The 1,034,047-nt window shown below is 33.1% G+C and overlaps 17 protein-coding genes and 6 long non-coding RNA genes across 33 annotated transcripts; 15 read left to right on the top strand and 8 right to left on the bottom strand.

Moving 5' to 3' along the window:
• Window positions 1–31,788: 31,788 nt before the first annotated feature.
• LOC135144770 (phospholipase A1-like) lies at window positions 31,789–33,346 on the bottom strand. Its single transcript, XM_064076845.1, has 4 exons — window positions 33,262–33,346; window positions 32,538–32,918; window positions 32,107–32,481; window positions 31,789–32,057 (listed from the first exon to the last, which is right to left on the bottom strand). Exons 1-4 carry the CDS (start codon window positions 33,314–33,316, stop codon window positions 31,849–31,851), a joined length of 1,020 nt encoding a protein of 339 aa, XP_063932915.1. The 5' UTR covers window positions 33,317–33,346; the 3' UTR covers window positions 31,789–31,848.
• Window positions 33,347–78,546: 45,200 nt separating this feature from the next.
• On the top strand, window positions 78,547–292,655 carry LOC135144783 (uncharacterized). Of its 3 annotated transcripts, none has more exons than XR_010283230.1 (7): window positions 78,547–78,616; window positions 98,329–98,358; window positions 153,095–153,159; window positions 193,550–193,591; window positions 232,552–232,587; window positions 248,078–248,225; window positions 292,542–292,655. It is a non-coding gene; the product is annotated as an uncharacterized LOC135144783 (long non-coding RNA). The 3 variants fall into 3 exon arrangements; XR_010283229.1 differs by lacking the exon at window positions 292,542–292,655 and adding an exon at window positions 248,709–249,843; XR_010283231.1 differs by lacking the exons at window positions 153,095–153,159; window positions 292,542–292,655 and adding an exon at window positions 248,709–249,843.
• A 46,223-nt stretch (window positions 292,656–338,878) lies between these two features.
• Window positions 338,879–339,604, top strand: LOC135144768 (ras-like GTP-binding protein rhoA). Its single transcript, XM_064076842.1, has one exon. It carries the CDS (start codon window positions 338,917–338,919, stop codon window positions 339,493–339,495), a length of 579 nt encoding a protein of 192 aa, XP_063932912.1. The 5' UTR covers window positions 338,879–338,916; the 3' UTR covers window positions 339,496–339,604.
• A 22,848-nt stretch (window positions 339,605–362,452) lies between these two features.
• Window positions 362,453–365,072, top strand: LOC135144616 (uncharacterized). Of its 3 annotated transcripts, none has more exons than XM_064076646.1 (3): window positions 362,453–362,550; window positions 363,785–364,587; window positions 364,639–365,072. In XM_064076646.1, the coding sequence occupies exons 2-3, from the start codon at window positions 363,787–363,789 to the stop codon at window positions 365,032–365,034; spliced, it is 1,197 nt and encodes a 398-aa protein (XP_063932716.1). In that variant the 5' UTR covers window positions 362,453–362,550; window positions 363,785–363,786; the 3' UTR covers window positions 365,035–365,072. The 3 variants fall into 3 exon arrangements, with proteins under 3 accessions (XP_063932716.1, XP_063932717.1, XP_063932715.1); XM_064076647.1 differs by having other exon boundaries at window positions 362,455–362,546; XM_064076645.1 differs by lacking the exon at window positions 362,453–362,550 and having other exon boundaries at window positions 363,645–364,587.
• A 7,693-nt stretch (window positions 365,073–372,765) lies between these two features.
• Window positions 372,766–373,656, bottom strand: LOC135144577 (uncharacterized). Its single transcript, XM_064076602.1, has one exon. The coding sequence runs from the start codon at window positions 373,654–373,656 to the stop codon at window positions 372,766–372,768; it is 891 nt and encodes a 296-aa protein (XP_063932672.1).
• A 3,371-nt stretch (window positions 373,657–377,027) lies between these two features.
• LOC135144615 (membralin) lies at window positions 377,028–535,156 on the bottom strand. Its single transcript, XM_064076643.1, has 10 exons — window positions 535,039–535,156; window positions 534,214–534,793; window positions 533,693–533,977; window positions 533,306–533,549; window positions 533,161–533,251; window positions 498,427–498,484; window positions 491,564–491,647; window positions 458,647–458,779; window positions 395,107–395,206; window positions 377,028–377,579 (listed from the first exon to the last, which is right to left on the bottom strand). Exons 2-10 carry the CDS (start codon window positions 534,758–534,760, stop codon window positions 377,166–377,168), a joined length of 1,956 nt encoding a protein of 651 aa, XP_063932713.1. The 5' UTR covers window positions 534,761–534,793; window positions 535,039–535,156; the 3' UTR covers window positions 377,028–377,165.
• On the top strand, window positions 410,543–412,659 carry LOC135144666 (uncharacterized). 2 transcript variants are annotated; one of them, XR_010283210.1, is made up of 6 exons: window positions 410,543–410,792; window positions 410,851–411,015; window positions 411,076–411,513; window positions 411,561–411,833; window positions 411,892–412,129; window positions 412,202–412,659. It is a non-coding gene; the product is annotated as an uncharacterized LOC135144666 (long non-coding RNA). The 2 variants fall into 2 exon arrangements; XR_010283209.1 differs by having other exon boundaries at window positions 411,076–411,833.
• Window positions 535,157–535,210: 54 nt separating the features above from the next.
• Window positions 535,211–536,601, bottom strand: LOC135144617 (serotonin-gated chloride channel mod-1-like). Of its 2 annotated transcripts, none has more exons than XM_064076648.1 (4): window positions 536,343–536,601; window positions 535,997–536,285; window positions 535,814–535,945; window positions 535,211–535,748 (listed from the first exon to the last, which is right to left on the bottom strand). In XM_064076648.1, exons 1-4 carry the CDS (start codon window positions 536,511–536,513, stop codon window positions 535,288–535,290), a joined length of 1,053 nt encoding a protein of 350 aa, XP_063932718.1. In that variant the 5' UTR covers window positions 536,514–536,601; the 3' UTR covers window positions 535,211–535,287. The 2 variants fall into 2 exon arrangements, 1 of the variants encoding a protein (XP_063932718.1); XR_010283202.1 differs by having other exon boundaries at window positions 535,284–535,748; window positions 535,814–535,941.
• Window positions 536,602–536,705: 104 nt separating this feature from the next.
• On the bottom strand, window positions 536,706–541,341 carry LOC135144834 (peroxisomal membrane protein 11B). The gene is made up of 3 exons (XM_064076939.1): window positions 541,188–541,341; window positions 541,030–541,139; window positions 536,706–540,974 (listed from the first exon to the last, which is right to left on the bottom strand). The coding sequence occupies exons 1-3, from the start codon at window positions 541,241–541,243 to the stop codon at window positions 540,442–540,444; spliced, it is 699 nt and encodes a 232-aa protein (XP_063933009.1). The 5' UTR covers window positions 541,244–541,341; the 3' UTR covers window positions 536,706–540,441.
• A 23-nt stretch (window positions 541,342–541,364) lies between these two features.
• Window positions 541,365–574,695, top strand: LOC135144833 (DNA-binding protein RFXANK-like). Its single transcript, XM_064076938.1, has 3 exons — window positions 541,365–542,000; window positions 574,374–574,521; window positions 574,581–574,695. Exons 1-3 carry the CDS (start codon window positions 541,455–541,457, stop codon window positions 574,631–574,633), a joined length of 747 nt encoding a protein of 248 aa, XP_063933008.1. The 5' UTR covers window positions 541,365–541,454; the 3' UTR covers window positions 574,634–574,695.
• LOC135144835 (uncharacterized) lies at window positions 568,231–570,382 on the top strand. 2 transcript variants are annotated; one of them, XR_010283241.1, is made up of 4 exons: window positions 568,231–569,074; window positions 569,125–569,263; window positions 569,315–569,751; window positions 569,802–570,382. It is a non-coding gene; the product is annotated as an uncharacterized LOC135144835 (long non-coding RNA). The 2 variants fall into 2 exon arrangements; XR_010283240.1 differs by having other exon boundaries at window positions 569,125–569,751.
• An 11,063-nt stretch (window positions 574,696–585,758) lies between the features above and the next one.
• On the top strand, window positions 585,759–592,417 carry LOC135144764 (transmembrane reductase CYB561D2-like). The gene is made up of 3 exons (XM_064076837.1): window positions 585,759–586,007; window positions 591,471–591,669; window positions 591,723–592,417. The coding sequence occupies exons 1-3, from the start codon at window positions 585,831–585,833 to the stop codon at window positions 592,025–592,027; spliced, it is 681 nt and encodes a 226-aa protein (XP_063932907.1). The 5' UTR covers window positions 585,759–585,830; the 3' UTR covers window positions 592,028–592,417.
• Window positions 592,418–594,446: 2,029 nt separating this feature from the next.
• LOC135144767 (transmembrane reductase CYB561D2-like) lies at window positions 594,447–595,543 on the top strand. The gene is made up of 3 exons (XM_064076841.1): window positions 594,447–594,656; window positions 594,711–594,903; window positions 594,958–595,543. Exons 1-3 carry the CDS (start codon window positions 594,462–594,464, stop codon window positions 595,260–595,262), a joined length of 693 nt encoding a protein of 230 aa, XP_063932911.1. The 5' UTR covers window positions 594,447–594,461; the 3' UTR covers window positions 595,263–595,543.
• Window positions 595,544–598,819: 3,276 nt separating this feature from the next.
• Window positions 598,820–600,045, top strand: LOC135144832 (transmembrane reductase CYB561D2-like). The gene is made up of 3 exons (XM_064076937.1): window positions 598,820–599,272; window positions 599,326–599,521; window positions 599,588–600,045. Exons 1-3 carry the CDS (start codon window positions 599,108–599,110, stop codon window positions 599,890–599,892), a joined length of 666 nt encoding a protein of 221 aa, XP_063933007.1. The 5' UTR covers window positions 598,820–599,107; the 3' UTR covers window positions 599,893–600,045.
• Window positions 600,046–600,079: 34 nt separating this feature from the next.
• LOC135144831 (transmembrane reductase CYB561D2-like) lies at window positions 600,080–638,024 on the top strand. Of its 4 annotated transcripts, XM_064076935.1 has the most exons (5): window positions 600,171–600,328; window positions 600,386–600,454; window positions 600,519–600,574; window positions 637,362–637,560; window positions 637,609–638,024. In XM_064076935.1, exons 3-5 carry the CDS (start codon window positions 600,554–600,556, stop codon window positions 637,914–637,916), a joined length of 528 nt encoding a protein of 175 aa, XP_063933005.1. In that variant the 5' UTR covers window positions 600,171–600,328; window positions 600,386–600,454; window positions 600,519–600,553; the 3' UTR covers window positions 637,917–638,024. The 4 variants fall into 4 exon arrangements, with proteins under 4 accessions (XP_063933006.1, XP_063933005.1, XP_063933004.1 ...); XM_064076936.1 differs by lacking the exons at window positions 637,362–637,560; window positions 637,609–638,024 and adding exons at window positions 623,485–623,625; window positions 623,680–623,748 and having other exon boundaries at window positions 600,080–600,454; XM_064076934.1 differs by having other exon boundaries at window positions 600,171–600,454.
• On the top strand, window positions 612,536–613,829 carry LOC135144812 (uncharacterized). Its single transcript, XM_064076897.1, has 2 exons — window positions 612,536–613,237; window positions 613,289–613,829. Exons 1-2 carry the CDS (start codon window positions 612,729–612,731, stop codon window positions 613,800–613,802), a joined length of 1,023 nt encoding a protein of 340 aa, XP_063932967.1. The 5' UTR covers window positions 612,536–612,728; the 3' UTR covers window positions 613,803–613,829.
• LOC135144830 (transmembrane reductase CYB561D2-like) lies at window positions 633,521–635,948 on the top strand. The gene is made up of 3 exons (XM_064076932.1): window positions 633,521–633,819; window positions 635,230–635,428; window positions 635,478–635,948. Exons 1-3 carry the CDS (start codon window positions 633,661–633,663, stop codon window positions 635,783–635,785), a joined length of 666 nt encoding a protein of 221 aa, XP_063933002.1. The 5' UTR covers window positions 633,521–633,660; the 3' UTR covers window positions 635,786–635,948.
• A 3,202-nt stretch (window positions 638,025–641,226) lies between the features above and the next one.
• Window positions 641,227–645,142, top strand: LOC135144829 (transmembrane reductase CYB561D2-like). Its single transcript, XM_064076930.1, has 3 exons — window positions 641,227–641,465; window positions 643,398–643,596; window positions 643,650–645,142. The coding sequence occupies exons 1-3, from the start codon at window positions 641,265–641,267 to the stop codon at window positions 643,949–643,951; spliced, it is 702 nt and encodes a 233-aa protein (XP_063933000.1). The 5' UTR covers window positions 641,227–641,264; the 3' UTR covers window positions 643,952–645,142.
• On the bottom strand, window positions 645,126–1,032,921 carry LOC135144828 (thrombospondin type-1 domain-containing protein 4-like). The gene is made up of 12 exons (XM_064076929.1): window positions 1,032,704–1,032,921; window positions 917,080–917,170; window positions 874,468–874,622; window positions 835,650–835,731; window positions 835,325–835,424; window positions 826,728–826,891; window positions 662,228–662,429; window positions 655,844–656,010; window positions 652,659–652,917; window positions 652,136–652,527; window positions 650,266–650,947; window positions 645,126–645,890 (listed from the first exon to the last, which is right to left on the bottom strand). The coding sequence occupies exons 1-12, from the start codon at window positions 1,032,727–1,032,729 to the stop codon at window positions 645,766–645,768; spliced, it is 2,445 nt and encodes an 814-aa protein (XP_063932999.1). The 5' UTR covers window positions 1,032,730–1,032,921; the 3' UTR covers window positions 645,126–645,765.
• On the top strand, window positions 744,133–744,799 carry LOC135144683 (uncharacterized). Its single transcript, XR_010283213.1, has 3 exons — window positions 744,133–744,320; window positions 744,378–744,501; window positions 744,550–744,799. It is a non-coding gene; the product is annotated as an uncharacterized LOC135144683 (long non-coding RNA).
• On the bottom strand, window positions 744,775–745,365 carry LOC135144684 (uncharacterized). Its single transcript, XR_010283214.1, has 2 exons — window positions 744,988–745,365; window positions 744,775–744,937 (listed from the first exon to the last, which is right to left on the bottom strand). It is a non-coding gene; the product is annotated as an uncharacterized LOC135144684 (long non-coding RNA).
• LOC135144547 (gustatory and odorant receptor 22-like) lies at window positions 917,425–940,012 on the top strand. Its single transcript, XM_064076570.1, has 8 exons — window positions 917,425–917,681; window positions 926,997–927,234; window positions 933,896–934,600; window positions 936,975–937,106; window positions 937,179–937,223; window positions 937,267–937,277; window positions 937,321–937,330; window positions 939,929–940,012. Exons 1-8 carry the CDS (start codon window positions 917,425–917,427, stop codon window positions 940,010–940,012), a joined length of 1,482 nt encoding a protein of 493 aa, XP_063932640.1.
• Window positions 1,012,976–1,020,609, bottom strand: LOC135144782 (uncharacterized). The gene is made up of 3 exons (XR_010283228.1): window positions 1,020,579–1,020,609; window positions 1,020,417–1,020,509; window positions 1,012,976–1,013,022 (listed from the first exon to the last, which is right to left on the bottom strand). It is a non-coding gene; the product is annotated as an uncharacterized LOC135144782 (long non-coding RNA).
• Window positions 1,032,922–1,034,047: the final 1,126 nt, after the last annotated feature.

Below are 1,034,047 nucleotides of genomic sequence, written 5' to 3'. Positions count from 1 at the left end.
CCAACATCCGTAGCCATATGGAATCTTACCCGGTCAAAATATCGCACTACACAAACAAAGAAATGCGATATCTGGATTCCAAATTATTGGTAAAGACCATGTAGATGTTTAAAGAAAAATTTCCAAATGACCGCATTTCATATAAATTCTTTTGGTCATATGTTAAGGAAAACTATGATTTAAGATTCGGTAGACCAGCCAAAGACACTTGCAGCACCTGTGAAGAACTCAATGCCAAAATAAAAAGCGAAACCTTAAATGATAATGCTAAGAGAGTGGCGGTGGCTGAACTTTTGGTACATAAACGCCGTAGTAAGAAATTTTATACAACCTTAGATTCTGTGAAAAAAATGTGCGAGCAAAATGACGATACTCTGGGTATTTGCATCGACTACATGGCTAATGTTTCGTTACCACAAATACCTGTCCAAGATATCTATTATTATCGCCAGCTAACAGTATGCACATTCGGAATCCATAATCTCAAATCGAAAGCAATGACGTGTTATGTTTACCACGAAGGAGAAGCCGGCAAGCTAGCAAATGATGTATGTTCTTTTCTTAAACATTATTTTGAACAAGATGCTGAACGTAAAATTAAAAAACTTTACATTTTTGGCGACAACTGTTGTGGTCAAAATAAAGACACCATGATTCGCTTTGTGATGAGCCTAATAGAACTGAAAATATTTGAAAAGGTTGAAATATTTTTCCCAATAAGAGGGCATTCCTTCATGCCTTGTGATCGAGACTTTGGTCTTATTAAAAGGCAGCTAAACCGAGCTGAAAGATTCTACACAGTACCTGAATACATTCAAATAATCTCTGCAGCATCAAAGAATCCTCAGAAATTTTCAATCGTTGAGGTTTCTAGAGATATGATTTATGATTTTAAAAGCTGGTGGTCAAGATTTTACAAAAAGACATGCCTAAGTAATGAGTCTTACGGGAAGCGTGTACCACGCAGTCAGAAAAAGTCATTTGCGATTGCTTCTTTTCATCAGATAACTCTATTTCCTCACCTAGCGAAGTTGTTTGTCGAGAGCTGATAAACGGTTTACTCACAGACACTTTTAGATTGAGAAATACAGAAAAGAATTTGGCTTTTCCTACAACACAAGCGTATCCCGAAAAACTAGCCATCAGCCAGAAGAAAATGACGGATATAACAAACACTTTACGATTTATCCCAGACGCTTATAACGCATTTTGGCAGGAGATTGCTACTTGGCCAACTGTAGAACAGGAGCGCGATAATGATTAAGTTTTTTAGTCAGATATACATATAACATGTTTGTGTAAAATTATAACTGAAATAAAGCTGTTTTTTGTGTTTTTTTTTTACCTTTTTTTTCATTTTACTGCAAAAACGGGATATGTCCAAGTGTCAAATTTGACAGCCAAATTGACCCAAAAAAGAAAACATGCATTTAACCAACACTCGTTGATAACTGAGAACATAGAGAACCGACAATTGAAAACGGGGATCGGAAACAAGTAATTGTAAAAATCTGAGACGTTTTATTCATTTCCTCAACATTTTGAAAAATGTGATATATCCCCTTTCTGCAGTTAGCAATTCAAATATAATGAGTGTAAAATTATAGGAATAAGTGTATTCAGCACTAAAATATACATAATTTGTGTCAGCAATATCGCAGTAGCGTTTCCCTGATTTCGACTCATTGTGGTGCTTATGCTGATTCCACATTGTATGTTCTGATTATGCATGCAGGTGTTAACAGGTAATATAAAATTACAAATCAGTACCACCATTATGTAGGAATTAATCTACACATTTCATTCATTACAATACAGTGTGAAAATTAATTCTTAGATACGATCTATTTAATGATGAGTTCGTACAGGGAGTGAGAGTGAGAAATATCTGAATCACATAAAAATGTGTTTTGATAATATGTATAATCATCTGAGAAAATATGGCTTAGTTATCTGGATAATTGAGAATCGTGTGTAAATTTAATTCAGTTCTCTGTGTAGAAATGAATGGAGTAACTGCTATGGTAACGTGTTTCTGTAAAGAAAAATTACAGGAATAGTTATTTATGTATTAAGGGCATAATCAGGGAGATTGTGGCACGAGGGAATGTTTAAAGCCCGACGAAGGAGGGCTTTTAATTTCCTGAGTGCCACAATCGACAATTATGCACGTGGTACATACAACGTTTTATTGTATTTTAGTTTCTAAACTATTTTTAACGAAATATTGAGTATTTTCGGCAAGACTGTGTGAATTGTGTCGATGCGAACTTTAATACATATTATTTTGATGTTGTTATGGATACCACCTTGATTATTTGATAATTCCTTTTTCAAAATGCAAATTAAAGAAGCGGAAAAAGTTTACTCAAAAGAAAGTTTAGAAGAATTTGAAGTCGGCCAGGTAATGATTTAATAAAATATTATTTTTCCAACTTAAAAAAAAATGTTGAATATCGAAGCTTGTTTGAATAATTAATTAATCAATGTAAATGAACAATCAATTGTTACCGCCCGCATTTGGGTGCTTATAAACAAGATTACGATTCTAAAATAGAATAAAAATATGAACAGAATTTCTATTGGAAAAATAACAGTACAGTCATATTTTTCAGAAAGGTGACTGATGACTAAATGTGGATTAATTTTCAGATTTTGATGTGAATGTAGCCAGTTATATGAAAAAAGATTATTATCATTACGACACTGATTTTCTTGTCTAAAAGTGCTCATAAAATGCCCTAAAATGTTTGTTAGTTCAGTCAACAATTCTTTTTCTACAATCGCTATATAAAGTGGACATTTTGATTGTCATTGTAATTTCGAAATGGCAAGTTTTTAGACACGAGTGCGTAAAAGTGACATACGATTGCGTAAAAGTATGTTAGTTCTCACTTTTACGCACTGTTATTGTAAGTAAACGATTTACAAAAACGTTTTCCTACAACTGTGCGATTTTCTGACTGTTACCTAATCAAAATTACCTTTTTCTACAATCGTGTAAAAAATGACTCATATGTCAATGGTTTAAAGTGCAAAAAGTGGCACTTTCTTGCACTAGTGCAAGAAAATTTTTATTGCACTGTAATGTCAATCTAATCAACGTCACATTTGATATATTTTCTTTCACCGAAAGGGAAATACGTATAATGTATATGTATAATTCGGACTAGAGGGTAGAAGACTTTACCTTCGTTGACCGTATAATTACAGTGTATTATTAAAATTAATAGTATTTGTTGGCGAAAATAAGGAGGAAGCCTTGGAATATCCATTGCAAATAACGGTAATGCATCTGAGGAATTCATGGGTTCGTTTTCAGAGATTTTTGCCTTTTTGGGAACCACTTTTTTGTCACCTAGAAGTTTCCCTGCAATTACATTTTTGTTTTCTAAAGAATTCTCAACGTATCCTTCGCAACTGAAGAAGAACGTCAACCCCCATGTCTTAAGTCGATACATCTTCAACCTCTTTTGTGCTCAAAAATGTAAGTTCCTCTCTTCTATAAGCGCCGGATATGCAAACAATTAATGCAACCTTATAAATGTTGATAAAATAAACAATTTGTTAAAATTGGAAATAATCGTTTTACCTTTAGAATTAAGGATATTTCGGAAAAATATGCCAGAATCCCTTTTTCTAAAATCAGTGCACTTTTTCCTGATCACACCATTTGTTAAACTTATTGTAGGTTGCTTCGTATGGGTACTTGTTTCGACTTTTCAGGAATGTTAGGGCGACTTCAGCTGTTTGTTCAACGTCGGACGGGATTTCGGAATCACTCATACTGATGTTTTTATAATTATAGACACAATTTTATAATGTTTCCTTACTTCTTTGATCGAATAATACATTAAACTGCATTAACACTAATACATGCACAATATTTTTTGTTGATAAACAATTTCTTACTAGACAACCAACAGGTTACTAGTGGCTTACTTGAAGTTGTATCAATTAAAATCTAAATATTGTCAAGTCAAGTCAATTTTAAATTAATTGTCAGAAGTGTCACTTGAATGTTTGTTTTTGAATTTGCTGCGATTGTAGAAAAAATCAGGTTTGCTACAAGTGCGAAATGGGTCTTACGCACATGACAAACTCGCCCTACGGGCTCACAAAAAAATGACCGTTCTGTTTCGAAAGAATTTTCAAAAAGAAATTGAACTGGTTTAGAAAGAACGAGCTAAAATACTAACATTAAAACAAATTAACAAATTCCTCCAACCCTGTAGACATTTTATCATTAAGCTTAGTTTTGGATTAACTTAACGGGGATAAAATTAACAGTTATACGAAGCATATGCGTTTCTACCAGTGGCGGCTCGTGACTGTCTGATGTGGTGAGGCGATGATAGAAGTTTGACAATAATAATATTAATAATAATATTAATAATCAAATTAATTATGATAGAAGTCCTGCCCGAATAGCGGTCATTTCCGGGTCAGTGGTAGGTCCTAATAATAATAATAATAATAATAATAATACCCATAACACATTTAATCAACAATGTTTTTATAAATCAAAATTTTGTTTAAACTAGCACTTTCTTGGAGGGATTCGGGAATAGTTGTTGTGTTCCTTTCCAAAGGTTTTAGACCCATGAAATTTTTAATGTGTACTTTGGAACTTTCATGTAACTTTGCACTTCGGATGAAATTATTTAAATCGTTATATCCGTCGTACGAATATTACGGCAGAACCATTTATATGTTTCGCACCAAGTTGATTTAAAAGACTTGGAGTCCTAAAGTTTCTGTCTCTTATCAATGGAAGTTAAATGAATTAACGGTTTTGACTGCTCGATATTTAGCAAAATTTGCCAACGTTCTAGCTCGGTTCGTCGTGAAAACGGCGTTTCAAAAAGGAACATGATGATATGGTACTCGGGATTCATTTTTCACTCACCTGTACCTATGAAAGAGACAAAAACACGAAACATCAACACGTGGGTTTTTACTCACGTTCATGCTAATTACACAAGCACCCCGCAACCCTTCCGTTCTGTAAAATAAATGGGAAAATGGTTTAATGAGTACGCCGAAAATGGTCGAGAAGCACCGAAGATATCGCCTCAGTTCCGAGCGAACGCATGTATAGGAGTATAGGAGCTGAGCCAGGCTGAGCCAGGCTGAGCCATGGAAATCCGTGTCTGTGATTGGGCTTCGTTGGTTCAAGTGAACCGACGTTCTGACCGCTTCAGTTAAAGAACTAGGGACATAAATCGTACGGTATTCAACCGAAAATGTCAGCAGAAACGTAAAAAATAAAAAATCATCTACAGATTTGCCATTTCAACATATTTTTGTAACTAAAAATGCATTGAAAGCTCTTTTTTAATTACAAATTAAGTCAATCTGTTCTTAAGATATGTGCTGTGAGGCGCCGCCTCACTTGCCTCATCTGACGAGCCGCCACTGGTTTCTACAAATCATTTCTTTATTTGGTTTAACCGTATCGTTAAAAAAACTTAAATATCAGTAGTTAATTTTACATCTTTTTATAAAATAAAAACTACTCTACAAAACTAATAGAGGACCATGGTTCTCAATGGAACGCAGTTCGGTTAAGACTTGTCTCATCTTCGTTTGGACGATGTTCTGGTCCACCTAATAAATTAAACAACTAAACAATTAAAGACTTCCGGAATTTTCGAAACATATTGATAGGAAGACCAATTATTACTGTTCATTTTGGTCTTCCTATCCGTTGCAAAATTCCTTTCCACACAGTAAGGACCAACATTTTTTCATTTACCGAGCTTCGTTGTCTTCTTTCGGTGCATAATTGATATTATTCAGGACCAATTATTTCGTCCTGGATTATTATTGGGCCAAAATATTATATCGTCATTCTGATGATGATAAAATTAATAAAATTCTCCATATGACTACAAATTGCACCTCTGGAAAAATCACGCATTTCTCTCGCTTAATGTAAACTAATGTACTATTACTACTATTGTTTGCTGATTTCATGGTACATATCTAGATTAATCAAATAGAAGTTTCAGGCAAAACTTTTTTCAAAACTTATGTCCCATACATCATAGCATTATTTAACGTGAAGTAGACTGTTTCATCATGTGTAATAGACCAATGCCACAACATTATAATAAGGTAGTAGTAAAAATTCAGTCTGAATCAACTACCACATGAACTAATTTTGACAGTCTTGTGGATGCTTTTCTTTGAACATCAAAATATACTCAAAATGATTTACCAAGAAGTAAAGAAGAAAAAGAGAGAAGAAAATGGAGTGTATTTATATAGATACACCTGAAAAGGAAGCATCTCAATTTGGGTGTGATTCCAAGAAGAAGGGAGTGAAATGAAATACTATAAATTGAAGACAGAAAAAATTTGTTTCTAGCAAATTGTAAGATTAAGTGACAAAAGATTAATAAGTACTAAATAATTATTCTTTTGTTTGTCAATAGTGTGTTTTGGTGCTTGCGTACGAAAATTTTGTTTTTGTGCAACGAAGCGAACACCATGAACATGATTTATTCTGTTGAACAAGACATTGTTACGTCTTATTTTCGCAATGGAAGGAATATTCGTAAATGGAGAGTGGATGTATTCTGTAATCGCTTGTAAGCAAGGATATCTGGCCAAATCCCGTGATGTGATAATAATCCAATAAACATCGTTAGTGGCTCAGATTAGATATGTAGTCAACAGATTTGTCCGAATTGGTAGAGTCTACAAAGGGAAATCTCCTTGAAGACCTTCAGTATTTGAGGAACTTATTCATGATTTCAGACGATTTGAGCAAGGAGTTCCTGTTACAATATGAAATTGAACAAAAGGTCCAAAGTATTAAGCAAAGGATGTTACAGAAGATTTTCGAAATTAAAAAAGGAGTGAACAAAAGCCTTGAACAAAATGGTGAACATTTTCAACATTTACTGTGACATTTAACCGCAATAAATTTGTTTCGTTTTATTGTAATGAATTAGTTTTATTTTTTAAATCAGGTATTAGGTATAGAATCAATTAGGCAATCAGTTATACAGATGCGTGTGGTATTTGTCGTGAGTCCTTGGGCATTTAATAAAGTTCTTATAAAGTGAGAGGTGGCACGTTTCGATAACCTACTACCGCCCTATAATCGTTTATGGAAACCCTATATAAAAGCTAATCGCTCTGCCTTTTTGCAAGTCGAAGAAAAATTGCAATTTCCAAACGATAATTTTTGCTATTAGCCAAAATTAATACACTATAATTTATGCTTTAGTATCAAAACTTTCAGAATTGACGTTGAAAACTCCACGTAATGTCTATTTTGATGTCATTTTGCTCACGGTCCTCACTGTTAGAGTTCTGCACATACCTAATTCATATCCTATTCTTAGGTATTGTCACTCTGTACAACCTTGCTGTAGTTCGCTATATCCAGTTTTAGGTAAAGTTTTATTGAGCTGATGTTCTTCTGACCAGTAATTTTAATTGATTAAAGGGTGGTAATTTTAACTTTTTTGGTACCAACCTCTATTGCTTCGGCAGCATGTCTTCTTCATTTATATATATCACATCGATTAACGGGAACATTTTGGTAGCAAGAGGATCAATTCGAATTTTTCCAATGCGAATTTATTGTTAAAAATAATCTCTCAGATATAATCTTGAGTGTTCTTTTTGAGAGCACTAAAGTTACAAGGCGAACTGAATACATTTATAGGATCAGAGACGTTCGGCAGTTTTTCTGAACACTGGACTGTAGTCAGTCCTACTAATCGGATTTACAGCATTAGTCGTTAGTTGGTATGACGCAATAAAGAAGATTTTTTTGGTGATCATCTTGGATTTTTTCAGAGTACAATTTCTTGATTTTGAATAACCCCTCTTCCACCAATTATTAATAATACTTTTTTTCCCACTTATGTAATGATGCACATATGGCAAATTTGAAGGCAAAAACATGTAATGTCGAAATATACCTACATTACGGCCGGAGTTTTAAGATTTCGATATAAATTTAGAAATGAAAAACGTTACATTTGTCCCAGGCCTACACTACACATAATTAGAGATCACTTAAAAAACAGAACTTATGAAATTTACATCTTTTCATTTAACTGAAATCGTTTAGCACTCATGAGACAAATTATGAACTCACGAAAATTCCGTTTTTTCGTATTATATAAGACGCCTTTTTAGCAAGCATTTAATACAAAATCCGACACCTCGACTCACTCGCACCAATCCTCGGCCGTTGACTGCGGCGGAATTATAAATATCGCAGAATAATTCATAAAAGGGACAACAGGCAAACCAAAGTGTGCCCACTCGGGTAACATTAGCGGTGGCACGGCCGCTCCCAGGTAATTTCATAATGGCCGGTTTCACGTGACAAGTGCAAACAGACGCTAATCGCCCGTAATTTAGTAATTATTGATCACCGTTTTTAATACCTTGTGCCAACATACGAGCCGCTGCTGCCGTTTCATACTCGCTCTGTCGGCACTGCTGACTGTATTAACTCGCAATTTAACTATAGGCAGTAATGCCCATTTGCGTTCATTATTTTACCCTGAAATTTACAAGCGGTTATTAATTAACTGTTACAATAATGGTATGGATCGTTATGAAACAGGAATATTGTTCCATATTGAAGTTCTTCAAATGCCGAAACAAAGTGTAGTGCTTTAAAAAAAAAAACATTTTTCATTTCACATGTCCGAGCTTTAACTGAAATGATGGAAACATCTAAGGTCACAAAACGTAGAATAAAAAAAAGCAAAGAATTAACCCCAAAGACTAGTCAACTCAAGGAAAAGCAGTAAACTGCAGTTCTGATCTCCTTCGGTCCTGCAGCACAGCACATTTCAGTGGTTGTCTAGCATTCGAGAATTTACTTTAAGCTTAAGGGTAGCAGAATAAAATTGGAATAAATATGTATATTGATAAATTTATTGAGACATCTCATGTTCAGTAATAAATGAAGTGAAAATAAAATATTTATTGCAATTATGTATCTACTTTTTTTCAATAAAAAGGCATTTAGAGATATCGTTTTAGAATTTTGTCTCAAGAATCGGATAGCATCATCTACTCACACACTACCAGAACCTGGAGAGAGTGTCATTCCTGCAGAAGCGATTCTGCACAATAAATACAATTAAATAAATAAATAGTCATTATTTAAAAATCTATTGTATGTTCTAGCGGCTGAAATGTATTTTTTGTACAACCATTGCTTTTTCGATCATTTACCGTATAGGTTTCCATAGCAGTAAGTTCAGTTTACGGGTTGCTACGACTGACAACTATAAGAGGCGAACGGTAAGTAAATTACTTACTGTTCAGCTGAACGGTAAGTAATCATGCATTCAAGATTTTTTTTATTTTAAATTCCGTGCGAGTTCGACTTCGACATTTTCGCTTTCAGAATCACTCATGATTGATATTTTAAGCAAATAAATCACTCACTAATAGTCGCGGAAAGAAAATTAAGTCGAAATCAAGCCAAATCAAATCTAAATCGACAGCGGTCAAAATGGAAACTGATTTTTAAAATTGTTGTTTATGTTAATTGAAACCATAGTAACAAATTTTAAATTAAAAAACGACATTGTTGATGTTTGATATAAATTCTTTCAATTTATGAATTTGATAAAAAGACGCAAATCTTTTGATGGTCGTACAAAAAATAGTATAAGCATCACGAACGTTAAGGGGGTTTACTGGTCTCAGACAAATTGGAGACGTCGCTTCGCTCCGTCTCCAAACTTTTGCCTTCGACCAGTAAACACACCTTACCGTTCTTAATACTTAATATACTATTATGGGTGTTTTCTGCCACTCGTTAATAAGTGATTTTATATGTTATATTTTTTTATGTACATACATATACACAAAATTAAATTCACAATGAAATGGATAAGGCAAATGTTTACCCTCATATTGGAAACAGTGTTTCTGAAAAAAATCGTAGTTACTCCCTGTAGATAATAAATACTAGTGAATAATAAAAAAAAATAAATAAAAAAACTTAATGCTGTTTTATAAACTGCTGTTTGTCAAGAAAAATTAAATTGACCCTCTAGTAGAGTAAACTACGAGCCGCCACTGTATATAACATAATTTTCTGCAGGTAAAAGTTTCTACAGGACTTTATGTAACAATGTTTCATATTTCTTAAGAACGTATTGTTTCTGCGATAATAATAGGAATTATTTTTGAAAATTTTTACAAATAGGTTTTCTTAAGTATGATGCATTTAATAATACTTTCAGGTTCTGCATTAAATAATGCATTTGTATTTTGGTTTTATAAATAAAAAGTAGATCCACTTGGTTGCTGTAAAATCGGCTCTTTTTTGGGAAAGGAAATAATTTGGGTGAATTATCAGGTTCTGACCGCTGTAGCTCCGATACAGTCGTTCACAAACTACGACAGTGTTACTTTTTGTGAATTTTCTCATAATTTTTGCTTACTTATTACACCACCTAATGTCTAAGAAATGTTGAAAAAGTGTTCAGTTAGAAATCAGTTTTTTTGTAAAATTTGTGAGATTTGAGATATTTTGGAACTTGTTCTACGCCTTTTGAATTGCCAGATCGACATATATATATCTACCAGTAATGGGAGCGTCTTCCCTCAGGAAAAAAACTCATGTTGGTCCAGTTTTCGTGTTCTGGCGGCTGTAGGTTTGTCGAAGTCAAAGTCCTTTAGAAAGTACGACAATGTTATTGTTAGCAAATTTTCTTAGAATTTCTAAGACTTGCATGCATGGGTACCTTGAGTGTCAGGTAGGTGAATTTAGGGACTGGGCCTGGAAGATCTAAATTTCAAGCTAACATATTTTAAACTCATAGAACTCAAAATGTGTGACAGTTGCAAATAGTCACTATTTTCTTATTATACTCTTTGCTGAACTTTTGAAAAAAGCCATGATTTGAATGAAATATAGGTTTTAAATAAATGTCTATAACGTTTATATCTTAAAAAGAGAATAAACCGTAAGTAAAACACCAGGTACAACCTCACTTTCAGATGAAGTCTTTCTCGATTCTTCTGCTACAAGACTGAGTGTTCAACTGAAAAATCGCTTAGACAAGGCGTTGCAATTTCATTTGACAAAAACGCCATGTTCTTATAACATCCATTTAGCAGAAACATAACGTATTATAGGTTATATGTTATAAGAACAGACATACTGTTTGTGTCAAATGATAATCCAACGTCTACTCGGAGTGATTTTTCAAGTGAACACCCGTTACTTCTGTAATCGAGTCTTGCAGCATGATCCAAACTGAAATTTAGCTGTTAGTGTTTGTTATTTCTTGAGAATTATATTCTGCCGGTGATTATCCATTGTGTGGTGACCAAATTTGATTTAAAATTTCGCGGTGAAAAAAAAAACCCCACGAAATCGCATTTGAATAATTTGAATTTGAAAAAAAAATCATTAAGAAAATCGTTAAATATAGGCAACCATTTGCAAGTTTAGTTCTTTTCTGGTAGTTGTTCTGGGAAGTATCTAGTGAGAGGGTTGGTAGAAGTTGGCTTGCTTGGTAGAGGGTAGAGATGCGTCACTTTGTTCTGTGGTGTCACTGGGTTTTGTTGGTGATGAGTAGACAGCGGATTTCTATCGGGCTACGTCACGATTATAGGTGGGGACGTGCTGGATCGCCGGGACTCAGTAGCGGGTGAAGGATAATCACTAAATTTAATTGTCACTTATTCCATAAATACAATTAACGATTTAGGTATCAAACGGCTAAGTAAATGAGAGCGGGAATTAACAGCAGCGTTATTCTAGTCTCAAATAAACGAAGTGCAGCCCGTAATTGCAATGAATTCCCATCCCGTACGAGCCGTACCGAGTTTGGCCTTGCCTAGCCCGACAGAAATCCGCTCTCTAGTGATGAGTGAGAGCATGCGGTAAGGTACCTAGATTAAGTTTACTTGGTTTGGTAGTTAAAAAAAAGGGGAAGTCTTTGTTTAACAAAATTAATCGAATAGACGGCGACGCCACAGTTTCCCCAACAAGGGTAGTTAATTAACCCTTAACTTGGCAAAACCAGAAGAGGCCACAAAAAATTATCTTTCTACATTTTTGTACATATATGGAAGTCACAAAGTAAAAAAATCGTTCAGAATAATTTTCAACACAGTCGTTCTTTGTTTACAACTATGTATCTCAGAAGATACACCGTCCGGTTTTATCTGTGTAGATCTGCCATCTACACAGATCAAAATCTGTTGCCAGATTTTAGGAACACAGCATAAATTCATCGAAAAGCTGGCAGTGTGAACTGGGGGATACAACCAAGATTTTAAGCAATATTGGCAATGTATCTCCTAAGATACAACCAGATTTTTATGTTGGTCTGAAATAAATGTACTAAAATTGTATCAAAATCTCAGTAAATATAGATAATTATTAATCAAACTCGGTCCAGAACACCAGGTTCAGACAACTCATGATTTTTTTACAAATGTAATTATATTCATTATTTTACACAATTAAAACAGTATAAAATATAATATAATAAATTAATCCTTTTACATAATTATTGCGTACTATTGTGAAAAATAAAAACAACAACGTTAAGAATAAAATAAATCTTGCCGCTAGATTCGTTTGTGAACATTTGCTCAAAGAGAACGGTCGCATAATTTACAACACATTTTCCCGCGGAATTCAACTAACCAGATGGTCCGATTGTTAGTATAGGGACAGGGTCTTGTAAATTCTATTCTGACCATGGTAAAAAACTTTAAAATGAAAGATGTAAAGAGCGAAAACGAATATTTGAGTTTGCACTTGTATTTTAACGTACAAATTACGACTCATCAGTGGCTTGACGTATTCATACCTACATATATTAATTGAAACATTGGCAAATTTTTTGTTAGCATGTACATTAAATTAAACAGTGTAAATATCAAGAATATTATAAATTTAAATAGGCAACAGTCAAAAAATAAACTTTTTCTGTTAAGAAAACTATCTACTGAAAATTAAAATATTAATTTACAGTTCATTCAAAATTCATACCACTATTATAGAAAACATAATTTAAAAAATATATTCAAGTAACTCTATATATACATGACTTTTTTTCTTAGAAATTTGTTTTAAACTTTCTGTTTATTATTTTTATTATTTTTTTTAACATAAGTAGCCTAAATTTATGTTTAAGAATAAATTGCAAAAGGCAAATGAGTTTGCTAAATAATGCAACCTTACAAAAATCTATGTGGGAGGTAAAATTAAATAACTTCAGTTGCTCTTAAGTAGAAATAATTATTGTAGTTTTGCTGTATGATTCATTACTTATTCAATTAATGTTTTAGTAAATTAATTAAAAAATGCTTGCACATGAGAATTTTGTTTGTATTACTAATGCTTTTGCATGAATATTTTGATAAATAATACAACCTATGTAACATTAGTGCACATTACAACACCAAACATATAAGAAAATTCTAAATGTGCAAGGGTATGGGAAAATCTAAACAAAGTTCACAAAAACATGTAGTTATAAAGAAGAATATAAATTTTTTCGACGGATTCGTTTATGAATAACATTTGCTCAAAGAAAACGGACCCATAATTTACAATACTCTTTCCCGCGTAAATCGTTCGACTACCTACCCAGATGGACGTTTAGATTGTTTGTATAGGGGTTTGTGAATCCCGTTCTGACCATGGTAATAAAAAATTAAAGTGAAAGATGTAAACAGCGAAGGACACTTGAGTGTTGCAAGTGCATGTGCGAATTACGATGGGCACTCTGTGGCTTGGCCTGATCGAACGGAAATGAACGAAATCATACTGTATTTATTCACTGAAATCTGATTAATTTTCCGCTGCCATTTGCATTAAATTAAGTAGTGCAAAATAAAAGGAAATTCAAATGACAATAGAAAAAACTTTGTATTAAAGCAATTATCTAATGAAAATCAAAATACTAATTAACAGTTCATCCAAAATTTGTTCACTATTGGTACTAAAAATATAATTTACAAAATTACAAGTGTGGGTGTGTGTACAGTATCTAATTTATTCAAACAAATTTGCTTTGGATTTTCTGTTTTTTTTTTTATTTTTTTAACACAATATGTCTAAATTTGTCTTATGAATTTAAAATTAGAGCCAAAATTTCAAATTTGTTCAATATTTTCATTCAACACAACTTTCTGAAATGTCTATAAATAAACTGCAAAATTTATAACAATTTGGTAAATTATATTCCAACTATCTACAAATTCAATGTGGAACGGTAAATTAATTTCATTTGCTCTTAAGTGGAAATAATCAGAGTGCAAGGACAGAGCTGGATACATCATAAACATTGTCGTAATTAGATTATTTTGTATAGGTTATTTTGTAAATGTTTCATCCAACAACAGAATAGAACCAAAATTTATGGTACGGTTTCCCGCTCAAATGTCAGGAACTAAAGATACCTGACCAGATGTTGGGATTCTGAGAATTGCTTGGGTTACAACATGTCCAGGGCTTTTAGTTAACGCAAAAACTAACAGTATTATCCTCGAAGTTTTTAAACTTAAAACTCAAGGAAGTAAGCAGACATTAATAAACAAGGTTTTGTGATCGACACGTTGATTACTTGCCTTCATTTTATTAATAAGCAGACTTGTGTACATGTACATATTATAAAATTGTTGTTATATAAATATAATTTTGATCTAGTCCTCTCAAATGAACGTTACATTAACTGATAAATGTATATACACGTTGCTTGTAAGCCTGACTATAATCAATAAATTATGTTATTCACGTTTGAATAACTAGAAATTTAATTTTATCTATATATGGATATAAATTGGCAATGTATCCTAGGAGATACAACAATAATTTATTTACATCTTGGCGGTGTATCTCTACGGATACACCTATCGATGCTTGGAAACGAGGCACTGTGTACCACAGGATACAATCAAGATTTTGCCTAAACTTGGCAGTGTATCCCGTGAGATACACACAGTTTAAATCTTAATTAAATGCTATGTATAAAGTATTTTCAACAATGAGTTAACTATATGTTATTTATGATGGTTTTAGAAGGTTCCAAAACAAAAAACAAGGTTTGTTGGCCCAAAATACCAGTATAATTAACAATTTTGTAAGAGCATGTACTGAAATTTTCGGAAAGTTGAATAAGAACCATGCGCGCTGCAACAAAAATGTTGTTAATTTGCTTTAAACATTAAATAAAATTCATAAAAAAATACATGTTTTAAATGAAACATACAGCAAAACATTGGTATGATTTTGAAAACGAAATGGTACAAATTACGAGCAAAAAAAATTTTCGATTTTATGTATCTCACAAGATACATTGCCAAGTTAAGGGTTTTAATGCTGTTTTTCGAAGCGGAAATATGCGAATTTTCGACCGACACCAACACGTGATGTAAATTTGTTTCATTGTTTGTGGATTCACAGTTCATGTTATAATTTTAATCGTTAACTAGTTCTAACACAATTTAACAGTCATTTCTTTTCATTTTTCATTGTTCAGATAAAGCACTTGCTAGGAGATTTCATGAAATTTATTTAGTCAGGACTCATCCTTTGTTTATCAAATATATAGATGATATATTTTGTTAATCTGAATTTTCTTTTATTAGTTAATTTATGCTTGAATGTTTATTTTAATTTTTTGTTATATATTAGACTGTCCAGTCATTAGGGCCACCCTGTTGGACAATAAAGATATTATATTATATTATAAAAAAGTTATAAATAAGGGTTCTGGATGCTTGTACTTAAGTGTTATATTATAACACAGTTAAATTAACCTAACGTTGTCTCACTCTGGGAAAAGAACCATGGAAAGTGCGGTAGAATTCATAATATTGTGAACTGGGGTACGGGGGGTTTAAATTTTTCCCCTTAAGCAGTTATCGGCATCATCATCATCATCACATCATGTAAATCCTTTGTTTGAATCATTGATGAAGTGTGGCATAATTTTAACCCCATGTAATTTTGTTAGCTTTGCAATTTTTCACCTCATGCAATTTTTTTCTATTTCGCAATTTTAGCTTCAATAATTTTCTTTGTTGTATAATTTAAATTGAACGTAAATTTTCATGCTCTGCAGTTCAACACGTAATATTTTTGTCTGCACAAGTTTTACTTCACACCAGATCTTTTTTTCATTTTTCTAAATCTTTGCTAGTTTTTTGAGCACGTAAACTTTTTGTTGATTAATGCTTCCATCATATAAATTGTCTGCTGTCCAATCTTAATTTCAGATAAGAATTCTTTGCTGTTTAAAATTTCATCAGAGTCTACGGCTAATTTACATGTTGTTTATTGTTCTTTTCGAAACTTTAACACTTGTTCGGTTGTAGTTGAAAGTGAGCATTTAAATGGACTTGAGGTAAATAACACAAAAACACGTGGCAGAAGTGGAGGGCGCGGTTCCTAGTCGAGCTGGGGGATGTATCGTGTGATCTGCAGAGAAGACGCAAATCTTAAATAGAAGTCAGGGGAGCGGTCGGGATGACGTGACGCTCACGGCTTGGCCGAATAGCCAGGATTTCCAACCACGAGTTTGCGACCGTAACAGCCTGTTTCCGCGGGGCACGTTTCTTCGTGATAGAGGGGTGCTGGGCGGCATGTGCTTGCCGATAGGGTAGAATCACCGTAGTGGTGGAAGAACAGCTACAACTAGGAGCCCCAAACTCCGCTCGTGCTACAACTCCGCCTATGGGTAATTTTGCTGTACTCTATAATGAAGTTTTATTAAAATTTTGTTCTCTTGTTGACTGCCATAACTTTAATTTGCCCCCACATTTCCGTAATGACTTGTATATTTGCATTCAATTACTTTAATTCAGATTTTTCTTTGTTTTTATTAAATTTGTAAGATTTTAATACACTGACCGGCATGAAAAATGGGCCAGCTAATATTTTTGTGAGTACAGTGCTGCGACGTTTCTACCACGCTTATTTTTGATGTTGTTTCTTGATCAGCATATTAATTGAGCGTACTTGCACCCCACACTTTAGATGAGCGTCAGAATATGCTTTCAAAGGAATGAGAGAATATCCAAGAAGAATAAATAAACAATTTATTTCATGGGATGCCCTGGAGAACGGCAGCAGTCTAACAGGTTCGTGGGACAAATACCCGTTATTGACGTCCTTAAACAGTCTGTCCAATCATCATTGATTTTGCTTTTTTGGAAACTTTAATTTTTGTTTTCAGCTTTGTTTCATTATTGAATTTTTAAATTTTCTATTAAAATAGTATATGTTTTAGTTCTTTTTGGATAAAAATATTACAATAAACTTTGCATAACGACATCAAAGTATTGCAACCGAAATCGTAGTTTATTTTGCACAATACGGATGGCCCGATTTTCGTGACGGTGAGTGTATTTGCATTGATTCAGAACATTTAATTTGACTTCATTCGAAGCTGGGCAAGTTTTTTTTTGTAGCTGAACACTAAGAGGTGTCTCAGTTTCAGTGAAGGAATAAATGATTTTGTGTCCTCCATATATTTTGTGTTTTATTTGGCGGTACTTTTCCAACCTTGTGGTCCACCACTTGCATTTGAACGCATTTCGCCACAAAAAACAAACACAATGTAGGGTTCCATTTGATCACAGCCAAGGCCAAATTTTTGAATTTTTCGGGGACTTTCATTTTTTTTTCAAATGTCAATTTAAGGCAGGATGCTTGGGTTATCAGAATTAATAAGAATGTCTTGTGTTAAGTTTAGAACAAGAATTTCCCTATTTTTTTACCTGAGGATGTGAGCTGTTGTGTTACTGTAATAATCAGTCTTTGTATCATCAATATGTGTTAGAGACGGAAGTAATAGCACCTTTAGTTTTTATTACTTTCCGAGCGTAAGCTAAAAAAATATTGTAATAAGGTCCATCTGGTGACTGGCTACCATCTTGTTTTCTAGACGTTTCATAGAGTATCTAGAGTATAAAAATATAATTATGTCTCCTGTTTCTGTGGGTCTGTCGCTTGTCATCTATCTGTGTCGACTTGTATTAAACAGATAATCGCCGAAACTACCGAACTGATTATAACATTTTGTATTTATTTTAGGAATATCGTCTAAATGTAAAACATTAACCAAAATTTGGTTAATCATCCGCACTAACAATTTCGTGACGTCCCCTATTTTTTTCAGTAAACACCATTTAAATTTTATAAAATAAAAAGTTTCTATTAATTTTTTACCCTAACCAAGTAGATTCTGCAAAAAAAAATACAAATTACGACATTACACTTTATTTCAGTAAGAGCACTCACGTGTCGAGAACTCGGTGGCTGTGAAAATATTAAACTACAAGTCGCTACTTTGACTGATTTATGTTTTATTTTTTACATTTGGAAATACAACAATGTTACTGTCGCCTATATTTAATAATAACAAAATAAGGATTAAGATAATACCAGCTTCTTATGCAAAATAATTTTCACGACGTTTTACTCTTTTGTAGTCTACTTCGTAATTTTAGTCGCCTATTCTGTTTTGATCTATAAATATAAAACTCAAAGTTAAACATGCACTGATAATATATTTTTTCCCTTGATTATTTGGTTTAAGTATATTTAATACTGTGGGTACATATGCATACTGCGTCCATGCCAGTGGAGGAGCGGGGTGTTGTTTACGCCAGTGCATAGAATGCTTTTTTATACGTGCTTTAACAGTTCACACACATCTTTATTTTAAGTTATAGTGGTCGTCATAAAAAAATATTCGGAAAACGGATAGAGTTATTGAAATTCTGCAAATGCCATTGTTTTTAGCTTGAAGGGGTAAGCTTAATTTACTACATTACAGATATAACTTAGCGGAACGAGCTTGCGTTAGTTTGGAGTTGAACGTATAACGGAAACCGCAACGGAAACATCAGTGAACGAAGCTCGCGACTGCTATTTAATATAATAAATGCCAGGGTAGTAGTGATGATCATTACACAATACGGTAATTTCAACACACAACACAGTCATTCTTACACCAGTTTTCTCTAATAAAGCAGATCCTATAACCTGTATAGTACTTTATATAGTCGACAAGCTGTAGCTACTCACACTGGCATCATACGCATTTCCTCTTTATGTTAAAGATAAAATCATTTTTTACCATAAAAAACGAAACTCTAATTTAAATACGGCGTGCGTCAATTAAATTTCCATAATCAAGCCCTTTGACAACTTTGCAGTAAATTGAGCATAAACTATGATGTGATTCTCCTTTAGAGTCATAACAATATCTTCCAGACCATTGCACGCCTAGTATTGCTTAATAGCGTCACAAATTTAACAATTAATTTGCAAATTTGTATTTAAATTAGAGCTGACTCAACCCTGGCAGCAAGTGCGACAACGTTTAATGAACTGTGCCGAATACAAAGTTACAAAGGATGACGATGAATGTAATAAGTTTCTGGATTCATAGAAATTAAAATGATGAGACCCTCGTCGTTCTGATTTTCGATGCCGTTTGAATCACTGACCCACATAATCGGCATTGAGTGCCGGAATAAATTTAACTCGATGTGGAATTTTTTAACGTTGTTGTTAGGAACTTTTAATGAATTTTGAAGTGTAACGGAATATTTTATTTTGGCGTGAGGACGGATGAGTAGGGGTTTGGAGTATTATTGTAAGTTACATGCGGTATGAATATACACCTAATTATTTATTTTCATTACGATCAAATACAATGCCCTAAAATTTTAGCGTTTATGATGAGCTCAACGTACCAAAAAATTCAAAATTGAAAAAATCATCGCAATATATTCCACAATGTATCATCTTATTAATTCACATATCATATATATTGAATTGAGTATATTAAAGTCTTCTTGGAGAGATATAATTATAATCAGAAAAATTAAGACAAGGAAATGGCACACCAAATTAAACATTTATAAATCTCCTGAGTCTTGAGGTTTTCATTAATGTTTTATATATCTAGTATGTCTTGGACCTTTAGAATCAGCTCGTACTTCATGCACATTTTGCGCAATGCTTAACCTAAAATTCTAATACGTCAAATACCACAATAAAAGCAGCCCGCAGCAACAAAAGTCAAATTTCAAATTGGACTTCAAAATCTGTCAGTAGTACCAGCTTAGAAACAAAACGCATGGCCAACTAGACATTAAACATTAATGAAAATCTTGCATTAGTTTCTTTTTTCAAAAAGGACGAGATATTTTTCGTCCTTATGTGTCAGAATAATTTCTTTTCTTTACTTTGAGGTCACTGAGTTGAAATTACTGGAAGTAATTAAATAAAAAAATGTCTAAGGTTATTTACAAAACTTCACTCGCTTCTGAAGTACAGACGAACATATATACAGCTTTTTAAAAGAACGTTGTTCAGTGTTTGTTCGGTTAGACGCTTTGTACAGTTTCTTTTGATCGTTACAAAGTTTTTTTGAAAGTTAGCTAGTGTCCTTTATCCACTGAACCAAAAAAATTATTGAATTTAACTAACTAACTAAGTAATAACTAAAGTCATAGGTTTATTACTGATATTAACTGTAAACTACTGATCTAAAGTAGATACCATTATTTAAATTAATGAAATATCAACCTCACCAATAATTATGTGGAATTTTGTTCTTCGTACTGTCCGCAAAAACACGATCAATACAAATCATTCGCGACTAACGGTCAAATCAACCATCTTTAATACGTTTTACATCACTCTGACATGCTTTGAATTATTCAGTACGATTTAATCAAAGTGCATGCGCTAATACGATGAGCGTATTTTGTGTATATTTTAAATTAAAATTTCATAACACATAGAGCCTTTGTGAGTCGTAAACATCAAAATATTCACTAATTAAAACGTCATATTCCTGATTTGATAAAATATGGCCGCGGGTGACATCGATTTTTCAATTTTATCAAGGTAATAAGTATCTATATGAACCAGCTTGTTTAACATTTTTGTCAGAATATAAATAAATGTAGTAATTTTTGCATTTTAATTCTGACTCACTATAGTTAGCTCTAATTATGTAAACGGCTGCGACAAAAATGACGGATTTTACAGAAAAATGTTGAAAAACTATTTGTTTTGACGATTCACAATCACTCACTAAATTCAAAGATTCCTCAGGTTTTGCGAAACCCGATTTTAAATAAATAATTTCAAATTTTAAATCGATCCCCTCTTTCGTTAAGTTGATGACGTGATTGTGAGAAATTATTGAATCAATTCTAAGTTTATATGAATCGATTTTATGTAATTCAGCAATTAACAAGAAACTACCTATTCCAAATCAAATACTATTCTAAGCAGATTTTTACTAACTACTCACTGGCATAGAAGACTTATCTTGTATTATGGCCACAATTTGAAAGAATATTATGATTTTGTTGAAACAACTAGTACAACTGCAGATAAATCTGAATTGATTAAATTTAAAGAATAATGATGAACTGTGCCTTACTTTTAGCATTCAAAATGTACCATTGTTTGTGTATAAACGAGAGTTTCCTTAGTGACCTAAAGAAGCGGAAATTGTTTGATTTTACGCAGCTAAAAATACCGCGATTTCAAGATTTATAAAGAGACTGTTTCAACAAGACTTCTTTTCAATAGATGTGTAGCTACATTAAAAAGTATTTCCGCGAATCTAAAGTAAATCGAGGCAAGTTGTTCGAGCGAGCGCATTTTCGTGATTTCCGTATCATTCCAGATGTTAGATTGCACCTTTGAGGCTACTTCTGTTTTACCCGCAAGCGGCTCGTCTACAGCTGCGAGCAACTTGGGCAAACTTTAAAGAATCGCAGTCACTTGATCTGATGCATCCGCAAGTTGGAATCCGCTGCAACTACTTTTTAGTTAGAGGAAAGTTTTTAATCAACAAAAATAAGCTCGTCGATATGAGTAAAAAACGTACGAACCGTTGTATAAAGCATCAGGTAGGTGTTGCATTCCCCAATCGATATCACTCTGGGGAAATCACTAAACAGGACCAACCCCTTGCCGCCCTTCACCACTGTCAACGATACTCCGGCTCTTTTACGAATCTTTCCAGACTTAGCCGCCGTCTTTTAATTATCCCCTCGCATTCACTTTATATCTATTAAATCTACATCACAAACATGGCGCGCAATATGTAAAGTACACAAATTAGATTTTTCATGAAGGCATAGCCCGAGCGCGGCTATTTCCTAACTATATTAAGTCTTACTAGAGCTTAAAAGTTTGCATTATACAACTACGGCCAAATTACCGAGTTATTTACAGTGATACCTGTGTTTATGGCTAGAGGTAAACTTTAAAAGTAAGACTTCTTCCTTCTGGTATTAAATGCATAGTTAGCAAAATTTTCATTATTTCCCGTGAAACTTGTGCCCTTAAAATCTAGCAGTCTACATAGGACGAAATGCGTAAAGATTTTTTCTACCAAAATTAAGTGCTACAATAGTGTTGGTTTCACCTTTAACAAAATTTTTGTCCAATTCAGCAACAAATTTGTGTAAAGACGTAGATTTTAAAACGAACGGAAAGACTGTATTTTTCCATATCAGCCTTTGTGCACATAGATTTATGTATAGCATTTTTAATCCTGCTTCTTTTTTCCCTCCCAAAAATGGCACACTAATATATCACCGTTTTATAATAACAAAAGTAATAATAGCGACAATAATAATAAGTTTACTATTATACTCTGGTTACTAGTCGATTGTCTTTTTGTCGGGAACTTAGGTCGCAGAGAACCACCAAATGTGAATATATTCATTGCCATCTGTCACATCTGTCGTTTGGATTTCCATGCTTCATTCATATGTTTGTACTTCCCAGTTTGCATTACTTCGTTATAAGTTCATTTTTTTTTGGCATATCATGTCCATGTAAACGCAGACATACGTTTTAGTGATTGTTTGTTTGTTGTTATGCGTTAATAACAAGAGTGTAACTTAACTCTCAAATGCGAAATATAGGTCTCTAATCGTTATTAATTAGCAAAAGCATTGTAAAAATCCTTGCGTATTTTTTTCTATAACACCGTGTAGGCAGAATGACAGGAGGGAGCATGCCTCATGGAACTGCCGCCGAAAGAGGTCCACGTAAGAGCCATTTATGACCCTTTCGTTGTTATGTCTTATTATCGCAATATGATATTCGTAAACGGAGAGTGAGTGTATTCTGTACTCGCTTGTAAGGAAGAATATCTAGCCAAATACCCTGATTTGCAAATTCAAGAAACGTCGTTAGCGGCTCACATTAGAGATGCAATAACAGATTTGTTCGAACTGGCAATGTCAACAAAGTCAAATCTCTTTGAAAGCCTTCAGTATTTGAGGAAGTTGTTGATGATATAAGACCACTCGAGCAGAATCCGCAAACGTCTTTGACAAGATTGTCTCAGCGGTCAGGAGTTCCTTTTGCAACATGAAATTGAACAATGGGTCCAAAGCATTGACGAAAGGATGTTACAGAACATTTTTGGCATTAAAAAGAATAAATTTGTTTCTTTATATTGTAATAAATTAGTTTATTTTTTAATAAGATATTAGATATAGAAGCACTTAGGCAAGCAGTTATACAGATGCGTGTGGTATTTGGCGTGAGTCTTTGGGCATTTAGTGAAATCTGCATAAAGTGATAGGAGGCACGCTTCGATGACTTACTTCGAGCCTATAGTCATTTATAGAAGCCCTGCAGATTTATTTATTTTTAGATTGTTAAAAGAAATTTTCATTTTCCTTCAGAAGATGGCGAACAAACAAGACGCTCCAACTAAAGCTCCGTGTTTAAAATGTAAATATCTAATAGACAGTGGTTTAACATGTATAAATTGTGGCTCTATGTGTCATCCCAGCTGTTCCCAATATCGACGACATCTCGAGGTACTTAGTGCAACAACAATGAAGTGCTGCAAAAAAAGTGAGTGTAACACTCCAAATCTCTTAATCTCGGATAATTTGGATCTATCTAAATATGGATCACTAACAGAAATCATCAGAGATGTGGTTACTGCAGCAGTAGCTCCGCTTGTTGATGAAATTTCTCATTTACGAGAGGAAATTCTTGGTTTGAAACGATCAATCAGTAATAATCAGCGAGATAAGGCAAGTGATAGTATAAAACCTACAACTACAAAAAGCACCAAGCAACCGGAAGAGAAAGTCCATGATAAGAATAAATATAATATAAAATCACAAAAAATATCCTGGACTAATGAACCCAACTTGACCTCTCTGGAAAAAGACCAACTAAATCTAATGAATACAATCATAGATCTTTCCAGAAAAGGGACCACAGGAATAAATAAGGATGTAAACACTACTACCCCTACTACACCAAATAATGATACCGATTTTGTCGAAATTACGCTATAAACGCAAAAAGAAAAGTCGCCCTCTTGTTATTGGAAATAATAATACCAGTACTACCTCGACGTTGAAAGCTACAGAAAAGAAAATCCTTTTGTTTGCCACCCGTTTTGACCCTGACACTACCGATGAGGACATAAAGAAGCACATTGGGACAGTTTGCAACTCGAAAGTGGAAAAGCTCTCCCTCAAAAACAAAGATAGAATAGCATCTTTCAGAATTACGATCCCGCTTCAGGACAAAGACAAAATATTGGAAGAAAATTTTTGGCCTAATGGAATAGTACTAAATCGCTATTATTTTCCAAGAGATCAGACAAACGATCTTTCCCAATACAAAAGAGAAAAGACAAATATGACAACTTTTTTAGGACAACGGCAGAAAGTCCAAAACTGAAACGCAACCACATCCCACCCACCACAGGTAATTACAAAATCAGAATCTTGTTCTTTAATGTCCAGTCTTTAAGAAACAAAATTGGTGAAATAGAAGCATTCCTTGAGGAGCATAAACTTTCCCCTTCCATCCTATGTCTCACTGAGCACTTTTTGACGAGTGTCGAGTGTGACACTGTGACAATTGATGAGTATGTAATAAAAACTTGCTTCTCAAGAGATAATGACGGATATGGGGGATCGATTATATTCGCCCAACAACAATTTGAAGCGGATGGTTTACCCAAATTAACAGCGCTCTCCTTCAGCGAAATTTGTGAAATATCTGCTATTCTAATACCTTCCATGAATTTAACAGTTGTCTCATTATATCGACCCCCATCTAGTGCTTTTGACGAATTCATAGCTATTGTAAACAGACTGCTTACCTGTTTGGATGTTACAAAAAATATTATCATAGGTGGCGATTTCAATATCGTATTTAATGCTAACAACACAAGGAAAAATAATCTGTTAGATTTATTTCTAGGATATGGTTTAAAGCCGTTAGCTAATTTTAATACTAGGGGGAATAATCGTCTAGACTCTAGACAATGTGTTCACAAATATACAAACTCATTCTGTTCATGTTCAACCCATAAACTTAGGCCTCTCGGACCATTTGGGAATATGGTTTGAAACAATTATTCCAGTCAATCAATTCAATGAGAATTCTTTAATCATTAGACCAATCACTGAAATTGGGAAATTTTGTTTGTATAAACATCTTGAAGGGGTTGGTTGGACTCCTATCACCTGTAACTGCGCATATGACATAAACAAAGCTTTTGAAGATTTTCTCAATGTTTTGCAGCACTATGTTTGTATCTCGTTCCCAGAAAAAGTAATTAAACCATCTTATTGTAAACGCATTCATTGGTATTCTTACCATCTAAAAACTATGAAAAATAATTTATCCAAGTTGAATGATCTTTATCATCTAACAAAACGCCTTGATATCAAAAAAGCTAGAAACTCATATCGCAAAATGTATCGAGAAGCAACTCTGTTAATGTGCAATAATAACTGTGATAATAGTTTAATGTATTTTCAGTTTAGCGAAGTGTCTTGCGCTGAAGTTCGTGATGTTGTAAAAAAATTAAGAAATAGTAAAACCAAAGATATCTATGGTCTTAACGTTGGAATAGTCAAAACCGTTCTGGATGTCATAATATTTCCCTTTACGAAATTAATTAATTCAAGTATTAAAACATTTACTTTCCCCGACTGCTTGAAAATTGCAAATGTCCTACCAATTTTTAAAAAGGGGGAACCCAATGAGATCAGAATTACCGACCGATACCGCTATTGCCCATTTTATGGAAAGTTCTGGAGAGAATTTTGATGGGTCAATTATGTAATTATTTTGTGGAAAAGAATGTGTTATGTGACAATCAATTCGGTTTCAGGCCCAGATTAAACACCTCGAAAGCCATTAGTGATATTGTTGATGAAATCACAAATTCCTTTGACAAAGGTATTTTCACTACAATTTCTTTTCTAGATCTTACCAAGGCCTTCGATTGTGTTTCCCATTCCATTCTGATTCGCAAACTTTATTTCTATAATTTACATCCCACTAGTTGTCGTTTATTGTCATCCTATCTCTGTAATAGAATCCAAAAAGTCACGGTTGATGGAACATCTTCTAATTATCTCCCTGTGGAATATGGCGTACCTCAGGGATTTATGTTAGGTCCTCTTTTATTCTTAGTCTACATCAATGACCTACCATCCAATATAGAAGACTCAAAAGTTATTCGATACGCTGATGACACCACCATACTCAACAGCAGTAGCAGTCTAAATGACTGCATTGATAAAAGTTTGGAAGCACAATCTAAGGCAAAATTATGGTTTGATACCAACAGTTTAGGTATGAATGTCGACAAATCGGTGTACATGTTCCTCAGTCTTAAAACCAGCGTAACATTAAATTTAGGTCAAGCCAATAATGCAATTTTTCTTGGCATTACCATCGATGACCGGCTTCTCTGGAATGCCCATGGAGATACATTAGCTAAGAAACTAAATAAGAACACATACCTTTTGAGACAGCTAAGTAATAATGTATCACAAAAAACATTAATAGTTGCCTATTTTGCATTTTTTCACTCTTCAATTGAGTATGGTAACTTAGTTTGGGGACATTCTACTTGTCGACACAGGATATTTGCTCTTCAAAGGCGTGCTGTTCGGATTATAGCTGGACTTCAGTACCGTGATGATTGCAGATCTGCATTTGTTGAACTTAAAATTTTAACTGTGCCTTCAATTTTCATCCTACATTGTTTATTACATCTCAAAGACAATATTGGCAATTATTCTAAGTTCACTGACATTCATTTGTACAACATCCGAAACAAAGAAAATTTAGTTGCCAATTCAAATCGTTTGAAGAATTTCGTAGTAAGCCTATTAATATATTTAAAAAAAAACTCAAAACTTTTCTTGTTATGAATTGTTTTTATAGTTTTGAGGATTATCTTCGGTGTAGAAATTTTAATTGTTTATTGATTTAATTTAATGCGTTTGACTTGTGTAAAACTGTATTTGTAGTTTTGAACACCAATAAAGTATTGATTGATTGATTGATTGATTGATTGATTGATTGATTGATTGATTGTATAACAATTTTGGATAATAAATTAGATGCGTTTAAATATACATTACATACATCTTAATGATAAAACCGAGTGATTCAGATGAATTCCAGTCCAAAAGTCCTTTAAAACAGTAAAATTTTGTCTTTAAATACATTGCAACCTATTTTTTTAATTCCCGAGTGTAAGCTAAGGAAGTATAGTAATCAAGTCCGTCGGAAGAATTGTCACTTTTATGTTTTCTCGACGTTTCATGACCCCTACAGAACGAAAAAAGTAGTTTCCCGTTTCCGTCTGTCTGTCTGTCTGTCTAAAAGTAAAAAATCATCTTGAATAAAAAAATTACTAGTGTCAATAGATAATCTTCAATATGGCAAACATTGTTCATTTTTTAAATACTCCTGAACGCCCAGTTTTTTTGGGTTTTTTTTTATCGCATTGCTCGAACATTTTACGCATTGTCGACCCAAAAGTCAGGTTACAGTTGGTGTGTACTTAATTATATTCTCAAAACAACAAAGAAGCAAACAAAATGGAACGTTTCTTTAGTCCAAAAAATGGAACAACATACACCACATTATTATTTCACATATTTTTCTTATTTTGCTCTTGAATATAACTGGTAGTCTAAAACTTGGAACCGAAATTCAACTTAGGAAAAATTTTTAAAATAAACTTTACTTAACTTTACAGAAATTGTTCAAGATGTCCTTCATCAAGTTCTAAGCCAAGTGGAACTCTTCTTTTCAAAAAAATTAATAATGTTCAGTGTTGTGACTTCAACAGTCTTTTTGGAACACTGTAAGTTCCCATATAACTATGCAGTAGTTCAGTAAGTGCGAATCAATTAGTGCAAAATTTGCTCCTTTGAGTGTCTGATTAGACACAGTATTGGATAAATTACGTAGAAATTTGTTAATGTTCTTAGAAATTTGCAGTTAAAGGAGCATGTTGTTGCTACGACAATTTACTGTTAACACAGACTTTATAACCAGTACTATCATATAGAATTTTTAAACTAAAATTTATTGTTACGTATTATTATTGTGCACTGTGCAGTCTATTAGCCAGTAGGTAATTTTCTACTTAGTTCTAATATTTTTCAAATAAATTACAGCTGCCCCTGAAGTACTAAGGGTAGTATAATGCACACAGAACGATGTCAGTTTGTTTGCATAATGCGGTAAGTCATTAGGATAAACGAAAACAGCAAGGGTTTTAGACTAGATACTTGCGGTACACCATGTATTACTTGGCATGCATGTGAAACTGATTCCTCTAAGTTTACTTTTTGAGAACTGTTAGTTAAATATGACTGATGAGCTTAACGCTCCTTGAATCAAACTGATATCGTGTCATGGCTCACGGTGTCAAATTCCTTACTTAAATCAAGAAAAATTGCTAAATAATATTCCTAATTTCAAAAAACATTTGTTACATATTTAATTAAGCATATTAATGCACCACAAGTGGAAGATTTTTTCCTCAAGATAAACTGGTTAAATAACCAGTTTATCACATACACTAGTAAATACTAGTGTATGTGATTATCTGCGATTGCAAGAGTTTCTAGTTATCTTGGATAACACGGTTAACAAACAAAAACAGGATGATAGTTGTTTTTATGTATTATACGAGTAATTATTATATTTTTGTGCTTCTAGGTACGTTAGGTGTTTATATTTTAATATGGCTTTTAACCTACCGAATTTTTTATTTTCTTTTACTATTCTCGGTTTAAGTTTAATATTCTTTATGGCATTTTTCCTCTATTATTGTCCCTAAATATATAAATCTATTTTCTTCTCCATATTCGTATTCTTTTCCATTATCGTCACTTTCTTCTTTCTGCGCTTCAAACTATTTTTTGTTTCGTTATTTTTGGTTGATTCTTAGCTCAAAACTGTTTATCTCTTTTATGATTTTCCTTTTGGCTCTCTGTAACTATATGATCGGCAAAAGTCATTCCTCGATGCTCATTGCCAAAAATTGTTTCCTTGCTTTTTAATTCATAGTTGCTTATTATTTTTTAGAGCAATTTTAAAAAATGCAGCGGTTAGTGTTAACTACAAATTTTTCTGACTTCATTCTTTCCAAGCTATTGCATTTTTTTTCCAAGGTCATACATATCAAGGGAACCAACAATTTGGTACTGCCATTTTACTCATTGCTAGGATGTGTAGCTTGATTTTGTACCACCTAGTTTGTATTGCCTTTATTACTAAGGTTTAGTTCTGTCGTTGATCTGCTTTTCCTAAATCCGGCTTCGAATTCTCCTATTACCTCTTCATAATAATCACTTTTGTCACAATCTTAGCAATATCTTATAGCATGTATAATGCAACCTAATGCTTCGATGATGTTTCTATTGTCATTTTATATTCACCAATTGCTTTTCTTTCTTTTTGGTTTTTCCCTCTTATCCATATTTAATAACTTTTTGAACTATATTTTCCATTCCTCCACCACTTTGCGAGGTTCACTGTTTTTAATTTGATATACTTCATCTATAGGTTTTACTCATTGGTAGTGGCATTATTTCTTTGTTTTGAAATCTTTCTTTTATCTCGTGTCCGGAATTTATGTTTTAGCATATTTCGTAACTGTTTATAATTTACTGTTTATATTATTTCACGAGTTCTGCTTAGTAACTTTATTTTTACTTTTTCTTTGTTTCTGCGAGAGCAATCTTCTTTTCATTAAACCATTCTCTAATTTTTAGCTAATCCATTTTACTTGTTTTTTCTATTGCTGTATGCATTTTATTTATTAATTGTTGGGTCGACGTCATAAAATTTTTAGAGTTAAGTACTTACAAAAAGTCTGCATTCAATTTACTTCTATCCTTCCAAGTGTAAGAAAAAAGACATGTCCTTGTCCAGATTTCATCTGACATTTCACTTTTTACAAAATTTTAAGCTAATATCGTCAATTTTATGAGAAGGCTAAATATATAGATTTGGTAAGCCTCTACCAATCATTTGCAAAAATTTAAAAATTGCCCTTGTGTAACCAGCTCCTTGTGTTTTGTCATTTATATAAAAAATATGAGAATTTTAAAGCTTAATAATTTTACAATGAAATTAACGAATAAATTCTTGAAAATATTTGTTTGAGTGTGTACCAAAAGCAAAAGAAGCAGGAGAACTCATGCATTCAGAAATAATAAAAAAATAACAACGTTTAAACAACATTTATCTACGTTTTTTGAATAAAAAGCGGATACGCGTGTGAGAGTAGCAGTCTCATTATTTCCTAGTCTCTCTTCATAATCAAATATTTTAAAAGTCGAGTAATTAAACTGTAACGCAATAACGCATTCAGTTTTAAACGGATCTGCATTTGATATTTATTAAGTCCGCTCTCCTGTACTGTAACTCTGCCTTCCTATTTTCGCTCCTACTAACTTTCGAACTGACGGAAAAACCCACATGCAAAGAGCTCTCGCATTGTCAATTAGTCTCATTGTTAGAAAATAAAAAAGGTTTCGTTAAAGCACAATGGAAATCTTTTTGAGCATAAAAACGTCTCGTAAAGAGGTTAATACAATAAAGCTTTATCTAAAACTTGGTTATTTTCAGACAACAGCGTCCTAAATGTCATTATTTCCGAGACAGAAGCTTGCGGAAGGGACAGATAGCCACCTGGGTTCTCCCACTGTCTTTTATCAAATGGGGCTCTGTTATCAGCGATCGGACAGATGTCGCTATCGACGCTTATCAATGATTCGCAGCCTACATACTACCACGTATACCTATTTTTGAGAGCGTGCAATTAATGTTGACGGGTTCTTGTGTAAACATGTCGCTGAACACGTTGCTGAAAGCATATGAAATAATGAAGCGAACATGTTTTTATTGCTACCAGTCAATGTCGTTTTTAGCAGACGGACGAATATTTTTTTACTTAATTGATTTAGTATCGAGTATTATTGGTTCTATCAAGCATCGGGACGGTTTCGGTAGACTTATTATTGATGTAGTTGAGAAAAGGTCTGGTTCTAATTGAGAAAGACACTTGATGAAGAAGGAGCAATCAATATTGTTAGGGAACGCTAACGGGTTTTATGACCCGGAGAACAACAATTGGTAGTTTAATGTTGTGTCTAGTTCGAGTAGATTTTATGTTTTATTTCCAGGCAGAGAGAAACAAAGATTTTTAGAATATTTTATTTAAATGTAGCGTTTCAATGCGTTCATCACATTTTTGCATTTTTTTATGTTTAAGCGAAATTTTTATATTTCTCATTTGAATCGATGTAAAAACAATTATTGTAGGTTTGATTATTAAGATCTGACACTATAAAATTAAGAGATTCAAAAACGGCTGAAATTTAGCTGAGCACATTTTATATATTTTCGTATTTTTCAGTTGTTATAGTAAATAATGTAATAATAATAAAAACCATATTTATATAAAGAAATCTCTTTGAATCGGATAACTACCAACAACTATACTTTATTAAGAAGCAATTTTATTTACTATATGGAGACTCGCTATTTGTTGTCAAATAAAAGTCTCCAGTTTTCGTGGTCTCCAAGTTACCCAACGTTTCACTATTTGTGCACAAAAGATCTTTATTTAACAATTTCAAGTGAACTTTGCATTGACTTGCTTGGAAACTGTCAGGCGCTGATAGAGCTTCAATGAAATACCCCCAACTTCTCCAATGAGCACAGAAAACTGAAATATAACAATATAGATATTTTTACAAAAAAAAAAAAATGCATACTGCTTGGACTGAGATCATTTGGACCAGCTACAGTATGAACAGGACATCCAGGTTGGAGGCTTCCTCCATTCGGAAAAAAGTCTATCGTACCACAACTTTCCTTAAATCCAAAAATACCGCCATTGGTATGAATTACAACTACCACAGCAGCATCTGTTGCATTTAGTCTTTCGCTTGCTTCTCTTAGTTTGAATGCGGGACCAGCTGGATCTAGAGTAATTATTCTGGGTAGCTTTGTGTGTGTTATTTCTTGAACTTTTTTTCCAACAAAACCTGAAACTTGTCCTCCCAAGGAGTGACCAACTACCAGGAAATTATCAAGGGGAATTGAATAATTGTTGTGTAGGTTTGCAATAAACTGGCCAATAACACCACCTAAATTGTAATAATAGTAATTGCACAATTTTTATCAGTTTTTTTAATTTGCTCACCAACAGGTTTAGTATCAAATGCCGCTACCAGATACTCCTGTGAAGCATATGGGGACCAGTCTACTTCTATAATGTAGTATCGATCGTTCTTTTCAAAGAATGCGTTTTTTAAAGGCTCATACCACGGAGTTTCTCTAGTTTCTAGCCATCCATGTATTATAAAAACGATAGTAACATCATTTTTGTCTAATTCGGTGGGATTTGAAGTATCGATTAATGTGTAATTTTCAGCTTTCTTGGTAGCCCATAAGTAAAATTTTACATTTTCTGGAAGTATCTCATTTTTCCGTATTAGGGAGTCTAGTAAAGGCTTGCCTGATAAAACAGTGACTAGGTCTTGTTTCATAGTATCGGGAAGTACCGAAAGATCCAAACCGGCATCTAAAAACCATAAATAAGTTTTTTGTGGACTACATAACTAAAAATTTCATTTGGTGGGTTAAAAGTTAATTTACGTATTTATGGAAGAATAAAACACATCAGTGATGATTTACTGATTTTTGTATTGGTGTGTTTTATATTTTAAAGATCCGCTAAAAGCAAAGCACGTTAAGTTTTACTTTCAAATCTCTGATAAGGTTGTTTTGAATGTTTAAAATGTGATCATTAGATAACGATACATTATAAAATTTTTCAAATTCAAGTATTCTGTGTGTGTTTTTATTTCCAAAAATTTTGATACATCCCTAGAAACAAAACATTTATTACGATAACTACTACTCACCTCCCAGCGTTATAAAACAAGTGAAAACTATTAATTTCAACATTTTTTGCAGCATTTCTATACAAAAAATACCTGACCGTCGAAATAACAGAATATAACTATTATGCTCTTTCCTATGTAGCGAACACTTTTTATAGTTTTTGAACTTCAGCTGTGTGAATAAGTTCATAAGTTGCCCAGGTCGTATAAATAAAATTTGGATGTCTGACCGTTGCAAATACATATTCAAAAAGGAAAAGTTTCGTAGAGTGTTCTTACGTTATTAAATTTAGTAACATTCTTACGTATGTATAAATTTATAAAAAAAATGTTATGAAAAACAATAAACATTAAATTTTTCTATTGATTTTTACGTGCTTTCAAATGCTTGTGATCTACGATAGTTAATATTCAAAATATGAAAATTGTTGACTAGCATTGCCAAGTGTAGGTATTTAATTTTTTTTAAACTATAACTGAATTCAATTTAGATTTTAAAGTATTTTTTCTGTTCGATCATTTTAGTCAACTTTTTATAGAATTCGTTCCATAATTCCGTTGACATGTCAGTTATTCTCCCTGTTTGCTCCACGTATCAATCTATATGATTTGTACAACGGGAAAATGTCGTTTTAATTTCCATATATCTGTCTATCTAGCACAAATTTTATTAGGTACTTAAATACGTAATTTTCGAAACTGGTAGATCAATTGCTATGGAACTTTCGGTGCACTTCAACACTGTTTGTGACAAGAGTGATAATGAAATCTGGTGAGTCATTACAGACACAATTTTCACATATCTGGCCCTATAAAGATAAATATTCGAATGGTAAACAACCATTGAAATATGCTGTACTAATGAGACCTACGGAGGTCGAAATTGCAGTCTACAAATTTTCATTGCGTTGCGTTGTCAAAATGTTTAGAGGTAGAAAACGTATAAAAAGTGTATCAAGAACGGATGACACCCCTGTGATGGCAGGTATAATCCACTGTCTGGCGGGACTTTTGTCCGGGAAATAGCTATTTTCACCCACTGGGTGGTGCAAGTAATTTAAAAATTGCACAATTTTTGAGTTACACAATGACACTACCGACACATTTCTCTTATATCTCACTAAGCCTCGGTTTTACAGAAAGAAGATCAGTTAAATATTTGATTGCGATTAAATTTTTAACACAGCGTTAAAGTACCACGTGATCATTTTACGCCAATCAGACGTCGCTAAACGCCTCGTTAAATGCGTGATTAACTTAATTTCAGTTAAAATAATGTATAACCTGGCTCTAAAATTTTTAAACCTCGTGGATCGTTTTGTTTTTGTTGAAGTTAATTTTGTTTAGCATTAATGCATTATTACAAAATTAAAATCCTTCATTTATTTAAGTAAATAACGGTTCCTTGTTTTAGTTTTTAGTGCATCCAAAACGGGCCTTTAGGACCTTGTTTTAAATTAATGATTTCAAAATTTATTTATTATTCAATAAGCACAATGTCAAGGTAACATAGGTTTGTATTATGGATGTATTTATTATTTCGTGTATAAATTATTCCAAAATTAATAATACAAAGGCGTGAGTAACGATATTAAATAACAATGGCAATAAAATTCAGCCTAGAAACAAGTGAACAGTAAAGAAGAATTATTTAAAATCATTGTCGATAATAATTTATTTATTATAATTCGTTGCATCCATCTACTTAATATTTAAACATAACACAGAATCTACCTACGTTTCAAATTTGAAATTATACTGATGATTTTTAAAACAAAAAACGTCAAAATTTTAAATTATTTAATAAATAAATGAAGAGTGGTGTTGCTCCTTAGATATTATCATCACTTAAAGGCAGTAATACCAGGCTTGATAATATGAAATGAATGATACGATAAATGTGGCAAAATGTATGTACCAGTGGCGGCTTATGAAGTATTCTTCAGAGGAGGCTCAAATTTGAAAAGCACTACTTTTTATATCTTTCATTATCTGAATAATTTTTTTTTGTCATGTCCACGAAAAGAACACTCCTGCGTTGATAGATAAACTATTGCATCGATTAGTCTTTTCAAAATTGCCCTATTTTTACCTACTTTCTCGTTATAGTTCTCAATATCCCTCTTATGAGCGGAATCTAAAGTAGTAGAAGAAAATATGTATTCCTGTGATTTTTCATGTCTTTCTATTGCTCATGACAAATTTTGTAAATTATTATAGCCTGTTTTATCCCAAACGGAAAATTTATCACTTGTGAATAATACACAATTCCAACAGTATAATTTGTTTCTTAAAAAACCGAAGCCGTTAACCATTTAGTTTTATTATAATTATTTTCATGAAATGGTCTGTTTCGCTTTTTACCTGTCATTACCATTAATGGGAGTGGTGGTGTTGGTCTCCCCTTTTGTTTTATAGCGATCTTATTATCACAATCAAAGCTACTAAATTCATTTTTACTTCCCGAGCGTAAGCAAAGGAAGTATTGTAATCGAGTCCGTCGGCCGACTCTCTACTTTTACGTTTTCTCGATCTTTCATGACCCCTAGAAGACGAAGAAATAGGTCTCCCATTTCCGTCTGTCTGTCCGTCTGTCTGTCCGTCTGTCCGTCCGTCTGTCCGTCTGTCCGTCTGTCCGTCTGTCCGTCTGCCGTCCCGGTTTTTTATTAGACAGATAATCTCCGAAAGTACTCGACCGATTGTTGTGAAATTTTGTACTTACATTAAGAATATCATGTGGATGGTAAAACGCTAACCAAAATTTGTCTAATCATCCCCACCACTAATGCGATGACGTCACTTCAAAATTGTACATAGTAAATGGGTTTTCAATTGTATAAAATAACATAGTCCTATACATGTAGTTTACAACTCCGAATCGACTTTTCACCCGAAACGTCCAGATTTTTGGAAAAAAAATCAAAATTATAAAACAACATTTTGAAATTTAATTTTTAATCTGCTAACCAGAATGCTTTGAAATGTTGCAGATGTTTTAAGGCTATAAAGAGCATCATAAATCTTTAGTCAAAAAATATTTGCTTATCCCCTCCAAAAACTTGATGACGTCAGCTCAAAAGTTTGTGGAATAAATCATATCTAAAATGTACAAAATATGATGAGTCTGTACTTGTGATCTATCACTCCATTCATATTTTTTGGATTTGCATATACAGGGTGACTCAAAAAAATTAATGAATGCGTAAATTTATTTTATTGATTTACTCAGGAACTACAAAACCGAATTCTTTGAAATCCACTGCGAAAAAAAAACATAATAGGCATGCAGTCGTCACGTTTCCGACAGCGAGGGAAGTACTGTCTAAACTCTTTAGACCAATTTTTTAATAGATAATCTACGTATCTGCACATGAGACTGAATTATTTTCGTTGCTCATTCTCATTAAGTATAAGTAATATTAATATGCTGATAATACCAGCTGTTTTTAACGATCAGAAATAAAACGCAAATAAATGATACAAAAAACACATTAGGCTTTACGTAGGTACTAAAGCCTAAACACCACTAACCACTGAATAGGGAGCACGCGAAACCACCTCAATGTTTTTCCAATTTACACCCGATCGCTCCAATTAATAAGAAAGAGATAAAATTATCCGTGCGACTTGATCTGAAAAGAGATGAACTAGCCGGAGGCTAGCGACCTGAAGCGGCACCCTGATCAACGTTTTAGCCAATGCAGTACCGAATGACGATGCGTCAAGATGCATTCTCGGCGGAGGCTGGCCTTTATCGCTGAAGCCAAACGAGGAGTGGTGTGAATTATGATTGTAAGGGCGCAAATATAATTTTTTTCGACATTTTAACCTGATATCTGATGAAAGTAAATTAAATCAAACAAAATATTCTGAAAAGTAACAAATGTCTACAAAAATACAAATTCTTTCATCGAAAAAATTAGAGGAAGCTCAGCCCCAAAAAACAGAGGAGGCTCAGCCTCCCCTGCCTCCTCTGAGGAGCCGTCACTGGTATGTACATTTCAAAAAAAAACTATACAAAAACTAACAAAAGTGTTACGATAGTACTTAAATTAATTATTAAGTATATTAAACATCAAAAACGAGATCTTTTATTATGTTCAACAGAGTCCTAGTCCTACGTCCTGTCCTTTGTATGTCCTTTGTTTACTTCCCGCTTATCTATTTAAATTCGAACGCATTTTAATAATTTTAGTTTGTATTGTGCTTATGTGCATTATAGTTCTTGTTTTTAATAATTTTCATTCACATACAGAAAATGTACTTTTATAAGTCCACACAAATTTGTATTAAAAGATATTCATTATTAATGCATAATAACTTAAGTTAATGGCACCAGTCAGTTAAAAGGGAAGTTATCAATAGGGCCCGGATTTTAGGTCACAAAAAATGAGGAATTTCAAAGCAACTAAAACAATGTTTTTTTTGTCTTTATATTTGTACAAAGGTTAGTTATCAATTTAGTAATCTTACGCTAGCTCATAAAAATGGCAACATATAAAATCATCAAAATTATAGAAATATTTTTTCACCAAAAAAGACTTAATCTCAGACTTACAACAGTGTACGGGACGAACACGGAAGGCATAAGGTAACACATTAAAAAATTTGACTGCATAGTAACTGATGCCCGATCGGATTCTGTTTAGTCCATTAAAGTATGGAGCAATATATTTGTATTTCTCCTGTTATGTGTATAAATCTCACGATGTTTAATATGATCATCAGTATGGTATTTTATATACATCAAACAAACAAAAATTTATAGCGAAGGGACTGTCATAACACCAACTTTCCTAAAAGCAGGCTTAGAGTCACCTCCACACTTATTGAAACTAGACTCAGAGGTAGTGCCATTTATTGAAACAAACTATTTGTCTTCTGTTGCTTACGTATGACGATAACAGCGCACAACTGGTGGGATGCAGGATTATAACATATAATTTCCGGAGAAGTGTGATGTGCGAGACATAGTCCGAAGCTTTGATAAGGTCAAGAAATGTCGCTAAAGCATAAAGACCCTTTTCATAACAGCCAGCAATATCATTGACAAGATCAAGAATAGTCATAGTTGTATTTTTACCATTTCTGAAACCAAACTGTTTACCGCACAGAATGTCATTAGATTCTAAATAGTGAGATAGTTGATGACTCAAAATCTTCTCAAACACTTTAGCGAAAACAGGGGATAACGATATCGAACTGTATTGATTCAAGCCTGCAATGTTACCCCGTTGAAATAAAGGTATGACAACCACTTTCTTCAACTCCTCATTGCATGACTTAATACAGTAGTTGTTGTTTGGTTAACGGAGAAATGATTTTAATATATAAGATCTACACTTTGAGCAAATTCATCCGTCCTTTTACTGTTGCTTAAGTTATCGACGACTCTCTTTTCTCTTCTCTTTTTATTTTGGCCCTGGATAACATTAACTCTGTGGGAACACAGTTGGAAGGTGGAAGATCAGACACTATATTTTGTGCAATATTACAAAAATACTTATTAAATTCATTGGCACTAATATTACAACATTGTAAGAAAGCAACGCCACGGATTTGCACAAAATGGTTCGTTAAAATCCATCTGTATCTTGTTAATGTTTTGCCTAGGTTTTGGGTAATTAGATAGAGAAAAATTTACATATTAATTTAGTTAATATTAGGGCTACGTATTTTAGGCCAAGCACTTGTCCAATTGGACGAAAAAATATCAGTATCTGTAAGTCCTTTTGTATTAGGTTAAATTAAAAAAAACTAGATCTTAGCTTAAGAGTTATCACAGGGTATTCGAAAAACATCTGTAACGTTTTTAGAATATGTACTATACATTTAATGATATTACCATGCGATCGAAAATTAAACGAATTAGAGTTGTCAAGCTCTGGGTATTTAATTTAACTTTTTTGATACTATAATAATTGTCATCATAACATTTAACTAACCACTTTTTGTTACTCTATGTTGATATAACATGAATACATGAAACTTTGCTACATCTGCTTAATGTTTGAGTCATTGATAGGTGATAGATCGGTTAGCCCACCGGTAGTACTAAAGTAGAGTCCGCCAGTAGTAAAAATTGACTTTCTGTTTATTGCAGATCACTAATGAATGAATTAATTATACTATAGTAATAACAATTTACAGTTCAGACTTCCTCCCCCATTGCCTGTCTGTAACGAATAAATTTCTGTGATGATTTTTTTGGGCAAGCAACCGTGTAGTCCTTGTTCACTATTTGACGGACTCAACTTTAACTATATAATTGGTCCCAAATGAACTGAAATTTGCTATATTTTTGGTTACACGAAATAAATTTACATATAATTAATACTGTAATAGAGTCCATCGGCGAATGTTTATTTTCATGTTTTCTCAAAGTTTCAGGATCCCTAGAGGGTGAAAAAATAGGTCTCTCGTTTTCATCTGCCTGTCTGTCTGCTATCGGCCTGTTCATTCAGGCATAAAGTTTGCCGTTTTTTTCCTTCTGTTGTCGGTGGTTGTCTGTTGGCAATTTGATTAGATATGTAGATAATATCCAAAACGACATATTTTATTTAATATTGTGAAATTTTGTACATATTTTAGAAATATCGTCTATATGGTAAAACTCTAACCCAAATTTAAATGCATGGTAAATGCTATTTAAATTTTATAAAACAATATACTTGTATACTTGATAGACATCAAATCAACAACGGCTCATTCCATTTTTCCGAAACTTTGGGAGTAAAGTACTGACTGTTATCATTAATATTACACTGTAGTTATCCAAACTGATATTATGTGTCCTTGCCAAAAGTTGACGAAGTCATTACAAATTTTTTTATTAAATCACTTGAAACATACGTATAACATGAGTCTCTATTTGTAGTTTAATAGCCTATACATAACTTTATTTAACTTATAAGGTTTATCACATAAATGAAATAAAATTCCTAAAATGAGATTTTATAATAAAATAATTTATCTTAGGAAATGGATTTGGGCCTATTTAACCAGATAATACATAATATTTACAAGTTCCGCAATAAAATTCTGAAATGAATATATGTATATAGTTTGAAAATTTTCGTTGACAATGTTCGCTCATAGTCACGGTTGTTTGGCCACTGTTGAAAAATATTTTTGAGTTCGATTTTATCAACAAATTGTGTCATGTAATCTGTTCTAAATTTCGTAGGTATTATATTGGAATAAAAAATTTATTGTGAGAGAACTCCTCTGCTCCTTGAAGACCAGTTAATTAAATATATATAGTATAAGTTATAAAAAAGTATATTTGTAAATTTTATTTTTTAAAACGAGCATGATAATTACACCGAATATTAATTGCGGTGTTTTCAAAACATTTTAAAAAATTTGATAAACCATTTATGATTTAAGCAGTAAAATGACTTGATTAGTTCATTAAATTTTTAAATACGCTCACTAAAAAATAAAAATATATAGGGTTTTTATTAATGTTTGATATAATTCATTTTTATTTTAAAAACTCACCACCTGTTGAATCAAGTTGGTATAAAAAAAAACCTATGTAGTGTTATTCCATACTTCATTGGCACGCCTGTTTTTTGAAAGTTTCAATAAGAGCCCATCATTCAAAAATTTCTTAATTTTTGAAAGAACAAAAAATGCATCGCAAAACGCGAAATCTTTTAAGTGCTAAATTGAAAATGGCACTCATTAATTGCTACCACTTAATTTTGACATTGGAGCCAGCCATAACTGGAAGAAAAATGCATGAACACTTAAAGACAGTCTTTTCGGTACTAAAATATGCTCAGTACGTAATATTTATCAATATTTTAAATTAGGTTTCTGAGTCCACGGTAAGAACTATTTTGAAGTGCCATACAACGGGCAAACCAATTGTCTCATCGAAAAGTTCAGGGGGGAGAAAAAAAATTGCAGCATTCGAGGATCACTTTTTTAGGGAAGAGTTGGGACGGCAAATTCAAAAATACAAAGAAACAGGGCAATATTTTAATTTGGATACGCTTCTTTCATTTGCACAAAAGAATTTAGAATACACAGGATCGCGAAGTACCCTATATAAAATAATTAAAGCAATGGGTTTCAAATATAAGTATGAAAATCATCGAAAAATTTTAATAGAAAGACCTGATATAATTGCTAAAAGAATCAAATTTCTAAAATGTTACCTGAAATCAGAGCTGTTCAAAGTACTCAGAAAAAGTACTTGAAGTACCAAGTACAAAGTACTACTTGAAATAGTGTTCAAGTAAAGTACCAAGTACTTACTTTCAGCAAGAGTATTTCAAGTATCAAGTACTTTTCAGATGTACTTGAAGTACAAGCCAAGTACATTACTTCAAGTACTTACAAATACTTGAAGTACTGAAAATGCTTCAAGTACTTTCTAATTATTTGAAATACTGTAGAACTAGATAACTTTTCCTGTTTTTTTTTTTAAAAAAGCTTAATATATTTTAGAACTGAATTTTTTAATATTTAGAATTTAAGTATACAATAATACATATTTCGCCACATAAAAAATTGCATAAGCATCAACTTAAATGCAGAATGGTAGCTCACTTATTAATAATACTATGTTATTTGTAAACAATATTCTTTTGAAATACTTTTACATCTTTCTGTTGACACAATGCCTTCGACAAAATTAACGTCTATTTCTAATTTAAAATTTAAAATAAAACTCATGACGGTGTTGTCTATGTATGCTTACTATTAATTTATAACAATAACATCGACGCTGTATGGTATTTTCTCAGGCTTCTGTTGCCCTTTTTTAATATTTTGAATTTTGGTTCACCACCAAAACGTTATGATTTTTTAATAAAGTTGTGTTAAAAATATATGAATTTTATGAACCGGTTCCGTGTTTAAGTTTGTGGGTAGTTTACAGCACCCTTAATCATTACCCATTGTGAAAGTGCACAGGGCCGGATTTGTGAAACTGAAATTTTTCAGAAAAAAATTTTAAGAGGAGTGCGATACATGTACACGCTCGTGACATAAAAATGTTTAAGTCACAATGTTTCATTTTCAAAAAAAACGTATGAATTTTTTAAATCAAAAATAAAATGCCTAAAACGAGAGTCCATTTTCAGCGAAAACTATAACTCTTGAAAAATATCAAGGTGATCAAAGTAATTAGTCGTTTTTTACTTTTGCGGTTACCAAAAATGCTGAGAATTTTCTTGGAATGAATGCCCCATATTCCTGAATATATCTGTCTACCACTTACGTATTTACTATTCTAAAAATTATTAAATTAACCTAAATACTACAGTGACTAAATAGTAGACACTAATCACTACAATGTTTGTCTAACTAAGTATGTAACTTTACACTGACAAATCACAAATAATAGGTTCGTAATACTGTTCCGTCCATTTATACAAAATTTTGTTCCTCTAATGCCACAATACTTTTAGAATTTTCCTTTACATTTTCGATTGGCTTATTTTTTATTTTTACCTGAAAACCCAAAGAAGATGGCATTAGTAGCTGATAACTACAATGATTTCAGGGAATGCCTAACAACGGCTTTTGCGAAAATTCAGGTAAATATGTACTAAATTTATTATTGTTAAATTATTTCGTAGGGGTGTAGTTATCTAGGCAATTATACTAACTAATCGCGAATTTCATTAACTTTGTATTTTTTTATAATGTGAATATGTATTTTATTCCATTTACGGAAGCGGCCACTGACCCTTTTGGGTATCTTTACCTGATATTGTAAATACAAATGTAAATTCAGTACTTCTGTAACCGTCCTATATTTAAACATCGAAACCGAACGCTGTGTATTATTTCGCACACAACAAAACAAAGGTACTTCGAGCAATATCAAAGTACAATTCGGTACTCATCAAAACCATACAATCATGGTCGTATCGACTGGATTACAAAAAACATTGGTACTACGAGCCGAGTTTCACAAAACATATTTCATTTTGGACAATATTGGGTAATAAGCGATGCAATGTAATACGTAAAGTTGTTGTACGGTAATAAATAAAATACGCACAGGAAATATAAATGACACTAATTAGTGTGACTTTTAAAATCATTGTTTCTCTGCATTACGTCTTTTTAAATTGTTGGTGTTCAAATAATTCATACAATTTAACAGATTATTTGAAACTGTAATGTGAGAAAATATAAGTAGTAATAATTCAAACTAAGTTTATATGGCTGAACCATGTATAAACAAAAAAAGAAAATTTGGTAAAAAACGAGTGTCTAACATGATAAAGAAAATTAAACTGCAAAATATTTAACATAAAATTGTGTTTAAATTCTATGAGGAAGAGGTGAATATGAAAGTCTGTACCTGCCATCGGCTATTGCTATTATAATAAAAGGGATAATCCCCTGCCGATTTCTCCGCCCTGACCAGGCTTCTTACTGACGAATACACGGCGGGGTTAAGAAACTAATGAAAGAATAAATATCTTTTTGAACGAGTAGGTACTGAATCATTTCTCAAATATTTTCAAATCCGACCTTGCACTTTAGCAGGTACGTCAACAAACCCGATTCCCTTTGGGGTACCGAGAAGGTACTGAAAAACTACCCGCAAAGTTAAGTTCCAGACCAAAATACAAAAAAGACAAAATTCATATATTCACAACTTTACATCGCTGAAAATTTTACACAGATCTCCGACCCTTCTGCTGTCGTCATCCACTCTCAAAAGACATATTTATGACATTAATTTTATTACCTACCTATCTATCGGCATTATGCAAGTACCTATGAAATGTACGTCATATTGTGGATAAGATATCCACAATCACAGATCAAAATATACCCTCACAGGAAACAAACACGATTTTACTATAAAAATACATCTAATCAAATAATTGAATTAATAACTTCAAGTATTTAACAGACCCTATTTTGAGATGTGAAAACTTCGTAAAATAGAGACTAAAGTATTTGAAATTTCCACTTTCTTACTTCAAGTAATTCAAGAGTATTTAAAATACTGAGTGAAGTACTTGCAGTAAAGTACTTGGCAAAATCAAGTACTAAACTCAAGTACATTTTAGAAATACTCCAAGTACCAAGTACCAAGTACCTAAATATAAAAGTACTTCAAGTAAAGTACTTGAAGTACTTAAAGTACTTGAAGTATTACTTCAAGTACTTTTACTTGAAGTACTGAACAGCTCTGCCTGAAATATAAAGCAGATTATCCAGACGTTAAATTCATTTTCCTCGATGAAACTTGGATTTACAAGCATGGTTCCCAGTTAAAAACATGGGTACATGACAATATGCACACAAAAAACTATAAAGCCACAAAATTTGAAGGACAGCGTTTTACGGTTTTGCATGCTGGATCCTCAGAGGGTTTTATAAATGGGTGTAGCTTCCTCTTACACTCTACGAATAATGATAGAGATTATCATAAAACCATGGATTCCAGTATGTTCAAAGAATGGGTTTTAAACCAATTTATACCTAATGTAATTTGTTTACCAAATTTTTCAAAAAGTTCTAAAATAGTCGTGATTATGGATAATGCCAGCTATCACTCCGTAAAATTAGATAAACCACCAAGTCTTCAAACAAAACTGTCATGCAGGAATATTTAACAAAATGTAACATTGCATTTGATTCAAAATTTACAAAAAAAAGATTTATGGGATTTAATTCAACCCACAATTTCACCTGATACTCCTGTAAAATATGAAATTGATAACATTTTGAAACAGCATGATATTGATGTGCTTCGACTTCCACCTTACCATTGTCAATACAATGCTATTGAACTGGCATGGGCACACTGCAAACGTTATTATAATCAAAACATTCACGAATATACTGAAGACAAAAATCGAGTAACGGACTTGTGGTTGGAGGCTTTAAATAATTTTGATTCACAAATGTGGAAAAATAGTATTCGGCATTGTGAAGAATTAATTCTAGCAGACTGGCACAAAGAAATGGGCAATTTTCCTCTAGATAGTATTCCACCAGTCATAATTTCTTTAGCAGACTCTGATACAGACGAAACAGATGATGATGAGAGGGTAACTGACGATGATTTCGCTGAAATAGAAGGTGATGGCGATGCTATGTCTGTGGAATTTCCTCAAGCAACGACAAGTTTACAGGGCACTACTAGTAACCTGTTATTGTTTCTTATAGCTGTTATAATCTTAACTTTTATTGTACTTTGAGTAAAAATATGACTTTTCAAAAATAACCTTAAAATTTTTGATGTCAAAAAATTCCCTAAATCAAATCAGTGCAATGTTGCCGATAATACTTTCCGCGGAAATTGCGACGTTAGCGAGTTTTTAATTAAAAAACAGATAATATCTAGTAGGTCACGGACTTTTTAATCGGTTGGTACTTCCTGCGCATCACTGCATACTGGTTAACCTAAAATTGTAAATGAACTTGACACTCTGTGAGTAGTACTAACTTACAAACAAAATGCATAGCCTACTAGATATCAAACACCAATGAAAATCATGTATTATGAAAGCGCTAATAACACTGCATTTCGAAATACATTTTTTTAAATTTTTAATGAACTTTGTGAAGGCGTCATTAGTTTTCGAGACCGGATAAATAAATGAATTGTCTTATGATCGTTGTTCTGTTCTCAGTACGTAAATATATGTTAATATTTTTCCAAAATTTCAAGAAAGTTCGCTACATTACATAGAGTGTAAGACAACCTGTACAAATTGCTTTTTATTTATTACAAGTGAGGCCGCTTCTAGAATGTCTAGATCCCTTTATTATTAAACACTGTTCGGTACCTGATTTACGAAGCTTTAACGATGAATTTGAGCTAGACAAAGTTAGGGAAGGCTTTTGTTAAATAAATTCTTTGCAAACTGAGTATACGCTTACAGAGCACTAAATCAAGTCTATGAAAGTCCGACCAATACCTTGATACTTGTATTCCCGTAATCCTTGCCACTTTCGTTTTGATGTGGCGTTTTTTGCCCGCATTACGTTAAATTTGGCTTAGGCGGTGCACGTTAGGTGCGTTTAAATATTCTTTTGGAAAGATGAGCCGAACCCTTCTGCCATTTCACGTCGAAACAAGGCCTCTCGCTTCCTTGCAATTAACTCCATGTTTTAAACTGATTGTAATTTCATACGTTCCATCTTGCACGTTAAATGGAAACTGAGAGGGCTGACGGATTAGGGTTAGCCTGCTGATATTTATAAATGATATTGCCAGAGTGTAAAATCCAGCGTTGTGCAAAATCTGCAGCAGACTTAATCAATTCATGGGCGACGTTTGCCTCTGTTTTCGAATAATTATTGAATAACCGCCCGTCTTGTTTTAATTTGAGCAGGCCGTGTTCAGTTAGAATGTTTTTGACATCGTTGTCAATACATTAATGTGCAACCAGGCGTGGCCATCGTCTTGACAAGAACTGATTATGTATCGAAGAACTTGAGTCATTTACATACTTCGAACGGAGGCTTTATTTATGCATACGCCGACGTCACCTAATCGGAGTCTGGTCAATTTTCTTTTTACAAGAGACGGTTTAAAATTAAAACTTTACGCATTTTAATTAATTTTCGTATTACTTTAAAATATAAAGTAGGCGAGCACTTCTTTCAACCCTTCGGGTTTTTTCTACTTCAGATTTCAAAAGAATGTTTTAAATAAAAAGCCATACGAAACATCTGTCGGGTGTGAAGGAAAGGCTTGGCAATTTATGGATTCGGGAACATTTGAATCAAAGAGTTAAACAATTTTCTCTAATTCAAAAGCAAATTTGAATCAATAATGAGCAAGCAAGAAAAAATTCCACTCAAGGTAGTACGACATTTTTAAATTGTACAAAGTTAATCCCAAAAGGCTTATAAGTAAGTACATTTGTAGATACAGATCTGAGATTAAAAACAGTTCTTTTTACAGTTAATTCGTAATTTATTGTAAACCTTTGCGGAATTTTGGGAAATTCTAAATAATATTAAGCTGTCTTTGCAAATTTTGAATAGTTAACAGCGAATTTTAATCTATTAACCACTCGTGTCTTTAGAAAAGTAGTTTATCCATTGTTTTCTTCTTCCTATGTGAATATAATGATATTCAACACTGATTTGTGTAGAAAATCGCGAAAATATAGTCCAAGTGGCTCAATTATATCCCTGGAAACTTTTATTGTTGTGGAAGAAAAAAAAATTACAAGCTTTTCCTATAAAAGCGTTTTAGATTAACTCATGAAACTGTCAGTTACAAAAAACAATACGAGTTTGCCCGTTTATGTCGTTCGACAAATTGCTTGTTAAATTGCAGATTGTTTTGTTTTATAGTCATATTTAACAACTAAATATATTCCTAAAATTATCGATTCAAAACGGGATTCGAACCTACAGGGAATAAGAAACAATATTATATCGTTTTAAGTTTCTATTGTTGAAACTGATGAATTTATTTTTGTTGTGGTTTCTGGCCTAGATTTCAAATATTATGCATATAACTTAAATTCTGTGAAAGTAAACTAGGTGCTTTAAATAAAATACTTTTACAGAAATTTTATTATAAAAAAAATATAATTTAGTTATAAAATCATAGTACAAAAATATTATTGATAAGGACTAATGTTGTTTTTTGATTAAGATTGCTAGACATAATGAGATAAGCATGGAAGTAAATCAAAATGGTATGTAAATGTTCAAAATTAACTATCGATATTAAGGGTAAATAATAATATTAAATAAATAAATAAATATTTATTCTCATATTTTAGTGTAAATGTAGTTTTCAATCAGATGAGATGTGACTTCCAGAATAAAAAAATTGTTGTAATTCATTTTCTGAATACTAGGTACCCTAACAGATTTTAAAAATGTCCAACACTGAACTTTAGAAATGTGCACAGTTTTACTACAATTTTTATTTTTTGACATTTTGAACAGAAAACGGGAATGTTCAAGTTTAACCTTTGCTTTGAGGTCGTTTTTAAATACATATGTCGAATACATTTTTCCAAAGATCTAAACCTAAACTTCAAACATGAGTTGCAATGGCACCATATATTACATGTCTGTAATGAAATTATATGTTTCAGTAATAATTCAGTATATAATTATTGTGTGCAGAGTTTGTTATTACAAGTAATTGCCGAGGGTCAAATTATGTTGCTTGGCTGAGATTCAGAGAAGGGTTAATTATTGTATGAAAAAATAATAAAAATTATGTAGATCAAGTATTGTTTTCAGTCATGAGGAAGTCAGAGAGTTCATTTTTTCTACCAATAAATTTGTCTGAGAAAACCTTCATTTCATATTTGTACTCTTGTTCAGACTGCAAGCGTAAGAACATTGTTGAGTCTTCTACTATGTTATATTTAAGTTTATGTTTAGAAGATAAACCTAAAATAAACTAACCTTCTAACATACATGGTTATTGAAACTATTCCTTGGTATGAACTAAGAAATTTACTTAATTTTCAACGTTTTTCTTACTAATGTATTTTATGTAATCATGTATCCTATTTAATTCTCAAATGAGATAGCATAACTCACTTTCTTGCAGTATTTACATCCGGCGCTTATAACACTTCTGCAGTATTAAAATACGTTGTTATATTATATTATTATTATTATTATTATTATTATTATTATTTTATGTATGAAAATCTTAAGACTCGAGATCAGGACGGACTAAAATAACTTACACTTGATGGCAGCGAATTTATTTTTGCGGATATATCTAAAGATATTAAATCTGAGCATCCCTGTTTTGATAAAAACATCCCCTGCAATAACAAGAATCAAAATCCTGAAATCAGATAAATCCAAATGACGACATCCTACCTCATCTCTGGAACCGATTAGACTTTGCGATGTTTCAACTTTGATATTGGTTACAAATCGTATTTTCTTGAAGCAGCAGTGGGCGTCTGCTCTGAAAAATTTTTAAATGATTTTCCGAAAGTAATTAAAGTTGCGAGTGGGTAACTTAATGAAAATGAGCCGGCGATATTCTTAAAGCGCGGGGTGCAAAAGACAAGGCGTTAAAGATGTGGTTTGTTTGACGAATACGTAATCAAACCACCTGCCATCGCCCAACTGGGAAAGTACCTGTCATGGTCGAGATTGAGTCTTAGTACAAGTACAAAGCCGTTCTTCTCTATCATGCAAATTTTAAACAACACTCACTTTATGAATATCTAATAGCAACTTTGCTGTAGTTAAAACGAGCAACTGACGTCCCGTCTTTTGTAACATTTTTTTGCTTAAATCAACAACAAATGGAGTTTATTTTTGGGAAAAATAAATAGACACGCAGCTGTGTTATTATTTTAATTGAATAAATTTAAATATTTATAACGAGGAAAAACAACAACAATAAAACTACCTACATTTCATGAAAAGATAATATTTTATGGTTATGATGGGTAAAATATAGTCAATAATGGATCGACGGGGACGACATGATAGCATAGATAAGATAATTTAATGTTTAATTCACCGTTGTTTTGGTTTTCTACACCTAGTTTTCAGAAACTGTCTGTTAATAAGCAAATGAGATATACTTACTTATTTACTGGCATAAAATAATCATGGCATGTTTAGTAACAATAACACGTCCAAATCACTGAATATGACGGAGGATATTTATAACTATCAGCATAATGTTGTTATTTTGCAAGGATACCTACTACGTTTTTCAAATTATAAGGATACCCAATATCCAAATTTATGCATTTATGAATCTTATTTGTATACTTCCGAAATATTGTAAGATCTTGGTGAAATCTAATTCGTTTTCTTCGTATTTCACAGCCTATAGAACACAGAAAGGCAAGCTTTTCGTTTCCGTTTATGCTTGTAAGGCTGATTTTATAGCATTGTCTGATAAACGTATCTATCCCAAAGTATTTTATTATTGTTACCACATTATTACCTAGTTTTTAGAAAAGACAAATTATAAGATGTCAAGAGATTTAGTTCTCCTTAATCACGTTGAATGAATTTGTTCCAACAAAGTAATCATTATAGCGGTGGCGTTAATATTCTTTCTTTATATAAAATACGAGGTTTCTAAAAATGTTTATAGGGAGGAAGTAGCTCATGAAAACGTGCCGCCTCTCAGTTTTAGACTATACTAAACACCCAAGGACGCACGCCAAATAACATATATAACTGGTTGCCTAACTGCTTCATATCTTATTAAAAAATAAAACTAATTCATTACAAATAAAAGAAAAAAAAAATATTGCGGTTAGACATCCCAGCAAATGTTGAAAATGTTCACCATTTTGTTCAAGGCACATGTTCATTCTCTTTTTAATTAAAAAAAAAAAATGTTCCGCAATCCTTGCGTCAATACTCATTGTTCAATTTCATGTTGCAACACGAACTCCTGACTGCTGAGGAAACCTTGTCAAAGATATTTGCGGATTCTGCACAAGTCGTCTCAAATTATCAACAACTTCCTCAGATACTGAAGGTTTTCCGGGTGATTTCCTTTGTTGACAATGCCAGTTCGAACAAATCTGTCGATTACCTCTAACGATATTTCTTAAAGTATTAAATCACGGTATTTGGTCAGATATTCTTGCGTACAAGCGGGTACAGGTACACCCACTCTTCGTTTGCGAATGTCCCGTTGCGATAACAATGTGTTGCTCAACAGAATAAATGATTTTCGCGGTCTTAGTTTCCTGGTACAAAAACAAAATTTTCGTTTACGCAAAAACGTTTGCTTAGATCAGCGAGAATTACTGTAATTCACACTTGAAAAACGTTAAAACAACAAAAACGATGACTTTAAATTACAGGTTATAAATGACATTAATGACAAAATTATTACATAATTTTGCTAGCCTTCTTACTTTTTTTCAATTTAGTACTATCCGTAATATTACCAATCGTATTCTTGTTCTTATTTTTTTAAACTTAACTCTTGTTGTTGATAAGATTATCAGTCTCTATTATCTGTAGCAGATGGTTATCAGTGTTATCACTCTATCGGTGTTATCACTCAGTGTTGGAACTACGGTACCATCAGTATCAAGTAAACCTGTTTGTAATTTTCAAATTATTTCAAATTCAAATCAGTTCGATTTCAGAAAAGACAGTTTCGTTAAATTATACATATCACTCATTTTTATCTGCCGTCTGGTTAGTTCTTCACGGCATAAAAAGTATCAATTATAGATGTTCTGCAGTTGATAATTTATTGTATAAATAACTGAAATCCTCTGCATCAATTTTTAAGTTTAATAATAGAAATCGCAGGTTTCCACCTCGGTTAACCAGAATCTTATTAATGGCGTTGGTAAAAAAAACGACTTTCATAAAAACTATTAAGGCTTTAATTGTCAATATTATCTTGATAAATTTAAAACATTTCCAGTCAGTACGTCAAGTACTAACAATTAATTGTTGTTTGCACAGCCTATATGTGTAGTAAATTTAAAATGAAATCTCTTCTTATCCAAATAATAATGTTGATCGTACATCCATAATAATAAGACAAGCAACTCGAGAATTCCAAATCTCAAGTTTCATCAAAATTCCGAAATAGCCACATCAGTTGACATCTCAATGCTTTTAGAACACTTTTCAATAGCGCGTTACTGCTTCAGATCCTAATTGGAGATTAAGTTTCACTAGTCGTGAATTACCTGACTTTGGTGTTACGATCTCATATATTCTGCAGGTTTTAAAAACTTTAAGGTGTGGCTTCTGGCTTCTCACTTCTTAATAAAGTACCTAGATTTTCATTAAAAGACTGTGCAAATATTCTTGTCTACCAGTTCAATTTTGTATTACTATCATCAGTTTTTCAGTTTTATGGAAAAAACATCTATTACTCCACTTTTTAAAAAATGTGGCCCATCTCACTTTGAGAATTACAGACCCATATCTATAATAATAAGTAATTTTGCAAAAGCTTGTGTATACTTATTATACAAAAGAATTTGTTGCTACATAAAAAGCTTTATAACATTTTTTCAGCCCGGTATTATTCTTTATTAGAAAGAAACCTCGCTACTTTCAGCCAATTCGGGTATTAGACAATTGATCATAAATATCAAGTAGACGTAATCTACACTGACATTTGCAAGGCCTTTTTTGATCACATAGATCACTAGATTTTGTTAAATAAACTCCAGTGTTTTGGATTTACGCAAGAATTACTAACACATAATAAAATCATACCTTCCAGGCAGAAAATTATTGTTAAACATCGTTTCATATCCAATTCTTTTTCATCCGGGTCCGATGTACCGCAAGGTTCGAATTTAGGATCATTACTGTTTATCATTTTTATCCTGCTGCAAGCTTCTCTTTACTAATGACTCGAAGCCTTTTTTGGAAAAAATCACTTGTTTGATCATTATTGGATGAATGTTTATAAAATTTAACAATTTTGGTAAATATTTTTTTGTGTACAGATGAACATCTATAGTTTTACCTCACCTTCACGTCCTACATCTGATGCAGACACTCCAACTTCGAGAAAAGAACATCAAACGAAAACTTTCTCTTCAATTGTTTTTACTTCCCGAGCGTAAGCAAAGGAAGTATTGTAATCGAGTCCGTCGGCCGACTCTCTACTTTTACGTTTTCTCGATCTTTCATGACCCCTAGAAGACGAAGAAATAGGTCTCCCATTTCCGTCTGTCTGTCCGTCTGTCCGTCCGTCTGTCCGTCCGTCTGTCCGTCCGTCTGTCCGTCTGCCCCCGGATTTTTATTAGACAGATAATCTCCGAAAGTACTCGACCGATTGTTGTGAAATTTTGTACTTATATTAAGAATATCATGTAGATGGTAAAACGCTAACCAAAATTTGTCTAATCATCCCCACCACTAATGCGATGACGTCACTTCAAAATTGTACATAGTAAATGGGTTTTCAATTGTATAAAATAACATAGTCCTACACATGTAGTTTACAACTCTGAATCGACTTTTCACCCGAAACGTCCAGATTTTTGGAAAAAAAATCAAAATTATAAAACAACATTTTGAAATTTAATTTTCAATCTGCTAACCAGAATGCTTTGAAATGTTGCAGATGTTTTAAGGCTATAAAGAGCATCATAAATCTTTAGTCAAAAAATATTTGCTTATCCCCTCCAAAAACTTGATGACGTCAGCTCAAAAGTTTGTGGAATAAATCATATCTAAAATGTACAAAATATGATGAGCCTGTACTTGTGATCTTGTTACGAATTGAAAATTCGCAGTAGCTATTTCGGTTTTTATTGGCATTCTCGGATCGGATTACATTTTGTTTACTCGTTTTTTTTTCGTTTCGTCATTTCGTGCATGGGTGGTTGGGTTGGGCACGGTGGCAATGAAGGACAACTTTGGTGGAGGGTTCGTCCCGAGCTTTTGACTCCCCCAGTCGCAAGACTGTCGCGATGATTCTGAGCTTGGAGGGGCTCAGATGAGTGTTTCAGCCTCGCTGTTGTAGATCGGTCTTCTGGATCGTTTCAGCTTGGTTCTTGCTATAAGGAACTGGATGGATCGCGCCATCCCAGAGCTTCACTCTGAAATTCGATTTTCGTTCTGTTTGTTATTTTTGTTCGCGAATTTCATTTGCTTACCTAGGTGGGAACAAACGCCGTGGAGCGTCCCCTAGAGTCTTCGTCATTTCTGGAATCTTGATAGCCTTGTTTGTTTTTCTTTTGTTAATAACCATCGCATCCACTCATTAGTTACATCGATTAGGGATTTTCGTCGGAATTCGACGTTTCGTAAGTTTGCCACTAGAGGGCCAAACTTCCGTAAACTCTCGCTTCGTTACCTTGCCACGTCATCGCAGGTGGAAGGGAATCCATTTTGCTTTGGTACTCCGTGTTGAATGGTGTTGGGGGTTAGTGCTTTCCTCTTTTGCAGTTCGTTTTAGCAACCTTTTCTTTGGCGTTACGTTTGGAATCGCATTCGTCGGATCTGTTGGGTCCCCTAAAAGGTGCTATCGCTTGGAGCGCATTTGTGAGCTGTAAAAGATATAGTGCATTCGAGCACTACGCCTTTGTCGGATTTTGGGTTAAGGGCACTAGACCATCCCGCTAAAATCGGAGAAGCTGCAGTCGATCCGCAGGTAAATCTTTTGATTAGCTTTTCCCTGGCATCCCTTCGAACAGTGGTTATGGTTATTTTCATGTTAACGATAATATTTTACTACTTACCAAGTGCATGTGACATGTGGAACCCTTGGGGTTGACTGAGTTCGAACATCTTCTCAGACTTTGCTCTCCTTGCAGCTTTTTTTGTTTTGTCGCTGATCTTGTTATTCCCGTGATTGAGAATTGGAGCCAGTTTTGAGTGGGAGAACGAATTCTATGAATTCCAACTGTCGTGGGCAGTTGTGAGCCCTCCCAGAACAGCTGGAGAGTTACCATCGGTTGGACAGGCCGTCACCAAAAACCTCGACTCGACATCGACTGGAAATTCGCTGCGACGCCGCTGTGTTTCGACATCTCGTCGTGGATATCGAAGGAGGCAGGTGCCCATGGTACTTCCATTCCATCTCATTAAGTTTAAGTATTAGTCGCCTTACCTTTTCTTTATTGTATCGCAAAACGTTTCGAAGTCTGGCGTAACTAGCACTCGCACATAACCTAGTAATAACAACCGGTAAGACTGTGACGCTCCGCTCTACGTAATACCTTCGTACGTTCGTTAGGACTACCGAGCGTGTGGCCTACTTCGTTTATCTCATAGCCCTCGAAATAATTAATCAAATCGTTATTCGTTACGACTCCAACTAATTTGTTCGCTTCGTAAACATCGTTCGTATCGCTCGTATTTATCGATAATTAGTTCGTCGCCTTTCGTAATTAAACTATCGTTCGTATTGCTCGTATTTATCGTAAACAGTTAGTCGCATTAAATCATTATCATTAATATCTTACTCATTTTCTTTTGCTTAATTATTTAGTTATTTCTCACTCTTACTTGTTTTCTTTTTTAATTAGTGACCTTAGGTTTTATTGTTATCAAATATTTTAAGTAACAGCTTGCAATTACAATAGTTAAATATTTTTCCGGTTTTTTGTTGTTGTAATTGTGTCTTAATAAAAACTGGTGGCGCCCTGGCGACGTCGCTACACAAAACAGTGTGCTCTCTCTTCTTTGCGAACCTCTAGCGACCTGACCCTTTGCACCCGCAGGAACTCACCCCTTCTCCACTAGCAGGCCGGCAACGAGCTGTGAGTTTGGCTCGTAACAATCTATCACTCCATTCATATTTTTTGGATTTGCATATACAGGGTGACTCAAAAAAATTAATGAATGCGTAAATATATTTTATTGATTTAATCAGGAACTACAAAACCGAATGCTCTGAAATCTTGCAGATGTTTTAAGGTCATAAAAAGCATAATAAATGTTTAGTCAAAATATATTTGCTTATCCCCTCCAAAAACTTGATGACGTCAGCTCGAAAGTTTGCCGAATAAATCATATCTAAAATGTACAAAATATGATGAGCCTGTACTTGTCATTTATCACTCCATTCATATTTTTTGGATTTGCATATACAGAGTGACTCAAAAAAATTAATGAATGCGTAAATATATTTTATTGATTTAATCAGGAACTACAAAACGGAATGCTCTGACATCTTGCAGATGTTTTAAGGTTATAAAGAGCATAACAAATGTTTAGTCAAAATATATCTGCTTATCCCCTCCAAAAACTTGATGACGTCAGCTCGAAAATTTGCCGAATAAATCATATCTAAAATGTACAAAATATGATCAGTCTGTACTTGTGATCTATCACTCCATTCATATTTTTTGGATTTGCATATACAGGGTGATTCAAGAAAATAAATGAAAGCGTAAATTTATTTTACTGATTTACTCAGGAACTACAAAACCGAATGCTTCGAAATCTTGAAGATATTTTAAAATTATCATAAGCATGGTAAATTTTTGATCAAAACGTATTTGGTCGTCCCCCCTAAAAAATTTATGACGTCACCACAAAATTTTGCTGAATAAATCCTATCTAAAATGTACAAAATATGGTGAGTCTCTTCTTGTGATTTATCATTCCATTCAAATTTTTTCGATTTGCATATACAGGGTGACTCAAAAAAATTAATGAATGCGTAAATTTATTTTATTGATTTAATCAGGAACTACAAAACCGAATGCTTTGAAATCTTGCAGATGTTTTAAGGTTATAAAGAGCATAATAAATTTTTAGTCAAAATATATTTGGTTATCTTCTACAAAAAACTGATGACGTCAGCTCAAAAGTTTGCCGAATAAATCGTATCTAAAATGTACAAAATATGATGAGTCTGTACTTGTGATTTATCATTCCATTCATATTTTTGGATTTGCATATGCAGGGTGACTCAAAAAAATTAATGAAGGCGTGAATTTATTTTATCGATTTAATCAGGAATTACAAAACCGAATGCTTTGAAATCTTGGGAATATTTTAAAGTTATTATAAGCATGGTAAACTTTTGTTCAAAATGTATTTGTTCATCCCTCCTAAAAAAATTGATGACGTCACCCTTAAATTTTGCAGAATAAATCCTATCTAAAATGCAAAAAATATGATGAGTTTGTACTTGTGATTTATCATTCCATTCATATTTTTTAGATTTTCTTAAGAGGTGGTTCAAAGAAATTAATGAAGTCAATTTATTTTATTGATTAAATTAAAGGCAACACTTATTATTAGTATTACCCCCAACCAACCCAATTTGGTAGACACAAAATTTGTTAAAGGAAAAACTCGGTTGAAACATAAGGGTAGCACGCTTATTTACATCGACTTTAACCTTACAGACCTGCATTTGTTTTATGCGTTCACTTGGTTCCGCGAATGTGAATTAGACATGTTTATAATCAACCAATTGTGAATTTCACCGTCAAGAATTAAAATAAAACCCAGTGTTTTATATAATAAGCGGAAGTCGAAGCAATAAAACCGATGGTCGTTTTGTTTACAGTTTCTCTGTTTGACTCTCACGTATGCTGTTACGCCTGTCATCTTAAATTAAGAATGTTTATACATACACGATTTTCAGTTGCCTCTGATACGTATACGTGAGTAAATTGTTTCGTTATTTTATTGATTATTCTAGAGAGCGGAAAATATGCAGCAAAATTTTGGGAAATATGATCATATGATATGCATCAAATTTATGCAAATATGCAGTAACTTTCCTAATATATGCACAGATATGCAGTTGCATATGCTCCAAAAATTAAAAAAAAAACAGTAATAACCGAATTAAATTTATTTACAAATTACAAAAACAGGTTTCCCGAGCATACGTTTTATTACAAAAAATACATAAATCACATTGTAAAGTGTATAATTAATTCTCACTAACACATAAATCACATTTTTAAAGATAATATTGTTATAGTAAAAAATAAATATAAAAATTGGTCTAAAGAGTTTAGACAGTACTTCCCTCGCTGTCGGAAACTTGACGACTGCATGCCTATTGTGTTTTTTTTCTCATTACATTTTTGTAGTGGGAATTTAAAAAAAAATGCGATGACGTCATCAACATTTTTGCAAGGACACGTATATCAGTTGGGATAGATGTAGTGTAATACTAAGAATAAAATTATTATATTCTCAAATTTTCGGGAAAATGAATTGGGTCGTTTGAATATTGATTTGTAATAATCAATAATATAACGAAACAATTTACTCACGTATACCTACGTATCAGAGGCAACTGAAAATCGTGTATGTATAAACATTCTTAATTTAAGATGACAGGCGTAACAGCATACGCGAGAGCCAAACAGAGAAACTGTAAACAAAACGACCGTCGGTTTTATTGCTTCGACTTCCGCTTATTATATAAAACATTGGGTTTTATTTTAATTCTTGACGGTGAAATTCACAATTGGTTGATTATAAACATGTCTATTTCACATTCGCGGAATCAAGTGAACGCATAAAACAAATGCAGGTCTGTAATGTTAAAGTCGATGTAAATAAGCGTGCTACCCTTATGTTTCAACCGAGTTTTTCCTTTAACAAATTTTGTGTCTACCAAATTGGGTTGGTTGGGGTGTAATACTAATAATAAGTGTTGCCTTTAATTTAATCAATAAAATAAATTGACTTCATTAATTTTTTTGAACCACCTCTTAAGAAAATCTAAAAAATATGAATGGAATGATAAATCACAAGTACAAACTCATCATATTTTTTGCATTTTAGATAGGATTTATTCAGCAAAATTTAAGGGTGACGTCATCAATTTTTTTAGGAGGGATGAACAAATACATTTTGAACAAAAGTTTACCATGCTTATAATAACTTTAAAGATTTCAAAGCATTCGGTTTTGTAATTCCTGATTAAATCGATAAAATAAATTCACGCCTTCATTAATTTTTTTGAGTCACCCTGCATATGCAAATCCAAAAATATGAATGGAATGATAAATCACAAGTACAGACTCATCATATTTTGTACATTGTAGATACGATTTATTCGGAAAACTTTTGAGCTGACCTCATCAGTTTTTTGTAGAATATAACCAAATATATTTTGACTAAAAATTTATTATGCTCTTTATAACCTTAAAACATCTGCAAGATTTCAAAGCATTTGGTTTTGTAGTTCCTGATTAAATCAATAAAATAAATTTACGCATTCATTAATATTTTTGAGTCACCCTGTATATGCAAATCGAAAAAATTTGAATGGAATGATAAATCACAAGAAGAGACTCACCATATTTTGTACATTTTAGATAGGATTTTTTCAGCAAAATTTTGTGGTGACATCATAAATTTTTTAGGGGGGACGACCAAATACGTTTTGATCAAAAATTTACCATGCTTATGATAATTTTAAAATGTCTTCAAGATTTCGAAGCATTCGGTTTTGTAGTTCCTGAGTAAATCAGTAAAATAAATTTACGCTTTCATTTATTTTCTTGAATCACCCTGTATATGCAAATCCAAAAAATATGAATGGAGTGATAGATCACAAGTACAGACTCATCATATTTTGTACATTTTAGATATGATTTATTCCACAAACTTTTGAGCTGACGTCATCAGGTTTTTGGAGGGGATAAGGAAATATTTTTTGACTAAAGATTTATGATGCTCTTTATAGCCTTAAAACATCTGCAACATTTCAAAGCATTCTGGTTAGCAGATTAAAAATTAAATTTCAAAATGTTGTTTTATAATTTTGATTTTTTTTCCAAAAATCTGGACGTTTCGGGTGAAAAGTCGATTCAGAGTTGTAAACTACATGTGTAGGACTATGTTATTTTATACAATTGAAAACCCATTTACTATGTACAATTTTGAAGTGACGTCATCGCATTAGTGGTGGGGATGATTAGACAAATTTTGGTTAGCGTTTTACCATCTACATGATATTCTTAATATAAGTACAAAATTTCGCAACAATCGGTCGAGTACTTTCGGAGATTATCTGTCTAATAAAAATCCGGGACGGCAGACGGACAGACGGACAGACGGGCGGACAGACGGACGGACAGACGGACAGACGGACAGACGGACAGACGGACAGACAGACGGAAATGGGAGACCTATTTCTTCGTCTTCTAGGGGTCATGAAAGATCGAGAAAACGTAAAAGTAGAGAGTCGGCCGACGGACTCGATTACAATACTTCCTTTGCTTACGCTCGGGAAGTAATAAAAACAGAACAAATTGAAAAATAGTGGTAATTACTATTTTGGTAACTGTCTATTTTTAAATATTTTTCGAAATATTCTAACAAAAAGTTTTTCCGGTGATTCTAAAATATGCTTTTGTAAGTAGAAAAAGTGCGTACTACGTTCACAGATGTATAAAAATCCTTACCGGTTTAAAGCAGGCGCGACAAAACAGAGTTCCTTCTTGAAGAATAAGTTCAAGAAAAGCTTTAATCCATAAATTAATTAGAGTTATCGTCGACATATTGACACACTGTCAATGCAAACTCACGATGAAAAATAATAGGGTAACGTTCCTTCGATCACCATAAAACATACCATTAATACGCTTAAGTAACGAACAAAAATATTGGGAATCAACGATATTTCCAAAAGTAATTAAAGCCCGAATTTACGTGGAAGAATGGCTTAACACCCGGTGGTTTCTCCAAACTACCATAAAACCCAAACCTTTACTAGTGATTTGAAGCTCAGGACAAAATTTGAAATATGATTCATAAAATTTCGTTTTTCTAGATAAATGCCGATAGAATGACAATTTTTTTTTTAAATTAGCACAAAAATTGATTAAAATGCAAAATATGCACCCGTTACGTGAAATATGCAGCAGGAGGCAAATATATGCAACTATGCAATTTTTTTATAGCTGTACTCATTTTTAATTAGTATGATTCGTTCACATATTAAATATCAAGACTTATATGCAGAAAATAACGGATATGCAAATTTCATAAAATCCGCTCTCTAAATATTACAAATCAATATTCAAAACGACCCAATTCGTTTTCCCGAAAATTTGAGAATATAATAATTTTATTCTTAGTATTACACTACATCTATCCCAACTGATATACGTGTCCTTGCAAAAATGTTGATGACGTCATCGCATTTTTTTTTAAATTCCCACTACAAAAATGTAATGAGAAAAAAAACACAATAGGCATGCAGTCGTCAAGTTTCCGACAGCGAGGGAAGTACTGTCTAAACTCTTTAGACCAATTTTGTTTTTTTAATTTCAGTCCATTTGAGCAATTTTCTACGTTATCCATGTAGAAACCGTCATTTCTGAACCAGATATGTAATAGTTATTTATCTTATTAGTGGGATACAGCCATTATTACGGCACACGAGTTGCTGTAATATGGTCTAGCCCACGTATGAAATACAAAACTTTATCTACAACTGCCCAAAAATGAAAAAGAAAAAAAGCCAATTACCCCTGCATTTTTAATTTCTCTTCCTACAGTCCCATAGGAAATATTCAATCTCGATGTGTCTTTGGCAGTTATATTAATGCCAATCAAGGTAATTGCCACAATATTTTGCTGAAAATTACTTTCATCACGTTTTATTGTTACACGATTTATCTAACCGTTCCTGTGGAGCTCTGGACCACCTGGACAAGTTTAGATTTAGACACTGCCGGGAACAAATATACTTGGTGCTACTTTCGGCAATTTTCCATATTTCAGGGGGCGTAACATTTTCTTCCGCTTCATACATTGTTAATAATAATTTATTATTCCGAAAATTTAACCTCAAATGTGACATTTGTTGTACCAAGCACGGCAAAATTCCACAAAATTTTCAAAATTCCAATTTTTATTTTAAAATGTAGAAAGGGTAGAATGTGGAAAGCAGAAATAATATAAAATACACGTTTCATAACACATTTTATACCACTGACAGGCAGTCTGACGGGTCCTAATATGTACGGCTCATCATGGCCGAACGGCGTTCCATAAAGGCAAGTCTGGAGCCGGTTACCGGAAGTCTCGATTGCGGTGTCCAGGAAAATCTCGAAGCGGCGTTCACGATTCATCTAGAGGATTTATTCAGTCAGAAAGTAGAGTACAGTGAGCGAATTCATTCAAGTTGCGCCGGAATTATTTTGTACATAATCGTTGTGTAGTCAGTCGTGAAAATTTGAGTTATTAAGAAATCAATTTTAGTTTTATCCACGCCGATTTTATTCACCGATCAACGTAACAATACGTTTTGATCGAGATTTTTCTAGTTTTACTTATTACAAAAAGACAGACCAGAGACTTAACGCTAACTAACTTACACAAAGAGAGTTTGAATTTCTGTAAAGAAAAAAGACAAAACGTATCGTTTATTATGTAGTAACGACGAATAAATCGGGTAAAATGGTTGACTCGTGAATTGAGGTATTTTTGGAGATTTGCAATTAAAATTTTATGGTCACGCTCTTTGTAATTCTTATCAATTTACTGAACAATTCGATAGTGATGTAACAACAATCAACTGTGTTTTATAGAAGCGATTATCAATAAAAAATTACAACGTGGTGCTGAAAATATTTGTTAACGTAAAATTTATAAATTTAATTTTGAACAATGTTTACTGATAACCATTATTTTATAAGAAAATTATTCTAACTATGTGGATTTCTCTTGAAGAAAAATGTAAAATACCCTTGAAAATATCTGGTTGGCACAAGTCAAAGTTTCATGTAGACAATAAGTGTTTCATTGCTGTAAAAAAGAGAAAATTTGATAATCATTTAAATGTCTCCTCCGCAGTTTCCAGTTTTTTGTTCAAAAAAGCAAAGACAAAAATAACAGGAAATAGAATAGTGCATCATCCATTAAAGCATATTTAAAACAAAAGAGTACAACCTGTGATTCCAAGATAACAAACAAAATAAATGGTTTTCAAGACAGGTGGAAATACTATATTATACGCCAAGGTAGTGAAGACAATCATTATAAAGCGAACGCAGATTACACCCTGGCGTATATACTATTTTTTTCACTAGCAGTGCACTACAAAAGACAAATTTGAAAATTTTCAATTTATTAAAAGCAACATAACATCACTGACCTTACCTAACGAAGTTTTGATGTTTTCCAATATTATTTTTCAAAGTTTGAAAAGTTGGTTTGTATAAATGAGGTTTGTAATTTCAAATTGTCAATTAATTGATATTATTTTTTTTTAGGAAATATATCAGATAATGAACTATGTACCCCTCTCGAGATGTTGTTATGGCAGTTAGCACTTTTACATTTCTCGTGAAAATAATTTTAAAAATCTGGTGATAATCGCCAATTTTCGTTTGTTAAGCATTACATAACCTGAATCTCTATTATACGTTTTGGTCAATAATAACTTCGCTTCCATTATTAACCTTTGTCAAAATTAATTATCACTACTGATTTTTGTAGAGAAAAACGAATTCATTACTCACAGACAAGCATGATAATACGAGTATAATGGTGTAATTGCGAAACTTTGGTAAACTTTTATTATGCAGGACTTCTGTATGTTTTCAGTTAACCAAAAATTATTCACTCCTTGGTAGGTTCACCAACGCGTACACATTTTTCTTTCAATAAGTTCATCTAACAACAAAAAATGTGTGAGGAATGAATTTTTCTTAAAATGGGGTTCGACATACAAGACTTCTAGAATTCAATTATTTTGTAAGAAGCAGGTGTTACACGTGAAGAAAATTGTTTAGGAAAGCAAATCTCTAGAGTTATGTTTAAGTCAACACAATGGTGTCATGTTTACTCGACATGGCTTTAGAAGTCTGAACTAAACAAAAAATCTTAGTGTGTGTTCATGAGCAATTTACATTTAAAAACAGCCACCACCGTCATACACCATCTAGAAATTTATTATCGTAATCGCTTGGATGTTTGTTGAAAATTAGATTCTCGTCATGTTTACACAAAGCCAAAAAGTTTTTGCATAGAAACTGTAATTAAATTACGTAGGCATATCTGCAAAAACACACCATCATGTATTCACAAAAAATGACAGTACAAAAGGTACGTACTTTCTGTTAGGATTTCTCGCAAGTGGGGCATCGCACAGGCTTGGATCGGCATCAACTAAAATGTCAAGAAGGATTTAGACCTACAAAATTTTCTTTCGTACAACGACTTAGTTTTAAGTTGTTTCGTGTTACGTTTATTTTAACAATATCTGCATTCTATTTAACTTGCGACCTCAACTTATCAAATCTGTCTTTGCCGACTCGGTCCCCTCTTAATTAAACACTCTAAGCTCTTAATTATTTTAACAAAAACACAACGTCAAATGATACCGTATATTAAGAGAGATTTAAGGTTTGTCATTTTATTCGAAACACGCCAACTTTCGTCGTTGGTTTTTTGCGTGCCTCTTAAGTGTACAGAGCTTTTAGTTTAATAATCCCTCATTTTAAAATTACAGGAGATTGCAGCTCCGTCTTCATCAAGAGTATGATCCGGAAATGTGATGAAGCGATATATTATTAGTCAGTGGAATATGCTCGCGACCCTAATCCTCGGTCCGCTTCAAGGGTATTATAGCAGAATTAATAATGAATTATTTGTTGGTGGTGTAGAGATGTTGACAAGCTCCTTGAGCCCACACTTCGGCTTCTCCAGGAATTCGCATTGTCTAATCCCGAAATTATGATACCGGTGCAGCAGATACCCACGCTACGGTAAATTAATTTGGGTTCTTAGATAAGAAAAAAGTCGGTGCATAATATCCCGAGCTGAGTAAAACTTCGCGGAGAAAGATCAGCAACAAATTAAATAAAAGCGTAGTTTTTGTTGTAAATTAATTCCGGTTGATTAAAATGCAGTGGATGACCTAGATTTTGTTTAACAAAATATTTTGCATGCTAGTATCTATTTGAGATAAAAACAGTGCCTAATAAAATATAAAAATATGGTAACGGTAATCGTTGCCACTCTCAATTTAAAAATTTTAACTGCCAATTTAACATTTGTCGGTAAATTTAACATTCTTAACGGGTAATTTTTGTGTGGTTAAACTTTTCTTATTATCAATTAAAATGACGTCATCATTTTTTAAGGAGGCATAAACGAAAACATTTTCATTAACGATTTACCATAGTTATGATAATCTTAAAACGCTTGCAAATTTTCGGAGTTTTATTTCAAAGTTAAATTATTGTAAAATGTTGTTACACAATTTTAATTTTTTCCCCAAAAATCTGAATGTCTGCGGTAAAAACTCGACAAGAATTCATAAATCACACTTTCAGGATTATCTAGTTCTATAAAATTTGAAGAAAATTTGTTCGGTAAAATTGTAAAATGATGTCCTCATCACTTTTTGAGATTACGGTACTTTTAAAATGTCTGCAAGATTTCAAAGCATTCGGTTTTGCAATTTCAATGTTTAATTGCAAAATGTCATAGATTTGGAATTTTTTCTAAAAATTTGGATGTCTAGGGTAAAAACTCAACACAGATTCATAAACCACATGTGCAGGAGTATCCTATTTTGTAAAATTTAAGCAATATTTGCAAATGTAATTTTTGGAGATGACGTCATCCGATTGTTGGTGGGATAACTATCCAAATTTTGGTTAGCGTTTTACCATTTACACCATGTTTTTAATATAAATACAAAATTTGACAACAATTAGTTTCGGAAATTCTTTGTCTAATAAAAATGCAAACAGGTGGCAGACAGACAGACAGACAAACAGACCCCGCAAATGAGATTGAAAACACTCCCTATATATTTAGTAAGTAGGGAGTACACACTAATTTTTAAAAATTGCATTACAGTTAAGAGTTAACATTAATAATAATATCTGTACAAAAAATTGTCTTTTTAAAAGTATTAAATGCAAAATATTTCTTCTCAACCTCAGTTGAAAATAATGAGAACTAGAAAAAAAATATGAATTGATTTGAAAAAGTATTAAATTTATTAAATTATTATTGATCCAATTTCGCAGATTTTATGTTTTCTAAAAATATCTTTTTTAGATTCGCCTGAAGCCTGAACTAAATCGGAGAGTCCATTAATAGAGAAAAATCCACCATGTTTAAAAAGAGGACCTTAAAACTGATGAGCAGCTGCACACCTGACGATAGAAAAAAATGCCAGAACTGTCAGAAGGTACGTTGATTACTCCAAGAATTTGATTTTTCTTTCGATTATTTGATAAGATGTGATAAACTCATGCTGCGTATAGTTGTGTTATTACATCATTCTATGTAAAATTGGTAGTGTGTTTTCTACGATGCAGAGAACTTAAACTTAAAAAGTCAACTACATTTCATGTATAACACTGTAAGGAGTCAAAATAAAAAGAAATGCCTATGTGATTGAAACTATAAATACAATTAATATTTATCTAATACCACGTTCATGTAGTGATATTGTTGTAAGATAGATAATTAGATATGCACAAGAAGCACTGCAGAACTGACTCTGTTAATAACAAAGTAAAAATGAATTTAAAAAAAAATATATGATTTGCAGAATGACGCACGTTAAAAAATAATAATGATAAATTTTAATCACTAGCATATAATGTATAAGATAATATTAGTGCATGATTTTTTCAATTTTTGAATTAATTTAGAGTAATCAACAAATCACAATATGGAAACAATTTTTTATTTCATGTTTATTAATGGAATAATTTTTTAAACAAATGGATTTTTTATAATGTTGCTTTAGATCTATTTCTTTTATTTGAAAAGAAACAATCGACTTACAATAATCAGAGCAAATAAATTTTATTAAACGCTAATAATGTGTTAATTAATTCCAGATCTTAGACGGATTAACAGTGTTCATGAATTCGAAGTGAACAAGAGTTTAGAACTTATACAAGAGATATCGGACGCCACAGTACCCATTTATGAACCAAAAAAAATCGACACCTCAAATTATAAAAACAACATTTCCAATTTCTTTGCTGTGAAAAACATCAACGTCGAACAAAACAAAATGCCTAGTTCGTCAAAATAGCCGTTGCCAATTCCTTCAACTTCATTTATTAGGGATATTTTAGAGGAAGATGAAAGAAAATTTTTAAACTGCGCTTACTTGAATGTTTTTTTTTTAAGTTATTGACTTTATAAAAAAGGAAAACAAAGTTACGGTAGAATGCCAACTGTGTCTTCCTAAAAAAACTAATATTAAAGGAGCAGTTGGGATATCTACAAATTTTCTAAATCATATTAAAAATGCACATAATGACAAACTTCAGAGTTACAATCAGCAAAGAGTTCGAGATTCAGGAAAGCAAAAGGGAACGAGCTTCAACAGATTCAGCAGGACCTTGGAATAAAATATTTAAAGACAGTCCAGAATAACAGATAGTTTTTGTCGTGGCGGAGGTTCGAAACAAGATTATTTTGACAAAAAACTTCTTTATTTTATAGCAGATACGATGTCGGCCATTTCTATAATCGAAAAGCCATCATTTATTGCGCTTTTTGAAGAAACAAATTTAAAAGTAATGAGCCGGACAACTGCTACAAGAAAAATAAACGATTTGTGCGAAAAAGTACTTTTATCTGTGAAAATAGAATTAAATAAATAAATAAACGAAGAAGTTTTTTTGGGATGACTTGTCATTGGATCGACAAAAATTTTATGATACACTCGGCCGCACTTTCATGTAAAAGATTTTTTGGGAGCCATACTTTCGACAAAATATCCGAAATTCTTGAAGATATTCATTCAAAATTTAAAATTAACAATAGAAAAATTGTTGCAACAATTACGGACAATGGCACTGATTTTGTTAAAGCATTTCAAGAATATGGAGAAAGCAATGGATCGAGTTTGAACGATGAAGAGTCAGAACCACAATTAGACGAAGAAAATGATTTATCATTTACTAGTATTACCAGTGCTCCGGAGGAAAGATTGCATGGGACGTATTAATTTACCAAAGCACATTCGCCGAGCCAGTCACATACTTAGTCTTATAGCTACATCGGATGTAAAAAATGTGATACAGAAAAATACGGCATTAAGGTCAAAACATTCAAACTGTACGACCTTGTGGAAAAAGGTAGGACGTCCCACATCAGCGGAAATCATAAAAGAAGTACTCGGGCACACACTAAGTTATCCTGGTGTTACACGTTGGAATTCTTTGTACGACTCTTTTTGTCAAATAATTGATGAAAAAGAGAAGATACCAATGCTTTTTGAAGCTTTAGGGATTCGAGAGCAATGCTTGAAAAACATTTTTGAATAGCAAAATTGCTAGCAAATATCGTTTCGGGAGTTCACAAATTTGGTGTTGTTGATGATTTTGTACAAAAAATTTTTTTGTAATAATCTCAATAAAGTAAAAACTAGCTGCATAGATCACACCCTTGCAGGACAATGTAAAATATATTTAAAGTAGATAATCATTTGGAAAAATGTCTTTTCAGCACTAAAAACAAGCTAAGTTCAAGTGTTTATGATAATATATAGAAAAAATACCAGGTAGAAATTAATTTTATCTGAATAAGTTTGTCTTCTTAAAACAGACGACTATAGAATTATGAATTAAGCCGCAATCGAACAAATTGGTCTGAATATTATAATTATTAATATATCATGATTAAATAAAGACATGCGTATTCTTTCATTTTCGTACATTTGTAGTTAGCACAGAAAAAAAGAAACGGACAAGTTTGGCATCGAACGACTGCCGGTCTGCATGCTGATATCTTAGCCGCAACCCCACGAACGGTTACATCCTCAGTTAGTGGTAAAATGTTATTACAGTGTGTTAATTTTTTTGTGAAAATTCGTACACCACAAGCATAGGTATATATTGTTGTGTAACATTTAAATCATTTTAAAACAGAATTATTTGAGATGACGTCATCAAATTGTTGGTGGCGATAATTATATGACATTTTGGTCAGCATTTAACCATCCACTAGAAAATTTGACAAAAATTGGTCAAGTAGTTTCGGAGATTACGAGACTAATAAAAATCTAGCTAGATGCTAAACAGCCAGACAAACAAACGGAAACGGGAAATCACTTTTTCGTACTTTAGGGGTCATGAAATGTCGAAAAACATGTAAATAGTAAATCGCCCGATGGACGTTTACTGTACTTCCTTAGCTTACAATTGGGAAGTAAAACATTCATTGATATCCCAAAAATAATAAATAATGAACATATTTCATTTTAGCGGTTGCTATTAAATATATATTTTTTTTTCAAAATCTTTGAACACCGTAACAAATAACAAGTGTGAGAAACGATGTTTTCACCCCCATCAAGAAACTGATGACGTCATTTGGAAAAACTGATCTAAGGTTATTTAGACAGAACGAAAATTGTAAAATTAGATGTTAGTTAATTTTAGTTATTTTAGGACACCCCTGCCCCATGAAGAGATTGAACCGGCTACCTCCACGTCATTAGTTCGATATGATTTTCATTACTAGAGAGCGGATTTATAAGCACAAAAAAATTAAGAATAAGCGCTTAAATAAGCACAACATTTTCAATAAAAAAGTTTTATTTTAAGCAAAAAAGCATTAAAAACATAATCATATTACAAATCAAAGAACACTTCTTAGAACTTTGGATAAACTATTATTACAATAATCCTAGACTTTATATTTTACACACGTATTTCAGTTTTCTTTAAAACAATTTATGATTGTAATATGTTCCGAGTTGTCCACTGTAAAATTTTTTCGCCGATCATTTAAAATGTGTTTAAAATTGGAGAATGTGCGTTCAACATCCACACTCGTTGTTGGCGCAAATTTGAATTTTGCAACTAATGTTGAATCTAACTCCAAATTTTCCACCTTCTGGCCTTGTAAAACACGAACAACGTCGGAAAGAACACCGAAACCTGCATTTTTATTTAACACTTTGTCAAGTTTTTGAGATACTCTAGTACCAATATCACCCCTTACTGCGTTTGCTTATTGCTTAAATTCTTTCACTAAGTTTATGGCATCTACCAATAACATGTTGGGTTTTTCTAACTTTTCTATTACCTCACATACGAATTGATAATTGCATCTTAGAAAAGCTAGATCTTGTCGCAAATCTTTGTTTTCCAAAATATTTATGCAATCTTTAATCGATTGAGAAGAATCTTCGCTAAACTCCGTAACTACTTCCTCATATTCTTTGATATATTTGTCATAATAAAATGTGACCTGTAACCATGTTCCCCACCTCGTTATAATCGGCTCTGGGGGCAATGGTATGTTTGGAAATTTTTTACAAGCTCTGCAGAATATTTTGTTGTTTTCTAATTTTAATTCTGGAAAATCCCTTATCCACTCATCCGGTGTCGATTTTACTTTCGGCATTCTTTTAAAATATTAGTAATATTACCAAAAAGAAGTCAACATGTAACAAGGGAGAACCACGTATAACACTGTACTACGACAGATGCGATAGACTGATGGTTGTGAAATAAACGGTTCATTTACTTAAAAGTTTCCATTAGAAAAATTTTAAGGTAGGTAGTTGGGTACAATAATCCTTTTTTCTAGAAAATCTTTAACGGTCTTGCCGCAAAATGCCGAAAAAGAACATCTGGTTAAAAGCTTTAATTCATTATCAACGGAAGTAAGGATTTAAAGTCATAAAATCTATGGAGTATTTTTCCAGTCCTATAAAAAAATTTTATTACCCAAACGACCGGAACCTATTCACAGAAAGGGTCTTGAGTAAGTGTACTTCAATGGTCAAGTCCAGGTAAAATGCATATGCTACGATACGCTTAACTAACAAGTATTTGTCATCCCGACAAGGCCGGCATTTGAACAAAATATGCATTAAAACTCATATTCGTCGAAAAAAGCATTAAACAAGCATATAAGTTTTAATATGCATAAAATTGAAAAAAAAGCAAATAAGCATAAAAAAAAATGTGTCAAATGACTCAAAATTGTATCATAGTTACAGATATAAAAAAGTTTTGAAGTGCTTACATTTTTCACAAAAAGCATTAAACCTAGAAATCCGCTCTCTATTCATTACGGTGTTTCACGGTAATGCTGGATTTATACCTTACAGAGGTACAAATTGTTATTACATATATATAACTTGAATTTTTTGTTGGAAAATTTAGATTCCTGGAATAAAAATTTTAAAGCGGATTCATAGACCCAGGGCAAAATACTGGTATATGAAAAAAATGAAAAATGTATTAATATTTTTGAAACTAAATTTTTGACATTTTAAAAATCAACAATATTAGACTAATGAGTGTAACTCAAAGATAACGTTTATAAGCAGCTTTCTTACTTGAATTTTGGTCTATAATGTTTAGAAATAAACTTACATATAATGAATTTTTCTTTCTAACTTTTAATTAGACACGAGTGGTAAGACAGTGTTTATATAACAAAAAAACTCCACGTTCCACCTGTTTCATATTATGGCTAACCATGTTATCCGCATTTTTCTCTAATTTTAATTCGAGTTAAATTACAATTTTGATGTTAGATAATATAGCACGAAATTAATTTCGTGAAGTTCTCCACTCTGATATCGCACATTACAACTCCGCCTGTGAGTTTGATTAAATCGAAGCAAGACGCCGATGGGGTTGCTGTTTGCCGTTGTAGTTTCAGTAGTTTTGGTTTTAAAATTCGGTTCAATAATGAGACACGACCGGGATAATGAACTGTTGTTTGTTAGAACTTCCACCAGTTTCGGGTTTGCACAATTCTCTACCCGCCTCGCAAGGTGCTCGCTTCGGGGACCTGTTAAACAATATCGAGAGCCCAATTAAGCATAATAATGCCCATGGTATTAGTAGCGATTAACTCACCTTTGGTACGGTTTCTTGGCCGAGGACGGCTCGAGCCCCCCCGACTTGCCCCGGAACCAATCGAAAACTACGTTTCCGCGGCAACCAGCCGCAAATAGGGCACTCAGACCCAGGGTTGCCAGATCTACCGACTTTTCGGTAATGTACAGATTTTTGGATACATTTATACATTTACAGTACTAAAAATGTTGTTTTAATTACTTATTTTAAATTTGTAAACTTTATAAAATAAATTTGTCTTTGGGCTAACCTTTTTTTTAATTAATGCTAAAATATTTAATAGAACTATCCACATTTTACATGAACAAATTATAAAAAATATACACCAATTTAATACTATTGCATTAAAAACCAAAGGATATTGTTCTCGTGTGCTTAATACATTCTATTATTATTATATGATGTAGTCGTATATAAATTTTCAACAATATTAAATTTGAGTGTAATTAAAACTTCTAACAGCTCTCAGAGAAGTGGAAAAAATATCTATTTGCCTGAAGACTTGATAATAACAAGATATTAAAACTTCGGTTACATTAAATGAAAGTTAAGATAATTTTGTAGGACAGTAATTGTTGACAAGTGTGAACAAAATAAAATATTTTACAAGTGGCTAAAAACTGCTGAAAGTGCAAAAATTCAGGAGAATCGACTGAGGAATACCAACTGGTGGATAAACACCGTCTTCATGATAACAAATACTTAAGAAATCCACACGTAACATGTTCTAAGTTAGTAAACGTCTATGTAATGAGGGCACCAGATTCTGCTTGCATAATAGAGTCTACTTTTATTTAAGTGATTTAAAAAGACGAATGATGGTTTGAGAATCAGGGGAATTTATACAGAACCTAGTGTCTTCGAACATACGTAATATAAGAATTAAATGACAATTTACTATCAAAAATCAGACTAAGATTAGAAATTGTTTTGGTCTATCTGAAACAAGGATATCTAATAATAATTAATAAAAATCTAATTATGTATGTTATATATTTAGAGAGGTTTACACTCAACTCACCCATGAGAAATAGCGAAATAGAGAATCGATATTCCAAATCGTGTCCAAAGCAATGTATAAACTACTTTCTGTAACAAATGTAACAGACAAAAGGAATTAAAATAACATTTTCTAGTTTATTGATTGTTTTCGAAAAGTCATGATATATAACATGTGTTTGCAATGTCCATTCAGTTTAACATAAACTTATAAGTAACAAAAAAAATAGTCGAAGGTTATTGCGACAGAACTTCCCTCACCGATGAAGGACAGTTTAACAAATCCAGTTTTTTCGAAAAATTATACGATTTGATTTTGCTAATTTTATTTTTTATGATAACGTTTATATGTTAAAACATATATGTATGTAATGTCAAAGTAAAAATAAAGAAGGAGCTACGTATTTGTTTCAACTGAGTTTTTCCATCACAAAATTGTGTGATCACCTCATCAAGATTTTTGCAAGGACACGTAGATCAAGTTGCACCGAATGCATTGTATTGTAATACTAATAATAACAGTAATGTATTTCCAAATTTGCGGGAAAATGAAGCCAGTTGTTTTAGCTTTAAGAGAGAGGATTTATTTGGAAAAATTATTGATGTCAGAAGTGATACATTTTGTCCCTAGGGAGTTTTATTTTTCAGGCAAGGGAAAAAATTAGCAACCACCAACTCAATTTTTATTAACGTTAATATTAACAGTAACATGTTTGCATGTATTAAATTGAATATTTGAAGGAATTTCACTAAGTGACATTGCTGATGCACTCGATGATGCATGTTTCCATCAGAAGAAACTATTCCTTGTAAAACCTTATTTGCAATACATATTTGTTTGGTTCTCGATTGAACTTTCCAAATAACTTTCCGCCACTGTCGTACTTTTCCAACCCCCATTGCGTTTAATTGTCGTGATGTCTGCGCCGGCGGTTGCAAGAAGGGTTGCCGAAGATCTCCGCATGCAGTGGCCTGTGTAAGACGTTGGATCCAGCAGGTTTAAATAGGTGGCTATTATGCTTGGAATTTTTTGCATTGTATTTTTTCTAACCGGTTGCGTTGTACATTTTCCATTCTTGTAATATGTAAAAAAACGACGATGACTTGTATGTGAAGGGCGAGGCGCAACGTATTTTCTGTACAAATCGAGAATATTTATGTTTTCTTTAGTTTTAGAAACAACAAATGTTCTCGAAATTTTTGTTTTGGTACTGGGAATTGTTATCACTAGTGTCGATCCCACGTCTTCAATTGGGGGTGTTTCTAAATTTACCAATTCGTCTCCTCGGCATGCATCAGCTACACAAAAATCAATCAACAAAATTTTACCTTCATTAGTAAACATTCATTGTCATCTGCTTCTGACAAAAACGTTTCAATCTGATTGTTCGTAAAAACTTCAGACTTCTTCGCCACATATCCGTTCGATATTTTGCTCAACAAGGCCCGTAGTATTCAATGTGTACTTGAATGCAGGATCTTATCATCGAATATTGGGCCCACAACGTTGATGATTTGTATTCTTTGGATTTTTCATCAAAATACGCGAGCAGTACGTTTTCTGAGTAGGTTTTCGCTTTCTTTTCTCTGCATCTTTCTCTGAAGCGGTTGTACGATTTATCGTACAAATCACGCGATTTCTGAGCCAACAAGTTCAATGTTGCCGTGTTTGCAGCGTCCACTATGGATTGAGGTTCCTCCGCTGACTCTTCCATATCAGATCACAACAACACTTGCTTGAACCGAAACTTGAACTAATTTCGTGAAACAATCACTTTTTTGATAGTAAACAAATTTTGGTTGTCAAGGTATGCATTGACAATTTCACAAGCTGCCCAATTTTATGACTGTTAAGCTCCTATTCCGTACAATTTTTAGCTTAATAAAATCTATCGTTTTAGTCTTTGGTCGTGGAAAAAATAGTATATATACCACGGAAACGAAATGCATTTCGCTCTCAGTGCTTTGTCGCCCTCTGGCGTCAAATTTGCACTTAATAATAATGATAATAATTTGTTTTCGTAATTTTGCACTTAAATTGCTTATACTTACACGTCATTAAAATGTATACGTAAAGTGTTATATTAATTACAATTTTACACAGAATTTTTATAACAAAGATCTTAGTCCGACATCACAATTTTACATGTTAAAAATTCTTCATAATTGTAGAAAGCCTTTTTAATTAAAAAAGAGAGATAATTAGGTCCAATTTGACACTTTTTTAAACGATGATAGGGTGTGATTAGTTGTGATTTGTTTCGTATATCATGACTGTGAAAACTGTTATTGGAATCGTATTTACTTATATTTTCTTTTAAAGTAGTAGTAGGTAACTCAATATATGTATAAACACAAGGACATCTTAAGATGCCTAATGAAGTGAACGATTCTTTACACTCATCTTGATAACGAAGACCTGATAATAATCTTACCGCTTTTCGTTGTAATGAAAATATTCTGCCAAATTCCGCCGCTGATTCCCACAAAACGATGCCATAAGAAATTAGAGAGTGGCAGATCCAAAAGTAAGCAGCCTTCAGTGTCAAGCCCGACACAGTCCCACTCAAATTCCGCATAAATAAATATTTTTTGCAAGATTACCTGCCAAATAGTCTACAATCTGCATGTCTGTCTCATTCAAGGGATTTGTCAATATAAACACCCAAAAATTTTACACTGGACTTTAAAGTGCGATTTCAGAATTTTTTAGGGTAAAAATCAGATCGTTTGTTTTCGATTCATTTAAAACCAAGTCGTTTTTAGAGAAAAAATTGGTAAGTTTATTTTTTGTTTCTGCTATGCTAGTTAATAACTCGTTAAGTGTTGGACTTCTTTGAGAGACTGTTGTGTCATCAGCATAAAGAGTATACTTGGAAAGAGTATCTTGCGCTGGTAGATCGTTTATATATATATATAAATAATAACGGTCCTAATATTGATCCTTGCGGTACTCCAGTGTTAATTTTTCTTTTTGTTGATAACACCTTGTTCACCCTGGTAGACTGATAGCTGTTTGATAAATACGAATCAATGAGCTCAATGCTGCTCGGTGCAAAACTGTACAATTTTAATTTATCGATCAGTAAACTATGCGACATGCAGTCGAATGCCTTACTTAAATCGCAAAACATATATTCGTTTTTGTGGAAAGGAAAGTTGTTAATATTTCAGTTATTAAGTTTAGAATTGCACCAGTTGTATTGCGATTTTTGCGGAATCCATGCTGGCTGCTACTGAAAAGATTATTTTTTTCAAAGTGAATTTCAATTTGAAAAGCCATACATCTTTCAAAAATTTTTGATATTACTGGTAGAAGTGATATGGGTCTATAATTCGATATTTTCCCAAACTGTCCCCCTTTATGAATGGGAATCACCAAACCCTCTTTCAGTTTATTAGGAAATTTGCATTCTTCAAAGCATGAATTAATAAGTGTTGTTAAGGGAACAGTAATTAGATGCTTGATAGTTTTTTTTTTAGTAACTCGAATATCATAAATGTCCGTGCTAGTGGTATTTTTTAAAGAAGTTAGATGGTCTCGTACTTCATTAAAGCCGACTTTAGTGAATCTGAATTAAGGTACAGAAATTGAATTAGTTATGTTTATGAAGTAATCATTGGCTTCTTCAGCTGAAAATGCTACTGATTGAGAGGATTTTTTATTTTTATTTTTACGACCGGAGTTTATGATATTCCACATAGATTTAGCTTTATTATTTGATTTTTCAATGAGTTTATCGTTGATTAGTTTTTTAGCAGTCACTATTTATTCCTTATAAAGCCTTCGATATACTTCTGGCGAAAGCGAGCATTTCTTTCCCTTGATTTATAATATACTATTTTTTTGAATGGGACATTTGGGTGAAAATCTTCACTTCCTTCTAGAGAAAGTTTTGTACCCGGACAAAAAAATGTTTCTGAAATTCCTCTAGCGTTCAATTTTGTTCAAGTCATGGACCGTAATGGTGAAGGTTTTCTATATTTAAAAAGTGTATTTCCTAGACTAAGTGACCCAAAATTAAAGACGGGAATATTCTAATATAAGAAAACTCATGAGAAACTGAAATTTGATATCTAAATTAAATGTACTAAAAAAAAAGCATGGTTGTCATTTGTGTCGGCAAATATGTTAGCAGATTACTGTTGGACGTCAGTAAGAGATTATTCAACGTATTTGACAAAAGAAAAATAAAACGGGCAAAAACAGAATAATAAGTTACATACAATTTTAATAAATGTTTCTCGATTGGTAAATTCAACGTTTCATTTTTGTTTTTATTGTCGTATATAGATTCTACCGTTAAAATGTACTAGAAAAACACAATTTGAAAACATGACAAAGAAAATAGTTTTGATTCGAGGCCAAACAACAATTTTTTGAGGATGAAGGAAAATCTCAACATAAACATGCGTATTTTCGGTGCTCCATATTTTCACTCAAAGGAAATTCGGCTTCGTCGGTAAAAAAGATTTTCTCTAACAGCCGGTCAGTATGTAGAGTCACTTACAATCGTCAACCCCAGCTTCATGTAATTCTTGCACATATATGTTATTCGGTATGTTACTGCTAAATTTTTTCGCAATAGTGCTTGGCAAGTTCCATACAATAATTTCACTTGCTTCGCTAATTGTGTTCTGGTGTATTTTCCATTATCTGTCTACCATTTTCAATATTTTCTGGAATTCTCTTATCGTTTGACTTGCTACTTCCTTCCTCTCTTTGTCGAGACGAGGTTTTTCGGAATTTTGTCACACATCGTTGTAATGCGTTACAAAAATGGGTATAGTTGACGATGTTGTTGGCAAATTCTTCCCGAAATTCATATCAAGTCGCTTGAATCAAGTTTTCTCACAGATAGTTTACCCTCTGTCAACTTTCAGACTACGATTCAGTCATAAACCTTCTGTGTTTCAATCGAAATTTAATTTTTACGCCAGTACGAGAATACACGAATAAAAATTTGAAATGAATTGTTTTTAATGTAAAGAATATTTCTCCAGGAAGCAACAACAGGCAAGAAAACAAGAAAAGTAAGGTTCGAAGAGACGTTTCGTGTCACAGTCGTTAAAGTGATATCGGAATTGATTAATAAATTGAAGTAAAATTTAAATCAATGTTAGAAGGATTACAGTTTTTGCCTCTTTGGATGTGTGTTTCAAACACGTATTACGTTTAGAAAATTATCGACAATTAAAATTGATTTTGTTTAAAAAAAATGGATTAAAATTATTTTGACAGAATTGGTCGTGGGGATGATAAGATAAATTTTAGTTGACGTTTTACGGTTCATACGCTATTCCCAACATACGAGTACAAATTAAAATTGACTGACCAGAATCGATCCAGTTGCTTCAGAGATTATCTGTCTAATAAAAACAGACTGAAACGCGAGACCTACTTTTTTATACTTTAGGGGTCATGAAATGTAGAGAAAACAGGAAAGTAACCATTCGTAGGATGGACCCTATTACAATACTTTCTTAGCCTACTCTCGGGATGTAAAAATATACTTTTGAACTAGTATGTCCCAGGGCGAATTACTCGGTTGGTACGGTAGATATAGTAAGTCCCAAGAGGTGCCCACCTTGGACGAACCACTTTTTGCGTCTACCTTTTTTGGGAGGTCTGTAACTATTACAATGAAAATATGTCCTTCGTACTTATCTTTGAGACGGTTTTCAATCTGTTGGCGTGTTTATGGATTATGAAATGTTTTCATGGTTTCTTTTTTGTGTCTGTTACCTATTTAAATTAAAGGCTCTTCTAGCATAATCTACCGAATTGTTACGAATTCTACCGAAATGTGGCGAGTTAATTTATCGAAATGCAACACCGTTCGGACCATCGTGGTATGTACCTTCAGGCCGGTGATGGGAATCGGCCGCCGCCGCATGCCGACCGGGGGTGGGTGCCGCCCCCGCCCGCAATGGTCCGGATTAATGGCAGAGGTTGGAGCGAGCTCGAGAAGCACACCTGCATGTCTGAATTTTCCGAGTTTGTAGATTTGGGGGTGAAAAGTGGGGGCGGCGCCGGCGCCGTGGCGGCGATTGGGGTGTGGCGGGCGCCGGCTCTCTCTACCATCTCAGTTGGCCGTGCGTCTGCCGAAGCCTGAACAACGGACTGCCATCGGACACCCTCAGCTCGTGTCGATCCGGAGAATCCGGTAAGTCCAGTGCTGCTGTATACCAGTGATAGTGAGTTGCCCCGCTCCCGAAAATTCATTTTCCCGAGTGCTCCGGCTAAATTGCCGTAATTTGGGCCAGCTTGCAAACTTCCGACGAACCCATTTGGTAATTGCTTCGAGGAGGATCGCCGCGGAAAGTCGCAAGTCGGGACTCGGAGTTCTTTTCCGGGAGCTGATCACGTGGAGTGTTCCGGAGGCACCGGTTAATTAGCGCCGGCCCGTTTTCAGCGCGCTAATTAAATTTTGATCATTGAATTATCGCGTGACTTAATTTTTCCGATATGGCACGCTCCATGTCTAATTTAATGAAGGGTTGTCGTACCCGGTGTTCCGACAAAACAAACATTTTGCCGCTTTATCGAGTTATTAACTTTTCCGAATGCGTCGGTGGATCGTGTTTGTAATATAGTCATGAAGATAGCGTCAGCCCGGCAGATGCTTTGGCACGGGTCCTTGTTTGCCGATTGTGATAACGGCGATAGCCAGAACACACACGACACCGTTCACCTGCCACTAAATTACATTTTTCCCTCTGCGATATTGACTTTTTATCGCGGCTTCGATATGACGCGAGCTGAAAAACACCGTCCCGATTTGTCGTCGCACTTGCTTTTCGAAATTTAATTAAAATGTATCTTCAATACGGGCGCGCACGAATACATAATTAAACACCCTGTTTTCAACGGCATGCTGGTACGTAATAAACTCCGGTGTTAAATTCCGATCGAAATTTTTTATTACAATTCAATAATGTGCTAGTTGTTTATTTTTAATTAAGCGAAATCAGAACGAACGGGTGATTGTTTGGCGGGGCGCTCAATTAGAGCTCGCCGGCTAAACGCCTCCAATTTGCAGACACCGGAAGTAATTTCTCCCCGAAAAAACGAGCTGAATTCTCGAAAGCCGCGATGCAAAATAAACATCGGACGCATTAAATTCGGCCGATTTGGAATCCGCGATCAGATTTCCGGCAATTCACTTACGTATTTGGCAACGCTGTTTGCTCCCTTTTTCCGGAGGGGCGCGGCGGAATTAATTCATTTTTGCATTAGCCGCACCGGATGGGTTTTTTCCAGGTTTGAGACGAACACCGTGTAGAATTTTATTCGGGGATCTCCCTTGCGGGATTACTCTTCATAATTGAAAAGTTTGTTATAAATTCATGTATCTGGTGCACGAATGGCGTGCTAATGTACTAATGGATTTAAACAGTTAAAATGTTTGCCTTTGTTGGGGAATATTTTGCCGTTCGCGAAACCTCCGGTTCGACCGATCGCAGAGTTTACCGAATTGTCAATTACATGTTTACGAAGCAAGTCTTGTGTGTAATGGAAATTGCTGTAATTCGAATTTTATAATGTTAATTAAAGTGCAGCCTACCAATCACGTAATGTAAGAGTTTACATTTATTTCCGAAACGGCTCATCGTGAATTAACTCGCGCCGGTACTGGGTAATCGCCACAAAAACCTCGTTTAAATTGCATTAGTTTTAGGCTATTTTTAGAGCACTGGCGTTTAAGCTTTACCTTGCACGAAGCTTTAGTGTCACTTTTTTGTGTGGAAGAGCATTTTTACTGAACGCGTTCAATTTTAAGACTTCAGTTATTAACAAGATCTACATCAGCACTAAAAAAAGATGCAATCGCCTCGCTTATTTTGTAAATAAGGTTACTATTTTAACTTAGTGCGTTTATCGAGCTGTGATGTTTTTACACTATTTACCTATTATACATATTTCAGTCGTGAACAAACTAAATGTAATATTTTATTGTTGGTTGCCATTGTAACTTGCTGTTGAATAAGAACTATGAAACAACAGATTAATATAATTTTAACAATACACCGTCTAAAGGTTCACTTTATTCTTGCTATTACTACTAATTTACTAATTTTATAAGGTGAATAGGGAAAGTTATTATTATTATTATTAAAGAAACAGTATATAGAGAGGAGATAACCATGGACTCACGTGACAATTTTAAGTGAATGCAATTTTAGATTAGATTGCAAACGTTTGTAATATGATGTCGATGTTAAGATAATCTTTTCATCTACGCAATTTTACAGGGAACCAATACACGATATTTATACGAACAGATTATACGCAACATTTTTCTTGTTGGTAGTGTACAAAAAAGCGTATGCTAGAACGAAGATAAATATATTTTGTAAAAATTCCAAGTAAACGCAATCATGAATTCCTTTCGGGACAGTAAACATTCTTGTGGGTTTTTGTTGTTGAAACACTTGTTTTATAAAATAAGCTAAATCTTTAAAATACTAAATTACCAATAGTTAAAACATCCTAAAACAACAACCACTATCCAAAACAAACTAATCGAGTAATCACATCCCACGTTTGTACCCTCATTCATTCAAAAATTTCTGTTGTCAGCTTCGTTTCAACATTTATCTGTTTGTGTGAACAATTTTGAATTAAAATTGTTGTTAATTGATAACTGTATTTTTAACACAGAATATGTGCTTCCTAGGTCAGAGGATTTGTTTTGTTCCCAATTTGCTTCGAAAATAACTTCGTATAATTTTTTGGACTTCTAACATGCACCAAGGCCATAACTGCTTGCTACAACAGGTGACCACTGCTTACTTCAGTATCGCGGTTCAAATACAAAAAAATTATTATCGTATTTTTTTCTTAATGGTAAACTAGCAATACTTATAAAATTTTACCTGTTATACAGTCGAATTTAGAAATTTGAATTTCGTCTCTGAAGTGAAGTAAAAGTCTCTGACATTAGTATCGTGTCAAAGAAGCTTTAAATAAAAAAAAACTTAGTTTAACCTTAAAATACATCTTAAGTTATGATTCTGCAGACGTAGAGAGCATGCAATATTTATGCTGTTTTTGATTCCTGAAGCTTTTCATGCGTTTGATTCGATATTACAAAAACATATAACAAAACAAGTGAAATCTCGAGAATTGTAAACGATTTCCATGATTGTGTGAAAGGAGAAAGAGTAGAGAAGCAAATTTAAAACACTTATGAGATGGTATAAAAAGTTCAGAAAAGTTCGAAGTTCACTTCAGATTATAGAAACTGGTTAATGCTGAACACAGATTTTACAGAAAACGAGTAGTAAATATGTTATATGTGTCCAAATTTAAACAAAAACTCAGTAGTGATTACAATGTGAACACAAGTCAAATACCGATTAATACGGATAAAATTCAGAAAAAAAGTATATACATAAAACATGTTGTATACAAACTGGTGTTATCTGTTAAACAAACAGAGCGTAAAAATAGTAAATTGATTTTGAATGTACTATTTCATTTTTCACGTTTTTTACGCCGATTTCGAATCATTGGCTTTTTAATTTTTCGTACATTCCGTGTTACTTTTTTTATTATCAAAAATACTAACCACCACAATCAATATACTTTTTGGTTTGAATTTATAATCTTTCATACGTTGCATATTATTGACAATGTATAAACGTTACCCAAATTTAAACTTGTTTGAGAACACTTAAAATGTATTAAAATAAAATGTAAAATGTTCGTTGTATATTCCTGAAAATTTCGAAGTGACGTTTAGTCTGTTTGCTCGTTTCGATATATTGATGCGCTAGGATCCTGGCTGTGGTTCAGGTGCTGTTAACGGTTTTGCAACTCTAACCCGTCTTGTTTCATAATTTTCAGTTCAATGAATGTTGAAGCGTGACCTGTAAGAAATTCCAATTTCTTTATTTTTTTTTTTCGCAGTATAGAGCTTTTATACATTCTTTGCTTAAATTACGGTTTTCATTATTAAGGTCACTTTTCAAAATGGACATTCGAGAGATTAATCTGTCTTGTATTCTCTGTTTTCGTGTGGCTGGTATTGATTTCACTGTACAGATTTTAGTTTTTTTTTTCTGAGACTTTTTAATTCAGCACAATTTTTGAAAATAATGTATTTGTATTATTTGGCAATTCCATCAAGTTACTATTGAAACATCTCTGCAGTTCATGAAGGCCCAGGCCATGGCTATTTTCGTATCTAATTATAATTATAAAATATACAGTAATAATTTTTAACACTACGTTTTTGACTTCCCGAGTGTAAACTACGGAACTATTGTAATCGAGTCCATCGGACGACGGTCGACTTTTATGCTTTATCGACGTTTCGTGGCCCCTAGAGTACGAAAACATAGGTCTGTCATTTCCGTCTGTTTGTCTGTCTGCCTGCCGTCTGCCGTCTGTTCTCGTTTGTATAGAATTTTATTAGACAGATAATCTTCTAAGCTACCAACCTATTTTTGTAAATTTTGTATGTATGTTAAGAATGTGGTTGGTGTATATGGTATAACGCTTACCAAACTTTGTTCAATTATCTTCAGCAACAATAATATGACGTCATCCCCAAAATTTACTTTAGTAAATGTTATTTATATTTTATAATACAACATATTATTCCACTTGTAGTTTATGAATCCGTGTTGAGGTATTACTCTAGGCATTCAGATTTTTGTAAAAAATCAAAATTGTATAACATTTAACAATCGTTAATCAAAATTTACGATCCCCCTAGTAACTGATGACGTCATCTCAAAATATTGCCAAATAAACTTATCTAAAATTATGCAATTTATGATGAGACTGTAGTTGTGATTTATCATTCCGTTAATATTTTTTAGAATTGCTTAGATAGCGTGACTTAAAAAAATTAATGAATGAGCCAAATTATTTTTTGATTAAGTTCTTCTTGCTACAATTCTTCTATTTACTTATTTGTTGTTTCTATTGTTGTTTCTTCTTTATTCCTCCGTATATAATTTTTAATATTTTCTTCTCCCATAATCCTAACAATTTATTTCCTGATCAGATGCCTGTAATGGATAAGTGGCGTCATCTGCAATTTTTCTTTATATTTCGATCTTATCTGTGTAAGTTATTAGATGACTCAAAAAGGTTAATGGATGAGTCAATTTATTTTATTGATCAAATCAGAAATTGCTTTACTGAATGCTTTGAAATCTTGCAGACGTTTTAAAGTTATCATAAGAATGTGTAAATTTATCTGTTTATCCCCCCAAAACATTGATGACGTCATCTCAAAATTTTGCCAAATAAATCCTACTGAAAATGTTGGTATATACGTGTGATTTATCACTGCATTCATATTTTTGATAACTGCTTATAGAGGTGTTTCAAAAAAATTCATGAATGAGTCAACTTATTTTATTGAATAAATCAGGAACGACTCACTCCATTTTCCAGAAAATTTGGGAATGCAGTACCGTTATTATTAGTATTACACTGCATCTATCCAGGTCGATATATGTGTCGTTGCAAAAAATGTTCATAACGTCATCAGTGCACCACAAAATTTTGTGAAGTAAAAACTCATGGGAAAGATACGCGTAGCATGTTTCTTTACATTTACTTAACATATTTTTATTTTAACTTATAGAGTTACTATAACAAAAATAAAATTCCCAAAATCAAATTTTTAATTTTTCTAAAAACTGGATATGTTTTATTGTACTTCAGGGACGAGGGAAGTTCTGTCGAAACAACATTCGAGATATAGAACTGATGTAAATTGGGACATCTACTATATTAAAATTGTATTTTAGTTGTAAATAAGAATTTTTTTTAAGAATAGTTTACGAGAAGTGCGCGTCTTCCGGCATCAAGCTGAGATATCCAAATAAGGGACAATAACAAATTTAACACATTGAACATACACATATAATACAATACTAAACTACACTTATATAAAACCATTTGTTTTAAGGAAAAATTTATCATTAATCTACGTAAGAGCGGGTAACTCTTAACAGAAAAGAGTGCTTTCTTATATGAAAAAAGTTTAGTTGGTAGTCCTTGTAAGTTTTTTAAAATCTTTCACAGAGAGAAGAAAGAAAGAGTGTCTTTTATTTTAAAAGAAACTGATCTCACTTCATTTTGTTTGTTCGAACGTCGGAACTTTTGTGTATATCTTTGATGTGTACATATAAATCCACATATTTGTTTTCTTATTTTTTATTTCAGCCCTTCGTCCAACATATAAATTCTCTTTAATTATGCTTTAATGAATTCACTTGCCGCTGCTTCTATTCATTTCTAGCTGCAAACATTCCATGTAAAATTCCAGTATTATTTCTCGTCTTCTCCTCAAAAACGAACTCGCAATAAATCTCGTTCACGTTTGATAGACCGATTTTTATTTTTATGTGAACGATGGCGTATACGGTTGATTGTTGGCGCAGTGATCATTATTTGCATGAGCTAAACAAGTTTCCGGATGATCTAACATTTGTCGAGGGAAAGTTTTCCAAATATCGGCAAACAACAAAATGCACTAGCTGTGTGCCCTCGATAACGGTGCTCATATTAAATTATTCGTTTCATTGAGCAGAGGCGCACTCCTCTGATATGATCACAGAAAGCATATTTGCCATAGCGGCAATAAGACAAGACGTTCTGTATATGTTTGCAGTTATGCCAGCCACTTATCCTGTAAAACTGTCGGAACCGTTTCCGAACATCCCGGGATATCTCGTTTGTCTAAGGACTTTTTTGTGTCCTGTTTAGAGAGGTTAGGGTGGATAAAGTGTGTCGTTTTTCTAACGCAAACGCTATTCCGCAGTCGCATTTAGCCGCTATAGGAAAGCTTTTACCGAATTAACAGTTGGCAGAGTTTCCCTCTTTGGCGCCCCACCTGCTTTTCTAGGTTGTTTTATTCGTTTGATTAAACAGTGGCCGTCTGCGGTGCCGAAAACACGAAAAATCCTGCTTAATTGTTGCATACAAATTTCGGGAGATATTGCCCGCATGAGTTACTTCGGCGTTGGTACGTACTTTAATTAAGTTTAAATTTTATGCGCGGTACCTCGGCGGAACGTTTGAAGTTTTGCAATGAACTGGTGCGTGGAAAGCTCTGTATGTGCTTGTTGTGTGTCTGTGTGAACTTTTGAAAACTCGTTCTAAATAAAAATGGATTCTGTCGCTGCAAAACGTGCTCCTGTTCTTTTGTGGACTAAATGTAAAACAAATAACTGCGTTCGGTGCAATGTTTAACGAAGGTATTGTGTTTTGTAGTTTTTAAGAAGTAGTAGTTTAACAATTTATTTCATGTAAACAAAATTGCAGAGGATCAATATTCAATTTTCTACTACTTATTTAAAGTGAAAATTATTAATCTCCCCAATTTTAAACAAATTATTGAAACAATTCTGTCATCAAGTAGAACAAGGTTACAAACGAAATTATTTTTAAATATATAGGTTGTCTAATTTGAAGATTACATCCACATGTCTAAACATAACAGCTTATATGTTCTTACAGACTTGGATTTCTTACTAAAAAGTAAAGAAACGATTTTGGACGCAAATGTGTTTTTGGTTAATTAATAGTTTTCAATACAAAAAATTGTCATATTTAAAAAATCTCATCTTCGTCATATTTTAAGCTTGAAGTTTGAACTTTTTCATCGAATTTGTTTAATTACCTTGATTTGAAAAGTATACACAAATTTAAGTCTTTTTACGTATATATTCAGCGTAATCAAATTAGCAAATTGTCAGTTTTCACAAATCCTTTAAATGGGACATCTTCTAATTAACCTTTCTTCTAATACCAATTTTTTAAGGTCAATCCAAATATATTTTGGAATTATTGTTAAGATAAACCCCCCTAAGCCTTTTGTCAAAAGAAACAGGTCTTAAAAGTTAGTTCTGAATTATGGTAAATTACAAGGTGTCTTATTTAAAATACATGAGAAAACCAGAAATTTGCAAATTTAATCGTATACCTAAATAAAAACAAGTCTTATCATCAGTTGCAAAAACTTACCATATTGCAAATCTCCATCTTTAAAGTGGTGATACTGTAAGAGGATGTACAAAAATCGAAATACAGTTAACTTGTAGCTCCAAATGAGTTTTATCAGATTGTCTTGAAGAATTTTTTTGTAGTATCATAGTTTAGAGTGAATGAAAAATATCCCTCTATCTGACCTGACCTGACCTATATACATACATAAACATATATATGTTCTGGGTGATTCAGTTAAACTTTAATCAAGTAGGTCCTAACCGAACGAGGCGTGATAACTGATAACTTGTGTCACCTACTTGATTAGAGTTCATCTAAATGACCCGGTGCATATACTATACATATACAAAATCTAAATGGAAAAATGCATTATGCACCTTCAATTCTTAAATTCTTATGCGCAGGAGAGTGTGAGCACCCAACTAAATAACCCCTCTGTTTAGCTGGTGCAATTAAGAGAGCATAACCTTTATGGCTTCACTTCCTATGGTAGAGAGTTATTTTATAAATTCTTCTGCCGATTTTGTCCCTTTATTATCTGTCTCCTTTTTAATTTATCTTATTTTCAGCCTGCTCCATTGGTACTTAGTTGACCCGTCTCCTCCACCATTATTTTATATCGTTCAATATTTCTGTCATTTTGTTCTCATTGTTTTTCTCGTCATTTTCGACGCTCCAGATTTTAGCATTATGTTTAATGTAGTATATTTCTTCCTCAATTTAAGATTGTTTTTACTTCTCGAGCGTAAGCAAAGAAAGTATTGTAATCGAGTCCGTCGGGCGACTCTCTACTTTTACGTTTCCTCGACCTTTCATGACCCCTAGAGGACGAAGAAATAGGTCTCCCGATTCCGTCTGTTTGTCCGTCTGTCCGTCTGTCTGTTATTAGACAGATAATCTTCGAAAGTACTGGACCGATTATTGTGAAATTTTGTACTTATATTAGGAATTTCATGTAGATGGTAAAACGCTAACAAAAATTTGTCTAATCATCCCCACCACTAATGCGATGGCGTCACTTCAAAATTGTACGTAGTAAATGGGTTTTAAATTGTATAAAATAACATAGTCCTACACATGTAGTTTATGACTCCGAATTGAGTATTTACCCGAAACGTCCAGATTTTTGGGAAAAAATCAAAATTATGAAACATCATTTTGCAATTTAATTTTGAATCTGCAAAACCAAATGCTTTGAAATCTTGCGGATGCGTTATAGTTATGATAGGCATGATAAATTTTTAATCAAAGTATATTTACTTATCCCCTCCAAAAAATTGATGACGTCAGCTCAAAAGTTTGCCGAATAAATCCTATCTTAAATGTGCAAAATATGATGAGTCTAAAGTTGTGATATATATTTTTTGGATTTGCATATACAGAATGACTCAAAAAAATTGATGAATACGTGAATTTATTTTATTGATTTAATCAAGAACTACAAAATCGAATGCTTTGAAATCTTGCAGACGTATTTGTCTTAAATTACAAGTACTATACAGAGTGTTACTTTTATCTGTTCACGCCTGACAATTTTTGCATAGGCAATATATTATACACCACAGAGACGACTTCGTCCAAATTAATTTTTTTTTAATAAGCAATCATATCAATAAAAAAAAATGACAAAGATGTTCATGCCGAATAATGACAAAATTGAAACAATTAAAAGTCAATTTATTTTAAAATACCCTGCTACAAAAATGTAATACGAAAAAAAAAAACACAATAGGCATGCAGTCGTCACGTTTCCGACAGCGAGGGAAGTACTGTCTAAACTCTTTAGACCAATTTTTTCCTGTCACTTTTCCATCTCAGGCATTCAAATAAGGTATTTTTTAGGCGGCGGTTACAAATCTAGTCGTTTTACGTCTCCAATCACGTCCATAAAGTCCCACTTTTTTGTGCTCAGGTGTCGATAGATTAACTTTTACGTCCTTGGTCTTGTGGTTTTGACTAACATTTTTTTAACTGAAAAAACCAAAAGCGCCGTTAGGTATTTGAACTCCACCTTTACTAAGTATCGTTATGAAACATAACGGTTCCAATTTTTTTCTTAGTAAGGAGCAAAATAACGCTCTGGTTTTTATCAAATATACAGGACTTTTCTTCCAACAACGAAAAATATTTTATAATCTCAAAACTATTTACATAACCCATAATTTTTTGTGTGGTTGCCTAAAAAACGTTGTGTGTACATCGGGCAAAGAGAACTTTCTCGGCTACGCCTCGGCCTCAAACTTCAAATTGGCTGAGAAAGTTGTTTACGGCCTTGACAAATAACTATTTCGTGGTGTCAGTACTTTCACAGTATTGTAACAGGATCCATCCGGCAAAGAGCTGCTTTCATATTACCTCGCTATTTTATGATCCATAGAATATAAAAACATAGATACCTCGTTTCCGTCCGTCTGTGGTCTGTCGGCGATTTTATTAGACAAATAATGTCCAAACTACTGGATTGATTGTTGTGAAATTTTACATGTATTTTACGAATATCATATAAAACTAACCAAAATTTTTCTCGTTATTTGCGTCATTAATATGACGGTATCGTCTCAAAATTTTGCATAGCAAATATTATTCAAATTTTATAAAATAACATACTTCTATCCTTGGGGTTCGTGAATACGCCTGAAGCTCGTAATTTTTTTATTATTTAATTTTTTTTAAGAGTGGCAAAATAGTTTACTGGTCTATCTAAATACTACTATGTATTTATATAAACGTCTATCTTTTCTCCATTTTCTACATCATTGTCTCTCTCTACAAAGTTTTAGAACCTAATGATTAATGATACTGATTTGTATCGAAATTTGTATAATAATAAAAAAATGTTTTATTTTCAGTGTCTTCTTTTAAACGCGCTTTATAGAGTTTACCTATCCGATTTAAAAGACATTTAGTTTGATTTTCGAGAATTCTCTTTTTTAACTGTTGGTTTAACATCCCCAACATATAAACGGGTTGCTCTTTTTTATTACTAATTCTATAACTTCTGCAGGATCTTCAACCTCTCTATGTGCTTGCCAGCTAACAATGATATTACCTAATCCAAGTTGTTTTTTTTTTTTTGGATTGATTTGGTATGCATTCTTAGTAGTCATATTTTCTCCGCCTGTCTACTGTTTCTTGTTTTAATACTATTCATTTAACTTGATCTGACCTCACTTGACTTGAGCTTATCCTGGATGACAGTTACAAAATTAGTAAAGACAATAAAACATATAATTTTAGAACTTCTTTCGGATTTATCAACATTAACAAAGGGTGCATCCGTGTACTTATTTTTCATAACAAATTTTAATAAAACGTGTTAATCTTATTCTGAAAATCAATAAACTAAAACGAAATATTTTCTTTTCTTATGGGTTCAGATTTAAATAGTCAGCAAACAAAAACAGTATCAATACTGAAACGTTTGCGTAATACGGAGACACTTGGGCAAATTAATTATTTAAATACAGTGCAAAGAAAATATTTCTCAGGGTTAAACAAATTAAAGTGATTTCTATTCATAAGTGGGGCAGCAAACACGATGTTATGAACTGCAGACCAATTTTCGTATAACCCGTTTTTTTTTAGACAACTTGTTACATTGAGCTATTTTAGATACCAAGAATTTCGGTGCGCATTGTCAAAAAACTGTAATAATCTGAACAAAAAACAAAATGATTCGACAGAGTGATATTCTCAGGAATACAACTGTATTCCTTATATTCTTTCCTACGATTTCTTTGTGGAAGTTCTAAGGGGATTTTTGTAAATGTGTTGTTGTTGTTGTTGTTGTCTGCAGGTTTGTGCAGGATTTAGATTACCTTTTGTCTTTTCAGGATCCGTCTGTAAATTCCTTTTGAATGTTTACTTTCGTGTTTGTGTTATCACCATCAAATAAGATTTTTATCCGTATCAAGATTAAGATGTAAGATGGATTTGATGTCTCTTGCTAATAAAATATTCTTTTACTTGATCGTACAAAAGCGCACAAAAATGATATATAAAGTGTTTTTATCCACTTACGGGACTGAAATTCTATATCAAAGCTAAATACTTTAAAATGTACTGAAATAAATTCTACAATTACTTTGGATGTTATTATGTACTTCTGCAAATAACCTGAATATTCGAATTATTATTCGAGCATTCACATCTTTAATCATGGTAAAACATAATCCCAATATTCAGCCGCTTCCTTATTCTTTAACATCTTCTTCGTCGCTCTCTAATTTATGTTAAGTACCAGTTCTCCGTCACAATAGTAATCATTACTTGTTACTTTATTTTAAATTCCCTTTTATTCGAGTTTTGTGTTTCCCGGTTCGACTAATTGATGTATGGCCGCTAATTTACTAATTGTGTCAGATTGAAAGTCCTGCAGTTTCTCTATAATTATGTTCAAACATTTGCTCTGACGTTTGATGATTTTATACACGCTTCGCTTATGGAAGCATTAATGTGTCTGTTATGAAATTAAAAATAATTTGCTACACTGTGATGTTTACCCACATAACTATGTTTGTTTATCCACAGTTTGGTATTATGTAGTTAATAAATTAAGCATATTTTCAACGTAAATAATTAAATGCTTATTAACTAAAATTTTAACAAATATTCGGGACATTTAAAGGTATTCCTTTCATATGTTTGATTGTTATTCAGTGAAATTACAAAATGTTATTTAAAACATGTTTTGTCTGTTAAATATTCTGTTCTGCTGTAACAACGTATAAATATTATTAGTACAATTAAACTAGAAATTTGATAATAGGTTAATGCAAGATACAACGTTTTATTTTAATTTTATTTAGTTTGTTGTGTTCTGGTGTCTGCTGCGTTCAGATGTTTTTTAATTACTGAGCTGAAAATTGTACAGCATTAATTATCTATAAAATCAGTATTATCTACTCCCTGCTGGACAAAAAGGCGGTTAATTTTTTTCTCTTTAATTAAATTGTAAATAAAAATTCTTAAGAATATTTGTTCGACTATAATTCAGGACGAGATAGTTTTATCTAAATAACCTTACACCAATCTTTTCAAATGTTTCTGAATTCAAGGTGACTAACAAGGATTCAAAATTGATTAAATATGACCATCTTTTAACATAACAATGAAACTATGTTGAAATCTTTTAATCAACAAACCATTGTGTCCGATATTATTTGTGTTCTTTTTTAGTAGGGAATTTAAATTTTCAAAAATGTGGAGGTTAAAAATGCATCTGTGGTACATAAGTTTCAAAGGAAACCCTCTGTGTATTTATTTCATTAATTCACGGAAAAATGCGTAAGCAGTATTTAGCTTCTTAATTCCCAGCATTAGGATTAGGCAACAACAGGACACGAATATCTAATAGTGGATTTTACACACCATGTCATTTAATCGAATTCGCCAGTTCCGTCAAACCCCGACTTACAACCATCCCCTATCTGGCTATTAAGCGCTTATAACCCCAGCAGTAGCAAAATGCATAAAATAATTAACACCTGTTAACCCAACGCGCGATTTAAATAACAGTTAATCAATTTGTATAATGCAATAATACAGCGGCCCAGCCCATTAAAAACCGTCCATTATAAAATCCGTTGGGACTTGCCGCTCTGGTCTGCTGTAATGTGGGTCATTAGATGCAAGCTTATTACCCACGCCCGTATTGTTATGAGCTTTTCCCCTCTTTCAATTTTCCATCGTACAAAATGTGTGTCGTCTCTTTCTTTTGCATATCGATTCGGTTTAAAAACGCCATTACGGCACGGTTCGTGTTCATTAGTTTGTCTAAAGGATTCGTATTATTGAAAGCGATAACTCTCCATCAGCACAACTTATCTCGCCCTGTATCGAGAAATTGGATTGTTAATTTGTGTAGTAAATCCGGCTGATTAGTAAATATGTAAATTATAACCCGGCGCATCCGCCATAATGTGCGTTCAATAAACAGAGATGATGGACGTTAATCGCAGGTAAAAACTGTTTTAATTTTACGCTCCATGGAAGATAATATCGCTACGACCCAATTTCGGTTGAAAATACACTCCCTAAATTAAAAATTGAACGCAATCGTTGCGCAATTGAATGGTAATTAGTGCGAATGGTAGCCATAAAACCCGCGTGTTGAGTAAATTTACAATTGTTTCGTATATATCATGTCGCAGTTGAATTATTTTGTTACATAATTTTCAAAAATGTGAAGTGTAAAGATAAAGTCACATGTGAAGAGTTCTAACACGCAATTCTAGGAATTGCGTGCCTTATTCTTATAATAAGTATTATTACCATATACAAACTTTTTGTTCAAGTGTGGGGTATGTAATACGCTAATTGTTCTCTGATACGACGTGGGATCGGAAAATGAACAACACATTTGAAATTAATTGAAAGTTAATGATTAAGTAATGATTAATGTAATGTTGTATGCAGTTTAAAAAAAAAAAAATCTATTGACTTTACTTAATTACATAATAAAATGATGTAACATGTAAATTACATAAAAACGTTTATAAAAATTGGTCACGAAGAACTGCATGGTTGTGTTTTGGATTACTCTCACTTAATGCTCCTTTTTAGTTACTGCCAAGAAACCTCGTCTTTGCGTTTCAAGTTTATACTCAAAATTTAGTTGAATTGTTTGTTTGTTAACCTCTATTTACCACTCGTGCTTGCCATTTTGTTTCTCAGTTCCCTTTCCTGACAAAGCCGGACGCTTTTTAGTTTTAGATAATTAATGATCATTGTTATTTGTTCTTATATACCAATATTCTTCAACTGGAGTGTCTTTTTTGTGATTTTTGGACCATCTAATCAAATAACAGATAAATAAAGTAAAAATAAGATATGTGTAAATATTCGTATACTAAAATCGTACTTTAGTATATACCAACCGATTCACCAATGTTTACATTTTTCCTAAGGTTTATAGTACTCTTCAAAATCAAGTAATGACTTCTGTGTTGATAACTTAAAATTCCTCGATAATTCTGACAAACATGTTAGTATTACACTTTCGGAAAAGAAATTAAAATTTTCTTCCTACTTCGCAGTCCCATAAATTTCTGGTGTGTGTTCTCATAGATATTCAATGATTTTTGGGGCAGTAGGAAAATACTTGCTTGATTTGCTGCCGCAGTAATTTCTGGAGGAGTACTCGGCAAATCAATATCCATTGGATCTATACTATTGATGTAAAGTTTACAATTATTATTTAGAATACAATCTATAAGTACAATATTTACATTGTGCAAACGTCTTCTCATCTGAACATTTCTTTATCTAACTAGGTAGTACTGCACCGGTACTACTTCCATGCACAAATTTTTAAACTGATCACGTCGTCTCAATAACCGCGATCTCGCTTCCTATTTTAGACTCTAGTTATTCAAATTTGTGTGTGAAATTAGTACGGGTGCAGTACTACCTAGTTAGATAAAGAAATGTTCATATGAGAAGACTAGCACAATTAAGGGCAAACATCACAAAATCGTTTGATCTGTTTAATTAATGAGGATGGTCTTAACGTTGATATTCCACTTATTTTCTCAGTAAAATGTATGCTATTTTTTTACATGATAACTTCAAGAAAGAAGAAAACGAAAACACACACGGACAAGCAAAATTTTATAATTTTTTTCTGCAAGTTCCAATCGATAATGCTGTGCAAGACAATCCAGGAATTCTAAACGCCACATACATTTCGATCGATAGGATTTAGAACACGTGTGGACTATTTTAAGACATCTATTTTTCTTGTTAATATTTTATCATTCGTACGTCAGAATACTATTAATTAGTTCCTTTGCTTGATTCGTTTCATAAGTATTGAGTTTTGTATAATTACCGTGGAGAAATATTTTGTTAAACCTGTCCATACGACCACGTTATTTTCGCATCACTTACGGAATTGCATTTTAGTCTGTAAATTTTATGTTTTTTAATTCAGTAACGAAACAGGATAAAGCGGTTTAATTAACATTGGAAGATCGGTAAATATTTTTCATTATAACTTATTTTGCCTAGATTATCAAACTTAGTCTAAAACTTCTAAGTTTCAGTCTATAATTATAGATCAGTACTCTTTTTTTTGTGTGCAAGAGAAAATTCAAGGACATTCAATCATTTTGACTTATAGTGTTTTCCGAGGTTATAAAACTAATAAAATTCGCAAAATCAATTCTTATAATTTTTCAAAAAAGCTGCATTTATTCTACTGTATTTCAGGAGCGAGGAAATTCTGTCGAATAAACTTTCGACCAATTTTTTTGGACAGAGCTTTCAAACACTTTCAATTATACTCTCCAAATTAAATAAAAAGCCAATGTTCATTAAAAAGTAGGATTATTCTCGCTTTTTTATCGTTTTACCCTCTAAAAATGTTATCAGTTTCACGCATTACTTCATCACTAATTTGCTTATGGAACAACATTTTTTGTGGGTTTCGTGGAAAGGAATCATGCAAAATACACTTCACAAGGTAAACACGTTGTGAACATGATAATCTCCTAAATAATACTTCGTTAACGTCGAAAGTGTATTTCCATTTATGTTTAAAAATAATTCCCTATGGCTGTTGATGTTGGTGTTGTTGTTAATAATAATGGAAATGTTGGAACACGTCGTGTTGGAAGTTTAAATATTTCTGTGAGTAAAATATTCTGCTGAATAAAGCAGAAACGTATGGACCAAACTTTGTGTATATGTATATTAGTAAAGTAATGTAATGTGTTTTTTCACACAAAACATCAATAGTGGGAGGGGTAGTGAAAATTTTGTATATCCGTACACTGCCGAACAATTAAAATAAAATTTCAGCAACGAAATCTGACGAATAAAGGTATTAATAGATTAAACTTATTTTTACTGGAGTTGCATCCTCAAAACAATATTCGATCTTTCAATTATCCTGTCAATGTTATCGTGATAAAGAGTTTTTTAAATAATAAATTAATATTCTTCAGCCAAATATAATATAGACTATTTGAATAAATGCTTTGTAGTAGGGTCGCGAGATGAAAATGATTTGGAAATAATAATACAGTAATTAGCGCATATATAAGTTTCCCGAATTTAAGCAATAATTATACGAGTTTCCACGATGTTATTTTCAGTTAGATTAGAAAAGTAAAGATGGACTCCTCCAATTATCTGACTATTTTTTAGTTATTTTTTTATTAATTCTTCCTGTGATCTCAATTTCCGTACCTACGTTGTTTTATTCTTTCTTTGATAGATTTGTTTTTCACATCTAACTTCTCCCAGCTCACATATATTGTAAAAACAAGTAAAAAATATTTACAGGAATGTTTGAAAAATATGTAGAAACACGAGTAAATAAACTATAACATGCGATCGTCAAAACAGATAACCTACATTCAATTCACAGCAAAACAAGTCAGTCAACGTTAAATTATTATTGTTGAATTTGCTTAACGTCTTCTTTATAATTTTTGACTTTGCAATAGATTTGAGAATTTTTATTTTTCAAAAAACATGATGTAATCTAAATTTTTTGATACGTAAAGTTTAAATTCTTTTTGTACAGTATTTCGAAAAACGTATAATATTGTTTTGGCATAATTATGCATTATTACTTGTTAATTTAAAAAAAAAAGTTTCTGCTATAAACACCCATTAGAACATTGCCTAATGAAGATATAAATGTATAACTATATATATTACAAACAAGTAACATTCATTTTAAGTGTTCAAATATATGTGTATTGTTGTCAATGTGTGTGATGTGACTAATTTTGAAATATACAAGCCGGGCGTCAATAAGCGCTCGCTCCTCGATATCTCATAATTTTAGAGTCAACTACTAAAATTATAGGTTCTTGAGTTGTATAACCTAAATTTATAATTACAAGATGTTTTCTCTATTTTTTTATGGAATAGTCTACAAAATTTTTGCATAGCTTGCTTGGTCTCTTCTTAGGCGTTACAAGCGTTTTAATTTTTAAAACGTTATATTTAATAATCATATACAGTTTTCAACATTCATTTCAAATTTGACGTAAAAATGGTCACATTAAAAATTTTCGACTCCGCCATATTTAAATATGTAATCTGAAACTTTTCTCAAAACTATTAACTGATATTGCTTTCACAAACCTATTTATACAGGATGATTAAATTTAAAAATTGTTAGTTATCTAATATATTTAAACGAGATACCCTGCATTTTATCGAAATTCGGAGCTTATTTCTAAATAAGCTCTCTTTTGGGAAAAAAGTATTTATGTGCAAAAATAAATTTGTCTAAGTAATTTCGAAACCCCACTTTTATTCCCTTTGGTAAGACATGTACTTAAAGAATCGCATTACCTCTTTTAAAATAGGTTACTCGATGAAAAAGTGTCTTAAGAATTCTTAAAATGAATATTAATAAAAATTAGCTCGGCGCCTCCACCATTTTAATGCAAAACAAGATGAAATTAGTTATAAATACTTCCTGAAACACGAATTTGTATTGATTTTTCTGTATCTCTTTATATAACAGAAAAAAAAATGTGAAAAAGTTGCTGAAGTCGTTGTGTAAAAGATTCTTTTTTCGATTCCAACGTGTTTTTGTTTTATTGTTTCAGAATTTTTCATTTTTGATAGTATTTTTTATCATTTCTAGTAACGAAATACAAGTATTCTAACATATGATAAATAAGGCACAAACAATTTTCTTTTTGTGTTTCCTTATTTAATTGAAAAAAGGCACTTTACATAAACGTAACAGTTTGAGAAAATGAAAAGAAAAGTATACAGAAGATTTCGATATTTCTAGCTATCGTAGTAGACTAAATGGCATTTAATTTGTTGTGTTCAAATAAGTTATGTTCGTTATATAATTTATTGCGAATGTCAATTTGAATTACTGAAGGTAGAATTTTACTTATTCGTAGCATTTATATGCCTCAAGAGTTCATACTCATAGCTCTGTTATGCTTCAAATATTTCTAGGGGTAACATACTTCGACTACTAATCTTTCCAACATCGGCCGAATCAGTGCCTTAAGGCAGGTAATTATGAAATGAAGTAGTTACAAACTAAAAGCAAATAAGAATCCATACTTCGGCCACGTAATATGGCGTAATAATGGGCAAAGGGCGCGTGTATAGCAATACTTGTTACGCAACTTCGCTTAAGGGTACTTGTCAACGAAGCGGCTGAAGGACCTCTCTCGTTTCCCAACTTCAGCACTACGAAAGAGCGTAATATCGTCAAGTTTATATTGTCGTAGTTTGCGGTACCGGCTACCTTAATATTGATGTTTTATGTTATTACGAGACAATTTACGTAACCGCTTGTCCTTTTTCCCAAAAATCGCTCCTCTTGAGAGTTTTCCTCGGATCGATGGCAGTAAACGGTTGTATATACAACTAAGTCCCAAGAAATCGAATGCGGGTCTCGCGTATTATGCTAGAATTCTCCGATGGAAACTAAGAAGATAAGGAATGCAGCGAAATAAAGATACATGGCATTAAATTAAAGACATCATTTGACATGAGAGTTCATTCTCTGGGGACTGTCTTAGGAACGAAACAATTTATAAGAAATAAGAAAACAATTGAGTGAAGGTAGGGTTTAGTCTCCGAGGATAGGATGACGTCATTGTCCGAAATGGTCCCATAGCTTCTCAAAGTATTCCATTTAGCTGCTGGTTTCAGGTCACGTACTGCTAAATCCTAATTGACTCGAGTAAATAACCTACATTGAACTATGAACCGATAGCGAGTTTAAAAAATAATCTTAAAGAAGTTAGGATTTAAAAAAGCTGTATTAGAACTGTCAAATAAAAGTCAGTGTAATTGGAGCATTAGTACACCACCTAATTATTTGCTGATTACTTTTAGTTTAAATGTGTAGATAAGATAATTTTCAAATGTATGCATTATGTCTAAAATTACTGTCTGTTACAGATCTGAAATGAACACTGGACTTTACTATTGGTAAGTTTTTCTTTGTTACTGTAAATTTGTGCTAAAAAATGTATGTTTCCAGTGTATTTACATGAATACAAGTCTGTAGCAAATCAAATTGTGAAAATATGAAATTATTAAAGTATAAAAATTTAATTTGGTTTTTTTGTGTTTGGAGGGTTACAAATTTGGTTTGCTATTTTATTATTTGTATGAAAACAACACCATTGTTAGATATATTTTAATTTAGAAATACTCAATTTACAATCAACTTATTTTGTGTAAACATCATTAGCATTAATATAAGCTATAAGTTACTGATAAGAATTGTCCACAGACAAATCTTTTTACAATTAACATTAAGATGATAGTAATGACAATGTGATTAAGTCATTACACTGGGTTTAAAGTAAGAGTAGTAAGTACTGATTTTATAGATAATATGCAACATAGATTAAATTAAATCGTTAAAATCTAAGGTAAACTTTATTCTAATGTCAACCATACTTAAATTTTTTAAATCATAGAATTTCTGTCAAATAAAAAAAAAATAATATACCGTATCGGGGAATTTAATTTGTATAATTATAACACATCTTTGCTATAAAAAATTTTAAGTTGTTAATAGAAATATTTTTTTTTTGTAGATAAATTCAAGAATTTCACAAAAATGTTTCAATACTTATTTTCCTATTTCTTCATTTTTTAATGTGATGCTTTCTCATATTTTCAAAAATTAAAAGAAAATGAGCAGTGCATTTGTAGAATTAAGAATTTCAATTTTCGAGGAATTCACTATAATTTGCGGAAATTAACAATATGTCCCCGGAATGGATTTACAAAAGGATTTTTTTTACTTGTTATTTTACAGAAGAAGTTATATGATAAAATAGTTTAGTGTGACTTAAAGTAGTTCACCGATAAAAACTTTTTAACAATGCAGATTTTTTTAAATAAATCCATTTTATTCAAATAATTCAGTTTTACAAAACTTAACTTTTGTTGTTTATTTAAAGACATGTTTATACTTCTGAACAATTAGTTATACAAATGTGTCCGAAATTATCGATGGATGTATAGCAAACATATCGAAACACATTTTTATCGCATTTTCAGGAAAATAACTGACGTTAAATTTGGGATATAATCAAAATAATGCTCTAATTATCACAATAATTAATATTAAAAATTTTAGTTCATCTTTGTTCTTCGTGGCAATGTGTCATTACTTACTATTTTCTTTTTAATAGATAGAAATATATGAATCTCTTACTTTTTTCAAAAACTGATAAAATGAGATTTGGTTTACCTAATGCAATGAAATATGTGGTTGTCGTCTTAAAAAATGAAAAGCTTTCAGACAATAGTTGCGTCAGCGTTGCAAAATGTATTCTAATCTAAAACGATTGTTCTAATCTACATCGAAAAAATTTTGTATTATTTTCTTGGTGCACATAGACATCCCTTTATCATGTATCCTTAAGGGTGTTCGCAACATTTCGGACAGGCTATGTTTAGCAAATCAACAATTTTTATTTCTATGATTTTTTTTTAAACAATAGTTTTTCCTTGCCCCTTGGGGATGAAGTAACTGTAAATTAAGGTGATAATAATTTACCAAAAAATACCGTTGGACGATAAAATTTTCATATTGCCATTTGCTTGGAATTTAAACACATATGGCTGTTGCTGTAGCTTTTTTCACGGTTTTATGTTTTCAATATAATTATTATAATTTACTTATTTATTTATTCATCACTAATTTATTTTAAGATTTGGCGATTTTTGCTCCACAATGTTACATTTCTAAGTTTTGAAAACTGTTACCCCATTAATATTTCCCATTTAAAACTTCATGTTATGTCTGTAAAAGCTATCGATAAAGCACTTCTCTAGCCTTTTTTTAATAAATCTTAAATTTTTGGGCCTATAAGTATTGTAACTTTTTCAAAAGTTTCCAAAATTTTGGTGATTTTTTTAATTAAATGATATAATTCTGTATAATTTCACTTCGCAGAATTAAAAAAAAAGGTTATTTTAGATAATTACTACAGGATTCTCACCCAAACTTAGTGCTGATGTGCAGTTACCTGGGGGTAGTTGCATATGTGAGGATTTGTTTTAAATAATATTTTAGAAAATTTTTGTACAAAATTCGTAAAAAATAAAGATTTAGTAAACATTTTATCGACAGTATTCGTATTGCCGTTCATTATATGTATAATTTCTCAAGTAAATTATAAATGTTTCACTTCAAATTTAAATTTTATTAGATATCCATTTATAAAGTAGATTGAAACTTGAAGTAAACAGTTAAACGACATAAAAAATCATTGTTTTGCTTCACGGGTTTTGACATATCGAAAAAATTTGCACATTAGCATTTTCACGATAATTTAAAATCAAAATTATCAGTGGCAGAGGTTTTTTCATGAACGGTTTTCAACATATTCGCTTATCCGCCAAGAAAATGATCACATCTAAAAATTCTCAATTCCGCTACATTTAAATTTCTTAAATTTTGCTAAAAACTTTGAAGTTAAAAAGAATGATGGTGTTGTAATTTATTTATATAGGACGACCTAATTTGTAAATTGTAGTTATCTAATATTTTTTAAAACAAGACTCCTAGGTTATCTTTAACAAGTAAGCTTTGTTTCGGCACAAAAAGTTTTAGGTGAAACAAAATAAAGTGGCCTAAGTCGTTTCGAAAGGCCATTTTTCTTGCTTTATTCGTATAGTAAAATATGTAAAGAAATGTAATATGTCTCCTGGAATAAATGTTTAAAAATATTCGTTTATCCCGGCGCATCCACCATTTTTATACAAAAAGCATTAAGTAAATTACGTTGTTTTGTACCTAATTAATTCTATTATATCTCTTTAAATAATAGAAAAAAATCACCTAGGTGGAAACAAAAAGTTTCTTAAATCGTCTCGAAAAGTCACTTTTCTCAATTCCAGATTGTTTTCGTTTTATCCCAACATTTTTTTTTCTAGTGGTTTTTTTATGTTTTACTTGAGTTATAGGAACAAAATACACTATCCTGACATGATAGAAATGTCTTTTTTCGTCTTACGATGTGATTGACTTCGATTTAGTGTTCCTGTTCAGAACTTTCTTGATTTATAAAAATGACTACATTGTTTTTTATGTTGTTATGACGACGATCTGAGTTGCTTCCAGTGACAGATATCTCTCAACAGTTAAACTTAAATGACATAAGGTTTTTTTCAATTTAACTAAGTCTCATTTAAACGTTAATATTTAAAACATAGTGTAAAGCAACTGTTAAAGGGTGTGCAATATTTGTGTAAACAATTAACCAATTGTGATATAAATGTAAATGTAAAGAATTAGCTTTTTCCATTTGTGTAGAAAGCAAATACAGATTTTGAGAACACAATCTGCTTTTCTCTTTCGGAATAAATTTCATACTTATCGTGAATAAATACTTACATGATGTGCTCCATAGAGGCTTTTTAAATGACAACGACTTCAAAAATTTCGGTCTTAGTTTATCAAAGAATATCATTTTACTTTTAAACAATTATCTAATAGCGTTAAAGAGACTATCCGATTTCATGAGTGGAGAAAATTTTTCCAACACCGACATGATCAGCAGAGAATTTTTACCGAAAAACAAGTGGTATCGTTATTTTACTACCACCGAATCCTGTGACTTTATAATTGAGAATATTCCAAGCTCATTATAGTATGTCTATACATGTACGCTTGTTACTTCCCATTTTAATTATGAATGTTTGTAGAGACTTGCATTTGCACAAATGTTACACCCACACACGCATGTGGTTAGTTTTCAGTAGGTATAAAACAAACTGCAATGTATACATACACTATCACTGCGTTTAACATAAAACTTCCCCACTCAGTTTTAATTGTAGAAAAACAAAAAACCCACTGCGCTGGTACAACTTCTGTTCTCTTTGATTTTCCTGTTTACGGCGTGTTTGTGGTAATGAACAACTAATACAGTTAACGAGTTAGCTATAAATTGTCGTCGAACAATAAGCGAGATAAGTTTTGCAAGTTTCTAATGAATTAATAGCGTTTCAGCGCCAAAATTTCGCGGCGCTTATTACGGAGGTGTTGGTGGCCAAATGTCGGACAGAGCAAGTGCTGTGTAATGCAATATTTATGGTCCGAGTGCGGCAGCTTTATGACGCTAAATGGATATAAATGTATATTTAATAGGTTTACCGTAAAATAAGAGTAAACTGCTTCGATCGCGCCCGTTATGAGGTGTGCCGTCTATAAATATGTCCTATAATAGGCGACGCCGTCGTTTCGTTATTATTATGTCGAAATTTTTTACCGGGTTATTAATCGGGGAATGTTCGACGAACGATTTCTTTTCAGTCGCTTCGCCGCGCATGAGGAAAAACGAAAAGTTTGTTTGGAGGTGGATACGTAACGTACAAAAAGGATTTTGCTTTCTAAATAATTTTGTCAGTATTTCTACAGTTAGAAACTTGTTCATCGTAAAAGGAAGCGATGTTTTAAAAATAGATCTCCGCTTAAAAGCCGAAGTTGAATTCATTTCCGAAATTTCAATAACTTTCTATAGTTTGAAAGTTATTAAAAATGCGCCCACACATCATCCGCTGTGAGTAATTTGTTTGTCTACATTTTTTTTATAGGCATTTGAAGTGGAAAATGTGGAATAAAATTTCAGAACACATTTCTGTTAACCACATTCAGGAGATTTTTTTCTTCGTAATTGACTTCTTTCACAGGAAAATATATTAATGTGGATGTTGATTTTTAAAGTTATTCAGGTTTTCTATAGACTTTGGCGGTCTTTATTGTTGGAGATAGTCCTGCTAATTTTTTGAATAACTTTTCCGCTCATAATTGTTCTACCTATATTATGATTAGATGTAGTTACACAGGTTAACATAAAAGATTGTGGTCAACTTGAATGTGGAAACAAACTATTTTTTCTTGTTGCTACTCTGTAATGTTCCACCTTATTTAGGGTTGAGTTCCGAATTCAAACAGGCTCATGGGTCGTATATAAACTAAAAGGGGACACCTTGATTAACTTTTTTATTTATTAGCCAAAAGTAATTACATTAAATTTGCCAATAACGCATGATAGTCAACGTTTTTTAAAAAACGCAACGGAAAAAAGTTTATTGCAGAAATACCATTTCACTTCTTTTTTATTTTAAAAAATTTGCATTTCTTTTTTTAATTTCAAAAAAATATAAAAATTAACTTTATTAGCTTATCGAGTTAATATTGGTAAATTAATGCAATTTAAAAAAAAAAATAATTATCTGATGAACGTTGTAACTTTACCTAAAATTTGATAAAATATTTGAATGGATTGTTCAGAAAAGCATAATAAATGAAATAAATTCATGAGTGTCAAAAAGAGATGCTTCACTACTTGCCTAAAAACATGTTTAGGTTTCGAAAACAAAGCTCAGAAAATGCTTTGTTTTACAAAAGCGAACAAGAAGTATTAAAATTAATAAATATTGAACTTTGCAGAGTATTTTTTTCTCAGTTTTATAGTAAAATTAAGTTAGATTAACTAAAAAAAAAAATGGTGACGATTTTTTGTAATTATTGTGTTTTCTATCAATCATTTCATGTTAATGAAGCGAGGCATACATAGAATCATTCGTCTTTATTTATAAATAGTTTCATAAATAAAAAAATGATTTTCAATAAAATAAATTCAATCACTCTGTATAAGCAAATCGAAAGAATATTAATGAAATGATAAACCACAAGTTTAAACTCACCATATTCTGTACATTTTAAGGTGAAGTCATAGATATTTTGGGGGAATAAGCAAATATTTTGTGATTAAAAATTGACCATATTATCTATGATAATTTTAAAACATGCGCAAGATTGCAAAGCATTCAGTTTTGCAGATTCAAGATTTGATTGTTATATAATTTTGATATTTTTTCCAAAAACCTGGACGTTTCGGGTAAAAATTCAACACGAATTTATAAACCACACGTCTAGGACTGTTTTATTTGAGACAATTCAAAACACATTTACTATACACAATTTTGAGGTAAGGTCATTACAGACATATAAAAGTTGATATGGTCGGGTAGTTTTGGAAATTATCTGTCTATCAAAAGTTCACACTGACGGCGGACAAACGAACAGACAGACGGACGGAAACGAGAGATTCATTTAGGGATCATGACCCATTGAGGAAATGTGAAAACAGCCAGTCGTCTTAGCTAACACTACATTAAAAAGATGAAAAAAAGAGGCCATTCGTTCGATGGACTCGATTACTATACTTCCTTAGCTTACGCTCGGAAAGTAATAAATGTCATATAGTGCATAGATTTGTATATCGTCTATACCCACTGATCACCAATGTGATATTTTCCCTACAATTGAAATGACTTTTTCGAATGAGTAGTAAACTAAGCATTTAAATTATACGTGTATTTTACTTAAAGTACATTTATGTCAGATCACCTCAGGATTAATACAGAGTTTCTCTAAACGATTATAGGGTCGTAGTAGGTCATGTAAACGTGCCGCCTCTCAGATTTGAACTGCACTAAACGCCCAAGGACACCTGACAAAGACCACACGTATCTGTATAACTGGTTGCTTTATATCCTAAATTCAAAAATAAAACTAACTGAATCCTACATGGCGGCATGAATCAACTTTGTCAGCTATAATGGCTACATATCATACAACTATGTTTCAACGTTAGGTGTACGTAAGGTTCCAGTTTGGGACTTCTTTTTTCAGCTGGTTTATTGACGACTTACTGAGATTATTTAATGTTCTACACCTGGATTTGCAGATAACATTCAATTCGACCACCGAAATAGTTGTAGTACAAAAATCGTCGTGAAGTTTAATTAATGTAGGTAAAGATATACTTCCTAAAAATAGCCAATCTCTTCAATAGCTATCTCTTGGGTATCGACTGTTCATGCAAGTTTATTTGTTTGATACGTTTTAAACATACGTGTGGTCAAAGCATCTATAAGTAGTTTAGTTAAAAAAAAATCTATTGAAGACCATTTTTACTTGACTATTAAAAAATAGCCGACAGTTGTATTATATATAAAATTATATAAAATTTTTAAAATATCTGCTAAAGCTTTCAATTTTTTTGATGATAACGAATGTTCCTTTAAATAAACACCCAATATTTTCCTAAGTATTTTGGTTTTCTTTTCACATTACACATAATGTGAAGATTTAGATTTGCAAAACAGGATTCTACTGACAAATGAAAGGAATACAGAAAAAATTATTATGAAAATAAATAACCACAGAATGCAAAATGCAAGCAAAATTTTCTAAAAAAAAAAAATTACCTACTTCAGAATTCATGGTGATCCACTTTTTTATTCACATTTCAATTTTAAGTTTTCCAACAAGAAATTAGTATGTGCACAATAAATAAGATACTTTTCTGTATTACAAGTGGTCTATATTTACAGATAACTCAAAAAACGTTAAACCTTCAACTCACAATTTTCTAGAAAATTTAAAAATATTAAATTTAAATGGCTTTAATTTGTTAATATATATGTTTTTAAGTAAATATTAAATAAATAACTTGTTTCATTTCTTTGATTTGTAAATTAACTAAAACGTTGGTCTAAATGAGTCTAAATTTTGTTTTCTAAAATGCTACGTATTTTATTTGGAAAAAGTTTTTTTAAGTTATTTATTTTGTATTGTATTGTTTGTTTATTGCAGGAAGCATTTTTTGCTTGGATATTAAATTTGGAAAGTATAATCTAAATTACCAATATGTGTATATTGAGTTTATTATAAATAATTGATAATTTACTTTTGATTCTCATTACTTTGACAGATTTTAGATATAATGTAGCCGTGGTTTCGAGAACATTCGTTTTCATACCTTTTGCTAGAGAACCGAACGTTGTTTCACAATTTACAGTGATTTTTATCGTGTTTTATGCAAAAAGGAACTGAAATAGTATTTTTTCTGCATATGAGAATTTTGTGTTAACTAATGTTAGCAGTCATATCAAAGGTTTAAAAAAACGTTTCAGATAGATTTATCGGTAAGTAACCATATCTTTAAACTGAAATCTTTTTGAACTTACTAAGTACGGGGTTTATATAAATGATCATAGGGTAAAAATAGGTCATGGAAGCGTGCCGCCTTTCACTTTATATGAACTTTACTAAATGTCCAAGGACTCATGGCAAATACCACACTTAAATTATTAAATCGCGGTATTTCGCCAGATATTCTGTTTAGCACAAAAACAAAACTTTCGTACGAGAACACAAAGAAATTTGAAAACGACTGTTTTGTTTTGAGTTTCGATCAAGGAGAGTTATTGTAATTCACCTGAAAAACGTTAGAACAATAAAAACTATGACTTTAAGTCACAGTTTACATATAACATTAATGACAAGTGAGAAATGTCATAATGAGGTATAATTTCAGCAAAACGGGATGTTTGAAATCCATGGCCAGCTACGCCCTTGGAATCATTTATAAAAGCCTATACATTCTGTGACATTTTCTTAAGTGACGAAACCTAATTTTAATCGTGATGTTAGCTTATGTAATCGTTGGTAATATTTTTGACTGCACTATGTTGTTTTTACATTTGGTAACTTGAATGTAAAGTACCTATAATAATCAAATAGGTCTTCCAACAGAGACATTTGAAAATATGGATGGAAAAATTATACTCGTAGCCCGTGATTTATTGTTTATGGGAACTAATCATTAATACTTGGATCAGATGAATTATATATTTTAAAAGCAGTGAAAAGACATAATGTCATAAACTTAAATATCAGTGGTTTTCAAATACTTTTTACTTGATCTTACACGAAAAATATGATGACTACTATAAAACAGAATTCCTGCAAAATAGTCGGAACCACACATTGCTATGTACGGTGTAAATTATACATAGCTATCAGTTTAGCACATTTTCAAGTAAATAACACGTTTACTTTTGCAGATTCGTTCTGAATTAGTTTTAATCGTTCTTGAATAATAACAACTTACATACATACATTTATTATTTAAAGCTCTAATCTAGCATGCAAGATGTGGGAAAAACATGTTTGATATAGACAGTAGTAAAAATAATAATACCCGTATTAAGAAAGAATTGTAAGGAAAATAATAAAAATAAACTCCAAAGAGTTCAATTCATTTAAAATTCTCACTAAAATTGAGATCACAGTGTTGCTATTATTAAATGTAATTATGTTGTATCATGTGATTCAAAAAATGTTTTGATCAATGGTGATAGTACACAGGGTACACAGCTAATGAAAAAAAAAATACGTTACGAGTATTAATCGACAACCTAAATATATGTGATGACGAAAACATTTAACTTGTATGAATTTCTGCAGGAATCTCAGTCTCTCACGTATGTAATGGTAAGATTTTACATTAGTGAGGTTTCGGTTGAAATATGGTGACACTATTTAGTTTAGTTAGTTAGTTTAGTTTAGTTTAGAAATAGTTTAGTGCAAATATTGAAAATTTGTGTAATTTTATTCGAGTGAATGGGTCTTAATATTCTTTATATAAAAACTGTTTATTTTCTATATTATGTTTTGAATTGGTCTTTAAAAATTTGTAATCAACTAATCAAATGTTAGACCTACTGCAGTACATGTGTAACCTCATTACTTTGGTTATATTAGAATTGCTTCTAAAATGTAGCCTGTAGAAAATCGTTTGACCCGTCAAATTGCATTTTCCAATGTTTTATTCAAATACTCCCATACACTATGATACTTTTTGTATTAATGTGCACGAATCTGTTAATCTTAACGACCTAAGAGACATAAGGCTTCCCATCACATTTGGTTATCCCGCTTCAAAAAACATCATTTCAAGTCGACTTTCGCAGATTCCTTCCACTCTTTGCCTCCATCCTTCTGTGCATCTAATTTACATGTGTATTCTCAAGCAATAAGCCGCAGCAACTCCCTTCAACCACCTTTTCTAAATTTGAGATGAATTTGGCGTAATGAGTGAGATTCATTGACTGATGCGACGAACGTTCGTGAAATTCAGAATGATAGTTAATTAAAATTGCTAATTTAGAATACATCAAGCACAAATTATTATATTTCACACCCGAGGCCCGAGTTTTACTAATTGCTAATTAGTTTCACGGACTAATTTAATTAATTCCAGTGGAAATAATGTAAACAGAGAGTTGCAGCGGCACTATTATACCTTTAAAAATAAGGTCTCGCCCCTTGGGCCGATGCGATTTCCAAGTATTTAATTAAACAAGGTTCAACGTATCTTTCATTAGGCGATAAACCAAATAAAATTATTTTTTATTGTGGACGATAATTGAAGTGATGGTGACCTAAAGCCGTGGGGACGGCGAGAATTTTTCGTAACCCTCTCGTGATTTATGGATACATCGCAATCGAAGGTGAAGGATGGCAACCACTCAGTTGCGAGGGTTAAAAACAAATATTTAGCTTCGCGTGCTCCCAAGGTCTGTGTTCTCGGAGAATCGAATTTATGTACACCAGTGCTAACTCGAATTTAATATATTATTAACTTATGCTGAAAGTGAAGGTCTGGAGAGATAACTGTTGATTATTGTGTGTACAAGTCACGTGACCTAGAAGTTTACCATTAAATTGCTTCGAACTTGGTGTGTACGGATGGAATTGCATTTGTTGATGGAATTGGTAATTGAAATTCTAGGACTAGGCGTTACTGACTGTCAGTAGAATTTGCGCCATCAGAAAAATTGTATCTTGTGTAAGTAGTTCCGACAATTATTCAATTTCTAACTTTTTTAATAAAACACTGTTATTAAAAAAAATTGTTTAAAGAAAAATGTTAACTGAAGTATTTAATAAATATTGTAGTTATAAGTGGTTAAAGGTTAGTAATATTTGTGTTATTAGCTTCAAATTCATGTGTTTTTCCGTACCTACTTTAAGTGTCTACCTGTCCTTATAATTTTAATGGAAACATACTTTTGTTTACTTCCGTTTTTGAGCCGTATATTCTACAATGAGAGCTGTACATAAAGGTAAATGGAATTACAAAGCTGGCCTTGAACTGCCATCAAAACTGAGTTCTTTATAAATGTTATATGGTCGAAGTAGGTCATGAAAACGTGCCGCTTCTCAGATTTGAACTGTACTAAATGCACGTATGACATTAAAAAATAAAACTCCTTCATTACAATAAAAAGAAACAAATTTATTGGGGTTAAACATCACAATAAATCCTGAAAATGTTCACCGTTTTGTTCAAGGCAGAAGTTCAATCTCTTTTTAATTTAAAAAATGTTCTGTGATCCTTTCACAATACCCACTGCTCAATTTCATGTTGCAACAGGAACTCTTGATTGCTGAGGAAATTTTGTTAAAGATGTTTGCGGATTCTGCTGCTCAAGTCGTCTTGAATCATCAACAACTTCCTGAGATACTGAAGGTCTTCCAGGAGATATCCCTTTTTCGACACTGCCAGTTCGACCAAATTTGTTGATTACATCTCTGATGTGAGCCTCTAATGATGCTTCTTGAATTATCAATTCACGGTATTTGGCCATATATTCGTGTTTAAAAGCGGTTGTAGAATACACACACTCCCATTTAATAAATGTCTCATTGCGATAATAAGACGTAACAATGAAAGTGTTTTGTTCAACGGAATAAATCACTTTCACAGTCTTCGCTTCCTAGCACAAAAATAAAAATTTTCGTAAGCAGGCCCCACGAGTTTTGAAAACGACAATTTTTTTGTTTTGAGCTTGGATGAACGAGAATTACTGTAATTATCACTTGAAAAACTTTAAAACAATAAAAACGATGACTCTAAATGACAGGTTACAAGTGACATTAATCTGTCATAATGAGTCATAATTTCAGCGAGGTGGGATTTTTGAAATCTATGGCCGACTACGCCCTTAGAATCATATATAAAGAACCCTGTATATGGGCTGGTGTATACTCTCGATTTTCATAGGTGATTGCCATTGGAGGCATTACAATTGACATTAGGGAAGACAGTTTTCAATCATTAATGAAAAAAATATATTATGGATGAATTTAGAGAGATAGATTTATGAATTATGAAAATTTTGGATATGACAAACCATTTTACTTAGGCAGTAGCGTAGCAGAAAAAAAAATAAAGCAGAAATCAGGATCCTATGTTGTATTACAACTTTGTAATTGCCATACACATGTTTCCGGGAGCAATTATCGTTTTTTTTTAGTTATAATTGTTAGAAAGCAAGCGCACCGCAACTGAGTAATCATTTATCAAAATAGCAACAAGATCTTGATAATTTCAGATAGCAATAGTATTTATGAATTATAGTAGGTACTTTTTATGTGGTAAATATGTTGTCATACATTTACAGGTGTTTAATTCACTGTAACATTGACAGTATACCACAAAAAATATTAATAGGACTTTTCGTTGGTGTAACTTTTAGTTAAAGTAGACAATGTCCTCTCTAGCTGAAATCAGGGTTAAGATTAAAATTCATAAGCTGAAAATATTATTTTTGACATATAAGTTATTGCTCGGAACGTTCGTTTTTGTTGTTGTTAGCAGTGTTTTTGCTTGTAAGTGACAAATTATCAACCTGTAGTTTAGTATGTTTGGAAATAAATATTTTGGATTTCTGTGGAATACTGCGTTTATTTTCGTAATCAGCATGTCTGCCATTATGGGCTACTGTTACGATGCGTATGTTGTTAATATTACGAACCATGGAACTAAGCAAATATTAATATGTTTTGGTGCGCCCGGCCAGAAACAATGATTTTCCGAGTCACTAGCCAGACTGGACTATGCAAAATAACACATTCTAAGATCTCTGTTCAAAGGAATGGCAGCACTGATTGTCATTCTGGCTTTTTACGGGTCTGAACAAAATAAATTTATTTTCAGTAAATCTAAACACACTTTTAATAAAATGTGGTTCAACATCTATCTTGTAGTAACGATAAAAATGTAAATATAAAATATCGAAGTAGTAATTCAGTCACAAGTTAACGCTCGGTCGAGCAAATTCTCTAGTATATGCAAAAGTTTAGCCTCTAGCTTAGTTATGCAAATATACATTTATTTTTATTTTTTCTTTATTTCAGTAAACGAATACTACTATCATTCCCTTGTAATCAGATATAGTGTGAGTGCAGTTTTCTATTCTTGTTTAATAAGTAAGTAATATTACCCATTCGGGTGATAATCATCATTATTATAGTTGAATAATAAACCACTTTCCGGCGACCAGTCTGTAATGTGTTGATTACTCACGTGTTTGCCTTTTAATATAACACTAAGTTTAAATCTATAAGATGTTGATTAGTGATTATAGGAAAACATTAGATGTTGAATCGTTCTCCGTGTTTTTATGTTAAAGATTCATAATCAGTGGCGCTGTTCAAATTTTATATAATTTAATGGTTCAGAGCGTATTTCTATTCAGTGCTCAGCAGGTTCGACAATAATGAAAATAGTTTTGACATAATTAGCATCGATTACATTCTGTTTTGTAGAGTTTAATTAAACATTAAACTATCCGTTGCAAGTCCTGTCTGACTGAAAACATGTTTGAAGTATTTTTTTTATCTTACTTAATTACTTAGTTGTAAATGCTTCTGCATAATCATTACAAAACGATGGATGTGCAAGTCGCACCATAGAAAACAAAATTAAAGAACACAAAACCACTATCTGTACAAGACGTAAACTTGTTGAAATCAAATATACAAATTAGGGTTTATGTTACGACATCACAGACTTGGTCCTAGTTCAAATTTGGCTGAAGAAGAAAACAGCGTTATATTTTTACTTGGCCTCCAACAATTTATTTGTTTTTAAATAAAATATTTTGTATCGAGTGTAAACAATAGCGTAAATAGGGTTTAAAACGATCTAAACCGACTACTGCTAAACAACAAAAATGTACATTCAACCATTTTTCTATTGACAGGCATTGTTTAAAAATCATGCTCACATTAAATTTGAATCTACTCAAATTGACAAAATAACAAGTTTTACAGGAGATACATATAACGTCTTAAATGGTGAGACTGCAAGAGCTATTCAGAAATTGTCATAATGAAGCAGGTCAAACGCTTTTATGACCTTGGATTCTGATTAGTCTTCTCATCGAAACACTCTTTCTTTATTTAACTAGGTAGAAGTTTAAAGAAATATTATTATTACAGGGGTTATACAATTGACAGTTTGGCTCGACCTTTGGTAGTAAATAGGAGATGAGATCGTTGTTCACAGGATGTAATCATTTTAGTTAGTTTAATTGCAACAGTTTGATTAATTTTTTTCCAACTTACATCTTAAACGCTATTAGTAATCTTTTGCTCTACTTTGTTTTTCATACTTACCAAATAGGAACAACGTAAAATATAAAAGGAAATAAAAAAATGGGCATAGTAAATAGTTCATTTTTATATATAAAAAAAATACAAAAGAATATGTTCAAGTCGTTCTTAATTATTTTGGGTCGGTTTTTGGAGCTACCTGTACCTGAGTTATTACAGAAGCTAGAACAGACTTGATTTTTTTTAACATGCGTTTGAATCGTACAGTTACAATGTTCTTAATGACCTTAAATTAAAGGAATTGTTGAAATTACCACAGCGAAGCTTTTTGAATGAACTACTTTTTAAATATACACGTATTAAAGCAGATCCTGTTAAAATTCGTTTATGACATGAATTCACAGTTTGTCGTCCTAACCAGCCCATTTTGAATTATTCAGCAAATCTTACACGTAATAAAACAATGTACACCATCAATAAGTGCGAAATTGCGAACAAAACTTTTCCTAAAATGAAAATCTAAATAATGGTGTGTCTATTTATATTAAATGTTTACATTTATGTAGTTTCTAAGATAATGTTTAACGACATTATTTTTTTCAGAAATACGAGCTAAGACGATTTTTTCAAACAAGTTTCTTCTGTATTTATTTTACTCTACAACCCGACAGCTGTTTGTAGAACAAAAAATATATCACAAATAATAATAAATGAAAAATAAATACATGATCCCGAAAAACGAACAGGACAATTTTTTCTAAAACTTATTAATAATTGTTAAAAATCGTTTGGTAGTTCTCTGTGGCAGATGATAAAAAAATTTTAGTTGATATTTTGTAATTCCTAAATGAGTATATTGTAACACACGCACTTAATATTATATTAATTCAGAGATATTCTGTGTTTATCTAGTTTTTCATATTCCAAACACTAGGAAACGTCGCCAAACGGATCCAACCTCAGTACTTCTGTAGCTTACGCCTGGGAAGTAAAAAGTCGTAATTAAGAAATAATAAGACGAAAAAATAAGCTTCTTACCGAAACATCTTAATCCACACAGCGTAAGTTTAAATCACAGAAAAAAAAGTTCAGAAATAAACCTGAAATCGTTAGACACTGGCAAAGTTTTCCTGAACTGTGTTCGTAAGTCTACACAGTATTAAGACAAACAAACTTAATACGTTACTCTTATAAAGATTTTAAAATCTTATAAACTTTTTATTCACATGTGGTACCGTTTTACTTTTTTAAAGTGTTTTGTAAGTGAAACTACTTTAGACTAACCCAACCGAACGAAATCCACAGAAATCTAGTTTAGTAGCCTTTCTCTGCACTAGCTACCACTATGTTCACCTGTTAATTTAAAAGGGTTGTTCTATTCTCCGAGACATTGTCTGTTGGTCGTTTCTTTGCTCACGTAAAATTATTATTGCGGCGTTGTTGAGATCGTTTGGATAGTCGTTGTTTGGGAGTTGGGTAATCGCGCACAATTCCAGCGATATTACCCCTTATAAAACCTGCTCGGATTTGTCTGCTACGACAGGAGTTCAATGCAGCGCCAATATGTGCAGAAAACACTTAAAATGCAAATGTCTCTATCCGGTTGTTCGCCTCTGCAATAGTGTCGCGCCAATATTGTAGATTTATTGGCTTTATTAGAGAGCGGATGGCAATTTTAACTAGAAAACTTGTTATAGGCCCGATCACAAAAATTGCAAATCTAATAAGCATTTATAACGAATCACTACGTTCCCTATTATGGCCACATCGATGTAGCTGAGTTGGCGGGAAATTTTGAATTTGAGAACAAAATTTCTAGTTTTATGAAGTTTATTTGCCAGATTTTTCAAATTATGTTTAAATCTGGAATGTAAATTCATAACCCCACACTAAGATATTCATTCAATGTATGGTTACCAAAATGAAACTGAAAACATGCTTATTTCCTTGAAAAAATTTCAAACTGTAATAAAACAAATAAAGTAAGTCAATCAGTAAAAATATGTCGCTGTAGTCATTATTTTCAAATGAATGTGTTGTTGAATTACTCGCGCTGCTCTGCTGTTTGTGTCTATTCGTGTTCATTCTAACCGAATGTGTCCCACATTTTGTGAACACGCTGTATAATATCTAATAACATTCCTATGGAGCTGCGAGGAATTATTCGCTTAAGAGTTGATGAAGTGTATGGAATTGCATTTATATTGCAATAATCCTACTGGATTAGTAGACAGTATGAGTTAATGAAATTTGTTAGAATTAATTGGAATTATTTTGGAGTTATTGCAGTTGGATCATAGCGCAGGCACGTGATCAGCTTTTCGTTCTTAAAAATTAACTGAAACACAAACACATATTTTAGAAACATTGTTCAAATATTAAATATCTGTTTTCTTAAAAACGATTCATCTCCAGGTTCCTACATTTTAGATAAATGTATAACCGGTATTTGTTACAACAATATAATTTTGCAGGCTTTTTCAATAAAAAAATGTTGCTGCCTGTTATTCCTATAGGTGCTACTTACTCGTATAACTGAAATGTACCTTCCGTAGACACGAGTTTTTGACATAACACTCGACAAATATAATCAATAATAATTCAGGAGATATCCCATAACAGTAATTTTAGCAACCATCTAGTTCATTCATACATTGCATTGTTGATTTTCAATTGAGGCAAATACATATTGTGTTATTACTGGATTTAAACGATTAATTTGGTAATCTTGATTAGCGGATGAAACTGAGCGATTAATGTAAACAGCTTTATTTAGTTAAATTCGGAGCACAGAAACAAAGGTATTGTTACTATTGGGTTACAAAGACCCAATTTCCAATAAATAATTACTGACCGTTGCAATATTTCCCGCTTTTTGATGTAATTTAATAATCAGTACTAAAAAGAGAAATTTCATGGACCAACGCTTTTGTTGAGTAGGTTGCAATGAACTGCAGATATTCATAAAATACAAAAACCATTACAGTTAAATCCAATTTGCGGTTTTCATAAAAACATAATTTATAAGTACTAGAATGTGAATGTTTTCGGTGCTTGGGGCAAATCTCCGCTGAAATTTTTAAGCACTCCATGATGCGGTTCAACTTGTATGCAAAATTATCAAAAGTTTAAGCCCATGTTAATGTTAGTCTAATTAGTTTATTAACTACTATTACGGAACAAACCCGAGAACTATATTAGGGCCCTACATTAACATTTTAAAGCTGCAAAAAGACGTCCTTTTGCTTTTTTGTTTCCTAGTATGAGGATGCTTTTATTTTAAGAAATATGAAACAACGGAAAATTTAATTAATATTGTTTTAACTCGCATTTAATGTGGTTTTAATTGCCAGTTTTTGCATTATGCCTATGACGGTGATAAATAATCGTGCCTAATTGATAAATTATTGCCAGCTCAGTTTCACATTAATTTGGCAAAACGATATTACCAAATGCTTATTCATCAAAAGAAATAATAATTGTTTGAAGCAAAATAATAAAGCAAGGTATCACTTATGCTCTTTTGCTGCATTGGTTCGTCTGATAACAAATATTTCACAGCGTGTTTGTTATCAGTGTTATCGCTAAAGGGTTTTTAACGTAGTAAACAAAAGTATTATGTTGTGTAACATATCGGTAACTAAATTTATTATTTTCCTATACCTTAACCACGCCATTTACAGGCGAACTAACACGTAACACAAGGACATAGTTGTAAATACTTTACAAAGTTTCTTACTATCATCTTTAAAAACTGCACACTGACACCACCACAAACTCGTTATTATCCCCAAGATACTGAAAGTTTCGGCAAACTGTTGACGTGTTTCGGCAGCTACGCTGTCATTTCTCGGACTAAACTCACACATTTTCGGTATCGTGGGGATAATCACGAGTTCGTGTTCTTTGTATGAGCTAAGATCTTGTTTATTCCAACGATTTCTAACATTTTGTGCCTGTCATGTTGTAGCATTAGTACGGAAATCTGTCTGTTTGTTGTTTACCGTTTGTCTGTTGACGGATTTAAGAGACAGATAATCTTCAGTACTACTGAACTAAAGTGACATTTTGAAATTTTAGATCAAGGTTATCGTTAGGTTGACAAAAAGCTGACCAACTTTTAATTTATTCTTTAGAGTAGCTTTTACCTCTATGTTTTTCTCATAGGCAAAAGCTTTTCCAGAATTTTCATTACTATAAACAGCGTAACAACGTGATTTACCTGTATTAATAACAATTAATACAGGTAATTTAAGAATTTAAGAATGTAGAATAATGCTAGAACTTGGACTTGTGTGTGTCATTTATGAATGTTTGTATAGCTTCAGTTTTTGAGAGCGATATTCAAGTTTATTCGATTGTATTACACGAAACGCCGAAAGTAAAATTCGCACAATTTCATAAATTATGAAAGTATTTATGCACCCCAACATTAAGAGCGACTCAAGCAAAACGTAACTCTAACAAAAGTTAAATGGACGAATCTAAATATTTCTGTAAAATCTCCTTAAGTTATTCGAATAAAACTTTTAACATGAGACACAATGGCGCAAACTTTACCCGTCGATATGATAATGGAGTAACTAGTCGTGCATTTTCCTACCCACCCGTAACAGATGTCTTTAATGCCACTTACCAAATTCTTTTCCAAACACGTTACGTTCGATATTATGGGTATTATTACAGTTACCTGCTCGTTTTCGTTCATACGCTTCGGAGGGATTTGTCGCAGGAAATTGGAAGCATTTCCTGAGAAAAAAACAACTGGATCCGAGCTCCATACGTCCATGTTCCATCCCGTAAAACTCTTGAATCTTTGAGCATCTTAAGGACGTCGCAGGCTGTTAGCCTCGTTTTCATGTACTTCTACAAATTGAAAAAATCGCATTTGTTCAAAAGCCGACCCAATTAATATTTCATTCCGGTTTCATTTCTCGTTAATTTGTTTTTAGGGAAGCCGGTGTTAGTCGGGGAGCAGATATGAAGTTTTCCTCTGAATATTTCAGAGCAGAACGTCTCAACAAAACACATTTGTGATGTATGCGACGAAGATGCGCCTCACACCTGTCAAAGATAGGTGATGAAATTTCGTCTGGGGAATTTGGCACGTTCGGGAGGTGCCGGCGACGACTAGCTTGGTTAATAATTTATGTCGACTTGAATGGAAAGAAAGAAAAAGTCAAAAGTGCATGGACACGTTTCGATTAACGGCTGATAATTTTTCGCAGATAGAGTTTTACATTAACAGTTTGTAAAATTATCTTCTTGTAACTTTGAGAAATATTCTGTTATGTTTTCAAAATACCTATGCATTATTTTGCTATTAACGCTGTTAACCAATTAGTGTCAAGTTTTATCTATATATTTATCTTTTATTGAAAATCTAAAATCGGTAATCTTATTGAGTTGTAACAAAATTGCTACTTTGACACAGAGAGAATTGTCAGATATCCTAAATCTGTCCTGTAAATTTTTTTGTTTCGCATTTTCTTTAGACTTGAGGTTGAGTTTCAATAGTTGGTTACCCCAAAGATTGCAAGACTTTCAATTCAGATTTTGTAGAGTTGAAAAGCCTTTTCAAAATTTTAATTTTTTGCTCGCCGAGTCTTCGAGATATCATTCAGCAAATGAGGATTTCGTATAACTTTTAGGGTATGCTAATTTCAAAAAGTTTGCAATTTTTCTTGGAACACATCCATTATTATGATTATGAATGTCTAAATTGCCGAGTGTCTTCACCGTCCCATAATCTAAGAAACATGGTCGGGTTTGTCCTCCAAAGGGTAGTAATGTTGTATATTTTATAAACAAGTCATACCTTTGAAGAAAGTATTGTGTGATAAAAATGATTGTAAACAAGTCATCCATGACTTTTAATATTCGTGTTGTTGACACATATCAAATAAAACGACAAATGTCAGTAGAACGTCAACGATATTTATCATCTTCGATGACAACGTTTCTGAATAATTTATCTGCTGTATAATGTAATGATACCATTACAAACTGTCTTGTATCCTTAATATTATCCAGAAATAAGTAGTTTAACATGCTTACAAGCACCAAAAATCTCAAAAAAACCCTTTCTAACAACACGTCGGCATCTGGAGCATCAAAAAAATCTTGTGATTAATTCTTCTGCCAAAACTGCAGAAACTTTCTTTTGGCTTGTAGAATTCAAATTTTCTCCTGAATAAAAAGTAATTTTTTTCCGAAAACTATAAATAAAAATCTGAAATCATGACAGTAGTGAAATTTTTACACATACTTACCTAGAAACATCAACATTTTCGTTTCGTCTCAAATACGTTTTCAACAGAAATTTCCACAAACTATTTGGACAATCCCGAGAAATACCAGAAAAAATATCTTTAATGACACCTTCTACATTCTTGCTTTTCAACCAAGAAGAAAAATTTGGATATTCTTTTTCATACTTAGGGATGTTTTTTTCGCAGCTCCTAGTATAGGAACTCTCACCAAAACAGAACTTCCATCTCCCATCACGAAAACTCGAAAACCCTTTTTTGTTTGTAAACCATAATTATTGTTTCTAATGTAACATGGACGTTAATATAACGTCAATTTATTTGTTTTATGAATTTCCATCCAAAGTGTTATATAAATCCAAAATTGAGCCCTGTTCCAAGGAACTATGAAAACTATTGAACAATATTCGGCTGACTTTGCTTATAACAGACTCTGATAATTTACTGGCTGAGGCTTATGAGCGAAAATATCTTTATCTGTAAGAAGCTGATATTGGCCTTATGTCATTAATAACTACCGGGAGATCCAAAATAAACAGCACCAAATACAGCCATGGATTTTTGAAGATTTGTCTTTGACAGAATGTTTGTCTTATCAGATTACCGTCAATTTGAAAGTTTGAATTGAAAATGGAATGATTAAAGAAAAATTTTCAAAAATGTGTGGAATTTTTTTTAGTGCTTTATCGGTATAATGTACAGCAAATCGAACCTCATAATTAATTTATCTTCCGGTCCAGAAAATTTGCACTTTATTAGGTTTTTCGATTTTTCTTATACTTAATTTTTAAACCAAACAGGTATGTTCAGTCAAAGTTGTTTTAAACAAAACGTAAATTTAAATTTAGTAAGTTCCGGAAATCTGAAACTTCCTTGTCGGCATGTGGCTTAGTCCCGGAACTTGTGGAGTACTTCGAAGAAACTTAATGTCTTAACCGAGTGTTACATCTTTATCAAAAATTCAAGATGTTAGTACTATAAAAGGAAACATAACCTAATGTTAGATATATGCATTTTCTATAGATTCGTCTTTAGTTGTTTACGTCAACAATAGTCATTAAAATTATTTTTTCATTTGCTAAAGTGAGAAGCAGTGCTCTTGATGTCCCTATGTAAAGGTAAATGTAATTATCTGTTGTTATGAAGTTAGCATGTTGATCTCGCTGAAAATTGCTTCAATGTTAATAAATTACTATTTATAGCAGCAAAGTCACGTTTTCACAAATTTTTGTCAGAAAATATGTTAATTGGATAATAGAATAAGTTTTTGTTATGTATTATCATTATCACCAATGAAAATTAATTTTATAACTTGCTAGTTGAATTTTCAAACTACTTCAAACTACTGCTTTAAAAAAAATGTTTCTTAGTATAATTTATATTTATCACTTCGACAATTTCTTTCTTTCCCGACTACAAATTCCACGCATTCTAGTTTAACATGTTAAGGATTTATTGTAAAACTTATCACCATGAAATCTGTGTGTAATAAACATACAAACATGTAAAGAAAATAAAATACTTTAGTGAGCTAAAATAATGTTGTTAATTTTTCACCTTTCTTTAGTAAAACGAAGCTTTACCCGAACGTTAATCAGTCAAATGGAATAAAAAAACTATCGCTGTTATGATACAATCGGGTCTAGAAAATCTTGGACGTCACTTGTCTGTCATTTTGAAAATTTTTGTGTAATATGTACTTTATTGTCCTTTGACATTTGAAGTATAAAAGATTTCTCACATCGCATCCCGCGTCAGCAAGGTTGCAGTGGCAAGAATGGCAGACAAAAACCAAGGTCATAATTCTTAAAGGTGTTTTACACTTTATGAAAACAAGGTCATAATTCTTAAAGGTGTTTTACACTTTATGATAATGCAATGACATTGACGTCGTAGATTTTCTGACCCCGACTGTATATACAGACTGTCCCGTAAAAAGTGGGACATATTCTCTGTCATACTAGACATACTAACAGTGAGGTTAAGGTTGTTTAATTATTAAATTTTCGGATTATTATAATAGCTTCTTCAAAAAGCAATTGTTAGCTGTATGTTTGTGAGTATGCAACAATGAGTCAAATCTATCAACGTGGATTGCTAAGCAACTAATGTACATTATTGGCATTGTCAAAATTGTATGAAATAATAGTAATAGTAATAGTGTTTATTGCCTAACAGAAGTTACATTCCATTTAAAGGACACTTTTACATACATGCTTATTAGGGTGATTCAAAAAAAAAAATAATTTTTTTTTTCGTGCAAAGAGGTTCAAAAGTTTCTTTTCAACGTAAAAAAATACCAGTTAAAATTTGAGCTCTTAATATTAATATTAAGACCGTCCGCATCGCGTTTTTCTATTTCCCATAAGAATAACATGGGAAAATTTTTGTTTGCACCTTCTGATTTTTATTGCTAGCCCGTCGTGTGTCGTGAAAAAAATTCAATCACATATTTTTATAGAGAATTGAACGCTCTACAAAAAGTGTCTCCTATGATTGTGCGAGAAACCTGATAGTTGAAGAGTTATTTTAGGCTAAAGTTAAATTTATCCAAATTTTGACGTTTTTGATGCATTACAATAAATTTGATGGTCTTATTGGAATAAATCACCACAAAAATTTATACACATTTTAAATTTAGTTTTTTAAACAGTAATTGTTTATAATTTTATGCTATAATAAGGCCAGTAAAACTCTTTCCGAACATTTTCAGCATCAGTGGGTTAAAAAATCATAGTCAGGTTTCTCGCAAAATCATAGGAGACACTTTTTGTAGAGCGTTCAATTCTCTATAAAAATATGTGATTGAATTTTTTTCACGACACACGACGGGCTAGCAATAAAAATCAGAAGGTGCAAACAAAAATTTTCCCATATGTTATTCTTATGAGAAATAGAAAAACGCGATGCGGACGGTCTTAATATTAATATTAAGAGCTCAACTTTTAACTGGTATTTTTTTACGTTGAAAAGAAACTTTTGAACCTCTTTGACACAAAAAAAAAATTATTTTTTTTTTGTAATCACCCTAATGCTTATACAAAATGAAAAATAAATATAAATAATTAAATAATAAATAAATTAAATATATGTGTGTATATTGTATACCTATTAAAAACCAAATCTGAATCTGAATCACCTCTTAACTTAAAATTTAAAGAACAAAACTATATCTCTTAATGATCATAACTTATATATTTACTACTATTTGACGCAGTTGAGTTATAGAACTACAAAATATATCCCATGATTGGATTAATTCCAGTTTATTTAAATAATGTAGGTGTAGGACAAGGAAGTGGCGTATCTGGAATTTATTCTTGGCATATAAAAATTTAATTTGGATAATAATTCAGAAAAATCAATGGAGGCGTTAGTTAATTTGAAGAAAAAGATTTGAAGTAACATCATTCTTGTAGAATTTAATGTATCAAAATTAAACCTTCGCAGTAATAAATTTTGCGGTATGGCTCACTCCGGTCAGATTCCGGTGTCTTTGTAATCGAGGTGTTTTAAAAATTTACGTTACACATATTCTAGTGTATTAATTTGTTTATTATATTATGGGTATCATGCTGTACAACATTACTCTATATTTGAACGTACTAACGGACCATAAAAAGTACTAAGGGACTGCACATTACAGAAATCTTTAGAATTTCTTAGTATGAAATGCAACATTTTTGTACACTTTGTAGTTAAGAAATCAATATGCGGATTAAATATAACAAGCGCGTCATACAGTACTCCTAAATCTCTGATAGTCTACATCTTGTTATATTCCTGCCATTGATTGCATACTCAAAACATATATTATTTTTACAATTACTATACGTCACAACCTTGCATTTATCAGTGTTTAACGCCAAATGATTAATTCCACACCAATTAAAAAATTATTAGTGTTATCTTGCAAAAGTATGCAGTCAAGAGAATTGGAGATTTTGCGAAACAATTTTACATCGTCCGCAAATATAAGTATGTGCAAATGTTCAATTACTCTGACGACGTCATTAATATATAATATGAATAAAAGTGGCCCTAATGCGGAGCTTTGAGGAATACCTGACGTTGTAACGTAGAAAATCGAGGTATAGCCTTGGTGAAGAAAGAAGAATATGAAATTAGTGCGAAAAGTCAAATAAGAAATGAAAAGGTTTAATGTACAATTTGACAAGACAAACATAGACAATTTATTGAGGTTAATTTAATGGTCTACCTTATCAAATGCTTTGCTAAGGTCGGTGTTTCAGCGATATGCTGCGATATGCAAACTAAATTCGCGTTTGTAGATCTACCTACTGAAAATCCATGTTGCAAGGCAGACAAGTTACATCTGACTTGAAAATAGAGTTGATGATAGATAATATATTCCAAGGCTTTTGAGAAGTTGCATAATAAAGAAATCGGACGATAATTGCTAATGTTGGAGCTGTCTCCGGATTTGAACATTGGTATAATTTTTGAAGTTTTCCACATTTATGTAGATTTATAATATGACAGAGGAGTTTTTCTAGAACACCAGAACAATCCTTTACCAAAAAACTAAGAACTTGATCTACACCTGCGGTTTTGTTGTTCTTGAGCTTTTTTATGACTTCCAAAACATCACTTTCTGTTACATCATTAACTAGATAAATGCCACTGGATGTTGTTCGGTCGTCAGGAGAATGAAGAGATTGACTTGCTGAACGTTACTGAAAGTGCTTTTAAAAAAATCAGCAAAAGCATTTGGGCAATTCCACCGTTACTTAGACTAAAATCGTACGGGATTCTGCAAAGTTTTTTTATTTTAAACTGTCCTCATAAGTGCTTTTACACTTTCATTTTTTAACCTAATCGTAGAGATTTGTTTTCTCCTTTTTCTTTATAATTTGATTTTACTAAAGTTCGCTTTAATTTAGACAAAATTTAATTAAGAGTTTGCGTTACTTACGCGAAATCTTTGAACCTGCCTTCTCTCGAATTGATACATTTTTTCCATTTTCTATGGAATTGTGAATTATCATACAAAAACAGTTATATTGATACAAAATTTAATTTTCGGGTTTTCAAAAACCGAGAAGAAGTTTAATTTTGATAATGTCTGAAAACACAAAAAAATTGCGTTGCTTACACGATGTCATCGTTTCTTACGCGAACTTGTGAAGATTAGCTGCCACGGAAGTAAGAAAAATTGCAAATTCGTGTTTTAAACAAAGGAAAAAGTTGGTCGAAGGTTGTTTAGATAGTTGCCTCGCCCATGAAGTACATACAATGAAACATTTCCAGCATTTTCGAAAATTATAAAATTAGATTTTGCAAATTTTTTTTTTTTATGAGAACCTCTATAAGTTGAAATAAACAAATGTATGTAATGTCAAAGTAAAAGGATTAAATGCTAAAAGAAAAAATATTCAAACTTACCGAATTTACAATTTATTTACTTGATGACATTACCATCATTTGAAATTTCCAATTGTTTGTTTTCATTTTGGATTTTCTCGCTTTTCTCCTTGTTATTTTCATGGTATCTTAACTTTTTTATAGCTCAATGTCTTTTTTCTTTGTGCAGGTTCTGTTTGCCCTATATTCCTGCTGTTATTTTCGGTTGGTTGATTTTAAGTATTCTGCGTCTCTTTAATTTTTGTCGGTTTTTTCTTACTCTTTCAGTAGATGTTAAAGACATTTTGATTAAGACAGCCAAATCAAATTATTGGTAGATTGACGGTTGTCAAGACTAATTATTTAATTTCAAAGCTAAGCCACCGAAAGAAAATTCTCCCGTTTCTCGTAAGTAACTATGCGATTTTTAATAATAATCACAAGGCAATTTCAATAAAAGTACAATGAAAATAGAGAGCGAAAATGAGAAAAAGAGATACTGTAACCTGATTTGCAATTATTTTTAATATTTCCGAATAACATGAAAATTAGTCACTTATCGTTACTTACACCAATTATCACATATATCAGAAGAAAGAAGTGTAATATTTTTTTAAAGATGATGTAGGGATAATCATTGATTGTAAATTATTGTCAATAAAGGTGCATTCTTTACGACGGTGCTTTATATTGTAAGTAAATCAAGATATTTACTTTGTATCTAGCAATGTTAACGAAGATATAATATCTATCATTTATTTGAACTATTTTATTATTCCTTAATAACAAGAAATTTTTACTGCGGGTGTTATGGTATTGTAAAAGCAAATATATGCCAGTAAAATTTAAAGTTTTTAGAAGTACTGATTGTGACATTTAGATTAATTTAACAATTTTCAAAAAAAATGTGCTGAGCTATCGTAGAAAGTGTCATGAAGATAAACTTTACCAGGTAAAGTTGGATGGCCTTTCTTACCCCTAATATACGTGCAAACATATTTCGGATCATTTTTGACTGGATCTTGAACCGTTTTGAGATATAATATATAATAAAATAAATACTATCATTGAAAGAACAGAACGTAATAGTAAGTATACAACAGTATTGTCAGGTCCTGTGATCATTGAAGGTGTTATAATTAAAACATGTGTCTCCTATTCTACGATTTATTACCTAAACTAACAACAAAACTATTTTATTGGCTTGGTACTTACTTAGTCATTGTGTTCACGTTCGGCAGTCTTGAAGGGACACACTGTCACAGTCTCGATCTTCGTCCCGCCAACAACAGCTTCCAGTCTTTAACTCTAATTCCAACTAACTGTCCTCGATTTGCCACTCTCTAAGTTCCTTCTGCTGGCCCAAGCGTTTCGCAGTTTCTTTACGAAATACCTGGCATCAGCCAAACTTACTTTTTGAGGGCAAATCGGTTTCGCAACTTGTTGCTAACTGTGATAGTATTAAGAAACTTAAGTTTTAATTAAAGTAAATGCTGAAACTCTCCTCTACCACAGTCGATGCATGGCAGTGCTCGCTGAATCAAATTGTTTCTTCCTTTGGTGAAAATGTCTGGAATCTGTCTAACCTTTATTCAGTATTTTTGGTTGTATTGACGGATTACAAGATTTCCTTTCGTTTCTATGGAGATACTTTTTTAACAATGGATCATGTTAGTTATTTAAAAGATTTCAATTAAATAGGTGAAGATACAAGTATCACCTTTCAACGTTCAAACTACTAGATTAAAAGAAAAAATTAAACCAAATTTTAGTGTAATTCGCATCGATGGCCCAACACATGAGCGATATTCCACTCACTTTTTACGGAGGACCCTGTATATATTTTCGAATTTTTAAGACGTTGTAGATTCTTTCCCCACAACTCGTAAAATTTCAATAAACTGTCGACGCGTTTCAACAGCCATGCTGTGATCTTACGGATTGAGTGAGTAATGAGTAGCATAGCTGTTGAAAGTAATGTAACTCGATATGGCGTTTAGTGAATATTTTACCCAGTTTTTCCTACGTACTCTTCTAGTTTTTTGACAGCTGTTATTTTTTATCGCCTCGTCATTAGGCTGTATTTTTTGTTGATATTTTCAACAATAGTATTAAGCGTATGTTAAACAAATTACAAATTACTCGTATCAAAACTATGAATTTCATTTTATTCTCCAAAATTTTACATTACATTACTAATTTGTTTAATTGTAACAGTTAAGCCGGTGAAGCTAAGAGGGATACACGGAAGTTGTTACATTATCATGTTAGACCGTCGGCAATCACCACAATTTCAAGTTTTCATATTTGCTGTCCCATTTTGTTTTGCTTAACTTTGCTTTTGGTAATCGAATTCTAAAAATCAAAAATCAATTCTTCTAAGAACTTTAGTTCAAATATTGTTGAAAAGTGGCATTTTCGTAGGAAGTTCTCTTCTGTTGTTGAGTACTCTTTCAATGGTTAAAAATGGCAACCAGAACCTCAAAATTATCAATAATTCAGTATCACGTGATCAAAATTCATTGTTATTATTGGATCAAAAATATCAAAATGCAATTCTCCATATAATTTCAATGTTCTAAAATGTTGTGTGGCTTAGTTTAGAGAAACCGGAAGTTTAAGAAAATGAAAATTTAGTGGTAGATTGAAATTCAAAAGAACTCCAGAAAATCTTGAGAGTGTAAGAATAGTAATGGAAAAGGCGTCTTCAAGCCCTGTAAGACATCAGGTGCAGTAGTAAATGGAGTTATCTTATGGGATTGGTATCTACTGACATATCAACGGTTTTTGAATAGCCTCAATGACGAATTGTTAGAGAAAAACTTACGTCCGTGAGTTTAAATTAGATAATATGGGACATCGACAGAACATCTACAATTTTATAAAGAAATTGAGAGTTTGGGCAAATATTAGTCAACTTGAAATAATAGCGCGATTTATTAGGTAATCAGTTCCTCTATCCTTATATTTAACGTTACAGTTTGTTCAAGTTCACAGCTAGACGAAACCAAGAAGACATTGTTGCACTTTTAGAAATCAAATACATAATAATGAATATTTTTAACAAACACTAGCTAAACACAATTACTTTGTTACAAGGTTTTTTTGTAACTCTTTTCATCAATCGAAACAGCAAACTTTTGGCCTGAAAACTTCAGTTTACCAACGTAAATGAACTAAGGCTAAAGATTACTGCAAATGAAACCAACGCAAATCTTTATATGGTACAAAATTGTATTCATATATGTAGTTAGACAGCGATGTCAAATGTGCTTGGAGCAAAATGAACCACATTTTCAACATTTATTGTAGCATATTAATAAAGTAAATTTTCATAAATTTCAGTGTTTATTTTGTTGTTCTGAGGCATGTTAAAGACAATATTTACACAAATAAACCTTTCAGAATCGATATTTTCAACTTGACACCAATTTGGAATCGATCAATATCCAGCATTCACGACCGAATTTCGCTTGTGAACGTCCTAGAATAAAAAGGCGCATCTTGAGACCTACGTCCCTATCTACTATGTTTACGTCTACATTTTCGTAATCTCCAGAAAACGTAAACGTCCAAAGTTTTCAAATTTGTCAGAATTTAAGCTTGAAAAGTGTTTTTCTAACAGTGTGTTATTTATGTCTCTAAAAAAAACGATTGCAACTAAAATGTGATAAAAGACTCTTTTAAGGATAGTGCCCGGTTTATTAAAAATTTGTGATTAATTTGGTAAATTTCATTTACTTTTCTCAACACAAAGACTTTAGATCTAATTTAGTCATCGCAGTGTCAGCAAGCGTTGTCGATTCCTGATGCCTGGGTTCTACAGCTCTGTTCAGTTTGAATAACATTTTTGGTTATAAGTCATAACTTCAATAGCTGTATTTATGATGGAAAAATTGACAGTGAATTTATTATATTTTACGGGTATATTGCTCTGTAGTAATGGATTTTAGCAAAGTGATGTGATTTTATTGTGTTCATATTTAACTTTTTCTGTTTGAAAATAAGAAACTTTTTATATCAAAAAGTAAAGATTTTTTAAGTTAAATTGAGCCCCTGGACTGGTTTAAAAATGTGTTTTAGATAATGGACTTTACTTAAAAATAAAAAACTGATAATTTAGAGCAATTCATATCATAACCGTTTAACCTTTGAAGTATTATTAATAACATTCTGCCCGCAGATAAATGAAAGTACATGTTTTAGAAAAACTTCTGTGTTTTGATAAATTTTTTGGACAGTTTTAAAAGCAATAATCTCGGAGGCTTCGGTGTAGTTTTAGAAGCAAATATACGGAATGAAAGATTTTAAAAATTTACTACGTAATATTTGAGCAAAAGCTGTTCCAAATAATAAAATGAACGTATCATACGGAAAAAGCAAAAGGATCAAAGAGTAAAGTTAGTTGGTATTTAAGAAATAAATTAAAGAAATTTGAATACAAGAGAATGAGTTCTGGCTGACTTAAGAATTACAGAAGTAAAAAAAAATATGTGTCCAAAATTCTTTAGACAACATTTTCTTATTTCTGATGCAGAAATATTGCATCTACAAAGTTTTATTTAGTAATTTATAGGAAGAACAAAAGTTAGATAGACATTTTCTGAAAATAAAAAAAAGATACCGGATACTGAACTGGCGAGCTTTCACACTCCAGGCGGACGTTCTGTTATTGCTCGAATGTTCGTACTTAATAGGATTAAGGTTAGGTATTAGTTAGATTTTTCGTACTAATTTTTTCGGACATGAAGCACATTATTATTTAACTTAATTAATTTGTGAAACCTTTCGACTGTTTTTGACTATAATTGAATCAAAATCTGAAGATGTCCGTCCTAAGTAGGCGCTTCTCAATGGACAATAAAGTAAAATGGGAGTAAATGTTTCCATGTTGTCCTTAATAAAACTGTAAAAATTTGATTGGTGTTTATAATAATCTTTAAATTATTGTCAGTGTGCTACCAAATTTTTAAAGATCATCGATATGTAGATAAATTGTAATTGTAATTTATTTTTACGATGACCTGTATTCATAATATTATAAAAAAAGAAGTACATTATCATACTGGAGCAAACAAAAAGAATGTTACTGAAATACTTAAGCTGAATATTGCCACCTTAAGTTTTAACATTTTTTGGTAAATTACGTTTTAGGATCATAAAACTAAAATTTCGTCAATAAGTTAATTAGTAAGTATTTCCTCTTTAAATAAAATAAAATTGATGAACATATTAACAGTGATGATTTTTGGACATTTTTATAAATTCATGTATATGATAATTTTTGAAACATAATGTTTCAAATTTACTGTATGCTCATTTGTTATATAAAATACAGTTAAAAGTTTTTTATTTAGTTAAAAACAACTTTTATCTTTTATAGATGAAAATAATAATATGAATAATAATAAAGAAATTTTCATTTGTCCCCTTTATCTTGAGTAGTTTAATATTTTTTTATTTAATTTTACGTCTTCGTTATTTTTTTATATTTTATATTTTTGTTTAAAATAGTTCCACTTATTATTGTTTTTATTATTCCTACTATTACCATGATTGTTCCAAATATTTGCACTGTACATTTTAGTTAAGTACTAAACTTTATAAAATATGCAGCCCTCGTTTGTTATGTTAGATTAAAAACACGAATGTATCGTGATAGGACATGAGAATAGCGACGTTATGGTACAGTAGCACAGTTGTATTGCCTTTACATACTTAGTATAAAATAATGACTTCAAGTTTCTGAGAATTTTTAGAATTAAATATTTCAGTGGCCCAAATAGGTCTATCGTTTCATTAATATATTTCAGCAGTAAAAGATTGTTACGTACGTAAAAGTTGTCCGTTATAGAGACAACTTACAGGAATACATTTGCCAGTTACTTACAATTTAGCTGATTTTTTAGTTCTGACAGTATTAGGAAAGTAGCAAAATATAGCTTAGGGATTTTATATAAATTTCAAGCGAGCTTTGCTTAGCACAAGTCTGATCCGACGTCATCAAATCCTTTGTGGGAACGAACAAATAAATTTTACTTAGCGGTTTATAAACGTTTTTTTAGAATTTTAGTCTTGGAAATTATCTGCTTTTCGCCAATAAACTGACCACCAGTGACAAACAAACGAGAACCGGAGACTAATAGTTTCGTATTTTATGCTATGCTGTGGTATAACTCTTCAAAAACACGAAATTAGTCAACATTTGCCTAGCCTAGATTATGCTCAAAAAGCAAATATCACAAAAGGACAAGTCATACAGAAACAGTAGATTTGTTCAAGTTAATTTTGTCACGTACAGTTAATTGTTCTGCTTCAAATATATAGTACTTAGTTTAAATTCGTGTTCAAATGAGGCGAAAAGGTTATGAAGTGGAAACAAAAAACTAAACTCCCAGTATATAAACGAGCTACATATATGCATACTTATATTTTCTTGTTAATAGATATACCATACTTTACTTAATTTATGTTCAGTGGTTAACTAAGTTAAAAACTGTAGTAATAAAAGTTCTAGATAAAAAAAAAAAACTCTCTTAGGTAAACTTTCTACTTAAAACGAACAACACGCCACCCACTCAAATCTCTTTTGCCTCTTCCAATAAAAATATTAAAATATTCACCACCAACAACCCACCTCGATCAATTCTTCAGCGATGCATTGAACTGGCGTGCATTTCTGAGATTAGATCGAAAATTGGTCGAGATTTCGACAGGTCGTTAGAAAGGTGAAGTACCGAAGATAAATGACTGTCATGTATCCTTCTCCGCTTTCGCCGGTCGGTTTTATGTATGACCCTTGTTGGGGGCGGCGTGTTGTGTGTTGCCAGTATCAAGGCAACAATCTCACCGATACAAGACCAACAACAGGGCCGGCCCACAAAGCGGCTTGAATGTGCAGATGTTGGTGGTAATTAAGTGTGATAAGGGCTGCGCTGAACAGGTGTCTGCTGAAGTATTAATAGTGGGACATGGATGATACCGGGCTGAACAGCGCCGGTGGCCCAACTCGGTGTTTGCCGTGGTACTTGGCCTTTTCCATCCCTCTTCGTCATGGCCGGATGTCCGTGTTGACACAGTAGTTATTAATTCGCGCCGTGAGCTAGCACTAACTCGATACTCTGGCAATGTTTTACCGGAGTTAAGTGTGGCCCTAATCAAGTTTATTCTGCTGCTGGCATGCTGGTGGACAGCGGTTCCCAACATTTCTATTTTTCGTTTTTCAAGGGTCGCTTGAAAAAAAACTTGATTGTTCTCTTGCGTTTTGTTGTCTGTTTGACAAATATACATATTATAAAATCTATTTGTGTATTTTATTTGCTTGGTTGGTTTAGCCGCAGGTGATCGTATTGACAGCTACAGATACTTCAATGGAAAATATATATATGGCGATTTTTTTTACTGGAAGGCCACGACTTGTGATTTTTACATCACTGTGTGTTTAATGAACTCATATCGTTGGTTACATTTATATAACTTTTTTTGTGAAACTAACACTATTATAGACAAGTGAAAACGGAGCTGATACTCTAAAGATTTGAAAGTAAAGCTGTGACATAACACTCAATGTGAACTCCAATATTTATTCACCCTTGCATTTTCAGGGAAGAATAAATCTACAATAACATTCTGCAGTTAGGGGGAGAGATAAAATTGCGCACCGAAGGCCCACTGATTTCCTAGTCATGGATTAGAATGAATGACAATATCGAATGAATAATATAGTTACACTGAGCTCAGTTTAAAACGATGCGAACGGGTGGTGATTAAAATTTTACTACATTACACGATACGAGTCCACTGAATATCACTCAGTTCGGTAGGATTCTTCATCAGTTTCGTTTAATTTGGTCACAAGTCTTCTCTAAAAATCCAACTAATAATAATAATCATCAACACAGGAAACATAGATACACAGTGTTAATTTTTGAAAGCTGTCAACTTTAAAATTAATTATAGAAAATAGAAGTACGCAATAAAAAGTAATTAACTGACACATTTTGCAACAATCAATGGTTGTAAAATATTTCTAATGTTTTTTCTATTTCTTGAAACTGCCGTTCTAATATCAATATCTTTTTTCGTGTCGGATTCCCGTGGGTTAAATCTATGCTTTAAATCTTTTTTTTTGAACATTAATACAATCTTCTAATACAGTGTATTATCATTGTATTTAATTTTTAAAATTTTGTTTTTATACTGGGAAAGCTCTTAACTTCAATTAACTTAAGCGTTCACAACGTAATACAGGTCTATACAATTTTCCCTGTGTAACTAATAATTCTTAATGAGTTTTGATATTTTAGGTACTTAGCTAATTTTATGTTGCCTAGACATTTTATAGCTACTAGAATATGAAAAATATATCTCCCATTTTGGCTTATTTGACAGATAGACGCCTGTTGGAAATTTTATAAGTTAAAATAAATAATCCCCGAAAGTAGGGGACAGATTGACAGAAATTTTAGAAAGACCTTGTGGGGGGTAAAATCTGATCATCCTCATTATAAATCTGATGACGTCTTCGCAAAATTTTCCAAAGTTCTGTCTTTTCCCTTGACCGTCTAGATTGTAAGAACAAAATAAAAGCTATACAATAACAGTTTAAAATTTAGCGTAGAAACTACAAAACCAACTGTTCTGAAATTTTGCAAGTTATTTAACTATTTTCGCAAAAGGGAAATAGGGAAAATCTCTTGCAAACACTTAATGACGCCACCTGAAAATTTTGCTAGGTAACTTCCGTCTAAAATGTGCAAGTTATTGTGCGCCGATATCTACAGTTGTAGTTTATAAGTGCATTTATAATTTTCAGAATTACTTTTTTACTTAATTTGAATTTCTTTACTTTTCGAAATCCATTATTTTGATAAGTGTCTAATTTAATTTTTGGTCTGTCGGTCGTCTGTCTCTTGGCGATTTTACCAACTAATTAACAGATGGATTCGAAACTATATTCGACTGATTAACGATTATTATGAAGTCTTAGATGTAAATTAGAATGTTGTGTCGATGGTAAAATGCTACCCGAAATTTGCCTATTCAGCTAAAAATTTGATGACGTCAAAAATTTTGCTAAATAAAGCTCGATTGAAATTTTGAAAAGAAATTTTACAATTTGTTTCAAAGTTTACATGAAGAACCTTTCGAATAGAACTGAAATTTGTTTATTGATTTTCTCAAGAAAGCTGATGTTGTCTCAAAAATGTATTAAATGTATTAAATGAATGTTGAATTAACTAAATACTAGAAACAATTACTAGAAGCTCATTACGTTCTCTACAGGCTACTACTCACAATAAGCTGAGTAAGTTTATGACAACAAGAAAATAATATTTTTTTGATTGTGTTTATTAGCACAAGTATGCTTTGTCGCTTTTTATATTTTATAAATGAGTTTTCCTTATTTTTTAAAAAAGAAAACTTACAGTAAATAAATGACAAACTTCTTAAATTAGAAAACATTAAATTTCTATTAAATCATAAATTATTTGTAGCTATTATTTGTTTGTACTACGAATATGTTTGTTTGCTTTCCTAACATACTGTCAAACTGTTTGGAAGCACTGCATATGCTCTCTCTCTAAACTTTAATCACACAACCTTGCTCCATTTGCATTATTTTATGATGTTTTAAATTAAACCATCCGCACTAGACTTTCACATGATTTATGCTTGAATTTCATTATTTTTGAACGTTTTTAATTATGCATAATCGAGTTATGTACTGTGGGTTTTTGAAATTCAAATTTTTGTTATTATGCAAAAGTCACCGTAATAAGTAAACAAATATAATGCATACGCGTTAAATGCAACCAGGTTCTGTGAAAGCGGTAAATTTTGTGCTGGTAAATTATTATTAAATATTAGTCCCGGCGCATCCACCAATTTTACACAACAGCATCAGAATCAGTGCGTGGATAAAACCAATTCGCGGTATTTATTAAAACTATAATTTGCTCTAATCATGAATTATTAGCTCTATCATCATTGCACAACTAAGTAATACATTGACAATTTTACCAACGTCTTAAAATAGCAAAAACAAAACAACAATTTGACTGTTGTCTTTGTGAAAGATTGTAGGAAAGAAGGTAGAGGAAAATTTAGATCAGTAAGATGGAACAAACGTCAAAAACATTGTAAATAGAATCGAATAAAATAAACTGACAGAATGTTGAGTTTATTTGTACTAAATGTTATATGATTTTGGACTTCTGTCAGCGTTCGTGTACAAACTCCAACGTATGATTTTTTTTAATTATACATTAATGGTGTTATTTTCAGTGAGAACAGAAACGAAGGACAAGTAAAATGTAAAAATAAAGAGTAATATATGCAACTTTTAACCTGAGGAGCTGCAAAATGCAGGATTAATGAAGTAATCCCAAAAGGAAATGCATCTGAATAGTAAATGTAATGTTAGCATAGTGCTTCAGGTTGTATTATGTATTATCCCCATTACATTTTATAGCGTGATGATGAAGATCCTCCAGATTATATCCTAATGAACATTTAGCTAGTCTTAAAATATTAAAGATAGTTCCACATGCAGATTTTATCCGTTGCATACATACCTAGTTTTTTGTAATGTGGAGTCGTAGTGAAGTTCCATTAAACTGTCTCTTCTTATTAGTCAGAAAGACAATTTTTTTTGTTAGTTGTAGAAAAATAACCTGGCATATTTTTAAGTTTATACTTTATTTAAAGAGAAGTTATTAGCATTTACTTATACGATTTCTGTGAAAAATTAGTTTATTTTAAAAAACATAACTTTACTGTTACCAGTTTTCAACCGTAATCAGCAAACGTTTTCTCATAATGGCAATGTTTTCATGAAATTGTTCGCCTTTCTTATGAGACATCACTAAGATTTGGAGCCAAGAAGTGCTAATGGGAATCAAAGATCTTACTCCAAGGTAGAATTTCTATTCATAAGCTTCTAAGAATTTTACGGACACTTCCTTTATAGTTTTCACATTTTTCATTTTCTAAAAAGTTTTATATAACTACTTTACAAGCATTTCAAGCGGTTTATTCAGTCTTTACGGCTTCTTTGAATTCTATATCTACATTATTTGAGATATTGGTAGTAGAAGAAAGCAGTTAGAATGTTTAGTCACGTTTAGATTATGTCGGAGAAATTATTGTTTTGCTTAGGAATATGTTGTAGTTTTAATGGGCGTCGTTCAACAATATGGCGATGATTTTTTAGTTGGTTGTCTACTTATCAAATTAAATTTCGAGTAAAGTTGTTTGTTTTTTGACTCATGAATAATGGGTTGCATAGAGTAAAGGGGCGAAAACTGCGAAGGACGATTAACACGCACATTTGTAAAGTTATTAATTTAACTAAAGAAATGAAAATTATTTACATAACACAACTTTTATTGATGCATCATTTTTTTCTTTCTATAATAATCAGTTTGTTTCCACACGATTTTTTCTTGTAAATAGTATGTCCAAAATCAACTCAATGGGAAAACAGTTCTAATAATTCTAATTTCTACATGGTGTTGATAGCCTAGTGCACAATTAGCATAGCATTAAATTATTGACCTTGTTACACAAAGAAAAATTCTCTGCCATTTATACGAAAATTGTGACGATTTTCTAACAGCCAATATATGAAAATGGTGAATCGTAAATAACTATTTCCGTCCTCTTAATTTCAATATTAATATTTCAGCCTGAGCTTTTGTTAAATTCAAATTTCGAATTAGGTCATTTAGTTCTAAATGAGTCACTAACTAATGTGTGGCTTGTTCCCATAGTAAAAATTCCTTATTAGATTTGTTTGACAGATAGTTAGTTCTACATGTGTACAGTAGAAGTAACAAGAGCCAAACTACGATAAGCAGTTTCCTTCTTATTTTTTCAAAAATCAAAAGATTTTGGTTCGATAAACGACCTATCTTTAGGTTCATGTGCTAATGCCAAATCACAGTAGTTGTAAACAGCAATGTATTGGTTTTATCCATTTCACTTGGTTCGTTGAGTAACCTCATATCGTGCACAGTAAGCTTTTTCTGTAGCAGATATAATTTTTGGACAACAGTTAATTATCCGCAACAACACAAAAACTGTTTGAACTATTAATACACTTATCAGACGTCAATATAAATATTATTATAGAAAATTATTTCATTTTTTTTAAGTTTTTTAAATATGATTTGTTTAAAAGCAAGAAGGAAAACTGGACCAGCCAGACTATTTTTTTTTCATGAGGTACTTGAAATGAAGAGGATACTTTCAGACATTTCCTTGACAATATCAGGTGCTTTCAAATGTTGCTAGCTCTCTCCCTGTTAGAAATAGAAAATATGTCGGATCTAGTTTAGACTTTTTCAAGCAAATTGGGCACTACACGAATTCTTTTAATAGTTAACATTAATGTAGTAAAATAGTAATTGTCAAACACAGGTAACACACTAATATTTATATATTACGAGAAAATTGTTACACTGAGAATTTCTCAAAATTTCGACAAGGCGAAAAATGTTTTGGGCTACCTATAAGAAAACACAAATAATAATTCTCGGTCATTTAAAATAGAATCTGGATCTGGCATTGTTTAAGTATTGTGTTTCTTCGTCGTTTTTTTCTTATTTACTCTGTTTGTATTCACTCCTTATTCAAATTTGGATAATGATTTTGAATTCAGTAAATCTCGTCTCCAACATCTTCAACAGCTGCACCATCAGAATTAACAGTTGAAGAGGTAATAGCCTCGTATATGGATAATGAAAATATATGAAAGTACTCCCTCTGCCCTTAAATACAATTAAACAAATCCAGCAAATTTATTTATTTTATAGAACCCCTATAATTAAACAAAGTACCTATATATGATACAGTTACAGTATAAAAGAAAATCGATAAGCATGGAATATGGACCCACATGGGCTGAGCACAAGTTCAACAATCTGTCACTTTACCAACTACGCTACGAGTATTTGATCCATGAGCTAGATATTGGATACACGAAACACGTGGAAAATCATACAAAAAAAGTTTTTTGTAAAATAATTGTTATAAAAATCAAGACGGATTCATAAAGCACGCGTACAGGAGTATATTATTTTATAAAATTTAGATAACCTTTCCTACACAAAATGATGAGAGGACGTTATCAAAGTATTAGTGGGCATAACTATGCAAATTTTAAATGGCCAAAACAGAGGTTAGGAAGATACAAGCATGGAATTCAGCTGATGAACACATGGTCTGTCTTACTATTTTTATATATAATGTATAGATCGACACATCAGCATAATCTCTCGCTAAGTAAAGTCTAATAATCAGTAGACAATAAAAGCCAAACAGTTATTTTTAATTCCCCAATTAATACTAAAATTCTTCACACACTTGGATAACGCTCAGTTTCTATATTTAGCAAAGTGAAAACTTTATGATTTTTAAATTTATAACAACTCAGCTTCTTCACGCATTCTTTAACTGCTCAATCATAAATTGGTTTCATCTCATCCCACTTAGAAACCACGTTAGTAAGTCGTTATTTTACTACTACCGGCTTTTGCAAGATCTCGCAGCATTCACTGTTGTAAATTCAAAGATAAATTGTAAAATATTGTTATAAACTTTAGATTTTTTCCCCATTATCTGGATGGCAAGGGTAAAAACTCAACACAGATTCATAAATCACACCTAGAGAAGCATGATGCTATTTTAAAAACATTTATTGGGCAGAATTATAAGATGACGTCATCATTTTTTTGAGAGGCTATAGCATAAATTTTGATTAACGATTGGTCATGCTTCCTATATCCTTAAAACATTTGCAAGATTTTAGACTTCAGAACATTCGGTTTTGCAATTTCAAAATTAAATTAAAAAAAAAAGATTTTTTTCCCAGAAATCTCGATGTCTAGGTTAAAAACTCAACACGGATTCTTAAATCACACTTGCAGGAATAAGTAATTCTATAAAAGTTAAGGAATATTTATTTATTTGGCAAAATCGTAAAATGACGTCATAAATTTTTAGGGAGGCACAAACGAAAAAATTTTGATTACCGATTTACTACGCTTACAAATTCTGATGTCTAGGGTAGAATCTTAACACAAATTTATTCGGTAAAATTGTAAAGTGACGTCATACCTACAGTTTTTTTTTCCAAAAATTAATTTCTGGGGTAAAAACTCAACACGAATTCATAAACCACATCTCTCAGAGTATCTTATTTTGTAAAATTTAAGTAACTAAAATTTTGGTGACGACGTCATCCTATTGTTGGTGGGGATGATTATCCAAATTTTGGTTAAATACACTCCTAATAACAAAATCAGTCCAGTAGTTTTGGAGATTATCTGTCTAATAAAAATCCGGACAGACGACAAGCAGGCAGGCAGATGAAAAGGGGGAGACCTATTTTTTCGAACTCTAGTGATCATGAAACGTCGAGAAAACATAACAGTAGCCAGTAGTCCAATGGACTCGATTACAATACTGCTTAGCTCACGCTTGGTTGTAGTGTCAACAACAATGGATTTTTCTTAGTAGGAACACATGCATCATAATTTAATAATTGAAGAGAAAACAACAACGCGACGAAAATAGAATCATTTCGAAAAACTATTCCAAACAATTATGAGTAAAAAAAAAGAGTGCGTCGACCCAGGGACGTACGGTCGGAGTTTTAACTCTGCGTTGTGAATTTATTATATAAATTAAAGACGTATACGCGGCGATGTCATTAATTTTCTCTTAAAAAATATTAAAAACCAAAAATATGTTGCATTTGTATTTTTTGACAAAATGATGATTAATGATGATGATTGTGTTAATTACAGTAAATATACATGTATTGTCAATTATTATAAAATATATTATAATAATATTGTATAAAAAAAATTAAGTACAATGTGCAATTTACCAACTAAAGTAGCAACTAAATATTTACAAATGCTAGACCAGTATTTATAACTTATTCGATTTAAAATACAAATTCGGTATCTTCATCCTTATCATTTAATACAGTTATTAGTGGCCTATGGTGACTAAAATGAGTGATATAGATATCAGTTCTTAAATGAGTAATAAAGCGTGTGAAAACGGCATCAATTGTTGTACCTAATTTAGTTGTTGGAACAGTCCAAAGAACACACTTTAGTAAATAGTTCCATCACGCCCACGTTACTCTAGCGCTCCCACTACACTCGGGCAAACCTCGGTCGAGTCGATAGTTATTACCGCTGCGAACAGGAGGCGCCGCCCGTCAACGCCTACGCACACTAATCGCCTCGCCACAATACGCCTGGATTCAAGAATAATTCGTCTAGCAACTTCTGCACTCAAACTGAGTTCCGAGAGTTATCTGTGCATCACTTCTGCATTCTGAGGGTCGTTATGGTCTATATATTCTTTGAATTCTGGCAGTGTCCTAAGAGACGGAATCAGCACCTGAGGCGTTTCATGTACATATTGTCTAATAGTTTATTTCTCTCTCTTTTTCTATAGTGCGGTGTTACATGCCGATGTCCAGACTCAGTTCAGACCGGTTTCGGTGACCTCGACACCGACACCGACACCGAGTTCGAGCTCGAACTCGACATCCTATTCCAGCGCGCGTCGTAAACCTACGTGTTCTATAATACGAAAAGAAAGGAGTTATTACTCCATAATAGATAACAAAAAATATCTAATCTTTACTTTACTTACATACCTAATTGTAAGTTTAAAGCTATGTCAGAATTAGGTTTGTACAAGCCAGTTTCCATATGTCCCTCCATTTATTTCTATTTTTCGCTAACTCCCTGAGTTGCTCCCATTTTACTGCTCTTTCTCCTGACTAAATTGTTTTCACCTTTATGGGGACTTGTTTTTACAAAGAAAACTTATTTCAATACCGGTGAATACTTTGCACCCTTTTGACCATAAAGATGGTCTTTCGCTAATCTCATATTTTATATTTCCATTCCTGTCATTCGCCCAATGAACCCTATTACAATACTTCCTTAGCTTACGTTCGGGAAGTAATAAACACTTAAAATAATACACTTTGTGAAAAAGATATGGCATGTAAAAAATTCTACGAAAATCGTTTTTAAATTTCTCGAACATGTTAGTGAAAATAGGTTAGCTTCTGAGTTGTTTAAGTCACTTTTCAGACGGTGGATAAATTATAGGTAGGCAGGTTAAGCCATAGAGAGGGGCGAGATTAGAGAATAAAAGCATCAGAGGAATCTGTATGCTGTTATCCTAGGATCGTGATGGGCGTTTTATTTTTTCAGCAATTTAATTAATGTTTATTATTAATTTATTATATATATCACTTGGTCTTAGTACCTCTAGAAAAGGAAGTTTTGCTTGAATGCGGGTTATTTCCGGCTCAGTGAGTTATGAGAAATTTTCGTATCATTAAGAATAAAATATTCTAAACCATGTTGAGGACTTGGAGAACAATTACTTAATAATGCGAGGTCTCTGTGCAATGTCGAGGACTGAGTGACCAAAATTAAGATGCTGTACAGTTTTTTGTCATTTTCACAATTCCACAATTAGATTTCTGTTAGACACAGAATTTTGATCATCAAAGAACTATTCCTTGTGCACTCGGTTAAACAAATACCGTCGATATCCTGTATCTGCCTTCACCTCGGACACCCCGCAGTCATTATTAGCAGGTCACGTCGCCTGCTTCACTCGCAATAACTCTTCTTTCCTAGCACTTAAAAATAAAGTGAAATGAAGCTCGAAGTTTATCTTAAACTCCGTAACACGGCATCCGCTTTCCGGCGACAATATCCGCCAAATCCGAACAAAGCAAGGTGTCGTCGTCTCGTGTGTAATTTATCGTCTCTGAAAAGCCGTCTGCAATTAAAATAACATGTTTCCAATTTCTGTCGATATAATGCCAGTTCCACGAAACCATCAGTCTGGTATTCCGTATGACGCTATAATTCACGGCTAAACTGCAGTGTATCGCACCCCAAGTGTCACATAAGATATTGACGCGCTCGGGAGCCGCTACACTCGCCCAAACCGTCCCTTGTTCCTTCTTCATTTCCGATTGTATCCTCAACACTCGGCTGGGGCACTTTGATACCGACATTCCTACGGAAAGGCATTCAATATGGCGGCCGATTGATCGGAACACTCCTATCATTGTTTATGAACGTTTTGACACCCCAATAAAAGGTAGTTCTATTTTATTTTATGGAGAGTTCATTGTTTTCGAGTATTGAATTTTAGGTGTCAGCCATTTTCAGCAGTAAACGCGTGGAGATTTTGTAACGGATAAATTACACGCCGTATGGAACTGGTTATGTAGCACGGTTAATGTTTCATTCGGGATTTATGGTTTATCGATGTATGGGATTTCGGGGCGAGCGCAAGGTAATAACGTGATTATTGCCGAACTTAATTTTACAAATTTTTAGCGGAGCTGGGGTCCATAAAAATTTAATGAAAATGTGTCCGCGGCATAATTGCGTTTAGTTTTTGTCGGATTTCACTGTAAAATTGAATTCGCCTTAATTGTCGAGGGATGATCAAAATACGGTGCATCACATAGAGATTGAAATGCGCATGAAACCTAAAAAATGCAAAATATTTTCTTTGCTGCTTAAATAATGATTTTATTTTTATAGATACAGTGTTATACAAGTTTAAAATTTCAGCTATAAATCTATACATTCAGTGTGTTCCAATGGCGGAAGATTATATATTTATCGTGGTGCTTACACATTTAATTTTTTTATGAAAAAATCTCTCTCGTGTTATTGTTATTAAACAGAACGTTCTTCGCTTCTGAAATATCTACAATCAAAGAAATCCAAGTTTTTAGAAAATATTGTGGATAATACCATTCACACTGTAAGAAAAACAAGGTCTTCAAGAGGTTCGAACCTCTGACCCTCGCATTATCAACACTACGCCCTAAATTTTATTCGGTACCTACTAACCGTTCCTCTTGTATAAAATATTATATAAGTATATTACAATTTTTTTGTGAAAATTTGTGGCCTAGGAAAAAAACTCAGAGGGATTCACAAACTACAAGCACAGGAGTATGTTATTTCATAAAATATACTTAAGTAGAATCTTTTATACAAAATTTTAAATCGGTCTAGAAAAAACGACACAGCCGGCAAGCAGACAGACCCAAACGTAAGGCCTATTTGTTCATTCTCTAGGGATCATGAATCTTCGAAAAAAACATGAAAGTAGCCATTCACTGGTGGATCTTATTGCAACATTTCTTTAGCTTACGCTCCGAAACAAAACTTGAACTAAAGTTATTTAGACCAACTTACCTGATCCACCTAAATACTATCAAACAAATCAAAGTCTCATTTTTTTTAACAACCCTTCTAACTTAAAATAAAGATAGTGCGGTTTGTTAAACTATAAGCAAAGAAGCTTCCTATATGTATGTTTTTTGTGATTTTGTGATGACTTTTTGGCAATGAAGTATTTAGATAGGTACATTGTAATGATAATAACAACAGTGGTGCATTTCCAAGATTTCAGGAAAATAAAGTAAAAATATATTATCTAATCAATGAAACAAATTGCTTTATTATTTTTAGTTTCCGGGTGTAAGCGAGGTAATCGAGTCCATCGGACGAATGGCTACTTTTATGTTTCCTTGACGTTTCATGACGCCTACAGTACGAAAATAGCAATCTCTCGTTTTCGTCTGTCTTCTATTTGTTCGATGTCTGTAACCATTTTTATCAGACATGTAATCTCCGAAATTGTATGAATATTAGAAATACCATGTAGATGGTTGAATACTAACCATAATTTGCCAAATCATCCCTACTAACAATTTGATGACGTCATTTCAATGAATGGTATTTTAAAATAATTTGAATGTTACACAAAAATATACTTATATACCTGTAGTGTACGCTTCCAGTTTCAGTTTTTTCGTTAAACATTCAAATTTTTGCAAAACATTTGCAAGTTATAATAACGTTTTATTCCCAACACGGTTTGTACGTCTCCGTGACGCAGTGGGTGTATCGGAGAGAACTGTGGGTTCGATTCCAAACTTCGCCCTTTCCTTTTTTTGCATTGCCATAACGCTGTAACTACTTTTCTTTTGTGCTGTGACTAGAATGATCCATGTTGATCATCACAAATTTTTTATTGGTCAAATTAAGAACGAGTCACCCCATTTTCTCGAAAATCTGAAGAATACGCACGTCGTTGTATAATAATGGTAAAATAAGAATTATAATATTCATATCTTTTGTTCGATTGTGGTTTAATTAATAATTTTAGTCCTGTTTTGATAAGATAAACTCATTCAAATGGAACTAATTTCTGTGACATTCTTTCGATGTATAAAGATAAATCAACACTTGAGTTTCAGATTGCTATTCTTTAGTGCTGAAGGACAAGGAGTGTTATTTATGTCTCTCGTTTTTACTTTACAGCGGTTATCACAAAACGAAAATCGTAAAATCAAACTTTATAATTTTTTTAAAGAAATGGGTTTGTCGGATTATACTTATAGACTTCGACTAATTTTTTATTGATCTAATTAAGAACCTCATTTTCTATAAAATGTGAGAATACCCATGTTTATATTTAATTATCATCGAATAAGAATAATAATAATCATATTCAAAACATTTTGTTCCATTGTGGCTTAATTAATAATTTTAGTCTTCTGTTTCGAGGAGACAACTGACTCAAATTAAACAAATTTCGACGTGACATTCTTTCGAAGTATTAATACATATAAACAATCGAAGTTAAACTTGTACACTGATAATAATACACTTTTTTCCGTTGGTTATTTGCTTTGAATACATTTCATATTGTCTGTATATCTGCGGACGACATCTCCTTGGAATTTGAACCCCCACGGCGCAGGTTTTTAATATACATATATAAAGGTTATCAGAAAACACAAATTTGCTATAATTTTGCAAAGAAGCGGAATTTGTTGGATTTTACTACAAGAGCGAGGGAAGTTCCGTCGAAGTAATCTTGGATCAATTTTTTTCGGTTATCCTGCATAAGTAATTGCAAAACATATGAGTGGAATGATAAACTACAACTGTAGGTTCATAACGTTAGGCTATATCTTGGCAGCAAAATTACTAGATGACGTAGCAACGTGTTTTTAGAGGGGTTAAACAGATACATTTTAATTAGTGCTTTTTCATATTTAAAACCTTAAAACGTTTGCAAAATTTCAGAGCAATCGGTTTCGTAGTTTCTAAATTAAATCGTAAAATGCTGTTATATCATTTTGATTTTTTGCCAAGAGTCTGAATGTCTACTTTTAAAAGTCAGGCGGATGAAAATGAAAAAATAATATGAAATCGTCCCTAGCTTAAGCGCGGGAACTGGAAGGGAAGCTCCAGCTTTTTCAACGATGAAGATTTGCAATTTTACATCAAACTTTTTAGTCACATTAATATACATATTATCTGATTGTGATTCCACTTTAGTTTAGTTCTGTCTAAACGTGGTTGCCGAAACGCATCGAGAATTATTGTGTTTTCGGTGTTGTGAAGCAGTAAAGAGATGTTATAGTGATGCAAGGTTTAAACTTATTACGAGTAATTCGGGATAATGAAATTTCCAAATTGTTAGTTTTTTTATATTTGTCAAACAGAATACCCTGCAAATTACAAATTTCTTGGGTGATGTTGTCAAGATCACTTCATGATGTTTCTAAGTAAGCATTTTTTTGCAGATTTGTTGAAGTTTACCTGAACAATAAATAATTCTTAGCATAAACAATACACTTGGTATGAGGAGAAAATTTTGATAAATATAAGAAAACTAACGCAAATTTATTCATTACAGTTAAAATGTTTTTAAAATTGTGCTTCGTATTTCAAACAAGCAACTGAAAAGTTTTGAGCATGCGAACTGAGAATTTTTAAATGTGAGCATTTGGCAACATAAAATGCAAATATCTTGAAAGGATTTATGGAATCAGAGAACGTTTCTATTTGTTATCATTTTTCTTTTGTGATATGCAACTTTTTTTTGGAAAAACTGTAAGGTTGAAAAAAATGTACACGAAGTGCAGTCTTAACTGAGTTCTGTACAGCTCTTGACATTTTTTAAGTTACTTGTAAAGTTTGTTTTTCAAAAATTCTAAGACAGTATACTACACATATACTTTTCAAAATTTTGGCAACAAGACATCTCATAAGCAGATTTTTTGTCGCAATATTTTGTATTTTGGATTGTAGCAAATTTCGATTTTTTGCACACAATGTTACTTATGGAAACCAAAAAGTTCCTTTTGACTAGGTACAAAATACGTAAAAAAAGCACATTAGTAGCACAGTTATTACGGCAACGTGTTCTGGTTTCTGCGTGAAAATACATTTCCTACTAATGTTGCAATGAACAGCGAACAACCAATGTTGTCATGAAAAAGTTACTTTTCTGACAGTTGCACAAAAAGGCATTTTAACGTTACCACATTTAACTGTCGCAGACATGGCTCATGCGATTATCTAAATTTTATTTATTTTAACTTTCTGGTTATTCTAAAGAGAAAATACAACGTGTCTGGTTGTCATGGAGCAAATTCGATTAAAACTTTAAGCTAGAAATTTGACAAAAGCGGCAGAAGTTGAATACTGTTATTTGAGACGGCTTACGGATCAGGAGCAAATTACAAATTTCTTGGATGATGTTGTCAAGTTATGACTTCATGATGTTTTTAAACTGTAATCCTACGAGATATATAGTACAGTGTATGTAGAATTATTGGATTATATGAAATATAATACATTTTAGAAACAAATTTTTGGTTGTTTATTTTTCATTATCGAAGTTTCGACGTCATGGATTTTCTTTAAGTGGCAGTCTTACTTGTCCATGGTTTTTACAAAAGTTCACCTAATCTTCGTTCCATTTATCAACGCATTCAAAAATTCTTAAAATTCTTATTAAAAAGAGTTTTCCTTAAATCTGTGTATATGTTTATGGTAAAATAATTCTGATCATGGGACGTGATCTCCAATGTTGCAATTTTAAAAACTTATTTTTTTATTATGTTTAAATGACTTCTCCTCGATTCGGTTTTTGAAGGTTCTAACTGAATTTTAGATTTTTCGTGTCACAATTTCACTGGCTCGAAAGTGAGCACAGAGTGCTCTGCAGTATTAAGTGCGATACCACAGATAAACGATCATCTTCAAACACAATAGTAAAGTTTTATGGTAAAGTACAATCTACAACTTTTCTGGATATTATTGGTTTGTGTCCGCTCACGGCGAAAAGTAACCCAGAATGTCCGAGGCAGAGTCTAATGAAAACTTTAGAACCATTGTTAAAAAAAAATTATTGAATTCGTGTCTAAATCAGGTATGTATTTTCGTTTTGGAAGTGCGGTAGAAAAAATTCTTTGGGTCTCGTGTAAAACCCGTCACGCATAACCTGTATTACCATTTCTCTGCAATTTCTAAATAACGAGACACTTCAACTTCAAATCCTGGATGGTTGCCACTGTTGAATGTGTCTTGGTTCTGATGGTAGAGGCATGCAGTTCTCCAACATCACCCCTTTTACGTCTCAAAAAGGGTCAGCGTAACCTGCCTCATCGAGTGTTGTGTGGGAAATATTTTTAATTTTAGTGAATAGTGTCACTTGGTCTCCAGTTTCGGGTTAATTATACTTCACTCAGCTCATATTCAGTCACAGTCATTGCTAGGAAGACATTCCTTTCTGTTTTATATCGTCGTAAAAATTTTTCACAACTGTCGATACTCTGAAGTGAAGTTACAATTTTTAAATTGCCATTGTGTCAGCATTTTTAGTTGTTGATAAATATATCACTGGCACACACTTTTAGATCTCAAAAATATTATTTCTGTTAAATTACTGGGTAACTAAGGCAGTGTCTTCGCAAAAATGTTGATGACGTCATCGCAATTTTTTTTTAAAATGCTCCGCTACAAAAATATAATGAGAAAAAAAAACATAATAGGCATGCCTTCGTCACGTTTCCGACAGCGAGGGAAGTACTGTCTAAAGTCTTTAGACCAATTTTTTATTGATTACATCAATAAATGGTTCACCCTATTTTTTTTGAAAATTTGAGAATATTGTAATGTTGCGCCACTGTATATTTAAAGATAATGCCATGGGAATTATTTTATTTGTGTATTCGTATATACTACACCATGAAATTCAACAACAAGACAACGATTTTCATTTACAGTTCGTTGGGTCAATTGCAATAATCTTATAGCAAATCTGCTTAAAGTGGACAGAGTCAAATGTAGCCCTACAGCAAACAACGTGGTCTCCCCGAAGATCAACGAATTGCGTTTGGCTGTCACAACTAAGAATGTGTTCATCCATGAAAAATTTGTACGACGGAGTTAATTAATTAACTTTGTGGCGTCATTTGACTTTATTTTGAAAAAGCATTTAGAGAAAATTGCTAATTTTAAGGAGACTTCAAAAATAATTCGGAATGAGTTACCTGATTTCCTTGTCAAGAAAAATTTAATCGCAAAAATGGCAATATCAGATTTTATATCTGTTCAAGTTGACGAAAAACTGACAGTGCCACAGAAACTGAAATGGTAATTAGTTTTTATCTTATAGGGGTTATCATAAAAAAATAAAACTCGCAAAATTAAATTTGCCTGTACTTTATAGGCCAGGGAAGTTCTATAGAAATAACTTCCAACCAATTTTTTCGGGGGGATTGCCACTCTTATATTTTTTCGACGTTTCATGACCCTTAGAGTGCGACAAAGTAGTCTCCCAACTGTCTGTCTGTCTGTCTGTCTGTCTGTCTGTCTGTCATTTGCATCGACTTTTATTAGACACGTAATCTCCGAAACTGCTGGACCGATTGTTGTCAAATATTGTGTGAATATTAGGAATGTCATGTAGAGAACGCTAATCAAAATTTTTCTAATCATCCCCGCCACCATGTGATGACATCCCTTCAACATTTCTTATCGTAAATAGGATTATTTTTTTTTTAAATAACATACTTCTGTGCTTATTGTTTATGAATCCGTCTTCAGATTTTCCCCGAGGCATCCAAATTTTCGCAAAAAGATCGAAATTCTACAGTAACCTTTGGTGCTAGTATATGTGGAGTTCGTACAAGATTATTACTTGGCATACAACGTAGTGTACCCTCTCGAATGCGAATTTAGCTCTCGTTCGAATCCGGCGCAAAGTTTTTTTTTTCGCAATTGCCGATAAAAAAGAAGGTGCTGAAATAATGTTGATCAGAACATTTTCAAATGGGAAAACTCATTAATGCAGGGTTACTTTATCAATGCATTCGTATTTTTGGATCAATTGTTAATCTGTTTCGTATCCTGGGTTGACGATGGGACAATTTACACCAGATATAAACAAGTGTGTTTTCTTAACATAATGCGTTGGAAACAGTGGCAGATTAATGGATGAATAAAGTATGATACATTAATACGTAAATTCAGAAAAATAAGTTCTACAAAGATTTCTAAAAAAATATATAGAGTGCCATTAAAGAAAAAGAGGATGTCAATAGTTATTTACATTATGAGTGCGGTAGGTAACATTTTGCAGGTTGAGGTCCTAATTTGCCACCCGATGCGAAGCGGAGGGTGGCATGGGACCGAAACCTGCAAAATGCCTAACGCACGAAAATTGTATTCAATTTTTTCGCCGACATTGATTTTATTTTAAAAAATATTTGTTTTTAAAAATATTTTTCGAAATGGAAATGAATGGTGACAGTTTCTATACTTGACGTTTACTGAAGGAATCTATAATACCGACAGCCACGAGATGGCGCCATGTAATTTTTTTTTAAATAACTCATTTTTTCTAATTCAAAAGTTTTGATCGAACAAAACATGATGTAAAGTAGTATTCTAGTATGTTTTCTTTTAGTATTTATACTGAACTTTTTTTATTAGAGCTTCTAGAGGCTAATGCATATTGAATTACTTTGGCACCCAAAGGCGGTAAAGCAACGGTAAATTGATATTCGGTGTGTAAAGTCATTGTTACGCGGCATGTCAAAGGTGTGTGAATGTTTTGTTTACATGCCAGGAGGCGAAAAAACACATTTATGGGAGGTCATTTAGCATCTTACACTCATAAAGGTGTTACTTAGTTATATTTAGTTTCAAACGTCATATAACTGACACTTATATGACGCTCTTACCGGGGTTTAAGGGTCATTTCTATGACACCGTGTTTGAGCGGCGTATAAGTACTACTTATACTCCGCCGGCGTATAAATAAAACATTTATACTCCGCCGGAGTATAAATATGTGAAAATCATAGTGGTTGTCAACCATAGTAACCATGGTAGGTGAAATCGAGGCAATTCCTTAATGAAGCAAGAAGATAGGAAATAATCATTTCAAAAGAAGATTAATCGTTTGAAAATAAAATATTGTATTTCATTCGGAGTTTAAGTGACTTTATGTGACTCGTATGGACTTAATTCGCCTCGCTATCGCTAGGCGTTTAATCGTCCATACTCCGTCACATAAAGTATCACTTAAACTCCTAATAAAATAAATATCTATTGTTTTAATGCATAGAGGTTATCACAAATAAAAGTTCGCAAAATAATTTTTTTATTTGTTCAATTTTTTTTAATTAATAAGAGAGAGAGGCGCCAGTGCTTCTTGACACATCCCATATTATTTAACATAAAATTCATAGAATTTTGTTTAATTAAATAAAGTGAGATTCAGAAATTTTAATCCAACATATTGCTAAAACCCAGTGGTTTTAAGTTTATGTATTCAACACTCTCGTCAAAGCACAACGAAATTACTATTTCCCAAATGTGCACCGAAATAATCGTAGCGCTTTATTATTATAGGACGATGTACACGCAAACATTCATTTTCAGTTTAAAATTAATTAATGATTTCTAAAAGCTTAGAAATATAGTTACGTACTGTTACGTAAATTGTTAAAATGTCAGAGTTTACTTGTTTATGTCCACGTACTGGCCATTCTGAAATGTTTGCAATGAATAACCGTAGATACGTTAGATTACTTTTCATGGCATCTTTTATTCAACAGTCATTATTGTTAGAACGGACAGAATTTTACTTTTTATTTTATACACGTAACTACTTTTATTAACATTTACGTTGAGAAAAGAGACAATATTGGTTAAAACGATAATAGTAATTTATCATTAAAATATAGAAGTAATAGTGTGTTTCACACATTATAAATTATTATGGATGTAAAGATCCGTGCTATTAACGTTCTTCTGCTTGAGGAAACGCATTTTTGGGAAAACATCTAATATTCCAAAGATTTCGACTTTGTAAAAAAGTGCTTTCCACTTGATTAATGCAGGGCGTTAATAAATAATTTACATCTAGTGGGCTATCAAATCCATTTATTAATGTGCCGCTTCATTCGACTTAATGCTAAAATAAAGTTTTCAAACTTTGAGTCAAATTTAGACGTTTATTTCTTTAAATCACAAAAGATACGGAAAAATTCTACAAGAAAATAAATTTATTATTGAAGCATATTCTTGCTCGAGTCGAGGGATTGACAGAGAATCGCAATTTTCAACTTCTGGTCCAAAGAACTATATTTTTCGGAAGCGGCAATTTTTTTTGTCAAGACGTCGGGGCTCCCTAAATGTAAATAATTAACGCCGTGCATGTGTTTCTAACATTTTTTTTTAATTACCAGTTGTTTATAAAGGACAGCTGAATGTAAAATTATATATAGATCTTTAATTAGAACGGTGATAGGTCAGTTCCGGTAATTCATGGTCGAATATTGACGTTGCTTCAACCTATGATTGGCCTTGTTCAAGTTATACGCTGTAGCAACCCTTGTCATGACCACATAACAGCCATTAAACTGCGTCCGTGATATTGCGAAAGCTCAAAGCTCTCTGTGTTGTAACATTCAAACTGTTTTTTATAAAAGTCATGTCCAACAGCGGTCTGTCAAATATTCTTGCTCCGTGTGAAATTAATTTGTGACGTGTCCATGCTAGTTAGAAGTTTAGTTTCGAGTGTTACCTGTAACTGCAAAGAGGTGTGGAACGAAACTTAAATAACCGAGATGACTTGAAAAAGTAAACAGCTTGAGCTAGGAGAAGACCTACCACTACAATTTTGTTAAGTCTTAAAGTGTAAAATAAAATGTTGTTTGTCTAGACTTTTAGAAAAATTGAAAAACACAAATACTTTTTCTAACTATTTCCTTTATCTTTCAACACCTCAACCTTAATAACGTCTCAGTGATATTAACGTTACCCAAAATTTGTGTCGTGCCAATGCATGCGTTGGACTACAGTAATGTACTAATTTTAAAAGTTTTTAACTTTGTTCGGGTTCTTCGTCTTGAATGGATTCACAACAATCTTTAAACTTTGGGTCGGCCTGAACCTTTCCATCTAAATAAACTGAAATCAAGAGAACCGGTCGTATTCATTTCAGACATTATAATCGGACTTTTGTCCAAAAAAATATTAGCGATTACGGATGGTATACAGGGTGGTGACTTGTTTTTGATACACACAACCGTCCATAGCAAATTTAGTAACAAAAGCAAGGTCAAGAAAAGGTATGGGTCATTTTGAAAACCTTTTTGAATTCTCTATAACTTTTTCGTTTACGACTTTGCTATAAAATTGGGAGAAAATTTTGCCGTTAAATTTGCATGCAAATGTTCTGTGTATCAATAATTAACCACCCGGTATAACGTGCGGCAGCTGACTAGCTCATGCTTTCTTTCAACGGGTTAAATAACAGGAGTATTTCCTTTCCAAGAAACAGAATAATCATTATATATTTCATTTCAAGTAAAATATTTAGTTTACTATCACACTAAGATAAACAAATGGATTATCAGGTGGAATTTGATGCTAAGTTGAATTTGTATACTACCGAAACATCAATACACTTCTTCTAAAAGAAATGACATTTTTTATAATATTTCACATTGGTTAATATCCAGAATTTTAAGACTCTACCTTGAAAAGCAGTAATTTGCAAAGTTATATCTAGCATACTCATAGTCATAAACGGCGATCCGCAGCTGAAAATCACTACGTCTCCAATTTGGAGAAGGCATGATCCTTGTCGAATAAAATAAGATATGTAGATTTAAAAAAAATTGACAAATTTGGGAATAATCAATTCCTTTAACAGTACGTTAAGGGGCGGAGAAAAGGCCAAGTTTATTGTGAACACAATTACCAATATGACACATTGTAAGCAATGGCGAAAATTTGGCAACATCTGTCCTTGAAGCCGTTACATGAAATAGTGTAGGGTGACGAGATGTTACACTCCTTGGGCCTACATTAAAATGTAGTTGCTCTAAAATTAGGGGGCAATCAATGCAATTGTGTAAAAGTTTAAATAGGAAGACAGCATAGAATTTTTTACAAGTGTCCATAAAACTAGTAGACGATATAGAGGTGTCACTACTCAACCAAAAACAAAGTAAATAGTTAATTGTGATTTTTTTTCAGCCATATAATTTAACGTCGATATATGTATCGTTCGGATTAATAATACTTGTGACGCAGTTATTGGGTTTGTCTTCAGTTTTTCTTGATAAAAATAGTTGTACAAAATGAAAGCTTCCTACAACTTATACAAGATATTGTCAATGGAGTTGTATCACTTATTATTTTCTTTAGATAAAGCTTTATATTATAAAACACTCAGAAAATCACTTCTGCAAAACATCTACTTTAATAAATATGATACGGTAAAATGATCTGAATTGAAATCTTTTCCAGTTATAAACGTGTATTCGCATATTTAAAGTTCAAAGCAAAAATTCCTTTTTGCCACTCTCCATCTCTGAAATCTTTTCCACTTTCAGATTCATGGTTCGAAAAATATGTCATATCATATTTATATCGACATAGGCAGCCCTTTCGAGAAAACGTAAGTTTTTAGAACAATAATAAGTATTTGTGTTTTTAGCAGTGGCGGCTCGTGATCCTTTGAAATGGGGAGACGCAATCTGATTGATGAGTTAAATATGAAGACATGAAACAGGCTATTATTACAAATTAATAGATGAAATTGTGTGACGGAAATAATACAAAAATACATTCAATAAATTTAAAAAATATTTGTTCACATACTGAGACGACATACAAAACAAAATAATTTATTATTTTTTTCATAACCGCACATCCAGGAATATTTATCATGCGTATTACTTCTATTAAAATATCTATGAAAGTCTCTGGCTTTACCATGCACAAATTTTTTTATTAATAAATTGGGGGTGGCTCTCCTCAAATTTTTCAATAAAATTTTACCGTCGGGACACAGAGGACGATTTAACGCAATTGAGTTATTGCTGGTGGGCACTGTCGGAATGGGACCCGATTCCAGCGCAATACCGCGACTAGACGCACAGTTTCCACGGCAGTGGTGTAAACAAAACGTCTAAGTCAGTCATGATTTGGTCTCCGTCTCCGCTTTTATCAGCACTTCATGAGCCATAACATATCATATATCCAAGGCACAACATCTTTAGATGTAAGTGGATGTAAGTTTTGATACGAGTACATTTTATACAAGTGGAGCGAGATAAAAAAATTAGTTTTGATAATTATGAGACTAATTTCCGGATAATTTTTTAGATATTGAAAATTACTATTTTGCTATGTCTAGTGTGTTTGTAGACGTTGTAATTTTGGGGGGGGGACACGTGCCCTTGTGCCTCCTGGCACCACCCGCCCCTGGTTTTTAGGTGATCAACTTCTATCCTGTGCATGAATATTTATTTGACTGAAATTTTGATCAGTATCTTTGACATTGAAAAGTCTGGAGGGACAGTTGCGTAAAAATCTTAAGGAAAGGCAGCAGTGGGCTGATAGTTATTCAAAGAACAGGCCGTCTTACACCGGGATCAAGTGAAGGATGAAAAATATTTGATGGAGGCAAATTCTTGTCCCAAAATTTCTCTTATTACTTTTGAAGCAAATGTTCAAGTCGTGAAACAAATGTCGTAATTTGGCCACGTGGAGTGTGTTTGCTTGTCTAATTTCCAGATCATTTACATCAGAGCAAAAGCTGTGGAAAGTTACGTACTTTTCAAAAAAATGTAAATGCTCTAAAATTGATCCGAAATTTCTTTCAAGAGTTCACACAGGAAATGAAATTTCGCTCTGTCACTGGGGTGTACTTATTATACAAGAATCCCCGCAGTAAATTGTAAAGGTTTTTACCAAAAACATCATTTTTTTTTTAGTTCTAAAAGCAAAATTGACAAATCGTTGGAGGCAATTTTTTCTAAATACAGTTGTGAGGTTTATTATTTAGAAATATATTTCAGACAAAAAACAGAAAATTGCAGTGGATGAATACTTTGAAGACCTGCCAAAAGTTTTTTTTTCTATCGTAATGTAGCAATTTAGACAAAGTAAGAAGTATATTAAAACAAAATTGAAAAAACTTTTTCCTTTTTGTTATATTATAATTTTAATCTCATAACATAAACAAAATTACTTACTAATTTTTTTTTTTGTATTATACTTAGAGAGCAGTAGAAAAGGCGATCAAAGACAGCTGTGGATTCTTGTAAGTTTGACTTTGGCTGTTGCATTTTTAACTTAAACTTTCCAATTCACGGTAAACTGACAAAATGAAAATGAAAAGACGAGAAAGTGAAAAAGCTATGTTTTACATCACCCTTGATTGAAAGAGAGGACCCTCGGATAACACGTCTCATAGGGGTCCTAATACGTACACACGTTAAAAAATAATTTCTAATCATTCTTCAATATTATCATTTCAATGAGTTTTTATTTATTTCAATTCAATTCTGAAAGTAACTCAAGTTGAATCAAGTTTGGTGCATCACCGCAATACGCTTCCTTGAATTTTAATATGCTAATCGATGTATAATCAAATAAATGCGTTTGTTTAGTTCTTGTGAAGTTTAGTTTAAAAACAAGTACCCACTGCACTAGCACCATAGTTATTGGAATAAACTCCAACGAAACGTTTTATTACATATATATAATTCAAATTCAATTAGTATTTACATCCAATTATCAGGTTTATCTAAATTGTGGTCCTGGATGTCAATTTTAAATGCAAATTAAGCAGGACTTAAAAATGACAGAATCAATCAGTTAAGGCACTGAATGGTAAAACAGTCAACGAGCGTGATGACTATGATGAGTAGAACATGACCGGTGAACGTAATCAAAAATATATCTTGATATCTACCTGAGCAGTTGAGCACTGAGAAGATTCTCAGGTGAGGCCCCTTTTGGTCATAGCGCACAGTAAATTAACAAAGACTGTGAAAAATTTTGTTACGTTACCAAAGCTAGTTAGGGAACAGAATTGTGATGTAAGAATAGGGAGGTGTCCATTTCACTTTCCCCTTGATGGTGTTTTCTGGGAAAGCTATAGCACACTTTTTTCGAATTTGAACTTTTAAGTTGTCGATGGCACAGATTGTTTGAAGATGATGTTTTCAACGCCGGGAACAGGAAATTATCCAAGGGCGTCAACTCTGGTGATAGGGGTGGGTAGATGTGGTCAGTGTAGTAACTGATCAAACGATCATTATAAAATTCTTTAAAAAATATAACGTCGTTTGTGCTGAATAAGCTGTTGCGCCGTCATGTTGAAAAAAAAAACATTCTGTAGTTTTTCACGATTGAGCTGGCCCTTCTTAATAGTTTTTGATTCACTTACAAACGACAGTGTATACTTGTAAAAGACAGATGTTTGGTGAAAACCGAGAAAACTGAGTGAACTAACGAAAAGACACGTGCAAACGGCAAAGAAGAAGTTCGGCAACTCACAATACACCTTTCAAGTTCAAGTTATGGGTCACGTTTTACAGCTGACCTAAGCGTCATGAGTAACTACAGCAGAAAATTTAAAACTCACGTGGTATAACAATTTAAACATAACCTTAATACAAAAATATAACTTTAACATAATTTCCTGTAAAAAACGTGGGAAGGAAAGCATGCATTTTTAAAACATAAATGTGTTCCTATTTTGTTCAAGTTCAATAATTCTGATTCAAATTGCTGCAAAGAACTGAAAGAAATTCTACGCTTATATGCACGTTTTAGTGACAATTCCAATATTAAGCCAATTTACGTTAAAACAGAGTATTTTTAATGAACCTGTGGATAGTGGCAGTAGACCCATTCCAAGATATCCACTGTTACAATTGTTATTTATTGCCAATGACTCTTAAGGTAGGTTTAGAGAAACTGTTTCTTAAAGAATACGAACTTTTACTTATAATATCGTAATCTGATTAATTCGGCAGAAACACGGTGAATTAATTTCACAATAAACGGTTTACAATCTTATGAGATATTTAAATTTTTAAATATGTATTAAATAGTTGATAGCCACATACCTATGCATATGAATATTCAAAGGGAGTACATGTACAGGATGAGTACTAAAATAATGGGACCCTGACCAAATTTCAGAGCAACACCAAAAGTCATATCGCATATGTAATTCTTTTTATATTTTATTTTTCTAAAATGTACAAACATAGTTACCTAGTAGTTAATTTTGACTTTCGCAATAATTATATTAGTCAATTTTGAGCTCCGATAAGTTTTTAGCCTTCGCAATAAGATGAGGGTTAAATACACGAACGATGAGAAGGTTGATATGATCTTGATTTTTGGACAATGCGGAAAAAAACCGTTGCAGCACCAAATCTCCAGGAAAAATATATCCCGATAGGCGACATCCATCCGACCAAATCTTTAGATGTTTAGAAACTGGCCGAAAGAAACAAGAAATAGAGGACTTATCGCTAGTGATATTGAAAATGAAATTCGTGTAATCGAAGCCGTAGACAATCACCCGCATGTGAGCCAAAGTTTTGTAGCACGATATGTAGGAATATCTCAATCTTCCGTTTCAAAAATTTTGAGAGCGAATAAGTTCCACCTTTACCATGTGACATTAGTACAAGATTTCAAAGAAGAAGACTTTTCCAGAAGAATACAATTTTACAATGTTATGCGACATCAACTAAAGTTGGAGAACAATTTTTTATTCAAAGTTTTGTTCAACGATGAAGCACGTTTTTTTTTTTATTTGATTACGTTCCTCTACAGGCCGGTGTCCCAATTACAGGGGAACGGGGGACATACACAACACCCAGAGCCGGGCGGGAATCGAACCCACGACTCAAGGTGTAGCGGGCAAGCACGAAGCTACCTAACCCACCCGGGTCCTCAATAACAGGGTTGTTAATCGGCACAACTGTCACTGTTACTCCCAACAGCTCATTTTCAAAATGTTTATTCCATAAATGTGTGGGCTGATATTATTACAGATTGCGTAATTGGCCCATACTTCTTCGAAAGCAACTTTACAGGACACAGGTATCGACAATTTTTGGAAAATGATTTTCCGGGGTTATTAGAAAATGTTCCTCTCAACCTCCGACAACAGCTGTGGTTTCAGTAGGACAGGGCACCATCTCATTGTCACAGAGTCGTTAGGGACTATCTTGATGAGACGTTTGCAAATAAGTGGATTGGCAGAGGCAGTGTGAATGCATGCCCCCCTCGTAGTCCCGACTTAACACCTTTAGATTTCTTCCTCTGGGGGATTGTAGAAGAACAAGTTCTGTGGAGGAAAACTGGCTGAATTTCCGGAACCTTTTGCACAGTTTACAAGTGGAAAGTTCGGTTACTAAAACTTACATAACTAATCCCTCGAAACTATGGTTGAACAATGAAATATTTTCTTTAATAAGAAGTAAAAAGTCATTGTGGCAAAAATTTAAAAGGTCTCAGTTAGTTGTTGACTATGAGTTACATCGGCAGGCGTCCAATACCTTATCTAAAAAGATAAAACTTGCTAGAGAAAGCTATGAACAACGTATTATAGAAAGTAACAATCCAAAATCATTGTTCAAATATATACGAGCTACTTTAAACACTGAATCTAAAGAACTGAGACTAAATCGCCCCGATAATAGTAAGACTACTACCGATTATGAAACGGCCAATCTATTGGCTCATACTTTTTCTCAATTTTACAGCAATATTCAACATTCTTCTTCTTCAGTTGTTTACGGAAAGCAAACAGATGGTATAATTGATGATATTCCGTTTGAGCGTGAAACGATTTGCGAAAAGTTAAAATCCATTAAATCACATTCTTGTCCGGGTCCTGATAAAATTTTGCCTGCTCTTCTTAGGAATTGTAGTCACTTAATATCATTTCCCTGTTACATTATAAAGAAACAATCATTTCGATTATCGGAGTTTCCAAAAGACTGGAAAATCGCGTATATTACCCCTATTCACAAAAATGGAAATAGGGTTAATGCTGAAAATTATAGACCTATAAGTTTAACATCGTCAGTAGTTAAAATTATGGAATCCATTATTGTAGAATATCTAGACAACTTCCTTAATAAATTTGCAATCATTCCTAGGGAACAATTTGGCTTTAGGAAGGGTAGGTCTGTGGAGTCAAATTTACTCGCATGTCTTAATGACTGGTCCTTAGCTGCAGACAATCTAAAAAGTATCGACGTCATCTACTTAGATTTTGCTTGAAGTGTTCGACAAGGTACCTCTAAATCTGCTTCTGTTAAAGCTGAAAGCTTGTGGAGTTAGTGGACTCCTATTGGCTTGGATACAATCTTTCCTCACTAACAGAAAATTTTGTGTTACAGTTTCCAAACAGCTTAGTGACATTTATAATGTTATAAGTGGAGCACCACAGGGTTCGGTCCTAGGGCCCAAATTGTTTCTTGTGTACATTGCTGACATTCCACATGACATGGTTTCTTCTTGTGCAATGTATGCTGATGATATAAAGTTATATAATGATGTTGCAAATTCGCATAACTTGCAAAACGATCTAAATAAAATTTTTAACTGGAGTGAGAATTGGGGAGTGCCACTTAATACAAAAAAATGTGTAGTGCTGCATATTGGAAAAAATAATCCAGAAAAAAGTTATGTACTTAATGGTGTCAGCTTATCCAAGGTTTTGGAGCACAATGATTTAGGTGTATTAATTGACAAAAATTATCATGGACGAATCACATTTTAAGGCAAGTAAAGAAAGCCAGTTCGCGAATGTACATTTTACATCGATCCTTCACTACAACAAACATTAGTATCAGGGCACAATTATTTAAAATGTACATTAGACCAATTCTTGAATTTGCAAGTGTGGTTGGTCTCCGAGCAGATTACAAGATTTAGAAAGTGGTGTTTTTGTAGACGAAGACCTGAATATAGCAGAAGAATAAAAAGTATGAACCTCATTTCCTTGGACAAATTTTATATGTGGCAATAATTTGATGCGAATATTTCTAGAGAGTAATATAGCTCATTAGAGCTCTACTCAACTATGACCAATAATAATAATAATAATAATAATAATAAAGTTTGCCAAAGTTCGATTCGTAATTGTGAAGATTTAAAAACCAGAATTAGAAATGCATGTGCTGCAATAACTCCTGAAACACTTGCCCGCGTCCGGTTGTCATGCTTAAATCGCATCGAAATGTGTGTTGCGTAGGAAGGAAGGCATTTTGAACAGTACTTACGCTAGTTAAATTTATTTAATTGTTCAAGTTATTTATTACATTTCTTTGAGTTAATATGTTGGTGTTTTTTTAATATTTTCTTTGTGAAATTTTGATCGACGTCTCTCAGAAACAGTGACAACTAATAAGGAGAGTACCTACGTTGATCCTAAAAACGTATGTGTTTATTTTTGAATCTAGCAACAACTGATAGATGTATGTTGTGTTGCACTGAAAATTGGTTAGGGTCCCGTTATTATAATACTCACGCGGTATAAAAAAAGAAAATAAATGTATCATTTTAGTCAGCCACTAACAGCGAGAACAGCTCCCGGCTGTGCTTTACGAGATAATAATAAATGATAAATCGTCTAATTTCTCTGACTACAGTTTGAAGAGAATCAGTATTAGATTAAACCTACATTCAACAGCATCTACATTCGCACTACGAAATCAACCACATTCATGCTTGAATGCCACTTTTTCACATAAGGAGGCCATAAAAGTATGTACTTATGTGTTTTTCAGTAAATGATTCTTAAAATTATTTATACTGCGCATTTTAAAACACAAAATTGCCACCTCGTTCAAATTCGATATTTGAAATTATGAATGTTTTGCAAAGTTATGCACAGAAAATTTGACCTTCATTTATAAGTTGTATTTATGAAAAGTAAAAACTAATCAAATACATTACCAGAAAAAAAAGTAAGTGCATATTTGCCTTAGATAGACAAAAGTGTATAATCAATAATCATCGTATACACATTGACTAGTGTTCAACTAAAGGATGTTAGTTAGTACATGCGACTGTAAATAAGGTAACATAGTGAAAAAAGCGAGCTAAACGACAGCTATGCAATATCGACCTATCTACTATTCTCTTAATAATTCATACCGCTCTGTTTACGCGAGTTAGCAAATACGAAATCCTGCTTAAGTCAAATGTGAAATTACATACAGGATCGGCGTCTGTGTAAAATTCCAGCACACATAGCTCGACTTTACCGTCTTGGTCGCTGCATCAATAATAAATTAGTTGACGGAGTCTGTTTGAAGTGGCGTCAACATCATACAATCAGTGGAACCTTGAGGAGAGATGCCTTATAAACTTTAATATAAATCTCTCCAATTTCGGCGCTGTCGGTTACAAATTCGGTGTGAAGTGAGAACGCGGGGAGAACGACCAATTTGAACGGTGATAAAATTCATCGCGCCGAAACGAGTCCGTGTGCAACGAACGTGTCGAAAGTTATCCTGAAATATGTATGCTTCATGTTTAATGCAACACCACCCGCCATTCCTGATAATGACTGCATTCTTCCTACCTAACAGACAGGGCCAAATTACTCCCCGAACGCATCATTACACGTATTTTCCTACCTTGATAATTAGGATGACGGTGCTCCTCTTGCACCGAAACTAACAAGATTCGAGCGACGTTCGACTTAAATAACTACAATTAAGCGTTAGTGTGGGGCTTTTCTATTTGGAGAAGTGCTTCCGGCAAATAGATGGCGGAAATTAATACTGAAGCAGTTAAATAAGAGAGACAAAAAGTGTTCTTTTACAGTGTGTGACCTAACCTTTTGAATTTGGACTGGTAATAAAGGTGAAAATGTAATGGTACTGTGTGTTGGGGAAGTAAACATAAAAGCAACAGAAATTATTTTCTCTTTATTTTAACTTATTCCTCATTAAATATATAAAGAAGCAAGAAAATAGATACGAGTGGCCTTCTGTATAATGTATTTATGTTATGACTTAAATAGAAACCAAAGAAATCTCTGCATGCACATGTTGTCGAGGTTCAGATCTGCAAATATAGTTTGTTTATTGTCTTAAATGTCTTCAAGAATTTTCTGTAGATGTGAAGCTATAGGTAGATGACGGAATGTCTTCAGTCTATCTTTGCTTTAAACAGACCACTCGACAGAAGTTTAAGAAAGCATACGTCGCAGCTACAGATCCACCAGATGCTACTGTAAATCAAGAAAGTGTGTAAAGATTCCTGAACATACCACTGCAAATTCAGACTTCGACCTGTCCGTATTTTCTCAGTTTCAGGAAATTCTTAAACACACGATGATCCTCCAGATTCAGCTGACATCTCCTTATATCTCTACGTATTTGTGTACTTTATATGAGTTAGTTATTCGAGTCCTTCAGTTTCAGCTGACGGGATCTTGTGATTAAGCCGAGTTCAACTTAAGAACATTACATTGTCAGATCGCAATAATTGTTTACTGTGACATTTTTAAGAAGTGGGCGTATATATTTTAGTACCCACCAGCTAGGTTAATTTCGTAGGTCATCTCCACTTATCAGAGGAAATATGCTCATATGTGAATTAATTTATCATTTCTGATTTGCTAGGCCCTTTGACTACATTTATCATTTACTGCCCCAAAATCCGTTCTGACCAACTGAGATAGGATGTGTCTTAAGAGGAAGTGAAGAATAATACCTGGCTGAAGGTCTTTTTTAATACGATCGTACCTTATGCATAGTGCTTACAGATGTAATTTCAGTTAACAAAGTATTAAATCGTGGTCATATCGTAGTTCATTTCATCATTCATTTTGAAGGTTGACAAAACAATATATTATAAGTGGTGTTGTATCTAAAAATAAACAGTCTATATTATAAGTACAAAATTTTTACATGGCGTGGATTTGTTTCTAGTGGATCACAACACACGTTCTCATTCAGTGTCACACTTCTATTATAATACATCGTCTAAAGTGACCGATATTAGCTAAGCAAAGTTAATTTCATGTTTTTTCGACATTTTGTTTCTTCTAGTATATGAAAAGTAAATCGTTTCCATCTGTGTGTTATTTCTTTATCGGGTCTGTTGTCTATCTGGCATCGTAAAGCTAATTTTCCTTTGCTTTATCAGGAACTTTGTAATGTGGATTGGTCTTTTTTAAGTAATTTGAAGGACACTGATACCATAGTAGAACATTTTTACAGTTATTTATATAAAATATTAAGCAAACATGTGCCAACATATAGAGCTATTTCCAAAAAAACTATATTCCCACCATGGTTTGATAGTAACATAATCAGTAATATTAAATCCAAATCGTATTATCATAAGAAATATAAAAAATATAAAAATTCATTTTATTACGCAAAGTTCAAATTTTACCGTAAACTGCTAAAAAACCAAATAGCTGCTTCACTTAAAAAAAATCTCCCGGATATAGAAACTGATCTTAGGAACGACCCCAAAAAATTATGGTCATCTGTACAATCCAAAAAAGTCTGACCAGAATTCCTGGTCGAATGATCTATAACGATAATTCCCTTAATACTCCTTCTGATATTGTTGATGCATTTGCCTCTTATTTTCAGTCTTCTTATACTCAATCTTTTGACAATAACTCCAATATAGATGATACTTACAATTTAAACACACCAACGTTCTATATTAAAGAAATTACTGAGCATGATATACTTACTACCATAAATTATCTCAATAATTCATTTACAGCCGGTCCAGATGAATTACCTAGTTTCTTCGTACGTGACTGCAAATATGTATTTATTCAGCCTTTATTAGCAATATTTAATACCGCCCTCATCGAAATGGAAGTTGTCTAAAGTTATACCTGTTTTTAAATCTGGAGACAAAGCTGATGTGTCCAAATATCGTCCGATCTGTATCTTATGTAATTTCTCCAAAGTTCTTGAAATTACTTTATACTCTTACATATATCCTCATGTGAGAAACTTTATTTCACCACAACAACATGGTTTTATTGATAAACGCTCAACTGTCACAAACCTGACATGTATATCTCATTTTATTGCTGAGGAGATTGATAACCAATCACAAGTGGATGTAATATATACAAACTTTTCAAAAGCTTTTGACCGCATTGATCACAAAATTTTAACATCTAAGATTGAAGCATTTGGTATTACAGGTTTGGTTTTACATCTTTTAAAATCATATATTTCTCATAGGTCTCAGTATGTCTTCTACAATGGTTTCTCTTCTTTTACATATCAAATACATTCTGGTGTGCCGCAAGGAGCCAATCTGGGGCCGTTATTGTTCATAATGTTTATCAATGATTTACCAACTATATCAAAATGCCCCCTTCTACTGTATGCTGATGATGCCAAGTTGTATAACGTTATTAATGATTTCAAAGATGCACAATTACTGCAAGATGATTTAAACCGACTTAATTTGTAGTGTTCTTCCAATAAACTATATTTGAACGTGAATAAATGTAAAGTAGTATCGTTTGCACGTAAGACCTCTCCTACAATTTATGATTATAAGTTTGGTAATGACCCACTAATTAGAGAAAGCGTCATCAAAGATTTAGGTATCTGTTTTGATTGTAAGTTAACGTTTGTGTATCATATTAATCATATAATAGCGAAAGCATTTTCAATATTAGGCTTTATAATAAGACAAAGTAAGTCGTTTAATAATATTTCAACAATTAAGGTTTTGTTTAATTCTTATGTTGTTGCATGTTTACAATATGGATGTATTATTTGGCATCCAATTTATTTCATTCATATAAGTGCTATTGAAGCAGTTCAGAGAAGATTTCTCAAATTTTGTTGGTTCAAAAAACATGGTATCTATCCGCAGCGTGGAATTGATAATTCCATTTTGTTAGCTGAATTTGAAATGCTATCTTTGGATAGTAGAAGACAAATCGCCATTATAACGTTCTTTCATAAAATCATTCAGTTTAAAATTGATTGTACTGAGTTACTAGCAAAGATTTCATTTCATGTTCCACGGCTATATTGCAGAGGAGCATTGTCTTTATACTTTCCTGCAGCTCATACAAATATATTACTGAGATCTCCAATTAATTTAATCTGTATGTTATGTAATAATAAGTTTAAGCATTTGGATGTCTTTTACCTTAATGAAATAAATTTTAGGAAATTAGCGAGGAACATGTTAAATTAATGACACTACTTTAGTTTATTTTTTGTTACATTATTGTTTACTTACTTAGGATTTGATTTATGTTTTTTTTGTGTGTTAATTAATATTTAAATCGTCGATCTTATTTTTTGTTTATTTATAATTATTAATATTGCTCTGTAAGAGGTCTTAGGAACTGTAGGGCAATAAAGGTTATTATTATTATTATTTATAGTTGAACATATTAGAGAAGAGATTTTCGAAACAACTGGAGTAACTATTATGAAATTGTAGACGTAACCTACAGGTGATAAAACGATAACCAAAATTTATTCTTCCCCTTCAAAAACGCAATGACGTCATCTCAAAGTGAATCCTAGTATAGTCGTGGAAATACTCCTACTCAAAAACATTTAGAATTTGACATTTTTTAGTAACTTAATCTAAATTTCAAATTCGCAATTATTGAAAGGTACAGGTACTAAAAAAGGAAAGTCAATAAGAGAATTTTTTTGTAAATTGAATTTTTAAGTTGAGAGACTTATTAATTAGTAGCGTACGTCCTCTGTTTCCAATTGTTATATTTCATACAACAACTTTATTTTGAATGAATACAGTGGATCATCAAAAACTATTATATTCTGTTAGTGAGGTGTAAGTGTGGCGAAAGATCGTACTTTCGCGCTCTTTGGGGAACCAACCAGCGGACGAAAACAGCTACTTCCCGGACAAAAGCCTCGCCGGACGCTGAATTACACCTGTCTGCACTGGCTCTCATTGGAATATGCTGTACTGATGACATCCAACAAGAGCGAAACTGCAGTCTACATCTTTCCAACGGGTTGTCTAGCCTTCGGTGTGATAAATATTTTGCTATTATATTCTGCCATTATGTTAAACCCATCAACTAAAAAAATGGTAAATTTTGACTTTTCTTTTTTATAAACTGGACCATTTAATTACTTAGTTAATTGAATTTCATTAAAAAACGTATAAACGAAAGTTTTAATAAGAAAAAGTTTCAAGTTATAACATATCGACATCTAAATCTTCAAGGCTAGTGTATCATTCCTCACTTCCACTCTCACTATCATTCGAATTATTAACATTATTATTAATAATTTCATTCTGTTCTGAAATATCTCAATTTTTTTTATTGTCCCAAGCACAATTTATTATTTTATCAGTACGTTTAACGTAATTGTTTCAATGCACAGCCGGAACTTGATCAATCACATTTTACCAAGTTGCACAAACATCATTAGGGGAAGAGCTGGTTCTTGGAATGAACTTATCATAATTTCTTTTAACTTCCGACTATGCCATTTCAATCGCGTTGAAATGACAGTGGTAAGGTGGCAGCCTCAACACCCAATGAGGTTGTTTGTTAGCTAATATTCTCCTGATTTAGTCTTTCATGGCCTTCGGTGGATAATCAATTCCATTTTTATTTAAATATGCTATCATTTTTGTCTTTGTCCAACTTTTTGGAGGAATTTCTTCCTACAAATAAAGTAAAGTTTTATTGCAATATATGAATACCTATGAAGACTAAATTAACACGTCAAGTCGACTATGATAACTTACGTTATCTATCACAATAAGAAAAGGTTCCCGCAAACTTGGTATCAACTGTTTTCTGAACCATTTTTCAAAATTTTCCTGGTTCATGTTATCTTGATATCCTCCAGATTTGCTATTACCTTTAAACATTAAAGAGGGTCCTTCAATAAAACGGTTTTTATTTCCAGCGTTAACCACAATGTATCTGCACAGTTCTCCAGTTTTTGCAGTAGCAGTGTTTACTGAACCATATTGCCATGTCTTTTTGCATATGCTACCGATACTAAATACCCACGTTTCATCAAGAAAAAGAGGTTCATATAAATTGTTTTCTTTGTGTTAGTGGTATTCACCTAAAAATTTTGTTCTTTTTTAATTTACCTACTGAAGGCCGTTGCATCAAAAATAATTTGTTACTATTTTTCTTAAGTTTGAAACCAATTTTCCTTATACAGTTGGTTAACGATCTAGGACCAACGTTAAAATCGAGAATCCCTTCCATGCTCGATCGTGCAGGAACTTAATAGTAATGTATTCTTTAGAAACAACCATTCTATACTTAGATAATCTCCCAGATTGACATTAAATCCACAGCATTTACTTTTGTCTTTATGTGATTTATATAGAAGACATATTTTTCTTGTATTCCAAGTCACTTAAATATAAACAGGCGCGACATTACAGTATTCGATCGCCTTTGAACCCAAGCCTGTATTTGCAAAGCGGACGCTCAAATATCTACTCCATGAAAACCGCTGATAAAACCTGGCATTATGTATCTAAAGTACAGGGACAATTAAACAATAAAAATTACAGTAATAATTCATAAAATCAAGGCGGATTCATAAATCACAATTATTATAGGGTATTTTATAAAATTTAGATATCCTTATATATCTATAGGTGTTAGCCATTGATCCTTTATATAGTAAAGGACTTTTGTTTAAACCAACCATCATCATTTTATTTTAGTTATAATGATGCATGAAGTTGATACAATCTGTTCTAAACAAACCATTTAGTTCAGTATACCTTCTTTACATCCGTGATGATTGTTTGTGACAACTTCATTAGCTTCATTTATTCCTTTTGCTATATTTAGTATTTTAATGCATTTTCATTAGATTTAAGAATATTTTAGAATAATTTATTCATCTTCATTTTCAATTTCAATGACCTGTAAATAATATACGAGTATTTATTTATTGAAAAAAATTCAAGCCTCTTTGTGAAAAATCCTTACGTGATGGAGAAAATTGGGTATTCATATTTGGATTCAACACTCAAAAATACACAAGAATCAGTTATCAAGTTGAAAACAATTTTTCAAAAGTTAAAAAATGCAGGCCTATGTAATTCACAACTATTTTTGTTTTAATAAAATGAGAATCAAATTTTATGCTTTATCCAAAAATCTTGCTTTGTTTAAAAAATGCACCCAAGTACACAGGCAAGGGAAGTTTTATTTTTTTCTAAGTATGTATCTTACGAATTCAGAATTTTGTAAAACTAGGTACTCACTTTCTATTATTATTCTTAAGGTAAGTGATTGAAAGTTAAGAGCGCTTTGTTTCACATTTTGTAGACAAACTCAGAAATAATCTAGCTTCAGTAAAACTTAACGAGTTATGAAACTACTTGACCAAAAAAACTCTTATGTTACATTGATTCGTTAAAAAAAGTACATATATGTATTTTAGACCGTTACATTAGTTGTTTGTCTGGTCGGAATGACCGTCGAATGCTCGTAACCGTAAGACGCTTACAATTCGATCATAAGCCCGGAACGCGAAAGATATTGCAAGCGATGAAACGAAAGTCGAGTGGAAACGTACAAACTCACCTGCTGAATAGGAAATTGTTTACGGTCCCGATTTATTTCATTCTTTACCCGCTAAATGAAGTCGCCTTTTTGCTTTAAATTCATCGTACGTCTTTCGTAATTGAAATAAAAATACGAGAGCTTTAATATTAAGAAGAGCAGAAAGATTGCACAGAAAACGAAAAACGAAATAAGACACGTCTAAATTCTGGAGCTTAATTTTTCCTCTTTTCTATAGCTGTTGAAAAATTCATTAATTTCTATTTTTGCTCGCTATTAATCTTTGAAACTTTCATTTCTGATTTGATTTTATGCGGGTCGAGGGACGATGTCTTAAATCCCTCTTCGTCATGTCTGGGCACGATTCTCTAATGAGGACCCTCCCGTTACACTAAAGTCCGCATGATGCCCGAATTCACGCGCGGAATTAACTTCAGATGCCCTTAAAAAACTGTCTTCATTATTCATTCATTCAATATATGCGAGTGCTCGCAGAGATTGTTAAATTACGCTACAACAGTAAAAAATACATTTTTTTTTAATTTTCTGTACCGTGCAGTCGGATGTTTTGTTGAGTAAAAATCTTTTTAATGTCTTTGTATACAGCAGGATTTTGTTCAGTAAATAAGACAAATGCGCAGAGTTTTATATTACATGAGTGAATAATATGGTAAATGTTGAATGCATCATACATTTGTATTTATCTTGTTAATAATTTGACATTTGCCACTTCTCGGTCTACTTTATTTTCAAGCAGTGTCTAGTGTACCTTTTCATTGCTGTAATAAATTATTCAGGAGATAAATGTAGCAAAAGAAAACTAAATATTGAAATAAGTTGCAATAAAAAGAAAACCCGGAAGATAGTTTTACGCGAAATTTCACTGATCTCCTTTATTCACTTTTTACAGGCTTTTTTCGATAGAATGTGTTGTACTTTGTGTTGGTATATATTTCTTACAACCAAACTGTGGGAATACTTAGATTTATATTTTAAGTTTTTAAAGTTAGTTAGTTAATTTATAGTAATGAAGATGAACATATATAATCTGTTAAGAGAAATACTTCTTTCGTGTTTGACAAATCTAGCACCAACTTAAAGTTCTACTTTGAACACTAGTATGAAAAAACTCATTTGTCACACATGTACGAAAAAATTTGTACTTGATGAAATTGTCCTTCCAATAGCAATGTTATTTATACTTTCTTCAAATACATTATTTTCATTATTTTCATCTTCGAGTGAGTCTCTGATAGTCACTTTTCTCACAAGATTTTTACCGCTCGTCTCAGGTAAATAAACAAATTCAAAATAACATCGGCTATTTTAGAAAACCAAATTTATTTGTCGAATGGACAGCTAAAACTTCTAGATTAATCAAGCTTTGTTTATAACATGTTTTATTTTATGTTTTTTCAATTTATGTTCTAGTGTGATTCACAGTGGTTGTTAGTTTACCCTTGTTAATATAATGATATCAGTAGAACTAATTATTTTGCATTTAAAAGTGTTGAATGTGAGAAAACTCGATTCTAAGTATGAAAACAACAAAAATTGTCAACATTTATTAATAAGTATCTTAACTGTTAATAATTTAGGTCTTCTTTCCGTTCAGGCACAGTGCGGCACTCAAGGGATTTTCTATTACCTTAAATGTTTTTTCTGAGTGAATGGGTTTGAATCTTGCCGTATAATTTCGAACTCAGGACGAATGAATTGAAAGTGAAACATGAAATAATAAAGCCATTTTTTTTTCACTTGAAACACATCATTCATTTATTTCATGTTTAATAATAATAGATTGACTAGAAGTTTTGCATATGAAGTACTCACGAGAGAAAAACAAAGTTAAATTTATTAATATATAATAATACAACTTTTATCTGCAACTATTTTGCAGTTTATACAGTTGATATTTTGCATCTATTTTTCAGTAGTTGTAGATAAAGCACAATATTATCGGGTGACTACAACACTCGCCTTTGACTCGTATTACAAACTTCATCTTCGTGTAATATAACTTCCAATATAACCTCATTAAATAAGATAATGCTAAGTTCTAATTATGTCTCTTTTGAGTTTTCTTAAGCACCGTTTCAAAATACAGTAACGTTAAAAGAGAAGTTGGTTATTAGCAAAATATATTTATTTATAATAATTAATTATATCGGTATCAGTTTGATTTCAGAAAATTTCCAAATAATTGTAGCGTAAAAATCAGTGACATTGTTGTAAAAACGCATCACTTCTGTATACAGACAAAGTTTTATTTTCAAATAATAATTAATTCATTTCGTTGTAAAATTAAGTTAATACGCTATCACAACAAAAGGTAAAACAGTGAGAAATAATTCTTAAAATTTCTTGCTTTATCATTTTTTACTAAACGTTAAAAGATACGAACCAACACATTAATGAAAATCACCAACAAATTGTGCTTTTGTTGTAACTATTAAGCTATATTCACAATGAGATAATTTGTACAAATAATTTCAACACAAAATTAAAGCGCTGCGGGAACCAGTTTCTATCATTCACAATGTGTCCAGTTTGTAGCTAAAATTAGCGCGGTAAGTGTGGAGTGTGAGGTTAGGTAATAATAATAATTTGTGAAAATACTGTTAAAAATATTGAAAAGAAAGCAAGAACTTATTCATTGTGTCACAGACAACATGTATTTTCACGTAATACAACACAAAATAATGTTATGAGCGTTGTCCGTCAACATTGTCAACTAAACATAAATACTGCGCAGACTCATATTTTTATATCAATTTGACGTATAATTTGCAATTTGGCCGCAAAAGTTTGGAGTTTACAAACTTTCGCGTTACGTACTAATTGTACGTATTAATTTTTCTAATGTGAATGTTATCATTCAAAAGCTTGTAGCGAACTTCTACTTATACGTACTAATTTTACGGATTACATACAAATTATCTCATCACTTGCTAATTCCAAAATCGGCAGCAAATTTGTTCAGAATCTTCGAAAGTATGATATAATATATAATATAAATAAAGGCAGTAAATTATGATGTTCTTCAACACTCGATCACAAATAGGTAAATGTTTTACAAATAAATAGTTTTAAAGTGAAAGTAAATATATTTCAATATATATTTATAAAATTAGGATGTTTTTATTGTATACTTACACGAAACTATAACAGTCTGAAACATTGACATCTGAAAATGTTCAAAAATGGTGGCGTTTAATAAGTAAAATTCGTTGATCATCAGTTTAAGAAGACTAAATTTTTTAAAAGAATATCTATCAACTTTTTAAAAACATTTAATCAGGTGACGGTAACCATTTAGAACTATACGTAACTTCTGTTTGTAGTTTTTACTTCCCGAGTGCATGCTAAGGAAGTTTTACAAAAGATTCTTCTGGTGAATGGCTACTTTTATACTGTTTGTTTGATGTTTCACGACTGTCGTCTGTGTCGATATCTTTTAGGCAGATAATCTCCGAAACTATGACATCGTTTGTTATCAAATTTTAGACGTATGTTAACGCTAGCCAAACTTTTTCTAGTTATCTCCACCAATAACTTCATGATGTCACCTTAAAATTTTGCTTAGTAAATGTTACTTAAATTTTATGAAATAACGTATTTCTACAGTCTTGTGCCTTATAATGCCTTCTAATAAGAATAAGACTGCTTGGCAAATCATTGGCAAAACAAAACCAAAAGAGAAACACATTGAACTTAACATAAATTCAGAACTAATTAAAGACGAAATAACATGTGCAAATTATCTGAATAAATACTTTAACGAAATCGCAAGTACTTATTATAACACCAAAATTAGTAATGGTAAGCCTAATAAAACTACTATTAATATAAATTCATTTTATTTTGAAAATGTATCAGAAACTGAATTATTGAAATAATTCATTAGCTAAAAAACATTCGAATGGGCCCGATGAAATTAATACCATATTACTAAAAGAGTGTGCCACTAATATAGTTAAACCTTTAACAACAATAATAAACAACTCATTAAATAAAGGTGTTTTTCCAGAACAGCTCAAAGTGTCTAACATATATCCACTCTTTAAACAAGGAGATCGTAGAGAAGCTGCCAATTGTAGACCAATTTCTATCTTAAATTGTTTTTCTAAAATTATAGAAAAAATAGTGGCCAAAAAAATAATTGTTTTTTTCGAAAAGTATAATCTTAAAAACGAAAAACAACATGGGTTCACTAAAGGTAGATCAACAACATCAGCAATTACAGAGTTCGTCACCAAATTGTTTAACTGTCTTGGTAATAACAAAAATACAATTGGCTTATTTTTAGATCAAAGCAAGGCATTTGATCTTGTAAATCACGAAATACTACTGCATAAACTGTGGGCATTAGGAATAAGAGGTAACATATGGGACTGGTTTAAGAGTTATTTAAAAAATCGACAGCATTATGTTGAGATAGGCGGTAAAATATCTAAACGATTGATAGCCGACAAGGGAGTTCCACAGGGCTCTGTTTTGGGACCTCTGGTATATATCATTTACACTAACGATTTTAATTTCAAAGACATCATAATGTTTGCTGACGATACTTCAGCTATTATATCTGCGGAAAAGGATCATTCAATCTCTCTCCACACTAGTAAAACAATAACAGACCTAAGTCAGTATTTTGATAATAATAACCTATATATTAATAACAAAAAACCGAAATTTAGGAAATTTGAAAAAACGATTAAAGACAGAGAATTTAGTTACCTATTGAAAACTCCTTTGGGATCTATAGAACAAGTAGATTCTCATTTATTTCTAGGTGTTACTATAGATCGAAATCTTGCGTGGACATCTCATATTAATAATATCTGCCAAAAATTGAATACCTCATGTTTTGCCTTAAAACAGTTAAAACAATATGTAAGTACGGAATTACTAAAAATGTATTACTTTGCCCATATTCATGCAATACTAAACTACGGGATAACTGTTTGGGGCTCATCATCAGACTTACCTCGAGTTTTTAGATTACAAAAACGGGCTTTAAGAACTATTGTAGGCATAAATAGTAGAACCAGCTGCAAACAATACTTTGTCGAACTTAAAATTATGACTGTACCATGTTTGTTCATTCTCCATCTTGCAATATATGTGAAAAACAATTTGAATAATTTTAATACTTTAAACGGACACCACAAGTATTACACCAGAAATGAAAACGTCCTGAAAATACTCAAACATAAAACATCATTTTTCGAAAAGAGTCCTGCTTATTTGGGTATTAAATGTTTCAATAAGATTCCAAATGATGTAAAAAAATTAAACGTAAAAATTTTAAAAAATGACATTGAAAGGCTGGCTAACAAATAAAGCTTACTATTCGCTTGATGAATTTCTCCAAGATAGTGTTTTAACATAAATGTGTTTTTTATAGTATTTGAGTACACAAATATATGTAAATATATGTGAAAAGAGATATGTATATGTTTTGATTTGACGTATTCTATACAACTTGTAGTTGTCGTATGAATAAAACTATATATTATTATATTATTATGAATCCGGCTTTTTTTACCCTAAGCGTCCAGATTTTTGAAAAAAAAATCACAATTGCCTTTACACTTTACAATTTAAGATTTGAGACAATGTACTTATTTAATTGATCAAATCAAGCACTCCCTCCTCCATTGTCTCGAAAACATGACATACAATACTGTTGTCATTAGTACTACAATGCATCTATTCAAATTAATACGCGTGTCCTTGTTAAAATATTGATATGTTCATTGGTAATTTAAAATCGGCATTGGTAAAACTCAAGAATTTATTTCTCAATAACTCAAATTTACACGACTGGTCACATAGCGATTATGTACAGAATAATTCCGACTCGACTGGAGTGAATTTGACTAGATTCTACTTTTCCCATTATCTGGACTACACTGTCTGCTCTCGATCATGGTTCCCATTTAAAGAGTCACCCATCATCGCCGCAGATACTAGGAATACTGCCCCCTCCTTAGTTCTGATCGTCCCGAGCAGAGACATCAATGGTGTGACTGTTGTACTTCATGAGGCGGCCTAAGTGAACAATGTTGTAAACGACATCATTAATCCTTGTCAGGACAGTATATGGGCGTTGCCAGCCTAGTGATAACTTTGGGCAACTACCATTCTTTGTTCGGGAGTTATAAATCAGTACCAAATCTCCTGGCTGCAACCCTACTGAGTTGCCCTTAAGATCGTAACATGTCTTCATTCTACCATTCGCCACTCTATTTTTGTGCTGCAGCATTTCGTGAAGGTTCGGCAGCTTCTGCTGTAAACCATCGTGGTAGGGTTTGACATTCTTTCTGTACTTGTTCCCTTCTTCGGTCATTGGGAGCGGACTAGCTATATCTCCTGCAGTTCTTCCAAAATGCGAACCGACGTTCTGTGGTTGCATGGGCCGTCTCGCCTTAATCTTAGGTCTTTTAACCGCTGCTATTTTTTCTTCCATTGAAATATATTTTCCCTAACTTTCATTTGTTCTTTAATTTCTCCTATTTTATTCTTGTTTGCTTCTACGTCCATTTTTTCGTCCATTTTTTCCGTTCTTGCACCAGCTCTCGACGTCTTCCCGGCAACGGACCCAGTAGAATCTCTCCCTAACTTTGGAAAGCGTCTTGTGTATTCATCTTCCATGTTAGCCACGAGAGCCCGATGTCTTATTCTCAGTTGACTAATACCGATTTCTAAAGATGTTTCGCCCATGATTGGCGTCGACTCTCCAGTTACACTTTTGAATCTGAGTGTTTCGGTTATAGGTTCTACATCTTCAGCTCTCACGAGTCCTTTACGTACAACTGTTACCTCAGCGACAGTATCGATGGAGATTGCTGCTGGATTCTCATAAATCATCCCCCGTGTAGTTGAACCACTACCTCTGGTGAAACTTCTTATTATAACTACAGTTTTTATTATCTTTTCAAATCTCTTTATTTTGTTTTCTATTCTATCTTCTATAATTTCATTAATTTCCATTCGATTTTCTATAGTTTTAATTCAATCTTCCATACGTCCCTGCACTGATTTTTCGACTTCTTTTATTTTTTCTTCCATTGAAACCATATTTCGTTCGACAATATTTTCCCTAACTTTCATTTGTTCTTTAATTTCTCCTATTTTATTCTTGTTTGCTTCTACGTCCATTTTTTCGTCCATTTTCTTCTTTCTTGCCTCCATATTTTCATTCATTTTTTCCATTCTTGCGCCTATTTTCTCATCTATGTTTTGGTTTCTTGTACCCATTTTTTTCGTCAATTTTTTTCATTGTTGAGTCCATTTCTGCAAGAATAGCCATGATGTGTTCTACCGTTTCTGCAGCACGCGCTCTGGTCTCGACGGGCATCAGTCTTCAGAATTCTTGTCCAACCTGTCCGTAGATCTTCGTAAAACTAATTATTAATCTTGAATCCCACTCCTGACACCAGTGTTACGTAGTTTTAATAATTTAAAATCGGCGTAGGTAAAACTCAACAATTTATTTCTTAACAACTCAAATTTACACGACTGATCACACAGCGATTATATACAGAATAATTTCGACTCGACTGGAATGGATTTGACTAGACTCTACTTCTCCCATTGTCTGGACTACACTGACTGCTCCCAACTGTGGTTGCCATTTGAAGAGCCACGCGGTTCTTCTCGAACAGTAGCCACTTTCGCTTCCAGGCTTTTCTTTAGCGAACGTCGTCCGGCCGCGGTCACCGACGATGAGTCGCCGCATATACTAGGAAACCCATAGGCGTCGTACCGGGGCAGCGTATGGAATTATTTCGTAACAATATCGTTGACGTTATCCAAAATTTTGTTTTGGAAAAACTCACATGTAACATTAATAATAATGGAAAAACCTTAACAAGCGCCGATGATGAAAGTAATAGCCAAGTCAACTTTTGCAAGAAATATTTGGTTGTAGGGCACAAACTATATCATCTCCGGTTTTTCGTAGACTATCAATATGCGAACTTTTCTAAAAGGATCCTTGGGTATCCACACTATAACGAAACTCCACACTAAAATAGCAACTAAATAGCTCTAAAGAGAGGATTTTAAGCTAAAAAAAGCCAAAGTAGGTCCTAAAAGACGCGATAAAAACGGGGGGTTTAGGGATGAAAAATGACAAAACAGGCGCTTTAGGCAAGTTTTACGAAAAATATATTTTACGCAATGTTTGCTTTTCTTCCAGATCAACTTTAAAGTCATTATTATCCATAATCACCGAACCTAATCCTCGATAAAATTTGTATTACAAACTAGATATTTTTCTAAATTTTCGGCAAAAAATTTGTTTCTTTTGTCTGTTAGGACATTTTTATACCTAGAGAAGGACCTCTCAACATCACACGATGGGTTTTTATCTAAGCCAAATTATGTTTGAAAAGGTTTTTGTTGGAAATAACATTGAGCATCGGTGATGCATTTCGACACTGTGGGGTCAAATTCCATAACAACCTAAAATGTTTCATTTAAATTAGGAATACACAACAAAATTATGAATAGCAAAAAAAGGAACTTTTTTATATCGTCAAAATGATCGCGATAATATATTGACGCTTTAATCCATGAACCCCATCTTGCCAGAGGCAATGGACAACCCAGTAAGGCTTCCTGGAAGGCTTGAATCCTCCAATGAGCTTTAAAAAATACTGTCTGTACGTTAGAAATCAAACCATTGAGATCTTCACATTGATTCCCGACAACTTCAGCGACTAAACTTAAGGAGTGAGCCAAACATGTTATATGAATTAAGTTGGGATAAAATATTTCAACACGCTTGCCACATTTTACCAGCGCTGTCCATTAGTGGCAGTTTTCGTTTTTCGTATTTGATTTTCAGTGGCCATAATATACCTGTATTATTATATATATTTGAATTAACATTTTCATTTCAGAGAATAGGTCACAGACCAAATTTAAATTCGGCTTACATCAAATTACTTACCATACCATATAGCAAAGTTGCAAATTTGCCCTAATTGTGCATCAATGTTAATGCAACTTTGCAACGGCGCATTGGTAAATATAACCGATCTCAATTTTAATAATAATGAAAAAACTTTCAGAGTTTAAAAAATATATTTGTAGTCACTGCTACACGTGTTTCGGTACACAGTACCGTCTTCAGGCAGAAGAGAAACTGGGGTTTTACAGAGCTATTCCTGAATTTATACCTGATTTAACAATGGTGTTTTCAAATTTATGTTAAGTAAGGGAGATTTGTTTATTTCGGTTTGGTCGTTCATTAGTGTATTTAATTTATTGTACCTATTTATTTCCAGACATTCTAACGCGTTTAATTTTGCGCCTTTATTTTCTATGTGTAAAATTTTGAATTCGTCGTTGAAATTATGCTGTTCTTGGATAAGGTGGTTCGCGTACGTAGAATTTGATTTTTTGTTGACAAATGCTGATTTATGTTCTTTTATCCTTTCCTCAAATTTTCTCCCTGTTTGTCCGATGTATACTAAGGGGCAGTCACCACAACTTAGCATGTAAACTCCAGAATTCGATTTCTTAGGTGACTTGTCTTTACTATTGTTTATTAATTTATGTAAAGAATTGTTGGTACGGAAGTTCGGTACTGTGTACCGAAACACGTGTAGCAGTGACTACAAATATATTTTTTAAACTCTGAAAGTTTTTTCATTATTATTAAAATTAATATGGAGTTTAAACACGTATCAGCCTCATCAATACAAACATAACCGATCTCGTTGATAAAACGTGCCACCGTCACATTACTCGTTTTTTCCAATATTTTTGATGCCAGTAAATGTAGTGTACCAACTGCCTCTACAGATAATTTTCCCACTACAACCTTTGCAACGTATTGCCCGTTAGAATTTGCAGTTTCATCTACTGCTATCCAAATATAGTGAACCCCAATATCTAGTCTAACCCTTTTAATCACCTAGAAAAGTATAATGTAAAATAACTAAATAAATAAAATACCGAAAATTAGGATGCTCTCAATCTTAAGGTTCTATCCAACCATACAATGCTTACTTCATCGTAAACTTGGAATAAGTAATACTTTCTTAAAGTTGATTCCTCAGGAATATTATTCTTGTAGTTTCTTTTACAAAAATAAGCGCAGCATTTTATTGTTAAGTTTATTGAACGGTATATTTGTCGCAACAAATACACTGCATAATTCATAGTAAAAATTTTGCTTGTGGTCTTCATTATGAAATGAGGAAATTAAAGTTTGCGTGACACCTTTAGTAAGATTTGTTTTGAGCATTTTTTCTGGTACGAAATCTGCAACATTTTTTATCTCTTTATTTTAATTTTTCAAAAATTGATATATCATTATGCTAATTTATGGAACTAATTTCACAACTAGTTTTCCCGTTTGAAATTTGCGATATTTATAATAATTTATACTTACAATTTTCCCACACAGGCCTTACATAACAATTCGTCGTTTTCTATTTGAAAAACGTCTTTGTTTTCGTCCATTCCCTTAATTTATCCATTTATGGGAATTTTTAAAAATGGCACAAAATACTAGATGATAGACAATTTTTAAAACATTTTTACACTTTTGTACTCTACTTTACGAAAACCCAACACGAACTAATTGATACAGGAAGAAAACTCGAGAAGAAAGTTGTACGAGGGCTTGGTGTATTTAACACATCAAAGTTCTTCCTAGAAACGTAAGAAATAACTTGTGTCCTGGTCTGTAAATGGGTGTTTTAATTATTATTTTAAAACCTACCTACGTACTCAGCTGTGCAATAAAATTTGTTCTTTGATGGTTTAGGCAGAAAATTAGATTTGGGTTATTGAGTTGCCAGCTTTTTGGTAATGGAAATTCCCCGACCCATTTACGCGAAACTCGGCTTGGATTATCTTTCTTTATAGTACCCGAAATATTAAATATGATCTTCGCAAGAAACATGTGTTTAGGGGTAGAGAAAATTCAGATTTTAGAACAAAATAGGCAACAAAAAATAAAATAGGTCGAAAAATTGCAAAAAAGGCATTCATGATAAAGATTAAACAAATGGGCAAAAACAAGTGGGTCCCAAATAAAAGGATTTTCTCAGATACACATTTATATACAAATTTCATGCATTTGCCTACAACCAAAATGAAAAGGCTTTTGTCCTAGAATCCGCTTTTTATATCACATGCAGGAGAACCCTACTGACTACTGGCCACATATCTGAACTCCAAGTTTTATTTAAAATTCACTAGATCATAATATGTTTTTAACCAGTCGTTTAATACTATAGCCAATCTTATTTACATACATGGTAGGATAATTTTTACAATAGACTTCATATGTGCTCCTTGTTTTTAAAGTGGTCATATCCGTACGGTTTTTCTTAAGAATCTTCTATGAGATTTTCTCAGGAATTCATTGTCTTTCCTGTTATCTCTCATAATTTCCATTACTGTGTTTTATTGCAGTCTCGTTCCAAGCTAATGATTAGTTGTTTTGTTTGTGCAAGTCAATTGATTTTACTCGTTTATTTGTTTTAAAGGCAAATAATACATTACATGATTTAATTCTTGCAAATTTTAACAATTGCGAAAATTTTACTGGCATTCATTCTGTAAAACACCTCTCTGTTTGATGAGAGTCACGTGCAATAAGATCTATTCACTTACTGTTAGTAGATTCACGGTCAAATGCTACAAAACAAAATTGAATTATTTTTGTTGAACGTTTGAACCGAGTAGGTGAAAGATTCGCCGTATTTTCTCAAACAGTTGAATTCCTTATGTCTTCCTCGGAAACGCATTGCACGCTGACGCTGCACCACACCAGATACAAACCAAGAAAATCGATGCGGCAATTGTGTGATTATTTGAACTGAGGATGCGGCAGTTGTCGGTAAATAATGAATATCGGTATTGCGGAAATCCCTCTGTGTACCGGAAGTTGCCCCGTCGCAGGCACTCCGCGCTAGGACGCTCCTTCCGCTTCTTTATCCTCACAGGATAAAAGATCCGGCTAATTTTGAGCCCGGCTGTATCCCGCAGACGCTACAGCATCGCCTAAATATCCCAACTTTTTAAACGCGTTAAAGCGAATATAATCGATAAGTGGGGAAGAATTCTAAGGAACACATCGCTTCTACCCTCCCTTGCTTTCCCGATGGAACGAACCTCGAGATGAAAACTGATGGACTCGATGATTAACTTAACTAATTGTGGTCATTTTTTCAGAGAGAGGCCCACAAAATTTAATGAATGAGTAATGAGCGAGGGTCTTTCGGGCCATTCGGAGTTAATTCCGTGCGTGTCTAACACATATTAATAAAATTTGCTTTTGCAGTCGGGGGTAGTTGTGTGGTGAAATGGGTCATAGACTTGTTTACGTTACACACGAAGGGGTATACTGGGTGGCTCATCTCAATTAATCGATTAAAATACTTCACTATTGTTGAATACCTTCACATGAACTTAAATAGTAATTAGTATTTACCTCCGTTTTCACTTTAATCGAGATTTTATTTTCGTTTTTAACCGGAATTCGCAATTTTTACTTCCCACATGGAAAGTTTTAAATTTTTTTCTTTAGTTTATTAACAGGTACCAAATAAAATCGAAGTCACACAGCAAAATGAGATTAAAATTATTTTTTAAAATAGCAGACAAGATCCAATCCGTCGACGGTATTTAAATATTTAATTAGATAACCCGATATAAATTTGGTGATATTTTAAGTACAACCTTTTCCAGAAATAGTAAGCAAAGGATGGTCTTCCTATCCGGCGAAACCGGATGTACCGCGATCAATATTATGATGTTTCCTTTTTGATAAACTCTCCTTCGTGTAATTTGTTTCCTGCTTAGATAATAGTTTTGAAGTAATTTAATCGACGACGTGAAATGAAACATTCTCTTAACAGAGATGTTCCACAACAACAGCTCCTGTTTTTTAAAAGAGAATATCCTTTTAAAAGTTTTTATCTTAGATAAAGGGGCTGTTGTTTTTCCGAGGCAACTAATAAATCGTCAAATGTCGTTATATAGAGGGTGTGCCATATTTATGGCTAGCTACACCAGGTTTATAGGCTTTTAGACTATAAAATATTATCTACAAATTTTTTGAGTGTGCTTTTTTTCCAAAGTATATAGACAGACAATTTTATTAAATAGGGTTATTCACCAGAGATACAATTTTAAAACCATCTTTGATATTTCTTATCATTTTTTACTTATTGTTTTGTAATCGAGTCAATCGGCCGACTCCCTACTGTTATGTTCTCTCGACCTTTGAGTACGAAGAAATAGGTCTCCCGTTTCCGAAGGTCTGTCTACCGTCTGTCCGAATTTTTATTAGACATTTTTGTTTCTAGCTAATCATCCTCACCAACAATTTGATGACGTCCGCTCATTTTATTGCATAAATTAACATTACCTAAATTTTATGAAAAATATACTTCGGTTTAAAAGAGACAAACGTATTCAAATTGAAGGAATTGTTACTCGTAAGTGCTGATAATCGTGACACTTTTTTCGACGTATAAACATAAACAATCGAAGTTAAGCACATTACAATTTTTCCCGTTAGTTATCTGCTTTAAATATATTTCATACTGTGTGCCGACCGCGCTCCTTTGTAATTTGCGCCCCTGCTACACAGGAGTTGCGGGGATCATTTACGTCACTGATTTTTGTTTTATAGAAGTTATCACACTACGAAAATCGCAAAATTAAATTTTTTATTTCAAAGAAGCCGGATTTGTTGGACTTTATTGGAAAAGCCGGGGAAGTTCTGTCGAAATAATCTTCAACGAATTTTTACTTCCTTAGCTTACGCCAACCAAAAATTATCTAATCTTCTTCACCAACAGTAGGATGAACTCATCTTCAAAATTTATAATAAATAGTAAATATTGTTTAAATTTTATAAAACGCGATATTCCTGCACATGTGGCTTATGAATCCGTGTCGAGTGTTTGGACTAAACATCCAGATCAAAAAAAAAAAAAACAAAATTTATTAACGACATTTTAAAATTTAACTTTGATGCTGCAAAACCGAATGCTCTGAAATTTTGCAAATGTTATAATGTGATCTTGAGTAGTAAATATGTACTTAGTTAATCAAAATTAATAACTTTTAACTTCCTCCCCCTCCCCCAATAATGACGTAATTTTAAAAATAACCAGGAGTATGTATGCAATTTAGGAGTCCGTGTTGAGTTTTTATCTGAGGCATGTAGATTTTTTCAAGAAAAAAAATCACAATTGTATAACAACATGTTACGATTGAACTTTGAAAGTGCAAAATTGAATGCTCTGAAATCTTGCAAACATGTTACGGTTGCTGTTTACCCCTTCCCAAAAAATTGATGACATCAACTCAAAATCTTGAATAAATCCTATCTAAAATACACAAAATATTATGGCTTTTTAGTCGTTTTTTCTTCAAATCAAGAATGGCTTACCTTATTTTCCAGAAAATGTGGGCTTTAATAGTTCACATATATCTTTATTTTATCTTATCGGATTTATTAATGAAAAATAAAACTTGCAAAATTAAATTTTCTAATTATTCCAAGAAGCTGTACCTATTTGTTCGGATGAACTTTAGAACCGAGGGAAGTTCTGTCGAAATAAACTTAGACCAATTTTTCTAGTTTTTTAAGTAAAACAGAGTTATCGAAATAAATATCTAATGCTCGTTTGCACCGCACTTTTAATCACCTGATTAACGTTGTGTTTCATTTAATTTGCTAGATTTGTTTGGAAATATGTGCATCAAACTCTTTAAAAAATATGCGTTGCAATTTAAAAAATATAGGTTTGCGTCGCGGAACGACACCATATTGTGTCAGATTTTCAGTGTACTAAGTTAAACCTTTCCCTTCAAGCTAAAACCAATGATGTTTACAGAATTTCAATGTCATTCCTAACCAATTAACTTAGCTCTAATGAGTAGAGTGCGTGCATCTGGATTACAGTTCTCTAGACAGGCTTTAAATTTTTTTACAAATTTGATTTATTACAAACACGTATTTATTTTAGAGTTTGCAGAAATTGGTGAACAAGGCTTACATAGGATTTGAAATGGTCTATTGTCTAAATGACATCGATATAATTAATACAACATTGCAAGTACGAGTATATCAGTCAATGCAGAATCAACTTCTCCAAAAAACTGAATATGACGTGGCCCAATATTTTTGAGTAATAAGTAGTCTATTAAAAACAAGTTTTATAAGGTTCATTATTATTATACAAGTGCAAGTTTATAAAACGAGCTGCTTCCAGCAGTCTTAGTTGGCAGCAATGGAAGTTGGTGTCGAATGTTGGCACACCGAGCTCTCACGAATGTCAAGTTTGACGTTAAACTAAAAAAAAATCAGATTTGCGTTCTTGTTTTACTCACCTCTTTCTGGATGCTTTGAAGAGCTGAGAAATTTTACATATTCAAGCAAATTTGAGGCGAAATGCAAGTTTTTATAACATATTTGGTCATCATAGGTGAAAAATCTTACTTGGGTATGGAAGGTAGGTACGTAGAATAACATCAAACATGATGACAAATGTCAAGAATTTGTCAAATTTGAACTACTCCACATTATGAAGTCAGAAATACCAACCCACAAAACAATGCTTTAAGAAAATCTTTGTTGTCTTTAGCTGAAAACGATACTTTAATTTAACTCTGAAAACACCAAATTAAAAAAATATCATTTTAGATGTGGAGTAGGTCATGTTCCGAAAATGTTGGTGCAATATTTTCCTAGTACGGAACCAAAACAACTGCACAAATTTTTGTTTGCCAATAATTTCCAAAATTCGACATATGGTCCTGTTATTTGTGACAAACAGTGTAGTTGTTCATCCAAATAGAGTGAATATTGCGTAATACTCAGCCTGTATTCCTCATAATAGTTGTGTGCAATATTGAACTGTAAACAAATCATTAAATTCATGTAGAAAATATATCATTATTTTAACAATAATTTGTTTTGTATTTGATACGGTCCCAGAACTTCATAATTCACTGACTGGTGATTTTCATAAATAAAATATAGTTGTTTGTTTTATAAAAGAATATAACACCACCGTTGTTTTTGTCAGATCATTCATGAATTTATTCTAGCGAGCTTGGACACGCGTTCACAATAATGTTTGTTTGCCAAATGTGCTAAACATTTTACATGCTTGATAGGTACTACTACAATTCAATGACACTACAAAATTGACTCGAGTGGATGTATATATACAAAGTGCGGTCTCTTTACCACAATTAATGATCTCTACTCTACACTAATTACAAATTTAGAAGTACTCGTAAATTTGCATTGTTGAAATGTAAAGAGAGATTCAACTAAATAAACCTTCATGATACATAAATAGTCAACTCTATAGTAGCTGCATGCTCCACACATAAATCTTTCTCAAACGGTGTACAAACATTATATAGAGAAAAAGTGTGTTAAAATCGTTACTTGAGCTATAAACATGAAAACTTATACAAAAATAACCGTCAATCTTTGTGCTGGTGGCAGTAGCTCTCTGTGTCTGTTAGATCTAGCAACTACATTCTTATTTCAACAGGTTCTGTCGTTTACTGCCGGCTGTATTTCCTAATAAAATCGTTGCTTTTTATGGCATCTCCTTCACTTAAATAAAGCGATTGCGATGAAAGCATTAATAATTTTGACGAAATGAGGGAGACCGAATGTAAACGCCAAACGGGCACCGCCAACACGCCATTATATCATTAGTTACATGCCACCAACTTTTAACACAATTAATTGATTAGGTTGGAAGCACGACATGATGAAACCATTTCGAAATTTTCTCACTTCGTTTCATTTTTTCGCACCCTTTAACGTTATTAAACGTCAACAAAAATCCGATCCGGCTTCTTCTTTTACATTAAAAACTTTTTGTTTTGTGTTTGCTGGAAGCGAGAACTTCCGGTAGACCGGAGTATTGATTGAGTGTTGACAGATGGCGATAAGAGGCGGCTGCGGCCGCCGATATCCCCACAACTTTATGATGGACACGCCGTACAACTTCAACCTTCTTGATGTATAGATATATAAAAACCAACACTTCTTACGTCTTCTATTTCGGGTTTGATTGCCCTGTGTCGGAACTACTGATACGGAAGGAGTCTTTTCTGAGATTTAGGTATTTGATTTATGAAAGTGCAGCAGTCTCTGTAAACAATAAGTTTTCCTAGATGTGGTGCATTCACGATTTTAACGTTATATAATGATCAATAAAATTAATTAATTGCGCATTATTATATACATACATGATGATGATGATGATGATGATGATTAACGAATCGTGAATCACTACAGTAGATAGTTCCGAAAATAAAATAAAATAATTCAGTTTATATTTGCCTGAGTTCGACTACAGTTGATTCAAATTCAAAGCTACTCAATTAAAAAATCACAAGCTCACTAGGATTAAGCCAGCTAATTCGAGTATTTGAATGTTAAACGAACGCACTCCAATAAGAGGCGTCCGAAGTCAGATATGTTTTAAATAGTAGCGATAATAGTCCTTGTTATTTTGACCTATGAAATCAGTTCGACCGTTTCTGGGGCTATCTTGTGGTAGTATTTATTACTAATTTACTTGAAGGACTCTTACATTCTAGTATTTGGTACTAGAATTAGTCCTGGATCAATTTCAGAATGTACTTAGATTTAGTACTTGATTTTGTCAAGTATTTTAGTCATTTGTTACAATACTTTTCATAGCTCGAAGCCATTAGAGTGCTGAAAGACACATTATCTGTGTAAAAGTGCTTTCATTTCATGTGACGTTAAAAACTCAGTCGAATATGGACTAAGAGAACACAACTGGAAATTTTGCAACACACGAATGATATATGTTTAAATTTAAATAAATAGTAGAGAACTTACTAGAAAATTATATCACCTGTCTTTTGTCAGCAGAATCTGTAGAAGAAATATTTATTTTCGTTTGCCGAATGTATTAAGCTTTAAAGTTATTCTTATTGTTGAAAACAAATGACAATAAATTAATAAATTATTGATTTACGTTGTTGAGAAACTTCCATCAGAGAATCTACTGCTGCGAATTCAATTACATTGCAAATGTGGATCTTCAGGACATTACAATTAATTTTTTTTTTTTTCTCAAGAATCGAAGTTACTAAGCATTGTATTGCCTTGTGACCACTTTTTGATCGTTTTCACCTGACTATTACCTCAGTTATACTTGACTACACCCTCTCAGTGTTATTTGTATTTTTGAAGGTCCCACAAGTCTCTGAGTGAAGTCATCACTTTTTTAATCACTTAATTTGGATACATATGCCATTTTCACGTACACATTTCACAAATCCACGGAGATGAGAAATTTCTTTGAGAGGCGAACTCTACTCTCACACCAGAATGAAAACTGCGCATGAGTGATACGAAGAAACTCTGTGAAATAAGTTGCATTTGTAGGATTTACTTCACATTTATCCACTATGCTACACATTAATTTGATTTTTAATACGTTTTTACTTAATATAATGCGCTTCTAATCCAATATAATATGCAATTATTCGTATTAAAGAGCAATTGTTTATTTGTACCTAAATTATTTATTTGTTGTAGTGCTAAAAACAATAATCTGGTGCTGGAAGCTATTTTAATAATTAGGATTTGTTTTACTAGATATGCATTTTGTTATCCGATGACGAAATTATTTTTGAATATCGCACAATGGGTTTTCTACTTATACGCATGGATTTATTAGTGCCAAAATAAATTTGCGGGAACGCATTCATTTAAAGTACGTTACTATTTGTTTTTCAACGCGAATTAGTCTTTTTAAAGGATCAGAAATATATAAATGGGCAAAATAACATTTATTTATGTTCAACTCAATCATAATCACCGCAATTATGATACTATTACTATGATGGGTGATTTAAAATCGGTGTGGGTAAAACTCAACAATTTATTTTATTTCTTAGTAACTCCAATTTACACGACTAACTATGCAGTGATTATGTACAGAATAATTCCGACTCAACTGGAGTGGATTTGACTAGACTTCTCCCATTGTCTGAACTACGGTGATTTCCCATTTAAACAGCCACGCGGGCCTTCTCAAAGGTCTCCGTCACCGCTTCTAGGCTTGTTCTGGAACATCGCGACATCCGCTGCCAGGCAGACGTCACCGACGATGAATCATCATCGCCGTATGTACTAGAATCCATAGGTATCATACCGGGGTGGCGTATGGGTTTATTTCGTAACAATACTATCCACAGTCCATAATCTGCCTCATTATTGTACAAGTACAATAAAAATTGTGTTGTGGACTCCAGTGGTGTCACCTGTCCCTAACGTATCACTTTATTGGACCATAAAGTAATTTGGACTGCAATACAATTCATATGACTCTGACAACGGCAGCGCCCACTAAACATTATTAACAATTTTAAAATGGAGGTGAACTATGCATTATTTACTGGTAACATAAATAGCTATTAATATATGATGACAATTCGAGATATATTTTTTAATTTCGTGCATTTAAATTGTATTCTTAAATTTTAAGTCGTACTTTAAAACTGTTTATATATATTTACACCCCCATGGAAAGTGCCATACTCCCACTGTGCCAAATTAAGTGCCCGATTTTGAAATAAATTTTATCCCGAAAAAAGTGTCCCATTTCTAAAAAAATCGCTGTTTTATTAAAAGGAAACTATATTATTGATTGAAGAATTATTATTATTTTAAATAAAGAAAACAAAATTTTTAAAAATAAAGGTAACATTTAGCAAAATACAGAAATCGGACACTAATTTTGAGACAGAGTTAGCAATAAACAAATTGAAAATAATAATTTAATGGCCAGAAAAATTTGTAGAATATGTGATATTTAGTCACATTGTTTCTTTTTACGTTAAGCATAAAGATGATCTGTACAGAAATTATTTTACCATGTACAAACATATAGGTATAAAGTTTACTTCATTGTGCGTTTTTACAGCAACTGCATTTTAACAAGATGTTATTTTTTTGACAACTTCTGTTTATTTTTATCTTCATGTGTGTAAAATTACAAAAAACAAAATTTTCAATATATTAAATCCCTCGGGCAGTCGCCTCGGTCAAGAATAAATAAATACATTTTTTTGGAAATTCCTTCTAGTTTAGTGGTTGCACCTGTGGCCTAAATATCGTACTGATAATTATTCACGGTTGTCAATAATTTACAAATGAAAAAATTGTACGTGTGCATTTCAAGTAATGGCCTATTGAAAAAAATGCTTCCAAATTTAAAATCAACTTTTGTCTAAAATATCTTATGTGTTTACTTTCACATCCGAAAAAAAAAGGTCCCTAAAAATAATATTGTTCAAAAAAAAAATAGATTGAAAAATATGTGTCATTTAAAGAGTAAGTAATTTTAAAAGGTCCTCGTTTTACGTTAAAATAGTACATTGGAAGCTTAAAATTTAGTACACAGGTTAAAAATAATCGCCAGTATAATACGTGTATTAAAATTTGCTTTAAATATTCACCAGTTTTTCTAAAGACATTATTTGTCATGTGTATACCTAATTTGTTTTATTTTCATGTTTCGAGTTTTAATAACTTGTTATAATTTCATGTTTAACTTTTCTAAATCAGGCTCTTATTACCAAATTCGATTTATGTTGCACCAAGGAAAGATCAGTGGCTAAGAAATTGTCTAGAATATCGCAAATATTCATCCTACTTGCCTGAAAAAAGTCTTGATCAAGTAGGGGATACCAGGCAGAGCTAATGTATATTGAAAAGCAATAGAATAGACATACGTGTATTAGGAAGTCATGATACTCCCAAGACAGCTACATATAATGTTTTCTGATTCAGTTCAAGCAAATCATTAATTTTAGTAACACATATTTATTAATAATACCACATCTCTCTCGATTGTATACACACTCTGGTTCCGAAGTCACGGTAACAAAGATCCTGACGCGATCCTCTCATATTCAGACTTTTTGAAGTGAGGTTAAATCTCTCCAAAGGTTCAATTGTTTTAATATTTCATTTTCCATTTTTTTTTAAGTATTACGAACAGGCAAATTCAATGTTCAGCTTCTGCATAGTAGCTTGTGAAGTACAATGAAATAATCTGCCACTACCTTTGACTAGAACATATTACGTTGCGAAAACACACCGTTGAGTTGTTTATATTTGACCTGGTGCACAGATTGCACTTGTCCACCCATGATAGGACACGGAAACCCGATTAATTATAGAAATATAAATATATTGATAAAAGTTAAGACCAAGCCTGTGTTTCTAGTGGGTTTTTCCACCGGAAAATATTCCGATCAACAATTTGGCAAGGACTCGTATGCCAGTTCCGAAACACGCACTGTACTAGTAATAATAATAAAAAGAAGGGTGTACCTGAACGTGATTTCATCAATAAAAAAAAAACAGAAACGCCACCGGGGATTGAACCACACTCCTTTCATCTGCAAAGTAGAGCGCCCCTCCATGGGTGTATGCAGCTGCGTATTATGTGACTAAAGTAGAAGAAGATTTAAACAATAAAAAATAGTAATAATAAACACAAACAAAGCGGATTCCGAAAACACAAGAATATATTATTTTATGAAATTGAAATGGTGTTTACGATGCAAAATTTTAAAATAAGATAATTACGTGTGGATGAGGTTGACCAGACAAATTTTGATTGTCATTATACCACTTGCACGATATTCCTGGTATCTGTCGAATAAAAATCAACACAGATGATAGACCGACAAACAGGGAGATAGATGAAAACGGGAGACCCTACTGTTTCGTATTCCAGGGATCAGGAAACGTCCAGAAAATATGAAACTAGCCAATAATCGAATACTACAATATTTCCTCAGCTTAGGAGCGGAAGTAAAAACTACAAATAGAAGTTAATTCTTACAGCGAAGTTGTTTACATGCCACCACACGAACTCTTTACTCTAATTTCTAGTTACTTATTTAAAGTGATTAAAATATTATTACGAAATAAACCCATACGCCGCCCCGGTACGACACCAATGGGTTGTCGAGAGCTTTATAGTGTATACGGAGATGACTCATCGTCGAGGACAGCACCCGGCGCTCACTAGAGAAAGGTCTGGAAGCGGAGGTCGCGAATGGGGGCTCCGGAGAAGTCTAGAAGCGGTGGCTTAGGCTTTTCGAGAAGGACCCCCTTAGGGAACGATTATTATTCACTGAACAAGTCGAGTCCAGCGAATGAGCGAATTCATTCAAGTTGCCCCGGAATTATTTTTTGTACATAGTCGCTGTAAGAGTTAGTCGAATAAATTGGAGTTAGTAACAAATAAAGCGTTGAGTTTACCCACATCGATTTTAATCACCTGTTCAACATAAAAATATTTTTCCAGCCTGCACTAAGTTTTTTTCTGGAGAAAAAATGTGTTTGTTTTCAGACTCCATTTTCAAATTCGTCTGTAATACAACCTTGTGATAAATGTTTTATATGTTTTAAAGGAAAAGTACGGTGGGAAACATAGAACTTACTGTTTTTAAAAGTTTACTATAACGTTTCGTTGACATTACCTAAACAAAACTAAAGTGTTTAGTTTGCGGGGTAATAAACGTTATAGTGTTATGGTGTACCGAGTGATCAAAGAAAATTCTTCAAAACTACGGTCTGAATTTCTATTCTATGAACTTATTTCAAATTTAAAAAGCTAACTTGTGTGAGGCAAAATTCAAATGGTTAGCTTGGTATCACGCACACACAGAATCAATGGAAATTAAAAAAGGGAAATTCTTGTCTTTAGTTCGCTTAGTATTTAGTTTATGTGTAATATCTCTGAAAAATTCGTTTCACTGAGCACGCAACGTTGCTGCTCTAGGTAAATTGAATTTACTTGTAAAGAGTCCACATTAATAGCCATTTTTTTAATATGTAGCAGATTAACAGAAGTAGTTTTGTAGACCACTCGGGATAAGAATTTTGCCTAAAGTTTGATGAAGATCAAACACCCAATTTTTACGTCATATTTTAAAAACAGCCAATTTTTAGTGTTTCAAACTGAAATTAATATTTCATAATTTTTTTGTAAAATATACAATATGCTCTTCAAAAAATACCGTTTTAATAAGTCATCTTTAAATGCATTATTTTTGACAATCACAGCGTGGATAAACCTGGTATGTTCGGTGTAATGTATTTCAAAACACAAATTAGTCAAGTTACGTAAGTCACTAGATACTATCTATTGATAATGTGAACTCTTTGTTATTTTACCTATTAAGAATAACTTCATAGATAAGCGTAATGCAGCGATTCTCAACCTGTGGGGCGCGCCCCCCTAGGGGGGCGCGACAACATTAGAGGGGGGGCGCGAGCAAATAAGGAAATATATTTTTTAGAAAAAATAAAGTATATTTAAAATAATAATGAATATATTACTACAAAAAATTAAATATATTGTTAAAAAAGTAAATAAAATTCATTCTGAATAATTAAATAAAAATGCAGCAATAGTGATAATCATTAGTGACTCCTTTGAGCCTGTTTAACCACACAAAGCTTTTCGAAACGCGGTTTAATTTGAGAAATTGACACTCTAAGTTCTTTCTCTACATTCAACCGAGACCTATATTTTGTCTTCAATGCAGCCATCGTAGAAAATCCGGTTTCACAAAGGTAGGATGTTGAAAATGGTAATAGTATACGTAGCGCTCTTGTTTTCAGCGCAGAGAACTTATTATGTAAGCTTGCCCAAAATTCAAAGAGTGGTTTGTTACTAAATTGTCTTTTGATTTCGCCGCTTGCCGGGAAGTGTATGAACATTTCTTCTACAGCAGTTGAAAGGCCGTCAGGAGTGTTTTGAAATGGATCCCTAACCAACTCGTAACCTGCTAGCAAATTCTCATCAGCAAAAAATACTTTGTAGAATTCTTTGCCAGCATGGCTAGATGATTTTCAATGGTTACAAGAACAACTTTCATATGAGTTGTTCCTCAACCTTGTAAGTTTTAACACATTCATCCACGTTTGGAAACATTTCTAGGTTTTTTGCTTTACATTTCTGTTCCACAATTCCAATTCTCTACTTTATCACTAGTATCCAACATATGTGTGTTTGCTCTTTGGAGTTGAAGATTCAAAATATTTAATTTCTCGAAAATGTCGACCAAGTAGCTCAATTTCATAACAAATTAATAATCTCGAAACTTCTCGACTTCCGGTCTGTGTTCGTCTACTAAATCAATGATAATTTCATCTCTTAATTCATAAACACGTTGCGAAAATCTTCCACGTGATAACTATCTTGTCCCGCAATAAAAAAATAACGATGAATGTACTGCACCCATGTCTTTGTAAAGTTCAGAAAATATTCTGATTTTTAAGGATCTCATTTTTATATAATTTATTGCTGTCAGAACCGTCGTTAGTACAATATTCAAACCAGGACTCATTTCCTTGGAAGCCAAAGCTTCTCTATGGATCTGCAATGCGTCCACACCCACTGTGGAGATTTTTGTTTCACAAGTGTTTGCATAGGTACTTTGGAATTTTCCAGACATTGCACGAGCACCATCGGTGCATATTCCGACGTAATTGTTCCATTCTATGTTTCCTTCGTTTAGAAAATCATTTAAAGTAGCAAATAATGTAACTGCTGTTGCTTTGAGTTCTGTTGGTTTGCAGAAAAGCAGTTCTTCTACTGCTGAACACCAGACAAAATCGAACATACGCATCTTTAATGCTATCTGTTGCCTAATCAAGCTGAATTGAAAAGAATTTATCATCCAATTTCTCAAAAAGCTGATGCTGTACATCGTTAGCTATATCACCAATTCGACGCGCAACAGTCTCATTTGATAGAGGTACAAACTTTAATTGTTTGGTAAAATTATCTCCAAACATAGTTTCTACAATTTCAATTGCAGCTGGTAGAATAAGTTCTTCGCCAATGGTATACAGCTTTTTACATATCGCTATATGAAACTTTGTACGATCCAAGTAAAGCTTTTTCATTTCCAAAGATTTTTTTTTGCTTTTCAAATGATTTCAATTTTAATTCGAAAATTTGCCGAGGTTTAACAACAAATTCACTATGAGGCGTTTCCAAATGGCGTTTAAGTTTATTAGGTTTCATGCTTTCTGCTCCCAAAATTTTTGAGCAAATTTTTGAGGGGGGGCGCGATAAAAACTGTTATTGGTAAATGGGTCGTGAAGACTAAAAGGTTGAGAACCGCTGGCGTAATGAATTAGATTCAGGTGCATTTCAAATTATTAGCACAGGTGAAATAATACCATCACTTACGATAAAATAGTGAACAAACATGAACAAAGTATGTATAGGTTTTCGAAAAATTCTGGTACAAAGAAAGTTTTTTTTTATAAACAGTCAGAAAATTTTACTTGAATTAAAACGCAAACAACTAAATTAACTATTATATAGACCATGTTATTTTTGTTATCAAATATAGTAATTTGCTCATTTTTCAGGTTCCTTGTTTAGCCCTCGTTTGAAAACTGCGAAAATTGGAAGTGAGTATAAAAAAAATGTTGAATTTTTTGTAGTAGTTAATAGTTTGAAAAGTTAAATCGTTACTAGTACCCTCTATCTATATAATATCGTTCCTCGTTTCAACGCAATAAATTCAATTATGAGTATGGTCTTTGTGAGATCACTGGATCAAAAGCGCAGAGTGAAAATCTTTCTCTTTCTACGGTTATGCTTCAAATTAGGAAATATCTAAAACAGACTTACATGATGAAGGAAAACCATTTTGGAAGTTATCTACGCAAAAATTCGTCAGCTTCTTCCAAAAACTTCAAAAACGTTGAAAAAATAAATATTGTGTAGTAAATGGGATAAGAAAGTACTCATTTTTATTTACAACAGGATTTGCATTTTCTAAGCCCTGACAAGAACTTCTCATACGTACAACAATTTTTTATTTATTTATTAATGAGTTGAGAGTTGATTGTGTGCTATTGAATTCAACATTAAACTTCTGTTTTCAACTTAAACCGATATACAACAAAATAGCTGTTGCATGTTTAAACCAGATGTTCGATGAGCGACGAGTACGTATTTCTAAAAAATTTAAGTCAATTATAATTTACAGTTAACAGGAAATAGTATTAAATAGTTATTTAAAATCCACTATAAAACTTCAAATAATAAAAATTTTTTAAAACGCTAATAGAATTCAGCAGGGCACAAGTATAATTTCAATCTTTAGCCGTTGCTTAATAAATTTAATAATTTATTTACTAATACGTGCCCAATTTAAATTACTAATAACAGACTTGGGTTTTCCTTTGAAATAATTTATAATTAAGGTATTTCTTTATCGATAACTATCGAATTTGTCGGTGCGTTCCGAGTGTAATTCATTCCGAGAATATAGTGCTTAAAATGGTGCACTACAATTATGTTAGATGACAATAGACAATTGGTTCAGTAGAGTGATCAACAATGGGATTCCGGGTCGCCTAACGCTCGGGTTAGGAGATAATTCCTGGGGAATTTAGGATCCGTAACTTAGATACATCTGTTTCTGACACTATAGGATACTCTATATGCTTGAGCAACTCAATAGCATTATTGCCATTAAACAGATACGACTAAACCAACTATTTTCCTTTTTTTCCTTTTTTTTTAATAGAAAAGTTATTAAGTGAACGATGGGACGGCTATTTACGTCACAAGTACGATAAAGACATTCTACGAATTGGTACACACCAGAAATTACGAAACATCAATTCTTACTTTTAGGTCAGTGAGGTAATTTAATATTACTGCACCGGTTCCCTAGTGTAGTAATTCATTATATAACTCAATAAATATATATCTGACGATTCAATTTATCTAGTGAAGTATTATTTGTACGTTTGAATTACGAAATATTGGAGAATTCCCGTCTTACCCCACTTTAACTCACCTATGTAAGCTTTTATGAAAATTATGAAAGTTCATCAAAGCATGTGAAAGTGTATTGAGCGTGCGTATAGACCATTCTACTTTTGTTATCTATCATTCATTACTCCAACTTTTAATTAAATAAGCACTTCGATTGATTTCTAATTAAATAACGATGTTAGTTAGTGTGTAACCGTTAAGTGTACAGGTATGTTCCAGAAAGTATTGTCATACACTGGGTTCCTAGTTAAACATTTTGTGTTTCGTTTAATAATACATTTTCAAAGCTTATATTTTTTGTTGTTAACAAATTTAACATTCATGATGATTCTAAACAATGATCTTGAGTGTAAACCCAGTTACGATTTTCGCAAATATCAGGAAACTAGATGTGTAAAAGTTACTCAAGTTTTGAGTAAGAAATTCGTTACTTCGGGTACTAATTCCAGTGTATGAAACGGGTCGATAATTATTGTGATCAGCTATTTACTTCCATTTACAAGTTTTTAAGGAGTACACTTATTTAGCTTCTCTCATTTTCTATCTACATCTCCATGCTTGTTTTGTAACGGTTCGGGTTAAATTTTTATTCAAACAACTCCGACAGTAAAAGTCAAGTGGATGTTGTATATACCGATGTATAGAAACCGGTCGCCAAATCGATGTCCCTTAGAAAAATTGAAATGGCCGTCTCGTTTGATTAATGCGTTGAAGTGCTACACACTAATAGCAAAGAGAATGTTAGACTGATACAAAAACAATCTACTTCTTACTATAATTCTGTTTGTTGCTAACCTAAAACTCTGTCTAAATCTACTCGTTACAGGATTACTTGTTGTTTCAAGAAAAAATATTAATATGATTGTGAAGTGTTGTGATAACAAAGGAAGTATAAAGATATTCATATATAACGTGGTTTATGTTTAACAGTATACAGTACTGAATTTTCAAAACCAAAGAACCAACGTGAAAAAATTAATGTTAACTTACTTTTTCGTAAAATAGTAATACTTAATTTTTTAATAGTGTTAGTGATTTTAAAAATTAAACAAAACACATGCGGGACATACCAATTACGTCTACGTCGTGGTTTTGAAGCACATAGAAAAGAAGATATTTTTTATATCAAGAATGCAATAAAAGATAATGCATTGTAACCCGGCGCCTCCTCCATTTACCCATTTAAGTTTTCAAATACGTTATATTCGGTTTTATATGTTTTTACGAAGATAATGCAATTTAATCTTGTTTGAGGAGAACTTTTAAAAATGTGTTTTGGCACTACTTGGGTTATTGATATAAATATCACCAAATATTATTTTCTTTTAATTGCTTAATTGCTTACGCTCGGGAAGTATTGTAATCGAGTCCGTCGGCCGACTCTCTACTTTTAAGTTTTCTCGATCTTTCATGACTCCTAGAAGACGAAGAAATAGGTCTCCCATTTCCGTCCGTCTGTCCGTCCGTCTGTCCGTCTGTCCGTCTGTTGTCCCGGATTTTTATTAGACAGATAATCTCCGAAAGTACTCGACCGATTGTTGTGAAATTTTGTACTTATATTAAGAATATCATGTAGATGGTAAAACGCTAACCAAAATTTGTCTAATCATCCCCACCACTAATGCGATGACGTCACTTCAAAATTGTACATAGTAAATGGGTTTTCAATTGTATAAAATAACATAGTCCTACACATGTAGTTTACAACTCTGAATCGACTTTTCACCCGAAACGTCCAGATTTTTGGAAAAAAAATCAAAATTATAAAACAACATTTTGAAATTTAATTTTTAATCTGCTAAACAGAATGCCTTGAAATGTTGCAGATGTTTTAAGGCTATAAAGAGCATCATAAATCTTTAGTCAAAAAATATTTGCTTATCCCCTCCAAAAACTTGATGACGTCAGCTCAAAAGTTTGTGGAATAAATCATATCTAAAATGTACAAAATATGATGAGTCTGTACTTGTGATCTATCACTCCATTCATATTTTTTGGATTTGCATATACAGGGTGACTCAAAAAAATTAATGAATGCGTAAATATATTTTATTGATTTAATCAGGAACTACAAAACCGAATGCTCTGAAATCTTGCAGATGTTTTAAGGTCATAAAGAGCATAATAAATGTTTAGTCAAAATATATTTGCTTATCCCCTCCAAAAACTTGATGACGTCAGCTCGAAAGTTTGCCGAATAAATCATATCTAAAATGTACAAAATATGATGAGCCTGTACTTGTCATTTATCACTCCATTCATATTTTTTGGATTTGCATATACAGAGTAACTCAAAAAAATTAATGAATGCGTAAATATATTTTATTGATTTAATCAGGAACTACAAAACGGAATGCTCTGTCATCTTGCACATGTTTTAAGGTTATAAAGAGCATAATAAATGTTTAGTCAAAATATATTTGCTTATCCCCTCCAAAAACTTGATGACGTCAGCTCGAAAATTTGCCGAATAAATCATATCTAAAATGTACAAAATATGATCAGTCTGTACTTGTGATCTATCACTCGATTCATATTTTTTGGATTTGCATATACAGGGTGATTCAAGAAAATAAATGAAAGCGTAAATTTATTTTACTGATTTACTCAGGAACTACAAAACCGAATGCTTCGAAATCTTGAAGATATTTTAAAATTATCATAAGCATGGTAAATTTTTGATCAAAACGTATTTGGTCGTCCCCCCTAAAAAAATTATGACGTCACCACAAAATTTTGCTGAATAAATCCTATCTAAAATGTACAAAATATGGTGAGTCTCTTCTTGTGATTTATCATTCCATTCAAATTTTTTCGATTTGCATATACAGGGTGACTCAAAAAAATTAATGAATGCGTAAATTTATTTTATTGATTTAATCAGGAACTACAAAACCGAATGCTTTGAAATCTTGCAGATGTTTTAAGGTTATAAAGAGGATAATAAATTTTTAGTCAAAATATATTTGGTTATCTTCTACAAAAAACTGATGACGTCAGCTCAAAAGTTTGCCGAATAAATCGTATCTAAAATGTACAAAATATGATGAGTCTGTACTTGTGATTTATCACTCCATTCATATTTTTGGATTTGCATATGCAGGGTGACTCAAAAAAATTAATGAAGGCGTGAATTTATTTTATCGATTTAATCAGGAATTACAAAACCGAATGCTTTGAAATCTTGGGAATATTTTAAATTTATTATAAGCATGGTAAACTTTTGTTCAAAATGTATTTGTTCATCCCTCCTAAAAAAATTGATGACGTCACCCTTAAATTTTGCTGAATAAATCCTATCTAAAATGCAAAAAATATGATGAGTTTGTACTTGTGATTTATCATTCCATTCATATTTTTTAGATTTTCTTAAGAGGTGGTTCAAAAAAATTAATGAAGTCAATTTATTTTATTGATTAAATTAAAGGCAACACTTATTATTAGTATTACACCCCAACCAACCCAATTTGGTAGACACAAAATTTGTCAAAGGAAAAACTCGGTTGAAACATAAGGGCAGCACGCTTATTCACATCGACTTTAACATTACAGACCTGCATTTGTTTTATGCGTTCACTTGGTTCCGCGAATGTGAAATAGACATGTTTATAATCAACCAATTGTGAATTTCACCGTCAAGAATTAAAATAAAACCCAATGTTTTATATAATAAGCGGAAGTCGAAGCAATAAAACCGATGGTCGTTTTGTTTACAGTTTCTCTGTTTGACTTTCACGTATGCTGTTACGCCTGTCATATTAAATTAAGAATGTTTATACATACACGATTTTCAGTTGCCTCTGATACGTATACGTGAGTAAATTGGTTCGTTATTTTATTGATTATTACAAATCAATATTCAAAACGACCCAATTCATTTTCCCGAAAATTTGAGAATATAATAATTTTATTCTTAGTATTACACTACATTTATCCCAACTGATATACGTGTCTTTGCAAAAATGTTGATGACGTCATCGCAATTTTTTTTTAAATTCCCACTACAAAAATGTAATGAGAAAAAAAACACAATAGGCATGCAGTCGTCAAGTTTCCGACAGCGAGGGAAGTACTGTCTAAACTCTTTAGACCAATTTTTTTATTATTAATTATATAAATGGTGTGTTGCTAAATAGTACGGACACAGCTAAATACTCCCAGAAAGGTGTATCATAACTCATTGAAACTTGGTATACAGGTAAAATTATTTAATCGTCTGATTAATTATTTTTTTGATTTTTTTAAAATGGCAGTTACAGTTAAAATTTTTGGAAAAAGCACTTTTTTCTCCGCATTGAGCGATGTAACACATGTCGTTCTTTACTTGCGTTAAAAAAAAACATTAACATAATACAATTTAGAAAACGCAAAATTTATTTGGCCTAGGAAATAATGTGTTAATCTATCATTAGTTCTTTACCACCCGTGCGTTAATAGAAAAATTAAATAAAAGTTAATAATACTTATAAAAATAACACATTTAACTGAAATAAAACAAAACAAAAAAATAATATTTTTCAAAATTGTATTATTTTAATAATTTCTTGTTACCCATTAGTGCAAATAATGAAAGACGTACGTTACATTACTGAATACAGAAAAAAAAATTCTTTCAAAAAAATTTTTAATTTTACCCCTCGTGCTATTTAAAAGAAATCAAGTTGGCCTTGTATCTCCAAAACAATTGTTGATGAAAATTTGAATAATATTTCAGAAGAAAGGATTCAAATAATTCTACTTGTGCACCAAATTTCAGTGAGTCCTGATACACCGTTCTCTCTCAATATTCAACTGTGTCCACACTTTTTAGCAACCATGTATGTATTAATATCAGGGTGAGTCATTAGGGCGCAGACCCTAATATCTCGTTATATTAGCCATGGAAAAAAAAACAAAGACAAAGTTGTACGGTTCTTTGTGGATCTAGAATTATTTTAAACTGTATAGAGTGTTCTGTCTTTAAAGCATAACATACAACTTATTTTTTTTAATGAAACACACTATATATTTTTATATATTCTCATTAGCCTCTTCTTAGACTTCATAGCTACAGTTTATTTTTGCAATATCGATACGATATTGTCACGTTATTCCAACTTTGTTGAAATTTTTTGGCAATGGAATGGTTTACAAAAATGTATGTTATAATATTTGGTGGACGGATAAATAAAATAACGTGTTTGATATCAATTAAATAAAATTTTGATGTATAGAGTGTTTATAAAAAAAATCTAAAACATTAAAATTTTCAGATATCGAAGTTTCAGATTTTTCAAATAGAACATCCTGTATTTTATTACTGTATCTGTAGCCTATTTTTGGTTCTCATGCTTCTAATATGTCGATGTGTCTCTTAAAAGAGTACAATCATTAACTTTAAATATAGAAACTACTTAACAAAAAAGTAATAGAGCGAAAAATAGAATAAGATCCAATAATATAATATCAATATTTTCTATTGAAATAATTAATTTTTTTAATAACACTGTATATGAAAATTTTATTTTGTATTTAAAATATTGTAACACAGGTTTTAAAAATAACCATACTGCGATTTTATTTGTAAACCTTTTCATTGGTAAAAGTGTTTAAGAAAATTGAAATAACATGGCAACGTCGCATCGGAATTTCCAAACTAAGCTGTGGTTATAAAACCTAACAACAGGTCAATTAAAATATGAAAATGTACAGGGTTAGTCACGAGAGAATTACTTCTGAAAATTATTTTTACGCAACCCAAAATACGAATACCATGTACCATTTGATACTAACCGAATTTAAAATGAAATGCTTAATCCATGATTGCTTTGAGTTTGGCAATCTCATTTTGACAATTATGGAAAAGGAGGTTACGCGAGCGTCCATGGTGGTACCGCGCCAGTCCGAAATCTCCTCCGGCGCCTCTAATAAATTTGTCAGTGTGCCTCTTGGTCTTTTGCAACCGATTAATCACGAGAAATTTATTTCTAAAAATACCTTTTACGGCATTTTATTCAAAGGTAACAAGTAAGTAAATAACTTAACTACTAATCTGTTGAAAATGTTGGGCATTTTGTGGGGATACTACGGCTTTTTTGTAAATGGATGACCGAAGAAGTCCAGAGGTTGCAGATTTGCACTTCGAAGAGGCTCTAGGTGACGCAGAGATGGGGAATTAACACATGCACATTAGCGGCGAACAACATTGGTAGAGCACTTACGGCTTCAGTATAGCCCAGATTGATCTGACTGTATGTCGTCGATCCAACGGGGCTCTAGAGGCGAGTCAACGATGTTAAAAATTAATTAACGTCAAAGTGACACTGCCAAAGTCAAAGCAATCATGGATTAGGCATTTCATTTTAAATTTAGATAATATCAAGTGGTACAGGGTATTAGTATTTTGGGTTGCGTAAAAATAATTTTCAGAAGTAATTCTCTCGTGACTAACCGTGTATAGGGTGCTGCATTTAAAAAAACTAAATTATGTTACGCCTTAAAAACAGAACTCTCTGTATTGTTAAAAATAATTTTAGATTTAAATCCTTAAAGAATTGTACAATTTAGTCTTTGGATTTTTTTGTATTTCTAGTAAATAATTAATACGAGAAACACGTTCTGAGTAGGTATATTTTGGATGGAAATTATTACATTTTTGCATAAGCGAATTATCTGTACGATCCATAAATTAAAAAACAAAGTTTTATGAATAAAGGTATTTTGTTAGTAGTTTACTCGTTAAGAATTGTCATTTTTTCTTGTAATTGATATTTTCGTCGTTTTATATTTGTGTATGTGTGTGATTTTTCTACATATATTTGAAATTCGAATGGATCAAATATTCGAGAAGTTGACTTTCTGATCTTTCTTTTTCTATGATTAAAGTTTCATTGGGGTTTATTTAGTTAAATAATTGTAATAAAATTTAACGCCAGTTTTAACGAATAAATCAAACATAGTTATTAAAATGTTTCAATTGTAAAAACTTTGGAATTTAACAAAAAATACTGTACCTGTTTGAAAAAAGTTCATTAAAAAGAATTTAATAGAAGAAAGCAGATCTTTCAGTTGTCAAGGATCAATTCAATAAATGTTTGTCTTTTTACTTCCTGGAGCCGAAGTTTAGTTAATATGATTATTTTAAATGATTTTTTTTACAAATTTCTCACAAATTTTCCCTGGAAATTGCTGAATTTTCTGTATCACTTTAAATACTACGGAAACTTCTAGTATTTTGTTGACTATATTGTAATGGTATTTAAATCTAAGCGCGCTGGGTGAGCGTTTTTTGGGTGAGTTGAATTGCTGTGCAACGGCCGATTCGAGAGATTTTTACAAAAATTAAGGAACTCAGAACACCTAGGTGAGTGCCTATTCGGCCTAGATATCTAAATAGCCCAGAGAACTAGATTCTATGTACGGGTTGTCGTCCCTGTTGTTGGTACCATTTTGCGTAGGTAGATAATGTAGGCTATTATGTCATTGTTAATAGCGAGTTTCCGAAACTTAGTCCGTTGTCCGTTCGTCCTAGTCAATTCCCCTTCGTTGTTGGGTTAACTACCCAGCTGTCGCCCACAATACAAAAAAAAAAACAAGTCCGGAGAACGTTAAGATCGCCACAATATATAGCCAATTATGACAATATGATATGATAATTACCTTTATAAATAATGTAATACTGAGTGACTATTAATATTTTAATTTTTTTTTTGTCAGGTGCCCAACATTTAAAATTGTATCGATGTCATACTTCATGTCAAATTCAAATTTTGGAGTAGCGGCCATCTTCTCATTGCTTTTTAGACGCCCTCATGGCAAAATTAACAACTGTGAACCCATTCTAACTAAGTAATAATTTAGAATTTTCAATCTAAAAATTTGTTGCAATCATTAATAGTCACCGGGCATAAGTCCTTGTGTTGAGACCTCTGTTATTCATTGCACTCACTGATGACCTGCGTTTTAGAAATTCAGAGTATAACATTTTTTGTGTTATGATGATATTACGGTTGAACATACATACAAATTAGAATTTAATTATCTCTTTGGAAATCTTAGCATTGATTGCAGAATACAGATTCGTCTGCTATTATTCTCTAGACTTCGCTCACTCCCACGAGCTTAGCGTGACTACCCATTATTTATTCATGCATTGCCTGAAAAGTGACCTAAGCAACTCTAATCTAGTTGTGCTAATCTACTCTGATAAACATGACGAGACTGTTCGAAAAATTTACAAACAATATGACATTGGTTTGTAACAAAATAGCTTTTTGAATTTTGACAATTACTGATTCATTTAATTGTTAAAATTTTAGGTTCTCAGCTAACCTATTTGGAACTATATTTATATTAAACAGAAATAACTTTAGCAAAAACTGAAATTTTGCCAATATTTAATACTATACTATTAATTCTATCGATAATTATATCGATATTTGTTGATTTTGTTTTGATATCTCTGTGTTAGGAATTACAAAGTTAATAAAAACTGCTTCTCTACCCTATTATTAAACAGAAAATCATCTGCTGAAGGTTTTGGACTTTTGTTTCTGATAAACTACTCATTCTACACGGAAAATTTACAGCCACAACTCGCGTACACAACCACTAGCAAATCCTCGGAGATCTGTCTGAAAAATCTCAACATGTTCAAGTTTCCAAGATCCGTGACACATAATTTCACTGTTACTTCCCCGAATGAAGCAAGAAGCTTTCCTAAATCAGAAAAATAATAATTCCGCTTTCTTCCAAATGAAACTTTCCCATTTTACAATTTCCGGCGTCGATCTCTGACCTGAATCGGGGTTGTCAGCGTTGGCGGGTTGAAAGCATGGAAAGAACCCTTGCAATGCCATTTCGCTGATCTTTTCAGTTTTCGCGTTTGCAGCAGAGGCAAAAGAGTTAGAAAACCGTTTAACGTTTCGTTTCGTTTCGTCCGAAACGATTTATCGTGCCGGAAAGAGGTCGGGTTTTCGTTTGACGGATGCGTCTGAATGTTTTATAACTAATTTATTCCCTCCCCTGTGTCCAGTCATCCGCGATTAATCAGCGTAATTGGTGGGCGCATAATTAGCCCCTAAACAAACATGGCTAGATGAAATGTAATCAGGAGAACTAACTGACTGTAAGGCGATGAATAGCTGTAAAGTGCGCGCTCCTTTCGGAACTGTGTAATCCGGGAGGGGTGGACTTGATTGCACAAGTTTGAGATAAGTTAACACTTAAAGGAATCGAGCGGGAAGGAATCACCTTACGTAAGTCGACATAGTTGCAGTGCATATTAGTAATTCCGTGCGGATTCGGCTTGGCGTAAAATGAATTTGACATACCTCATCAGGAACTACAGTACTCCAGTAAACAACTTAGTGAAGCGATAGCAGACTTCGATGGAATAAATCTATAATTTCCTCACCGGTATATATTCCTGTACGGTTTGCTGATGCATTTACGTTTTTCTAGTGCTCATTATTGATTAAATTCGGAAAAAAACTCCGTACATTTAACGTATTTACACATAATTGTTGAATTACTGTAATTGTTTATTGTTCTACGCATGTGTCTGTTTAAACATTCAAAAAACAGCGATTACTGTTGGAAATTAAATTTAGTTTAAGTAGTTAGTTTAATTAACCAGACTTGTACGGTTCTTTGAGAACTATACTCTAAAATTATGTTTAATTATACACAGTGTTTTCTTTTTAAGCCACAACAACTTAGTTTTTGTAGATGAAACACCTTATATACCTTTACATATTTTGACTGATCTCCTTTTAGGGTTTACAACCAGAGTTTATTTGTAAAATTAAATGTTTTTTTTAAGTTATTAAAAAAATGTGTTACATCATTTTTTAAAGAATTAAAGAAAGGTACACGCTCAATTACGGTCTATATTAGCTTAAATTTTCATATAAAGCGTGTTTGTAAAAAAATTTTTCATTATTACAGTTTTCAAATATCGATATTTCAGTTTTTCAAATAGAACATTCTATATTTTATAACTGCATCTTATTTTACTTTTTATTATCTTTCTTTTTTGATGAGTATTTTCTATATTTAAAGTTGATAGTCCCTGCGATTTTTTACTTTTTAAGGGATATATCGCTATGTTAGAAGAATGAGGGCAAAAAATAGAGTAAGATACAGTAATAAAATACAAGGTGTTCCATTTGAAAACAGTGAAACATCGATATTTTTAGACTTTTTTATAAACATTCTTTATATGAAAATTTTATTTGGTCGATACCATAACACAGCGCGTAACTTTGTTTATCTTTCCATAAAATATTGTAAGATAGATTTTAAATTTTTTTTGTGAACCCTTCCATTGCCAACAATTTTCAAGAAATTTGGAATAACGTGGCGACGTCGCATTAGGATTTCAAAAGTAAACTGTGATTCTAAAGAGACTGAGAAAAGGTCAGTCGTAATATGTAAAGACATATAGGCTGTTTCATTAAAAATAACTAAGTTATGTGTTGCGTCTTAAAAAAAAAACACTATGTATAGTTAAAATTAATTTTAGAGTATAGTTCGTACAGATACGTGTAATTTGGTCTTTGACTTTTTTTGTATGTCTAATAAATTAATGAGATTTCGAGAACCGCGCTTAATGACTCATCCTGTATATTTTGAGCTAAATACAGGCGACAAAGAAAGATTTTTAAGAGAAATTTAGGGAGGGAGATCAATTCAATAAAAAGTGTATTGTTAGAATTAGTCCTGTAACAAGAGCCTACATAATACAGTGCCTTGAGGTATCCCTTTATTAATTGTTAATATTCTTGTTGGTGTTTTAGCTTCAACCTCTACATAATGTTGCCCGTTGTATAGGTAACTTTTAAACTATTACCAAGAGAGCCGTTCATACCTATTGTATTATCGACATTTTGTTCAGTACAATTGAGTCATCTAGTACATCAAACGCCTTATGCTCCAGAAAAAGTCCAATTGTATTTTTATTGTCGTTAATATAGTTATATTTAGTTTAGTAATTAGGTCTACAACAGCTGTCATTGTCGACCCTCCTGTTGTAAACCCATATTGTATTTTATTTTGGAGGTGATATTTTTCTCAGGAGCTGGTTACTTTTTGAGCGACTATTTTTTAAGTGTGGAAATATCTCAGAAACTTTGAGCAATTCTGGAAAAATTCTCTTCCTAATGATGCACGACTTGTTAATAGGGTGACAACATATCCAGCGCAAGTTTTTAAATGTACGAAATTGATTTTATCCAAGCCCCTTGAGGAACTATTCTTCATTTCTTTGGTGCTATTCGACCATTTTGTTAGAGAAAAATTTTAAATAATACACTTAAAAAATTTGCGTTTTATCAAAAAAAATCCATACTTTTAATAGAGCTGTGTCGTAAACGAATGAATGTAATGAAAAACTAAAGAGACTTTATCGGTTGTTATGAAATTAATGTGTTATGATTATGCTCAGTTTAACTTGTCACTTGAATTTTTTGAGTAATAAATTTGTTTATTCACCAATGTGAATTCAAGTACTGAAAACAACAAATGTGCTAGTGTCATTTTTTACATAATTAGAAATTTTCCTGTAATTTAGGAAATGATGTAGTCTTATCATTTCGTTATCAATTATTAAAAGACATTGACGCATCCCTTATTATTTAAATTATAAAACTATCGTAGAATTGCCAATAGCTTTCAGCGGACACGAATGGGTTCATTATAAGTATTTAGTAGCTATTATAAAACAATAAACAATTAGATAATTAATTTCAAAAATATCTGTATTATTAACTGTATGGTACTCATTTATATTAACGTATTGAGTAAGAAAAGCAATTGTTCACTGGACAGTGAGTCTACAACTCTGCTACAGCTTAAGAAGGGGTCAATCAGAATATCAAAAAATGTATACAGTATCCTATCTGGAAACGTTAGGTTGTGTGTAACGCCTTAAAAACTGACCATTCTGTATACTTTGGTCAAAAAAATTACAGAACGTAGGGTGATGAAGAGAAAGCTTTTTTTGGAAAAAACTTGACATATAGGTAAAGAAATTCATCTAGTTTTTTTCAGTTTTTGCTGAGATGTTTAATTATCCATTTAGTTAGTTAATATACTGTAATGCATACATAAATCAGTGGGATTTTGCCAAAATCTTGAAGAAGCTCATCTGATTTTTATTTATCTAAGTAAATTTAATGATTGGAATAAAATTATTAAACAAGTACATAAAATTTAGTTAACATTACTGTGAACACAAATTTTCTGTAACAAATAATGATCAATTTTGTTGCCTTTTTAATATTTCTGTAATAAAATTTTCTTGCTAAGTATTGTACTCAAAATTTTAAATCGGGATCGTTTCGATTAAATTTTGTAACATACCAACAAATAAATTGTGGTAAAAAAAGTTATATCAAACTCGAAGAAAATATGAAATCAAACATCCTCCGAATAATTTTGTTATAATATTGTCGTTCTTCACTAGAAGTTGAAGTTTTATGTAAACTTTTTTAAATATAAGTCTATATACAGGGTGTTTATTTTATCTGTTCACGCCTGACAATTTTTGCATAGGCAACATATTATACACCCCGAGACGACTTCGTACAATTTAATTTTTTTTTTAATAAGCAATCACAGCAATCAAAGAAAAAAAAATGACAAAGATGTCAATGCCAAATAATGACAAAATTGAAAAAATTAATACTCAATTTATTAATGGATCAGATTACAATTATCTTCACAGAGTCCTATCCTACGTTCAAAATTTGTACGAACTCTGTCTAACATGTCGGGAATTATAGATCTGCATGATGCTATTATCCTTCCATGTAAGTGGTTTTTATTTTCGATTGGGATACTAATAACGTCAACTTTCACCTTCTCTCAAAGAAAAAAATCTAATGGCGTTAGATCAGGGCTCCGTGCAGGCCAAGCGTACACTTCTTCTGTAGGAATAAGTCTTGGTCCAAACGATCTGTGTAAATAGTTCCTAACGTCTCTCTGAAAATGAGCGGAAGCGCCATCATTTTGAAACCAAATTATTCTTCGTATGTCTAGCTCTACGTTTTCCAACAGTTCAGGAAAAATATTCTTTAAAAAATTTAGATACATAATTCCGTTTAAATTTCCTTCAAAAAAATGTGGACCAATGACATGGTTACCAACAATTCCACACCAAGCATTGACTTCGAAAACTTGTTGGAAGTCCTTTTTCTGATACCAATGGGGATTTTCCTGGGCATAGTGAGTTGTGTCTGTTTACACACCCGTTATTGGTAAATGTGGCTTCATCCGTAAACAAAACGTTAAATAAAGAATCTTGATTATCTGGTAATTGATCCCTCACGAATTCACAAAACACTAACCGTCATGGTATGGATGAAATCGGTTTGCCTTTAAAGTGTTGAAATCCGAACCCAAACTAATCTTCATTTGTCTTTGACACACGTGGGGATTTTCTGTTACAATTTCAATTAGAGCAGCTTCATTATCCGGCGTTGTTACAGTTCGATTTCGAACTTTATTTTTCTGAATTGCCTAAATTCTCGCAATTTTTTTTCAAGTTTTCTAAACGCTTGATTTGAGGGAGTTCTTCTATTGGGATATTGCCTAGCGTAGAGATGAACAGCAGCATCAAAATTTTTGTCACACTTTCTCAATATTAATGGCATGTCTGTTTTTTCAGAATTTGAAAACATTTTAAAACAAACGAAATTTGAAAATACTTGGCTGACAGAAATAATTTGTCATAATTTTGATATCTAAAGTGAACACCCTGTATATATAGCCAATATAACATAAAACGAAGAGCTTGTTACTCTTGGAAGATTGTTTTCGGAAAATTTTAATCCAAATGTATTTGTCTTTTTTAATAATAATAGTAGTAGTTCATGTTAGAAGTCCGGGAAGTCATGTTTTACATTGCGAATGAAACGTTTCGGGACGAGGCAACCGAAGGGAGCAGAGTCCTGAATTTCGACCTGAGTACTCTGAAAATAGTTTCCGAACATATAACGTGACGGATTTTATTTCATACTGTGATCAGTTTTTGAGAGTTACCTATTTGACAGAAAAATTTAATCTAGTTACTTTGTTGTCATATTCCTAGCCACGGCTCTTTAACAAACGTTGCATACTTTATTTCTGTAAATAATAAATTATTTTGGCCCCCCGACTCGCATCATTGGTTTTCGATACATACGTCTTAAACGGACAGAAACCAAAAATTGTCGGACTGGTCTGGCAAAAACTTAGCAATTTTTGTAGGATTACAAATATCGGTTGGTTTTATTGCTTGTCATTTTGTAATTGAAAAGTGTGTTGTTTCCGCATATTTCTACAATAAAGTAAAGTTTTTCGATGTTTTGAGGTAAAATACTTAATTTAAAGTAACTGTTAACATACGTAGATCTTATTTTAGAAATAAATAAAGTAATAAATGCGTAATTTAAAAAAAAAACTGTAAAGGCTAGAAAGAAATGTTTAGCGCGAAGCGGCATTCGAACTGGCGATTCTCAGTCGTTAGATTGGTCCTATTAGCTATCGACTATGGTGGATCGTTACACACTTTCATAATAAGACTACTTTCGTGTTCAAATCTTGTCATTACGATTCATTACACTACATTTTATATAATTTTTCAATGTTTGGAACTATATATCATTTAGATGCTAGGTTAACATTCATCTTCTAAAGAGATTTTCTCCCGAGGAATTGTTATATTTGTTTGTATTTTGATATAAGTATTTAAATGCTAAAAACTAAAATGTTCCAGACTCTGTAGTTCTGGAACAGCATCATCGATCCTTTAAGATGAAACACTCTGTATAACCCATCCTCTTCCCAAAATCCGTCCCCAGCTCTGCGGTCGGTCTCCGAGTCCCGGAATTCCCGGAATAATACACCCCGCTCAGCCATACTTATTACGGTTTATTACGACAACGCAATCTGTCAGTGTCGGTTCTGGTCGGACACAAGTAGAGATCTTCCGAGGGCTGCATGGGGGACACGCGGGTTTATGTAATGACATTTCTCGGCGGGAAAGCGGGTAATTGAGTTAGGTAACACGAACAGTTCCGGCCGAACACCAGGTGGCGCTGTAGCGCCGCCAATAACGGCCGCGTCAAATTGATATTCATCTCTTACTGTCCCGTTCCGGTCTCGCTTTCAATCCCGGTTATTACGCCGGAGATGCTCCACGGGATACGTCTACTTTATTGTCGAGATGGGTTTTTGTCCGCCCGGAGTCGTGCTGCAGCGGAGACGCGAACGCAAAGTGCAAGTAACTAAATTAGTAGTGATTTTAACGGGAGGTTTCGAAACTAACTAAGCGAAGTGAGCGAGCTTTCAAAATTACGGCAGGAGATGTTATTCTGGGCGGCAGTTGGGTGCATTATTCTAATTAAAACTGTTATCGGCATCTGAAGGTACCTACTGTTTGGTTAAGTAAACGATGTAAGCTTTGCGTTGTGGATTCGCTAAAATGCATAATTTTATTTTAGTTTCTCTTTTAACTTCACAAAATGTTTAATACACTTGTAATATAACGTTAATATTTTCAGTTAGTGTATTTAATAAAATATCCAATAGCAAATACAGTATTATTGTTAAAATATTTCAACAAATAACGTCTTAGCTAATAATTTGCGAAAAAGATGTAATCTTTCTAAAATCGTAGACAAAACTTGATGATAAACAAGTCAAGATTTTCAGGAAATCTGTATATTATAAGTTATATTCAAGAGCGTGGGTTGCGGGGTGTTTAGAAGTTTTTTTTTTACAAAACGAGTGTAGCATGCAAATTTTTTTCATAAAATGTTTTCGGGTAAAACGTAAAACTTATCATATAATATAAAAAAAGTATTCTTATAGAATAATTTTGTCACTAGACCGTTTCGACTGATCAACCGATTCAGATTAAAATTTGTTGATCTGAAATTTTCCATATTAGGATTTTTTAATTTTAGTAGATACATTTTTTTGACGCACTTTATAATTTATTTTAATTTGTGGGAATGCGTGGAATAATCACATTTTACAATAATAACATTTTATCTAGACAAACATTTATTGTCTCAACGGCCCCCTCCGAAAGAACATATAAAGCTTCAATGAAGGTATAGGATCTGATGTCTAAGATAGTTTCAATGTTATTTCAAAGGTTCAACAATAGGTCAACATTTTCATTTACAAAAAAATATACTACTATATTATGGTAAATCGCGTTGATTTTTTTTTAATTTAAATTTGACGTGGTTTTTTCCGAATTTATAAACTAAAAATATATTGTTTGTTAAAACTGACTGTGGCCTGATCTGTTCTTAAAATTTTTAAGAAATATATAGAAAACAGCAACATCATTATTTTTAATTTGTTGACAGTCGATTTTTATTTTAGTATTTATTGAAAGTAAATGATGAGGCATTTACGCTGCCGAAGGACAATCTTGTAAAAAAAGAAAATTCGAGTTAAATGTTAAATAAACTCTATTTTTTCAATAAATGGTTATCACCCCTTTAAACCTGAATAGAGGTTAGTCGTTTTTCATACTTTTGTTTTGACGTCATTAATATTTTTGCAAGGACACATATATCAAGTTGGATTGATGCATTGTAATGCTAATATAATAACAGTCAGCGGTTCCTAATTTAACAAGTAGGCGTAATAAATTTTTTTGGGAATAAACAGATAAATTTCGATCAACAATTTACCATGATTGCAATAACTTTAAAACCTCTGCAAAATTTCAAAGTATTCGGTTTTGCAGTTCCTGATTTAATCAAAATAAGTTTACTCTTTATTTTTTTTAGTCATCCTGTATAAGCAAATATAAAATTGTGAATATAAGTCATAAGTCTAGACTCATCATATCTTGCACAATTTTAGATAGGGTTTTTTCGGCAAAATTTTTAGGTAATGTCATCAATTTTTTGAGGAGGATACAAGCAAATATATTTTGATTAATAATTTGCTCTTGATAACTTTAAAGCATCTGCAAGATGTAATAGCATAAATTGCAAATTGTTGTTACAAAATTTTGATATTTTTTCAAAAATTTGGACGTTTTGGGTAAAAAGTCAACACGGATTCATAAACTACATGTGTATGAATATGTTATTTTTTTAAATCTACAATTTAAACATCACGTTATTAATGAGAATGATTAGACAAAGTTTGGTTGCCGTTTCGCTATCTAGATGAAATGCATAATTTAATTGTAAAATTTGACAACAACCGGTCTAGTAGTATACGGAAACAGGAGATCCATTTTTTCGTACTGTAGGGATCATGACCTATCGAGAAATTATGAAAGCAACCAGTCTCCCGTTGGACTTGAATACAATACTTCCTTAGCTTACGCTCGGGAAGTAAAAATATTAAGGATTAGAAAGAATCTATTAACACAACTTAACAGCTTAATACTAAGGTGAGGTAAACGCTACAATGAGGTATTATGCAAAGTGAAGGAATATGTTGCATACAAATCTAGTTTTATTTGTGAACGTAGTTAAAGGTATACATTTCTTTTGATTAAATAAATAGAAACTATTTTTTATGTCTTATCGGTTTATTTGTTGATCTATAATGGCCTGGAATTGAGGTACGTTATTGACCAAATAATACCCTAGAGCATTAAGAATAGTTGGCAGTGAAAAGTCAACAGAAACCACAATCAGCTGGAAACCAGCTATTACTTTTTGTATTGCTGGTTGTGTATGTAGACACGGCGACAACACTAATATATAGTTATTATTGAAATCACTGTCACAGGTAGGATGTAAAATTGAATCTGTTTATGAAAATCATGCATCAGAAATAGGTAAAAAAAATTGGTAACACATCCTTTTATGGTTAATTGCGTATTCCTGCTGGTCCTGAAAATAGCCTTGTTTCGAAAACTGACGTATGAATAAATTAATTTTTTGCCCACATGCATAATTAATTGTTTACATCACAGGTGGGATAGAAATACTATGTTACGAGTATAAAGTCGTTTATAATGTGATCACGTGGGTATTACCATAATGCACCTATTGTACTTACAAAACGTACAAAATTTTATCTAAAAGCAATTTAAATAATTATAAGGGAGTTTTGGATACGTGACACTTATTTACGCTACAAGTAAAATAAAAGCATTATTGCCACAAAAATCAAAAGTTGGGTAGTTACACGTGTGTGGTGATAATGCGTTGCTCCACATGCAGCGTACGTATATAACGGTACGTAAATCACCCGAAGTAGGTGTTGAAATTTCATTTGACACAAATGGCATGTCTATTCTTATAACATCCATTTGGTGGAAACTCAGAAATATAACCTGACATTAAAAAAGACTTTGCAATGGTTGAATATGTGACAGAAACTGTAAACTGTTTAAAATGTTGGGTTATGTTTCTGCCAAATGGCTGTTATAATAGGCGTGCCGTTTGTGTAAAATGAAATTCCAATGCCTACTCTGAGTGATTTTTCAGTTGAAGAGCTGTTACGATAATCAAATAAATAACAGTATGTCTGATTACCTAACTCGAATGAGGAAAGTGAAGTTTATTTCACTGAAACAGAAAATAGCATTTCTTTTTTCCGACATGACTTATCAATTTTATCATACATTTACAATTTCTGGAAATATACACTTTAAGTAAAGTTTTAATAAAGCCAAGAAAATAATCAGATCCAGTTTACAGACGAACTTAATCACGATATTAATTTAATTACGCAATTAGTAGATCACTCGATCAAATTTAACCAATCAAATCAGGTTTACGGTTGAGTCACAAATTAAATTTTAAGTCGAATTAAATTTGTCATTCACCTCTGTAAACAGTGTTCTTCGTGGTAATGCGAATAGAATTAGTCCTGATAACAAAAAAAATAAATATAACTAGACTTTAAATACGTATACGTAATTGTTCAATGAATGCAGCAACCATTAATAAAAATGATGGAAGCTCCTAAGTAACACAAAACACAAACATGTTTCAGGTTTTTGCATAGAATTAAATAAAATTTTTGATAGATTAGATAGTGTATTTAGTTATCAGTGAAGTTTTTTTTTTAAGTTGTAAATTAAATTCAGCACCAAGTGTAAACATCATACTATATTCAACTTCATAACAATTTATTACTTTGTATCGCTTCTGAAGTTCAGTCTGTGAAATAAGTTAAGCTTCTTAAACAAATTATAAAATTAGATTTAGAAATTTAGTGGTTTTCATCATACTGCATTGTACCTATATATCACATACCTAATATATTCTTGGATAAAGGTTAATTTTCCCCTTATAATTTTGATAACACAAAATAAGTTTTTCAGACTTCTTAGACTTCGCCAAGAACTGTCCATTTTGTTGTACGTACCTTTCAATAACACCCTGTATAAACTTCTTTATTTACTATTTTTTGGTGACAAACATTAACAAATAATAGATAAAAGAATAATATCGCACTAGAAATTTCAAGCTAGATTTACTAAGATTACTAACTTCATACTTTAAAAGCTGTGAAACAGAGAAAGCATAAAATGAGTCATTAACTTTCCTAGCTTGCCTTTGCGAAGTAACAAGTTTTTCAAAGACGTGCATAGAAAGCTGAAACATCTGTTTTTCCTAAATGACTTAAAAACGATAAAACTGACTGCTGAAAGTGTACAATTTGTATTTAGGAAGTCTATTTACTAAAAATTCCGTTCGTGATTACATAGATATCACGCACAGTGGTCCCATCGATCGCAAATATGTTCAGAATGATTATGTTTGTTCCAAATGTACAAAAAACGGGACAAAATGAACACTTAAATGGATATAAAGTAAAATGGACCCTATTTGTTATACAGGATATTTTTATACTCTGACATAAAACTGGATGCAATTAATGGAAAAAAGTACTTAAAATCGTTGAATTGTGGATTCCAATTATATTTTTATCGTATCTCACTTTAGCAATGGCAATCATTTGAAAGCCCACATTTATTGATTATCGTTTAGTCAAGGTAGGTCAGAAATTTGTCAAATTGTGAGTTGCGTTGTTTTGGAAATTGATTTTACAGCTGCAGCGTAGATGGTTTAAAGATCGTTTTTATTATGATGAAATAATTAGAAAAGAGACATTTACATTGCACTTTCATACAATCGTCAACGTACATTGTTAAATTTGTAAGGGTCTCAAATATAGGTATGTAGGAACATTAAAAAACTAGGAAAAACAGAAAATAATACATACACTAGGAAACAGCTCACTACAACAATCGCTTAATAATAAAAAAAAATACCCACTAATAGATATTTATGGAAGATAAATGTAATTGGAAGTTTAAATTCATTTATACAAATATTTAAATAATAAAATTTACCATTTTTCTCTGGCGCTACATACTAACGAGTGTAAGAGCAACACGCGGTTAGACACTTTTTACATCCAATTTTGTTTATTGATCATATTCAGTTACTTAGCACAAATGTAATAAAATGTAAATACACATGTATGTATTTTATAAAAGGTGTTGAAACTGTTGTCCATTTTCCCGCAAACACAAAGCCACTCTTGTTTTTTTATTTTCAAAAATGTCTTGCAACACTTCTTCATTAAGATATTTATTACATAAACGTGCAATTTAATCCATTAATTCTTCCAATGTGTGGACTCTATTCTTATAAAGGCTGTCCTTCATCCATCCAAATACTGAAAAATTAAGTGGGGTCAAGTCAAGAGATCGGCGGGGTGGCACTCTGGATTGGCTGTTAAACTTATTATGCGGTCGCCATAAAATTATACCAAATATCTTAAATTTTCTCTCGTCGTATGAGCTGTAGCATCATCTTGCTGAGAATAACCGGACTCTAATTCTTCGGGCAATAATTGAGTCACAAACACATCCAAAATTGATTCCCTGTACCTCGTCGCATTAATTGTCTCTTGAAAAAATATCGGGCCTATCAATCGTCGTCTGGAAACGTGTAATGGTGTTTCTTCAAAAGCGCGAGGATTTTCTGTACTCCAAATTCTGAAGTTATGTGAATTGACGTAGCCTGACAGATGAAACCAGGCTTCATCAGAAAAGAACGCCAAATCGAGAATCCTGTTATCGTCTAAATTAGCTTGAAACCCACTGCATGCGGCGAGGAAAATCTGCTGTTTGCAGCTCCTGAACCAATGAAATCTTATATGGATGCATATGTAACTTCTCTTTTACGATTTTCTGGCAAGTGCTGTATGGTACTCCAGATTGTAAAGAGAGTTTTGACAAAGATTTCTTCGGACTTTGTTCCATTCTCGTCCTTACTTACGTCGCACTTTATTACTATTACACCTCTCGAACAAGATGGCGACGAGTGAAGAAGTGTTTTCGGATTCTCAAAGAAGTGAATCGGAAATAAAGTGCGATAAATGCAAACAAGTGCTAAGAAGCAAGTGTACACGTTGTGTAGTTTGTGGGCTAACTTATCACCCTAGTTGTGCTCGTGAAAAAAATAAAAAAAAGGAAGTGTTTAGTTTCTTTACCGAAACAGAAATGGAATGTCTTCATCACAATAAAACAGCGACTTCAGAGAGTACATCTGTCAAGATAGGAGATGAAGAAACTTTGATAACGGAAACAGTAATTAGTTTCCTAAAAAGCAACACCTTTTCTAGCATCTTACGCAAGGCAATAGAAGCAGCCACCGTCTCCCTGCGTGACGAAATTCGAAGTCTTAAACAAGAGCTTAACAATGTGAAGAGTTCCAATGTTGATATGATAAAAATGTTGACAGATTATCCCAAAAATAATTTGTTGAAGGTGCCCTCTTTCGATGTCGATGTGTTCTCCGATATATCTTCCGATGGCATAAACGATACAAACGAGTGGAAAAAAAAAGTACACTATAAAACATCACGCGATAAGAGTGTCCAAAACCGATCCGGCCAAAAAACTAATAAACAGCAGAAAATTCCGAAGGATAACAATAATAAATCCGTTTTAGACCCAAAGGTTATCCCGTTTATTCCATCTAATCCATCATTAAACGTAGCATCGTCGAACATGGAAAAAAATGAAAAAAATGAAGAAATATCTTCTCACAACGCCCTAAATGATGCCGAAGGTTTTCAAACTGTTGTCTCAAGAAAGAAAAAGCGTAACTTCATTCGAGGTAAAGCTTCTGCTACAAATGAAAATGATACGTTGATAAAGGCTGTGCCGCGAAATGGGTATATCTATGTCGGTAATTTACATCCAAACACGTCTGAAAACGATTTGAAGCTATTCTTAAAGTCTAAATTCTCTGATAAAGAAATTAGTGTTGACAAACTTCCTAAGAGGCCTACTGCCAAAAGCGTGTCATTCAAAATCACAGTGGAGAAAACAATTTTTAAGGATTTCTTCAAGGAGGAATTATGGCCGGAAGGAATTTTAGTGAAAAAATTTTACTTCTTAAAAAACGAAAAAGTGAATACGTCCCTAATGAATTAATAGAAAATTTCTGTTTCAAAGGGGCCAGTTTTCGAATTTTATTTTTAAACATACAGTGCATTAGAAACAAATTTAATATGCTTTTTTCAGAAGTGGAAATTCTAAAAATAAATTGTATCTGCCTTTGTGAACATTGGTTGAACCATATCGAAATCGATAATATTCATGTGCCCGATTTCAACACGGCAGCATTTTTTGCGCGGTCTTCAAAGAAGCATGGAGGAGTCATGCAGCTGATGCACCAAAGTATCCCCTTCAAGATTCTGTCTGATAAGGTATCAGCACTTTCTGCTGAGGTGGATTGCGAATTATGCGGCGTACTTATCACTAAGTTAGATTTAATTTTAATAACGGTTTATCGCTCGCCAAAAGGCGATTTTCATAAATTTATTGATACTATAGTCATTCTTCTTAATGAAATTCATTGCAAATCTAAATACGTCATAGTGGGTGGAGATTTTAACTTATTATTTGGCACTAATGATGCAAAAGCCAATTATTTTTGTAATCTTTTGTCTAGCTACGGCTTATATTCTACTGTCAGATTTAAAACGCGTTATAACAACACACTTGATAATGTGTTTACTAATATTAATTCAGATATGATAAATATAACACCTGCTAAACTTTATCAGTCGGACCATACTGGAATATGTGTAAATGTTACTCTAAAGGAAGCTGTATTCGATAACTCATTTATCCCTAAATATGTAAGGCCCATCTCACAGTTTGGGAAAATCATGTTTTTTAATTTATTACAACAAGTTGATTGGAGTTTCATTGATCAAAATTGCGACTTTAATGCGTCTGATTTGTTCTCGATCTTTATAGATACGCTACTATTGTATTATAATATCGCCTGTCCTGAGAAGAAACTATCGTGTAACAGATCCAAGGTCCATAATATAATTTGGTATACCCCTGATTTAAAAATCATGCGAGAAACTCTGCATCTAATATATAGTTCTTACAGATTATATGGGACTTTGGGTTTGAAAATAATGTATAATAACTTTAAGCGTAAATATGAAGAAGCTGTTAAAAAAGCTAAAATTGCAGCTAATAATGTCTTTATTAAAAACAATTCTAATAATTCTAAAGCTATGTGGTCATTAATAAACAGAAGTAGAAAACGTACTATTCATGAAACTACAAAAATTTCCTCTAACGAATTCAATTTACATTTCTCGAGCATTGCTAAAAATATTCTTAATTCCTTACCAAATACTAATCTTGATCCTGTTAAAATTATGATATCTGTTAATAACACGTCACATATGTTCTTTAAATTCAGGACAGTTAGTGAGGTACAAGTACGTGAGGCATTGAATAAATTAAAAAATAAGAGCAGTAAAGATATTTATGGGTTCAATGTCGACGTTATAAAATCAGTAAAGGATATACTAATTGCACCTTTGACCAAATTAATAAATAAATGTATTGTTGACTCGGTTTTTCCAGACTGCTTAAAATTGGCTTTAGTATGTCCAATATACAAAAAAGGTAATGTCAATGAAGTTGATAACTATCGACCAATCTCCCTTCTTCCAGTGTTGTCTAAAGTGTTCGAAAAATTAATGTTAGAACAAATCCTTGAATTCTTTATTAGTAATAACTTGTTTTGTACAAATCAGTTTGGATTTCGAAAAGGCTTATCCACTGAAAAAGCTGTTCTATCTTTTATTGATAATGTCGTTAAATCCTTTCAAGATGGTGAATATTTTGTGTCTGCCTTTCTAGATCTTAGTAAGGCATTTGACTGCATGTCTCATGAAATACTAATCCGTAAACTTTTTTTTTACAACTTTCAGCCAGATGCCACTAGATTAATTTCATCGTATCTTTTGAATCGATTGCAAGTAGTCTCTGTTGATGGTATAGTCTCCGATAAAGAACAAATCGCGTATGGTGTACCTCAGGGGTCCATCTTAGGGCCTCTACTTTTCTTAATTTATGTGAACGATCTGCCATACTTTTTCCCTGATTTTTTTACGATATTGTACGCGGACGATACTACTTTTAGTAAAAAGGCAATGTCATCTTCATTAGTAATAAGTACTCTTATGAATATATCTTCGCAAGCGGAACCTTGGTTTTTCGCCAACAAACTTTGCGTAAATAAGAACAAATCAGTTCAGATGGTATTTTCATTGAAGAAAGATAAGTCTTTTGCGGATACGAAAAGTACTAACAAGTTTCTCGGAATTGTTCTAGATACTAAATTACTTTGGCATGAACATGTGGATTATATTGTTCACATCATTTCTAAAAATACTTATCTCTTAAGAAACTTATCAAATCATGTTGATCAAAATATATTAAAAATTGCATATTATGCGCTAATACAATCTCACTTAGTATATGGTATACTAATCTGGGGACACAGCGCCTCGTCACAAAATCTTTTTAGGCTTCAAAGAAGAGCTATTAGAATCCTTTCAGGTATTGGTTATCGTAATGATTGCAAATTTTCATTTCAATCCTTAAATATTTTGACATTGCCCTGCTTGTACATCTATCACTGTTTTAAATTTTTAGTAAACCAAATTAATCAATTTCCTACACTGAGTTCTTTCCATGACTATAATACCAGGTCCACAAATTTGTTAATCGAAAATTTGAGAATAAACCGTTGCAGAACTGCCAGGAACTATTTCTGTATAGTGTTCTTTAACAAATTACCTCAGAGTTTCCGCAACCTTCCACCATCTCAATTTCTAAAAAAAATCAAGGATGTCTTAACCGAAAATAGTTTTTATAGTTTCAATGAATATTTTCAATATAATTTTGAGTAATTTCTTGTTTATCATGTAGCTAGCTCATAATCTACATAAGTATTGTATTGCATGGTTTTTATGTTTATTTTTACTATTACATTCTTGTAAACTTTGGACGAGTGTATAAACTTTATGTTTTTAGCACAATAAAATTACTTACTTACTTACTTACTTACTTACTTACTTATATCCTCAACAACGTCTTCACCAACTTGAGGTCTCCCCGTCGGTTTTCCCTCAGAGGCGCTACCAGTGTCGTTAAATCGGGCCACAATTCGCCGTATGTGCGTCTTCAAAGATTTTTCCGCGATGACAACAGGATATTTCATCAGATATAGTCGTCTTTACACGCAGAGTATACCCAGTCCCTATCCTCATTTAACACCCCGTTACAGCAATAGGACATGATGATGAACGGGTTTTGCTCCAAAGAATAACCCATCCTAACTTAAAAAAGTTATTTGTAGCACTGACCATAGTGTAATCGTTTCCACAAAACTATCAAAGGCGGCACATAATGTCAAGAAAGTAATGGCCTTCCTTGACTACAATATTTTATGATGACCCTCTATAATCTTTAGCTTTCACGCTTGTGCCTTAAATTTTTAACTTATGTTGAATAGTTGTTTCTCTGATTTTTGTCTGATAGTTACAGGGTTTTTCAATCAAATGAAGCTAATATTTTTTTTGTTATAAATTGTGCTCCTCGATGGGAAATTTATATTAAAATTTCGGTTCATTTTAAAATCATGCCTAAGAAATTTAATTATTTTGAAAGGAATTTTCACCTCGCAAAGATTTTAAATGATAATTTCTTAAATGTGTAAAAAATCTGTAAGTACCTCGAAAATAATTGAGTGCCTATTTTTTAGGTTATAAATTAGTAACGTCAGAACAACACCTTAAGAAAATGTATTTAGGTGTACGTTGTAACTACCTAAAGTACATTGTATTGCTGCTTCGCTTTACTTGTTGTACATCTTGCTTGGTATTTTAGGCAAAAATGTGTCTAATCTGTTGATTGAGAATACAATAAAATAAGACTTAAAATTTGATAATTCGCTATCATTTTGTATACATTTTAATAGTTCGTTTAAGTTTTTCTTGTAATCTCTGGAAGTTTCATTTTCTTAAATAAAGAATAACTGTATATTTCTATTTGTTTACAGCATACATTCGAGCAGACAGAATATTTGTAAGAAAAGTGCATTTCGTCGCTTTCGGTTAATGCAAAATTTCTAGTTGCATTTAAGCTGCCTCTGCATTTACTTTAATTTAACTGACACAGCAAGTTGTGTCAGTTAAAGTACACAACCCTACATAAGTTGTGGAAATCTTGCTTGTTTGAATTGTCAACGTAGAAATCGAGATTTCCAGAGTAAGAGCTAACTCGGTTTGTGGGTTCCCTCGTTTGCACAATACACAATAAATACACGAAAGCATTCGAAACGCATTACAGCTTTTCCTTCAACTCTCTGTTTACAGATAACATTTTAAGAAAGTGCCCTCGAGACGGTTGCTTAGAATTGTCAAAATATAATTTATCCCGCTTTAGAAGCGCTTCGAAGGGCGAGCTTTTAACAAAACGGCGATTGGTTACAACGATGACACCTTTAGAAGATTTGGTTAGATTTCCGAGCTTTTGTGTTCCCAGATCCGAAATGTCAAAAACTGTGCGCTGCTCGTTTTTCCTTACGATTGATAAGAGATCTAACAAGCGTGAAATTACGAAAGCTCTTTATTTCGTGTGGAGGGCGAGGCGACCCCATATCTCTTTATTTGGTCCCAGAGTTTGTATAAATCTTGATGAATATTTCCGTCGAAATTAACTTTGTGTTTTATAGAGATTAGCGGCAACAGCCTACAGCTTGAAAAATGTATTTTACACTTAAATGCTTTTAATTTTAAAAGAGAAAATGTATGAGGCGGAATTGCCGGAACAACTCCCTGAGCTGCGTTTCCCCTAATACTGTGCACTGTTTTAATCAAACTTGAGTTTGAGCCAAGAGAATTGGTTCAAAGTGGCCGCAGACGTTCGCCAAAAAAAAACAATCGATATTCACCTACAGGAAGTTGGCAGACCGTGGATGATACTACTTGCAGTTCTCTTGGGGGAACGACAGAGAGCCGAGGGAGAGCGACCGTCGACGGAGGCCACCGAGCGATGCGCTTTTTCATCACGACTTGATGGAACGTCTCCGGGGTTTATGCAGTATTCGGAATTTTCTTAATATCCGAGGCGCTGCTTTAAAGCCATTTATGAATCATAAACACGCGATAAAGAATTGTGTCTTCCGTTTTATGTATTCGCAGTAACTGGGCTCTTTCGCGTTTATTTTCTCGGAAAAGTTTGCAAATAAGAGAATGCTTCGCCTTAAACGCTGAAGGTACTTTAACCCCTTAAGCATCCATTGTACTTACGGTGGAGTATTTTGCGGATGCTTTACTTTCTTCGATTACGGAATACAGTTAAAATTAATCGACCAAGTCTTCAGAGTTTTGATTGCTTCTTCGGAGACAGTTTGACGAGCGATTGTCTAGTAGCATAAATTGAAATAGCAGTAAGCTTTGCCGCTTTTTTACATTTTTGTAATCAGGTCTTCATGTTTCAATAACTTCCACATAAATAGTGCCTTTTTTGCGTTTGTCTATTATTGTAACATATAGGACAAACGTGGCTAGAGAAATGTTGGCTTCCTCTTTTCAGTTAATTTAAGTATAAACTCAAAACTGTATTTTTTTACTCTAATTTAAGTACGGTCCACATTGGTCATTATCTCCTTTGTATAAAAAATTATTTCTACGAAAAGTGCTGAAATAAATCGTTCAGGAATAAACTTATAAGATTATTTCCTTGCATTACTTTTTCTATGTTAGAGGTTTCTACCGAGGCTGTAAATCTGATTTTTTTTAAATGTGATTTCGTACTTGGTCCCACTTTTATTGTTTCTTAGCTCTATAATTGTTTTATTAAATGTTTCATTTAAAGATATTTTGCTTCGCTTTGTTTCTGCTTCAAATACTATAAAAATATTTCTTATTTTGTCACCTTTATTAAACTGGCTGAATTTCACTAAAACTACAATGAGTTGCAGAACTTTCTAAGCATTATAATTAAAATTACATCTTTTTTATTAAGCAAATTAAATTAAAATTTACACGACTCAATCTACAACTAAGAAATGAAATGAAAATCCATTTTGGGAAGCTTTATTAAAAGACTAGGACTCTTATTTATCTACAGAGCCTTTATTTTTGTCATATTGTTCAGTTTTGTTAGTCGGCTTATCACATGTTCCAAAGCTCATATAAATTTATTATTGAAAGTAAGCTGATCGAAATAGGGACTTTATATATGTATACCCTACAATTCTTTTTATGTGAAAGGTAATACAAATAAACCACGGCTCATGGAATTCAGACGAGTGAAAAATATTGCAACTCTTTAACTTCCTTCTGTTATTTTAATAGGTATATTTTCAGATTAGTGTAATTATCAATTTTACACATGTCAGAGAGATTATAATTGTTTCTTTATTAAATTAATTTGTAATTCACATCAAAGTATAAAATTTGTCAGTTCTTAAAACAAACATTTTATTTAAATCTGCATAGTTTTACCACGAGATGTTGTAATAATTATTTTCTTGTTTTTTGTCAATAGACATGGAGTGTGTGCAGATAAAGTTGGCCCCGATTTGGGACACGGAACATCATTTTTATAACTTTGACAATATGTAAATAAATGAGGTTCTATCTAGACTATTTCATTTTATAAATAAAAAAAAAATAAGTATTTTAATTATAACAACGATGTAGCTAGAAAATAGCAAAAAGATAAAATTCTACAAATAATAAGAAAAGCAAAATCTTTACATATGCCGCCACGAACAATATTAGTAACAAGTGACAAACTACGATCAATAATTAATAAAAATTGCTTTTTAAAAAAATTTGCTGTGAAAAATATGACTTTATTGTTTAACATTCAACAATTCAAAATTAAAATTCACGCTATCTACATCAACCTTAAAACTAACTTTGATATTACTGATTGTAGTTTGGTTTTTTTAATGAAATTGATACATGTCAAGTTATACGATCAAAACTCTCAGATCACAGTAATATAAACTAAAAAACTTCTTATAAGTGAATTATTATTGAGTGAATAATATAATTCGTGATCCGAGTTTGTTTCAGAAAACATATTTGGGTTCTCTTAAACTCCGCCATTTTTTCTCTATGGCTGTCAAAAATTTGAATGCAAACGTTAAAACTTTGACAGTTCAATAATTTTTACACAATCATGTCGATTTGTGTTGCACGCCCGATAGTAACAGTGATATCATGAGATTAAAAGATATAAAGGAGTACTTGAAGACAATAAGGATGGAGATGTTTTAAGGTTTTAAGGGAGTATAAAAGATCGTATAATAGAAAATTAAAAGAAGAGAATTATCGAAAAAAAATGTAGTGAAAACAAAGGTTCAATAATTTGGGCCGGGCGTTGAGAAATTTCTTCTGAGTCCTTTACTGTTTATGCAGGATGTCTGTATTTAATGTTATCAATTAATGAACGTTTTGTACTGAGTAACATTGCTTTTCTCGCCTATTTTGTTAAAAAACAAAAATCAGCAACACGTGCCAGTATATGATCTCTTTGCACTATTAAACCATTGCTCTACAATAATTTAGACAGAACTTCCCTGTTTGTTGAAGCAAAATGAAAAATGATTTTATTTAAAAAAATACGTTTTCGATATATTTTATGCTTCTAGAATGAAAGATTTCTACATAAATGACCTTAAAATCGTATTTCTTTTGTTCTAATAGATGTTCACTGCAACTAAAATTATAGTCTGTCTAGGGTTTAGCAATAGATAAAACAGTTTTGAATTTCTCTGAAAATACGAAACTAAAATTTGCAAACAAAATAGTTTTTTGTGTCAACATAATTGACTATTCGTTTAAATTTTTCCAGAGTCGACAAAGGAACAAAGAATGCCATTTTAAAGGTGTAGTACTGTATACTGTATCGTACTTTCATAAAATAATGGTTTCAGTGGTTATAATCGCCACAACTTAACGCAGGAAGCCAAAATCGCTAAGATTAACAACTGTTAAAATGATTTTTAAGCAAAATATAATGACTTATAAGAGTTTACATCTCCGTTATCAACAGAGTTAACTATTGTTATGATTTTTTAGTAGTTATCATCGTTATTCCAAGTTTTTGGTGAAAATTTTTATCGTGCCTCTTTAAATGTCAATATCTTAATTAGTTATGGAAATTTCGGAACGCGGTTTTTACCACTGTTTTCAACTTACGGAAGTCAAGAAATCGCTACAGTAAAAACATGTGTCCCTTCCCTGGTTACTAGAGGTTTGGAAGCTGAAATCCGCTTTCCGAAATTTCCATAAAAATTGAGATATTAATTTTCAAAATTATAAAAAGAAAGAATGATGATAAACTGCATTTGTGTTATACAGAGACAATTATTTTGAGCAGAGTATATTTAAATTTCATAATCATAACAATAGTCTTAATGCAATAAGGCAATAATAATAGACATTACATTCTGAAAATGTATTGAATACCTCCAACCCGAGGTAGCGACTGGCTTTTCAGAGCCGAGATTTCTATAAATCTTTTCAGATTTTACAGGAATATTTGGCAGTGTTTATTTACGCACATACGCAAAAATTTGTACAAAGTTTTATTTTTTATAATTAGATATCTCACGTACTTTGAATTTGACTGAGTATTTTTTTTATAGCAGAACAGATAAGACACCAGAAAAAATCTTAGATTCATTGTTCATGCGACTGAACACATTGAAGCATCTAATTCTAATTATTATAGATTGTATTTTTGAAACTTTTGTAAATACAGACACATTTTGATACTGATGACATTTTTATCCACATCTTTTAAAAAAAGACGTTATGCTAATTTTTCTTGATGTTTTAGTATTTATATTCCTGCCACAATAAACTCCTCCCAAAATAATAACAATTAAACTCCCTTTAAATCCGGTGCGTCCGGACAAGTGACGCACAGCAAATGAAGAAATGTAGAGGAGATTAGGGTGAGACACGCAGGTTTGTGGGTTACCGGATATCAAACAAATAAACCACATTTAGTACGACGATACATCTAGACATTGGAGCATTTTATTGCTCCAGAAAATTTATCGTTTTCGAGTGTTTGCTGTAAAAATACGAATCAAACAAGTTTATTTTACTTCGATTTAAATTACTATAGGGACGGCCGTACATCTTTCAAGCGCCAAATTAAATTATGAACTCTTTAAAATTAAATGAAGTGGCCAAAAAGTGTTTGATTCAATGAAAAGCGATATTTAATCTGTCGTCGGAGAGGAATTTGCCTCATTAATTATTCAACTGGCCGATAAAATATTCGTAGCGTAGAAGTCGATCGGTTTGAATAAGGAGAAATAATGAATACTCAGATAATAGAATCGCTTTCGTGTTAGGCTTTTATTATTTGTTATTTCAGTAGGAAAGAATGTGGGATACTTTTTTTTAAAGAAGGGTACATTTCAAACAACACTTACTGAACAGTGAGTTATATTTCGCATGCATTAACGTTATGGTAGAATTTCAACCATATCGAGGTGACTAGAAAATAGGTTAATATCTTGGAGACTGCTAGACTTATTTATTCTCAAATAACAACCTAATCTGTATTTACCTGTTTCTTGATTTCTCGCCGATTTAATCAAACCGAGCAATAATAGAACTCCTATTTCACTCCGCATCTAAAGAAATAAAACTCATGTATACCTCGTCAAGTTTCTCGTTGAAATATTCGAAAAGCACACGGCATAAAATATGAAACGTCGTCGCTTCCATTTTCTAGATCAAACCGTGAATTGCAGTTATTTCTTGTTGTAAAGTGAATAAGTTAGCAGAAGGAAAATAGAGTGTCACTGCCAGTAAAATTCCAAAGCCTATAAACTGCCGCATTTGCCGTAATTTCCTTATGATATATAACACAGCGAGACAGACGAAAAAATGTGCACACATTTATCCTCACACACGATTTTTCCGGAGTGACAAGTGATGATGTTCTCGTAGGGTCGAAACGTGTACGGGCCTTTGATTATGTCAGACGTGCGATGGACGTAGTACTTAACTAATTGCGACGGATGTGACCACCTGAGGATTTTCTCTGCGTTTGCATGCAGAAATCTTCCTGACGACGTGTGGCCAATTTTACCGCCAATAATGAGTTTCCAACACAATTAGCTGATGAGAACGCAATGACGGATCTTTGCGGCATGTAAATCCAACGAGTAAAAAATAATGGTGCAGGCTGGAGGTGTCGTAAAGTTTAAATGCATTTATGCGGATGAGTAGTGGCGGCGAAGGCTCTTGCGGTTGAAGAGATGTAACCCGACACAATTTGGAAATTGGACTGGCTTATTTAAGCACGCCAATAATTGCGAGCACTGTTTGGTTGAACAAGGTTATGAAATGGTGGCAATCATGTATGATAGACGAGGTAAAAAACGTCATACTAAGTTTTATTATCACTGGTAAGAGATTTTTAGTTACGTATGTTTCCTTGTCTCCTTCAAAGGTAACATCTTTAGGCTCTTTGGTAAACTCACAGTGACGCGAAAACTCAAAAATGTGGCGCATATGAAGGTAGAGGTTTCAAGATGCGTCCCTTTATCCTGTGACGTTCATCAGTGACGTTACAAGCGAGAATAGGTTGTAAATGCTGTCTCGGGATATCGATTGATTCCAAATTGGTGTCAAGCTGGAAAAATCGATTCTGAAAGGTCTCTTTGTGTAAATGTTGTTTTTGTATGATTCAGGACAAAGGAATGAACACATAAAGTTTGAGAAGGTTTATTTTATTAACATGCTACAGTAAATATTGAAAATGTTCCTCAATTTTTATTTTTATCAGTTTCGCCATCTAACTACATAAATAATATTGTGTAACGTATTTGGAGTTGCATTAATTTCGTTAATTGTTGCATTGTCTAATAGTGCAATAAATCCGACGTAAAAACGTGCATTTTGGGTAGGCAGCAATTTCTTAGGGATTTTTGTGGAAGAGTCGGTAGTGAATGTAAATTTGAGTTTTCAAAACTGGGTTGTCATTTGGTCGCCATCTTGAAAATCAAAGTGCAATAATTTTTTTGATTGATCTCCTTTACTTTGGGTCGGCCAAAAAATTTGTAATGACCATTGTTGGCGTATCAATAATAACACAGGATTAAGAACGCGAAAATAGTAAAATTAAGGAAGGGAAAATTTTGACGCAAGTTAACTCTGACATTTTCAACACTACAAAAAGAAGTTATTATTAAATTCGATACTTATGTTGTAGACGTATATGGGAGGGTGAGTCGATGCCTAAGAAAAATAAAACATTGAATTAATTAAAATTCAGCGTTATAGTAAATTGAAATGGGACAAGAAGTAACGTGGCTAATGGGCGAATTGTGGTTAATTAATTGCGTAAGAACGAACAAAGCACATACATTAAAAACAATATACAAAAGATATTTCTTTGTTTTTTGGAGAAACAAGTACTTATGCATATTTAATGCTCTCGTATTTGTTTCACGTTTCTGATAAATTCTAGAAATTTACTATGTTTGAATTAATACTGTATTTTAAGCCTTTGAAAATTGACTGAGGAGTATATGGTTTGAAACTGAAATTTGCACGAAACAAGTTCGTTTGGTTTAATATTTTGTGACTTCTAGAATTTTACAAGAGTTTTAACTTTCCAAACGTAGATGTGGATTCAATAGAATGAAAGTGAAGGTTTTTAAAAATTATAATAAAGTCTGAAAATTATTCAATAAACATTGGTCTAAAGTTATTCAAACAGTACTTTCCACACCCCCGGAGTACAGGTCAATAACTACAGATTTCTTGAAAAACTTTAAAAATAAATTTGGTGAAATTTAATTTTTTTGTGACAACTCCTATAATAAGTTAAAAAAGTTGTTCGAAGGTTATTTCAACAGAACTTCCCTCACCCTTGAAGTATAATTCTATAAATCCAGTTTCATTAAAAAAATTATAAAATCTTATTTGCTCCCACGGCGCAACCCCTGCAGTACAGATAATGTAAAATATGTGTAAAGCACATAACCAACGGGATAAAATGTCCTTTCAGCACTAGGTAATAGCAATCTGAAGTTCAAGTGTTTAATTATGTTTACACATCGAAAGAACGTCACGTAGAAATTAGTTTGATTTTAATGAGGACTAAAATTATTAATTAACCCACAATCGAACACAAGGCTCCGAATATTTCTTATTTTATCATTTATTATATAAAAATGTGCGTATTTTCAGATTTTCGAGAAAACTAGTCAGAGCGCATTACCATTACCAAATCCAAGGGCATGTATATCAGTATGGATAGATGCAGTATAATACTAATAATAACAGTATTATATTCCCATATTTTCAAACAAATGGAATAGGCCGTCCCTGATTTAATCAATAAAATAAATTGGCTCATTCGTTCCCTTTTTTGAGTCACCTGTATAAGCAATCCAAAAAAGTATGAATGCAGTGATAAATCACAAGTATAAACCCATCACATTTCGCAGATTTTAGATCGGATTTACTCGAAAAAATTTTCAGATGACGTTATCAATTTTTGGGGTTTGGACGGCAAAGAAATATATTATCATTAAAAATTGACCATGCTTACGACAGTGTTAAAACATCTGCAAGATTTCAGATCATTTAGTTTTCCAGTTTCAAAATTAAATTGCAAAATTTTGGTTTTTTTTTTTTGTTTTCTAAAATCTGAATGTCTAAAAACTCAACATTGATTCACGTATATAAGAGTAAGTGATGTTATAAAATTTAAAACTCTTTTCATTCATCATCACGTTGTTAGTGGGGATGATCAGACAAATTTGGTTAGAGTTCTGCTATCTACACGATATTCATACGACACATCGGTCGGGAAGTAACAGTTGTAGATTATTATGTTTTCTACAAACATCTTCTTCATAGTATTTTTGTTTGACTCACGATTACGAAGTTAGATGGAAAAAAAATTGGTAGCAAGACAGAATTTTTCTCGGACTTAAAGTATAATGAAACATCGAGTATTTTTAAGTTGAGTTTTTTCTTTACACAATTTTGTGATCAAGTCATCAACATTTTTGCATGTGTATCAGCCTGGATTGGTGCAACGTAATACTAAATATAACAGTATTGTATTCCCAAAATTTTCTGTGAAAAGGAGTGAGCCGTTCCTGATTAAATCAATAAAATAAATTTATATATGATGATATAATAAAAATGAATGTAGTGATAAATCACAAGTAAAAACTCATCAAATTTTCCACATTTTGGGTGGAATTTATTCGGCCAAATTTTGAGATGACGTCATCAATTTTTTGGGGGGATTAAACAGATATATTTTGATTACCAATTTACCATACTCATAATAATTTTAAAATGTCTGCAAGATTTCAGAGCATCCGGTTGTGTAGTTCCTGATTAAATCAATAAAATGAATTCACGCATTCATGATTTTTTTAGTCACCCTGTAAACAAATCCAAAAAATATTAATGACAGGATAAATCACAAGTACAGACTCATCATATTTTGAACATTTACATCACATGGATTTATTCGTCAAACTTTTGAGTTGACGTCATCAATTTTTTGGGGGAATAAGTAAATATATTTCAAAGAATTCGGTTTTGCAGATTCAAAGTTAAATTGCAAAAGTTTGTTTTATAATTTTGATTTTTTTCCAAAAATTTGGATGTTTCGTGTAAAAACGCAACACGGAGTCACAAATTACATGTGTAGGACCAAGTTATTTTATGCAATTTAAAATCCATTTACTATGTATAATTTTGAAGTGACGTCATCACATTATTGGTGGGTATGATCAGACAAATTTTGGTTAGCGTTTAACCATTTACATGATACTCCTAACATAAATACAAAATTTGACAACAATCGGCCTAGTACTTTCGGAGATTATATGTCGAATAAAAATTTGCGACGACAGACAGACAGACGGACAGACGAACAGACGGACAGAAGGACAGAAGGACAGACAGACGGACAGATAGACGTAAACTGGAGACCTATTTCTTTGTATTCTAGGGGTCATGCAAGGTCGAGAAAACGTAAAAGTAGAAAGTCGGCCAACGGACTCGATTACAATACTTCCTTTGCTCACGCTCGCGAAGTAATAATTCCGCTATTATTTTCAAAATGGCAACTGAATAACATTTCCGAAAACAGGTTTAGATTCATGACTGGCCTCCCTACAAAACCCAAAGAGAAAATCGCTGCCGGATTGATTGAACGTTAATCCTTCGCTTTAATTTTTTCATGAGGTTGTAACATCTTGAACACACCTTGAAGTCCAGAGATGTTCTGTGGATCGACTGATGAAACATTTACAAAAAAACTCTTTCAAGAAAGTAATTAAAGAACAGCTGCATGGGATGTGATTTCATTTTGTTGAAAATTCTTCATCCCTAATTTATCATTATCAAGTAGTTTTACGAGTATAAAAGGTGCCAAAATGTCTTCTGAGTGATTCAATATATTGTAAAATTAATTATTGTTTAGTTTAGATGAACCATCTTAAAAAAATTGCTTTTCTATCCTTTGTGGACTAATTTCTACTCTCTTAAAGCATCGTTTTGGGGGTTGGTATTCCTGACTACATAATGTAGAATAACTCAGATTTGACAGACAGTTGACATTTGTCATCGTGGAATAATTTTCGTATTATTCCTACAGAGTTGAAATCCTGAATCTCTAATTGCAGATGACCAAAACTGTAACGTAAGCTTACATTTCATCTTAAACCTGATTTAATATGTAAACTTGCTCAGTTGTTCACACACAACACGAGGTGGGAAGAACGGGAACACAAAAAGATTTGTCAATAACTTGCGTAGCTGCCAAGTAAGACTGTCAATGTAAATAATTTAATTTCGATGAATTTTTCAAATGAAGACGTTAAATTGCGCCAGTGGAAAAAATTGGTCAAAAGTTGTTTAAACAGGACTTGCCTTGCTCGTGAAGTACAGGCGAACAAAATGTAGATTCTTCGAAAAATTATAAAATAAAATTTTGAAAATAAAAGAATCAAAATTAAAAATTTCAGTACCGTATGATCCAAAACTTTTTCGGTAAAACGGGGGTGATCGATAGAGTTTTAATATAGAGAGGTAATACCTATATTGAAAAGAAAGCACCAAAACTACAATTACAGCAGGTGGTTTCCTTGGCGAATTGACACATTGTTTAATAGTCATGACCTAATGAAAAAATAAATGAATACATTTTTAATGTTGCCAATTCAGAGAATATTATTAAATCAGGTATTATTTGTTTCAGGATGTTTTTTGGAGTGAAGAAGATGAATTGCAACTGGTGAGTTTTATTTTTCTATAAGAAATATGTTTAATACTAAACAACTACTAAAACTTAATAACTTAAATAAATATTCAGTAGCCAAATAATTTATAAAACTACTACCACTGGAAAAAGCAGTTGAATAATAAGTAGTTAATTGAATAATTTTTAATTAGAAAGTTAGACTCTTATGGTATATACAGTTCTGCTTTTTTTGTAATTAACATCTTACACAGTACACTCAGAACAAGTTGTCGATCTGACTTAAGTTCTTTGTTATATCGTCTAGTGTTCTTCGGGGAAGCTATTTAGGACCTATTTTACTCTTGCTGTTTGTCAATGAATTAATGATTTAAAGTTTAAACTCTCGAATCTAATATGTCTATTTTTTGTCAATTTTCTCTGTTCTGATGTTCTGTTACTACAAAAAATTAAACACTTCAAGTGTAGAATTAGAATAACAAGTAAAGGCACTTCCCTGAACCAAGCTCTCCATTTACATTTTGATAATGTGCCTAGATCGTATATCGACATTTACATTTTATAAATATGAGTTGCGTTTATCTCACGTGTCACATACTCTGTTTGTCTCGTTCTTTATATTTTTTACTTGCATATGTTCAATTTTTCAAGATAATTTTATTCAGTGTATTGTTATTCAAAACTAAAGAATCAACTGCAGTGTTTGTCAAGTGGCTACAACGTTAAAGAAAAAGATTTTTAGCCTTTTTTGATTTTTATGTTGTTGCTTTAATTAGTCTAGGCCAATTTTCGCACTTTCCCTAAAAGTGAAACGAAATTTCATTTTGTCTGAACACCAGTTTATTTTTTGTCCATCTTTTAATTTAAACGGCACAAATAAAACGGATGTTTTAACCACAAAAACAACGTCGACACTCTTGTTTATTTTCACCTTGGTTGAATATCTGCGTCACCCAGTTTAATATTGAGAATGAATGTACTAATATTTTGACAACATATTGTATGTAGTGTTGTGGTAACACTGGGCAAACATTAGGTGTGTCCATCAATCCGAATGATGAATATCGCATAGGTGGTTCAACTTGCCACCCTCCTCCTGTTCGTTCTGAAATTAAAATGTTCGTGTTTTCAGACGTGTCGACAATTATTCATCGAGACACAAATGGATTTTTTTCCGTGTCTGATGTTGTTTCTATTGTACCAGAAAAAATTAAGGGCGATATTAGGCGCAATTTAATTTGTGTGTGTAAGGCGTGTTTTGTGTAAAGTAATGCATAAACAGTGGGATACTGGAATAACAGCATAGTTTGTTCGGTGTCATGCTTAACTAACAGAGTCACATTAGAACACTAATTAGAACGGAAAGGGTGGAATAGCGGTTTTTACGGATTCTGGAAAGCACCTGTGTTTTTTTCCTGGTGTTATATTGGATCATGAATAGTACAGTGAAACCTCGTTGCAGCGACAGCGATGGTGAAATTAGAACATGTCCGCTTTAATGAACACAATGTTCACTATAAATATATCGTGTCGTTTCTTAAATAAATTATAAAATCTAAATCTGCAAATTTTATGTTTTTGTACCAAAACTCTTATGCCCAAAATAAATGACAACCATAATTAAATATAAGTTAGAGAACATGTTAGGCTCTATCTGTAACATTTATAATTTTAATGAAATACTTAAGTTGTTTCTTTAATTAATTTCTCTGATGTGGCTTGTAAACAGTAAAAAATAAGTATAACTTAAGAAGCTGTATGTGTAGAAGGAAGTATGTATATTATTTTGCATATTTTAGATAATTCTTAAAATGTTTGGCAAATCTTTGAAATGACGTCATCAAATTCGTAATGGGGATGAACAGACAAATTTTATTTTTGATTTATTGAGTTATTTAAGTATATATTAAGAACAAAACCAATTTTCTTGTTTCTTGTGTCTATTTATAGCGTGACATAATTTCGGATATCCAACATCATCAAACGCAAGTAAGAACGTAAATTAATAATGATTGTTTGTGAGGTTATGTCTTACTTACTTATCGAAATATGAGAATAAAAAAAATAATTGTTAGACATACGAATACTTTACATAAAGAAGATATGTGGTTTAAGGAACATGTTTGGAGTGGTCGTCGAAAAAATAGTGTACAAAACTCCCACAAAAGTGTCTAATGTGCACTCGTGGAATACTTGGATGGAGCTTGCTGAGTGCGAGACAGAAAATTGTAAGGGAAAGCAACATTCTAGTCTCAGCTACCTTGAATATACTATGTAACATAAAGAACAAATAATTTTAACATCCGATAAATTCATTAATTTTAATAATGTAATTTTTTAAATTTTGTGATGATATGTCATGTCCTCACAGTGATATATATTCTTTCAGAGTATCTAGTTAGATTTACTATTCGCATATAAAATATTTATCTGACACGGTTAGTTTCATTATTCTCAAAAAGGAATTTTTAATACACACGCAAAGTGCGGCTTTCTTCTACGTTTATTACACGCTCGGATATCTTCGACCATCGATGAAATTAAAGTATTACAACGTATACAATAAATAATTACTGTAATTTGTTTATAGAGTCGCATGTAACAGTATAAATAAAAGAAAATTTGTTGTCATGTTGTATTGAGAACGTCGAAAAAACTGTCGAAACAAAGCTCTGCATTATTGATATTAAAAGGGGAATTAAATCATCAATAAACGCAAAGGCACGGAGCAAGTAGCATAGAGCAACCACTTTATTATAACTGGCGGCATGATTGCCGCTTCGTAAATTATAATTTCGTATTATGCACCGCTGCCATGAATATTTAAATTCATTTGGGCGAATTTAACCCCCTCATTAATGTAAGTTGCCGCTTGAGTTCAACACTTAATTTATAGTAATGAAATTTGTCGGATTTTTTGGGCTTCGTATTATTATTTGTGTTTAATTAATTCCAGCCCCGAAGTGTTCAGATCAAAAGAAAAGAGCACCTGTTAAACGCAGTAACAAAACACCATATCTTAAATTAAATACCATCAAAGCAAATTGTTTCATCGCTTGCTTGGTATGCTAAATATTTACTTCGAATGCCTCCAACTCGTGTGTCAATTATAACATTTTCTAGACGGAGGAGGCGATGAATGAGAGCCAGCTCCGAGCCCGGATTCTTCAGCAAACAACCGAAGGGTCGACGCGGAAATTAAAACGGGAATATTTTAAAAGCAAAAATTCGTAATTCTGACGAGCTCAAAAACTCGCTTCCGAGGGATTACGGACGGCGGCTCGTTTAACACCTGCAAATGTTCGTAATTACTAAATTTCACTCGGCTTCGTTTTGTGCAAGACATTTTTCAAATGAGTAGTAACGGTTAACGAGCTTTTGGTTCAACGTTTTTAAATATCACATTTTTTTATATGTTTTGGGTTGAAAATATGGAGAGATTTGATGGTAAAAATGGAGCTGTAGCACATCAAAAAAATGAGATTGTTGGAAGCATTTATTGGACTTGTAAATATTACAAATTAAAATTAAATAGTGTAGAAAAACTATATGCCACATATAGTAGTTGACGTTTTTTCTAATTTTGATTAGAAAATGTGCGCGGACGACTTTGAGACAATCTTATTTAATTCAAAGGCTTCAAAAAATCAAAATTGTTGAGTGATATTTTACTTCCTCCTTAATTCTCTCAATAGTCAAATCACACAAATTTTGCTATTTTTAATTCTAAGAAGATTTTTTCCAAATATAGAAAAAATTAATTACTAATTAGAGAAAATGACACCAACTGTATTTGAGTTTTAACTCTGAGTGATTTCATTTCTACGTTAACTAATCTGTAAAGCGGATTTTAGGCTAAAAAGAAGCCAAAATTTAGGCCTTAAATATGGCAAAATAGGCGCTTTATGCAAATTTTTGGAAAAATAAATTTTACGCAACGTCCTATTTTTCGTTAAAATTTGCATAACGAATTATGTTTTTCTAAATTTTCGGCAGAATAATTTTTCCTTTTGTCTGTTGGGACATTTTTATACCTGGAGAAGCAGCACACGATATTAAATGAGAATATTTAAAATTAGAAATTTCAGTGGGTTTCATTTTGAAAGATGTTTCTATATTTTCGCATTGTAATACTTGTAAGTTTAAGTTCTTGGTACCTGGTATTTTTTGTAACGTAACTATTCTATTTCACCTAGTCTCCCCAGGGTATCTTCCGATCGTTTATACAATTGTTCTACTATATCCATTATGCATAGAAGGTCAGCCAAATAGTTTCTAATCTAGTTATACTTGTTTTTAAGATAAGTGTGCATTATCACTGTGTTTTGTAGTGTTAAATTTATGCTTAATAACTACGATTATTGTCAAGATTATCTGTTGAGTTTGGTGTCATTTTAAGGCTCATCTCATCATCAATTGGATGGTAAAATTACATAAAAATTCATTGTATCTTACCGTAGAAATTAGTTGAAAATAAGTTTCCATCGTTTCTTGGTAACAGCTAATTGTGTTTTTCCTAATCTTTTTCTTGAAGTATGTCCGGAACCTTTACACTTAAAATGTGTCGGGATGTCCGAAAACGATGCGAAATGGACTAGAGCCAAATCAAAAGCTATCAAATTTGTTTGCGTTCACTGCAGTAACTATATAACACAATTGAAAGATTTAATTAACTATCACCAACTTAAAAACTGATTTCGAAGCAAAATTGAATGATTTACAAATATCATTTAACAAGAAACAGCCAGATTCCTTTAAGAATATTGTTGCCGAAGCAGCTGAATATTGAACCATCAATTTCTACAGATCCAAAAAAGTTTTGGCCCTTCATCCAAGTCAAAAAATGTACTTACAGAATTCCTGGTCTCATGGTGTATGATATAGATGATATCGAACTCTCGACTCCTTTAGATATTGTAAACGCTTTCGGTAATTACTTTAACTCTACGTTCATTTGTTCTACACCTTTTGATTCCAGTCGGTTATCTCTAATGTCTAATACTACCTCAAAAATTACTACCTCTCAGATCTTTACTGTAGACGTTTTGGACCGTTTGAAACGTTCTTACTATAGGATTTGCTGGTATTCCTTCTTTTATACCAAAAGATTGTGCACAGATTCTGGCCCAACTTCTGTGTATTTTGTTTAATCTCATATTAAAACACTCCGTTTTTCCTTCCCTATGTAAAAAGGGTAGGTACGTGTGTCCTATCCTAAAAAAAAGGAAGTCCTGATAAATTATAGGGGTATTCTTTGCCACTTTGCCAAAATTTTTAAATCAATATTATAATATACACCAATATTTATAATCATAGCATTTAATGTACCCTCACAAAAATGGGTTTATGCAGAATACATCTACTACCACGAACTTAGCCACGTTTTCTCAATTTGTATGTAAGATAATCGATAATAGAGGACAATGTGACGTGATATTCATATACCGACTTTACTAAAGCCTTCGACCAAATAGACTATTTTATACTGATTGAAAAGTTGAATCGTGTGGGTTTCTGTTATTGGTGGATCAAACTCTTGTTCTTACTTGTTTGGAAGAGAATTCTATGTCAAAACGGACTTAGGAATTGTCTTTGATAATAAATTAACTTTCGTAGACCACATCACGGAAATTATTAAAATGGTTTACAAATCACATAGGTTTATTTATCGCAATTGTCGGGATTTTAACAGTGCACATACATTCTTGATACTATTTTGTTCACTTGTCCGATCGCGACTATAATATGGAGCAATTATTTGGTTTCCAATTTATGCACTGCAATACTATAGAGGCTGTGCAAAGAAAAAGTTTTTAGCCTTCTGTCAAGACGGAGTGTATCCTCTTCTACTTTGTTAGCTAGATTTAATGCTATATCTTGAATTATTTCAGTGCTCGTCGCGATATTTTAAAATTAAGATTTTTATATAACCTACTCCATAATAAGATCGACTGTCCCATACTTCTCCATAAGCTCAATTTCTTTGTACCTCGTGCTCGGACCGGTTGCTCGGACGAACACACTGATTAGATCTTCTATTAGCTTCACGTAGTGTCTATTTAACAGAGTTGCAAACAATTGACATATTTTTCGATTCTCTCAATTTTATTTGTTTCTGTCCACGGGATTTGCAATCATTCTTTATTTCGAAGCCACCTTTTGTTTTCTATTTTTTCTTTTTATGGTTTCCAAGTTTAGTAGCCTTTAATTATTTTTAGTATTGCTATTTATGTTTTTTTTTTGTTAATTTTTCCTTTAGCATAACAAAGCACTGAATGTAATTTAGTTCTTGATTCCTGTAATTAGGTGTATACTGTTGGAGTCAATAAAATATTATTATTATTATAAGATGGTAAAATGGGTTTTTATAAAAGCCAAATTATGTTTGAGTTTTTTTTGTTGGAAATAGTATCGAGTATCGACAAGGCTTTCTGTCAAACTTGGATTCTCAAATGAGCTTTAATTTTTACATTGAAAATTAAACAACTGATATCGTTATATTGATTCCTGATAATTTCAGCTACTAAACTTAAGGACTGAGCATGTTACATGACTTAAGTTGGGATAAAATATTTTGCAGTTTTACGTTTTCGTATTTGATTTCCGTTGACAGATTAAATTTAAGTTCGGTTCAGGTTGCTTATCTTACCACATAGCAAAGTTGCAAATTTGCCCCATTGTGCAACAATGTTAATGCTACCGTGGTTTGGTAAATATAACCCATATGATTGAGGAAAATGTTTTTTTTAATAATTAATAGATTTACTTAAAGTCCCTCTGTTACATTATTGGTTTTTTCCAATATTTGCAACGTATTGGCCATTAGAATTTGTAGTTTCATCTACTGCTATCCACATGTCGTGAACCTCAATATCTTTCTAACTCTATTAATCACCTACAAAAGTACAATGTAAAATAACTAAATAAATAAAATAGCAAAATTAGAATGTTCCCATTTTAAATTTCCATACAACTACACAATACTTACTACGTCATCGTAAACTTAGAACAAGTAATTCTTTCTTAAAATTGATCCCTCAAGAATATCATTTTATTTCTCTCCAAGAATAAATCCAATGTTTTGTTGTTAAGTTTCTTCAACGGTATATTTCCCGCATCAAATGCACGATATAATTCATAGTAATACTTTTTCTTATGGTCTTCACTATGAAATGAGAAAATGGTATCTTTAGTAAGATTTGCTTTGTGTATGTCAGTATTTTCTATCGGAGAACGTGGCACTTCTTTCGGCAATTATTTATTATTAAAATTTGATTTAAAAATTGATATAATATTATGGGAATTTATGGAATTAATTTCAACTAGTTTTCTCATTTGAATTGTACCACATTAATAATTTATACTTACAATTTTCCCACAGGCTTTACAGAACAAGTTGCCGTTTTCTATTCGACCAACGTCTTTTTGACCTTAATTTGTTCTTTAAAGATGATTTGCCTTTGGCCATTTTTAAAATTGTACAATATACCAGATGATAAATAATTTTTTAAACACTTTTACAGTTTTGAACTTCACTTTACGAAAACCCAACACGAACTAATTGATACAGGAAGACAACTCTAAAAGGAAATTGTGGGAGGGCTTGGTGTATTCAACACTTCAAAGCTCTTACCAGGAAAGCAAAAGACAACTTGTGTCGGGGTCTGTAAATGGGTGTTTTAATTATTTTAAAACTTACCTACGTACTTAGCTTTACAATAAAATTTTTTCTTTGATGGTTTAAGCAGAAAAATTGATTTGGGTTATTGAACTGTCGGGATTTTACTAACGGAATTCACCCGACTCTTTTATCCAAAACTCGGGTTGGATTATCTTTCTTTATAGTACTAGAAATATTAAATGTTACCTTCGCAAGACACATGTGCTGAAGGGTATAGAAAATTCAGCTTTTACAACAAAATATGCAGAAACAAATTAAATAGGTCCAGAAAATGCAAAAAACGCACTCATGATCAATCATAGGCAAATAGGCAAAAACAAGTAGGGCTCAAATAAAAGGGCTTCCTCAGATACACATTTATATACAACAGAATTCGCTCTATAACTAATGTGTTAATCTACATTACTCTAGATTAATCGCTCTAGATATTCCAAAAAATATAGAAAATGAACCATTGAACCTGCCAGTTTTTCCTTTTTTTTAAATTTGAAAACTAGTAACCATTGTATCTAAAACCAGAAGATGATGTCGTAGATCCAAGAGTTTACAACATCTGAAAAATTTGCTAATTTGTCAATCGGCCCTTCTTTAAGATTGTTAAAACCGGTTAAGAATTGATTTCATCCACTAATCTGATTCTCCAGCTTAAAAATTAATTTTCCGTAGTAATTGATTTGGACATGAAGTATTTTTTATTCACTTACAAACAGTCATTCTACTGCCGTACAAAGTGTAAAAGACTCTTAGGTATTTTAACTTTATTTTTTGCTTCCCGAGCGTAAGCAAAAGAAATATTGCAATCGAATCGGGCGATTAACTACTTTCTTCTTGTTCCTAGAGTACGGAAAAAGTGCCCCCGTTTACGTCTGGCTGTCGTCCTCGTCGACTTTTACTAGACAATTAATCTCCGAAACTATTGGACTGATCGTTGTCAAATTTTGTATGTATGTTAGGGACCGAAGATCAACGAATTAGGTTCGGCATTCAGAACTAAGACTTGTCTATGAAAAGTTTTTACGACGGAGTTAATTACTTAACTTAGTGACGATTTCTTCTGTCGTATTGTTTTCGAGTGGAGAAAGTTTGACAGACATTATATGTAGTTTCAATGGTTACTTGCTTGGTTGTTTCACCACATATCATGCTTACAAAAAGCAAGGGGTTATATAATAAAACAGACTCTAAGTGCTGCCATGGCGTGAATTGAGCTTTCAAACATCACTCACAGCGTTACTGAATAATTTGTGGCAAATTTACTTTCACCCTTTTTCACATTGTAGAATAAAATAATAAAATTAAAATAATATTACGCTGAGTAGGGACGAATTGACACAAATAAGTTGGTTTTGACTATGAGCATTACAAATAAATATCTGAATCGTTGTGGGTTAGTGCGTATAGCTGACTCTGTAATACATTTGCAGCTCAGGTTAGTTGTTAGTTGAAGTTGTTGATATTATATGATATCTCATGATCTTTGCTCCACAATGACGGAACCAATCGTATATAAGATATTTAGTGTCTATAATGTATAACTTTCAAATGAAACGCTCTGTATGTTTGACTATATTTTAAAATTCTAGTCTTAAAAGTTTTCTATCAAAATATCTTAAAGATTTTTTTTTAATAATTTGGGGAGTTGCAATTCCTTTATCCCGACATCGTTGAGACGCCGTATATATACATTAAATTTTTTGTTACAGTTAAAAATATGCATAACATCTGACTAAACATAATTCGAGAAGACATTCAACGAGTATCTGATCCGGTATCAAAATAAACAGAATTCCATTCCATCATAAATTATTTAAAATATCCGCCAAACGGTATGTTGCTCGTAAAAGAAAAACACGGTAACAATTCTGAAGCAACTCATTTAGTTATTTACTCAAGTTTGGAAAATCTAATATGCATTTTAACCTTCGGCAACAGAGCCGAACTGTTTATGCGGAATATTCAACAGCCGTGTTTCTACTCCTCGAGCGGTTTTCGAAAGGATCCCTCCCCTATTGAGAGACACATGAAAAAATTTAATATTGATACCATTATAATTATTATTTTTATTACCACTCTGTTATAAACTTATCAAAAACGCTTCAGCGTATTTGATTTGGATGAAACGAGACTGTGTGGACGAAGTTTTCAGTGACCGCAATCACAACCCCAGCGGAGAGAAAATTGTTAAGAATTTCGAGTAAATTAGGTTAAGAGGATTTGTGCAAGTTAATTTTAGTAAGTAACTAAACCAGTTTGCTCAAATTTAGAGTGGATATTTTTACGCTTAGAGATAACGAAGTTTCTTTCATTTCCAGTTTATTCGTTTACTCTAGGAGTGGTGTGGAGTCAGGTCACCTAGATAACGTTGCTAACATTTAATACCTATCGTAGAAAACTTATTCAGCACAAGTTTATTTTATTCGTTAAAAAGTCAAGATTATTGCCTTGACACTTGCATTTTAAACTTCTTCTAGTCAGTTATCAATAATTTGCTGCGAGCCTAAACGTAGTTATTGTTTTGCATTTTATGCAGTTTTCATTCATTTTACAAATACGACTAGTTCTCCTTTCGTTCTTTCATTTTTTCGTGTTTTCTCTTAATTCAATTATAAATTATTTAACGTATTTCGTCAATAGAGTGTGTTTTTTACTGACAGAGCCTAGTTCATTATTAGTTACAGTTTAAGCAGGTAACGATGGGGTTGACATTTTCTAAATTAAATACACATGTTCTACTACCGGGCAAACCAAACTTTTTATTTTAATGTAATTTAAATATTTCCGCCGAAGTTGGAATTGAAATTTTCTATAGGCACATTTTATTGAATCTAAAGTTATTACACTGTGTGTTTATGCCACGGATTTATCCTGTCATCAAAATTTGTAATCGATTCATTCTTGAACTAAAATTATAGGTTGTATTGGACTTAGGTTATACCTACCCGGAATTTAGCTAGACTAAATTATCAATAAAATTAAAGTCGGCATATCAGGTAGCAACTAAGCATTAGGATTATTTTCAGTCCACTGCAGAACTTATTATTTTTAATTTTTTTACAACTGCAGTTTTATTTTAATAAATTCGCAATTTGAGTAAATTTGTGTAAACGTTGTTGATAAGGTAGAAATTAGTGCGAGGGCATCTCAGTTAATTTACATTAATTGGATATTACACATACAGAGCCGGTTTACAGAAGCTCAATAATTAAAATATTTCATTGCGATTAAATTTTTAATACCGCATTAAAGTACCCCGCAAACGACTCTAAGCCATACATCGCTAAACGCCTCATTAAATGCGTGATAACTGGTAAACTTAATCTCAATTAGAATATTCTACAAACTGGTTTTTAGATTTCCTTTTGGTTGTTCTAAATGTCTGAATGAGTTCATTAGCCATTCAGCTAGTAAATATTAATTTTATACATTTTTACTTCTTGAGAAGCTTGAGAAGAAGTATTGTACTCGAGCCCATGAGACGACTAGCCACTTTTCTCGATGTTTCCGTCTATTTGTCTGTCTGTTTGTCTGTCCACTGTCTGTGTCGACTTTTATTAGACAGATAATCTTCGAAACTACTGAACCGATTATTGTGAAACTTTATAATATGTATGTTAGCTTCGTGTAGATGGTAAAACGTTCACCCAAATTTGTTTAATTATCCCTACCAAAAATGTGATCACAGCATCTCCAAAATTTGCAATAGTAAATACATGTTATTCAGTCTATTTTATTGATCAAATCAAGAATGACTCATCCCACTTCTCGAAAATTTCCTTTATAAGCACCTCTAAAAAATGTTAATGCAATTATTTATTAATCACAAGTATAAACTCATTATATTTTGCACATTTTAGGTAGGGTTTATTGGGCAAAATTTTGAGATGACGTCACCAATTTTTTGGGGAACAGTTATATTTTGATGAAAAATTTACCATGCTTATGATAACTGTAAAACATGTGCAAGATTTCAAAGCATTCGGTTTAGCAGATTCAAAATTAATTTGCAAAATGTTGATGTTTTTCCAAAATCTGTGTGTCTCTGGTAAAAACTTAACATGGATTCTTAAACTACACGTATAGGACTAAGTTATTTTATACAATTTAAAACCCATTTATTAAATACCATTTTGGCGTGACGTAATCACATTGTTGGTGGGGATGATTAGACAAAGTTACCGTTTTATCATCTATATGATGCACATAATACACATATAAAATTTGACAACAATTGGTTCGGTAGTTTCGGAGATTATCTGTCTAACAAAAATTGGCACAGACGTATCGATGAAAAACGTTACAGTTCTCATTATTTTCATTTATATACCTACGAATGTAAACAATTTTTTGATCGATTTTCCTCGTAAATATCTTATCATAAATTGATGAATTGTTTAACAAAAATGCAATGTTACAACAAAATGTGAATGATATTAAAAAATATTTTGCCCTGAATTTTTTATCGCACATTCATGAAGATGATGTTTGGATTGACCTTGAGAAATTTAGAACATGTGGGATTAGATTTTTGGTGTTAAAGAAGTTTCATTAATCGAAGGCAAATGCTACTTAAAAATAACTATGTAAACAATTTCATTGTGGTTATTACTTTTAATTTTTCTAACGTTTTAAAGAGTTCTCAAGAATATTCGCTAGTACAGAAAATGTAGGCCGCTTTTCAAAAAATTCAAAATCTTTCCACTGCCCTGCATATACTTATTTCAAATTTTATTACATGCGCATCTACATTCCCATAAATTTCCAAAATACTCATCTCATCATGTGTACTCCACCAGAAACGCAAATAAATTATTAGTTCCATATTGTAAGTTAACAAAGACACAGTTCTGTAAAAGTAATGGCAATAAAATTATAATATCTTCTACCTGACAAATTTAAAATATTGCCTATCAGAAATTTTAAACTAGAATTAAAATGCTATCTACAACTTCATTGCTTTTATAGCATTGAGGAATTCATAAAATCTTTTAAATTATAAATTTCGCTCTCGTGTATGATTTCCTATATTCTGACGTGTTCATATCATAAGTTGATTCTGGACTAGTCGTAAATAAATAAATAAATAAATAAATAAATAAATAAATAAATAAATAAATAAATAAATAAATAAATAAATAAATAAATAAATAAATAAATAAATAAATAAATAAATAAATAAATAAATAAAAGCTGAAGAATAATACAATATCTTGAATAAATTTACACAGATTTATCCATAAGCCGTTTTATATAGGAAAGCTTAAAATAACTTCTGAATAAAGTCACAATATTTTTTAAAACTATTTTCTTTTTTTCAGTTACATTAAACAAAATAATCCTCTAGATGAAAATACGAAAAACGAATTAATTACAACTCTCTGCGACAAAGTTTCGGTTGGCAGTTTAGTTTAGCGCCCATCACATTTCATATTATCAACGTGTTAGGAATTTTCTGTAGAAAATTAATTACAATTAATTTACAAATTAAGTTTTTAATTTACAAGCAGCTCTGATTTGCTCTGAACATTACTACAAAAATGGTGGATGCGCCGGGATATACACTAACAACGAACTTGACATTACTTGGAATAAAAATAAAATTACACCAAATAGATCTTTTCAATGATGTTCGTTTGTTTTTTGGGACCTAGAATAAATCAAATATTAGCAATTATTGACAAGTAGATAAAATCGTTACCATAAACCTGCATATCCAGTATAAATCTAATTTCCATTGTTCCATTGTTGACAAATCAAAAAGCGTTCTTGTTTTGTTCTGGAGCTTTAATAATTTGGACAGCCCTAAAATTAGTTAAAGGTCTATAGAAAAATAAAATTACGATTGTACGCATATCACCAACGTCTATTGAAATTTTTCTTAAATTAACTTTAGTCACTTCATCAATAAATAAGTAATAGGAAGATAACGGTTTGTCAAAATAAATATCTAAATAAAAGAAGACAACAGTGGGTCCCTCTTCATAACCTTCAGTGTCAATATCAAAATTTTCATAGTTAAAGGCTAAACTAATGAGTTCAAATCATATTGTAGAAATGTAGAGTTAGCCTCATAGCTTTTCATAACTTAACATTCTGTCTTAGAATCTACATAACGAACATTTTTGAAAATTTTGACAAGTTACTAACATTTATTTAATTACAGAACATCATTGAAACTGTACCTGTTTATCCCCTGTAGATCTCAATGATGTTATCTCAAAAATTTATTGTGTAAATGGTTGTTGTAAGTAAATGCGATGGTTTTTATTAATAACTATATTTAATTAATAATAAATTCTGGGAGCACTGTACTGTTCTTACTAGTGCTACCTTGTCTAGATCAGAATTGATGTTATAATTAAATTGGATGACGTCATCAGAAGTTTTTTTTTTTATAAGAAAATCGCTTTGAAACATATAGTAGACACTAGTACATATCTTTACACGTAGTCTAATAACTCGTTTCACTTTTTATTTTAACATGCATGTTTGAGTTATCATGTAAATTTGTATAATAAAATTTTATAAATTGGACTTGTTGTAACGTACTTCAGGGGCCATGAAATTCTCCCTAATTAACTGCAAACTTATTTTTTAATATATCATATTAATAATTAAGGAGGGTATCTCATTTGCCACAATCGGTCTTATTTTAGCAGCTCCTAGCTAGAGTAAAGAGAATTTGAGCCTTAAAGTTCATGAAGTGACCGATTTTCGTGTAAATGTTATTGATGAATTTAATATTTACCACCATTATTATTATTAAAACCAAGGAACGATGTCCATAATTTTGTCTCTCTCTTTATAATGTTTACCGTTCATTGTGTTCTTTTCCTTTAGAAGTTCTTTTTCGACTTATAGTTATGGCCTTCTCTCAAATTTTGTTTTATATGTTTATTTGTGATTTGGTCAGTCTTAAAAACTTGTAAAAGACAGTGACTTTTTGTATATTTTTATCCAGTGCAAACATGCAGACCATCTGTGGAACGACTTTTACCTTTAATTTTAAGTACTTAATCTTGTGCGCTGACTGTGTTTTGTCTGTTTCGATTAAATTTTTCAAAATCCATCGTCTACAAAAATCGTTAATGAACCAACACAATGTTTTAATATGCTGTTTAGTATTTTTTGAAACCATCTTACATGACAGACTCTCATTTTTCGTGTTTCTGATAAAATTGTTATAAATCGAAACTTTAGCCACCGTATATGGTTTTAGACAAAAATTGGCTGTGCTTTTACAAATTGACAATTTCATTATTTCCTTTTCATACAAAATTTCACACATGCGCATTAAAAGGCTACTTTATTTCCTGTTACAGAATATAATATCGTGTCAAAATTTACTACTACTACTACAACGCAAAGGCTACATATGAACCTATACCCACAGCTCCTTTATCGCGACCCAGTGGAAATTGAAACTGCAATAATATTCTTTCTGCGAAAACTGTAATTCCGGAAACCAACTTGTGCAAACAAAACCAGGCATCCTTTAGATTAAATACAATATAAAGATTATAAACTTAGTTTTATAGTAAGTGGGAAACAGGACCGCGAATTTAAACGGTCAAACGCTTTCCACTCTCCCCTACTGACATATTCGCAAAATTATTACAAAATATTCTGACGTCTCCTCGCATCTTTCCTTCCACGAGCAATTTCTAAACTTATTATGTGGTAAATTGTCTGTGGGACGAGCACATTTCGGCATGGCTCCGGAAGTCCGGGTGCCCAGTCCAGTCTCGGCGTACGGAATAATGAGAGAGACGTCGCGTAGCAATGGCGGCATATCCGGAATTCCACGCGAGACCTGCCCCCAATTATTATATTCCATGTTTATTTCAGGGTATAAAGTTCAGCTCAAATGGACGGATATTGTGGCCTGGGATATGATGAAGTGCACTGAGAACGTCCTCGGAATTGAAATGAATAAAATCATATCGCATAATAAATCTTTTTGATCTGCGTTGAGGAGTCTTTGATGCTCTTTATGGTAAGTTTTCTGTGTGTTTGTTGGTGGAGAGCTTTTAAGGAGACCCTTTCATAAATACCTTGTTCATTCGAATCGAGTCAATACAGCCATTTACGTTTAATTAGGTTGACATCAACGTTTCCGAGTTGCCGATAGAGTGAGTTACGGAGTAATTTTAATTTGTTAATATGACCGAAATTTCTACGAGTTTGATACTGCTCATACGTTGGTTCATTAGATAAATGAATATTTAACTGTTGTTGTTTTCAAGGTGTTAATGGAAATGTTTTAATGTAAGTAAATTTTAATGAGAGTTGTTACTGCATAGTTTTAATTAAATATACGCAGTTTACATTAAATCGATTAGTGTTTATTAAAAGCGAAAAACAACGATTCATAATAAATATACCACTTTACTACGCATACACGAGAAATATAAAAGCTTTTCATTAATAATTGACATTTATGGCAGTTATATCAATTACCGCTAGAATTATATTCCAGATCCACAGCTATATTTATCAAGCAAAATAGAAAGTTATATACAGAATTGAAAGTGGTTTTAAGAGTGATAAAATTCTAATTATAGGAGAAGTGTCAACAATTCTACTATTGTATTTTTAAGCTGATATTTTTGTGGATTTCTGTATGTCGTTTACCTGTTGCAATTTTATTAAATCAGTTTTCTTCGAAAATACTATTGTGAGCTCCTAGTTATACTTTAGGATTATCCACTATATGGTGAAGTGTTAACCAAAATTTGTTCCTTCATCCTCACTAAAAATTTGATGACGTCATCTCACAATCTTGAGAAGTAAGTCCTGTTTAGAATGTGCACAATTTATTAAAAAATATAGGATTATACAGGTGATTTCGAAATATATGCAATAATTGTAACCACGGTATCACGTACGGTAGTAATATGTCAAAGAGGTTAACCGAATACACGACGACAACCAACTGATACATGACTGGCCCTTATTGTGTTTTTGCACCTAGCTTATCAGTGCGCCGCTTTTTTGGTTCTTAATACTGGCCGTTCTGTGCTATTCACTGAATGGTATTTATGGTAGATCAAGAAACACTATCTATATAATTTTTTTTTTAGAAACGTGAACTTTCTGCAGTGCAATAAATCTTTTTGTGAGCTGTTGCCCATTTTTTTATTGCATACATTTTGAAATCATCGTGTATATTTATGGTTTATTAATTCAGATTATCTTACGCATGCAGACTTAAAAAAACAAACCAGAACGTACAACAAAAATTTTACAATTTTTCCCAGAAATTATGAACCTATTTGCTCCAAAATTTTATTCATACTTTCAGGTCTGTGAATATGGTACGTAAATCGCTAATTTTCCTATTTGTCTCTTCCAAGGACTTGATGACGTCATCTCAGAATTTTGAAATATTTCTACATTATGTCATTTATTAGTCTACTCTTATGTGTTAGAATTGTGTATACAGGATGTCTCAAAAAACAAAAGTCTGATGTACGAACGTCCACTCAACCGTTTGATTAATAACCTCCAGACGGTTGAGTGGACGTTCTTCCATCAAACTTCCTTATCGATATTTCATATTTTTGCTCTTTTAGCTTCCTTACCTTACAGTTGTGGATATCTCCGGCATGTAGAAATGGCTAAAATATTTAATTACGTATGACTTCTGAATTTCAATTTGTAGTTATTTTCTGTGTCATAATGTGTTAAACTATGTTAAGATGTGTTGATATTTTTGAAAATCACAACTTTATTCTGGGCTGAATATAAGAATAGTATTGCCTCGGAAACGTTACCGATTTTATTAAGTTTTACACATTTCTAGAAGAGACGCTTCTTTCCAACTTCCTAGTGCTCTAATAACTAAACATCTCTTCGGTAGGTCGAATGTCGCTCTAAATTCAGCAATATTAACGCATAACTTATAGATTAGTGTATAACATTTTTTTTCAATATAGCTTAAATGTTTAAAATTTCATGCCACGGAGAGGTCGGCTCTAAATAAGCAATTTGAAAACTCAGAATCTGTTAATAAATTTATTGTCACTGTCACCTGATACAATTATAAGTGTGTTTTTTTATTTATTAGATTCCTTTTCTTAATCTCCAGACATTTCTAATAAATTATTAAAAACGGAGTATTTTTTTACAAAACTCGCTCAATAAAACCATTTCAGCTTTTAAACAAACATAAATATAAATATTTCAATTCTGTCTATCAAAGCTTTTAAGAAGTAAATATCGTTCTGTATGATTACTTCTTTGCATGACGCTACAGTGAACAAGATCGTATTAAGAAAATTTGAATTTATGCCTGTATTTTCCAGAAATCCAAGTAACAAGGTTTGTAAAGATGTAACTATTCCATACGTAGACCATACTGAATCGAAGTCGTCACTTTCATCTAAATATTCTTTTAAATACCTATTTGAAGCAACATTTTTCTATCCTCAACTGGTGCTTTGATATATCGTATGCCCCATGATTCTCGAAATCTTGTAGTGATTTGCTAACGTAATCCAGATGTGGAGAAACTTAATATTTTGTAACGATTATAAATATTTGGGTTTCGTTGTGACGAATAGTTTTCATTCCATTTCACTGAGATTTTGTCTATAATACCAGCCAGCTCGTAGTACAATTCAAAACCTGCTGCAGATTTTGTGTTCCGACAAACGTCACTTTGTGTATGTAGTTTTAAATAATAAAGCATGAACTTTTTGAAAGAGAAACTCGTTTCACATGCAAACTTATCCTTAAGCCTTTCTCGTAACTACTTCAGTGGCAGTATCATGCAGAGAGTAAAATTCTTAACTTAAACTGACTTAAAACACATATTCATTGCCTTACTTCTCAAACAATAATCCCCGTAATTTATACAGGCAGACACAAATCCTGAATATTGCATGCAACGTCTTTGTAGGAGCGGCACAACGCCGCCTTCATCTCTTTTCCTTTACACTAATAAACAACGTTCGCTGGAAAATCTCGCGCTAATTTGTGTAAACAGCAACATAACGTTGTTAATCAAAGTCGCTCCTTGAGTTATTCCAGCTGCAATGTATCCCCATGACAGGAAGAAGGATGAGTTGAAAATGTGTACGATTTCAAATTGAAATTTTCTAATCGAAAATAGTGAACTATCGCGCGGACGAACGAGGTGGCGGCGGCGATTCAGGGACGGGGGCGGCCGGAGCGATGCGAGACAAGGGGAAGTGTAATCCGGGCAAGTCAGGCCGAATTAGCAGTCATCAAAGAGATCCTCTCCACCTTCTGCAGCGCTTCACAGAATCGCAACGCTTTATGCGATTTTAAAATATATTATTTTTGCTTTCTCTTTAAATGAATATTAATTCGGGCTCAGTTATACAGAAACGTACTTCTTGATAAGGACCATTTACCTTCATCAGCGAAGAATACGCCAACTTTCATAAAAATTATTGCGAAACTCGCTACAGGGTAACGTTGTTTGGGAATATGGACGAGGCAAGGATTTTTACTTGGACGAGTTCTGGGATGGAGCATGCACATTCATAAATTAGGGGGTATTAATCACTTGGAACGGTGTTGTAAAAATGACTAATTACGGAAATAATTAACTGTGTTTTAATACTCAAATATTTGATAGCGTGCCGCTAAAAAACTAAAATGGGATTAAAGCAGACTGCGATTATGATAATTAAGTTGTCGATATTCTGCTTTCGGGTTTAATAAATGACAAATACTTACTTATTTACAAATAGGATTTATTAAATGTTCCACAACTACCTAAATTCATTTTAAACTCACCAAAGTTTACTGGTCAAATTTCCAAAGGTGTTTTGAATAAGTAGTAACCCACAAACATCAAAACATGGTGCTAACGCGTAATATTAACAGATTTGCGTGCTTGTTAAAATTCAAAGAAAAAATAATGTCTTAATTTTGCAAAACAATTAATTGTGTTGGCGATTTATATTTCATTTGGAAATGCTGTTTGTACATATTAGCTGAAAAACTAACTTTTATTTTCATTTATGGAGCTGCAAGTTAATGTATAAGAAAACACGATTTTCACCGATCAAGTGTATGAAGTGATCCTACACTAATAAAAGTTTCAAGTTTAATTGGCATAAACCCAGCTCAACTGGTACGTCAATTATTATCCGATGTTACCGGCATTTAAAAACTTTTATCAAAGACGTTAAAAATTCCCAAGTTTCATCCGGATAAGATACAGTGCTATCAAGCGGTAGTGGAGGACGATTATTACAGAATTTTTTGAAACTTAGGTTGAAGATATTAACAATAATATGGGAGTAGAAAGAGACTACGAGTAGTATACTTTTTTAAATATGTACCAATGTTAGTAAACATACGTGACGAAATAATGTAGTTAGATTAGGTACAATTGATTCATTACCTAAATTGTTGAAAATTATCGTCGTGATGAAAAAATAACATGTAAGCTCGTTGATACGTTGTTAAGAAGGGTCTGAGGAACTAAAAAATGGTTAAAAGAATCCCTGAGCCAAATTTTTGAAAATATAAAACCTCACAGTCGAAGAACTAAATCTGTAATTTTGATACGTTTTAATGCGAATTTAATTGACAGTCTTAAATTCCGATAAAACAGTAAAAAGTGATGCTGTGGATCGTATTCTAGCAAATTATTATTAAATTATGAATGTTTAACTATTTGACAAATCAGAATTACGAAGTTAATTCTTGAATTTTGACGTCTCACGTTTTCTGATCGATCAAAGGAGTCTTCTAATTGAAGTTTGTCTTTTTGGTAGCAATGATTACAAACAATGATAGGCATCAAAATTGTTTTTCTTATACTTAGTATCTATAGAAATTATACAACACACTTTTTATCAATTTGACATACAAAAATAATGACGCAAATATCAAAATTGATCGTACTTCAATAAATCTATTTTTTCCTCTAAATGTGTTATATTTGCAAAATTAGTAAATCTTCCTAATTCTCTGTTTTTGGCAGTGTTAAGCATTAATGCGTTTACCAAGCTTTGAAATTTACCCTGAAGAACACAATATCAGTGTTTCACCATTAAAAATGAAGGATAATAGACTGTGAATAGCTGTGGCGGCTCTTTACCTTTTGAAATGGGGGACACAATTTGATTGATGAGTTAAATATGAAGATATAAAACCGGCTGTTATTACCAATTAATAGACAAAATTGTGTCACGGAAATAAATACCAAAATATATCCAAGAAAAGTAAAAAAGTACTTGTCCACATACCATTGGGTTTAAATCATTACTGAGGAGACACAAAACAAAACAATTTTTTTTTTACAACCGCAAGTCCCTTGTTTTGTCAGGAACACTTTTTGTATTAATAAATTGGGGTGACTTTCCCTAAATTTTTCATTCAAATTTTACCGTCGTAAGACAGAGGACCATTTTTTAATAAATATTCAACTGAATTCATTATTTTTATTTAAAATTAAAGAATTTCACTAACGCATGAATGAAAATGAAATCCCGCAACTAAGTTGCTGGTAGAGGTCACTGTTCGAGCAGGACCCGATTCCAGCTGAATACCGCGGCTAGACGCACGGTTTCCATGGCAACGGTGTAAACAAAACGTCTAAATGAGGCATGATTTGGTCTTTGCTTTTATCAGCACTTCAGCAACGTATCATATATCCAAGACACAACATCTTTAGATGTAAGTTTTTATACATTTTGTACAAATGGAGCGAGATAAAAAAATTTGGTGACATTAAAAAATAAGGCTTGTTTGAAGAATAATAAAATCTTTTTTTATGATAACCCATATATAAAGTAAAGAAAATATAAGGAAAAGATAATTATGACACAAATTTCCGGATAATTTTTTAAATATTGAAAATTACTATTTTGCTATGTCCAGTGTGTTTGTAGACGTTGTAATTTTAGAGAGGCACGTACCTTTGTGCCCCCTGGCACTACACGCCTCTGGTGAATAGTCGTTTATGAATTTACAGCAGTCAGTAGAAATTCATCAAGAAAACTGAAAAGGTTTATATTACGGTAATTTGTCAAACACATTTTAACCTCCCGAGCGTGAGCTAGGATACCCCTCTTGTACTGTAGCAAGTTCATCCGGCGAATGGTTACTCTCATGTTTTCTCTGAGCGTTTCATCCCTAGACTATGACAAAATAGGTCACCCCTTTCCGAAACTGCTGGACTGATTCTTGTGAAATTTTATATATATGTTAGGACTTGGGAATGACATATAGATAGATGGTAAAACGCTAAACAAAATTTGTCGGGTCATCCCCACCAACAATTTGACCGTCACCTAAAATTTTCCATAGTATTTAAATTTTCTAAAATACAGTGAAACACCTCTCTTTTCTGAGTGTCGCCAAATGCTTCATTTAAACTTCTCGGCATTGTCGATAGTTGCAATTTTTTTCACTAATACTTAAAAATTTGCTTAGCGGTTGCGTTACTCTTTACGTGTAAACGCTTAAATAATAATGTTTTATAAGCTCATTCGCACTTGACAAACAAAACCACCTCAGCTTTGCTATTTGGGAAAAACCCATATTTACTCGTATTATGAGCAGTGTGGGGTTGAAGAGAGTTATGACCTGGTACCGAGAATCTGTTGGCCTAGTCTTTAAATTTTATTGTTCGGTCTAATCTCGGGACTGTTTTACCTGTTACCTGTCCGTTCTGAAGAGATAATTTTAAAAAGAAAATAACTAAAAATGCCCCAATTTTGCTGTCCATGTCCGTTGTTAGGAGTCTTCGTTGTTTAGAGGATTCTTTACTATAAATGACCTATTTTATACCTTGGGACAATGAAAATTGTCAGCTGTGGAGAGGTGTCCGCTGTTGGGAGGTGTCTGTTACAGAAGGTTTCACTGTATAACAATCATCGAACAAAATCTAAAATTTTAAGTATATGTATATAATAATAATAACATAATAACATTATCTAAGTTTATTTATTGTAATAAATATCAAACTTGATTTCCCAGTTGCTATTACTGGAAATTTGTAATCCATTAATAGGTTATTCACCACCACACTATTATAGGTTCAAATTCGACGGAGCTGACGAGGTTGCCGCTGCAACTACTGCATTCTCATCACATTTATTTCTAAATAGTTGTCTTATAATCCTTATTCTATTTGAAACTGATTTTTCAATATAAATTTCCGCCACCGTTGAGGATTGCCAACCTCCAAGATCTTTCATTGATAGCAAATCACCACCGTTTTCCACAAGCATTGTTGCGGACGACCGATGTAACCAGTGGCCTGTACAGAGTTTCGGATTCTTCAGTTTTAAGAACCCAGAAATTTTCTTTGGGATACCTTCTATGGTATGGAGGCCCACAACTCGTCTAACACATTTACAATTCTTGTAACCAATGAAAAATCGTCTAGTTTCCAAGTTGGAAGGACGTAAATCCACATACTTTTTGTACAGTTCATATGCATCAAAAGGAAGACCTTTCTTTGACGATTACCCTACTCTTTTTGTTTTTAGTGTACCTCAAAGTAACCACAACGTTTCTGTTAGTGCTTTCAAAATTATCCGCAGTCAATTTAACTAAGTAGTTCATCACGCCTGCAAGCCCCAAAAATTCCACACATATGATCATCTGCTTCGATCAAAAACTCATCACCTCCTGTTCAGAAAGAATTTTGTCCTTTTTTGGTGTGTAATCATCCGATTTTTGTCTCAGAAACATAAACAATTTCCCGTTACCTATGATAAAATACGTCTGGAATCCACTAAGACAGAATAAAGTGTCAATACCCACCTTGAAATGTCAATGTTGTCAAATACTTTCAAAGTAAGTTTTAACATTGAAAATTTGCTCCACAAAGACGTAGGAGAATAGTCATCTGATTTTTATTTCGCAACAACTTCATCGATGGCTTCCACACTTTTCATTTTGCGCCAATCTTTGAAATCTTCGTATTTTTTCTGGTACCGCTCCTTAATTTTTTCCGAAAGCAAATCCATGCTTGCCACGGAGAATTCTTCCAAAACTTCAACCGGTATTGACAAATTTTCCTTAATTTCTTCCATGTTTTACAGAAATGCGTAAAAGCCATTAAAAAACTATGTTTTGATCCACGGTAACGAAGCCCAAAATATGGCATGCTATTTTTTAGAATTTGAATTTTTTTTTCGGAACCCAAAATAAAAATTTAATTCAAGTGGGAGACATATGGGTTTACGAAAAAAATTGAACGACAAACGGCCGAAACGCAAATAACGAACTCGGTTAATTATACTTCAACCGCGTCTGTTATTTGTTCGTTTTCGGTCTTGTATCGTTATATACTATTTACTTCCCGAGCGTAAGCTAAAGAAATATTGTAATGGACCCTATTATCGGGTGACTGGCTACTTTCATGTTTTCTCGAAGTTTCATGACAACCCTTAGAGTATGAAAAAATTGGTTTCCCGTTTCCGTCTGTCTGCTATCTGTCCTCGATCTGTCATCTGTGTCGATTTTCATTAGACAAATAATCTTCAAAACTACTGGAGCAAATTTTGCATGTGTACTAGGAATGTTATGTAAATGGTAAAACGCTATCCAAAATTTGACCAATCTTCCCCACAAATTGATGATATTCGCTCATTGTACTTCGTAATTAAGAATATCAAAATTTTACGAAATAATATACTCCTGCATTTATTATATGATTTTTGTTATGGAAAAACTCACTTGAAGCATACGCTTTTTCGTACTCCTTTACCTGTATTTTAACGGTCAAACCCTAACCGAAAGTTAACAAGTAGAGACAACAGTTCCAGTGTAATTTCTCCGTTAATAAGCAATAACAGCGTTATAATGTGCTCTTACACTAATAATGCGTTAATTATTTTCTTGATCTACCTTAATGACATGTAGTGCAAACGTTAGTGGCAAATTTATTAGCGGCTCATAAAGACGTATCTCGTACTATAATTAATTCGACGCCATTCAACTCCAACGCAACTTAATTAGATGCATGTAGATTGATAGATTAAATCGGCAGTTTCTTTTAATAATCCATTACCTTTCCACATGGCAAATTTCGCTCCCTCTCGTCCGTGCCATCACAAAATTACATTCATCATCAAAAGATGGAGATAAATTACAATTAAATGTTCTCATCAAACAGCAGAGGAATTTGAAATTTTCGGTGACACTTCCCGCAAATCCCATTTTAATGAATGTAGGAAGCATTGTAACTGGTTAGCTTCAAATTAAAGCTGTATTTGAAACTTTAACTAAATGACGTTTAACTTTATTGCGTTTTCGCTCAACTTTACGGGTTCCACCTCGTCATGTTTGCATTGTGGGACAATCGGGTTAATTTTTCCAGTTTTACGTATGGTACTAATTTGTCAACACGGTTTGGCTGGCGAAACTGCGCGAACAATTGAAGTTAATTAACATAACTAGTTATGAAAACAGAGCAGGTTCGTTACCAGATATTCATAGTTGGGGGTGTTTCGGTCGTCCCGAAGGGAACAACCGTGTCATTGATGCCGTAACATCATAGAGGACCATTGATTGCGCATTTTGTAATTGGGTGACAGAGGTGGCTGGCATAATTATGCGGTCACGATTTGCCTCAATTACACTCACATTGTTCGTCTCTGAGTACTGTTAAAGCGAGAACATCCCATTTTTTTAACCTTTGCTTTGCATTTTACACGTTATTTCGAGTTACAACATAATGAACTCCTTTTGATTAAAAATAAATTTAATTACATTATAAGTCTTTGACTACAATTTCATGGTTGGATCTTGAATAAACGCCCACACTTTTATGTAATAAATTGTTTAAATTTATTAATTTATTTATCTAAACTGGTATTAATCTTTTTGAATAGTAGAATTAATGCAATTGCAATATTTAAAAGTTACTCTTGTTTATTGCAGCCCCCACCTGCCACTGCAAAATTTTACCGTATGGACACTGTTTTCGTATACTAATAAATAAAGAGCGGATTTTATGAAATTTGCATATCCGTTATTTTTTGCATATAAGTCTTGAAATTTAATATGTGAACGAATCATGCTAATTAAAAACGAATACAGCCATAAAAAAATGCATATTTGCATATATTTGCCTTCTGTTGCATATTTCACGTAACGGGTGCATATTTTGCATTTTTATCAATTTTTGTGCCAATTTGAAAAAAAAAATGATTGTTATTCTATCGGCATGTATCTAGAAAGACGAAATTTCATTAATCATATTGCAAATATTGTCCTGATCTTCAAATAACTAGTAAAGGTTTGGGTTTTATGGTAGTTTGGAGAATCCATTGGGTGTTAAGCCATTCTTCCAGGTAAATTTGGGCCCTAATTACTTTTGGAAATACCGTTCATTCCCAATATTTTTGTTCGTTACTTAAGTGTATTAATGGTATGTGTTATGGTGGTTGAAGGGACGTTACCCTATTATTTTTCATCGTTTTTCGAGTTTGCATTGAAAGCATTTAAAGCGATACATGTGTGTTAATATGTCGAAGATAACTCAAATTAATTTATGGATTAAACCTTTTCCTGAACTTATTCTTCAAGAAGGAACTGTTTTGTCGCGTCTGCTCTAAACCGGTAAGGATTTTTATATCTGTGGAGGTAGTACACAGTTTTTCTATACCAAATATACTTTAGAATCATCGGAAAACTTTTGGTCAGAATATTTCGAAAAATATTTAAAAATAAATTGTTACCAAAATAGTAATTAAATAGTCGATTACTACTAATTTTGTAATTTGTAAATAAATTTAGTTCGGTTATTACGCTTTTTTTTAGTTTTTGGAGCATATGCAGCTGCATATCTCTGCATATATTAAGAAAGTTACTGCATATTTGCATAAATTTGGTGCATATCATATGATCATATTTCCCAAAATTTTGCTGCATATTTTCCGCTCTCTACTAATAAAATTACACAACTCGAAAATGTAAGAAACTGGACTCATAATCCGTAAAACTATAATACTTAGTATACTCTCACTCAAAACTTGACGTTCGGCAAACGGTGAACAGCGCCGCAATTTTTTGATTCTGGCACATATTTTAATTAGAGATTTGTAAGGATAGCTTGAAGTATCACAATATTCGTTTATTGTTTGTGATTATAGATCACCTTGTAGCTGGCTCTCTACATTATAAAATAATTGCGTCCCAGTATTTAGTTGAGTGAATCCCCAATCACCAATTATCTTAATAAACTACAACTCCGAAATTTCTGAAGGATCGACAAAGGTCCCGCCAGGATCATGTTCGATCATAAAGTTTTATTAGTTCAAAAAAAAGTGTGTCTTTCTAGCACAAAAATAACGTAGGTACTCTCTGCTGTTTCACTAGAATAAAAAATTATTTGTTTTTTTAAGGCACAAGCATCGAAGCGAAACACAATTTTTTAATCCATATCTCTAGAGTTACATTTTGTTTCCACAATGTTGGGAATATGATACGAATTAATTTAAACATTCTGTAGTTGAATCTGAATAAATTTGATTTTATTTTGCTCAGGAACAGGATCGTTTTAACAAATATTTAATTTAATGTTTTTTCGACATTTTACAACTTACAGAATACAGATTTCGATCCCCCATTTCTGTTTGTTTGTCGTCTGTTATGATGTGTGTTGAGTGTTGGTGCAATATTCAATTTTTAGAACTGCTTGTACAGGACGTCTCAAAAAATTTAATGAATTAACAATTCATTTTATTGATTAAATCCCAATAAGTTGTTTAATTTTCCTAAAATTTTGATATATTTGTCTCCACTAAAAAGACTAACAGTTTATTATTACGTAACGTTAGCATAATTTATCGGACCTTTATTTTAATTATAAGATTTATGAAAAACAAATTTATAATTAAATCATGTAATTATCAACGAAATCGGGTGTGTTTAAAACTATTAATAAGAAACTAACAGTATTTTAGTGATTACAGAATTTTAACTAAATTTTGTTTGTTCATTTTCTGCAAAACATTGAGACAGCCAATAAAAAAAATTGCTAAAGAATGTTTGTGGAAAAATATGTTTTGAAAGAAAGACTAGTATGTTAATAATAATAAGGTTTTAACTGTTACGACTGATTATGTGCAAATATAGTAAGTGAGTATTCCACTAATTTGTTTTCATTGTTCCAACACCAGAGTAACATCCTGATTCATAAAAATGTTTACGCTATATATTTATATTAAAAAAAATTCTGTCGTTACAAAAATTATAAATATTTTTATCTATCATATTTGAGAGATAGGGGAAGTTTTGTTTAAAATAACTTTAAACTTTTAAGTTATGACCTTGTTACTCTGATTTTGCGTTGGGGAATTAAAAATAATCAGTGTACCTTATTAAAACTTTGAACTTCTTAAGAGATATCGAAATAAGTATTTTTCGTATACACTCATAATTATTTCTAATCAGAATTTTCATTAGCTTTCAACTCCCTAAGTTGAAGCGCTTTGTTTTAATGTTTTGTGACATTGATTTTGCCGTCGTGAATGAACCATTTTATTTATTTATACGATCCGATTCCAATCCGTTTAATTAATTTTATTCCCGCTAATGTCATTACCAATTTATTATTCACAGATGTTTTTTGACGTATTAATTACGATTGAAGTTAATGTAGCGATTAAAGTTACAATGTCATAGTTGCAGTTCTACAATATTACATGTTTATTAAAGTTGTAGATTCAACTTAACTAAATACCAGATTTAACGTATGGCACTTTGTATTCAAATAAACTTTTTACTGACGCTATGCAAATTTTGTTCCTCACACTCACCAAACCGAAACTTGATCTGGTCCAACATGATCGATTGAGAGCGGAAAACTTTTCCAACAATCTTTTTCAACAATAAGTTCCTCTCATCAGTGTTCAAACTAAGATGGAAAGTTACCGAGAAGAGTGAAATATTTTTTATTTAAAACACCGGCTGAAATCGATAGAAGTTGTGCCAAGATCACAACAGACTGCACATGGAAACACGATTTAAAAGAAAACGACAAAATCTCTGCAAGGTAAATTTAACAAGGAAACTACACAATCGTGGGAACGTATCATAAACTATTTCAGCTGTTTTAAAACTTTCAGTATAATTTAGTAATAGAGTAATCTACATAAACTGTTCCGTAGTTAAAAATAAACGTTACTATTTTCGTTTGCATTATGGTTAAAGGGCTCTAGAAGCCACAGAGATTTCTCTTTCCGCTGAACGGATTTCCAGCAAACCCTCCAAGTAATGCAATTGCACAATAATTCATTCTAGATTACAGCACATCGAATACGTAATGTCTTGCGAAATACACCCCTGAGGTAAGTCCGTTGTGAGTAATGAACGCCTATAATATTCATATATTTCATACTACGAAAACACCAGATTTGGAATTAAAGAAATTATCGGCATTTTCAGCTTTACTGTGCTATCATGTTGATTAAATTCGATTGGTGCGATTTTTACAAACAATTTGATGGTTTAATGAGGTAGCATCATAAAAAGGATATTAATTTTATCCAGTCCGGATGATGCAAATGAAATGTCGATCATTTATTTAAAGGGGTTTAATGTTCATTTGCATCGTAATAAATGAACGTAATTAGCTCGTTATGGAGTTTATAAAATCGGAATCTGATTAGTGTTAGCAGGCTTTTGATCAAACTAAACAACTTTTGAGCAAATGAGAGCTTCATCGGAGTGATAATAATCTACTCTAAACAGTTAATATTTTTATAGTTTAACGGCGACATAACGTTCAAAGAGCAAATTTAAAATCAGCATAACGTTTGCATCAACTCCTGTTATTATGGACTGTGATTCAACATTTTTAGCGAACTTCTAAATCTAGTTCAGTTGAAAATTTCCCACTTCGTGATTACGTCGTATAAATGTTCATAAAATTTTTCGCTCGTCGGAATCAAAAAATTGCTTCTACTTATTAACTTATTTATTACATGTGGGACTTCCAGTTCAATTGAGAATTTCACCGCTCCCTTAGACTTTTTCTATTTGTTATTATTGATGGCGGTTGAGAGGATATGAAGTAGCAAGATGTAATTTATTTCGATTTCGTATGACGTTTTCTTCAGTTTGATATGATTGAGTGTCCTACTATCGTACACTCGTAAATAAAATTCCACCAAAACTTTATTGATTCGTCCTGAAGGAGCAGGAAGGAAGCGCATGCAGTCCTCAATCGTCCTGAATGCGCCGATAAATCTCATTCCGACTCGCAAAAATGATACACCCGAGCGGGGAACTTTCACCAATTGGACCGTCTAGCGCCTTTAAATTGCATACAAATTTGGTGAAATATCTACTAAAGTAGGAGTCTGTCAAAGTTGGGTGAAGGTGTCTATGTCAAAATGGGAATTTGTAGAATATAACTTTTTCAATGTTTTCCGCATAAAGTTTGTACAAATTTAACGAAAATTTACACTGTATAAAGCATAGAAATTGGTATATATAAATGACAATGACAACAGTAAGAAAATTTATTAAAATTTGTATTTGTGCAATAAATATGTGTCTAGATTTCCCTACAAAGCGTATTTCCATAACAAATGTAGTTACAATTAACTCTTTTCCATAATCTGCAATCAAAATGCTGTCGAATGTTAAAAATCTGAAATTAGATGCATATTTGTGTTGTTTTAAATTTGAGGTAACTTTATTGAAGAGTAGGACCTACTCAATGAAGAAAGAAAATACCGACCACCTTCTTATTTATAACTATACTTTTGTTTTTGATACCGCTATTATGTTTCCCTTGTTTGCTTTTGTGTTCTGGCTGTAGACAGTATCTGGAATCACAATAAACGTGATGTGGAAATACCATTGCGTCCTGCAGTTATATACAGAAGTTTCGTAAAAAATTTATTCGCTTTAGTAAATTTTATATTGAGGAATTTTTAGACTAACGGTGTTATATTTGTAAAACGATTAATGAAGCTGGTTTATGCGAAAATCAGACTGACTCGTGAAGTAGTTGATTGTAGACAAACAAGGTCATTGCACTGAGCTTTTGCCGGTGGTGTGTGCTTTTGGAATCCAAATGCTAGGTTGCGAATATAAGAAAATATTTAATTATACGTCAGCAAATAAAACAAATTATTAAATATATGGTACGCTAAGATGTATACATTATTATTTCTGTGTGGTGTTTTCAAACATACATATTCATTACGTTACAACTGTTTAGTTTACTTCTCGGTGCTCATAGCTCGTTTAGTTGTAGGCATCAAAAATTAATTAAATGGAAACATTGTATTATAATTTCCGCTTACCAAATTTAGCTTACTTGAAGTAAAATAAACGTTCTTGAAACATAGTTCAAAAGCGGAGAAAAATGTGATGCAGTTATTTATATTTATGTATACTAATTCAACTAATAACTTAATTTATTGCATGTAACTATATCTGTATATAAACATTTTTGTATAACTACTCAAAAAAAGCTTTTCATAGTTGTCATACAACTTTCTTTTAATAACGTTTTCTTTTTAATGTTGTTGATAGAAGTGTACTTTTTCATGTTCTTTATTTCAAACAAAGCAGGTAACATAAAACAAATGGTTTTTTGCGAAACGTCTGGCCCCCTCGAACGATTTTTTAGCTCGACGAGCGCCTCAGTCGCGGAAACGCCAAGTGAATGTAAATATCTACAGCGTTCAGATTCTCTCTCGCAGTTTGAATTGATGATAATTTGTTTATACTTATATTTCGACAATTTTTTAATGTATTTATTTATTCATTCGTTTTTCGCTGTTTAAAACAATTTAAGTTCTTATTTTATTGCAATTTTTTGAATATGATTTTTGGTCTTACGAAACTGACCTGGAGTGTGGCAAAGTTTTGTTAAGAATGAAGTAAATACAAATGAGGAAAGTATGTTCACAATTTCCGCAAGTGTGTTTAAATCGTTCGAGAGAATAAAGAATAAAGAATAATCACATCGACGGAACGGAATACGAAAAGCGTAGGAGAATCGATTTATACATAAAAGAACATTTATGTACACATTTCCAAGCATTGATTACTTTAAACAAAACACATACTTATATGAAAAGATAATCTATGAATGCTCTGTTTAAAGCTGAATAAAGAAATATAACTTACACAAAATTTTAAATTTTAAAAAACAATTAACACATTAATAATATCACGTTCGGATTTGACGTTTTTATAAAACTTTAAATCGTCTGTATTAGTGACATAATGAGACTGTGCATTAGAATAGTATCATTCGTGAACATTTTAAACATCAACAGAGATGTGGTTAATCTCTGCGGAATTTCGGCAAACATCATACTTTGCAGAAATAAAATCTTTTTGTGTGGGAAGGTGTCATTACGGTCATTTTGAATATTAATTACAACGTTCTCACATTTATTCAGTTTAATTCCACCATTACCTAATAGATGAGGTGAAGAATTTCAACCATTATCTAAAATATTTGATGCAGTTTTATTTTAATTGTTTTTAGAGGTTTCTAGGTAGCCTTTATTTTATCGAATAATATATTCACTATGAGGAAAGTTTTCCCTACTTCGAAAGGCCTTCAAAATGTGTGAGGACGACCTTTTCGTGGTAAATATTCTTATTATTTTTACTTTTGTACCATTCTTCAAATTTTGATTACTTCCCCTGATAAGACGTTTTTGATAAATGTGTTTTTTTCATCCGAAGGAAAACTTTCTATATGAGAATTAGTCATTCCACCCATTATGTAAGTTTTGCTTGAAAAATAGTTGGAAACGTTGCAAATCTAAATTTTTTCGTTTTCTTTTATTTTAACCCAATTTAAAGATGTCGTAGACGTAGATAAAATGTTTATAATGATTCTCAGCACGGCAAGTGAAAATGTTTGAACTGCAATATCGACACTATTTTAAAAGTTTTTGAATGTTATATAAAAACAATAAAACTATTTCAAACACATGGGATGCGTTTTTTCATGAGAATTACCTCGATACTGATATACCTCCCTATGTGGTTAGGCATATTTCAAACTTTATGGCCGTCGTTCTAAACCATACCACAGATTTTCACATTCTAAACATCAACATCAAGCTTCGCAGGAAATTATTTATTTCAACTAGTGGTAGAAATTTAGCTGTCCATTTTCTCAACGAACTTCTAAACCCTCTCGAACCGGATTCATTTCCTTGAAAGTTTTTCCAACTTTCAATTTCCACAAGTTAAAATCATAAACACGTAGCAGCAAAGCCCCACTTCCGCCGCAGCTTCTCCCTTCTTGCTCTCTGACAAAGAAAAAAACCCCACCAATAAATCTGAATTACTCGTAGCCTAGATCCTCCGCTTTACTAAATATGGAAAACTTGTCGGGGCGAAGGAGTAGAATACACGCCTGTTTATTAGTATCTGCGAAAGGGTTCTGAATATGAAATCAGAACGAGCTTTATTGTAACGAAGTCTGAGCGAATGCGAATGTGGGGTTGTTGTCGGTGTCAGATCAGAATGTTGTGCACAAGAAAGTTGCAATAGGGGGTGTCGGATGACGCCTCAACCCGTGTCACTGGAACGATGTAGTTACCACCGGAACACATGGGAATTTAACAAATTACCCGAGGCACGCAACCGTACCTTCTATACACTCCACCACACAACTAACAACGCGCTGACAAATTATACAACTCTTGTATCCAGTCACACGCCGAGGGACTTTGTGCGATGAATAAAAAAACACTTTAAAGGGAGTGAATGTAATGTAAGATCGCACGATGTGAGAGGAGCTTTGTTGTGCGACTGTTTGGGTGGCGAAGGTGCAGCTTCAAAATGCCTGTAAACAGAGGTGTATTAAACATAACTCAAAATAATTGTACAAGGCTATTTGATCGTTGCCGTTTACAACTACGGTTACCTATAAACTGATTCAATTTACGGCATTAATGGTTAACAACTTTAAACCACTAAAGCGTAATTTACGGCCAGTGGAGTGGTACAAAGTCTGTAACTCACCACTGAGTAATTATATCTAATAGTGGATTTCAGTTTATGGATCGGCATCTAACTACATATTTGGATTTATTCTTCCACTTGCTTCGGTGTTTAATTTTATATTGACGTTATTCTTTTCGTGCTTTTTCTGTGTTATTTTTCTTTTTTGAAAAACTAGGGTACACAAATCTGGAGACCACTAAGATGAGGGATTTGGTTTTCGGAGACTCATGCATCTTTAAGAATAAAGTTCCGTCAGCAAATACTCGAATGATTTGCAGAGGGCAAAGAAAACAATAAAAGTAAATATTATATATTCACAATAATATAGTACAGCTTATTGTGCTATGGTAATAGTTCAGTGCTTAATTTTAAATGTTTTATGTACTCCTCTTCTTCCTATTAATTTTAGATTCCCCTTTTCAACAAAATCGATATTCTGACTCTTCAGCGTATCGAGAACTTGTCCACCCTGGTGGCTGGATAGCTATGTCTGGCCAAAAAAGAACACCTCCATTTCCGATGAAAGGAATTAACTTGTGTTTTCAATACAATTTCCGCAGGGAGATATTGTCACAACCAACACTTACGCAAATATGTATGTAGTGCTATTTTTTTCTTCAGAAATAATAGGTTTCAAAATATCCCCTTTCTCGTCGATAGCTTGCCGCAACATGCTTATTTGAAAAAAACTTTGTTTGGTTTCATTTTTTTCTCAGTTGGTGTAACTGATTTGTGAACATTATCGTAGTACTTTCTGGAAAGTGATCCGAATCTGCTGTCAGAAGTTTCATCATCTAGAATGAGAATCTTGCTGAAATTTAACGGAGCTCTTTGTTACTCAATTTTTCTACAAGCAGTCTTAGCCCTTGATTTCTGATAATTTTGATAGTGTGGAACATATTTCCTTACGTAAGGGAGGCTTCTCATTGTTTTCACTTTAAGATAATGTAAATATGTACGTTTTGTCTAATTTAGTTTGATAGTGTTGACTTTCCCCGTGCCGCTTGAGAAAGGCGCCAGATTCAGCCACACGGCTGAACTGCTGCCAAAACAATGTTCAGTATATTTTTTCAGATTCTTTAAACCGAGAAAAACTGCAATTTTTTGGTGGTGTTGATACTAACATGGACTTGCACATTTTTCATTTCCAAACTCAAACAAACATCTGGAATGTTGAGTTTTAACAGAAAGTTTTTTTGAGAAATAAATTCTAAATCCAAACCGTCTATATTACTTTCTTCAATCGTAGTTTCTCTGGATGTTTTCGTCTTTGTAATGACGATTATTAATTTGAATGAAAGCTCCAAAATCTTGGAAGTCTTCAACAGTTCAACATCGTTAGTATTTTGGACTAACTATTAGCTTATACGTATGTTTTTGTGTAGATAAATTGTGTTTTTAAGTTTAGATTATTCATTCCACCTTGTAGAGGGTTTAAGAAATTTGGGTTTTTCAAAAAAATAGTACTTTTTAATTAGTGAGCGCTCTTAGGAAGCACTGATGTTCTATTTCATGAATTTACCGTCATATCTCGGGGAGCAATGTAAATATTGCCTTCTCTGGGGCATCGGTAGGCTAATTTGGCACCTATGCTATCGTCAGATTCACTCATGATTATCTCTATTCCACTATAATACGTAATTGTTCAATAGGTACACAAATTTATTAAAATTGACCCTTATTTATTGGTAGTACTGCTTGTGACAGTTCATTTATTTTGTTCATTATTGCTGCTTTTTTTTCGAAATATATCTTTTTTGTAATCTTAAGATTCGATTGTCAAAATTTTTTCGATATATAGCAGTTGAGTGATCAGGAATGTTTTTGTAAGGAGTATCCTCGAATTCATGAAAACCTTGCTAATATCAAACAAGTTGGTTTTGTCATACTTCCACTAGTAAAATGTGAAACGGTTGGTCACTTTTTATTTGCTTCTTCATTATAATAAACTCTAGGATGATTCTTGCAAAACTTACATTTTTTAAACTATGTACATAAATAACTGAATTCATGAACTCTAAAAATATTTAAGTTAAAGTGTTATTTACTCCGGCTATTTACTGATTCTAGTTTAACTTGGACTAGCAAAATCGCTGATTCAAAATACCATCCGGTATTTTTTTTTTAATTCAAAAACAAAGTATAAGTGGACGCAGTTGCTTATATGTTCTATTCAAAATGCCAATACCATAAGAAAATTCTCTACTAAATTAAAATTGCAATGTAGAAAGAAACAGTTCTGTCCAAAATTTTACAGATACGCAGTTTTACAGCTCCATAAATGTAACAGATATTCAAACTTCAAACCAAAGCATGTGTTAAACTTCAGAGGAACTAATTGAGCAGTTTTAAAATAAGTAAATTGTATAATTTTATTCTAAAATTTTGTTTTGTATATTTTGCACCTTTCAAGTAGAACTTATCTAGTTGAATTTTGAGATGACGTCATCAAATTTTTGGAGGGGATGAACAGATAAATTTTAATTAGCGATATATACCTACGTTTGCAAGGTTTCAGCGCAATCGCTTTGTTCCATAGTTCAAATAGAATTTAGGTACCAAAATTTTGAGATAACTTCATTAAATTATTATTGAAGGAGATAAACAAACAAATTTGGTCAATCGTAAAAAACAGACACAATTCTGCGGTAGTTTTGGAGGTTAACGTCCTAATAAACTGGCCAACGGACGGAGGACAGACAGACGGAAACGGTATGCCGACGTTAGCTTACGCTCGGGAAGTAAAAATATCAACATATGTCACATATATGCTAATTATCCTAAATATTAGGAACTGTGATACGAATGAACATACTTGAGGCAGTATTGTCTTATGAAAATACAAGAGTTGAGTAGGCTTTCAGTGAAAAAATATTAAGTATATGTACTGAAAAACTTGTTTGTCCAGCTTTTTTATACAAGGAAAAACAAACAGACAGAATTAGATTTTAATTTAAATATATTTATTATGTTTGAAATTTCTTTTTTCATGCGCAAAAATCTTCAGATGTGCATTTCGGATGGCGTTCTACTGTATCATTATTTTATGGTAAAGAATTGTACGTTTTCTGACTTTTTATTGTAATTAATTAATCTAATGCGAATTTTGGTTTGTTTTGCTTACACGAAACAGAAAATTTTCTGGATCTGCGTATTTGTACATCTGCTCTTAAAAATGATAACGTCTTCTCAAAATAGTTCCTGAAAAAATCACACTTCAAATTTGCAGCATGACTTGCCTAAATAATAATAATATATAATTTGAAAATGCACGAACACAAACTCTACTATCGTTAACCAATACAAAATAAATGAAAAAAAAAAAAAAACTAATACAATTCTTTTGAGTGTCATAGAAAAAGTGAAGTATTATTGTTTTCCCGTATAATCCATTATTCTCGGATGATTTACCAAACTTACTTGTGGCTCGTATGATAAATTTCATCCTCGTGAGTAATCGCTGTCATTACACGTACTTTGAATATTCTAAGTAATGTTTTTAAATATGCGTAAATATTTTTGTCCTAAAAATATACGTTTTAAAAATAAAGGACATTTGACTGGATTCCCAGTAATTTCGGTAAATTTAAAAACATTACTATAAATTTCATGGAGTGGGTGAAGTAAGGTAAAGTTCGCGTTAATTGTGCAAATTAAAATTAATCTTTAAATCTGTAATCACATAAGAAAAGCAAGTTTTGTTATCGGTAACACTGATGCGGTAACGATATTTTTTTTACTTGATATGTTAATTAAAGTGAATAAAACACCAAATTCTCATGTTTCTCTGTAATATTATAAACTTTTTAATCTACAAATGTATTTTGCTCAAAATGTCAAGGTGGTCCTGAAATAAAGGTTTTCTCTTTAAAAATTAAATTTAATAAGAATGGCTCCATCACCTTTTGTTTCAATATAGATAAACAAATGTTACACAAATTTAAAGTAGGAGCTTTGTGGATAACATGATACGAACACAATAACAGATACAAGAAATGATGTAAAATCAATTTATCGTCTAAAATATTCTATAAAATGTTATGTTAAATTGTGAGGTCCACAGAGAAGTCATGACAAATTTTAAAAGTACGGATCTGGTACGGGCTTCTAACTGCCACGGACACAGTGTCAAAAAACTGTTTACAGAGTTAGGATCATTTTTAGTTGTACAAGATGCTAAAATAACGTTCTAAGTACATACGAAATGCGAAAATGGAAACTGTAAGTTGTGTTATAATTATAGTGGATATTTAAGACTACTTCATTTCATAACACTTTCAGTGTCGGAAAATTGAATTCACCTTTTACAATAAATAAAGTGTTATAAGAGCCTATCACGCTACAACATTTTCCTAATAAAAAAATCTACAATTAACTAATTAAATTGGTTCATTTTCCAAGTCAATTACCGTTACTTCATGTAACCGGAAAGACAAAATCATTGGCCCGTCGGGTTGTTTTTCAGACGTAATTCAAACATCACTCGCTCTCTTACATTCCGGGGGTTCACCTTTTCAGAGGACACTGGAAAACCATTGACCCTGAAAAGTAATTCAATTAATAAACTGATTTTATGGATGAATTATTTTCATTCAAAGTCCTGCAACTGGGAAAACAAACTCTTCCATTGATCCAGAGCTCACGAACCTAATACAATTTGGCAACAATGTTAGACGTATACGCGAGTATAAATACGACGTCTGTCCATTCTGCAGCCAGTCAGTTTCGCGATATCGTCGCAGGAAAATCGGCGCGGAAAAGGTGCCGATATAGGCTTCGTGTATTATTATTTAACTTTTATTAGAAATAAACGCTTTACGAACTTCTGTATCTTACCTGGATTTTCACCAAAAACCGCAATAATCTACAAAGATTATGCGATCAAGATAATATAAATCGAGTCTACCCTACACCTGCAATCGTACGTCTGCTACAATTTTAATTAATCCGGCGCACAAACTGAGGAATTGTTATATGACGTATTTTAGAAACAAAATTTTGCTATCTAAGGAGGCTCATGCAGACGGTAAACGAGTTCCCTCGACCTCATTTCGTAGTTTTGTAACAAATAAACATAACCTGAACTTCGCCATTTTCTTGATTATATATCCATATATATCATGTATCAAACGTTTGTTTTCCCGATCACAAATGGAAAATGTGTATTGGTTTTAATTCAATTATAATTTTACAAAACATGTAATTTTATTTTAGGTTGATATAAATCGAAAACAGAATTAACTCAACACAATTTCTCCAAATTGCTGTTTGCAACATGTAGCTGCTTGCTATTTGTAATTTATTTAATAACACGCTTCCAAACCTTTCAAATTCCCTATAACAACAAAAAAACAAAACCTGTGATTTGTGTTTACTTTTCATAACGTTTTGTTATTAATATTTTCATGTTAAAATTGAATGTAGGGTGATGTTTATCTATTGCTTTTTCCGGTCCACTGGCTATATTTTTATAAGCAGCATAACAAGAGCTCCGTAAATAATTTGACAATATGGAAAAATTCAAATGAATTGTAGTGTAACCGCTAATAAGTGAATCAGTAACAGATAATAAGTTAACAAAACACTGAATGTAAACGACAGTCGGTGAAAGAGCCCTAGGCTTCTCAAGCTTTCCTATAGTCAAAGGCTGCAGATACAAACGCACTAATTAATCCCACTAAATATTATGATATAAGCATGCTGCCGACAAAGTGGAACACTGCATTGTTATCGTAACGTATTTCAGGTGAGGGGTTATCTTTCAAAGGAATCTTCTTGAAAACTTAATCGAAAGTTGGAATTAAAAAATACAAGCTCAGTTCTCAATACGGGCTCGGTTATTAATGCTTTGCATAGGAAGTTTTACACTGAAAGTGTGATAACGTCAGCAGATTTGGTGAACCGTAGTGCAAATTAACTATAATAGCATACTAACTGTTAAACGTTCAAAAGGTGAGGTACACTGTTGAAAAGTTAATAATAATCGTCAACGCGCATATATCTTTCCTCCAAGTCCAGAGAACCCGTTAACAAAAGCATCAAAATATCCTGTCGACATCCTTAGCTGTTTTCATGTGTAATAAATACTTAGTTACTAATAATAATAAGTAGTTATTTATCTTATTATATCTATATCTGTTGACGCCGTAGTGTTAGTAGATGTTAATGATAACAGGAAAACCGTTTGCCTTCCGCAGACCGAAGATCGGCAAGGAGGAACTACGCCGAAAAGGAACTTGGTTGGTCACGTGTATTCTTGGGTAATTAACACATATTCAGGGATGTTATTGCTTGAGAATACACGTAGCTGACAAGTGACAACAACATCGTCATCGCTGGGAATACGGAATCAAATGGCAGCAGATGTTAATTGCTCATTTCCATCTCCTCATCGCAAATGTGATGTACGAAATCGTCTCGCACTCGAATAAATCAGCTTAAATATACATCTTGGGTTAAACGACCACTTCTGGGTGCTTTATTTAAGTGTGCGGCTGTATTGTTAGAGATAGTGATACGTAAAAGCTCCCATTTGGGCTATACAAACACTAGAAAACCTTTACGCGTCTGAAGAACGGCATCGCTAATAATTTATTTAAACTTGCTCGGGATTGCTGCTTTCGCAGGCTTTCTCGGTGGATCAACAAAACAACAAAAGATGAGGTAATCATAATTTTCTCTTTTGAAGTATTTTCGCTACTACAAACGGTATTTATATGTAAAAGTTTTATTTAATTTACGTTAGAAGAACAAATTTTCATTTCGAGAACGTTTAATTTGTTTTCTTTTATGAGAAAGGAAAGTTGATAATTTCGACGAAATTACGTTCTTGTAGATCAGATTGTAAATTATCATTGACTTGAGTGATTGCTTCAAAAGGAATGGTAAATGCCGGTAGTTAAATTAATTTTCAAATTGTTCACGTAAATAGGTTCCAGGAGACTACTTACTTATAGGAGTCGCTGCGGACTATCATGTAATACATGGGTGTTCAATAATTAATTCCACTTTTGGAAATGGCCACCCGTCTAATCCTTTCATGCCGCAGTTTTTTTTAATAATCTGGAGGAAACATTAAAAAGGATTTAATTTTATTTTTTAGTGGTAAATTTACGTTCTCTTGGCGATGGAACAAGCTTTTATAATTTATAAAACAACGAAAGCAACGAGCTCTATAATTTATATTTACTTTTTCAAAATTTTTAAAGTCAAGAAATTACTTGTAATGTTGTAGTAATAAAATTATCTCTGAATTATAGACTAACTATTGACGCAATTTTAAAAATGTAATTATTTTTTCAATACTGAAGAATATTATTACATATTTACATAACGTACGAATGAGCTAAATAAAATTTTTACTCTGACTTCTCTGTTCCCGTATTATATTTACAAAAAAATATGATTTACCACATTGTATAGCTATAATATGTATTATAATAAAAAGGTCGGGCCATGTTAAAAGCTCATGTCTACTTCAAAAATATGAAATGCATTTGGCACTGTGAGAGCAAGACTAAATGTTTTAGTAATTTTTTAGTTATATTTTCACTTAACATACCACATTTTGAGATACGCTAGTCTTGCTCACGCAATGCGAATTTGTGAAAGAAAATAGTACTTTAAGAAAAAATCTCAAACAAGTCTACCGTGACTTGGAGATTTTAAAAACGAATTTGAGTTGCAGTTTGGAGTCCTCAAAAGTTTCAGAGTGCTCGTACATATATCTTACGCGGCGATAATGTTTGTGTTGTGTATATTAAAAAATAAATAAATTCGAAAATTTTAAAAGAACATCAAGTAAACAAGGAAAATTCACTTATATGGACATGTTGTACACGGTTTCTATAAATGTATATAGGTTCGCAGTAGGTCATGTAAAGTGCCGCCTCTCAGATTTAACTGTACGGAAATCCGTAAGTGCCCAAGGACGCACCAACCACGCACAAGTGTATAACTGATTGCCTAAACGCTTCATATGTTTTTAAAAAATAAAGCTAATTCATTAGTTCATTACCTTAAAAAGAAACATTTATTGCGGTTAAACATCACAGTAAGTGTTGAAAATTTTCATCATTCTGTTCAAGGCACATATTCACTCTCTTTTTAATTTAAAAAATGTTCTGTAACATCCTTTCATTAATACTTTGGAGCCGTTGTTAAATTGTTCAATTCTGCTCAAGTCGTCTCAAATCATCAACAATTTCCTCAGATGAAGTCTTCCACGAGATTTCTCGTTGTTGATACTGCCAGTTCGAACAAATCTGTTGATTACATCTCTAATGTGGACCTTTAACGATGTTTCTTGAATTATTAAATCCCGATATTTGGCCAGATATTCTTGCTTACAAGCGGTTATAGAATTCACGCACTCTTCGTTTACGAAGTGCCATTGCGATAACAAGAGATAACGATGAAAGTATCTTGTTCAACAGAATAAACCATTTTCACAGTCTTCGCTTCCTAGCACAAAAACAAAATTTTCGTACGCAACCACCAAGAGTTCTGAAAATGACTGTTTTGTTGTTTTGAGCTTGGATCAACGAGAATTACTGTAATACGCACTTGAAAAACATTAAAACAATAAAAACGACGACTTTAAATAACAGGTTACAAATGACATTAGACATTAATGTGACAAGTGACAACTGTCATAATGATGCATAATCATGGGCATAATTTCAGCCAAGCGGGATTTTTGAAATCCATGGCCAACTACGCCCTTATAAAAATCATTTATAAAAGCCCTGTATATTCTCGTGTATTAAATGCTATATTTATCCTTCCTTATAATGATAATAACTAATGATAAAAAATTAATGCAATTAAATTCAGTTGATATTTCTTGACTTGAGTTGATCTCACAAGTAATATTGTAGACAAAATTAATCTTTTTTTAATTTAATTTAATTTTGGTAATTATTGCTTAAATTAGCTCGCCTTTGATAAACGGCATACATTTGTTAAAAGAACATTGTTTTTATGCATTAAACATCCAGTCTTTATTATACCGGGTGTCTGGAAAATGACAGATTAACTTTCCTCTACGCTCTTAACAATCAACTGGTGAGTCCGGCAAAAATAGTAAAAAAATTGCTTCTCACATTGTGATGGTATTACAATGATTTTAAAATTGGTTCTTTTCCTGGGTCTAACAACTAAACAACACATTCATTATCACAATAACTAGTAATAAAAGTTTTAGTTAATATTTTTCTCTCCCATGACCATGTTTAATTACCAGTTCAGTTAGAACGTACAAAGATATGTTTGTGTTGTTTTTGCAATAATTTGATAACATTCCATTTGACAACAATGTTTGCCTGATATAAAGCGAAGGTACAAATCAACAAAAATCTAGTAAGCAGTTAAAAATGTTTGAGGAATCAAAATTATCAAAGTTTTCAAAACCCTACGATTAAAGTGTTCGCAGTTAATTTTAGATCCCCTAGTGTGTGATTTTCAGATAAAATTTAAAATATTCTGGCATTTTGTTGCTGGATGAATTTGAAAAAGTTTTGAGTGCCGCAGTGTTTTTTTTTAATTCCATAAACTCTGGGGTATTATTTTGGGAGTCCATGGAGATTTTTTTTTTAATTATTATTTAAAACAATTTTAAGGAAATTTTTGTTCTCTCTTTTCTTAGGGGGATTTCATTTGCCAAAATAGGACTTATTTTAACAGCTACTAACCCCAATTATGTTTAATATAGTTGAAAGAAAATCGAAACAAAGAAATAATCACCCTACTTGAGAGAAATATACACATGTGTTTTCAAGAATCTAGAACATAAAATATTAAAAGATGAAGGAAACTTAGAAATATACAACTCAGTTATAAAAAAATAATAACCATTAAATAATGATTATATTTAACATTACAAATCAGTAGTCAGAAATCACTTTCGCAACTCATCTTTACTATTGGATGAAATTATCAATTCCCATTCCTCGATATCACATTCTCCATTATATTTTTCAAAAAATGACGAATGTCTGGTAGTATTTTTTAAACTTCTTTGGTGCAGAATTCCCTTAAAGAGGCTATTAATAATTCCATCCTGCAGGGCAAGTTGACTTCAAATATTTACATAAAATTTCAGTAAATATCTTGCAAACATTTTTATGACTGTCCTTAACGGATAAAACAACCTCACTTATATCGTCAAATATTTCGAAAAGGGGTTAAAAGGGGTTTCAAATTAATTTTGAGGACCTTATCATCAAGCTTGGGGCTTTTTTTATAAGTCACCGCAAACATAAAATTATTTTGAAGCTGACAAAATTTACAATACTATAAAAGAATGTCTTTTCTAAATAGAAACTGTTGCTGGAATTGACAGATACAGTTCTAGAGAGTTCTTGAATAGCTCGTGACCTTTTGAAATGAGGGGGACACAATTTTGTTGATGAAGATATGAAATATTGAAGATATAAAACAGCCTGTTATTACCAATTAATAGACGAAATTGTGTGCTGCAAATACAAGTAAATCCAAAATTATACTCAATAAGTAAAAAGAAAAAAAAGATTTGTCCACATACCTTTAGTTTTAATTCATTACGTCCTTCCTGAGGAGACATAAAAAAGAAAACAATTAATTTTTTTCACAACCACGCATTCACAAAAATTTATCATACGCGTTAAGTCTATTAAAATATTTATGAAAGTCTCTCGTTTTGCCATGAACACTTCTTTTTATTAACAAATCGGGAGTGACCCTCCTTACATTTTTCATTGCAAGTGTATCGTCATAAGAGAGAGGACCATTTTTTATTAAATATTCAAGTTAATTCATTATTTTCACTTAATTCCGTAGTTGAATTACTGCCAGTGGTCAGTGTTTCAAATATGACCCGCTTCCAACCAAATACAGCGACTAGAGGCGCGGTTTCCATGGCAACATTGCAAATAAAAAGTCTAAATAAGTCATGATCGGGTCTCCGTTTTTATCGAGACCTGACCAATGGACAATATCTTTAGATGCAAGTTTTGATACATTAGATACAAATGGAGGCAGGTAAAAAAATTAGTTTTGATAATTATGACACAAACTTTCGCATAATTTTTTAAAGATTGAAAATTACTATTTGCTATATCCAATGTGTTTGTAGACGTTGTAATTGGGGGGGGGGGGCTGCTATACTTACTTAAATACTTACTTAAATGTTTAAATACGACAGGTCATATTTTTAATATAACAAAGTAATTAATAACGATTTTAAACGTTATGTTATCAAGTGAATTATTTTTTATGACAAACTTCCACCTTATATCGGACGTATTACGAAAGTATTTTTATAACTTGATTGATTGTTCAATTGCAGCGATATACATCTAAAATACTACAGTCATTGTAAATATGTTTTCACATGAAGTCTACTTTTTAAGTTTTGCGTTTCAGTAGAAATTATAAAAAAATCAAACTTAATAGGTCAGTCCAATTTCAGATTTTACATCTGGGAATTAAAAAGTGTTTTTTTATTAGTTGCAGCGTAATACAGTGGTAACTTAAAATTGTTTGTAAACGGAGTAATATTAAAGCAACAAGCCCAACTAAAACGCTGTTTAAATTTAATATAATCCCACAAAAACAACGAAAGTTTTAATTCAAACTAAGTTATTTATGTAGCGTTGCGATGTGTAGTTTCACGAATGTGTGTATTGTAGTGGAAAAATGAATTATATGAACTTCAATTCTGTATTACTGCCAAAATAATGTGTTTTTGTTTAATAAATGTTATAACAATTCTAATATTATTTATTATTTTTGGTAAAATTACCACTTAAATTTATTTTGGAGGAATGTAATACAGTACAACTTCCATGCGGCAAACGTGCCTTCCACACAATAAATTCACAATTGGAAGAAATATTCTTTTTTATTATTTCTAAACTTTGTTTAAAATATAATTCATTTAAGAAAGTTCATATTCCAGCAGCAAATTAAACCATGTACATATGTTATTATAACTAGATGCTGTTTAGCGAGAGCTAGTTCAAATTAAGTTGATTATTAAAAAATATTTAAAAACAGCATGGCATTAAAAGCTACTACATACTTTTATTTTTCAAGGAAGAAGTACTGTTTGAAGCCCAAAATTTTTAGTGTTTGTAAAGTACCCACAGCTTTAATAGCGGAGTTCATTCTAAAATATGAGTCCATCCAGAAATTTTTAGATTTAGTTATGTTCTACATTTAGCATCCATTGGAAAATTATAGTGTTGGAAAAAAATGTCCTAAAAAAATTAAATACGTCTGTTGAACAGTGCGTTCTTTTTTTGTTTTTGTTTTTAAGTTCTGGTTACTTGTCTGCTGGGTTTATTTAAAAAATACATTTCGTAAAAATACGAGAATTTTTAAAAGATAGCTCATATTTAAATTTTATAGTTAGACGCCTTTTATTAAAATTTATTGACACAAGTTTAGTCAAGATTTTCATTAAAAACAGTACACAAAAATGTAGGTTTCTTTGTGAAGGTGTTTCATATGGGAAAAAATAAACTTTACCGTCTGCCAAAACAGTCACTATGTAATGATTTTTGCATATAAAAGAGCTATAACTATATTGGTCTTCTTTACAAATGCAGACTAATTATTATTAGTATTATTATATCTCTATTTCTAATTTGAAACAAAGTGTGAAAACTAAATAAAAAATCAATATGTGTTACTCATGTGTTGGATTAAATTGTATATTAAATTCGTGTGTTATGGCTTTAAATCACTTAAGAAAATTAGTCATTCGTTCCTTCGTCGCTCGTGACTAAATTTTTCCTCGGGTAATTTATGTGTTACATAACATACAAGTGTAATAAATAACTATTCTTTTTATCTTAAATCCAAAGTCCAATTCTGATTAAAATACCTACATTTTTAAGCTGTTCTGTTAAGCTTAATACTTAGAAACCATAAGAATTAAACATATTTTAAAAGTTTGTAAAATGTTAACAAGAAGTTAAAATAGATTGTGGCATACATTCAGTCAGACAGTGTTTTGTAAACTTCGTGAAATACTTTTCTTGCCTTCTTTTAAAGTAATTGTTATTAGCTAGTATGAAAAAAAATTCAGCAGCATTTTCTATTAGCTTGAAACTAAAAATAAAGAGAATTTCAGGAAATAATTTAATTCCGACCATATTATACTGGCAGATAAAAAGATTCGTAGGGATCAGCATCTGAGCCACAGTAGAGACCGTTGTATATTTTAAAAGACGAAGGATATTTTGGGATATCCTTTGTGTTTAAAATGCATTGAAACGTTGGTTTTTCCTTAGAATTTCAGCAACGTGCCGTTTAATTCGGGGAATCGACAAGTGGAATTGTTGAATTGTTATCAGAGCGAGCGTTGGTCAAAACCTGTTCGCTGCTGGTTTCCTTTCAGCAGTTCTTGCAGCACCGCCATCTGCGTCCTCCCTTTAATAAAAAGAAGACCATCTGCAGTGATACGCAATTATTTATCGTTTCTGCTTTAAACCGATGTTTATTTGTCATCACGAAAATATGTTATTAGTCTCGAATAGAGGGATGAACGAGCAAACAAGCAAACATAATAATAAAAGAAATTAAAGGCGAATAAAAAACAAACTGCGAGATTCCTCTAAAAATGAAATATCATGCGCGCTCCAATTAGGGGAAGGTAACATACGATAACGTCGCTAAAACCTCTTTATGCGACGTCAAAGGTATGGTACCAATAAAAGACGCATTAGTGCAAACGAATCTTCTGCGAAAAACGAGGTCTATTGATGTATTGAGAGGCATGAACGAAGCCCCTAATAATGGCCCCAACTTTGTGAAAATATTTTTATTTGGAAAATAAAAGTTTACTTCTGAACACTTATTGGTTATTAAATAGCGAGTGGCGCAAAACGCGGATCAGTTTAAGGGATGTTTTGCTCACCGTGAAATAGATACCGAGCTTTTAGACTTTCTTTAGGTCGGCAGTAATGGACGCTAGAAATATACGGTACTATATTCCTAAAAAAATTTAACAATTTTTATAAAATACGACAACCAAATTTGATAAAAATGTTCGCACACATCAAACTTATTGTTGCTAGGGCTATACTTTTAAATACAATTGAAATTTTCTGATTAGTGTTGTTAATGTGTACTTTCTTAGTATGTTTTTAAAAGACATAACAAAGGACCTGACAACAGTGTACTTTTTATAATTCAAAGAACATATAAAAAAATTGTACGGTGTAACAATAAAATCAATTTTATTTTGCACTGCACTTCTTTTAGAATTAAATTTGCGGAAAGATAACGCTATTATAGTTGTACAACATACAGCGTGCTCACCTTCTTGAATTTTCTGTATCGAAGGAAGAAATTAGTTTTTGTTTCCTTTTGGAAAACATAAGATCTCAAATTTTCATCATTGCATTTTATTGAATTTTGATCTTGATTTCTTAACTTTCATTGGCGTTTCGACAAAACCTCATTAATTATTACTCCCTCTGTCCCAAATTAAGTGTCCGATTTGGAAATATATTTTGTCCCAAAATAAAATAGAAACATGTACTTTTTAATGAAGAATTATTATTCTTACAACAATTATATATTTATCTTATCTTAAATTTGGGGGTTTTAAAAAGACACACTAAACAATAAATTTGTCAAATTATAAGGCGAGTTTCAAAACAGGTACAGGAAACACAGTAATTATTGTAGTAATAACTATAGCAATTATTGTAAAATATGGTAAGTGTCCAACTTCTCCAAGAAATTTGCACATACAAACATTCCCCCAGGTTAAATACAGTAGGTGCAAGGTTTCTCATGGGAATCTCCACAACAATCAAAGATGGGGCACTTGTATGAAAAGAATAAATAAATACAGGATCCTTATTACTTTCATGTTTTCTAGACGTTTGACCTCAAGAGTAGGAAAAAGTGGATCTGTCGTCTGCGTCCTTTTTATTGGGGACACAGTCTCCGAAACTACTCGATCAATTGTCGTCAAATTTTATATGAATGTTAAAAATATCGTATAGATGGTAAAAATGCTAAAGAAATGTGTCTAATCATCCCCACCAACAATGTGATGTCGTTGTCTCCAAAATTTACGATAATAAATGTGATTTAAATTTTATAAAATAAAATACTTCTGCACTTGTGGTCTTTGAATCCGTCTTGAGTTTTTGCCAGACATCAAAATTTTTTGAAAAAAAGTCAAAATTTTTTAACAACATTTTGCAATTTAACTTAAAACGGTTAAACCGAATGTTCTGTAATCTTGCAAGAGTTTTGAGGTCATTGTAAGTATCGTAAATCGTTAGTGAAAATTTATAAGTTCATCCTTTTTCAAAAATTGATGACGTCATCTCAAAAGTTTGTTGAATAAATCCTATCTAAAATATGTAAAATATTACGAATTTAGACTTATGGTTTCCGAATTCATTAATATTTTTTAGAATTACTTATACAGTTGACCCAATAAAAAAATAATTAATGAGGCAATATATTTTGTTGATTAAGTTAAGAAAGGCTCTCCCCGTTTAGTTGAAAATTTGAGATTACGGTACTGTTATTATTGTTGTTACACTCATCAATTAAAATTGATGTATGCGTTCGTGATAAAGTGTTAATGACGTTATCACAAAATTTTATTATAGAAAAATTCACTTGAAACGTGCTCCTTTATTGTGTTAATAGTCCGCCTACATAGCTTGTTTATATGGGTTACCACAAAAAAAATAAACAATGATTTGTGCTAAAAATTGTAATTTAAACTGTGATCGTTTCTTCTTCTTCCCTTAAAAGGTACCCACTAGATGTACCAATCTAATAGAAATCTTGATTGTTAAATTAGTTATATTATTTAATTAATGTACTCTATCTTGGTTGAATCTTAAGACGAATGTTGCGGTCCTGTGAAAAATGGATTTGGAGTGGCTACGAAAGAATCTCCCAGGATATCGTCAAGGGTGTGAAAACGCAATAAAAAAAGAGCTTGACGTTAAGTGACAACAGGTTTTCCATTTATTTAAAGAAATAATGATTATATTGCAATATTTATTCTCAGTTATAACTGTTCCAAAAGGTTTTCAATTAATTATTATTCATAAATTATACATATTTTTCGTTCCTCGCAACGTGGCCCTATCTTAGAAAAAGTTAAAAAATACGTCAATATTTTTTTTTATATCATGCAATGATGCCATTCATCACAAAAATTATATTCACTCTCTGGCAACCCCTTTGTATATTTGTACAATAATTTAAAAAACTGTTGTTGTAGACAACTGATGAGATGGTTTAAGATTTTTTAAAGGAATCATAAAATGAGAGTGAGTGACCAAGTTATTTCCTCTTCCTAGCGTTCACCCCGTAGGTACAAAACACAAAATTTAAATAGTTTATTTATAGTTGGTTGTTTTACGCTGTATGTTAGGGCTCGCATCCCAGGCAACATGATGTCTTTTTCACGTGAATAAATGGTCATCATTTACGTCATAGTGACCAAAGATTTCACGTGATATTGACGTACCAATGACGGTCAAATGTCTCGTCTAGATGACGTCATTTTCTCACGAACTATTGACGTGATGTACTGACGTCTTAGAGTCGTCATTTTGTAACGAATTATTGACGTGATTCACTGACGTCCTAGAGACGGCATTTATTGTCCATTTTAAGACGTTTTTTATATTTTGATTTTTAGAAAAAAATATGCAATAAATAAAATGCTGAAATAATTTTATTTTTTTATATTGTTTAGCTTAAATAAAATATTATAATTCGATATAATCACCAAGTAAAGCCCAAAACAAAGTATATATTAATTAAAGTTAAAACAAATTAGTGTAAAAAAATTAAATTTACTACAATTTTGTACAACCAACAATAAACTTCAATAAACAAATAAAAAATATGTCAATTAAACAAATTAAAGATAAACCACTTCTAAGTACACAAACAAATCTACATACAGGTAGTTACGAGTATAATTAGTTTAAACAAAAAAAAAGGATATTGTACAATATATAATCAAAAATAAACGTTGCAATAAAATATGCTATTTAAAGAAAAATCAGTTTTAAAAACACAAAGAAATCTATTTAGTTACAAAGAATATTAAAAAGAAACTATATTAAACTTTAGATCAGTCTTAAAAACACAAACAAATCTATTTACAAAAAATATTATAAAAAAACTAGAATAAAGGGAAAAGACAATTGAATCGCATTGTTGAAGTTACTTGATTGAAAATGCACTGTAAAACCACAGTATATGTAAAACTATCTAATTCACGACGACTTGACTGTCCCCAACACACAAAAAAGTACCGTTACGAATTAATTTTGTTTTAACAATCATATCAATAACCTAAGTTTTTTAAGTTTGCCTCAATTTATTGCACTGAAAAGAAAAACCCGTTAGAGTGCATGGATTATGGAAATGCAATCATTTTTTCATCTATGGGCAATAGCAAGCATTTGACTATTATTAAATTTAAGGGATTACAGCTTAAAGCACAAGACAAATTCTGTATTTTATAAATGCTAAATTTATTTGAATCTAACGGATAATCGTAAAATGGTTGCATTGACAAAAACGTACAGCCTATCAGGAAAATCTCGTCAATAATTTTTACAATGAAGCGAAATGTGTATGTCTAAATAGTAAGTTACCAAAAAGTATCGTAGTATTACAGGCATCTACCGGTATATAATATCCAATATTAATGTTATAGATGTATATATGAATTCATTGTATTTTTTTAACTTACAAAGAAATCTGCTTGTTCTAATATGCAAACATAATCTTGTAATTCGTCAAAATTTGTTTAGGTGTGGTTTTGGCGGCATAATTTCTATTTTTGTTTTCTTTTTCAGTTGTCAGATTTGATGACGTTTCCATGTTGGAGATTTTTTCACTCGTTTCCTTTAGCATTTCTTTCGTTTCGCACATGTGTTTTGTAATTGTTTCAAATCTAAAATAAAATTATGTTCATTAGCATTAGTTCATAAAAAATTGCAGTAACATACCTTTGCAATATTTTATAACGCCTCATTTTCAAAAACAGTCACCGTAAGTTCTTCATAATCAATGGGAGTATCTTCAGTGATTAATGGTGGTCTTTCCAGCTTATCTGAAAAAACTGCTTTTGTTATCTACGTAGTACGTACAGTTATCAAAAATAACAGAAACACATAAAAATTAAAATTATTACTTTATTAGATATTAACTTACCTACTATAAATGAGTACAACCCACACTGAATGGCATAAATTTGCACAAAACTGCGTTAAAAATGAAGTGAGTAACGGATACACGAGAAAGTTTCGGTGGTTGAGAACCAACTGGAAGTATTGGAATGATTCTCTGTGAAGTGCAATAAACATAAATACCGAAAAAAGGGAAAGTCCGAATGCACACCCCAAACATCTGATGTATTGTATAGTAAATACGGTTAACAATAAATTTAATAAAACTGAATATTAATCACTCTCGAATTTTTTTGGTAACCGTCGTCACTTTTTAAACGTGTTTATAAAATCAAAATTCGACGAAGGAATTCTTCAAAACCTTGTCCCGTTTTAGGGACAATGGAAAAAGAATTTTTATGACTGTTTGTGTCGTTGGGTCTTTTCGCTCAACCTCAGATGTTCTATTTATAATTTGCCAAGCAGGTACTTACAAAATAACACTTCCAGAGTAAACAAGTTTTCAGAAATAATTATTTTATTAGAAATGATTAGAATGAAAAAACTTGTCTTTGGTGTATTTCTAATTAAGCCGTTGTATTTTTTGCTCTAAATATAATCAAGCATTATGAAGGCCACTTTTTAAAGAATACGACGACCCACATCTAATTGATCATATAATCTATAAAAAATGACGAAGAAAGGACGGCCTATTGACGCCATTAATTGACGTCAGAAATAAGTCATAAAAATCTTGTTATTTTCACGTGATTTTTTGGGCGAATAACGTCGCCGACGAGTTATGACCAAAAATTGACGTGAATTAGACGACAGTCTGCTGCTTGGGATGTTTTATACTTACTCTCAGAAATAAAGTTCGGCTCATCATTCTTTTGCTTTTTTGAGACTATATTAAAAACTAAATAAATAAATAAATAAAACGTTCCTTAAATTAACGTAACGATTTAGATGAAAGCTTCATCAGAAAAAATAACATATCCAAAGTCTTTTCGGGACTTTCTTCCATTCTTTCTCTCAAATCTTCAACGATTTTTTGACTAACTGTAGGCCTTCCTATTGACTTCCCTATAGAAACATTTTCTGTGCTATTTTTATATAACCCATTCCCCGTTCGTATTTAATGTCCCATTTTGACAGTAGGATAGTAGGAATTAAATGACTTCTGACATTAAAACAAAAACAAACCATCAAGTTGCACAGTGCTACCAGTATTGCAAAAATAAATTTCTCCATAACTGTAGTGGACAGAACTACTTAATAATTTTGTGTAAATAAGAAGTGGCACACAAATTCAATTGTGTCAGAGATATCTTTGACTACATTTTTTATGATAACCTCGTACAAATGTCTATAAATGATTCGTTCAGACTTGTGTACAACTGTTAGGCATTTATAGCAAAATATTCAACATTTTTATGACTTACTTAAATTTTGATTGTAAAACCATAAGTAAAACCATTTTTTCATAAAAGCGGCAAAATTCTTTAATTTAAAAAAATAAAAATTGGTGGTTGTATAAATCATTTATAGACACTCTGTATTTGCGCTTTCGGCTGTACAAAAACTGGACGTGGTTACTATGACGACAAACGAGTATGGCGTTTGACAAATAGTTCCTCCAATCTTGGTGACAAAATGTTTGAGTGATTGCACTTGGACTTTTTAAATAAAAGTTTTGATAAAAATGAATATCGGTTTGATTGGCGATTGAGCACTGTTGTTGAAAGGGTTGTTGACATAGTAAATATACTGAAGGATCATCGATAATCTTTTGTACGCCACCGTAAAACTGGATTACCGAAAAGAATAGACCTGAAATAATTATTGGTATCATGCATAGGTAACATGATTTTGTCTTCTGGTTTTCCCGTCTGAAGTAATTTTGAATCTAAAAACTGACAGGACTTGTACTTTGCCATAGAATTAATTGAGAATCCGTAACTCAAAAGAACAACTTTTTGTCAAATAAAATAGTAACAATAAGTGTGAAGGAGTGGTTTGATACTGAAACGAAGATTTTATTTAATAACGTTTTCTGTATCAGGTTAAGAACTCTCTTCTTTGTAATTGGTTCCTGAGTTGTTCCTCATGTTTTTATTTTGTTTTAAGGTAGAATCATAGAGGGAAAAAGAGGGCAACAGAAATGACACAAAGTAACAAATCAATTCACATTATTATTATTTTTCTGTTTCAATTTGACAATGGACGTCAAGAAATATTTATAAAAACTATTTTTCGAGACACTTAAAGTTCGACAAAGGGGAAGACAGTAAACGAAAACAACAAGACAAGTCAGTTGAGGCACAAACTGTGGGAAAACACACCAGTAATCAGCAAAAACGAAAAAGGGTTGGCGCCAAAACTGTGTAGCCACTTATGTAGCGTTAAAAATAAAAATTCCAATAGTAGTGTAATCGTTTCTACAAAACTGTAAAAGGCGGCACACAATGTCAACAAAGCCATGGCCTTCCTTGACTACAATATTTTATGATGACCCTGTATAAAATAATATTCTTCCGTACTTGTGGTTTACCAACTGGCCTTTATTTTTTACCTTAGATATTTAGATTCTTGGAAAAAAAAATCAAAATTTTAGGACCTTTTGTAATTTAATTTAGATGCTGCAAAACCGATTGTTACGAAATCTTGCAAACGTTTTATTTATTTATTTTTTTTAATTGATTTTATTACAGAGTGTTTATAAAATGTATATTTCTTGACCTGAATTTGCCATTTTGTATAAACAATGATTATAATCAGATTATTAGAACTAACGTTACATCTCATTTTGTAACGAATATCGGGGTAAAGACGGGGGATCAACATCAATAAAATTAAAATTTCATTAGTAGTGTAGTGTCATTTACAGATATTTTACGTTACGACCGCACTGGACTGTAAAACAATACGATTAAACATCTGATATAAAGAACAATTAAAACTTCAACTTCCTTCTAATTTCTCTACCTCTAAATTACTCCAGCAACAAACAACATCATAATGAGCGAATGTAGTCATATTACATTCGAATAATGTTCCAAAATAGCTGGAAACAAGGAAGATCTAATTAATTATAAGGATTAATGTAGAAATATCTCTACTAAATACTAAATCAAAGCATGAGTAAATTAACATAATATAGAGAGAGTTATGGTTTACCTATGTGTACGTATTGTGTGAAAATCAATAATTTAATACAACATTAGCCTCATTAGGTAGTTTGTTATTATACACAAGTTTATAGATACCTTAGTTTGAGAAGCAGATAATGTGCCTGCGGCTATATTATTTACAAGTATACGAACACGCCTATGTAAATTCTTACACGTCCACTTTTCTTAATTGTCAGGTTTTCAACGTAACAGTATTTCACCAAAAAAATCATTTAATTAAATAACAGAACATAAACAGGTGAAACTTTTAGTTTTGAAGGTGCTTTTGTGCAAATAATATTAATTAAAATTTAATAAAATAATATTCAGGGATTTATAAAGTTATTAAAACAATAAATTGTTATTATTTTATACACATTATGCGTTGATGAAATAAAAAAATCAAAGATAACTTAAATTATTTTCCAACCCACTTACATTTCCATAGCCACGAACTCAGACCAAAACTAAAACCACTTAAAAGAAACTAGCGTCGAAAAATCGTATCCACTTTGATGTTTAATATGTTGGTAGCACCGCTTGCAGTGGCAAGTTTGATTGATGTTGAGGTGGTTGGTTCGGTTCATCGTCGGTTCACCGCCACGCGATAACCGACGCATGATGGATCGCAGAACTCACTCTTTCACCGACCGGAGTATCGCTGCCTTTTTCCCATAATGAGCTCCAAACTGCCAAGTTAATTACCTACACAGGACTGTATTAACAACGAAATTGCTTTCGCCGCACGCTTTTATCTATTCAAAAGCTTTTTCACTGAACAAATTGTCTACGGTGCTATTCTGCGCAGTAATATGTATATTTCCTGCAGAAGGTAAAAATGCATGAAACTGGTTTGTGGTAATTTTATATTATCAAGAGATTACTAATATTTTTATTAGTATTACTGATATACGGGGTGAGTCACTAAGTTCACGGTCCTCGAAATTTCATGAATGATTATTATTGATTACAAATAGAAAAAAATTAAAGGGGTTTTGTTTTTGAGACACATAACTTAGTTTTGTTTTTTTTTAATGGGACACCTAAATACCTACTCTGACCGAGTTCTTCTCAGGCTTTATGACCAGAATTTATTTTGAAATTCCGATGCCACGTTGGCACGTTACTCCGAGTTTCTTTAATAATTTTTTTAGCATTGCAGGCGGTGACAAAAGAAATCGCAATGGTGTTATTTTTAACCTCTGTATTGCGATATTTTATAGAGAGAGTGCACGCTTTGTTGTGGTATAAATTAAATTAAATTAAATCTAGATCGTTTATTAAGAAGTTCTAAAATATTACAAGTTTCGTATATCGATGTTATAATTTCTTCAAATAGAACACCTTGTAATTTGATACCGCATCGTATTCGCTTTGTTTCTCTTAAAAACATAAAAAATCTCTGGAAATGTTAATTAAAATACAGAAAATACTTTACAAAAACAAAAATAGTAAGACCCAGTAAACATATGGCGTTGTACTTATTTGAAACAGCTGAAGCGCCAATATCTCTGAATAAAATATTGTAACATGTATAAACACTTTCATAGTAATTTTAAAAATTAGCTATGGTTATAAAGCCTAAATTTAGGTAAAATATATAGGGCGTATTTAGAAAGACTAAATTGTCTGTTGCTTGCGCACGCGCGGTTAATAACTCACCGTGTGTAGTATGATTGAAATCCTACAAACCCCGAAGTTTCTTGTCTTTTTGAATAACTTTTAAATTTTAGTTATCAAAGCATGTTCCCTTTAGTTTTCCTTTTTATTTTCCTTCAGTATGCTGTCGCTTCAGTGAAGTACATAAGAAAGATAATATTTATAAAAACCTTTAATAATAATCTGAGAAGAGGAAGATTCAAATAAACTTAATGTATCACAGAACGGTTTTTCATAGACAAAAATAACACTGTATAAACAGGGTTTTATTTTACCGCTTCCAAACTGAAACAGCGTAAACCAAAGAAACAGATACTGATTTCAGAGGCTTTCACTGCTGGAGTCACTATATGATCGTTTTCCAGGTTGGGACCGTGTCAAGTGAGTTTTGGGCTTGGCGTTTCGCACACTTTCGTAAGTGCATCTTCAGAAGCAAGATCGGGAAAGATTTGGAAGAAGGCAAAAAGGCACGGTACTCGGTTTTTGAGCGGGGTGGTGACGCGATGAAATTTAGCGTGAAGATATTGATCGGTATGGGCAGATTTTCGATAGACCAAATGACCAAGTCGAGCTTCGGGTAAAAACGGCAAACATGTCTTCAGGAAAATGGATATGACTGATTTCGTATCGACTGTATATTGATTCCTCAGGTTACCGACCATCGATCTAAAACACTCCAACGGCAAAAGATCAGAACAATTTTCAAACCCGCAACTAAAGTTGCACAAATTCTTCCTTGCGTCAAAGATTCTCGCCAAGCTCTAGACTGTAAAGGAATCTACAGCATTCCCTGCTCCTGTGGTGTGAAATATATACATAGGATAAACAGGTCGGTCAATAAAAATTTGAATTTAGGAACACTAACGTTGTCTCAAAACAGGTCTCCTGTCCCACGCTGCCGTACCTGAACGCCAACATGAAACTGGTCACACCATTTTGTTTGAAAACTGCCAAGTCCTGTCTAAAGCACCACATTTCAATGACTGGAAAATCTGTGAAGCTATTGAAATCCATAAATGTTCTAATAATCTCAACTCAGATAGTGGTTATTAGGTATCTGTTAAATATTTGGAAGCCCACTAAATGCAATTACGCGTTTATCTCCCCCACTCCACCCGCAGCCATCCAATTAACTTTGCCGGTTTCCCCTACCACATCTCTATCGAAAGATCACAATTTCATCCTTTCCTGACAGAAGAATTTCGCCTCTAGTATGGTTGATATGCTGAGTACCGTTGCCTTTCTCCTCTTCACAACCCTGCTCCTGAAGATGCCACTTACGAAAGTGTGCGAAACGTCGAGCCCAATAACTCACTTGTCGCGGTCCAAACTCGGAAAACGATCATATTATGCAATAGATACTTTTCTCGTAATGAATGTAAATTGTCATTTTATCATTAATTCATATGATGGAACTATTCTGAATGATATGTTTCTAACGATCTCTAACCCAAAAATTGTAGGATAGTCCGGAAAAAAAACTAGTGCTTTTTTTATGATTATCGCTATCTGTTGGTGCTACTGTTTGTCATTCTGTCACTCACTAGTGGGTTACCTGCTGCATTTTTCTGCAATAAAACAAAGTTTTGAGCCAATTTTTGTACACTGTCATTTCCATAATTATACACTCTTGTAAACAATATAACCAGTAACAATTTTATTTATATAAAAATCGGCACAAAATATCGTATGTATCACATGTTTTGCGAATACTCTATCTGCAGGTCTCTTTTATCGGCTCGGCCCGATAAATTCATTCGTATTCGCAAAAAATCTAGTTTCTGGCCTTGAATAGAAACAACTAGTTCTGAATAGGGCTATTTCTTCTGGAGGTTAAGAATAGGCCCTTTATTCAACGTTAATCATGAAACAAATGCAAATGGAACTCCCACAATTTGTCAGAATCTTAATTTTTATAAATGTAAAAGGCAGGTACAACTAGAAAAGAAAGACAAATAAAATAGCAAAATACCTATATCAATATACTGCTGGTACTGATAAACAAAATAAAAGTCGATTGAGACACCACGTGCATAGAAACGAAATTGACTTTGTGACATTTTCAGATGACGTCATCATTTTTTGGAAGGAATGAAAAGATAATGATTTTCCGAAAGTCTGCATCTATACAATGTTAAAAATAGGTCCAGTTGCAAAATATTGTCCCCAGTTTAAATAGGTCACTGCAAAATTTTAAAATGACGTCATTACATTTTCGTTGCGGATGAACGCAAATTTTGCTTAACATCTAGTTTAAAGACACTATTTTTGTAGTACAATTTTATTACCCTATCAGTCTCATTTAAGCCAATAAGAATCGAACAAATTTCCTGGTAGAAACTTTCGTCGATCCTTGACTGACGTCTCGTGTCACATTATAGAAAACATACAATTACCCATCACAGCACAACAGCTTTTTCCAAAAATTATGAAGTTTGATTTTGCAAAGTTTATTTTGTTTTGTGGTAACCCCTATAAGTTAAAAAGTATCTGTGTGCAGTGTTAAAGTAAAGATTAAGAAGCATGCTATGCGTATGTTTCAGACGAGCTTTTTCCTTCCCGAAAATGTAAACAACACTTCAGCATGAACACGTATATCAGTTTAATTTTTATATTAGCAATCGAATCATCATATTTTGCAGATGTTAGATAGCATCTAGTTCGCAAAATTTTGAGATGACGTCTCAATTGCTTGGGAGAAGATAAATGAATAAATTATTATTAACGATTTATTATATGCTTGAGATGACGTTACAATTTTAAGACTTCAGAGCATTCGGTTGTGCAATTTCCAAGATAAACTGTTGCATAATTAAAATTTTTTTTTGCGAAAAATTTAGATGTATAGTGTCAAAAATGAACACAGATTTATAAACTACACCTACAAGGGTAGGTTAATTTATAAAATTTAAATAACACTTACTATGTACAATTTTGATGTGACATCATCACATTTTTGGAAAATATTCTCAGGAAAGAAACCGTCCCATCAAAGTTATGTTCGAAAGACCCGAAGATGTCCATGCGATTTTAAAAAATAAAACGGAATTTCCGTATTCATGTCAACCCGATCGAACTCCGATGCAGCGCGAATAATTAAAAACCATTCGTGTGGAATTAAATAATCTTATCATAAGAGGTGTAACTGGATTCTGGATTCTTAATTTATGGGGGCTGACCGTAATGGTGTAACAGACAAACTATTAAATTTATTAACGGTGTTCCAAAAATTGTAACAAAACAAAAAAACTCAACAGCGGTCTCCGGACTAAAACAACAACTCTACTACAATCAACCCTTAATGCAGACTACGACATAGTTATATTAACGGAGACTTGGCTTACTAAAGACATTTTCCTAAACGAAATTTTTGGTTCTCAGTATACTGTCTATCGTCGAGATCGTGATCAATCTGAGACTGTAAAATCCCTGGCAGTGGCGTTCTCATCGCAGTCCGTGCAGAGTTAGAACTCTTCCGCTATATACAACGTAACACCATCATTGTATGAAGAACTGTATGTATCTCTTTTCTTAAAAAACGAAAATGTTCACCATTATGTTCAAGGCTGATTGTTCAATTTCATGTTACAACAGAAACTCCTGATTGCAGAGGAAATTTTGTCAAATATGTTGGCGGATTCTGCGCAAGTTGTCTCAAATCCTCAACTTCCTCAGGTACTCAACGTCTTCCCCGAGATGTCTCTTTGTTGACACTGCCAGTTCGAACAAATCTGTTGATTACATCTTTAATGTGAGCCTTTAACGATGTTTCTTGAATTAAATAATCACCGTATTTGGCCAGATATTCTTGATTACAGAATAAACCCACTTTTTGTTTACGAAGTCCCATTGCGTTAACAAGACATAACAATGAAAATGTCTTGTTCAATAGAATAAACCATTTTCACGGTGTTCACTTTCTAGCACCAAAACAAAATTTTCGTACGCAACCACCAAGAACTTTGAAAACGACTGTTTTGTTGTTTTGAACTTCGATCAACGAGAATTACTGTAATTCACACTTGAAAAACGTTGAAACAATAAATAAAAACGACGACTTTAAATGACAGGTTACAAATGTCATTAATGACAAGTGAGAACTGTCATAGTGAGGGATAATTTCAGCGAAGTGGGATTTTCGAAATCCATGGCCAACTACGCCCTTAGAATCATTTATAAAAGCCCTGCACACTGTACATTATGCGTGATAGGAGATTACAATCTCCCTAATCTTGAACATGATTGAATAAATAGGCAAATTTGTGGAAAAAGTGAATCTGAGAAGATAATTTGCGACTCGTTCAACTATCTTGAAATGTATCAATTGAATAATGTCCGAAACTGTAACAATGTTATTTGAGATTTATTACTTGCAAAATTACCTAAATTAACTGTAAAAAAAACCGATCCATTATAAGCGATATACATCATCCTCCTGTCTCGAACAATTACGATAAACTAAAATCAAAAATTTCATCTTATTACAATTGTAGAAAATAATTTCTTATCATCTGTAAAATGGAAAATTCTACTGAATTCCAACATCTATGAATTAGCGCTCCAGACGTGTTATGATATTATCCACTTTGCGATTAACAAATTCACACGAAAACAACAGAAGTTCATTAGTGGCTCACGTTATCCGGTTTGGTACTCCAAACAAACCATAAAACTAATTACAAAGAAGCGCAACTTATACTGCAACTGTAAATAATCATTGAACATGTTTGTTTATAACAAATATAAGAAGCTAAGAAAAACATCAAAAATTGAAATTGCCAAAGATTATGCCAGGTATTTGTGTTACATACAGTCAAATATTCATTCTGACTGTACGGCTTTTTTTAAATTTTTCAATAACAAAGTAAATCCAACTTCGATATACCCAATATAATGATCTACGACAATGAATCTTCTTCCAATCCTCGTGAAATTAATATAATTTGCAAAATTCTTCAAATTTGTCTACAAAGCTCACAATAATGACATTACTATTACGGATTATTCCCGTTGTGATAACATCAATAACTTAGATAAAATTGAAATATCCCCAGATATTGTTTCTAACAAATTAAATAAAATAATAGCAACTTTTAAGTCAGGTCCTGACGGAGTACCATCTTATTTTTTTAAACAACGCAGTCGCAATTTACTGTGGCCCCTCTCGATTATATACTCTAAATCGATCTCTGAAGCAGTGTGTCCCTCTTTTTGGAAGATCTTATATGTTTCAAAGATGATTCTCATAGCAATATTCCATCTCTCACCTTAGCTCGAGTCCGCGAAGATGATATAATTAAAATCGTGGCTTCTTTTCCACTTAAGCACACGGCTGGTGATGACCAGATACCCAGCTTTATGATTCATGATGCAAGATATGCGTTGCCTCAACCCCTGTCGGTGATTATTAATAAGGCTATTGAAAATTACACTTTTCCGAACAAATGGAAGCGAACACCGGTTTGTGCCTGTACACAAGAAGGATGATATCTCGGATCTTAAAAACTATCAACCGATAGCAATTATTTCTAACTTTGCAAAGATATTTGAGCAGGTGATTTATAAATCTATCATGAATAATGTTCGGCCCTATATATCTCAAAACCAGCATGGTTTCTTGTTTGGAAAATCTACAACCACCAATTTAATAACTATTACCCAGTTTATCTGTAAGCAACTTGACGCTAATAATCAGAGATGTTGTATACACAGACTTCTCCAGTGCATTCGACACTATGGATCATGGTATTCTGTTTCGCAGATTGAGTTCGTTTGGACTTACAAGGTCATTTATTACTCTCGTTGAATCCTACCTTTCAGATAGAGTAAACTATGAAACCTACAATGGATCTAAATCAAAAAATTATACCCCAACATCAGGTGTTTCGCAAGGATCCAACCTTGGACCTTTGTTTTTTTGTCCTATTCATCAACGATCTCTTGGAGTTGCTATGCCCTATACTTGCTGATGATCTGAAAATATTTGCTTCTATTTCCTCCATTGCTGATGTAAGATTTCTGCAGGATAATCTAAATATCATTGCACAATGGTCGCTCTCCAATCGTATGAAACTGAATATCGATAAATGTCATTTTCTTAATTTTTCTTGTCAACCTACTCCAGTGTCCTCCTCCTACTACATAAATGACCAGCCACTTGTTCAAGGTAACACAACGAAAGACCTTGGAGTGCATTTTGATTCAAAGCTTACGTTTATCGACCATATTCGAGCCATATCTGCGTCAGCATCTAAATCTCTCGGATTATAATGCATACCTCCACCCTCTTTAAAAGTTTACCTCTGCTAAAGTCTTTGTATTTTTCTTTTGTGTTAAGCAAGCTAGAATATGCATGTGTTGTATGGTCACCAATTTATGTGTGTCATCAGCTGGCCATTGAAAAAAATCCAACGACGCTTTCTCAAATTTATGTCCTTTAAGAATTAATGAGCTTACCCACCCGTAAATGTGGACTATGACCTTTTGTTGTTCACTGATAATATATTTTCATTAGTTGAACGTAGGAAAATACATGGTGCCCACTTTATATGGAAGCAGCTTCATAATTTTGTAGATTGTCCCCAAATTCTATCACATATAAATCTACATGTGCCAAGGGTTAACGTAAGACATAAATCAACTTTCAATTTCCCAACACCGAGAACCAACATGCTAAAGAAATCGCCTATGGTAATAATGTGTCGTGATGCTGAGGTCTTTTATAATGACATTTTTAGTGAAAAATTATAACTGTCAGGCTAAATGTATTTATGTAGGTATTTCACTCTTTTATCTAGAGTTTTTCTTTTTAGTTATTAGGTATACTAGTTTCAAAATCTTAATTGGTAATTTTATTTTTGTATGCATATATTATACACACATATATATATAGATGTACTCGTATATATTGTTTGTGTATATTAGTGTGTTCACTGTTTTCTATATGTTGTCCTCTAAGTGGGTTGTAACCTGTTGGGCAATAAAGGTTTATTATTATTATTTACCCTTTTTTAAATCTGGAGATACATTTAACATTGCTAATTACAGACCAGTCTGTATAATTTTAGCCTTATGTAAACGTCTAGAATTAATAATTTCAGAAGCTCTCTTCGCTACATTCAGAAATACACTCTCATCCCATGAGCATGGTTTTTTCCCGGTCGATGCATTGTCACAAATCTATCTGCTTATATTAATTATATTGCAAGTTCTTTAGAAAGTGGCTATTAAGTAGATGCAATATACACAGATTTCAGCAAAGCTTTCGATCGTGTGGATCACCGTTTGCTTCAAAAACTTTGGTTTTATGGGATCGAAGCCAAATTGCACAACTGGTTAAGTTCTTATATTCATCACCAACATCAACAAATCTTTTTGAAAGGATAACTTTGTGATTATTTTTTCGTTTCATCTGGGCTACCACAGGGTAGTCACTTGGGACCCATGTTGTTTCCCTTATTTATTAATACTTTTTATTATACGCCAATTAAGCAATACAGTAATAACAAACAGCACAAATAATCTAACACTTTAAAATTAAATTTTGACATTCCCTTTTGAATGCGGTAAAAGAAACTCCAAAATAATTCAGGCTGTTATGTCTATTGGCAATTGCCAAAATGCTGTTCAAAGGAGAATGCAGTGCATAATTAAATTTATGAAAAGGTGTATAAAATGAACGTGTACCGCGAACATTACGAATTAATACCAACTTGACACAACAACTCAGGAGCATCAATTATCCCATTTAACAGTTTAAATAAAAAGCACAACTTATGATACGTTCTACGTGTTTCTAATGATGGAATTGAAAGATAAGATGCTATAAGATCGATATTGTCTAAAATAAGTCCATTAGAATACAATTTAAATTTAACAAATCTTAAAAAGCTACGTTGTACAGCATCAATACGATTTATTAAGTGATATAAAAAGGCGACCAACTGATACAGTTAAACTCTAAAATAGAGCGTACTAAGGAGTTAAAAAGAATCACGATGGATCTGATATTTTTAAAATTCGCTGTCCACCTTTTTATACAACCAAGAATTTTACGACTTTTGGCAACTATATAATTATAATGATCAACAAAAGAAAGTTTTTTGTCTAAATAAATGCCTAGATCTTTTACATTGTCAACAACTTTTAGCGGCTCTTTGTTTAGTAAGTACAAAGGGATGGACGGTTGACTTTTGCGACTGAAGCACATTGTTTGACATTTTTTAATATTGAGAAGCATTTCATTGCATTTACACCAACTCTCCAGACGCATGAGATCGTCTCTCAAAACACTCACATCCTGTGCTGTTTCAATTCTCTTATACAACTTCAGATCATCTGCATATAATAGAGATCTAGAGTTAACATTTGAGCAAATACCGTTTATAAAGATATAAATAATAAAGGTCCAATTATTGACCCCTGCGGAACGCCAGATGTTAACTCGTACGTAAATGACCTAAATTTCATTACTTCAACAAAGTGTAATCGGCCACTAATGTAAGAATTGAACCATGAAAGCAATGGATCTCTTACACCATAAAGATAGAGTTTATACATGAGTAATCTATGTTTAACAATATCAAAAGCCTTGCTGAAAAGATTGGTTAACGTTGACCTGCCAGAACAAAAACCATGCTGATATAAGCTAATTACATTCTTAAACGACTCAAATACAGATTTGTACACAATATTTTCAAAAAGTTTTGATGGAGCGGACAATATACTGACAGGGCGATAATTTTCAGTATTATGTTTATCTCCAGATTTAAAGACTGGTACAACATGCGCCGACTTCCATAAATCAGGATATTTACCAGAGCGAACCGAGACCGAAAAAATATTGGCAAGTGGTACCGTCAGAGAATCTCTACAATTATAAAAAAATATAGACGGAAGTCCATCCGGGCCCACACCTTTACTAAGATCGAGAGACTTCAATTCATTAAATACAATATCTTCTGTAATATAAACATTCTTGATATCAACAAGTGATTTAATTTCATAGGGATAATTATGGTAACTACTGACACTACTTTTCGTATAAACAGAAAAGAAGTAATTGGCAAAAGCGTTTACTATGTTTTCATACCCAAGAATATGACTATCATTATACTTCATGGTGTTCGGAAGTTCACAACTATTTTTCATATTTTTAACAAAATTCCAAAAGTGTTTGGGATTAGAATTAATCTCGGATTCCGTTTTGTTGATGTACATATTATAACATTCAGAAATAATTCTCTTGTATTCTGCTCTAAAAAAAACAAAGTCAGCATAATCTCTAATATCGCCAGTTATTTTAAATCGACGATGCACACTGTTTTTCTTTTTTACAAGATTACGAGCCTCACCACTAAACCACACCGGAAACTTTTTGCTCCTTGATTTCCGCATAGGTACAAAATTATCACAGATGAAAGTTAGATAACAATAAAATACATTCACAATGTCACTAATATTATTGTCATCGTTAATAAAATGCCAATCACAGTTATACAGATAATTATTAATTATATCATAATTGCAGTTTTTAAAATCGTAATGAATATCATAGAAATTATCACTAGAATTTTCACAGCCCGTTATTACCAGCTTAAATGGAGGATGATATTTATCTATTTTTACAAGTTCTTGAGTACTACTTATAACAATATTATCACAGTTAGAATAACAGAGATCTAAGATATTACCACTGCAATTAGCACCGTCATTGAATTGATAAAGATCATAAGATACAAAATTATCACATATAAGAATTTCTTTTTCTGACCTTATATTGATTGGAATAAGACCTATAATTTCGTCGTCACAAATCCATTTTACCCCCGCAAGATTAAAATCACCAAGAATGAAACTTAGACTATATAAATTGTTGTAACAAACCAACTTTACCTTATTAACATAAGTTTCATACAATTCTGCCGAAATATCAGGCGGTAGGTATACAGCACAGAAAATTAATATTTTATGATTGATTTGCAAGGTTACCCACAAATCTTCTAGCGCAGAAAACAAATTCATTTTACTTGATTGAAAATTCTTCTTTACAGCTATTCAATGCTCTTCGTGCTGTTGCTTTCAGAGCGGTCCGTCCTGTACACAATATATCTGTTATCTATAAATTCATTATCTTTAATATCTGGATGCAACCATGTCTCTACAAATGTAAGTACATCAAAATTTTCACATAAACAAGATATAAAACACTCAGCCAATTTTGTTCGTAAACCGCGCACATTTTGGTATTATATGGTGATTTCACTTGTGTTGTTGTTAACTCTACTCTTGCGTTGCGAAAATTTTGTTCTGTAGAAGATGAATTATGTTTTGTTCCGGATGGAAAAAATCTACGACCTACTATGCCTTCCGGCCACATTTGCGGATTAAGGATATCAGCAGCTTTAGACTGAGGAAGACTGAGTTTAAAGGAGTTAAGATTCCCACCTTTGGACGGAAGTTTTATAAGGTCCACATTAGCAGCCTTCACAGCTTCCAATTCTCCTCGGATTCTACCTACTTCAGCTAAGATGACATTGACTTCATGATGCACGATTTCTTTGATTATTTCTCCAAACTCACTGCTTTTTAAAAAAGTTATAACGGCTTCTTTAGCGATGTTATCTGTACTGTTGCTTGTTCCTGGCATTTTACAACAAATAACTTGATCAGAATTTAAAACTATTAAGTTGAGACGATCTACACACTTAGGATGAAATACCCTTTCACAAACTATACACTTAGGTCCATTAACTGCTTTGTTTTTGCAATATAAGCATAATAGAGCGTTTGACGACATGTTCACTCGCTCGCACTGTTGGTCGTTTTATCGAAGAAATGTATTAATGTATAACTCAGTATCTTTCATCTTGCAACTATTTATTGTTCGCAGACGATTTAAAAATATTTAACAAAGTAATTTCAATAAGTGATTCTATTATTTTACAAAGGGATTTAAATGTGGTTAACAACTGGTGTCCGAACAACAACATGTTACTTAATTTTGAAAAGTGCAAAATAATCACTTTTTCTCGTAAATCGAATAATTTAGTATACAATTATGCACTAAATGGTTTAACTCTCAATAAGATAGGTGAAATTTACGACCTAGGCATTCTTTTCGATTCGAAAATAAACTTCAATAGGCATATTGATAACATTATAAGTAAGGCCTTTAGCGATGTTAGTGCTATCCGCAAATTATTTGTTGCATATGTCAGACCCATTCTAGAATACTGTAATATACCTTGGTATCCTTACTATGTCGTTCATCAAACAAGGCTCGAAAAAGTTCAAAGCAAATTTGTAAATTACTTAATTTTTAAAATGGGATTGAACAAAAACAACTATATTTACGAACGTAGGTTAATGTTAGCTAATCTAGAAACTCTGGGCTCGGGAAAAGTAAAAAGTGACATCATTTTTGGTTTTAAATTACTGAAGAACATTATTGACTGCACTGAATTGCTCAATTTATTCCAGTTTCGAGTTCCAAGGTCAGCTAGTCGTTGTATTGAAACTTTTATGTGAAACTTTCATAAGACCAACTATGATACTTTTTGTTCTATAATCGACAATATCGCTTGAGCAATTAACTCCCGCGATATAAATACAGATGTTATGCAGCTATCTTTAAGTTCTTTGGTTAGACAATTAAGAAATTAATAATTAACAAAAATAGTATTGTTTTCATTTGTATCTTCTTTAGTTTCGGAGATTATCTGTTTAATAAAAATTGAAATAGCTAGCAGACAGACAGATGGACGAACGGAAACGGGAGACTTATTTTTCGTGCTTCATGAAACGTCGAGAAAGCATAAAAATAACAATTCTCCCTATGGGCCCTATTACAACACAATAACTTAAGTTCGAAAAGTAAAAATTGTAGTGTTTGATAGAACTAATTGAAGGTAGCCGAAATAAAATACCCTAATGCCTTGTATATTTATATTATATATCTGATCTTTTACATATTGGATAAAGTAACAGGTGGAATTCAGTTTCCCTATGACAACAGCAATACGTCTATTCCACTGATACCGGTATTCCAAGATCACATTTAAAAATTTTATTATCTGATTTTGTCAACAGATTTCGCGTTCCCAGGTACGTACGACTAATCTGTGATCGAATTATTCAATATTGTTCAGTGATCACATATTACGACGAACTTTTTTAGCAACATCACTAAATAATTGAACTTTCTTTTGCAGAAAGTCTCTCCCTATGCGATAAATACTAGATGCGAATTTAATAGAATACCGAAATTGTACCACTTAAAAAGCTTTATATTTTTAAACGTTTTTCAATTATTACCCAAATAATCTAATATGTAAGTATTATATAAAATTTCCCAGTTTTCTTTCTCGTTTTCTACTATATAAAATAAATGATAAAGGATCCTATTGTTAGACTTCCAGGCTCCCAGAACTATTCGATTTAAAATTGGCATACAACAAAGCCTAATAATAATAAATCTCCGTAAGTTCGAAGCTTAAAAAGGCAGCGTTTATGAACTAACAACACAGGCCATTTCCCTTCTCCGAAAAATCTGTACCCTCGAAACTCGTCCGATCCTCAATAAACCTGATTTGATGGTGGGCATCACGTTTCCCCGGTCAACTTGCCCATTTTAGCTCACATTTATCAAAGTTGTACGTCGACACGCGTGTCGGCGGCGGATCAACCGCCAAACAGACGGCAACGGTGTCGCCTTGTTCAATAAGTCATTCTCGCTCCGGTGTTTCCGGACGCTGACAAATCAGCACCGGATCTGTAAATACAATCCGGCCGTTTAATTTTCCGAGCTATTGAGGCCGTTAGCCGACGACAGCGTTCCCGCATTTCCACAGATGATCTCAATAAAGACTCGTTTTCACTTTTTCATTCATCCAGGCAGCATTTTGCATACACCCCGAACACCCTCTCACTCCACTTGAACCCAACTAACCGTGTAATCACCGAAATCGGTCGCTTACAACGCCCAATTTTATTTATGTTTATGATGAAATGCCTCGTAGAATTAACAAGCCCGACATCCAAGTCTTCCGGTAAAATAATTACAACAGAGCCAACGGGAAACTCGATTATTACTTCCACATCTTTGCACACCGACATTTCGACGAAGAGTAAACATTCTTCTACCTAAAATTGCACAGCTTAATGCGCAATTATGGTAATGTATAGCATAATGGACTGTTAATCCCGAACGCTAGACAAATTTCAAAGTTCGCGTTTTGTTTTCGGGAGGGGTTTCAATTTTTATCGCTCCGTTTTTGAGTTTCTGTAATGGAACGGCAAAACCCTTAATCTACCACCTACTAAACTTTATTTTCAGTCTGCTTATTAAACATTCTGTCAATGATGCAATAACTTCGTCCTTAATTAGATTTCATAAACGGACTATTCATTTGTTAGAAAAATTATCTTAGTATTTACTTGACCAATACCAGGGCCAGCCCTGGCAGCTGTGTGAATTATGTGTTAAGGCTGTTGCTACGTTGGAGTTAGTAAGAATTGGCGCCGGTTAATGCTAATAGCGCTTACGACAAAAATGAGCTGTTTTGCTAAATATTGTTTCCTAACAAATAATAATTTTGAAATAAGAAGGATCAAACTATATATACATAGTATTATGGTTTTATGACAGTAAATATATTTCAGTCATTTTTTTACGTAGTGACTGTAAGTCATTATCTATCAAAATATGAATTATTTTCGAAAGACGTATTTAAATTGATATGGGCGGATTGTTTATGAAATTTGTTTTCATCCAGAGAGCGCGAAAATTATGATCTGCTAATGAATAATGTTGCAGTATTTTAAATAAGATTTATTAAATTTACTGTGCCATGCACCGATGAATAAAAACTCAGTCACAGTTGCTGTTGACTTTCTTGAGGGCATGTCTGCTATATAAATTACTTTGTGGAAGTGGTTTATTTATGTTAAAAATAATTTGATTTCGGGCATAAATTGAAAGGTGAGTGTGCCCAGTAAATCAGCATTTAAATGGTAAGTGTTGTTATTATTAGGCTTTATGTATCGGTCTATTATCCAATGTATTATGCCTTATTTCTTCAGTTTTTTTAAATTGAAATAAAGATACGGATGCTAAAGGAGAAGTGGTTGTATCGTTACTTAACGACTTAATAAATATGTTTGTTTCAACAAGATCTCAAACGTTAACATCTCCTCGGATATTTATTCTGAGTTTTTCAGCTGAAATAATTTGCAATATCTAATAGGTTCTTATCGATATTAATTATTTTTTCAAACACTAACATCTTATACTGTTTCTATGGTTCATAAGAACTCGTATGTTAACTTTGATTTAAAATAACGTTGTTCTCTTAAAGTACGCTGTCAATGGCAACGTATCTTATAGCTTCTTAAAATACGATTTCGCATATTTCAAGTTTTTTATTTCGAATCTTTACAATAATTATCACCAAAGTTAAAAGCACAATTATTAAAATAAACATTTTGAGCGGTGTTCTTGCTAGTACTAGAGCTAGAACTGGAACTGCCACACGCTTCACTGTAACTTCGGTTCGTGGGCTTGTCCATTACGATTTCATTGTCAACTAATTCATTCGGTGCCAGCTTTTCATCTCCAAAAACTTTTTGAGCAATTTTCACTCTTTCTCCAAAAGATTTTTGTATGTAAGATTCTGCCACCTTGGTCGATTCCCACCCGCCACGCCTCTTCAACGAAGTAATGTCTCCGCCTGCATTGAATATAAAGTTACTTTGAAGAATAAAGGTAATTACAATACCTGCGTTAACCAGGAGAGTTGCCGAACTGCGGCGAAAAGAATGACCTGTGTATTTAGCTGGATTTTCCAGTTTGAGGAAAGTTGCAATTTTTCTGGGAATTTTTCCAAAGGTGTTAATTCCTACATTTTGGCGAGTACATTTACCTTTATAATAGTGTAAAAAAGCCTCAATGGTGAATTTGTGGGTCGTAAAGCAACATAACGTCGATACAAATCAATGGTATTAACACCAAAGCCTTCATTAACTACACTGAATCTTCTTTCTTTGTGGATTTTACTGTCAGGTATAACAATATTCAGAACATTACCACAATCTTGTGTATCGTCAAATCTCATAGCACACAATTCGGCCTTTCTGCAAGTTCCGGCAATTCCAAAAATTAAAGCAACCTACACGATTTCATATGTATAAAAAATACTTCTTATTAAGTAATTCTTACCTTCTCGAATAAATATTGTCCGTCATCAGCTTCTTGCAAGAAAGTTTTGATTTCTTCTCGTGTCAGAACGTTGGATTTTTTGCCACGATAACCAACATTTAATTTTTTTATATACAAAATAACAGCACCAAATTTTTCAATATCTATGTTTTCTTTTGCCTTTAGAGTGGCCTTTAACATTGAATATTCTGGCCATAAAGAACAAGGTGACAACTTTTGCGACTGTAATTGTTAAATAATTTAGTTTTATGAATTTTACTAAATATGTACTCACTCTCATGTCTAGAAAAGCCAAGATAACATCTTCGGTTACTTCCTTGATGCGGTTTTTATTTTTCCAGTCTTGAAAAGAGACATATACTTTCTCGTATGCATTTTTTGACTTTAAGGGTAACAAATTGCTTCGCAATTCTTTTCCCTTTTTCGCAATTTCTTCCGGAACGTTTTCGCACATTTTGACGATGAAAATTGTTTTTTTCAAAATTTGTTTACTTGTCATAGTTACAATACACAGCAATTTTTTTTAATCTTTATATTGTTTAACATTTATTCACAATATTAATTAACATAATACATATATTTAATTATTTATAGTTTTGAATATAATCGTAATACTATAATAAATAACGTAACACTTTCGGGCGCAATAACTCAGACATTTTTGAACGGATTGTTATGAAATTTGAAATGTAGGTATTTTGATAGGTGAGAATAATCATTATCTTTAAAAACTAAATTTTCCATGCGTTAATTTAATTTTGAATTAATTAAGTTTTGCATTACTTGATTAAATATGAAAAATAAATACTCTATGCCAAAAATTCATCTCCGAAATACGTCTGGTTAGACAAAAAACGATAAATTATTGCGCAAATAATTCCAAAAAGTATTAAAGGATAGGTAGCTATGACACAAAAAACTGGATTCCTCGCATTTTGGACACCCTTGCGGGAATTTGATACCTATTTGCCAAGCGTTATTTTAAGAAAATACTAATTTTCAGTTGCTTGGCTACAACTTTTTCGAAGGTGCAAAATTGCTTTAGGTTCAGGAATTAATTCTAATTTAAACGGAAATAATTTTGCTAGGTGTACTTAACATCTTGTTTTTTCACTCGTTTTAGGTCTTGTACACTTCCAGTATCTTCAAATGATTTCTGTTTTAATAATTAAAGAAAAGTGAACCATTTTCAATAACTCGTCAGACTTTGACAAAAATGTCAGGGGTGTACAAAATTGAACTCGGCGACGCAGGCAATTGTTTTGCACCGAGAGCACTATTAAATTTAAAAAATCAAATGAATCAATTCTTGCGTTTTATTAACGTAATTCTTTTAAACAAAAACAGTGATTTAATAAATTTTTCGCGCACAGGCATTATTTTAGTTGCTTAAAGTTATAACGCAATTTTTAATAATTTTTAACAACAGGAAGCTGTGTTAAAATTTGTTTTTTGTACGATAAAATAGTTTTATTGTTATCAGCCGAATCTTTACCTATTATATTACACCTGTTTTAAATTTCATAAAAATCCCTTCAAAAATACCTGAGTTATTGCGCCCGAAAGTGTTATTTTCACATGTCACTGATTATTATTTATCTGCAAAAATATTTTTTAAACATGAAAATGATATTTCTACATCAATTGATGTAATGGACGCAAACTTTGACGCAATGGGTTCTTTACATTCTTTTTGTGAATGTCTCCTTGTTCATGCTGTTCCAAATGAAACATCTTTTCACACTTAAACTTGAATACTCAACATTAAAATTAAAATATAGTATTTGATTTAAACAGCAACAAATTGATGAAAATCCTAATTAGGCACATGCTTACCACTTTGCCACATGCTTTAAAGAATTAATAATCCTCTGGCATCGTTGGCAATTTAATATATATTGGCATCATCCATGGATTTGAGCCAGTGGTTAATCTTAACCGTGCTAGAGGTTTTTTTCTTTAGGCATCAGGATGTTTAAGAATATTTCACAAGTGAACACCAAACTTACACCACGACACCATTTTAACTGAACGTCAGAAATATGGCAAGTGGGATTAGCAGAAGTGCATTTACAAAAGAACTAATAAAAATGTGTTACAAACTTGTTTGTAAGATAAAGTATTACAATTGAAAATAAAGGCCCAAGATGTCTTTCAAAGAACTGCCGCACTTTATTGGTGTTTTTTCCTGGAAAGGTCTGCTTTTGGCTCACCCATTGTGTGGATTTTTGTGAAATTACCGCAAAACAGCAAGTTTAGGACGTTTTAGGTCACAAAAATCAGTTTTAGGTCACATACTCTCATTTTAGGCAATTAGGCAATTATAAAGTAGGCTCAAATTACATTATTTTTTGCGAAACACATTTCTATCTAAGTTTTATGTAAATGCCTTAAATAGGAAGAAAAAGTCAAAAAAGCTAAAGTTTGGGCCCTACTTATTACATACATAAGATAAATAAGAGCTAATAATAAACTATAATTCTTTTTTCTTAGTTAACAAACTAACTTTATTATCTATTTTTTTCTCTCGCCTTTTATTATTCCCTGGCCCCTGAAGTACAATAAAACATAGCTAGCTTTTTCGAAAACTTATAAACTTGGATGAATTTACATAAGTTAAAACAAATATATGTATACGTGATTTTTTTCACTACAAACATTTGTGATGATATCAACATTTTTGCAGGGACACAGATATCAATTTGGATAGATGCAGTGCAATACTAATAATGACAGTACTGCATTCCCAAAATTTTGGGAAAATGGAGTGAGGCGTTGTTGATTTAATCAATTAAATAAATTATCTCATTTAATTAAGAATATCGTGCTAACTAAAATTTATCTAATCACCTCCCCTACAATCAAATAAACGTAAACGCTTTTTTCGTAGTATTTACTCTTTATAAGATAACATACTCCTATATTTGTCGTTTATGAATCTGCCTTAATTTTTATCAGTTATCACAATTACTTTACAAACATTTTTGTACGAATAGGTAGCTGATTTTTGGGGTATGTGCATAACGATTGCCGGTGGACGTGTGGATTTCTTAGAGAACTTGAGCTTTGCTCGCATTAGTTCGATCCCATCCTTATCGACATTCTTTTTAGCATTAAATTTATTTGAATATTTGTTGAAAATGCAAAGATGTAGTTTAACATCTGTACCATAGAGGTAGAGTCGTGAATCCATCTTTGAACATTGTTTTTCTTTTATGATACCTTTCGGTTTATCAACTTGCTCAGCTTGTAATCGAAAGTGAACAGTAGATGTCTTCTAGAAGTGGTAGGTATACCTTTAATGGTTTAAAAAAATTAACAGACAGTTTACATTATCTATTGCATATTATTTTGAATTAATCATTATTTTCTTCATTTTCCAAAATTTTTGGCGGGTACATCTATCAAGAAAAAGTGGTAGTAATTGTCCAGTTATAAATACCAGTACTGAATCACCCAATTTGTAATATGATTAAATCCTAATTTTTAAACATTGATTTTTCAAGACGTTGCTGTATATTTAGAAGAAATGATTCAATCTTTATTTCCAGATATTCCTTGATTGTTAGCGGCACGCTTAATTGGTTGTTATTTTCTAAATCTCTTTGTTGCTTTCGATATACAATAACAGTATAACGTTCATTACCCCTATAACACCGAAAATAAAATTTACAACAATTGTCGTTTTTTTCTCACTTAGCAGTATTTTCATGGAGAAGTGATATAAGAATAAGATAAGGTAATTTTGTAGTATACTATTTCTCGGAGAGTGCAATTTTTACAGCAGTGTTTGCCCTCGCATTTAACAATTGCCACTTTCCCAACTGTGGCATTAATTTTTCCCTCAGAAGTCTTCCAAAAAGTTTTGGGAGGCCCGATTTTTAAATTTGGTTTCAGTATGCAGTTGAATTAGTAAGTTTTGTTTATGTCTTCGTCGTGATCGCATCCCGTTGTAAATAATGGTAGGGGTGTGTTTTTTATTTGATTTTTAGGAATCCTTTTTGTTGGTCACTGATGTACAGATCCTATTGTAATTTTCATATATTTTTCAAATTGACAAACAAGTGCATACAAATATTTGAAAACACTTCTCACAATTGTCTGCACTGCTCATACAAACCAAACATTGTGGCTTTATTTTCCAGTAGCTGCACCTGCGGTTTCAGTTCATAATTTTCTAATCTGGTTTTGCTAAACGAAGTGTGAAAATTTTTATTGTTATGTTTGAATGAGAACACTGGTAGGTAAATGTGTCATTTATAAGATTTTAAGATCACATGTGCGAGCATCTTCAGAATTAATATATAGATCATCCCATGGTTCCGCCGATTGTGTACAAGTCCTCAAAATCAGTTTTGTTAACATTAATTTTCTTGTTGTTTCCTTGAAAACGCGTTTCATCAGTAGCTTTTGTCGCAACACAAATACGTAAACAAGGATTGTAAACATCTTTTGTCAATAGAGGTATGCCTTCCATAGTGACCCCAATATTTATACGTTCGTTCGTCAAAACCAAGTCGAAAAGTGCCTTACTAACTTGCGACAAAAACACTGAGTTGTAAAAATTCATTGTGGATGTTAAAGAGGTGACTATGTTTAAGTTCTAAACCTGAGCTAGTATATTCCTAACAAGCAAAAGTGGCAGATCTAACTTTTAAAGCCGCCGTAGGATTACCATACAAGCTTGAGCGTCTGTCAAATAATGTTTATTCCTCTTTTATTTATAAAATAAACATCTGCACGACCGAGATGAAGTTTAGTCAAGCCAAGCGGTGTTAAAAGTAGCTGTGTTTTCGGATTGTCATTGCATTATTAATTATTACTTACCTACGTACATACAAACAGTACATCGAATGTCACTTAACCATTCGTGAACTCAGCTTCGTTTGATATCTGGTGTACTTCTAACTTAAAAAAATTGGTCTAAAGAGTTTAGACAGTACTTCCCTCGCTGTCGGAAACTTGACGACTGCATGCCTATTGTGTTTTTTTTCTCATTACATTTTTGTAGTGGGAATTTAAAAAAAAATTGCGATGACGTCATCAACATTTTTGCAAGGACACGTATATCAGTTGGGATAGATGTAGTGTAATACTAAGAATAAAATTATTATATTCTCAAATTTTCGGGAAAATGAATTGGGTCGTTTGAATATTGATTTGTAATAATCAATAAAATAACGAAACAATTTACTCACGTATACCTACGTATCAGAAGCAACTGAAAATCGTGTATGTATAAACATTGTTAATTTAAGATGACAGGCGTAACAGCATACGTGAGAGCCAAACACAGAAACTGTAAACAAAACGACCGTCGGTTTTATTGCTTCGACTTCCGCTTATTATATAAAACATTGGGTTTTATTTTAATTCTTGACGGTGAAATTCACAAGTGGTTGATTATAAACATGTCTATTTCACATTCGCGGAATCAAGTGAACGCATAAAACAAATGCAGGTCTGTAATGTTAAAGTCGATGTAAATAAGCGTGCTACCCTTATGTTTCAACCGAGTTTTTCCTTTAACAAATTTTGTGTCTACCAAATTGGGTTGGTTGGGGTGTAATACTAATAATAAGTGTTGCCTTTAATTTAATCAATAAAATAAATTGACTTCATTAATTTTTTTGAACCACCTCTTAAGAAAATCTAAAAAATATGAATGGAATGATAAATCACAAGTACAAACTCATCATATTTTTTGCATTTTAGATAGGATTTATTCAGCAAAATTTAAGGGTGACGTCATCAATTTTTTTAGGAGGGATGAACAAATACATTTTGAACAAAAGTTTACCATGCTTATAATAACTTTAAAATATTCCCAAGATTTCAAAGCATTCGGTTTTGTAATTCCTGATTAAATCGATAAAATAAATTCACGCCTTCATTAATTTTTTTGAGTCACCCTGCATATGCAAATCCAAAAATATGAATGGAATGATAAATCACAAGTACAGACTCATCATATTTTGTACATTTTAGATACGATTTATTCGGAAAACTTTTGAGCTGACGTCATCAGTTTTTTGTAGAAGATAACCAAATACATTTTGACTAAAAATTTATTATGCTCTTTATAACCTTAAAACATCTGCAAGATTTCAAAGCATTCGGTTTTGTAGTTCCTGATTAAATCAATAAAATAAATTTACGCATTCATTAATTTTTTTGAGTCACTCTGTATATGCAAATCCAAAAAATATGAATGGAGTGATAAATGACAAGTACAGGCTCATCATATTTTGTACATTTTAGATATGATTTATTCGGCAAACTTTCGAGCTGACGTCATCAAGTTTTTGGAGGGGATAAGCAAATATATTTTGACTAAACATTTATTATGCTCTTTATGACCTTAAAACATCTGCAAGATTTCAGAGCATTCGGTTTTGTAGTTCCTGATTAAATCAATAAAATATATTTACGCATTCATTAATTTTTTTGAGTCACCCTGTATATGCAAATCCAAAAAATATTAATGGAGTGATAGTTCACAAGTACAGACTCATCATATTTTGTACATTTTAGATATGATTTATTCCACAAACTTTTGAGCTGACGTCATCAAGTTTTTGGAGGGGATAAGCAAATATTTTTTGACTAAAGATTTATGATGCTCTTTATAGCCTTAAAACATCTGCAACATTTCAAAGCATTCTGGTTAGCAGATTAAAAATTAAATTTCAAAATGTTGTTTTATAATTTTGATTTTTTTTCCAAAAATCTGGACGTTTCGGGTGAAAAGTCGATTCAGAGTTGTAAACTACATGTGTAGGACTATGTTATTTTATACAATTGAAAACCCATTTACTATGTACAATTTTGAAGTGACGTCATCGCTTTAGTGGTGGGGATGATTCGACAAATTTTGGTTAGCGTTTTACCATCTACATGATATTCTTAATAAAAGTACAAAATTTCACAACAATCGGTCGAGTACTTTCGGAGATTATCTGTCTAATAAAAATCCGTGACAACAGACGGACAGACGGACAGACGGACAGACGGACGGACAGACGGACAGACAGACGGAAATGGGAGACCTATTTCTTCGTCTTCTAGGGGTCATGAAAGATCGAGAAAACGTAAAAGTAGAGAGTCGGCCGACGGACTCGATTACAATACTTCCTTTGCTTACGCTCGGGAAGTAAAAACAATGAATATTGGCTAGTCGTATTTATTTGTATAAGAAACAATAAGTTTAAATATTACTTGTACATAAAACATTAATAAAATAAATCTTCGATCATTTCTACCTGGTCTGACCCGATTTTCAATGCTGCTTCGCTTGACTCATCTTCATCTTGCTCCTGTGTAGGTGTTATCAGACTCGTTGTTTAAAATCAATAGATCTCAAAAAAATTACAAAATTATTGCTCTATGTTCGTACTGATTGTCATTTACATTATATAAATAAAGGATATAAAGTTAAAACAGGATGATTATAGAGTTAGGTATGTTTCGTATATATTCCATGTTACAATCTTTTAGGTGAGCGCGCAGAAAGGAAAGAAGTGGACTTGAATTGAATTAGGTGCTTATAACATCGGCTGTAACTAAGCCCACCTCCCCGCCGCCCCCGAAGTTGGTACGAGTCCGAGACGAAACCCGATCTCGTCCGATCCGGTGCGGTGAAACATTTTAGGAATTAAATATATTTCATAAAAACAAATAAGAAACCTAAAATTTTGCGATGTATATACTGGCCATTGTTTTCAAAGCCCTTCTGATAATGTTGTGGCCGAAGATCACATGATGAGTGTGTTAATTTAGAATAAAATGAAAACTTAAAATTATACATTCGTCAAAGTGGCAGTGTAGCTCTGCATCCTGGTGTATTCTCTGAAAATAAAAAAGATAATACCTTTAAACCAAAACTTTTATTACTACCTCCTCGAGTATCCAATTTTTGTAAAACCATCATGCGATACGCTTTGAAGTTATCGCTTCCATGTAATCCAATCGCTATTATAAGTTTTAAAAATATTTTATTAATCTAAGTTTGTAAAAACTCAATTTTGCCGTGGTAGTTCGGCAAACTCATGAGAGCCTCAACTCAATGAAACACGATCGCGATAATTATTTCAAGAAACGAAACTTTGACTAACAAAAATTCAGCGAGGTTTTGAAATTTTCGAGGTTCCGGGAGCGAACGAAAAATCTGGTAGCTGAAATTTTTTCCGAAAGTTATTTCGGCTCGAATTTTACGAGTCTTCTGTGGTATTTGGAACACATTTTAATTAAGTGAAAATTGATGGGAAATTTCTCTGCACGGACTGTAACTGTATACGATTTTATCAAAGTTGTAAGTTTTGTAAGGTGGAACGTATTCGGTGGCAAAGAACGAAAAGGGTGAAGAGCACAATGGGTAAGTGGGCACGTAATGAAATGCGAGACCGATCAATATCCCACAGCGGGCTGATTAAATAGCAGCGTTAACCGGATATTGCCATCCAAATTGTCACCGGTGAGATGTTGGCGCATTGCTACCGAACGCAACGCATAGAGCTTGCTGAATTAAATAACGACTTTTTCGTGCTCGATGCTGCAGCAGACTTCAAAGACAGACTTCATTTGCGAGTTTTTTGCGGGTTTCTCTTAAATACATCAGCCATATCCAATATGCAGGAAGCATATGGAACAAAAAACTCAAACGGTAGCACAAATAAATACTTTTAAAAAAGTACTATCCGTACTTCCAGAATTAAGAGCAACAAAAGTAAGGGGCCCCGGGGACTGATTTAAAACTACGGTGGATGCAGTCATTGTGAATAGAGTTTGTCATGTAAAAGTCGTTTGAATTATTAAGGTATATAACTTTTTGCGTAATAGACTCTGTGTACTCACACTAATAACGTTACCATATAAAGCCATATTGTTATTGTGTGCTTTAGAATTCTGTATGCATTTATATTTGTATCAGCGCAGCCCCTTTTAAACACAGTTATTTTAACATTGCCGTTTTACTATCGTTCTGAAATAACTAAAATTTTCCTCTTTAGTTAATATCTGCTAAAGATTTAAATAACATGTGCCTTGTTTAATACAAGCTACTGTCACTTACGATGCCAGTACATCTATTTTGATACCTTTCCAGGACTTCGGTTGTTGTTGGTAGAGGTTAGCAATTTATTTACATTGCACTGCACATGCTGAACTTATATACTTTAAAAACTCTGTAGTAAACTTTAACTTTACTATCTTCTACACACATTCTTGACTTGTATTTCTTGTCTTCTAATTAAAAAAACATCGTACAACTGTAAAATCATATTCTTCTAAACACAACCTAAATTTTGTGAGTCTACTCGATGTATTTGTCATATTGAATAAATAAATTAATGGTCGGTGATCTGTTAAAATTTTGAAATGTTTACCATATAAATGCGATGTAAAATGTTTCACTGCCTATACAGTGGCGAGTAATTCTTTTTTAATAGTAAAATATCGTACTTCAGCTTTATTTAAACTTCTGCTTGCATAAGCAACTGGTTTTCTATTTTTGTTCGATAACATTGCTCCTACTGCAAACCCACTTGCATCTGTTTGAACAATAAATTCATTCTTTTCAGAAAAATTTGGGTATTGAAGCACGGGTGGTTGTATTAAGGTTTTTTTCAAAGTCCGAAATGATATTTCACATTCTTTTGTCCAGTTAAAGTTAACATTTTTCTTACTTAAAATATTTAACGGCATGGTAATTTCAGCAAAATTTGGTATATATTTCCCATGGTTATTTTGCAAAAGCTACGAATCTTTTGACTTCATCGGAATGTTTCGGAACGGGACGGGATACTCTTTTACCACTTGAATTTTTTTGGATCACGTAAAATACCTTCAGAAGTTATAATGTGTCCCAAATATAACTTTAATTAAATTAAAATTGTGATCGTTCAAATTTCTTCCAAAAACTATTAAATGATCTAAATATACGAAACAACTTTTATAATTTAGGCCTGAGATTGCAACTGTCATTATACGTGAACACGCACTAGGACTTGTTTTGACACCCATTGGAAGCCTCTTCATTTGAAACTGTCCTCAACTTGTAAATGCTGTGAAGGGTCTTTATCTACTTTTACTTCTTCTTCACTGTTTAAGATCTAAATGAGAAAAATATATTGCACCTTAGTGTGAGTAAAAAATATCTGTTATGTTGGGAACTGGAAATTTATCATCCCGAATTTTCTGATTTAAAAGCCCGATAGTCTAACTTCCATTTCTTTTGTTTATTTAAATATTTACGACTACGTTTTTAGGTCCTAGGAGAATTGGTGATGACCATTCGCTTTTCGTAGGTTCAATAATATTATAATCACACATTTGACATAACTACTTATCAATTTCGGTTTTTTGCGTATGTAGTATTCTATAAGGTTTAACGTAAACTGGTTTTATATTTTCTTTCAAAGTTATTGATTGTTCAGAAATTTTTGTTGTCGTTAATTTATCATTTGGTAAATCGAAAATATCTGCATACTTACAAAAATGTTCATGATAGACTCTCGCTCTTCTTTGTTTAATTTATCAGCATTGATAGTATCTAAAACTTCTTTAACTCTATCGACTGAATCTGGTAAATCAAATTTGCAATACTTATAATCACTTAATTTGTGAGCTTCAGGAATCCAGGTTTTTAATCGAATTTCCTCTTCGCTAATATTTAATATTTTTACCGGTATTTCGAGTTTCGAGGTCTCGCAACAACTCCTGCTAAAAACACATTTTCACATAATTGTTTCGGTAATACTACACAATCTTCATTAGTTGTTATAGGAAAATACTGAACTGTTTCGCAACGTGATGGAAGTACTAAAATATTGTGATTCTGATCTGATTCTAAAGGTACTGTTACTGTATTGTGGCAATTTGACAATGTCAATGTATTTTCCGCGTAATTAATATTTCTCCTGTGTTTTTAATAAAATTTCGACTAAGAATTCCATCATTTACACAATTCAATTATTTAAAAACACAAATTTTTTGTTGAAAAATGTTTCCCTTTATATCTACAGTTAAATATGCATATCTTTCTGAAAAAATGTAACCTCCTATTCCTTTAATATTTATTGTGTTTTGTTGAATTATAGTGCCATGTGGTAAACAAGGTAACTTTATCGCTGGCAAACTAGCTCAGCATCTACTGGAAACCTTAATTTGTTTTCTTTAATATTAACTTTTATCCAATCTACTCCTGCATATGCATTGATCTGATTAATTTGCTTACGCATGAAACCACTGTTCCAGCATATTTTCTCCTGCAGTATGATTCACCTGAAATTTGAATGTCAACTGTTTGCATTGCGATTATTTGAATTTTGATTATTTGTATTTGGGCTGTTTGGACTGTGTTTGTATGCATTTGAACCTCCATAGTGATTGTTTCTGAAATGATTACCGCGGTTGTTGTTAAAATTTCCGGCATTGTTAGAATATCCGAAATTTTGCGTTCGGTTCTGATTACTGACGTTAAAGTTACTTTCTGGAATATTATTATTATGGAACCCCTGAAAATTACGGTTAAATTTACTCCGATCACGATAAAATTTTGATCCTCTGCCACGAGTAGACATGGATAAAACCTGTGAATTATTTTTATATCTTCGAGTGGCATTTTTATCAATGGCAGATCTAATACAGTCTTTTAAACTGGTAAAATTTCGAGTTGTTATTATCGTACTAAGTTTGGAATCTCGTAATTCATCTGAAAATTGTTTGATCGCAATTATTTCGTTCATGGGCTTTAGTACCTTAAAAGTGTTATCATCTCCATTAGTTTGGGATATTGTTAAATTTACAAAGAGATCTTCAATTTCCTTACCGAAGTCATCTATTGATTTATTACCTTGAATTCTGCGCATTAATTTGGTTTGTAAGGCCGTAGTCGGATTTCCTAGTTAAAAGATGTATTTTCATGTCTGTAACTAGTATTTATACTGAGTTGTAAGTACGATTCAGCCTAATTTTTGCGCTTGGAGACAATCGAGTTTTTAAAACTAAATTAATTAAATTCGTTTTATTATTTACTAAAAGTTGCAAAGTGACACCTTTATTATCATTTATTATTGGCAACAGATTGCAAGCTACTTTGAAATCGGAAGCTGTTTTAAGAAAATCGGTGCTTTTTTCTTTTGCAAAACTTAAAATTTCGTGGTATGCCTTATCAATGGCAATTCAACTTCTTCCTCAGTGTACAAGTTCAAATCTTTATCAAACTGAGTAATAATAATTATTGTTTGTAATTGTAAATATACTATTTTGGCTTCATCTACTTTTATAATTAAACATTCACCCTTATTGCGCCGGTCACTCCCTGTTTTAACTAAATATGTTCTAATAGTTTTCAACTCGTCATAAATTTCCTGTATTGATACCATCCAAAATTACATTAGCAATCAAAACTTAAAACAAATAGCTGACTCTTAAAATTGATCATCCAGGAAATGACTACATACTTATTTCTATTGCAAATATAAAATTCCGTAAAGTACAATATACCCATTTCGCTTACAGTGGCTTTTCCGGTATCTTGAAACTTGCTGCATTTTGATTACCACATATCTGCTTGTGTCATTACACCTTAATTCCGTGTTCTTCACTGAACAAAGTTTACAATTCACCAAATTATATTAAAAGCTCATATTCCAACAATGCAATAACGCAAGTAATCACCCCTGTGAGTCCCAATACTTTCCATTCCATACTCGAAAAATAGGTTGCGGCATTTCCAGTGCCTGTTTGGGCTATTATTACCCCCTCCTTTGACTGTGATTTTCCCATGATTTTGTCTGGTGAACACGTTATTTTATTTTTTCAATAGGTTGATTCCACTTACTTGCATCAACGCATTATTGAAACTCTCTGTTTAACTACATATTTTTATTGTTCCTCGCTCTTACACCGCTTGCTTGCTACTCTCCACTACTACTAATCACTTAATAGTTACATTTCTTATTACATACATTGTTGCTTACATCTATATTAACCCCTACTCTAATCATTCACTCTCTTATTCACACATTACTTATTGACTATTCCATTACAGTATAAATGTTGAAAATTTCGGAAAGATTTGTCTACAGGCTACCAAAAAGTCTAGGTTTAAGTGACTTTGAATACAAGAAAAATATGTTTTCTAGAATTAGTCACATAAAGACAAAAGTGAATCCTGTAAACTTAATGTCAATCCAGGAGATTATCTATAAAAGGTTGTTTATAAAGAATAGGTACATTACGATTAAGTTGCTGCACGATCGAGTAATGGAACACATTCTCGATTTTAACGTTGGTCCTAGATCGTTAACCAACTGGATAAGGAAAATTGGTTCCAAATTTAAGAACAAGAGTAATAGATTATTTTTGATGGAACGGCCTTCAGTTAAATTAAAAAGAACAAAATTATTTACGTGAATACCACCAACACAAATGAAAAAAATTATATGAACCTCTTTTTCTTGCTGAAACGTAGGTATTTAGTAAGGGTAGCATACGCAAAAAGACATGGCAAAACGGTTCAGTAAACACTGCTATTGCAAAAACTGGAGAAGTGTGCAGATACATTGTGGTTCACGGTCAAAATAAAAACGGTTTTATTGAAGGAGCCTCTTTAATTTTTAAAGCTAATAGGAAATCTGGAAACTATCATAACATGAGCCAGGAAAATCTTGAAAAATGGTTCAAAAAACAGTTGATACCAAGTTTGCGGAAACCGTCTCTTATTTTTATAGATAACGCAAGTTAAGTATCATAGTAGACTTGGGGTGTCAATTTAGTCTTCATAGGTATTCGTATATTGTAATAAAACTTTACTTTATTTGTAGGAAGAAATTCCTCGAAAAAGTTGGACAAAAACAAAAATGATAGCATATTTAAATAAAAATGGGATTGATTATCCACCCAAGGCCATGTTAGGAATATTGGCTAACAAATAACCCCAAAAATGTTATAATTTAGATTTATAGGCCTAACGTCATGGGCACTGGGTATTGAGGCCACCACCTTACCACTGTCATTCCAACGCAATTGAAATGGCATTGTCGGAAGCTAAAAGAAATTGTGATAAGGCCATTCCAAGAACCACCTGTTCCCTTAATGATGTTTGTGCAACTTGGCAAAATGTGATTGATCAAGATCCGGCTGTGAATTGGAACAATTTACTTTAGACATATTGATAAAATAATAAATTGTACTTGGGAAAATGAAAAAATTTTAGATATTTCAGAACAGAACGAAATTATTATTAATGTTAATAATTCGGAGTGGATGTGAGGATGTTAACAGTAGCCTTGAAAATTTAGATGTCGATGTGTTATAACTTGAAACTTTTTCTTATTAAAGCTTCCGTTTTTTCATTTTTTAATGAAGTTCAATTAATTAAGTAATTAGATGGTCCAGTTTATAAAAGAAAAGTAAAAATTTACCATTTTTACTTCTCGAGTGTAAGCAAAGGAAGTATAGTAATCGAGTCCGTCGGCCGACTCTCTACTTTTGCATTTTCTCGACCTATCATGACCCCTAGAGGACGAAGAAATAGGTCTTCCGTTCCAGTCTGTCTATCCATCTGTCTGTCCGTTTGTCCGTCCGTCTGTCTGTCTGTCTGTGCGTCTGTCTGTCCGTCTGTCTGTCCGTCTGTCTGCCGTTTTATTAGACAGATAATCTCCGAAAGTACTGGGCCGATTGTTGTCAAATGAGATATATCATGTAGATGGTAACCCGCTATCCAATATTTGTCTAATCATCCCCACCACTAATGTGATGACGTCACTTGAAAATTGTACATAGTAATTGGGTTTTAAATTGCATCAAATAACATAGTCTTATACACATGAAATTTATGACTACGAATTGAGATTTTACCCGGAAGGTCCAGATTTTTGGAAAAAAAATCAAAATTAGGAAACAACATTTATAATACTTTCCGTTACATGAAGTGTGTTCTAACTATAACTACCATGTTAGACTTATTTACTTAGGCCTTAGGAAATAGTCTTCGCTGTCCTAATTTCTGATTATGTTGTGATTTTTGATTTAACTTACCTTATGTAGGGACAAAAGTAATTTATAGCTGCTTAATTGAGTGAGATTATTTTGATGATTCGTTAATTATTTCATTACTTTATTTCGTCTATAAATAATTTGGTATTACTTGTTGACCAACTCACACGTAATAATAATAACAATAATAATAATAATGCAGTCACTTCAAATTTTTATTAAGTCAATTGTTATTATGCAAGTTCAATGTTTCTAAAATATTAAAGTTGACAAAAAATGTATACACACAGAAAAGGAACTTTTACTAAAAATGAAGCAACCAAGGAAATGGAAATCGGAGTGGGAAAACTATCAGCAGTGTAAACATAAAAACCACGATGGACACGTCGCCCATTTTTCATGAAAGCAGCTTTACTAAACGTGCTCAAACATCAACACAATTCCATTTGTACTGATTAAATCGATGCATTTGGTAAAATATATCAGAACTTTCAAAAGCCGTCATAAATAGCGGCGTAAACATGCTGTTCAATAAAATCACATTTTAACTCATACGTCTGTTTTCACCTCACCCTAATTAATGGATTCGTGGGTAAAGTTTCGTGTTTTTGATAATGTTCCCGTCAGTTAGGTGTGTAAACCCATTAAATTCACCGGCAATACGAGACATATTAATTGAGAGGGTAAATAATAACGTCCGGGGCGGTTATTTTTCGCGGCAACAATTCCAGGAATGCGCCGTTTATAATAAACGCGCACTGAAATTTGGCATCAGTGAAATATACACTTTTATTCGAAATTCTGAATGTTGCATGCGTTGTCTCATATTGAAGACCGGCAGAAACAGTGTTGAATATAAAGCGACATATATAATCCACATTCCGCAGTGTCCTCGCATTCCCGAATCCTTCACACATCCCGATTCGCCCCTAAGCCCCCCGAAGACCCACCACTCGGCTCCACATACGGGAATCCGACGGATTCAATTGAGTCGTTTTTCAGGTAAACCACACGCTGGACAGATTTAAATAAAGGATACGGGCTGAAATATTCCAGGGAAATTGTTTAGAACGTTGTAATTATCAGAAAATGGTATGTGGTTTAAGCGTTAAGCAGTTTGAGTTGACCGGGATACCTTGAAGTTATTTTGCTCGACGCACGACGGATTCTATACAAAACATTATTATAAAATGTAATCCTGGCCAATAATGTCCACTGTACACTAGTTCCAGAAGATTGGAACACCACTGCTACTGATGGAAAGTTAATTAGTGCTATAAAAGAGTTTACTGCAGTTAAATTTCAGTTAGAACATAAATGGCGTTTCGCTGAGTGGTGCTACATAAAACATAAATTTCGTGATTGCACACGACAAAAGGACCATAATTTCAAGTGTAAAACTAACGCTATAGTAATCAATACACTGAAAGGAGAGATTGCACGTCTGAAAAGTGTCGTTGGATAACGTAAAGTAGTGGAGATAATTTGCTCAGTTAATCAGTCGGTAGTTGAGTTTATTATCACTGAACCTCGAGAACGTAAAATATGATCTAAAGGGTTTAGCACTAGTTTTCTTATGTTATGAAGAGTGACGAATATTCTGTGCCTTGAAGGCGTGCCCTTTTCATGATGATTTCCAATTTAAGAAATCTTTATGAAAAAAATTTGTGTTCAAATTGTTCGGTGAAGCTTAATTAATTTTTTATATCTGTAACAGAACTGAGAATGTTATTGTCTTATAAAATGTGTAATTTTGGTGTTTCATTTTCACTTATACGATCCTCTTACAAAATTTTTTCATTACCAAATACTATAACGAAATTCAACTTCAGATCGTCAAAGATCAAAGGTAAATTTCTACTTACCTATACATTTTTTCTGCAATTTATTCCGTATTAAGTTTCATTCTTCGCTGTCCTGGTAACTTGATGTGCGATTTGTATGATAGAAATTCATAGTGTTTTACAAATGTATAAGAACGTATAATGTAAATTAATCATTTTGTAATAATGACTAGTTTTCTCATTAAAATCACTTGTAGTTTCAGAAATGCATTATTAAAATAGTCAAGACGAGTCAAGTAAATAGATCTAGGAAAGTAAATTTAAGTTCTTGTTTCTCTATTTTTTTTATTTTGTTCTCCTTCAGCTTTTTTCATGCACTGTTAATTTGATATGTGTTTAATTTTATATGTAAATTGTTTTGTTGTTCATTGTAATTTCCTGCAATTGGGTGAGTTAAATTTTTGGAAATAAACATATCATTAATTACTCTCAATAAAAATAGTATATTGAAACATGACATAGATATAGAAAAAATTTCAAAATTAAGAGTGTTTTTGAAGAAACAAGCGGAAGGTTATAAGTCAAAGAAATCAAGAGTTTTAATAAATGACCAAATAGAAGATTTTTTTAAGCCATGGTCCAGATGAAAAATACTTATTTACGAAAGTAAGTTTAAGTTTTTAACTTAAACTAATGAAATTATTGCACTTTATAAGTTGTCTTTCAGGTCGTTGTAATCTTCGGAGTGAGTGGCGCATGCCGTTGTCAGGAATTGGTGGAATTAAGAATTTACAATATTGAAAATGTTAAATCAGGTTTAGTTGTAATGATTCCTCATACGAAAACTAAAAAGCCAAGATCATTTACCGTTATGAGGAAAAAATATTTTAATATTTACCAGGAATATATAGCTCTACGAGCAAAAAATTGTTATAAATGTCGATTTTTCGTTAAATACCTAAATGGAAAGTGTCAGCGACAAGTAGTTGGGATTCACAAGATTAGCGATGTTCCAGGAGAAGTAGCTAAATTTTAAAACTGGAAAATCCCAATGAATATAGCGGACATTACTTAAGTCGCACTTCTGCCACTGTCCTTGTAGATTCTGGAGGTGAGATTGTATCTCTCAAGAGACACTGAGGGTGGAAATCGGGTAGTGTAGATAGAGGAATCATTGAAAAACTAGGAAAATTGTTCGGTTAGATGAAGCGGTACGAGTGGAGCGATTCCCCAAAAATCACTGAAGAGCAATGAAGTAAATATAACCAAAGACGTAACTGACAATAAAATAGCAGCAACATTGACAAACATTGTTAACACTGCTATTACAAGGGATAATAGTGACGGCAAATCGTGAATCCAATTTTCTGAAAGTTTTTCTAATTTTACATTTAATAACAATTTTAAAATTTAGAAAATATGTAATGTGTTTAATTATTAATACAATTAAAAAATGTTTAATGATAATGTTTTATGAATCCGACTTGATTTTTTACCTTTTAATAGACATTCAGACTTTTGAAATAAAATCAAAATACTATGACAACATTGTACAATTTAACTTAGACGAAACTGTAAAACTTAATGCACTGAAATATTTCAAGCCTTTTAATGCTATGGTAATCATGGTAAATCATTAACTAAAATATATCTGCTTATCCCCCCCCCAAAACAAAACTTGATGACGTCATCTCAAAATTTCATTAAATAATTCCTGTCTAAAACATGCAAAGTATTACGAGTCTCTAAAAAAATAAAGAATGAGAAAATATATTTCATCAATAACTGTTCACCCCATTTTTACGAAAAGTTGGAAATACAGTACGTTTATTATTAATATTATACTGTACGTATCCTTGGTAAAATGTTGATGAGTACATACACAATGTCTTTAGTTATAAGCTTTCGTATGTTTCTCCATTTCAGAATGAACAAAGAAAAAACCAAGCTTTTAAATATCGCCTCTATTTGTAAATTTCCACCGCTCCACCAGTAGTAATCAATTTAGGTGGAGCAAGAATTTCAAGACTAAAACAAAACTTTCTGACACTCAGAAGAACATCACTACCGTTCACAACTAGATATACTCGGCCGGTGTAATTAATAAAAGAAATCTTGGTCCAGGCTCAAGACATCATTGAACAATTAGAAAATGATGAAGAAGAAATACAGTCCAATCTTCAAGAAGCAACATGGCGAAACAACGAATACAACCACAAGGGTCCTGAGCTGTACCATGTATCCACTATAAATACCCTGAGAGACTACCAATCTACCCCGCGCTGGGTGCCAATATCACTCATCTAGAAGGCGCATCGACTCTGTGTGCACTTTGAGAGAAAGATATTTAAATCCTAAATTTAAGCAGTACATTTTAATTCTGGGTTCTGGATTCTGGATTCTTAATTTATGGGGGCTGACCGTGGCCAGCCGGCACTTAGGTCTCGCCTTTGGACCCCACTGTACTTTCCCCAAGTCCATATCAGGGTGTTTTCCCGCTCCTCTACTCGTCAAGCCACTCAACTACTTGAATGTACTTGAGTAATGCAGAGGGTGGAAACTTCCTGATTTTTGCCATACTAGGCCAAATGTTCCCTAGTATGGATTCCCTGTAGAAGGCTAGGGCTGGACACTCACGAAGAATGTGATGCTCTTCTTCATTGCATCCACGACAGATTGGGTCTGTTACCACCCCTATCGTATGTAGATGTTTGTTAAACTGGTAATGTCCCGTACGGAATCCTATCAGTTTACGCAATTTGTCCCTTGAAAGTGAGAGATAAAATTTCGCCAACTTACGGTCTGGTGTCGCCATACAAGCTCTCATGGCGTCTATGGGTATATTTCTTTACGAGTTCGTTCGAGAGGGCGACCGAAAGCGTGATTGCCGGTTCGGGTCCCCAGAAGGGCATGCGCGCGGCTCGCTTCGCCATCTCATCTGCCCTCTCGTTTCCTTCGTTGCTGTTGTGTCATTTGATCCAACAAAGTTCTACACTATTCCTCTGCGTTACATACCTTAGCGTTTGTCTGCACTCCCAAACCAGCCCGGATCGAACCATATAGCTGTCCAGGGCTAGTACCTAGTTCAGACTTGCTGTCAGTAAGTATGCGTATTGATTTGTTGCCGATTTCACGTTCAGCAAAGATTCTAGCTCACAGTATTATTCCCGCCAGTTTTGTTTGTAAGACAGACGTGTGGGTGCCGAGATGATTTGTGAGTTCAGTTGTTCGGAGTAGATGCCGGCTCCTAAACCACTATCTGTTTTGGCAACATCGACATAGATATCGATGTCGGATCTTCTTTCTGAATTATCATTCATTGATATTCTATATGTCTTTTTATATATTAATTTTGTGCCCATTCGGTCACAAGCCATCCTTAGCAAGGGTATTCTGTTGAACGCCTCCGTTAAGATATGAGTGTGTTTCGTTATGCGGCCTTACTTGTTCCGTACTCCCAGAGAGTAAAGTCTTAGAGACGTCCTCATTGCCGCTTCCTCTATGTAAAAGTTAAGAGGTGCTAAGCAAAGAAAAGTCTCCAGAGCCGCTGTGGGAGTGGTTCTCATTGCTCCTGTAACACTGAGACACGCCATTCTCTGAACGTGTTCAAGTTGCAGGGCTGTTTTTATATGGTTCTGGGCCACCAAACTAAAGCTCCATAGCACAGCATCGGTCTGACTATTGCCGTGTGGGTCCAGAGGGCGATCTTGGGATTTAAACCCCACAACATTCCCACCACCCTACGACATTGCCAAAGAGCCGAGCCTGCTTTTTCCACTTTATCATGTACATGCTTTTTCCAATTCAGTCGCCAGTCCAATACAACTCCCAGGTATTTGACTACGTCCGAAAGTTGAAGCGTTGTGTTAAATATTTTTGGCATCTGTAGTGTGCCAATTTTCCTTTTCCTAGTGAACAGGATTAGTGTCGTCTTCTCTCCTTTAACGGAGAGGGTATGCCTGCTGCACCATTCCTCGATTATTTTTACTGCAGCTTGCATTTTTTTATGTAATGTACCTGCGTTTTTTCCTGTTAGCAGAATGACTAGATCGTCTGTGTATCCAATTGTGTGGTAGCCAAGATCATTGAGGCATCGTATCCTCCCTGAGGACATCCCCTGTCTACAACAGCCTCGATCTCAGTGCCACCTACATTAATTAGTACTTCCCTATTCCTCAGCAAACCGGCCACCCACCTACTCAGGGTGGGGTACATTTTAATTATAACTGCAACGGTACCTTCGACAATACTACGAAGCCAACGGAAGTAGTACAAAAAAAAATCAAGAAATGGTGATATGATACTTTACTACATTTAATGTTACCAATTATTTAGAATCAGTCATATCTTCTAAACATGTAGTTTTGTATAAATATGTTAATGTCGTTTTGAATAAATTAATATTAAATTGTATTGGCTTTTCTCATCCCACAATTCTACCTCAAAATTTGTATTAGAAGGAATGACTGAATGACACACGTAGGTAAACATGAACATATTCCTTACAAACTACAGAAACCTAAATTATCGGACTTAACACTTGCAATATTATAATAATTTACGCACTTCAGCCACTTTTTGTAGCTAGTAACTAATTTTAACCTTAACCTGTACAAAACCACGTTATGGGCAAATTGTGATTGAGTGCCCATATAATTGCGTCCCGCAGGCATTTAAAGGTTTATTCACAATAAATAAACTTACACTCGCTACAGACTATCTTGAACCTTATTGTTATATTTACACATTTTAATAAAACGTCCCTGAGGGCATTTATACTCGAGGATAACCGCAACGACAACGATTAGCACATAACATTTGCTGCAGGTTTGTTTGTAAAATTTCCCTTCGCACCTGGGGTTGCTGACGTCTGCGAACAAATTGAAAAATTTGTGTTTTCAATATTGTAACATAAGAATATCCATAACTCTTAAACTACTTTCATACTTAACTATAGTTGGATTCATGTATCTTTTGACACACGTGACCAAAGTAACATACAAGCTCAGACAACACCTACCATCCGAATCTTTGTTTTAAGGATTACAAAAATGAGGAGCCAGACAAATAGTATGTCTACCGAAATTAGTTCAAATTACGCTCTACATCAGTTATTCTCTTCCACAAAGTTCCTTCAATTAGAAAAAGATAAAATATATAATAAATGCGTCCACATAGTGCGACAGGCACTGATGTAGTCAATCTAGTGACTGTTAATAGGAATTCATCGATTTTTCATCAAACGTCACTGTCATTTTTGGTATTACTCAGAGTGATTAATCGCAGTTTTTCGTTGTTCTATTCAAGTTTTCTATTCAGTTCTTCGTAAAGTTCGTTGGTTGTTAGGATTCTGGTTTCGTTGTCCTATTTTATGTTTTGTTATTTTATTTCTTGTTCGTATTTGGTCTACAACATGCCGGGCAAACCTTTGAATTCCCGTACCCAAGACATGGTGTCCAACTTTATAGAGTATTTTGGTCTTGAGAAGGAAAGCGGTGGTCCTCTAATCTCATTAAATGGTACAGAACAAGTAAGTAAAAACCACTTGAAGGTTCATGGTTAATAATTTCGCTCAAATTTTTAGCGAGTTGCAGATGATAAGTGTTACGCGCCGAAAGATTTCAAAGATTAAAACTCGAAAAGAAAGACTCGGTGTGCTTCCCAGTCCAACAAAATCACGGCCCAATCGGAAAGCACCGAAATCAAAAGACCTGCCTGAGCCTATACATTTGTGTCATGTTGACGTTATGAACATTGTCATCTTTTTGACTAATTAATACAAAGTAACAGTTATTAGTTCGGACCATGGCCGACTAGTATAAAGATTATGGCCTGTCCAAGAGGTACCATATGTGTTGCCATCTATTAATAATTACACTTAATAATTTAGCAAAATTTTAATTTGATTTGACATTATGAGACTTCAAAACGTGTAATGGTCGTTTGTTTCGGTATGAATGCCTTTGTGTCTTTCAAAAAGTGTTAATAATTTTTGTGTTGTTTTTGAATTATTAATAGATGGCAGCACGTATGGTACCTTTGGACAGGCCATAATCTTTATACTAGTCGGCCATGGTTCGGACGTTAGCTTTTAGTCACGTGCGTAAAAAGATACATGAATCCAACTATACTGTCGTTGATGCATACAAAGTTTATAAACCTTATCCTGTCTCATTAACTTAAATATATATAAATAGACATAAACAACATGTAACTGCGAATTATCTATTAACATTTTTATTAAGCTCAGGTCCTCTAATTCTTCTATGAATGTTTTAAATAGTTTTTTTTCTACCGCCCACGTTTTTTGGTTTTCTAATAGAGCTATTAACGCACGCAAATGACGTCACAGCAGTTCGTTAATAGCGGAAAGGCGTTCTTTAATAGATCTGGTGTAATTTAGATCGGTAAGATTGGTAGCAATGACGAGAAACGTCAGGTGAATGTCAGTGGCAAATGTAAACTTAAAATTTCCCACGTTTCCGGACGCGTAACTTCTTCGCAAGACATTTTAACCAATTTTAAATTACAAAAACTCGAATTGATTCGAATTACAATTGTTGTTGTGAAAATTCGAACCTCAAATATTTCGTGGTTAGTGTCAGACCAACCCATCACCAACCACGACAAAAGTCCCCAGATTAAAAAAAATGCAAATTTAAATTAAATTTTGGGAAAAAACGTGTGCGGTAGAAAAAATAGTATAAATAACTCGTTCATAAGGCCATTGAGGCACTCATCCTTTATATAACTCGCGGCTTCGCCGCTCGTTCTATAAACTTGTATTCGTGCCTCAATATTTGCCTTATGAAACTCGTTCTTTAATATACTATTTGTGTATTGTTACTACAGTGCGGTTCCCAGACTTATCATCATTTTTACACGCTGAAGTAGATATCTATAATAAAAATGTATACAGTTTCAACTGAAACATAAATCTTACTTTAAATAACATTTTATTTACAACAATAGATAAAAGTGTGATTTATGCACATTACATTGGTTATAATAATAATCGACAAATAGACATAGTAGGAATAAAATTTTAAATTTCTGTCGGATCTTTAACTCTTTCAACGTTGACAAATTTTTCTTCGTCTTTGCTTTGATAAACTTTATTGTTTTCGTTAGCTGTAGATAATATCTAAGGCTGTCAGATTTTAATAAAAGTCACTACAGCATAATAAGCCATCCAAAATAGAATCTGATAGCCCTGGAACAAATTCTGCCATTGAATTCGACGATTGTGATACAGGTGTAGAGTGGAAATACTACGAGAAGAACATGTTGAATCATCACAATCTCTCACTGTCATCAGGTATCATTTTTATTAAATGTTGTTACTATGCTTGTTTAAAAAGATGATTTAACTTTAGTTCTGAATAGCAAATACGACAGCACCTCCATTTGGTTGTGAATAAATGCATAGTTTGTACTGAGCTTTGTGTAGGTAAGTAATTTTGGGTTTTGTTTCAGATTCATAAATTGTAATAAACCGTTGCGAAATACAATTTATATTTGAATTTGGTGGTTTTGGCTACCATATGACGTCATAAACTTTCCCTCGCCATCAAGCAGCATTGCATAGACCCTACGGATATCACTATGTAGATATACAGAGTCATCAAAATTGATTGAGAGAGTTGGTAAACCTGAACTTGAATAATTTGGTTTATTAAGTTGTATAAAAATATTAGCTGTCAGATTTGAAGTTTCAAGTTTCAAATTTCAAAACTCAGTGGCGTCTTTTTTCGATTTTTTTTTTTTTGGTAAAAATATTAGTTGTCAGATTTGAAGTTTCGAATTTTTGTCACGCCACTGAATTCATTGCCATATAACCTTAAACAAATCTGTCATAAGGTTGACAAACTTCACGACAAAAACAGGGGGTACCAACTCTCTCAATCAATTTTGATGACCCTGTATATATATTTTTTAAGTGTGTCCAATTTCCCATATGCACGAACCTGACAAATGTAAAAATCAGATATACCGGAACATTGTTTTAACTCTAAAAACCCTGTTTAGTTCCTATATCCAATTTTAAAATACACAGATCAATGTAATAAACCTCATCGAATTGTTTTACTGCAATTGGAAGATAATGTAATAAACATATCTTCAATAAGTTGTTTTATTCCGTTATCGTTGGAATATGTATTTTTTTGTAAAATATTAACGGATACCTGAATTAATAATAAAAATATAATTTGAAAGTGAACTGGAGCTCCGCGGAGAGTGCAAACTCAACGTAGCTTGAAAGGTAAATCAAATTTCAAACGTAACATTTCACTTTTAAAGCAAACGATATTTCCAAAATACTCACATTTACTTTTACTTAACATTAAAAGAATGTATTTTGTTTTTATGTCCTGTGACGGATGGATAAGAAGACAAATGTATTTACAGTATCCATTTTTGTATGATGAGAACATCATTTTGTAAGTGTTGTATGTGTAGGTCTTCTTTAGTTGTATTCATTTCCAGTAATTTTAAAATGCCACGTGTTATACGTTACTCCTTTGTCACATCTTACACCTGCTGAAGTCCATGAATTCTATAAATTCTGTATATATAACGCATCCAGTTTATTGCTCTCCTTAGTCAGTTGTCTCATTTTTGACGTTCTTGTTGATTTTGTCTGTATTTATTTTTCTCTACATTACATGTTTCTTTGCCTTCTGCAAATTGTAGGTTAAAATAACGATACATGCATGTTTTTCGTGATTTCTATTTTTAAATTAAAAAAAAAACACCAACTCAGCTACAACTCTTACAATAACCAATATTTGTGTACAGATACAAATATATTGTATTCATTCATAAGGCATAGTTATTTTTGTAAGGAAACGTATTGTCTATTAAAGTTATGTCCTCCCACACTTGTTTTTATTACGGTCGGTCGTTAAAATTAAAATCAATAGTTGACGCCAGATTATAATTTAAAATCTGTCATAGTAAATTCAATTTTAGCGTAACTCTGTAAAACGCGTAGGCTGCTTCCGAATCCCAGCAGCATCTTAAATTTAGAAGTGGCATTTCTTTTCGTTAAGTTAGATATATGGGTACGATTTAATCCAAAAAGTAATAAAAGTAGCCCTGTTCGCGAATTCCGCATCTTCTGTGGTAATTTGATAATTATTTGTGGTCCAGCGTACGCGAAAATTAAAAGCGTAGCAACAAAAGTTCGTACCGAAATCCGTAAATGGAAAAGACACAATATTACTTTAATCTCGGACAGAGCAGTGTCGGTATGGCTGTCAAAGGGCCCCGCGCCTTGTCCTCACTTGCCCTCTTCCTTTGATTCCTCCCTAAACGATTGTTTGATCTGTAGTTCCATATTAATAAGATTTCCTAGAGTTTTTAGTGCGAAACTTGGATGACGAAGCCGTCCAAGTGAAAGAATTTTTCTTGTGAGATTTTTCCAATTACCGAAAGGTAAACTCCTCCTAGGTGGGTCGGCGCAGTAAGGGCGTTTTTTCAGGGGCGATCGAAGTGGCCAATTTACGGTAACGTGCAAATACATCTGTAATTTCCACTTTAATTTTGTTCCGGGTTTTAAGCAAACTGGAGGAAAGTGGGAAGCTGAGCCAAATTGCAGTAACCGGAGACACTCCTTTGTAATTCATGGGATTTCCCGGTTTATTTGTCATTCATCCCTCCAACCTTTTTGGATCTGCTCTCTCGCACTGCTGCACAACACCGGCAATCTGGCCGACTCTCTTGCAAGCTGCACTGCGTTTAATCTCTCCCTGCTCCATTTGTCTCAATCCCAGGAACAATGTATTATTTAAAGATGCTCCGCTATTTGGAATTTCAGTTTACTTTTCTTGTGGAGTGTTAAACGGCCTGCAGTCTTACAACCCTCCTAGAACGTAACAAGACTTTTGACGGCCGACATGACTGTCGAAGGGAAGTTGAACAAGTTTACACAAAATGTTATATGTGGGTTGGTAAATTTTTTGTTCCTAAATCACACAGCTTTGCCAAGCTCTGAACACATTGAGGTAAATGATCTTAAGTTTCCTGATCATGTCAATGAATTTAATCTAAAGTCGAACTAGTTTCAGCACTCTCCAACCTAACCTTCAGCGTTTCATATCTTCGCAAGGACTGTTAGAGATCTAAGTCGTAAGTAAGAGTTGTAAAATATATTGTCATTAACTTCCGACACGAGTAACTTGAGTAACTTGACTAACTTCCATAACACTATGTCAAACATAGACAGACCAGTGCTGTAGGTGTTTTGCAACTAGTAGCTGCTAATTAATTAGAATCTACCTTGTACGTCTTATACACCTACTGCCACATACTATTACTGCTACTGCTACTGCTACCCTGTCAACTCTAAAATTTCACGGTCCTATACACCAGCTTGTTTTTTGTAGAAAGTAATTCGAGTTTTGTTAAGTGATTTGAATTATTGTAGTAATAAATTTATACATTCATTATTTTTAAACAAAAAAGTAGCAGCGATCAGTAAAAACCGGGAGAAGAGTTCAACTCGAACAGGATTTGACTATTCCACAAAGACTAAAATATATAAAAAAACATCTCATGTGTGATAAAAGTTTCTAGAAAACATGACTCAAGGACGTAAACTGTTTTAAATTGAACAACGAACTTCAGTTTATCGATATCCACAAGTCTCAATTTCTTGTAAAAAATTACTCACAACTGGTACTAACTGAATATATTACTTTAACACTATGTACGTAATTTTGCCTTATGAATAGAAAACCAAATAACTAAATAATGCATCTATAAATAAACGCGCAAATAGATTGCCGGACTGTGTTCAATTCAGTTAAAATGAAACAATATTTGACACTGAAATAACAAATTCCACTGTTTATTTGATGATCAGAACCATTCCATTCTAGTGGGTTTGAGAATTTAAAATTCTACTCTACTGTGGTTCAACTCTCTAAGAAGCTTCTAACAGCTTTGACACTTTTTAAAACATACAAACAACACCACTTCATTTTAATTTAAAGTTGATCGTGCGGCCAACTTTGCTGGTTATCGATTTTTGTGTCTTAGGATTAATGTTATATCGACACTCCCAAGTTTTACGTTATAGTTATATTGCAATACAATTTTACAAAAATCTGAGATTAATACTCAAACAAGAGAAAACTAAGGAACCTTAAACGTCTATAAATACAGGTCCGTACTGTTTATACATAGACTGAGATCGTTATGAATATGAAACAATTGGTCCAAATTTGTTTAGACAGATTTTCCGTGGCCCTAAAGTATAGTTCAATAAATACAACTACAAGTGTAGGAGTATTTTATTTCATAAATTTAAATAAGTAACATTTACTGCTGTAAGTTTTGGATATATAAGGTCATCCCAATGTTGGTAACGATAATTAGACAAATTTTGGTCAGCACAACCATCGGTCCAGTAGTTTCGGAGATTATGCATCTGATAAAAATTGATACAGACAACAGACAAATTACAAACGACAGAAACACAGTGATCATTCTCCGGAAAGGTGTTATTACAATATAGCTTGTGATCATGATTATTATCAATAAATTTTAAGCTAGGTATCATACAACTGCAAATCTTTCTTCTATAATACTGATCAATACACGTGTAATGTAGAATTAAAAAATTGATCTAAGGCTATTTGGACAGAGCTTCCCTCGCTCTTGAAGTACAGTATAATAAATCTGGACTTTTCGAAAAATTAGAAAATTTGATTTTCAGAATTTTATCTTTTTACGTTAAAATAAAGATATGTATGTTAATGTTGAAGTAAATGCGCTACATTTGTTTCGCAAGTGAATTTTCCATTACAAAATATTGTGATGACGTCAATAACATTTTTGCAAGGACACGTATATCGATTTGTGTAGATCCAGTGTAGTACTAATAGTGTATTCCCAAATTTTCTGGAAAATGGAGTAAGTTTAATCAATACAATAAATTCCCTCATTCATTAATTTTTTAAATGGCCCACTATAAGTAATACTAAAAACTATGAATATACTGATAAATCACAAGTACAAAATCATAATACTTTCCGTTTCTCAGATGGGATTCATTTGGCAAAATTTTGGGATGACGTCATCAACTTTTTGGGAGGGATAAACGAATAATTTTGATTAACGATTTATTTTAATGTTTAGGATAACCTTAAAACGTTTACAAGATTTCAGAGCATTCGGTTTTGCACTTTCGTAGTTAAATTATAAAATGTTATAGAGTGTACATTTTTTTTTAAACTGGATGTATAGGGTGAAAAACTCAACACGGATTCAGACACCACAAGTGTCTTATTTACTTACTTTTTTACTTATAATTTGTTAAATAAAAATCGATACAAACAGACAGACGGGTAAACAGACAGACAGACAGACAGACAGACAGACAAACAGACAGACAGATAGATAGACAGACGGACAAACAGACAGGCGACAGACAGATGGTAAAGGGAGAGGATTTCTATTTCCTTAGCTAAGGAAATATAGTAATCGAGTTTATCGGGCGATTTGCTACTTCTATATTTTCTCGACGTTTCATATGACCTCTAGAGTCAGTCAGTCAGATATTAGAAAACACTTAGGGGTTTCTTCACGATACGAAGAATATTCAGTATACTGAATATATCTAATTTGTTGTTGTATTCTTTATGTTCAGTGTAACAACACATTTCTGTTTTATTTTTTGTTGATATCTTAATTGCCAGTTTCAGAGCTATATTAAATTATTTAGAATGTCGGTTATTCAGGTATAATGTGTAAATGGTGTTCCCTTCAATTTCTGTGTAGGTTTGTCAGCTCTCTTTAACTCAACGTTAGAATGTTTTCTCTTCTCAACAAAATTTACTACATATATGAAATGACAGAAGTAGAAGGGGTCGCAATAAACATTATAAGGTGGTCTCAATGTAAGTAACAAAACATGCAAATTCCAGAAATCAGTATTAAAATTCTTTTACAAGAATAATAAAAAACAGCCTTTCACCATGCAACATATAGTAAACTAGTAAAAGCCGGTCTAGGACAATTCGGCGCGGCCGACTTGGCGCGGCCAACTTGGCGCGGCCGATTTGGCGCGAGACATTTTGGCGCAGGGACACTTTGGCGCAGGGACACTTTGGCGCAAGCCATCTTGGCGCGAGCCATCTTGGCGCGAATGAACTTGTACCAAGAAAAATAGATATAAATATACAAAAATTGCACCCGTTGTTAGCATAACCTAATTTTTATAGTCTCCAACGCGGGAAGGAGTAATGTCGACTTTTTAATGGACACACGGGCGCTTCGCGCCCTGCACCCCATTATAAACATACTCCTAAACGTGGAACTTCTTGCTCCGTGGATCATTTAGTTATTAGAATTTGTGGGAATTAAAATGTGTATTTGGTTGCCTACACTTAGCATAAATAACAGGGTGCCAACCAAAGTACGAGCAATAAATATTTTTTATATTATATACTGACGTACTCGCGCCAAGATGGCTCGCGCCAAGATGGCTTGCGCCAAAGTGTCCCTGCGCCAAGTTGGCTTTGCGCCAAAATGGCTCGCGCCAAGTCGGCCGCGCCAAGTTGGCCGCGCCAAGTCGGCCGCGCCAAATAGTCCCATTCCGTAGTAAAAGCATACAATATAATACGGAAAATTGTCTTCAACATTCCTTTCTTTATCTCAAAGTCAGTAAAGCAAAAAAGCAACGTTTAATACTTTTGCTTGTCAATTTAATTTGCGAGTCTGTATTCCAAATACTACCTACCGTATAATTTTTTTAACCTAATGAAATGTTTTAAGTGTAAACCTCATTTTCGTTTTTAATAATGTCTCCCCAGAGTAATAATTAAATTAGCTGGAGGAAAAATCCTGAAAGCCCAAATTATTAAAAAATTAATTAGTAGTGAGTGCTTTCACGTGCAATTAAATTCCAAATCGATCCATCACCTGATCTCTGAAAAATACGTAATGACCATATTCGTTAATAAACTAGAAAATTAAATGCTTTTTCAAACACGCTTCATTAAAAAGAAGCCTGCGAAACAAAAGTGAAACGCAGAAAAAGATAATTTACTTTTTGTGTAACGTTTCCCGCCTTTTGTCAGGTCTTTATGTAAGATTTTCTTTGAAGAAAGTGCCTGCCTATCTGTCAGCATAGATTTCATCCAGTAATGGCAAAGCAAACAAACCGATCCTGCAATTGATCGTTGTAACCGGAAGCAGCACTCCGGTCCCGGAAACACCTCAACATTGTGCTCAAACAATGCTTGCTCCTTTCCAGCCCTCCCTCGACTACAAGCACACCTTAATAAGCCGCACAAGGTAAGTGCTTGTTACAGCGTATAATTCCGTTATCCGGGTGTAATAATCTTTCAGTCTTAGAGTTGGAATGAACTCATCATATATATGGTTCGATTGGGAACACCGAGGAAATTTAGATGTAATTGTGTTTTTAAGTTTTAAGAAAAATGTGCACCCTCTAAGAAAATAGTATGTTATATTTATAAGTGAGAGAAATGCTATATTATAAGCGAGTGAGAATGTAGCGTCACTAGTTATGACACGTTAATGAATTCAAAAAAATAAGTTCTACAAGACCTGTAAAAAATCTGTATAGTGTGTCGTTAAAAAATAAGTGATAACTATGTGGTAGAGAAAAAAAAAATATATGAAGTCATGTACCTTCTCAGGCGGTTACTGGTATTACTTGTCAATACTTATTTATTTTAATGTATAGAGGTTATCATGAATGCAAATTTGCAAAATCATTTTTTTTTATTTCTCAAGGAACCGGGATTTGTTGCACTGCACTCCAGGGGCGAGGGAAGTCCTGTCGAAATAACTTTCGACCAACTTTTTTTTCTTGCATTGGTAAGGCGCTGTGATTAGTTTTCTTTTGTGCTATGACTAGTGTTATCCATATTGATGACGTCATCACAAATTTCTATTTTCCAAGCGTAAGCTAAGGAAGTATAGTAGTCGAGTCCATCGGACGAATGGCCACTTCTATATTTTCTCGACGTTTCATGATCCCTACAGTACGAAAAAAAGTAGTCTCCCGTTTCCGTCTGTCTGTCTGTCTGTCTATCTGGTGTTTGTATCCATTTTTATTGGACACGTAAGATCAATTGTTGTCAAATTTTGTATGTATATTAGAAATGTAATGTAGATGGCTAAATGCTAACCAAAATTTGGTTAATCATCCCCACCAACAATTTGATGACGTCATCTCAATGAATTGGTGGGCTCGATGCCGAACTTGGCCCTTTCTTGTTTTTCTTGCATTGGTAATGCGCTGTCACTACCTTTCTTTTGTGATATGGCTAGTATGATCCATGTTGATGACGTTATCACAAATTTTTTATTGGTCAAATTAAGAACGAGTTACCCCATTTTTCCAAAATGTGAGAATACGCATGTCTTTATATAAATAAGATTTATAATATTCAGAACATTTTATTCAATTGTGGTCTAATTAGTAATTTTAGTCCTTTATTTTGAGAAGACAAATTTATTCAAATCAAACTAATGTCTACGTGACATTCTTTCGACGTGTAAACATATATAAACACTTGAACTTCAGATTGCTATTACCTAGTGTTGAAGGACATTTTATCCCGTTAGTTATGTGCTTTAAATATATTTTATATCGTCTGTACGGCGCAAGGGCTGCGGGATGTTATCTATGCCGCTGACTTTTACTTTATAGAGGTTATTACAAAACGAAAACCGTAAAATCATTTTTTTTAAAGAGCTAGATTTGTCGGACTTCAAAAACGAGGGGAGTTCTGTCGAAATAATGTTCGACCATTTTTTTTTTGTTGTAGTGGGTTCCTATGTGAAAAGGAGGGGACTCCCTAAACTGAGCAGAAGAAGAAGCCACAAAAGTCAAATTCTTGGGGTACATTTTTATGGGCTGTTGGTTATTTTAAAAATTTTCTTAAGCATTCATTTTTTCCTAAGATTTGTGTTTCTCGTCTCTGTTATTATTAAGAACAAATTATGAGTAAACATATAATATTGAAGATTCAAACTATGATCAACTATGATCAACCAGCCATATGTACGGCATATTTTTGTCAATGAGTCTACGTCAATAGTTGTTACACTAACAATTTTAAATTCTACAGGGTGTTATTGAGAGGTACGTACAACAAAATTGACAGTTCTCCGCGAAGTCTAAGAAGCCTGAAAAACTTATTTTGTGTTAACAAAATTATAAGGAGAAAATTAACTGTTATCCAACCTTTTTAGACGCTACTGAAGGATAAATAGGTAAAATTAATTTATTTTAGTAAATCCCAGCAACTGTAACAATAAAACTTTTGCCAAGACTAAATGTAGAAAAGTAACGAGAGATGATCTTTTTATCAGAGGCGTACAACGAATTTGGACATAAATTTTAATAATTTTTATCTCTGAAAAGAGAACACTTTTACCTGAACTTTTTTTAACTTTTAGCACACATACTTCGAGACCAATTGCCGATTTAATTTTGTACGTACCTTTCAATAACACTCTGTATAATATTTGAACAAAGGCAGTGGTTTCTTAGTTCTCTTCTATTTAGAAACCCACTCACTGGGAACATCCCCACTTCCATTACTCACTCTCGGCCTTTTCACTCTCTTTTTCGTTTCGGAGGAGATTAACCGTCAGTGTCCTTTTTCCCTTTCCCGACCTTTCCGGTCTCCTTGTCTCTAAAAGCCTTGCAGATTTCATTTTTGCCATCGACTTCAATATCTGCTACATAAGTTTCGAACATAGTGGGTACCTATGTACTCTTCAGTGTACATATCTTTGGCAAATGCTAACAATTCGTTTCAATTTTTTTGAAAATTGACACCATCTACCCGAAACACGTCTTTGTGTTACCAAATGTGGTTGCGAAAGCTTTCGATTTGATTTCACAGCTTCAACACAAAGCTGCAGGGGAGCTATAACAATAAATTTTTGTTTATTTGTTTAGAACAAAAAACATTTATCAAAATTTGGAAAAGACCTCTAAGTAATGTCAGAGACAAACTGTAAAATTGATGGTTTGTATTTTTTTTTTTGCTGCAATGTATATTCATGCAAAGTTAAAAATAAATTGTATTGTATACCATTAATTTGTTGGAGGGGACAAACAAATAAATTGTGGTTAGCGTTTTTCATCTCCGAAATAATCATAAATTGATTTACAGTCACATAATAGACAATACGGGGACAAACAGAGAGAAACGGACAACTAGTAATTTCAATGTTTCATATTTCGCAACAAACTAAAGTGTCTAAACTAAACTTTTTACATTTTTACATTAAATCTTAACGTAAGTATTTACTTTCGAAATCATTTAAGTATAAATTTTTGAGATAGATCATGTGGTCACCTTTCTAGACCCATCGGTCAGGTGTGCAATTGAAACGGTTCACGTAAACGGCATGGCCAACTAGAGCAGAAAATTAAAAAATCACACGGTATTTTATAGACAGACAAATTTCTTTGAACTAAGTTTTTTTTCTGTTTTCACACTTGAAACACTGACATAATTTGTAAATTTTTATTTCAAATTCCGTATACCACCATATATCTTTTAAACCGCATTACCTTTACCTTTAATTTACTGTTACACATTTGCTAGCGATAGCATCTACAACTGTTCAGATAAGGCTTATCTTTTATCAATTGATTAGGACATAATTCTCGTTAAAGATCAAAGCGTCTAATTTTGATTTATCTCCGTCAACTGACAAATGTACCGAATTAGTTTATCAGTGTTAATATTTCGAAATGTCCATCCAGAAGAAACTAATAGTCGTGGGTGATGGTGCGTGTGGAAAAACCTGCCTTTTGTTAGCATTTGCCAAAGACATATACACTGAAGGATACATACCCACTGTGTTCGAAACTTATGTAGCAAATATTGAAGCTGACGGCAAAAATGTCGATTTGTGTCTTTGGGACACTGCCGGGCAAGAGGACTATGCTCGTTTAAGAGCCCTCCAATATCCGGGAACAGACGTTGTTTTGATTTGCTTTTCTGTAGCATGGCCAGATTCTTTGAAAAATGTTTACGATCGGTGGTGGCCTGAAGTGAAACACTTTTGCCCGAATGTGCCCATTTTGCTAATTGGTACAAAAAGTGACATAAGAGAAGACAAACAAGAACTAACAATGCTAGAGCAGATGAAGAAGAGACCAGTAACAAGAGAAGACGCGGAAGCTGTCGCTAAGAGAATAAGAGCAATGACCTATCTTGAATGTTCCGCAAAGACTAGATTCAATATTCACACTGTGTTTGCGGAAGCAACTAGAGCTGCGATTAGTCAAAAGAAGAAAAGATATAAACCTAACTGTGTATTAATTTAATTTTAAAAATGACAAATATGTGTAGTGGCATAAAAAATAATAGAAAAACGTAATACATATTTTGATCTTGAGTGAATTACGTTTAGAAAGTTACAAATTTTTGTTCAAAAGTAGATCTAACTTTGACACTAGCAGTGGTTTTATTTTTGTTTCATCTTCCCAAAATCTTTTATTTGTTTATTAATCTCTTCATGTTTCTCCTCACTTTGTGTTTATTACTACTTCAAATATTTTCTTTATGTTTGCTTCTTCAAGACAGGAAACTGAAAAGTTGAATGGATGAAAACTTGGACAACTATTAAATTTGTGTAGCATCTTCTAAAATACAAGAATCTTGTATTAAAGTAATATTATATTTTATAAATCATTTTAGTTACTTACCTATTAAATTAATATTCAATATCAATTTTTAAGAAACTTTACTTTTCATAGTTTCATAATGGATGTTTCTGTTGTCCAAATTGTACTTTGAATTTTTTAAATATTTTGATCTATAGCTTTATCAAAGTTAAGATTTTTTTAATAATATTGTTTACTATGACGTCAGATAATAAAAAATATATTAAGTAGGTGCTCATATCAAGATAACAGAATTATTTTAACTATGATAATTATTTTCGTAGTTGCTATTTGTACCCATAGATAACATATTATCTAATCTGATTCATGGTACAAGAAGACATGATATGATATTGCGCATTTTGTGTGACGTCATGTGGCTGTCATGACCGCCAACTTTAAATTCTGTTTTTTTGCATGTTCGCCAACGAACGATGTCAGATTTTGAACACATGTTATTAGGATCTGATTTGAACTCAGCACCTTCGAAGATAAGTTGACTCATGATTAAAAACTGAACGGAATCTCAAGCTCCGTTATAACCTCACATATCATTGCTAAATTGACATTTGGCAGCGTTCAGACGAAAATTCATCCACCGGAGTAGCATACCATGTCTTCTTGTACCATCGTCTGATTAACATAACTCTTATTGTTATTAATATAATTGAAAAATAATAACTCAACAGGCTATATAGCCCAGTTACTGAGTTACCAAACTCATGTCATAGAAGAGGAGTAAGAAAAACAAAAACGAAAAAAGATAAGAAAAATAAAAAGAGTAAAGAGAAAATAATCCGATACTAATGGACAGTCAGACGAGGAAATTTCATATCTGAGGGTCTGTGGTAAAATGTATCTAATTTCGTGTTCTATTCGTGTTTTCGCTTGAGGAAGCTCAAACGTTCTATTACTTTTTCTTATATTCAGTTTAGGGACATGGATGTTTATTTGACTCAGCAGTTGAGGACAATCAATAATATGGTTTATTATGTTAAATAAACATATAACCAAGGTTAAGCAGCACCTTGACAAAAGATTGACCATTTCAAATTTTTCAAGTAGAAGATCATTTGAATACCCCGTGGAGGGTAAACTTTATCGACCAAATAAGCAGCATTCTTTAGAAATCGTCTTTGTATTTTTTCTAAGCTATCAATGTAAATGTTGTAAACTGGGTTCCATATTCTAAACGACATTGAACAAATGCAATATACAATATTTTTAAGGAGTCTGTATCACGTAAGCCTATCGAGTTTCTTATTAATTAGGAATAATGAAATGGATGTATTACTATGGTTACATATCTATTATATCATCTTATATGTTACTAAAGATAAGTATCTGGTGTCTAAATAAAAACCTGGTCAAGACGACTGTCTCCTATTTTATTGATTTTTTTTCTCGTATCTCGTAGTGTTTTGTTATCGTGTTCGAGACAATTGTCATTTCGATGTCAAATTCAGTTTAAAAGTTATTAATTCACACGAGTCTATGTGATAAACGGTGGATGACAGCTTTCAAAAGTGATTTCGGAAACGGCATACGGAAAAAACAACAAAAGCTGTTGAGATAACACTCTTGACTACGTTTTTATTTAGACACCTAATACAATCGTCGAAAAATCCCTAGTTAAAATACTAGAATGTGACTTTTTATAGTAACTTTTTCTACATATTTTCTCATGTTACAGTTTCTTATTGCAAATTCCAAAGGTTTGCTTCGAATCTTTAAGTTTCAAAAGTAAACATATTCTGTTTGTATTCTTTTTTTGTTTATTCTTTATTGTTACTTAATTGCCAACAGAATAATCCAAATAGGCAAATAGGCACTTTACAAAGTAATTTAGACCTAAAACTAATGAGACATAGTTAATAAAAATTGATCTAATTTAAACAATGCAGATTGTACCTTGAAAACAAACAGAAATAATAAAGCTCAATATATATGACTATAGGATAACATTTTTCTAAAGAGATTCAAATTATAATTAAATATATCGATAGATGAAGGTAGGTCCTTAATTAGTCTTGCAATTCTCATACAAGGAGAGTGAAATCCATAATTAGTTCTTTGAAGCTCAATAGAAAATAAATCATTACCTCGAGTATTATAATTAGAAACTCGAAATTAAAAAAAAAATAATTAAAATTGAACAATCAAATTGATTATACAAAATTTTATAACCGAAAATTAACATTAATTTATTCCTACGAAATTCAAGTGCTTCGAATCCTAACAACTGAAGGCGATCCTCATAAGAATATTTATTTTTGTCTATTTTAAGTTTAAATAAAATGAAATTAACCAACTTTCTTTGTATCTTTTGAATACGCTCAACTCCATTTCTGTAATATGGATTCCAAATGACACAGCCATATTCAAGAATAGATCTAACTAACGAATGAAATAATTATTGACATGTTTACACTGCCTTTTTATAAATCCAGTTAATCCATACACTCTTTTTATGATACTATCTATATGAAAATTATATTTGAGTCGAGAATCCAAAATAATGCCTAGGTCCGAAATGGTTACAACTCTTTGAAAACTAATGTTACCAATATAATACTGATATTCAAGGGGATGTATTATCCATGCGAAATATATAATTTTACACTTATTTATATTTAATGACATGTCATTAGACCAATTGTTTAATGAATCAATAATATCTTTTTGAAAATTAATATCATTATTGTTCGTTATATCTAAAGAGTTTTAAATCATCTGCAAATAATGAACACTTTGAATATTTGAAACAATGAACGATATCATTTTTAAATAAGAGAAATAAGATTGGGCCTAAGTGACTCCCTTGCGGAACACCGGATGTTACCTGGATTTCTTTTGACAGAAAACCCTTAAGACTGACGTTTTGGATACGACCAATTAAGTATGAAGTTAACAATTTAAAATTATTTCCGATTACACCGTATTTCGTTAGTTTTGTTAATAATAATTTCATGTTTACAGATCAAACGCCTTGTAGAAATCGGGGTATACGTCATCAACTTGGTTACCACGTTCCAGCGCTTTGATAATATAGTTAGTAAAAACGAAAAGATTGGTAACCGTACTACGTTGGGGCATAAAACCATGTTGGTTTGTAGTAATTGTATTTTTATATATGGTTAAGAAACTATCAGTGATAATTGATTCTTACACTTTACGCAAAGGTGAGATGGAACAAATTTGTATGTATTTACACACATCATTTTTTGTACCAGATTTAAATAATGGCAAAATATAAGACATTTTCCATTTATCAGGGCAAATACCACTTTTTAAAGATGACTGAAAGAGGAGAGTAACAGGAACTGTAATAGTTGGACTATAAAGTTTTAAAAAATACGGTGGAATGCCATCCGGACCAGGATTGGTGCTATTAGTTAATGAAGATAATTTATTAAAGACAAAGTCATACGAAATATCAGTATCACCAAAGTTACGAGTATTAATACCATCGAAGCTAGATAAATCATCAACAATTTGATTGTCCAAATTAATATGATTATTGATTAACATACACACTTTGAAAATGATCTGCAAACATGTTGCTAATAATTATAGGATCAGTTGAACTAGCATTGTCATAAGACATAAAATTTGGCAAACTGACTTATTTTCTGTATACGTAATAATTTTTTTATAATCCTTCTTAATAGAATATTTAACTAAAGGTCGCATATCCTTATATTTATTAAAGAAGTACATTGACTGGAATTTTTTGAATTTCTTATATATTCTATTTTTCTTATTTATTAATTTTTTTGTGTTTACTGAAAACCAATTAGGAAATTGATAATCATTTAATAGGATCTTAGGGACAAAAAAAAAATTAAAGGAATCTACAATAATGTGGTCTTGTACTGAAACTACATTATCAACAGAAAAACCTATAGATTGCATATTAGGGATCCAAGAAAAATTTGGTAAATTGTAATCGCCTATGATACACATGTTATAATTAGGAAACCTATCTAAAACAGATTCAATCGCTGAAAAATGATTTAGGTAGGTATACCTACATCTATGTTAGATGAAGGCGGAATATATACTCCACCTATAATTAAATTAACAGAACCTATACTCACAGACACAAATAAATTTTCACAGGTATTATTTACAGGAAGACTGATTTCGGAAACGGCATACGGAAAAAAAACAAAGGCTGTTGACATAACACTCTTGACTACGTTTTTATTTAGACACCTAATACAATCGTGGCAATATCCCTAGGCAAAATACTAGAATGTGAGTGTGAGTTCATTCTGTATCATTTGAATCTGTTTGTTGTAACCCGTGGACTCGTCAATGCAGATCTCTCCATGATTTTGGCAACGATGGAAATCAGAGAAAAAAACAATAACTCTAAAGCGGTCCAAAGTTTCTGACTTCGCTTGTTCTGGAATGGAATATATGGAAATCCTCTGTTCAACCTGTTCTTAATAACTGACTTCTTGTTGACTATCCAAACTATCCGGAACTATAGGATCTTTTCAAAAGTTCATCAGTCATCTTCTAATTTCAGACCTGTAATTGAAATTCTTTCGTTTCCTGTTTCTTTTTCAATCTAAGTTAAAGCTATATTTGTTTTTAACTACAAACACCATTTTTTCAAAACTTGCTTGTACATACGTAATTTTTTTTCAATCCCGCTCCTTCTTCAGTCCCACTATTATTTTTCTTATCCAATCAGTCAAGTTTCATTCGTGGCAGCATATTAAGAGTGACGAGGCATGAGTTCACTGTTGTGTTTAACAAGTTTTATCAACACCCTACTATATTTCAGCCACAGCGGTCTTAATCGCCTTAATCTACTCGAGTCCAATATGTGACTAATCTTGAATTCCATATAACTGCTGAATTTTTTTGCTTTTCTGGAATGCTACACTTTAAATATTCCGTTATCGGAAGTTTCACTTCTAGAAGGCTTCCAAATATATTTCGTATTTATCCAAAGTGCCCGAAAAATTTATTCCAAGTGGACAAAATCTCTTGTAACAAGATTGTATAAAAATTGACAATGAATTTATTTATTCACTTTTACTATTATTTTATTATTTAATTTTAGGTATAAATGTCGAATATACAAACAGTGGAAAGAAAGAGTTCTACTAAAGCCATCACTACGGTATTACTTTTATTTGCCATTTAATATCTGCTATGCTAGCAAATGAATATTCGCAAACGAGAGCTTGTCACAATAAACCGGTCTACATTACTTCAAACGTGAAAATAACACTTCTCGACGATGCAGCTTCTATTATTATCGTTAAAAAACTTTTTTCCGCAAGACAAAGTTCCAGTTCGTGAATGGTGTTTGCTCTTATTTGAAAAAAAATTAATAATTTCTGTAAATCGCCGTGAGCGTTTCAAGTTTAAATTGGTCGTTTTTTCAGCCACACGGCGGAGTTTAATTTTTACACTAAAAAATTTGCTTATGTTATATAACGAGGCTGATTCTGGTAGCAGTCGCGAGTCATCTGAAGATTCGGATGCCCAGGTAGAGCCTGTTCGTCGCTATGGTAACCGATTCCCGCGGCAAGCAACAACGAAACGTTACGTCACCAAAGTTCCCATAGTAGTTACATTTAATTTTAGGTTGTGTTTTTGTTTGGAGTTTTGTTTGCTTCGGGCATCGAGCCGTTCATATGTAATATAATGTACGTGATTTTTATTCTCATCCAAGTTTTGTGAGAGATTTCAAGTTTTGACGGAGATAGGATGGTCTTCGACTGAAGAAATTTAGAACTATAACAGGACTTGTTTCTGGTAGTTTTTTGCAAGCGGTTCCAAACTTAATTTTCTAAAGTTAAAACAATTGATTAATGTGGAGACTTCAAATGCTCGTTACCCAGCAAAAACGAAAAAAAAATCGTTTTAGTTCCTGAGTGATATGATAACTAAGAGAAAGTTTGTTGTTATTTCCTGTTGTCTTAGTCTTGTACATGATAGAATAAGAAAATTAAATTTCCCGCTTCCGGCCTTCTGTAATTAGGGAAAAACTCTGAAAATGCCACCTTTGAAATTTCGAGCTTTAAATTTATCGTAAAATTAGTTACAAGTGACTTCCTTCAACGTATAGTTTGATAATTCAACCATCTCTTTAACTTTACGAACACAGGTTATGTTTACAATTTATAACAGATATTGCTTAATAATCTTTTTCAAAATTTTTATAACACACTAGTATTGACTTAATAGCACTTCCACCCCCACAGATTCCTTCAAAAATTATTGACTTTACTCGCAACTTTTATTTTATGAATTGAATTTAATTCGTGTTAAAAATGGATTAAAAAATACTCATATTCTTTTCAGTTTAATAATTTTTTTTGTTATACATATGATGAACCTGGTAAGCAGCCATGTTTTTTATTTTCCAAATGGAAACGAAAATTTTTGGATTCAGTGATCTTTTGGTTTTCTCATCCCCAAATTTTACATTAAAATTAAAAATTAAAAGTGTTTTAAAAAAAAATCTTTGAAAATAAAATAGATATATATATATATATATATCGTATAATTTACATATCCCGAACACCCAATTTCCTTGAATTTTTCGGAACAAGTTTTAAATTAGTGTTATATTAATTGTACTTAGCAAAATAATTATCGGCACTGGAAAATCAATAATGCTGAATCTGAAAATTATTAAAATAAATTGTAGTAAAAATACACACGTAGTCAAAATGCAAATTGGATGCATAAATATTTGAACTTCATTTTCAGCCACTTTAATATTAATTTTGATTAGAAAAAAGTTTGTTAATTTGTAGCTAAGTGATAAAAACAAATATTTTTCAGACACACGGATTTAACATTCCTCTTAAAATCTTTATGTATTTACGGTAGAAAATGTTTGCTAAAATATTTTTAGAATAACAAAAAATATAAAAAACCACCATCCAACTCTGACTAGACTATTATTCAGTTTACGATTAGTTTCCAGCGTTTGCAGCCACCAGCAATGCATTTATGACGCGAAGTTTTGCGGCAGAGTTGCCAACTTGTCCACATTCTCATACAGATCGGTAAATAAATCTTGCATAAGTTATCACAGAATCTTTATCACTTTGCTTGCATTAGTGATATATCGTTGGAGATAATTTGAATATAAAATTATTTCTCTCTCTTTTGTCATAATTTCAGAGAATAATCCATAGTCAAACTACTCAATAATTCGAAAATTCTCAGTGTTAAGAAATGTTCCCTTGTTGAGAATTTAAAACACATTCTGTACCGACAAAAAGGAAAAAAGAAGTTACAAGTTACAAATTTTTCCGTGTAAAATACGTATTAGATTTTGCAGTTTCCCACAAAAAAATATCACATATCCAGAAAAAAAATGGTTATGAGTAGGTACGTCATGCAGCCACGAATTATGAAAACATTCCTTGATATCTATATTTATCTCTTTGAAAAAGAGAATATATTAGCAAAATTTAGAGCACAAGTTGAATTTAATCACATACCCAGTATGATATTGTAGGTAAGTCCAGAATTACTTTGTTTTTGTAATCAAGGAAAATATTTAAAAACAAAAATTAATTAAAATAGGGAACACAATTTTACGTTTTACTGTGGATGATCCGATGTACAAAAAAGTTCATTAAATGTGCATTAATTATTTGTTTTGTACTTTATACATTCGACAAAGCAAACAAACAAACAACTACATTTTTATCTCCCTAATAATGTCTCTATTGACTGATTCCCAATTATGAAAAGAGCAAACGGAAATATTTGCTTTAGAAATTCGATACATTTTCAAGGAGAGTATTGTACGGTCTCAATACACTTGCAGGTACACACTCGAGGCAGAACATGATTGTGTTTTGATATTTTCTTACAAATTGTGAATATCTTATTTTTGTGATGCCTTAGAACTCGATAACGGCTGTTGCAGCTACAATAAGGTCGAACCCCGTCTACAGTAAGACTTCACTTTGTGCTTTTTTAACTGTGCTTGTTTACGAAAATTGGGTATTACAGATGTCGAGAATTCGTTAAACCCACTTCTCTTCTCAAAAAAGCAACTCTTATTGTTAGTTGCGAGAAAATAAGGAGGAATATTTCTACGTATTCCGAACGAGAGGTCCTTCAGTGTCTCGTTTTTACGAAAAACAAATATGCGACATTTTAAAGAGCTCGCTATCGATTTGCTCTGTCGTGAAATATGTTTCCACGATTTTTTCGAGCGCACATAGTGAATGATCGAGTGTTGGATCGATGCTTGCATTATCAGAAAATGCAGGCCTTCCAGCCCAATGACCAAGGTATAACACTCTTAACCAACCGACCAGCAGAATTACTGATTGACGATACCGCAGGCTCCATTCGTTAAACCAAAGTATCCCCGATCTATTTCCGAAATGTTCAAAATCATCCAATTCAGATGGTTAAACTCGGCAAGATCGACGAAGATAATTACTAGAGATATATATAGCGATTGACTCACTTTCACTAATGTGCGTTTTTTAGGTTTTTGTCAATTTCTGTTAATATAAAATGCACCACATGTTGAGTTAAATCCACCTGAAAGACAACCGATTATTTATATTGTACAACGGGGCACGAAAGTCTTATGGTATGGTACATTTATTTTTTTTAACTTTCGTAATGTATTACTTACTTACCCCACTGTTTATAATACTTGGAATGGTTGACTGCGCTATTAAAAAAAAAAAATCTAAAAGTACTGTTGATTGAATGCGAAACAGAAATTGGAGAGTTATTGAATAATCTTTTTTTAATAGTGACTTACACAAAACATATATAGCGTAGGAAGTTTCAATGAAATTGTTGAAGCTGCTTAACTGGAAATTGATCTTCTAATTTTAATGATGATATTGGAAAACTTTTAAATATAGCTGATAAAGTGGGCTGACGGATTAAGTTCCATTCCACAATTAGGGACAGAGGATAAGGTGAACCATAATAATAGTTGCAACGTCATTGGTCGACAGAACTCTAACCGAAGTCTCTAGAACAATGCGCGCATCTAGAAGATGTCATGTTTCTCAAGTAGATACAATGATATAGTATGTGCCACAGCGCCAGATTGCTCCAACGTTCGTGTATTAGTAGTTTGTGATGTATCCCTAATATGTTGTTAATATACGTTTTGATTCCGTTTATCGTTTGGGTCTCCCTTGATTGCAGCAACAGGTTATGGTTGTCCATAGCGGGGATAAACGAAATTGCGTGTATTTAATTAATGTCCGAGTACGTACAAGTGTATGAAAAACGTCGGCACGATGAATGGCGGACAGTTACGATATATGGAAACTCAAAATGCAGCTGGTGCTGATGAAGGGGAATGTGGCCGTGGTGTCAACGTCAAGCCCGACGGTGAGGTAAGACGCATCTTTTCGATAAGTTCAGAAAAAACAGGTGGAGATCATCCCCTATCTTTTGGCGGTCCTACTTTTATGTACCATCGGATAGCAAGACAAATTTCCGATGGCGGAAGCGCTCCGAATTAAAAAACAAGCATGAGGCATTCAACCTAAGCCTGGTGGAGTGCGGTCCGTGAGTGTCAGCGATGACCACGAAGTAATCGACGTCGTGGTCCAGGTGCATTTCCCTGTCGACGTTCCAAACAGCGAGGAAAACGAGGGGTCGGGTCAAGAATTGGGTTTGACTGGACTCACTGTGACTATAAATGATGATGATCATCTACGAAGACGGCAGCGATCAGGATCGTGTCAGACCCCCACATCAACTAGGAGTGATCAGAATAGGAGAAAGAGGCCGGTCGAAGAAACAACTTTGAACGAAAGTGGTGTCAACGACGCCATTCGTTCAATGGACAGTCACGCGATCTTTGACTTGGAGAGAAGACTGGAACGCTGTCTACATTTGAGAGTTTTGGTCGGCAGAACTTATAAGAAAACATTAAAATAGTAAAAACATGGAGTTTCAGGAATCATTTAGTTATGCTATTATGCTATTACTCAAATGGGCCTTATTACAACATTACTCTGTCTTACGCTGGGAGAGTAAAAAAATAAAACTACATTCAGAAACAGTATAAAAATATTTGAAAGATGTATATTTTCACTGCTGTTGATTAAAAAATGTTTGCATTTAATGACGATCAATGTTCAAAACAGTTAAAAAGCTGCAGGATTATATGAGTTAGTTCTAGTTTCCTAAATAAAATATTAAGACTATAATCAAAAATAGAGAGCTAAAGGTAAAATTGGAAAATGTATAACGGAGAAACAATTTTTTGCCATAAAAATTTCATTTTTATATACATATTTTGCTCAGGAAGATTAGTATAAACCTGCGTTATACTCCGTACATGGTTTTCCAAAATCTTAGAAAAATTACAATGAAAAAAAAATTTAACAGCTTTCATATTTACTTTATCACTTACTTTCTGTTATATATTATTCGGGTCTAACAACAAACTAAAATGTTTTTTTTTCAAAGGCAAGCTCCACATACAGGATGATATTGAAAGGTATACACAACAAAATTGACAGTTCTTAGCGAAGTCTAAGTAATCTGAAAAAATTATTTTATCTTATCAAAATTATAAGGGGATAAATTAACCCTTATCCAACCTTTTTTAGACGCTACTGACAGATAAATAAGTAAAATTAATTTATTTTAGTAAATCCTAGCAACTGTAACAAAAAAACTTTTGTCAAGACTCAATGTTGCTATAGAAAGGAGAGATGATCTTTTTATCAGAGGCGTACAACGCATTTGGACATAAATTTTAATTATTTTTATCTCTAAAAGGAGAACACTTTTACCTGAACTTTTTTTAACTTTTAGCACCCATACTTCGAGACCAATTGCCGATTTTATTTTGTACCCACCTTTCAGTAACACGCTGTATTTTACTTCCATCCTAGGAATATAATTTTCATAGACTACCGTCGAAGTAGGAAAACTAGTGTGTGAAGAACCGACATTACGGTATTTTAAGTAACGATAAAGTTGATAGCATTCAGTTTCGACCATACTGTGGTATATGTAGATGAACGCAAAGTTCTAAACAACGTGCGATTCTTTAAATTTCTAACCCATGCTGGTAGTTTAGAAACGTATGTGCATACACCACACATCTGTCAAGTTACAAATTCGTATTAACGACGACATGACTTTATACCAAAGCCATTCTAGATTTGAAATGTCAACAAAGAATTTATTTAAATTATTATAATGGGATTAAATCTCGTACGTTTCCATAGAGGCGTATAAATATACAGAAATAGTTATTATATTAACCGATAAAACCCGCCAAATGAAAGGTGTATTTAAACAGGTGAATTAGATAGAGCGGAGAATAGGCAGTCCCTAATGAATATTTAGACCAGAAATAATGTGGATATTATACATCGACTGTTTTTGAAAGGCATGTCAACAAAGAAACTGGAAATTGGTAACAATTCCAAAATCACCTTAATAAACCTTCGTTTTTGAGATAAAATTCACTAAAAAATTATTTAAAATTTTCTGTGCGCTACTGGTTTACGGCAATTTGTTAGTTGTTAAGCAACATTTGTGGTGGACTAATGTCACTTTGGAGGTAAAAAATGACATTCGTTGCTCAGCAACAGAAAGTTTCACGTGAACATTTTTTAACATTTTTCACGAAAGTGTTTTCAAAGAGGTCTTCTTAAAGAATACAAGGTTATACAAATGTTTGTTAAACCGTTTTGTAATTATTTAAGTTGTTTAACCGTAAGTTTTATTATTTTAGACCGTGTAGCTGGTGGCAGGGAATAAACCCTATTTATTGTAAAATATCTCTTGCCGTTTATTTTCTTTATTCTCGTGTTTACGCGGAGGCTCACCACCTGAATTCCGTGTCTCCGGCTTTAGAGCACCCCGGCGCTCCCTCCCCCGGAGAGGGAGCAGGCGCCCGAGCAACCGCCGCTCCTGACCGAAGACGCCACCTCCGGCGGCGTGATGGTCGCCGCATAAGCTTGGTCGACCAGACGTGTGATACTCGTCGACCCAAAGCCTTGCACCCAAGTACGCCACCACCACACGTTATCGGCGAGATTCCGGAACGTCACCGGAGCGTCCAACCGGAATTTCGTCGCACTCTGAGATTTGTTGGTAAAAAATTACCAACAAATCCCAGAGCTTGAAGTTTACTAACTGATAAAAATCAGTCTACTCAAGAACTACTTACTTGGTCGAACCCAGTTTGTTGCCCATGAAGGTTTTGAGTCTGCCTTGTATCGAGTAAGTTCTGCCGTACCACAGGGATCCATTCTTGGTCCATTACTGTTTGTTTTATTTATTAACGATTTGCCTAACTTTGTTGAAAGCAAAATACTACTTTACGCTGATGATGTTAAAATATTTAGAGAAATAGTAAACGCTCAAGACACCAAAGCTCTACAACAAGATTTAATAAATTTCTCTGAATGGTCACAGAATAGTAGGCTCAAGATATCTTACGATAAATGTAGAATTGTTATCTACTTATTCTAACAAAAAGTACACCATCACTAATAGTTATAACCTCGATAAGAAAGATATTATTCGTAATAAAGCGTAAAAGATTTAGGAGTTGTTTTCGATTGCAAATTTGAATTTCAAGACCATCACAACCATATAACAGCCAAAACGTGTAGGACTACCGGGTTCATTATACGTAATGCTAAACTCTTTAATGTAGAATGTACCACAAAGTTATTTATCTCCAATGCACGTTCTGTTTTAGAATATTGCTCGATTGTATGGTCCCCGATTGATCAATGTCATAAATTGTTGATTGAAAAACAGCAAAGGCGATTTCTTAAGTACCTGACGTACAAGTGCGACAAGGTTTACGCTCCAAAGAAATATCCTCAGGAGCTAATGCTACAGAGATTTGGCTTGAAAGCTCTAGAAGCGAGAAGAGAATTTCCTGCAGTGAAATTTTTGTATAACGTTGTGAATAATTTAGTTGATGTTATTTATATTGCCAGTATGTTAAATTTTCGTATTCCGCAAAAATGCCAAAAACTCTCTGTTAAAGGTTATATGTTCTGTCTACAACAAATATGGAAACAATGACTTATTATTTGATAAATTAGGTAATATCCTTAAAGAAATTTCCGGCATTTGATATGTGTTGCATCCTCAAGTATCTTCGTAAGCTTAGTACTAGAAGAATTCCGTAGTTAAGTTTGATTGTATATTTAGATTTAGACGTTTTTTGTTTTTTGTAATTATCCTGTAATAGGGTACTGCCACTCAACTGCCAATTTTAATAAAAATTGGTGCAAGTGTTCCCTATGTAATACAGAACCTAAAGTCCTCAACAAGAGTTGAAAATAAAAATAAAAATATCCAGAGTCTTAATTTTTGAGTTTTATTTTAAAAGCGAGACGTGGTTTCTGACGTCATAAGCCATAGTCCAATCATATCAATGCTGAACGTGGCAACATTGAAGAACTTGTCATACGCGTCATACGTAACCTCTTATAATTTTATAACCTATTTTACGATTTCGGCTCTGCCAAAAAAGAGCGTTAGACAAAATAACGCGCGACTAAAAAAACCGCGACAAAAGAGCGCCGAGACAAAAAAGCCCAGTAATTAAATAGCATGGGAAAAAATAGCGCCGAGACAAATATTTTATTGCACCATGAAATAGCGCAGCATTTTTAGCTTTGTAGTAGGTTTGTGCCAATCCAACGTTTTTCTCATTTTGTCAAATTTTCAAACGCCCGTCATGGAATTTGCGAAATCACAAAAAGGTGGAAGAATATTGTTTTATGGTGGTTACCGCTACCGCAAAGTCAAAGAAAACGTCCATTCCGTTGCTTGGAGGTGTTCTCAAAAGGGAGATTGCTAGTGTCAGAAAATTCAAGTGAACCGACTCCAACAACGGCTCATTCATAGTCACGGCTCAGATCCGGCGAAGAGAGAAGTCGGAAGGGTGAAGCAATTTATGAGGGAATTGGCAGAAACTTCCAAAACTAAGGCAGATAATTCAAATCTCCATCCGAGGTACTTCCGAAGAAGCCGCAGTTCTCGTACCGACATACGACTCGAGGAGCTCTGGTAATTTTACCTGCCGAGAGGAAGTCGTAATAGAAGAACACCACAGGATTTCGGAAAGAGGTGAAAATTTTCTGCTCTTAGACACAGGCTTGGGAGATAACCAAAGAATTCTTATTTTTGGCACCAGAACGAATTTGGACACATTAAAGGAGTTTCGCCACTGGGCGATCGACGGTACCCCCGAAAAAAATGTCAAGACCGCAAATACGGCTACATTTAATATCTATGTTCCAAAATAAAAAGTTTTTGAAGTTGGTGGGTGTTGAGTTTTGTTACGAACGCGAAAAAAATTTTGTATGCGACTCGTGAGTAAAGTGGCTTTTTTTTACTTGGCGGATTTGCGCACTCGCCTTCGGCTCGTGCGGTAAATTTTCCTTCTCGTAAAAAAAGATACACTTTACTCACTAGTTGCATAAATAACTATTTTTTAAGTCGTGCTATTTACAAATTTTTAACTTACTAGAACGTAGAATTAAATAGAGTACATGACCAACAATCAAGGTCTCGTTCGTTTATCGCCATAAAAAATAATACCAGAATAAGCTTTTTATCCTTAATAGGCACTTTCACCACTTAGCTTTCACTGAATTTTGAGAAAAAGGGGTTTTCTCAGATGTATACCTCATACGCCGATTCCCCCGAGAAACTGTTCCACCTAGTGTGCCGCCGTAAATACCTACATTTGAGAAATTGTTAAATAATTATTCCTCATCCTTTAAAACCCATAGTGACATATCATAATGGACATTGTACAACAGTGTCAAATATTTTCTTTGAGTCCTAACTAATCGACTCCGGTTTTGTTTGCTAATCTCAATCAAGAAATAAAATTTGACTTTTTACTTGTCACTGTCGACATACGTGTTGTCGACCATTACCTTAGCTAAATGCTAGGAATCAATTAATTATGTACACCCTGCACTTAATTAATATTTGTCAATGGTGCAAAAAAGTGTGGACCCGAGTAATTTTTTCGTGAGATTTATGCAATGAAAAAAGTTTATATAATTTTTTTTGCATACCTTTCAAAAGCACCCTGGTTTAGGGGAATGTTACTTTATCGTTTCTCCGTTGATAATATACAAAAATACAAATTTTCCGTTGTTTTAATCGATATGATTTTGAAAAATAACTAATTATTAAAACTACCGAACTAATGTACCTTAAAAGTATGGAAAATTTGCGACAAAAAAAAAAGATAAATAACATAGTGTTTTTATTTAAAAAGGATTTGTAGCAGTTATTTTAACACTAAGTTTCGCATGAGAGTATGTTCATAATATAAACTTCTTTTATATGCATATGGATCCGGATGATCTGGATTATAAGTAAGTATATGCAGATATAAAATCATTAGAAATATACATCACCGCATCTTCTTTACAATTTTGTGCCAAATGATATTTGACTGACTAAAAAACAGCAACGAATGATGCATCTGTTTATGATACACCAAGTATTGCAAGGTAAGTAATAGCATATGTGCATATATATTTAAAGTCGATGAAATATTTGCATTGTGCGGTGTCCTAAGTTTCGAAGAAGGGTAAGTATTCTGTCTGTGTTTTCTCAAATTTGTGCGATTTTTCTAGATCAGAAATAATTTAACTTACGAAACGCGCTAGGTTCAGTGAAAGCATTTACCACTCGGAAAAGATACGCATGACAGTATGTAGTTAAATTTTGAACTTTATTTGGAGCTTGGTATTGTGATGATAACCTAAACATCTCTCCAAAATAGGACACGAGTCCAGAATTATGAAACCCGCGAAAAATTAAAAATTTCGCCTTGGCGTACAAATATTACTACACGTTGTTTTTTTATGCAGGAATGGAAAGTGATGAGCCACAAGGTAAATCAAAATACAAAATATGAACAGTAAATTGTTTATTCTTTCGTTCTGGAGAGAGAAAAGCTAAAACATATTTGCCAACTGCAAAACCATCTTCAGCTTTCAAAAATGAAATCAAATGTTACAAAGCGATATATATATATTTACATATCACACATTTAAATACACAAAGAAACAAAGAGAAATAGTTATTAAAGTAACTGGATGATAACACACAAGTTATTGTGATGGTATGGCGGCTAATTTAAATAAGAACGTAACTAAAGTCTGCGTCGGTAGATCACGGTTTCGCCGTTACGCGATTCACACACCCCACACAGGAGTAGGTATTACAGTTCGTAACGGAATTTATTAAAAAATAGCTGGACAATTGGCGCTAAAATTTCTCCTACTAGGAATGGTGCAATTAATCTATGTTCTATGTATGATAAATCATCTCGTTCATTTAGTTATTGTTAATACATAGAAAAAAACTCCCAGCGGGTGCTAAGTTGAGAACAAGCTAGAAAACTGTCCGCAGAGATGTATGTTTTATTTCAAACGATCGCAGTAATGTCGAATTTGTACTCCAGAAGTTACAATGATGATTCGATCAATTACTGAAGTTACGAAACAAACAAATCTTCGTATGCAAGGTCTTTAGACGAATTTACCTACATGTTGAACTCAAAAAGTCAAGCATAGCAAGTGTATGATGGTGCAATTTTTGTCATTTATGCTGCTACACTGTTGTTTGTTTTATTAATTGTTAAGTTTACACAACGATTTTTATGATATCTTTTTAATCTAACCTCACAGTTCCTTCTTGTTTAACTCGGCTTGTTTAACTCAGGGTACAAAATTCTCACGTTTAAACCTAACGCGAATGTGAAGTGTGCCTTGGTCTTTTTTCCTTATCTGCTTGAACGTCTATTTGTATCTACTTTTTTTGTTAAACATTTTAAAAAAGTCCAGCAGTAAACATGCCGTGCCAGAAATACAAAGGTGATGTGGAAGAGAAAAATAATCCATTTATAAAATGGGATTGTTGTGACCAGCCTATTCATTCTGCCTCTTCTGAACTTTCTGCTCAAGAGCTGAAATGTTTGGGATTAAGATCGTCCTCAAGGCGTATAAAGTACATTTGCTCAGTCTGTGAACAAGGAGTGCAACAAATTTCCAAATTGATTTCTATGATAGACCTAACTTGCAAGCCGAAATTGAGCAGTTAAAAAATATCAATAACATAATTCCTGGTACTCTTAGTAGCTGTTCCACATCGGACAGCATGGCTATCATCGAAAATGAAAAAAATTGGTTTAAAGAGTTTAGACAGTACTTTCCTCGCTGCCTATTATGTTTTTTTTTCGCATTACATTTTTGTAGGAGGGCATTTTAGAATAAATTGAGTATTATTTTTCTCAATTTTGTCATTATTTGGCATTGACAGCTTTTATCCTTTTATTAAATTGGACGAAGTCGTCTCTGTGGTGTATAATATGTCGTCTATACAAAAATTGTCAGGCGTGAACAGATGAAATGAACACCCTATATAGTACTTAGCTATAAAACTTATCAACCTGTAGATAGACGGCGAAACAGAAACTAAGCTAAAACATGTTTTCTACGAATTGCAAAAACCGGATAACAATGCCGACGGTCCAGATTTTTTTACTGATCTTATTATTATTCCATTTACTGAATAATACACTACATTTTATTTGGTTTTTGGATACTGTAATTCATATTTGGTTAATTATCACTTGTCAAGATCCAGGGGAGCATCACCTAGCCTCCCCCTAGCTACGGCCTTATGATATATCGAGAAAATTTGAAAGTACCAAATTGAGCAATGGACTCCATTACTGTACGTCTTTAGGTTATACTGGATAAGAAAAACAACTTGAAAGTGTTTATGTTTATACATCGGAATAATGTCACGTAGAAATTAGTTTGATTTCAATGAGTTCGTCCCCTCAAAACAATTAACTAGTAGGCTACAACGGACAAAATAGTCTGAATATCATTATTATAAGTCTTATTAAATAAAGACGTTTGTAATTTCACATTTTCGGGAAAATGAGGTGACTAGTTCTTAATTTCATCAAGAAAAAATATGAATGCTATGATGAATCACAAGTAAAACCATATTTTGCACATTTTGGGTAAAATTTATTCGACAAAGACTTTAAAACTTTAAAACGCCTGCAAGATTACAAAATATTCGGTTTTTTAGTTCCTGATTAACTCAATAAAATGAATTCACGCATTCATCAATTTTTTTGAGTCACCCTGTATATGCAAATCCAAAAACTATGAATAGAATGATAAATCACAAGAAGAGACTCATCATATTTTGTACATTTTAGATAGGAATTATTCAGCAAAATTTTGGGGTGACGTCATAAATTTTTTAGAGGGGATGAGCAAATACATTTTGATTAAACATTTACCATGCTTATGATAACTTTAAAACATCTCCAAGATTTCAAAGCATTCCGTTTTGTAGTTCCTTAGTAAATCAATAAAATAAATTTACGCATTCATTAATTTTTTTGAGTCATCCTGTATATGCAAATCCAAAAAATATGAACGGAAACATAAATTACAAGTACAGACTCATCATATTTTGTACATTTTAGATAGGATTTATTCGGCAAACTTTGGAGCTGACGTCATCCATTTTTTGGAGAGGATAAGCAAATATATTTTGACCAAAAATTTATTATGCTCTTTATAACCTTAAAATATCTGCAAGATTTTAAAGCATTCGGTTTAGCAGATTCATAATTAAATTGCAAAATGTTGTTTCATAATTTTGATTTTTTTTCCAAAAATCTGGACGTTTCGGGTAAAAACTCAATTCGGAGTCATAAACTACATGTGTAGGACTATGTTATTTTATACAATTTAAAACCCATTTATTATGTACAATTTTGAAGTGACGTCATCGCTGGGGATGATTAAAGAAATTTTGGTTAGCGTTTTACCATCTACATGATATTCCTAATATAAATACGAAATTTGATAAAAATCGGCCCAGTACTTTCGGAGATTATCTGTCTAATAAAAATCCGTGACGGCAGACAGATGGACAGGCAGACAGACGGAAACGGGAAACCTATTTCTTCGTCCTGTAGGAGTCATGAAAGGTAAAGAAAACGTAAAAGTAGAGAGTTGGCCGACGGACTCAATTACAATACTTCCTTGGCTTACGCTCGGGAAGTAAAAATTGTATGTGTACGTAAAAAGCGTGAATATAGCATCATTTTGATTAACATAAAAGAATTTAATGACCAAGGGCAGTGGTCTCAAATTAATATCTCTAGAGATCGAACTCCGATGCAAGTTCCTTTTTAACTAACTTATAAACGTTATAAGTTAGTTAAAAAGGAACTAGACCATCGCATTGCTCAAGACGCAAGAAATTTAAGGGTAAAGTATCGTAATGGTATCCCCTGTATTGCTTCATTGGAAAATTAGATGTGTCCAGCAGGTTTTCCATTCCTTGTAACTTGTAACTTATACAAGGTTTTTATAAATGATTATAGGATCGAAGTAGGTCATGAAAACGTGCCGCCTCTCAGTTTTGCACTTTACTAAATGCCCAAGGATGCACGATAAATACCACACGCATCTGTATAACTGGTTGCCAAAATGCTTCATATCTTATTAAAAAATAAACTAATTCATTACAATAAAAAAAAAAACAAATTTGTTGCGGTTGAACATCACAGTAACCGTAACAGATGATTTGATTCCCAGTTTTCTGATCCATGATTGCAGATATGTACTACCTTAATCTCTCTCCATCATAATAAATTTGGTTCTTTAGACCAGTACGTTTTTCGATTGTTGGAAAATCTCTTGAATAATCTACTCTTTAAAAACGGATATTCATCGGTACTCAGTAATAGTCGATCTATTTTTATTTTGAATGACCTTGCTAAGATTTTTGAACTGGTATTATATAACTTTATATACAGTAAGTTGTCTACAGTTATTAGTTCTAGACAACACGATTTTAGGACTGGAAGGTCATCAGTCTCCAATCTGGCTGTTTTGACACAAAATCTCAGTGATGCGCTCGATAAACGTGACAAGATGACGTTATTTATACTGATTTTTGACCTCATTTCCCATGACTTTCTTCTTCAAAAACTTAATAATCTCGGATTTTCTTCTGCGCTCCTTAAATTGATTGAATCATACTTGACCAATCGTAAGAATTAGGTATCTATTTTACAATGGATTTACTTATTTGCATTTTTGTTCGAACTCAGGTGTCCTTCAAGGGTCAAATCTTGGCCTTTTCCTTTTTGATTTATATACTAATGATCTTCTCGAATACTTAGAACGTTGCTTTTTAAATTACCCCAACGATTTAAAAAATTATTCTAAAATTTCAAAGTTATCTGATGCTCTTCGTCTGCAAGCTCAATTCATCAAAATTGTCGAATGCTGTTATTTAAACAAACTAGGAATTAATATGCAAATGTTGCTTCATATCCTATTTTCGCACACAACATTTTTTTTTATTTTATACTTGTATATCAGATTGGAGGAATACCTGTACAACGTAAATCAACTTGGTGTTACATCTGACAGTCAGTTGACGTTTGATCAACACATCACCAATATTTGTAGCGTGTCAAATAAATGTTTGGGATGTGTAATGAGGATTCCGAAATTATTTAATAATATTGACTTAATTAAGATTTTCTTCTTTGTTTATGCCTCCTTAAAACGGTATCCAATATATATGTGTGTCAACAGAGGCTAGTAGATAAAGTACAAAGAAAATTTTTGAATTTTTTGTTGTTTAAACTGGATAGTACTTATCCGATTTGGGGACCAGATTCGAATGAACTTTTCACAGATATTTACATGCTGCTAGTATTTTGGCTAAACACATACACAACATAATTGACTGTCCTTGCCTGTTATCTGCCATCTAATTTAAAGTTCCGAGGGTTACGTCAAGACATATAAATACTTTTCGACTCCCTACCGCTAGAATCAACGTCTTATGTCGTGTTATCACTATGTGCCGTTGTGCTGATAAATGTATTGATGATATATTTTGTTAATTTCAATTTATTTTTATTTGTTAACTCTATGCTTGAATGTTTATTTTAATTTTTGTTATATTATAGATTGTCCTGTTATTGAGATTTTTCTGTAGAACAATAAAAATAGATTATTATTATGTTGTTAAAATAAATTCACAGATTACCTCGTTGTGGACTGAAAATAGGCTCCATATCACATACAAACAAAGCACATGAAGTAAGCACAACGGAGACACATTCAATTAAATAAAAATTAAAAGGTGGTCTCGGAAAACGCTTCGAGACTAAATGTTCAAATTCAAGCTGTAAGAAAATATACATAAAGCTCTTCCGCTTTCGAGTCTACGCCGATATTAATTTAACAGGATAATAACTTTCGAGTCTAATCTCTTAAAATGAATCAGTGTTTAGAACTAGTTTAAATACTACTAATAAACTATTTTAAATCTCGAATAAACAGTTATGAAGTGTGTATAATATCATAACTCAGATAAAATTTATCCAGAATGTCGTTATTAAAATCAGTTGAGTCTAAATAAGTGATTTTCCTGCCATGTGTTTTAAGTATGTGAACAAGATTGTAGTTAAATTGTCTTAGAACCATGAACAGTTAAAAATAGTAACATGAAAGGTGAATTTACAAACAAAAGACCAAAAAAATCGTTAATCAAGAGGTGTAAAACTAATTATGCTAGTTGGGGAATTGTGGCGTCGAGTGCGATTTAATTTTGTTTAAACAATTACACTTTGGTCAAGTTACAATAAAAACTCAATGTATCAATTTTTAACACATGTTTACACTAGCACTGCAACACAAGAACTGCGGTCAAGGGGCTCATTTTAGAAACTACTTGCCCTGTCTTACAAAACCCTAACTACCAATCCATAAGGATGGCATTCCGCTCAACATGAAGGTTAACTACCTACATCAAAGGTCAAATGAGTTTTCGTGTCGTAGTTTTCTGTTTTCTCAGTGCGAAATTTAATTTTTAAATTGGGACACCATCGTGTCAACAAGAAAACTAGTAGTACTTACACCAACGATAGTTTGGAAGTTTACCATCTGTCAAACCTTGTCAGAAACGAAACACGTCTAAAAACATAGGGTCAAAAAATTAATGATATTTAAGCGTTTGCTCAACACAGCTTGATACAACATGAAATGACGATTGAAAAAAAAATCGACTTTTAGTTGTGTAAAAAATCACTCTTGATTTGATCAGTAAAAAATAGAACCTATTCATTTTTTTTGTGTAATCTCAAATAAGTAATTCTGAAAAATCAATGCCTTGATAAACAACGAGTATAGACTCATAATATTTTATATATTTTTGATGGAATTTATTCCGTAAAGTTTTGAAATGACGTCACCAAATTTTAACGATTTACAATGCTACAATGATCTTCTCTTGGCATTATGCTTTAATTCACGACTTGTTTTCACTATTAGGTATCAAATCATAAAAGAAATATTCAAAGTTCAAATGATTATTATTAATTACCAACCAGTTTAGTATAACACACATAATTAAATATACAGGTTTAAATCGACCTTGATGTCGTGTCACTTTGAGCATGGGTGTATGCAGTGGTTAAAAGTTAAAAATACATATGTTTAGTTTCCTTTTTCAACCTTTGTCCTATTTAACTAGATGGAGTAGGTTTGTCATTGAAAACGCACCCAGTATACGTCATTCCTGTCAAAAATTAGAAGTCATACAAGGAAACGTGGTCACCTGATTCCTGCCATTGATAATAATAAATCGTACAAGTAGGTGAGCTCATTTTTAAGCAATAGCTTTTCTAGCATTAATTTATCATTCATTTATTTGTATGTTAGAAGATACTTTTTTCAAGAATGACTCATGCAACTTCTCTAAAATTCTGCCAAGAGATTGACGCTGTGATTATAAGTTTGTTCTGACTAAGTAATTATTGAATTCTTACAAAAACTTATTAAGTAAATCTTACACTCAAATGTGTATTGTAAAATCGTTCCTTTTGAGATTATTCTTCGACCATGTTAAAAAACTTTTGCTCTGAATTATTTTATAAAATGTCATAAAAACTACTTATTTATTGGAATTCACTAAAATAGTATAGCGAATTAGAGAAGATTTATTACATATAAGTAATACACTGCCATTCGTTTTTGTACGTACGAACGTAGGACATTTATCACACGTACATTTAAAATAAGCGGTATTAAGTTCTCCCCTTTTGTTGTACATTTTCTTTACCTCTATTTAGTTCTTAAATAACTCAAAAATAAAATTTTCATTATTAACAGTTTCAATTCACAGCCTTGAAACAGTCAAAATATTTTTTAATTCAATCTAATACAGAATTGCCACTTTATCTGACATTAAAAATGACTCTAAGCTGATTTACAGGTACGAATGAAAAAATATCACAAGCATTTATTATAATTAAAATGTTTGCTTTGACATGAGATGCCTACATTTGTCGTACCCAAATTTGGAGTTGTGAAACATAAACTACATTAAATTTTTTTTTTTAAGTTACAACCCAACAAAACTTATATCATGCATATTCAGTAGACAATTAACAGTGTGTACCTAAACTCACGTTACGCGTACTTATAAATAACAACAACATTACAGAATCCTGTTGTTGGAAACTCATAAAGGGTCGTTAACATCTACCACAAGATAATAAATTTTAGGCAAAAAATCTGTTATCAATCATTCTGGGCTGATATCTACGTTTTTAAATTTATATTCACTAACGAAGCATTTTTTTTTTCCAATGACAAGAGGTATTTCATATTCATACACATTTTTGACCATATATAGTAATTTAACTTTATCCGTTTACTACAACAATACCTATTTTGGAAAACCAGATAACAGGATTAATAGGATAGGAGATGGCAAAGATAAGACTCCCATTAAAATAACGACTCGACGAAATTCTAATCAGTGATATACTTACGTGTTACCTAAAAATATCATGTGAAGCGAAAATTGTTTGCAATTTACTTTACAGAAATGAATCAAGTCTGCATTAGTGAAAAAGAAATCCATTCTTGGTTATCAGCAATTTTTGACCAAGAAATTATAGAAAATGCCTCAGTTACTATTCTCGGGAACTCCGAAAAGGGCAATGGACAATGTGGTGAAGTAATTTTTGTAACTATCACCGACACTCATAAAAACACATCAGATGGAGAATACAACCTCGCCATTAAAAGCAGTAAATCAGACACAGCTTTAATGGCCCAAACTCCAGCTATTCGAGACGCATTTAAAAACGAAATCTACTTATATCAGAAAATTTTTCCCGCTTTCAGAAAGTTTCAAATTGACAGAGGAATCACGAATCCTTTTAACAGCGTACCAAGATATTATGGCAGTTACAGTGACGACGTTAAAGATGTTATCGCTTTAGAAAACTTGAAAAAAAATGGGTACGTTATGTGGGACACCTGTACGCCGTTGACGAGAAAGCACATCGATTTGGTGGTGGAAGAGTACTCAAAGTTCCATGCTGTATCTGTTGCAATGAAAGAACTTCAACATGAAGCATACCAGCAGTTAAAAGACGGAATAGTTACTGACGCTTTCAAGAAGTTTTTTCGCTCATATAGTGCGGTTATTTATTTTAAAAACGCCGTTGAGCAGTTGCATGATTTATTGAAGGATGATCTTGATGAAGATATTTTGAAGAAGTGGTTAGGTTTTAAAGAGCAGGTGCATTCTATTTGTTTCGATATGGCCCCGAGTGACGACGACTTAGAAGTTATAACTCATGGAGATTGTTGGAACAATAATTTTATGTACAGATATGAGGTAAGAGAAAGTGAATGTTTTACAATTTTTCCATTATATTTTTATTAATAGAGTGATGACGATGACAAATCTTCAGTGCGTGAAGTAGCAATATTAGATTGGCAAATTTCCAGGATTTCTTCTCCAGTGGCTGATTTGTCCTACTTTTTATTTGCCTGCATTTCAGAAGAAGATCTCGCCGAGATTGATCATATTTTGACAAATTATTATGAATCTTTTTGTGATTACTTAACTCAGCTTGGTAGCACCTTCAAAGCAAAATACTCCTTCAACAAGTTTTCAGAGGAGTGGAAAAAGTTTAGTAAATTGGGTGTAATGATGTCAGTTACGCTTCTAAAAAATTCCTACATTCGAAGAAAAAATATTTCTGATTTAGTTAATAAAAATGATTACAAAAATAGGGCAAAATGTATTGTCACATATGCTGTAAAATCAGACATAATTTGAAAACGTAACGTAAAAACGAATAAAGTTATTTTAAAGAACTTTCTGTTTCCTGATTTCTCGACGGAAATCCCAAACCCAAATTTTCCCCAAATCCCGTAGTTCCTTCTCACAGTCAAACGTGAAATTTCCGTTTTCTGCGATTATCTTTACGAAAGCGCGAAAATGATCAGTATCCGTCTATAAATGGCAATATTGAGTCTCATTATTGAGTGCGATAAGTTAATTTTACTAGTGACTTACTTTATATTTTAGTTTCCTTTGTGAGATGAAAGAAGCAATATCATTTGTAGAAGTCGAACAAAAGGCAGCTGAGCTCAAACCGATTTCTAATTACTGCGCTTGCCGGCTGGCGTTGCGATGCTCGCTAGTTTTCCTTTGAGCCACATAATTACCCACAACACCCTCAGGCTTTCACTTCTTCGTGTATGCGACTGCTCGGCGTTCTCCATACACCCTCTTCATTACCAACTTTTTTCTTTTTAAATCTCATTGCACGCGCCACTGAATGGATGCCTCCTTCTGAACTTCGGCGATTAACTGGCAGGTAGTCCCAAGAAAAAAATGTTTAAAATTTTTTATTGAGCTTCTTTTTGATAACTTTCAACTGATACGACACGAACAGCTTTCTTTTGTATTTGATATAGCTAAGTATTTTCTCTAAATTTTAATTTCATGAATATTATAATCGTTTTGGCTTAAATAACTACACTATTCTATTCGTTACGTTGTAATTTTAAAATTGTTTGATAATCTTTACCAGTTACTAAATTTTCCTGAAGGATAAATCCTTTACAAAGATTAATCATCCACTTCCGTGCAAAATCGGATAATTGACGAAAATTAGCACTCGAGTTTTCTACACCTTAAAGGGATGTATTGACTAAATATAAATTTCAAAATTCGACGGATTTAATCTGAAACTCAATTTGTTCCTTTGGCACATAATTTCATATCGTTAGCATAATGCTAAATTTGTTTATGCATTTAATATTTTGAACTCGACACAAATAAATGCCAAACACCGATCTTAAATTAATAAAAAACAAACATGCACACGTACTAAGCAGTTATTCTGCCAATTTGAAATAAAACCGGCAAATTATTTGGGATAAGCTGGGGACAGTCACGACATAAACTCTCAAAGCTAATGGTTTTCAGTGACCAGTCACTTGGATCAAGGCATCAGTTAACATAATGCAAATTCTTTGTTTGAATCGTTGATAAAGTCTGCCATAATTTAGCACAATGTAAATTCTTTGTTTGAATCGTTGATAAAGTGTGGCATAATTTAACATCAGGTAAATTCTTTGTTCTGGCAGAGGCCATGTTGAAAGAGTATTTTCAAACCGAGCACATTTTTGAACTGTAAAATCTCATTGAACAAATTAACAATATTGTGGGACGTGCATTTTATTCCTTTGACTTAGACCATTATTTGCACAGCGCCACAGGATTGATCGCATTTCTGGGAGACATATTTTTGACGCATTTTTTTTAACGTCGCATTCGAGCGACGCCATTTTGAACTTTCAGATTGCCTGCTATGTTTTTTTTGTGTTTGTTTAGGGGGAATGTAAAACGATGGCCCACAATGCGGCGTGTAACTTCACTATTAAAAGTTAACCAATAACTCGAATTGGCATAAAATATTAAATTCATGTAGTTTTGTTAACTTTGCAATTTTTCACCTCATACAATAATTTTTCTCTATCTCACAATTTTAAACTCAGTAATTTTCTTTGCTGTATAATTTAAATTGAACGTAAGTTTTTCATGCTCCACAGTTCCTAACCTCACCTAATTTTTTGTCTGCGCAAGTTTTACTTCACACAAGATTGTTTTTTTTGTTTTATAAATATTTGCTAGTTTTTATTGTGTAAATATTTTGTTGATTAATGTTTCCATCATATACCTAAATTGTCTGATGTCCAATTTTATTCTCAGATAAGAATTCTTTGCTGTTTAAAAATTTCTAAGAGAGTGTATGGCGAATTCAAATGTTCGTTATGGTTCTTTTTGAAACTTAAAACTTGTTCAGTTATCGTTAATATTAAACTTATAGAAACTGAACATTTAAATGGAATTGAGGTAAATAGCACAATAATACGTGGCGGAAGCGGAGTGCGCGGTTCCTTGTCGAACTGGCGCTCGCGCCATCTGTACAAAAGACGCAGGTTTAGAATATAAGTCAGGGGAGCGATCGGAATGGCCTGACGCTGTCAGCTTATTTATAGCTGTAATTTCCAAACACGTGTTTGCGACCGTAACGGCTTGTTAGCGCGGCACGTTTCTTCATTAGATAGCGGGGTGCTGGGCGGCAAGTGCTTGCCGATAGGATAGCGGTCGTGGAGGGAGAACAGCCACAACCAGGAGTCCCAAACTCCGCTCATGCTACAACGCCCCCTATGAGTAATTTTTGATGTGTTCTAGAATGAAATTGATATAGTTCGATCGCCACACTTTTGTAGCGCCTGGTGCCGCTGCCGCTGTATAGAGTTTTATTAAAATTTTGTTCTCTTTTTGACTGTCATAATTTTAAATTTGCCGCCATACGTCCGTAATGACTTGTGTATTGCATCCAGTTACTTTAAATCCGATTTTTCTTTGTTTTTATTAAATTTGTGATATTCAGATTTTTGCATTGATTCAGAACGTTTAATTTGATTCCATTCAAAGTTAGGCAAGTTTTTTTTGTAGCTGAGCATTAAGCGGTGTCTTCAACCGGCACAACTTAGTTGCAGCTTTTTTTCCTTTTTTTTTTGTCAGTGGAGTAATAAATAATTTTGTGTCCTCCATATATTTTGTGTTTTATTTAGTGGTACTTTTCCAACCTTTTTCAATTTTTCGCGGGCCTTTCAAATTTTTTCACATGTCAATTTAAGGCGGGATCTTTGGGTTATCACAATACCTAGTTTCCAGACCACTAACTTTAATTTTGCGCATGTGGATTTTCTGAAAAAAGTATAAAAGTGTAACGAAATTTTACAATTGATTTTTATATGATCGAAAAAAATCAGGAAATTTATTTTTTAAATAATGATGTTGGCAACACCAATCTCGTTTCGTTTGACAGTTACAGTCAAATGAAGTGTCAAATACCCAAGATGCCATCATCATTTGAAAAATAAATTTCATGGCCCTCTAGAGGACTTTTTTCGATCGTATAGTAGCATCGGTGGGCGAAAAAAAAATGCAACAAATTTGACAAATGATTAAACTCAAAAAATGGAAATTTGTATCATGTGAACTTGGCTTTTACTTAGAATCGTTAAAATACGTTAAAGATACCATGATATACAGGGTGTCTCAGAAATAAGTACATTAATTTTAATCAGTTATAGAGCTCATTGAACTCAACAACTTTTTTTAGTAGAGTTTTGTCAAGAACTTTTTAATTATCAAGTTAAAAATTGTTAAAGTTATACCCGAATTAAGGTTACCCGCCCATGGATCCTCAGTCACCCATGGACACTAATAATTATTGTAATTAATAATTTATGGTCAAAAACAGTTACTAGGATACGTATTTTCCTAATCTTGTCAATGTGACAAACATTTAGAGATAAATTGAAAATCCTGCTCCCTAATGGCGTACGGAATTTCATCGGCCCAAATGTGGGTGTTGAACACCTTCCCTCGTGTAACCGACCTCATCAGTTGATGGTATAAGAGACACAAAATTTGCTTGTTCGTTTATTTTTCTATTAACCCACTCACAAAAGTTTTGCCTACGTGGTAAGTGTGTTAGTTTCAATAACTGAACTTTCTGGTCCTGAAAGGGGTACATTTGTTCTCTGAGTATCCTCCAAATACTACTCTCTGATACATCACACTAGACAGTGATGCGTGCTAGTGCCCGGTCGAGCTTCGACACTCTTCAAAACAGCCTCTTCAATATTAGCAATTCTATTACTACGTAACTTACCCCGATCCTGAGGTGCAGGTTTAAAAGATCCGTACTCTCGAAAATTCTGCAACGTTCTTAAAACTGCGCACATTTGGCAGACGATTTGGGAGGTTTTCTGAAAAAATTCGTTGGGCGCGAGTGCCGTTTCCCCGAGCTTCACCGTACGTTAGTTAAAACGATATCGGTGCATTCCAGATTTGAAAACAAAGCCATTTCAACACATTTCGTCTATAAATTAGAAATCTGTGCCAAACAAACTTTAAAGAGACAACGTTTAATAAAAACATTGACATAAAAATGATTGTCAGTGTCAAAACGGTTGCTACGGTACCTTCTTCATTGTTGTAGTGTTGCTATTGTTTAAGTTATTATTTAAGGTGAACATAGACGGCTCGTGAATATATGGGTGGGAAAATTCGAAATTCGACTTGAGTTTTCGAAAAAATGCTAGATAAAAAAGTTGTTACGTTTCACGAGTTCTGTTACTGGTTAAAATTAATGTACTTATTTCTGAGACACCCTGTATATAGATGACAACTTGCCAGTTTGTTTTTTCCTAATTGAAAAATTGCTCGAAAAATACTACATTTTACATTTTTTGTTCAGCAATATTTCATAAACTTAATAAGGTATATGAAACCATTTTAAAATTAGAACATGTATATTTGGACCGGAAATTAAAATTTGGTTGCTGTCTAAACGACAGGGCATAGAGACACCAAACACGTGATCTCGGAAGTTATATCTTTCATGTGATCATCACATATCTTGGTCATTTATTCAAATCAAACACATTTCTACGTGCCATTCTTCCGATGTGTAAACAAAGACTTGAAATTAATTAAAGCTTGTTTTTATTGCTGAGAGGTCATTTTTTCTCGTTGGTTATCTGCTTTAAATATATTTTATTTTTCACTCGTATATAATGTTTGTTTTATATCCATGATTTGATAAACGTAAAGCGGCATCTTATATCCGGGGCACAATGAGCGGGCATAAAGAGTTATTATGCCCTCTCATTATGTCCTATTTTGCTAAACCGAATTAAACAGAAATTTGAAAAATTATTCTTTATTTAACTACATATTTATTTTTTGACAACTTATTTAATTATGGAAATAGAAATTACAATTTACAAACTTGCTATTCATACCAAATTTTTCAGGTAAACTTAAACCCTTCGAGGGTTCTTCTATTGGAATTATTTCTGCCTCTGTTTCCATTCTGCTAGCACCTAATAAAATATTATATAAAAATCCAGAATTATGTGTATTTGGTTCACTCACCTCTTTGTTGTATGCAGAACTCTTCTCGGTTATTTTTGTCTTCGGCGTTGGAGGAAGTCCGATATTTTGTTGTCACAGAGCTGGCAATTAAATTGGCCGTTTTATTTTTTGACGCCACACTTTCTGCAATATAGCCTTCTGCGACTGTGGTACTTTTCCATTTTTCATTAATTTTAAGGTTTCAAATGAAGCACCTGCCTCCACCAACAATGTTGCAGAGGTGCGTCGCAAACAATGACCCGTGTATTCTTTAGCATTTTCTAAATTCAAAAAAATAATAACGCAGCCTTTATCTTCAATATCGTCCACCTTGAGCTTAACCATCTCATCTCTCCTTAATCCTCCAAAGAGACCCATCACAACAACTACCTTCAATGCATAAAATATTCGTATTTAAATACTTACAATCATAAAAAAATAACTTAGTTTACCTTATGAAGTAAATATCTGTCGTCGGGAGCATCTTTTAGAAATTGCACGACTTGTTCGCCAGTCAAAACTCGGGATTTTTTTGCCACATAACCTTTTGAGTTTTTTTTTTAAAAAGTTGTCAAACGATGATAATTAGAAATATCTATGTTGTCATTTACTCTTAAAGTTGCCTTGACCATAGAGTATTTTGACCATAAGGAACTGGGTGAATATTTTTCTGACTAAAAATGAAGAACACAGCTAAATAATCATTTTATTAACTGAATAACACACCAATTCTTGGAAGTAAGCCATCATAATTGTCTCGCTGATAATATTGACTGAATTTTCTATCTTCCAATTAACGAAAATTTTGTATTCTTTTTCGTATATTGATCTTGATGTTCCAAGTAACACATTTTCATTGGCTTTTTGCGCTTTCTTCAAAATGTGTTCTGGAATTTCACAATTTTCCTCATTCATTTCCGCGGTCGAAAACATACGTGTTGACACTGTGAATAGACGCCGTGTTTGCAACAACAATCATAGAATCTCCTTGACAACAAAATCAACGCCATCACACAAATTTTTATTTACGAATTAATTATATAAATCAACGTTTTTTTTCTTAGATTTTCTCGTAAAAAATAAAAGTTTGTATGCACCACGGGCACAACTTGATGTTTATAAATCTCGGGCAACTTACAGAGGCCAGAGGCCCTCGATTTTGTAAACGTTGCCCTCGAATATAAACATCTTCTTTGTGCCCTTGGTGCATAAATAACTATTACATTATCGTACTTGTGGAGTTTGCAAAATCCCAATAATTTGCGCCCCTACGGCGCAGGAGCTGGGGGGGAGGTGTTATTTAGGCCGCTGGTTTTTATAATATGGAAGTCATCGCAAACTCAAATTTTATTATTTTTCAAAAAAGTGGTATTTGGACTTGTATTTCAAGAGCGAGTGAAATTCTGTCGAAATAAACTTCGAGCAATTTTTTATACTCAGATGTCGAAAATTGACTTTTGCGTATTTGCCCTTGTATTTTTAACCACATTTTTTTAAATAAAAAAGCTAAAAACCAAAAGCATCGTTGTTTGAACTCCTCCTTTACACATTATGAAACATGACGGTACCAATTTTTTCTGCGTAGAGAAGTAAAGTAGTAGGGGAAGCCGGGGTAATGGCGTTCACTTAAGGAAAAAACGCTTTATTTTTTTTATATTTTGATTTATAATAAAAGTATGAAAAAATAACAAAGGTTTAACTATTTAGTAATCAACATTTTAACACAAAACGTAGTTATCTTTCACTGATAATAATCAGTGGAAACACTTACAAAAAAAAACAGGTTTGAGCGCCAATGCCCTTGATTATGGGTAATGCCACTCAGGTAAAGGGGTAATGACGCTCAAATTTTGCTTAACTGCATAAATTTTATTAGAAATAATAACTATGAGTAAACATCAGATTTTAGTCTTAGGCACATAAATCACAGATGTATCCTTTTGGAGAATCCCATCCAGAGCACATGGCATGAGACCATAGTCCGCATATGGTACAGCGATACCACATCTCGTTATTTCGTCCAAATTCTTCGCAAATATTGCATTTGTTATAGTTGTTTTCACCGTCCACGTCCAGTTCATCATCACTGTCGTCGTTACAAAAATTTTGATATTCTTCATCTTCGGTCTCCGAAGAACTTTCTTGCAAAACTTTGCGTTTGCAAGATTTTCCTTTTATATTCTTATTATTTGCTGCTTTTTTAGTGTTTGTTTTGTAATTTTTTTCAGTCTTATTGTTTTTTGCTTTCTTTTTCTTTTCTTTTTCTTCTAAAATACTTTTCAATGGAGTTGATGTTAATATAGTAGCACGTTGTTTTCTGTTCCTTCGATCTGGCTTTGAAGATGGGGCAATAGTTGAGGTCGTTGCTATTTCAGCAAAAGACACAAGAGTTTGTCTTTGTTCGTCGAAAATTGCCTGATTAGATGGGCCAGGAACAGGTGATTCAGATTCAGGGCACTGAGAACCAAATGCAGGATTTTCAAGTTCTTCGTTTGGCGTCTTAAGTAATGGACCAGACAGAGAGGAAGTAGCTGTTTGATTCGCAGTCATGTCACGAGGCTATGCACCTCCAAGATTGCCGACATTTTCATCTTCGTTTTGAGTAGGTTGGTTTGAATCTTGAACCATCAGCGATGCTGCCAAAAAGTCTTGCTCGGTAAAAATATTTGGATTCAAAGGGTATATTCCCGTGGCTCGGAATCCAGCTTCTCCCTGGCTTATATTTGCAACTTGTGCATATGCTTTGTTGAATAAACATGCAACATCATATGGAGTTATTTTAGCCATCAAGTGTGTCTTCATGTGCCTGTTGCATTCGTGTCTATAAGCAGCCTTCAGGGGTCCATAAAAAGACACATCAAGAGGTTGTGTTCTGTGAGAGCTGTGTGGTGGGATCGAAAGTACTACGATGTGATTTTCTTTGCAATAGTTAAAAGCTGGAAGCGAGATGTGACTGCTATGGTTATCAAGTATTAACAGCACAGGAGATTCTTGCGTAGGCTTGACATATGCTGCAAAATGTTGAAGCCAGTCGACAAATAATTGTTCATTTATCCAGCCGTTCTTGGAGTTGGTGTACAATGCACCAGGTGGTCCATCTTTTTCTAATAATGGTGTCATTCTCTGTCTAGGAAATATGAACATTGGTGGTATGTAGTTCCCAGACGCACTCATGGCACACATAACTGTAATGTTTGTGCCTCGTTCGCCGCTCGTAACTGCCCCTACTCTACGTTGGCCTTTTTTTGCAAGCACTTTTCCTGGATCTGTGACGGTTGTGATTCCTGTTTCGTCAGCATTGTAAATGTTATTGAGAGAGAACCTATGCTTCTCCATCAGATCACCAAGCATATTATAGAAATGAGTTATTTCTTCTTTGTTAAAGGCAGACACCCTATTTAAGCTCGTTGCTTCAGCTTTGCGTACAGCAACAGAAGGGTTGCGTCTCATAAAACCTTGTACCCAGTCCTATCCTGCTGTTTTGCTAGTTTTATCAAAATTGTTTTTGATGTTATTGAGCTCTGCATATTGATAAACAAATTTACGCAAATCTGCGACGCTCAGTCCATAGTATAACGATCCCAGAAACTTAACTTGTTCGGCTATTTCACTTTCTTGCTGTTGATTAAAAACTGGCTTACGACCCAGTTGTGGACTGCTCATGTTGTCATTCTTTAGTCTATCTCTCAACGTAGTAAATGGGATGTTGTGTGTTTTCGCTGCTTGCCTTTTGGACATTCCCCTTTCAATCGCAGTTTTAGCGTGCAGCAGGTCTTCTTCGCTCCAAGCCGCTTTGGCGGTGGTCCTTTGACGATATCTGGGCATATCTGTTAAAAAAAACATATTATATCAGTTGGGGGTAATGGCGTTCACTTGAGTGGCATAACCCCAAACGATCGTTTTGTATAAAAGTTGACATTTTCAAACATTCAGCAGTAATTGTTTAAAAGTGTTTACGTTATCGCTAAACAGAATGTTTTAGTATCTAAAATAATAATACCAATAATACATAAGTACTAAAATTCTGGACTTACCGACAAAAACATTCGGCGAAAAATTAGATCAGTGTGGCCGCAAACAAACATATGCACCTGACTCTCTCGTGTTGCGAGGGAACTGAGATTACTTAGCGCTGCATGTTTACGCATCACATTTCCCGCGCTTTAGCCCGAGTGACGTGTTTCTACGCATCGTATTTATCAAGTTATTGGGCTGAGCGGCATTACCCGGTAAACGACATTACCCCTGCTTCCCCTACTTTCGCTTTTATCAAATATGCATGACTTTTCCTCCAACAACGAAAAAACATTTTCTAACCTCAAAACCACTTGCAAAACCAGTTATTATTCTGTATGGTCGCCTAAATAACGTTGTGTATATCTCGCTCAAAAAGAGGCATAAATACTTATAAAACAATACTTAAGGTAATAAAATTAGTTTTAAATCTTTGTCATAACCTTAATATGGGGAGCTTCACCTCAGATGGTCACATGATAAGATATTTCGATCAAGAGTTTATAAAATAAACAAAGGAATGAAATTGCTGTTTTTATTAATGCAGACCTTTACACATGAATCTTTGTGTTGTCAATCACGCTTAGACATTGCACGCATTTGTAGTGGTACAGACGACAAGCTAGGAAAAAAAATCTCTACAAGTGTAGCTAAAAATATTCGCTCTTCAAATTTCAAAAAACATGACATTTTGTAACTCAACAAATGACCTTAAAGTTTGACATTGCAGCCGCTCCTCAACAACGGCAGAAAAAGACTTTTTCTGCCGCTACAGACGTCAGAAAAAGTAAAACCATAGCAACAGTATCCCAAGCACGCTGAAATTAATCACTTTAAAAGAAACACACGTAGAAGTCAAAGTAAAATCGTTCATAAGTAACTTCGTGGACTGCTCCCGATTTTGTTGGCCCAAAATTCTCTGTGGCTGTTGCAGCGGCATTGTAAATCCCACTCACTCATACTAAATGAGTCTGTCGCAAATATTTCTCTTTTAATGGGAAATAATAAATAAATTAAGCAATGTTTACCCGCAAACTGTTCTGAAATTTTGTTGTTGACAAGGAAACCATAGTAACAGCATCCAAATATAACTTAATTCATTCATTTTAAAATTTGAAAATACCATACTTGTACCATTTAATTGCAGACGTTTGAATTTAAAAAAGTGTTCGAAGGTTATTAGACTCCTGAAATATAGTAGAACAAATTCAGCTTTTTCGAAAGATTATAAAATGTGGTTTTGTGAATTTTATTTTTTTATGATAACTAATAAGTCAAAATAAACATATGCATGTAATGTTAAAATACAGGTAAAGAAGCATGCTACACCTTTGTTTCGAGTGACTTTTTTCATTACAAAATTTTGTGAGGACGTCATCAACATTTTTACAGTGACACATCAATTTGGATAGATGTAGTGCAATACTAATAATAACAGTACTGTATTCCCAAATTTTCGGGAAAATGGACTGAGTCGTTTTTGATTTAATCAATGCAATAAACTCCTTATTCGTTAATTTTTTTTGTCACCCTATATAATTCTAAAAAATGTGGGTTCATTGATACACCATTGCATATTTCACGGTAAATTTATTAGACACAATTTTGAGACCATCATCATCAATTTTTTGGGAGGGAATAAACAAATAAATTTTGATTAACGATTTATTATCATCCTTAAAACGTCTGCAAGATTTCAGAGCATTCGGTTTTGCAGTTTCAAAGTTAAATTGCAAAATATTGTTATAGTGTTTTCAATTTTTTTTTTCCAAAAATCTGGAGGTTTCGGGTAAAAACTTAACATGGATTCATAAACTACAGGTGTAGGACTAGGTTATTTTACACAATTTAAGACACACTTACTATGTACAATTTTAGGGTGACGTCATCACATAATTGGTGGGGATGATTGGACAAATTTTAGTTTAACCATTTACTATTACAGAATGGTTGATATGCCCATGATAAATTGGAAACCAAATTAGTGCGTTAAATTCAAGTTTTGATCGAACGCGGGAGAAATATAGTACACATAAAGATCGGAGATCAGAGATGTCTTTTGCAACTATATCATTAGTGTAAGTTTTGAGTCGAACAATACGCAACTACTACTCGAAAATGTTAATTTGGATAATTTATATTTTTAATATGCCGGTGCCGAGTTAACCCTTCGCCTTCCAAAATTTTAGAAATGACGCTTTTAGATTTTTTTCTTGTGGTGTCTAGTTAAAGAATCACTTCACCAACTTCAATTAACAGCGTGAAACATTTGGAAAATAGGATAAGAGAAGCCATAGAAACTAATCTCACCTAATATTTTAACACCGGTGAAAATGTTATTTTCGGGATTGGAGTACACACTCCAATGAAAGAAATGTTGGGTAGTATTTTGAATAGTTGTTACATATTAATTAAATAAAATTTTGTTGTAAACTTCAGAAGTCATTCGTAAAATTATGATAATGGCCCAGATTACTATATTTAATACGAGTTTGTTTGGTAAACCTTAAAATAAACAGATTTTGATTTGTAATGATACGTTTCATTTATTCAAATGACAATAGTTCACTTATTGAGCACAAACTTTGCTTACCCTCATCAACCATTCTGTTACACTTGTAGTGAATCACATGAATTTTTAAACAAAATTCCCTGAAAAGTGTATTTACACCATGTTGCGAATGTTTATTTATGGGGTACACTTACCTTTCAAAAGCTAATTTTGGTCAATCTCGGCACTACTATTATACACGGTGTCATCTTATGCATTGTTTGCACGACAGGACTTGGTTTGTCAATTATAATCCTTAAGTTTTCAAACTTTTATTAATTTATATAATTATACATTCTACACCACCTATGAAAAAAATTAATAACAATTATATACACTTTAAAGCAACAAAGACGACCGCCTATGTATATACATCAGTATCATGCCGCACCATTCACTGCTGGTCCGAACCTCCGGTCGGGGGTCTGGACGTCACGTCGTTCGTCTGAATGGCCGCCACCGCCGTCTGGGCACCTGGGGGTGTCTGCGCCGAGGCCGACTCTACCAGCGCCGGTGTCGTCTGGCTGGTCTGACTCGAGGTCACCGGCTGGGCGGTGGTGCCTACCGTCGACGTCGTGTTGGTAGACGTGGCTACCTGGATGTTGGAGGTCTGTGTCGTTGCGGAGGGTCTCACGGCGGAAAAAAGCTCGGTCAGACGGACTGTGATGGTGTTCTGGGGGGCGGGGGCTGGCAGCGTTTCCCGCTGTTGCTGCTGCTGTTGGGTGTTCCGGATTATGAACTGTTGAAAGTGAGCCTGTTGCAGGATCACGGGCAGTTCGTAGTGGTGGAAGAAGTATACCATTGAGTGCTGGAACAAGACGCTGGGTTAATGTGGCCGGCGGAAAGGGGTCATATATATAAAATTGTAACAGAAAGACTGACTGTCATGAATTTTGAAACTTTCAGATGTGTCAAATTTAATTAGTCAAAAGATAATGTGGTATGAACCTGATTTTTCAGAACACAATGGCAACGTATTGTCTATACTAATGGAAAGTTTTCAAATCACAAAATTCTTCCGAAAATTTATGATTGTGTTAATTGACGTTTTCTTGAAAAATTCCCGGACAGGTCAATTTTATTTTTTAAAATGACATTTTTTGATGTCAAGATTTATTTTTGTAACCAGCCGTTTTTGCACAGTGACGTTATCAGTGATTTTGATAACCCTTTTTATCAGTCGTAGAAAAAAGTTTGTACCTTACACAAGCATTTGTTTGTGAAAAAAGAAAAATTCGATTTATTAATAAAATTTGAACAGAAATTTTATACGAAAACAACAACAAAACTACCGTAAATGTTCAAACTGTCATCTAATAAATATTTGGCATATACCAGTATGTGTGTAGTGTGTAAACACTTTGTATTGCTCGTTCAAAGGTATAGTGGAGGATTTCCTCCAGGTAAAACGTTTTCTCTTTCTGTCTTGTGCACTTTGTGTGAGACAAGAAATTACCGAATTTTGAGTATATGTAGAAATTTTATGTCAAATTTTGAAATTTGTCATTAGAATTATTATTGATCAAACAGAATCTTTGGTTTATTTAACGTTTTAAACTGAACTGGCGGCGGAAATGTAAAACATTTGTGAAAAATCTTTATAAAATTTACAAAAAAAATACTGGTCCAGGTGTACAACGGAGTACAACGTGAATATGTTCACTACTATTAGAAATATAAAAACTCAAGTAAATCCTGTAGTTTTAATGTCAGTCACAAAAATTATGTATAAAATGATCTAACGAACACATAACTAAGCATTAAGTCGTTTCATGCTGGAGTTATGGAAGAATTTAAAGTTGGACCCAGGGCACTAAACAGATGGATAAGAAAAGTTGGTTTTAAAGCTCATAAAAATAATAAACGATTGTTTTTAGTGGAGATACCATCCATTAAGCTAAGAAGAACAAAATTTTTGCGTGCATATGAGCACCCAAAAAAAAAAAAAATTATACAAACCCCTTTTTCTGGATGAAACTTAGACATTTAGTAAAGGCCTTATAGGTAATAAAACATGAAACGACGGTTCAACACAAACTACAATAAAAAAAACGGGAGAAGGATGCAGATTTATTGTGGTTCACGCTGACATTAACACGGACTTACTGAAGGAGCGTCTCTAATTTTTAATGCAAAAACAAAATCTGGCGATTATCATGATAAATGAACGAGGAAAATTTTGAAAAGTAGTTTAAAGAGCAATTAATAGTCAATCTTCTGGAACCGTCTCTTATTGGATAATGCAACTTACCACAATAGATTTATCGTGATTATTTTAGTTTTGACTTATATTTCTGCTTTATTTTTATAAAGAAATTCCTTGAAAGAGTTGGACAAAGGAAAAAATGGTGGCATGGTCAAACACAAAAAAGATAGATTATCCTGAAAAAGCGATGGAAGATCAGATTTGGAACACTGTGTGCAATAGAGTGCCCGAAAAATTGTCATAATCATTATGCTCACAAACATGGACATTGTGTCATAACTTAATAAGACTTCCGCCATACCGCTATCATTTTAATGCAATTGAAATAGTATGGTCGGAATGTAAACAAAAGTACGATAAAGCTATTCCAAAAACTAATGCTTTTCCTGTTGATGAGGGCAAGCTGATAAATAAGGTACCTTGGTTATTTTTCAATATAATTTTCTGACAGTTTAATGCATTTTTTGTATTTTGAAATTAATGAAAATAAACCATAAAAAAAAAAGTTTTTTTTTGCTTTCCAAAATACCGCTTAATTTCCCAAACCAGTTCGTCATCATCCAAAAATCTTTACCGCCGAATTTTGTTTTTTCAAATTTTTAAACACAAAATAATCGCAGGGTGTCAGATCAGGACTATGTATATGGAAGATTTGAACGGTAAATTAATTAAAACATGTTTGAACAACAACAGCCTTCTGCAACGCCGCATTGTCGTGTAAAAGCAGAATTTCGTTTTTGGATTTACCAGGTCCTTTTTCTAATATTGCTAATTCTAATCTCCTTAACATATCAGCATAGTACTTTCCTGTCATCGTAGTCTTATATTTATTTTAGTGATGTTTGAATTTGGACGACTCTCTTCCCTATTTAAACTGTTTGGACCAAAACTTGATAGTTTTACAGGATAACGAAGAATTGCCGTAAACCTCAGACATGCGTTTATTTATCTCCGTAGGACTATTTCCTTCTTTTGTGAAAAATTTTATCACTGCTCAATGTTACAATTACTCCATAGCCAAAAAACCCTTGACATTACACGTTAAAAAAATTTATAACAATAAATATAAAGCGAATTAATTCTCAATTTTTATGTAACAGCATTCTGACAGTTTAACGAAAAATATAAAGCAACTTTCGTTTTTTTCCAGAGCCTCCTTCATAGTTAGGTACCTTATTAATCAGCTTGTCCTCGTACTGAAAACTTGAGAAAATGTAATAAACCAAAACCCTAATATACACTGGGAAAATTAAACACACGAAAAAATCATAGATTCGGCGTGGCAAACGGAAAATATTTTGGACAATTGTGAAAGAAATCAAGTCATTATCAATGTTATTTCCATTTCAGATGACAGTGATAGTGAAGATGATGACAGTAGTGTTGATAAGTTAAAGTTATGTTAAAAATTATTATAATATTATAAAAAGGAGTATTTAATTAAAGAATAAAACTTATAATAAATTAGTCAATTAATTTTGAACTTCTGCAATTTGTATTGATATGTCACCATAGTAAGTTGTGCGTATAATACAAGAAAGTACATATTTTTGATCACTAAAAAAAAGTCACAGTCTAAGTGTTTTGAACACATATTTCCATGCCTTTATGTGAGGTGATATTGCCTATTTCTATTCGAATTTGGTTCTTGAGATCGTCCAATTTTGTTTGATCTGATAATACTTATGTAGATTTTGGATTTTAAATACCCCCATAAAAACATCAAGGATCATAAATCTAGCGAAAAGGTTGTCATGAAACTTGCTTCTTTGATTTGGGTATATCACTGCTTTCGTTGTTTGGAAACATAGCTGCAGAAGCGGGAACACACTCAAAACGTCAGAAATCTAAATGGACGATTGCCTAGCATTCCTGACCAGACAGTTAGTTTCTGTATGAGATTTTTGTGTCCAATGAGATTACCACTACCGACAATTTTGGCGATGAACGTTGATCGGTGAATAAAATCTGCGATTTACACGACTACTGCACTGCGATTATGTACAAAATAATTCCGGCGCAACTTGACTGGAGTCTGTCTTGAGTAACCTGGCTGAAAAAATAATCGTTCCCGACGGTGGGCTCTATTTAAACCCATACTTTCCTTCCGGAGGTTTCGTGATCGAGGTCTTTCTGGAATACCCATCGCTCGGCCGATGAGTCACACATCATCGGACGCACCTACTAGAAAACCCATGGGTGTCGTGCCGGGGCGGGGTATGGGTTTATTTCCTAACAATGGTAAAGGTACCTTCATCGAAAAACAGAATACCTTGGAAAATTAAGTGTTCCCCACAGCGAGACATCAACTCTTCGCAAAACTCTAAGATATTGTCTTCATTTAACTCATGAATTAAGCGATTTCTCTTTTTTAAACGGTTTAGTAACAAATCTGTGGTCGGTATTTGAGTTTAAAGCAAGTTGCCTGACACCTATACGGTTTTTCTCGGTTTCTCATAAAATATTTAAGAAAATTTTACCTGTTTTTATTTTGAAAAGGCACTGAAATATACTTTAATCCAAGAAGTTGGTATTTATACTCAAAAGGTTGGGTTAAACCTGCAATTGAACAATTAAATAAGTTTAATTAGCGTAAGTACTGTTGAAAATGGCTTCCTTCCTGCGCAACACATTTCGATGCGATTTAACTAAGACAACAAGACGCGAGCAAGTGTTTCAGGAGCTAATTCTGGTTTTTAAATCTTCACAATTATGAACAGGACTTTGGTAAACTTGTTCTTTTACAACCCCCCAGAGGAAGAAATCTAAAGGTGTTAAGTCGGCACTACGAGGGGGCCATGTATTCACACTGCCTCTGCCAATCCACTTATTTGCAAACGTCCTTAACGGCTCTGTGATAATGAGGTGGTGCCCCGTCCTGCTAAATCCACAGTTCTTGTCGGAGATTGAGAGGAACATTTTCTAATAACCCCGGAAAACCATTTTGAAAAAATTGTCGATACCTCTGTCCTGTGTTACGTTCCCTTCGAAGAAGTATGGGCCAATTACGTAATCTGCAATAGTACCAGCCCACACATTTATGGAATAAACATTTTGAAAATGAGCTGTTCTGATCCAGTGTGGGTTATTTCGGGAGTAATAGGGACAGTTGTGCCGATTAACAATCCCGTTATTGCCAAATTTTGTTTCATCGCTGAACAAAACTTTGAATAAAAAATTGTTGCTCAACTCTAGTTGATGTTGCATAAAATTGCAAAATTGTATTCTTCTGGGAAAGTCTTCTTTTAGATCTTGTACTAATGTCACATGGTAAGGGTGGAACTTATTCGTTCTCAAAATTTTTGAAACGGAAGATTGAGATATTCTTATCTGCCGTGCTACAAATCTTTGGTTCACATGAGGGTCATGGCCTACGGCTTGAATTACACGAATTTCATTTTCGACATCAGTAGCCGTAAGTCCTCTATTCCTTGTTTCTTTCGGCCAATTTTGTCTTAACGTTTTTTAAATATCTAAACATTTGGTCTGATGGATGTCGCCTATCGGGATATCTCGTTTCGTAGAGATTTGCTGCTGCAACGCCATTTTTTCGGCAATCTCCAAAAATCAAGATCATATCAACCATTTCATCGTTCGTCTATTTAACCCTTATTTTATCGCGAAGACTAAAAACTTATCTGACCTCAAAATTGACACATAGAATTACTGGGAAAGTCAAAATTAACTACTAGGTAACTATGTTTGTTACATATTAGAAAAATAAAATATAAAAAGAGTTACATATGAGATATGTATTTTGTGTTGCATTGAAATTTGGTCAGGGTCCCGTTATTAAATATAATACTCACCCTGTATATAAAAAAAGTATATAAACACTAAAAAATCAATTCATATTTCCAAAATGTTTCTCTTTTAGGAGAACTGTAAAAATAAAGTTTGTACGGTGCAACCTAGGTACAAATAATTACACAGAATGAAATGGTCACCTCGGTACAGTGATACTAAACAACATAACTAATTTCGTACAGTCGATGTAACTGTGAAATACTTTACAGCTTAAGCGAATTTCAGATGTAAGTCTATGATCATAAGAATAATCACATTTGTCGACACTTGACACCCATTTTGAAAATTAAATTGTTGACAAATTTGCGTTGATATGAAATTTGTGCAGGTACATAATATTGGAAAACTCGCTGGTTTGCTGTTTAATAAAGTTACAGGTCCTAAAAGACTTGGAAATAATACTATCAATATGAATGGTAAAGCGCAATTCAGTCGAGACAATTCGCAAATCGTTAAATTCAGAAACACGTTCGAGAATGACGCTTTGCATTTATTCTAAAGGAGTATAAGCAGTTATTAGAACTTGAAATTTTGTGGTAACTTTTTAAATCATCGGCAAATAGCAATGAATTGTCTCATTGGTAAGTTACATTGGACGGCTTTGAACACATGTAGGTAGCCCAGCTAAACAATTTGAGTTCGACTTTTTCTGTAACTATGATTGCACTTACTTCAAAGTCACATAAAATTCCAGTAGTCAGTAACAATAATAACTCACTTATAGAGAATTATAATAACAGTTAAACTAAAATACATTTTATACGGATTAAAATTAAATGTGTAATTTCTGTAACACACAATTCCGAATCGAACGAAATGAATCCGCACAGTGTGTGGAAATATAGAAGAATATACAAATAACGACACAGAAAAGGTCGAAAAAAAATTATAATCATTTTCATGCTACAACTTCTAGATAAATTACAATATTTATTTTAAATAGTAAGTAGACAAAAAAATCTTGCTGTTGCCTTATTTTACTGAATTAAATATCACAATTACGTGTCGGTACACATCACTAAAGTTAAATAGCCAATAACTCGGCCTATAAAATATAAAATTCTCGCACGAGTTATTAACAGTTTAAACGAATAAAAGTAGTTTATCGCAGAATCTGAATCCCATTCCGACTCTGCCTCGCCCGATTATTTATGGCCCTTCTTTCGCCGAGTTGCTAAAAGAGCAATACTGTTGCTCTTCCTTTTATTTACAGTGAACCCTGACCTGTTATCCATTTTTAATTTACTTATTAGGAAAGAACAAAGGGTCAAAAACGTAGCAGGCAACATTTTTTAGGAAAGGGTCGATAAATGAGTGTTTTTTTTAGTTCTTTCAAGGGTTCGCTTTTTGTTCATTGTTTCATTAATAACAATGGTGTGCTTTGGCGAAACTAAACGTTTTGAAATTTTAATGATGGGCGGAAGCTGCAATAGCTTCTACTGTATGTGTTAGGATTGGAAATGTGTTCCGAAGAAAATTATAAAATATTGCTCGCCCTGAAAATCAGACTTAAATCGACTATAAAGTTTAATCACGAAGTTGGTCAATGAAACTGTACTGTACACATTTAATCGAATGAAAATGTTTGATGTGAACAAGACATTTCGTATTAGAGTTTGAATGTTTCCTATTAACTAAATGCGGTGTGGTGATTGGGATGAAGACGAAATGGTCCGGGTTGAATTCGACAGGGCCAAACTATTTCGTAACGCAAGTTAATTGAGAACTTTTTGCACACATATTGTGCATTAAAAAAAACTTAAACATAAACTATCTATCAGATTTTATAAATTCGCTAACAATAACTAAAATACCAAATTAAAAAGTTTTCGTCAAGATGTTTGATTTCGGAATCACATTTTCTACCCGAAGCTTAATTTCAACAGTTTTTCGGCGGCTAAATTATTACCTATAAAAAGACCAATTACGTTGTTCCACGCCCTATCTACAAAGCTAAACAAAAAATATCCCTCCGAAATTAATCGAAAACCTACAGACCTTATTGTACTTTTTCAACTCCAAATATCAATTTCATAACATTCATAGCATAGATCATTGTTATTAGACTTATTAGTTAATAATTACAAAACAAATTTGGATTTTTTTGGAAAATTTCTCATTTAAATAAACTGTAAAGGTTGACTGTGGAAAATCACATCATTCGTATAAGTATAAATTGCGAAGAAACGTTATGGTGTAGAAGTATGAATTCCTTGTCAGAAAGATCATATAAACATAAATCTTATAAATTAAAATTGAAAGTAAATAATAGAACTCGTACAAGCGTGATCGGATGTAAGTACAGTAATAGAAAACCTATTTTATTACATACGCAACGAAATATCAGTTGCTTTTTTCATAAATCTTAATACAGACAGTAATCTTTCAGTTCACTAATAAACTGGAATTAATCATCTGTGAAATTTAACGGTATGACGTAATTTAAAATTTTATAAATAAATGAAAATTAAAAGTAATTAGGTATCTCTTAACAGGTTCATGACTTGTTTATATAGTGTATGTTGTTTTTTGAATAAGAAAAGAGCGTAATCGTTTAATTAATACACGAGTTGAATTTATCAAAATTAAAAACACAATATAAATAGAGTCGTTTGACACGAAAGCGAATCCAACTTTAGGATACACGGAATGAAGGAAAATCGACATGACAATTTCATAATTTGTCTATAATGGTATTGTTACAAAACAAACCCATACACTACCCCGGTACGACGCCTATGGGTTTATCGAGGCTTTTCTAGTATATGCGGCGATGATGGGTGATTCATCATCAGTGACGGCAGCCGGTGCGGCGTTCGCATAAAGACAAGCCTGGAGTGAGTTAGCGCAAGACTCGATTGCGGCGTCCAGAAAAACCTCGAAGCGGAGTTCGCGATCCATACAGAGGTATGTATGGCTTTAAACCTTAGGGAACGGATTATTATTCAGTCAGTTCGGTCCATGACAGCATAGGCAAGTTGCGCCGGATTTATTTTGTACATAATCGCTGTGCAGTTAGTAGTGTAAATTTGAGTTAGTAAGAAATAAATTGTTAAGTTTTACCCAGGCCGATTTTTAATCACCGATGATCGTAACAGTATAATTCTGTAACGAAATGTTAACATTATGAACATTAACAGAAACTGCTACCCATTAAAAATTTTTATAATATGTTGGTAACATTCTGTGTAAACAACATAGAATTCAAACATTTGAACAGTACCTAGTAAAATACAACCTGTGGACCGATGTTATTCTTAACAGAGGCGAATTTTTGACCTATAAATATTTTTCCTTGGTTAGTGTTAGCATTAAAATGAATATTTTGCCGGTATTTTTCTTCCTACACAAAGATGAGGACCAAAGATTTGTTTTTTAGCATTAAAAATTAAAAATTAATGCATTATATTACAAATAGGATAAGAATTTGTCTACGTGAATTTCGTGATGCCCAAAATTCATTTGAAATTTTCGATTTTCTCTTGTTTTTTCAACCTACAAATGTAGTTTTAAGTTTATTATCATCTGATATGGTTCTAACGGTTGCAATTTGCTATTTGTAAATTCAGTAGAATATACCAAGAGGAACGTATGTTTAGGTGCGTAATTGCAAATTACCGGGATGGCGCGTAGGGATATATTCAGTGAAGACATTAATGTCCAGTATCACATTAAAAGGGCTCTATTAACTCCTGTTTGTTAAGTGCCAGGCATATTTATGTAACGAAGTCAGGTAAGTGGAAGATTGTAGATGTTGTAGTGTTGAGTTGAGGCAATTAAAAAAAGGCAGATATTACTACCTTATGTTGTTAGATTTAGGTTTAACCGGACATTTAGGACAGTAATAATGAAACTTATTTTGTGTTACGCCGACGTTTCAAGACGGTCCTGTACAAGTTAAAATTTATTTACATTAAACACATCCGCTATCAAATTAAGAGGCCATTAATTTTAAACTTATAATTTTAAAATTTTAATGTGTTTAATGTAAATAAATTTTAATTTTAATAGAGCTCAATCTTGAAAACGCTTAATATATAAATATAAGTGAAACGTCACCTAACAAAAAAAGTTTCATTATTACTGTTCTAAATACCCGATTAAACGTAAATTTAATAAATATAACATTTCTACCGAGGACAAAAATACGCCCAATTATATTTTATAACGCTGAAGACATTGTGTTTTATCGAAAACAAGTTCGTTTTTCCGCTGTATAACGTCACAATTTTAAGGTGTAGAGTGTAGTTGGATGTTGAGCAAGTGATTAATTAACTTTTTCTTTCAGAGGTGCGGCAGTTCATTTGGTTTAATTATGAACTAATTTCTTAAACAAATTGCTAACTTTCAGGCTGTTCTGATATTACTGATTTTATAAATAGTTGAAATATGGCTAACGTTTAGTGCCATGTCATACCAATGTACTTGTATATACCGGATGTTTTGGTTTACTTGTCACAAACGACAGAAATTTAAAATTTATAAGAGTTAACTAGCACAAAGAAGTCTATAAAATGAATGTACCATTACCACTATGTAGCTTTTGTTTTTTCAGAAAGCCTAACAACTGTTATACTTGTTTTGTAATGAAACATATCCAGCATTTTCGAATGGGCACACCCTCAGTGGCGTCCGTCATCGTTTCTCTGTCATAGTGAACCAATAGTGACCAGTTCACTTAAGTTTATGTTTCCGTGTGTTATTGTTTGCGATTTAAAAAAAATAAATTTAAAAACCACCCCCTTCTAAAGTGTGCATGTTACGCTACTGACTGACAGTCCGTTGTCAAATTCTGATGATTCACCATGTTGAATTTAAAATAATCCATCTCTAACAACCTTTGTCCTTGAACACTTGGTAATAGCAATCTGGCGCTCAAATGTTTATTTATGTTTATACATCGAAAGCATGTCACGTAGAAATTAGTTGTATTTGAATGAGTTTGTCTTCTCAAAACAAAGGACTAAAATTATTAATTAAACCACAATCGAACAAAATGTTCTGAATATTGTATTTCATATTTTATTATTATTATATAAAGACGTGCGTATTCTTCACATTTCCGTGAAAACAGGATGACTCGTTCTTAATTTGACCAATAAAAAATTAGAACTTCTGTTCTTGATTTGACGGGCAAGAACAGTTGGAAGTGGCGGGATCCGTCACCGGGACTTCCAATTGCAATGGACACCCCACCTCCACTCAGCCACCAGCCACGCTTGCGGAGCCACGTATTAATTATGTTTATCCTATGAACGATGTTTAAACAATAACAATAATAATAATAATAATAAAACACAAAAGCAGGGGGATTCATAAAACACAAGTGTGAAAATATAATATTGTATGCAATTCAAGTTCTATTTATTGGAGAAAATTTTGAGGGGATGTCATCACGTTGTTGGTGGGGATAATTAGAGACATTTTGGTTTGCGTTTTACATACTACATGACAACTTTAAAACATCTTCAAGTTTTCAAAACATTCAGTTTTGCAATTTCGGAATAAATCAAAAAAATAAATTCACGCATTCATTAATTTTTTTGAGACACCCCGTATAGGCAAATCTAAAAAATAATAATGTAGTGGTAAATCACAAGTATAGACTTAGCATACTTTGCACATGTAAGATTAAAATAAGTTCGCGCATTCATTAATTTTTTTGAGTCAATCTGTATATGCAAATCCAAAAATTACGAATGGACTGATAAGTCACAAGTACAGAAAAATCATATTTTGTACAGTTTAGATAGGACAAATTGCGTTAACTTTACTTGAAAATTGTATTGTTACTTCTCGAGAGTAAGCGAAGGAAGTATTGTAATAGAGCCCATTGGGCGACTGGCTACTTCTGTGTTTTCTAGACGTTTTATGACCCCTACAGTACGAAAAAAGTGGTCTTCTGTTTCTGTCTCTCGGTCGTTTGTGTCGACTTTTCTTAGACAGATAATAATCTTTGAAACTATTGGATCGATTGTTGTAAAATTTGTATATGTATTAGGAATACCATGCAGATGGTATCGTCATCTCAAAATCTTCTAGGTACATTAAAATTATTTAAGTGTTATACAATAATATACTCATACGCTTGTGGTATATGAATCCGCTTTGAGTTTTTCCCCTAATAAGTATTTAAATTTTTGCAGACGACTGTAGAGTTCATTGATTTTTAATCTAAAAATTTCAAACGGTTGGAATATTGCATTCTACGAACTTAACACAGACTGATTGGTTAAAGTTTCATAGGTGCAATACGATCATAAGAGCAAAATATATATGAGCATTTTCACGCTTTAAGGTTCAGCGAAATTTAAATTTGACAGCAATATCTAGTAAGTAATCGAAAAACTGAACCATCGCAATACCCCAACACTCATTCAAAGAGCAAAATATCAACTGCGTGACATTTTTGCACAAAAGGCTGACTAAAGTGCATCTTTATTAGAAAATCGTACCACAGTCCCAGAACACTTGTATCATCTTCCTCAGTACACAAATCTTATTCATTCTCGTGACAGCATCGCCTCGCTCTGTTTCCCGAATTTCATTTTGATTGACAAATTTTTATTTGGAACGGAGAGGCCGTCGATTACATCCGTCAGTTGGGTAATGCAAAACGCAAAGCCCGCTCGTGCTTACGTTAAAATGAAGTAAGTAGCCCTATGTAATAGCATCAGCATTTAAAACGTGACAATATCATGCACTTGTCAGATTCAGCTTCGCAAATAACAAACACTGTCGGGGGCAAAGTCGTCCGGGAAAAGTAAGGACCTCCATTGTTTTCCCGGCACATATGGCGCCGCGCTGGGCGGCTGGATCACGTTGTCCTTAGAAAATGGAAATGTCACGATTTAAACGCATTTTTTCTCCTCCTCCACCCAAAAATTTCACCACGTCGCCTGGGAGGAGGCGTCCGCCCCTCCGGAATCATTTCCTCTTCAGACGGAATAAGCCGTACTTGATTGATTTTTAATCAGTGACCGGAAGAAATTGTTTGTTTCCTGTGTGCGTTCCTTTTGGAAGAGGGAGAAAATAAAAAAGAACGAATAAAATATTGCAAAGATCGCCAAAGTTGCGAGCACGGGATTAATGAATAGCGGTCGGGTGTGCTTCACGGGTATCAAAAGGAAACCAGATACTCATAAAAGTTACCTTATTAAAAAAAATCAAATTGTGATCTGTTGCAAACAAGAAATTAAAAAGGTGACACGAAAGTGGCGCAAGCAAAAGTCGAAGGCGAGAAGGACGGAGAAACGAAAAAGATCAACTCAAAGGCAGAAATCTCAGTGTCAAATGAAAAAATATATTTTATGGGAACGAGGACTGATCGAAATATGAGGAGGGGTTGATTAATTCACGACTGTGTTATTCTTGATATGTCGGGGAAATGTCTTCACGAGTCAATAAATTTAGGCACGTCTTAAAATTAGCAAAACTCGAATGAGTTTGTCACAATTAAAAGGAGGAGTGATTGCCGAGTTAACAGTATTTTACAAAGCGGATTAAAAAAATATAAGACTTCGTACGTACATCCAACTTTGTAAAACATTCAGCTTCTGAGAATTCCTAAGAACTTCTTAAGCAGGATGTAAAAAAGTAAAAGTTACGATTTTTTCTAATGGCAAAAACTCGTTAATTTCAAGTAATTTCCATGAAAATCATAGATCGTATTAGATTAAAAATAAGACTTGGATTAAATTACCCAATTAATAAAATCCACAGAACGACGGCAGAGAAGTTCAATAGAATAGAATTGAATAGAACTGTATAACATAAAATCCTTGGAGGGATGCTACAATTGTTAGGTTTACAATTGAAAACAACATTTGATGGAAAATAAAATAATAAAGACACTGTTTCTCGATCTGAATCATATTATAAACAAAACTACAACTTTTATGAAAACAATTATAAAAAATATGTCTAGTGTAAGTCATGAACCCGTCTCTAATTCTCCTAATCTTAACATATTGTTACGTTGATCGGTAATTTAAGATCGCCGTGGGTTAAACTCAACAATTTATTTCTTAGTAACTCGGATTTACGCGACCAATTACAGAGCGACTACATACAAAATAATTCCGGGGCAATTTGACTGGGTTTTCTTGACACTCGTTGAACTCGACTCGACTGAATCATAATCGTTTCCGACGGTGGCCTCTAGTTAAAGAGCCATGCGGTCCTTCTAGAAACGCCTCCGTCACCGCTTCTTGACTTGTCTGGAGCACCCTTTCGCGACTTCCCCTTCCAGGCTCTTGTCCGGCCGCTGTCACCGACAATGAGTCACCATCCCCGTACATACTAGAACCCATAGGCGCCGTACCGGGGCGGCGTATGGGTTGATTTCGTAACAATATTATGACCATAATTGAAAATGGTTTTCGCACTGTCAGGTGAAAAGTTATCTAGGTAAATAAATAAGTCTTCCACATTTACCAGACGAACAAACGGTCAACTAAGACAGGAATATATTGGACATTCAAAAACCCAGTGCACAAAGTTTCTACTTTATGGGAGTTGCAAACAGTAGAGAAGTATAACAGTTTATCTTAAAAAAGTACAACTGAAATTTTGTAATTTGTCTTAGAACTAAGAAGCGAATTAAACAATCACATTAACTAAAATTTATTTATGCATGTCGTATGCCGTCATTATCAAAGAACATTTATATAAGCGACTATTGATTTTACATCGGGCTGCTGTTATTCAAATAGACCACCTCGTATTTCGTAACATTTTGGAGCTTATCTCTTAAGCGAATTTTCTCTTCACAACAAATTTCTTCTTTTAGAAATATTTTTAGTATTAAACCTGATATCGAACTAAAGTTTACTTGGGAGTAAGTTGAAAAAGTTTATAAAACAATGGTATATCGTTTGAAAAATATTATATAACTCCGCCAATTGGATCACCCTGTATGAACAAATTTAAAACTTATTAAAATTTTTAGACTGTTAACAAAAGGCCACTAAAAAGTTTTCTCTAAAATTCTAAACCTCCGTCTTTAAAAATAGTAGATAATAAGTCTTATATTCAGGGTCGCTAGAAATGTGTGGAAACGGTTAAATATCTTCAAAAAAAATTGTACAAATCAACTGAAATTAGCTCTAGGGGCAGAGGAAGTTGTGCTCTAAAGTGTATGTATAAGTGTGCTATATTAATGAATTCAGAAAAAAAGCTCCATTCAAAAAGTCATTAATTATATTGTAGTGCCATTAAAAAAAATCAAGTTGGCCTTGCATCCCGAAAACAAATGAAGCAAAAAAAAATATTTTTTGACGAATAATTACAGCAAAGCTTCTTATATCCCTATACCTAATTTCAGTTGATTTGTATTTTTTTTCAAGATATTTAACCGTTTCCATACATTCTAGCGACCTGTATAGGACCAGCTTAATTCTGTATCCGCAGGGAGTACTTTAAAATTTATTTTATCTATAAAGTACAGAACAACTTGTTCGATGTACAATTTATCAGTTCGCTGAAGCTTAATGTTCTCATTATAGTTACAGGAAAGTCATTTTATTTGACATTATATTAAGTCCGATCCCAATTATCCCATATGTTGCCTGCTTCTTTAAACAGTCCGTTACGCAATTTGAATATGAAAGTTTTTTCATTTATTTTTAATAACTATTTTTTTTGTTAATAATAAATGTTCTTCTTTTACAGATTAATAAAGCTGAAATTCAGAGGTGTGAGATGCAAATTTCTTTAAAATGTGCTCGATTTATAAAATAAGGCTTCAGTGGTTATAACCTTTTAATGGAACATTTTATTATTTTAGTATCAGTGTAAATTGTAGTTCTATTGCCAAAAGCTTTTCTTCAATACAAAGTCGTAACAAAATCAAAATTAGTCGTTTGTTTAACACACAAAGTTAAACTAAATAGGAGTAGTAAATAAGAGATACAAAGATTTGTAAATGTATTGATGCAACGTTAAAAGAAAGCTGATTAATTTCGCGAGATTCGTTGATCTACCAACTGTACGCAAAAAGCAGTGAAATTGATTGTGATGTCATTCAGCAAAAAACGAACTCGTCTCTACATCAGCAACTCTAAGGGCCGGTTTATCAATGCTCAGTTAAAAGTGTCTGTTAAGTAACTGTCAGATAAGGGTAACTAGCAGTTAACGGAGGTGAAGTGTTTATCAATGCACGATGTTTCTTCCAGTTGCGTAGCTCGAAGTTTAGCTGTTACTCTCTTAAGTTGGTAACGCTCACACCACTGGAAATGAGTTGTGATTGGTCAGTTCAAAACTATCCCGACCTTGAAAGTTCCATCGGATTCGATCCGCATTCGGTATTCAACGATTGTATATCGCGTTTCACGTGATCAATCATGAAAAACCAAAATTTAGCATTAGAAAAAAAATTTTGGAAATTAAAAATGAAACAAGTAGGTACACCTATAAATAAACACAGAGAGATCGAAAAAGAAATTAGTCAAAGTTGGCCATGCACGAAAAGGCGTTTGTCTTATTTTAAAATAATTTTTTATTAATCGTCACGTTGACAAAAATAATTTGCACTGTTATCAAACGAAATTAAAAAGCTTTTTTGTTATTAGAATCTTCAGAAATGCGATAAATTTTAGACAAAATTGGAAAACGGTGATTTTAATTCATTCTTATGTGTTTTAAAAGTAGGCGTCATAATTCTAATTTTAAACTGTCAATTTGACATTTAATAAAAAAAATTAAATTACCCTACCACCGTGATTACGACAAACGGCTTGTCGTGCATGGCCTACTTGGATTAATTTCTTTTTCGATCTCGCGGTATTATTAGATAGGTTTTTAATTTTTGGTACCTACATTAGACCTGGAAAATAATCAGCTAATAATAAGTGTTTTTCTCATCTTTTCTGTGTCAATTTGTTGCACAACATAAGTCCTCATCAAAATATTGTTAAATTCATAACAGATTTATTTGGATTTGTTAGGTTATGTTGCCACTAACTGGTGGATAACGCTTTAACTGACAGTTTGAACTGTCAGTTAATTTAGCAGGCACTTTGACCACCAGTTTTGAGCTAGCGGGTAATGATAAACAGGTTAACTCACAGACAAGCTTTAACTGCCAGTTACTTTAACTTAACTGCGCATTGATAAACCGGCCCTAAGAACAATAAATGTGGCAGTCAAATTTGTCATACAATAAGCCCAAAAAATGTTGTCGTGTCCTTAGTAAACTGGCAATGCTGTTACTAGCTGTTGTGTCCCAAATAGTGGGTATATGTCAAAAATCATTCATAAAGACAAGTTTATGGACTAAACTAAACTCGCGATTTTTTTTTGTGTAGTTATATCCCTGTTTTCAGCATTTCCGGTTTTTTATATCACTTTTATTTATCCATAACTGAAGAAAACTATTTTATCAAGTAATCCGTCACGGTTACAATACATCTGTGACATATTATATAGCGCAGCTTTAGAATCTGTAAGAGTATTAACGGTGAAGTATATGTGTGATTAAATTAAACAACTTTTTAATTAAGTAACTTCTTTCTGTGAATTTTTGAAATCAGTTATCCATTTATTACTAGTTGTCTATTCATCTCAAATGTACACAACATGAGTTTTTTGACCTGCTGTATGTTATCACCTTATAAACGAAAATAAATAATAAAGTACACAAATCCTTGTTCCTCGCTGGAACAAGTGTTGTAATCTATGTAACTAATTGCGCTATTATTTTACAGCTTTCGGTAAGCCATGCAATCATGCTTCATAATAATTCCTCTCGAAAGTTTGCAATATATAGATAGAAAAGGATCCATTGCAGCAGAGGTAACTCCACAATTACTATGTTAATTACAACTTTACGCTTCATTGCATACCAGCATTAATTGCATTAGTGAGGAACACGTCTAGTCGTCGGTACGAAATGTCGGTACAAAAGCGGCGTTTCGCTTAATAAAGCTCTTCCGTCGACATCGGGCGCAAAACTTAAAGAAAATAAATTTTAGACACATCCAATTATGCGGGTACAAAATTACGACGGAACTTTTAAATTGGCAACGAGCAGAAGTTGGGTGTCGAACCCTTAAGAGGAGCTCGAAGCCGCTATCTAACGCAATCTTCCTGACGTGTTGGAACTATTAAAAAATCATATTTCCTAATACATCTTTCAGCCGCAGGCGTGCACTTGCGAAAAACAACCGGTCGGCTGTTGAATTTTGATGCGATTCCGACACGCCCTGGCCCTTATCGATAAAGTGAACGCTTCACGAGCCCGTGAAATAAGTCGGCGGAAAAGAAGTGGCGAAGTGGCGAACTGCCGAAGGCGATTAATTATTGAAATGGAAAGAATAATTACCTGTATGAAGAGCCACGAGGTGACTAGAGCGAGGCTGCTGTATTGGCCGTTGAATCGATAGTGGTAAGCGTAGAACGAGAAGTGGTACAAATAGAAGAACCTGGAACAAGACAGAAACGGCTTAAGTAATAAATTATTGCGAACACAATTATACCGAGAAAACGCGACTCGCCGCCGACAAAAGGTAGCACGTATGTATCGAGATGGAATCCTAGTAGATAGTCATCCACGGAGAATAAAAACATACTCGTAGGTATCGGGTCGCTGATGCGTTTCGCTACTTTAACAACATTTTCTACTAGAGAAACTTTTGTAACTGCCACTTAAAACACTAGTAATTAATGAAGTAATTTGTTTCTCATTAGCGACTACCACTAACATGCATTTATTAAAGTCTTGGCATTTTAATAAAAGCTTCATCAAAATTTTCTCGCTCAAGTGGATTTGCTCGAGGGTAAAATACACGAGTGTCCCAGAACTCGTGTATCAGCGCTTAACATCAAATTCTTTAGGCACTCTCAATCCAGCAACTTTTTTTTCAAAGTTTAAAAAAAATTCTTCATCGACAATCGGGTACCTGAAATCAGGTGAATATTGTAATTTTCCGTACTGGGTAAGGATAATTATTTTTACTACGCTACTACTCGCGAGTAGCAATACAATTGATGAGCGTTTAATAAATTGGTTGTTTAACAGCTACCAACTATAGGGCATCTACAAAAACAGTGGTTTTACGACTGGGACTCCTTAGCCAATATTGTCAACGAATAATACAGCATATTAGATGCAAATTTAGGACACTACCTCAAACTTAGGTAAAGGCATTTTTGTTATATTTGACAGACATGCTTCTCATAAACTGGATCGGCTTATCTGTTTCGAGGTATCAGTTAAGATGCTCTTTCGTCGCAAACGAGGGGTTTGGAAAATTAAAATCCTAAAACCACTATCTCCATGGACGATCTATATTAAAGCAATTAAATAAAAATAACTGCGCAAATGGCCGAAAATTTTAAACTTGATAATGGAGTAATAGCAGCAACGATTGAAGTTACATACATTTTACTATCAAAATATGGAGATAAATATCACAACACGTCTTCAATTTTTGCCTAAATTTTTAAATAAATAAAAAATGGATCAATGATTTTTTTTGCTATTATTTTAATTTAATGAATTAATTTTGCAACATTTTCCAAAATTTCAGAGCAGTATCGTTTCCAACTTCAATTCTAAACTGTACTTTCACATTTTTTTTTAATCTATACAAGGACAGACATCCTATTTTATAAAATTTAAGTAGAATTTACTTTGCAAAATTTTAATAGGATATACAATAGGATATTCTGACAGTTAACCTAGACTTAGAATCTCATAACATTTTCAAAGACTATTCTAAAATTGGCAGGAGACTGACCGCCCACAGTCACAGACTGGTAATAAGTATGTATTTCATTGTCAGACAAACAGTAAAATGGTCTGACGTTCGAAATTAAACATTCTTCAAAATAACAACCTTAAAACAATACTTCCCCTAGATATCCATTATACAGTACTCCATCAAAAAGGTACACCTGATATCGCATTTTAAAAGTTAAATAGCATGAAGCAGTTTCCTCATGAGTCGTCAGTAATACTGGTATAGGTGTCTTAGCAATTCTCATACAACGCTACTTTACTTAACTACCCACATGAATCATATTTGGGATGCCTCAACCATCCACAGACATAATACTTGTTATGCCTCCACCACAACTAACCTCAGCTACAGCGATCTAATTGGCATACAAGTTACCAATCCAAGAAAATGTTCTTCCGCCTCGAATATAGATAGTATTCTCCGCAATAAGAAGTCGAGCAAATCTGGGATACTTAGCACACCATGTATTTCCATTAAGTTCGCCAACCCTCTCGACGCTTTCATTTTCGTTCGTTGTATGTCTTCCCCGAAGAATTTCCGCATCCCCTACCCATTTGATAAACCTCTCTCCGTTAATACATCCGCCGAAAAAATGCAAAGCGCTGTTTGTTTTTCCAAGACATCACCAGGAGCAAAGTCAACAAGTGAGCAATTTGATCTAGTTTGGTGCGCATTCCGTCACACGAAGGGCGGCTCGGCTGTCGGCGGCAGCAGAGGATGTGGTGTGGTGGCGGCGGAGTAAACGCCGCCGGCGTCACTCCCCGCGGTTAGGTAAACTGCACCCCCATTTATCTTTATGCAGCATTACATAGCATTTCGATTACCGGCCGCAGTGCAAAAGCAGTAAACATTCGGGCTCGATGCAGCCATAAAAGACATTCGCTTTAGACATGAATTCGGTTAATTAAAACAATAACGGCACCCCGACCGACAACTTATATTCAGATACGGCTGAGTGGGGGCGGCGATTATTTTCGACTTTCGGCCGCAAACATGCGGGAAATTAATCGAAAGCGCCGAGCCCTGATTTCGGATGACCGATTCATTCGGGCGGACATTTTTTGATCTAATTTGGTTCGATTGCCGACCGTTATTACAGCGGGTTAATACGGATCAGTCAATAATGTCACTGGAGGGTTCATCTCCTCGGTTAAAATACGATGATTTTTTTCAGCTTTCGGCTCGGTTTTCGATATGTAAATAGCGATGGAACGCAATAACACTAAAATTTTGTAGCTTATGCAGGTCTTAGAATTGCGACTAGAATGGTGCAGCATTTGCTAGTAGTACAAGAATATTGTTGTTATGTATTCAGTTATAAAACGCTTGTTAGACACGATAATACAAGTTCATACAAGACTTGCGAAATGTTTTCCTTTAACTTCCCTAAGACGTCGTAGTTATGCTAACAACGACCTCTTTCACAGCGGCGACTGATAAGTGGAACTTTCTGTAAGTTTAAAAAGGCAGAAAGATACTTGACTTAACCTAAATATTTTAAATTGCGTTAGGGTTCATAATTAAAGAAAACAAAAAAAAACAAATATTTACTTATCAGTTATCACACATAAAAAAGGAAGTACATACAGCATTTCCACAATCTAGAATCAATTTGATAAAATATTAGGGAACGCAATTGATAAAAATCCTCACACAGACTGATAAGTTTTCATCTACTCTACATTTTAGGAGTGATTTTAAAAATCTTGTAATAAGAGTTTGTGGCGTCGATATATATTTTTTTAACGTAAACCAATTTTCATCACGTATTTTAGAAATGATTCGTACATCCAAGTGGGTACTGATTTGGTCCGCTTTTTTTAGAGTGTGTAAACTGCGAGATGCCCATGAAAGTTCAATGTCTTGATTATTCTGAAAGACGACATTTTCTATCAATTAAAAGTGTAAAAATGTCTACCGTTACTCAGAAGTTGCAAATTTGCAAGCATTTGTAAATTTCACAGGTCACTACATGTACGAGACATTTATGAGCGCCTGTACAAGGAAGACTAAGTTATGTAAATACTCTAATTTAATTATTTCAATAATTTATTATTTCAATAAAAACAAATGAAAAATGCAAAATACACACTTTTTTTACATACATAATAATCCGTAACAACCCAGTACCGACCGACCGCGCTCGAAGTCCAGTTGGTTACCCAACCAAGTCTTGAGTCTTCTGGATAGAGTTGCTTATCTAGCTAATCTCTACGCCGGTACTTTGACCGCTTCTGTACGCGCCCATACCCGTTTTTTATACAAACTATACCATAGGGACAAATTCGCTATTTTAGGCAATTAAAGTAAAAACCAATATTAGTTGTTGCTTTGCGTTCACGTACCCTCCACTTTGGTCTAGTGGTCTAAATGGGGAGATTGGCGTCTCCTGCTCTATCGAGAAAATATTATTCAAATAGTATCGCGTTTCAGTACATTTCAAGTATATTCTCTGAAAAACTGATGCCGAAAAATTATGCATTTATCTTGAACTATCAGAAAAGATAGTGTGATAGTAATTATTGTAGGACAAATCAAACGGAATAAATGCAGAAATTGATCTGTTTATTGGCGCTAGGTGCAGCACATGAATCCCTCCACGAAACTCCTGGTCGTAGTGTGCGACCCCGTCAAACGAGCCATCTCCGACTACACCCAGGCCGTATCTAAGACGCCCGAGCTGAAGCCCTTCGAACAGCTCGTCTTCCTCAACACCTCCATCGCCAGCATCATGGACACGTTCTGGGGCCCGTCAAGCCAGGGATTTAGGCGCACTACCTCACTCAGTAATCAGTGAACAACTCAAATTGAAGTATTTTATCCAGTGTTATGACTATTGTAGGACAATTTAAACGCAACAAATGCGCAAATTGAACAAACTTTTTTATGTGGTTATGTGGGTAGTGCCCGTAGATTGTAGTGCATTTTTATTACTAAAATCTCATTAAAATCTGTTTGTTCTTCAATGGTTATTTTAATCAGTACCTACGTAGTAACTTTCATGACAATGTTGTAAGATGCTTCTACAAATACGTTTATTAATTTTTTTCAGCTTGACTGGAATCAATTTATACGGCCAAAGGCTTTTTGGCAATTTTGGGTCCTGCAAGCGCCATCAAATTTTTTATTTTGTGTGTTTTATCAGTGATTTAACAACTTCGGGAAATGTTGCATTACTAAAAATAGAAAAAAATGTACTATTTGAAAGACTTAACCATCATGCTTACTTTCCATTTATATCACCGTAGTAACTGTAATATTGTACCGATGTTTGATTATAAATTTTATTTTTTCAAATAACTGAAATATTCCAGTCGAGCAAAAAATCATTTGAAGTGCTATACATAAATAATACTCCACATATTAATGAATAAATGAAAAAAATATTCTATTTAACAAAAAAACCGATGGTGAATGACGTGAAAACTGTGGATTTTGAATTCTTACTGTGTAAATTTTATTGCTCCTAAATTCAGACCTACACCTGTTAAAATAATCCAAATATTAGGCAAACATAGGTAAACTGGGACGCTACCATTCAAAGTTTCATATCAAGTAGTGGTTAATGGAAAATTAAAACAACACTCTATTTAGCGCGTTTATAAAACACACTATATTGTATTGGAAAAGAAAAAGGGGTTGTCATTTCCGAAAAAATCAAAGGCTAAAAATATACTACGAATATGTATATTTATTTTGGAGATTTCTTTGCGTTAATTAATAACTCTAAATTTCTATCTTTTGAAATAACGGGAGATATTGTAGCGGAACATGGAAACTGGGACCCCTGGTAACACTTATGTCTAAAAAGCCGATTTTTAATGCCAAATTCCTTGAAATTTATCCTACCTAAACTAGCTGATGACAATTAAAATTCCACTAGCAATAAAATAAACAACGTAAGTAACGTAAGTAACATGGGTGACAGTGTGTATTTAACAGAACCGACCATTTTTTCGAGAAAATCTAAGGCTTGGGGATTTTAATCATGTAGCAGGCTCAAGGCGACTTTCAAAATTCTGGCTTATACCAACGGTAAAAACACTAAGTAAGCCTCAACAAATTTGTAGCAACAGAAAGCTTAGTCAGAGAAAGTTCAAAACTCTTACAAAATACAGGGTGTTCCACTTCAATAGTACGAAAAAACTAAGAATTTGTTAATTTAATCAAGGTAAGGTAACTAGAATGTTTTGTGTACGGCTCCCAACATCCATCTTTAAAGATGAAGGAGCTGAGAATCTTTAAGTAAGACCATATTTTTGCCACCAAAACGCAAAACTGAAAATTTCCACTGAAAGCACCCTAAATATGTTGGAAACCAATCTGAACTTCGAGCCCTAAAATCAGACTATGCCAAAAAACTTTTTTCATAATTGGAACACTTTAATAAATGTATTTTTTCGATCAAAAGCCGCATCAAGTAATTTCCAATTGGTCGCCTAAATGTATATACACAATACTATACAGTTTATCACTGCAAAATAGCATGCTGATTAGGACTGACAAATAAATACATTTCAATGGCCGGAATTTTAGAAATTCTAAAAATTTGATTCATCAAGTACAATAGTCGAAGTTATGAACATGTAGAAGATGAACAAACAGAAGAAATTATAGAAAGTACATCCTTGCGACCGACTGAAACAGAAGTTGACTTTTAAATAGAGAAGAATATTTGATATATTTTTAATTAGAGAGAGAAAGAAAAGATCTCTATTCAAAGTAACAAATAAGGTATATTTAAAACAAGTAAAGCTTTTCAACAGCCAGTTAGATGAATTCCGAAGATATTTTAGATATTACTTTTATATTACATTCGAACGAATGATGGCTAGCGATACGGTTGTTGGTTCCGTCGATCCAGTTATTAAATGTGAATATTGTAGTAGTTCAGTTAAAAATCGTGTTACGTGTAAAAAGTGTAAAGCAGTTTTTCACCCTTCTTGTTATAATAGAGCTATAATGGTTAAAAACCCTTTTTGTGTACATGAAAAGGACACATTGTGTGAAGGTGACATTGAAATGGAATCTTCGAGAAATGAGTTTCTGCAACTTGTGAAAAAAACAATTGAAGAAGAAACACAATCCTTAAGGAATCAGGTCTACGAACTACAACAGCAAGTGAGAGATCTAACAGCATCAAACATTGATCTCATTCGTCTTTTAGAATCACATTATCCTATAAAAATTCCTAATCAATCAATGGCGAAAAACAATTATCTGTTTGAGAACAATGTCACACCGATAAAAACACCGGAGAAGGGGAGAATTGTTTCCGAAGTAGACTCAAGTAAAATTGACGGTATCATTGAAACTGAAGAAGATCCTATTAAAATTAAAGATTCTAATATTCCGGAAAAAGGCATTCCTTGGGAGCAAGTAAAACGTCGTAAAAAACAGAAAACCCACCTGATAATTGGTACTGCTAGAAATATAGCTTTAGAAAATGGCTCAAATAATATTGAATGCGAATTCATGGCGTCCAAAAGAGTTGAAAAGGCTTATACCCATATCACTAGAGTTAATCCTAAGGTATCAACGGAAAAAATTAAATCATTCATTTGTAGTAAATTCAGCTTATTGAATGATGACATTAAGGAAAGCTTTAAATGTGAGTTATCTCAGCTTGTCTCTAAGTTTCCTGAAAATTATAGCTCTTTCAAGCTCACTGTCGATGCATCATTTTACTCAAAATTAATGGATCCGTCTTTTTGGCCTTCTGGTGTGGCAGTCCGTAAATTTTTTCAAAAGCACAGTAGGTCAGTCTCCGGTCCTCAAAGAAATTTTCGTCAAGTTCGCAAAGAAACGATAACTCCCTAAGTATCTACCACCAAAATGTGCGTGGATTAAGAACTAAAATAAACGAACTCTATAGTAATGTTATGTGTAATGACTATAGTGTTATATCACTAACAGAAACATGGCTTATCGACAACATCCGTGACAATGAGTTATTTGACAACCGCTATGTAGTGTTTCGTCAGGATCGGTCATATGAAACTACCTGCAAGTCTAGAGGAGGTGGAGTGCTGATTGCAGTGAACAAAAGTATACCATCATGTCAACATTTACGTTTCCTTGATGTTGGTCACCGAGAAGAAATTTGGGTTGAGCTCAAATTATTAGTCAATAACGTAAGCCTAATATTAGGAATAGTTTACTTTCCTCCAAAGTCGCCCATTGAGTTATATGCTAGTCATATTGACTGTTTAAACACATTCGCTCAACATTATCCTAATTCTATTATATTTATTGCTGGTGACTTTAACCTTCCAAATATCGAGTGGATCTGTGATAATCAATGTGATAATCTAATTCCGAATAATGTCAAGTCTGTAATTGAAGAGCTTATTTGTGATAATTACAGTTTTAACGATTTGGGACAATTTAATCATATTCTAAACAGTAATAATGTAATTTTAGATCTTTGTTTTTGCAATCGTAATCTCTTAATCAGTCAGGCCATTCCTCTTGTGTGTTGTGATGTTCATCATCCCTCATTAGTTATTGACATTCCTGATATTTATTTGCCTAATATGAGTGACGATTCTTACGAATTTGCTTTTGACTTTAATAATGCACCATTTGATGTAATAAATACACATTTTAATGAGATATGTTGGGATTTTCTGAAGAACATTAATGATATTGATGAATGTATATTTCAGTTTTACTCTATTGTTAATGCGGCTGTAATTAAGTATGTGCCTTATAAGTTATTTAAATCACATCATGATAATTTTCCGAAGTGGATTGATAATGCCACCAGGATTCTAATTATAAAAAAAAGTTAGCACACAAAAAATATAAAAATTCCAAACGTACATCTGATTATGAAGAATTTAGTTTACTTAGATCTCAATGTAAATCTGCTCTTGATGAATGCAAAAAAAGATACTTAAGTAAAATTGAAAATAATATTGTAAATGATACCAATGCGTTTTGGAAATATGTCAAATCTAAGACGGATTTATCTTCCTTACCAGCAAACATGTTCTTAAAAAATGCTTGGGAAAATTGTCCCAAGACTATTGCTGATTTATTTGCAACGCATTTTGAATCAGTTTATTGTCATGAGAATTCCTCAAATTTCAAATGGGCATGCAATCAAAATTGTCCTAATCCAGTTGATTTAAATGTAATTACTATTGAGATTGAGAACATCTTGATAAAAATAGGAGCGTTGAAATCCTCAACAAAAAGAAGTCCTGATGGCATACCTTCCATCTTTGTTAAAAAATGTGCCGAAAGCTTGAGTCTTCCTCTACATATTCTTTTTAATAATACATTGTTCCTATCAAAAGTTCCATCAGTTTGGAGAATTTCATATATTACACCTATTCACAAAACTGGTAGTCGTAGTGATGTTGAAAATTATAGACCTGTTAGTATTGGATCTCCTATAGCTAAGGTATTTGAATCCTGTGTCACTGATATTATATCTTTTGCGGTTAAAAATATTATCTTTAACAACCAACACGGTTTTTGTAAAGGTCGTTCGACTGCCACAAATCTGTTTGTTTTCACTAACTATGTTATTGAAAGCATGGAGTTAGGTTATTCAATTGATTGTGTGTACACTGACATGTCGAAGGCTTTCGATAGGATAAATGTTAATTTATTAATTGCTAAACTTGCTTGGCTGGGATTTGATGACCCTCTTTTGTCTTGGTTGAAATCATATTTGTCTAATCGTAAGCAATTTGTTTTAATTAATGGGATTAAATCCAGATGTATAGATGCTGTTTCTGGTGTTCCACAGGGTTCGCATCTTGGACCCGTGTTGTTTTCTTTATTTGTTAATGACATTGTTAATGTAATACATAGTAGTGAGATTCTTCTCTTTGCTGATGATGTAAAAATTTTTAAGTGTATAGGGCCGTTAAATGACTGTCTTGCTCTTCAAGCTGATTTATACAATTTTGAAATATGGTGCGAGTACAATAAATTAGAACTGAATATTCCTAAATGTAAATTTATTACTTTTAGTCGAAAACGTTGTTCAATTAATTATCAATATTCTTTGTCTAATACTTACCTAAAAAAAGTATCTTTATGTTCTGATCTAGGTATTATATTTGATTCCAAATTAAACTTCAACGCCCATATTGATAATGTTGTGTCCAAAACATCTAGGTTGTTAGGCTTTATTATACGGATGTGCTCGGATTTCTCTAATATTCGTACATTGTTGTTGTTGTTTAACGCTTTCATACGATCTAATCTCGAATACTGTACAGTCATTTGGTCGCCTTATTTTAGAATTCATATAAATAGGCTTGAGTCAATTCAAAGAAGATTTGTAAAATTTATTTGCTTTAAATGTGGTATTGTTTATGTTAATTACTGTGATATATTGACTTATTTGGGTTTATTGCAATTAGAGGTAAGGAGAAAGATGTTTGATTTTATATTTCTATTTAAAATATTGTCTTCCTTAATTGTTTGTCCTGATATTTTGAGATTATTTAAGTTGCATGTGCCCGAGAGAAGGGACAGACATACCCACCTGCTTGCCCTGTTTTCTTCACGTACCTGCTATAGATTTTATACCCCTGTTGGTCGTATATCGCGTTTATCGTTAGCATATAGTGATATTGATATCACTTCGTTCAAGCGCAATATTCGGACTACACTGTCAACTAGTTTTTAATATTTTAATTTTTTTTTTGTGTTTGGTCTATATGTTATCTATTTACATATTTTTCCATTTTTGTAACTGGTCTAACCGTTAAATAAATCATTATCATTATTATTATTATTATTAAAAAACATACAAAAAAAAAACTCAATAACGTGTCGTTCTATGAACATGAAAAACATAGCAGATAATGATATGTACCTAAAGGCTGAACAAAAAGTTTTCAGATTAGAGTTGGCAATGCAAATATTTGTCATGTCTTTGATTAAACTGTTAGAAAAGTGTGAAACACATAACTCTGACAACTTTGTTTTTAAAATTAAATTTTCTTTAAAAATTTCTTCTGCTTCCTGTTTAGATTTCCTTTCAGTTTCTATCAAGTTATGCATAACCTTTTTTAAAAATTATGCAAACTTTTACAGTTTAATCAAAGACATGACAAATATTTCCTTGGCCAACTTTAAATTTGAAAACTTTTTGATCACCCGTTAAAACACACAGCATAACTTCCTTCTAGATCTCAAAATGACATAAAATGTTACCAGTTTACCAGAACTTCCACCTTAACAAAATTTGCTAGAGTTGACTTTAGACATTTGACCTATTTAGTTGTTTACTTGCGCCATTTGTGTTTGATCCTGCGCTTATTGGCAAAAGGCATCAAATTGGCAATCTCGGCATTACATCGCATCAAGAAACGTCTCAAATCAAACGCTTTGATCGCAATAATCCCGCTTATTATATACCCATTAGTTCAGAATAATTTGAGGAAATGTCAATTTAAAGCGGATGTTTACGCAACACACCCATTTACTCCAGAAATTTCGTTTGATTATTGCATTTAGACCATTGTAACGGTTAAATTAATCCGGTTGGAGTACCTGTAAGTGACGCTTTGGGACCGGAATACACAAGTTCGATCTGCATAGGGCGCTCGATTGCCTCGTCACGTGCCAACAACATGTGCCTGCTATTCACGTGCTGCAAACATACGCTTATTCTTGTTTCATTTACGAATGAACGGATCCATCGCTCATTTCACGGCGTCTATGCTTACGTATCGTAGGTTATTTGTCTCGGAACGTCGTTATGTACGAAGCAAAACAACGCATCTCTATTACCTTTGACGGTGTGCTTAAGTCTGTCTTTGTGGGGCTCACAAAAGGACAGAAGAGGTCCTAGAAGATGACACCGATACAACATAAAGAAACAGGAATGAAAATAAGCTAATATGATTTCGTAAATACGTTTGTGGAGAGCCGAAAGAAAGGGCTTTAATGTGAGACTTCCAACCAAATACTATATTCGGGTTTCAAAAAACACAAGCTGGTTTTAATGCTCAAATTCGGGAACAGAGCACACAGCATATAGTTACCGGAATTACGTGACATATAATCTAAAGTGAAATTATTTCCTTAGAAATCACGATGGGGATGCAACTTCATTGTCAAATGTCTTTCTAATGTTGTTGTATACAGTTATACCGCTTTTTGACACCGATGGCAATGTTTTATTTGACGCTGCGAAGTAAGGTAATTACGTACAAATAATAATAATTATTATTAAGAGTATTAAAAATGGATGCAAACAGTTTCTTCAAAATTATTCACCTGTAGAGAAGAGATTTTTTCAATTTTCTGTTAAATGGGTTACTCACTTTACCACGAAATATACGAATGTGTATACTACCATCAACGATAGTAATCTGCTACAGAGCTTAAGACTAATAATAAATTTAAGATAAGAAATATGCCATTTAAAAAAGAATAAGCTGGAAAAGATATATTTTAGCCTAGTTCAATCTGCCACTTCAGCCACAAAAAAAAAATGAGAAGTTAGCACCAAGAGATCGAGCCTTCAGTTTTCCCTATAATCCGAAAGATAAGGTAGAATCCAACTAAATTCGATGACCGACAAAATTAATTCTCAATATTGTAATTAAAAAAAATCGGTGGAAAATGATTTCGCAGAACTTCCCTCGCCCATAAAGTACAGTGCATCAAATCCAGCTCTTTCGAAAAATTCATGATTACATTATTAAAGAGATCCTTTTTACACTTTCTAAGTTAAATAATGATATTTTGTTGTACAATTGCTTAAAAAAAAATGTATGAATTCAAGTTAGGAGTAGACTAAAAATCAGAGGTATCGGAGCATATTATTTTGCCTATTTTAAATAAGATTTAAAATAGGCAAAGATTTACTTAGGAAGATTCTGAATTTGCGTCATCAAATTTTTGCTGGAGATCGTATATATTTTGGTTGCGTTTTATCTTCCACACGAAAAATTGTCAACAATAAATTCAGTAGTATCGGAAATTATTTGTGTAATAAAACCGCCAACACACGACAAACAGACAGATGTCCTACTTTTCCATACTCTAGAAGCTATGAAATGTCCACATGAATTTTTATTGAGGTTCTAAAATGTATAAGTACAGTATGAATTTTTATACTGTTCTCACAAGTACCAACCAATGTATAATTACTAAAATAGTTATCCATTTGATTTAGCTCTTTTTTGATGGAAGGACAGCAACGTAATCCAAAAATAATCTGAGAAATATATATAATACTTGAAGAATGTACGATTATATTCAGCAATACAAAATATTTCAAAAACGCGTGCTGAAAACATAAATTGACCTGACGTGACATTCAGTTAAACCTTTTTACATCAAGCTAATTTCCTTCAAGCATTTCGTAACAGTAATATTTCGAAATGAATTGTTTGAAGGATTCGATGATAAAATTGAAATACTTCAAAATACAAGCATCTGTTTTAAGGCGTAAGAGATAATGGGTTAGTAGAAAATTCCAAATACGCTCCAAATATTATGAACACTCTTGAAAATTAATACAGAGAAGTAGGTGTATTTAATCACAAAATCAACATCATCCAGGTTGAGTAAGTTTCAATTTGGGAGATTGCTTGCAAATCCAGGGTACAAGCTAGATTATACGTTGAACAAACCACTTGAAGTTTGAATGCATACATTTGTCATCGTTTTTATAGGTTGCACTTTGATATTCAAAAATGTTGGTAAAGTATTGCGTCAACTGTATTGTTTTAATGCCAGCATGTTGTGTAGATTAAACTAGTAGTTAACAGATATATCCAAGTGATCTAAACTCTTGTTACTCCAACTAGTTCAAAAATTTACAAAATATAAAGTTTATTGTGTTTTAAAATTTCATTCCAACCGTGAGAGAAATTATATTTGGTTTCTTTTACACAGCGAAATATGTATTAAAAACGGACACTGGATAAGTTTGAGCCCGCATTATAAAGACTATGTTCGAGTATTTAAATAAAATATTATTACTTGTTAAATTATTGAATTTATGGCATAGACATTTCGCGTATTTAAAACCGTGTTTTAGTAAGCTTAAACAAACTGGAAAGATATTTAATATTTTTAATAAAAGATGTATCGAATTAAAATGTTACTTTTAGCTGAAAACATTCTGAATAAAAACACTAAATAATCCATCGCTTCAAACAGTAATGTTTATATTAATAACATAATGTAATATTCTCTTTGTAGAATAAAACTTTGACATCAAGAGAGTAAGATGTAATTTTATATTCCGCTTTAAAAATATAAAACCATAACCGTCTGGAAACGTTTCTTGTTTGTTTTAGTTAAATAGGGCCTTAAAAATCATAGAAATTCATTTTCTCTTTTGGACAAAAAATACTAAAAATAAAGAAAAATAAGAATTAGCTATATTAAAATATAACTGTAATTGATAGACGTAGTTTCAAAATACACAAATATATTAATTTTAATAGGTTTATGATAAGACGCTAACCATTTAACCAACAAAAGTCGCTTTATTCAGCTATTTTTTTGAGACGAACTTTCTAAAGGGAATACATTATAAAAATTAGTGGATTTTCTACAATAAATAAATCAATTTATTGTTCCACCAAAATTAAAAAAAAATCGCTCTACTCTTCTTTTTCAAGCTGAAATACCAAATCTGTGATGTTACTGCAATTTCATCAAGTCCTATTATTGCACAAACTAATCATAATGCCTTAAATTCCGTAATTTATTGTCCCACTCACGCTTTTATTTTCATGGTGTTTACTGTTTTCAATGAATCTTGAATAACTATATATGCAGCCGTTAATTTCACTAATTTTTTTCACTTTTGACATTTCAAAATATTAATGTAATGACGGTGGTTTGTTGAAGCGGATAAAATATTTGCGAGACACAAATAACAATTTGCCGCCGAAAAAGGAGTTACTGCTGAGTTCCCAGTTTTTGCTTGGTTTAGCACGCTGATAAAAAATTTAATTTGGGAATTTTCTAGACTACAAATATTTTTTATTTGAACACGTAGATTTATCTTAACAAAAATTCTGGAATAAAATAGTGGATGCAATTATCACATGTGAAGTCAGTAAATTCCTGTCAAGACTTCTGGCACTTCTCTTGTCCCCTGCAACCTGACAAATTTTACGCGCATGTCAGGTGGTCTTTTTTTCATAGAGTTCCCATCATGTTTTCATAACACCTTTTGTTTTGTTTTGTCAAGTTTTTGATGAAGCTAAAAATTTCATACAGTTGCAGTAAATGATTTTGAACTTAGTTAACTGGTTGTATACTTTTGACCTTTTGACTTAGTTCTTAAATAAGATAAATCGTAACCTTAAGATGTGAAAATACATACAAATAAGTAGTAGTAAATTATTAAGCCATGTGTACTCAAACATGTCACCAGGCACATTTTTGTTCATATTCAAATGGTAAATTTCAATTCTGCTAATTATATTTCTTGACACTTGTCGCTATATATGTAACAAAAAAATATAGCTGGATTACTAAACTTCAGGCAGAGCACCATATATGCTGCGATTTAAAATGAAATGTTTTATTAACAACATATTCCGATGACATCATAATTTTTCTTGTGGAGATACATACATATGTCAATTTTGAAATGTATACACGAAATTAGTAAAACCGATCTATCTCAGTCAATAAAGAAACTGTTTTATGCATTTTTTTACCATCTTGTGAAAGTAATTCCCGAAAATGAAATATATTGTCAAAGTACATGTAACAGTAGACTTTAGAGCAGATTTTTTTTATAGATTTGACTAGACCCATTTTCTCATTGACTGCACCCCACTGTTCCTTCAAGGTTGTTCTGGAGTCCGTCATCGAGACTTCGGGCACCACATCCAGACTTTTCTCTATTCGAACACCGCCGTCACCGATGATGAGTCACCACAGCTCATCGCCGTACATACTAGAAAACCCACAGGCGTTGAGTTGGGGCGGCGTATGGGTTAATTTCGTAACAACATTATCGACGCTTTTGTTCGTAGATTTTATGAAAGCTTTGGATCCTGTTAAACCATGGCCGACTTCATTAATATACACTAACGTGTATATACGGCCGTTTCAATTTTTGATTTTCCATTAGAAAAAATGTTCCGCCGCCTAGTGCATATTGTGGCGCCCTCAAACGACAGATCTCGTGCTATTTCTGTCAAATTAATTGTCGAGTTGAAACTGACATTGACAACAAATTTTACTCGAAGCATAAAAAAAAGCAGTTTGGTTCAGATAATAAGGTTTTTTTTTAATTTTATCACAAAACACAGTAAGTAAAACAATAATATTAACGTAAAGTTACAATTTCAATACTTTTCGACTTTTAGGTTTAAAATTTAATGCAAATCTCTTGACAGAATCTGTGGTCTCCAAGCAAAGATTGCTGAGAACTGGCTTTACAGTCGTTTTGATTATATATTTGCACACAGAATCCCTGTGATTTGTACAGACAAAAATGGGATTTTGCACAAGGTGTGGATACAGTTCTTCAAGTATGTATTTACCAGGATTATCATGTTGTAGAAATTGCAACATTTGCTGGATGCTTTCAGCTATCAGCTGAATAATACCAACAAAGATATCTTTGGGATAGACTAAACCTCCTCGGTTTTGAATGGCAATCAATTGTAGCAAAGGACCTGGAATGCTAGTACATAATAGAGGTGTTAAACATTCATCACAATGAAATAAATCTTCTAATTTTTTTATTATGTATCCTGCCAAGAAAGCTACTGATGCTGAGAAAATATTATTATCAGGTATGATGCACTTCTTAAGATTGTGAATATTTCTTCGTACTTCAATTGGAAATATGAGTTGTTCTGTGTGCTTAGTAAAGCTCTCTCTGTTTGCCTTAATGCATAATCTGCAGCTCTGGCATCTGTGGCATCATTAGAACCACCTTTCAGTCTTACATGTGAAAACATGCTGAAGGATCGCGTTACAACATAATCGAAGCCAACCTGGCTTAGCAAAAAATTTACACAGAGGTATGTGCTTTTTGCCGTGAATTGTAACGCATGAGCTGTTTCCTTAGTAAGACCTTTAAATCCAACATCTACAGAAGTCTTCTGGATATCGTCAATATACTTTGGAAATGTGACATTTAACCAGTCAAGACGTTCATCTGAAATATGCACATATGGTGCAATACTGCTATCTAGTGAACGAAGATAGTGATCTCTGCTTGAAACATTATGCACCTGAAAAAAATGGTACATGTTTTCCATATAGAATATAGAGGCATCAGCGTCTACAAAGCGATCGTCCCCTGCAGCTTTTAGAAATTTTAAAGAAGAGGTTACAGTAGGTGAAAAAACTTGGATTGCTCTTTTTTTTTTTATTTATTTAATTACGTCCCCCAACAGGCACGGAGGCCCAATTACAGGGGAACGGGACATACACGACACCCAGAGCCAGGGCGGGAATCGAACCCACGACCCAAGGTGTAGCGGGCAAGCATGATGCTAACTAACCCACCCGGGTCCTCTTCTCATCCCTTAGGACATTCATTTTTTCAAAGTTTGATGGAAATAGATGCTTCTTTGTTAAATATCTGACAGGCTTTACTGGCATTCCCTTCTGCAAATCATACAATAATTTGAGGTAACATGATGAAATTTTGCCTTGTGAAGAATACATATCATGGTCTAAAAACAAATTTCGTGCATTTTTTAGAGCATGGCAGAAATCGAAACTCAAAAATAGTGGAATATGTTCCAGAATGGGATGATTAATGGAATTTTTCAGTGATCCGTTTCCAAATTTTTTAAAGAGGGCGACATTTGTTGAAATATTGTCTGTAACAAATCTAATCACAATGTAGCCGCAGTTTGTCAGAAGTTGTAAAATGTTTTTTGTTAATAAATATAATTCCTGAGTTGTTAACGACGAGTGGAAAAAATACCCTGCTGGTATTGTATATCTAGTACTCAATCCCTGCACCACAAAACAAAGCATCTTGTTGGCTACTTTTGGCTTAGTTCCAACACGAGTAGAACTTGTTGTCTCTAAGCCATAAATTCGATCTTCTGCCCTACAGTAATGAACTTTTTCTTTTATGGACATGTCGTCCATTATTAAGGAGCAGATCCTTTCAACTGGCTTTTTTAATTGACCAATTTCTGCACACAATCGCTCTTGGATCAGCTTATTTTGACCATGAAAGTCTCCAAGGAATCTGGATATAGTCGATTTTGAAGGCAGTTTTAGTAAGTTATTGTGGCAAAATCTGTAACCTTTAGGCGAACAAAATCTCCAGACTGTACACAGACGAAGAGACATTTCTGACCACCTAGGTATTTTTTTATAGTGATTTTTTATCAAGTCCAAAAGAAATATTGACTTTTCATCTGCGTTGTTTGCGTCTTCTATAATTTTGGTTATTTTTAAAGCATCCAAATTTTTTACTTTTTCTTCTAACTCTCTCATTTTTGATAAACATTCAGAATTCTTTCGTTTCATTCTACTCAATTGTTGCTTTAAAACTTTGTTGTGGTACCTGAGATCATTAAGTTCTTGTTTATCCTTTGCACTTAAATCATCACATGTGGAAACATTAGTTTCCTTATTAGCATTTTGGAATGAGGAAACGGAAGTTGGATGAGTGTCTAAAAAAGGATTTGTTGGTTGGGTACTAGAAATGTCAGGATCAGTAGGATTCTGGAATGATGACAAAGATTTATAGATTATGTGAGGTACGTAGATTTTTATGTACATACGAATATAAACGGAACCGCTTGTTTATTAAGACGAGTACTTTTTGCGCTTCTAACAATACATTCTGTTGCAAAATGTTTGGAACACACAACAGTATGATCGTTTATCTTGGTCAAATCTAAAATAATTCGAATAAAATATTTTTTGGAACTTGTTTTATGAAATACCACAAAATTTTGAAAGTGATTCAAACCATTTGTTTCTAAGATCTACTTCCGCAGGAATTTCAAAAAGTGGATTCTGTGTATTACCACAAATCATACACTTTCTTCCCATATTATAAAGACCTAGTTTATTAACAACGATAATAATTCATGCCCAAAATTATTTTGGATTTGAAAATTGTCAAAGAAAATTTCTGACAGTAGTGACAGTTTAGTTCAAGACATTGCCGTGGGTGGCGTATGCTTATGTACCCATGGATTACTACGCGGGAACAAATTTTTAAAAAATTGAAACGGCCGTATATACACGTTAGTGTATATTAATGAAGTCGGCCATGGTTAAACACGGAATCTTAACACAAAAGCTTACTTTGTGTAATGTACTTAATCCACCACTTTCTTCGGTCCTCAGTTACGTCACGAATCGTATGGATTGGTAAAAATAAAAAAAAATACAAATCTGGGAATCATGCAAACCTCTACAAAATTCATATGACATTTAGCGCTGCACATGGAATTATCATATGGAACATGGCCAGCACTATTTCGAAAAGATTTACTACTGTTTCCTTGTCGAGTAACAAAAATTGCGTGATGTTGTCCTTTCAGCTAGGGTTATCAGTGGTTTTGGACACATTTAATGACTAGCTGTTAGAGAAAACCTTTTTTACAGACAAAGCCTGCTTTCATTTGAGCAGCTACATTAATGCTCAAAATATGAGAATATAGAGCACCTAAAATTCACACGTGTATGTTAAGATTTTCCTTCATCCTCACAAAATATGTGTTTAGACTAGTTTTAGATAATAGGGACTATATTCTTTGAAAGTAATCATGGCAATAATAATCATATAATTAACGGACTTATTCAATATAATCCTCTTCAAGGTAACCTAATCATCCCTAAACATCACCAAGAAATTTTGGCAAATTGAGACTACAACTTCACGACGATGAAATGGAAGTAGGTTATCTTCAACAGGACAGGGCTGCAGCGCATTCGGCTGGGACCATAATAGCAATGCTACAGGAATTTTTAACAACCGGATCATTGGTCGAAATGCAAAGAATACTAGGCCCCTGATATCTTGCTGTCTTATTCCTCCAGTCTGCCCCAGATACTGAAGATCTTCCACGAGATTTATCTTTGTTGCCACTGCCAGTTCGAACAAATCTGGTGATTACATCTGTAATATGAGCCTTTAACGATGTTCCTTGAATTAGTAAATCACGGTATTTTTCTTCATTTACGAAGCCCCACTGCGATAACAAGACATAACAATGAAAATATATTGTTCGACAAAATAAACAATTTTCGCAGTTTTCGCTTCCCAACACAAAAACAAAATTCTCGTACGTAACCACCAAAAGTTTTGAAAACGACTGTTTTGTTGTTTTGAGATTATATCAACGAGAATTACTGTAATTCACACTTCAAAAACGTTAAAACAATAAAAACGACGACTTTAAATGATAGATTACAAATTACATTAATGACAAGTGAGAACTGTCATAATTAGGCATAATTTCTGCGAAGCGTAATTTTTGAAATCCATGGCCAACTATGCCCTTAGAATAATTTATAAAAGCCCTGTATAATAAATAAATTTTGGAATAATTGGACATAATTTCTAACGGCTTACGAATAGTTGTAATGACTGAACCTTTTCTTTTTCTCTTCTTCTTTTTGTAATTGTTTAGCGTTAATAAGTTATTATTACTTAATATCATCATTATTCGTTTTCTGCAAGCCGTTAAACGCCAAGAAGACATAAAAAAAGTAAGGCATTTTTATTGGTGAGTTCTTGAGAGTTGGCAGATGAACGAATACTCAATAAAGTGTCCTCCTTCTAAGTGTTATGTTTTTTTGGAGACATAACGCATTATGAAATTCGCCCTCGAAGTGGTCGTCCGCACGTTCTTTACGGAGAATTTGTATTACAAGACCTTTCCAATTTTGGAATTTAATAAAACTTTCCGTCATGCATGGGCGTGGCTTTCGCAAACTGAAGCGCCAATTTACGAGAGTAACCAAGGCCGGAAAAAAATCCCGTTATTACGTACCAATCAGGACGTTGTGTCTCTTCATACCGGAGTTAATTTTCAGGCATTTCAGCGATTCCTTCGCAATTTTCTTTTTTCGAGCCGCGCCACTACGTACCTACTTAAAAATAATTTGTTTGTTTCCTTGCAGGGAGCAGGAATCTTCTTTTCCGACCTGGTTGCTAAGAAATTAAGATGTCTCTTGCTAATTATTTTTCGCATCGCAGCGAATAAACAGCACGGATAATGCAGTGCGGCAGATAACCCGGAGCTTTTTGACTCGTCTTCGCGTTATTTTAATCCTCGCGACTAAAGCCCCGCTCCCATTTTAATAATGAATTTAAAGAGACGCCGCCACTCGAAATTCAGGTTCGCTTTATGCATGACGGGCGGCGGACCGAATCCCGTTTCGATTGGTTATTCGGTCGATCTGGGAAATCTCATAAACATAATCTCGACGCTAACCCCATCTCAAAAGCAAACAGCACACACTTCATTAGGCCGGAGATGATCTCCAGGTTATAGTGTTTATGGACAAACAAACCTCGACGGCATCACGTACGTCGCTAAGGCCTGATTGCTTTCGGTTCCAGCGTCGCCACCAAACTTGTCACCAAGAGACCAACTAACTATTAAAGCTCTTCACTAGACCGCTGTGGGAGAGCTTTTTCGAGTCTCGAGATAACTTACAGCTTATGGCGATATCTTGGCCACTTGGTTTACTGGCATTCCGCTCCAGAGGCTATTCATTATTTATTAGGGGTATGTTGAATTTATAATTGTTGTTACATCTTTCTAGCAGGGTGGTTGAAATAACATCTTGCGAAAATAGGAGGACATACATATACCAGAACGAAACTTTTTGATTCCAGAACAAACGGGATATTTTATTTTATAAAATAATTATTATTTAAACCGTGTTAGTTTGATATTTTATGTGAGTATAAAATTTACTTATTTGGTGTATAACCTAATGAATAATTACAATGTTTCATTAATAGGATGGTACGAGATTTACTTTGTTAAACCTGAAAGTTTTCAGACCGAATACGGCGAGAAAATATGGAGTAAATCCTGTGTAATGTATGTAAATCTATTTTGTACAACGGAACAAACTGGTCTAAAAATTTTAGGCCATGCCTTCGTCACCCTCTGAAACACGACCAACGCAACGAATGTATTTTTTATGTTATGTTAAGACTTCTTGTCGAAGAAAGAAAACCCATGTCAATTTTTTCTTAATACCTTTCGTTATGTAGTCGTCAATTTTCTGGTGAATTTTCGATTTCTCCCTTCGGCGACGTATCAACTTTCCAAAACTAAGAAGTTAGTGTAAATTTACTAGCTAGGTTTGCAAAAATTAAAGCAAAGTCGAGTACATACTGTCATCATGTTAATTTTTTTTACATTTTTAAAGCATTTTGACAAACGATATACATATCAAAAAAATGTTAAATCGCTGATAGATAACATGATGCAAATTTTTTTTGTCTGCTCCATTTGAAATAAAAAATTGGTTGATGATGGTTTCGATACTTTCCTTCGCCCTTCAAATATAATGCTCCCGCTTTTTAAAAAATATATAAAATTTGATTTTGCGATTTTCGTTTTGGGATAACCTCTATGAAGTAAAAACCAGATGCCTAAATAACACCACAAGTAGCCCCTACGCCGTGGTATGTAAATGTAATGATATTTAAAGCTGAGAAGCAACAGGCTAAAATGTCGTATCAGCACTAATAATATATATACTTAACTTCATATGTTTATGTTTGTACATCGAAAGAATGTTACATAGAAAGCAGTTTGAATTGAATGAGTTTGTCTCTTCAAAACAGAGGATTAAAAAATTATTAATTAAGCAACGATCAAACAAAATGTTCTGAATATTATATTTCTATTTTAACATTATTAAATAAAAACGTGCGAATTCTCACATTTTAAAGAAAATGGGGTGACTAGTTTTTAATTTGATCAATAAAAAATTCGTGATGATGTCATCAAGATAAGAAACATTGGTCATAGCACAAAAGAAACTAGTCAGCGCATTACCAATGCAGAAAAAAAGAAACAGCCAAGCCCGGCATCGAACGTGCGACCGTAGGCGGCTTTTCTCCAAAAAAATGTGCTGCTCCAGGAATGCTTATACACCGCGCTGGTTGTACAAATTTTTTGAGAAAATTCGAACGTTTAGAGAAAAAACTCAAAGCACAACCACAAGTATAGGAGTATATCGCTGTATAACATTTAAATAATTTCAAAATAGAATTCATTAAGATGGCGTCATCAAATTGTTACATGATATAACATACGTACAACACTTGACAACAATTTCTGAGAATACGGTTCTAATAAAACTCGGCAAAGATGCTAGGCAGATAGACAGACAAACAGACAGACAGACAGACAGACGGAAGATACTTTTTTTCGTACTCTAGGGGTCATGGAACGTCGAAAAAATATAAAACTGGCAAATGGACTTGCCTCCTTAGCATACCCTCGAGAAGTAAAAGGTTGATATTATTTGCAGAAAAATTCTCACCCATATTACAACGATTTAAGCATTTTATAGAATTTTCTATACCAGTTATAATATATAGGCAGAGATGTCGTTATTTTAAAATTCTTTTAATAAAATAAGAACATTGTCTTTAACGCAAAAACATCTACCTTAACTGATAAAAAAGACGATATAAACTTAACATTATGTTGACTTTATGAATATAAATAACAATGACATTAAAGTAGAAATCGGACACCCGGTATATAATAACATTCGTTAACCTATCATCCGAAATTGATATCATAAACCTCGACATAAAGTTGTACCCAAGTAAGAATGAAAGTGTAAGTTTCAACAGTTACAGCAGTTTTGCCAGTCAGTTTTCGTTTCATAGTCACCCCTAATAAAATATTGCGAATTAATGAAATATACTTTCGAAGGACCGTGTGGGATACTTCCTGTTTTTTCGGTTTTATCTCAACAAGTAAATCTCCCTTTTACACGTTGTCCGGGGCGAGCAAACACAGGCGCATTATATCCATTCTGATTCCAAAGATATCTGATGTTCACGTTCACGTTCACGTTCAAAGTAGAAAAATATGTATTCCATTGTGGAAAGGAACAGTGTGATTTAAATATGTCTTTGACACAGAACTGCGCGCCATTGTCCGACAGACGGGCTTTGAGAGAGGCAACTCTAATCCCTGCGCTTCTTATTCTTTATATACGCATAGCATATCTGGGAATATCGTCCAAGAAAAGAAATACAGAGCTGATATATTTTCGTCACAATTCAACGGTCGCAGCTCGCTTGAAAAATGAGATTAATGCCAAAGAATTGAGCGGATTTCGTTCGTATTGTAACCCAAGATCGGCTTAAGAGTAAATAATTCCATTTGCATGTGGATACCGGCAACGTGAATAGCGTTAAAGAAAGACTACGAAAGGTTATCTCTTTGAAAATTCAGCACGCGATTTTTGCCGTCATTAAGAGGACGTCCATGTTTACCGATTATCGACAAATAAACAGACTATCTTTTAATAAGTCAAAAGTCAGTTATTGCATTTGCCCTTTTCGTCGAACGAGATATTATTTGTCCATCGTTTCTTGTTTGCAACCCTAAAACAAATATTGTGAAATGAAAAATATAGTTTGTCGAAAGCCAAATAGGAAATACAAGTCGAGATTATGTTACAGTAAAGATTCGAGATTGTTAGCCACTGGGGTGCAACCCTTCGGTTAATACTTTATACTGTAATCACTTTTCCAGCATGACTGTGTTATTGATACCAATACTACCAAAATTCAATCAATTCTGGTATCCTGCGGCGATGACTCGCCTCGTACATCACGCCGAACTCCTGCCACATAACGTCATGCCACATGGAAACGAAATTATTAAATTTCATCCTGTTTATTGGGATAGGTAAACAGTCACTGGCGCTGGATGTGCAGAGTTAGATGCGCTCAACAGATACCAAAATGTGCAACATGGTTTCATATTCGTGTGTCTCAGTGCCTCTATTTTTACTTCTCGAATAAAAATATTGTCTAATATCATGTTTCCTTGGCGTTTCACATTTTGTAGAATACCAAAAATGCAGCCTTCCGACTTTCGTTTGCATATCATGATGTATCTAATTTATTAATAATTATATTCAGTCAAGTAGTTTTCACAAAAAACTATTTAAACAGATTTATTCCAATAGGAAACCTTTCCTGAGTGCGAATCTCTAGTTCACGGACTGTCGTAGGACGTGAGAAACTAATGTTTTACACCTACCGAGTAATGGATTTTTCTCTCCTATTAGTATAAAAATAATTTACGATATTGGCATAGTTAATCTAGACTGCCGTAGTTGATTTGATGCTGTTAATCATTAATGATAGATGATAGCTCCAAAGTGTAGAACTGGGAACTGGAATTCAAAGTAAACTTAAACAAATGTAGGAGTAGTGAAAAAAGTAAATATATAAACCACGGGAGAAACAACTTATCGGGTCCTCGCTTTCTAATTTCCCTCGATCCTTCGGATCTCGGAAAATAATTCAGCTCGGAACAGAAAGGTGTCTTCTCTCTTTCGTACATAATTACTATTAACATTTACAATCCATAATACAGTAGAAAACTGTCCTACGTTTGGTTTACGCTTAGAAAATCCTTCAGGAGTACTTACAAAAACATCAATAGTCTTGGAATCTCCTACGTGGGCGTTTGAACTTTAAAAGTATGTACTCGTATATTAATGTTCTGGTATCCTACAGGTCCATTTTATACACTTGGGATGTCCTTTTTCCCAAGAAATGCCTGGAAGGTGATCGTTTAACAATTTGACAGCTCGAATAACAGGTCCTGACGTGTTTGTGGGATGAAACTACGCAGACACACATACATACATTGAAATACAACAGTCACGATATCCAGAAAACTAAGACCAAATGAAGGATCACGTGGCAGCAAATTGAACAGAAAAGTTACACTTTAATAGTTTGGTAATATACTTGACTGCGTTTAAAAAATAAAGACTTGGATTTTTATCCTCAATAAAAACATGACAATCTTTAATAATTACTCTTATATTTTAAAAACAGTAAAAACTTTGGTATTAAAATATTTTTGAATAGTTCAGTTGAACTGAAATATTTAAAATTTAGTAGACGTTTCCCTTACAGAAAAGGTTGACGACCAAGGTAAAAGCCTGATGTGGAGCCGAAGCTTGCAAACACACAACGGTAATTGCCACGTATGTTTTCACCGTTATATGTATTGTTCATAAATCTGAGGGTAGCTTCTGGGATAAACAATAGAATGATCCTATAAAATGAAGTGAAATGAATGAAAAACAATTATTTTTAAACTATGTATTACCGATGTTTAAGAAGTAATTTGAACATGAAAAGGAATTATCGTTAATAAGAGAGAAAAAAGACTGCTTTCAGGAAAACAAGGTTTGACAACTGAAGCAGTGTGGACACTTACAAATAAACATAAGTAGGAGCCGATGTTGTTTTAGACGTTTGCGCAATTTCTAAGTGGAATTATATTGTGAAATAAAATATGATGAAAAGAACCTAGAACGAAGAATGTAAAAATATATACGAAAAACAAAAGTAGATGCCTTTTGATGTTTTTAGAAATTTTAACAGAATTGTTTACCAACATCAACAGTTTAACTAAGAATATTATCCTTGCGGGTGACTTCAATGTTATAATATTTAATACTGATAATTTGCTGAAGAGTAGACTTTGTTATTTCATGCACTATTTTGGCCTCGGAGCAATAGTTGATGTTCCAACTAGGTATCAAAACCGTGTTGACAATGTTTTTATCAACATTGATAGCGACTTTACGCAGTGAATAAAGCGGAACTGAACAAGTTGTGTATCATTCCTTTAGACCAGTGGTTCGCAAACTGGGTGCCGCGGCACACTAGGGTGCCGCGGATCCCCCAAGAGGGTGCCGCGAAAATTTTATAATGATGTTTATAAATATAAGCACAGAACCAACTTTAAAAAATAATAATTGATGATCTGATTTTATTAATATGGTACAACTGTTCAGTAATGGAAAATGTGTTCTGAACATGTTAATTTTCTTCATACTGAAGTAAGATGGCTAACAAATATTTATAAAACAATCTTAACATCAATTACATATTATACAAACATGTGATAAAGTGTTTTTGATAATAAATTAGTTACAATTAAAACTGTTCTTGGTGGGGTGCCGCCAAATTTTGTTTAAAATTTTAGGGTGTCATCAATAATAAAAGTTTGCGAACCACTGCTTTAGACCAATAACTAACATAGGAAAATTCCGACTTTTTGATATGGTCGATAAAATAGACTGGACATTTATAGATGATCTAACCACAAGTTGTAATGCAATATTCACCAAATTTGTTGATTTATAATCACACCTTGCTAATCTTGCTTTTCCAGTAAAAATCTTTAAACTCAAACAATCACGTGAGTGCTATGCGTGAGCATCTAGTATATCTATCTAACATACACAACATTTTATAAACTGACGAAACTAGAAAGGCAAGAAATCGCTACCGCAAGTTTATCGCGAGAAATAAACTTAACTCGAATTAACTATAACAAAAAATTCAATAATACTGCTGCAAATGTAAAGCTATGTGGACAGTAATAAACGAATCTCGCAATAATCTTGGCTCCAAAAATAGTGATAGCAAGCAAGGCTGTGATATATCTAATGATCATTTTAATGATTTCTTTACGAATGTTGCGCCATTGCTTAGTTAATGATCTTCCTCTGAGACTGTGAAAACCCTATACATTTAATGTCCGATAATTCCAAATTTATGTCTTTGTGTTCTAGTAATGCTTTTGAATGCACTGAAGTATCAATGGTGCAGGAATAAACGATTTAAAGAACTCGAACTGCAAAGATATATAAAATCTAAAGGTCAATCTTGTTAAGACTATGAGAGATCTCATCATCTCTCCACTCACTAAACTTGTCAATCTGGTATAAAAACTTCCGTCTTTCCTGATTGTCTAAAAGTTGCCTTTGTTATTCCTGTTCACAAAAATGGGAATGTTAACAATCCGAACAACTGCAGGCCCATCTACATACTGCCAGTCTTTTCCAAAGTACTGCAGAAACTTTTATACACATAGTTAGAATTTTTGACGTGACAACGTCTTATAATTCGATTGAGCCGGCTGCACGCACGAAAAAACATGACTCATGCGGCGTTACCTCGCTCTGAGGCGTTCCATGTGACTCATGCGGCGTTACCTCGCTCTGAGGCGTTCCATGTAAGGCTTGAAGTGCAAGCGAGAAAATCTAACTTGATCAATTTCATTGTAATTTCTAATTACCTCCTTCTCTATATACATACAAATCTATTAAACAAATGAAATTAAAATTTTCTTTTGAAAAATGCTACCATTCCATCAGTATTTTCTTAAGACGTTGTCACGTTCAACTATCGTCAGTAAACCGACTTTACAGACAACCGATTTTTTTTTTTTTTTTTTTGAAAATAATCAACTGTTTGCCTACTCCCAGTTCGGTTTTCGCAAAGAACGAAGCACTACTGATGCTGCACCATGTCTAACTAACACAATATTGCAGTGCCTTGAGAAACATGACTTGGAGTCATCAGCCTTCTTGTTCTGAGTAAAGCTTTCGACCGTGTCTCCCACGACATCTTGTTGAAAAAATTACACATCTATAATATCAATCCCCATAGCTATAGCTTGCTTTCTTCTTTCCTCTCCGGACGCCACCAGTTATTTAAAGAAGGTGATTCAATTTCCGGACTCCTTCCAATCAAAATTGGAGTGCCCCAAGGATCTGTTCTTGGGCCACTCCTGTTTTTAATCTGTATAAATGATTTTTTTTCATATTTACAGGAGAATAGTAGGATATTTGGCGATGATGCGACTATAGTGAGCACTGGTGCCAAAGTCAATAACGTAATCCATCGACATAAGGAGACACAGTCCAGAGCAGAAGCTTGATTTGCAGCTAATAGATTGCTTCTAAATAAAGCCAAAACGGTTGAAATGTTGTTCTCATTGAAGGAGCACGATTTCCACAATGATTTTGACAGTACCTACTACTAAATTTCTAGGACTCTATATTGATGACCATCTTCAACGGTACTGGCATGAGGAAATGACTGCCAAAACTATTTGTAAAAATTTTACTCAGCAGCAAAGTTCCTACCGATTTTTTAAAAAATGCCTACTTTGCTCTCTGTCAAAGTCATTTTACTTATGGCCTAATAGTTTTGGGGTCATTCTCCAATAAGATATAGATTTTTCAAACTTCAGCGAAAGGTGGTTAGGATTATTGCGGGACTTGGTTACAGAGAAGATTGTAGAAACAAATTTATTGAGCTTAAAATTCTCACTCTGACCTCACTATATATATTTCATTGTCTTATTTTTATAAAAATAAAATCTAAGTGACTACTTGCCTCATTGTGATGTCCACGACCATAATGCGCGGCACAATTCTAAGCTACGTTTACGAAAATTGAGGCTTCACAAGTCCCAAAATGGTACCGAATATTATGGCATAAAGTTTTTCAACTAGTTGCCCCAAGACGTGCAAACTCTGTGCATGCGCAAATTCAAAATTACTTTGAAACAATTTGGCTTTTTTTAAATCTGGGGAATTTTGTCGTGGTTGGTGATGGGTTGGTCTCACATTAACCACGAAATATTTGAGGTTCGAATTTTCACAACAACTGTAATTCGAATCAATTCGAGTTTTTGTAAGTTAAAATTGGTTAAAATATCTTGTGAAGAAGTTAGTGCAGTCCTTACGCTTCCGGAAATACGGGAAATTTTAATTTGACATTTGCCAGTGACATTTCTCGTCATAGCTACCAATCTTACCGATCTAAATTACACCAGATCTATTAAAGAACGCCTTTCCGCTATTAACGAACTGCTGTGACGTCATTTGCTTGCTTTAATAGTTCTATTAGAAAACCAAAAAACGTGCGCGGTAGAAAAAAATTATTATGATGTTTAAAAATAATCGCATTAATAGTCTAGCATGACCAAAATATTCTTGCATGAGCAGGGTTCTATGTGTAGCAGCATTTGTCGAACTAAAACGGTCGTCATTAGTGATTGATTTTATATCATTAGGCAGATGACAATGAGATTTTAAAGATGTGTAGGTATAAATTTTTTTTTTTCATTTTGACCTAGTTACGCTTTGCAAACTTAAAATTTTTGTTTTTGTTTTAGGCGGATGATATTCATTTTAACTTAGGGAACAATATTTTTGGAGAAAAACGACAACTCGTAAATATACAAACTTGTAAATGTTAAGATGTTTAAATTTCTTAATTCACCTTTGCATTAAGTACGACTACTTTTTATAACATTCTTCTTAAAATTCTCTTCCGTTTCTTAAGTAATGCATCAAGCAATGAAGTTTGTCCCCACAAAAAAAAAATTAAACCATCATTTGCAGCTCAACGTATATCATTGTCCCTAAGTCACTCAATTTCCTCTTACCGTTACCGTTTTCGTTGGCAAATACAGTAGTTTGTCTTTATCAGTTCACTGAATAATTCCCTTAGGGAGTTTCTATATGTACAACTAAACTAGTGTTATTGGCATAACTTGTTAGATGGTTGGTCGCTTATTAAAGACGGAAAATCATTTAGATAAAACAAACAGCAGTGGTCCGAAGATACCGCCTTGAGGAACAGCTAGTTTAACTCTGAGGGGCTTCCACACATATTTTAATGCGTTTTTCTCTACGTCATTAATTTGCTGACAATTCTCTAGGTATGACTGCATCCACTTCAAAGGCAAACCTTGCACAACATAATGATTTAACCTTAACTTATGACATACTTTTTTCTTCTAATTAATTTACTAACGTTTGGATAAAATCAAAAACAGCAGTATCTGTTGTTTTCTATTGAAAAAAGTCGCTGATTTTTACTAAATAATTTGTACTTACTGAAAAACATTACTTGTATTTCTTGACATAGTGACTTTAAAAACTTCGAAGAAGGTAGAAGATAGAAGATTTACAGGAAAACTTGTTTTTATTTTAGCTCAAAAAAGTAGATAATAGTTTTGTAAGCTGAAAACGGTGGTTCTGAGATTTCCATAAACAATGAACATATTAATTTTTAAAAATACGTGATGAAAAAGATCGCCAAAATAAAAAAAGATAATTATTATTATTATTATTAGTTTATTACGGAATAACTCCAATTACAAAAAGTAAGAAAATTAAACTTACAAATACATAAGGTATATGATTAACTTAATTAATTATCTTTATAACAATGATCATACAATAAACACAAAAAGAAACAATTTTAAATTATCCGAATTATACAAGATTATTTATCATTCTCTTAAATACAACAAGGTTTGAGTTAAAAATATCAAATTTTACAAAATTAGATAGTTCGTTTGCTTGTTTCATCATTCTTCGCAATGGGTGGTTAGTTGACATATTAGTAGATGCTTTGTTAATTCTGAAAATTTTACAAGATCTAGTAGTTCTGCAGTTTTTATTTGGAACCCTAAACATTAGTTTGGCTAATAAGTCATTACTATCTATATGGTTGTTAATAATGGCGTGAAGAACACATAAATCCGTTATATCTCTACGTATCTCCAAGGATTTAATATTGAGGAAGCTCATGACCCATTCATATTCACCTTGTTGATGTAGATGATGTTCTTTAAATTCAATAGACCTCAAAAACTTTTTTTGAACACGCTCTAACAATGAAATATGAGTGTCGCATGTTGGATGCCAAACTGAAGAAGCATATTCCAGAACAGAACGCACGAGAGAGCAATATAGCACTTTAAGTGCATGAGAGCTCATATCCTTGCAATGGCGCCAAATCAATCCCCACATCTGCAGAGCCTTGTTAAATATGTATCGATAATGACTTTTGAAAGAGAGTTTATTATCAAAAAGTATGCCGAGATCTCTAATTTCACTAACAGGCTTGAGCAAACTTTTCCCAATATAATAATCATAATCGATCATATTTTTTTTGTTAGAAAATGTAATTTTATGACATTTATTTAAATTCAGTTTTAAAAAATTTGTTTCACACCATTCATATATATTATTTAAATCCTTTTGTAATTCCTGACAATCAGTTATGGATGAAACTTGTTTATATATCTTTAGATCATCTGCATAGAATAGAAATTTTGAAGATTTAATACAATAACTCAAGTCATTTATAAAAAGAAGAAATAAAATTGGACCACAATGTGAGCCCTGGGGTACTCCAGATGTAACTTCAAAATAATCAGAAATGTGGTTGCCAATTTTAACCTGTTGCCACCTATTAGTAAGAAACGATTTAACCCATTTTATGGAATATTCTCTAAAACCAAGTCTATTAAGCTTTGAAATTAATACATTGTGATCCACTCGATCAAATGCTTTTGCGAAATCTGTATAAACAGCGTCCACTTGACATTTATTCGCAAATGATTCATTGAGAAACGAATAATATTCCAAAAGGTTGGATAATGTTGACTTATTTTTACAAAAACCATGCTGTTGATTAGTAAGTAATTTTGAAACTGCCCACTGTAACTGCTTAGCTATGATGGAATCGAAAATTTTAGGGATAACCGATTGATTGGAAACACCTCTATAGTTGTCAACTTTGTTCCTTTGACCAGATTTAAAAATAGGTTTAACATAACTCAGTTTCCAAACATCAGGAAATACACCAGTATCCAAGGACTTGCTGAATAACATAAATAGTGGTATTGATAAAGTACATATACACTTTTTTAAGAATACATTGCTTAAACCGTCTGGTCCAGCATTTGTAGAGTCATTCAACGAAGAAATAGTGTTAAATATATCCTTAATCGTTATTATAAAACCCGTATCAATAACTTCATCTTTAAATTGACTATCAATTATCTTAGAAGAATCATTAACCATATAGACCGATGAGAAAAATTCTGCGAACAAATTGGCAACTTCTTTACCACCATTCACCACTCTATTTAAATAAGACATTTCTTCTGGAATATTGTTAGGGACTTTCCTTTCTCGAATAAATTTCCAAAAGACATTAGGATTGTTAATAATGGAAACGCTGACAGTATCCACATACGATCTATAAAGACTTTTCGATAGTAGTTTACATTTTGATCTCAAACTCTTAAAATAAACGTAATCTTGAAGTTCATTCGATTGTTTAAATATAGCGTGTGCTTTCCTTTTTTCGTAGCACAGTGTTTTCAGTTCAGAACTGAACCATTGAGGGTATTTGGAAGATTTTATTTTTATAACCTTTTTTGGAATATAAACTTCTAAACCTTCATATATAATATCATAAAATATCGCTATCATTTCATCAAGCTCATAACCTTCAAAGCATGTATTCCAACACACAGAAGCTAAATAATCATTAAATAGAAAGTAATTACCATTTGCAAAGTCGAATACAGTGTATTCTATTTCAAGAGATGGATTTGAAGCGGTGCAGATCGACCACGAATAAGGAATATGATGTATACTATCCCCTACTAGTGGATCAATTGCAGGGTAAATTTTCATTTCAGTTACACTTGTAAAGATTAGATCGAGAAAAGTATTTCGATTATTCGGAATTAGATTAACTTGAGTTAAATTTAAAAATGAATAAGTACTAAGTACAACATCGTAGCAGTCTTGATTAAGAACAGTATGCCCATGTCCTTCAACACCGTTTTGGGTCCATTTAATATCAGGTAAATTAAAGTCACCTGTAACTATGAATTTATGATCGGGAAATTTTTCTGACACTATTTCCATATCATTACAATGTGATTCATATGCACTAATGTGCGAATTCGGAGGAATATAGACACCCGCTATGATGAAAGCTGAACCGTTCAATTTCAGAGAAACATAAAGACTTTCAACAACCTCACCAATATATACAATCGAAGAATTCAAACATTTGTTAATGGCTATCAATACTCCACCTCCTCGAGATTTGGCACTAGTAATTTCGTTGCGATCTGCACGGTAAATATTAAAATTATGTAACATTAACTCCTCATTTTGTATTTTTTCACATAACCAAGATTCTATAATTATTACGACATCATAAACACAACTATTGACATTAATTGAAAATTCCTCTAATTTAGATCTTATTCCCCCAACATTATGATAGTAACAGTTTATTAGTTTTTTGGGACATTTTTAGAAGAATTACGTTTAATTATATAAGGAGTGTTATGTTTATATCTCAAAGCCAAGTCTTCTCCTTTCGAAAGCCTGTCTTGCAATTCTTTCTTAACTGCATTTATATGCTTCCTTTGTCTTTCCGTCAAGTCCGGACAAAAATGGTTATTTCGGTTTTTGTTATTTTTGTTGGACTTTAATACTTCTTTTGCATCGTTTTCATTGTTGTAAATAATTTTCATTGGACGATTATGATTATCTTTAGAAACTCCAAGTCGAACAATTGTTTTAGGATTAGGAAATGCTCCTAAAGGTGATAAAATGGCTTCAACTTTTTTAAAGTCATCGGCAACTCTTTCGGCGACGTTTGTTGCTGACGATTCTTTAATGTTGAATAATAAGATGTTAGATGCTCTTTGCTTACGATCTTCAATTTCTTCTATAACGCTATCGACATTGCACGTCCCAGAGTTTTTAAAAGTATCTAATTCATTCCTCAACAATTTGACATCATTTTCAACGGCAGAAACTCTATTATCCAGTTTACCAAAATAGTCATCTATTTTATTGAAAAATTCTGCTTTAAGTACATCTAATTGATTTTTCATAAGTTGTTCCATTTGGGCAAAAGTAATAGGTGCTGAGGTAATGTTAGTCATTATTAAGCATTTAGAACAGCTCCATGGATCCTTATTAACAGTAAATTTTACAAGATCGGGTTCGGGTAAATTCAAACAGTTTACGTGGAAGTGCTTTTTACAAGCTCCATTACATTTAAGTGACGGGGTGGTAGGTGTTACAGCGCCTTCACAATGAAAGCAAGAGGCAGGCATATCGGCAGATTCTCAAAAAATTAGAGGAACAACCACAGGGACACAATTAAATGCACCTTGGGGTCTTTCAAGGTGACTTAGTACACGAGACAGTCGGACCACGGAAGGGGAATTCACTGATTAGACAAAGGTGAGAGGTAAAAACAAGCCACGATAAGATAATTGCAGTAAATCGTAACTTACAACGGCCCTTCTGTGAAGAGGGATTACACCAGTGACGAACCACTTATGTAGTCAAAAAGACCACGTAAAGATCTTGCGAATAAGACCAACTTTACAAAAATTGAACGCCAATTTCTTTTCAAATAACCACAAAACTACAGAGCACGGTAAAACAGTACTGTCGCTACCATATACACTCAATTAATACTCATAATGGTAAACTGTTAAAAAAAACTTCCCTTGCGCTATTGTTATTACATACAGAAAGTTGTGGACAAGTTATATTTAAAATTTCATAACAAGAAGTCTCCTAATAGTTAAAGCGAACCCTTCTCCAAACGCAGTGTTACAAACAGCCGACATTATAAATGGAACGGTCAAAATGTATTACACAATGCACCGATTAAGTACATATTATGTATGATTATGTACTTAATCAAGGTACAATGAAAACACTCAAATCTGTTTTTTTTTTTCACCGTTACAACATGCCGATTTAATCAAGCATTGAACTAATAATGTGTTAAATTTAACCAGTTACATTGTCAAGAGTCGCAGGTTAATCGCAACTAAATATTGAATTCCAATTAAAAGTCTAACTCATTTTTTAGAAAACGGGGCATAAATACAATTAATGTATATCAACATAATGGTGCTTACTTATTTCAATTTAGAATCAGCTGATGCTAATGAGATAAATCATTATATTCAGTAATCAAATAAACAATTACCGTTAAATTGTTATTACTGTAACAGAGAAAATACTACTAAATACTGCCACTAATTAGTGATATTACATTTTGTATTTTGCAATTCTACAAATTAATTAACTGTATTCCTGTGATGAACAGACCTATCATTAAAGTTCCATCTAACAGATATTCATCATTACATAAATACCGGCAATTTAAATTAAAACTGAATTTTCTCCTTTAGTAGCTAAGAAAAACTCAAAACACCCATTTCCTAGCATTTACAGTTTTCAAGTCAGAACAACACAGTTTCGCGAGATTTGTGTATGATGTCATAACGACGATCCACCGATTCGGAATATCACACGATATGACATTTTAAACTAAAATTTCTTTTAAATAGAAACCATTTCTTTTCCTTGGTAAACATTTCGTAATTGTTATAAAAATATTCTTTGTGGAAAAATTATAATTTGAATAGAGTGGAAAACTAAACAAGTATTTAAAAAATAGATTTCAGACGATATTTGCATGACATATACCCCTTTTGGCAAAATTAAACATGCATCCATTTGAATTTGAGAAGTATTGTCAACGAGTCCGTCGGCCGACTCTCTACTTTTACATTTTCTCGAACTTTCATGACCCTAGAGTACAAAAACCGTCTGTCTGTCTGTCTGTCCGTCTGTTTGCCGTCCCCGATTTATATTAAACAGATAATCTCCGAAATTACTGGGCCGATTGTCGTCAAATTTTATACTTATATTAGGGAACATTTAACAACGGATATGTAATTCATAAATACTGTATATTCACAAAATTCAGATTTGTTCGATTAATTATTTATGATCCGGGAAGCAATAACAAATAATAACTAAAGACAGAAGTTAATGAAAAACAAAAAAAAAAAAATAAAAAAAATAGATCAAGTTGAAAAAGTCGGGAGACAAAATCAGATAAAATTATGATTAGAAATTTGACAACCATATTTCATACCAACTGAACAGTATTCCTTAATTGTAGAGTTACATAAAACATCAAACTTATCAAATAAAGAACAAATTTTTTCTTGTGAGAGTAGCACCTCGCAATCTGATGTATAACAGATTTATATTTAATCAAGAGTCAGAATGAAGCTCAAAATACACAATCACCGTAGCCGAACAAATATTTATGACCACTCTGTACAACAAGACCATTACACATGTTTTTGAAAGAACTTATTATTTTTTAATAGAGCTACCCATTATTTACCCACAAATACAGCACAGCCGCTCCGTAGGCAAATAACACCCCTTCTGTTAATGAACACCGGTCATGCCGTTAAGAATTACGAACGTTGCATCTCTCCCCCATTCGCAACCCCGAATAAACTTAAATACTTTGAAATCCCCCAAAAGAAAACTTTATAACGAGTTTGAATCAATTCAACGCGGAGGTATAAAAATCGTTAAAAAGGCACTTTCGCCTTGCGGAAAAAACTTTTATACTTTCAATAGTTTCAGTGGCGGAAAGATGCTTGCTTGCTTGCGAGACGCTTTGACCACGACCGCCGAACGCAGGAAAGAGATTTTTCGCAAATTCGAATTAAATAAAAAATTCCGCCGTCGAACCCGAGCTAAACAAGAACACTCCAGAAAACATTCGGAGCGGGATTTATTGATGCTAACATTTCATAAATTAATTCGGAAACATGACGTCCATGTTTCTTCCGCTGTAGGGTACGAAGAGGAAAAATTCGAAAACTTCAAATACCTAACCGATATACTCGTATCTCGCATGAAATGAAATCTCGAACATTAGGTCTAAATGTATATATTGAAAATTCAGTTTGGCATTAATAACTCTCTTTATCATATTCCATCCCCGTTTTTATTAAACCTAACCTCTTTTATTAAATCCAAAACAATGGGGAGGGATTTTTAAAGGATTTTTTCACTTCATCACATTGCAAATTGAGTAGCTTTGATATACGGTTCGAATTTCCGAATCCCCTTCCGATAGAATTCGGTACCAATTACCGATCCGAATTAAAAACAAAAGACGGGAACGAAAACGTTAATTGGGTGGCGGTTACAAACCCTATCTGCAACATTCGTTTCACGAAAACTTTTAAAGGAATTCTGAAACTAGAGATTGAATTAACTGTACAGAGCTAATTTACACGGTGACATTTAGGTACTTATTTCAGACGACGCTTCCCAACTTCTCCTAAAATAACATATCGGAACGATAGTGGGCTTTAGGCACAATATTCCTATAACTCTTTTCGCTAAATAGAAAAATCGCCAGAAACCGCATACAATTTCTATAAATATTAAGTAGAGTTTATATTTAACTTATATACTTTAACGACTAATTGTACAATAATCATTTTGTAGTTGTTATAACAAGCAGAAAACAATTCGGTTAAAAACAATCTACAAAAAATTCACTTGAAGTAGAAATAAAAAATATCAATTTATCGCAGGACCGATAAATAATAATCAAATATCGTTTGAAATAAATACATAATGTTGATACAGATCATGTGTAAATACGTTCATTTCTAATGACAATCGAGAATGAAATATTGAGATGACGTCATCAAGTTTTTAGACAGAATAAGTAAAGAAATTTTGTGGCTACATTTTCACCAATTTCAACACAAGTATTCAAAGTAATCGTCGGAAAATTCGAAAATCATTTTTCCCATAAGATCGCGATAAAGACAAAATTCTATTAAAAACAGTTTATAAAAAATGAATTTCAAATAGAAATAAAAATTATAAATCCGCTATAGAATCGATAATCAATTATTGTTGTATAAATACATATTTTACTGATGCAGGTAGTGATTAAATGTGTTAAACAAAATATCGAAATAACTTTATCAATTTTTTAGAGAGAATGAGTAACAAAATTTTGTTGTTAGACTTTCATATCAATTTCACCACAAAATTTCAAAGTAATCGTCGAACGCCTCGAAGATATTTCTCCAATAAAACCACTGATACACAGACAAAGGACAAAAAGAGGAAAATACGTATTTTTATATTCTAGAAACTTCAAATTGGACGAGGAGAGAAAACAATATTAATCCAAAATTACACTTTTGATCTCAATTTATCTTAAAAATGGCGTTCGTCTCTTACCCTAGGTTTTTGACTTCATTTTCTTTTTTTTTTATATTTTCAAGTACCTGAAAAATCGTCAAGAAACGTTCTGTTATAATTATAAAGATAGAAAACACAGGGATCGTGGTATAAGCATTTTATCTCCACGAGGAATTATTATTTTCATGCGTTGCTTTTCAATGAAAATTCAAATCAGAAGTTTTTACTATTGAAATGGACGACTAAAATTACAATTATGAAAAGGATTAAAAGATGAACATCTGCCACGATTTCGTATTAACTTTTCCATTTGAATTAACCAAGAAGAAGAAAATCATAGGTACAATGTTTCCACTAGCTAATCGATCGAGCGGTTAAGTGATTTATTATTTCCATTTATGGTTGAAACACAAATCCTGAATTGGAATTTTGTGATAGTAAATTGAGATGTAAACAGGATTAACTTTTTTTTTTTGTAGATATCTGTAATTCTTATTTTTGACATAAGCTGTATAAAATTAAAGATACCAAAATGTAAGTCAATAAAAGTTGTCCACTGAAATTAGTTACAAATAAAATTTGGGTTTTCAATAAGCTTAAAATGTTTGTGCAAGATTTCAGACCGACCGGTTTTTTATTAAGTTCCTGAGTTAAATGGAAAAATGTCTTGCAATCCAAAAGTCTGATGTAAAAATTGGCCAAAGGTTACTTCCACAGAACTTCCCTCGGTCTTAAAGTACAGTTCAACAAATTCCGCTTCTTTGAAAAATGATAAAAAAATTTGTTTTCTGATAATCTTTATATTTATATTAAAAACCAGTGGTGTAAATGACACCTCGAACCACCTGCGCCGCGTGGGCGCAAATTCCAAGATGATGCCTTTCGTAGACATACAGACCACATGAAATATATTTAAGGCAAATAACCAGCGGAAAAGAATGTATTATTATTATCATCATACATGCTTAACTTCGATTGCTTATGTTTATACATCGAAAGAATGTTACGTAGAAATTAGTTTGATTTGAATGAGTTTGTCTTCTCAAAACACAGGAATAAAATGATTATTAATTAAACCACAATCGAACAAACTGTTCTGAATATTATAATTCTTATTTTATCATTATTATAAAGACGTGTGTTTGACATTTTCGAGAAAATGGGGTGACTCGTTCTTAATTTGACCAGTAAAAAATTTGCAATGACGTCATCAACATGGATAATACTTGTCACAGCATGAAAGAAAAGTAGTCGCAGCGTATTACCCATGCAAGAAAAAAAAAAGTAAACGGCCACGGCTTCGCCGCAGGTCTCCTTATTTCCAACTTAGCCACTGCGCCACGGGGACTTCTGTGCGGTGTTGGTAATATAAAGTTATTACAACTTGCAAATGTTTTTGCAAAAATTTTAACAAACAGCGAAAAAACTGAAAGCGGATTTGTACACTACAAGTGTAAGAGTATATTTTTGTATAACATTCAAATCATTTTTTCTGACTTTGGGGTAAAGTTCGGCCCTGGTGAATGACGCAGTGTGCTCCGAAATCTAACTCAAAGTTTGGGAGACATCAAGTAAAACAAGCTGCGGAACATTCAGACATTCTGTGAGTACAACAGCTGGAAGCGAGAAGATCAAATTAAAAGAACCTAACGTCCAAAGAGATAGCTTGGCTGAAGTTCTTATCGCGGCGCAAGTAAACAAAATAGGTCCGTACTGGCAATACATGAGTCGACAAGGGATGCGAAAAAATCACTTAGAAGATACCAAAGAAAATTTAAAAGAGTAAGAGTTACTAAAGCAAAAAAGGGAAACCCCACTCTCACCGTCATCATCACCACAAAATATAAAGATACACAGAGACCCCAAGAGACTACAAACAGGTGACAAAATGGATGAAATAAAGAAGATGTTCGAAAAGATATTGGTAGACATAGCGGAAATAAGAGAAAATCAAAAAACATGTCAGCAGGAGATACAGACATTAACCAAAGAAAATCAAGAACTAAAAAAAGATTGGGAAGAGTAGAAAAATACGCAGAGAAGGCAGAAAACATCGAAAGAAAGAACAACATTGTAATTAAAGGTGGGAAAATGCAAGGAAACGAAACAGAACAATATGTAGAGTAACTTATAAAAGAAAAGATAGGAGTCCAGGCAAAGATACAAGTGGCTAGAGTAGTCAACGAGAAAAATAACATAATAGTAGCTAAAATTGAAAGCTGAAACGAACCCTTATGAAGCAAAAAAGTAAACTAAAAGGAACAGAGATATTCATAAATGACGATTATATGAAGAGAAAAAGCGAGATACAAAAGAAGATAATTACAGACCACATTTTAGTAATAAAATGAAGAAAATTCAAAGAAGAGGGCATACAACAACAGTACGAACAAAAACTGACAGACAGCATAAAGAAAAACACAAAAAACAGACTAGCTAGAGGAAAAATGGGAAATGCTACAAAACAATATATGGACTATCACAAAAGACCACAATAGGATTCAAGATAAGCCACGCGAACAAAACCGAATGTTTTGATGACGAATTTAGAACAGCATTAGAAGCTGGAAGAAAAGCAGGAGAGACGTACATGAGAACAAGAAAAGAAGAACATCAAAAGCAGTACCAAGGGATTTTTACCAAGATGTCAAACGAGAGAAGAAAGGTTACCAACCAAAAGTGAGTGCAAAGATAAAGAAGGGAATTTAATAGGAGACGAGCAAGCAAGTATAAAACGATGGGCAGAATACTTCGAAGAACTATTAAACGAACAGAACACATATCAAGACATAAGCGAATTCAGTAACGATAGGCGAGAAGATCAGAACGAAATAAGCGAGCCAGACGTACAAGAAATCCGAGAAATACTAAAGCGAATGAAGAACAACAAAACTCCAGGGAGTAATGGAATAAGACCCGAGATGTTGGAGTCTGGAGAAGAATGTGTAAAAGAAATACATTGACTGACTGTAGAATGTTGGAAAAGCGAAAAAAATCGAACAATGGGAAGAAGCGATACTGTGCCCTATATTAAAGAAAGGTGACAAAATGCGAAATTACCGCGGAATGGCGCTAGTAGACGTAATTTGCAAGATACTAGCTACACGCATAAACAGAAGGCTCAAACAGCACATGGAATACCAGGCAGGATTTAGAAATAACAGGTCAACCGTAGATAAAATTTTCATACTAAAAGAACTCCAAGCAGTGAATTACGAGCAAGGGATTACCCTGTACCTACTGTTTATAGACTTCAAGAAAGCCAATAACACAATCAATAGGAAAGAATTACTGACAGCCATGCAAAAACTAGAAATACCAAATAAGATGATTAGACTTACTGGAATGACGATAGACAACACAAGAAACCGTGTAACAAGTAATCGAATACTATCCCAGATATTCCAAGTAACCACCGGTTTACAAGGAGACCTCATGTAAACCACTCTTTTCAATCTAGCACTGGAAGTAATAAATTAGAAGCTGCGGAATCCATAGATCAGGCACCATATATGATAAAAGACACCAGAATTTAGCATTTGCAAATGACTTAACGTTCGTAACACGAACAGTAAGCGAATTAAAAAAAATGACAGTTAACCTTATCCGAAAAGCAAAACGGATAAGACTAACGATAAACGAAGAGAAGACAAAACTAATGAAAATGACGAACAAAGAAGATTCACAAAAACATTGAAGATAACCGCGGAAGATGGAACTACATACGAGTTTGAAGAAGTAACAAAGTTTAAATACATAGGAGTAGTAATCACCAACAAGACCGAAATGAAAGAAGAGATAGAAGAACGCATTATTAAAGGCAGTATGAACTTAGGAAGACTAAACATGTTCCTTAGAAGCAAAACTGTAACACGACAGACGAAGAAACAAGTATACAAAATGGTGATAAGACCTACAGTACTACATGCCTGCGAAACTTGGACCCTAACAAAAAAATGGGAACAGAGATTAGAGATTTGGGAACAAAAAATACAACGGAAGATATATGGAGGTATCAACGAACAAGAACAATAGAGAAGAAGAACAAATAAGGAAATAGAAGAAGTATGTGGAGAACCGAAAATTACCAAGATAATTAGAGCGCAAAGAATCAGATGGCTAGGTCATATAGGAAGAGCATCTGAGGATAGAACTTTCGGGAAAACGTTGAACCATCTACAAGGTGGGAAGAAAAAGAAAGGACGGCCAAAATTGAAATGTCTGGAAGATGTGAAAAGGAATCTACGGGAAAGGGTATCAAAGATTGGAAAAGCAAAGCAGCCGACCGCACCCAATGGAGAGCCGTCATCAGAAAAGCCTGGACCCTTCCAGGCCTGCAGTGCTAATATATGTATATATATTCAAATAATTGAAATTCATGGAAATGACGTCATCAAATTGTTGTTGGAGATGATTATCCAAATTTTGGGTAGCATTTAACCATCTACATGATATTTCTAAGATACTTACAAAATTTGACAACAATCGATCCAGCAGTTTCGGAGATTGGTGTTTAATAAAAATGGATACATACACCAGACAGACAGACAGACGGAAACGGAACTGTCTGGTCACGAAACGTCGAGAATACATAAGTGTGGCATTTCGTCCGATGGACTCGATTACTATACGTCCTTAGCTTAAGCTTGGGACGTTAAAATAGAAAGGATTCATAAACCGCACGTACAAAAGAGTATTATTAAAAAAAAATGACGTTATCCAATTGCTGGTGGGATGATCACAAAAATTTCGGTTACCGTTTTCCTGTCTACAGGTATTCCTAAAATAGACCTACAATTTCACAACGATGAGTGCAGTGGTTTGGATGGTAGTACAGACGATACAGGAAAAATGTATTTCTTGTAAAATCTGTTTCTTCATACACTAGAAGTTATGAAATATCAAGAAAACATAAAATCAGCTAAACGGCGGCAAGCAGAAAGTAAAAAAATGATGAAACTGGAAGGATTAAAAGCATTATACGGTTTAAAAAAATAAAAAAAAGAACAATACTGGCACAACTGGTTAAATAATAATATTTTCGGATAACCATGATAGCACTGTTAATTCAAAATATTCAACAAGAACTTACTTAATCACATTGTTTTATTTTAATTCTCAGATGAATTAAGTTTGCACGTATCTGTAGGATCCACTAATGTGGCTGCTTTTTATAAATTTTGTATATTATTGCCACTTTAAATTATGACGATGTAAAAAAAAATGTCAAAAGATATATGATAGATGACAAGATATTGTTGCTATTAGCGTTGTAGTGTCTATAAAACTCAAAATGTAGGCCCTCAGGATCCATGATTTGCGTTAGTAAAGTAACACGAGCCTGTTCATTTTCTCTGAACGCTTAGGTGTCTGTATAAATATCCCGCTAGCGGTGTTTCTCAACACATCCTAATAGTTTAAGTTTTTTTAATTTGTCCTTGTCTATATCCACAGACGACAAAAAATTATTCTGCTCGATCGAAAATGTAATCAACTACGAAAATAAATAAACGAAGCAACACACAATTGTCCGATGAAAGATAAAAAACATTGCGCAAAAAGTTAGGCGTAAAAAGCGCATTGAAAAAAGGAGAGGTACTTATTTACCTTGGCTGTTTACTTATAGCAATACCAGTAACATAAACTGAGATTTCGTAGTTTTAGATATAGGAGGGAGACAACGAAATTAATAAATATGACGCATGTTTAGCACTGGTGTAAATCCGGTTCAAAGGATCAAACCAAATTGTAGGAAATTCAGGGAGAAAGTGGACACCTCGTCTTAAAGACAACTATCGGTAACAGCTATGGTGGTTAGACGTTGAAGGTTACTTAGTAATAAAATAAAATGCGCGGATAAAATAAAAAAAGAGAAAAGAAAAATAACGCAAAGATCGAACATTAAAACATGTCCCTAGGAATAATACTTGATTTTTGTCCCGATTTTTGCCCCGATCGAGGAAAAAATCAATTATGTCTTATATCATACCAATAAATGCATAGTGTCAACTATATACAACAATCAGTCAAATCTAACTTGCTTAACTCTTGAATCCTGTATCTGCAACATTTTGATCATCTAGTAGATCGTAAAAGGGATCCGTTCGTGTTACTGTATCTATTACACCACCTTCCTTCATTAATTACCGCCAGAGAGCGACAGACCAGACCGGAATTTTGATCATTCATAATTAGCATAATGACAATCCTGATGGAATTGTTCGAAACAATAGATCTTGTTATTCGAGGAACATGCGTGAGGATGTTTACGGGAATGTGTAAGAGCACGAGGGTATCAGTACGAATACGGATTTCAAGTGAGAGAGACGAGGGGAACTGGCAAGGTATCCACGCAACGAAAACAATATGATGTATAACAAACATCAGCGAAGAGGGGCAAGTGACTCGAAAAGGATCCTGTAGGCCATAAAATAAATTAAATGAGGCAGCAAGATCACGAGAATATTGTTACATGATGGAAATCCAACAATCCGAATGAACTTTGGAGATATTTCTGGTTATTTGTGTTATTACCATATCTACAACGTGTTTTTTAAAAACGGATCGGAGAATTTGTGACTTTCACAGAGGTTTGTAATCACCGTTTCCAGTGTTATCATGTTAGTCAAGTTAAATAGATAGCTCTTCACGATCTCATAAAACACTACGCTTCCGCAGTTACATTAGAGTAAAGTAACGTACGTCCATGTAACAAACGTGCTTAATGAACCCATTCCGGAATACAAAATAGGCTATTTCCTTGATTACCGATAATCTCAATTAAAATCCCATAAGGACTGAAACCCAGATGCCCACGTGTCACGCTACGGTCCTCAATGGTCCTGCCCATATCTTGATTAGCCACCTAATTAGATGCTCCCACGTGCCTACTTCCACACACTTTCAATTCGTCCTGCGAGCATCTCGTCGGCAGCGGTGGGCGGTCGTCCGCCGCAGCGTCGCCTACCGTGATCAGGACTTTTTGTCCTTGCTAGTTGATGCCTGATAATTTATGACGAAAGCGCCATCTATCATTAGCTAATGAACGCTGAATGAACCCTAATTCGGCCAAAATGATCCGCTTGTTTGTTCGAAAGGACGTTATTATAATTTGTTTGATTTGCGAACGAGTACGGCCTCTCGAATAAAACCACGGAAATAGTGATTACTGAACACTCAAAGCCGTCATTATTTCCCGAACAAACAAGCGATCGTTTCGACGTGGATGAAAAAACCACCGCCATAACGCGAGATGACACAAAGTGTGCTTATTATTGGACGACGACGACGCTACATGCACGACACCACATCACCCCACGATGCGTATGCTCGTTACATGTTTACTTTCCTTTTCAAAAGCGACGACACGGGGAAGAATTTTTAAATCAAGAAGCGCAAAAGCATGGTCTTTGCACGGAAATTTGCTAGAAGAAATGTCAGGGAAATGTATTGTTTGCGAACGCTTGCAGATACATTCGCTGAGAAAAAAACTGAGTTATTCAGGAAAGTGAATTTTTCATTACTCACTACTGCGATAACAAAAACAGGAAGAACGTTAGGAATAAGTAGCGTTCAACTACAGGGCTGACATAAATGTTGCATACATATAGTGATTTTCAAAGCTTAAAAATCTTGTAGAGCCACTTATTCGCAACTACAGGACATTTGTTTATGAATCTGCTTTGACTACTCAAAGAGGATTTGGATATCTACATATCCAAATTTCAACTGTCAACTTCTACGGTTTATTGGACTATACTTCAGTGGCGAGCGAAGTTTGGGCTAAATCCCTAGTTTTTTTTTTTATTTTTTACATATAAATAAAACCTTCAGTTTTAACTTAATGTTCTCCAAACCATGCGATCAATTAACAATTAGAAGTGCGAATTTTACCTTCAACAAAAAATAAGAGCAATCAAGTTTATTTATTATTTATTAAATTAAACAGATTCACATTCAATATCGTTCTTCACAACAAGTTTAGATGTTACAAATGTAAAGTATAGAGTAATTAGCGACTCAGTGTTTGTAAAATCTGTATAGTTCTTGCAATAATTAAAGTCATAAGTCGAGGTCGTTAATTAAGTGTTTTAGGTCCTGCTAGATTATTAATATCATCACTACCCATGAGCCCAACATTTGATATTTCATTCTCATGTATGACGCGTGCATTTTAATATATTTAAAAATAGTCTGTTATATAGCCATCACTGATGTAAAAAGCTGAGATCTTGTGCAATGTTTAGCAGGATGACGTCCATGGAATATACATAGGGTACAATTTAAAGCCATCTGGAAAAGTTTTCAAAGGTGGCAGCAACTGGCAAATCATTTCTAAATAATAGAAATTGGTCAAAAGTTACTTCTACAGAACTTCCCTCGCTCTTGAAGTACACTCCAACAAATTCCACTTCTTTCAAAAATAAAAAAAAATGTTTTCTGATAACCTTTATACTTATATTAAAAACTAGTGGTGTAAATGACACCTCGAAGCACCTGCGCCGCGAGGGTGCAAATTCTAAGAGATGCCGTTCGCAGATATATGCGCAATATGTAATATATTTAAAACAAATAACCAACGAAAAAGAGTGTATAATTATCCGTGTACATGCTTAACTTCGACTGTGGATGCTTATACATTGAAAGAATATCACGTAGAAATTGATCCAATTTGAACGAGTTGTTTCCTCAAAATAGAGGACTAAAATTATTAATTAAGCTACAACGAAAAAAATTGGTCGATGTTTTTTTAAAAAATTATAGAAATTAATTTTACGATTTTCGTTTTGTGATAAGCGCTGTAAAGTAGAAACCAGCGACATAAATAACATCCCCGCAGCCTTTACGCCGTACGGACAATGTACAATATATTTAAAGCACATAACTAACGTGATAAAATGTCCTTCGGCACTAGGTAATAGCAATCTGAAGCGCAAGTGTTCACGTAGAAATTAGTTTGATTTGAATGAGTCTGTCTTCTCAAAACATAGGAGTAAAAATATTAATTAAACCACAATCGAACAAAATGTTATGAATATTAAAATTTTTATTTTATCGTTATTATTATAAAGACGTGTCTTTCACATTTTCCAGAAAATGAGGTGACTGGTTCTTAATTTGACCAATAAAAAATTTTTAATGTCGTCATCAACATGGATAATACTAGTCACAGCACAAAAGAAAAGGAGTATTACCAATGCAAGAAAAAAAAAATAAACGACCAAATTCGGCATCGAACCCACTACCGCATGTCGCACGGTTTCACCGCAGGTCTTTTTGTTCCCGACTTAACCACTGCGCCACGGGGATTTCTGTCCGGTGTTGGCAATATAACGTTATTATACCTTGCAAATGTTTTTGCGAGAATTTGAAACCGATTAATTTTTTTCTTTAATAAAACTTTAAGCTCAATTTAATTAAATGCCTTCGCAAAATCAGTATAAATTGCATCGACCTGTCGTTTATTATTAAAACTTTCTAAATTAAATGTGAGAACCAAGCCAGATTTGTATGTGTAAATCGATGACAGACAAAACCATGCTGAAAAAACGATTAATTTGTTTGCACAAACAATCTTTAAAAACTTCTGACAAATTATATAGTACTATCACTATCATTAGTCTACAGTTTGTTGCCTACAGCAGAATTTCCTTTTTTTAAGGACATGGGTTATACAAGATTTTTTCTACGTTGTCGGAAACATATTATATAAATACTAACTATAAAACTTTGTGATTGAAACACTAAAAACTACAATTTTACTGGAAATAGGCCCTGAAAATCGCTGAATAAAAGACTTAACAGGTTTATCTAGTGTAACAGTAACCTGATCTTAAGTTACTATTGCAGTAGTAGAGTCAAGAGTGGTACAAACCTTGTCCTTCATAGCTAATACAAGTAAAGTTAACCATTACAATCGACGAAATAGTTATTTATGATGTAAGTGAGATTGTATGTTGTAAATATAGAAGTTTGGGGAACGAACGAAGCGATCACACGAACTAATAAAATCAGTTTTAACATGAATTTCGAACACTATTTTCAATACAATCGCCGTAAAAAATGTTACATAAATATTAAGAAGCATGAATATTGAATACTGACGAAAACGAAGAAAACGATACAGTACCAGAGGAAATGGAGGAATCAGCTAAGAGAACTACCCTCGATTTGCTCCCGACAAAGTCGAAGCAGCAGTACGAGATCACTTATAGCCCATATTTGGTGTGGCGCGGACGTAAAAATTTGGCAGATAGGAGTAGTGAAAGCGTATTGTTAACATACTTTGAGAAAAAGTCCAAAATATGGAAATCTTTGACGCTGTGGTCGAATTATTCCATAATCAAAGCGATGACAAGCATACCAAATAATCAAGACATAAGCGAGTTTTATCAGGTTCTTGCGTGAGGGGTACAAGGCAAAGAAATCTAAAAGCCTGAGCCTAGAAGAAATTAATGAATTCCTGGCAGAAGCTCATAATGAAAAGTTGCTGCAGTTATTGGTATACTTGGAGCCTGCCAGCGAGAAGAACTTTACCATTATTAACTTCGAAGGGTATTGAAGATTTAGGAACTTCACTAATTGCAACGATATCAGACACGAAAGCCAAAGTACCACGAATTTTCACGGTTGTTGGTGAAGTGTACAACAACTTTTGTACAAAGTATATCTCTCCGTCCAGGGAATATCAATCATCAAAAAATTTTTACCAAAACACTTAAATGATAAGCCAGCAAATCTATCCTTCAAGATGTTTCAATGTCCAAGTGCAGTAATTGTACTATACACATTTTTACAAAAGCTTAAAATAAAATATACGTATGACGAATTTTTGCTGGCTTTTATGAACAAGTGTACTTTGAACGCCATTGCTAAAAGTAATTCACTTTTAAACATTAGTGCCACAAAGTGACATTTACAGCATTTCAAAGCAGACGTTAAAAAGCCTACTTTTAATATGTTTGTAAAAAACCATATATGTAAACACGAAACTTCTCTGTAAAATTTATTAAAAATCTCATTGGATCTTATTTTTGTTTTATTCGCAACAATCTATGACCATGAAATTTCGTAATTAGAAGCAGTTTGTTTGTTTTATTTTTCCCGAAAGAAGGCATCTTTTATGGTAGTGAAATAAATTCCTATTTTTTCCAAGCACACTTGCAATTAAAATATGGTTAATTAGATAGTACAGTTCTTTTCAATAATCACAAAGGAAGACAAGAAGTAAAAATAATTGGTCCAAGATTACTTCGACAAAACTTCCCTCGCCCCTGAACTACAGTCCAACAAATTAAGCTTCTTTGAAAAATTATAAAAAAACATTGTTTTCTGATAACTTTTATATAGTAAAAACCAATGTGTAAATGACACCCCCAACCCTCGCGCCGTGGGGGAGCAAATTCCAAGGAGGAGCCGTTCGTAGATACCCAGACAATATGAAATATATTCAAAGCAAATAACTAACGGAAAATTGTGTATTATTATTAGTGCACATCTTTAAGTTCGATTGTTTATGTTTATACATCGAAAGAATGTCACGTAGAAATTTGTTTGATTTGAATGAGTTGTCTTCTCAAAACAGAGCACTGGAATTATTTTTTGAATAAGATTATTATTATTCTCACATTTTCTAAAAATGAGGTTTTTAATTTGATCAATAAAGAGACTAATATATTCTGATTAAAAATTTACCATGCTTACAATAATTTTAAAACGTCTGCAAGATTTCAGTTTTCAGCTTTACAATTCTTGATTTATTCAATAAAATAAATTCACTGATTCATTAATATTTTTGAGTCACCCTGTATAAGCAAAGCTAAAAAATATTAGTGCAGTGTTAATTCACAAGTACAGACTCATCACTATTTCCACATTTAAGATTTATTTCGTAAAATTTTGAGGTGACGTCATAAATTTTTTGGAGGGGATAAGTAAATATATTTTGATTACAAATGTATCATGCGTATCATAACTTTAAAACATCTGCAAGATTTCAAAACATTTCGTTTTGCAGATTCAAACTTAAATTGCAAAATGTTGTTTTAAAATTTTGATTTTTTTTTTCCAAAATTCTGGACGTTTCTGGTAAAAACTCAACACAGAGTCATAAACTACATGTATAGGACTATGTTATTTTATACAATTTAAAACCCATTTACTATGTACAATTTTGAAGTGACGTCATCACATCATTGGTGGGGATGATTAAATAAATTTTGGTTAACGTTTTACCACCTACAATGATATTCCTAATATAAATACAAAATTTGGCAAGTATCGGCCCAGTACTTTCGAAGATTATCTGTCTAATAAATCCGGGACGGCATACCGACGGACAGACAGACGGATAGATAGATGGAGAAACGGACAAACAGACGGAAACGGGAGACCTATTTGTTCGTACTCTAGGGATCATGAAAGGTCCAGAAAACGTAAAAGTAGAGAGTCGGCCGACGGACTCGATTACAAAACTTTCTTCGCTTACGCTCGGGAAGTAAAAATGATTTACTCAACAATAATTACTGTTTTTTCAAGGGAGGAACAGAAACTAATTTAGAGCTTCAGAATAATGTTACATAACAATTAACATTCCAGAGCAGTTTCAGAGATTATCTGCTCAAAAAATTTCCCACGGGCAGACAAACGACAGACCATATCCCAACAAAACATGAATGTATTCACGAAAATGATCCCATTACAATACTGCTTTAGTTACCACTCGCTTTATAAAAAATTAACAAGACGATTTAATAGAAGGTTAAAGTTCAAACATGATGATTCAAAGAGAATATAACAAAGGCTCTACCACAGCGCCCCGAGAAACTTCAAATGCCAGTCGAAACTACATATGAAAACTTATTCTATACATTGAAATCACTTATACTCAGATCTGTACGAAAAGTGTCCACAGGTCTTAGATGGTCGTTAGCATAGCCCTTGGCTTACGGCAAGAAGATTACAGCGGTGCTGAAAAATTAAAAAAATGTCATATGGAAAATGAAAACTGCATATGAAAAGTTTGGTATATAAATGTCAGAACTGTCATTCTCTCTCTATTGAAGAGATCCAGTGAAGAAAATGTGAATGAATTACTTTGTTTTAATTGTAAAAATATATGACATTCGGCATCCGAATCTGTCGAAATTCCATCCCTTATTTTTTGGATATAGGCATGAAAAGTGTATCAATCAACCTATGGGTATATGTATATTTATACCCATAAGTGCATTTACACCGGCGGATGCTTAAAAAAATGCAAAATTTCTTCCTTTGGAAAATCGGGAATAGTAATAATAATTTACACAGGTCATTGTTTTCAAAGATTTTCGGTATCCTTACTAGCAAACACTGATCCAGATCCTTGAAGAGACATGGTGAATGAAAATACAGTAACGTCGAAAATAAAAAAAAAAAATAGATATACAAATTTTGGGACACAAAATTTAACAAATATCCTGGAATATCCTCAAATGTTGGGTTGTTAGCATTCTTGGTGTTAAATATAAAAATTGTACTATTAATATTTATAATAAATAAAGTTCTGCTCTTTGCTTTACTTAACTGTGGGATGTAACAAATATCACGGAAATGGTATTTTAAATGTTGACATTTTAGAACTAAATTAAAAACAACAATTATTCAGTAAGAATGTATTAAAATTAATGCAACGAGTTTGACAATATCGTTTTTGCAAACAATTTAATCTACCATGTGTATAAATACAAGAACAAAAATAAGAAAATTCCTTATTCCCCTTCTGATAATTCAAGTACACATTCTGCCTTAATATAAAAAGTAATTAGCTTGTTAAAACAAGACGGTTAACCAAATACCCAGAGAACGCCGACTTTTTTTAAATCTCCGCCATCTTAACGTTGTTTTTCCCAGTTTTCTCTCCTTCCCGGCCCCGTTCCACCTCTCGCCCTAATTATTTACGACATCTTCGCCGGAGTCAGTTTACCGAAAAGGGAGCACTTATACGAATGGACGACGATGACTGACGTCCTTTGTTCGATTGTAAAAGGGCCGCATTAGTGTCGAATGGAGAATCTGCTGGTCATCTAGTAACTGAGAAAGTCTGAGAGGTCATTGTTTGCGGCACGGATCGTCGGAGTCTAATCTATGGGACGGTGCTCCCCTGGGCGGAATCGACTCCCTGCGTCCCGTCCCTCCAGATATCGCTTACAAACCTCCAGTTTCCCCCTTTGTGATGGTGTCTCTATTCGATTAAATGCAGATCTCATGCTGGAGAACGACGTTAGGGAGCCCTGTATTAGGGTACTCCGAAGTAAACACAGTATTTGGCAATTTGCATAATAATGCCGTTAGAAAATTAATGTGAGGCTTTGAACTGCTTCTCACCTCGTTTTTATCGTAATTGATACGTACTCCGATCGTCACACTACTGACGACGGAACGCATCGCTTTATCATTTCCTGGCAACTATGGTGGCAGGGCGAAATTGGCGGATGCGCCGGGATACCTTTTTGCCGCCGAAGAAGAATGATGAATTTAAACTCGATCAACAGTTAATTTCGTGCATACAAAAATCGAGATTGGCCAGAGGGTTCATTCAAACTCTCCATAGTAAAATACAAAGGGTTCAATAAATTCAGAGATCTCATTTTGTAGGATTAGTTAATATGGTTAATAGTCCTACTGAACACTAAAAAACGCGTTAAAAACAACTACGCTCACAATTACTGTAGCCGTTGCTTTTTAAACATTTATGCAACTTAAACATGTATCCACAAGCATTACCACTCATAATTAGGTAAATATTGTCGAGAAATATACAGCCGGAGCTACATATAACAAAAATAATTGTTACAGGGAAAATAGTCTTGGCCACAAATCCTATAAATTTACTCATATAGGAAAGCAAAAAACTGCTACAATATAAAATAATAGAAACATGTAGAAAACTTTAGATAAACGAAGTAAAATATATTGCAGAGTTATAAAATTTTGGCTTAAAACATTTTTAGAAATGTTTCATTTACACATACTGTAGATTTTTCGATCCCTTATGAGTCTGTATATGCGGCCGAGCGGAAAAGCAAATGACGTCAGACCCTGATAATTCGTTAATAATGAATAAAATTAATATTTTAAATAATCCTATTTTTGACCAATGCCTATACCACAGTTGTGAACAAATCAAAAACAATGCAAGATTAGTTCATAAAAAAAATATTTCCACCTGCAGCAGCAATTCCTGCTTTCATAGCTTACTCTGACGCGGCTTCCATACAAAAATGGTAAACGAAGCTTTGTGCTAATTTGTTCCATCAAAAACACCGCCCATTCGTCTGCTGGATCAAACGTTAAAATAATTTGTAAGGAGATTACGAAAATCGACTCCTATAAATCCTTAGCGGCGCATGCGAAATTTCAATTGAATTCAGCTTAATCCGCACGCACAAACAAACTACCTGCTGTTTTGGTGGAAATTATTTTTGTGATCCTGTGTATGTCTGCAAGGGAGAATTTGTGTTCGATTTTTTTTAAACGGGTTAATTAATTGGACAAAAGTAACGGAATTTAGGGGGCAGAGTGATGCTGGCTGTTTTAAATTTGTTTCTCGACTAATTAAAATGCAGGTTCGTAAACCTGGCTCGCAGTAGTAAGACGACACTCTCTGGCTGGCAATTTACTGCAGGATTACGGTCTACATTTGTTTATTACGGTGAGGTGATTCTTGTAAGTTTAGAAAATTCAGTGAGAAAAGTCAAATGCAAAAGGCTAAATACCTGTAGTCTATCCAATTCTTGTACCCATTTATTTTTTTATAGCATTTCTGTCGTCTATCGTCTGTCGGCGATTTTATTAGATTAAATTTTGTAACAGTTCAGGATTTGGGTGAATGTAAAAAATACTTAGGACAAGTTTTTACAAAATCTCGAAATATTCCAACTTACGGAAGTATTATAACAAAGTCGGATTTACTGGAATCTTGTCGACAGTATTAAGCAATTTAGAAATTTGTATACTGAAAGCTTTCACGAACTGAATTAAATTACTGAAAGTGGAACAGTTTTTAGACCTTTGCAAGCAAATGTTGTTTTAACATAAGATGAAAAATGAGTACAAACTTTAGTACAAAGAAAACTTTATAAATTAAAAATTTACATTTTAAACAGCAATAAAGTGTGTTTCTAGTCTTTAACAGACGTTTTAGTAAATATTATTCCTTTTATAAATAATTTGTTGAATATATTTAAAATTAAGACATAGACTTCAGAAAAAAAGTGTTTGCAACTTCAGTGCAACCAATTTTCTATTTTCTGAGATAAGGATTTTTCAAAAAACCTACATGTCTAAAGTTAATACGGAATAAACTGCAGATTCAGAAACATACTATTTTGTACATTTTAGATAGGAGTTGCTTACCACAATAGGTTCGTCTTAGTTCACAGCAATGTCTCCAATAGTTTTCAAAATGACTTGTCTAATCAAATCGCTAATAAAAGAATCGACAAATCAACTAACGACAGACGGAAGCGCGAAACACACTTTTTCCTGAGAGAAAGTAACAAAAAATGATAGTTGAACATTTGTTCTAGATACCTAAGCTTGAGTTTTTTGTATTACAATTATTTTCTGTTATTTAATTTACAGATGAAATGCAAGGGCGTTGAAGTGAGCCAATCAATATTTTTTATACCAATAGTGAATGTAAGTTGTCTAGATAGCAAAGTTCGTGTTTTTGAACCAAAATATGACTGATTTAATAGTCATTATACCAATGTGTCACTAATCGTCTACGAGAACTTTTCAAGCAATCGAACTACTTTATCCCTTCACAATGCTCAACAATAATTTAATCTTCAGAACTTATTATCTCAAAAATTAACACTTCGTTCGGCTAACCTCTCTTCGTTCGAGAACCGTCGTTCTCGAAAGATGCAGCTGTCGTCGACGCTCTTATTAATCCTTGTCTTTTGTGACAATCATGCAAATGCGAGTCGTTGCTCGGCCCATTAGCTGCTGCTGTCTCGTGACAATCACTCTTAAAACCGTCACCACCGGACCATTTCGATCTTTCACGATTGTCTAGTTAACTCCATCTCTTTTGCGCACGTACTTTCTGTAATAATTAAATTGTGGCTACAAGTAAGAGAAACTCTAATACTTTGCTTCTCCATTCTCTGCCAAATAGTAATAATGAATGAGAATAGGGCAAATATCTCGACCATTCCGCAGATATAAAATATAATTTTACATGAATGAATCTACTTAAATTGAATGAAATAAAGCAGGTTGGCTATGTTGTTTCTGTTGAAAAACGTTTTCAGAACCAACTCTTAGTTTGCCTGTATCGTTAATTAATTATTAAATATGAAGAATGAAACGTTGGAAATCCACAATCGGGTAGTCATTCGTTGAATTAACTCAATAAATTTCTCCAATTACTAATGAGTTAAACGCCTCTAGTGATGAATTGTAGAGTTTTGTTCGTTCCATATTTACCAACTAATGAAGACAAAGTATCATCGAGGGTTGCTTTGAAAGTGTTTTGTCGTAAAATTATTTGGGAAAAATCTTCCCAACCAATTAAACTACCGTAAAAATTTCTAAAATTTAATGTCTTTTTTTCCAAAAAAAATATATTTTTTTAAATGCACCGGTTCAGTCCATCGGTGCCACAGATAAATAAACAGACAAACAAAAGCTTCAAAGCTAAAAATAGCTAAAGTGATTATCATCAAACAAAACTAAGAACCATCCCAATTAAACCAGCTTAAAAAAAACCGCATTGAAATCAGTTCATCCGTTTGGGCGCTACGGTGCCACAGAGAGAGAGAGACAAAGGGGCCAAATACCGCTGTTTTTGCGTCGGGGGTTAAAAATAGATAAATGGTATTTATATATATGACTAATTTGCAACCACCCTAACTTTCTGATGGATGATCATACTTTTTCATTTTAAAGGTGAATCTACAGCAGAAATTCTGTATATTTTGCAGTCCGTGTTTGTATTTTATATCGAGACAGGGATAAAAACTGATGATGGAATAATTTATGGATGTTGCAGAACTTAATCTTTTAATTTTTTAAGCAAAATAATTTCCCTCAAGAAAACGTTTTTTTGGCTAAAATATTTATACTTTTTATTCTATCAAAGATATTTTCGTCTTCATATTTTTTATTCGCTGAGAGATTCCCGAAGTGATCTCTAAATTCCTGTTTCGTATTAGAGATTTTGACAAATCGACGAAAGAAATACAACTTAAGATCAATTTCATTACGAAATAAATATTTCTGTGTAAGAATTATAGTTTCAAAATACAACGTACAATACAATTAACCCTAAAATTAATAAACGACGAACACAAAATTTACGCTGGGGAAATTTTTCTGCATTAAGTGTAACAAGAGAGGAACGCGACTCACCACAAATAAATAGGTTAACAGCTCTAAGTCATTAGCACACTGAAAAATTATATTTAGCAATAAAAAATGATACTTATCGTCAATAAATAGTGCGCAAAACTCAACGCGTTCATAATTGCTCTTAATAGGACAACGTTCTCTCGCAACTAACTGTTCCCAAACAATTCCCAAGTAACTCAATAACATGTAACATAATTTCTGTCCATTACAAGCCTTAAACTTTTTCACTCAATCGCATTTTCCCTTCTCCCTCTCTCCTAAAATTACTTTACTGCACCCTCATCACCCTTTCATAATATGCTCTGGCTTCTACAATTTCGCCCTTAGAAGACTCCAAAAAACATCTCATTTGACCCCACGACAAAAAAAACTCCACACCGTCGTCCTTCCCACAAACCGATCTATTAATACCGCGAAAATCATAGAAAAACCACCAAACATCAAAAGAATTCTTTGTCTTTTATCGTCCCACCCGTCCTACCACGCACCATCCAGGTGCTCGTCGTTCGAATCACTTCAAATCCCATTGCTGGAACGTAACTCAAGTTTCGTCCGGAGGAATCCAAGTCGGTCACGGCGGTCATGGGACGGGCCGCGAACGGCAGATGGCGGCGGCGGATTGGAATGCCCACCCCCGGGGGCGGACTGGTATCCAGGCGGAGGCCGGATTGATCGCAGCCCGCGGCGCTAGGCCTGATTGCTTTCTTATAAACCCGTCAACATTTATTCCATGCTAACTGCGACCGTAAACAAGGGCTTGTGCGACTGATGGGCAAACGATGATGGACAGGGAAGGGCAGTCTCGCAAAAAAAGTTACTGATGTGGCAAAATAGAGTAGACAGGCTTCGAGCATCTGACTTACAGATCGCAGCATATTGCAACTAAATTGCTGTTAGTGCGATCGCACAACTCAAATAAATATGAGCGAAATGTCGGTTCAAGAAGTAACCAATCATGGACAACTTGGAGTTCGTGGAAGAAAAATATGCACCACGCAGTGTTTAATAAGCGATAATACTCAAAACGTTAAAGTGCCAAGAATAACCTTTTCTTTGACCAAATGAAGCTGATAATGACATTCACGTTGTTAAATCCGAAAAACTGTTCTATACCGGGGAGACATTCAATATGAGCGAATAATTGGGACGCTCTATGTAATAAATTCTAGTATAGATAAATTCCGGAAATGGCTGAAAAATGGTCGAAAATATCAAAAGTGCCAAAATCAGTTTGAATTTATCAAATGTTAGCCCCGCCCACCCACCCACCCTCTATTTTCTTGGAAGGTATATAATATGCCAAGATCACTCTTATCTTAGCAAGTACTAGCCCCGATCACCCCTCGCCTCCTCCCCTTTTTTCATTCTAACGACTAATTTTATTTCTTTTCAGTACAAAATCATTAATTTCGGATAAAATCAATCACTAAAAAGGAGGCCGGGTAGGTGGGTGGGGCTAATTATCTTCAGAGAATGTCCAACTAATTTTCGGAAATGGTTGAAAAATGGTCGAAAATGTCAAAACTGCCAAAATCTGTTTTAACCTATCAAATATTTTGCCTTTTTTCTTAATATACGTAGTCGTCTTTTCAGAACAAGAAACTTAAAACATATTTAAAATGATAAATTCTTGTAAACAAATATAGATCTTGCAATTAAGCCCCGCCCCTCGATCCGACAACGAATGAAAAATTCATCACAATTGAGAATTGAGATCGGGGCGGGTATGGGTGGGGTCTAATCTTTGCCTTTATGTTTTTCTTAGTGTACATAGTATTCTTTGAACAACACGAGACTCAAAAACATGTTTTGAATTTCTCCTAGAGAAATAAGGATTTCGCAGTTAAGCTCCGCCCTCTTGGCTCACGACGAATAAAAAAAATCATCACAATCGAGACAGGGTGGGTGGGCGGGACTAATATTTCGCCTTTTTTTCTTAATATGTGTCGTCATCTTTTCACAACTAAATTTAGTATTTTTGGTATCAATGTTTGATGTTTAACTGCATATAGTATTGTTGAAATTCTGGATGTATGTAATTAAAATCTCCGAAACTTAATAATATTAATTGTGTTATAACAACAACAAAACCTTAAACAATTGAACCAGATGGTGACCTCATAATACTAGATTGTTAATAAGTTGTTAATGTTTAATGTTAGTAAGTGTTAATATGAATCCTACAAATTTTGGACTTGCCATTTGAAGAACAAGAGTCAGTGATAAAAAGGTAGAATTCCCGTAATTCTAAATGAAAAAATGGGCGATTTGGAGCAGCTAATAGTCGTGTTCAAAAATAAATATAATTTTTCAATGTATGCTGCTTTTAATCGACAAATGAACAGACAATGAAATAAGTACATTAAATAGTAATAGACAAAGAATAAGAAAATAACTACGTGTACAAACCAGAAAAGGAAACACATAAAATTTAAATACCTAGGCACAAATATCTACAGGAAGCCCGAGAAAAAGAGTGGAATACTACAAAGACTGACCAAAGGGAAATCGGGTCATTTTTGGATTATTAATAATTGCATAAATCGATAATTCGGCCAACAGTAACTTTTGAAAATGAAATATGGGCAATGGAAAAAGAGAGCAGTATTTACTAAGCAGAGATTAGAAAGGGAAGTGTTAAGAAAAATTTACGGCGGGACAAAGATTATTCAAAGATGAGAAAAAAGAACCAACAATACGCTAATAGAATTATTTAAAGAAACGACTATAGTTGCAATAATGAAAAGACAACAACTCAGATGGTTGGGCCACATGTGGAGAATGCCAAAGAACAGAGTTCCAAGAAGAGTATGGGACCGTAAATTGACGAGCCAAATCGAAATATAGATACAAAGAAAAGATTCTCAGAAATATCACTACAAATGTAATCAAAGATTAAATGTGGAAGGGCAGGAATGAAAACAAAATGAAGAAGAACAATACACGAAACCATGGGCCTTTTAGGTTTTTAGTACTTACTATACAACATAAATCACTTCAATTCAACTACTTACTTGGCAAGTAACAACTTTTTTTTTTTTGGAACTTTAGCTTTTCAAGGAAACCTAGCTGTCAACATGGCTAAAGAGTTATTTTTTTAAAACTTTGTGTGAGTAACTAATAAACAATAATCTATGTTTTAAATTTTTTTAAAAAGAAATATAGAGTAACGTTGTGTTTTTGGCGCACCCGAACAATTTTTTCTCGTAAATTCAATACCTACTTCTATTTGTCTCTCTGGGCAAACCCCTGACGATTCTATGGTAGCCTCAGCTCGGAAATCATCAAATTCGCTTGAGCATTTCTTGTGAAAGCCAAGATGAGCAGCTAGGTGTGCATATTTTGGTTCATGATCTAAGACAAAAATTGGAACATTGGTCGTTTTCCTACGATTCTATAAGAAAGCGACTCCTACAAAACATGTGTATCAAATTATTACAACAGCCACGTTAATATAGTAAACTAAGATTTTAAATTTCCCACTACCCATTATCTCAAAAAGTTTGGAAAAATCAGATACTGAAACATTTTGAAGGGAATCATTTTTTGACGCCGCAGCAGTTTGGCTTCAGCGAGAGTAAAAGTACTGGTTCTGCTTCAATTAATTTGGTACGAGTAAATATATATATAATTATGTATCGGAAAGAAATCAATTTACTTCTTCCAATTCTGATGTTGAATGTACAACAAATAAAGTACCTCAAGGTTAAATCCTCAGACCAGTACTCTTCTTGTTATACATCAACTAAATCTGTGATGTGTGTAACTCGTCAAAATCATGAAATCAGTTTGTTTGCTGACGACACAACATTAATATCTACAGGCAGTGACTTAAATAATCTGAAAATAAATTTACAAGTGCCAGTGGTTTTCATTTAACTTATTGAGTTCGAATGAAAAGAAAACACAACATATGCTTTTCTTACATCGAGATCTGGAAAATGACAGTGTTAAATTGCTTGGTATTTATCTTAACTGTCGTTTAAGTTGGGAAAGTCACATTGACAAATTATTTAGTATATTGTCGAAAAGTGTATATGTTGTTCGTTCATTTTTGCCGGTCGTATCTAAATACGTATAATCACGGCGAAATTTTTTAAGATTTTTTTATTATGTACTGCTTTGACTAAATAAAGTTAATTTAGTTTACAAAAATGGTTTTTTCAACAATGTTTTTGCATCAAATACCTAATTTCTGATCTGTGAAAAGCCAATTGCGTCAAGTGATTTTGAGACAAAAAATTATCACGCATCACTTTTTATATAAAAATTAATTAGAAAAACGTAGTATGCGTAATTGTTGTTTATTTATACGATATGCAAATGTTTGTTAGAACTGTCAAAGTGTCGAAATATATATATTTGGCTCAGCTACAATAATTGTCTTTCATCATGGGCAAAGAAAACGATCTAACAGCACGTGAAAAAGAACAGATTGAGGCATACTATGACCAAGGCTTGAGTTTTTCAGAAATAGAAAGAAAGATTGGACCACAATCTCCAAGTTTGTAAGGAAGAAATACCGTGAAAATGGACGACAAAATTGTGGAAGAAAAAAACTCACTGCACGTGCAAAAAGATCCATTGTGACTCTGGTTACAAAGGATAAAAAAGACGACCCTCGGACTTCCTGTTCACAAAACAACAGTTTTGCGAGTACTGGCTATTCGCAAAAATGTTAAATATGCTAAATATAACAACCAGCCAATGTTAACAAAAGAGCATATTCAAAAACGTCGTGATTGGGCCAGAGAAATGCAGACGAAAAATGAAGTATGGTTCCAGACAGTTTTTTCAGATGATAAGAAATTTAATCTTGAGGGTCCTGATGGTTTTAGATATTATTGGCACGATTTACGAAAAGAACCAAAGTATTTGTCGAAACGAGTTCAAGGAGGTGGCAATGTTATAGTCTGGGGTGCCTTTAGTAGCTTAGGAAATACTAACTTACCATTTATTTCAAATCGAATGGACTCTCTGGATTACTAAGATGTGTTGGAAGTGCACCTCAAACCATATTTTCACCTATTTCTAACAGCAAACTAATTTTTCAGCAAGATAATGCGTCAATTCATGTGTCTAATTCATCGAAAACGTGGTTTCAACGAGAAAATATAGCTTTGCTATCATGACCTGCGGAAAGTCCGGATCTCAACCCTATTGAAAATGTATGGGGTTCTCTTGTGCCAGAGGTTTACAAAGATGGGAAGCAGTACGCAACAGTTAATGAATTGAAAGATGATATCTTGACGCCCTGGGAGAATTTCGACGTCAACTACTTTATCCACTTGGTTAATTCTATGAAGAAACGCGTCTACAATCTCATAGAAGGAGGTGGAAAAGACATTGGGTATTAAATTAGTTTTCATTTCGTTAGTTAGTTAGTTCTCTTTTGAAACGTGATAATAATTTGTCACAATAAGTCTGTTAACAAACTTACTTATTTTCAATAAATTTCCTTCAATTTTGTGTTTTCTATGAAAATGCTTTATTAAATTAATTAAAAATGGGATTGCTCTATCAACCAGGTATTTTTACTTTCTTTTAATATGTTTAAACAAAAATTCTGTACCGTTATAATTTTTTGTCTCGTACCTTAGCTTACAGTTTACCACTCATTATTTCTATCACATACGTCTCATGGGTTACTCATCTGAGGTCATGCGTCTTTAGCTGTCTTTAGTTTGCAAAGAAAAGTAGTAAGAATCATCTCTGGAATGGGCTATAGAAATGACGTAAAAAATAAATTTATAGAATTGAACATTGTAACATTTCTATGTTTATTTATCTCTGTGAGTCTACACAATGTTAGTCAAATCTTCATCTCTATACAATTAATAATGAAGTGCACAAACACCATACTCCACTAAAAATAATATTTATATTAAATATTTTCGTCTGAAATCTTCTAAAAACGCTAGAAATTCTTTTGGAGCGAAATTTTTCAATGTTTACCGTGTTCCGTACAAAACGTATCCCTTGATAAATTATGTCATTTAGTAAAAAGAGTTTTGCTTCCCAAAGCATTTTATGATTTTGATTCATTTCTTTTAGACATTTTTATTAACTTATTGGACTAATGTGCTATGTCTATGTTATTTTGCTTTATACGCATTTATTTTTTATATGTTATACAATTCTGTTGTTTGACTTGTGCTATACAATGTATGATTGTTGCGTAAATATAGCTTCAGTTTACTTATGTTATAAACATACATTTACCAACTTCTCTCTTTACAAAATGTCTCAACGGTCAAAAATGCTTATTCCTCTACCCCATCTGGATTTAAAACTCACCTAATAACACTCTATTTACGCTTCGCACTTTAACGACTAGTAAAACTTCTCCAAAGTAACAAAACGACAAAACAATACAGCACAAACTGAATTCGCTATGAAGTTAAAAAAATCCCGCTTCCTCGAATAGAAAGCACATTTTCCAAAAAAAAAACCTCCGTCTGTTCTTTGAATAGTCCGCCGTACCGAGATTTTCTTTGATCTTACTCAATTAAAACGCCACGTAATTTGAGCAAATCCACCAAATGCAATAATTCTTGATAACAGCTGCAGTATGCGCAGATCAGAGCGAATTTAATTAGAAAGGGCACTAATTCGAGAGACTAAAAAGTATTAGTTGTCCTTTCAGCGACTCTGCCAACGAAAACAGAGATTTAATATTCAAATTCGCGAAAAAGAGAAATGACGGACAGTGTCTGGAAAGCGGGAAATCTAATTGCGTTTAGTTGCTAAATTGGTGGCGAACAAGTGACAATAGAAAACCTAACCGTCGGCGGTTAATCGAATCATGCGAAATTTTTGACACTTACCTTAGCCAATGACGTTTCGTTATAGCGGTGTGGCAGCAAATCGCGTCATACTGATCCGCCATCCAGACGATCAAGATGATGTAGAAGGCGGTTGTTGTGTCGTTGAAAAATTCGGACATTATGGCTTCCATGCCTGCAACAAAAGAAAAACAAGCAATGAGACCTGTCAGTGGGGGTAATAGAGGTTTTATAAATATTATTCCAAAGAAATAAATATTGCACAGTAACTATCATTAACTAGTGTTTGGCAACTATTAAAATTTCAATAGATATCAACGTGTTTCAACAGCTACACTAAAGCAAGTTTTTAGAATTTGGCTTTTTTTTTGCCATAAACCTTTCTGCGTCTAATACACGCTAACATCAAACGAAAGCGGAACTTATTTTAATTTCTTCACATCGAACATGAGGAAAGCAGTTGCCAGTTCTATGTGTACCGCTTTATCGACCGAACTATAAAGTAAAACAAGTAGCGAATGTCCACTGCTAAATGCTATCTAACAAAATTGGCTCTTCATACTCGTCTTTATAAACATCTGTCGAGTACAATATTGCATTTTTAACATCATTAAGAGAACTGCTTATTTTAAATACTTTTTTTAAAGGTACGTGTTTGCCCTAGTGATTTCTTCTTCGATTGTACCCAATACCGCACTTCTTATTATCATCGGAGATTAGAAAGCTTGTGGTATTGACTCATTTGCTTCATTTCATTTTGAATTAGTAAATAGTAAAGTTTTACCAATAAATCCATTTTAATTCTCCGTCACTGTAGAACGACACATTTACGATTTAGTTCTGATGGAGCTTGTTGAATTCGTATAGATGTTCGTGCTTTAATGACAAAATTCGAAAATCGATGCAGCCACAAAAATTTATCGACGTAAGGTTTCATCGAAATGCTGTTGCTTGCTCAAGCACGCACCATACATGAATAAAAATAAAAAGCAGTAGAGGCAAAAATCTGTATCCTATAGTTGCACACGTACCTAAGTATTTTTCTACAACACTAATTTTTTAACTGAATTACTTGTTCAAATCTAAATTTCGTCCGTTTCCAGAATTTAATTATAATAAAACTAATTTATTTCACAGGATCTCTAGGAGCAATATTGTAAAACCGTGATTTTGATAAATGTCTGCTATTGGACTTTCCCTTTCATAAACCCGTACTGAGACCGCATGCATTTTCTACATGTAAAAGGGCGCTCTTAAAATATACCTTAAACCACAAGATACTTTTTCTTATCATAAAAAGAAACCTTTTAAAACTACTTCAAAAGACGACAAATATAAAATACCCGGGAACAAAGAAAACACAACTTGAACTTTAGTCCGTTTACTCCTACTATACGACCACATATAGCCAATCTGAGTCGAAAAATAGATAGATAGTTAATAACTATGCACTACAAAGGCCTTAAAAAATGACAAACTCCAGACATACTGCTGCCGGTCATTAAAATTATTCCTCCATACGAACTCCTAATGATGAACTTCTCAATCAGCTCGTTTGCAATAAGCCATTTATTCCTCATTTTACATCGTTAACTCGTCGCGAACCCGTATTTATCTTGACATTTTCATTTATTATATTTTTACTATGAAACAAAGGCGAGATGCATCCTAATTGTCAAAACACAGTTCGTTATCCAGGCTAGTTATCATCCAGCTTATTTTCCTGCGAGCTTTTTATACGAGTCAACAGCATATTGTCGACTAGAAAAGCGCAACTTATTACGACTTGAAAACTTGCCCGCTCAAACTTTTTATTTATTTGCCTATTTCTGTCGCTTCTTGCAATATGAAACGAAAGGTAATTCTCGAGCACTGTAGGCAATCTCGAGTTTATCTGTATACGCTCAGTGTTTTTTTGTGGATGAACGATTCGCGAGATTTTCTAATTCCAGGAGATATCTCAGCGATTTGCAACTGGTGCAAACATATTACATAAAAATATGGTGGAGGAAAATTCGACGATTAAAGAAAAACACTGTGATTTTGTGTAAAGTACTGACACAAGAATGCATACGCTGATAAAATAACTTTCTTCTGCAAGTAACGTTGGTTATTATAACCTACTAATATAATCTTTCTAAAGAAAATCACATATTCGATTTTGTATAAATAAACAAATCTCTATCGCTTCAGTAAATTATTATTGTCGATTTTCCACAAAAGCTGACAGTGCACTCGATTAAGGATGCTACACACTTAAAATCTAAATTCTTTACTAATTTTTAAAACCTGACGTTTGGAATTTTGCAAAAAATTGTCTGCTCACCTTACCTTAACATACTGTTACGTTGATCGGTGAATAAAATTGGCGTGGGTTAAACTCAACAATTTATTTCTTAATAACTCGAATTTACACGACTAATTACAAGAGAGATTGAATAATTCCGGCGCAACTTGACTGTACTCGACTCGTGTGTTGAATAATCCTCATTCCCGAAGGTGGTCTCTATTTAAAACCATACCTCCTTCTAGATGTGAGGCGATCGGGATCTTTCTGGATTGCCGTTCGCGACTTCCGCTTCCAGGCTTTCCTATAGCGATCCGCCGCTCGGTCGCTGTCGTTGACGATGAGTCATCATCGGCGGATCGACCCGAAAGCTCTCGACGGCCATAGACGTCGGACCGGGGCGGCGCATAGGTTTATTCGGTAACAATACGTATAAAGAATTGAAAAATGTTACACATACGTATACAGGACGAGTAAAATTTCAAATTGTAAGTTTTCTCCGATTTTTCAAATATTTTATATGTTATTCGAATTTCTCTAAGTAATCTTTCGTTTGATACAATGTTATGCTGAGCTTCCAGAAGACCTGAAAGTACTTAGTGATAGAACTAAATAAATATACTCCTTTGAAGAATATTTCAAGTTATTTAGAACTTAGAAGTTATATATTTTGTTTATGTGTAATGCGTTTTAATTTTATGTCTACATTTTATGTGTTAAGATAGATTTAGTTCCATTTATTTGTTTGGTGACCTCCTATGGTTTATACCGCTCGTTGGAAAAAACATGAATATTATTATTATTATTATTTACGTATTTAAAAATAATTTCAGAGAATACTCAGTGAAAAATCCAATAAAGTGTGAGGGAAAAAGGAGTATGTGGAAGATCTGTATTTATCAGATTGCAACGAAGTCTTGAAAAGAAGCTGATAACAAATAAGCTGTATTTGCTCGAACGATTTACACATGTAATTAGAAATACCTGTAATTTTATCAAGATTTCCAGAAGTCGACGAGAGTTTCCTTTAACAAATAAGGTTCAACTATAAAGCAATCTACGTGTATCATGATAGTAATGTGAAATTTTTGTTGATATTTTGCGCGACCTTTAAATTGAGATATGTTTTATTTTTTACAATAATAATTAACTTTTCAATTAAAAGAACATTTTTTACACGAACAATTTTAATGTAACCTTTTTATTACTTCAATAACGCACACATTTTCCGAAACTGCAAAAATTAATATAATTTACTGTGCATGCCATCACAAAATAAAATGAAGTTATTTAGAAAGAATTTCCCCCGCCCCTGACATACAGCTTTTTCGAATACTTAATTAAGAAAATTTAATTTGGCGAATCTTAATTTTTAATGGTAACCCCTACAAGTTAAAATAAATATACAGGGTGATTCGGCACTATTAGCAAAATATGAATAAAAAGTTCTAGTAAAAATATGGTCATTTCTTAAAAATAGAGAAGGTAAATAATTTTAAAATTTGCTAGGTCATTAAAACTGGTTTCCAACATCCGTAGTTTTGTTAATAAAAAATTTGCTTGATAGTTTAAAAAAACATACTGATATCTTTCTTACATTCGGCGGTAACAGATTTCACAAATACATATTCCAAGTACAGTCAATTCTTTTAAAATAAAAACCATACGCTTTAATAGTAACTAATAACAATATTTAACATGTTGCAGTCTACACATTATTTGTCCCCAAGGAAATTTTGCTTTCAACGGTAATGCCACCTACTGTTTACAAATCGACCCTTAAACCTATCTTTCACCGCACTTGTACATTATTAAACCAAATCAGCGTCTCCAATTCGCAAATTAATGTTACCAGCTTGTTTTCAAAAGTGTAAACCCACAAACTTTCGGAGAATCTGTTTCCATACCACCGTCCGTTCTACCTTTTCCTCACCACCCTGCTTAAATTCCGACTCTAAATCCATAATGAATTTAGTGATCCTCTAGAGCTGGAATTTCGTGGGGGTCGGAGGTTCCGAGGGGTTTGTTTATTCGCGTTAGTTATTTGTTGGGATTAAGCGCAGTGAGTTTTTAATGCTTAATTAACCGAGAGTAAATAAAACGAGATCGATTCGACGTTGTTGATCAAGTAACCTAGCATTGCCAGTAAGGGTTGTTTGTGAATCGTACGCCTCCGGAAAGCGATTTAATTATTGTGCCATGCGGAAAAATCTTCGTCCTCTTGTTATTATGACGGGGACGTCGCAGAATTTCGTATTCATAATGTTATGACGGGAGGAGAGGGAAAGGCTCTTAAAGAATGAAATTAAAAATACATTCACATAAGAAGTCGCCCTGCCTTCGCCGATGTACTTTATGAAACTAAAGGAAGGAAAATTATCGGAGTCTCCGGAGGAATAAAATCTCTTTCTGAGACTGTAATGCAGTTTGCGACGCTGCCATCTATGACGCCGTTCACCAACCAGGGCGACGAGCGTTGACTATGTATCTTGTGTTCATGATTGAGGTTTATAAAAATACAATATACGCTACGTTCAATTTCTGTTTTTTTGTTAATTTTACCGGAGGGTGATAACCCAAAATAATTAAAATTTCAATAGAGCACTGAAACAAATTACTGAATCTGATAGTTTTTTGAAGGATGTAATTAAATTTAATACCAGAGGGTTGCGTTTACCTAGTTTGATATGAAATTAATTTACAGGCTTAGACAGTACTTCTCACATTGTCGAAAATATGACCAATACTCCATCCACGCTAGGACGAGTTTTCTTGCTAATGAAATCTTTATGAACGAAAAAACAATATATACTACACAATATATAACTCCCGGTAGTTTTTTACCTATCAGCAATCATGTCTCCACCAACGAACTTTTTGTTTTCCAAAAATGCCGCCTTAAACAGTATTTTTTGCACTCATGATCTTTTTTGATGGCTTTCGTGCATTCACCAGGGTGCGGGAGTTCGAACTTCCCGCACACGTGCATTTTAACTTCCCGTTGCCATGGTAACCTTAAAATATTCGCGTAGTGTCAACATTGTGATGTGTTGACGGCGCCATTGTTTATAAATAACTCACAGTTAATTTCTTCAGTTTAAAGGTTTATTCGTTGCAAAAAATATTGTACACAACACGTTCGTGAGCCTGCTTCCCGCATTCACGCAAGCATTCATGCGGGAAGCAGGCTATCCCGAACTAGTTGTGTAAATTACTATTTAGGTTTATTTGACACACCTAAAAATATAAACATCTTAGATGTGTTGACAAAATACTTATTCAGTATACGAACAAAAAAACTTGAAGACACAAGTTAAATAAAACTAACAACTTTTTACACACAACGACTGCGAGTCGACAAGTTCGGCCACAGGTCTCTCCGGTTTTGCCTAATACGAAAATTAAAGTATCCGACCCGTATCCAGGAAATTTATTCTCGTCGAATTTTTCAGTCGATAATGCCAGTTTGAGTGTTACGGGTCTTTTGCAAGTCAATTCTTAAGAATTTCATAAGTTGCGTGACCGAAATGATTTATGAGATGACGTTTACATCCTTCGATTCTCGAGCTGCATCCCCTGCGAATTATAAAAAGAATGGTGTTGTCAGCCCTTGCGTGCGAGAAAATTAGGCATTAGGCCGAGTCGGCAGCGGCGGCGGCACAAACCGTCGCGTTCCGTAATGATGCTCTCTTCATTTGAAAGTGGCTTCTGTTTTTGAGGTGCTCTGCTTCCGCGTTAAATGGAGCCGCCTTAAGAAGATAAAACCATCCGCCAACGTTCAATTTTGGTCCTCATTGACGCATTAAATCCGGTCTTGTGTTAATATTTTGGTTCATGCCCTGAAGAATCCGTTGCTGCCTTGACGACGTTTCATTTCCCATTTATTTCGTTTAATTCCCGGATGAATCTCGAGTGTCTTGGTGACAAGGCGTGATATTGTCTCTTATAACTCGCCAGTGACTAGTTTAATCTCGCGTTGGTCGCTAGAGCTCACTATTAGTTTGTGACACGAAACTGTATATTTTAGGAATTGCTCTCAGACTTACTCTTAATCACTCAAGCTAAGTGCGATGTCACTAAATATACAATATCAAGGAAGTGTACTTATTTCTATGCTGAAATTCAAACTACGTAGTACATGATTTTATTATATGATAGTAGCTTTGTCGCAGACATTATACAATAGCGAATTTTTACCAGAATATCTCTTAATTAAAAAATTCAAAAAACCGCTCGTATCATATGAGACCATAATACACTGAACAAACCTAATGGCACAGAACTACAGTTTATTTATGCCAATGTGTGTTTCACTTACGCGAAAATAAATTAATCTGTTATTTTCATTGAACCTTGTTACCAGTCGGTGATACTAGTTTCTGAACTAGTCCTAACCGATCGTCAACACCGTGTAAGAATGGGTGTATTTTCTTAAAAGACGACGTTTTTACAAGTTTTCAAGTTCTTCTCGTCAATATCTCTCCCTCTACACGTGAAGCACTGGTTTTGTACTGTGTTTCTTCAACGCTTCCTTTCTCTTTAATTTGTGTATATCACCCTCCGGACTCAAATGTTTGATAACGATTTTGAACTGTACAGTAGTACTGATACTAAACTAAACAAATCTCAAATCAACAATTTTGCAATAATAATAGTAATTGGAGACTTCAATTTTTCCCGACGCTCTAGTAGTTACTTATTTTCTTGTATTTTTCTTATCCAATTCAATACATCAACTTATTGACGATCATACTAGATTTTGAGAATAGTTATTCTCTTTGTACTATTGATTTATTTCTCATTACGATCCGAAAATTTTGTATGAACTGGAATGAGCGCTGGTCTGTTTTGTAAAATTTCTGAATTTATTCTTCCACATAAGTTACTTATAAAATAAATTCAGTAATTTCAAAAGAACAGAACTTGTTAAAAACGCTGAAACAGGTCAATTTGTATTTTTAATTATGCTCTTTTTGCGATTCTTCATTGAACTACTATTGAAACTGAATTATTTAGGTTTTAGGGGTACTTTTGCAAAGTGTTTAATCACACCGAAGGAATGGGAAGCTGCAGTTTCGATCTTGTTGGATCTCATCAGTACAGCCCATCCCATCGAGTTGTCTAGCATTTATTGTGTTCGCGTATGTGCTTCAGCGTAGCAACCAGGTGTTAGTGAGATGTTAGTGTGGCGACCTCTGTGTTTACCCCCACTTGCCGAAAGATCGTACTTTCGCGCTACTTGGGGGAACCAACCAGGTGTAATTCAGCGTCCGGCGGGGCTTTTGTCCGGGAAGTAGCTATTTGCGTCCACTCGTTGGTTCCCGCAAATAGCGCGAAAATACGATCTTTCGGCAAGTGGGGGTAAACACATAGCTCGCCACACTAACATCTCACTAACACTTTAGTGGTGCATGTTCGAATAAGTTGATCGTATCGTTTGATCACACATTTAGAATTTAAGTTGGAGAACTAACTTTCCTATAAAAACACCGTTCTCAATGGCGTCCCACACGGTTCTATCCGGGAACCAAATCTATTTTTGTTGAGTATATCAGATTTCCTATATCATGTCATATATAAAGTACTGTTACGATGTACGGGCGAATAAAAATTGGCGTGGGTAAAACTCAACGACTTATTCCTTACTAACTCGAATATACACGACTAACTATTACAGCGATTATGTACAAATTATTTCCCTGGTTCACTCGACTTGCTGACTCAGCATCCGCTGGACTCGGGATTCGACTGAATAATCTCCGGTCCCGACTGTGGCCTCTATTTAAACTCATATTCCCTTCTCGATGTTTCCCAATCGAGGTCTTTCTGGAATCCATCGCGAACTCGGGAACCTATAGGCCATAGGCGTCGTGCCGGGGCAGCGCATGGGTTTATTTCGTAATAGTATAATATTTTGCTAACCACAAAATCTGACAACAATCCGTTGATTAAATATAGAGCCATAGGAATCTCCCGATAGATTAAACGTTTGTTGCTTAAACCGACTTTTATCGTTTAATGAAAATAAATTATGCTATTTTACATGTTGGTAGAAACAATTCTCATTGAACATACGCTATAAACTGGAGGTTTTAGTTACCTCAAATTTATCATTGTTTGGTAGCATATTGTCTCTAAGCCCAATCATTACTCCTACACAGTTATACATTTATTACTATTGTTACTATTGTCCAATTTTAAAATAGACCTCAACAGTTTGGAACGTGGAATCGATAATTTGCTCATTAAATTCCATTTATATCCTCTAGATATACAGGGTTTCTATAAATGATTATAGGGTCGCAGTAGGTCATGTAAACGTGCCGCCTCTCAGATTTAACTGTACGGAGATCCGTACCAAGTGGCCAAGGACGCAGGACAAAGATCACACACGTATCACACACATGTGTATAACTGGTTGCCTAAACGCTTCATATGTTTTTAAAACATACAACTAATTCATTACCATAAAAAGAAACAAATTTATTGCGGTTAAACATCACAATTAATGTTGAAAATGTTCATCATTCTGTTCAAGGCACATGTTCCTTCTCTTTTTAATTTCAAAAATGTTCTGTAACATCTTGTCGTCAATACTTTGGACCTGTTGTTCAATTGTTCAATTCTGCTCAAGTCGTCTCAAATCATCAACAATTTCCTCAGATGAAGTTTTCCACGAGATTTCTCTTTGTTGATACTGCCAGTTCGAACAAATCTGCTGATTACATCGCGAACGTGGGCCTTCAACGATGGTTCTTGAATTATTAAATCACGGTATTTGGCCAGATATTCTTGGTTACAAGCGGTTACAGAATACAAACACTCTTCGTTTACGAAGTCCCATTGCGATAACAAAGACATAACGTTGAAAGTGTCTTGTTCAAGAGAATAAACTATTTTCACAGTCTTCGCTTCCTAGCATGAAAGCAAAAATTTTCTTAGGCAACGACCAAGAGTTCTGAAAATAACTGTTTTGTTGTTTTGAGCTTGGATCAACAACAATTACTGTAATTCGCACTTGAAAAACATTAAAACAATAAAAACGACGACTTTAAATGACAGGTTACAAATGACATTGGACATTAATGTGATAAGTGAGAACTGTCATAATGATGCATAATCACGGGCATAATTTCAGCAAAGCGGGATTTTTGAAATCCATGGCCAACTACGCCCTTAAAATCATTTATAAAAGCCCTGTATGTAAGACGCACCCAAGTTAATTTAATAACTTTTTTTCCCATATTTTCCAAATTTTTGTCCAGATGTCCCCCATTTCTCAACCCGTCAAATTCCTAATCGATAGCTTACATAAGTTGATTTCACAATTTCTTGCACAGGTATTCAAACAAATTCCGGTATTAGCCCGAGATTGGCGTTCAGCCTTTTCATTGTTGTACGAGTCGTGTTAATTGGAGAAACCAGCTCCGGTGCTTCCTGAAAGTGGCACAACTCCGGACAAAGCAGCCATCTAAACGAGGGCATTGTTGGTTAGGTTTCAACCGCCGCCATCAAAATATCGCCCGATGTTTTCTTACTTTTCTTATTACGTTTATCGTTTCTGCAAAATTCCAAATTGTAAATATTTATGGTCGCGAAAGAGGGGATGTTTTGTTTAATTTTTCCGGACTCCAAACATTAATTGCAAAGAACAATTTGTGTCCCAGATAAATTGCTTGTCTTTCATGAGAACGTGGGCAAACTGCAAGGGACGACACCGTGTCTTCGACGATATTAATGAGTCTAGGGCCTGGATAAACAACTGCAAATGCTTTTTAAAAAATGTTTATTGAATTTATGAGGAAAGAAGGCCGGGATGGAGAATGGTTTGGTTAAGCCTCTTTTGGATCAATTAGATAAGTCTAAGCATAAAACTAAATAAAACCTGGAAAATGAAGATTTTAGACGTAATTGAAATAAAAATCTTAAAAGTAACATGAAATATTTTGATGGCGAAAGTAAATTTTTATGTTTTAGCTTTCCAAGAAAATTATATTTGATTCCGTAAGCATAAGAATAAAAACTGCTTTCTACGTCTTTATTATCTGACGCAAAGTCAAAAACTAATTATGAAAAAAGCAAATATAAACACAAATGTTTGGATTTTCTCCATTTAAGGTCGCTTAGGAACAGGTAAGTCCGGTTGAGTTTACCGATCTATGGTTATTTGCTAACCTGTAATTTGGAAAAAATATGTGATTGTACAATACACCCAATAAAAAAAATAATTGAAGGTTACTTCGACAAAACTTTCCTCGCCTCTAAAGTCCAACAAATTCCGGTTCTTTAAAAAAATTATAAAATTTTATTATACGAATATGGATAATAATGTACTTAATTCCTAAAATACATATAAAATGTATCGGTCCAGAAGTTTCGGAGATTATTTGTCTAATAAAAATCAACACAAACGGCAGACGGCGGACAGATAGACAAAACGACAGCCAGACGGAAACGGAAGACCTAATTTTCCGTACTCTAGGAGTTCTAAAACGTCGAGAAAACATGAAAATAGCGACTTACCGGTTGGACCCAATTATTCTACTGACGTAATTTAAGCTAAATCCCTCCAAGATACGGCATAGCACCACAAGTTAAAAAGAATGCCACAACTTCAAGAGCACCTCTATATGGATGGGATAAAATTAGATCCACATACAGATATCAGATAAATATAATGCTAAATCGGAATATTTTTCTAAAGACAAAGAGATCTGTTTTAGTATTAATATCTATTCGCGGAAAACACAAAGGATCGTACGGGGTGATCAAGAACTAATTCCTCAAGTAATACGGAACAATGGAATAATAGAATCAAAGAAAATAATGAAAATATACATTTCTTGGTTTTCATCAATCTCCTAAACAAAATTTAAAGAGAATCGAAGAAAACTGAAATGAAATGGAAAAAACCCCGTAACAGTTAAGTCATTTTTTGCCCTTTGACGTCATACACGTAGGGAAATTTAAGTGGTCACAAACTAATTTCAAAAATTTAAATACAGCAAGATAAATCTTTAGTCTACGCAAAGGTCATTGGCAAGAAGTAAAGAGAAAAAAATATATAGATTTGCAGAACTTGGAAAATAGCAGAAAATAAATTAAATTTTAACAGATAATAATAAAATTATGAGATGACTATTGTTTTTAATAATAAAGAACACAATATTGGAGAACCGCGGAGTCAGCTCGATGTTTTTTATTCTGTCCAGACACATGAAGATGAACTTCACAATGATTATGTGACTGAAAGGAATGTAATTCCAATTAATGCACCACTGGTATAAAATTTTGTTTGGAGTGTTTTTTTTGAAAGATACTAAAATTATGTGAAGCTTTATGATTAGTTTTTCATTACAAGCTCTATGCATAAGGGATTAATAAAATGGAACAGACATCATTAGGTATGCACTTTTACTAAATGAAAAATTATCCGTGACGCACAAAAAACACACCGTAAAAAATTTAAGAAATTTCTATAATGTTGACCTAGAAAATTCAGGCAATTACACTTTTTCAACAGTTCCACGTTGTCTTTATATGGTTCAAATGAGAATAAACACCTGAAAATGCTACTTTAGATCATGTGAGTTAAACATTTTTACAAAAAAAATATGTGGTGGTCGACTAAGTGCTGTTTGTTAATTAGTTTTGTTGGGATAGAAAATAAATTATTAAAAACGTACTTTTGGAAAAAAAAACCTATTTTATCACTAAAAGATAAACCAAGCATGTGTCGGACTGCTCGGACGCAGAAACAGCAGTTTCCCAAGTAGACTCGAAAAGCATTACATATGAAAGGGTCCTCAAAAACCTTCAGCAGATTTTCAATGCCATTCTAATTTTCCACGAAGCCGAGCTTAAATTAGTTAATCGTTATATATTGTACACTAATTGAAAGCTCTTGCTTTACAGACAGAATATGTTGCTGTTGCAGTCATCTGTAAAATCGAGTTTTAAAAATATCCATTCGTCAAATCAATTAGTAAAATTCGTTAATCTACAATGGTCTATTTTAAGACTTATATGAATTCTCTTATGTATCAATGGCTTAGCAAAGTAATACTAGAGATATAAATAATTTTGCAACAAGCTCTAACCCAAGGAGACATAAATATTTGTACAACAACTATATCTTAACAAAATAAAACACTAGTGTTATTTTAGCTACTAAATAAAATGGAGAACAACCGATTTGATAATTTCAAATAAAAAACACAAAAAATTGATAAACAAATTGTTTACATTTACGTAGAGAAGTGAGAACGGACACAGTACGTGTTTACCTGTATGGAAATGTGCTGTAGTTACGTTATATTTATTTTTTTTATGTAAAATGTTGAAATAACGATAGAAAAAAATCAACATCCATTAACGTTATAGCGAGTGCCAAGTACGATACATCAAAATCAATTGGAAGTTATTATCACATACAGTAATTTAATTTTTACCATGAAAAAGTGGAAAAATGTTTTGGTTCATAAACAATATACGTACACTCAATTTACTCCGAAAAACGTATGGAATACGCAGATCGCAGAGGTAAATTTTTATTTTATCGTGCAGACAAACAATTAAAAGGGACGATATTGTTTGTGCTTCAGACACGAGGGACGTTCAGTATTCATAACTATTTTTTTATTATTCTGCCTCGGAATAAGGTCTTGTTTGTGTACTGACCACTCTCAAAATGTTTTGTAGGAAATTTTGCAGGTGCAATTCGCTGGAGCGCACCTCCATGATTAAACGTGAAATAGACAGTATAAAACGTATATCACTATCGGAAATTGCTTGTCCGTATCAATTTCAACATTATAATTAATCAATGCCGATTCGATAATCTCCACCCATGCATTTCCGGATGCGCGACTGGATTAGCATTGTTCAAAAATTTATCGTCAAACAAACTAGAACAATAAAAATCGCCTCGCAGTTGCACACGTCGAACACGATCCTGTTCCAATATCCACGAGTTAAAATTTTCTCATGATTTGCTGTTTACAATGTGATTCTGTCTGCCGTGGAAAATTTCTTCTAATTAATTTATTACGTCGAGTTTGTACTGGCTCAGGTTGCCAATTCACCCGATATCTATTAGGGTCGCGATCGTGTGTCGCATTTTGTCATGGATGTGATGGATGCGGTCATCCGTCATCCAGTTCGACATATCGTTTTTTTAAAATGACCCTCAACGGGTAGCATTAGCGTTAATTAACCATCAGTTTATAATTCGGGTATAGTTTCGTTGCAATGATGTTTGCGATGGCCGAGCTGCAATTATGGATTGTTATATCAATTAAATTGACATAGTAGTCAAGCAGTGTTGAAATGTCAGTTTATATTAAATACCTTGTGTAAAGTAATTACATTTTTTACATTTTCTTTTTGGGAGAAATATAACATGTATCAATACTCGATCAAATTAATGTGATCCCTCAGCATAGAGAGGTTCAAATTTTCACAAATAAAAAGAACGAACTAAAAGTACATAAAATGCTTATTAGTAACGCTTAACATGCTCGTCAAGTTCGGTTTAGTACACTGGGTGTCCCAGTTGGAACTTCGCGGTCTAATATCTTGAAAACACATAGAGATATTCAACTTCTGTAAACGCCACTGTGTTTCACTTGAAGGGGGAAGCTTAATTTAGTACATTGGCAATTCGACGCATAGGTAGCGTCGGCGCCGCGACGCGAACCTATATGTACTGTTTAAATTGCAACTCATACTTTTTTTAGTGGATCTTAATAGAACACTAAATTACGATTACAATAATATAATATACTTGTATGTGCGGCATTAGTTTTTACTGTAAATAATATAAATTATATGCATGAAGAGATTTATCATTTTATAATTTATTTACTTCGGTACGCGAAACGAGGAACCAAACTATATATTTATTGGACTATAAATGTATGGTGTTGTACTATAATCGGTACCTTAATAGGACCATATTTTTTCGAAAATACACTCACTGGCGTAAGTTGCAACACTTTCTTCAGGAAGAATTACCGTTGTTCTTGGAAAATGTACCTCTAGAAACCAGAAACAACATGTGGGGGTAGCAAGATAGAGCACCACATCACAATACAATTGTAGTAACTGACTATTTAAACAACATTTGTGATGAAAATTGGATTGACAATAGAGGACCTACTCCATGGCCAGCTAGTAGCCCAGATTTAAGGCCCTTAAATTTCTTTTTGTGGGGCCACATAAAAGATTTGGTGTATTTGCGATCTTTGGCCGATTTACAAAATTTAAAAAATATAACTAGAAATATTTGTGCTGCATTAACGCCTGATGTTTTGCTAGCCACCACAGCTTGCGAACTATCAGCAAGATATAACTTTTGTGTTCAATGTGAAAGACGCCAGTTCCAATATATGCTAAAATAACTGCTTTGTTCAGAAAAAATAAAGTGTGAGTACTTTATTTCACCCAACTTTCATTTTATTATCTTTATAAATTTTATTTTTTTACCGACAAAAAATTAAATAAATATCTAAGCGTTTATGGCATTGTAATAGTAATTTATTGCTCTATTAAAGTTCGCTAAAAAAGTATGGGTTGCAACGTAAAAAAATATAGATATGCGTCGCGACGCCGACGCCACCTGTAGGTCATATTTTCAATTTACTAAATTAAGCATACCCCTTCAACCTAAACACAATGGCGTTTCCAGAATTTCAATATCTATCCGTTCTCAAGATATTAGGCCGCAGGGTGTTAACTGGGACACCTGTATACTAAGAAAAACACTCAAGCATTTGAAAATTAGTTTCTTGAATTTGCTGAAATTGTAAAAGAAAAGAATTCGTCAAGGGAAATTGAACTAACTATAAACTAAAAATAGCATCCCTGCTTTCTTCAAAAAGAGACATTATTACCAGGGGTGATTAAACTGGTACTCCACTTGATTGACATAATAAAGTAATAAATAAAACACGAGTTCTCCTAGTCGAACTTGTAGTCGAACAATATGAGAGCACTGAAAATTTGTAAACTACTACAATCAACCTGTAGTCAATCAATCACTGTAGTTTGTCGATTTTGTTCAAAATTCCAGAGTTCCATCTTGAAAAAGACGAATTGAAAATTTTTAAATATGACAATCCTTTAAAAATACCAGTAATCTGAATACTTGTTCAACCCTTTGTGTCTGACGTTCTTTTCTCATTTTTACTTCCCGAGCATAAGCTAAGAAAGTATTGTAATCGAGTCCATCGGCTGCGCCCCTAGTTTTAAGTTTTCTCGACGTTTCATGACCCCTGGAATACGAAGAAATAAGTCTTCCGTTTCCGTCTGTCTTTCTGTTTGCCGTATTTCCGGATTTTTATTAGACAGATGATCTCCGAAACTACTGGAGCGATTGTTGTCAAATTTTATACACGTATTAGTGACATCGTGTAGATGATAAAACTATCCCTAAAATTTAGATAATCAGCCCCACCAATAATTCTTTACGAACACAGTATGCAACCGTGTTTCAACTGGACACGTAATCCCCGAAACTACTGGACCCACTGTTCTCAAATTTTTTATGTATATTAGGAATATCATGTAGATGCTAAAACGCTCACTAAAATTTGGGTAATCATCCCCACCAACAATTTGATGACGGCATCTCAAAAAATTCCATTTCAAAATGATTTGAATATTATATATTCCTGTACATGTGGTGTACGAATTCGCTTTCAGTTTTTTCTCTAAAAGTTCAAATTTTCGCAAAAAAAAACATCTGCAAAGTATAAAATAACATTGTACTACCAACACAGGCTATTTTTTTTTCTTGCACTGATAATGCGCTGTGACTAGTTTTTTTTTGTACTATGACTAGTATTATCTATATTGATGACGTCATCACAAATTTTTTATTAGTCAAATTAAGAAGAGTCTCCCTATTTTCTCGAAAATGTGAGAATACTCTTTTTTATTTAATAATGATACAAGAAGAATTATAAGATTCAGAACATTTTTTTCGATTATTAATAATTTTAGTCCTCTATTTTGAGAAACTCATTCAGATCAAACTAATTTCTAGGGTACATTCTTTCGACGTATAAACATAAACACTTGATATTGTGATTATTACTGCATTTGCATTTCTCCCGTTGGTTATCTGCTTTAAATACATTTGTGGGGTGAGTCATTAGGCGCAAGTTCCTCGATATTTCATTAATTAATTAAGAAGTAGAAAAAAAATCAAAGACCAAAGTTGTACTGTTCTTTGGAGACTATATTCTAAAATTACTTTTAACTACACAAAGTGTTTTGTTTTTAAGGCGTAGCACACAACTTGGTTTTTGTTTTAATGAAACAGCCTACTACATTCCTTTAACCTGTACATATTTACAATTACCTCTTCTTAAGGCTTTACAATCACAGTTTACTTTTGAAATTCCGATGCGACGGGTTATTTTTAAAGTCTGTCTTACAATATTTTGGGTGTATTTGCATACACAGAGGATTTATAAAAAAATGCTTTAATTACTACTATTTTCAAAGATCGATATTTCAGTGTTTTCAAATAGAATACCCGATATTTTATTAGTGAATCTTATTCTATTTTTTGTTCTCTTTTTTTTTTTGCTGTGTATTTTCTAGATTTAAAGTCGACAGTTACTGCGATGTTTTGCTTTTTTAACACACATATTAGAAGAATAAGGGCAAAAAATAGAACAAGATACAGTCCAAAGTACAGAGTGCTCCAAACTGAAATATCGATATTCGAAAATTGTTACGTTTTAGATTTTTTTATAAAAACTCCGTATATTAAAATTTGATTGAGTTGATATCACAACAAAACAAGTACTTTTACTTATCCTTTCACAAAATATTGTAAGACAGACTTAAAAAAAATTTTTCAAGAAAATTGGAACTACGTAGCAACCTGGTATTGCAATTTCAAAAGTAAACTGTGGTTGTAAAGCCTGAGAAAAAGCCAATCAAAGTAAATAATGATATATAGGGTATTTCATGTAATAGGATTAAGTTGTCTGTTAAGCCTAAAACAGAACACTCTGTATAGTTAAAAATAATTTTAGAGTATACTCCTCATACTTTTTCTTCTGTTTCTAATAATAATTAATGAAATGACAAGGACCGCCGCTTAAAAACCCACCCAGGGCGCAGGGGTTGCGGGGGTGTTGTTTATGCCGCTGGTTTTTACTTCATAGAGGTTATCTTATCACAAAACAAACATGGCAAAATCTAATTTTACAATTTTTCAAAGAAACGGGATTTGTTGACCTGACCTGACCTGACCTGACCTGTACTTCAGGCGTTAGGGGAAGTTCTGTCGAAATAAACTTCGATTAATTTTTTAATAAAGAATCTAAATTCGTTTCGGTGACACATGCAACTTCGAATGAAATATCTTGAACAATTGAAAATAATTTTAAATTATAGCCCTAAATGAGTTTTAAGAGATTGCTTCAAACAATGTTGTCAATAACGTACGAGCTAAACTTCCGCCAGCAGATCGTTGGAACATTCTGCAAAACCAAAAACTTGAACTCAGCTTTGTATTCTTTTTTTGCCAAAACAACACAATCATTTTGAGATCTGCAGTTTCCTTAAGATGAATCCACACCCTCACCAGCACGCCTCTTCCTCTTCGCCAAATCATCAGCAGCCGTACCCAAGTGGAAATAGTTCTGCCCCACAAACATCCAGCATTACGGCCGCCCTTCGCCGCCGCCCTTGATTTACGACGCTCGCACCGCCGCCGTGAAGCGGCTCGCCGCCGTAAATCCGCGCCGCCGTCATCGTCGAGGTCGTACGTAAGCCGTAGACGCCCAATGTAGCAACAAGTAGACGGAAGCAACTGGTAGAAGAGGAGCGACGAACGTCTGGCGAAGGAGCAACAGGCAAGGGCCGGATCTCTCAGGACGAGCTCGTGCCAGATCAACAAGTAACGAGTCCTGGTGCGCCTTGGCACGAGGCCAACAACAACCAGTTGCTGATGGCGAGACGCCGTTCGGGAAAACGACACAATGTCATTTATCCCTTCGCTTATTCCGGTCTTCTTGAGAAGTTGCCGCTCGTTTTTTCTCCTTCGCCTTGATGTTCGCCGGACGATTTGCACTTTTATGGGCTGTTTTTATCTGAGGAAAGGGTTTTTGCTTTCCTTCCGGTGTATATCGGGAAGAGACAGTTCATTAATTTTCTTTTTCGTTCTGGATTGGAGGAAAGCTGGGACTAGATCAGTGGATTAAAGCGATAAAGTTGACGTTGCTCTGAAGATTTTCTATTTAATGTGTGGAGTTGATGAGGCGAGGAAGGCTATAAAGGAGTGTATTGCATGTTTTTAAATTTCCTACAGTGTGTCACATCAAAGAGTGCAGGTTGCATTCAATATTAATCAAAAATTCATCGATGTTATGAATTAGACGATAGTTTGTATATACGAAGAATGTTGTAATGTCGCAATAATGCATTTATGCACAAACGACATATCGGCTAGACGAAGTACATGGAAGATGTCGCACAAAAAAAATGTAAAGTCCTTGTGCTAAAATCATGGAAAATTCATAAACCACGAGTATAGGAACATATTATTTCATAAACTTTACATAACTTTAACTACACAGTATAATAAGCAAACTTGATCAAATTGTTGACGGGAGTTATTAGACAAATTTCAGTTAGCGATATTCCTAAAATATATCTAAAATTTGACAACAATCGATCCAGTAGTTTCTGAGATTATCTGTTTAATTAAATCGCCGCAGACGACAGACAGACGGAAACGAGAGACAACTTTTTTCGTACTCTAGGGGTCATGAAATGCCGAAAACACATGAAAGTAGTCAGTCGTCCGATGGACGTTATTGTAATACTTATTCGCTTACGGTCAAGAAAAAACATAGAAAATAAATTTATACAAGTTATTAATATTAATAAACAAACGACAAAAAAAGTTTTTGTGAAACCGGAGCGAAAGTTGCATTTTCGCGCCGCAAATGAAAAAAGGAGTACGTTATTTTATACAATTTAAATAACATTTACTAATCACTATGCAAAAATTTTGAGGTGACGTCATCGCATTGGTAGTAGGGATGATTAGACATATTTTGATTAGCATTTTATTTTTTGACAACAATCGGTCCAGTAGTTTCAGAAATTATTTTTCTAAAGAAATCGACACAGACAAACAAACAGACGACATGAGAATATCCATTCGATTAGAATACTGCCCTAACTTACGTTCAGGAAGTAAAAACTAATTCTTTTTCACAAATACTAATACTAATCTTTTGATGTCGCAGTTATGAATATTTTTGAGCGAATTAATAAATACAATTTTGTTAAAAGTAGACAATTCAAATCCTAATCGAATTGCAGTTTTATCTGTGCTATGCATGTACAGAAGAATATCACAAGTGAACTTTCCTTAACTGTTAACTTTTTCATGTGGTTTTTACGATTTTGTCAATACATTGTCAGAATGTAGTATCTCCATTAATAACATACTTATTGGCAGCTTTTTTTAAACAGTTTATTATCAAATATTTTTTAATTTTAATAAGTTTTAAGTTAATAAGCTCGTGTTAATTTGAAGGGTAATTTTATTTGTGTCATATTCATTGTTGTTTTTTTGTTGTAGTGCTCTAACTATGTGAATAAGAGGGGAAGCGCTAAATTATAGCGGAAGAAGAGGCCACAAAGGCCAGCATTTTGTATACATTTTTACGGGGTGTTGGTTATTTCAAAATTTTTCTTAAGCGTTGATTTTCTGGTGCTGAGTGATTCTGAGATTTAATTTTCCCGTCTCCGTGTTTTTTAAACAGTGAACTTCTGTTTTCGTATAATAATAATTATATATCGTTATTTAATCTATACAAATAAAAATTAGGAAGGGGAATTGTCCAACCTACTCCACTTAACCAGTCTTAATCTCACTCACTTACTTTATCAGTAATCCTCACTAATTGTACTCGTATGCGATAAACTAACCAAATGAAATATTCCATTTAAAATAAGTATGTATATTTAATTTAATTTAATTTAATTTAATTTGACGGGAAAACCCCAATTTACAATACTATAAACTATACAAATTGAAATTATCTTAGAAAATACAGAAAAAAAAAAAAACAAACTAATTAAGTAAATAAAATCTATATACTTATAAACCCTTCACTAATAATTTTCTTAAAGAATTGAAAATGAATTAAACTTAAATACTAACATTCTATCATACACTTTAATTTACAGACCTAAAATACACTTAATTCTAGATTTGAATTTTGATCTGTCACAATCAAATAATAAAAATGTTGAATTGTCCGCCATCCTGTTAGCCGTTTCCATCATACGTTTGATCGGATGATTTTGCGATTTGTTAGTCGTGGACACAGGTACCCTAAATATCACTGTGCTCCGAGTTTTTCTACTATTTGAAGGAGGTATTAGAAATGTTAGTTGACGCAACAAGCTAGGATTGTCTATGTAACCATTAACTAGCCCATGAAGAAAACAAACATCGTACATTTTACGTTGATCCTCTAATGACAATATTTTCAAATTACACATAATCCACGTATAATCCCCTCTTTGATGGACCCGATTAAGTTTGAATTCCAACAGTCGTAGAAATTTTTTCTGGACTCTTTCTAAAAGGTCGATATCTTTCTTATAAAATGGCGACCATACAGGAGAGCAATATTGAAGATTTGACTGCACCAAAGAAAAATACAAGGTTTTAAGAGCAGAGACAGATAATGTTCGACAGTGACGCCAAATGAGCCCCAGCATGCTTATTGATTTATTGAATATATAATGAAAATGCTCCTTGAACGTAAGTTTGGAGTCTAGAATGATTCCTAAATCTTTGACTTCATTTACACGAATTACTGACGATTTCCCTAATTGGTAATCAAAATACAACACTGATTTGACATTAAAAAAAGAAATTATACAACATTTTTTCAAATTCAACGGAAGTAAATTGCTCACTGTCCATTTATGCAGAGTATTTAGGTCTAGTTGAAAATCTAAAGCATCATCAACAGATTGAATAGTTCTGAATAATTTCAGATCATCAGCATATAGTAAGAATTTAGAGTGCTGAAATCCAATTGTCAAATCGTTAACGAAAATTTGAAACAGTATAGGTCCACAATGTGAACCTTGTGGTACACCAGAAAATGCAAAGTATTGAGAAGACAAATGATTACCAATTTTAACTTGCTGAGATCTATTAAATAAAAACGATGTTAGCCACTTGATAGTCTTCCCACTAAAACCTAATTTAGTCATCTTATAAATAAGTAACCTATGATTGACTTTATCAAACGCTTTTGAGAAATCAGCATATAAAGAATCTATTTGACTTTTTCGAGAGAAAGCATCATTAAGATAACAGTAGTATTCCATCAAATTAGTTAATGTTGATCTGTTTTTATAAAAACCATTTTGTTTCTCAGAAATAAGAGACGAAGAAATCCACTGTAATTGTTTGGCCACAATAAAATCTAATATTTTTGGTATTACTGACTGATTACATACCCCCCTATAATTATCAATTTTACTCCGATTGCCTGATTTGAAGATGGGAGTTACATAGCTGTTTTTCCAAATTGTCGGAAAGTTCCCTAAAGATAAAGAAGTCTTAAATAACAAAAACAATGGTAATGAGATTGAAAAAACACAGTTTTTTAGCAGAATACTAGGCACTCCGTCTGGACCAGGATTGCAAGAAGACTTTAATTGAGAGATATATTCAAATATTTCAGCAAGATTTACATTTAATCCACTATCGCATACTTCTCCATCAAGGCTGAAGTTAAAGTCTGAGTTGCTATTGTCATCAATAACATACACTGATGAAAAGAATTTAGCGAATAAGTTAGAGATATTTTCTCCACCATTGGCAAACGTATGAAAAAGACTCATTTCATTCGGGATGCCACGAGACTGTTTCTTATCATTAACGAATTTCCAAAAATATTTCGGATTATCTGTAATACTATTATTTACATTTACCAGATACAAATTATAAAGACGTGCGCTAAGATCTTTACATCTACTTCTTAACGCTTTAAAATGTAAATAGTCCGCATATTTTCCAGATTTAATGTAGGTTGAATGAGCAACCTTTTTGTCACGACACAAATCTATTAATTCTTTATTAAACCATTTAGGAAAAGACCTAGAACAATATTTAATAGTTTTTTTAGGAATGTATTTTTCAATGCCAGTGAAAATAATATTATAAAAGGTAGAAACCATCACCTCAAATTCAAGACCATCAAAAAGAAATTTCCAATCCACAGAAGCAATAAATTCATTGAGAAGATGATAATTACCATTTGCAAAATCAAAAATTACATATTCAGAAGTAACATTCTTAAAATCATATGATGAGTAGACTGACCAATGATATGGGATATGATGATAAGTTTCCGGGAGAATCGAATCAATGGCAGCGCAGACTTTTATATCTGTGATATTTGTAAAGATTAGATCCAAGAAAACGTTTCTATTATTTGGAATTTCGTTAACTTGTAGCAAGTTTAAAAAAGAGTATGTTGCATTAATGACATCATAATAATCCTTCGAGTTACCCAGCAAATCTAAGTTTACTTTGTTGTTTTCCCATACAAGATGAGCAAGATTATAATCCCCAGCAATTATAAACGAAAAATCTGAAAATTGAGAGTAGATGGTTTCCAACTCTGAACAGTGAGTATTATAAGTGTTAAGATCAGAAGCAGGAGGAATATACACGCCCCCAACAATCAAATTTAAATCACCAGTATTTATTTTAACATAAACGCTTTCAACACTGGTACCCAAGTAAACTTCAGATGAATTTAAACTCTTATTAACAGCAACCATCACACCCCCACCTCTTGATTTCATGGTCCTCTTCAAATCCCGATCCGTGCGATAAATATTATAATTACTTAGTTGCAATTCTTCATTTGATATTTCATCGAATAACCAAGTTTCTGTTATAATAATTATGTCATAAACACTAGAGTTAGCATTAAGAGAAAATTCCTTAAGTCTGCTTCGCATCCCACCCACATTGTGATAATAAAAATGAACTACTTTTTTGATGGACCTCCTTTTACATTTTGTTTAGCAATAAACGGGCAATTATTCTTGTACTTTAAGACAATATCAGATTCTCCATTAGCAGTTCTATCATATATATATATTCTATATATATATCTATAGCAAGTAATTAAACATTTCCTTTCAAAACAAAATAATGAATTACAAATTAGTTAAATAAATTCCTAATTGTCTTCCGTAATTTATGCAGAGTTAATCTAATTCTAAAAAAAAAAAAAAATACAATGAAACAGGTTAGCAACGTTGAATGAACATTATCTTAAAAATATTGCTGAATAAGATGTGGACATACATAACTTATCCAGATACCTAAAAACAGTAGTGACCTTGTGAGTGCTTTTCCTTGAATGAAGATTATTTCTCAGATACAATGGGAACTATATTAAGAAAAAATTAAGAATAAAAAGATGATATTCAGGCATTGTATGATCAACCAACATAACGTATGTCTCAAAAGTTTTGGCACAAAATTCAATAAAGGCAAAATGTGTAATAATGGTGAAATTTCAAGTAATCTTTGGAAACAGAAGATCTTTAATAGCTTGTTTTTACACTCGCAGTTCAGTTTTTCGTATTATTTGAACAAAAATGTCTTACAAATTAAATATTCGAAAGAGTGTTTATAATTTAGTTGGGCGGATGCCAAAGTCCGAAATAGTACGTATATTTGAAGACCAGGACATCTCGCGAAGGACTATTTATCGCACCATTGAAGAATGCGAGCAAGACCTACTATTTATAAACTTACCAAAAAGCGGAAGGCCCAGAATTTTTACAGAGGACAGGGCCGGTAGACTGGTAGCAAGAGCCAAAAATACGGTTGGGTTGTCAACTAGGAAATCGGGACGTCAATACGGCACTTCAAAGGACACCATTTCAAGGGAATTAAAGACTAATGGACAAAAATTTCGAAAAGGAAAGAAATGTCCCAAATATACACCCAATCAGTTGGCGAGGATCCCAAGATGTTGCCGGGAATTGAGACGGATAGATATCACGAACGACAAAATTATTGTCATCGATGATGAAGAATATTTTACATTCTCAAACTCAGAGATGAAAGGCAACGATGGTTTTTATACAGATTACATAGATGAAAGTCCAGACAACGTAAAATATAAAACAAAGGCAAAATTTACTGATAAAATTTTAGCTTGACGCGCCATTTTCATTCGAGGAGTATCTAGACCTTATTTTGGGCGAAGCATTGAATAATCAACGCTATATCCAAAACTGCTTGACGAAATTGGATGATTTCATTCACGAATATCATGTTGGGGACGATATAATATTTTGCCCAGACTTAGCATCGTGCCATTATGCAAAAGACACTCAAAACTGGCTTAACGACCACTTTTTTCCCTAAAAATCACAATCCCCTTAATCTTCCCCACGCTTGCCCGATTGAAGACTTTTGGGCTCTTTTATCTTGAAAGTTGTATGATGGAGGTTGGGAAGCTGAAAATCAAGAACAGTTGGGAAGAAGAATCTTCATAAAGTTCAGAGAAATCGAAATTTAGACCGTCCAAAACTTAGTGCGAGGTGTGCGACGAAAGTTGCGTCTCGTGGAGGCCCATGAACCACTTCATTTGATATAAGTTAATAGATTTGTTATTTATAGTAGTAATATTTGTGCGGTATGTTAGCAATTTAAATAAAACTTTATTCACACAAAAAAAAAATATTAAAGAATTTTGAGATATACGTTAATTGTTTCATAGTGGGTGATACGCGATCACATTTCAAAAATTCCATAAACATGTATGTTGGTAATAGTTATTTTGAATTAGCTGAGATTTCCTTTTGGTTAAAGGATCAACACAGGGTTAGTATTGTAAACGGAAACATAATAAATGACATTTTCAGGATTAATGCATATTTTATATAAAAGATTTTTTCAAGTATCAAACCTATGTAGAAATAGTAAGCACTTTTTTGTTGATCATAGAATATATACACATGTACTAAATAGTAAATACTTTCCACTTTACGAAAATGTCACCTAGTTACTTTGACCAAGTGGAGTTCACTACTCTATATTTACACTGTAACCACAGATCCCACTCCTCCAATAATTCATTGTAAGGTGAAGGGGACTGATTGGAATTGAAATGAGTGGTTGAAGGAATATCAAGGAAGGTTACTAACTACCCTAAAATCTCAATCTAATTTTGTCAGTCTTTAAGTGCATATAAGCATGTCATTAAATTTTGTTTTGGATTTGTGGAAATGAGCATTAGCGCTCAAAATACATATTACTACTAATTAATTAAGTTGTTATATTAATTATAAAAAAATTTGGTTGTTCAAGATTAATACGTTAACTGCTTTTGATTAATAAATTAATACATCTACCAATCCTTTGGAAATACTTAATATTCTGGGTTGAGTTCCCACTTCTGTCGATCTCGTGATATCTCGTAACTGAGTTTCTATGTTAAAAATTGGGAGACCGAAGTTACTTCTAGTATTCTGGTCATAATTTTATCGACCATTATCCATTAGATGCTCTAGATTATGGTTCTTATTGCTGATGCAATAAGTACCGCTATCGCATTAAGATAGCCAGTAAAAATCAACAACCACACCGTTTCCTTTAAATAAATAAGTTTGTGCGTGCTGTCTTCTCATACACAAAAAAAAAAACGAAAATAGAAGCGATGAATGTTAAGCAATAATGTTAAAACCCATTTTTACACGCAACACGAATCACCAACTAACAAATATTTTTCGACCCTTGCTTAAAAGCTTTGTTCCTTTCTTGATCAAGTTAGTTAAATTTAAATGTTAGGTCGTTTTCAAACAAATTCTCGTCATCGGCCCGTTAAAATAGTTCTTGATGATGAATCAGAAATTCACAAATTTATCAAAAACGCTGAGGTACTGAAGAGCAACACTTCATTTTCAAATATCTCTTTATCTTTCGACAAAACTTTTTTTGTTAATTTGAATTTACTTTTATTTGTTAATTCTATGCTTGAATGTTTATTTTAACTATTTTTCACTCACTGACAATCTCAAATAATTTCCCTAACTATAAATTTTCTTAACTAGGTTCCCCCTGCCAGTAACCAGTTTTATCCTAATAAAAAATCAGATGCCATATTCGACTATCTAACAAAACTTCAAACACGATAAGTTGCGGCTCGTGACAAGGTACTGAATTACCGACTTCGAAGTAGCAACTTTAGCGATTATCTTTTTTGTATTTTCGAATCCTCTGACACAACCTAGCAGCGACAACCGACCCTGCATCGTTCGTTTCCTCGAAATACATTAAAAAATTCTAGACCGGCATAAAGCTACCGTACGTTTTCTTTTAAAGCACATTATTGAGGCGCCCGTTTTATATCTCCCATCCACGCTTTTTGCGCACCCAGAAATCAAAATAGATATTTCGCGAATATGCAAATCACCATTATTATTACAAAATAATTATTCATAGAATCTATGCCGGTCCACGTTCAAGCTCGTCGGCCCCTTTTAATTGATGTAATTTTTTTCGGCGTGTTCAATAACCATTAAATGAACAACTCCATTATGCAAATGCCCAGTCGTAAAGTGTGATGAAGAGCATAAATGATGGACAATATCGGAGATGTGAAGTGGCGGTCAGTGATCTAATGGGTTTCTAAGTCATTAGGCCTCAGATGTGTATTGGCGGTGCGCTCCATTGAGTTCTATAATCGAATCGTGCTATTCAAATTGCTTCAATGAGCTGCTTTAATCGAGATCTCTTCGTCTGTCGCTTTTGCAGCCGTTCTACGCCCGTTCTGCGGTTAATATGCCAGCAAGTTGTTACACAATACTCATTTGACATCGTCATACATAACGCAAATGAAACACCATCGGTATATGTAAGCTTGGAGGTATGCCGCATGCTCTTCATTATCGTTGAAATTCTTAAATTGCAATTACAACATTCTTTGGAGGCGAAACTGTGTTCGCGGGTATTTTTAATAAAACCTTGCTATACAGACGTTTGCGAGCTCGTCTTGGGTCAATTCTACTTTAGATGAAATGAAACATTTTCTCTTAATATATTAAATAAAAAGCGTTCTTTTAAGAGAAAAAGTAAATGAAGAAGAAATCTAACATATGAGTGACCCTAGAAATACCTTTTCAATTAAATTACAGTATTCGTAAAGACGACAAATTAAAAGGAGTAATAAATTGTAAGGAAAACATATAACATTAACTAAAGACAGTAAAGGTTAAAATGATTTGAGTAAATAAATAATAAGAACACAGGATTTATTAAATCAAGAAATAATCACATTACGATGAGATCACAATATGAATAAATCCGAATACGTTGGTAATTTTAAGATTAAGCATACTACGAGAATCTGTGTTTATTTTGCATTTAAATTTTGCGACTCATTATTTCCACTAGACTGATAACAATTTGGCGATAAAATGTTGGCATTAAAACCACAAGTTTGTCCCAGCAGCAAAATTCATCTCAAAAACGGTACTAATTAAGTAAAACAATGAAGTAAAATTCAAATTAAAAGTTGTCTAGTTTTTAACAAAAAGGTGGCGTAGAATGTGATCTGTAGCACCATACTTTTTATAACGTGAAATTAATATTTAGGATAAGCATTGTTACAACTTTAATTCTCAAAAATTGGTCTAAAATTAATCTGACGTAAGCCTAATTTCTTAGATAATCAAACTATAAGTAAATGAAAATTTTTTAATAGGAGTAAGTTTTTAGTGTGTTTGTATAAACAAATAAAAAAGGACTGTATGCAGGCAATACACCAATTTCAGCTTCTAAAATAAAATAAAATTTTGTTGTACAATTTTGATTTTTTTTTCCAAAACCCACATATTAAAACTGAAGGTAGATTCATAAATCACAGGAATATTATTTTGTTCATTTTAGATGGGATTTACTAAGCACAAATTTGAATTTCAGTTTTTATAAAATAGTTTATACAACGGTTTCCTTTGTATTTAAATATAGAAACAAATAAAAGAAATGCCTCTTATTTACGAATTTAGGATAAAATGGTAGATATATATCTAAAAATAATCAAACTACACACACCACTGACCGGAATTTGCGCACAAATCGATGAATGTGCGAAACTCAATAATAAGATTCCTCTTCAACAAAAAACAAAAGCATTTGCTTTTTAAGTTGAAATTTCAAATATCAATTAGGGGTGCGTTAAACAAAATTTTTTCAAATTTTCAACCAGATATAGCGTTAAAACAGACACGGAATTTACATGATGTTTGAAGATGTCAAACCGAATGCCTTCTTTGGAACTTGCATTTACTGCTCATAACTTTCCTTAACAGAAGTATGTGAACCTCAATTCTTCTGACCAATACACTTCTCAGTTTTCTTCTAAATGGGGAAATGTATGTTCAAGCTCATTAAAGATGCACTCAGGTTGTTTTCGTTTCGTGGTTCCGGAAGTATATTTAGAAGTTTATTAAAAAACAATCTGCTTGGAAAGCAATTGAATTTTAATAAATTGGAATATTAAATAATATAATATAATTATTATTTTCGTTTATAATCATAAGCGTTAGTCGTTCACCAAAAAAAAAATCAACAGCAACAACAACCTTTGGCATTTAATGATAAAACAATTATATTGCCAACACCAATGGGTTCCTGGTTCATGTTAATGAATTCAATATTTAAAAGCCGAATAATTACAATACCAATCATTACTTTAAAAATAAGCGACTACTCACTAGACGAATTTTTTTCATCATATATTTAAAACCGTACGTATTCTTTGACGATATTTTCAAAATTTTGACTGATATAGCTCCACCTAAAATTTTCTTGGAAAAATGCAAAAAATTCGTTCTATATCGTTTCTTAGGTCTTCTTGGTGTACTTTTGTGTACGATTATTAATTCGTCGTTCCACAAAGGCTTAGATTTTTCATACTTAACAGTGAGATTCGTTTTTTAACACTATCACAAAACCTTGAATGTATGCACCTAATATGTACTAAACTAACTGTTGAGCAAAAACATGTTTTCATCAGTTTTTGTTCTACTTAGTTAAATTTCAGCAAATAAAATAAACTGGCTTGAAAACAACAGACAGGGGCGTACTTTCATTTTTCTAGACGTAAGTGTTTAGGACGAAATTCATTCGAACACTGTGTGAACTACCTCTTAATAAAGTGAAAAAACATGACAAGACAACAATGAACGAAATTACAGAATAATTTACGTAACTTAATACTTGTAATGACAACACCGACTGACCTGACAATATTGCAGATGTCGTAAATTTAGATCTGCATCATGAAATTTCACATAATAGTATAACGGCCAGTTCGAAATTGACGTCAACAATGTTGAAGGCAATTAAATTATGGTCTATCTCCACAAGAAGCAAAATCAAATCACACAAAGTACGCATAATTTAAATTGAAACAAAATTACTATCAGGATTGTGTAGAAGACACAAAAACACCGAAATCTGATTGTGTTAACAATTTTTTATATAAAGCTTAATCCATACCCATCAGTGGTGGCTCGTAGTCCACTCTACTGGTGGGTCAATTTATATACATATGTAAGTGCAAACCGTCTATAAACCTACCTTCTAGTTTTTAAAACGTCTTCAATTTCAGCTCAATTCTCCTTTCTTTTGTTTTTGAAAAATGTTCGATCACATTTAAACCCACACATATTTTCACAGTAGACTCTTCAACACTTAACATTGCTAAAGCTGTGTTTTTTGTCACATAGTATTCTATAATTTTCAATCTCTTCTATATTATTCTCTTAAAGCTGGGAAACACCGTTCGTTTTCCGCAGTTGTCGTTGGTAATGTACACAAAATATTTAATAACTTAACACACACTGAGAAAGTTTCTGTAAAGTGTAAAATCCAAAAAACTTTAAAAAACAAAAGAACACATTTTTGGGGGTTATTAACCAATCGAGCCCATGGACGAGCCGCCACTGATCCCCTTAAAACAAAAATTATCTAAAAAACCGTAAGTGTTCCTAAAATAAATATTATTTCCAATAAAATTCGGCAGAACAATATCCAATGAATATCTAACTAAGAATAGTTGCGAGAAAATAAGCATGTCATAATAATATGGTCAGACAGTTTAAAAAACAGATATATTTTTACAAACAAACCAACGAAAAAAGTAAGAATGAGGAAAGATCAAGTTTTACTTTCCGAGCGTAAGCTAACGAAGTACATAATTTCCGGAACTACCGGACCGATTGTTGTCAAATTTTGAATAGACATTAACACTATCGTGTAGATGGTTAAACGCTAACCAAAATTTGGCTAATCAGCCTCATCAACAATTTGATGACGTCATCTCAAAGAAATCTATTTTAAAATTATTTAAATGTGGTACAACAATATACGGGGCCGTGTCATAAAATCCGACGGGTGGGAATGGCACGTTAAATGCAACAGAAAGGCTCCTCTATAGTGGTGATGTACGAATCCGCTTTAGAATTTTTTCCTTAAACGTCCAAATTTTCGCAAAAACATTTGCAATGTATAACATTTTACTACCAACGCCGGATATATACCATGGTAGACCTGTTAGTTATTGAGGAGAACGCCGACCTGCGGTCGCACATTCGATGCCAAACTTGGCTTTTTTCTTTTTTTTTTTTCTCTTTTATTAGTAATGCGCTGTGACTAGTATTGTCTATATTAATCATGTCATCACAGAATGCGCCAGCTGATATATTTAAAAATGATAAAATCAAAATTATAATATTCAGAACATTTTGTTCAATTGTGGCGTAATTAATAATTTTAGACCTCTGTTTTGAGGAAACAAACCCATTCAAATCAAACTAATTTCTACGTGACATTCTTTCGATGTATGAACATAAACACTTGAAGTAAGCTTGTTGTTAGTACTGAGAGATCATGTTATCCCGTTTAGTTATCTACTTTAAATATATTTTACAAGAATTTTGGGCTGGTTTTTACTTTATAAAATATTTACGAAACGAAAATCGCAAAATCAAATTTTATAATTTTTTAAAGAAGCGAAATTTGTCGGATTATACTTCAAAAGTGAAGGAAATTCTGTCAACCGATTTTTTTATATAGGTGAAAGTTAGTGCGGTACCAATGACACCGTGAAAAAAGGCTACGCTGGCTACAGCTTTTATTAACGTATCAATTACAAAGAATGAAAGAATCATTATTATTGATTATATTAGATTTAAAACGAAAAACGACTGTTTAATACTTAATTTGCTAAGAACTTTTAATTTATTATCAAGGATAATAGCTCGCGTTATCCATGACACTAATTTTGTTGTGTGCTAATTTTATGTTTGTTTTTCAGTTACGTTGCCGACCACATTGTCGTGAGAATTAATTTTTGTGTCATGAATATTCTTTTTAGGCAAAAACTGTGTCCTTTATACTCGTACCACAATTAGTTCAAAAAATGTCAAAAGTAACAATAAAAATCCCTCAACGAAAACACCCAAGTTTTACAACATAAGAATCAAAACGTGACAAGTAAACAATTTGGTGCCTCCAAATAGGATTTAAAAATGACCAGTTTCAAAAAATATCGGAAACCTCAAATACAACAATTCAGTTTCACTAAGAATGATACAAAACAAGTTTTAGTTTCTGACGAGCTGAAGCCAAACTTTTATAAAACAAAAAAAAAACTCAAGAATAGGAACTCCAAATTTCTAACGCCCTTAGTTTTCAAGTTACGACAGCTTAGAAATTACCGAAATATCTCCCTGCGACAATCCACTTCAGGACAGCTCAAAATTCGGTAAAATGGGATGCTCGGTTTAAAGTTATTATGCCTAAACAATACTGTTTTTTAACCAGAATATGTAAGAAAATACTCTTACATTGAAAATTTACCTACAAAGATTACAAAAGTAGACTTCTCGTCAGACTCATGTATTTTTAGATAATGAAAAGATTTCAAACTTTCACTTTAATCAAAAAATATGTTATTATTTCGTGCGTTATTGCTTTGATTTATTCGACACTGTGGTAAATTTGGTTACATTAATTTTATTTAAACTATCACTTTTTAAGTATTTAATAAGTAGACATAATCATAACCGTTCTCTGGTGTAGAGCTGCATAAATGGGCAAATTACCACGCCATATACCCAGACATAAAAGCTTCGAACTTTGAAAATCCTCCAACTGAACTGTTTGCAACTCACTAACGACCTCCTCTCAAGATTTTTTACGTCACACTGTCAATTACTTCCGAACCGAAGGTATTTTCGCCACAAACACTAATCTCGTTCTGATTTACGGAAACTTGGCGAGTACGCCTCGTTTTGAAGTAAAAACAAATTTTCAAGTGAAACATCAGAAGAGATAATTGCTGGTGAACGCCCGAAACAGGTGCGCTTTAATCGAGATTAGAAGGAACCCTTTATCTTATGATTTCCGAACCTTTAATCTCGAATAAATTATTTGGAAGAAAGTTTCGGCGGTTTGGACTTGTTTCAATATTGAAAGCAAAGTTAAATTATAAACCGAGAAAGTAACTTTTTAACCTAACCGAAGAAAATTTCGCTCCCAGAAGGATACAACAGAACACTAACACTTACCAACTAAGGCCAAGATGACGGTCAGCAGAGGAGCAGCCGGAAAACTTACGGTCACGTTGAATTCCAGCATTTGCAGTAGGTCAACTAAAAATAAAGGAAGAAAATATAAATTTAGATCCCGGCATATGAATGCATAATGCATCCTCTAAAAAATGCGCATCCATTATCGGCTCTGATTAATAGAATTAAATGAGGTTTTGGGGATTTCCTCTTTTATAAAATCATAGCTTTCCTTTTTCGTAGTCGACAGTAGAAGCCATTTTAGCTACATTAGCGAGTAATATTCACATTACGCTTGAAATTAAAAACAGGAATAATAAAAACGTTATGTTACTTGTAGGTAAATATTTCCATCCAGAGCCGTTTACTTTATCCTCCATTATATTTCCAATAAAACAGGAAGGGTGACTTTGATAGATATACGGATAAAACGGATATACTTTCTTATGTAAAGCCTAACCGCAACTTCGGTCAACATGAGCAGTTGTTTGGCGGACTGCGGCCTGCAGCCCGAGGCTGTGACCCTTGAGACTTTTCATGTTCAAAGTATTAACTCCAACCCAAAATATAAGAAGCTGACCGAAATGGCGAGTTTGATGAAATATGACTGCTGAAAATAAAAACTCACAAACCAATCGTACCCGGAAACCATGCAAAAAGAAAACAAACCGATACATCCGACAAACCAGTAATCACGATCCAACAAAACGACAAGACTTTTTGTTGATGTTGCTACTACCCAAAAGAGCATTGTCACTATGTGCTTATTTTAATATTCAGTTTTATTTATTATTTTCCAGTTAACCTGCCACAACTTGTTTGTTTGAATATAATGAATATTTAGGATAAGCTACATTAAATAATGATTATACACATTTTCTCTTTGATGCATTTTAAAAACTCGACATAATGGATGTTTTTCGCAAACGGCGTCTTTTAAAGGTCTAAAACATAAACACGACACATCAGGTCACAGGACTTTTTCGGTAGTCACAGTTTGCGGGCACAAATATTTTTACGGACATATTTTTCACTGCGTTCGTAAAAATCTGATAAGAAAGGATAACACTAGGCGAAGAGTGAGGAATAAAGATGAATAAAGGCAGTGTTTCTTCCGTTACACTTCGTGAAGCGGAGAATATAATTAATGGTCGCAAAGTCTATGAAAAAACATAAAAAGATCTACAATCAATTTCCGAAATAGAACAGAATAAACACGTAATAAAAATTTCAAAAGTTGTTTTAATATCGGGCTACAAAAAAAAATTATATCTCACAATTTTGTAGTGGATGAACCATCTATTCTTGCACGGGTTACGTCACCTATTAATACCATATTTCAGGACCAATTTCAAGTTGGATTTGCGATATCGCGATTGCGTTCACGATCGCAACTACTGCCATCGCATCTTCCATACCAACGAGGACTTGCGTTATCGCAAATCCAACTTGAAATTGGCCCCTTAAATATCTAACTGTTTTAAAATTTGTTAGCTGATGTTTTGTGATCTCCTTCCTACCTAACGTAGTTCCAAAATAAAATACTATTGCTGTCAGACGTCGCAAACTTTATTGTTAGCTACGCACCAGATCAAACCTATTTATCCTATTTTACGACTAATTTATATAATTTGTTAAACACACAGATTTAATCGAATAGTAGATGAAATGAGACATGATTTTCCTAACGTAAACAGCCCCCTCGGTAAAGTAAAAAAATTGTTTCGGCAGAACTTCCTTCGCTCCTGAAGTACAATGAAACATATCCAGCATTTTCGAATGGGCGCACCCTCAGAGGCGTCCGTCATAGTTTCTCTGTCATAGTGAACTTTTCTACCTGCGATGGGTACCTGTACCTGTTTAGATTAGTGTCTACTAGATTCATTCGCACTCGTGCTAGCGTGTTGACCAGATTTAAAAAAATAAATTTAAAAACCACCCCCTTCTGAAGTGTGCATGTTACGCTACTGACTGACACTCCGTTGTCAGATACTGATTACTCAGCATGTTGAACTTAAAATAATCCATTTCTAACAACCCTTGTCCTTCAACCTAGGTAATAGCAATCTGACGCTCAAATGTTTATCTATTTCCTTTTGACAAAACACCCAGACAAATGGATTTCTACAGGCAACTAAAGGAAGAAATGAGTAATAGAATTATGAATGGTGAAACGAATTAGAAGATACGTCACGTCCATGGAACTCCTAAAATTATGAAGTCGAACTAATAGCGTCACCCCATTACACATTTACAATTTTTTATCAAAACGCTAGAGGCCTAAACTCGAAAGCTGTTAATTTTTATAATTCTGTTTTAGAATGTGAATATGATTTTATAGCTACTTCCGAGTCCTGGCTATCTAGCGATATTTCCAGCAATGAATTATTTCCTCCAAATTTCAATGTCTTTCGCAAGGATCGTTCTAGAGAATCTACTGCACGTACTAAAGGTGGCGGAGTTCTCCTAGCAGTAAAAAATAATTTCTCCTGTACAGATTTGGACTTGTCCTCTTTTAGTGAAGTAATTTCACTTATAGACATCATTGGCATCAAAATTACAAACCAGTTTCTATCAGAATATGCCTTCTATTTTATAACAAACTCTAAGGTCTGTTTGATTTGTTTATTCCAAAGGTCTCTTCATCTTTCAGCACCAATCGTAATTATTATCCTCCATGGTTCACACCCCAAATTAAAAACTGTCTCCGAGGCAAAATACTTGCTTTCAAATCCCATGAAAAGCACAATAGCCCCCTCAATTATAACACATTTAAGAGTTATCGTTCCAGGTCAAAATATTTAAATAGGCAAGCCTACAAAAATTACTTAACACAGACGACTGAAAGCTCTATCACTACCGATCTCAAAAAATTCTGGGGTTATGTTCAGGCCAAAAAAGTATGTCTAGAATTCCTGGCATAACGAAGTATTCTGACATGGAACTGTCTAAACCCTCGGATATCGTAAACGCTTTTGGGGACTACTTTAACAGCGTATTAATCGACCTCGCATCTGTGTTGCAATTATCAGAAAAGACGACACACTCAAGCTCTCATATCATGGCGGTATGCATTAAAATCGAAGATGCCAGGGCAACCTTAAAGCATTTCAAAAACTTATTTACCATGAGGATCGACGGCTTTCCATGTTTTATTTTACAGGATTGTGCCGAAGTTCTTGCCCAACTTCTCTATGTAATATTCAACCTCGTATTCAAACACTGTGTCTTCCCTTCTCAATGGAAAAACGCCTACATCTGTCCCATCTTAAAAACAGGTAGACCCAATGAAATCACGAATTACAGAGGAATCTCCCTTTTGTGCAATTTCGCCAAAGCACTCGAAACCATCGCATATTTATAACTCTACGAAATACATAATCACCACACCATCAGCACTTCGTACAAAAAAGATCGACAGTTTCGAACTTGGTCACACTTTTTTAGATAATCAAAGCCAATGTGACGTTGTATATACAGACTTTACAAAAGCTTTCGATAAAATCGATCACTTTATACTTTTAGAAAAATTATTAAATAGATTGGAATTTCCTAGTTCCTTAATAAAACTTTTCACTTCGTATTTAAGACAGAGACAATTTGCAGGCAGATATAGAAATTTTACGTCAAGGTCCTTTATTCCATCTTCGGGTGTGCCTCAAGGTTCGAACCTAGGCCCGTTACTATTTTTGCTTTTCATCGATGATGTAACTGATGTGATACCACGCAATAAACTAATCTATGCGGATGATTTCAAGTTATATGCTGAAATAAATTCGACCAATGACTGTTTTTTTCTATAATCGTGTCTCAATATCTTACACACATGGTGTATAACTGTATACAAAATCGTTTAACATTCAATTACGATAAATCCAAAATTTTACCCTATTCCCGGAAACAATCAATTATTAGATATGACTAATATAAATGGTTATACCATTGAAAGAGTATAGAACTTCAAAGACTAGACCGTTACATTTGACAGCAAGCACACATTTGTGAATCGCATTACAGATGTAATCGAAATTCTAGGGATTTTTCAGATGTTGACACTCTTAGTTTATTCTGCATATTTTTTTTGTGATAGCACCTACATATTTAAGCAAAAATTAAATCTATATTCTCAGAAGTTTTGGGATAATTAGGTAACCCTTTTTTCTTCTTTTTTACTCAACGACGGAAAAGTGCATTAACCAACCACACGTATAAACGCACACTATTTTCCATTGTTTAAACAGAATTACTTCGCAAATTATGACGTCATGTCTTCAAAATTTTGGTGGGGATGGATAAACAAAGTTCGGCTATCGATCACTCAACCTGATGTTTCGAAACTGACAGAAGATAAACGGTGGGTAGGAGGACTCGGACCACTTGGGATGAATTCCGGGAAGACTTTTCCAACAACATCGTGGACTATGTCCAGTTTTTGCAACTCATTACAACGATGTGAGACAAATAAGTTCCGAGAAAATTCGTCTCTGCAAAGAAAGCAGGGAAGTGGCGAGTCGAAAGATACGAGAACTCCAGAAAATAGTGGAAATGCTAAGACAGCAAACCCCTACAATATACGACATTTATCATATGGAACTTGCCAAGGAATATTGAGAAAAAAATTTAGCACTGCTTTCGTCGAATAACATATGTGCAAGAAAATTACACGAAACTAATTTTCCAGCTAGGTTTAACTATTGTTAGTGGTTTTGCGATAAACTATTGGAAAAATCTTTTTCACACACGAAGCCTGGTTTCATTTAACTGGCTACATTAGTTCTCATGTTTATGGTGTAACTTCCCTTCATTCTCAAAAAATTGGTGATGGGGCTGCAATTAGTCAACGACAGATAATAGGGACTACATTATTTGAAGTTAATCATGGCAATAACGTACAATTATGTGATTAACTTGTTTATTCAATGTAATCCTCTCCAAGGTAACCAAATCGTTGCAGAAAGAAATGAATGTTGGCAGATTTTATACCTCAACTTCAGGATGACGAAACAAAAGTAGGTTATTCTCAACAAGATGTGGCTATAGCGCAATTGACTAGGACCACGATAGCGGGAATTTTTTGACGACCTGATCATTAATAGAAATACAGAGAATATCTGGCCCTCAAGATGTTGTGATCTTACCCCTGCACACCATTTTTGAGGCCCTATTTAAAGAACACTTTATCAAACACTTGTCAACAATTTGGAGGAATTACAGTTGAAAATAACAAAAAAAAAACTTGTACCAATTATCCATATAACTTCAGGCTTATTTTACTAAAATTAAGAATGCTTTTACATTTTTCATTTTTTGACATTTATCAGTGTGGTTTAATCACCGAGATGCTAAATCCTTTCCAAGAATGACTCGGTTAAAAATTATATTACTCTCCCGATATAAATGCTAAATGATAAGCCACAAATGTAAATTACAGATTTTAAATAGATTTATTTGGCAAAATTTTTAGATGACGTTATCAAGTTTTGGAGGTGATAAATACTTACATAAATTTTAATTAGCCATGTTCCATGTTAAAGAGAGCCTTAGAGCAAGAGTTCAGAGCAGTTCTTATAGAAATTTCGGGTTTTCCCAAAAATCTAGGTACCCAAGCCAAAAAATAAGGGTGGATTACTACCAAAATATAACAGAATATGAAGTCATCAATTTTTGATGGCGATGAATAAACAAATTTTGGTTTGCGTTTCCACAACAATCGATCAAATAGTTTCGATGTCGAATAAAATCGTCAACACACAGATCACAAACAAACGGAAACGGGATATCGCTGTTTTCGTATTGTACAATCCATAAAACGTAGGAAAAACACGAAATTAACATGCTTCATGCACTACTGCAATACTTCCCCAGCTTATGCTCTCAATGCAAAAAAGAAGCTACTTGAAACACCAGAAAAGCTCTTTATCAGGATGCTAAATTCACCACTCAAAAGGTGCAAAAAATTGCGTGAGAAGTGTTATAAAGAACTTGCTAATGAAATAATTTAAAGCATGTTAACAATTATAATTAATTATCTTAAAATAATTGCAGCATTTTTCCAGACGCACATTATTTTTGTTTTTTCTAACTCCACAGTCTTAGGAAAAATGTTGTTGCAATACAACACGAACGGAAAATATATTGAGCTCTTGATTTCAAAATTTTGAACGACGAAGTGAAAGTCTAATACTCAGAAGTAAGCTTTTTTTTACTCGAGGGATTGCATAAAATAATATTGGATAATATTTTTTGGAAACAATACAAACAAATGACAAAATATGCAAACGACAGCATGCACTGGATTGAAAAAAAGATACACGTTTCAGGGTTGAACACTTAAAAGTAATCACCATCCCTCGACCCTAAAAACAAACAAGGCGCATCGGTCCTCCCATAAAGCATCAACGATTTTCTTTCCCACTAATCACCGTCGTCTTTTTACAATTAGCGCAAAGATACTTCTGTAATGATAAAAGTTGTAGGTGCGCCCGTGCTGGATATGCATAAATCGTTAAAGAAAGATTGATGAAGTGGGGAAGCAAGAGGAAGCAAGTGAAAGAATGAACGTTTTGGGCTAATCAATAACGCCCCCTGAAAGGTGTGCAAATTATAAATACCCCGGCCGCGACGACAAAAAATTGCTTGCCTCCCCTGCCGTAAGCAAGGGAACACTTTCGTTTTACGTCACCAATATGGCGTCCATCGTCGGCTCAATTTTCGTCAAGAGGACGATTAATTCCATCGATGACGTTTGTCGGAAGTGCTCCATTGCTGGCGCAAATGCTCAAATCCGTCGTCCCGTTCGAATAACAGGTCAACGGGACGCTCCCTCGGGAAGAGCGTGAGCTACTATAAATCAAAAGACTCACCGATGAACACGAATATCTGGTGATGCGAATAGCGGAGCAGCATGGACACGGACACGGTCTGAAAAAGAAACCACAGATCAAAAACAAATCCCAATCCCTATACAAACTGTGTGGACGGACACAGAGGAGCTTTGTGCTTAGATGGATGCCGTATCCGTCTTTGCCGGAAACTTGCTTTTCTTTTTGCCAAATAGAAGGCCTCGTGCATGCATCGGCCGTACATTGTCCGGGCGAAAAATAACGCGGTTTACGTGCTAACATTATGTAAATTCCTAAAAACTGGTCTAAAGATATTTAAACACAACTTATGTCTCTTCGTAAAAGCGCAATCAATTTCGCATGAATGTTGGAGCGTAGGTATTCTTCTATAAAAACTACTCCTAATTTATTAATTTTTCATAAGGACAGAATAATAATAATAATAATTTATTACCAGCAGCACAGATGTGCCAATATAGAGGTAATATAACTTTTAATATACAATGGACATTAGGGTGATTCAAAAAAAAAAAATATTTTTTTTTTCGTGTCAAAGAGGTTCAAAAGTTTCTTTTCAACGTAAAAAAATACCAGTTAAAAGTTGAGCTCTTAATATTAATATTAAGACCGTCCGCATCGCGTTTTTCTATTTCCCATAAGAATAACATGGGAAAATTTTTGTTTGCACCTTCTGATTTTTATTGCTAGCCCGTCGTGTGTCGTGAAAAAAATTCAATCACATATTTTTATAGAGAATTGAACGCTCTACAAAAAGTGTCTCCTATGATTTTGCGAGAAACCTGACTATGATTTTTTAACCCACTGATGCTGAAAATGTTCGGAAAGAGTTTTACTGGCCTTATTATAGCATAAAATTATAAACAATTACTGTTTAAAAAACTAAATTTAAAATGTGTATAAATTTTTGTGGTGATTTATTCCAATAAGACCATCAAATTTATTGTAATGCATCAAAAACGTCAAAATTTGGATAAATTGAACTTTAGCCTAAAATAACTCTTCAACTATCAGGTTTCTCGCACAATCATAGGAGACACTTTTTGTAGAGCGTTCAATTCTCTATAAAAATATGTGATTGAATTTTTTTCACGACACACGACGGGCTAGCAATAAAAATCAGAAGGTGCAAACAAAAATTTTCCCATGTTATTCTTATGGGAAATAGAAAAACGCGATGCGGACGGTCTTAATATTAATATTAAGAGCTCAAATTTTAACTGGTATTTTTTTACGTTGAAAAGAAACTTTTGAACCTCTTTGCACGAAAAAAAAAATTATTTTTTTTTTTTTGAATCACCCTAATGGACATAGTGAAAAAACAAATCTTCAAATTTGGATTAAAAAAGTGAATATCTTAAAAAAAGAGAAAAACGACACATTGCTGGTTGATATTTCACCTTCTAGGTGTTTTACTGAGCAATTAAAGATATCACAATTTTCACTGATTCGATTATGTAATCCATTGTTCAGACCACTGTTTCAACGGATTCAAATTGGACAAATCTAAATAAAAGGTTAAAGCTGAACGAGACGTTAGTCTTGATAATATAGATAGAACAATTGATTGATTATCTAATATTTGCTTCACGCAGTTCTAAGTTTGTTACATGAAAGGTATTTAGTAATGATTGATCCAAAAGATCATAAATAATGGGTGCATTTTTCCTATAGAATATTAGAATTTTGCACTCGCCAAAGTTAGCGATGCATACATTACACCGCATGATCTACAAGTACTGTTTGAATCGGTAATAGAAGTAACCAATTTTACGATAATTCATTAATGTCAACTAAAACAGTACTTGGTCATGCTGTATATTGATACAATCCGGATTTAAAAATGTTTGCAAAATTTGATAATTAAATTTGATAATTTGAGGAGTAAACGTACACGTGCTCGGTTGCAGACGTCTGTAAAAATTGAAATTTTTAATAATGCGACGTTGATGTGGCTCTTCTTTAGAAAAATGGGCAATGAGTTCTGTAGTTTGCGTAAGCTTACAATTACTTAGCAAAATTGTACGATGACGTCATCACATTTGTGACAAGGAAGCATTGATAAATTTTGGTCGGCGTTTTTCCGTTAACTAGGTAAGCCTAAACTATATTTAGAATTTCACAGCAATCTGTCTGTGACTCCGGAGATTATCTGTCCAATGAAATCGCCAACAGTGGACAGACAAACGAAAAGAGTAAATATAATTTTTCATATTTTTGAAGCTATGAAACGGCGGGAAAACATGACATTAACCACTCATGAAATGGTTCCTGTTGTAATACTTTCCGAACGTAAGCTAGGAAAATAAAAAGCAAAATTTGAAGTTCTTGGCTTTCTTATGGTTCGCACACAGTCAAATTACAAATAAATGTGTAACATCAAAGGCATTTCTTAAAAAATAACCTGAGGTCTATTATTTTCATTCAAAATCTTTCTGAATAAGGATCGTTTGGAAAATATTATATTTTCGTTTCTGTACAGCAAATTTAAAGTAATGAAAAATTTGAAGCGAAAATTAGGCCGAACACGACCTGTACCTTGATAACAGAGAATCGTCGATATTATCAACTTTCTGTGTTTCCATTGGGCAAGTCGTGTTCATCCTGAATTTCAAATATTATTAAATCTTATTCACGTTCCTAATTGGAGCTACCAGATGTTTAGGAGTGTGAGCTTAGGATGACACCACGGTGAAAAATATACCTTGGACAGCCGTTCAGGTAAATGGGTACGCAAGATCGAATATTGTAAAAACGACAAATCGACTTTGTAAAGAAAATGAGTATACACTGAAGCCTAAAAAGAAGCAGCCGAAGGTACGCTGTCCAATGCTAACCCGCACTCTGCTTATAGTACTGTTACGTGGCTCTCGACCGCGACTAGGCTCAACCGGGAAGGCCGTGGGTGATGGTACAAAAAAAAAATAAAATAAAATTGGAGCCTACAATTAATTAAATTTATTTAGAACGGGGGAGGTGAGTGACTGTGTGACTGAGTACAAACTATCGATCTAAATATAAAAAAAGAACCTAAATAAGTTACTATTCTAACCCTATGAGTACTTCGCGTCCGTACCGCAACAGTGCCGTTCCTGGCGGTGGCGAAGATGCCGAACGCGAATATACTTAAATAATAAAAAAAATACAAGAAAATAAAATAATACCTAATACCCTATAACTAACGCCTCTCCTTCTTTCCGGAGTCCAACACGGCGTCCTCACTTAGAAAATGGGGTGGGGCGGGGCGGCTAGTTGACCTTCGTCCAAACTTCACACAGAAAAACCTTTCCACGCCAAGAGCGCAAAAAGATGGCAACACGTAGAGAAGAGGAGGAAAAAAAAACCCAACGATAAAAGTAAAGCGAAGACGAAAAAGAAAAAAAAGGCCTCTGATGGTGTGCGGCCTTAAAGTGAATTTTCGGGGGTCTCAAAAACACAGGACACACGTCCTCGTTCCCAAATGCGGTGGCCTCAAATCGTCTCTAACGCAATTTGGAGAAGAGTAATGCCACAACTGGCTAAAATAAGGGCTCTACCTCCAAAAATGGCCCCTTCGCACTGGATACCCTGAAAACACTTGCACCCGTTCCCAACGACTCGAAAAATCAAAATGGAGTCCCTCCTGGTTTTTTTTTTCCTTTCTGTGGCATGCGCGGTCTGAAATACCCAAATTGATTGAGGGAGGGGAAAATATCGATACCCCGAATCAATGAGAGCTGTCAACTAACCTCACAAACTCATGTAAATAAACAAAATCAACCAAAATCGTATCATCTCCCCTTTACAAAAAAAAGAAGTTTCCTTAGAAACTTACCCCTAACGGCCCACGTGGAAAAAAAAGTTGATTTTCTTAATAAATAAAGAAGAAAAGAAAATAATGGAAAATAATAAAATAATAGAAGAAGAAAATAATAAAAAAAATGGTGAAACTCGGCGGACTAGAGATCCTCGTGCCTATCAAGCTTTAAATCTTGGACATGCCAGGCGCCAAGATTCACCCTGGTATCATAGTCCAATAACTCGTAGACACCTGGTGTCACCTTCCGATGAACCACGCACTTGACAAACTTGGGTGCTAATCCGGCCGCGAAACGTTCGCCCTTATTTGACAAAACCCGATTCCTTTTCCAGACTATCTGCCCGGGGTCCAAGACTAATGGACGTCTTCGCAAATTGTAACGGCTCGCACTATCTAAATAGGCTTTTTCAAGTCGTTTCTGAACATCAACGTACAGTCGAAACAGTTCCTTTAGGTGGTCGTTTAGTTTCTCTCGCGAATCACACACAATCTCATCTTGCGGATGCAGGGGAGTCAGCTTGTGGTGTAACTTCCCTGACAAAAATAAAGAACGTCCAAAGTTAAGGTACGCAGGACTATATCCGGTCACCTCGTGTACGGCGGTGTTGATGGCAAACGCGATCTTTGAAATATTCCGGTCCCAATCCTGGTGCGTATCTCCTGTCAAATAGCTACGAACAGCCGTCTTCACAACCCGGTTAATACGTTCACTAGGGTTTGCCTGAGGGTGGTAATTGGCGTTGAACGTAATTTTGCAATCATAAGATTCTACCATCTTCCGAAAGACATTACTAACATACTGCTTGCCGTTGTCGCAAATAATTAGTGATGGAACACCAAACCGGAGAAAGACATCGTTTTCCATATGCTCGGAAACGACAGTACCTAGAGCCGATTTCAACGGAAATAGCAACACGTATTTAGTGAAACAATCAGCTACAATAAGAATAAATCGATTACGTCGACGGGAAAGTGGAAACGGTCCCATAATGTCCGTACAAATCAACTCCCATGGCTTCGAGACAGTGCGATGGCCCATTTGGCCATAGGGAGCACGTTGCTCCGGTTTTTGTGCGGCGCACACCTCACAATTTCGAACGTATCGGGCGATATAAGTGTTCATTTTTGGCCAATAGTACAAGGCCGAGACTCTCTTTTGCGTCTTGAAATATCCTAGATGTCCGGATGTAGGAGAGTCATGGTTTTCTACCAGTACAGCTTTACGTAATGAAGGAGGTACTAACAATCTCCAATCATCGTCCGCACAGTAGGACGGCGACCCACCTTTTACTAATCGGTAAATCTTCTCGTCTCTGACACAGAAACGAGGGTACTTCTGCGGATCTGCCCTAATTCTCTGTAAAAGCGATGTATACCAAGGATCATGATCAGTAGGCTGAACATCAACGGCGTTGATAGCGCGGGACAGTGCATCCGGAACTACATTCGACTTCCCCTTTCTGTGAATAATTTCAAAATCATATCCCTGTAATCTCAAGGACCAACGGGCGAGTCGTCCCGACGGATTTTGTAGCTTGTACAGCCACAACAACGAGAAATGGTCGGTAACGACGGTAAAACGAACTCCCTCCAAATAAGGCCGAAATTTTTCGATACCGAACAAGACCGCTAAACACTCCAACTCCGTGGCTGAATATTTTGACTCCGCGCCCGTGAGAGCTCTGCTCGCGTAGGCGATTACTTGCTCTCCCTCTAGTCCGTCTTGACTAAGGACGCACCCCAATGCCTGACCAGAAGCGTCACATTGCAACACGAACGGCCGACTGAAGTCCGGAGTGGCCAAAATAGGAGCCGTAACCAAGCACTCTTTCAATGCCAAGAAACCTTCTTCCGCCTCCGGGGTCCAAGCGAAAACACACCTTTTCCGCGTGAGGCGAGTCAACGGCGCAACCAACGACGAGAAATTTCGAACATAACGACGATACCATGAGACAAGGCCGACAAAACGCCTAACTTCCTTTGCATTGGTAGGCCTGGGATAATTGAGCATGCACTCGATCTTGTGGGGATCCGTTCGGATCCCATTTGCATCCACGATATGGCCTAAATACCTCAACTCCGTCTTTAGGAACTCGCACTTCTCCCGATTCACGGTGAGACCGGCGTCAACTAGTCGTTCAAAAACTTTCCGAAGAACCTCCGAATGCGTCGCGAAATCGGGTGTCGCCACGATTATATCGTCTAAGTAAATAAAAGCCCATGGTTCCAAATCCGCACCCAAAGTCGTATCAACAAAGCGCTGCCATGTAGCTGGAGCAGTATGTAGCCCGAATGGCATCCGTCTGAAATGGAAAAGTCCCTTCCCAGGAACCGTAAACGCTGTCACTTCCTTTGACTCTTCGGCAAGTGGAATTTGCCAATATGCGCTTTTTATGTCTATCGAGGAAAATACCCTGGCGCTATGCAATCGATCTAAAATGGTACTAACATATGGTAGAGGATACGCGTCCCTTTTACTAACCTGGTTGACCTTTCTAAAATCAATACAGAAGCGGTATTCATTGTTGGGTGTCTTCACCATTACAACTGGTGACGACCAAGGTGACTTGGATGGTTCTATCACCCCTAATTCTAACATTTTATCAACTTCAGCGTTAATTTGTTGTTGGATGTAGGGAGAGACAGGGTAATAACGCTGTTTAATAGGGGAATGATCTCCTACGTCGATAACGTGGACCACATTTTTCGCACAACCCAACTTCGAACCCATCTTCGTAAAGAACCTTTCAACCAACTTGGAAACATCCTCGCGCTGCTGTGGCGTGTCGCCACTAGACCCTTGGACAGCCGCAACTCCCAGCGAATAAGAATTCGACGCCACTCTCGGAACAATATCCATGTCCTTCCAAAAATTTATACCTAAAAGTATCTCCGTCGTAATCGAAGGGACAACAAGTACCTTAAGAACCCTAATGCGTGAATTTAACTGGAGGGGAAGATCGATAAAACCTAAAACTTGACGAAGACTACCATCAGCTAACGAGACATCCGGATGTTCTTGTAATTGCAAGTTGAGAGAACGAAGTTTTTCCCAACCGGGACCTCCGACAATGGTGGAACTTGATCCTGAATCCAATAATCCAACTAACGCAATCCCTAAAACTGAAACTCGTAAATAAGGCCTTGGATCTCCCGATGAAGCTAAAAACTTGGAATTCACCGCCTGAATCTCATCTTTCCTGCACTCTAACCTAACAAATTCCAACCACGTTTTCCAAGAATCATCCACCGGTTGTCGCTGCGAAACCCCTAGCCGGTGTTCTAGTGGTTTCTTTGTCCGTTTCCCGATAGTCGAGCTGCGTTCCTACATTGACAAGTGGATGTAGTCACGTCTCGTTTCCCGCATTTAAAACAAAATCGACCATTTCGTGGAGCTCGACACTGGGAAAAATAATGACCAGAGCCCCTACAATTCCAGCAAAGAATCGAACCAACGGATGAAGTTTGAGCCACCATTCGAGACTTGACGAGAGTAGGCCCTGCTAAATCCGGTTCTAAGCAGGATGCTTTCGGGACATTAGGCCGAGGAGCCGTCGCCAAAATTCGTACGGTCTCTAATTTCTTGCAGGTGTCCAAAAGTTGATCGACACTACTGATGTCAACCAAACCGATTCCCTGAATCAAATATGGGGCAAGGTTGCGTTGCAAGACGCGTAATTTCTCTTCCTCTGAGGGTGGGACAGATAACCGATTGAACAAATTTTTCAAACATGCAAAATAACTCCCCACACTCTCATTCGGACCTTGCACTCGTGTCCTAATTTCCTGCCACAATTCCGTCGCATAATCAAATGGGAGAAACTCTTTTCGAAGCTCCCTAACAAAACCCGTCCATGACAGAACCGACGTTTTTACCGAACGATACCAAATTAACGCCTGGTCCTCCAGGAGATCAACTATCGAGTTGAGCAGTTCGACCTCTGAGACGCCTCGCGCAACTCTAAGCTCTTCCACCCTCTCTAGAAAGGCATTAACGCTCATCCCCTGTTTATTTCCTGAAAATTTCAAGCCCCATTGGCAAACAGGAACTTGGTGCTTGTGGATATTTACGACCTGCGCTCCCAAAAGTGGAACCGTCGGCGGTTGCACGTTTGGGTCGTTTGGCTCTACCGTCGCGTCCAGTTTAGAGTCAACTAAAACTTCAATGCTGCCCAACTGATTGAATAGGTTGGTCAGACGATCTGCCATTTGAGCACGTTCCTCCTCCGTTAACCTAAGCCTAACTCGACTAACGCGTCCGTACAAGTGTCTTAACTTAGTCTCAACATTTCGTTCCTCTGTGCTGTTTTTCGCAATAGATCGACGGCTTTGGACAAAGCCGTAAAGTTGAGCTATTTTCTCCGTACAAATCAGCATCTCGGTTTCCACAACTAAGCGAAAGGTCGGGCTAAAAACCAAGTCGCCAAACTCTTCCGTTCGTATTAATTCCGATAACCTCCTTCGCATCGCCCCTACGGTTTCATGACCAATGTCGTCAACCCCTCGTACCGCCAGCTCATACAAGAGCTCATCTCGAGTGAGCCTATGAGAATCCATAGTATATATGTATATATATAGGACGCAACTTAAGATTACCTCAACCCTAAAAATTATACCTACTCAAAAATCAGTTATCACCCAATCACTACAGTCAGAACAAGCCCCACGTTCCGGGCGCCAAATTAATTGTTACGTGGCTCTCGACCGCGACTAGGCTCAACCGGGAAGGCCGTGGGTGATGGTACAAAAAAAAAATAAAATAAAATTGGAGCCTACAATTAATTAAATTTATTTAGAACGGGGGAGGTGAGTGACTGTGTGACTGAGTACAAACTATCGATCTAAATATAAAAAAAGAACCTAAATAAGTTACTATTCTAACCCTATGAGTACTTCGCGTCCGTACCGCAACAGTGCCGTTCCTGGCGGTGGCGAAGATGCCGAACGCGAATATACTTAAATAATAAAAAAAATACAAGAAAATAAAATAATACCTAATACCCTATAACTAACGCCTCTCCTTCTTTCCGGAGTCCAACACGGCGTCCTCACTTAGAAAATGGGGTGGGGCGGGGCGGCTAGTTGACCTTCGTCCAAACTTCACACAGAAAAACCTTTCCACGCCAAGAGCGCAAAAAGATGGCAACACGTAGAGAAGAGGAGGAAAAAAAAACCCAACGATAAAAGTAAAGCGAAGACGAAAAAGAAAAAAAAGGCCTCTGATGGTGTGCGGCCTTAAAGTGAATTTTCGGGGGTCTCAAAAACACAGGACACACGTCCTCGTTCCCAAATGCGGTGGCCTCAAATCGTCTCTAACGCAATTTGGAGAAGAGTAATGCCACAACTGGCTAAAATAAGGGCTCTACCTCCAAAAATGGCCCCTTCGCACTGGATACCCTGAAAACACTTGCACCCGTTCCCAACGACTCGAAAAATCAAAATGGAGTCCCTCCTGGTTTTTTTTTTCCTTTCTGTGGCATGCGCGGTCTGAAATACCCAAATTGATTGAGGGAGGGGAAAATATCGATACCCCGAATCAATGAGAGCTGTCAACTAACCTCACAAACTCATGTAAATAAACAAAATCAACCAAAATCGTATCAGTACATACAATTAGATGCACTTAAAATAAATTAAAAACCTAACCTAAATTTATGAATTTAAAAAGTTTTGTCTTCGATGTTAACATTTTCATATACAATTAGGAAGTTTTATTAAGTGTCAACAAAGTTTTATCTAACCATGTTTTAGACACATATTCATTTTAGACAATTTCCGTAATGTCACATTTGTGAAACCAGCGCATTTGAAACGGAAAGAGGTTTTTCTTTTATGGAAAATGTTCTCACAACAAATCAGACAATTCATTTCAACACAAAGTTGGATTCCAAAATACAATCGACTAACCACCATGAAACGCTTTCGCCGATCGTCAAGCTACATGATAAAAATCCAAATATGGATCGTATGTTCTTGACGCAGTGAAACCAAGGTTTACCTTGTGACTTTTAATCACTATTGTTATCTTTATGTACTCCATTATGAACCAAGTTAAGTTCTTTTGACTTGCTAATTACTTATTATGCACAAAATGATAAAATACGGTCATTATTTTGACATACACTCCGCGACAACTGATTAACCTCAGCCCCCATTTTCTATATTTTATCATAATTATTGCTGCTTTTTCAGAAATGATTATCTTGGATTTGAGAGCAAACAAAATAAAGTTAATTATAGATATTACAGATTTTTTTTTGTTTTCTAAATTAAAGAAACAGTTTTTTATTTAAAAAAAATGCGACAACTGATTAACCTCACAAATAAAATTTTCGCTATTTATCAAAAAATAATAAACTCTGCACATGAAAACGTTGTCTTTTTAGTGTTTTATTTAAAATTCAGTAGACAGCTGTCACTTTAATTCAAAAATATTAATAATGGGTGCCAATAAAAGGTTGAGTGCTGAAGAAATTGGTAAAATTAAGGCTTTTAGTGCAGAAGGTTACTCCAACAGAGAAATTGCAAGAAAGATTAATCGCAGCCGTCGTGTTATCTATAATTTTTTCAACAATATTGAAAATTATGGGAAAAATAACCATGGGGGAGTAAAAACAACGACTACTCCCAGAGAAAGGCAAAACATTTTGTGTGAAGCGTCAAATTCTACTCTAAAAGCAAGAAAAATAGGATACTCTGTTGGTGCAAGTGTAAGGACAATTCAAAGGATAATAAAAGGTTGTCAACATCTAAAACGACGTCGCCTAAGAAAGAAACCCAATCTAACAGCACGGTATAAAGCAGCAAGATTAGGGTATGCTAGAAACCATATGGACTGGGTCGACCAGTGGCAAGAAGTAATTTTTACGGATGAAAAACAGTTTTGTTTAGATGGTTCCAGATGGTTTCCAACATGACATAAGGAAAAAAAAAATATTTGTCCCGGTGTCCCAACAGAGAAGGAGGAATGATGATATGGGGCGCTATTTCTTTTAAAGGACCCGTGCATATGGAAATTTTTAATGGAGTGCAAAATGCTCAAAAAGTACCGAGGTCTTCTTGCCACAGCAAAACCCGTTATTGAAGATGTCATGGAAGGTGGAGAGTGGGTTTTCCAGCAAGACCATGCTGCAATTCATACAGCAACGCTGGTGCAACAATGGTTTGGAGAAGAAAATATTCAAGTCTTGGAATGGCCAAGCAATTCTCCAGACTGGAACATCATTGAAAATTTGTGGGGTTGGTTATCAAGTAATTTTTATGAAGGAAGACGACAATATTACAACAAGAGAAGCTTGGGTCAATATTCTACAAAGTTTCTTAAATTCCTTATATCGTTCACTTCCAAATCGCATATTTGAAGTCATAAATAAGAATGGGCCCCATACTCATTATTAAATGTAATTTTGTTATTAAATAAAGTTGTTAGTTTATGATTTTTTGATAAATAGCGAAAATTTTAGTGGTGAGGCTAATCAGTTGTCGCATTTTTAATTAATAATTTTATATTACAAATTTTTTTCTTTAATAAGAAAACATTAAAAAAAAATGAAATATCCGTAAATGGCTTTAATTTGTTTGCTCTCAAATCCAAGATCACGATTTTTAAAAAAACTGCAATAATTCTGCCAAAATATAAAAAATTGGAGGTGAGGTTAATCAGTTGTCGCGGAGTGTATGTGTGTGTAAATAATTTGCAACATCTCTCAGATACATTTTACACAGCTTTTCCACAATTCTTCTCTTTGTACAAAGTCTCAATCGATTTTTCAACTAAAAAGAAGAACGCATGTCATTAAAAAGTGAAGGTTAAAAAGGGACTTGATGGCAAATATTTTTCAGCGTAAATATATATTTATATCATTAAGACCCGATTTATAGAAAGCGAAGTTAATAGTAATTTACGCAACTAGTTCGGGATAGCCTGCTTCCCGCATGAACGCTTGTTTGAGGCACGACCGAAGGGAGTGCCGCATTTGCGTGAATGCGGGAAGCAGGCTCACGAACGTGTTGTGTACAATATTTTTTGCGACGAATAAACCTTTAAACTGAAGAGATTAACTGTGAGTTATTTATAAACAACGCCATTGACAGCGCCGTCAACACGTCACAATGTTGACACTACCCGAGTATTTTAAGGTTACCATGGCAACGGGAAGTTAAATGCACGTGTGCGGGAAGTTCGACCTCCCGCACTCTGGTGAATGCGCGAAAGCTATCAAAAAAGGTCATGAGTGCAAAAAGTTAATTCGCGATTAACTTTTAACTCAGGTCCGTTGCTAGGAAACGTGCATGTTTCAACCAATCACGGGCTCATATTCCACATTTTAATTCTCTGTTAAACTAATCGAGGATTAAATATTTAACTCGCTGTTCTATAAACCGGCCCTAAAAGTTTTCAGAACTTCATATGTGTCGTGCAAAATATAGATACAGAATCCACCTACATATGATTTTACTGAATATTTTCTGGAATCAAGCAAGAATGACAGTCTCTTTAAAATGTTCCTCGAAAAATCAGGCAAGAGAGATGGCACACGAACTCCTATAAATATGTTACGCACATTACGAAAGAAGCCTGTACATCTTAAATATGTTTTCAGAAATATCAAAACCGACATACGACAAGTGTAGAATAACTGTCAATTCCGTCAATTCCGAGAAAATAAAGTCGGACATCAACCACGTTCCTTGAAAATTACATGAATGATTCTTTTGATAGAAATGTTTAATGATAGCGAAAATTTTTACGGGAAAAACGAACAATCAATTATTCTGAAAAATAAAGTGAACGTTTTTTGATTAGTTCAAAAGGTAATTTCCGTTTTCACTTTTGTTATTTTCAAAACAATTATTCATTTGTTGCTCATACGACTACCTACTACCTATTTGTCACTTAAGTGTAAATAATGTTAAAATTAATTTTGTGTACAAATGCACAAATTCAACGAAATTAGACAAAATTTTGTGCATAATAGGTTCTGAAAAGAGGTATTGTTTGACTTGCCTAACTTGCAAAACTCGCTGCGCTCATTTTGGCAACTGTTAGGACTCACCAAGCAACACCCAATTGTTCATAATTGATTATGTAAACAATTAAAAAATGTGAATATTTGACACTAATACAAATTTTATAAACTCATGGCTTTAAAACTACCATAATGATTCATTGATTTTCCGGATACGAGACATTTGTATGGAGTTCTCACTCATTTTTAATAAAAGACAAGATCTATCTGTAACTTATATTTTTCTCGCAATGATCTAATTTGTAGTTCAATAACCCCAGATTTTCTTGCAGTATTACACTGAGATTCATATTATATTTTATGAAACTTTTGCACTTTAACAGCACAGTTTTTAAATTGATGACTTGTTGTTTTGTTGTTAATCCCACAGCAGGGTGAAAAACTACATTAGAGAGGTGTTTAATTAATTATAAAGTTTTTCTACTAAGAACAGAAAGTATTAAATATTTCTGCAACTTTTACTGTGCTTTTATGTTATAAAGTTTAGTTGGATCCTCGACTTTTTGCAACGAATTTCCAATGGTTATATTTTCTTCGTAAAAATAATATTCATTATAATTATTTATATAATATAACATGAACGTAGCGTACTATGAGTTTTATATAATTCTATGACATCTGCATATTTTGTTGCGAAATGTATTTCTTTTAAAGATACCACTGGTCTTGAAGTTTCAGAAGTTATCGATAATTCCTAAATTATGTGAGAAGTGAGTAGGAGTGGTAAAATTTACAATGCAAACGTTGTTATTCCCGCGAACATCATTAAACTTAAATGTCTCATTTCTTGACGTTTCGTAACTTGCAGAATACAAAAATGCCGATCCTCCATTTTCGCCTGTCTGTCGTATGTCTCCTAAACATTATCGTATAGGTAAAACGCCAGCAGAAAATATACACATTCTAAAAAAAATAAGTAACATATCTTAAAGTTATCCATTAATTTAAGTTGAAATTTCGAAATTGATCTGCTCCTTCATCTATGGATTAATAATGTAACCAGATTAGGCATTATAACTGTAGCTTATTTTCAACATTCCGATGTAACGTTGCTGCAGTTATTCTATTTTTTTTTTTTTTAATGAAAGGATTCACAAACAAAGTTGGAATAGGGTTACTTTTAAAACCTGGCTTACAATATTTTGTGGAGAGATAAATAAAAATACACGTTTTATTAATGCATAAATAAAACTGTGTTTTAATAAACAGACTTTATCGAAAAGTTAAATTATAACAATTTTCTAATATCGACATTTCAGTTCTATTTTGTTTTTTATTCTATTTCTTTTTTGTTAAATATTTTATATATTTAAAGTTGAAAGTTCTACTTTTTTTAATGGACACACCGACATAATCGAAGAAAGTCAACAAAAAAAACAGTAAGATGCAGTAATACAATACAAGGTATTTATTAAAAAAAAAAAAACTAAAATATCGATATTTGAAAACTGTAAAATTTATTTGGTTTATAAACACACTGTGCGTTAAAATTTCATTTCATTGATACCATAACAACCCGCGTACCTTTATTTATCTCTTGATAAGATATTGCAACGCAGATCTTAAAAATAACGTGACTGCGAGTTTTATTGTGAACCGTTGCTTTGAGAAAAAAATCAAAATACCTGGAATATCGTGGCAACACCGCATCGAAATTTCAAAAATATGCTATGGTTGTAAAGTCTATGAAAAGACTAATGAGAGTGTGTAAAAATATATATTAGTATTCTATTTAAAATAAACTAAGTTGTGTGCTATACCTCGACAACAATGAACACTCTGTATAGTCGAAAATAATTTTAATGTATGCTACTCAAAGAGCCGTACAACTTTAGTCTCTAATTTTTTTTCTATCTGTAATAATAATAATTAATGAGAGTAAGTGCCAAAAAGGATTAATGAAACATATTTTAAAAAAACTTAGTAGAGCGCGGTGATGAAAAATTTCCAAAACGGTCAATTATTATTATTTGCAAAACGATTTGTTTTTTATTTTTTTTTTAAAGTAGCCCAGGAGTCGATGGATTATTCTTAGTAAACAGTGGAATTGTAGTCAATTTTTCCTTCTAATTCCTCAATCATCAAATTTGTGAAACAAATATTTTTTCTTTCTTATAAGTCATGTTTACATTATCCAATAATATTGCTAATTAATTTATCATTATTCACTACAATATTTTATACGAAATTCAAATATAAAAGAATCGTAACTTTCTACAAATACGACCGGGACAATATTTTTTTCACGCAACAACTGTATGTAGAATGGCACGGAATCACAACCATTCTTGAAAAGAATTTGTCAAACAGTATTTGCTCGACAACTTTATTATGTTACCTGATACAAAAGTGAAAGACGAGTTGATTTCACTGCCGACGAAACTGGAAATAATGCGAACAAGTTTATGATGTTCTTAAACAAATTTTTCGATCAGTATTTTGTTTCAAGTCTTATTTTTACTATGCGCGGCTTTCTGGATATTAATGTCGAATTAATAACTAGAAGTCAGTGGTCCAAGATGGCTCTAAAAATATTTTGATAAAGATAATTTGTACATTTCAGGTATACTCCTTAATCAACAATATCTACATTCCTCACTTGATCAATAATAATTTGTAAAAAATTATAGATAGCGTAGTTTGTAGAGCAGAAATAAGAAATACGAATAGTATTTGTTTCAACCACAATTAGTTGAAAATGATAAATTTTAGATCTCTTTAGAAAATTGTTGACAATCGGCGTAAAGATTATTGTTATTGCGTCTTAACTAGGCATTTGCAGTCACAGAAAACTAAATTACTGTCCACTGACGTAGAGGCCATTGTGCAAGTACACAACAGCACCGTTTACATAGTGTAAAATCACTAAAACATAACACACCAAAAAAAAGCAATTATCCTCGCCTGTACATAACAAGTTTGACATTTAATTAGTGTTATTGTAAGCGATTCGCCTATGGCATCTCGAGGGTCCTTGTTTAGCTTTGTTCTATGTAAAATTGTAGATGTGGCTTTGGGTGGTGTATTAACACTTTTCTTTTTATACATATGTTCTTCATGATATATGTAAAATTCCTTATTACAAATATTTTATTCAAGCATCAGCAAAATATGAACCACTGTAAAATATATGTATTGTCACGTTGATAAAATCGACGTGAGTAACACTCAGCAATTTATTTCTCAGTAATTCAAATTTATACGACTAACTACACAGCGAAAATATAACAACCAGTAATTCTAACTCAACTTAATAGGAACTCATTAATCAACTCCAGGGTTAGACTATACTAGACCCCTCCCGATAGTGCTCTCTATTTAAACAGCCGTACGCTTCTTCTGGAAAGATAGCAAACGTCGCTTTCCAGGTTGTTTTGGAGTCCACCATCGTGGGAAAAAAGCTTCCAAGCTTTTCTTTATTCGAGCGCTGCCATCACCGATGAGGGGTACATACTAGAAAACCCATAGGTGTCGTACTGTTACTTCGTAACAGAATATTCCAATATGAACTAATCACTTTAAAAAAAAATATTCCTAACCATTCGGAAGTGCTTGTAAACATTTCAGTTACCCTATCACCTATTACTATTTTTTTTTGACCTACTACATAACCTTGCTGAAGGAAACCTAAAGATTAGATTAATCCATCACCAGAATTGTAGTGGAAACGTAATTGATTATAAAACTTTGAATTAAAGGAGCATCAATTAATGAAAATAAAACAGGTATAAAACGTATACATCTCAAGTTTTTATTGCTTATGTTTGCGTAATAACAAGCCGAGCCGCCACTGGTTACATTATAGACATATTTAGATAAAAGTATTATCGAATCGAGCGAAATTAAAAAAAGATCTTCAATATTGTCTGTCGATATTTACAAGGTGCAGAACAATTCAGCCGGAAAATTTATTAGTTTGCGTAACGCGGCCATAAGCCGAGGCAAGAATCGTAACTAGGTCAAGAAAATCCACCGACACCGAACCGGAATAAAACAGCCCAATCGAAGCACCTAATTTAAGACAAAATTTACTATGTATATATAATTTTATCGTTGCCGAGAACCGATCGCTCACATTAACCGAAATGAGTATCTCAGCTCATAAAACCTTTTTTAACCTAATTTAAAGCCAGAAGAGAGAGCCCGGCATCGATCTTTCGCATTTCCTTTTGAAACCTTGAGGGAGCCGCCCGAAATCAGAAACATATTAATTCATTTCGTGTACAACCTGCACGAACCCATTCATGTCGGTGCCTAATTGAAATATCAGATTTCCGTCATGAACGAGGCCGCCGATGCGAGACGGGAAGAAGGGCAGAGCAGCGGCGGCTTGCAACCCCTGAAAACGTCAGAATTATATAAAACAGCATCAGACACGGCACAACGCACCTCAAAGACCTCCACGTTCCGATGGCATCCGTACGTCCAGAAAAATAACGACAGATGGACCGAGAGAGTATCGCAATCGACAATGTTGTTACGGTTAGGAAACGGTAAACAACATCGATGTACATTGTTCGAGAACAACGAGAAAAAGGTAAAGCAAACACAGAAAAAAATCTTTCAAATGTATCTACTGAGCGGTGATAATCCAAAGCTCCATTATGATAAAGTCTTGATTTAAAAAAAAATCAAATTTTTGCAAGCAACTATTTTATGGAAACCCTGTTTTTATTCTTATTATAGAAAACAAGTCGCAAAGGTGTGTTGGACAACTCGAAGTGAGTTTGATGTAACTCCCCCCCCCCCCCCCAGCATAGCATTTTTTTCAATTATATGAGTATCGCTCTGTCGACGGAATTAAAAAGTAAAACAAATAGCGAACGCCTAGTGCTTAAAACTGTGTAACAAAATTGGTTCTTACGCTAAAATACCAAGATCTGTGTCAAGAACAATATTTTAAATGCAACTCGACAACCTCCTTCTCAAAATGCGGTTTTCAAATTTTGAACATTGTTAAGAGAGCTGACAATTTTAAATATTTTCTTAAACATATTTGCCATATTAGGGCAACATCCAACCATTTATAAGCTTTTCATAAAATTTTGCAGGATACAAAAATAGCATTGTGATTGTGAGTATACAAAAGACATAAAATTTACTACGAAATACTTCAAAACACGAAAACTTCTAAAACACCTATATACCCATACATGCATTTTCACGCACAAAACACTTAAAAGAACTTGTCGGTACTCCCAAAAACACCAAAACCATACTAGATCGCAGTAACCATATATATAATAACTCTTACGAATTCAACCTCACACCGAACTTACCAACTTTCAGAAATAAAACGTTTATAAAGAGTTTCAAAAATGCCGTAAATATATACACAATGTGATGCCTATTTTATATACCTGGAATTTTCCAGAGGCTCCAATAATGTGCAATAAACTTTTAACAATTAAAAATAAAAAAAATTTGGAACACCGGTGTTCTATAAAGCTTCGGTCGATTGTCACTAGCGAACGGAACAGCATCCATAAAAGGGATACACTTCCGGTCCAGAAGGAGCGGAATAGAGAAGAGACCACCGAACCGGAAGCGACACACGTCATATCCGAGTGACAACGGCACGTGACCCACCATCACGAGGATTAACCATTCATAGCAGACATAAAATCTACGGTGAGACGGAAAAAATTGAATGCAGACCTCCGGATTATTTATGGAAGATTTCTCTCGAATACCAGCTACTGATCCATTTTTTGAAACGTCAACTACAAAATTGACGTTTACACATTTTTTACGGTCAAGATCGGTGTAAACAACGTTATGTACTTTTTTTATTTCCCGAGCGTAAGCTAAGGAAGTACTTAATCGGAATGACTGATTTTGTTTGCTCGACATCTCACAAATTATCACTAATAACTTTCATGTCAAAAGTTGATCTATGTATTAATATGCTGTTCACTAGTTCTCACATTTTCCACAAAAAGAATCCAGTTTTGGATTTAGGATATACGACAATTTGAATAACGATTCCTAAATGAATTGGAGTGTTGTGCCATAAACCAGAATTACTGTTTACAAACAAATGTTTTCTCGCATTTTCGTGATGGAAGATGGGAAGTTATACTTTGATCAAAGTTTTTGAAGATCCAGGTAAAGAACGTAAATCTTATCAACCTGGAAAAATCACTTCTAGACATGAACAAGAGTATCAAGATTTTTCTTTATGAGGGAACAGCGAAAAGGTAACGAAAATATTTTGTTGGAGTAGGTATGTGTCGGGATTGTCAACTAAGTTTGCGCCAAAAAGTTTGTGCACCAAAATGTCTATATTGAAGTCGTGATTAAAATTAAACGAAAATGTTTCCAAATGTTTTCTTTCTATATACGGAAAAATATTTACCTTAATCGGGAGAAATTTTGAACACTACAAGGCTGCAGTTTTGACGGGGGATAAATAACAAGTTGTTTTGAAAGGCACCAGATATCGACTTTGGGTAAAAAAAAGAGTTATTTTGTTACTTGAGGTTTATGGTTCTTATCACCGTGAAGAGCTTGTTACCAAAGTCCTAGATAATATTACGGATATGGAAACTTTGCAATGCCAACACTAGAAGATACGAAAAATAATTCATACAGAAAACTTGTGAAAACTAATGATACTTCAATGATTGTGATTTGTTTAGAAAATATGCACCATTACGATACTTTGGCATACAAAGCGAACGAGTTTTTTTGGATTATAAAAATAGTTAAGACACTCGGGCAATTTGTAAGCGTTGGAGGCGTTCCAAGAAAAACTGCAGCGTCTTCTACATTGTAACACCCGGAAAGTTATATGGGTCATTGTTTTAGGTGGTCCTCTGCCACTAAGATGATGAAAAATGTAGGCGACCTTTTCATATTAAAGAAATTTAGAGATTGGAAGCCTTAATAGTTGCCAAACAATATGTTGGGCACTAAGCCATAAAAACTCAACAGAGTCTGACTTTTATGGAAGAAGTATCACCTTCATTTGTAAAGATGAAGAAGTTTTGTTTAAAATGTAGTTGATGTAGGTTAATGTTCAACATTTTAGTACAAACAAAAAACTTTGAAGGTGTTTGTTTTGGTAACAATAATTCTTTATTTCTAAACTAATTTACAGAGACTACTAATTCAAAGAAAAAACCCTAATTGAACAGAAGAAAGTCGTCAAGGCATGTTCCTTCTTGAAGTAAATGTAACCGGAAATATTAAGCGCGAAATCATGCAATTCGCGGCTATAGGATATACGGTTTCAACGAAAACAAAGTCGAATTTGGCATGGAGGGCGGCAATTTTTCTTGTAACGTTTAGTAAATGCATAGGGGAGGTCAAAAAAGATTCCGAACAGTCTCTTTTTGATGTTGCCTTTATATGATTCAGAAGAACGCAATGAATAAGAACAAACCGAAAATACAATTCAATATGTTTACAATATGTATGCAAATTATTTAATTTAAAGTATTTAATTATGAGAAAAGTTCAATATTATATCAATGATATTATGTCTATATATACTGTTAAAGGTTATACGCCAATATATTGCATGTCACATGTGTTGCATATGCACTGCACGGTATCCCTGAATTTGTTCGAGACCACTTTACGGACGTCGATGACCTAATTTCTGCTTTTAAACTCTTTCCGGAATAGCTCTTCCACCATGATAAGGCGATGGGACGCACGATTAAAAGCGTGTATTTTTATTTCAAATACTTGAACAATTTAAGACATTTTGTGTTTTTATTAAATGATGATGCTCGCAGCAGCACAGAGTGCAAGCAAATTGATGTAAAACCTAAGATACAAAACGATTTGAATTTTATCCATGAAAAATGATAGTTTACTTATAGAAAGTGAAGTTGGACGAAGCTTTAAGAAAAATAAAAGTTACGGTTAATCGACTGAAAATTACTCCAGCGGAACTTGATAACAAAGGTATATTCTGTACTCAATAGAAATCCTGATTTAAACGTTTCATATAAATTTTATGAAGGAATGAACGCCGGTACCAAAGCTAAATATTTTAATTATGCCCTGGCACGATTTGCGATGTAAAACGCTTCTTTTTTACATTGAAAAACTTTTTGACACCTAAAAGAAATCGCTTCTAAGTGAAAAATCTCAAATGTTCAATTACTATTCATGTAAACGCTCGACCTTGATATCCGGTGATTTGTACCACGGTACGCCTATGGATCAATTCCGCGGATCCGATCACTGATGATAACTAATTTTAAGTACTTCGATGATCATTGATTATAATGTACCTAACCTTCAGTTTTATCCCAATCATGTAAACCGTATAAGTTGTTGTGAAACTGATAAAATAATTTGTGATTTTCCGACTATTTAAGACTATTAGATACAACTGAATACAATTCAATCTCCAAATTCATCGTTAAGTCACTAGCGGTTCTGTGCCCTAAATTACATTGACTTCTATTATCATTCTTCATTAAGATGTGATGAAATTTGTAATTTGTTCGCAACTTTTTTCAAATCTGTTTATCGAAATTATGATAATGACCGCAATATAGCTGATCTTATTCCTTTTATGAATAGTATAAATTTAAGCAAAATCGTCTTAATTCCTGAACTTGTATTAGACAAATTAAATAATGTTAAAACAAGTCTGCATTCAGGTCCAACTGGAATTCCTTAATACTTATTTCCTTAAGTACACGTAGCTCTAGTTTAGCTTGGCCTTTAAGTCTTTTTTTTATAAAAATTCGCTTGATACTGGAAATTGTCCCAGCATCGTGGAAAACATGTACAGGATGTGTTTATTTTAGAATCTAGCAATAACTACATTTTGTGTATACTTGGGATATTGTCACATTTGGAAATGTATTTTCTATTTGACAATAAATTTGTTGAACGGGAAACTCTTTTTTAGCTATTAAGACAACTAGTGTTTTATAGACAGTTTAAAAATTAAGATCGCAGTTAAAATCCGAGCGACCGAAGGGAGCGAGGATTTTATAGAGCGAGATTTTTAAACTATAAAACACGTGTTGGCTTCAAGATTTTTTCAAACACTAACAGTAATTCATCAACTCCTTTTTGATCAATTCATTACTACAAATTTTGACAAATCATTTGTGAAGCTGCATAGTATCATAGTAAGATTGCTGTGTATTGTAGCTATGACAAGTAAACAAATTTTGAAAAAAACAATTTTCATCGTCAAAATGTGCGAAAACGTTCCAGAAGAAATTGCGAAAAAGGGAAAAGAATTGCAAAGCAATTTGTTATCCTTAAAGTCAAAAAATGCATACGAGAAAGTATATGTTTCGTTCCAAGACTGGAAAAATAAAAACCGCATCAAGGAAGTAACCGAAGATGTTATCTTGGCTTTTTTGAACATGGAGTGAGTACATATTTAGTAAAATTCATAAAACTAAATTATTTAACAATTACAGCCGCAAAAGTTGTCACCTTGTTCTTTATGGCCAGAATATTCAATGTTAGAGGCCACTCTAAAGGCAAAAGAAAACATAGATATTGAAAAATTTGGTGCTGTTATTTCGTATATAAAAAAATTAAATGTTGGTTATCGTGGCAAAAAATCCAACGTTCTGACACGAGAAGAAATCAAAACTTTCTTGCAAGAAGCTGATGACGGAGAATATTTATTCGAGAAGGTAAGAATTACTTAATAAGAAGTATTTTTTATACATATGAAATCGTGTAGGTTGCTTTAATCTTTGGAATTGCCGGAGCTTGCAGAAACGCCGAATTGTGTGCTATGAGATTTGACGATATACAAGATTGTGGTAACGTTCTGAATATTGTTATACCTGACAGTAAAACCCACAAAGAAAGAAGATTCAGTGTAGTTAATGAAGGCTTTGGTGTTAATACCATTGATTTGTATCGACGTTATGTTGCTTTACGACCCATAAATTCACCATTGAGGTTTTTTTACACTATTATAAAGGTAAATGTACTCGCCAAAATGTAGGAATTAACACCTTTGGAAAAATTCCCAGAAAAATTGCAACTTTCCTCAAACTGGAAAATCCAGCTAAATACACAGGTCATTCTTTTCGCCGCAGTTCGGCAACTCTCCTGGTTAACGCAGGTATTATAATGATTACCTTTATTCTTCAAAGTAACTTTATATTCAATGCAGGCGGAGACATTACTTCGTTGAAGAGGCATGGCGGGTGGGAATCGACCAATCTTACATACAAGAATCTTTTGGAGAAAGAGCGAAAATTGCTCAAAAAGTTTTTGGAGATGAAAAGCTGGCACCCAATGAATTAGCTGACAATGAAATCGTTATGGACAAACCTACGAACCTAAGTTACAGTGAAGCGTGTGGCAGTTGCAGTTCTAGCTCTAGTACTAGCAAGAACACAGCTCAAAATGTTTATTTTAATAATTGTACTTTTAACTTTGGTGATAATTATATAAAGATTCGAAATAAAAAACTTGAAATATGCGAAATCGTATTTTAAGAAGCTATAAGATACGTTGCCATTGACAACGTACTTTAATAAGAGAACAACGTTATTTTAAATCAAAGTTAACATACGAGTTCTTATGAACCATAGAAACAGTATAAGATGTTAGTGTTTGAAAAACTTCTTTTTATATCTTTTTATGTCCTTTACATTTTCCATCCATTTAAGTAGTATTTTTTTTTTAATAAAAGACATTAAAAATAATATGAAACAAAGGAGTTACAACTTTACAAAGCTGAATAGTGTTTATCCAGATGCATATAGCGGAATTTCTTGTACCAAAGTATTATGATGGACCACTTATTATAGCAGTAAATATTCAAAAAAACCGTTTACAATAATTAATAGATCTAATTGATTCTGTTCAATTAAAAAATTGAAATGACTTATAGTTATTATCGGCATATGTATCCCTTTTAGCAACGACTAGTCCCTCATTAAAATAGCAAACATTTATTTAAAACCACCCCATCCCATAAATCAGGGCAACCACTATTATTATTCTAAATAACTAAGTCCTTGTCTTTGAGCACAAACACCGTCGTCGTCATGACGTCGTCGCCGTCGCGACGGAGTGAGAAAGAAACCCCATCTTCGACGCCTGATGGTGATTCCTTCTCGGGTGTTAATCAGACCGATCATATTTCGCAGAATATAAATCAGCGGGACAGAAGCCGGGGGTTAACAGGCTCCCAGTGGCCTACTATCACGTAATTATGTCACCTATCGTATGACGCTGGAAGTCGCGTCGCGTCGCTCGTTACAAGTGTTGCCGCCGCTGTTGCGTTGTCCTGCACCGCCTACGCCGGGACACGTGGGGACGGCAAGGCGGACCGCCCCCTTCCAAATTATACGACTCGTTAAAGTAATTTATATGAAATTCTACACACGAGGAATCGTTAATACGGCGTGCCTCTGCCTCTGCCGCCGCCGCCGATGCATCAATCCATTGAAAATGATGGCTCGAAAATCGGAAGCGAAAATGACGACCTTTGTTCTTGGAAAAAGCGCGTTCCGGAGGCCGACAACCATTTTGCACCCAAATTACGACGCCCGACACAATAGGAATCGGGGATAGGAAAAAATATTCGTATTTCTTGGCTGTTGGCAAGGCCGGCAGATGTTTGTCTAATCACGAGGGGCGGACGGGTAGGCCTTGTTGTCGGGGGGAAGAGGAATTCGGCCAAGGGAAAACGTATTTTAGGGCGTTCGTCAATAGATGATTTGGGTGTTAATGGTGCAAAAGGGGTTGGAAAAAGTCTAGAAGACATGGGTTAAGGTGTTAATTCGATAACAAATGTCATTTATATATCAAACAAGGAAGCTACAAGACTAATTTTTGGTAATAAATCTAACCTTTGAAACAGAATGATATATTTTATAATTTCAAAAAAGTGAAAAACCAATTCAAGATGGCGGACAAGTGACTAAATACTTGTGCTTAGTCCTTCTAAAACTTCATACGCTTAGAGTAACGGGAAGGACAAATTGTATATGCATGACGCCCAAAAAATAACACACGAAATAACTGTAGAAATATGTTGTTATTGCATGTGACAGCATTGCATGTAAGTAAAATTTTCTACTACTTTACAGATTTATAATCGAGTGCCTGGGGTATAATTATGTTTCCTACAATCTTGTATTCTTAAAAATACAAAATAATTATTTCCAAAAATAAAAAATTGGCGTAAGGTTAATTAGGCCTTCCCTCGCCCCGAGCTACAATCAAATCCAGTTTATCATATATGTACCTAAATTTGTATAAAATTTTAATTTGCAAATTATATATATTTTTTATGATAACCCCTACAAGTTAAAACAAAGATATGTGTACATTGTTAATTAAACTGCAGGTAACGATGCATGCTATGCGTGTGCTTTGAATAATTTTTTCATAATAAAATTTTTTAACGACGTCATCAACTCTTGACCAAGAATTTGATCTGTAAAATAAATTACTCTATTAGATTTTTTGAGTCACCCTATATAAAAATTCTAAAAAAAATATGAAAACATTGATAAACCGCAATGACGATGGATAAAAAAAATAAATTTTGTGATGACGTAATGAAAATGGAAGAAACAGATTAGTTTGGATTCACGATTTACCATACTTAGGACAACTTTAAAACGTTTGCAAGATTTCAGAGCATTCGGTTTTAAAGTTTCAAATTTAAATTGGAAAATGTCGCTACACAATTTTTATTGAACATTCATAAACCACAAGTACAGAAATATATTATTTTGTAAAATTTTAATAGCATTTACTATGCTAATGATGTGATCAAATTGTTGGTGTAAATGGCCAGACAAATTTTGATTAGGATCTTACCATCTAAAAATACACGTAGCATTCCAGAACAATCAATCAAGTAATTTAGGAAATGTATCTAATCGCTCAGAAACTGTAGGCAGACAGTCAAGACGGGAGACCTATTTTTCATACCCTAGAAGTCGCCAAACGTCGAGAAAACATGAAATTAGACTTTCGCCGCATGGACCCTATTACAATACTTCCCTAACTTGCACTCGAGAAATAAAATTCGGTATAATGAATTTTGCATTGAAATAATTGGCTTCTATTGAGAAATGATTTTATTATGACATAACTCAAGAACTACATATTTTTACTACACACACAAAACATTGTGACTGTTTATATTATTGACAGTTGGGTACCGTACAACATTTTTACTTCCCTAGCGTCTACTTGGCGAATGACTAATTTCATATTTTTTCATAGCTCCTAGTATATAGAAAAATCGGTCTCCATTTCCGCCTGTCTATAATTGATTAACAATATTATTAGATAAACAATCTGTAGACGAAATAATCGGACTGATTATTGTGAAATTTTAGATGTATTTTAAGGAAAAGCGTTAGTCAACGTTCTACAATCATCAAATCAATGTTACTGTCAAGAAATTAAAAAATCACTCAAGTAGGTTATGTCAGATTGCAACAAAATTCCATTCGAAAATTTTGTTTTACGACGACCCCGCTATGTATTTAAAATATGGCTACTTTATTATTTAACTGCAGGTCAAATCATGTCATGTTATAAGATTCTAAGCAACATTTACTTTTCTACGTCCTGAGCGTAAGCTGAGGAAGTATTGTAATAAGGTCCATCTGGCGAATGAGTACTTTCGTGCTTTCCCCACGTTTCGTGACCTCTAGAGTATGAAAAAGTTGGTCTCGCGTTTCCATTTGTCTGTCATCTGTATCCATTTTTACTAGAAAGATAATCTCCGAAATTAAAAGATCGATTGTTGTCAAATTTGACAAGTGTTAAGAATATCGTAGGCAAAACTTTAACCAAAATTTGTCTAATCATTCCCACCAACAATTTGATGACAATGTCTCAAAATTTTGTTAGTACATGCGATACAAATGTTATAAAATAACACTTCTGCACCTCCTGTGATTCATGAATTTGCCTAGATTTTGTTTATTGTTATTGTTACGAAATAAACCCATACGCCACCCCGGTGCGACGCCTATGGGTTCTAATATGTGCGGCTTTGATGACTCATTGTCGGTGACGGCGGCCGGAGAAGAGCCTGACAGCGGATGTTGCAATGGGTTTTCGAGAACAAGCCTAGAAGCGGTGACGGAGACCTTCGAGAAGGCCCGCGCGGCTCTTTAAATGGAAACCACCGTCGGGAGGAGTTAGAGTAAAGCAGACAATGGGAGAAGTCTAGTCAAATCCATTCCAGTTGAGTCGGAATTATTTTATACATATTCGATGTGTAATTAGTCGTATAAGTTTGAGTTACTACGAAATAAATTGTTGAGTTTTACCCACGCCGATTTTATTCACCGACCAACGTAATACTGATGTCGGAAGTGAGATTTGAGATTAATAACTGGTTTTACGACGACTTCCGGGCAGATTGGATAAAAATTCTGAAGAATTTATGCCTGTCGAGACGATAGCTCAAGCTGTGAAGAAAATAGAAGAAAAGATCATGGCTATGTTTGCGAAAATGGATGAGAAAATGGACGCGAAAATAGAAAAAATGGACGCAACAAAGAAATGGGCGAAAAAATGGGCTCAAGATTGGACAAAATGAACGAAAACATAGACGCAAGAATGAAAAAAATGAAGGAGAAAATGGAAACGATGGACACAAAAATTACATAATCACTAGCCTAACTGAAAATTCCAAAAGGAAGTGGAAGCAAACAAAAATGAAATAGAAGAAATCAAGGAAAAAATGAAGGACGTAACAACAAATTTGGAAAATATGGAAAATATTGTCGGACGAAATATGATCTCCATCAAGCATCAGTTGAAGAGTGAGTTAGAAAAATCAGTGGAATGTATAGAAGGTCGAATGGAGAACAAAATGGAAGATCGAATGAAAACCATGGAAGATCGAATGGAGAGTAAAATGAAGAAATTTGAAAAAATAATTAAAAATGCAGCAACATCTGGTTCCTATAATAAGGTGCCGGCCCCAGAACAATTCAACCATCCACCTATAATGGTCACGCGGCTTGGTCATCGTACAAGAAGCAGTTCGAAGTAGCAGCGACGGCAAATTTCTGGGAAGAAGAACGAAAAGCTACAGCTTTGGTGATAGCTTTGCTTGGCGCAGCGCTGGAAATACTCCAAACTCTGTTTGAAGAAAATAGAAATAGTGCCCTAACTTCTGCTCTGGAACTTCTATTTAGGAATGAACATTTAAAGCAAGTTTTTGCCGCCAAATTAAAGACAAGAACACCGAAAGTTGGAGAATCTACAAGAATTTAAAGCAAATGTCAAAAAATCGTACGTCTAGCATATTCCGAAGCACCACCGACTATTCAAGAGAGGCTTGCGACAGAAACCTTTGTAAATGGCATTCGCGACGTTGAAGTTAAGAAGATGTTAAAAGTATTTAGATGTTAGACATCAGCTGATGCTCTCATACGCGCTCTGGAAGTGGAAGCTGCTTTCAGGACCACAAGAACATGCTACAAAGTCAGCGTAGCAGTACGAGAGAAAGAAGAAAACAACAAGATAGAGAAGCTGCTAGAAAAATTGTTGCAGCAAAGAGATAGCCTTTTTCGAAGACGGAAGAATGATGAATCTCCTAAGCAAAGCATGGAATGCTATAGGTATGGGCGCCAGGAACATCACAAACGTGATTGTCGTGCTCGATTACCAGTTTCAAGAAAAAGCACAAAACAGACATCTGACCGAGATGTAAAAGGAGCCAGTACTCTGGGGAATGGGTTCGGTGGTGAGAATAAGGCCGCCAGCGAAGTGAAAATAAGAAGTTTTATCAGAGGTAGTGGTGCAACTATACCGGGAAAGATTTATGAAAATCCAGCAGCAATCATCATCAATACTGGCGCTGAGGTATCAATTGTACGTAAAGGACTCGTGAGAGCTGAAGATGTAGAACCTATTCCCGAAACGATCAGATTGAAAACCGTAACTGGAGAGTCGACGCCAATCATGGGCGAAACATCGGTAGAAATCTGTATTGGTCAGCTGAGAATAAGAGATCGGGTTCTCGTGGCTAGCATGGAAGATGACTTCATCTTGGGAATGAATTTGATTAGCCACCTTAGATTGACAATTGATCCAGTGAGGGAAGTCCTACGTCTTGGAAATGGAGAGTTCAAGCTGAATCAGCGTTGTATTAAAGCTAAGCCTGCAAGATTGATAGCTTATCAGAACTACAAACACTGCGATGAGGTTGAGCAGCCCAAAGCACGGTTCAACCGCAGGAAGAAAGCAGTCGTAGAAGGTGATCAATGGACTACAGCTCGGTATAGAAAGGACCAGGAGGAAGACGAGGATATTGGGTCGCTCCTCAGATGGAAAGAAGATGGGATAGAACGACCTGGCTGGTCAGAAATATTAGACAAGTCACTTTTTTTCAAGGCAGTATAGGCTCAATAGGACTCCTTGCATGTCGAGAACGGATTGCTTAAGCGAGCTTGGAAAAGTCCGGATGGAAGGCATGTCACTATGCAGTTAGTGGTTCCGGCCATTAGAACCAAGGAAGTACTTCGAAAAATGCACAACGGAGGTCTGGTGCTCATTCTAGAATAAACAAGACACTCTCTATAACAAGGGAAAGATTTTCTTGGGTGCGTTATCGAGAAGACGTCGAGAACTGGTGCAAGAAGTGTACGACCTGTGCGGTGACCAAACGACCGAAAATTAAGGCTAGAGCGCCGATGCAATCACACAACGTCGGCTCGCCTTTTGGAAGAATGACAGCAGAAGTAGCGGGTCCCCTTCCAATGACCGAAGAGATACGAATACGGTCGAAGGTTACTACGATGGCTTACAGGAGAAGCTGCCGAGCATTTACGAAACGGCGTGCCACAAGATCCGGCTAGCGAGTGACAGAATGAAAACACGTTACAACCTGAAGGGTAACTCAGAAGGATTCCAGGCAGGAGGTTTGGTATGGCTTCATAACCCCCGAAGAAGGAATGGTCATTGCCCAAGGATCAACGACGTCGTTTACAAGATTCGACACGGACCGAAGACGAAAACGAAGATAGTTCACTTAGGCCGCCTCATGAAGTACAACAGCAGCGCCGTTGACTTTTCTGATCGCGACGATCAGAACTAAGGAGGGGGCAATGTTACGAAATAAACCCATACGCCGCCCCGGTGCGACGTCTATGGATATATGCGGCTTTGATGACTCATTGTCGGTGACGGCGACCAAAGAAGAGCCTGGAAGCGGATGTTGCGACGAGTGTTCGAGAACAAGCCTAGAAGCGGTGACAGAGACCTTCGAGAAGGACCGTGCGATTGTTTAAATGGGAACCACCGTCGGTAGGAATGAGAGTAGCCCAACCAATGGAAGAAGTCTAGTCAAATCCATTCCAGTTGAGTCGGAATTATTTTGTACATAATCGATGTGTAATTAGTCGTGTAAGGTTGAGTTACTAAGAAATAAATTGTTGAGTTTTACCAACGCCGATTTTATTAACCGATCAACGTAACATTATATAATTTTTATTATTCAATCCCTACAGTAATAAAGCTGGTCTTTAAAGACATAATACCAATCATACAAAACGTGAGGCAAGCGCGTTAGCTTTGCATCTGAAGGAACCGCGATTTGATCTGCGATATATCCAACTTTTTTACCTGTACTTTAGCAGTCCATACATATCTCTAGTTTAAATTATAAGGATTAGTGAATAACAAGGCAATTTGTTTTAGCGATTAAATGAAGAATGGGCGACTCAGTTTTACAGAAAATTTGGGAATACACTCCACCTGTCTCAATTCATATAATGTTGATGACGTCATCACAAAATTTTGTAATGGAAAAATTCATTTGAAACATGCGAATTGAAAAAATGAAAGTTGTTAATAAAAAGCACAGTTCCTCTAATGACTAGTCATCTTCATTTCCAATGAAATCGGAAATGTTACGTTCTTTTTTTTATCATAGTTATCCCTATAGATGTTACCGAATAGATTTAATGTAACTTTAATAGGCCGAGTGAAATGAAACGCTTTGTACGCTTTGTTCGCTACAGTACTCCATAAAATTCCACCGAGTTCTTTTGATAAAGGTGTATAATTTAACATTTTAATTTAAGTTAATACCGACAATTTTTAACGTACTTTGGAAAATCCCTAGCTAGTTTACATTTTACTAACAAATAACAGAAGTTGAACTCTAAGCAGCGAAGACCATGGAATAGTACATACTCAAGCCATAAATTTGCCCGGTTAGTCATCTTCGTCCCATCACAAGAAGAGCATTATCAATCATAAAATTGCATAATGTACGGTTGCAACCATCGAAAACTAGACCAATTTGACATAACAAAGAGATTTAGTTGGTTTTTGCTTCCCGAGCGTAAGCAAAGGAAGTATTGTAATCGAGTTCGTCGGCCGACTCCCTACTTTTACGTTTTCTTGACCTTTCATGACCTCTAGAGGACGAAAAATAGGTCTCCCGTTTCCGTCTGTCTGTTCGTCTGTCTGCCGTCCAAGATTTTTATTAGACAGATAATCTCCGAAAGTACCGGACCGATTGTTGTGAAATTTTGTATTTATATTAGGAATATCATGTAAATGGTAAAACCCCAACCAAAATTTGATTGATCATCCCCACCAATAATGTGATGACGTCACTTCAAAATTGTACATAGTAAATGGGTTTCAAATTGTATAAAACAACATAGTCCTACACATGTAGTTTATGACTCCGACTTGAGTTTTTACCTGAAATGTCCAGATTTTTGAAAAAAAAAATCAAAACTATGAAACAACATTTTGCATTTTAATTTGGAATCTACAAAACCTAATGCTTTGAAATCTTGCAGATGGTTTACAGTATAGCCCCTAGAAATACATAGTATCGTCATCCATTGTTGTACGAGTGGAGCAAATGCAGTTGGTAACGCAAAAAATTGCCCTGGTTTGGAACCAAATTGTGTCAGCAGAGAGTTGACAGTGCGTAAACCGTTGTTGTCACGTGGCCTTGGCGTGGTCTTTTTGTTTGAAGTCAATTAATTGTCAATTAATATAACTAATAATTATTAAATAAGATTTTATTGATTAAATTTTATATTTTATTCAAATTAAAACTCCATATTTTGTATATAAACTACAAATTTTAAATCCAACATAAAACCATTTTAAATTTCGCGGTCTGTCAAATGGTGTTTATAATTTTTGTTTTTGTTAAGTTTCCGCCAGGTTTGCTCCACGGTGACGATACTATGTGTTTTCTAGGGGATATAGTTTACAGTTATGATAAGCACGATAAATTTTTAGTCAAAATATATTTACTTATCCCCTCCAAAAAATTTATGACGTCAGCTCACAAGTTTGCCGAATAAATCCTATCTAAAATGCACAAAATATGATGAGTCTGTACTTGTGCTTTATCTTTCCACTCATACTTTTTTGGATTTGCATATACAGGGTAACTCAAAACAAATAATGAAAGCGTGAATTTATTTAATTGATTGAATCAGGAACTACAAATCCGAATGCTTTTAAATCTTGGAAGTGTTTTAAAGTTATCATAAGCATGGTAAATTTTTGATAAAAATGTATTTGCTCATCCCCCCTAAAAATTGATGACGCCACCCCAAAATTTTGCTGAAAAAATCTTATCTTAAATGTGCAAAAAATGATGAGTCTATACTTGTGATTTATCTTTGCATTAATATTTTTTAGATTTTCTTATACGGGGTGTCTGAAAAAATTAGTGACTGAGTCAATTTATCTTATTCATTAAATCAAGAATTGCAAAACTGAATACTTTGAAATCTTGACGTTGTGAAGTTATTGAAAACATGCATAGATGATGCCAACGTAGTTGGCGAAACGCGTCGACAAATATATTGTGTATTTTCGGTGTTGTGGAAATACACATTCTATAAAATACAAAATATTCGAAAAATTATAAAATTTAATTTTGCGAATTTTATTTTTACTTCCTGAGCGTAAGCGAAGAAAGTATTGTAATGGAGTCTATTGGGGGGTGAATCGCTATTTTTATGTTTTCTCAACATTTCATGACCCATAGACTATGAAAAATTAGGTCTCATGGCTCAGTCTATGTACCGTCTGTTCAGATGTTTATTAACAGATAATCTCCAAAACTACCGGACCGATTGTATGTAATATGTATATTAAAATATCGCGTAGATGGTAAAACTCAGTATCATGACATCTCAAAAATGTTTATAATAAATTTTACAAAATAGCATACTCTTTTATTTGTTTCATTGAATACAAATTCGCAAAATCAAATTTTTTAACTTTTTGAAGAAGCGGGATTTGTGGCACTGCACTTTGGGAGCTAGGGAAGTCCTGTCGAAATAACTTTCGACCAATTTTTTAATATAACAGCAATTTGAGGATACGCTCCTGGTCTGAAAAAAGGGGACAGTGAGTTTGTCAAAATTATTTGATTTGTCAAGCAAAACATCTAAGGGTCCAGTTTTCCATGATCGCAATTGTGCAAACAAAACGTACAGAGTGGACAAATCCAGGCATAAATATCCATAATTCCAAATGAAAAATCAAAATTGCGTTGTCGAGTTTGATTGCTATTAGGACGACTATTAGTGTGTGGTTTTCCTATCATTTTCAAGAAATAGCGGAAGCAACTTTTTTAATAATCAATTTTTTTTAATTTTTTTTTTTTTTGAACAGCACATTATTGATTGTCACTGATATTCTGATATTATATGTAACTAAATATCACGTCGAACGCCATTTTTTAGAATATACATTTATGAAAAGTGGAATAAGCTTGTCAAATACAATCGCACCACTAATTCCATCCTGGAATCTAAGTTAACGTACATAGTACAAATATATATTACATATATACCGCGTGATCAAAAATGACTGAGTATGTTGGCAATTCTGTATTTTTAGTTGAAATTGATATCACGATGTTTTCTATAATTTCCGGTTGACAGATTGTTGACATTTTTAATTTGCAAAATGTATCCAAAACATATCCTAAATTTATCGCATGACACGATTGACATACCTGTCACATAATTACTTTCGTTATGCCAACATAAAAGCAAGAAAAGTTCACAATTTTGTTTAAAAAGTGCTGCCAACAGAGTCAGTCAGTTCTGATCACGCGGTATTTAATGTAAACAGCATTGACAATGATTAGCGCACGGTACACGACAATGTACAGCCAAATAGGATAAGCTTAATAAAAACTTTGTGGATCATACGATATTTTTAATCTTCCTAATTAAAATTATGAAGGAATTACATCTTGGTCAACTATTTTTTAAATTGATGCATAATAAATCCAGCCTCAGCTACCTAATAAAGTTTCCGGATTTGTATTGTTTACATTCTGTCTTTTTATATTAGAGAAAATATTGGAATAGAAGTGTCCCTGTAAGTGATTAATTATACGCTCTGGCATGTTTTGAATAAGATTTTTAAACAAAACAATTGATTTTTGTTCAGTTGCGCAATAACCGAGATATCACAATCAATTATAAAACACATTAAAGTTGCTCGTTATCGGCTAAAATTAAAAAAGTCATTTCTGCTTCCGTTACACAATGCAAACTTTTATTTTGTCGTTTGGGTTTTGCAGAAGGCACAGAACTTCACCAATTAATGGATTTTGCTTATAAAAGGAATCTTTCAAAACTTTGTTTCTTGAAACTAAAAAAACTTTGATTAAAATGTAAGATTATTTTTAACCGTTACTTTTTCACAACGACCAAGACTTAAAAAGTGAACAAGAGAATATAATTATAGAGTCTAGAAACAAGAAGAAACCATCCGTCCGTGTCAGCAACATGCCGAATTTTGTTAGCGCGGGAAATTCAAAATAGTTGAATTCAGTCTTAATTACGAACTAAAAGTGACGATTGCTCCAAATTGATGATAATATTAACGACGTTTTCTTATAAAAATATTAACATCTTATCCTCTGTGTCCACCAAACATATAAATTAAAGGTAGTATACTTACAAATACAATCATGATGAAAAATGCCGCAAAGTAAGAAGTCCTCGCCATCCACATGCTGACAAAACGATAATGCTCTCCAGTAACAACATTTCTAATAACAAAAAAAATTAGACCTTCTTGGCCACCAAATTTTAAATGTTATTACCTCAAATAACCTTTATTATCTTCTTCCTCAGCTAACGTTTTAATGGACGCCATAAGTAAATCATCGTAGCCCAAGAACTCATCCAAAACCAACCGACTAAAAGCATCTCCAAAACACTCATCTTTCCCAGGATCCAAAGTTACTATATGAACTGGAATTTTTAAGCGGGCTCTAACCATTGGTGACAACCGCAAAAACCCATACTCAAGGGAATATTCAACAATATACTCATCTTCCGGCCAGTCTACAATAAAAACCTCATTTAATCAATTATGATAAAAAGTGAGAAAATTGAGTGTGATCACACAAGGACACACCCAAACCCTGATCAATATTTTTTGGGTTGGTTTTAATTAACTCAGGGCTACATCAAAAATCAATACAAACCTGAAGATTTGCTTTGAGTTTCTCTTTTAGCATCAGCGAGATTATCAGTGGTAGTTTGTGCGTCTGATTCAGATTCTTTAGAAGAGTTTTCGTAACTTATGTGATCTTCTGTGTTTGTCGGTTCTTCATGTGGTAACTTTACTTCTGAAGAAGATGCTGGTAGTTGTGTTAAGCGCTGAAAGCCGTCCCAAATTGTTGATGAAATGTGCGTCACGTTAAAGAGAGAGTTTGGCATAAGTGGCTTCCGTGTGGAATGTGACGCATTTTTATTCTCACTAATATAATCTGCAAAAAAATATGAATTAAACGAAACTATATACATGTAAATCTTAATTGATAATTATAAGTTAGACAATAGTGTTAGAAATGCTAATCAAAAAATAACCACAAAAACAAAGTTCACACAAGTCAATGAGCAAAATTCATGCAAATGCACTTTTGTTGGGCAACTTAATTAACGCAGATTAACTTTCTAAGATTCTTATCTATGTAACAGTAAAAAAAAAGCAGCGAACAATTACTTTGATAGTCAGGGCCTAATGGTTCAGTCTCTCTTCCAGCATCCTCCACTGCTGAAGGCTCAATATTTACAAATCCGTCCCTGGCCAGCAACCCCAGCACGCTAGAAATGTCGTCGACTTTTTCCTGTTTGATTTTCTCTTCTTTGGCATAGCTTTGTTCAATATTGTAATCCTTGCCTGCGTTTCTGACTATCTCAACCCTCAAGATGCCATCCCGAGGCCACGTATCTTTTACGTGTTGTAAACAAGTGGTTGGTGTTTTAGAAAATGCTATATGTATATACACTAGTACAAAGAAAGCAGCTATAGCTTTAATTAAAATAAGAAACTCAAAAATCCTCCTAATTGGCTTTGGAAAAGTCCTTGCATATGCTAACGCTGCTTTGAAAAACAACGTATGGAACAATCTATCCCTAACATTAAATAGAGGATTTTGATTATTATTGTTTCTTATTCTATTAGGGTTGATCAACGGTCCTCCACCAACATGATTGTTTTCGGGGTTCACCCCCTCTGGTATGGCTTGGACTGGATTGTTTCCGGCCATGGTTTCTATTCAAGACTATGGTATAAGTTCATTCTGAAACACAAAAGCTGAAATCAGCCCACAATTGGCCCAGACAGTTTGGTTAAAGTGGTGACACAGTTTACACCAACAACTTAACCTACACGTTTGAGGTTAGGTTTTTTCAATGTTAACAATGTGCATACATTATGCACCATATTAACATTAAAACCAACAACTCATTTGACGTAAATGTTTATAAAGATGGAAAAAATGTGACCAGATTCGTGATTACTAATTGCAACAAACGCACTTATTACCTTTGTAATGCAATGAAATGTCTTGAGAGCGTTCACAGGCATCCTGTTAACATCTTGGGCTGCCGTCTATTAAGTGTATTATCTGCAGCTTTTATTTATTTATATTTTGGTATTAATTCATAAAAAAGCACAGATTTGAACCCACATATGTCATATGTCACTTTGACACTGACAGCTACGCGGCCTGCTTTATCGATATGGAAAGGACTAAAGTAACAACCAGTGATCGTCAAACGTTTATTTCATATTTTAAAAATACAACCACCCGTACACAATTAAAAAAAAGATACAAAACACGGGGTATGATAACTTCATGGCGTACTCAAGCCACAAAATGTTTTTCGGATACTCTTTAGAACATGCAACTTTTTTTAGGTGGAAGTGGGATTCCTCCAATGTGCACACAAAGTCTACAAAGATTGTTTCCAAAAGTGTTGTCAGGGAAAATGATGTGCAAATTAAAACAAATATGTCGAGGGCTTTTAAATATGGTGTTGGACGCATTGAACATATCGAACAATAATTGAAGTAAACTAACAGAAAGAGAACTGACGTGTTTATACACAGTCGATTGGTTCGTTTATTGAGGTTAAACCAAAATGGCGTATAGTTCAGTAAAGTTAATAAAAACGGCGGTAACATGAGGCAATAAATATAATGCTGATAATGGCGTTTAAAAACGAACTGGACCACAGCGGTACTGAAATTACCTAAAAACATATTTTTTTCTTTACTATTCAATTTATTAGAGTAAGCTAAAAATCTGCTTTCTTACCAGAACATCGTACGTCAGTTTCTATAAAGGTAATAATATTAGTCACATTAAATTCGTTAAAATTTATATTCGTAGTTATATGCAGTGGAACCGAATCCCACACAACGGTTACTTCATCTTGTGGAAACCTATCTGAAACGAACTTACCGTAAAATTAACAATCATATCAAAACACATTCTTACAAGTGCCAAATTTAAAATCGCAGATTTGGGTATCAAAAGGGAATTTTCGGTAATTTGTAGTACACGTTGTCCTTACACTTATTTTCTCACTCAGAAGAACGTTTCCCTCGTCACCGAATCCCCTCCAAAACACCGCATCCTCGTTATTACAGATTTTATTTTCCCCATTAATACTTATAATTTTCGGTTTCCAAATTTGTCCAGCGACTGCCATTTTCCGTGTTTTTACGTTAGCACCCAATCGTGCGTCGGTCCATTCTTGGTTTAATAACGCCGTTAATTCGACCTCCTGGTAGTACACGAAGAAACAACAATCAAGTAAAAGTTGCTAATAACAAGAACTTACCAGATTTTCAGGATTTATAATTTTAAGCGTTTCAACGGATAACGACAGATTTACACTGGTAGTGATAACGTCGCGTAAAACTGGGCGACCCATCTCCGGTAGTTTAATGGGATTACGTAAAGACAACGCGGTTCCCATTATCATAAAACAATCAACGAACTTCTTTGTCATTGTGCGTATTTTAAGAAGCACTCGTAAGACAACTGAACTTAATTCTTCATGTTAACACATTTGGTATAGCAATTAATGATGTAATTAGGCGTACATATGAATCCAGAGAACGCGACGTAGTTAAGGTCGATATGTTATGGTCTAGTTCGGTCCTAATTTATTAATTGGTTGTGGGAAAAAATAGCGCTTAAATAAAAACAAACTTATATTTATATAAACACCCTTCCCATACAGTCACAACTACTTATATTTAACAAAACAAAAATTAGATAAGAAGTAATTATTGGCAAGAAAATATATCATGCATATAAAACGTATCACAAATACATAGTTTTATTAAAAATGCTGTATTAAAATTTATTTTGACCAAAAATCACCTGGAGATACCAACAATTTTTGTACACTGAACTTTCTCTGCCATGTAATGGCCTATAAATCCTAGGATTTAAAATCCAAAGGTACCACAAAATCATCATCTCCTTACTGAAACGTAAAACTAGAATTTTAGTTAACAGTAACTTTAAAGCTATCGGATTGGTATACGAGAAGTGTACGGAAACCATGATCCCTTCCCTTTTATCATAAAAACCACAATTACACCAACAAAATGTATAAAAAGCTTATTTTAAAACTAACAGATCCACTTTTTTAATTTAATGTCAACAGACATCGAAAACATATTAATTGTTGAATACAAACAAATAACAACTAACGCAAATGTTAACAAATAAACGTAATGCTTTCAGGCGATAAATATTGGCGTTTGCATAATTTGATAAATTTATATTTAGAAAATGCTACCTTTCACAAGTTTATCAGGTTATTCTTAACGTGACTTCTGACAGCAGACGATTTATGTTGAGTGAGTGTAGTGAATAACCTAATAGCCTAACATAACAAATACAAAAGATGACTTTTAAAAACTCAATCGTATGTTTTTGTACACAATTAATCAAGCAAATGACAATTTAATTTTTACGAAACAAAACAGACAACTAAAAAATAACGTCAAGATTATTTTTGACCTTTACCATGGTAAATCTTTGTACATAATTTCCAAAAAAAAAAATGAATACGGAACATCATTGATTATTTTAAAAGTACAATAAAAAAGGTACAGTTAAAAAGTGCACACAAAAGAGTGTATAGGTAGAATAGAATTTTTCTAATTTGAGACAAAATTCGTGAGTCATTCACAAGTAAATAGGAAGAAGGTATTGATAAGATAATTTTTACAACATTCAATTTACACTTATTAATTTATAATAATGAATGACACAGCAGTTGTTTTGGAATAAAATTCGTAACATAATGTTATCTCTGACAATGCATAAAAAAGATTTACTATTCATAATATTGTGTAAAATTCATTAACTAAAATAATGTTTATTGCATGTGTATGCGTTTATTGATATTTTTTAAAATTATATTATTGCTCAAAACCCATCACTTTATAGGTTTTATAAACACTTTAAACGTATGAAGTGCAGTAAAGAACGACTAGAAATATGTGAAAATAAATGAATGGTGGTACAAAAGTTATGAAAAAACTTTTTAGTATTCTTGCACTGTTGGATAAAGTCCCCGCGTCCGAAAAACAGAATTCTTGGTTAGAACATCACACCATCACTAATAAGTCAATGAGATTAAATATATCCACAAAAAAAAAATTTACTTTAATCTACAGGAAATAATTAACTTTTAAATTTCGATATTTTTTACCAATATTACACAAAGTACAAAGTACAAAGAACAAAAGCAACAATTTAGCTGTTTTAGATTACACAATAGCACTTTGTACGACGACCTTGACATTTATCTTCATAAGATTAGCAACCCTAATTTAAACAAAAACACTGTTATCGTTATATGCTGATTAACTTTGATTGTATTTATGTGTATTATGTATGTAATCGGTATTCTATTTTGATATATATGTCGTATTAAGATAATATTGTCTCTTGGAAATCAGTCGGATTATTGAAAAAATTCAAAATTCGACGAAAATGGATATGTGAGCACAGAAATCATGTAACCCAAAAAAAAATTCAAAATTTAGCCAGGAGTGTTTTAAAATGACAGAATATATTGGCACGCAAAATCCAAATATAGTGGGAAAATTTTTGGTAAATTTTATTGTAAATAGGATAAAAATGTAGTTTTTCTTCAGAGAAGGAAAAACTGTGAAATTGTAAAAGATGTTAGTAACCAAGTTATTATACTGGTATAGTGACGTATTAATGGATTAATGATTTGGGGTAGAAAAGTAGAAACCAACATAAAATGACAAGGAACTTTTAAATTTAGTTCGTCATTCGTTAATCTCTTCTGTGCATTCATCCTGATACGTTTAAATCTTATATTCTTTATCGTGATGGGCTAAATGTACAACAACATGTAAAACAAAATTAAAGCATGTTCTCAAAATTCATACTACAAAACAAAACACAAATATTTGTGAACAATACAAGAATAAATTCACTATTAACGATCAACTTAAATGTTTACAACTTTCGAAAATTCTTGCACTCAAGAATTGATGCTTTAATTTAGCGTTTCTCGTCGAGACTTTGTGACTAATTTAGTTTAATTTAAACGAAGTGGTAATTATTTGTTCAATAACAAAGTTACTATGAAATAATTATTCTCTGATTAAGGTCAAACAAACAAAATTTTACATACCATTTCCAACGTAAAGGCAACTAAAAACTGCTGATCATCCGCACAGTTCTTTCACCCTTTTATGTCAACCCTCTCACTGGTAGGGGTAGCGCGCCCGGTTGAATTTCGTCGTAAAGATTTCATGGTATGATGACATTATGATTGGAATGAGTGCTTGTCGTATAGTTGGTTGACTATAGCGTAAAAATATTTTTGTTTTTCGCGGGCTTTTTCTTGACTCCCAGTTTAATTTTGAACTGGAACACCATATTATTATTATTTGAATCACTTACACTTTCAAAATTTTCAAACCACGTATTTTCAAATGACGTACACGGCATAAAGTAGGTAAATAGTTTTAGTGTTATGTTAAAAATGCGTTTATTCACACAACCGAGAATCTTCTAAAACCGTTCATATTTATGAATAGACACATTAAGGGCTAAAATGTACTAAAATTTGAATACACTCGGACATAAATATAAAAGACTTAACAATACTTTGGCAGTTTATACCTTTTTGTACAAATAACAACAAGGAGGAGTTATGGAGAGAAAAATTATCGTTATATAAAATTTAATTTCAATGATAAACTTTTGACATTGCGTTAGGTAATTAAATATTTATTCGGTAGAAAACGTTGTGTAATGCGTAAACAACAAAAGTATCACCAAGGATAACATCACCAAATCATCTATGAAAAAGTCTAAATGTACATGTATGTGTTTATATGTGTATATTAAATCCATAAGGTATTTCGAAAACAAATATTTTAAAATACATGATTTAAATAATCCACTACAGAAATTCCAAACAATGTCAACATCTAGTCAAAAAGTGATGCGTTAAAGGTTATGTTGATTTTGATTTACGTCAAATTGAGGGCAGTAGTACCACCAAAAAATTGACAGGCACACTTTCCTCTACAATGGATGTGATGAAATTTTTAATTAATTAATTAATTATAATTAAATGGACGCAATTGGTACAATCGATTTGATTTTTTTTTTCATTTCAATATAAAATTATTATATTACATAGATATAGATACTAAAAATCTCACTTTAGAAAAAAAAATCCGCTTATTGCCTTATTAAAACAAATTGTGTAAGACATCCTGTAAAATGATTGTTGAAGTAATTATAAACTAATTAAAGCCTGATTTGTTCCCAACATTGACAACCAATGACCGTTTTATAAAAATATAATCACAAGTCAATCCAAATATTCCCATATAACCCCCAACCCCAACATATAAAAATAATAATTAAGCTGGAGACAATTTCATTTTCGGTTCTATAAGAACCAAAAGACCAGCAACAGAGGATACAACACCCAGCCACCCTATAGTACCAGATGATAGATTCACATGCCCCAGTGCGGTCAACGGTATGAAAAAATCACACCCATTTTTAACAGTGTCAATCATAACACTTCTATTACTCTGAAGCACCACCAGGGTGCGAGTAAAAATCTTACAAAGATCATTAATACTTTGAATACCATGATCAGGTACAATAGATTGTTTTTGTGCTCTAATAACACACGATATTTCATAAAAGTCCCTAACTAAATTCATTGTAATAGAGTACAACCAATACTTGTTTGCCATTCGACTCCATTTTTGTGTGTTAATGCTGCAGAGATCCGCTCGGCCCAACCACAACAGATGGTCGCCCAATAAAAACAATGACAGGGCAATTTTGCTCAAGATAAGAGTGTGTTTCACTGTTGCGTCAGGATGATCCAGTAATGGAAGAGTGGAATATATGGTGTCGATACATTTTCCAAATCTGAGCACTAAAATAAATTTTAATAACACTAACGTGGGCCGAATTGATATCATTAGACTCACACTTTCTAAATGTGCTTAATTGAAACTCTAAATTCTTGAACGCATTCACTCGATCTTTATTGCTGTGTTGTAATCTATGCCATAAAACCCTGCTCAAATACTGAAGTAACCTGAAAAGTGAGGTTAGAAACTTTAATGGACCTTAAAATTTATTATACCTGGCGATTTTATCTCTCCCAGCGGCTTGGCTATTTAACTTGACCAGAGTGTCCATCTTTACACGTGTAAAACCTGTCGTGATCCCTAATTAACTGGTCAAAGTAACAAAATTTTATCGCATCCACTTGACAAATCATTGTTTTGATGACAACAACAGAGACAGACTGATCACGTGGACAGTAGTGTGAGTGAGATGCCGTGAACGAGGTCGGGTCGTCAAAAGTCCGAATCCGAACGCCCAGAATCGCGAAATTTGCCATTTTTCAATGAATCGCGATATACAAGATGATTCCTCGAACGAAGAAATTGACATAAAACCGATTATTTCACCAAACGGTGCAACATGTGAAACTCCGATTGGTTTGTCACCCAACTTAACCAGCGGTCCCAAAAAGTGGTCGCCCGGGTCTCTCCAAGACGCGAACCGTAAGAGCGCGTTCCAGCCATATCGACAAAGTTTGTGTACTGTATTGACTAATCTGCAGCGGGGAAACACTCAAGCTGAGACGCCGGTGCCGCGTTCTGCTGATATAAATTTTCATACGAAAGCGGGACAAGGGGAGATTAATGAATATGATATTAATTATGAGAAGTCGGTGGATGTTCGTGACTGCAATGGGTTGACGGCGTTGCACTGGGCTGCTGCGTATGGACAGTATAATACCGTACTTCTGCTTCTTGCGAATGGCGCTGAAATTGATGTGTTGGGACCTGAAGAGGAGACGCCTTTGACTCTAGCTGCTAACGGGGGACACCACGACGTTATTCGGTTGCTCATTGACAAAGGAGCGAACGTCAATCACGCCGATCACGTAACTATTTTTTTTTATTTATGTATTCTACTGAACGTCTTAAATATCGATATCACTTGATTGCTAATTAGTTTACTTAACTTATAAGTCGTTTTCGAATATTGTTAATTTAAAAATATGAAATATAATTTGAAATGTTTCATTATTATTAGCTATTTGATGTAGTCTTCTAAATATCGTTTTTGATACACATGCACCGATTCAAATCACCTTAACCACAATGTTTATAATTGAGTTCTGCATAAAATTGGAGCAGTTGGTACCATGGTGCACAAACTTGAAGGCAGTTCAAAGTTCAAACTGTTCCAGAAGAAGGACAAATTAAAATACCTTTGTAATAGTATGTGTTAAAAAGTTATTAAAGAAAATTGTTAGCAACAAGTGGAAAAACTGATATTTTCAATTTATCAGTCACTTATTACTAATTTGACAGTGTATAAATAATACTAAAAGAAATCATTCTACGACAAATTCATAATACTGTATCCGAAAAATATATTTTTAATCACTTTACTACCACTTTTTCATTGAAAGCATTTTAGGTTACGGAACTGTCTTGTGAATCGTGTTTGTGCATTTGCCAAAATTGTCTGCATTTCAAAGAAAATGCACACGCCTTCTTTGTCTTTCTTCCAGGAATGAGTGGGGCCCAGTTTTTATTAAATTTCGTATTATTACGGTACCCAGTTCATATACGAAGATATATTATACAATACCTGTTACTAGCTCGTTTACAAAAATTGAAATATAAAATCCCCATTTGTATGTATGAAAATGAAACGAAATGTCTTAATCAGTTTAAGTAAGATTTTTTCAGGTTAAATAAATCACCAACACCCTATTATTAATTTAAGTATTAAATTTTAGTTATTATCCGTTCACGATCTTTATATAGTAGGGTTGGCCATGAAAATCTAGTGAGTTTGTTGGTATTCGATGCAGAAGAATAAAAATTCCCAGAACTTTTTTCGTTAGGTTATGTTTTATTGAATTAAAGTTTAAAAAATATGCCAGAAATATAAACATTGTTGCCGATACTTTCAGTCAGTAGCAATAGCCAAGTTAACGGTATCCATTTCTTAGAAAGCATAAAACTTTACGCTATTTAAAACAGTTATTCGGCTTTGAGTAAGTGTTTATTTCATATGTAAGGAACAAACACTAAAATTTCATTTAAACTTTGTTTTTGTATGAATGGGGGTTCTACATACGACTATTGTCGCATGCCACATTTAGCATCACATCTTTAATTCTCAATCATCAATTCGTTCTGCTCGCCCACTCTTCTTAGAAATGGAAATTTCGACCTTTGTGAACAGCCTATTTCCATACCTTTCAACTTCTTTTTTCAATTTTCTAAGATTACTAAAATGGTTGGTACAACAACCTTGCTCTTGTGCTTTGATGGGTTTAGCGCTTCTGAAACATTTTTCCGACCTTAAATTGAATGATTTATCTATATAGCTATTACTAATGGTTACGAAGTGCTCTTTATTTGCTTTTACTAAGTACTTCCAAACGCTTATTAATAAGAACGTTACTATACACCTTCTCCAGGTCCATGAAGAGTTACAAAAAAAATGAAAATGCTTAAAATTTGGTCAAAGTAACAACGTGGATGATCTAACTAAAATTATACTTATTTTGTTGTACGTCAGGTAGTTTTTCACATACTACCGTGGTAAATTTAGAACGAAAGATGCGCAAAAATATCACCCCCTGACAAGCTACAATTCACTCCATTTCCATTATTTCGCTATGAAAATCTGTATCATCGCCGTCATTTTCAAATTCAGATTCTGAATCAGATTCACCTAGCGAAATAATGAAAGGAGGTATAGATTCGTACGAAAGATTTCCCATATATTTTTCCCAATCTGCCAAAATAAGTTTTTCACAATGTTTACAAAAATTTTGCCACATGTTTGGAGTACATTTAGAAAGCGCCTCAAGCCATAAATTCTGCATCCTATTTTTTAATGAAGGTTGAGAATTTATATGCTTGTAGTAGTTCTTACCAAATCCCCACGCCGTTTCAATTGGATTATATTGACAATGGTACGGAGGTAATCTAAGAACTTCATGGCCACTTTCTCTTAATGTCTCGTCTACCAAATATCTTTTTTTTCTATTGTTTCTGAAGGGTTTAATTAAATCCCACAACTGTTTCTTCGAAAATTTTTTGTCAAATTCAACACTATGTTTAAAGAGCCATTCCTGCTGTTCACATTTTTTACTAGAAAAAGTGGGTGGTTTATGCAACTGAACCGAATGATAGGGTGTATTGTCTAAAACCACCACACATTTTTGGTTCAATTTTGCCAAAGCAGAAATGAGCTGATTAACGATCCAACTTTGAAAAATTGTCCCGTCCATCGTTTTATGATAGTCTCTATCGTTATTTTTTTAATTTAAAAAATTGTCACAACCATCCAAGAACCCCGTTAAACAACCCGCGTAGAGAATAGTAAACCTTGATCCTTCACTTTTAATTTTGGTGGGATTGCTTTTTAGATCAGTATCGTGCATCCAGCGACGAATGGACGAACTATTTTGATAGATCCATGTTTCATCGAAATACACGAAAGTCAAATTTTCACAAGAATTTAGAAACTGTAAATATGTTTTCAAAAAAGTAATTTTGGCTGCAACGACATGTTTTTGTTCACATAGAATTTTTCGACCATTTACTTCCCTGTGTTTATAACCTATTGACTTAAGAATTTTGTAGAAAATTTTAATAACATTTATACTATGCCAAATTTTGAGATGACGTCATCACATTGTTGATAGGGATAAATAAACAAATTTGGATTAGAATCAGTGGAGTAGTTTCAAAAATTATCAGTTAATAAACATCGACACAGAAAACGGACACACGCCAAACTGACAAACGGAATCGCGAGATCCATTTTTTCATACACTATACATGAAACGTCGAGAAAACATGAAAATAGCTATTCATCGAACGAACTCGACTACACTGAGGAAGTAAAAATTGAACAATTTCCGACAAGCAGCAAAGAAATATTGAAGTAGTCCCAAATTTCTTACGTTAACATTTAACACTAATTATGCATTTACTGTGTTCGCACGTCTGTTACCATGACAATACATATATGGAAAACAGATATATCTCCGCGTTTAGATAATTTATATTATTTACAGTCAAAATTAATACAACACATAAGTGTTTTATACTCTATTATAGTCGTAATTAAATGATCTATAAAAATTTGTCAAAAAATATACGTTGCAACTGGGGTTTATTGTTACAGATTTTAAGGGGTGATAGTTTGCATTGTTTTTATTACATTTACAGCTCAGACTTATTCCAAAAGAGTTATAGAATACACAAATTTCGTAGCCCACCTGTTGAAAATCGCTGGAATTTATCTGATATATTGAAATTAATACAATTGTTTTATTAGAAACCATGACAATAAATTCAGTAATAAAATAATAAAAAATAAAATTAACGGCTGATTGACAATTTATCAGTCAGTATCTGTCAGAAAATTTTAATATATTTAACATGGATGCCAGTGGGTACTTAATTAGAGAATTAGCGTTTCCCCCACAGACGGTTACCCTAAAAAAAACAAGATCTTCCAAGAGACGGGTTCATTGTTACTTAAAAGAGTCAAACGAGCTGATTAAGCGTAAATGACGAATTTGACCTATCCGGCTAGGCACCCACCCCAAAATACACTTTTCTCCTGTTCCATGATTCAAAATAGAATTTAAAAAATACCATGAATCCAAATTTGCATTCTTATGTCAGTGGCAATTTTGAGTGGTTGAAAATTATTTCCAAAATTCCAAGATATTCATTTACCAACACCAAGAAAACGAACATGATCATAATTTATGAAGAGTGTCAAAAAATGCTCTAGTGGCGGCAAATTGGTACCCCCAGAGATATCCTGAACGTAGACATCCAATAGATAAAATTTCCAAAAGACTTGAAATGAAATTACGAAACGATTGACCTGTGAGTGAACAGAGAAGTGTTTTAACCGCTACACGTTTGGACAACAGGATCTAAGTTTTGGAGAAGGTTTTACTCGTAGAAAATCCTCAACGGGTAATTGCGAGAAAAATTGGCATAAATTAATCTTCTATTTGTTGAAGACAAACAAATATCATATGACTTTCGTTCGTGAACTACGTACTTCGAGAGCCTGACGTTCCACGAAAATTAGAATTTTGCAGTTTTGTTCGGAAACAGCTGCTAAATAATCTCAATTTCATCAGAAACATTTTATTTAGTGATGGGGCCAAATTTTCGAACAATTCAGTGTAAATAAACACAACTTATATTATTATGCACAAGAAAATCCGCGATGGATTCGTGAAACTCCTTGTCAGAGAATTGTTTTCATTAACTTTTATTAATATTTTAATAGCCACGCGTGCCAGTGACACTTTGTTTTGACGTTTTTAAAATCACAAACGTCGTGGATTTGTGATATTTTTGAAATCATAGTGCAAACCAAACAATAAATGAATAATGTATTTCCAGTTTCCGCTAACCACAAATTACATTCGTCATTTAGACTGAATCACCCTGTGTTTGCGTTGCGGCACCGGCCCCATATGTTGTCTTTGCCATTTCTATTGAAACACCACCTGTTGATTTTGCTTAAAATTTAGCAATTAGTAACAGCTTTCGGTTGATTGACAACGGCTTTTAGTTAGAAAATTGTCTGAATATGAACGTTGCCAAATTTACGACTAACAAGTGGTGTTTCAATAGAAATGGCAAACACTATATATACATCATTTTTGGATTGTATTAAATCCAACTTCTCCCTTCAAGCTCAAAACAGTGATGTTTATAGATTTTCAATATTTCGTTCCATTCCAAGATATAAGACCTGGAAGTTTGATCTGAGACACCTCTATTATAAAATATATAGTTGAAATCTGAGGTAATTTAGTTAAATTTTATGAATAAGAAGTATTTTTTTATTGACCAAATAATAAATTTCTTATTATATGAGAAACTGCTATTTATAAGCTGAATAATAATCAACGTATTGTTAAAATTGTTATCTCTCCGCATTTTAATGTCAGGTGGACCGATATATCTAAGTATACATAGTTGAGCGTACCAAAGGTATTATTACATGTGGTGTAGACACAGAGCATATAACTGCCACAATGTACACATAACTAATAGCAAATAGTTTTTTCCAGCTAAAAATCAGTTTTTGGATTATGTTATCAGTACCTTTAGTATTTTTTGATGTCACATGCGTATCATATAGTATTAAGATATATATATATATATATATATATATATATGTTAATGATAACTTTCGACCTCAAATTCTCTCACGTATATATACTTTTGGGCTCAAATTGGAAGTTTCGGCCTCGCCGTAGCTTTTGAGGCCGAAGTGACTCACACATTCAACGTAACATTTGGACTCACGCATATCCAGTGACATCTTTTAACAGTAATTTTAACAATTTTGGTTTGAGAAAAGATTGTTAAGTATAAAAGTTGGTTGCATAGATGATTTACTTAACAAAGCTAATATTATGACTAGGTTTTATATAAATGCGGGAAGTTGTTTGAAGGTAGTAATTTCCAGAAGAATGTTGGAAATTTATCTAAAATTAAAGAAAATATAAAGCAACTGAAAACAATTGGACAGTAGAAGAGCCAAAAATTCAGAAAGAAGTTAGAGAGTAAGAAAGAAAAAAAAAAGATACACAACAGCTATAGAATGTAAGAAACGGAAAGTTGAGGACATGGAATGAAGACAGGGAAATTTGGATGAAAAATTTTACAAAGAGAGTTGGAATTAACTGAGCAAGGAAGCATAAAGAGAAGGGGTGGTAATTATAAAAAAAATAGAGAGGGAATGGAAAAGAAAAGCGGGGAGGACAAATGGGGTTTAAAATTGCTTGTTTGAAATATTGCATTATTAAGAAAAATAAACAGAATTTATTTAATGAGTACATAAAATTTTGATTTTGTGTGATTAACAGAAACATGGATACTAAAGAGTAAGGGGAATAAATTGAACAAGGAAAAAGGAAAAGTTGAGGGTGAAGCAAGTGGGGGATCCATAACAGGGGTGACAAAAGATATAAAACAAATCGAAGAGCGGGTAATAGAAGTGGAACGCATAGTGGAAAGAAAGATAAAAGAAAAAAAGAATTTGCATATTGTATTGCATTGGAATTACAAAAAATTTGAAGAAAAAAATTTAAGAAAAAATTGAAGAGTCTAACGAAGAATTTCTTCTGATAGGAGATGGTTTTAACGCCAAAATAGGCAACAAAAGCAGGGAATATAGCGGAGAACGCACAGAAAAATCTAAAGATAAAATTTTAAATAAAGACAGAAAATTTCTATGGAAATTAATTGAAGAAAGAGTTTGGTAGTCTTGAATGGGGTGAAGGAGGGGGATGAAGATAAAGAATTTACCTGTATATGTAACCCAGTAGCTGATGAAGAAGCCGAAACATTTAAATTAGGAGAAAGAATTGATTCCGACCACATGCTATAAGAAGTAAAATTGAGGGATAGAAGTAGAAAAGTCGGAGTCACAAATAAGGAAGTAGATAAAAAGGAGAAGGGAACTGAGCATTATAAAAGATGTTGGAAATTGAATTCAAAAGAAGTAAGCTAAAATAAAATAGAAGAATTAAAAATAACAACTGAAAAAGCAGCAATAAGAAAAGCATTTATAACGAAGAAATCAGAAAAGAGAAACAAATGGCGGGTTAATAGATGCAGAGATTTAAAAACATAAGAAAGAAAATGTTTACGAAGGTGTAAAAAGGGAAAGATAAAAAAGAAGAGTACTGTCCAGCAAGAAATAATAACAGGTCGGTGTGAATAAAAAAAGAAGAGATTCCGAAAGAAGAAATAAAATAAAAGCCATAAAATCAGAGCAAGAACCAAAATAAGGAAAAACAAAAACATGATCAGTGAAGAAATGCTAATAATACAATGGAAGTACCATTTCATGAAACTAATGAGTGGAAATGAGAGTACTGTAGCGCAAAAGAGTTAAACCGAGAATGCTGAGAGAGAAAGAATGGCCGAACATTACAGTGGAAAAAATATGGAAACAAGTTGGAGGGTCGAAAAGAGGGAAAAGACCAGGGAGGAATGGATTGGTAAATGATGTATGGACGTTTAGAACGGATGATTTGATTGAAAGACTGTGTGAAATAATGAATGAGATGTGGAAAAGTAAAGGTCTCCTCGAAAGTGGCAACAAGGACAAATATGTCCAATGGCGAGTATAAAGGAACCTAGGTACAATGGGGGTTATACTCGTCTAAAGATAATATCAGAAACAACGCCAAGGTACCTAGAGAGAGAAAGAACGAAGGAGAAAAAGTAATTGCTAGACAGAGGGGTGGACATGAAGAAAGAAACAATAACTTTTGCTTAAGCGAAAGCAGAAGAATATATAGGATGTGTGGAGAAGTGCAAGAGACTTTAGAATACATGCTACAAGACTAGAGCGAAATTAAAGAAAAAAGGAAAGTATAACAGAAATATTGAATGAAGATGGAAGAGAAGCAGGGTGGATGAAAGGAGTGGAAAAGAGCGGAGTAAGGCTGGAGCAAAGGGGATGCGATAAAAGAAGTAAATTGTAAAATCCTTGATTGTTGACCATTATTATTGCTATATCACACCAAAATAGTATAAATAAAAATAAATAATTGGCAGAGTGGTGAACTATCTAGCCTAAAATTATTTTCATCTTTTGTACAATTCGGCCTCACAGAATCGTAGAAAACAACTTTCAAACTTACAACCCAAGCTAAAATTAACTTAATAGCAGTTATTTTAATAACAAATAAGAGAAATAAACCTACAAGAAAAAGTCATAATTGTGTTATTAATTATGAAGTAACTATTAAAAAAATCTAAAGATTGTGATGCCAAAAGTTACTTTAAATCAAATAATGGCTTTCATCCATAGAAACTTTTGGCCTCATAATTACATGACGAATAACTTTCGGACTCATGTGCTAACATACATTAAAGTAAAAGGTACATGAATAAATCTAAAATCGGAAACCCAAAATTTGGTCAAATCGAGGCAGTAAAATTCATGTGAATCAATATTCGGTGCTATATATTCAGGCACACCCCCAAGTGTAAAGATTCAGATTTTTTCCATAAAACGAAACATTTTCTATAAGGTTAAGACAAAATTACGACTGTGAATGGTAGAAGTATCTGTAGACGCATTCATAAAAATATTTTTTATTCAAAGTTAAAGTGATAATTTAAATTTTTTAAATACTTGCTACTTAGCCAAATATAAAGGACGACAGGTCCAAAGTTGCTATAAATGAGCTAATTATTTTGATATGTTTGTTTCCATATTAGCGTGGGTATAAATTTGGGTTAGGTAGTTCAGCAATCAAACAATTATTTATTTTTATTTATACTATTTTGGTGATACCAGTTTCAGGGTTCATCCCCTTTCTCAGCCACCTCGTCAGTAGACTTATAACACATTAAAAATGTCAATATTTGGTTAGATTTTTAGACTTATTAGTGTTAATATTATCTGGAAATTGATGTGCCGTTTTTTGATCCTAAAATACTTGATTATTGACCATTATTCTTGCTATACCACACGAAAATAGTATAAATAAAAATAAATAATTGGCTGAATGTTGAACTATCTAACCTAAAATTATTTTCATCTTTTGTAAACTTTGGCCTCACAGAATCGTAGAAAACAACTTTCAAACTTACAACCCAAGCTAAAATTAACTTAATAGCAGTTATTTTAATAACAAATAAGAGAAATAAACCTACGAGAAAAAGTCATAATTGTGTTATTAATTATGAAGTAACTATTAAAAAAATCTAAAGATTGTGATGCCAAAAGTTACTTTAAATCAAATAATGGCTTTCATCCATAGAAACTTTTGGCCTCATAATTACATGACGAATAACTTTCGGACTCATGTGCTAACATACATTAAAGTACAAGGTACATGAATAAATCTAAAATCGGAAATCCAAAATTTGGTCAAATCGAGGCAGTAAAATTCATGTGAATCAATATTCGGTGCTATATATTCAGGCACACCCCCAAGTGTAAAGATTCAGATTTTTTCCATAATACGAAACATTTTGTATGAAGTTAAAACAAAATTAGACTGTGAATGGTAGAAGTATCTGTAGACGCATTCATAAAAATATTTTTTATTCAAAGTTAAAGTGATAATTTACATTTTTTAAATACTTGCTACTTAGCCAAATATAAAGGACGACAGGTCCAAAGTTGCTATTAATGAGCCAATTATTTTGATATGTTTGTTTCCATATTAGCGTGGGTATAAAGTTGGGTTAGGTAGTTCTGCAATCAACCAATTATTTATTTTTATTTATACTATTTTGGTGATACCAGTTTCAGGGTTCATCCCCTTCCTCAGCCACCTCGTCAGTAAACCTATAACACTTTAAAAAATTCAATATTTGGTTAAATTTTTAGACTTATTAGTGTTAATATTATCAGGAATTTGATCTGCCGTTTTTTGAGCCTAAAATACTTGATTGTTGACCATTATTCTTGCTATACCACACGAAAATAGTATAAATAAAAATAAATAATTGGCAGAGTGTTGAACTATCTAACCTAAAATTATTTTCATCTTTTGTAGACTTTGGCCTCACAGAATCGTAGAAAACAACTTTCAAACTTACAACCCAAGCTAAAATTAACTTAATAGCAGTTATTTTAATAACAAATAAGAGAAATAAACCTACAAGAAAAAGTCATAATTGTGTTATTAATTATGAAGTAACTATTAAAAAAAAATCTAAAGATTGTGATGCCAAAAGTTACTTTAAATCAAATAATGGCTTTCATCCATAGAAACTTTTGGCCTCATAATTACATGACGAATAACTTTCGGACTCATGTGCTAACATACATTAAAGTACAAGGTACATGAATAAATCTAAAATCGGAAACCCAAAATTTGGTCAAATCGAGGCAGTAAAATTCATGTGAATCAATATTCGGTGCTATATATTCAGGCACACCCCCAAGTGTAAATATTCAGATTTTTTCCATAATACGAAACATTTTGTATGAAGTTAAGACAAAATTAGACTATGAATGGTAGAAGAATCTGTAGACGCATTCATAAAAATATTTTTTTATTCAAAGTTAAAGTGATAATTTAAATTTTTTAAGTACTTGCTACTTAGACAAATATAAAATACGAGAGTTCGAAAGTTGCTATAAATGAGCTAATTATTTTGATATGTGTGTTTCCATATTAGCGTGGGTATAAAGTTGGGTTAGGTAGTTCTGCAATCAACCAATTATTTATTTTTATTTATACTATTTTGGTGATACCAGTTTCAGGGTTCATCCCCTTTTTTAGCCACCTCGTCAGTAGACTTATAACACATTAAAAATGTCAATATTTGGTTAGATTTTTAGACTTATTAGTGTTAATATTATCTGGAAATTGATGTGCCGTTTTTTGATCCTAAAATACTTGATTTTTGACCATTATTCTTGCTATACCACACGAAAATAGTATAAATAAAAATAAATAATTGGCTGAATGTTGAACTATCTAACCTAAAATTATTTTCATCTTTTGTAGACTTTGGCCTCACAGAATCGTAGAGAACAACATTCAAACTTACAACCCAAGCTAAAATTAACTTAATCGCAGTTATTTTAATAACAAATAAGAGAAATAAACCTACAAGAAAAAGTCATAATTGTGTTATTAATTATGAAGTAACTATTAAAAAAATCTAAAGATTGTGATGCCAAAAGTTACTTTAAATCAAATAATGGCTTTCATCCATAGAAACTTTTGGCCTCATAATTATATGACGAATAACTTTCGGACTCATGTGCTAACATACATTAAAGTACAAGGTACATGAATAAATCTAAAATCGGAAACCCAAAATTTGGTCAAATCGAGGCAGTAAAATTCATGTGAATCAATATTCGGTGCTATATATTCAGGCACACCCCCAAGTGTAAAGATTCAGATTTTTTCCATAAAACCAAACATTTTGTATGAAGTTAAAACAAAATTACGACTGTGAATGGTAGAAGTATCTGTAGACGCATTCATAAAAATATTTTTTATTCAAAGTTAAAGTGATAATTTACATTTTTTAAATACTTGCTACTTAGCCAAATATAAAGGACGACAGGTCCAAAGTTGCTATTAATGAGCCAATTATTTTGATATGTTTGTTTCCATATTAGCGTGGGTATAAAGTTGGGTTAGGTAGTTCTGCAATCAACCAATTATTTATTTTTATTTATACTATTTTGGTGATACCAGTTTCAGGGTTCATCCCCTTCCTCAGCCACCTCGTCAGTAAACCTATAACACTTTAAAAAAGTCAATATTTGGTTAAATTTTTAGACTTATTAGTGTTAATATTATCAGGAATTTGATCTGCCGTTTTTTGAGCCTAAAATACTTGATTGTTGACCATTATTCTTGCTATACCACACGAAAATAGTATAAATAAAAATAAATAATTGGCAGAGTGTTGAACTATCTAACCTAAAATTATTTTCATCTTTTGTAGACTTTGGCCTCACAGAATCGTAGAAAACAACTTTCAAACTTACAACCCAAGCTAAAATTAACTTAATAGCAGTTATTTTAATAACAAATAAGAGAAATAAACCTACAAGAAAAAGTCATAATTGTGTTATTAATTATGAAGTAACTATTAAAAAAAAATCTAAAGATTGTGATGCCAAAAGTTACTTTAAATCAAATAATGGCTTTCATCCATAGAAACTTTTGGCCTCATAATTACATGACGAATAACTTTCGGACTCATGTGCTAACATACATTAAAGTACAAGGTACATGAATAAATCTAAAATCGGAAACCCAAAATTTGGTCAAATCGAGGCAGTAAAATTCATGTGAATCAATATTCGGTGCTATATATTCAGGCACACCCCCAAGTGTAAATATTCAGATTTTTTCCATAATACGAAACATTTTGTATGAAGTTAAGACAAAATTAGACTATGAATGGTAGAAGAATCTGTAGACGCATTCATAAAAATATTTTTTTATTCAAAGTTAAAGTGATAATTTAAATTTTTTAAGTACTTGCTACTTAGACAAATATAAAATACGAGAGTTCGAAAGTTGCTATAAATGAGCTAATTATTTTGATATGTGTGTTTCCATATTAGCGTGGGTATAAAGTTGGGTTAGGTAGTTCTGCAATCAACCAATTATTTATTTTTATTTATACTATTTTGGTGATACCAGTTTCAGGGTTCATCCCCTTTTTTAGCCACCTCGTCAGTAGACTTATAACACATTAAAAATGTCAATATTTGGTTAGATTTTTAGACTTATTAGTGTTAATATTATCTGGAAATTGATGTGCCGTTTTTTGATCCTAAAATACTTGATTTTTGACCATTATTCTTGCTATACCACACGAAAATAGTATAAATAAAAATAAATAATTGGCTGAATGTTGAACTATCTAACCTAAAATTATTTTCATCTTTTGTAGACTTTGGCCTCACAGAATCGTAGAGAACAACATTCAAACTTACAACCCAAGCTAAAATTAACTTAATCGCAGTTATTTTAATAACAAATAAGAGAAATAAACCTACAAGAAAAAGTCATAATTGTGTTATTAATTATGAAGTAACTATTAAAAAAATCTAAAGATTGTGATGCCAAAAGTTACTTTAAATCAAATAATGGCTTTCATCCATAGAAACTTTTGGCCTCATAATTATATGACGAATAACTTTCGGACTCATGTGCTAACATACATTAAAGTACAAGGTACATGAATAAATCTAAAATCGGAAACCCAAAATTTGGTCAAATCGAGGCAGTAAAATTCATGTGAATCAATATTCGGTGCTATATATTCAGGCACACCCCCAAGTGTAAAGATTCAGATTTTTTCCATAAAACCAAACATTTTGTATGAAGTTAAAACAAAATTACGACTGTGAATGGTAGAAGTATCTGTAGACGCATTCATAAAAATATTTTTTATTCAAAGTTAAAGTGATAATTTACATTTTTTAAATACTTGCTACTTAGCCAAATATAAAGGACGACAGGTCCAAAGTTGCTATTAATGAGCCAATTATTTTGATATGTTTGTTTCCATATTAGCGTGGGTATAAAGTTGGGTTAGGTAGTTCTGCAATCAACCAATTATTTATTTTTATTTATACTATTTTGGTGATACCAGTTTCAGGGTTCATCCCCTTTCTCAGCCACCTCGTCAGTAGACTTATAACACATTAAAAATGTCAATATTTGGTTAGATTTTTAGACTTATTAGTGTTAATATTATCTGGAAATTGATGTGCCGTTTTTTGATCCTAAAATACTTGATTTTTGACCATTATTCTTGCTATACCACACGAAAATAGTATAAATAAAAATAAATAATTGGCTGAATGTTGAACTATCTAACCTAAAATTATTTTCATCTTTTGTAGACTTTGGCCTCACAGAATCGTAGAGAACAACTTTCAAACTTACAACCCAAGCTAAAATTAACTTAATCGCAGTTATTTTAATAACAAATAAGAGAAATAAACCTACAAGAAAAAGTCATAATTGTGTTATTAATTATGAAGTAACTATTAAAAAAATCTAAAGATTGTGATGCCAAAAGTTACTTTAAATCAAATAATGGCTTTCATCCATAGAAACTTTTGGCCTCATAATTACATGACGAATAACTTTCGGACTCATGTGCTAACATAGATTAAAGTACAAGGTACATGAATAAATCTAAAATCGGAAACCCAAAATTTGGTCAAATCGAGGTAGTAAAATTCATGTGAATCAATATTCGGTGCTATATATTCAGGCACACCCCCAAGTGTAAATATTCAGATTTTTTCCATAATACGAAACATTTTGTATGAAGTTAAGACAAAATTAGACTGTGAATGGTAGAAGAATCTGTAGACGCATTCATAAAAATATTTTTTTATTCAAAGTTAAAGTGATAATTTAAATTTTTTAAGTACTTGCTACTTAGACAAATATAAAATACGAGAGTTCGAAAGTTGCTATAAATGAGCTAATTATTTTGATATGTGTGTTTCCATATTAGCGTGGGTATAAAGTTGGGTTAGGTAGTTCTGCAATCAACCAATTATTTATTTTTATTTATACTATTTTGGTGATACCAGTTTCAGGGTTCATCCCCTTCCTCAGCCACCTCGTCAGTAAACCTATAACACTTTAAAAAAGTCAATATTTGGTTAAATTTTTAGACTTATTAGTGTTAATATTATCAGGAATTTGATCTGCCGTTTTTTGAGCCTAAAATACTTGATTGTTGACCATTATTCTTGCTATACTTACCACATGTAAATAGTATAAATAAAAATAAATAATTGGCAGAGTGTTGAACTATCTAACCTAAAATTATTTTCATCTTTTGTAGACTTTGGCCTCACAGACTCGTAGAAAACAACTTTCAAACTTACAACCCAAGCTGAAATTAATTTAACAGCAGTTATTTTAATAACAAATAAGAGAAATAAACCTACGAGAAAAAGTCATAATTGTATTATTAATTGTGAAGTAACTATTAAAAAAATCTAAAGATTGTGATGCCAAAAGTTACTTTAAATCAAATAATGGCTTTCATCCATAGAAACTTTTGGCCTCATAATTACATGACGAATAACTTTCGGACTCATGTGCTAACATACATTAAAGTACAAGGTACATGAATAAATCTAAAATCGGAAACCCAAAATTTGGTCAAATCGAGGTAGTAAAATTCATGTGAATCAATATTCGATGCTATATAATATTCAGGCACACCCCCAAGTGTAAATATTCAGATTTTTTCCATAATACGAAACATTTTGTATGAAGTTAAAACAAAATTAGACTGTGAATGGTAGAAGTATCTGTAGACGCATTCATAAAAATATTTTTTATTCAAAGTTAAAGTGATAATTTACATTTTTTAAATACTTGCTACTTAGCCAAATATAAAGGACGACAGGTCCAAAGTTGCTATTAATGAGCCAATTATTTTGATATGTTTGTTTCCATATTAGCGTGGGTATAAAGTTGGGTTAGGTAGTTCTGCAATCAACCAATTATTTATTTTTATTTATACTATTTTGGTGATACCAGTTTCAGGGTTCATCCCCTTTCTCAGCCACCTCGTCAGTAGACTTATAACACATTAAAAATGTCAATATTTGGTTAGATTTTTAGACTTATTAGTGTTAATATTATCTGGAAATTGATGTGCCGTTTTTTGATCCTAAAATACTTGATCTTTGACCATTATTCTTGCTATACCACACGAAAATAGTATAAATAAAAATAAATAATTGGCTGAATGTTGAACTATCTAACCTAAAATTATTTTCATCTTTTGTAGACTTTGGCCTCACAGAATCGTAGAAAACAACTTTCAAACTTACAACCCAAGCTAAAATTAACTTAATAGCAGTTATTTTAATAACAAATAAGAGAAATAAACCTACGAGAAAAAGTCATAATTGTGTTATTAATTATGAAGTAACTATTAAAAAAATCTAAAGATTGTGATGCCAAAAGTTACTTTAAATCAAATAATGGCTTTCATCCATAGAAACTTTTGGCCTCATAATTACATGACGAATAACTTTCGGACTCATGTGCTAACATACATTAAAGTACAAGGTACATGAATAAATCTAAAATCGGAAACCCAAAATTTGGTCAAATCGAGGCAGTAAAATTCATGTGAATCAATATTCGGTGCTATATATTCAGGCACACCCCCAAGTGTAAATATTCAGATTTTTTCCATAATACGAAACATTTTGTATGAAGTTAAAACAAAATTAGACTGTGAATGGTAGAAGTATCTGTAGACGCATTCATAAAAATATTTTTTATTCAAAGTTAAAGTGATAATTTACATTTTTTAAATACTTGCTACTTAGCCAAATATAAAGGACGACAGGTCCAAAGTTGCTATTAATGAGCCAATTATTTTGATATGTTTGTTTCCATATTAGCGTGGGTATAAAGTTGGGTTAGGTAGTTCTGCAATCAACCAATTATTTATTTTTATTTATACTATTTTGGTGATACCAGTTTCAGGGTTCATCCCCTTTCTCAGCCACCTCGTCAGTAGACTTATAACACATTAAAAATGTCAATATTTGGTTAGATTTTTAGACTTATTAGTGTTAATATTATCTGGAAATTGATGTGCCGTTTTTTGATCCTAAAATACTTGATTTTTGACCATTATTCTTGTTATACCACACGAAAATAGTATAAATAAAAATAAATAATTGGCTGAATGTTGAACTATCTAACCTAAAATTATTTTCATCTTTTGTAGACTTTGGCCTCACAGAATCGTAGAGAACAACTTTCAAACTTACAACCCAAGCTAAAATTAACTTAATCGCGGTTATTTTAATAACAAATAAGAGAAATAAACCTACAAGAAAAAGTCATAATTATTAATTATGAAGTAACTATTAAAAAAAATCTAAAGATTGTGATGCCAAAAGTTACTTTAAATCAAATAATGGCTTTCATCCATAGAAACTTTTGGCCTCATAATTACATGACGAATAACTTTCGGACTCATGTGCTAACATACATTAAAGTACAAGGTACATGAATAAATCTAAAATTGGAAACCCAAAATTTGGTCAAATCGAGGCAGTAAAATTCATGTGAATCAATGTTCGGTGCTATATATTCAGGCACACCCCCAAGTGTAAAGATTCAGATTTTTTCCATAAAACCAAACATTTTGTATGAAGTTAAAACAAAATTACGACTGTGAATGGTAGAAGTATCTGTAGACGCATTCATAAAAATATTTTTTATTCAAAGTTAAAGAGATAATTTAAATTTTTTAAGTACTTGCTACTTAGACAAATATAAAATACGAGAGTTCGAAAGTTGCTATAAATGAGCTAATTATTTTGATATGTGTGTTTCCATATTAGCGTGGGTATAAAGTTGGGTTAGGTAGTTCTGCAATCAACCAATTATTTATTTTTATTTATACTATTTTGGTGATACCAGTTTCAGGGTTCATCCCCTTTTTCAGCCACCTCGTCAGTAGACTTATAACACATTAAAAATGTCAATATTTGGTTAGATTTTTAGACTTATTAGTGTTAATATTATCAGGAATTTGATCTGCCGTTTTTTGAGCCTAAAATACTTGATTGTTGACCATTATTCTTGCTATACCACATGTAAATAGTATAAATAAAAATAAATAATTGGCAGAGTGTTGAACTATCTAACCTAAAATTATTTTCATCTTTTGTAGACTTTGGCCTGACAGACTCGTAGAAAACAACTTTCAAACTTACAACCCAAGCTGAAATTAATTTAACAGCAGTTATTTTAATAACAAATAAGAGAAATAAACCTACGAGAAAAAGTCATAATTGTATTATTAATTGTGAAGTAACTATTAAAAAAAATCTAAAGATTATGATGCCAAAAGTTACTTTAAATCAAATAATGGCTTTCATCCATAGAAACTTTTGGCCTCATAATTACATGACGAATAACTTTCGGACTCAAGTGCTAACATACATTAAAGTACAAGGTACATGAATAAATCTCAAATCGGAAACCCAAAATTTGGTCAAATCGAGGTAGTAAAATTCATGTGAATCAATATTCGGTGCTATATATTCAGGCACACCCCCAAGTGTAAATATTCAGATTTTTTCCATAATACGAAACATTTTGTATGAAGTTAAGACAAAATTAGACTGTGAATGGTAGAAGTATCTGTAGACGCATTCATAAAAATATTTTTTTATTCAAAGTTAAAGTGATAATTTAAATTTTTTAAGTACTTGCCACTTAGACAAATATAAAATACGAGAGTTCGAAAGTTGCTATAAATGAGCTAATTATTTTGATATGTGTGTTTCCATATTAGCGTGGGTATAAAGTTGGGTTAGGTAGTTCTGCAATCAACCAATTATTTATTTTTATTTATACTATTTTGGTGATACCAGTTTCAGGGTTCATCCCCTTTCACAGCCACCTCGTCAGTAGACTTATAACACATTAAAAATGTCAATATTTGGTTAGATTTTTAGACTTATTAGTGTTAATATTATCTGGAAATTGATGTGCCGTTTTTTGATCCTAAAATACTTGATTTTTGACCATTATTCTTGCTATACCACACGAAAATAGTATAAATAAAAATAAATAATTGGCTGAATGTTGAACTATCTAACCTAAAATTATTTTCATCTTTTGTAGACTTTGGCCTCACAGAATCGTAGAGAACAACTTTCAAACTTACAACCCAAGCTAAAATTAACTTAATCGCAGTTATTTTAATAACAAATAAGAGAAATAAACCTACAAGAAAAAGTCATAATTGTGTTATTAATTATGAAGTAACTATTAAAAAAATCTAAAGATTGTGATGCCAAAAGTTACTTTAAATCAAATAATGGCTTTCATCCATAGAAACTTTTGGCCTCATAATTACATGACGAATAACTTTCGGACTCATGTGCTAACATACATTAAAGTACAAGGTACATAAATAAATCTAAAATCGGAAACCCAAAATTTCGTTAAATCGAGGCAGTAAAATTCATGTGAATCAATATTCGGTGCTATATATTCAGGCACACCCCCAAGTGTAAAGATTCAGATTTTTTCCATAATACGAAACATTTTGTATGAAGTTAAAACAAAATTAGACTGTGAATGGTAGAAGTATCTGTAGACGCATTCATAAAAATATTTTTTATTCAAAGTTAAAGTGATAATTTACATTTTTTAAATACTTGCTACTTAGCCAAATATAAAGGACGACAGGTCCAAAGTTGCTATTAATGAGCCAATTATTTTGAAATGTTTGTTTCCATATTAGCGTGGGTATAAAGTTGGGTTAGGTAGTTCTGCAATCAACCAATTATTTATTTTTATTTATACTATTTTGGTGATACCAGTTTCAGGGTTCATCCCCTTTCTCAGCCACCTCGTCAGTAGACTTATAACACATTAAAAATGTCAATATTTGGTTAGATTTTTAGACTTATTAGTGTTAATATTATCTGGAAATTGATGTGCCGTTTTTTGATCCTAAAATACTTGATTTTTGACCATTATTCTTGCTATACCACACGAAAATAGTATAAATAAAAATAAATAATTGGCTGAATGTTGAACTATCTAACCTAAAATTATTTTCATCTTTTGTAGACTTTGGCCTCACAGAATCGTAGAGAACAACTTTCAAACTTACAACCCAAGCTAAAATTAACTTAATCGCAGTTATTTTAATAACAAATAAGAGAAATAAACCTACAAGAAAAAGTCATAATTGTGTTATTAATTATGAAGTAACTATTAAAAAAATCTAAAGATTGTGATGCCAAAAGTTACTTTAAATCAAATAATGGCTTTCATCCATAGAAACTTTTGGCCTCATAATTACATGACGAATAACTTTCGGACTCATGTGCTAACATAGATTAAAGTACAAGGTACATGAATAAATCTAAAATCGGAAACCCAAAATTTGGTCAAATCGAGGTAGTAAAATTCATGTGAATCAATATTCGGTGCTATATATTCAGGCACACCCCCAAGTGTAAATATTCAGATTTTTTCCATAATACGAAACATTTTGTATGAAGTTAAGACAAAATTAGACTGTGAATGGTAGAAGAATCTGTAGACGCATTCATAAAAATATTTTTTTATTCAAAGTTAAAGTGATAATTTAAATTTTTTAAGTACTTGCTACTTAGACAAATATAAAATACGAGAGTTCGAAAGTTGCTATAAATGAGCTAATTATTTTGATATGTGTGTTTCCATATTAGCGTGGGTATAAAGTTGGGTTAGGTAGTTCTGCAATCAACCAATTATTTATTTTTATTTATACTATTTTGGTGATACCAGTTTCAGGGTTCATCCCCTTCCTCAGCCACCTCGTCAGTAAACCTATAACACTTTAAAAAAGTCAATATTTGGTTAAATTTTTAGACTTATTAGTGTTAATATTATCAGGAATTTGATCTGCCGTTTTTTGAGCCTAAAATACTTGATTGTTGACCATTATTCTTGCTATACTTACCACATGTAAATAGTATAAATAAAAATAAATAATTGGCAGAGTGTTGAACTATCTAACCTAAAATTATTTTCATCTTTTGTAGACTTTGGCCTCACAGACTCGTAGAAAACAACTTTCAAACTTACAACCCAAGCTGAAATTAATTTAACAGCAGTTATTTTAATAACAAATAAGAGAAATAAACCTACGAGAAAAAGTCATAATTGTATTATTAATTGTGAAGTAACTATTAAAAAAATCTAAAGATTGTGATGCCAAAAGTTACTTTAAATCAAATAATGGCTTTCATCCATAGAAACTTTTGGCCTCATAATTACATGACGAATAACTTTCGGACTCATGTGCTAACATACATTAAAGTACAAGGTACATGAATAAATCTAAAATCGGAAACCCAAAATTTGGTCAAATCGAGGTAGTAAAATTCATGTGAATCAATATTCGATGCTATATAATATTCAGGCACACCCCCAAGTGTAAATATTCAGATTTTTTCCATAATACGAAACATTTTGTATGAAGTTAAAACAAAATTAGACTGTGAATGGTAGAAGTATCTGTAGACGCATTCATAAAAATATTTTTTATTCAAAGTTAAAGTGATAATTTACATTTTTTAAATACTTGCTACTTAGCCAAATATAAAGGACGACAGGTCCAAAGTTGCTATTAATGAGCCAATTATTTTGATATGTTTGTTTCCATATTAGCGTGGGTATAAAGTTGGGTTAGGTAGTTCTGCAATCAACCAATTATTTATTTTTATTTATACTATTTTGGTGATACCAGTTTCAGGGTTCATCCCCTTTCTCAGCCACCTCGTCAGTAGACTTATAACACATTAAAAATGTCAATATTTGGTTAGATTTTTAGACTTATTAGTGTTAATATTATCTGGAAATTGATGTGCCGTTTTTTGATCCTAAAATACTTGATCTTTGACCATTATTCTTGCTATACCACACGAAAATAGTATAAATAAAAATAAATAATTGGCTGAATGTTGAACTATCTAACCTAAAATTATTTTCATCTTTTGTAGACTTTGGCCTCACAGAATCGTAGAAAACAACTTTCAAACTTACAACCCAAGCTAAAATTAACTTAATAGCAGTTATTTTAATAACAAATAAGAGAAATAAACCTACAAGAAAAAGTCATAATTGTGTTATTAATTATGAAGTAACTATTAAAAAAATCTAAAGATTGTGATGCCAAAAGTTACTTTAAATCAAATAATGGCTTTCATCCATAGAAACTTTTGGCCTCATAATTACATGACGAATAACTTTCGGACTCATGTGCTAACATACATTAAAGTACAAGGTACATAAATAAATCTAAAATCGGAAACCCAAAATTTGGTCAAATCGAGGCAGTAAAATTCATGTGAATCAATATTCGGTGCTATATATTCAGGCACACCCCCAAGTGTAAAGATTCAGATTTTTTCCATAATACGAAACATTTTGTATGAAGTTAAAACAAAATTAGACTGTGAATGGTAGAAGTATCTGTAGACGCATTCATAAAAATATTTTTTATTCAAAGTTAAAGTGATAATTTACATTTTTTAAATACTTGCTACTTAGCCAAATATAAAGGACGACAGGTCCAAAGTTGCTATTAATGAGCCAATTATTTTGATATGTTTGTTTCCATATTAGCGTGGGTATAAAGTTGGGTTAGGTAGTTCTGCAATCAACCAATTATTTATTTTTATTTATACTATTTTGGTGATACCAGTTTCAGGGTTCATCCCCTTTCTCAGCCACCTCGTCAGTAGACTTATAACACATTAAAAATGTCAATATTTGGTTAGATTTTTAGACTTATTAGTGTTAATATTATCTGGAAATTGATGTGCCGTTTTTTGATCCTAAAATACTTGATTTTTGACCATTATTCTTGTTATACCACACGAAAATAGTATAAATAAAAATAAATAATTGGCTGAATGTTGAACTATCTAACCTAAAATTATTTTCATCTTTTGTAGACTTTGGCCTCACAGAATCGTAGAGAACAACTTTCAAACTTACAACCCAAGCTAAAATTAACTTAATCGCGGTTATTTTAATAACAAATAAGAGAAATAAACCTACAAGAAAAAGTCATAATTATTAATTATGAAGTAACCATTAAAAAAAATCTAAAGATTGTGATGCCAAAAGTTACTTTAAATCAAATAATGGCTTTCATCCATAGAAACTTTTGGCCTCATAATTACATGACGAATAACTTTCGGACTCATGTGCTAACATACATTAAAGTACAAGGTACATGAATAAATCTAAAATCGGAAACCCAAAATTTGGTCAAATCGAGGCAGTAAAATTCATGTGAATCAATATTCGGTGTTATATATTCAGGCACACCCCCAAGTGTAAAGATTCAGATTTTTTCCATAAAACCAAACATTTTGTATGAAGTTAAAACAAAATTACGACTGTGAATGGTAGAAGTATCTGTAGACGCATTCATAAAAATATTTTTTATTCAAAGTTAAAGACATAATTTAAATTTTTTTAAATACTTGCTACTTAGCGAAATATAAAGGACGACAGGTCCAAAGTTGCTATAAATGAGCTAATTATTTTGACATGTTTGTTTCCATATTAGCGTGGGTATAAATTTGGGTTAGGTAGAGTTCTGCAATCAACCAATTATTTATTTTTATTTATACTACTTTTGGTGATACCAGTTTCAGGGTTCATCCCCTTCCTCAGCCACCTCGTCAGTAAACCTATAACACTTTAAAAAAGTCAATATTTGGTTAAATTTTTAGACTTATTAGTGTTAATATTATCAGGAATTTGATCTGCCGTTTTTTGAGCCTAAAATACTTGATTGTTGACCATTATTCTTGCTATACCACATGTAAATAGTATAAATAAAAATAAATAATTGGCAGAGTGTTGAACTATCTAACCTAACATTATTTTCATCTTTTGTAGACTTTGGCCTCACAGACTCGTAGAAAACAACTTTCAAACTTACAACCCAAGCTGAAATTAATTTAACAGCAGTTATTTTAATAACAAATAAGAGAAATAAACCTACGAGAAAAAGTCATAATTGTATTATTAATTGTGAAGTAACTATTAAAAAAATCTAAAGATTATGATGCCAAAAGTTACTTTAAATCAAATAATGGCTTTCATCCATAGAAACTTTTGGCCTCATAATTACATGACGAATAACTTTCGGACTCATGTGCTAACATACATTAAAGTACAAGGTACATGAATAAATCTAAAATCGGAAACCCAAAATTTGGTCAAATCGAGGTAGTAAAATTCATGTGAATCAATATTCGATGCTATATATTCAGGCACACCCCCAAGTGTAAATATTCAGATTTTTTCCATAATACGAAACATTTTGTATGAAGTTAAAACAAAATTAGACTGTGAATGGTAGAAGTATCTGTAGACGCATTCATAAAAATATTTTTTATTCAAAGTTAAAGTGATAATTTACATTTTTTAAATACTTGCTACTTAGCCAAATATAAAGGACGACAGGTCCAAAGTTGCTATTAATGAGCCAATTATTTTGATATGTTTGTTTCCATATTAGCGTGGGTATAAAGTTGGGTTAGGTAGTTCTGCAATCAACCAATTATTTATTTTTATTTATACTATTTTGGTGATACCAGTTTCAGGGTTCATCCCCTTTCTCAGCCACCTCGTCAGTAGACTTATAACACATTAAAAATGTCAATATTTGGTTAGATTTTTAGACTTATTAGTGTTAATATTATCTGGAAATTGATGTGCCGTTTTTTGATCCTAAAATACTTGATTTTTGACCATTATTCTTGCTATACCACACGAAAATAGTATAAATAAAAATAAATAATTGGCTGAATGTTGAACTATCTAACCTAAAATTATTTTCATCTTTTGTAGACTTTGGCCTCACAGAATCGTAGAGAACAACTTTCAAACTTACAACCCAAGCTAAAATTAACTTAATCGCAGTTATTTTAATAACAAATAAGAGAAATAAACCTACAAGAAAAAGTCATAATTGTGTTATTAATTATGAAGTAACTATTAAAAAAATCTAAAGATTGTGATGCCAAAAGTTACTTTAAATCAAATAATGGCTTTCATCCATAGAAACTTTTGGCCTCATAATTTCGGACTCATGTGCTAACATATCTTAAAGTACTAGGAACATGATTAAATCTAAAATCGGAAACCCAAAATTTGGTCAAATCGAGGCAGTAAAATTCATGTGAGGCAATATTCGGTGCTATATATTCAGGCACACCCCCAAGTGTAAAGATTCAGATTTTTTCCATAAGACGAAACATTTTCTATGAGGTTAAGACAAATATTGGTGGATTGAGAAATAAATCTAAGAAATAAATTCATAATGATGTTGTTAAGTGTAAAATACCTATGAAAAAAGATCTAAAGACTGTGATGCCAAAAGTTACTTTAAGTCAAATAATAGTTTTCATCCATAGCAACATTTAGCCTCATAATTGCATGTTAGGTAACTTTCGGACTCGTGCGCTTCGTATATGTGAAAACAGGTAATTAACCCATCATTCCGGGCACAATTTTGTTTTTGGAACGAAGTACTAGATTAATAAATTTAAAATTGGAAACCCGAAATTTCAACACAAGCCGGTGAAATTCATGAGGTGTATTATTTCACGATATGGATTCGTAAAATTTAAGGCACAATCTCAACATTCAAATTGTAATTGATAGACTCCGGCTTTATCTAGTTAAGTAATTTTATCTTTGTTGTTCAGTAACTGATTTCTGGTTGAATTAATTTTTATAAATGAAATATTAACATTTTTATTCACTCTATTTAGTATGTTTTTAATTTTGTAAGATAATGTTTCAATAAAATCCAGAAAATAATATCTACCTATGTCTTCCTTAGTATCATGGTCCGTTTTGAACAACGAGCAACATTGTTTTTTTTTTAATTTTGTATCTTATTTTGTCAATTAGATTGTGGATTAATTTTACTTTAAAGTCATTATTTATTGCAATTTGTTTTATGGACTGAAGTTCTTTATTATAGTTTTCATGGTTTAGATTAGAATTGAACAATATTTCAATTAAAGATGCAAAAGTTGATATTTTATGAATCCATAGGTGGTTGGAAGAATTGCAAATAATGTTGTCTGTGTATGTTTTATTGGCCCAATATCTTACAAAATTAAAAACATTCTTGGAGAAATATTAAACACGAGAGGCCAAAAGTTGCTATAAACGAAGTCATTCTTTTCATCTTTAGTACACTTTGACCCCATATGGATTCATACAAAACAACTTTCAGGCTCACAGTCCAAGGGGACATTAAATTAGTAACCCTTGTTTTAAGAATACCAAATCGTCTTTCAAATATCGGCGGATTGAGAAATTAATAAATCAAAGGGACAGATTTATAATTATGTTGTTTACTGTGGAGTATCTACGAAAAAAATCCAAAGACTGTGATTCCAAAAGTTAATTTAAATCAAATAATAGTTTTTATCCATAGCAACATTTGGGTTCATAATTACTGCTCCATTAAAATATTAAACTGGTTTTTCAAATTTCGCTTGTTTCTTGGATAAAATAATATAAAATACGAGAGGCCAAAAATTGCTACAAATGTAATTAATGATTATAAAAGAGTATAAGTAATTATTTTCATCTTTAGTACACTTTTGTCACACAAAAATTCATACAAAACAACTTTCAGGTTCACAACTCAAGCTAAAGTTAAATTAATTGTCGTTGTTTTAAGATTATCAAATTGTGATTCAAATACCGGAAGAAAGAAAAACAAATCTAAGAAACAATTTCATGGTGATACTATTAACTGTAAAGTACCCATGAAAAAAATCTAAAGAATGCGATATCAAAAGTTACTTTATATCAAATAATACATTTCATGCATAGTAACATTTGATCTTATAATTACATGTTTCGGAATAATGAGCATCATATCTATCATTTCAAGTACAATTTTTGTTTTTGGAAATGAAATTCCAAGTGATTAGAAAATAAAACAGAAGCTCAAAAATGTATGGAAACGATGCATGACGTTCCAAGATATTAATTCCTAACATTTAAAGCACACCCTTAAGCAAATATCCAGATTGGCTCCATAAGTAGAAAAATAATTTAAGAGATTAACAAAAACTTGTACTGCTAATTGTAGAAGTGCCTGTACACACAACCATAAAAGTAAATTTCTTACTCCAACTTAAACTGGTATTTTAAAATTGACATGTACGCCTTTCTTGGAGAAATATAAAAAGAGAGGTTAAAAGCTGCTAAAAAATAGTAATGTTTCTTTTTTCGAAATCGCGCAGTAATGTGCTTTTTCTATGTTCAAAAATCGGCACAGAAATTAAATGCGGTGTTGTCATATTAGTATTATCTACCTCCACAATTACATTTTACAAGGTTATAAATTGTTTTTCGGTTTAGCAGTAATTCTATACTCTTTGATAACCCTTTTTATTAGTTATTAGAAACACATCCGGTTTATTAATTTTATAAATATAATTTATTAACTAAATTTGCGCGTAATCTCGCAACGTCGCAACCTTGCATGGCAACAGCGGATTTCTTGAAGTGCAGCGACATTCTATGGCAGCGAACAATGTGTATCCACATAACCTGTAATAAGTTTTTGTTCGGTGCAGAAACAACCATGGAAAACATTATATGGAGAATATCTCATTTTGCATACGAGTATTTCGCTGAAAAAGAAAATTCTGTGAAATCAACATTTTGGGCTACATAGTCGTTGTTAAAGTCAACTCTGTTAATATAAAACAGCATAGATATAATCTAAGTACACCAAGTTCTCAAGCAAAAAATATAGGTTATGTTTCCCAGAAATCAAATATATTTACAAGAGAAAACTTACGAAAATTTTTAACAGAGGCCCGTGATTAATGTACCTAATGTCAAAGGTAATCTCAAAGAAGGTCAATCACATTGTCTATAAAACATAATGTTTTAGGTATATTTTTTATTCGAAGTTGTAGGAGTATGCGGAAAGGAAGAATTTGAACAATTTTCTTGTATCTACATAACCTATAATAAGCTTTTATTATTATTACAGAACAGATTATTAGCTTACATGCCCATTTTAAATGAAAGTATGAAGCATACCTCTTATTTTTCGGCACTTTTAATATTTTTGCTTGCAGAAAGATCTGCAGCAATTGCAAAATAGAGATGGATAGCAATAATAACAAGCAGTTTACATGCATTCGACCGAACTTGCAAAAACTGGCAGATAATATATCAAATTTATTACCTAAAAACTCAGCCACAGTTTATGAAAAGCGGTATGAATTTTTTTTTTTTGCGCAGAAACAACCATGCAAAATATATGGAGAACACCTCATTGCATACGAGTATTTCGCTGAAAAAGCAAATTCTGTGAAATCTTTAACACTTTGGGCTGCATAGTCGTAGTTAAAGTCAACTCTGTTAATAAAAAACAGCATAGATATATCTAAGTACACCAAGTTTTCAAGCAAAAAATATAGGTTACATTGCCAAGAAATCAAATATATTTACAAGAGAAGACTTACCAAAATTTTTAACAGAAGCCCGTGATTAAATGTACATGATGTTAAAGGTGATCTCAAACAAGGTCAATCACATTGTCTATAAATCATTATGTTTTAGGTTTATTTTTTATTAGAAGTTGTAGGAGCATGTGGAATGGATAAATTGAAAAATAATGACGGCATTCAAGACAAAAACGATACGCTAATAATTAAAATTCCAACGTCTAAAACTGGCAAAGCACGAGAATTTACAAATATGTGTAAAAATATTTATCCAATTGAAATATAGTAAAAATACCTAATTTTAAGACCGCACCATACACCAGACAAATCATTATTTATACATTACATTTGGATAGTGAATGCAGCAGCTGCTGCATTGTACAAATATACCTGCAAACACACTGTAACAAATTATGCAGACACCTCTTTTGACTAAAAGATATATATTTAACTTTATCCATACGTTGTCAACTTTGTTAATAATTGCAATCTCTAACTTCATAAGAAATATGAATAATCTACTTTGGTGTTTTATAGTAGTATTAAATGTTCATAGAATATAATTGCACTTACTACGAAGTAAGCTTTCCTAGTTTTAAGTGGTTTTCTTTTCTCTTTGATTATCTTAATTTCTTCAGCCTCTATGTGGCTGTTTTAATTCCAAAAAATTGTTTCTGAATAAACTGATTCATACCACTTTTTCTTTCTTTTACTCGAAAACAGTTTAAACTATAACTCCAAATATTTACCTACTTTACAACGTGTCAAGCATTCGGTTGTTGTAAATGATGCAACCATAAATACAAATTTGAACACTGATATGACAGGTTTGAGGCTAGGATGTGGTTTTCATATACTCCCATTACTTGTTGCCTAAATCTGGCGCGAGGCCAAAAGTTATTATTGACGTATATATATATATATATGTTATCAATATGAAGTCGCATAATCCTTCTCTAATTAGAAAACTGTCCAGTGATTTAAAAAAACTAGCCGGGTATAAATAAATAGCGAATTTCTGTTGTTGTGTACTTAAATATTAAATTATGCCATGTTAATGTGTTATTAGAATTTCAATATAAATTTTTAATTTTTGTCCTGTGATGGATAATAATTAGTGGGGATTTTTTTGACGTTCGTCTACATTTCCGACTATTTATTCCTTCTCAGTAATTCGATCTTAATTTATTACATAAAACTGGAAAATTTGTAAAATCGCATGCTGGGAGTCAATTATATTTTATCTAATATTAAGTAGCCAACTATTTCGTTCATGTCGCACCAGATGTCACCAAGTTTATTTCAAATACAACCTGGGGAAATCCACTGACTTTCAAGTACACTCAAGATAATTTTATTCTGAAAACGACAATGAGGGGTCAGAAAAACACGTACAGCTACAAATAATACAAATATTAGAACTACAATACTTCAGATGTAGATAAATTAAAAAAAAAACAAAAACCATGGGAAACAAAATCCCGAGAAGCAGATATTTGAGAATTTGTCGCGCAACATGTATCGATCCAAGTAATTTTATCATTTTTGTTGTCTAAGAATTTTCCATTTCTTACATTATTAGTAAAATTATTGAAGTTTATTTACTAAATTTTTATTAATATTTGAAGTGTATATGATATGCACCATTTAAAAAAAGCCTTTTTTTTGGGCGCAAAAAATAACTAGAAGACACTGGTAAGGAAACTACTCTTCTTAGATTATTTTTTTTATAAAATAAACTGAACTGGGTAAAATTTAGCTAACTATTAATCAACGACTACTGATTTTTACTTCCCGAGCGTAAGCAAAGGAAGTATTGTAATCGAGTCCGTCGGCCGACTCTCTACTTTTACGTTTTCTCGATCTTTCATGACCCCTAGAAGACGAAGAAATAGGTCTCCCATTTCCGTCTGTCTGTCCGTCTGTCCGTCTGTCCGTCCGTCTGTCCGTCCGTTCGTCTGTCCGTCCGTCTGTCCGTCTGCCCCCGGATTTTTATTAGACAGATAATCTCCGAAAGTACTCGACCGATTGTTGTGAAATTTTGTACTTATATTAAGAAGATCATGTAGATGGTAAAACGCTAACCAAAATTTGTCTAATCATCCCCACCACTAATGCGATGACGTCACTTCAAAATTGTACATAGTAAATGGGTTTTCAATTGTATAAAATAACATAGTCCTACACATGTAGTTTACAACTCCGAATCGACTTTTCACCCGAAACGTCCAGATTTTTGGAAAAAAAATCAAAATTATAAAACAACATTTTGAAATTTAATTTTTAATCTGCTAAGCAGAATGCTTTGAAATGTTGCAGATGTTTTAAGGCTATAAAGAGCATCATAAATCTTTAGTCAAAAAATATTTGCTTACCCCCTCCAAAAACTTGATGACGTCAGCTCAAAAGTTTGTGGAATAAATCATATCTAAAATGTACAAAATATGATGAGTCTGTACTTGTGATCTATCACTCCATTCATATTTTTTGGATTTGCATATACAGGGTGATTCAAGAAAATAAATGAAAGCGTAAATTTATTTTACTGATTTACTCAGGAACTACAAAACCGAAATCCTATCTAAAATGTACAAAATATGGTGAGTCTCTTCTTGTGATTTATCATTCCATTCAAATTTTTTCGATTTGCATATACAGGGTGACTCAAAAAAATTAATGAATGCGTAAATTAATTTTATTGATTTAATCAGGAACTACAAAACCGAATGCTTTGAAATCTTGCAGATGTTTTAAGGTTATAAAGAGCATAATAAATTTTTAGTCAAAATATATTTGGTTATCTTCTACAAAAAACTGATGACGTCAGCTCAAAAGTTTGCCGAATAAATCGTATCTAAAATGTACAAAATATGATGAGTTTGTACTTGTGATTTATCATTCCATTCATATTTTTGGATTTGCATATGCAGGGTGACTCAAAAAAATTAATGAAGGCGTGAATTTATTTTATCGATTTAATCAGCAATTACAAAACCGAATGCTTTGAAATCTTGGGAATATTTTAATGTTATTATAAGCATGGTAAACTTTTGTTCAAAATGTATTTGTTCATCCCTCCTAAAAAAATTGATGACGTCACCCTTAAATTTTGCTGAATAAATCCTATCTAAAATGCAAAAAATATGATGAGTTTGTACTTGTGATTTATCATTCCATTCATATTTTTTAGATTTTCTTAAGAGGTGGTTCAAAAAAATTAATGAAGTCAATTTATTTTATTGATTAAATTAAAGGCAACACTTATTATTAGTATTACACCCCAACCAACCCAATTTGGTAGACACAAAATTTGTTAAAGGAAAAACTCGGTTGAAACATAAGGGTAGCATCGCTTATTTACATCGACTTTAACATTACAGACCTGCATTTGTTTTATGCGATCACTTGGTTCCGTGAATGTGAAATAGACATGTTTATAATCAACCAATTGTGAATTTCACCGTCAAGAATTAAAATAAAACCCAATGTTTTATATAATAAGCGGAAGTCGAAGCAATAAAACCGATGGTCGTTTTGTATACAGTTTCTCTGTTTGACTTTCACGTATGCTGTTACGCTTGTCATCTTAAATTAAGAATGTTTATACATAAACGATTTTCAGTTGCCGTATACGCGAGTAAATTGTTTCGTTATTTTATTGATTATAAAAAATCAATATTCAAAACGACCCAATTCATTTTCCCGAAAATTTGGGAATACAATAATTTTATTCTTAGTATTACACTACATCTATCCCAACTGATATACGTGTCCTTGCAAAAATGTTGATGACGTCATCGCAATTTTTTTTAAATTCCCACTACAAAAATGTAATGAGAAAAAAACACAATAGCCATGCAGTCGTCAAGTTTCCGACAGCGAGGGAAGTACTGTCTAAACTCTTTAGACCAATTTTTTTTTATTGTTGCACTAGCGGTTTTAAAAATGGGGTTCACTTCTTCCGCTAAGTTGCAGGACAAGAATATTATCTTCAGCGCTAAAATTTTTTTCATCTCAATTATTCAACATTGATTTCCGTATGTAAATTATTACCTATATATTTGTGGTTTTTTGAAAGTCATCTTATGCGCTACGTGACTGATACTGCAAACAGACAAGGGTTTCAAAAACATCGATCAATTTATTATTAAAAGGTGAATGGACATTTCATGTCGGTACGCTGAGATTAAGTAGATACTTCTCAAAAAGGAAGCACATATTCTTCAATTTTTTGAGGGTCAAAGTTTCCATTGCTTTGAAGTGTATTAAAATCGCAACGAGAGCGTGATGGTTTCAGAAGCTCTTTACAAATTGCCCACTGTACTCTTGAACTAATATTTCAACATATTTTCTATAAGTAAGTTATCTATGAGAAAATCTGTGTTCTGCACTCCACTTTATCAGAATACGTGAAGTTGTTATCTACTTGGTTGGCACTTATGAAATCAAAATAGAACGTGTTTAAAAATACTTTAATTATCGAACGTGATTTGGCGACGGATTTGTACATCGCACAGGAAACTATGTTATTTACACTTAATTTTTTGTTAATTTTATGATAACCAATATATTAGCTTTTTTAAATTTTTAAGACAATATGCAATATAATCAGCAACTATTCTTTCACATTTTTCTTGTCTTTCTGTAAACATTAAAATATTTTTATTATTTTCTCAATTATTTTTAGCTTTGCAACACTCCCCTAATGTATGCTGCAAGAGGCAATCATCCTCACAGTTGCCAGGAACTGCTGCTTCATGGGGGCGATTTCAAGCTTCATAATTTGAATGGAGACACAGCTCATACGGTAGCTGTAGAAAATAATAGCACGTTAGGTAAGCATGACCCTAGTGTATGCAACAGTTTTATTACTTTAAATTTGTTTTGCTTTTAGCTCAAGCCGTTATTACAAATTTTATTATTTCTCAACTGGAACCTAGTTCGTAAAAAACAACGTGATTTGTGATTATATATTTTAAGGTTTTCATTAAAATGATTTTGTACTCTGATACTTTTTTGACCTATTCCATAGCTCCTTTCCCTTTTTCTTATTATATTTGTAACATAAAATTAGTAAATGGAATTTGACGTATATCGTAAGATGTGTATATGGGGTTCCTAATTGCAATATTAATGATGACATTAGTTTATTTAGAGTTCTTTTGGATTTGTTCATGTCTCACGACAAAGTATTTGTATTTGGTGATTTTGACATGCCTGGTTTGTCACTCTTCTAGTTCATCGTATCAACCATTGGTAGATACGAAACTGGAAGCCCACTTAACTTAGCTTATTACCTACTCAACCAACTCGCTATTGAATCAATCAACGACCATCAATCCTTGCTTGTTTGCGAGTATCTTGCCTCTATTGAGAAATCTGAGTACATAACACCAAAAGTTGATCTATAGATGTATTTCACATCACAGTGTAGAATTAGTACCTCCCAGAAAACATTCACCGATTTCATTATTATTGTCTAGTTCTTCAATGGAAGAAAACACGACCACGTTTAAAATCCAAGTGTTCTTCAACGGTAACACGTAAATCCTCCTCTTCGAAACCTTGGATTAATAGAGCAGGATACTCAAATTAATTAAGATTCGCAATACATGATATCATGGTAAACTTCTTGATTAGATCGATGCTTTCTTTATTGGCGGCTCATTCAGAGTTAAAATATGGGGGCTTTGAGTACTACAGTTCAAGTAATTAGTAGTAGACTACAAGGGTCGGCATTTGGTCCACACCTTTGTTTAGTTTATACCGCGGATCTAAAGTGCTCCATAAGCTCCCACTTCGCATTATACACCGACGATGTTAAAATTTATAATGATATAGTAACAACCAATTTATTACGGAAAATGACATCGCAGCTGTTCATGATTTGTTGCAAAAATGAGGTTTACGATTAAATTATAGACAAGTGTACTGTGTATATCTAGGATATAAAACTTCTAGGCACACATAAATCATGCGGAAGGTACTAAACTCAAAAAATCAGAGTCATGTTTGCATATTGAGGTCTTAGTAACGTCCAACCTTTCATAGGCAGAGCATGTTATGCATTTTATAAAAAAATATAAGAAGATGGTGTATCTACTAAGTATCATTCGACAAAATAAATGTTGCTCTAGTTGTTAAATTACAGAAAATTTATGTAAGGCCATAAAAAAGTTCAGTAACAGTGTGTAAACACCATACCTACTACAGAGGGAAGAAGGTTTGCTAGAACCTGTACATCGTAGGCCAGCAAGAATATTTTTGAACGGAGTCGGCCTGGATGTCTGAACAGGTTCCAATGTTTCGAGTGCTAGGGAACTCACCGATTAAATATCTATTTACATTAAATACGTACAGCTGAACAGAGGTCATGGCTTCAAACTGACAAAGAGTAAATTCCGCTCCAATGTGGGGAATTTTTTGCCTGCTTAAGTGGTTCAGACTTAATAAATGATCATAAGTCTTAAGTTCAATTGTGAGTCCTATCGTAGTCACCAAGGCACCTAAAATTTCTACTTTCCTCACGAAATCAAAGACTAAGGACTGAAATAAAAAATTCGAAATCTTTTTATTAATTTCTGGGTTATTATTAGAAATTAGCAAATAAACACTAAACCATTTTTGAACATAATTAACTTAGAAATACTGTTAGTCGTTATAGAGCCCAATGTTGATGTTTTCGCGTAAAAATATGAAGCCGGAACTTCCCAATGGGGTGCCCCCTAACACTATCACTTAATGTCCATTCAAATCAATCGTTACGAGACATTTTCACTAACGATTACGCAAAACCGATATAATGAATTTGCTATTTAATTCTTCCATGGAAATGTGGAACTAGAACCAACTCTTTTTGAAAATATAACGCAGAATCAAAATATCAGCTTGAAGAAAAGAACACCACCTTCTGCAATCGTGCAGGCTAAAGATATTCACCCTCTACCTAGTTACAAAACAAAACCATACCGGTCTCTAGAACTAGGTTACTCAGGTAGGTACTAAGAAACGTAGATCGATTTCTTTTATAACTTGTAACTACCTGTGAAAACGTGACGTCTTTCTTAATCAACAAATACAAGGGTAAACAATTGGAAGTGAAGGACTTGCCGGGTAACCAAGATGCAAGAAGCACATCATTCAAGGTGGAGGCAGACCTGAATCTTCTAGAAGACCTATATAAATCAAATAATTGGCCTACCGGCATACTAGTATAGAAATTTGACTTCAGGTTTTTTCGAAAACCAGCAGGTGGTTCGAATAAAAAAAAATTATACGAATCAACGGAACCTCAAAACGATCTAAACAGAAATTATAATCTATTTTCCTTGAACTGTCAGTGCATCCGCAATAAAATGTGCCAGCTTGATGTATTCCTAGAAGAAAACCGGATTGATATATTTTGTGCTTGTGAACATTGGTTATTACCTGCTGAACTACATGCATATAAGTTATTAGAAGTTGAAACTGTAACTGCCTACTACAGACCAAATAAGACACATGGTGGAGTGGCTATCTTTTTTAGAAGAGGACTTGTTGCTGTTGAAGTACCAGTTGGGAATTTCTGCATAGAAATAGATTTTGAAGTAAGTATTCTTCACTTAGTTGATGAGAATATTATTGTAATTGTAATATATCGGTCACCCTCAGGCGACATTGAAATTTTTAAAAAAAATTTCGAAAGTGTTTTGAATTATCTGTCAATTAAATTTAATAAGGCTTTTTTCATTGTAACAGAAGATTTTAATATAGATTTTTTAACCAACAGTAACTATAAAAACTGATTTGTAGATTTAAGATCCAACAAAAAGAAATCATAAAAGTGTAACCACGTACGACAACATCTTGACAAATATTTCCAATAAATATGCTATTAACATTTGCGACAAAAAGTTTGGAGATCACCTTGGTATTTGCTTCTCATTTGAAACGAGTTGTCCTCTAAAATCTAGAATACCAATAAAATTATTAGAACTGTCAATTGTGTACATTATTGTTTAAGCAAAACTTGAGGAAGTCTCCTGGGAGAAAGTATATATGTGTCCTGCTAATAGTGTTCATGAACAGTGGGACAAATTTATAAACCATTTTACACCACTATTTAATGAATGCTTTCCGTTAAAAACCATCAATACACGTTTTAACAAATTAAAGTATTATAATTGTCCTACTGTTAAAGACTTTAAAAAACAACTTGACAAACTATATGTAGTAAAAGAATGTGACCCTAATTTTAGTAGTATAATCTTAAAAACAAATTAAAGAAGTGGTGGTTATGATGATGTATCAAACGATATTATTAAAAGTTGTGCTTTTGAAAATGCCGCTCCCTTGGCATATATAATAAATAACTCTATAAAGTTTGGCATCTTTCCTGATAAGTTGAAGTTAGCCGAAATAATTGCGGTCTACAAAAAAGGAGATCCCACTTTGATTATCAACTACAGGCCAATAAGCTTGCTATCTTCCTTTGCAAAAGTTATTGAAAAAGTAATGCATGACAGAATAAAAAATTTCTTTATCAAGTATAAACTATTTAGCCCCGAACAACATGGCTTCCTGGAAGGAAGATCGACGGATACTGCGGTATTCCAGTTTTTGAGGAAAATAATTGACAGCTTAGAAAAAAAAGAAATAATTTTAGGGCTTTTTCTTGACTTATCGAAGGCATTTGATTGCTTATATTACCACCTTTTTATTTTAAAATTGGAGAAATATGGAGTCAGGGGGCCAGCTCTTGCTTGGGTCAAGTCGTATCTTTCCGATAGATATTATAGGGTTATTTTAGAAAAAGATGACACAAAACATGTTTCTCGAGCAAAGAAAGTTGTGATGGGAATTACGCAGGGTAGTATAATTGGACCTTTATTTTTTATAATATATATATTAACGATTTGCATAAGGTACAAGACGGTAACAGCTGTGTCGTGAACTTTGCGGATGATACAAACTTGTTGGCCTGTGGAAAGGATTTCCCTTCAACGCTAAGAAAACTAGAAGATCTCATGTGCTAAACAAACATCTGGTTCAATAATAACAAATTAATACTAAACAAAGATAAAACTGTGGCTGTTACGTTCCAGACTAAGCAAAATTTAGAGCTACCAAATGTACCTAATACAGGTTGGTGACAATACTATGAGGTTATCAAAATCTACCCGATTTTTGGGAATCGAAATAGACTCGACCTTGACCTAGAAGAATCATGTAGAATATTTGTCAAAAAAACTTAATACAGTCCACTATTCTATCCGTGTACTAAAACATACTTAGACAAAAAACAGTTGCTAATGAAATGATATATCATGCTAACTTCCATTCTCTTTTAAGATATGAAATAATATTTTGGGGTCAAAGTACAGAAATCAATAGAGTATTTATTTTACAAAAAATATTTTACGAACAATTTTTGACTTGAAGTTCAAGGAGTCTTGCCGGGGAATTTTCAGGTACAACAATATCCTTACAGTGACAGGACAGTACGTCTACTCGCTATTAGTATTTATGTATTAAAATCGAAATGATTTCGAAATTCCAAAAAAACAACAAAACTATAACACCCGAAACAACAATTTGATGCTTCCAAAGCACAGACTTACGCTGAGCGAAAAATCATCTTAGTGAACCAATAAAAAAAAATACAAGAATTGAACATAGTCAAAAAGGAACTGTGCAAAATATTAGCGCAACTAGAGCCATACAACTTGGACGAATTTCATAATTGTAAATAATTAAAATAACTTAGCATTTAAGTCAAAACTTGTGTTTTATACGTATCATTTCGTTTGCTAATTGTGTTATACACTGCAAATTATACTTTGTCTTGTATGTTTATCGATGTTATTGTCATTGATATTTATTTGGCGTTTCTTGCCCTGTTTTATATAATGTACCTGTGCAAGAATAAGATATTCTATTTTATTCTATTCTATTCTATTTTATTCTATTCTATTCTATTTTATTCTATTCTATTCTATCCTATTCTATTCTTCTATACTGGAATTAGAGGAAAATTTCACTTGAAAATTAATTAGATGAAGAGTTCGTCTAGCAAAGGAGACTTCAATCAAGATGAGCTAGAAGCAGAATATTTTTATTGTTGAACTATTTTGAATCTAAATGGATTCGGTCTACCCAGTCCGAACATATGTCATGAAAAATGTACAGGCATAGATTATAAAAACATTTACTTGGAAACCTTGTTTGCTTAGATTTCTAGTTGTAGATTTCTTTGAAAATTAATAAAATAAACTTATCTAAAACAATAGGTAGTTTTTCGTATTTTAAACTCTATTAGATACCTAATACCGAGTGGTTCTATATTTAGAACAGCCACCTTCTTAGAATAACTTTATTATTTCATGGGTGTGCACATATGTATTATTATTTGGTAAATAAAGAAATATCATCTAATTGCTTTCTGCTGTTCGTTATTAACGTTTTATTCAAATATTATTAAAAACAATTAAGTAACTTTCTTCAACATATGGATAAACTTTTAAGTAAAAACCATCACTTTGAGAAAATATCTGTACGGCAGTTTATTGTTGAAATGCCAAAACTGCTACGATAGATTAGCTAGAACTATATATCTTCCTTATTGTTCTTTATCATTCGCCTGACAGTTAATTTGAAGTATTTCCAACGGCAGTTAGACTTTCTCCGTAACCACCTGATCCCAGTTTTCACATGATACAAAATTTTGACGGCCGCTGAACGTAGAGGCATAATGGAGAATTTTATACTCCTAATATATTACAATAGTAAAAATTTTGTGGGTTCAGTTATTACTTGTTCATTAAACCTATTTTATAATTTTATGGTTACTTGCTGCTAAATGGTCTTTTCCTCTTTTATATTTTCTGAACAACGCTGGCATAGATTTTTTTGTACAACATTTTTTATGAAAATTGTTTTTGGGAAATAAAGACAATTAAAAATTAATTAAACTGAATACACTGTCGAAACATCACTTGAGTAATAATGTGAGAAATATGCTGCACGCTGTGTAGTACGATATCAGAAAGAGAAATTCATAAGATTAACAGTTGCTTGCAAAGATAGAATATCTTTATAAAAGCGTATTATGGTTAATAAAAATGCTTATAAAAGATATACTGGACACATTGATATCAATAAGTTTAATATCAATGAACAAGAATGGCAGCTGAAAACTTTAGTGATACGTTTCTAATATTGTAAATTTCGATAGAAAATGAAGTTTTTGCAATGAAGTCATTAACCTTCTAGAGCAGGTTGGAAAGGAAAAATGATGTAGGCCACTAAAATCTCCAGTAAATTCTTTGGTTTTGGAACACATTAATGATTAAGATTTCACGTTATAAATCATGTAATATCAAGTAGTTCTACAGATATTTGTGACTTAAAAATTAAGATAATTAAAAATGTTAATGTCATAGTATGTCAGCTATTATTAGTTCATCGAAAGTATATATATAATATACCTTACGTCTTATCATTTTGTTGTACATATTTTTACAAACAATTTCTTAGTTAACCCTAGAGGGTAAAGACCACTGTTGGGGACAGATACTTTTAAAAGTATCTAGATACAGATATAGATATATGGAAGATAAAAGTATCTAGATACAGATTGTTTTCGATTTTTTCGAAATGTATCTAGATACAGATACAAAAAACAGATACTTTTTGAACTTTGGCGACTAAATAACTGAAAACATGTTTATGTATCTTTTTATGTTCCACAGGTGCAGAAGAAGGGATTGTGGTATTAAATTTAAACAATAAACATTTTACTGTAGCATAGTTATTCAAGACTGAAAAATTTTTTCTTTTTTCCTGCAAATAGGCCATCGCTTCGCTGTCTGATGTGTCGCAAATTGTGCAATATTTATTACGTATGCTTAAAAAGAATATTTTATTTGTTTTTATTCCCATACTAGTGTCAAAATTGTGTTTGAGTATATCTAATAATTATCTCCAGCATTAAAATTAATATTTCAAAAGAATACGGAAATGATTATTCTGTGCTGAAGGTCTATTTTCGGCAACCTGTTATAGATTATTATTCTTCAATATCGGCTTACGATGTTTTTATGACCAAGTCCGGTAATCGTCTATCCCGGTGCGGCAGGTATATACATTTTAGGAAGAATTGCCGGTTCCGTTTAAGGCAAAATAAGTACAATTTCTTAGAAAGGTATTTAAACCCCTTATAGGATCAAAGGCTGCCTGGGAGGCCGGAATCACCAGAGTGCAACTTTAAATTTTCAGATTTTTGTTGAAACTCATTTTATTTTAATCTCGTTTTACGATTTCTGAGAGTATATCACCATAAATTATTCTACCGAGGGTTGTAAAAATATTAATTTTATTGCCCAAGATTTACACTTAAACATAATCGGCACATTCTAGGGCAAAACGGACCTGCCCAGCCCGCCTCGCGTTAGGTCCAACAATGAAAAAGTGAAGAAATGACCCATGTGGCAACAGGAAAAGATGCTACATTTGTCTGAAAAATAAAGGTATAAAACAGTAACAAATATGCGATTTATGGGAGAGAAATGTATGTATTGAACATTCGATTAGTCGACTACAGAACTAATTTGTGCTAATTGCAAAAATTAATCATTATGTAACACGCAGTTATTATTTTCTAAAAATAATAACATATCTTAAACAAATATTTTTACTATTAAAATTACTCTTATTTAATAACACAAATACAAGCAGCGGGCCTACCGGACCCGGGTTGCTAAGGTACACAGATAAAATGCGTTGCCCCGATAAGCGTAAAACGCAGTGAATAGTGAATTGTGGTTTATGGTTTTTAAAATACCATCTTGCCATGGCTTAGATTTATTACCCCTCAGGATTATATTTAAAGATATATCAGTACTGAAGGCTATAATGTAGGAAATGATGGTATTTAAAATATGAAAATTTCCGTGACAGAATACTATTAGTGGACCTCTTACCTCTATTTTTGTTTATGTGACCAAAATCACAAACATGAAGTATCAAAAATGACTACTAGTATAACTCAACTATGTAATAACTACTGAAAAAAAAGTGAAATAAAAAAATATATCTGTATCTGCGCCATTAATTTTGTATTTAGATACAGATATTTTGTGCTCAAATTCAATTTTATCTAGATACAGATACTATACACCCAAAAATGTATCTAGATACTTTATTTAGATACAAGTATCTAGATACTGCCCAACACTGGTAAAGACTGGATCTTTATTCCTGAAGTTAACCAAGAAAATAACAAATAAATTTTGAACATGAGGGTTTTTCCCGATGAGGTAAATAAATATGGTTAGAATTTTATCTAATTTTTTGAAAATCTATAAAATGATGGTAGCACTTCTAAATTTTTGTAAAGAAAGTAGATCGTTCAAAATAAGTGAAATCGTTATTATGATAAAAAAGTGGAATTTTTTGGGTATAGTTCGAGAAACAAGTAGTTGTATAAAGTTTTAATCATTCTTAAAATTTTGCAAAATCTGACTTAACAATGTATGTAAGTATAACACGTTCACATCCTACATATCTGAAGAGGCCACTTGAGCAGAATTCTCTAATTAAATAAAACACTGGTAGCTAACGTGAGTTACATTATCTTCTTGATGATCAGTTACTGTTTGCGATAATTTAAGCGATTATATCTTTAACTTTCGATGGTTTAAACTGAATACGTTTTATTATTTTACCTACTTAACTACTATTTCAGTTATGGTTAGTTAAACAGTAATACGGAAAGTAAGTGCTGTCAAATTGATTTCCCAAGTACATATACTAAAATCTTTAAAACCCCACCTTGTGTCCATTATGAGTAATAGGTACTTCTTACTAAAATCTTTGACAAAGTTATAAGCACAGTGTGTATAACTAACTTTATGAGAACATTATTAAAATCTTTGAATCAATTTGTTTCAAAGGATAATCTCTGTTGCTATAAAATTTCTAGCAAACTAGAAACGTTTTTCTTTTTGAAAATAGTACTGCATACACTGCAGATTAATTGGAGGCATGAGATAAAAAAAAAACCGAAAAATTTGTGTTATCCATTTACAATTTTTGAAAACACTGCTTTGATTGCAGCAAATCTCAAAATCTTTTATATCTATGAACATGTCTACACTTAAAAATAATGAGTATCACTATCGATTTACATTGTCGATAAGACCAATGAGGAACTTTTTATGCATCATTTAAGCTTTTCGTAAGAACAAGATATTTACTGTTGGCTTAGACTTCATTAAAGTAAAAAAAATGATTAATTTCTGAATACTTAAATGTACTGTACAATATACATTTTTAATTTCAGAAATTCGTTCATATCTTTTAAAGATCTTCAACATTAACTTTTGTAACCAAGTTCCATACCTTCATTTGATAAAGTGAGCTTATAAAATCAGGAATAAATTAGATTTGAAATCCAAGAATGAAATATGTTAAACACGGTCAAAATAGGTCCACTTAGGTTTTAGACGTATAAAAACGATTTTGTAAAAATTTTGGCTCGTAATACCAGTCTTTCAAGATCTAGTCGAACTCTTTGTTCGTCCAATATTCTATTAGCTGTTGACAAATCCAAATTTTAGTTACACCAAAAAGAGATTTCCACTCTTAAGAAGTGGATTGTTACTTATTTTATTAACCTAGAATTTGGAGATGATCTAGCTAATTTCAAACCATATGCAAAATTATTACTCTTTAGTGAACTAATGTTCCAAACTTAAGGTATACATTTTACTTCACTTTGAAATTAATCCGACAAAAAAAAGATGCCGCCTAAGATCTAAACATTTATACAATGATTGTCAAATAAATATTTCTTCGTTACAAAAACTATTTTAGACCATAATCTACAACCGTGTCTCTAATTGATTTAAAAATCTCCAATAATAAAAAAACCTTATATGTTGAATATTTCAATAAGTACAAGTTACAAAGAAAGATTTTTTTACTAGAAATTTAAAAACACTAGTACAAGAAAAGTTACATTATTAGAATATGTATTGTTTGGTTATATTGCAGTTAAAAAACTATTATAAGATTTTGTATTGTTTTTGAAATATGTCATAAAGAACCAAAAATTTTTAAATTATTAAAATTCAAGAAATAATTCGATTTGCTATATGTTTTGCAACAGAGAATACCTAATAGTCATTTCTTCCTACATATAAGTATAAAGATTTGGTGAGCGTGCTAATATAGATATACTCAGGAGAAATGTGTATTCTATACTAGTTCTATGGTGGCCATCATTTTAATCATTTACACTTCATTACTCATAAAATAAAACGTAGATGTATACGTTCGTGGATTTTTTTAAACATACTTCTGCTATGAAATATTTAGCTAGAAATAATTTGATCATTCCACATTCTTTTTGGTAAAAAATATTTATGGACGATAGATTGATTTATTGCAGTGCAATCATCCTTCCATTAAAAGGATTAAAATCCCCTTCAACAAAAATCATTACCGCTATAAAATCAAATAAATTTTGGTTTAAACAGTCGCACGCGTCTGGAACGTGTATCTAATTGTCTCGTCGTCAACATCCCTTGTTATTTATTGTGCATCATAAAAAACATTGCTCTACGTCAGACATAATCAATTGTTCTAACGATTTTTACTATTTAATTATACTCATAGTTCGAATATGTACTTGTTTTCAAGTGTTATTAGTCCCTCTTGATATTCAAAAATACAAATATTGCATCATAATGTACATGTTGTTTCCACAGAAATGTTTTTCGGTTTTTGCCAAACACAGATATTTATTGCAAAATCAGATTTTGAGAAAATCATAAATCTTAGACTTAAGATTACACGTGAAGGTTTTACTTAAGCAATTCATTAAATTCACGGTGACAACAATATCGTAATAAAACAGACAAATAAAAAAATGTATTATGATCATTGTTTCATCTGACACCTGATTTCTTCTTTATACGAATTTTACATTAACTGAATCACGTATAGCTGATTACACAAAAAAATAATAGATAGCTGTATCAATAATAAAATTATCTATTCTGAGCTTTCAGTTTCTTGGCAATACGAATCTATATAAGGACGTGGAAGACACTTTAACCCCTAGTATAAAATATTTTGGTGTGGTTGAAAGTAAAGCAATAAAATGAAGAGCAAAACGGCGTCTGAACAAGTTTCCATTACGGAAAGGTTTATGTGGCTTTTTAATACTCTGTTTCATCAGACGTACGCTGTTGTAACTGTTTTCATATTTTGGACTATTTTTTACAACAATAAACTGGATGCACAGTTTTCCTGGCACATGATACTTTCTTCCTTGGCGGTAAGTATTTTGGTTTTTCTTTGAAAATTTTATTTTATCGTGTTAGTAAAATACCTGTTGTACAATATTAACACTAAACTAACATCTTATTTTGAAAATAACAAATTAGCAACAATTTACGTAGTCCCATGTCTTACATTGCTAAAATAGTATTTTTATTTATTTTTATGCACTTTGTTTCGTGATATTCAAATGATATTTCTTTATTGTTGTAAACTTTTTATTAATCTTAATTTAAATAAAATGAGACTAAACATACCTAAAATTTAGTTTTTTCAGTGACAAAAGGCACCAATTTTATGTTACAATTTTATAAGTGTACCAAATGAAACTTGAAAAATTCAATAAAGTTCTTACATTACTATACATTTTAACTAGTACCTAGATATCTTAAATAGTAACTAAGAATTCGTTGTACCCTGACAACAGAAGTGCTGCACTATACTGTTGCATATAATTTTTTATGAACAGATAAGATAATTTTGTAATAATTTTTTCGAAATCTCTTTGTTCTCACATTTGCCACTTTAAATCACATTGATTATTTTTTTTTTAATTTATATTTGATAAACTGACACGATAGTCATAGAAGAAGTGCAGTCTCACTCGCTGAACTACTTTTTCGGCTAGCAAGGTAGGAAATAAGTATAATTCGATAATAATTACTCTTGCATTATGTGTTCCATTTTTCTCTGTCAGAAGACAATATTTCGACCAAGACTTTTTACATCATACAAACTGTTCGTTACATTTTGAAAATCGATTCATAGAGCAAAGGTAACAGTTATCTTAAGTGTAATTAATTATGTAAACACCAATTTATTAAAGAAGAAGTAGTCGTCATATTAATATCCGTGATGTATTCTTTAGAGTTAAAGTAAGAATAAAATGAATTATTACTTTATAACTGGAATTAATTTATGCTTGAAACTGTCATTTTATAGTCTGCCATCAATCATGTTCAAGCGATTCTGAAAAAAGCTTGAACTCTGATGAATATTGGGATATATAAGTATCGACCACGTGAAAATAGGTATACTTGGACGAAAATTAATTATTAAAGAGCAAAAAATTAAATAAGTAAGAACACAGATAAATAAAATTAGATTAAAAAACAAACACTTCGCAGTTGGCGTTTTATTTGAATTTATATTTAATGCATCCTTTAGTGTTAGTTTATGATTAAATTTTCCTAAATAATGAATCAATAATAATAATAATAAATGATACAATATTTATTATAGTCTCTTCGATTCAAGTATTCAGTGACCCCGCCCCCGGTATAAATGTCAAAACTGTGAAGTTTTTTTCAGTTTCAGGCAACTAAGTAGCTTAAATTTATCGGTTAAATAACGTTATTAATTTAGCAGTTTTACAAATGAGGCCGAATAATAAACTGAACAATATTTGAGGATTTTCTTAATAATAAAATTAAAAAAAAGTTTTCTAACGATATTTACTTCTTTGTGACGGAATCACAGTCTGAGCTAATGAGTTCTTTTAACAAAATTAAAACTGGAGTTTATTATCTTATAGAACGAATTGTTCAATATTTTTCAAATCTACCTATATTTAACAAACTTTGTTCTTGAGATATCCATACCAAAATATTAGTGTAATAATTAATAACTCGAAATCAAACATATTATTATCTCCATAATAACATCGAGTATTTCGATATAAAATAGTCATTTAGTAAGCTCAGTTTAATTATTAACGAACGAAATATCGTCAAGAGTCTGTACGTACTCCTACGTAATTTGAAGAATGAATATGGAAAATTTGCAGCTTATGCGAAAACTTAATCATAACTGTCTGAAAAATAGCAACGTGAGAGTGCATCATTAAGCCGTTTGACACGTAAACACATTTTTATAAAAATTTTGTATGCAAATTTTCATACAAAGTTTCACATCGTCTCATACACAGAATAAATTGTGTACGAAAAGTGCGCAAATAAGTTCTGCGCAACCCATACTATCCAAACATCTACTCTATAAAAATAAACATGTCAGAAGAAGCCCTCAGACACAACCATGGACATTAAAACAAAATTTACAAACAAGATTATGTCAAAATTTGACTAAATGCCATCAGTCATACCGTGCTTTAGAATCAAATTACCCTAAAAAAGGCATCAACAGGGCATGCGCCGCTACAAAATTCTTATAAAAATTTTGTATATATATACAAAATATATACCGGGTGTCTGGAAAATGGCGGATTAACTCTCCGCTACGCTCTTAACAATCAACTGGGGAGTCTGGGAAAAATAGTAAAAAAATCCCTCCCACATTTTGGTGGAGTTATAATGATTTTACAATTGGTTCTTTTGCTACGTTTAACAACTAAACAACTCATTCGTTATCACAATAACTAGTAATAAAACTCTTAGTTAAGGGCGCTGCTACAGTAAAATCCACAAGAAATTCAACTATACGCATCTCCATTTATAAAATTACGTTTTTTTTCACATCTACATCATAAAGGATTTTTTTATTATATTTTAGGGACTCCCGAAACCCCCGTATATAACGTACTGAAGAGTTAATCCGCGATTTTCCAGATACCTGGAACTATATGTATAGTGGCATACAGAACTTTCATCTTGTATAAAAATTTTGTAATAAATTTGGTAACAAAAGTTTCATACAAAGTTTTATAGAACATTTTTATAAAAAATTACCATCGTGTCAAACGGCTTTTCAGAAGCTTAATTTAAGAGCCCACAGCATTGTTGGATACCTATTGTGGTAAAACTACCAGCAGTTCCTTATCAAACTTTTCATCCACATTTGTAAAAATTAAATAAAAATTGCTTTAAAAATTAACCGTAGGTTATCACTGTTATCACGCTTTCGAGATGCAAAGCACGGCACAGAATACGAGCGTCTGTGTCTTGTGTCTAAAAAGCTTGGCAGTTTCACGAATTTAGAACATACTTTCTTATAATTGTTCAATTTTGCACACTTCTATGTAGAGTCAGTTATCTTACACTTATACATAATTATAATTGTACTATACCTATATAAGCATTAAAGTGAGTCTTTTTTAATCCAAGTACAAAGTAATCGCTTTAACCTTTACCGGTCTTTGAATGAATACATATTAAAAAGTTATTAATAAAAGTATAATGCACTCAACTGAAATAATTATTTTGATAATGATTAATAATAAACAAAAATTTGCTTTGTTACGTTATTTATTTTTTATCACCTGATTTTTATTACTTTATTAAAGTAATTTAATCATTTCATATAAATATATATAAGCCAATGCAGATGTTAGTGACACCGTGATCAAAGACGTAAGCTCCAATATACCGAATTCTGTTATATAAAATATTCTTGATGTAATCACTAATTAGATCGGTGCTTTAGTGTATTTAATTCCTATTCTCTGATCAATCTTGAGTTCATCATCATCACATTTATAGTTTCCCCAGTTCTAATTCGGTTTTATGATGTGTAAAAGTTAACTTCCTTTACTACAGATTACTACTACCGCGGATAGGACAGTCATAATTCATAAATAAGGATTTAACCATGCCGTTACCCTTATACTGTGTAATAGTTAAACCCTTATTTATGAATATGACTGTCCCATCACCGGCAGTAGTAATCTATTGTTGCAGAAGTTAACTTTTATACAGTGGGGTACTATCATAAAACCGAATTAGAACTGGGGAAACTATACGCAAAATAAGCTACGCCCCTTATCAAATATGCCTTCTGTCTCATCTGACTAAAACTGTTTGATTTCATTTTCCTTTTTTCACGTCATAAGTTTTTTTTATATTTTTTAATCGAGATGTTCCCGCAGAGAGAGAGAGAGTTAAAAAAATTAACACATTCAGTTAACTACTACTTAGTTCAATTCCCGTATTAAACAACTGATTTCTCTTAACTGTACAAAATGGTACACCTTTAATTCTATTGTGTACCCTTTTGTTTTTTTTTTATGTTGTTATTCAGTTAATTTATTATTCAGTACAAAATACGATAACTATCATTCCATTACAAACGTTATCTTTTAAACTTTCAGAGAAAGCTGTGAAAATTTTCCACGATATGTCACAGACAGCAAGTATTTACCGATATATAATCACAATCCTATAGATAGAAAAGATAGAAACATACAATTTGTGGCTAATTCCACATATTTAGATTTAAGTGTTACCTATTTCGTTATGGACGTCATCTATCTTTCAAGAGTAACATCTATTTCACTTTTTGGTTTCTTGTTTATTCTTTGAAATTATAGCCCGTGAGTTATAAAATTAGTACCATAATTTGCATTTTCCTGGACCTAAAGTTACAAACGGGGATAAAAAGTATGCATGTTTCCAGCGATATTGGGAACATCTCGGGATGACGTCAGTAATTTTTCAGAGACTGAAAAGGCAAATTTTAGTATCTTATCATTTTTACGATAATCTGAAAAAACATTAAAAATTTCGAAGTAATCGATTTTGGAGATTATCTGTCTAATATAATCGTTGACAGACGAGACATATGGCAGACAAACTGAAACTAAAAGCTGCACTCTCGACCTATTATTTGTGCTATGAAAGGTCCAGACAATGTAAGATTAAAAATCCGTCAAAGCCAAAATACGATAACTATTAATCCATTACAAACATTATCTTTTAAACTTTCAGAGAAAGCTGTGAAAATTTTCCACGATATGTCACAAACAGCAAACATTTACCGATTTATAATCACAATCCTATACACAAAATAACGAAAATTTAAAACATGATGCGATAAAGATATGTAGAAAACATACAATTTGTGTCTAATTCCATATATTTAAATTTAAGTGTTACCTATTTCGTTATGGATATCACCTACCTTTCGAACGTTGCATCTATTTAACCATTCGGTTTCTTATCTATTCTTTGAAATTTTATCCTTTGGGTTATAATCTCTAACACAAAGTTAGTACCAAAATTTGCATTTTCCTGTACCTAAAGTTAAAAATAGGGATAAAAAGTGTGCAAGTTTCTAGCGATATTGATAACATTTTGGGATGACGTCAGTAATTTTTCAGGGGACGCAAAGGCAAATTTTAATATCTTATCACTTTTAGGATATTCTGAAAAAACATAAAAAATTTCGGAGTAATCAATTTCGGAGATTATCTGTCTAATATAATCGTCGACATACAGACAGACGAGACATATGGCAGACAAACTGAAACTAAAAGCTGCACTCTCGACGTATTATTTAAGCTATGAAAGATGGAGACAATATAAGATTAAAAATTCGTCAAAACCATCTATCAATAATCTGAAGAAGTAAAAATGCGAGTTCGGTGTATCATCTTTAAAGTATACCTACACTTCTAAGGCTGAAAATAATTTTAAATTCGAAAGTTAACAATGAAGTGTATTTTTTTTTTCAAACCGCCACACAATTGAGACACCCCGAAAATATAAAGTTTTACTTGTTTTACTTGCAGTACGTTCCTTTAATGGGAGAGGCTATAATTCTGTTTGCTGGTGACAATGTGTGGAGCAGAAAACTAGAACGAACTACAAAGTATTGGATTCATGGTGTCCTTCTGTTCATTAGTGCAATTTTGGTCACAGTTGGAATTGCTCTTATGATTGATGAAAAGGGAGGCTCAGAACATTTTAAGAGTATTCACGGTTGGACAGGTACGCATGCAATTGTGTGTTTTTTTTTTATTTTAACACAAGTGTAATTTTAGGATTAGTGTCTTGGATCTTCGTACTGATGTCTCAGTGTCTCGGACTATTAGCAGCCAAAGCTCAAATCTTTAGCAAACTGCTACCCCCAGTGTATATCAAATTCCTCCATAACTTTTTGGGGATATTAGGTTACGTTTTCGGAATTGTGAGCTTGTGTTATGGACTAGAAACACGATCTTTTGCCAAAGTGACATCTACAGAAGCTCGGACGGCAACGTACTCCCTCTTGGGCGTTACCACGACGTGGAGCATCCTTGCAGCTTTGAAATCTGGCTACAATCAGTTAAAAACTATTTTGTCTTAATCGTCATCGCCTCTTTTAAATTATTTTGATAAACTTGTCGATTGCCTCAATCAAACTTTATAGACGTTCCACTTAGGTATATCATGTTTATCACGGATTAGCTCACTTCACCTAAGCCGAATAACGATCTTTATTATTTTATAACAATACTCAATTGACGGAGATGAAAGGGATAAGTATATACCTGTCTAGATAGCCCCTTTTTTCGGCATAGTTATTTATTAATTACCGAGATTGTTAATTATAATTTCTTTTGATCCTGAGGCGTAACGGAAGAGACAATCATTAAGAATCTGCAGCATGTGCTTATTGTATTGTATTGATATTATCACGTTTATTTATTGGGAGATACGACTAATTTAAGTGCAATAAAGTGCTCTCGTGTCATTTTTTTTCTTCTTTGATTTGATATTTCAGACAAACAAGTGACAAACATAAGGTTACTTTTTTGACTTGACCTTTTTACCTTTTTGACATGATTTAAAATTGATAATCACGCTGTTATGTTTTGTTACAGCTATTGTTAAAATAATAGCTGCAGATATTTACCCTTTGGGATACGTTTTTTTTACGAACAGCAAATGAATAGTTATATCACACCAAGTTTGACGTATTGATTCTATATCTACGATCCATTTTTTTCCACCGCGTAAAAATTCGCGGTGATGCAGATGATCATTGCATATATGTGATTCTTTGATGGTTGATTCTACTGGACGTTATAACGTGACGGTGTAAAAATGGCAAAAAAGGAGAGTTATTATTGTAAAGTGATTTACTTAATCAGTTGTCAATGGAGATGTGATTCTGACTTCTCATTATATAGCCTCTACAGTTAAACCAGTAAAGGCTAGGATTAACTAATGACTAGGCAACTAATGTTGCGATTTTTTAATATAACAATATTTTATATCGTGTAACGCTCGGTTTTGCATGATTTTTCAAAATATTTTCAACTAAATACTTTTATACTTGTGTTAACAAACTAGTTACCATCGTGTGTACGTTGCTTAAAACTTTTTTGTACAGCGGTTTGAGATTTCGAAATTTCGTCTTACAATTATTCCTGACAGTGTGTGATAAAAAATAAGAACAGAATCTGTTGACATTAGGATAAGTATCATATTGATAATATTTATAATTTCATAATAAATTTATAGTAGATTATACACTGATTTCTAGAGTAAACGCGGAGAAAAAATTTTATATTTAAAGCTAAATTATAATTGTACATGTAAAATACTAATATTATGAGATAGGACTATTATTTAAAATTCAAATAGTAGTACACGTGAGATTATTATAGCTAGCTTAAAAAGAATGTTTGATGTAAGAAGAAAAACTTAGATTTATTTCCAATTCATCATTTAATCGTCAGAAGTTGAGCAAACGGTATTTGTCATATGAGAAAAAAAATTGCTTCATTGATAAAAAATTATAAAGTGTTTCAATACAAATGAAGAAATATTTACTTAAGTTTTAGAACAAAAAGATCTGCTTGATTTTAGATACATATTATTGTACGACTTTTTTTTAAGGGAATTTTGTTATCAGTTAAATTCCCTTTCAATTTTACATTTTTGTTTCCTCTGCTTCCAGTATTTCAGTTAAAATTGGAAAGATAGGGCGAAAAAATCTCAGTTAAATTCGTTATCGAGTAGATCAGATTCAGCATTTGACAACCACTAAGCTTCAACCGAAAGTAGAATACTTCATGAAAAATTGAAATGCTTTCTAAGAGGTGTTGATTGAAAACTACTATATGTGATACGATGTTGTGTTCAAATATATAGGAAAAGGCTACTTTAAAAAACAAAAAATAGCTGAAATATCAAATTTTCATCAATAACTTTTTTAACTTCAATTAGATAGTTTTTTTTTAATTCGTAAAATTTTAAAAATTTTGAACACACATTTTTGTCTGGTCGCACAAATTAATGCAAAATCAATTTTTTTTCACCCAGAATGAATCATTTAGTGCTAAAATTTTAAGTAACAATAGTTTATTATAGACAGATTTAATTTCTCAAGCTGAGGATTAAATAGATTTATTGTCACATTGCCAAACATACTAAGTCTGAAATTTTATCTTCTAACGGGAAATTGATTTGTTTTTAACCAAAATTAAAAAATATATATGCGCCACAAGTTAACACTAGAGCGACTAACATCATATCTATCACAATGGTTTTTCTTTATGTAAATGAGAAGTAATTCTAAGAACCATCTAGAAGCAGACATAACAGTAGCAAAGAGCAATTAAAAAATACCCATTCTCTGACAAAATAGTTCTATTTAACCTCCACTACGTGATGAAATGAAGTACGTGATTGCGATTGAAATGTAATTAAAATTTTATCTTTAAATCTACCGATATAAAAGCGGAATACAGAAATTTAAACCTTACCAGTGTGGAAATCAAGCCGACTTCAAAATGACTAACATTTCATCAAAAACTCCAAAATCAGTGCCAAAAAAAACTTCTACCTTCTACGAACGTTTGTCTTGGATTTGCAACACCATTTTTCACCAACTAGTTGCCGTTGTGGGAACTTTTATCTTGTGGACTTTATGTTACAATTTTGAAAATAAACTATCCAGATGGCACATGATTTTAACCAGTACAGCTGTAAGTAAAATACTAAAATATTCGGTATAAAGATTACCCCAAAATTTATTATAGTATATTCCTCTAATGGCCGAAGCGATTGTACTCTTCGCCAGTGACAACGTTTGGACGCAGAAGATTCCAAGAACCACACGGTACTACATCCATGGTTCTTTTCTTTTCACCAGCGCTGTTTTTGCGACGGTTGGAATTAGTTTCATGATTAGCACAAAAACAAGTCATTTTCGATCAACACACGCATGGACAGGTAACTAAATGCAACATTTTTGAAATGGTAGATTTTAAGCAAACTGTCTTTTAGGATTAGTGTCGTGGATTTTTGTTTTGTTGTCGCAGTTCCTTGGAGTGGCTTCGGCGAAATCTCAGTCTCTAAAATTTTTACTGAGACCTGTTTGGTTCAAATTTATTCATAATTTGTTCGGTATGTTGGGATATCTTTTTGGCCTCACGAGTTTGTGTTATGGACTTGAAAAGCGCACAATGGTGAATTCGGCAAGTTATGAATCTCGCTTAGCTACTACTGTTTTAATAAGTATAATAGCGGCCTGGAGTGTGATTGCTGCTTTAAAGTCAGGATACAACCAGTTAAAGGCCATTTTTAGTTAGAATTTATAAAGTATTATCTTTAAAGAGTGTTACCATAGAAATCTCATTAGAATACTAGTGTTTTAACTAGTTACTACTATATATTTTATTGTATTAAAGTGTGGTGATCTAAAATAACCAGAAAAATATATTTCGGAAGCTGTACATATTTTAATGTAGTAAATATTTATTTATAAGCTTATTATCTGACATATGCATAAATAATAACTGGAGATATTACAAATAATCCTTGTATTTATTGTAAAAAATACAGTTTTTATAAAAGGTTAATAATTTTAAAACTTACTTCAATATTGGAACGATACTTTCATATATATATATATAGATGTTTTCAGCTTCGTCTTTTTGATTTTTGATTATTAGAAATAATGGAGGTAAAGTATAACTCTATAACATACGTCTTACTGACGTTCTTATCCATTTAAGGATATTAGAACTTTAGAAGCTAAGACTGATCCATTATTTCAACTAAAACATTTTAGGTTTCACATAGTAAACTTAATTGTAGAAAGTATAGATGACAATCACAACATGCCTGCAAACAGTCTTCTGAGAAAATCATTAAGAAGAACACAGTGCAAGGATGATTTTTGGATATGGCAACCCATCTTCTACACTACTGAAGATAAATTTTAGTTCAGCAGAATCAATGTCAAATTCAGTGTTACAAATAAAGGAGTCATAAGTGCATGACAAATATGGTTATCATTAAGTTTATATTAAGGAACTTCAGTAAGTAATTATTTATTTTAATTAATTTTAAGTCTGCTAATTTTTCATAATAATTCACAGGTAATTAAATGATATAACGCAGAAATTGTCACGAAGAAATTTGGAATACTAATTTTTTAATGTAATGATACATAAAAAAAGATATAAAATTTTATGATGTCATACATTTAATAATATTAGAAAATTTCTCAAATTCTTATCTACCTATCATAAAAAAGTACATTTCTGTTTTTTTTTGCGAATGTATTCACTTTTTTTGCCAAAGCAGTAAACTCAAATCTAATCGGTCATAAACTTCCTATTGACACGTTAATTTCATTAAATCTAAATTTTTTCAGTAGTAGGTGTAGCTAAAATGAAAAAAGTAATTTTCCTTAAATAATACCAGTAGAAACATTAATGTTTTTAAACTACAATTTATGAAATATTTGTTTGGCGGAGATAATAATTATCCTGTTATACAGGGTGATTTTTTGACCTGAAACTTACATTATATTTCCCCCACGGAATGATGAAATTTTTATTCTAAATATTTTTTCGTAGAGTGCATATTTTTCGAGATATGTATTTGAAAGTTTCAGGTAAAAAAAATCACTCTGTATATATTAAGTTCTAAAATTATAAATTAAAATTTTGTTTTGGTGACTATGAAACAGGATGCAATTATTCCAAGTGCAGTAATACTGGTAAAATATGAAAATCAAAAATGACACAAGAAAAAAATAAAACCAAGAAATATTAACTTTTACGTCAAATCACTTATAAAGCCATAAAAAAGTGTAGTGACAAGGAAGTTATTAATAGCGGGTGTATAAAAGATTTTACGTATTATGGCCCAATCAGAGAGGTGGAGTTTTTACTGGAATGTTATTTTCTTAGAGCCTTTGTCTAAATAAATTTTGAGTTTGTCTACGTTTTGTAACTCTTCTGTATTATGATATTTCGTTACATTGACTTTAGGCAAGTTTTTAAAATTCACGTAACTTTTTTATGAATAAATTTTGTTACTCGTGATTTTAGATAACATTTTGATAAAAGGCAGTTTGTTGGCCGCTGCTAAATCTAGGATAACGCCTTATCCATCATGAACAATAAATAATTGATAAAATATTGAGAAATAAATAAATGAATATCTATCAATGCACTAAATTTTTTACAAACGAGTCCCTTATATAACATACAGTGCCGTTAAATGAAATATTTCAAATTATCTTCATTTTGAACTATCCTTCAACTTAAATAAAAAAATTACGAAAAAGAACCTTCTGTATTCAAGAATATAAAATATAGCTGCGTTTTAAATTAAAGATATTTATTTGATTGGGTTTGGTGCATAAAATGATCATATAAAAAATAAATACAACGAAAAATTTTTAAACGAGTTTGTTAAGGACTATTCGAATCGAAAACACAATATTTACAAGTATAATAATTTCCTAATTGAATATGTGTATGGTGGTTTTCGAGATGTATGAAGAAAAGTAGTTTGCCACTGTTTCATAAACTAAAATTTTTTATTTGTAATCCATATCGTACTAAAATAATCCTCCTCAAATTATTCACCACGAGTAAAAGCCAGCAATATGAAATTTAAAATTGTGAAAGTCCAGTAGGCTTTAATAATCTCCATTTGTTTTAATACTACGAATAATGAAAAATCACATTTGTCATTTTTGCATATTTGGTCTAATTTTTCGAATTTTATTCCAAACTTTCACTTAAGTAAAATTCTTTGATTTAATAATAATAAATGCTTCCAACACTACCGTTTACACTAAATACGACTAGGTGAAAAATCGGACAGAAATAATGTTGATAATGACAGTTAAAGTGGCTCTGTATAACTTTATGTTTCGATCTTTCAGTAGAGGAAACCATATACAGGGTTAAGTTTTTCTAGGTTATCTTATATCAAAATCCTTTTATTTAAAGTTGATATTTATTCATAATTCTGCGACATAAGCAAAAATAGATTTAACAATTACTGCATTACGCCAACATTTTGTGAGTGGTGTTCACATAATATTATTTTTTCTCTTCCCAGATTTACATTTTCGAATATCCACAATGGTGGCCTTGCCGGAAGGCCGCAGTTTCGCAGGATTTGATTGCATCTTTTATCATTACACGTAATCCTCTGTATTACATCAGGGTGACGACAATAAGTTGTGATCTCATTTGGAAAATTCCTGTGTCAAGGTTTCTCGAGATATATGTACTAAAAATTGTGCCATTTATTGATAAACCCTCTGATAATGTTATATATTAAGTAATTTGTTTTATTTATTTTGAAATTTGAGATACCATCTCTCTCAAAACGACAACTAAAACAATCTTCGAATTATTACAATTTTTGAGTTTTTTGTTTTATCACTACTTTGTTGCTTTTGCTTTTTGTAGCAATGTAGTAATAATAATTAATAATTCTCCTTCCGTCCTCTACATAATTATGAGTTTTTTATTTTTTTATTGAAATATGATTATTATTTTTTTTTTTGTAAGTTAAAATTAATGCTTCATCTTAACAGTAGTATTGATTCAAAAATGTTGTAAATATACTTAAAATGAGAATCAGATAAAACATAATAATACTCTCCAACTAATCAGAGAAGTACACAGGCGTACGATTTTTGATAAATTTGATTATTTGCCGATTCATGTCAACATAAGGTAGTCATTCACGTTTTAGTTATAACTGTATTAATCATAAAAATAAAACAAAACATCCCTATAAATGACGTCAAAAATTTTAATAAACCTACAGTTATGTGTTTACTCACGCACTACGAAGGTTTTATTGAGCAAATATTGATTACATTCCCTAATATAACTTCATTTATAACTTTCACTGCATGCATACGCTATCAACAATTAATCCACTTATCAGTAATTGATTCTACTCGTTACCTGTTAGAGTACATTAAAGGACAGAGAATGAATTAGTAAAACATGTGTATGGCGCATCTTTTCTTTGAACGCTTTGACTGACCCCATTGTTTAAAATTACGTACACATATAAAGAATTTTATCTACTTGTAAGATATATTGATAACTAGTTCGTGAAAGTAAAGATTACAAAAAAGCGAAATTGTGCGTAAGTGTTTACCGTAAAAATGACAGCCGATGGTATAAGCATAACCCAAAGACTTTCGTGGACCCTGAACATCATATTCCATCAGGCAGTAGCTGTAATCACAGTGTATATTTTGACTACAGTTTTTGCAAGTTCGGAAGTAAATTCACTAGGAACATGGCATATGGTTTTGACTCCTCTTGGGGTAAGTTACACATTCACGTTTTACTGTATGTACTTACATTGTGTTTTATTTAGATCATGTTACTCATGATGGAAAGCTTAATTTTATTCACAAAAGACAACATATATACTTTACATATGCCAAGAACTAAGAAGCATTACATTCACAGTAGCCTCCAAATTCTGAGTACAATTTTGATAACAACAGGAATAGCATTCAGAATCAAGTCTAAATCCGGACATCATTTTACCACAACACATGGTATATTAGGTAGATATTATCCACAGTCCACATTACATAGTACTGTATGTAAAATAAGACTAAAAAAATTTTTAGGTTTGTCTGCGTGGGTTTTAATTTGGTGTTCAGTATTTCTGGGAATCGCAACATCTCAGTCGCAAGTTTTGAAGAGGTTTGTCAAACCCGTTTGGATTAAGCTGTGCCATACGCTCATGGGTGTTAGTGGGTTCACGCTGGGTGTTGTTACTTTGGGTTATGGACTGAAAGAGTACTTCGGCAGGATTTCGCACGAAAAAGTTATTATTGCGGCGATCGTAACAATGGCGATTTTATACGCTTGGGCTCTCCTTGACACTGTTAAATCCATATACAATCAAATACGTAACATATTAGGTAAATAAGTATTGTTTATTACTAGTAAAGCAGGGGCGACGCTGCGTTGTTCGTTCGGAGAGTTTAGAAATAGAATTCTGCCCTTGAACTGGTGATATCGGTCGTCTTATTTTTATTTATTATTTACTTGTTTTGCATTTTAAATAAAGTGGTAAATCACAGTGCCTGTAATTTATTAACTACTTTCCATACGCAGCGGTAATTCCCCGCTTGGAGAAAGTATGACTTTTTCTTCTTACACAGTGACAGAATTATTTTAAATTTAGAGAATTAGTAGATATAACTCTTGGCTATCAAAACATCCATGCGAGGTTGTCACAGAACATGTCCCGATTACTCTTGATCTTGAACTTACAGAGAGGACGGGGAATTCCACTTTGTTCAACATATCAACTACAAGACATTTAGACATTAACGTTTTGCAGATTTTGTTCTTGTATTTAGGTTTGTTGCAATGTCTGAGATAGGATTGTTCTGTACAAATTAATGTTGTTAGTGTAGCCATGTTGGATTGCGATTGTGAATTACATTTACTGATTTTTATGCCATGTTATTCTATGTACTTCTGAGGTAAGTTTAGCTAACTCATGATTCTACTAGTCAGTTATTTACTGAACGTAATTTTTTTATACAGGGTGCCGCATCCAAGTTTGGACATGGGCAATCAACATGGAGAATACTTTTTTATATGTAAGTATTATAATATCTCCTCAGATCACTTTAAAGCTATCATTAATAAAAAGGTTTTAAAAATCATATTTTAAAATTAGCCGTCGATCTAATTTGTCGCCAAAGATTTCGCGTCACTTCGGCGATCGCGTCCTTGGATTAGCCGTGGAAAATCGAAACGTCAAAGTGAATTTAGAAATTATTCCTCGAATCGCACTTGGAAATCACAGAACAACTCAAATTGAATTAAGTTATCCAGTGTGATTGATTATTGTAGGACAAACTAAACTGAATAAATGCAGAAATTGGTCTATTTGTCGGTGCTGAAGCACATGAATTGCTTCACGAAACTCCTGGTCGTAGTGTGCGACCTCGTAACTCCGACTACATCCAGGCCGTATCCAGGAAACGGAGATGAAGCCCTTCGAACAGCTATCTCACTCAGAAATCGCTGAACAACTCAAACTGAATTATTTTCTCCAGTGTGATAATTATTATTTTTGATGATAAATTAAACGGAATAAATGCACAAATTTTACAATAGCTATTTATGTTACAAGTAAATAATGCATAGCTTTATTGGACGCGCCCCTTTATGGCCGAGCGAGCTTGCTAAAAAGGTAAGTCTAATAAAAGGCATTGTTTACGTGTGACATACATAGCTTTATGTTTCATTCAACAGAAGATTTTTTTTGCTACTCTTTCACCTCCATTTTAAAATTGTTAATAATTTTTCGTAGGCACTGCCGTTCTCGCAGTCAAATAAATTGCGTCGCAGTCCAAATTACTTTGCAGTCCAATAAATTAGTAGATTATGGACAGTTGCAAGTGTCATAAATGGCATCGTTTTAATTGAGTCAAACATAAAATACTTAGTTTATGAGATTATACTGCTGCTGTCGTCGATTTTAGTGAGTTTAGTGTTATTAAAATCCCCCAAAAAATGCTGTTCTACTGCGATTAGATGCAAAAGTGAGGGCCTGCTTGTTTTTCAAGGGTTAATTTACTCAGTAAGTATTTCGATTTTCCACGGTTAATCCGAGGACACGATCGTTGAACTGAGACGAAACCTTTCGCAACAAATCGGAGTTAGTGTTAATTTCGAAGTACGATTTTTAAAACTTTTGTACAGTAGATGCGCGCAACGTAACCATTTGAAAACAATACTGGCCAATAGCCCTCGTTTACCACCGCAAATGCATCGCTCAATAATAGATTTAAAGTGCTTTGGGGGGATATTATAATAGTATATTAAAGCATAAATGCAGAAGGCAAGCTATTCCAAAGCAAATTCAAGTTTTATAATATTTTCTCTATTTTGACCCTTATTTGCATTAATTTAGCTTTTTTACAATAAGAACTGCAAATATTTTAGCCTTGGAGATTTTTTTTTTTTGGTAAAATAGTTACCGTTGGTGTCACTGCCCATTGTCATGGTGTCCAATTTAAACAAATGAATAATTGTTTATTATCAGCGCTTATTGCAATTTTTTGGCAGAAAATGGAAAACCCCAATAAAAATTATCAAAAAAGATTGGTTCAAGAATGTTTTACTTAAATTCTATTTTTAAAACAAAGTTAAATTTTTTAGGTTATAATGTCAAGCGCAATACTATTTTTATGGGTATTTTGAAAGATGAAAATGTAGAACTAGTTGTGGAAAGTCTGAGCAGTTAATGGAGGAAAAATATACGAGTAAATGCTCCAGGGTGTACACAATAAAAAAGAAATATTTTTATTTAATGTTAAAAAAAAGTTGCATCACTCTGAACAATTTCATATAAAAATTTAAGTTAAAAATGTCCCTGGAGAAATGTTTCGTACAGAAGTGAATTCATAACCTATGTATAAAATATACTCACTGAAATAGTTCTAAATGTTACCAACACATTCTGTTTATGTTGTACCCTTTTTGCTGCCTTTATTATACAGGGTGTTATTGAAATACATGGAAAGAAAAAATCTGGTGAATGTAGGGAACCTAAGAAATCAAATGAACGTTTGTTGTTTTAGTAAAATTTTGAAAGGAAAATTTAACCCCTATCCAAACATTCATTCCTCCACTGATAAATAATGGTTACCTAGTAACTGAAAACTGCCGAGGTGTAACTACTGTTGCTATTAATTTATTGCTAGCAACAAATAAACAATGAGAATAATTAATGAACTGACAATTAAAACTTCAAAATCATAATTTAATCAACCATAAAATGAAACAAAACGTAACGTATGCAACTAGAGCAAGTTTTCAAAATGTCCACCACCATTTCGTATACACGCTTCCGCACGTCTAATCAATGATTGTTGGGTTCTAGTTATCATTTCGGGATGTGCTCTAATTTCAGCAGCTACATTTGTTATTCTGTCCCAAAGTTCCTCAACAGAATTTACTGGTGTTCGGTAAACCAACTCTTTCATGTGACCCCATAAAAAGAAGTCGGACGCATTCAAATGAAACTCCCACTCGGTAAGACAATCGTCTAATGCTTATACCTGGATCGTTTTCAACGACATTCAAAATTTCTTCTTCGGCATCAAGTGTCCGTTCTGTCCTCACTAAAACGAGGTTGAAATTTTCCATTTTCTCGTAGACGCTGAACAACGTTAGCAAATGTTTTATGATTTGGCAATCTTCGTTCGGGAAATGCTTCTTGGTATAAACGTCGAGCTTCCAAGGAGTTTCCTAAGGCTTGTCCATACATCAGAACCATGTCAGTCATTTCAGAATTAGAAAAATTCATTTTGTTGCTCCAAAAAATTGCAAAATACGTCAAAAAATGATGGGCTAATGAATGTATTGTCATGTTAACAAGCAACAATTTTACCTACTTTAAATTACTATAGTGATCAATTTTACCTTTAACATTTTTGGAATCAGTAGCGCACACGCAAATTTTAACAGATTTTCAATCAATTTTATCTCGAAAACTAAAGGATTTTTATTAGATCAATATTTGATGCATAAATTCTCTATATCATGACCAATTACCTTAAAAAAAGTTTCCATCTATTTCAAAAATACCCTGTATAGATGTTTACCATTTTTTTTACCGCTCTGAAAAAAAATCTACATGTCAATCTTTATGTGTCAAGTTACAACGTTATTATTATTATTATTAACCTATGAGATCGGGCAAAGGCTATGCCTGCTATTTCCTCGCTATCAAATGGACTTAGTGGCATTAATTTGTACGAACCTGTTTGAACCCACAGTAGTTATCAATCATATTTGATTTTGAAACTTAGAACAGAATCAAATTCTATGATGTCAGTTGGAAGCGAATTCCAACACTGAAAAAACTGTGTCCAGTATAAAATGTTACCTTGCTGTAACCGTAAGGGAAAATAAATGACTAAGAATCTTTGAGAAACCGAAATGTAAAAATTGGATCATCGCTGCGTGATTTGATAGCGGGCGCATTACCAACAATATATCTGCATATTGCGGCCGGACTCAACCAAATAGACTGTAAAGAGCAGACGAATCCCTGCGACATTCCACTCAAAATCTGCATCCAATTACTTAAAGCACCTTCAACCTTAAATTTACACCTGCATTACCATAGAAAAGCGTCAATACACTGAAAAGTGTCCCTTAATTTATATATGTTGGAGTTTTAAGAAAAGGTCACGTTTTGGCACACATTCAAAACCACAATAGATTTAACCGGAATAAACTTAGACTAATTTTTGCCACTAGGAAGCAGTTTGTTTCATGGTTTGTCGTTAAATAAAAGTCAAAAATAAAATTTTCTCAAATTAGTTTTATTAAATTTATTCAGTAACCCTCCTTAATTGTATATATTCTAAAATCTTGCAATTTGACAATGTATTTTTAAGTACTCCTAATATTTAGACTACTTTTCTTTTCCTTTAGTTTGACTAATATTTCCTGATTTTAATATTTTGGTAATACGTACGGAAAATTATTATCTCACTAGTGATCTGCCTTTCCGCGATACCTTATCCTGTGTCAATCTTACCGTTCTGTTGACGTTAATTTGTTGTTGCGACATGCCCTATTTATAGACAGTTACTGATGTTAGTTTTGTTAGCAGACATAAATTCGACCCAAATACCACCACAAATTTGGAAGATTAAAGTATTGTGAGTATTAAATCAAATATAGATACTAGGGAAATCAATAGTAGATTAGGGACAGATTACCTATACCATCATCCAAAAAATGTATTCTCATATTTCTGAAATTGGCTACACAGTTTTTCTTTTCTTGACATTATTTAACAAGCTGCAGTTGTTTTCAAAAACTATTCACCAGTTTGGTACAACATTCCACTAGCTTATCAAACAGTCTATCAGTAAAATATTTTATTATGGATACACTCACAAAAAAAACACGTCAAGCGTCTTTGCAAGAAAAAAAGAAAAAACAGTGATACTTACAATATCTCTCTCAATTCATAATACACTGCCGAGCATTGAAATCGGGCCAGACAAATCGAGCTACTATTCACACCTGACTTTGAATCAAATTTTCCACCGAACAATATTACACTTAAAGAAACTAAAAAACCTATTAGAAAGACCAGATGTTTGTCTTTAAAACAGAGTTGTGTTAATATTCGGTGTTGCCACCCCTAGCTCTAATAACCGCTCGCATTCGTCTATTCATGGACTCAATTAAGGTGAAGACAACTTCTTGCGGGATATTAGCCATTCTTCTTCAATGATTATTCTGAGCTCTCGGAGTGACCCAGGAGCCAGGATCCTATCTCTAATTCTTAGTTTAAGTTCATCCCACAGATGTTCTATAGGATTGATATCCGGGCTACATGCTGGCCAGTCCAAACACGCTATACGCTATATTTGAATAGTTGCCCTATTTTAATGCTCGCAAGTTTAGTATATCATATATCCCATGAGACAGTAACAGTAATCAGAGTGTGTACTTTGACTGCAGTTTTTGCAAATTCGGAACTATCTTCGTTAGGAACGTCGCACATATAGAGTTTTGACTCCGCTTGAGGCAAGTTACACAGTTACAGCTGTTTTATGTTTTACGGTGAATATTTTCTTTTCTTTAGTAATTGTACTAATTGTTATTTGTAAATATTAATAAACAATGGAATTTGAACATGATTCACTAGAAGCTGAGGATAGTGATGAAGCTCAGTAAGTATCAGCGTTTAATTAGTGACAATAGGTGGTAAATGACTGAGTATGAAAAGTAAGAATGATTTTTGAGGTTATTGCAACTGTCATATTTTTTAGGAAGTTGTAGAGTTCTTAAACTTATTGTTAGAATATGTATTATTACTATTCCTTCATTTATTTTATTGGACTGTTTCACAAATTTTGTACACGCTTAAGGAAATTCGTTCCATACGGGTGTCTTCCGACACCTCATGTCTTTGTTTTTTCGTATGTGTTGCCGAATTCACGTTGTATATTGTTACGGTGAGCGATGAACTGAAATAGTATATACTTTGGCAGGATTTCGCAAAAAAAGTTATTGCGACTATCCTAACAACGCAGTTAAAAGTTTCATGGTATTTTGGGGCCCGTAAAAATTTTTATATACACATAGTTTATCGAATATTTCTCATAAATTAGGGAATGGTACCACGGCCTTTCTCACGCCTACTAATAACTGGCGACACTGAAATTATCGCAGTCACAGTAAAAAAAAAACACAAGTGTGCCTCAGAAAGGATATCTAATTGGGGTTGATTGGCTGGCTGTGTTTTTTTTTTCGAGAGCGTGTAACTAAATATGCATGGATAAATATGTCAGTTTGAAAACGGACGCGAACAAACAATAAGAAAAGTTACAATTCCGCAATCGAGTGAGTGTTGGGGTGAGTGTTATAACTGACTTATCGGTTTTTGAGGATGTGGTGATGTGAGCGAAATTCCACAAGAGTTGTGGCGTTGCGCCGCAGGCTAATCGAAGGACCATTTAGCCGTGTCGTACACGGTACGAACACGGAAAGAAAAAAGAGTACTGCTTGATAACTATATATTATCAGTATGTAGTGTATGTACAATTCAATACGCCTGATCGCGTGTACTGCGAGATGCGTTCTGTTCTTGTCCAAGTCCGTACCACCCCGGTGCCGTCGAAAGGCGTGAATTGTGAAGCCTAAAAATACAGTACAATCGATATCTCAGACTCGATCCGATATATTAAAGAAAGGTAACATAACTGATGAGAAAATTGCAGCAACAAAAGTCAAACCTGTCTCTAGTGGAGGGTTACTTATTTCTTGTAATGATGCAGTAGGAGGGAATAAGTTTAAAGAAATAGCGTTTGTTAATCTTTCAGAGACTTATAATATTAAAGAGGTAAATCCTTTGCATCCCAAGATTAGAATAGTAGGTTTTTCCAGTGATGTTTCTGAGAATTTGTTATGGTCTTACATGAAAAAACAGAATCCAGATCTAATCCAGCAGTCTTCTTTCTGTAAGTTGATTCGTCTCTGGCCAACGCGGTACAACATAAACGTTTTTCAGGCTGATGCCGAAGTAGATGTTGTTACTTACAATCTTTTGTTAAAATCTGGTCATGTTCTAATTGGACTTAATCCATGTTCTGTATATGACACTATTAGTATACCGCGTTGCTACAATTGCAATGGCTTCTGTCATAGTAGTAAGCAGTGTAAAAAAGAACTAAGCTGCTCCTTATGCGCTGGAAAACATAAAGGTAAAGACTGCAATCTGCCTCAGAACAAATCAGAAGGAGTTGATAAGAAACGCTGTATTGATTGTCAGTCCATGCGTAATCATTCTGAACACATAAATATAAACCATGCAGCTTGGGAGTACAATTTATGTGAAGCGTATAAAATGGCATTACAATGATTCAAAAATGATTTATTTTGTGATTCAGCTACGAACAAAAACCCTTTTCCTTTTTAAATTCGACTCGGCATAATATTTTCCCTGCAGATAATATGGAATTGAGTATAAATGCTGCAGATCAATTTAATTTAAACGCTTCCGATGTTGAATCCATAAATTCAACATCGATTTATAATACAAATGTGTATTTTCAACAAGATCTCGCTCCTCCATTAATAAATGTTTATTATCAGAACGTGAGAGGACTGCGATCGAAAACATTTCGGTTGTTAACAGCTACTTCCGACGCACATTATGATTTGATTGCATTGACTGAAACGTGGTTATGTAATGGTATATGTAATTCCGAGATATTTGATCTGTGCCTTTGTAACGTTTTTAGAACTGATCGCTCTTTTGAAAAAACTGGTCTTGATTTAGGTGGAGGAGTTTTGCTTGCGGTCCTCAACACCATTAAATGTGTCGAAATAGCCTACCTGATTCTTTAGAAAACTTAGTTTTAGTAGATATACTTAATTGGCATCAAGCTTCAAATCGGAAACAAACCTTTGCTAGTATTTTGCATCTATATTCCTCCTAAATCTACATTTAACGACTATGAACTGTTGTTGGAAGAATTTGCTAATTTCTCTATCCAATTTGATAATGTTTTGATTATGGGAGATTTTAATTTGCCAATTTATAATGAAACTGCTTCCGACGCTAATATAAAACACATAAATTTATTCAATAATTTTTTGTCTTTTGGGGGTTACGTGCAAACCAATTTTATACGTAATTTCAATGAACACATTTTGATTTAATCCTTAATAATGTTGCGTCAATTACTTGTTCGGCTTGCTCTGAACCAGTGGCGGCTCCTCAGAGGAGGCAGGGGAGGCTGAGCCTCCTCTGTTTTTTGGAGCTGAGCTTCCTCTAATTTTTTCGATGAAAGAATTTGTATTTTTATAGACATTTGTTACTATTCAGAATATTTTGTTTGATTTAATTTACTTTCATCATATATCAGGTTAAAATATCGAAAAAAATTATATTTGCGCCCTTAAATCATAATTCACACCACTCCGCGTTTGGCTTCAGCCGTAGAAGCTAGCCTCCGCCGAGAATGCATCTTACTATTGAGACCGCAACCTTGACGCATAGTCATTCAGCACTGCATTGGCTAAAATGTTCATCGGGGTGCCGCTTCAGGCCGCTAGCCTCCGGCTAGTGCATCTCTTTTCAGATCAAGTCGCACGGATTATTTTATCTCTTTCTTATTAACTCGCGCGATCGGGTGTAAATTGGAAAAACATTGAGGTGGTTTCGCGTGCTCCCTATTCAGTGGTGAATGGTGTTTAGGCTTTAGTACCTACGTAAAGCCTAAGGTGTTTTTTATATCATTTATTTGCGTTTTATTTCTGATCGTTAAAAACAGCTGGTATTATCGGCATATTAATATTACTTATACTTAACGAGAATGAGCAACGAAAATAAGTCAGTCTCATGTGCAGTGTAAAGGCATGAAAAATCACAGGAACACATATTTTCTTCTACTACTTTAGATTCCGCTCATAAGAGGGATATTGAGAACTATAACGAGAAAGTTGGTGAAAATAGGGCAATTTTGAAAAGACTAATCGATGCAATAGTTTATCTATAGTGTTCTTTTCGTGAGCATGACAAAAAAATTATTCAGATAATGAAGGAAACTTCACGAGCCGCCACTGCTCTGAACATTACTAAGTATTAACTGTGACGAAAAACAGAACATCGGTAAATGCTTTGGTGGTAAGGAACATTTCACTTATAATAATAATAATAATAATAATAAACGTCTTTATTACAGTTACATAATACAGTATTTCTGTGAGGCGAAGTTTAGCTTATAGCTATTCTTACACTTAACCTCTGACAATATAACCTACAATTTACACTACATAAATACACAAAACATGTTACATTTAAAGAAAACTTACATAAAAGAAAAAAAAAATAACCACATGCTTCATTAAAAGTATAAAATAATCCAAAACCTATGAAACCTATATATACTGGAATACATGTTAAAGTTTAAACATAATAAGTAATCTAATAGTTTAATAATTCTGTTTTTTTAATAAGGTGGAAAATACATATTTCTTAAATCGGGCAATGGTAAAGTTCTTAATGTTACGGCTTACATCATTGTATAACTTAATTGCATTGTAATTGAAACAGCGTTTAAACAGAGCTGTTGTATGTTCAGGTATAAGAAATATATTTCCTGATCTGGTGTTATGTTCATGACGGTTCGATAATGGTTTGAATTTTTCAATCAAGTAATCCGGCTTCCGAGACTCAAGAATACGATGTATAAAAGTTAAAACATAATAATCGTAGGTGTTCGGGACGTTTAACCAACATAATGTTTTAAATTTTTCTGACAAGTGATCGTATTTTCTGATGTTAAATGTGAAGCGACAACATGAATTTTGGATCTTCTGCAGTCTACTTTTGTGTATGAAATCCAAACAAGGGTAGTAAACAGTAATGCCGTAAGATAGGACCGAAAAGATTAATGATTCCATTAGCTTTTTTTTTATTTTGAAGTTTAGAAGAAACCTGAAAGCATATGATATTTTTAACCTTAAGTAGACCGAGTGAAGTAAATGAGATTTTCGACAAGCAGACTATCTGCTTCTGTATGAGGAAATATTAAATGTTGACTGGTCCCCTTTAAATAATTGTGGTTCCGAAGATGATGCGCTGGAATACTTTTACTCTGTTATTTACAAATTGTTTGACAAGTTTGTTCCAATAAAGCGTTCATTTGTATGCAACAAATATCCAGTTTGGTTTGACAGAGCAACGCAATAGCCGGCTTACCCCTACTACTGATTGGACAAGCCAACCAGTGGTGGAATGGCGTGAAAAATCAAATATATACATGGAGAGAAGCGACGGAACTCCTACGAGAAGCTTTTGCCCCCAGGCGACCTAACCATCGCCTTTTTCTGGACATTTAATTTAATAATCCCCAGGACGAAAAGACGCCAACCGATAAGTTCGTAACCATCCAACGAGAACGACTGGCACAAATGACGCGAGACTTGGATGAGGAATGGCAATTAGATATAATCTACGGTCTGCTGAGATACCATATTCGGGATAAAATCACCAGGTCCGACTGCAGGTCCTTCGCCGAACTTCTCGAAAAGTCCCGAATCGTTGAGGAAAACGAGCGAGAAACAAGAAGACTTAGAAACCACGCACCAGAAACCCCAGAGAACGGCCAAACATCCCGACGGCAAGAATTCCTAAGAAACGACCGAAGACCACGGCCCAGGTGCGATTTCTGTAAAAACTTTGGCCACGAGACACAAGAATGTAGGAGAAAAATACAGCATCAGCGACGACCGGCCAATGACCAAGAGATCAATGGATGTTACGGATGCCCAAGTCCCGGCGTCTTCCACCGGAACTGTCCGAACTGTAATCCAGAGACACGACGGACAAACTTTTGTGCAGCGAAGATAAATCCTAGAACCCAACCCACCATAAATCGCTCACAAGAAATCCTCCGAGATATGCAGGTACCGCCGCTCATCGTACCGATGGAAATCGATGACATCCGGACTTTCTCCGCACCATCACCATCGCGAGATTTTCCCGCGATGGAATACATGGGGGCTGACGGCTGCTCCGCCATTGGGAATGAAAAATTCCCCGAAATACCCCACATCACGTTCTCAACTTTGCAACTTCTAGCAGAGAAAGGAGGAACCTTCCCCAAAGAAAAGAAGTCCCGGTGTAAAGGACGGAAGAAGAGGAGGAAATCCTTTGTGCTAAGGACAGATAGCAGCTACGCACTAGGAGCAGCTCCACTCCAGGGGGAGGCCACCAAGGAACTTCCGGTAAAATACGCTAGCCGCTTGCTCACGAGCGCCGAAAGGAAATACACCGTCCAGTCGCGGAGACCCGCACACGATTACCAACGTGGAAATCAAGTACTAGTGGTAACCCATACACTAAGCAACGGTCGAAAAAGAGTCAGCGCCAAATTTGCTCCTAAACGCGAGAGGCCTTACATCATTAGGCGCCCACAAGGACCCACGAGTTATAAGGTATACGACGCACAGCATCCCGGAGCATTCCTAGGTGTCTACCATACTGTTTCACGGGAGCACTGCACCTACGCCAGCGCCGGTGGCCCTACTACGAAAACGAGGCCGCCCCAGAAAGAAAGTCCAGGACCACTAGTCGGGATGCCTTAATGGTCCTGAGGGGGAGATTGTAGCGGAGCTTCCAAAGCGCTCCGCTAGTACCCTCTCGAGGGCGCTGTCCTCGACAGCACCAGTATCAACCCCACCATGCTCACCCCCACTGGAACGCACCCCACCTGAAGCTGCGTCACTACACAGGGACTTCCACGCAACTCAACCCTGCCTATAAAAGGTCCAACGCGACCAGTTTTCGGGCAGATGGAACTCCACCATCTCCACCTTAAGGGTTGCACTGTCCAAGTCCCCTTCTGGTCTTCACCAGGGCTGCACCGTTTTCGGTCCCCTGTGCCGTTTCGATATCTTCACCAGGGCTGCACTGTTTTATGGTCCCCTGCGCCGCTTCGACATTATCACGAGGGCTGCACTGTTTTACGGTCCCCTGTGCTGCTTCGAGATCATCACCATGGCTGCACTGTGTTACGGTCCCCTCCCAATTAGCACAAGACATTTAAGTAATATTCTCTCAACACTCCAGAAATATTTCGAATATTATAATAATACCAAGATATTCTCTAGATATGTCAATAACCTAAGATCCAAAAGTAATAACTTAGGCATATTCTAAAATATATGTCCACAGAATATTTTCAGTTATAATATATTAAGTGCATCGCAATGTTATCGATAATTTTGAGCAACAATAACTCGAATGCTTGTTGCATTGAAAACGCACGAGTGCTTTAGCACGAGTGCATTTTTCTTAGGCAACAAGCATGAGAGATTATTGTTGTTCAAAATTATCGATTTCATTGTGATGCACGCAATATATTCAACAGATTATTGCAAGAACAAACATTTTAAAAATAATTTTATAATGATTTACGAAGTAGTTTGGTGTGCGATACTATGGCGACGCAAGTAAATAAGAACAGCCATTTTGCAAAATTTGTGTGGGTTTAAAAAACCATGTCCAATTTTCGTTTTGGTCGTAACACGCCAAAAGAAATTGATGATTCTATTACAAACATTACGCCGCTAAATACGAAGAACTCACGAAATTCAATCTGGAGGCAATTTGAGAAGTTTTGCGGTGAACGCAAATATGTTTTTGATGGAAACACTTCCACGGAAAAACTAGCATTCATCCTCAAAGATTGGGGGTACAATATGAAAAAAGTCGATGGTAATGACTACAAAGAAGCAGTAATAAAAACGATGTGGAATGTAACGGCAAAGCAGTTGCAAGAACTGTATTTCAATAAATTTGGTATAAAGTTTGATCCTTTTGTTGACCTGGAATTCAAGGGTAGTAGAAATGCACGCGACGCAAAACGCCGGAACCTACAAATACAACCGGAAAAACGCAAAACTAGTTCCTCAATTTTGACTCTAGAAGAATACAACAAGATTCTAAAGATTTATAACGAAGACACGCCAGATGGTTTACAGAAAATGTTTTTTTATGTGGCTGGATTAGAATTAGCTTGGAGGGGATGTGAAGGTGTTAACGTTACTATCAAACATTTTAAGGAAGAAAGTGATAATTGTGGTTTGCCTACGGGGCGAATAGAATACAATTGTATTTTTTCCAAAACAGCTCAAGGAGGTAGCCATAAATTAACAGACAGCAAATGGCTTGCAACAAACACCACAGATCCTAGAATTTGCCCTGTTAGGTAATTAAATACTGTTTCAAATACAAAATAATAATTATTTTATTATTTAAGGCTCTACAAAAAAATGCTGAGCAAGAGAGGTAAACATATAACCACCGATCGTTTATTTTTAACGCCAAATCCTGCATGGAGAGAACCTAGTTCTGTAGGATGGTTCAAAAATTCACCCGTTGGAAGGAATGAAATGGGGAAATGGACAAGAACCGCCGCAGAAGAAATAGGCATCGACATAAAGAAAAAGAAGATTAGTAATCATTCATTACGGTCAACTGCAGTGTCGCAACTTGCAAAAGCGGGAGTCGGTGAAGAACAGCTTATAAAGATTACCGGTCATGCCAATACTTTCTCCATCAAACCATACCTTCAGCTCGATGGAGATCATCATTATCAAATGATTGACAAATTACGCGCCAACTCAACGGCTATGGAAGAGTCTAATAACAAATCCACAAATTGCGCACCGTCTGCTTTGGTACAAATGTCTAAAAATATAGTTACTACTTCACCAAGCACACAAACCCCTGTAAATTACTACAACTGTACCATAATTAATTACAATTCTTAGTTTCATAATTAAATATTTGGTTAGTAACCTCTTGTTTTTTTTTGCAATTAACTGGTACTTGCTTATCTTATAGTTGGCACATCTGGCTAGTGATAATTATCGGTAGTGGTAATTGCACAGTGTGCAATTATCACGTAATTGTATGCTGATTGGTTGAATTTACAAATATTGACGCGTTTGATTGGTCAGTTGACATCATGTGACATGTGAGTGCAATAATCAGTTTAATAATCATATAATATTCTTTAAACTTAATGTTTGTTCTTATTATTCTACGAATATTCCTTGAATGTGACATAAAATGCATACTTATTTGCTACTACGTGAATATTTTAGCAATACTCAGGGAATAATAATGGAAGCACATTTTAAACTGCAACCTTTTCGCGTTTGCGCCATAATGTTTGTGTGGCGGTGTGCGGCAAGTTGCACACCATATGATCGTAATAGCAGCCATTTTCGTTCGCCTGTCGCCAAGAGGAAACGTGTTGTTGAATATATCGAAGAAAATCCTCTCAAATTAAAAGGTAAGTCTACTCACTTTTGCCTTATTTAACTTAAAATTAAGAGTAAACGTAACAACTTTTCTTATGGATGCTCACTTATTACACTAATGTTGTTTAAATAATTGTTAGGTATGGAAAAAAAGAAAATCCGATTCGCTGCAAAAAAAATGGCGTCAATACGGCGTCATCTAAATAGAATAATTCAAAACAAGACAAAAGATACAATTAGTCTTCTTCAAGCTCACACTGGTCTCTCTGCAATCTCGCCAAAAAATAATGTTAAATCTTCTTGTTTCTCTCATTATTCTAATATTGTTAGTAACGAAAATTTTGAAAATGACAACTGCATTGCAGTACAAGATTTTGCGTCTGATTTCACGTTTGTTGATCAAAATACATTTTCGATGAATTTAGTAAATTTCGATTCCACGAAATATAGGGATGAGCAAATTGGTGATATAAATTCAGTTTTGGTCAGTAATAATTTTGAACCTGGACTAATAAATAACGATAAAGATTCATTGTTAATATTTAAAAAAAAATTGCATCATTGGTCTTTGCAACATAACATTTCTCACTTAGCTATAAAAGCACTGTTACATATTTTAAGAAACGCTTATGGCTCAATTATTCATCATTCGCTAAAGTCGAGTTGCAATTGGCCTTAAAAAATAAAGCTCAGCCTGAAAAAGAATGGACCAAATCTATATTAATAAAAATGAATCGCCGAAATGTATGTACGCTCATAACTTCAGCACGACTGCACCGAATTGGACGATTCTTTTTTTTACGTGTACCTTATTGTCAGGACAAGGTTTATATGTAAGAAAATTTATAAAAAATAAGACGGCTAAAAGATAAAAAATTTTTAAAAATTTTGCATGGGGCCACTTCGAATGAATTTGAATAGTTGGCGTTCCTGACGGACCTGTCGCCTAACTGACGTGTCATACAAAACTATTTCTTCCGTGCGATTGTGAAAAAAGTATTATTGCATTTCAAATCGTTCTTTGTTTTTTCGTAAAAAAAACTTCGTTTATTTTAAGAAAAGTCTTAGTTAAAGTGAATTTAGTTACACATTGCGAAAGTGTCTTATTAATTTTGATCTGTCATTCTATTTACCTATGTTCACTTTGTTGGTTTCGACAAAACTTCAAACTTTACCGTTATTCGAGGATTTAATTTGAAGTTTTCAATATTTTAAAATTCTCAAGACAAAATTTACAGATTTGATTGACTGTGAAAATAATTCTGTGTCGTTTTATGAAGTTCATTACAATGCCGAGAAGACGACAAGCTGACATAAGTCCACGAAGTCAATCAAATGTGCAACGAACTACCTAAGGTGCAAATCGCGATGATTTATATCAAGGGTAATTCGGATACGGAAGTTGATCAGCGTTGTGCTCATAATCAACATCATAATCAAACATTGAAGCGAGACATTGGACGGTATGAATAAAACTGAGTAGATACTCATATTCGAAGTACGAAGTACCTACTTCATTATTACTCGTATATACCTGAGCATCTACCCGATATACTGTGTATCTACTTGCAAACATTGTATCGCCCCGGACACAAATTGAACATTTACGCGTTTTGTGAGCATTTAATCTAAAAATGAGCATCGGCGTGGCAAATGGCTATTTGTCCTTATAAATGATAAATTAAATGTAATATATTTTTTTTTCCTTAAGAATATAGAGTGAACAAAGTTAGTTGAGTTACAAAAGTCTCTTTTGCTCCACGTTGGCCACCAACGAGCGATTTTCATGATTTTTGTGAAACTTTGCTGGTTTTGAATTTGAATTTTCTGTCCTCGATAGTTGATGCTCAGCAAGAACCACGGGAAGGTCTGGAGCAGATCTCGCTAGGAAAGGAGAGGGCTGGGAATTGTTAATGAAGGATAGAACGTTATACAGTACAATACAACGGAAATACAATACAGGTACCTACAATCTAGCTACAATACAGAATACACTACAGATACAGATACAATTCAGATACAATACAAATGCAAAGTTAGTACCCAATACACCACCGGAAGAAATTGCACCAAAAATTGAGAATGTTGCAAAATGAAAACCCAAGCAAGCACACCGATGGAACTCGGGACGAAATCTATTGGTCGCAGCGCTCACACGCTCAAGGGAGAACGCAGCCGCATAAATCCAAGGTCGTCTTACCTCATTCTCAAAGAACGATGCAACCCAGCGTCTAAGGGCCAAAAGAACCCCCCCAGGCCAAAGCGTCTGACGACATGGAGAATTCAGTCTCGGAACCAAAGAATGCACTGTTGCAAAATTAAAACCCAAGCAAATGCACCGTGAAAACAAAGCATTTGCACCACTGGAGCTAAATTGGCAAGACCCAAGTTAAGTTAGTAACACATACAATATACAGTACAACATGCTTCAATTACAAAAGTTACAATATACAAATTTCTCCACGTTTGCCAACAAAGAGCGATGACTGTGCTCGCTCGTTGCTGTTGCCCAGCAAGAACCAAACAATACGAGGAGGTCTGGAGTGCGTCTTGCCATTAAAAGAGAGGACTAGGGTTTGATAACATGGGTGAAGGACACCGTATTTTGTAAATTTGGACGCCGTAGTTTAAAAATGATGCATACGGTATTTTGTGAATTATGAACGCTGCACTTTGTATATTCCAAAGCCGTACTTTATCAGTCCTGAATGCATGTTATTAACAACATATTTAAAAAAAAATCGGGCATTTTTGGAAAAATATCCACTTACCTTCGTGTTCACAGCACGTAACACAAAATATTTTCGCTAATATTTATTAACAATAAATTAGAAATTCGCGAACACGTGCTACTTTTAAGCCAAAACGGAGCTCCAGTGTTGCTGCTACCAGACCGGAATCAAAACTAAACACAGAGGATGGAAAAATTGACCTTTTATCAGGTAGCTCACGTGACAGTGACGTTATCGTACGTCACGATGAGATTGCAAAAATTATTTTTCATATTTTAGATCAGAAATTGTACATTTTCGGGGTTAATTTAACAATGTTTAAACAAACTAATTTGTTTTTGCTAACCTCGTGTTCTTAGGAAGATGGATTTCGGTTTAATTATCATATATTGATAGTTATCATATTTGAACATTATGAATTCTATTAATTATGTTTAAATTTTATTTAATTATATCGCGAAAATGTATAGCTTTACCCACCAACTTCAATCGTTTCGAAAATTTATCCTAAATGTAAACATTGACGACCAAACGAATCACGGAATCCGATAAATTAAAACTGAAGTCGTACTTACCCTGTTTTCGGTCTTTTTCGGAAAAATATTCATTTTCGTCCGTGTTCACAGCACTAACACAACAAATTTTCCTTAGTATGTATTAATAATAAAATTGAAATTCGCTAAAACGCTCCACTTTTACGACAAAATGACGCGACGATCTTGCCGCCATCAAACAGAAATTAATACTGAACACAAAGGACCGTAAAACGTGGCCTTTATACAGGTAGCTCACGTGACATTGACGTCAACGTACGTCACCATGGGACTGCAAAAATTATTTTTCATATTTTGGCCGGGAAAATGTACATTTTCGGGGATAATTTAACAATGTTTAAAGAAATTGATTTGTTTTTAATAATTTCGGGCTTTTAGGACAACGAGTTTCGGTTTAATTATCATATATTTATGCTTATCAGATTTAAACATTATAAGTGATATTAATTATGTTTAAAATTTATTTATTTATATCGTAAAAATGTATAGCTTTGATCAACCGATTTCAATCGTTTCGAAAATGTCCCCAAAATTTAAACAAAGTCGAGTGAACGAATCACGGAATCCGATAAATTAAAACTGAAGTCTTACTTACCCTGTTTTCCGTCTTTTTCGGAAAAATATCCATTTTCGTTCGTGTTCACAGCACTAACACAACATATTTTCCGTAATATGTATTAATAATAAACTAGAAATTCACTAAAACGTTTCACTTTTACGCCAAAATGAAGCGACGATCTTACCGCCATCAAACAGAAATTAATACTGAACACAAAGGACCCAAAAACGTGACGTTTATACAGGTAGCTCAGGTGACAGTGACGTCATCGTACGTCACGATGAGATTGCAAAAATTATTTTTCATATTTTGGCCGGGAAAATGCACATTTTCGGGGATAATTTAACATTGTTTAAACAAATTGATTTGTTTTTAATAACTTCGGGCTTGTAGGACAACGAGTTTCGGCTTAATTATCGTATAGTGATGCTTATCATATTTAAACATTCTAAATGATATTAATTATGTTTAAAATTATATCGTGAAAATGTATAGCTTTGATCAACCGATTTCAATCGTTTAGAAAATTTTCCCAAAATTTAAACATAGTCGACCGAACGAATCACGGAATCCGATAAATTAAAACTGAACTCGAACTTACCCTGTTTTCGGTCCTTTTCAGAAAAATATCCATTTTCGTTCGTGTTCACAGTAGTAATACAATACATTTTCACTATTATTTGTTAATAATAAATTAGAAATTCGTGAAAAGAGCCCTACTTTTAAGCCAAAGCGGACTCTGATGTTGCTACCACCAAACCAAAATCAAAAGTAAACGCAGAGGACCGTAAAATGTGACCTTTTATCAGGTAGCTCACGTGACAGTGACGTCATCCTACGTCACGATGAGATTGCAAAAATCATTTTTCATATTTTAGATCAGAAATTGTACATTTTCGGGGCTAATTTAACAATGTTTAAACAAACTAATTTGTTTTTGCTAATCTCGTGTTCTTAGGAATATGGTTTTCGGTTTAATTATCATATATTAATAGTTATCACATTTAAACATTATGAATTATATTAATTATGTTTAAATTTTATTTAATTATATCGCGAAAATGTATAGCTTTGACCCACCAACTTCAACCGTTTCGAAAATTTTTCCAAAACTTAAACATTGTCGAATAAACGAATCACGGATTCCGATAAATTAAAACTGAAGTCGTACTTACCCTGTTTTCCGTCTTTTTGGGAAAAATATTTATTTTCGTTCGTGTTCACAGCACTAACACAACATATTTTCCGTAATATTTATTAATAATAAAGTAGAAAATCGCTAAAACGCTCCACTTTTACGCCAAAATGAAGCGACGATCTTGCCGCCATCACACAGAAATTAATACTGAACACAAAGGACCGCAAAACGTGACCTTTATACAGGTAGCTCACGTGACTTTGACGTCATCGTACGTCACCATGACACATCAAAATTTATTTTTCATATTTTGGCCGAGAAAATGTATATTTTCGGGGATAATTTAACACTGTTTAAACAAATTGATTTGTTTTTAATAAATTCGGGTTTGTAGGAAAACGAGTTTCGGTTTAATTATCGTATATTGATGCGCATGATATTAATTATGTTTAAAATTTATTTATTTATATCGTAAAAATGTATAGCTTTGATCAACCGATTTCAATCCTTTCGAAAATGTCCCCAAAATTTAAAGAAAGTCGAGTGAACGAATCACGGAATCGATAAATTAAAACTGAAGTCTTACTTACCCTGTTTTCCGTCTTTTTCGGAAAAATATCCATTTTCGTTCGTGTTCACAGCACTAACACAACATATTTTCCGTAATATGTATTAATAATAAACTAGAAATTCACTAAAACGTTCCACTTTTACGCCAAAATGAAGCGACGATCTTGCCGCCATCAAACAGAAATTAATACTGAACACAAAGGGCCGAAAAACGTGACGTTTATACAGGTAGCTCAGGTGACAGTGACGTCATCGTACGTCACGATGAGATTGCAAAAATTATTTTTCATATTTTGGCCGGGAAAATGCACATTTTCGGGGATAATTTAATAATGTTTAAACAAATTGATTTGTTTTTAATAATTTCGGGCTTTTAGGACAACGAGTTTCGGTTTAATTATCATATATATTTATGCTTATCATATTTAAACATTATAAGTGATATTAATTATGTTTAAAATTTATTAATTTATATCGTGCAAATGTATAGTTTTGATCAACCGACTTCAATCGTTTTAAAAATTTTCCCAAAATTTAAACATTGTCGAGTGAAGGAATCACGGAATCCGATAAATTAAAACTGAAGTCCTAAGATAATTAGCTTTTATTTATGCATAAATTGTGCAGTGCGTTCTTTCTAACATTGACCATAGAGATTCCCAACTCAAGGTGTCTACCCCATACTAACTGATATTTTGGTGACTCGATTTTTGTCTTGATGGTTGAACACTGTCACTGTTTTCCGTTTTTGTTGTATCGAGATACCACTTGAGCATCAACTGTTACCTACTGAAGTATTAGCATCATCTAGAAAAACTAGAAATATTTTGATTTGATATTCGAGTAGATACTTCGTATTTCGAGTATGAGCATCTACTGAGTTTTATTTATATCAACCATTGTCAAAAATTTGATCGAACGTTGTTTCGACAGAACTTCCTTCGCACCAAAAGTATAATGAAACATATTCAGCATTTTCGAGTTGAGTCTTTTCTTCACACAATTTTGTGATGACGTAATCAACATTTACGATCAACACGTATACCACCTTGGATTGGTGCAGTGTAATACTAAAAATAACTGTATTGTATTCCCAAAATTATCTGCGAAAATCGAGTGGGCCGTTCCATCAATTTTTTGGGGGGAATAAGTAAATATTCTTAACAATTTACCATGCTTACAATAACTTTAAAACGTCTGCAAGATCTCAAAGAAGTCATTTCTTCAACTCTTGAGTTATTCTCCAAAATAAATTGAATGATCCATACATTTTTTGGAGTCACTGTAAAAACAAATCTAAAAAATATGAATGCAATGATAAATTACGAAAATATACTGATGATGTTTTGCAAATTTTAGATAGGATTTGTTCGGCAAAATCTTGAGATGACGTCATCAAGTTTTTGGGCTTGATAAACAGATATATTTTGATTAAAAACCTACCATGTCAAACAGTAACTTCAAAACGTCTGCAATATTTCAAAATTCAGTTTTGCAATTCTTAATTCAATCAATAAAATAAATTGACTCAGTGATTAATTTTTTTGAGACACCCCCTATAAGCAAAACTAAAAAATATGAATGGAATGATAAATCACATGTATAGTCTCATCCTATCTTGGACATTTTAGAGAGGATTCATTTGGCAAAATTTTGAGCTGACGTCATCAATTTTTTGGAGGGGATAAGTAAATATATTTTGAATAAAAATTTATTATGCTTATCATATGTTTAAAACATCTGCAAAATTTCAAAGCATTCGGTTTTGCAGATTCAAAATTAAATTGTAGGTGAAACGAAGTTCACAGGGTCAGCTAGTATTTAATAAAAATTATTTGTAAAAAATTGTTTACAAATTTTCAAACTGCAAATAATGCAGCAACAAAAGCTGTTGAAGAATCTGATTTTGAGAAGGAAGATCATTTACCAACAAAGCGAAAAAGAATATCTCGTAGGAAATACTCTTCGAGTAGTGAAAGTAACTGTGAACAGGAAGTTTACGATGTAACCGAACTTCCCCCCGTGACGGTTGTGTCTCAATTGAAGGTGTGTGCAGATTCGCAATTAAAAACCATTTCTAAATGCACAACCATCACTCTTGCACCTGATAATCCAATAACAGCAACTTCTACTTCAGGATCATTTGCAGTGCCGAAACCAAAGAATATTTAGGTATAGGCCTACCTTGCGTTAGGCGCCCCTCCCCTACACATAAAAATGCAATTTTGCAAAACAGTTTTATTTATATTTTTTAATAAGTATGCAAAACAGATACTATGATAAAATAAAAAAAAAAGAAAAAAATTCGAGATTATACATATAGGTATATAATATGTATAAATCTATAAATATTATATAAGTTCAAAATAAAATCAACATTAAAAAACCTGTCGCACCGGTTACATGTTTCTGAGCTTCCGTTCAAAATAAAAAAAGATTAATATGACATAATTCTTGGTATAGTTTTGGAAATGTCATTCTACCCTATAAAATTTTATTGACGATAACGAGACGGACAGTAGTACAATGGTAAGAAATATTTATGGCTCACACCAGTTCACTCGAACTTGTCTGAGAATATTTGGCAGGTAGTTGTACTCATAAAATAATGGTCATTTCCGTTCATAAGTAACGATGGTCCCAGCCCGGACCTGGATTATTCTGGTTTCTAACATCTGGGGATTACCGGCACGCGACAACTGAAGTTGTACATATCTCTTGCTATTGTACTACTGTGCGTCTCGTTATTGCCAATAAAATTTTATAGGGTACAATAAAATTTCCGAAACTATACGTCATAATTTTTGGCCGAATTTGGCGCCCCTTGTCGTTGGCGCCCCTAGGCAAGGGCCTACTCGGCCTATAGCTAGTTTCGGCACTGATCATTTGAGTCAACAGCTTCTATTGTGTCCTATGCTCAAAAAAATGTAGAGGGTAAAACATTATTATTTCTGTAACATTAAATTTTATTAAATCTTAATTTTAGGCAACGATGAGTTCCAGAAACAAGTCTTACGTTATTTGATTACATTATAAACTAGGCAAAGGGATCAGAACGATCTAATGCATTGTCATTCTGGACAAGATACAAAAAATTGATGACGCCAACGAAATTAAAAATGTTGACTTGGAAGAAAATAATTTAGATCTAGTTACACGTGTTCCTTCCTGTGTGTGATGAATAGACAGCGGATTTCTGTCGGGCTACGTCACGATTATAGGCGGGGACGCGCTGGATCGCCGGGACTCAGTAGCGGGTGATAGATAATCACTGAATTTAATTGTCACTTATTCCATAAATACAATTAACGATTTATTAATCAAGCGGCTAAGTAAATGAGAACGGGAATTAATAGCAGAGTGCAACGCAGCAGCGTTATTCTAATCTCAAATAAACGAAGTGCAGCCCGTAACTGCAATGAATTCCCATCCCGTACGAGCCGTACCGAATTTGGCCTTGCCTAGCCCGACAGAAATCCGCTCTCTAGTGATGAAGAATCATTACAAGTAATAGAGGATTTCATAAGTGAAAATGAAGAAAATAGCGAAAAAGTGGTACGAGTACTATTTTAAAGTATAGATTCTTGTGCTTTTATATATATTTTATAAGTACAGACATCCTTCTTGTTCGCAGTAGGTGGACGCAATGCTCCGGAATTTATCCGCAGGGCCCTTTCGCGACTAATAAGCAACGAGTTTGCTATACTCTACAGTTGGTTAGGGCACAAAGGGAAAAAACCCTTTAGCAACTTAAAAATTGCAGGCGTACTTAAAGGTAAATATAAAAAAATAAATATTTTGACTACTATATTTAGTTAATGCTGTGTAGCTGTTGTGAAGAAGTTTACAAGAAATTCGTGGGCCGAACTAACAAGGAACCAAAGATGAATTAATTAAGGTACCTTTTGTTAAAGATTTATATTAGGTAATAATATTCATGTTACCAACATTTTCTTTACGTTTAAATTTTTAAATTTTATTTACTAAGTGATGAAAACTAGTTACTCAGTTTCATACGTTTTAATAATTGTTATATTAGTAGAGGAAAACATAACATCTAGATTTCACACTACATTTGTTGAATGTTAAAAAATTGTATGCACAAATATATTTTTGATATATTAAAAAAATTAATGAAGTGATGTAGTTTCTCTTATTGCGTAAAGAAACATGCACCAAATAATATTACGCGACCTATAAAAGGTTTCCTACCTGGGCTGGGGCACACAGACACACAATTTAACATTTCATTACAAGTACAACTAGTATTCAAATTCTTATTTAGTTAATAACTTTTAATTCACAATCTATGGCACGTGACGGCAACAAATCAGCTAATTCATTATTATAAAATATACTTATGTACAGAATTATTTATATTATTTACACCGACAATTTTAGAAGTCTATTCCTGGCATTGCAATAAGAAGGAAAGTTTCTTTAATAAAATTCCAAAATTACTTAATTTTAAAGTTTACAGTAAAAAATTGATAATTTGTTAATTATCCTGCAACTTTAGAACTGCACAATTTTTGGATTATGTTATTCGAACTTTACTTCTCATTAAAATGCCAGGATGACATTCCTAAAATTTTTCACATATATGTGTATAGAGTATATAATTAGAATATTCTATTAATATTCCCAATTTAAACTCAAATATTCTTAGGTTCAGATAAGAAAATATGTAGAATATTCCGTCTATGATACTGTGGTTATTGCCAGATTATTACATTGGGGACATTTTATGCTCCTCAGAATATTCTTTGAATATTAAAACATAATACATGGTACACTGAGGAATATTCAAATAACCGGAACACATATTCGTTGAATAATCATATAATAATTTTGTGTTAACTGGGCTGTGCCGCATCGCCGACGTCGTCATCTCCAGGGTCGCACTATCCAGGTCCCCTGTGCCGCATCGCCGACGTCGTCATCTCCAGGGTCGCACTGTCCAGGTCCCCTGTGCCGCACCACCGACGTCGTCATCTCCAGGGTTGCACTGTCCAGGTCCCCTGTGCCGCACCGCCGACGTCGTCATCTCCAGGGTCGCACCGTCCAGGTACCCTGTGCTACATACATCGCCGCCGTCATCCCCTATGACGCTCCGAGTCCCAGGAGTCGCCACCATCCCCGACGAGAATTGCCGCCACTTCCAGAACCCATACCCATACTTTTGCCTTGTATTATTTTTATTACCAATAAACCGCTGAGTTACCACAAGTCTGTTTTTTCCAACCATCAAACTTCAACAGATGACCTTCTTATACCGAAAAATATTAACCACAACATAATTCGGCTCCATGAGATTACCGTGGAAGAAATAAGATCTGCGATTAATTTTCTTAGCTCTAAGTTTACGGCAGGGCCTGACGGAGTTCCATCGTTTTTTATCAAAGATTGTGGTGCTGTTTTAGCACAACCATTGTGCAAAATCTTTAATCTTATTATCAGGTCTGGCTATTTTCCTGAAGTGTAGAAGATTTCAAAGGTTACTCCTATATTTAAACACGGGAATAAATCGGAAATTTCTAACTATCGACCAATGGCAATCACCTCAAATTTTTCGAAAGTGTTCGAACGTGTACTACACCTAAGATTAAGTCGATCTATTAACATATTACTAACCGACAATCAGCATGGCTTCGTTCAGGGCAGATCGACATTAACAAATCTTACAAGCACCACTCAAGTTATTTCTAGGGTACTGGATCAGTCTGGCCAAATGGATGTAATATACATAGGTAGATTTGTCGAAGGCTTTCGACAGACTAGATCACAAAATACTCGTACAGAAACTGTCCTCATTTGGTTTGTCTGATTCGTTAATCCAGATTATATCCTCATATTTAACAAATAGGCCTCAATATGTTCAATGTCGGGGTCACAAATCTAACTTCTTCCACCAAAAATCTGACGTTCCTCAGGGCTCGGTCCTGGGGCCGCTTCTTTTTAACATTTATGTAAATGATTTTCAAACTGTAATCGACACTGAATTCCTATTATATGCCGACGATATAAAATCGCTTAGACAAATAAATAGTATTGAGGATTGTAAACATTTGCAAGAGAATTTAAATAAGGTACACAAATGGTGTCTGTGTAATACGTTGTCTCTAAACTTTATCAAGTGTAAGGTCATGTCATATTCAAGGACGAAGAATACACTGAATTTTGATTATTTAATAGGCTCAGACACAATTAATAGACCAGAATTTGTTCAGGACCTGGGAGTCACATTTGACAAACATCTAAATTTTAATGAGCAGGTCAACACTGTTACGAACAAAGCATGTAAAACATTAGGATTCTTTATGAAATCCACCAGAGACTTTTCAAAATTTGAGACAACTCGACATCTGTTTAAAGCACTAGTGCGTAGCAAATTAGAATATGCAAGTATTATTTGGAACCCTGTAACAAAAATGAATATAGACTCTATAGAGAGCGTCCAACGACGCATATTAAAGTGCCTGGCGTTTCGCTTAGATGGTGTATATCCGCAAAGAGGCACTGCACAAAAAAACCTCCTGCATCGGTTTGATATGCTGCCAGAAAATTGTGGGATTGTTATTCCTAAAATCCTTATTAAGTGGAGCAATGAATAGTCCTCAATTATTGACACAAATTAATTACAAAGCACAAACATATGGATCTAGAGGTGAAGATTTATTTTATATTGAGAAGAGTAGAAGTAATTCTTTAATGAATTCTACTTTATCTTAGACGCAGGTGGTATACAATGAAATGGTGAAACACATCCCAGATATCCACATTCATTTTGACAATAAGAATATCTTGAAAAGAAAATTATTGGATTATTTTAAAAACCATTAATGTTGATGCGTGTAATTTAACGGATTACAAGTTCTAATTAATGATGAATTTTTAGTTAGTGTTAAGTATAATCTTCCTATTCTCATATGGACACCGTAATTGGGTTAGCGCCTGTTGGTGTTCAACTTTAATAATAATATTAATAATAATAATAATAATAATAATAATAATAATAATAAGTGTGCTAAAACAAAAACAACTACATGGAAAATTCTACAAAGACTTAGAAGAAAATCATGTCAATAAGAAGATGTCATTGATTTGGTTAAAAAAATCAAGTTTGTATGCCGAAACAGAAGGATTTGTGTTTGCTATTCAAGACCAAGTAATCAATACCAAGAATTATAGAAAATACATCATCAAAGATCCGAACATAAAAAACGACTGCTGTCGCCTCTGCAAAGCAAAACCTGAAACGATCCAGCACATAATCTCTTCTTGCAGCATCCTAGCACAAACTGATTACAAAGCTAGACACGACAACGCAGCCAAAATCATTCACAAAGAATTAGCAACACTTATGAATTTAATCGAAGATACGACACCCTATTACACTTACATTCCATCTCCGTTCCTTGAAAATAACAAATACAAATTATACTGGGATCGTACAATACTTACAGACTTAAACATTACAGCTAACAGACCAGACATCATACTTATCAAAAAACACACGAACGAAGCCATTCTCATTGACATTGCTATTCCTAACACAAACAACATTATTCAAACATACGACACCAAGATTTCAAAATATCTACAATTATCGATAGAAATGAAATCCATGTTGAATCTTAAAAAAATTTCAATTCTACCCCTAGTTATCTCTAATGTAGGTGTAGTTCCAAATAGCTTAGTTGAGAATTTAAAGTCTTTGCATTTGAATGATTCAATAATTGTCAAAATTCAAAAAGCTGTTTTGTTAGGAACATGTCATATTGTTCGTAAGTTTCTTGAACAGTCTGATCATGTCAGTCAGATTAGATTAGCACCAGTAGGTCAGAGTAGTGTAGGTCACTTTTCATGTGATGCGCGGATAAATGGTCGGTAGTTAGGCTAGACTTTTGGGGATGGGGTGAGATTAGAGAATAATAGCAGACTAATTTGTATGCTGTAATTCTAGAATCTCGAAAGTTGTTCTGTTAATCTAATCAATGCATATCATTACTTGGTCTTAGTACCCGTAATGATAGAAGTCTTGCCTGAATGCCGGTCATTTCCGGGTCAGTGGTGGGTCTTAACCATAGAATTTACATATTATGCGCTTATATTATAAAATTACAAACAATGAAACTGATGTAAGTAATTATCGTACAGCTCTACACGAAGCCTTCAGCCGTGAGTACCCAAATTTTCCAGTTACCATTCAAAATTTAGCAGATCAACGTAGAGCTATAGTTAAAAATAACTACATACCTCAACTTACTCTAGAACAATTAAAAAATGAACTTTCTAAAACCATTAATCCACTACCTGAAGATATCAACAACACAGTACCAAATACATTACTGACTGACACATCTGTCACCAATTTGTCAAAAACAACATCTCAAAATAAGATCCCAATTATACCACAAAATAGTAATAGTAGTATATTAAATACACCAGAGACACGAACTGACAGATTTACTAAAGATTTATTAAACAAAACACCTCATAATAAGATCACAACCGTAACACAAATTACCAACACATTAACTGACAAATCACTTAACAATTCATCAAGAACAATCCAAAACCAAATTAACATCACAGATAATCTACAAAACACGTACTACAATACAGAAGACACATTAATCAAAACTGTAAACAAAAATTTTAAATTTCACATTAATTTCCAAAATGAAATTGAAGACCAATTTAAATTAACTTTCGAAACATGTTCTAAATTAAAACCAAATGATAGACAATCACTTCCCCGCCAGTTTTATTCTAAAAAGTTTCTGGCAATTGTAGAAATAATGAACTCCTTCATTTTACCAAAATATCTCACAAACTCGATCTCTTTTGAAAAACTTCATACAATTATCTACTGTGCAGCTTTAACTTGTATTCAAATTAACACATGTAAAAATAACATAATAAATACAAACAACAATCACATACCCTCCACCCCTCATTGGGAAACACGGTTAAATTATAAAATTAATAACATTAGAAAACAACTGGGTCAAATAACACAGTACCTTAGAGGAGTTAAAACACCACACATCATGACATGTATGCATTCGATACTGACCAACAATAATTTTCATCAAACTGATTACGATGAGTACAACACAACACTATCCGAAATTAAAGATACACTATTACAAAAGCTTTCCTTATATAGCAAAAGACTTAAAAGATACAAACAATCACATCTCAGAAAAATTCATAACACTAAATTTTTAAACAACGAAAAACTATTCTATCAACATTTAACTAATTCAAGCAAAACTCAATTATCCGGTGAACTACCAAGTTCACAAGATGTAACAACATTTTGGTCAAAACTTTGGTCTCAAGAATTTGAATTTAACCAATCTGCCAAATGGATTCCTCATATATATAATAAACTATCCACAGTTACATCAATGAATGATCATCAGATAACACTTGCCGAATTAATAAATACCATCAATAAGACACACAACGGGAAATCACCAGGACCAGACAAAATCCATAATTTTTGGATAAAAAAATTAAATTGTGTACATATTCATTTACTACATCACTTAAATCAGTTCCTTCTTGACCCATCCTCTTTTCCAACATTCTTATGTCATGGTGTAACATACTTAAAACCTAAAGATAACGACACAAAAAATCCATCAAAATACAGACCTATCACATGTTTACCGACAATCTATAAAATATTAACCTCATGCATCACACAAAAAATATATCAACACTGTTTTAACTCTGACATCATTAATGAAGAACAGAAAGGATGTATTAAAGGATCCTTTGGCTGCAAAGAGCAATTAATCATAGATTCCATCATCTGTGAACAAGCTAGAAAAGAAAACCGAAACATATATACTGGTTTTATTGATTATAAGAAAGCTTACGATTCTGTCCCTCATTCCTGGCTATGCAAAATTCTGGAATTATACAAGATTGATACTAAAATCTGCACTTTTCTCAAATATTCCATGGAATTTTGGAAGACCACCCTTCAAATAACCTTAAATGAACAAACAATTCAGTCAGACCCAATAATGATCCGAAGAGGAATTTTTCAAGGCGATTCTCTTAGCCCGTTATGGTTCTGCTTAGCAATAAATCCCCTCTCCGATATCCTCAACAGCTGCAATTATGGGTTCAATATAAGAATTAACAAACAAAGAGAAAACAGAATAAGTCACTTGCTGTATATGGATGACATAAAAATATATGCAAGTACACAAAATCAGTTAACAAACCTATTAAATCTGACTGAACAATTTTCCGGTGATATTGGTATGTCCTTTGGTATTGAGAAATGTAAGACCCAAGCAATCAGAAAAGGCGTGTTTCACCAAGTACCACATATAACACAGAATAAGGAAATAATTGAAGCCCAAGAACGAAACGATACATACAAATATCTGGGTTTCTGTCAATCCTCCCACATCAATCATACCAAAACGAAAACACAGTTGAAAGATCAATACGTAGCGAGATTAAAATTAATATTGAAGACACAGTTAAATGGAAAAAATTTAATGAAAGCAGTAAATACATTCTGCGTTCCACTGCTAACATATTCTTTTGGAGTCATTAAATGGTCCAAAACTGATCTTGAAAATTTAAACATCGCAACAAGGAAAATCTTCACACAGTATAGAAGGCATCACCCAAAATCGTCGATTGAAAGATTCTCATTACCAAGACAGAATGGAGGAAGGGGTTTCCAGAACTTAGAAAACTTATATCAGAGACAAATTTCAGATTTGAAGAAGTATTTCTTGAAACGAGCGGAAAGAAATGAAATGTTTCACACCATCACAAGAGCAGATTTGAACCACACACCCTTAAATCTGTCGAACACCGAAGAAATCCACACCCCCCACACAATAGATAAAATAATAAGTGGGCTAAAACAAAAACAACTACATGGAAAATTCTACAAAGACTTAGAAGAAAATCATGTCAATAAGAAGATGTCATTGATTTGGTTAAAAAAATCAAGTTTGTATGCCGAAACAGAAGGATTTGTGTTTGCTATTCAAGACCAAGTAATCAATACCAAGAATTATAGAAAATACATCATCAAAGATCCGAACATAAAAAACGACTGCTGTCGCCTCTGCAAAGCAAAACCTGAAACGATCCAGCACATAATCTCTTCTTGCAGCATCCTAGCACAAACTGATTACAAAGCTAGACATGACAACGCAGCCAAAATCATTCACAAAGAATTAGCAACACTTATGAACTTAATCGAAGATACGACACCCTATTACACTTACATTCCGTCTCCATTCCTTGAAAATAACAAATACAAATTATACTGGGATCGCACAATACTTACAGACTTAAACATTACAGCTAACAGACCAGACATCATACTTATCAAAAAACACACGAACGAAGCCATTCTTATTGACATTGCTATTCCTAACACAAACAACATTATTCAAACATACGACACCAAGATTTCAAAATATCTACAATTATCGATAGAAATGAAATCCATGTTGAATCTTAAAAAAATTTCAATTCTACCCCTAGTTATCTCTAATGTAGGTGTAGTTCCAAATAGCTTAGTTGAGAATTTAAAGTCTTTGCATTTGAATGATTCAATAATTGCCAAAATTCAAAAAGCTGTTTTGTTAGAAACATGTCATATTGTTCGTAAGTTTCTTGAACAGTCTGATCATGTCAGTCAGATTAGATTAGCACCAGTAGGTCAGAGTAGTTTAGGTCACTTTTCATGTGATGCGCGGATAAATGGTCGGTAGTTACGCTGGACTTTTGGGGATGGGGTGAGATTAGAGAATAATAGCAGACTAATTTGTATGCTGTAATTCTAGAATCTCGAAAGTTGTTCTGTTAATCTAATCAATGCATATCATTACTTGGTCTTAGTACCCGTAATGATAGAAGTCTTGCCTGAATGCCGGTCATTTCCGGGTCAGTGGTGGGTCTTAATAATAATGAAAGGTGGGTGGTGGGGTAGTATCGCTGTTGTGCAGGGCTGTACTGCGCAAGGGTGTAATCCGTACTGCTAATCGTCATAAACTGATTAGATAATCTGCAATAATTCGTTGAATCCATTTCTTATCATTACTACTGCGTTTGACCTGATCATTGATACGTGGTACCGAGTCAGTTGTCAAATAATGTTAACAGAACTCTGAGAGATATTGAAAATGTAACAATTGATGAAATGAGCCTTGATATGTCGAGTTAATTTAATTACCCTTCGTTTTCCTATGTTACCTAACTGACAACTCGGGGTAGTATGTGGGGCCGGTGAGGGCGTGCATTTTCCCCCTCACCATTGCACAGTCCGGTACTACCCGTGTGAGTATCTGTTGTAGCAGATAACCTGTTGTCGCAGGAGTTGAGAAATTATGTGTCCGTTGTCGCGGACGGAGTTGCCACTCGGACATCGTGCGTGTCCACAGTTTATTCCCTTGATGCCCGTGGTCAAAGAACTGTTTTGGCACCTCGTGCGCCTTTTCCCTTGGTGTCCCTGCACTCTTTGGTACTACCCTGGGATAGTAACTGGAGCAGGGGCGTTGTACGCCTTTTCCGTTCGCCCCATTGCACGACTCACTACTAGTTGCCATTGTCGATAGCGAGAGTGAGTACTTCACGCGCCTTTCCCCTTAGTACTCATTGTTGAAATAATTGTTAAGTAAATAAGTCTTGTGCAGATCATAACAAAATGGTACGACTGAACTTGTTGATTGTTAATGAATTAAAACACACGGACTGGCTGTTAATAGATACATATGTATCGCCAAAGTAGGAGATCGCATCCGACAGTATTGGGGATCGATGGCTCATACCCCCCTTTGGATTTTCGCAGGTTGCGTAATTGTTGATAAAACCGATTCACCTCGACACTGGCCCAACTGACAAGGAAATAATTGCGATTACTGTGATATCGCCTTTGACGACTTAGCAGTCAGTTTATGATTTACTTAGGTTCACCATTTTAGTAAAGTACAGAGCGTCAGAATTTTGTTCTACTCTTTTTTATAATGAGCTATCCTTACTGTTCTATTTTTTTTTTTTTTTTCTTGATGTTTAGATATATTTTGCAGGCATACGTTGTATTTAATTATTTATTTGTAAGATAGACTACTATTTACTTTTGTTTTGTATTCTGTAATTGGAGATTAATCTCTGTTGAGTACAATAAATTATTATTATTATTAAAGTTGGAAATGCAAACAAATAATAGTTATATCGATATCATCATCTTCATCTGTTTTCTCTCCTCTCTCTTTACAATACGATCAAACACGTAATATAACGGGTAAATAAATGCTGTTAATTGTTATATGCTATTAATAGTAAAATGGGACCGACACTGCTTTATACGTTCGTAAAGTGTAGAGTTCAAGACATTGGTCGAGTTTAAATGGAATTCTGTCCTTGAATAGATGATATCGGTCGTGTTATTTTTATTTACGGATTACTCGTTTTGCATTTTTAATAAAGTGGTAAATTACAGTGCCTGTAATTTATTAACTACATTACATAAGCAGTGGTAATTCCCCGCGTGGAGAAAGTATCACTTACTTTTTTTTACACAGTAAACGAATGATTTTAAAATTAGAGCAGTAATATGAGTGAAAAATGTTCACACGTCACAACTCTCCACTATCAAATCATGTACTTTGGATGCAAGGTTTGTTACGGAACGTATCCCCAGTACTCTTGGATTCACAGAAACGTTGGGGAATTCCACGTTGTTTAACATAACATATCAGCAGCAAGACATTAATGTTTTGCACATTTTGTTGTTGTATTTTTGTTTGTTACAATGTCTGAAGCAGGGTCATTCCGTACAAATGTTGTTAGATTTGTTACAAATTTGGTGGTACGGTATATGCTGGCGAGTGTCGTAGTGTATTCGTGTTGGATAGCTATTGCAAATTACAATTACTGGTTTTCATGGCACGTTATTCTGTGTACTTTTGGGGTAAGTGACACTATTTACTTGTCAAAATGGCTGCATTAACCATGTTTTTTAAACAGACGAATCAATAAATCTTTAAATTACAAATGAGTAGTTCAAGCATTTTTAAGTTGTATTTCCAAAACAAAGTTAAAATTTTTGGGTCATATTGTGAAGATTATAACGTCAAGGACGATCTTATTTTTTATCGGGTATTTTAAAAGAGGGAAAACCATGAATAGTTGTGGAAACTTAAACACAGTTGATGCAATGGTTTGTAATGCGCACGTTAAAAAATATCCTTCGGTTCAAAAATATTTATGAAAATGTTTCGTTCTGACGTTATGTCAGTTTTTTAGATTATTATTTATTATCACCTGTATTAAAAGAATAAGTACAGTTGTTATTCGAAAAAGATGCAGTTGCACAAACAAATGTCAGTGCAATTCGTTTGCGAAACGTTTTTGAGGTTGTAAGGGTCCTCAGAGATTAATTGTATAATCTGGGTTCAGATAGTAAAAGATCGCCCATTTCATGTTTTATGTCATACTGACATCAAAATTGAGACAATATCGTACATTAGGTGTGCAAGTGGTAACTATGAAATATGTACATTGAAGTTAGCTTCAAATTTGGTTTTAGATTCTCTATTTCCGAGCCATTTTTTCCTATTTTTGACCTTTACTTACCTAACTTCCCATGCGTAAGCTAGAGCGATACACTCATAAATTTTCATAAAACAATCTTTTGTGGTAACTTCGATCACAATAGACCACGTGAGTTGAAAATCGAATAAATCTTTTCAAACTTCTCAAATTGAAATAAATATGTAATTTTAACAATGGTATCCAAAAGTTTCTAAATAGATTTTGGAGAAAAGGTGCTTCCTGAGATTTATTTTCTCCAATCACATTTCAATTTTTTGCCTGCACTGTTTGATGAAATCAGGAATGAGTAAAGTACACGATTTCATGAACACATTGAAATAATGGAAAACCGCAAAACCTTGATCGAGTTGCTGGAATAATTCAATCATAGTAATTTTCTGTTAGATGTTATACATTCTTGCAACGAAAATATTACGACGAAATTCTAAAATTCTAGCATGGCAAATTGTTGAAAAAATTGCATTAAATTTTATTACCATAAAAATAAAACAGCTAAAACAATTTGCGCTTCATCGTCATTATCACTTTTAAATTCAACTTTTTTCCTGATTCCTGTTGGGAAGCGTAGGCGTCGGAGACCGTTTCCGTCCTGGACGTTATCTGTACGTCTTCAACTCACTCACAATGACAAATATCGCACGCGATTAATTTAGTATTTAGGATAAGTAATCTGCGTGCTTTTTTTAAACAAATTTTAAAATACACCATATTCCAAAATTGTTCATAACTCGTGTAAGTATGAACCACCTATTTTTTATTTTTTCAGATGATTCCTTTGATGACCGAAGCACTTATGCTTTTCGCTCCTGATGAACTGTGGACAAGACAACTGACTAGAACTCAAAAGTATTGGATCCATGGTTTTTTAATGACTTTGGGAACTGTGTTAGTCAGTGCCGGGTGTATTGATACATTTTATTATATCTCAGATGGTTATCATTTATACACAGTACACGGAATCACAGGTAGGTTTTTAGAAAAAAAAAGTACAAATTACTAAATTTTAATTTGCAGGACTGATATCAATGATTCTGTTTATGTTGTCAATAGTTCTGGGATTTTTAGCTAATTATTCACAACGACTGACGAAATATGGAAGGCCAGTTACGTTTAAATTTAATCACAACATAATTGGCCTGTTAGGTTTTGTAATAGGTATAGTGAGTTTGTGCTATGCGTATTATACTAGGTGGTTTGTGTATTTTACATCTGAGGAATCAAGGATTGTTGCTTTAATTGTGACAATCATAGGGAGTTTATGGACGATGAATGCATCTTTAGTGTCTGCTTATAATCAAATTAAGACTTTATTAGGGAGATAGCTTTTCATTTTTAAAATTGTTGATTTTTGATGTATTTATTATTGAGATTGTATTTATAGCGCCTATATTACTTAACTTGGACGTTGAATGTGTTAAGAATACTCCTAAGTTATACCAATCTCTCAGAACTAATGTTATAAATTACAATACAAATAAAATTTGTTGAAATTAAATATTACGTATGTAATTTCTATAATACATATTAAAACACATGTTAATTATTTTGTTAATAAAATTAGTTAAATAGCACAGTCCCAATATTTCTTTGTACCTTTATTTTATGAAGAATCATTTCGTTTGAAATAAGTAAGAAAATTAAAATTAATTTTTGTAAAAGCTATTCTAAGTCATACATAATTAATTATATTATTTTACAAATAATAAAAATTAGAATCGCCAACAAACCATAATTCTAACAAATTAATAAAAATACGATGACAGTATCATCTAAAACAATAGTTGTCACGTTTCTGATAACAGGAAAGTTAACAACTTTGTAGAAATTAATAATCTTTCAATTAATATGTTCTAACCTGAACGTACGTTGTGCAAAATGTACGATTTGGGATCAGTTACTAAAAACGTATCGAGATTTTTACTTAATTGGTTAACCAGAAATCTTCTTGCTGGTGTAGTGGTCTATTCTTGTTTTCTTCCTATAAAGTACTACAATTATTGGTTCTCATGGCATGTAATTTTGTGTACTCTAGGGGTAAGTTCAATAAAACAAATGCACTTTTGCTAAATGAAACATTTATTTGAATGAAAATAACATATTTGCATATTATTTATGTATCTGAAATTTGTTTTCCAAAAACTTAAATACTCAAAGCTGCAGATTGATAAATTTTAAATACTTTTTTGTCACTGGGTTCACTGGGACACAGATTATTTGATATTTGTTGTTGAATACATGTCGGAAATAAAACTTTCCCAAATTATTGAATCTTAGATATATGTTCTATAATGTTGCAGTTTGAACAAAATATTTTTGTGTACTATTTACCCTAGTTTTTTCGTAGATATTTGTTTTCCTTCTTTTTATATTTTTGTCTTACGTACGTAAACTATTATCTCTAAAAGATCACTCATGCTCCGATACCTTATCCTGTATCAATCTTACGCTTCTGTTGCCGTTAATTTGTTGTTGCGACATGCCCTATTTATAGACAGTTATTGATTCTGTTTTGTTAGTAGACGTAAATTAGATTCAAAGATCAGATGAGGGAGATAAAAGTATGAGTATTTTTTATAAAAATCAAATACAGATACTACGGAATCAGTGGTGGATTAGGGGCAGATTAATATAGGGTCATCGAAAAATTTGAACCTGATAATAATGAAATTCGCGACAGAAGTTATCTTTCCTTGACATTATTTAAGCTGCAGCTGCTTTCAAAAATGATTCACCAATTTCATACAACCTATCATAGATCAAATAGTATTAGTGGTACACGTCTACCTCTAACATACCAACTGATACTTTCAGCTAATTATTCTTAGTAATGTCCATACAAAAAGATGAGGGATATTAATTTACTAAACGACTATTACTTTTTTTCTTTTCTCTTTGTAGATGATTCCACTAATGACCGAAGCTCTAATGTTGTTTCCATCGGATGAGTTGTGGACCACACAAACGACAAGAAGACAAAGATACTGGATACACGGGTGTTTATTTCTTCTAGGAACTATTTTAGTTAGTGCGGGGAACATAGACACATTTTACTTCTTAGAAGATGGTTATCACCTCTACACAATACATGGAATAACGGGTATCTCAAGCTAACTTGTTCGTCTTTTAGTCTGATCTGTACTTTTAGGGTTGATCTCCATGATTTTATTTATACTTTCCATTTTCCTTGGACTTATGGCAACTTACTCTCAATATTTAAAACATTATCTGCGTCCTGTTTGGTTCAAATTGGCTCACAACTTTGTAGGTCTGCTTGGATATGTTGTGGGAGTAGTTAGTTTGTGTTATGCGTATTATACAGACTGGTTTGTGTTCTACACATCTAAAGAATCTCGACTGATTGCATTAATTGCAACAATTTTGGGAACGCTGTGGACCATAAACGGCTCACTCATGTCAGCTTATAGTCAAATTAGAGCGTTACTCAATTATTAAATTGCTGTAACATTCTATTTTCGTTTATTTTATTATACTAATAATAATAATTGGTTAAAAGCTGAAACTGTAACATTTTCTGAAGATTAAATAAACACTTTCCCCAATCGTCGCTCTACTCGTTTTAGGAATTAATAGTAATAATATTAATACACCATGTCCAGGAAACCGAAAATTTCAACTGTATTTAAATTGATAATCTTAGTTGCTACTTATTTTTCAAGACAGATTCATATACAGGGAAGACGGAAGAGTGATCTAATATACATTGGATTGGATTGATTGGCCAATATATCACTAGAAATTCATCGTGAATTAACGCGTACTTATAGTATACCTACGTGAATCAAATATTGAGGCTATATTATTATAAGTACAGCAGATTAGGAAAGATTTTGATCTCCATTTATACTAATGATACAAAAGCGCCACCTTTTGCGATCTTTTGCTAAGTAGTGGTTTTCTATTGTTGGTGATATCTGATTTCGAGAAAACTTAATAATCGGAAAGTTCTACGCCATAATTGGTTCACAAGTTAACTTAAGAAAATGAGAAAAGTATTATCTTTTCTAAAGTCTATAAATTGAATGAAACTAAAGAACTGAACTCATTGTTAACAAATTGCATATAAATATAATCTAACAATTAAGTGTTACTATTACTAAAAGCAAGTTAACGATATATCCGAGAAAACGAAATAATTCTAAAGACAGTTGTTACCCATCACTAACCCGGGCATGACCGGCATTCAGGCAAGACTTCTATCATTAAGGGTACTAAGAGCAAAAATGATATGCGTTGGTTAGATTATTAAAACAAAAAACTTTCGTGGACCTACAGTTACGGCACACAAGTTCATTTGTTATTATTCTCTAAATTCACCCAATTCCCGAAAAAATAGCGTAACTACCGATCGTAACAGCTCATGAAGCCGTTAGGATAACCATTTTACACATTTTCCACAGTGCAGTGTAGCGACTTACGTCAATATGTTATGGGGGTACCACTAGAAGCCAGTAAATTATATTAGTGATGCAAAAGAAAGCTGGAAGAATTCTCTGTAACTTACAGCCTCAACAAAGTTGCTGAACATGTTTCAAAAATGAGAAGATATTAACATGACGTCAGTCTAGCTACAAATGAACGTGCTCAACTTCATCTATGAAACTCTATAGCAAAAAACCTTTATCGATCATGAGCATTTCATAAGACATCGTAATGCTCTGGGAGCCTCTGTGTACATTATTAAATAAAACCCAAATTTATTTGATTTTGTTGGAATCAATTTATGTAATAGAGTGGGAATTTTTTTTAACTTTGAACATATAAAAGAAAGTATGGGCTTAATCCTTATGATCAGTACACGTATCAATGCATTGGAAGTATGCAAGCAATGTTACTCCAATAAGAAATTAAATGTTTGAATTATTGTTGTAAAATATTTTACAGAAATGTAAACAATACACGATGCGTCGAATATAAACACCACTAAAGAAATAGAACAAATTATATTTTAACGGGGCAAAAGAAGTTGAATATCTTATGCTGTGCAGAAGAAAAATCATTGTCTTCATTAATTTCATTCCAACTATTTTAGTATTTCTTTGTTCTACATTTGGTCTGTATTTTTTTACGTAACATTGCTTGCATACTTTCAATCCATTGATGTGTTCTTCAAATTGAATATAGGGACTTTATGGTGTATGTGCAAAGTTAAAAAAATGTCCCGGTATATCCTTTCGAAAGATATTCAAGATTTGCCATCTTCAATTTTCAAGCGGAGAATAAAAATCTTTCGCAAAATATCTTTTATTCGATACAAGAATTCTTTGATGACAACTTGCTCCGAAATGGTGTATTTCGAAAATTGTTATAAGAAAATAAATAGCATAAAAGTAGTGCAAAATAGACATGAAATACCCCTCCTATTTCGAGTCCACCATGTTATTATTTTAACGGATAAAAACTTTAAAGGTCCTTTCTCTCAAAAAAGATCAAGATTTTAAATTTGCCCACATGTTATTAATGAACTATTTTAAATTTCGAGTGAAAAGTTATGAAGTGAGAATAAATATATAATATCACATCTTAGCTAAAAATCTATCTAGAACTTTAGATATTGTTACTAAAATGAGTTAAGCCTGAATAACTACCACGTGTTTTACGTGGCCGCAAAACCATGAACGGCAAAAAAGTCTAACATGAACTGGGAATTTAATTATACAGTGAAACCAAAATACAAGTGCTGACGCACCCGTCAATAGTTGTCCGGCGTTTCACACTACAAAATCGTTAATAAACTGACCTTACACTAATTGTAATTGTACTCATTGAAAGTGGTTGTGGCGTCGAAGACTATTTACTTTTGTTTAAGTAATTGCCCTTTTGCAAGATTACATACTAGATTTATTCGAACCTCTTTTAACACGTCTTTTCACTGCACCACCAAAATAACCAGAACTGAGTCAAATGCACTCTGCAGTATTCTACCTACTGTGTATTCCAAACCCTTAAACTACTAACTAACCTAAACGCAATAAAACGTGTGTGATTGCCTACCTTACTGGAATGATTTTAATTTTTCAAATGCGGTTTTGCTGCGCTAGTGTTTTCGGCGCGAAATTAAATTTTTAAATCGGAACACCACAATTCATTTTTTAGAATTTCTTAGAAACGCAATCTTTCATCCAAAAGTTTGGTGACTCTTATTCTTTTTACCAATAATTCCAGGGTGGTTCGCTTTTAAATTTTGTACTTTTTGATCCAAAATTTTTGAGATTAAGGGAGGCTGTGATGAGCACACGTAGGAGATGATAGATAGAGAGCTAAAATAGAGGGCTAGTATGTTTAAAAAAAAAATTGGATAAGGAAAATTGTCGGATAATGTAAAAGTTTTTGATAAGGGGATGAGATGCCATAAAGATCATTCTCCAAAAATGGTACGTCTCTTTGTTTTTAAAGGATTCTTTTTTTAGAAAAAAATCGGTTCACGGCTGATTACGGAAAGCAACAAAATTTTGGCAGGATTTCTCAAGAAAAAGTTATTATTAAAATATAATAAATACGTTACATAACAGGTCAATAAATGCTAAATTGAGATAATATAGGAGTAAGGATGGGTAAGTTCGAGCGGAACTCTATTTACGAATAAGTATATGGTATTGGTTTAATTGTTTTATTAACTTGTTGTTCTGCATTTTATATAAAGTAAGTAGTAATTTCCATTTCATTATTATCGAAACTGTATGCGGCCGACAAAGATTATCACAGAAGATGTCTCCAGAGAACAGGAATTCACAGAATTGACGGGAATTCCACTTTGTTTAATATATCAACAGCCATAAATTAATGTGGTGCATATTTTGTCGTTTATATACATTTGTTACAATGCTTGAGACGGAGTCTTTGAGAAAGAATCTCGTTAGATTTGTTACAAATTTGATAGTTCGATATATGTTGGCGGGCGTTGTAGTGTATTGTTGTTGGACAGCAATTATGTATTACGTTCATTATTGGTTTTTATGGCACGTTATCCTGTGTACATTTGGGGTAAGTTTAACCAACGCTTTATCCAGTCTATTTGTTTGTCAAATTGCTGTTGATATTTAAAGTTGTAAAAATAAAACGAATTTAAAAATTTCGTAGCGCATAACCAAAAGAAAAAAATTATTTGGAAAGATCTATTATAAAAATGTACCTCAGTTTATCAATGTACAGGGTGAGTTACTAAGTGCGCGGTCTGCGATATCTCATTAATTATTATTAGAAACAGAAACAAAAGTTAGACCAAAGTTGAACGGTTCTTGGAGAACTATACCCTAAAACTATTTTTCACTGCACAGAATGTTTTCTTTATAAGGCGTAACACGTAACGTAGTTTTTTTAAATGAAACACTGTATATATTTTTACATATTCTCATTAGCTTCTTCCTAGGTTTTATAACTACAGTTTACTTTTGAAATTCCCATGCGACGTTGCCAATTTTTTTGGCAATCACAAAAAAAATTGCAATAGAGTTATTTCTAAAGGCTGTTCTATAATATTTTGTCGAAGAATAAACAGAAGCAATCATTTTGTTGTGGTGATAGTTAAATCAATTTAATATACCTACTGAGTGGTTGTAAAAAAAAATCCGTTACGCCACACTGTAGAATTTACATGATGTTAAATTATGATTTAATTCATGTGAATGGCTAAATTAAAAACGAGCTCATCATGGACTCTTAGTACGTCACACAAAACAAAGCACATACAAAAAAACACAACAACGTACCTACGTGATAAATACGGCCAAAATTAAAATAATAATTCGAGAATAAATGTTCAAATTCAGTCTGTGAGAAATAATTAGGATGTAAAAGAATAAAAGAAAATACAAAATACACATCTGGAGTTAAAAATCTTAACATAAGTAGTGAATTTACAAACAATAAAACAAAAATTTCACGTGTTGATGCAATAATTGAAGTTGTACAGATTTCATATTAGAAAATCATTAATAAACATATTATATTAATAATTACACTCGTCGAAGGGGATCGTGGTTTCGAATGAAACTTAATTTTTGTTCAGACAGGTGTCCTTTTGTAAAATTACTAAGAAATTCTGTGTAGTGTATATTTGAAAATTATTGTCGACGTAGATCGCTGTGAAAATTCTAAACAAAGTTGGTAGCAAGTCAAGTACTTATATTCGTAATATTAAAATTACTTATTTCACTAATTTTTCTAGTATAAGCAATGTCGTTTTTAAACGAAAGGGAACGTGAATCAGTTTGTCCTTGTTATTACGAACTTCTTTCTTTGTGGTTTGTTTTAAATCGTAACCTTAAACTGATAAAATTGACATCTTGTTATTTTTTTGGGTCTAAATCTAAAGTTGGGTTTGCACAATAATGGCCTACTAACATTGTTTAAAAATTTTTGTCAATGCTGCAAATGCTAATATTTCTTTAAAAAGAATATAGGGCAATTTGTTATTATACCAACATTCTTTCATTCTTGTGATTTATGTTTAGTAAATATTAGGTAACATATAACATTTCAAAATGGTTATCAATGCAGTAGGCCATAAAACCTAGCTTTAGATTTAGTTACAAAAAAATAATTAGTTCTCAATTTTATCAGTTTGAGGTTACAATTTAATATAACAAACCACAAAGAAAGAATTTCGTGATAATAACGACAAACTGACACACGTTCCCTTTAGTTTAAAAACGGCATTGCTTATATAACAAAACTTAGTGAAATAAGGAATTTCAAAATTCCGACTATACTTGACTTGCTACCAACGTTTTTAGACTTATATTATTTTTAGAATAATTTTTATACTCCAATAAAAAATATGTATTCATGAAATTACATACAGGAAAAATCTGCGTTTTATTGGAATGAACACCATTCTGACAATCTGTGCGTTTTGAATGCATATATACCCCGCTGTACCATTAGTATATTTAAAGGTCCATTTTTTTGTTATAGATGATTCCTTTAATGACCGAAGCACTTATGCTTTTCGCTCCTGATGAACTGTGGACAAAACAACTGACCAGAACCCAAAAATATTGGATCCATGGTTTCTTAATGATTTTAGGAACTGTGTTAGTCAGTGCCGGGTGTATTGATAATTTTTATAATATCTTGAAGGGTTATCATTTATACACAGCACACGGAATTGTAGGTAAGCCGTAAGAAGAAGTTAGAAAATACTCTTTACTAAAACTTAATTTCCAGGATTGATAGCAATGATTCTGTTTATTTTATCAATTGTTGTGGGATGTTTAGCAAATTATTCACAACGACTGACGAAATTTGGAAGGCCAGTTACGTTTAAATTTATTCATAACTTTCTTGGACTGTTAGGTTTTGTAATTGGTATAGCGAGTTTGTGTTGTGGATATTATACAAACTGGTTCGTAAATCGTACATCTGAGGAATCAAGAATTGTTGCCGTAGTTGTAACAATTTTGGCAAGTTTATGGATACTGAATGGATCTTTGGTTTCTCTTTATAATCAAATTAAAACTAGGACTTAGGACTCAGGGTGTCGTTTATTTTTAAGACTGAAAAATCGACTGATTTTTTATTAGTTAAGATGATGAATGTCTCCCTATCTGTATAGATGCCATCGACAATCTTTAGAATTGATCTGAATTTGAACAATTAAGATTGCAATGAGTATGGCTTCCAGATATGTATGCATGTATGTATAGTCTTTCAAAAACAATGTTGTTTATGTACATTTTTGTGAATGTAACTTATGCAAATTTCTTAACTAATAAAATACTCTATTATGTATTAAACAATATCAGTATTGCTTAAAAAAAACACTTTTTGTAAAATTGTGTTCAAGATAATAGCCACCATTCATTATAATTTATAAACAATATTTAAACCAACGAACAAATAACAAATTTTGCAAATTAATAAAAGTAGGACTATATTCTACAAAGTGCCACGTTTCGGACGATAAAAATTTCATAAGGTTTTTCAACAGTCCATAATCTTTCAGTCAGGCACTATTTTCTAACCTGAACGTACGATGTGAAAAGGGTACGATTTTGTGTTCATGTATTAGCAATTTTAACCATATTAAAACTTAATTTGCGTTAAATAACACTTGCCGAATATGCTGAATTTAAAATTAAAACAGTTTTGTTGTTTTCTAGAACAAATCAATAAAAATATGTAGGTACTATGTATTAGCTTTTATTAAATGAAGTGTCAATATGCAAGGTGTTTTACACACCTATTTATTATGTCATGCTACCGTGGGGTTACTTTTATATTTTGTAATGTCTAAAGCCGGAAAATTTAATTTAAACTCAAATTAATTTTCCCGAATTTATTCAACAATTTGAACCACACGAATGTTATATTTTTACCACCTCCACACACTACACCGAGTAATACTTTAAACCAAGTTTTATTTACACTTTCCACTTTCCTTGGACTTACTACACCTTGTTCTCAACACTTACCTTTCAAATTTCTACGTCCTGTGTAGTCCAAACTTGCTCCAGTTGTGTGGGTCTACTTTGGTATACTGTGGGAGTGCTTAGTTTGTGTTATGTACATTATATAGACTGGTTTGTGTTCTACACATCTAAAGAATCTCGACTATTGCATTTGTTGCAACAATTCTGGGAACGTTGGGGACCATTAACGGCTCACTAACGTCGGGTTATAATCAAATTAGAACGCCATGGAAACATTAAATTGCTATAACATTTTATTTTCGTTTATTTTATTATACTAATAAATACATACAAGCTAAAATTATAATACTTATTTGTAATGTCTATACTTAAAATTAATACAGTGCCTAAAAATAAGTCAGATTTTGTTTTAAATTAATTACACGTAACACACATTTTGGCAAGTGCGCAGTCGCGCGCTTAGTAGCGCAAATACAATTAAAATTAACAATAATTGTTTTTTTGTTGAAATAAATTTTGGCAGTGCTTTTCAAGCGAAGTACAATGAATAAGTAATCACGCACTCTTCTTAACAACTAGAATAGTTAGTGGAAAAACAATCACAGACATCTATAAATGTAAGAGTATTTCTATCGGTGATGGAAGAACAGTTGATACATTGGAGTCTACTGGGATTTTTAACGTATAAAAAATATATTTACAAAAATCGACTATTAACAGAAATAAATATAATTGAATGTAGCAACCAATGTATTCCACCTACATGCATTGTTATTGGAAAAAACATCACACACACATTATTTTACTTTCACTCGTACATCACTTTCTCTAAAATTAATAGAATTCAAAATCCTAATTTATTTAAAGTCAGTACTTGGGTTTTGACTACGCATTATTCTTCCAATCACAGATTATTCCAACAGATCTTGCTGTGCCCTCTTGCAGGACACACAACAGTGATTAGTGTAGTAAGGGTACTGACACAGACGTGCCTGTACTGCCAGGTAACAATTTCGGATTCGATCGATGCAAGAGCCTGAAAAAGAAAAAAGGACTGCTAGATTGACCACAACACGTACATAAGGTGTTTCATCCAAGACCGCCACCCATCTTTCTAGGATTTACATTTTTACAAAATAAATTGCTCAACTGTGTGACAACTACGTGTCTAAAGCCTTTGAAAACTAATATAAAACATTTTTCTGCCTAGGATAAGTTAACACGAATCAACTAATATAACTTATTTTTACTTGCCATTTCTATAAAGAAAAGAACATGAGTGGATAAGTTAAAAAATGTATAACTACGTCATGTTTTAGTTTCATTCTTAACTCGCCTGAATCGTGTTACAGATGAATGGTAACAAAATAAACAGTTATTATGCTCGTCACATCGAAATTTTCAACAAACAGTGGACGCATTTCAACAGTTATGCTGTCGTCTAAAATTAGATCGCAGTGTAGGATCCTAGAAGAGCAGAATATCTGTTGAAATGCTTTGACAGTTTGTTGAAGTTTTCGGTGCCATAAAGATAATAACATGTTTGTATTTGTTTATACTAGTGTCGGCACATTGCATGGCCGTTCTAGAAATCCACTGAATAATAGGTAAATATTTCAAGCGAGTAACACTACCAATTCTTACTGTGAGAGATGAAAATTTAAATTTGAAATTTTATTGTTATGGTTATGATAGTCCTTTTAAGTAAAATCATTCATTTTGGTTGATTTTTAGCGTTTTTAGGTATATTGTGTAAAGGAGAAATGAATTGTAATTGTAATTCCTTCTTACAGTTTTTAACATTTCGTACAAGAAAGTTCTTTAATTTTCTTTTTTAATTTTGTTACATAAATTTTGCACAGCTGCTACACTTGTTATTCCTTATTTGAGGAAATTATGAATATCAAAAACCCCAACTCAAAACATTCAAAACTATATAATGTAGGTATTCACCAACGTAACTACGACCTTTTTAGACTGCAGCAAACCATGGAAATCTAATTACTTGCTTAGTAAACAAATTGATAAGCTAAAGTGTCTTAAAAAAGACCAACATTTATGTCGATCACCCATTATGAATTTTATCAGAAACCTAACCATTGCTGCCAGTTTAAATATCATTAAGAAATATTAGTATTAAAAATTAGTTAAACATTAAGACCCATAAGTTAAAAATGATTTTTTCTAGTGTATTTTCACAAGAATCATGCATTTTTCCTTCATGCGTGTTCTGCAAACCTAAAATCATTTCCGAATGGTAAATGTACTATCTAAAAGTAAATCTTACCTACTGTACTTTAATTTTGAAAAAAAAAACAGCTAACTGCTTTAGAAAGATGGATTTAAGAATTGTTTAGTTCTTTTCACTTATTAATAACTTAATTCTACCCACTGTTCAAACTCAGCATCCACTACTTTGTTGCACTGAGCCGTCATTATTATCATTTTCTAAATAATTCTGATTATGAATAAGATGGATCGAGGTTGTTCTCAAACGACAAATTTGCCATGTGTTACTTTCCGATCAGCCGAATTAAGTTGTGTACAATGTTTATTAAAATTTTGTTACATCCATCAAGTACATTTGGAAAGAACCTCAAGCCATAAATTCTCGACCTTATTTTAAAACCTAAAAAGTTGTGTGCTTAAGAAACCATTTCGATATGAAGATATGCTATAAAATATTATAATTAGATGCCATAGTTGTCGAAAATTTTCCACTTTGAATTTGACTTTTCTGTCTCTGAAAATTTGGGTATGGTGCACTGCCCATTTCCACCACACATTTTTGTTGTAACTTGTTCAAAACAGAAATAAGCTGATTAACCACCCAATTTTGAAAAAGTGTCCCGTTCATCGTTTTGTGGTAATCTATGTCGTTATTTCTCGAATTTAATAAAAAGTTAAATCGAGGAGAGGAACCGTTTTGGTAAATCCATGTTTCGTCGTGGTACACAAACGTTACATCTTCTCTATAATTTAAAATTTAATAAAATATTAAAAAAAAAAAAATGTTTGCTGTAACGACGTGTTTTTCTTCACATGAGAAAGTTTATCTTCCTATGTTTGTAACCCATAGATTTAATAATTTTGAAATGTGTTGTTCTCCTCTGAAATTGCTTCCGTGCATCAGCCAAAAGTTTGTCCACTGTAAAATACTCTTTTTTTTCATTATATTGTCAAATGAATCGTTGCAGGTTTTTTCTCGATACAAAATCATCAAAAATTTCGGCTGTTTTTTTTCGCCGGAGGATGAAGTTGTAGTTTTCGTCTTTGGTCACAAGAAAATTTGAAACAGTTGCACAGCTTAACTATAAAGATATTAGTTTGAAAACAAACATCTACAAGGTCTTTGTAAGTTACAAAAAGTATGCTAGTAATTCTTAAATTTATTTGCTTCGGTCCTAAGTCAGACAGATTTCCTAATTTTATACTTGATTAAAAAAAGAAAAACACGATCTGGTACCTGAAAGTGACAAACTAGCATACATGGAAGATACACGTCGGAAGTGACAGTACAAAAAACACGTTAGTCAATCATGGTAGCCAACAAAAAGAAAGAAAAATACATGGCCCATTCAAGACCAAAAAGGTTGTGAATATAATAATAAATTGGTTGTCCTTCAGGAAATGATACGTAGATTTTTCGCTTAACTGTTTCTAGTATTCGACCAAAAGACAAAAACCACTGCGAAGAAAGAAAAATATCTGCCGATATGTCATCATTTCATCAATCAAAAATATGGTCGATAACGCAAAACATTTAAATAATGTTAGAAGTGCTCTTCTTAATCATCGGGGTATAATTCGCAGTTTATTCTACACTACCAATGTCCCTAAATCGACATTTTTTCGAAAATGTGAGAAAAGTAGCCATATCAGGAGTATATTATCAATTGTGAAATCCATACTCACAGACCAAAATAAACAGGTGTTGCCCCGCTGTCAAAGAGAATTGTAAATTGGCACCTCAATGGATATTTTGAAAATCTGTATAACTAAGTGCATCTGAATAAAACACACTATTATATTCAATAAAAAAAAAACATTCAAATTACTACGTCACTCTCAATGAAGACTTACCCGAGTGAACGTGCAAAAGTAAACAATTCGTTACTAAAGTTATGTTTATTTATGGCTGCAATAGTTTGACTTCGTTACGATGCTGCTAAAAGACAGTATTTTGACGGAAAAATGGGGAACTGGCTATTTATTTTACAGAACCACCTCAAAAAAAATCGGCAAAAATCGAGCAACAAGAACAATCGTCCCAAAAAAAGTAAGTGTATTAATGTTATGGAATGTGAAAAACTGTTCCTACAAAGTGTTTAGTCATCTATAAGGGATAAATTTCCGATTGCATATACAGCGTGTTATTGAAAGGTACGTACAAAATAACATAGGCAATTGGTATCGAAGTATGAGTGCTAACAGTAAAAAAAAGTTCAGGTAAAAGTGTTCTCCTTTTAGAGACAAAAATTATTAAAATTTATGTCCAAATTCGTTGTACGCCTCTGATAAAAAGACCATTTTTCGTTTCTAAGGCAACATTTAGTCTTGACAAAAGTTCTATTGTTACAGTTGCTAGGATTTACTAAAATAAATTAATGTTACCTATTTATCCTTCAGTTGCGTCTAAAAAGGTTGGATAAGGGTTAATTTTCCCCTTATAATTTTGATAACACAAAATAAGTTTTTCAGACTTCTTAGACTTACTGTCGATTTTGTTTTACGTACCTTTCAATAACACCTTATATAAACAAACCTACCTTTATTTAATTTAAGTTTCTTGAGTTTCAGCTAAATAAAAAAATAATAAATTCAATTTGAGAATTTTGTATTCCATAATTTGGGACAGATCTAAAACCTGAAATCAAATTTTGGAATGCGAAATGGTGAAATTTTAATAATTAAAAATCAATTCTTATCAGAAAAAGTCATGAACCGGCAAAGACTTTGTGCTGAACCCATGTATCGACTTGTTAGGTACATTTTTATAGCTGACAATACCGCTACGACTTGCCTCATAGTGGTCACTAATTTTAACTACACAACTTTAATTATGGTGGAGGCGCCGGGCACATCTACGCATTTGTTTACAGCGTAGTTACAGATAAATTAGATACTTTGATATGAAGTTTTTTTTTTCATTACGGCTCGTTATAATGTCACTGTCTGATCCATTTCACCTGTACATAAATCAGATGTTTGTACCCAAGGAAATATTTGAATGTCGAGGTAATTTCTAAATCTAACCTGAAAATATCGTCCACTACTATTTACATCAACATATGTACAATCACCAGTAAAACCCAAGACAGAAATAGGGAAAGCTTTAATAAAAGTGTCAAATACAACATCAATGCATTAATAAGTGAGTAATACGTAGAATTAATAATAAATCAACTTACGATCAGCGGGTTCATCTTGCACTGGCTTGTACCTCTCCCTATGTTCCTCAGCCCTGTGACAAGCGCACTGCCTCTTAGCAATAGGCATCTCATTGTCAGCGCAATTATTCGAATGCTTCCCTTGCGCATCCATGCATCTAACTTCCCTCCTCTGCACCCCGTTGGGACAAGCCCCTTCGCAAACGCCCCATTCTCCAAAGAACCATTTGGGAGCGCACTTCCCGTTGCAGAGTTGCTCCGACGCCGGTTTCAGCCCAGCGGGACAGGTCATTTCATTGGTAATATGAGACTGACCCCTGATTTTGACGACACAGAAGACATCCCGTTTTTGTTTGGCGTGTCCGGAGCATGAGTCAGAGCACGGCGTCCACGGACCGCTGAACCACTGACCTCCACATTGTTTGTCGCTGGAGCACGCCCTCGAGGTCTCCGGTTTGCTGTTTTCACTGCAATTGTGGTGATGAAAGCAGACGGCTAGACGGCTCTGGGTTCCGGTACCGCAGGATTCGGAACAATGGGACCATTCTGTTAGGAGCCATGGGGACGTTTCGCCGGTCAATGACGCGGAGCAGGGGCCGTTCTCGCAGTATTCGGCGTTTTTGGGGCGGTCCTCGGGGTGGCAGCGGCCGCTAGCGCAGCTGACGGAGCGGGTGCGGTGGCCGGTACCGCAGGACACGGAGCACTGAAAGAAGCAAAACGGAATGGATTTTTAGTTTCTCGGGAATTCTAGACCTATAAACAATAGTTTTAACAATGAGTATGTCATTTTTCTTGTGGATCTCAAGATTCTGTTACATTGTATTGTATTTGATTTATTCTGTAATAGCTTAAGCGATTTTTTTTGTTTTATACTAAAGAATTTAGAATGAAGACTTCACGCCAAGGTTGGTAATTTTTATCATCGTAAATAAATAATTCTGAAAAAACATTTACGAGTTTACTTGTAGCAGTAACTTGCTAATGCATAACCAGATTCATTTGAGGGAATTAAGGTTTATTGTCAAACAACAAGGTATTCTGTTTAATAAAACATCACTCTTCCAGATATTATTCTCACACCTTGCAGTGCAAAAATACAAAGTAAGTATCAAAAGTCCAAGTAAATAATAAGAAAACGAGACTATATTTTATTATTATTATTGTGGATAAGTTGGATATCAAACCTAAGTCCAATTATAAGCCAACATAATGAGATAACTGTTCCAAGTAGCTAGAAAAATTACTATTGGATCTTCATTAGGAAGTAATTAAGATGCTTTTTGTTGTTGCGTGTGTTTGTACAGAAGATATCAAAATCTATGGCTGAATAAATGTTGATGATTAGGTGCAATGATGACATTATCAGAACATTTACGTTCGTTGTATCAGAATGTAAAAGACGTGTTTTCTAGAGTCGAAAATAAGAACTCTAAAATATTACAGAACACTACCTAAAAGTCTGGACATTTTTCATAAAAACTTTGTGCACGATACATACAGTCCAAAACGTTTTAATAATGGTCTTGGAGGGAAAGGTCCGAAAACTTAGGATTAAGAAACAAGACATTAACATTCTGTTCTGACTGGTCGACAATTTGTTATATGGCCTACGAGATACTCTTGATCTAGATCATGTTTAACCAACTTGAAAGCGAATTTTAATCAACGCACACCACACTAGCTATCTCAGTGTTCGTTAGAATTTAGAAACGATCGTGTGCGTTGAAATCGGGCAACAAAATAAATGCCATTTTTTTACACAATTTTAACATCTTAATTTTACAAAATTTTAAAAATCAAAAAACCAAGTGGTTCAATCTTGTTGATTTTTTTTTTGTGTACATCGTTAAAACTAAATCGATAAATGAAACAATGTTAAAATGAAACTTACCGAAGACCAAGGCCCAACCGTCCACTCCTGTCGACTACTTCTAAAAGAGGTCTCCGGAGTTTGTGGCAGCTCATTATCCCTAATACTCTCACAAGGTTCCTGTATACAGGGCTTAGCTTGAGATGCTGGTTTTGGTCTTGGACAGGCTATATCGCTCGTGACAATTTTTCGTCCAGTACTCAGCTCCTGGTGACACTGCGGAACATAATGTTGAATTCCTTCACCGCAAGTCACACTGCATGAAGTCCACTGTGCTTCCCAATATGGTGGACAGTCTTTAACGTTGCAGCGAATAGGCTGGGTCATGGGCTTCTCCAAATGGGAACATCGTCTGTCGGGAACGGGGGTCTGGGTGTGTTCTCGGACACAAGTTACCACGGTGGCTTGCAAACCTTAAAAGAAATTTGTAAAGTGTAAATATTTCGTTAGTTTTAAAGCTTAAGTGTTAGTTTCATAAACTTGCTTCCATAGGTGACTCAGACGTTGTTAAAACATCATGTTAGTAGAATCTAAGAAGCATTACCACCGCCGCAAGATTTTGAACATGCTGAAACTCCGCTGATCTTCCAAGCGAAGCGTCTTCTTAATCTAGTTCGTCTATGGACGGGTCGTGCTTCGTCGCGTTGATTCAAGGCGTTTAAGGGGGTTTCTAGGCGGCGAGGCTCCGGGACTCCAGAATCCGAGGGTCGTTTAATTAGTGGAGGAGCTATGAGGGGCGTGTTGGACTCCATTGGAAGGGAATAACCATATTTGACGCCCAGGTTGGTTTGGAAGTTTATGATCTGTTGGAAACAAAAAGTCAAAAAACACATTTCGGTATAGTGAAGAAGTATAAGTTCCAAAAGCCATTGAAGGTTCATTTTAAATATGTTTTTCTTCTGTTTAGCTTTGTTTGACATGATGATATAATCTTTTTTAAAAAAAGAGTCGGTGGAAATTATATAACACTACATTAGTCTACATATTAATTAACAATTTGACTTCTTTGTGACCACTTTTAAATTTTATTGATTTTAACGTTCAAATGAATGTAGCCTTGGATTAATGTTCAAGCAAAATAAACACGTGCTTAGGGTGTCAAGACTCAGGCGACAGGAGAGAATTTATTCGTTTTAATTCGCAAAAACAAACAATACCTGCTTCGTGCAACAGCGAATAATAATCGTAATTTTCTATTTTATAATCTACATGTGTGCTATGATTTTTGTTTAAATAATTTATGTGTGAAATTCTTTATTTTAATATGTCTAATAATGATCCGTACAGAAAAACTGATTGTAGTCGCTAGATCACAGAATTTTAGTCGAAATAACTTTGTACTAAAATAAATTGTTCGAAAACAGTTAAGAATATTAATATTTATAACCCAACAACGACAATAACTATACGGGCCATTTACTTAATTTCTAGTTTCCCGTACAAATGATTTAAATTTACACAAAAATCTGAACGAATTATTAGTGAATTTGTCTTACATGTGTTTGTTTTATCTCACTTCTTTCTAAAATTTTGAATAGTATTATGGTTGTTAAAAAAATACGTTCACATATGGCACAAGCAAAAAATACAAATAGGGGCACTATGACGTGAAAGCAGAAGATTTTGGGGAAAAAAACGAAGCAATAATAAATATAATAGTATTTGTATTATTTATATTGTTGAAAGGAATAATTGTTAGAAGTTCATGACTATTTTAATAAATTTTGCAATAAATGAACAAGTGCTGTGTATTGAAACTCGTGGAGCAGCGTTTTATATATAATATTTAAAAACCTAACACTGTATTACAAAATTTTATTTAGAAAAATTAAATATTCGCAGAATAAATAGAAATAAAAAACAATGTAAAATTCTATCTAATCTGTGCCGAATTTTTGAAATTTCTTACAAATAGTTAAAAAGTATGTCACTGAAGGAAAAAGTTTAGTAAGGTTCCTGTATCACAACAAAAAAAATGTTAGCTGTTACAGGAAACGTTTTAACTTCCAAATTGCATTAATTCGACAATCAGATGTGACACTGTTTATTTATTGGACACATTGTATAAACACAAATTCAAGATTTAAAGAAATAAAGGGCTTAATTTTCAACAGACGTCAGTCGAAAAGATTTATATGCCAACAACAACTAGCTTTAAGGAATGTTTATAATAACTCCATGTTGCAGCAACAGTTTTTGTGAAATATGAAAAGTGTGGAACCCATTCATATTTAACAGAAAACCAGAGAATATAGGAAACTAACAATTTCCAAGATAGTAAAGATATTTTTAAAAATATTCCTGAAATATGTGTTAGCTATACGCGTTATTATTTAATTTCAGCTGATATAAATCAAAATAATTTCAAAACTACTGCACATAGAAGAAGCAATTTCTAGGATTGTATTAAAATGATTGAAAAGAACACACGTTTAGAGGCATTGTTCAAGTGAATGTAGCGCTTCTAATTCCATATAAAATAGCAACAGTGATTACAACATCTGTATTTCTACATTTATGATTTTTCCGTTGGTATTGAAAAATGGTTTCCAATTCAAATTTTGTTATAGCACGTGTAGCAACAATAGGCCTAGATATTTAGAGAAATAAACACTTCAAGTTCTATTTAAAAAACAAATACATGTTTTTCAAAGATTTAACCGCTTAAAATACAACATGTAGCTAACTAGATGAAAATCATTTTGAAACACCCTTTACTTAGTGCTTTGATTTATTTAAAAAATGTTTCAGATAAAATTGAAGCGTTATCTAAAATTATAACCTTTAGAAAAATAATAGATATTTTGAAAAAGTAAGCAGGCAATTTTTCTAAAAACAAAATTAAACTGTTGAGGTAAACAGTCCAGTTTTCTGTAAAAGGGAAAAGTGCAAAGTCACACAAAAATACGGCATTTTCATATTTTAAAACCCACTCAACCTTCACCTCTTTTATTAATACTCAAAAACCTTGTTTTATTTTATCTCGGCACTTCAGCCTCAAGCGTTTAGTACTACGGAGTAATTACGTGGTAATAATTTTGCATCTACGAGAGTTATAAATGCCTGATTTTTAATTTTTAGACATTCAGAGCTATAATTAAACCTTGAACCTGCTTATGCATGAATTTATTACAATTTTAAGAGCCAGTGGTAAACATCGCAATAATCATCATCCTAATTTCAATTTTATACCTAGTAATCTATAACTCTGTCAAGTTCAAGTACTTAAAACACGCTCAACTCCTGAATCGTGCGAATGCACACCCGCGGATGTATTTATAACCGGAAAACTATTTCTGCATTTAAAAATGACGAACAGAACATTATAATTTATATATCAAGTAAAACATACGCGCTTCGGATAATTTTGATGGGGCTTAGAACCAAATTAAAAACGTCTCTGTTTTCGCAACGTTTTTTACATAAAGCACATTGCAAACTGAGGGTCACACAAGCTGATAATGAAAAAAGTAGCGGCCACTTAAAAAGCGCGATTAGAAAACTATAAATAGTCGCATAAGTGCTCTGATTCTATTTACGCGAAAAAACTCGACCTACGCTAACCCTCTCCTAATAATAATAAAACTAAATTGGCCTGCGCTACTGCATCTTAACTTGAACCGCCATAAACAGACTCATAAATAATAAGTATCCGGGAGAATCATTAAGAAGACCTTCAATTGAAATCACTTATCACGCTCATTCCATAAAGTTAACGAGCGGACTTACCATTATATCGACAGGATTGGCCAAAGGTCCTGGCGAGCTGACGGTCTCGTAGGAAGTACCGTCCTGTTTGACGTAAGTGAACCTCGTGCCGGCACCTTCCAATACCCCAGGACTGCTGATCTTCCAATCGCCATTGACGATGAACGATCCATTGGCATTCTTCAAAGCTATAAAGCAAATCATATACAGATGAAGCGCCAGCCTGGCATCCCAAAGCTATCTAAATGACGCGGGCTGATTGCAAAAACATTAGACGTAATGAATTTATTGCCTTCTGCCATTTAGTTCTTTGTAGCCGCGATTCTAAATAAAACGATGCGATTTGCACGTGCTTTCAGATTTGTGTTTCAAATTCGCTATAGAAAATTACCCAACAGTCACGCGGATAATGTGCATGATGCTGTTCTTATGTCTGAAACTACATTTTTTTTTTGTAAGACTTGTCTTGTATTTACAGATTTTTATTATCACTCCTAGTATGAATGAGTTGTGGTAGCTTTACACACATGAATTTGGCGAAAACAGTCCCCCTTGACGTGGTATGTGCTGGTCCGCACAGGAGAATCAATGCAACTTAAGTATAGTTCGTAAATTTCTTGCAGTTTTGAAATATTTGTACTATTATTGTTCAAAATGTTAAATATATTATTATACCATCTTGTGCACGTCTCAACATGCCACTGCATTCTACTCACTGATTAATATAAGTTTTATGTTGTCGTGCAAAACCGTCAATTTAAATACAATCTATAAAAGACTACAGATTACTAATTTTGCCAATTGCAAAGTCGTTCCGCACGTTTCTCAGAAGTTTATATTAAAAAAAAACTGCATTCTTGCTGCAGATATTATTGTTATTAATGATTCTTTTATTGAGTAATCCCATTCCAATTGAATGTGACTTCACGCCAACTGCAGACTCAATAATTTTAATGTTATCTTGCGGTTGTGTCTGATTTTTGCCTTCGATAGTGCTAATTTAGAACTATTATATGCAGAATTAATGAAGGAAAGTTACAAGTTTTAAGTTATGTACTGACAAAGTTCCACTCCCAGATTGATATATTTCGAAAGGGGTTTAGATATGTATAACATCAAAATTATTATTATCTGCAGCAAGCAGTGAATTTTTGAAACTTAAACAAAATTGATAATGTTTTTGCTAAAATTGGATATGAAATTACTCATTCGTAGTAGAATAATACTGTATTCACATATAATGTTATTTGGCCACTGTAACAGAGTAAAGTTGAAAATATTAAAAAATTAAATGATTTACTTCGAAACTTTATTGTATGCGATGTAACAATTAATCTCAACTTAAACGACTGCGACACGAACGACATGTATTACGCAGAAGTGTTAAGTGACATTTCAAGGTAGAGTCTGCTCTAATTCAGTAAATCTTTTGCAAACTGTTTATGTTTGTGTTGCTCCTTGATATTTCGTATAAAGTTTAGAAAATGTGGAACCTAGAATATGTACTTATTTTCAAATGTTTACAAACAGATAGTCCCAAAGCTTTTGCTTTCCGTGACAGTATACACCAAATTGAAGATCGTTTGAGATATGACATTTTTGTAATTTTAAAACGGAAAAGAACCACAAAGAATTCTAAAATCAAAACAGAAAAGAGAAACTGAATTCAACTTCAAAAAACTGCAAAATTAGAAAATTTGAACTTCTGACCAAAGAGGAATATAATGAAATACTAACTAATTCTGAACTTTATTTTTACGTAATACATTGTATATATTTTAAAAGCTCCTTTTTGACTTATGATATTTGGGAGTGTATAATAGGACTTTTATCTTTCTCCATGTAATATCTCTAATTAAAATGATTTATGCTATGTGTACATTTAAAAATCAAAACAACAACACTTAGGTATAAATTACAGTGCCAGAATTTAGCTAGTTCCTTATAATCACTGGGCGGAAAAATATCTTACGGATGCAATTCCCCAGTTGAAGCAAGGTGTGTTTTACGGCGAGTAGCGGGGACGCTTTGATCTGGTCCACAAGGTCGTAGCCAGTGCGTCGCTTGGAGTGTTTACAGCTTGTTAAAAAACTACTTCTATATTACTATATTACTTCAAATAAAAATACTCGATGCCCTTTTTAATTTTTCAAACACATGACCACAGATTTGTGATCTTGAAATGTTATATTATGTTGATATAGTCCAAAAGAAAAATATATTTGTAATCAAACTATCGCCGCGACAGCACTGGATCGAGCGTATGAAACACAATTCCGCGCGTTGCTTATAATCTACTAACCTTATTATTCATACTCTTAATATGTATCGAAATTTGCAGGTCGTTAAACTCTGAACAGGGACCTATCTGATATTCAGTAAATTTAACTTATGTATGTATGTATGTAACGCCCATGTAGAATATTTAGCTAAATGTATTTCTGATGAACAAAGCGGGATGTACAAATTGGTTAGGATCTCTGTCAGGGAGGTTGTTCTAACTTTGTTGGCCTAAATTACACTAATGGACTATAAAATTTTATTAGTACACAAAAATAGGGCGTGATGAATGCATTTGTCAGTTAATAAATACCGGCATAATGTATATTAGCTATAAAATATTGTGTTGGTCCTCTTTCTTTATTTCCGGGGTAATGATGTAGACATTAGAATAAAAATTCCCTCTGACCAAAATGACTCATTATTTCAAATATATCCACTTACACTAAATCTTCAACACAAACAACGAAACAACTTAAGAATTTAAATATTCGAACATTAATGTTGAAAACTTGAAATTTGAAGTTCACTTTCGGTTCCACGACGACGCGAAAAATTGAGGCAATCATTGGAAAGTTATTTGCTACTTTAGCACATGGGAACGTAGCAACTGTCATAGCAATTTGAAAGTAAATTGATGACTTAATTCCATTCTCTCGCGAATAGCACAATACACCCCGCAATTAGTTTTGTTTTTCATTAACCAGATTGCTTAGATTTGTTGATAACGATGTGATCTCATCTAAATAGTTTCAATGACACTATATCATTCATTTTCTATTCTTAGACTGTAAACCATGGATTACCAAACTATTAGTTTTTTTTATACATGTAGGTTTTAACTGGTGCAACAGGAATTACATAACGTAAAAATAACTCAAATACCAAAAAATTAATTAAATTTAGGTATTTGGCATTATCCGGAATTGTTACAACTGGACTTTTGTTTAAATGAAACGTTTTACGCCGGAAACAAAAAAGAGATATCAAAGAGAATTTTACAATTGAACTAATTACTCACCTATTGAAAGTAACTAAAGAAAAAAGCCAACAGTTGAAAATTGAAAAACAGCATACCTATTAAAATGTCCATTTTTAAAATTTGCCGAAATTGAATAATAATTATGTTTAGGATCTTTTTTATTTTATTTATTTTTTTATTATACTTTTTAATACAACCTTATTCTTTAGTGTAATTACTAAAAATTTAAAAGACATTGATGAACTTAAATTCGAAATTGAAAAATACTTTCGATTAAAAAACACGAAAAAATTTTGTGGAGCAGCTACTTTTCTTAAGTTAATTTACTAAAATTACTTTTCTTAAGTTAATTTACTAAAATATTATTCTGCAAATATACGACAATCACGTTTTATTTACACAATAAAATTAATTAGTAAAATTTTGTAAAATTTTGTTGTAAAATGTTGATTTTTTCCGACAATCAGCAAACAAGACAAATACAATTACAAATGAAAAGGTTTCCAAGGGATGGTTTAGAAAATGGATTAATTTAAATTTAAAGCACAAAATGACGCAAATCCGACGTGTCTGAACCGTCGTAAAACATTTATAATTCTTTTGTAATATTCCTTTAGCTGATAATTTCTTTTATCTGTCTTTATCCGTTAATTTGGTATAATAAATTTTAAATTGCGCAAAAAAGTGGAAATTTTGTTATATCGATCGTGAATTGTGAAATAACATTTTACCTTCCTTATTTGGATAAAATTATACGAAACACTTGTGATCGCTTTATTTTTTATTTAAAAAGATATCACAGAATTTCAACTGTAATAAATCAACTGCATTACTTACAGACGTCAAGTTTATTTTAGTAATTGATGAAGAATTAACTTTGAAATGCATCATTTAGATCAGTAAATCTTCGTTTTAATACAATTAAATTACTTATATTTCAAACCCCTTTATTTCACTTAATTATGAATTAAAAGTTATACCATATATAGCCGCAGATATTTAGATGTTAGGGAACTATAATTTAAATGCAATATTTCTTTAGCTTACGCAAAGGAAGTAAAAACAGCAATTGCACTTTTCTTACTATTACTTTTCGAGCATAAGCTGGTGGGTTTATCCGATGAACAACTAATTTCATGTTTTTGCGGGGTTTCGTAACCCCTAGAGTATGAAAACGTATTCCCCCCATTTCCGTCTGACTGTCGTTTGTTGGCAATTTTGTAAAACATTTTATAAACTAACGTATTTCTATACTTGGGGTCTATAAATCCGTCTTTATTTTTTAACTTTGCATCCCGATTCATAAAAAAATAAAATTCCCAAAATTAAGTTCTACCTCATTCGTAATGAATTTTAACTTGGTAACTTTTTCACTATTTTAATACCAAGAGACCAACAACTAACAATGGGCCATAAGTGTCCAACAAAATTATGTTGCAATCCTAATTAAGAAAAGTCTGGACCATTCAGTAGAAGTTATTTATGTGACAACTGTGTAAAATATAACTCTCTTGAGCCAAGGTAAACCTACAAGTTCAAAAATTGGTCGAAGTTTTTTGGACAGAACTTCCCTAGCCTGTGAAGTACAGTAGAACTAATACTGCTTCTCGGAAAAATTATGAATTTTAATTTTACGACTTTTATTTATTTTTTAATGATAACCGCTGTAAGATAAAATAAAGATGTTTGGAATGGTAATTTAGCATATGTGCGTTTCAAGTGAGTTTTTTTTAGTAAAATTTTGTAATGACGTCATCATTTTTTAGTAGGGGTGCTCAGACAAATTTTGTTTAGCATTTAACATGTACACGATATTTCTAAAATACATATACATTTTTGGACAAAAATATACAAAATATTCAACATTCTAAAATGCAACAAAAATCTCTACGACAAAAGTAAAGCAACAAGTGCACATGCCATTTTTTATTGATTATAACAAAACCAACAGAGGAAAATAACAAAAGCAAACCATGACTTTAGTTTATTTAGGTTAGTAGTCGATGGCATATTCATTATTTTGTAAAATTTTTTCACAGTGGCATGGCATTGAAAAAATTACATTTTGTATGACCTCAGCGGAGAGGGTTTTCTATATTTCTTGGATTTTTGGTTACAGACTTTATTTATTCGTGAATATAGACTGAGTTGGCCACTTCAAAACCTGGATATGGTTTTTTCTTGAAATCACTATTAACAATCCGTGAAGCATATTTTATTTCTCACTCTGTGTAGCGTAGCAGAGGTTCAATTCTAGACAAAATGGTTAAAAATTGAAAATGTTGCTTTATTTTTGTTGCTTTATCACTGTCGTTTTTATGCTAACAACAAAATTTAACGCAAGGGTTTTTATTCTTATGAATCTTTGTTACCGCTGATGACAGCAGTCTACTATAACGTTTTAAAATTGATAACAATTACGTAAGTGATTAATAATTGTACCAAAAAATTTCAAAATATTAATATTTTTCAAAAAAGTTAGTCTAATAGTGTAAGTATAATTTCAGAACGTTCAGTTGGATAGTTTTGGAGATAGCCTACCTGACAAAATCGTCTACACCCCAGATAGGCAGATGGAAATGCGAGACCTATTTTTTCAAACTCTAGAGATATGTCATGAAATGTCGTGAAAATATGAATAAAGTGGTGGGTAGATCCCATTACAATATTTCCCTAGCTTACGCTCGGGAGGTAAAAAGATACTTTACATATAATGAAACTCATATAATATGTTACGGTGTTATAAAAGGAGTTTTTGAAAGTGAAATTTAGAAAAATCATTTTAGTTATTACCCAAATTCATAGTTAAAGTTAATAACAAAAAATATTAACACATGAAAGTGGGTAAAATAACTACTCTACATATAAGTATACCTACTACTGCAGAAAAAATATGTTTCTCTTTACTGTTTGCCTACTCTGGCTTTCGCTGTGTGTAAAGCTGCTACACTGTTACTCGACACATCTTCGTAAATCTCCGTTCTGATTAACGACTTAACTGCTCAACTTGGCTCGAAACTTAACATGCATTAACGTTTTTTTTTTTATTATTTCCGACTACGAGTTTGCTGCTGCTCTACTAAGAAGCACCATAATTCCGCAGTAAACTCTATTTGATCCCGAACTTCAATCAAGTGCCTTACCTAGATGATTCCTCGTATGCTTCAACTGCTGCACCAATATTCTGCAAGCTCCTTGAGGAATCTGCGCCACCAAAGAGTATCCGGCGGGCAAATCCGGTCTCGTGTACAATCCATTTAAGCTCCTACACTTCCCCTTCGTACAGGCAGCGCACTCTTCCTGATTATCGTCGACGCTGCCGATTACGCCATTTGCGTTAACGCTCTGCAACAAGATCAAAACAACATTATTCAATTGGCTCCGAGTAGTGGAAGCTAATCAAGCGTAATTACATAATTGCATGGAGCTTTTGCTGCCAAGGCCGTACCTTGTCTACGATCTCGTCATTCATTTGCATAAAGACGGGGCGTAATTGCTGATAGAAAAATTTATTTCGAAGGCTACGTCTGTGGATGACTTTCGACATTAGATAATCGAATTGTCTGGGAACAAATGGCTCAATTTAAGAGTAACGTTTTAAATTAGGACGACTTGTATTCGGTTTGGGTCTTTGCTCGATGTGTGGCCGTTAGTTCAATTAGCTGACGCTTGTGATGATCTGGATGGAGGCTACGGTTTGTAGATGTTATCGGAAGCACACGAAAACAATTAGGAGGGAAGGCGCTTGTGGAAAGAAAAAATAATTGGGTGTAATAAAGATAGGCTCTTTCGATGTCTTTTGATGTTATTTTATACGAATCAAATGTGTGTTGAACGCATAAAAATAGTGGCGTTCAACGAATGCAACTAGTAAACGAAGTTCTTCCATTCACCTCGTGATATTGTTGAGATTTTAATAGTTATCTAACAAGTCCTTAATGAGAAAATGTTATGTACTTTTTTACGGTGTAAAATAAATTTATTACTAATCACGCAAGATTATTTTTTGCTTTATTAAATATGCGCAAAAACATTGAAATATCTGGGAAAAATATTTCGCAACAGTAAAGTGAAACAAATTTGAATTGCTGCCAGAAGAAGTCTGTCAACAAAATAGTACTATATTGAAAAAATCTTGGAGAGTTAGATAAGCCATTTTTTATTTAATAACAAAGTCATCAAGAAAAAGAGCAAACAACCGTTACTAAGTTGGATATTCTAATTCTAAATCTACACTCAGTTTTTTTTTCTGACACGTCATATTCTCAAAGTGATAGACACAACTATAGATATATAAAAAGTGTTCAATTGAAAACGTTATGAAATTGTCTTTGTTTTTTTAGTAAAAATGCATGTGTTTTATTGTGTATAAATGACATTTGACAGAGTTGTTGAAAAAGGTTGATTTTATTATAGAACAGGTGGTATCATTCCACGTTATCAGCTCTCATAGATTAAATATTAGGTTTATTGACATACTTCAATTTAATTAGCAAAATTCTGAGGTGACGTCATTGAGTTTTTAGAATGAAGTAGAAAATGAATTTTGGTTTTCAATTTAAATTATAGAATTTTGTTGTACAATTTTGATTTTCTTTCGAAAAAGCAACATCCGTAGATTAAGTATCGAAGTTGATTAATAAATCACAAATTGAGAAACACCTTTAAGGGTTTTCTATTTTGCATCCTAAAGGATTACAAATATCTCATTTGCTATGGGTTGCAACCTCTGTGAAAGTAATTGATAAATAATGATTTAAAATTAAACACATTAATTCAGGCGTCATGTAAAAAGTGCTGCAAAAAAATCAAATTGTAAGTAAAAGGAGGCAGTTTTAATAATAAAATTATTAATGTTGTGAAAAAGCAAATGACCCGGCGTTCACCGCATACTCCATATTAATGTGACTTATAATTAAGAGAAATGTTAACTTTAACCCGTTTGGACACATGCCACTGAAAAAAAATATACAGCCCAAAAAGCAAGTTACTTGGGACAATAACCGTAATAATACACCGACCATTGTTTTCAGGGCATATTCGTACCACTTCTAATTAATGTTGTGCAAACATTATTGAAGTGTGTTGTGTGTAACTTTGTGAAACTTGAAAATAGTGTGATAATTGCAAGAAAAAACAAATAATGGGACAAGTCCTTTAGCTGTAAGATAAAATTATTGGTGACAGTGTATATTGTCATTATTTAAAATAATAAGGAATGGCAGTGTACAAAATTAAATTCATTTTGACACAAGAAGGATACACTGATTTAATTATATAAAATTATTCAAAAAATAAAATTTCACTATTTCTCAAAATCCTAAAATTTCTTCACAAATTTTTGTATTGACTGTACTTTGTTATCTGAATGTTTTGAATTTCACTAGTTTATCTTTACAAAATAAAAACTAAACAAAGAGGTAAGTTTCAACTGAAATATGTATCCTGTACATTTAATTAATATTTTGTAGCCAAAAAATATTGTAGACAGATTTGTCAGAAATGAAAGTCATAATATGCACAAAGATTTTTTCATTGTTTAAAATTTAAAATTTTTAAGTTTGAAAAATTGCAGTTTATGAAAAACTCTAAAATTCAGTCTACCCGTTCTCACATGGTTGTAGCGTCACAACAAGGTCAAATTAAATTACACAACCTGGAAACTACAAATGTGAAGAAAACTTCTTTAGTTTCTACAAATAATCTAGAAAAAAAGTTTTCAATTTTCAAACATTTTTCAAAAAGTCGTTAAATATGGTTCTCCAACCGAACTCAAGGGACGCTATTGAATAGTTAGTCTTATGAATTCGAAATAGTCTCAGTGACATTTCTACAAATAATCGAGATGAACGAGTTTACAATTTTCAAACAATCGAGGAAGGCGAGTTCATAATTTGTCAAAAATTTCAAAAAAAAATACTCCTAGCATAGGTAATATTCCTTAAATTAAAATTCATAAATCATCCTGTCGATATCTACACAAATGATCGAGGAAAACGAGTTTCCACTTTTCAAAAATTTTCCAAAAATCGTCAAATATGGCTCTAATGGACCTGACGAAGATATTGCGGAATTGTTAATATTCCTTAAATTACAAAGCGTAAATTGTTCTGCCAACGTGTGTAAAAATAATCGAGAAAATATAGTTCACAATTTTCAAAATTTTTTCAAAAAGTCGTTAAATGTGGCTGTAATCGACCTGAAGGAGATGCTATAATATATTCAGTATATCTTAAGTTACAAATTCTAGATTATCCTGGCGATATCTCTACAAATAATTGAAAAAAATCACAATTTTAAAAAACATTCCAAAAATTGTTATATATGCATGTAATTGACCTTAAAAAATGTTAGAGCATAGTTAATTTTCCTTAAAATACAAATCCTAGATCGTTCTGTCGGTATCTGTACAAATAATCGAGAAAAAATAATTCACAATTTTCAAAAATTTTCCAAAAATCGTCAATTCTTTGTCCAATCGACCTGAGAGAGATGCTGTAGAATAGTTAGTACTCCTCAAATTGTGAATTCGAAATCGTCCTGGTGATTCTGGATTCTGGATTTTTAAATTATGGGGGCTGACCGTAGCCAGCCGGCACTTAGGCCTCGCCTTTGGGCCCATTGTACCTTCCCCAAGTCCATATCAGGGTGTTTTCCCGCTCCTCTACTCGTCAAGCCACCCAACTGCTTGAATGTACCTGAGTAATGCAGAGGGTGGAAACTCCCTGATATTTGCCATACTAGGCCAGATGTCCCCTAGTATGGATTCCCTGTAGGAGGCTAGGGCTGGACACTCACGAAGAATGTGCTCAGCTGTTTCCTCTTCTTCATTGCATCCACGACAGATCGGGTCTGTTACCACCCCTATCGTATGTAGATGTTTGTTAAACTGGTAATGTCCCGTAAGGAATCCTACCAGTTTACGCAGTTTGTCCCTTGAAAGTGAGAGATAAAATTTCGTCAACTTACGGTCTGGTATCGCCATACAAGCTCTACTATGCCGACAGCTGCTCAATTTCACCCATATCTGCTCATGGCGTCCCTGGGTGTATTGCTTTACGAGTTCGTTCGAAAGGGCGACCGAAGGCGTGATTGCCGGTTCGGGTCCCCAGAAGGGCATGCGCGCGGCTCGCTTCGCCATCTCATCTGCCCTCTCATTTCCTTCGTTGCCACTGTGTCCTTTGATCCAACAAAGTTCCACACTATTCCTCTGCGTTACATACTTTAGCGTTTGTCTGCACTCCCAAACCAGCCCGGTCCTGGTGATATTTCTACAAATAATCGAGAAAGAAGTTTCAATTTTTCAAAAATTTTCCAAAAAATTGTCTAATATGACTCTAATGGACTTGAAGAAGATGCTATCACTTTGTTAATCTTCCTTAAATTCCAAATCGTTTTACCGGCATTTGTATAAATGATGAAAGAAAATTACATTTTTCAGAAATTTTCCAAAAATTCGTTAAAATGATTCTAATGTACTTGAAAAAGATGCCATAGCATAGTTAATATTCCTTAAGTAATGAATCCGAAATCGTGCTCTCTTAACATAATCTAGAAATTAAACGAGTTTAGAATTTTCAAAAATTTTTCAAAAAATCGTCATGAATGTTCTTAACGACCTGAAAAAAAATGTCACGGCGTAATTAGTATTCCTTAAATTACGAATACGAAAACGTGTTTACTATTTTCAAAAAATTTCCAAAAAATCGTGAAAGTGTTTCAAATTTATTTGAAAAAGATACCATAGAAGCAGTTTTCTTTTAAATTTTAATTTTGGTTTCTGAAATAAAGTGTATGTATCTTCAATCTAAATTTTGTTGTTGCTTTTAATGCGTCTTTTATGTGATTGTTGTTTTATTGTTGTCAAACCAAAATCATGAAACTTTTTTTTCAGGTAACCTACTTCAAAAAAATTCAGTAGCATCATTTTTTATGAAAAGGCTTCTTATCGTATTTTATACAACTAATGCCCCTGATATGCATAGGCATAATGTCATCAACAGACAAAAAATTTTTATCAGAAAGAACGTCTGAAAACAATTATAATAATTGTCTCACTTCGTTAGCTTTTAACAAGAGAATATAAATTGGAAAACTGACAAAAACTTTGTGGTCTAAATTTCACGTGCAAAAAAAATTCAGATTGGTGTTTAGCATTTCATGTCTATGCAGTATAACTAAACTTAACTTCATTTATTTTGCCGTGAAATTACAGGTTTACAACCTTTCATTATCTGACCACTGGCGGATCTGTAACCGCACTAATTTCGTAGTCGTAGGCATTGTGGTCAACAAAATACAACATATACCTCCAAGCTCTATAGAAATAATATTAGTCGTCTAGCTTCTTGACTGATGTTATAACTATTGTATTGTATATCCATCCATATTTGGAAACAAACTCCATCAACCCTCACTCCGTCAAAATTTAATTTGTCGCTACACTAACACTGTTATTTTTTTTTAGTTGAGCAAGCAATGCTTTTTAAAAGTTCAGAAGACTATTTCACAATTGACACAATCAATAAACGAGTAATTAAAAAGCTCAATTTAAAACAACGCTATTTTTTTATAAAACCTTCAATCTAGCTCCATGACAACGACTTGATTTATAACTACAAAACAAATTAAGAATATCAAATTAAGCGTCTGAGTCATTTTCTATTTATTATGTCCACAACGTCTCTATTAAAATGTGTAACAACATTTATTTAAATTATAGCAGACGATCAATTGACACATCGCCTACGTATCTCAGCCCCAAGTCAATATTTCTCAATTAATATTCGTTACCCGTTTTAAACTTGGAAATAAGATTTGCAACTACAACTGGGTCAAAAATTATGAGTTATGTCTGCGAATTGTTTGATGTAAGCGATCACTTGGCGAGTTATATAATGCTATATCCACATGACCGAACAGTGTTTTTGATCTATTTTTTTTTTAATACGCACCTGTACTTTATTTTACTTTTATATGTACTTTTTCATAATATTTGATATTCACAATGACCGTAAATTGTTTACAATTTTTTGTTATTTAATTGTCTTTTTCACTATTGTAATTTTTTTCCCAAATCTAGCATTATTTCGAATGAAAAATATCTCAAATTATACCTTTGCAAATGCAATTTAGTGCTGCTCAGATTATAGAAAGTTACCGAATAAAGAACTTTCACAGAAAAATGCAAAATGCATCACTATTCTATGAAAATTGTTTTTTTTTTACAATTTAACTTTGAAATTGCAAAACCGAATATTCCGAAACATGGTAAATCGAAAATTTATCCGTTTGCGACCCCCCTAAAATCTGATGGCGTCACCTCAAAATTTTGCTAAATAAATCCTATCCAAAATATTTATGTAAAATATGATGAGTTTATACTTGTGATTTATCACTTCCTTCATGTTTTTCAGAATTGCCTATACAGGATGATTAAAAAAAAAATTAATGAGTGAACTGCAAAAACGTTTTAAAGTTATCGTAAGCATGGTAAATTTGTAATCAAAATCTGTTTTTTCCTTCCAAAAAATTGATGGTGTCATTTCAAAATTTTGGAAAGGAGAAACTCATTTGAAACATACTCGTAGCACGCTTCTTCACATTTACTTTAAAATTACATATATATCTTCATTTTAACTTACAGAGACTCTCATAAAAAAATTGTAGAATCAAATTTTGTGAGTTTTCGGAAAAGCTGAATATGAATGTTTTATTGTACTTTAGGGGCAAGGGAAGTTCTGTCGAAGTAACCTTCAACCAATTTTATACATGTTCATGTTTCTATTATTTAATTTGACTAACGATACATCTGTGAGTTCACGCAAATGTTAATTTTCAAACCAACCTCGTTATTTTCTTTGCCATGTCATCCCATCGCGCGGTCCCGGCACGTATTTGGACAATTTCCGGCGTGAATTACCCCATGGAAATGTCAGCGTGGTTGACGCAACAATAACAGAAATTTTTCACGGGTTAAGCGTGCGAAATATAATAATATAATACCTTCATTATAGTTCGTAGATACACCGCACACATAATAAACATGTAGTTCGGCCCATCCCAAATCATCGTATCTCGACACCATCGACTCGACTTATCTGTTCAATCACGTACCGCCCTCAAATTAGCATATTTTTTATTTTGGAAACTTGCTGATGGAATTATTTCGTGCATAATTTCGGCCCATTAGTGCCGTTGTGAAAGGTGATCCTGTCAAAGACCAGCATTGTTGTCGGATTTCACGCGCCGAGAGATGGAGTGCTAATTGTGAAATACTCCAAGTTCTTCTGACAATTAAATTTTATTAATGGTTCTTAGAGATATCATTTGCTAAATAAAAGCATTAGGATGAATTGTAAAAAATGGGTCAAGTCGGCTGGGGCCGGTATGTGTTGTGACGAGCAGATGCGTCATTCGGTTTAGCACTAATCACGACTGAAGTTCGAATGGTGTTTAAATTACCTACACCTTAAAATGCTATTGTCCATTTTAATTGTACAGTTCACTTTTTACTGTATTAACATTACTTGCAGAATTTAAGATTTTAACAAACGATTTCATTGGTTCAGCAGCACTCACACTATGTAAGTTTTGAAGTAGTCAGCGGAGTTGTTCTGACATAAAAAAAATGTTAAAAGAGTCAAAAGAGTAATCTGATGCTATGCTGCGTAGGTAGGTATATTAAATATCATCTTCTTAATACAATAAATTTGCTGATGACGTCATCAATTTTTTAATAGGATAAATGTTAATTTTTATACATTCAATGTAATACTGATACAAATATTTTAAATTTTGCTGTTAGCAACAACTCATCACTGAAAAACTTTTTGTAAGTATGTACCTTTTTTATGTTTCAGCTCTTATGAAAGTTATTGTCAATGTGGCATGGCGTTAACCTAATTTATCCACCAATTACATATAATCGTTTTACAAAATTTTAGTTTTGGAATTCGTTAGCAAAAATTTGAGTATAAAAGTATATAATACAAAAATAGGTTATCATACAGCACATATAAAGAGAGTTGCGTAGACAAATATTAAATCAAAATGCTATAAAAAAATTTTTGGAAAGTCTATTAATTAAACGAGTTCCTTCAAAACTTAAAAATTTGAAGACACAGTACTATTTATTATTACACCGTACCTATTCAAACTGATTAACTAGAAAGGAATGCATACGATCCTTCCTAATTTTAGCTCATAGGAGTCATCATAAAAAAAAAATAAATTCTCGAAGTAAAATTTGTATTTGTTCGACTGTACTTTAGGGGCAAGGAAAGTTCTGTCGAAATGACTTTCGACCAGTTTTTTTTTATTACAGTACCGACCTTCTGCAATTCCTCCATCGTTCCGGACTTTCCGGGCACATAATTTGTCACTTTTATATTATAGTTATCTCATGCTAGAGTATCATTATTGTAATAGGGTACATCGGGAAAATAGTTACTTCGATGTTTTCTCGACGTCTCATGACTTCGAGAGTACGCAAGTGAAGGTCTCCGGTTTTCGTCTGTATGTCGATTTTTATTAGACATTAATCTCCAAAACTACCAGATCGATTGTTGTCAAATTTTATAGGTATGTAGAGTGGAGGAAATTTAAAGTAGGGCAGCACTTCTGTCGATTGTAAATATTACTTTATTGTTTCATATAGAGAATTCCAAATCACTGTGCAGATAATAAAGAATTAATACAGGTAACCTAAGTAACAAAAGCCTAGTTTGATGCCCACTCCGACCTTCAACTAAATAGACCAAAAGAAATCCGTAATAGGTACATTTAAAATATTTGCTACTTATTGTCAAAATTCTCGTTCCAGATTCCACGTTTTTGGAGTAGGTCTACTTTTACCAACCTGACAATTATAATGCAGTTTATATGTGAACAACTTGATACAAAAATGGTCTGAAGTCTGAAGTTATTTAGACAAACTTTCCTCGCTCCTGAAGTACAGGCGAACGAAGACAGATTCTTCAAAAAAATTAAAAATTAAATTTTTTCTTTTTTTTATGATAACCCCTACAAGTTAAAATAAACATATGAGTGGACTGTTAAGTATAAGTGAAGAAGCATGCTAGGCGTGTGTTTCAAATTTTGTCATGACCTCATCAACATTAAGAACATATCAAATTTAATAGACGCAGTGAAGTAGTACTAATAAATAATAATAAAATGGAAAAATGTTGTGAGTCGTTCTTGATTTGATTAATAGACAATAAACTAGCTATAGTTCATTTGTAAGTGTAATATTCACTTTTCATGTATGTTAAACAATTTTGAATCAATGTAAAATAAAATAAATTAAACGCAAAACAAAATAAACGTCAACATTGACATTATGAAATCACTTTCAAAACCAAAAAAATCTAATCTAATTTTTTTTTTGTTTCATCTGTTTATTCTGTTTAAGCATGTAATTTTGAATTACACATTTTATACAGGATTTTTATAATTGATTCTAATGGCGTAGTTGGCAATGAATTTTAAAAATATCGCTTCGCTGAAATGATGCCTCATTATGACAGTTCTCACTTGTCATTAATGTCATTTGTAACCTGTCGTCACTTTTATTGTTCTAACGTTTTTCAAGTGTGAATTACAGTAACTCTTGTTGATCTAAGTTCAAAACAACAAAACAGTCGCTTGCAAAACTCTTGGTGCTTGCGTACGAAAATTTTGTTTTTGTGATAGGAAGCGAAGACCGTGAGAATGGTTTATTCTATTGAACAAGACACTTTCATTGTTATGTATTTATTAACGCCCTGAAACATTCGTAAACGAAGAGTGTGTATATTCTGCAACCGCTCGTGAGCAAAAATGTATGGCCAAATACCCTGATTTGCAAATTCAAGAAACAACCGATTTATTCGAACTGGCAGTATCAACAAAGGGAAATCTCATGGAAGACCTTCAGTATTTGAGGAAGTTGTTGATGATTTGAGACAACTCGAGGAGAATCCGCAAACATCTTTGACAAGATTGTCTCAGCAATCAGGAGTTCGTGTTGCAACAAGAAATTGAACAATGGGTCCAAAATATTGACGAAAAGATGATGCATAACATTTTTGAAATTAAAAAGAGAGTGAACACGTGTTTTGAACAAAATGGTGAAGATTTTCAACATTTATTGTGATGTTTAACCGTAATAAATTTGTTTCTTTTTTGTAATGAGTTAGTTTTATTTTTTAATAAGATATGAAGCATTTTAGTAAAGCCCATATAAAGTGATAAGCGGCACACTTTCATGACCTACTTCGACCCTATAATCATTTATAGAAACCCTGTATAATCAACGTCACATCAGTATGTTGCATAATTTTGTCCATGCTCTTAAAAATGAACTACATTTCTTAAACCACAAGTATAAATTCGTAACATTTTCATATTTTAGATAGGATATATTCGGCAAAATTTTGGGATGATGTCATCAATTTTTTAAAAGGGGACAAATGCATAAATTTTAATAAACCAGGTGTATATTAACATGGTAAATAGTTTGCAAGATTTGAAAGCATTTAAATTGCAAAATGTTATTATTATACAATTTTGATTTTTTTTTGCCAAAAATCTGCATGTCTAGAGTAAAAACTCAACACAGACATAACGCAAGCGCAGGACTATTTTATTCTATACATTTTAAGTAAGCTTTACTACTGTAAATTTTGAGACTACGTCATCCCGTCGTTGGTGGGGATGATTGGTCAGTCAAATTTAGGTTAGCATTTTACCACGTCCACGATATCCTAAAATACATTAGTACAATAGTTTCTGGGATTATCTATCCAATAAAAAAATCAACACAGACACGGACAGACGACAAACTTCCTTAGCTTACGCTCGGAAAGTAAAAAGAAAGAAAACCGTTTTTTCCCCATTTTTCAACATCGTTCGTAATTTGACACAAACCTGTCTAGTGGTCTTACCTCTACGTACAAATAAAATAGATCCACCGTATTTAGTTTATTTACAAAGGGCAACTAAATACCACCACATATTCTAGGTCACTTCATATTTGCAATGCAAAAAACCTTTGTTTTGACTAACATCACCACATACCTAATTAAAACTTGACAGCGAAACTGGAACCCTGCCAAACCCCTCATCTCAAAATGACATGACATGAACCACACTTCACCCCTTATTGCCTTTATCGCCATTTAAAAAATTCGGAATTTCCTGCCTCTGCAACACGAACCTTGTCTTAACGGAATAAACAAAACCGTACACCCGACAGCGTAATTCCCGCAAGTTGTGCGAATGCGAGCGCAAATGGACGGATTAAACAGAGAGCAGGTGGCATCTACTTTAATAAGACGTTATCTCTGGAAACATGAACGTGTCACCATTACGGACGCCTTCCTCTGCTAAATAATTGGGACGTTTGCCGACAACATTCTTGGCCCATCCTGCTCACTCCACCAGCACGCTATTAATTTTGATCGAATTCCATGGCTGCTCCTAATGACAGGTAGTGCCCAACACTAATCAAAAACATCAAACGGTGCAATCAGAATAATTACTGAGTGGGCATTTATTCGTGAAGAAATCGAAGCGTATTATTTGGGAGCATTGATCATTTTAACAAGGCGGTGTCGGGGGCAAATTGCGCAAACAATAAATATCTACAAATAAAAATTAAAATAAATTACTGTTTCCCAGAAACTGATTTGCGAGGAAAGCACTACTTCATTATTTTCTAGGAAGCAGAAGCAGGGGCGGATTTATGGGCAAATCCCGAGATTTTGCTAAAGGGGATAGATACGACCCAAGCGTCGATTCTGAGGTTCACGAGTTTAAAATGAAATAACATCTTGTGGGACGTTGTTTAAACCTGGATGTAATTAAGTACCAAAGTCTCATAACCATTACACATTCACAGAGTTATTATAGTCAATGTTGAAAATTTCGTGTAGTAGTGTTAAAAATAAATCTAGTGCACTGATTGCTCTATTATTAGTTTAATTTTCTCCATCTCCTTCTTGCTTTAAATTTGAATTTTTACTGAACAAATCACTGTGCAATTCTAAGTGTACTTTAAGATTACCGTATGGTTGGATGGGTAACCAAATTTTGTTTGTTTATTCCCGCCAAAATAATTGACGATGTCATCCCAAAATTTTACTAAATAAATTCTACTTAAAATGTGTGCACTAACAAGTTCATTTTTGAAAATATAAAATAACTAAAACTGAACAAAAAATTTGCCAAAACCTCCGATTTTTTACTTCCCGAGCGTAAGCTACGGAAGTATTATAATCGAGTCCGTCGGCCGACTCTCTACTTTACATTTTCTCGACCTTTCATGACGTCTAGAAAACGAAGAAATAGGTCTCCCGTTTCTGGACCGTTTGTTGGGAAATTTTGTATTTATATTAAAAATATCATGTAGATGACGTCATCGAATTTTTTTTTTAATCCTCGGCTACAAAAATGTAATGAGAAAAAAACATAATACGCATGCCTCGTGTTTCCGAGAGCGAGGGAAGTACTGTCTAAACTCTTTAGACCAATTTTTTTAACATTTGAATTAATGAGAATACTTGTCGAAACTCCGTGGTTCTACCCATGAAGTTTCTGAATCTATTCGAATCGAAAGATTATTGTTATTATTATTGTAATCTCTTAGAATTATTGTTTCTGTGGGGTGCATAAAAAATAATTAATGAATAAATTTGCTTTACTGATTAAATCAAAAGAACCCACCTAATTTTCTCGTAGTTATGAAAGCAAAAACTTACTTAGGGGAAATAATACATAGAAAAGACACAGTAAAAGGAACGTAAACTACTATTAAACTAAAAAAACTTGAAGAAGAATTTGAGAAAATGAGAGACAAAACAAGTTTAAAAAAGAGAAAGGGGGGCTAATCTAAATATTTATGAAGAAATTGCAGGAAATGGATGTGTAGATAAAAGGAGCGAATAAGAATTTGATCAAAGAAAAAAGAAATCATAAAAAACAGGTAAATACTAACAACGCGGTCAAACTAATAATCAAGGCCCCAGAATAGCGGCCCATAGTGGGCAGAAAAATATTAAATTAAAAGTAAAGAAGTGTAGCATGCATTTGTTTCAAATGAGTTTTAAATAACAAAATTTTGTGATGACGTCATCAACATTTTTACAAGATCACGCATATCAATTTCAATAGATGCAAATTTTCGGGAACACGGAGTGACTCGTTCTTGATTAAATCAATAAGATACATCGCCTCGTTTATTAATTTTTTTGAGTCACCCTATATAAGTCAGTAATTCTAAAGAGTATTAGTGCATTGATAAAATATAAGTATAAAGTGATAATATTTTGTATAATTCAGAAAGGATTTATTCGTCAAAATTTGGAGATAACGTCATGAATTTTTTTGAAAGGGATAAATGAATACACTTTGATTAACGATTTACCATGATTACATAACCTTGAAATGTTCGGAAGATTTCGGAGCACTCGGTTTTGTAACTACAAAGTTACGTTTGCAAAATGTTACACAATTTTGCTTTTTATTCCAAAAATCCGGGTGTCTAAGATGAAAACTCAACACGTGCAGGAGTATTTTATTTTATACAATTAAAAAAAAATTACCATTACAAATTTTGTAGATGACGTCATGTCATTGGTGATGGGGATGATTATCCAAATTTTGGTTAGCGGTTTACCATCTACACGATATTCTTAATATATACGAAAATTGGACAACAATGGGTCGAGTAGTTTAGGAGATTATCTATCTAATAAAAATGAATACACACGATAGACAACAGACAGGCGGAAATAGAGGACCTACTTTTGCGTACTCTTGGGGGCCTTGAAACGCAAGAAAAAAGTAGTGATTCATCGGATGGACCGTAGTACAATACTTCCTTAGCTTACGCCAATAAACAAAATGGAACCTTCATGATGGTTCTTAATATCGTGAATTTACAGCAAAGTATATCGATTTTGGACTGGTTATTAACAGACCACGCATACATACGGTCGCTGAAAAATACTATTAATAGATATAACAAACATTTTATGTCCATCGGAAGGACGACATCGTTGACGTACATATTAAACGGCAAAGGAGCTATGACTGAACTCTGTAGAACACCCGATAGTTGATGAAACTTAATGAATAACTACTTGTCTGAAAAATTCGAAATAAAAATTTGAACTAAAACGTTAAAGAAGTCAAAATCTTCCATCCTATTCACAAGTAATGTGTGGTAGTGGGGTTAATGTGGTCAAAGGCATTTGAAAAGTCTGTATAAACACAATCAATCTGGGTACATTTGTCAAGATAATCGACAATCCTAAATATGGATAAGTGTATGTTACTGTTTATAATAATTGCAAATTTCATCTGTGTGGTCTATCTAATAAATTAATAGAGCATGACTTAAAGTCATTAATACAGACTTTTCTGTCAGCAGTGTTGATAAACAGAGATGAGATTTTCAGTTCAAGTTTCCCTCTTTGCTTGAGAATCAAATTCTTTAGTGTGCCTACCTGGAACCAACTTTATCTCCGGTGAATTATTTACATACTAAATGATCTATATTATGAATATTTTCCGGCTATAGTTATCGATTATTTTAATTAATTTAATAATCTAAACTGGGGGTACTCACGGTTAGAAAAATAATACACTTTTTCCAATATTTGTCCAGAAATTTCACCAAGTTCAAACAAACAGCGTTCTCTCTTTTTTCTCAAACAATCGTGGGAATATTTTCCGTTTCCAATTTTTAAATTAAACACAAAACCAGAACGGGATTTCGACAAACAGGTATTTTTTAGAAGTTTGTTTTTGATGGATTTTTAATTTAATTTCAGACACGAGGAAAAATCTCCCTTACGTACCTTGACAAAATAAGCCACGCACGACTCTTGATCCATAAATAACTATTTCAATTCCCAGAGAGGGATATTTTACGAAACAACAAAAACGGGCTCCAGGCAAGAATAAATACATAAGAGGGAAAGAATAATAGATGACAAAAATACGTATACTGTAAAAACATAAAATTAAATACTTCCGCATGAGTTACGATGTCCTACCAGATGCCGACAAACAGGCGAAGACCACTTGAAGCTACTTCGAAGTGACGCTGTCGTTGCCAATTGTTAGGAGTGTCAGTGTAGCTTGCAATTTAATTACAAGACTAAAACATGCTTAATGAGCGTATAATGTGATTTGATATGCAACAAACACAAAGACACTATTTTCAATAGCGTCGTCGCATGAAAGTGACTTCGGAATGTCACTTGTCAACCAGTGCCGCGTCGCGCTTTGATCATTTCTTGCATGCCAAGGTATAACATTACAGAAAATGCGAAAAAAATTTGCCACAGGAGTGGTTTCGAGAGCAATGTTTACATACTACACACATGCGTTCTTCTTCTGTGTGTTTTACATTTTTCTATTCGCAAAACTTTATAAATTAAATACGTAAATGCTACTGGTAGTTGTTGACATTCTGTAAGAACGTTTTTTGCGTTGCCATAACTCGATGGTAATCAAAAATATCTGATCAAGTGTGATTACTGATTAGTTATGGATTTAGGATAAGCAGTTGGATCTACAGGTTCCAGTTTGCACTTGAGGCGTCGCCGAGGGTCGCAAAAACACTATAGCTATCAGTTTATTAACGGCATCATAGTAATATCAAAATGATTTTTTTTCTGCGTTTCCACAATTATGTAGTCGATTATAGTCGGAACACGTTATACAAGATATGTACGAGCTGAGATAAAATTATAGTTTCCAGTACAACATGACAAATTCTGGTACTTTAGTTGAAATTTCATTTATGATTGTCAGTTTATGGCAAAAAAATGTAATTCAGCTTATCTAGAAACACTGAATTTTGAACGATACTGCGCTAGGCATTATTCAAATTTACCACGCTTATGATAACTTTAAAACATCTCCAAGTTTTCAACGCATTCGGTTCTGTAGTTCCTCATTAAATCAATAAAATTAATTCACGCATTCATTAATTTTTTTGAGTCACCCTGTATATGCAATTTTACATACATATTTCTGTTACTTACCAGACGTACGCACTGTTTCAGAGCTTTAAAAATATGAAAAAGAAGAAGATTTCATTAGAAGGATAAACTCTGCAACTACTGAACTAATTGTTCCAAACATTTTGGATATATTCTGACATGCTCAGAGTCCCACTATACTAAAGTTAAACATGGGACGTTTTGCTTTGCTTACTCAGATAATACTAGAAAAATGTCTGCGATGCCAAAATTTACTCATTCTGTAAACTCTCTGCGACTTTTTTTTTGTGTTTTTAATATATGTATTTAACAATCTCAAAAAAATACTGTCTTGGTGTTTAACAATTTTATTGAGTTGAAATTCTTAATTTTTACAATCACACAATGACTCCAATTTTTTTAACAATACCTACTGAAATCACGGCTTTCGAAAGCGGATGAACTTTCCTTTAATATATAGACAGTCCACTCAACAGAATTTCTTTACAGCAAACTAAACGAAATATATTGAATGTCCGTAGAAAGGGAATGCCCGCTCATAAGTGCTGCGAGTTAGAAAACTTTTATATATATTACTGTGTTGTTTGAAAAAATATATCTTCACAGATCTTTGAAACTACACATCATATTATTTGTGCAAAAGCTTTCAGTTAACAGAGCAGAAACTTTTAAATTACCGCAATTCTGCTTTGAAAAATAAATAGCTCCGGGCTGTTCTTGATAAAAAAATAACTTGGTTATTCACAATGCTAACAAAGGCGTGTATCTCTTCTGTAAATTTCATGTTCGTTTACCTGCCTTATAATCGAATTTTTAATAGTTAATGAACAAAATTTTCACATGTTTGCAATTTCATTGAATATTTTCCAATGTTTACGGAATGGAAACCAGTACCGGCAGTGTATATTTTCTTTGTCGTCAATTAAATTATTTCAGGAACCTAAAATAAATTCAGAAAGTGTGTATAAGATTTACAGTGTTTATTAACAAGCAAATAATTTACACATTTAAAGAAGTGCGTAAAGTGGGGCACTCTTAACGTCGCTCCTCTAAAATGTACATTTAGAAAAACATCGCCATTTCTGTAATTTTATGTCTTCCAAACAAATTCACCTGTTTAATGTACAATAAAATGAAATAACTTTAAATTTAAATGATCTTGAGCAAAAATGTGTTCTTGAACCCGGGAGGAATTCGAGTCTGAAAGCAATAAAGTATGAATTTTCAGGCGAGAACGACTCCCGGAAAAATAAACATATTTTCTATTACGTCCGAAGATTCTGTACCGTACGTTCAGTGCTTTACATCAAACGGGATCATTAATTCATGCATCGTTGCAAAGAACTGTTTCGTACTTGAGATTTCAAAGGCTAATAAATATGTAATTATTTCACTTTATTTGAACTCCTTCCGAGACTACACAGGAAATGCGTTTGTTATTAATTTTCAATGAACTCTGTTACGCTACAAACATTTTTTATAAGGCTTTTTCACATGTATAAAAAACGTGATAGTGTCGCCAAGGCACATTTTGAAATTTTTAGTAAACAATTACTAATGCGGTAACACAAGGTCTTTTCGCTGAAATATTTGCAATGAATTATAGTCGATATCATGTGGAATAGCAATAAAAGTTTAATTATAGCCGAGGAACGATAATAACTTTCAATTTGCCATTTTCGTGGTACAACCCGATGACACAACCGTCTAAACAGCTACAATCTGTTCAAGCACTTATCTCTAATAAGAAATCATCGTGGGATTTAGCTTTGATCTGATCGAATTTAAATAATCTACATATTAACGACGACATTGTGTGTAATTTTTTACACAACTATTTTTTGTGTATAAACGGTACTGGGAAAATTGCTGAAGGAGACCCAGTTCGATGGGCGTGTTAATGTTGTTCCCGTACTACGGGTGCGTTAATGGTTACTTATTTGCCTAATATTAGTATGTTTTTTCATAAATAAAATTTGTGGCTGTTGGAATGATAGCGACGAAATTAACACTTTGTAGAACGAGTTATTCCACTATCGTACTAAGTAACATAATAGTAACTGTTTTTAATCTGAATTCCTTTGAAATTTGAATTTTTCACACAAATTATTTTATTTTTGGTATCACAGCCGATTGCAAGGGGAAATAATAGATGTATGTTCATTTAGCTACCTACTTCCGATTTTTTAAAGGCATCTACGTTTATAATTTCAAATTCCATTTTTTTTTAATTACCTACCAAAATTTATTAAAAATCTTATTTTTATTTTCGGCAACTGGGGTAACTCAGGTAAGCAAAAACGAAAAAAACACACTGCTTTTATTAAGCAGATCAGTTAAAGATGGGTTTTACATAGTGTTTTTGTTCAAAGTGTTGGTAATTTGTTCACTTACCATTCATGGTGACGTCGTAATTAAAATTAAAAGGTTTATTTTTCCTTTTTAGGTAGTCGAATACTTGTGGGTTTGTTCAAAACGGATCTTGTACGAGATAACAGCCAAATTAGTCATTTGTGATAGTTGTTAGGCAAAATAATAAATCATTTACCTACCACATACAATCATTTCGTTTTCTACAAATTGTTAAAATACCGATAACTAGACACATGATGTTTACTTATAATTTTTATTTTCTACAATTTTGTTATTGTTTTCAGTTTAACACTGTGAGATTTAAAAACCATCAAACATGATCTTATTTGTTTACTCAAAAAATCGACTACATTAAGGTTAATTACACAAAATCAAATGTTTATTTTTGTTACCTCCAATGTTCTACGGAATTATGAAATTATCAAGAATACCACTACAACCTGATTTTCTTGAAAATCCTAATTTCTTGTTGTTTGTTAAAGTAAAATAGGGACAAAAATAAAATGCTCTAAAATACATCAAAGTCTGATTTATAAAAGCATCGTTAACTTATTCATGCATTAATGGTTGGAACTTTAATGCTCTATCAAATAATTAATGACACATTAGTTTTTAGTTTGGTTTCTATAAAATGACTCAGAATTATTTATTATTCACCATTACACCAAAAAATTCTGTTTGAAATTTGTCTTGCCTGTTTATCTAATGTAATTGCATTTTCCAATAAGATAAAATACAGAATATGTAAGCATATTTTCTTTTGAAATTCAAATGTGACGCTGCGAAATTACATAACTTTTTAAAAATATTCTAAAAACACAAAAAATGCAATATATGCAGGTTGAGTCACTAAAGGTACATTACTAGACATTTCATTAATTTTTATTAGAAACAAAAAATTTCACAGACTCAAGTTTGAGCACTTTATAATAAATTTAATTTCGACTATACAGACTGCTCTGTTTTTGAGGCGTAGCATAGGTTTTTTTTTTTTAGATAAAATACCCTATACATTCTCATTAGCCTCTTCCTAGGCGTTATAATCATAGTTTATATTTGCTGTTTTATCAATTAAATAAAACTTTGACATACAGAGTGTTTATAAAAAATTCTAAAACGTTACAATTTTCAGATAGCAAATTTCAGTTTTTACTTCCCGAGCGTAAGTTAACAATTTGATGGCGTCATTTTAATGAACTACATTTTAAAATGTTTTGAATGTTATACAAAAATCTACTCTTGTACTTGTAGTGTACGAATCCGCTTTCAATTTTTTTGCTAAACCTTCAAATTTTCGCAGAAACATCTGCAAGGTATAATAACGTTACATTATCAACACAGCGTAAGAGTCTCCGTGATAAAATAAGAGTTGTAATATTCATAACATTTTGTTCGATTGTGGTTTAATTAATAATTTTAGTTCTCTGTTTTGAGAAGACAAACTCATTCAAATCAAACTAATTTCTACGTGACATTCTTTCGATGTATAAATATAAACAATCGAAGTTAAACATGTATACTACATAGCAACGGAAATTCAAACATAAAATATGTTTGTTAAGTATAAGAAGAAGCTAATTAGGACATGTAAAATATGTGTTGCATTAAAAAAAATAGGTATAGTGTATGTCAAAAACCCTGTATAGCTGAAAATAATAATTTTAGTTTATTTTGTTCAAAAAGCCATATAACTGGTCTTTTTGTTATACCTCTAATGCTTGACTTGAGATATAGACAAGTGCAGTTACACTGACTCACCCCATATATGTACTTTATCTAACATGTTCCCCACTATCCATTTCTTAATATGTAATAAATAAATACAATTTTATTAAGGTTGCCTTATAATTATATATTACCTCGGAGGCTTGTAAAATTTGCATTTTTACTGCTATTCTTCTATGCTAAATTATTGTTAATGATTCTTTTTGTAATGGTCGGCATTCTTTTATAACTATTTGGAACTGGAATTATATTGTTCCGTAGCATAGCAGCTTATCTCAGCAATTATATTGGTCATATTTTTAATTTTGTTCTTTCAGCCTCTATACAACCACAAAAAGATTTTTTTAAATAATTTATAACATTTTCCACGTAGTCGTAACTAAAAACGAAGGAATAAAGTAAAAATAAACATTAATAGTTTTTCTGAGATCGCCATATGTCTTTTGTAATGTTAATTAAATAAGCGGTCTTTTTTAACACATAATTATAAAAATAATCCTAATTATAATTTCTCAACTGTCGATCACGTTGTCCTTAAAACCTATTAAACATACGACAGTTACGTACCGCGAACTTCCCAAAATAGATAAATCAATATTTTTTACAATTTTATTACGCGTAGGTTAAGTACACTATTAACTTTAACTACTATTAATTAAATAACTCTTTCCTCTCCGACTCGTCGGTATTGAACTTTGTCGCTCATTACTCAACAAGGTAAATAATTTGTTTGAAAACCTCACGAATATTTGCGCAAAGACGAACGGCGCCAAATTAACATGTAAATAATAGTAGGCGCTTAAAAAGGTCGGAAACAACAGCCATGAATAACGGTCTAAAATAGCCAATTCTTTAGCCACACCACGTCTCGAAAAACCAAAAAACTGAACAGGAAGGAAGCCAACCGACAAAAGGCAATACTTCTTAGGTTGAGACATGGTAGCGTGAATGCTCTGAAACAAATGATGCAGTGTGAAACACCTCTTGTAATACGGTCTGCAATTAACAGTGCATAATTGCAGATCAGAGTAACGCGATGACTGAAGTCGAGCCTTCTGAAGATGTATGCGCTCGAGAGCTGAAAAAACCCCTGCTCAGCAGGGAATGCATTGGTGGTCAGTTATCCTGCAAGACGTACAATGTTGCGTGTGGATGTGGGCGGCTGGGTATCGGTCGACACGTGGACGATGCGAGATGAGGTGATGGTATCTTTGTAAGATACATGGTTTAATTTGTAGAGGGTTTTTACATGGTGTGTCGTGTCGAAGATTTTTTTTTGGATTTGTCATTAGTCAGGTCAGTGTTGTCACGGCGGCTGCAGGATATGTGTAGTTGCAAATTTTGTTAGTTATCTTCAATATAAATAAGGCCGCAACTACGCGAAAGCTGAGTGATTAGATTACAATTACTATTATTAGTTTAAAAAAAAGACACGGTCTTTCGTTGTCTCAAAATTTCCAAATTAATTCGTCTTTGCGATAATTATTAAAAATATTTTGTCAAGAAACAAAACTTGTGAAATGTTTATTCTTAAAATATATCCTTAAAGTTAAATTCGAAAAAAAAGGCAATGGAAAGTTTTAGACAAGCTACAACTGTTCTTTGTGATATAAGTATTAGGCATTTATCGTGGATTATTACAAGAAACACTGACGTAGGAGAATAATTTACAATTATTTTCGAATATACAACTGTTCGTTTTAAAAGTTACATACATACTTTTTTTATAAAGTAGCCTAAATACTTTTGCAGGTTTAGATTCTTTATAAAAAATGAAAAAAAAATCTCTACAAAAATTTAGAGAGAACTTTCTTCACCCTTGAAGTATTTATGAACAAACAAAACCAGTTTCTTATATAACTTATAAGATTTGATTCTTTACGATACTTCCCATAAGTTAAGAAGCACGACATGCGTTTTTCATAACAAAATTCGTGATGACTTCATCAACTTTTTGCCAGACAAACTTTGATTAAAACGGTTTAGAACGTTTCCGATAATCATTTGCAAAATTTCAAAGCATACTCAAAATGGATTTTAGTAATTCAATCAAAGGGATAGAAAAAACAACTTAAAGTCTATTAATATTTATTAGTTATTGTCGAAACATGTTTCACCTTGTTTTACAAGTTAGTTAGGACGATGTTCGTCACAATCAACATAATCATTCAGCTAGGCCCCCATATGTGGTTTGGTAAGACTAGAAACCAATTCTGCATTGTTAAACTCACCATAATTATTGATTCTAATTATTTTTTATGTTCGATTGAAGATGAAAGCAGCCAGTATGGAACAGATTTTAAGTAGTTGTTTTTTGGCCTTTGATACAAAGCATTCGGTTCTTCAAGTTAGATTGTAAAATGTTGTTATTTTTTCAAAAAATATGAGTGTCTAGGGTAAAAAAATCAAAACACATCCATATAAACCACACGTATGGAAAGTAATGTTAAATTAGAAAATTTAAATATGCAAAATTTTGAAAATAACGTCATTAAAAATTGGTCAGGGAAACTTTGGCTAATGTTTTCCCATCTAAACGTATTCCTATAATTTATCCCTATACATATACAAAATTTCAAAATAACCAGTCCAGTAGTTTCAAATATTTTCTACCTAATAATATCGCCAACAGACTACAGACAAACGACAGGCAACAGATAATAAACAATAGACAATAGACAACAGACGACAGACGACAAACAACCGACAATAGACAACAGACGACGACAGACGACAGACAACAGACGACTGACGACTGACTGACGACTGACTGACGACTGACTGACGACTGACGACAGACGACAGACGACATACGATAGACGACATACGATAGACGACTGACGACAGACGACTGACGACTGACGACAGACGACTGACGACAGACGACAGACGACAGACGACAGACGACTGACGACTGACGACAGACGACAGACGACTGACGACAGACGACAGACGACTGACCACAGACAACAGAGAGACGGAAATATGGGACCTATTTTTCATTCCCTATGATCGAGAAAACATAAAATTAGTAATTAATTTGCAAAATGTTTTTAGTTTAGTTGTAGTCAATTTTCTGTTTTTCAGACTAGCCACCTGTACTGGAAAACATATATTTTCGAACTTGTGTAAGCTTTCTTTTGCGAAACTGGGTTGGTGGTGTTTGTGTTAATGATTTCTAAAAAACTAAGGTATGATATAAAATTTGAATAATATGAAAAAATTGGTCGAAAGTTATTTCGACAGAAAGTTACCCCTGAAGTCAGTACCACAAATCTCGTTTTTTTGAAAAATTATAAAATTTTATTTTGAGAAATAAATAAAATATAAAGTAATAATATAAAGTCCGAGTGCGGAGAACCTAACCGCCGGTACACGAAATTTCCGTGTTCGACATTGCTTGTAAAAGGTATCTATTATATGTGAATTTTTTGGGGGAAATTTGGATTGCAAGGGGAAAATTTAAGGCAGATCCATAAACCACAAGTTAGTGTAGGAGTATATTATACCCACATGATACTCATAATATAAAATTTGACAACAATCAGTAGTTAATTTTGAGGATTATATGTGTAATAAAAATCTGGACAGGTACCAGACGGCAGGCAAGCAGACAGACAGACAAACGGAAGGACGGAAGGACGGACAGACAGACCGGCAAACAGAAACAGGAGATCTATTGTTTCGTACACTCATAATACGTCCAGAAAACATGAAACTCGCCATTTGCCGAATAGAACATATTACAATACTTCCTTAGCTTACGCTTGGGAAGTAAAAAATGACAATTTGCTAATGTAATTAATTACCTTGTAATGAGTTAAAACACGGCAAATTGTAGTACCTACGATTATCAAGGAAATTCAAAAATCTTACATACAATTTTAGATCTTCACCTTAAAATATTACTATTTTTTTAACATAAAAAGTTAAAAACGTGGAAAACTATTGGTACATATCGGACATTTCCTTCACCTAATTTGCGTTATAAAATAAACAATATGCTTTCTTAAACCAGATATGTAGAATTTTTATCGTATATATCTTTCGTTCTAGATTATACCCAATGACATTCATGATAAATTATTTCTATTATACTGTATCTTTTCCTGTACTGTCTCAGAGAATTTAGTTTTTGACTTAAAGCCTGTTTAATAATCTGTTGTCCTTATTACCACTTGATCACCTGTAGCTAGTTTTCCAAAATTGTCCACTCCCCTGTTTCGAGTCAGCAAAGACACTTTTCGGTTAAATAATATAGGAGTACTACTTTTTCTCAAAACGAAATGTGGAAAATTCGGTGCCGTTGCACTGCCGCGACCAGCAATGAGTAAACACAAATTAAACTATTAACATGGTTGACTGCGTAATTTACATTAGTGACACTTATTTATTACGAAAAATACTAGTTTCAATGGGTTTCAAAATGAGATAGTGCAAGTGCAAGGGCTAAAAAAGCATCTGTGTACCTGAGGGATATATTGAAGAATCAATTTACAACAAAAATGAGACTACAAAGACAATATTACGCCTGAACGAACCTATTGCCAGCACCACTAACAAGATGACAAATACTGCAGAAAAGAAGGCGACTCCTCAAGAAGTATTACGTTTTGCCGGAAAATGTTCAACAATGAATCTACCATAGATAACATTACCAATAACACAACACCATTGATAATATAGGCATGATTAATTTTTAAAGTTGTAGCAATTGTACTTTTAATATAAATATCAATAAATAATTCAGTATTATTGATGCGGTGTTTTATTATGAAATGCATTGAAGAGTCAGAAAAACTGGAACTCTTTTTGTAAAGCTGTTTCTGGACTTTTAACAATGCAACAACTTAAATGTCTACAGTACATTACAGTACAGATTTTTAAAATCTACGAATTTTATGCTCAAAATTCTGACAATTAAAATATCGTCACCGGTTTTATTTTTATTACTATTTAATTTTTTTATTTCCGTCTTCAAGTTAGCATTCTGAGAGTCTTAAATCTCATAATAAATTTTGTCATCGTGCCTACCGTCCTCATCACTGTCCTATCGTCTCCACCATTGGCATTGTTTGGATCACGCATCTCATCGTCCACTTCTTTTAAAGAAGTTGCGTTTTTTATGAGATATATTTTTCGTAATTTATTCTAAGAGAAAACATTTTGAAATTAGTTCTTTTTCTGTTCCTCATTGTCTATGAAGCGAAGTTTCTGATATCTCCCAATCTGTCATAAATTTAACGCTAGCAGATTCAATCAGCCTTTTGCAAGTAGTTCTAATAGTTTTATATGCGAAACTTAATCTAACTAGGGCGTGGGACTTGCTGGTACTGTTTTCAAATGATTTAAAACATAACGTATTAATTTTGAAATTTGCATGTTGTATGTCGTCTGTTTATTAACTTTCAGTGTACTCCTCAGTTCTTCAAGTAGTATGCATCTCTTTCAGTTGAGGTTTTTGTTAATAACAGCAAAATCACCACTTAATTTCTCGTAGTTCGCAGTTTAGTTCTTCAGTTCCGAGTTTCTTAAACGAATTGTAAGGGGGGGGCGGTGGGGCGGTCCGCCCCGCGTACCAAGGGGTGACAACGACAACTCACTGGCACAGCCAGAGAATACTTACAGAAGAATCAGTCTGCAAAAACATACAAAAAAAAAATCGGGTCGGCAAACAGACGGACAGACCGACAGGCAGACAAACAGACGGAAACGGGAGACCCATTTCTTCGTACTCTAGGGGTCATGAAAGTTCGAGAAATTGCAAAAGTAGAGAGTCGGCCGACGGATTTCATTACAATACTAATATTTTGCCTTTTTTTTTTCTTAATATACATAGCCATCTTTCATAACAAGAAACTTAAAACATGGTTAAAATGATACATGCAAGGAAATATGGGTTTTGCAATTATGGAGCGGAAAAGAAGTCTACACATATTAAAATAAAAAAGGCAAAATGTAAGACCAGTCAACCTGCCTATCACAATTGTCATGATTTTTTTCATTCGCCCTGAACCAAGGAGACTCAGCTTAACTGCAAACACTTATTACTTTAGAAGAAATTAAAAACAAGTTTCTCAACATCGTGTTGTTCAAAGAATACTGCCTATAATAAGAAAAAAGGCAATCACCCACGCCATCTCAATTGTGATGATTTTTTATTTTTAGAAACTGAAAACACGTGAAATTCAATTTGCAAAATTTTTGGATGAAAAGAAAGGATCAACTGAGTAAACATTTACCATGTCTGCGATAATCTTCAAGTGTATGCAAAATTTCACAGCAACAGATTTTGAAGATTTTAAGGGAAAGTATAAAATATTGTTACATAATTTCTCAATGTTATGGCTACCGTAATGATTTTAGAACATCTTTTATTTTCTGAAAATAGCAAATTCCCGATATTTTGGGCTTTAAAAAGATGATATGTATCTGCTAATAACATCTAAGTATAACTAATATTTCATTTTTACTTCCCGAGCGTAAGCAAAGGAAGTATTGTAATCGAGTCCGTCGGTCGACTCTCTACTTTTACGTTTTCTCGATCTTTCATGACCCCTAGAAGACGAAGAAATAGGTCTCCCATTTCCGTCTGTCTGTCCGTCTGTCCGTCTGTCCGTCTGTCCGTCTGTCCGTCTGTCCGTCCGTCTGTCCGTCTGTCCGTCTGTCCGTCCGTCTGTCCGTCTGTCCGTCTGTTGTCCCGGATTTTTATTAGACAGATAATCTCCGAAAGTACTCGACCGATTGTTGTGAAATTTTGTACTTATATTAAGAATATCATGTAGATGGTAAAACGCTAACCAAAATTTGTCTAATCATCCCCACCACTAATGCGATGACGTCACTTCAAAATTGTACATAGTAAATGGGTTTTCAATTGTATAAAATAACATAGTCCTACACATGTAGTTTACAACTCTGAATCAACTTTTCACCCGAAACGTCCAGATTTTTGGAAAAAAAATCAAAATTATAAAACAATATTTTGAAATTTAATTTTTAATCTGCTAACCAGAATGCTTTGAAATGTTGCAGATGTTTTAAGGCTATAAAGAGCATCATAAATCTTTAGTCAAAAAATATTTACTTATCCCCTCCAAAAACTTGATGACGTCAGCTTAAAAGTTCGTGGAATAAATCATATCTAAAATGTACAAAATATGATGAGTCTGTACTTGTGATCTATCACTCCATTCATATTTTTTGGATTTGCATATACAGGGTGACTCAAAAAAATTAATGAATGCGTAAATATATTTTATTGATTTAATCAGGAACTACAAAACCGAATGCTCTGAAATCTTGCAGATGTTTTAAGGCTATAAAGAGCATCATAAATCTTTACTCAAAAAATATTTGCTTATCCCCTCCAAAAACTTGATGACGTCAGCTCAAAAGTTTGTGGAATAAATCATATCTAAAATGTACAAAATATGATGAGTCCGTACTTGTGATCTATCACTCCATTCATATTTTTTGGATTTCTATATACAGGGTGACTCCAAAAAATTAATGAATGCGTGAATATATTTTATTGAGTTAATCAAGAACTACAAAACCGAATGCTTTGAAATCTTGCAGATATTTTAAGGTTATAAAGAGCATCATAAATCTTTAGTCAGAATATAGTTGGTTATCCCCTCCAAAAACTTGTTGACGTCAGCTCAAAAGTTTGCCGAATAAATCCTATCTAGAATATACAAAATATGATGAGTCTGTACTTGTAATTTATCATTTCATTCATATTTTTTGAATTTGCATATACCGGGTAACTCAAAAAAAAATATATGAAATCTACTGCGAAAAAAAACACAATAGGCATGCAGTCGTCACGTTTCCAACAGCGAGGGAAGTACTGGCTAAACTCTTTAGACCAATTTTTTTATAAATGTGATCTAATCTGCACTCGAATTCATAGCAGTCATAGCACTTGAAAAAAAGTACCTTATACGGGGAACGGTGATTTACTCTACCCACGCAGTCTGCAAACTTCAATGCTGGAGGTACTAAATCTCACTTACCTCCATTGTAATGGAATATATACTTAAATTCCAGGAGTATTAAAAGTGACACTTTAATCTTTTCAAATGAATAGTAAAGTAGCACTTGCAGTGCAGAGACTGCAAACGAATCAAAAGGACTGATAATAAATTTAAGATCCCACTGGTGAGAACAAAACACCCCACCCTGTATATTTAATTAATTCGTGAAACTCGAGTTGCGGCTTCAAGTTTCATCAAGAACGTTCCTCCACAAGAGAAAGGCATGCAACCCTCCACAACACCCAAGTGTGTGTTGTTCGGCATACCTTCCGTTCCCTTACAACATTAGAGAAACACCTTTCCCGTAAAAGTAAGCAAATAAATTAAGATTAGTGTATCCTGCCGGTTTGGGTCCAACCCTCCTAACCCCTGACAAATCTACCTTTTTGTAATGTTAATTGGAACCTGAAGCTTACAGGAAACGTCTTTATCGCGACAGTTAAGCCCAGATTTAACGCATTGTGTTCCACATAGGAACCTAATTAGACCCAACATGTGTGTGTGGACCGGTAATTGGTTTTCAAATCGTTGTGGCCTTTCATTGTCACTCCTTTACCACAGCGGGATTAGAGTAATTCGCTGTATTAAGCAATAATTCATGTTTTAATGTAATGGAAATGTGCGATGGTGATTCTCATGCTCTAGTATTTTTATTTTATCAACACATGGCCACGGAAAAAATAACATTTTATCTGGATGATTCGGTTACACATCTAGAGATTCGTCGACAGGCATTCTTTACACTTCCAATTTAAATATTTCATTGGGAAGTCTCAGCATGAGCTCTTGTTTCGAGACTAACACGAGATCTCACCCTGTCGTGACTTCTTGAGATTACCAGAGGTGAAAAAGGGAAGACGAGTTCATAAGCAAATTAACAAACTAAGTTTAATCTTATAAAGTTCAGTAATTTATATCCGCGAATTTACATAAGCGTTGTTAAAACACCAGTTCAATTTTTTTTTTTTTATTTTTACAAAAGATGATGCTAATGAATTTTTGAAAACAAACATCTAGAACGTATTATTTTAGGGTAAATTAATTAATTTTTTTTAGATGACGTCATGAATTTTCTGGAAGGGACAAACACATGAATTTTAATCGATGTTATGCGCTCACCGTTTTTTTTTAATGCAAGTCCAAGGCTAAGATTTCCTGGCAAAGTATATTTATGAAAAAAAAAACTTTCGTTGTGCGCTTCGTGAATTTTTTGCGAAACTTCAATCAATTTTGATGTCTATAGTAAAATACTTAATTATAACGCTACAGCATTCTAGAATGTGAAGTTCCCAGAAAATTTATTTATTTAACGCCTTCATTACGGCTACATAGTAATGTTCTCTTTGAGTACTCGTCGTAAAATAAAAGTTGTTTTTTGATTATTTATTTTACTTGGTTGAAAACACAATTAACCGTTTTCTTCATTCATACACTAGACGTATCGACTTAGCAGGCCACAGTTTATTCAACTTTGTGTAAAGACAAATTGAATATTCCATAAAGAAACATCGACCAGATTGTCTACACAGTTACAAATATGTGTTAACCTAACAACTTGATGTTTTACAAATTTACGGTAGACTTTCACTAAATAAGCGCAGTTTTCGAGATATTTGACCATACTTTGACACCATGCTGTATATATGACTATCTTTCTAAATAAAATAAATGCGTTTACTAAATATAGGTACTCATATACTGACTGAATTACCAAGGTTTCAAAGCAGTTCCTTTTTTTTTGGAGATCAGTAATATAATTTGTTCATTTTCTGTATTCACTATTTTTTTTTTTTTTCAGTAAAAATAGTGAAAGTTTGAGATATTATCTTCTTTAACAAATTTTGGTGATAATGCAAATTCCGGGAGGACATAAATAGATAAATTTTAATCGATACTTTGCAACCACAGGTCAAAAGTCATGTTTTACTAAGATACAAATTTCTGGCAAGATTTAATTAACAAAATTCTGAGATGAATTCAGAAAATTTTTGTTAAGCATGAAAAAACAACTTGGGTTAAAATACCATTAAAATCACTAACAGACAAATGACACGATGTTATGCTTCAAAGATGAGGAAAGGTCTCTCCTTTTGAATTTTTAATTAACCTTGTCAAAGTTGTTAATTTTTAACGGCAGAAGTTTTAAGAGAGTGTTGTAAAGTTGATTGCCGTTATAACTTCCACAAAAGCAAACAAAAATGTTTAAATTTCTGCGTAAAACCTACACCATAAAGCATTCAGGTATTTTTGTCAAAATTCAATTTTACTCCTTGTATATTCACTTTATTAAGTAATTAAATTTTTATTAATATATTTGAAATATACAGTATTATTATGGTTTCGGGACTAACGTTCATTTCCAAATCAGTGATACTATGTCATAGCCTACTGTAACTCGAACATTTTTCAATACCTAACTAATGACAGAGATAATTGTTTAAACTCCCTCACAATAAATAACGAACACCATAGTTGAGTTTAGAATAGTTTAATTAGTAGAATCCGGCTCCGCATTGTTTACCTGATGAAGCACCGTATACCGAAACATGTAGTGTATCAGTGTTCAACCAATTAAAATATGTTAATATGTGGCACAGTTTAAGCACACCTGTTGTTATGAAGCGCCCCAAAGGATTAAATAAATTTAATTGAGGTATTTTTTCAGCGCACAACAAAAGCTTAAAACTCCGAACCAGATTTACCCTCTTAATTTGTTTACAAGATGAAATTTTAAACTGCTGAAAATATCATTACGGTCTATCTCGGCACAAATTCCTCCTAACCAGCTTTACTTTATTCTGTTTTTCAGCAGCGATGACGCAAACCTTCCACAAAAAGTAAAACAAAGTTTCATTAACTGTACAAACTGTATAATTATCCGAGTACAAATACATATTAAATGGCGCGTTAAACGAAACGGTCTTTATATCTGAAATATTTTTAAAAGTGGGTTATAAAAATATTTGTAAACGACTCGACGCTAATATCATTTCACCTAACGCTATAAACATCCTGAAACAAATCGTCGAATCTGTTTAACAACAAATTGCAGATTTGTAACAACAGTCTTAACTTTTACCTGGCATAAACAATAAACGCTGAGTGACCAAAACAATTTTCTTCTTTCAAAATAAGAAAACTCTAACCTTTCCCCACAATATTCGTGTCGTTAACTTTCTTGATGAATGATGCTGAAGAGCACACAAATATGCAAAGTATTAGGTTATGCAGTTATAAATAAGCAGGGCTGTAAACACATATGAAAACAAGAAAATAGTAAAACTGTAATGAACTTGCAATTCAGTATTTTCCATTAAATAAAAGAAAAGCATGTGCATAATGTTGAAGCAAAACGTTAAAAATGAAATAATCGCTTAGTGCTCATGACATTAAAGGTGAGCTTTCCAGGTGCGTGGCACTTCAAATCCTCCTGCAACACTTTGTTTATTTATTTAACAAAGTCGTTGTACTATGATTTCGTTATCTCTGATTTATCACGAACCTACGCAAAGATAATGCGCACCTATACGCCAGCACATAATAAATCTTGAACATTTGACAATATATTGCCCAATTTGAGTCATAGTGGACCCATTGGACAATAGCACTCGTAAAAAGGTGAATATTTCGAGGTAAATTTCAGTAATAATACCTATTCTATTAACTTGTCAGTGTCAATACTGAAAATTTATTTACGTTAAGCAACAATCGGTTAATGAAACGTACACAACACGAAAAGTCTCACATGATTTATTTATCGTAGGAGAAATTGTACCTAATTAACCCTCTTTTTCCTTTGTGGGTTTTCTTCCGATTAGTTATGAGCATTTTTACGTCGCAAATAAACATAACTAAACTCAAGTACATGCAAATTTACAGCACTGAATATATTCGAGCTTTTACAAGTAATACTCATTGCTGTTTTCTTCGAATACCAATTTCAATTCAGGGAATGCCGAGTGTATAAACGTGTAATATATTTTGCAGCAACTCAATATACAAAGCAATCAAAGCTTTGTATTCAGGTCATTTTTAATTAGGTTTCAAATTATTCAGGTGCAAATTGTCGACTCTAGGCCGTAATATAATGGCAAATTAAATCCTGTGCTGTATTATGTACATGCTCGGCTGCGAACAAAACACTAAAACGAATCACCCTAATCAAATATACGCTAATAAAATGACAAAATCGAGGTTTATTGCAACTACATTACTAATTTAATAAACAAGCTTAATTAATAATCATGGCACGTACCATACAATTTATAGGGGTTTTGCTTTATGGGGATCAATTTACTTATTCTATTGCTTTATCTTTACGACCGACATACATCAGTTTGTTAGTACACCACCCAACAAATTAGTAACATAAAATACTACGCCGCATTTACTGTTTGCAGTCGATAAAGCACAATATAACACTAATTAATCAATCAGATGAAAGAATAACTCAACGAGGCCTTCGTTAAGATGGAAAAAAACGTATCTGAAAACCTGTCAGATTTTTTGCGGTGTTTAGCGCCTTTTACGCATGGTCAAGTAGTAATCTTATAAGCACAAAAGCTGCATTGTCTTTTAGGAGAATTAATGATGCGCATTTACAAGATAATAATGAAATAACAGTAATTCCCTGTTGGGTTAGTGTCAGTACTAATGCCGCCTAGACAGCGTCTGATACCTACGCAAAATTTCGCTTTCACTGTTATTAACTGTCGGTTAACATGCTAATTTGGATAATAGTGGGCCAGAATACACATTTTTACGATCCGGCTGACACAGTGCCGTTTTAAAGAGTAATTAATAACAGAGAAGGATGAACAGGTGGATAATACTAATCGCATGCTGACTACGAATCTGTGATTGGTGTTTTCAAAATGAGAGAGCTAATTTAAGTAATTTTCTGTTAAAACTGAAATTAATCACTTTGATGGTTACATGCTTTGACATTCATAATTCTTGATAGGCTGAATTATATAATACATACAAGCATAACACGCAGCACTTCTAGCATGATAGGAATATAGATACAACTTTATAATGCTGTATTTATTTTTGTTAAAATTATAATTTTCATATTTTGTACTTGTCGAGCTTACGCTAGGGAAAAGTATTCCAGGAGTGGCTCGACATTTCATGTCCTCTAGAAAACGAAAAATAAGTATCCCGTTTCTGTCCGTGTATATATTAAAAAACACCGAAACTACAGGGCCGAATGTTGTCAAATTTTATGTGTTAGGAATATAGTCTAAAAAAGCTAATCAAATTTTGCGTAATTATCCTCGCCAACAATGTGATTACGGCCTCTCAAAATATTTCATAGTAAATAATATACACATTATTTAAAATAACCTACTTCTGTACTTCTGGTTTATGAGCATGCTTTGATTTTTATCGCAATTACACATTACTTTACAAAAAAATTTCTGCAATATTTGCCGCGAGTGGCACATACATATAACGAGATGTCAGTAGTCTGAAGCGTTTCTACGCCTTCACACTAAACTTGAGCACGCGCAAGTTCGAATCCCAACCTCGTCGATTTTTTTTAATTTTTGAGTTTAGCCGCGTCCAGTTTCGATCCAATATTTCGATTTATTATCACTTTGTTCAAGCAAAATTTCTCCAACTTTTGTTATGTAACTAAATTCCCTGTTTTGACCACTTTTTTCAAATTATTAGATTTGTCTTTTTACGTCCCGAGCGTAAGCAAAGGAAGTATTTTGATTTAGCCAGAGATTACTTTAACTAAAGTGGAAGCTTGGATCAGTAACTGTAATATTAGAGGTATATGCCGTTTACAAAAAGTACCGAGTCATTAAAATTAAAGTCGTTTGCAAAAATTGAATAAAACAGGGAGGTCAATATAGACAGTTAAGATACCCCTTTATTTATTGTTAGTAGTAAACTTGTTTTTCCGTCAATCTTGATATAATGTTGTCTCTTATGTAGGTAACATTTAAACCAATGGTATTTATCGAAACCTCTGGAACAGGTGAATTTGCTTTTCTACTCTCTTTAAGCTGCTTGACCTACTTTTGACGTCATCCTCTTTGGAGGGATTTTTGACGTGATTTACATTTTTACTTCCCGAGCGTAAGCAAAAGAAGTATGTATTGTAATCGTAGACGAAGAAATAGGTCTCTTGTTTCCGTCTGTCTGTCCGTCTGTCTGCCGTCCCGGATTTTTATTAGACAGATAATCTCCGAAAGTACCTACTGGACCGATTGTTGTCAAATTTTGTATTTATATTAGTAAAGTCATGTAGATGGTTAAACGCTAACCAAAATTTATCTAATCATCCCCACCACTGATGCGATGACGTCACTTCAAAATTGTGCATATCAGATGGGTTTTAAATAGTATAAAATAACATAGTCCTAAACATGTTGTTTATGACTCCGAATACAGTTTTTACCCGAAAGGTCCAGATTTTTGAAAAAAAAATTAAAATTATAAAACAACAATTTTCAATTTAATTTTGAATCTGCTAAACCGAATGCTTTGAAATCTTGCAGATGTTTTAAGGTTATAAAGTGCATAATGATTTTTTAGTCAAAAAATATTTGCTTATCCCCTCCACAAAATTGAGGACGTCAGCTCAAAAGTTTGCCAACTAATAAATGCTATCTAAAATGTATAAAATATGATGAGTCTGTACTTGTAATTTATCATTCCATTTATTTTTTTTGGATTTGCACATACAGGGTGACTCAAAAAAATTAATGATTGCTTAAATTTATTTTATTCTGTCGAAACAACTTTCGACCAATTTTTTTCAAATACAATGCTATGTTTTTTATTAGAGATGTACCGACTAGTGTCGGCCGACTAGTCGGCTTTGTCAAAACCGGTTAAAATTGGTTTACTCGACCGAAAATTAGTGTCAAAGTGTAGATAATCTTCCGCTAGTTACGATTCTGAAATCGCCGTCACGATATCTGGTCCAATAAACACGCAAAGCGAATTCAGAATTTCCAAACATTTTCCAAAAAAGTGGTTAAAATTGGTTAAGTATTGTATAAACTGCCCTAAATTGTGTTATTCTTTATTTTTGTACTGAGTTACTACAAAAAATTAAATGTTAAAATTATCCAAACAAATTTAACACATTTTTTGGAAAACAAGGAAACTTTAATTATTTTTTTTATTAAAATAAAACAAGTTTTTAAGATAGTCAGAGAAATAGAAAAAAAAACACACTGTCCGTTGCATTTATAAACCGGTTTTAGCAAAGCGGAACAATCGGCCGACTGTAGTCGGTACATCTCTATTTTTTATGTTATTTGTAGACAGTGCCTTTAAAGATTTTTTCCAGGAACCACTTGTTACCCCTGCTTTCAGGAGTTCTTGAGTTTAATACATTTTTACACTCCAACTAAATGGTTTATACAATTTAAAAAAAAAATTAGACAGGTCAGAAGTTGCTGACTGTTTCTTCATAAAATCAAAATTCAACTAATCTTCAATTCTGTCATTACTTTAGGAAATTTTGACAGAATACAGAATATATAGGATATATATTGGATTTGTTAAAACGGTCCCTAAGAGTACTATCAAAAAACAATAACAAAAAATATAGCATTTCGTTAAAAAAATTAGTGTGACGTTATAGCGCGAAAGTGGTGAAATGCAAAAAATTGGCCTATTTCAGCGTTTTCGACAAACATCAATAGTTTTCCAATTACTTAATTTATTCCATAAGTAGTTTCCACACGGTATAATTTAGTAACGAAGTCTGGCTGTCGACATTCTCGAACTTCTTTTGTAAATACACCTTAATTATTTTGAAGGCAACAGACAGTTTAAATTAAAGAAAATAAAAAAAAAATTGAGCAATTTTGAAAAAAAAATCCTTTATTCAATATTATTGATGACTGTTAATACGGTGACAATATGGAGTGCAAGTTTTCAAAAATACTAAATTGATTACATCCAAGTCTGGATGGAGAAGTATTTTGCCTGCCATTTGCCAAAGTCAGTTTTATCTTAGCAGGTACTAGCCCCGCCCACCCACCCTCTCTTTTCTTAAAGGGTATGTCATTTAATAAAATCGGTTTTATTTTAGCAGGTACTATCCCTATAAGAAAATAAAGGGCGGGTGGGCGGGGCTAGAGCTTACCAAGGTAACGCTGATATTGCCAAATAATATACCCTCTAAAAAAATAAAGGGCGGGCGGGTGGGGCGAGTCCTGGCCAAAATAAAAGTGATTTTGGCAAATGACCTCCTCTCTAAGAAAACAAAGAACGGTTGGGTGGGGCTAGTACTTGCTAAGGTAAGACTGATTTTGCCAAATGATATATGTACCCTCTACGCTCTCTTTTCTTAGAGGGTATGTCATTTGCCAAAATCGGCTTGTTTCAGCAGGTAATAGCCCCGCTCACCAGCTCTCTATTTTCTTAGAGGAATCTCATTCTTGTCGTAACAGGTACTAGTCCCGCCCACCCACCCTCTCTTTTCTTAGAGGATATCTTATCTGAAAAATCAGTCTTATCTGAGCAGGTAGAAGCCCTTTAAGAAAATAAAAGGCGGTTGGGCGGAGCTAGTACCCAAAATAAAAGTGATTTTGGCAAATGATCTACTCTCCAAGAAAATAAAGAACGGGTGGGCGGGGCTAGTATTTGCTAAGATAAAACTGATATTACCAAATGGCATACCCTCGAAGAAAATAAAGGGTGGGTGGGCGGGGACAATTCTTGTCAAGATAAGACTGATTATGGCAAATGATATATCCTCTACCCTTTATTTTCTTGGAGGGTATGTCTTGCCAAAATCAGTCATAGCTAGCTCCGCCCACCCACCATCTCATTTGCCAAAACCAATATTATCTCGGCATTTACTAGCCCCGTCCACCCCCCTCTCTTTTCTTAGAGGGTATGTCATTGCCAAAATCAGTTTTATCTTAGCAAGTAGTGATGACTAACCTTCATTTTCTTAGAGGGTATATCATTTGGCAAAATACCAGCACCGTCCACTCGCCCTTCATTTTCTTAAAGAGTAGGCAATTTGCCAATATCAGTCTTATCTTAGCAGGTACTAGTACCGCCCACCCATCCTCTCTTGTCTTAGAGGGTATGTCATTTGCCAAAATCAGTCTTATCTTGGCAGGTGCTAGCCCCGCCCACCCACCCTCCCGTTTCTTAGAGGTATATCATTTGCCAAAATCAATTTTATCTTATAGCATGTACTGATGACTAACTTTTACAAAAAATGATCAAAATTTGGAAACATTACAAGCTTACTTATATGCCCAATGCGGGAATTCTGAACATATTCTCCGGTGTTTAGTTGGTTATGCTTTAATGAATTTTTCTTTTGTTGATTTTGTTTTTGTTTACAATTTATAAATGTCTATTAAATGTTTTCTTGAGTTTATTTATTGATGAAAAATAACAGCTTGTTTTATTAATAATAACGCATAACGATTAATGACTGCTGGTTGTTATGGTTATTGCCCTAAAGAAAATAATGAAAGGTGGATTTTAGTCATCCATCGTTACTAAGGAATCCGAAAGTAAACCAGAGGGATTCACGCATAAGTGCGTGGGGTGTTGTCAATTTTAATTTTATAAAATTAGGTTTTTTTCGTAATCTACATTGTTGGAAATTCTATATCCAATCATATTAAGCAGGTACCTGGGGTTGTGAGAGGTGGGGGTGTGTCCCACCCACCCCATTTAGTCGGTACCGGTACACACAATTATGTAGCAAGAGTTCTGGAATAAATCCCAAGTACAACGGTCGCACTGTTCATTTTGGTCCTTCGAAGTAATTCCTAATAATCACAAACATACATCATAAAGCATTTTTTATTGTTTTTTTTGGGACTCCCGACCCCCCGGACATAACGTACTGAAGAGTTAATCTGCCATTTTCCAAATACCCGGTATATCATGGATCTGGAAATCTAAAAGTTGAATTGGAAGTGACAATTTGAAGAAAATAGCTTAGTAATTAAATAAATTACTTTATTTTCTACCTTTCACTGTTAAATACAACACAAAAAAAAACAATAAAATTATTAATGCTCAACTGAAAAAAAAAATCTAGAATATGGTCCTCGATTTTACCAATACCAATTAGGAGACTTATGATACCGTAACCTTACCAATGTGATTTATCAGATTAGCGACCCGTTATGAAGTTGTGACTGCGGTGCCAAAAGGCAGTTCTTCTTTACACCGGGAAATCAAATTTTCTCCATCCCTACTAAAAACTAAAAAAAATTGATAGGAAATGTGACTGCATTTTTGAAAACCTTAAAAGCTTGCTTAAAAGAGTCTATTCACACTCCTTTCATAGAAAGTTCACAGTATCCGAAAAAATGTCCTATAAATTTTCATTTATAAAATTGGTGGTAATTAATTTCTGTTGAATAATTATACCGTAAGTAAAATATTAAAGCTAATACACTAGCAAGAGAATTTTAACTTTCGTTTACGGTCATTTTCTTAGTCATCAGCTTGTGTTGAGTAATAACACAGTAGTGGGTTCCACGTTGTGTACTTTTTTTTGCAAATCAACTCAACCGTAACACATGTAATTTCTGATCACTGCTTAGACATATCTTTCAGTTAATCAATAAATTTTAGTGTTAACTGATATTAAAGTGACTGATTTTAGCAAAATTGTTGACACAATAATGTCTTATATCCTGTAAACCTGTGATTTTGTTTGATGTTCTTAAATGTTTTGATATTTTGAATTAAATGTTTTGAGTAGGTGGTACATACTAAAAAAATCTAAAAGCAGATACGTAAACAGTTTAAAAAGTAGACCAGTAACGTGTATTTTCGTTAAATGATAAAAATTTAAAAACCACTGTATCATGACACTGAAAATATCAAAGCTGACACAAAATACACCAACGTTTCAGCAAGGTTGGCATCATCAGGATACTATTCTCTATTGTTGTTATTTCCATTACTTCTAATTTTCAAAATATTTTAAAATGGTTCACTTCTACCCAGCCACATGATTACGACCTTTTTTGATCATTTATAGTCGACTCACACGAAGAAGAAACTTTGACCAAAGTAACAAAAAACACAATGACAAAAAAATCCGTCGGATTTAAGTAATTTACATTACTTACACAAAACGCAAAAAAGATACTCAAACAAGTATAGCTTGTGTTAATTAAAAGGTAGGAACAAAAATCATTTTGGTTACCTACTTTTATTATTATTATTATTATTATTTTAATTCAGGACAAATATTAAACCATATTTTTATATATTTAAAATGAATAGATGTTGACAAGATGATTTCTTTTTAAAAAACTACGAAATATTTAATACCTTTTTATTATTCTAAAAATAAACTGACACACCACTAATACCACCTACGTACACCACAAGTTCGTTCTGACCAGTTTTATAACAGTTAACCATACCTTTTTTGGCATAGACACAAAATCAATTGATATACAAAAATAAATTAATTCGATTCGATCTGCTAAGAACTGTATGTATTGATCGGTTGCTACGAACGTAATCAGAATCCACCGGCGCTGTACTTTTTCAAAATGTTAGAGAAATGGTGCACTTTATGACAAGTAGATTCTATAAATACATTACATATAAATAGTTATGTCTTTTTCTGGCAACATTAATATTTATATTTTATTTATTTTTTTTTTTTTTGATGATCAAGAATATAAAAATCGTTTATACACGCAAAGGTTATCAAGATGATATTAAAAATAAAACAAGTCTACCATCAAACAACTTTATTTAATTAAGAACCTGAATATACGTGTAATCCAAAAGTCACACACGAAAGCACAATTTTGTACAGATAGCGCATCGTCCCCTAAATTAAAAACCATTTCATTTCATATATTGTATCATATTTCTAGAAAACAAAAAAATTCAATAAGCATCCCACGTCTGCTATTCCCGCTGTACAAAACAAGCTCCAAAACTGTACTTCTGGCTCAGTTATAAAAAATTCAAGCTACTGTTCAACACGAAACACAAATAAATAAAATTCCTAGTAGGTGTATCGATCCTACAATGCAAACATAACACGCTTATGGGAGACTCAAACAGTGTCATTAAATCTGGAGTCAACTATACTTTTCTTTAATAAAGCTCCAATAAAAAATCACGGCCCGTCGCCGTATATCATTAATAATTTATTGGGAATAATACGGTACATAAATTTCGCAAAAATGCAATATCACAGCCGAGAGAAAACGAGAATGATTAATTCCGAACGCTCTGTCGCAACGCAGAAAAATAAAATTGTGCGACAATGAGATATATGTTTATCGGGGATTGACAGTAAATGATTTGGAATAATTCCCCGTTGAATCGACTGCGAAAATCGGTGTTGCTTAACAAGGCAGGATTACCCTAGAGATGGATAATAATGTAAACAGCAGTGGCAGCTCGTGAGGTATCCTGCCAACGGCTGCCTAAACATACAGTTCATTTGCTTTCATGTGACGTTTGTTATAATTAAATTCGTAGTAGAAAAATGTTGCTCTTCAATTAGAACTAACCCTGTAACTCGATTAAAGGTATTAAAGAAAACAATCTATAAAAAATTATAAAGTTTCCATGCAATTAATTAAACAATTTTGTTTGCTCCACACATGCATACTGACTGCAATCAACATCTAAACATCTTTTACATCGAAAATTAAAAATAGTTCTCTTTTTAAAAACCTCTCAAATGGAAACATTAATTTAACATTATCTTTTGAAACTGAAACACTAAGAACTGAGGGTAAGTTAATCATGCATTTAACGAGGCGTTTAGCTACATCTGATTGGCGCAGATTCGATACGTGGTACTTTAATAACGCCTCTTTAAAAATTTGATCGCAATCAAATATTTAACTGCGCTTATATAAACCGGCTCTAAATAATATAATGAAATACAGAAAACAAAGCACAACTTAATGCAAAAAGTAAAAAATAAGACTGGATTAGTAAACCATAGGCTGACATATGACAATTTTGCACATCTTACACACGATTTATTTATCAAAATTTTCAAATGTCGTCATCACATTTTTCGTGAGGAGGTACAGACAAATTTTAGTTGGCATTTCTACATGATATTTTTAAACACCCCTAAAACTTCATAGCAATGTGTTCAGTAGCCTCAGAAGACTAACTCTAATAAAATTACCAACAAATTATTAGGGTATTAGCAACGGCGATCTTGACGGGTTGACTTCATTGTCCGTTACCCACCGAGATGTACTGTGTCATAAAATACCACTCAATGTTTGTAACAACGTGACATCTTAAATTGTCATCCAGTTGATTAAACTCTTTTCATTTTTTGCCTGCCTTTAATTCGTAACACAAATGACAGAGATGGAAAGAGGGAACTACTTTTTTTGCATTTTACAAGCTATGAGAAGCAAAAATGCCAGTTTTCAAACAGATTATAAAGTTTTGACCGTAAAAAAATTCCTTATTCTTGCTCTCTTAAAAACTTGCCAACATATTAAAATTTCGGTATATTCCCATTTTGCTACAATTTAGTTTTAAAAATGCTTACTCTGAAAAAACAATAACAATTCAGATGTGTTTGATAGAGCAGTCATATACTGGGAGAGTCACCAAGCGCGCGGTGCTCGATATCTCACTAATTATTATTATTAAAGATACAACAAACAATCAAAAAGCAAAGTTGTTTAAGGACTTTGCTCAAATTATTTTTAACTATGCAGAGTGTTCTATTTTTAAGGTGTCATCTACAACTTACATTTTTTTATAGGAAACCCCATATATATTTTTACATATTCTTCTTAGCCTTTTCCTAGACTTTATAACTACAATTAATTTCTAAAATTCCGATGTGACTTTGCCACATTATTCCAATTTTCTTGAATTTTTTTAGCAATGGAAGGATTCACAAAAAAATTGCAATGGGGTTATTTTTAAAATATGTCCTACAATATTTTGTGGAAAGATAAAACAAAGGTAAGCGCTTTGTTGTGGTATCAATGAAATCAAATTTTAATATACAGAGTGTTTATACCAGGTGTCTGGAAAATGATTAACTCTTTAGAACCTACATTATGTACGGGGGATTCGGGAATCCCAACAAATTATAACAAAATTCTTCAAAAATCTACATCATGATTACGAAAAATAGGTAATTTTATAAAAGTAAAATTGGCAACACTGCACCTAATGCGTGAATACCTCCGGCTAACTTTCTCATTTCTTAGTAACAATGGTGACTTAAAACCACCTTTTATTTTTTTTAGGAGAATAACCATAACAACCAGTGGTCATGAATCGTTGTGCATTATTATTATTAATAAATCAAGCTGCTATTTTTCATTAATAAATAAACCACAAAAAAACATTTAATAAGACATGTATGAAGTATAAACAAAAACAAAACCAACAAAAGAAAAATCCATTAAAACATAACCAGCTAAACACTAGAGATTCCTGCCTTGTGCATGTAAGTAAGCTCGTAATGTTGTCAAATTTTGATCATTTTTTTGTAAAAGTTAGTTATCAGTGATTTTGGCAAATGAGATCTCTCTAAGAAAATAGAGGGCGGGTGGGCGATCTTAGTACCTGCTAAAATAAGATGTATTTTGGCAAATGACATACCTTATAAGAAAAGAGAGGGCGGGTGGGAGGGGCTAGTACCTGCCAAGATAAGACTGATTTTAGCAAATGACGTATCCTCTAAGAAATCTAATTAAATTAGAAAAGACACTAAAGCCACCAGAGGCTCCAAAGCACTTTCAAATTCTTTCCAAACAGGAATACTCAGAACCTCAAGATTGTTTTAAATTTTTCAAAAAGAAAAAACGGTTTCAAAATTAACTCACAAAGAGGTCTGGTCAGAATTTTCCAAAAACACAACACCAAAGTCCCCCAAAATTGTTTTAAATAATTTACAAAAAAATGCCCATGGGCTTCTAAAATAATACACTATGGGTACCCAAGAGTCTCCCGACTTGAAAAAAAGAAAAAAACACTGCGACACTCAAAACTTTTTCAAATTCATACAAAATAAAACACTAAAAGCTCATAAGATTTTTTCAAGTTTAACAAAACACCAGATTCCTTTAAATTTATGCGAAAAAAAAACACCAGCAGGGGACCTAAAATTAACTGCGAACATTTTAAACATAGGGTTTTGAAAATTTTGACAATTTTTGAGACGATTTTTGCTGATTTGTACCGTTGCATTATATCAGGCAAACATAGTTGCTAAATGGAATTTTATCAAATTATTTCAAAAACAGCACAACCATATCTTTGCACATTCTAACTGAAATGGTAATTGTACGTGGTAATGGGCGAGAGAAAAATTAACTAAAAGTTTTATTACTAGTTATTGTGGTAATGAATGTGTTGTTTAGTTGTTAAATGTAGCAAAAGAACCAATTGCAAAATCATTAGAACTTCACCAAAATGTGAGAGGGATTTTTGTACTATTTTTCCCAGACTCATCAGTTGATTGTAGAGCGTAGCGAAGAGTTAATCCGCCATTTTCCAGACACCCGATATAAAAAAAAATTCAGATATCGATATTTCAGTTTTTTGAAACAGAACACCCTGTACCTTATCACTGTAACTTACTAGATTATTTGTTTTCATTCTTCTAAAATGTTGATGTATCTCTTAACAAAATAATAAAAATCGGAGTAACTAAACTTTAAATAGACTAAAAAAACTTATCAACAAAGAAAGAACAAATAATAGAATAATATGCAGTAATAAAATATAGGGCATTCTATTTGAAAAAATTGAAATATTGATATTTGCAAATTGTAATAATAATTTTCTTATAAACACTCTGTATATAAAAAGTTCATTTCAGTTATGCAAAATATTGTAACAGAGATGTTTAAAACAACCCCACTGCAATTTTTTGTGACCTTTCCCATTGCTAAAAAATTTCCGAAACTTTGAAACAAGCGTGGCAACGCAGTATTTCAAAAATAAGCTGTACATACAATATATGTAAAGATATATAAAATGTTTCATTTAGAAAAACGAAGTTGTGCGGTACACCTTACAAACCAAACACTATTACAATAATTTTAGAGTATAATCCTCAAAGAAGCGGACAACTTTGGCATTTGACTTCTTCTATTTCTAATAAGTATTAATGAAACATCGAAGAACACGTACTTGGTGACCCACTCTGTATATGATTTTCGTGTTTTTTTTTTTTGCATACCACTGAATAAACAAAAATTAGAACTTTATTAAAGAAAAACACAACTGTTCTTTTCGTAATTTTTCCCTGTCTAATGTGTAAAACATTTCTCGATAAAAATGCTATGCACTCATATTTTTCCACATACCTAAATAAATCGCTCCTAATCGGTGGCGTCAGTCACTGTTTGAAGTATAATGGTATTTACTGTGCTTGTGGCACAGTTTGCAGCAAAGAGTTAATAATAAAAATCATGCAATCATAGCAAAGTTCTATCTTTCGCTATACATAAATTAAGCATTGAAGTGACATAATAATATTTACGTTAAATTTTCTTAGTTCAGTTTTTAATTAAATATTTACGATTATTAATTTTCCCAAATTAGCGATTCAATATATAGAAGTTCATTTGATATTTTAGTAAAGATAAATATTTAACTCCGATACGAACAATGTAGCACTAAACAACGTAATAGTGTGTACAGAATGTCGGAAAATAAAGGGTTTCTGTAATAATAATCCATTAAATTTATATTGGTTAATATTTTTACTTTTTTAAAAATCTGAAGGTATAAAGTTGCTCAAATTTGCAACAAACGACATACTCAAAAATGCAAAAACAGCAAATTTACCTTTTTTTTAACCTACATTTAAGTATTATAAGAAGGAAGGAAAACAATGGATCATGTTAATAATTGAAATATATATATTTTTAATAATATTAATTTAGTTGACAAACTTTGGACAAGCCTCATCGTCATTTCCATCTAATTAATACATTTTTATTCACCAGATTAATAATTTACACACATTTTCAAGTTCATTTTTGTGTCATTGTATGACTGAAGATATAATTAATAACAATAATAAATCTCCAAGGAAATGTCGCATTTGTTTTAATAACCAATTAACATATAGGAGACAGAAACACGAACACTTCAAGCGATCATTCATTGCACCGCAAAAAAATCGCCTCTCTGAAAATCTCGTTCTATGGAAATTAATGTTACTCATATGTGCAAGCTAATTTTACGACATTCCTAAATGAATAATCCCAAGCGACAAATTTGTACATCCATCATAAAAGTACTTTAACCTTTACTCGATTAGCACTTTCAAGTTTTAATTGTTAAAACTTTGCTAATGAGGATGTCTCAGTGTTTACCAAAACCAATTCGGTTCATTTAATAATTTTTTTAAATGAGTTTTTGGCGTCAATCTAAATTTTTTGACCTTTTAACAATGTTAATTTTTAGTGGTTAATGGTGTTTTTATTTGTTTATAAGGAAGAGTTAATGGTGCGTCAGCCTACAAGTCTACCGCTACCAGTAAAACAGCAAGGATAAGGAAGTGCAAGTGTTAATTATTATTATTATTCGCTATTTGCGGCAGTTAACACGTCTTAAAATGATACAGCGTCGCCGTAATTTACGACTGTTAAACGCCACAAAGAAATCCAAAATTGGCCGATAATAACGTATTGATTTATGCATCTCAAAAGTGCAACTTGCCGGTTTCGTTACGCAATCAATTTAGTTAATAACTCGATGACTTAATAACAATAATCCTGAGGCTGTATTTTAAGGATTTTAACAGGATAATCATAGACCTCGTTATTAAGTTTGTTTAGCAATTTAAATTCATGATGTTATATAGGCATTCTTTTTGTCAACTGCTGGAAATAATGTTGCATGCCCCGTTTCAAATTACTACCCACTTTTTTCGAAGTACAGTTAGCTACTCTGAAATGGACTACGACTAATCGAAGTTGCATTCACGACTCGGAAAAATTTCAAAATGATTGATTGCATCCACTGTAATTCAGCTGACACGTTAATTACGACCATTGAATTAATTTGAAGGTTAATTACAAAAAAATACTGCACGAAGGCGCATCTCGTTCCAACGACATCGCAGAAGCTATCTTATAAAACTAGTTCAATTTTCGTAGAAAACTTGTCAAAACAGTGAATGCAGAACTGGGGCAGCAATTACTTGGTTTACTTAGCCCGAATGGTAAGTTTCCAGCATTCGGAACGTTTTTGCTATTCACTAACTTCCTAACTTCATTCGGATAGTTTCAACATTATTTAGAAAAATCTTCGCAAAGCAAATTACTGGAACTTCAGAAACTTCAGTATGCCGTGTCTCAATTGAATTCCGCTCAATTGTAACGATTGCAGCTGATAAGAAAACCTATTCAACGTGCCCGATTAAAGTTGGTTTACGGCGGCACTTCGAAACATCGATTATTGCATAAACTCAACTTTATTACAGTGTATTTTCTACCATTGTTTAGAACTTTTGTGCAATTTGAAATAGCATGTGAAGGGTAAATTTAATCATACGTAACTACAAAAGAAACGAATTCGGGTTATCTCAAAAACTATAAAGATTAGCTCTGTGATAAAACAAATGAAAACGATTATGGTAAATTACCCATAGCAACTTATTGGTGTAAAATTAATTTCGGCGGAAATAAACTCAACACAGGAAAATTTGAAGGTGTGATGAAAAAATAATCTTTTTTGGAATGATTGGAAAAAGTTTCGATTACAAGGGATTTGATGTTTTTGGTTAGCTAAAATACATTTGTTTAAGATCATCTAATAGACCTATTTTTTTTTTTAAATCTTTTCTAATAATGTAAGGGAACTAGGGGCTTGTTGTAACAGTGGTAAGTTGTAACACTAAATTTTTACCCGGAATTTAAACTCTAACTGTTAAATTACTACGCCATTTTTGAATCAGCCTATATATTTACATACATTTCCAGTATATTACGTTAAGAAACAAATTTAAAATTTTGTTTAATACTATTTTATTTGGAACTTATCAAATTAAAATCATCAACATTTTTGAAAGTACACGTATATCAACTTGGATTGGTGCAGTGTAATACTAAAAATAAAAGTACTGTACTCCCAAAATTTTCTGGAAAAATGGAGTGAGCCGTTTCTGATTTAATCAATAAAATAAACTGACTCATTTTTTAATTTTTTTGAGCCACCTATTTAAGCAAATCTAAAAAATATGAACGCAATGGTACATCACAAGTAAAGACTCATCATATTTTTTTGCACATTTTGGGTAGAATTTATTCGGCAAAATTTTGAGATGATGTCATTGATTGATTTTTTGGGTGGAATAAACATACATATTTTGATTAACAATGTACCATTCTTACAATAACTTTAAAACATCTGCAAGATTTCAAAGTATCCAGCTTTGCAATTCTCGATTTTCGAATTAATAAAATATATTGAGTTATTAATTCATTTTTTCATACTTTGCACATTTTAGATAGGATTTTTCGCCAAAATGTTGAGGTGACGCCATCAATTTTGAGGGGAGATGAACAAATGCATTTTGATTAAAAATTTACCATGTTTATGCTACCTTTAAACATTTCCAAGATTTCAAAGCATTCGGTTTTGCAGTTCCTGATTAAATTAATAAAATAAATTCACGCAATCATAATTTTTTTGTGTCACCCCGTTATACGAGGGCAAATCCAAAAAATATGAATGGAATGATAATTCACAAGTACAGACTCATCACATTTTGCACATTTTAGATAGGATTTATTCGGCACAATTTTGAGCTGATGTCATCAATTTTTTGGAAGTAAATATATTCTAATTAAAAATTTATCATACTTATCATAACTTTAAAACATCTGCAAGATTTCAAAACATTTTGTGGGTTCAAAATTAAATTGCAAAATGTTTTATAATTTTGATTCTTTTTCTAAAAATCTGAACGTTTCGGGTAAAAACTCATCACGAAGTCATAAATTAGATGTGTAGGACTATGTTATTTTATACAATTTAAAACCCATTCACCATGTATTATATATTTATTATATATATATATATATATTTTGAACTGACGTCATCACATTATTGGTGGGTATGATTAGACAAATTTTGGTTAGCGTTTCACCATCTACATGAAATTCCTAAAATATAAATTTGACAACAATCGGTCCAGTACTTTCGGATATTGTCTGTCTAATAAAAATCCGTGACGGCAGACAGACGTCTGTCCGTCTGTCTGCCGTCACGGACAGACACAGAGACACAGAGACGGACAGACAGGCGGAAACGGGAGACCTATTTCTTCCAGGGGTCACGAAAGGTCGATTACAATACTTCCTTTGCTTAGACTCAGGACGTAAAAAGGTGTAGACATTAGCAAATGTGATATTACAATTTAATTCAAAAGATAAATTTATTTATGTTATCTTTTTTTCTGAAGAGGGTGTCAGATTTCCGTTAAAATAAAAATTATTTATGCCACTAAACTGAGCCTGGGAAACAAGCAAGACCTGAATACTGTCTGTGTAGCTTTGTACCAGTTTCTTATGATATTTAAGCAATATTTTTACTAGTGCTAACTATTGAAATTGTATGTTTTGGTAAACATATTATTTACTTTTTCTTATTCATGATTGAAATATTACAGCTTTCACATTTATCTGACTGAAACAGTCGAAAGCAATTCAATAGAATTAAGAAATTCTCAGAAATTTACTTATAAAAAAAAATATTTATTAATGTTAATAATTTATAAATCAAAGATGACTTATAAAAACACTACATGCCAATGGAGCATCATTTTTCTTCATCTGTATCTACATACACGTTGGGCGAGGAATAAAAAGTTTGAATTGAACGAAAAGAATCAATTTGATTTTTAACATTTTGTGTAAAAACGTAAGTCTTACATTTATTGCACATACTTAATTCTAAAGTTGTTCCAGTAATTGTATATAGTAAAGTCTCATATGAAAATCCTTTCTCCAGATAACTTTCTGTTATAAAAATTTAAATAGATACCACATAAAGCGAATTTCTGCTCAACACCTATGTATCGAAGGGATGTCGAATTACCAATATATCTCACCTACCTCTTCTGCAACAAAATAAATAACAGCTGTGATCTGAAATACTCTGTTAACAAGTCAGTTGAATCTTCCGTTGGTCAGTTCAACTCAAACAAACTTTCATTTACAAAATAAACCACAATCTATACTTTTCTCTTTAAATATTTAATTATTCCTTGACACAATTAAATTCTGTGAAATGTTAATGTCATACCCTAGACAACAGAATGGACTGGAATAAATTAGCGCTCAGACTGATGTCTGTGGTATTTTGGTTCAAAAGGCGGTCTACACATTGCACAATTCGTACTATTTCGGCAAGGTACTACATGTTATCTGTATTTATTACATCCAATTCAATAGTCTGATAAACTATGGTATCATTTTATGAGGTAATTAAAATTTTATTTTCAAGGGTCTGGCATGTAATTATATTTTCTTTCTTCTTTAGGGTTATGAATGTAAAGTCTTTTTCTAAGACGCTCAGACCTATTGTGGGTTATATTACGACACACACAAATATTCTCATTTCAGAAATGTTATATTTATTTATTAACCCCTGCACTAAAAATTACGGCAATTTGTACATTAAATAGTTTAGCTCTTTGTTAATTGTGTTTATATTTATATTTGTATGTGTGGCACTGTTATAATAGATGTGACTGCCCTGTCCTCATATGCAGTAGAATATGTTAAATTTATATTTGTTGTGACGAGCCCAAACAAAGCCGTACGTGGCAAAATGTAGACTTATTAGTGAACAAGAAATTGTATTACTATTATTGTAGTGTTTTACATAGATAAGTGAGCAAATCGTTGACAAAAAGCAAGAAAAGAAGCGGCCCCAAGTTAGACCTCGAAAGTACTCCAGTAGATTTGGGAATATTATATGTGGCACAGAAAAATCTGTTGGTCAAGAGTCATCGAAACCTATAGCTTCGAGTTCATTTAGTAGTATTTCATGATCAAGATTATTAAATGCTTTAGAGAGATCCGTGTATACCACGATAACTTGACCCCGATTATTTAGCACTTCAGAAAGATATTCTACAAACCGACACAAGTTCATTATCTCTTACATATAGATCTATAAAGTTGTTGTAATAATCAATAAAGCATTCAGGACTTTTTTAGACCGCAGCAGGCCACGGAAATCTAGTAATCTGGTTGGTAATCAACATTAGTAAGATAAAGTTTCTTGTGAAAAAACTGTCATTTTTTATGTCGATTTGGGTTGTCACCTATTTAAGATTATGATTTGTGTCAGAAACCTAACCATTATTACTAAATAAGTAATTAATCAAATACTCAAAATTTGATAATTTTACTGAATATTTATATAAAATTTGGAAATTTTTGTTGACTAAAAGTGGAAGGAATTGGCAAATTTTTCTATAACTTGCCGATGTATTTTTACAAAAATTATGTATTTTTTCGTCATAGATGTTCTGCAAACTAAAATATCTTTTTAGTTATTTTCACTTACTACTACATAATATAACTCTATATACATTATTTATTTAGTTGTCTAAATCTGAGCCGTCATTATTTCCAATGTGTTTTTCCAATCAGCCTAAATAAGTTCTGTACAATGTTAACTAAAATTTTGCTAAATCTCTCAGTTCATTTGAAAAAGCCTCAAACCATTAATTTCCGATCTTATTCTTACATCAAAGACGAAAATTTATGTGTTTGTTATAGTACTGACTATGGGTAATCTAAAGAACTCATGGCCAATTTCTCGTAATGTCTCGTCTATCAAAAGAATGAAAGATTGTAAATCTTAGATCTTGACTTGTAATTTTGCTAGGATTACTTTTCAAATCTGAATCGTTTACCCAACGACGAAAGGAAGAACCGTTGTGGTAAAATCATGTTCCTTCGGGGTACATAAATATTATATCATTTTATTTTTATGGTACCTGAAAAGTGGCTACCTAGCATGCTTTATATGTCAGATACGAGAAGAAAAAAATATGTCAATCGGTCATGGTAGTCAACAAAAAGAAACAAAAAATGGCCCACTAATGTCTAAAAAGGTCGTGAATATAATATACACTAATACTAATTCCTGCTAGCAGTGGAAAAATTTGTGCTTCCGATCACAATTTTATCTAAAACTTCGTTAGCTACATTACTTTCACCTTCTTAAGTAACTTTTTACTAGTTGTTTTTCCCCAGGAGTTATACGGCATCTTTTTTCTTATTTCATAATGAATTTTCTTGTACCTAGTGCTCTATTTTCATGCTCTGAGGTGTCTCAAAAATTTGCCGCCGAATCTGTTAGAATCGTCTTCGAAAACAATGTCTTGTACCGAGAGAGCAAAAAAAAACACGATCAAAGATACTCATGGAATTTTAAAGATTTGTCATTGATACAATTTTCGTCTTGTCAGATTACCGATGATTTGAAAATTTGAGTTCAAAATGAAACAATCAAGGACAAATATTCAAAAATCCATGGCTGTCTTTGATCGCTTTTTTATTGTTCTCTGGGTATATATTCGGATCAACTAGTTCTAGAAACATCGTAGTCTGTTTATATAGATACAAACAGGTTGTTTAATCCACCAGCCTATTTTTTCTATACTTACTAAGTACTCCTTTGTTTTTCAAGTTTTATTTGATATCATAACTTTTCATTTCTTAAGGACACAACATTTAGTTGTAGTATAATGATATTTTGCAATAATAAAAAAATATTAATAGAACTAGCCCTAATATTGCAATTTTTTAAATCTAACAATGCGTTGAAATCCAGTGTTAGTGAACGACCTAAAGCTGTAGTTTATTACTCATAAATACTTACTTGTATTTACACATAAAAATCGGACCTGTATTATCCAAATAACAAAAGCGTCGTTAGCAGCATCCATTTATAAACAGTGTCTTGTTTCACACAGTGAAAGGCGGGAAAAATGTAGCGTGTTAATAAAGCACCGCATCAATGTTTGTTTAAGCTCCAATTAAACCGTTCCGAAAAGTTTTGTTACTTTGTGTCAATGCTTCCAGTAGCTATTTTAATGGTGTTGGGGAACATAAAATGCATTACTTACCAAATACAGAATGATACAGGCAATAAAATTCGACGGCCACATGGTAATTAAATTAAATTAGCGCGAACCGTTCAATTAACTTTATAGTTTTATCATTTAAACTGAAAACGTAGCGTCATTTAAACACTCCTCTTCGCACACTCAACCGTATCATGTGTCAAGTTGGCAATTCACAACTACAAGAATGAATGAAAATTTTTCATTAATTAGTAATTCCGTTAATGGCGGCGGCGCTGGATTTACAATGAAGTTCAATTTAAGCGCTTCGCTCGACTGTAACCCAAAATTCTCATGAATAAAAAAACTCGGTTTGCCGAAGACTGTAAACAAGTTAATATACATGAACTCGAAGTTCCTTTCTCACTTTGTTCGCTGGAAAATTGTTTTGTATCAACAACAATTTCCCATTTACTGGCATTAATAGCAGCTGTTATCGGAATTGATACACGATAAAATTGAAATTTGCTCGATGCAGGAAACTTTGGCAGTAAGTCTTAATCATGATTAAAATCGCACGAGTTTGAGAAAAGTTGGGTCGCTCTGGCGCAATTTGTGGGCGGTTTACGTGCTTTAAAAAATTAAAGTTTGCTAACTCAATAAAATAAGCTGATTTAGAAGTTCCGAAGTAATTGCGTTATGGTTTAGACGTAAAATATGCAAAACTTGCTGGTTTTTGCATGTACGTAATGCTTGAATCAATTTTGCAGCGACTTAAAAGAGGGATCATGTAAATTGAAACGTTATAAAAGCGTCGCAATGAATTTTTAATTGAGCCACAAAAATACGAGTACGTTGAACGTGAAAGGGCAGCACCAGGAACAACTGCATGTATAAAATATGAAACTGTCGATTCTTATACGATCAGACTAAAATTTACCCAAAATATTACATTGTTCTAATTGGACAACTGCGTACAAAAAAAAAAAAACGAAAGGTGAGATACACTTCATTCCATTTTCTCAAATACCTACAGTTTAACCTTATTTAAAATTTACATTTCTTTTTGTACATAACTTGTACTCAATCCAATATGACAAAAAGTTAAATTTATCTATTAACATTTTCTCTCATTCATATTTTCTAAAGAAAAGATAAAAAAATAAAAAATATCGATAGTCAATTTATAATGACCTGGAATATAAACAAAAATAGATTAGTTATTATAATTTTTTCGAATACTCTTAAACTAGCACACCCATTTTCAAGACTACTTTTTTATTTTTCGTATAGTTTAATATTTCTTTCTGATTTTTAATTAAATATATATCCATGTTTTTCAAAATTTCTAGATAATTAAGTAAAACAACATTTTATTACCTTTAAAAGAAATTTAAATTTATCATTTGAAATGCAGAATTTTGAAAAATCATCTTCAAACTAACTGTTTTTTATTATATTCAGGGTTAATGGTATAAAAAATAGCCTCGACATGATCTAGGCAAATGAAATAGAAAAATATTTTGTAAAAAGCACATTTTTTTAAGAAAGATTATTTTTATTGTTTTTTCAAATATTGTTCTCGGCCACATCATGGCCAAATTAAAAATCCAGGAATTTTTATGTGATACTGATCAGGGTTACATTACTATTATGATATACAGGGTTGCTAAAAAGTATGGAAGCAGTGGAATACCGAGATAACGGTTTATCAGACCTCACTCAAATTTGGTAGACAAGGAAAAGTATCTGAACTCTATCCTCTGAAATATTATTCAAATTTCCATCAATATTTGTTTTGGACTTGGCCGACTTTAATATTTTCGAAAAAAGCATTTTTTTCTGCATTCATTGATGCAACACATTGGCACTAAAAATACAAATAAAAAACATTAAAATAATAAATAATGGAAAATGTGAAATTTATTTGGCCCAGGAAATGTTGTCTTTTTCTATTTATTAGTTTGTTGTACGTTGATAGAAAAATTAAATAAAATAAACATAAAAAATTGGTCGAAAGCTGTTTCGGCAGAACGTTCCTCGCGCCTAAAGTATAGTGAAACATATCCAGCATTTTTGAGTTGAGTTTTTACTTTATAGAATTTTGTGATAACACCATCAACATTTTAATAATAAATACTAAAAATAATTGTATTGTACTCCCAAGATTTCCAGGGAAAATGGAGTGAGCCGTTCCTGATTTAATCAATAAAATAAATTAATACGTTCAATAATTTTTTTGAGCCACCTGTATAAGCAAATCTAAAAAAATATTAATATAATGATCAATTACAAGTAAAAACTCATTTTGTTTTGCACATTTCGGGTAGATTTAGGAATTTAACTCGTTACTATGGAAATTTGCAATTTAACACCTTTTAATTTCACAGTTTTTAGAAGATTAATAGGGGCAAAATCAGTTTTATCTTAACAAGTACTAGGACCGCCCACCCACCCCCTATTTTCTCACAGGAGATGTCATTTGCCGAAATAAGTCTTATTAGCAAGTACTAGCCCTACTCACCCACCCTCTATTTTGTCAGAGGATATGTCATTTGCCAAAACAAGACTTAGACAGTACTACTTGCTAGTACTTGCTAAAATAAGTCTTATTTTGGCAAATGACATATCCTCTGAAAAAATAGGGGCGCGTGGGCGGGGCCAGTAGCTGCTCAGATAAGACTGATTTTGGCAAAAACCACATCCTCTAAGAAAATTGCGAGCAGGTGCAAAGTTATATTGCAAAATATTCTTATTCAGTTTTAATTTTTTTTTTTTTTATGTCTAGGGTAAAATTTGACACGGAGTACAAGAGTATCTTATTTTACGAAATTAAAAAACTTTTAAATATAAATTTTGGAGATGACGTCACCAAATTGTTGGTGCAGATAATTAGCTAAATGTTGGTTCTTATGTAACCATCTACATGATATTTTTAACAACATATGTACAAAATTTGACAACAATCGGTCCAGCAGTTTTGGAGATTACGTGCTAATAAAAATTCGATTACTATATTTCCTTAGCTTAAGCTCGGGAAGTAATAACACATTTAGCTGAAATAAAACAAAAAAAAATCCAAATTGTATTATTTTAATATTTTTTGATTGCCTTTCATTGCAAATAATGAAAGACATATGTTACATTACTGAATGCAGAAAAAAAATGCTTTTTAAAAGTATTAAATTTGACCAAGCGTGCTATTTAAAAAAAGTCAAGTTGACCCTGTATCTCCACAACAAATGTTGATAGAAATTTGAATAATATTTCAGAGTATAGAGTTCAAGTATTTTTACTTATGTACCAAATTTCAGTGAGTTCTGATAAACACTTCTCGCTATATTCAACTGCTTCAATACTTTTTAGCAACCCTGTATAACATTAAGAATAATATTCTTTACCGTTTCAGTCAAACTTGTAAAGTGCAATTTTTAATAAGATCTTGAATTATTAAAAAAAAAAAAAAAACAGCTAGCCACAGTGATCCGTTTTAATGCTACAAACGTAGGATTTAAAATAAGTTTAAATATATTTTTTATTTAACAATGTGATTTTATGAAGTACTGCTAAACCTTAATTTTTTCAAATTTATTATAACATTACATCTATATCGGTAACAAAACAAATAGTACAGTATGTTTTTGGTACACATCCCAATTTCCAAAAGCTTTAACAAAGTTGAATAAACTTAACTGATTAAGGTATCTTATGGAGCCTATTTCAATTTAATTTAGCCACTAGAAAGAAAAACTGGCCTAAAGTTGTTTCGACACAACTTCTCCTGCCCCTAAAGGATAATAATCCATTAAACTAGTCCAGTTTCTGCGGATCCTGCCAATTTTATTTTTACGGTAATTACTAGATGTCAAAATAAAAATTTGTTGTATCTTTCAAGTAAGATTTTTTTCATTACATATTGAGATGACATTGTCAGTTTTGTAGTGGGGACAATTATGTCAATTTTGACTCGTGTAGTGTAACACTAATAATCACAGTACTATGTATCCAGCATTTCTGGAAAATTAGATAAGCTATTTGTCATTGAATCATTAAAACATTTATTCATTATGATTTATCCTCAATTAGCGTCAATCACAAATTTTGGTTTCATAATTTCTAAAATAAATTGTAAAAGTTAAAAAAAAATTGTACTTTCAAAAATCTACGCATATCTACTGTTAAAATAAAGGTGGATTCATAAATCACACATACAAAGCCATAACATTCTGCACATTTTAAACAGGATTTACTCAATTTTGAGTTAACGTCACCAAATTTTTGTTTGAGATGATACGACAAATTTTATTTTGGGTTTTACTATCTACACGGTATTTATAAAATACGTTCAAAATTTTACAACGAGTGCAGTAGTTTTGGAGATCTAAAAAATCACCAGCACATGACAGTCGACACTCAGATAAAAAAGGGAGACCTACTTTTTCAGAAATGTTAGGGAATTAGAATGGCGTAAAAACAGATCTTTAAAAAACACAGCAATTCAAACTTTTCCCGGCGAACTATTTGTCTTTAGAATGTATCTCGAAAACAAAAAATATTTTCTTCTATTAAAATGGTCCACCGTTTCAAACAAAGGTAGAATTAAACTCACGATATCACTATCTAAGCAATAAAATAGATTATTTTACAACCCAACTTTAAAAATGAATTTCCCCAAAAACCCATTAAAATCTTACTTCCCAAATATTTTTAATGCAAATATCACCTGCTTTGTCCTAAACCTATAAAAAGGAAATAAAGCTATAGAAAGTTGGTTTACAGCACCGCGGAGATCAGTTTAGAACAGACGTCATCTTGAACTTTTGTGTTTGTATTTTTCGTTATTCCCTGTAGCAAAATTGAAAGTTTCATGTTAAAAGTAACACAACACAAACAATCAGGGAGCGATCGCAAATAAGTATGGCTTTAACAAAGCAAATAGCAAGGTATAATTATTATAAATCAGTAATTAACTGCCCACACATTGCAAATAATCAATTATAAAATCAACATAAATTTTCTAAGATGGCAAAAAACTAATAGCTGCTTAATTACAACTTATATAGTTCATTAGCAAATGAATTTTCATGATATATGTTTAGGAAAACAAAAAACCTTTATGCTAGTTCGTTTCCTTTGGGCAAAATATTTTAAACGTTATTTCAAATCCCGTATATTTATTTAAAAATTCGTGTTACGGATTATTGACAGCTCGAAACTTTTAACTAAATATAAACAAGGAACAAAAATAAGTGTTGCGAAGAGATAAGCGATGAAATTTTGTTTGCAAAATTTACACGTAAGCGAGCAACTATGTACCGCCAGGTAAACATATGCACGGCAAAGTTAATTCATTAAAACTTTGCGAAATAGCATTATAATAAGGAAACCAACAAAGGAGTAAGTAATCATGATTATGAAGTACATCTTCCTAAATTAACGAAAGTTTATGAATAACTCCGAATTGTTTGGACTTCGCATAATGTCATTAGACTTGCAAAAATTTCGCCGCTTTTGCATGACCTTCACAATACAAAAATGAATTATTATATCATAAATTTATCGCATAGTTTAGCAGTTTGTTGAACTCTAATAAATAACTTGACGCAAAAAACATTCTCTTACAACAAAATATTGAAGCGTCTTAAAATTGTTTAAATTATTAAAAATAAGTTAATACAATCTGCGAATTAGCTCGAGTTATCTTTGCTGGAGACAATTTAATTAAATTTCATGAGATAATAAATCACTCGACGCCTCAAAAAGCAAAATATTCCTCCAACACTTGTCGGTTTCATAAGAATACATGTTAGGAAACGCATTCCGGGGTTTTTTGTTCTACACAGAGTGACTTGACTTACATGTGATTTATACACTCTACATCTCCTTAAAAGCGTGCACCAAAACTGTATAGTTTTATGCACCAATAAATTACCGTCACTAGTTCGCTTCATGTTCCGTCGTATTAAACCATGTTTCGTGCAGGATTTACACCAAATAAGGGCTTTCCTAATCTGCAAATTAGAAGCCGAATACGGAACCAAGTGAGCAAACACTGGAGAGTTATGTGTCAGCAACTTAATCGGTGTATTGCATTTAAAAATAACTTTATTTTACCTTAATTATTATTTATACAGTCCATAACTACACCCATAATTGCACATTTATACGAAACGCTGCAGTTTGTAAATAGTGGATTTTATTACAATTGTGAAAAAATTATAGGTTTATCTATTTATCTTTGTATTACCACAATTTCAATTATGTCATTAACATAACATAGAAACAGTTCAAGCATAAATAATACTGAAAACTGTTATTAACTGGACGATATATTTGGTGAGCCCTATTAATTGTATTGGTAAATGTAAAAATCGGATAAAAAAGCCACAAAAATTAACTTCAACTCAACTCCTATGAAATATAAAAGCAAAATAACGTCTGTCGGCACTGTTGACATAAAAAGGTCAATTAGTTGCAAAAATATTGCTAATAATTATTTACATGCAAAGTAATGGTCACTTGCAAAGAAAATCTATAAAGCTATTTCAGTCGCCAGTGAACATAACCAATGCCGCATTCCATCTTATGATTTATTTGATACATCTTTTAGATGACGTCATTAACTTTTTGTCGGCATAAAATTTCAGAGATTGACGATAAAGTAGATCGATTTGTATCTAATTTAAGAACCCTAGATTTGTAATTCTATTTTTTAGGCTGTATACTCTATACGGTAGTTTTCTGTCATCCTTAAACTAATCTTATCATCCTAACTAAAATTCGAAGGTCTACCTATTGTTTCTGACAAATATTCTAAAATTTTATCGGAAAAATATTATTTTTCTATAATAACCCGTGCGGATTTTAAAACATTGGTACTTAAAGACATACAAGATGCATTAACTTTTGAAATGACGTCATACATAAAGGGAATGAATAGGCGACTTGGCAAATACACTCCTTACGAAAATTTTGAAAAAATATTATTCTTTTTAACATTTTTGCATGCCAATTGACTGTAAAACAGAACTTCGTAGTTCCTGACTGAAAGAAAGAGACAACTTTCAGTCAACGTCGTTTCAATAAATATAGTATATTATTACTATTGGTGTATTTAGTGTTTTTTAGTGTTTATATTAATTTTATCACAAAATTAAATTTCTGAATAATCGGAGCTGTATTTCGGAGATTTTCGTTCAAAAAATTGAACGGATACAGAAAATATGCATTTTTGGGAACTGTAATGCCAAAAAGACGAAATTAAACATACAGCCGTTTGGAAAGTAAAATATTATGTTATTGTAAATTAAAAATAACTATGATGAGTTCAATGGAATACAATTTTACAACTGTAACTTTTTTATTTTTTATTATTCTTCATATTTTTATTATGTTTATTTTTTCTGCAGTCTCATTAAACAGAAAAATTTTGTAAAATATATTACATCGTAATTAAATGTACAGACTTAGAATTAAATACAGTCGAGAGTGAAATATATAATATAAATAATAATAGTAATATGATCTTTATTGAAATTAATATGTATCACTTTTTTTTCAATAAAATACTCTATAAGCAACATCGGATAAATAAGGCAGAACATTTTTTAAAGTTCAATCCTATATTTAGATAAGAAAAAGATTATGAACACAATATTGACCTTAAAGCAGAAAAAAAAACTATGATCTTCTGTTGTATGCATCTTCTTTAGAGCTATGCATATACAGGATGTTCAAAAAATTGCGCGCCAAATCTATGACACGTTGATCACCCCGTTATAGAGAGAAAAAGTAATAAATTTTTCACGTTTTTTGATAAGTATATATTTCTAAATCGATATTTCGTTTTTGTAAATAAACGTGAAATTGAGGTAAGGCATTGTTTAATGCTTTTTCTTGAATTTACACTTGTGAACTTAATAATCTACCGTTGCACCATTTTTTGAACTTGTACTAAATATTGAAAAAAATATTAAAAACACTTAGAACTACATTTAGAGAGTGTAGATTTGGAGTCAACAAAACTAAACGAGATATCAAACAATAAAAACAGATTCTAAGGTCCTTAAGGATAAATAAAACCTAAATTCCTTGCTCTGAAACTGAAGGTCATTGCCTTCCATTGTGCTTTCCTATTATTTGATCCTTACTTTATTATGTCCTATTTTTATTTAACGCAATAGTTTTCCCAGAAACTTCCAAAATTAAAATTATTTAATCACAAATTTATAAGCGGATTTAGTAATACAAAGTTTATGATTGAAATGAATGGTACTTTAAAATCATATTAGCATTTTCTTCTTCAAAATTGGAACCTAAAATTAATTCTTTTATCGATTGAGGGTATTCGTTTCGGTAGTAAAGAAAATTTTGTTCATAATATATTTGAATTCATAGCAGGAGTTTTAGAATTATTTTTGATGAATTTTATCTTTAGAAAGAGTCATTTTAAAAATGAATTTAATGTGCCAAAATATCAAAAAAAACTGTACCAAATATGCAAAAATAATATAACTAAATATGTTCCCGACTCCTCTGCTTTACAAAAAATATTTGTTTTGTTTCTATTGTCCAAATTTAAACTATAATTTAAGAAATCATCAAAAAACACCCATTTGGAAAAATGACATTTGATAGTAGTTAAAATACAATTACCTATAAAGCTGGAGTTTTTTATTAGTACAAAATTTGTACCGCAAATTAATCAATCAATTACGTTACCTCACACAATTTTTGCGAAGGTAACGCAAACATACCATTAAACCATTGGTTAACATATTTTATTGTCTAATTGGCACTATTTCTTACGATAAAATTCCCAAATTTTATTATATAGTCCAAGGCCTACTTGACTACTTATATGACAAATTTCAATGGAAAAATAAAACCCTCTGTTACATAAGAAAAAATAGAAATTTCACAATGGTTAACACAACAGACGACGACTTTCAGAAGTTCGTCTGAAAGTCATTAAACGTACATATACATAAACAGTTTAAAAAAAAAGTTTGTCACAAAACTGCATTTTAAAGGTTTATTAGAACAAATTATTGGTTCCAAAAATATCACTCGACTCGTTCAACAAGTTTCTTCATCACAAACAAACTGGCAAGTGTTATCTCCTCTTTTTTATCTTAATAACTAATTTAACTCCATTTCGTCTCCAAAAATTGATACTTAAAGTTAAAAGCTGCAAAAAATCTACTCAGAAAATCCTTTTAAACGATGTTTTTTTTGTAATTCGTTGTTCAAATTTAAATTAAAATTTAAAAAGTTATTTAAAAGTACCAATTTGGAAAAGCTGCTCGTGAACCATTACGTTGTGTCAAAAACAAAAAAATGCAAAAGTTAAAAAAACATTCAAACTTCAACATCAAAAATATAAAATCTAAAAATGAAACATTAAATTAAGTGCATAGATGTGACATTCTTACTAATAAAAGAACTCGTGTTCGATTTCCAACCACAGGGCACCCATGGAGTGCTGCGATAATTATGGGCCCTTCCAAACAAATATGAATAATTTCATCTAGAGATCAGATACGTATTAAAAAAAAAAACATAAAAAATATCCACTTCCAAAAGAGGCTAATTGCTATAATTTTCCATAAAGCGATTAATCTCTAATTAAAACGCTTCATTAATTAACAGCCTCACTGACAAATAAAGAAATTTTTAATCATCAAAATCATCACATTTTAAAATTTAGATTTCAAATATATAAAATATACGGCTTACAGCTCAATAAACTTCACACCTCATTTAAATATGTTAATAATTATTATCAATGAAGTAATAAATGAAAAGCGGCACATAAAAAAGCATAAACGTCAATGAAAAGAATTTTTAATGTAGTAATTACGAAAAACGAGAAGTAAAACGTCCGTGTAAATGAGTTAAATAATGAAAATGAATGCGAGCAAAACAACACAACAAACACAAATTAACGAAGCGTTAAATAATTTTATTAACGCTAATCCGTTTCGTAATAATATTTCAGTAAAATAAATATTTATGAAGTGTATTTTCATAATCCGCGAGTTATTTTCAGTCAGTTGACATTTCTAAATTCACGAATCAATAGCCCGACCTATCCCAAGCAAACTTTAAAGGTATCTCTTAAATAATTCATGCCAACTATTTTGAATAATTAATGGTGCTACTCGATCGAACTTTGGATTTCGTAAGAGGAAAAAAAGTACGAAAAATATGCGTGCGTGTTTGATTAATTCCAGCGTTTAGATAAGCTGTAACAATATTTTGCTTAAATAAGTTGTAAAAATAGGCGCCAAATTTATTTTTAACTTGATTAAAACGTGTATGAAAAAATTCGGAAGGTAAATGACACCCGCCACACAAAGCGCAATGTCAACAAAAAAAAACTATTTTTAGGGAAAAAATGCGGTGGAAGTTGTGAATTGCCACCTTACATTGTCGACGGGCGGTTCCGATCACTCGAAAAATCGCGCACAGGCGGTATTCGGTGCGATTATTTCACTGGCGTCCGATGCGTCTTTCTGCAGCCGACCGAAGCACAGAACTGACACCACAAACAGCACGCGCTCGCACTAACTACAAGAAACGAAGCTCCGCTACTCCGGCGATTCACGTGCTTCGGTCTGCTTCCCTAATTTATAGCGTGTTTACCTACGCAACTAGGCACATCTTTGTGAAATTGTTGTTTTTCCGAGATCATCACTTACGAATTGTTATTATTGTGGTGGCGATTGCTCCCACGGTCTACTATGGTCGAGGCGTAGCGGTCAGATATACTGGGCGGATTCGGTGTGCGAACTTCGAATCGATACACAATTTCCCGTTGAGCTCGTTTTCACGAAACGTATTTTATTGTTATTAATGTTTATGTGCCACAAAATATGGGATATATCGCTTGAAGTCATTTTTTTGGTCCTTCGAGCCGGATCCTTCGGCAATTGTTGATGCATCTGTTAGTTTGCAATTTCGTTTTGAAGGAACGATTTGGTTTGCGACAGAACTCAAGTTACCAGGACCGGATTTAAGGATATGCATAGGATTCGGATCCATAAGGGGAGCTACATAGTTATTTTTTTTGCAAATATCTCAAAAATGTAAACATGTTATATCCTGTGTATTAACCGCCTGATTTTTCCAAAAATGACCAAAATCTGTATAATATGTCCTATTTTTAGCTATCTAAAGGGCTAAAGTCCCCGTTGCTATTCTGGAAGATGCGATGACAATAGTTGCGATACCGAATCCCAATCGCGAATCAAACAATCAATCGCATTTTCCATAGCAACGGGACTTGCGATGTTGCAAATCCAGCTTGAAAGTGGCCCTTCAGTCAATTTTTAAATTCGACAGTTTTTTTAACTTTTTGTAAAGTATATAGGTATTACAGCAATATATTGCTTTAATAGTATTACACCATCATTTTTCAATGGTTAAATTCGAGTATTTATAAGTTCAAGGCGAAAGCGAAAATTTAAGTCAACAAATTTCCATATATTTGATTATTTAAATTTTTTTGATGTAACTTACACTAGTTCTATTATGATGGAGCATCTGTGCAAAAAGTTAAAGTTTATTTATTTTATTTTTACATTTTTCCTCAGTTCTTTCTTACACGCAGTGAATAATTGTAATTTTTAGTTTTCCAATGTAACCCTACGAAAATTATTATTTCAAGGTCAAACAAATATTTAAATTTTTGTTTTTTCTCGCCACTGGACAGTATGTAGAATACGAAAATATCAGTCTGTTATTCTCATGTCTGCTTGTAGGGGATTGTATTAGACATTACGTATTTTGTTGTTTTTGATGTAGTTTAAGATCATCGTGTATATAATGAAACGATAATCAAAATATCTTTAAATATACCAAATAAATAAGTCCTCATTAAAAGGTACATTCTAACAAACATGAGAAGTTGATTGAGACACCAAAACATCGCCGGACTAGTGTGGCAAAAACCTAGGGATTTTTTTACGGTTATCGATATCAGTTGGTATTATCGCTTGCCATTCTGCCACTGACAGGTGCATTATCTGGGCATGTTTTTGCAACAAAGTTCTTCCGAGTTTTAAGTTAGAATAATAAAACAACAACAGAATAATATTAAGCTAACGGTTAAATACGTACACCTTATTTTGGAAATAAATACAGTAAATAATGTGTGTAATGTAAGAAACTAGATTAAGGGTATTTACCCAGAACTTCTGTCGCCCCAGAAATACAGTCCAACAAATCCAGCTTCTTCGAAAAACTGTAAACTTTTTGCGATTTTTACTTCCCAAGTGTAAGCTATCCAGCGGACGACTGGCTACTTTCATGTTTTGTTGACGTTTTATAATCTTTGGAGTACGAAAAAATGGGTCTTTCGTTTCCGTATGTCTGTTTGCCGTCTATGTCGATTTTTATTATACAGATAATCTTCGAGACCATTCGACCGATTGGTGTCAAATTTTTTATATAAATATATTGGGAATATCGTGTAGATGGTAAAACTCTAACCAAAATTTGTCGTTGTATGACGTCATCTCCGACTTTTGCATTGGTAAATGTTATTTAAATTTTATAAAATAATATACTCCTCTACCTGTAGTTTATGAATCCGTGTTGAATTTTTAGTCCAAGCATCCACATTTTTGAAAAAAACTGATGACATAATCTCACAATCTTACTGAATAAAAATCTGATACTATTGGGGTACCACTGTACTAATATTTTAGAATTAGATATACAAGGTGACTCAAAAAAAACTTAATAAATGACGAAAATTTGAGGATAGAGTACCGTTATTAATAGTATTACACTGCACCTGCAAGATGTTGATGACGTCATCTTAAAATTTTTATGTGGAAAAACTCACTAGCACCATGTGTATGCGATGCTTCTTTACCTGTACTTTACGGTTCGCATATTTATTAATTTTAGTTTACAGGGGTCACCATCAAAGGAATAAATAAATAAAATCCTCGAAGTTATATTTTACGAATTTTCGACGCTGCACTTGCTTGACTGTACTTTGGGAGCGAAGGAAGTTCTGTCGAAATGACCTCATACCAATTTTTGTATTATAACCTCTATAATTTGAAGTACAGGTATGTGTGGAATGCTATAATGCAGGTAGACCAATTACGGTGTAAGAAAAAAAAGGGAGAAAGTCTGACAAAGCGAACACTCTTACCACTGACCTACGGCTCACATTTTAGATAACAAAGAACATTAAGGTAGACTCATAAACCACAGATACAGGAGTATGTTATTTTATAAAATTCAAATATTCCTAATGTACCTACATAACAAAAACAATATTCGGTCCAATAGTTTCGAGGCTCATCTGCTTAATAAAAATGGACACAAACGACAGGCAGGCGACAGACAGAAGGAAGCAGGAGACTTTTTTCATACTCTAGCCATTATCAGGGTACCCTATTAAAATATTTCCTTAGCTTACCCTCAGAAAGTAAAGGACGAGAAAAAAATATTCAGCATAAGGGAAATTCGAACTCGCGTTCTCGGTCGTTGGCCGGGTCTTATTACCTTTCTGATAAGAAGGGTTGTTTATACACTTTCGTTCCCATAATTATATACCGTCAAAAAATATAATCAATAACAATTTTATTTTCATAATTAGGCACAAACATATTTGTGAATCACTCCCCCAGAACATACACGTTTTACTCGTTATCTGCAGGCCTCACCTATTGGCTTGGTTCGAAGATTCGATCGTGTTCGCAAAAGCCTAGCCTTTTATGACACAGCTAACTATTATTTGATTTACGACTAAATTAATAATTGAGGTGTTGGATAAAACGTTGTATTGCACTCGTGAGTAAATAGGTATTATCCACTGGAGAAAATTACCAAATCATCCTGAGAGACCTGGACAATATCCAACTTGGCTCGCTTGAACAATAAATAACTATTATTCATTCCCTAAAGGCTAATTACGTCGTCTCAAACATAATAATGTTAACAATGAATAATAGTTTCATTTTCTTAATCCCCTGATGACAACAGAACTCTTGCCTGAATGCCAAATCATTTTCACTGGTATACCTTTAATTTATTTTGATATACCTATTTATTTTGCAGAATTCTTTGCAAATAAGATTTCAAAGAAACTTATTAACCTCTTTATCTGATTGCTGACCTGCTAAAAAAGCACCTAATTTTCCTGGAACTTTGAGAACTTAATAACATTATGATTAATTGATTAGTACGGCACTATCATTTGATGCTTTTAGTATCAAAAACACTTGAATTTTCAAAAAAATATATTTATTGTAAAATACAGAAAAACATCTCGACATCCGAACAAGTAGCAGAGGTTTCAGATTACGTATCAGGTGCGAATCAGTTAGATGAGGATACCTACAATTTTTTTTTTTAGTTATTAGCCCAACTAAACATACAAAATTTGCAAACGGAGAATAACAGGCCACAAACATGCAACGTAAATTCACTGCTTTAAAAAAAGCTACGAAAAAAATTTACATATCACACAAATACCATTTTTTTTATTTTTTATTTTTCAAATTTTGCAGGTTTCCTATACATAAAAAACTAAAAAAAAACTGAATTAGATCCACTAGTTAGTATACTAGACGCAAACATTTAGTGCGTTTATGGCTTCACACCAATTTAACTCCCATTACTCAATAGGCCGGATGTCTTAAATCCACTTACTGATAATCTACCTGAAAAGACCTTTTGTGGTAAAAGCATAGGACAGTACTGTCTCGGTAGTCCCTGACACGTGGCATGGTTTGCATTTGCTAAGTTTTATGAAGGGTGGGCTGTAAAGTACTTTAAACGTCAAAGCCATAAACGCACTAAATGTTTGCGTTTAGTATATTAGTAAATTACAAAATTTTTTTAACTAATTTTCTGACCAAGGTTCTCTTTTGTCGCCAGTGCGACTTTACGTAAAATTTGGCATAATGTTGGACTGCATTACTAAGAGAAGCATAATACATTAAAAAATAGATGTTTCGTTATATTCCTCATGGTTGTTGGCGTTTTGTTACAAATTACGTAAAAATGTGTAGGGTACAGAGTGCAAAAAATATTATTGCACTCTGCAGAGTATTATTATCTCAATTTTCTAGTAAAATAAAAATGAAGAAATTAAAAAAAATACATTTACTACATTAACATAGGTTCATAAATTAAAAAAAGTATTGATATGTCCCCTTTTAGCTGACTTACCCTGTATACATATATGTATGTATGTGTAAAATACGTTCTGGTCAGCATGTAAAAACTTAAAATTAACTCCAAAAATGATCGCCTCCTTAATCGAAAACTTTTAAACCATCTATTAAGCTACGATAACCAAACGCTCTAGAGGAAAATTTTGAAAACACTTATTAAGAAGAACCCGAAATTGGTTTTTTGATGTACGAATATTGCTAATATTTATTGTCAAAATGGCAAAGTTACTATCAAGTTTAAGACCTCCTTTACGTTCTGCAAAAAGCTTTGATTCTTAACTCAATCGACAAAATATTTTGCTGGAGAAAAAAATTATTCAAATGTTTTCCCACACACTTGATCAAAGCATGTAAGAAGATTATTTTAAATGTTTTTAGTAGTTTCAGAATTATCCTAAACAAGTAAACCTATAATACGTGTTCATGAGCTTAAATTTATGTATGTATTCGGTGTGTACTATTGTCAGCAATATCTCCTTCGCTTAGTCAAATCGATAGACAATTTTCCGCTTCAGTCGTTTCGATATTTTATTGTTATTAATAATATTCCATCATAAGTACTTTGCATGTCAATAAAGATAAAACATAGAAGGCGGAATGCAATAAAACGATTTTAAATTGGATAATACTGCTCTAGATAAAAGGAAAATGTGTGCATTTTGTGGGGTTCTAGTCATGCAAAGAAATTAATAAATTTAGATTTCTTGAAATTTATAGGAAAAATTCCTTGAATATAACAGCAGAAGAATTATTATTGTACCATTATAAAACTGTTGCTGTTTCCTCAAATATATTCGTCACTAGGGCATCTAAATTATTTGTTTTTTCGAGTATTACTTTTTATAATTACCTACGTATGCTAGACCAATGTGAACTAGTATTTATTATTCAAGCTCTACATGCGTCTTATAGCTACCCAATTTTTAACACAATAATTTCGATACAGTATCATTATTTGTTTTTTATTGAAAACAACTAAAATGCTTGTTTTATAGCCCCAATTGGACTTTGAAAAATTGGCGATGAATGCAAGACTTAATCTTTGACGGTTTAATATGTAGTTGGTACATGGGGCACTTTAATAATAATTGTGACGATTCAAACTCACGGAAAGTATCAATTTAGATTTGTATTATTGAGGCGTGTGAAATTTGTTGTTTTTGTTAATTAGATAATTATTATTATTAGCGTAATGAATTTTAAATAACTTTCTCTTATCTTGGGATAATTTGCAAAAATACGGTCAGCAACACTAAATTTTTCAAACCTGCCAAGACTGAAACTAATCATATACTCTTTGAACTGCGTGCTAATTGACCTTCTTGTTTTCCAGATATATTTCTAATTATAGCCGGTCTTGAAATTGAAACAACTTTTACGCCGAATCCTTTGGAAACTTCATTCAACCCTTTAACAACTGACGAGACTTTGAAATAAAAGCTTCAGAGAAGACTAATAAATTTAGACTTGTTAATAGCTTTATCTACATGTTTTAATTAATTACTTAAATTTGAAATTTGTTGAAGTGGTTAAAATTGGTAACCTCCTGGACACTTTGGAAAGACGGAAATATTGTTCGTACATTTGTTTTTTTTTTGTTTTGTTTTTTGTTCAGCTATATGTAACATGTGTCTTTGACTTTGTCGGTAATTTATTCTTTCTGTAAAACAAAATGGTAGCAAGCTAACTGTTATTTTGTAAATAAGGCCACGAAAGCGGACGTGCAGAATATCTGTTTTATCCGCTGAATCATCTTTTTATTAAACAATTCAGAAAGTGTTTTTTTTTTAATAAACGATAAATACTTTTTTATAATAACCATTAATTTGTAATTTAGTGATGCATGCTAATGCCCTCTTTTAAAAAAGAAATTATGTTAATAAACTCATTACAATTTTAATGAAAGACGATGCACTGTATAACCTATATTTATAGATAGCAGTCTCCAAAATGTTGCAACAAAATTATTTATTATAATTAATTATAAACTCCTTATTAAAAATATGACTTGGTTGTTTTTGTCAACATTACATTGCAAGAAACGGCATATATAACCTACGAGTAGAAGTGTGATTTTTTTTTCAAAAAAAGCCGATAGTTTCAAACCGCTCTTGGAGGTCCGATATTACGCTGACTCCTGATTTTCAAGTTCCGTAGCTTCGACTCTTGAAATTTGAAACCTTTAAATATTGAAACTTTTAACTTTCAACTTCATAGTCGGATTCCATTGGAAATGATCTTCTCGGAATAAATTTGTTCAACTTACTACTGTGCAGGTTGACAAAGTTTTAAGAAATTGTAAAAATAAAATGTATGCTTTTGCAGCTATATCTTTAGATACTTCGATGATAATTTAATAACTTTCTTTTTTATTACAGGCCCTTTTCCTCACATCGAGTAAATTTATCTATCAGTTTCTCCTAAAAATATCAACATTCACTTGTGAATTGTTTTTCTTGTGGTGGCGACCGTGTGGGAAGCGAAGCGGTCAGATATACTGGGCGAACTCGGAATCAATATAACACAATATCCGGATTCATTCGTTTCAGTGGACGATATTTTATTGTTATTAATAGACCGGACGGGATTAAGACGGACTGATTGCGAGTTTTAGAAAACAAAATGGGTTTCGCAGGAAATTGGCGGTTTTGCTTAATTGGTGCTAAATCTACTTGATGGGTTGTGCGCGCTTTTTCGATGTGCTGCTGTGGAATTAAATGTTTGCTTTTGCTTAGGTTTGAGAGGCGAGTATTTTTACTTATTCAGCGTTCACAGGGAAGGTAAACACTGAAAAATGTCTTGTTAAAAAGTAATGGAATGGACTACTTTTATCATTCTGTCACCTGAGTGGACGTGGACGCCTACTCTTGGAATATGCTACATTTAGAAGAAACCATAAAAGTAAAGTAAACAAAATTTATAAAATTTACATCACATATTTTATTTTTATTTGGTTTTTAACTATTCATTGTTCTGTGTTTGCGAAGTTTACAAAAGGAGCTTGTAACTCGTAATTGGCACGTTGTTTAAATATTTGTATAGTAGGTACAGTCCTGAAAACTGGTGAAGCAAATTGCACAACTTTCAAATTCGAATTTACCAAGAAACTTGTTCTCCTCACTAATGCTGTCTTCTTAGATATTATTGTGTCGAATGTTAATGCATCTGACGTAATTTGTTCTTAACATTAGCGGAAGTCAAAAACAAAATAATAATAAACAAATCTTACAAGCGTACTCAAAATCCATTCCAATCTAGATTAAAAGCTATTTTTATCATAAAATTCTGAATTTGAATATGAGGCTTCGACGTTACTTTTTCTCTTTAGATAATCAATCTTTATAGTTAGATATTAATAAAGTTGTAAAATTAAGACCCACCACTGACCCGGAAATAACCGACATGGACAACAGTTTCAACATCTTTTATAAAATACATACGTTTTTTTATATTTTATTACATTTGTGCTAAGTAAATCAATTTCAAAAGGTCTCGTAATCATCTACAGAGCTCTAACACTATGCTCCTGAAATTTTGTTGTTTTTTTTTTTCATCTTTTTTATTATAGAAATTTTGAAAACTCTTCTTGATGTTAAGATGCCCATGTGAGCGTGTTTTGAGTAGAATTTCTTTGACATTCTTGTTACACAGATCTGGCATGTTTCAGATTTCTAGAAACTGCAAAGCTGAAGGTAATGCTTGGACATGGCAATTTTCACCTACTGTAGGGACGAAGATGGAGGCTTTCAGTTGTGTTTTTTCAAGAGAGAAGCACCAGTTACAAACGAGGTCTGCACAATATTTTGACGATTCCTTACAATTTACAAATTAATCTTTGGCGGGATCACAACTTTGGCAAAATTATTTAATCCAAAACTACTCATTGCCATTTTAAAACAGGGGTACTGTTCTTTAATTGTGATAATGGTACGTACCATTAGAGTACCTACAGAAATGTAATTTTTTTATCTAATTACCGTGTTCATTGGTTTCGAAAAATGGATCCTCATTTTTTGGATTTCATTATTTGAAAAATTATTGTTTCTTTGCAAAACAGACCATATGATTTATTCTATTCAACTCTAATCGACTTTTCAAGGTGTAATTCATGACAAAGCCCTTAAACGCGTTTCTGATAATTTAGAGTTTTTGAAGGTCAAATGTATTCCAGATTCTCGATAACATTGTTAATTTCGTGTCAATTTAAAATGAAATTAAACCGCAAACCTGGCATTTCAATTTTTGACACATTTGACAGATTTGTTTTGACGTTCGTGACATTTCAAAAGAGTACAAATCACTTTGGTGATTAGCGACACGAGAAAAATTTCAGTTGTTTTTCATAGGTGAGTTGACTAGAGTATTTTGTGATGACCCTGTATAAAATACTGTTGTTTTGGAATAAAAAAAAAAAACTTAGCAACATCCGTTAATTTTGAATTTTTGCAAAGTTCATGTTGTTCTCGAAGTGGCAGTCGCACAGGAAGAATGAAATCAAATTCCTTGACTTGAAATTGACCTTTCGGGCCCTTAAAATTGTATTGTAACTAGAATTATATTTATTTTTGTTTATTAATTTCTTTTTCTAAGTATATCTTGTCGTATATTATTGAATTACTTATTATGATTTTTGACAAGCTAATTTAATCTAAAGATACCACAACTTGAAAATAAACTTTAATAACATTCTGTTGTTAAATAGCATTTTTTATACAACATTTTGTTTTGTTAGTATAAAATTTACATAATCGTTCTTTCGTTTATTTGAAAAACATTTGCCAAGTGCATTTTGGGTTACGGTTACACTTCTTGTGAATTTTTTTAATTCTTATTGACACTTTTTGGATTATAAATTTTTATGGAGCAGGTTTACGAAGTAAACACATTCTGCAAATGAGTGCAAAGTTCACGGATATACGAGTACGTAATGGTCTAATAAGTGTCTAAGAGCTAGCAACCGATTTATTTTATATATACCGAATAAGAAATACCCATTCTGGCAGCTGATACCGACAATAAAAAGTAATCCCTAATGCCCAAAAGGGGTAAAAAAAGTTTAGATTTTTTATGAACTAACAGGTCTACTATTTGAAGATGAGTATTTCTTATAAAGAAAAAATACTGCCAGCAGTTTTCCACACCTTCAGATCGTTAACTGAATAATAAAGAGTTTTTTTTTTAATATATTTGCGTTAATTCAATAGTGGTGAAATTTAAATATAGTTAAACGTCAATTGGTCTGATGAATACTTCTAAATGCCAGAACAAAATTCCATCATCAAATCCCCTGTCAGAGACGAAAAAGTCTTTGTAAATTTGAGGTTACTTAGAGAACGAAGAAATAGGTCTCCCGTTTCCGTCTATCTGTCCGTCTGTCCGTCTGTCTGCCGTCCCGGATTTTTATTACACAGATAATCTCCGGAAGTACTAGACCGATTGTTGCGAAATTAGGTATTTGTATTAGGAATATCGTGCAAATGGTAAAACGCTAACCAAAATTTGTCTAATCATCCCCACCACTAATGCGATGACGTCACTTCAAAATTGTATATAGTAAATGGGTTTTAAATTGTATAAAATAACATAGTCCTACACATGTAGTTTATGACTCGGAATTGAGTTTTTACCCGAAATGTCCAGATTTTTGGAAAAAAATCAAAATTATGAAACAATATTTTGCAATTTAATTTTAAATCTGCAAAACCGAATGCTTTTAAAGCTTACAGATGGTTGACAGTTATGACAATCACGACAAATTTTTAATCAAAATACATTTACTTATCCCCTCCAAAAAATTGATGACGTCAGCTCAAAAGTTTGCCAAATAAATCATACCTAAAATGTACAAAATATGATGAGTCTGTACTTGTGGTTTATCATTCCATTCATATTTTTTGGATTTGCATATACAGGGTGACTGAAAAAAAAAATGAATGCATGAATTTATTGTATTGATTTAATCAGGAACTACAAAACCGAATGCTTTGAAATCTTGGAGATGTTTTAAAGTTGTCATGGGCATGATAAATTTATAGCCAAAATGTATTTGCTCATCCCCCCTAAAAAATTGATGACGTCAAATACAAAGTTTTCATCAAAATTTTCAGTTTTTATTCTAGCATGTCCTTTTAGAGCTACAATCTTCTAATAGTAAAAGTCACAACTCAGTTTCCCAAAAATTTTAAGATATTTTAATTTTAAAACCAAACATATTTTTTATCTTCTTCGCCCCCACTTAATTCCAATTTAACATGATCTTACTCACCCATATCGAAGTAATTTTGATAACTTTTCAGATCCTGTTTTTTTTATTTATCACTGAGTGAGTTTAAAATCTGGAACAATGCGTGGTAGAGGAACTATTAAAAAACTGAACATTTAGTAATATAGCTATGACATTATGTCAGGCCAAAGAAAACAACGGAATACACAAAGGGAAAGGGTAGGCAATTAAGGTATAATAAATGAATGACCAGATTAGAGAAAGAGATATCTATGTATATTGGATGACCACAGTTCAATGCAACAAAAACTCGGTTTAATTAGTAGACGAATGTAGGACCCTAAACTCATAAACAAATTGTAAAGACTCTCTTTGTTCGAGAGTTTCCAATCTCCAATTAAATCTTCAAACATTATTTCCTACTACATATTTTAAATAATAATTTACTTTCTAGCCTTTGAAACACTTTATTCTGAGCTGATGATCTTAAAACATATTCCGAAGAACTCAATATTAAAAAATACACATATTGAATACTCATTTCATTACAGGTAAATACACATGTGTTGCTAGTTGTTTTTTTTTTTGTTTTTTAGTCTAAACATAAAGATAAACCACAATATATCTGGAGTAAGTGAAACGTAGTACACAATATTTTGCCGAAAGAGGAAATTTTATTGCAAACGAAATAGCAATGCTTTTGAACAAGCTTCCAGAACCACCCTGAACAAGACGTAATGTTCTACCAATTTATTCATGAACCGACATCCCTGTTTACATGTTTGTCTTTTTACTGTGTGCCCTTACGTACACATGGCCATCATCAAACGCTACGCTTTTGACTCTCCAAATTTTGCTGTGTTACGCAGAAACTGGAACAATACCTTCCGGTGTTATCCTCAACATTTAGCCTGTTTTTGTTATAAACCCAACTAAAACGGCAGCGGAGATTCCTCCGGGGAGGCAGTCAGAATTCGTGTGTTCCTTGTATTCATAAGCATTATTCTCAACTATGTTTCTTTCGCACTTTGATGGTTAAACTTTGCTAAAAGTATAAAATTTATCTGGAACGTTTTATTGAGTGCGATGTTTTCTACTTGTTGAAATGGGGTAATAAAAAGCAATAAACGCAAAAACGGAAAGTCGCCTTCGGTAAAATAACCTCTGAATACATTTAGGAACGTTTAACTTTTGAATGGGATATGAGTCTTTCCGACACTTTACATACTATCAATAAAAGATGAGATTCATCTTTACTCGTTATTGGAATGGTGGATGGCAAACCACGAAGAATTCTGTCTCGGTATGTTGTTGTTATGTGGAGGTTTAAGGCTGGGAGATCTACATAATGAAGTAGTTACCGGGTGCTTAAAACAGTAAATTACATATAAAGTAAGACGAAATCTGGGATTACTGTAAGTGATCTCTTCTGCTTCTTTGTTGGTCCCGGAATAGATAAAAATAAGATCTTTACTACTGACGTAAAAATGAGCGTTCCTTTTTTGTTTAGTAAAAATAGAATTTCGAAGGTAACTCCAACTGCTGCAGTGACCTAAAACCGTGCAGTTTAATTGGGAATTGAAAGATTCGATTGAGAAATCCTATCAAAGTTTTATAGTTCTTGTAATTTAGTGATGCCATCTACCTATCCGATTGAAAATATCTACCTACTTCGATAAAACAGTTGTAAAATTTAATATGTGGAACTGCCTACTAAAATCTATTTCTTACAAAATTCTAAGTGTGATAGAGCGATGTTTATTTGATAGTAAAGTCAACGGAACACACATCATCGTAAATTATACCGTAAATGTAGCAGAAACGATATCTTGTTCAAAGTGTAATTTTATAGGTAACAGTTTCAGAAAAAAAAAGTCTCGTTTGTAACTCGGTATTCTAGTAATTTGGTTTCAAATGCATAAGATTCGCTGAACATTGAGGTAAGTTAACTGTACAATATTGTAAGCTATGACATAATAAATTCTAAACCACTGCCCGCAAAACACACATAAGATATTATGTGACAGCTTATGAATTCTGCAAACAGTTTTTACAAACTAATCTGCAGATTTTCTTCATAATTTAATTTTAGATTTTTCTAGTGACATTCTTTTGATAAAAAAAAACCTGTTAATTTATTTGCACTTTGTATTTTTCCATTTAGTACCTTTTTGAGATGACGAAGAACAATTTTTGGTGGCTATAAATTTATTAATTTTATATCTACAATGTACAGTTCCTGCAACCTTGTACCAAGAATTTTAGGGACATTAGTTGAATCGTTTCTGAAATAATCAACACAACAAATCGGGCTAAATTATTTTATGGTATTCTATGTAAGTAACTCTAAAAATATAACAATATTGAAATAACCCCACCAGTTTTGCGTTAGAAATAAATATTAATTTATTTTGATGCGCACAAATATAATTTGTGTGGAAACACAAATGGAAAAAACAAAAGATGAGCCGTCTCAGGAGTGACCGATAAAATAAATCGCGGCTTGAGGGCACGTTTAATTTTTTTTTCTTTTAGAGGTGAATAGAAAAAAAACTAAAACTGAAAATGTTAGTGCGTTCCACAACTTTGCATAAATTCGTCATGCAATTTGTCACATGAGCTGAAAATCTGAGGCTCTATAAGTACCTACACGTGAAATTAAAAATAGAGGCGAAGTATTAATACACAGGTTAAATTACTTATGTGCTACATATGTAAAATGAATTGTTCCAGCACAAAAATTCATGCCAGCATCATAAAGAAAGTATTTTTGAATGTTTGCAATATATGCTTAATGGTTTTATTGTAACCTCTTATTTTGTCTGATAAAAAAAGTTGTGATCGAGTCATCCTCGACTATGAAATCATCTGTCGACATTAAATTCAAATCTTAACTTTCACTGAACGTGACTGTTCTAAATTGAGTGCAATATACACAAATGCACGTTTAAATTCAAGGATGATTTAATTACACTTGTTCCAGATTGTATCACACGTCATACGCTTTGATTTTGACGTAAAAAATTATTTACTCGTTCGGTTATGCTGCTTGTTTTAAATCACAACTAAATGGAATGCAACATGAGACCTGTGAGTCATTTATCATATTTTTTGACAGGATAAATTCTTAAATATTATTATTATTAATAATTTGTGAAGAACAAACATAAGAACACTAACGTAATCTATAGATTTCTATTAGAATGTATAAAGTATATTTATTATATATTTCAATGAATATCTATCCATTCAACTACAGTCTACAGAATTTTGTAAAATAGAAACACTTTCAAATATAACAGTTTATTTTAATGTGCCAACAAATACTGTAATTTAAACTAGAAGACAAACTTCAAAAAAAAGTTGAATTAAGTACTGTTTACAATAATATTCATTTCTCAAAGACTGAAAGTGTTTTTTCTTGGAATTTCATTGTATTTTTTAACTGTAAACTGCAACGTGGTAGATATTACCTAATTACTTTAGTTGAAATATAACCCCATACAATATGACAAAAAATCTACGTACAAAAGAGTAGTTAGTTTTTAAACCACAGTATCTTCGAAATAGCATAATTCATAACACATATTAAATGTATCACAAAACCACAATTTTTCTTTTTATGTACCGGACCAGCTTATCAATTACAAATGTACTTCTTCAAACAAGCATATTAAATAAAATGTCTTACCTAAATTATCCGACATCTCAACAAATAGCTTACCTAGAAAAAAGAACAAAATCGTTAGTTACAGACAATATACAGTCATCGATGTTGATTTATTTCTCAAGTCAACCGAAAGTCCAAAATTTTGTACAAACGTTAAGTACTGAGATGTTAGTGATTCTAATGTTTCGCATTTTACGTGACCGATATTTGTAACTCCAAAAGTTAGGTATTCATTAAGAGGAGTTGATACGTTTGGCTCTTATGGTGTGTCAATACATTTTCAAAATGAAGTATCTCCATTATTAACATACTTATTGGGACCAAACTCTATAAGTAACATATCAACAACTTTTACTACAGAATACGGGAGCAGTTTTTTTTACGGTTCACTATTATAATAGTTTCTAAATTTTGTTGAAATAAATCAATATTTCAATTATTTATGGAAATTTTGAAACGCGATTTATACCACTGCTTACAGATTACAAAACTTTAAAAATCGTACTAGATAAATATTTCCAACTTTATTTGTTGGAATTGAGATACAGTAAACAGAAGCGTCTAACAGCTTCTACGACGCAAGCTTTTTTTTTACTGTTTTTTTACTCATTTCTGACAAAAAAAATCGACAATATATCTAGTACAATTTCTGGATTTTATAAGCTGAAAACAGTGTTGAAAACCACGTTCCGAAAGTTCCTTAAATAATTGGGAAAAAGGACGATCACAAACTGTTTTAAACAAATTTAAGTCTGTTAATAATGGAAACATCCTGAAAATGTACCGAAAATTCCATGCAGAAAACGTAGCGACTGGACTAAAACGTTTTTTAAGCGTCTCTTAGATAATTTTACTCAGCGAAATTTATTTAGGAATCACATTTCAGCAGAAAAGACCTGAAAAAAGCGAAGAAAAGTAGCATGGTACGAGCAGTACTATCATATGATGGAAAAAAGTGATCAAGCAACCTTTGAAATTTAATGTTAAAAAATTATTTTGGCAACAGCAACGCTTTCCTTGATCAGTTTGACAGCTATGGTCAAATAACTATTAAATTATAGCTGCAATGCCAACATATTTTTTTACTTCCCGAGCGTAAGCAAAGGAAGTATTGTAATCGAGTCCGTCGGCCGACTCTCTACTTTTACGTTTTCTCGATCTTTCATGACCCCTAGAAGACGAAGAAATAGGTCTCCCATTTCCGTCTGTCTGTCCGTCTGTCCGTCTGTCCGTCTGTCCGTCTGTCCGTCTGTCCGTCTGTCCGTCTGTCCGTCTGTCCGTCTGTTGTCACGGATTTTTATTAGACAGATAATCTCCGAAAGTACTCGACCGATTGTTGTGAAATTTTGTACTTATATTAAGAATATCATGTAGATGGTAAAACGCTAACCAAAATTTGTCGAATCATCCCCACCACTAAAGCGATGACGTCACTTCAAAATTGTACATAGTAAATGGGTTTTCAATTGTATAAAATAACATAGTCCTACACATGTAGTTTACAACTCTGAATCGACTTTTCACCCGAAACGTCCAGATTTTTGGAAAAAAAATCAAAATTATAAAACAACATTTTGAAATTTAATTTTTAATCTGCTAACCAGAATGCTTTGAAATGTTGCAGATGTTTTAAGGCTATAAAGAGCATCATAAATCTTTAGTCAAAAAATATTTGCTTATCCCCTCCAAAAACTTGATGACGTCAGCTCAAAAGTTTGTGGAATAAATCATATCTAAAATGTACAAAATATGATGAGTCTGTACTTGTGAACTATCACTCCATTAATATTTTTTGGATTTGCATATACAGGGTGACTCAAAAAAATTAATGAATGCGTAAATATATTTTATTGATTTAATCAGGAACTACAAAACCGAATGCTCTGAAATCTTGCAGATGTTTTAAGGTCATAAAGAGCATAATAAATGTTTAGTCAAAATATATTTGCTTATCCCCTCCAAAAACTTGATGACGTCAGCTCGAAAGTTTGCCGAATAAATCATATCTAAAATGTACAAAATATGATGAGCCTGTACTTGTCATTTATCACTCCATTCATATTTTTTGGATTTGCATATACAGAGTGACTCAAAAAAATTAATGAATGCGTAAATTTATTTTATTGATTTAATCAGGAACTACAAAACCGAATGCTTTGAAATCTTGCAGATGTTTTAAGGTTATAAAGAGCATAATAAATTTTTAGTCAAAATATATTTGGTTATCTTCTACAAAAAACTGATGACGTCAGCTCAAAAGTTTTCCGAATAAATCGTATCTAAAATGTACAAAATATGATGAGTCTGTACTTGTGATTTATCATTCCATTCATATTTTTGGATTTGCATATGCAGGGTGACTCAAAAAAATTAATGATGGCGTGAATTTATTTTATCGATTTAATCAGGAATTACAAAACCGAATGCTTTGAAATCTTGGGAATATTTTAAAGTTATTATAAGCATGGTAAACTTTTGTTCAAAATGTATTTGTTCATCCCCCCTAAAAAAATTGATGACGTCACCCTTAAATTTTGCTGAATAAATCCTATCTAAAATGCAAAAAATATGATGAGTTTGTACTTGTGATTTATCATTCCATTCATATTTTTTAGATTTTCTTAAGAGGTGGTTCAAAAAAATTAATGAAGTCAATTTATTTTATTGATTAAATTAAAGGCAACACTTATTATTAGTATTACACCCCAACCAACCCAATTTGGTAGACACAAAATTTGTTAAAGGAAAAACTCGGTTGAAACATAAGGGTAGCACGCTTATTTACATCGACTTTAACATTACAGACCTGCATTTGTTTTATGCGTTCACTTGATTCCGCGAATGTGAAATAGACATGTTTATAATCAACCAATTGTGAATTTCACCGTCAAGAATTAAAATAAAACCCAATGTTTTATATAATAAGCGGAAGTCGAAGCAATAAAACCGACGGTCGTTTTGTTTACAGTTTCTGTGTTTGGCTCTCACGTATGCTGTTACGCCTGTCATCTTAAATTAACAATGTTTATACATACACGATTTTCAGTTGCCTCTGATACGTAGGTATACGTGAGTAAATTGTTTCGTTATTTTATTGATTATTACAAATCAATATTCAAACGACCCAATTCATTTTCCCGAAAATTTGAGAATATAATAATTTTATTCTTAGTATTACACTACATCTATCCCAACTGATATACGTGTCCTTGCAAAAATGTTGATGACGTCATCGCAATTTTTTTTTAAATTCCCACTACAAAAATGTAATGAGAAAAAAAACACAATAGGCATGCAGTCGTCAAGTTTCCGACAGCGAGGGAAGTACTGTCTAAACTCTTTAGACCAATTTTTTTTTTTTGGTATCGCATGGGACAATAATATTATATATGTATTTAATTTACTTAATACGTGTTTTCTAAATTATTCAGTTTTAAAACTGACATTATCTACAGATTTCTCTGCCATATTTTTCAGTAAACAAGCTTAAAATACCCAAAATTGGCAAATAGACGGTTGATTACCGCGACATTTGATAATCACGGTCACAAATATTATTTTTACAAAAATAATATCTACATTAGAACTACCTTAATTAGAACTACACCAGTTTATGCCAAAAAATAATTAAAAAATTATCAAAATATGCGATTATACTTGTGGTTTAATAGTGTATCAGTATATTTAACCCTGCATGTGCAGATTTTTAGAAAAAAATTCAAAATTTTAGTACAAAACTTTACAATTTATTTTAGAAACTACTACACCGACTATTACTACTTTAAAATTTGAAGTTGAATTTGAGGTTTTAATGTTACCATCAGTTTAACAGATTGCTATGTAGTTTTAATCAATTCATGAGTTCTATTTCAATCTATACGCATAGGCGTAATCATGAAAAATAAAATTTGCAGAGTCAACATATAATTTATATAATAAATCGAACTGCGTCGCAACAGGTAAAGAAAGTTCTGTCGAAATAATTTTAGACCAAGATTTGTGTAGGTAGTAATTTTCTAAATTGTATTTTAAGATTATCATAAAGATAATCAAAATTCGCCCATTTATCATCTGCGAAAGGTTCATTCAGTTATATCAATATTTTACTAAGAAAAATTTACTTGAAATGTGTGTAAATACCTACATGTATCATTTTAAAAAAATTAGAATAAAATTTTATAATTTACCCTTAGAAACTGTAGACACTACCAATGACTAACTGAATATGAAACATTAATTAATTCATTTACTGTTCCGTCACAGAAATGTTATCATTGCATTTCGAAAAATTATTGAATATACGTTTATTATTATGTTATTCATTCATTACTAATGAATCAATCGATTTTATTTTTATAAATATTTCACAAACCGCTACAATTTTCCCGAAAAGACCAGTACATAGTAAAAATACATATAATGAATTACTCAAACACATTTTTTTAAATTACAAAACAAAATGTTAACGCCGTATCATTTTCTAAGTATTTGAGATCTGTAGATATGTAGTGAAAAATACGATTTAAAATGCAAGTAATTTTAGTTATTATGCCGGTCATTGTAAATTTTATTATTTGAACTCGTTAAATTAAACATTAAAATGTTGCTTATGAAAACCAGAAATAACAAATTACACAAATAGTGTACACGATTTAATTTACAGTACATTAACAACAGGCTTTCATAACTAAACTCAAATCCATAAGGTTGTAACCACTCCCTAGTGTAAATTTTAAAAAATTATTCAGTGTAAATCTGTTTTTTAGTAACCTGGTGACAAATCTGGTGACCTGTCAATATAATGTCAGTTCATTCATGTATTCGCGACACATGATTACGTTCGAGTTCACTGCAGTTCTTGCACTCCTGCACAGGTTATTTCATAATTATCATTGTAACTTGTCGCAATATTGTAAAAATTGATAAACAATTTTCAATAAAAACAGGATAACCTGAGTCTTCATGGTAATTATGATACAAGAGCAACGATAAATAGAAACGTGTTTTATCTTTCATCTGTAGAAAGAAGAATGCCACCTGCTGTAATTTAGACTTGCAGTCGATACGTTTACGAATTACGATAAAATGAACCCAAAAATATTGTGGTCACGAATGAAATCAAATATTGGACTGGTAAAAAAACAAGGTGAATTGAATTATTTATTGTTGCTGCTTCATCAAAATTACTTTACAGATGGGGAATAACTGAGATATTCAGAATTTGTTTAAATTATTGTACATGAGTATACATGATAATTATATGTGTGGCTAACTATGATATGATATGACTCGAAGGACCAGCTCTCTCGACTGAAATGATCAATCTCGCGAGCAACAACAAAATTGGCTATAATGGGTAGATCACCTTAATTAGTCGCAACGGATGACCAATTTTTCATCAAAAAAATGGGACACCAACAAGTCTTTAATGTTATGTTTAATAACTCTAATATTTGGTACTACTTATTATTTACAAAATGTACAAGGAATTTGGGTGAAGGCGATAGGTCTGGCTATGCTCCTCCGCCCTGAGGATTTTAGTGGTAATAATGAACAAAATGTAACTTCACAAAATTCAGAGGCTAAAATAATAAGTATGTTGAAAATAATTTGACGGCTTATTTAAACTTACTGTTACAGGAGTGGTTAGAAACATTGGGAACACATAGACCAAATAACCAAAAAGCAATTATTTTTCTGTTGTTAACTTTCTTAAATCTGAATCCCATGGATTTTAATACTCGACGTAAAGTATTTAAACTTGCTGTATATTCTGGATGTTCTTTCGCAAAAATAAACAAATCCTGAAGAGTAAAAAACTCATTTTTTTTGGTTTGTCAAATATACGGTAGGTTACATCATCTTTAAATTCCAAATTTGAATACCACTACGATTTTTGTTTTGGTTTCCACTTTGCTTCTTGTAACGGTTCTCCAGATTGGTGTTGGGTTATAATTTTGTAGGCTTGACATTAGGAACACTATGGAAAGAATAGCAATTAATAATAAGTTTACAGGGAAAGTATGCAGTGCTTGAATTTAATGAGGGACATTTAGTTGTATTGTGTAGTATATAAAGAGTGGGTATAAAACTAGAAAAGACAATGTTGTACTAAAAAGCGGGATACACACTTTCAACTTGAGGTAGTTAAAACTAAAAGTCCTTCGACAGACCACCATGTTGTAATAACATGAAAAAAGTTCCGAATGTCGATGCGTTACTCTCATAATAGAGTACTCTCTTTCCATGGTATAAGAATAACTACATACTGAAAAGATTTTTACAAGCTTGAATTCAAGTTCTCGGGAGGATGCTTGGGGATAAGCAAGTTTCAATTCATTGTGGCAGTTGGCAAGTGCCATTTTCATCTGCTTATTTATCACAATATGCCGTGTTCGTACAATTTTTCAATGATATGGTTTAATAACAAACTGTGAGATATTTAAATAAAACTCTCTCGTGCGTAATTGTCAAATTTTGACACATGCGCCGTTACCAATCTGTTCATGTGAAAAACACCATTGGCTGTAATGCCAACCTTACAATTTAACGAGTGGTTACAACCTTATGGATTTAACTGTACAACATTTGTAATAAACAATGATTGTAATTAGCATTCTTCGAAGCTGTTTGCAGATTGTTTTTTCAGTAAAACAATCTAGATTATTAAAATAATAACAAGTGCTGCAGATAGCCCCAAGCCAAATGGCATGAATATGTCATTATGCGATCAATGTTTATAAACACATTGATTATTGCTAATCGCAATTAATACGATAATTAAAATTACACGCTTTGCAAAGATAAGTTTTCCTGTAATTTACGAACGTCATTTAATTCGATAAAGCCATATATCTCAACCTAAATATGGTCGATTTCAAATTAGATCCACCTGAGTGTCATTCGTTGAGCAGCGGATAGACTTTATTTCATTAACATCGACTTCCGAAGAAGCTGTTTGCTATTAAACGGTAGAAGATATGATAATTTTTCAATAATAAGGGTACGAGGCCATTTTAGATGCTCCCTAATTGAGAACCTTTTGAAACTGTAGTATCACTTCAGTGAGTTCGACCCGCCTTCAGATAAATAAAACACTTAATAAGTTAATTAACCAAAGAATATTCCCAAGATCTTGTCTTGGGCGACATTTTTTGTGTATTTATAAGACGACTGGTGACAGGCATTTAAGAGTCCTTTTTTGTGTGAGAACAAATCAGTACCATTTTCCCGGGCAACTTTCCAGCTTTTGCAGCGAATTTGTTTGACCAACAGCTGTCACGAAGACGGTGAAATTGCCATCGATCAATATTTAGTCGCGTACAACAGGACAAAACTGTTTACCGCTTACAAATACTCTAAAAAATATTTGAACAGACGCCCATAAAAGTTCGAGTTATGACCCAAATTTTCAATTTGTGGACTGGTCGTTTCATTGGTCCTTGCATTTTTTTATTTATTGCAAGTATAGAAGTTTGAGGAATATTTCAGGTTTTTCATACCTTTTTTACTTTTGGGATTACTCTGGTATTTATAGGAACCTGCACGATCTACATTCATTTTATCACTTGAACTTTCGGTGGAAACCAATAAAACGGAATTTATGCTGTCTCTACAGAATTACATTTCACATCGACCAGATTAGAATATTTATTTGCTTTAGTTGATAATTTATTGAACGGTTCAGGGACGCCAATTTTTTTATTGACCAAATACATTTTCGCATAATGCACGACGTGACTCATTGGCGATTCAGTGTTGAAATTATATTTCCTTTAAGAACGTCCCTAATTATTTTTATGCTAATTTTATTTATACTTATAAGTTCTTCCACTTTGCATAAATTAGAATTAGACGTTCGATATCCTAAACTGGAGATTGTTAAGTGCCAACTAATGTTCTAGGGAGAATATGAAAAATGTGGAACAGCTACTTCTTTTAGAAATTGTCAAAACGGCTAAGCAGTTCAATAACCTACTGCTAAAATTCTATTCTCACTTTCAAGAAGGCTCAATTTTAATTTATTGGGGCTTATTGTAAACGTCATCTGAAGAGATAAGAAAAAAACTGTTGTCGTTTTAGTTACTTATCTATTTTTAAGTTATAAAGTAAATTTTTGTATGTTTTATTTCAAAGCAAAACAAAAATTATTCTCTCGAAGTGACTGACACTCAGATTTATAAAAATTGACCAACTAATTAAATTTATGTTTTTGATATTTATGTGTTTTAAATGGTTGCTAAAATATGCCCTTTGTCTTCTCAATTCTTGTTGATTAATTCCAGACAATCTGTTTGCAAAAATTGCATATTCTACTTTATATTCTTTTCTGATATGTTTGGTAACAAAAGTTAGTACACAAGACAAAAGCAGGATTGCTATTAATTTCTCCTAGATTTATTATAGAAAGTGGAAAAAACATAAATCGTTAGATTTTTTATTGTGAATTGATTTGTCGTAGCCAATATTCATTAAAAACCATGCTAACATGTTTTGGCGCTATCTAATGCCATCTTCACAACAAAAAGGTCAACTGGTCAAAGGAATTACATTATGACTAAGTTAGGTTCAAGAGATGCTGCTGATGTCAACCCTGCACGTGGTAAAAAGTACTCTTTACCACATGCTCCAACTTATAGACCATTATGCAAGAAAAAGCTGATTGAAGAGAACAAAATCTTCAGATCTGCTGTGAAAGTGTTACGTGTAAAAGTAAAGCTCAGTATAAATGACAAAGGAAAACAAAAAGTGTTAAGTGTAAGTGTAAAGGCAGAGCAAAAAGTAGGTGATAATAGAAAACAAGGTGAAGAAAAAGAAGACAGATACTAAGGAACAACCTAACGAATGTAACTTGGTCTATGAAACTTTAGATGTTAATTAAGTTGAGATAAACTTTATCAACAAAAAAAATATTTGTTCCCGAGGGACTAAATGTAAAAAAAATCCCAAGGGATGAAATAGAAATAAATTCAATTACCATGACAGCAATAATTTATTCTTTAAAGTATACGTTTAAATGTATGCTTTTACAGTTAACAAAATTAAATAAACAATTCTTACTAGCATCAATTTGGATGTGCAACACATAAGAATTTTTATAACTACAGTTGATTCTGATGCTGAGCTTTCATGTGGCCGTTTTTCGTCTGCATTACTCGAGGCATTAGTGGAGGTCCTTGACATTCTTCATTTTGACCAAAAATATTTTTAGCAATTTGTTTTTTTATTACTCATTGAATTGTCAACGTAACCTTCGGCCACTATTCGCGACTTCCAGCCCCGCAAACAGTGACCTGTGTGTTGTACACAATGGTTCCCGAAGATTATAAATTTAGCAATTTTTTGAAGCAGGGAGCTAAAGGTATTTTTACCAACTGGTAACACTGTACATTTCTTGTTAGCATAATAGACAAAAACGAGTTTATGTTTCATTTCACTCTTTCTGAATTCCATATATTTCCTGCATATTTGGACAAGATCATTAGTAATGTTTAATGAATTCTTGAGAATGAAAGTTCTATCAATTCTGTTTGTTTTTCTGACATTAAATAATAATGCATAGCCTAAATCTTGAACATCGGTTGTTTGTAAATCTACTAATTCTTTGCTTTCTAATCCGTTAACAAGTTCTTACCGTAACCATTAAAAATTTATCGTCAGAAGCCTTACTCAAAAATTTATTTACCTGTTCCATTGATAAAATTTTCGACTTTTTCGTTTAATAATTTTCACTTTTTCGTTTGCTGATATCCAAATCTTTTTCAATTTAAACATTGTCTTCAACATAGAATATTTGGTCAAATGCGTAGAACTCATTTATTTAATGGATTTTTCATAAAAATATGCCAAGAATACGGTTTCCGTATAGATCCCTTCTTCTTCACACCACTTTCCAAATATTTTACTAGACTTTGTAGACACTAACTCAGCAATTGCTTTATTTGCAGCTTCTTCAATTATCTTTAATGCCATCACGTAACAAATCCAAGAATGATTTTTCTCGCAATGGCTGACGTTGTTTATAATTTACCTATATAATGATTATGTTTGTCACTCTCAGAAACTGTGATTTTCAACTGTAAATCTTTTTGATCTTACTACAAAAAATATCCCGCGGGACTGATGTATCATTTAATTCCTTTGGGTCAACTTTCACCCTTGGGATTAAATGATGCACCTCAGTCCCTTATTATACCGGGTGTCTGAAAAATGGCGGATTAAGTCTCCGCTACGCTCTTGACAATCGACTGGTGAGTCTGGGAAATATAGTAAAAAATTCCTTCTCACATTTTGGTGGAGTTATAATGATTTTAAAATTGGTTTTTTTGCTACGTTTAATAACTAAACAACACATTCATTATCACAATAACTAGAAATAAAACTTTTAGTTAATATTTCTCTCGCCCATGACCATATTTATTTACCATTTCAGTTAGAATGTACAAAGATATGGTTGTGTTGTTTTTCCAATAATTTGATAAAATTTCATTTGACAACAATATTTGACGTATCAAAAATTGTCAAAGTTTTCAAAATCCCACGTTTAAAATGTTCGCAGTTAATTTTAGGTCCCCTGGTGTTTTATTTTCGGATAAATTTAAAAGAATCTGGTTTTCTGTTGCTGGATGAACTATAAAAAATCTTGAGCTTTTAGTGTTTTATTTTTTATGAATTTGAAAAAGTGTTGAGTGCCGCAGTGTTTTTGTTTTCTTAATTCGAGAGACTCCCAAAATAATACACTATAGGGAACCATGATGTATTATCATGGGAGTCCATGGAGATTTTTTTGTAAATTATTTAAAGCAATTTTGGGGGACTTTGGTGTTCTATTTTTGGAAAATTCTGAACTGACCTGGATTTTGAGTTCATTTTGGAACCCCGTTTTTTTTTTGGAAAGTTTAAAACAATCTTGAGGTTCTAGGTATTCCTGCTTGGAAAGAATTTGAAAGTGTTTTGGGGCCTCTAGCATTTTTTTTTATAAAATTTAATTAAATTTCTTAGAGGATACGTCATCTGCTAAAATCAGTCTTCTGAACAGGTACTAGCCCCGCCTACCTGCTAAATTAAGATTTTTGCAAATAAGAACACCCTCTAAGAAAAGAGAGAGTGGGTGGACGAGGCTAGTACCTGCTAAGATAAGACTGATTTTGGCAAATGAGATATCCTCTAAAAGAAGAGAGAGTGGGCGGGCGGAGCTAGTAGCTGCCAAGATAAGACTGATTTTGGCAAATCACATATCTTCTAAGAAAATAAAGTGCGGGTAGGTGGGGCTAGTACTTGCTAAAATAAGACTGATGTTGGCAAATGACCTACTCTCTAAGAAAACAAAGATCGGATGGGCGGGGCTAGTACTTGCTAAGATAAAACTGTTATTGCCAAATGGATTACCCTCGAAGAAAACAAAGGGTGGGTGGGCGGCGCCAATACTTGCCAAGATAAGACTGCTAAATGATATACCCTCTAACCTTTATTTTCTTAGAGGGTATGTCATTTGGCAAAATTAGTCTTATCTTAGTAAGTGTCAGCACCGTCCACTCGCCCTTCATTTTCTTAAAGAGTAGGCAATTTGCCAATATCAGTCTTATCTTAGCAGGTACTAGTACCGCCCATCCACCCTCTCTTGTCTTAGAGGGTATGTCATTTGCCAAAATCAGTCTTATATTGGCAGGTACTAGCCCCGCCCACCCACCCTCTCTTTTCCTAGAGAGTAGGTCATCGCCAAAATCAGTTTTATCTTAGCAAGTAGTGATGACTAAGTTTTACAAAAAATGATTAAAATTTGGAAACATTACGAACTTAACAAGGCAGGAATTTTGAACATCTTCTCTAGTGTTTAGTTCGTTATACTTTAATGGATTTTTCTTTTGTTGGTTTTGTTCTTGTTTATAATTTATAAATGCCTTATTATTATTATTATTTTGGTTTATTTATTAATGAAAAATAACGACTTGTTTGATTAATAATAATGCACAACGATTAATGACTACTGGTTGTTATGGTTATTGTCCTAAAAAAATTAAAGGTGGATGTCAGCCACCATCATTATTGTCTTTGCCATTTCTATTGAAACATCACCTGTTGATTTTGCTTAAAATTTAGCAATTGGTAAATTTCGGTTGATTGACAACGGCTTTTAATTAGAAAATTGTCTGAATATGAACGCAAATTTACGATGAACAAGTGGTGTTTCAATAGAAATGGCAGACTATACTAAAAAATCAGAAATTAGGTGCGTGCAATGTTGCCAATTTTACTTTTATAAAATTACGTTTTTTTCGTAATCTACATCATAAAGAATTTTTTTATTATTTTTATGGGACTCCCGAAACCGCCGTACATAACGTATAACACCCGGTATAACATACCTACTACACCTATTCATTTTTCCATTTCTTTTTTTGGTAACAAATCTGAAATACTACTTTCACTTTATTTATTTTTTCTTCAACAGACCGAGGACAGATTGTTTATAAAAACAATGTTGATAAAGGGCGGTGTAAAAATATTTTGCGAAAAATAATCAGAAGAATTTAAAGTTCATGAATCCACAATCTCTTGGGATAATATTAATTACCTCTTTCGAGCATTAAAATAACTAATAATATAATCCAAAAGATTGGAGACTTCTTATCAACTTATACAAGTGAAATTTAGAGAGAATTCTTCAGACTGGACATTTAAAAATTATAGGAAATTAATGGCAACAAGAAAGTTTCATGGAAGACATGCATACCAAAGGAATATTTAAATTACGGACACATTTTATTTTGCTTCTTAAATGTTTACATTTCAAACAAACTTCTAATTAGAACTTTTTCGAATTTGTTGCGACAACATATGTTTAGTGCTACACTGCACATGTCAATATTAATTATTTATTTATCTCTACTAAACAGTTGATAATGTCATTCCAAAAAATTATTGCGGAAAATTATTATTCATCCTACAATAAACTTGTCACTTAATTGGCATAATTCAAAACCTGTTGTGCTGAACCTGTTTGCCGAAGATTCACAAATTAGTAACGCGATGTTGTTTCTCGTTTTCCGCATGTTCAGCCAAAGAATTTAAATAAAAAATTCAGTAGAATTTATTAGTTTTGGTTGGTATAATTCCCTTTCCAGTGATATTAGTACCTTAATTCTTTTTCATTTATTACGAAATAGAGTATTTTTCATTTTAACGGGCATTTTTTTCAAGCTCTAAAAGCAACAAAAAAAATCACTACACCCTTTGTTTCAGCAATATGTTACCAGATATGTGAGGGGTATTTTTACAACCCTTGGCGTATGTATGTTTGTGTAATACTCAAGAATTTATGAACATTTTGTATAATAATTAATAATAATTAGAAATAATAGGTAGATTTTACAACTAATGGTTACGGTTGAGATATGAATACACTTTTTTATTTTACAAAAAGTTAGAAAAAATTGTTTATCTGGTCGAATTTCTTCTGCCATAAATAAAAAAACAAACACTAAAGATAGGGTTAAACAAAAAATCTGGGATTTACGAAATTTATTGCAATCCAAAAGTAAGTGCCCTGGATAAAGCAGAAGATAGTTGTTAAGACAGTTGCTGTAACTATAAAAACTGATTATATCTTTGAATTGTTTAGAAATATTTAAAATTCGGTAAAGGCAACCGAATAGTGAGACGAGTGGCAGTTAGGGTATAGGTCGAGATTTATTTCTCAAGTTTACTCTCTTTCGTACAAAATGATGTTAACTAAAGTAATTAGCAAAACGGGTCGAGAGCTGCATCAAACTTTTTAGATACGGCGGACGTGTGTAACGTGTTTAGAAAAGAAATGTAGTTGTAGTGCTTCGGAAATGGAGGAGGTTCTGTATAAATCATATTTGATTACTAACATAAGAATATAAATTTGCAATATACATAAAACATTCGTTGATAGTCAAATTAACCGTACTAAGAATTTTACTCTTAGTTTTTTGACTTCTAAAAGCGTTTCTCTCTAGAGCTCCGAATATTGTTCCTCGCACCGCTCCCCCCATGATTCATTTTCCTCTTTTATTTCCAGTTTTATGAAGGAAGAACTGATTGAAAGTGGCGTACCATATTCATGCAAAACGCTTCGATACAACGCATAAGAAAAAAAACAATTTGAAAAGAGAAAGCAATATTTTATATTAAAAAAGGGACGGATGCGGCACGACATCCGAAATTATTTATAAGACAGCTCTGGCAGACATATGACATAAATGTCCCTGCTTTTTCTCGGGTTATATTTCCATTAATTCTTTACGAGATTTTTTATCCGCTCCTCTTTTATCTGCGAATACAATATTCAAAATGGTGTGGCATTGTTCCGGGTAGCACTTTATAAATTGACCACGCAGCATCTTTACGTCGTGTCCGGTTTTATAAATTCGAAAATAATCCTGCGGCAAAAAATCCTGTCTTGTGCTATGCTAATTCGTGTAATCAAGTGTCAATTGTTATTTCCTTTGTAACGTGTTAGTTGAAATGGTTGACATGCTGCAAATAGAAATGCTTGAATGTCATATGATGGATTTTATTGTTGACGGCAAACATAAAGGTATATTTCATATAAAAACAAATAATAAAGCTCCAGAGTGTGCTAATTTGCACTAACGCAATCATAAATTTCATCCGAGATAATCTCGTTGCACAAATATTATAATGGAATTGAGTCATTATTGACAATTTCATTTTAGTGCTGAGCGTAAAATAACAGTCCGCTATCATAAAAGCTCTTTAGGATCTGTGATGAAAAATTAAAGTGTCGTCTGTTTTTTACGATAACGGTAACGGAAACGTTAACATGAACACATGGTTTGTAAACATCGCACCGATCATCTCAAATCAAAACTGAATTTCGAACTTGCTTGTATTTTGTTTAGGTGAACAGATAAATCATCCTTACAAAAAATATTTATCTTAAAAATATTATTTTACAACACAACGCCTAAAGATAATTTTTTGTTGATGTTTGTATAAAATATGATCCCCCGATGAATGATTAATTCACTGCGAATTATTTTAGATTTGTTGATGACATGATGACCAAATCTTAAACAGACGATGATTCATTTTGTTTTAACTAAGAATATTTCTTCAGTGTATTGATACAGTGCACGGAATGATAAATCTTCGCCAAGCAAAGTGGGGAAAGTCAACACCGGTGCAAAAAATGCAAAACGAGTTATTCGCGCTAACAACTAAGTTAAGCAGAAACATCATTGACAAAATGTTACATAATAAAATGCAAATACAGGAGACAATGAAGTTAGTCATCCAATGGCCATGTGAAATCAAGCTGGGGGAAAAATCTAACCTTTTGCCAAATAAATCAAGTGCAAAAAGCATTGTTATTTCAGTTGAATTGGAATTTCAAATTAAAGGTAAATAATACCAATGCAACTAAAAATGAAAGCATATTTATTCTATTTTTTCCAAACAAAAACTTAACCAAAAAATTGGTCTAAAGAGTTTAGACAGTACTTCCCTCGCTGTCGGAAACTTGACGACTGCATGCCTATTGTGTTTTTTTTCTCATTACATTTTTGTAGTGGGAATTTAAAAAAAAATTGCGATGACGTCATCAACATTTTTGCAAGGACACGTATATCAGTTGGGATAGATGTAGTGTAATACTAAGAATAAAATTATTATATTCTCAAATTTTCGGGAAAATGAATTGGGTCGTTTGAATATTGATTTGTAATAATCAATAAAATAACGAAACAATTTACTCACGTATACCTACGTATCAGAGGCAACTGAAAATCGTGTATGTATAAACATTGTTAATTTAAGATGACAGGCGTAACAGCATACGTGAGAGCCAAACACAGAAACTGTAAACAAAACGACCGTCGGTTTTATTGCTTCGACTTCCGCTTATTATATAAAACATTGGGTTTTATTTTAATTCTTGACGGTGAAATTCACAATTGGTTGATTATAAACATGTCTATTTCACATTCGCGGAATCAAGTGAACGCATAAAACAAATGCAGGTCTGTAATGTTAAAGTCGATGTAAATAAGCGTGCTACCCTTATGTTTCAACCGAGTTTTTCCTTTAACAAATTTTGTGTCTACCAAATTGGGTTGGTTGGGGTGTAATACTAATAATAAGTGTTGCCTTTAATTTAATCAATAAAATAAATTGACTTCATTAATTTTTTTGAACCACCTCTTAAGAAAATCTAAAAAATATGAATGGAATGATAAATCACAAGTACAAACTCATCATATTTTTTGCATTTTAGATAGGATTTATTCAGCAAAATTTAAGGGTGACGTCATCAATTTTTTTAGGGGGGATGAACAAATACATTTTGAACAAAAGTTTACCATGCTTATAATAACTTTAAAATATTCCCAAGATTTCAAAGCATTCGGTTTTGTAATTCCTGATTAAATCGATAAAATAAATTCACGCCATCATTAATTTTTTTGAGTCACCCTGCATATGCAAATCCAAAAATATGAATGGAATGATAAATCACAAGTACAGACTCATCATATTTTGTACATTTTAGATACGATTTATTCGGAAAACTTTTGAGCTGACGTCATCAGTTTTTTGTAGAAGATAACCAAATATATTTTGACTAAAAATTTATTATGCTCTTTATAACCTTAAAACATCTGCAAGATTTCAAAGCATTCGGTTTTGTAGTTCCTGATTAAATCAATAAAATAAATTTACGCATTCATTAATTTTTTTGAGTCACTCTGTATATGCAAATCCAAAAAATATGAATGGAGTGATAAATGACAAGTACAGGCTCATCATATTTTGTACATTTTAGATATGATTTATTCGGCAAACTTTCGAGCTGACGTCATCAAGTTTTTGGAGGGGATAAGCAAATATATTTTGACTAAACATTTATTATGCTCTTTATGACCTTAAAACATCTGCAAGATTTCAGAGCATTCGGTTTTGTAGTTCCTGATTAAATCAATAAAATATATTTACGCATTCATTAATTTTTTTGAGTCACCCTGTATATGCAAATCCAAAAAATATTAATGGAGTGATAGTTCACAAGTACAGACTCATCATATTTTGTACATTTTAGATATGATTTATTCCACAAACTTTTGAGCTGACGTCATCAAGTTTTTGGAGGGGATAAGCAAATATTTTTTGACTAAAGATTTATGATGCTCTTTATAGCCTTAAAACATCTGCAACATTTCAAAGCATTCTGGTTAGCAGATTAAAAATTAAATTTCAAAATGTTGTTTTATAATTTTGATTTTTTTTCCAAAAATCTGGACGTTTCGGGTGAAAAGTCGATTCAGAGTTGTAAACTACATGTGTAGGACTATGTTATTTTATACAATTGAAAACCCATTTACTATGTACAATTTTGAAGTGACGTCATCGCTTTAGTGGTGGGGATGATTCGACAAATTTTGGTTAGCGTTTTACCATCTACATGATATTCTTAATATAAGTACAAAATTTCACAACAATCGGTCGAGTACTTTCGGAGATTATCTGTCTAATAAAAATCCGTGACAACAGACGGACAGACGGACAGACGGACAGACGGACAGACGGACAGACGGACAGACGGACAGACGGACAGACGGACAGACAGACGGAAATGGGAGACCTATTTCTTCGTCTTCTAGGGGTCATGAAAGATCGAGAAAACGTAAAAGTAGAGAGTCGGCCGACGGACTCGATTACAATACTTCCTTTGCTTACGCTCGGGAAGTAAAATGGATAAAATGAAAAAAGCTTTCAGGAATTATTCGACCGCTAACTATCCAAACCTTCTTCGCCTTTGGCGCACAATTTAGGTTACAGCGGATTTTTCAACAAAGATAAAATTGTTTAATAATTTTTCGTATGAGAACAACATGAACAAACAAACAGATGCACAGATGTGAACGTGAAATCTACATTTTCGTATTCTATGAATTCTGACGCGTCAAAAAAAAATCACAAGTCAGATCCTTGGAACAGTATGAACATGTGTACTATGTATATATTTTAATTTCACCGTCCCTTTATTCTCCAAAAAGCACTGCCAACTATTACTTATTCTTTTCCTTCCTCAATACATATGTACTTCATGTGTTTTCGTTTTATGAAGAAGTTTTTATTCAAATTTTTGTATAGAAATTAATAAACAAAGATATTTCTATAGGATTGATTCTATGAGCGGCTACTTGCATGTTTTCTCGACTTTTCATGAACTTTATAGCATGAAAAACTAGGTCTCCCCTCTCTGTCGTGGTCTATTGGCGATTTTATTAGACAGAAAATCTCTGAAACTACTGTCATATCATGTAAATGGTAAAAGGCTAACAAAAATTTTAACAATCCACACATATCTTTATTTTAATTTACAGGTACTATCCAAAAAAAGAAAAACACAAAATCAAATTTGATATTTTTTCGAACTAATTTTTATTAAAAAAGTACATATACCGGTCACTTTAAAATTAAATTGTTTCTGTTAAAATATATTTGACAAAATTATATTCGATAACACACTCAATATATGGCTTGCAATATCTCATTACATGCAGTTACTATTGTTCTGACAGTCATTTTACAGAAGTAGGTCTATGATTTTGATAAAAGTTTAATTTCATGTTTTCTTGGCACTTCACATGTCGTAAAATGCAACTTTCCCGTTTTCACCTGTCTGTTCATTGGTGACTATAATTTTATTACATAGTTCAAAGCTATTTAAATTTAAGAATGCAGTAAATATGATGAAACGCTAGCCGCTACTGTTTCCCAAAAAAATTATGTAGTATTCACAATGGAATGTGTATATACCTTTAATAATTCAAAATATTGACACAGACTACTAAACAATTTATTTCAGAGATCATATAAACAACTTTGCAATAATTTTAACAAAACACCGACATTGACTTGTTCCCCTTATTCTAAAAACAGTATTCTGATATGTGTACTACCCCGTTCACAAACTTTTCATGTAATTTTCAACTGGATTTAAGACTTACTTGTTACGCGCCAGCACGTCTTAATAAAATCAAATGACACTGAAAAATATTTTCTTTTATGTTAGTAATGTGAATAAATGTAAACAGATGTTTGCGTTAAAAATACAAGTCACTTTTTTCACAAAAATACGCACAGCTAAGAAGCTGTGTGTATTTTTGGTTGTTTTCTGTTATATTCAGCTTTAAAATTATTTCTTATCATGTTCGTTGCAATTCTGTAAAAAATTGTTCAGTTTTTAGCACAAATTTTTGCATCTTTGTTAGTTCGATGAACTGTTATTTTATCACGTCTTTGAATCTAGTCTTCTTACAAAAACATTAAGTACCTATCGATTGACATCATTTATTGAAAAGAATTGGAGTTCAAAACGAATATGTAATTTTGGATTATATTTAAAAAAAAATAATTGAAAAAGAAGTAACTGCATAAAAAAAAAATCCACAAGACCTACTGATAAAATTTTCTGTAAGAATCTTTTTGAAGTAATAGAGCCAGTAAGTAAATTTTCATCACTTCCACAAAAATCAGGAAATCAGTTTATTTATCCTAGGTTTTTTCTTAGAACAATTGTGGGTAAGTTCTTTAACTATAAGTAGAAGCACATTTTATGTGCAATATTTGAAATACTTGTCCGAAATGCCCTAGAAATGTAGCGAAAGAATTGTGAAAGCATTTAGAAACAAGGACAGATGTTTTTTGTTGAACTTGCTGTTGGACAAATAAAAGCCTTGGATAAATTAACAAACAAAAAAAACACACTCCCATGGCACCTTGTTCTAAAACTCAATTTTTGTCCTACCTCAGTTGTAGAACGCTGTTTTTTAGAACCAAACTGGAAATCGTTAATCATTATGATCAAAGTATGTCCTTTGCTGTTTTTTCGTAATTTCTTCAAATACTGAGTGAGTGTAATTGGCGTATGATTAATCAGGGTTATTTTGGAAATACTGATTTGGAATATAATAAACTCAATAAGAGCTGATTTACGAAAGCACTATTAAATATTTGATTGCAATAAAATTTTTAATGCGATGTAATGAGAAAAAAAAACACAATAGGCATGCAGTCGTCAAGTTTCCGACAGCGAGGGAAGTGCTGTCTAAACTCTTTAGACCAATTTTTTGATAATAAAAAGGTACCCTTAGAGTACCGAAATCATAGAACGCTTAAGGTATTTTCTTTGTTACTTCTTAATGGTTAACCATATACTAATTGTTCTTTTTTTAAGAATTTTTTTAATATTAGGAAATAAAAAAAGATCCTAGAAATAGTCTAAGCAGTTGAAATATTCTCAAAAATCAGGTAAAAATTGGTGTTAAACACAGCTTAACACTCCAACGTCCAACATTATCTTTTTATTGTCCAGCAGTTATCTTTTCTTAATAAATTTATATTCTACTTTTACTTTGCGGAAAAACAAATACAAGAAATGTATTGTATAAGTTAAAAACTTTGTTCAAAATCTTCCAACAATTTTAAAATTTAAGCCAATTTGTTAAATATAATTTTCAACACAAAGAAAAATAACCTTTAATTATAATAAACAAACAAAACGAATAAGCGAAAATAAAAAACAAAAAACGCAAAAACAAAACAAGCAAATTAAAGCAGATGTTGGAAGTGAGCACCATTTGCACGAATACAAGCTTCTGCTCTCCTGAGTAATGAGTTACTGACTCTATTTAATTCTTCAGGATCGTTTCGAATCCGTTCTGCGGCCACCATAACTCTTGGTTCTAAATCTTCTAAATTATTAACTGGAGTTCGATAAACAATTGATTTCATATAACCCCATAAGTAGTAATCACAACTGTTAAGATCGGGAGAACGGGGTGGCCAAGCGATGGGTCCACCTCTTCCAATCCATCTCTCACCATAAACATTCGTCAGGAATTGTCGCACTTGTAAACTAAAATGCGCAGGAGCACCATCGTGCATAAAGTACATCCTTCGTCGAATGTCTAAAGGTACATCTTCCAATAACAATGGCAAATGTGTTTCCAAAAAATGAAAGTAATTGTCTCCGTTCAGTCTTTCCGGTAGAACATATGGTCCTATCATTTGATTTCCTATTATTCCGGCCCAAATGTTTAATGAAAAACGTTGTTGAAAGTGCGTCTCGTAAATCGCGTGAGGATTGGCATCTGCCCAGCGGTGAGTATTATGAAAATTTAGTATTCCATCCCTAGTAAAACAGCATTCATCTGTCATCAGTATGGAAGAAAGAAATCCGGGAGTTTCATTATTGCTGTTCACTACCCATCGGCAAAAGTTTTGTCTAGGAATGAAATCGTTCGGACTTAAACTCTGGACCCGCTGGAGGTGGTACGGGTACAAAAGAGATTCTCGTAGCGTTCTCCACACAGTCCAGTGACTAACACCTACTTCTCGAGCAATTTCACGCGTACTAGCTGACGGGTCTTCTTCAACACGATTGATAATGTGCTCTTCAATGTTGACCATATCTGGATCTCGACCTCGTCCAATCTCCTGATTTTTAGGTAAAACTGATCCTGTCTCCCGCAACCTTCTATCCACGGCTGAAAAGGTTTCGCGATACGGTTGTCGACGCCCAGGAAAACGTTCAGCATACCGTCTTGCTGCAGCTCTAGAATTGCCTCCACACTCCCCATAAACAAAATGCATGTCTACATATTCTTCTATGCATTAAAGTACACCTGATCGACTCTACGCTAATCAGATGTTGCAAAACGCCTCATCCTTATGGCAAATTGTAATTTTTGTCTACTTAAGGCTAAGTGAGTGTAATGATGAATTATAAATTGGTCGGTAATATGGAATATATTTTTAAGAAGAATTTCTTATAATATTTATAAAAGATGGATACTCTAATATTTTAATGCATTCTAGTAATTCATTGAACATAAAAATATTTACTACCTACTACTATGTGTGCGGGTTAGTCGAAGAAACTCCAGTCTTATAGTAAGTGACGGTTTCTGGTAGCATATGTATGTTTAGCACAGTCATAGTCAGTCCTATTTTGGTAAGTAAATAATAGACACTGAAGAATATATACAGATTGTCAGGATCTTTAATTTTATCAAGACAGGACGACAGTCATCACTAGAGAGCGGAAAATATGCAGCAAAATTTTGAGAAATATGATCATATGATATGCACCAAATTTATGCAAATATGCAGTAACTTTCTTAATATATGCACAGATATGCAGTTGCATATGCTCCAAAAATTAAAAAAAAGCTTAATAAGCGAACTAAATTTATTTATAAAATTCAAAAACAGGTTTCCCGAGCTTACGTTTTATTACAAAAAATACATAAATCGCATTGAAAAGTGTTTAATTACTACTAATTATACTAACACATAAATCACGTTTTTAAAGATAATATTCTTATACTAAAAAATAAATATAAACATATCAAATTAAAAAATAGTAGTAATCCACTATTTAATTACTATTTTGGTAACAATTTATTTTTACTTATTTTTCGAAATATTCTAACAAAAACTTTTTCCGGTGATTCTAAAGTAAATGTATTTGTAAATAGAAAAACTGCGTACTACGTCCACAGATGTAAAAATACTTACCGGTTTAGGGCAGGCGCGACAAAACACAGTTCGTTCTTGAAGAAGTTCAGGAAAAGATTTAATCCATAAATTAATTTGAGTTATCTTCGACATATTGATACACCTGTATCCCTTTAAATGCTTTCAGTACAAACTCACGATGAAAAATAATAGTATAACGCCCCTTCGACCACCACTAAACGTACCATTAATACACTTAACTAACGAACAAAATATTGGGAATGAACGGTATTTCCAAAAGTAATTAGGGCGCGAATTTACCTGGAAGGATGACTAACACCCAGTGGTGTCTCCAAACTACCATAAAACCCAAACCTTTTCTAGTTATTTGAAGCTCAGGACAATATATGCAATATGTTTCATAAAATTTCGTCTTTCTAGATAAATTCCGATAGAATGACAATAATTTTTTTTTTTTCAAATTAGCACAAAAATTGATAAAAATGCAAAATATGCACCCGTTCCGTGAAATATGCAGCAGAAGGCAAATATATGCAAATATGCAATTTCTTTATAGCTGTATTCATTTTTAATTAGCATGATTCGTTCACATATTAAATATCAAGACTTATATGCAAAAAATAACGGATATGCAAATTTCATAAAATCCGCTCTCTAGTCATCACGATAACCTAAATGGTCTACTAACCTTAGACTTTTTCTTAAAAAAAAAACAAATAGCTTCTTAATATACGGCCAATGGCCTTATATTAAGATGCCATATGTAAGAACGATAGGACAATAAAGCGATATGTTGTTAACGCTGCACTTTAAAAGACACAAGCTACTATTTCTCTCAACAGACCCGTATCGAGAGCCGGGGGAAAATTCACGAAAAGAGGGTTCTCTCTCGAAGTCTTCGCCGAGGAAAATATGATTCGCACCTGTGTTGCGACTATGAAGGCCTGGTTGGAAACTTTTTCTTTGGAAGTGAAAACTGACCACCGTAAGTACCGTTTTGGGTTTTCCGCCTGTTTGCGTACCGTTTTTGAATCGCCGCTCCCAAGCGAAAAACTGTACCGCCGTCACCGTCTTTTTTTCTGTCACCCCAAGAAACCGAAATTTCCCGGGTCTCCGTACCGTCCTGGCGCGATTTCCCATTCCAGGGTTGCCGCCTTCAGGACCAGGAGGAGCCTGTCCCGAAGGAAGTCGCAGTCTAGGAGGGAACGACAGTGCCGACATTTTGTTCTTTTTCTTATAGTTCAAACCGATCTGTAATTTTATTTTATTTAAGATTACATGTAAGATTATTTTACCCGTCTAGCTGAGGGCAGGGAACAACAACCCGATTTTATTTCTTGGTTCCGCGGATGCTTACCAGACCACATGATGGAGATCCGTGTCCCCGACTTTAGAGCAACCCCAGTGCTCCCTCTAAGCCTAGGTCAGCCAGACGTGTTTCTGTTCAGAGGCACTAATGGGCCCAAGGCTGGGTACCGAGGCACGCCACCCCCATGCATGTGTTATATGTGATTCCCAGGTCATTTTGCTATCTAGTAAAAGTGAAAAAACTTCTTCCTGAGTTTTGTTACAGTTAGCTACTCGTTTGTTCGCTGTGAACGAACCATTAATTTGATTCGTTGTTTTTGTCAGATATAAATAAGATCACTATGTTGACCGACGATGGTATCATCAGCAAACAGGATTAATTGATTATTATTAGTTGAATTAGGTAGATCATTAATATAAACAAGAAACAATATAGGTCCTAGAACAGAACCATGTGGTACACATTGTTCAATAATTTTTATTAATGATTTATCATTTTTAATGCAAACGAACTGTTGGCGATTTGATAGATAAGATTTAAACATATTAGTATTTTGTATGCCAAAAACACATTCCAAAATATGCTACCATTGATACATTTGGGGCCGTTTTTACAAATCATAGATAAGCATGGGAATGGTTATCCAAGGTATAAATGTATACCGTCATTTAACCCTTGGATAAGTTGGTATTGCTTTCACAATACTTTTTATCTGATCGTTAGTTATACCTCGATTTACCTAATTTTCTTATAATGTTGGTAACGAAATGATAGACGAAGTGTCAAAATAGTGACATTACAGAAGTGTATTGTTAAAAAATTTAGAAAAATTTTAAAAAACGTGGGCAGGACAAGCAGAAGTTTTTGATTCCAATAGTGATGAAGAGATCAGGGACCATGTAGGACGAATGGGACGTCTAAAGAGATATAGACATTAACACTAACGGTAGTTTTCAAAATTACAACTATATTACAACATCTTTTTCGGTGAAGAGGTTCATGCATGAAGTTGAATTACCCCCATAATGTTTTTTCAATAACCTCACCAACGCAGTTTTTCTGCCAAAGTTTTTTCTTGATCTTTTTTTGATAACATTATACGTTACGTTATTTTTTATGAATTTGAAAAAACTCTAGTGCCGCAGTGTTTTTTTAATTCGGGAGACTCTTGGATACCCGTCGTGTATTATTTTGGGAGCCCATGGAGATCTTTTTTGTACATTTTTTAAAACAATTTTGGGGGACTTTGGTGTTCTATTTTTGGAAAATTGTGACCTCACCTGTTTTTGAGTTAATTTTGGGACTGGTTTTTCTTTGAAAATTTAAAACAATCTTGAGGTTCTAGGTATTCCTGCTTGGAAAGAATTTAAAAGTGCTTTGGAGCCTCTAGTGTATTTTCTTATAATAATTTAATTAAATTTCTTAGGAGATACGTCATTTGCTAAAATCAGTCTTATCTTAACAGGTACTAGCCCCGTCCACCCACCCTCTGTTTGCCAAAATCGGTCTTATTTTAGCGAGTATTAGCCTCACCAATCAACCCTCTATTTTGTTAGCGGATATGTCATTAACCAAAATCAGTCTTATCTTAGCATATACTAGCCCTCTGAGAAAATAAGGGGTGGGTGGGCGGAGCTAGTTCTTACCAAGATAAGGCTGATTTTAGCAAGTGATATACTTTCTACCCTTCATTTTCTTAGAGGGTATGTTATTTGGCAAAATCAGTCTTATCTTGATAGCTTCTAGCTGCGCCCACCCACCTTCTCTTGTCTTAGAGGGTATCTCATTTGCCAAAATCAGTCTTATCTTGACAGCTACTAGCCCGGCCCACCCACCCTCTCTTTTCCTAGAGAGTAGGTCATTGCCAAAATCAATTTTATCTTAGCAAGTACTGATGACTAACTTTCACAAAAAATGATTTTTTTTAGGGATTTTTTTATAGCTTCACACATTATGTTATTATGAAAAAGATCCATGCTTTCATTTAAGTTTACCGAGCTGTTATCAATAAAACTCCTTTCAGCATTATTGAGGCAATCGGAAAATATACTTAGACCATTTGCAGTGATAAGCCTGCAAGATATAGAAAAATGACACATTTTTGACTTGCTTAAAAGCTCTAAAATTTTTTTTGCGAAAAAAGTTCCTTGTGAATTCGTAAAACGCAAGCACAACATAATTCGTTCGATGTTTAGACATTGGAGGATCTTACCTTGCCTCATCAACTCGCTCATGGTCATGACTCGCCTCTGCTACTATTTCGGTTAATTTAAAAAATTATTTGTCTTAATAATAATAGCTAAAAAATGTTACTTTTCCCTTCACAATGCTTGTTTCCGGTCACTATTAACAACGTCAGTTAATAGCTTTCATGTAAGCAAGCAATATCTTTTCTTTGCTCTCGAGAACAGCCATGAATTCACTTGGCGCTTCTCTGTCGCGTTTTAGTTATTCTTTAGCACAAAAATAGCAACTAAGTATGCAAATATATATGTTTGATTAATATCTTTTTATTTGCGATAAGCGGCTGCGCTAAACACACAACGTTTTCTTAAGAAAATTTCTCATGGTACATACACAGTTTCGCGAAATTTTTGTCACATGTTGCAAGTTTTAAAAATACGCAAACACATGCCGCATAAAAACAGTACCGCAACTAATCCCGCGGTTTATTTTGTCAATTTATTTATAGATTGCGCATCCGAGAATCATAAAAATAATTCCATTCCCGGTTTCTCTGTTCAGCCGAAGGAAATTTGATGGCTTCAATTTGATAACGGTTAGATGCAAAACACGTACAGCGTGGAATGTTTGATTTCATTCGCACGTCCGAATTATAACATGTCATATCGTCAACATAGATATTACATTCATAATGTAACTGAATAGTTATTAATACTTGACTGTCAAGACTCGGAAGCCTCTTTGAAGTTGTGGAAGACCGCACTAATACAGCTGATAATTGAAATGTCTTAACGAGACGCCTGTTCAATTTAAAACGTCGAAATTTTTTCGACGGCTGCATGCCGCATCGACACTTCAGGCCTTGCTGAAGACACTTTTCGTGAATCATCTTCTTCTTGAACAGCAATGTGCGGATTTTTTGCACGGGCGGAATGAGGAAAAGATACTTACGTCATTAAACATGGACGTAATGATTTTACTCCCATCTAATTAGGTTCATCCATGACCGCCAACATCAATGATAAAACTGTTGGAGTATAAAGAGTAATATTAACATTAAGGCATGCTTATTACGAACCTGTCGTTCATCAGAGACCGCCCAGATGCACATAATTTGCGAATGAGTCGACTGTTATTCAGGATGTGGTTAGTCCAAGAACTTTTTGTTAAGGGATTTAAATAAATCAATAAATAAGAGGATAAACACGTTATAAATTTTCCTTGGGGTATTGTGCTTAAAGAGTGTTGTAGTCAAGTCGGTGAGGCTCGCTAAGTGCTGATGGCTATTTCATTGTCCTTTTAGATAAGATTTATTAGATGACTTAGGTTTTTCGTTTCAGGTTTATAGTTATTTACTTTTTATATACTTGAGTTATTCTGTAAAGAGTGTGAGTTTCTTAGTCAAAGCTGCGAGCAAAAGAAGAAAGTTCTTCATTTAAATTTGAAATAATTTTTTATAACAAAATAACATTGCTTTTTATATTCCTAAATATGCAGAGCTACTTGTAGCACTAACGCCGCTTACTAAAACTAATCGAATTTTGACATTTTGGAACTTTAAATCCAGGCTTGCACGGAGATTAACACATTATACAAATAACACTTCAGACAAGCTTTCACCGCTCTATCAGACTTTTTTATTTTCACTCTTTTTGAACTGTTGTTTTCAGACTTCGTTAAATCAAATCAGGTCGAGTGGTGAGGTCAAATAAAATCTATTTATTATCCTTTAGACGGTTAATGAAATCATCGTAAAATTTAGTAAATAAATATGTATTAAAAATATACAGTATGTTGCCGGATCGGGTTAACAAGAGAAAAAACTTTTTTATTTGTGATTTTAAAAAAATGTCAAAGGAATTTTTTTTTGCACTATTTAACATAACTAAAACTGTAGTTCGTTGTAGCTATTTCGAATTTCCTCAATTGATATCAACCTCACCGCATTTCTAATGCGATTTTTTTATATTTCCACATCATTTCGTAAATTTTCTTTATAAACAATTTAACTTAACTTTGCAGGAATGGCATGTGGCTCCTGGGAGTAACTGCAAGAAACTTATTAAAATCATATTAAATCACCATCTTTCTTTTCCAACTGACAAACGCAACGAAGCTGAGTTAAATGGAGTTTAATTTCATCACTTCACTGAAAGATGGAAAGCTACCTAGAGTGGAAATTTCATGAGGTTTAAGTAACTGCATTTTAGACGCATAAAAGGAAGTCTGTCGCAAAAATGCAAAGTTCACTGTGTCAAAATTAAGGTAAAGTGGAAATACTATGAGAAGAAGCTATTTGTTATCACAATTTGGCAGGGGCGGCTGGTGCCAGGGGGCACAAGGGCACGTGCCCCCACAAAATTACAACGTCTATATACACACTGGCCATAGCAAAATAATTGTGTCATAATTATCAAAACTATTTTTTTATCTCGTTCCACTTGTATAAAATGTATCAAAACTTACATCCACTTACATATAAAAATCTTGTGTCTTCGATATATGATATGTTATTGCTGATGAAGTGCTGATAAAAGCGGAGACGGAGACCAAATCATGGCTGATTTAGACGTTTTGTTTACACCGTTGCCATGGAAACCGAGCGTCTAGTCATGGTATCGGGTCCCGTTCCGACAGTGCCCAGTAGCAGTAACTCAATTTCGGGTTTTAATTTTCATTCTGCGCTAGTGAAATTGTTTGATTTTAAATAAAAATAATGAATTCGGTTGAATATTTAATAAAAAGTCGTCCTCTGCATCACGAAGGTAAAATTTTAGTGAAACATTTAGGGAGAGCCACCCCAGATTTACTAATAAAAAAAGTGTTCATGGCAAAACGAGACACTTTCATAGATATTTTAATAAACGTAACACGTATGATAAATATTCCTGGATGCGTGGTTAACAATTGTAAATTTCCAAACAGCTTTAAGAGTACAAAAATATTTAAGAACAGGGATAATGCTCGCAACGAACACTATTTGCCCTTTTTTCTTTTCGTCTGTGTGGAAAGGGAAAATGTATATGCCTTTATACAGTATGTCTCCGGATTGAGTTCACAAGAGTAAAAACAACTGTATTTTCTATTTTACAAAAAATGACATAGGAATAACATTTTTTGTTTAATTCAAAACGAACAAATCTGCAATTAAAATTTTAATATTATGAGGCTTTGTCCTTAAAATCGAAAAAAACTAAAAGTAACGAAGAACTTAGAAATACGAAAAAATTAATTTAAGAGTACAGACCAGGAATATAGAAGTTTTAATTGCAGATTTATTCGTTTTGAATTAAGCAAAAAATGTTATTCCTATGTCATTTTTTTGTAAAATAGAAAATACATTTTTTTTCCTCTTGTGAACTCAATCCGGGGACATGCTGTATATACATAGGAGTACTAAAAAGTAAAATTGATTAGTGAATCTTCAGCTTAGTTACTGTCTAGGAGAAAATAGGAGAACATTCTACCACACCCATGATTTCAGATACAATAATTGATTGAAATTTAATTAATTTTAAAAAACTGGTCATTATTTATGATTTTGGTTCACAGAATTTCTCAATTCTAAAAATACTTTGAACAGTTTCAGGCCGATTTTACAGATCACTAATTTAAAAGTCATTTTAAGACAGCTATAACATTTTGATATAACATTTGGACAAAAGTGAGCGAAATCTTTGACCTTAGAATTTCAGTCAGTTTGAAAAAAAAGGAAAATTATTGCCTATAACATAATGTATACAGAATCAAATTTATATATTTTCAACAAATATTGGTGGATATTTTTAAAGAAATTAGTGCAATAGTTAACAGAAAATACATGTCCCCAACTTTTGTAACAATTTAAATTGTTCATTAACGACACTGCAATACAAGACACAAATCAATGGCTGACACAATGCAGGCAGTTTAGTGGGCATTACACAATCGCATTCAAGCACATACACATGTTGATCTATCACAGCAACAACACGAACTTGAGAAATAAAACCATAAAAATAAATAAAAATAAAAATGTAGATTGTTTTATGGGCGTTTAATGGCAGTACTTGAGAAAAAGTGCAAACACTTATGGTGATCAGTATGCAAATAAATCATTGATGACACATACATAATATTGTCTGTTATATTTCGCGAAGATGCAACGCACTTTCAATAGCAAAAATATGATCAACACTCTGCGAAACTAAAATTTTGTAACATATATAAATATCATATTTTTAAAAAGTATCTGAGAAGGTTCGTATCGTACATTTCCAAAATGTTTACAATTCTTTAAAATTAAAAAAGTTATAAACGTGACTCACTTGATACTTTGGTAAAACAATGAGCATTATTAGTGCACAAACAGAAAAACAAAATGAATGGGTATATTCTGTTTTACACAGTACTTACGTAAAGTTAAGTTTAAACTAGGTGTTTTTTTAGAACTTACTAATTTCAATTTTCGGATTTTTATTTTTTCTTAGCATTTCACAGCCCACAGGGCACAAAAACGTAGGCTCCGGCTTTTATCTATCCTTCGTCTATTGTTTGCACATTCATTGAACAAACAAATTTACCGAGCTTTGAAAATTAAATCAGACAGACGAGAGACTGACATTTTCGTATTCTATAAACTCTGATAGAGGAAAACAGGAAATTAATAGATTTTTTCCAAATGACTGTGCTACAATAATTCCCGTAATTTGATATTCAGCAGAAAATATGAGTAAACGTTTAGAATTAAATTCTTATGCAAAACTACATGATAATCTATATTTACAACCGATTTATTTATTCGCTCGTGCTTAAATATAAATTAAACTTTTATTATTAATCGATACGTTCGTAAATTGTGTGACATTTCAGGATTTTAATTTCTAATTATGAATTACACTTTTTTAAAAGGAGGGATTAGATAGTTTCGCGAACCCCCTGCAGAGAACTATGCGATATCGGAAAATTCCTCCTCCAAATTCCAACATGTCGCGGTTATTGGCATTGATTACATTTAAATTCTATCGTAAATTAATACAAATACCGAATAGCTGCCGAGTTGTAAAACTTAACTAGCTATCAATGTCGCCATTTAACATTTAATACGTGCCACTTTTCAGCGACCGAATGACAGTAATGCATTGATCCGGACAAAAAAGCGCCTCTATCATGCAAATTAGTTATCGCCTTCCCGGGAAATTTTTCCACCAAAACTAGTTAACCTCTCACTGAAATCAAAGTAAAAGAAGGGTCGCTAATAGCTTTATCGATAAATTTATATTAAAGTGTCGGTAAGACAGGCGATTACATGAAGGAAACCGCACCGACGATTAAGCAATCGCTTCTATTATCTGATCTTCGACTTAAATTACAAAATTATATCTATTACAAAGCAGGATCAACAGCCTTATCGGAGGCATTTTCTCAAATTGTCACTTTAACGTATGGAATTATCGGACATAATCAATTCTTAGCGCTCGAAGCGTGTCACTGTGATAGAATCCGTATTTTATCGGCTGCTTTGTAATTTGTCACATAAACAGGTTGCGATTACACGATAATCACAAATAATCCCAGATTTCGATATAAAATATGGGAAGAAAATACATTAATAAAGATTATATCGACTAATAAACAGATCCTTAAGTTTTCATTGCGGTTTTATTTCGTAATGTCGATGTTGGTAAGTTGAAAGTGGAATGCGTTTTAAAGTCTTCACTAATGAAGATAACTACCTACGGACAGAATAACAGAAGATATACTAACTAAACAAACTACGCAAGATTTTTTATAAGTATGCAAATCTAACCTCATCTGCGTCTCAGATTACATCGCTAATGTCTTAAAACTGTGAGATATGAAGTCGTTGAAAATTAACACAGCGTAACGTAAGTTCGATACATGCCGAGGATGATTTCAATTACTTTCATGAAGCTTGTTCTGAAAAGTTGTGCACGGCTGTTTCATGTAGTTGTTACAAATACATTATATGAATTATAAAACGTGTTTATATCAAAACCAACTTTGTTCCGCGCAACTTTATAAATTTTTATTGCTCATTGTTGGCCGCAAAACAGGGGAGAACTCAAAATGCCAGAGGAGAACGACGAATTTCATATTACTGGACACAAATTAACAAAATTATATCTATGTATTTTAGAAATTTCAGGTGAGACTTTGCAAAATATTGAAATGGCGTTGTCAAGTTTTTGGAAGGAATGATCTGAGAAATTCCAATCATCGATTTACCATGTCCATGATAACATTGATAACTTTAAAACCCGCATAAAATTGCAAAGCAATTGGTTCTGTAATTTCTAAAATAAGTTTTTGTAGAATAAATTTGAATTTTCCAAAAAACTATGAAAGATAAATATATATAGGTTAATAAGCCACAGATGTAAACACAAATTGCTAATTTTATATTTTTTTATTTAAATAGGATATTACATCATCAAATTTTTTCCGTAGATTAGGAGACAAATGTTGTTTTGAGTTTTTTCGTCTACACGGTTTTTCACTCAAATACCCAAAAAACTTAATTATTTCTCATAAAAAAAACCGTCAATTTATCAGCGGCGGCTCGTGACCTTTTGAAATGGGGGACACAATTTTATTGATGAGTTAAATTATGAAGATTAAAACAGGCTGTAATTACCAATTAATAGACGAAATTGTTTAACGGAAATAAATACAAAAATGAATACATTCAAGAAAAGTAAGAAAGCACTTGTCCACATACCTTTGGTTTTAAATCAATACTAAGGAGACATACAAAACAAAACAATTTATTATTTTTTTCACAAAGTCTCTCGTTTTTTCATGAACACTTTTTTTATTAATAATTCGGGGGTAGCTCTACCTAAATTTTTCACTAAAATTTTACTGTCGTAAGACAGAGGACGATTTTTTATTAAATATTCAACTGAATTCATCTTTATTTAAAATCAAACAATTTCAATCGCGCAGAATTAAAATGAAATCCCGCAACAAAGTTACTGGTCGTGGTCACTGTTCAGGATGGACCCGATTTCAGCTGAATACAGCGACTAGACGCACGGTTTCCATGGCAACGGTATAAACAAAACGTTTAAATAAGGCATGATTTGATGTCCGTTTTTATCAGCACTTCGACAACGTATCATATATCCAAGACACAACATTTTTAGATGGAAGTTTTGATGAGATAAAAAATTAGTTTTGACAATTATGACACTTATGACACAAAGTTCCGGATAATTTTTTAAATTTTGAAAATTACTATTTTGCTATGCCCTTGTGCCCCCTGGTACCAGCCGCCCCTGCCATTTATTGCATTTCGCGTTTTTACGGAGGAGGGATTAAAAAGTTAGAAAATACGTCTTGCGCAATACGTGAACAGCCCCAAGGGCCTTAATTTTATATTAATCTTAATGAAGAAATTTGGGTCTGTAATAGTTTTTGCTACAAATACAATACAATTTAATGACCTAATATTTATGTGTGTCTTCGTACAAGAATAAAGCTCTAAATTTAAGAAACCTCTAATAAATAAGCAAGAATGTAAAACACCTCGTTACGCTTTTTCAGACGGTGTGTTGACATTTAGGGAGCCATAGTAGCTTATAGCTTGCCTCCGATATTTCAAGTCCAAATTTCGAACATTATTAAACTCCGCTCACAACATAAATTGACTTGGGCTGTTGTTTATTGAATATACGGTATATTTAGCAAGTTAAGGATCGATATTTACCAGCTTCCATAAACTGCGAAACACTTGGATTAAACATTTATGATTTTACGGACCCTTACCATAAAGTTCCTTATTACAGATTTACACGCACAATATCAGATTTCCTTAAAGTAGGGGTAAAAATGATCTCGAAAAAGAAAACGTTTCTAATCTGTTCGGAGCCATTAATAACTGACTGCAGCTAAAGGACACATGTCTTTAAAAGAAATAACAAACTCGAGTCCTTTTCCACCACTCGAACTCGATTGAACTCGCATTACTTGACAGGATTATTAACTGAAGCAGTAACTTCGCCTGCTTATTAGAAAGCTTTATGCTATCCTAATTGGCCGATTGATATCTTCTTACGTGTATTTAACGTATTTACGAACGCACCTTGCGACGACCACACAGCAGTTCCAATCCTGTTCTTGGCGCCACAATATTTTTCGAGCATATACCATCGTCATTGCCCTTTTATGGCAAACGTGTGCCTTACTTTGCAAACAGCACGTGTTTTTTTTTGTGAAACGAGCTACAAGCGACGGTAAAAATATCTAGTGGCAAACTTCCATGTTAACAAAGTTGTTGCATTGTTTCAACCGGTTTTAGTTTAAAATGTCTTTATTATTCCAAATATTTTCATCATTAATGGGACGGAAAATTAACTGGATCGTCTTGATTTTCTGGTATGCTAATTTAAAGGGAGTACGTGTTTCTGAGTTGTGATACTCGTGGGGATAAATAGAGTTATTAGGTTGTGAGGTTTCGGAATATAAAGTAATGGAAAGCGGAAAAGATGAAAATTCTATTTTGCAAACATCAAGAGGTTCGTAATTTATTCATGGGGATGATAAAAAAGATAAAGCGAGTCGAGTATTACAGTGTTTTCTGCAATAAACTGCGTAACGAAGACTTTATACCGAATATTAATATTCGGTCCTAACTCTTATTTTTCTTTTTCACATGACTGCAAAAGATGGAAATAATGGAATCGAAAGTCGACTATTTCCGGATTATTTTTTCTTTCGCGCGATTATATTGTGTTGATTTATGACAATTAGGGTGAAGTAAAGCCGGAAATAATCCGTTATATATCTTGCCACCCCCAGAAGTAGATAAATAAGTTTAACTTGCCACCACTGAATTAAGGATCAGTAGAAAACCAGTTCGACAACTACACGAACGCTAAACTATTTCAAGTAAAAACAGCCACCGTATGGGTTAAAAAAATGTGGAATACTATTAGTACAGAACTTCCCTGGCCCCTGAAGTATATCCATGTTGTTATAATTTTTTTTTGTGTGTGAAGGGATTTTTTCATGAAAAATTTTGTGGGGATGATTAGCCAAATTTGGGTTAACCTGTTACTATATCGTAAAACAATGAAATTTCGTAGGCAAAGCATGATAATTTACGATTTAGTTATTTGTATCACAATAACTAAACAACGAAATAATTGCATTTCGTGCATCTTAAGCAACACATAAATACATTTGATAGCAAGAACGATTAAAAGTAAGATGTGAGGTCCACTTTTACAGAATCATGGTAAACTTCTTTCGTAGACTAAATATTATGACTCGTCTGTCTCTGCGTTTACTGTACGTAAAAAACAATATTGGTGCATTACCTCCTCATTCTCATTAACGACACGCGCCTGGCTAAAAATATAAGGGAATGTCTTTCTCCCGAATATTTACATCTTAAATCGGTCAAGTGTTGCCGATTTAATGTTGGCGAGACTTATAATGTTTCCGCCAAAAATACGTTGCAACTCATTACTCAAAATAAGCAATAAACCATTTAAGTTCTTTAACAGTTTATTTTTTAGCGCCTCAAGAATGTTAAAATGATGGCCTTTATAAAGAAAGGATGTTTTGAGGATGTGCTACATTTGTAGTCATTAGAGCAAAGGCGGTGGGCTGTTTTTACAATTTAGTGTCACACGTCCTTTGTACAATATGTTTTGATCATCCCAAAGGCGTTGTAGAGTCTACTCGTGAAAATTATTGTCACAAATAAGTTACTTTATTTCATGGCAAATTAACCACAGCTTTATAGTATTACGGTTATCTTCTATAACGTTAGTTTTAATGGAACTTAATCAAGCAGAAATGAAATTAAAACATCTCGAATTAATTAAAAGAAAATCGACAAAGTATTTAACGACACTAATTGATTTAATGACATGCCGTAATGGACAAAGCGGTGATTGAACGAGATAACAGAAGATTGTCCTTGATACAGGTGTCACCATGTTGCAAAGAACTTGATATTTATCAATCATCACTCATCAGGCACTCTTGCACCACCTTGAACCGTGATCAGTATCATTTTTATTTTAGAAAATTGGTACAACTGATTACTGAAGTAATCCTTACCACAAAAGACGTTTGAAAAAGCAACAGCTAATGTGCCAGTGCCGCTAAATATTACGTTAAATTCCTGGTTAGTGCTTTAGACAGTAGATGGATTTTTTTTCTTTCGCGTAAATAGAAAATTCTTTGGGGATTTAAGAATGGTTTATTTTATAAATTCACAAAATTATATAGCCACAGTCTGTGAGTACCACAGGACATTTTCAGCCTGAAGATGTATTTTACACAAAGCTCTACGGACAAATTGCCTACATACAAAATTCATGACGGATACATTTTTTCAAAATCAAATTTAAAAAAATTAAACTAAGTACACTATAATAACGGTGGTAAAACTTTTTCTTTTTCTAACTTAAGCACGTTGTGTGAGACAAAAATTACCAAATTTTGGGTATGTAGAAGAAATTTTACGTCAAATTTTGAAATTTGTCGTCGGAATTATTTGTCAAACATAATTTTTGGTTTGTTAAACGTTTTACTACTATACTTAATTCTGAACAATGAAACGATTTGGTGATCAAACAAAACAAGTTATACTAAATGTGTTGGATTATCTAGAAAGAAACCATGTCATGCAATTTAAGAAAAAAAGAAAAACAGAACTGGCGGCCGAAATGTTAAACATTTCTGAAAAATCTTTATATAATTTACAAAAAAATACAGGTTCAATTGACATGGAGTATAAAGAGAAAATGTCCACTACTATTAGAAATATATAAACTCAAGTAAACCCTGTAGAATTAATGTCAGAACAGGAAATTATGTATAAAACGATTGCATCTAACGAAGACGTAACTATTAAGTCGTTAAGTCGCTTCATGCAAGAATTATGGAAGAGAAACCGGACTTGAATAAGGAGAATTTTGGAAAATGGTTTAAAAAGCAGTCAATCGTCGCCTGAGAACTTGTTTGATCTACAGACCAGAGCGCACTCAGGCCAATATCGACTCTAAGCCGACTTTCGTTAGAGCTGATCTGATACATACATACTTACTACGAAGAACTAACTTAGAACTCATTTACAACGAATAAATGAACAAAATTCTTGAAGATCTTAGCGATTTAATACAACGTTACCGGATGACAAAATTTACATTTCAATTTGCATTATCAAATGGTAAAACGCTCACAAAAATTTGTCATCAAACAATGAAATGACGTAATCTCGAAATTTAACAAAAGTAGATGTAATTTAAATTTTATATCCTCCGTTTATGGTTTATGAAATCGCGTTGAGTTTTTATCTTAGATGTTAAGATTTTTGGAAAAAACACACACAAATATTTTCCAAATTATAGTTATTGGAAGCATGTTAAATCGTTAGTCAAAATTTACGCGTTCATGCTCCCCAGGAATTGATGATGTCATCTAACAATTTTATCGAATTAATGTTTTTAAATGTTAATAAGTAGCATAGTCCTGAACTTGTGGTTTATAACGCTATTGAGTGGTCGGCTTTCCGATTTCTCGATTTTTCAACTTTAGATGTCTCAATATTTCAATTTTGGGCTTTTTCAATTTTTCCATTCTTAAAATTTTCGATTTCTCGATTTTTATTATTTTTCGATTTCTCAATTTCCCAATGTTTCAATGATACGACTTCTCAATTTCAAATTTTGACGTTTCGAAATTTTCTGTGTTCCGATTTCTAAAGTAATCTTTTTTTTTTATTTCCCATTTCTCGATTTCAAAAAAGTTTCGATTTTTCACTTCTTCAATTCTTCAATTTTTAGATTTTTCAGGTTTTTGATTTTTCAATTTTTCGATTTTTTAAGCTTACTATTTTTAGACTTTGTTTTTTTAGGTTTTCTATTTCTCAATTTTTTTGGATATTTCTTTCAGTTTTGGGATTTTTCAATATTTCGATTTTTCGATTTTTGGAATTCTGGATTTTTTTGATTTCTGGATTTTTTACTATTTGGAATTTGAATTTTTCGTTAAACTTTACATTTTTCTATTTTTCAAGAATTTTATACTTCGGTTTCTAAATTTTTCAACTTTTCGTTGTTTTTATTTTTCAATTTTTAAAATTCCACGTTTTTCGATTTCTCGAGTTCTCAGTTCTTTTATATTTCAATTTTTCAACTTTTCGAATTTTTAAATTTCGGATTTTACAATTTTTCTTTTATAATATTTTTCGATTTTTCAATTTTTTGATTTCTCCACTTATCGTATTTAGGTGTTTCGATGTTTTAATTGTTCAATTTCTCGATTTAGCAAATTTTCAATTTTTAATTGTTCTTCTCGGCTTTCGACTCCTCGATTTCTCGACCCTCTGATTTTTCGATTTCTCGATGTCTCAGTTTTTGAATTTTTCGATGTTTCGATTTTTGGATTTCTCAGTTTTTCGATTTTCTACTTTTGGGCTGTTCAATTTTTCGATTTGCCAATTTTTCGATGATTCGATTTTTCAGTTGTCCCATTTTTCAATTTTTCAATTTTTTAAATTCTGGAGTTTCGATTTCTCGATTTGTCGATTTTTCAGTTTTTCCATTTTTAAATTTTAGATTTTCGAATTTTTATTTTTTGATTTTTTGATACATATTGGGATTTCTCGATTCTTCAATTTTGCGATATTTTATTTGTTCAATGTTTTAAATTTTAGATTTTTCGACTTCTCGATTTTTTAATTTTTCGATTTTTCAGTACTTCTATTTTTCAATTTTTCATATTTTGACGTTGCTAAATTTTCAGTTTTCCAATTTCTCAATTAATCTATTTTTGATATTCCTATTTCTCGACTTCTGAAAGTTTCGATTTTTTAGCTCTTCAATTATTCGATTTTCCGACTTTGTCTTATAGGTTTTTCGATTTTTCGATTTTTTATTTTTTGGATTTTCAGTTTTTCGTTTTTTAAACTTCAGATTTTTCAATTTTTCGGCTGTTTTACATGTCAATGTCTCAATTTTTCAACTTTTCGGTATTTTAATTTTTCAATTTTTGAAATTCTAGATTTTTCGATTTCTCGAGTTTTCAGTTCTATATTTTAATTTTTCAATTTTCAGAATTTTTACATTTTCTATATTTCAATTTCTTGAAATCTCGACTGATCGAGAATCGGATGTTTCGATGTTTTGATTGTTCAATTTCGCGATTTATCAATTTTTCCATTTTTAACTATGGTCTATTTCGGTTTCCCAATTTTTCGATATTTCAACTTCTCCATTTCTCGTTCTTTTGATTTTTTCATTTGTGGATGTCTCAGTTTTTGAATTTTTCGATTTGTCGATTTTTCGATTTTTCTATTTGTTGATTTTTCGATTTTTCCATGTTTCGACATTTGAATTATCCGATTTTTAAATTTTCCATTTTTTTTAATTTTCCAGTTTCGATGTGTCGATTTGTTGATTTTTCAGTTTTTCGATTTTTAAATTTTAGATTTTCGAATTTTTATTTTTTTGATTTTTTGATGTTTGGATTTCTCCATTTTTCAGTTTTACGATATTTTAGTTTTCCAATATTTTAAATTTTCGATTTTTCGATTTTTCAGTTCAATATCTTTTAATTGTCACAGCATTTCAATTTCTCAATTAATCTATTTTTTGCTTTTCTCAATTCTGGACTTCCCAAAGTTTCGATCTTTCAGTTCTTCAATTTTTTGATTTTTTGGGTTTTCATTTTTTAAGTTTGCGATTTTGTGACTTTGCTTTTTTGACTTTTAGATTTCTCAATTTTTCAATTTTTTAATTTCCCAATTTTTGGATATTTCGTTCAATTTTGTGATTTTTCAGTTCAGTTTTTCAATTCTTCAATTTTTCTTCTATTTTTCAATCCTTCGATATTTCAGTTTTGGGATTTTTTAGTACATAGATAATATGTATCTCAACTTTCCATTTTTCGAGTTCTGGATTATTGGATTTCTCGACTTTTTACTTTTTGAATTTTCAATTTTTCGTTTTTTAAACTTTGGATTTTTCAATTTTTCGACTGTTTTATACTTGGATTTCTCACTTTTTCGACTTTTCGATTTTTAGATTTCCCGATTTATTAAGTTTTCGATTTCTCAATTTTTTCAACATTATCAATTTTGGGAACGTTTCAATTTTTTAATTTTTCGATTTTTAAAATTTTTGATTCTTTGATAACTCAATTTTTCAATTTTTGGTTTTTCTATCACTGAGAGCTTGTCGCGTTGTTACTAAAAGTTTCCCCAATGTTAAATATCATACAATGTGTGGAAAATAAATAACTACCAAAATGGTGACTAAAAATAAGTAAAAATTAATGCAAAGTAGAACACAGTGCTTATAAAACAAAAAAATAACTGCACTTTCCCGAAAAAAATCTATTGCATGATTTACGGTTCCACTAGTATTGCTAATTTAGGACATTTTGTTAGTATCAAACACAAAGAATTAATTTTCAGTTAAACAAAAAAAAGTTGCATGTCAAAATCGAGTGAAACATGTAAGATGTGATATTATGTTCCTAAATAAAAGCATCTAAATAATAACTATTTCCCGCAGAAATGCTGAACGCTTAGAGTCGATATTGGCCTGAGCGCGCGTCAATCTATGGATCAAACAAGTTCTCAGGCGACGCAATATTTAATCTTCCGGAATCGTCTCTTATTGTAATGGATAATGCAAGTTACAACAGTAGACTGATGGTGTTTATTTTAGCTTTGGTAAGTACACTATACTTATATTTTTGCTTTATTTATAGGAAGGAATTCCTAGAAAGAGTTGGACAAAGAAAAAAAATGGTGGCATGATTAAACATAAAAAAGATAAATTATCTTGAAAAGCAATGAAAGATCAGATGTGGAATATTGTGCGCAAATAGACTCCCCGAAAAATTGTGTCCTAATACTTCCGCTACACCACTGTCACTTTAATGCAATTTAAATGGTATAAATGAAAGTACGATAAAAGTATTCAAAAAATCAATGTGTCTCCTGTAGATGTAGGTACTGAAAACTTGGGAAAATGTAATAAATCAAGTTCCTAATATACACTGGGAAAATTATATTAAGCACATGGAAAAAATCATAGATTCGGCATGGCAAACGGAAATGGTTCTGGACAATTGTGAAACAAATCAAGTCATTATCAATATTAAGCAATTCCGTTGCAGATCATAGCGATAGTGAAGATGATGACAGTAGTGTTGATGATTTAGAGTTAGTGTTAAAAATTAATATCTAATTAATAATAATTATTTAATTAATTTTGAACTTCTGCAATTTGAATTGATATGTCGCAAAAAATCGTCACAGTCGAAGTGTTTTGAACAGGGATATTTCCACGACTATATCTACCTGACGCCTACATTTTCTTATCAATTAACAAACACAATTGAGACTTTTTTTGAGGATGTTTTTGAACAATGAAATAAAGTATCTTATGAAAAGAAAATTTTACGATTGGGATAAAGATAACAAAAAACATATGAAACAATGAGTGTAATTCTTCCTAAGTCTTTCAACAATTTTAAATGTTTTATTTTTTACTTTAGACATTTCAAGCGGTAAAAGAGACACACACTCTCCTTAATTATGTTAAGAAGTGAAATTATAAAATGTCCCATTCTATAAATAGATTCTGTTTCTGTGTAGCTCGCATTATAGACTTTTAATCATACATTTCAATTACACACATCTTGTTCGATTTTTGCAGTTCGATCCGCGAAATGTAGATATCAGCACAACTCGTTGAACGAACTTATATAGACATCTTTTCTCTGAATAAACACTCATCAGCCCATCTAATACCTCTCAGCTTCCACTTCCCGATACACAGACAGCTGAAATCGGATATTTCTTATTGCAATCAACTCACAACTCATCTCATTACTCTTTTACTTGCAGAACCGATCGGCAGACACAAACCTGTGTTTACTTTAACCACACATATTTGCGTTGGCTCTCCTCTTATGCAACTACTTACACATAATTCATTGTCGTCAAATCGGGTTGTCGTCGCCCTTGTCTACGTTTAATTTATTTTATAACGTAAACAAATTGCTCATAACGGCGCGAGAAGTGAAAATTTGCACAGGAATTTTTAAACACGTCGTCGCCAAAAATAATTTACAGCGTTATTATCTTGTTCGCTATAAATAGTCGGAATGCAACGCGAGATATTGATTTAGCGAATGAACGTTTGTCAAAATCCTAAAAATGTGGAATCACATCTGCACGTTGTTCATCTGAATGCGCCGCCAAATGCAATTAATATAGTGACGACTTTGGTGCCGCGTTTACTTAGAAAATTGATATAGACATCAGCTGGAAGTGGTGTGGATTACATTACAGCGGGAGTCGAATCGAATGGATTATTACAGATTGCAAACGCATTAAAAACAGAGAGAAAAAGGAAAAGGAAAGAACATGCCATTGCACCGGACTGCAAAAAAGAGATGTCTTTGCTGCAATTGCGGCGGTTGGGATTTTTCTGACTACTTGTTAAAAGTGACAGTCTAATTTTGATGGATTAAATGCTTACACATACCGCTGAAGACGCCGAAGTTTTCACGTTCTGGTTACATTACCTGGAACAAGAATGATGGGTCGAACTCATGAAATCGGCACTTGTACAAAACAATGAAACATTTACAATTTTTTTCGTTAAATGAAGAAAATATCTTTAGAAAGTCTGCTACTATCTGTGGCTACAGTATTTACTTAAAAAATTATAATGAATAGGAAAATTAGTTTCATTTTAAAAACTAAAAAGTTGTTCTCTTTATTATTATTGGGGGTGTCACAGTTGTGTGTGTGATTGTGCAATTATTGTCAGTGTTATGGTTTTTTCGTCATTCTGAGCACAGTAAAATGCTGTTTTCTTTTTAAATACCAATGTTGACACCATAAAACGACACTGCTTTAGCAGCTAATGTTGAATTATTTCAAATGAAATAGAAATAAATATTTCTACCACGCGAAAGGTGTGGTAAGCGATAAAGAAATACAAGATTTGCATATTGTATTAAACGATATCAATGCAGTAAACACGACAAACGTCCGCCATAAAAATAATAAAAATCGTGACCAAACATTAAAGTCATCACCATGTGGCACTAATGAAGCTGAATTTTTTGTTCTATCTCTAGTGATTTGAAGTAAGTATAAAATGTAATCTTCAGTAGACGAGAAAGGGTAAATGAATGTCCAGAAAATTAGCTTCGAATTTAGAAGAAATTATTGAAAAACTTTCCACTAAGAAGGAGAAAACTTAAAAAAGTTACATACATAATTGGAATTTTTTCCAAGCAGAACATTTATGCAACACATTTTTTGCCTAACAGAACACTTTTTTGATTTTCGAAGAAGGCAGCATTTTTACAGTAGAAATAGAGTGGTACGCTAATATAGATAGAGATGACCAAGCAAACAAAATGTCTGTATTGTTCCTAGGCTTCGGATCTTAGGTTTTTGCCTTTTTATATCTACTTCAGACTTCAGGCATTGCAGCGAAATTTATATATTTATCCGAATTAAAAAAATTCTGTTTATTTAACGCCCATTTATTACTACCTAAAATGCTTAATTTACCGTCAGAGACCTGAAGTGTTAATTAAACGACCTAATTGTAAATTTTAAAAGGCTTAAAATAGGATTCCACGACCAACGAAGCGGACGTGCTTGCACAATAGAGATTTTCCGTGAATTCATTGCTTTGGCTGGCAGATTGTTTAAAAATGGGTTGTAAACAATCCCCTTGAGTTTAATGGTACGGGTTGGTGTCGCCAACTGACAACGCTGGCCTGCATTTCATTTAGATTATAGCCGAAAGGAGGTGAATCTCTGAAAAAGCATTTTATTTTAGAAGTTTATTGTTAGTGATACTGAGTGTCTTTGCGTGTTAGTGAGTGTGCTGGGACCGGTTTTGATTTTTGTGCATACAGTAAAGAATCCTCAAAATGCCTAAGGTAAAATCATCCATGAAAGATAAAATCAAATTATGGTTAGGGAATAATTTGAACACTAATTTTCAATTTCCTTCTTCAACCAAAGACAATGAGTTATTCTGCAAAGTGTGTGGAAAAGTTCTAAGTAAACATTTAAAATACTGAAGCTTGAATTATGTTCACATTTTTGTTTCCTAGTTTAAGTGCGAAAAAAAAAACACACTTTGAACAACACTGCAGTGGCGATGCATATAAGAAAAACGAGAATAAATCCAGTAAACAGACTTTATTAAACATTAGTTCCGACAATGAATTTACGCAATTTTGCACCGATTTATGTAGGGCATTTACCGCAGCAAATATTCCATGGAATAAAGTTAGTTGTCCTGAGTTTAAAAATTTTATGCATAAATATACAGGAAGCCATTTACCTTCAGAAAGCACCGTGAGAAAAAATTATTTACCAAAGGATTACGATATGGTGAGCACTAGAATTTTTATTTAAAAACTTTTTAACATAAATTTTATAATTTACAGGCAATTAAACAAATTAGAAATTCTATTGGCAACAATGATATCTGGATAAGCGTTGATGAGACGACGGACAGATTAGGAAGATGCATAGCCCATTTAATAATTGGAAAGTTATCTTCTGAAGAAGCTGGCCGTCTATTTCTACTAGCTTTGAAGCAGCTTGATAAAACTAATAGCAACGCAATCTCGAGATTTATAAACGAATCATTGGGTGTGCTATTGATCATTTTAAGTATTGAAATTATTATAATTTATTTAATTGTTAATTTGTAGCTGTATTGTGGTCAAAAGGAACTGAACACAAAAAAGTTAAATGGTTTGTATCAGATGGTGCTTCATACATGATCAAAACTGGTACTAATTTGAAGGTGTTTTATGAAAATATAACACACTTAACATGTATGGTACATGGGTTACATTTAGTGTCTGAAACAATTAGACTGAATTATCCAGATGTCAATGGGATAATTAGTAATGTTAAAAAAATCTTTTTAAAAGCACCAATAAGAGTAGAGTTTTATAAAAACAATTTACCAAATACACCTCTCCCACTTGAACCTGTATTAACCAGGTAGGGCACTTGGATTCAAGCAGCATTGTTTTATGCAGAACACTTTGATGTTTTAAAACATGTCTGTAAATATATAATGATTTTTTTACTATCATTCTTATATTGAATATTTGTAATGTCATTTGAAGCCACAGATCCACAAAGCATTAAAAAAGCTCAAGAATTCCTGAATACAGCAAACGTTAAAAATGAACTCTTGTACATTAAAACTCACTTTAAAATTATTGCTGATGCAATAGAACAATTAGAAACTATAGGTTCTGGATTCTTAATTTATGGGGGCTGACCGTAGCCAGCCGGCACTTGGGCCTCGCCTTTGGGCCCATTGTACCTTCCCCAAGTCCATATCAGGGTGTTTTCCCGCTCCTCTACTCGTCAAGCCACCCAACTGCTTGAACGTACTTGAGTAATGCAGAGGGTGGAAACTCCCTGATATTTGCCATACTAGGCCAGATGTCCCCTAGTATGGATTCCCTGTAGGAGGCTAGGGCTGGACACTCACGAAGAATGTGCTCAGCTGTTTCCTCTTCTTCATTGCATCCACGACAGATTGGGTCTGTTACCACCCCTATCGTATATAGATGTTTGTTAAACTGGTAATGTCCCGTAAGGAATCCTACCAGTTTACGCAGTTTGTCCCTTGAAAGTGAGAGATAAAATTTCGTCAACTTACGGTCTGGTGTCGCCATACAAGCTCTACTATGCCGGCAGCTGCTCAACTTCACCCATATCTGCTCATGGCGTCTCTGGGTATATTGTGTAGGAGATGAAAAGTTTTAAACAAAAAGAACACATTTTTTTTTTTTTCGATGTGTTGTGTTTGTGAGGGCGTTACATTATTTCTTTACCAGTTATCCACATTATCAAACGTCAGATTTTAATATAACATAAATTATAAACTCACTTTTAAGTCGTCAGTGTTGATAGCTGATTAATTACATTTACAGCCTGGTCAGGAGGGCTGGTGTCGAGGTGAATCGGTCATAACAACAATTATGCAACCTGTAAAATGTGATTGGGGATGTGAGCCATCGATTCCTAAAGTCGATGTGGCGAATTTGCTAATCGGGTATTACTTTTTAAATAGTGAGTCCGTGTTATTTTAGCTATTATCAGTCAGCAAGGTTGGTACTACTTTGTCAAGAATATGACTGCTTTAATTATCAATTATTTCATCAATCAATGAGCTCTGTCCTAATGGTTGGAATCACACATGGTCCACACTGCCCGGTACAGAGTGTGCAATGAGCACTAAGGGAAAACCGCGCAAAGTGCTCACTCTCATACCGTCGTAGGGTATAGTACGGAGTCTACAAGGGGCGAAGGGGAAGGCCGCGCGACGCACCCAGCTCCTGCTACTATCCCAGGTCTAGTACCAAAGGGTGCAGTGACACCAAGGGAATAACCGCACGAGGTGTCCACTTTGATACTAGTCCTTTGACCACAGACATCAGGATTGATGTCCGCACCGTACCCGCAACAACAGGCACATACCCGCAACAACAGGTATTTCTTCGCCCGCAACAACAGGCATAAACCCGCAACAACAGGTCTCTTCGCCCGCAACAACAGGCATAAAGGTATCACAGGAAGGCGGACAGCCTAATCAAATTAGCTCGACATGTCAAGGCTCATTTCATCACTTTTACTATTGCAATATCTCTCAGGATTATGTTAACATTATTTGACAACTGACTCGGTACCACTTATCAATAATCATGTCAAATGCAGCAATAACAACAAGGAACGGACTCACCAAATTACAGTAGATAATCCAATTAGCTTTTACAACAATTAACAGTGCAGATTACACCTTAGTGAAATCTCACTCACATCACCCCCAAGACCGATAACTCAGTGATACACTCACCTCAACACTTTTTGAACAACCGTAACACGGAACTGTTAAATTTTCGTCTTAATCGGTACGCGTCCGTTTTAAAACTGAAATCTTTATCCAGGCCTTTTTAGTTACACCCTCTCAACAGAAACACAGTCAACCAATCAACCCCAATCTGGTCTATTTTCTTTGGGTCACACATGTGGTTTCTGTTTTTGCCTGCGACTGCGATAATCTCAGATTTGTTTCGCTCAAGTGTAGGTCGCTGGACCACCCGCACCCCTGCATCGCAGGCCATTAGTAGGCGTGTGAAAGGACATAGGCCATTCCCCAGTTTCTGGGAAATATATATTTTTACGAGCCCCAAATTAGCATGAAACTCTTAACTGCATGCTTCTACACCCCAAATATAAAAAAAATATGAAGAGAAGCACATGTTAAGTACAAACCTATCTTACAATTGCTTTACGAGTTCGTTCGAGAGGGCGACCGAAGGCGTGATTGCCGGTTCGGGTCCCCAGAAGGGCATGCGCGCGGCTCGCTTCGCCATCTCATCTGCCCTCTCGTTTCCTTCGTTGCCACTGTGTCCTTTGATCCAACAAAGTTCCACACTATTCCTCTGCGTTACATACTTTAGCGTTTGTCTGCACTCCCAAACCAGCCCGGATCGAACCATACAGCTGTCCAGGGCTAGTAGTGCAGACTTGCTGTCAGTAAGTATGCGTATTGATTTGTTGCCGATTTCACGTTCAGCAATGATTCTAGCTCCCAGTATTATTCCCATCAGTTCTGTTTGTAAGACAGACGTGTGGGTGCCGAGAGGTACACTGATTTGTGCGTTCAGTTGTTCGGAGTAGATGCCGGCTCCTGAACCACTATCTGTTTTGGCACCATCGACATAGATATCTATGTCGGCTCGTCCTTCTGAATTATCATTCATTGATATTCTATATGTCTTCTCATATATTAATTTTGTGCCCATTCGGTCACAACCCATCCTTAACAAGGGTATTCTGTTGAACGCCTCCGTTAAGATCCGAGTGTGCTTCGTTGTGCGGCCTTGTTTGTTCCATACTCCCAGAGAGTGAAGTCTTAGAGACGTCGTCATTGCCGCTTCCTATATGTGAAGGTTAAGAGGTGCTAAGCAAAGAAGAGTCTCCAGAGCCGCTGTGGGAGTGGTCCTCATTGCTCCTGTAACACTGAGACACGCCATTCTCTGAACGTGTTCAAGTTGCAGGGCTGTTGTTTTTTGTCTGGCTCTGGGCCACCAAACTAAAGCTCCATAGCAACTATAGGTTTAAAATTAAACCGAACTATGGAAATTGTGGAAAAAGTCTATACATCTTTAAAAAACACACCAGGAAAGGTGGGGGAAATAGCGTTCCAAAAATTATGTTCTCTATTAAAAAAGAATCTAGGATACGATTTTATATGTTCAGTAAATAACGTAATTTGCGGTAATGGAAATGCTACCAACAATACATCCATAAATGAAAACGTAGATTGTTCAATATTTAATTTTGCACCCATCACTTCTTGTGATGTGGAACGCACGTTTTCAAAACTTAAAAGTGTTTTAAGCGATCAAAGGTCTACATTTACAATCGAAAATTTAGAGAAATATATAGTTTACTTTTTGTAACTCATTTTAAATACCTGAATTAATATTTTATTTTTTGTTAAGTGCGACTTACTTTAATTTGATCACCATTTTTTTGCGATAACTAATAATTTTTTTGTTTGTTACACAAAATATTTGTTTGTATAATGTTTTGTTTAATGTTTTTTTTTTTAAATATATAATTTTTTGATGTATGCTTTTTCGTTGAGCAAATATTTTTTCCTCCAGGTTTTTAACCTAAACTAAGATTTTTATAACCTAATTCGTCAATTTTGGGACCTAAAAATGTCTCCTTTTATTCATTTTTTAACGACCTAAAATCTGAAGCCTAATTGGACCACGTTAACCAAAAACGTACTAAGCGACAAAATTGCAATTTGAGTAATACTAGAGTACTTTCATTAGAAACTAAAAATTTGTATTAATGTCGGAATAAAATTTTTGCCTTAAGAATACATGATTTTATGAATGTAGTCTATTTTGTTAATGGCATCAAAAACACCCAGTCCTTTACAGTTTTAAAGAAGCATTTTGGCGCTTGGTTCTTTTTTGAGAAAACCATGATATTATAAATTTATTATTCCGTAAAAACGCACTAAGTAATTTTTTGAAAAATATTATATATATATTTATATTAATTTAACGACCTGCTATAAAAAGGAACATCTGCCATGAATCAAAAACAAAAATGATTAAGTTAAATTTGTTTCCCCTAATTCGAAATCGATATCATCTGAAAAACCCTCCACATAAAATTCACAGTTTATTCCCCGCAAGTTTTTGTAAAAGAGTTTTGCATCCTCGGGAATAAAAGGACATAATGTTTTTAGATCTGCCAACTTTTTATGCGATATTGCTTTTCCATTGGGCCATAATGTAGACAATTTTCCGAAATTTTTAGAAGTCTTTTCCTTTTATGCATCAAAACTTCATTGCAGATCTGATTTTCCTGATTACTTTTCATAAAAATAGAAAGCGGTTTATCTTTAGTAAGTTTAGCTAATCACTCTTGTTTTCAAGCATCTAATTTTTTGTTCATGTATGCCTTCTATTTGTGACACTAGATTCTAAATCGGCTTCACTACAAAAATGTTCTTTCTGCGTAAACTAAACAATAAGTGGATTTTTTTTTCTACAATTTAACATAATACTTATTGGCGTAATCTTGTGGCATATATACTTAATGACTCCAAAATCTTTGTCATTTGGTAAAAAACTATGTTCCGAAACAATAAATTTCAAATAAATCGTTTGTTAAGTAGAATGTTGCTATAAAATTGATTTGAGCATGAATACAGTTTTTATATTACTATTTTGACGCCCACAAGAGTCAGACCACAGAGCCAGTTCTGTTATATCCTTTTTGGTAAAATTTTCAGTAGGTATTAAGCTCTTAAGACAAGATCCCACCTTTTGTGCGCCACGACCTATTTTCTTTTTTTAAAATAGTGTCTTTTCCTTGTTTTACCGGAGTAAATACTCTCGTTATAAAGCCAAAATTAACGCTTATAAAACACTAAGTTTGTAGGATAGTTATAAGGAAACAAAGCACTGCACAACCAATTAAAAAAAGTACTGTGTCGCTTGGTACCTTTTTGATTAAAACATAATCCCAGATTTATTAAAGGCGCATAGTTCTACCTCAAATTTTGGTATAAAAATAATTAAGACAAATCAAGTATTATTACAAATTAGTTTTTGACATTAAATTTTGACTGTTACGATGTTTAACTCATTTTTTGCGATTTGGCGCTTAGTACGTTTTTGGTTAACATCGTTCAATTTTCTTCATGAAAGATCAGTGATTTTTGTTAATCAATTTCTTTATGAAAATGCAATTTGGAAATAATTTTGATCATGTAATTTCGTCATAATTGGGTTTAATAAATAATCTTTTGGTATATTAACTCTCCGGAAGGTGATTTTAAATCTTTCTGTACCAAATTCAACAAACTCCTAAAATTTACTTATCAAAATTTTAGTTTACTCGTTGTGAAGATAGATAAATTTAAATCAGAAAATCATCGTATCTTAAAAGATATCTTTCAAGTAACATTAGGAATAAGAACATTAATAATAATTACTTGTATAAGAATTACAACATAGCATAGGTCACTTACCTATAGCTATATAATAATTGTAAACTCCATTGACCAGGTTTCATCAGCAAAGTTAGGCATTGTACTAAAATTGAAAAAATTTAAGCTTGAATTTCCGATCATTGTAGCCAAAGTGTAAAATTTAGAAGGAATCGCTATGTTTGGCTCTTATAGTGTTGTTAGTATATTTTCAGAAAGTAATATCTCCCTTAACACACCTATGGCTATGCAGGTTTAAATGTAAGTTGTCCATAACTGCGAGGAGAGTTTTTTTTATTTATTATCATATATTTTTTAAATTTTGATGAAATTTTGCATCACGTTTTTTAAAAAATCAATATTTCAGTTACTTATGGAAATTTTGGAACGGGGTTGTCACCACTGTTTTCAGCTTGCAAAACTTTAGAAATCGTACTAGGTCTATTTTTGACTTTATTTGTTGGGACTGAGATATAGTAAAAATAAAAGTTAGCAACTTCTATAACACAACCTTTTTTTACTGTGTATCGTTTCTAACAAAAAAAATCAACGATAAGAATGGTAAGATTTTTGGAGTTTTATAAGCTGAAAACCGTGTTCTGAAATTTAAAGAAAAATATGATCACAAACTGTTTTTAACAAAATTGCCTTTGCGTTATATGTATAAAAAAAAAAGTTATGGACAACATATATTTAAAATCTCAAAACCATAGGTCTGTTAATAACGAAGATATTACATTCTGAAAATAGATCGAAAATTCCACTCAGAAAACGAAGCGACTGACCTTAAGCTAAACAAAAGTCTATCTGCACCCATGATTAATAAATTAATAAAACAAATACCGCATGATTTAACGAAATAGATAATAATATTAAGTTCGAATTAAGACAGTTTTCCCAAATTCATATTCTATTACTGACAATAAAATAGTACAAATGGTATTTTATTGATCAGTTTTGTGATTTGCAGAATCGACTTATTATTTTGCGAAAAGGAGACGATTGCGTATATTTTCCACATTCTGGTGTTCGTACAGAAGCTAGAAATTCGTTAAAAAACTTAAGAACAATTACTTTTCAAGATTTTTCTTGCCTTTCTAGCCTTTCCAGCATCCAACGGGTCCGAAAATACCGTGGAAACCATCAAATTTGAGGTATAGTTTTGGAAATTTCATTGTACCCTATAAAATTTAATTGGCAATCACGAGACGGACAGTAGTACAATAGCAAGAGATATTTACAACTTAAGTTTTCGCGTGCCGGTATTTTAGAAAGCAGAATAATCCAGGTCCGGACAGGAACCATCGTTACTCATGAAATGTAATGAATTATTTTATGAGTACAACTACCTGCTAAATGTTCTCAGATCAAATCCCAGTGAACTGGTGTAAGCCATAAATATTTCTTACCATTGTCCGTCTCATTATCGTCAATAAAATTTTATAAGGTAGAATGAAATTTTCAAAACTATAGAAATCTTATTTTTATCAAATTTTATGAGTTCTGAAGTATATTTAGACTTGTTTTGACGATTCTGATCGCCATGACGTCCTTGTGATATACAGAATCGACTTATTTTGCGAAAAGGGGACGATTGGGCATACTTCCCACATTCTGGCGTTTATAGATTCAAGAAATTCGTTAAAAACCTTCAGAACTGTTACTTTTCAAGCTTGTCCTTGTATTTTCTAGAGTTTCCGGCACCGAAGCCAAAATAAACACATTTAAATTCTAATTAAAATTGTATATACAATGGAGCGAAATATTTTGAAAACGATTATTATTCTTATTTGATCATAATTGAATAAAGACGTGGGAAATCTCACATTTTCTAGAAAATGAGGTTCTTAATTCGATCAATAAAACATTGGTCGAAGGCTATAATTGTAATCCAAGAAATCGAGCTCTTTAAAAAAATTATAAAATTTGATTTTACGATTTTCGTTAATATATCGAAAGAATGTCATGCAGAAATTAATTTGATTTCAATGAGTTTGTCTTCTCAAAACAGAGCACTAAAATTATTAATTAAACCACAGTCGAACAAAGTGTTATAAACATTATAATTCTTATTTTATCATTATTACATAAATGCATGCTTATTCTCACATTCTCGAGAAAATGGGGCAACTGACACGTTTTTAATTTGACCAATAAAAAATTTGTGATGACGTCATCAAGATGGATATCTCTAAAATGCAACATTGGACATCAATCAGTCCCGTAGTTTTAGAAATTATCTATTCTCCCTAATAAAAATCGATACAAACGACAAACAGACGGTAGATAGATGATAGACGATAGACGAGGGACGATAGAGGATAGACGATAGAGGTCCGACGATAGACGGCAGACATACGGAAACGAGAAATCTATTTTTTCATACTTTAGTGGTTGTGCAACTTTGAGAAAACATGAAAGTAGTCATTAGTCGGATGGACCCTATTACAATACTTCCTTAGTTTACGCTGAGTAAGTGAAAAAAGACCCGTGAAGGGTCTTAATCTACGGTACACGCAATTTAGTGATCCTGAATTACACGATGCATATAAACAGTTTTTTTTTAGTTTATACAACACGTGTATAACCAAGTGGACAATACTGAATTATTTTTTTTAAAGACTTTGAAATAAAAAAAATTAAAATCAACTTATAAAATATTTTAGAAGAAGAATTTGCTTTTATTGTATCTCAATTCCGACAAACAAAATCGACAATATCTTCCTTGCGATTTATAGTTTCGTAAGATGAAAACAGCAGTTTCGAAATTTTCATGAATATTCCATTAAGATATTGATTTTTAAAGATAAAGGTTTTCACCAAGATTTAAAAAAATCACTATAAATTTCCTAAAAGAGAACTTCCCTCGCCCCTGAAGTATAGGCGTACAAAAACAGATTCTTCGAAAAGTTGTAACAATAAATTTCGGAATTCCATTTTTTATGATAATCGCTATAAATTAAAATAAAGATATGTGTGGACTGTCATCAACATTTTAGGAAGCACATCAATTTGAATAGGTGCAGTAAATCAATACTGTATACTCAAATTTTTGGGAAATTGGGGTAAACCGTTCTTGACTTCTCGTAATTCTCAAAATATGAATCCACTGATAAAACACAAGTATAAATCGACTATATTGTGCATGCATGATATTCTTAACATAGATACAAATGTTGACAACAATCGGTCTGGTAGTTTCGTAGATTATCTGTGTAATAAAAATCGACACTGACGACAGATAGACGGAAACGAGTGTCGTACTCTAGGGTCCATGAAACGTCGAGAAAATATAAAAATAATCAGTCGCCCGATGGACCCTATTGTAATACAATAGATCTTTAGATTACGTTCGATAACTAAAAATCCATGTTGCCTATTACGAGGTGTTAAAAAGTTATTGTACCTTAGACACTTTTCAATCCAAATATGCTAGAAAGTGATTAAGGACCAATTTCAAATTATATCTAGATACAGATTTCCGAAATTAAAAAAAAATCTTTCCTAACAAAATTGTGTCAAAAACTCGAATTTGGCTTACACTACATCACTTTCATCATAAAATTTCTCCCACTAATCATTTTCTACTTGACATGATTTTCTTAAAAACATTAACGTCTAATTTATATTTAGTCTCAAACTAAAGAACTGGATTACAATTAACACAAGACTTAAACTGAAAAGGTCAAGTTCACGAAAAAAGAGCTGTTTTTCATAAAATATTCGGAAATGTTATTGAAACATAAATACCACCACATGTACGCTACACTTGCAGAAAGTTAGAATTTTCCCTTAACGGTTTTCGAGTGCGAGTAAATACGAGTATCGTCCATTTTCGTCTTCACCTTCATTATAGATACGTATTTTTTGTTTCTTGTCGCTAATATTTTGTTCTTAAAGTCTATGTTTCCAGCTTCTCTGTTGCTAGCTAGTTCGTGTGGGATAAGAAAACAAAATTAGCCCTTTGGGAATTTCTAACTACTTACTTTGTAAAGTGTGCAAGGTTGGAATCCCCGTATTTTGTAACAGAAACAGTATACGGTGTTAAAACCGTATGTATGTTCATAGATTACGGTAATCCACTACAAAACTACGATTTAAAAACAATAATAATAAAGGTTAGTACGTAATAAGCTCATACGAAACAGTAATTTTAGTATACTGCAAATAAATATCCTTGGATATTTAAAACTTTACGTTTCCAACTTTACGAACTTCCATTCTTTAGAAAATGTTTATTTACGGTTTATTAATTTTTTCACGACCGTCACCTGTGCCAGAAGACATCATCGTATACACCTTTTACAACTTTTTAAACGCATGTTTTGGCATTTAAATCGTTTGTTTATGTCACAAACTAACCCGAGGCGAAACGAAAAACGGCGAAATCTGTAATAAAACGGAATAATAAAACACAAAGATAATATTGTGACGGCTACATAAAAAACTTTTTACCCATTTATAATATGACATTAAAATGTTGTCCATGATTTATAGCAAATCTAATCATACACAGATGACAAATGCAAAACATTAATTAAAATATCATAAACATTTTTGTGTTTATGTATGCAAATACATTCCAGGAATTTCCTTTCTAAATCTGCGTGATAATATTTTCTTTAATCACATAATTACAGCGTTGATCTGAAGGAAAGCTTCCATCGTTACGGCCGCTACATGAAAAATTACATAATTAAACATGTTTCAGGTAGCCACTGAAAAAACATCCGGAATTAGTTTGAATGGAAATTGACTAAATTAAATCGAAATTTATCGCCGTGCCAAAATTACCCGAACCGACAGAAGCTTAACAGTAAATTCCATTCATCGATTTTCCTTAATAAAAATTCAGAATCTCCGTTTATAAATTCGTTTCAGAGATCGGCGCTTGACCTCATTTAACGGAAATATCTTAAGATAAAGTAAGAGCTTTTGTGTGACAAAGTCGAATTAAATTGTTTTGGATATTTATCGACAGCTTAGGAACAATAGAAATGGGGTTTAGCCGTTTCTAAGAGGATTTATGTTGTTCTTGTTTTTTCACCGGATCATTTCTAGCTGAAACGATTTTTTTCACTGCAGGAACGGACGGTATTACATCGATTTATTCTAATCCTTCTTAACTTGACGTGGCTGAATTATAATTAAGAAAACGTACATATAAATTAGAAATCTAATGGGAAAACATGGACATTCATTGGTCTGAGATGGTACCCAGGGTCAGCTAGTTACCGATTGGTTACGATAGCTGAATTATGTATGGGGTTAAACGAACGACGCTTGTCACAGACTGCTTGCACAAGGATTGATTTTATGTAGGAATCTGAGAAATTTCTGCAAAACTTTCCCTTCACTGAGGAAAAAACAAACTTAACACACACGAAAATTGTAAGAAAATTTTTCAGCATTGAAAAAGTAGTACGACTGTTGCTTCTCGTTAATATCGAAAAAATTAGAAAAGCAAAAAAATGACACTCATGTGTTAAAACATGAAATTCAGTTTTTAGGCTAAAATCTCTTGAAAAGCTGTGCTTGTTCGGCTTTTCCAAGTAGAGTGAACTGAAATTAACAGTCACACCTGAATGTACTGAATCCTACAACAGATTGAAAGATCTTGGACTTTCCCATGTTACAATTTTGTAAGCAAGATTGTGACATGCCTTCTTAAGAAAGTAATGGGTTTCGGATTGGAGATATAATACTTACACGAATCTATGGAGACTTGCCTTTCGGTATTTCATTAGTCTGGAAAATACATTGTTGTCAAATGTATTTTAGAACCTTGCGAATTCTCGTGCCTCACCTGCGGGTAACGGCCGCTATAGTGGCACTAATGAGAAACTGCCTAATATTTCATTTCAACATTTTTCTAAAGATCGCGAAAGAAGATCCGCCACTAGATATTAAAATTTATTCAAATGTAACTTTATATAAACTGCAAAAAAGGGAGCTAAAAACAAAGAACTCTGATTTTTTGGAAACCTATGTTGTATATGTAGGTACCTACTAAATAGTACAAGATCGATTTGTATAGACGGTTAAATCTAATCAATTGACACTGATATTGAAATGACTTTGATCACAGAAAAGAAAATAGTTCTTCTGGTTCCGCATCATATCATAAGGTCATACATAATACTAAGAAACAGTAGAAATGCAAATAAATTCTGCAAATGTTAAACGCCACTTAACGGAAATAAATACAATGGGTACGCGAATAGTTGAATGTCACTGTTGCATATATTTTATCTAATAAATCAGGCCAGCAAAGTACAACGCGTTACCTAGAGCCAACTATAAATCAGAATGTTTTCGACCGCGATATATCCTATTTTATTCTCTCAACGACAATAAATATTCTAAGCTTGTTTTTATTTTTTAAACGTATATGTGTACCTATATGTCTTATGAAAGGATAAGGTGCACATCTATCTTAGCAGAAACTGAAAAAATACTTTCATATAAAACAAAATAAAATAATACTGCGATAAACATTACACATTTTTTAACGAACTGTATATCTTGTGTTATAGGTCCATGTTTCCATGTTTTAACAACACCTCTAAAGTATGAAAAAATAGATCTTTTGTTTCTTCTACTGTCTGTCGTCTGACATTTTTTTTTAGACAAATATTCTTCGAAATTACCAGACCGATTCTCGTTAAAATTTTAGAAGTATTTTACGAATATCGTACACATCATAAAACACTAAAAAAATTTGTCCAGTCATCCCCACCAACAATTTGATGACGTCACCTCAAAATTTTGCATGGTAAATGCCTTTTAAATTTTATACAATAACATACTCCTGTACTTGTGCTTTACTATTGAACATCCAACATTTTGAACATTTTTTTTCTAATTATATTCTTGGCATTTACAATAAATGAACACCAAGATCATGTGAATACATCAGCACCACAGGTATATTGCGTATGGTACACATACATTAAAGAAATATTAAAGTTTGGGGTGCATAAAAATACAGCAAATTTAAACCCTACTATTATTATAGCTGGTTCGAAAATTATCGATCACGCTATAGGATTTTAGTTGTTGAAGTCTTAAAAGTATACCCCACATAGAATATTTCAACTCTAAAAAAGTTTGAGAGAAATATTCGTCATTCGTTATGAATTATAAAATACAAGTACTAACCAAGCCAAATTTCATTGTCATTGCTTTTGAGAATCATTTTGAAAGCGTGTTCATTACTTCAACCAGTGTTACTTCTGCTTTGAATTGGTTTCGTTTATCCAATCGAAAAATTCCAAAACCAAATGCATCAAATTACTATAACGCGAAAAATCCTCAAAACAGAATGGATGACATTCCTAGATTTCTAGTTAAGAACTGCGCTATAGTTTTCACAAAACCCCGACAGAAGTTATTTAAAGTGGTTTTAAGATGTTCTCATTTTCTAGATTATGAAAAATAACATGTGCATCCACATCCTAGTATAGTTTTGTTCACTGCATCTAATTTGGCGTGGTTGATTCAAGCAGTAAATCCGACCATTGCGATAACCATGGTCTGTTAAATGTAGTCTTCATGGACTTTCGTCATAAAGCTTTCGATCAAATTGACTTGAAGTTTAAATTAAACAATTCTCTTCTTTTTTGTGTTCATTATACTGCAACATCTGGTGTTCCACAGGGGTCGAACCTAGGCCCAGTACTATCTAGTTTAATTAACAACGACATCATCTATATTACATCTACATATTGTTACGAAATAAACCCATTTGCCGCCCGGTACGACGCCTATGGGTTCTAGTATGTACGGCGATGATGGGTGACGCATCGTCGGTAACGGCGTTCGCTAAAGAAAAGCGTGGAAGCGGAAGTCGCGATCGGTATTCTAGTAAGACTTCGAATGCGGAACTCCTAGAAGGAAGTATGGGTTTAAATAGAGGCCACCTTCGGGAACGAGATTATTCAGCCGATTCAGTCAGCGAGTCGAGTCCAGTGAATGAATTCAGTCAAGTTGTGCCGGAATTACTTTGTACATAATCGCTGTGTAATTAGTAGTATAAATTTCAGTTAGTAAGAAATAAATTGTTGAGTCACGTCGATTTTAAATACCTATCCAACGTAACAATATACACTTCTAACTGCTGAAGGTTTGAAAATCATTTGTCAGATTAGTTGTCAGGATGATTACAATTTGATTCAAATTTGTTTACAATATAGGGCAAATCACCAGGCTACAATTGAATGAATGCTTATAGCAAGAGTAGCACTGAATTATTTATATTATTAGATCTCATAGAAGGCAGGAGCAGCTGGTCCCAGGGGGCACAAAGACACGTGCCCCTCCAAAATTACAACGTCTACAAACACAATGGACGTAGCAAAATAGTAATTTTCAATATTTAAAAAATTATCCGGAAATTTGTGTCATAATTATCAAAACTAATTTTTTTATCTCGCTCCACTTGTATGAAATGACAATAACGACCTGTTATATATCTTTATATTTAACTCATCAATCAAATTGTGTCCCCCCATTTCAAAAGGTTACGAGCCGCCACTGATTTAACCCCCAGAATTAATAACAGAAACACGTTTTCCAGGTTTAGGTCATGTTAATCTTGAAAAGAGTTTCGACGTTTCACATACTTTCGTAAGGGGCATCTTCAGGAAGTAAAGGACAAGAAGAACGAACAAGTTTTCGCAGAAAGAAAGGGTCATTAGAGGCAAATTTCTTCCGCAGAGGTTTAAAAATTTTCTCTTCCCTTGAAACAAGTCCAACAGAAACTAGAAAACCATAAATACCTATTATTAATGACAATCTACCTTAAACGCTCCAACAATGTTGACATTATCAAGAGAAATGAAAATAATTTGAATGATCTGCCAAACTTGAGTATGTATTTGCAAAATATTGAGAAATAAGAACATAACCATATGTACCTGATGACTAAATAAAGTTACAGACGTTTTCGTCTTTTTTATTTTTTTTTAATTTAATTAGTGTTACGATTAAGACCTCTCTGAAATCTTTCGTCAAGATTTTTTCAAATGTTAAAGTGAAATATTATTCGATAGCTTTATTAGTAAACAAAATTTTTCTAACCACAGTTGTTTGGTTACCAACCAACAATTTCTTATCACGTAACAAATAAGCGAAAATTCAGTCAATGAAAATTGATAAAAAAATTAAAATTATTATAAAGGTATTATTTTAAAAAGGTTTCTATAGGAGTGTTGGATGGTACGTTGCCCTCTGGGTGTAATGTCTGTCTGTATGTGGAAAGTTCTTAGCTGAATTGGCAACCTATAATTTTTTTTTCTGCGCATGCAGGTTTCTTGTACAGCTCCTGTATTTCACCTCCAACTCTAAATATATGTACTTGGATGTTTCCTGAAGAAAGTGAACACCTACTTTTTCCATTGTGTCTCCGTGTAACGTGTTTTAAGGTGTTGTTCCCAATCTCAAATTTACAGTCTTATCTATTGATCTCCACAGTCACTTTTTGCAAAATGAAGAAACAAGACCAAACAAATTGATAGATGAAACTTTTTTCTAAAGTCTATACATTTTTTTTTAGTAAAACTCAACCAGGAAAATTGACTCTTATTAGGCGAATATTTTTGAGATGTTTATTCTCGGAAGAGAAAACAAAATCAAACTGACGCCATCGGCGACAATTTATTATATATAAACACAATTCAATCACCTCCGTGGAAACCCGTATGGGAGTGCCACGCTAAGAAAAATTTTAGATATGGAGAACTGGAGAGCGGGGCTACGGTAAAGAAAGTAAATATATATCTTTTATTTTCATGCAGAAATTGTGGTAACTTTTTTGACATGAAGTGACTTAACTGGCTTTGACGACACTTTTGAGCTGTCATTTGTTATATGCATTAGTAGTACCACACCAAAAATGTAGAACTTACTTCTGTCTTCCTTACTTTACCTGACGCATTAATTATATAGGTACATCTAGTAGTGTTATTTAGAGGAAAAAATTCTCTGCTGATGGCAGAAGGATTCCAATTTTTTTCTACTAATGATAAAAAAGTATCATCTATGTAACGCATTGTTCCTACAATTTTTTTTAAATAATTAAATATTCAATAATCCATCTACTATGTAAAGTGACAAAAGTATCGAAGTCCACGTGAAATGAGCTTTGCGGGTAGTAAAATATTCATAAACGTCACCGTCTTAGCCACTTTAAAAGCAGACTTTTTGTCAAAGTCAAAAAGTTGTCTTCAAGAAGTATTAAAAGAAAACGATTCAAGTTTCCATCTATTTTAAAATGGCAGTGCATACGTGCATACTGAAACCACATTACCTTACCAATAAACCACAATTTCAAAAGCACTTGAAATACCAATTATGCTTTGACAATTTTTTAACACAAGTGATTTGTATTTTATTAGCATGTAATAACTTCTGTATACTTGTTTTTTTATGCTAATAAAGGATTTCTTTGGTTTACCATTAAAAATATAGAATACGACATAATATAGTAGTATAATTTTCTTGGTGTTACGGTTTTTTTTTAAATGGTGTACAAACGTATATTTTTTATATAAACAGAGCTGACATTTCTATGTGTATTTTCCATTTCATGTCTGATACTTTGCTTTGGCACTATTAGTTAATTCTGAAATAAACCTCTAGCTTCTTCAATGTATGAAAGACGGGTTCCCAATAGATGTTTTGTGTACTATCCTGAATAAACTGGATTTCTTTATTTCCTTTTAAATCAAGTAATAATATTGAAGACCTAAAATCACCGTAAGATTCTGGGAAACAAAAATCATAAAAATAAATTAAGAGGTGAGAACTTTTAAGATACTTCCACCAGTGGTTGTTGGCAATCTAACGGGTAACACATTATATTCCCTCAGATAATAACAGTTAACTGCGTTACAATTAGACCAATTTATTTCAAGTGCTAATAGGAGCTGTCTCATAAATCTCATTGAAATTGAAAAAAAGAAATAATACCGAGCAATTTGCCAAGACTAATTGCCACTATCTTAAGATAGCCGCCTTCCGTGCAGACATTCCCGACAAAAAGCGCCACAGAGAGCTTTGTGTTATACCTCGCTCGAAGCTCATCATCGTGTCGTACCGCAAAATAAAATCGCACGCCGCAAAATTAAACATCATGAGCATTAAAGTCAGTTTACAGCCCATTAAATACCTATTTTATTAATAATTTCAAAACAGACCGGCTTTTATTTGACGTTTGTACCATGTTTATGTGGAACGACCATTAAAGCCCCATTCCGATATGTTTGCGGTGACGATAGTATAATCAAAAGCTTAACACCATCGGCCGACCCACATTTTCGACTTCAAATTGGATAATCTGATCGAACAATGGGAAAACGGGATGTTCCTGGGCGATCGTTTGTTAACTTTACTGTTGGCGCTTTATTACCGTTAGTGGACCGTTAGCCACCCAGATATGGACGAAAGGTATGTACAGCGCTCGGAAGGAAAAAATAATGTCCGATCCCGGCCGGTGCCATTTCATAAAGCGCAGTATTAAACTATCGATTGGGACGATTTCAGTACTAACAACATCCGATTACATGATGTGCACGTACAAAGTCGTATATATTTACACACAAAATAAATTTTGTTTACCATGTTTTAATGTGACAGTTGATTATTATTTGTGTACATGGCTATTATTTGCTGATTCTATTTTTAATTATGATATTCCAAATTCAGTTTTCCCAATTATATGAAGAAATTTCTTCTGCGTAGATATACAGAGTCATCATAAAATATTGTAGTCAAGGAAGGCCATTACTTGGTTGACATTGTGTGGCACCTTCCACAGTTTTGTGGAAACGATTACACTAATATTGGAATTTTTATTTTTAACGCCACATTAGTGGCTGCACTGTTTCGGCGCCAACGCTTCATCAGATTCTGTCGGATATCAATAATTTTTTCGTTTTTACTGATTACTGGTTCATTTTCCCACACTTTGTGCGTTAATTTACTTGTCTTGTTCTTTTCATTTGCTGACTTCCCCTTAGTTCGAACTTTAAGTGTCTCAAAAAACAGTTTTTATCCATACTTCAGATCATTGTGGAATAATCTCAGGTAATGAACACACTGGAATGACTATGGTCAGTGTTATAAATAACTTTTTTAGGTTAGGATCGGTTATTCTTTGGAGCAAAACACGTCCATCATGGGGTGTTAAATGAGGATGGGGACTGGGTGTACTCTGTGGATGAGTGTAAAGACGAGTATCTTGTGAAATATCCTGTTGTCATCGAGAAAGAATCTTTGAAGACGCACATATGGCAAATTGTGGCCGACGGGGAGACCTCAAATTAGTGAAAACGTTGTTGAGGATTTAAGGACGAGAATGGAACAAAATCCGAAGAAATCTCTTTACAGTTCGGAGGACCATACAGGACGTGCCAGAAAATCGTAAATGCGAAGTTACATATGCATTCACATTTCGTTGGTTCAGGAGCTGCAACCAGTATTGTCGTTGGTTTCAAACTAATATGGACGATAACAGGATTCTCGATTTGTCATTCTTTTCTGATGGTTTTATCGACAAGACTACGTCAACTCACAGAACTTCAGAATTTGGAGTACAGAAAATCCTCACGCTTTTGAAGAAACACCTTTACATGCAGTGAAGTTTGTGGTTAGCTGTTTCCAAACGACGATTCATAGGCCCGATATTTTTTCAAGCATGATAAAACGCTAGCCAAGCTTTATCTAGTCATCACCACCAGCAATGCTCCTACACTTGTGGTTTATAAATCCGTGTTGAATTGTTACCCCAGTCATCTAGATTTTCGGAAAGAAAATCAAAAGTGGCTAATAACATTTTGCAACTCGTAGGCATTGTAAATTGTTAATCAAAATAGAAGTTCTATATAAAATATGCAAAATATTATGACTATTTACTTGTGATTCATCAATGCATTCTTATTTTTTAGAATTACTTATACAGAGTAACTTACTGATCAAATCAAGAACAGCTCACCTCATTTTTTCGAAAATTAGAGTATACAGTGCTGTTTTTATTAGTATTACACTGCACGTATTCAAAAAGATATGTATCTTATTGCTAAAAAGTTGCTGACGTCATCACAAAGTGTTGTTATAGAAAACTCATTTAAAACATTCGCATAGCATGCTTCTTTAGCTGTACTTTCACTGTCCAAGCATTTCTTTATTTTAACTTAATACAGGGTGTCTCAGAAATAAGTACATTAATTTTAACCAGTAACAAAACTCGTGAAACGGAACAACTTTTTTATCTAGCATTTTTTCGAAAACTCAAGTCGAATGTCGAATTTTTCCACCCATATATTCACGAGCCGTCTATGTTCACCTTAAATAATAACTTAAATAATAGCAACACTACAACAATGAAGAAGGTACCGTAGCAACCGTTTTGACACTGACAATCATTTTTATGTCAATGTTTTTATTAAACGTTGTCTCTTTAAAGTTTGTTTGGCACAGATTTCTAATTTATAGACGAAATGTGTTGAAATGGCTTTATTTTCAAATCTGGAATGCACCGATATCGTTTTAACGTACGGTGAAGCTCGGGGAAACGGCACTCACGCCCAAGGAATTTTTTCAGAAAACCTCCCAAATCGTCTGCCAAATGTGCGCAGTTTTAGGAACGTTGCAGCATTTTCGAGAGTACGGATCTTTTAAACCTGCACCTCGGGATCGGGGTAAGTTACGTAGTAATAGAATTGCTAATATTGAAGAGGCTGTTTTGAAGAGTGTCGAAGCTCGACCGGGCACTAGCACGTATCACTGTCTAGTGTGATGTATCGGAGAGTAGTATTTGGAGGATACTCTGAGAACAAATGTACCCCTTTCAGGACCAGAAAGTTCAGTTATTGAAACTAACAGACTTACCACGTAGGCAAAATTTTTGTGAGTGGGTTAATAGAAAAATAAACGAACAAGCAAATTTTGTATCTCTTATACCATCAACTGATGAGGTCGGTTACACGAGGGAAGGTGTTCAACACCCATATTTGGGCCGATGAAATTCCGTACGCCATTAGGGAGCAGGATTTTCAATTTCTCTCTAAATGTTTGTCACATTGACAAGATTAGGAAAATACGTATCCTAGTAACTGTTTTTGACCATAAATTATTAATTATAATAATTATTGGTGTCCATGGGTGACTGAGGATCCATGGGCGGGTAACCTTAATTGGGGTGTAACTTTAACAATTTTTAACTTGATAATTAAAAAGTTCTTGACAAAACTCTACTAAGAAAAGTTGTTGAGTTCAATGCGCTCTATAACTGATTAAAATTAATGTACTTATTTCTGAGACACCCTGTATATTATAAAGGGTAATAAAAATTCGCAAGACTTAATTTTTATTTTTTTTTAAGAATCTATATTTGTCCACCTTTAGTTTAAGACCAAGGAAAGTTGTGTTGAATTAATTTTAGACCAATTTTTTGCAGTAGTTTTACTTTTCCTTGTTTCACACTTTTCGTGCACTCAATAGTTTTCTTCTGTTTCATTATTTGTGTTATTTCTCTGAAACTGCCTTTATGAAACTTCCTACGTTTTCATCCAATCTAACGTTGTTGTTGCACTTTTTTCTCGACTTGGCATTTCGTTGATATTTTTGTCTGCTAGGCTTTCCTAGTTTTAAATTGGATTTGTTTAAGTTTCTTCTTTTTGTATTTTTGATGCACTGTTTTCTTAAATTTTCTATGAATCAAACAAAATTCGCTGTATTGCTGCTACCTTACAAATAAATCTGCCATTTTCATAGCTTACTGAAGATTTTTTTTCTTGTAAGTCATCATCTTCAATTACTCTCGCATACTTTATCCACCTTGTCCTTCTTCCTACATTTCCCTTGAAGTAATTATGTCCTTATTCATTTCTGCCAAAATTTAAAATACTCTCCATTTTCCCTGTATGATGTGAAAATAAACGTTGTATAAACAAAAATTCACTGGACTTTCTAAAAGAGCTCTACAAGCCCATCACTGTGATTGTCTGAGAAATTAAAATTTTTTTGTTACTGTACAAAATCCACATTATCAAATTGTTTTTGGTTCACTTCTTCATTGAATACTAAAAATCTATAACTATCTTATGACTTCACTAAATTCTCTGCTTTTAATGATATTAGTAGCTATTAAGGAAATTTTTTAGATGTAGAATAGGATACAATTATTTAAGTAGAACGTTTACCAGTAGAACGAGCTGTAGACTCGCAAAATGATAAATCGCCAATATTTTTAATACATAGGTGATTCTGACCTCACTTTTTACATTCAGTTGCATATTTCTCCAATTCTGCTTCAAATTATTTTTGTCTAATTTTTGTCCAAACCTAAAGCGATCATATACATCTCCTGATTTAATTAATACATTATTGTATAACTGTTAAAAGCGATGCATCAGCGCAATAAATTAGGTATACCCTAATTGTTATTTAATTCTGTCTCCTAAAAATTGCCACTCTTTTTAACTCAACAAATATTATAATAGGTGCTGCTTTGTCAAAATTTATGGTTGTGTTACCAAAATTATGTTAAAAAGCACGTAAATTGTTGGACACACATTTCAAACAAATGCTAAAACAAAAATAAACAATTACATTAAATTTTATTACTACATGGAAGGTCGAATTTTCTTCCAAACGATAACAAAATCGTGTAACAAGGTATATACATACGACAAAATTTATTAAAAATTTGTAACAGGTCGCATAGTTTTAAATAAAACACCTTCGTTTACTAAACGAAAAAACAAACTTCACTCCCTACATCAAACAGTTCATTTTTTGGCGTCCGGCGATACTAAAGGCTATTCACCTACACAAACGTACGTAGAGAAACGACCACCTGAATCGTAGAGTGACTTATCAATGGCCGTTCTGGGCCGGCGGGGGCTAATTTATGGGGCTATCCCGGCTCTGCCCTTATACGAACGACTCAGGGACATTCGGTTTTAACCTTTCTGATACCTCCGACAATGTCTGATATCATAAATTAAGTAAAGTGGAAGGTAAAATGTAGCGGTTCGAGACCCTATAACGAGAATTTTCTCCCGTTAGAAGTGTATCCCAATTTAAATAATGTGTGTCGAATGGAGCCAGCAACAATGGTTTGCATTTTATTCTGGTATTCCCAAATATGTTGAGAATTCCGCACGCGCAACCGTGGAGTTAAACACAAAGGTTAGGTTGTAATTTGCTAGTTGCCACATCGCAGCTTTTTGGGTTTTATAACATGAATTTCACTCAAATGAATTAAGGATGCGTTTAGATTGCTCGTTATTTAATGTTATAATCGCTGACATAATTTTAAAGACGAATAAGAAACAGTTTAACCCATATTTTAGAGTCAGTGAGCACGTAAATGCAGACTTGTACAGTGCGTAACAAGTTAATTTTCTTAAAAGCCAGAACTGCACTTATGTGTGGGAAAATTACAATTTACTGAATTATAAATTGCAAATGAAAGGTTATTTTTCACAGTGATTTAAGATCTTATCGTTTCATCAGATGTAACTACGTTGTTTAATAAGGTGTAGAAGCGTTTCCAGTAGATATCCACCGACAAGGTTCAGTCGTGCTTATTGAATGCTACTCTGCATAAAATTAACTCTGTTATTTTATCATAGATTGATGGGATTTTTGGAAAGTAAAAGTAATAACACTATGTAGTACTACACTGAATAATTTTTTTAATTAACGCAGATGTTAGAAGTTATCGGGAGTAAATAATGCAGAGACACGAACCATTTTCCAACGAGAATGAAAACGAAACATGAAACATCAAGCATTGCAAAGAAAAACTCAATAAGCGGTATAATATAAAGTTAATGGTAAATGAAGTGATACTACCGGAAAAAATAAGGTAACAGAGTCAGTTGAAGAGCGGTCACAAGTGCAAGAAAGAGTACTTGAGATAGTTGAACGTTTACTAACTGACAAAGAAAACAAAGTGAATCCTGCTGAGAGGTGTAGACGAGTAGAGGAAAGCAATAAGAACACGAAAGAAGTGGTACAGGTACAATAACTAAACCGACTAAAATATTATTGTGAATCATCAAAAACGGTGGACAATGGAAGTTGGTAGACGTAATAAATAAGAACACTAAATATACCTACAAAGCTTTGTAAGACTGGCAAGGACAACTATATGGCGATGTCTCATAGTTTTGTGGAGAATAAGTGACGAATGTCGTGCATATCAGTTAAACTTACTTTAGAGAAGATTTTGAGGGAGAGTACATGATAAGCACGAGGAATGATATATCATCAAATCATCACCATCAGACGCATCAGTGTCTAGGTTATGCCAATGAGGTAACTATTCTCATAAGAATAAAAGGCGAGTTAGGTATAATTTTAAGGAAATTAGAACAAACGGCGGAAAAATATGGATAGAAAACTTAAGAGGAAAAAACGTAAGACACGTAATTTTTTGATACATTAGAAATGACCGTTCAGAAAGTGAACATTGATTTTTATCGCATTTATAACATGGATGAAAGTGGTTTGTCGACAGTGCAGCGACCTCCAAAAATTTGCGCAAAAACCGGAAGAAAACAAGTTGGATCATTAACCAACGCGGAAAGAGGTCAGCACGTAGCTTGTCAAAATTTGTCTTCTTTCATTCATTTTTGAGATTCCTCAAGGGTCGTAGAAATTCTTGAAGAAATAACACCCCCCCCCCCCCTCCCAAATTCTGGAAATCGAAATCAACAACATAATCTCTTTTGGTAATTTCTGGAGGTGCTGTGATCTCACAGCAAATTTTCAAAACATGCCCTTTCAAGTTCAAGTACTCGCCCCGCCCACCCACTCTTTATTTTCTGAGAGGGTATATCATTTCTAAAATTCAAGTCTTATCTCAGCAAATACTATCCCTGCCCACCCGCCCTTTATTTTCTTAGAGTGTATGTCACTGATTTTAGCAAACGACGTACTCTCTAGGAAAATAAAGGGCGGGTGGGTGGGGCTAGTATTTGCGAGGATGAAATTGATTTTGGCAAGGGAAGTACTCACTAAGAAAATAAAGGGTGGGTGGGGGGGGCTAGGACTATAAGACTGATTTTGTCAAAGAACCCTCTGAGAAAATAAATGGCAGGTAGGCGGGGCTAGAACTTGCCAAAATAAGACTGGTTCTGGCCCACCCGCCCTTTATTTTCTCAGAGAGTGGGTCATTTGCCAAAATTAATCTTATTTTGACAAGTACTAGCCCTGTCCACCCACCGTTTTTTTTTTTCTTAAAAAAAATGTATGGAAATTTCAGAAGTTCCAGGATTTTTGAAATATTCTGTTTCAGATTCAAATTTTTTAAATATGTCAAAATTTGCCTTATTTCATTCATTTTTGAGATTCTTCAGAAGTCGTAGGAATTTTCAAAGAAATAACCCTTCCAAAAAAATTCTGGAAATCGAAATCAGGGAAAGCATCTCTCTACGTAATTTCCAGAGGTGCTGTGATACCAGACAAGATTTTCGAAAAATGCTTTTTCAAATTCAAAGTATCCCAAAAATTACCTGATATCATTTTGGCAATTTTCCAAAAATGGTAGGAATTTTCGAAAAAATGAAGCCAAAAAGTCTCGAAATTGAAACCAATAAAAGAATATCTTTTAGTAATTTTCAAAGGTGCTACTGCTCAGGAATAAGATTTTCGAAATATTCTGTTCAAATTCAAATTTTTTAAATGTGGCAAAATTTGTCTTATTACATTCATTTTGTACAATCTTCAAAAATGATAGGAACTTTCTAAGAAATGATGCCTAATAAAATTCTGAAAGTCGTAATCAATAGAAAAATGTTTTTTATTAATTTTCAAAGGTGCTATGGTTGAAAAATAAAATTTTCGAAATATTCTGTTCAAATTCAAATTTTTAAATCTGCCAAAATTTACCTTAAACTCCTCACTTTTGAGACTCTGGAAAAATGGTAAGCATTTTAGAAGTGATAAAACCCAAAAACAATTCTGGAAATTAAAATCAACAAAAAAATCTCTGTTGGTAAAGTCCCCGGACCAAGATTTTCAAAATATACTGTTTGAAATCAAATTTTAAAATATTTCAAAAATTGCCTCATATCATTTTGATAATTCTGAAAGTCGAAAGCAATAAAAAATATATTTGAAATATGTCAAAATTTGCCTTATTTCATTAATTTTTGGGATTCTTGAAATAAAGGACGGGTGGGCGGGGCTAGTACTTTCTAAGGTAAGACTGATTTTGTCAAATGACCCTCTGAGAAAATAAATGGCGTGTGGGTGGGGCTAGAACTTGCCAAGATGAGACTGATTTTGGCAGAGGACGTACTCGCTAAGAAAATAAAGAGTGGCTGGGTGGGGCTATTACTTGCTAAGGTAAAACTGATTTTGTCAAATTACCCTCTGGGAAAGTAAATGGCGGGTGGACGGGGCTTGAACTTGCCAAAATAAAATTAATTTCGGCAAACCATAGCCCCGCCCACCTGCCCTTTATTTTCTTAGAATGTATGTCACTTGGAAAAATCATCAGTCTTATCTTAGCCCCGTCCGCGTGCACTTAGAGAGTAGGTCCTTATGGGGTTAATACTTGCCAAGATAAGCCTCATTTTGGCAAGGGACGTACTCTCTAGGAAAATAAAGGGCAGGTGGGCGCGGTTAGTACTTGCTAAGCTAAAACTGATATTGTCAAATTACCCTCTGGGAAAATAAATGGCAGGTGGGCGGGATAGAACTTGCAAGATAAGACTGAATTTGGCAAGGGACGTAATTTCTAGGAAAATAAAGGGCGGGTGGGCGGGGCTAGTACTTGTGAAGATAATATTGATTTTGGCAGAGGACGTACTCACTAAGAAAATAAAGGGCGGGCTATAACTTAGTAAGATAAGACTGATTTTGTCAAATTACCCTCTGAGAAAATAAATGGCGGGTGGATGGGGCTTGAACTTGCCAAAATAAAATTGATTTTGGCAAGTACTAGCCCCGCCCACTCGCCCTTTATTTTTTTAGAGGGTTGCATGAATGCAATTGGCAGTTTTGTCCCACCAACACTTATCTCCCCGAGAAAAAAAAAAACAGGAAACAGGAACTTCTACATGCCTCGAGGGTCCCTTGACTTGTTTCACCAAACAGGATCGATGACTTCAGAAACTTTTGTTTTATGGTTGGAATATTTTCAGATGTTTGTTAAAGCATCTTCAGATTCAAAAGTTCTCTTACTTTTGGATGGACACTCGTGTCATAAATCACTGAAGGCAGTGCTCTGCTTCCCTGCACATTCCACCGTTCGACGTTAGTTTCTTTGGCCTTCTGACTACTTTCTACAATCAACAATGTGCACAATGGCCGAAAGATCATCCAGGACGAGTAATCACACAAAATCAAATTGGTGAACTGTTTACTTCTGCTTATGGAAAAGCGACAACAATAAAAAACGCCCCAAGCGGATTTTCGAAATCAGGTATCTGCCCATTTAACCCATGCATTTTTCCAGACGAGATTTTTGAGCCAGCGGAAACTACAGATAGATTGCTGGAACAAACTGGACAGTAGGAGAAACATGTAGTCCCCCAAATAAAAATGTCCGAATTAACGTAGAGGAATCACTGAATATGGCACAAGCACTGCAACCCGAACAAAATAAAGGTGAACAAAGTGATTGCTGCGAGGGCAAAGTGAATGAAGAAGACAAAAATCCGCGTTCAAAAAAAAAATTACCCTACAGGAAATTTCCCCGGTGCCGACAGCAAATGGAACTAAAAAAAGAAAAGTGAAGTAAACGATATCCGGGATTTTAACAACTAGCTCAAATTTTTTGGAGGAATTAAAGGTGAAAAAAGAAAAGAAGAGAAGGGTGAATGTTCGCTAGTGCAAAAGCAATATTTTTATAAGTCAAGCTCCAGAGGTGAAGATGATGAAGACGAAGAGGAAGATGTTCCCTTTGTAGCAGCAGCTAATGAGGGAGATGAAACTTGCCTCTTTTGTAATGACTTTTCAAAAATTCTCGTTTATCAGTAAAGTTTATTGGAAGGTACGTGCAAAATTTGTTTGCAACCCTTAGTTTTAAAGCGTTTCAGAAAAAACGAGTCCCAAAAAAAGTATGTCATTTTAGGACACCTTCCCCTACGAATGAAGAAGTCAGATAAAATTTCGAATTCCTCAAAAGTGCATACACAAGAACAGAATTAGACCGGCATTGATGTAAAACATGGATTATGAATAAAAATGAAGAGAAAAGAGATAAAAATTCATTGGAGGAGTAAAGGAGACATATTTTATATGGATGCAGTGGCGTAACTACCCTGTGTTCAGAGTGTTCGGTGAATACGGGCCCACCAAGATTGGGGGCCCACTGAGACTGAAGAATTAAAAAAAGTTCAGGACTTTTTTCAAACTATAGTGGGTCTGGCAAAATAATGATTTCCAAACAAAATTAATTTTATCAGTGACAAAAGGATATCAGACCCTAAAAGTGATTTTAAAATAAACGTGTTTGACATAATAATTGAACAATTGCCACATAGATTTTCCAGCTTACATAAAATTGCTAATCATTTTAAAGTTGTTACTCCCAATGTTTTTATTACATCTTCAAACGAAGAAATTCAAGTAGCAGCTGAACAATTGTCATTGCAGTATAATTAAAAACCTATCAGAAAAATTTGTTACAGAAATTGTGCAATTTAAACATTCTTTATAGAGAATTTGTAAGGTTTGACAAAAATGACATGTAGAATGTTGTTCAATTTTTCACAACCATCACTAGACCACAATTAAAAAAAAAAAGGAAAATACTTACATTATCACATATTGTATCACAGACCGATTTACCATCGTCACTTGTGGTAATGCAAATTATGTGACATCTCATTTCAATATCACAGCGGTTATTCACAAAATCAAGAAGTACGAGGTAAAACCTTCGACTATTTACTCAACAACACTTAATTCTTCTCCAGTGAATGTTATATTACTCAGACTCTCTGACATATTTTTTAGTCTATAAAAGCCCAAAATTTAGCGACTTCGGTTGGTAAACTACGTATTTTCCGCGGATTTAATGAACTTTCTAACTTCATTTTTGATTTGTTTGCGACTGTCTCGCTTGATCAACGTTCGCCAATGATCATTTCGTCACTATCACCATTGCGCAAGATTGAAACAACACGGACGGAAGTTTGGGAAGCGTGCCAGCGATGATCTTCATATCGCCAGCTAGAATACGTTCCCGAGAAGATGGCAGCGATCTTGGGATCCGTCAGAACTGGATATAAAGCCCTGATAAAGAGTAGTCCAAGAGTCCATGTAGAACGACAGTCCTTAAAACGGACGTCCGATAATTATCTGGGCGTTATCATCGACAGGTGGCTGTAAAGACCTGAAGATCATATCTGAAAACCTTCTTAACGATGGAGTAGTAAAATCCACTCTACTTTGGGAATCAAATATTTGGCGACACTACCAAGAATTTCATCATTGGTTGTGTCCGTTGGCTCCCGAACCATATTTCCGGAGTGGCGGAAATCGACAGGATCGCAAGTGGACTAGAGAACGTAACAAAGAGAATGCTGAAACGGAAGGTCAATAAAGCAGCAATGGCGAAGTACTAGAAAGTGTGGCGATGAAAACAATGGGCTATCCCAGAAGATCACCGACGACGTGGACGTCAGTCTAAAGGGATGGAATTATAAAGCATGGTCTTTTAAGAGTTACATCACGAAATTTAACCTGAAACGAAGCGCAAGGGAGGTGACAAGGAAATGTAGGTGGAACTTCTTCGATTCGAGTTAACAGGGACGCAAAAGAAGAATAAATCAGAAATCGATGAACATCGAAGATTGGAATGGAAGAAGAAACAGAGGCGACCGGAAGAAGGCGAAAGTCTTTGGACGGCAAGACACCACCATGATTTGATCTAGAAACATTTCCAAATTGAATCATTCGTATTATGTCGATAATGTACTTTTGTATTTGATCACGGTAATGATTTCCATACAGAACCTGATGCACACTTAGATTCCGTTTTCAGTGTTTTCTAAACATAGAGGCTCAAAAACTAATAGAAGTGTTCACCGGCTCAATACAAACCGCTGACGTTTACACTGAAAAATATTAATACACACAGAGCTGATAAAGTTTGCTTTAAAAATACTATAATTATTTATATTTAACATTATTGCTTGTTAAAACTGAATTAAATCAAGTTTTGATCAAGAAATGTGTCCATATTTATTGTCACAAAAATATTACTTAGTATAAGTTTTTTAAATCTGAACATTCCTGAAAAAATAGGATCAGGAGAATATAAAGGCTTGAATGAAGGAACAATAAAAACAAATCATTGTTACAATTTTGGTTTTTGGATTTTTGTCGGAACTTTAAAAATATTACCGAGGTTTAATTAATTAAACTCACAACAGAGACTGACGTCGTTAATGTAAAATCTAAATACACACTGTTTTACTAACCGTCGAAAAAACACAGTTCCAGTTTCTATCGTTGTCAAGAGATTTTGCTCCTTCACTCTTCGTCTTTGATCTATAAATTATTACTGTAACTCGAAATAAGTCAAAAATTATAAAGTTTAAGTAGTGCAAGTTTGAGCTTGGCAATTTTTTTTTGTTCCAATTAAACTCCCTGCAACACCAATTACTGAGTAGGCTTATTTACCGCCAGCGGCTCGAAAGGCAAACTTCATCTTCATGAGTAATCGACGTCATTACACGTTCGCCTAATAATACACTATTATTTTATTTGACATCCAATAACACGGGAAAATCATAATTCATCATACAAAAGTCGGTGGACTCTTTGTTCAAAATAAACAAAAAACCCCATAAAACTCCTGACCTACATTACAGTTTTTGATTAATTTTGACTGATTGCTCAGTTGTTTCTATTACCACCATCCAAGTAAAACAAATACCCGCGAAATATGACGATTAAACCGCTGTTCTTGCGGAAGCATCAACATCTAACGCGTAAAGTCAAAATGTACACAAAGTAATAAGCGTAGGATGGCCATCTCTGCAGGTGGTTCGCATTACACGACGCCTCATTAAAACAGCCGTATTTAACGAGGTGTAACACAAAACTGTATTCAACTGGAATCTGGAATTATATCCCGCATTTCGCATATGATATAAATGGGTATATTCCTTCGATAAAAAGCGACGATAGCGTTAGCCACACTGTATTGTTTCCTGCAATCTTCGGATCTATGGCTCGCGGTGAGCGCGATAAACGCGACCCACAGCTACCACCTCGTTAAAATTCAATCCAGTTTTCCTAAACCAATAATTATTAATACCTTGGAAAGTCTAAAAATAAACGGCCGTTGCCGGAATACATCTAGGCAACGCGGAACTGTATCGACCTTACGTCACGGCAACATAATAATGGAAATAATAACAATGTTTAAGTAAACGATCAATCCGCAAACGTATAAATCAATCAGCCGCCGCTTAATGTCTACTCAACGGTACAGGGAGATAATTTATTTGCCCGAGACACGTTCGGTGTCCATTTATTGCTTTACAGATCTCCATAAAACTCCACGTGTTGTTTCGATATTCACATTAGCATAGCGGCGTCGCCATTCAAGGCAATAATTAAATAAATATACGACGAATAAATATGGACGATTGTCGAAGAGAATTATTCGTGTCGACGCCTGCGGTGCATAATCGGCTCCGGTAACTCCGGATGGATACATAAAATGTTATTTATTGCAGATGGCGTACTACGTGCTGGTAGATTAGAAAACCGGAGGCTATTGTAATAATCATCTCTCTCATAATCGCGTCGGTTGTTTGCATATTATGTTTATCACATAATCGAAGATGAACTGCCCGTTACGCATCTTATAAGCAGAAGCAGGGGCGGAGATCGTAAACGAGGAGTGGTAGAAAAGGTGAACGACTAGTTACAGTTAGAGAAAAATGCAAATTTAAACTATTTTAAAAATTGCGTGGCTTAAAGGCACTTACTTAAATTGGAGGTTACAGAGAATCTACTACCCAGCTCAGTTAACTTGGCGGCGTATAAAAATTCAAAAGCGATGCATTTTATTATACGAGAGATTCCATCAGGCTTTTTAACGAAATCCGGAGATGAATTCCGCACAATTTATCATAAAGCTTTTATCATTTCGGGGAGTTTTGGGTGTTGGTGAAGGGTTTTTTAGTTATCTGTTGTTAATAAAACGTTTCTCCTCACAGTTGAGATTTATATGGATACGGGGGACCGGTTACGGCTGCAAATTTACAAAAATTAAATTATTTTTCACAGCGACCATATTTTCCATTTATGTAAGAGGTGCCATAGTTGTATAGAATATTCCGCATCTGCATATTGTAGATAAAATTTTATTTTTATTTATTAAATATCCTTGTGAATTGTTGTGTTGAGAATTTTCATATTTTTCAAAATTACATTTTCTGCTACTTCTCAAATCATTGCACACTGAATCGAAAAACAAGTTATGAAAATTTTTAAGTGCGAGTCTTTGCTTCTCATTGAGTTCAGGTTTGTTAAGGTGTGTAATCGGGTAATTTCGACGAATGACTGATTTAATTTTCTCAAAGTTTAACAGCGCGTAGAATACGAAATTCTGGGTCGTTTCCGCATACCCATGGGCGTCTGCCTACTGGACCGATTATTATGAGAATTGCATTTTGATATTTTTGATCCAATAAGAACACTGAATTTTGATCACGTGATACTGAATTATTTGATAATTTTGAGGTTCTGGTTGCTTTTTGACATCGAGAATATAATTCATGTATCACATCACCCCATTTCTTCCAATAGAATTTGTTCATGCCCTTAGTTACATGTCTATCACAGCGATAATAATTTTATTGCCTTATTGTGGTCTGTTGCTATCTAAATTTAAAAACTGTCAAATTGACAAATTTTAAAATTTCATAATTTTTTTTGTCTTTTATGGCTTGCCAACGTTGGGGGCAAGCTCAAAACGACGAAATCAATTCTATTATCAATAAATGTGTTCATTTATTATATTCTCATGTTGAATATAACTCGTGATATGATTAATAATCGAAGATATGGCTCGTGAAACCGAAGCAGCACATTCAACTCGTGCTTCGCACTCGTTGAATCTGCAGCTCGGTTTCACTCGAAATATTATCGATAATAATCATATCACTTGTTATATTATAATTGATAACATGCTTGTAGCTCAAATTAATAAGTGGAAATTTTTTGACAACTTCAAAAAATTATCAGGGCTGTCAAAGTTGACATTCAAATTTCAAAAATGAAATTGCAAGTGTTTTAGACAACATTTACTACAATTTTATTAAAAATTTACATTATTACAACTCGTCACTTCAAATGTGCAGTTATTGTAGACAATTTTGTTAGCTGTCTCTTCACTTTCCAATCTTGCACCCTCAGAAGAAAAATTTCCGCTTGTCACAATAGCATTTTGTGTAGCAGTGCGACCCTGCATATGATCCACAATTTTTTTATGATGTTCCTGGTCCACTTTAAGATAAGGTTTTAGCGAAGTTGTGTTCTTATGACCCGTTATTTTAATGAGCTGATGTTCACTAATTCCGGCTTTGACGAGATGTGAAACAACTGTCGATCTGGTACTGTGGTTGGTTATTTTAACTCTCTTCGTGTCTATACCTATTTCTTCTGCAGCACATCTCGTCCACTTGTTAATTTCGTTACGTCCTATGGGTGTATTTTTGTACCAAGCAGAGGAACTGGATTTTTTCCAATATGGATTCACAGTTAGAAACAGTCTCTCGCAGGTTATATTCGGGGTTCTCTTTGACAACAGTAAAGTTAGAACACGTACGGGACACATATGAAGATCAGCCTTATTTGTTGTTAACCACTTGCTATCTTCCAAACGATGATTACCTCCCTGTGCTGTTTTACTAAAAATCGGATTGTACGTCCTGTTCTTTTTCCATTGTTGTCTGTCTCATATTTAAAATGTTTAATTAAACAATTCGTTGCCTCTCCACCTCGCCATGCCAATTCATAAGAGGCTAAAAAAAAGAATTTTTTTTGCAATCCATCCGGATTTTCTTCTAAATACAAATTCTTGATTTTCATTAATTCTTCTTCTGTTAGTGCTACTGAACTAACTTTTCTTTTATCAGCTTGTGCCTGCAGTTCTCTACGTTTGGAGTCTCGAGCATTTCGGGCTTTTTTGAAACATAAATCATTGAATGGATTAATAGAAATTTGATATTCGTTGAAAAACTTTTCCTGGACAAGTTTTGCAGTCACATTCCACATCGTTTTCACACAGCTTTCTTTGTAGTCTGATCCATCGACTTTCTTCATGTTATATGCATAATCCATTAAGATATTGCTGATTTCTTCAGGTGTAGTACTTGCTTGCAAAATATAATTCCGTTCAGAGCAAAAGTTTTCAAACTGACTCCACACAGAAGAATGTGATTTTCTTGTATTCTGCGGAACACTGCTTACAATACTATCTCCAATATCTGATAAAGATTTATCACTAAATCGCTTATTCATTATCGTATTTCTACCGTTGACAATACGGCGAAAAATCAGGAAAAAAGTAAACAGCATCAGTGCCATGGTAACCGCGGATCAAAACCAACTTTTTAATTTCAATTCAATTACAAAAATATCATCATGCAATTCTCTAACCGAATTTCCCTCTTTCTCGAAAAATTATCAAATAATTTTCCTCGCACTTGGGAAATTATATATTAAAATTTCGTGTCCTTTAAATTTATGAATAGATAGTAGCAACACGTTAACCAGTTTGACATGCCCACCAAAAATTTGATGACGTCATCACAAAATGTTATTAATAAAATTCCACTTTAACCATACACAGTAACAGAATGTTCCCCATTATGGTTTAGTAATAATAATACACCTCTGTTTTATTTAATATACAGAGTGGCTCACTAAGTGCGCGGTCCTCGATACATCAAAGACCAAAAGTGTACGGTACTTTGAGTAGCACATACATTAAAATTGTTTTCGGCTATACAAAGTGTTCGGTTTTTGAGGCGCTACATACAACCATTTTTTTTATGGAACATCATATACATTTTTACATATTCTCGTTGACCTCTGCATAGGCTTTAAAAACCGTAGTCTATTTTTGAAAGTTCGTCTGATGTTGCCACGCTATTCCAATTTATTTAAAATTTTTTAGCAATTTTTAAATATCGACATTTCAGTTTTTTTAATACAACACCCCATATTTCATTACTACATATGTTTTTTATTTTCTTTCTTTCTGTCAAGTATTTTTTATATTTAGAGTTGACCGTTTTTGCAGTTTTTCACTTCTTTAAGAAACACACCAAAATATCGAAAGAAAGAGAACAAAAACAAGAGTTAACTGGTGTCCTAATTGAAAAAAGTGAATTATCGACATTTCAATATTGGATATGTTTCAGATTTTTTTCAGTTCAAATCTCTGTTTATCTCTCGAAAAATATTGTAACACTACCATGTTTTTTTTGTGAACCCTTCTATTGCTAAAAAAATTCAAGACAGTTGGAATAACGTCACAAATAAACTAGGATTACAAAGCCTACGACGAGACTAATCACAGTATGTAAATATATAGGGCTTTCATAAAAAAAATAAGTTGCAGATTACCATCTTAAATTGTAATTACTAATTACACAATACACAATGTCATTTTTAATAAAATTGCTGAATTATAGAATTTTAGCACAATATCATTTCCTGATTTTCACCAAAAAAATCTCTGATATGCTTCGAACTATGAGTTAATGAATCTATTTTCGAGTTTGTGATAAATGTTATTTGTATAAAAAAAATTGTATAAAATCAAATCTTACAAATTATCTAGGAAACTGCAAAACTATTAATTGTTGAACAGAACGACTATACTATAGCAGTCGCACAAATAGCCCCGCTAAACTCTTGAATCGATCTCCAATTTACCCTAATAAAATCGAAAGGGAGAAGTACAAAAAGCACCTGCCATATTCAAAATAATAAATAGTACCACGTGAATTATTACAATTAAACTTAACAAAATACTCAAAATTTCCAATTCCACAATAGTAATTAACGTTATAAGTCCGGTAACTCACATTTTACAGTACGAGTGAGATGTTTCAGTACGAGGCGATAAAGGAGCCGAGCCCTGAATTTCGTAACGGATTTTATTTCATATTGTGACCATATTTTTTTATTCGATAAAATAATTACTATTTTGAAATAAAGTTAAAATCGAGTCACTTTTTCAGACATCGTTAGCAACCGCTGTTTAGCAAATGTTTTAATAATAATATAATATTAATGTTTAAACACATAGTCTTGATAGTAGCCCTTTTTGCCTCAATTTTTCCGTTATTTTGATTTTACCGGACTCGTTCGAACCCAGTAAAACGTCAAATTTGACATAGTATGAAATAAAGCTATATATACCTCCGCCTACGGTTTCAGAGTATACTGTGAAATAGGCTTTAAAACACTTGTTTTCTAACCAACAAAGCCGATAAATTCGTTGTTCATCCGTTGATGACATGCTTTTATTATTGTATATATTGTATTGGTCGATTTTAGTAGAAATTATAAGGTACCTAAGCCAAATACTACCACCTTAACGTTTAAAATTTTTAGCAAATTAAGTTTTAGAACCTGAAAGCTAAAATTTCGTCAATTGGTACGTGTTCTTTCTTTAAATAAAAATGAAATTGAAAAAATATCAACACTGATGATTTTTGAACGTGTTTATAAATGTATGTCTTTTTATTTAGTAATAAACAATTTTTATCTTTTATTGAATAATAAAATAATAATAATAAAGAAATTTTCATATGTCCCCTGTCTTGAATATTTTAATAATGTTTACTTCCCGAGCGTAAACAAAGGAAGTATTGTAAGCGAGTCCGTCGGCCGACTCTCTACTTTTACATTTTCTACACCTTTCATGATCCCTAGAAGACGAAGAAATAGGTATCCCGTTTCCGTCTGTCTGTCCGTCTGTCCGTCTGTCTGCCGTCCCGAATTTTTATTAGAAACATAATCTCCGAAAGTACTGGACCGATTGTTGTGAAATTTTGTATTTATATTAGGAATATCATGTATATGGTAAAACACTAACCAAATAATGTGGTGACGTCACTTCAAAATTGTACATAGTAAATGGGTTTTAAGTAGTATAAAATAACATAGTCCTATACATGTAGTTTATGACTCCGAATTGAGTTTTTGAAACATTACGCAATTTAATTTGGAATCTGTAAAACCGAATGCTTTGAAATCTTGCAGATGATTTACACTTATGATAAGAATGATAAATTTGTATTCAAAATATATTTCCTCATTTCCCCCTAAAAAATTGATGACGTCACCTCAAAATTTTGCCGAATAAATCCTATCTTGAATGTGTAAAGTATGATGAGTCTGTACTTGAGATTTATCATTCCATTCATCTTTTTTAGATTTCGGTCGCTGAAAAAAAAATTGAATGAGTGAATTTATTTTATTGATTGAATCAGGAATAGTTCACTCCAATTTCCCGAAAATTTAGAGATACAACACTGGTATTATTAATATCACATTGCACCAACCCAATTTGATAGACACAAAATTTTGTAAAGTAAAAACTCGTTTGAAACATAGTTGTAGCACGCTTATTGACATTTACTTTAACATTACAGACGTACATATGTTTTGTTGCGCTGACTATGTTCCGTGAATGTGGTAAAAACAAGTTATAATCAACTAATTGTGAATTAGACCATCAAAAATTAAAATAAAATCGAATGTTTTATATAATAAGCGGAAGTCGAAGTAATAAAAAAGTCTAGGCGACCATCGGTATTGTTTGCAATTTCTCTGTTTGACTTTCACGTGTACAATCTCAACAAATGTTATCGCTTGTTGTCTTAAATTACGAATGCTTATACGTAAATGATTTTGAGTCGCCTCTGCTAATACACGCGGCATACGTGAGTAAGCTGTATACGTGCCCTTGCAAAAATGTTGATGACATCATCCCAATTTTTTTTTAAATTGCCCCGCCACAAAAATGTAATGAGAAAAAAAAACATAATAGGCATGCAGTCGTCATGTTTCCGATAGCGAGAAAAGTACTGTCTAAACTCTTTAGACCAATTTTTCTAATTAATTATATGTTTTCGTTAAAATTATTGTTTTAGAATCTGTTTTTTTTTATATTTTATGTTTTTAATAGGAACACAACAGATGGCAATATAAGGCACATGGAAGTTATTAAATTTTATAAATTATGCAGCCCTGGTTTGTATGGTGAGGCTAAAAACACGAATGTATCAAAAAGGGCTATGTTAGGCTACAGTAGCACAATTGTATTATCTTTATGTAGTTTAAAATAATGACTTCGTTTCGTTCATACCATTGATCTAATAAAGGAGTGGATGGAGCCTTGTATACGTTTCCATACGCGAGCGAGTGTAATCAACATAAGAAAGAAATAGCTAGAGCGGTTATAGAGTGGGGAAAGGACGGCTGACCACGTATCACGTGCTGGGTGGCAAGAAACACTTCATTTGAACGGGAATTAATACGTTTTCTTACGAATTTGTTCAAACAATCAATTATAACAAACGTCTGTTAATGAAAACTATATTTTTACAGTTTACATTAAAATTATGTGTAATGTGAAACAACAAAAATCATGTTAAGTGGTGGAGATAGTCTTTTAATAAAATGAAATGTATAGAGAATCTACAATTTATTACGAATTCAGTTAGTACAATAATCTTCTACAAGTTAACTAATCTTGTAGTGTATGTTCATTCGTAATTCTGAAATTTTTAGGATAAAAGTAATTAAACTTGCGATAAAAGTGACAGGGTGCCTAATTAAATTAAACATATTAAACTGTGTGGAATTTTCTTCTAAAATCTATTTTCTAAATCCACGTACAAATAACTAAAACAATAATCAATAGATATAAAATTCCCTCTTTTTGAAGCAATAATCCGTTTTTTTCGTAACTCGGAATGTTTAGGGAATCTAACAGATTTTTTAAATTATTTACGAAATCCTTCGTCTGTGTATGCGATTATTACTTATGAAATGAAACAGGATTGCTTTCTTTGCACGTTCTATTCAATTATACGCATAACACGATTTCACGATGTTTAACAAATAGTCCAATAAAATACAACTAAAGAAGACTGTAGACATTTAAATAAGGTAACTTGAGCCTAAAAAACGTAAATTTGAAAAAATACACCTTTAAACACCATGCGACAGCACGAAAGAAACCTCCAGAAACACAGTGCTCTGCAGTTTCGTGTCAATGTTTTGCCACCCAGAGAGCCCTATTTCTGTCCCACTGTGTTGACAACGCGCGTCTCTCTCTAAGTTACTTCCATATAATATTATTTCTATGGTTCATACATATATTTTAGCAGTAAAGGATTGTTACGTGAGTAATAGTTGCCCGTTATAAAGACAACTTACAGCGATATATGTTCCAGTTACTTAAAATAGGTGATTTTTTAGTCCTGACAATATGAGGAACATGGCAATATATTGTTACGAAATAAACCCATACGCCGCCCAGGTACAACGCCTATAGCTCTTCTTGTACGTACGTGTTTCTTTTAGTATGAAATGTGACTCATTGGCCAGTGACGCGGCGTTTGCTAAAGCAAAGCCTGGAAGCGGATGTCGCGATGGGCCCAGAAAACCCGCGAAGCATCGAGAGGAACGTATAGGTTTAAATAGAGGCCACCGTCGAGAACGATTACTATTCAGCAATTCAGCCAGTCCAGTCAGCAAGTCGAGTGGATGCATTCAAGTTGCACCACGGAGTTATTCTGTACATAGTCGCTGTAATAGTTAGTCGTGTAATTCGAGTTATTAAGTAATACATTGTTGAGTTTTACCTACGCCGATTTTATTCACCGATCAACGTAATAAATAATATGTACGACTTTGGTATCTTAATATTTACGGTTCTTTTTAGGCCAAACGTTTAATTGTTTATTGCGACCTCTAAAATGGATTCAAGTCATACAGACTATACAAATCAATGACTAATTTCATGTGTTCTCGACGTTTCACACCTTGTAGAATACGATGTGTGAAACGTCCAGTTTTTTGTTTCATTTGTAATATATAGATTTTAAAGTAACTGAAACACCTAGGTTTAGCAATTTAAATGAATACTAAATAAAACCTTTGATTTCAAAGAATCTTATTAATAGAAAAATATTAAGGTATGTGGATAAATTAGGTCAACGTCACATTAACAATAAGTTTTTATTAAAAAAGTTGGTTAACAAGTTTCGGTTGTTATCCACCAAACTTATCAAAAGTTTAACATTTTAGCGATTTTAATGTCAAACTTGATAGGTCCTTCACATAAAAAGATACGTAATCTGATTAACACTTTTCGTTCCTTCGGTCTGGTTCAAACAATACATGAGAATACAAGTCCACGACAGGCTGGACAGTATTTTTACAAACTACATAAGCACAGTTTATGATTCACGGTTGTCGGATCGTAAGGGTGTTGTCTGGGCTTCATCTCACCGCATTTAAATATTTAAAGCAACAAAAAGGTTAAGAGTATACAAATTTTTACACCAATCAATGGCGGGGGCGGGGGCTTTTTTTATTATATAACTTACCAAAAAATAGAAACTGCAATTTTTGGAATGATACTTACTTTAACTAGTGAGTAATGTTTAGAAATCATTTGAACAATTTGTTAACCTATTATGATCCAGTGCTTTCCTTTTTTTTCCTAAAGATCTTCGTTATGCTAATAAAATTCAAAAAAAGCTTTAAGAATACTGCAGGATCTAGTTGTTGAAGTTACGCTGATTTTCTATACCAAAAACGATCAGACTTATATCATTCGTACAGATTTATAGGTCAAATATTTGAGCATACTAAAAGTGGAACGTAAGGATCACTTTAAAAATAATGGATTGGTACATAGTTCACGATTTGGTTTCAGCAAAAAATAGGTCAACAATAGTGCTTGTAAACTGCATTGTTGTAATATTTTACAAGGTTTTGAATCAAAAACTTACACCTCAATACTAAGCTTTCATGTAAGTAAAGCATTTAATTGCGTGAATGCTTTTTTGATAAACTTAAACATTATTATGTCAAGGAAAATAGTATTCAGTTTTTAGAGTCCTTTTCAACTAACAGAACTCATTTCGTGTTTTTCAACAAAGATTCGTTCGCTCGCTCTATTACAACAGGGGTTTCTCAAGGTCGGTCCTCAGATCCTTATTATTTCTAATTTAAATTAACGATCTTCCCAACTACATACATATACTAACCGACATTGAAAACCGAACACCAAGAACGAGTTGGAATTTTATAATGATTTTAACACCACATATTTACAGAGGGTCGGTGACCAATCGATGAAAATTTCAAGTTAAAAAATCAAAGAAGAACCAAGTTTTTAGTAATAATAGGTTTGACCACCTCTAAGACGTATGCACTCATTGACTCGTCTTGGCATGGATCTGATAAGATGATCTTTATCCGGCTGAGGTACCGCATCCCATGCGAGCTGTACGTCATGTCGTAAAGCTTCTAGGGTCTGTGGAGGATGCATTAACTTTGTGAGCTTTTTACCCATTAAATTCCATACATGTTAAAAGGGTGAAAGGTCAGGTGAACGGGGTGGCCATGGCAAAATATTGACTCAAATTGATTTAAACTAAAACGTGCAACATGAGGACGGGCGTTAACCTGTTGAAAAAGAGGGTTGGGAGCGTTTGAAGATATGGCAAAAGATGGGGTTCTGCAATCTCGTGGATGAAACGATGAGCGTTCATGTTGTCTCTAACAAAGACTAGAGGTGACCTGCTTCCATACGCCATAGCACCCCATACCATTACCCCCACAGCGCGATGCACATGTCTTTCCATTGCAAATTGCAAATTGTCCCGTTCTCCTCTTCGTCTTCTCATCCTTACCCGACTGTCATGCTTTACCAAACACAACCAGGATTCATCACTGAAGATGATGTTGTTCCGAAAGCTGTCGTTCTCTGCACCAGAGCAGCCGGTCACAGCGGTGTGCAACCGTGAGCGGAAGCACATAATGAGGACGATACAAGAGAAGTCCAAAGGACCGTATTCGCCTGGAAATCGTTCGTACTGTGACTAGTCGTCCTGTCTCAGCCTACCATTATCTCCAATTGATCGGGAAGTTGCAAAACGGTCTCTTAAAACTAAAAGTCGAAGATGGCGGTCTTGACGATGTGTTGTTTGCTGTCGACCACCTGTGCCTCTGGAACTTCATTGTCGATCTTCCTCTGTCCATGCCCACCAACATTCTGAAAATGTGCTTGCGCTCCTCTGCATTATGGCCCCAATTTCCGGGAACGATTTTCCAGCTTCTCGCAAGCCCACAATCCTTCCTCTATCAAACTCGCTAAGTTGACTGAAATTACGACGTCTACGTGCAGGAGGCATCTTGCCAGAATAATACAGAACCACCAACACCAAATTCGATGACAGTGACAATAATAGCCATACAAGAGCTGATGTTTTCTTCCATGGTTTGAACAAAAAAGATTATGGTACAGACAAACTGTCCTACCGATACTACCCAAATTCTCATCATTTCTTGTACTACTGATATCTAACTTATATAGGAAGTTTGGTCAAAAAATTCCAACACGTTCTTGGTGTTCGGTTTTCAATGTCGGTTAGTATATATTACATAGTACCCGTAAATGCGTACTTTTTGCTATTGCGTCGCAGATGACACGTAACGATCTAGTGGCTCTGTTTAAATTTACAAAAATATTAATTACGACAAACCAAATGTTGTGAACATAACAAATCTAGCTGTTAAGAAAACAAGTAATCAGAGAAGCCTGAAGCTGAAGCTACGTTGTCAAATTCCAAGCTTGGCTTATATGTTTCTTATTTTAACATTTTGTGTCTCTGACGCGGTTGCTGCACTCGTGGACTGTCTGAAGCCGGTCCTGAGTGGAAATAGTTAAAGGAACGGAAATTGAAGTAAATTTAACAGTTACCGACACGACCAATTGAACTAAAAACATAGACAAGTTGCATAATTCCTTCCTCAGGCGTTGTATTCGCAGGACGTGTTTGGTACTAATTGGTGGGACGGCCGATTTCTACTACATGCAGGATCGTCGGATAAAAATATTTGAGCATTTTTTTAGTATTTCTAGCAGTTTCAAACAAAAAGGCCTGCAAATTCGTAAAACAAAGCTCATGAAAAAATGCAGATCTTTACCATTACATTTTTTTTTTACACACGAGAACCCTATAATTATAGGTACGTTAGTTGGTTAGTTCGTAGTTAGTTTCTAACTTACCTCCGTTAGAGATATTAGATATGGGGAAGTACTGAACTACGTGAATGCTTGGCAACGAAAGGCCCAGTTTAGTGCAGGTTACGCCCTATCTCGAATAACGAAACTAACAAACGTCGGGTACTAACTCGAGGACGTTTTTCATTCAAGGCGTACTATTTGTTAAAAATAATAAGATAGATAATCATCTTGCTAATCATATCACACATTACTCTGTTATTAGAATAAATAATAAAAAAATTGTTGACTCTTACCTCTGAAAAGTATTGTATTTAATTTTTAACTTAATTATGAAAAAATTGTTTTAGGAAAAAAGCTATAACAAAAAAATAAAAATACAAAAATTCTGGATTTCAATTGTTAATGTTAAAAGTTAATCATAACATATCTATGTATTGTATAAGTAAAATATGTTGGAACACACAATCAAATCTATCAAATCTCAAATCTCTATCTTTCAAACTTACCTTACACGATCCCTCGATGCAGATACCTCGTGTTCCTGAGGGAGCTGGTCTGCCATAAGAAATCATGGGATGTTTACAAGAAGTGCCATCAATCACTGTTTTATTGAGGGTGGCGTAGAAATTAAGGCCTGATGCACGACAATTGAGAGCACATTCGTCAGGAGCTATAAAAAAGTTGCATAAATTACTACACAAAATTTACTATGGTCTTTGAACCTATGTGTACATAGGGTTATTTAGTATCAGGGTGACAAGAAACAAGAAATAACCAACGCCAATTCAAGTTTTGTTAAATTAGTAAAGACGGAATAAATGTTCACTGTCCCTAATGGTATCCATAGTCAACTATAAACGTAAATCATTTTGAAGACTCCAGAAGACAGTGGCATTTATTTAATAATTGAACCTATTTTTTAAGTATTTACTTCATATTGAAAACAGGATAGCATTTGTTACGATTCTGTAAATATTATCAAGAAAGCTACCAATACTTTAACGTTTTCACCGCAACTTTGCTGTGGTCAGCCGTCTCACACAGCCAAATAGCAATTAGGAGATTAACCGAAACCAAACTTCTTAAATTACCTGTCTATCACAATTGAAAACAAAATAACCGCCAACGCTATCATGAAACCAAACTCCCACTTGGTTTACGCTAATTCAATTTAGCGGTTGAAGCTCTGCGATCGCAAGAATAGACCGAGGAGCTGAAAGTTAGCTCGTGCTCATCTGTCGCCTCCTCTAACGACTAATTAGATACACCGCAATTTCTAGCGCATAATTGGTTGCATACATTCTGACACTAAAAAGCAGTTCTTCCAACCTCGCGTCTTGACATACAAAGTTACTTTTAAACCTATTATATTAATTATTATTAATAATTATTTATAAGAATAATTTATTTGTTATTGCAGTTTGATACACTACATAAAAATAACGTATTTACAAAGAAAGGCGCTGAAAACATTCATTTTAATTTAGTAACATGATTTTAAAAATGGTTTACGATCAGTGCACTTCTAGAGCCAATAAATGTGTATTGAAAAAAAGGAATTAATTTACAAATACTAATTCCAGCTTGATATTATTTCAAATTTTTTTGATCAAATGGTATTACTAATAATTGTAATTTAATTATGATTGGCAACAACTCATAAACAAAGACCTGTGCTTTCATACAGGAACACTTTTGTCCAAAAATAAACTGAAAGTAAACCATCTTTTTCAAAATATGCGACTTTGTTATTTACTTTCAAATAATATGTTTCACACGGAAACTCAACTGTAGTTCTTCTGCAAGGATATTTAGTCTGCGAAACTCGTCAAACAATACCAACCTTCATCAATAACATTTTGGTACATCAGTCTGTATTTTCTCTGTAGTTGTCTTCTTCCATTTAGTGACTTTGTTTTCCTGATTTTTTTTTAAATGGTCACACAATTAATTATTAATTACTTATTGGACTTCAATTCACTCTCGTACTTACACGATTATATTTTTCCATATTTTCCTTTTTCTTAATTTTTCGTGTCGCCTACGAAATTTGATCAACTTTTATTTAAAAATTATTATAATAAGATGCTCCTGCACTTGTTTATGAATTCGTTTTAAGTTTATACCCTAGATGTATAGATTTTTGGGAAAAAAATTAAAACTATAACATTTTACAATAAAAAAGGAAACAAAAGAAAAAGGAGACGAAAAAATACTTATAGGAGGGGATTTTAATGCAAGACTGGGCGATAAGGGGACAAGAATAATAGATAACGAAAGGAGAGAGAAAAGGGGATCAAAAGGGAAAGCAAATAACAGGGAAGGGAAAAAATTGTGTAAGATAATAATAGAAGAAATGGGATGGGAAATTTTGAATGGAAACAAGGAAGGAGATGAAGAAGGAGAATGGACGTACGTAGGGGCTAGAGAAGAATCAATTATAGACTTTGGGATTATCAACGAAGAGGCGTGGGAAGAAATAGAAAGTTTCAAAGTGGGGGAAAGGGTAGAATCAGACCACATGCTACTTGAAATAAAAATCAAAGCAAAAGAGCAAGAGTACGAAAAACAAGAGAGAAGAAATGAATGAAAAGAAATAGAAAAAAGAATACGGGATGAAAAGGGAATTCAAAGATACAGAAATACACTAGAAAATAATAAATTCGAAGTAAAAGAAGATATAGAAGCTATGATAGCAGAATTGATCAACGTAATTATAGAAGCTACGTAAAAAAGAAAGATATACATATGGCAAGGGAGGAATAATGGACAGAAAGGAGAATGTAGTGAGTTGAAGAGAAAAGCAAGGGAAAATTAAAAAAATGAAGAAAAACAGGGGAAAGAAAGAAGAGTACTTAAAAGCAAGAGAAAATTATAGGAGAAAATGTGCTGAAACAAAAAGAGAAAAACGAGAAGAAGAAGAGAATACAATAAAGTCCCTGACAACAGAAGAAGAAGTATGGAGATATATAAACAAGGAACGGAGAAGGAAGACTGAAGTCAGTAGGGAAATCAAAATACATTAATGGAAAAGACACTTTATGGAATTATTGAGAAGTTGTGAGGAAAAAAGCTGCAAAATAAATAAAGGAATCACAACGACGGAAAAAATGTGGAGAGGTTCGGAAAAACAGAAGATGAAATGGGAGGACAGAGTGAAAGACTGAAAAGAGGAAAGGCACCAGGAGGGGATGGAATCCAGAACGAAGCGTGGATGTTCGGGACAGAAGGAGTGAAAGAAAGGATATGGGAAGTGGTAGATGAAGTTTGGAAGGGAAATGGGTTTCCTCGGCAGTGCAATGGAGAGAAGGTATAATAATCCCATTATTTAAAAATTGGTCTAAAGAGTTTCGACAGTACTTCCCTCGCTGTCGGAAACGTGACGACTGCATGCCTATTATGTTTTTTTTTTCGCAGTGGATTTCAAAGAATTCGGTTTTTTTGTTTCTGAGTAAATCAGTAAAATAAATTTACGCATTCATTAATTTTTTTGAGTCACCCTGTATATGCAAATCCAAAAAATATGAATGGAGTGATAGATCACAAGTACAGACTCATCATATTTTGTACATTTTAGATATGATTTATTCGGCAAACTTTCGAGCTGACGTCATCAATTTTTTGGAGGGGATAAGCAAATGTATTTTGACTAAACATTTATTATGCTCTTTATAACCTTAAAACATCTGCAAGATTTCAAAGCATTCGGTTTTGCAGTTCATGATTAAATCGAAAAAATAAATTTACGCATTCATTAATTTTTTTGAGTCACCCTGTATATGCAAATCCAAAAAATATGAATGGAGTGATAAATTACAAGTACAGACTCATCATATTTTGTACAGTTTAGATAAGATTTATTCGGCAAACTTTCGAGCTGACGTCATCAAGTTTTTGGAGGGGATAAGCAAATATATTTTGACTAAACATTTATTATGCTCTTTATGACCTTAAAACATCTGCAAGATTTCAGAGCATTCGGTTTTGTAGTTCCTGATTAAATCAATAAAATATATTTACGCATTCATTAATTTTTTTGAGTCACCCTGTATATGCAAATCCAAAAAATATGAATGGAGTGATAGATCACAAGTACAGACTCATCATATTTTGTACATTTTAGATATGATTTATTCCACAAACTTTTGAGCTGACGTCATCAAGTTTTTGGAGGGGGTAAGCAAATATTTTTTGACTAAAGATTTATGATGCTCTTTATAGCCTTAAAACATCTGCAACATTTCAAAGCATTCTGGTTAGCAGATTAAAAATTAAATTTCAAAATGTTGTTTTATAATTTTGATTTTTTTTCCAAAAATCTGGACGTTTCGGGTGAAAAGTCGATTCGGAGTTGTAAACTACATGTGTAGGACTATGTTATTTTATACAATTGAAAACCCATTTACTATGTACAATTTTGAAGTGACGTCATCGCATTAGTGGTGGGGATGATTAGACAAATTTTGGTTAGCGTTTTACCATCTACATGATATTCTTAATATAAGTACAAAATTTCACAACAATCGGTCGAGTACTTTCGGAGATTATCTGTCTAATAAAAATCCGGGACAACAGACGGACAGACGGACGGACAGACGGACAGACGGACGGACAGACGGACAGACGGACAGACGGACGGACAGACGGACAGACGGACAGACGGACGGACAGACGGACAGACGGACAGACGGACAGACAGACGGAAATGGGAGACCTATTTCTTCGTCTTCTAGGGGTCATGAAAGATCGAGAAAACGTAAAAGTAGAGAGTCGGCCGACGGACTCGATTACAATACTTCCTTTGCTTACGCTCGGGAAGTAAAAAGGGGCAAAAGAGTGATGTGAAGAACTACCGAGGGATCACCTTGTTCAATACGGCGTATATGATATGCGCAATGATACTAGATGAGAGATTACGAAAGGAGATGGAAGCAAAGGGTATGTTACCAGACGGTCAGGCAGGGTTTAGGAAAGGAATAGGTACTATGGACAATGTGTACATCCTGCAGCATTTAGTGGGAAAAGAAATAAGGAAAGAGGGTAGACGAATGTACGCATTGTTCATAGATTTCAAAGCAGCGTTTGATAGCGTGAATAAAGAGAAAATGTGGGAGTATTTGAAGAGAAAGGGAGTAGATGCGTACCTGGTAACGGAAATGGAAGAAATATATGAAGAAACAGTAAGTAAAGTGAGAGTGAATGGAATGGAAGCGATGCCCACTCAGCCCCGCATTGTTTGCAGCTTATCTATTAGATATAGATGAAATGTTCAGAAAAGCACAGACAGGAGGGGTGGTAGTAAAAAAAGGAATTGGGAGTGAATGTGGAAAAAACAAAAATGGTGGTGTTTGGGAAGAAAGCAAGAAAGGAGAAAGAAGAGCGGGCATGGGGAGGGGAGAACATTGAACAGGTGAAAGAACTCCAGTACTTAGGATATACATTAAAGAGTAATAACTCAGATAGAGCGCATATTCAAGAAATGGTCCGCAATGCGAACGAAGTGATATGAATATATAGTATGGGGAATAGGAGAGAGAACATTTGGACATGATAATAAGAGAAGAATGATGATGTTTCATAGTTTCATCAAAAGTGTTTTTTATGTACGGTGCTGAGATTTGAAGAAATAGAGTGAGTACAAGAAAAATACTTAAAATGGACGTTGGGATTGAAAAAGTATACGCCGGGGTATATGGTGAGAGAAGAAACAAAAAGGGAGAAAATGAGAGTGGAAGCGTGTGGAAGGGCGGTTGGATTTGAAGAGAAGTTTAGTGAGAGAGGTGATTTTAAAATATTGCAAGAATGTTGGAAAGAAATAAGAAAGGAAGGGGGAAAACATATTTGGAACGAAGGAGACTATTCTGAAGGAAAGGGTTATGCATGTGAAGAAATAGGGAGCATGAGAGAAATGGGAAGGAGTATGAAAGAAGAACTGAGTGTGAGAGATAAGGATATAGATAAAGAAGAACGCAGATCGGGAATATCGGAGTCTAGATATAATGCAGAGTATAGAAAAATAGTAAAGGATGAAGTACCATAATGCGAAGAGAGAGAGAGTATAAGGGAGAAAAGAATGATGGCGAGATTTAGGTGTGGAATTGAAGAGAAAGAGAATAATTTTTTGATGAATGAAACTGACAGAAGGTGTAGGATATGTTGGAGAGAGGGATAAACAATAGAGCATATGCTGAAAGGATGTGAAGTATTGAAAGAATCGGAGGAAAGTAGCGAAGAAATGCTAAGTGAGGGTGGAAAAGGACTGGACTGGATGAAAGAAGTACGGAAGATAAGGGGTCGGCAAGCGGAAAGAATAGAACAATTATTATTACATAAAATTCGAATATTTATTTATTTATTTTATATTATTATTTTATTTATTTTCATTGATTAATTTGTATTATGTAGTGTATTATGTGTACTGGGAATCTTATTAAGCCTGTAAGGCAAATAATAAATGAATACTACTATAACATTTTACAGAACCGATAGCTTTGAAATTTTTAAGGTTACTATATTATGGTAAATCGTTAATCAAAACTTGTCGTTTATCCTATCATAAAAAGTGAATGAAGTTATCTCAAAATTTTGCCGAAAAAAATCATATCTAAAATATACAAGATATGTTGAACTTCTACTTGTGCTTTATATTAATTTTGCCAATGTAATGTAAATGTAATCAATAAAACAATTTCGGAAGCAAACAAAATAAATATCGCTGTACCCCAAGGGTCAACTTTGGGCCCTTTACTGTTCATAGCTTTTGTAAATGACATTATGTAGATGATGCAAACTTTATAATAACTAATCAGCTGGTGACTAATGGTAACAACGCATGTAAAGAAATACTGAACTGCTTAACGGCGAATGGGCCGAAGCTAAACACCTCGAAGACCTGTATGGTTCAGTTTATATCTCAAAATATTAACTATGAATCTCCCTTATGTATAAAATTAAATGGAAAAACAATAATTCAAAAAAATTGAGTCAAATTTTTGGGATTATTAATTGACAAGAAACTGCTATGACACTCACACATAATTCAACTCGGTAAAAAACTTTCATCAGCTACATTTTGAGGACACTGAAACATATAGTATCTTTTGATATTTTGAGGCTCGTGTAGTTTGGATTATTTCAAGCAGTCATGATGTCTGGACTTGTATCGAAATTTGGCATATTGCTTTTATTTTTTTATCAGTACTATTATTATCTTATTACTAAAAGTCGCTGAGAAATACACTTCAGACATATGCTTCTTACTTAATACTTATTTTAACTTGTTGTTGCAAAATTTAATTTTACAATTGTTTATATTTGTTGTATTTCAGAGGCGAGGGATGTTTCGTCTCAATAACCTTCACCAAGTTTTTGTTATATGCAAATATAACTTAAATAGCTCTCGTAACCTCACATTAAATTAAAAAAAAATAAGAAAAACAAATTGATCTAAAATTAGTTAAACTGGGAAATATTGCCATAGGGTCTTTCCGAAAAAGGCTACTTTCATGTTTTCTCAAGGTTTCATGACACCAAGAGTACAAAAAATTAAATTATATATATGTACGTATGTTATGAATATCGTGTAAATCATCCTTCTTTTTTTAGTAAATGTTATTTAAATTTTATATGGTCTTGATTTATTTGATTTTTAAACCCTAGAGGTCCAAGAAAAACGAAATTCGCAAAATGAAGTGTTATAATGAAATGGACGTTAATCAATATAATAATCAAATGCTATAATTTTTCGAAATTGGTGGACATATTGTACTGTACTTTAAGATCTAGGAAAGCCCTGTCTAAATAAAATTAGGCTATTTTTTTTTTCATTATAATTCAAGAGTCCACATATTTGACGCAATAATGAAGATCAAATAATAGCAGTTACCTAGTAACAGCTTAATGTTCTCATAAAGAATATATTATTATGAATTTAACTGTTTTAATCTAACGATTAAAAATGTGTAGGTACATTTTGGTCAGAAGGTAATCACCGTACCACTACACCAATTTTGACTGCTTTAAGAGTAGCTAAAGTGTAACTAATTTGAGAGTTGAGACACACAAAAAGATCATGAATCATAGTCTGAATCTTTCTTCTGGAAAAACAAATTTCTAGTATTTCTTACTTTCCTCACAAATCATATCACAGCACACATTTGGCATTTCATGTGATCACTGATTACAATGTACCATTACGATTAATAATTATGTTACTCTGATTTCATAGATTCTACAAATTAACAATACTCTTTGGTTTCAACCCAAAACATAACTATGTATCTTATTTCATTTGAAGTGCAAGTAGAACTATTATTTTGAGGAAACACTGACAAGTTGACATTTGTCGGGATTGTTAGCCAAACGTAGAGAACGATTTGAAAAACGTTAGATGAAAACTTTCAACACTTGCAAATTATTGTTGATCTCTTTAAAGGAATAATTTTGGATGCACTACTTGAGAAAAACCACTCATTCTAAAACAAGCACATATTTTCATAACAAAATTATTCTTCTGCCCGAAGATGGTACTTTGTACCGAAATACTCGTGTAGCAGTGTCCTACAAATACCAACACAGTTAACATAGACTTTATATTCACTGATTTCTCTGAAAAACCTGATACGCTCCAGAGATTTTACCAATTTTTTTTAACGCGTCTATGGTAAAGAATAAAAATCTTATAACGTCATCTGCAACCCAAAAATTTTTCCAGGACACAGTACAACCTAATCGGAAATGATGTATTAGATTAGAAACGTCTCCTTAAAGTCCTCATTATATAGTATGCTGTTTTTTAGTGCTTAAGCCTTTCATCACTATGCAAATGCTGCCTGTATGTGGTCTCAGCAAAATGTAATGTGTCAAAATTCGCAATCGCCAAATTAGGAGTCAATAACTCCAAAGTCAAAGACCTAAATAAGCGGTTCCAAAAGCAACTCGGATACCATTTCATGGAGTGGGTAGGAACAATCACTTCGAATAGCCTTGGCTAATCATTAATCTTTCGCTGAAAAACTGCTTAGCCCATTTTAGTAGTAAAAGGGTTTGCGCTCTTGAAGGCAAGTGAAAGTCGTGTGAAAAATGCTCTCTTCTTTAACCTTACCATTAAGAAAGGGTTCCCAAACGTACGTCCTCCCTTTGAAAATCCTGTTGTTGAATGCCGCACATTGTTCGTAGCGAAAGTCAGCGCCTGATGGACAGCTCTGCAACAGGATTTGTCTTGAAAACAATGCTTGGGTGGGCAATGAAATTAGTCGGTAGCAACTAGTGTCAAGTTTATAAATGATTTAAAGACATGCTTGACCCGACCCTCTGGCGAAATCACGACACGCACATGCTGGAATTTTTTGGTAAAGAAATGATTAAAGCCATTGTCTCATCCGGAGCTGCTGAACATTCCGGATTAATAAGCGAAAGAATTTATTTACCTGCGTATTGCAGAGGTGAATCCGCTTATACAAACCCACGCAACCATTAGCCTGTCGCCTCCGTCTTTGTCTGCGGACAAATCTGTAAAATCGGTGATATTAATTAAAAGAAAATTAAGTCGCGCCAAAAATAGACATGTGTGTCATGTAAATTCCTGCGTAAACGCATTAATAAAATCAATCAAATAACTAATAAAATTTTGAACTACTGACACGGTTTCAACTGTTTAAGTTTTGCCTCGGTATAAACAACGCACAAATACGAAATTGTTTTATTTTCGATCGTATTTGTTTAACTATCTGAAGCTGCAATAAATGCGGGGCCACAGCAATTTTAATGTCGGCTGACCAAAAATAGTTCCATTATTCTCGGATTCAATTGGTGTAAAATTTCGAATTAATGCGATCTGCCATTTGCATGGGTGAGAGTGTTAAATAAATAAACGGCTTAATTTAGACGTCGAAAATATTTCACAAGATTTTGCCATTCCACATTTCCGATGTAATTTTTAAATTACAGTAATGGATGGGCAGTTAGATAAATAATTACAGTGACACGCATGACGATATTCGGTTATTGTATTTATCTTAAATATTGATTAGACGCGAATTTCTAATGAGAATTGTTTGGGACAAATCCTATATTTTGTTTTTTTACTACATACCATATCTTTACTAGTTTGGTGTAAAATGGTCAAGCAAATCCGTCAAAGAGCTCTCAACGATGAATGTATGAACCTAACAAATTATTCCAGATTAATAATTATTGGTTCGTGACCGTGAATAAACCGAGCGGTTAAATCTGCAACGATTATTACCAAATGATTTTGCTTCGAATAGCTGGAATGAGTTTGCAGTTGGTAAAGTAAAAGAGTGTTTAATCCAGCAACTTGCGAAGAGTCTAATACAGTTATTAATAAATGTTGATTGAAAGAGTGACTGGAATATGTTGCATGTAATCTGGTCCTTAAGTACCTAGTTTTTCCTTAAAAAGTGAAATTTTGCAATTTCATCAAATTTGTTGTTTTAAATTAGTGTTCTATACAGTAACTTATTTGGTGTAACAATTCAGAAACAACTTAAATCTACATGTATGCAAAAAGTTTACAACATAAGGCTTATTCATCATTGCAGTACTGTCAGGCATTAAAATATATGGCAATCCCAAAGGAATAAAAGTAATATTATCATGCGGATATTATGTAGCAGAAAATAAAACATTAGCAGAGATAAATAATCAAACAAGTATGATAAGTCGTTAACTCATACGTAACGCACAATATTTCAAAATTTATATAAAAGTCATTATAAATCGGTGACTTAACTCGTTATTTAACTGAAACGAGTGAGATATATGAAATTTATCCCAGTTAAATAAATATTAAATTATTATCCACGGAAGTGGGATAAAGTGCACCTATGACTACTTTTCCTCTGATTGATTATAATAAGGTTTATTCTCCAACGGGACAAGCCCAATTACAGAAAAATTATAATAACAAAATTAAGTATAAAGGTACAAGAAAATTTCATTGAGATAATAACCAACAGCAATCAATTTTATTATTTAATAATCCCCGAAGAAAATTAATATTAAATGATATCCTACGTGTAGACAAAGAACTAAAATTAAATCTAGAAAGTAAAACTGAGCTGTCTATACCCCTAAAGGATAAACACCATCTTCTAAAAATGTTGATTGATAAGGATTTGTATAAGTATAAGTTGGATGATCTCTAGATTATAAATAGAAGTCTTATTAATTTGTTTAGCTAGTGTTTTAAAAAAGCCAGGAAATCGTAATAACACTTTAAACGTATTTTAGAGTGTTATTATAATACTCGTGAGATAACACAGGTCAACCAACGCCTCGTTATCAGCACACTTTACGTTCGTATGATAATAATGCTTGTATCCCACTTTTGGCTTCTGTTGTTTTGACAGTTTCACTCGATCTGTTACACATGTTCAAATTTACACATGAAGATACTCTTAACTGTCAATCTAGAAAGCATCAGCAAAATAACTCAGCCTTATAGGTATTGAGTTTACTAAGACATAACCGACATGCTTTTTACTTCCCGAGCTTAAGCTAAGGATCGAATTCATCGAGCAACTAGCTACTTTTACATTTTCTCGATGGGTCATGACCCCTAGAGCACGTAGGTCTCCGGTTTCCGTCCGTCTGTCTGTCTCTCTGTCCGTCCACCTTCTGTGTCAATTTTTGTTAAGACAGATAATCTCCGAAACTACTTGACCGATTGTTTTGTAAAATTTTATATGTCTATGATTTATGAATATGATATAGACGTTAAAACGCTAACCAATCTTTGTCTAATCATCCCCACCAACAATGTGATGATGTCATAGAGATGACATTTTTTCAATTTAGAGAAATTGAACATGGGCAGTCAAAATACAGTGTGTTTCATGAGTAATGCCGAGCCTTACAAACTTTAAATGCAACCAGCAAAACATAATTATTTCACTGTTAATAAGATATTTTTTGTTTGAATTCGAACATAAAACTACGATGCTTTTGCTTTCAAAATATATTTGTCACCTCGTTTGTCACCATTTGTCACATTGTTTGCCATCATGTATTCGAACGACGAGAAATGTGCCATGATTTTAATATATGGGGAATGCAGGAAAAACGCTCGTGCAGCTGCCCGATTGTATGCTATGCGATTTCCCGACCGAAGAGCGCCAGATGACAAGATCTTCAAAAGACTCGAGGCCGCTTTAAGAAAGGACTGGCCCCCTCTTAAACGAAATCGACTCAGAACAACAACAACACCAGACAACGAAATTAGGGTACTAGAAATGATATTATCGATGCAAATCCACAAACATGTCAACCAAAGACAAATTTCACGAGAAACTGAAATTAGTTTGTCTTCGGTTAATAGGATCTTAAAAGGAAATAAATTGCACCCGTTTCGTATCACTTTTTTATGCAATTTTTTTTCGGACCAACAAAATTTGAATCCAAATTTTTATAACAATGTTTTATTTATTTTCGGACGAAGCGAAATTTTCGAATAATGGGGGAGTTATTAAAAACCACTTGCACTATTATTCCCCAGATAATCCGCCATGGATACGACAGGGTCATTTTCAAACAGTCTACTCAACAAATATTTGGTGTGGAATATTGAACAACCAAATTATAGGGCCCCATTTCTTTAGAGGCAATTTAAAGGGTAATATGTACCTTAATTTTCTTCAAAATGATTTGCCACTGCTTCTAGAAGACATAGATTTAGAAACAAGGCAAAATTTATGGTACCAGCAGGATGAAGCTCCGCCACATTTTCGGCTAACCGTGCGGGAATATTTAAATGAAAGATTTGAAGATCGTTGGATAGGAAGAGGTTCAGTAAATCCGTGGCCCCCAAGAAGCCCACATTTTATACCACTTGATTTCTGGGGCACTCTGAAGGAACGGGTTTATCAAACCCCATGTGGAACATTTGGAACAAAGAATTTCTGAAGAATGCCATCTTATTACACCCGAAATTTTAGTAAGAGTGAAAAGGTCGTTTTGGGCAAGACTGCAAGCCTGCCAACAGAATGAAAGACGGCATTTTCAGCATTTGTTGCATTAATATTATTTAATTATTTGTTTGGTTTTTGAATAATAAACTCTCTTTGATTGAACTTAGAACAATAACCTAAAAACGTTTTGAATTGACATTTTTGATAAAACTTATAGAAAGCTAAGGCTGACTATGTTTTATACGTAATTTGTTTTTTTGTCAACATCAATGATACCTCTGAGAATGTATTGTGTTGCATTTCCAATCCTGTAAGGCTGGGCACTACTCATGAAACACCCTGTATAGTTGTTTGTTTATTCCTCCCAAAAAATTGATGTCAAATAAACCCCATATAAAATGCGAAAATATTATGAGTCTATATATTCCTGATTTATTCATATTTTTTAGAACTACTTATACAGAGTAACTAAAAAAAATAATGAATGAGTGAATTTATTTTATTTATTAGATCAGAAACTGCAAAACCGAATGTTTTGAAATCTTGTAGACATTTGAAAGTTATCGTAAGCACTGTAAATTTGTAATCAAAATATATCTGTTAACTCACTCCAAGAAATTGCTGAAGTCATCTCAAAATTTTGACGAATAATCTTATCTAAAATGTGCAAGATATGATGAGTCCCTACTTGTGATTTATCATTGTATAAAAATTTTTTAGAACCGCTTATACAGCATGACTTGAGAAGTTAAAAAATGAGTCAATTTATTTTACTGATTAAATCAGGATTGGTTCACTCCATTTTCCGGAAAATTGAGAAATACAATATTGTTATTATTAGTATTAAACTGCACCTAGTCAAACTGATTCAGACGTCCTTTCAAAAATGTGGATGACGTCATCACAAAAACTCATTCGAAGCATACCTTGGCATGCTCCTTTACATTTACCTTAACATTACTTACATATCTTTATTTTAACTTAAGGATTTTCATAAAAAAAATAAAAAATCAAATTTTGTAATTTTTCGAAAAAGCTGGATTTGTTTTATTGTACTTTGGGGGAAGGGGAAGTTCAGTCGAAACAAGCTTTGACCAATTTTTTTTATGTATTTGGTTTTAGTTACTCATTTATTTGTTTTTTTTTGTTTTATTTTAATCAAGTACTACGAAAGTTCACATACAGAAAAACATCAAAAAAATAAAGTATTTTTATTAATTTTCGAACAATATTTTAGTGTTTAGCTCTTGCTATTAGTGTGGAATTTGGCGCTTCACGCAAAATGTTTCGCCTTTCTCTGGAAGCAGTCTCTGTTTCTGCTTCTCCGTGGTAATTCTTCATATAATTTTCAACATTCTTGAAAAAATATTGATAACACGAAGGCTGCAATAATCTTTCTTGCAATTTCTCTGTTGTTCCAAAAGCCTTAATTTTACCTATTTCTTCACCACTCAAGCTTTTACCGGCACCTATTATTAACATTTTTTACTAAAAGTGACAGCTGTCTACTAGATTTCAAATTTAAAAGTTACAAAGCGTTTTCATGTGCAAAGTTTATTATTTTTTGATAATATAGAAAATTCTATTTTTTTTTCTCATGTATGAAAAGTCGTTCATTTCACATCGACTTCGGTGCAAAAAGTAACATTCTATAGCACTAGTGTGAAAAGGAAAGAGTCATTGGGTTTATCACCGGAGATAAAATTGTTACTATATATTTGACAGATGAAAAATGTTGTTGGTAAAAAAACAATAAACGTCATCCTGACCTACACTGTTTTCACAGATGGTTTAATTATTATTATCAAATCAAATGCAGTTTAAATCTAATTTTTGTGGTTTAAAATATTCGTAGGAAAAAACCTTGTATGATATACGCTTGTGAAAAATGTGTACGATTTGCAGAAGTCCCTTCGGTTGTTCCGACAACTTGCATACGTGTGCTTTAACACACATTTTTCAAACCTTTATCATAAATAGTGAGGGAAATTAGGTTAGAGTAATTGATTACGTAATAGATAAAACAAATAAATGACATTAAAATATTTTTGATTTTTAATTTAAACGTTTTTCGAATAGTTGACATAAGAGCTTACAAAATAACGCATATGTTAAGATCACAAGATATACATACCAGACTTCATGCATCAAATGCAACTACACTTTCACTTTATGTTTTAATTAAGTAAAATTAGCATGCAGTCTAATTTATAAACCTCTAAAGTCTTCTGGATAGTCTTCCAGGTCAATATGTATTAGAAACAGTAGGAATCGTTGATACAATTTTGGTGGATGCGCTGGGTTTCTTCGACGGGCGTATCAGTTTTGAGTGAAAAAGTTCGTTTGTGTTCGATTCGCTTTCTTCGAAAATGTATCTGAAATTTGAGATGATGCAAATTATGTTCATCCAATCAAGATTTTGTTGCACTGAGAACTTTACTAAAAGCAGGATTTTGTAATCACCAAAGTTAAATTCATTTGCATAGTTTCCATATAATAGGTTCGGGTCACGTCACAAATAATATCTTTCTCAAGTTTACAAAAAATAGATTGGTGTTATACAAGATGTGCTGTCGTGACTATACATTTTTTTTTTAATAAATGTTGTGCTATGTATTTGTTTTTATGATAATAAGTAGGATGTCTGCTGTATACTTCTTTTTTTTTTGTTTAACAACCTCTATTTTCTTTATATTTCGTAGATGACAGTTACTAATTGTAAGAGCGTAATTTTCAGAAATACATATGAAAATACAGCTTTCCTAATTTTGTTATTTTCTCGGATTGCTTCTGAAATCAGAACGTATCTGTTCGCTCGCGTTATTTACGAGTATGTTTAAGTCATTATTCTTTGTAATTATATTTTTGTTAAACTATTTCATTTATATACATGTTACAAAATTTCAAAACATTATTTGAAGAACTGATTTAATTTATTTATATCTCAGGAACAACATGTCTAATTTCCTTAAAATTCAGGAACGAAGTAAATAACGTAGAGAATTTTTGCCTTCACACGTAGTTGTAGTTACGAAATATAGTATAATTGTACACTTGCCATATATATCTTTATATTTTTTCCACACACTTCCTCACACACGCCCCAGTGTAAACAGTTAAACAATTAGCGGATAATTCTATATTACACTGTATGATAAAATATGAAAGAGCCAGGTTCATGACGGAGTACGACCAATAATAAATTAGATTTATCTAATTTAGTCGTCGCTTAGAACACGTCCGCTGTGGTAATTATGTGTAAACGCGATATAATAACAGATCAGATGTGATTTATCGTCCATCTTATGGGTATAATCACGGCACAATCTCGCGACCACTTTTAAAGAGGTCTCGCCTCTGGTTACAAAAAGGCCATGTTTATTGGTGGGAACCTCGGGCAGATCTTCGACTTCGGTAAATAATTAATTTTTTCCGCGATAATGACAGGCTTGTAACGAGATCCAAGACTGATACTGCACTTAACCTGTTGCCTTCAAATTTGTTAAAAACCTAGCTAGCCGTGTATGACGGCGTGATGGGCGATAAGTAAACTTCGATATGTATCGAAGGAAAATGCAAAATAAAAATGTGCTAGCTCTACCGAGGTTGATTGATAAATTTATACGCAAAGGACAATTCAAGCTATTAAACTAAAAGTTTTATTTGTAAACATAATGTAATTTAAGGTCAACTCAATACAAAAATAACTACATTTGTTTTTTTCTTTTTTCTTTTTAAGGGTACAAACATATTTTGTACTCTTCTTCACAGAAAATCAATGTTTTTGACTACCGTGTACCACCTTAAAAGGGCCAATTTTTCATAGCTCATCACAGTTTTTTTTTTTCATTTAACTTAAGTACCATCAGATAAATTTATACGCATGTATATCTGTCAGAGTTTTCATTTCCACATTGATAAATTTCACTTATTTAGTAGATAAAGGTTTTTAAATTAGATAATCGGTTAGCATAAGCACCAGTAACAATCAATGTAAGAGCTACTCTGTAACAAGACTGGGAAAAATCTATATACAGTGCGGCTTTTAAATCTACAACCCCCCCCCCCCCCTCCCCATAACTTTAGGAACTCTGGGGGTATAACCCTGAAATAAAAAAAAATCAAGAAAATTTAAATAATGTGGCAACTTCCCATCGGAATTTCAAAAATATACTGCGGTTATAAAGCCTAAGATCTCCATAAAACTTACACCTTAAAAAGGGAACACTCTGTACAGTTGAAAATAATTTTAATGTATTGTCCTCAAAGAACTGCACAACTTTAGTCCTTAACTTTTCTTTCTACTTCTAATAATTAATAAGATATCGAGGACCACCCGCTTAGTAACTCACCTGTATATAGATACAGATGTATACAAGGTGTTCATTTTATCTGTTCACGCCTGAATATTTCTGCATAGGCAACCCATTTTACGTTTCATAAACAGCTTTGATTAATTGTTATTTTTGAATAATAATGAACGCATAGATAGGAAGATCAGAACCAAAATTATGACAAATTATTTCTGTCAGCCAAATATTTTCAATTTTCGTTTGCTTTAAAATGTTTTCGAATACTGAAAAAACAGACATGGGAAGGTGTGACAAAAATTTTGATGCTGCTGTTCGTCTCTACGCCAGGCAATATCCCAATAGAAGAACTCCCTCAAATCAAGCGTTTAGAAAACTTGAAAAAAAATTACGAGAATTTGGGCAATTCAAAGACAGATCGCAAGACAAATGGATCTTAGTTTGGGTTCGGTTTTCAGTATCTTAAAGGTAAACGATTTCATCCATACCATGTGACAATTGTCCAACATCTAATAGAACTCGATTTTATTCGACGGTTAGTGTTTTGCGAATTCGTGAGGGCTCAATTACGAGACAATCAAGACTTTTTATTTAACGTTTTGTTTACGGATGAAGCCACATTTACCAATAACGGGTGTATAAACAGACACAACTCACATTACTATGCCCAGCAAAACCCCCATTGGTGCCAGGAAAAGAACTTCCAAGAAGTTTTCAAAGTTAATGCTTGGTATGGAATTGTCAATGGTCCACATTTTTTTGAAGGGAATTTAAACGGACCTATGTTTCTAAATTTTTTAAAGAATATTTTACCTGAACTTGCGTGAAAGGATAACAGCGTCATGCAGGTCTATAACTCCCGACATGTTAGATAGAGTTCGTAGAAATTTTGAATGTAGAATAGGACTTTGTGAAGATAGTGGAGGCAGGCATTTCGAACATTTATAGTAAATTCGTTTTCGTTGTAATCTGATCCATTAATAAATTGATTATTAATTTTTTCAATTTTGTCATTATTTAGCATTGATATCTTTGTCATTTTTTTTCTGTGGTTGCTATGATTGCTTATTAAAAAAAAATTAAATTGGAGGAAGTCGTCTCTGGGGTGTATAATATGTTGCCTATGCCAAAATTGTCAGGTGTGAACAGATAAAATGAACATCCTGTATATACACTTGTTTCACCACTTTTTAATTACTTAGTGCCATCTTTATGCCCTTGAGAAATTTATACAGGGATTCAAAAATGGCGCACCAAGTCTATGGCACCTTATTAACAATTGTTTAATATAAGCGAAGAAAAAATAATTTAAAAAATCTTTGATCACAAATGTAGAAGGCATGGACCTTCAAAATTCAATTTTTCGTTTAAATATTTGTGTACACTTTAATTCACTACTAGTGTTACTAGGGTACATGAAATCCATAGGAGTTTCATTATTCAAGATAATTTTTGAAGTATCATGTATTTAACCATAGTGTCCTTCATTTTATCCTAATACAAAAACTTAAAAATTGTTAATTTTTCAACTTTATCTTTGGCTTGTGAAACCTAATAATGTAGCGCTGAGTTAGCGCACTATTTTGGTATTTGGTATCAGTGTTTGTAAAAAAATTTTTAGATTTACCAGAATATACAAATTGATGCACATATTCATTGTTACATTTTTGGTTAATATGAATACGAAAGGGTATAAAGTATAAAGAGGTATTTCATTCATGAAATGCCCTCGAAATACAGGTATAAATTTCCCATACAAACTTAACTAGTACTTTTCACCCCCCTCGGAGTTGAATCTCGGAAAATGCTTAAATATGTGTTTCATTCTGCATTAATTCTAAATTCCACATCAAAAATTTACAATAGAAATCATTTTTCCATATAAAGTTAGCCACCACTTTTCACCCCCTTTGTGGTTTAATCTCGGAAAATGCTCAAATACGTGTTTCATTATTTGTGTTGAAGAGCATTAATACCAAGTTTCACGTAAAAATGTAAATATACAATAGAAATATTTTCCCATACAAACTTATCCTCCACATTTCACCCCCTTGGGGTTTGAATTTTAGAAAATTCTTGAATACGGGTTTCATTATTTATGTTAAAGAACAGAATAAGTTTCACGTAGAAATTTCAATTTATACTTAGTAGAAATATTGTTCCTATACAAACTTAGCTGGCCAAACTTAGACACCACTTTTCACTTCCTTAGGGGTCGAATCTCCGAAAATGCTTAAATACGGGCTTCGTTATTTGTGTTGAAGAGTATTAATACCAGGTTTTAAATAAACATTACCATAAAAATATTTTTGCCAATACACACCCCTTTTCGCCCTCTTAGGGGTTGAATATCGGAAAATGCTTAAATATATACCAGGTTTCACGTAACAATGTAAATTTACAGTAGACATGTTGATCCTAAACAAATTTTATCACCCCTTTTCACTCCCTTAGGGAATGAGTTTTGAGAAATCCTTTCTTAAACGATACCTCCAGTATAAAATAAACATTCTCTCCAAATTTCAACTTTCTAGCTTTAGCGGTTTGGGCTAGGCGTTGATAGGTCAGTCGGGACATCGCCTTTTAATATAGTGTTACGAAATAAAGCCATACACCGCCCCAGTACGACGCCTATGGGTCTTCTAGTATGTATGCGTTTCTTCTAGTGGTCGTCTGACTCATCGATGACAGCGGCCGGCGCTCGCTAGAGAAAAGCCTGGAACCGGATATCGCGACGGGCCCAGAAAACACTCGGAGCGGCGTTCTGGATCCGTCGAGAAAAACGTTATAGAGTTTAAATAGAGGCCACCGTCGGGAGCGATTATTCAGTCAAGGAGCCGAGTGAGCGAATTCATCCACCACCAGTTGCATCACGAAGTTATTTTGTACATAATCGCTGTAATAGTCGTGTAAATCCGAATTATTAGAAATAAATTGTTGAGTTTAACCTGCGTCGATTTTTAAAAACCCGGTCAACGTAACAATAGATTAGACAAATGTATCCTTAACTTTATTCCACGAAAGTTTAATTTTCCGCTTTGGTTTTCTCGTGCCACAATTAAGAAAATTCGTCGGAAATTTGAGTCTGTAAGAGGTATATGAGATTTGGAAATCCACAAGATTTTGAGACTTACAAATGTTTATTTATTTATTTATATATTTTAAAAGATTAATAAGAGAAGAGTTTACGAAGAGATATTTAGTATGACATTAATACTGAACACAGAAAATTTCACAGCAAAGTAGAAAAAGATTTAAATGATAATCCAAGAGGTTTTTGGTGTTACATAAAATTAAAAAATGGCAACAACAGTACTACTAGTCAAATGACATTCGATGGAGCACAAAGTTCTCTTTTGCACAATATTGTCAATTCTTCTGCAGCCTTTTTTTAGTCCGTCTACAATCCAATTTCCAATTTTACACTTAATGACACATATGTCTCTGATATTCCTATTGTATTATCTTCAGTTACTGAAGAGAAATGCTTACGGCTTTAAAAAAATTGAATGCAATTAATACTTGAAATCCAGATGGTATAACGTCTTATTTTCTCAATAAATTTACAAGTGTCTTCGGCAAATCGCTTTTTATTGGGTATATTTAATCTCTCTTTGAAACTTTTCCCGAAGAAGGAAAGGTTTCCAACACAATACCTCTGTTTAAGAACGGAAGGCCTGTGGCTATTGAGAATTACCGTCCTATTGTCTTCATTAATAATTTTCCTAAAGTATTTGAAGACATCATTTTCAGGAACATTTCGTTCCAAGTTAAACATTTAACCTCTGATTGTCAACATGGATTTTGTCGAGGCACATCTATAGCGACTAACCTTTGCTTATTAAGGCAATTTATTGCTAACACATTTGATGCCAACTCACAAACAGATTTTACTTACATGAATCTCACTAAGGTGTTTGACAAACTCTTAAGTAAATCGTATTGTTTCGGTTTTGTCCCCTCATTAATTAACTTTTTCAATTCTTATCTTATCTGGTAGAAAACAGTCTGTCAACTGTTGGAGATACTCTTCTGTTTTTATTTATGCTACTTCGGGTGTTCCGCAGTGTTCGGTTTTGGGTTCGTTTCTGTTTGTCCTTTTTATCAATGATCTTGTGACCGAGTTGAATGGGAAATCTTTGCTTTGCGCTGATGACTTGAAAATTTTCGCTAGAGTAGATAAAAAATTGTTGTATTTGATTATAAGCTTCAAGGTAACACAATTTCAACTGCGATCGATTTGGGCGTTGCCTTTGATAGTAATTTGGTATTTAAACCCCACATCTCCAAAGTTGTTCTTAAAGCTTTTAAGACTTTGGGTTATATTATTCGTAATTCCAAAGACTTTACTAATACAACGACTCTAATCAGACTTTTTGTTGTACTTATTCGCCCTAAGATTGAATATGCTGGTGTAGTGTGGTCTCCTCATTGTACCTCTCACATAGATTTGCTTCAGGGATTTCAGCGAAAGTTCAAAAAGCTTTCAAAAAGATTTTCTTTGAAACGGTTTCTTGAAAGAAATATATTATCTATAGTGCAATTTCTATTTAAATTATTTAACAATGTTATTGATTTTTTAGCAATGATCATTTTTCATCATAGTATTAGATTTTCGGTGTCTCGTGAAAAGTTACTGTTCTACCTTCCCAAGCCACGTACAAATTATGTTAAGTACTCCCCAGTTTATCAAATTTAATGTGTTTTTGACGAATAATTAGAGCACAACTTTTTGTACCCCTATAACTAATTTCAGTTGATTTGTACAATTAGTTTTCAAGATATTTAACCGTTTCCGTACATTCTAACGAGCATATGTAGCACATTGATAACTTAAAATAAAGCCGTCCAGATGACTATGAAGTAAACCTGTACCTATATAACTTCCCTAGATTTTTAATTTTTTCAAATATTTACAGAAAGGGTCCTTCTTTTTTAACTCGCTGTATTACATGTTATTTTGTGTGTAGAGTTTAGAGGTTGTTTAAATTATATTTTAAAATTCAAAGTTAAATAACTTTCAAAGACTTTTTGTTTACCTATCGAATATCAAAATATTCATATTGAATAAGTAAGAATATTTTTTTTAGTAACTACGCACTAAAGGAAGGAATTTTAGAAATTCAGACACCCGAAAATTTAGCCACTTAATTCGCCTCTCCACATAAGTCTAATCTATTGAAACTGTCCCCATAAGGTCAGAAATAGGAATGATGAATTTTTAAACCGCTGTCTCTAAGCAGAGCAGAATGCTATAAAATTTGTTAAAAAATATCGACTTAAAAATTTTGAAATTTAATACAACCATTCGATTCATATTGACTAGAATGTATTATTAGTACTTGAATGAAACGGAAATAAAAATTTTATAGCACGATGTGGTATATTTCCACAAACATAAATTTTTGCTCGATCATTACTGCATATTTCGTGTTTTCGTTTTACAATGTTCGAATCACGGCATCGTAAATACAATCGTCACCGACTACTGTATGAAGCAGACCGTTTTATGTAACGTTTCATTCATTATTTTTCATGAATGCCTAATAACAAGCCATCACCCAACCTATAATTAAATAGGTGATATCTTCTGTAATTTATTATTGACAGTCAACCATTGGCCACATCCTCTCTATTCTATAAATTTTTCGCTCGTGACCAAACGCCAATAGGTACAACAATTGTAACAATGTTGGACGGGTGTTGGCAACAGTTTCTTTTATCTCGCCAGCATGATAATGAACACCTGTTGAACATCTGACAAAAAAAATTACCGAGCGCCGCTATTAAACGCCTTTTGGTGCCTTCTTTGCAAGATGTATCCGCATAATCGGGCGTGCAGAATAGAGGAAATGACGTTATCTCACGCCCTGACCACTTCACTGCTCCGGAACAATAAGGCATTAAATCAGTATCGTTGTCAAATGCCAATGTTGCTCTCCATACCACTTGCACGATGTCATCTCCCATTATCGAATATTTCACCCACATTTTTCTGCGGTATGGGAATGCTGCAGAAAATCATGACACAGAAACGGTAATCCAAATTTAGAAATAGGATTTCAGTTATTACCAACGGAACTTGAGAATCAAAATACACAATTTTAACTTGTTTTCTGGTTTGTCCACTGTTGATCCAATCGTTTTTTGTTTTAAAAAATATTTATTCAACATATTTTTATTTAATTTTAAATGTGAATATAATGATAAAAATGTTACTTAGTTTTGCCATCAACCACTAATGAATAAAAATATTATCTGCTTTTCCTATGCTAATCTTAATAAAAATCTTTAAATATTGGAGCTTATTAAACTTGCCATCGTTTATTACAAAAGACCATTTGTTCTGAGTGTCAAAATAGCAGAGATAATCTACATTTCAACATGATACGCACATTTTTAATTAATAATAACAGTAAATTGTATAAGTGCTTGTGTAACATCTGCAGTTTTAGAAAGAAGCATTGTAGTTGTTGTCTAGCGGTTGTAATAAAGTGAGTAAAAAGTCAAAAACTAACTTCACATAAGTAATTATAATAATAATGTAAAATCCAACGATACGCTAAGCACATTTCACACTTCAGGTTAATCGCTAAAAACTATAAAATTATGAACAGAAACAACTTTTAAATTACATTTATTTTGTCATATTTCAACTAATGCATTATTTATACGGTCTCATTGTATTTGGATCATATACAACAACCTAAGAAGATAATTATTTAAAGTATGCAAAGCCGCCTTTACTTAGCTCTGTCAAAACAACCCATCAGATGTTTATTTTCACTGTGTACAATTATAATACGAAAGCAAGATAGATTTCAACTTTCTTTTAAGCAAGTACGTACTTGAATATTTCTTGAATGCTTGTCTACATGTTTAATAATTAATTTTTTTACTGGCATGAAATGAGAGGCTTCATGCTGAGCTGCAACAAGATACATCGTTTATACCAGAGTAATTAGCCCATAATTTAACTTAAGAACCATTTTTTAACCATTAATGCCTTTTAAAATTTATGATATTCGCTGAACTCTTCACTCTGTGAAAAAAGCTCCGACAGCAATTTAAGTTAGTTTCATATTTTACACTACATTATTATAGTTTAATGTTGACAACTCCCTGATGGATTCAAACACGAACAATAGTAGTTTCATGTAATAAGTAAGTCATTTTTTTGTAATTTAATTGCCGCCACTTATTAACTAGGAGTCACTATTTTTTTACAGCTTTTTCTTATATGTTGTAGGTGGTAATACGCTAACCTAAACGTGTCTGTTCATTCCCACCAAAAATTTGATGACGTCACCCGAAAATTTTGCTAAGAAAAATTTTATTAAATGAAAGATGTCATAATCAAAACCCTCGACAACTGTACCGGAAAGGAAGACGTGTATATCTGACGTCATTTCGGCAGTTTAAAGATAATAAATTTCACACGGTACCCTAGTGGTACCTCTAAATATTTTTAGAGCAAAAATTCGAGGTTACTTCCTGCTTGTCGTTATCATCCAAGGTCTAGTACAATGTACTCATGATAAATTCTTTTTGTGGGTTCTTATCAAATTTTACTATGTTACTACGTTGTATGGAAAACTTGAATGAACCAACCTTGAAGCAAGGAATTGTTATCCACAACTGGAACAAAAGCGTGTTATCACGGTCGCTAAATTTCGTTCCTAATGAGAATAATTTCGCAAAACACATACCTACTTAATTCATACGACGTCGCTTGATATAAGCTTCTTAAATTGAATATTAACACTGGACGAATTATCAGCTTATATGCGGACGTGTACTTTTTGTAAATACTTAAAGTTAATCCCTTTCCGTACTGAAATGAATTTATATGACACGTAATTATCATTTCATCCAGAATCTGTCTTCTTAATAAGCTTTCACAATTTATTAAATTAAACGACTTTATGGGATTATTTATAAACACAAAGTAATTACCCACGACACAACGATTTGTTTCATCCCATAAAATTAGAATGGCACATTCCAATTAATTGTAGCGATTCTCATTACGTACTTGCGTAATAAATAAGTTCGTAAACTAGAATTACACAACCATAAAATACCGAATGACACTAAACACGCTGATAATGTTTAAAAGACAAGTTATGATGGTCATAACTAATAAAAATATGGAGATATTTAATCACTTGAAGCCACTTATTGATGCGAGTTTTATTAGACGTTTTTGTATAAAAAAGAGTCATCGTGATTTTGCTTTAGCGGCGGTCATTCCAGTTAATTACCGACGGACTTGTAAGATGATAAAGGGCTCCCTTTATCTGTTTACGTTTCGTTCCTTTTGCTGTCAGCTTCAATTAAAGTATGGTTAAAGAGTCTTTACGGATCTCGCATCCTAAACAAGTGTTTGTATGTTTAATGAAGTGGCGCCTCGCCCCTGAAGTATCAAATAACTCATATGCTAATGAAAAAGAGAGAAGAATACATGCAAGGCACTGCTCGGCACGATTACGTCCATCATGTGTTGGTTTCTTTCTTCTGGACACCACAACCGTTATTAAGTTTTAACGCCACTAAATACGTTTATTCTTACAACAGAGTTAACGAACCGTTTGCTTATTACTTGAAACCTGCTTTCGATAAGAAATTTTAATGATGCAGTTTTAAAAAAAGTCAGTGGATTTGGAGAATTTTTTTAGGGAAACGTATTTAAAGCTATTTTAAAATGGTAAACTAATTCTCGTATACTAAACATACCAACTATTTTGTGTTTATAATTCGCAAGTTGCAATAAACCTTGATATTGTTTAAATAGTTTTTGTGTACTCATATTTATTTTTACTTTCTTTATGGTTTCTCTCATAAAAAAGGCATTTTTATTTACCAGTACAGTGGCAGCAATGCTGGTAAAAACAAATACAAATTAAGCTCAAAGAGCGTACCCACCAATTCAACTTAACGATCCAATTACTTCAAAACAATTATCCGCACAGCAAACAAATTACAGCACAGAGAATACAATAAAAAAAAATCTTAAACTGTTAACTAGATTTACTCACTTCCACTTTCAGTGTAAATGGAATAAATAAATAAATGGTTTCTTCATAATACCTCAAATTTTTTCCTACCTCAAAGGGTACCAAAAGACGTTAATAGTAGTAACTTGCTTTTACATACATTTCTGAATTGTGAAGAGAATTTTTCCTAAACACATTTTTATGGTATGGTAAATCTTGATTATCAATGGCAGTCCAATAACTATATCCATTTGCAACTTGCAAAAACACTCCGAATGTTACACTCGAATCCACGTCCGGGATATGAAAATACACACCTGAGTAATCTGTCCACTGTAGTTAAGTGTGGAGCACTCACCAGGCTCTCGACACCCTAATCTCGAACTCGGGGCGTTGTCTTTGGGTAGTCTTCTGGTGATGGACCTCCAAATGTTGTCATGTTGTGAAGTCCATACACCTGGAATCTCTTTAGTTGTATACCTCCAATTCCAGACGTCAGTAAATGTTCTTCAGAAACCAGGTTTATATACTAATTCACACAGTCGACATATGCTCTGTTGCATTTGTGTAAAAACCTTCCCTCTGACAATCCTTTCAGTGCTCGAGTATATCAATGATGATCTGTTAATACTCTTGTGGCCAGGTTCATTCTAAGTCGGCATCTCCTCGTCTTAGCACCTTTGCTGCTAACACTAGGTTCCACTCAACCTGAGTAGGTACGACTGTCTGATTCAGCATATGATCGCTCGCTCGCCCATCAGGCCCGTCGGCTATTTTACCAATAACTGGTCGGGTTATTAAATTAAACTGTTTAATTTCGTCGCTTTTAACCTCTGTATTAAAGATTATGATTATTTAAAAAGGATTGCAAAAGAATCTTCTTTTACGTTGTTTTATGGTTTATTTAAAACGACAAAATTACTTCTCCTTGTAAACAAACAGTGGTAGAGCGATGTAGCGGAAAAACATTGAAAAGAATTCTGTCTCAAATTTAGTGTCTAAAATTTAATTTGCTTGTCATAAATTTTCAAGCAAATTTTACATGACGACGAACGCCGAGTTCCTAAATTCTAAATAGAATGTTTTTTTGTAAGTATGTATGTAATACGAAGTGTACCTTAAGTTAATTAACATTACAACGTGTTGGAGTAAAACTATGACATATTTTGTACAGCAAAATTATTTTTTTGTGACCATAAATGAGCACTGAATTAAGTAGGGCCCGTCTTGGAAAATGTTGTTAAATTATAAGTAATTAGAAAAATCATGCCAAATACAGAGACGAACGTCATTAAAGAATAAATCTAGTACGTACAGTCACCTCATTTGACATACACCTTGTAAAACTTTTATTACTTAAGTCGCTTAAGGCAAAGCACCCTTATAAGTCAAACTGACTATTGTATTACTTAACTCAGTTCACAGCTCCATTATTCCAACAATGGCTATTGTATTACTTAACTCAGTTCACAGCTCCATTATGCCAACAATGGACAGTAATAATTCTTGCTCCACAAAGCTTACAATAGCCAGTTTGACTTATAAGGGTGGTTTGACCCAAGTCTCTTAAGTCATAAAAGTTTTACAAGGTGTATGTCAAGTGAGGTTACTATGCTGTTGACAAGCATTTGTTGATTGATGGGAAGTTCAACGGAAAGGCAATACAATTTTTAAAACTGAACGTTCAAAAATCATGAAACAATTTTTTCTGCCATTTTTTGGATGAAAAATAGAGTACAACAGTAATGATTAACTAAGCTACTAAGATGTATTTTTTTTGTATTTTAAAGTAACTTCGTAGTCGTAAAATAATGAATGTTTTTTTTAATTTTGAATGCACAAAAATGGGCATTGGCATTTTTTCCCTAAAGAAACGAAAACAATTTGGTCTATTTTGATTAAAATTACACATTTATATTAATGAATAGTTTTTAGCTATCCTGAGAAATTTTTAAGATGGATTTTTTTATTATAAAATACAAAGAATAAAATTTGTATCTCGAACAGTATTGATTGTCGTCGTCAGTGTAATCCCGAATACAAAAAATCTGACAGAAGGTCATTTTTTACTTTGTTTTAAATCTTAGACTGTCAAAATAGAATTCAGTTCCCATTTTACAGTAAATGAAATTAGTCAGTGAAATAAGGAACAGAGGTAGGCGGGGCTAAGTTTAGCTTCTTCCTAAAGAATCTTATAAGCAAGCAGTAACTCCACCCCCCTCTTCGCTCCAGTGACTACTATTAATATTGTTCAATCTTATCTTAGCTCCGCCCGCCCACCCACCCTCTATTTTCTTAAAGAGTATGTCATTTGCTAAACACAGTCTTATTTTAGCAAGTACTGATAAAAAAAAAATGAAAAACTGTAATCCTAGATTCTATTATTTATCAATATAAAACCCAACTTCCGTTCTTCAGAGGCAATAAGAATGAATGATCAAAGCGGAATAGGGGTGGGTGGACGGGGCCACTTTTTAGTTTGTTTTAAATCTTAGCTTTTTTGTAAGCAAACAGTAGCCCCACCCCCACCTACCTCTTCATTATTCCAGTAACTACTCTTAACATTATTCAGTCTTACCTCACCAAGTACTAGCCCTGCCCACTCGCGCTCTATTTACTTGGAGAGTATCTCACTTGCCAAAATCAGTCTTATCTTAGTAAATACTAACCCCCCCCCACCCGCCCTCTATTTACTTAGAGGATACGTCATTTGCCAAAAACAGTCTTATCTTAGCAAGTACTAACACAAAACACTGAAGAAACGAGAAACTGAAAAAATTAAAATTGAGAAAACAAAAAATTATAAAATTGAAACACTGAAAAACTGAATAATTGAAAAAATAAAGAGCATAAAAAAAGAACCGAAAAAGTCAAATCAGAGAATTGAAAAATTATAGGCTGAAAACTCGAGAAACTCAGATCGAAAAAAGGTCGAGTATCTCTCTTCGATCAAAATTTATGCACAAAAACAATACAAATATTATTTGAAATAATAAAAATCTTGGTTAAATTATAAAAAATATAGTGCAAGATTGTATTCTCTTTTTTAATGGAAACGGCTATACATTAAAATAAGAACTTCTTCTTATGTTATTTAGACAGAAATTGCCTCACCCTAAAGTTCTGACGAAGAAATACAGCTTCTCCGAAAAATTATACAATTTTATTTTGCGAATTCTATTTTTTATGTTAACTCCTATAAGTTAAAATAAAGATATGTGCTTACGAGAAACTCAAAAGGTTTGCAAGACTTCAGAACATTCGGTTTACAGTTTCACAGTTAAACTCCAAAGTGTTGTTATGCACGTGTAGGACTACTATTTTATACAAAATTTGAATAACATTTTACTATTAAGTATTTTGAGGTGACGTCATCATGTTGTTGGTGGGGATAATTAAACAAATCTTGGTTAGCGTTTTACGACCTACACATTTGATAAACAACGATTTAGTAATTTCGGAGATTATCTATCTAATACAAATGTACATAGACGGCGGACAGACGTTAGACAGACAGATCGACACACAGATGGACAGACAGCCGAAAGACAGACCTACAGACAGACAGAAAAGGAGTCCTATTGTTTCGTACTTTAGGATCCAGAAAACATGAAAGTAGCCATTCGTCGGATAAAGCCTATTACAATACTGCCTTAACTTACGCTCGGGAAGGTAAGATATACGTAAATGTAGAGAATAAACTGTATATGTATATAGATGCATATTATTTTACACATTTTAGCACATTTAAAATCATCTTACAGCGTTTGCCGGATGGCCGGATCTTAGAACTATTGGTTTTGTACTTTCTAAAATGATTCTTCCGAAATTGTTAATTTTTTTCCAAAAATTTACTCCCCTATTATTTTTAGTAAAAAACAAGGACAAATTAATAAAATGAACACATAATCATGGTATTTAATAAAATAATGCAAGATTTACCTAGAAACATTTTAAGATCAAATTTTGTTTAACCGAAATGTTTGGGCGGCAGTCTTCAAGTACAAAGAAAATTCCGCAACAATTAATTCAGTAGTTTAAAAGACTAGAGACAGACAACCAGAAACGGAAGGCATTTAAATTCGTAATGTATAAATCGTAAAACGTAGAGAAAACATGAAATTAACCATTCGTCAAATTGACCCTATTACAATACTTGCCTGGTTTGGTTTACGTTCGGGAAGTAATACAGGAATTGTTTACAAAGATTTAATTCTTTATTTAAAATATACAGCTGTACTTGAGTGACAGAAAGTAAATTACAACCTCTTAAAACAAGTTCTACATTATAACGTTAACCAATTTAGAAACACTTACGATATTAATAAAGTACCGTATATACAAGGTGTTTGAATTAAAGTTTACCTGTCCTTTAATATTGTTATAATCATTATTTAGGAATCAAAACACTTAAATAAGACGAGAATTAGAAAACTGTTTTCAAAACTTTTAACACCTGATAGTTTACTTCCAACCAAAATTCAATTAAAATATTGTATTTCTATCACATTGTACTGCAATAGGAACTGATGAAAACAACGTTTGAATTTTGTACATCCCTCACAGTAACGATAATGGCATGTAGATGAATTAAAATTAAATAATTAAAATTAAAAAAAAAAACTCATAAGATAATAATTTAATAATAATATTTTTAGAATTAAGTACATGCATACCTGTTTTTACTTGAAAAATGGTTGAAAAATGCCTAACTGAATTTTAATATTAGTTTCGGTCATAAAACTACAAGCGTGAATTAATGGAACCTCAGTTTGAAAAACATCGAAGTAAGATTTGAAAGCACAAAAGCACCAAATTCGATCACATTGTAACGTATAACGCTTATTAGTTAATTGATTAATAAAATAAGTAACTTTTTGTTGCTTGTTGTTTTCCAAAAAAATGTTTTTAGAAAAAAAAAAAACACGTAAAATCAGCAATTTTTGGGAACTACAATACTATGCATGCATATTTTGGGGAGCTTTACACAAACAGTATCTTTGCCGATTGATCCAAAGCTGGGAATACCCTTTGTGGTGTATCTACATTCTATCTGCAAAATTTTATTTCCGCGTATCCCGTCAAAAGCACATTCCTTTCACATTACAACTGTTTACGACTCGTGCACCGACGCTGTGGTTATTAATCCTGTACGTTACTATTACTATGTTACAACAAATTTTTCTCTATTTTTAACCCGTCATATACAAACCACAAAATTATACACGAACCTGCCTCGCGAAAATTGGTGGGCGTAAGTGAGGAGTTGAACCACCGTTTTACTTTCCTCAGAATAAATTATTACCAGCTATGAATAATTCCATTTGTATATGTTACGAAAACGCTTTCGGAACCGTCCCATTGAACCCATTATAATCAATCATGTCTCGAAATACCCCAGAAACAGAAGGAATTACCCAAACCATACAATTTGGAGTTGAAAAATTGCGTCTGAAAAAAGAAAATAAAAACAGCAACTTGTTTTTAATGGCGCATCAGTTTCCTGTCGCGTTTTCAGGTTTTCATAAAAACGAGAAAATGTCATTCTTGTTTCAGACTAGACACCCGTGTAATTTAAACCGCCGTAAAGCTTTTAACGGCTGCAGGATGTAATTTTACGATTTATTAAATATGAGTAAAGCAATAAAATGTATACCACACGCATATAATTTTGCTGTAAAAAATCGAGCCTACCGAGAAATCAACGTGAAGTCGTATACTGTAGGTAAAATGTCTTACAATTATTGGTTTAATAGTGGTTTAAACGCCACATGAAACAGATTAACTAACTACATATCGTTTATCACTTCTATGTAATCATCAGTAGCAAATACTTATCAAAACAATTAAAGATGTGTACTTACTGGAAATTTAGTGCCAATTAAACAAATCTGCACACGCTATCAAAGATTGCATTGCAAATATTCCAACTAGAAGATATAAATAAAATACGATTGGTTAGCAGTATGGATCAGATATTTATTTTCGTGGAAAACATCGGGAAATGCACACGGTAATTGCATATAACTATTATGAAATAAGGTATTTTTTACCAAAAGTTACTGAGTAACAATTATCAAAAATTAGAAGAATTTTAACAAAAATTTTCAAAACTCTTTATGTTCTCAAGTGCCTGTGATCCGACTTGAAAAATTAATTTCTTGAAAGTAATTAAATGAACAATAGATAAACGACGAGTAATTGACACAGCAAAATAAATGAAAGGCACGGAAGATTACGCTGAATTTTTACAAAACCAATACGGATATTAAATTTTGTAATATTTTTAATTTTCAATCCAAATTTGGGGATTTGCGAGGAATAGAAGACTTTTTGTTCACAAAAGTTGTTTTTTTTTTTATTAAGTTTGAAACTTAATACTTACATATTGTTACGATGAGCAGTAATCGAAAATCGGCTGGGTAAAACTCAACAATTTATTTCTTAGTAACTCAAATTTACACAACTAATTACACAGCGATTATTTACAAAATAATTCCTGTGCAACTTGACTGGCTTTTCTCAACATTCGCTGAACTCGACTCGACCGAATAATCCGTTCCCGAAGGTGGCCTCTATTTAAACCAATACATTCCTCTGGCTGGATCGCGAACGCCTCTTCGAGGTTTTTCTGGACGCCGCAATCGAGACTTCCGGTAATCCGCTAAAGGATTGTTTTGTCACAAAGTCTAATAAATTAAAATTTAAAAGTGTCAGTACCTATCACAATTGCCGATTGCAAACTAATTTACTACGCTTTTTTTGTCCTAAATATCAAGGCGGTCCCGAGAATATACATTTTGAACTTTGGACTTTTTTTTATTCCACCAGGAATGATCGTCATTCTGCTAACACATGTATACAAGTGAGCTCCCAAAAAAAAATGAAAGCGAAAGTTTTCACAAAATGTCAGAAGCTTAAAAAATTGAAGGTAAAAACGAAAAGAGGCAAATATTTGAACTTTGGTGTAAGATTGGAAAATGAGAGTTGGGGATGAATTAAAAACGTATAGTGAAAACTTCAGAATGGAAGGCAACAATTAAAAAGATTTTTATTTTCAGAGCAAAGTGATACTGGAAAAACGGTCAGAGTTCAGCTGAAAACGTTAGAAATGGAATATTTCGATTGGTTGTAGCTCAAATGAAATTGTATGCTCGTTGAGATTAGGCAAAAGAAAAAATTCGATTAATAGGTTAAGTAATAATAGTCGAACAAACATCTGAACATAAAAAGAAGCAAAAGGAAGAGCAAATGAAAAGCAGAAGAATAAAGAAATTATCTGCCAACGGTAAAAGCAATCATGAAAGAAATATAAGGACAGAAATATTAGATAACAGAAAGTTTGTTTAAAGTTATTTATAGTTCCCTCGCCACTGAAGTACAAGCAAGGAAATACAGCGTCTTCGAAAATTTAGAAAATTAAATTTTGGGAATTTTGTTTTTGCATGAGGACTCCTGTAAGTTAAAATAGAGATATGTATTGTTAAAGTAAAATTAAAGAAGCATGCTATGCGTTTATTTCAAGTGAGTTTTTGTCATAATGTCATCAAGGCTTTAGCAGCGACACGTTTAGTATTTGTCAAAATTAAAAAATCACCAACACTGCATTCTACCTTGAAAATACAACTGTCAACACCGTAGTATTAAATCTGAAGTTTAACATGGAGGGAAAACAAAGATAGGTTGCATGTTTTGTGATCACAGCTTTGACGTTCATGGAAGTTTCAGAGGTATAATATAAAAATCACCTAGTGGAGTTTTTTTTTTGTTAGCAACTGAAATCAACAAGTAGTGGTTTTTCTTCAATTTCGCCAAAAACTATATATCAATTTTAATAGTAACAGTGATAGATAATAACAGTACTGTGTACTAAAATTTTCAGGAAAATAGGGTGAGCCGTTCTTGATATGATCAATAACATAAATTGCCTCATACAGAATTTTTTTTTGACTCACCCTGTAAAGTAGTTCTAAAAAATATAAATGCACTGATAAACCTCAAGTATAAAGTCCTTATTTTGCATATTTTAGATAGGATTTATTTGGCAAAAATTGGGAAAAATTTTGATGAACGATTTACTATGCTTTTTTTTTTAATTTGGATGTCCAGGGTAAAAACTCAACACAGATTTATAAATCAGAACCGTAGGAGTATATTATTTAATAAAATTTAATTTAATTAACATTCACTATTATAATATATGGAGATGGCGTCATTCCATTGTTGGTGCGAATGATCACATATATTTTTGTTTAAAAGATTATGTGTCTAATAAAAATCGGCATAGATGACAAACAGCACACAGCAGACGCACATACACAAACGGGGACCTATTTTTTCGTGCGGAGAAGGGGGAGAAACATGAAAATAGCCATTCTTCGGATGGACCCTATTACAGTACTTCCTCAGCTTACCCTCAAAAAACAAAATACACATTAAAGATCAGCATCTTTGCGAACAACGTTAAAAGAGATAAAACGTTGTCTACCCTACATATACAAAATATTAACAGGAGACTGACAATAAATTCAACCTGAAAGTGCAGATGAAACACAGTAAGAAACGAGGATGGAAAAACAAAAACGAACAAAAAAAAAATAAGAAGACGAAATCAACTTATTAAATCTACATCCAGAAATAATATTGTTACGAAATAAACCCATACGCTGCCCCGGTACGACGCCTATGGGCTGTCGAGAACTTCTGGTCTGTACGCTAATAGTGACTCATCGTCTATGACGTCACCCGGGCAGCGTTCGCATAAAGACAAGCCTGGAACGAGATTATTCAGTTAACGAAACGAGTCCAGTCAAGTTGCGCCGGAATTATTTTATACATAATCGCTGTATAATCAGTCGTGTAAATTTGAGTCATTCAGAAATAAATTGTTAAGTTTTAGCATTGTACTTCCCCTGCCCTCAGAAGCGTGACCCACTACATGTCAGGGTTTTTAGTCATACGAATTTCTTTGACAAGAAATCCTTATAAAAAATGTAGGTGGATAATAAACCACACCTTTTATAAATGCGTTGTATACGATAGTTTTAAAGCGGACCCACAATTTCTGAGCAATCGATCCTAGTTTACGCTGTAATTATTTGATATTAAATTAATTGAAAACAAAACTTTAGATTTTCCAAATAGCAACAGAAATAGAACTACAAGAACAGAAGTTTCTCTTCTCTTCATTAGTCGTAACGAGACAAAGCACTATCTTTTACTCGTTATATGTATTTAATTTCCCGCCGTATTGACCTGGTTGTACAAATTCATAACGCTGTTTAGTTTGCAAATTATTTTCTACTGAGAACATGGCAGTATTTACAGAAATAAATTATAATTTAAACGTGTCGTAACAAAACTTTATTCTCGTCTGCTCTCTTAAACTTGTTTTTCTGTTGCCCATTGTAAGTTATAAAGTATTATTGTGTTCATTCACTTGAAATATAAACTGAAACGAATCGAAAAAAACCTTGTCACCTGTTGGAACGCAATCAGGAAGAAAGCAGAAATTTAGGTCGCCTTGACGTAGCAGGACAAGGAACATCATTTAATAATGTCTCGAAGAGAGCTGATAAATTATCTCGTCTCGTATTCAAACGCGGTCTCTGCGGTATTGAAACCAGAATAAATTCCCAATTTTCCGCGCAGTTGATCTCGGTAATTCGACAATCTGATGGTCGGCCGCCCATTTATGTTTTGTAGTTATTTTATTGCATTGTTGTGGGTACATCTAATCGTTATTCATAGCCAGGATGAGCGATGGTACAACTTGATTTACCACCAATAACGAAATTTATTAATAGTAAAAAATAAAGGATGCGCTTAAAAAATGTTCATTGTTTTACTCCAAGCTGGGGTAAAAATGTCCGTATTTTTAGTGAAACGGTTATTCACAGTGTTATTTCCCTTGGCGTTAATATTAACCAGTTAATTTCACTGTGACATTTGTGTAATAACAAAACTGCAGTTGCAACGAATATTGCATGTTTGTGTTAAAACTGAACAGAGTTCAATTTACCCAAGCAAGAGTTTAATTCAAAAAGTTATATTTTGTAAACTAATTAGAATTACATGTATCAGATAAAGCTCGTTGTGATCTACAGTTCTTCCTGATCATGACTTCATGTAACAACTGCCAGTTGTGGCCAAACCAAAATTCCAGTACGTGTTTCTTTTTTTGTGTGTGTTTTAATTTATAAAATCGAAAAAAAATGCGCGCAGTGGCGTTGAATATAGTATTTAATAAGTGTGTACATAAACTGGGGAATGTTTCTGGCTTCTACCGGTTGTGTTTACTATATTAAAATAATTTACAAGTCATAGTAAACGATAAAATCTCTCAGTGAAGAGCCGCCTTTTCCTGATACGAATTTTGCGGGAAATGAATAATAAAACGATACCTCGTGTAGCTTGCTGGTAACATTCTAATACTTTTGTTTACATTAACAGCAAAGTGAGAATATGCGCGTTGTTGAGAATGTTTACAAGCGTGACTAACCACTTGAATACACAATTCGGTCATCAGATGATACTGGAAAAAGTGCAAGTTTTTTCATCACTCAGATTTTCCGGTCCATTCTACTCCATGACTATTAATTTTTACATCCTTAACTACGATTAACGTCGCTCGTTGAATTAGTGGTAATTTAAGTCCCATGTCACTCGCGCAACCAAAAAAAAGGGTTTTGTTCCCAGACCTATAATTTCATCATTGCTTATTTAAGTCATAATGCTAAGCTAAGCTGGAGGGCATTTTCAATTACCATTACGCATGATTATTACCTGTTATGGACATTTATAACCCTAGAATAAACAAATAAATATGTATTAGTAAGAAACGAGGTCGGGACGTCATCTTGAAAATGACCAGTTAGGTTTAATGCGAGCTCGTAACTACCTACAAGTACCTGCAGTGAAAATTGGATGTGGCGTCAATTAATTTGTATTTGAATAACTTGAATCACGATTGTAACGATTTCGATGCAAACTACCGGAAACATGTTGACGAACATTGTGCATTTATTTTCTGCAACATCGGGCTAATCCTTTCCAAAGAAATTAATTCTCGGTAATTTGTAACGTATTTTTCTATTTTTTGTGCAAAAATGTAAATATTGTTTATATTTTTCAAAGAAACGTTTAACCACGAACTCTTAATACCTAGTTTAGATTGTAGATAATCAAATTGCTTCTTCCACGAACAGCTGCGTTCATTAGTCACTTGTAAAATTAACTTATCTGTCGATAAGATTCGAGTAATAAGTTTTAATTGTACGATCGTTTTATTATGAATTCAATGCAGAACCTAATAAGCACGCCGCGTCAGATTGGTAATAAAGGAACCTGTTTCTGCTTGAGTACAAAACCATTAATATTGTTTAACACCATTAACAATGAGTATGTAGTCTTAAATACTTGGTACAGAAGCAAGCGCCTCGTTTTAACACCTGTTTTTTATAATGAGAACTCTTTTTGGTAATTTTTGTGTTCAGACTTTTGCAGTTTCAGAGATTTTTATCTACATCTTCACCTCAACCGACGACAGCAGCAGTCCAGGTTTACAGTTTATAACAACAGTAACCAACCAGCTTTTGATGTCATGAAAGAATGTACCCAAATTTCATATCTCGTTAGCATCAAGGTGCTGTTGCATTTTTTATATATATATATATATTTTTAATTAGGAGTATTTGTTATATATATATCAGCTGATAAGTCGGTACTGCACAAACAACAATTTAATATTGATTCCATGGTCATAAATTAAATCTGTAATAATACACATCTATTATTGGATATATATATATATATCCAATAATAACTCTTAATTTTTACAAAATATTTTGTGAATATTTAAAGACGGAGAACACTTAAATATATTGTTCGCACTTTTACAGTTGAGCACATTACGAGTATTTACGTCATGTCCTAATTAAAAAAATCTTGATTCAGGAACTACTTTAGAAAATGTATGTAAGGCAATAAATAATGGAATGAATAACAAATATAAGTGATTAGCTTTATCATTTTGTACATTATAAGAATATTCCTAATTTATCTTTTACTAGTCTTTACACATACTTAACATAAAATTCCGCCTCTCACAAACTGGGAAATGTGAAGGTAGAAGACGTTTACAAGTAACAAACTTTGTTTTGAATATTTGTATTTGCAAAGTCTGTTTATTGGCACAGTGGAATAGAAGCCGAAAAAGTTAGTAAATTCGAATTTCAAAATTTACTGAGAAAAATTAATATAGCCTCATCTGTACAAAACTGTTTTGTTTTTGTTGACTCCGGAATTTTTGCAAAGATTTATTCAAACGATAACTGTGTGTGTACTCTAGAAATTTACGAAGTTTATCAAATTTTTATCATTTATTTTTTATTTATTGTAACTGTACGGATGTTGTCAGAATAAAATAAAAGTCTCCAAAAGAACATACAGCTTATCTCGGAGCTTTTGACCAGTGCTAACAGATAAAGGAATTCACAAGTGAAAAACTGAACTGAAGCCACGAGTTCGTCATTTTCACATTTTTATTATTATTTGTTTGGCGATTCTAACATAGGGGTGTAGTCGCAGCTTAACACCACATTATTGTAAATTTTAGAAGTTCTTGAAGTCTTATTTCTTTCTGGATTTTCTTTATTATTGTACAGTGTAGATATAACTTGTCTGATGAATTTTCTCTCGAAAAATTTCACACATGCATATGCTTGTAATAATCACCCACTTGTAAGCTACAGGGATTGTTCTCGCTTTATTTGCCACAAGAATTATTTCATATATCAAAATGTATACTAACAAGCGATATTTACAGAAATTGTCATATTTGCCCCAATAAGATAGTCTTACTTTATCATCATGTGTGACATTCAACGTTCAGTGCTGTCAATCCTCGAAAAATAATTTTTCTATAAGAATAAAAGATTCCATGTAGAAGGGTATGTGTATTATTTCATATTTTTTACGACATAACTCGTCAAGACTTAAAATGAGTTACAGATTGCGTTCCTATGTTTTAGAATTGTTTATTCCTAAATCACTAGATATTTGCATTAGTTTTGCTCTGGATGTAACAAATCACTAGAACTATGTACATATTTAGTGACTAATTACAAGTCGAATTTTAAAGCATAAATCACCGTTATTTTGTAATTAACAAGGGTCTTTGGTTGATTGATATGTTTGTCGCAAAAACCACGGTTATTACAATTTTACAACCAAGGCCGTCCAGCAATTAACTGTTGAAAATCTTAAATTACAACAAAATTACTGCTTTGTAACATGAGAATAAGGGCAGAAATTGAATACGTATCATAATTATTCTCTCCTGTCAATTTTCTTTTTTTGCAGTTTCTTCAAATTTTGAGTTAAAAACTTTAAAGCTGCTGAAGATTTCCACTATATAACTTTTTTAATGAAAGGTTTTTGCCATTTTCCTTTAACCTAATGGCGGAGGACCTCGTAAAACAATGGCCCGTATAATTTTCAGGGTGTTTCGATTTCAAAAACTCCGCAATTTTTCTTAGAACATCGAAATGTCTCAAATTTGTGCAAAACTATGAAGGGCGATCTAAAGGGCATCAATATAAACCACGTAAAGAAATTTTTTCACAGAACGCCGCAGTGTTTTCTATTCAACTGCATATTTCACATCTGGATTTCTCTCTCTACATATAAAATCTCCAGTTCATCAGTTCAACTTCAACAGATTAGGATAGTGTTGTATTGTAAAAGTTAAACCTAAGTTATTTTCAGGTTAATAAAGTATCATTGTTATTTCACGCGGATACACCAGCTTGTTCTCTGCTGGAACGTGTAATAATAATAACAATAATTTTATGAATGCCTACAAACTGCAGAGTGCATTTACCATTCCTATAATCGGAGAAAAATCGTTGGTTATGTACGCCAGAGGCTCGTAATTATGCATATTTTCTAAACAAATCACAACTTTGAAAAGTGTATCATCTTCGGGGATCAAAAGTGTCAATAGTAATACCACTAGGGATGGAAATATCGATAATTTTTTTATGAAGCACGACTGTCTCCTGTTATAACAATTCCCGACTGCGCAGCAGGGGAAAATTAAACAGCAGACACGAGTCCTTCAGAAGAAAAATTATCTGAGAATATTTCCATCGCGCGTGGCATTTTGTTTGAGAATTTACCGAAGAAACCACTGTTGATGAACGGCACTTTAATATATTCAACAGTTCTATCAACTTGGCAATACAGTTAGTGTCGATGGTAATGACACGTATACAATAATTTCTGGAATACCCATCGCGATTTCCGCTTCCAAGCTTTTCTTTAGTGAACGCCGTCCGGCCCCCGTTACCGACGATGATCATTGCCGCACATTCTAGAAAACCCAAAGGCGTCGTACCGGGGCGGTGTATGGGTTTATTTCGTAACACTACCCCTCCTTAGTACTGATCGTCAACGGTGTTACTGCTGTACTTCATGAGACGGTCGAAATGGACAATCTTCATTTTCGTCTTCCGCGCTCGTCGAATTCTGTAAACGACATCGTTGATTCTCCTCACGAGAGTATATGGACCTTCTCAGTATGGTGACAACTTCGGGCAACGACCTTTCCTTCTTCGGGATTATAAAGCCATACCAAATCCCCTACCTGAAATCCTGCTGAGTTACCTTTAAGGTCGTAGCGTGTTTTTCTTCTGTCACTCGCCACCCGGATCTTGTGGCGCAGCGTTTCGTGAATGCTCAGCAGCTTCTCCTTCAAGTCATCTTCACTCGGAGAGCCGAACAAAATGTCACAAGTTAGACGAAGTTCTCTTTCGAAAACTATGCGTGCTGATGTCTGACCCGTCGTGTCCTGGACAGCTGATCGATGTTCAGCTACCAACTTCGAAAGATGTTCTTCCATGGTACGACTGAACCGTTCTACCATTCCATCTGACTGCTAGTGCAACAGTGTAATCTGTATCTTCCGTGTCCCTAGTACTTCAGTAACCCTTGGGAATAAGTTTGACTCCAAGTTTCTACCTTGGTCCTAATGGAGTTCCATCGGGACCCCAAACCTGGTGATCCAATTGCCAATCAGCGTCTACCCCATTTTCTTTCCATTTAAGCAACGCTACGATGTCCACGTGCTCCTCTTAGTCTTTTCTAAGTTGGGCCGTAGTCTATTCTTCATCTTCTGTGACTGCTGTCCTCCCACAGTTGAACGACGTTTCACGCTGCTCGATCTAGTCGCAGTGTTTGCAGTTCCTACACGGTCTTCACGACAAAGAGTCCGCATTATTATGGAGCTTACCAGCCTTGTGTCGAATTTTGAAGTGATACTGTTTGAGTCGTTCAAGCCATCTAGCCACTGTCCTTCAAGATTCTTCATTTAAAGGAGACATGTGAGGGCTGCGTGGTCGATTCTAATCAGGAATTCGCGCCCATAAAGATAATTATGGAAGTGTTCAACAACCCTGACAATCGCCAACAGGTCCTTCCTCGTAGCACAATAGTTCCTCTCGGGTTTCGAAAGCACGCTGCTGAAGTTCTCGATGACTTTTTCTTCCTTATCCTGTACCTGTGACAATGCAGCACCTATTCTGATGTTGCTCGTGTCTGTGTCCAAAATGAACATTCCCGATGATTGCGGATAGGACAGAATAGGACCAGAGCATAATGCATTCTTCAATTTTTTTAAGGCTGCCTCACATTCAGCAGTCCAATTAAATTGAGACTTTAAATCCGTCAGTCTGTGTAGGGGAGCAACAATATCAGCAAACCTTCTGTCGTACGTGCACAATCCCAAGAAAAGCCGGACTTCGTCCTTATCTCTTGGTCTTGGCCAATCGTGAATTGCGCTGATCTTCGTTCCGGTAGTCTTGATACCGTTTGCCGAAACCGTATGCTCCAGCAATTCTACTTCTTTTTGGAAGACGAGGCATTTCTTCGCATTCAGCTTCAAGTTTGCCTCCTTCATTCGACTAAATACTTCTTCTAAGTTGGTCAAGTGCTTCTCAAATGTCTCTCCCATTACCAGGATGTCGTCTAAATAAACCAAACATGTTTTCCATGTTAGTCCTCGTAATACCATCTCCATTAGTCTCTCAAAATTAGCCGTAGCATTACACAGTCCAAACGGCATTACGGTAAATTGATACAAGCCGCTCCCGGCAGAAAAAGCGGTCTTTTTCTTATCTTCTGGATGTACCAACTTGCCAACAGCCGTTTTTGAGGTCCAACGTGGAGAACCAGATCCTGATAATGTTGTGAGCGTGTCATCAATTCGTGGAAGCGGGTGACTGTCCTTCTTGGTTACAGCGTTCGGTTGTCTGTAGTCTACGCAGAATCTCGTTGGCCCATCCTTTTTGGTGGCTAGCACTACAGGCGAAGACCATCGACTGTTTGACTCCTCTATAACACCTTCATTCAACATTTTTCGTATCAGTTCCTCGAGTTCCTCTTGTTTTTACTTGGGCTGCAAACACTTGTTGTAGATGTTTATCTCCAAATCGAAGTTCTAGAACAGCAGTTAGGGCACTGTCTCTCTTTGTACCTTCTTCGGACAGAGTTTGGACTATCTCTAGCACTGCACCTCGCAAAGCTATTACCAAGGCTGTAGCCTTCTGTTCTTCTTCCCAAAGGTTCGCTGTCGCTGCTGATTCAAACTGCCTTTTGTACGATGACCAAGGTGTCTGACCATCATAGGTGGGTGGTTGAATCGTTTTGGAAAACGAGTCACATAACCTGAACCAGTCGTTGCATTTTTCATTAACATTTCGAAACTTCTTATTTTTGTTTTATCTTTGATATTATGTTGTCCATTCTATCTTCTATATTTTTCATTCGATCTTCCACGCATTCATGCACTGGTTTCTCTAACTCCTTTTTAACTGATGTTCCATTGAGATCATATTTCGTCCCACCATATTTTCCAGATTTTCTAAATTTGTTTTTACGTCTTTCATTTCTTCTTTAATTTCTTCTATTTCATTCTTGTTTGCTTCCACTTCTTTTTTGGAATTTTTCAATTAGGCTAATGTGTTTATCTATTTTTTCGTCCATCCTTGCCATTCTTGTATCCATTTTTTCATTCATCTCTTCTATTGTTGTATTCACTTTCTCATCTCTTGGACCCATTTTTTCATTAATTTCTTCTATTCTTGCATTCATTTTGTCATCCCTTGTATCCATTTTCTAGTCCATTTCTTTGTTTCTTGTCGCTATCTTTTCGTCCATTTTTGCGAGCATATGCTTTACTTGTTCCTCCATTTTCGCAGCTTGAGCTCTACTCTGAACAGGCATCAATCTTTAGAATCCATATCCAATTTGTCCGCAGATCTTCGTAAAACCAATTATTAATATTGAATCTCACTTCCGACACCAATGTTACGATGATCGGTAATTAAAATCGACGTGGGTAAAACTCAACAATTTATTTCTTATTAACTCGAATTTACACGACTAATTACACAGCAATTACGTACAAAAAACATTCACTGGACTGGACTCAACTGAATTAGTTGGCTTCTATTTAACCTATGCTCCCCTTCTGGAGTTTCAGTGTTCGAGGTCTTTCTGGAATACCCATCGCGACTTCCATTTCCAGGCTTTTCTTTAGCAAACCCCGCCCGGCCGCCGTCATCGCCGCACATACTAGAAAACCCATAGGCATCGGACCGGGGCGGCGGCATCAGTTAAATTAATATCATCATGGCCTCGAAAACGGGAGGGTTTCAATATATTTTTACGTTTAATAATTTCTTGCAGCTTGAATTTGAACATTTGGTCTCGAAGCAGGTGAGCGTTTTATTTTAATTTTGACCGCACTGAATATGTGCCTGTTGCATTTATCTCATATGTGCTTTATTTTATGTGAAATGGGAATTGGGTTCACGATATAGTTAATCTTTGTGAATTATTTCATGCAGTCCGTTATATAGAAAACATACACACACACACACACACAAACATACAATTTACATTTTGTTGACGATAACAGTTCTTCAAGGCCAAATTTTGAATTTTTCGCGGATTTTATAATTTCGTGCACATGTCTCAATTTGCTGGAATGTTTGAATTATCACAGGATTACTTTATTTTTTTTGTTACATGATAATTCGTTCTGTAAAAATGTCAAAATGACGTTTTTGTCTCTTGTTGTCGCCCCACAGTGAAAAATCATAGAGTACAAACTACAACACAAAAGAATATTAACCGCTTAGTTTCCAAAATTATAAAACCTTTTACATGAAAGATAAATGAAACTGATCAGTGTGGAAGCTAATGCAATGACAAGATGAATTCTCTACATGTTGGCTGACAATGCGTGGATAAATAAATTGATAAATTACCTAATGAACTAATCATCAATTAAATGAATAATTAAGTTAACTGGTTTCTTAACTATTACACAACTATTATTAAAAGTAAAGTGACCAAACGCTGACGGGTTCTCGGGTTGGATAATTAATAATTGTACTTGCCAGAACCATATATCACTTAAAGTAGCATTACTCTTACTTCAGAAATACTGTTACCACTTATTGTAATTCATAAATTACATTGATATATCTATCCGTGTTGACAGTATGGTACTACAACGTACAGTGCGTCCGTAATAGCCAGAATAATTTCTGTAACAATTTCAGGAATAATAATACGAAAAAATTATTGAACAGTCCGATTTTCTTGTTTTTATGCTTACAGTTTTCATCACTTTTAATATTATTAATTACAGTATAACTTTGTAATCCAAAAATGTCATTTTACCTTTTTTGAATATTTTTTCCATATCAAAGTAAATTGTTGGGATGGAGAATTTTTTACACTTTCAGACCTTGGTAGTTTTGCGTCTTTTAAAATATATAATATAAAACCGGGGTTTCTAGCAAAAAAGAAATATCGATGACAACTCTGACGTCATAAACCATATAAGTTCAAAATTGCTAACAGAATGTAGCCTGTTTAAAAAGAAGGATTTTTGTCAAGCTGCTTTATTTATGTCTTTATTGAATTTATTCCAGACTTGTTGGACACACTGTACTATTTCTAATTTCCATTCTTGATTAATGATTATTAATTACTAGTAGGTAGTTGTCTCAGAATGATATATCAACACCAGTTAGACTGACATATACAATCAGACCGTGCTTTCTAACCCGTATTACTTATTATTCAATTTTAGAACAAAAAAAAGTACACCCACTTATTAAAATTGTCACAAGTTCTCTCGAATTATTTAATAGATATTGATAAATTTATTAAAACTTTTGCTACACGAAACCCAATGTAAAATTCTTTCTTTAAAAAACCATTTCAGATAACATAAATTGCTCAAACATGCCACCATTAGTTAAAAAAAATTGGTCTAAAGAGTTTAGACAGTACTTCCCTCGCTGTCGGAAACTTGACGACTGCATGGCTATTGTGTTTTTTTCTCATTACATTTTTGTAGTGGGAATTTAAAATTGCGGTGACGTCATCAACATTTTTGCAAGGACACGGATATCAGTTGGGATAGATGTAGTGTAATAATAAGAATAAAATTATTGTATTCCCAAATTTTCGGGAAAATGAATTGGGTCGTTTTGAATATTGATTTTTTATAATCAATAAAATAACGAAACAATTTACTCACGTATACGGCAACTGAAAATCGTTTATGTATAAACATTCTTAATTTAAGATAACAGCATACGTGAGAGCCAAACAGAGAAACTGTAAACAAAACGACCATCGGTTTTATTGCTTCGACTTCCGCTTATTATATAAAACATTGGGTTTTATTTTAATTCTTGACGGTGAAATTCATAATTGGTTGATTATAAACATGTCTATTTCACATTCGCGGAACCAAGTGAACAAATGCAGGTCTGTAATGTTAAAGTCGATGTAAATAAGCGTGCTACCCTTATGTTTCAACCGAGTTTTTCCTTTAACAAATTTTGTGTCTACCAAATTGGGTTGGTTGGGGTGTAATACTAATAATAAGTGTTGCCTTTAATTTAATCAATAAAATAAATTGACTTCATTAATTTTTTTTGAACCACCTCTTAAGAAAATCTAAAAAATATGAATGGAATGATAAATCACAAGTACAAACTCATCATATTTTTTGCATTTTAGATAGGATTTATTCAGCAAAATTTAAGGGTGACGTCATAAATTTTTTTAGGAGGGATGAACAAATACATTTTGAACAAAAGTTTACCATGCTTATAATAACTTTAAAATATTCCCAAGATTTCAAAGCATTCGGTTTTCTAATTCCTGATTAAATCGATAAAATAAATTCACGCCTTCATTAATTTTTTTGAGTCACCCTGCATATGCAAATCCAAAAATATGATTGGAATGATAAATCACAAGTACAGACTCATCATATTTTGTACATTTTAGATACGATTTATTCGGCAAACTTTTGAGCTGACGTCATCAGTTTTTTGTAGAAGATAACCAAATATATTTTGACTAAAAATTTATTATGCTCTTTATAACCTTAAAACATCTGCAAGATGTCAGAGCATTCCGTTTTGTAGTTCCTGATTAAATCAATAAAATATATTTACGCATTCATTAATTTTTTTGAGTCACTCTGTATATGCAAATTAAAAAAATATGAATGGAGTGATAAATGACAAGTACAGCCTCATCATATTTTGTACATTTTAGATATGATTTATTCGGCAAACTTTCGAGCTGACGTCATCAAGTTTTTGGAGGGGATAAGCAAATATATTTTGACTAAACATTTATTATGCTCTTTATGACCTTAAAACATCTGCAAGATTTCAGAGCATTCGGTTTTGTAGTTCCTGATTAAATCAATAAAATATATTTACGCATTCATTAATTTTTTTGAGTCACCCTGTATATGCAAATCCAAAAAATATGAATGGAGTGATAGATCACAAGTACAGACTCATCATATTTTGTACATTTTAGATATGATTTATTCCACAAACTTTTGAGCTGACGTCATCAAGTTTTTGGAGGGGATAAGCAAATATTTTTTGACTAAAGATTTATGATGCTCTTTGTAGCCTTAAAACATCTGCAACGTTTCAAAGCATTCTGGTTAGCAGATTAAAAATTAAATTTCAAAATGTTGTTTTATAATTTTGATTTTTTTTCCAAAAATCTGGACGTTTCGGGTGAAAAGTCGATTCAGAGTTGTAAACTACATGTGTAGGACTATGTTATTTTATACAATTGAAAACCCATTTACTATGTACAATTTTGAAGTGACGTCATCGCATTAGTGGTGGGGATGATTAGACAAATTTTGGTTAGCGTTTTACCATCTACATGATATTCTTAATATAAGTACAAAATTTCACAACAATCGGTCGAGTACTTTCGGAGATTATCTGTCTAATAAAAATCCGGGACAACAGACGGACAGACGGACAGACGGACAGACGGACAGACGGACGGACAGACGGACAGACGGACAGACGGACAGACGGACAGACGGACAGACGGACAGACGGACAGACAGACGGAAATGGGAGACCTATTTCTTCGTCTTCTAGGGGTCATGAAAGATCGAGAAAACGTAAAAGTAGAGAGTCGGCCGACGGACTCGATTACAATACTTCCTTTGCTTACGCTCGGGAAGTAAAAAACTAATTTCCTTACAATTACCACTGAGCAGTTTGGACCATAGAATTAATATTCAGATCCGTCCTTGCCGATTGATCGATAATATTTAATTAATAGTTCGATCAGATTAGACAATCCTTCAATCGCGGTCGCATCCATTCCGAGAATAAAGGATTGATTCCAACCGAGCGAATCATGTTAGAACCAATCTGACCAACGTCTGATAATAATAATAAATTCAGTAGGAAAATCGTCATGACAGACATGTTATTTTCGGACGGTTTGTGATTCATCATCATCGTATAAGTCCGAAGCAATAAGCAATATGATGAAAATGATAGTGGAAAATGATGTAATAAATCAATAATGATGCTCTCATGAATGATTGCACTTATTCATGCTTTAAAATTGGAATAGGCAACTAACCTCGAATCAGCAGGTCTACTAACGCAGTGTCTCGTCTGTTGCGTGACGCCACCCCCACAGCTTCTCGAGCACGGCGTCCATGGACTCCATGCTGACCACACTCCTACAGTCTTTGGTGTTTTCTTTAGCATTCGGTCGCGATACATGTTGTGTACCTTGAACAATACGGGAATATAAAGATGTTGTTACTGTCGCGGCATGGTTGTGATTTTTAGCGAAGATCTCAAAATAGGCCATTAATTAAACAGTACCAAGAACACATTTGGAAAAATGTCCTAATGAACTAATTATTCCAGCAAGATTTTTTGAGACTTTTCCAAGTATATGTTCACACAATTTGCGCTCGGTCTAGATTGCTTGGCTTTGCAACCTTGGCTAATGATATACTATTTAAACCACATGGGGAAATAGGTTTTACTTTTTCCTGGTCTTCACATCTGAACATGAATTATAATGGATATATTATAAAATTCTACTTTCCGTTCTAATCTAGAAATAATCAAAACTCCTAGTTTAAAGAAACAATTTTTACGTTCTTAGAGTGAGTTAGAGAAGTATTATTACAGGATTTCTGTGGAGACATTTTTCTACATTTATGTACATACTTTAGTTTTATCTATGACATCCGATGCGTTGGTTGATGTATCATATTATGTAATAATAATAGAAAACTATGAAAGCATTATTAAGCGCACGGATAACTGCAGTGTAATACAACACGCAATAACAGTATCTTACTGTGACATTATTGTCGAGACAATTGAAAGTGATGTTCTTGATTTTAGGGGCAAAAAAAACTGGAAGTACCAGGATCCGTACCCGGAACTTCCTATTGCAATGCACACTCTAACTCAACTGAGCCTCCGGACACGCTTGCGAAGCTATATATTATGTAGCAAAAGAGAACGATGTTTAAATAATAACAATAATAATAATACACAAACGTAGGAGATTCATAAAACACAAGTGTGAGAGAATAATATTTTATGAAATTCAAGTTATATATATTGGAGAAAATTTTGAAGGGTGTCATCACGGTGTTGGTGGGGATGATTAGACAAATTTTGGTTATAGTTTTACCATTTATAAGGTATTCCTAATATAATTAAAAATTTTATAACAATCGGCACAGTTCTTTCGGAGATTGTCTGTCTAATAAAAATTCGTACAGATGGCAGGCAGACGGAGGGACAGATGGACGAGAGACAGACAGACAGATGGAAACGGGAGACCTATCTTTTCGTACACTAGGGGTAATGAAAAGTCGAAAAAACGTAAAAGTAGAGACTCGATTACAATACTTTTTTCATCTACGCTCGGAAAGTAAAAATGAATGGAGTAGGTACTTTATTTTGTCGATTACAACAATCGTATATATAACTAATCACTTCCTCAATGCCAATATTGAAAAAAATGCTTACATATCACAAAATCTGCTTTTAAAAATGTTATTTTTTCTTACTAGAAACACATATTAAGGTATATATCACCGAAAACATGGACTTTTTCTTAAAGTACAAATAAAGAAGCACACTATAAACTCCAACTGAAATTTACGTAACAAAATTTTGAGTTGACGTCATGAAGTTTTTGACGGGATAAAACTCCACGGCCTAATATTCCGAGAATAAATATAAATATTAAAATTCTGTAAACACCGTTGTTTTTAACTTGAAAGGAGAACTTATTTTTCCTACATATTGCAAATATGGCGCAAACCTGAATTTTTTAAATCGGAATATAAATTTTTAACGGATTTTAATAGATTATTACATTTACAATGAAACACCTATATGTTTTGTATTAGTTTTAAATGTAAATAATATAAATAATCGAATGAGGAGATAGATCTAGTTGCATATATACCTACATGCGTTTTTATGGAACCAGATAGGTAAATACAATTACCTACACTACTACTCTTAAATTTTTCTTTAATTTCTTGTCGGAAATGGTTAAATTTTTTAATACTGTTAAACATTAAAATTTGTTGAAAGTTAGGTCGACAACAAAAGTCCTACTCAATGACCAGCACGCAGCCTAGATTAGATCCCTATTTTTCATTTATTTTTGTTTGTAAAACCGAATTGTTAGTTATTTAAGCTGTTTAGCCGTAAGTTTTATTATTTTACACCGTGTAGCTGGTGGCAGGGAATAAACCCTTTTATTGTTATAAAATATCCTCGCCGTTTTATTTTATCTGTTCTCGTGTTTTCGCAGGCGCTCACCACCTGAATTCCGTGTCTCCGGCTTTAGAGCACCCCGGTGCTCCCTCCGCCCGGAGAGGGAGCTGGCGCACGAGCGACCGCCGTTCCTGACCGAAGGCGCCACCCCCAGCGGCGTGAAGGTCGCCGCATAAGCTTGGTCGGCCAGACGTGTTTCTGATATCAGTGATACTAGTCTACCCAAAGCTTGGCACCCAAGTACGCCGCCACCACACGTTATCGTCCCATCCGGAATTTCGTCGCAAACGATTCTTTGTTACAAGTCAATCAGGTTATAACAGGTACATTTTTTAAAATGCGCAAGAAATCGAATATTTATTTTGGAACAGAAGGTGTATTAAGTTGTTGGTGCAACTGACAAATGACGATTTCGGTGTATTTTCCATTATTTCTTCAGCATAAGGTGAAATTTCTGTACGTTTTTTAGCTGCTCCACGACCAGATTTTCGTATAAAACTCGCTTTTTCTGAGAAGAGCTTTAACGTCCTGCCCAAAGTTTTATTAAACTGCATGTGGTCGATAGCAACATTTGGAAATTCGTTTTGAAATTCCTTCACACGGGCCTGCACGGAATAAATCCATTCGCCACCAACTTTAACACTACTTCGGTAGTAACTCTGAACCAAAAACACTTTATGCTGTGTAAGCCATAACAGTATGAGTAAAACTGTTGCTGGTTGTGAAAACAACTGATTTTTTAGTAACAACAGTATGCATCTTCGTATGGACTAATAAAACACAAGCCTTTTTGGCTACGTATCCTTCGTTATTAAAATTTTGATGGCGCCACATAGATTAATTTAGATTAGTGTTTTACTACCTACACAGTATTCTTAAAAGAGGAATATATATTGGTATGTCAGAGTAGGTCTTTTGCACAACCTGAAATCATAAAATAATATAAACACGACAGAAATAATTTTTTCAACCGTTAAAGCACGCAAATGACGTCACAGCAGTTCGTTTATAGCGGAAAGGCGTTCTTCTGGTGTAATTTCGATCGGTAAGATTGGTAGCCATGACGAGAAATGTCAGGTGAATGTCAGTGGCAAATGTCAAATTAAAATTTCCCGTATTTCCGGAGACGTAAGGACTTCACTAACTTCTCCACAAGACTTTTTAACCAATTTTAACTTACAAAAACTCGAATTGATTCGAATTACAGTTGTTGTTGTGAAAATTCGAACCTCAAATATTTCGTGGTTAGTGTCAGACCAACACATCACCAACCACGACAAAATTCCCCAGATTTAAAAAAAGGCAAATTTCAATTCAATTTTGCGAAAAAACGTGGGCAGTAGAAAAAATAGTATAAAGTTCTCGTTCATAAGGCCATTGTGGCACTCATCCATTATATAACTCGCGGCTTCGCCGCTCGTTCTATCAACTTGGGTTCGTGCCTCAATACTTGCCTTATGAAACTCGTTCTTTAATATAATATTATTCACGCCAGTATGCACACGGCAAAAATGGATAAACCAACGATAAATTTTAATAAAATATTTCAGAAATGTCAGAATGTCAGAAAAGGAGAATGAACGACGGATTAGGTCAATGCACAAAAGTAAACATTTTCGATTAGTACTGGCCTTTTTATTCTAGTTTACTTTTCAGTAGCTTCTTAAAACGACAAGTTCTATAAATTTGTAGAACAACAACATTACCTGATCTCATCAGTTACTGAGAAATTTTGAATCCGAATACGCAGTGACAATGAAATGGAAATTGATAAAATATCTTTCGAACAACACTTTACTTGTTTCTCGTGTTTTAATTCTACAGGGTTTCTATAAATTATCATAGGGTCGAAGTAGGTCATGAACACGTGCCGCCTCCCAGTTTTAAACCTTACTAAATGCCCAAGGATGCATGACAAATACCACACGCATCTGTATAACCGGTTGCCTAAATGCTTCCTCTTAATTATTATGTTTAAAAAAAAAAAAAACTAATTCAATACAATAAAAAGAAACAAATTTATTGCGGTCAAAACATCACAGTAAATATTGAAATTGTTCACCATTTTGTTCAACGCACATGTTCACTCTCTTTTTAATTTCAAAAAGTTCTGTAATCCTTTCGTCAATGCCCATTGTTCAATTTCACATTCCAAACGAAGTCCTGACTGCTGAGGAAATTTTGTCAAAGATGTTTGCGGATTCTGCTCAAGTCGTCTCAAATTATCTACAACTTCCTCAGATACTGAAGGTCTTCCACGAGATTTCTCTTTGTTGACACTGCCAGTTCGAACAAATGTGTTGATTACTAATGTGAGCCTCTAACGATGTTTCTTGAATTATTAAATCACAATCAACAATGAAAGTGTCTTGTTCAACAGAATAAACCATTTTCACAGTTTTTGCTTCTTAGCACAAAAACAAAATTTTCGTACGCAATCACCAAGAGTTTTGAAAACGACTGTTTTGTTGTTTTGAGCTTGGATCAACAAGAATCACTGTAATTCACACTTGAAAAACGTTAAAATAATAAAAACGACGACTTTAAAAGACAGGTTAGAAATGACATTAATGACAAGTGAGAACTGCCATAATGAGGCATAATTTCAGTGAAGCGGGATTTTTGAAATCCATGGCCAACTACGCCTTTAGAATCATTTATAAAAACCCTGTAAAATCCAGCTGCACAAAATAAGAATTCTAATTTCTAAAACTGACTCCCAACCAAACATTAAAGTAAATTTTTTTTTACCGTGCAGGTTTCAATCCCCATCGACCACTCATGTTTCATAATAAGTGCAACTACTGTAGGGTTAATACTGTTGTTAATTTGTACTTTTCTATATTTTATATCTTGTCGTTACTAAGATTTTTTTTCAGCGCAATACACATTTTTGTCGTGCAAAAGACTTTTGATCTGTTATGTTCATTATATTGGCGCTTCAAACATCTTTTTTGTCACTAGTTTATCGTTTTTTCTCGGGCTGATAATAAATCTAATCCTTCTTAAAACACATTTATCTCAAGTCCTGTCCAGTAAATAGTAATTAATAGCTAAAAGATTGTCAAAATTTTATTACGGTGTACGTAAGTTGTCCAAATTTTAATATTATTTTCATTTCGATTTCGAGGTCTCATTTGATGTAATCTCGACTTAAGACAATTTTGGAAACAGAAGTCAAATAATGTTAGGCCGAAAGATTAACTGTATTCCAAACCGGAAATTTAATGATTTCTAAAAAAAATCCAAATGATTATATCCGGTTAGGCTGTCCTTAAAAAAGCAATGTCCAATTACTCTATCGATGGGTTCACATCAACACTACTATTAATAACAATAATAGTGACCAAATAAATTATAAAGCCTAACGCTCCTTTGTTACGTTTTACGAAAATGTATCACACTTTTTAAAAATCTGCGAAATTTTTTGGTGTAGATAAAACCAACAGTTGCGTAAGTTCAGCCAGCGTAAAGCAACATAATTCTTTCTTATTGCACATGACATGTAGGCGCATGACTAAATAATTCATTTCACCATTACCATCATTTACATTAAAGAGATAGCAAGAGAAACGCACAACTCTGATGCTTATCAAATACTCTGAAAAATCATTCTTTCATGTTACAAGCTCAACAATGTCACGACCACAAAATAATGAGCCTTTTGTGACCCGGCGGAAATGCACTTAACGCCCCGAGCCCGGAATTCTATTGTGAATTTAAATGTCGCGTTGAAATTGGATTTTTTTTCGTCAACACCAGGACACCTCCTTTTAACGGACGCATGAACAGTCCTTCGCATTGTTTGATGTCGCTTGCACAGATAGACGCGTCCTATTCCGCTTAAATTATGCTGTAATGCATACGATCCATCTTAATCCATACAAAGCGTACCGCAATTGAGTTGTGCATTGTACATTCGTTAAGCATAAATAATGGCAGCTTTGTGCAAGGAATATCGGAGAATTGTTATTGGCTATTCATCTAACGTTCGACGACAATAACAAAGTTCGATGCATCGGAAAAGACAAACCGATAAAAATGTGCCAAGTGTAAAGGGGTTTCCAAAGAGATCTTTTAAACTTGATCAACCTGTTAACTTAGAAAACTTTTATGGTAGGAATACTCGCAAAAGTTAAAAACATCTGCATGCACTATGCTCTTTAAGATTCTTTTCTTACAAACTGATAGATACTGAACAAATAGTATAGAATAGGAATAGACATATGGTCCACATCAGACGAACAAATTAGGTACTATAATTCAAATACCGGGTTTCTATAAATGAATCTAAGGGCGTAATTGGCCACGCTGAAATTATGCCTCATTATGACAGTTCCCACTTGTCATAAATGTCATTTGTAACCTATCATTTAAAGTCATCGTTTTTATTATTCTAACGTTTTTCAAGTGTGAATTACAGTAATTCTCGTTGATTCAAGCTGAAAACAACAAAACAGTCGTTCTCAAAACTCTCTGGAATCTCCTGGAAGACTTTCAGTATCTCAGGAAGTTTGTTGATTGTCTCAGCAGTCAGAAGTTCCTGTTGCAACATGAAATTAAACAATGGGTTCAAGGCATTGATGAAAGGATGTTACAGAACATTTTTTAAATTAAAAAGAGAGTGAACATCTGCCTTGGATAAAGCTTTCAATATTTACTGTGATGTTTAACCACTATAAATGTGTTTCATTTTATTGTAATGAATTATTACTTTTATTTTTTATAAGATATAAAGAATTTAGACAACTAGTTAATCAGATGCGTATGGTATTTGTCGTGTGTCCTTTGGCATTTAACAAAATCTGCATAAGGTGATAGGCGGTACGCTTCCATGATCTACTTAGACCCTATAATCATCTATAAAAACCTTGTATATGTTATGGTCACACTGTCAAATGTCTCAAAATTTTGAAAACTTGCATAAACTCATCCACCTTTACTGGGTGTGCATAAATTCTCATTCCTTAAATGTGCTTGGGAACGTAATGAAATTTTGCCACTTCACTGTAACTTCGAAAAGATGTCTTAGTAGTGCGCATGTCTGGCAATTCTATGCTATCAACTAAAATAACCGACCTTTTGCTACATTTATTTGCATCCTACCTCAATTTTTCAGTTCGTGCATTTCACGTCGGAATTTTAAATAGAAACGTTGGTTTTTAAATGACGGTACTCGTATCTATACAAAACTTATTATAGCAACTCTAATAAATATGTTGGAATTACAAGCTTAACATTATCAACAATTTAAACAATAATGATTTGCGGGACATGGCATCTTTTAGTTCCAGGCATCTGGATACGTGAATTCACAAAACATTCAACCATGGAGTGCTGAAAATCGTCTTGACTTTGTGAAAACCCCGTTGCATCCAATTAAAATAACGGTGTGGATGACAATTTCTAGTAGACATTTAATTCGTCAATTTTAAACTCATACGTCGCCTCGGTACGACATCTATGGGTTCTAGTATATACGGCGCCGATGACTCATGACGTGGATGTTGCGACGGGTGTTCGAGAATAAGCCTAGAAGACCTTGGAGAAGGACCGCGCGACTGTTTAAATGGGAACCACCGTCGGAAGCAGTTGGTGTAGTCCAGACAACGAGAGTTGAATTCTGTGGTTGAATTCAGTCAACAAGTCGAGTCCAACGAGTATTGTCGGGAAAACTCAGTGAATGTTGCGCCGGAATTATTTTGTACATAATAATAGCATAACAATAGTTATACACTAAACTGCATCATACTGAACTAACTGGTGTTTACTTTCAAGAAGATGGAGCCACGGCCCATACTATACATACAACAAATTTTTTCATGGCAGAATAATAAACCAGAGTAACAGAATTCCTTGGTCGTCTCATTTACCAGATATTAGTCTTCTGGAATATTCTATATTTGAATATTTCACGAACTTAATTTGCAAGCGGAACTTTTAAGTAGGTGCAGATGTTGACTAAGCAAAATAAGCGGCCGTAAATAAAAAGTATGCATTTGTATTAAAAGAAAATGAAATTTGAAGACCTGTTACCAGTCTTAACTCCTTCTTTGTTAAATCGAGACGCTTTTTAGTCTTCTTTGGCCAAAATGTCAGAAACTTTTTCGCATGTTGTTGGCCTGGAACTTGATTCCAGTGGGATTCTTTTTCCCTTTTTTCCAACTCATAGATTTCAGAAGCTAAGTGGGCTTTCATTAGGGTTCTGGACCAATGAAAGGAGCTTTCGCGCCCTTTTTAGCAAGGGTGTGCGCTATTTCGTTTCCTTCTATTCCCTCATGTCTTGGCACCCAGCACAAAGTAACCTTATTTTGCTAGCCAGTTGGTTGAGAAATTGTTTACAGTCCCAGACCGTTTTAGGCACAGAGGGAGGTGCCTCTAAAACTCCCAGTGCTGCCTGGCTGTTCAACATTATATAAATCTTAACGCTTTTTAGAGGCCTTTGAGGACACTCTTGTGCGCAGAGATTTATATCAGAAATTTCTGCATGTAGGATCGTGGGGGTGTTCCCTGAAGATGAGGAGATCTTGCAGGACCATACGTCCCTACCGCACTCCGTTGCTCTGATTTTGACCCGTCTTTATACGAAAGGAGTGCATCTTTTGGTAGCTGGGTTAAAAACGGTTCAACCTCAAGGTGGCGAATTATCGACCCGAAATCATATTCAACTGACATCAAATCCGATGGCATGATCATCGATTCTATTCGAATTTCGTGTAGTATCTTAATGTGACCTACCAGTCTCCTGACTTTAGGTGTTTTTCTGTAAAATCCATAAAGCGCTCAATACTGCTTTCCTTCTAACAAAAGGCTGTAGAGGGGCCAAATCTAGAATTACCTCTAGGGCGGCTGTGGGAATGGAGTGCATGCCCCCGTTATGCCAAGTCAAACAAGCTTTTGCATTGTCTGCAATTTGGTTTGCACGGTTTTTTCTAAGGTTTTTGTCCACCATACCATTCATGCATTGGTGACAATGGGTCTGACAACCGTCAAGTTTGACCAATAGATCATCTTTGGCTTTGGATCCTATGTTATTCATCAAGTTCGTTGCATGTCCACAATGCCGCTGGTGCTTTTGTAAGAATTTTGTTTACGTGAATATTCCAAGTTATTAGTCGCTTATCCAGGATTATTCCCAGTTATTTGACTTTCTCAGAAAACTGTAATATTTTTCCCCTCAGTACTGGTTTTTTAAGCTTAAGCCTCCTTCTTTTCGTAAAGAGAACAAGAATAGTTTTGCTCACGTTAAGCGCTACTTCTAAGTACCATTTTGTGAAACTATTCAGGGCAATTTATGCTAGACTAGAGATCAGATTTTCATGTTTGCTCGTAATTAATTTGGACCAAGTCATCTGCCTAGCCCATAACGTAGAAGCCGGCATCACTAAGCTTAACTATTACCACCATTACGTCGTCAACAACAAGTGACCACAGCAGAGGTGACAAAACTCCGCTTTACTGGCATCCTCTTACTGCAGACACTGTTGTCGACTCATCCCTAATGTCAGCTTTTACGACTCTGCCATTTAACATGCTTAAAAAACAGCGGCGAGAAATTGCATTTGAATAATTTGAATTAGAAAAAAAAATCAATCAAGAAAATCGTTAAACATAGGCAACCATGTGCACGTTTAGTTTTTTCTGGTAGTTGGTAGCTCTCCCACGGAATGTCTGTTGATAGGGTTGGTAGAAGTTGATTTGGTTGCTAAAGGGGTGAGAAGCCTCACTTTTGGTTTGTTGGGTGTGAGTAAAACCACGTGGTGAGTTAGCTGGGTTAAGTTTAGTTGATTTGGTAGTTAACAAAAATGGAGAGCATTTGTTTAACGAAAATTAATCGTACCGTTTGCGATGCCACAGTTTTTCCCAGCAAGCGTAGGTAATTCTTGCGGTTTTTCCAAGCGGAAATATGCCGATTTTCGGCCGACGCCAACACGTGGTGTAAATTTGTTTTGTTGTTTGTAAATTGACAGTTCATATTAGGATTTTAATCGTTAACTAGTTCTAACACAATTTAAGAGTCATGAGATTTGTTCAGATGCAGCACTTGCTGGGAGATTTCACGAAATTCACTTAGTCAAGACTCATCCTTTGTTTATCAAATTATGAATAAGGTTTAGGAATTTATATTTAAGTGTAACATTATAACACTTCTTAATTTCTCACACAAGATTGCTAATAGTTCATTTACGGCAGTTAAATTCACCTAATGTTGTCCCACTTTGGGAAAAAAACCGTGAAAGTGCGTTAAAATTCATAATATCGTATACTGAGTTACGGGGCGATTAAAAATGTTTCCCTTTAGGCAGTTATCTTCGTTATCATAATCACATCATCGAGACATTTTTCTCGTAACCTTGAAATTTACACCACCGAGATGCATATTCCTCGCAACGCTGGATGCATTTTGTGTTTATTTATCATGTGTTTTGTTTAGGATAAGCTGGGGACAGTCCACGATATACACTCTCAAACCTAATTGTCTTAAACTAACCAGTCACTTGGATTGTCGCAAATTCTTTGTTTGAATCGTTGATAAAGTGTGCCATAATTGAACATCAGGTAAATTCTTCGTTCTGGCAGCGGCCATGTTGAAAAAGTATTTTCAAACCGAACACATGTTTGAACTGTAAAATCTCGTTGAATACATTAACAACATTGTGGGTTTTATTCCTTAGATTAATGCCATTATTTGCACAACGCATTTTTTTGTAACGACGCATCAACCTCTAGATTACCTGCGATGTTTTTCTATGTGTTTGTTTGGGGGACTGTAAAACGATGGCCCACAATGCCGCTGAATAATTTTGTTAGCTTTGCAATTTTTCACCTCATGCAATTTTTCTCTATATCGCAATTTTAGCCTCAGCAATTTTCTTTACTGGATAATTTAAATTGAACGTAAATTTTCATGCGCTGCAGTTCCTAACCTCATGTTATAGCGGAGACTCTCAGACGCTTCGCTAGTACCCTCTCGAGAGCGCTGTCCTCGGCAGCGCCAGTATCAACCCCACCATGCACACCCCCACTGGAACACGCATCCCACCTGAAACCACCCTCACCCTATGGCTGCGTCACTACGCAGATACTCCCACGCATCTCAACCGTGCCTATATAAGGGCCAGCGCAGCCACTTTTCAGGCATATGGAAGTCCATCTCCCCCTTAAGGGTTGCACTGTCTCGGTCCCCTTCTGGTCATCACCAGGGCTACACCGTTTTCGGTCCCCTGCGCCGCTTCGAGATCTTCATCACAGGGCTGCACCGTTTTCGGTCCCCTGCACCACGTCGACTTCTGGTTATCACCAGGGCTGCACCGTTTTCGGTCCCTTGCGCCGCTTTGACGACGTCATCTCCAGGGTCGCACTGTCCAGGTCCCCTGTGCCGCATCGCCGACGTCTTCATCACAGGGCTGCACTCTCTAGGTTCCCTGTGCCGCAAAGCCGACGTCTTCATCAGGGTTGCACTGTCCAAGTCCCCTGTGTCACATCCCCGACGAGATTGCCACCCCTTCGAGAACCTATACCCATACTTTTGACTTGTATTATTCTTATTATGAATAAACCACTGAGCTAAGACAGTGTAATATTTATATCTGAACAAGTTTAACTTCACACCAGATTGTTTTTTTATCTTATAAATCTTTGCTACTTTTTTTTGGCCACGTAAATATTTTGTTGATTAATATTTCCATCATATGAATTGTCTGATGTCCAATCTTAATCTCAGATAAGAATTCTTTGCTGTTTAAAAATTTCACGAGAGTTTATGACGAATTCAAATGTTGTTTATTACTTTTTTTGAAACTTTAACTCTTGTTCGATTGTAGTTAATATCACAGTTATATAATTGAACATGTAAATAGAATTGGGGTAAATAACAGAGGAACACGTGGCGGAAGCGGAGTGCGCGGTTCCTTGTCGAGCTGACACCATCTGCACAAAAGAGGTAGGTCTTGAATAGAGGTCAGGGGAACGGTCGGGATGACGTGACGCTCACGGGTTATTCCAAAAGCTGCCAATAGGCTTTTCAATTTTTTTTCACATGTCAATTTAAGGCGGGATGTTTGGGTCATCACAACGTTTTTGACTAAACAATGTAAAGCGTTAACTGTGGATTTGCCTGGTTGGTAGACAAACTGGTTTTCATGTAGAGGATTCTCCTTGACAACTCCTTCTCTAATGTAGTTGTCAACAATTTTCTCCACAGTTTGTACGAGAAAGGAGGTAAGACTAATGGGGCGGTATGATTTGGCCTCCTTAGGAGGTCTTCTTCCCGTTTTGGGAATAAACACCCCACTCTAACGTCCCTCCATCTCTTCGGTATATAGCCGGGACAGTAACTAGCCTGGCGGTTTAAATGCTTTAAAGCTGTTAATTGCCCATTTTAATTCTCTGAGACAAAAAAGAGCAAAAAATCAGAATATTATTTTAGATAACGAGCTGTCATTATAATAACTATTTTATTATTATTAAATATAGACGGGTACAACAGTAACGTATTTTCAAATTTTGGCGAAAATGGTATAATCGTTCTTGAAATAAAGAAAGGGAAACACTAAACAGCATTGAACTCGCCAGCTATGAGTGAGGGCGAACAAGAATGTTGCTCCGCATGTAAAGCGGATATAACCGAATTAAATAAAAGAATACAGTGCAGTGGTTTGTGTAATCATGTATTCCACATGGACTGCGTGAGGGTGAAAAAGTTAGAACTTAAGGTGTTAGATAACACTAACTTTAAATGGTTTTGTGATAATTGCTCAATATTATCCACAAATATGATTGGGCTTCTTACATCAATAAAGAACACAGTGCTACACAACCAGGATCAAATCCTTCAACAAGGTAATATGATAAAAAAGCAGTCCGTAATTATTGAAAAACTTGTGTAAGAAGTAAATTGTTTAAAAGAAACAAAGATAAAAGACAACGATGTCATTAGTTTTTCTACACATGTTTCGCGTTGTAATAAAAACAAAGATAAGAATCAGGAGGTGGATAGACATGACAGTGATTTCCAAAATGTGAAAAGTGGAGATGAGCGAAGGCCATTATCAAAGGTCAGTTGGTTAGTACCAGCAACATTGCAAGATAGAGAGCAGTCCCATGATGATTTAAACAATATTTACAATACTCGCAACGGTGGATTGAGTAAACAATCGCAAATTACAAATGAAGACGAACGATCATCAGTGAGATATGGTTCAAATAGGGATCCTCAGTCACTGGGTACAACTAAGTTGGCTGGGTCGATAGATAGTGAAGGTTTTATGCTAGTTAAAAATAGGAAGCTAACACGTGCAAGACAACAAACTATTATTGGGACTGCAGAGGTTTCTACAGATGATAACTCGGGAATAAAAGGTCATGAACGTAAGGCCTGGATATATGTTGGAAGAGTAAGCGCGGATTCAGATGACGTCAAATTATCAAGATTTATTTGTCAGAAGATTCCAGGAGCTCGAAAACTTAGCGTCACCAAGCTTACGACAAGAGGAAACACATATGCCTATTGCGTCGGTATTGATTTTGAATACAAGGATCATCTTTTTGAAGCTAGTTTCTGGCCGAAGGGTATTGTAGTACGTAGATTTAATTTTAGTTTTAATAAAAAAAATATGCCTCCACTTGATAGTAATTCTAACAATATGTCTCAAAGGAACAATAATAAGGTAACTGATACTTTTGATGTTAAAAAATATGATGTAAATTTTCACCAAGGGGCGATACCGAAATTATACAAATGATGCGTGGTAAGAAGTTATATCTTAAGAGCAATGTAGAAAACAACGTTAACATTCATATCTTTAATGTATTTCACCTAAACACTCAGTCCATGTCTAACAAAATATTAGAACTAAATGCATTTCTTCATGTATCGCAATCGATTGATATATTATGTTTGAATGAGCACTGGCTCAAAAAAGATAGTATTAAATCTGTTGTTTTAGAGAACTATACTCTTATTGCAGACTTTTGTCGCACTACAATGTGTCATGGTGGTGTAGCGATCTACTTGCACAACTCCATTTTTATAAAGGGTAGTTTAATAAATACAGAGGGCCTGTGTGAAGAATTACACTGTGAAATATCATGCATAAAATTTTATAATTTATATATAATTGCTTGTTACAGATCTCCCGACGGAAATTTTAATACATTTATTAGTAACTTAGAGAGGTTATTAAACGATCTAGCCATAAAAAAACGGCAGCAAGTAATATTACTGGGTGACTTCAATGTCCATTTTAATACAAGAAATAATGACACATTGTTACTTATAACTACGCTCCGCTCTTTTGGATTGGTTCAAACAAATTATGAAAACACGCGCAAAGATTCCTGCTTGGATAATGTTTTCACAAATCTGGCAGAAGATACTTACCTAACTGCGGTACATGAGCCACTCTTGTCTGACCACAAAGGCATTTATTTTACATTTAAGATGTCTTCGTCACAAAAATGTAATACTGCTGTATCCTTAAGTAGACCGATCACAGAAGTGGGGCTTTTTATGTTATATAATCAAATTGAAAACGCAGACTGGTCTTTTGTTAATGATACTTCTCATAATAGTGAAATACTCTTCAAAATGTTTTATAACACAATTCTTGCAGCAATGAATATCTGCTTTCCAACTAAAAAAGTTATACACCGAGGTAATGCAAATAATAAAACACTAAACTGGTTTAACTCCGATTTAAAGAACATGCGTAACACATTAAAAATCTTATATGACTTATGTAAACACAACTTTATTGAGAAAAAATTATATACTTCATTTAGAATGCATTATCGACGAGAAATTTCAAAAGCAAAAAAAAAAGCAAATGACATCTTTATTAGTAGATCTACGAATAAATCAAAAGCCATTTGGAATGTCATTAATGCCAATAAAAATAGTACTTGTAATAAAACAGATGTATTAATAAACCCAGATCATTTTAATAGTTATTTTGTGAATACTCCATTGAATTTAGTTAAGAATCTTTCATCGTCAGCCTCAAGTTTCAAGAAATTTCTGGTTCAACCTAAAAGTAACTTTTGTTTTGCAGAAGTTACCTACAACGATGTACGTATAGCTTTTAGTAAATTGAAAAAAACCAGTAGTCTAGATTCATTTGGAATGAATGCTGTTATTGCCAAAACATTGCTAAATGTCATTATTGTACCATTAACAAAAATAATAAATCAATGCATCAAAGAAAACAACTTCCCGGATATTCTTAAGACCTCTAGAGTCGTTCCAATTTTTAAGAAAGGAGACCCCCAAGAATTAGCAAATTATAGACCGATATCTATTGTTCCCGTATTTTCGAAAATCGTAGAGATCCTACTTAAAGATCAGTTAAATAACTATTTCGAAGATTCTAAAATATTTTACGATAACCAATACGGGTTTAGAAACAACAGATCTACAACATTAGCGGTAACATCTCTATCTTGTGATATATTAGCTGGCTTTGAATCAAAAAGTTACACTGCAATGTTGAGTTTCGACCTAACAAAAGCTTTTGATTGTGTCGACCATTATATCCTATTAGAGAAACTTAAAAGCTATCATGTAAATGATAACAGCTGTACTTTAATTAGGTCATACTTGTCAAACAGACATCAATATGTAAATTTTAATAATGTAAATTCATCCAAACTCAAAACTTATTGTGGGGTGCCACAAGGATCAGTTTTAGGGCCTATACTATTCATTATATACATCAACGATCTTCCCAAAGCCCTCAAATCTGGCAAAGCTACATTATTTGCAGATGATACGTCGATTGTATTAAAAGACACGTGTATATCAAATCTTGATCGGTCATCCGCAGAAAACGTAGAACAGATTAAAGATTGGTTCTCGTCGAATAAATTAACGTCCAACGAATGCAAAATGCAAAAATTAATTTTTGCGCTTAGACCACACAATAAAGACAATAATTCGTTACTATTTCTTGGTATGCAACTGGATTCATGTATGACATGGGAAAATCACATTGAGTTTTTACTAAAAAGATTGGCAACACGACTTTTTGCACTTCGTAGACTAAATGAGGTGGCTTCTGCTAGGGTTGTGATAACTGCTTACTATGCTACAATTCATAACGTGATCTCTTATGGTATTCTGGCATGGGGGCACTCGGTACATAATAAAAAAAATTTTTGCATTCCAACGTAAATGTATTAGAGTTATCGCAGGGTTAAAATATCAGGATGATTGCAGAGAACACTTTAAAAAACTTCATATTTTAACATTGCCTTGTATTTACGTATTCCAGTGTCTTGTTTACACTTACCTTAATCTATCAGACTACTCCTCTCCGGATCATAGATACATCACCAGACATAAGCAAAGGCTCCAAATTAATTTTTTAAGAGTTAATAAATCTAGAAATAGTGTTTATTATCATTGTATCAAATTTTATAATGCGTTGCCTAATGAGGTAAAATGTCAAAATTTCAATAATTATAAAAAATGTATTAAAAGATATCTTATGGAAAATGCCTTCTACAGTTTTGAGGAATTTTTGTCAATGTCAATGACTTAATATACATATTTTTTATTTTTTTATTATACTTATCTTCTATTCTGACAAATGTAAGAAATGTATTTTTTTTAAGCATGAATAAATTATTATTATTATTATTATTATTATTAAATCTAGATGCAAAGCGCGTGCTCATAAAACAATTCTACCGGGCACGCTTGCGTATATAATAAAACTTATAATAAAAATAAACAAAATCATGTCGGATTCATAAACCACAAGCATAGAACTATGTTATCTTACAAAATTTAAACAGCATTTAGTATATGGGTATGATTAGACACAATTTGGTTAACGTTGTACCATCTATACCATATTATTAAAACCCATATAAAATTTGGCAACAATTGGTCTAGTATTTTCAGAGATCATTTGTCTAATAAAAATCGACATAGATGACAGATGGCAAATGGATAGACGGAAACGAGAGACCTGTTGCTTCTATACATTAACGATATACCTATTGTTCCACTGGCAAATTTTACTTTCATCCAGCAACATAAATTTGTACTTATAGAAACTCCTTTCTCCATCCACTGAGGTAACTGGAGCACATTTAAACAAGCTACTTGTTAGTCTCAAATTAATCCCTATATCGGTACCAAAATTTCCAATAAAAATTGACCCAAATTTATAAAGTGTCAGCATTTTCCGTCGGGCGAGCTCGGCAACCGGAGGCGGCGGGTCGCCAACGGTCGAGACTGTCCGAGCAACACCGACGCGGAGACGGCAGGGACAGGAAGGGACTTGTGTTCGGATGCTGATACACGATTGTTGCGTTTAAAAGAATAAACTGCTAGATTTTGCGTTTGGTTTCTTTTTCATAAAACTGTGCTGACATCAGGAGTGGGATTCTTTAAACCCTTGCGTGCACTTGTACGACAATGCCGAAAGAGCAGCGACGCCATAAAAAAGACAAACCGCGACGTTCGCGTCGGAGTGAATCTAGTGATGGTGCAAGTGGGTCTCGTTCACGGCATGAGCGGCGACAAAAGCACAAGAAGTTGCGGGAACCGACTCCAGAACAACAACTTGCGAGACGGCACCGCTTGCGAGCTCACTCGAGGACGAGTGGCGACAGTCCTGGTCGCAGCAGTCCCGGTCCTGCTTCTGTTTCGCAAATCAGTGAGGCTATAGCAGCTGGGTTTGGTAAGCTGGCAGAGCAGGTGGAGGTGCGTGAGACTCGCCAGCAGCCGGAAGAACCACCATCGTTGACGTCACTGACATTCGAGACCAAATAACTGCGCGTACGACCAAGGACCAAGCTGCTCAAAAGGCTCGTTTCGACCGTGTTCGAACTGCTGGTCAACCATATCAGGAGGGAGACCTGGTGCTGATCCGTCTAACCAGCGGCCCTGCAACCGGAACTAGCCGAAAGTTACTGCCCAAATGGCGTGGCCCATTCCGAGTTACCAAGGTTTCCGGAAATGATCGGTATGAAGTCGCAGACATACCGGGAGCAACCAGGTCCAAGTTGCAGTACCGTGGAGCGGCCGGCATCGACAATATGAGGTCGTGGGTCGTGTATGGGTAAGGTAGTACGGTTCAAATAGGGAGTAGTCCATGGTGATTGGCGCTACTCGCATTTGGCCGGCTTGTGGATTGTTGATGCTCGCTGATTCAGGCTTGACCAGAGGTTTCTGTGTTTGATAGTCTGGTGGGTGGCAGAGCTGGGTGACGATCACACAAGGTGTAGTTTTAGTTTTGTTTTGCGTTATTATTAAGTATTATGTTCATTTAAAAATTAAGCTTACTTCTATGCGTTACATTTAATATTCGCCCTCATTTATTTTGTATTGTATTCTTGCATTATGTAAGTTTGGCCAAATTTACCCTGTTTTCTTCCAGTTACCGTCCCCGGCAGACAGGCAGCTTGCTCTCTGATTTATATCTTTAATGTAGGAGAAGTGACGATCAAAGTCTAAAGCCTGTATGTATGAGTTTCAGTCCGAGGACCTGGACTGAGGTGCCCATGTCCGTCGAGTGAGGACACTCTCCATGTCAGGAAAGGCCGTGTCAGCATTTTCCGTCGGGCGAGCTCGGCAACCGGAGGCGGCGGGTCGCCAACGGTCGAGACTGTCCGAGCAACACCGACGCGGAGACGGCAGGGACAGGAAGGGACTTGTGTTCGGATGCTGATACACGATTGTTGCGTTTAAAAGAATAAACTGCTAGATTTTGCGTTTGGTTTCTTTTTCATAAAACTGTGCTGACAAAAGAATTTTAAACGAATGTTTTTTTGTAAAATATCCAAACCTTTTTGAATTATTGTATGTGCCCTTTTTCCTGGAATTTTTATAATGTAAGAAAATAGTAAAAATGTAAACATTCAAAAATTCAAATTTACTTGTTTGTTCTGCATTTTCTGATTAGTCGTACGATTCATTCACTCTCTGAACAAACAAGACACTTTTAATTCAACAACTTTCCACCAACCAGTCGCGTAGTGACACGAGACGACAGTCTTTGACCCAGACCAGCTGATTTTTCTGCGAGAACAAAGGCGTTAAAATTACTTTAACTATCAAAAAAAGCGTCCCAACAAGATTCTTTGAAGTGTTCTGCTAAATTTAACTCAAAACCGCTTCGTTACGTCGATGCGTAAACATTTTCTCTCATTATAGCCTAACACCCCTTTGTTCCCATTATTGTGACATTCTTATTTGAGATGCGGTGCACAACTACAGATTGCGGTATACTGAAGTGAAGTAATGCCTTCCTGTGCTCGTTACTTCGGCTATAAACGAGACTTACGACCCATTTATCTAACTACGGACGGCGACCATCAGCGCCCATACAAATCGATAGCAAAAAGAACAAAAATTACAATGCACGAGACATCAATTACATTTTAAAATCGATGCACGTCATTTTGTATCATTAAACGGGAATATTTTATTACGACTTTTGCTTACTGTGAGTTATGGATTTTCTGATCGCGGCTGGAAAGTGCCAATGGGTTGACTTTTTTGGTGGAGGTTGAAAAAGGTAACAGCAGTGCAGAGGAAAGCAGAATGCGTCTTTATGATGCACTGTTATAAATAAGACCATCCACACTGTATAAATCTCACGTTGATGCGCTCTTATAGTTCTTTGGAACAGCAGAATTTCAAGGAATGGGACAGTAACAACATACGTTTTTCTCTGAAATGTCTGTGAACGTCTGGTTTGGGTTTGACGTTATATATGTTACATATGCAAAAAGTGTTTGAAATGTTATTCTCTTGAATGTCTCGAGAATATTAACATCGTTTTAAATTTATTTTCAGTTGCTTTACGAAATGATAAAAATATAAGTCACTCTTGAATAAATTTGTTTTCAATGTCTGAATGAAATTCTTTGAGGACTTTGTAATGCTGAACGTTACTTTAAAGCAACAGATACATGAGAACTAAGATGTCGTCCTACAGGAAAAAGATTTTAACAGAATTTCATATTGATCAAAACCATAATTATTATTACTGATGATTAAGAACGATAATTAATATGAAGCGATGAGTCACTTATGAATATATTAAACTTCAACATGATTCTGGCATAATGTTGAGGATGAATTTGTGTCTTCATTTTATGTGTTACTTGCAACCTAAATAAATTGAAGTCAATAAATTCAGTCTCTTAAAAAAAAAATGTTGACGAGGATTGGATTCGAACCCAATGGGCGCCCAAGTAACCCAATTTCCACATTTCAATCACTCGGCGACGACCTACTTGTTTCGTACGTGCGCGAAGTATCGGTTACGTAAAGCACATGGAAAATATTGCACACATTTTTCTAAAGTAATTGTGAATAACAATTACGGGAAATTCATAAACCAGAGTACTTTATAAAATTTATATTGTATTTAAAAATTTTGACGTGACGTCATCAAATTGTTGGTGGGAACGATTAAGACAAACCATCTACACGATATTTCTAAAATATATTTATCGCTCCGATAGTTTGATATTATCTGTTTAATAAACATCGCCACAAACACCAGTTCATATGCAACAGACGACAGAGGGCAGACAGCCGGAAACGGGAGATTTATTTTTCCATACTCTAGAGGCCATGAAATGTCGAGAAAACATGAAAGTAGCCACTCGCCGGATAGAACCTATTACAATACTTCCTTAGTTTACGCTTAAAAAGGTAAAAATATTGCAGTAGGATCATTTGGACAACTGCTTGCTATTTCATAACTCTTAAAATACTGAAATAGGAGTATGATTTATTGACCTGACACTTGCCGACTTTAATAAATAATCAAAAAAATGTATTCCACCCAAAAGCTATTTATCACAAAATATTATAAAATCCATTTTTCGTTCAACGTTACAGAATAACATAAATATTTCGTATTTGGCCGTTCACCCAATTTTTAAAGTACATGTACACAAGGTCTCTGAAAAAAAACTGAGCCATTAAAATTTACAGGATATCCCACATATTGCATCAAGATTTTCGGAAAAAAACACTTCTTCATTACTTGAATAAATGTTGGCAATTGGCATGTCTACTATTTTTAACTTTCACGCAGATGTATCTATAATTTAAAATTTTATGAAGTGATTATGAAGAGCAGGACTGCACAATAGCAGGGTTAGTGACGATTGTAAAATGATCTGTACCGATTTGCCTTCAGAAAAGAAAAGGCAAAAAATTATTACAAAGTAGCAAAACAAAACTCAATATAAACGATACCTACATATACAGAGTGCTCATTAAACATGGGGCAAAAATTCAGGGGGTTATTCCTTGGTGTATTTTAAAATTATTTTGTTCGCTTTCTTCCGAAGTCATATCACTCGATCATTAAACTTAAATCCTTTGGATTTTTATTTCTGAGACAATTTGAAAACATTAGTGTCTGGTGGTAGTCATTTTCAGCTGCAAAACGATCCAAGGAAAAAAAATCTTAAAATAACTCAAGGACTAACCTTCCGAAGTTTTGCCGCATTTTTAGTAAATACATAGTTTCTAGAAATGATTATAGAGTAGAAGTAGGTCATGGAAGCGTGCCGCCTATCACTTTATATGAACCTTATCAAGTGCCCAAGGACTCACGACACACGCATCTGTTTAGTTGGTTCCCTAAATACTTACATATTACAATAAAAAGAAACAAATTTATTATGGATAAGCATCACACTAAATGTTGCAAATGTTGACCATTTTGTTCATGACATATGTATATAAGTTCAATCTCTTTTTAATTTGAAAACTGTTCTGTAATATCCTTTCGTTATTATTCAATTTCATGGTGCAATAGGAACACCTGACTGTCTTGTTCAACAAGATAAACCATGTTCACGGTCTTTCGCTTCCTAAAAAAACACAATTTTCGTAAGCAAGCACCAAAAGTTTCTAAAACGACTGTTTTGTTGTTTTGAATTTAGATCAACGAGAATTACTGTAATTTACACTTGAAAGACGTTAGAACAATAAAAGCGACTAATTTAAATGGCTGTTTACAACTGACATTAATGGCAAGTCAGAACCGTCATAATGAGCTATAATTTCAGTGATGCAGGATTTTTGAAATCCATGTCCAACAACACGCTTAAAATCATTTGTAAAGACTCAGTTCGTTGAGGGTTCAACATTTGTTTCTGACCTCAATCTTTTTAGAAAGATTTATGGTAGATAAGCCAGAGAAACCCCAGTCAAGATAGTTTAATTAGAAGAGTAAAATTGAACAACTCCACCTACCTACCCACATTCGACGATGTTCATTGACAATTTGCACCACTGATAAATGCGACGACAAGAAACAAAGAAGTTTAATTTCAGTACTTACTTATGAATAAAAACCTAAAAACCTGGCTGAGTAGAGTAAATTTTGAAGGTAGATAAAAAATCCGAGAATGGCAATGTCTCTGAAGTTGAAATAAGTTCATGTTTTTAGATTAATTTGATTCTACTTTTCTTTGCTATCTTTTGAAACGAAAAGGGGTGGGATTGTTAAAAAGGTAAAGGTGACTTCTACGCTTATATTTATAGTAAGATCTTCTGAATAAAGTTTTCCAAGTAAATTATCAACTTTTCATGGAGAGAAATATATCAATTTTGATAAGTACATATAGCGCTAATACTAATAATAACAATATTGGCTTACATGGAACGGTAGATAAATTTGGTCAACGCTACAATAACAAGAAGTTTTTACCACGAAAAGTAGACTAATAAGTGGTATCGTCATCAGAGTTAAATAAGACGTAAATTAGCATACAAAAACATTGATACTGACAAAATATTTATACCAATACGCCATCAAAAACAATTTCGAGCTGGTTGAAGAATTAAGGCAAGTAATCGTCCCCCCAGATTCATTCTTTATCTCTTTGGACGTTTCTCATCTCTTACCTTCTGTCTCTCCTTCTGGTTCCCTTAAATTAATCAGTGATTTAGTATTTGAATGGCACTTGGCTGTTGCACACATCATTAATGTAATTAAATTACATTAGTCGAATTTATCCCAAAACAAAATTTCTTCAACTTTAATCATCCTTTTTATGAACAATATTCCAGTGTAGCCCTAGGATTAACCTTGTCTCTGCTTTTAGGAGAAACTTTTCATGAACAATACTGATACAAATATTTTATTATATCTTGACTCTCATCCAAAGTTCTCCCGATGGTCTCAACCTTTTTCTTAGATTTTATCAAATCTATCTACCCATCTCTCAATCTAGTTCACCTATAAAATTGAACAGAATAACTCCGTCCCATTCTGAGATTGAATAATTATTAAAAACAAGCCTTTTTATTTGATATTTATAGAAAACGCATAAATGCCAAGACTGTCATACTTTGGTCTTCTTTTTTACCATTTAACCCCATAAGTTTGAAGCTTTCAGTTCTTTTTTTTTCATTATTCCATATTCCCCTAAGCCATAAGGCCTTTGAAAGAAAACTAGATATCATTCGAGAAAGAGAGGTTAATATAATCAATTCCCATTTCACTGTCACGAAAATATTTGACACAGCTCTCTACAAATATAAACTTTTCATAACTTCATTCCGTATCTCACTTTTTCCCCATTTTACCCAACTTCAAAATTTTTAAGGAATCAGACATCGCTTTCAAGGCTACATCAAATCTTTTTTGTTTGTTGGTAAGAAACAAGAACCTAATTCCCATCTTTCCTCATTCACCACTTAAAAAATATAATTTTGCACATTTGAAGTGACAAAATTACTTAACAAAATTTTGAGATGATATTAAATTTTTGAAAGGTGTGAATACATAAAATATAGCTAGGGATTTACGATGTTGAGGATATTCTCTCATCGTGTCAAAATTTCAAGTCAATCAGCAAATTGTTTAAATGCTATCACTTAATTTTGGTTAGCGTTTTAGGCAAAGACGAAAACGGGACGTATTCTAATAGCTATGAAAATATTTAATGACCTTATTGCAATATTTAAAGTAAACTAGCTAATTAATAAATGGATAAAATTGCAGCCTGCTAAAATTTACCATGTACCAAAAAGCTATATTTAACAGCTTTGTTTTGTTTTAAAGCTCATGTATCAATGATGTATGTTTAAAAGTTTCATGTGAATTTAAAAAACCCGGATTGAAATTTTGTAGGTCGAATGACAGACGTTATTGTTGAACTGTCTGAAAGTATACAACAATTGCTATAACTAACGTTATTCAAACTTTGCTATGTTCATTTGTTTACTAGATAAAGCAGAATACGGTTCATTGTCATGGCAGACATAAAATCTGAATAAGTAGTTCAAGGATAGTCCATTAATGCTGGGGTCAATTTAATCTTTTATTACAGCACTTTGTCGATTCCATATCGAATTCCCTAATTCACAAAGCCCAGAATCAGATAATAAACTCTAACAGCATTAAATATTTACGACTTGTTTGTCACTTTTTCAAGCTACCGCGACACAGATTAGTCCAAATCATGAAAATTGAAATGCGCAAAATTACATCGGTTCGATTCATCAATACATTATGTATTTTTTCATGAGTTAACAAGACATCGATAATTTCCAGTTAGTTGAACCAGGAACAGTGCTAACAACTTCGCACCTCACTTTTTCATTTTGTATAGCAAGTCAAAAATTTTAATAGTGATCTGACTAAATTGGCAGGCAAGTCGAATAAGGCAGCATTTGGTCATTATAGAAAGTGTTCATTCAAAGCCACGCTTAGACGTACATCAGGTTAATGAGTTCCACAAAGGGACGAAACCAATTACCAGTTTAATACAATGGCGACGAGAGAGACGCAGCACCTCTTCAATATAATTTGGTATTCTCCATTAAATGTATTATAACTGTGCTTATAACAGCTCATCATTTATTCTCACCTCAGCCGCGCACATTAAGATCATCTTAACAACCTTATCACAAAGTATCATCTAAATTTGAAAAACACTTCATAATCCTGCCAATGTTGGCGTGCTTTTCGTCCGCTGAACTTCGGCCGGATTCGTCAACTCTGCTCAAGAAAATCACAACAAATTTTCCTCATTAGCATCGAATTAATATCAATCTAAACGGAATTAATTTGAATTGATTTTGTGTCTACGCCGTCGGTCGCTTGTACAAACAAACCTGTTTTTCTTTTCCGGTGTACCTTTAATTGAAAACCCGCGAGATGTGTCCTGGAATTTTCTCTCGAGTTTTTTCATTGAATATTTCATGAAGCTCGGTTTAAAAAAATAAATCGCTTTACTGAAGACGACCGTGCTCCAGTGAACTGTTATTGCATAAATTTGATTTTAATATTATTAAACGCCAACAGGGCGAATCCGGATTATACTTTTTAATTGCTGTTTTCCAACGTCGCTTTTTCTGAAATGAATGACGATGAAGATGAATGTGCTACCGTCTAACAGTCACAATACAAAAGAGATTCGTCATCGAAGTATTGATTGATTGTGACGTATCAAAGTCTTAAATCAAAAGAACAATGGCTTTGTGGTGTTTATTAGGCTTACAGGTTCGAACAAGCAGAGTAACCACGGGTGCTCTCTTGTTATGTGCATATGTTACAAGCGCCTGACGATGACGCCTCTTTCTGGTTTACAATAAATACTGTTGATGTGGTGGTACGTGCAAATAAATGGATGCGTTGTTGGGACATTTGTTTTATGGATTTATATATGATGCTATAAAATCTGATACGGCGGATGAATGTGTTGTTAATGGGCAGATGCAATATTAAAATTTACTTGTCAATAAATTCCTCTGAGCATGTTTTGACGACGTCTCTAATTAAATCGAGTCTCTGTACAAGTAGAATGAATGGCATGAGATAGTCATTTAAACTATAACAGGAGACAATAAAGCTGTAACATTCATTTGGATTTATGCGATATTTAAAGGAACTCGAGCTATTGTTAAGAATACGCTCTGCGTGAAGTTTTACAGCTGATTCAATGGTCAGTCGTTAGGTCAGTCTGTGGTATATGACACTAAGAAACAAAGAATAGAAACAAGTGTCAAGACAAATGTTTAAGGGACTATAATTCCTCTGATTTGTGAAAAATTCTTTCAAATTTATTTACAAAATTTCTTTCCAGGATACTCTTAAATTGTTTAGGTACTGAGTGGTATAAAAACCGCATAAGAAGCAAGCGTGCGTGAGCTTAGAACCGACGCTTCATATCCACTCTTCAATTATTGCTGGAGCGCGGATCATGCATAATTGATAACCAAAAGTTTCTGGGCTTTTCTTAAACTTTAATTGGACTTTAAAATGAACGAATAATTTTTGATGGATTTTTCTGGTTTCGTTAGATTTTTACTTTAACTAGCTGAAGTAAGTGACAAACAATTATATTATTGCTATGTGAATTACGGAATCTGATATGAAATCGACAAAGTACTACAATAAAAGATTAAATTGACCCCCGAATTAATGGACTATCCTTGAAACACTTATTCAGATTTTATGTCTGCCATGACAATGAACCGTATCTACTTTATCTGGTAAACAAATCAACATAGCCACGTTTGAATAAGGCTAGTTATAGCAATTGTACTGTTCTAAAACTGCCAGGCATTTCAACAATAGCGTCTGTAATTCGAGTGGTAAAATTGTTGGAACTTTTCTGGAGTTTTTCTCGAATTACGTCACAAAGTCGACGAAATGCACGTCCAAAATATGTTACGCCTGTTAAAGTTTGTTAGTTTTTAACACGATCTCTGCAATGTTCGTGTGAAATATTACGTTCTTCATTAACTCGTAAGCTCTAATTTTGTCCTTGAAAAGACGACACAATTATTTCAAATATTATTCCAATAAACACTCTACCAAGAAATCACATCTCGAAAAATTATTCTAAATCTAACTACACAAGAGAAACTGTTTCATCAACATCTACACCAGCCTTGTGGGTCCAATTTCTGTCTACCAAACGAATTTATCTTCTTTGTATTATTATCTGTTATAAAGAAGAAAATGACTCCCAATAATATTTTTATCTCAGATTTAATTAACCCAATTCAGTGTTTTAATCCAGAAATGATTTTCATTCGCCAGATGCTAGACTCTTAACAGCTTCTTGAAGTGACACTTTCACTGGAAATGACCTTTCTATCTGCACATTATCCTTATTAATTTCATTTCCGTCAATATTATTGCATTTTATCAAGATCATTCTCATGAACTAATTGTTTAGTTCTCGACCACGATACCCAGCACTTCCTTTTGTCCTGTTAACAACAGATTCATGTTCATCTTCACTGTTATTTTAAATGTTTCAATCTGAACGCTCTTCAAGTGGCTTTTCATTGTTTTCTGCAATAAGATGAACATCAGTGTAATCTTTGTTGTTTGTACTCATGTAGATCCTAAAGAAGTGACACAAGTTCGGCAACGTTTTCTGCCGTAATTTGCTTATATTCTCGTCTGATGTCAATTGATGTGTGTTTCTTTTTTCACCAACTCAATTTTATTGAAAACTACGCGATGGAATTTTATTTGTCTTCTTTTCTTGTTGTTTATTAATAATGGATTTACAGAAGCTATTGATAACGTAATTAATTGCCACTTTCAGGTTTTTTTGGACGTTTCATGGCTCCTAAAGTTTGAAAATATAGGTTTCCGTCTATCTGTCTGTCTGCCGACCATCTGCTATGTGTCCGACGTCTATGTCGATTTTTATTAGACAGATAATCACCGAAACTATAGGGGATTTGTTGGACTGTACTTCAAGACCGAGGGAAATTATGTCGAAATAACATTTGACCTATTTTTTATACAGGGTTATTCAGCTAAGATGACCCACTTAAGTCTTTTAATATAGCGACTATAATACCCACTACAATTGGTTCTAGCTTCAACAAATATTTTAAAGTTAACTGGAATCCAAATTTGCCTTCAAATAAATTTCAAATATTTCTAAATGTCAGAAATTTGTCAAATAAGTATATAGCTTATTAAATTTGGAAAAAAATTATAACGAAACAAACTGAACTCGTTAAACAAAGATTTACAAAAACTCATAACACATGATCAATGTAACCTGTTTCCTTCGGAAGAGTGTAACGAAGCAAATTTTCGCGGGCCGAAGACCGGGACGAATACCGATAGTCGGGGACGAATTGGCGACCGCCACGCCGACGCAGCCGGAAAAGGGTTCCATTCAGCCGTGAGAAATTGGGGTTGAAAAAGGGAAACCTGAAGAATAAAGTTTAGGAGATTTTGTAGAGAGTGTGCTGTGAGTGCAAAATCCATCCGACTACCGATCACCGTAAGTATAGTGAACCAAGAGCTATAAGGTTATATGGCCATCATAAAATCATCCCATTGTGTCGAAGTTAAGTTGTTTACAATAGAAAAGGGTTTAGGGTCGTAAATAACGAGTCCACTACAGCTCGACCGGCTCTTGCGGTTTCGTTCAGGGACGGCTTTCATTAAATATGAAAATCCACACTCCACTATTTCTTTGCTACCTGCAGCCGCTGAGGGTTCCGAAATAACCACTCGCTTTGAAAGCCGGCCCTGTTAAATATGAGCAAGAAATGTTTAGAAGATGATTTATTGCCAACCGGTAAGCTTAGTGCGAACCACACAAAGGGGGTATTTATTTGCGATCAACTAATTTTATGATGGCCATATAACCTTATACCTCTTGGTTCACTATACCGTCTAGGTATCCTCCACGTTTTGAACGCGCGCAAGATCAGTCAAAGCCTAGCACGTGTCGTTTTCCGCCGCCGCGCTCCCCTATCGTGTCGCCGCGCAATTCCGTTACAGATCCACCGCCCCTAGGACCAGAAGGAGCCCATTCAGAGGGAAATCGCCACCAAGGAGCCTAGAACTACTGTGCCTTGTTGTTTTTGCTTGTTTCTTCAATTGCAAATTATTTGATTTAGCTGCAAGATTTTATTTTAGGAATCTTTCCGGCTTTAGAGTCAGCCCAGTGCTCGCTACTTTTCAGGAGAAAGAGCTGGCGCCCGAACACACCGCTCCCGAACTAAGGCGCCACCCCCGTGACGTGAAGGTGACCACATCGCTTAAGCCAACCAGGCGTGTTTCGTTTTCAGCAGCACTAGTCGGTCCAGGGCGCGGCGCTGAGGTACGTCACACCCTCCACACGATATCTACATCGTTTATACAAGTCTGAACTTCAAGGATATCAGTAAAAGGTGCTTGACAAATCAGCCTCATCTTATCCAGTTATCATTAAGTGGTTGGTTCAGGTAACTTCTAATGGTTCTATGATTATTGAACAGGCGCGCCTTATGGTTGCAACAAAAAATCTCCACAGAGCAACTGGCAAATTTTCCAATTGCTAGCAAATCTTTCAGTAGAAGCTGCAAGCAGTTTTGGAGTCAGTTCAGATTCACAGCTCGTCATAAAAAAAGATCAGAAATTCGATTACCCATGATGCCCAGTGCGGATTCTCTTGAGCACAACAGTGCGACTTATGCTTATTTGCAGCACCATTCTTACTGAATTTTGCTTCACATTAAATAATCCATTTTCCATACAAATAGGACTTTGTCGCAACTGATTTCTAACAAAGTAGCAAAAGTTTAGCCTCGCAAATAATTACTAGATTGGAGATCATGCACCATCTACATGCGGTACAAATGAACTTTTTTCATTTTTAAAAATCTGCAAATTCAAAATTGGCCAACACCTGTTTCTTTCTCTAATTTCCATACTTCTTGAAAAATAGTCGCACATTTTTTAAGAATAAAGACAAAAATCCCATCCCCGTCTTTGGTAAAATGACTCAAGTTACATAAAGTTACCATAATAGTTGATTGATCATAAATATGTAAATACGTTGGTTATTATATCTATCAAAATCGTTCAAGAGCACACTGCTAAGACACGATGCAGAACTATCATCTATGTACGCAAAAAGAATTTAACTCGTTACTCTGGAATATAATTTTTCTGAACCACAAACACGTTGTTGTTTAGTCAATTGTATGGTATATTTTTCGCATGACCTTGCTTGACGTTTTCTTCACTTTGATATACTACGATTATAACTCCTCGGAAATGATCCAAATGCACCGAGATACAAAGAAGACATCAAGGTCGAGCGTTTGCATGAACAATCATCGAAAGTGTGAAATTTTTCTTTCTTATAGGTCTCAAAAAATCTTTAAATGTAGAAAATACCTCGTTAGAGATGCATAATTAAAGTAAAGCCAGGTAATATAGTTTGCACTGATATCGGGGGTTCAGTCCTTCATAAAAGTCATATAAAACGTTTGAATCAGGGTTTCTCTTGAATACAGAGTCTAACTTTGTTGCTAGACAATTTTCAAATGCCCCTGGAATACTTTTCAGTCGATGAAATTTAAACGGTTTTGTATGTTAAGTTTTACAACAATTAGTTTGCACTTTGTACTGCTGGGGGCTTTATCATTTAATAAAAATACAAAATGTTTTAAAGGGTTGAAATACCCATATACCCGAAAAAAGTTTATTTACATACATATTTTATTTATTTACGGGATATTTCATTTTAACAATAGTAATAATCCAATACAATTTATAGAACAAACTTAATAATAAAGGCAATCTATAACATATAACTAAATAAATAAAGAAGCTGACGTGCTAGATCGTAACTTATTTTAGCCAAAAACAATAAACCTATAATATAATTAAGCACCCAAAATTCAAAATAAAATGTTCCTTGTTGAATTTCTGAATTTTGATTTTGAAACTCCAAATACCCCTTGGGAGCATTGGCTGTTCTGACTACTCTCGTAGCTGCATAGTTAGGACCGGAGAACTAAAGAAACAAGTCCGACAAATAACTTGTTTATTTCTGAGCATCCAATTTTGCCACAAAAAACTCTAAAAAGAAAAGTGACATCAATAGTAAGTTTGTTTGCACTCTAACGTATCTATATTTATTAATTCCTGTTTTGGTATGAATACCAGGGGCGGCTGGTACCAGGAGGCAGATGTGTCTTGGATAAATGATGTGTTATTCTGATGAAGTGCTGACAAAAGCGGAGACGGAAGCCAACTCATGGTTCATTTAGACGTTTTGTTTACACCGTTGCCATGGAAACCGTGCGTCTAGTCGCGCTATTATGCTGAATTCGAGCCCTGTTCATCAGCAGTAACTGAACTGACGGTTTTAATTTTCATTTTGCGCGAGTGAAATTGTTTGATTTTAAATAAAAATAATGAATTCGATTGAATATTTAATAAAAATTCGTCCTGTGTCACGATTTTTGTAAAACATTTTAGGGAGAGCCACCCCCGATTTATTAATAAAAAAAAGTGTTCAGGACAAAACGAGAGACTTTCATAGATATTTTAATAAACGTAACACGTATAATAAATATTCATGGATATGCGGTTGTGAAAAAAATTGGTCTAAAGAGTTTAGACAGTACTTCCCTCGCTGTCGGAAACTTGACGACTGCATGCTTATTGTGTTTTTTTTCTCATTACATTTTTGTAGTGGGAATTTAAAAAAAAAATTGCGATGACGTCATCAACATTTTTGCAAGGACACGTATATCAGTTGGGATAGATGTAGTGTAATACTAAGAATAAAATTATTATATTCTCAAATTTTCGGGAAAATGAATTGGGTCGTTTTGAATATTGATTTGTAATAATCAATAAAATAACGAAACAATTTACTCACGTATACGTATCAGAGGCAACTGAAAATCGTGTATGTATAAACATTCTTAATTTAAGATGACAGGCGTAACAGCATACGTGAGAGTCAAACAGAGAAACTGTAAACAAAACGACCATCGGTTTTATTGCTTCGACTTCCGCTTATTATATAAAACATTGGGTTTTATTTTAATTCTTGACGGTGAAATTCACAATTGGTTGATTATAAACATGTCTATTTCACATTCGCGGAACCAAGTGAGCCCATAAAACAAATGCAGGTCTGTAATGTTAAAGTCGATATAAATCAGCGTGCTACCCTTATGTTTCAACCGAGTTTTTCCTTTAACAAATTTTGTGTCTACCAAATTGGGTTGGTCGGGGTGTAATACTAATAATAAGTGTTGCCTTTAATTTAATCAATAAAATAAATTGACTTCATTAATTTTTTTGAACCACCTCTTAAGAAAATCTAAAAAATATGAATGGAATGATAAATCACAAGTACAAACTCATCATATTTTTGCATTTTATTCAGCAAAATTTGAAGGTGACGTCATCAATTTTTTTAGGAGGGATGAACAAATACATTTTGAACAAAAGTTTACCATGCTTATAATAACTTTAAAATATTCCCAAGATTTCAAAGCATTCGGTTTTGTAATTCCTGATTAAATCGATAAAATAAATTCACGCCTTCATTAATTTTTTTGAGTCACCCTGCATATGCAAATCCAAAAATATGAATGGAATGATAAATCACAAGTACAGACTCATCATATTTTGTACATTTTAGACACGATTTATTCGGCAAACTTTTGAGCTGACGTCATCAGTTTTTTGTAGAAGATAACCAAATATATTTTGACTAAAAATTTATTATGCTCTTTATAACCTTAAAACATCTGCAAGATTTCAAAGCATTCGGTTTTGTAGTTCCTGATTAAATCAATAAAATACATTTACGCATTCATTAATTTTTTTGAGTCACCCTGTATATGCAAATCGAAAAAATTTGAATGGAATGATAAATCACAAGAAGAGACTCACCATATTTTGTACATTTTAGATAGGATTTTTTCAGCAAAATTTTGTGGTGACATCATAAATTTTTTAGGGGGGACGACCAAATACGTTTTGATCAAAAATTTACCATGCTTATGATAATTTTAAAATATCTTCAAGATTTCGAAGCATTCGGTTTTGTAGTTCCTGAGTAAATCAGTAAAATAAATTTACGCTTTCATTTATTTTCTTGAATCACCCTGTATATGCAAATCCAAAAAATATGAATGGACTGATAGATCACAAGTACAGACTCATCATATTTTGTACATTTTGGATATGATTTATTCGGCAAACTTTCGAGCTGACGTCATCAAGTTTTTGGAGGGGATAAGCAAATATATTTTGACTAAACATTTATTATGCTCTTTATAACCTTAAAACATCTGCAAGATGTCAGAGCATTCCGTTTTGTAGTTCCTGATTAAATCAATAAAATATATTTACGCATTCATTAATTTTTTTGAGTCACTCTGTATATGCAAATCCAAAAAATATGAATGGAGTGATAAATGACAAGTACAGGCTCATCATATTTTGTACATTTTAGATATGATTTATTCGGCAAACTTTCGAGCTGACGTCATCAAGTTTTTGGAGGGGATAAGCAAATATATTTTGACTAAACATTTATTATGCTCTTTATGACCTTAAAACATCTGCAAGATTTCAGAGCATTCGGTTTTGTAGTTCCTGATTAAATCAGTAAAATAAATTTACGCTTTCATTTATTTTCTTGAATCACCCTGTATATGCAAATCCAAAAAATATGAATGGAGTGATAGATCACAAGTACAGACTCATCATATTTTGTACATTTTAGATATGATTTATTCCACAAACTTTTGAGCTGACGTCATCAAGTTTTTGGAGGGGATAAGCAAATATTTTTTGACTAAAGATTTATGATGCTCTTTACAGCCTTAAAACATCTGCAACATTTCAAAGCATTCTGGTTAGCAGATTAAAAATTAAATTTCAAAATGTTGTTTTATAGTTTTGATTTTTTTTCCAAAAATCTGGACGTTTCGGGTGAAAAGTCGATTCAGAGTTGTAAACTACATGTGTAGGACTATGTTATTTTATACAATTGAAAACCCATTTACTATGTACAATTTTGAAGTGACGTCATCGCATTAGTGGTGGGGATGATTAGACAAATTTTGGTTAGCGTTTTACCATCTACATGATATTCTTAATATAAGTACAAAATTTCACAACAATCGGTCGAGTCCTTTCGGAGATTATCTGTCTAATAAAAATCCGGGACGGCAGACGGACGGACAGACGGACGGACAGACGGACAGACGGACAGACGGACAGACGGACAGACGGACAGACAGACGGAAATGGGAGACCTATTTCTTCGTCTTCTAGGGGTCATGAAAGATCGAGAAAACGTAAAAGTAGAGAGTCGGCCGACGGACTCGATTACAATACTTCCTTTGCTTACGCTCGGGAAGTAAAAATAATAATAAGTTAAAACCATCGCCATAGATTAATACTGGCAGGGATGATCTAAGACACGAAGATATGTGGACAAATACTTTTTTACTTTTATTGAATGCATTTTTGTAACGGGTGATCAAAACATTTTTCGGATTAGAGTTGGTCATGGAAGTATTTGTCATGTCTTTGATTAAAAACTGTAAAAGCATAACCTTATTTTAACCTTTTTTAAAGTTTAAATATTTCCATGGCCAACTCTAATCTGAAAACTTTTTGATCACCCTTTATTTATTTCAGTTACGCAATTTCGTTATTCAATGCACACATTCTCAAAAATGTATTCTAGACTTTCTCAACTCCTCTAATAAGTGACGTATGAAGCAGATCACTAAGACACAAAATACTAATTTAAGAGAATCCATGGACAAATCCTTTGCCTATAGAGTAACCCAAGAATTTTATCGGATTTATTGATAGCAAACTGTCTATCCTGAGAAAACTTAAATTAGCAGCCATAATAACTCCACGCATTGCTGTCACCCTAACTAAAGGAGTATTGTTTATCCGTTATTTATAATTAATATTATTTCTACTTTTAAAGAAAGTGATCTGAAAACACTTTTTCACCTTTAATTCGATTCCATTATTGATGTTCCTCCTTTTATACATACAATTCAAATCTTCTGGAGTCTCCCAATAATCCTTTAATATATTGATAGCTTTGTATAACTTGGAATCACCAAAAAACAATAAAATATTAGAAAACCTGATCACAATACAGATGTCATTAATAAATAATGTAAATAACAGTGGGCCACAGTGTGAGCACTGCTGTGTCCCTGAACTAACGTTAACAGGACTGGAAATATGGCATCCTATCTTGACAAATAGCTTAGGATTGACTGATAAAATTGGCACCCACTGAACACAGATGCTATCAAAAGTCATAGCTCTCAATTTAAAGGTTAGAACGCCATGATCCACCAACCGCCTTGGCTAAGTCGGCATAAATCGAATCTAGCTGTTGACTTTTTTCCAAAGCGTTTGATGTAATTTTGATAGTAGAAAAAATTAGTAACAGTCGATCTACCTTGACAAAACCCATGTTGTTGTTCTAACCCGATATGCTTACATGCCATCCCTGTTGCTTTGATATAAAAAAATAAAATATCCACTCGCGGTTGGTAAATTTCAATATAGGTATAAGTCACACGCTTCTAACCATTTATCCCATCGCGTCATCACGGAAGTTAGTGGAAGAAGCATTCCGGGAAGAGCTTGTTTATACGGATAGGGAAACTCGTAAAGGAGCTTGTCGTTTTTTTTAACCAGAAATCTGTCATCGACGTCTGTAAAAATTCAGTAATATGATGCAGTGCAATATGGAACATATTGGGGTATAAGTCCTTTGATGAAGAAAATATCCATCGTGTTTAGTCGGCAACCGAAGCGCGATCGTCTGGTTGTCGTTGTCTTAGCAACAAGACATAAGACACAATAGTTTTCAATATGCATTCCAGTTTTGTATTTTCATATAATAAAGTTATAATAGCAGGTTATGGGGCCACATTATAGGCTGGGTACTATGCTCCTGAATTTTGAGACCTAGTAATGGCCTTTAATAGCTTTTAGTAGGAGGGGTGGTGGGAATGGTTGCTGTCGAGTTTTCTGTGTCTAACGCATAAAAAGTCAGTAACAACTTGCGAAAAGGCGAGCGAAGCTACTCCTTTCAATTGGCCAATGAAGAAATCGGAACGGTATCGTCCAAGTTGCGTCCATTAGCACAATAAGCTCGCTAACCTCGCAAAAAATTTCATCCACTCTCGGATCACCGTCCGGCTGTGTCTTTTTTGAAATTGGTTTATAAATTTGTTCTGAGATAACGACCATTATTTGATTCAGAAAAACCCTTCTTTTTTGTAGTACCTTTAATTTTCTCCAACGCATTGTTTTTCGGGTCATAATAGTTGTAACTATGTGACATTTACCACAGCTTTCCTGCGTTAAATTGAAAACACCCTATTTCAGTTTCGGAACTAAATTATACGCACCAGCTTGCGACAAATATCGCACGTAACACATTTACTATCGATCGACATTATTTCACACACAAAACACATAAACTAATTATTTCTGTAAATTAGCCTGCGATTTAGCATCAAAAATTTACAATTATCTGGACAGTACTTGGCACTGTGTTATTAAAGCGCCTCACGGATGGTTTATTATTTTTCACTAAAACTCTTCTAAGATATTAATGCTATTTTCCGTAAAAATTAAAAAACAGCTGTCAAGCAGTTATTTTCGCCAGCCAATTTCGCACGTTTGTAACATAAAGTTGTCGTATCTCAAACTTCAAATGAATTCCTAGGATTTAATTAGAGTCTTTCAATAAAATCTTCTGCGATTTTTTTCCGTTAGGTCATTACCACCTTATCACTCAACACCAACTCACCGCCTCTACTTCGTGCGAACCTACACATCTATTTTCAGGAACATGAGTTATTTCTAAGTCAAGGACTCTCCATTGATTAAAATCCACTTTTAAAGCATTTACAATTTATTTCGTACCGTGCGCGTCCATCCATGGAAAGACTGAGTAATTTAATAAAGCAATAAATTGTTACTTCTTATTAAACAAATTGCTTGTCATAAATTTAAATAGCTCTTTGTTTGCATAATATTTGCATGCATGAAGTCTTTCGAAGACTTTCCTTTCGGATAAATACGTCGTTACCGCTGAATAAAACGAAATTCCATCGGTGGTACCTCTTCGTGATAATTGGTCGCTAGAATTTAAAATATTTTTTCTCGATTAAGGCCTCGAAAATCGATTTCTAATTAATTATTTTTATTCAGTTGTGTGTTTAATTTGCTTTGATGTTACGAAACAATCCACATTTTATGCCCCAAAATGTTAATTAGAACGAATTTCTAAACAAATAAAGCGAGCTGAATTGATCTTTTACAGTTTAATGACACACACATACAGGGCCGCTCAAAAGTATGGAACCGGTTAAGATTTCGAAAATGGTTAATGACAGCGCTTTGAAATTTTGCGTAAGCTACATACATTCCAACAGTACTACGTATTTTTTTCAAACATTTGTTCTCATTAATTTTTGAAACACAACGATAACTTGACTTTGATTATCAAGTTCCTAGCGGTATAAATGGAAATCAAAAGCATTGGAAGGGGTTGTTTTGATTTCCGTAAAATTATCTAGATAATTCCGCATCAAAAAAGAAGCAACATATTTTGCTTTGTTTACTTTGCATCCATGAAGACTTTAACTACACGGAACAAACGATTACATGACGTGACACGTAGTCATTATAAAAATAATTCTATAACGTTCTACAGAAAATGATAAATGGTTTCAGTTTTTAAGGAAATGATTATAGTCTCATATTTCAAAGTAACATTATTTTGATGGCAGCTTGGAGGCAGATACGGTTACAAGATATTCAACGAAATTGCTATATCTATATACTACTCAACATGCCGTTAAGTTAAGCTTCTACGGCATGTCGAAATCGTTGAAATAATTAAGTAGTTAAAACATTTTTAAAAAGTGTCCAGTTAAGTTTATATGTTAGAAGGTAGATACAAAACTATTAAAAAAATACATACTTTATATCTCTAAAACCCGTGCAAAACCATGTAGAGTTCAGAATATTTAACCAGCTCCACTCTTTTGGGCGAGCCTGTACCTCGATTAAATCCGACCACATTTGCCGAAGAATGAAGAAAAAATCGAGCTTCGTCTTCTCATTTCTTCATTATCGGCTTTATAAATCTGACGCCTGATCGAATACGATTGGAAGATAATCCACGGGTTGATCGTGTTATGTAAATAAAACAAGATCCCAACCCCTGTTTGTTCTGAATGCTAATCTTGCGATACGGCAACATGTCAAGCCATCTCGTAACTCTTAGATTTGACTGGCTGGGAAGGCCGTTTTAATCTTCCCAAACTGTCTGTCCCAACGTTTTTCGCATTTATTTTATTTATTCACGAGGAATTTGTCGCTCATTCACTGCCCATTCAGATCGTATTTGCTGTAGGACAAGAGCGACCTCGGATGGATAGCTCACGTCGTAGCCATTTTCGGTCTTTTCTGTTGTGAATTATTGGCCAAGTTGTGTTTTGAATTTGGTGGTTTATTTTACGTTTATTTCACTTGGAATTGATGTTAGCTGTAACGTCGTAGGGGAGAAGCGAAGTCGGAAAAATTCTACTCACTGTCAAAGTTGTTGGATTTATTTCGATCGTTGGGAAAATTACACTTTTCTAAAATTGATCTGTTTGTTTTTCTTCGAGCATATGGTCGTTCGGAGCTGTAACGACGGGTTTACAGGGATAATTTGGCGAACCCACGCGCAATAATTAACATTTTAGTTCACCGGTGGTTATTTCGTCTTAGGTAAATACAAATCATTATGTCGAAAAGTTTTATTAAACAAACATCATTTGCAAACAAGTTATATTGGATTAACAATGTGGTTTTGTAATATAATATATTTGTGAAAACCAAGGAAATATAGTAGAGAACATAAAATTAACTGATTTTCTTTTAAGAAAAGAAAAAATAATTTCACCATGTGATAAAACTGTTAAAGGAAAATCTGGCTTTACAATTTTTATCTTGACAATATGACCCAAAACAACAATTCAAAATGTCAATAAATATATGAAAACTATCGTGAAATTAATTTCGTTACAACCATTTTGACGATCTGTGTCATTTAATTCTAATTTTCAAACATACAACACTGTGATTTCTTGATTATAAACAACGTTTTATTTGTAACTAACAGCAAATTGACAGTTTCTATGAATTTGCTCACATCTACGCCGATGTTGTTCAATTTGTTTGTAAAAATTAATAATAATAATTAAAAGTTTTTGTTGCTTTTTAAACAAACGTGTGATATTCATGTTAAAAGTGGTTTTAATTTGTTCATACTCACTTTTAACATTCATACCATAAATAACTCTTTTCGAAAATACATTTTCTTTGAACTATTGCTTCAATTCCATATAATTTATAACTAGAATGCAAAATTTTGGGCGGAACACGTTAACACAATCTATCAGAGAGACATTGACCAGTTTATGCCAGTGGTTATTCCTATCATTACTTATCTCAAAACAGAATTAAATAACAAACACCGCTCACGTATGTACGACTAGTACAGTTTCCTCCCCCTATATTCGTAAATGGACCCGTCCAGACGCGTTTACTTCTACAGCGACTTTGACGGTGTGTTCTTCTCAAAATGTTCCCAATCTAGTAACCTGCAGGTTGCTGCAACAACCAGTGTTTTTGTATCTTTATTTGTTTTATAACGAATGAGAACTTCGCTAATGAGTTTTACTAATTCTGCTATTGGAGTCCAAATACAGTTTTACACTGTCGACGGCTACATCAACACGTTACAAATTACTAATGCACTGTTGTCCAATTTAGCACCCTTGTATTTTTTGTAGGTTCAACGAAGTGTTTATTGATGGCAAGCTTGCATGACACTTTGCTTTCCAGTTATATAGTGGTTCTTAATTGTGAAGGAAACGTGCCATTCTCGACTATGTTTTACCGATGATAACATTATTATTAAGTTTTACAGTTTGGGCTGTTTTTTCATAGACGATCAAATATATGAATTTCGTGCTTAAAAACTTTGCACTTATATATCACAGTTTGGCACACAACGTACAAATGTTTACCTCTGGTCAGAATTTTTAAGGTTATTAACTAATTATGTTTAGCGACATTTTCATTTATATTTTCTAGTGGTAGAAACTCAGGTATGATATTACAAAAATCATTGAAGTTTGTTGTTCCAAATTGTAAAGACAGTAAAAATTTGTAAAAATATATGTTATATATAATATATTTCAAAAGGGTGTAGTCCACATAAATGACAATATGCAATATATTTAAAGCAAATGACCAACAAGAAAACACATATTGTCAATTTCTCAGTACCCACATGCTCAACTTCGACTAAGTTTATGTTTATACTAGCTGACCCGGTGAATTTCGTTTCACCTAAAATTTAATTTTCAATCTGCAGAACCGAATGCTTTGAAATCTTGCAAATGTTTTAAACATATGATAAGCATAATAAATTTTTATTCAAAATATATTTACTTATCCCCTCCAAAAAATTGATGACGTCAGCCCAAAATTTTGCCAAATGAATCCTGTCTAAAATGTCCAAAATAGGATGAGTCTATACTTGTGATTTAGCATTACATTCATATTTTTTGGATTTGGTGATATAGGGTGACTCAAAAAAATTAATGAATGGGTCAATCAATTTTATTGATTTAATCAGGAACTACAAAGCCGAATGCTTTGAAATCTAGCAGATATTTTAAAGTTATCATAAGCATGGTAAATTGTTTGTCAAAATGTACTTGCTCATCCCCCCCAAAAAATTGATGACATCACCTCAAAATTTTGCTGAATAAATCCTATCTTAAATGTGCAAAGTATGATGAATCAATACGCATGAATATCTTTTTAGACTTGCTTATATGCGATGTCTCAAAAAAATTAATAACTGAATCAATTTATTTTATTAATTACGTCAGCAACGGCTCACTCCATTTTCTCCGAAAACTTTGGGAATACAATACTGTTATTTTTCAATTTTCATTTTACACTAAATAAAATAAGCCAGTGAAATAGAGAAAGAAGGTGGGCGGGACTAAATTTAGCTTTTTTCTAGTTTTATGAGCAAGCAGTAACCCCGCCCACCCACCCCTTCTTTATTCCAGTGACTATCCTTAATATTGTTCAGTCCTAGATCAGCAAGTTTTAGCCGCGCCCACCCACTTTTTTTTTTCTTAGAAGATGTCATTTACCAAAATCAATCTTTTCTTAACAAGTACTAGCCCCGCACACCCGCCCTCTATTTTCTTAGAGGGTATGTCGTTTGCCACAATCAGTTTTATCTTAGCAAGTACTAGCCCCGGAGGCTGTTAAAAAGACTGTTAATCGTAATTTTTTTTTGTAGTATTTCCCATAACATTTGTTTTTTATTTCTGAAAAAAAAAATGAGCGAACGGGTGAGTGGGCGGGGCTAAGTTTAACTTTTTCTTACAGAATCTTCTATAAGCAAGCAATAGCCGGCTTACCCGCCCTTAGCAAGAACTACATGCATCAATCCGAGATGATATATTTGTCCTTGCAAAAATGTTGATGAGGTCATCACAAAATTGTGTAAAGCAAAAATTCAATTTGAAAATGCTGGATGTTTTATTGTACTTTCGGTGCGAAACAACTTTCGACCATTTTTTTTTCAAAGGTTTTTAGCGGTTTCGCTAAGGTCGTTTTGAGAAAATAAACAAACTGTTACAGGAGAAACAAAATCTTTGAGATAATTTCGATACTCATCCAACTTCACTCCGTCCAAAATTCAAATACCAGTTTCATTCCCAACAGAACTTTAGCAAAATAAAAATACATACTGCAATGTTTTCCTCTTTTCAATTTAATAGTGAAATGCAAAATTTTAGCCTCAAAAATGTACTTGTCGAAGTATTTTTATGGCATTTTCAACTTTTCTCAAAATATATACGCCAGACTAAAAGGATTGGAATGCCTTAAAAAAAAAAATTCAATGTATTATACAATGGGATTACGTGAAGTATATGCCCGCAAATATGCGTCAAATTTTCTTGAAGCACTTTGTATTAAAAAAAAAAAACAGAAGACAATATTGATGCTAGAAAATAAAACAGTTCATAAATTTAATAATTACATTTTTGACCTTTTGTTCCGTTATATTTATGTTCGCTAGATACAGTAGATACAGTTCCAGCAATTTGAAACAGGTGTAAAAAATCAATAAAAATATTTTATTACTGGCCTATATTCAATCAACGAAGTGAAAACAAAAATCACACTGACACAGATAAAACCAGAATGATCAGTAAAAAATTTATTGGCGTTACTGTACACAACCGCCTCCGCGTTACGCCACTGGCGCCCACCATTCTCGTCAGTAGTCTTCGTTTGTATCGAATTCCCATTCACCTTGATGTTTATGTCGTAAAATAATATTCCGGTTAAACGGTACCAATGGTAAACGATAATTGAAGCCGTTAGAGCTACCATGACAAATGGAATTCGGCGTGCGAGGTACTACCCAATAAAAAAAGGAATAGAGCGGGTTTTCATGTAATCCGATAAGAAACAATTTATCAGATAGAGAGTAACAACAAGCAGTGGGTGTATTTGTATAGAGATGTTCACACTGACTGGTCCATAAAAACCATACTCACTTCGAGCGGATATGTTCCTGGCGCTTTGACTATCTTTGACTTTGGGTCGTACATCATCCCGACATCAAACAGAACAAGGGTTGCCGCCGCCCTGAAATAAAGAAACATATTTTAATGCAACGGATCAATTTGAATAACGTGTGGCAAATTAATTACAAAGAAGGTGGGGCCCAATTCGGCCAATTATTAAAATGATTGATCACTCTATACGTTGTAAAGCTTCGGAATAATTAAAGATGATATTTTTTTAAAGCCAACACCTTCGTAATGGGTTGGATCACGCAAGGCTGACCATAACTCGGATATTATTCAGTCTGAATTCTTCAGTAAGACACGGGGTAGACCATGAATCAGCCCAGCAAGAAAAACGATCAGATTCAACATACCAATTATTTAGGACCAGAGTATGCAGTTTATCAAAGAACCAACATTGTTAAAATTGCTGCTTCGCCGTCTGTGTATAATCCAGACGATCAACCAGACCCCGATTTACTGGAGCAATATGATAACTTTTATCAAACAACCAAAAGCTTGCTGGTGTTGTTTCAGATCATGGGTGTTATGCCTATAGAACGGTCCGCAAAGGGAAAAACAACATTCAGGTAACACGTTTTAGAAAAACTCAAATTCTAGAGAGTGTTTGTTTTTAACGAATTTGTTTAATTAAATTTATAACAATGTCGCTTTGATTTTTCCTACCAAGAAGTTTTTCTTATTTTTTTTAAACCAAAAACTTTGTTGAATTTAAATTAGCTTTCAACACGTCAGGATTCAGTTTTTACAAAAAAATAGCACATGTAGATATATTTTTACGCATGTCTGTGCTTAAAGAAGAAAAAATGCCAAAAAATTGAAAAAAGAGAATGAAATATTTTTGTCACTCTATTAAATATAATTAAAATGTAAAATCGAATGGTGGGTGCTGAACGTCAAATCTTAATCATTCAAACTTTCGAAAAAATCTTTTTATAACCTCTTAAACCTTTGATTTTAAAAGATTAGTTTTTTTTTAACTTGATTTTCCAAAGTTTCAATGTGAAAGAGGCAATCAATAATAATGAAAATAACCCTTTTCTGTTAAATGAAACTACAAAAAGAAGTCACTGGGTATAAAGTACAATTTAAAATACTAAATAATTAAATTGACGTTGTAACATTTCTTAAACCTTTTTGGTTTCATGAACGTACGAATTTAGTTTTTCTTGAACTTTTCGATGAAATGGAGATGGTAAATCAAGTTTAATTTTTCAGCACTTTTTACAGAAATGTAAGAGAAATTTATGGCAGAATATAATATCTACCACATTTCAACTAAAACTGTTAAAATCAAAATAAGTTCGGGTTTCACAAACGACTGTGTAAACTTTAACGATCGAGAGTAATAATTCGTTCAAGAATTATTGCCATAACTAATAACTATAGAATGAGGCTAATTGTTGTTGGTGAGATCTGGCACTTAAAATTTATAAACAAGCTGCATCTAATAAAATAAGATAAAACGCAGTTATAATAACTGTCAACCAAATTTATATATTATGTTTACAATAATTTTACTAAAAGCTGCGATTTATTTTATGCAATAACTCCGTTAATGAAGCAATTTTAGTTCCCAGCTTTGAAATAAGAATTAATGAATAATAACTAACTCTTTAAATTAATTTAGCACAACAAGCAATATTCCTGTAGAATGAAACGTACAGAATAAATGAAATGAAAAAATGAAGAAAATAAATCATGCTGAGACCATACAAAAGGTTTATCACTGGGGTAGATTTGTTTGAAATAATAAAGAATAACAGACGAAGTCATTGAGTTTTGTTTTTCGAAAAATAAAATCTTTGAGACATGAGAAAATTAACACAAAGTGTTTAGTGTTAAATAGTACATGCTACACATTTTTTATACATGCTAATATAAAAAAAGATAGAATTTACAACACTCGACCACTTTGACCAACCGATTTGATTTGCTTAATGATTATTATCACATTCTATGCAGGTGCATCAAAAAATTTTGGAAAAATTGCAGAAGCTATTTGAAACCAAAAATTAAAATTATGACCTATGTTCGATCTCATTCAGTTGTGTAATTATCAACGGGCGGAATTGTGTTTCATACGCTAGATCCAGTGCTGTCACGGCGATAGTTTGATTACAAATATATTTTTCTTTTGGATTATATCAACATAATATAACATTTCAAGTTCACAAATCTGTGGTCCTGTGTTTGAAAAATTAAAAAGGACATCGAGTATTATTTTTTGAAGTAATATAGTAATATAGAAGTAGTTTTTTAACAAGCTGTAAACACTCCTAAGCGACGCACTGGCTACGACCTTGTGGACCAGATCAAAGCGTCCCCGCTACTCGCCGTAAAACACACCTTGCTTCAACTGGGGAATTGTATCCGTAAGATAAATTCCCGCCTACTGGTAATTATAGAAAATGAGACAAAAAATCAGTTTTGATGGTAAAATTTCGAAATTATTTTTTAAAATCGAAGACAGATCGTATTTAAAATTTTAATATATTATTTTTAGAATTTATCAGTATTATATTTTATGTATACAGGTGAGTCACTAGGTGCGCGTTTGTCGCTATTTCATTAATTATTATGGATAGAAAATAATAATCAAAGTACATTGTGCAGCACATACAAAAATTATATGCACAGATTTGTTTTTGAGGCCCAACATACAGTTTAGTTCTTTTTTTTTTAATAATAGACTTTATATTTGCATGTTTTCACTCTGGTCTCTGTTTAGTCTGTACAACGATATTTTATTTTTGACATTTTGATCCCACGTGGCCCCGTTATTTCAATTTATTTTCAACATTTTATGTATAGATAAACAAATGTGGTTTGTTGTAGCTCCAATAAGAATGACTGTTAGTTATTTATACAAGGTTTATTAAAAAATCTGAAATATAATTTTGTAATAACGATGTTTTAGTTTTATCAAATAGAACACTTTGAATTTTATTACTGCATCTTAATCAGTTTTTATTCTCTTTTGTTGAGATGTTACTCCGTCTCTTACAAATTAAAAATCACAGAAACTATCAGCTTTAGATATAGCAAACATTTAGCAAAAAAGAAAGAAAATAAAGCACAAAAGGATGCAATAATAAAACACACGGTATGGAAAAAACTGAGATGCGGTTATTTGAAAATTATAATATTTAATTTTTTTACAAACACTGGGTAGGTATATATAGTAAGGTTCAACTTTTTGTTATTAAAATAAAAAGTATACCTTTATTTGTTTATCCACATAATATTGCAATACAGAAAATAACTCTGTGGCAACGTCGTATCGCTGTAAAATCTTAAGTGGGATTTATAAACTTGGTGTTGACGTTAATTTCCCGTTGCAGTTGCTTTTCCCACTAACGTTGCTTTTCGAGCTGAAAATTGTCATTTTATAAACTGCGTTGCCCAGTGGCCCTTGATAGTAACTTTTGTAAGAATAATTCTGATACCACTTAACCTTGGCATCTCGATAAGGGTCGAGAGTACGCAGAGGGCGCAGAGACGCGCATGACAGAAGATGATGACGCACGATACAGGGCACTTATGTAGAGTTCTTGTTGTACTACGTCGTACTTGTAACGCAGTCACCCTTTATTTGAATAAAATATTGAAAAGAAGGTTTTATTCTTTTTACACTTTGATGTTCAACTTTTGCTGTATTTAAAAGGGATGTAGAAGAAAAGTGGAGGATTTAAGTTGATTACTACAAAAATTTACCATTTTTGACATGTTTTCAGTCTCTTGCTGTAGAAATAAATCGGAAAACGATCATGTATTGATTTCGATCGTGAAAGCCTCCGAAATTAAGTCTACACATATTAAGCGAAAAAGCCAAACATGTTTCAAATGGAAAATTTCTATAAGGAAATATCGATTTTGCAATTAGCTTCCACACCATAATTGTAAAATCCATATTTCCTGGCAAAAATGTATCATTTTAACCAAATGCTAAGTTTTTTGTTGTGAAAAGATGGCAATGTACAATTGGTTTCAAAAAAAGCGCGACAAATTACAATGACATAAACGTCATAGTCCCATTGCTTTTCATTGATCTATGAGAACCTGATTTGCTCATCTTGTCCCGTTTTTTGGTGAAATCAACTGTATATTAAGAAAATAAAAAGGCAAAATATAAGATGCGCCCACCCACCCTATCTTAAATCTGATGATTTTTTTATTCGTCATAAGCCGGGGGGGCGGAGTCTAATAGTAAAATCCTTATTTTTCTACGAGAAATTACCATGTGAAATATATTCTTAAGCAATCGTGTTATATAAAGAAAACTAAATGTATTAATTAAAAAAGAAAACCAAAAGAGAAGCCCCACCCATCCGACTCGCTCTCAATCGTGACGAATTTTTCATTCGTTGTCAGACCAAGGGGCGGAGCGTAATTGGAAAATCGATATTTCGCTATAGAAATTTACCATTTTAAACATGTTTTAAGTTTCTTGTTGTGAAAAGATGACTTGTTTTGTTTTTGTTTTTTTCCTGTATTTGAGCGTAAGGCCTGTAGGAAAATAAAGTTATTATTATTATTATTACACATATTAAGAAAAGAAGGCAAAATGTAAGCCCCGCCCACCCGCCTTATCTCAATTGTGATGATATTTTTATACGTCGTGAGCCAAGGGAGCGGAGCTTTATTGCAAAACCCTTATTTCTCTACAAAAAATAAAAAACATGTTTTTGAGTAATGTGTTGTTCAAAACATACTATGCAAAATCGATACTTTCCTACAAAAATTTAAACATGTTTTAGCTTTCTTGTTGTAAGAAGAATACTACACTATACATATTAGGAAAAAAGGGCGAAACGTAAGCTCTTGTGGTTATAATACCTAATCTGTTTTTTGGCAATAAATCTTGTTGATTTCAACGTCGAGAATCATTTTTAACAATGCATAAGTACTGACAGAAAGCTACAGTTTAGAAAATGATGGCAGCTATTTAAAATATGAGGGTTTAGGTGAACGGGTGAATAAATGGCTTAATATTAGTGGATTTCATTATCTTGTAGCATCACCAGAGCTGCGGAAAAAGTAATGGCCGCTATGGTGACGAAAGAAACGACTTAGTCAGCACGATCTAGTCATTAACCCAAAGAAATGTGTTTTTGGCGTCGACACTCTTAAATTCTTAGGTGTTCAAGTTTCGTCAGATGGCATCAAACCTCTAGCAGAAAAAGTTCAGGCTGTACAAGACATGGAATTTCCGAAAACTTCAAAGGCTCTACAGAGATTTTTGGGAACAATTAACTACTACCGGCGTTGGATCCCGAATGCTGCCGAGTTACAATCTCCATTGAACTGTTTACTAAATGGCTGCACTCGTAAAGACCGACCAATTATCAGTACTCCAGAAGTAGTTGAAGCATTCGACAAATGCAAATCTTCTTTGCTGAACGTGGCTCTTTTAACGTATCCAGCACCTCACAGTAAGTTGAGCATTGCAACTGATGCCTCCGATACTGCTGTTGGCGGTGTTTTGCAACAACTCGTGGACAACGAACAACAACCCATTGCTTTCTTCTCGAAAAAACTCACCGGCACAGAAAGACGCTACAGCACTTACGACAGAGAGTTGCTTGCTATTTACAAAACAATTCTCCACTTTCAACACTTCCTCGAAGGTCGTATTTTTACAATTTTCTGCGACCACAAACCTTTGATATATGCGTTTCAGAAAAAACCAGAAAAATCCAGCCCTCGCCAAGCACGACAGCTTGATTTAATATAACAATATTCTACCGACATTCAGTATATCAATGGTATCAATAACGTGCCTGCCGACATGCTTTCGAGAATTGCTACAATCTCTTGCAAGGCTTTAGACTCTTCAGTGCTAGCTACAGCACAAGCTGATGATAACGACCTCCAACGCTTGAAACAAGAAGGCAAATTCACCTTTCAAGAAATTCAAGATCCTTTGTCAGCTCAGCATCTCTGGTACGAAACGACGCTAGGAAGAAATCGTCTATACATTCCGTCTCCGCACCGTCGTCACATCTTTGAATCTACGCATAACATCGCACATCCTGGCACAAAAAGCTCCATTAAATTAATTTCCAGAAACTATTTCTGGCCAAGTATGAGAAAAGACACGTCGAACTGGGTTAAGACCTGTCTTCAGTGTCAGAAAAACAAAATACATCGGCACATCAAATCGCCGATTGGAACTTTCTTGGATCCCGACGCAAGACTTTCGCATGTCCACGTAGATATAGTTGGTCCACTTCCACATTCAGAAGGTTTTGAGTACCTATTTACAGCTATTGATCGCTTCACGAGATGGCCGGAAGCCATCCCCATCACTAATATAACGGCTGAAACTTGTGCGAGAACACTTGTCAACCATTGGGTTTCTCGCTACGGAGTGCCCTCACAAATAACAACTGATCGTGGTACACAATTCGAATCAGTCCTCTTCTCGGAGCTTCGCAACTTAATTGGAGTTAACAGACTTCGAACGACCGCCTTTCACCCTATGTCGAATGGTCTTGTAGAAAGATTTCACAGGAGGCTTAAGACAGCTCTAAAGTGTCATGACGTTCAGTGGGTACGAGCACTCCCTCTTGTGTTACTTGCACTTCGAAACGAAGTGAAGGAAAACATAGAAGCAACACCATCAGAACTTCTTTACGGTACAACATTAAGAATGCCTGGCGACCTCACAGACCCGCGACTGATACAGACTTCACAACCATTTGCGGATTCAACATTCGCCGATAAGATCAGAAACATTATGCAGAAGATAGCCTACACTAGAACCACTCACAACCGCGAACAAGACGTTTACGTGCCAAAAGACTTAGGAACTGCAAATTTCGTTTTTGTGCGCGTTGATCGTGTTAAACGGCCTCTCGAAGCACCGTACGATGGTCCGTTTAAAGTGTTAGATAGAAAGGACAAGTTCTTTACGCTTCTTATCAATGGTAAACCAAGTACCGTCTCTATAGATCGGCTCAAAGTCGCCTACATCGAACCAGATAAGCAGTATCCCACGCAAGCGAACATCACTCCAGAGAATACTTCACATCGAGATCCTGCACCAGTGAAGTCACCGTCGACAACGCGCTGTGGACGTGTGGTTCGGTCACCTGTCCGTTTCGGAACCGTAATCACAAATACTTAATTTTCAATATATTGTTTGTCTCGTTATCACATTGTTAATGAGTTATCTTAATTTTCGTTCGCGCCTCTCACTAGGAGGGGGGTACTGTAGCATCACAAGAGCCGCGGAAAAAAGTAATGGCCGCTGTGGTGACGAAAGAAACAATTTTTAGAAAAGTCTGTTTTTCGATTAAATAAAAAATAAATAAAAGTTTCCAATTTATAAAGTGCTTAGTTTAAATTCACGGACCTTCGACCACATTGCCCACAATCTCTATTAAAATTTAATTTTCGTGGGATTAGTACTGTCAACCAGAAAGATGTCCGGGGATTTTGCTTCAAGTTGGCAGCATTGTACACCACCGCAATTTGATTGGTTGAAAACCCAACGTCAACGGCAACGTAACAGCGAAAGTTAAAAATTGGTTATCTCGCTTGTCACCCCAACGGCGTGCTAAATTTCAACGGCAACGTCAACGGATGATATAAACGACGCATACCTTTACTGCGTATTTATCGGCAACGTTAACGGCGAACGGCAACGTCAACGGCGAACAGCAACGTCAGCGCCAAGTTTATAAATCGACCTTTATAAGAGTCTAATTAGAACAAGTAAAAATATATCTAGTCTATTCCATTTAAAAAAGGTTGCACGTCACGCCTCAAAAACAGTGCATAGTTAAAAACAATTTTAATCTATGCTAGTAGAAGAATCGTATAACCTTAATCTTTAACTCCTTTTATATTTCTAATAATCTGTGAATGGAGAATGCGCTTAGTGACTCACCCTGTATATATATACAAAAATTTCTAGTAAACAACAACTTTTACTAGCACTCTAAGAGTAATCAAGTTATATTTATATTATTAAGATAAGTTAGCAAAAAAGTAGCTTTCCTTCGCCTATTTCCTACTGAACGAATAAGACTCAAAAGTTAGAATCACACACTGTAATTTTTTCAAATTTTGAACTCGTTTCCAGAGTGAACGTGAACCTTCCCCTTAATGATTTTTTTTTTTAATTTCAATAAAATGAAACTGATTTGCGGGATGTATGACAGCACACAAATTATTTTTACTTCCCGAGTGTAAGCGAAGAAATAGCTCTCCCGTTTCCGTCTGTCTGTCTGTCCGTCTGTCCGTCTGTCCGGATTTTTATTAGACAGATAATCTCCTAACGTACAGGGCCGATTGTTGCCAAATTTTATATTGAAAGAAAAATGTAGTCAGGAAAAACTAAATATAAATTCTAACAAAAAATAAAATTGCTCTGCTCCGAATAGAGTTTTTACCCGAAACGTCCAGATTTTTGGAAAAAAATTCAAAATTATAAAACAACATTTTGCAATTTAATTTTGAATGTGCTAAACCGAATGCTTTGAAATCTTGTATATGTTTAAAAGTTATAAAGGGCATAATAAATTTTTAATCAAAATATATATATTTGCTTATCCCCCTCCAAAAAATTGATGACGTCTGCATAAAAGTTTGCCGAATAAATCCTATCTAAAATGTACAAAATATGATGAGTCTGTACTTGTAATTTATCACTCCATTCATATTTTTTGGATTTGCATATAGAGAGTGACCCAAAAAAATGAATGAATGCGTAAATTTATTTTCTTGATTTAATCAGGAACTACAAAACCGAATCCTTTGAAGTCTTGGAGATGTTTTAAAGTTATCGCAGGCATGGTAAATTTTTGATCAAAATGTATTTGCTTATCCCCCCTAAAAAATTGATGAGGTCACCCCAAAATTTTGCTGAATTAATCCTATCTAAAATGTACAAAATATGATAAATCTGTACTTGTGATTTATCATTCCATTAATATTTTTTGGATTTGCGTACACAGGGTGACTCAAAAAAATTATTATCGTATTTTAGGAGCGAGGGAAGTTCTGTCAAAACAACTTTCGACCAATTCTTTTTTTCTGTGGTTATTTAGAAAAGTGTGCCGAGACGTGCGGCTAAACAAAAATTTAGTGAGAGTCATACGAAAACGAAAAACACGTGTATACATATTTAAACATTTGTCAAGTATTTTTTTCAGATTAGCCGATTTTATCAAACTAGATTCGGATAGTCCACATTATATGTAAACTAAACATTCGTTATGATGCACCCTAAAAATCTAAAATAATAACAAAATTTAATTTTTTAAAGTCAAAAGATACAGATATTAGAACGTAAAATGGGAGTGAGGCATTCGGTATAGCTGGGCTGTCTGTGTTATAGAACTTTCTGAAATTATGACCTAATTTACTGTCCACTTTAGAAAACTGCATTTGCGTTATTAGAGTGGATAATTTTCTATGCCATTATCTGCAAGGACAATTACACAAGTAAATCTTCACGGAACTCCATAGTGTGAAGTTAGGTCATCTCAATTCAAGTTACCCCAAATAAGGCAACTCATGCAAGGCGTTGTCAATTAATCTTCCTTTAATATCGCACGCATTAAACCCGATAATTTTTCATGCGACGGACGTCCAGTTAAAAATATACCTCAAAAATAATACACCTCACATTTCAGCGAAAATTACTTAATCTGTTCCTATTTAAATAAACACTAAATCACTGCCAGCCGCTAATTTATCAAAACTTTAATATCCCTGAGCTGCCGCCGAACATATAGTTACACCCTCGCACTTTGGTGGAAATGACCATTTTACATAATAAATTACACCTATGGGGAAATACCTACATGCCTCGGAAACAAAAATATGAGTACTAATGAAAACATCAACCACAACAAATTAATAATTTTCAGATGGCTTTCGTCAACATCAATATACGCCTACTGCATCTTTGCTGGGGAAACGATCTTCGTTAGCATGGTTTTTCGAGAAAGATTAAATTTAATACTACAACCTGGAAAGAGATTCGATGAATATATTTATGGTATAATATTCTTGAGCATTTTAATTCCACACTTTATGTTGCCTGTTGCTGCTTGGACTAACGGGGCGGAGGTGGCCAAGTTTAAAAACATGTGGACACGGTTCCAGGTAAGGTACTTATTTAAACAGTAAGTTATGGATTTCAATTAAACCCAGCAATTAGAATTATGCGGTCTTCGTGCCACAATTTCAATTTCAATTATGAATGCAGAAATTATGTAATACGTGTGCATAATTCATGACATCCAGCTCATTCGGCGATAATTATGATGCAGACTCACTAACATAATTTGCAACTGAGTTTTATTAGATACTACAATACGTGGTGCTAATTAATGATGTGGTGATAATAAAAGAGTTTGCTAATTAATTAGGAAATTTCAATCATTTGCTACATATGTTTAGGTAGAAAAAAAATATTCATAAAGCTATAACACAAAATTGCACTACTCTAGTACAAAGTATTCTATTTCAGAAATGTAGATTGTAAAAACGTATTAAACTGTATCAAATTAAGCTGTAATTACTGTATAAATAGCTAGATAAAATATTGAAAATTATTCTTAACGATGATGAAGACGAAATGAAGGTATTCATTATTCTATACATATACATTCGGGACGTTGAATTTACAGTACGCAAGTTAACAAGTAGCTATTAAAACTTGTTTTATTTAAGATTAAAAAATAAATAGATGAAATAGGCCTGTTACACTATAACTGTAACAATATATTGTACGGAGCAAACAATAAAAAACAGGTTAAAAGACAGTCATGGATTTCTGTAATACTGTTCTTGATCTTGCATTTTCAACAAAAAGTTTCAAATTGACGGTAATCTGATAAGGCGGAAATTCTATTGAAGACAAGTCTTCAGAAATCCATGACCATCCATGATCGTGATTTTTATTGCTCTCGCGGTAATGTGTATTTACTAGTGAGTCAATAATCGTGTGCTCTTCGATATGTAATGAACTTATTAGAGATTAAAAAATTTAAAGCCCAAAGTTGCAGGAATCTTTCTTAAAATTTTTTTTTTTTGAAACTCAACATACAACTTTGTCTTTTTTTTTTAATGAAACACCTATACATTTTTAGATGACTTAACTGGTGTCTTCTTAAACTTTACAAGCATATATTTATTTTTGAAATTCCAATCCAAGGTTGCTGGATTATCGAGTTGTTTGTTCCATTGTTTATCTATCAGTATGAAACATTGGAAAAGTAATATTAAAAGTAACGCTTATATTGTAAAAAAATTTAAAAATTAATTTATCAAAAAAAATTCTTCTAATCTAATTAAATTACAGTAAGTATTAAAGTAATAACCTAGAACAACTTGACAATATCTTAAACAAAGATAAAATCCTTGCTGTAAATTGCGGATCATATAGAAACTTCATTTCTTATTATTTGTCAACACTGCTTTAAACCTATTACATTTGCAAAAAAAAATATTAGAAGATAAGAATCTATACAATAAACATTATTTGCGGAATTTGCAAAGTTAATCGTAGCAGTTTTATTTATATTCAATAGTAGGTAGTTGCGCACATGTTTTAGTAGCATTTCTTGGGCTTACCTCAGAAGTTCAGATCACCAATATTGAAAATACATTAAAGCTTAAACTTACTACTTCTATGCAATGCTGGCAGTTTACTTTTCTAAAAATGTTGTTGTTTTAAACTTTTATAAGGAACTAATGAAATGGTGGGTATCCAGCAGACACCAAACTGCTAACTTTATAACCAAATTGCGAAACATCTTAAAGACTTCTAAGAATGTCTCGAAATACTTATGATCCACAACTGTAATGATCTTATTTACATACTAATTATGCAATTAATTGTTTGTGGTACCTACTACATTTTGTAATCTCGAAGAGTACTAATAGATAAGAAAACTTTGAGATCATTGGTGTACAGTAGCTTTTGACAAGTTTAAAGTGTTTACGACATCATTGACGAATAGCAAAAAAAGCAAGGGGCCAAGATTGCACCCTTGCGGGACACCAGACGTAGGATAAAATGGCTCGGAAACAGAATTACGGTACTTAGCTGAAAGCTTTCTATTAAGTAAGTATGATTCAAGCAACAGGAGCAATCTGATCAAAGGCTTTACGAAAATCTATGTGGATAACATCTACTTAGTTATTTTGATCAATAGCCTCTCAAACATACTGAGTAAGACAAGACAGATTCGTAACCATAGATCTTTTCTCCACAAAACCATGCTGGAAGGGCGAGATTAAACTTTTAACCGAAAAATACAAACGTTTAGAAATAACAGATTCAAAAATTTTTGAAAAGTTGCAGAGAACACATGTTGGTCGGTAATTTTCAATCATCGCCTTGTTTAAATACTGAAGTAACTGTGGCTTCTTTCCAGATGTCAGGAAAATACGAAATCTTAATAATAAGGTTAAACAGAGAAAGGAGAGGTTTTACAAAGATCGATTTTACGATAAAGCTGGGAATGTTATCTACACCTGCGATTAGAGCATCTTTGGATCGTTTTAACGCTTCCAGTATTTCATCTTCTTTTACATGTATTCTCAATTTTTATTACAGAGTTGCTCAAACCACTTTGGTTTAAAACACAAGAATAAGAAGAGTCAGCAATGACTTATACGCTTCTAAAGAAAGAGGCAAAAGCATTAACAATTTCAGGTGGTGTCTGAAGTTCCTGATCAGAAAATTTCATGATAGCTGGAATTCTGGACTTTCCTTTTTTAGTTTGAACATAGGACCAAAACCTCTTAGGGTTGGACGTGAGTGACGACTGAACTTCGTTTAAGTATCTAAGATAGCTGGATTGAATGAAAGACCTGCATTTAGATCTGTGGTATTTACGTAAAAGCATCATAAAAATATTGGCTTTTGTATTGTCTGAATTTATCTATCTGGATTCATAAGAAAATGACCAGAAGGTTTTATTATAAAGTGTAATGAAATATTTAATGCAGAATGGTAGTCATCTTCTGGTACAAGGGGAAGATCCGACTGTTTTACAGAGCAATGAAGATTAGAGAATAGCAGATCTAAAATGCGATTGAATTTGTTATAGGTATTATTGTCCTGAGAAAAATTATGAAAATTCGCAAAATTTTTGAGCAAGATTCTAGCTCTATTATCTAATTTGGAGCTACATATTATCTAAATTTGCTGAAAAACCTGGTAAGTTAAAGTCGCCAAGAACAACATTTTATCCATATGAGATTCTTCAACAGCACTGAATAAATTCAGAAAGAGTTCATAATCATTGAGGTTAATTGAAGGAGGAATATGGACAACGAAGACATAGAGAGAGAGTCCACATGAAGATTTAATTTTAAGACATTTCTCTGTGTTAACTTTAATATCATTCCGTACACCCCAATTACATATTCGATTCAAATCACTGAGAAGAAGGGCACAATCCAGAGCTGATGTATTTTTGAAAAATACACACCTGATTTCAGAGAAATGGTGTTTGAAGACGAGCTTACAATTCTAACAACCTAAGACCTATTTGATATGAAACTTTCAATCCACTGATTAGACAAACATTTCATCAAAATGCACAGTTCTTTGTTTGTGTACCAAGATTTTGTGGTTAACCCTATCAAAAGCTTTCGCCAAGTCCGCATCAATTAAAAAATTTTAGTACAAGAGCAAATTTGTGGTGGTGGAACGACCTTGACAAAATCCGTATTGAACATCACTTTTATGTGCTTAACTACCATTTTTAACTGTATGGAAATTAAATGATCAAAAAGCTTAGGCAAAGTCGATTGTATACAAAAACCTCTATAATTCGAAATCAATTCTTTGTCCCCAGATGTGTGTATTGGAACAAGGTAACTATTTTTATTCACAATCGCTCAGTAATGTAAAATTTTCAAAGTTTTTAAAAGTTTGGAAGTGAGCTATTACATACTTCACTTAAATCTCAAGGGTGGAAAGTGACATGTGTCACTTATCTGTCATTTTCCACCCAAGAGATAGAAGTAACTGTCACTTTCGAGCCTAAAAGGGTACGTATGTGTAATTAATGGTAGATGGAAATCAACGATTATAAATGGAGACCCTGTTGTCAAGACTTTACCACTTTTTGATTGATTCCCCCATTTTATTTCACGTTTGTCAATGTTAAAAGTTGAATATTATTAGCAATTTGTAGAATAAATCTATGTACTTAAAATGATTGTGAATATCGAGAACTAGTTCACCTCGAGGCTGCTCCTCTCGGTAAACTATAGTTCTGTCGACGGGAAAGAAATACTTTCCGCCTCGGTATGTAACGTACCATTCCACAGATTGGGAAATTCTCCAGAATGCAGAGATAAATTGAATAAATAAGTTATCGATTTGGTTATGCTAAAAACACATGGAATTAGAAACTGCCATAGAATTAGATCAGGACCACCACTGACTGAAGTTTTTAAACTTAAAATGCTGTTAAGGACTTCTTCTTCGGTAAACCTATGAAAAGTAAAGGAGACCTCACCTGAAACACCTATTCTGTTAAAATGTATATTGTCCGAAGGGTCACTATACACACACCCCTTGAATGAACTGAGCAAATAAATTAGCTACTGATTCTGGCCCAACGGTTTTCTCACCATCAAATTTCATGCGACTTGGATATCCCAGATTCTTGTTTTGATTTTTCCAGAACTCCCAAAAAGATTGAGAAGGGTCGAAGTATATTTCGTCCTCAACTTCTTCGATATATTTCTGATAACATTCATTCGATTTATTATTACATAAAACTCTAATACTAGAAAACTCCATGTAATTTCCGTTTTCACCAGTTATTTTATATCGTAAATGGAGCTGTTTCCTTAAACGGATTAATTTTTTAGTTCGCTAGAAAACCATTTTGGAAACTGGGATCTTAGAAATTTCTTTTAGGCACTAAATTATGGATTACGTCATAAATTAAATTATAGAATGTGAGAATTGCCTGGTTAATATCTTTATCTAAGAAAATTTCCTTCCAATTGATTTGACACAATCGATAGTTAATTTCTTCATAATCAACATTTTTAAAATTACATATAATGTACCTCTTCATATTCTAAATGTCGCTGATTTAAATTACAAGTAACCTCAAATTCATAAATAGAGTGAAAAACTGATTCATTTAATAGGAGCTTATGGGTATAAGTAGGCTGTAGGTCCATAAGATTGGTAACAATAAAATCTAAAAACTTGTTGAATTCATTAAGCAACTGATTGACTTGAAACACACATATTTAAGTAAGCAAAACAATTTGCAACAGTCAGAGAGATTTTCGGATAGAAGCTTTGTTTCGAAGATACCGGGCGATAAAAATAAAGTAAAACTACGATGTACTACACTGGGCCTACGGAGCACAAGAAATGTCGAGAAATATATACGTATCCATTGTGAGTTGGCATCGTTTTCTCTCTCCAGTGGAAAATGATGGAAATTTGGAAAGTCGGATAACTGAAGGGAGTAATGTAATAAGAGAATGTTCGGCAGTCAATGCGGAGAGTAAATTAAGAATCTTTAATGCAAGGTAAATTAATAAAGCATTGTTTTGTCCCCAAAAAACTTTTATCGCCCTTATCTTCGAAAGAAAACGTCTTTTCAACAACCATCCAAGGAACAAAAATTGTAAAACTGCCGAAATAAAAATCTTCTTAATTTTCGCTGCATGTTTAGTAAACACCCTATATAAGTTATCACTTATTTTAGCTATTCTACTGTAATATTTTAGTCATTTGAAAAGGTAGAAATTTGAAATTTGGAGCAGTATGCTAACGGAAAACCGGTGTTTAATCGATATACTTCCTATACATCATCATTACTTTTTCCGAAAATAAGATCAATTTTTTTTATCAAATAGAATGTGCATGAATGTATTTGATAATTTTTTTTTAAATATTTGACTTACAAGATCCTACTTTTCTCATCCCACTGTAATATTTCCGCTATTTGAAGACACAAAATTTTGAAATTGGGTACCCGTAATAATTACAGATTTTTTGGATAAATGTGGCAACAGTAACAGGAAAATTCGGATCCCACTATAATACTCATTAGCACCAACATTTTCGCTTCTGTAGTATACCTTCCACGAGGTATAAAAAATAAAATCTGTCCTTAAATAAATTTAAATATAAGGGTGGATTTTTAAAGTAGATAAAGAAACATATTGCACTACAGATTTCAAATGAGATTTACTTATTTAATATAAATTTTAGGCAGAGAGGAACAGACAAATTTCTGTTAATGTTTTATCTACCTAGGAATAATTATTTAAAATTTTAAAACAATCTATTCATCAGTTTCAAAGATAATCTCTCCAATATATTTATATGCAACAGACAGACTAGTTTCAGTTTTAGTCTTCAAGCTGTGAAATGTCAAGTCAGACTATGCATTCCCTATTACAATACTTCCCTTCAGTTGGTCGTGAGATAAACAACACCTCAGCTTAATTGTTTTTTAACATAAAAATTGTTTTATTTTGTCTTTGATTTTTATTCATTTCATTCTGGAGTCCAGTTTACAATTGTGAAGACAAAAAACGTTAATAAGGAAGGTGAAATTTTGAGAGAACATGAATTTGAAATTAAGAGAAATTCTGTTACTGAAAATATTTGTGCTAGAAAACTGATAATAATTGTAGACGAACTCGAAACGCGCTGACAGTTAAAAGAGATTTTGAAAAATAAAAGTTAACCTTTACTTTCTATTTATGTATGCTTGTAGCCAATGCCTCTAGTATTTACTGCAACATTGTCTTTTTGTTCCAGTTAAAATATTTCCAAGTGACAGGTACTCCCATCATCTTCCGCAATTTATCACTAATAACCTACACCCTCTGTATAATGTCCTGGGTAATGGGTGTCGCCGTGATGTTGGCGCAGTTCTACCTCCAAACCGACATGCTCCTGTGGCACACATTCGGCTACTACCACATCCTCGCAATGCTCAACTGCCTTTGTTCCTTGTGGTTCATCAACTGCACGGCCAAAGGACGTGTGGCCGTCTGGATGGTACAAAATCTGCACAAAGCTCTCGAATCCCCCGACCCAGCCAACCTGCTGGGAGCTTACAGAGACTTATGGGTGGATTTGTCCCACATGATGCAGCAATTAGGCAAGGCCTACAGCGGAATGTATAGTATGTACTGCCTGCTGATTTTATTGACGACCATCGTGGCAAGTTACGGTTCTGTGACGGAGATAATGGACCAAGGGTTGTCGTTCAAAGAAGCTGGTTTGTTTATTATCGCTTTTTATTGCATGACGCTGCTTTATGTTATATGCAACGAGGCGCATCACGCGTCGAGAAAAATGGGCCCTCAATTCAGGGAAACACTCCTCAATGTTAATTTGAGCGCTGTCGATCAACGGACGCGACAGGAGGTGAACATGTTCTTGACGGCCATCGACAAGAACCCGCCGACGATGAATCTTAACGGTTACGCCAATGTCAACAGGAAATTAATATCGTCGGTGAGGTGCTTTAATTATCCTCTTCTTTCTAATTATTGTGGTCGGGTTTGTAATAAATCACAATTTTGCGATGCCAGTTAATTGTGGCAAATTTAAAGGAAACTAATTATGATGCGATTTATTTAAGAGAATTACCCCAGTCAAGTTGATTTTAATGAAATATATAAAATTACTTAAAACGGAGCAGTATTAGGTTTGAACTACTCTAACAGTTATAATTTATTTTTTACATTAAGTTAAGTTCACTCCCAAAGAGACAAAAAAATGTCGTCAGTTTAAAGTTTCTTGAATAGTTTTCACGAAATTATTTTCTATGAAGTTATCCATCGACTGCTTAAACATTGGAGTTTGTTATTTCAAATGTATTGTTTATGTTTTAAAAAATGTCCAATCCATACCTTCACACCATGTCAATAACAACTTATATAAATAGTGAAAAACAAATTACCTTATAAAATGATACGTAGAATTTAAACAAAATATGTGAAATAAATGTGCCATGACAAATCTGCCATATTGTATAAAGTATTTTAAGTCTCCAAGGATTTATTAAAGCTCGGTATTCGCCTCCTCCATCTATGTACACTCGCCTCAAAAGGTTTGCTTACATATCGTGTCGTACAAGAAAAACTACTGCTTTCTGCTCTTTATAACAGATTTTCAAAATACAGAACAAAAAAATGATACTTAAAGTTAGCAAATTTTAGACAAAATTTATTTACACAAACTTATTCTTTTTAAGTCAATATGTAATTTATAACGTGCTATATAAATATTTCACGAAAACTGGCTTTGAAATACTTAGTTGTTAAAACTTTCACTTTTCTAAATTACAGGACACGGAAAATTCAAAGCTTGCATTTCTTGCACGAGGTATGGATGTAGGCCTTGTTCTTTTAACGCAGAAAGCATTACAAACTATGAGTGCTGATGCCGGGCCCTTCTTCGACGCATTCCAAAATTTATTCTTCGGCTTGCAGTATTGTTTCGGTCTTATCACGATCGGGAGGCTTGAAGCTACCATGATCTCGGAGATGCTGTATCACTAATGTAAATATTCGCGCACACGGAGCGATTTGGAAAGCGCTCGATCCACAATTCGCGGGCCAACTTGGCTTTTCCATCAGCCACACCATAAAGCATTACCACGTGGACACGCTCTGAATCGGACAAATTCATTATTGTCAAAGACGTTAACGAAACATACGACGGCAACCAACTGATACATGACAGCTCTTATCGTGTTTTTGCACGTTGCTTATCAGTGCGCTGCTTTTTTGATACTTAATCCGATTCGTTCTGTGCCATTCATTGAATAGTAGGTCAAGAAACACTATCAGTGTATAACAATTTATATTTAATTTTCAAATAATTTTTTCCAGTCATTTAGAAGCGTGAACTTTACACAGTGCAATAAATCTTATTACGAGCTATTCCGCATTTTTTTATTACACACATTTCGAAATCAGCCTGTATAGCTTCACGAGAAAAATTTGCGTTTATTTGTTAATAAAAGTGCTATTCGTTTTTATTGTGATGGAGTAGATTTTCCTTTCCACCTCGACAGTCTTAACGATCACAGAGACAACTGAAAAAAGAGAAGAGAATCGTTGAAGTAAAATTTTCGCTTCTCTCTAGTTTCCATTAAACATAAAACAAAGTTGTTAGTATTAAAGTAACTAAACGACCTTCATTTTCAAAAGCTGACATGTCATTAATTCAGGATATTTAATTTTATATAAACCCCGACGTTTCTAATAGCTAATAACAGGGAAATTTATCCACATCAAAATGAAGCAGGGAATTATTAACGAAAACTTAATTCCTCGCCTGATTCCGTAGTCTCAAGCTGAGTTTGTTACAATACGCGACAGTTTTCATACTTTACATTCGCTATAATTAGCAAATACACAAGAAAGGCTACGTAATAATACTGTTTTCGAATTAATTTACGTATTCGAACTGTACCTTAAAACACGGAAAATAGCGTTCCTTGCGTTTGTTCATTGGCGCCTTGAGCAAAAATAAACTTCACTGGAAAGATATATTTTAAGCAAGATTTAGTTATCTTCTATTTGAGGCAACATAAATTTAAAAACAACGCGATTTGCCAAGTCGCAGTGTGCAATTCTTCCTGTTCAATCGAATTTTAAATGAAAAAACAAATTAAAAATTCATTTTAAAATAGTAGTAATAAGGTTACAAACCCGATCACAAACTTTAGAAACATAATAACTTTTACAAACTATCATTCTTCTTCCGTCTTGGCGAACAGTCAGAAACCCACAACCCGTGCACAAATTTCCCACTCCTGACTTTAATATGCAGAAATTATTTTCTTAGAGGACAGTTAAGACATAGAACTTTCTTCCAGACAGTGACATCAATAGTAACATATCTAGTTATGTTAATGCAATTCCGACTAACATTGATGCGGAATGCGCAGCTCGCCGCAAGAAGAGCCAACGCTTCTTTATCCTCTGGGAATACGACGACGACGTCCCAAGTCTGAGTCGCAACACTTTCTTTATAATACCAATGTCTGGTATTTGCACGACCTTTTGTATTTGTATTGTAGGTCGTGCACGGCCAAATTAGAGTCGAACACAGCACAACAGCTCATGTAAATCGCCGGGGAGATTCCCTGACTAATTAAATATTTATAGGGTGTAGGCACGTTCTTTAGTTGCAGGCTAATTGTATGTTTTAAACATTGACAGCTGGATCGCGGTGAGTAAATGTGTTTACATCACATGCCGATTAATGTTAGAAAAAATTTTAATAATCTGTAATATATGTAACATTAAATTAAAATAAAACCGATAAAACTTGTTTTTATGATAGGATTTTGCCGAAAAATAAAGAGTTATAGTGCTACTGCGAAGTTGTTTTTAGCTACGTGCTGTTTTTAGCACACGAAACATTTTTGTGACAATATTGACGCTCATTAGTTTTAAAAATTGAAAACTATAAATTAAACCATTTATTTTAGTTGACAAGTTTACTTGTAATTTATCACGTCTACTTTATGTAAATTGTTTTCCATGATACTGAAAAATTAATACTTCGTTTTTTAAATTTTAAATGAGTTTAACGTTTGTCCGCTTATTAAAATATAGTTTATGACTACGAAATCACGTAAATATTGTGAAAATGATATCCCTTTGCTACATGCAAAATAAATTGGATTTCTCAGCACTTCTACAGAAGTATATGTTGGACGAAGGAGTTCGCTAATAAGTATTTTTGGTCTTGGTGATCTTTCGTAGAATATTATGACGAACATATTGTCATAATTATTAAAGATCGTAATTGCACAAAATTTTATAAAAATATGGGTGGATATAATTTTCACTAAGCAACTCACCATACATTATCCGCTTACTTCTTGATTCAAAAATTAATTTCAATAACTTCATGAATCTAAATATGCATTGTTGTATCACTGTCAGTTTGCTGTCAGCTGCAACAACGAATTGGAGAAGTAGTACGTCAGTCCATTGGTGCCGAAATGTTAGAACAGAATTGAAGCTTGTGAGCAGAGATCGGGTAGTCACATCGAAAATGTTGTTCAGAACATCTTGTGGTTCATTGTAAAATAATAACCACTGATTTAAAATGTCTTGTGTTTATTATGGACGTATGTAACAGTACACTGATGTTTCAAAAAGCAAACTTGGATTCATGGCATTTTGAAAATTGAATTTTTTATCAAGTAATAACCGGCAAATGTATGTTGGGGTGCCTATAAAAAAGGGGTAAGTGGGTTATTTAAGCTGCACCACCCTGTATATTTATTGGCATTCATGATGCACTACTTACAACGTCATGTGTGTGGCGACGGATTAATAATAATAATAATAATGCATGTGATGAGTAACACGTAAGTTACATTATGATGGCATATCAAACTAGAATCATTCAACATTTTATCTACGATGGTTATATCATGCCCAAATAAAAAAAATGTGAATATTTCAATTTGGAACTTTCATGACTAAAGTTATGTTAATTATTCGACTGCAGTCGCCTACAAGAGGGATGACTAATTTAATCACATATGATATTAAAAAACGGAGGGCAATGTTGTCATTAATTATTCATACGTTTAGAAAATTGCCTCTTTTTGGGCCTTTCCAATTCTCATGAAGTCATTAAACAAACAAGAAATTGCTTGTGTCAATCATTTGCACAAATGCTCGCAGATTCTGGTGTTGAATTGCTCACTGTAAAGCGTGAATGATCGATTTCAGCAATAATCGTAAAATGTACATGGACTCTATTTCTAATTCTATCATTTCTGGGAATGCCCAACTTTGATATTCTGGATCGATTTCGGTCGCTAGTTGGCAGTAATCGCCCAAACTTCGCAGTCAAAGTATAACTAAGACGATTCTATTAGTAATTTACCCAAACTCTTCTTGAGTTTGGAACTCAAATTCCTATCCCACTAAATTAAATATTCAACGAATTTCTTGACCGACTGAATGCGAAGCTTAATTTTGTATTGCTGTAAACCGTTCCCAACAATCGTGGCTCCCAGCTACTTCAATATCCGGACTTCTTTTAACCGGGTTTTATTTTTTAATTTATTTTAATAATTAAGATTTAAGCACTTGTAGATGCCCCAACATCTACAATAGTAACTGTACAATAGTTAAAACCTCGTTAAACTTAATTTTGGTGCCATTAACTCACCTTTTTAATTAATACATAAAAGATAATACATTTCGAGATGTCTTAAAATTTTTAAAAGTTATTCCAATAGTTCTTAAGAAAGGAAATCTTGGAAATGTTAAAACAACAAATTTTTAAATTCCTTGATGGGACCTAATCATCTGGCAATTTGGTAATGAACAAAGTTTGCCGTAGTGTGTTGACATGGTTTGATATATTCATCCAATTACAGGAAAAAACTAAAACTAATTGTAACTAATTTAAGGTAGATATAACACTAAAAAAGAAAAACCAATAATACTGGGGACTAATTATTATTACTATTACTAATTTAACAACCTTCTAAACATGCCAAGGAACTTAAACACTGAGGACTAAAAACTAAAAATTAGGAAATCCTGTGACACAAAAGAAGTAAGGAAAAATAAGAATGAAAGACACAAAAACAATCAGACTTCTAGAAACGAAACAACAATGTTTGAAATTGGGTGAAAGTAAATATCACACCCACAATTTAAGTTGTTAACTAGATCCAACATTTTCGCCACTGGTGGGTGACCCAACTAAGACATTGCTCCATTGGTGCAATAAAATGTATTCGAATTTCTTGAGTTTAAACGAGGAACTAGAAAAAAGGTATGAACAATCCAGCTGCAAGTTGACCAGATTATATCAGAAACGAAAGATGCTGACAACACGCCTGGTATACAGTATGGTACAACTGAATCTAGTTAACAGAGCAGAATGATAAAAGCCGCTAGGAGATAACTACTATCAATCAAATATGATAGGAATTTCAGATACTTTCTCTGTTGTGCTTCCAAATGCTTCAAGTGAATATAATTGAGATACCAAATCACTACACCGTACTCTAGCCCGGACCTTATTAGCGACCAAAACAAATGGACTAAAACAGATATATTAGAAAAATATTTACAATTTCTATAAATGAAACCATAAGTTTTATATGTTTTAGCTAAGATATCTACCATATAATCGGCGAAATAAAATTTCTGGTCAAATAAGATACCAAAAATTTTGGATGAATCAACACGACTTACGCGAACCCCATTCAAGATAAAATTATGCCGATACAATTCTTTTTTCCTTGTGAAAGACATTACGTTACATTTGGATACATTAAGTGTTAACGATTTTTCTTACAGCATTTCAATAATAATTGATTTAAAGCGTTTTGCAAAGCTATGCTAATATCAGTTTATTCTATTTCGATGACGAGTCCGAAAGCTAACTTTGCTCTTCTTTATCAACATTTAGCACAAGTTGACTTTAGTTTCCTAGAGAAATCCACTAATGTGAACGAAACTTGTAACAGGTTTTATGCTACATTGTATGAAGATTTTCCCTCTATATTCCTATACGTAAACAAAACGTAATTAGGTACTTTCCGGCATGGTTTTCAAGAGAACTTATTAATTTAATAAAAAAGAAAGAACGTAGGTATCTAGAAACTTTCTAAATCACGGTCTTCTGATTATTTGCGGACAGAACTACTATCGTTGCGTAAACAAATTAAGAAACTGTCACGTCAATGTTACAGCGGTTTTACTTAACCGACATCCAAATCACTATTAATACAGATCCAACCAAATTTTGGAATTACATCAAAACTAAACGCAATCAAAAACGTATACCCAGTAATATGCACTACCAAGACAAAGTTTATACTAATCCACAGGATATACTCGATGCTTTTTCACAGTTTTTTAGTAGTACCTTTATCAACTCTAGGCCAATTCCACCTCAGAATTATACACATAGTCCTGCTGATGTTAAGTATTACCCGAGAAATTATGGAAGAAGACATTTGTACAGCTGCTAAAAAACCTAGTATCAAATTTACTTCTGGAGATGATGGAATACCATGTTTCATCGTGAAGGACTGCATTTCTATATTGTCTATCTTTTAATCTATCTTTGCGCACAGGAATCTTTCCTAAAATGTGGAAGATAGCTACAATCTGTCCTATACTCAAATTCAGTGATGCGGAAATAATCTTAAATTACAGGCCGATTTCAATTATCTGTAACTTTTCAAAATTATTTGAAATTGTGTTGTATAATCACATTTATTTTCAAATAAAAAACACAATTTCCAACATTCAGTATGGGTTTGTAAAAGACCGATCCAAGACAACTAATCTATTCGTATTAGTATAGTACTTATCGGAGGTGTTAGACAGAAATGGACAGGTTGATGTGGGATATTTAGACATTCATAAGGCTTTTGACACCACTGACCATAATTTACTATTACAGAAATTAGGAACTATGGGTTTCTGGGACACGTTGCTGTTACTATTTACCGATCGGCAATCGGCGACAATACGTTCAATATAATGGATTTACATCTAAGACGTATACTGTTAGATCGGGTGTACCTCAAGGCAGTAACCTGGGTCCCTTATTATTCCTAATTTTTCCATCTACAAAGCTTCTTTTATTTGCTGACGACAAAGATTTTTAAGGAGATCAATAATTTGGATGATGCGTACGATCTCCAAAAGAATATGGACAGAATTGTGGAACACTGCATATTAAACCGATTCGAAGTAGCCCAAGACAAATGCAAGATAATGACGTTTACCAAAAGGAAGTGTATCACGTTGTACAATTATAAAATTAACAGCAAATTACTTTATCGCTGTGAGAGTATTACTGCATTTCGGAATTACATTTGACACCACATTATCTTTTGTGGAGCATACTAACAACACAATAAATGAAGCGTTCAGGTTCTTAGGATTTGTTATTAGAAATTCACATGATTTTTGGAATAGTAATTATATTAGTGTTTTGTACAACTCATATGTGAGATCAATTTTAGAATATGGTTCCATCATTTGGTCTCCAATATACGATGTCTATATTGACAACTTGGAAAAAATACAGAGACGCTATTTAAAATTTCTGGTATACAAATATGACAAAGTCTATCCTGAAAGAGGTTGTCCTCAATCTGAATTGCTTTAAAGGTTCCAAATCCTACCATTAAGAAAAAGAAGAGAAAAGATGTATGTATATAAAATTTCTGTACAATCTCTTACACAACAGGATTGACGCGCCAGACGTTCTTGAAGAAATTTACTACATGATTTCTAGTTATCAAGGTAGAAGCACTCCCACACTTCAGCTCGACGCCTCGAACCAATTTGTTGGTAAAATCGCCAAAATACACAATGTGTAATCTGTTTAACAAGATATTCGTCAACTGTGATATAAACCATGACAATCTCAAAAGTATTTTAGAATGTTTCTGTAAAGTAGTAGGTATTTGAATAAATACGAGTGTTAAATTAGAAGATATCAGTGTAGGAAATATGTGATTTATTATATGTATTTATTGTTTTTTTTTGTCCTGTAATTGGAACCAGGTTCTGTTTGGACAACAAAGGTTTATTATTATTATTATTATTACGAGTTTCATATCGTCAGCAAATAATAATTTCTTGCAATGAATTTTGTCAACTGTATCGTTAATAAGTAAAACGGAATAAAAGCGGATCTAGGTTAAATCTTTGGGGCACACCGGAAGTAGGAGAAAAATTTGAGGAGTGAAAATTGCTGTATCTAAGAAACTGAACTCTGTTAAATAGGTATGATTCAATAAGCGACTGAGTGAACCCATAATTAATAAAAATGAAATGTATACAATAACAACAGTGTAGTCCGCATATTTTACGCTATAAATTTCAGATCACAGTTTTCACAATAATAGTACCCAGGTGCTAAAATCGTGTTTAAGTAATAAGATACAGTTTGTGGCGGTGAATCAGTCGTGTTCATCTTATCCAGGCACGAGCGAGTTTCCCCAAGTATATGTGTTTGGTCCGCTGTTATTTATTATAATATATACTAATTATTGATCTTTTTCGGCACGCTATGTAACTTTCAATTTATTTGCTCATGACAGTACCGTTTCAATATCAAATAATAATCTTCCACAATTAATTTTGGACAAACAACTAGCTACTCTACTCTAATAATTTAATTCAAAATCAGAATAAAACTCAAAGTCTAATGTACCGGTTCAGGGAATCAGACGATCTTAATGAACTTGTCAAAATTCATTTTGAAAAGTTCATGAAGTAGAAAAAATGCTTCATTAATTTAGATTTTCCGTTTAAAAAAATCAACCAATGTTAATGAAAATTTCAATAACATTTCAGAGAGTAGAGTTTAAATAATTTTACCTGAATGCCAAATTTCAATGAGTTCTGATAAACCGTTCTGGAAATACTTAGCCGTATCCATATTTTTTAGCAAATCTGTATATATTAAATTATATACTCAGTTAACATAAATTCATAATAACATTACAACCTGGTCATCCTATTGGAATAAACAATTGTTGCATAGTTTCTGTTCCACCCCCACAGTACAATCTCCATATAAACGTTAAACAATATCCTTGTCGGAGTCCCTTTGTAGTAACGAAGCTTTCTTGTAGTTGACTTTTTTAATTTTATAATATATTTAATCTCTACTTGATCATTATCCATTTCCATGATTCCAAGTGCTTCCCATAATTGCTCCCGAGGTACTGCGTCGTATGCCTTCTCCGGTTCTACGAAGGCTAAAAGGACTTCTTGCTTTAAGATTATTTTTTAAGAAGTTATTGCACGATAAATAGATTTCCCGGGCAAGATTTTCTGGCGTAAAGTCACTTTTATATTCTCCAATGTTGTCCCCAACATTGTCTTTAACTTAGACTCTAAAAGTCTGCCGAACAATCTACCCATAGAGCTAGGTAGTCCTCGATAGCAATGTGGATCTCCACGATTGCCCTTTGTGAAAATAAATAGTATGTTGAAAGTTTTCCGCTTATCAGGCACTTTCGAAGCAGTATAAATATTTCCCGGATCGGGTGATCTTTCATTGTCCATCGTCCTTAAGGAGTCCTGTACATCTTATTTGGTAAAGTACCACTTCATCAATGTTTAGGTACTATTATGTATATCTCCAGATTATTTAGCTTAATTGAAAGCTCGTTACTTATCGATGTTTCACGAGATGAGCAACTTCAAAATGATTCTATGTAGAATAAAATTAGAAAATAGTAAGACTTTATCAATCATTAGGAAAAATACTCAGTCGAAATTTTAAAATACGAGAAGTCTGACAGTCAATCTTTTTGATTTAGAAGATCTATTTCTGCATATTTATCACAAGTCTCGATCGCTGTACTAAGCTTAACCATCATATGGTACCACTTTATCAATCACCAAGGACGAATTTTATTAGGAACTCTGGAGAAATGTAGAATTTTCACGACATGCCCTTTCACAGAATAAATCTCTTTTGAATGAAAACATAAAGGGTACCACTTTATCAAAAATTAGAAATTCAACGTCTGCTGTATGTATACTGATTTCGGAAATTCAAGAGAAGATAAAGTCGAATCACCACGGGTTATCTTACTATCAACGACTAGAATCTCAATCGAAAGTTCTTGTACACGACCTATCACAAATTGATTGTTTTGAATAATTAATTCATATCGTTTTATCATTATTTTCACTGTTAAAAATTCTGACTAAACATTAAAATTTTACTACACAGCTGATTATACAATAATTCTGTTTTGAAGTAACTCACATGGTACCACTTCATCAATGTTCAGGTACTAATATATCTCCAGATTATTAAGCTTAATTGAAAGCTCGTTACTTATCAATGTTTCCACAGACATAAAAAACAGTAAGTACTACTTTGTCAATCATTAAGAAAAATGCTCAGTCGAAGTTTTAAAAGACTAATAGTCATTTTTTTTTTATTCAAAAGATCTATTTCTGCATATTTATCACTCGTCTCGAACGCAGTACTAAACTAAACCATCATATGGTACCAGTTTATCAATCATCAAGAATGAATATTATTAGGAACTCTAAATAAATGCAGTATTTGTTTGGTAGAAATATTTCCCGGACCGGGTGATCTTTCATTGTTCGTCATCCTTAAGGATTCCTGTACATCTTATTTGGTAAAGGTCACGTTTCTTTGTCTGTTTTTTCAGCTTCCTTTAAAACTTTAAAACTTCTCTAGACAGTTAATAACCGTGGGCTTGCGATGTATCAAAGTCTATGATTTTATATACAAAGTCTGTATTTTCTGTTTTTACTATACCCGTCTGGTTACCCAATTTTACTAAAGATAGCAACATTTTAAGTGTTCACCAAAATGCTACCAAACTTTCCTCTATTTTTAGATGCAAAAACTATGAAGAGCGCCTTTCAATTCTGAGATTACTAATATTATACAGAAGACGGATACGAGGGGATTTCATACTTATTATTAGGGGTTTCAGAGATATAACCAACATTGTTTTTTTTTTAGTTAAACAAAGGTGTAAGATTCCGTGGATTTTCATTTGAAAATTCAGAAAAAATAAAACCGAACTGCACCAAGACAACACTCTTGGTCACGAGGAATTTTTAGAGACTAGAATAACCTATCTCTAGAAATAATTGATTCTTCCTCCATTAATTTATTTTAGGAGCGCCTGGAACTTCAATTGAACAGCGAATGTAAGTTTTGATCCATAATTTTTTATCTTTAGTCGTTGTATGCGTCATTAATTTTAATTTTTATTTTTTACTGTAATAGGGAAACCCCTTAGCCTGTTGTATTATGAACATAAATTGAATTTTTAATGGACAGACTGGACACTACATTTTTTTTTATTACTAGTAATCTTTAACTTGTAAATTTTAGTTAAAGATACGCAAAATTGAAAAAAACATGCGAAATATGCATACAACACTCATTTTGTACTAAATTTTCCTTCTAGGAGAATAAAAGTTCCGTTCGAACCTCCTACAAACAGAAAAATTTTAATGACCGCCAATTACGACAAATCAGAATAAAATCACAAACTATTTAACCATATTTCGACGCATATGTAATAAGGCAAGCATGCCGACGTAATTTTTCACCTACACAATTTTGAATTCCGATAAATATAATTTTATAATGGCCTATCCGACCCACCAATTTCTTAAAACATTAAAGACACCGTCTTCTGCAACCACATCCCACACACCTGTTAACGTCGAATATGGACCAAAATATCCTCCTTGAGCAAAACTATACATTGTTACGAAATTACATACAGACATGTCTTATGTGTTCTCATTGGTTATTAAAATTTCAAAAACTGATATTTTCAAGTAAAAATTCAATGAACACAGTACCTTACAAGAAACTACTTTAGAAACTGAACAAATCTCAAGTATCGCATTTATCATGAGCCACGATATTAGCCTTGTAAAACAATAATCTTAACGAATATTCAATGTAAATCTATAAAATAAGCAACATGCGTCCATGTAAGCTACAAGAAAATCTCGTACCTATTTTATCACGAGCGATAAAACCCCTTTAATACTTCAGCGCGTATGTTCGGCACCGTGGAAGCCATTTATTAATGCGTCGAAAAAAATTTAAAGCCGTATTTACATACTACAGATCAGAGATAAGTTTCTTACATGGTTAATGTTCGAAAATGCAGCCTCCGGATTTTTATATCGGCGCATGTTAATGTGTTAACGGGACGAATGACAAATTCAGGCATTAAGAAAATGCAGCGATACTTGTCTTGATTATTGAATTGTCACTTATTTCTGATGGGTAATTTGAATAAACTTCCAAAAGAATGCCGCCCATCAAAAATAAAAAATATGTTCCGTTGACTTCATGAAACCGGCTACCCTTTTTAAATCAAAACGGACACAATATGCGATTACCCCATTTATCAAGTTGCATGGGGCGTTCCATACATGGTACACGTTAGGATTATGGGTTCTGTTAGTAAATCAAAAATTCAATGGGTATAAGCTGCTGTGTCGAGCTTTGTTTAATAAGACCAGATTTTAGTTCTACCTATTGTTACAAAATGTTTGGAGTCCATAATTATAATTCATATAAACAAAGCCTGAAAGTTCGGCGTACCTCTTTATACTGATGTGTATTATTTTCACTCCTCCTAGCTCTCGTCCTGTTGGGGTAGCCCCATTAACAGTAACAACTTTTAAATTGGACGAAACGTACGCCTGCTAATGATAGATGGCATGATATTATCTTTTACTACAATAGAATGGTAAAGGTTTTACAAGGGACTACTTTTTGTGTTGAAACAATTTGTATATCTCCCAAAGAGGTTTTTAATTCTTCAATTTATGAGTGTGGCGTGCTCTCACACATTGTTTTAATTTATTCCAACTCATGTTTAATTCAAAACACTTTTTTAGTAGATTATTTACTCTCATTTCTAGCACGGACACATTCATTTCGTCGTAGTAAAACCCTATCTGTTATTCTCGTGCGGTTGTAAAATAGCGCTTAGATTTGCATGAGATTAAATTTAAGCTCAAATTTAATGATAAAGTCAAATCTACGATCAGACTCTATAAATTTGGATGAAATTTAACTATGATGAAATCTGTTACAGATTCGAATTAGGTAAATGAGTTTTCTTTATTTTTTCTTAAAAAAGGTAGAAAGATGATAAATAAAACTGTTGTTAAATGGTTATTATTTATATGTTTATATCAACAAGGACAAATTTTGGTCGTTATAAGTTGAACACTAATACTGAATGATACGCTATTGTTGCATATCTGTGAGCTGAGCCGTGAGCCAGAAACGTGATTCTACATAAATTAACATGTAATACATAGTTCCAAAGACAACAAAGATTACAAAATTTAATAAAAACGTTATTACAAAAAAGCTTCGAATTTATGGCAGCAAGAAAAATCCAGAGATTATATCTAGAAGAACTTCTTTTATCAGTAATCTTATAAAATAGAATTATATTTCCCTTTGTAAACTGTTTGACTGGTGATTACTTGCATCAAAAACAACATCAGATTTAATACAACCCTGCCAAAACGATCAAATTTGCCCATTTACCTTAGGTAAGTGATGTCAGGGTTGGGCACTATTTGAACTACTTGTAATTGAAATACAGTATTTGAAATACAATTGTATTTTGTAATTTGTATTTCAAATACATGACACAAATGTATTTTGTATTTTGTATTTCAAATACATTTTAACTTGTATTTTTGTATTTTCAATTACTTGAAATACATTTTATCAAACTACGGCGCGCTCATTACAACAGTTTTGCGATCGTGTTAATTCGTGTATGTTCGTATACTTCGAGAAGTAACAGGATATTCTATGGTTGTAACAGAGAACATAGAGAAGCGCCATAGTTTAAATTAAGCATATATCTAATAGTACTATATTGCTAGCTCTTCAGAAATAACATAGAAACGGTGTTCACGGACAGAGAGAGACAGAAGATGTTGTTTTCTGTCTCTAAGAGTACCGAGGGTCTGTGCGCATGTACACAAAATAGAAGCGAAAGTACGAAATGTCAAAACGCATCCAGTCACGCTATCCCAGAGATATGTAAAAGACAGATATGGTCATAGCTTTTCCGATCTGGGGTCAAGATATATGATCTAAGAGAAGCAATACTTTGTGTCGTCTATCCTTTTCTGTATCAGCACCAGTACTACGGGTTACCAAGTGTGGGCTATATCGATCTCTCTCTTAACGGTGCTTGTCTTGTTATTGGCCCGTTCTGATGGCGGCAATTATAAATAATCATAACCACCCGCGTTATGCAGAAAATTTCATACAGAGCGTTGAATCACTCAGAGATATGTATTTACATACGTACCTCTGGGTAGGGTTTATAAGTAGTTAATGAGGTGTCATTCACTCATTATACAGTATAATTAGGAGTAGGTTTTATGATTTTTGAAGTCATTAATTCTCAATAAAGTACACAATTAATGACGCCAATTTTTACATTTATGAAATTTAATATTTTGGCCAAATAAATATCGGTTTCACGTTCAGTTTTCAAAAGCCAGAAGTACTTTTGCAAACAACACATTTTTTATAACTCATTTTTTTATCACAAAAACACAACTTCATCAACAAAATGCACGTAACTTGGAGGTTAAGTTTGACAGTCTGACAGATACCGGCACAACCACAAAACGGCATCAACGACAAACGTTGCATTATAAATCGAGCCAACTGATTGGTTGCGCCGTATAGAGCGAGAGCCTCAGATATTGAGTTACCATTATACCTGCTAGAGAAAAAGAGGGAGATACAAACGTACAGTGACATCTTGGCCCTAAACGTATGTCCACGAGAACATTAAATATCTGTATCTAGTCTTTTACATATCTCTGCGCTATCCACTACAAATCAACCAAGTACGAGTGCATGCGCAGTACTGTTTAGTACCACAGAAAGACAGAGAGGTCCGATATATTGCTCTACCGTTATGTTTTCGGAATCTTTTGAGGCCAGTTAGCAATATAGTACTATTAGATATATGAAATTAAGTGACGGTTGAGGACTTCGCAATTTATGTTGGCAGCAGTGTTTGGTTCTAACTAGGAATAAAATTAACTAGAAGAAATGTCACAATATTTTTAACGACGTGTTTTACTTTCGACAAATTGACACTAGATGGACATGGAATGTAACAGGGCCAACTTATAAAGTTAGTGAAAGAATTCTGACAGTTAACTTTAAAATTTTTAGGAACGAACTTCTATCAAAATTTTATTTTTGCCACTGTCCTGAACAAAATATATTTTGTATTTTTAAAAGTATTTGAAATACTATTTTGTATTTTGTATTTCAACTACAAGACATAAATGTATTTTGTAATTTGTATTTCAAATACATTAAATTGAAGTATTTTGTATTTTGTATTTCAATTACAGTAGAAAGTGTATTTTGCCCAACCCTGAGTGATGTTTTCTGTACGATATCGATAATATACATTATGGCTTGGTATTTTTGTAAAAACACTTTTCTGCACCATTGATTGCTACGTATGTTGTAGTGAAAAATTGCGATGTTGATGGATCTGTAAAATGTGTTTGGAATTTATTAAAACGATTATTAAATATGTAAACAACGATTTAACAAAAAATCCTCACCTTGACCAATATGATTTTAATTTCAGAGAAACTAGACTTACAACAACAAACACATTTTATAATATATCACAGTAAATTTGATATATTATATAAATAAATATAAATCGGAATTTTATATAACGGGTGTTCATTTAAAAAATTCATCAAGTTAACTTTGACATTTTGGTAGAGGGAAACGTAGCGAAAAACGCATGTGCATGAATAATTCAATAATTGACATTTGACAGTGGTTTGACATTTTTGACAAGCAGAGTTGTTTACGCTAATACGCTTTATCCGATTTTCCGTTTGTATCTCGTTGTTCAGTTTACTTTTACCTGTTTTGTTTTCCGAATTTAAAAAAATCAGTTGTTTTCACAACTACCTAACCAACGAGCAAACGTTCTATTCTTGGGTCCATGGCTTACAGTTTAAAACACAAAGTCTTTTCATTGCAGGCCTACATGGAGGAATTTCAAGTTGAATTCCCAAATATTGCTATCATGCAATTTAAAAAAACCTTGGACCGAACGATAAAACTCTTCGCAGAAACTCGGAGCCTTTTACGAAAAGTAGGGAGTAGGGCGCCCAAAAAACGAACACCTGAAGTTAATTGGTCATGCTGCAGAAGTAATGGAAGAAACACCAAAAACGTCAATTCGTCGATTATATCAGCAAATTAATTTTTCTGTTGGAACTACCCACAAACTTTTACCTAAAGATTTGGAAGTCTACCCTTAACGTATCACAGCAGTGCAAGAACTCTTACCAGTGGACTTCCCACGAAGATTGGAATTTTGCAATTGTTTTGTGAATATGGACAAAAACATAGAATTGGCGCAGAAAATAATTGTTACTGATGAAGCATGGTTTCGAAAAGGTTGACCGACTCGTGCACACGTGTTACAGTTTGCTCTTCGTGTAAAGATGTTTAAAAAAAAGTATAACATGGTAGAAAAAATCAAGACCAGAAGTGCTAGTGACCTAAAGTTTACTTGTTAATGAAATCTTGTAAGTACTGATTTCAAAGAAAAATGTGGCAGCAAAGTTTTCTTACAAACAGAATGCAGTATGTTGTCGTTAACCACATTAGAAAAAAACATCGGCACCATGTTTACTCAGATAAAATCAGCATAAATACTGGTGTTCCGCGGGGCTCAATTCTGGGCTCTATCTTGTATATTTTATATACTAATCACTTGGAAAATGCATTTGACGCAAAGAGAACCATGTATGCTGATGATACAGCAATTATATTCTCTAACAAGTCCAATATGCTCCTTGAAGGAAATGGTAATATCATACTTGAAAAGATTGAGAACTGGTTCAGCTTAAATTCCTTATATCTTAATACAAATAAAACCAAAGTTATTAGATTTCATAATCGTCAAAAGATTTGTTCAGAAATTACTTTTAACTACAACAATAAGGTTCTCATCACTAATGGATGCTCTACAAAATTCTTAGGTATACATTTTGACGGATGCCTGAACTGGAAACAAAATTTTTATAGTGTAGGCACGTCTTTAGCTTCGGTATCATATCTGTTTCGTCATTTATGTAATATTCTTGAGAAGGACCATCCGAAAATGATATATAGTAGACCAGAAGCTATAAGGTTATATGGCCATCATAAAATCATCCCATTGTGTCGAAGTTAAGTTGTTTACAATAGAAAAGGTTTTAGGGTCGTAAATAACGTGTCCACTGCTGCTCGACCGGCTGTTGTGCTTTCGTTCAGGGGCGACTTTCACTAAATATGTAAATCCACCACTCCACTATTTCTTTACTACCTGCAGCCGCTGAGGGTTCCGAAATAACCACTTGCTTTGAAAGCCGGCCCTGTTAAATGTGAGCAAGAAATGTTTAGAAGACGATTTATTGCCAACCGGTAAGCTTAGTGCGAACCACACAAAGGGGGTATTTAATTGCGGTCAACTACTTTTATGATGGTCATATAACCGTATACCTTTTGGACTAGTATACTTTGCAAAAGTAGAGTCTCTTTTGCGGTATGGTATTCTGTTATGGGTTATGGAGCTGGTCAACATTGGCACCGAAAGTTCTCATAGCACAGAAGCGGGTAATTCGGATTATTGCTAGGTTTCAGAGTACTTTCGGCTGTAAAGAACTGTTTAGGAAGTATCAAATTATGACACTTCCAAGTATATATATTTATGAATTATGTGTGTTCACGTCCATAAGAGAAAATCTTTTTTATCGTCACATGAACGCCATGAATTTAATACAAGATATTGTCATAATTTTTTCATTGATAGCAGTAGGTATGAATGCACTTTTAGATCACCACATCTGAGGGGACCTAGAGCACACAATCTGCTCCCTGAGTATATAAAGAAAGTGACAACAATTCAAGCATTCAAAAGATTGGTGAAACAGTATTTGATATTTGAATGCTTTTACACAGTTGACGAGTATTTTAGAATTGAGCATTAGTAGACTTATCCGAAATCCGTATGTTACCCACTATTTGAGTTGTTCCCCTGCGTGATTTTTTCTTTTGTCTCTTCTTTGTACAAATTTTTTGGTGTTTTTTTTATTGTATTTGATGATGTTATCTTCAGGGTTATGTCTCATTTTACTTAATTTTTTTTGGCGTCCTTGAAAAAAACTCACAAAATATGAGAATTTGGAATCATGAAATCCCACATGAATTTATTGAAGAACCATTTCAGTCTCAAAAATTGGTCTGTAGGCAGCAACTACTCAAAGACGAATCATTGGACCAATATTTTGTTAAGGTAAACTTTAAAACAATTATCTACAACGCTTTTAACTCTCATTTTTTATTAGGTACACAAAGTTCTAACAATCACAGCTTACAAAAAAACTATATGCATAATATTCAAAATGAAATCTCATCTGATCCGAAAAAATTTTGGTCGTACATTCATAATATGTAAGAGAGGGAGTTCGAGAATTCCAGGTTTTATGTTTTATCAAAACTCTGAATTATCCACCCCAGTTGACATCGTCAACGGCTTTGGCACGCTTTTCAATAGCGTTTTTACTGTCTCTAATCCAAATTTAAATTTTAGTTTACTGGTCTTGATTTACCTAGTCTAACTGTTGTAATTCCACAAAGTTCAGAAGATGAAATTCTTCAGGTATTAAAAACGTTTAAGGTATCGTTCACTTCTGGTGTTGATAATGTACCTAACTTTTTATTAAAAGATTGTGCATACATCTTAGTTAAACCGCTTTATTATATATATTTTCAATTTAATGTTAACTTCATCAATGTTCCCAGATATATGGAAAAAGGCTTCTGTTACGCCAATTTTTAAAAAAGGTGATCCGACGCGCATAGAGAATTACAGACCCATATGTATATTTGCAATTTTGCGAAAGCTTTTGAGTCCATATTATACAAAAGAATATATTCCAATATAAAAAGCTTTATATCACCTTTTCAGCACAGCTTTATTGAGAAAAGATCTACCGTTACTAAGCTAGCTACCTTCAGTCAATTTTTTTCTGAGGCAATCGATCATAAACACCAAGTAGGTAGATGTTATCTACTCTGATTTTTGCAAGGCTTTTGATCAGATAGATCACTACATCATACTAAATAATCTCCGGTGTTTTGGTTTTACTGAACCCTTACTAAGGCTTATGAAATCTTACCTTCAGGGCAGAGAATTATTTGTTAAACATCGCAATTTTGTCTCGAATTCTTTTTCACCTGACTCTGGTGTACCGCAAGGTTCCAACTTAGGACCATTATTGTTCATAATTTTATCAATGACGTGGTTGATGTAATACTTAGCTACAAACTACCCTTCGCTGACGACCTGAATCTTTTTCTTGAAATAAAATCACCAAGAGTCTGTGAACTGTTGCAACAGGATTTAAATAGACTAATTTCTTGGAGCAAAAATAACCGGTTATATTTAAATAAAGCAAAATGTTTTATTGTTTCATATTCTAAGAAAGAACACATTCTTAATTTCAATTATTGTATTGAAGGTGGATCTTTAAGTCGTCTGGAAATCTTCAAAGATCTCGGTGTCACTTTCGATCGAAATTTTCTATTTACCAACCATATTTCTGAATGTATTTCCCAAGCTTATAAAATGTACGGGTTTATTTTTCGAAACCGCCGTGAATTCTCTAATGTACACGCTTTACTCACTTTGTTTAACTCTCTAGTTAGATCTCGTCTAGGATACTGTGCGTTAATCTGGCATCCTATATATGCTACACACATTCAACAATTGGAAAAGGTCCAGAGAAAATTTTTGAAATTTGTTTCCTACTTGATAGTTGGTACCTATCCATCACAAGGTTGTGATCATCGAATGCTATTACATAGATTTAATTGCTGTTCACTAAGCACCAGATGTACAATTATCATCATTAAGTTCTTGTATAACTTACTTAATTATAATAGCGAATGTGCATATCTGGTTGGCAAAATATATTTTTTTTCACTAGCAGCCTGGACGCATGCAAATGTCGACTCATTTAGTGGTAGCAAATTCAACTTTTGCTACCACGGGTTCAAAAAGAAAAATTGAGGTTATGTACGCCATGTTTGATGTGATTATTTCTTAAAAAATGAACAAATATGTGCTACAAACATTACTTGAGTATACGCATGGTAGTTGGTAGACGGTAGAAGATAAAATGATTAACTCAGCGACAAGTATAAACGGTTTTCTTTGCGATGAAGATTTAGATCAAGTTTGATTAGAAATCGAAACAAAATCATGTTGCGTCAAAAAATTGAACGTTTATTTTTCAGTTTATTGTCTTATTGTTTCTACTAGTGAAAAAAATAGTATATTAACCACGGTTGCAAAGCCACTTCTAGACCTCGCACTTAGAACCCTCGACGCTGCGCGTCTCGGGTTCTAATTTGCGCTCGGTCTAGAATGCTTGGCTCTGCAACCTTGGCTAATAATATACTATTTTTTACCTAGACTAAATAGTAGACATTCAGTTCCATTCTAATCTCCTTTTAGTAGTTCTAATGCTTTAAAGAGATCACCAATACTACTTATATGTAACTATTTCAATACCATTGGTGAATACTGTGATATTTATTTTGATTCTTTTAATCATATACGTAGCATCTTAATTAGTCATTTAGATAATTTAGGTTAGGAATTATATTTCTTGGATTTAGGTTTATTTTGTATTGTTGTTTTTATAATTTTTTTCTGTAATTGGGTGATTTACCCATTGAAATAAATTTATTTATTTATTTATTTATTTATTTATTAAATGCTGCTAACTATCGAAATGACATTTTAGAGTCCCTTGTCAACCAGTTCCATGAAGAACGGATTCTTTCAACAACATGGAACTCCGATTCATTCTACAAAGTTAAATTTCTTAAGAAACTTCTTTGATGACCGCATAATTAGTCGAAATACAGAAATTACATCAAAGAATTGAACAAAAATGCCTGCAGATTAAGAACAATCCCATTATGTTAGAAAATGTTTTCAGAAATTTTGCGAGGTAGGTTTTACGTTGCATTGAGGCACAGGGCCAACATTTTGAATATTTATTTTAATATCAAACATGTTTTTGATATACATAAAAAAAAATAGTCTTATTTACTCTCCTCACTTATTACATTGGAAAAAGTGAGATTGGATTAGATGATTCATGGCAGCTGTCATCGATCATAAATTTGAACTTCTGCGCAGATATACTTCAAAAAAAAAAGAAAAATCAATGGCAACTTACTGATTTTTTTAAATGAACACTCGTTATATTGAACCACTGACGAGATTTTTGCGATTCCTTCAATGATATTTGGAGCTATTAACTTAAGAAATTCTACTTATAGCACAACCCCTCTTCGTACTTCTATAAAAAACACCAACACAAAAATCTTTTACTGTCGGTCTTTGACTATCATTCCAAATCTCTTTTAATCTCGTGTCGGTAAACCCCACAAAGTACTTTAAATTTACTTGCTGACAACTTCTGTTGCAACAGGTTATAACTTTTCAATTGTTAACTCTTTCTCCTCGTTGTCACCGCTAGACTTTTTTCTAGAACTCCACACTAAACTGTGTGTGAAGTCTAGAATACTTGAAATCGAATATTTTACCTCCTCCTGATCTCTAATGTACTCGTAGATCTTTTAGTACTGATTCAAACGTTTTGATTATGTTAGATTTGGACTTCCCATTTTTAACACTTTCGTCAGAGCCAGTCTGTCCACACGACTTCACTTTAGCAAGACAACTTTTCAAAAGTGGATTCTTGAACCTCAGTCCTGTACTTCAATGAGAAAAAAATTGCTCGGATTCCTCTAATTTCCAAGTTAAATTTTTCTAGATCTCTCGTGTTCACGTACAGTAATTTCTCACTTTCTGTACTTCTTCTGGTTTCCGAATTACAGCCTTTCATGAACTTGTCAAATTAACGTTATTTAACTTGTCTTTAAATTCATCTGAAGCTCAAAATTGTTCGGTTTTTCCTCCTTCCTACAGAGAATTCTTTCTAGTCTAGTCGACAGATTTACTACTCCCATCTTCAACATTTGCGTTATACCGTACTTGCGAATTAAAGTTGATACCTCTTATTTACATACCTACGTAACTTCAAAACAATTCTCAATATGTTTATAAATAATTCTATCAACACACGATAATCTTCCTCTGTTCGAGTCTATTGGCAGGCAGACCGTTCTTGACCTAAGACAATTATTAAAATATTGCCCGTTTCTGGAATGTTTCCGCTTCTCGAACCGTCCATTACCCGAAGTTTCTCACATTTCCGCTGCGTTCTTGACTTTTTCTTGTATGAGTTTAGTCACCACCACGACAGCGGCGGATATTACGTCATTATCTATAATAAGTACAATTTGAATAATAGTAACCAAAATCTAACTTACAGATTTTTGAAAAACGAAACATAATTATTAACACGACGAAACACAAAAAAAATGTTGTAAATATCATACGTCTAACTTATTCACGAAAAGTTTCGGATGCTCTTAAAGTAGTAAGTTTTTTCACAAACATTAATTTCAAGTGGTTGAAATACACCAAAAATTATGCGGTAAACACAAAGTGAAAATGATGCTTTAGCGGAATTTGTGTATCTAAAGCACGAAAACACAAACATATGTTGAAAAACAGTATATCAACTAGTTAGTAGCAGAGAAAAAATAATCGGGAAGGTATGCGAAAAAAACACCATTTGTGTGAGATAATAAATTACAAGATTGTGCTTCCGCATCAGTGTTCAAAATAACACTTACCGCACAAATGTACGGTCTGTACAGCTTTATTATCGCATCGTAGTAGAAAATTTGTGTTTATCCCCGGAACATTCTTAATATAGACAACGAAGGATATTAAAATTTTATTAGTATTACGTAATGATATACCTTAACCACAACAAGAACGGAGCTTTTAAATAGCATTACGATTGCTATTTTTAAAACAGACACTGCCTTAACACCGCTTTTACGAAGGCATTTTTTTTATTAGTCCACGGTCGATATAAACATGCTACATCACTGTATTCGGAGCCTTCCAGCGTCGAAACAAATGCAAAAAATCAAGTAGTTCATAAATTACTTGTCAAGCATTCTTCCTCTTAATTATTTAATCACTATATCAGAATTTCACAGTATTGGCTTTGACGGCACATTTGACGGATTGTTATGGATTGTGAAACTGAATCAAGCTAACGGAACATGTAAAACCTTCAGATAATTATATTTCGTGCTTGATTGATCGCATTCTTCAGCTTCCACATTACTTAATTAATTTTAACGAAAAAAAACCGGCAGACCTACAAATTTATTTCAATTTCAAAACTGACTCGTGTAACTTATCTCAGCGCTACATTTGGACAACGGCCAAACCGCAGTAATTCAGAGAAACTATTGACACCAACTTCCTCCTAAAATTATGTCGCCGATCATTGCCTGCTAACAAACCACAACTCGTAAACACCAAAAAAGAAATAAAAAAGCGAGAAACGTCGCAGTTCCCTCGACTGAAATCGAAATCGTACAAATGAGTGGCGTTTAGAAGCAATGAAAGGATAGGAAACGCGAGGCAAGAATGAAAGTGGCGCCTGACGAGAAGAAGCAAGTGTGCAAGAATGTAACGATTCAAGTTTTCGCAGCACGTGTTTACAAACACACGTGGTTACAGACATTTATGGGTCATTCAAATGCTTTGTGAATTTCAATATCTAGCGAAATGGAATCCCACAGTTATGCTCCGGGGGATATTTCACTGAGTATGAGGAAGTTATAAATACACTGACATAATTTCAAGCCAATTTAACAATAGTTGTCTGTAATGGTAGCAATGCATTATTAAGTTATTTGTTCGCTTAGTGAAAATGAAACAGTACTAGGTTTTAATTACATGGCTTTTCGCCTTTAATATCCATCGTGCAGGGTCTTTAATCTTCTCGGCTGAAGCGTTATAGCGATACAGAAGACGACTGTCTGTCTACCAGTCGCAGGCACATAAAATTTGTGTTGATAGACCACATCAAGTGCTTAGAAACTAAAATCCCGTGAGATAGTTTCGTTTCTGCTAACACCAACACCAGGTGGTCAACAATGCACACTATTTCTCCAATTTATCAACTTAAAAGTCTTCCAGGTATATACAACATTTATTAAACCGTTGCGTTGTTTCAAAAATAATGGGGGAATAATAAAAATGCATAGATGGAAATTCCCTTGCCTTTAATTAAAAACCAAAGCACAAATTATCGTGGGCCATCAATCAAAAACAGGTTCTTCTGATCAGACTAAAATATGTACCATTATATTTTTTTGAGGTACAATCATTGCACATTAGATCATATTTTTTAAATCAACATTTATTTAGGAGTAATTTTTAGCATGGAAAAATATATTAAGTAATTTTAATACTAAGTAATACTGTTAGTCACTCTACTGTTCCCAAAGTAACAGAAAAGTGAAGACGTAATAGTTATGTCCAGATACAAATTTTATTTTTCTACAGTAACTACCACCAATATCTTAAAAATATTGATACATATTAAATCACAAATAAAGAAGCATATTCTATAAATTTCAATCAAAATTTACGTGGCAAAATTTTGAAATGATGTCACCAATTGTTTATAAGAGATAGACAAACCACTATAAGATAATACTGTTACATAATCACTCTGAAAAAGAATTTTGGGCGAATTCGATAGGCCGTTCCTAAAATAACAAAACATAAATAAAAACGAAACCAAAGTGCCTATCCAATAACTAACACTAATATCTTAAAAATATCAGTACCCACCCACAAATATGCAATACAAATTTCGAAAAATGCTCAAATTTAAATTTGAGCATTTTTTTTTTAAATGAGCATCGTATGCATATGTTTCTAGGGAGTTTTTCCGTATCCAAATTTTTTGATAACGTCATAAGCGTTTTACTTACCTCATATAACAATTCAAAAAATTAGTCGAAAGTCATTTCGACAGAACTGCCCTCGCCTTTGAAGTATATTATCCGAAAAATTCCACTTCTTTAAGAAATCATAAAATTTGATTTTGCGATTTTCGTTTTTGTGAAAAAGCAAAAAACTCGCCACAATCCCTGCGTCAAGAATTTGCTCTCTCAAGGGGTTTTGTTGAAATTTCCACAGAAGTTGTAATGTAGTACGACAAGAAAATGATTACAATTTGAAAAAGAAATGGTAACAATTAACACAGTTACTTAATAATGAGTTGCCCCACCGCGATTAATTATGCACTCATTTACTCGCCGAGGTACACTTTCAATCAGATGATTAATATCGGCCTGCTCATGCCAAGCTTCTTGAAGACGAAGCCGAAGATCACTTGAAGTATCCGGAGGATGGGGTAAATTACCCAGACGTGCTCGATTGGAGACAGATCAGGAGACCGCGCAGGCCATGGAAGCAGGTACCATCACATTAGCTTCGTCCAGATACTGTGTTGGAACCCTCGTCGTGTGTAGGCGGGCATTATCTTGTTGGAAAATTGGATATATGGTACTGCAACAGGCTCCAATACGTTTGCTATGTAACCGGCAGCGTTTAAATTGCTTTCAGTGAAAACTAGGGGTGATCTACTACCATAACTAATAGCCCCCCAGACTATCACTCCTTGTGTAAGGGTAGTGTGACGTTCAAGAGAAAGGTCCAAATTTCTGCGTTCTCCAGTAAGAGTAAGAGGTAAACACCAAAATGGTCGATACGAAGGAAGTCCATAAGATCTTATGCGGCGATATACGGATGTCACTGGCAGTCTTCTTTCTAGAGTTTCCAACCAATGATTTCCCGCAGCACGTGTTGTGGAAAAACTGTCTCTTAGCGCGAAAGTTCTTAGCTGACGTCCTTCACGTTGCGGTCCACACAATTCGCAATTTCCCGCAATGAAAATCCAGCCTGTCTCATTCCAATGATTCGGCCTCGTTCAAACTGACGTAGGTGACGATACTTGGCAGGTTGTCGAATTCTAGGCATTTTAAAAGATGTGTTTGACACGAATTTGACAGAAAAGCTGGTAAAAGTTGTGCATTGGCTATGTGGCAGAGCCAGACCTTGCAGATAAAAGACATAAGAAAAATCCAGCAATCGCTGGAATTTTTTGATCCAATTTTCTTCGCATGCTAGATTCTGTAAAACTTTCAACAAAATCCCTTGACGCATAATAGGTGTTCCAGTTTTTAGTAAAAGCAGTATATATTTAAATCAGATAACCAACGGGAAAAAATATCCTCTCAGCACTAATAACAAGCTTCAGTTCAAGTGTTTATGTTTATTCATCGTAAGCATGTCAGTTTGATTTGAACAAGTTTGTCTCCTCAAAACAGAGGACTAAAATTATTAATTAAGCCACAATCGAACAAAATGTTCTGAATATTATGATTATGTATTATGGTATCACTATCAAATAAAGACGTGCGTAATCTCACATTTTCGAGAAAATGGGGTGACTCGTTCGTAATTTGATTAATAAGAAATGGCCAAGTTTGACATCGAACGTGTGACCGCCGGTCCGCATGCTGATCTCTTAGCCCCTACCCTACTAACGGTTATATTCTCTTATTCTCAGTGGTAAAATGCTATTATACTGTGTTCATTTTTTGCGAAAATTTGGATATTTAAGGAAAAAATTCAAAGCGAATTAATGCACCACAAGCATTGTTGTTTAATATTTAAATCATTTCAAAACAGAATTCTTTGAGATGAAGTCATCAAAATGTTGGTGGGGATGACTGGCAAAATTTTGGTATATTGACATTCCTATTATACATATAAAATTGGACAACAATGGGTCCAATAGTTTCGGAGATTGTGTGTGTAATAAAAATTCACACAGACGTCAGACAAGCAGACAAACACACGAAAACGGGAGATCACTTTTTCGTACTCTAGGGGTCATGAATCGTCGAGAAAACATGAAAGTGGCAAGTCGCCCGATATACTCTTCCTTAGCTTACTCTCGGGAAGATAAAATTATGAATGCATTGATAAACCACAAATATAGACTTAATAATATTATTTATATTGTAGATTTATTCGGTAAAATTCTGAGGTAATTTCATCAACACTTTTTGGGACGGATAAATTTTGGTTAACAATTTACCATGTTTATGATAACGTTAAAACGTTTGCAAGGTGTCAGAGCATTCAGTTTTGGAATTCAAAATTAAATTGTAAAATGTTATACAATTTTGAACTTTTTACACAAATCTGGAGGCCTAGAGTAAAATTGTTTTCCACATGCTGTCCGATAATTAATAAAAACTCAACCCGGATTCATAAACTACAAGTAGAAGAGTGTGTTATTTTTTAAATAACAGTTACTATTGTAAAAATTAGAGATGACGTCATATCACTGTTTGTGGGGATGATCAGACAATATTTGGTCGGATACACAATATTCATAATAGCTACAAAATTTGACAGCAATCAGTCCGGTAGTTTAGAAAATTATCTGCCTAATAAAAATCGACACAGATGTGGACAGACGGCAAACGACAGACAGACAGACAGACGGAAACGAGAAACCTGTTTTCGTATTCAAGGTCATAAAATGGCAAGAGAACATGAGTAGCCAGTCGCCCGATGGACTTCCTTAGGTTTACGCCCAAAAAGTAAAAATGTAGAGACTCTTATAAAAAAAATTGGCCAAAAGTTATTTCGACAGAACTTTCCTCCCCTGAAATAATGGGTGTTAAATTTAAAAATCAGTTGGAATAGGCGTCGGAATTTCATTTGACATAAACGGCAAGTCCATTCTTACAAGTTACAACATCCATTTAGCAGAAACAACCTTACACCTCAAAACAAACTGTTGTAATAATTATAATGGTTGGATATGTGACAGAAACTGTTGTCTAACCTTACATTTTCAAATAATTTTGAGAATTTTATTTTTTTTGTGATAACCCCCATAAATTAAAATAAAAGAATGTGTGTAATGTTAACGCAAATGTAAAGAAGCGTGCTACGCGTATGTCTCAAATGAGTTTTTCGTTTACAAATTTTTTTTTTCATGGACAAGTGTCTCAATTTAGAAAGATACAATGTGATACTAATAATAACAGTATTCTATTCCCAAATTTTCAGGAAAATGGAATGGAGCCGCTCCTGATTAAATCAATAAAGTAAATGAACTCATTCATTAATTCTTTTGAGTCACCCTGTATAAGCAATTCTTAAAAATATCAATGCAACTACAAATCGCAAGTATAGACTTGTCATATTTTGCATATTTTATGTGGGATTTATCCGGAAAAATTTTGAGGGGAATAAACAGACATATTTTGATGAAAAAGTTATCATGCTATCCATCTTTAAAACGTCTGGAAATTTTCAAAGCATTTGGTTTTGCAAATTCAAAATTAAATTGCAAAATGTGCATGTCTCGGGTAAAACCCATTTACTGTGTAGAATTTTATCACATTGTTGGTGGGGATGACTAGACAAAGTTTGGTTAGTATTTTACCGTCTACATGACCTTCATACCCATGTAAAATTTGATAACAATCGGTTCGGTATAGTTTCGGAGATTATGTCTAATAAAAATCGACACAGACGGTGGATAGACAGACAGATAGACAGAAATGGGCGATCTACTTTTTCGTACTCTAGACGTCATGACTCATGATACATCGAGAAATTATGGACGTAGCCGGTTGCCCAATGAACTCGATTACAATACTTCTTTAGTTTATGCTCGAGAAGTGAAAACATCCTACGTATTTATAGCACAATCGGTTAAACGTCATAAAATTCGAAATAAAAATGTATGGCCTCTATTTAACAATACTTGTGCATAGTTTTTATTTACTTACAAATTTATTACTTTACTGTTTTTTTTTTTTTTAGTTACAACGTACTATATGTACTACGATCCAGTATAAAATACATATACCATGGCACAAAAAAGTATTGATAATGTAAAACAAATTATGTTAAACTTGTTGAAATTTCACGTTTATGGCAGATTCTCTGATCTCATTAATCACTATTCTACACGAGCATTACACCTAACCGATTTGACTGAAATAAAAAGAACTCGATTTAATTATTACTTTTTGATTTATTGTTAATAAAAAGTGTGTTTTGAAATCTGGCAATCATACGTTTGTATTCCCACAAGCATGCTTTCGGCCACAATATATAATTTTGAGGATATATTTTATTGTGTCGTTAATTTTATTGCTCTGTTGAGGAAACTTATCAAGCTTGTATTCCATTATTTTATTAAGCTAATAATTTCCACAAATGAAGTATTTGCTGTTGTTGTTGTGGGAATTACTATTATTACAGTCGGTCTTTAAGGTCCTTTTTGATCAAATTTCGTCAAAAATATAAATACGGAGAAATTTCCTAAATAGTAACTGATGGATTAGCTACAATTTATAATGCAAAAAATATACATTTATTTGGGTAATTACGAAAAGAAATATGTACGTAAAAGTGTATTAAAATTTTCAGATTCCATTAAAAGTCATCTAAGACTATATTTAAACACACAATATTGAATATTTGGGCGCGCACACACACAAGTTGTTTGCGTTTCAAAATGTCTTATAATTAGAAGTTTTCACGATATTCTACGAAAATAATTATGTAACACGCCAATATTCTAAATTAATTCATCTCGATTACTTACAAAAAAATATTTTAACAACACATCATAAAATCATTCACACTTGGCCGCTCTAAAAAATCGACATCTTACCTTTTCCATATGAAGGAATTTATTAACGTAAAGGCTATAAAACCATCAAAATTTTAGTAAAATGTAAATATGAGAATTAAAAAATAATTGTATCAAAATTAAGTGCTCATGAACTGTGCTGACATTAAATCCAACACGCACTGGATGTTTGTTTGTTGAAAAGTGGCAAAAGTTAAAACAAAATTGGATTAAAAAGACGTAAATCTTGGACAAACTTTCTCAATAAAACCATATTTATGTCTTTACGTAACTTCCAGTTTTATTCAACCATGAACACCGGTAGCTTTTTCTCGTCTTGGACTCACGGTGTAATGACACATTCCCAGTAGGTGTGAAATGCTAATACATAACTCTTATCACTCCATAAATGCTAATAACTACCACTTGTACACGTAAGATGAGAGATTTCATGAGACGATCCCAGTGGGTACCATACCTGAAACATGGTAATCCAAACGACTGATTTATTCGTACCACCCATGGTCAGGCTTAATCACTAATTAAATAAAATGGTAAATATTGTGGGTGAAGCCGGGGTTTATTCAAAAACTATAATTGACTCGTCAATAACCAGCTAGTAATTATAATTTTGGATGGGCGGGTAATAAAAATTCCATCGACACGGTATATAACGATATATCCGTGAAAGTTATTGCAAAGTCATTGGGTGTATTAGAGATGATTAAATTTATTGCTCTACATATTCTACTTACAGATGTTCAACTCAATTGAACTTGACTCATGCTGAATGATTCCAAGCCCAACTAATTCGCCACACATTAGAACGATATTGCAACTCAAGAATTCCAGCTAGTTATGGTGTAACATCAATTCAATAAAACTAAAATGCCACCATGAAGTGAGTCAGTTTGTCCGACTTGATGTTTACCGTATATGGGATGTCAACAAACTCGGAATTAATGGTAGCAGAGATGAGCAAAAAGAGAAATACAGAAAGATGGATGAAATTTATTGTTCATTTATTTATTAATCTGTAACACGTCGACGGGGTTCAACAAATGTATGGTTGAAATATTTTGTTTAAATTGTTTAAGTATAACTGCAAAAAAATTAATATAGCAACTAATTTATTAATAGTTTCCCTAACTAGATACCTGAAAATGAGCTAATCGTGTTTTTTGTTTACAAAAATTTCAGAAATTTTCAGTCATATTCATAAATACTAAGAAATACTAGGTGTTTTGACTGTGAATGTGTAGAAGTAAAAATGATAATTTTTAGTGTTAAAATAGTGATTTCAGGATTGCTTTTGAATTATATTTTTATTTTCTACGTTTTATGTATACATAAAGTGCATCCATTTGAACACTACCTAGTAAAGTTTTATTGGTATTTCAAAGTTAATCATCAAGAAAAAAAAATCATTAAAAAAATTCATGATGTCAATTTGATGTTTCTTACAAAAACGAAATATCGTTTTAGAGAGATAGATTAAAAAAGGTGAAAAATTAGGCACTATTGTACATTCTGAATAATTTTTAAGTTCTTGCAATATTAGATATAAAATAAAAATAACTGTGGAAAAACTTCCAAAATTGTTATGAAAAATGAAAGTCTGACCGATTTCATGTATTTAAGTAGTGAATTAAAATATAATCAAATATTATCAAAACATGTTTTATCATTTAGTTATTTATGGTCAACAACGATAGACCGCTATAGAACCAGGTGTAAAAGGCAGAAATCTATCAAGCTTTTAACGCCAAAATATTTTCTTGTCGAAAAGTTGGCTATTAAGAAATCTACCATTTTGACAATCAGACGTAAATTAAGAATAATCGTTTCAGATACTACGCTTTTTAAAAATCCATTGGAAAAATAAAAATAACATTATTCTGGCGTCGTGCCACCGAAACTAAGGTCGAGGATGTGTTGAATGTGTCATGAATTTCAAGAAAATTGGTAAAACGTGGTCTTCTTGACATTAGTTGCACATTAATTGATTGAAAATTAAATTATAAACTACATAGAACTTGTAGCAGATACAAATTTCATATTAAATTATTAAATATAAAACAATTACACTAAAGAAATCTTTCTTCGATTGATAACAGAAAACAAGCAGTTCTTTTTTGATTTAAATTTAATTAAAAAATCCTGATAAACCAACTAAAGACAGCCACTGTTTTCTATACAAGTAAGCCATTAATAAATAACTCTAATAAAATAATTAAATCATACTTCCCAAAATATTAACGCATGTAATTTCAAATAAAGAAATTTTAGTTCATAAATCACAATTTGGAGTACGACTGACCGATAACCTACCGAAGATATTTCTACTACAATACAATAACAATACTGTAAACATGAATGAATGACAGTGTTCCTATTTAATTTTTATCTAAATTATTCCATCCGACCGATAAAACACTATCGTAACACGATGTTATATGCTCAAAAATTGTTGAATCTTCGACGGCGGCTCGTTCAAAAGTAACCCAATTTGTCAAACGTCAAGGAAATGCCTCCGTTCAAAACCATCACCTGACAGCATTTCGATTTTTCATAAATTAATTAGAACGTGTTCAACGACCTGTAAACTGAATACGCTGCTCCCACCCTATTTTGTGTCAACAAATTAAAGACCTCCTGTGAGTACGAGTTTTCACTAATGCAACGAAGCAGGAAAGTAGTATGGCACGTCACAACTATAAGATTTCATGGTTAGGTTAAGTTACCATCGTCAATGGGCAGTGGCTGCACTAATGACTCCTAAGTATGATGGAGGTTAAGAGATTTCGGTGTGCTGGAAAGCAGCACTGCACTGTAATAGCAGTGACCATAAAATTCTTCACTCCAGTTTTTAATTTATTCTCATGTTTCCGAGATGTCAGGTTTGTTAAAATCTATGTGGAATGCAAGCGGATTGGATGACAAACGATTGACATGAGATGCGAAGAATATGTGTAGGTAGATCTGTTTATTAAAAACGTCGAAAATGATTTGGATGCGTGTCGACATCGGCATGCAGATGTGGCCAAATCGAGGTTAATAAGATGATAATGGGAGCTAAAAGATGACAATTACTGTGGTTTAATAAAAATCACATAAATATGGTTGACAAGACAATGAGTGTGCAGCTGAGTGGAATATACTCCGTTGTACATGATTATAATTTCTCACTATAGTAACAATATCAAGTACTAAAATTAGATCTTCTGCAATGGTACACATGACGATTAATAAGGGTAGGATAATAAGACCCGCTAGGATTTTAGGGGCTGGGTTTCAAAAATGCATGGTACAATGATATAAATTTCCAAGTTATCAAACGAAATAAACCAGCATCTTAACGCATATATGACAGTTTTTCTATTTTGGAAAATATTGTAACCAGAATAGTTTAGAATTCACCCTTTCCAAAATACCCTTTGCCATGTCTATGTAACATTTTATGCTCTAATTTCTTAGTGAAACAAGTGGTCACATACTTAAGGACTGCACTACTGCAGACAGCTTCTTTAAAAACTAAAACGCAACTTAATACTGTTTTCTTACCTGCCGCACGTAAGCTAAGGCACTTATAACAAATAGCTAATTCATATTCTTAGCATTGCATAAGCTCCTACAATATGGAACAGTAAGTGTCCCATTTTCGTCTGTTTGTCGTCAATCATCTGCTGGCGATTTTATTAGACAAATAATTTCCGAAACTACAGCACTGATTGTTACTAATTAGAAAGTATGAAGAGAAATTTGTACACGCTTGATTTTTAAGTTTAAGGGGGAATTGTTAAATTGTTTCTTCCGTTCGTTCTAAATTAAAAGTGACATTTTTAGTTACATTTCAGGGCAATTAATATGAACCGAATTAAAAATTAATGAGTGACTACATCTTTAATGGGGTAATACGACTTGATCTTGGCAATCTGGTATTACGATTTTGATCAGAAAATCAGTTAGACACGCGACTAAATAAACAGTGACAACTCTTTTTAAACTAACCGCCTATTTTTAAAACAATTGTTTTAGATAAGTGAGTATAAAACTTATTGTTTTTAAGGAATCTACGTAAGTAAATAATTAAAAATAATAATCATTTTAAGAACTGCAATATTGCTCGTTCTTCAAAAACATTTTTACCTGTTGAAGGTACATACGTTACATATCAATTTAAATAATAATAACTATTGTAATAGTTGGAAATGGCGTCATATCATTGTTGGTGGGGATAATCAGACAAATTTTGGTTAGCGTTTTGTCATCTACACGTAATTCCTCATATATAAATTTTGACAACAATCAATCCAGTACTTTAAAAGATTATCTGTCTAATAAAAATCTACACAGATGCGGACAGACGACAGATGTCAGACAGTGGCCAGTCGCCCGATGGAATGTATTACAATACTTCCTTAGCATTCCCTCGGAAAGTAAAAGAAATAAACAACACGGGCCCCAAGACTGAACCCTGCGGCACTGTACAAACTGTTTCCTCTTAAGTAAATATAAAGTCAAGCGTTTGGTAAAATTTAGAACAAAAAACAAAATAACTGAGTTTATTAATATAGCACCTAACCTGTCAAATGCTTTGTTTGACAACCGCCATCAATAGAATCAGCAATAAAGCGAATAATGAAAAAAGATTTGTCATTGTACACCTGTCATGCATAAAACCGTGTTGGTGGCTTTACCTTTGTGGATTGGAATAATTTTTGATAATATTCGAAAAAAATTCAGAATGGATGCATAGAATGAATAAAACCGCACAGGATAAACTGTTCATTTAAACATTAAATTAAGTTAAGAATATTTTAATGTGACGTCATCAATTGTTGAGTGGGGCAGCAAGTACATAATTTCATTATGGTCTAATATCTTTAAAATATTCTGAAAAGGGTTTTAAAATTGCAAACCGACGTACTTTTGAAGATTATCTATCTGGCTAATCAAATTGCCCACAGCCAATTGACAAACAAACGAGAAGCTTACCACTTCGTATTCTACATACCTTTAAACGCCAGTAGGACAGAAAATTGCCATTTTTTAAAATATACAGGGTGAGCCACTGAGCGCGCACTTCTGGATATTCCATCAATGTTAAAAAGTTAAGACTAAAGCTCTATATGGTTCGTTAAGGATCATACACTCAAATTATTTTCAACTATGCAGAAAGTTTTCTTTAAAAAGCGTAACTTAGTTTTTCAAATAGAATACGCTTTATATTTCTACATATTCTGATTAACTTCTTAGGATTATAACCACAGTTTATTATTGAAATTCTGATACAACGCTGCCACGGACTATGTTAAAATTAGTAACTATCGATATTTCAGTTTTTCAAAGAGAACACCCTTTTTTAATAAAAACTTATTGTTAATGGGACGTTGTTCTAACTTATTCAACGTTTCCGCATAATACTATCACAGCTACTTTGAGGAAAAAATGGAAACCTCTAGATTTTTAGAACACCCTGTATTTTATTACTGCATCTTATTCTGCTTTTTGTTCTCTTTCTCTTTTATTAAGTATTTTCTACATATAAAGTTGATAATTATTGCCATTTTTTATTTTTTTAAGAGACGGACTGATACATTGAAAGAAATAAAAAAACTTGGTCTATAGAGTTTAAACAGTACTTCCCTAGCTGTCGGAAACGTGACGACTGCATGCCTATTATGTTTTTTTTCGCATTTGATTTCAAGGCATTTGGTTTTGTAGTTTCTGATTAAATCAATAAAATAAGTTTCCGCATTCATTAAATTTTTTGAGTCACCTTGTATATGCAAATCCAAAAAATATAAATGGAATGATAAATTACAAGAAAAGACTCATTATATTTTGTACATTTTACTTAGGATTATTCGGGAAACTTTTGAGCTGACGTCATCAATTTTTTGGAGGGGATAAGCAAATATATTTCGACTAAAAATTTATTATGCTCTTTATAACTTTAAAACATTTGCAAAATCTCAAAGCATTCGGTTCTGTAGTTCCTGATTAAATCAATAAAACAAATTCACGCATTTTTGGGTCAGCCTGTATATGCATATCCAAGAAATATGAATGGAATGATAAATCACAAAAAGGGACTCATCATATTTTGTACATTTTAGATTTGATTTATTCAGCAAAATTTTGAGGTGATGTCATCGATTTTTTAGGGGGGATAAATAAATATATTTTGATTAAAATTTTATCATGCTTACCATAACTGTAAACCATCTGCAAGATTTCAAAGCATTCGGTTTTGTAGATTCCAAATTAAATGTCAAAATGTTGTTTCCTAATTTTAATTTTTTTCCAAAAATCTGGACGTTTTGGGTAAAATCTCAATTCGGAGTCATAAACTACATGCGTAATTTGATACAATTTAAAACCCAATTACTACGTACAATTTTGAAGTGACGTAATCACATTAGGGATGATTAGACAAATTTTGGTTAGCGTTTTACCATCTACATGATATACCTAATATAAATACAAAATTTGACAACAATCGGCCCAGTACTTTCGGAGATTATCTATGTAATAAAAATCCGGGACGGCAGACAGACGGACAGACAGACGGACAGAGGGACAGATAGACAGACAGACGGACAGACGGACAGACAGACAGACGGAAACGAGAGTCTCTATTCTTCGTCTTCTAGGGGTCATTAAAGATCGAGAAAACGTAAAAATAGAAAGTCGGCCGATGGACTCGTTTACAATACTTCCTTTGCTTACGCTCGGGAAGTAAAAAAATAAAGTAAGATGCAATAATAATAACAAACTAAAATCTTTAGTTGAAAATGGTAACGTTGTAAATTTTTATAAACAGTCTGTATATTAAAATGTTTATTACTTCATAATACATTGCAAAACAGATCTGAAAAATAACGTTATTACTGATTTTTCTCAAACCACATTACTAAAATAATTCAAGTAAATTGGAATAAACTATTGTTGTAAAGCCTATAAGAAGGCAAAGATTCATGAGAATTACTATGGAAAAATATGTTCTATTTTTAAAGTTTAGTGCTGTACCTCAAAAACAAAACGCTCTGTATAGTTGAAAATTATATATATTCTTGTATATTTAGTGTTTTCTGAACTTAACAAAATTCTGAAACTTTTAAATAGTGGACTATCAAATCTATGCAATTACGTACCTACCTTAGAAACTTTCATTGACCATATTAGTTTCAGCTGCTTCTGGAAAGATTGATTTTTTAAATCAAAATTTATGAAGCATTAATAACTGTGACATCGAAAAATTCTTGCAAAAATCATATACCTCACTTTTTTGTGATTTATTGTTTAGTTTGGCCTTAGCAAAATTGAATATAACTTTAAAACCGAAATTACATACCAGGATTTACAGTAAGCTCACATGAACTACATAGTTTTATATCTATCGATTTGGGTGGTAAGTATATGGAGCACTTTGTACTGCAAATTACGATTACCCTACCAAAAAATTGGTCTAAAGAGTTTAGACAGTACTTCCCTCGCTGTCGGAAACTTGACGACTGCATGCCTATTGTGTTTTTTTTCTCATTACATTTTTGTAGTGGGAATTTAAAAAAAAATTGCGATGACGTCATCAACATTTTTGCAAGGACACGTATATCAGTTGGGATAGATGTAGTGTAATACTAAGAATAAAATTATTATATTCTCAAATTTTCGGGAAAATGAATTGGGTCGTTTGAATATTGATTTGTAATAATCAATAAAATAACGAAACAATTTACTCACGTATACCTACGTATCAGAGGCAACTGAAAATCGTGTATGTATAAACATTGTTAATTTAAGATGACAGGCGTAACAGCATACGTGAGAGCCAAACACAGAAACTGTAAGCAAAACGACCGTCGGTTTTATTGCTTCGACTTCCGCTTATTATATAAAACATTGGGTTTTATTTTAATTCTTGACGGTGAAATTCACAATTGGTTGATTATAAACATGTCTATTTCACATTCGCGGAATCAAGTGAACGCATAAAACAAATGCAGGTCTGTAATGTTAAAGTCGATGTAAATAAGCGTGCTACCCTTATGTTTCAACCGAGTTTTTCCTTTAACAAATTTTGTGTCTACCAAATTGGGTTGGTTGGGGTGTAATACTAATAATAAGTGTTGCCTTTAATTTAATCAATAAAATAAATTGACTTCATTAATTTTTTTGAACCACCTCTTAAGAAAATCTAAAAAATATGAATGGAATGATAAATCACAAGTACAAACTCATCATATTTTTTGCATTTTAGATAGGATTTATTCAGCAAAATTTAAGGGTGACGTCATCAATTTTTTTAGGAGGGATGAACAAATACATTTTGAACAAAAGTTTACCATGCTTATAATAACTTTAAAATATTCCCAAGATTTCAAAGCATTCGGTTTTGTAATTCCTGATTAAATCGATAAAATAAATTCACGCCTTCATTAATTTTTTTGAGTCACCCTGCATATGCAAATCCAAAAATATGAATGGAATGATAAATCACAAGTACAGACTCATCATATTTTGTACATTTTAGATACGATTTATTCGGAAAACTTTTGAGCTGACGTCATCAGTTTTTTGTAGAAGATAACCAAATATATTTTGACTAAAAATTTATTATGCTCTTTATAACCTTAAAACATCTGCAAGATTTCAAAGCATTCGGTTTTGTAGTTCCTGATTAAATCAATAAAATAAATTTACGCATTCATTAATTTTTTTGAGTCACTCTGTATATGCAAATCCAAAAAATATGAATGGAGTGATAAATGACAAGTACAGGCTCATCATATTTTGTACATTTTAGATATGATTTATTCGGCAAACTTTCGAGCTGACGTCATCAAGTTTTTGGAGGGGATAAGCAAATATATTTTGACTAAACATTTATTATGCTCTTTATGACCTTAAAACATCTGCAAGATTTCAGAGCATTCGGTTTTGTAGTTCCTGATTAAATCAATAAAATATATTTACGCATTCATTAATTTTTTTGAGTCACCCTGTATATGCAAATCCAAAAAATATTAATGGAGTGATAGTTCACAAGTACAGACTCATCATATTTTGTACATTTTAGATATGATTTATTCCACAAACTTTTGAGCTGACGTCATCAAGTTTTTGGAGGGGATAAGCAAATATTTTTTGACTAAAGATTTATGATGCTCTTTATAGCCTTAAAACATCTGCAACATTTCAAAGCATTCTGGTTAGCAGATTAAAAATTAAATTTCAAAATGTTGTTTTATAATTTTGATTTTTTTTCCAAAAATCTGGACGTTTCGGGTGAAAAGTCGATTCAGAGTTGTAAACTACATGTGTAGGACTATGTTATTTTATACAATTGAAAACCCATTTACTATGTACAATTTTGAAGTGACGTCATCGCTTTAGTGGTGGGGATGATTCGATAAATTTTGGTTAGCGTTTTACCATCTACATGATATTCTTAATTACAAAATTTCACAACAATCGGTCGAGTACTTTCGGAGATTATCTGTCTAATAAAAATCCGTGACAACAGACGGACAGACGGACAGACGGACAGACGGACGGACAGACGGACAGACGGACAGACGGACAGACGGACAGACAGACGGAAATGGGAGACCTATTTCTTCGTCTTCTAGGGGTCATGAAAGATCGAGAAAACGTAAAAGTAGAGAGTCGGCCGACGGACTCGATTACAATACTTCCTTTGCTTACGCTCGGGAAGTAAAAAAGTATGAAAATTCAAAATTTGTTACAACTAATTTAGTGGTATGCGTCTGTATATTTTGGGATGTAATACAAAATCTGATTTCCTCCTACCTTGCATATCCTAAATTTCTAGTGTCTATGTTTTAAATTACGATAGATGTATACTACTTAAATCTATAGCATTGTCATATTTACAACGAATTAACCGCGTCCAGTTTAAGCTTTAAACACATTGGTGAGTACCTCTTGATGGTATAGTTTTTATTATTACTTCCCGAGCGTAAGCAAAGGAAGTATTGTAATCGAGTCCGTCGGCCGACTCTCTACTTTTACGTTTTCTCGATCTTTCATGACCCCTAGAAGACGAAGAAATAGGTCTCCCATTTCCGTCTGTCTGTCCGTCTGTCCGTCTGTCCGTCTGTCCGTCTGTCCGTCTGTCCGTCTGTCCGTCCGTCTGTCCGTCCGTCTGCCGTCCCGGATTTTTATTAGACAGATAATCTCCGAAAGTACTCGACCGATTGTTGTGAAATTTTGTACTTATATTAAGAATATCATGTAGATGGTAAAACGCTAACCAAAATTTGTCTAATCATCCCCACCACTAATGCGATGACGTCACTTCAAAATTGTACATAGTAAATGGGTTTTCAATTGTATAAAATAACATAGTCCTACACATGTAGTTTACAACTCTGAATCGACTTTTCACCCGAAACGTCCAGATTTTTGGAAAAAAAATCAAAATTATAAAACAACATTTTGAAATTTAATTTTTAATCTGCTAACCAGAATGCTTTGAAATGTTGCAGATGTTTTAAGGCTATAAAGAGCATCATAAATCTTTAGTCAAAAAATATTTGCTTATCCCCTCCAAAAACTTGATGACGTCAGCTCAAAAGTTTGTGGAATAAATCATATCTAAAATGTACAAAATATGATGAGTCTGTACTTGTGATCTATCACTCCATTCATATTTTTTGGATTTGCATATACAGGGTTACTCAAAAAAATTAATGAATGCGTAAATTTATTTTACTGATTTACTCAAAAACTACAAAACCGAATGCTTTGAAATCTTGCAGATGTTTTAAGGTTATAAAGAGCATAATAAATGTTTAGTCAAAATATATTTGCTTATCCCCTCCAAAAAATTGATGACGTCAGCTCGAAAGTTTGCCGAATAAATCCTATCAAAACTGTAAAAATATGATGAGTCTGTACTTGTAATTTATCACTCCATTCATATTTTTTGGATTTGCATATACAGGGTGACTCAAAAAAATTAATGAATGCGTAAATATATTTTATTGATTTAATCAGGAACTACAAAACCGAATGCTCTGAAATCTTGCAGATGTTTTAAGGTCATAAAGAGCATAATAAATGTTTAGTCAAAATATATTTGCTTATCCCCTCCAAAAACTTGATGACGTCAGCTCGAAAGTTTGCCGAATAAATCCTATCCAAACTGTAAAAATATGATGAGTCTGTACTTGTAATTTATCACTCCATTCATATTTTTTGGATTTGCATATGCAGGGTGACTCAAAAAAATTAATGAAGGCGTGAATTTATTTTATCGATTTAATCAGGAATTACAAAACCGAATGCTTTGAAATCTTGGGAATATTTTAAAGTTATAGGCATGGTAAACTTTTGTTCAAAATGTATTTGTTCATCCCTCCTAAAAAAATTGATGACGTCACCCTTAAATTTTGCTGAATAAATCCTATCTAAAATGCAAAAAATATGATGAGTTTGTACTTGTGATTTATCATTCCATTCATATTTTTTAGATTTTCTTAAGAGGTGGTTCAAAAAAATTAATGAAGTCAATTTATTTTATTGATTAAATTAAAGGCAACACTTATTATTAGTATTACACCCCAACCAACCCAATTTGGTAGACACAAAATTTGTTAAAGGAAAAACTCGGTTGAAACATAAGGGTAGCACGCTTATTTACATCGACTTTAACATTACATACCTGCATTTGTTTTATGCGCTCACTTGGTTCCGCGAATGTGAAATAGATATGTTTATAATCAACCAATTGTGAATTTCACCGTCAAGAATTAAAATAAAACCCAATGTTTTATATAATAAGCGGAAGTCGAAGCAATAAAACCGATGGTCGTTTTGTTTACAGTTTCTCTGTTTGACTCTCACGTATGCTGTTACGCTTGTCATCTTAAATTAAGAATGTTTGTACATAAATGATTTTCAGTTGCCCTTCATATTACTAGACAGCGGATTTTTGTCGGGCCACGTCACGATTATAGGTGGGGACGCGCTGGATCGCCGGGACTCAGTAGCGGGTGATAGATAATCACTGAATTTAATCAGTACTAATTCCATAAATATAATTAACGATTTATTAATCAAACGGCTAAGTAAATGAGAACGGGAATTAACAGCAGAGTGCAACGAAACAGCGTTATTCTAATCTCAAATAAACGAAGTGCAGTCCGCAACCGCAATGAATTCGTATCCCGTACGAGCCGTACCGAGTTTGGCCTTGCCTAGCCCGACAGAAATCCGCTCTCTAGATATTACACACCGGCGCCGTATACGTGAGTAAATTATTTCGTTATTTTATTGATTATAACAAATCAATATTCAAAACGACCCAATTCATTTTCCTGAAAATTTGGGAATACAATAATTTTATTCTTAGTATTACACTACATCTATCCCAACTGATATACGTGTCCTTGCAAAAATGTTGATGACGTCATCACATTTTTTTTTTAAATTTCCACTACAAAAATGTAATGAGAAAAAAAACACAATAGGCATGCAGTCGTCAAGTTTCCGACAGCGAGGGAAGTACTGTCTAAACTCTTTAGACCAATTTTTTTTTTATACATATAAATTTAATTAAATTAAAATACTTGGCGTTCTTTAAATACATATACGCTACTTTGAATAGACACATTTACTAGCTCCAGGAATCTTTAAGTTATTGCTCCTGATGGCAAAAAATTTTGGGAGCGACACTAATAATAATAGGATACTATACAAAATGTCGATGTACATACACAAATATGGTATTCTGCGAAATATTATCAAAATCAAACAAATTTCAAACAAATTATAGCTCGGAAAAACATACATGACGAAGAATTGTCCATCCGTTTCCGTCTATCTGTCCATCCGTCTATCTATGACCTATTTGTTACCGAAAATTTATTGACTAGATAATCTGAGACCATAAGTGTAATTTAATACCATCGTGAAATTGATAAAAATGGTGTTTGTTCATATAAAAACATCAAATTAATCCTAGTACTAGCGTTAAATTTTGTTACTTTAAGTAAAGTTTGCAGGGGTCCAAGTCCGTTGAAATACACACTGACCACTGGCACGTGACGCCGTTTTTTCTTGAAGGTACGTTAGTTTCTATCGAATTTCAATATACCACAAGCTAGCGTTTATCCGCATGAATCAGTGACAACCGATAAATTTGTCCTTCCACGCTCTTGCCATATGTTCATATCCGAAAACTATTAAATGCAGAAATGAAAACGGTGTCTCTACCTTGTAAGAAAATTCAAGCCCACCTTAACATTCCTCCTCCTCCACGAGCCGTTTCGGAAATTAGTCGGGAAATGCGACAATACAATCTGAGTCTGTAGGTTGAAAGTTGAATGACCCAATTGATTTGTGGTTTGATTAGTAATGGCGATGACGGTCGCAACCGTATGAATGAAACCGATGGGGAATCTACCAACATCCACATCAATGTTAGGCTGGGCTTCCGGTGGCATTCACTACGATGATGATGCACCAGGGTTAATAGTTTCGCGACCTTTCCTCTAGAATCTTAGGCGCCAAGATTGATTACATCCATTTTTCCATTATATTAATCGATTTATACAAGGCAAGCCGCCGTCGATGGGTGGGACGGCAATTCCTAGGTGTGTTTGTTGCCAAACACTGGTAGTGCGCTCTTTCGAAATATTTTTTTTTATCAAAACCCACCGAAGCGAACTTGACAGGCCTAAGCCACTTATAATTAATTAACGAGATCGTGACTCCAAAAATACCGACGTGTAATATCATTTTCATATTTGTTTATAATTTTTAGCGGCTTGTTTATTCTCATTAGCATCCGGAGCAGCGTTTTTTGTATTGTATTAATATTCATAATTTGGAAATATACCCTCTGGTTCTCGTTTTGGTGGATTTCTCACGCTCATGCCACAACGCTTCGGCTGATTAAAAGCTGATTTAATTAAAACATCACCGAAATGGAGCGGATTCGCACTATTATGAAAATGTTTAGATTGATTTGAAGCTGGATTTTGTATGGTGCCATGTTTCAGTCGGTTCGGATTTGGTGATTGACTACCTGTCACAGAAGATATTGAATTACAAGCACATTCAAATCGAATATTTGGGGGCTAATTCTCGTACTCTATTATATGTAACGATGATAGTACACCAAATTCTGCAGGATACGTATTTATTTATTCTTCTGGGCTATTTAAATATTGTTTACCCTTTCCAAAATATAACTCTATTAACAATTACTCTAAAAAGAACTACATATTGAGAGTTTCAGAAATATAAATTTAAAACAAAATGTTTGATAATAATAATTAAAGGATTAATAAAGCGAACATTCTGGTGAAAAAAATTGGTCAAAGATTTTTTTTTACTTACCCCGTACCTGAAGTACATTGCAAATTTTGTTACTATAAGTTAAAATGATGATAACTGTGGACTGTTAAAATAGAGGTAAGGATATGCGTATGTTTCAAGTGAGTTTTTCCATAACAAATTTAATTTATTACATATATTCTAAAACAATATTTTAGAAGTATATGAATTTGAATATATGCCGTATAATACCAGGTAACAATAAAAGTACTGAATACGCAAATTTTAGGGAAATGAGGTAAGCCGTTCTTGATTTGAACAATAAAATAAATTACACCATTCATTAATTATTTTGAGTTATCCTGTATAAGCAGTTATAGATTCATAATATTTTAGTTATATTAAATAGGATTTATTCAACAAAATTTTGAGACTACATCATCAATTCTTTTGAATGGCATAAAAGGGTAAATATTGATTCACGATTTACTATGCTTAGATAATAACCTTAAAACGTTTGCAAAATTTCAGAGCAATTGTTAAAAAAAAATTTTGTTTCATATCTAGCATAGAAAAGCAAGACGGATTCATAAATCGCATGTGCAGTAGTGTTATTTTATAAAATTTAAATAACATTTACTATGAAACATTTTGGGTCACCAATTTGCTGGTGGGGATGATTAGAACACGTTTAATTAGCGCTGTACCATTTATAATTCTACAACACGATATTCCTAGCACTTAATATTTGGCAACAATCGGTCCAATAGTTCTGGAGATTATCTATAGCAAATGGCAGACGGCAGGTGACAGTCAGACGGAAACGAAAGACCTATTTTTGTGTACACTAGGAGCCAGAAATCGTCGACAAAAAAAATGAAAGTTGTCATTCGCCAGGTCAACTCTATTACAATACTTCCTTTGCTTTCTTTTGGGGAAGTAAAAACTACACAAAAAAATTTTACTGACGAAATATTTTGTAATTTGAAACTGAGACAAAACAATGTTCATTTGAATTTTTTGTCCAATCAATTCATAAAATCGCATCATTTATCTGAGCGCTATTCCAAAAATGTAATTTTTGATTATAGTGAAATACAATATTTTAAGATAATGACAATAAATGCAATTAAATTAAATTGGCCTGAAATTGATTAATCAGAACTTCTCACAATCTGTTAAACAAATCTAGTTTCTTAAACAAATCATAAAATTTGATTTTACAAATTTTATTTTGTTTTACGATAGTCCGTATCCGTTAAAATAAAAACAATGTTTTTTATTAAACTACATATTCTTAATAAATTTTGTGACGACATAATCACTTTTTAGTGGAGACAAAACAAATCTAATTTCGATTTCGTGTAACAAAGTCTAAAAAATAGAGATAGGTATTTAGTTACTATAAAGTGACAGTGAAAAAATACAAAACAAAATAAATAAATAAACACCTAAATGTTATTAAATAAAATAATAAATTCACCAGATCACAAAAATCCATATGATCTTCAAAGATCAATTTTTTCTATTTCCACTAAAGTTGCATTATGTCTAGCACAAGAACTGCTATCACAATAGGTCTCCAAAAAGGTATTTTGACTGTTCCTTACATAAACAAAATTAATTTTATTTCTTTTGGAGGTTAGTATACTATTGGTTTTCTTTAATTTTTTATTATTTCAAATGATATCCTTAACTGCAATTTATAATATAATACAATAATATTGAAAATTTGTTACTCTTACAACTGGATATCATTTACCTATTATTTTTTACTTTTCGCTTTACTTTTCAGTTTTTCATTCGTAGGAATGAATGTAATATATGTTATGTATAAATCCTACTTTAAGCGATACATTCTGTTGTTCAGTCCTTTTCAATCTAATTATGTCTCTTCATTATTTATATTTTATGTATTTTAACCCATTTCTTCACATAAAAACTTCTTATTGTAGTTTGTGTTGTTCATTCCTTTGTTGTGCACCACATCTTTTGTGTTCTGACTTACATGTTTAAAAATGCTTGTTACATTATTACTTACTTTTTCTTGATAATGCATTCGAGAATCTCTCTTTGTAGATTTAAAAAATATTTTGCAACATTTTTCTATTCGAATATTTGCCTAATTTCAGAAAAATTAGAGTTCATTGATGAAATCGTCAGTTCCGCTATGTTCCCACTGATATTTCATAGAATCCTTGGCCTAGACTTTCATCTTATCCTCTAATTTAAAATCTATTCCCGAAGGTGCCCTCTATTTAAACCCATACTTTCTTTATAGATATTTCGGGATCGTGGTCTTTCTGGAGTACCTACCCATCGCGACTTCCGCTTCCAGGCTTTGGCCGCCTTGCCGCCGTCACCGATAAAGCCCTCGAGAGAACCCCCATAGGCGTTGTACAGAGGCGGGGTATGGGTTTATTTCGTAACAACATATTACACACAATATGTCAAATTCAAGTGGAAACTTTTTACATTATTAAAACGTATCGATTGAAGGTAACAGACAAAAACATGTTTAACGATATTGTTTAATTCATTCAACGACATTTCTGCTATTACGTCTTTATCTATTATTGTCTTTACCGAAAAAATCATAGAGTAAGACATCTAAGTTTTGTAATAATAATAATACTTTATTACCCTTACAATGTACAGCTTGTTCAGGATCGTCGAATAATACAAGAGCTGATGAACATGATAAATTATATAATAATATAAACAAGAAGCTTAAAAATGACAATATACAATATTAAACACATATATAACAAATAACGTACAAATTAATGTGTATACGAGAATAGTGGACTATTACAATAATGCATTGGAATGAGGTAATAAACTCTTCGGTGCTATAAAAGCATTCAGATTTTAAAAGTTTTTTTTATTTCCCTTTTGATATTATTTGTGTTTAAGGTTTTCAGGTGTGGCGGTAACACGTTAAGGACCTTAATCGCGTCAAACTTCAAACACTTTTGACTTTTCTCTAGGCGATAATGGGGAGTAATAAATTTATCTCGATTTCGGTTGTTGTAATCGTGAAAATCGGAGTTTTTTGAAAAATGGTTAAATTTTCGTATCCATAAATTAGTATGCTATATACCTAAGTATGTACAAACATGATAAAGGTAATATACCAAATTTTTTGAATAAGGATTTACAGTGCACACATTGGTCTGAAATGTTGGCTAGTGTTCGAACAGCTTTCTTTTGTATACGGAAGATTCTAATAGCGTAAGTTGAGTATTCCCATAATGTCACTCCATAGTTAATTAAACTATTGAAATTTGGAAAATAAAATGTTATGGAAACTTCAAAAGTACAATAGTTGGCCAATTTTCTTAATTGGTAGAGATTATTTAGAGTAAGTTTATTGGCTTTCAACCACATTTCGCAGCAATTCATGGTGCCTTCCTATAATTCCCTTAGTTTTGTTAGGTTCTAATTGTGGCTAATGATGGTCGTGTCGATAGCAAATAATATGGTACGGAGTGGTAAATCGTTGATAAAAATAAGGAAACGAATGTGCCCCAGGATAGAGCCTTGTGTGATGCCTACAGTTAAAGGTCTCCAGTTTGATAGTAGAAAAACGTAACTAGGCGTTCTTTTAGTACTGATTCAAAAATTTTCGACAAGATTGGAAGAATCGCAATTGGGCGGTTATTGTTGATATCACCAACATTACCTTTCTTATGTACAGCTACAACTTTTGCTGTTTTTAAACTTTTTGGAAAATTTTCTCATCAATGCATTTGTTTATAAGAATGGCTAAGACTTTGCTTATAGTTGGTGTAATATATTTTATTATTTTAACGTTAATATGTCATGGCTATTTGATGGCTTCAACTTATTAATAATATTGAATATTTCTGTTTCATTTGTGGGTTCGACAAATATATGGTTTTAAAATGCGGAGTCTTAGCATTATTTAACAGTAAATTATTCTTGCAGGCAACTATATAACATTAAAGCTTCTATATCTTTATACACGGTATATAGTTAAATGGAACTTTTCTCTGCCGACTTCCAAGTCACATTCCAAATTAGTCAGAATGCTCTTCTTATACTCTTCACTTGGATTTTTTAAAGAATTTCAAATTTCGATTTACCGTCCATTAAATATTTTTTCCTGTTTTTCTTTCGCCCTTTTTTCGTCTTAATTTGCTATGATATTTCTTGATTTACTAATATTATTTCAGTAATTTCTTTTTAAAAACAAATGAAGTTTATTTAAGATAATTTTATAATTTGTCTTACAATCTGCATACATAGATTTTTTTTAAACTTTACCACTACTACTACTAATTTTATTTAGACGTAATAACTCTAAATTAACGGCGATTCAATTAGTTTCAAGTTTGAGTTCATTGGTTGAATATTACCGAATTAGTATGATAGCGACCATGGAACACAATATACGTTCAACACTGCAGTCATCTCCTAACATGGCACTAATTGAACACCCGTTCTAAGTATTAAGTTGAAGACAATATTCACAACAAAATGAATTTACTGGACAAAGTTGCCAGATTGTCATCCCATAAAAAATAATTGTTGTTATTATTAAGCTGACACAACTTCTGTAGAAAAATATTATCCGAGTTTATAAATTATTGTACACTAATACGTACGTTGTAAAACTACAGGATTTAGTTCCCAGTTTTTACATAACTAATATATTAGTCTTCTTCATGCAGTTTATATTGTCAAATTAAACGTTAAAATGTGTCACTTTTTTAAATTCGGAAAAAGATATTAATTTAGATGTTAAAAAAACTAAAACAAAGCACTAGGACTCAAAACAGTATTCAGACTTTTGCCTTGAAACCAAATTGCAATAAGTTATTAAATAACAACCTGACAAATTAGCGCTTTCACAATGAACAGTAATTAAAATAAAAGATAAAAAATCTCTTCGAACTAACAAATTATAATTAATGTGCGTAGGAGCAATTCTGCCACTGGGGACATTCAATAAACTGTGACAGTTCCTCATCACATTCGGAACATTTCATAATCTCCGCGTATAATGAACGAATGTGGTGCTTTCATTTTAATTAAAGAAGTTATAATGGCCACAGAAAAAATGATGGAAATAGAGGTCAAGGGTAATAAATCTTTCAGTTATTTGATGGATGGTTGTGCGCACTTTGTAATGCGTTTGTCACACCATAATACAAAGAAAATGTGTGGGTGCTTTATAATACGTTCGCGTCAAAATTGTAGTGTAATTCAATTTTCTGAATTCGGGACTTTCTCTTTGAAACTGTCGAACATAAAATTTACGGTCTATGCGTGAACATTAAATGAAAATTATTGAACGGAATGCATTAACGTACAGAATTTTCATGGTTATAACCATTTTTTATGTTTGGCTAAAACAGTAAACACTAGCAACAACAGAACTAATCACTTACTGTGTTGAGAGCAAACAGTGGTAAGAGATTTACTACTCAGTTTAAACAGCTTCCGGGTTAGCCGGAATTAACTTTGCTTATTCCTCAAGGTGTACTCTGTCAGGAAAATTTAGTAATTGTTTATATTGTCAACATATCTTATCCACGATACGCAACAATTTAAATAGGATTTATATTACACAAAACCAGCTGGAGCTTTATCACAAAGAACACTAACAGATTAAGTATATGAATTATAAAGACATTTAAAAGCTCGTGGAAAATAAACTTCCTAGATGCGCACAAATGGTTTGTGTAAACTAGCAACTTCATTTGAATTCCTGAAATTTTGTGGTTTTCCTTTATACATACCGAGCGGCTGGTGCCTTTAAAGTGAATAGGGTAAAGTCGAGCGTCTGAGGACTGTTTTAATACAGTAATTGAGGAACTTCTGCGTGTATAATTGACACAGGGTATTACACCCGACAAGGTGAAAATTTGCAACCCGAGTCGAAGACGAATAGTGTTATTCATACCAAGAGAAATTTGTGATGGGTAAAGTTTGTATACGATGAAGATCGAGTTTGTGAAGTAATTTGATAAGTTTTTGTTACAAAATGAACATTTGACAGCCATTGGACGAAAAAAATTGGTCTGCAATTAAAAATAACAAGAATATGATTCAAAAATTTCTGCATATAAAACAAAATTGTAACCCAGTGTCAATATTTCGTGTCATATCATATATCATATAAATACTTAAAGTATAAGGTATTATTTCTTTTTTTTTTAATAATAATTCTATGAACAAAAAGGACACAGAACTCTTTTTCATAGGTGCATACTCTTGCAAAATAACTGTAATTTTCTCAGAAATACTTTGTTGACATGCTGGCATTACATGTCTTGCATTTTTAAAGAAAACTTTATTTAAAATAAGTACTCACACAAACACGCTCCAGTAACTAGTTACTTATTACCCCACAGATACAAACTCCACACAGAATCCTGCGCCTAATTAAAGGATAATTTCGTTATTTCAATGTTATTACGGGTGCCGCTGACTACCTATCATTTACTCGCACTAAACCCAAGTTCATATAGAAAAACCTTGCGTGCGAAGCACAAACAAGCTCTCAAATAAAATTCCTAATAATACGGTCTGGAGACAATTTGATAATTACTACGTACTACAACTTATTCCACTTTTTCCTCTTATCTAAAATTAACACCAACTCAGGTGCCCCGTAATAGTCTCTTTTTTCTTGTAAATACCGCCACTTATTTCATTATGGCTTATAAGTCGAACGTCTTAAAATCTGACATACATTTCTACCATAAAGAGATCCCAGTAACACAAATCTCTACTTAAGATTTAATCAGGGTAAAAAGCCTTCATGCCGCGCAAAATTTACTGCTTGTCATCGATGTGATCTGAACATTCGCGACAGACTCCAATAATTCCAGATCAGATACGCTGACAATCCACCCATCACAAATCCCATTTATTTGCATTAACGCAGATTACTTTCAATTTTTCACATCAGTAATTGACTTTCGCAAATGTGATTTACATTTACAAAATGTGAGATTAAGTATTGTGTGTTGGCTGATTTAATGCAATGTAGCAGATGAAGCTGAGAAGAAATTGATAATCATTTTTAAACATACAGATTTTGTTAATACTCGGCCGTAGGACTCGATTACAATACTTCCTTCGCTTACGCTCGGAAAATAAAAACAGTCAGGATGAGGGTCACTAATTTTTGTTGTACAACAGCTTCTCTTCAGAGTAAGTATCAAATTGCTTGAATCAGATTTATATAGTTCCTGGGGTCATATCTTACATATTCTGCTACTTCAAAAGCATTTAATATGTAAAGATTTCGTGTAAGTGATCTTTAATCCTTATTTTACTATGTCGCTAACGCCTGAAAGAATCAATTTTCTAATAGAACATAGTCAAATATTTTATGAAGTTTAGGGAGTAATTAATTCGCCCCTATTAGTACGACCCCATGAGATCACAGAGGGTTTTTTCTCAGATATATCTTTTTGACCAAAAGTGTTTATAAATCATACGAGTGAATTAATAATAATCTTAAATGAATAAAGCTTAGTTGTCAACAAATATTTGATTGTGACATTATTTTAATTTCTTTTCTGACAATGTTCATATACCTACTATGTAACTAAAAAAATTGGTCTAAAGAGTTTAGACAGTACTTCCCTCGCTGTCGGAAACTTGACGACTGCATGCCTATTATGTTTTTTTTTCTCATTACATTTTTGTAGTGGGAATTTAAAAAAAAATTGTGATGACGTCATCAACATTTTTGCAAGGACACGTATATCAGTTGGGATAGATGTAATGTAATACTAAGAATAAAATTATTGTGTTCCCAAATTTTCGGGAAAATGAATTGGGTCGTTTTGAATATTGATTTCTTATAATCAATAAAATAACGAAACAATTTACTCACGTATACGGCGCCGGTGTGTAATATCTAGAGAGCGGATTTCTGTCGGGCTAGGCAAGGCCAAACTCGGTACGGCTCGCACGGGATGCGAATTCATTGCCGTTGCGGACTGCACTTCGTTTATTTGAGATTAGAATAACGTTGTTTCGTTGCACTCTGCTGTTAATTCCCGTTCTCATTTACTTAGCCGTTTGATTAATAAATCGTTAATTATATTTATGGAATCCAGCACGTCCCCCCTATAATCGTGACGTAGCCCGACAGAAATCCGCTGTCTAGTAATATGAGGGGCAACTGAAAATCGTTTATGTATAAACATTCTTAATTTAAGATGACAAGCGTAACAGCATACGTAAGAGCCAAACAGAGAAACTGTAAACAAAACGACCATCGGTTTTATTGCTTCGACTTCCGCTTATTATATAAAACATTGCGTTTTATTTTAATTCTTGACGGTGAAATTCACAATTGGTTGATTATAAACATGTCTATTTCGCATTCGCGGAACCAAGTGACCGCATAAAACAAATGCAGGTCTGTAATGTTAAAGTCGATGTAAATAAGCGTGCTACTCTTATGTTTCAACCGAGTTTTTCCTTTAACAAATTTTGTGTCTACCAAATTGGGTTGGTTGGGGTGTAATACTAATAATAAGTGTTGCCTTTAATTTAATCAATAAAATAAATTGACTTCATTAATTTTTTTGAACCACCTCTTAAAAAAATCTAAAAAATATGAATGGAATGATAAATCACAAGTACAAACTCATCATATTTTTTGCATTTTAGATAGGATTTATTCAGCAAAATTAAAGGGTGACGTCATCAATTTTTTTAGGAGGGATGAACAAATACATTTTGAACAAAAGTTTACCATGCTTATAATAACTTTAAAATATTCCCAAGATTTCAAAGCATTCGGTTTTGTAATTCCTGATTAAATCGATAAAATAAATTCACGCCTTCATTAATTTTTTTGAGTCACCCTGCATATGCAAATCCAAAAATATGAATGGAATGATAAATCACAAGTACAGACTCATCATATTTTGTACATTTTAGATACGATTTATTCGGCAAACTTTTGAGCTGACGTCATCAGTTTTTTGTAGAAGATAACCAAATATATTTTGACTAAAAATTTATTATGCTCTTTATAATCTTACAACATCTGCAAGATTTCAAAGCATTCGGTTTTGTAGTTCCTGATTAAATCAATAAAATAAATTTACGCATTCATTAATTTTTTTGAGTCACCCTGTATATGCAAATCGAAAAAATTTGAATGGAATGATAAATCACAAGAAGAGACTCACCATATTTTGTACATTTTAGATAGGATTTATTCAGCAAAATTTTGTGGTGACATCATAAATTTTTTAGGGGGGACGACCAAATACGTTTTGATCAAAAATTTACCATGCTTATGATAATTTTAAAATATCTTCAAGATTTCGAAGCATTCGGTTTTGTAGTTCCTGAGTAAATCAGTAAAATAAATTTACGCTTTCATTTATTTTCTTGAATCACCCTGTACATGCAAATCCAAAAAATATGAATGGAGTGATAGATCACAAGTACAGACTGATCATATTTTGTACATTTTAGATATGATTTATTCGGCAAATTTTCGAGCTGACGTCATCAAGTTTTTGGAGGGGATAAGCAAATATATTTTGACTAAACATTTATTATGCCGTTTATGACCTTAAAACATCTGCAAGATTTCAGAGCATTCGGTTTTGTAGTTCCTGATTAAATCAATAAAATATATTTACGCATTCATTAATTTTTTTGAGTCACCCTGTATATGCAAATCCAAAAAATATGAATGGAGTGATAGATCACAAGTACAGACTCATCATATTTTGTACATTTTAGATATGATTTATTCCACAAACTTTTGAGCTGACGTCATCAAGTTTTTGGAGGGGATAAGCAAATATTTTTTGACTAAAGATTTATGATGCTCTTTATAGCCTTAAAACATCTGCAACATTTCAAAGCATTCTGGTTAGCAGATTAAAAATTAAATTTCAAAATATTGTTTTATAATTTTGATTTTTTTTCCAAAAATCTGGACGTTTCGCGTGAAAAGTCGATTCAGAGTTGTAAACTACATGTGTAGGACTATGTTATTTTATACAATTGAAAACCCATTTACTATGTACAATTTTGAAGTGACGTCATCGCATTAGTGGTGGGGATGATTAGACAAATTTTGGTTAGCGTTTTACCATCTACATGATATTCTTAATATAAGTACAAAATTTTACAACAATCGGTCGAGTACTTTCGGAGATTATCTGTCTAATAAAAATCCGGGACAACAGACGGACAGACGGACAGACGGACAGACGGACAGACGGACAGACGGACAGACGGACAGACGGACAGACAGACGGAAATGGGAGACCTATTTCTTCGTCTTCTAGGGGTCATGAAAGATCGAGAAAACGTAAAAGTAGAGAGTCGGCCGATGGACTCGATTACAATACTTCCTTTGCTTACGCTCGGGAAGTAAAAATAAATACTGATATTAATAGTAATACTAGTAGGTATTAATAATTAACTATCCGCACAGATCCATGCGAATTTAGGTATTGGGTACATAAAATACCGTGGAAGTATTGTTTGTAGCTTGTGCTCCTGCAATTTAGATTCATTTCTCTATTATTTTGGTGATAATTTTCCGAATTTTGGCTTGGTGTTTTGTATTGGGTAAGCTAAGCTAGTGATAAATTACAATAAGATCGCCTTATGATTAGGACTGCTATTGCAATCAGTCATTATTAATTCGCCGGTGATTAGCTAGGCTTACCTTATTCACGATAATGTTTTTGTTCGATGACTATTAAACATTAATTGCCAACTTCTCTCTTTCAATTAGTTCTGTCCATTCTACAATTTGGACGGTAGTTTCATTCCTTTCTACCTACTTAGTGTTCAACTTTACCGTGGTCTACCTTGTCTGTTTGCCTGTCACTCACCACGAAAGACCCCGTCGGTGTGAAGCATTGTATCCCAGTAATAAGTATGACGAATTTCTGCCTTGTATGGGATAGTGTAATCACTCCTACCACTCCTTCAGTTAAATGTGGCGGTTTTTGCAAAAAAATTGCCATACAATATGTTTAAACCTAACCGAAGGTGAAATTTTTGCAATTATTGGCAGTAAGACCTCCTTGGGTGTGTAACAAATGTACACCCACTAGTAATGACAGCTGCAATTATAGAGGGAATAGTTGCTAAACAGCTAGAGTTGTTAAAAAATCAGTGACAGCAATCAGCAACATTAAAGCTTCACGAAAATGCAGATATTTCGCAATAGGGCAGATTGATCGCTTTTTTTGAAGAACGAATCTAAAAATCACAAGCCAAAGAAAGCAAAAGTTCTTGAAAGAGACCATATTCAACAGTTTCTAGTAGAGGCACCTAATACAAAGTTTTTGATGATGAAGGTGGCTGTCGATGTCGATGTAATGAATTGTGACAATGTCAATGGATAACGTAAAAGATAATGGATCCTATATGTTGGTATCTGTACCAGATACAAAAACAAATGTTTCACGCAGCTTTACCATCATGAAAGAAGGATTTTCCGTTAATATGCTGGATATTTGTGGAAAATATATGCCTCTGCCACCTAAGAATGTTTCTCACAACAGGTTGTTTTTGTGCTACAGAAGTGAGAAATGCACAGTACAGGCAGTTGGAATAAATAGTTTATCGAAAATACCATCAGTAGTAGCAGATTTTTTGAAATTACCAGAAGCAGAGTTGTACACAGGACACAGTATGAGACGCACATCAGCAACTTTACTAATTCTTGTGTTTATGATATTATTATTATCGCGGAATCTTGGTTATGTGATAAAATAGACAATGAAGAAATATTTTTAAGTAATTTCAATATTTACCACGCTGATTGCATTGTTAACACTAGTGGGAAATCTCGTGGAGGTGGTGTATTGGTAGCGGTTAATAAACTCTTTATTTTTTCTGGTTATAACGTTGAAAGTATATATAGTAAAATACAGGTTAACAATTCAAATTTAATTGTTGGAGGAGTCTAAATCAAGTAAACGATATTCCAAATAATCGAAACGTTTTTTTCGATCTCGTTTCATTCTTGATTTGCAAGTCTCATCCGCGGTAGATCCTATTTTTACTGAAAGCTATCACCATATTTCTTATTCGCGGTCCATTTTTTATATTTCACCTTCAAGAAAATTATCTTCACAAGCTGATGCATCTGATTTTGCTAACGGTGATTTTCAACAGTTGAATTACTTTTCAGCCTCTATCAATTGGTTCAATCTTTTTTCTGGTCTTGAATTAGATGATACGGTTACTGCTTTTTATAATGTTGTTTTCTCTAAGAAAAGGGTATATTATATTTCATCAAGTTACCCCCGATGGTTTAATTAAAAAAATTGTGTCACCTAAGAAAATTGCCCGTTCAGTCTATAACAAATCTGGCAGATATGATGACTATCAATATTTTAAAATGTTAAAGACCCAATGTAAAGAACTTAACGAAAATCTATATAATTCCTACCTTTTTAAAGTCAGCGACAGCATTACAAATAATCCACAGTTCTTCTGGAAATTCATTGATGATAGGAAAAAAAGTAGTGGTATTCCTTGTGAAATGCAATATTTGCAGGAGTTTGCTAAAACTGGCACCGAAATTTCCAACTTGTTTGCGGAGTTTTTTTTCCCTCGGTTTACGCAGAAGATGCTAACGATGATTTTGATCAAGAATTTGAATGTATAAATGAAGTAGCTGATTCTAGACTGAAAGTGATATTTGAGAAGTTTTTGAAAATATCACTCGTCTTAAACATTCTTTCCATCCTGTAACTGATGGCATTCCAAACGTTCTGCATTTACACAATTACAGTATATATAATGATTATAGGGTCGCAGTAGGTCATGTAAACGTGCCTCCTCTCAAATTTAGCTGTACGGAAATCAGTACGAAGTGCCCAAGGACGCATGACAAACATCACACATGGACCACACAGATGTGTATGACTGGTTGTCTAAACGCTTCATATGTTTTTAAAAAATAAAACTAATTCATTACGATAAAAAGAAACAAATTTATTGTGGTTAAACATCACAGTAACTGTTGAAAATGTTCATCATTCTGTTCAAGGCACTTGCTCACTCTCTTTTTAATTTCAAAAATATTCTGTAACATCCGTTCGTCAATACTTTGGACCTGTCAACAATTTCCTCAGGTGAAGTCTTCCATGAGATTTCTCTTTGTTGAACAGTTCGAACAAATCTGTTGATTACATCTCTAATATGGGCCTTTAACGATATTTCTTGAATTATTAAATCACGGTATTTGGCCAGATATTCTTGCTTACAAGCGGTTACAGAATACACCTACGCTTCGTTTACAAAGTCCCATTGCGATAACAAGACATAACGATGAAAGTGTCTTGTTCAACATAATAAACCATTTTCACAGTCTTCGCTTCCTAGCACAAAAACAAAATTTTCATACTCAACCCTCAAGAGTTCTGAAAATGACTGTTTTCTTGTTTTGAGCCCTATATCATTTCTAAATAGCAAATTGAGGGTGAACTTTGACTATTATTTGGGTAATTCTACCTTGTCTCCTGTTGAGGAAGTCAAAGATTTAGGTGTGATTTTCGATTTTAGATTAAAATTTAAGAATCATTATTATTATTTTATTATTAATAAATCAATACGGACTCTTGGGCTTATCTGGAGGCACGGTCAAAATTTTTCGATTTCGACCCTAAAAATTTTATACTTTACTCTTGTTCGATCTCATCTACTTTATTGTTCTTCCATATGGTATCCTAATTATAAAACAGATTGCGATTTATTGGAAAGAGTACAGAAAAAATTCCTTCGCTTATTAGAGCATGGCCGACTAGTATAAAGATTATGGCCTGTCCAAGAGGTACGATACGTGTTGCCATCTATTAATAATTACACTTAATAATTTAGCAAAATTTTAATTTGACTTGACATTATGGGACTTCAAAACGTGTAATGGTGGTTTGTTTGGGTATGAATGCCTTTGTGCCTTTCAAAAGGTGTTAATAATTCTTTTGTCGATTTTGAATTATTAATAGATGGCAGCACGTATGGTACCTTTGGCATTCCTTTGGACAGGCCATAATCTTTATACTAGTCGGCCATGATTAGAATTTAAACTTGGCCGAACTAATATACAGGGTAATTACAGTTGGATAATGTGTAATTTTCATATTAATTCACTCGAAAATTATCGCATAATTTCCAATATTTAATTTCTTCGAGGACTTATTAATGGTGAGATAGATAACACCTACTTGCTAGAAAAATTATCTTTCATTGTGTTGCCTGCTGATAGCAGATTGACTCGTAGTCAACTGATTTTCAGAATTCCTTTGTCGATCGCAAAACCATCCAATTAAACGAATGAACACAGCCAACAGACTCGCAGAGGACCAGAGGTTCAACATATTTAATATCAATAAAACTGTTTTTAAGAATTTAATAAGGAACATAAGCTATTTTGTTAACCGTTAATTGATAATTTTTAATTTTATTTTGCACGTATTTATTATTTATTTTATGTAGTTCTGTAAGTTCCTTTCTTGTATTATTAACAAGTTTAATTAATATTGTAATAGGGGTATCCCGTTAATAAATATATTCTATTCTTTTCTCTTCTATTCGATTATATTCTATTCTATTCTATTTCATAGATTTTAAATTTGACTTACTGACCAAACTTTTGAGGTGACGTTAACGAACTTTTGGTGGGTAGGGATAAACAAATTTTGGTTAGCGATTCATCAAGCCAATAATAATAATTGTAAGCTCGTACTAAATTTCGGAACAACAGTTTTCAATCTTTTTCGAAAAATGTGCAGATTTATATGGTTACAATGACAAGTCACAATCGATATGTATTTTTCATATTTTAGATAGAAATTATCCAGTAAAATTTTGCGATGACGCCATCAGGTTTTTGAAGGGGATGTTGTCTGTATCGACTTTTATTAGACAAATAATCTTAGAAACTACCGGATCAATTTACACTGGTCTACAAAATGAAGTGATCATCAAAAATGAAAGCACATGTCCCTAATGTACTTATCCTGCTGATTACGAATCTGCCTTTAGATTTTTTCTAGTACGTATAATTTTTTCAAAATATTTGTAATCATAAACAAATCATTATCATCATCGCAAGAATATAAAATTCATTATTCATTAGTTAACCACTAATTAAACGAAAATTTCAGGTACATACATACTTAAACTTTAAAAGGTAATTTAGGTACATATTATCAAACTAAACAAATCTCAACAATTTGAAGATTTTTGAAAAAATTCATATCAGACGAGACGGGAACTTACTTTTAAATTGATGTCAGCATAAAAACGACAGAATTTAATTAAATTGTCAAGGTAGACAATCGTTTCATAGTTCTTTGTAACTATGAACAGTTAAGGTTCTAGAACACTGAGCTGGCGTTTCCGTGGTTACGCCTACAAAAATAAACGAATCTGAACTAATCTGTAAAAATTTCGAGTAAAAAGCTTAATTATTTCTCGGAAGAAAGATATTTATACATTCCTTTATGGCAAAAATTAATTAACATTCTACACAAGCTATTATTAAAAGAGCATTTATTTTTATCTGTCCTTCCCCATAAAGCAGCGTTTATTTCAAATTAATTAATAATACATTTATTCAAACACTTTTGAGTCATTGACTTCAACATTTTGTTAATACATTACCATATAAATGTTTGTGAATTTAAGCTGTAATTAGCCATATACAAAAAAGGTTAAAACAAAACATGTTGAAATATTTTTTTGCGTAAAATTAAAGTACAAAGATTTATTTTTAAACCACTTACCAAGTCACTGACATACTTTAAAAATACACAAAAGAACACAAATTTTAATGTAAAATAAATTAGCGTGGGTTATTTAGCAGGAAACATTCAAAACGAAAAAATATTCGGTAAATTTTAAACAGATTCCAACTATTGAGACACGTAGTAATAAGTATTCTCGACAAAAATAAAAATAATTTCAAAAAATTTACTTGAACGTTATTTCGACAGAACGTATTCCCTCACCCTTGAAGTAAACTCCGATAAATCTCGCTTCTTCAAAAATTATAAAATTTGATTTTGTTATTTTCGTTTTGTGGTAAATTCTATATACTAAAAACCAGTGGCTCAGATGAAAAAAATGTAGATATTCTCAATTTCCCAGTACATGCTTAATTTTGACTGTTTAAGTTTATATTTAGAAAAAATTGGACTATTAGCACGTTCAGATTGCAAGTATCAGCGGTTAAAAAAAATGGCATTTGATTGACTTTGTCCCCTCAACCCAAAAAAGAGGACTAATTAACTAATTAACCACACCCAGTTATTTTCCCAAACACACTCATAAATCTGAGAAACATTTATTCGGCAAAATTATAAGGTGACGTTATCATTTTTGGGGGGGTGTCATACACAAAAAAAATTTAATTAACAATTTATCATAGTTCCATAACCTTAAAAGTTTGTAAGATTTCGGAACATTCGGTTTTGTAATTTCAAAGTTAAATTTCAAAATGTTGTCATACAAATTTGATTTTTTCCCAAAAATCTGGATGTCAACGTGAATTCATAAACTACAAGTGTAGGAGTATCTTATTTTTTATAATAGATAAATAATACATATTTACTAGTGTAAATTTTTGAGATTACGTCATCCAGTTGTTGATGGAGAGAGAGGAAGGCGGCAACAAGAGACCTAGTTTTTCGTACTGTAGTGGTCATGAAACGTCGAGGAAACATAAAATTAGCCAGATGGTCTCGATTACAATACCTTCAAGAAGTAAAAAGTTAAGAATAAAATGATAGTTACAGGTACTATCAAAAATTTTAAATGAATGAATCAAAAACAAAAAAATGCACATGTTATGTGGACATATTGCTTCACTTAAACGCCACAAAATCGAAAATTCAAAATTAATTATGCTTCAATAAAATTCAAACACTGGATGTATATTTTTTGTATGCATGCCACAATTGAAAAAAATCAGACGAAAACTTTGTCAAAAAAGTTAAGTATAGTAACATTTTCTTTCACGAAACACTTCGGCGCTACTTGATCGAAACCTAACTCATATGCCCCTTCTTCTGTCTGCGTGCAAAAAATCCTTCGCCTATACATTGACTTTGACATTTCATTCAAATCACGGAATGATTGATTGCTCGATTGTTGCACTTCCACGCTTGAATTAGCTCGCTTCAAGTGTTTACATGTTTCCACCATCAAAAACCGGCATTAATTCATCAGATGACAATTCATCAAAGGGTAACGTGGCGCAACACCCAGCCAAAATGTTCGATCCATCGAGTTTATTTTAGGAAGAACTTTACGAGTTCCGCGAAAAAAATCCTTAGGAATGCAATTCTGTGTAGTTTTGACATAATGTATACACCGTAAAATCATAAAGCGAAGATGTTTCCGATACAAACGGGATTTTGTCTGATTATTTGTTGATTTTATTTTGTTGCACAACGTGTAGCGGCGAAACGTTATCTCGAGGCGAGAGCCCACTTGTTTACCTTATCAAATTCATCACGTTTTAACAGGTTGTAAAACGGGAGAAAAATTTCAACAAACACGAATTTTGTAGGAAGCGTGAAGGCATTGTTGTCGAAATCCGGACCCGAATAAATATTTATTAAGTTCACATTGTGGTAAATTGAATCGAGTCATAATTCTTGTTTCTTCATGTTACAAGACATCACTGCCGCTGACAAGAAGAACCAACAGCATTTTCGTGATTTAACCCGGTGCACGACATATGGAACCCGCCCACGACGAACAAAAAGAAAAGGTAACAGAGTATTGAAAACCAGCAGCAAGTAAATAACGCGCTCTACTTATTATAACTACCTGTGCAACGAGTATTTTGTGATAGAGCACCCTGTGTGGCCCACGTTGGAGCCGATTGGTGATATCAATTTAGCGCTGGAACCGTATATGGGCGATTTGCTCTGAAAAAACTGTTACCCTTCATTAGCCACGTTAAATGGAAGTGGAAGAATCGTGATGGGATCCCCAAGATCAAACTGCCTTTTAAATCATCAGAACAATACTGTTAATACTCCTAGGTGAGGCCGCGTTCAACGTTAATAGGAGCTCGTGTTAAAAATTATGGGCGAAATGACCATGGACGCCCACATTTACCAAATATTTAAGCTGCTTTGAAAATGGCTGAAATGACGCCAAACTCTTTGCTAATGTTTAATTGCAGACAAACAGAGTGTTTTACTTGTTTTTATCGTGTTTGTACGAATCGAAAAAGTGGCCATGATGATACTGAACAGAATTTCGTGAAAACTTTTTTTCGTTTTGATTCGTTAGAGTCAACAGAATGTCAAGGTTGTTTATCCGTAAATTATTTTTTTATGTTGAAGACACTGAAAAGAATTCGAAGCTATTGTTTTAAAATTAACAATAGATAAGTTATTCAAATGGAGGTATTTCCATTCAAAAAATGCTTTGATCTTGGGAGCGTATTCTCACACTTACAACGTAAACAAGACATGAACGTTCATAAATTCCAATTCTTCTTATAATCCTTGCCAATTACTGTTTAAAAAAAAAATTAGGGAAAAAAGGCGTTGATCAGATTTTGATAATTTTCTGTTAAATTTGGTACAAATATCGAAATACTTAGTTATAGGAAAATATCAACAATCAATTCCCCTGCCCTTCCAGTAAGAATTTTCATTTCTCCTGAGAAAAAACTACAGTTCATTCACTATATTATTAACACAAATTGGAAATTATTTGTACGCCATCTGTTATTTTGATTTAACTTCTCTAGCACGCACACAGTTGTACCATCTTAGAACTCATCATTCACTTTAACTAATCTTCAACACAATTTAGTTCTATTGTTGATTATTTAAATTATAGAACTTTGGTAATCAGGTTTTGAAAAAAATACAGTGTAAGTCTGGAATAAAACACCTTCTCAATACCTTGTCACTGTCAAGTCAAGGAGTAAATTCATTTCGAAAACAACATACGAAAAAAACAAAAGTTGGTAACAATGGTTGTGGAAACTGTAGTGATTATTAATTGTGGAACGACGTGCACTTTTAACAACGATTTATTGATTATTATGTACATGTCAATATATATATTATATGATGAAAGTATTTATGTGTTTTTGCGACGCGTGCCCGTTGACGGGTTGTTGGTGACTCCGTCTCCGCCACTCGTTCGTCCAGGAGGGCGGTGATGAATAATTTTGGGGGTGGTACCGAACACCCGACGAGAGCCGAGCAGCCGAGAACTCCGGGTGGTACCACACAATGGTCATAACAATCTTGACCAGATTTTAATGTAGACACAAATGTAAATAAAGAATTCTAAAAACTTGGTTACTTCGAGAGAACTCGAAAAGAGTGTAGATATTATTTTCAGTGTACATACTTAATTTCGATTGTTTATGTTTATGCATCGAAAGAATGTCACGTAGAAATTTGCTTAATTTGAATGAGTTGTCTCGAAACAGAAGACTAAAATTATTAATTAAGCCACAATGGAACACAATGTTTAGTAATTCTTATTATTCTTATTTGATCATAATTAAATAAAAACGTGGGTATTCTCACATTTTCTAGGAAATCAGATTCTTAATTTGATCAATAAAAAATTATAAGTATAATCCGACAAATATAGTTCTTTCAAAAAAAAATTATAAAATTTGATATTACGATTTTCGTTATGTGATAACCGCTGTAAAGTAAAAACCAGAGAGATAAAAACACCCCTTGTCCTTCAGCACTAGGTAGTATCAATCCGAAGCTCAAGTGTTTATTTATGTTTATACATCGAAAGAATGTCACGTAGAAATTAGTTTGATTTGAATAAATTTGTCAAAACAGGACTAAAATTAAGTCACTGCGTCACACCAATGCAAGAAAAAAAAATAAAGGGCAAAGTTTGGTATCGCAATACCGCAGGTCGCCGTTCTCTCCGATACACCCACTGCGCCACGGAGACATACAAACCGGTTTGAGAATAAAACGTTATTATACTTTGCAAATTTTTTAAAATGCTACAAATTAGACAGATAGACAGACAAATAGAAACGGGCGATTACTTTTTCGTACTGTACGGGCCATTAAACGTCGAGAAAACATAAAAGTAGTCATTCATCCGATGGACTCGCTTACGCTTGGGAAGTAAAAATTAAAAGAATATTATTAAATATTTGGCCAATCACGTTGGCATTACATTATCTTATATTACTAAACAAATAAACGTATAGTGAACACAGAATCTAAAGATTTTTTTTAATAAGGTTAAGAAAGGCAGAAGCTGGTCAACGTTTTACCTTGACTATAATCTTAGGTTTCGAAAAAAGATCAGTCGTCGACAAAATAGAAGACAAGTTCTTTCTTTGCATATTCTATGAAAGTGAAATCCTCTGGTGTGGGACCTAAAAGACTAAACCGATACAATATTAAAAAGTACGGCTTCCATTTCCGTCTCCAACCTATTGCCCCGTCTGATGGCGTTTTTATTCGATAATTTTTGAAACTATCAAAGCGATTATCTTATTGGTGTACTTAAAGATTATCGTAAAAATGAGAAAATAGAAATCCAAATTTGTTTTTTGATCCTTTTCAAAAAACACAACATTCCTACGTAACCCACTGCAAATTTTCTGTCAGTGTATTATCAAAACAACAGTTACAAAAAATACCCACAATAATTCATATTTAACCTTGAACTTGTCTCTATTTTTAATGACAATTTGTCTTATTGTAATACGAGTTTTGGGCTATTTTAAAGCCCCTTATATCATACTCCAGAAACTTTAAAATTTTCTTTCTTAGAAACATTAATCTCCTATGACCGCTCTAACGTTTAAAATATGCGAAGTCATGTGTACATAAATAATATTTGGTAAAAATATCACTAACTAAGATTATAAACCTTATTTATGAGACTAATAATAAATAAAATGCCAAATGTTATCCCACTGAAATAAAGCCTTGGAATGAATAAATAATAAGGTCCATCTACTATTTGAAATTAACATAAGTAGATTATAATTTATAACAAATGTTTTTATTTAATTATTATATTCCCTCGTGGCACTATTTATTAAAAGTAATTTAACACAGATATCGCACCTATTTAATGATGTGTATTTAGTCGTTACACATTAATCTATCGTATGAACAAAACTAAAATGAACTGGAGTAGTTCTTAAATAATTATAGTTACATTTTATATACAGATATTTCTTCATCGTTCTCAACAAACTTATAGTCAAATTGGCCACGCCTATCTCAATTTTAAAAATACGAAATAAAAATGACAAGAATGTGCAAAAAATCTATAAATAAATTCATCTGGTTAGGCAATGTAACCAATTGAAACACTGTTGTTCTAATTAATTTTATTTTCCATCGAAAAATAAGAACAACTTGTATTTAATTCCAATACAATAATTATAATTTCTATTGGGTGGTACCTCTACATTATGTATAACTGATGGGCCAAATTTGTGTAAAATTTATAATAGTTTCTTTCGAATCATTCAAATCACTGCTATGCACTGTGATAAATATACGGTTGCCATGAAATAAATGAAAAATTTTAAAAAACCTCCTACGAGAGATGGTTTTTTTATCCCCAAGACGCTTGGACAATGACTTATTACTCTTATTAGACTTTATTACAAAATCGAGTAGGGCAATGTTCTTATCAGTGAAAATGGGCATCCTTTTGAATACAAAATATTCATTTTGCAAAAAAAGAAAAAAATATGTTTTGATCTTCCCATTTTTCCCATCTGTTGATTACGTCATCACAAAATTGTAACGAAAAGTCAAATTTTTCATCGCCTGTAGGTTAATAAATAATAATCTAAATAAAGTAAAATAATTTTAACGTACAGAGATTATTATAAAATAAAAGAAATTTACATAGCCGATTTTTTAAATTTATCTAAGGAATTGTATTTGTTTAACTGATTGTGCTTCAGAAGCGAGGAAGGTTATGTTTAAATAATTTTAAACCATTTTTTAGTAGGCTGTTGACCTAGATAATTATTCAAATGTTTTTATTACAATGAATGCTTCATTAATTGTAATTTTTATACAAGAAATTTAAATTTGCAGACATTTTAGCGAGATAAAAGTTAACCAAAGTTCAGAGCAAACACATGCAAACCATAAATCATATTTAGTATTATTTCAAGCCATTACATCTTCAGAACTGTTAATAACTTGTATATATTAATAACACAAACAGCAAACACTATTGCTAAATTATTAATAGCCCGAATTCTCTTTAGGCACACAAGCAACACTAAAACACACGTCCAAGAATGTCCTTTCTAATATCTCTTAGCGCATAGTTTCCTAATTCCTACTAATTTACTGAATTGCACAAATATCTTCCGTAATTGTTGATAAACGATAACAAGAAATTACGCTCGGATATCTTAATAAGCAAACACATTACATTGCACTAATAAATTAAAACGCAATTTAAAATTTAATCATCGCCAGACCACACACGTCAGTCTCGTTCTCTTCAACATTTTATTGCAATTTTCAACTCTTTACAGCATTTTATCGAATTTTAAAATTCCTGAGTTTAGTGTTAAAGAACAGTTTTGTTGGAATTTACGCAACTGATGAACAATTTAGATATCAAGTTTTAAATAATCCGAAAAAATGAAATGCCGATCAGTTAAGGTAGCACCCTATTAAGCAAATTAGTTTTTTCGGACATTCTTCGGCGGAGATTTGAATTCTTCGCCTAAAAACAACACAAATTAAATTATGGAGACTCGGTTCAAATCTCTAGTTCAAATACGTTACTCAACGATTATTTCGTTATTTTATTGTGTGCCCAGATAATATTTACAATGTGTGCAAATTGAAATATTTCTCAACTAGTGGTGGCGACAGTGATAATTGTACGCTCAATAAAAACTAGATAAAATTGAAGACGGCCACCGAAAATGTTTACTTGAGTTGATGGAACTATAAATCAGAGGTTTAACTTTAATAACGGTCGCAGCGAAATGTGCCACATTTGGAAATGAGCTTGATTGAAGTTGTTTGATATGTTTCTTTCAATTTCTGTAATCGCCGCAAAAATAGACAAAAATTTAATTAAATGATCCATTGGTTTTCTGGTGTAATTTTAATGAATAAATTTGATTACATTGTGACTGCCTAAACAGAATACCTATGCAAATATCGTTTTTAGCATTATTGTTAGCAGTTGATAAAACTGTTTAGACAACTCGACTTAACAAGCGTGAAAATAATTACATAACATTGGCAACAAACACTAAGGTTACACGTACAATATAATCACCAAATAAAAAACTTAATGTGATCCCTAAAAAACTCCCCGTCTCATTTACATTCACTTAACGTATCTCCTACATGTGTAAACCTAATAGTTACAAGTGTCGAACAGCTCAACCTCTTCCGGCTGCAACTAAAAGCATTGTGATTTGTCAAGATCGCACACCCAATAATTCTTGTTAGCTTAGAATTTTACGCTTCATTTGCACGCAAATTCAAACTAATGTTAGTTGTTTGCATTCATTCTTTCTCTTTGATCTTTAATTAAAAACGAAGTACAAACAAACCGAACTAGAAAATTTCCATGTCTTCTCTGGAATTTTGATGGGTCTCGAGTTTACAAGACGTACTCATTTAGAATACATATGGCGAAATTATACCATATTTGAGCTGGCTAGATCAAGTAAAGAAATTACCTTATTGGGCCGTTTTACGATGAGATAAACCGAGAGGTGTGATAAGGGAGCCAAAAAAGGTCCGGCCGTAAATTAGCAAACGTCGTGTACTACAAATGAGAAACATTAATTGTGAAATTATCCGTTATGCGGTTTATAGCTCGTAGCAATCTAAACACATTAAAGGACATTAAATGTTGGATTTTAAATGTTTCATAGTTTTTGTTGGATTTAATATTGGTGGACATTGACCATAAGGTTTCGGTGCGTAGTGGCTTCCATTATTTATTAGTACTTGAAGACATGGAGTCTTGCGACATAAATCTAGACGAGAAGGCAATCAATGATGGTGCTGGTTAGGAAAATATGATTAAAATTTGCCGGTATTCGGCAAAAAATTAAAAAAAATTAAAGAGAATTTGAAAACATATAGGAAGTGTCTTCACAAAAATATGGAATTTAATTTTATAAGGTAGCTTTCAGAAATAAATTATACAATATGGAATCGACACAAAAAAACCTTTAAGCGAATCCAATACGTTTCTTGCAACTTTTTGTTCGTTTTCTGAATTCAACTAAAACGAAAATTATAATTTGCAACCACTTGGACGCCAGTCCTCGTTAGTACATAATTACTCCTACTTAAAGTCACAACTACAAAAACAAAGTCTTCTTTTTTCAAAACCAACTAATCTTTTTACATTCATAACAGCGAGAAGACGCCAACGAAAAATTCCATTTGCGGTTGCGGCAGAACCAAACAGTTAACTGTCTGCTTCCGTGAGTTAACTGTCTAGAATCAAACCTGACATTAAACTACTTTTAATAAATTTAATAAAAAACATTTTAAAGACATTAGAGTCTGCTTTGTAAACGCATTATTAACTTGATCACGCGAGCAATTATCATCTTCAAACTTCCTTCGTTTTTTAAGTTCGTCGCTTCGTGCTGCTTCAACCAAAAAGAAGACTAATCAACATCAGCTTCCTGACCTCTGTAATCAATGGAGTTTCAGAAAGGGACGTATTAAGGCGACAGTTTTCTTTGGTTACTTTCAGTACATGTAAGACATCAAATGCAGTGATACAAAATTTTGTGGCTTCCAAAAAGTTGTATATATTTCACAAACAAATAAATCAGTTATACCTATGTATTTTTGTTTTATGCTCGAACTTAATACCCTCTGAAAAATTTAAATATTAACTATTTTCGATTATGATCACCAATCTCACTTGTCCTACAAGTAATGGCATTAATATTATTAAAATGGAGTCACATAAAGTCATATCTTCTATTCCAGTTGGTATTGATTATACATATATCAGCTCATCTTAACGATGTTTGAGGTTTTTTTGCGAGCGCTGACACAAGAAACCAGTATATCAGTTTTGCTGAGAAGCTCGGGACAGTCAACACGATTATTCAACAAGTCAAATAAGAATTTAATTGAAAGTATCATACGCCGACAACTCAAAAGATCTAACTCAAATCAGTTTAATAAGCACACATGACTGAAGCTTTCACAGGATACTGTTCATCTTGTTTAAATATAAGGTGCTTTAGGAATTGACGTTACGCACTTGCTCTTTGACGGACAAATAGTTCGAAAGTATGACACCAAAGTAGTGACCCGTGTCTAATTAAATAATGTAAAGTACTCTTGAAAGTTTACAACTAAACATTATGCACTACTAAGGTAAGTGTAATTAATATAATTATATCATGAATAGCAACGGCCACAAATTGGTACCCTGAAATATCGATAAGGAGTTGGAACGAAAGGTATCATATTAATATAGTGACCAAAAATATTAACAATAATAGAATTCTAAATCATTACGAGAACTTTAAAATCGTGCGATAACTAATAAATCTAGTCACTAATCATTCACGTTTCTTTTTTAAAAAATGAATTGCGTATTCAACGGCTTCAGTATTTTTAGTACTGTTAATGTATTTAAAAATAACTCCAGTAACTTCTCCACTTTTAAATTTGTTTGAAGGTCAAGTTCAAAACAATAGATCTACGTCTGCACTTCACTGAACATCGAGCAATTGAAAACTGCAGGAAAAGATATAAATACATTACGAAAGCATAAATTTCGTTCCAGTTAAATATTTTTTGTACAACGCAACAAACTCCCACTTTTTCTAGAACTCAGATGTCTAAAGAAATCCAGATGCAGTAACCCTTGAATCGCCGTTTCTTAAAATTACGGTAATTAATTTCCTTCCACCGAACATTTGTACCCCATCAAGTTGTTTTGATCGTATCTCCTTCACCTAAATTTGCTTCCAATCCAAACTGAGCCACTAATTTTTCAGTCTGTCAAAGGTCTTGGCCTAATCGATAAACGAGGTAAATAATTCCTTTCAATCTCACAACAAAGCCATTAGATTGGTCATTTCAATTAGTAGTTGGCATAAGATGAATAGAAACCGCTAACTTATCTATGTCTACCTTCCCCAAAGATACGGGACAAAAAACAAGGGTAGGAACTAATTAACACCTGTTCCAAGAGTATTTTTGTTGTTGTTTCAGTTGAGTGCGTTCTGCATTCATTTAAGAAAATCAGAAAACTCTGGACCCAACGACGTTTGCGTATTACTTTCGCTAAATAAAATCTCTTGAAACTATCGGCTTCGGCAATCTCGACCTTCTCGCTTAATAAATTCGTACAACCAGCATTTTATTGCAATTACGGCTTGTCGATATAACGTTTCAAGATAACAAAAACGCCACTGCATTCATTATCTGCCCTATTAATTTCCTGTTTTCTAAAATGAGGTAATCCTACAGCGACTATAAATAAAGCAATGGTTTCATTTTACAATTGAGATTTGAACGTTGACCCCGCATTTTTCACTTATTTTTTTAATTACATCGTCCAGACAAACATTTTTGTAGCGCCTAACTTTATTGCTTTATGATAGAATTCGAGCAATTACTAATAATTTAAAGCTGTGGTTCTTTCTCTCCCGAAAATAGTACATCTTTGACCTAGAAAAGCACACTCGAATTGTTTCAATCGGACCCTGAACTTAAAAAAATACCAGTGGATATAGCGCAATTTCTATTTTTAGAGGGAGATATTTCCAAACAGCGAATGACATTTAATGGGGGAACTGTTAGTTCTTAATATTGACTTCGGTAGCGTCAAAACGTGGGCGAATTTCGCTGGTAGGCTTTTTCTACATGGAATAATCTGATACAATGCTATTCAATTGGAACAAATCCAAAACTTGATTGCGTAAATTAGCCAACTAAATTGCAATTAGTTTACATTATGAACAAACAAATTGGTTATTAGCTAACCGGTTCATTTCTCTGTCTAATGAATGAGAATTTTAGAACTAATTTATCTTCATGCGGACAAGGCTGAGAGGAGAGGCATAAGATACAAGTCATTACGCGCAAAAAATACGAAAATCAATGAACTCAGCTACAACTGCAGATACTGTGTCATCTATATGCACAAACTGTAGATACTGAAAGAAACTAAATGTCGAAGGTAGATCTGGCGACATTTGTTCAGCTGGAATAATTGAAATAAATTTAAATCTGGTTGCATTTTTGCTCTAGAGAGAATCTAAATTTTTTGCGAGCTGTAAAAATAAACACATCGGTTTTAGGATAGGTTCAACACTGGTTAAAGAAACAAAGACAAACTAACAATAAAAAAATGTAATGATGTTTCTTCGAAAGATCTATTTTATTTCTTTTTATAAAGTCATGTCTAAATATTTTGATATTTTGTAAAATTATCGCATAAAATGTATCAACTATTTGAGTTATTGTAGAAGCTGTCTTCTTTTAATGTTCCAAGACCTACTTTATGGCAAATATAATTTCTTTTGTATAGATTACGAGACGCTGCTCCTCAACATGTTTTGTCTCAGAATTCATTGCTAAAGACATTCAAATGCTAATCAATTAAACAAAAATGGGCTATTAAAAAAAAGCAAAAATTGATATAGGGATTTTTATGAGGTAACCGCCATTAGGTATTATATTACCTATAACCACTGCCGATCTGTACGCTGCTTGCTGTGCATTGCTGTTAAGATCGCCAGGACACGAACAAAAATCGGCAAACTGATATACTTCATGCCGCTACTGCCACAAAAGATTGATCCAAAGTTATTAAATTATAAAATTTCATTCTACAAATTTTATTTTGTAGTGCATGCATTATAAAATGTTTCATTTTTTTAAAGATCCTCTATAAGAAAATCTGAAAAAAAGATAATTGCACTGACAAACCACAAATGTAGATCAATTACATTCTAAGATAGATAAATTGAATGATTGAAAAAATAACCACTGATGCCTTCAAAAATATTGTAAAGGTTTTGAAAAACAACATAAGGTCTGTTATTAATACTTTCATAATATCAACACTGTAAGTATGTGTGTAATAATTCACAAATGTAAATAACAAATCAGCCACTACTGAACGTCGTCTAGGAAATAACTGAGAATGAACCCACAAACCGTCGCCCACGAAGCCGTATCTAAAAAGACCATTAGAAACGGTCCCTCGCTATTATCAGGTGTGAAATTCAGGTAGGCACAGCCGCTGATTTCCATATTGGCGACGTTAAAATAAAATTTAATGCAGCAATTGAAAACAACTCTCCCCTATAAGGCGTGCCCGCTACGTAACTTCATTCATAAAGTCGACGTTTTCCATTTTCAGTTCCGGACATTCCGGTCGACTTAATAAAATATCTCAATTAAAACTGACGCTAAATGATATTATCTTGTAGAGTTTTTTCTATCGGTACCATTATTTCTAATTTATTTGTTCTCCGTGACCGTCATAAATTACGGTTTTCTCATAGCTTCAACGCGTCTAGGTAGTAACAGTGTAATTGTTTTAAATGGGTTTTCTCGATGGGTCAATAGAAATTAATGTGATTTATAGACGAGGTGTATTTGCGTTTTGATTATTATAAATCTATTCGGATTATGAATGGTAGACAGTTCGGCTGGAGGGACATAAATTTCTGGTAAAATATTGCTCCGTGAGGAGATGAAGAGGTTATCAGACAGAAATAACAAAACAAGACATTAAAATATTTTTATTATCTGTAATGACAACATTATGAAGCGAATCATACACAGTTCAAGTGCATTTCCTATTCGAATCGGTGATGCGACTACATTATCGCTCGCTAAGATTATTTACATGTTGGCGATTATGTAACTTTTAAATTACGATTCCGAGAACTGCTCGACACACATTTAACTTCAATTTAATTTATCGCTTCATAATATTTAAAGGATCGCTTAGGAAGCACACGACTAAAACGATTTCTTCGGCGTGCCTCCTCATCAGTCATAATAAAAGGAAAATTTAATATTTTATTGACATAATGGGATTAAAGGGAGCCGTATTAAGTTTTAAAGACGAGACAGCTGGGTCAAAGGTTTCATGGGCCACACGAAAATCGCTAGAAGTCTAGACAAGCTGCTGAATAATAGGCCAATCTATAAACAACCATGACGAAATCGATCGAATTAAAAACATTACATCCAACTTGACGTATTTGCAACAAGGTCGTCGCTGCAAATATATGGACTCTTTGATTATTACTTTCGTTTTCAATTAATTTATTATTTTCAGGTTAAAAGCTCTTTGAAGTGTCACGACCATAAACATTGCGTTATCTAAGTACTAATAATTATTTCATTCAATTTTGAAAATAACAATTTGTTTCATTAGAACATAAAGATTACTGAAGTTCATTAATGACACATTTTTTTCAAAGGTTATCGACATTAATTGAATTACTCTGCTTTAATACAGTTTAACCCTTCATTATTCCGAGAATTTGAGTTTAAATTGTAAACACTAGCTATTCTTTCTCAACTCTCCAGATTTCGACATGCCGCTATCATAGAAAATTTTCATATTAGTTATTATTATAACGTAGCCGACAAAAATATCTGCATCGATGTCGTGTATTTAACAGTAACCACTTAAAAAAGCTGTTACAAAATTATTCATTTACAAAATATAAAAATAGCACTTTTACAGATTTTTGTTTCCGATTATATGACAGAAGACCGTTTACAAAATAAGATCTACAAGTATAGCTATGGGTATTTGTTGTACCTCCGAGTATAGATTGTACTAAAACTTTTCAAATATTAAAGTAATTACAAATTACTAATAATTATTTATTTCAAAATTGTTGTCGACACAGATGGTTGTGAAAATTGGAAATAAAGTTGGCAGTTGGTAGTACAAGTATCTAGAGCACTGTTACGTTGATCGGTGAATAAAATCGGCGTGGGTAAAACTCAACAATTTATTTCTTACTATCTCGAATTTACACGACTAATTACACAGCGATTATGTACAAAATAATTCCGGCGCAACTTAACTGGCTCTTCTTAACATTCGCTGGACTCGACTCGACTCGACTGAATAATAATCGTTCCCGAAGGTGGCCTCTACTTAAACCCATACTTCCTTTCCAGAAGTCGAGGTCTTTCTGGATTGCCCATCGCGAATTCCGCCCGGCCACGTCATCGGTGATGAGTCACTCATCATCCTCGCACATTCTAGAAAACCCATAGGCGTCGTACCTGGGCGGCGTATGGGTTTATTTCATAACGGTACTTTACTAGTAACAGTAAAATTATAAATTTATTTCTTTGTTGATAATAATTCAATTGTCTTGTCAAAGACACGTGTCGGTGCATTCTTCATCGTTTTGAATTGGCTTCTTTTACAATTTTTTATAATAAAATCAATGTTGTTTTTAAGCGAAAGAAAACGTGGGTGGGCAGGGCTAGAAGCTGCTAAAATCACTTTTATCTTAGCAGCTATTAGCCCCGCCCACCCGCCCTCTATTTTCTGAGAGGGAGCTCATTTGCCAAAATCATTCTTGGCTTGGTAGGTGCTAGGAGCGCCCACCCACCCTATATTTTCTTAGAGGGTATTTCATTCATAGCAACTACTAGCTAGGATAAGACTGATTTTGGCAAATGACATACCCTCTAAGAAATGAAAGGGTGGGTGGGCGGTTCTGGTACCTGCTAGGATAAGACTGATTTGGCAAATGAGATCCGTCTAAGAAAATAGAGGGCGGGTGGACGGGGTTAGTACCTGCTAATTTAAAATTGATTTTGCCAAGAAAATAGAGGGCGGACGGCTGGAGCTAGCACCTGCTAAGATAAAACTGATTTTAATAAATTATTATAAGAAAAGACACTAGAGCCTCCAAAGAATTTTCAAATTTTTTCCACTCAGAAAAACCCAGAACCTCAAGGTTGTTTTAAATTTTTCAAAAAAAAAACGGAGTCCCAAAATTAACTCAAAAACAGGTCGAATTTTTTAATTCTAAAAAAACATGAATTATGCAAATTGGGTTGGGAATAGAGGCCTACTTCCATGGCCAGTTTGCAGTCAGGATTTAATGCCCTTAGATTTTTTTTAGAGTTTTAACTGCTTTTTTTTTTCAAATTATAGAACACGTATACGACGCGCGCCGGAATAGTATGTCGAGTTCGAGCTACGAGCTCGAACTCGGTGTCGGTGTCCTCGACACCGACACCGGTCTGAACTGAGTCTGAGAATGGGCATGTAACGCCGCGCTATAGAAAGAGAGATAAATAAACTATTTAATAAAATGTGTTCGTTTAATTGTTCCAACGACTAAATTAGGTACAACAATTGATGCCGTTTTCACACGCTTTATTACTGATTTAAGAACTGATATTTATATCACTCATTTTAGTCACCATAGGCCACTAACAACTGTATTAACTGATAGGGAGAAAGATACCGAAGGCGATAACGCTATGATTGAACAGTAATTCGTATTTTAAATCGAATAAGATATAAATACTGCTCTAGCATTTGTAAATATTTAGTTGTTCCTTTAGTTGGTAAATTACACATTGTACTTTTTTTTTATGCAACATTATTATAATAATTAATTATCATATTTTTATATGATATATATATATATGGTCCTAGTACCCGTAATGATAGAAGTCTTGCCTGAATGCCGGTCATTTCCGGGTCAGTGGTGGGTCTTAAAAAGTATATTTTATAATGAACAACAATTGACAATACATGGGTATTTATTTTAATTAACCCAGTCATCATTAACCATCTTTTTGCCAAAAAATACAAATGCAACATATTTTTGGTTTTTATTATTTTTTAAGAGAAAATTAATGACTTCGTCACGTATACGTGTTTAATTTATGTAAATTGATAACGCAGAGTTAAAACTCCATCCGTGTGTCCCTGGGTCGACGCACTCTTTTTTGTGCTACCTAATGAAAAGATTGGGCTTATTTGCGATTGTTGCATGTTTCAGAAGTTAAAAAATTGACCTAAGCATGCTCATTCGTGCCTCTTTAGCACGGGATACCCTATTAACCACAACGAGTCGCGAACTAATAGAGTTTTGTGTTCAGTGTGAATAGCGATACATAGTTCATATGCTCAAATGACTGTTTTTGACACAAATTTAAAAAACAATTTTACATACAAATCGTACTAATTGATCGTGAAATATAGTGGTAGAACTGTATTTTAGTCAATCGTAGTTTTTTTTTATATTTATTACTTTTATTTTTTATCGACTGAAAATGAAATAAACGCTGGGGGTTTTACATCGTTGTTATCGTAATTTCATGTCTGTCAAAATCCGTTAAAAATGTATACATTGCAATTTAAGAAAAAATGGCTTTGTGTCGCGACTCCGACGCCATATATGCTCCATATTTGCACTGTACTAAATTAAGGTTCCTCCTTCAAGCTAGCAGTGGTACATATAGTATTTCAATATCTCTGTCTGTTTTCAGGTTATAAAGGTGTGGAGTTTTATCTGGAACACCCTGTATAATTGAGTTGTAATTAATTAGTCAAGATACTGGTAAGATAGAATTTGTATGAAGAATAGCTTGACTATTTCAAAAAAATTTCTAAACAGTGCTCAAAGAATGTTTTTTATGCTTTGATATTACATATTAATTTATTTACTTTTTTTTAATTGTTGCACCAAGTTCTTAAAGCTCTTTTAAAATAACGAGCAAACATAGTATTGTTCGTCAATAATATAAATCCTCACATTAAGCTTCCAAAATTCCGACAAAATATATCACCCTTTTAACAATGCCCAGATTTTTTTTCAATTTTATAAACAGTTCTTGAAATACATTCAAAATAAACCTCAGGATATTTTCTTTTGATAGCTAAAACCAAAAAATATTCGCCAGCTTTTCTTTTAATATTATTAAGAATAACTGTGATTTACACCAAACTCCTTTTAAAATGCGTAAAATTGGTGGATCCAAAATTCATTTTAAACATGTAATTTTCGCATGACCCTTCTGCAAAGAATTGACCAAATTTATTAATGACGTCCCTCTGTTCATTGATGATTAATTACAACAATAATAATTGTGGGTACTGAAATTACCGTGTTTCGTGTGTCTGTACAATTAAGATGTAATTAACTGTAATTAATGAGTTTTTGTTCTTTCCGCATACAACTTAGCACATTTGAACTTTCTTCGTCATTGGCTGTTAATCATTCGGAGCGCTTTGAGTTTTTTCACATCGCTTCTCCTCTTACAACTTGTATTAAATTTTATGACAACACGTTGATGATTCACTTCAATACTGCCGCACATTCAAAGTGTTTTGACAGTTCGTTTATAATTAACATACCTACCAACCCATCAGTTTTTTTCTTTCCTTTCGCAATCTTTGCGTTGCTTAAGCTCAAACTTTTGTCACATATGTTGTATATATATTTTCATTTAGCTTAGCTGACAGAGATGTTAATTTTATTTGATATAAAACAGTACTTTTATTCATAACTTCTTCTATGTACCCCTTCTATCGGTTTTTTCGGTCGACGAAGTACTAACATTATAAAACTTGCTGTTTTATCATTTTTTTTGACTTTATATAAGTAAAATAAAGTTACAACTTCATTGTGAGAATCTGAGTTACTGTATTTTCTTCGTCGAGATAATAGAATTCGCAAAAGTTCGAGACCACTGAATGTCAAATTAGCACTACTATTTAATAAGCAATCAAGAATGTGTAATTATATTCCTGGTCTAAACAGAGATACGTAGTTAACTTTATTTACATATAATTCTCGTTAAACTTAATGTTGCTAACATAAAAAATGCTGCATGAAGTGCCAATGCTGGCCCAGTCTCATCATCATGTACATTAAGCTCAATGCTGAATGTAATTTAATAATTAATATTGAAATAAAAACATATGAAAAATTTAGGTACAAGTGAAACAAACTCCAAAAATAAAAGAATAAAAAGAGCATGTTACGAAATGACCCATATTCGAGGCCGTATCAAGCTTACCCGAAACTAAGTTCGCGCTGTTTCGCCTCCAACATTTCATATAAAAAGAATATAAGGTGTGAAGACAGCGCTTGGAAAAAATCCAGGACTATCATTACGGCGATGATGACGCACTTGTTGCAGTACACAATGAGAAAAATATTACCTATGTGAAGTGAATGCTACGTGTCGCACCAACCCAGCTTCAATCTTTCCATAATAAAGCAATATTAAGATGCAGAATACGTCAGCTTACCTGTAACAAAGAGACTATATTATAATATTACAACATGAGAAGTCGTCCATCTTGTCATTCCTGCTACTCATTTAAATATCCCCTAACTTGAAACTGGATAGAGACAACAAAGTCATTTATATTATAATAAGTTCAATAAAATATAAACGAACGCAACAGTTGCCACAAAGTTAAATAAATACAAATCTCGTACATTACACTAAACGAGTCACGGTTTTTTCTACATTATATGGTCAATTTGCTTAGTAATTGCTATTTTTTTTTCTAGAAGTACCTTGCTTATTAAAGAAGATATATCAACATGTCATGTCACGTTAAAAACGTAAAAACATTATAATTTAGCACAGATATAACAATAAAGATAGTCGTACTGCAATTCTCAGTTATTTCTGAAGTATTATTTTTTCAGTTTGTTCCAGAATGTAGAATTAGCCAAATTTGTGACATCATGTCTACCTACTGATACTGTCAGTCGAAAATTCATAACCCAAAAAGTTTTATGCATTCAATTATTTCAGCAATTAATACACCTGGTTGCATGATTTCGAAATAATGACCAACAAATTTTATAATTGAACCGTGAATCAACGTAGTTTTACTTACAGTAAAGAATAAAAATTTCATTATCAAGGTGAGACGTCACTCTGTACTCTGTAAAACGATGAGTTACGAGTTTCAGTTGGTGCTAGTATTAAATATGAATCTATCTTGAAAAATTGTTGACTCCGAGTTGAGTCCAGTAAGCAACACTCCTGCTGGGTGGAGAATATTTTTGCCATTTTCGACAATGTAAAAAAATTGGTCTAAAAAGTTTAGACAGTACTTCCCTCGCTGTCGGAAATGATGACTCCATACTGCATGGTAATTTAAAAAATTTTGCGATGACGTCATCAACTTTTTTGCAAGGAGACGTATATCAGTTTGGATAGATGTAGTGTAATACTAAAAATAAGAGTACTATATTTCCAAATTTTCAGAAAATGAATCGGGTCGTCTTGAATATTGAATTATAATCAATAAAACAACGAAACAGTTTACTCACGTATGCCGCGTGTATTAGCAGAGGCGACTCAAAATCATTTATGTATAAGCATTCTTAATTTAAGACAACAAGCGGTAACACTTGTTGAGTTGTACACATGAGGGTCAAACAGAGAAACTACAAACAATACCGATGGTCGTCCAGACTTTTTTATTGCTTCGACTTCCGCTTATTATACAGTATGTCCCCGAATTGAGTTCACAAGAGGAAAAAAAACTGTATTTTCTATTTTACAAAAAACTGACATAGGAATAACATTTTTTGCTTATTCAAAACGAATAAATCTGCAATTAAAACTTCAATATTCCTGGTCTGTACTCTTAAAATTAATTTTTCATAGTTCTTCGTTACTTCTAGTTTTTTTCGATTTTAAGGACAGCCTGATAATATTAAAATTTTAATTGCAGATTTATTCGTTTTGAATTAAGCAAAAAATGTTATTCTTATGTAATTTTTTTGTACAATAGAAAATACAGTTTTTTTTCCTCTTTTGAACTCAATCAGGGGACATACTGTATAAAACATTGGATTTTATTTAAATTTTTGATGGTGTAATTCACAATTGGTTGATTTTAACTTGTCTATACCACATTCACGAAACCTAGTCAGCCCAACAATACAAATGCACGTCTGTAATGTTAAAGTAAATATAAATAAGTGTGCTACGCCTATGTTTCAAACGAGTTTTTACTTTAGAAAATTTTGTGTCTTTCAAATTGGGTTAGTGCAATGTAATACTAATAATAACAGTATCTCCAAATTTTCGGGAAAATGGAGTGAACTATTCCTGATTTAATCAATAAAATAAATTGACTCATTCATTAATTTTTTTGAGCAACCTGTTAAGCAAATCTAAAAAATATGGAATGATAAATCACAAGTACAGACTCATTATATTTTGTACATTTTAGATAGGACTTATTCGGCAAACTTTTGAGGTAACGTCATCAATTTTTTGGAGGGGACAAGTAAATATATTTTGAATAAAAATTTATCATGCTTAGCATAACTGTAAACCATCTGCAAGATTTCAAAGCATTCGGTTTTACAGATTCCAAATTAAATTGAAAAATGTTGTTTCATAATTTTGATTTTTTTTTTCAAAAAATATGGACGTTTCGGGTAAAAACTCAATTCGGAGTCATAAACTACATGTGTAGGACTATGTTATTTTATACAATTTAAAACCCATTTACTATGTACAATTTTGAAGTGACGTCATCACATTATATTGGTGGTGATGATTAGGCAAATTTTGGTTAGCGTTTTACCATTTGCATGATATTCCTAATATAAATCCAAATTTCACTACAGTTGGTCCAGTACTTTCGGATATTATCTGTCTAATAAAAATCCGGGACGGCAGACAGACGGACGGACGGACGGACGGACGGACGGACGGACAGACGGACAGACAGACGGAAACGAGAGACCCATTTCTTCGTCTTCTAGGGGTCATGAAAGGTCGAGAAAATGTAAAAGTAGCGAGTCGGCCGACGGACTCGATTACAATACTTCCTTTGCTTACGCTCGGAAAGTAAAAATTATTCAAATATGTTAGATCTTCATTAAAAAGTAACGTATCTACGTCAGTTTTAAAAGACAGTAGCAACTCCAAAATAATCGACGATCACTCGCAGGTGCGTTTACTTAAGCGCGGTCCACAAATACTTACCCAATTATTTTGACTTCCCGAATCTCCAACTCAATTACCCACATTACTTTCAACCAATCGTTGATCGAGAAAAGTCTAAAAACTTTGGATACTTCTTGTTCTCCTGGTCCTTTTGATGCAACGTTCTTTTGCTACGGGTGTGCTGCCCAAGGTCTGGAAGACTTCTGCAGTGACTCTTATTTTTAAAAAAGGTGACAGTGGTAGCAATTATAGACCAATTAGTTTGACTCCCATTGTTGCCAAAATTATGGAACGTATATCACCCAGTTACGACCATTCTGATTTGATCACAATATTATTCCCAAAGAACAAGACGGATTTAATCCTGGGAGATCTGTAATCACTAATTTATTGCTCTGCGTCGACGACTGGACTAAAATGTACCCCATCGCAGATTTCTGTATAATTTTGAGCATCTTGGAGTGAGGGGACCATTGTTGGACTGGCTATCCTTTTATTTAAGAGGCCGTATTTTTCGAGTACGAGTTAGTTGTCATCTGTCTGACGAAGCCGAGGTGTATAGCGGTGTCTCTCAAGGTTTGGTTATCGGTCCGTTACTTTTCCTACTATATGTATTCGATATGTATCCGATATGAAACTATACTGTAATCCTTGCACCTCATCTCAGCAACTACAAAATGATCATAACTCCCTAGCTCAGTGGTGTGACAATTGGATATTGCCATTAAATGTTTTTTTAATTTTTAAATTGTACGAGTATTACACCTTGGAAACAATAATCCTACATTTAGTTATTTTGTCAACAATTTAAAACTAAAAGTAGTTGATTCGCATGTTGATCTAGAGGTCACTATTACTAACACCTTGTCCTGGTCTCCACACATTGCAAAAATTTGTAGTCAAGACAAGGGTACCTGGTTTCTCATATATAGAGCCTTTATAGACGCACCTCCTGAGATTCTTGCTACGTTATATAAAATTTACTGTCGACCTGTTCTGGAGTTCGCGGGTCCTGTGTGGAGTATGGACTGAGAACATGCCCGAGGTCTTCTGGAATCTGTACGACGCCTAGCAACTCGTCTGTCCCATGGCCAGAATCGGCCGTCTTACGATGACTTAAACTTATTCAATTTAACCACCTTTGATCGCAGACGTGCGCGTGGTGACTTAATCATTATTTATTGTGTTGTTCATTTATTGTTGTTTAGGTCATTTGGAATCTCTTCTCTTGTTCAATACTTTTACCCTACTTCATCGCCACAATTATAAACTCTTGAAAGAATCATATAGAACAAAATGTCGCCAAGGTTTTTAAACTAATCCTGTTTGCGATTCCTGGAATAACCTACCTTCAACCACTGTTTCGGCACCCTCCCTTAACTCTTCTAAAAATCAAATTGATAAAATTTATTAATCATTTCTTCATATCGAACATTATAGATAGTCTCCTCGTTCGACCTCCTTTCTTTAATAATAATAATAATAATAATGATAATAATATATTAAAGTCTGTGCAAAAATAACTAAAAAAAAAAAAAAACTATGTTCAACGCTATGCTGTTTTTCAGTCAGTGTTGTAAGGAGTAGGGAAAAAGGCAGATCCAAAGGTGGTAAAGGGGTAGATAGTTTTAGTTTTTGAAAGACGTGATGATGCTGTGGCGGGACAATAACAGTGGATACCTGTCCGGCAAGCGGGTGACGTGTGGTACGATTCCCACCGAGGCAGCAACATTTTTTTTCGCTTACCTTCAATGCCAACCTTGCAAGTGAATTCTCTTTCAGCTCCCGTCACAAGGCTGTTTTTAGCAAACGCCATTGCTTTTTGCTTGAAGGAAGTAGTCAGAGTTGACGAAAGCTCTCAGAACAAATTTGAAGCTGTGAAGGTTCAAACTATCAACTTTTTTATTTACACAGAGTGCTTATTTATTTTTGATAGGCTCTTGGGGTATTAACGATATTAATAAAAAATTAAAAAAAGGAACTAAACACCAAGATAACTGAAATACTAAAGTAGAAAAACTTACAATTAATTACAATTAAAGGGGGATCGAAAAATTCAGACTATAAGTACAAAAGACTCTTTTAATTTTTTTTTTGATGCTTTAAGAGTTCATATACGCTGATCTATCATCGCATTTTTGCTGTCAATTATTGGTATGGTATCAGTTTATGTTTTTAAATAACATGCAAACACTTTACGTTTTACTTAAAAAATACCAGTATATTCATGTGTAGATCTAGTCTAGCCAACGTCGATTGCGGTAGAATTAGATATAAAGAATATTTGCTTGGAAAAACAAATGAAATTACAATCAAATTCCAACCACAAAACTTTTTCTTATCATATTTTGACTAATTTGATCATATTATCCGAACATACAAAAAACTCTTGTGGCGTAAAAGCTCTTAAAAAAGCCTCTATTGTAACGCCAACATTAAAAATATTCATTTAACTAAAATAGCATTTATAGATTTCAGTTATAAACTAATCAACTCACGATAAGTGTGCATGAACAAAACAAAAACCATTAATAAGTCTCTAAAAGAAGTATTAAATAAATTGAATCCGAAAAACCTTTAGCGTTATGTTTAAAAAAGTAATATAATCCACTACAATATTCTCCAATAACTTAAAAAAAAAACAAACTGGAAGAAGTCAGCCAAACATGCGTCTTGAGTCTTGTACACACTGTGGCATAAAATTATACTTTCATACTTTTCCCTTAAAGCTAAAAACAACGGCACATGCAAAATTTCAGTAACTCGATCTAATTTGGACACGTATGCTACGAAATACGTGATATATTTTTAGATTTTACAGTTTCGTATTTTCTTGTGTACACAGTATGGCAAACACGAAGGTGAGAAATGAATCAACAGTCATAAAATCCAGATTTCTTTACGTATGAGACTTTAAAGCTTAGTCACTCAATATTGTTTTTTTTTTTCCTCTTAATAACATTCATAATGGTTAATAGTTGTGCGACGAGAAGCACGTAACACTTATCGATAAAAGTATTGTTTCCTTCTGTAAAGAATGGAAGGAAACAGGCCGTGCATAAAGAAACATTAGAACATGTAACTCAACAATAAGGCCAACCAAATTGAAAAAATGTGGCTATACTTGCACCGAATTTTCCGCTCTTTTCAAAGACTATAAATGCGACAATTACCGGAGGTGTAATTGTCAAGATGGATTTATTTAATTAACTTTGACTAGGATGACGCCATCGATCGTGATAAATGTAATTCATTGTATCTACATTAACCTTTTTTATAGTATTGTATGTAATCATTGCTAAAATATTAATATTATAATAATTAATAATAAAAATCTCACCAACAGTAGTCTCCAAAGGATTAGGTGATACACTTATTTAATCTCAAAATCCATGTTAATATCGTAGAAAAATTTCATGACAATGACTGTGAAGTATGTTATTTTAGATAAAATACAACAAACAGTGAATACCCGTACTTATGAAATTGAAAATAACGTTGAGATCAGATATGGTGAACAGAAAAATTTTGGTCAGGGTTTTATCATCTTCAATATTATAATCTCGCAGTGCATTCTTGCATGTTTAAGCAATTTAGACGATAGTTTGAGTAAACTTACTACTCGTAATTTCTACGACCTGTGAAACGTCAAGAAAACATAAAATTATGTGTACATTGTGGTACTACACAGCTTACACTTTCACTATCGCTTCGAGAAGTACCAAGTGCTTTGCTCGAAGATTAGCCAAACATATTTGTGACCAACAAGTCTAATTTTAATAATCCCTAATTGTCTAAGAAATTCCACAGAACACAACATCTGCCATCTGGAAAGTACGAATTAGTCGTGCAAAAATAGTAATTAATTTTTTTACTGCTTTACCCGAGCAACTCAACACGCCCGTAATTGTCTTTCCGGAAATAAGGGTACTAAATATACAAACCGCAGTTGTTTATTTATACACAAACAATAGAGAGATCATTCTATTTTATGTCCGCACCATTAAATCGATCTTTAATGATCCATGTAAAGCTAAACCACAATAACAGTTTTCCAACAAACGACTTATTAGGTGTTGATAAACTCGTTTTACACCGTTCGACAAACATCTCGATAAAAACAATAATATCTACAACTTAATTTAATAGCGAACAAAAAATCAAGCCGACACCCACATATTTCGTATCTCGCAACAAACATATGTTAAAACATTTTTTTAACAAGTTACATTCGCGGCTTGGAATTTAATTAATGGAATCTCTTTGTTCCTTTACAGCTAACCTTCGACTTGTAACATTGAAATATGACCGAAAATCTGCTCAAGCCACCCAAAAAAACACTCCAGTGGTGACAGACCGGAATGAAAAAGCTGAGATGCAAATGTTGTAATTTGTATAAGCAGCACGCGTCGGCAAAAAAATACGGGTGTTACATTTCATTGGTATAAACCATCCTCCCATTTTTTACCGAACACTAGTGATAATCACATGTGGCACGATTTTCCTTCACAAATTGGTGCAACCTACTTTGGGTGTTTGCGTTTTCTAATTTTACACAGAAAATTTATTTTTATTTGGAGATAATGGGAGCCCATTGCTGTGGCTACAACAACACCTTTGGCCATTATTCGCAACGCAGCTGCCTTTAAATAATCTTCCGGTACTTTGTTAATGCTATTGACGATACGTGTCATGGGCTCTATTTGAAATACGAACCATTTTCAAAGTTGATCATTGTTTCATTCACAGGATCGACACGTCTGTGCTTAGCTACGCACTGAGTGATTAGTTCCTAAATCTTTTGATGACCTACAAATGGTACAGTTAAAATTACAGGCTTTTGCCTCGGCTTCAACATGAATGCCAGCACGAACTTACACAATTCTGGAGCTGCAAAGTTCATGTTCGATGTCGACTTTCGTAACTAATTTTAAAGCATTTCCGATCGTTGTTTTGATTCTGCCCCATTTACACATTGTGGGATGATAAGAAAGTAGTACCAATGTCCGCTGCTTTGTCTTGAACCCATTTCGGTGATTCGATCAAGTGTTTTTCGAATGACGTAACTCCAAACTATAAATAAAGATATTCGGTCGTTTCATGAACGAAGGTCGTTGAATTTTCTCAGGAGGATCAAACTAAGTTTTCAGTTTATTTTCGAGTCTGCTCAAATATGGCCAAGTTTTCACATTAATATCAAATTGGATAACTTTGGATCAATCTTCAGTGATGCGATACTTTTCACTTAATCTTAACGGCGGCGGCACAACACAGTTAACAGCGCCTATAAAACGGTTTTCAGCACTTAATAGAAACACAACAAAGTGGTCTGAAGAAATAAAGAGGTTTATCTACTGTCGAAAGTATTTGGAAATTTCAAATTAAAACAATCGGACGACAATAATTTAGCACTGACAACGAATTCCGACAAACAAAGAAGTTCTTTCAAGCAGTTTAACTTAACAAAATGGGCATTAAAACTTTATTGTTCTTTCAATATCATTGCTCGTTTTTTCCACAATGAAATATGTAATACGTTTTCGGTGGTACAACTTGGGAGCTGGAAATAGGTTTTTCGTAATTAAGATAAAATTAAAATTTCATTAGAGTTAAACCCAATAAACAAATCACCTAGATTTACGTTTAAAGTCCGAAGTTTTATTACGGAAGTTTAAATTTCACTGATGCATTTCAGGTTAGAACCCGCTATAAACTGTTTTCTTATTTTCTGTTACGTGCCGAAACGAATTTTGACGTGATTGAAATTTAATTTTATAAAGCAATAAAAGGACCATAAAATTTAATGGAATTCCAAAAAGTAGGAATCATCGACAAAGGGATTTAGAAGAGTTAATTTTGTCAAACTCATTTACTGCAAATGCAGTAATAAAACAACTTATATGTTTCTTCATTCTGTTATACAAAGTGAAAAATATTTGCAGTACTTTTCTTTAGTTTTATATAACTTTACTAATTTTTTAATAAGTATCTAATCCACGACAAAAGAACGAGTATTATGTAATTTAAAATATAAAACATAGTATGGAAAGTACAATGTCAATCGAAAGCAGATAAAACGAGGCGAGTTCGAGAGATTTTTTTTCCGAGATGCTACTGAAAGCACTCCTCAGAGAATATCGTATAACTTGTTTTTCACTGAACTGTTTTTACAAAAAATAATTGCTTTCATGTATAGTAATGGCTATTACATAAATACTTACTAAACGAGCACTATCATAAAAATTTTATTGACTGCTATCAAAGACAGTGACAATATAAATTTGTCGTGGAAAATATGCGATTAATTTAAATTTACATATGGACATAAGTATCCACATTCTTAGGTATATTTTACAAAATTGCTTTTTGAACAGTCTCTTTTAATAGCGTCACGCTAAAATAGAAAAAATTTAGCAATAACTTATCATATAACAGTGAAATCTTATCATATGAAGCGTAGCTGCGCGTACGTTTCAAATGAGTTTGTCCTTAACAAAATTTTGTGATGACGTACATTTTTGCAAAGACATATATCACTTTGGATAGGTGCAGTGTAATACTAATGATAACAGAATTGTATTCCCAAATTTTCGAGAAAATGGGAATAAAATAGATTGGCTCATTTAGTCACCCTCTATAAGCAATTCAAAAACTTTTCAAAAAAATCAAGTATAGACTCATATTTTGTACATTTCGGATTGGATTTATTCAGCAAACTTTTGAGATGACTCCTTCATAAATTTTTTTGAGTCGACCTATATTAAGTAATTCTAAAAACTATGAGTGCGTTGATAAACCACAAATGTAGAGTTGCATATTTCAGAGACAACATTCTGAGATGACGTCATCAATTTTTTGAGAGGGGATAAACCAATAGATTTTACTTAACAATTTACCATGATTACGGTAATCTTAAGATGTTTGCAAAATTTGAAAGCATTATAGTTTTGCAGTTTCAAAATTAAATTTCAAAATATTGTTACACAATTTTGAATTTTTTTCCCCAAATCTGAATGTCTATGGTGAAAATTCGACATGGATTCACACACCACAAGTGCAGGAGTATCTTATTTTATAAAATTAACAAAAATACTATTATAAATGTTTGGAGATGACATCATCCCACTGGTGGTGCCGATGATTAGCCAAATTTAGTTAGCGTTTTACTACCTGATATTTCTAATATATGTACATACAAAATTTGATAGTAATCGGTCTGGTAGTTTCGGAGACTTCGTGTCCATTAAAAATGGATACAGACAACCAACAAACAGACGACAGACAGACGAAAACGGGAAACCACTTTTTTCGTACTCTATAGGTCATAAAACGTCGAGAAAACATAAAAGTGGCAAGTCGCCCAATGGACTCGATTACTATAACTATATCCTCGGCTTAAGCTCAGGAAGTAAAAAGCATCGGGTCGAAAAATATACCATGGGCTGCATATTTTAGAACGTGTTATCAAAAAGTACAATTTAAAAATTAAAATCATGAAACTTATTAACATCGTTAGTTAATAAGCATGTTATAATTTTAATTTCGAGTCAGCATGAATACGTGGATAAAACTCTGTTTTTGAAACAATAAAAGCTGAGTTTGCTGTATTTAACACAGTTACATGTGCTTCCCTTTGTGTTCTAAATTTCGTTGTGCTGATAGAATTTGATATGATAATTACTGTAGTTACATTACGATACATTTAATAAACGTCCGCGCTGGCCCCCGATTTAAATTATACTTTTAAATTAATTGAGGTTCGTCTTAGAATAATAACAATAGCCCCAGTATGATTGAAGAGTTTTATTAATTACCTCAAGTCAAAACACATTAGCACCTATTCCAGACAGTTCTTTTTTGTTTAAGATTTATGTGGGGCCACTCTATTTGACACTCTTATTATCGGATGATTGCATGATTTATAGTCAGTTGTAATATAAAATGCAGTCGGATATACGATTCATTTCAGCCTCTCTGACAACAATAGAAAAAAAGCCAACATTTTTTTTATCGGCCTCGTCCGAGAACTAATTATTTTCGAAACGAGCAAGTGTAGATGGCACATGATTGAGCTGAAGATGTAAGGAATTGCTCCCCAACAATGGCAACAACGTGACTTACGAAAACTTTTCTGCCTTTTATGCACCATCAAAGGGGAATAAATGAACGGAATCGTTGATCTCGTCTTGCGATAACATGTTTTTGTAAACACATAACATTTTTTGTTGAAAGCAAGAACATCATCAAATTTCCTCAAATGCGATTTTCCGGCTTTCTTCGGCTGAAAAAGGAGAAAAGACATAAACTTATTTCAACCGGATCGCGTTATCGCGCCACTTAAACTTTAATATCATATAAAAAATGTGTTTGTGTAAATTGAAGTGGCCTGTTAGAAAGTGAAAATCTCACGAACCGCGCAATAAAAAGTCTAATTGCGTGAATAAAATGTATCATCTAAACACCACATTGTAATTGAAATGCTGTAAAGCCGGGCCAACGACGTTAAGATAAGATGCCATTTATTATTAAAGTCAACATTCTCTACAATAAAATATTGTAAATATTTTTTTGCGTTTACGAATTCTACACATTCCTCACAAGCGCCGAACATCTTTATTGCAGAAGTCCGATCGTTGCGTGTATTAATGGCCCCGTACTTCAAGCATCAATTAATTTTATAATGGAGAGATATTCCGAAAATGTCTCACAGTGACGGTTAATGTACCATTCGTCGTAAATATTCTTGAAGAGATTTAAAACAGAGATGCATACAATCCAGATATTGTCTGTTCATGTTCCCTACTCTACTATTACTAATTACTGGTTACTACAACTTTTCGAACAAACTTGGCTTACGTGGTTAGCACACCACTTAAAATCTTGGGAAAATTGTACGAATGCACGAACATCAACAGTTCAATTGAATCTAGGACTATCACGCAATTTTTGAGAGCGGTGACCATTCTGTTCCGAGTTACAAGATTAACGAACGTGTTGTTTAAGTAAACCTGAAATTTATTTGACAACAGAATATCAAAGAAATCTTCACCTCGTAATAATGAATGAAATAATAAAGGCATCTAACAACAAAAACACATACAAGGAACCTTCACATGTTTACTTATGATGAAATAAAATAAATACGGAATAAATTCTGACACACACCAGTTTAATATTCACATAACAATGCCGCTAAACTACAATGAGGAAAAATTTTGTCATATCGCTGTCATAATAAATAGCCATATCCTACCGGATGCCTAGTGTATTTTGAACGTGCCTTCGTTCTGAGTTATGAAAAGGAATTTAGTTATAGTTTTTAGGGCGTATACTAATGACTTCACGTCCCATGATTTATTTCTTGCCATCGGAATGAATCCCTTCCGACATATAAAAACGATGTAATCGCAGTTCATAACATTAGTTTTATTTGTTTGCAATACCACTTTAAATGGTACATTTTTCTATTACGACTAAATAATATTATAGTACAAAAATAAAGTACGCAAATACGTAATTATTTTGTCACCGGGTGGATTCATATTTACTGATCGAGCTTATACTGATGAGTATTGTAATCCAATAATTTTGCTGAATGTCTCGTTTGAAATTCGACGTTCGGCAGTCTATAGAACACGAAAATGTTGGCTTTTGCCTCCGCCCGTCAATCGACTATCTGTTGGCGCTTTTATTAGTCAGATAATATCCGAAACTACGGAACTGATTACTTTGGAAAGTTAGAGTTACCCTAAAATTATTTACAGTAAAACGTTCACTATACGCTTCTTAAAATTGATGAGATTGCCTTGAAACTTAAAACGTGACATTTTCATTTGCATTTAGTGTAAGAAATTTTAAAAATTTACGCTTAGGGGTGGATAATTGTAAAAAATAAAATTTCTAAAATGAAATTTTGGCACACTAATGGTGAATTAGTAAGCACAGAGTATCGATTAAAATTTATTTATTCAAACATTTCAGAATTGTTTTTTAAATATAACTTAACATGTAATATTGTCTATACCAAAACTTACAAAAAGTTAGCGACGTTAACTCGAAAAACTGTTAAATAAATCTTTACTGAAACATAGGTTTTTTTGTCTAAAAAATCAAAAGCAACGAATACTCTAAAATCAATACTTAAAAAGTTTTTTCAATAAAATAGACGAAAAATTCATATTTATTGATAACAATCTAGTAGCTTGAAAAATTCACACTCATGTCATTTATTCACATAAGTGATCTTTTAAAATAATACAAATTTGCTCAAAAAATTGTATGTTAATCTTTAAAAATACAAAAGTTACAGGGATTATATCAAATAAAAGAAACACGTGCTATATTGACAGTATTTATTTAAATCTAAATCCTATTTAGTACATTTAACATAATTTGTCTATTTTATTTTGCCGAGGATGCAACATATTAAAGTAAACTATATCTCTTGAGTGGTTTTGAGTTTTGTGGTTTATTTTAATAATTGTATCGTTTTATATTTCAATTTTAAAATGAGTGAATTACTAAGTACAACGTCCTAATGGCAGTTATTAGTAAATGGCTTCTAAATTGTATCAAATAACATAGTCTTACACATGTAGTTTATGACTCCGAATTGAGATTTTACCCGAAACGTCCAGATTTTTGGAAAAAAAATCAAAATTATGAAACATTTTGACATTTAATTTGGAATCTACAAAACCGAATGCTTTGAAATCTTGCAGATGGTTTAGAGTTATGATAAGCATGATAAAATTGTAATCACAATATATTTAGTTATCCCTTCCAAAAAATTGATGACGTCACCCCAAAATTTTGCTGAATAAATCCTATCTAAAATGTACAAAATATGATGAGTCTCTTCTTGTGATTTATCATTCCATTCATATTTTTTGGATATGCATATACAGGGTGACCCAAAAAAATTAATGAATGCGTACATTTATTTTATTGATTTGAACAGGAACTACAGAACCGAATGCTTTGAGATCTTGCAGATATTTTAGGGTTATAAAGAGGATAATAAATTTTTAGTCAAAATATATTTGCTTATCCCCTCCAAACAATTGATGACGTCACCTCAAAAGGTTGCCGAATAATTCTATCTAAAATGTACACAATATGATGAATCTCTTCTTGTAATTTATCATTCCACTCGTATTTTTTGGATTTGGATATAGAGGATGAGTCAAAAAATTTAATGAATGCGCAAATTAATTTTATTGATTTAATCAGGAACTACAAAACCGAATGCTTTGAAATCTAATGCGAAAAAAAAACATAGTAGGCATGTAGTCGTCACGTTTCCGACAGCGAGGAAAGTACTGTCTGAACTCTTTAGACCAATTTTTTTTTAATTTAAAGTTAATAATCCAAATTTTGCTTAGAAATCTCTCAGGCTGATGAGAGACTTTAATAAAGGATCTGCTGTATTTCAATGTAAATGGTTCCGTAATTTCTAAAATAAAATGTAAGATTTTGTTATACAATTTTAAATGTTTAAAAAAATCGGTACACGTAGGGGCAAACATATGGAGATGCAAAAATTAGATGACGTCAACAAATTTCTGGAGGAGATAAACAGACAACTTTTGATCATCGATGTAATATCTCTATGATAATAAATCAGCTTAAAGCGTCTGAAAGATTTCAGATAAGTTCGTCTTGTATGTTCTAAGACAAATTTTCAAATTTTTGTATACAATTTTGATTTTTTTTAATATAGACGTGTAAAGTAAAAAAATAACGACGAGTTTACAAAATACAGTTGTTGAAGCATATTATTTTATAAAACTGAAATTGGATTTATATTTTGAATTTTTTTTCTTAATATACATAGTCATCTTTTCACAACAAGAAACTTAAAACCTGGTGGTACATTGCTTCTTCTTTAAACATATTTTAAGTGTCATGTTGTGAAAAGAAGTCCACGCATCTTAAAACAAAAAGGCAAAATGTAAGCCCGCCCACCCGCCCTGTCTCAATTGTGATGATTTCTTTTATTCGCCGTGAATCAAGGGGACGGAGCTCAACTGCAAAATACTTATTTTTTTTACAAGAAATTAAAAACATGTTTTTGAGTATCGTGTTGTTCAAAGAATACTATATACATTAAAAAAAAAAAAGGCAAAATATAAAACCCCGCCCGCCCACCCCATCTCAATTGTGGTGATTTTTTTATTCTTAAAAACTTAAAACACGTTTGAAATGGTACATTTTTGCAAGGAAATATGGATTTTGCAATTAGGCCCGCCCCTAGATCTGGCAAGACATATGTATGTTGCAATAAAGACTTGTTTAATAACTTTTTGCAATGACGTCATCAACTTTATGGCGAGAATAATAATGGTATTTTAATTTTGGATAATTGTCATAATAAGTGATTGATATCTATTATAGATAGAGGGACTGTGGAAATTTTTCAATAAAAATGTAGACAGCTTTAATATTTTTTACGTTAACGTTTTTAGACTTTTTGGTGGGGATTACATAAAACTTTGGAAATACACAATGTAACACTAATTATAACGTTAAAATTTCAGATAAAAATGAGTAGCAATTTTCGAAATATGTAATGGAAAAAATGTGTCGCCTTATATGTTCTTGAATGTTTTTAGCTGATCAGTTCTAAAAATTAACGGATAATATATATGTTAAGGCACATTTTCCAACGCAAACATTTATTTCACATTGTTTTAAAATGAAGTTATCAGTTTGATAGCTAAAATCAATAATTAAACTGTAGTTAATATTCTGCAATCTGATCCAACTGAAGAGTTTTACGTCAGTTATCTAGTCTCTAGCATAGACATAAAACATTTTTAAGACAACCTGTATAAGTAATGTACACTGTAGACTAATAATTACAAGGATATGCTATTCTGAACATTTATGTGTAATTTGACTTAACAATATTTCAACATGACGTCATTTTTGGAGGAATAAAATGATACAAAATAACATAGATTCATATTTTTTTTTTATTATATCTTACATTTTGAAGAAAAAAAGATAATACTGCCAGAATAAGTTTTGTTTTCAAAAGTCGATTTATTATATTTATAAGTCTGATACACAAATAAGAATTGATGTACATATTTTATTTGTTAATAGTAGTATTATAACAACTTGAAAAGCACTAAACTTTAACATTGAGTCAAATGGTATGTTATACGCGTACTTTAAAGTCCCTTAGGTATTATATCGAAGAGTAATGATTTATGCATGATGTATTGCAATAAATCGTTGGATGTCACTAATGTCGATATTTTCCTCTTTCACTCTAAAAATCTCTCATTAATCTGACCATTGTCGACAAGAAGGTTAACCGTACATGAACTATTGAGCACAGAAATCGTGAGGCTCCCTACGCCTCCCGGGATAATGGGATTTCTTTTAAAACTCGCGTTTCAAAAATACATTCACAATTATTAATAGCCCTTGCGCAACCTTAATTTATTTCTTATAAATTTTCCGATTATCGATATTTAAATAACAATATCTCTAGTGACAAAAATAAATTATTTACCTTGTGAAATAAAAACATAATAGGCCATAAAGTACAAAAGAAATGTCTCCTAACACCATAATTTACTTCATACAAACAACTTTGTCAAAATTTTAGTATAAATAAACACGTAATTGAATACCGGTCAAGCGATGTAGGTAGTGATAAAATTAATGTTGGGAAAAGGTATTTTTTGCGAAAGAGTAAGTAGTACTTGCACTAAAATCAATTGCCGCTTTACCTCTTGGCAGAAAATGAGTTTTTCCATTTAATGGTGCATTTTATTAAAACAAGTTTGAATCCGGTAGGCATTAATCAGAGAATATCTAATCAAATCGTGTTGTGATTAACGACGAAGCTAATTAATTAATTTTAAAAAGCGTAATTACGACGCGAAATTTGTTCGTGATAAATTAACATCTATTAATAAATTATAATTATACATTATTGAGTTGTATAATGTTTTTTCAACTTGGGTAGATAGAATGTAATCAACTTCGCTCATAATAAAACAAGAATCATAAATAAGAAAATAAGACTAGGTAGAAATAAAACACGTCTAATTTAGATAGTATTTATTATGAAAATTATTAATTAAAAGCTCGTTTTTTCTTCGATGATTTAGATAAGAATTTCATTATGAAACAACAGTAAAATGTGTTAAAGTACTGGTTGTTTTGTGGGTTATAAGCTTATTAAAATTATAGTAGTTTTTGTCGCATCACAAAAAGTTTTTTAAGTTATTTAGAAAAATTATAATGTACGTACATGTAACTTTTATTTTGGTCTTTATGTCAAAATTTCTTTTATCGAACGATGTGACAATTGTAATGATGTTATCACAAAATTAACCTTCAGTTTAATAATTCACCCTTATTTTTATTCTATTTATAGACGTTATTGAACACAAAAAAAATCCGTAGAAACAAATTTTCTAATTTATCCAACAAACTGACACTTTTAGGAAAATTCCCCTGAAGTATTTTCTTACACGATAAGTACTAGTTTTATATCTTCGTGTGCTTAAAATAATTCCAACCAGTATTAAAAATAGATAATCATAAAAACCTACCACAATGCAAACATAATATACATAAATACTATTTTGGATTTTATATAAGAGATATTAATCGACTTATTATTAGAACTACTGAGGTAAGACAAAAAATAAAAAATGTAATGGTATGTTAACAACAAACAACAACATCGCCGAAGGTGAACTCCATCCTAACCTCGCTTGAAAATTATGGAAAATATTTTTCAAATAACACCCCAAAATTTATTTTTACTTCCCCAGCTTGCAATATTTATAACTAAAGAAAATAAGGTCAAACTGAAAAAATGCCCAGTTTTCTATTTTCTTGACATCCAATTGTTTATAGGACAAAAAAAGGTTGATTTATATTTTTCTGTATTTAAAAAAGATGAGAACGTTGAAATTTAAGCGATGCTTTGAGATTCAACAGCTCAAAAAAATTATGAAACTTGTCAAAATATTGCTGTAAATTTCAATTTAAATCATTATTTTATAGTTATGTGATGACTTCTTGATGACATCAAATTAAAAAATTATTATTACCTTTATGGTAAAATTCACCCTCACACGCTCTGAAATTTGTTGTTGTTCAAGAGAAAATCTCTGTCAATAACAACTTTTATTATTTAAATTAGCAAATTAATTATCAACAATTACAAGTACTATTTGTCATTTGAGTGTCGTTTAGTGTGTGGTTTTAATGTATTTATGATAATCACCAAGTTGCTAATGCTTGCAAATAATTCGTGTTATGTACAAATTATACGTTTCCATGATTTCATTGTTGGTAAATCTATCCATGTCTACTAACTTTTCTAAATTATAGCTTTACAGATAGAACCGTCACACCTGACAGATTCCACAATCTCTTTGATTCTGAAAGCATACCCTATAATTTGAAATTTATTGTTTAAATAAAACTCACCTTTTGCTAAAATTTTAAAATAAGTAGGTATAATACTTATATATTTTTTATTGATAAATATGTATTTCGTAAATTTATAACTTACATTCAAATGTGATTATGTAATATATCAAACAATTTGTAATTTTTTTCAATATTTAAACATGTGTACAGATAGATGTACAATAGGAGAAACGGATTTCTCAGGGCAGTTTATTAATAAGAGCTAAGTAACTAACCTTGAATGTTTTACTATTTCCAATATCGCGATAGTGAGGCAATATCACCCTGTATACTTAGAAACAAAAGATAAGTATTTGAACCATTTTTTTGCATACACATTTTTTATATAACCAGACCATAATCGAAATCTATTTCACAAAACGTCAAAATTTTTACTAAAATTTACCTAAGCGAAGAGCGTTTTTGTTTAATGCATACTTAAAAATTTAAATTATGCTGCTAATGAATATAAAAAAAAAAAAATACGATATAAAAATTCAGTTATTTTACAACTAAGTACATACATATTGAATAGCGATAAATAAAACTACGAATTTATAAAAATATTTCATTACGTTTATTGGTTTGGGTTTGTATATTTTCAAAAATAGTGTTTTAATCACAAGACTAAATGGACACGTACAACATTTTTGATCCAGACGTGAATTATCATGAAAGAACCCAACGAACTGCGCATGCTTTGCTGGAAATAATGATTTAGAATGTTATTGTTTAAACGATTTTAGATTAATTTAATGTGAAAACACGAACTATAATTAACTGAGACTTAATTATTCGCTAATTTCTTTGCCTGTTTACTCTCATTACAAAATAATTATATAAAAGTGTCATTCACGTTTTCAACACAACAAGTTTGTATATTCTACACATAAACTTTAACGGCTGCGTATAACAAAGTCTTGACGTTACTACATTTCCTTGTGGAATTGTTGCGAAAACATTCCTTCAATTTTCAGACGTAGGTACTTAGTTCATTAACCGACTACAACCCCTAGAGTTGGAACCAGAATTTTGAAAGTAATATAATTTTTATTGATTTTAAATCACAAAAATTAGAAAAATTGTCTTTATGCAAAAAAGTCTTCATTAAGACAGAAAACAAAATAAAATCATTGTTAATAGTTCTATGATTGATGCCTATGAACCGCTCTAAATTTCTACTTGGCAATCATATTTCATACACGTATGATTCACATCGGCATAAATTCTTCAATCGAAATATCGAATGGAAAATAATGTAAACATCTCAAGTTTTAAAATTAACCGAAAACGTGCCGTACTTGAAACTGGAATGCACAACGAAAATATTCCCCGTCTATTTCGAACAAAAAAAAATATCCGCAATTCCACTCCTGACGTCGAGGTGTGCAAAATTTCAAATCCAAACTATTGTTTAACGTCCCTCCGTCCGCACTCGTAAAACCGCCATAAAATCACATCGCAACATTTCCACTCCGAAATTAGATCAGCATTTAAATAATCAAACCATCAACTCCGAACGTCCTTTTTGCATAATCGACCGGTTTCGCACTCACCTGAGGATAACAGCAGGAACGCGCATCCTTGCTGCAGAAACGACAAACCAAACACAAACACTACATAATCACCTCACTCGAAATTCGAAAAGCCCGCCACGCAGAGCCTCACCACCTCATCCTGGGCAATTCGTCCTGGAAATATCCTGTCACGTGTGAAATGTGGACCACGGCGCTCGATCCGCTTAACAGCGCGAAGAGCGAAAAGGAACTAAACGTGTGTTGTACAGCAGTAGACGATACGACTTGGTCTGTTATGTCCAATCAGATTTCATTTCGACATGTGCCCAAACCTAGTGCACTTTGGGTCGCACGAGATATTGTTTTAAATGGAACAATGAGCTTTTATTGCCAAAGTTTAGTGGCTGGAACGACGCAAGAAAATGCCGTTCGGATTAAATTTTTTCGCCGACACGTGGCGCGTATGTGAATTATTGGGGACCTCACAGCGATGATACCATAAATTAAGAGAACTGGTTCTGGGTTATTTGCATTATTTAACCGGGAAAATCGCGCTAATTGCTCGAAAAAGCACCGGAATGGGCGAATTAAAATGTCGTTCAACAGGCGATTAAATTAAAGGCGGGGCGAGGGGGTTAATCCCTTCGAATTTATTACTTTTAATAAAAAGGGTTCTACTACATAAAAAACGCTTGAGCTGGACATTACATTCCAGATTTGCACTTTGACTAGGTAATCGTACTTATTTGTGTACATAGTGTGGATAAATTATAAATATTTCTTTGTAGAATCGAATTTTAATAGGACAACAATTTCCTACAAATGGTGGTATTGATTGGCTTTTTTTATATGAATTTTGGTTTTGGCTGTTTAATTCAATTAAAAAATAGATACCTAATAACATATTGATATAATCATACAAAATAAAAATGATACCAAATGATGCTAACAGAACTAAAATAAAAAAAAAGACCATTTTATTTGATCACAAGTATAGATCTTTACGTTTAAAGAAAACAATGAATAGCTTAACACAGCGTTTATACATTGAAAACCTAATTAGCCACATTTACACTAGACTTGCAAGTCTCGTAGTGAATATTTATGAATGTACAATTGTCGGCACAGTTTTATCTTCGTGCATTGTGTTTTCATTTCATTGAAAATTTCCCGACGTATTTTTTTTTACTTTGGCATTTAATATTAAATCAGACGAACTTTATTATCTGCTGTTAATATTTGAATAATACGTATTCATACGTATTCATACGTATTATTTCCTACATGCAGTAAACGCGCGTGTGTGTCTTCCATTCATCGCTATCTCCCCACTTTCATTCACTTCTTTCGGTCTCCCACCTATTTGTATTCAATATGTACATG

Source organism: Zophobas morio, unplaced genomic scaffold (genome assembly GCF_036711695.1).
Source record: "Zophobas morio isolate AGI-343-1 ecotype UQ-CSIRO unplaced genomic scaffold, CSIRO_AGI_Zmor_V1 ptg000108l, whole genome shotgun sequence".
NCBI lineage: Eukaryota > Metazoa > Arthropoda > Insecta > Coleoptera > Tenebrionidae > Zophobas > Zophobas morio.
The sequence above is the reverse complement of the archived record's forward strand: the minus strand, read 5'-3'. Positions and strand labels throughout refer to the sequence as shown.

Coding starts and splice junctions, on each gene's coding strand:
- LOC135144770 (XM_064076845.1), bottom strand. CDS start 33,316: ATGCTGCAAAAAATGTTGAAATTAATAGTTTTCACTTGTTTTATAACG. Junction 32,482..32,537: donor ATTTGATACTAAACCTGTTG/GTGAGCAAATTA, acceptor ATTACAATTTAG/GTGGTGTTATTGGCCAGTTT. Junction 32,058..32,106: donor AAATGATCTCAGTCCAAGCA/GTATGCATTTTT, acceptor GTTATATTTCAG/TTTTCTGTGCTCATTGGAGA.
- LOC135144768 (XM_064076842.1), top strand. CDS start 338,917: ATGTCCATCCAGAAGAAACTAATAGTCGTGGGTGATGGTGCGTGTGGA.
- LOC135144616 (XM_064076646.1), top strand. CDS start 363,787: ATGAATCAAGTCTGCATTAGTGAAAAAGAAATCCATTCTTGGTTATCA. Junction 364,588..364,638: donor ATTTTATGTACAGATATGAG/GTAAGAGAAAGT, acceptor TTTTATTAATAG/AGTGATGACGATGACAAATC.
- LOC135144577 (XM_064076602.1), bottom strand. CDS start 373,656: ATGAGACGCAACCCTTCTGTTGCTGTACGCAAAGCTGAAGCAACGAGC.
- LOC135144615 (XM_064076643.1), bottom strand. CDS start 534,760: ATGGCCGGAAACAATCCAGTCCAAGCCATACCAGAGGGGGTGAACCCC. Junction 533,978..534,213: donor ATTAGGCCCTGACTATCAAA/GTAATTGTTCGC, acceptor ATTTTTTTGCAG/ATTATATTAGTGAGAATAAA. Junction 533,252..533,305: donor GATAATAAAGGTTATTTGAG/GTAATAACATTT, acceptor TTTTGTTATTAG/AAATGTTGTTACTGGAGAGC.
- LOC135144617 (XM_064076648.1), bottom strand. CDS start 536,513: ATGACAAAGAAGTTCGTTGATTGTTTTATGATAATGGGAACCGCGTTG. Junction 535,946..535,996: donor CGATTTTAAATTTGGCACTT/GTAAGAATGTGT, acceptor AGTTCGTTTCAG/ATAGGTTTCCACAAGATGAA. Junction 535,749..535,813: donor AACTGACGTACGATGTTCTG/GTAAGAAAGCAG, acceptor ATATGTTTTTAG/GTAATTTCAGTACCGCTGTG.
- LOC135144834 (XM_064076939.1), bottom strand. CDS start 541,243: ATGGACACTCTGGTCAAGTTAAATAGCCAAGCCGCTGGGAGAGATAAA. Junction 541,140..541,187: donor GGGAGAGATAAAATCGCCAG/GTATAATAAATT, acceptor CTCACTTTTCAG/GTTACTTCAGTATTTGAGCA. Junction 540,975..541,029: donor ATTAAGCACATTTAGAAAGT/GTGAGTCTAATG, acceptor AATTTATTTTAG/TGCTCAGATTTGGAAAATGT.
- LOC135144833 (XM_064076938.1), top strand. CDS start 541,455: ATGAATCGCGATATACAAGATGATTCCTCGAACGAAGAAATTGACATA. Junction 542,001..574,373: donor ACGTCAATCACGCCGATCAC/GTAACTATTTTT, acceptor AATTATTTTTAG/CTTTGCAACACTCCCCTAAT. Junction 574,522..574,580: donor AGAAAATAATAGCACGTTAG/GTAAGCATGACC, acceptor TTTTGCTTTTAG/CTCAAGCCGTTATTACAAAT.
- LOC135144764 (XM_064076837.1), top strand. CDS start 585,831: ATGAAGAGCAAAACGGCGTCTGAACAAGTTTCCATTACGGAAAGGTTT. Junction 586,008..591,470: donor TGATACTTTCTTCCTTGGCG/GTAAGTATTTTG, acceptor TTTTACTTGCAG/TACGTTCCTTTAATGGGAGA. Junction 591,670..591,722: donor GAGTATTCACGGTTGGACAG/GTACGCATGCAA, acceptor GTGTAATTTTAG/GATTAGTGTCTTGGATCTTC.
- LOC135144767 (XM_064076841.1), top strand. CDS start 594,462: ATGACTAACATTTCATCAAAAACTCCAAAATCAGTGCCAAAAAAAACT. Junction 594,657..594,710: donor TGATTTTAACCAGTACAGCT/GTAAGTAAAATA, acceptor AATTTATTATAG/TATATTCCTCTAATGGCCGA. Junction 594,904..594,957: donor ATCAACACACGCATGGACAG/GTAACTAAATGC, acceptor ACTGTCTTTTAG/GATTAGTGTCGTGGATTTTT.
- LOC135144832 (XM_064076937.1), top strand. CDS start 599,108: ATGACAGCCGATGGTATAAGCATAACCCAAAGACTTTCGTGGACCCTG. Junction 599,273..599,325: donor TGGTTTTGACTCCTCTTGGG/GTAAGTTACACA, acceptor TGTTTTATTTAG/ATCATGTTACTCATGATGGA. Junction 599,522..599,587: donor CACAACACATGGTATATTAG/GTAGATATTATC, acceptor AAAAATTTTTAG/GTTTGTCTGCGTGGGTTTTA.
- LOC135144812 (XM_064076897.1), top strand. CDS start 612,729: ATGAAAAAAGTCGATGGTAATGACTACAAAGAAGCAGTAATAAAAACG. Junction 613,238..613,288: donor CCTAGAATTTGCCCTGTTAG/GTAATTAAATAC, acceptor TTATTATTTAAG/GCTCTACAAAAAAATGCTGA.
- LOC135144830 (XM_064076932.1), top strand. CDS start 633,661: ATGTCTGAAGCAGGGTCATTCCGTACAAATGTTGTTAGATTTGTTACA. Junction 633,820..635,229: donor TTATTCTGTGTACTTTTGGG/GTAAGTGACACT, acceptor TTATTTTTTCAG/ATGATTCCTTTGATGACCGA. Junction 635,429..635,477: donor CACAGTACACGGAATCACAG/GTAGGTTTTTAG, acceptor TTTAATTTGCAG/GACTGATATCAATGATTCTG.
- LOC135144831 (XM_064076933.1), top strand. CDS start 636,339: ATGTACGATTTGGGATCAGTTACTAAAAACGTATCGAGATTTTTACTT. Junction 636,498..637,361: donor TAATTTTGTGTACTCTAGGG/GTAAGTTCAATA, acceptor TTCTCTTTGTAG/ATGATTCCACTAATGACCGA. Junction 637,561..637,608: donor CACAATACATGGAATAACGG/GTATCTCAAGCT, acceptor CTGTACTTTTAG/GGTTGATCTCCATGATTTTA.
- LOC135144829 (XM_064076930.1), top strand. CDS start 641,265: ATGTGGTGCATATTTTGTCGTTTATATACATTTGTTACAATGCTTGAG. Junction 641,466..643,397: donor TTATCCTGTGTACATTTGGG/GTAAGTTTAACC, acceptor TTTTTGTTATAG/ATGATTCCTTTAATGACCGA. Junction 643,597..643,649: donor CACAGCACACGGAATTGTAG/GTAAGCCGTAAG, acceptor CTTAATTTCCAG/GATTGATAGCAATGATTCTG.
- LOC135144547 (XM_064076570.1), top strand. CDS start 917,425: ATGAATCAGCCCAGCAAGAAAAACGATCAGATTCAACATACCAATTAT. Junction 927,235..933,895: donor ACATGTGGACACGGTTCCAG/GTAAGGTACTTA, acceptor TTTTTGTTCCAG/TTAAAATATTTCCAAGTGAC. Junction 934,601..936,974: donor ACAGGAAATTAATATCGTCG/GTGAGGTGCTTT, acceptor ACTTTCTTCCAG/ACAGTGACATCAATAGTAAC.
- LOC135144828 (XM_064076929.1), bottom strand. CDS start 1,032,729: ATGCGCGTTCCTGCTGTTATCCTCAG. Junction 652,918..655,843: donor CCAATCCTGTCGATATAATG/GTAAGTCCGCTC, acceptor TGTTTCCAACAG/ATCATAAACTTCCAAACCAA. Junction 650,948..652,135: donor CGGTTGGGCCTTGGTCTTCG/GTAAGTTTCATT, acceptor TGCTTCTTTCAG/TGCTCCGTGTCCTGCGGTAC.